The following is a 1,144,271-nucleotide window of genomic DNA, read 5'->3' as shown; positions in this document are numbered from 1 at the left end:
TACAGTTTTTGTCAGAGAAAATGTGCTAACATACAGAAGCATATTGCATTCACCTGACAAAAAAAAAAAAAAATCTGCTTTATTGAGTAATTTTTTCTGTTTTTCGCTGTAATTTTGTTTCTGTTTTTCATGGTATTTTTTTTTTGTTTGTTTTTCGGGGTAATTTTATCTGTTTTCCTGAGTTAAGAGAGCAACAGAACAACAGACGCTTTCATTCCTTTCTTGAGAGCTCGATATAATGGAAGCAAACATGACCCGCTTGTTTAGTTTAATCCAGTTTTACTTTGTTTTGGGTTTGAGACACTGGCAGATACTCTTGTCTTTAAGTCGTATAGATGGTGTTATCATTAGTTTGTCGACTTTACGCAGGCACCGGTCACTTGCAGGTGCCAGGTGGGAGCTTCTCGCGAGATTTTGAAGTATCTCATCTCCTCGTTCAGGAAAAAAAAAATTACCACGAAAAACAGAAAAAAATTACCACCAAAAAAAAAACCCAGAAAAAAAATACCCTGAAAAACAGAAAAAATTACTCGGAAAAACAGTGCTTTTTTTTATTTGTCAAGTGAATGCAATACACTTCTGTACTAACAGGCTAAATGTATCTCAAATAAATATTTTGTATCACAGATATGCAAGAAATAAAGCATAAAACAAAAAAAGTTACTTAATAAGATATCATCACTGTAAACGATGTGTAGAGTAATGCACATTTGTATTTCTGTTTTTTGTTAATTTTATTACTTTATATTTACATACCTCTATTTCATACTCTTTTTCTTACTTCTTATAATTCTGGAGTGACTGCAAGGAATCACAGTTTCCCCTTAGGGACCAATAAGGTATTTCTGATTCTAATTTTGATTCTGTATTTGTCTTATTTGGCTTAAATAACTTAATAAAATAATCTAATATAATAATAATCTTTCCCTATAAATCACATTTTCAAAAGCAGTGTTCCAAAGTGCTTCACAAGGCAGCAAAATAAAACATAAAAGTCCTAAAATCAACAGGTTTAAAAGAAAACAAACAAACAAAAAACAGGAGGAAACAAGGAAATAAAATACAGTTGAAAGGACATGAGAGTTCAAGTAAAATCAGGAAGGCTCTCCAAAAATAAAGTATGTTTTAAGGAGGGGCTTGAAGCGATCACTGACTTGGTGGACCTGAATCATTTGGGGCAAACTGTTTCAGAGCCTTGGGGCCCTGACTGCAAACGCTCTGTCCCTTTAAGTTACAGCCAGACTTCTGGAACAGACTAAGAACCTAGCACCGTGTACAATACTAAGAAAAAGAGATATATAGCTGGGAGAGAAACAAGAGCCTTAAAAGTGATCAGTAAAATCTTAAAGTCTATTCCTAGTCAAACTAACACAATAAATCGATTTTCTTTCATGTCATGTTAATGTACTTAGTGAGACAAGACCTGGATGCTTAACTGTATATTTGTAAATCTCTGTATATCTTGCATCACTTCTGCAGTTTACAGTTTACATAAAACTCTTGCTTTACGAGCTAGCATAGTAATCTCATTCAGGAAGTTCCTAAATTCAAAACAGATCATAAAACAAAGAGTAAAAAGCCTTTAAACATGAAATAACTCATTTTTTAGTCACTTGAGGGCAAATCAAACAAGCTGCAAAGACAACACTGACATATGACCATCATGTAAATGGATATATGGTGAATATGATACTGTAAATAGTTGGCAGAACGATGCCTTTTTACACTTTTACCATTTTCCCTATGTTATGTCCCACTCCAACTGACTACACCTGTAGTCATATATACATTAAGAAGGAATGAGCTCCTGCTCTGACTTTACAGTAGGTAAAAGTCACGACTAATTAGCTTTAATTAGCTTGTTAGGTAAAAGTCTGGACACTCTTTCATCAAGACAAACAAAATCAGGAGGAGGGTTGTGGAGGCACTGGTGGCAGATGGATAGATATCGGCGTCCCGCAGGTCCCGCCCGCTTGCAGCAGGGTTAAAGCCCGTCAGCAGTATTAACACCAGCACTAATCTGTAGACCAGCTGCTTCTACACTCTGCTGTATAAAACACCGAGCAGAGACCAAACAAGAGGAGTCACAGAACCTGCACTGTAACAAGAGTGACGTCCTGCGTGTGTCCCACAGAGGCTGCAGTGTTCATCACAGACAATCTGAACGTGCTGGACAACAACAACATCCTGCTGATTTATCTTTTCTAGAGCCTTTCATGCAGTGAAGATGAGAATGTAGAGACTGTCTTGGGTGTGGCATTAAGGGAAAGGTTAAGGGGTCATTAAAATTCAAAGGGTTTATCGTTTGGAGAGCAGGACTGGAATCAGGACATGTCATGAGAATCTGATCAGTAGGTGCTGAGTTATCTTTAGCCATTAGCTGCATCTGTCTGTCTGTCCGTCTGTCTGTCCCTCACTTTGGTCCAGAATGAAATATCTCAAGAACATTAAAAGGTTGTCATGTCTGTTGAAACCAACATTGATTCCTCCCTTTACTTTCCTTCAGTCTAACTCATCTTCATCATCTTCATCAGCTTCATCAGCTTCAGCTGGCTGATTTCAGCATTTTCCAGAACTCTTTTCAACACCTCCAAAACAAAGTCTCAGAGAAGGATTACATTATTACAAGCAGAGGTGTGGACTTTAGACTTGACAAAATCAAAGACTTGCAATTTGAACTTTACTGAGCTCCAGTTAGAAAAAGTGATGCCAAAGATTATTTTGTTTGCATAAAACATAGCAGCAGCAGTCAGCAAAAAACTAATTGCAGTATGTGAATGTGTCAGTAAAAACAATACAGACGGAGACACAACAACTTCCAACAAACTTGTTTTAGGAATTAAATACATTTAAAAAACACATTAATGATTTTTGTACATTTAAAATAATATGACTCTGTTGTTAAAATGGCATTATATTTGATGAAGAGCTCATAAGGACTTGTTTAGAACTCAAAAAACAAAGTTTAGCACTTGAGACTTGCAAAACAACGACTTGGTCCCACATCTGATAAAAAGAGAGTCGCTTGTTTCGCAAAGCCTAAACCTTTTGTGGCTGCATTTTAATTCTGGTCTATTTTCTGCTTCTGTGGGTGCAGACAAGATCATGAACAATACGGAAAAGAAATCTAAGAATTTATTTGTCAGTTGTTGCATTTTTAAAGAAAACAAAACCTCAGTTATTTCGACTGAAAGGGCGTTAAGCTGATTGCAAAGTTGGTAAAGACGTGTGACTGGAGCAATTTGGGGTGCAGCGTCTGTGTATCTTAATGTAGTTCAGTGATGGCACCACCAGGTGGAGTCAGACACTTGACTGTCCAACCTCACAGCTCTGATTTTAAACAAACTGTACATGGATCAGGACGATGACTGAATCCCACTGATACAGGAAGGACATGGTTTGTGCACAGTCTGCATGTTTATTTGTCCATATTTTAAGATTCAGTATTTCCCCTTCCAATATGTTCATGTTTTTCCCATATTAATATTTTTTACTTGATACTTGTTCCTATTATGTTATCTATACTATGGTTTATTACGGCTATTTGGTCTTTGTCTTGTGATTCCCTGCTTCCCATTTGGAGCTGTGTATGCCGGGGCGACCCTGGACAGGTCACCAGACTATCACAGGGCTGACACATAGAGACAGACAACCATTCACACCTACGGACAATTTAGAGTCACCAATTAACCTGCATGTCTTTGGACTGTGGGAGGAAGCTGGAGCACCTGGAGGAAACCCACGCTGACACAGGGAGAACATGCAAACTCCACACAGAAGGGCTCCAAAAGGGAGAGTCCTTTACTGAGGATACTAATTGAAACTGATCTACACAGTATCATCTCATTAAAAACTGATTGTTGACATGTTAGACGTGTTTTTGGATAGACTGTTTTTAAATGACATTATTCACCAAAATCATTAGAAACAGAAATAAAGAAATTAGAAGACGAATACTACCAGTCGGGTTCTCAAGATGCCCATCAAAGATTACTTCTGTTAAGAACACAGTATAATGAAATATCTACAACAAGAGCTTTATCAAGCTTATTACGACTTAAACAGACATTCTACGATCAAGGAGAAAAGCCTGGCAGAGTGCTGGCATGGCGTATCAAACAACTTCAGAATGAAAGACTTATAACCTCATTACAAAACGACGATAATGAAAATATAGTCGACCCACTTGAAATAAATGAAAACTTCAAAAAATTTTACGAAAAACTTTATAGCTCAGAAATAGATCCAAATATATCTGACATGAGTCATTTTCTGGACAACATCAACATTCCCAAGATATCAGAAGTAATTAAGGGAGAACTAGAGAAAGATATAAATTTAGTGGAACTATCTGTAGCCATTGACAGTATCAAAGGAGGGAAAACCCCTGGGCCAGACGGGATACCCATTGAAGTTTACAAAATGTTCAAGCATAGACTGATGCCACCATTATTAGAAATGTTTAAGGAATCTTTTCACAATGGAATCCTTCCAACATCTTTAAGGGGAGCACTAATTACTTTGCTGCCAAAACCGGGCAAACCGAATAACAAATGTGAAAACTTTAGGCCAATTAGTCTTTTAAATGTGGATTTAAAAATCTTGAGTAAAATAATAGCCAGGAGACTTGAGAAAATAATTCCAAATATTATTGACAAAGATCAAAATGGCTTTGTACAAGGTAGGCAAGGCTTCCATAATGTTAGGAGAATTCCTAATATTTTATTTGAGGAAAAAGGAGCAGCAGATACAGCATTACTGTCATTAGATGCTGAAAAAGCTTTTGACAGAGTGGAATGGCTCTATTTATTTGAAATCCTCACACGTTTTGGCTTTGGAGAAAACTTTAATAAATGGATAAAACTACTTTATACAGAACCATATGCTGAAATCATGACTAATCGTAATATATCCAAAACCATTAAGATACAAAGAGGATGTAGACATGGAGATCCCTATCCCCTCTGCTGTTCATTATGGCTATAGAACCACTGGCAATAGCGGTAAGAACGCACCAAAACATAACAGGCATATCAATTGGACAGCAGGAACACCGTCTGGCTCTATTTGCGGATGACATAATAATATTTCTTAAAAAGATGGAAAAATCCATTCCTGAATTATTAGAACTCATTAATGCATTTGGAAAAATTTCAGGATATAAATTAAACAAATCAAAATCATCAATAATGTTCTTAAATCAATTAGAAAGTAAAAGTCCTCCTAAAATAGCCACTCAGTTTAAAATTGTGGATTGCTTTACATACCTAGGCATTCAAATTGTCCCACAACTTAAATATACTGTAGCCAGTAATTATGAACCATTACTGCAAGAAATCTCAATGTTACTGGACAGGTGGACACCCATACCAATGTCACTAATAGGAAAAATAAACGTCCTTAAAATGAATATACTGCCCAAACTATTGTATTTGTTTCAAAATCTTCCACTCCCTCCTCCAAGTAATCTGTTCACTCAACTTAAAAGATTGTTTGTTAGATTTTTGTGGAATAACAGACGTCCCCGGATACGACTGTCACTATTGTACTTACCTTATGACAGAGGAGGACTTAAATGTCCCAGTCCACTCTGGTACTATTGGTCAGCACAATTAAGAACACTGTTGTTTTACTTCACAGAAAGAGATGCTCCTCTCTGGAAAGAAATGGAGGAGCTCCAGCTAAGTCTGCCCCTCCCAATATACCTGTACTCAGCAAGCACTAAAATCCTTAAAAAGAGTACAAAAAATCCTATTGTGAAAAATATGATTGTAGTGTGGCATCAAGTTAAAAAATATCTGAGAGAAATGCCCTCTCTCTCTGTCTTCAGCCCAATATGGGAAATGACTCCTTCCCTCCAGGCAAAACAGACGGGGGATTTAAATCTTGGGCTACTAAGGGGCTAGGAAAAATAGGAGATCTTTATAACTCACAAAAGGTGCTGATGACATTTGGAGAAATAGTTGATAAATTTAACATACCTTGTAATCATTTGTTATAATACCTACAGTTGAGAAATTTCATTAGAATACACCAAAATCAAACATTATGCATCCCGAAATGTCTACTATAGAAAAATTAATGAACATGAATTGTTTAGGAGGGTTTAATTTCCAAAATTTATAAATGCCTGGTAGATGGAAGTACAGAAACATCTGCAGGACAGCTGGGGCATGGAGGGAAGATCTACAGGAGGACATCCCAATAGAAAAGTGGGAGGAGGCATGCTCTAAAGCACAATCGAGAACTACTAACACCCGCCTGAAATTACTACAATACAACTGGTTGATGCGAACGTATATCACTCCAGAAAAACTTAACAGATATAATAGCGCTATACCTGATACTTGTAATAAATGTGATAAGGAAAAAGGTACATTTTTCCATTGCGTTTGGCAATGTACGGAAATACAAAAATTCTGGCAAGAAATAAAACAATGTATTCAAAATATTTTACAGATTCAAATACCCTTAGTCCCACAGTTGTTTATATTAGGTTTATATCCAGATAATTTGAAGATTAAAAAATATCAACGAATATTTATAGACTTAAGTGTGTTAATGGCAAAGAGAGTAATAGCCCTCTCATGGAAAAACACCAGAAGTCCAAGTGTAAGCAGGTGGCTGTCTGAGCTATCTACAACTCTTCCCTTAGAGAAAATTACATATACAATAAAACATCAACAACATAATTTTCACCAGATCTGGGACCCCTTCATTTGCTATGTATTGAGAACAGATTTGTCACATGTGATGGAAGAGCCTGGGGACATGTAAACAGTGGCACTTTGCAGTACCTAATATTGCAGAAGTATGTATGTATGTATATATATATATATATGTATGTGTATGTGTATATATATATGTATGTTTTTTGTTCCTATACAATGGACTAACTCACTAACCTGATCCCCAACCAAGAATTGGAATAATTTGAGAGGGCGGGGGGTGGGGGGGTTGACACGTTTGTTCAAGACATGTAATTGTATTTCTTTGTTTTTCGTTGTTATGTTGTGATAACAATAAAAAGAATGTTGGTAAAAAAAAATGACATTATTCACTGTTAGACACTGACGTAGCTGTTGCTCATAGTATCCATCTTCAATGGGAGGTGTCTTCTAATAGACTAAACACAAAGAGACTGTTGGACTGATTGCAGTGACAGCTCTTTGTCTCTGGTCGGCCTCACCTGAGACGCTGCTCTGTATGCGTTTTGGAATATTTTTTATTCCTTCACTTTACACGATGAAGGTCTAAAGACTGAAATATTGTATATTGAAATAAAATTGTTTTGCAAATAATAGGACAATGTGTGGGGATTCTTTCCTCTCACCTGTTGGACAGTTTCCTGCTCCACACCTGTCTACAGGTTACCGAGGGTGTAAATAAGCCTGCACATTCTGATCTCTATCATCAGGTGAACCTAAAATACTCTGCTCCCTTATCGGCCACTGTTTATGTGCTGTGGAGCAGAGCACCTGTGCGTCATTACAGCTTTAAAGGACCTGAAGCAAATGAGGAGTCATGATATTTGTAGGGACTTTGTCATCCTGTTTCCGCTTTTGATAAATGACCATCAGCAGGGTTACATGATGCATCTGACCGCTCAGATCGGCTGCACGTCACATAAATAACCCACACTGCACACACACATGAATACAGTTTTTGAAAATATATTAGGACTTAAAGAAAAGATTGTGAAGATAATAATAATGCTGTTTTACTTCACATCTTGTTGACAGGTTTAGTTCAATGAATGATGTGTTGACATCTATTACATCACCAAAAAGGACTAAATTTATTCACCAGTTAAACAAAAAGCTTCAGACAAATGTGAGGAGCATCTGTAATGATGTTCTCTTCCCAGAATTCTCGTCTGTGGCCCAGACGTAACCTGGCCTCTTCGCTCTCAGTCTGCCAGCATAATCTAATCAAAACTGCTGCAGAGCGGCATGATGGGAGTCATCACGTCTGTCTGTCTGTGTTGTTTCCTGTCCACAAGTTCAATCACAGACCAGACAATCTGACAATCAGGGCCACTTTACAGAGTGATTGGTCAGACGTGTGGAGGTGAGGAAGTAAGCAGCTGTTGAACTCAAGACTTAGTTTTCATTCTGAGCACAACCTGATGTCACTTTCAGGGACTACAAATCAGTGCAACACTGACAGTGTCTGAACATATGCTCCATAATCACCATATTCAAACAATATTTTGTCTCCCTCCTCCCTGACAGCTGGCTTCAAACCTTCGAGTGTTCGAGCTCGTTTAGAATAATTAAGCACATCTGACTCCCAGCGTGGTCGAGTGACAGATTGTATGAACTAGACATAACTGAACCATAAAAGTCGACAGACATTCATCCATCAGAGAGTGTGAACGACATAAACTCAGCTGTTGAGATATTTCAGTCAAAGTGGCTGGCTCCCAGTTAGTGGTGATTGTTGGGTAACATGTATGTTGATGTTGTTCAATATCAAATCTCTGTTTAATCATGTAACGAGAAGGCACAATTCACAGCAGCTAGTTCAGGTGCAAAATCTCTCAAGACTAACAAGCTCGGCACATCTGCAAGCTGATATCCATCTGATTCCTGAGGGCGCTACCGAAGGAATGATAATGGGTGCGACTTCTGGACAGAGAGAAGAAGTGGCAGCAAACTGTTTAATCACATTGACTGTTTCACTTCACCTTTAACACAGCAAACATTGCTTTGTTTGAACAGATCTTTAATAACATTAAATTAGCATTTTCTAAAATGTCCCTGTGGAGCTCTGGTACCTGTTGCGCTGTCCACGTATGGAACATTACTACCAACCAGATGAAGCTAAATATTTGGCCTCAACAACAACGTGAGTGTTGAACATGCACCCAAAAACACAGTGATTGTTACTGGCTAGATTACCACCCATTCTGTATAACCTTAATACCAGATCGTTCAGCTTTAAAAAATAAAACGCCCTTTCCCTCACTGAATCAATACGGGATGTGGTTATTAAATCAGAATTTGTGGAGGAGACTGATACCTGGAATGACAGGTCTGTCCGTCAACGTCATCACGTGATCTCCCTGTATTTCTCTGTCTGACGTCATTCTCGCTCGTTATAAAACAAACTCTTGAATCTTGAATTGTGTTTAACATTGATCATCTGGGTGCAGAACGTGTTACTGATTTGCAACACTTACATACTTTCATATCTACAGAAGTGAATTGCATTCACTTGACAAATAAAAAAAGCCCTGTTTTTCTGAGAATGTTTTTCTGTTTTTCGAAGTAATTTATTTATTTGTCTGTTTTTTGGTGTATTTTTTTTTCTGTTTTTCTGAGTAATTTTTTCTGTTTTTCGAGAGACGAGATACTTCAAAATCTCACGAGAAGCTCCCACCTGGCGCCTGCAAGTGACCCCTGCATCCATGGTGACTCCTGCTCATAGATGTATTTTGTAAGGTGCCTGCGTTAAGTCGACAAACTAATGATAACACCATCTATATGACTTAAAGACAAGAGTATCTGCCAGTGTCTCAAACCCAAAACAAAGTAAAACTGGATTAAACGAAACAAGCGGGTCATGTTTGCTTCCATCATATCAAGCTCTCAAGAAAGGAATGAAAGCGTCTGTTGTTCTGTTGCTCTCTTAACTCAGAAAAAAATACTCAGGAAAACAGAAAAATCACCCCAAAAAATAAACAAACAAAAAAAATACCATGAAAAACAGAAACAAAATTACTCAATAAAACAGATTTTTTTAATTTGTCAAGTGAATGCAATATGCTCCCATACATATCATATAAATGAATGTCTAAAGTTATTCATTTAACTTCTTTCTATCACTGATATTAATGAAGTCTGCGGCTGAATTCAGCGTCACGTTTCACTCAGTAGAACTGATTTGTTGCATCAGCAAGTGCGCTGTTAACGCAGATGAGTGGAGCATTAGCTGGGAAACATCATGTTGATTCACTTTACATTGAGCTAAAATCAATACAGTATTTTATTAAATGTTCACTGAACGAGTTAGTGTCTGTTTACGAGTCATAAGAAATCAAACAAGATCTTTTAGAAGGAGTAGATGTTTACCGTGAAATAGTTCAAACTCAAATTTAACAACACGTTAACATAGCACGGCAAGCTGATCATTTCAAGGCAGACGACCGCATACCGTTAGGGTGCTGTTACCACTGGAAAACGCCAGTTCCGGTTCAGTCACACCCATGACTCATGCAAGGCATCATGGGGACTAGGAATAAGGTGGATAACATAAAAGTGGCAGTAAGACACACTGTTGGTAGAATAAATATACGTCCAAAATGCTGTGGTTGTGTGTGTGCTTAGGGCCCGTCATAATAGCGTGCACAGGCGCCCATTGTGACTGTCTTACGCCACTTGTTGGCGAAGATTCTCAGTCCAGGTCCAGGTCATAGTTCTTCAGAACTGAAGAAGCCTCTTGGATGAGAGGTGAAACGTCTTCACGAAACGCAAACAAGTCCAGTTGCCTACGGTTTAGCATTCAAGATGATCTTACATCACTGTTGTGAGCCAACACCATATAGATAGATCGAACAGAGCTAAAGATCATCTGAACTTTTATGTGTCTAAGTGCTGCTCGCCTCGGACGCACCACCTTAACGCAGGTGTCAGGGAGGTCGGAGAGCTTGCATGTTAGCTCGTTTAATGTAAATACTTTGGACTGATGACAAAGCTTTATGGAAACCAACCTTCCCCTTGCTCCTGCAGCTTTGTGTGTCCAGTACTAACATCCACCCGCTCTGCTCAGCATTTCCAATATTTCTGCAGCTGACAGGAGTTCCTTCACCTACACAGCTCGGCATGAAAACCAGCTCCTGCTGCAGTTTGTCTGTGTGTGGTAGAGCCGTCGCTCAGGAGTCCTTGTCTAATCTGTGAATACATAAAGACGGGTCAGTTGCTTTGGCTTAGAAGGTAAAAACAAGTCAGAAACCAGACAGATAAACAGTCTGAAGTTCAGCTGGAGTCCCCTCAGCAATGGATTCTAACCTGTCAGTCACAAATCAATACCAGACCTCAAGAAATTTCATTAACGAAAACTATGATTCAGTTTGTCTGTCAAAGACCTTTTTTTCCACGACTAAGACGAGACAATGACGGGAAGGCACTGACATCAGTAAACACTAACTATTACTACAGTATAGACTTTGGCGTCTTTTGGTTGCTAGGATACGACATCATCCCACTTAGACTTTCGGTCCAGCCCCTCCTGCATGTAAACAGCATGTCATTCATTCCTCCTAAACTGAAATACACACTGTGGAAACAACAAATTAGTTTAAGGATGTTGCAGCTCAATGGTAGATTGTTCCCTTCGACAAGGTACAAACTTAATGTCAGAAATAAAAGTCTATCACTTCCCTGAAGAAACAAACAGCTGCCAAGCGTGGACTGCAGCGGTCAAACAAAAGAACTGGACACTGTTGGGGAACTCCAGGGTCTGTAGCGCTCATTTCATTACAAGTAAGTTTCACGGTGTTCTGGAGAATGAAAATGACAAGACCGACACACAGCACACACAAATACACCTCTTTGCCTCTGTAGAGTGTTGGCTAGCGATCGTTAGCTCTAACGAACGTACTGGAATTGAGATGAGCGCGACAGACCCTGGAGTTTGCAGATAATGTCCAGTAGTTTCATTTGACTGCTGCAATCCACACTTTGCGCTGATTTGTTTCTTGAGGGAAGCAGTAGATTTTCATTTCTGACATCAACTTTGTACCTTGTCAAAGAACCAACCTACCACTGAGCGGTAAGCTCCTGAAAGCGATTTCCCACAGTGTGTATTTCCGATCAGGAGGACTAAAGCTCAGCGTTTCATGTGCTGTTTACGTGCAGTGGTGGACCGGAAGTCAAATGGAACACCGATGTCATTTACTAGCAACCGAAAGACGCTGTCTATTTAGGTACGCAATATTATATGTATGTATATATATATATATATATGAATATAAAACGAAAAAGACTAAACTGTAGATTAAAAAATAAAAACTTGACTAAAATCTTTATTTTTGTTGACATAAAAGAAGCGACAAATAGACAAATATAGACAGTTTTATTTTTCAATGCAGCAGTTTTGTTTCTACGTGCACCATATCAGGGGCACATTCAATCTGAAGACGGTGTGTAGTGTTTTACTACGGTTTCCAGATTTATCGACATGTTTCCTTAACACGTTGTGTAACGATGCGCAACAGGCTTTGTGGTACATTTCCTCTCGTTTTGTGGATGTGTCAGAGGTGTTAGCCAATCAGCAGCGATGTGTATATGACCCAAATTCTACTCGATTTTTACTTACTATACAGTTTTTGTTTTTATTTCATACTTGCTTTTGCAATGAATGAATAAATGAATGAATGAATGAATGAATGGACTTTATTTATATAGCACCTTTCATGCACAGAACGCAGCACCAAGTGCTATACATTTACATACAAACACAGCAAAGAGATAAAACCATTCAAATATACATCACTTGTTCAAGGAGAAATTAAAACAAATGAATAAATTAAAAAAGAAAAAAATCCTAAAATATTAAAACAGATAACTGCTAGTTATAGGCTACATTAAATTAAAAAGACATGTTCTGAGTGGTCGTTTAAAACTGTCCACTGAGCCAGCAAGTCTAATATTTAAAGGCAGGCTGTTCAATATTTTTGGGGCGTAGCAGCTTAATATAATCACACATCTCCCATGCCAACAAAGCTTGCTTGGACTGAACTGAACTGAATTAAATCACCTGATTCGAATTGAATTGAATTGAACTGAACTCAGTGAAACCTTGCAGTATTCAAAGGCTGTGCACCTGAGTAACACAACAGGATGTTCAACACACCGCCAGTTCTGTTTGAATAAACATTTAACAATGTTTTGTCGGGCTGAACGCAGCCCAGGACCATACCAGCAGCACACAAGTCATCTGCAAATCAGGACAGGTTCCATGTCTGGATATATTCCATTAATTGATACTGTAAGACAGTTTCCGCAGAGCTGCAATCTTAATCATTCAACCTGTGTTTTTCCATCAGATTGTGAAAAGTTAAAGGAAATGCCCAGTGTAGTTTTTTAATCCACAAAACTCGTTCAGGGTATCGGAGGATAACAGCTAGCTGGAATAACAGCTACACTTGAAGTGCATGGAACCCACATTTTGAAAATGTAATAAAACTCCCCTAATGCATTTCAGAAACGTCAGAATGGCTCGTCTGTCGTAATCCAAGTGCCCTGAAGCCGCAGCATGTAATATTGACTTGAAAAGACGTAATTTACTCCACTTTCATAGCATCATTTCTCACCGTGGTCAATTCAGCTGCAACAGACTCGAGAACTAGCACCACTAGCCATCAGCTAGACTTCTTCTTGTCGGCATGAGGGTCAGTAAGTACTGTCTGTATTTTCATTCGAAAGTGGTCATTTCCTTTAAAGGCCTGTGTGAAATAAGTTTGACTACAATTACAAAATTAATAGTTTTGGCTCGACTGGACTGACGGAAACGTACTAAAAAAAAATTCATATATTAGAAATATACCAAAATAGTTGTGGTTTACTTTGATTAAGATATGACTAAAACGCCCAAACTGTAAGTCAACTTAACTTGAAAAAGCAAACAAACAAACAAACAAAAAACAAAATGAGGCTGACTAAATATGATAAACACTAAAGGCACATTTGCCACAGGACTAATACTGAGACTAAATTAAAAAATGTCTGACAAACGGACCCCAAAGAAACAAAATGTCTCAACACAAATCTAACTTTACAGATTATCTGTGTGGTAACTACTTTGGAGTGAGCAGTTTGTCTGTGTTGTGTCTTTCTTCATCACTCCTCGTCACACCCACAACAGGATACTGAGTTTGAACTAAAGCAGCTCATCACTCCCTCATCACCCACTTGGGGCATAACAATATGTCTCATGCTGGAACAACTTGTACGTACAGATTCATTCTCAAATACGAGTCATTTAAGAGAACTTGTGGTAAACACCAATTTTCTTGCATTTATCATTTTCTCTCAGGCAAGTTGAAATGAGCAATTTACAGTAAATGGTTGCACTTAAAAGGGCCTGGAGTCTCACTCGTGTGAACAAATAATATCCAAACATTTGACCCTCTCAGAGCTTTTGTATTGTACCATCAAAATTTACCATCAACTCTCTGTTCAAAAGGAGTTCACTCCTCTGAGGTCAAAAAACAGGTGTAAAAGTTTTTCATCGTCTGCAGTTCCTGCTCCGCTGTTTCCTTTGAGTTGAAGGAATGTACTTTGATTGTATCTGCAGTTTGTGTAAGCTACTCCCCTCTTAGGTTCAGGTGATATTGCGTGACAGCTGTTAGGAAGTGTGATATAAAGTCAACTGTGGTGTGGAGTCCGTCTGTTTGTGCAGCTGTAAACTGATGATTCTGGACATTTCTGCGGTGCTGATGCAGAGCTCGGGCTGCACTGACAGTCTGTATAATATTCATGTTTTCTCAGCTGGAAGGAGACGGACGGGTGAGAAGAACTTGACTTGAGTACAGCACCTTTCTCACAGTCACAACGGTACTGGGAAGCCTCTGTCCTTTGCAGTATGTTCCTGAGAGAAAATATTTTTTCCTGGCCATGTGCTGAAGGCTTGAAATGGCATTTTGATCCTCATATTTAGAAATAAAATGTACACACAATATACTTGAGCGATTAATCGATGTTTAAATGTGAAACATCCCAACATTTAAACATTTTGAGGGACTACTTTTCATCATGGATGGATTAGACCCTGATCACACAGAAAGTGTTTTGCAGGTTGCAAAACGTGAGGCGCACCACACTGCCTTTTTTTCCAATTGAATGCCACCAGTAAAAAAAAAAGCTTGCTTGGTTTTTAAAATACCTGCAAAAAAAAATGACATTCCCAAGCAGCAAATGCTAGAATACTAACAAGCTAAACTAAGATTATAGAGATTATATCTGCTAAACATCGCCATGCTAGCATTGTCATTGTAAACACATTGACATGCTAGCATTAGCTCTTAAATTAAAGCACTACCGTGCCTAAAAACAGCTTCATGGGCTGCTGGCATGACTGTAGACTCGACATGGTTACACATGCTGCAAAAAAAGCAGTGTAGTGGAGGGTCTACGCAGGTATGCGGGGTACAGCCAAAAAGCAGTGGGAATATGGGAGAGTTTACCCACTTCCTCCTCAGTAACCTGCCCATCTACCTGGTGGCACACCTGCCTTGTCAGATACCACTGCACCACTGCATGTCTGTCTCCTGACTGACTGCCAGCCAGGCAGCATCTCTCATGTGGGGCAGTTTGTATTCTTCATGGTCAGTATCATATAATATCAGCTGCTTATTCACGGCAACAGTCGGTGTCTCCTCCTCACATGCTCCTTTGCTACTGGTTGAGTCTGAGCTCACTGGTCAAAGTTCACCAAAGTTGAACTTCACACGATGCAAAGATGTGAATTTATTTTGCACCCAGAAGCAAATGTTTTTTTGCTCCTTTGTTCGTATTGAATGAAAGCGAACAGGAGGCAAATACTTGCAAGTGTTGACTTTGCTCATGTGTGACTGCACCCTCAGTCTTGTTTGTTTGTCCACAGCACACAGGCGGGACTATGGTGTGGTGCACATTGCTGTTGCTGCGAAGGCCCACCAGAGATAGTGTGTGGATTTAGAACAATTTATTTGAGGCTGCATTTTTAGTTTTAGAGGAATTTGAGTTTTTTGTAAACTTGTTCCTCCATTAAATGTGTTTCTAAATTACATCCAGTCCACAGGTAACTGTGGTCCCCAGCAGGTCTTTATACTGTGCTCCAGTCTGTTTACCGTCCAGGCCTTCATCTGCTGTTTGGTCCAGTAAACCAGAGTCCTGTTGGGCGCAGATGAGGAGGGGCCAGACCAACAATAGAGAGGCATCTCTGCCCCCGAGAGCAGCCAGGGACCTGAGAGAGAGAAGGGACAGAGACACAGAGACAATTCAACAGCTCATCAGATGGACAACTTCTGAATCTGAAAACACAAGAAACGAGGAAATCATCCAACAGGAAGCCTCGATCCACAGCACAGTCAGCAGGGACGGGCAGGTACGTTATCTTTATCATAAAACTGTTGTTATTTCTACTGATGTAAAGGTTTTCTTCTCATCAAGTCACAGGTGGCAGATTTAATCCCAGTTACTGTCACAGAGTCTCTACAGTGAGCTAATACTAACAGTAAAACTGCTTTCAGCTGTGTTTTTCATGTTTGCAGCTGAGCTGAATATGAGCGCTCAATAGCCTACATGATGTAATGCTTAAAGGCAAAGGCTTTTACACCAGGCCAAAAGTCTGCATCCTCACCAGTTAATGATATTTTGGGAGGAAATGGAAAAACAGGAGCAGCATTGTTCATGTTATCTTGCATATCATAGTAAAATGTTATGGATAAAATGTAACTTAAAGAGTTGATGTTAGTCCAAACTCTGCTACACTGGCACCTTGGTTCTCACAGGGTGGATGCTCGTGTCTTTAGCCAGGCAGGCTCACATTTGCAGCCAACATCAGAGCAGACGAACACGCAGTTTAACCAGTTTTTACACGTATCTTTCTTATTAGAGCCCAGTGAGCACTGTTTCTGCGTGCAGAGAAATCCCAAACTTGGCAGACTTGCTGTGCTCAGTCACAGTTGCAGAGCTATTTGGACAGTTGCTGTCTGACGGAGGAGTTAGGCGAATGGTTAGTGCATCAATTTCTAAAATGAACACCACAAAGGTTAAATTAACTGCTGAGAACCAAACAGCGATTCGAAAATCTGCACTCAAACGCACACGAGAACAGGTGAAATGATCTACTTTTACTTAATATCTTGTGTGAAAACTTTTTAGACGTGATGAGTCAGTACAGTTTGGTGTTTTCTCATTTACTTAAATACAGTTCTTGTTAAATAACTGAGCACTAACCTTAAAGATACTGCTTGATCCACAGGGACAAAAAAACAGACAGATGGGTGGACAGACGGGAAAGTAAAATGTAAAACGCAGCTTGTCGTTATTGCAGCAGCTAAGTGTCTCAGCGCTGGTGTTAATAAAACCATAAACTCACATCTGGAAAGTGCAGCAGAGAGACCGCAGTCTGAAAACCACACGTGAACATAATCAAGACTCCACAGAAACCTGGAAATGAACCAGATATAATCAGTGTATGTGAGAGAGAGAGTGATGGAGGATGACGGCCTCAGCAGGCTTCAAATGAACTAGTTTGTTTGACGTGTCGACGATCCAACAACAAGCACTTCGTTTGGAGCAGACTGAGGCCTGAAGATGAGCTTCAACTATCTGTGGTTGTGTTTAGGTGTGACAGACTTTTATACTTTGTATTAAATTATAGCTGTAAAATGAAAGTGTTGAGAAGAACAAACATCCTGATGATTAAGCTCCAGTGATGGAGGTAAACATTTAAAGTTTGTCTTAGAACTGTGTTCACACTACGAGCGACACAGCAACAGGCTACATGTCATTTTCGATAGAAGCTGGTGACATGAAGCTACAAACTGACGGCCCACACTTGTCGCTGTGGATGAGCATAACTCACAACAGACTAAAGTTAAGCTGGCCTCAACATTTCTAAGTCCTCCGATGATGCAGTAAAGCACCAATCAATCATATGTTTTTGTTTCTATCCGTGGTACTGTGTTATTTAGCTTCGTTAGCTGATACTATGCTAGCTTTCTGTGCATTGTGGTGCCAATGGGGCAGTGTTACAGTTGGGCTCAGACATTGATCAAAAGCACAGATATATTTTTGACCGAATACAAACTTCAGATGACATTTAGTTAAGGTGCATATTTGCATGTGGCAGACACACACAAGCCTGTGACGGGAACTGCCCATTGGTCCGACCATATTAAACCCATTGTTCCGAAGTCTGTTCCGAAATCATCATGATGCCCTGTGGTTAAGGTCTGGTTAGGTTTAGGCACAAAAACCACTTGGTTAGGGTCAGGAAAAGATCATGGTGTGGGTTAAAATGAAAAAGAAAGTGACAAACACATAAGCCGTGAGCCTGCTCCGCCTCAAGCCGGTCGTGGTGCACCATATGCCCGCCACGAGCCGTTCAGCACCGCGGACAGTCGGACTAATGGGCTGTCGAACCAATGACATGGACCCGCCTGTGATGATGTTACTGCAATAATGAGCATGCAACTTTGTGATAATGCGAGCCCGGTCTCATTCCGAAGTCGTCAAAATCCAGCGCTTAGGCAGTGACTGGTGGCATCAGAAACCAACGAAAAAGGCTTCCTGTAACGTTGGCATGATATGCGGTTGGTTGCCGTTATAACTCAAGGCCTCATTTACACCTCAAGCGATGCATTCGCGAAGCGGCACACGTGTATTCACACCAAAACCGAACGACGACGCGTCGTGCAGCAGCTGCTGCTGTCCCGTCAAAATACAAACCAAACCTGAATAGTTGGTGGCGGTAGTGCACCATGTTTGCAAATCTCCAATAAACCCCAAAGAAGAAGTGCCAGTTATTATTCCAACGCTTGGAGAATTAATATTTAACAATACAAATGGGTAAGTAGTCTTTGTCTGCTTTGTGTGTTGTGACCTCTCTCAGCCACCGTAGATATCGATCTTTTGTTAAATACAGCGACCATTCGCTCGCGGCGTCTCTTCTATTTTCGAGCTTGCTCACAAAAGCAGTGCGATTCCAGCAGCGTGTAGAACAGCTGCGGTGTAAATGCTCTAACCTGTTAACATGCTCACCAAAATGAAAATGCGAGTAAACAGCGACCGTTCGTGAGTGCTACATGAAGGCATTGCTTGTGGTGTAAATGAGGCCTAACGGCGCCCGGCAGCATCGGAAGAGAAAGGTGGTGGGCAACGAATAAAGTTAAGGCAGTGAAAGTCCGTAAACTGTTCATTTCCTGTGAAAACAGAAGTGTATTTTGAAAACAGACAATGCATGTAACAGGCTGAAGTTGACACGGCGTCCCAGAACGTCAACAACCAACACACCCAGGGTACCTTGGACGTCATATGTGGACGTGGAAAGTCCATGACCAAACGTGGACATGTGACGAGGTCACAGTGAGGATGTGTTGATAATGCAGCTAGTCACGCTGTTACGTTGTCGCTCATGGTGTGAACACAATAGTTTAGCACTAGCAGAAAGGTCATGGAGTCATTAAACCCAAACAAAGTTTCCTAGATATCTGACCTATAGATGTATCAGCCAAGTCACTAGAAGAAAATGTTGGCGTTGTACATTTCTGCAAACCAGATATTACAACTGTACAGTATATACCTATCATATCAACTCTTCTAACGTGAAGTAATATGTGAGCTGCCTTTGTCATTGGGGGGTGGAGGGGATGGTGGATGACATGACATTTGGGCGAGACGCCTGCCAAGCTGCAGACCACTGTTCCAGACCAACAAACAACAGAACCAGTTGTTTTCAGTGAACCGGGGTCTTTTTTCAGTGGCTTTTCAGCCCACAATCCTGAGTGCTTTTAACATTTTCTTACTGTGTTTTCAGCAGCGTTTTAGCCCCCAAATGTGGTTGTGTTTTTGCGACTTGTCACTGTCTTTCACTGGGGACAGTGCCGCAAAGACTGGTTGTTTTTTACTGAGGCATTAACTGCTTCTCTTGCTGTAATTGTGCCACCAAAAGCAGGTTCTTCAAACCCAAACACGATCACAGAAACGTACAATGCCAACATTTTTTTCTTTTTATTTTGTTTTGCTGAGTTTCCACTCTAGGCACGAGGTAGGTTGCTTTGAACATATACGTATATATATTTTGAATGTTTTGCATGTACATATGTTAGATTTTGTCATTTATATCTTGGGCACACAAAAATCAGTTTTTTTTATTTTTTTTGTGTGCTTGCCATCTTCCCCATGAGTGCACAATGATAACCTCATTTAAGACAACCTGTGACGGTCACTTGGGAGGTGGGAAGAACTAATAGTATGGTACAAGATGTCCCATCGCACACTCATTAATAACTCAAGACCCAGGCGATCCTCGAGTTCTCAGCTAGTGTTTATATTTGAAACTATGAAGTGCAGAAAAAAAGACGTATTTCTGCCGTTTTCCACCACAGCTGCTCATTAATTGGTGACTCATCGTGCCAGTGTTGCTGTTCTCTGTGTTTGGGTCGGTTCAGCTCCACTGCAGTTTGGATCAGGTCTGATTATCTGTTAAGGGACCGTTATGGATCGGGTCAATGAAGACTGGTAGTCTGGAGAATAATATGTGAAATCTGGCCTTGTCTTGTAGACACATTTGTAACTCCCACACTCATAATCTACTGTATGTACATGTTGGGAGTCGAATCAGCAGTCTGACTCAGACTTTCTGTGGTTTTTTTAAAGCCCCCCAACACACACACACACACACCCTGATGTGTGGTGTTGCTGACAGTCACTCTGTCTCTGGTTGTTAGACATTAACGCCGGATCATTAAATGCTAATTCAAGGCTGGTTTCATTTTTTCCAGATTACACTAAGCTAAAATGAAAAACAGGAAGAGCAACATGCCGAGGCAGAGTAAAGTTGCCTGGAGACAAATCTGCAAGCTCATGGTTTATTTGCTCTGGCAGATGCGTTTGGTCGTCCTCTGCTCTTTGGACAGACTTGCAGCAGCCTGAGACATGATGGGGCCAATCACAACCTTTTATCCAATATGGGGCGTGTTTGAGACGAAGACCTAAGGAGGAGCGCGATTGAGGCAAAACAAACAAGATGGCTGCAGCTAATGTGGAACTTTCGGTTGAAGCCAATAGAGCGTCAGCATTAAATTAACGGGAAGGTTTATTTTCTCTAGAAGAAAAAGAATCAGTTGCACTTTTCTTGAGGAGATGTGTTTGCCATGCTTCTGACAGGATTTAACAAATTAAATGTTCCAGCTCATCTCTGCACGCTGAGGCCTGTTTACATTTTTCTGTCACTCAGGCGCTATTTTTTCCAAGTCCTGCCCCTATGTGCTGCTATTGGCGGTCTTCACCAGGCGGACCTGGTTACTGGTTGCTCAGTGCTACATAGTTTTGAAGTGGTAGTTGATGCGGTGATTGTACTACTAGGGAGATGAGTGGATTACTGAGGATACTCTCCTGTATTTTCCAATGGCTTTTTGACTGATAGGTGGGTCAACAGCGTTGATTCACATGTCAAAGTCCACCAAGGTTAAACTTGATGTGGACAGATTTACTTTGCCCTTACGACTGAATCATGGACTGTACAAAGTAATGGATGTAGCTACCATGACATCAACCACTGGACTCCCGTTTGAAGCCAAGAGTACAGCACTTCGGCCATTTTTGGACCCAGAAGTGAACACATCTGGGGCGGAGGCTGGCGCTGTGGAGGAGCGATGGGTGGTTCTGAGTCATAGACTGTAGCAACGCCTTGCAGACAGCCTGTCACTTCAGGGGCCACGCCCCTGAACAAGTTTCACTTTCAACTTTAATAAAATGTAACTGGGTGATTTATATAAGATTACATCCCCCGTATAGTTGTCATGAATGTTGAAATTAATTATAGAGGCCAGAACTGTTTTTGTACCAGGCTGTAAACATGTTTATTTCTGCTGTAAAGTTAAGCATTTTAAAATGGAGGTCTGTGGGGACTGACTGTCATCACCTTTGAATTATAAGGTTCTATCCAGTATTAATTTTGTTAATGAAAACATGACAAAAATCTTTCAAACAACGATCTTTTCTCCATGATGAAAATGAAATGATGATGAGCTAAACAAGATCTTGATAGAGATCGACTCAGACCGGCTGATGATGTCACCTGACACTCAGCTGGTCAAATGGCCGGCCGTCACCTGTTTCGACAGCCAATCAGCTTGTAGTGAAGTCAAGTTAAAATGACCACAGAGAGTGTGTTGGCTTGCTGCAGCAGGTGCTCCGTCCCCACAGAGCCCTCTGTTTCCGTCCTCATGGTGGGTCGCTGCTGCTGCTGGCTATATGTGCTTATGCCCTGCCCACACACACACACACACATTCTCACTGATTGATTAATTGGTGCTACTTATTTATGTTATTGTGGCGTATTGATTATGAATACAGTCCATCTGATGCTGGTTTTGTTTCATCACTGTAGCCAGTATCTCACTATCACTATCCTCATTCAGATTTTAAGAAGCTACAAATTATATTCAGCCACAAAATAAGTCTGAAAAGCTGCAAATCAGAACAAAGCACAGAGAGTTGTTGACTAGAGATGATACGCCGTCTCATGGTGGTCACTTCCTGTCAGCGTTACAGATCAGAAGCACAGAGAGTCGTTGACTAGAGATGATACGCCGTCTCATGGTGGTCACTTCCTGTCGACGTTACAGATCAGAAGCACAGAGAGTCGTTGACTAGAGATGATGTTGTCAACTAGAGATGACTAGACGTCGCCTCATGGTGGTCATCGTGACGTTGGAGAACCAGTTGTTGACTAGAGATGATCGCCGTCTCATGGTTGTCTCGCAGATACGCAGATCAGAAGCTTTTGTCGAGACTGAGCACGCCCGATCCTGTCAGCATTACATATCAGAAGCACAGAGTTTTGACCTGATCCCTCATCAATCCCATTGACAAACTTGACTGGATTTTGATATTATACATTTCGCATAACTCTTAATGTATGAAAGAGACTTGTTTCACGTGTCATTTTTGCTGTTTGGAATGCAAAAACATTGCAATTCAATACCTAAAACCTTTCAGAATGCAGGTATTTGTCATAAACCAAAGTAAACTTAAGTGAATTGAATGAAGATTTTTACCAGATGATGGTGCTGGATCGAAAAGTTAAGTGATCGCCAAAGTGATTACAATTAATCCTCTAAAGACCTTGACTGTCTGAGCTAAATCTCATGGCAATCAATCCATCCAGTAGTTATAGTTTCAGTCTGGACCAAAGTGGTGGACCGACCGACTGATACTGCCATCTCCAGAGCCATACCAGCGTGGTTAAAAATCACGAGGGTTGGCTCTCACTGACAGTTTACCCCCATTCTCATCTGGCTCCAATTAGTTGAGTTCAGCTGCTGTTTTGTCGTGTCTGTCTGAGACAAAACATCAAACTGAGTCTCCTGTGTCAGTTTGGATTCAGACTCTGTGTTTGGGGGGTCTTCTTTTGTGGTCTGGAGTTGCCGTGTTTCCAGGCCTTTTGGTGGTTTGGAGGACAGCCTGAGTGGCTTCACCGCACTCTGTTTGTCTTGGATCACAATCACCAGAATAACCATCCAGCTGGGAGGAATATGAAACTGGTGCAAGCCTGAAGAAATGCTTTTGCAAGCTGAGCCGGACATGAGGAAACTTTCTGATAAATTACAGCCTTCTTAAAATGTTTTGAAGGAAACATTTTGACAATTTGTGACCATAACGCTCCTTCTTCCATCGTCTTATCCTCCAGCTCTCCACCCACTGATCCATATCCAAGATTACTGCCATCATAAAGTTCTCGTGCCATTAAATTCAGCAGAGAACATCAGCTCCGGCCCAGCGCCTCCTCACATGAATGAGAAGTTGAAATGATTGGAGAAGCCTCAGCCCACCCGCGGTTTCCCTCTACGCTGCTCTGGTTACAGTCCCCCAAAGAGAATGATGGGAGATTTTCCATGGCGTCCTTGGAGGCAACCTCAGTGGCCATGTTTCCCAAGAGAGGGGTCACAATGTCTTTCCCCTGACTCTGGAAAAACTGAAATATGAATTACTTGCATACGAGGGGGCGCCAAGAGCAATTAGATGGAGCTCTTACATAAAGAGCTGGAGGGAACAGTTTCAGAGGAATGACAGAGTGGGAAATAAAAGGCAGAGCCACAAAGACATTAACCATGTATCTGAGTATGTACTGAATATGTAACTGAGTATAAAATGGGCTTTTAAGCTTTGTACTTGTGGTTCTTAAATTAAAATACAATTAACTGAGAAATAGCTGCTTAATTCGTAAACTATTCAAAGATCCTGTTACCAGATGTTACTCTTTCAGTGAAGAACATAGATGTATACATTCCCACAAACCTTATCTTGACATTTTAACTTTATCGGCCCCAAGAACAGCAGTTCATTCTTCACAAAGAACTGCTGACACCCAACAGTCAGACAGACTTTGGGGTAATTGCTGCCTGATTACAGTCGTTACGAGCAGTTGATAATTGTAATTATTGGTCTGAGAAATGTGTAGAGTTTACTTTGCAGAGCTTTTTCAGTGAATTCACTTGCAAAAACCTGTGCAGCAGCAACAGATTGCAGAAGTAATAGACGTAGCTACCTTGATGTCATCAATTGGTCCGTGGACTCCTGTTTTGAGGCCTCGAGTTTGGCATTTTGGACCATTGCCATCTTGGATTTTTGGAGCCAGAAATGACCATATTTGGACAAGAGGGTGTAGATAACCCTAATGTTAGTGGCTAACTTGGTTAGGACAGATCATGTACAACTATGGTTAACTGTAATAATGCAAAGGCTAGTTTTTGTTAGCAAAAAAAAGAAGAATAGGAATTTCCCAGTTTGGGATCAATAAAGTACTATCGTATCTTATGTTAACTTATCTTATCTTAAAACAAAGCTGATGATTGGCTGTCAGTCAGCATTGAGCCCTTAGTGAGCATCTGTCACCCTAGTCGTTGCAGTGTGTCTTGAACTGTTGCCCCTCGTGGGCCCCGTCTGCTTTTTTATGGCCGATTCAGCATGTTGAATCGGCATCAGCGGTGGCGAAGCCCACTAAATGAAATCACTCCAATTGGTTCAGCTCAGTGCATGAGAAGAGAAACGGAAGTGAGGAAAGTAAACAAGCAAACAGCTAAAGTCAAGGGGGAGCGAGACTAAAACAAACTTGTAACGAATGTAAGATTATTTTTCTTTATGCATTGAGCTCTTTAGCAGACATTTTTCTGATGGTTTGTGTTATTGTTCACTGGCACACTGTAAATATAATCTGTTCTTTCATCGTTGGATTGTGTTGTTAATGTGCTAACTGGCTAACTAGCGTTGGGATGGTTTTCAGGTTTCTCTTTTTGAATGATGAACACAGACTACCGCTGTCTGCTGGTAGAGTTATTTCCTTTCACGCAGGCGCAGAACGTACATGCTGGTTGGCTGTTGGCTTTAGTCATTGCAGTGTGTTTATATGCAACTTTCTAGTCCAGGTTGGGCGATGTGAGGCAACACAGCAGGGGCTTTTGTTGGCGCTAGTTCTCTGAAGTTGGTTTAGTGTGTCTGGGTCTTTAGGGTCATACAACCAAACACTGTACAAGAATTTCTTTAGGTGACCAAAGTGTTACAATTAACTTTTATTAACTGAAAACACACTCAAATGGCGACAGCCAAGGCTATGGCTACACTCTTACAACCTGGATTTATGCCATCGTTCCATTATCTTTGTTGTCACATTTATTGTAGTCAACAAATGGCACCAACCTGTCACTCAAAGCAGCCACAACCTTTATTGAGTGCCCCAGGAATGAGTCCTAAAACCTGGAAATGAGTTGGCATTTTTGCAGTAATGCTTCTCTTGTCTTGAAGTCAGTTGGTTTTTGGTTAGACGAAATAAGATCTATGATTAATACAAGCTTTAGGGGCATCGGTGGCTTAGTGGTAGAGCAGGCACCCCGTGTACAAGGCTGTCGCCGCAGCAGCCCGGGTTCGACTCCAGCCTGTGGCCCTTTGCAGCATGTCACCCCCCCCCCCCCCCCCCGCCGCTTACCTGGTCTATCAAATAAAGGCTAAAAATGCCCAAAAAATATCTTTAAAAAAAAAAAAACAAGCTTTAGAGACTTTCACATTTTGTTCTATGACATAAAATACAGCTGTAAAAAGCCAACTTGTAAATTCTGAAGACTTTTTTGATCTTTAAAGACAGTTGCTAACAACTGGGAATTTCTTCCCTGCCACCAGAGATGCTGAGAAGTGCACATTTCTCCCATAAAACCTTAATACCTCCAATAGAGGAGTTATCCAACAATCCAGCATGTTATCTCTTTTATTTCTAAATTAATTATATCAGTAAGAATCTATGAACTCAGTCCTGCAGTAGAGCTCACAGTAGGACCATCTGACTAAGGAAAAAGCATCTCTGAGTTGGCGGTTGGAATTAAAATGGGGGAGAGGGGAGAAATGATCGTAATTGCTCTCCCTGTTCACTCCGTCTCTGCTGCTTTGGGATTTGAACCTGCATCCTCCTCTTCACAGTCCTCCTCCCTGTGAGAACAGTGGAGCATTGTGTTTTGTTGTGTTGTGGAATTTGGAGCATTCACTTCAGTGATCATCACTCATGTGTCCTCTCACAGGCCTCGCTGATTATCTCTGCTCACTGAAGCTCATAATGTGTTTATTTTCTCTCCAAACATGTCGATTCTCTCCTCTGCCTGTGTAGGACCACTAATTGCTCCATGAGGAATCGGGGGCCATGGTGCTGATGGGGCTCCGTCTCCTGGTACTGGCCCTGTGGGTTGGTGTTGGAGTAAAGCTCCAAGTTAAGGGCGACCAGTTGAAGCCGGCCCGGGCACCTCTGATCCCTCATCGGCCTTTTGTTGTCGTGTGGAACGCTCCTACTGAGTCCTGCCGCCTTCGATTCAAGGTAGACCTGGACCTTAGCGTTTTTGACATCGTGGCAAACCTCAATGAAACTCTAAGCGGACCAAACGTCACCATATTCTACCACAGCCACTTGGGATACTACCCATACTACTCCAACTCTGGGGTCCCTATCAACGGTGGACTGCCACAGAACCAGAGCCTCTCCAAACACCTGAGCAAGGCCAGAGCAGATATTGACAAGCTAATCCCCCACAAGGATTTCCGAGGCCTGGGTGTCATAGACTGGGAGAACTGGAGGCCTCAGTGGGTCAGAAACTGGGGCACCAAGGACATCTACCGCAACAAGTCCAAGGAGCAGATCCGGAAACTTCACCCGAACTGGCCGGAGAGCAAAGTGGAGAAAGAAGCAAAGGAAGGTTTCGAGAGGGCTGGGCAGGCCTTCATGAACCTGACCTTGGCCCTGGCTGAAGGTCGCAGGCCGGATGGGCTGTGGGGGTTTTACTTGTTCCCAGACTGCTACAACTATGGGTATAAGCAGCACCCTCAACGGTACACCGGCGAATGCCCCAACGTTGAGCACGTACGCAATGACCATCTGATGTGGCTTTGGAAGGAGAGCACGGCCCTCTACCCGTCCATCTACCTGGATTACGAGCTCAAGTCCTCCTCCAACACTGTCAAGTTTGTCCACTATCGAGTCAAGGAAGCCATGAGAATCGCGTCCATCGCCCGTACAGATTTCACATTGCCTGTGTTTGTCTACTCCAGACCTTTCTACGCCTACACCTTTGTCGTTCTTTCAGAGGTAAGTTCCCAGCTTCTGATGGATCAATTTGCTGAGTCAACGAAAACAAAATGCTCACAAACCTTTATGATCCACCAGCTTTTGGTCAAGATGGTTGCTTAGTTGGCCCTGGTGCCTGTGTAAATATTGTAATCAAACATTTTTGAGCATTTCTCTTTGTACATACAGATGCTTTCCCAGACACTTCTCAGTATGTTTGTAGCCACAGACATATGTAGATGCCGACTGTGTCAATCCATTGCAGCGAGACGTCAGTGTTGCCGCCATATTGGAGAAGGCAAGACTTGCCTGTAAACAAATGAAAGTAACAGGAGAGCTAGACTAAACTTGCATTTGTTTACAGGCAGGTCTTTCCCTCTCCAAAGTGAAGCATTTGGACTGCTGCATGTGTCATAAATGGCACTAAAATCTACAGTTATAGTTGAATTCAGGTGCTGATGAGGCAAAAAATGCTCCTGTCATTCTGTTTCAGAGCGATCTGGTTCACACTATTGGGGAGAGCGCTGCCTTGGGAGCTTCAGGCGTTGTTCTCTGGGGATCATCAGAGTACGCTCGATCACAGGTAATGATAAAAAGTACACCCAAAACGTATTGTGTGAACTGGTGAGTTGGATCTGATTCATGTGCTGCAAACTTGGGGATTTTTTGCCAACAAAATAAGTTGTTTCATTAAATTCAGTACCAAAGGCTTTAAATTATCTTAAAACCAGATCAAAGGCTTAAACTGAATGCATTTTATGTTACAGTATTACCCATACATACATTAAACAAGCCACAAAGCATTTGGAAAGAATAAACGTCAATGATATAAATTGCATGCAGTCACTGTGCATAAAACCAGGCCTCATGATTTCTAACTGTGAAAAATTTGAACAGACGTCTTTATTGTCTGCTCCAGAACCAAATTTTTCCAAAAATAGGGATTTCATTTTCTGACCAAACTCTGACAGCCAAAAACCAGGAGACAAAGCATCTGATTTGTGTGTGAAAGTGGTCTCTGTGGATTGTTTTACATCCTGTTTACAACAGGATCATATAATCATAACTGAGGAGAAAATTTTAAACAGACTGAAAAGGTGATAATTATGATGTTCTCACTCGAGTATAACATTTCCACGGTCAATCATCAGACAGTAAAAGCCTTTTACTTATCCTGGAAAGGGTCAGAAATCTGAACCTTCTCCTTTATTTGAAGAGAATTAGTTTCTCCTGTTTCTGAACTTTTTCATTTCATAGACTTTTGTGTCCGTCTCCACCAGAGGAACTGCCTGACAGTGAAGAAGTACATCGACGGTCCGCTTGGACATTACGTCATCAACGTCACCTCCGCTGCCAAGCTGTGCAGCAAAGCGCTTTGCAAGAAGAACGGCAGGTGCGTCCGCAAGAGCCTGGACTCGGGCGCCTACCTGCACCTGAACCCACGCTTCTTCCACATCCACCGCAACCCGGCGCCCAGGGGCCCCCGCTTCCACGTCAGCGGCCACCTCAACAACCACGACATCCTGGACATGAAGCACAAGTTCACCTGCCAGTGCTACCAAGGCTGGACAGGTGTTTACTGCGAGATGCCCCAGGCTCCACCCCCTCCTCCTCCCCCACCTCAGCCCGCTGTCCCTCTGCCTCACCCCAGAGAGAACAGCCTGCTGGGAGATATCCTGCTCCTCCTGTCCCTCCATTTCTCCTGTCTGTGTGTCATCATGTTCCTGGGACTCTGTCTGATTATCAAGTGTCTTATACTGTAGACGCTGTTAGCCAGATCTGCAGCGTGACCAGCTGCATTTCCTCTAAGTTCAACAAGAAAAATGTATTGAATAAATGGAAAACCAACTTCTCTCGAAAAACCTCAGCAGATACAGTCAGTTCTCAGTTGCTGGATTTTTGTTTTCTAAAGGCCCAGACACACCAAACTGACATCAGGGAACTAGTGGCGATGAAATCCCCTCTCTTGTGTCACCTGATGTTGCCCTGTCTCGCCCAAAAAGTTGCACATGAACACACAGCCTTTCTATACATACGTTCTGCGCCAGCATGAGAGGAAATAACTCTACCCATACTAATAACAATAACAACAGCATGTGACAGGTTACAAACTGTAAAACTATACCATTTATTTTGTTGCAATTCTGTGTTCTTAATAGGACAGTGACAACATAGGTAACGTAACTATGGGGTAAATCCAGATTCAGAGAGTGTAGGTCCAGAAACACTAAACCGACTTCAGAGATCTAGCGGCAACAAAAGCCCCCAGCTGTGTTGCCTCACATCGCCTGACCTCAGCCAAAAAGTTGCACGTAAACACAGTGCTAAGACTAAAGCTGACCACCAATCAGCATGTACGTTCTACACCGGCGTGAGAGGAAATAACTTGTATAACTAAGCAGACGGCTGTAGTCTGTAATCATCATTCAAAATGTTAAACTGGAAGACCATCTTGAAGCTAGTTAGCCAGTTAGCACATTAACAGCACAATCTAATGTTGAGAGAACAGAGCATATTTACCATGTGCCAGTGAACAATAACATAAACCTTTAGGTGACTTTTCTGCTAAATCTCTCAATGGCTAAAGAGAGATAACCTTACTTTATGTACCAAGTTTGTTGTAGTCTCACTTACTCTTGACTTTAGCTCTTTGTTTACTTTCCTCACTTCTGTTTCTCTTCTCATGTGCTGAGCTGAACTGTCAATCAGAGTGATTTTGTTCACTGATGGACTCTGCTATCGGTGACGCCAATTCAACATGCCAAATTAGTGGTTAAAAAGCCAACGGGCATCAACGAGGGGCAATTGTGGGACACGCCACAGCAACTAGGGCGACAGATGCTCACTGATGGCCACCACTGACCAACGGCCAATCAACATCAAAGCACGAGTCTCAACAAAAGTCAACTGTTGTTTCACCTCCCGTCACCTTTGTCTTGGCCAAAGAGTTGCACATGAACACACCACAAAGACTACAGGGGAAGGGCAACCAGCACATTTGCACCAGTGTGACAGACAATAACTCTTCACATCAGCAGACGGCGGCTGTCTGTAATCATCATTCACAAGGGAAACCAGAAACTGACGGGACAGATTCAAGATGCTAGTTAGTCAGTTAGCATATTACACAACCAGATGTTGAAAGAACAGATAATATTTACTGTGTGCCAGTGAGCAATAACACAAACAATAACAAACTGTTTCTGTTAAAGAGCTCAGTGGCTAAAAAATGATTATATGAAACAAGTTTGTTTCGATGTCGTGCCCTCTTAATTTTGTATTTTGTTTACTTTCCTCACTTCTGTTTCTCTTCTTCTTCACTGAGCTGAAGTGCCAATCAGAAATATTTCTCCCATAAAAAGCTCCACTGCTGATTGAACATACCGAATCGACCGAAAATCTGCCAACAAGGACCGACTAGTGCAAACAATGTGAGACACACCACAATGAAGCAGTCTGCAGGTCTGTTGTCCAGAATCGACTGTTAAATTTTTATTTATGATTTTTAGAAACTTCCTCATGCTCTGTAAAGTAACATGTAAAGGCTACAAAGATTCTGGCAGCAAGCAAATTGTGATTGAGCCTGTTGCAGACAGACCTAATCACTTACTTTTTTGGTTGATTTCTGATCATTTTTTGTAAGTTGGCTCGTTAGCTGAAATCCTTTAGAGGAAAACATTTTCCTAGAGAGACAGAGAAAGTCAGCTGGATTTCATTTTCTTCACCAAAATGACAAATTAAACATCTCTCTTCCACAAAAACCTCAGACAACAATCAATAAATCAACAAAGTCCTCCAGAAGACAATCCAGTCAGTTTACAGTCACAGCCATTTGTTTAATTTGGGTAATGACTGTAATGAGGCTGCTGAGTGAGTCTGTAGTTGGGTGGCGATGGAGCAGTCAGTCAAATGAGTCACAGCGAGCTGCGGCGGGACGGGTCACATGACCAAACAGTTTAACAATAGTCTGTCCCACGGGAAAGGGAGGGACGACTGAGTGTCAAACAACTGTTTTGGGTGATGAGAGAGAGGAGGAGAAGCTTCTGTTGCAACTTGATGATTCCCGACAAGCTGTCACAACAGAGTAAACTGAGGATTACACAAAGTGTTGAAGTCAGCTGATTGGAAATGAAGGTCTTCAGAGTTTCATCGCTAGTCTGCTGCCGCAAGAGGATCACAGAGCTGCATGCTATTAATGTTTATATGTTTGTGTATATGTTCATCTGTAGTTATAAATGAGCACAGTGGGTGTTGGGTGGAAGATTTTCTATTTTTTAATCCCTGACATCAATTTACAAGATGGATTCCTGCAATTTAACAGCTTTAAAGGAACAGTTCAACACTCTTTCTGTCCCCTTGCTGACAGTGGGAGTTAAAGGGATAGTTCAGATTTTTTGAAGTGGGACTGTATGAGATACTTAAACATATACAGTATATTACATACAGTAGATGTGAGTCAGCACTGCCCCAGTTTGCAGAGGCAGGCTGGAGTCTGACATTAAAGCTAGGCAATGTACTGCTGTTGAGGGGTCAGCAATGAAACATGACTTAGCTGCCTAAAACAACCAATATCAGTGAACACTACATTTAGAATATTTTCACTGCTTTACATTGCTGTCAGATAACGATTTCCAACGGGAAAATAAAGCCATTATCTCACTCTCTTCAAAGCCAGACTCCATTGAGAAAAACAGTGACTTAAAGCAATAGTGCACTCAAAAATGAAAATTCAGCCATTATCTACTCACCCATATGCCGATGGAGGCCCTGGTGAAGTTTTAGAGTCCTCACATCCCTTGCAGAGATCGGAGGAGGGAGTGGCTAGCACACCTAATGGCAGACGGCGCCCCAGACTAACGTCCAAGAACACAAAATTGAATCCACAAAATATCTCCAACATGCTCATCCGTAGTGATCCAAGTGTGCTGCAGCCCCGACATAAAAAGTTGTTTGGAAAACGTCATATGAACTCTGTTTTTAGCCTCACTGTAGCCTGTAGCTCTGACTGCCTCTCTGTGCTCCGCGCTCCCGTGTGCGCACTCAGGGTGATCAGTGATCTCTGAAGAGCAGCTGGCTCGTTAGTACTGATGTCCAGATTCTCAAGTGCAGGCATCGACAATTCCCAGTCTGAGTAGCAAAGACTTTCCTCATCCGTTGGCATTGCTTTGCATTTGAAACAACTACACCACCAGGTTTCCAGTGTTCGACTCCGGTATTCTGCAGCTGGCTGAGGGTTAGGCTCATGAGCTGCGGCGGCTGCTTCGTCCAGTAGCCTGAGTTCCGTGCGTATACTCAACAAAGAAATGCTGTTCCTCCTCAATTTCAAAGTCTTCAGACATGTTGGGCTGTCCTTTGCTAAAAGACCGTAGTGCAAATTATCTTTTAGCTCTGTGGTTACTGTTGTCTCCCCCTGCAGTGCACGTGTCACGTGATGTAAACACGGGTAAGCAAAGCTCATGCTTTCGCTGGTCTTGCGCAAGCACACACGTGAGCGCGGAGCACAGAGAAGCAGTCAGAGCTACAGGCCACAGTGAGGCTAAAAACAGAGTTCATATGACGTTTTTCCAAACAACTTTTTATGTCGGGGCTGCAGCACACTTGGATCACTATGGATGAGCATGTTGGAGATATTTTGTGGTTTCAATTTTACGTTCTTGGACGTTAGTCTGGGACGCTGTCTGCCATTAGGTGTGCTAGCCGCTCCCCCCGCTGATCTCCGCAAGTGATGTGAGGACTCTAAAACTTCACCTGAGCCTCCCTCGGCATATGGGTGAGTAGATAATGGCTGAATTTTCATTTTTGGGTGCACTATCCCTTTAACATTGCTGGACACAGGAGCTGCTGGTCTACCACTGTCTTGAACCATTATTTTGTTTGTCAGCCCTATGCAGAGCCTGCACTGTAGCCTACGCACCATTGGGAGCATTTATACTGTGCGGTGGTGTGTCTGTGTCACTCTGCAGTCACACCTCCAAAACACTAGACAGCGGTGGGGTTTCTGTGAAGTGCTGTAAAGTTTAGTTGATTGAAAACATACAGTAAACACACATTAAACACACATTTAACATGGCTTAATGGCGACAATTTCAAACACAAGTACACAAATCAGCTTCACTATGAAGTGCAGCATTCAGACAAACTCTTGTCTTTATCACATTTTCAATTCAATTCAATTTTATTTATAAGCCCAATATCACAAATAACAATTTGCCTCAGAGGGCTTTGCTGCATACGACGTCCCTCTGTCCTGCGGGCCAGCAGATAAGGAAAAACTCCCCAAAAAAAAACATTTTAACGGAGAGAAAAACTGTCTGTGCACATCTGTCCTAGTGTCTAGCAGAGATTTCCTCTGCTCATATAAAACCAGGGACAACAGCAACATTTAACAAAGGTAACAGTATAAAATTCGGCTCCATTACAACTCACAAGGTTCACAGACAAGAACTGTTGTGTACTAAACACATTTTCCAAACAAATACAACATGCTAACGTTATTAGCAGAAGTCTGTGGAATTTTTTACTTTGTATAAAGTGGCCTAGGGATCAGCGGGACAAGCGTATGAAGCCAGGATAAATCACACACAAGACTTAAAATGCTATTTTTGTGGAGGCTTTATTGTCTTCACAATTTATTGTTTCTTATCTGTGAAATTAAAGTAAATAAAAGTTTTGTTTCCACTGAGGGAAATGGTTTCAGCTTACAGAGACAGACAGGAGGTCTGCGTCGCTGTGACGTGAAGTTACATCTCTGGGGAGGTGCACGTCAGGCTTCAAAGGTATATAGGCAGTGGTAGACCAGCAGCTCCTGTGTTCAGCAAGCTAAAATTACTGGCTTTGTAAATGGAGTCTGGTGGATTTGACAAGACAACTGATGTCTGATGGAAGGGTAAGATAGTGAAAATACTCTAAATATAACACACACTTAAAGTGATATTGACTTTTTCAGGTGGCTAAAATACGGTTTGCTGCTGCCCCCATCCACAGCAGTACATTGCTGAGCCTCTGTATCAGACTCCTGTCTGCTTCTCCAAACTGGGGGCGTGCTGACTGACACCTACTGTATGTTATACACTGACCATGGATAAGTACCTCATACAACCCCATTTTTAACATTAACAATCAGGAATGTATTATTCCATGTACACCTTGCCAGAGAAAAAACATCATTGTACTTGTCTCTTTAAATTCTATTTTTTCCACTATGGAATAAATGTTACTTCTCTGTCCTGACTTTGCTGTTCTGTAAATCACCTTCTAATGAACCTTTGCCGGGCACATAAAACACAGTGACTCAGAATATTTTATAATGGATTAAAAAATGTGGAAAGTTTGTCCAGCAAAAACACAATTAAACAACTTTTAGTGGTTTTCAGCTCCTCAGAGGACGGACGCTCTGACCAGACTGACGAACCACCAAACACTCCACCCAGACTGGAAACTGTCAGGTCGGCTCAGGAGGAACATTCATTCACTCCTGGCTGTGTTGTTTTTGAAGTAATGACAGATAATCAGGCCTCACTCCTCCCTCTCAAACATCTTTACCCTTCAGTTTTTAGATTTCTTTCCTTCCAGGCTGTCACTGGTCTCAGCTCATTTCTGTGAAAATCAGCAGATGCAGAAAATTAAGAAGCACATTTGACACGTTGTTTTTTTAAGGTTACTTTACTGGCGTGTGGTTTAACAATTGGAAAATCCATCTGCAGTGTCTGACAAGTTAAGACACTCAGGGTCATTTTGAAGCCTGGAGCTGGCCACCATCTTTGTCTGGAGCACAAACATTTGCAAAAGAAGTGGAGCTGAAATTGAATGAGTGGGCACCAAAAACAACCACAGCTGAGTAAATGAAACAATAATTTACATAAGTAAAATTATCTTTTGAGACCTGGACTTGTGCAAAAGCAGTCTCAGTTCTGTATCTATAGAGAGTGGTTGGGTTTTTCTCATTCACTTTAATAGTCAGAGTTTTATTTCAAGATGAATAACTTCTATTGAATTGAACTGAACTGAGCTTAAAGCACTCAGTTGTTTCTGCTCCATTAGAAGCGTTTTCTTTTTTTGTTGTAAACATTAAAATCCATTGATATGAAATTGTGTGCATTTTGTAGCTGGTGGACAAAAAACCCCAAGATGAGATATTTTTTATTTTTATTTAATCTTTATTTATCCAGGTTTGCCTCACTGAGATTAAGAATCTCTTTTTCAAGAGGGACCTGACCAAGAAGGCAGCAAAAGTTACAGACACACATTAAATCATTACAGATGCACACAGTTACAACATCTTACAGGCAAGTGTACTGTATAAAATATATAAACTATATAAATAAACAATAACAAATGATTTGTGCTAGGCTATGAGGAGAAGCAGTTGCATATTCAGCACCTGCTCTACTTTTAACTGTTGTTTTAAAAGCACTTAAAGAGATGAGCTCCTGTAAATTCAAGTCCTTCTGGAGCTCATTCCACGCCATAGGGGCTGCGAACTGAAACACCTTTTTACCAAACTCAGTCTTTTTTACATTCAGTAAAAACAACTTGTGAGCGTAGACAGTAACTTGTGTTTGTCTGCTGGACAATGTATGTACATAAATAGCTTGGAAGCTGTTTCAATATAGCCTTACAAATAAAAACAAACCAGTGACTCAGCCTGCGTAAAGTAAGGGATGGCCATCCCACTTTCTGATAAAGAATACAGTGCTGAGTTAGTGATTTGCAGTTTGTCACAAACCTCAGGGCACCATAACCAGATATGAGATTAAGACTGGGTGATGTGGGCGATATTTTTAGGCCATATCGTGAAACACAATGTCTATTTTGATATTTTCAAATCCTCTCTATACTACTGCAGACTCCTAAAATTTATAACGACTAAATAAACTACAGTTATAATAATTCTAAATAAAGTACAGCTATAATAAAGTCAAGTAAAGTATTGTTACAATGAAATCAAAGTGGAACCACTGCGTTTATTCTGAAACACCCTGCTCATCATGAGGTGGAGGTGTTGATGTTTTATATATATATATATATATATATATATATATATGTATATATACTACCATACCCATTATGTACAGCATACCATACCATGACTTAGTCATACCAAACATTAGAAAACAACACCAACATTGGTCCACAGGGGGAGCCACAGCCATCGGTCGTATTTTAGCCATTTTGAAGCATTTTTCTGTTGTTATAGCGCCACCCAGTTGCCAATTAGAGTTAAATTTCTCCAGTCACCTTGAGGCGTCCTGTTCTACATATCTACCAAGTTTAGTAAAAATCCATATGGCAGTTAGGCCTAGATAAGAAATGAGCTCTCTAGCGCCCCCATTTTGTTTGATGGGCTCAATAATGGAGGGGTCCCCTCAGATTATGTGTGGTCATATGCCTACAAAGTTGCGTGGTGATGGGTGAAACCCTTGAGATGTTCTACACCTTTATGTGATGAGCCACGCCCTCCGCAATATTCATTGCCTTATAGAAGCTCAGTTTTAGGAAGTTTTCCAACTTTTGCCAAGAGGGAACTTTAGATATTGGTCCCTAGATTATGTTCACCCAGTTTCATGCAGATCGCTCAAACTTCCTAGGAAGAGATCCATTTGAAGTGTTTTTCAAAAAATTCAAAATGGCGGAAAATCTATATAAGCGGAAGTTATGGGTTCTTGAGGCAAATGTGTTCCTCATGAGGAGAGGCATCTCTGTGCAAAGTTTCATGTCTCTACCACATACGGGGCATGAGATATGCCCATTCAAAGTTTGACATTTCAATGGGTTGCTATAGCGCCCCCCTTTGGCCAATTGATGTAATATTGCTTCATTGGCATCCTCCCATGACCCTCTACCACTGTGCCAAATTTCACATGGATTGACCAAGTCAGTGAGGAGAAAAACATGGAACACACAGACAGAGTTTTCGTCATTACACAGTAAGATATATACGTTTATTGCTTCTTTAGAACATAGAAAAAACAAGTCCGGTCTCACTCCGAAGTCACTGAAATCTGGCGCTTGGGCAGTGACTTACAGCGTCAGAGACTAACGAAAAAGGCACTCTTTAATGTCGCCATTATGCGTGGCCAGGAGCTGTTATTAAACTATAATGGCGCCCGGTGGTGTCAAAGGGAAACATGGTGGGACAAGGATGAAAGTTAAGGCAGCAAATGTCCAAGTGGGGCAGGAGGGAGGGGTGGTGAATGGGTCCAACAAATACCGACTTTCATCCGAGAGAGTCATTAGTTAGACGACAGCAGAAAGTTAAACGTGGGCATTGATTTTCTGTGAGCTTGAAACACTAACAGCTCTCCAGTTCATATATTAATAATATTTGCTAGTTGCGCTGGTGCTCCATGGTTGCAAAATGCGACTTAATAGACTTGGTCTGGAGCCCTGCAGATACAAAAACAATCACCTCACCTGCTCACACTATTGCTCAGGAGAGAGCAGTCTGCATGTGTGTGTGAGGCATCGTGTTTGTGAGTATCTTACCTTCTCTATGTGTCAGTGAGAGCAAGAAAACTGAAATGCCGAAGTGAGTCTCATGCCAGTAGCTCAAAACATAATGTGACAATTCATACTTGATGTTGGTGAGACAGGCAGGTTCCCAACTTTTATCTGCAATGTTTTAAAATATTTTTGTATTGTCATGAACAGATTTTTAGTCTTGTTTCCTGTTAAAGGTTATTTTTGGGGAGTGAAAGGACAGAGTGTAGTACAGACTGTGAAGCCCTTTGAAGCCAAAGTATAACTATATAAGTATAACTGACTTGACCTAAAATGCATCCTGTGTTGAAATATTTAAACAGCTCATATTTGGACCTTTTGGTGGTGCTGAAGATGAAACGTCAGAGGATCATCAGAGTCATTAAGATTCATCCTCTGTGGACAATGAACGTTTGATCCAGATTTCACGGCTCTCAAACCTCCTCAAGATTAAATGTGACTTTGGCCGAGCTGAAGCTGACTCAGCTGAGTAACTCTGACAGCGTGACTCTGTTGGTGTTATTACTGTATTATGATGACCGACAGCCGAGGAAGTGAGCGGCCTCAGCATCTGCACATTCACAGTCCTCTCAGTTTCCTGTCAGCGTCTGTTTCTCCTCCGTTTTCTAAACACAAACCTGAGAGTGTGAGAACAGAGAAAATTATGTTGTCACTGAAAGTGAAATCAGAAAACAGTATGACTCTCCAAAGACACAGTTTGTTTCCTTCAACTGTTTTTACACAACCACATTTAAAGAGCTCACCGTCTCAAACACTGTATTCTATATCCACTTTAAAAAATAAACTCATCATTCATTCATCATTCAATATGTCTTAAACATACAGAAACCTAACACCTGTAATTTCACAGCCCACAGACATCAGTGAGCTCCTGTACTTTAGCTAATAACCATAATCAGCTTTAGTTCAGTGTCAGCAGTCACTCAGGATGTTCAGCTCTTCTGCTCCAAAGCTGGAAAAGACTCAACACCAGTTTCATGTTTTTCTCTCAAACTGACGAGTCTGTCGGAGAACATTTTCACTTTCTTAGAAATCAAAGCAGTGATCTGCAAGTTACAAGACAAAGAGTTCAAATTATGTCTTTGCGTATTGTAGCCCATCAAAGGACGAGTGTGGCTTTGTTGTAGAATCTTCTTTTTGTCATCAAATGTTGACAGAAATCCTCATATCTGTTGGTCTCAGCTTCAAGTCCATTTGTTCGTAATAAAGATGCAAATCCATAGATATTTACAGTGCATTCCAATACCCATAATACCATATTAGTTAGTTTGCCAGAAATTTTTTTAGTCGTGATTTAGTCCCAATACATAGTTTTTTAAATGCAGTATAGGAAGTCTGTCTCCATGCAGTCCAAGTGGTAACCTCCGAGGCTGAAAAATGAAGCCAGGGCAGAAGTGCCACAAACTGCAGTTCATCAAATGTCCACTTGAGGCTCCAAAACAGAATAAATCCCCGTAGACCCCAGTGTTTAAATGACCAGCTTTACAGCAGAAATAAACAAGCTAGCTAATTTTAACATTCATGTCAGCTGCATAGAGGATTAATTGTGTATATAACTCACCCCTTCACATTTAATTAATGCTTAAAGTAATGCATATTTAAGGGCGGGGCCTTTTGAGTGACAGGCTGTTAAGGCTTCTCTACAGTCTACGATTTAGATCCACCCCTCACTCCTCCACAGGTCCAACCTATGGTCGCTTTTGAAGCTTCAAAACGAGAGTCCACAAACCAGCAGGTGACTTCACATTAATTACCTCCATTATCTATACAGTCTACAACTGTTAGTTTGCAGTGTGCAGGCCAGCATGCTTGCAGGCTGTTCTGACCCACAATCCTCTGCACAGTGGAAGATAAGTCACATCGACTGGAAGGACAGCTTACTGACGGCAAACAGAAGCCACAGTGACTATAATCAATCAATCAATCAATCAATCAATCAATCAATCAATCAATCTACAATATACAGATATAACTTAAAAGTAAAAGCAGAGATTTGTGGGCTGACTCTGTCTCTGGTGAGCTCAGTGAATGGTGTTTTTTTGTGTCTTTAAGTTAAGATTAAGAGATAACATCAAGATCTGGTGCCTTCCAAATCGCACATTTGTTTTTTGTACTTCAAACTGCACGCCACAGAAAGTCCTTTGTTCCAACTGTATACATACCCCATGCAACAATATGTGCTTTGTAAGGGCAGCTGCAGTGCATACTGAAAGTATGTGATTCAGAACGCAGGCATAGTGTCTTTCTTCTTTTTGTTTTTATGTCTCAGTAATTTCCTGAAACAGCCAGGCACTGTAGCTTTTAACGAATGCTACCCAAACATGAGGAAACAATGCATTTGTTGGGGACTATATGCAGCGGCGGATTAATCTACATTTGGTGCTCTACAGTGTTTTGTAACAAAATCTGCCTCTATACTGAATTTAACCAAGTTAAATAAAGGGACCAATTATGTTTATCTTTGTTTCTGTCATATATCTATGAAAGGTTACACTGTCTGATGTTCATATAAAATGTGGCTTGATTTTCAATTCACGGGGTAAACGTATGGAAAAATAACCATGTGAGCAAAAACCTCAGACGTCACTGTTCTGAACATTCTGTTTCTAAAGTCTTTTCTACTTCTGAGACAAAATGAAACAGATTTTTTCATGTGGTCATTTGCTCCAGGCGCGCTACCTGCTCTACGCTCTGAGTGTTTACATTTCATACACTGCTACATGTAGCTACATGCTAACGTCAGGGAAACATGTTATCTTGGTTGCCAATGTTAATTTTCTCCTCGGTTTCGGAGCATATTCCTGCTGGAACATGTCCAGTTCTGTTTATAAACTTTTATTGGTGATTTTTAACAGAACAAAGTGGCTCTATTCTCTGTTCCAGTCCTTCACCGGCTGCAATAATGATGCAAAGATGCAGAGGTACTGAAGACCGCTTAAAGGGAAATTTTGGTTTATTTCAACCTGTCTCCTATCGTCCTAAATTTGTTTCAAGTGACTAGTGACATAAAAATAATAGTTAGCATGTTAGCCGTTAGCCTAGATACAGCCGGGGCGCATAGTAGCGTCAGACCTGTTAAAACGCGCTTCCAAAGAACAAGCAGCAACAGCTGGAAGGCAGAACCGGACAGTCGCCTGAAAAGTTCATTCATTTATTTTATGAAAGATTTATAGAATAATGGCTGACTTTTTGCCAGACTTTGTGGAGGAGGAATTTGATTTTGCAGAGTTTGATGGCCGCCCTTATTTATTTGAGCCAGAATACACTGACGAAGAGCTTCGTGAAATTGAAGAACGGCGCAACAGGTAGAGGACGAGAGAGGAGGAATGGCTGCTGCAAGGCTGCGTAGCTCTGGAGATTGGTGGTGTACCTGTGAATGCTGTGCCCCAGTGCCCACAGAAGAGGAATGCCTCTGTTGCAAGGAATGGGACCGGTTGCAGCCTTATTTTCAAGGTCTGGATGTGACCGAGGACGAGACACCTCCACCTGGAGTAGTATCCAGCTGGGCTTTATCTAGAGCTACAGAGATATAGCAGAGCAGAGCTAAATGGTAAACAAACATGGCAGCACACCGGTAAGGTAAGACAACATGTTTACATATCGTTTTCTATATGTTCTCTGACATTTATCCTAACGATATGAGGCGGTCTTTGTGGAAAAAAAGCTTGTTTAGTGGACTAACTTTGCACTTGAAGGTTGCCCGTTCACTTACGTTTTAACAGGTCTGACGCTACTATGCGCCCCGGCTGTATCTAGGCTAACAGCTAACATGCTAACTATTATTTCTATGTCACTAGTCACGTGAAACAAATTTAGGACGATAGGAGAAATAAATAAACCGAAATTTCCCTTTAAAGAGAAAGGGTCAGAGGGTGGATCCAGGTGCTCCAGCACAGACAGTATGAGGAGAGTAAAGTCTCTGATGGACTTCAAAGCATGTAAACATGTTTTAGTAGAAACCTTAAATACAAGTATGAACCTGAAAATGAGCAGAGAGGGTCCTCTTTAAAACTCAGACTGTTGAATGACTGAACAGTAGTTCAGACTGACCTGTGGTTAGCTTCAGACTGCCGCTCTGATTGGCTGTTTATCAGCTCTTCATCACCTCTCTGCTGCCTCTCCATCAGCTTCATCTGCTGCTGCTGATTACAGGCCGGGAGGGGACGCAGATAAACATTTACCACCTCTGTACACAAACAATTAACGAGGTCTAAACACCGACGATTGATGATCTGGATGGATAGCGTGTCTCACCTCTAAAACCAGCTCAGATGGAAAAATAAAAACATTCAAATGAGCTCCACTTCCTGGTCTCTGTAAGCAGAGACTGATGACGCTGGAAAACACATAATTTCCTCCTGGATTTTAAAATTAAAGTACAGATGAGTCAATCTGAGGAGAAAGAAAGGATCCATCAAGCTTTACAGTCACATGTGAGCTCATATGGTTTCAGGTTATGGAGATAAACATTTTAATTTGGGTCAGTGGCTACTGCTCAAATGCAACTGAAACCACATTCTCCCTCAGCAGATGGAGTTTTGCCTAATTGCCTTTACTTAATCTTTAAATGACTTTGTTTTTAGTCTTTTTTAAACCACTCATCAGTCCCCCAAGCTTTATGGAAGTGACATTAAATCACACTCATGCCCTTTTAGACAGCGGTGGAAGAGACAGACGATTATGAGCCTTCAAATAATAAAGGAAACCACAGGAGACTGTACAGGAAGTCATCTGGAGCTGCTATTTATCCTGTCTGGAGTCCAACAATCAAATATTTGTTAAAAACAGGGACAAGTTCTCAGAAGCACGAACATGCTCTCAGTAAAAAGCATAAAAATCAGCTCGTGCAATTCTGATATTTCTTGCTTACGTGAAATGAAAATTTGGGTGTGAGAGAGACTAGTCAGTATCAGTACGGTCTGTTGGTCACAGGTTTTCTGTTGCGTCTTGTATCCTTTGGATGTAAAAACAATTGATACAAGTTGAATTAAAAAAACAAATATTCTGGATGAAAATGTGATTTTGAAAGAAGCATTCCCAGGATCAGCTGCAGTGTGTTTGCAGGAGTTTGTAGTTGTTTACCAAATTCACAGGTTTCTGTAGCTCACTGCAAGAAAACTGTGGTAAAAGTTAAAGAGAAATTGCACTAAAACACGAATATTGACCTCATGGTGGCGCTACAGGAGAGGTCAGATAATCACCAAAGTTGGCAGGATTAATCATCTGGGACCTTTTGTGTTCAGAATTTCATGGCTATCCATGTCTTAGTTGTTGAGATATTTCTGGACCAAAGCGGTGGACCAACAGACCGTTTCAAGACCTCTGGCTTGGCTTGACTGTCTGACCCAAACCCGTCAGCCCAGCACAGCTGATGACACACTTGTGAACCAGCAGAACATTTCTCTGTCCGTCTTGCTGGTGCTACTGTGGTTAACAACTTAATTTTACTGTTGCCTGAGGGTTTTTTTTTTTAAATTTCTCTTGTCACTGTACAAACACACTCCAGATGCTCATCTCCTCCGGCGTGCTTGCGACATCTCAGAGGACCTTCCTGTTTCTGGTTACACCAGCCAAGTCATCCAGCACGGGCTTGTGTTTTATCTTCAGACCAAGCGCTTTTCGTTCTCTTATCTCACTGCTTTTTTGAGATACAGGTCAGACTGATGCAGGATCTGATGTGTCTGTCAGTAGAAGTGGAGTCCATTTAAACCTGTTGCTGAGTCATTTTTAAATGTTGATGCTGAATAAAGATGATGAAGCCCGTCTGCAACTCTCTCGGTGGAGCTTGACTCCGTAGATGGTACATCTCGGGTGCGACGCGGCACAACTTGGCACATTAGCGGGTTTTCACATTTGGGACACGAGCCTGGATCCAAGTCCACTAGACCCCAAGTCCAGTTTGATTATTGTGAACACGGTGTACCTTACCTGTGCACAATATGCTGATCCATGCCTAGGTCTTGAAAAGGTGGTGTCAAGGATGATTGGTGTGTACTCCAGTATAAGGTATGGGTATAGTAGGCCCCCAGGAGCGCAGCTCAGCATTACGGCCCAAAAACCATTTTCCCCACAAACCACGATTATGAAGGGCACATCTGTGGATCTGTTGACAGGACACATTGAAATGCAAACTAGGTAAAGCCCAACTCTTTCTATCAGGTTTTACATTTGTAAAACTTTACTGTAGCCCAGAAAAATGATTTTAAAATCTATAACATCATCACAATGTAAAGTCTATGAGCCGAGCAGGAACTCACGGGCAAGGGCAGCAGGGATACACCACTGCACATATTCAGTGGGCCACACACCATGGAAATGAACCCAGAAGCTAGAAAACATTTTTTTTTTTTAGGCGCCACCATGGTGTCTAGTATCTAGTTATTATCATACATCTATGGGGTGTATTAGGTGTGGACAAAAACTGTACCAAAACATGCAAGTGAGCTGCTGTTTAACACGACTACAGGGAAATTGACTTTATTTTTCCTTCAACAACTTACAAACACCGCTCTCTCGGCAGAAAGTCAGTAGCTATGTTTCCATCCAAAAGTGATTTGAATCATTGGGAAATGTGCATTAAAAGAAATACGAATTCTGTGTGTTTCCATTAAATGTACGGACTTTGGTGAAAACTATGAACTCGCTTTTCCGCAGAACCGGAAACAAAACAAGTCTTGCGTGCTTCTTCTTCTACGTTTTCTGGCGGTTGGCAACCAGCTTGTAAATGCATTACCGCCTTCCCGACCCAGAGTGTGGATATCACCATGGAGAGAGGTTTCTGTTTCCATCCCCCGTTTTGCGAATCAACATTTTTTCGAATCAACCAAAACCCGGTTAAAGCGAGCGTATTTTAGTTTGTGCAAATCAGGGGATTTTAATTTGAATTTTGGCGTTTCCATCATAATTTTCTGATGCGATACTTCTAGATGTGCATCTAAACAGGCTGATGGAAATATGGCTAGTGTTTATTGGACCCATCCACCACCACTCCTGCCCACCTGATTCGGACTTTGACTGCCTTAACTTTCGTCCTTGTCCCACAGCGTTTCCTTTCGTCGTTGGTTTCTGACGCCACAAGTCACTGCCCAAGCGCTGGATTTCAACAACTTCGGAGTGAGACCAGGCCCCTTTATCAGACACAGTTAAGCCTGCCACGGGCAACCCCAGATCTGACTTCGCAGCCACCTTCAACCTGCAGTCAGAGCTCCAGCGTGAAGCAGATAGCTCCACGTCTGACAGCAGTTGCTCCTCTTCTGGCCTGGAGATGGGCTTTGCCTTGTTGATGTAAGTGTACTCGGGTGTGGAACAACTTTACCAATGTGAAAGCTGAGCAGTGGGGGAGTAGAGAGGGCGGACAATCATATTCAGGCACAATACAAATCAATCATACCTCATATGACGATGCCCTTACACTGGCAATGGAAACGCAAATCAAGTTGGCATTGTTCGACTCTGTGCAGCTCAAAGTGCCATTGGAAAAGCCCTAAAACCGACTGACATCTATAGAGCCAGCATGGCTAAAGATCCTATTATTTTCAGTGAAACTCTGTAAAATAGGAAAAAAAGAGGAGAAATGATGAAGTGAGAAAAATGATGCTGGTCTGAGGAAACTGGCCTGCTGGTGATGTGAAGAGAAAAAATCAAGGGGTCAGTCAAGATATCATTAAGCTCAAAATGTGGGATAAAAAGTCAAAATTATCTGAGTTTTACACTGGCTTATAAAACTTATTTGACTCTCAACAAAAGACTAAATCACTCTGAGACATTTATACATGCTGTAGGAAGAGAATCACTTCAGATTGAGTAGGAGTCCTCCTCCAATAAAAACACCAACATGGCTGCTGTCCAAGCAGTCCGGCGTCAGGCTGTTGATTTTGAATCCAGCCGACCCCTCAGATCTTGATCCTACATCAACACAACAACTCTGTGAAGCTCTTCGAAGACCATAAAATGCAGAGTAAGGTCGGTGGGCGAAGATGGCATCAGAAACAATAATATGGCTGCAGGGGAAAACTGGCAACACTGCAATAAAACACAGCCTGAGAAATTCACTGACATGTTTGAAGGAAACCACAAGACTGTACGAGAAGTCCCTCCGGCAGATCATTGTTTAACATAACTGCAGACAGCAGGCTGAGCTTCAGTTCTTGAAGGTCAAAGGTCAGAGACAGAAATTATGTCCACTTCCGTCTGCGCAATGGTCCGATAAAAAGATCAGAGGGATATGATGATGTTGTTTTAAACAGGAAATGATGACGCTGCTTCATGATAAACATCGGTACATATTTTCCCAGATGAGATATGACTTCTTTAAGTGGAGGAAGAAAACTGATCTACTGTGACTGAACAACATGACAGGAAAAACATCAAGGTCTTAACTGTCCACAAGCAACTGATCAGCTGTGCACATGCTTGAATATCAACAGCAAAATGCCTCTCACTACCAAAAACCTGTCAGTATCATCAAGATGTGTAAGACTGCCCTCCAGAACAACAAATTAGTGTTTTCTGATGTGACAGAATCGATGGATTGAAATCATTATTTTCGCTGCTTCCCAAACCTGCTACAAAGATAAAACCTTTTTTGATCGGTCACAGAACTCACAGAAGCCCATCCTGCATGTTTCTCTTTGCATTTCATCAGGGTGTAACGCTCCATCGATCTGGACTGATATGTCGATTCAATGATCAATGCAAAGTGAAAACATTTATCCGTATCGTCATCTTTAGGCTTTTATGTTGAAAGTCTGCGTCACTGTCAAACAGCCACAGGCAGAGAGAAAGACCGTGATGATAAGGTTATTTACTCTGTAATAAATCACCAGTTTGGAAATATTTTTGATTTCGGAGAAGATACATGTCAACAGACGAAGAACACATGTCGTATGTAAACGATGCCGGTTTGAGATAAACACAACGTAACGTTACCTGCCTGGACGGCCATCTCACTCTGCTCTCTTCGCACAACAGCAACATTAGCTGCTCTGTTTTAACAACGTTGGGCTGAAAAAAAGTGTTGAAGGCTAAACGTGCTGTTCTGTCGGGAGATGCAGCGACTTAAACCAGCGGTGAGTAAGAAGTTATGAATGGTAAGTCCGCTAGCCACGAGGCTAATTTATGCAATGTGAACATGCTCAAGCTAACAGTGGTGACTAGCAACAAACAACCTTCATGTCTCTGAACTTTAATAGTTACCACTGAGCTGAACTTCATACTGTTGTTAAATGATCTTGTTGTTTTATGGCTGCTTGAAGAAGTCTGCCTTCAGGGTAGTTTAATGTAAGGATCATTTAACCTTCAGAAAGCCCTGGAGGTCAACTCATCCCATGTGCTATTTTGTGTGTGTTAGTGGAGTTCATTTAAAGTAAACTTTTCTGCGCTTGAGCAGTTACAGATATTTACATTATTTATGTGTTATTTTTTGTCTTTTATGGCCAATAGCAAAAAAGAAAGGGGAGGCATCTTCTCCTGTGACTGACTGTGTTAAAGGAGCAGATAATATCGTCTCGTATGGATGGCAAGCCCCTGAATTGCATCATATGAAAATCAAATCATGGCAGACTTTGTGATATTGGTAAATATCGTATTTTTGTCCAAAGAATTGACACATCATCGTATCGTGATGTAACTTGTGATTATTTACACCTCTAATTTCACCTCCATCTGGGGACTAAAGACTGAGTAAACTGGACAAATGGATGATTTAAAAGCAATGATTTAGACCCCAGTGACACTCAGTGAGGTTGGGAACCGAAATCTATGTGTAAGGGTACCAACTGAATTACACCGGCACCACAGAATACCAGAGTTGTAGCGGTAGTTGAGGAGGTGAGTGTACGATCAAGTAAATGAGCAGGTTACAAAGGAGGAAGTGGATATTCTCTTCTGTATATTTAAAGGAGCAATAAGCGAAATTCATCATTTCTAGATTGAAGGAATTAAAAAAACGCTATGTGAAGAACTAGAGGTGTAATTTCATCTGGAGTATAGCATGACCTCACACACCCTCTCTGTGTGTTGATCTCCAGCCCATTGTTTACAAGCCGGACCGGCTGTGCGTTCATGTATGTTCATGTGAACCCTCCCCCCCCTCGGAGCCCTTGGCCCTCCCTCCCTATAAAAGGCTACAGCCAGTGAGCAATGGCAGCACGTATTTTCGAAGTGAAATAGCGGAGTCAAATGTCTGTTTTAATTAGTGTTACAGAAACGTTAGGTACATGTCGCTATGTCGATTCAATTAAATTTAATGTTACAATCGTAGCATGGGTTAATGTCCAGAGCTTGAGTTATTAGCGGCTCGGTCCAAGCAATGGGTCAAGCGTTATGGTTGTGTTAGGTGTGTAGCTCGGCAGCCCAGCTAACATTTGCAATTAGCATTGTAAAATGTAGCCTGGCGGCTGTGTTTAGCTATTTCCCTGCCTACTTCAATGATGATGGTACCTGTAATAAATGCAGTATATTTGCTGAGATGGAGGCGAGGCTCAGTGACTAGAAGAGTTGGTAGAAGCTCCATAGCTGCAAGCTACTCCAGTAGCCATAGAAGCTCTAGTGCTAACTCCAGAAGCTAACGCTAATGTCCCTACTCTTCTCCGTGAGCCGGAGCTGAGAAGAGTAGGGACGTTAGCGTGGCAGCCGACTAGTGCTAACGCAAACAGGAAAGCAGGGAAATAGCTAAACACAGCAGAGACTGAGAGTGAGTGAAAGACATCACTAACTGCTAAGTTAAGTTTATTTCCTTTATTAATCCCCTGAGGAGAAATTCAATGTTTTCACTCTTGCTTGTCAATTACACACATGTCCACACAAACAGGACCTATACATGCACAAAGTGGAGAGATGTCAGAGTGAGGGGGCTGCCCTTGGTCAGGTGCCCCAAGCAGTTGGGGGGTTCGGTGCCTTGCTCAAGGGCACCTCGGCAGTGCCCAGGAGGTGAACTGGCACCTCTCCAGCCACAGTCCACGCTCCATATTTTGGTCCGGACGGGGACTCGAACAGGCGACCCTCCGGTTCCCAACCCAAGTCCCTATGGACTGAGCTACTGCCAAACTAAGTTGGCTGTTGAGGTTTTATTTCCTCTCCCTGTGGCGAGTGAATCTGCCTGTAGTGAAACCGGGGCTGACCGGTGCTTCCTCCTCAGGCTCCACTTCACTCAGCTGCCAGCACAGCCAGGAGAGCAGAGGTAGAGGGAGGAGTGACTCATGACACACTTTGTTTTGGTCTACAGGCAGTGCACAACAGCAAACCTAGCGGTGAAATGATTTTGCTTTTTGCACCTTTAAATGGATTTTTGGCTCGTAGGTGGGTATACTGTAAACGGCCAGAGAAAGAGGAGGATATATCCTGGATACCTGCACATACCCTCCACTACACCACTGCCAAGTACCGATTTACGTTCAATCCATTGCTGCCAAATTTCGGTACCTGGGAGCACATCTGGGTGAGAACGCCAGGTTTAGATAAGAGGTCTTACTGCAAAGCCTGGACGCCAGCCATGGAGCTCCCAGAGCCACTGGGTTATACTTCAGACAGGAGGCGCAAGTTCCCTGAAAGCGGGAGGCCGGCAGCAGAGCTCCGTGGCTGCTCCGTCAGCTTCCCAGCAAGCTAGAACTACCGCTGCAGCACTGCTATTTTCTTTCCTACATTATTTAAGTAATAGCCCAGTATCATACACGGGCACACACACTTAAAGTCCCAAAAAAAGGTACCGTTGGGTACAGGTACCAATTACAGATGGCAGTACTGGTATTGGTTTAAATGTGAACAGCACTCAACCCTGACAGTGCATTACCACCTCCCTCTGGACTGCAGTAGTCGACCCAGCTTTGCATGTAGCACCAAAAAAAGACTTCTGTAAAAATTACTAAGGTGAACCACAAAGGAAAAAACACTTGACTGTGATGGATTATTTATCTGCAGAAAATGTTTGGTCTCTGCAAGAAGATTTTCCTAGAAATGAAGAGAAACTTAAGAAAGAACTCTAAATACTTAAGGAATGATTTCAGAAAGGATCGTGGACGAGTTCACAAATGCAAAACTACATACAGTATATGGACCTATGAAACCAGAGGAGATGAAGGTAAAAGGGACCCAACAGTTGAAACAGTCAGTATGATGATGGGATGATGACCTCCATCTGAAACAACCACAGAAACCAGTTTTCAGTTTCCATCCTTTTAGGAATAAATTGAATTTCTGTCGACCGCCATCCTGCAGGAGCCGGCGCCGCGCACGTTTCACAGATGAAAATCTGCTCATTTTCTCCTGAAATCCTCCACATTATACAGCCTGTATCGAACATACACCGACCCTGAACCATCACTTCCTCCGTGGGCAACTCGATGCCTCATTACAGCCGAGGCCATTAAAGCGAGCGGGAGGATCCGCGCAGTCTGAGCCCAGACATTTTCATAACACAGACCATATGTTGGTGAGGAGGCGCTGGTGGGGACCTGAGGTTTCCGTGCAGGGGTGAGTGGGTGAGTGAGTGAGTGAGTGAGTGGGGGGAGTGAAGGGGTGAGGGGGGGCCTTTCATCCATGGAGGTGGTGGAAACGAATCTGCAGTCAGGATCACAACGCCAGGCCAGAGGAATCCAAATACACCTCCCCACCACCACCCACTGTGGGAATGTGGTTTCCTATACACACATACACACACACACACACACACACACACACACACACACACACACACACACACACGAGCAGAGGTATTATGAAATCAGTCTGTAGGTGTGTTTTCCTGTGAGTCTGCATTTATTTGAACATGTATGAGGACAAACTGTGTGTAAAGTACAGTGTGTACAATAATGTGTACGTGTATTTTGTTAATATGAGTTGTCATTATTAAAAATGAGGCCACCCTGTTGGAGGTTATTTTGGGGTGTTTTTCCTAATAGAGGCTTTATGGATAGACAATAGAAACTAGACATTTTATATACTAAAGCCTGCAACGTCGAGTCACATAAACAAACAAAAAAAGACAGCAGTTCCAAATCCTGCTTAAAAGTTAATGTGCGTCAAGGCATGGGATTAAACACATAAAGAAATAGATGTGGGTGTTTTAAGCACATAGAAACATTGCTGCCTCATCAGCCGCTGGATCGTACGACATCATGCTGCCATATTCGACAGACCTGCTTGTAAACAAATGCAAGTAAACAAGGGAGTTGGTTTTTTCCTGGATAAAAAGCTCTCGAACATTGACTGCAATGAGTTGTTTTCGTAGACCCTCTTACTGTTAGTAGACTGTATGATGTTTTTTGGTGGGCGGGGCTTAGCTGGAGGCAAAATAATTCTCCACAGACATTAGCTAGCAAGTTCTGTTGGCTTGTTTTAGACAATGGAGGAAGATGATGCGAGTGGCGCGACGTAAGTTCGGAGTGCTGTCTGAATGTACTGTTATCCAGAGCACCGCACTGTTGAAGCAGCAGAGCGCCGAGCGGAGTGAATGTGTGATTAACTTAACCGTTGGTTCATTCATGTAGAAATATAACGCTGCGTTTCTTCCACCAACAGGGCTCTCATTTTAGTGTAGAGCGTCAGACTGAATTTACCAACGCACCATGTCAGGTCACTCACTCTCCGGGACATTTTCTCGTAGCTTAAGGTGCTTGCACATGATTGCCGATTTGCAGACGCTGCAGTGCTCGCCGTCAGCTTGACCCAACGCTGATCTCTCCTCCATCTTGCAGTCGGATCTTTAAATTTTTCCGCGCGCCATCTCTGCCCCTGCCCCCTGCCTGCGTTCTACTGTAATATCATTGGCTCTAAACAGAAAGGTCAGCGTCAAACGGGTCGAAGTTCAACAAAATTGAACTTTCGACGCGGAAGTCGAAAAGTACCTCAATGTCAGCGTTAACGCCAGCTTCTATAGAAAAACAATGGCACAGTGGGCACCAAGAGATTTTTAATGCTGGTACATTTCTCTGTGGATAGTTTCAATGCAGTGAAACATTTTGATGTAGTGTAACAGTACATTGCTAGTCCAACACTGTTTGAGAATTTAAGTGTTTAAGCGTTTGTTCAATTGCTATCACTGCCACTGATCTGTTATCTGAGTGATAAAGTCTTTCACCTCTACCAGTACTGGATTGAAAGGTGCAGTAATCACAGACCATGACATTCAGCAGCTCAGACTCCATGTGTGCTGCGTTGCTGTTGTTGTCTCGTTGCGTGACAGTCCTAACTTTTTATTTTCTTCCTCATCATTAGTCTCATTAAACGGCTGAGGGACGTTTATAGTTCCTGAACTCTTTTGGCTCTTTTGATGGAAAACAGCCTTCAGTTATTCCGAATTAAAAACCCTGTGGATTTTTCCAAACTAAACACGCAGCTCTGTTTGAAGTGACACACTTACTGAGGAGTGTATTTGAACTGTTGCTGCTGAGCATCACAACCAAACACAGATGACTTCATCAAACAATGTTCCTCAGATTTCTCGGCACCCTCAACAAACTGCTCCCTCTCATGTCCCTCCTACGCTGCAGAGCATGTAATTACCACCCACAGTCCGTCAAACTGATGGAGCGTCCCATTGGCTGCAGATTCAGCCTTCGCCGGGACTGAGAGTGAAACAAACACTCTGTGTGTGTGTGTGTGTGTGTGTGTGTGTGTATTACTCATATTTGGTGGGACATAAAACTATTTACACACTTAACACAGCTGACATTGTGGGGACTCACCTTCCTTTTGTGGACAAAATATGACTCAGGTAAGGTCAGGTTCAGGTTCAGGTTCAGGTTCAGGTTCAGGTTCAGGTAAGGGTGAGGGTAAGTCTCCAGGAAATGGAAGTAAGTCAAAGTAATGTCCTCTGACGTGACAGAAACACAACTCTGTGTGTGTGTGTGTGTGTGTGTGTGTGTGTGTGTGTGTGTGTGTGTGTGTGTGTGCCTACTTTTGTTTTAAACAGAATAAAATTGGAAGGTGAGCTCAGAGAGCAAATTAGAGAAAATTGCAGCTGATGAGTTCAGAGAGAAGATCTGAGGGAGACACTGATCACTGATTATCCAGGAGAGAGAGGAAAACATCTGAGGCAGGCTCACAGTAGCTGGTGATTTATAGGAAACACACACACACACACACACACACACACACACACACACACACACACTAGAACTGCTCTCATATCTTACGTCACGTCTCCAGAGCCACATGTGAAGATGGACACCAGTTTCGTCCCTGTGTGTCCACCATTCATGACACAAAACTTTAAAGTCGACACGGATGCTCCAGATTGTCAAAGTGACACAAAAACATGATGTTTACTTGACATTAAAACTCATCCCGTGTGAGCTCGACGTTATTGCTTACGTTAAATCAACTATTTTTGAGTTAATTTGACGAAACTCTGTAAAGCCGGTTTTGCCTAATTAGTCCAAGGCCAATAAACAACTTCGCCTCACACGCCAAAAGAATCAAAAATGTTTTTCATAAATATGACTCCAAGTTATGAATATTGTTTTAACAGGATAAAGTGGTGTTGCGTTGGTACGCTGGGTGCTGTAATCCTTGAGTGCTGTGAAACAAGTGTCATAACACATAATTAATATATTATCTGAAGCCTAATTGTTTAACAGGTAGTATTCATACTGGTTGAAATAAACGATCTGATTATATTTCCTGATCTTTGGGAGCAACAGTTCTGTGTGGAAGGAATTAAAGGCTTGTCCCAAATACAGGCCTGTTGACTTAAATAATGATTTAAATAATAGCCCAGGCTACTGACTGAAGTTTCACTGTATGCCACATAATGATAATAACACTTTTACTTTGGACACTTATGTTCTGCTGACAGAGTTGATTTCTTATCAAATAAGTATCATTGTGTATTTGTCACCATAAAATCAGGTGTTTATATCTACAAAGGGAGCAGGTCCGCGTCTGCAGAGACCGCCATGTTGCACCGTCATGTTTCTACAGTAGCCCAAAATGGACAAAACAAACACTGACTCTAGATACGGACATTCATGTTTTCACATCGCCCCTCCCCGAGGATAGCATTGGAAAAAACACTGATTTTTTTATGTTAAACTGCTTTATTCTGTGTTTTCACTGGTTTAAATCACCTGCGGTCACATTTATAAAACAATGCGAGGGATCCACTCTGAAAATGTTCATACGGACAAAAGGCTGGCGAAGATTCTCAGTCATCCAGGTCATGGTAATCTTAAGTGCTGTATCGTAGGCAACTGGTTTCTCGAAAATGTTTCACCTCTCATCCAAGAAGCTTCTTCAGTTCTAACAGACTGGTGCGGAGCCACAGGCTTTAAACCCTGTGTGGGTGTGAATCCTTACAGAGAATCATTGAGGTCACATGTGTGGCGTTAGCGTTAGATGGGTCCAAGTGTGCATGGGCGTTAGGCCGTCTGGGGAGGGATGGACAAAAGCCAAAAAATGACATGTACCAAATAACTGGGGCGGCAGAAGCTCAGTCCATAGGGACTTGGGTTGGGAACCGGAGGGTCGCCAGTTCAAGTTCCCATCCCAAAAAATGAATTTCCCCTCGGGGGGATTAATACAGTAAATAAATTAAAATTAATATTCGACAATTTCGGGCGGCACGGTGGTGTGGTGGTTAGCACTCTCGCCTCACAGCAAGAGGGTTGCCGGTTCGATCCCAGGCGTGGGAGCCCTTCTGTGCGGAGTTTGCATGTTCTCCCCGTGTCAGCGTGGGTTCTCTCCGGGCACTCCAGCTTCCTCCCACAGTCCAAAGACATGCAGATTGGGGACTAGGTTAATAGATAACTCTAAATTGTCCGTAGGTGTGAATGTGAGCGTGAATGGTTGTTTGTCTCTATGTGTCAGCCCTGCGATAGTCTGGCGACCTGTCCAGGGTGAACCCTGCCTCTCGCCCGATGTAGCTGGGATAGGCTCCAGCCCCCCCGCGACCCTCAAGAGGATGAAGCGGTTAGAAGATGAATGAATGAATGAATTCGACAATTTCTGCAATCAGTCTTCCACCTCACCATCTGTGCCAATTTACAGTCTCCAAAATGTTCATAATCATGGGTCAAAGTTTGTCCCATTGAGTCTGCTTTTATGCATCACAACATTTGTGCTGGAAGTGGCGTACGCCTCTTTCAGGTCTCAATTTGTGCGCACACAATGTTTAGAAATGATTCTTTCAGAGAGAAAAACATCTCTGCAGATAATTTGGCTCCCTGTAAAAACCTCCTGAATGACTGGATCTTAAGTTAAAGAAAAACACTGATTTGTAATGTGACACTGCTTTATTCACTGTTTGTACTGATTTAAATTAACTGGTCAGTTTGTTTTGGAGAGGACGAGACCTCTGTGGATAATTCGGCTCTTGGTAAAAGCTTTCAGCTGGTTGCAATCTGCAATTCTAAACCCTTGGTGCCACTAAATCTCCCTAAATCTTACAGACTGTCCCTTTAGGTAAAGAGTTCTTCCATTAGCTAAAATGTCCTTACAAATATAAGTTAGTTTTATTGTGTTTTTCTATTGTAACTACAGCTACATGTGCAGTCCTTTATCTTATGATAATAAAGCTGAGCCTTGGGGAAAAAAAATGCTGAGCATAACGGCCTCAGAAGAGCATCCGTCCATGTAACGTCACCTCGCACAGCGCTGTCTCATCGTATCTGACGGCCGGTTTTTGACCAGTTCCAAACATTTAACAGCCTCATTAGACGACCTGATGAGTGCAGTCTCATCCTGTTAGTCACTCTGGGCTTTAACAGAAATGAGACTAAAAGAAAACAGAAAGATGAGAGTTTGTAAAAGTCATTACACGAGAGAAAACCAACAGCTCCTAGTCACCACTCAAAGCTTCTTAGCGTGGAAACACTCTCTGATGTTCAAAGCTCGTAATAAATAAACACAGATGATCTAAGATGTTAATATTTTCACTACGAGTAACGGACAGAGTTTCAAGATCACATACAATTAACAAAATACAAACTATGTAGTATTTCTCCCTGCAGATGGAAATCACTGTGAAAGCTGTTTAGTTGGATGACATATTTACTCAGTATGAAAACACACAGTTAAAACGGGAAAATCCATGTGTATATTTAACAGAGGGACTCGCAGGAATCGAGTTTGCTGCGACTTTTGTCTTCTGGTTGTAAATATGTGCGGTTAACCACTGGAATCTGAGCTCGGGCTGGGTTAAAGTGCCGGGTCCACATGTAATGTCATTTAATCAGCACAGTGACACTCCGCTGTGCCGAGGAGAGCAAACACAAATTAAGAAATACATGGAGATAAATATACTCGTTAAAACTTCTGCAGACTTATTTTGGCAGAAAAATGAATAGATGTCTGTTGTCACATGACAGTTTGAGACCCTGATGGTTTCATGTCCTCTCGGCTTTCTCAGGGCTCTTTGAGTTTATGTGGTTTCACTTATTAAACTGGTTTTGAAAGCAGCAGACTGGCGTGTCTGTATGACATTTCCCATTCTCAAATGCTCAGCAAAATTAGAGAGAAAGCATCAGTGCAGAAGTGCACTTAGTGGTGCAAACTGCTCAAGAAATGCAGCACTGAATGTACATTTAGGGAAGACTCACTGATCGCAGGCCCTCACTGCCTCTTCAGACCTCTCAGTTTCTTAAAGTACATTCAAACCCAAAAGTGACCTTCTGAACTCAGGAAATGTAACTTTTAATGTTTCCTACAGAAAGCCATTGACCATAAATGCTATAAAGTTAAATCATGCACATCAACATCAGTCACCCTTCATACTTCAAACACATAGGACCAGTGTTCATGGTCAAAAATGTTTTAGAGCTGTTAAAGGTGCCCTGTGCAGAGAACAAACAGAAGTTAAATTGATATTCAGTGTTTCTCACCAAATGCATTCTTGAGGTAGTCCGACATTGCAGGACCAAATTGTAATTTTCAAGTTAGTCCAAACACTCTCAGTAAGGCTGTTACCAACGGTCGTGGATCAGATGCAGTTGGCCAGACCTTCAACCCATCAGAGCAACCAAACGTGACGTAGCGCTGAGCGACGGAAAAATAGAAACAGACTAGAGCGTTCAGAGATGAGCTGCGATGGTGTAGCATCAATACATGAACGAGAGTTGACATTTTTTACCATCAGAATTGAAAATAGTACGTCATCAGAAAGCTCCTCTTTACTAAACTTGGGTTATGCCAGGGGTGTCCAAACTTTTTTAAATGGGGGGTTTAGTGCTCTGTTAACTTGAATGGTCAGTGACTTCCTGCTTCAGACACTGATAAAAAAAGCCGTCCTCTCATGTCAGCATGATACACAGCTGGTTCCTGTAATTGTTCACTGGTGCCTGGCGGCGTCAGGGGGAAACACAGTGGGACAACAACGTAAGTTAAGGTGACGCAAGTTCGAGTAGGGTGGGTCCAACAACTACTTTTTTTGTTAAAGTGACATTGAGCCACTTGAGAAGGGCTAAAGAATCGCAGGTTGCCTACCCTCATCATAAGCCCTTTTTAGATAGGAGTTGTGCAAATTTGCAGGAAAGCCCAATCAGTGTTTTTTCAGCATTGACAGTGTAAAAACAAAATCGGGGAGTGCAGCAAAATGCCGCCTACCTACTTTTGTTTATACAGAATGTGCCTTTTTCGGGGCAATGGGGGGCGTGAGCAAGTAACAAAACGTGTAGCTCAGCGTGTGACGTAAACAGTGACGTGGGAGTGAAGCCGCGGCTGGTCAGTCCTTCGGCGATTCTCTCGTAAGTCGACCCGTCCTTCACCGTCCCTGTCATCTGACGGTTAATGGCCTCTTCGTTTGCGAGGACAAGGAGGGCGCGCAATTCCTTGTCTCCCCAGTTGCTCATCTTTACAGTGTCTGTCAGGTTTGTGTTTCCCTCTTGCTACTAGCTGCTCGCTAATTCCTGCTATCAGCTGTTTCCTGTTTATCCACTGCTAGTGGGTCGCACGTGCGGCGTCATCAACAGCTCCTCCTTCAAGTCATCAACAGCTCCTCCCACAAGTCATCAACAGCCCCTCCTGTTGCGGAAGGCCACCTCGGTCTGTTTAAACTAAAAGGGTTCCTCCAATATGTTTACCCTACAAGGCGGAAAATTGGGCACCTTGGATCAACTCACCAATCCGGCTCTGTGTGTCTAAACGCTTGCAGCTTGCCGGCAAAACGGTCCAACATTCGCCGAAAATCTGGCAGTGTAAAAGGGGCTATAGACTGACAACAACTAGCACAGAAATGTCAACAGTCTTGGTCACTGCATTAGTTTCACACACTCAGACGCAGCTAATCTTCAGACTGATGAGCTCAATTCACCACTCAATCTTCTCCCACTTTCCAAACATTTAAATTTTAAAGTTTTCTTATTAAGTTTGTTTATGAAATCACTGGGAAACATTTTCTTGCACGAGGTCAAATCACAGTTTTTGAAAAACAATTCAGCTCAGTCTCACACTGAAGTCGTTGGGCGCTTGGGCAGTGACTTGAAAAAGACACTGACAGAAAAAGCTGTCCTTAAACGTCAGCACATTATGTGACCGGTTGCTGTTATAGTTTAACGGAGCTTGGCGGCATCAGGAGGAAACGTGGCAGGACAAGAACGAAAGTTAAGGCGACGTAAGTCTGAGTACAGGTGGGTGGGAAGGGTGGTGGATGTGTCCAACAAACACCGACTTTCACGCAAGAGAGCGGTGTTTGCATCCTGTAAGATTATAAAGCCAAACCCTGTTCTTTTTTCCTAAACCAAACCATGTGCTCAGGTCAGTTTGTATTGTTGTACTGTCATAGTGCTTTTATTTTGAAAGAGACTGTATGCAAACTGTACATTTCCTGTGAAAACAGAAGTGTATTTTGAAAACAGACAATGCATGTAACAGGCTGAAGTTGACACGGCGTCCCACAACCAACAACCAACACACCCAGGGTACCTTGGATGTTGTAGCTGGACGTGGAAAGTACACGACCAAACGTCAGTGTGTGACGAGGTCACAGTGAGGATGTCCGAGTGAAGTTTCCCTACAAATAGATTAATTCAAAAACACATATTTGGCTTGACGATTCCTTCTCTGTTTTCATAAACAGAAAACTCTCCACTTATGGTGCACGTCTGGGGCTTTTGAACATGTCACAAGTTTAAACTTTAATAATCAGCAGCTTCAGCACTTCAAACATTTGACTTGATACATGGACGACAAGTTTGCCTGCACACAACACAAATTAAATGTAGTGTCTGAATTCCCTTCTGTCTGCTCCATCCACACTGAAACCAAGACAAATTGGAGTTTATGTATGTAAATGTAGACGTGCATGATCACAAACACACACACACGGGGACACACACTTGTGCATGTACAATTGTTGTTGACAGCTGTGTGTTTATGTCTGTCTTCCTGTCTGATGCTGATTGAAGTGGATGAGTTGAGACTTTTCTTGCAGAGAGGATCAGACCTCAGAGGAGCTCAGCAAACTCACAGGGATTTTAAATCTCTCGCTCTGTCTTTACAGTGTGTCTCTACGTCTCTCAGCCCCCCCTTCCCCCCTCCCTCTCTGCTCTCTAATCGCTGTGTTGTGGTTGTGACGCTTTCTCCTCCCTCTCCTCTGCTCCCCTCTCCCGGCTGTATATAAGTGTGGATGGCTGGCTTGTGTTTCAGACTCACAGAGGGAATGAACATGAGCCTGTCGGACGTACGGCGCAGAGGGCCACTATGACCCCTGCAGTGACCCCGAAGAAGAGACCTCCGCCTCCCCCTGGACTGCTAATGATTGGTCATGTGCAGCATCTACAGGTGAGCTCTTAAACTCAGGTACCAAGTTTTCCCCAGCTCTCTAACTCTTAGTTTTATCAGGCTGATTTAAAATCCAGATTGCAGGTCTTGTTTTGCTGCAGGAGGAGGACAATAAAGTGTATTTTTAAACCCTGAGGGAGGCGGGAACCTTGGGTGTTACAGCATGGCTTGAGCGTCTGTTTTGGGTGATGCAGGAAGGGGAAGGAGGAGGAGGAGGAGGTGGGGGGGCGCCCTGCCATGCCAGGAATGTTGGCTCACCCTTAACAATACCCTCGCAGCAGAGAAAGTTTCTCTCATGTTGAAATCAGACGCACAGAAGCACATTTTCAAGTCTCTACTCAGAAGCTGCACATCAGTTGTAACAGAGACATTAAAGGTCCCAGTTAGGTGGAGTTTGAGTCATTACGCAGACGCGCTGACTCATAAAGACTTCCAGTAAACAGTCAGAAGAGCCGACAACACAGGAGGTCACAGTTCTCGGGGAATGTCAGAGAGAGCAGCTGGATTTAAGTTCATCACAGGCGGATATAAATAGTGTTTGTTCTGTTTATGGGAGCCTGTTGTTTTTCAGTCTGCCCTCCACACAGACACAGAGGGTTAATGTGTCTGGGGTTAAAGATCAAAAGCAGACGCAGGGTGCTTTGATTCAGGGTCGTGTGTTGAACTCTGCACTGAACAGATGATTAATGTGAAGGATGCTCTGCCTTCAGGTGTTTCACTGAGTAGAACTTCCTCCAATAATAAGATGCTGCTATAATGAGAGTATGTTGCTGAGGGACAGAAAGCCAGGGGCCAATGCTTTTAATGCTTTTAATTTGTACTCTGTCGCCTTAAGTACACTAAAGAAAAAAAAAAAAATATATATGTTTCTATTGTGGATTAGAAACTGTTTTGGCGGCCACCAGGCACCCCAGGGGCCATAAGCTGAGTGTCACTGGTATATTGACATCTTATGGAGAGAATCACTTGTTGACTTTTGTTGTTGATCATCACATTGTCTGATAAGGACATGTTTCACCTCTGTCTGCAGGAGACCAGAGAGAAAGGTGTTTTTAAAAGTCTCTGTGTGTTCAGCTCTCAGTACGTCTGTAGCTTCTAACTGAATCTCTGTGGTTTGGAGTTTAGTTTCTCTCCTGCGTCCTGTTTGTACTTCACGTCTCTGCTTTATTTTACTGTTTCATGTTCGCTATCAGCCGCATTGGAAGCTGTGTGAAGTTTCTGCATGAAAACTCAACATTTCCTTATTTTGCTGCTTCACAATAAAAGTTTATACGTAACAAAATAACGAGACTTCTATTGTGAAGGATCTGTAGGAAATGAAATGTGTTACTACTGAATTAGCAGAACTTTGTTAGTGGCTTTTTTTCAATAAAGGCAAGTCTTATAATACAGCAGGGTAGAAGAGTAAAAGCCTCAGTGAGATGATGATGAAGAGCTGCAGACAAACAGGTGCTTCTTCTACCCGCCCTGCTGTGGAAACACGTAGCAAACATAACAGGGGACTAAAGCTGTGGATCAGCGTGCTGCTTTTAAATATCATCACTCAAAACAAGCCATAATTAGTTAAAGACACACCTTCAAGCAGGTAGCCCTGTTGTAATGCTGCAGTGCTGGGCTAACGGCCCAAACCAAACCAACCCATGACTGTCGAAAAGGTATATAAGTCGTAATCAAGCGGCAACCTTCGTGGCTGAAAAATGAAGTCAACACAGAAGTGCCAAAAACAACAAATAACAGCAGTTGAGGCTCCAGAAGCAAGTCCCTCTCCATAGAGCCCAATGTTAAAATTCCTGACTTTAAATATAACTCACCTGTTTACATTTTATTAAGGTTTAATGTTACACATATTTCGCCTATGGGCAGGCAGCTCTTAGTGACAGGCTGTCTACAGATAGTGTCCTCATCTACTCAGTCAGATCCACCCCTCGCTCCTCCACAGCTCCAACCTCTCGCCCAAATATGGTCACTTCTGGCACCAAAAAACCAAGAAACTCAAATTGTCAAATATAAATCAAGATTCTGTCAGCACACTGTCTGTTTCTCACCTGAAATGTTTTCAGAAACAGAAATATTTTAGTGACTGTTTAGCTGTAACATGAGAAACTTTGTGACCCAGCTGCCATGTTGGAAACAGCTGAACTGAAACAAAACAGCGCCCCTCAGCTGAGCTAACACTTTCTCAGCTTTTTACAGCTACACAGTCATTAAAATATGTTTCTGAAAACATTTCAGGTGAGACAGGGGCAATGCAGTAACAGAATCTTGATTCATGTTTGATCAGCGCTGCCTGGTTCAACAGTTTGACTGCAGTTTACTGAGCGACTGACATGACTGACAGCTGCGTTAGAGACCCCTTGGCTTCAACACATTCGCACTCCGACCTTGTCACATATTGACGTCTGGATGGGTCCAACAAACACTGACTTTCACCTAAGAGAGCTGTGTTCACGTCCTGCAAGATTGTAAAGCCAAACCCTGTTTTTTTTTCCCCTAAACAACGTAACCACACGTTTTTGTTGTTGAAGGAAAAAAAAGTCACATCGTGGTGTTGTACCAACGTAGTGCTTTTATTCTGAAAGAGACTGCATGCAAACTGTACATTTCCTATGAAAACAGAAGTGTATTTTGAAAACAGACAATGCATGTAACAGGCTGAAGTTGACACGGCGTCCCAGAACGTCAACAACCAACACACCCAGGGTACCTTGGACGTCATATGTGGACGTGGAAACCAAACGTCAGTATGTGACGAAGTCGCAGTGAGAATGTGTTGTTTTGTTGTTTGTAATTGCTCTTGTGTAGTTCATATTAATACTTTTATTCTTTCCTAGATGTACGTAGCTCTTACTATTTTTTTTACTTCCGTTTATCTGAATTTATTTCTGTCGTCTTATCGTCTTATTGTTCTTCATTTTCACAACATCAAATGTGCGATATCTTTCATCAAAACATCTTCCTCCACCTTCCTCTGTTGATGGATGGTTCGCTTTGACGTCACTGTGACACATGAGTCTTCCATCCTCAACAGTGAATCAACAGGAAGTTTCTATGAATGGGAGGATTTTGAAAAGAGTAATGACCATCAGAATAAACAGGCAGTCAGGAGGCTGATCACGAGGTTCCCTTTGAAAAATATCTGGTGATTATTTTTTCAATATTTTCCATCTTCATTACATTTGTCTTCCCTCTTCCTCTGAGATCATCCATCTGTTTTCTCCATCTGACAAATCCTCCCCTAACCCCAAACTCACCAATCCCCTTCGCCCTGGCAGAGCGGTTTTCTGGAGCCTCGGCGCTCACCAGGCGCTGTGATTAACTTTGGCTCTGCCGAGTGGAAACAATTCAGCCTTGGTGGTTCCTGTTCTCCGGCTTTTGTTTTTCAGGCTCTCTCGTGAGGAACATGAATCACGACCACATTGGGTCACCAGGAATATTTGTTGAAATGCTTCTCTTTGCTCTGGTTAACATGGTTCAACCAGCTTTGTGTGTGATTCACGGAAAGTCTTGATGCAGAATCGAGTTACTGAGCATTTGAAGAAGTGATGGAGGAGACGAGCTGCAGTCCGGTGTGGAGGATTTTCACAGTTTGTTTTCAGCTGAAGCATCACAGGGGCTCATTTGTGTGACGAGGCTGATCTCAGTTGGATCAAGTAATGCATGGTCATCAGGCTGAGGACATGACTCCTCCTGGGCAGTTACACAGTGCTCAGAGACACTGTTTTCACTGTCTGAAGATGTACGCTGCAGGACAGCACCACAACTGACAGCACTTATCCGACTCAGCATTTTAGTCAGGCTACGGTCACATTAGAAAATCACATTTCTGTAAACACTAGCAGGAGTCTCTGATGAGAACAGTGTCAGACAGTTGGCTCATCCAACACTTTTCAGCCCCGGGCACTTTGGTGTGAGTATTCATGGTACTCAGAGGATGGACCCTAATATTTATGTCATTTATCTACTGCGTCAGGTAGGGCCACATTGCAAAACTTGATGCCCACATCGCACATAGAAGTAGCCATGTTACGAAGGCAATGATGCGCCGATCCAGATGAAGGCCCCGATGAAACAGAGCGCTTTTAAGCAGCCTTTGGCAGCGTTTTGTAATTATTTTGAATTAAAGTGAAGCTTTTTGCTCGCTGCTTTAGCACTGCTGAGCGCCTTCGTGTTTTACCACTCTATGTGCCTCGTGTTTTTGTAGGAGCGCCCTGAACGTCTGGGTTGAAAAAACTTCAAGTCAAAATGAAAAAAGCACCCAATGCCATTTGTCCTTCTTCACAATGTCCAATCTGACAAATTAAGAAGGGAGGCTGTCAGTGATGGTGACGGATCTTTCTCTGTGTCCAAACTTGGGAACAGCCTCCAACTGTTAATCAGAGCCAAAGCAAGTGCCCTCTGCCTGCCTATTTTCACACACATTTCATCACTAGGTAAGATAACTAGCTGCCAACTAGCTATTTATCGAACTAACTAAAAAGTTAAATGAAGCTTATTACAATCAGGCTAAGGACATTTGATTCAGCAAGTTTTGTCGTAATCAGCATATGAATTCTTGAGCTATGGACAATATTTTGTAAGGTCACAGTGACCTTGACCTCTGACCACAAAATTCTAATCTTTTTTTTCAGTCCAAGTGGACGTTTGTGTCAGATTTAAAGAATTTCCAGTAAGGCATTCTTTAGATATCACATTCACAAGAATGAGACAGTCAAGGTCACAGTGACCTTTGACAACCTAATCTAATCAGTTCATTGTTGAGTCCAAGTGGACGTTTGTGCCAAATCTAAAGAAGTTCCTTTCAGGCATTCTTGAGACATTGCGTTCATAAGCAATTAGGTTTTTTTTCTGCTTTCCTGTCCTGTTAATCATCATGTGACACCTCAGAGTTATCATGCGACACCTTGTGGGGGTCCCAACCCACATGTTGGATCAACTGCTAGTTTAAAGTGTTTTTATCTGCTGTGCCCGGACAAAGTTGTGATTCTATATGGTGCGTATGATGTATGCTCGGGGCATTGATTTATATGAGTTTAATTTTTGACATATGTGGTCTGCCCACTGGCAGGCTTTTCTGTTGGTTTATTGAGACAACAACTTTCTTCATTCATTCATTCATATTCTTTAACCACTTACCCGGGGGTCGTGAGGGGGGGGGGGGGGGGGGGGGGCAATCCCACCTGACACTGGGTGAGAGGCAGGGTTTCCCCTGGACAGGTCACCAGACTATCACAGGGCTGACACATGGAGACAGACTGGACTGTGGGAGGAAGCTGGAGCACCTGGAGGAAACCCACGCTGACACAGGGAGAACATGCAGACTCCAGCCATCCTGGGTTTGAAACAGGAACCCTCTTGCTGTGAGGCGACAATTTCTTACTGTTAAATGTCTTTTGAAACTGTTGGTCAAACCAAACAAGACATTCTAATACCTCACCTCTTACTCAATTGCATAAAGAACACATTTCTATATAATTACTCGCAGCCATAGATCCTATATCTGTCATGTGTATTAAACTAAACAATGCAAAAGCACTCAAGGACACCTTACAAGACAAAGCATCCATAATCTGAGTTACTAAACCAGTAGTTTACAATAATACATTTCTAAAATAAAACTAGGTATAAAATCATCATCAGTGCAAACTTTGATGTGTTTATCACCATTATCAATCAATCAATTCAATCAATTTTATTTATAAAGCCCAATATCACAAATCACAATTTGCCTCACAGGGCTTTACAGCATACGACATCCCTCTGTCCTTATGACCCTCACAGCTGATCAGGAAAAACTCCCCCAAAAAAACCCTTTAACGGGGAAAAAAACGGTAGAAACCTCAGGAAGAGCAACTGAGGAGGGATCCCTCTTCCAGGACGGACAGACGTGCAATAGATGTCGTACAGAACAGATCAACATGATAAATTAACAGTAATCCACATGACACAATGAGACAGAGAGAGAGAGAGAGAGAGAGAGAGAGAGAGAGATGCAGGTAATGACAGTAGCTTACAACAACATTATTGAAAGTAATAATATTATAGTTATAGTTCTGGCTACTGTGGTACAATATGTTGAAAGTATGTATTAATATCTGGCAGTATACATGTGTGACAATAGTCATGTGTGTATAATAACAGTAGAAGTATGACTAATGACTAATGATGGCAGCAGCAGCAGGAGGCATCTGGCGGGACCACGGCAGCAGCACAACCACACACGTCACGCTGTCCAGGCACCGCTGTGATATGAGTTAATCTGAGAGACAGTGGAGCACAAAGGCTCCGGAGAGCTGCATATCAGAGCGCATATGCCAGCTTGAAAAGGTGTGTTTTCAGACAGGATTTGAAGGTGGAAAGGGAGTAAATATTGAGAATGCCTTGTGGGAGTGTTTCAAAGGCAAAGGGCAGAACAGCTGAAGGCTCTAGAACCTTTAGTCATCCAGCGGGCAGACGGTGATGTGAGCTGGATGTGAGAGTATCAGAGGGTGTGTAGACATGAAGGAGTTCAGAAAGATACAAAGGGGCTGGGTTATGAAGGGCCTTAAAGGTGAGAGGCAGAATCCTATAATGTATGCAGTATTTATCAGGAAGCCAGTGAAGCTGCTGAAGAGCCGGAGTGATATGATCGATGGAGGAAGTTCTAGTAATGATACGGGCGGCTGAATCCTGGACCAACTGCAGTTAACGTGTCCTCCATGCAGCTTGTGTAGCATGCATGTGTAGGTTAAAGTGGAAAAGATTGGATTTTTATGCAGTAATGTGCAGCACAGTGTTGGAACACAGAGCACTGCTGTTCTTTTATGGATTCTTTATGTGTTTCATTAACGCCATTTCATTGGAAGATAGCCGAGTTACTGAGGCTAAAACACTGCAACTACTCCAAAGGTTTTTAGGAATACAGCAAGGAATTATAAAGTATAACAAGTTTCAATGCTGCTGAGCATTTTCCAAATCAGTTTTCAGGTTGAAATCCTTCCAGTTCATTCTTGCAGAGACTTGAAAAACATGCAGGTATCTCTTTGTGATTTACAGGTTCATGTGGACAGATGTTTGATTACCGGACAGCAGCATGAAATGTCCAAATCTTTCACGGTGTTTAATGCGTTCATGCAGCCAGAATCAGACTGAGTGAGTAGTACTGTGCCTCGGTGACGTCCGGTCAGTGTTGGAACATATTTACGTGCACAGATGGTGTATGTGAGGGAATCTGTTATTTTGGCTCCCACCCCTCGGCCTTCCATCAGGGGTTCGGCTCGATTCCCAAACATCAAACTGAGGACACGCTTCTCCCTCTCCTGGCATCTCTGAATGTGCTTGTGTTTCCATCCTCTTAGAAATGCCTCCATCAAACTGTCAGCTTCATTCTACTCTTCAGTTCAAGATGCTTTCTTTGGGTGTGAAATCCACGCGTGTTCCAGGAGTAACTGGTGTGAAATGAGCTCCTTCGAGGTCGTACAGCAGAGCACTGCGATAAAAACTGGCTTCAGTCCTCACATGAACACACTGATAAGAGACTGTAAGCTGGTCTGTTATCAGCTGTGCAGTTACAGAGATCTGCAAGGTGCCTGTATTATATCTTCCTCTTGACCTTCGACCGGCATCATCAGCTGGGTCACGGACGCTGCAGAGAGGCCGAGGAACCGTCTACACTTCAGACGCTGCCAACTGTGGCTCAAATTCACCCCAATTTTCCAACAGAGACACTGAAAATTAGACGGTTTCGCTCATTCTTGTTTTTGTTGAATGAATGCAGCTACTCCACAAGAACCACAGACATCAACAAACTCTTATCTTAATCGATGCCAGACCGGCCCGCGGTTCAAAGCTCCTCTGGATAAATAATTCACTTTGACACAAAGCCAGATTTTTAACATGAACTCCGATGCATTTAATGTGAGGTTACTCCCCCGTCCTTTATCATGATAAGAACCACCGACTGGAGCACACGAACGCTCGGTCCAGATCAGCCTCCTGTATGGACCCAGGCTGTGGTCCCATGGTTGTTTTGATCAGACTATCTACAGTTTGAGGCTCGTTTCAAATCTCCACCAAAAAACTGTCCTCAGCTGAAACACAATGGTATTTGTTGTTTGTTCAAGCACTTTGGCAATCTGAGGTTTTCCTGACAATCAACCCTCTCATGGTTCGAGTTAAACAATTTGTTGATTTGACAGAAAATGAATCTGCAGCTATTTTTGTTGATGGATTCATTGTTTCAGTCCTCCTGTGGGTTAGACTGTACGCTATATTGAGCATATTTTCACCACTTTACCTTGCTGTCATACAGCTTTTTCTGACGGGGGAACTAAAGCCGTCATATCAAAGCCACCAGACTCCATCAACAAAACAGTAATTTAGCACAACACTGAGCTGCTGGTCAATCGCTGCGATAGTGTGTAACTTAAGATAAAGCGGAGCAAATACTGAAACATGATAAGAACTACCTTAAATGACAGAAACCATCTTCGAGAAAAATTTATTTGATGTGTAGGCCTACTGTACTTTGAGTTTTTAGTTTGGTCCATGTCTCATCCACTAACATGGAGAGGGCGGTCTTTATGACCTGTACTCCAGCCAGCCACCCGGAGGCGATTGAGATGTTTCAGCTTTGTGTTTAGGGAGTTGTCATGTTGTCCATCTTAATATATAGTCTATTGTTTATCAAATATAATTGCAAAGCAAAAAAGCACATAAAATCAGCACAGCAGAAAAGTCAGATAAGTTGGCCCACAGTGTTTAACGATAAATCTTTTAACGTTACAGAAAATGAAAACAGAAATCAACGAGTTTCTCAACTTTACATGTCTGAGTGATTTTTGTTGTTAACGCGACATCACGGTGATTTGGTCATTAGCTAGGATGTGCTGATTCCAGGAGCAAATGTGATTTCATTTTGTGGGGAGACCAAACACTGGCAATAGATAGGGCCATTTGCGTTTTTGTGTCGGCCATTGTAGTTCTCCTACACACTTGGTAAGTTACAGTTGGATGAAGTGTTGCAACCCTCCTGCTAAATGCCACTAAATCCTACACACTAGACCTTTAACGCATGTGCAATAAAGAATGGGACCAGCAGTCACTGTTGGTTTTTGTGTTAATCATGTCGACAAGCTTCGCCTCACCATAACCAAGCAGTTTTAGTTGCCTGTACTGTAGCTGTAGAGATGACAGGAATTCTGCTTCTGTAAAAACACTGAGGAGCAAACTCACAATAAAGGCAGATGACATCAAAGCACATATGGTTCAATGTTATCAGAGTCCTGAAATCTTGCCCATTGTGAAAACTGACATAAGTTGGAGGCATCGCCTGCAGAAAAATGCAGTCACTCTTTTCAAGACTTACAGATTGCCTCTTCAGGTAATTTCATACTTGACTAGACCAAGAATTTAAAGATGAAATCTCTACAGAGGTGCATAACTCATGTGTACGAGCCAGTGTTACATATCGAGAGGTAGCCTAGTTATCTGTGAAGTGATCTATGATGGTATTTACAGAGCCAGCATACCAGGGACAGAGATCTGTCACACCTTGAAGTGGCCAGACCAGCTGTGAGTAGAGCTCAGAGATTTAAAGCTTGAGCAGAAAACCTACAAAGAGAATAATCAGAAACATTCCTATCCTGAAATCAAGCCTGCTCAGGAAGTGGTTTCAGTCTGAACTGAACTGTGCTGATACATTCACTGTAACCCTGAAGTACAATCCGCTTTGAAAAATGATCTGCTTTCACTGAGTGCTGCAAGTCAAATTATTCCCAAACCTTCAGGGAAGAACTGGCAGCAGCACAAAGGAAAGAAAACACTTTGACTCCAAACCGACATAACTCAGAAAGGAACAAAACAAGTCCTATAAACTTTATAGTACTTCTGAAGAATACTAATGAACCTCAAACAATGCCTTTTTGAAAAATAGATGTTGGATTTAATGTGCTGTCATGCCCAAGTACAGATCACACACTGTAAAACACAATATTGTTCAAACAGTTTCAGTTCTGAGGACACTGCTACTAGGTGACCGAGAAAACCCCAACCTGGTTATTGTTCAAAAATGGTTAAAGTGCTCAGCAGTCTAAAGTCTCTCAGGAACAATGATGGTAATTTATATTAGCCTAACATTTTAAAAGACATCGGCGTATGGCGCAAAAGGCCAACATGAATTCCTAAACAGGTGTTTGTTGACACACAACTCTTGAGGCTGATCAGGTAAATAACAGTAGACATCTTGTGATCCGGCTGTTTATCGTACACTTTGTTAAATGACAGTATTCTCTATGCTAACATGTTAGCTTATGGGTTGTAAAGTGAGATATGAAGTGAAACACTTAATAATGCACGTTGACTAATGTATGCCTCATGCTAATGCTTTAGCACACACAATATCAAAGAGAGTAGGCTCTAATGTTATAGACGAATTCGGCGAGCGATTTGTGTATGCCGCTGGATACACAGCTGGATTGATGATGTTAGACAGTGGCCTCCGGTAACTGATAAAGGTATCTTAAACGAGTACTGATATTAATATAGAAATTAATCATTTGTTTGAGCGATAAGCAGGAAAGATTAGAGTAATAGAGAGATAATAGACTGTATCATTAAACACTGTGTAATATAATGTTAGCATATGTTACGTGTACTGACGTTAGCAAGCTAGCAGCGTGACATTTAATCATTATGGACAGGCTACGTGACTAAAAACAACAACAACACGTGTTTGTGTTTTGTTTTAGGTATTCAAGAATATTTTATTGATCGCCTGGCCTCTGATTGAGAGTCAAAATTACCTGAGCTCCGGATGGGTCGGGCAAATTTTACACTGCCTTTTAGACGACCATCGCGTCATATTGAAGGCGATCAATATTGATCACCTTCAATATGACATGATGGTCACATAGCCTGTCCATAATGATTAAATGTCACGCTGCTAGCTTGCTAACGTCAGCACACGTAACGTATGCTAATGCAATCTGGAAATCCATCGGTAAAAAAAAAATTATTTTTTTTTTTCTTCCTTTACCTCCGGAGGCACAGCCCGGAATTTTTTGACTAACCAGAAGTGAAGGGGCCTCACACCCTTCGCTTCCGGCGGTGCCCCCAGGGAATCGCCGTGTTGTTTACAAATACTTTGGGTAGAAAACCAGCAGACTTTAGCTATATATCACATTTTTCATGTCACTATATCACCGTGTAGACGAATCTGATGTTTGTTAAGTCTATAAACACAATGACTGAACAAACGTTACTATTTCTGTGTGCACATAATTAATATGGTTATCGTAGATTAGCTGGGCTAACCGTTAGCTGTTAACGTTAGCTGTTAGCGTTGTCTATAACCATAGACTGTATAAAAAAAAGGTAATAACTCAATAAACGGTCCGTGAATAAAATATCTTTTCCAGCAGATATCTTAGTTACAACATGATTGAGCTAGCAAAGCAGTTTTGTGTTGCTATGTGTGGTATTTATTCAGTTATGGGAAATCACGATGTCTAGAAAGCATCAGTGGCTGCAGCTGACAGGGACAGTTAGCAAAGCCAACATCAGGACGTCATCTGTTAAAAGCCTCCCGTTGCCGGATACGACATGAAACTACTCCAGTTAGCTCAATCATGTTGTAACTCAGACATCCACTGGATGTCTCGGCCGCACCCCCTACATTGTGATTGGCTAAAGCGCAGCATCGTTCAGACTCAAAGCCCTCCCCCCCCAGTCATCTTTCACACAGGGCTGCCGACAGATTCTACAATGTAGATTGCAGAATCTGTCTTGAGAGATGAATGCTAACGTAATATTACACAGTGTTTAATGATACAGTCTATTATCTCCCTATTACTCTAATCTTTCCTGCTTATTGCTCAAACAAATGATTAATTTCTATATTAATATCGGTGCTCATTTAAGATACCTTCATCAGTTACCGGAGGCCACTGTCTAACATCATCAATCCAGCTATACATAATGCTGTCACTATAGAGAGTCAGTTCACAATGACAGCATCATGAATTGATGACTGACACATGTCACCGCAGCAATGGTGCCGATGCAAGATTGCGGCATACACAAATCGCTCGCCGAATTCGTCTATAGCATACATTTTGTGTAAGACAGTTGTTTGCTAACGCTTTAGCACATGGACCAAATCACAATGTTTGCTTAAGAGAACTTCTGGGTGGAGAACCCGTGCATCATGCACAAACCGTGCTGAGCAAACTCTGCCTTAATGGGTTACTTTTTAGCAACCTACAAAAAAGTCTTTTCAGTTTAAGTGTATGCTTTTTTAAGAATATTTTCACCATTTCACCTTGCCGTCAGACAGTCTTTCCCGACGGGGAATCAAAGCAATTGTATCAAATCCACCCGACTCCACTGACTTTGAATTTTACTTTGCAGAACACTGGAGTTGTTGGTATACCACAATCTCAATTGGTCAGTGTGTAAGGTAAAGTGAAGCAGATATACAAATAAAGCCTACACTGAATTAGATTTTATTCGGTGGCTCAAATAGGTTTTGCTGCACCCCCATCCACAGCAGTGCATCGCTTGGTTTCCATGACGGTAGATTTGGGTTGTCAAAGACACTTGTTAAGCAACACAGTACATTAAATAAGCACAGCAGAGATGTCAGATAGGGCCAACCACCATGTTTAACCACTTTAAATGTTACAGTTACGGCTGATAATTACAAGTTGGCAGATTTTTCATATCTCCAAAATTCAAATCTATTGCCAGTTATCTACGTGGAGGTGATTGTTGTTGTTGTTAGCATGATGTCACAGTGATTCGGTCTATACATTTTTAGATGATAGAACACTCTACCATGCTAATAATTGGGCATACGAAATTATCTAGAAAGAAATTATGTAGAATTTCTGCAGATTAATCGATAAAGAAAATCAAGTTCCTTCTCCCAAAGTACAGTAGGTGTCATCCTAATGTGTTAGCACAATGTCAAAAAAACATTCGGCTTCATGCTAACGACCCCTTCAAGTACAACACGACAATGGCACCATTGCATTCTCAATGGCTTGTGCCTGCCACGACTGCATTTCCTTGTGTGCTGCTGCTGCACTGAACATAGCAGCAAGCAAGCTGTGTCTAAAAAGGCCTTAATACTTTATCATAGGCTATATTAAGTTTTAGGATCCCGTGTTTGTTTCAAATAGTGTAAAATATATACATAAAATGAAGTTTTAATGATGCAGTTAGGTGACAGACGTGTGGACAAATTCATTACTTGTAATAAAAAGAAAGCATTTAATATACAAAGTACAATAAACTTTTACAAAAGTTAAGAGTTAGGAAACCTTAACAAAGTATTGAAGTCCAAATAATGTCTTAAGAGTAAATGAGATGGTCCCCACTGCTCTGCCGTTAGTATGTTAATGAAAAGTCAACCGATGAGGTTAAAACATGACACAGAAAGAATCTAGAACATAACTCAGACGTCTGATTGGACTCCCTGATTGGATGTTTGGTTCAACCAGCTGTATATGGGACACAGAGACACAGCAAACGCTGAGCCTCACTGAGACATTTGGCAGGGAAGCCTGTCATTATGGCCTGAGGCTTCAGCTCTGGTCAGAGGAGGACTAGATGTGGAAAGGAAAGCAGCGGTCTGTTCAGCTCAAGTCTTCGTTCCAATCCCTGGGTGTCAACTGACTTCCTCTCTGTGACCTCTGACCCCTGACTGACATGGAAATGAGCCAATAACTATTCATGTCTTCAAGGACGGTGATGGACAGGATGTGAAATTGAGACATTTAAATGAAATAGTTGCTGCAAAATATGAATTTGAATTTCAAGAAAGCCATTAGTGGTTAAGTAAATGCACTGGGCAGAAATGTATCAAGGAAAAATCTGATTTGGGGTCCAGGAATAGCCCATCTACAGCGGAGTTATTGGAAATCCAGCCTGTACTTTTCAGGATACCTCCAGTGGTGCCCCCAGAAATCTTTCATAAGGGTGGCCAGATGGGGCCCCTGAAAATCTTGGGGTGGTCCACCAAACCAAAAGCCATAACTGAATATCAGGAATTCTATTATGCTGTTGAAGTATCTATTAAACTATGTCAATACTGGTACAGTCAACATTTTGAGCTTCACAGCAACACTGTTTTAATGTGCTATGTTTCTCTAGATGTGTTACGTGATTTATTGTTCTTCAATTGGGCTGGTTATCCAGCACATTGATTATAAGGAACAAAACATTAACTGGGAACAAAGTTTAGGGGAAACTTGTGGGCACCCACACAACCCATTTTCAATCAGATATCTTGAGGAGAGAGTTCAGCGGACCCCTGTGAAAATGGCCATGGCAGTCGTTCCCTTGAAAAAATGTAGCCTAACTTTGGAGTGTTATTTAGCCGCTTTCCTGACAACCCATATTGACATGGTTTATACCAATGGATGCCTTAGGTTGTCTTCTTTCATAAGATACCACTTATGCTACTTGGCACTAGCTCAAAAAGCATGCCACAGCCTTTTAAGGCCAAGACACACCAAACCAACTTCAAAGAATTAGCGGTAACAAAAACCAACTGATGCATCTCCTTACATCACCTGTGTCTCGGCCAAAAAGTTGCACATGTGCACACTGCAAAGACTACTGCTGATGGCCAACCAGCACGTATGTTCTGTGCCTGCGTAAGAGGAAATAACTCACCACATTAGCAGGCGGCAGTAGTCTGTATTTGTCATTCAAAAAGGAAAATCATAAGACTGTCTTGATGCTAGTTATTCAGTTAGCACAATAACAACATAATCCAATGTTGAAAGAACAGAGCATATGTACTAGTGAACAAAAACACAAACCATCAGAAAACATTTCTGCAAAAGAGCTCAATGGATAAAGTAAAATAATATTCCTTTATGTAACATGTTTGTTTTGGTCACACTCCCTCTTGACTTAAACAGTTTGTTTACTTTCCTCACTTCTGTTTGTCTTCTTGTGCACTGAGCTAAACTGCCAATCAGAATGATTTCATTCACTGATGGGCTTCGCCGTTGCCAACACCGATTCAACATGCTGAATCTACCAAAAAAAAAAAAAAAGCTGATGCGGCCCAAGCCAACCAATGGCCCAACTTTGTCTGACGGCCGACTGTTGTCTTAGTGTGGGGCAGCAGCAGTAATTTTTTTCAGGAGGCCCTGACCCTCTCTTGGAGGCGCCACTGGATACCTCACCAATTTCAGGCAACAAAAAACAAAAGCAAACTGTATAAATAATGAGGTTAATTCCTGTAAGACTCTGCAGGATACTGACGTACAGATATAGAAATGTAGAGATATAGATATATGATCAAGATGGTGTAAACTGAAGGCAACATGCTACGAGCCACTCTCTCCCTTTTCAAAAGGCACAACAAAGACTTTACTTTCTGAGGTGTCTGAGGAAACACGGCATGTCCACACAAACCCTCATCAACTTCTACCGGTCCAGAAAAGAAAGCATCTTGACTGGATGCATACTGATATGGTTTGGCAAAATCACAGCACAGGATCATAAATATCTGATCAGGATACTGACAACAGTGTCAAAAATCCCAGGAGCACCATTACCTCAGATACAGGACATGTACACTACACTACCCAGTATCTTCTTCTTTCTTCCCAGTATCTTTATTATCTTCCTTCAGGGAGGCGTCTGTATCAGAGCTCGGACCTCCCGCCTCAGAGATGGTTTTTACAGCAGCACTTAAAGACTGTGGATGCTGTGGAATATTTATGCCTATTATATGCTGCTATTATCTTAATTATATGTTGCTATTGTTTAATTTTCAGGGTATGTATGTATATGTGTGTGTATGTATATATATATACATACACACATACATACATATATATACATATATATTTATATATATATATTTAAGGGCTGAAAGTCTTTCAGTACAATGAATGTACACTGTACTTTTTTTAATGTATATGACAAACTTGAAGGTACCAAACTATCAAACACATCCATAGCTCCAGAACCTTGATTTTCCTTTCAATTTTTAAAGTGACTTGAAGTTTCATTTATGTTTAGTCATTGATTCTATACAAATTTGAACACTGAGGAAAATATTCAGATTCAGTTAGTTAAAATATTCCAGTGGCTTTTGCATAAATGTACCCAAACCTCAGCCTGACAGTCTGTCTGTCTATTGTATGTCTATATTCTTTGAAAACTTCTGGGATCTTCCAGGAATTTTAAATAAAATGTCAACAGCTGGAAAATAAATGAGATTTAGGTCCTGTCGAATGTCAGCGTACCTCCCAGATGTTTTCACAGACTTAAACATGGAAAAACTATGGGCTCATAAAGTCACAAGTAAAAGCAAATGCTGAATCTTTCGTGATCTGCTATTGTGCTTTAACACTCACAGTAAAACAGACATTTATTTATAAGGCAGAAGCTGTGGATGTAAAATCAGAGCAACTGCTGAGCTCATCCAGCTTTGACTTCCACAAACTCATCAAACAATAAAAAAACAGTCAGAGGGTCAAATGAAGTTGAAGAGACTTCTGCAGATGGGCTGAAACACTGTCATTAAAAGCTTTGGGTTTAGTGCCTCTGCCGCTTATTCTGTCGGCATTGTGAGAAGCTGCAGGACACATGACGCCAGAGTGTTTTAACCTCAGGGTCACGCCACTTCATATACGACCAACATTCCTGGAGATTCCCAATATAAACATGTATACTGAAGAGATCTATAGCAGTTAAAGTGTATGCTATACTGAGAATCTTTTCACTGCTTTACCTTTCTGTCTGACAGGGGAGTCAGACAGAAAGGTCTCAGTTCTCCATGTATGCTCTCGTCAAAGCCAGACTCCGTTGAGAAAAGCAGTGATTTAACATCGCTGAACACAGAAGCTGCTGGTCTACTGCTGCCTCATTCATTGAGTTATTCTGTCTTAATAATCCAAACTAACACTTTTAAACCCCAAAGACACACAATAAGTAAAACTAACTAACAGATCGAAGGCAGCGTCAGACCAGCAGCTCCTGCGTTCAGCAGTGTTAAATCACTGCTTTTCTCAATGGAGTCTGGCTTTGACGAGACACATTGGCTTTATTTCCCCGTTGGAAATCACTGTCTGACGGCAGTGTAGAGCAGGGAAAATTTTCTAAATACAGCCTACTCTTAAATTGATATTGATTTTCTTTGTTGGCTAGAATTTGTTTTGCTGCTGCCCCCGTCCACAGCAGTACAGTGCTTAACTTCTATGGCAGTACTCCTGCCTGTTTCCCAAAACTGGGAGCATGCTGACTGCCATCGACTGTATGTAATACACTGACAAAGGATAAGCATCTCATACAGCTCCACTTCAAAAGACCTGAAGTGTCCCTTTAAGTCCTACTATTGCACCTTGCGCTGCTTATGCACTTTTTATTTATCGCACAACAATATAGGAAAAGACTTAGGCAAAAAAATCCAGTACTCCAGACGTCCCTCTGCCCAGCAACGCTTTCCAGCTCCTCCTGGGGAATCTCGAGGTTTTCCCAGACCAGATGAGATATGTAATCTCTCCAGTGGTTATAAGGTCTGCCCCGGCGCCTCCTGCCAGCTGGACATTCCCATGGAAACCTCTAAAGGGAGGCACCCAGGAAGTATCCTGACCAGATGCACAAACAACCTCAACATCATTTTATTTAATATATTTCATTCCAATCTTGGTCCTTGGTTTTTCGTTTTACTGTCCTGCCATTCCGAGGGTGTTTTCTGTCATCTGCCTGATTCCATGTGAACGCAGCATTAATTATACACACTAGACCTTTCATGGAAACATGTACCAATTTACCTTTTGTGTCTTTGGCTTTCTTTTGGCTGACATTTCAGAAATTTCCTTAAAACGTGTGCAACACATTATGGAAATACTGTCAGTTGTTTCTGCACCAGATGGGCAAATTTTTAGATCTTCTCAAAATGTATGAAATATCTGGAATATGTGACTCATTGTATATATCATCGCTCAACTCTACTACTAATCCTATTCTTTTATGCAAGATTGTGGAATAAATGTTGAGTTTAATACGTTACATACCCGGAGAGAGAAGTGATAAAATAAGGACAATAAATTAAAATAAACACCTGTGTTCATGAGAATCTCAGGAGCTAAAATTGGCCATGCTTCAAAAAGTCTGAAAAATATTTATTATGTCTCTTCTCCTTCCTTCAGGATGATTGACAGCTGCTCCTCCTGAACCCCAGGATGCCTGTGGTGCCAGTGGGCGGGACATCCTCCTCCCACCACGTCGTACCTGTCGCTCTCACCTGCTCCTGGCTGCTCCTGCTCTTCCACGCCGCCTTTGGACAGAAACCTGCCAAGCTGCCTCTGATTGGCCGGAAGCCTTTCATCGCTGCCTGGAATGCCCCGTTGGACATGTGCACCATCAAATACAATGTCACCACCAACGCTGACCGCCTCTTCCACATCCACGGGAGCCCACGTGCTGATTGGACGGGGCAGAATGTTACGATTTTCTACGCCAACCGGCTGGGCTACTATCCCCACTACACGCCGCAGGGCACCGCTGTGCATGGCGGCCTGCCGCAGAACTGCAGCCTGGACCAGCACCTGTTCAAGGCCTACCAGGACATCAACCACTTCATCCCCTCAGAGGACTTCCGTGGCCTGGCCGTCATTGACTGGGAGTTCTGGCGGCCTCAGTGGAGCCGAAACTGGCACAAGAAGGACATCTACCGACGCAAGTCGAGGGAGCTGACCGCCAAAGCGTATGTCAACGTGACAGCAGCACAGGTGGAGGAGCTGGCACGGCGGCGGTTTGAAAAGAGCGCCAAGGCGTTCATGCAGAGGACTATCCAGCTGGGGACACGCCTTCGCCCCAACGGCCTCTGGGGTTTCTACCTCTACCCCGACTGCCACAACTACAACCTGCACGAGCAGAACTACACGGGCTTGTGCCCTCTGCTGGAGAGGCTGAGGAACAACGAGCTGCAGTGGCTGTGGAACAGCAGCACGGCGCTCTTCCCCTCCGTTGCGATCAGGAAAACTCACACCAACAGCATCAGCAACCTGCACTTCTCCCAGCACAGGATCCGAGAGTCGCTCCGCATTGCCTCACTGACCTCCAAGGAGTACGACCTCCCCACTTATGTGTACCTGCGGCTGGGCTACCGAGACGAGGCCCTGGCCTTCCTCACCATGGTAACAACAACGTACTTTACCTTTAGTTCAGTATTAAGAATAAGAAGGCAAATTCTATTATTCTCTTGTGGCGAAATATTTCTTTCATTTTGTTAATATTTACACCAAAACACACACACACACACACACACACACACACACACACGCACAAACAGGACTTAAACATATTCATTATCATATGGAGACATCTCAGACTGAGAGGCCTGCTTTAAAGAATGGTGACCTGAAGCAGCTGTGCCTTGCTCAAGTTTAACTAAGTAATGCACAGGAGGTGAACTTGCTTGCTGGTCCACACTCCGTACTTCGTCTAAGCTGGACTTAAACCCACAACCCTCTGGTTCCCAAGCCAAGTCTTTTATGAGCCACTGCTGCCCCCAGTACATTATTAACAAAGTCTGAGTCAGGCTGTTCCCGTGCAATGTTTGTACGTTTACCTATAATGTAAAGTAAAGCACCAAAGATTGTACGTATCCCACATAATGATGAGCCAGTAATTCGTGCGCAGCCCATGAATTTTGAAAAGCTGCGATGTTGTGACGGCAGTAAAGAAGGAAGCAGTCCCAAGTGGTCCATTTAGGAGGCAGGTTGGGGTGTCGGACGGGTCACAAAACACAGGACTTTCCCCCGAAGACTAGTGTTAGGAACTTTGAATCATTTAAAGGTACATCATCACCATGATTTCTCACCCTAACCTTCTTCCTAAACGTAACTCTACATTAAGGACGTAATGTGTTAAGTGTTACCTCTCAGTGACAAATTACCAGCTCCAAACTGCAGTTGGGAACATGCTGGCTTATTAGCAGTGATTTAGCTTCGCTCGTTATTAGCTGGTAACTAGTTTTTAGCGGTCTGGACCACTCTGCTGAAGGAAGGATAGCGAGGCATTTCAGTGCTGTTCACCATCAATGGCTTTATTGCAGTCTTCACCAAAGAATAATAACATGGCCTTCCCATGAGGATACACAGCAGCCCTGAGCTTATTGAGACACTTAATTCTACTGGCTATCATCACGTGTGGTCGTCACCATGACACACCTGACCTCGATTCTGACTCAAAGAAATCATGGTTCTCACTTTAACAAGAGTTAATTTAGTACTCACGAGTCTGTGGGACGTCACCAGCAGCGTAAGCATCAGAGAGCTGAAGGTCTGGTGAAGACTGGTGGGAAAAGACTGTAAGTTGATGTCCTGCAGATGGCTGCAGCCGTCTAATGTGGCGCTCTGTTGGGCGGAAAGAATTCAGGGCAGAAAACACGGACTCCTCACAGGGTCCATCAAGAGCCTCCCGGTCCTGTCACTGTCATGAGTACAAAATATTTAGTTTGTCATTTAAATCTGCAGAAATGTCTTAATGTGATCAATATTATTCATTGCAAATTTTCAGACAAGGCAAGGAATGACACAGGCATATATCTGCAGCCTAACAATCCTGAGATACAAAACAGGGAAGCAAAATAGTGATGACAAGGCACAGTCAAATAATCAAAAAACATAAAAGCGAGCATTTAAAACTTTTTCATTTTTCATTTATTTATCCTAACAGATGTATTTATTTATTTATGACTACACAATGCTAGACTGAGCTGCAGTATACATTCTTTAGTTTACATTAATTTTATTTTGTCATATCGCACATTAGCTCTTCTTCCAGTATTCAGTAGTGAAGGGGGTACTCAGATATTTTAATAAAGTTAAAGCACCACAGTGTAGAAACGCTCTGTTGCAAATTAAATCTCTGCATTCAAAACTTTAAGTAAAAGTAGTAAAAGTCTCTGCATCAAAATATTCTTGAAGTACCAGAGTAAAAGTACTCATAATGCAGAATGGTCCATTTCAGAATAATATTCATCATCAGCCACAGTAAAACTATAATGCAACTCATAAAAGGTGTAGAGACACTGCAAATGATTCAAATCTCTGACATACACACTGACTTTTCTTCACAACACTGGCTGTTTGCTGTTTGCACCATAGACTTGATGGTTTGCACTGACTGAAGGTCTGTTTGCTTTCTCACTGCTGCCATCTAGTGGAGCTCCACTGAAAAGCAGTTCAGGTACAAACCTAGAATGCTGCAGTTTCCTAGTTCTCCCCAAACTGCACCACTACAACCAGAGGGAGGCTTTGTGTTTCAGCCGACTGCTCTGCTGATTCTTAAGAAATAACCTTTAGAATATCTGTGTCATGCAGAAATAAGGTATATGATTATTCAAAAATAAGTTCTAGATATAAAGTGGATTTTGTTTTTTTAATTATGACTTATTTGAGCCAGGTCTTCTTCACTTGATGTTGAACAGAATCAGAAGCGCCATCTTGTGGCACTTTGCTCCACATTATTTTTCTTTGGTCACATTTATTTTATTTTTTTTTACATGTGTATGATATGTCACGAAAGAACTAACTCATTATTACGTTTCTTGTGCTTCCACTTGTCACTTGTAAAAACCCTAAAAATGACTTATCCCTTCCCTTGTTCTTTGAGTTAAAGGAACAGTTCACCCCAGAATCAAAAATACACATCTTTCCTCTTACCTGCTATGTTTGAATCTAGACTGTTTTGGTGTGAGTTGCCGAGTGTTGGAGATATCAGCCATAGAGATGTCTGCCTTCTCTCCAATATAATGGAACTAGATGGCACTCGGCTTGTGGTGCTCAAAGTGCCGAAAAATACATTTGAACAACTCCACAACAAAAGCTCCTTTGACACTGCCTGTTCAAAGCAAGAGTATTGTGCCGTTTTGCAGCTTCACTGTGCTGTATTTAAGGTACGATCATGGAATGAGGGGACAGGGTGGCCTCACCTTTAAGCCACCATGAGAGGCAGTAACAGCGCCAAAATGGTGTCCATATGAACAAGACAGCTGGCAGAAAAGGATCATGGGTGGCACATGTGACATTTTGACATGTTACGTGTGTGATCCATTGTGGGAGATTTAGAAAGTAGCTGCTAGCAGTTAGCGGCTAACTCAAAGAAGAAGAACAGCAAGCAGGAAGAACCAGATATGTCTGCAAATTAGGAAAACAATGAGATTCAGGAGCTCCTTACCCTCTGAGCAGAGGACGAGATCAGCCGCCATATAACAGGGATGGTAAATGATTGTTACTGCCATGTCTCGCCGTTGTTATTGAGCCTCTCGTCCATGTGTGGATGCATACTTCCTTCTGGCAGGGATGCGCTTGTAGTTCCATAGACAGAAAATAGTTCCTACATGAAACTGCCCATAACAAGGTCTGTGGATTATCTTGAGTAACCCAGTCATGATTTCTGTAAAGAGACATTGTTGTTGAGTTCTTCAAATGTATTATTTTGGCACTTTGAGCACCACAAGCCGAGTGTCATCTACTTCCATTATACTGGACAGAAGGCAGACATCTCTATGGCTGATATCTCCAACACTCAGCAACTCACATCAAAACTATCTAAACTGATAACTAGCTCTGCAGGTAAGAGGAAAATATGTGTTACGATTTTGGGGTGAACTGTCCCTGCAATGTATTTTGGATGATTTCATATGTGTTATTGACGGAGACAGAATTGTGATGTGATGTCTGTTTCTGTGTGTTTCCTGCAGAAAGACTTGATCCACACCGTCGGGGAGAGCGCTGCTCTGGGAGCTGCAGGATTCGTCATCTGGGGGGACCTGAACCTGACCTCATCCAGGGTATGTGTCCTTTGCCTGAAAGCCCCCTGAAATCTTTACCCTCTCTTATTCTCTGTGAACAGTCTCACAGAGGGGAAAGACTCGCTCTGTCAGCTCATGATTCATTGATTTAGATGAATATTTATATAGAGGTCATACACTGTGGGAGTCAAACTTTCTCTTGTATAATTTGTGCTGTGGAGACAGAAGAAATTTGACTGTGTACTTTCATGTGAAAAACATTCCTTCCTCAGGCCTCTTGATTTGTGTCGGACTCCAAACAAACCACAGCAGTAAATATAGTCAGACAATAGAAAGTTGACATCATGTGGTCGCAGCGCATTGTGAAAGCACTCTTTCAACCACATTTTGAAAACTGCCCAAAAATGCCCATGTTTTTACAGCCTGCAGTGATCCTGTCTGCATGGAGAAGAGTTAATCAAAACAGCATCTGACTGTCTCAGGATCTCAGGGAGTGTTCCTGAGTAAATCTGCAGCTGCTCTTCAAAAATTTGAAATTCAGTTTGTAATTTGCACATCTGATATCCTGCAACGTCGCCCACCTCAACTCTTAAAACCTGCTCTATCAGCTTGATTTGGACAATCTGTAGTTAGCTGCCAGACCTGATGTCAGCCATCATTTTCTTGGTACTTAAACACCATATGACCACAGGGATGACACATAAAGACAGACAACCATTCACATTCACACCTACGGACAATTTAGCGTCACCAATTAACCTGCATGTCTTTGGACTGTGGGAGGAAGCTGGAGCACCTGGAGGAAACCCACGCTGACACGGGGAGAACATGTAAACTCCGCACAGAAGGGCTCCTCCACTCAGGGTTCAAACTCCACCACCTTGGATTCAAACCGTGAAATTTAAACAAATGCCTTAAACCTGCATTCTTCCTAATGGCCAGCAGGGGGCGACTGCACCGGTTGCAAAAAGAAGTTTTGCATTGAGGTCTGTTAAACAATAAGCCCACTTCTCACTTGATTTGACTTCTGTAAACATTAGCTCTGGGGGCAAAACCTCGTTTTTTTGTCAAAACGGAAGTTTATATTGAAAGACTCTGGAGGAGGTTTTGACACAGAAACTGACATTTCCAGAACTTATACTAGAGGGCTACCTAGAGCACCCCCTGATGGCTGGCTGTGGTATAGGCCATAAACCCCACCCATCAGTGGATGGGACATGGGACAGACTAAAAACTTAAAGTACATGTCCAATAGATTTTTACCAAAGATGGTTTCTTTGGGTCTGCAATTACCTCAGGATCAATGGCGCTGCTTGTGATTGGTTGGAAGGTGTGTGGGTAGGAACTCAACACCGCAGAGATTGCTACTGCACAGACTCTGGCTCCAAATGACATCATCAGCATAAAATGACAGTGGCTGTATCCGGGATATATCTGCTTTTATTTTTCAATGACAGGAAGTGGAGATGTATAGTCTGTCTATATATACAGTCAGTGTTTGGGAGTGAGAACATGTTGCACGTGACCCAAAGTGCATCACATGATGACTGCTCTGTGTTTTGTTCCAACAGCATAACTGCACCAAGGTGAAAACCTTCCTGAGCCACCGCCTCGGCCTGTACATCACCAACGTGACACGTGCCGCTGAGGTCTGTAGTGACTTCCTGTGTCAGGGGAACGGCCGCTGCATCCGTCGGGACCCCCTCGCCCATCATTACCTCCACCTGAGTGCCTCCAGCTATCACATCCGGCCCACTGACAACGGGGACTTTACTGTCACTGGGTGGCACTCGCAGCACGAACTGGAGCTGCTGACGGAGAGGTTTCGCTGCCACTGCTACGAAGGCCACGAGGGCGAGCGCTGCGACAGCATCAACAAAGTGAAGGAGGATGACGGGCCATGGAGGGAGGAGGAGGAGGATGAGCAGGAGAGGCGGAGGACAGAGTGGGAGGATGAGCAGGGTGAAGGGTGGGAGGGAGGGGAGAGTGAGGCGCCGCTGATCGGCTGCAGCCTTCACCTGATGGTGCTGATGCTCCTGTTGAACTTATGGTTAGTAAAGACGGTCGTATGATGCACTCTGACTAAAGGAGGAGTCACAGATGTTACTTTTCAACACACAGACAGACAGACAGGTCGTTGGTTGGATGTGAACTGAGAACGTAACCGTTTCACCCGATGCACCAGCAGCAGCAGCTGCTTTCAAAGATTTACCAAATGTATCCATGAATCTAGTGAAAGTTTTTTACTAAACAATTATCATTTTTGCCGCTTCCGTTTTTGCCCAATAACACAAACTAACTGATGGAGGCAGCAGGAGACCAGCAGCTCCTGTGTTCAGCAATGTTAAATTACTGTTTTTCAATGGAGTCTGGCTTTGAAGAGAGCGATATAACGGCTTCATTTTCCTGTTGGAAATCGCTTTCTTAAATTAAGTTAAAGCAATGAAAGAATTCTAAACATAGCGTACACTTTAACTGATAACGATTTCTTTAGGTGCCTGAAATACGTTTTGTTGCTGACCCCTCCACAGCAGCACATTGCTTGGCTTCTGTGTCAGTACTTTGGCCTGCTTCTCCAAACTGGGGCATGCCGACTATCATCTACTGTAAGTACCTCATACAGTCCCACAAAAAAAGATCTGAACTATCTCTTTAACATTCAGCTGCTGAGTGAGAGAGAAACTATTAAAGTGAACGGTGTTCAATGTGAACTCAAAACAGCTGCTGCGTTGAAAAGTAACACGTGTAAAAAAAAGGAGTGTGATGGCACTTTACATGACAGGACATGAGGTTTGGCATGTTGACAGATGAAGGTTTGGTTGACTGTAATTCAGTACAATCAGGTGAACTGTAATTAACCTCTGCAACAATCGGCACTGCCTCATTCGCCAACAACTGCACCCGTTCTTCCGAGAATCTTAATTAGTAATTGTTGAACTGTGGACTGAGTCACCTCCTGCAAAGACTCGATCATCCAGCGTCACCGCAGAGCCGATGGTCTGATCAGAGGGATCGTGTTTTAACTGCTCGCTGCAGGATGACTCTCTAATTTGTTTTGTGGAGACACAACAGCCAAATCATTCAATAGAAACCAAAGAGTGCTACTACCACTCAGTCATATGTAGGAAAATAATCACTAACATTTGGGGGGTTGGTTTGTGGTGGTTTTGATTTCAGATGGCACAAAACTTGTTTTCCTCCTCAACAATAAGCTCTTATTTTACTTGACATTATACATGAAGTGTGTATTTTTTATTTTATTTTTTTGTACTGTTGCTTACATCATACTCTCGAAATACAGCATGTCAGGAAACGCCACATATTTGAGCCTGTTGGGACGCGGCGTGCACATGTTGTAGGTGCTAATGATTTCAGAATATTATGTATCTGTGTCCTCTCTATATCGATATAAGTAAAGAGGATCAGGTTTGTTTTTCAGCGATTACATAGAGATTGATTTCACTATATCTCAGTTCGGACGATTCAGATCACGCAGACTGTGTTGTCAGTTTTTGATGATGTTTCATCTTGTTGTGACTGAGCGGACCAAAGTGTCTCTGAAGCCGATGTACAGTACTGTAGGTATGACGAAACACTGAACAGGATGTAAACGACGGCACATACTGTATCTGAATACATGACTCAGCAGCTCTCTGTGGTTCTGCAATTCTTTAACACCTACTTGTTACCAAAGAGGAATCATCTCCTGCAAAAATATGACGAAGTAGAAGACTGCCATTAGACTGAAGCAGGTTAGAGGGTCTGACACTTTGTACCAAACAGAGTCCACAGAAACTGTTCTCACTGTACTGTTAATGCCTCCAGTTGGTTTGATGTTCTGTCTCTTTCTCTGTCTTGATTATTTTTTACATGGACCAATCCAAGTTTAATCCAAGAGCAGCTAACTTCAGAAGGATGCAGGGTTGTTACAGTTAAAGCCCCAGTGTGTAGGATTCAGGGGGATGTATGGGAAGAAATGGAAAATAATCTGATAAGTCTGTTTCCTTTAGTGTAGAATCACCTGAAAATAAGAATCATTGTGTTTTTGTTACCTTAGAATGACACGTCTGTATCTACACAGGGAGCAGCTCCTTGTCTGCAGAGATCACCATGTTGCACTGTCACGTTTCTACAGAAGCCCAGAACAGACAAACCAAACACTAGCTCCACACAGGGTCATTGGCATTTTCTGCATCAGCCACCATAGTTCACAGCCCCTCCACAACAAGAGCATTGGAAAAACACAGATTTTTTTTAATGTGAAACTGCTTTATTCAGTGTTTTTACTGGTTTAAATCATCAGGGGTATCATTTATAAAACAATGCGTGGGATCTACATTGAAAACCTGCGGACAAAAGCCTAAAATGATGTGCGCCAAAAAATATTTGACCTTTCACCTCACCATCTGTGTCTCCAATTTCCTGTCTCCAAAATGTTCGTAAGCACTGGTCAAACTTTCTTCCATGAAGTCTGTTTTTATTGATCACAGCTTCTGCGTGGGAAGTGCTGACGCCTCGTTCAGGCCTCGTTTTGTGCATATGCAGTATTTAAAAATGAGACCCATGTTCCGTTTGTTTTGAGAGGAAGAGACCTCTGAGGACAATTCAGCTGAATACTAACCGAATCCAAATCAGGAGTAGTTTCAGTCCTCACTGCTAGACACCACTAAATCTCCCTAACTTCTACACTTAACTAAAGCCTCAAACTTGATATGAAAAAAATTACTTAACTAAAATAAAAACAAACTACACTTAAAGAAAAGAAAAATACTGAAACGTTGCTGTGCGCTAACAGAACGAACTATATGAAATTAAAAATATACAGGAAACGTCTTTAGTTTTAGTCTTTGTCATCTTGGTCAAATGTGTCAACACGACAAACATGACAAGGCACTGGCACATGTGGTTACTGAGACTGAGGCGTCTACATGACTGAGTCAACTTCCACAAAGCGTTGTGTTTGTATCGTCTTGTACAGTACCTCGCCCCTGACAAATAAGCCCCACATTACAGTATACAAAAATAGAAAAATGGAAACTGAAACTAATAAAACTAAACTTTTTTTAAGAATAAAAAATAAACTAAAACAAGCAAAGCCACCCTGGAAACTGACTGAAAATAAACTGCACTAGGACCAAAAATGAAAAACAAATGAAAAATGCAAAGCTTGAATAACTCTGGTCGGAAGTGACAAAACGATCTCCACTTGATATTTGTTTCCTCACTCTGACGCTTTCAACCTTCATCAGCACATGAAGTTTTCTTAGTTATCATAAAACTGTAAATGTTTAAACTTTAACTTTCATAAATGAACATTAATTTTCTAGCCTGGTACCCATGTCCTAGTTTACTGTCAGGCTTTTGATTTATTACTTGACTTTTGCAAAGATTGGAAACTCTACTTTTCCATCACGTTTGTCCTCTAAAATATGACTGGTGCCATCATAACTTCCTCCTCCTGTCAAAGGAAGAATCCCACTGGACGCATGTTGTGAAAGGCTGAGTATTCAAGGCCAAAATTTAATTTACATTGCTGGTGTAAGGTCAGGTCGGATGATTGACACAAATCATGTGACTCTTATTTTAACCACGATTGCAGTCCTTCTTTAACCTTAACAAAAGTCATTTTAGTAATGTAAACTTAGCCAAAACTTGACTATAAAAGCGGCAGCGCAGAAAACAGTCACATGGACCATGTCATGTATGTGACTAGGTTTAAGCGTTTGTCTGCTCACTTGGGTTACAGAAAACTACTGGTCTGATTTAATAAAACTTGGTGAAATGGTGAAGCATGGGCGCAGGAAGGACCCATTCAGTTTTGGAGCAGATCAGAATCACAGGACAGATGCAGGAATTATTTTTCACTTCGCATTAAACAACATTCATTCACAGCTTCCACATCTGGACGACGTTATCAGCTGCGCTATCAGTACAAACAACTATAACCGTGCTGACAGAGCTAACAGTGATCGATCATACCACACTGCTGTATGAGCACCGCTCTCCCTCACACAGTGCAGAGTGGCAGCAGTTAGCCTGCCAGTGAGGACGTTAAGTTTGCTGCTAAATTGATGTTCTTAATGCCGTACATTGCACCTTCAACATTACAAGATGAGGCTTTGGTGCTCTCTGAGTGTTCTTCTAGATTGTAATCATTTTGGAAAACAGCAGAAACGATTTTGCCCTTCAATTAAGAGCATCAGATCAGAACAAGTTGGTCTGGAGGGCAAAGACATATGATAGTTTTGAGGCTTGTTGAGGTCAGGAGAAGTGCTTTCTCACTCAAGTTAAAAAAAAATGTAAACTAGCACAACTAGCGATGTGTCCTCAGATCAGTTTGTGCCACCTCAACTCGGTCTCCCTCTGAAATCAATGACTGGCTAGAGACGCTGACGAAAAAGCCATCCTTTCACGTTGGCATGATACACCGCCGGTCGCTGTTATTGTTTAATGGTGCCTGGCAGTGTTAGGGGAAACAACAATGGGACAACAATGAAAGTTAAGATGGCGGGTGTCCGAGGAGGGCGGGCAGGACGGGTGATGGATGGGTCCAACAATCCGACTTTCACCCAGGAGGCTGGTGTTCGCTTCCTGTATGATTGTCAAGCCAAACCCTGTTAATTCTTTCTAAACCCAACCATGTGTGTTTGTTGTTGGAGGACAAAAACGTCAAGTTGCAGTGTTGTACTGACATAGTGCTTTTATTTTGAAAACAGCCAATACATGTAACAAGCTGAAGTTGTCACGGCGTCCCAGAACGTCATCAACCAACGCAACCAGGGTCCTTACACGTCATATCTTGATGTGGAAAGTCCGTGACCAAACATCGACATGTGACGAGGTCGGAGTGAGAATGAGTTGGCCAACTAGAGCAAGTCCATTTCCACTTTGTTTACAATCACACCACTCTTAAATTTCTCTTGGCGCTCAGTCTGAACCCACTTTTATGTTTAAACTACAACATTTCTTTTACAGCATCTGCACACAAAGAGCTCAGTCATTGTCAACTGGAATTTGAAAACTGTTCTGAGTTCCAAACCAAATTTACCACAGACCAGAGACCTGGAGCATTTACAGTCAAACCAGATCCACGACAGAGGTGGACCTGAGACCCGGTTCAGTGTCATGTCATCCCAAATATGTATAATAAAAGCTGAATTTCGGGTCTTTAACGTCAAACATGTAGCATCTGTGACGTGTCATTGTCACACCGACCCTGGTTTAAAGTGAATTAGTACTTTGATCTCACACCAGCCTTCAGGTGAAGTTCAGGTCTGAAGGGTTTCACTTCTCTCATCATGCTGCAGTAACTCTTTCCTGCACTTCTTGTATTTTTTTTTCTCTGAAGATTGTAAACCAAATATGCAACAAGGACTATGCAACACATGTAATGTTACCTGAATGTAAATGCACTGCAAATAAAGACTTTTCTTCACTACACCTGTGTGTCTATATTATTTCTGCACATATAAAGAGGACTTCAGAGGAGTTGTTTGTGCAACATGTATGACGAACGTTAGAGCCTCTAAAGTATTCCAGCCTGCAGACTTCAGTCTTCTTGGTGAAACATACCCTGAGCGAGAAACTGAAGAACAATAAAAGCATTTTCAAATAAACCTTCGTTTCACTCTTTTCTTTTCACATACAAAGCAGCAAACCCAAAAACCTGAATCATCAAACCAGCTGCCTTCAGTCCAAAAACTGAGGGCTGAAAAGAGGAAGAGGCACGGACGGAGAGGTTACACTCTCTGAATTTCTCACAGATGATGACACATGAAAAATACCACACATTGAAAAACCTGTGAGTGTTACATCTGAAACATCCGTCTCTCATCCTTTCATTTACTCTCAAACTGTTTCAATATGGGGCAGAAATCTCAGGAGCTGAACGAACAAAAAATGATGTTGATCTTTTGATGTGTGATGTGGGGAAAGTAAGTCCTCAATTGTTTATTTGTTGGACACATAAAAAAATGCTAAAGATTTTTCCTTCAAAACATTTTCTAAGGTCAGTTATTAACCTTTAGAGGCCTCAGAACAAAAAATGAATACAAAGGCAATGGTTGAGTCATTGATGAATCACTGGTGTGGATCAACAGCACCGTTGACAACCTTTTGCAGCGAGGCAACACTGGCAGAACGTTATGGCCAAGGCTGGACCCTTAAAGTCCAAAATAAATTAACTCCATGGACACTTTGTGAACTACTTAACCACATAGCATCAATCACGGAAATGCAACCATCTCCTCAGTATGGCTTTACTGTACTTTAAGCTGAGGTGGGCAGAAATCTGTATAGCACAAAAAAATGAAGAGTGGCAGAATTTCAAAATACCACCCTCCTCCTGCAGCTCTCGCCTGTCTTAAGCCCCTCCCACCAGACAATCACTTCATACAGTAACCCAGTGTTTGCAATACATTCATTTATTTCATCTTATTTCATATTAGAGATCCCTCTCTGTTCATCAGACCACAAACGAGATAAGAATCAGCTAGCTAGCCGGCCAATGGTCCCTCCACTACACTCCACTGATGGGAGGAAAGCACGTCGTAGCTTGGGAGATTTTATTCAGTGTAGATTTGCAGTAATGATTGGTAATATGTATGTTGATGCTGTCCAGCGTCAAGTCTGTATTTGAACATGTGACGATACTAGAAAATATATGGTAACTCTTTCAACGCAAAATCTGTACTACTGTACACCACTGATGACAGCAGCAACAGAAAGTTGAAGCTGATCTGGTGGGACGTCCAAGTTTGCATCGGCTGGATCCAGGTTGCTGCACCCGCTGACTGGAGGTCCAGAGCTGCTGCTCACTCTCCTCCCAGCAAGGTGGTCTGTAGAGGGCTGTTTGAAGACACTCTGGGGCCCCAGGCAAGAGGCACCTTGGAGAACCCCCCCCCCCTTTTGAGGGACAACGTGGGACATCCACCCCCAGTGCAAAGTTTTAGTTTTTCATCAGAGACTTGTCACAGCACCAAAATTGGGACTCACTGTACGATACCAGTGAAAGTATCACGGTTCTGAGTAGTATCATGATACCACCGCAAAAATGAGGCAGATGTGCCTTTTGTCATTTATAAAAAGATAAATCACTTTTCTATAATACATCACTGATATTTCAATGGAATAAATTACTTATTGACTTATTCATACTTCAAAAACAGCATCAATCAGTGATTAACATAGGGGGGATCAAAATAAAATAAATTAATAAAATAAAAATCAACCAGCCACCCTCCTCCTCTGATAAGTAAAGAACAGTCCCTTCAGTGCGGTGAGGTTTGTGGACCGTTACCTGCCACAAAGAGAGAAATGTGAACGGCTTGTTTCTCCTCTGACACGTCACATATCTGTGTGACGCCACAGCTCAGCTGTTCAGGTACTACTGGGCAGTCATGACATCAACAAAGAGGAAATTATTGGACCTGGAGCCGGGCTTCTCCATCACCGGTAAGCCGTTATCTTGCACCGTATTTGACAGGAATACGGCGTCTGTGACCCCCGTTCAACCCACAACCGGCAGGATTCGCCTTTCGTTTCTGCTGCTGGTTGAAATCTGTACTCGCACAGCGTGCTCCTGAATGATTTGTTTTGCTTGTGCAAAACTATTTTGCTCGCACCGTAGAGCTCTGTGGAAAACACATCACTGTAGCATATATAAACAAATCTAACCTACAAGTAAAAATAAATAAATAAATAGTAACTTTCACTGCTTAAAGATACTCAGTAGCTCAGCTAATACCCAACACGTCACTGGATACAAACCACTGCAGCAGCATATTGAGTGCCAAGTGGCCAGCGCGCGCCGTTATTGGACGGTGCATGGACACTCACCCTCTTGTAATTGGACTTTGAACTTATCCCACAGTAGTGGTACTGTGAGGTACCGTAGTACTACAGTACTCCAACAATGCTAGCGCGGGTGGCAACCAATCATGCGGGACATGGTCTCAATTTGCGTGACGCGTGAAACGAGACAGAAATGCTGTGCAGTCCTGCACAATGCGGGACATCTGGTCACCCTACTTCCACTGCCACTCACAAGCAGCAGCTAGTAGGGGGCCCCATTAGGGGGGATTCCAACATGTTGTCGTTGATGCAGTGTCTGTAGGGGTTCCATCATATTGTCATTGATATGGACCAATGTCAGCCGTCTCTGGGGGCCCCCTTCCAGCTCGGGGCGACCCTGGGTCTGTAGAGGCGGGGAGTGAGGTGGAGGACACACTGTGATTCAAGGCTCTCGCTAACAGTGGCTCCATAAATTTGAACTTGAAGCTGCAGCCATGAGCCCTTGGCCCCAGTTAGCAGAAGGCTAAACGCATCATGAGTTAGATTTTCTAAAGACTGAAAACAGAGCGGAGGTGCAGAAGTCCAGTTTTCTCTCTGAACACTTGAGTGATTTTTGCTCATTATACAAAAATAAAACTGCATACCCCAGCTTTAATCAGAAAAGAGGACAAAGCTTACAGAGAGATGACTGACAATTAATGAAAGAGACTATAATCACTACAGTGAGTGCAACAGGCTTAAAACATAAATAAAATACTGTCGGCTAACACACTTCTTGTACAGTTAGCAGCAGAATAAAATATGACTGAGCCCAGAGGAGGAGGCACCATCAGGTCTTGTTACAGGCCAAATCAAACAACTACAGTACCTTTCATCTAAAGAATACACTGAACAAATAATAATCTATCAGCCACAGAATAAGAAGGTTTCCACTGACAGAGGCAAGGCCTAGAGAAGTCAGAAACAAGTGTCATTCACTGCCATTAAAATATCAGATGTTTTAAATACAAAAAACAAAATAACTTCAAACCAGACAAAAATAATTTACAACATCAAAATGAGGATCAAATCAACAGGCTTATTAACACAGCTGGGCCTGTAAACTGATCCTCAAACCTGAGGCCTGCTACTCACTCCACACTTTAACACTACTAACACTGCAGTATAGAAACAGAGAAGTGAAGCAAAAGACTTTAAGCGACACGTCGGCCCCAACAGAGCTGCAGCAATGAGGGAAGTCTAATGTCACACCAGGCAAAATTCAGAAAGAAGTGTTTTTATGACTGTAGGCAGAGATGTGCAAGAAAACATCCAAATGCATCTTGTTAACTGCTGACTTAAAAGATAATGGACGTCACCCGTTGGTTTGTGGACTGCCATTTTGAAGCCTTGAGTTCAGCATTTCGGGGATTCAGGGGTGCATCTGACAGAAGACAGCCGACAGCAGACAGCCTGTCACTGATAACAGCCTGCCCTTAAATAGGTGAAACTTTAAGCCTTGATAAAATAAAAAATTGGTTCATATTAAAAAGAGTCACCCCTGTACAGTTGTCATGAAGGAGGAAATTAGCTCTAGAGACCAAATTCTTTTTTTTTTTGTACCAGGCTGTAAACATGTTTATTTCTGCTGTAAAGTTGGGCATTTTAACATGGAGGTCTGTGGGGATTGACTCGCTTCTGGAGCCAGCCTCTAGTGGTCATGAGAGGAACTGCAGTTTTGGCACTTTGATGTTGGCTTCATTTTTCGGCCCTGGAGGTTTCCACTTGTTGTAAACCAAAAATAAAAAGCAATGTGTTACAAAATACTGCTTTTAGGTACTGTGCACTTAAATAAAATCTGTCATGCCATGTATTTATCCATTAACTACCTTATTTATCATCTCCCAAATGTCTTTGGCTCATCATCTATACCTCCACTGACTTCGTTAACGAGGCCCCCCAAAATAAAAAAAAGTCCTCCCATCTGTTGGTTTTTTGAATTATTTTATTTTACTACTCTATTTATGCACCTATCTCTGTATCTCTCTTTCAGTCCAATAACCTTTATTGGCATGACGTTTCTTTTGTGTTGCCAAAGCACAGTTACAATTTAAGACAGTGAAAATTAAAAAAAAATTAACAACAATGTATTGTTACAAAATCGTAGTCAAACACTTTAAAGGGGAAAAAACAAATTAAGTGAAGGAGTAAATAAAGAGGCAGAGTGTGATTTGCGATGAGATGAACTGTATGTTTTTATAAATTGTGTTGGAAGTCGATGAGATAACGATCTATCAGAGTGAAGAAACAGTTTCCTCTCACACATGAAGCAGCGAAAAAACAGAGACGTGGCGAAGTTTAGAAACAGTGAACAGTCCGTCAGAGGAGAGCAGCAGGTAGGAACTGATGACATGCTGTCAAAATATGGAAATATGGTTTTTAAATATGTATTTCACTGACTGTATCTGATGCGACAAAGGGGTTTATTAGATATATATAATGTGGAATTATTTACTCAGAGAAAAAACTGTAAATAAGTCAGTTAGCCTTAAAAGCTCTTTCTTATCTGTTGTCAGGTGTAAGACACACTTAAAATAGAACAAGTAAAAGACTTGTGTCTAATTTTTGATGTTGTATAATTACAAATATGGTCAAAATGAGAAAAATCAACAAATGAGAATCAAAACATTTTAATCCAGGATTTATAATATTTCATTGCGGATCCACGACACTTTTGACCTCAGTAATCTAAATTATTTCAGACACCTGGCTTGTTCACTGTTCATTTAGCTTCCCAAATATAATGTACTGTTAAACTGTAAATGTATAACAGATATAACACATGACATCGAGCTATAACGACCAAAAACATCTGGTGAAATCACAAGCATCGTCTCTAGTGGCCGCAATGAGCTTCTGTCGGCCGCATTGCAGCAGGACCACAGTGCAGCGGCGCCCGGTGGTATCCAGGGGCAGTGTTGGGGAATCGTGAATAACATATCTATGCTAGTGGTTTTACTACATTTTTAGCTTGCTGGTCGTCATCTACATCTACATCATCTACATTTGTGGAGTGATTCAAATGGTTAAATAGAGGTTTTTTTAATTTAATTTTTCATTATTTAGTTGTTAACTAATGAATCTACAAACAATTTTAGTTCATATAGGTAAAAGAGAGATTTGTTTATTTTTATTTTACTGTTGCTTCTCTACCACAATTGAACTCCTTTAAAGTCTGGTGTGTACAGGCTGTTTTACAGAGGCTGACTATTATCTTGTATGTACGAGTTATTATCTTGCATGCACAACATAATAACTTAGAAGATGAATAAGTTGTTTCCAAAAGATATTTGACTTCTTCACACGAAATATTTTTTTGTGCACACAAGATAATTCATTTGTTCCGACATTAACACGTGCACAAGATTAAAAAATGTACCCTTTGGGCCTTTCGGGGCTCCTCAGGATGCAGAGTGGGAAAGAGCCAGGGTGTCATTGATTCAGTCTGGACTGAACCTTATTTACTGTCTTTCCTTCATTTGTCCAGAGCCATCACGATGACCTCAACCTTCCGGTCCTGCGTTGTCCTCGGTCTCATCGGATCTATCACCACCATCCTCGCACTGCCACCTACTGAGCCGCCACTGATCCATGACCACCCCTTTGTAGCCATATGGAACGCCCCCACCGAGCAGTGTCGACGACTCCAAATCCCACTGGACACTGGCGCCTTCCAGGCAGTGACCACACCCGCCCCAGTGCCCAGTCAGTTCCTCACCATCTTCTACGAGGACCGCCTCGGTCTGTACCCTAAAGTTGATGTCGACAAACGCAAGCAGTACAGAGGTGGAGTCCCCCAGAACGGCAACCTGACGGAGCACCTGGCCAAGGCCCGGATTCAAATTGATCACTTCATCTCCCAGGATTCCTCCCCTGGGCTGGCTGTCATCGACTGGGAGTCCTGGCGCCCCCTGTGGGACCAGAACTGGGGATCAAAGCGTATCTATAAGAAGCTGTCCATCTCTCACGCCCTGCAGATGGCCCCATTTTTATCATCAAGTAAAATTTCCAAACTGGCAAAAATGCAGTTCCAGAGCGCTGGGCGGCGCTTCATGGAGAAAACCATCAGCCTTGGCATTGGCGAGCGTCCAAGCCGCCGCTGGGGCTTCTACCTGTTCCCTGACTGCCACAACTATGCCTGGAGTAAGCCCGGCTACACAGGGAAGTGCTCTGCGAAGATCCAGAAGCAGAATGACCAGATGCTGTGGCTGTGGGAGCGCAGCACCGCCCTCTTCCCCTCCATCTATCTTCACCAGAACCTGAGGAACTCCCCCAAGGCCATGCTCTATGTCCGCAACCGTGTCCAGGAGGCGCTGAGGGTGGCCATGCTGCCGAAACGTCCTTACACCATGCCAATCTACGTCTACTCCAGGCCACTGTACCGGGACCAGACGCAAAAGTTCCAGAGCCAGGTGATTACTTGAAAACAGGAAAGAGTTCTGAAATACTGTATACAAGTAATGTAGGCTCTAAAGAAATTGCATTAAATATCAATGTACACACAAGTGTAAACATCCAATAACACAAAACAGCAATATAGTCCACGATGAGCAGCGCTAAAATCAACCTGCGTAGTTGTCCCTCCATTGTGACATTAGAAAGTGTCACATTTATCTTGCAAGTGTACTCTTCTTCAACGTTTGCTTTACTTCCTGGATTTTTCCCACATGGAAATTCTGACCAATCAAGAGCAGCTTTCTCACACAAGGCATTTGATCTGGTCCTCTTGTAAATGCTGCCGTGAGAACACAAACCGACTCTAGGCAATTAGTGAAAACAGAAGTCACCACTGGAGGATCCATTGTGAGCATTTTTGCATGTTGGCCCAACCCAGAATGCTCCTGGCTGATACCTTATTGTAAGTGTGTTTGATTTGGGTCATTCAGCATGCTTGCCGGGTGGAGCATTCAATGAGTAATTAATTAAGGTAGATGCAACCTTTTTTATCATTGCCGAGGAACGATGAACCATAACCCATAAAGACTAATCGGCCCAGGTGTGACCATCATTCCACTCCCCTCCAATCCCCTGAGCCCCGGCCGATGAACGTAAACATTTACAACATATGTCTCTTCCAGGCTGTCAGCTGAGCGCTGAGTCACCTCTCAGGAGCTCTGCCCTCCTGCAGCCACAGACACACCTGCAGCTTCTTCTCTGCAGCAGCTGCTGATTTATCTCTTTTCTTCAGGACTGATTCGCAGGACTTGTTTTTACTCAGTAACAACTTGAAACGTAGTGTAGTACAACACTTTGATAAAAAAGTACTCAAGTAAAAGTAAATCACTGTTTCTAAAAATACTCAAAAGTACAAGAACCCACACAAAAAAAACATACTGAGAGTAACATAATGAGAGTACATGTAACTCCCCCCCCGCTGAACACTTATTAAATTACTCATACACTAAGCTTAGGTTCGTATCGCAGTCAGGCACTGTTTGATGATTTGTCCATGCAGATCCTTTGCAGATTCTCTCTCTGCATTCATGAGCTCCACTGTCTGAAAAATCAAACCTGGAAAATAAACAATAAACAAATATAGTTGCTATTAACCAACAGCTGGGGCTGACATATCTGTGCTGACAGCATTAGTTTCATTCTGTGGTAGTGGTGGCAAGGAGCAGTTAACTCTTTGTTGTGTTGATTAAAAAAATATCTAACTTTAAGCATTGTTATTTCTGCAAGCTGATTTAAAACAAACCTGAACAGCTGCAAACATGTCATCCACACTTATTTTTAACATAACAGATATAAATAGGTAGCTACAGGCCCCTAGTCTTAATTCTGCTATGACCATCTGATTGGCTTGGCTGCTTTTTAATCAAGTTAATGGCCACTGATAAGTGAAACACCAGCCCCATTTGAATTGCTGTTAAAGGATTATCTATCAGCAGCAGTCTCTGTTACGGCTGCGACTGTATGAGATTTGCGATAATCGTCTCAGAAAATATTGCTGTTTAACGGTATCACAGAATTATTATCAGCCACAATGAGTTTTTAATGGAAGTATGTGTAAAAACCTTCCCTTTTGAAAATAACCAAAATAAAGTTGAGCTTTTCTGTCCATTTTTTTTCTTCAATATTGTAGATAAGCAAATATACAAGATCAATTATAGCAGTCAATTTTAATATCATGGTACTGTATACTTTACAACAGGTTGCAACCCTAGTCTCTATACACTGACTTTCACAGAAATTCTGTTGTTGACGAGAGAAAAATTAAAGCAATTTAAAAAGTGAAAAGGTCTCATTCACAAACAGTGAATCAAATCTGTTCATAAACCATGCGTACACGGTGTGCTGCACCTGTGTGTGTACTTGCTGCAGCACAGACGTTCGTCGACGCACTGGTGGTCTCCGCAAGGGGCAGGGTCGCAAAAAGCGAAGAAGGCGGTGACAGTGTATTTACGGATGGACGCAAACATGGACACTCTCGAAGAGGAGATCATAATTTTATTGCTGTTAAGATCTTGGCAGAGGAAAAGGCGTCGTCTCCGTCGCCATCAGAGATGGTATGTGCAGCCCCTTAACCAATCACGTGGGGAGTTTGTTTCCCTTGTTTTACCCATGCGAGCAATCGATGAGGAAAAGCATAGGGAATTCTTCTTCTTTGGAGTTTTCTACGGAGGTTGGCATCCGTTACGTTGCATTACTGCCATCTTCTGGGTCTACCTTGCTCCTACATCTTTCATTCCATTATATCCTTTTCACCAGTCCACCTCCGACCTCACATTCACAGTCTCTAGGTATACTTCGCACGAGCGCCTCTAGTGTTCATGTCAATATTGCATCTCGCGTACGCGTCACGCTACTTAGCAGCAAAGTGTGCAGTCTATGTGCCAAACGACCGCAAAATACACGTGGCAGCCAAACGTGCACGAAAACTGCACGCGTTTCGTGCAGCAAGTATACTTTAGCCTTTCGAGGGATTCTGATTCACTGACATACGCACGATGCCAAGAACAAAATCAGAAATTAGCCGGTGTGCACGTCATAATCCGATGGTTATTTTGAAGGGCACACTTAATGAATGCGCACATAATAGTAAACGAGGCCCATCATCAGGGGTGTAAGTGTTCATCAGATCTCCTGTGTGTCTCGTCCTCTTTCAGACGGACCTGGTGAGCACTGTGGGAGAGTCTGCAGCTCTGGGAGCTTCAGGGGTCGTAATGTGGGGAGGAAGCAAAGACTACAACAACAAGGTAAACACACTGGTTGAACTGGTCTGCTCCCAGTCAAATATGCATGTTTAAAAGGTGGCTGTAGTCTTTTCTCTTTTTCATACATCATACACAGCTGCACTGAGAGAGCTACAGGACAGTGTCTCCTCTGTTTTTACATTATGTGTTGCCTTGCTGAGCTGCAGTGGAGGTATTAAAGCTCCATATTATTCTCCCTTTACGCACACAAATAAATACGTCCATTTCAAATGTTGTGAATGTCACTGCCCCCATACTTCCAAGTGTCCTTCATGATGGCATAGATACACCCAATAGGTGGCACTACAGGGTGGAGTCAGAAGTTTCACACAACAACAAACGAGGTAACAGTGAAGGAGGTTGTAATTTGGTACCTTTAGACAAAGACATCTGTATAGACAGCAGCAAATTTTTAATATCTTCATCGTCTCCTACAGTCCTATCTCGCTTGAACATTGCTACTGTCTCCTCAATCCCTGGTGGTACTGCCCTGTTTCATCATGGACGAAATGAGCGCAGAGCAGGGACATCTGGGACAGCTCCGCCCATCTCTGTATGTAACACAAATTTTGTGTGTGAACCACTGAGATGAGGCTGCTGGTAATAACCACGATGTTGAAGCGCTGTAGACGTGCTGTGTCATACTGTAGCACTGTTTGCAGGTTTGAAAAGGGGAAACACAAACGACCAGGCTTTAATCAACCAATAATGAAGCTGCCTTTGTTTCCTGTTTTAGGAGGAAGTGGCAGCCATGATGCTGCAGTGTTGTTATCTCAACTGACAGATGTGAAAGATCTTTTCTGCTTCTGTGTTTGTGTTCTCTTAATTTACTGTTATTTGATGTTAGCCGTCTCCTGATTTTGTTTGTATCACAATGTCATTTTATTTATGGTATGTATGTGGTACAGTGTGCGATTAGGGCCATTAAAATATAAATGTACTTTGTTACTTTGCACCACTCATCCTAACATACCAGTCTCACCTATAAACCCCGCCCCCTTTCCTTAGGCTGCCTGCCAGTCTCTGTCCGAGTACCTGACATCCACCTTCAACCCGTACATCGCCAACGTGACCGCGGCCGCCATGCTCTGCAGCGAGGTCTTGTGCCAGGCGAAGGGCCGTTGCATCAGGAAGAACTACGACTCCAGCCACTACCTGCACCTGAACCCCGCCTACTTCAGCATCCTGCGGGCTAACAGGAAGTACGTGGCGATTGGTCTTCCCTCTGCTGCTGACCTGAAGGCCTGGGCTGACAACTTCACGTGTCAGTGCTACGCAGGGTGGCGCTGTTCACCCCAACTGTCCCTGCCGACTAAAATCAAACTCATCTGGGTTTAATCTATTATCTGAATAGATTGCATTGCTGAAGCATTATGTAGTCGGTAAAACTACTGTCTTTAATTTGCTGAAAATGTAATTTGTTTATTTAAAAAACAGAAAAATCTGATTCTACAAAAATTCTGTTCTACATTTTGAAAGTTTCTTTCACACATCACAAACAATACTGATTAATTTGAAATGACAACCAAAAGTTACCTTAATAAACGCTTTTAGAAAACAATATCACTTTTTTGTTTGTTTGTTTGTTTGTTTTAATGGCAAACTGATGCAAAAGTCAAGATAAGATTCAATCCAGGGGCATAAATATGCAGGCAGTGCGATTGCACTGGGGCCACTGGGGTGGAGGGGCCCATAGAGAGAGCGGGCCCTTACAAGTGATTCAGATTGCCACCTTGGAAATAAACCGGTGTTCAAAGTTAAATGATAAAAAAAAAAATGTTATTAATTTAAAATTGGTGCCATTTGCTATATGTCTTCAAAACAGCCAACCCATCTGCATCGTGGTTTTCTTTTCCTTTTTATTTTCTTAATAATCAGTAGCTATCTAAAACAAAATTGTATGCATTTCTATATCCTCCTGAAACCTCGGCACTTGTTTATTTGTTTTTAATTTTTCTGAGCTATTTGGGACCAGTTGGACCTGATGAGTATAAAATTTAAGTGTTGTCCTCTAATAGGAAGTAGTGTTCGAAAAAAATAACATGTCCTCATATAATATTCACAAGTGTGCCAGAAAGTGTAAAAATATTTATTTTATTAGACAATGAGTCCCAACGCCCTCAAACAAGATGATGTCAAATTCATTGCCATATCAAACAAACATTATCAGTCATTAATTAAAAAGTTTGAACCATAAAATGTGATCAGGTTTTGGACCTTGTCCACTTTTGTCTCAGGATCTTCTGCAGACTGACTTGGCAGAGATGGCTGCCATCTTCTTTTTACGTGGATTAGTGTAGTGTTGTCTTACTACCACTAGATGACAAAAAGTGTCCAAAATCGAGGACAACAGGTCTGAGTTAAACATAATGAAGTTTAAGATGCAGCAAAAACAAAATGTGATGTCCTCATATGAGGACGCAGGGTGTCAGGAGGATATAAGTTATAAAATCTATAAATAGACTATAAAAACTATTCAGTTAAATAAGTAATTTCTTACTTTCTTTGATACTTTTGTCAGATATGCAGTGATGATTGCTGGATAATATGTATGGTGATGTTGTCCTGCGTCAAGTCTCTGTTTCTGTCAAGACAATACGTGCTCTGTGGCGTGCACTGGGGCCCGTCATAACTTCCTAACGCCACTGCTTCAATCTCTCAGTAGAGTTCTTTGGGTTTAGACAATTTTGAAACGTGTCTTTTTGATGCTGAGAAATCTTTAAAAGTTGTATCAGAAAGGAAATATTACTGCACAGTTTTAAAAGTTATAAAAATGATAAAAGTCTGAAATCATTCTATGGTTAAAACAGCATGAACTACATATTTAAAGTAAGGACTTTGTTACATGTAAACACCTACGAGTTAGATACACTGGCAAGACCGAGTCAGAACACCCACAAGTTCAAGACCAACCTAAACTGAAACTTCCACTGAACTTAGACCAGTGATGTGGTGGAGGGTATACGCAGGTATACGGGGTATACCCAGTTCTTTTTCTTTACAGTGTTTGAGGGCGAGCCTCGATAAAAGGATTGCTGGTTGAGGCAGCAGATTATGGACTATGATTCCGGTTAGAGAATCAAGGCACTTGGAGAGAGAGATCTGATTTATCTTCTTTTAATGAGGTTGCTGGACTTTAACATTGGTGTACAACGTATGTGTGTGTGTGTGTGGTCTGAAAATAAAGAAAGGCAATAAACTGTATTACAACAAATACTCTGCATATTACTCAGCAGCTAAATCAAATAAACATTTCTAAATAAGCTGCTATATGAGCATAAGATTTTAAGGTTCACCAGTAATATCCCTAACTTATATGCAAACCGCTTCTTGAGCATAATACAGCAGCAGAGATGCAATATTTGTGGTGGAATAAGCAGTACAATGTCCAACATAATGGCAAAGCAAGCTAAACAGAATGGGAGCCTTTCACATTGAATCCACAGTAAATAATTCGACCTTTAAACTTCTATTAACAATAAGCATGGTCACAATCACACAAATAAACTGAGTTGCAATATTGGCATTACAAACGAAATATACATCATTAAATCCTCACAAGCATCCAAATGTAACTGCAGTGCTAGCAAGAGGCAGCTAGCTGCTACTGAGACACAGCAGTCCAAATCACAACGCCAACACAACCGAGTCTAATCTGAGTAAAAACACACAATACACAATACAAAATTTTAGACTCGTAGTTGTCCTGGTCTTGTTAAGTAGATGGAACAGTAGTTCCATCTACTTAACAAGATGGTGGAGACGCGACTGCTGGAAAGATCACCTACAGTCAGGAGTTACTACTGGCTCTTGTTGGGAATAGAATGATTTTATGTGTTTTACTATCAGTTGTGTTTCACTATATAAGTTTTAGATATGTGAACAATGAGAATACTGAGATGATTTCAGCTGATCTGAATGTGTTTGCTTTGCAGAAGTGGAGAAGTACAGGAGAGGAAGAGACATGAAGTCTGAGGAGCACATATCGCAATGCTTAGATAATTAGTTTCATATATGGTAAAAAGAATAGAAAGTGATGTACAGATAGTAAGGTACAGCACGTGTAGGGAGTTGTGTTGTTCTCTTGTCTTTCAAAACAGGAACCACGCCCCCACCGCCAGCGGGAAGGAGTCAGATTAACACGAGGCAGGGGCGTGGTGTGGTGAAGGAGGAAGTGGAACTGCCAATGAGAAGAGGACAACGCCTTGCGTGCACAATGACACTCTGTTACGCTCAAATATACTGGGTCAGGGAAAGGACAGGAGGTCAGACTTCGTGAACTGACACACCTTTGTTGTTCGTCAGGGACGTGAAGTTGAGACCCAGAGCTCTGTAATTTTATTCCTTTACTGCTTAATAAACTACATTAACTGAGACCGAATATCTTCTCCTATTGCTTCATTAAAGAACACGCAGGACTGAGCTCACACATAGCACATTGGAGAGTAGGATGAGCCCCAAGTCCATCACTCTCCGTCCACCAGCAACAGGAGCTGACTTCTCACATACTCCCTGTTCACCACGGAGGACTTTTGACACCACAGTAAGTGGATCACTTTCGAGATGACGCCGGAGGAAAAGAGGAAGGAGGGGCGGCGTTCAGTGCAGACTGAGAAGATCCGGGCTATGTGACAGATGCCGGCTTCCACCTCTCCCAACAGTCCTTCTCTCTAATGTTCAGTCCATTCGCAATAAAATGGACGAGTTTGAGATCTACGCCAGGTGGAAACGTGAGTTCAGAGAAACGTGTCTCCTCGCTTTCACCGAGACGTGATTGGGAGAACGAGACAGGAACGAGGATCTACACATAACCGGCTTTGGTCACCCTATCCAGCTGGACCGCTCTCCTCTCATAACAAACAAATCCAAGGGAGGTGGAGTATGCTTCTATATAAATGCGAGATACTGTAATACTGTTGTGGTGCGGGAGAGAATATGTACCTCTGACATTGAACTTTTGTGTATTTCGCTTCGCCCCTTCTACTTGCCAAGGGAGTTCCCTCAGCTGTTCTTTTCTCTTGTGTACATTCATCCAAGAGCTGACGTCACGGCAGCCTGTCAGCTGATTGAAGACGTGAGCAACAAGCTGAACGCGCAAAACACTGAGAACATATGAACAGTGTGTCACCTGTGTAACAACTATGAGGAACTCCACTACTGACCTGTGCTATGGTTCAATAGCCAGTGCCTACAGGTCCATCCGCATGCCTTCCTTGGGAGCTTCCTATCATAGCAGTGTCCTACTTCTACCGACCCACAGGCCAGTCTGTAAACGACGAGAGCGGACTATAAAGACAGTGAAATGCTGGTCAGAGGATAGTACTGACAATTTGAAAGCCTGTTTTGAATGTACAGCTTGGGATGTTTTTTATGATTCATGCTCTGACCTGACTGAACTGACACAGACTGTCTCCTCCTACATATCCTTCTGTGTTGACATTAATATCCCCCAGAAGAACATCACTGTCTATCCCAACAACAAACCGTGGGTCACTAAAGACTTGAAAAATGTCATAAATAAGAAGAAAAAAATCTTTTATACAGGGAACAACCAGGAAAGGAAAGACATCAACAAAGAGGTTAAGAATGAAATTCGGAAAGCCAAAAGAGCTTATAAGGACAAGGTAGAACACAAGTATAGCAGTGGTGATCTGCGGGCGGCCTGGAGAGGCATTAAATCCATGTCCTCAGCCACTAACATCCAAGATGAAAACAACAGAACACTAATTAGAATAGAGGGAAGCAATGAAGATCTGCCAAACGCTTTTAACCTCTTTTACTCGCGGTTTGAAAACCATGACCTCTCAGACAATCTTTCCCTTCTTAAGCAGGGTATCTCCTCTGACACTGACTGCAATATGGTCATTAGTCAGGAGTGTGTAAATAACCCTCTGAAGAAGGTGAATGTAAGAAAAGCCTCTGGCCCAGATGGAACTTGTGGACGCACATGAAAGTATTGTGCTGACCAACTTAGCAGTGTCTTCCACCACATCTTTCAGATGTCACTCAACTGCGGTCAAGTCCCTGACTTATGGAAATCCTCCATCATAATCCCTGTTCCAAAAAACTCATCCCCCAAACAACTCAATGATTTTAGACCAGTAGCACTCACATCACTGTGTATGAAGGTCTTTGAGAAAATTATGAAGAACATAATTCTTTCACATATAGAGGGGAGAATCGACCCACTTCAGTTTGCCTACCAGGCAGGGAAAGGCGTGGAGGACGCCAAGCTTTTTATTCTTAACTGCCTCTATAGACACTTGGAAAAACCTCAAGCCCACGTCTGGCTCTTATTCGCTGACTTTTCCTCGGCTTTTAACTTGATGCAGCCGCATCTTTTAGTTAGGAGGCTGATGAATGATTTTAATCTGCCCCACCAGGTTGTCTTATGGTTGTCAGACTTTTTAACTGACAGAAAGCAGAGGGTCTCTGTAAATGGTTGTGTCTCAGACTCCTTAGCTCTGTCCACCGGTTCACCACAAGGGTGCGTCCTCTCCCCTTTACTCTTTATTTTATATAGGCTACAGATGAAAGCAGGAGTGCAAAGGAAGGCAGCTATCTAGTCAAATTCTCTGATGACACTGCGCTTCTGTCTCTTCTTTAAGGATCTGAATCAGGACATGGGGAGGCTCTTGTTGATCTTGTTTCATGGTGCGACAAAAACTACTTAGACTTGAATGTATCCAAAACTATAAGCTGATAATTGATTTTAGACGCAACAAAAACCCAGCTGCAGATAGCACCATCCATGGTAAAACTGTGGAAAGGGTACATTCATATAAATATTTAGGCACCTTTTTTGATGAGAAGCTGCAATTTGATGTGAACACTGCAGACATTGTGAAGCGAGGGCAACAGAGAATTCACCTTCTCCGCAAACTGAACTCTTTTTCTGTCAGTCCTGATATTCTTTGTCATTTTTATCAGTCTTTTATCGAGAGTCTCCTGTGTTTCTCTTTTATCTGCTGGTTCCCCAGCCTTACGCTGAGAGATAAAAACAGGTTGTACAGCATTATCAAAACATGTTCCAAGATCACAGAAGTGAAACTTAGGGACTTGTCCGGCTTCTGTGACCAACAAACTATGAGGATGGCAAACAGCATTTTGTCTTCTCCTGGTCATGTGCTTACAGGTGAATTTTCTAAGTTGCCCTCAAGTCGCCGCTATGTCTCACCTGTCTGTAAGACTAACCGTTTTTTGAAATCTTTTATTCCCTCTGCTATTCATCTCTTAAATTCTTTATAATGATCTTATTCCTTTTACGACATGTATTCCTCAGCATTCTATTTATTCATGTATCTTATCTACTGTATCCTATTGTGTGTACTGTGTCTGTATAATGTATGCAAGCTGTTCAAACCAATTGCCCCTGGTGGGATTAATAAAGTTGTCTGTATCTGTATCTGTAACAACTCTCTGTGCTTCTGATCTGTACCGTTGACAGGAAGTGACCACCACGAGACGGCGTATCGTCTCTAGTCAACGACTCTCTGTGCTTCTGATTTGTAACGTCGACAGGAAGTGACCGCCATGAGACGGCGTATCATCTCTAGTCAACGACTCTCTGTGCTTCTGATCTGTAACGTTGACAGGAAGTGACCACCATGAGACGGCGTATCATCTCTAGTCAACAACTCTCTGTGCTTCGTTCTGATTTGCAGCTTTTCAGACTTATTTTGTTGCTGAATATAATTTGTAGCTTCTTAAAATCTGAATGAGGATAGTGATAGTGAGATACTGGCTACAGTGATGAAACAAAACCAGCATCAGATGGACTGTATTCATAATCAATACGCCACAATAATATAAATAACCAGCGTCAGGTCATCAGTCAATGAGTGTGTGTGTGTGTGGGCGGGGCATAAGCACATACAGCCAGCAGCAGCAGCGACCTGCTGACACCGGCACACCGTGAGGACAGAAACAGAGGGCTCGGTGGGGACGGAGCACCTGCTGCAGCAAGCCAACACGCTGTCTGTGGTCATTTTAACTTGACTTCACTACAAGCTGATTGGCTGTTGAAACAGGTGATTTACGTTCTAAAACCAGGTGAGTGTCAGGTGACACCATCACAAGCTCAAACTGGCCGGTTAAATGGTAAATGGACTGCATTTGTAGGGCCCTTTTGTAGTCTTCTGACCACTCAAAGCGCTTTTACACAACATGTCACATTCACGCACACACACACACTGACACACACACTGGTGGCTGAGGCTACCATACATGGTGCCACCTGCTTCTCAGTAACCATTCACACGCACTCACACACGGATGGAACAGCCATCGGGAGCAAATTGGAGCTGAGTAACTTTTCCAAGGATGCTAGGGGATTGGAGCCAGGGATCGAACCGCTGATCTTTAGATTAGAAGACGACCCGTTCTACCCTCTAAAACAATTTTGTCTTGTCACAAATCACTGGTCTTCATGGGGCTTTCGACACAAACTATGGGCAAGTAACTCACAGAACCCCACTTCAAAAGATTCAAACTATCCCTTCAAAAGAAGTAAAAATCATACAGCAGCATTGCTTTCCTTGACCTGGGACGCGCCATGTTTGCGGAAACGACAGCCAGCCTCGCCCAACTAATTAGCCGACTGAGATTTGATCACAGTGAGAGCACAATCAAGATAACAAGAACACATTTAAACAAAGGGTTTAAATGCAAAGTGCCACCGTCTAGAAACAGACATGAAAGTTCCAGGTGTAAATCTGCTCTCAGGTCAGTGCAACGTGGGGTCAAAGTTCAACAGATTTGATCTTTCAGTGCACCTTTGCTCTATGAAGTGCACCACACATGTTCAAACCACCAGACACAACAATGGAGGGGATAATGTGACCGTGGCGTGAGAGGAGCCGCCAGCAACAAGCCAATAATGTCTGTTGTCTGTTTCCCTTCTAACTTGACACATTTGGACACGCAACACATGAACTACTTTAACTTTTGATTTTTTGTTTTTGCTACACATTCAAACTGTTAAAACAAAAGAATAAATCAACTTCCTAAAATAACTCCTAAAATAATAATCTGTTTTTTCTGTACGTCTCCCATTGACTCTGATTCATTCCTCTTGTTTGTCAGACCATTGTTGATGAAATCCAAATGATGTTCATTTTGAGTACAAACAGAAGTCGATGATGATCGATGGATGGAATCCACTGAATGTCGTCTTTATGTGACTCAACACTCTGATGACAAAACTGGGTAGATTTCCCTCGGCTCAGTACTTTTCCTACAGCTACAGCTGACCAAGTTAAAAACTCTCATTGCATTCTTTGCGTGTCCTGACAGAGGTCTGTTATGTGTGTCCACACATTGTCCTCATCCCAGAGCTTCCTCAGATATCTTCCTCTGTTGTGGCTAAAAAGGCCCAATTAAGGTCAGATTGGGAGAATATGTACTTAGATTAAACAATCTTCAACTGGGCAAGACACAGACACACACACACACACACACACACACACACACACACAGAAAGTTAGACAGGATATCCGTCTAAGGAGTATAAGAATGTTTCGTGAACTGTTCTGAGGTGCTGTCTTATTGTTTACAATAAACGACACGCTGACGGCTGTGAACTGACCTCTTGTCATCAAGTCGTTTCTTCAATACCTCCAGGCACTGACTGAAGGAGTGGAGCTCCTCCTCACCCTCGAACACATCAGGACGTCCTAATAAAAAACAGAGCACCTCGGGAGCCTGCAAATCATTCAGCGCCGACAAGTTTCCACAAGTGTTTCTGCCTGTAATTGAAGCTTCTGCAGCAGCTTATTTAAAGAGGAGCTATTTAGACTCCCAGAGGACAGTGAAGATGAGCGTTTATGAGTAACAGGTAATAATTTCACAACTCACAGAGTGTGCGGTTTGGACGGCAGGAAGTTGGACCCGCAGAACAGGTTGGTGCTTATAATTACGACTCATTTAATTGTCTCATTTGGGTTCAAAGGTTTATTGGCGTTTTCCAAACCCAGATATTACTGGGGTCGAGTTCACCCGTAACTGACATTGTTTCTATCTTTAATATATAAATCGACGGAGTGTGCTTTAATTTATTACGTTTTTACAGAAATCATAAACCTGTCAGGCTGCAACCTGCCTCAAGACAAAGATACTGTAGTTATGCGTCAGATCCTGCAACCTCGTAAAGATACAGAAGCATGTTAAACTATCAGTCAATGGTTTTAAGACCTGGCACTATTTTTTAAGTCCAACTCCATGTAGGAGAGCAGGGGAACAAAAAAAGTTACCAATCAATTTGTACAGACCGTTGAACGATTAGCCTCTGAAACACTCTGAAGTGCAGATGAGAGACAGAGATTTAAGACTACAGTAGCCTGTAGACAGCTGACTATATTTAGAAGTAAATGTATCTGTAGCGTCTGTAAGGTGTCTTGTTTCAGTTCAGGCTTTTTGTTTTTCACTGAACCTTCCTGACTGGTGATATTACCAGACAAATGCCAAAAACACAACGTAGATTAGTCAATATCAGAATAGATGTTGGCTGATAAGGACAATATCATAATTATTATGTCATAAATCTGATCTGCATAGTTTCCTCGAAGTATGATCACTCAGTCAAGGCAATGCACGCTGACCAATGTGCTTCTTTGTAGGCTGTACGAATATACATTTAAATAATAGAAAGGTACAGGGATTACTTTTTTATTTTATTTGGTAGGCTGACGCAGAAGTTAACATCACCCGGGTTTATTTTGGATTATTGCAGAAAATGCAGCAAACAAGTGTTAATGATACCTGTTAGGGTTAGGGTTAGGTTAGGGTTACCTGTTCAGGGAGATCATCCTCACAGTTTTTGATTTTTGAAGCCTAAATGTTACCGCCATAAGTAAAAAGCTGACATTAGGGTCTAAACAAACGACACCGCGGTCACATGACTCAGGCTAACATCCCTCCAACAACGCAGGCATAAAGCTGTGTTTGACGTGATGATGTTCTGTAGTCTCATTTAGCCACTTGTTAGCAACCCTCTTTTTTTTAAGACACGTAAAAGCTTCAAAATTCACAGTGGGGTGTTTACTGACTTATTTTATGTCGTAGAACAAAACATTTAAGTCTGTTAAGCTTTTCATGTTTGTCTACTAATGGTGGCGATGTCTGTGTCCTTCTCTGAAATCTGAGATTCAAGTGTGCAAGAAACGAATGATGTCATTCTTTTCTTGCAGCAAATTTCTCTGTTCTAAGTATGTAAAGGCCTTAGGGGGTGATCACACAGAAATGAGAGGGCGCGGACACTTCAAAGACGCTTGAAACGCTGGAACCGCTTATTCAATGCACGCTAGCTACTGGCGTCTGACGCTCAAAAAGTTGAAAATATTTTAACTTCGCGCATCTAAAAAGACGCTGTAATGCCGGTCAGACGCGCCGCATCATAGGAAAACAGTGGTTTTACTGGCGTCGTGTCTCTAGCGTTTCATCTCGGAGTGATCGCTCCCTTAAGCCTACAAGCTAACAAAGGACATAATAAAAGATGCTAACTACCCTTACTGTTCTGAAACATCTGTTAGTCGTCATTTTGGTGCACAACAGACTCCTCATCTGAGTCTGGGTCTGATTGAGGCTCAAATATATACAACATAATCTTTCAGATGTTTCTTGTAACGCTAACACTAGCCATTTTGCGCACAACTCTAATGCAAGCGGTGGTGGTTGCAGCCTCTTTTTTTTTTTTTTACTTTTTATGTGCGAAAACCATGTTAAACTAAATATTAATCATTACAGACAAGGCAGAGTATAAAACGTGTCTGGAAGGCAACAAAAACATTTGAAAACACCACTCTCATGTACAGTAAATATGGAGCTACAGCAGCAATTAGCTTAGCTTAGCATCATGACTGGAAACAGGGGTAACAGCTAGCCTCATTCAAACTGAAGGTAACAAAATCCACCTACGGTATCTGCAGCTCTCAAGCTCATTAATTGAGACAGTGTGTCGTGTTTGTTTAATCCTTTAAATAATAATAATAATAATAAAAATGATTTAATGAGTGGTATGCTGATGTATTTGCTGGCGAGGGCTAGAATTTTCTTGGAGTCTCCTTTGGTTGCCAGGCAACAAATTCTTCACTTTAGTTTTTATACAGATTTAAAAAAAAAAAAACAACGCATGTTGTGTTAATGAGTGGGGTTCAGCCATGCGTATAGACATTTTTTGATGCCTTGGTTTGGACAGAGCCAGGCTAGCTGTTTCCCCATCTCCAGCATTTGTACTAAGCTAAGTTAGCCGGCTGCTAGCAGTAGCGCTATAGAGTGTATAGACATGTTAACTATGTCAGTTTTCTCATCTAACTCTTGCCAAGAAAGTGAACAAGCACATTTTCCAAAATATTTGTCTACAGACCACACCACAGTGTTTATTTACAATAACTACGGTAAAAATCTCTTGTGTCACATGCATAGAAATCAATTAGCACTGCGCCACCTAACTGATTAATTACACTAATTGATTCGTTTTTTCTGCTGCCTAAAAAGGCCAACCACAAAACTGATATAAGTTTAAGTGTATGCTTAATTTAGAATATTTTCCTTGCCCTTTTTCTGTGTGGTACTTCTTACTTTTTATTTTATTTATTTAACCAGGAAGGGTCCCACTGAGTTACAGTAACTCTTCTTCCAGGGAGTCCTGGTCAAGACTGGCAGCAAAAGATACAAGTACACAAAAGACAAGACGATGGACACATAGAACACAAGTCTCACATACTAAACATACTAGAACACAAAGTCAATGAGAACACATTACACTTAGTAAGACGCATAACAAGGTAAAACAGACATACTATTGAAAGGCACCTCAACACTTCAGCAGCTTCACAGCAGGTTACACTTCCTCGTTATAGGTCACATGTGTCTTAATCAACCAGTGAGAGCAAATAATATTTGTGATCATAAATATGTGAATAGTTTACTGTACAAACACTGTCAATGTATTTGTAGTAAATTACTAAAACACATGAATGAACTTAACTTGTAATCCTTAAACTTGCTTAGCGTCTGTGCTTCATATAATGAGCACAGCAGAACAGTCAGACAGGTCGGACCACAGTGTTTAACTATATATCTTTAAATGTTACAGTCACAGCTGAAAATGAAACAGAAATAAAAAAGTTTGCTGATTTTACAGAGCTCTGCCACTGAAATCAGTTGCAAGTCGTCCACCTGGAAGTGACTGTCGTCGTCAAGGAGTGTCGGTCTATTCCTTTAAAAGGACTCAAAGGCAGTCGGGCCTTTAAGCCGCACTAATCAATATATTTGTGCCAGTCTCAGTCATTGAGGGAAAGTGTTGTTGACATTTCGACATTTTAACAACTTGAACTTCAACAGAGATCCAAACTGAAGCTGCTGAGCTTTCATACCTCAGCTGTTACTGAGTCAGCTCTTTGTCTACAGGATATTAAAAACGCATAAATCTTCTTGAAGTCAAGACATGTGGTGCCTATCACTGCTGTCACATGAGAAACTTTCCAGCTCACATTAACAGGAAGTGAAGTTCCCTCTGACCTGCTGGGCTGAGAAGAATAAAAATAAGAAGGGAAATATGCAGGTAACTAAGTGTTTTATGAGCCAAACAAGGCGACTGTGGTAAATTGGGCATAAATGGAGCACTGAAACTAAAAGGTAACCGACAATATATAACTGAGTATTTTTGTCATTAAAAAATAAATGTAAAGCTGCATCCTTTTCCTTTAACTTAACCTTTATTTAAAAAAATAATTGTTGTTTATTAATTTGATAAAACAAGGGCAAAAGTGGGATTTTATGCTGCTTTCACTTGCAATGGGAAAAAAAGCTGCTATTAAGATTGTACACAAAAAAACTGTTTGGTTTTCAGAGCCTTTTGTAGACGTTATCATTTATGACCACACTGTGTGACACAGTCGTCTTCACCTCTGTCAAAAACCCACAATGAGCAAATGTGTTTTATCACATGTTCTCCACTTCTGATGCAATGGCACACATTACTTTGTCTCTTTATTTGTGAAATAAGAAAGTGTTTAAGGTCTCTCTGTCATGAGTCAGTGGAGTCTTTCTCTGCACAGGATGAAACGTCTGTGATAATATTTTGATTAACTTGGTTCAGTTATTGTGAAAGTAGAGGCAGTGCAACAGTTTAGTGTGAAACTACAAACTTGCAACATCACACTTAGTGCTGACGTCATGCTCAAACTATCAAACCTCAGCTGCTGCAACAAGTTGTTGTTCTCTTGATGGAAACACTACAAGCTACAACTCCCTTCACAGTCCACAACAATAAATCGAACAGTTTACCTGTGCTGGATCATTTTGCTGAACTCAACATCTCTGCCGGTGTCTCTCCCAGGTGCTGCGCATCAGTGACTCATAACAAGTCACACACACCCTAATCTCTCAAGACAGATTCTGCAATCTACATTGTAGGAAGAATTATTTATTTATTTATTTATTTATTTTTTACCGATGGATTTCCAGATTGCACACACCCTGATCGAACAAAGTAAAAAACTTAGACACAAACACATGGACTTATACACCCTGAAAACCTTACTTAAAATAATAGACCTTTTTCCACAGCAGACATTCTGACATGTAAGGAAAAGCACTGGTGCATTTAATTACATTAATGATAGCTACATTCCACTCAGAGGAGCTGCTGGTAATGTGCATGCTGGCTCACTGCGACAGTTATTGGAACTGAACCATCCTCAGTGTTAGCATTTGCACCTGTGCTTTTACGGATATAACAAGTCAGAATGTCTGTAAGTACCAGTAACCAAGGACACATTGCTCCAGTCAGTATAAATGACTGAATACAGAAAGGAAACTGGCTGATATTTTCAATTACAATCAGCTGACAAGGAATGAGTCCTTAAACCCGGAAATGAGTTAGCCTTTTTGCACTCCCAGCTCTCAAAGTCAGTTGAGTCAGTTTTTTTTATGGATTGTTGGTGAGATGCCTGAAATAAGGTCTGTGGTTACACAAGCTTAGGAGACTTTAAATTTACCCCACTCGTGAACTTTGAAGCTTCTATGTGTCTTTAAAAAAGGCGGTTGCTAACAAGTGGCTAAATGAGACTGCAGAACATCATCACGAGGAGCCGTGCTGAACATGACTGTTACGTCATGTGACTGTAGTGTAGTTCGTTAACAACGTTAGCTTTTTACTATTGGCAATTGCATTTAGGCTTCAGTAATCATGACAATGGTGTTCATTTGTGAAGATTATCTCGCTGAACAAAACATGGAAGTATCACAGAGCTTATTTTTGACAGTAATCCAAAATCCAGTGGAAAAATCCCATAAGCCTTTTAAGGAGGGAATCAGTGGGATTCTAACTTGTGGGTTGGCCTACAGAAAAACATCATCCCTGGAGCAATAGACCATTTATTTATTTATTTTATTGCTAGGTAACAGTCTAACAGCTGGGTCCAACTTCCTGCAAGCTGCCAAAGAACCTTGACTGAAGTCTCTTATAGATTTCTTGTAAGTTGTTCAATTCTGCAGGTAAACTTATTATTAAAATTATTAATACTTTCAGTACACCTCATTCATATAGTAAAAAAACAAAGATACATGAAATTTAATTTAGGGTTTAATAAATGAGATAACTATTGACATTTGTAGGCCTTTTTCAATATCAGTCAGTTTTAAATTAAACCAAATGTAAATGTAGACAGCCATAACTTTTTTTTCTTAAGCAGGAGTGTCTTTATCCCCAGTGTCCCCAGGAGCCACCTAAGGGACACTATTTCTCATGTAGGGCCTCAGTCACACAGGAAGTGTTTTAGCAGCTGGAGGCAGCTTTTGTAATTGTTTTTAATGCAAATTAAACTCATTGCTTGCAGTTTTTGTGTTGTTACGCGCCTCGTGTTTCAGCGCTCAAGGCGCCCGCGTATTTGCCGGAGGGCTCTGAACTCTTCCAATTGAAAAAACTTAAACTCAAAGTGAATAAAGCGCCACACATCATCTCTGCTTTTTCCCAGTTGTCCAGTTGGATGATTTAGAGGTGGGCTTTCTGTGGTGGCCATGATAACAAGTTTACAGTTGGTAAAGGAGGAGAAACTGGTGGTACTCCCCATGATCCAGCCTCTTTTTTAGGGTCTCATGTACCCACACAGATCTCTGTTTATCTGCTGACAGCCTCTCACCCTCAACCAGAGCTACAGACAGTACCCTCTGCCTCAACATGTCAGGAACAACACGCTGATTATTGTGAAATACAAATAATAAATGGTTGCCCTGCAACAAAAAAAAGGCGCAGCAAGCGGTTTTGTTTTTATATACTAGTGGCATTCAATTAAAAAAAAAAAAAAAGGCTGTTCATGTTGTTGAACCAGGTAAACTGTAGACCAGGTGTGAGCTTACTGTCCTTTCTCCACTGTTAGCCTAAAAGCTAAATGCTACAATCCTGCAAATCTGAAAAGATATCTGCTTTTAAACCTTTACATTTTTCCCCCTAAAACTGAAAAAAGACTTTGAAGCAAATACCACAAAAAAGCAACTGTCACATCTCTACATCCACATTTTTACATCCTCCAGTATTCAGTATTAAAGAAACCAGATTCAACCAAAGCATCTCAGCTGCAAAACACAGCGCCTTTCAAACGCTCTCAAACGCCCCCAGCTGAGCATTTCCTGAGGAGCACCTAGGAAAAATTGCTTTGGTGGGCACGAGGTCTCAGTAGACCAGAGGAATAAAAACAGAGTGAGAGCTATGAGCGACTGAAATCAAGACAAGGTTTGCTAGATTTATCTGAGAGCTGCATGGTCTTAATCTGACCTTTTCTGACCTGTCTTCCTGTTTCTGTTTCCTCGCAGATCAGATTACTGCTTCAAAATGAACCAACTCAAACTGCTCAGTGACAGACAGCATTTCGTCTTCATCCTCATCACCATGTTGGCCCTTCTGTGCTCCGGCCAGATCTTACCGAGGACAGATCCTCCTATACGCCCCGGCCACCCCTTCCTGTTCATGTGGAACGCCCCGACCGAGCTGTGCGACATCCGCTTCGGCATGCCTCTCGACCTCTCCTACTTCCACTTTGTCAGCAGCACGCTGAGGACAGCAACCAACCAGAGCGTCTCCATATTCTACACCGACCGCTTCGGCATCTTCCCCTACTTGGATGAAGACACTGGTGAGATGTACGATGAGGGTCTGCCGCAGCTGGTAGACCTGGAGGAGCATCACGATGAAGCCGAGGATGACATCGAGTACTACATCCCTTCTGACATACCGGGCCTCGCTGTGCTTGACTTTGAGGAGTGGAGGCCGCAGTGGATCAGAAACTGGGGCGACAAAGACATCTATCGAGAGATGTCCATTGAAACGGTCAAGATGAAGAACCCGCTGCTTTCTGAGGACGAGGCGGAGGACAGGGCCAAGATTGTATTCGAACGTGCAGCCAAGAGGTACTTCCTTCGATCCATCCGCATTGGCAAGAGGATGAGACCCAAAAGACTCTGGGGTTACTACCTGTACCCCGACTGCTACAACTACGACTACAACCAGGACATGGTGGGCTTCACTGGAGAGTGTCCCGCCATTGAGAAGGAAAGGAACGATGATCTGATGTGGCTCTGGAAAGATTCCACAGCACTCTTTCCATCCATCTACCTGGAGCTGGTGCTCAGAGACTCCCAGCAGGCCCGGAAGTTTGTTCGCCATCGCATCCAGGAGGCCATGAGGGTGTCAACACTCCCCAACAGATCCTACTCCATCCCCGTCTACGCCTACATCCGCCCGGTGTACAAGGACAGCGTCGATGACTACATGTCAGAGGTCAGACACACCTTTGATCAAAAAGACACACCCTCTTATCACCTTTAGGTCTCTGGCGGCATCGGTAGCATAGTGGATAGTGCCGGCGCCCTGTGTATAGAGGCGATGCCTTGCTGCAGCGGTCGCAGGTTCGACTCTGGCTTGCAACCCCCACTCTCTCTCTCTCTTGCCCCATTTCACTGTTCATTAAAGGCAAAAAGCCCAAAAACTAATCTTAAAAAAATACTGGTCTCTGGTTGGAAGGTCTCTCCTACTCTCCTAATTCACAGCGTGAGATATCTTTCAAATATAAATGCTGGCTAAAATGGTTCAACTGACTGACAGAGAGTTGTAAAACAGACAAACTTTGTTCCTTTGTTGAGTGTATTATCACTTCCTTTTACCATTTCACGGGAAAATACTAAATCTGACAACTCTTTCTCAGAGAAAATTATAGACTCAACAGAGGAAAAGTCACTCTTAAGATCAAATTACCAGGAAAAGAGGACATTAACGTACAAACTAAAAGAGATGGTATTTCACAGGGTAAATAAAATGAAGAGCTGTCTCAAAAGTTTACAGTTTGTATATGTTGGACTGTATGGAAGGCCATTTCGTGCTCTTGTCTGATACCCCTTTCCACCAACTTGAAACAGGTTCCATTCAGGTTCCTGCACCTAATTTTGAATCATTCGGAGCATTTTGACCAAAAATAAATTGGTTCTGAAATGTTGATTCTCAGCTGGAACCAATAAAAAATGTCAAGTTTTCCTTCAGCCCAGTTCAGACCAATGATTCGCAATGACTAGAAACTGTTTTAGAACGTGCCAGAGAGAAGTTGCAGTGGTGTGAATCATCATTCAATCATTTAATCAGACACAAACAGAGTCAGGTATATCCTGAGGACTCCTGTCTCACGTCCTGGTTTCCAAAAAGACTGGAATGCTGCTCAAGTTCTGGTCAGCTTTTTTGCAAAATTAATTTAATGATATTGCTATCAGGTGTGTCTCAGCAATAACATGTGGACTCTGTAGCCCTACTAAATCCAAACTAAGTATAGTTTATTAGCATTAAGAGAACTCCTCACTACAACTGCTGTGAAATTAATAAATATATACCTTATTGTCAACTCTGTAAGATGTCGACTCTGGCAGATCTTACCTCTGATGTTCATCATGTATGCTGCATAAGAAAAATTAAATCACTGGGATGTTGGTTTGTTATAAGGTTTAATAGTCTTAGTCTTTAATAGACGTTCAACTTTTAAAACAGTGGTTCCCAACTGGTGGGTCACGGTCCAAAAGTGGATTGTGGGTCGATTCTGAATGGACCGCAAGTGACTTCCAAACATGTCAGCTTTGTAAAAAACACACTTTATTTTGAAGTACAGTGAATTTCAGGCACTGAGCTTTTATTTTGAAGTGTTGTTTCCTGTTGTAGAGTGACTGACCAATGGACAGCTACTTAACAGACACAGGAAACTGTGACGTTAACTGTATCAGTGTGGACCTTGAACTAATGACTAAGCCAGTTGGGAACCAGTGTTTTAAAATATATTTTAAAACACCCCCCAAAAAAACAAAGTTTTGTCACAATTCTCAAGAATGAATGATATCTGTAATAATGCAACAAAAGTTTGCAGGTAATCAATACGATTCGCCACCTTCCACTGTGCAACGTCCCCTGTTGACATTCTGGTGGAAACGGGCTGGTTCACTAAACAGCACCAAGAGTCCTGAACAGAACAGGTTCAAGAACCAGAGCTAACTTGGTTGAACGCAGTATGATTGGCTGTTACTTGTCTTGCAGTTTGATCTGGTGAACACCATCGGAGAAGCTGCTGCTCTCGGCGCCGCTGGCGTTGTTTCCTGGGGAGACATGAACGTCACCGACACAGAGGTAAAATGTGACATCACTCCGGAGTTTCTTTTTATTCCTCTGTTTGTCTAACAACCACTACTGACTAAATATCCCACAATCCTGTAGGACTCCTGCTTTGACGCTCGGCGCCACCTGGAGCGAGTCATGAACCCGTACATCGTGAACGTCTCCACAGCAACGCAACTCTGCAGCCAGGCGCTCTGCCAGGGCCATGGTCGCTGTGTGAGGAAGCAGTGGGACGATGACGTCTTCCTCCACCTTGACCCGTGGCGTTACAGCATTGAGCAGCAACGCCGCGGCGGCCCTCTGACTGTGAGTGGCGGCCTGTCACAGGATGACGTCAACTGGTTTGACCAAAACTTCGACTGCATGTGCTATAGCGAGAAGCCGTGTCGATCGGTCCTGACGTTCAACGTCATTAACGAGGCCTTCCTCACCACGAGGAGTCAAAGTACTGAGAAGCCCCGCCCCCTGCTGCTGGTGATGATACTGCTCTGTCTGAAGTATACAGTGATGCAGATGTAGATTATTAACACAAATGTGACACCTGTGATACAGGACATGTGGTTACAGGCAGGTAAAGGACAATTCCACTGTTATTTTGTTTATCATCATATATATTATATTCTGACTGTTTGTACTTGTGTTTCCATTAAAGGTGTTTTTCCTTCAGTTTAACCAAATCTCTCATTCACACAATACGCTCCTTCAATAACACTCTTCAAAAATCACTAAAATTGCAGGAACTTATCACCATTAATGATTTTAAAACTCGGCTTACAGGCTTTATAATGGCAAACTGTGGAGTGTGTAAATGTTTTACTGCATAGTATTTTATCATCCTCACGTAAGTGTTCTTCTAGTGTGTATAGTGGTGCACTGTTTTTGTTTAACATGAACTTTTCCTCCTCAGGATTCCCTGTCACCACCTTCTCTGCCCCCATCCAGCCCTCTCCTCTCTCTTCTTTATGTGTGTCTTATGTTTTGTGCTTTAATGCCGCCATTTTGGCCAGGCCTTGCTCGTAAAAGAGATCATTTGATCTCAAGCAAATCTGCCTGGTAAAATAAAGGTTAAATAAAAATAGATAACAATACTACAACACTATTATATTAATTATTATAATTATTAAGGTCTTAACACAAGGTTTAGACATGCCTTCAACATTAGAACAAACACATTTGCACATTTTTATTAAGCACATTTGCAATTTATTAAAGTACATGCAGCTTTTTTGACAAAATGATCTCAACTCAAGGACCTCTTACTAGCTTCTTACTGAGCTTTCAACACTTCAGTCCAGACATTCATCATCTGCAGAGGATGAATCTGCATGACTCCGCTGCTCTGACTCTTCATCTAGCACTTACTAATAACATTCTCATCAACCTGCACCTTGAGTTTAGTGTTGATTAGCAAATGTTAGCATGCTAACATGCTATGCTAAAGGCCTTTTTACACAGAGATTGCGCTAAAGTCCCTTCTTTATGCCACCTTTGCATTTTTACACAGATTTTTTTACACATTCCGAGATGGTACCTTATTTACAGCATGGTGAGGCGGTATAACGGTGTGATATTCCCGTCTTGAACAGGCAGTGTAAAAGGGGCTTGAGATGGTGAACATGGTAAACATCATACCTGCTAAACATTAGCATGTTAGCATTCTTACTGTGAGCTTGTTCAAATCAGAGTCATGTGAAGGAGTGACACACACACACACACACACACACACACACACACACACACACACACACACACACACATCCTCAGGTCAGAAATCATGCTCAGACATAATCATCCTCTTCAGCCAGTCCCTGACCGCCTTCAGCTCGGGGGTCCAGTTCCTTGGAGACGGCTGGTTTGTTTCCTGTGGGCAGAGTTGAGAAGCATGGGTGGAGTTAGGGATTTAATGGTTATTTGGTTTGGTTTAAATTGTGACAGGAAACCTTCTGCTTTTCTCTGATTCTTATCTTGAAGGGAGGAAATGATTCTCGCTATATTAAATACAGTGTGCACTGAGGAAAATAATAAAAAGCCTGACTTTGTGGGGAAAAACAAAAACTACCCACAAACTTGAAAAGCTCAAATATTAATTTGCATTGTACAGCAGAATTATTCCAGTGATGCCAACTCTTCTTTTATTGGCTATGAGGGTTGTTGGATTTTATTTTCAGCTGATCTCTTGTTAATTAGTGGAGGACCAGAGGGATTAAATTCCTCTACACCAGATATTTGGTAAGGAGGAGGCACGCTGAGCGAAGACAGTGTGTTAATGTTTAACTGAATGCACCCTTTCTGTGTGTGTGTGTGTGTGTGTGTGTGTGTGTGTGTGTGTGTGTGTGTGTGTGTGTGTGTGTGTGTGTGTGTTTACCTGTCCTCTTGCCACAGCAGACAGACACCATTAGAACAGTGGAAATGCAGTACGGAAAGGCGACCACTAGATGGCAGAGCAGCCTGATCACAGACAGAGAAGGAGGAGGAGGAGGAGGAGAAGGAGGAGGAGGAGGAGAAGGAGGAGGAGAATCTGGAGAGGAAAGGAGCAGCTTTTACTGGAATCCAGTGTTTTGTTTTGTTTTTCAAACACAAAGAGGGAGCTTGGCATTAAACAGACTGTGACTTTAGAAGATATCTGTTGGGTTTGGCTCAACTCATCGTGCTGAAGCTTCGTCAGCCACACTTCTGAATACATTTTTGCACAAAACACCGACTGTGAATTTTGTCTCTCATCTCTCACATTGCAAGCTCATTAGGATCCAGTAATGCAGTGGCTCCAGACTGCTCCTTAGTCATTAGTTTGAGGTCCACACAGTTAAATACATTCCACGTCATACATTACTTGTGTTTGGCCGTGTCTTCGAGCATGTCACTCACACTACAGCAGGAAATGGCACTCCAAAATAAAAGCTCTGTGCTGGAATTTACTGTACTTAAAAATAAAGTGTGTTTGGTTTTTTTGGAGGGTTTTTTTCCCACAAGTTTAACATGTTTGTGAGTCATTTGCGTCCACTGAGAATGGGCCAGCAACCCACCTTTGGACCACGACCCACCAGTTGGGAACCACTGCAGTAATGCGTAATTTGCACAGGAGGAATGATCACAGGAATAAAATCTGTTTCAGCGTCTACACGGGCACCTGATTACTGAATTCACAGTTTAGTTGTTTGGTAGTTCATTAATTAGATAGTACTTTATTAATCCCTTGGGAGAGAATAAACAGCTCGGTGCTGTGGAGCAACTGGAGAGGCTGCCGTCTGCTACAGCGCCATCTTGGATCTTAAATTAAACCAAGTGAGCATCTGTTACCACATCTTAATAACATGCAAACATGCATGTAAGTTTGTACAAGAAAAATGTTGGCAAAACAACTTTAGACACTTAAACTACGATGCCTTCTAATCCAGTAAGTTAGTTCACATCTTCAAGCACAACTGTTACATGTGTGAGTGTTCTGACCTGTGACACTCAGCCATCTCCTCGCTGACCATGAGAACAGACCAGTGGAACACCGGTAGAAGCCTTCATCAGACTGCTGCACATCACTGATGGTAAACTCTCCTGCATCTCCGTATCCAATGTAGCTGTCATTCTTGTGGAAATATGCTGTTTGTGTGGAACCATCTCTGGTTCTACAGCGCAGAGTGACATCACTTCCCATAAACACAGGAAGTTTGGGCAACTCCAGCATCACAGAATAATCTGGAAGAGAAAAGAGACCAGAAATGTATCTGAGATATAAGGCAGGCAAACACAGGATTTAAACATTCAGCTGTCACCAAGTCCCACAGTGAAACTCTGAACACACACCAACCCGATCCTCAAACACCAAAGACGTTAATATTAAATGCATAGCCACAAACAAACAATAACAGTGTGAGCTGTTTGACTTTAAAACTGCCATCTTCCTGCAGTTTCAGTGGAAAACCTTCGACCATCCATTGTAATAATTCTGCAGCCTGAGCTGAAGATTTTTCACCTGTTACTTTTATGATTTCTGCAGTTTGAGGCACAAAAACAACTCCTGAAATTAATCGTAACCTCTCGGGTTGTTCTATCCCTCACAAACATCTCACTGAGCACGTTAGTCAGAAGCCCATTTAGACACAGTCAGTCCATTATACCTTAGTTCATTCTCAAGAAGTCATTAGAAGATCGTCAAGCAGACCCGAAAGAGTAAGTTCAGCTCCACTCAGAGAGAGTCCATCAGAACAACACAAACACTGGACAGACACCAGGCAGGACGGAGCAGCTTAGTTTCTCACCAGTTACACTGATGTTGACCTGGACGCTCCTCTGTCCAGCTCTGGATTCACACCAGTAAACTCCACTGTCTGGTAAGGAGAGTTGTGGAACAATGCAGGAGGAACCAACGATACTCCCAAAGTCTTCTTGACCTCCACCACATGTCTGTGTCCGTCCTCCCGCTGTCCTCTTCACCGTCCATCCGTCAAGTGTCTGTCCATCTTCAACACAACTCAGAGAGACAGACTCTCGTGTAAAGTACAGCTGACGGTTGGGACGGGCATCCAGAGAGGCTGCAGGACAAAACAACAGACAGAGATAGTTTTTGAGGTCTTTTTTTTTTAGATGTGTGTGACCTAGGGCCGCTTCATAAGCAGCAAGTATATTACAGCCCTAATAGCCACAGATGTGCGTAATGACAGCTGTTCTGTGTAATGACAGATGTCCAGCTCCACAATGAGAAGGCTATGTAAAACAGGATCAGACGCACGTGAGGATTAATAAATCCATAAACTATGTAGTGTAACACCTGGGCGTAACGGGACCCTCGCATAACTTTATCAAGCAGCAGTCAGCAGGGGTTCAGAGAGTGCGCTAAGGGCCGTAATATACTTGCTGCTTGATCGAATGTATGCGTACACAACGTGCAGCACTATGCAGCTAAAATGCACAATACTAAATAATAAAATAAAATAAATCGTGAAGAATCTCATGAGAAGAAGAAGAAGGGTCTGGTATGATCATCCAGTCGGGTCCCTGTGTGCATTCGCACCAGCGCCTCTAGCAGTTATACAAATACTGCATCTCGAGCACGTGTTGCGGTACCTCGCATTGAGATGTGCGTTTGACGCGTCAAACGAACGCAGATCACGCTTGGCAGCCATGATGCGGTCGCGTTTGCGTTGTTTGCAGCAAGTATCTTACGGCGCATAGTCGACGCACGCAACGCAAGCAAGCAACACGAGCAACGCACTTCCTTTCATTGTCAACACATTGAATGCAACACTTGAAATGTAATACATCGCTCACGCAAAAGGGGGTAGCAGAGTCACCGGTACATTCCAGCTAGCTTTTACTGCTGGAGCTAGCTTGTACTGCTATTTTATTAGAGTGCAGGGCACTAGAACTGTCATATAAATGGGGGTGTGCCTGTATGAGTTTGCAAATTTTTCCTCCTCGCCCGCCATATTTAAAAAGTGCTTCTTCTGTGAATAACAAAAAGTGGTTAATTTCAAGTACGTCGCTTGCATTATCACCCCCGCTGGCAACGCATGGTATTACATGCATTGCTGCTTTGTGTATCAAAAAAATGGACAACACATTTTGAGAGGCAAGCACGCATCATGGCGGCCAAGGCGTCTCGATGCGTCCCAATGTGTTTGCGTCTACGTGCCTTTGCGTCCCTTAATGTCCTCCATCTTGTGTCAGTGTCAAATATAAATTCAGACAGAGACACAGTTGAAAGTAGAACATGAGATCAGACAGACAGAGGAGCCTCATCAGCTCACCTGCAGAAACAGTCGGTCCAAACAGCAGCACAGCCAGGCCTGCAACAGGGAGACAGGGTTAATAAAGGTCAGCAGGGTCGCAGCAAGTCTTCATTCATCTTCATCCTCTTGAGGGTCGCGGGGGGGCTGGAGCCTATCCCAGCTGACATCGGGCGAGAGGCAGAGTACACCCTGGACAGGTCACCAGACTATCACAGGGCTGACACATAGAGACAAACAACCATTCACACTCACATTCACACCTACGGACAATTTAGAGTTATCAATTAACCTGCATGTCTTTGGACTGTGGGAGGAAGCTGGAGCACCTGGAGGAAACCCACGCTGACACAGGGAGAACATGCAAACTCCACACAGAAGGGCTCCCACGCCCGGGATCGAACCGGCAACCCTCTTGCTGTGAGGCGAGAGAGTGCTAACCACCACACCACTGTGCCGCCCGGGTTGCAGCAAGTCAAAAGTCGTCAAATGTCGGGGGCGCCCACCAGCTGATCTGGTAGAGCAGGCACTCCATGTACAAAGGTGCAGCAGCTGCGGGTTCAATTTCAGCCCACAGCCCTTTGATGATAATAATAAGCCCCAAAAATGTTCTTTTAAAAAAGTCAGTGTCAGAAATTTAACTGAGAAAAGGAAACATGATGAAACCACTTGGAAAAAAAGGAGAAATACAAAAATAGTGTGGACTTCCTGTTGCCTTCACAGACACGCAGGAGAAAACACATTAAAGTGATTCTGTTATTTCTTCTGACAACCTACGCTGAGAATAAATAAACAACAAGATGCTCCAGATTAAATGTTCAGATGTTTGAAAATCACTCTGCTGTTAGACTGAGAACAACACATCAGATCTGGTTTCATGACACTCTGTAATCAAAAGTTCTGCCTAGTTACTTTTTCTTTATTAATTCAGACTGTTGGTTGCAACGTGGTAATCAGTGACACTGAATAGTTGCTGTTCACTCTCATTAGTTAATCACAGAAACTGATGTATGACTCACCGAGGATCAGAGAGACGGACGAAGCCTTCATGTTGTCTTAAGGTTGAGTCTGTCTTTGTGCCTCTGAACATTTCTATCTCACTCAATGACAGCATCACTGCCTCAAACCACAACTTCTGCTTTCTTGAACTGAATACATAAAAAAAATCGAGACCACGACACATTTTTACCACAATGTTGCTAAAAATGTGAAGCAGGCCTTTTCTATTGGTTGCCCGCGAGCCACATCCGACCCAGAAGCAACCTCAGAGTGGCTGAGCTGGGGATGGATACATAAGACCCAGAATTAATCAATAATTAATTAATAATCTCTGATGTTATCGGCTCTGTTAGCCTTACCTTTGAAAGTACAGATTTCATTTATTATCATGCTGCAGACTCTCCTGTCAAATTGTTAAACACAAACTAAAACAAAACGTGTTTGTATGTAGTTTAACTGTTAAGTTTAGTTTGCCACACGTCTTCAAATTTACCAGTGGTACCTGCAGACAGTGAACCACATCAGCAGACGAGGAGGGACAGAGGACAGAGGACAGAGGACAGGACTGACACTAACTGATGTCTGTGTCCTTCACTCTTTAATAACGTCACTCAGTATTGTGACATCAGAAATAATATTTATTTCATTGACATGTTAGGTTTGTTTCCACTGAGATATTATTGAGTTCATATGGTGACCTTGCTGCTGTAAATATGACTGTTGCTGCCACAGACTGTATGAATATACGTCCTGTGTATGTCCTCAAACATCAGGTGAGGTGTGTGTGAGACAGAGAGAGGGAGTGAGATACAGCTACAGGAAGACAGAGTGTGTTCTGAGTTACTGTTAATACCACTTGTTGTGCTTCTGTGCATTGACGGCTCTTTTTTATTCTGCTTCTGCATTTTGTGATGAGCCTGGGTCAGACACATGACTAAAATATGATTCTATATTTCAAATGTGAAACAATAAACACTGCTATTTTTTATTACATTAATTTGCATTTGTTTAAAATGTGCCATTACTAAACCTAAAATAAAAGTTTTCAATATGTTGCCCGTAGCTGAAAGCGTCTGGCCCATCGACATTTCCTGGTTTTGAAATCCAGTCTTATTGAATTTATAATCGAACAGCCCTGGCATAATTTAAGCATTATTTTTTTTATTAAAAGTTTTCTCACACCCCTTAAAATCTAGAGGGATCCTGGGCTCTAATCAGTGGTCCCCAGCTGGTCCAGCCACGGGCTGCAGATTGCTCCTGAGTCATTAGTTCAAGGTCCACACAGTTTAATACGACACTTTCTCACACACAAAAAAGCTCGTGCAGGAAATTCACTATACTTCAAAAATAAAGTGTTTTTTACAAACTTGACACGTCATGAGTCACTTGTGGTCCATTCATTGGTTGGGAACCTGTGCTCTACATGATAACGTGAAAATGTAACATACCTGCAGAACAGAAACAATGCCAACATTCACTCTGGTGACTGGGTGACCTGGCTGCTGAAGCTGCAGCAGTGATGGTGTTTTCTGCAGGTCTGATGATTCTGAGTGAAACTCCTGCAACTCATTCCTCTGTCACACTCATCCTACTACAGAAAACATTTTATAACAGAAATAATTGAGACTTTTGTAAAGCAAATTTAAGAATTCTAAATACCTCTGAATCCTTTTTTTCTTCCCAGAGGATTCATTTCCTTTAAGACTTCTGAAGAGCTGCAGAAACTTTGGGAAAAGAGTTAAAATCAGTTCTGCAGCAGCAGAAAGAGTCTGAGCTGCACTGCAGGTTATTGTCCTGCAGGGGGAGGCAGAGCCCCGCTAGTCCCTCCACCCTACAGTGTCACTGGTTTCATGAAGATGTGTTCACTGAACTGAACTGCAGATACCAAACACACAGAAGACAGAAAGAACCAAAAACGCAACATCCTGAAATACTTAAATACAGACTGCTCCTCCGTCTTGAGACTGGCCGAGACCAAACCCGCTCAGCTGACTCATTAAAATAATGAGAAGTGAACTGGATGCTTCCTGTTTTATATTGTGTGTGTCTTTTTTTTTTAACTTGAAGAAAAAGTCAAACAGCAGATTTGGGGGCTGCTTCCTCTCTGTTTTTAAATTCAGGTCATTTGTGATTAAAAAACAACTGATGCAACATTGAAGAGGCTCTGTGTGACAGCATGAGCTTAAATACCAAAAAATGTAAATATAATACGGTGCTGTGTTCATGTGAGCTGCTGCTGTGCAACTGTGTGTGTCACTGATGACCGTACCGACTGTGTGTGTGTGTGTGTGTGTGTGTGTGTGTGTGTGTGTGTGTGTGTGTGTGTGTGTGTGTGTGTGTCCTCCAGGCTGCAGGATTCTCTTCTGTTTTCAGTTCTGCTGTCAGAAACATTTTCCTCCTCTGGCGGCTGGCTGTGATCGTCGAGCCTCTGCTGCTGCTTCTGATTTCACAAACAATAAAGATCTGAGAGACACACACAACTCCTGCACACTGAGCTGTGCACCCACACTGTGGATACGATTATTCTAATTTCTTCACAGCTCAGTTTCTCAAAGAACTGCCAAATGTGTCGTCGCCCTGAAACAGGGACTGATGTGGTAAACATATCTGGAGATGCTGCTTACTCACTAGGACCAGTGTTGGGCTTGTTACTCTAAAAGTGTAATATATTACTCATTACTCTTCCAACCTCCCTCTGTCCCCATTTCACACTGTACCATTCCCATCAAATAAAGGCAAAAGGCCCAAAAAAAATATCTTTTAAAAAAGTGATAATATTACTTATTACTCCCTGCCGACAGTGATTCATTACACTACATGTTATGTTACTTTACAGTTTCAGTTACACCTCCAAAGCTCTGCCTGAAAGACAGCGGGTCGCTCATGGAGCAACATTTCCTCCACCACATATCCAGCAACAAGCTTATCACTTCATTGCAGCTGCAGCTGTTGACAAGTAAAATACACTTTTGTTGTTTCACCAGCAGCTCCATAGCCGACCTCTGCAGCTGAGAAGACCTCACCTTTGGTGGGGTGTATTTCCTGGAACTTCACATTATTGTGCTGTTGGTTGTAGAAAGTGTTTCAGACCGGAGGTTTGAGGTGTTTTAGTCTGACTACCTGCAGCAACAGTTTTCTTCTCATCTTTCCACCCGACAGAATCAAAGTAATTTGAATATTTCCGGCCTCTACGGTAAACGTTTCCTTCTTCAGAATTAGCTTGTTGCTGTGCGACGTGCCTGCGCAGTGCGACAATTAGGAAAATGAATCCACTGATGTATTTCAAGTCAGTAGTGATGTGATAACAAAAGTAACGTAAAGAGTTGTTTGGTTTTGGGGAAACTGTGATATTATTACTGAAATTCTGTGAGCAGTTAGTTACACTGCTCGTTACTGGTGTCGCCGGGTGCCGTTAAACAATAACGGCAATCGGCCACGTATCGTGCCGACATGAAATGCCGGCTTTTTTCATTGGTGACTGAAGCTGGAAGTCACTGACCAAGAGCTGGTTCTTGACATCATCTGAGTGAAACCGTGTTTCTGTCCTGAGTCCTGACAGCTGTGTTACTGTAATGTATACAGTTTGCTGTTTGCAGCTAGCGTGGTTGATTAACACGCATCTTTAGCATCCGATGCATCTTTTTGTGTTATTTTATATCCACTTGTGACACTACTGATAACAACCATTTAATGGGATGATAACATTCAAAATGGATGACTGAACGATGTCATTGTGCACTACATTACAGAGAAAAAAAGAACTTTAAAGGCGATTTGAGTTTAGTCAGTTTCTGTCAAAGACCTGCCAAACTCTTAAAGGAATACTTTTGAAAATATTGTTATTTGCTTTCTTGCAGAGCGATGAGAGGACTGATATCGCTCTCGTCTGTACGGTAAATATACAGTCAACACCTGGTTAGCTTAGCTTAGCATAAAGACTGGAGGCACAGGGAAACAGCTAACCTGGATCTGTCACGAGGTTAAAAACAAATGTGCAGTAAATACAGTGTGCACTGTGACATAAAACACATTCTGTAGTGTGTGTGGAATGTGCAGAGCTCAATTCTGAAACACACTCATTGTTCGGTTGTATGAATGACTGGATTCCAGAGCACAGTGAGATTTTATGTCACAACACATGTTTGCCTTCATTTCCCCTCCTCTCATCCATATTCAGGACCCGTCAGCATCAGCTGGTCTTTCAGAAGAATCCAGTATGGGAGTGACGGAGCGGCTCTGGTGAACAGCTGGCCTGTTGTCTGCTGTATGAATATTTCATGTCAGGGATCTCTTCCTGGTTTCTGCTGTGATCTGCGGGTTTTGACAGAACGTCCAGTCGGTGTGGTGCAGCCAGCTGAGCTCGTTTTGACCGCCCCCAAAGTCTGTGAGTTTGCACCTGCATCTTGCACAGAACTTCAAGTCTTTGACGGTCAGAGAGGGGCATGAACCTTATGGCTGAGGTCAGTAACCACTGGAGCTCTGGTGGCAGACGACCCCACACTGTTTTATGCAGTTTGCACTGTGAAGGCCAGAAATGAGATGAAAATCAAACTTGACTATCTCGAGGAAATAAGTTGGAACTGGGTTTCTGTGGGTGAACCTGCAGAAGGATCATTGCAGCTGAGATATATGCCTATTGTATGTATTTTTCAAGGTTTTCTCACACCCCTTAAAATTAAGAAGGCCTCACAACCCCCTGAAGCTTTGGCAACCCCTAGTGGAGGTCGAGACTCCCAGGTTGGGAACCAGTGCTCTTAAGGATAAGAGATTACAGATACTGGATGGATGGAGCGACTCTATTCAGGAGAGGAGGAACTTAATTGTGTGTAAAGCGGCATTAGAGTGAAGGTCAGAGACCAAAAACACTAGATATCCATCCATCAGCTGTCCAGATACTCTGCTCAGCCAAAGTGTTGCTCACAGGCTGATGGTGGGAAACAGGAGAGGTCAGGGGGGTCACATCACAGAGGGACCGGGCAGCATCACCATCCTGATTCCAAACACAGAACAGCTGATTGCTCACTGAACCACAGCCTCTTCCTGGTGGAGCCGTCGCCCTCCGTGCTGTGGCAGCCTGGTCCGGCCCGGCCCAGCTTGGCTCGGCTCGGTCGTCCCCCTGCCTGTATAATCTGCTCTGTCAGATGGAAGCCGTTGTCCGGGGAGGGGGGGAATAAGAGCTTTATTGTCCCGATTCTTCTCCTTTGTTGGGGATTGCAGCAACATTTCTAGGTCACCGGCTGTGACTGAACGCCCCGCTGCCCAAACTGATGCTTCACTGAGGGAATTCACCCCCTCCCTGCCTGTACCCATATTTCACCCAGCGCTGTCAGGGGAAACACAATTAGAAATATGCTCCCAGCAACAACAGCCGGGCTGCGATCTGCCAAACGATCTCAGCTTCTGTTCCCTGTCAGAGCAGATACATTATGGACGCTGACTCAAACAGTTTGATATAAAGGCTCTTTCATGGCGATAATTGGGTGGACGGGCTCTCACATCTTTTCTCCATTCACATCTATCCTCATAATTATCTTTAACCTTTCACCCTGATCTCTCTCTGAGGGGTTAAGCACACATTAATGTTCTCGCCGTGGTTAATCTCTGATGATGGGGTTTGTTTCAGGAAAAGATTTACATTAGAGTCTGTGTACATGTTTCTGCAATATGTATATTAATATTTATAATTCAGTGTTTTTCGTAAAGCTGAAGTTTACCTACCAGCAACACAGGCCACATCTTGTTTCTTTTATTTGTACAAAAACTTGTGTAGAAATTAAAATGTTCTGTTTATCTATGAGTTATGTTTTGCTCAGAGTAATTTTTCTTTTTTGCAGTGATAAGTTGCCAGGCAACTAGCGGTGACTCAATAGTGCAGCACGTAACCCTCCATAAAACGGCAAATTAACACTTTTATATGTTGTCTTTTTGCATAGATCAGTGTTAATTTCATTGGAGAAAACAATGACAAATTTTTTTTTGTCAACGACTTTTTTCCATGATGAAAACGAGACAATGACGAACTAAGAATATATTTTGACAATAAACACTAAGACGAAATTTCTGTTTCATTTACGTTGACGGGACGAGATGTAATGAAACCAGCAGAAACACACGGATCAGCATCAGCTGTTGGTGCGAGTTGTGGGCTGTACTTCAGCAGTAGACAATCAGCTGTGTGTCTGACTGTGGCTGCTGGAGCTGTTTGTGGAGTTTGTCAGTTGCAGTGGTGGCTGTTAGCAGTTAGCTCCGCGTGTTAGTCGCTGAACGGTAGCAGAGCAAGCAGCCACCTGCTGCCAGCCCTCACAGCTGTCAGTCCCCACAGGACTGCACCCTGATCTGGACTCGACAAGCTTTATAACTCACCCGTTTTATGGAGAGTTGGTCGAAGTGTTGTGTGACCGTTTGTTGTTTTGATCTATGTAAGGAGATGGGGCAGTAACAAAATCTGAAAACAAGTGGTCAGCGGGAGAGGCATGATACACACAGGTGTGAACGGCATTGTGTCTTGGCTGTCTGCTTGTGATCAAACGGATATTAACAGCAGGTCTAAACAGGGCCTGTTATAAATATAGAGGAGCAGTTTAGTGCAGGGCTACTCACAGCTTTACATCTGTCCCATGGACAAAATTTTAGGCCTCCGACAGACTGTGAGGTTTCAGCTGTCTTATAAGTTTAGTGCAGCTACACTTTGCAGATCTAATAAACTTGGGTAAGACATCAGGTTTGATGTCTGCAGACTGTACGATGACAGCACCTACTGAATCACAGGCTACGACGTATGATGCTATATCTTCCCATACTGAGTGCACAAGGATGCTGCAGGGTTATAACTTCTCCAACTGTGAAGCTCAACATAGAGACTCACATTATTAAATAACCTAAAGTTCTGTGGGCACTACATACTGCAGTGTGTGTGTGTTTGCTAGCTGCTAGGTTGCTAACCGCGTTTTCCAGGCAATATTAAGATGTGCTACGTGTTTCGGCCTTTAATGAAGCTCAGTTCAATCAGGAAGATTTTCTTATTGACATATCCTTTTACAGTTCTCTCTCTGTCCCAGCACTTCCACCACCCAGCTGACTATAGGCGTTCCCTCTTGTAGATAGCCACTCAAACTTTGCCACAATCTCCTTCAGCCACTCATGTCACTGCTGCCAAACTTTAAATCTGTTCTCCTCTCTGATCCCGTCAGCTGTCATTTGAGGTAGAATCGCTGCACGCCCTCCTCCACCTCGTTCACCTCCAGTCACCTTATCCAGAGCCCAGGACGAGCTCATCGAAAGCCCACTCCTCTTCACATCCAGATCTTCAGCTTCTTCTTCATCTCATCTCATCACCATCATCAGCGTCTAGACTCCACACAGGGTTCCCTAATCTTCTACGTCTTTACCGCCGTCCTGGAATATATGACATCACGATATATGACATCACATTTCTCATACTTCTGAGCACATGTAAATAAATATTCTGTCTCTCAGAACGAGTCTGTCCTGATTGAAGTCTTGTTACTTTCATATCTCCTGCAACTGTAACCCAGGTCCTGAAATGACATTCTCTTTTGTTTTGTTAAAATTCTCCCGTAACGTAATTCATTTTAATTATGGGATGGACAATTCATTAAGCAGTTACTAAGAATCTGTAAAATAATTCATTTTATTTTGAAATACATAGATAATTCATGGAAGTTTATTTATATGCATAAAAACTGTTAAAAGTGTCTTAGAAGTGTTAAAATGGAGAAAAGAAGAAAAAAATGTTTTGTACATGACCAAATGCAGTCTAGCATGGGGTTTCCCCACCTAGCCAATCAGCGAGCTGTGTGAGCCCCAGGTGATCAGCTCGGTAGTCTGACATCCTGTCGTGATGTCCTGCTTCAGAGCATGTTCATGCTGCGGCCTCGTGCGAGCTCAGAGAAGGAAAACTATTGAAATGAGTGGTGATTTACGGGGTAAGATGCTAGAAAAATATCTTAAATGAAGCTGTGTTAACTTCGGATAATGTATGACGGCTGTAAATGCTCACGTTTCACTTTGTAGAGCAGCGCGAGAGTCAAAGTGGTTGTGCCGACCTGGTGGGGTGAAACTTTGTAAAGCCCGTGCACATAGTGATCCAGCGGTCAGGTTTTTTGTTGGATGACGTCGTTAGAAGAGGTTGCATCCACATTCCACCATCCATTGCAACGCTTCCTGTTGGATTCGTGGGAGGCTTCCAGGGATTTGTTCCAGATCCCAAGATTTCAGGATTCCCAGTGTGAGCTGGGTGGCGAGCCGCATCGAACTACTGGTATCGAATTGGAGAATCGTGACGGACTCCTGATCTTCCTGTCGCACGGACGGTGTGGTAGGACAAACACTTATACGGATACATTGACACTGAGTGAAGAAGGAAAAAAATAGAAGAAAGCAACAAGGGCCCCAACACTGACTCTGGGAAAAAGGGTTTTATTTTTGCCGGCTTTATTATTTTGGTTTGTTATTTTTTCAGTTACTGTTTACAATAAATTGTTGTGTTTTCATTGTGTTATTATTATATAATAACAACTTACATACAAAACCTCAAACCATTGTTGTTTGCGTCTTCTGAATTCAATACCAAGGGCTCTTACAAATCTAAATTCTTCTGTTACTGGTCCATTCCTCATTACAGTTTATTAATTACCTGTGCTTTGTTATCATATTGTAACAAGGGTTACACAACCACTTTCTGTTTTCAGTCACTGAGCGCGTTTACATGCACACTAATAAACCGATCATTATCTGATTTCTGGAGTTACCTGATTATTCAAGTGGTCATGTAAACAGCATAATCCGATAGGCTTTATCAGATAAAAGCCATTATCTGATTACGAGAAATCAGATAAACACATCTAGCTTTTTTCCCCAATAGTCAGATTATTCGGTGCATGTATACCCTTTAATCTGGTTTCTTTCGGGTTTTGCTGTTTTATACTCCCACTCCACTACAGTTTAGAGGGAAATATTGTACTTTCTACTCCACTACGTTAATCTGACAGCTTTTGTTTCCTTTCAGATAAAGATTTTACATAAAATAATATATTTTTATATTCTCAGTGTTTAAATTGTCACTTTTATTTTATCTTACTTATATGTTATGCACTTTGTGTGACTTTTGTGTGAGTTTATGTACAATACACTTGTATATTGCACTTTGCAGTACTTTTACTAGCCAAAGTATGTAAAATTGGCTCCACATTGATAAACTACACATTAGAATGCTCTCACATGTATTTGTTAATGATAAAAACAAACAGTACTGTAAGAATCTAAGCTGTCAGCATGATGAGTGCTTTATTCTGCAAATATATGACTTGCGTACTTTTCAAGCAAGGATATGAGTACCTACTGTAACAGGAAGTTTGAGTTTTATATCATGTACTTGAGGAGAAATCCAACTGAAGGACTGAATCATGTAAACCAGGTTTTTCTGATTATCAGATTATTGAAGTGCACGTAAACGCGTCAAATCGGATTATTACCATTACCTGATTATTCCCAGTTATCTGATTATTGTGTGCATGTAAACGTGCTCACTGTTGATGATTTTCAGTTCATATCACATCAAATTTAAAGTCAATAAATAATAAGAACTCTGCAGCATGAATGCAAACCATGCAACAATGTGTCACATTCGGTTTAATGCCACTTAGCAGTAGGCTATGAATTCAACCATCTCTTCAGTGGTTTGCTTCTTGTTTGTGATTCACATTCACTTGCAATGATTTTCCAAACTGTTTCTGCTGACAAGTCAAAATATTTCTGCCGCTTTGTAACCAGTGAACACACTGGAGTAAACAGTCTCATCTCAGTTTGAACAGAAGTCCTGAAACAACACGCCTCCTGTTGTGTCGCGACTTTCAGAAACACCCCGAAGCTTCACTTCTTTGTCTGTTTGGGATGTGAGACTCAGCGGCAGACTGTGTGAGGAGGCGACACTTCAGTCTGCAGAGTTTCACTTTGTGATGTGAAGAAACAGACTGGATGTGAGGAGTTTGTTGGAGGGAGCTGCAGCAGATGTCTGGAGGGAATCTTTAGAGTGAATCAGATCACTGCAGCTCTCTGACAGTCGGCCGCAGTCGGCCTCTATTAAGACCCTTCACCCTGAGGGTAGGAACGGCTGCTGCAGAGTCAGAGCCAGTTAGCAGCTGAAACACTGTCACACTGCAGAGTGGAGAGAAGAAACAAAAAGTGGGTCTGCACTCAAGAGATTTCTTCTGTAGTCCAAAAGCTGGAGAGAGGGATGGTGGTGGTGGTGTATAACACTTGGATCTACAGGAAGCTCTCTTCACAACTGCTCATCAGACTCTCATAAAATGTGCTGAAGATGATTCCTTAAAATGCTTTAAGGAGTCTTGATGTGTTACAAACAGCCAATGAACTGACTGAACAGACTTTCAGATCCTCCACTGTGATGACTGGACTCCTGATCAGGCACTGTATCGAGCTTTCAGGGGGAATTTTGACCCCTTTGACACAAAAGGCCAGTGAACGTTAGTGAATCCTGTCCATGGCTCAGTTGAGGCATCAAAAAGACTTTGGCTAAGATTAGCTGAACATCTTGTTTTCATACAAAGGTTGAAAGTCAGACTTTGTGTTAAACCAAGACGATGATCTTTGATAGAACTGCGGTCACTATGAGCGAACGTGGTTTTGCAAGATTGGATATTTTGGTGGAAACAAATGAAATATGTTGTCAATGAACATTTTAGAGTATCAATGTTTCTGCTGCAAACTAGAAATGTTAATTAACAACTTTAATCCTCATTTTGTTAACAGGAACCGTCGCCACCAAAGGAGATTGGATTTCCTTCGAAATTTTGTATATTAACATTTTTTGGATATTGGGTTGCTTGCTATCAGTAAAGGTGCTGAGTGTGTTCTTTTTTTAAGTTATTTTAGCCAAATGATGTAGCCTGGAAACCAAACAAATCTGCGAGCTCATGTGTTGTTTGCTCTGGTGGAAGGTCCCCCTCTTATTCAGACAGATTTACAGCTGACCAGGCTCTGTAAGTCCTGTTATGTGTTTGACACATGGATGTATAAAGAGAACTGGATACAGCGCTGGTGACAGAACTCCATTCATTTCTATGAAAGTTGCTTCGTGGTGCATGAAGCCAAAAAAAGCTCATCTTCAGGTATGAAATTACCTGTATGTTCCACATTGTTGGGCCCACAGAACAAGTGCACTAGACTTCTGCCGGCTGAGCAGCTAACTTCTGGTGTACCACTAATTTAAATTTAAATGATGATAAGAATAATTTAATCATGCAGTTCTAGACTTGCCAGATGTTATCGGACCAAATGGATTGAACCCTGATAGTGAGATAGGTCATTTTGTGGGGGTTGTGATGTTCAAAAAATTGTGTCTACTGATTTATAGACGTCCCTTTCCCAATGGGAAAAGTCTTTTTGGACCCCATTTCATCACAGACCTGGTTCCATGTGTGGCTACTAAGAAAATTGGCTTCGAAGACCGGTGCTGTTCATGGAGGGGGTATGAGGGGTGCCAGTGTCCCCATGCAGGGGAGGTACTCAGTGTCTGAATTTGCCGAGTCATCAAAGTCTGCTCTAAGTCTGGCCCCTCCCCCGGGATCCTTGGGAGACCATACCAGGGGCTATTAGCCCCGGACAACACAGCTCCCAGGATCTCTGGGACACGCAAACCCCTCCACCACATTAAGGTGGCGATTCTTGGAGGAGGGACTTTATTGTCTCCACAATTCATTGTTTCTTATCTGTGAAATAAAAGAGACTAAAAGCTTTGTTTTAGCTGAGCAGCGACCTGTGGGCCCCAAAAAACGAAGCCAACACAAAGTGCCACTAATGTCCACACGAGGCTGGCTCCAAGAGCGTGCCAATCGCCACAGACCCCCGTGTTAAAGCGCCCAACTTTACAGCAGAAATAAACATGTTTAAAGCCTGGTACAAAAAACAGTTTTGGTCTCTATAGCTAATTTAAACATTCATGACAACTAAACGGGCGGAAAAGTTTTATATAACTCACCTGTATAAATGTTATTTAGGCTTAAAGTCACGCATAGTTAAGGGCGGGACGCTTTGACTGACAGGCTGTCTGCAGACAGTGTCCTCGGGGTCTTAGTCAGATCCACCCCTCACTCGTCTACTGTGCACCCTCTCTGTGCACTTCTGGCTCCAGAACACCAAGATGGTAACGGCCGTAATGGTGAACTCAAAACGGAGGTCCACAAATGAATGGGTGACATCATGGTAGCTACATCCATTATTTTTACAGTCTATGGTTTCCACTGAGGGAAATGGTTCTTATTTCACAAACATAAACAGGAGGTGTGTGTTGCTGCAACATGTAGTTACATTTAGGTACGATGTCTCTTCAGTAGAGAAGTATAAACCCTAATTTGGCAGCTGAGTGTATATAATCCGGAAAGGGCCTCTCTGAGAGTGAACACTTCTTTTACAGGAATGTCCTAGTAGGTTTAAAGCACTGTGGTCCAATCACCTGGTATGTTGTCCAAAATTCGTCTCTTAATGTGAGCAATAACAGAAACTCACACAAACACAGACACGTCTACTTGGCAGCAAGTTTGTTGTTGTAATGATGCTCGTAACTTTTTATTTCATGACTGGTTTTATGAATCTTTTATGGCTGTTTTGATGTTTCGACATCCCAGAAAAAAAAAAAAAGTCATCTAAATCCTCACCATCCAGGACGAGTGCTTCGGTTGCCGTGGAAGCCTGGCTCCTGTCCACCAATCAGGGGGCAGGGATCCCAGCCCGCCCAGGACGTCCGTCTCATCCCAGAAAACAGTCCTGGGAGCAGTTGGGAGAAGGTCAGTGAGCAGCCTGTTCAGCAGCGGAGCCTCAGTGTACCCGTCGCCCCATTGTTTCTGAATGAATGGGGCTGTCTAATTACTGGAGCAGCGACTGGGGCCGCCAGCCTCGTTCACAAAAGACTTGAACACGCAAGTTTGGTGCCAGAGAGGAAAATCAAAGCCAAGCGGGTGATTAGAGAAGAATGTGGTTTACATACAAAGAGTCCCCTCTGGATAATTCTGTGATGAATACAATTAGACAAGAATGTTATGTCATTATCAACGGCTATAAATACAAATTAAACTTTATATGATTTTATCTAAAAGGAAGGGGGAGTAGGAGGAAATGAGTCCAAACTCTTGGCTCTGAATAGTGAAACTCAAAGTCCATCAGGAATCTTCTTTTTCTGACGCATCAGATTAAAGTGAGATATTGAAGTTCACGTGTATCTACACAGATCATGAGGCGTTCAGATGTTTCGTTATAATTTATAATGAGTGAGGCTGGCTGAGAGAAAGAACACAGGAGACACAAAGGGGAAAAGAAAGGGCAAGACTAGGCATGCAAGCACACTGGAAGGCTGGAAGAGGTGACAGGAGGAGAGAGATGATGTCAGTCAAAGAGACACGTTCCTACACAGCCATAAACATAATCACCTGAAAGCAAAGTCTGATGAAAAGCAATTACGCTATAACATAAAGTGGGAGGAGAAACAGCCTTCTTTCATAAGATCCCACCTGCTGTGTCAGGTGTTTTTGAGGAATAATTTCAAACCACAGTTGCACTTCAGGGCACCTAAGAGTCTTTAAGCTTGCTGAGAATTTTCTCTCATTTGCACAAAGGCAACAGAAAAGTATGTGCCGGCAAGGTTTGTGTTGATTGCAAAGCCCCAGTGTCCAGCCAAGATATTAAAATTAATCTGGCACTGACGAACATGACACTGCGTGGTAACTGGACAGAACAAAATGAAGATGCCAGCTTTCCTCATGTGAAGGGGTGGATTGGGACAAAAAGTTGGCCCTGGCATTTTGGACCAAACCAGCCCACCACAAGAGATCACACAAATATAATTCACATATATTACATTATACAAAGGTGAAGGTTTCGTTCCTTAATTCTTGGTGTCAAAGATTCAACAAGGTGCTGGAAACATTCCTCAGAGACTTTGGTCCATATTGACATGATGACATCACACAGTTGCTGCACATCCATGATGAGAATCTCCCGTTCCAGCACATCCCAAAGGTGCTCTGTTGGACTGAGATCTGGTGACTGTGGAGGCCATTGGAGTACAGTGAAGTCATTGTCATGTTTGAGATGATGTGAGCTTTGTGACATGGTGCGTTATCCTGCTGGAAGTAGCCATCAGAAGATGGGTACACTGTGGTCATAAAGGGATGGACACGCTCAGCAACAATACTCAGGTAGGCTGTGGTGTTTAAACCATGCTCAGTTGGTACTAAGAAAATCTCCCCCACACCATTACACCACCAGCAGCAGCAGCAGCAGCCTGAAGCGTTGATACAAGGCAGGATGGATCCATGCTTCCATCTGAATGTGGTTTTTCCAATCTTCTATTGTCCAGTTTTGGTGAGAAAACCCGTGTGAATTGTAGCCTCAGTTTCCTGTTGTTAGCTGACAGGAGTGGCACCTGGTGTGGTCTTCTGCTGCTGTAGCCCATCTGCTTCAAGGTTGGACAAGGTGTTGTTGCTTCAGAGATGCTCTTCTGCACACCTTGGTTGGAACCAGTGCTTATTTGACTTCCTGTTGCCTTTCTATCATCTTGAACCAGTCTGGCCATTCTCCTCTGACCTCTGGCATCAACAAGGCATTTTGGCTCACTGGATATTTTCTCTTTTTGGGACCATCCTCTGTAAACCCTAGAGATGGTTGTGCTGAAAATCCCAGTGGATCAGCAGTTTCTGGCACCAACAACCATGCACATTTAAAGTCACTTAAATCACCTTTCTTCATTATTCTGATGCTGGAGGACGAAGCATCATGGAAGGACAAGTGCCGGCATGGCATGTTCCACCAACAGATTTAAGAAGTGGCCGAAATCAAGAAGTCCTACCAGTGGCCGGAAAAGGCTGGACTGTAAGACAGCACAGAGGCACTACTCATGGCAGCACAGGAACAGGCACTTAGTACGAAATCAACAGAAGCAGGGGTCTACCACAGTAGACAGGACCCCAGGTGCAGGCTGTGCAAAGATGCTCCTGAGACAGTTCAGCACATAATCACAGGGTGTAAGGTGCAGGCAGGAAGAGCATACATGGAACACCATAACCAAGTGACATAAGATCTGCACTGAGTATGGGCTGGAAGCCCCAAGGTCAGAATGGAAGACACGTCCTAAGGTGGTTGAGGATGACCGAGCTAAGATCCAGACTGACAAACTGGTGATGACCAGCCAGACATCGTGTTGATAGACAAACAGAAGAAGGCAGTGGGGATAGATGTGGTAATCCTGAGCGACAGCAACATCAGAAAGAAGGAACACAAGTACAGATAAATTAGAAAATAGGTAACTGAATCGTCTTCAGGTGATAGTCAGTGGGTTGCGGGATTACATTTTGGCCACTCAAACATGATTGGTACTCGGACTACAGATGAAAACCAGGGGGCAATATCTTGTACCGTTGCCTACAGATACATCTGCAGATATTGGTTTATACAGAGTACTGCTCAACAGACCATTTATGCTGCTGCCCACTGGCATGAATTTAAAGATACTGTTATCCAGTGTTTTTGCCCCAAATATTATAAAATGTATGTGAGAGGCCAGACTGCACTGGTTCAGACCAGAAACCATCAGACACAACTTCTTTCACAATAAATGAGCCTCAATGTGTTGCATGTGGTACTGTAGCACTGTTCACTGTGGTGGCCAGCTGAGAGGCAGACTCCCTCTGTCGTCATGACTACGGGAGGCGAGGACAATGGCGCGCTGTGTCCTCCCCGGCTGGGCGTCGTCGATGATGACGAAACGATGGTGAGAGAAAAAGCAGCTGAGGTTTGTGCTGAGCGTGACGCAGCAAATAAACTGAAACTGCAGTTTTAGTTTTTGTTGCTTTTGCAAAACTGGCTTTAAAATGATTTCCATAATTCATGATGTTCTTGCAGTGAGTCGTCTCTGCTTTCTGTTCACGCCGGAGGAGCGTTCAGCTGTTTGTCAGACTGACTGTAACTCTGAGTGGATGAGGACACATGTTGTGTTCAGTCTGAACTGTACAAACAATGGCTGCTGTGTCCTCTGGATGGACGGCCATCAAGAGTCTCACTCTGCTTTTCATTTTGGATTAATATCTTTCCTTCTGCGCATGTATTTCCCTACACTTAATCATTTTTCATCGGTGAGCAAATCCAAACTTCGCAAGATTCCACTGTAAGCAGCTAATTTTGCTCTGACACTTTGTGTTTGTCCAGTTTGGGACGGTCACTTTTTCTTTATATTTGAAATTTGAACTTCTTCCTACCTGCTCTGTGACAACAAACTGAGCTGCCATCAACCTGTTTGAAGATGCACCGCACAAATAAATCAGCTGTCTCAATGTACGCCAGGGTTAAAAAGTCTATTTTAAAATATTTTTAATTAAAGTGACACTTCTCTTGTGGCTAAAAAAAACAGTAACTCAGAGTGCATCATCAGCAAACACAACACAGCATCAACAGCCATTTTCAATATATTACTGTACGTCCCACTGACTCACTCACAGAAAGAAAGCAACATCCAAAAGAACAAAAGAACAGGAGCTGAAAGCAGCCGTGGTTCATGGTAACGATTTATGCTTATTTACCCAAAACAATAATTTAAAAGGATAGTTTGGACTTTTAGGTGGGGTTGTATGAGAATCTCATGCACAGTCAGTGTAATATATATACAGTAGATGTCAGTTGGCACACCCCTCAGTTTGGAGAAGCAGGCTGGAGTCAACATGAAAGATAAGGAATGTACTGCTGTGGATGAGAGGCAGCTGCAAAATGTATTTTAGCCACCTAAAAAAATCAATATTAGTTTAAGTGCACGCTATATATTTTCACTGCTTTACATTGCCACAAACAGCGACGCCAAGAATCAAGAAACTGAGGCTGTTAAATCGGCTGTTGAGAAAAATGGTGATTTAAAATCACTGAACAGAACACCTCTAACAGGAGGCGCCCAGGAGGATCCTGATCAGATGCCCAAACCACCTCAACTGACCCCTTTCAACGTGAAGGAGCAGCGGCTCTACTCCGAGCTCCCTCCGGATGTCTGATTCCTCCCCCTATCTCTAAGGCTGAGCCCAGACACCCTACAGAGGAAACTCATTTCAGCCGCTTGTATCTGTGATCTCATTCTTTCAGTCACTACCCAGAGCTCATGACCATAGGTGACGGTTGGGACGTAGAGAACACAGAACACACTGGGGGGATTATATATCTTGTCTGGCCTGGGAACACCTTGGAGTCCCCCAGGAGGAGCTGGAAAGCAACACTGGAGAGAGGGACGTCTGGGGTGCTTTGCTTGACCTGCTGCCCCCGTGACCTGGACGCGGATAAGTGGATGAAGATGGATGGATGAACACAGGAGCTGCTGGTCTACAGCCGCCTTGATCAGTTGGTTAGTTTGTGTTATTGTGTGGCTTTGATGTTTAAAACAGTTCGTTTAGTGTAAGTAACACAATAACACAAACTAACTGACTGAGGCAGGGGTAGACCAGCAAGCTAAAATTTCTGCTTTCCTCAAGGGAGTCTGGTGGCTTCATCTTGCTATATAATGACGAAAACTCTGTCTGTGTGTGTCTGTTCCAGGTTTTTCTCCTCACTGACTTGGTCAATCCATGTGAAATTTGGCACAGTGGTAGAGGGTCATGGGAGGATGCCAATGAAGCAATATTACATCAATTGGCCAAAGGGGGGCGCTATAGCAACCGATTGAAATGTCAAACTTTGAATGGGCATATCTCATGCCCCATATGTGGTAGAGACATGAAACTTTGCACAGAGATGCCTCTCCTCATGAGGAACACATTTGCCTCAAGAACCCATAACTTCCGCTTATATAGATTTTCCACCATTTTGAATTTTTTGAAAAACACTTCAAATGGATCTCTTCCTAGGAAGTTTGAGCGATCTGCATGAAACTGGGTGAACATAATCTAGGGAGCAATATCTAAAGTTCCCTCTTGGCAAAAGTTGGAAAACTTCCTAAAACTGAGCTTCTATAAGGCAATGAATATTGCGGAGGCCGTGGCTCATCACATAAAGGTGTATAACATCTCAAGGGTTTCACCCATCACCACGCAACTTTGTAGGCATATGACCACACATAATCTGAGGGGACCCCTCCATTATTGAGCCCATCAAACAAAATGGGGGCGCTAGAGAGCTCATTTCTTATCTAGGCCTAACCGCCATATGGATTTTTACTAAACTTGGTAGATATGTAGAACAGGACGCCTCAAGGTGACTGGAGAAATTTAACTCTAATTGGCAACTGGGTGGCGCTATAACAACAGAAAAATGCTTCAAAATGGCTAAAATGCGACCGATCGCTGTGGCTCCCCCTGTGGACCAATGTTGGTGTTGTTTCTAATGTTTGGTATGACTAAGTCATGGTATGGTATGCTGTACATAATCACGGAAACTGTCAGTGTGTCATTCTGTCAGTCAGTCATTCTGTCTGTCCCACGTTTTTCTACTCACTGACGTGGTCAATCTATGTGAAACTGCACATAGGCATTGAGGACTGGCATAGGTAGAAGGTGACAAAGCTACCAATGGGTATGGACTAGTTAAAGCAAAGATGAGAAACTGTTAATAGCTTCCCCGTAGGAATGGACTGACTGCGGCAAGGCAAAGCAGTGAAATACTCTCAGTACAGCATACACTTAAACTGATACTGATTTTTTTTTTAGGTGGCTAAAATACATCTTGCTGCTGCCCCCGTCCGCAGCAGTACATTGCTTAACATCCGTGGTGGTAATCTTGTCTGCTTCCCCAAACTGTGGGCTTGCCGACTGATATCTACTGTATGTAATACACTGACTGTGGAGAAGTTCCTCATCCAACCTCACTTCAAAAATACTATCCAAACAATCCCTTTAATGTAACACTTTAATTTAGGGGTCCACAATTTCCTTGAAAAGAACTGTGGCACTAATTAATTGCCCAATTAATTGATGAATTCCAAGTAACTGCTAGCGTAGCACAGGAAGTCTTTTAGTGAGTTCGCAACATTTCAGCTGAACATACAAAATGTGTACAGGAAAACATACAGTTCAACATGCAGTATATGGAGGGTTAAAGTTTCTGATGAAGAATAATAATAGTTTGGCTTTAAATCAGGCGGTTCTTTACAGGAAAGCTAACAATTGCTTATAAATTCAACACAACTAACTAAAACAAACTAATCTGTTTTTTTCCAAGGAAATTGAATTGAAACAATAGACACGTAAAATAAAGCGTTACCAACTATCACATACGTCAAGATTGGAAACCACATGTTTCAGGCTCAGGACATTGAGCCTGTTTAGACCTGGTATCAACATGTGGTTTGGGTGATCTGATCACAAGTGTAGAGCTCTAAACACAAGTGTGAACAACCACCAAGATGCATTGTGATCCGATCACTCAAACCACTTGACGAGGTGGTTTTAGATGCATTTGTCTATGGATCTTTTGCAGTGTAAACACTTATGTGTCCCGATGCTTCACTGACGAGGACTACGTCATCACTGCAGGGTGTGATGGTTGTTTTGGTGACAGTGTGCCAGCACAAGACGACGAAGAGCAACTCTAGCAGGCTGCTGCCTGAGACAGCGCCGGAAACGTAGATGTGATGAACTGATGATATGATGAATTTGTTGAGGTTCTGCCCTATGGAGGGAGAAACCGACACAACTGCTAACGTGACTAGCTAGCATGCTAGCAAGTAGCTAGCCAGAGAATGGACATAATAATAACTGTGTGCGATGCCCTTTGACCTTCTACAGTAAGTGATGCAATGAAATCTGAACACAAGTGGTCAACTGGAGACACATCATAGACACAGGTGTGGACGGCGATGTGTCTCAGCTGTTCACTTGTGTTCAGATCACAGAAACACGTTAATACCAGGTGTGAACGGGCTCATAGTCTACGCTGTGCTGAGGATCCACGTCTGCTCTCAGCTTCTGTACAACACAGTGAAAATGAACAAAAAGTCAGGCCGAGTGCAGATTCAGCAAAAATACTGGTGAGTTAATTAAAAAGAACTAAACACATAAATGCTATTAACTAACACAGACTGTGTTCTTTCATATATAAACTCTGTAAACAGTGAATTGACAGACAGTGACGTCTTCAGTCCGTCCGTCAGTAAACACAAACGTGTTCAACAGTTTTAAAAAAAAAAAAACTCAGGAATTGACAGCCTGATATGTCGACGCGTCCACCGACCAAACTTCCGATGACATCAGAGGAACGACCCAGAGGAAGATCCACCTGACACTGGTGATCTCTGTCCTCAGCAGTGTGTCCCCACAGCGCTGTAGGAGGTGGACGCCTCTCTGCGGATGGTGCTGAATGGCGACAGTTCCAACTCAGTGGTGGTGCATTCGTTGTCGACGTCGCTGGTGGCAGCGATGGAAGAGCGGGGCGGGCCACACTCGTCGCAGCAGCAGCAGCAACAGTCCAGGAAGGCTCTGGTGAACGGCTGGCACAGGCTGAACAGCAGTATCGGCGTCACAGCGGACTTACAGAAGAGCAGCATCTGGCTGACCAGCTGCAGGATGTCCAGGGTTCTCCTGGGAACGCCGGCCGCCATGTACACGGTGATGATGTTACAGATGTTCTCTGGAATGATGCAGAAGCCGTAGAGGATCGCCAACGCCACCACGGCGCAGTTCATCTGACTCTCCAGCTGGATCTGCTTCTTGGTGCCACGGACGCAGGCCCGCTCCGCGTGGCGGATCTTGCGGGCAGTAAACAGCGAGCTACAAATGGTGAACAGCGTCGGCAGGCAGAAGTAGCAGCCGAAGTACCACCAGAGGCGAGCACCATCGTAGGTGAGTCCCAGGACGTACAGCGTGTCCGGGAGGTCAGTGGAGATCCGGATCACACAGCGCTCGCATGGCGTCACGTCGGGCGGGTCGCTGTCCTCTGTGACCAGCTGTCGGATCAGCAGCTCAGGCAGCGCCAGCAGCAGAGCGCCCACCCAGATGACGGCAAGCTTGGCCGTGGTGGACGCCCAGTTCTCAATCATCTCGTAGTACATCTGCACGTTGGTGGCAGCACGAAAACGGTCGATGCACAGAGCGCAAAGTGTGAAGGTCGTGACCCCGAGAGAAGCCACCTGTGAAAAGGAGAAGAGTGTCAGGTTACACGTCTCACAGGAAACAGTTCTCTGCATGTTTCTGAAATAAGAGTGGAAAAATTTTCTGTGTTGGCAGAAACAAATAAATGGAGTGTCTATTTGCACCCAGATGAGAACGGTCAATATTCAGCTATTCAGCTATTTGCACCTATCGCTACAAAGTGTTATTATGGAACCCAACACATGCTGTGATTAGCTAGTCCTCGTTTTGTTGACTTCCGTATAAGAGGTGAGATCATGTAATGGGGGGACAGAGTTGTTTCGCCACTAAGCCAGGAAAGGGAGGCAGTAACAGCACTGAAATGACCTCTGTATGAACAGGACGGGATTATGGGCGGCACCGAGGCAACGTTTTGGCAACATGTTATGGAACCACTGTAGAACATTTAAAAAGTAGCTGTAAGCAGTTAGCAGCTAACTCAAAGGGGAAGAACAGCAGCAAAATTCAAACATTGAAAAAACAACAAGGTCCAGGAACTCCTTACCCATGCTGACGTTGTTGTGTTACCTGTCACGTCATGCCTCTTTTGATTGGCCAATTCTGGTATTCTATGTTTCTCTAAACCATGCATATGGTGCACTGGCACATTTAAACATTTCTTAAGTGTTGTAGTTTGAAACAAATATATATTAGCTGGGTGTCTCATCAGGAGGTGGAGGGGATGGTGGAGACTCAGGTCAGATGGCAGCTAGTCTCGCTCACCAGACCTTTCTCAAGAAAAGAAAGGTCTGGCTGGGCCGACTCTCACTTTAAGATTGGAGAAAAAAAACGCCCTGGCTTTTTTTATTCTTTCAACCAATCACAATCGTTCTGGGCGGTGCCACAGCAATGGTGCGCTTGCAATATTGCCGGGGGGAAACAGGTTTTGGTGTAACACGCGAACCATGGCAGAAAAATGGCTACATCCCCGCAAGATCAAACACCGCAAAAGTTAGTAAAGGATGTGTTGAAAACTGCTACACAATCGGAGGTGGTAGGGCGGGACTTCAGCGGTGGCTTGTTCCGCCCAATGAGAGGCTGATCTATGCAGCGAACTTCCGCCCACTCAGACTAGTCGGCAGCAGACCACTGTTCCAACAAAGTGACATTTCCAGCCGAGTTTGTTGCGACCAAACTGCGTATTTTGAGCTAAAACACGATCCTTTCTTCACCACAACCAAGCGGTTTTTGTGCCAAAACATAACCACACGTTATCCTCAGTGTTCAAGGTTTAAGTAGAAAATTGGAACATACGTTTCCAAAATATCAGCTTCAAACAAAACACACAGCTCTGTCATATGAAACAAACAGATTTAGTTTATCCGTGTTTTGCAGAAACATAAAATAATAATTGTAATATCTTCTATAACCTGAACTCTGTCTTTAGAAATGAGAGTGGGGAATTTGTTGACTCAATATTTCCAATTTAAATCATCTTTTTTTTTTAACTTTGGGGAAAAAACAAAGTGGATATAATGTCTGTATTGGATTAATATCTCACTGCTGCAGCTTTAAGTCTCTGCAGAGTTTAACTTTAGCTGAAACCACCGCCTTTAAATCTCACACTGATGAAACACGTAAAGAAGATATGATGTAACTGAACTATGACTGAACTCCAGAGACATCATTTCCCTAACTTAACCGAAATCCCGACCCCCAAGTGAACTGTGTGAAGATGTGACAAACAACCACATAACTTGAAGTGTGTTCTTACATCAGTGGATGAGCAGGAACACACAGTTCAAACACACACACACACACACACTGTTCTCCCTCCTGCTCTGCGTCACACACATCTGCTGTGTCTCAGCTGCTGTAAACACTTCACACTGTATGAGCAACAACAGACAAGCAGACCAGTTGTTTGTGTGTGTGTGGTGGGTGGACACAGTGTTACGCTGTTGTAAAGGCCATCGTCATAAATAACATGATGTCACTTCCTGTCTAGTTGCTGTTCCATTAGCTTCTGTTACTCAAAACAATATTTCTCAGGCAACTCCTGACGTTACTTTATATATTCTACGACAAATTAGATCAGTTAACCTTTTAGATTTTAAAGGAGCAGCATGTACGATTTTGTGGAATCCAGCAGTGAGGATCGCAGATTGGAATCAGCTGAAACTCTTCCCGCTTCAAATTCCGTCAGTGTTCATTGTTCAGGAGGTTTTTACCAGGAGCCAAATTATCTGCAGAGGTCTCTTCCTCTGATTCAAACCTGCAAAAACACTGAATAAATATGGTTCACATTACAAATCAGAGTTTCTCCAATGCTGTTTGGCATGTTGGAAATGAGTTCTTGCTGTGTCAGCCGAAAGAGATGAATATTTTTAAATGCACAGGAGGAAACACAGAATGTCCATTGTTTGGTCTGTGACGTAATAGGTCAACAGGAAAAAGGTCCAATGCTAACAAGCTGAAAGGGGGCATATCTCCACCTATCGTAGAGGAGTCATACTTCAGTCAATAAATCAATTCCCCTCCTGTGCTTGTGCACTGGGACAAGGACAGTAGTCCAGTTAGATGGTCCAGTTGAGCTGTAACTGTAGCTCCACTGTGCAGGTAAATGGACTGAGTGTTTCTCCGATGCTGTTCTGCTCATCAGAGACAGGCCACCAGCCCAGCACCTGCTAAAGTACGCTCAGCCTTTTCTCTCTGATAAATTCAGATCCAGATGTTCAGGAGGTTTTTAACAGGAACCAAATTATCCACAGAGGACTCTTCCTCTCCAAAACAAACTGACCAGGTGATTTAAATCAGTAAAAACACTGAATAGAGCAGCTTTTAAGTGTAAATATGATAAAATGTTTGTGGCAACAAGTTCAAATTTAAGACTATTTAATGACTTTTCAGGCCTTATGTTTCTGAAATTGAATTGAAGACATCTAAAACTTTTTAAGGACCTGCATACACCCTGGTGTGTGTGTGTGTGCGCATGTGTGTGTGTGTGTGTGGGGTCGGACCACCACAGCAGTTCTCGTATTTAATCCTCCTGCTATTTTGTGTGATTTCGCTCCATTAAACAATCAGAGGAGACGACAGGACTGATCTCAGATCTGCAGCTCAGTCTCAACTCTGTACTGTACATGTTACTTTATCAACCAGGAAGTAAAACACTGACAGATCTAATATCAGATTTAAAGTTCAGACTGGTTTTGAGTGAAAATATATCATATTTCTTTTTAAATCAAAATTAAAGGATGGACCACCCTTGAATAAAAATCATACGAATAAAAGAATGAAATACAGAATACAAACAGGGAAGAGGACAGCTGGTGACATCAGTAAAGTATAACTGATGTCATGTAGGTCATCATCTCAGACAAAGAGCTGCTGCTGTTAAGAGGATTAAACTCAAAAAACGTGACCTTTTGTTTCCAGACCTCACGTATTTAAAAAATCCCATAATAAATATGTTAATAACTGCGAACGTCTCAGGCGCTCAGCTGATTCAAAACATCAGCACCACCAACACTCAGATTACAGGGTGTGGACACACATGGCCAACAGTATGTGGGCATCTGATCCCAACAGTACGGACACTGATGTGCTGCAGTAACAGCTTTACATCAGATGTTCAAACATGGCTGCAGGGATTTGCTCCCATTCAGACACCAGAGCGTCAGTGAGCTGCAACACTGATGTTGACATCAGGTCTGGCTCCAGCTCATCCTAAAGGTGTTGGGAGGGTTTGAGGTCTGTGCAGACCAGTTACGGTCTCTCACACCAAACTGGGAAAACCATTATTTTATGGAGCTGCCGTTGAGCACAGAGGTGCCAAACACAAACTGCTGCCTCAAAGATGGAAGCACGCTATAGTTAAAATATGTAGCTTTAAGAATTCCAGGGCTCACACACATTTTTATGGACGAATTTTCCAAACTTTTCCATGTCCTTCAAGGACCCATAATAAAGTTTTTTTTCTTGCTCCATTTGCTGAGTGTTTTGAAACATAATCGGATTCAAACTCTGTTCAAACATAATTCAGCTAGCTGCCCACAAACCCAGGGAGAGAACCACTAAATACATGAGATGGCAACTGAAACGCTGTCACACATCGATGCACATTAAAGCTCCGTCACACTGACAGCTACAGAAAATGAATTTGCCTTTACATTACATGGATGGTTATCCACAGACGAACACTGTAACAATGTCATTATACATAATGAAATTCAATGACTTTTCCAAAACTGTTATGGCTCTGGTGAATTGTTGAAGTGTTGCAGTCGTTCACATGTTTGAGTGTGAGAGTGAGTGCTCTGTTTGTGTGAGGGTCTTTGTCTCTTAACTACAGGGGTGGTGTGCTGAGTGGCTGGAGGTGTGGGTTTGGCCTCCGAGTGCTGACCGCTGATTGGCTCCCCAACTACCGTGTGCTATTTAAAACCCTCTGCTTCCCAACAGGCTGGTTGACAGTGGACTGATAGCAGCAGTGTTTCTGTCCTCGGCTCCATAACCTCCCGTACTGTGTTTGTGTCAAACCTGAAGATTTGGTTTCTCGGTAGTGACGTCAGTTTACCTTTGTTATTTTGAACTTAACTCTGAGGCTGTAGAGTCGGCTGCCATTTTATTTTGTACATTTCCCTCATGTTTCTGATGCGTCCCAGGGAGCCAGATTTAGTGAATGTTTTGTTTTTCTCACAAAGGTGTAGTTAGTATTTTCAGGGTTTAGATGGCTGTTTTGGCCTTGCTTCACCCTGAGTTACTTTTGCTTCACCTTACTGTTAATAAATAGCTTTACTTTGAACCGACATTCCTGCTGTGAGCCGTCTGGTTTGGGGACCGGGGAGGGAACAGCCTTACACACATTTATGTGGCACTCCTACTCCCCCACACGGGACACAACAGATTTTGACGAATACTATGACTTTTCAAGACCTGGGAAAAGTGATTGTGAAATTCCATTAGTTTTCAAGGTTTTCCATGACTGTGGGAACCCTGGAATTCTGTTCAGTGGAGCTAAAGCGCCAAAACCAGGCGGGTAAAGAGAGGAGAAGATACAGCGTCCAATCGCGTCAACACAGTGAAATCTGGTCTGCACTTGCCAAAAGGCTCAATGACTCGTCCATGATCATAAGAACATGGGGATGATTGCTAAATTTCACTGAGGCGTCAGCAGCGGGCCTTCAGTCAGAATATATTTCATATGAAAAGTATAGATATGAGAAACACGGACGGTGTCACTGATTTAATCTGCAGCTCAGGAGCAGACTGACTTGGTGTGAGAGAGGAGACTTGGGGACTTGTTGTTCATAAACTCGCTGAAACTGAATGTTATTTTGCAAAACACTCACACACAGTCGCTGCTTCTAGGTCTGTAAATCTGTATTAGCCTAAAGGAAGAGAAATCTGTCGGATCAGATTATATATATATTAACTGCTGCTGTTTTGCAGCATCAGCTGTTTTTGTGCGCTGCAGGACGCAGCCACAGTGAGCGCTCACCATCTCTTTAATTCTGGCTTAACGTCCAACATCACAGCTCCAGTTACACCCTGCACGTCACACCCCATAGTTCACAGAGTCACAGATTCGTGTTCCAGCCTTCATTTAACAACCTCGGCCCAAAGCAGAAGAAACAGACCCAGAACATACAATAATAATATCAGACTTCCTGTTTCCTTCATTTACTGGGGGGTGGTGATGATTGTTGCCTAATCCCAGTCTCAGAGACTCCTCATTAATCCTGATCTTCACTCTGATTGGACGGCATGATGTCACATGTTTAGCAGGTGTCGTCTTGTTGACACTGATCAGATTAAAGACCCTTCACATTAGATGACATTAAACCTGATTTAAACCCTGACTGCAGCCTGGAGCCGCTCTCCACCTGATTCTGCTCTGACACCCGCTCACATCAACATGAAACTAAACCAGTAAATAATATTTTATTAACTGTAAACTATTATCTGTTATGAACATCTCACTTTAATTTGATCAGTTTCTAAATTTAATCTAGTTCTGACATTTAGTTCTTTGAATTTAAAAATATCAAATGAAGTGGTGTAAAAACATTTTTATCTTGTTAGCAGACTTCACAACATGCATTTAATTTGTGTTCAAATCTTCCTGAAGGCCTCTGTCTGTTTATAAACTCAGTGCAGGTCGTTCTGTGACGACATAAAAATTAAATCCATTCTTTAAACACTCTATGATAGGAAAGAGTTTCTGAATTTTTAATATGTTGCTGGTTTGATCATTTTTAACTTCACTACTTTATCCCCCCGGTGTTTTATGACCCCTGTGCTGTTTTTATTTGTTGTGATTTTCCCTGTGAAGCACTTTGCAACCTCTATAAATGCTATGCTATATAAATACAGTTTATTATTGTTATTATACAGTGTGGTTGAGGTTAGTTACAGATCCTGATTTAAAGGCAAAGGTCACATTTTTTCTGAGTCTATAAATGTATACATATAATATGTATATACTACATTTGTTTGGTGGCTGTGATTGTTCCTCCTGTTCATTCTCGCTGGAAGGAAATCCCTTCATACAGTGAATCTAATGACTGATGGGTGACAAATCCTGAAATAATGCATGCTGAAATTCAGCTGAAGATAATATGGAGTCTTTTTGGTGCCAAGTCTCGTTGCTGAGCTGTGGTGCAGGATGAAAAGGAGAGAATTTGGCCATAAAACTTAAGAAATATGTATTTTTTTCCACACAGAGCAAAGACAAAAGTAGATGTTGTCCACCTTCACTCACATCAGGAGCAGATCTCTTCAGGGCCGATACAACCAGGAGGAACATAAACTATAACTGATGATTCATTCAACATACATATGGGCATGTGAGGGTTGTTTTAAAACTCCAGTGTGCAGGATTTAGAGGGAAATCGTGCCAGATATGAAATATAATAAGTATGTTTATTTACATAGTTCCAGTCATCACAGTACAACATGTGAACAATCTTTCCTCCTCATTAATGTGTCTGAGACCAGTGAGATGTTTACTGACTTTCAGAGGAGGCCCTGCCTTCCTGCTCCTTGTGTGATGGAGGGGGAGCCGGTGGCAGCAGTGGAAGTATTGGACCACTGTCGTAGATGACAAGTTGAACTTTGATGTGAACACTGACGGCATCTGTAAGAAGGGAAACCAACGCCTGCTCTTCTTAAGGAAGCTGAGGAGTTTTTATGTAGACAGGACAATCATGAAAATGTTCTATTCTGCTTTTATCAAGTGTGTTTTATTCTTTTAACACTGTCTGTTGGTTTGGTGATCTGAGCCTGAAAACAAGGACAAGTTGGAAGCAGTGCTGAAGTTGTGCTGTAAGATCACTGGTGTTACTTTTAACAACCTGCAGGATGTGTTTGAGGAGAGGCTCAGTTCTAAAGCTCGGTCGATTGTCTCAGACTCTCAACATCCCCTCCAACTTTCAGATGCTTCCAGGGCGGAAGTTTTGCCTCCGTAATTGCAACACTAAGTGTAACAGATGTGTCTTTTGTCCCGTCTGCTATCACCTACCCTAACCAGCAGTGACCGTTAATGTCCATGATTCTGGATACTGTGTGTTTTGTTGTACTCGTGACTACTGTCTGTATCTCAGACTGCCCTCAGAGAGATTAAAGTTCACCTTACAAATGTTTCATCTTTGTGTTACTTTCCTTCCATCACAGCTCACCAAGGAGACTCCAGGAGAAAAACTAACTTTGAAAGACGCACTTTTGATCTGATTAACTCAGACTGGTGAGTGCTTTTGCACAGAACTAGGACTGTGGAGTTTGCCCCATATCACTGGTCAGGGATCTTTGAATGGTCAGGATGAACAGGTGGAATATTACGCACCTTTTAATCTGCATTTCACATATGAGTTCTGAAGCTGTGCAATGTTTGACTTACTTGTATTGTTAATGTATGGTTCAAATACAGTGTACACTGTTGTTTAAGGTGTTTGAAACCGTGTGTTCTCATCAGCATCCATCAACAGCTGTCAGACCTGCTCCCACCTGACATGTAAGTCATGCACACTGAGCAGCACCAACCCCTCCCCCCTCCCCTCTCACCTCCAGGTAGGGGATGATCCTGCACGAGAACTCCCCCAGCAGCCAGTCCTTGGTGAGCTCGTGGAACACCACGAGCGGCAGGCAGAAGAAGATGATGACGAAATCCCAGAGCGCGAGGTTGGCCAGCAGCGAGTTGGAGATGCTCCTCATGTAGTAGTTGTGACACACGATGCACATGAGCGACACGTTCCCGATGATGCCCACGCTGAAGATGACGGCGGCGGTGAGCATGATCGCGTACGCACCGTACGACTCTGCGGTGAGCGGGTAGAACGGGTTCTTCACCTGCTTCCGTCTGGTCCGCGGGTCCACCGGCACGAGCGGCGTGGAGTCGGGGAAGTCCGGCAGAGAGTACTCCTCCTCGTAGTCGCTGGTGTTGAATCCGAAGGGGGGTCCGGGCTCTTGTTCCTGCGCCATGGCGGCTCCGTCCTGCAGCGGCTCGCTCCGCTTCCTCCGGCCGGGTTTTGCGCTGCGTCTCCGCCGCCGGGTGTGCCCGGTTCTCCCGAGGCTACACGTGCGTCCATGCGGGGTTTGTTTAAGCACCTCTCCCGGGCTGCATCCACCACTACGCGTCTCACCGGCCTCATTTACATTCGTGCGTAAAGCTCCATCTGGGGGTACCCGTCGGTCGCGCCGCGCTCCATTTTGCGCGTCGCCTTTACGCACAGCGCGCCGGGGTATCTGTGTCCCCAGCAGGTCAGGGGAAGACGCGTTTACAGTATCCAGCCTCGAGGCCTGCGCAATGGCCCCGCGCGTCCCCCCATTGTCCTCCCCGATGACTGTGCGCCATCTCCGGCTCTGCGCATTCCGATCAGCGGCGGTGGATTCATAATGAGGGCTGAAAGTCGTCTTTGTTTTCTGCCTGTTGAGCTGACTCGAGACGACCTCGCTGCACAGCCACAAACACAGTAACCTCGAGAATGGAAGCAGCATCGTGTGGCTCTGTCTAACCCGTGACATCAAACTGCTGCGTTTTCCAAAATGATCGATCCATCTCTGGTTTCTGATAATTAGTCAAAAAAAAATACAAACTGCAAACTGCCACAAAAAGATTCAGTTTTCCTTCATCTCTGCGCGCAGCCAGCTTTCACATAGTCTTTGGTCCTGTTTAACAGGTGCACCTGTCGGGTTTGGGTGCGTCCCGGAGCGGCTCCAGTCTGGAGGCATCACCAAACACACCAGAGCGGAAAAATGCTCCCAAACTAGGCTGAAATAATTACTGACCGTTCAGCTCCTCCGCAGCCGAGAGTGGAGGAGGGAGGAGAGGGTTAAATCCCAGCCGGGGAAGGTCCACCTTCGTCCCATCAAGTGTCGGCGCAGACAGCCGCCCCGGAGCGCTCAGAGGTCGGGGTACAGCACGGTGAAATGAGGCTGGTGGACACGCCGAGCTCCGTCTGAGAGACAGAGGAGGACCCAAGAGGAGGAGGAGGAGGAGGAGGAGGAGGAGGAGGAGGAAGGCGGGTGGGAGGGAGGAAGAAGAGGAGGAGGAGGAGGAGGGAGTCATCTGTCAAACCTGCTCTGATCCGATAATAATCTGTAAAAACTGTAATCTGTGGGATTATCATGAATTATACTAAAATCATTATTTCTATATATGACAAACTTTTCTTCATTAAAGAGTCAAGAAGTTTTGGACATACTGATGCAGTGACACTGGTAATAAGTGCCCCTCAGTTATTTCAACACATTTATTACATTTTAAAATAAAGAATTTTCCATGGAAAATAATACAGCCCTTTCTTTCTCTGCTGGAAAAGAAACTTCACTCATTTAAAAATGAAGATTAAAAAAGAAAACTTTTTTTTTTTTTTTTTGGAACCAGAAAGCACAGAATCTTCAATTAGTCAGCCATTTCCTAAGATTGAATTTAAAATTTCTCTCATTTGAGATTAATTTGAGAGAAACGGGAAGAAGAGACGAGTGAGTGCGGGGATGCAGCTTCAAAACAACTCTAATTAACTTGTTTTGAGCAGTCGGCAGTTTGCTTTTAAGAGACTGTCCAGTGCCACTATACCAGAAGGTGGCAGCATAGTCAAAATGGCATAGTACTAATGCTCCAGCCGAGGTTTTTAAAGTTGCTGAATCCAGTATATTTGCATTTCTTGCCAGAAATTTTGTTCTGTTGGTAATCTTATTGTGTGCTTTCATGGCCATATCCTCTCCTGACAAAATATTATCTATAACACATCCAAGGTAGTAAACTTTTGTTTTTGCTGTAATTACTGACTGCCCAAATTTTACCTCAAAATTGGGTGAAATTCTCAATTTGGGTCTAGTTCTGAAGAGAATGAACTCAGTCTTTCCCAGGTGAAGGGAAAGCCTATTATCGGAGAGCCATCCCGCTACTTTTTGAATCTCTGCGCTTAGTGTATCTTCTACAGTTGCTTTATTCTTATGAGATACCAGCAATGCCACATCGTCCGCATATAAAAATAAATCACATGCACATGCCGAGTTCAGATCATTAATGTATGCTAAAAACAACAATGGACCCAAAACACTCCCTTGTGGGACACCACATGTCATAGCCTTTGGGATGGATAACATTCCATTTATGTCTACCCTCTGGTGTCTGTCAGTAAGGTAGGAATCTACCCACTTCAAAGCACTGTCACTGAAACCAAGAGCTCTTAATTTGTAATTTAAAATGCCATGATTGACCGTGTCAAACTCCTTCTGCAGGTCGAGCATAACCATTCCACAAAGTTTTCCTTGATCAATTTCTTTTCTAATTTTATCAGTCAAAAACAACAGGCAGGACTCAGTTGAGTGTAATGTTCTAAAGCCTGACTGGAACTGATAAAATATCTTATTTTTATGTAGGTACTCTTCAATCTGTTCATGTATGATTTTTTTTCCATAATTTTGGACACTACACATAGCATAGATACAGGTCTATAATTACCCTCACCAAGCTTGCTGGCCTTCTTGTAAAGGGGTAAAACTCTGGCCGTCTTAAAATCAGATGGAACAGTAATAGTTTTGTGTCTCTTTGAGGTGATTTGGGGTCTTTGTGGTATGTTTTGCCCCTTCTTGTAATCAATATGAGTGACATCATGCAGGTGAGGGCCAGGGCTCCCCCCCTTACACGTCGGGTCCCTGGGCCTGTGCCCTGTAGGCCTGTTCAGTAATCCTTTCACGCTGCCAATAATACATTCATAAATTACACAACTACCTGTATTACACATGTAGGAGACACATAATAGGATATTTAAGGAAACTGAGTGAGGAAGAGTTGAATACTGCTTTCTGTTGTTTGATATGACCAAACTTAATATAGTTGTAGGAACACTTGGTATTACAGAAAAAGCATAAATACAAACACACAGGCTAAATGATCCTGCAGGAATTCATTTCACAGTTGTGGTATTTATAAAATATCCCTCCAAAGTTTATTATTTGATTGCTAAACCTTTGAATCAAACAGCCAAACTTTACCAGTGTGCCTCAGCAGTTTGGGGAGAAATGAAGTTCAAGCAAAGACATGTTGTATTTAAAGGGAAGTTCACTGAATTCAATAACAGGGCAAAAACTTACAGGTCTTGTGCACCATCTAGCTCTGAGTCTGTGTATTACAGCAGCTCTGCTGCAGCAGTCTGATCTGCAACATTTAAACTAAGAGAGAATATTAAAGGGTTTGTTTCTGACTGATGGGTTTCACACTTTGATCTACTGAAAGCAGAGCTGGTTTCAGACACAGTGTTTGAGTCTCTCATCATGGCTGCTGGCCTTCAGTGCCTGGTCACACAGAGGTGGGGTTGAACAGCAACAACATTTCCTTAAGTACAAATTTAAGGTACTTGTTTCCACTTTCTGCAGCTTCATACTTCTCCTCCACTACATCTCAGAGCTCAATATTGTACTTTTTACTGCACTCCATTAGTCTGACAGCTTTAGCTCCTTCCTGTCCAGTGAAAAGCATGTATCTCCAGATGTGTTGATGCTGAATGTTTGTGATAAACTGAAGGATGAAGTGTTCCTTTATGAGCTGAGAAAATTCTCCTCCTTCTGAAGCTAAATAAACTCTTAAAAAACCCTCTTGGATCAGCTGAAAAGTCGTCGTCACAAAGCTGAAAACAGGCTGTTTTATGCCTCTTTAGAGATACGTGGTTCTCACAGGACAGCCACGCTACAGACATATGATGATCTTCTAGACCATGATGCATTGCTGTAGATTAAACTCCCCAACAGGATATAAAGGAGTTCAAATGAGCTCAACCTGAAACATGTACAGCAGTAAAATGACACATACACATTAATGCAGCAGGAATATTAATCCAAAAACATCAGATAGAATAAAACACTGACAGCAGGGAACACTTTACTGCACTATCAGTCATTTTACACATACTTCTAATAAATGTTCCTGATCAAACTTTTACTGAGGGAAGGATTTGAAGAGAGGATTTTACCTGTAGTGGAGTATTGTCACAGTGTGGTATTAGTACTTTGACTTCAGTAAAGGATCTGAATACTTCCTCCACCTCCCTCTTGGTGACGGCCCACTGAGAGGTGGAGCAACAGTGAAAGAGGAGAGCTTGACAGTCACATGACCTGAAGTGAAAGTGAAAGTGTGTGTGAGTGACAGCAGAGCTGCAGTGGAGACGAGTCTCTCTGTTTCTCTCTAAAGAAACATTCAACTGAATCCAGCAGGTTTTTCTCAGCAACAAACACTGGTGAGTTCACTGTCCTACAGAGGTTTCAAAGGTTCATATGAAAAATGTTTGGCCTGCTTTCAAATATTTCCACTCTAATAACAATATAAGCAGCAGTGTAGCAGTATTGTTCTATTATTTGATGTTTGATGTGACAGTAATGGAGAGTTAGTTTAACATAGTTTGATTATTCTTGAAACTTTTATTTGAATAACTAAAGTTTTCAGGTCGACTTTAACAGTGAACTCTGTTTTTATCTGTGAAACAACACGAGCTAACACTCCCCACTGCAGACCAGTCACACTGGTTTCCCCACATGTTTTCATACGCTGGCACATTTAATTGGTTGCTTGTTACCTTGACAACCAACTAATGCCAGCCCAAATAAGCCCTGAGGAAACACTGGTGAGTTCACTGTCCTACAGACACAAAATACACTAAATATTTGCTCAAAGTTTAGTTCAAACCACAATCTGACTGTTTTACATCTGTTTTACCTTATAAAGAATATTATACCATAGAAATGTGTCAGTTTAGATAAAAACAACATGTGAATTTAGCCAGAAATACAAAACAGAGGTAAAAACCAAAGCACAGTGACTGAACTACAGTCACAGCTAGCGTTAGCTTCAAGCTCATTTACAGGCCTGTTTACTGTCTGAACTCTGAGCTCCACTCAGAGCCAGTCGGCCTGCCTCATGCACCTCCCTCATTACATGATGGAGGTGGCCTGGCCGACCACCCCAAACCCAGGCACGCGGGAGAAGGGGTCCCGGGAACTGCCGGCCCTCCCTCTCCCCTGTAATGTTTATACATACTATGTAACGTTTTAGACACAATAATAGATTGATTAGCAACTGTTTTACTTCTGACGATAAATACGATAAAATAGTTTACATCCTAGAGTTATATGGCTTTTTAAATTCTAAAATTATAACACATCCCATTTCCTGTTACAACAAGCCCCAGGCCCAGGCTGACAATATAAACTGTCTGCAACATTTCTCCTGCATTGTTCAAAAGCCTACTCAATTACGAGTGCTGCTAAAAGCTAATGATTAAGCTCAGAGTTTAGTGATAGAGAGGACAGGAGAGAAAGAAGAGGGAGAAGACAGGACAAGAGCAGTCAGTGGCGGAGCAATGGGTACATGTCTGTGGGCTCTCCACCTGTCAGTGAGACAAACATGAAAGACATGCAGTCTATCCGACGAGGAGCGGTTATTACGCATGGTTGTGATGGAGCGTAGCTAATGGGTACCTGTCTGTAGGCTCTCCACCTGTCAGTGAGACAAACATGAAAGACGTGCAGTTTAACGGACGAGGAGCGGTCATTACGCGTGACTATTACGCACGATTGTGAGGTGTGCAGCGGCAGATCTCACAGCACACTGTTTATAAACCACTTTACCAGTTTAATTGCAGGAAATGTTTAGTTGTTAAACCATTTGTCATAAGTATAGATATTCACTCTGCCTGTTGGAGAGATAGAGTGAAGATTAAAGCATCAAACTGCGGTAAAAGATGCTGTATAAAAGACAGGCTACAACTTTTTTTCCTTGTCCCCCCCTGGAATTATTCTCTAAAATTTTACTGTTTATTGTCCCCCCCAACTATGAAATGGGATTTTCGCCCCTGAGACCATGTGTAAACATAGTGCAGGATGGATTTACAGGAGACACATGCAACGTTGTGGTGGGAGCAATAAACATGAATTAAATAAAGGCTGATATATAAGTGAAACATTATTACTATGAAGAAGAATGGAGCAATTAGGCTGTTATTAATGAAGACAATATCTGATGACTGAAACACAAACAAACAGTGGATGAAGAGTTTTGGTTTGTGTTCATGAAACTTGAACGTGACCATGGATTAAAATCACTTCAGGCTGCAACAAGGTTTAAGTGTGAGTTTACATCAATATGAACCAGCGGTGGAAGAAGTACTCACATCTGTTACTGAAGTAAAAGTAGTAATACCACAGTGTAGAAATACTTTGTTACAGTAAAAGTCCTGCAGTCACTATTTGATTTGCAATAAAAATACACAAGTATTAGCATCAAACTAAAAGTACCAAAAGTAAAATGACTCATTACCCAGAACGTCCAGTTTCAGAGAAATATACTATATTACAGGATTATAATTATTGATGCACTAATGTGTTCATCACTTTAATGATGAAGCTGTTAACAGTGGAGCTAATAAGCAAAACAAAATTCATATAATATATCAAGAGAATTCAGGATGACTCTCCTTATATTCCACTAAGCATAGTTTGGTTTTATTCAACAAATGATCAAAAGCTATGTAATCACAGTTTGGATGTTTCTCACTTTGTGTCCTCAGAGTGTCGATATGTCTGCTGCCAGCTGTCTGCTGACTGAAGATCAGTTTCTGTGCTCCATCTGTCTGGATGTGTTCACTGATCCAGTCACCACACCATGTGGACACAACTTCTGTAAAATCTGCATCACTGAACACTGGAGTACTAATGTCCCCTATCAGTGTCCAAACTGTAAAGAGGTTTTCCAACAAAGACCTGAGATGCGGGTCAACACTTTCATCTCTGAGATGGCTGCTCAGTTCAGACAGTCAGCTCAACAGAAAGCCAGCAGCAGCAGCTCAGAGCAACAAGTTTCCAAACCAGGAGAAGTTCCCTGTGACGTCTGCACTGGAACCAAACTGAAGGCCCTGAAGTCCTGCCTGGTGTGTCTGGAATCCTACTGTGAGACTCACCTGGAGCCTCATCTGACAAGATCAGGCCTGAAAAGACATCAGCTGATCGACCCTGTGGAGAACCTGGAAGGCAGGATGTGTCTGAAGCACGATAAACTGCTGGAGCTGTTCTGTAAGACCGACCAGATGTGTGTCTGCATGCTCTGCACTGTTTTAGACCACAAGACACATGATGTTGTTCCTCTGAGAGAAGAATATGAAGGAAAGAAGACCGAGCTGGGGAAGACAGAGGCTGAAATTCAGCAGATGATACAGAAGAGACGACTGAAGATTGAAGAGATCAAACACTCAGTGGAGCTCTGTGAGGAAGATGCAGACAGAGAGATAGCAGATGGTGTTCAGGTCTTCACCGCTCTGAAGGAGTCTGTTGAGAGAAGCCAGGCCGAGCTCATGGACACGATCAAAGAGGAGCAGAGAAAGACAGAGAAACAGGCTGAAGGCTTCATCAAAGAGCTGGAACAGGAAATCTCTGAGCTGAAGAAGAGGAGCACTGAGGTGGAGCAGCTCTCACGCTCTGAAGACCACCTCCACCTCCTCCAAAGCTTCACATCCCTGAACACTGCTCCACCCACCAAGGACTGGACAGAGGTCAGCGTCCGTCCACCTTCATATGAGGGGACTGTGAGGAGAGCTGTGAGTCAGCTGGAGGAGACGCTCAATAAACAGATGAAGAAGCTTCTCACTGAGGCCGAGCTGAAGAGGGTCCAGCAGTCTGCAGTGGATGTGACACTCGATCCTGATACAGCACAGCCCTATCTCATCCTGTCTGATGATGGAAAACAAGTTAAACATGGTGCTGTAGAGAAGAATCTTCCAAACAATCCAGAGAGATTTGATTGTTGTGCCTGTGTCTTAGCAAAGCAGAGTTTCTCTTCAGGAAGATTTTATTATGAGGTTCAGGTTAAAGAGAAGACTGAGTGGGATTTAGGAGTGGCCAGAGAGTCGATCAACAGGAAGGGAAAGATCGCAGTAGCTCCTCAGGATGGTTACTGGACGATATGGTTGAGGAATGAAAATGAGTACAAAGCTCTTGCTGACCCTTCAGTCAGTCTCTCTCTGAAGTCTCGGCCTGAGAAGGTGGGGGTGTTTGTGGATTATGAGGAGGGTCTGGTCTCCTTTTATGATGTTGATACTGCAGCTCTTATCTACTCCTTTACTGGCTGCTCCTTCACTGAGAAACTCTACCCACTCTTCAGTCCCTGTCTTAATGATAGTGGTAAAAACTCTGCCCCTCTGATCATCTCTCCTGTCAATCAAACACATGAGTAATTTACCAAGGTATATTCCATTTTAACTAAAACTAATAGCGTCAGTCACACAAAGTAGAACAACCATCTGATTTCCTACAGAAAGATTCACTCTCATTTAATGTAATAAATGTATATTATTGGTGATGTACTGTGAATACATTGTTGAGTTTTTAGATTCTGATCAATGTGGTTTTTCCTCTTTTTCTGTAAATGGTTCCTTTGATGTGTCACGTTGCTACTTACTACTACAACACAAAGATTTAATCCCACTGCTGATATTATGTAATGTAATTTTGTTTATTCCAGTGACTGCATTAACTGCCTTAAAGACCTTTGAATCATCAAAAACAAATGTACTCAATCTATATAGTGATAATGTGAAAAATGATGGAAAGTGTACAGGACTGCTTCTAAAACATTCAAAGGTCTAATGAAATAATTAGGCATGTACCCGATTATGTCAGTTGGATCAGATCCAGCCGTTTAATACGAATATTCAACCATTCTTTTTGTGTTTGTTTTCATATACAGCTCTAACGTTTGAACAGGGCTCAGCAGGACGTTCAGTGTGACAGTGGAAATCATGCAATATAGTTAACAAGCTAACGACAGATCAGAAATGTGCAACAGTTTCTTCAGACACCACATATCAAAACAAAAGCCAGAGACTGTGTCGTATTAAGTATCTGTGAGCTGTAAATTCACCACTTCCAAGCAGAGGATGGAAGATTATTTCAAAGCCTTAAGGTGGAAAATTTCTCCTCCTCTGTGCCACTGCATCTCCACAGCTGTTTGTACCAAAGAGTCGCGTGACAGTCAGACAGTTTTTTACATATTAAACTGCTACAAGTATATAAGTAGTTAAAATTAGCTGAATAAAATTAGCAACAAAAACATCAAGATACCATTTACATATTAATACATCAATAATACAACAGTATAACACTGACAGTATTCACTCTGCATTATGTGTACTTTTACTTTTCATACTTTAGGTACATTTTGTTGCTGATACTTGTGGACTTAACTGAAATTTGAAATGCAGGACTGTTGCTTGTAACTGAATATGTTTTCAGTGGTGGATTGTAGCTCAGTATTTTAACTCAAGTACTTTACTCAGGTACACATTAAAGGTACTCAGAGGTCAATATTGTACTTTTTACTGCACTCCATTAGTCTGACAGCGTTAGCTCCTTCCTGTCCAGTGAAAAGCATGTATCTGTAAGTTATGTACCGTAAGTTAAAACAAATATCGCGAAAATTTGAAAGGAATTGGCGATTAACCAAACTGGAAGAATCTCGTTTAATCTGGACAGACAGTCTCAAAACTTATAAGAGGGGCCTCCGCAATGCCAGAGCAAACTATTACTCAGCTCTAATAGAAGACAATAAGAACAACCCCAGGTTTCTTTTCAGCACTGTAGCCAGGCTGACTGAGAGTCAGAGCTCTATTGAGCCTTGTATTCCTTTAGCCCTTAGCAGTAATGATTTTATGAGCTTTTTTAATGACAAAATTCTAACTATTAGAGGCAAAATTCATGACCTCCTGTCCTCAGATAGTACCTATCTAACCTCAAACACAGCTGTAAAATCTAATATATATTTAGATTGCTTCTCCCCAATTTCTCTTCAAGAATTGACTGCAGTGATTTCTTCATCCAAATCATCAACGTGTCTCTTAGACCCCATCCCAACTAGGCTACTTAAGGAGGTCTTACCTACAGTTAACACTCATATATTAGATATGATCAATATATCCTTATTAACAGGCTATGTACCACAGTCTTTTAAGGTAGCTGTAATTAAACCTCTACTAAAAAAGCCCACCCTGGATCCAGAGGTGTTAGCCAACTATAGACCAATATCTAATCTTCCCTTTATGTCAAAGATCCTTGAGAAAGTAGTCGCAGACCAGCTGTGTGATTTTCTCCATGATAATAATTTATTTGAGGAATTTCAGTCAGGATTTAGAGTGCATCATAGCACTGAGACAGCTCTAGTTAAAATTACAAATGACCTTCTGATTGCTTCAGACAAATGACTCGTCTCTGTACTTGTTTTATTAGATCTTAGTGCGGCGTTTGACACAATTGACCATCAAATTCTGCTGCAGAGACTGGATCACTTAATTGGCTTAAAAGGTTCAGCACTAAGCTGGTTTAAATCTTATTTATCTGATCGTTTTCAATTTGTTGGACGTTCGCAATGAACCATCCTTACGACTAAAGTTTGTTTTGGAGTTCCATGAGTTCTGTGCTCGGACCAATCCTGTTTACTCTATATATGCTTCCGTTAGGTAACATCATTAGAAATCACTCTATAAATTTCCATTGTTATGCGGATGATACTCAGTTGTATTTATCAATGAAGCCAGAAGAAAGCAATCAATTAACTAAACTCCATAATTGCCTTAAAGACATAAAAACTTGGATGAGCACCAATTTCCTGATGTTAAATTCAGACAAAACTGAAGTTATTGTTCTTGGCCCCAAACAACTCAGAGACTCTTTATCTGATGACATAGTTTCTCTAGATGGCATTGCTCTGGCCTCTAGCACTACCGTAAGAAACCTCGGAGTAACATTTGATCAAGATTTGTCTTTTAATTCTCATTTAAAGCAAACCTCACGGACTGCATTTTTTCATCTGCGTAATATTGCGAAAATTAGGCCTATCCTGACCCGCAAAGATGCAGAAAAATTGGTCCACGCTTTTGTTACCTCTAGGCTGGATTACTGTAACTCTCTATTATCAGGTAGCTCTAGTAAGTCCTTAAAAACTCTCCAGCTAATTCAGAATGCAGCAGCACGTGTACTAACAGGAACTAAGAAACGCGATCATATCTCTCCTGTTTTAGCTTCTCTGCACTGGCTCCCTGTAAAATCCAGAATTGAATTTAAAATCCTACTGTTAACTTATAAAGCTCTAAATGGTCAAGCTCCATCATATCTTAGAGAGCTCATAGTGCCATATTATCCCACCAGAACACTGCGCTCTGAGAACGCAGGGTTACTCGTGGTCCCTAAAGTCTCCAAAAGTAGATCAGGAGCCAGAGCCTTCAGCTATCAGGCTCCTCTCCTGTGGAATCATCTTCCTGTTACGGTCCGGGAGGCAGACACCGTCTCCACATTTAAGACTAGACTTAAGACTTTCCTCTTTGATAAAGCTTATAGTTAGGGCTGGCTCAGGCTTGCCCTGTACCAGCCCCTAGTTAGGCTGACTTAGGCCTAGTCTGCCGGAGGACCCCCTATAATACACCGGGCCCCTTCTCTCCTTCTCTCTCTCTCTCTCTCTCTCGTATCCTATTACTGCATCTAGCTAACCCGGCCATTCTGGATGTCACTAACTCGGCTTCTTCTCCGGAGCCTTTGTGCTCCACTGTCTCTCAGATTAACTCATATCACAGCGGTGCCTGGACAGCGTGACGTGTGTGGTTGTGCTGCTGCCGTGGTCCCGCCAGATGCCTCCTGCTGCTGCTGCCATCATTAGTCATTAGTCATACTTCTTCTGTTATTATACACATATGATTATTGTCACACATGTATACTGCCAGATATTAATACATACTTTCAACATATTGTACCGCAGTAACCAGAACTATAACTATAATATTATTACTTCCATTAATGTTGTTGTAAGATACTGTCATTACCTGCATATCTCTCGCTCTCTCTCTCTCTCTCTCTCTCTCTCTCTCTCTCTCTCTCTCTCTCCCTGTGTCATATGGATTGCTGTTAATTTATCATGTTGATCTGTTCTGTACGACATCTATTGCACGTCTGTCCGTCCTGGAAGAGGGATCCCTCCTCAGTTGCTCTTCCTGAGGTTTCTACCGTTTTTTTTTCCCCCGTTAAAGGGTTTTTTTTGGGGAGTTTTTCCTTATCCGCTGTGAGGGTCTTAAGGACAGAGGGATGTCGTATGCTGTAAAGCCCTGTGAGGCAAATTGTGATTTGTGATATTGGGCTTTATAAATAAAATTGAATTGAATTGAATTGAATCTCCAGATGTGTTGATGCTGACCTGACTTGAGTAAAGGATCTGAATACTTCCCACTGTGCACTCATGATTTGATCTTTACTGACCACCTCGCTCTGGTTTGGGAACGCAGATGTTGTTCTTCTCCAGGGAGGACTGTGTTCAACATGTGTCTTCTGGAAAACAGAAGAAACACAAGTGAAGGTAAAAACAGACAGAAAACTGAAACACACACACACACACACAAAATGTCCTACAGGTTTCCAACATCACCTTCATCCTCGCTCTGGTCAACAACCAGGGCAGGCAGCTTCCTGCTTTAAAGGATAAAGAAAGATTCAAATAAGTATATGAAAAATAGGCGTTCAAAGACCAGAGTCCTTTGCTGTATCTGTATATTATTGGATGAAAAACAGGTCTTTTATAAAGTGCATCATGTCAGCTGACCAGCAGATGGCGCAGTAACACCACAGATCAGACCTCAACAGTCCCTGACTGAAAGCTTTATAGTAACAAGTCAACACTTTATTGATTCACTCACATCAGTCAGCAGTTTTATACATTTTTCACCTTTTTATGTACATTCATTTTGTTTTACACAATAAATACAAATAAAAACCAGAAAAAATGTTAAATACAAAATGACTAAAAGAGAAACAGGTAGAAACAGTTTGTCTTTGTGCAGGACTCTGGTTGACCTTTGACCCACAGGCGGTTCAGGCTGGGTCGGGGTCGGACCGTGCAGAGCGTGGTTTGGTGATGGTGCTGTGGCAGATCTGATAACAGGTTTGGCTCTCTCCCTTGTCGTCCTCTGCTCGGTACTCTGTCAGACACAAATCCATCCACGGACGCTCACCTGACGTGAACACGAGATCGACATCACACACCTGAACTCACTTTCAGCACTTTGACAGAGAAATGCTGAATGACTCATGATGATGAATGTGGTTAACCTGTGTTGGACTCTTTTTGAAGCAAAGAAAAGTGGGCATTGTACATTTCTACCAACCACAGATACATACCATGGATGTATATTTCATACGTATCATATCCATGTTTCTAAAGTGACCTATTATACGAGCTGACTTGAGAACTTGGTGAGACGCCTGCCAAGCTGCAGACCACTGCTCGAGACCAACACACAAATAAACCAACTGTTTTTTTAGCAAGTCTTTGCTGTTTCTGGCGGCTTTTTAGCCATCAAACATGGTTGCTTTTCATTGACCCGTCACTCTTTTCATGGATAGTGCCACAAAAAGCTATTGTGAGTTAGCAAGTCATTGCTGTGTTTCCAGCGGCCCCAATCTGTGGGGTTTTCTAGCGACCCGTCACCGTGTTTTCAGCGGGAATAGTGCCACAAAATGCGGTTGTTTTTTACCAAGAATTTGCTGCATTCCCTGTCAGTACAGTGCCACGAAAAACAGGTATTTTAAGCCAAAACATGATCTTTTCTGAACCATACCTATGTGGTTCTGTGCCTCAACACAGCCACATGTTACCCACAGAGTTGTTGAAAAGTAAAACAAACTTTCTGCAGCACCAGTCGAACACATCTATAGTTTGCAGAAATGTACAACGCCAACATTTATTCTGCCGACTGTGTTTCTCTTCCTATGTCTTTAAAAGGTGAAGGACACTGAAGGTCGTGAATGTGTTGCTCAATACGCATTAATCATGTATGTTTTATCTCTTAGAAATGTCTGTTAATTGATTCTGTTGTTTCTTTACCTAAATGTTGTTGTCTTTATTTCCTGGTTCAGATGCTGGTTTTAAGCCTGATTGTCTCTGTTTTTATTCACAGACAAAAAGCAGGTCCAAACTGGGACACTGCTCCGCCTGCTTCTTCTTTCATGTGTGATTGACAGTCATTAGTCTAATTGGTGCTGATAGGAGGTGTTGGACAGTGCAGGAGTATTTACAGGGGAAATGTGCTTTTGGAGTTTTTTCCACCAGAAAACTTTCACAGAGTTTGTTCCAACTGATACAGAAAACAACAGATTTGTTTGCAGCACAAATTTCAACAGGAACTGGATGTAAAACAAACTGAGCTGTAAAATATTTAGTTTCAATTCTAAATTTAATCTAGTTCTGACACTTAGTTCTTTGAATTTAAAAATATCAAATGAAGTGGTGTAAAAACATTTTTATCTTGTTAGCAGACTTCATAACAATGAATTCTTGTCACATGTGCATGGAAACTACAGTTAAATCCATTCTTTAAACACTCTATGATAGGAAAGAGTTTCTGAATTTTTAATATGTGGCTGGTTTGATCATTTTTAACTTCACTACTTTATCCCCCCGGTGTTTTATGACCCCTGTGCTGTTTTTATTTCTTCTGATTTTCCCTGTGAAGCACTTTGCAACCTCTATAAATGCTATGCTATATAAATACAGTTTATTATTGTTATTATACAGTGTGGTTGAGGTTAGTTAAAGATCCTGATTTAAAGGCAAAGGTCACATTTTTTCTGAGTCTATAAATGTATACATATAATATGTATATACTACATTTGTTTGGTGGCTGTGATTGTTCCTCCTGTTCATTCTCGCTGGAAGGAAATCCCTTCATACAGTGAATCTAATGACTGATGGGTGACAAATCCTGAAATAATGCGTGCTGAAGTTCAGCTGAAGATAATATGGAGTCTTTTTGGTGCCAAGTCTCGTTGCTGAGCTGTGGTGCAGGATGAAAAGGAGAGAATTTGGCCATAAAACTTAAGAAATATGTATTTTTTTCCACACAGAGCAAAGACAAAAGTAGATGTTGTCCACCTTCACTCACATCAGGAGCAGATCTCTTCAGGGCCGATACAACCAGGAGGAACATAAACTATAACTGATGATTCATTCAACATACATATGGGCATGTGAGGGTTGTTTTAAAACTCCAGTGTGCAGGATTTAGAGGGAAATTGTGCCAGATATGAAATATAATAAGTATGTTTATTTACATAGTTCCAGTCATCACAGTACAACATGTGAACAATCTTTCCTCCTCATTAATGTGTCTGAGACCAGTGAGATGTTTACTGACTTTCAGAGGAGGCCCTGCCTTCCTGCTCCTTGTGTGATGGAGGGGGAGCCGGTGGCAGCAGTGGAAGTATTGGACCACTGTCGTAGATGACAAGTTGAACTTTGATGTGAACACTGACGGCATCTGTAAGAAGGGAAACCAACAGCTGTTCTTCTTAAGGAAGCTGAGGAGTTTTTATGTAGACAGGACAATCATGAAAATGTTCTATTCTGCTTTTATCAAGTGTGTTTTATTCTTTTAACACTGTCTGTTGGTTTGGTGATCTGAGCCTGAAAAACAAGGACAAGTTGGAAGCAGTGCTGAAGTTGTGCTGTAAGATCACTGGTGTTACTTTTAACAACCTGCAGGATGTGTTTGAGGAGAGGCTCAGTTCTAAAGCTTGGTCGATTGTCTCAGACTCTCAACATCCCCTCCAACTTTCAGATGCTTCCAGGGCGGAAGTTTTGCCTCCGTAATTGCAACACTAAGTGTAACAGATGTGTCTTTTGTCCCGTCTGCTATCACCTACCCTAACCAGCAGTGACCGTTAATGTCCATGATTCTGGATACTGTGTGTTTTGTTGTACTCGTGACTACTGTCTGTATCTCAGACTGCCCCTCAGAGAGATTAAAGTTCACCTTACAAATGTTTCATCTTTGTGTTACTTTCCTTCCATCACAGCTCACCAAGGAGACTCCAGGAGAAAAACTAACTTTGAAAGACGCACTTTTGATCTGATTAACTCAGACTGGTGAGTGCTTTTGCACAGAACTAGGACTGTGGAGTTTGCCCCATATCACTGGTCAGGATCTTTGAATGGTCAGGATGAACAGGTGGAATATTACGCACCTTTTAATCTGCATTTCACATATGAGTTCTGAAGCTGTGCAATGTTTGACTTACTTGTATTGTTAATGTATGGTTCAAATACAGTGTACACTGTTGTTTAAGGTGTTTGAAACCGTGTGTTCTCATCAGCATCCATCAACAGCTGTCAGACCTGCTCCCACCTGACATGTAAGTCATGCACACTGAGCAGCACCAACCCCTCCCCCCTCCCCTCTCACCTCCAGGTAGGGGATGATCCTGCACGAGAACTCCCCCAGCAGCCAGTCCTTGGTGAGCTCGTGGAACACCACGAGCGGCAGGCAGAAGAAGATGATGACGAAATCCCAGAGCGCGAGGTTGGCCAGCAGCGAGTTGGAGATGCTCCTCATGTAGTAGTTGTGACACACGATGCACATGAGCGACACGTTCCCGATGATGCCCACGCTGAAGATGACGGCGGCGGTGAGCATGATCGCGTACGCACCGTACGACTCTGCGGTGAGCGGGTAGAACGGGTTCTTCACCTGCTTCCGTCTGGTCCGCGGGTCCACCGGCACGAGCGGCGTGGAGTCGGGGAAGTCCGGCAGAGAGTACTCCTCCTCGTAGTCGCTGGTGTTGAATCCGAAGGGGGGTCCGGGCTCTTGTTCCTGCGCCATGGCGGCTCCGTCCTGCAGCGGCTCGCTCCGCTTCCTCCGGCTGGGTTTTGCGCTGCGTCTCCGCCGCCGGGTGTGCCCGGTTCTCCCGAGGCTACACGTGCGTCCATGCGGGGTTTGTTTAAGCACCTCTCCCGGGCTGCATCCACCACTACGCGTCTCACCGGCCTCATTTACATTCGTGCGTAAAGCTCCATCTGGGGGTACCCGTCGGTCGCGCCGCGCTCCATTTTGCGCGTCGCCTTTACGCACAGCGCGCCGGGGTATCTGTGTCCCCAGCAGGTCAGGGGAAGACGCGTTTACAGTATCCAGCCTCGAGGCCTGCGCAATGGCCCCGCGCGTCCCCCCATTGTCCTCCCCGATGACTGTGCGCCATCTCCGGCTCTGCGCATTCCGATCAGCGGCGGTGGATTCATAATGAGGGCTGAAAGTCGTCTTTGTTTTCTGCCTGTTGAGCTGACTCGAGACGACCTCGCTGTACAGCCACAAACACAGTAACCTCGAGAATGGAAGCAGCATCGTGTGGCTCTGTCTAACCCGTGACATCAAACTGCTGCGTTTTCCAAAATGATCGATCCATCTCTGGTTTCTGATAATTAGTCAAAAAAAAAATACAAACTCCAAACTGCCACAAAAAGATTCAGTTTTCCTTCATCTCTGCGCGCAGCCAGCTTTCACATAGTCTTTGGTCCTGTTTAACAGGTGCACCTGTCGGGTTTGGGTGCGTCCCGGAGCGGCTCCAGTCTGGAGGCATCACCAAACACACCAGAGTGGAAAAATGCTCCCAAACTAGGCTGAAAAAAATACTGACCGTTCAGCTCCTCCGCAGCCGAGAGTGGAGGAGGGAGGAGAGGGTTAAATCCCAGCCGGGGAAGGTCCACCTTCGTCCCATCAAGTGTCGGCGCAGACAGCCGCCCCGGAGCGCTCAGAGGTCGGGGTACAGCACGGTGAAATGAGGCTGGTGGACACGCCGAGCTCCGTCTGAGAGACAGAGGAGGACCCAAGAGGAGGAGGAGGAGGAGGAGGAGGAGGAGGAAGGCGGGTGGGAGGGAGGAAGAAGAAGAGGAGGAGGAGGAGGGAGTGATCTGTCAAACCTGCTCTGATCCGATAATAATCTGTAAAAACATTGATCTGTAATCTGTGGGATTATCATGAATTATACTAAAATCATTATTTCTATATATGACAAACTTTTCTTCATTAAAGAGTCAAGAAGTTTTGGACATACTGATGCAGTGACACTGGTAATAAGTGCCCCTCAGTTATTTCAACACATTTATTACATTTTAAAATAAAGAATTTTCCATGGAAAATAATACAGCCCTTTCTTTCTCTGCTGCAAAAGAAACTTCACTCATTTAAAAATGAAGATTAAAAAAGAAAACTTTTTTTTTTTTTTTTTTTGGAACCAGAAAGCACAAAATCTTCAATTAGTCAGCCATTTCCTAAGATTGAATTTAAAATTTCTCTCATTTGAGATTAATTTGAGAGAAACGGGAAGATCACACCACAGCTAAGCTGCAGTGTATGAAAAGGTATTTTTAGGTAGGGAGGTGTATTTTTAAAAGCTATTTTGTGGGCAATGCTCATTTTAATCTGCACCACCCTTTTTTCCACATTTAATAAATTAATCACTTTGAAATGGACTGAATCCAAATGAGTGCGGGGATGCAGCTTCAAAACAACTCTAATTAACTTGTTTTGAGCAGTCGGCAGTTTGCTTTTAAGAGACTGTCCAGTGCCACTATACCAGAAGGTGGCAGCATAGTCAAAATGGCATCGTACTAATGCTCCAGCCGAGGTTTTTAAAGTTGCTGAATCCAGTATATTTGCATTTCTTGCCAGAAATTTTGTTCTGTTGGTAATCTTATTGTGTGCTTTCATGGCCATATCATCTCCTGACAAAATATTATCTATAACACATCCAAGGCAGTAAACTTTTGTTTTTGGCGTAATTACTGACTGCCCAAATTTTACCTCAAAATTGGGTGAAATTCTCAATTTGGGTCTAGTTCTGAAGAGAATGAACTCAGTCTTTCCAAGGTGAAGGGAAAGCCTATTATCGGAGAGCCATCCCGCTACTTTTTGAATCTCCGCGCTTAGTGTATCTTCTACAGTTGCTTTATTCTTATGAGATACCAGCAATGCCGCATCGTCCGCATATAAAAATAAATCACATGCACATGCCAAGTTCAGATCATTAATGTATGCTAAAAACAACAATGGACCCAAAACACTCCCTTGTGGGACACCACATGTCATAGCCTTTGGGATGGATAACATTCCATTTATGTCTACCCTCTGGTGTCTGTCAGTAAGGTAGGAATCTACCCACTTCAAAGCACTGTCACTAAAACCAAGAGCTCTTAATTTGTAATTTAAAATGCCATGATTGACCGTGTCAAACTCCTTCTGCAGGTCGAGCATAACCATTCCACAAAGTTTTCCTTGATCAATTTCTTTTCTAATTTTATCAGTCAAAAACAACAGGCAGGACTCAGTTGAGTGTAATGTTCTAAAGCCTGACTGGAACTGATAAAATATCTTATTTTTATGTAGGTACTCTTCAATCTGTTCATGTATGATTTTTTTTCCATAATTTTGGACACTACACATAGCATAGATACAGGTCTATAATTACCCTCACCAAGCTTGCTGGCCTTCTTGTAAAGGGGTAAAACTCTGGCCGTCTTAAAATCAGATGGAACAGTAATAGTTTTGTGTCTCTTTGAGGTGATTTGGGGTCTTTGTGGTATGTTTTGCCCCTTCCTGTATATTGTGTCTCTGTCATTATGTTGTGTCTCTGTAAGATAATTCATTGTCTTTTTTGGGAGGTTGTTTTGCCCCTGATGTAGTTACTTTGTGACTCTCTGCAGTTCCTTCACATCCCTTTGTGGTCATTTTGAATCTTTTGCAGATCAGTACATGTCAATATGAGTGACATCATGCAGGTGAGGGCCAGGGCTCCCCCCTTACACGTCGGGTCCCTGGGCCTGTGCCCTGTAGGCCTGTTCAGTAATCCTTTCACGCTGCCAATAATACATTCATAAATTACACAACTACCTGTATTACACATGTAGGAAACACATAATAGAATATTTAAGGAAACTGAGTGAGGAAGAGTTGAATACTGCTTTCTATTGTTTGATATGACCAAACTTAATATAGTTGTAGGAACACTTGGTATTACAGAAAAAGCATAAATACAAACACACAGGCTAAATGATCCTGCAGGAATTCATTTCACAGTTGTGGTATTTATAAAATATCCCTCCAAAGTTTATTATTTGATTGCTCAATCTTTGAATCAAACAGCCAAACTTTACCAGTGTGCCTCAGCAGTTTGGGGAGAAATGAAGTTCAAGCAAAGACATGTTGTATTTAAAGGGAAGTTCAATGAATTCAATAACAGGGCAAAAACTTACAGGTCTTGTGCACCATCTAGCTCTGAGTCTGTGTATTACAGCAGCTCTGCTGCAGCAGTCTGATCTGCAACATTTAAACTAAGAGAGAATATTAAAGGGTTTGTTTCTGACTGATGGGTTTCACACTTTGATCTACTGAAAGCAGAGCTGGTTTCAGACACAGTGTTTGAGTCTCTCATCATGGCTGCTGGCCTTCAGTGCCTGGTCACACAGAGGTGGGGTTGAACAGCAACAACATTTCCTTAAGTACAAATTTAAGGTACTTGTTTCCACTTTCTGCAGCTTCATACTTCTCCTCCACTACATCTCAGAGGTCAATATTGTACTTTTTACTGCACTCCATTAGTCTGACAGCTTTAGCTCCTTCCTGTCCAGTGAAAAGCATGTATCTCCAGATGTGTTGATGCTGAATGTTTGTGATAAACTGAAGGATGAAGTGTTCCTTTATGAGCTGAGAAAATTCTCCTCCTTCTGAAGCTAAATAAACTCTTTAAAAACCCTCTTGGATCAGCTGAAAAGTCGTCGTCACAAAGCTGAAAACAGGCTGTTTTTATGCCTCTTTAGAGATACGTGGTTCTCACAGGACAGCCACGCTACAGACATATGATGATCTTCTAGACCATGATGCATTGCTGTAGATTAAACTCCCCAACAGGATATAAAGGAGTTCAAATGAGCTCAACCTGAAACATGTACAGCAGTAAAATGACACATACACATTAATGCAGCAGGAATATTAATCCAATAACATCAGATAGAATAAAACACTGACAGCAGGGAACACTTTACTGCACTATCAGTCATTTTACACATACTTCTAATAAATGTTCCTGATCAAACTTTTACTGAGGGAAGGATTTGAAGAGAGGATTTTTACCTGTAGTGGAGTATTGTCACAGTGTGGTATTAGTACTTTGACTTCAGTAAAGGATCTGAATACTTCCTCCACCTCTCCCTCTTGGTGACGGCCCACTGAGAGGTGGAGCAACAGTGAAAGAGGAGAGCTTGACAGTCACATGACCTGAAGTGAAAGTGAAAGTGTGTGTGAGTGACAGCAGAGCTGCAGTGGAGACGAGTCTCTCTGTTTCTCTGGAAAGAAACATTCAACTGAATCCAGCAGGTTTTTCTCAACAACAAACACTGGTGAGTTCACTGTCCTACAGAGACAAAATACACTAAATATTTGCTCAAAGTTTAGTTCAAACCACAATCTGACTGTTTTACATCTGTTTTACCTTATAAAGAATATTATACCATAGAAATGTGTCAGTTTAGATAAAAACATCATGTGAATTTAGCCAGAAATACAAAACAGAGGTAAAAACCAAAGCACAGTGACTGAACTACAGTCACAGCTAGCGTTAGCTTCAAGCTCATTTACAGGCCTGTTTACTGTCTGAACTCTGAGCTCCACTCAGACAGGAAGTTACAGTCATGGCAAATGAAAAATGTTTGGCCTGCTTTCAAATATTTCCACTCTAATAACAATATAAGCAGCAGTGTAGCAGTATTGTTCTATTATTTGATGTTTGATGTGACAGTAATGGAGAGTTAGTTTAACATAGTTTGATTATTTTTGAAACTTTTATTTGAATAACTAAAGTTTTCAGGTCGACTTTAACAGTGAACTCTGTTTTTATCTGTGAAACAACACGAGCTAACTCTCCCCACTGCAGACCAGTCACACTGGTTTCCACATGTTTACATATGCTGGCACATTTAATTGGTTGCTTGTTACCGTGGCGACCAATTAATGCCAGCCCAAATAAGCCCTGAGGAAATGCAGTTATCCTTCATATTCATATACTATGCAGACCTGCACAAACAGCATATTTATCAGATTTCAGATGAATGTCTGATGTTACTCATATTGATGTGATCTCTTCCAACCTTCCTGTGTCACTGACAGCATCCCAGGCAGGTGTGCAGACCAGGTGTAAACATAGTGCAGATGGGATTTACGGGAGACACATGCAACGTTGTGGTCGGAGCAATAAAGATGAATTAAATAAAGGCCGATATATAAGTGAAACATTATTACTATGAAGAAGAATGGAGCAATTAGGCTGTTATTAATGAAGACAATATCTGATGACTGAAACACAAACAAACAGTGGATGAAGAGTTTTGGTTTGTGTTCATGAAACTTGAACGTGACCATGGATTAAAATCACTTCAGGCTGCAACAAGGTTTAAGTGTGAGTTTACATCAATATGAACCAGCGGTGGAAGAAGTACTCACATCTGTTACTGAAGTAAAAGTAGTAATACCACAGTGTAGAAATACTTTGTTACAGTAAAAGTCCTGCAGTCACTATTTGATTTGCAATAAAAATACACAAGTATTAGCATCAAACTAAAAGTACCAAAAGTAAAATGACTCATTACCCAGAACGTCCTGTTTCAGAAAAATATACTATATTACAGGATTATAATTATTGATGCATTAATGTGTTCATCACTTTAATGATGAAGCTGTTAACAGTGGAGCTAATAAACAAAACAAAATTCATATAATATATCAAGAGAATTCAGGATGACTCTCCTTATATTCCACTAAGCATAGTTTTGTTTTATTCAACAAATAATCAAAAGGTATGTAATCACAATTTGGATGTTTCTCACTTTGTGTCCTCAGAGTGTCGATATGGCTGCTGCCAGTTGTCTGCTGACTGAAGATCAGTTTCTGTGCTCCATCTGTCTGGATGTGTTCACTGATCCAGTCACCACACCATGTGGACACAACTTCTGTAAAATCTGCATCACTGAACACTGGAATATTAACGTCCCCTATCAGTGTCCAAACTGTAAAGAGGTTTTCCACCAAAGACCTGAGATACGGGTCAACACTTTCATCTCTGAGATGGCTGCTCAGTTCAGACAGTCAGCTCAACATAAAGCCAGCAGCAGCAGCTCAGAGCAACAAGTTTCCAAACCAGGAGAAGTTCCCTGTGACGTCTGCACTGGAACCAAACTGAAGGCCCTGAAGTCCTGCCTGGTGTGTCTGGAATCCTACTGTGAGACTCACCTGGAGCCTCATCTGACAAGATCAGGCCTGAAAAGACATCAGCTGATCGACCCTGTGGAGAACCTGGAAGGCAGGATGTGTCTGAAGCACGATAAACTGCTGGAGCTGTTCTGTAAGACCGACCAGATGTGTGTCTGCATGCTCTGCACTGTTTCAGACCACAAGACACATGATGTTGTTCCTCTAAGAGAAGAATATGAAGGAAAGAAGGCCGAGCTGGGGAAGACAGAGGCTGAAATTCAGCAGATGATCCAGAAGAGACGACTGAAGATTGAGGAGATCAAACACTCAGTGGAGCTCAGTGAGGAAGATGCAGACAGAGAGATAGCAGATGGTGTTCAGGTCTTCACCGCTCTGAAGGAGTCTGTTGAGAGAAGCCAGGCCGAGCTCATGGACACGATCAAAGAGAAGCAGAGAAAGACGGAGAAACAGGCTGAAGGCTTCATCAAAGAGCTGGAACAAGAAATCTCTGAGCTGAAGAAGAGAAGCACTGAGGTGGAGCAGCTCTCACGCTCTGAAGACCACCTCCACCTCCTCCAAAGCTTCATGTCCCTGAACACTGCTCCACCCACCAAGGACTGGACAGAGGTCAGCGTCCACCTTCATATGAGGGGACTGTGAGGAGAGCTGTGAGTCAGCTGGAGGAGACACTCAGTAAACAGATGAAGAAGCTGTTTGAGGTCGAGCTGAAGAGGGTCCAGCAGTCTGCAGTGGATGTGACACTCGATCCTGATACAGCACAGCCCAAACTCATCCTGTCTGATGATGGAAAACAAGTTAAACATGGTGATGTATGGAAGAATCTCCCAAACAATCCAGAGAGATTTGATTATTGTCCTAATGTCTTAGCAAAGCAGAGTTTCTCTTCAGGAAGATTTTATTATGAGGTTCAGGTTAAAGGGAAGACTAAGTGGGATTTAGGAGTGGTCAGAGAGTCGACCAACAGGAAGGGACCAATCACACCGACTCCTCAGAATGGTTACTGGACGATATGGTTGAGGAATGAAAATGAGTACGAAGCTCTTGCTGGCCCTTCAGTCAGTCTCTCTCTGAAGTCTCGTCCTGAGAAGGTGGGGGTGTTTGTGGATTATGAGGAGGGTCTGGTCTCCTTTTATGATGTTGATGCTGCAGCTCTTATCTACTCCTTTACTGGCTGCTCCTTCACTGAGAAACTCTACCCATACTTCTGTCCCTGTCTTAATGATGGTGGTGAAAACTCTGCCCCTCTGATCATCTCTCCTGTCAATCAAGCACGTAGGAGAAGTTTAATCAGAGAAATTGTATTTTAACTCAAACTAATAGCGTCAGTCACACAAAGTAGAACAACCATCTGATTTTCTACAGAAAGATTCACTCTCATTTAATGTAATAAATGTATATTATTGGTGATGTACTGTGAATACATTGTTGATTTTTTAGATTCTGATCAATGTGGTTTTTCCTCTTTTTCTGTAAATGGGATGTGTCACGTTGCTACTTACTACTACAACACAAAGATTTAATTCCACTGCTGATATTATGTAATGTAATCTTGTTTATTCCAATGACTGCATTAACTGCCTTAAAGACCTTTGAATCATCAAAAACAAATGTACTCAATCTATATACTGATAATGTTAAAAATGATGCAAAGTGTACAGGACTGCTTCTAAAACATTCAAAGGTCTAATGAAATAATTAGGCATGTACCCGATTATGTCAGTTGGATCAGATCCAGCCGTTTAATATGAATATTCAACCATTCTTTTTGTGTTTGTTTTCATATACAGCTCTAACGTTTGAACAGGGCTCAGCAGGACGTTCAGTGTGACAGTGGAAATCATGCAATATAGTTAACAAGCTAACGACAGATCAGAAATGTGCAACATTTTCTTCAGACACCACATATCAAAACAAAAGCCAGAGACTGTGTCGTATTAAGTATCTGTGAGCTGTAAATTCACCACTTCCAAGCAGAGGATGGAAGATTATTTCAAAGCCTTCATGTGGAAAGTTTCTCCTCCTCTGTGCCACTGCATCACGTCCACAGCTGTTTGTACCAAAGAGTCGCGTGACAGTCAGACAGTTTTTTACATATTAAACTGCTACAAGTATATAAGTAGTTAAAATTAGCTGAATAAAATTAGCAACAAAAACATCAAGATAGCATTTACATATTAATACATGAATAATACAACAGTATAACACTGACAGTATTCACTCTGCATTATGTGTACTTTTACTTTTCATACTTTAGGTACATTTTGTTGCTGATACTTGTGGACTTAACTGAAATTTGAAATGCAGGACTGTTGCTTGTAACTGAATATGTTTTCAGTGGTGGATTGTAGCTCAGTATTTTAACTCAAGTACTTTACTCAGGTACACATTAAAGGTACTCAGAGGTCAATATTGTACTTTTTACTGCACTCCATTAGTCTGACAGCTTTAGCTCCTTCCTGTCCAGTGAAAACTATGTATCTCCAGATGTGTTGATGCTGAATGTTTGTGATAACCTGAAGGATGAAGTGTTCCTTTATGAGCTGAGAAAATTCTCCTCCTTCTGAAGCTAAATAAACTCTTTAAAAACCCTCTTGGATCAGCTGAAAAGTCGTCGTCACAAAGCTGAAAACAGGCTGTTTTTATGCCTCTTTAGAGATATGTGGTTCTCACAGGACAGCCACGCTACAGACATATGATGATCTTCTAGACCATGATGCATTGCTGTAGATTAAACTCCCCAACAGGATATAAAGGAGTTCAAATGAGCTCAACCTGAAACATGTACAGCAGTAAAATGACACATACACATTAATGCAGCAGGAATATTAATCCAAAAACATCAGATAGAATAAAACACTGACAGCAGGGAACACTTTACTGCACTATCAGTCATTTTACACATACTTCTAATAAATGTTCCTGATCAAACTTTTACTGAGGGAAGGATTTGAAGAGAGGATTTTTACCTGTAGTGGAGTATTGTCACAGTGTGGTATTAGTACTTTGACTTCAGTAAAGGATCTGAATACTTCCTCCACCTCTCCCTCTTGGTGACGGCCCACTGAGAGGTGGAGCAACAGTGAAAGAGGAGAGCTTTAAAGTCACATGACCTGAAGTAAAAGTGAAAGTGTGTGTGAGTGACAGCAGAGCTGCAGTGGAGACGAGTCTCTGTGTTTCTCTGGAAAGAAACATTCAACTGAATCCAGCAGGTTTTTCTCAGCAACAAACACTGGTGAGTTCACTGTCCTACAGAGACAAAATACACTAAATATTTGCACAAAGTTTAGTTCAAACCACAGTCTGACTGTTTTACATCTGTTTTACCTTTCAATAATATTCTACCATAGAAATGTGTCAGTTTAAATAAAAACATCATGTGAATTTAGCCAGAAATACAAAACAGAGGTAAAAACCAAAGCACAGTGACTGAACTACAGTCACAGCTAGCGTTAGCTTCAAGCTAATTTGCAGGCCTGTTTACTGTCTGAACTCTGAGCTCCACTCAGAGCCAGTCGGCCTGCCTCATGCACCTCCCTCGCTACGTGATGGAGGTGGCCTGGCCGACTGCCCCAAACCCAGGCCCGCGGGAGAAGGGGTCCCGAGAACCGCCGGCCCTCCCTCTCCCCTGTAATGTTTTTACATACTATATAACGTTTTAGACACAATAATAGATTGATTAGCAACTGTTTTACTTCTGACGATAAATACGATAAAATAGTTTACATCCTAGAGTTATATGGCTTTTTAAATTCTAAATTATAACACATCCCATTTCCTGTTACAACAAGCCCCAGGCCCAGGCTGATAATATAAACTGTCTGCAACATTTCTCCTGCATTGTTCAAAAGCCTACTCAATTACGAGTGCTGCTAAGCTAAAAGCTAATGATTAAGCTCAGAGTTTAGTGATAGAGAGGACAGGAGAGAAAGAAGAGGGAGAAGACAGGACAAGAGCAGTTAGTGGCGGAGCAATGGGTACATGTCTGTGGGCTCTCCACCTGTCAGTGAGACAAACATGAAAGACATGCAGTCTATCCGACGAGGAGCGGTCATTACGCGCGACTATTACGCACGGTTGTGATGGAGCGTAGCTAATGGGTACCTGTCTGTAGGCTCTCCACCTGTCACTGAGACAAACATGAAAGACGTGCAGTTTAACGGACGAGGAGCAGTCATTACGCGTGACTATTACGCACGGTTGTGAGGTGTGCAGCGGCAGATCTCACAGCACACTGTTTATAAACCACTTTACCAGTTTAATTGCAGGAAATGTTTAGTTGTTAAACCATTTGTCATAAGTATAGATATTCACTCTGCCTGTTGGAGAGATAGAGGAAGATTAAAGAGTAAAACTGCAGTAAAAGATGCTGTATAAAAGACAGGCTACAACTTTTTTTCCTTGTCCCCCCCTGGAATTATTCTCTAAAATTTTACTGTTTATTGTCCCCCCCAACTATGAAATGGGATTTTCGCCCCTGAGACCATGTGTAAACATAGTGCAGATGGGATTTACAGGAGACACATGCAACGTTGTGGTGGGAGCAATAAACATGAATTAAATAAAGGCTGATATATAAGTGAAACATTATTACTATGAAGAAGAATGGAGCAATTAGGCTGTTATTAATGAAGACAATATCTGATGACTGAAACACAAACAAACAGTGGATGAAGAGTTTTGGTTTGTGTTCATGAAACTTGAACGTGACCATGGATTAAAATCACTTCAGGCAGCAACAAGGTTTAAGTGTGAGTTTACATCAATATGAACCAGCGGTGGAAGAAGTACTCACATCTGTTACTGAAGTAAAAGTAGTAATACCACAGTGTAGAAATACTTTGTTACAGTAAAAGTCCTGCAGTCACTATTTGATTTGCAATAAAAATACACAAGTATTAGCATCAAACTAAAAGTACCAAAAGTAAAATGACTCATTACCCAGAAGGTCCAGTTTCAGAGAAATATACTATATTACAGGATTATAATTATTGATGCATTAATGTGTTCATCACTTTAATGATGAAGCTGTTAACAGTGGAGCTAATAAACAAAACAAAATTCATATATCAAGAGAATTCAGGATGACTCTCCTTATATTCCACTAAGCATAGTTTTATTCAACAAATAATCAAAAGGTATGTAATCACAGTTTGGATGTTTCTCACTTTGTGTCCTCAGAGTGTCGATATGTCTGCTGCCAGCTGTCTGCTGACTGAAGATCAGTTTCTGTGCTCCATCTGTCTGGATGTGTTCACTGATCCAGTCAGCACACCATGTGGACACAACTTCTGTAAAACCTGCATCACTGAACACTGGAATATTAACGTCCCCTATCAGTGTCCAAACTGTAAGAAGGTTTTCAACCAAAGACCTGAGATGCGGGTCAACACTTTCATCTCTGAGATGGCTGCTCAGTTCAGACAGTCAGCTCAACAGAAAGTCAGCAGCAGCAGCAGCTCAGAGCAACAAGTTCCCAAACCAGGAGAAGTTCCCTGTGATGTCTGCCCTGGAACCAAACTGAAGGCGCTGAAGTCCTGCCTGGTGTGTCTGGTCTCCTACTGTGAGATTCACCTGGAGCCTCATCTGACAAGATCAGGCCTGAAAAGACATCAGCTGATCGACCCTGTGGAGAACCTGGAAGGCAGGATGTGTCTGAAGCACGATAAACTGCTGGAGCTGTTCTGTAAGACCGACCAGATGTGTGTCTGCGTGCTCTGCACTGTTTTAGACCACAAGACACATGATGTTGTTCCTCTGAGAGAAGAATATGAAGGGAAGAAGGCCGAGCTGGGGAAGACAGAGGCTGAAATTCAGCAGATGATCCAGAAGAGACAACTGAAGATTGAGGAGATCAAACACTCAGTGGAGCTCAGTGAGGAAGATGCAGACAGAGAGATAGCAGATGGTGTTCAGGTCTTCACCGCTCTGAAGGAGTCTGTTGAGAGAAGCCAGGCCGAGCTCATGGACACGATCAAAGAGAAGCAGAGAAAGACGGAGAAACAGGCTGAAGGCTTCATCAAAGAGCTGGAACAGGAAATCTCTGAGCTGAAGAAGAGGAGTACTGAGGTGGAGCAGCTCTCACGCTCTGAAGACCACCTCCACCTCCTCCAAAGCTTCATGTCCCTGGACACTGCTCCACCCACCAAGGACTGGACAGAGGTCAGCGTCCGTCCACCTTCATATGAGGGGACTGTGAGGAGAGCTGTGAGTCAGCTGGAGGAGACGCTCAGTAAACAGATGAAGAAGCTTCTCACTGAGGTCGAGCTGAAGAGGGTCCAGCAGTCTGCAGTGGATGTGACACTTGATCCCGATACAGCACATCCCAAACTCATCCTGTCTGATGATGGAAAACAAGTTGAGACTGGTGATGTAAAGAAGAATCTCCCAAACAATCCAGAGAGGTTTGATACTTGTGTTAGTGTCGTAGCAAAGCAGAGTTTCTCTTCAGGAAGATTTTATTATGAGGTTCAGGTTAAAGGGAAGACTAAGTGGGATTTAGGAGTGGCCAGAGAGTCGATCAACAGGAAGGGAAAGATCACACTGAGTCCTCAGAATGGTTACTGGACGATATGGTTGAGGAATGAAAATGAGTACAAAGCTCTTGCTGGCCCTGATATTAGTCTCTCTCTGAAGTCTCGGCCTGAGAAGGTGGGGGTGTTTGTGGATTATGAGGAGGGTCTGGTCTCCTTTTATGATGTTGATGCTGCAGCTCTTATCTACTCCTTTACTGGCTGCTCCTTCACTGAGAAACTCTACCCACTCTTCAGTCCTTGTAATAATGATGGTGGTAAAAACTCTGCCCCTCTGATCATCTCTCCTGTCAATCAAGCACGTAGGAGCAGTTTGATCAGAGGAATTGTATTTTAACTCAAACTAATAGCGTCAGTCAGACAAAGTAGAACAACCATCTGATTTTCTACAGAAAGATTCACTCTCATTTAATGTAATAAATGTATATTATTGGTGATGTACTGTGAATACATTGTTGATTTTTTAGATTCTGATCAATGTGGTTTTTCCTCTTTTTCTGTAAATGGTTCCTTTGATGTGTCACGTTGCTACTTACTACTACAACACAAAGATTTAATCCCACTGCTGATATTATGTAATGTAATCTTGTTTATTCCAATGACTGCATTAACTGCCTTAAAGACCTTTGAATCATCAAAAACAAATGTACTCAATCTATATAGTGATAATGTGAAAAATGATGGAAAGTGTACAGGACTGCTTCTAAAACATTCAAAGGTCTAATGAAATAATTAGGCATGTACCCGATTATGTCAGTTGGATCAGATCCAGCCGTTTAATACGAATATTCAACCGTTCTTTTTGTGTTTGTTTTCATATACAGCTCTAATGTTTGAACAGGGCTCAGCAGGACGTTCAGTGTGACAGTGGAAATCATGCAATATAGTTAACAAGCTAACGACAGATCAGAAATGTGCAACATTTTCTGCAGACACCACATATCAAAACAAAAGCCAGAGACTGTGTCGTAAGTATCTGTGAGCTGTAAATTCACCACTTCCAAGCAGAGGATGGAAGATTATTTCAAAGCCTTCATGTGGAAAGTTTCTCCTCCTCTGTGCCACTGCATCACGTCCACAGCTGTTTGTACCAAAGAGTAGCGTGACAGTCAGACAGTTTTTTACATGTTAAACTGCTACAAGTATATAAGTAGTTAAAATTAGCTGAATAAAATTAGCAACAAAAACATCAAGATAGCATTTACATATTAATACATGAATAATACAACAGTATAACACTGACAGTATTCACTCTGCATTATGTGTACTTTTACTTTTCATACTTTAGGTACATTTTGTTGCTGATACTTGTGGACTTAACTGAAATTTGAAATGCAGGACTGTTGCTTGTAACTGAATATGTTTTCAGTGGTGGATTGTAGCTCAGTGTTTTAACTCAAGTACTTTACTCAGGTACACATTAAAGGTACTCAGAGGTCAATATTGTACTTTTTACTGCACTCCATTAGTCTGACAGCTTTAGCTCCTTCCTGTCCAGTGAAAACTATGTATCTCCAGACGTGTTGATGCTGAATGTTTGTGATAAACTGAAGGATGAAATGTTCCTTTATGAGCTGAGAAAATTCTCCTCCTTCTGAAGCTAAATAAACTCTTTAAAAACCCTCTTGGATCAGCTGAAAAGTCGTCGTCACAAAGCTGAAAACAGGCTGTTTTTATGACTCTTTAGAGATACGTGGTTCTCACAGGACAGCCACGCTACAGACATATGATGATCTTCTAGACCATGATGCATTGCTGTAGATTAAACTCCCCAACAGGATATAAAGGAGTTCAAATGAGCTCAACCTGAAACATGTACAGCAGTAAAATGACACATACACATTAATGCAGCAGGAATATTAATCCAAAAACATCAGATAGAATAAAACACTGACAGCAGGTAACACTTTACTGCACTATCAGTCATTTTACACATACTTCTAATAAATGTTCCTGATCAAACTTTTACTGAGGGAAGGATTTGAAGAGAGGATTTTTACCTGTAGTGGAGTATTGTCACAGTGTGGTATTAGTACTTTGACTTCAGTAAAGGATCTGAATACTTCCTCCACCTCTCCCTCTTGGTGACGGCCCACTGAGAGGTGGAGCAACAGTGAAAGAGGAGAGCTTGACAGTCACATGACCTGAAGTGAAAGTGAAAGTGTGTGTGAGTGACAGCAGAGCTGCAGTGGAGACGAGTCTCTGTGTTTCTCTGGAAAGAAACATTCAACTGAATCCAGCAGGTTTTTCTCAGCAACAAACACTGGTGAGTTCACTGTCCTACAGAGACAAAATACACTAAATATTTGCTCAAAGTTTAGTTCAAACCACAATCTGACTGTTTTACATCTGTTTTACCTTATAAAGAATATTATACCATAGAAATGTGTCAGTTTAGATAAAAACAACATGTGAATTTAGCCAGAAATACAAAACAGAGGTAAAAACCAAAGCACAGTGACTGAACTACAGTCACAGCTAGCGTTAGCTTCAAGCTCATTTACAGGCCTGTTTCCTGTCTGAACTCTGAGCTCCACTCAGACAGGAAGTTACAGTCATGGCAAATGAAAAATGTTTGGCCTGCTTTCAAATATTTCCACTCTAATAACAATATAAGCAGCAGTGTAGCAGTATTGTTCTATTATTTGATGTTTGATGTGACAGTAATGGAGAGTTAGTTTAACATAGTTTGATTATTTTTGAAACTTTTATTTGAATAACTAAAGTTTTCAGGTCGACTTTAACAGTGAACTCTGTTTTTATCTGTGAAACAACACGAGCTCACACTCCCCACTGCAGACCAGTCAGATTGTAGTGTTGTCACCAAAATTGGGACGCACTGTTCGATACCAGTGAAACTATCACGGTTCTGAGTAGTATCACGATACCACAGCAAAAATGAGGCAGATGTGCTTTTGTCATTTATAAAAGATAAATCACTTTTCTATAATACATCACTGATATTTCAATGGAATAAATTACTTAATGACTTATTCATACTTCAAAACAGCATCAATGAGTGATTAACATAGGGGGGATCAAAATAAAATAAATAAATAAAATAAAAATCAACCAGCCACCCTCCTCCCCTGACAAGTAAAGAACAGTCCCTTCAGTGCGGTGAGGTTTGTGGACCGTTACCTGCCACAAAGAGAGAAATGTGAACGGCTTGTTTCTCCTCTGACACATCACACACCTGTGTGCCGCCACAGCTCGGCTGTCCAGGTACTACTGGGCAGTCATGACACCAACAAAGAGGAAATTATTGGACCTGGAGCTGGGCTTCTCGGTCACTGGTAAGCCCTTATCTTGCGGTGGCCATAGTGCTCCGCCGTTTTTCTGTCTGTGACCCCCGTTCAACCCACAACCGGCAGGATTCGCCTTTCGTTTCTGCTGCTGGTTGAAATCTGTACTCGCACAGCGTGCTCCTGAATGATTTCTTTTGCTCACACAAAACTATTTTTAGTCACAAATGCCAGTAAAATGCTCACACCGTAGAGCTCTGTGGAAAACACATCACTGTAGCATATATAAACAAATCTAACCTACAAGTAAAAATAAATAAATAAATAATAACTTTCACTGCTTAAAGATACTCAATAGCTCAGCTAATACCTGAAATGTCACTGGATACAAACCACTGCAGCAGCATATTGAGTGCCAGGTGGCCAGCGCACGCCGTTATTGGACGGCGCATGGACACTCACCCTCTTGCGATTGGACTTTGAACTTATCCCACAGTAGTGGTAGTGTGAAGTACTCCAGCATTATGGTATAATATGTACCGTGGTGTTTAAGTACCGCAGTCTACCATTGGTACCAGTATACCATGCAACACTATCAGACTGGTTTCCCCACATGTTTTCATCTGCTGGTACTAGGGTTGTATCCAAATATTCAGATATTCGAATATTTGTTTCTATGGGTAGGTATTTGATATTCCTTTTTTTATTTACTTTTTTTCCTTACATATTTTTTTGGTGCTAAATGTAGTCTTTTTGTTGTTGGTAAATGTAGGTTATCAATAAAAATCAAAACTTTTAAATTGCATGGTTAAAAATGTGAAAATATAGTATAGCCTACCAACTGAGCTTGTGTGCACGGCACGCTTGAGCGCATCCGTCTGAGGCTGTGGATCAATGCCAAGTTTTACCACTTTATCACTATTCTACGGAGTCCCTAAAGTCCCCCAAAAAAGAAAAAAAAAATATCTCGTGCGCACGAGATAAGCTAAATCATGTGCACGAGATAGTAAATCGAGCGCACGAGATAAGCTAAATCGAGATAATGAATTAATAATTCGTTATCTCGAATACTACATTATACAACGTTAATAATACGTTATCTCGATTTACTATCTCGTACGCACGAAATAGCTTTTTTTTTTCCTTTTTTTTTTCTAATTCCTTTTTGGGGACTTTATGGGCTCCGTACTATTCCCTCTAACTTGTAGCTGTTTTTTTTGTTATCTTTTGAATTTAATATGAATTATGGAATCGTTTTTGTCAACGTTTGTTTCCCCCGTTTTGTACAATAAATTATTGTTTAAAGTTTCAACAAGTTTCTTCTGGAGTGCGTGACACAAGTGTGTTTTGAAAACGGCCGCGGACTGTCACCTTCTCAACGCATCAGTACCTTCGGATGCCATGACAGTAATAGATTATAGATTAATAGATTATAATAATAATGTCAAAATATCATTTACAGACCGATTTAACAGAAGATCGCTGCTGCCCGACCTGCAGGTCCATTTGCGGATCCCGCGGGTTACGGGTCGACCCGCGCATCACTACTCAGCTCAGTCTATAAGGCTGTACGCAACAGTAAGGCTATAGACATTATATTCTATTCAGTCCGGCAGAACCAGCAGCACATCGGCTCTACAGTGCACGGCACTGCTGATTAACCATTTTATTGCAGCACAGAGTGTCTGCCAGCAACCAATTACTTGCAGAGGCTTCCTACAACTTGTTTCAACGGTTCCAATTTAATCAGAAGACAAATTAAATAATAATAATAATAATAATACATTTTATTTAAAAAGCACTTTTCAAAGTTCTCCAAGTCACTTTACAGAGACAGTTCAAACACATCAAATAAAAACAACAATTTTCAGCAAAGACATCGAAGACAAAGAGGAATAGTAATGGGAGTGAAAAAACAAGTAAATAAGTAAATGAATAAAAGTAGATTAAACATTAAAAGCAGAACGGAACAGGTGAGTTTTGAGTAGTGATTTGAACGATGGGAGGTCAGTGCAGTCACGGATGAGTTTTGGGAGGGGATTCCAGAGGGTGGGGGCAGCGACAGAGAAGGCTCTGTCCCCCCAGGTTCTGTGCTTGGTCTTAGGGACGGTGAGAAGGTTGGCATTGGAAGAGCGGAGGCTGCAGGAAGGGGTATAAGGGTGGAGCAGGTCTGTGAGGTAAGAGGGGGCCTGGTTGTGGAGGGCTTTATGGGTGAGTAGGAGAAGTTTGAAGTGGATGCGTTGTGGAACAGGGAGCCAGTGGAGGTTCTGAAGGACAGGAGTGATGTGGTCACGGGAGCGGGTGTGAGTGAGGAGGCGGGCGGCAGAGTTTTGGATATACTGGAATTTGAGGAGTTTGGAGGTCGTGCCATAAAGGATGCTATTGCAATAGTCAAGGCGGGATGTCATGAAGGCGTGGATCAGGGCTTCGGCAGCATTGCGAGAGAGTGAGAGGCGGAGGCGAGAAATGTTTTTAAGGTGAAAGAAGGCTGTTTTAGTGACTTGCTTGATGTGTTGGTGGAAGGAGAGGTTGCTGTCGAAGATGATACCAAGGTAGCGGCAGTGAGGGGAGGGGGACAGGGCGGAGTTGTCAGTGGTGAGGTGGAAGTCTTTGGCTGTTTGGGTGAGGGAATTTGGACCAATTAGGATCATGTCTGATTTGTCACAGCTGAGTTTAAGAAAGTTTGCTTGCATCCAGGATTTAATTTCGGAGAGACAGTTTCACAGGGTGGAGTGGGTTAAATGGGTGATGGATTTAGTGGAGATGTGTAGCTGGATATCGTCGGCATAGCAGTGAAAACAGACCATGACGACGGATGATTTGACCAAGGGGGAGGAGGTAGAGGATGAAGAGGAGAGGACCAAGCACCGAACCCTGGCGGACGCCTTGGGACAGGGGGGCAGTTGAGGAGGAGCAGTTGTTGATGAAGATGAATTGTTTTCTGTCAGTGAGATAGGAATGTAGCCAGGTGAGGACATTGTCAGTGATGTTGAGGAGGGTTTGCAGACGAGAGAGTAGGATGGAGTGGTTGATGGTGTCAAAGGTGGCGGTGAGATCAAGGAGGATGAGGATGGAGAGTAGGCCGGAGTCTGAGGAGAGGAGGAGGTCGTTTGTGAATTTAAGGAGGGCAGTTTCGGTGCTGTGTTGTGTGCGGAATCCAGATTGAAATTGTTCAAAGAGGTCATTATTGTTGAGGTGGGATTTGATTTGTGAGGCGACGACACGTTCAAGGATTTTTGAGAGGAATGGGAGGTTGGAAATGGGCCGGAAATTGCTCATGATGTCAGGGTTAAGTCCAGGTTTTTTAATGATGGGGTTGACTGCAGCCAGTTTGAGAGAAGGAGGGGCAGAGGCAGAGCTGAGGGAGGAGTTGACAATTTTGGAGACAAGCGGGGAGATGGTGGGGAAGCAGTGCTTAACAGTGGCGGATGGGATGGTATCTAGCATGCAGGTGGAAGTTTTCATGGTTGAAATGATTTTAGACAGCTCAGCTGGCGAGACAGGTGCGAATTTGGAGAGGGGCAGGGTGATAAGATGGGTGGAGGGGGGTGGGGGGTGGTTAGAGAACTGTAGATGGTGTCAATTTTGGTTTGGAAAAATGAGAGGAAGGAATTGCATTTTTCAACGGTGAATGAGTTTGAAATATTGTCACTGGGATTAAGGAGTATGTTTACGGTGGAAAAAAGAGCCTTTTGGTTATTGGAGCCGGTGTGAATGAGGTTGGAGTAGTAGGTAGAGTGGGCAGTATTGAGGGTGGCTTTGTACTGTCGGAGGTGGTCTGTGTAGGCTTGGCGATGAACTGTTAAACCGGTGTTTTTATGCAGTCTCTCGAGCTGACGCTAGTGGGATTTCATTTGGCGGAGTTCGGGGGTGTATCAGGGGGCTGAGTGTGTGAATGACACAGATTTGGTTTTGATGGGGGCCAGTTGATCAAGACAGGAGGAGAGAGTGTTTTTGTAGTAGTTGACAAGCTCAGTGGGGTCATCAGACAGCGGGGGAGGGAAGGTAGACAGAGTGTTGGAAAGAGAAGCTGAGAAATCTTGAGGGGAGATGGATTTGAGGTTTCTGAATGATATTATGCGTTTTTCCTTGGGGAGGGGGGTGGGGAGATGAATGTCCATGATGTTAGCCAAGTGGTCGGAGATGTGGAGATTGATGCTGGAGTTGTTGGATGGTGAGACCGGTGGAGCAGACTAAGTCCAAAGTGTGGCCATGATTGTGAGTGGGGAAGTTGACATGTTGAGTGAGATTGAGGCAGTCCAGTAGATCAAGAAATTCAGAGGCATGTTTGCAGTTAATGTTGTCAATGTGGTAGTTGAAGTTGCAGAGGAGAAGAACAGAAGGTGAGATGGCTGAGAGCTGTGTGACAAAATCACACAGGATGACTAGCCAATGTGAAAATCAAAAGAAAGCATAGAATAATGTACTGAAGGAGACTGTTGTGCCATCACATTTTTTTGTGGTTTGAGAGCAAAGATCCAGCTGCCGCTGTGCAAAACTCCGCAAGACAATTAGTTCGGAAAAACCCCGGAGTCTGCTGTTACAGTAAAAGTCCTGCAGTCACTATTTGATTTGCAATAAAAATACACAAGTATTAGCATCAAACTAAAAGTACCAAAAGTAAAATGACTCATTTCCCAGAACGTCCAGTTTCATAAAAATATACTATATTACAGGATTATAATTATTGATGCATTAATGTGTTCATCACTTTAATGATGAAGCTGTTAACAGTGGAGCTAATAAACAAAACAAAATTCATATAATATATCAAGAGAATTCAGGATGACTCTCCTTATATTCCACTAAGCATAGTTTGGTTTTATTCAACAAATAATCAAAAGGTATGTAATCACAGTTTGGATGTTTCTCACTTTGTGTCCTCAGAGTGTCGATATGTCTGCTGCCAGCTGTCTGCTGACTGAAGATCAGTTTCTGTGCTCCATCTGTCTGGATGTGTTCACTGATCCAGTCAGCACACCATGTGGACACAACTTCTGTAAAACCTGCATCACTGAACAATGGAATATTAACGTCCCCTATCAGTGTCCAAACTGTAAGAAGGTTTTCAACACCAGACCTGAGCTGCAGGTCAACACCTTCATCTCTGAGATGGCTGCTCAGTTCAGACAGTCAGCTCAACAGAAAGCCAGCAGCAGCAGCAGCTCAGAGCAACAAGTTTCCAAACCAGGAGAAGTTCCCTGTGACGTCTGCACTGGAACCAAACTGAAGGCCCTGAAGTCCTGCCTGGTGTGTCTGGAATCCTACTGTGAGATTCACCTGAAGCCTCATCTGACAAGTTCAGGCCTGAAAAGACATCAGCTGATCGACCCTGTGGAGAACCTGGAAGGCAGGATGTGTCTGAAGCACGATAAACTGCTGGAGCTGTTCTGTAAGACCGACCAGATGTGTGTCTGCATGCTCTGCACTGTTTTAGACCACAAGACACATGATGTTGTTCCTCTGACAGAAGAATATGAAGGAAAGAAGGCCGAGCTGGGGAAGACAGAGGCTGAAATTCAGCAGATGATCCAGAAGAGACAACTGAAGATTGAGGAGATCAAACACTCAGTGGAGCTCAGTGAGGAAGATGCAGACAAAGAGATAGCAGATGGTGTTCGGGTCTTCACCGCTCTGAAGGAGTCTGTTGAGAGAAGCCAGGCCGAGCTTATCGACACGATCAAAGAGAAGCAGAGAAAGACAGAGAAACAGGCTGAAGGCTTCATCAAAGAGCTGGAACAGGAAATCTCTGAGCTGAAGAAGAGGAGCACTGAGGTGGAGCAGCTCTCATGCTCTGAAGACCACCTCCACCTCCTCCAAAGCTTCATGTCCCTGAACACTGCTCCGCCCGCCAAGGACTGGACAGAGGTCAGCGTCCGTCCACCTTCATATGAGGGGACTGTGAGGAGAGCTGTGAGTCAGCTGGAGGAGACACTCAGTAAACAGATGAAGAAGCTGTTTGAGGTCGAGCTGAAGAGGGTCCAGCAGTCTGCAGTGGATGTGACACTCGATCCTGATACAGCACATCCCAAACTCATCCTGTCTGATGATGGAAAACAAGTTAAAGATGGTGATGTTAAGAAGAATCTCCCAAACAATCCAGAGAGATTTGATACTTGTCCCTGTGTCTTAGCAAAGCAGAGTTTCTCTTCAGGAAGATTTTATTATGAGGTTCAGGTTAAAGGGAAGACTAAGTGGGATTTAGGAGTGGTCAGAGAGTCGATCAACAGGAAGGGAAAGATCACACTGAGTCCTCAGAATGGTTACTGGACGATATGGTTGAGGAATGAAAATGAGTACAAAGCTCTTGCTGGCCCTGATATTAGTCTCTCTCTGAAGTCTCGGCCTGAGAAGGTGGGGGTGTTTGTGGATTATGAGGAGGGTCTGGTCTCCTTTTATGATGTTGATGCTGCAGCTCTTATCTACTCCTTTACTGGCTGCTCCTTCACTGAGAAACTCTACCCACTCTTCAGTCCTTGTAATAATGACGGTGGTAAAAACTCTGCCCCTCTGATCATCTTTCCTGTCAATCAAGCAAGTAGGAGAAGTTTGATCAGAGGAATTGTATTTTAACTCAAACTAATAGCGTCAGTCAGACAAAGTAGAACGTCCATCTGATTTTCTACAGAAAGATTCACTCTCATTTAATGTAATAAATGTATATTATTGGTGATGTACTGTGAATACATTGTTGATTTTTTAGATTCTGATCAATGTGGTTTTTCCTCTTTTTCTGTAAATGGTTTCTTTGATGTGTCACGTTGCTACTTACTACTACAACACAAAGATTTAATCCCACTGCTGATATTATGTAATGTAATCTTGTTTATTCCAATGACTGCATTAACTGCCTTAAAGACCTTTGAATCATCAAAAACAAATGTACTCAATCTATATAGTGATAATGTGAAAAATGATGGAAAGTGTACAGGACTGCTTCTAAAACATTCAAAGGTCTAATGAAATAATTAGGCATGTACCCGATTATGTCAGTTGGATCAGATCCAGCCGTTTAATGTGAATATTCAACCATTCCTTTTGTGTTTGTTTTCATATACAGCTCTAATGTTTGAACAGGGCTCAGCAGGACATTCAGTGTGACAGTGGAAATCATGCAATATAGTTAACAAGCTAACGACAGATCAGAAATGTGCAACATTTTCTGCAGACACCACATATCAAAACAAAAGCCAGAGACTGTGTCGTATTAAGTATCTGTGAGCTGTAAATTCACCACTTCCAAGCAGAGGATGGAAGATTATTTCAAAGCCTTAAGGTGGAAAGTTTCTCCTCCTCTGTGCCACTGCATCACGTCCACAGCTGTTTGTACCAAAGAGTAGCGTGACAGTCAGACAGTTTTTTACATATTAAACTGCTACAAGTATATAAGTAGTTAAAATTAGCTCAATAAAATTAGCAACAAAAACATCAAGATAGCATTTACATATTAATACATCAATAATACAACAGTATAACACTGACAGTATTCGCTCTGCATTATGTGTACTTTTACTTTTCATACTTTAGGTACATTTTGTTGCTGATACTTGTGGACTTAACTGAAATTTGAAATGCAGGACTGTTGCTTGTAATTGAATATGTTTTCAGTGGTGGATTGTAGCTCAGTATTTTAACTCAAGTACTTTACTCAGGTACACATTAAAGGTACTCAGAGGTCAATATTGTACTTTTTACTGCACTCCATTAGTCTGACAGCTTTAGCTCCTTCCTGTCCAGTGAAAACTATGTATCTCCAGACGTGTTGATGCTGAATGTTTGTGATAAACTGAAGGATGAAGTGTTCCTTTATGAGTTGAGAAAATTCTCCTCCTTCTGAAGCTAAATAAACTCTTTAAAAACCCTCTTGGATCAGCTGAAAAGTCGTCGTCACAAAGCTGAAAACAGGCTGTTTTTATGACTCTTTAGAGATACGTGGTTCTCACAGGACAGCCACGCTACAGACATATGATGATCTTCTAGACCATGATGCATTGCTGTAGATTAAACTCCCCAACAGGATATAAAGGAGTTCAAATGAGCTCAACCTGAAACATGTACAGCAGTAAAATGACACATACACATTAATGCAGCAGGAATATTAATCCAAAAACATCAGATAGAATAAAACACTGACAGCAGGGAACACTTTACTGCACTATCAGTCATTTTACACATACTTCTAATAAATGTTCCTGATCAAACTTTTACTGAGGGAAGGATTTGAAGAGAGGATTTTTACCTGTAGTGGAGTATTGTCACAGTGTGGTATTAGTACTTTGACTTCAGTAAAGGATCTGAATACTTCCTCCACCTCTCCCTCTTGGTGACGGCCCACTGAGAGGTGGAGCAACAGTGAAAGAGGAGAGCTTGACAGTCACATGACCTGAAGTAAAAGTGAAAGTGTGTGTGAGTGACAGCAGAGCTGCAGTGGAGACGAGTCTCTCTGTTTCTCTCTAAAGAAACATTCAACTGAATCCAGCAGGTTTTTCTCAACAACAAACACTGGTGAGTTCACTGTCCTACAGAGACAAAATACACTAAATATTTGCTCAAAGTTTAGTTCAAACCACAGTCTGACTGTTTTACATCTGTTTTACCTTTCAAGAATATTATACCATAGAAATGTGTCAGTTTAGATAAAAACAACATGTGAATTTAGCCAGAAATACAAAACAGAGGTAAAAACCAAAGCACAGTGACTGAACTACAGTCACAGCTAGCGTTAGCTTCAAGCTAATTTGCAGGCCTGTTTACTGTCTGAATTCTGAGCTCCACTCAGAGCCAGTCGGCCTGCCTCATGCACCTCCCTCGCTACGTGATGGAGGTGGCCTGGCCAACTGCCCCAAACCCAGGCCCGCGGGAGAAGGGGTCCCGAGAACCGCCGGCCCTCCCTCTCCCCTGTAATGTTTATACATACTATATAACGTTTTAGACACAATAATAGATTGATTAGCAACTGTTTTACTTCTGACGATAAATACGATAAAATAGTTTACATCCTAGAGTTATATGGCTTTTTAAATTCTAAAATTATAACACATCCCATTTCCTGTTACAACAAGCCCCAGGCACAGGCTGATAATATAAACTGTCTGCAACATTTCTCCTGCATTGTTCAAAAGCCTACTCAATTACCAGTGCTGCTAAGCTAAAAGCTAATGATTAAGCTCAGAGTTTAGTGATAGAGAGGACAGGAGAGAAAGAAGAGGGAGAAGACAGGACAAGAGCAGTTAGTGGCGGAGCAATGGGTACATGTCTGTGGGCTCTCCACCTGTCAGTGAGACAAACATGAAAGACATGCAGTCTATCCGACGAGGAGCGGTCATTACGCGCGACTATTATGCACGGTTGTGATGGAGCGTAGCTAATGGGTACCTGTCTGTAGGCTCTCCACCTGTCAGTGAGACAAACATGAAAGACGTGCAGTTTAACGGACGAGGAGCAGTCATTACGCGTGACTATTACGCACGGTTGTGAGGTGTGCAGCGGCAGATCTCACAGCACACTGTTTATAAACCACTTTACCAGTTTAATTGCAGGAAATGTTTAGTTGTTAAACCATTTGTCATAAGTATAGATATTCACTCTGCCTGTTGGAGAGATAGAGGGAAGATTAAAGCGTCAAACTGCAGTAAAAGATGCTGTATAAAAGACAGGCTACAACTTTTTTTCCTTGTCCCCCCCTGGAATTATTCTCTAAAATTTTACTGTTTATTGTCCCCCCCAACTATGAAATGGGATTTTCGCCCCTGAGACCATGTGTAAACATAGTGCAGGATGGATTTACAGGAGACACATGCAACGTTGTGGTGGGAGCAATAAACATGAATTAAATAAAGGCAGATATATAAGTGAAACATTATTACTATGAAGAAGAATGGAGCAATTAGGCTGTTATTAATGAAGACAATATCTGATGACTGAAACACAAACAAACAGTGGATGAAGAGTTTTGGTTTGTGTTCATGAAACTTGAACGTGACCATGGATTAAAATCACTTCAGGCTGCAACAAGGTTTAAGTGTGAGTTTACATCAATATGAACCAGCGGTGGAAGAAGTACTCACATCTGTTACTGAAGTAAAAGTAGTAATACCACAGTGTAGAAATACTTTGTTACAGTAAAAGTCCTGCAATCACTATTTGATTTGCAATAAAAATACACAAGTATTAGCATCAAACTAAAAGTACCAAAAGTAAAATGACTCATTACCCAGAACGTCCAGTTTCAGAGAAATATACTATATTACAGGATTATAATTACTGATGCATTAATGTGTTCATCACTTTAATGATGAAGCTGTTAACAGTGGAGCTAATAAACAAAACAAAATTCATATATCAAGAGAATTCAGGATGACTCTCCTTATATTCCACTAAGCATAGTTTGGTTTTATTCAACAAATAATCAAAAGGTATGTAATCACAGTTTGGATGTTTCTCACTTTGTGTCTTCAGAGTGTCGATATGTCTGCTGCCAGCTGTCTGCTGACTGAAGATCAGTTTCTGTGCTCCATCTGTCTGGATGTGTTCACTGATCCAGTCAGCACACCATGTGGACACAACTTCTGTAAAACCTGCATCACTGAACACTGGAATATTAATGTCCCCTATCAGTGTCCAAACTGTAAAGAGGTTTTCCACCAAAGACCTGAGATGCGGGTCAACACTTTCATCTCTGAGATGGCTGCTCAGTTCAGACAGTCAACTCAACAGAAAGTCAGCAGCAGCAGCAGCTCAGAGCAACAAGTTTCCAAACCAGGAGAAGTTCCCTGTGACGTCTGCACTGGAACCAAACTGAAGGCGCTGAAGTCCTGCCTGGTGTGTCTGGTCTCCTACTGTGAGACTCACCTGGAGCCTCATCTGACAAGATCAGGCCTGAAAAGACATCAGCTGATCGACCCTGTGGAGAACCTGGAAGGCAGGATGTGTCTGAAGCACGATAAACTGCTGGAGCTGTTCTGTAAGACCGACCAGATGTGTGTCTGCGTGCTCTGCACTGTTTTAGACCACAAGACACATGATGTTGTTCCTCTGAGAGAAGAATATGAAGGAAAGAAGGCTGAGCTGGGGAAGACAGAGGCTGAAATTCAGCAGATGATCCAGAAGAGACGACTGAAGATTGAGGAGATCAAACACTTAGTGGAGCTCAGTGAGGAAGATGCAGACAGAGAGATAGCAGATGGTGTTCAGGTCTTCACCGCTCTGAAGGAGTCTGTTGAGAGAAGCCAGGCCGAGCTCATGGACACCATCAAAGAGAAGCAGAGAAAGACAGAGAAACAGGCTGAAGGCTTCATCAAAGAGCTGGAACAGGAAATCTCTGAGCTGAAGAAGAGGAGCACTGAGGTGGAGCAGCTCTCACGCTCTGAAGACCACCTCCACCTCCTCCAAAGCTTCATGTCCTTGAACATTGCTCCACCCACCAAGGACTGGACAGAGGTCAGCGTCCGTCCACCTTCATATGAGGGGACTGTGACGAGAGCTGTGAGTCAGCTAGAGGAGACGCTCAGTAAACAGATGAAGAAGCTTCTCACTGAGGTCGAGCTGAAGAGGGTCCAGCAGTCTGCAGTGGATGTGACACTCGATCCTGATACAGCACATCCCAAACTCATCCTGTCTGATGATGGAAAACAAGTTGAGACTGGTGATGTAAAGAAGAATCTCCCAAACAATCCAGAGAGATTTGATACTTGTGTTAGTGTCGTAGCAAAGCAGAGTTTCTCTTCAGGAAGATTTTATTACGAGGTTCAGGTTAAAGGGAAGACTAAGTGGGATTTAGGAGTGGCCAGAGAGTCGATCAACAGGAAGGGAAAGATGACACTGAGTCCTCAGAATGGTTACTGGACGATATGGTTGAGGAATGAAAATGAGTACAAAGCTCTTGCTGGCCCTGATATTAGTCTCTCTCTGAAGTCTCGGCCTGAGAAGGTGGGGGTGTTTGTGGATTATGAGGAGGGTCTGGTCTCCTTTTATGATGTTGATGCTGCAGCTCTTATCTACTCCTTTACTGGCTGCTCCTTCACTGAGAAACTCTACCCACTCTTCAGTCCTTGTAATAATGATGGTGGTAAAAACTCTGCCCCTCTGATCATCTCTCCTGTCAATCAAGCACGTAGGAGAAGTTTGATCAGAGGAATTGTATTTTAAAACTAATAGCGTCAGTCACACAAAGTAGAACAACCATCTGATTTCCTACAGAAAGATTCACTCTCATTTAATGTAATAAATGTATATTATTGGTGATGTACTGTGAAATCATTGTTGATTTTTTAGATTCTGATCAATGTGGTTTTTCCTCTTTTTCTGTAAATGGTTTCTTTGATGTGTCACGTTGCTACTTACTACTACAACACAAAGATTTAATCCCACTGCTGATATTATGTAATGTAATCTTGTTTATTCCAATGACTGCATTAACTGCCTTAAAGACCTTTGAATCATCAAAAACAAATGTACTCAATCTATATACTGATAATGTTAAAAATGATGCAAAGTGTACAGGACTGCTTCTAAAACATTCAAAGGTCTAATGAAATAATTAGGCATGTACCCGATTATGTCAGTTGGATCAGATCCAGCCGTTTAATACAAATATTCAACCATTCTTTTTGTGTTTGTTTTCATATACAGCTCTAATGTTTGAACAGGGCTCAGCAGGACGTTCAGTGTGACAGTGGAAATCATGCAATATAGTTAACAAGCTAACGACAGATCAGAAATGTGCAACATTTTCTGCAGACACCACATATCAAAACAAAAGCCAGAGACTGTGTCGATTAAGTATCTGTGAGCTGTAAATTCACCACTTCCAAGCAGAGGATGGAAGATTATTTCAAAGCCTTCATGTGGAAAGTTTCTCCTCCTCTGTGCCACTGCATCTCCACAGCTGTTTGTACCAAAGAGTAGCGTGACAGTCAGACAGTTTTTTACATGTTAAACTGCTACAAGTATATAAGTAGTTAAAATTAGCTGAATAAAATTAGCAACAAAAACATCAAGATAGCATTTACATATTAATACATGAATAATACAACAGTATAACACTGACAGTATTCACTCTGCATTATGTGTACTTTTACTTTTCATACTTTAGGTACATTTTGTTGCTGATACTTGTGGACTTAACTGAAATTTGAAATGCAGGACTGTTGCTTGTAACTGAATATGTTTTCAGTGGTGGATTGAAGCTCAGTATTTTAACTCAAGTACTTTACTCAGGTACACATTAAAGGTACTCAGAGGTCAATATTGTACTTTTTACTGCACTCCATTAGTCTGACAGCTTTAGCTCCTTCCTGTCCAGTGAAAACTATGTATCTCCAGACGTGTTGATGCTGAATGTTTGTGATAAACTGAAGGATGAAGTGTTCCTTTATGAGCTGAGAAAATTCTCCTCCTTCTGAAGCTAAATAAACTCTTTAAAAACCCTCTTGGATCAGCTGAAAAGTCGTCACAAAGCTGAAAACAGGCTGTTTTTATGACTCTTTAGAGATACGTGGTTCTCACAGGACAGCCACGCTACAGACATATGATGATCTTCTAGACCATGATGCATTGCTGTAGATTAAACTCCCCAACAGGATATAAAGGAGTTCAAATGAGCTCAACCTGAAACATGTACAGCAGTAAAATGACACATACACATTAATGCAGCAGGAATATTAATCCAAAAACATCAGATAGAATAAAACACTGACAGCAGGGAACACTTTACTGCACTATCAGTCATTTTACACATACTTCTAATAAATGTTCCTGATCAAACTTTTACTGAGGGAAGGATTTGAAGAGAGGATTTTTACCTGTAGTGGAGTATTGTCACAGTGTGGTATTAGTACTTTGACTTCAGTAAAGGATCTGAATACTTCCTCCACCTCTCCCTCTTGGTGACGGCCCACTGAGAGGTGGAGCAACAGTGAAAGAGGAGAGCTTGACAGTCACATGACCTGAAGTGAAAGTGAAAGTGTGTGAGTGACAGCAGAGCTGCAGTGGAGACGAGTCTCTGTTTCTCTGGAAAGAAACATTCAACTGAATCCAGCAGGTTTTCTCAGCAACAAACACTGGTGAGTTCACTGTCCTACAGAGACAAAATACACTAAATATTTGCTCAAAGTTTAGTTCAAACCACAATCTGACTGTTTTACATCTGTTTTACCTTATAAAGAATATTATACCATAGAAATGTGTCAGTTTAGATAAAAACAAAATGTGAATTTAGCCAGAAATACAAAACAGAGGTAAAAACCAAAGCACAGTGACTGAACTACAGTCACAGCTAGCGTTAGCTTCAAGCTCATTTACAGGCCTGTTTCCTGTCTGAACTCTGAGCTCCACTCAGACAGGAAGTTACAGTCATGGCAAATGAAAAATGTTGTGCCTGCTTTCAAATATTTCCACTCTAATAACAATATAAGCAGCAGTGTAGCAGTATTGTTCTATTATTTGATGTTTGATGTGACAGTAATGGAGAGTTAGTTTAACATAGTTTGATTATTTTTGAAACTTTTATTTGAATAACTAAAGTTTTCAGGTCGACTTTAACAGTGAACTCTGTTTTTATCTGTGAAACAACACGAGCTCACACTCCCCACTGCAGACCAGTCAGATTGTAGTGTTGTCACGGTACCAAAATTGGGACCCACTGTACGATACCAGTGAAACTATCACGGTTCTGAGTAGTATCACGATACCACAGCAAAAATGAGGCAGATGTGCTTTTTGTCATTTATAAAAAGATAAATCACTTTTCTATAATACATCACTGATATTTCAATGGAATAAATTACTTACTGACTTATTCATACTTCAAAAACAGCATCAATGAGTGATTAACATAGGGGGGATCAAAATAAAATAAATAAATAAAATAAAAATCAACCAGCCACCCTCCTCCCCTGACAAGTAAAGAACAGTCCCTTCAGTGCGGTGAGGTTTGTGGACCGTTACCTGCCACAAAGAGAGAAATGTGAACGGCTTGTTTCTCCTCTGACACATCACACACCTGTGTGCCGCCACAGCTCGGCTGTCCAGATACTACTGGGCAGTCATGACACCAACAAAGAGGAAATTATTGGACCTGGAGCCGGGCTTCTCGGTCACTGGTAAGCCCTTATCTTGCGGTGGCCATAGTGCTCCGCCGTTTTTCTGTCTGTGACCCCCGTTCAACCCACAACCGGCAGGATTCGCCTTTCGTTTCTGCTGCTGGTTGAAATCTGTATTCGCACAGCGTGCTCCTGAATGATTTCTTTTGCTCACACAAAACTATTTTTAGTCACAAATGCCAGTAAAATGCTCGCACCGTAGAGCTCTGTGGAAAACACATCACTGTAGCATATATAAACAAATCTAACCTACAAGTAAAAATAAATAAATAAATAATAACTTTAAAGCTTAAAGATAGCTCAGCTAATACCTGAAATGTCACTGGATACAAACCACTGCAGCAGCATATTGAGTGCCAGGTGGCCAGCACGCCGTTATTGGACGGCGGACACTCACCTCTGCGATTGGACTTTGAACTTATCCCACAGTAGTGGTAGTGTGAAGTACTCCAGCATTATGGTATAATATGTACCGTGGTGTTTAAGTACCGCAGCCTACCATTGGTACCAGTATACCATGCAACACTATCAGACTGGTTTCCCCACATGTTTTCATCTGCTGGTACTAGGGTTGTATCCAAATATTCAGATATTCGAATATTTGTTTCTATGGGTAGGTATTTGATATTCCTTTTTTTATTTACTTTTTTTCCTTACATATTTTTTTGGTGCTAAATGTAGTCTTTTTGTTGTTGGTAAATGTAGGTTATCAATAAAAATCAAAACTTTTAAATTGCATGGTTAAAAATGTGAAAATATAATATAGCCTACCAACTGAGCTTGTGTGCACGGCACGCTTGAGCGCATCCGTCTGAGGCTGTGGATCAATGCCAAGTTTTACCACTTTATCACTATTCTACGGAGTCCCTAAAGTCCCCCAAAAAAGAAAAAAAAAATATCTCGTATGCGAGATAAGCTAAATCATGTGCACGAGATAGTAAATCGAGCGCACGAGATAAGCTAAATCGAGATAATGAATTAATAATTCGTTATCTCGAATACTACATTATACAACGTTAATAATACGTTATCTCGATTTACTATCTCGTACGCACGAGATAGCTTTTTTTTTCCTTTTTTTTTTTCTAATTCTTTTTTGGGGACTTTATGGGCTCCGTACTATTCCCTCTAACTTGTAGCTGTTTTTTTTGTTATCTTTTGAATTTAATATGAATTATGGAATCGTTTTTGTCAACGTTTGTTTCCCCCGTTTTGTACAATAAATTATTGTTTAAAGTTTCAACAAGTTTCTTTTGGAGTGCGTGACACAAGTGTGTTTTGAAAACGACCGCGGACTGTCACCTTCTCAACGCATCAGTACCTTCGGATGCCATGACAGTAATAGATTATAGATTAATAGATTATAATAATAATGTCAAAATATCATTTACAGACCGATTTAACAGAAGATCGCTGCTGCCCGACCTGCAGGTCCATTTGCGGATCCCGCGGGTTACGGGTCGACCCGCGCATCACTACTCAGCTCAGTCTATAAGGCTGTACGCAACAGTAAGGCTATAGACATTATATTCTATTCAGTCCGGCAGAACCAGCAGCACATCGGCTCTACAGTGCACGGCACTGCTGATTAACCATTTTATTGCAGCACAGAGTGTCTGCCAGCAACCAATTACTTGCAGAGGCTTCCTACAACTTTTTGGTTCCAATTTAATCAGAAGACAAATAATAATAATAATAATAATACATTTTATTTAAAAAGCACTTTTCAAAGTTCTCCAAGTCACTTTACAGAGACAGTTCAAACACATCAAATAAAAACAACAATTTTCAGCAAAGACATCGAAGACAAAGAGGAATAGTAATGGGAGTGAAAAAACAAGTAAATAAGTAAATGAATAAAAGTAGATTAAACATTAAAAGCAGAACAGAACAGGTGAGTTTTGAGTAGTGATTTGAACGATGGGAGGTCAGTGCAGTCACGGATGAGTTTTGGGAGGGGATTCCAGAGGGTGGGGGCAGCGACAGAGAAGGCTCTGTCCCCCCAGGTTCTGTGCTTGGTCTTAGGGACGGTGAGAAGGTTGGCATTGGAAGAGCGGAGGCTGCAGGAAGGGGTATAAGGGTGGAGCAGGTCTGTGAGGTAAGAGGGGCCCTGGTTGTGGAGGGCTTTATGGGTGAGTAGGAGAAGTTTGAAGTGGATGCGTTGTGGAACAGGGAGCCAGTGGAGGTTCTGAAGGACAGGGGTGATGTGGTCGCGGGAGTGGGTGTGAGTGAGGAGGCGGGCGGCAGAGTTTTGGATATATTGGAGTTTGAGGAGTTTGGAGGTTGTGACATAAAGGATGCTATTGCAATAGTCAAGGCGGGATGTCATGAAGGCGTGGATCAGGGCTTCGGCAGCATTGCGAGAGAGTGAGGGGCGGAGGCAAGAAATGTTTTTAAGGTGAAAGAAGGCTGTTTTAGTGATTTGTTTGATGTGTTGGTCGAAGGAGAGGTTGCTGTCGAAGATGATACCATGGTTGCGGCAGTGAGGGGAGGGGGACAGGGCGGAGTTGTCAATGGTGAGGTGGAAGTCTTTGGCTGTTTGGGTGAGGGAATTTGGACCAATTAGGATCATGTCTGATTTGTCACAGCTGAGTTTAAGAAAGTTTGCTTGCATCCAGGATTTAATTTCGGAGAGACAGTTTCACAGGGTGGAGTGGGTTAAATGGGTGATGGATTTAGTGGAGATGTGTAGCTGGATATCGTCGGCATAGCAGTGAAAACAGACCATGACGACGGATGATTTGACCAAGGGGGAGGAGGTAGAGGATGAAGAGGAGAGGACCAAGCACCGAACCCTGGTGGACGCCTTGGGACAGGGGGGCAGTTGAGGAGGAGCAGTTGTTGATGAAGATGAATTGTTTTCTGTCAGTGAGATAGGAATGTAGCCAAGTGAGAACATTGTCAGTGATGTTGAGGAGGGTTTGCAGACGAGAGAGCAGGATGGAGTGGTTGATGGTGTCAAAGGTGGCGGTGAGATCAAGGAGGATGAGGATGGAGAGTAGGCCGGAGTCTGAGGAGAGGAGGAGGTCGTTTGTGACTTTAAGGAGGGCAGTTTCGGTGCTGTGTTGTGTGCAGAATCCAGATTGAAATTGTTCAAAGAGGTCATTATTGTTGAGGTGGGATTTGATTTGTGAGGCGACGACACGTTCAAGGATTTTTGAGAGGAATGGGAGGTTGGAAATGGGCCGGAAATTGCTCATGATGTCAGGGTTAAGTCCAGGTTTTTTAATGATGGGGGTGACTGCAGCCAGTTTGAGAGAAGGAGGGGCAGAGGCAGAGCTGAGGGAGGAGTTGACAATTTTGGAGACAAGCGGGGAGATGGTGGGGAAGCAGTGCTTAACAATGGCGGATGGGATGGTATCTAGCATGCAGGTGGAAGTTTTCATGGTTGAAATGATTTTAGACAGCTCAGCTGGCGAGACAGGTGCGAATTTGGAGAGGGGCAGGGTGATAAGATGGGTGGAGGGGGGTGGGGGGTGGTTAGAGAACTGTAGATGGTGTCAATTTTGGTTTGGAAAAATGAGAGGAAGGAATTGCATTTTTCAACGGTGAATGAGTTTGAAATATTGTCACTGGGATTAAGGAGTATGTTTACGGTGGAAAAAAGAGCCCTTTGGTTATTGGAGCCGGTGTGAATGAGGTTGGAGTAGTAGGTAGAGTGGGCAGTATTGAGGGTGGCTTGAGGGTGGCTGTACTGTTGGAGGTGGTCTGTGTAGGCTTGGCGATGAACTGTTAAACCGGTGTTTTTATGCAGTCTCTCGAGCTGACGCTAGTGGGATTTCATTTGGCGGAGTTCGGGGGTGTATCAGGGGGCTGAGTGTGTGAATGACACAGATTTGGTTTTGATGGGGGCCAGTTGATCAAGACAGGAGGAGAGAGTGTTTTTGTAGTAGTTGACAAGCTCAGTGGGGTCATCAGACAGCGGGGGAGGGAAGGTAGACAGAGTGTTGGAAAGAGAAGCTGAGAAATCTTGAGGGGAGATGGATTTGAGGTTTCTGAATGATATTATGCGTTTTTCCTTGGGGAGGGGGGCGGGGAGATGAATGTCCATGATGTTAGCCAAGTGGTCGGAGATGTGGAGATTGATGCAAGATCCAGCTGCCGCTGTGCAAAACTTAGCATCAAACTAAAAGTACCAAAAGTAAAATGACTCATTTCCCAGAACGTCCAGTTTCAGAGAAATATACTATATTACAGGATTATAATTATTGATGCATTAATGTGTTCATCACTTTAATGATGAAGCTGTTAACAGTGGAGCTAATAAACAAAACAAAATTCATATATCAAGAGAACTCAGGATAACTCTCCTTATATTCCACTAAGCATAGTTTGGTTTTATTCAACAAATGATCAAAAGCTATGTAATCACAGTTTGGATGTTTCTCACTTTGTGTCCTCAGAGTGTCGATATGTCTGCTGCCAGCTGTCTGCTGAGTGAAGATCAGTTTCTGTGCTCCATCTGTCTGGATGTGTTCACTGATCCAGTCAGCACACCATGTGGACACAACTTCTGTAAAACCTGCATCACTGAACACTGGAATATTAATGTCCCCTATCAGTGTCCAAACTGTAAAGAGGTTTTCCACCAAAGACCTGAGATACGGGTCAACACTTTCATCTCTGAGATGGCTGCTCAGTTCAGACAGTCAGCTCAACAGAAAGCCAGCAGCAGCAGCTCAGAGCAACAAGTTTCCAAACCAGGAGAAGTTCCCTGTGACGTCTGCACTGGAACCAAACTGAAGGCCCTGAAGTCCTGCCTGGTGTGTCTGGAATCCTACTGTGAGATTCACCTGGAGCCTCATCTGACAAGTTCAGGCCTGAAAAGACATCAGCTGATCGACCCTGTGGAGAACCTGGAAGGCAGGATGTGTCTGAAGCACGATAAACTGCTGGAGCTGTTCTGTAAGACCGACCAGATGTATGTCTGCATGCTCTGCACTGTTTTAGACCACAAGACACATGATGTTGTTCCTCTGAGAGAAGAATATGAAGGGAAGAAGGCCGAGCTGGGGAAGACAGAGGCTGAAATTCAGCAGATGATCCAGAAGAGGCAACTGAAGATTGAGGAGATCAAACACTCAGTGGAGCTCAGTGAGGAAGATGCAGACAGAGAGATAGCAGATGGTGTTCAGGTCTTCACCGCTCTGAAGGAGTCTGTTGAGAGAAGCCAGGCCGAGTTCATCGACACGATCAAAGAGAAGCAGAGAAAGACAGAGAAACAGGCTGAAGGCTTCATCAAAGAGCTGGAACAGGAAATCTCTGAGCTGAAGAAGAGGAGCACTGAGGTGGAGCAGCTCTCACGCTCTGAAGACCACCTCCACCTCCTCCAAAGCTTCATGTTCCTGAACACTGCTCCACCCACCAAGGACTGGACAGAGGTCAGCGTTCGTCCACCTTCATATGAGGGGACTGTGAGGAGAGCTGTGAGTCAGCTGGAGGAGACACTCAGTAAACAGATGAAGAAGCTGTTTGAGGTCGAGCTGAAGAGGGTCCAGCAGTCTGCAGTGGATGTGACACTCGATCCTGATACAGCACAAACTCATCCTGTCTGATGATGGAAAACAAGTTAAAGATGGTGATGTTAAGAAGAATCTCCCAAACAATCCAGAGAGATTTGATACTTGTCCCTGTGTCTTAGCAAAGCAGAGTTTCTCTTCAGGAAGATTTTATTATGAGGTTCAGGTTAAAGGGAAGACTAAGTGGGATTTAGGAGTGGCCAGAGAGTCGATCAACAGGAAGGGACCAATCACAGCAGCTCCTCAGAATGGTTACTGGACGATATGGTTGAGGAATGAAAATGAGTACAAAGCTCTTGCTGGCCCTTCAGTCAGTCTCTCTCTGAAGTCTCGGCCTGAGAAGGTGGGGGTGTTTGTGGATTATGAGGAGGGTCTGGTCTCCTTTTATGATGTTGATGCTGCAGCTCTTATCTACTCCTTTACTGGCTGCTCCTTCACTGAGAAACTCTACCCATACTTCAGTCCCTGTGTTAATGATGGTGGTAAAAACTCTGCCCCTCTGATCATCTCTCCTGTCAATCAAGCACGTAGGAGAAGTTTGATCAGAGGAATTGTATTTTAACTAAAACTAATAGCATCAGTCACACAAGTAGAACAACCATCTGATTTTCTACAGACAGATTCACTCTCATTTAATGTAATAAATGTATATTATTGGTGATGTACTGTGAATACATTGTTGATTTTTTAGATTCTGATCAATGTGGTTTTTCCTCTTTTTCTGTAAATGGTTTCTTTGATGTGTCACGTTGCTACTTACTACTACAACACAAAGATTTAATCCCACTGCTGATATTATGTAATGTAATCTTGTTTATTCCAATGACTGCATTAACTGCCTTAAAGCAGCTGTGCGGAACTTTTCGTTTTCGTTGATTATAGCACCCCTTTGGTCGAAGCGGTATGACACCCACAGCCTGGTGTCGTAAAATTCCGATTGCAGCCAGAAATTACTGCATGCATTTGTTTTGGAGAGGGAGAGGATTAACTAATGTCAGGTCAGTTCAAGTAATTAGTGAAAACAGCAAAATTACTCAGTAAATTCTCCTGTCGTGTTTCTGTTCTGATCTAATCTAATCTGTTGTGTATTTTGTGCTACTAAGGCTACCGTAGTAGTGTGAGCCTCAATTATTCTGTGTAATGTAGGAGCCGTTGTTGTGCTACTGGAAACAATGAGAAGCAGCCGTGTACGTTCTGTGTAAGGAGGAATAAACAGTTAACAAGTCATCTGCTGAGTCCGCATTATTATGTGAAAAGAATACTCCGACAATTTGGGAGTTGTGCCCTTTCTCTATCATTTTCATATTGAGACAACATGATCGATATCTTTTTTGTGTCTGTACGTCCAGTGGCTTTGTCTCAGCAATTCGCATGGCGCTTATAGGGGGTCAGTACATCTTGCGCGGAGGGATACACCGGTGAGCAACAGCTGCAGCTTGCTCTGGGACAGGTATGCTAGGTCACTCGGTAAAAGCAAACAAAGAGACGACACGGACGATATTACTCACCCGACTGAAAGCTGTCCATCAGCTCCTGCAGGCCTGGGCGTTTTTTCCAGTTCATCTTAGGAACATGAAAAAAAGTTTCAATCACGCCAGGATTAGTGATTGCTGCAAAGTTTTCACTCCTTGTGATGCACTCTCTGCGGCGGTTGTCCTCCTGATGATATATCTCCCCAACGATGGTAGCACCGAGTCCCATTCTGTGCAGCAAAATGGGAGCGGAGGATTCAGCCTCTCTTCTCGCCTGCTCAGCATCCAACACGTGGAGTTCCTCATCTGTGTACTCCAGCTCAAACAGGTATGGCTCTGGATCTGTGTCTGCTACAAGAAACTCTTCAAAATCGCGTTCAAAGTCGGCCAACGCAGCTACTATAATCCAAAGATATCGCTAGGCTAAATAAACAACTGAGTTTTGTTTACAGGCTACGTCTGTGCCTGCTCACCAGTGTATCCCTCCGTGGATCACAGCGCAGGACGTACTGACCCCCTATAAGCGCAATGCTAACCGCTGAGACCCAGCCACTGGACGTACAGACACAAAAAAGATATCGATCATGTTGTCTCAATATGAAAATGATGGAGAAAGGGCATAACTCCTAAATGGTCGGAGTATTCTTTTATGTGAAGATACACAGTGAAGACATAACATAATCCTAACACAGCAAAGCTGTTACCTACAGCCTTCGCTTGCAGGTAACACTACGAACGTTAGGTCAGTCCAAGTAATTAGTGGAAACATGCTAACATGCTAACGTTACACACAAATTAGTAGTAAAGTAAGACCTGTTCATAAATGTTCTGGTGTAGCTCTGAATTACTTATAAACTGAGGACAACTGCCTGCTGTATATTTGTGTTCATGGTCACAGTCACAGATAATTTTAGATGATGCTCCTTCGTTATCCGCCATGACATCAAAAGTACAACCAAGTCCTCATAGATACATCTCTGGTAAAACTGTTAGGTGTTATGTGTTCAGCAATGCTCGTTGCGTACTGCTTACTCGAAGAACACTGTAAACACGGCTCCTTCTTCTGTGGTTTAATCGCTGCGGGCCACTGCAGGCGCGCAGACTTACTTCCGCCTCAGGTGCCGTATTCTGGTTTGCTGACTACCGCTGTGTGTCCAACCCAAGCGAGGCTACGCTAAATAGCCATATAGAGAAAGGCTTTTTTGACGCTGCTGGGTTCAAATAAATATGCAGATCTTCAAGGGGGGGTGATACGAACTAGGGACAGTTTTATTAATGGTAAAAAGTTCCGCACAGCTGCCTTAAAGACCTTTGAATCATCAAAAACAAATGTACTCAATCTATATACTGATAATGTTAAAAATGATGCAAAGTGTACAGGACTGCTTCTAAAACATTCAAAGGTCTAATGAAATAATTAGGCATGTACCCGATTATGTCAGTTGGATCAGATCCAGCCGTTTAATACGAATATTCAACCGTTCTTTTTGTGTTTGTTTTCATATACAGCTCTAACGTTTGAACAGGGCTCAGCAGGACGTTCAGTGTGACAGTGGAAATCATGCAATATAGTTAACAAGCTAACGACAGATCAGAAATGTGCAACATTTTCTGCAGACACCACATATCAAAACAAAAGCCAGAGACTGTGTCGTATTAAATATCTGTGAGCTGTAAATTCACCACTTCCAAGCAGAGGATGGAAGATTATTTCAAAGCCTTAAGGTGGAAAGTCTCTCCTCCTCTGTGCCACTGCATCACGTCCACAGCTGTTTGTACCAAAGAGTAGCGTGACAGTCAGACAGTTTTTTACATATTAAACTGCTACAAGTATATAAGTAGTTAAAATTAGCTGAATAAAATTAGCAACAAAAACATCAAGATAGCATTTACATATTAATACATGAATAATACAACAGTATAACACTGACAGTATTCACTCTGCATTATGTGTACTTTTACTTTTCATACTTTAGGTACATTTTGTTGCTGATACTTGTGGACTTAACTGAAATTTGAAATGCAGGACTGTTGCTTGTAACTGAATATGTTTTCAGTGGTGGATTGTAGCTCAGTGTTTTAACTCAAGTACTTTACTCAGGTACACATTAAAGGTACTCAGAGGTCAATATTGTACTTTTTACTGCACTCCATTAGTCTGACAGCTTTAGCTCCTTCCTGTCCAGTGAAAACTATGTATCTCCAGACGTGTTGATGCTGAATGTTTGTGATAAACTGAAGGATGAAGTGTTCCTTTACGAGCTGAGAAAATTCTCCTCCTTCTGAAGCTAAATAAACTCTTTAAAAACCCTCTTGGATCAGCTGAAAAGTCGTCGTCACAAAGCTGAAAACAGGCTGTTTTTATGACTCTTTAGAGATACGTGGTTCTCACAGGACAGCCACGCTACAGACATATGATGATCTTCTAGACCATGATGCATTGCTGTAGATTAAACTCCCCAACAGGATATAAAGGAGTTCAAATGAACTCAACCTGAAACATGTACAGCAGTAAAATGACACATACACATTAATGCAGCAGGAATATTAATCCAAAAACATCAGATAGAATAAAACACTGACAGCAGGGAACACTTTACTGCACTATCAGTCATTTTACACATACTTCTAATAAATGTTCCTGATCAAACTTTTACTGAGGGAAGGATTTGAAGAGAGGATTTTTACCTGTAGTGGAGTATTGTCACAGTGTGGTATTAGTACTTTGACTTCAGTAAAGGATCTGAATACTTCCTCCACCTCTCCCTCTTGGTGACGGCCCACTGAGAGGTGGAGCAACAGTGAAAGAGGAGAGCTTGACAGTCACATGACCTGAAGTGAAAGTGAAAGTGTGCGTGAGTGACAGCAGAGCTGCAGTGGAGACGAGTCTCTCTGTTTCTCTCTAAAGAAACATTCAACTGAATCCAGCAGGTTTTTCTCAACAACAAACACTGGTGAGTTCACTGTCCTACAGAGACAAAATACACTAAATATTTGCTCAAAGTTTAGTTCAAACCACAATCTGACTGTTTTACATCTGTTTTACCTTATAAAGAATATTATACCATAGAAATGTGTCAGTTTAGATAAAAACAACATGTGAATTTAGCCAGAAATACAAAACAGAGGTAAAAACCAAAGCACAGTGACTGAACTACAGTCACAGCTAGCGTTAGCTTCAAGCTAATTTGCAGGCCTGTTTCCTGTCTGAACTCTGAGCTCCACTCAGACAGGAAGTTACAGTCATGGCAAATGAAAAATGTTTGGCCTGCTTTCAAATATTTCCACTCTAATAACAATATAAGCAGCAGTGTAGCAGTATTGTTCTATTATTTGATGTTTGATGTGACAGTAATGGAGAGTTAGTTTAACATAGTTTGATTATTTTTGAAACTTTTATTTGAATAACTAAAGTTTTCAGGTGGACTTTAACAGTGAACTCTGTTTTTATCTGTGAAACAACACGAGCTAACACTCCCCACTGCAGACCAGTCACACTGGTTTCCACGTTTACATATGCAGGCACATTTAATTGGTTGCTTGTTACCATGGCGACCAATTAATGCCAGCCCAAATAAGCCCTGAGGAAATGCAGTTATCCTTCATATTCATATACTATGCAGACCTGCACAAACAGCATATTTATCAGATTTCAGATGAATGTCTGATGTTACTCATATTGATGTGATCTCTTCCAACCTTCCTGTGTCACTGACAGCATCCCAGGCAGGTGTGCAGACCAGGTGTAAACATAGTGCAGATGGGATTTACAGGAGACACATGCAACGTTGTGGTGGGAGCAATAAAGATGAATTAAATAAAGGCTGATATATAAGTGAAACATTATTACTATGAAGAAGAATGGAGCAATTAGGCTGTTATTAATGAAGACAATATCTGATGACTGAAACACAAACAACCAGTGGATGAAGAGTTTTGGTTTGTGTTCATGAAACTTGAACGTGACCATGGATTAAAATCACTTCAGGCTGCAACAAGGTTTAAGCGTGAGTTTACATCAATATGAACCAGCGGTGGAAGAAGTACTCACATCTGTTACTGAAGTAAAAGTAGTAATACCACAGTGTAGAAATACTTTGTTACAGTAAAAGTCCTGCAGTCACTATTTGATTTGCAATAAAAATACACAAGTATTAGCATCAAACTAAAAGTACCAAAAGTAAAATGACTCATTACCCAGAAGGTCCAGTTTCATAAAAATATACTATATTACAGGATTATAATTGTTGATGCATTAATGTGTTCATCACTTTAATGATGAAGCTGTTAACAGTGGAGCTAATAAACAAAACTAAATTCATATATCAAGAGAACTCAGGATGACTCTCCTTATATTCCACTAAGCATAGTTTGGTTTTATTCAACAAATAATCAAAAGGTATGTAATCACAGTTTGGATGTTTCTCACTTTGTGTCCTCAGAGTGTCGATATGTCTGCTGCCAGCTGTCTGCTGAGTGAAGATCAGTTTCTGTGCTCCATCTGTCTGGATGTGTTCACTGATCCAGTCAGCACACCATGTGGACACAACTTCTGTAAAACCTGCATCACTGAACAATGGAATATTAATGTCCCCTATCAGTGTCCAAACTGTAAGAAGGTTTTCAACACCAGACCTGAGCTGCAGGTCAACACCTTCATCTCTGAGATGGCTGCTCAGTTCAGACAGTCAGCTCAACAGAAAGCCAGCAGCAGCAGCTCAGAGCAACAAGTTTCCAAACCAGGAGAAGTTCCCTGTGACGTCTGCACTGGAACCAAACTGAAGGCCCTGAAGTCCTGCCTGGTGTGTCTGGAATCCTACTGTGAGACTCACCTGGAGCCTCATCTGACAAGATCAGGCCTGAAAAGACATCAGCTGATCGACCCTGTGGAGAACCTGGAAGGCAGGATGTGTCTGAAGCACGATAAACTGCTGGAGCTGTTCTGTAAGACCGACCAGATGTGTGTCTGCGTGCTCTGCACTGTTTTAGACCACAAGACACATGATGTTGTTCCTCTGAGAGAAGAATATGAAGGGAAGAAGGCCGAGCTGGGGAAGACAGAGGCTGAAATTCAGCAGATGATCCAGAAGAGACGACTGAAGATTGAGGAGATCAAACACTCAGTGGAGCTCAGTGAGGAAGATGCAGACAGAGAGATAGCAGATGGTGTTCAGGTCTTCACCGCTCTGAAGGAGTCTGTTAAGAGAAGGCAGGCCGAGCTCATGGACACGATCAAAGAGAAGCAGAGAAAGACAGAGAAACAGGCTGAAGGCTTCATCAAAGAGCTGGAACAGGAAATCTCTGAGCTGAAGAAGAGGAGCACTGAGGTGGAGCAGCTCTCACGCTCTGAAGACCACCTCCACCTCCTCCAAAGCTTCATGTCCCTGAACACTGCTCCGCCCACCAAGGACTGGACAGAGGTCAGCGTCCGTCCACCTTCATATGAGGGGACTGTGAGGAGAGCTGTGAGTCAGCTGGAGGAGACGCTCAGTAAACAGATGAAGAAGCTGTTTGAGGTCGAGCTGAAGAGGGTCCAGCAGTCTGCAGTGGATGTGACACTCGATCCTGATACAGCACATCCTGAACTCATCCTGTCTGATGATGGAAAACAAGTTGAAACTGGTGATGTAAAGAAGAATCTCCCAAACAATCCAGAGAGATTTGATTATTTTGTTGATGTCTTAGCAAAGCAGAGTTTCTCTTCAGGAAGATTTTATTATGAGGTTCAGGTTAAAGGGAAGACTGGGTGGAATTTAGGAGTGGCCAGAGAGTCAATCAACAGGAAGGGACAGATCACAGCGAGTCCTCAGAATGGTTACTGGATGATATCTTTGAGGAATGACAACAAGTACTATGCTCGTTCAGACCCTGATATCCTTCTCTCTCTGAAGTCTCGGCCTGAGAAGGTGGGGGTGTTTGTGGATTATGAGGAGGGTCTGGTCTCCTTTTATGATGTTGATGCTGCAGCTCTTATCTACTCCTTTACTGGCTGCTCCTTCACTGAGAAACTCTACCCATACTTCAGTCCCTGTCCTAACTATGGTGGTAAAAACTCTGCCCCTCTGATCATCTCACCTGTCAATCAAGCACGTAGGAGAAGTTTGATCAGAGGAATTGTATTTTAACTCAAACTAATAGCGTCAGTCACACAAAGTAGAACAACCATCTGATTTTCTACAGAAAGATTCACTCTCATTTAATGTAATAAATGTATATTATTGGTGATGTACTGTGAATACATTGTTGATTTTTTAGATTCTGATCAATGTGGTTTTTCCTCTTTCTGTAAATGGTTTCTTTGATGTGTCACGTTGCTACTTACTACTACAGCACAAAGATTTAATCCCACTGCTGATATTACGTAATGTAATCTTGTTTATTCCAATGACTGCATTAACTGCCTTAAAGACCTTTGAATCATCAAAAACAAATGTACTCAATCTATATACTGATTGTAGCACCTTTAGTCTTGACTTTTAGGTTTAATGGATACTCACATCGCTCTAGGTCCAGTAGGAGTTGCACCAGGAAGTGACTCACAAAAGGGAGCGGGTGTTGGCATTTGAACAGGTGATATTTTAATATCAATGCAAAACAAATGATAAACATCAACAGCTTGGCTGTGCATTTATTTACCAAAATAAGGCGCCGTAAAATAAAAGAAAACAAAAAGAAGAGTCCATAGAACTCGAGCTCTCCTGCTCGAGGGTTCTGGTAAGGTCAGTTCAAGGAAAAGGATCCAATGTGTGCGTGTGTGTTCTGTGTATCAATGTCCATTCAGTTTCTTTTGTCCTCAATTTCTATAACTACTACCCGGGTAGGTGAGGAGTGTGTGCGTCTTATCCGTTCTCAGAGTGTGAGATTCAGATGATCTGGAGTCGTCAAGGTAGGTTCTGCAGCTGGCCACACTGCATCTCCAACTCTCTCTCTCTCAGAATCGCTGGGCTGGGCTCGCCATCTTAATCGTCTCTCTCTATTTCTCAGACAGTGGTTCTGACTAGCAAAAAAAGCAACCTACACAGAAAAATGCATAGTTGTAAGGAACTTCATCTGATTCTGTCTCAGTTTCTTATCAGTTTCTTATGAGATCTCATCATTTTCTCAGTTCAAAAACATGAAATATATTACCAAAAATCAAGGGAATACATAAACACACAATAAATGAATTATTATGAATTAGAACTATTAGTTTTAACCATAAATGTAATCAATTATTAATGAATTATCACAACAAAAATACTATTTTTAACAGACACATAATTTATGCATCCTTTTTAACCTCTATTTATCTTATATCATCAGTTCTCAACTATTTTAATTCACCTTTTTAATATTTAACTCTTTAACATCAAATTAATTACAGTTTTTATACACAAAAGTGCAATTTCTTAATCAAAAATGAAATATACCACACCTTAAATGGTACTATTACCCATTGCAGTGGCTAATAACACAAAATGAGCAGTTCAAATGACATAAAAAAAAAAATACATAACTGCATCCTCTCATTGCAAACTGTGTAAATTTAGCTTTAACTAAGCGATTAGCATAAGCTAAGCATAAACAATAGAGAAATTAGCATTTCGGCTAGCGATTAGTTCATAGCGGGCGCTATTAGCATTAACTAGCGATCTTTTTTCAAACAATAAGCTGTGGTATAAAGTGCACAAACGTAACAGAAAGACATTGGAAAACATCATATGGCATATTTTAAGCAATATAGACCACCTTAAACCAAGTTAACAGCACAATAAATGCATCTTTTCTGCCTGAGCAGCTATCGAACTGCAGGCTAACTGTGTGCTCACTCACCGGAGTCTCAAGCATTTACTCTCACAAAGGGGGTTTTTATCCTCGGCTCACTGCTTATCGGGATGAAACCTGGATTCGCCTGTGACTACCGGGTCTGCCTGCGGACTCCTCTGCCTTTATCTGTGGCTGTCTGCTACTCTTTGCTTCGTGTTTTCTTTGTTTTTTCTGCAACCGACTCTCTCGATATAGTCTGCTCTGCTGCCGTCTGTCTTGAGTCTGAGAGAAAATGGCGTCTGCGCACGGGTGCAGACTTCACGCGATACCTGACCTAGGTTCACGGGGAATACAGACACTAACGGGGAACACTGCCCCCTACTGGAGGTTTACTGGAACTGTCTAAATGACAAATATAGGGTTAGTAACCTGTTTTGTCATGCTGGTTACACTGACAATGTGAAAAATGATGCAAAGTGTACAGGACTGCTTCTAAAACATTCAAAGGTCTAATGAAATAATTAGGCATGTACCCGATGATGTCAGTTGGATCAGATCCAGCCGTTTAATACGAATATTCAACCATTCTTTTTGTGTTTGTTTTCATATACAGCTCTAATGTTTGAACAGGGCTCAGCAGGACGTTCAGTGTGACAGTGGAAATCATGCAATATAGTTAACAAGCTAACGACAGATCAGAAATGTGCAACATTTTCTGCAGACACCACATATCAAAACAAAAGCCAGAGACTGTGTCGTATTAAATATCTGTGAGCTGTAAATTCACCACTTCCAAGCAGAGGATGGAAGATTATTTCAAAGCCTTAAGGTGGAAAATTTCTCCTCCTCTGTGCCACTGCATCACGTCCACAGCTGTTTGTACCAAAGAGTCGCGTGACAGTCAGACAGTTTTTTACATGTTAAACTGCTACAAGTATATAAGTAGTTAAAATTAGCTGAATAAAATTAGCAACAAAAACATCAAGATAGCATTTACATATTAATACATGAATAATACAACAGTATAACACTGACAGTATTCACTCTGCATTATGTGTACTTTTACTTTTCATACTTTAGGTACATTTTGTTGCTGATACTTGTGGACTTAACTGAAATTTGAAATGCAGGACTGTTGCTTGTAACTGAATATGTTTTCAGTGGTGGATTGTAGCTCAGTATTTTAACTCAAGTACTTTACTCAGGTACACATTAAAGGTACTCAGAGATCAATATTGTACTTTTTACTGCACTCCATTAGTCTGACAGCTTTAGCTCCTTCCTGTCCAGTGAAAACCATGTATCTCCAGATGTGTTGATGTTGACCTGACTTGAGTAAAGGATCTGAATACTTCCTCCACCACTGTGCACTTATGATTTGATCTTTACTGACCACCTCGCTCTGGTTTGGGAACGCAGATGTTGTTCTTCTCCAGGGAGGACTGTGTTCAACATGTGTCTTCTGGAAAACAGAAGAAACACAAGTGAAGGTAAAAACAGACAGAAAACTGAACTATTGCTGCTGCAGGTGAGATGGATGAAGACCACACACACACACACACACACACACACACACACACACACACACACACACACACACACACACACAAAATATCCCACAAGTTTCCAACATCACCTTCATCCTCGCTCTGGTCAACAACCAGGGCAGGCAGCTTCCTGCTTTAAAGGATAAAGAAAGATTCAAATAAGTACATGAAAAACAGGCGAATACAGACACTGTCTTTATTTGTACTCACCATGTGTGTTTGTCCTTTGCTGTATCTGTATATTATTGGATGAAAAACAGGTCTTTTATAAAGTGCATCATGTCAGCTGACCAGCAGATGGCGCAGTAACACCACAGATCAGACCTCAACAGTCCCTGACTGAAAGCTTTGTAGTAACAAGTCAACACTTTATTGATTCACTCACATCAGTCAGCAGTTTTATGCATTTTTCACCTTTTTATGTACATTCATTTTGTTTTACACAATAAATACAAATAAAAACCAGAAAAAATGTTAAATACAAAATGACTAAAAGAGAAACAGGTAGAAACAGTTTGTCTTTGTGCAGGACTCTGGTTGACCTTTGACCCACAGGTGGTTCAGGCTGGGTCGGGGTCGGACCGTGCAGAGCGTGGTTTGGTGATGGTGCTGTGGCAGATCTGATAACAGGTTTGGCTCTCTCCTTGTCGTCCTCTGCTCGGTACTCTGTCAGACACAAATCCATCCACGGACGCTCACCTGACGTGAACACGAGATCGACATCACACACCTGAACTCACTTTCAGCACTTTGACAGAGAAATGCTGAATGACTCATGATGATGAATGTGGTTAACCTGTGTTGGACTCTTTTGAAGCAAAGAAAAGTGGGCATTGTAAATTTATACCAAACACAGATACATACCATGGATGTATATTTCATACGTATCATATCCATGTTTCTAAAGTGACCTATTATACGAGCTGACTTGAGAACTTGGTGAGACGCCTGCCAAGCTGCAGACCACTGCTCGAGACCAACACACAAAAAACCAACTGTTTTTTAGCGAGTCTTTGCTGTTTCTGGCGCTTTTTAGCCATCAAACATGGTTGCTTTTCATTGACCCGTCACTCTTTTCATGGATAGTGCCACAAAAAGCTATTGTGAGTTAGCAAGTCATTGCTGTGTTTCCAGCGGCCCCAATCTGTGGGGTTTTCTAGCGACCCGTCACCGTGTTTTCAGCGGGAATAGTGCCACAAAATGCAGTTGTTTTTTACCAAGAATTTGCTGCATTCCCTGTCAGTACAGTGCCACGAAAAACGGGTATTTTAAGCCAAAACATGATCTTTTCTGAACCATACCTATGTGGTTTCTGTGCCTCAACACAGCCACACGTTACCCACAGAGTTGTTGAAAAGTAAAACAAACTTTCTGCAGCACCAGTCGAACACATCTGTAGTTTGCAGAAATGTACAACGCCAACATTTATTCTGCCGACTGTGTTTCTCTTTTTACGTCTTTAAAAGGTGAAGGACACTTAATCATGTATGTTTTATCTCTTAGAAATGTCTGTTAATTGATTCTGTTGTTTCTTTACCTAAATGTTGTTGTCTTTATTTCCTGGTTCAGACGCTGGTTTTAAGCCTGATTGTCTCTGTTTTTATTCACAGACAAAAAGCAGGTCCAAACTGGGACACTGCTCCGCCTGCTTCTTCTTTCATGTGTGATTGACAGTCATTAGTCTAATTGGTGCTGATAGGAGGTGTTGGACAGTGCAGGAGTATTTACAGGGGAAATGTGCTGGATGTAAAACAAACTGAGCTGTAAAATGTTTAGTTTTTATCACCGCTGTTTATTGATTTCATTGATTTTTAACATTTTATTGTTGCAATTTTTATATTACTAAAATACTATTTACTGTTTTAATTAATCTATGTATGTTCTATCTGAGTTGTTTAAATTTTTGCCACATGAAACAGCTGATTTTTTTCACTCTCCATTCAGCTGGATAACAACAACAACAACACAAAAATGAGCGTCACCATGTGGTAGGAGGTGTAGTTCTGCAGACAGAGCAGCAGCCTGCAGCGTCTTACATTCCAGGGACTTTATTTATAAAAGAGTGCTTAGAATTCATACTAAAAGTTGACGTGCGCCCAAAAGCTGAAAATGGCATGCGCCAAAAAATAAATAATAATAATAAATGGTCATGCAAATCACCTCATGAATGCGATTTGCATATAAATAAGCCGGCATGGGAGTGTTCTCTCGTTGTGAGTCACGGCGACAGGTGTGAGAAACAAACCAAAAAAAACAGAATTTCTCCGAGACTGAGCTAGAGACCCTTTAACGGGAGGTGGAGGACTGAAGAAAGATTTTATTTGGTGGCCACAGCAGCGGGATCACTAATAAAAGAAAGCAAAAAAAGTGGTCTGATCTAAAGGTAGACCAAATATTTCTACTCCTTTACCAACATGTAGTTCATGTGTTGCTTTTAAATTTGAGGATGTTTGACAATGATGTGCGACATAAAGAATCACATTTATTAAAGGTGGAGGCAAAAAGGAGGATGTGCCAGTGCCATCTTGCGCAATTACACACGAGGGTCACCGCAGTATTTATATGTTTATGGCAATTAGTCTGATCAGACACCCGGTCTGAATTACAGCATGAACCAGTGGTATCCCTGTCCCAAAATACAACGTGTAATTTGAAATACAATTCAAAGATGAAGTGTAATAGGCGAACACATTTCTTCATGCTGATTTTGTCATGAACAGCACATGTCTAAGTAGGGCTGATGAAATGAGTGTAATGGTTGTGCTTAATGGCTGTATTTCGAGACATGATAAATGCACTGGAAATATTTAGCTAAATAAATAAATATATTCCATGCAGTCACGCTGTCCTCTCCCCCTCCTGCGCTCACAGAACGCTCACAGACGTTAGAGGCAGTGCAGATTAAATACGTATTTAGAAAGAATTTCAATTCAGGATTTGAGTTGGATTTTACAATGTTTTTATGAAACAATTATCACTCACTCCAAGCGCAAAATAAGGCTGCTGGATTTAATTTCCATGATAACATGGATCTAAGGTGGATATAGCGTGACATTAAATTTGTGTGAGACATCAATAAAAATCTGACTCCACTTCTCCACTTCCCAGTGTCTCCAAAATGTGCGCACACATGACTCAGAGTTTGCTTTGAGGTACGCACATTCTAATAAAACATTCTATAAATGAGGCCCCTGGTCATTAAAACTAACAGTAATCCTTAAACTCTCCAGCAAGTCACCGTGTTGTAGACTGTTGAAGAAACCGATTCATTTAATTATCGTTTCATCAGAGAACAAAACCTTCTGCTGTTTTTATGGTTCAGGTTCATCTTATTTCTGTGTGTGATGTCGTTCACAGAATGGTTTGTCTTTATTAATTCACAGAAAAGATGACCAGTGTACTTATTTGTACCAAGTAATCAGATTTTGAAGCCAATTATTCTGTTAAAATGTCACTGAAGCTGCTGCCACACTCAGCTTCACACTCGAAACTCGTCGTTTCAGCCTCTGAGTCTGACAGACGTACCAGTGCTGCCCCCTGGAGGACAGAGGGAGTCCATCATTTGACAGATGCTGTTCTGAGCCTCCTGACTGGATGCCACGTCCTCTGCCGACACGCTGAAGAACCTCTCCTGATGAAAGACACAAACCATCATCATCATCACTCATTAGAGTAAAAATCACTCTCCACAAACAGTTTCAGGAGGTTTCATCAGGTCATGTTCTTTTACTTTATGATGTTTATTTGATGTCAGTTCTCTCAACACGATCGAATCCTCTCTGCAGGAAAGTTGTGATGGACTTTATTTTTCAAACTGCATCAAAACTTCACACTGATCTCATCACAGATTCGCAGGATGATCGAAGCTGTTTGCAAACTTCTTATTCTTTGTTTTTTACATTAATTGTGTCTGATAACCAAAACATGAAAAGGTTAACTAGTAAAAGTGATACACTGGTGTCTGTAGATCTGGCCATACTTGGTTGTGTGTTTTTTTTTTTTAAACGCAGCGCATGTGTTAACACGTTGGTGAAGATGTTTTCTTCATTTGCTTGTGTTTTGTCTGCGTGCAGTGTGAGCTTTCAGAGCCACCGTAAGGATTGTGTCTTTTTGAAACACCAACAGAGTGTCGGTGTTACAGGCCACAACAGGGCTTCAAATACTGATCGATTTAATTTTCTATCTATCTGCTAATGTACAGAGCTGCAGGAATGAGTCCTAAAACATGCAAATGAGTTAGCATTTTAGCACTCCTGGTTCCTTCGTCTTGAAGTCAATGGGTTTTTGGTTAGCTGCCTGAAATAAGGTCTGTGGTTAACACAAGCTGAAGAGAGTTTGTTCTACGGCATAAAATATGTCAGTAAATATCCCACTGTGAATTTTGAAGCCTTTATGTGTCTTCAAACAGTGGTTGCTAACAAGTAGCTGAATGGGGCGCTGAACATGGCTTTACAGCGTCATTGAGGTGGTGACATTAAGTCATGTGACCGTAGTGTATTTCCTTTGAAGCCTAATGTTTTTATCTCTGGGGATTGCATTCATGCTTCAAAAGAAAAGTGCTGTTCATTTATGAAGATTATGTTGCTGAATGGAAAAATCTCACAGGCTTTTTGACGAGGTAACCAGGGTGATGCTAACGTCTGTGTTGCCTCACAAGTAAAGATCATCCCTGCACCACTCTGCTGTTTTCTCAGTTAATCTCTGTGGTCTATTTAATGCCAGGAAAAAAAGAAAACTGTTATTACAATTTCCCAAAGCCCAAAAAGCTTGTTTTGTTCGACAAACAAACCCCAAATTATTGATTTACTATTAGACAGGACAAGAGCTGCAAAGGCTGCTAAATGTATGATAAATGTCAAAAGTTTAGCTCAAGAATTATTACAATTTTAATATAGTTATTGTAGTTCTTAATAGTGAATTTATTTTGGGGAAAAACATATACAATCTGACATGGAGGAAGACCATTGAGAGGATACGGAGGTTTTCTATTTTGGTGAGAGGGTTCATGGGGAATATTTTTAATTTAAGCTCGACTCAACCAAACAGATTTTTTCACTTCTGTTAAAAGGGTTTAATTATGTCTGCATGAATGGTGCAGCTTGGACACGCCATCAGGGATGAACCCAGGGTGTTTCGGGTCTTAGATCATCAGGCACCCTCACTTGGGCGACCCAGCTGGGGCGGATCAGTCCCTGTACACTACACCATGGATCTGCCCTCTTGATCCACAGCCAGCTTGAGGCTTTTTCTGCAGCCTCATTGATGTTTCTGGTGACTTTCCTCTCCTGCAACTCTTTGATGCCAAGGAGCCTGAGTGCCCAGTGGACAGATTGCCCTCTGCAGCCTACCTCAATTGGCTCCCAGCTTTACCATGGTTAACTTTTTTTCTATCTGCATATGATATGGTGAACACAGCTTAAGCAAATAACACCTATGTTTCCATTTTATTCCTCTTATTTTCTGTTAACTACCATAAACTCCTGTAAATTTCCATAGAAAGTTACCATCTTAAATACTCCCAGAATTTTACAACCCTACACAGAATGAAGAATAACCATAAATTGTCAGAACTGAGGAGATCAAACTGAGGACTATTTGGTATTTTTGCTCTAGAAATTACTTTAACGATGAACCTATTACGACCTCATAGTTGAACATAAATTTTCGGATCATCAATAATTCGATAAATCGATCTTCTCGGCTCCAAACCACAATTTAAGTTATTAAGTCCAGCAAAAACTTGTTTTTTTTACCACGACTGCAAAAAGTTTCACACTCACCTGGTGTCATTTGAACCTTTCTTTAAAATAAGATACGTTTATTAATCCCCAGAGAGGAAACTGGTTTAGTCGCCCCCACACAGTGACAAATATACAAACAGGTCACAGCAGACAACATACACACAGTATAAAAACACACTGCCACCACAACAGTAACACAAACTTCAGAATGCTTCATATCATTCTGGTAAAAGATGAGAAAGATGGTGATAAACTGAGATTTTCTACTTGTGATCTGATCTAAACTGATCCACAGTCAGCAGTATTTTTTACATGTGATCAGAAACTCACGGCGTCTCTCCACAGGAAGGCGTGCAGCGTGTCGGTGGCGTCCTGCAGCTCGAGCTTCATCAGCAGGACGAACTGCAGCAGCTGAACGCCGAGAGCTGCAGACGAGAAGAGACCAGAGACGTGTGTGTGTGATTGTGTGATTTATTTCGGAGAAAAAAAAATCCTGCGGCTAGAACAGATTTGAGATCAGCCAGGAGTCATTCATGAGCTTTTACAAACCTGCTGAATCAGGAAGAAGGAAAACAAGCTCCACTTAAAACTCTGTGTGAAGAGCGAGTGAGTGGTTTTAAACTGAAGACAACACGCCGAAGCGTCAAAGAACAAGCAGCAAACAGCACAACAAAACCCAAAGATATTCAGTTGATGCTGATATAAAACAGAGAGAAGCAAAAAATCCTCCTGCTGGATAATCTCCAACTGATCAGGTTGTGAAAACGTTCACATGAAGTCGATGCTTCTTCCATCAAAGCTACATTCATTCATGTTTTGGCCACTTAGCACTGACATTTAAATTAGAGTGTGAGCCGTTTCCTGCTGCCACAGTTTCACTCCGACAGTCCAGAGATTCAAACCAAACTCTCCTCTCACCTTCTGCAATGATTTTCTCATTGATCAGCTCGACTCCTTCAGCACATGAAGGTTCCCTCACTGCAGTGTCTGAGCACCTCTTACACCTGAAACAAAGAAGAGGATACATTATCAGCTGTCGGCTACAGGCCTCCTTTACTGTGAATAAAACAGTTAGTTAATGTACAGTAAATATGCACAGACTCAAATGTTCCCAGTGACACGTTCCTTCCACAGTTCGAGACAAAATGGCTGAATGTCTGTGGTTATCCTCTTTAACTGGCTCAGTCACACTTGTTCCTAACAGCTGCACAGGTTTACACACACACACAGCCACTGACCATCCTTTGACAGCATTCATAAACGTCTCCTGCTTCGACTGCTGAGGATGGATCAGGGTGGTGAAAGCCAGGAGAACTTTACCTCCCTGAGTTTAATGGAGAAGAAATAAAATAACAGTGTGGGTCTGTTCTCCTGGTTTGGTCTCGGCCCCTTTAGTTTCTGTGAATGCTACAGCATACGATGATATTTTTAACAACTTTGTATGAACGGTTTGTGTTTGTTTCCTGTTTCAACAGGACAATGCTGTTTTGCACAAATCCAGCTCCATACAGAAATTACGGTCCCAGTTTGATGTGGAAGAACTTGACTGGTCTGCAGAGTCCTGAACTCAACACCTCTGAGATGAACTGGAGCAGAAGTGGCAGAGTGGCAGATTCCTGCTCAAGGTTTACAGTAGTTCCAATAGTAAACACAAAACTTTTAGCATTTAACAACCTACAACAGCAGATTCATTGATCATTCTGTATAAACTGTCACAGAGTTTCATCAGGACTGAGCTACTGAGCCGTCCACAGCCCTGAACTGTGATACTGAAGAGAATACAAGAAAAAAGCTGTTTGTCTGCTACAAGATGGAGCAACTAACTGATGTTGATAAAGCTCTGACTGTATTCTAGGACTCATCAGTGTGTGTGGGGCTCATCTCTGACCCGTAGTATCTCTTCCTGCCTCTGAACAGGAAAGGTGCAGACAGGTCGAGCAGAGCCAGCTGACCTCCTGATGACCTCACAGGAATGATGTTCTGGTAGCCAGCTGCGAGTCGACACGTTTCCTCCAGAGTCGAACCTGTAACACACCAAAACCTCCGTCACCGGTGTCTGATTCTAGGATGAAGACTTCCTGTTTTTGAAAGCAGCAGTAAAAGTAAAACTTGTAACCCTTTCAGTGTGATTCAATTTCAAACTTTACATCCGCCAATAAGAAGAGCTGAGGAGTCTAAAGTGTTGCTTAAGACTGTTACCCATGAGGTAAATAAGGTCCTTAGTTTTGTCCTCAGAAATGAGCTGGGTGGACAGGTGAACACTCAGTGCTCGTTTCGGGGATCCTGGGAAATCTCCGGCGACAGTGACCTGTCCAGAGAGCGCCCACGGTGGAGGACTGCAGGGTCCAGAGTCCCTGGACGCTTCAGAGAAGAGACCCGCCACCAGTTCATCATCTGGGACGTCCTGCCTGAGATCAGAGGGAAATCAGAGCTCTAATTTCATCGCACTTTACAAATCAAACAGTGCACGCCAGTGATTCATTTGTCTCCTGTTACAGTTCAATCTGTTTTTTACTCTGACATTTGGCATTTTATATGTTCCATACAGTTTGTATTTGCAACAAATTAATTCTTAGACACTTTGTATTTGCTCTCTTTACTTTCAAAACATTAAAACTTCTGAGTTAAATCGTATTTAAGCTCACAAATTCTACTTTACCAACTTTAAATACTTGTAACTAATCACTGACTGCTACAAATGCCAAACTGGAAATTATTTTTTAAGAACAAAAGTAAACTAGAAAAATCAGCACATTCCTCATTGAACACTTCCTGTGACTGAGCAGGGCTGCAGCAGTGCGTCAGTAAAGCCAATTATAATGTCTGCATGTGCACGTGACAGCAATGAAACCAGAAATGTCAAAGATGATATTGGGTCACAATTAACAGCAAACACTGGGCCTCATTCACTAATGTACGTAATAATGTTCTTACTCTGCGCATATATAGAAACATCAGCAAAATCACAGTCGGATTTATGACATGTGTGCACCAGCTGATTTTGTTCTTACCACCGTGCACATGTTTATGAATCACAATCACTCTAAATTGACAGGGGCTACCTGCTATCTGCAATCAGCATCCTGCCACTGCCACTAATTTTTAATTTTATTCCTTCATATCCTCCATTATGAAGAAAGAACATTGTTTGCTAGCTTGATGCTAATGCAGTACTCAGCGGGTTGATAAAGTGCCTCTGCTGTTTCATATCATCATTTTTCCTTTTTCACTCTGCGTGGTAACGTCCCTACAGGAAATACCAAAAACGCTGGGGTGTTGTTGGCGTACAGGTGTCTCGCTCTGTGTTCCTATTGGTCAAAGTGACGACTGTGACGGGAACGATCGTGAATGACAAAAAGAAAATCAAGCATGCTAGACTTTTTGTTGGAACGTCGTGAGGCGTCCCAGACGTGGTGTTGTTGTCGTCTACTATGGCACACTACACGAGATGAAGCAATGGATTATCGTGTATGACACTCATTGTCGTTCGCGATCCGCACCAACACAGTACGATGCTGCGTCGAGCTGTAATCCGGCTGATATCGTGTAGTGTGAACGTGGCATTAGAGGTGTGTCAGAATCTCTTCTATACCCTGCAGGCTACCAATTAACTAGTCGGCTACAAATGAAAGTATGTGCAATTTTTATAAAATAAAAACTGGGACACTCTGTTTTCATAGTTGAATTTTTTAATTTATAATTGATGGGGATGAAAAGGTGTCATGTTTTTTAATACATTTGATCAGTGCATTAGTGAATTAATGGTTTAAAATGTTGTCTATTAAACCCTTTTTCAATAATTATGGTTTTAATATGTTGTGATGAAGTCAAAAGGTGTGTGTTTACATTTTCTGACACAGCCAGGCCTTCATCATTTGTGCGTACGTATGTTCTGAGACAGTTCTACATTTGTTTGCAGAGTACAAACCAATTCAGGTAAGAAAATATCGATGAATCCCAGATTCTACTAAAACTTTGTACGCACGGTTTAAAGTACAGATTTGTCTGTACGTACTGTTTGTGAATGAGACCTAATGAGAGCTCTATGAGTCCTGACTGGACTGTGTGTGTGTGTGTGTGTGTGTGCCTACATTGATGTACACTTGCTGCAGTACAGTTTCAGAGCCTGATGGAGTCTGCGGGGCTCGTAGGATCTCAGCTGGACTCTGACATGATGAACTCGACCCGGATCAGACCGCTTCAGCTCAGACAGCGTCACCGGCTGTGTGTCGTGACCGCAGCTTCTCTCTGACGCACGCACACACGCACGCACCCACACACACACCCACACACACACACAAGATGAACACAGTCATAGATCACAGTCACAAGCAGAGTGACTTTCATCAACTTTGAAAGACTTTAATGCCACGCAGGAGGGAATGATAAAATATTTTCCTTTAAAAAACTGGAAAACGGAAAGTGACACACAGCCTGCAGTCACAGCACTTTTTAGACTTCTAAAAAGTTTAAGACGTGACACATTTGATCTGACTACTCTGGAACATTTAAGGCCTTGAATGATATTTTAAAAAATGCAGAAATTTGTGGAAAACATTCTGGACACCCTGCAAACAGAATTCCTGATGTGTCTCTGAAGTCAAATATCTTTTTTTTAAATCACATCTTAAACATCTCAGAGGCTGTTCGATGACAAATGACACATTAGCTGCTTCTCAAAGTCAATGATGCTTCCTTGGTCGAGGGAAATTCACCGTACTTCAAATTAAAATGTGTTTTTTATAAACTTGCAATCTATTCAGAATGAACCAGCGAGTGCACAGGGGCTAGCATGTTTTACTACTTGAGAACTGTTATGAGAATTGATGGTCAAAAATCCCTCCAAAATACCACATTAAGACACCAAGACCTTGAAGAGCACCACAGAAAAATCCAAGCTGTGATTTGTAATCAAAAACTATTTGGTGATTTCTGTAAGAAATGCAGCTTTTCAGCAATTGGATGGTGAGCACTTCTGTTCTAGAAACTGCAGAAAAACTCCCTTACTGTAAGTGTACGTATGAAAGCCAAACATCCTCTGAATGCCTGAAGTCTGTAGTTTGTGGCTGTAAAGTTTCACGAGGCTGTGATTATCCCAGAGGTCACTACAGGTCATTTTATACAGTGATGTCCATTTAAAAACATAGTCTCATTATAATGAAATGGCTACTATGGGTGCTAACATCATCACACATTAATCAGATTGGGCTCACTGAATCCACAAGAATGTCAGATTTTCAGTCAGACCCAAGTAATCAATCCCAACACGGTTTCGGGAGCACAGTGTGCAGAAATATTCAAATACAATAGCTGAAAATAACACATTTATACTGCATGCAAAATAAAGCATAACGTGGGCATGTCAGTAAAGGGGAGAGTCATGGGTACCCACAGAACCCATTTTCATTCAGATGTCTTGAGGCGAGAGTTCGAGGGACCTTTGTGAAAATGGCCATGCTGTTTTTTTAGCTAAAATTTTAGCTTAACTTTGTAGCATTATTTAGCCCTCTTCCTGTGAAGCTAACGTAACGTGGCTGGTATCCCCGGATTCTTTTTGTCTTCTAGTTTTATATGATACCAGTTTATCATCACTCTAATGTTATGTGTGGCCATATTGTTGTGTTCTATTATTTATCTATTTTTTTCTTCCTGCTCTCTCTCTCTCTCCTCTTCTTTCCTCTCTTCCATTCCTCCCTACCTGTCTTTCTACAGGAGTGAAACACCTGAAAGTAACCAGGGAGCTGAGGGGAGGAGTGGATGGACACACAGACTGCGGCACACCTACACAGGCACAGTCACCAGCACCTAGCAGCACCTGCCTGCAGCAGCAGCAGCAGCACTGGACTCATGGGCAAACGGGTTTCTTCTTTTGTTCCCAGCCTGGAATAGTTGGTTGGGCTTCGTAATTTTAGTTTGTTATTTCAGTTTGGGTTGGAGGTTACCGACAGTTCAGTTTTCTGGTTTTGTTCAGTTTAGTTTCAGTTTCGTTATTAAGGGGAACGAGCTGGGTCCGACGGCCCACTGTGTGGTTGGCCCAGCGACTCCCCATCTTTTGTTTTTTTTCGGCCGGGATCTCCAACCCTCTTTGAGTTGTAAGGATGGTTCGTCTTATTGTTAATAATAAAACTTTGGTTGTTTTCCCCTGTCCATTGAGCTTGTCTGTTTGGTGAGGCCCTAACATCTAGCTTTAAAACGTAGCCATCTATAGCCTCTGAAAGACAGGAATGTCGGATCGCTTGAAGCCCGGTGGGTCTCAGAGAGTTAACAGCGCTGATGATACACACAGGCATCCTTGAGATTTCCCTAAACGAAGGCTGTGTAGAAAGGATCCTTACTTGACTTGAAGAATCACCTTGTATCTTGTAAGTTAACTTTCAGACTTTTAAAGTCTATCTGAATACCTTTTTCACTCTCACACCAGAGAAAGTATGATGGAAAAGCAGAAGGAACAATATAGCCTAGAATAAGTTCCTGTTACATCATGGTTTTTCTTTTTTTTTGCACTTGGACTTAGAAAGCTGTATTTGTTTCATTTCACACTGTTTAACTTCACACCAGACCTGTTGAGTTGCTGCAGCTGTGTTTCATACCTGTGCTGCACTCCACTGTTCCACCAACACCTAAAAACAGAAACGGAGACCATCAGGGACTGAAACAGATACAGGAACACAAATCAATAAGAGATAAGTAGCACAGGACTTTAAACAGACTGTACTGTATGACTGTACTCTGCCGAGCTGTGGGGGGAAACATCGCCTGATCTGAAAAGCATTTTATTTGAGAGCTTATATCTCACAACAACTTCCTGGTACTGAGCAGCAAAGAACCCTCTGGATATTACAAGCTGATAAAAATTGCATGTTGAGGCAGTAACATTCACAGCAAATAAAAGCAGAAAATATACAAGCTTATGCAAACAGAACATTCAGAGAAGGAGACGAAATAAGCACATCAAACTATAACAGCCTGAATTAAAGGCCTCGATTGGCTTGTTTGAAATGTACTTTATAACCTGTATGATTTGAATGCTGTGTTTCATTTATGTCGTGAATTCACCTTAAAAGACCTTCTTAACTCTGCACAAAGCCAAATAGTTGGCGCAGGTTTATAAAGAAGTTAGATTTCAAAGAGCGTTCGTGCTCGTCCTGTAAACAAACTGCGTCCCAAATATTTTGTCCACTCAGAGTTACATAACAGACATCAGCCTGCAGGTCTGAACGCAGACAAACAGCCGCAGCTTTAAAAGAAATCCTCCGCATGTCTGTCTGTGTGGAAACTTTCAGGTCACAGGCAGTTTGGACTTTTTATTTTATCCCCAGTGAAGCGTGGGCTTTTAGACGGCCCTGCTAATGGAAGCAGCTCCCCGCAGCTTCACTCCATCCATCCGTCCTTTTCCTCAGTGAAGAAATCGGCCTGTCTGAGCAGTCAGGATGGTCATATTTCTGCTGCTGGCAAACACGTTTTTCATTTAATCAAAGACCGGCAGGCGGCCGCCACTCACATACTCCCTCTCCTTTGTATTTTAGTCACGCATATGAAAATATTTTGATTTTCCTTCTCAGTCATTTGCAGATGAGGAAAACGGTGTGTGGTTTTTTTTTAGTTGTCCGTCTCACACACGTCTGACTGAACAGATACTCCCGCCTGATATCAGACAGAATTGTAAACCCACAACGCTCCTTCTCCGTCTTTGGTCCAACATTACCTCCACTGTAACTGATTTCTGTGGGGGAGGGGTTATCAATTTTCCCTAACCAATCACAAGAGACCAACGTATCCAGCTGTAAATTCAGCACTGATGCATCACCATACAAATGTAACCCGTGTGTTAATTTAACCAAATATTTCACCAAAAATGCCATGTCATGTCATGGATGCACAATAATATCGGTACATCATTGGTATTGGTTGATATTGGCCTACGTGCTTTTTCTTATTTTGCAAAATGAATGAATATTACATAGATTAAAAAGTATTGTATTTCATGTCTCCATCACAATAGGAGTATGCATGTATGATATGATGTTAATTCCACTACAGAAGAGACCTGATGATCACTAAAATAAGGTGGGTATATCGATATTGGATATCAGTTAAATGAGTGGTTATGTATCAGCAAAAAATCCAATAGTGTGCATCCCTAGTTTTTGTTCATATTTTGTTGCATTTCCTTTGTATATAGTTGTTAATGTGTACATTTTTTGGGGAGCTTTTACTTTGTCTAATGTATGTCGACACTGTGATCACTTCTTGTAGAGTTGCACTTCCCCCCACAGTCTGCTACAGGCTACGCTGGGGAGAGGTGTGTAAGTTGTTGTACTCCTCATATTGTGTGTTTTACAAAGACTAAATTCCCCTCAAGTTGGCAATAAGCCGGTGTCCGACTCATTCTCCCACACGACACACGAGGCAGAATGTTTAGCAAGATGGCGGGTCAGTTTAAGCCGGCTACACCAGCACACTGCTTTTCTCAGGGTTTAAGAGTGGAGCGGAGCAAAGTGAAAATAAACTACACTGTCGGGCGATAATGAGGAGACGTCAATTTAGAACAGCCTCGACAGCAGCATCCATCTTGTCTACGGCTGGGCTCCACCGGCTGCAAACGTAAGCGTCACATCAGTGTAGCATGGTGGCGTATTCATTTAGGCTCCACTGACTGCGTACGGAAGCGACATGTAGAGAAGCCAGCGGGGTTGTTTACCGCTTGCTGAGCCGAGAGGCTGCATGAAATGTTAAAGCATTTTCCACCCAAGTTATTACATATATTTGAGTTATGTACAAGTTTACTGTACTGTTTGTCATCTACTCGCTTTCAAATGTCCGCCAAGGACATTTACACAATGTCACGGATAAACATGGGTAAATGCATGAAAAAAACCCCATCACGTATCACCTCTGATAATGGTTTATTCATTTAAAACCACACTGTGCTCGTTTAGCACACTATTTACTGTTTGGACACTATTTGTAGTTTTTATCGCGCCGCTCCCGTTGCCGCTGGAGCTGCTGTAATTGATTAACAGGGGGGCGAGCTGCTACGGGACTCACGCTGCAGACGTGTCACACCGCTGACGTGCCCGGTGGAGCCTGGCTGTTAGTCCTCATTGTTTCTGGTGCACCACCTGACAATGGTGTTAGCTCCGCCCCGTGGTGCTGACTGGCTAATTGTTAGCTCACTGAACTGATGTTCAACCGAGAAACTGCTGTATCCTGTCATGATTCCAGAGAACTGAATCAGCTCAGTAGAAAAACTGACAGAATTTGAGACCCATCAAACATCAAGTCATACCAGGAGACTCTGGTGGAGTGCTCCAGACCTCCAACAGCTCTGAGTCATTCAGCTCAACAAAGTCGTCCCTATCGTCCTCTGGAAAGGCCTCCATGACTCTACAGATACAATAAGAAAATGACTTCTGGTTATGAGACTTATGATCATAAACATTCACATATACAGAAATAGGGTGAAAACCTTGTATTAAAACAGGTCTTTTTGTGGTCCAGAGCTCAGTCTGCAACATGACGCAGATTTTCTACAATCATTTTATTTTTAGCCTCAGTTCTCTCAGGTATATTTGTCCCCCGTCTCCTGCTGTACCTCTTAAGCTCCTGCACGACTGGGCTATTTTCTGGGAGAACCCTGATCCCCCTGCCGTATGCCGTCCCTCCGTGAAGGTGAAAAGCGAGGTGATCCACCTCCTCTGACTGGCTGCTAGTGAGGCCCGGCACCTTACTGGATCCTGGGATCGCTCGCAGGTTGTAGATCCTCAGGAAGTCCCCGGGCTGATGAAAAGACACATGAGACAATTAACACACAAAAAAAGCATTCAAAGATAAAAACAGATTATTATTTAAATATAAGAAACACTTTATTAGTCAACAGAAGAGCTGCAAGAGAGAGGAAGATCTTGGAGTACAAGTCATGGTTTCTTTCAAATGCAGTGTTACCAAGTGGCTGGAAAATGAAGCCAACATGGAAATGCCAAAAAATGCAAATGCCCTGTACATTTTCATTTCAAAAACAGCGTTTGAAAATGAAAAGGATCTACCTAAACACAAGTGTTTGAGCACATTTATCTGTCCAAACCAAGCAGCAACCTCTTAGGTGGAAAAGTGACACCAATGCAGAAGTGGCAAAAACTGCAGCTCCTCAAATGGCCACTAGAGGCTGGCTCCAGAAGCAAGTCAATTCCGATAGACCTCCAGGTTAAAATGGCCAACTTTTTGTAGAAATAAACACGATAACAGCCTGATCCAAAAAACGATTTTGGTCTCTATAGCTAAGAACTTTCATATAACTGACCCGTTCACATTATATTAAGGCTTAAAATTACGCATATCTGATTTGAGTGACAGATGGATGCTGTCTGTTGACAAGTCACTATCACTGCGACAACATTGGTTCAGTATAGTAACCACGACGTGACCCCAGAGTCACAGAGATGTAGCTGTTGCTGTTGCTATATAGTGTGTGTTCAGTTCAGGACATTATAACATTTTTGTCGCCTAAAAAAAAGTCTTGTTCAGCCTTTGGTTGTACTTAAAGACCCCCAAGGAATCCACTGTTCAATTTTTCTGGTAACTGCTTTTTGCTTTAATGGTTTTAAACCTGTTTTTACTGGCAAAAATTAGCATTAGCAATATCACAGTGAACCAAAGCTGTAAATCTACCATGCTAACGGGGCTAGCAGCTAGTGTTAGCTCCACCCACTCATCCAAATATGGTCACTTTTGACTCCGAAGATGACAATGGCCAAGTACACAAACCATTGGCTGACATCATCCATTGCTGCGTCCATCATTTTAAACAATGTCTTTCAAATAACTTTCAAGAAACACACACCAAAAAAACCCCCAAAAAACTAGAATGGACTGCAGCATTTTAACCTTAGTAGGACAAAGCTTTCTATAATTTACAAGCACAGAGTGTCTTGCACAGAGACACCAATGTCAACATTAATCGCAGGTTGAACCTCCAACTCTGCGATCAATGAAGGACCTGCTCTCCCTCCTGAGCCACAGCCCCCCTTCCCCTCTCCAAGTGAGACACAACAGGTGATTTTAGTGTCTGGCCTTCGATGTTTTCACATCTCTTTGGCATCATCAGGGCTATTTTCTCCTCAAGACACACAGAAAACATTTTACCACCGCTTTTATGGGCTGAATAATAACCATGACCATAAACTGATGTGGATGTGTAAAATCGTTCAAGATCCCTTTTTAGACAGAAAAATAAAATGTAGGTGGTGGGTGATGCTTTTTGAGCAAAACCTTTTGCCAGTTTATACATAAACAAATCATTTTTTCAATCGTGTTTGTGACCACTTGATGATGGCAAGTCTAACATTCACTCTTCTTTTAGCTCTGTTTTTGGTCTCCACCAACTCCTGAGGTAAATATCTGTCTCTTTAGCTGCTAAATGGTCCAACATGTTCACCAGCTAGTCTCTATAGCCCCGCTCCCACCAAACACTTTCAGTACAGTACCTTTGGAACCAACAGTAACCCTTCAGACATGGTACCTAGTGGCTTAGTGGTAGAGCAGGTGCCCCATGTACAAGGCTGTTGCCGCAGCGGCCTGGGTTCGACTCCAGCCTGTGGCACTTTGCTGCATGTCACTCCCTCTCTCTCTTTCAGTCTTTAAAACACATTGTGTGTTCTAAGATCAAACAAACAATGTTAGAAGCCGTTTACACATACACAGTGATTTTGATAAACGGAGACATCTTCCTTCGTTTGTGCCCATGAGTGCGACCTATGTTGCTATGGTGACAATGGATACATGGAAGGCTTGAGCTTCTCGTTACACTGCCACTTACAGGTGTGGCATGCTCTTGTGTATATATACACGGGTAAGTGTAAATGAAGAATTTTTTGAAAACGGAGACGGTGAAATGTCCGTTCATGAAAATAGCCGTAAACGTGTAAACGGCCTCTTAATTCTCTCTCTTTCCCCACAAAACTTTTACAAAGACATTCTTCAAATAATTTGAAACATGTTTTATTAACATCTACAGCAGTCTTGTTCTCCACTGTCGATTGGCAGTGCATTGCTATGTTTCTCTGTCTGCCACTACGGCCCGTTTCCACCGAACACTTTCAGTACAGTACCTTTGGAACCAACAGTAACCCTTCAGACATGGTATCTAGACCCTAACGTTTCCACCACAAACAGTACTCTCTCGCTGTATTTCCTCATCAGCGGTGACACAGATGGAAGTCTGCACCTGGTTTATCGTCCACAGAACGAGGCTGCATGCCCACATTTTCACAACAAAATAGAACAGGCTGCAGTGAGAGTCTCTCTCCATGGGATATTTAAAAATAGCAGCTTTGTGCATTTAGTCCTTCTCAGGCAAGCTCAGGGGTTTAGTGTTGCTGTAGCCCACAGGAAGTGAGGATTAGAATATATGACCTTCACATAATCCGCTCCAAATGAATCTATATTTTTAAAGTCATTACTAAAAGTGTGTGTCATATAAAAACTAAAGTGATGGTCAAAGTTGTCACAGTGAAATTTAAGGTGTGCTGATGGATTCATGTCATCAACTCATGCATTGAGTAACATTACAAGTTAACGTTCCACCTTAAAAGTTGCCGGCAGTCGGCCCAGTGAATGAAGTGATTTTTTTCTCTTTCATTTTATAGTTACAGTTTACTAATAAAACTGTCCACAGTATGAACAGTGGTTACATGAGCCTCAAAACCAGACACAACTCAGCCCTGAGCAGAGTGAGTGTCCTCTACTGACCAATCAGACTGCAGTGTTCACAGCTCCACCTTTTAGTACCAGATCTGTGTGCTAGGTACCCCAACAGAGGGGGACCAAACATGGGGACGGTGAGGAACGCTTCTGTTGGTACCATCCACAACTTTTACTGTGGAAACGGAGAAAAAGGGAACCGAACTGAACTGAACCGTACTACTCAGTGGAAACTGGGTCCGTCTGATGTTCGCTGCTGAACAGGTGTTGCACAGTGGATTTATCAGAGCTTGTTTGTTGGAAACACTGAGCCTGAATCAGACAGAAAATGTGCTGTAAAGCCAGAACTAGGAGCTAAAAGAGGCTGAAAGCTCTGTACAGCTGCAGAGTTGGTGAAAATTCTCTGTGGATTCACAAGTGACAACTTCTACATTGCACAAAGAAACTTATAGTATTTAGTTTTTAAATGTATGTAGATGGTCATACAGTTAAAAACTGAGCTTATCCAAACACCTCCTGAACCATCTCCTCTCTGTGACAATGAGCGGCCGTGCTTCAGAAGGATTTATCCAAACGCTCCATCCCACCTTTCACAGTCTGATGGTGTCATTGTAGACTTCATCAGGTTTTACCCAACAGCAGATGGCGCTGTTGCACCAAACTTACAGTCAGTGTGATGACAGTGATTCAGAGGCTGCTCAAACGACTTGGTTTGGGAGGTTTGTCATTTCTGTTTTTTTCTTTCCCTTCAGCTCTCCGTCACGACAAGCCTGCAGTCGACACAAATCTTTCCTCACTCTCATCATCAACAAACGCTTCACTGATCAAGTGTTCACTCTGTTCAGAAATTACACTGGCAGCCTGTACATTGTTTTTACATGGCAGGGTTCAGTCAATATAAAACCCAGATGCACACATACAGTATATATGATATTTAATTGCATTATAGCTGGAGAGCAGAGGAATGACTCAGAAAGTGGATCCTCTATAAGCTTCCTTTAAATCCAATTTCTCCGTACAGTGAGTGAAGTTTAAGTCAGGGTGGATTAACAGCTGGCCTCCTGAGGCCTCGCCTCTTCTGATGATCCACACGAGGAGCTGAGAGATGAACTGGGAGGACTGGAGAGCTGCCCTCACTCACATGGAAGCATTTTATTATTCTGAATTATCCTCTTATCTAGATTTATGTCCACAAACCGGGTGTTACTTTGAGGAGAAGCTCTGCCGTTTAAGTGAGTTTAAAGAAACCCCAAAAGAAATTAAATTGGTTCTACTTCCTATTTAATCCCATCAAAAGACCACATGATTCTGTCACATAAGATTCAAAATATACTGACCCTTCCAGGGGCCATCTGAAAAGTAACCTCTATTATTATATTAAAGGAGCAGCGTGTAAGATTTATTAGTGATTTAGTGGAGTCTAGCGGTGAAGACTGTAACCAGCTGCAACCAGCTGAAACTTCTCCCAATTAGAATTCCTTCAGTGTTGATTGTTCAGGAGGTTTTTTTACTGGGAGCAAATTACCCAAACAAGTCTGCACCTCTCCAAAACAAAAAGACTAGCTGATTAAAACTGGTAGAAACATGTCACAAGTCAGTGTTTCTTCCATGCTGTGTCACAGCCGGCTCGCTCGTCAAGCGCCTGCTATGTGTGCTCACCTTATGATCCAAACATTAAGGAGGTTTCTGCCGTGAGCCGATTAATCCGCAGGGGTCTCTCCCTCTCTACAACAAACGGATCCGGTGATATAACACTGAATAAAACAGTTCCATATTGAAAATTTCTCCAATGCTGTTTGGCATGCCAGGCCTTTAGCCTAACTCCTGCCAGTGTGTGTTCACTATTTTTCTCTGATTAACTTAAGATCCAGACGTTCAGGAGGTTTTTACCAAGAGCCAAAATACCCGCAGAGGTCTCTTCCTCTCAAAAACAAAAATACCAAGTGATTAAAACTGGTAAAAACACTGAATAAAGCAGTTTCATATTAGATCAAATCAGTGTTTGTGTGATGCTGCTCATTGTGGAGGGGCTTCCAACTACAGTGTCCGAAGCGAAAACATGAAAAACTGTGAATGGCCCTATCTAAAGCCAGCGTTGGGTTTGTCTCTTCTAGGTAGGGCTGGGAAATTAATCAAAAATTAATTGAAACCAACAATCAGAACTTCTTACATGTGTGTGTTCATGTACTGTCCCCATAAAAATGTACTAGTGCATGTTTAGACATGTGACTCCGCCCCGTCCAGTCTACGACCTGGAAGCAACATGGAGGAGAACTCAAACACTGTGCCAACTGAGCAACTGTCCATCGTTTGGACACATTTTGGGTTTCGTGACGACGACACTGAACAGAAGGAAAATCAAATGTAAACGCTGCGGGAAAACGGTTTCAGCGACCAAAGGTAATACCACCAATCTGTCTCAGCACTTAGAGCATAATCACGTTACCGAAAACAAAACATTTCTTATTTTCAGTATATTTTATTATATACTAAAGAAAACAATATATTACATATTTATTTCTGACAATATATGCCAATAAATCCCACAGACTGGACCTCTAATTGAAATAAAAATTGGTTTCCACAAAGTTAAATTTAATGCTGCGAGGCCATACGTATCACTCACCTCCTTATTCCTTCAGTAACACTTTTTAAGCAAGTACAAAAACATGCTGTTTGAGTGTGAATCATTATTAAGAACACATAAATCCCACTGTGGCAGGAGGCAAACAATGAGACCAAACAGACAGTATTTTTGTTTGCAGAATCCCAGAGTCTGCGCGGGGTTTTATTCCGTCTCTGGAGACCTGCATGTTTAGCAGAATGAGACAAAAGAAAACAACGATAAGTACTCGTGAGTCTGGCTGTGTTTTCTCAGAGCTACACGAGAGTTTAGCAGAATTTACCACAGTTTGAGTTTAGAAACAGGTGTAGAGAGAACTGCCAGAGTGACTAATGCTGCGAAAAAACACCAGAGGACAGACGGCAGGGCGAATAAAGGCGGTGCCATGTGGCGTTGGCTCTGATCTCGCCCGTTCGAGCTTCCTGTCTGTATCCACATATTAAATCCTCTGCAGCGGTCCTGAGAGGCCAGGTGTGATTATAACGAGCAGACATTCAGCTGAGGGAAGCAGCACTAAGTTTAGACCAGAACATGACTCATCTGATCTGAGGACCAAGGTCACAGTGTGTCCAAAAGTACAGTCACTTACTGAGATGCTTTTGTTGATGAAAGTTGGCCCTGCAGTTCTGACGGTGACAAAACCTGTACTTCATTTGTCTTTTTTTGTTTTTTGTATCCTGATTCATGTCGGCACAGCTTGGAGGAGGATTTAAACCCTTAGCGGACATGAGACTGAATGGACTCCCAGACGTCCCGAAAGAGACAACAGCAGATTTCTCTGTGTCCGTGTACAGAAGATAACAGACTCTCAGATTTCCACATAGTGACAAAAACAGGCTGCCAGGTGTCTTTGTAATGTCCCCGTGCACAAAGATAGGTCCATGAGGGGATTCCCAGATTGCTGTACACTCTTAGAAATAAGGGTTTAGCAGAAGGGATCTTCCTGAAGATCCAAAACCATATGCTTTGGAAGAACCCTTTTTTGAGGATAAGGTCCTTCAAGTCTTTGCTGTAAGACGAAGGGTTCCATTGAGAACCCTTTTCATCCAAAGAACCATTTCTGGAAGAAGGGATTGTTGAAAGCATGGGTGTCAAAAGATTCTATATTCAAATATTTACTCATGTTTCAAACGGTAATTTTAAATCCAGATGTATCAGGAATCCCCTTAACTAGTTCATTTTACTGGTGTTCTGCAACTGATATCTTTAACATCATTTTATGCCACACAACACCACATGGTCTGCATTGTTTTTTCCACAGGTACCTGGTACTTGGCATTTTGTTTTCAGTTTGAATTTTTTTTTAAAAAATTCAGTGCTTCAGGTTCACATCAGCTCCAGACCTTCGGGATCCACATGAAGCCAAAGGCTGCTAGACGTGGATCCCTTGACCCTGGGTTAACCTGTTAAACTAAAGCTATGATCAGCAGGAGAGAGATCTATGGGTAATGTAGTCAGTTACTATTTTAACAGAACACCTGGGTGGGTTCTAGATGAGACACCTGGAATATAAAAGGGTTCTCGGTAGAAGCCCCTGGGTAGGCTATTTTTAGCACCTTCAGAAGGTTAAAGGTTCTAGAAAGTGCCCTCAGATACGCCTTTTCCACCAAACTAGCTCTGGCTAGTTCCGTTCAGGATTGTTGGAACCTCGGTGCTATCGAGAGCACCAGCCTGCATTTCCACCAGTCTTGATTATTACCATTGTGATCAAGGGTGCGTCACCAACGGAGGGCGTTACACAAAGCACAACAAAAGTAAACAGTAGTAGCAAGATGGCAGAAAACATTGAAGACCTGCAAATGTTTGTTCTGTTATTACAGATATTTGTGTTTTATCTAAAGACAAGTATGGAACAACTATCAATGAGACCACTGCACTAACGGTTTTAATAATCTCTCACTTAACATCTCTGCTGCTGCCTTCTCCATCTTCTCTTTCCAACCTGTAGAATGTGACACGCCCGCTGACATCATCATAGTTCACACTATAGTTTAAGGGTAATCTGAACCAACTTTTCAGGTTATGAACTGATTTATTTTTGGTCGAAATACTCTGAAAAGTTCAAAATTAGGTGCGGGAACCAGAACAAAACAGTTCCATGTTGGTGGGTAAGAGAGGTTCTGGGTGGAACCATTACACCACAGAAATGTTTTCTGTAGGAACTCCCACAGGGAGTTATGGGTGAATATTGATATTACCCTTTATGTTGGGTTCTATGTAAAACCCTCTAAAAGGGTTCCAGGTGGTACATTCAAAAAAGGTTCTGACAGAAACCAAAAAGGGTTCATCTATGGAAACAATAAGACCTGGTTCTAGTTAGGAACTTAATTTTTTTCCCCAGACCTCGACCTTATCCAACACATTTGGGATGAACTGAAGCACTACCTGTCAGACAGACCTGATCACCATTAACATCAGTGTTGAACCTCACTGATGCTCTGTGGCTGAATGGGAGCAAATTCCTAAAACTGAGCTTCTATAAGGCAATGAATATTGCGGAGGGCGTGGCTCATCACATAAAGGTGTAGAACATCTCAAGGGTTTCACCCATCACCACGCAACTTTGTAGGCATATGACCACACATAATCTGAGGGGACCCCTCCATTATTGAGCCCATCAAACAAAATGGGGGCGCTAGAGAGCTCATTTCTTATCTAGGCCTAACCGCCATATGGATTTTTACTAAACTTGGTAGATATGTAGAACAGGACGCCTCAAGGTGACTGGAGAAATTTAACTCTAATTGGCAACTGGGTGGCGCTATAACAACAGAAAAATGCTTCCAAATGGCTAAAATGCGACCGATCGCTGTGGCTCCCCCTGTGGACCAATGTTGGTGTTGTTTCTAATGTTTGGTATGACTAAGTCATGGTATGGTATGCTGTACATAATCACGGAAACTGTCAGTGTGTCATTCTGTCAGTCAGTCATTCTGTCTGTCCCACGTTTTTCTACTCACTGACGTGGTCAATCTATGTGAAACTGCACATAGGCATTGAGGACTGGCATAGGTAGAATGTGACAAAGCTACCAATGGGTATGGACTAGTTAAAAGTATTGATCTGATATGAGTGCAACTGAACAAGTGCAGTTGAAATCTGTTTAAAACTAAAGGACCATACCACTGTTTTTTGTTTCATATTTTAGCTCCCTGACTACAGGTTATGTACACTTTTCATGTCTACTGACAATTTTTCTATAGCTCATTCTTTAAATCTTCTATATCAGGGTGTCCTTGAATGCATCATCAGGCTGCTAGTATTTTTATTTTTAATATACCTGAAAGTAGGGTTGGCACAGGGTGTTTATTTGGTATCAGTAGCCAACCTCAGTTATCATCATTGTGCTTGTTTGTAATTTGTGACTGCAGATGATTGGACCCAGAGGGCTGGTAGCTTTAAATATCAAACATAAATCTACAGATGTAGTTCATCTAAACTTTTATGGTGTTTGTGTAATCAAGAGACACTTCCTCTGCTTTCTGTGTGAGGTTAAGATAATTTAAAGTCTTCATAACAACAAGATTACCTGAGAATGTTTAATCTTTTATAGGAAATAAAAGCGAAGGACAAAAGAGAAAATCACCTCATAGCTCGATCATTACAACAGTTGGCATAGCAACCAAGAGAAGGAGGATCAGAGGTATCATTAGAGCTTTGTGACCGTCTTCTCAGGCTGTTTGACCTATCAGCTCCTTCAGCTGAGACCACATTTAGCATAATGGGCACATTATCACCATCAGCGTGTGCACGGGCGGGGCGTTCAGGGACTGTAGGACACATGGGTCCACAGCTCTGAGAACGATCGTCCTGTCTGACAGAAAATGGCTCCCCGCAGCTTCCCCTGCAAACAAACCATCTTCTTCTTAAAGAAGCTGAGGGAACAGAGTGGAGCAGCCTGTGGCGGCTTCTGTAAGTACTTGATCTGTATAAAAAACTAAACACTCCACTGTCCGCCCACCGCCCGACAGCCAAGACGCCGCTGCCGCTGTCTCATGGTATTAGTGCTGCTCTGCTGCTCAGTAAAAAGGGATTCCTTAAAATTCAAAAGATTGCTTTGGGCTTCCACGGCTTCTCGTCAAGCTGAGGCTCAATAAAGCAGCCAAAAAACTTGTGCCCTCGCTGAGAAGAAGAAACTGTTCATTTCACACTGGCTTCTTTATGGAGCAGCAGGAAATGGGCTTTAAAAGCCAGACGGATACAGCCTAACTCGACAGCAGGGCTCTTTGTGCTGGAAAATCAACTCGATGGGGAACAGGGGACGTGACCGACTGAAGTACACCTCATTTCAGATTAAATACCTCCACTGCACTCTGAGCCTTAAATGAAACAATCAAGGACAGAATTTACAGACTCGCTGTATAATCTGTTTAAATTCATTCATCACTACTGGAGCTCAAATATATATATACATATAGCTAAAAGCTCTGCTGGTTTTCTACCCGGAAGTATTTGTAAACAACAAGGCGATTCCCTCTATAGTCCGGCCGGACGGATGAGTCATGGCCTTGTAAAAGATTATGTTTGTTTCTTTTAGTTGGCGAGAATGTGTCGCCGCAAACGCGACAAACATCCACTAACTCTGACGGTGTTTTCTGCGAGCGCAGCTGAGTCATTTTGTACCGCTACACGTGTTTCTAGTGGGACTATGTTTACAAGCACAAGAGTTCAGAGAGCCACCGAAGGACCACCCTGCAGATTTACTATTGGTTCTGCAACGTAGGGAGTTTTTTTTAAACTCTGAAATTGTATCTGCCCATCTAAACACAAAATCAGGGAGAAAGTCATCAGTCTTTAGTTAAGCAAAGCGTCTAAAGACTGACTTGTGAGTCTACATCTCTCCTTGCTAAAACTCTCCGCTTCACTCACTCACTAGTTCTCCATCAACACTCAGAGAGACACAGAGCTGCTCCTCTGTTTAATCTGTCTGTTCATTACTCTACAGTGTGACATTGAACTATATAGCATCTCTGCTAAATCAGTCTGTAAAATGACATGTGACAATGTGAAAATGACAATGACATGAACGCAGCACATGTGCTATCCAGTGCTGCACTAATCACAGCGCGTCACCATTCTTCTTGGTAGTTGAAGTCTATTTTTTGACACTGAGACAGCACCTGGATGCAGGCAGCAGATGTGTTAAAAAAATGCAGCGACAACAGACATTTAATTTACAAGACGTATATAACGAGGACAAAGTGTCTCTGTCTCCGTCCCTCCCTCGGCCTCTCTGTTGATGCTCTGTGCAGAAATAAGATTAATAGCCTAAATAAATAAAAAGATTATAATCATTTTAAAGGCAGACAGATGGAAAATGACTTTTTAACTCCGCCCACAAAGATTTAAACTGTTTCAAACCGAGATATGACACGCATTTTCAATCAGCCCAGTTTCAAGGTGGACACTCAAGATTAGTGTCACCAAGTCAGTATGTGACCAAATGTCTCCTCTTTTGAGTAATGACATTGAAAAATGGCCAAGAGTGTTTGCAGAACATTATGAGTGTGACCTTTGACCTTTTGGATATAAAATCATCACTTCTCCTGGTTAGCATTCCTTCAGTGTTCATTGGTCTGTAGGTTGGTCCAAAACAAACGCATGTGGGGTCTCCTTAATAATCGCTGCGTACGCACAAAACGAGTCCTGAAAGAGGCTACGCCCTTCCCATGCAAAGGTTGTGATCTATAAAAACAAACTTGGCCTGTAGGTAAAATCTGACACACGCGCACAAACATTTTGGAGACCGGGGAAATTAGTGACACAGATGGTGAGGTGGTGAACTGAAGCCAGATTGTATAAAATTAAATGTGAGAGGAATCGTTATACGTATAATAACGTCTCTTACACATTTGATTTCGCCTCATTTCACGTTATTTAAAGATCCAATTCATCATAAACATCCAAGCCAGCTGTCTGATTTGTGTTTGTGCTAATGAGCCATAACTTTTCCATAAGCACCTTTCAGACCGTACGCTGCTGACACTCAGCTGTGGTCAGCTGTGGAGCGCACCCCAGCTGTTGAAATGCACACATCAAACAGCATTAAATAATTGCAAAACAGAGTGTAAACAGTGTTCAATGAAAGCTATATATAATCAAGGATCATGTAGCGTGAGTGTGTAAAATCACTGCACTGAACACGACTGTGTGCGCACAGAGCACATTGGAGACATCACAGCGGCGTCCCCTTCTCCAGTCGCCTTGCATACATCTTCACCAGCTGCACATTCAGATTGTGTTAATTAGTAAAGTCTGGAAATAAAGCCAGTGACAGCTCCCGCACAATCATTAAAACCTATATCCTCATTTTGAGTCTTAATCATAACACAGACCAAGATCACCAAAACAAACCTAAATAAATAAATAAATAAATTGTGTTCACCTGTCAAACTTCTATCTTCAAATGATAACCCAGGCTCAGGGTCACACTGATTGTCATGATCATTTCATTGAGGTGTGAAGCATCAGTCTGATGCTGTTAATGTATAAACACTGTGGTGACACTCGGCTGTTGCCATGATTCATAAAGAACCATTGATCAGCAGGCTCGTGTCTTTGCACCAACATTCATGAGGTGCTTTACATTGATCATTTATGCAGATCCATGTGCAGACAATTCCATTGATTTGGGATTCATTAAAAAAAAAAATAAAAAAAAATTGCACACTGGGTCAGGCGTCATTTGATCAAGATGGCGGCACGCAATTGTGCAGCGGCTCTTGGCTCTACTCTAATGTTTACGACTGCCATCCACTTAGCACTTTCCTGCACTTTAAATACCTTTATTGCATTTTCATCACTCTCTGAATGTCCTGTGTCTTGTGTTTTTATACTCTTTATTGGAGTTAGTTCTAGTTCTAGTTCTAGTATGAACGGTTTTATAATCCAGGATATTTCTGGGCACAAGCCATTTTAGGCTTTTGTCCGCTCGTATGCTTTAAGTTGGAAACCTATGTGCCGTTTTATAAATGAGACCCCTCGTAATTTAAACCTGTAAAAACACTACATAAAGCAGTTTCAGGTTAAAAAAAAAAAAATCTGTATTTTAACCTCCAAAGGGTGACTGGGCTCAGCCTTAGAGCTCTGAGTAGAGCTGCTGCTCCTTCGCATCCAAAGGGGTCAGTTGAGGTTTTCCGGACATCTGATCAGGATCCTCCTGGGCGCCTCCCCTTAGAAGTGGTCTGGGCACATCCTTCTGGTAGGAGGCACCGAGGCAGACCCAGAACACACTGGAGGGATTACATATCTCATCTGGCCTGGGAACACCTTGGGGTCCTCCAGGGGGAGCTGGAAAACATTGCTGGGGAGAGGGACGTCTGGTGAGCTGATGAAAATGGATGGATGGAATAACGCTCTCGTTACAGAGGGGCTGCTAACTACAGTGGCCAACGCGAAAGGCCCTATCTAGAGCCAGTGTTTGTTTTGTTCATTCTAGGCTACTGTAGAAACATGACCATGCAAGACAGTGGACTTTGCACACGAGGACATGCTTCCTATGGAGATATAAACCGCTCATTCTAAGGTAATGAAAACACACAACCATTCATATTTTCGGGTGATTCTACACTACAGAAAAAATACTTAATATATTATATTCCATTTCTGCCAACATATCCCCGTAAATCCTGCACACTGTACCTTTAAATAAGAAAGAAATCGATTTGACTCTGACATCTGTTTGTTCATCAATACTCAACATGACTAAACCACTGACCAAACCACTGGTTTATTTACTGTTATCTCTGGAAGAGTAATCAGAGAGGATCTTCTCTGGTTCCTTATCTCTCTTCATGAATAATAAAAGCCGGATGTTCTCGAGGGCACCCGGGAAGTCCTGTCACTCACAATGTTGGAAAAACCTTCAGCAGCATGATATAAGACTCAAACTGGGGGGCAGAGTTGGCCCGTTTCCTCAACACGAACACAGCATTCGTTTTTCTGACCAAAAGGCTGATAAAGAGCCAAAAGCACAGATTCTAAGTCAATCTGACAAGAGGAAAATGCTGGAAAATAAAAGCTTTTTTTTAACTCTGCTCCTCAGATTACACCCCCTCACACTCACACGGATAAATCTGTCCAAAGCTGTAATATCTAAATAAATGATCTGTACACAAGATGAAGCTCCACACAGACGAGAGCTGTGTAATGAAGCGTCAGTGTGAACGCGGATCTGAACGCTCGGTTGTTTGAGTGATGCTCTGCTGCCTTCTCAAGCGCCAGCAGAAGAAGTTGCATTTCTGTTGCGGTCGGTGGCTGTTGGAGGAGATTTGAGCCCGCCGGCCGACACAGAGCCTCATTTTCCTCTGAGCTGTGTTCACTAAACAGGAAACAGTGTGGGAGTGAAGAGCGTGCCGCATTAGCTCACGACCCCCCAAAAAACATTCAATGACATGGAAATGTGCACTCAGTCGACCGTGAGTGCTAAAACTGAGATAATGAGCGGAAGCTGTCGGAGCTGAACACAGACTGAGAGTGAACACAGCAATCAATGGCTCAAACTTTCTCCACAATATTTCAGGACGTGGCCATTAGAGAAAACCACAGAAGAAGTTATGAAATACAACTGAATCCAAACGTTGGTCACTCTGGACTAAACCCCCACAAACCCCTGAGTACTGTCATTAGTAATTTATACATACTTTATATTGTATTAACCCTCCGACAGACTGTGAGACTTCATCAGTCTTATAAGTTTAGTGCAGCTACACTGTGTGACATGGATCTAATAAACTTGGGTACGACACCAAGTGTGATGTATGCAGACTGTACGATGACAGCGCCCACTGAATCACAGGCCACGACGTACATCCATCGATATGTCCATCATGTCAACATGCAAGAACAAAACGTCATCAGCGTGTGTCATCCATGTTCGCCACTTAGTGGTAAGAGAAAAATGAAACAGGAGGAGGAGGAGAATGTGGATGCAGTCTTGGCCGGGGAAAGAGGCAAATGTGGCATGCCAATTTTGTAACAAGAGCTCAAAGTGTATTTATTAGCATCAACTGGCATTTAGCATTGTCGTGCTGATCAGTGCGTCATTTCATGCTGCATTTCTATTGGTTGGTTAGTAGACGTAGGTGGTCATCCCAAATTTGTCACTGTCAGAATTTTATCCCAGGCTGTCTTTGATCGCAAGAACGTGTCAATGGCCATCCTTAAACCTCTCTCACCGTGCGACGTAGGACCACCATTTAGATATCGCCACGTTTCTTTCATGTTGGTAATCTTTCATCTGGGGCAGCCCAAAATCACAGTGTATACTGAGCTTTACAGAGTAAAAAGAGAATGGCTGATATCCACGGTACAGCTTTACTTCTGTCTGAGCATGAACACTTCTAATATACTCAAACCCTTGGCTGAGGATTCAATGGGGCTGAAAGATTACGGCCAAAATAATAATCACAATAATTTTGATCTATACTGAAATAATGATTATTAATTGATTTTAGGAACAACATATATTTTACTGCACGTTCACATTTAAAAGGAGCAGAGCATTGCTTTCACTTTCATGCTGTGGCTCTTTCCTAGGAATCCACAAATCTTTGCATCAGAGCTGGGATGGTTTTCGGTTTTTCCTGTTTGGTCTGGTCTCCAGGCGTAGCGGCCGTACACATGCTGCGTTTTTTGCACCCTCAAATTCGTTGTTTTCAATGTAAACACACGGCAGGAGCGCTCAAACACAAGAGCGACACCGTTGCGGGGAGCACGTGTTCTCGAGCACCTCTTTTAGGGTGCAACAGCTGCGCCCTGAGATAAATGGAGTTCAACTTTTGGAACGCAGCGGCACACACTGCATAACATGTAACGAAGAACATCCAAACACAGCTGGCGGACATCGTTCACTTCTTCTGTAAATATAAGTCTGTCAATCATTTTAGAGCATGGCTGCCAGAGCTTTACGTCTGTCCCACAGGCAATATCTTTGGCTTGATACACACTTACAAAACACCTGGACGAAGATCAGCTCAACACTCAGGATTTCTGGTAAGGATGCTTTGACGCAGTGCTGGTTATGGTCGCTTAGCAACGTCAGACACAACCTGCCTCTGTGCCCTTGAAAACTGGCACAGAGTAGGCACAAGAGTAGCACCCAGCACCTGAGCTTGTGTTTCCCAGGTGGTCAAAGACGCAGCATGTGTATGGTCCCCTAGACTGGTTTGATTTTATGCAAACTGGCTGAACTGGAATTTGTCATTATGACACATTCAGACAAATTAAAAAGTAGGCGTCATGGCGCTACACACAACTTGTATTGCACTGGTATTAAGCAATATGATAACGTGATAGTATGTTTGTTTGTCAACAGACTAACGGAGCCATTTTCTGCTGAGCTGAGCATGGCAACATGACACAGATATACAAATTACAAATTTCAGTATAGACGGGAGGGGGCAGAGCGCCACACATTGGATTTGTTTACTAGAAAGTTCTTTTGTTTTTTGGGGTGATGAGGAGACGTGGCACAGTTAGTCTCAAGAAAACTGCGTCAGTATGGCAACATTTTGGACCTGAAGCCAACATAAGAAGTGCCTCGAATAACTGCGAGCGTCACAGTGCGGTTGTTTGGAGCAGAACTTTAGTTAGATGCCCTGTTTCTATTTTTCCTTGTCACTTGCCTTGAAAGAGCTGCAATGGACAAAGAGCGTTTGATTAATATTCTAAGCTGCTATGAGGATTTATCGATATGAACCCCTTTGGCCTATTTCACTACAAAAAGCAAAATAAATCACCAAAGTAAAGAAGATAACAAGTAGGCTACTCATTCATCTTTTAAGTGGTTATGTCTCCAGTATGATCTCTTCATGGTTTGTTTACATGAGGTAACAGAAGTGCATATTCATTGGATTCAGTGTGGAAAGAAAGATCATATTTCTTCCAAAGTCTTTTCCTGTCAAACTCCAAAATACTGAACTATAAATTAATTTTTACTGAAGCCTAAAGTACAACCTGTAAAGGTCACAGTGTGAAGCAGACTTCACTCCCACATTAACTCTCCCACTGCAGTTGGAAATCTGTTCAGCAGACACGACAGTTATTTGCTTCTTGAAATTTCTCAGCAAGCTGGAGGGCCGAGGACTCAGACTGAGGACAGGTGCAGGTTCAGCAGGAAGAGAAAATGAGGCTTGAGTCGAGGTAACCGGGTAAACATCTGTGCAGGAGATTCTGCTGAGGCGGAGAGAGACGGACCGCAGGGGAGAGAAAGGAGAAGATAAATGGACAAATGGAGAATGGTAGAGTCAGGAGAAACTGAAACTACGAGATGGAGGGAAGAGACGGGAGGAGTTAGAGAGAAAGTCTGTGTGAATAATGTTGAGTGACTCTGAGGCTGGAAACAAGACGCACAAAGACTGAGTTCATCAGAGTTTAGTTTAAGATCCAGTTGTTGCTAAATTCAGGGTTCGGCTCATTTACCATTTCTGAATTCACCCCTGAGGAAAAGTCTAGTTTTAATCTAAAAATCCCTCGAAATGAAGCTCCTATTACATCAAAAGCTCAATTAGATGAGATTTTCTGTATTAAGAGTGAAATGACTCACTGTATTGTGAAGGATAACTTACAGTGCTGAACTCAGAGACAAATCAGCACATTCAGACACTATGACATCCAGCCTTGAACTGCAGTGTCTTTTTGAAGACTTTGTATGATAAATCCACATCAATAAATCAGACACTTAATGTCTTCTGTGATTATACATTCAATGTTTCTGTTCGCAAACAGTTATTATTGTTGTTTGCCATCCAGGATGCCTCGGGCTTGAGTCTGTGTTTCTGACTATGTGGTTGATATTGGGCATTCAGGCATAAAATATCTTCTGTTTAAGTTCCATTGCTTTTCCAGATGTTTTAGACTCAGTATAGAGATATTTAGGCAGGTATCATATCAAATTCTTAATTTTAGTATTGTGACAACATTAGCGGGGAGCACAGCCGATGCACTTCTTACACATGACGCGTCTTTAACTGCCTGGAAAACATGAGGTCGTGCACTGGGTGCTACTCTTGTGCCTTTTCTGTGCCAGCTTTCAAGAGGACGGTGGCAGGTTGCGTCTGAGGTTGTGGCAGAACCTTGACAAGCTCTGTATCATAGCCCCGGGGCAGACCCAGAACACGCTGGAGGGATTATATATCTCATCTGGGGTTCTCCAGGAGGAGCTGGAAAGTGTTGCTGGGGAGAAGGACGTCTGGGGTGCTTTGCTTGGCCTGCTGCTGCCGTGACCCAGCCCCTGATATACAAGTGAAAATGGATGGAAATGGATGGGAAGGATATCTGTCTGCTGTGACTGGTTGTTCCTTGTCACATGACGTGCGATGCTTGCTGCTGTACTCCAAAAGTTGAACTCTGTTTATCTTAGGGCGCAACTGTTGCGTCCTGAAGCAACAGGATCAAAAAGACTTTGGAAGAAGAAAGGAAGGCAAGCAACGGCGCCACAAGGGCGTCGCTCTGGCATTCCAGTGCGCCTACCACAGGTCTATATTATAAGCAATGAATTTGAGGGCGCAAAAGATGCAGCATGTGTACAGCCGCTTATGGGTGTGACAGCAGGTGAACCATGTATAGTCTGCACAGTCATTTCATCTACACTTTCATCTACAGGCTCTTCCTCTCCTCGTGCATACATATTCATGAGTGTTTCTGCTGATGAAGGTGGCGTTCAGAGTGACAGACTGACAGTTAAGTGTGACATTTTGCTGCTTTGATTAACTCTGCAGAAGGTTTTTTTCCTTTCTTAAAACTAGTACCATTCAAATAAATGTTTTATCATCCGTGAGTGTTTCTGAGAGAATCAGAGATCGAGGAGGCAACGCCACAGCAACTGCAGCACTCCTCCTACTCCTCCTCGCTCTCTTGTTCTCAGCTTCTCTTTTCATCATAATGGGCTCCTTTCTCTCCTAATGGCCTTCTTCTCACAGAAACGCCTCAGTCAATTTTACACAATACCTCCGATGATTCACCAGAGGAGCCTGGTAATTGGGGGAAATATTCCTGTTCAAACACTTCTTTAGTAGAGGGGCTCTCAGTGTGTGTCGCGCTGTGAGAGTGTGAGGTGAATTGATTGACGGGTGTTAAGAGTCACCTGTCCAAAAAAAATTCAATCAAAGGGACGCGATGCCCATGATACATCGCTCCGAGCCTCACTCACTATGTGTTTTTAATGGATTCCTCTTCACCGTTTAGAGTTCAGAGTTTGTGTGACCGTGTGGATCCTTCTGTGATCACCGACATTACCGTTAAATTGATGGAAGATGATGTTATTCAGAGTCCTGACACATTTTTACAGATGAATTTTCAAAACTTTTCCATATTATATTTCACCCAATTACCATGACTTTATTTAAACAGTGGGTAGGCCATTTTAAACTATTTAAATAGGGCAGGTCGGCAACACAAGTTACCATTGTCGCCTCACAGCAAGAGGGTTCCTGGTTCGAACCCAGGTTGGGGGAGCCCTTCTGTGCTGAGTCAGCATGTTCTCCTCGTGTCAGTGTGGGTTTCCTCCAGGTGCTCCAGGAGGGGGGGCTCTGGGGGGTTTTTCAGACCTAATTGTATTGCGGAGTTTTGCACAGCAGCGACCGGATCTTTGCTCTCAAACCACAAAAACATGTGATGGCACAACAGTCTCCTTCAGTACATTATTCTATGCTTTCTTTGGATTTTCACATTGGCTAGTCATCCTATTTAATTTGTCTTCTGATTAAATTGGAACCGTTGAAACAAGTTGTAGGAAGCCTCTGCAAGTAACTGGTTGCTGGCAGACACTCTGTGCTGCAATAAAATGGTTAATCAGCAGTGCCGTGCACTGTAGAGCCGATGTGCTGCTGGTTCTGCCGGCCTGAATACAATATAATGTCTATAGCCTTACTGTTGTGTACAGCCTTTATAGACTGAGCTGAGTAGTGATGCACGGGTCAACCCGTAACCCACGGGACCCACAAATGGACCTGCAGGTCGGGCAGCAGCGATCGCCTGTTAAATGATATTTTGACATTATTGGCTATTACTGTCATGACATCCGAAGGTACTGATGCGTTGAGCAGGTGACAGTCTGCGGTCGTTTTCAAAACACACTTGTGTCACACACTCCAAAAGAAACTTGTTGAAACTTTAAACAATAATTTACTGTACAAAACGGGGGAAACAAACGTTGACAAAAACGGTTCCATAATTCATATTAAATTCAAAAGATAACGAAGAAACAGCTACAAGTTAGAGGGAATAGTGATAAAGTGGTAAAACTTGGCATTGATCCACAGCCTCAGACGGATGCGCTCAAGCGTGCCGTGCACACAAGCTCAGTTGGTTGCCGATACTATATTTTCACATTTTTGACAATGCAATTTAAAAGTTTTGATTTTTATTGATAACCTACATTTACCAACAACAAAAAGAATGCATTTAGCACCAAAAAAATATGTAAGAGAAGAAAAAAAAGTAAAAAAAAAAACAAAAAAAAAACAACCAAATATCGAATACCATACTTCTCCCAAAAGGGGGTGCAGCCATGACAATGACACAATGCCGGTTCTGGTCTATGCATGTCATGTGATGGTAAATGGTAAATGGACTGCACTTGTATAGCACTTTTTTTTTTTAGTCTTACAACCACTCTAAACACTATTACACTACATGTCACATTCACCCATTCACACACATTCAATTTCTGGTTTCAAACTAATGAGACAAATCACGCCAGCCTACACAACATGAGCAAGCACTCCCTGACAACATTTGTGACACTTCTGAGGAGCAACAGCAGAATCTAAAATTAACCTGATCTTTCTTTAATTTTTACACCTCAGCTGAGAGTTTTCACACACCTGACACTCATCTTCTCATACAGAAAAAAAAGCAAACTCTCACTTGTGTCACATGCTACATGTGTTTCCCTTTTTAAAGGTTTCATCTCTCTGCGGCTGTCTCTGTATGAGTTCCCACCCCGCTGATCAAGTAAACAGGTGTAAATACTCCTGTGTAAATTAGACACAACACATCTGCAGGTTCATTAACACAACTGCTGTGTTAAACAAGACCAGATTCTAAAGTCTGAAATCTGAGAGAGCAGCCCCCCGCTGTGACTCTACAGACTGTTGGTGCCAAGTCAAGTCATTCCTGAACTTCAAAATGACAGGTTTGTTACAAAACATTGAATGTCTGATGGGTCAAACTCTCCGAAACATTATTTAAAACAAGAAATACCATATGGCCAAAGTTTGTCCATACCCACATCCACACACCAAAATCTACAAACCTAGTGCATACCACAATACTCCTGATCCCATCCAAAACCCAATCCTGTCCTGGATACTCCAAAAACTCAATCATATCCTAGATACCCCAAAAAACAGATCCTCAGCAGGATGCTCCAAAAAACAGATTTTAAAAAGGATACTCCAAAAAGAGTTCCTACACAGGATACTCCAAAAACCTGTTACTATTCCTGATATTTCAAAAACCTGTTCCTATACTGGATTTCCAAAAACACACGATCCCATCCTGAATACTTAAAAAATGAAATAAAATAAAATAAAATAAAAAAGATCCTATCCTGGGTACCTCAAACCCCTGTTCCTGATCCTTTCCAGTATACTCCAAAAACCTGATCCTATCCTGGATACTCCAATAAACCAGATCGTAAAGAGGATACTCCAAAAAAACAGATTTTAAAAAGGATACTCCAAAAGCCAGATCATACCCTGGATACTCCATAAACCAGATCCTAAATATGATACTCCAAAAGCGCGATCCTATCCAAGATACTCGATAACACACGATCCCATCCTAGATACTCCCAAAAACCTGATTCTAAACAGGATACTCCAAAAACGAGATCCTAAATAATGTACTCTGAAAACCAGATTCTAAAAAGGATACTCTAAAAACTCAATGCTATCCTGGATACTCCCAAAAACCCGATCCTAAACAGGACACTCCATAAACCTATTACTATTCTGGATATCCCAAAACACAAGATCCCACCCTGGATACTTAAAAAAAAAAAAAAACCTTCCTACCTCGGATATTCCAAAACCCTGTTCCTATCCCGGATACTCTGAAAACCCGATCCTATCCTGAACATTCCAAAAGTCAGATCCTGAGTGGGATATTCCAAAAAATCAGTACTTACCACAACACTCCAAAAACCTGATCCTATCCTGGATACTCCAAATACCTGATCCTAACCAGGATACTTGTGTGTATTACTCAGTTACTTTTATAACATTATTGATATATTCTGCTGATACTGACATATGTCACCAGCTGTTATACATTACATAAAACCACATTATTCCACTGAGAGCTGATGATCAATACAAATTACTGTCTGGTCTTAATTAACACCAGTGAATCTATGGAACAAAAAAAACCTGCTGCACGTGCCACAACTATTTATCAACCTTATTTTTTAAATCCCAGATAAAACAGTACAAATTCCTAGTGTCATATATATATTGTTTTCCTCAAGTGCTCAGAAGTGGAGTCTGGTTTTGGGTTCAGCCCATTTTGATGATGAGAGGATGGTGAGTTTGAGCGACTGGCAGAGTGTTTGTGTTTGGATCATCATTTGTCTATTTGTTTTCAGGGACACTACATCCGTCCTGCTCCTGTCATTCACCTTTCTGATTGCTTTGTTGTCCGTGACGTCAGCCTCTGCTGACTCAGATCGCTCACTAAATAACATGTGGACGAGGTAGGAGGAGAAACAATGACAAACTCTGCTGCTGCCTCGCTATCAGTTTCTTTGTCCTTTCTTCTACGTCATTCAACAGACGCAGATTTCATCAAAGAGCTGCGACACTGAGTGTGTCTTAAATGTATTATACCATATACTTCTATTCAGTAAATCAGTACGATACAGAAAACTCTCCGTCAGCTCTCATCAGGCCTGAGGTTGAGTTGTATTTAAACCAGTGACCTCTCCACGATCTCATTCTTAACTTCAAACTCATTTACTCGACTGTTGTTCTAAGTTAAACAACGTGTTGATGAAGTGTATTTGCAGCATGTGGTGAAAGATATTCAGTGTAATGAACCGGCTTCGTGTGATTGTGAAGAGCTCTTTAACACCCCAGGGTCGAGTGCGAATGTGCGTCACGAGGACACGAGTGCTGAGCTGAAAAAAATAAACCCTGCTCAGCCTCACAGTCTCAACATTTACCCGACTCCATAACAACAGCTGACAAATGAGCACTTCATACGGTAATAATTAAGAAAATGAATGAGGAGAAATTAACTTCACTTAGGGCAAACGATTGGTAAATCAAGCAAATATTAAAGAGTAACACCAGATTAATTGAGTCATTTTCTACCACCAATGAAAGTGTAAACTCACTGATGAATTCTCCACAGGAGGAAACGAAGCTCCCACTGTCTTCTCTACAGCTTTAAAACACTGAGCTGAGAAACTAAGTATAAAAGAGGAAAATCATCACAACCCTTTTCTTTCTGGTTTTGTTGATTTAAGAGATGGGCTGCAAACAGGGACACACAGACAAGACTGAATTAGGGCTGGACAATATGGACAGCTTCAGTCAACATAGGGTAAGCTGGCATGTGCCAAGATGTACCCTTGATTTCATTGAATATACCTTCCCAGAAAATATCAATCACTATATTGGATTCTAAGCTCAATGTTCAACACAAGTCTGGTTAATTAGTTAGAAAATTACATTTTACAAACTTTGAGGTTGAAAAAAATGCAGTGGAAACCGCACAGAATGGTTTCAGCATATTATCCATTTTTTATATATCTGAATTAAGGGTGTCACGAAACCAGTACTTGCCAAAACACTGAAAGTGTGATGACACTCTTGTTGGGCAAGAGTCTTAGTCATCGAGGTCATGGTAATTCTAAGTGCTATAACATAAGCAACTAGACTTGCTTGAGTGTCTTGAAGATGTTTAACCACTCATCCAAGAGGCTTCTTCAGTTATAACTGATTGGTGGGGAGACGCAAGCCGCTGCGAGGGTTCAAAGGCTGCGACTCTCCACCAGTCACTTAGAACCGAAGAGGCCTCTTTGATGAGTGGTTAAACGTCTTCAGTGCACTCTAGCAGGTCCAGTTGCTTATGATATAGCACTCAGAAGTGCTGGTACTCATTGTCTCCAGTACCACAGGTAACCAGGATGCCATTCTTGCAGACTAAATGCTTACAAGTGTTCTAGTCTGCCGTTACATAGCAAAGAAAATAGAAGAACGCCAACCAGCACAGAAGAACAACACATGGAAGTTGGCGAAAAGTGCTGCTGCAGTGACAGCTTCGCCTCAGCTTGTTAAAAAAGAAAAGAGTATTTTCCTGAGGCCAGCATTCTCTTTTCTAAGTCTTTGCGATGCTACAAACACCAGCAGCGTGACAAGGTGCTGAGCATCTATTCTGGGCTAAAGCTGCACATCTGCTGTTTCTTCTGAAAAGTGTTAAACTTGGGATATAACACTGTGCTCATCACTGTCACTTTTTACCCAACTGTCCAATCACAGTGGAGGAGGGGCGGGACAAATGGCAGACCACGAAGACCAACTGTTGCATCGTACATGGACAAGAGCTGAATAACAATGATGAAAACTGTATATATTCACGTTTGCTGGCTCACAAAACATCATGAACCTACACAGCCTAGTACTTTGTGTTTGAGATGGATCATCAGGGATTAAAGAAGTATTTCACCAATATAAAGAGGGTCGTCACATAAAATCGGGCTGTCTATGCAGTAAACAGATACAAACACTTGGTGCTAAATGACCAGAGAAAACAGAGAAAAGAACTGTGGCATTTGCTTTTGCTCAAGAGGCAGAAAACCTGCAACTAACAGAATGCACTTTGCCAAACCGGACCAATAAATGCTCCTGCTGCTGGGTGAGGAACTTGTCCATTTGACACAATGGTGACCATGTATTACAGTTAAACAGTGAGCTAAAACATGTTTCTGAAAATATTTGAGGTGAGAAAGAGGCAACGCAGTAACATAATCTTGGTTTTTATTTTATCAGCACTGCATAGCTTTACTGTTGATCTAAATTCTTTCATCTTCTGTTTTCACTTCCTGCTTACAAACTCTCGCTATTTCAGCTAAAAAGGTCACTAAAATACGTGTCTAAAAACATTTTAGGTGAGACACAGGCAGTGCAGTAATCTTGATATATATTCCATCAGAACTGCCTAGTTTTAACATCTGATTTGATTGTGATCTGAGTTTGAGAGAGAGGGTTGGGTCTGCCTCTTCACCTGCTTCTATAGTCTCTGTGTATCTTTCTGGTATTGTGACATGCCTGGTCTGAATGATTTTATGGCAGCACCTTCACAGAGATGACCTGAGGATACTGATGCTGCAGGTGACAGGAAAGTAAAATCCATTGCTACCGTTTCAATCAGTTAATTCTGTGATTTAGAAAAGTAAAAGGTTCATTGTTCTTTCACATTAAGTTGTAATGTTACGACACTCCAGCTGTTTACTGCTTTTAAAACTCTTTGTTCACTTGCACTCAAAGCCGTGTTGTAGCACAACCGATTTGTGAGCTGTGTCACTTAATCTGAACAGACAGCGGGAGCTGCTTCTTCCTGTGAAGAATTCATCAGTGAGTTTACACTCTCATGCCATTTAAGCATAAATAGTAAAGCTATATCTACAAAGGTTGTTTGGACGTGTTAATGAGGTTTCTAGATGGAAAACATTAACACAAACTAGCATACACGCACACCTGGCTCCTGCAGGTGTTATCCTGGGAGATGGAACCAGGTTTTCTAACTTGCAGGAAAACACAGCTTTCTAAATCCCTGGTGTTCAACCTTTACAAAGACACCACTGATACATGTCATCTGTGTTTGTTGCCCTAAAGCACATGTATCCTGCTCTACTTTATTGGACGGTAAAAACACAAAAACATAAATGTTCCGGTCAGGGGGCAGTGTTTGATTTGTCCATTCTGGGCTACCGTAGAAACGATCTCTGTGGAAGACTCCCTTCAGATTAGGTTTCTTAAAAACGTGAATGAGTTATTTAAATTGACTGAATACAAAATTGAAAGACGCTGTTCTCTGAATAAATAAAACAAAACATTGCTCTCCTCCTCTGCCCTCTTTACGCTCCGCAGCCCCAAACTGCACATCATTTTTGTTTAATTTAATTATCAGAGACGCGCCAGGGAGATGTAAGAATTATTTCATATTAAGTTTTGGTTAAAATAGACTGGTGGACGTGGGAAAACAATTCAGTGTCTGTCTCCACTCACACCAGGCAGCTGGTGAACCTGAATCTGGCAGAGTTGGAGGGAGACGGATGGTCCTTATGTAGATATAAACGTCTAATTCTGAGGTAACGAAAATCCAACAATTCTTATTTTCAGGTGATTATACACTTAAGAAAAAAAACTTAATACAATACATTCAATTTCTGCCAATATATCCCCCTAAATCCTTCACACTGGACGTTTAACACATTAAAAATCCACAGATTAATAGAAACTAAAAATAATCTTTAGTTGCAGCCTTAAAATGTATGTACTGTTTCTATCGCCCTGCCCTTGAATGCACCTATCACACACTGCGGTCGTGTCGCTGAGAGCATCTAAACAAGATGTTTTAACAAACAGAAACATCTGAAAACATCAACGTAGAGCCTCTGCTGAGGGCTGAGAGCTGAAGCCAGAAACACCAAACCTCCAGCACCCAATCATCTAAGACCTCGAGGCTTTAGAGATCTGAGGCTGTTTTATACTTTCAGTGACGCTAAAGTCAAGGTTACAACAAAGGAGAAGTTCCTAAGCAAGCAAACACAGAGGAGAAATCTCTAAATAAAAGTCTGACAGTAGTGTTGTGGCCCTCTGGATGACTCTAGTACAAAAGATGTATCAGAGCAAGCAAAGAAACAACAGAAAGGCACTCAAAGTACCCAGAGGTCAATGCAAACTCAGTCATCCTTAAATATATTCAGAGTCCTGTGCGTGAAGTCAAACACTGGCACTGACTGTGTGGGATTAGCTCTGCAGCAGGAGGTCACGGAGTGTGGTTTCCACAGCTATAATTCAGTAATTTCTCTGTTAGAGCAGAGTTATTTGTTATTATTACAGGGTGGACGTCCTTGTAAGGGAAACAGTGAAGAGGACAAATGAGCTGCCAGTTTCCTGCCACCTCTCCCCTGTCGCTTCCGCCATCGTACAGCTCCAAGGGCCACTCAATACTGATTACCAATGTATAAAATACAAAAAGGACAAAGACCTCAGGGTGCTGAAACACCAAGAATAACATTAAAAAAGCAAAGAAAGGGCACTTACAGCTGACATTGCAAGAACTACTAGATGTAATATTCTGTCATTTGAGGAGAGAGTTTTTACACTGGAGGGGAACTACATAAAGACAGTTATTTGATGAATGGCATACATCAGAGTTGTTCTAACGATCCGTTAACTTTATCAGACTTCGTCAATGATAATAAGTTCACTTTGAAGAGCAGTTTCAAAACTTTAAAATCTTTTTTTTTAAAAAGAAAGCAGAAAAACACATTCACTATTGAGATCGACAGTAACAGTGGGTTTACGTGTAATCAGGTGAAATTAACACCCGCCAAGTGCCAAATGTGGGTAGATTTTCTATACGGTGAGTAAATTTCAGAGAGCTATCTGCCACACTGGTAGGTAAATGTTTTACAACAACGATCACATATTGGGAAAATCAATGTCGAGAGTGTTGTCTGGAATTTGTGTCATTTACTGTCACACTGCTTCTGTCCTCTGTGCCAGTGATGAATTTAACAGTCACACAGCTCCTTCGACATGCAGCCTGGAGGCTGCATGTCGAAGTATCCTTGAGCAAGATACTGAACCCCAAATTGCTCCTGATGGCTGTTCCATTGGTGTGTGAGTGTGTTAAAACTGTAGCAGGCGGCACCTTGTATGGTAGCCTCTGCCACCAGTGTATGAATGCCACCAGTGTATGAATGTGTGTGTGAATGGGTGAATGTGACTCGTGGTGTAAAAAGCGCTTTGAGTGGTCACTAGATGACTAGATATACAAATGCAGGTCCATTTACCATTACCATTTACTCGTGGTCCCTAAAGTCTCCAAAAGTAGATCAGGAGCCAGAGCCTTCAGCTATCAGGCTCCTCTTCTGTGGAATCATCTTCCTGTTTCAGTCCGGGAAGCAGACACCGTCTCCACATTTAAGAAGACTTTCCTTTTAGATAAAGCTCATAGTTAGGGCTGACTCTTATAGTCAGGGCTGGCTCTTGTAGTCAGGGCTGGCTCTTGTAGTCAGGGCTAGCTTTTAAGGTTAGGATTGGCGCTTAAGGTTAGGGTTGGCTCTTATAGTAAGGGCTGGTTCTTATAGCCAGGGCTGGCTCTTAGTCAGGTTTAGCTCTTATAGTCAGGGCTGGCTCAGGCTTGCCTTGGACCAGCCCTACCAGACCTCACATCCTATTACTGCATGTCGCTAACTTGGCTTCTTCTCCGGAGCCTTTGTGCTCCACTGTCTCGCAGATTAACGCGTATCGCAGCTACACCTGGATGGTGTGTCGTAGTTACGCTGCTGCCGTGGTCCCTCCAAACATGCCACGCAGAACAAAGAGAGGACTGATGTGAGTGGAATATGGACTTTACACCTTTATGATGTTTTATTTTGTTAATCTTGTATATATTATTTATAGTTAACAGATTGTTTTGTGTTTATTGTTCTAAGATTCCTGAGTTTAAACTGTTGAGAAGAAAGAAGAGTAACAACATAGTGGATGCACTGATGATGTAAGATAAATGATACCCTAATTTACTAATATTATTTTTATTATTATTAGTGCTTATCATGAAACAGAGTCATAACATTTTCTTTTAATATTCCGTCTTAAAGAAAAATCATTTGACAACCATAGAACAGTTCAACCACCACGTCTGCCATAAAATGTTGAAACGGCTTCCTGGATCCTGTGTTTGAATGTGAACCCCAGCGTCAGATGTTCATGTTGTTGTTGATGTTCAACATCAGCATAACCACACAGTTTTTTCATCCAACATTTCTAAATAGGGAGATTTTAAAATTCTGTCATATCAAGTTGCAAACCCCGTGATATTCTTGTTCAACAGACCTTTGGTACCTGTGATCATTTTGAAGTTGTTCGGCTTCAGGATTTTCAAATAATGAAATACTACAGTCATACACATGTGCACACAATTTGGCCAGTAAAAGTAACAGACTGTTACTTTGGCTGATAGAAAATGTGCCTGGTGGGTGGATTTTTTCATCTACCAGTCCCCTTGGCCAGTGAGTCAATAAGTTAATTTTGGACACTGGGGGGGGGGGGCTGATGCTGCAAGTGTTGGTCTGGTCAGAGTTGTTACCTGATGGTTATAAAAGTCACCTGTTGATAAAGTCAACTTCTGGATTTGCCTTTCCCACATCGTGCACAGCGTGCAGAGCAATCACTAAGACTCCTGTAAATGCCATCTCAAGTAAATGAGGCTTGGCGGCACGACTGTCAAGGCGAGCACTTTGTGCTGCTTGAAGAGCGGCATACTGTGAGTCTGCAGAGCTGCCTGCATTGATTGCACATGCTCCTGCTGTATTGCCGGTAGAAGTGGAGTTGTTTCTAAGTTTCCAGGAGGTATTTCAGTTTTTGCTACTGGAATATGATCCATCAATTATCTGGTACATGCACATTATGATTATGTACATAGAGACCATGATTTCTTTTCTTTTTTTTTTTAAAAACACACCACAAGCCGAGTGCCAACTAGTCCCATTTTACTGGAGAGACGACAGATAAGTCACACCATAACAATCCAGACTGACAGACAGTACAACAAGAGGAAAAATATGTATTTTTGATTTGGGGTGAACTGTCTCTTTATTGGCCTGAAATATGTGTGGTTCACTTGTATGGCAGATGAACGTGTGTGGTTTATTTAACGCTTAAGCAGGTGATGAAAGAAAACAAGTTTTAATTAAAAACCAAAACCAGAGAGGTCAGCTGGAGTCTGTGTGGACTGTGTGGTCGGAGTCAATTTATCCTAAACCAAGGCACTCAGGGTCCGATGTGTTCAACAGAGCTTTGAAATGAAACCTGTCTGAGACAAACAGGACCGACAGCGAAAAATCTGCAACTACACAACACTGTGTGTGTGTGTGTGTGTGCGTGTGTGTGTGTGCAGTCTGTGTTGTAATTCAATGTGACTTTGCGTCTGACGCAAGGTAATTTATGTCTCAGAGACCTGAATGAAGATGGATGTGTTTAACCACTAGTCACTCACTCACACACACACACACACACACACACACACACACACACACACACAGAAACAAATCATCATTGGGTGAATTTGTCCATTGTTACGTTCAGTCTAAAAAGCTGAATGAATCTGAATCACAGGGGATGCAGTAATTCCTCGACCCAACACAGACACACACACAGACACACACACACACGTATGTACATTAGAGTTGTTGTCCTTGTTACTAGCCGTATGTCTTTTTCTAACATTTTGAAGTATGGCTTCATTTCACAAAGAAAGATGACAACAGTGCTGTGTCAGGGCTGCACAGTGTAACATATATATTGCATGTTCCATGTGCTACACATTTTCCAGTTGCAAACGCGACCGTTGCCGGCCTTCAGATGTTGCAGGGCGCACGGAGACCTCGGGGGAGTGGTAAGAATGAAGAAGGGGGGGTTGCAGTGCACTGTTGCCACATAAATTAGTACGTATTTACAGATTTTGTTAGTGTCCTACCTCACTTACACATGAAGGTCAATAGTCCCCATCTGGGAAACATCAAGACACATTTAGACGAAAAAAAAAAAAAAGACGAGGTCAAATGTGTCCTGGACCACCTCAGCAAGTGGTTTGGGTGATCGGATCACAGTATGTCTTTGTGGTATACATTTGTATTTAGTGCCGTCCACTTGTGATCCAATCACCTCAGAAGCATGTTAATACCGGGTGTAAACAGGGCCTAAGACGGACATTTTAGGTCTGCTTACTTTCAGTTTGACCTCCAAATAAAGCAGTTCAGATCATTTAAAAACACTTGATTTGTTTCCAACCTGTCTGATAGAGAGAGAGACACTGCACTAAACCCCAGCAGGTGCTAAATGACAACACTATCAAATATAACTGTAAAGTAAAACTCTGTCATGTGTCATCTCATGAAGTAAAGAAAAGGTCTACAGTGAGTGTCAGAGCTTGTATGTATGTTAATGAGTGGCTGTCTGCAGCGCTGATAAGAGCAGCTGAGAAGCAGAGAGGATCAAAGCTGCATTTTTACATTTGTTTTTTGCAGTATCTCTTCTACAAAGAGGGAGGGCGAGATGGAAATGAGCGAACTGAGATCTTGGATTGCATCCTTTTTAAATATTCACAGTGATTATTGTGTGGAGTTTGATCTGAGGTGAGCCCGAGGCGCTCTGAGCGGCAGAGAACAAACTGGTTTGTTTTGCAGAACAGAGAGTGAAATAAATGTTAAGCAGGGTGATGGTTCAATACTGTACTCTACGGGAAGGCGTGACGAGGTCAAGAGAAACCAGATACAGTCAAAGATTTCTCACACACAGCACAGGATTCTCCACACACATGCTGAAGCTTGATTTAAGGATTTACAGATCTAAATGAAGTACTTGTTTTCTAGTTTATCACATGCAATCTGAAGGTGGAAGTTTTTGATGCTAGTGCTGAAACAATAGCTGAATTTTAGTACTGATACACATTTAAGATATTATTTGATGTCTTTTGTTGCTGTACAAGAACTTTGCAATAATAAAATATAGGGATGCACCGAATATATTATATTCGGCCGAATATTGCAAAAAAAACCACACATTCGGTGTTTGGTGGAATAAGTGAAAAGCAAGGCCGAATAATAGCGGCGTGTTTTGATAACGCAATCAAACAGCATGTGCTCGCACTCGCATTTGCGACTAAAAATAGTTTGTGCGGGCAAAATAAATCATTCAGCACGCTGTGCGAGTACAGATCAACCAGCACCAGAAACAAAACGGCGAATCCCACCGGTTGTGGGTTGAACGGGGGTCACAGACACAGACAGGAATACATGTTCCTGTCAAATACAGCAGCGCATGATAACGGCTTACCGGCGACGGAGAAGTCCGGCTCCAGGCGAATAACTTGTTGTCATGACTGCCCAGTAGTACCTGAACAGCCGAGCACAGGTGTGTGGCGTGTCAGAGGAGAAACGAGCCGTTCACATTTCTCTCTGTGGCAGGTAACGGTCCACAAACCTCACCACACTGAAGGGACTGTTCTTTACTTGTGAAGGGACTGTTCTTTACTTATGAAGGGACTGTTCTTTACTTGTCAGGGGAGGAGGGTGGCTGGTTGATTTTTATTTCATTCATTTATTTTATTTTGATCCCCCCTATGTTAATCACTCATTGATGCTGTTTTTGAAGTATGAATAAGTCAGTAAGTAATTTATTCCATTGAAATATCATTGATGTATTATAGAAAAGTGATTTATCTTTTTATAAATGACAAAAGGCACATCTGCCTCATTTCTGCTGTGGTATCCTGATACTACTCAGAACCGTGATACTTTCACTGGTATCGTACAGTGGGTCCCAGTTTTGGTACCGTGACAACACTAATCTGGAGGGGGTTCATCTGCAAAAACGAATGAAAAACTAAACAACAGCATTCGGTATTCGGCCAAGCGTTTAATATTATTCGGCTTCGGCCACAAATTTTCATTTCGGTGCATCCCTAATAAAATACAGTGTAAATCTTCAACTAGAATGATCCAGTCAAGTTTCTTACAGTCTCCATCCATGTCAGTGAAAACATGGATGCTTCACACACAGAAGATCTATACAATCAGCACAGTCTCAAGATTAAAATCACCAATTCAGTATCTGACCAAATGTCTCTCCTTCTGTGGCAGCTGTGGCTCAGGAGGTAAAGTGGGTCATCCACTAATCTGAAAGTCGGCAATTCGATCCCAAGCTCCTCCAGTCTGTATGTCAAAGTATCCTTGGGCAAGATACTAAACCTTAATTGCTCCTGATGGCTGCTCCATCAGTGCGTGAGTGTGTATAAAGGGTTACTGAGTAGCAAGTGGTACCATGTATGGTAGCCTCAGCCACCAGTGTGTGAATGGTTGAATGTAAGTCACTGTATTAAGCCCAGTTCAGACCAGCGATTTGTGTCGAGATGAATCTGTTTTAGAACACTGCAGCAATATGAACTGGCCGGTCTGAGCTTGACTCAAGCCGGCTGATGGTGTCACCTGCAACTCAGCTGGTCAAATTGCAGGAGGCTGGTTTAAAAGTACGAAAACTGTCTCATCAGCCAATAAGATTTTTAGCAAAGACAAGGTCTCAGTGAACTTGACCTTTGACCTATGACAGCTAAAACCTAGTTCACTAATCAGTTCATCCTTGAGTCGGAGGGACAACCCGAAAACATAATGCCTCTAGCCACTGCTGGTGCGGAGGGATAAAAATGTAGATTTAAATCAGGAACCACCTGATCAAAGATTATAAATCTGACCAGATATTTAATGTCAGTTCTCCGTTCTCAATTGTTTTTTATACTGCAGACCAATGTTCGATACCCTGGCTCTTATTTTTGAGCAAATGACTCCAGTTTTTGATGCAGTAATCATGCAGCACCACTGAACACAGTTAAACAGTAGACACATCATTGTCCACACTGACTCTATCCAAACACACACTCATGTTAAACCCAGCACAGACACAAACCTCTGAACATGAGAGCCAGCATCCATCAATCCTGTTGGTTCCAAACAAACATCCAACAGAAAAACTAACACCGTTGTGTTCCTGCCTGATTCCTATTATATCTGATAAACCTGTGTGCAGTCAGCAGGTTACATCAGGAACAATCCTCCGTCTTACTCTGTAATCTGAGAACGCTCAGCAGACACACGACCTGGTCTGATCCTTTATTTACCACAAATGTTGACTGAGGCTGTGAGCTTTCTTTCTCCAGCACTTTCTGACTTTCATTTCATCTATTTGTTTATACAAACTTTATTTACAGGCTTATGGCACGTCTATAAAAGTATTTCCACACATTTCTGAATTTATTTGCAGAACGCTCACACCAAACCAAGCGGGTAGTTAAAGTCAACTCCAGCTTGTGTTACAGGCTGTTTTTCGGTAAACGTTCTTTCTCAAACAGAGAACGGGCGTGTGCTTAATAGTCAGTCATAATCCATTCACATGGCAACCAGGTTGCCGTTCTAGAATATAGCACATATCAAAGCGATGGTACGGATATCAGCATGGATGGTAATAGTTGGTACTCTAACGTAAGATATGAGATGGAGGAATATACTCGACCACCTTCACCTGAAGGAAATATCAATCTACGATTCATGTTTTGCTGCCTCTCACAGCAGCTGGAGTCTGAGAAAAAATAACTTCATTCACTGGGCCGACTGCCGGCAACTTTTAAGGTGGAACATTAACTTGTAATGTTACTCAATGCATGAGTTGATGATGTGAATCCATCAGCACACCTTAAATTTCACTGTGACAACTTTGACCATCACTTTAGTTTTTATATGACACACACTTTTAGTACTGACTTTAAAAATATAGATTCATTTGGAGCGGATTATGTGAAGGGCATATATTCTAATCCTCACTTCCTGTGGGCTACAGCAACACTAAACCCCTGAGCTTGCCTGAGAAGGACTAAATGCACAAAGCTGCTGTTTTTAAATATCCCATGGAGAGAGACTCTCACTGCAGCCTGTTCTATTTTGTTGTGAAAATGTGGGCGTGCAGCCTCGTTCTGTGGACGATAAACCAGGTGCAGACTTCCATCTGTGTCACCGCTGATGAGGAAATACAGCGAGTGCTGGACGGAGCAGTGAGTGACAACAACCCCGCCCACATTTAAGAGGACTGTCTGAACACACCGAGGGTCTAGGTACCATGTCTGAAGGCTTACTGCTGGTTCCGAAGGTGCTGGACTGAAAGAGTTTGGTGGAAGCGGGGCTTTACACAACCCTCTGCTGTATATGCAAAATCTGTTAGGTCTTCAATGTAGCCAAAATGCAAGATAAGTGGACTAGCTAGCTCATAAATAAGGGACAATGTACAGTGAGTGAGTCATTATTGCAAAATTAACCCGCCAGTGTGATGGAGGACTCCATCGCAAAGCTTTACAACCAGCTACTATTTGCAAAAAAACCCATAAACATAAAACATCAAAACCTGATGTTACAAGAGTTTGTATTTTTGATTTCTAAACAGAGGTTTTGATTATCTGGCCCACTGTGTGCAACTGTATGTTGTATGTTTTGCTGCTTCCAGAAGTATGTGTGAGACATCTTTGGGTTCAGATTTGAAAAAAGGGGGGAGAAGGAAAAAGATAAGACCGGGGAGAGGAAGGAGGGGCAAAAAATAGAGAGAAAAACTGAAAAATGAGAGAAAAGCTAAGACGTATCGATGAGGATGAAAAGAGGAAAAGATGAAAGGAAAACAAAAGAGGGAAAACGGAGACAGAGGGATGAAGAGGATTACAGCAAATCAGAAGAATAAAGCTCAGAGAAGATAAGGAGGGGTATAAAGGCTGTGATGTGGACGACGGAAAGATGGAACATGAGAGCTACACAAAAGATGAAGCAAAGACACAGGAGGAGGAGGAGGACATGGCTCTCAGTATCAGGGGTGACATTTCTGATGCAAAATGTGCCAATACAGCGCTCACTCGGGTAATCACAATCTCAGTGTTTAACACAATACCTCTAATCTTAACCGTCAGCTACAGTGCACTATTTGCTCTGACCTTCAGCTGCCTGGCTGACTCCACGTGGTTGTCGTAGATGAGGACGTTGGCGATGAGGCTCTCTCTGTCTTTGGAGAAGGAGGACGGACCCTCTGTGACGTTCTGCTCAACTATCACCTTCAGCAGAGTGTGAGGACACCTGGTCCCGTCCCACACCTGGAAAATATCACAAGAACATGACACAGATGATGAGACTCAGAATCTGCAGCAAGTGCTGAGTTTGACATGACTGTTGTTGCGCTGTGGAAATATGCATTATATTGGATTTAACATGGGAGGCATCACAGCGCAGGTAATTCCACCACCACTCAAAGTTTTTTTTGTTTGTTTTGTTTTTACCTATCTACTTTAAATTATTGAGCATTTATAAAGACGTTAGCCAACACAAAACATTCCAACAGTTCAAAGACACTCAGTTTTCAGAGATATAAAAGAGAGAACAGCATAAAATTCCTGACATACTGACGGAGAAGCTGAAACCAGAGAAATGTTGTTGTTTTTGATTGGAAAAAAAAAAAAAGTGATCTTGTCGTTGCTTTCTGTGGTAGAAAAATTATGACATGAAAGAATGTATGATTTGTGCATTGTCCATGGTCATGGTGTGGTCTTCTACAAGGTCCCAGAGTCCTTCACTGTTGTGAGGAGGCTCTGGCTCTCTCTAAAATAAGCTGGCTGATGTTCTGACTACCATGGTGAAGAGTCTCCAACACCAGTAGCCCTTTGTCCCACCTTCCCACCACCTTTGCATTTTCACACCGAACCAAACAACGACGGCATCATGCTGCTCCACTGTGTGATTTTATATAGCATGCAAGCATTGTGAAATACATTTACAAGCACACTATGTTGCTACTGAAATAACTATTGACTTTTGGTTTCACATGGGAAACCAACAGCGGACTGGAGTTTGTTTGACCCGTCCACTTCGTGCCTACGTGTGTCGGCATCTAACACTGAGTTGGGAGAGAGACCTGGTTGTCATTGTTAGCAGCCACCACAAGAAAATGCTGACATTGCACATTTCTGCAAGCCACAACTACGTTACATTTGCACATTTCATACACATCAGAGCAACGTTTCGTGACAAAGTATACGAGCTGACATTTTTTCATCGAGAGGTGGAGGGGATGGTGGGTGGCGTGTCACCTTGGCAAGACGCCTGCTGACTTCAGACCACAGTCTGAGACCAACAAACAACAACAGCGGTTGTTCTGTTGAGTCATCGCCATGTTTGCTGGAGATTTTTAGCCCCGAATGTGGGTGTTTTTTTTAGCGACACCTCACTGTTTTTCTTGCCAGGATAGTGCAGGGTAGCGAGAAATTGCTGTGTTTCCAGTGGGGATCGTGCTCCCACAGCCGGGTATTTTATGCCAAAAAAGATCTTCTCTGGTCACGTTTGTGTTGTAATAAACTTTTATATTCAAGTAAGAACAACTGAAGCTCACTGAGTTCATTCTATTATTCATCAAAGAGAAGACTGAAATAAAGTTTTCCACATCACTATGAAAACAGTGATGTTGAATCCGTGATGTGAACAGGCTGTAATATTTAATCCAGAGCATCTGAAGCATCTTCACTGTTTGATTTAATTATGTCAAAGCTGGCTGTTGTACAATAACGCAGCTGAGAGCGAAGAATGCTTCACAGACTCTAAGTTGATGATGAGGACAGGTGTTTGAGGAAAGGTATACAAATCTATTTGTCATCTAATAAACTGTTACGATTTGGAGAACATCCTCTCCTGGTTGACTGTGTTGTTGCGTAACAGCAGGCTGCAGCACCCTCAGAGAAGCTTTGGAAATCAGCGAGAGCAGACTGGCAGCACACCAGCAGACGCTGCCAAATCCTGTTCAAATTTATCTCCTCTATCAGCCTCACTGGCAGGAAACCAGCCATCACTTACAGGCTCATTTCTGTTCTGAAAACTGGAGATGGCTGGTGAAACAGCTCAGGACACAAGATAAAATACACGAGACCGCCTCCCACTGAGGCCACCTGACTGTGAAGACAGTTTACTATCAGACAGATGAAGACTGACGGCAAACAGCTTCATTATTCCAGAGGGACAGATAAATATCAACTACTTCAACTTCTAAATCAAAGCAGGTTCAAGTTTTAAGAGAGACAAGGCGGTGACGCAGCTTCATAGCAACACAACAATTCACATTAACATCAACAACAAGAAGAAGAGCAGGTGACTGAGGGTAATAAAAACAAGCCTGTAAGAACAAATGGAGACAAGCTGACAGTAAACAGCCTGCAGGGAAGCTTCGTGGTGACGGCGATGCTGCACTGTGAACACACGGGAACTTTGTGTTGTTTATTAGCAGGAAGCTTCACACACTGGAGGTAAACTTCAGCCTCAGATTTACTTCTGAAACCAAACCCCCACAGGGACGCCTGAGGGGATTTCTTGTTACATTTTTATATCCATTTATCTCTACTGTTCTCAACTTATAAAAACTGTTTGCTTTTGATTAATTATCGATGCATCCGTCGCGCAGACAGTCTTTTTACCAGTGTAGTTACGAGGTGATTGTTCAAACTGTTGCCCTGCTCATTAAATTTGGGGCCTTTGCTGTGTGATGTTCAGTAAACTGCTGATTTTTCTGTAACAATTAATCAGAATTAGATTTAATGGCGAAGTATGTGTGCACATAAAAAATAGATATATATAAAGCACTAATGACCACGAACAAAAATAAAATTAAAATGTCTATATACAACCCAAATACCCAAAAAGTTGAGATGCCGTCTAAAAGATAAATAAAAACAGAATGCAATGATTTGTAAATCCTTTTTGACTTTTATCCAATTAAGTACAGTCCCAAGAAAATATATATATTTGATGTTCAAACTCATAAACTTAATATTTTTTTCACAAGTATACCCTCATTCTGAATTTGACGCCTGATGATGTTGAAGTTTTCGAAGTGAAACTCTTCCCCACTCTTGATTTATATATGACTTCAGCTGCTAAACAATTTGGGGCCGTTGTAACTGGACTGCAGGCGGGTCAGTCTAGTACCCGCTCTCTTTCACTATGAAGCCACACTGTTGAAACACAATGTGTCTAGTTGTCTCGCTGGAATAAGCAGGGACGTCCCTGAAAAAGACGTTGTCTGGATGGCGGCATATGTTGCTCCAAAACCTGTATGTACCTTTCAGCATTAACGAACACCTTACAGATGTCAAGTTACCCATGATGCCATGGGCACTAACACACCTACATACCATCACTGATGCTGGCTTTGAACTTTGAGCTGGTAACAATCTGGATGGTCCTTTTCCTCTTCAGCCCGGAGGACACAACGTCCATGATGGACTCGTCAGACCACAGCACACTTTTCCACTCTCACTGTCAGTCCGTCTCAAGTGAGCTCGGGCTCAGAGAAGTCAGCAGTGTTTCTGGATGTTGATGATATCTGGCTTTCACGTTGCATCATCTATTAGGACGGTGTGTGTGTGCTGTGCTACTGGCTAAGCTGCTAACAAGAGTCTGTCACAGCACAGCTGCTCTTGTTCCCTGGCTCAAGGTGTGTGTGTGTGTGCAACCATGGATTGTGTGGACTACTGGCTAAGCTGCTAACAAGAGTGTGACACTGCGCTGCGGCTTGTGCTTAGGCTCAGGGGTCGTGTATGTTACTGTGCTACTGGGTTAGAAACAACAGAGTGTCTGAAGCTGTACAGTGGCGACTTCCTTGGCTCAGTGTGCTTTTATTCACCACTCTCTCTCGCCATAGCCCTCATAACTCACAGCGAAACCAATGTGGCTTCCAACACCAGAAAAAAATCCAATATCATGCTTCCCTATTTTGTAATGTATATTGAAACCAAAAGCCTCGTACCAAACCGTTCTCTACAAATCTGTGTTTTGTTACAAACCTATTTATGATGTTTCAACAGTCCCACAGTGCAGCACTAGATTTTAAATTAGTAATACAACAAACGCATTTCACAAAATGTTTGACGCATTTTAGGATTTTTATGTATAAATTGTCAACAACAGCCAAAACTCTGTGAATTCAAAACAGTCTCATAATTCCAAACCATCTTTAGATCTGGATTTTTTTTTTATTTATTTTTTTTTTTCATAATTTTTCCAGGAATTTCATAACCATAGGAACCCTGACTTTACTCATGTAATCACGGTTCAAACTTCAAGTCACTTATCCACAAAACATATAAACAGAATATGTTAAGTGCAGTGTTTTACGAGTGGAGCCAGAAAGGTGTGCAAACACAGGTGACCTACACAGCAGAACTGTGCCTGAACACATCTTGTGTAGACAGAAACAAGGGGCTGAAGCTGCTGCTGCTTTCACGACACAGGCTGTGCACACATCCTTTAAAACCCAATGAAATAAACTGTATTTCAACAAGAAAGGGAAATTAGGGATCACATCTCCTGCCAATGAAAACATTCTCTACCACACTGAAATCAAGCTGCAGAGGTGACCCGGATGTTATACCTGCTTCAGCTTCATCAATCATTTGAAGGAACTTTTTAATCTGAAAAGGTTTAGTGTTGCTGTCGTGTCATTCTTTCAGTGCTGAACACAACCTGTAGGAATGCACCTCACGTCATTAGTTATTGGTAGTTTCTGCTGAAGGTTTATCTGTGGTTCAACATGTCTGTAGCTTTCTTACCCTCAGCAGGGTGCAGGTGGTGTCGATGGGAGCTTTGGCCAGCAGCTGGCAGGTCAGGTCGAAGTAGGCTTTGGGCTGAACGGCAGACAGAGGGACTGAGGGGACTGTCGGGAGGAAAGCCTGGCTGACGGCCCAGGATCGCAGCTCCTCCACAGTCCGACGGACATCCTGGTCCAAGTGGAAGGAGCGGCTGGAGGTCCGAGGCTCTATGGGTGCACCCTCCGCCCCATCAAACGCCACCACAGAGAAACCAAAGGTGTTGACCAGCTGGATGGAGTCGTTGAAGAACTGAGTCTGTGAAGGGAACGAGGAACCATGTATCACAGATCTTTTTAATGTCCATCAATTTATCAATAGATGACATAATCTCAACAAAGCCATACTGGTGGTTTGAGATGTTTGAGTTCCTGCTTTCAAAACTACAGAATCACATGTAGTATTTTATTCTGGCAACAAAAGCTATGGTTATTAATAGAACCAGTCTGTAATCTGGACCTTGACTCTGTGCATGCGCACGATGTCTCCGATTTGAAAGATTCTGGGGTGGTCCTCCAGCTTCTCACAGAAGATGGTGCAGCTGATCTTCTCATTGGACTGATCTGTGATCTTCAGGCTGGAGCAGAAGTCTGTGGAGAGAAAACTCCCTGTGGTCAGAACTCTGAGAGACAAATGTCAGAAGCAAAGCACTGAAGACAGTTTAGCTGAAAAACATAACTTTGGCAATATAACGAAGAACAGCTCTGCGTTAATCATTTAGTTCTGCATAATCATTACATTACATATTCACACTTTAAAGTTCATCTGACTTGGTGAAATAACCCAGTGTGGTTGATTTTAAAATTAATGTCAAGTCATGTCACATTATTTATTCAGCATTCTTAAAGCTGAGGTCAGAATCAGAAACGACACCAAGATGTTCATAGAAGATTTAATATACTCCCAACCTGTCAGGGTTTTTAGATAAAGCTCTGGTTCAGACTCAGGAGCTACAAATAACAATATCAGACTTGACTTACCAGCCACCAAATTTCAGATTTTGTTAAATGAAAATTACAGTTTATTTTAACCTGGTTTATTTCCCATATATGTGGCGGTTTGTCATACTGGCTGATTCATGGAGCTACTGTCTGTATCTGAGAAGAAAAAAAAACTGGTCACTCTCTTGATCTGCATCAACACTCCTTTTTTTTTTTAATAACAGTATTTTTAATAGGATTTCAATAAAGACATACAGAAAACTAATAAACAAACACATAACCAATAAGGGCGAAAAAACACAACCCCACCCACCCATCAGTACTAGAACAATCAAAGAAAGCCAGATAAGTCAAAGGGAATCCAACAGAGAAGGACAAGAAAAAACATTAAAAATGATGACAAATTATTTTCCTCGTGTTACATAAGTAGGAGAGTATAGCGAGTTTCATTAAGGTTTTTCAGCTTCCATATATGCCATGAAAGTTAAACATGGTTGCCAGGTGGCAAAAAAGCGCGCAGTTGATCCTTTGATAAAACAAGAGATTTTCTCCAGTTTGTAAAGAATATATAACATCCTTAATCCAGTGTCCACATGTTGGAGGTGAAGAGTGCTTCCATTTACACAGGATGAGCCCTCTGGCAGACAGAAATACTGTCCTCTTGAGAGCTACTTGCTCTGTACTCTTTGCAGGCTTATCCTGTCAGGGTCGCGGGGGGGCTGGAGCCTATCCCAGCTGACACTGGGTGAGAGGCAGGGTTCACCCTGGACAGTCACCAGACTATCACAGGGCTGACACATAGAGACAAACAACCATTCACACTCACATTCACACCTATGGACAATTTAGAGTCACCAATTAACCTGCATGTCTTTGGACTGTGGGAGGAAGCTGGAGCACCTGGAGGAAACCCACGCTGACACAGGGAGAACATGCAAACTCTGCACAGAAGGGCTCCCTTTAATACTGTATATATACAGACGTGTGTGCTTGAATCTGTGTGGATATGACTGTATATCTTAGTGTGTGTGTGTGTGTGTGTGTGTGTTTCTAAAGGGCCTGATCAGATTGATTTTTCTAATATCTCTGTTTACTTTAAGAGACGCCTGAAGGATCCGCAGATATGATGACAGAGTCGGACAGTTTCCAGCCTGAACGCTGCTTTTTCTTTATCATCCCCTCCAAAACAAAACACAATAAAAACAGACCCAGATAGACACACACACACACACACACACACACACACACTCCATCACCCTGTGCCGCATGGCTGCAGGTCGACTCGGACTGAACGGTCTCATATTTATCATCTTATCACCATTTCTATCGCTCGTCTCTCATACTTCTGACACTCTGTCATCTGAGTGTTAACCTCCGCCTGCTCCTCAGGATCAACTGCTCTTCCTGCACTTTATGATCGTATCGTCCGCAGTGTGTTTACAGGGTAACAAAGTCAGTGACTAAACATTATTCCAGAGGTTCAGTGGATTAGATTAGTGCAGCTTCCTGCGTGATGTTGACGAGTGCTGAAGCCTCTAAAGCCCGAGCAGTCTGTTCAAAGCCACACTTCCATTATTGGACCATCAACACATAAACTGAAAATATATTTTGCCATCCCACTCCTCTCCACACCTTTCTGAGTGTGTTATAGTAATAATCTGAGACGTTTCCATCTAAATAAAACTGTGTGTCTGCTCTCACTCAGGGCTGATCCAGCTTATATCGCTTCATGAAAGATCCTCTTTTCTTTTCCTGTCTGTCAGCTCATTTCTGTCTCATGAGGTGATGTGGTTTATGTGTTTGGGTCCCTTTTACCAATAACTATCAATCTTTCTTACATTTTTAAACACGACTCCAAAGAAATCTCAAACACGGCTGCTGAGCAGCTTAATGTCTCCGTCTGTGGTGCTGAAAAGGTTCAAACTTTTTTTACTGTTTCACTGTCTGGTTTTAAAACAGGAACTGCTCCAAAGCTCCACAGGACAAAGATGTTGTTGCACTTGAACAGAAAAACAAACTTCAGGTTGAAATCATGAAACTGAGAAAAAACTCTCCTGTAAATAGGATATTTTTTCCAGCACACATACACCCAACAGTTATCCATTTCTTTGTTCATCACTGACCTGTACCACGGCTCTTGAACGGCTGTTTGAAGAAGACCACCACTCCGTACACGTTGACTACAGATCCAGCTTTCAGGTCGCACAGTCGGACATACGTGTATTTTGGAGCCTTGGTCGTCCTGGAAACCTGAGGAGAAACAAGTTGAGTTACAGTGAGGCACCAGCAGCCCAGATTATCACGCTATGCTGCAAACTGGTGTGAACACACTGATGTTATCATGTTATCATGTTATCATGCATGCAAAAATATCTAAAATAAAACTTAAGTGTTGCTGGCGGTTCATGATGTGAAGCCTTCTGCCACATCCATCATCACAGTGAGCAGACAGCTGCCAAACACACATGCTAACATGCTCACAGTGTGTGAACTGTGAGGCAACTGAGGAACCTCAGGATCTCATCATCACCTCTCTGTAGCATCGCTGCAGACTGTGGTGAAGACAAACTGAGGACACAACTGATGTTTCAAACACTGGCTAACTAATAATCATGTTTCCTCAGATTGACAGATTGTGTTATCTTGGCATTTAACTAAACAAATGTCATCTCTGATAAATGTTAAAAGCTTAGAAACAACTGATCAGAGCAACTGATAGTTTCTAACTTCCTCCATCTCTTTAATGATTCCTCAGTCAGATGTGATATTCGGAGGGGAATAATGAAGATCTGAAAAATGAGCATACGCTCATAAAAAAAGAAAAACAGAGAGAGTCTGTCCAAAGATGTATTTTTACCAGCATTTGTTCAGATCAAACTTAAAGAGTCAGAACCAGCTTCTCAGACGGGAGTTTAAACTTTGATGAGAAGCTTCTGAAAATATTGAATCTTTTATTTTTTCTTATTCTGTAAGTGTTATTCTGACTGTTAATTTATTCTGGTCTAAAAATGTTTATCACAGCTCCGCGTCACTGTTCTATGTTTTATTGATCAAGCATTAGCTTAATATTTTATTTCCTGTGGTTGTAAAGCAGTTAGTATCTATGTTTTGTTATGTTATTTTATCTTTAACGGTAATGGCAGATAATCTCTGTAGTGTCTTTACCCAGAATTCATGTGTCTCTGCAGGCTGACAGTCAGACGAGCTTTAATCATTAAAGTCCAACGTTAGTTTTGCAATTTAGCTTAAAATTCACTGAGCAACCGAAGTGTTTCATTTCATCCCTTAAATTATAAAATCTGTCTGTAAAGGACTGTAAGGAAGTTTAAAACATGTACATGTAATCTGATCTGATCACAACATGAACGTTTTGTTCTTTGAGCCTTTTTCTAACAATAATACGGCTTTACTCAGGCCTCTCATTCACTGCTCATACAAACCGAAAGTACTGCGTTATGATTTGCATATTACCCACATAATCGTGAGGCAGGAGGCTGTGATTATGTGATCTATGTCCTGCAGACTGTCCTCTGTCGTATAACGGGAACAAAGGAGGAAGTCAGGCAACATAGTGTAAAAAGCAACAAAGTCCATGTTGAGAGGTGGTCGGGATAGATGGAAGGGTCAAATAAACACAGGACTTAGACCCTGGGGTCCGTTTCACAAAGCAGGTTTAGTGAAAACTCAGAGTCTGTTAACCCTGAAATGAGGGAAACTCTGAGTTTTCCGTTTCAAAAAGGGAGGTAACTCAAACCAGAGAAAGACGGGTAACTCTAGCCTGTTTCAGAGAGATAGGTAACTTAAGCTCTCGGTCAGTTACTGTAGTAACAGACTCTGTGAACCTAACCTGGTCGGGACCAGGTTTTTCTCAATGAACCTCGAGTTTCTCTCTGTCTCCGCCCTCTTTCAGAGCCACACACTCCATTTGATTTCCTCATTCATTCAGTCAGCAGGCGAGTTTTGGCGTAGCCTACTTCTGCCGTCTGTCATTTTAAAAAATCATTAAAAAAAAAAATCAGAGTCAGTATATTAGAAGTCCATCAGGCACAGTAGGTGGCGACTTTTTTCATTAACATGGCATGTCCTTTTGATAACAATCCCGTGAATGAAGGTGCAGCATTATTGCGCAGAGAATTAAATATTCATCGGGAGATGGTTATCAGACCGCGCATACATGTTCTAGCATTTCCACACAACTATCTTTTTGAGCTGTAGCCTACTGTTTCACGTCACAGTCCATCATCTACATACACAACCTAATCTGTCCTTACATTTGCAACATTACCAGTCATAGTCATGCTCTCATATCCCAGCAGATATTGTGTGTTGCGCTGCGTTTCTTTGCAAATGGAAGTTTTTTGTACAATGTCGGAGATGCTGAGCACTTGAGTAAGGCAACTGTGTGCAGGGCGGTCAGAAAAGTGTGTTCGTTTTATGGGCATCTGCCTTCTTTCTGTTGGCTGAGTAGAAGTCTGTGTTAGTTTAAATAGAACATGATATAGATGAGAAGACATTTATGTGTGTGAAAACAGCATTATGTTGGGGATAAAACCACTGCACAGTCAAACACCCACTTAATATTTACTTTACATTGTAAAACATGATCAAAATGAGGTAACCCCATGAGATTATGCCGAGGTCTTACCTGTTTGAATAATGTTTTTATATTTCATCCTAAACTGCTGCCAAGTGCGCTTCTCCTCTGCGGGATTGCACCTAAATGAAATAAATTAATAGGCTACCATTCAAGCAGTTTTCCCCTGTAATATTATTGTGATTGCAAAGGACTACATTTAAACTCATGCATTCTCCCACGCCGTCTCCTTCTCTTTTGCAGCTGCAGCGGTGTTGCACTTCTTTTTGAAAACGTGTTCAAACTCGCAGTATGAGCGCATTAAGATTTCTAATTCTACTGGGGTGAAAAATGCAGCCCTTCCCATCCCCGTTGCCATGGTGACTCGTCGAATTGGGGCTCCATTGATGCTGGCTTGAAACATCAGTTGGATATTGTTGGGACGTCTGGTGTTGGAGATAATGTGACATTATAATCTGTGTTATCTTGTTTATAGTTGTGGTGCACGCGCTTAACTCCAGGTGAAACTACTCCGAGTTGATTAAACTGATTCAAATCAGCTGTTCTGGAACCGGAAACTCAGAGTTTCCTATCTCAGAGTAGATCAACTCAGAGTTCAGGATTAGACTCAGAGTTTGTTCAACCTGCTTTGTGAAACAGACCCCAGGAGGCCGGGCTTCATGACACGTGAAGACAACACTGATTTATTTTAAGTTACCTACATACATAATGTCATATTGTCATGATACATTAAAGGGTAATTTGAGGATTTCCAACCTGGATCCTGTTTTAAATTCCCTGAGGGCAACTGAGCAATGTCAGAGTACGACCACTAAAAGTGTTTGTTTTTGCCACTGACAGGCTCAGATTGTTCTTTCAAGTGTCGGGCAACAATATGGAAACGATGGTTACAGAGATGGACCTTTTATTATAGAGTAAGATCCTATTTGTTTAACCAGTAACATCCCGGAAATCACCATCACCAGACCAACCAGGCTCTATTTTAATAAACAATAATTTTAGCATTATAAAACACACTTCATTCGAAGTCAACAGAAACAAAATAAGACTCACAAAAACCATCTTGGTTCGTCTTCCCACTGTTTAGCAATCATCAACTCTGGTTTGATTGATATAAACCCATAATTCACCCAGTTAGATGTGAAAGTATTCTGGTTCCACACACGCTAGTCTATTTACACCTTTTCTGGTTAAACAAAAAGGATCGTAATCTTTTAAAAAAGGTCTATCTCTGTACGGATCCTTTCCATAATGTTGTCAGACAGTGAATAATAATCTGAGCCTGTCAGTGGCAAAAACATGTGGACATAAATTGATGATGTTGCCACTGCAGCAGTCACACTTAATACGAGACCAGGGGTTGGCAACCTTCACTATAAAGAGTCATTATTGGCCAAAAAAGATAAACATATTTGAATAAAGGTAACAGCCTATTAAGTCAAAATTAGCCCATCAACATTACGATAGCTCTAAATGAGCATTCATTAATATGATTTACTACAAGATGGCTGCTCTGCAGTGGGCTATTAATTATTTAGTACTTAAACTCTGCAGCGTTGGTTGTGAAAGCAAATGACCACATATTATCAAATCCTCTGTTTTCCTCCAAGACTTTTCCTTTTTTGGATTTTGAATCCACAGCTAGCCTTCCTAGAGAGACTCCAGCCTCGACACCGCTGCTGATGTTGAGCAAAATTTAGAGGAAAAGGCGCCAGGTCATTGACGTATGACGCACATTTTAGTCGATGAAACGTTAAAACATTTCTTAATTCAATGTATAGACTACACGCTTTTCCAATAGTAGACAGCACTGTAGGCCTACAACAATGACAAATGAAAATCTGAATGTTAAAAAAATATCATTATTCATTTCCATATAATTTATGTTAAAGCCACAGGGAGCCACTGGAGAGGGTTTAAAGAGCTGCATGCGGCTCCAGCACCGCAGGTTGCCCCTGCACTAGACCATTGTTAGAAACAGTTTCTCCGATGAGTCTTGTACACAAAAACATGGAAAACATGGTCCAGTTACCTTTTAACGTAATGTGACGACCTGAGGTTACGTGAGACTGACTTCACATTACCCACGAACCCTGGACTCCTGCGGTCTCGCTCAATACTGGACCAGTTTCAAAAAACTGTTGTCTCCATAAGTCACTTAAACACAAAAACATGAAAAAACAAGGTCCAGGTTGACCAAAACTAAAGTTATCCTTTAAGTACGTAACATAACAACGCCCAAGCATGATTCTTTGCCTAATCCTAAACAGAAGGGGCACTAATTCTTAAGGTATCATAGGAACCATTGTAGGAGAATAAATTGCTTTTTTGACTTTTTTCTTGACTTTACCCGTTTAATGTCAGATTTTCCTCCAATGGACCTACTGTGATAAAAGAGTTCGTCAGATTCTACTTGCTCTGTGCTGAATGTTTGAAGCGACAGGTCGCTCAAAGCACTTATTGAAGTTTAAGGTTTAAAGACACTTGTATCAAAAAGTGACAATCCTCCTCTTCAACATTATCACCACTACAGAGACACGGAGGTCTGATCCAGCCGAGGTGGCTCTGGGACAGCCCGCAGCTGACATGAAGCGTCCTGACAGATACAAGACCTCCACGACAACACACACTTCAGCAGCCTCCTCAGCTAACCGGGCCTCTGACTCTGACCTCTGCGGAGAGTGCTGAGCTCCTCTTGACGGCCAGCGGGGATCTGGGATCAGGAGAAGGCGGCAGGCGGGACACCTGAAGGACGAAGACAGAGAGGAGACGTTACAGTGATGTGTTTTCGGAGACATCATAGGAGACAAACTGCTGCTGGAGGAAAGAAACAAAATGACAGGATGAGAATGGAAAAATATCTGTGAACTATCAACTGTCTCATAAAAGTAACTTGAAGAACTCTGGACTGGACAAGAAAAAAATCTGAATTTGTGAACCCGAAACAAATATATTTACTAAAAACTAGAATTGCTGCCTTATGATTGTGCACCTCCACACATCAGTCAAGTTACAGTGACATCCATGCCTGTGAAAACATGGATGCTTCACACACAGAAGATCAATACAATCAGCTCAGTTTCAAGATTAATCACCATTTAAGTATCTGACCAAGTGTCTCTCCTTCTGTTCCTGAGATATGGCTCGAAAAGTTGTCATGCAGAAGATTATGATGTCACAGTAAGGTTGACCTTTGAACTTTGGGATATAAAATGTCATCACTTCTTCGTTTCATCCAATAGGACATTTGTGTGAAATTTAATAAGTATGTATGAATTATTGAGTTTTGGCTAAAACATGTTCTGTAAGGTCACAGTGACCTTGACCTTTGACCACCAAATTCTAATCAGTTCGTCCTCAGTTTGTCCAATTGGTCGTAATGCCAAATTCAAGGAAATTCCCTCAAGGTGTTCTTGAGATATCGCGTTTATGACAATGAGACAGAGGAGGTCACAGTGATCTTGACCTTTAACCTTCAGCTACCAAATTCTCATAAGTTCATTTGTTGCGTCCAAGTGGACGATTATGCCAAATTTGAGGAAATTCCCTCAGAACATTCTTGAAATATTATGTTTACCAGAATGAAACAGATGAGGTAACAGTAACCTTGACCTTTGGCAAGCAAATTTCAATCAATTCATTACTGAGTCCAAGCGGATGTTTGTGGCAAATTTGAGGAAATTCCCTCAAGGCATACTTGGGATATCACATTCGTGAGAATAAGACAGATGAGGTCACAGTGATCTTGACTTTTGACCTTGGACCATCATATTCTAATAAGTTCACTGTTGAGCGCAAGTGGACATTTATGCCAAATTTGAGGAAATTCCCTCGAGACATTCTTGAGATATCGTGCTCATGAGAATTAGATGGATGAGGTCAGAGTGATCTTGGCCTTTGACCTTCAACCACCATATTCCAATAACCTCATTGTTGAGTCCAAGTGGATGTTTGTGCCAAATTCCCTCAAGGTGTTCTTGAGATATCACGCTCATGAGAATGAGACAGATGAGGTCACACTGACCTTGACCTTTGATCTTCGACCACCAAATTCTTATCAGTTCAAGAATGGGATGAACTGACGGACAGCCCTGAAAACATAATGCCCCTGTCTGTGGCTCCTGCTGGCTTGGAGGGATAAAAAAGTTTGAGACTGCACATGTGACCTGTGTGAACCGGTGAGTTAGTGTCAGCTGTTTGTTGATGCAGTGACGGCTGAGCCTGAAGGTAAAACATGAGGAGGATGTGAGAGTCACCAGCAGGTAAATAGAGACTCGTCTCCAGGTGGAGCTGCTCTTGTTGTGTCTGTCTGACGCTGACATAGAGTGAGACACACTAGAAGATGAGTCATGTTCAATTTACAGCTCACACACACGATCTCATGCTCCAACAGATTGTTACAGCCCGCAGACTGGATTCACACACACAGCTTTGTCTTCCTACACTTGTAAGGACTCTAAATGATAGAACACATTCCCAAGCTCCGAACCATAACATCACAGTTTACCCCACCCGTACCTCAATCTAGACCTAAATCTAACCTGAACCTGAACACAAAGTCTTAACCTTCACATTGTGCTTTAGAAGACATGGGGACTGACTCAAATGGGATCTCTCCCTCTCCCTGGGATCCTCACAATGCAGGAAGGTCCTCACTGCGGAGGTTTAAACAGAAAGACACACACAGATATGGCTAACGAAGCTGTGATGCATTAGTTCAGACAGAGAGGAAGAGCAGTAAACGCATGCCTGAGGTCACCACCTCACTGAGTCACCTGATCATGATTCTGGGTGTCAGGGTTCAGGCATCAAATGGCTTTTATATTTAGGACTGGACGGACTACAACACGCAAAACATCTGGGACCTTTGTTTGGCTTTTATGCATGTGCATGTGTGTGTGTATATTTACATGTGGAGTCTGATGCCTGATGTCATGTTTTGTAACTTGTAAAGTGTATAGAGGCTCTCTGGGTGGTGTGTACCTAAAATAAATTGAACTTAAGGTGAAGTTAGTGTAAATAGGTTCATTTTGTCTACTCAAATTAGATTCAGTGTAGAAAGTTTCTTTTTTTTCAGACAATGAGTTTTTAAGGAGATGTAGTTTACCTTGACATGTTCCGACTGTCACTGCAGTCTTCTTCAGAAGCATCATCTGACGTGCATCATGACGTGTCTTTATCAGCTTGTAGTATCCCAGTATCCTTTTCGCATTCTTTTTTAATATAATATAATATAATATAATATATACGAAATAATATACGAAATCCCATGTAAAATATGTGAAAAAAACATACATAGGAGAAACAGGAAGAAGCTTTAATACAAGAAAAACAGAACATAAAAAAGAATGCGAAAAGGAAACGACAGGACGTCTCACAAGATCACAAAAAGAAAAAGCTAAACCTAAACCTAAAATCAGCCATATCGGTTCACTGCAAAAGAAATAATCACATCATGGACTGGGACAACGCAAAAATCATCGGATCGGAAAGCAACAAGTTCAAACGTTGGATCAAGGAGGCGGGCCAGGAACACCATCAACCGGGATGAGGGGACTTTCATGCTGTCACACACCTGGGACTCTCTCCTCCAAAGAACACTGAGCGGCAGGGGGCGTGACCAGCCTGGCAATCTGATTTGCCAGGCTGGTCACGCCTCTGAGATACTACAAGCTGATAAAGACACGTCATGACGCACGTCAGATGACGCTTCTGAAGAAGACTGCAGTGACAGTCGAAACATGTCAAGGTAAACTACATCTCCTTAAAAACTCATTGTCTGAAAAAAAGAAACTTTCTACACTTAAGTTGAAGTTAGTTTTTGTATTCCTGCTTAAATAAAATACTGTGGTTGGTCTGTTTGTTTTTCTGACCACAAACGAGCTGCATCAGATTCCAAGTGGAAGCAAACCAAGACCCTCTTTCCAGGCGGTCTGGGTCCGGTTGTCTGGCCCACACCAGGGGCCGGATGCACAAAAGATGTCTATGCCAAAAAAATCATGCTTACACCGATGTGCCACAGTCTGTGAAACTGCACTCTTTGCCGTATGTCTCACTAACACGTCTCACAGCCCTCATTTATCAATCTACCATACAAACCAGTGCAGATCAGAAACATTTCAGATTCATGACAAGTTCTTATCTTGCAGTGTAGAATGATCAGGTGTCGATAAATGTGGCAGCTGAAAAAAATCATAATTCAAATATCCCATCCTAGTGTATTCTAAGTTTAGAGGGCTCATCCGGAGAGTTTACGACATGGAGAGGCGTAGCACGGCCACGAAGAGACACTACTCTAGAAATGAAACCGCTAACGTTGCAGGTCAATTTGGCAGCCTGAAAAGTGGAATCATTGGAATATTTTATTTATACATTCATGATGTGTTCCAACCTATACCCTACATTTATCAACAATAATAATCATCATAAATATATATTATATAATAATAATATTGTTATCACTTTTAATAAAACCTTCAAACTGACCCAAACCGAGGAGCGTGTGGCTGCACATATTGGGTCTGCTTCCATTTTGGGCAAAAAAGGTGGCGGAGGAGACACAGAGGCACCGACAAAATTTAATCACCTTGGCTACCACTACTTAAATAATTACACCATCATGGGGTTTATTTATTTCTTTTAAATGACGTTTCAATGACTGATGAACTAAACATGCTTTGGCTTGTCACTTTCAAAGAAAAAAGGTTTCAGGTATACTACAAAGATAGTTAGAAGCTAAAGCCGAACTATAGGCTACAGGTCACAGTGTAAAAGTGAACCACCACATTGCTGCTGATCGACACAGAAGACAATGAATATAAAGGGAAACTTTGCAGATATTGAACCAGCTGTGTGACATCGCAGTATCGCTGTCAGCACCTGGTCCTCCACTGCCAGATGGGCAGGGATCTCCGGGGGAAGTCAAACGACATTCATCTGCACACCCTGTGATGACACACAGCTGGTTGAATCTGAGCAAAGTTTCCCTGCTTCCCTTCACTGGTTCCTGTACAGCAGGGTCGGTCTTTGTTTAACTGTTATAATCATTACAAAGCAAAAGCAGCATGTGTATACATTCAGTAGGCTATATCTTCAGTAGCTAGCTAGCTAACCCTACACTTTTCAGGGTCTGATTTTGGTTTTGCAACAGGGAAGAAACGTATATCTTTTTCCAACCTCTCCAGGTAACGAGCATCATGAATGCATGAGTGCCCCAGGCACAACATTTAGCTCCACATCCACAAAACCACCCTGAAAATGAAGGAAATCTGAAATGACTGCATTAGAGTCAATGGAGCACAGCTGTGTTGTTGTCAGACCCTGGCCTGAACTGCCCTAATGCTACATTATCATTGGCCAGTCTGCATCTGGGGTGGGACTTAGCAACAGGTCAATTACCATACATTTGCACTGTAAGCACTAGCATGTCCGTTATAATGATAGCCATCTGTAATAATCCCTGTGTGTATCAGTGTTTTGGATGTGTCGTATAAGCTCCTAAAATGCCTGCATTTCCCTGGGATAATAAAGTATCTAATCTACCTGTCCATCGTTCTGTAAAAAAGATGCTGAAGGGTGTTTCTAGAACCATTTCTGGCTCACTGGGAGTGGAAATACAGCTTGTGCATGTGCGCATGCACCTGGTTCCACAGTGATTGAGATTTATTAAAACAGAACCAGGTGTGCACACAGCTTTATAAATCTGACGAGCTTTGTGCATCTGGCCCCAGAGGTTGATCCACAGTGTTCACACCAGCTCAAACGCACCAGTTTTTTTTAAGCAAACCAAAGGGTGAGGTGTGAGATTACCCATAGTGCAACAGAACTTGTTATAAATGCATACATTCATAAGAATCATATCACTTAGATTTTAAAAAAGGGCTTACATAGATGTAGGCGTCGTCTCCTGACAGCAGCAGGTTACAGGGGTGCAGCTTGTCACTACTAACTGTGGGAGATTTGCCCACAGTGAAGCCGGAGGCCACGACCACATCCTGCAGGAAAACACAAGATGAACAACAAGCAGGGATTAAAAACTGAGAGCAAAGACATAAATATACATCCCTCTTCCCAGAGGGAGGACAGATTGAAGCGGCAGATGTTGCATCCTTGGAGACGTTAAGTAAGACGTCACAACAAGCTGCCGATGATAAGCTGGTGTGAAAAGTGGAGATTGTCTTTTGTTAGGCGTGTCAGCTGCCCCTGAGACAGCTTCCAAGCCTGCGCTCAGGGCTGACAAAGGGACGGCAGATAGTCTGAATAATCATGTTACGGAGACACACAGCCTGACAAGACCTCTGTGATCTGCAGCCGAGCACAGCGGCTCCGGCTCTGATGACTTCCTGCCTTCAACGAGCTTTGCGGCGCTTTGAGTTCCATCAAGATGCCGCTGAAGGGAAACTGAAAACACAGCGAGACGCTGCTGACGGGAGGATTATCCCTGATGTGTTCACCGTCCCCGTCCGGGTCAAAAACAGACCGACTGCTCTGTAAACAGCAGTGACAGTATCAGAGTGGACTGAAAGTAAACGATGATTCAGAGTCACTTTGTTTGTGAAGTTCCAAGGAGCTGCGGGACGTGAGCTGTCACAACAGAGCTCTGATACATGAAGGACGCATTGATCATCTATTGTTTGAAGGAAAACATTAAAAGCTGTAATCCTCAAGGTTTCAGTCCTGGTTTATTTGGTGACACCTTCAGTTACTGTGGTAACAGCAAGTGAAGGCAGCAATCACCTCTGGAGCAGCTACTCTGTCAAAAAAAAAAAAAAAAAAAGGACCTACAGGTGACAAAAATTCTTTGTGTATTTTGAGGCTGCTGCAAAATAAAAGCCAGCTGAAAGCTTTTAATATGAAGCAGTAGGAAGTGTCTGGTTTGGATCAGCAGTAACTCATGCCTTTGTGACCACTCGGCTAGATTACTGCAATGCACTTTATATGGGGGTCAGTGGGTCCTCCGTCGCACGTCTTCAACTGGTACAGAACGCAGCTGCAAGTCTTTTACTGGCACCAGAAAGTTTGAGCATATTTCACCGATTTTAGCTTCACTCCACTGGCTACCCGTCCATTTTAGAATTTATTTTAAAATTCTTTTATTTGCTTTTAAATCTCTAAATGGTCTTGCCCCAGCGTACCTCTCTGAGCTTCTGCACCCCTACACACCCAGCCGATCTCTCAGGTCAGCTGACCAGCTGCTCCTGAGGGTTCCCAAAACTAGGCTGAAGCTCAGAGGGGACCGAGCGTTCTCGGTTGCAGCTCCAAAATTGTGGAATGAACTGCCGCTGCACATTAGACAGGCCTCCTCACTGTCTAATTTTAAAACTCTTCTTAAAACGCACCTCTTTTCTTTGGCTTTTAACACCACGTAGGTTGTTGATTTTATGTAGTATTTTGTCTTTTTATTATGTTTTATTGTGTTTATTTTACTGTACAGCACTTTGGAAACCTTTGTGTTTATTTAAATTGTGCTCTATCAATAAAATGGATTGGATTGGATAATATAGTAGCAGTGATATGACTGCAGAGAACTGTAAACAGTGAGGTCGAAAACAAGATCACAGACAAACTGGATTATGTGCATGCACTGTTTCCTGAAAAGCCTTTACGTTTAAATGCAATATGAATTTAGCACAGAAGTGGCGGACCCCACCACTCACACAAAAAAAAAACCAAGATATAATTACTGGATTAAATCATTAAAAGGCCACTGCAGAAACAATACCGACCATAAATTTAATTAAAAATAAGATCTGATTTCATGAAAATTTGAATTTAAAGGATAATCTTGGTTTATTACAACTTGGAATTTACTGTTGTAGTTCTGTCCATCATAAAATGGTTTAAAACGGGCATAAAAGAAGTACTCAAATCTTGCACCTAAGTAAAAGTAGAAACACTGCAGTGTAGGAGACGTACAAGTCAAAATCCTACGTTCAAACTTTTATTGAAGTAAAAGTACAAAAGTATTGACATTGAAATATACTTAAGCAGCTGGGCTGTGACTGACTCAGAATTATATCAGTTGAATCACACTTGGCTGTTGATACAAATATTTGAGTGTTTGTTCCTGGTGACAGTAAATAAGCCAAGGTAGTGCTCCAAGCTAATGCGTGCTAACTACGCTAACAACAGATCGGAAATGTGCAAGAACATTTTTTGGAGACACTAGATATCATATAAACCTGTCAGCCAAAACATCCTTCTGAAACTGGATATGGAAAAAGAGCGAACAGTCAAATTTTCAGATTGTTAACAGCCAAATCTGATTCAGCTGAGTCAGGCACAGCCCTGGAGAAGACAGGATTAGCATTAGTCCCACCTGCGATGCTGATTGAGTCTCGGCATGGTGCTCAATGGTTGTCTTTTATTTTAACCAATAAAGTAAAGCCCGACTGATACCAACACTATGGGTATATATGGGTGGATCAGTCGGTCGGTACTTGTGACAAAGATATGTCATACAGATATGTAACAGTTTAAGATTCTATAATTTTCAGTATGGGTGTAGTGTGAACTCAAATATTTCAGTTATTGCCAGGAATTACGGAGCAATGTTTTATTTTTCTATTGAATGTATTATTGATTTTTGTGTCTAGTCAGGGATGTCCTCGACTGAAATTCATCAGTTAATGTCAGGCACCATCTATTTCATTTTGTTTTCCAGGCAACCCAAAAATCAAAGAATATTTCCCCTTACAGTTTAGTGGTATTTACTTTATAATTTATAACGGACACCAGTTATATTAGAGTGTTAATGAAAAGTGAAAAGAAGGGGTCATTGTTTATTAACTTTCCAGCAATAAATGACAGCCATCTGGACCCAGGCATAAAGTTTTATCCCAATGTGCAATACATCATTATGTATATGTTATTATAATTTGTAATAATAATGAAGTACAAGTTTAAAGTAGGAGAAAAGTAAATACTTTCACTATGCTTCCTCGATGCAAAGTTGTCTGCCATTAGATATGATCCCCCGCAGATATGAAGGCTCAATGTACGGCACAAATAAGGTGCGTCAACCATTGTATACCCAAAACAGGAAGAGGAGAGTCCTTTTCTTTTCCCTAGTAGCTATCAGTGGCTATCCCCAGTTAGCAAACAGTATCAATGTAAGTTCTTTGAAGCTACCTGTAACAGAGAAAATGGTGGACAGTGGAAGAGCCCATGTCACTGTGGAAACTGTGGTAGTTGCTCTGCTTGGAGGAAAACAGAATGCAAGCCAGTATAGACTCTTCCCCTTTATATTCTCAGAGCACAACATATTAAGTTACTGTATACCATCAGAGGTTTGATACAGCTCAGTGCACATTTTCTTCAAATACAACATATGTAAATTAATTCATCTCATCCTACAGAGTAATGTCATACTCACACATAAATCACATGAATCACTCAGCTCATTAACTCATTCAAATCACAGGCTTTATGATACAGAAAAATACAATTTCCACAGACACGCCTTCGTAACAGCTAGACCTCCTTTTTTAATGAAAATAACATAATCCAATCTCATTAGCATCACATGAATATTTATATTATTTATGAAAAAAAAAAAAAAAAAACAACAGTTCATCATCATTCAACCCTCGCAGGCTTAAAGGGCCCGGCTTCAAGGGAGTAACGTCTCACAACACCTCTCTGTGTGACAAGGACATCGTCAACTAACATACATCTGTTAAATATAATAAATGTAGTAAATCACCATGTTATTCTGAGCAGTGACTGGTTTGGAGAAAAAAGCAGAGCCAGTAAACTGTCTGTGCCAAATGTGTTAGTTCCTCAACAAGCTGATTAGCAAGAATGAACAGACAGTTTATTAAACCAAAGACAGCCAAGAAAAAAAGTACACATAAAAGTCTTCATTCACACACAGCTTTTCAATTACACTATGAAATTAAGTCAATTTAGATGAAACTAAACACAAAGTCATGTTTGTTTTTGTCTCAGTTCATTCTACAGTTGGACAGATAAAGAAAATTGTCACAATCATCTTTATTCACTGACCAGCAGAAAAATGCACCAGGTCACTCCACAAAAATTGTTCAGGAATGGCCCCAGGAGCGTGACAAAGAGCTTTGAATGTCGACCTGGCCTTCAAATTTCCCAGATCCTAATCTGATCAAGTATCTGCTCGATGTGCCGGTACTCCAGACATACCTCAGATCCACGGTGGGGCCACTTGAGATCGAAATTGGTCCTGATCTGTCGAGGCACGGACACAGGAACTCTGAGGGGGACCTATGGTGTCAGGCACCAGGGCCTTTGCAGTAGATCCTTTGAGTCCTGTTGGTTGTGCGGTGGGGTACCAGCACATCCCACAAATGCTCAATTAAATTAGGATGTGGGGGATCTGCAGGCCAGGTTGACGGCTTGCATGGTGCAATGTCCTGCTTGGGGGCCACTGCCATCAGGCAGTGCCACCTGCAACTTTGCAAGTCCTAGAATAGTGAGGGAGAGGCCCGTCTTAGGCCCCAATCACACAGTAAGTGTTTTGCAGGTTGCAAAATGCGACAACCTGCATAAGCAACAACCCTATCACCTCCTTACACTAACCTTCCCGTGTTATCAATCAACCTTTTATGATTTTTATGTCACAGTCATCAGTGTGTAGCTGCTGCCATGTTGAGGCAGAGGGTGCTGTCTGTAGCTCTGGTTGAGGGTGAGAGGCTGTCAGCAGATAAACAGAGATCTGTGTGGGTACATGAGACCCTAAAAAAGAGGCTGGATCATGGGGAGTACCACCAGTTGGTCCAGGAGCTTCTCCTCCATCATGGACGTTTATAGTACTGCACTTATCTGCTTCCACGCCTGCTGGTATACTGAGTTGGTGCTAACTGTGGTTTGTAAAGTCGTATAGCTCTGGGTATCCAGCAACCACTACCACCAGTTTCTCCTCCATTGTTTACCAACTGTAAACTTGTTGTATTTGACCACCACAGAAGGCCCGCCTCTCAAATCATCTGATTGCAAAAATGCCAGGCACCTAGAGCTCAGAAGTGTGAGGTGCGTAACAACGCAAAGACAGCAAGAAAAAAAAGGTTCATTCTCATTATAAACAATCTGAAGAAGCTGCCTCCAGCTGCTAAAATGCTTTCTGTGTGATTGAGGCCTTACTCTGCCTCTGCCCTAATCCTAACCAATCACCCTCCTCTTGCCTAAACCTAACCAATCCAACCAATGAAGGCAAAAAGTGCTAGCCAATCATAGGGGGAGTGCAACAGCTCATTCCTTCACGATCCTAGGAATCACAAATTTGTGTGCTGTTGCCATGACAAGGGGCACCTGGTCTGCAAATGTGTTTGGGTGGGTGGAGCCTGTCAGGTGGTGTCCACATGAGCAACAGGACCAAAAGTTTACCAGCAGAACATTTCAGTGTAATGAGACAATTAATATAATTCACCTCACCACACTGATGTACATCATCATCATCATCATCAGTTTTCTTATTTCTTCTTTGGTTAAACTGAACTGTATTTCTCATACTGAGATTACATTTTATCAATGTGTTTCAAATGAACATAAAACACTCTTGAGAGTGAAACCTCATATATTCATAATTATGTTCATTTCTATATCACTAATTCCATTAGCTCAATATCAGAGTCATGTCATACTCACCACTCTCCTCAATTACCACATAACTGCTCATTTGTCAGGAGCTATATATTTATTTATGTATTATTTATCACTGCAGCAAAGACAGTTTTTGCCATATCCATCTATCTCTCTCTCTATCTTGTTTTCATTTACTAATTATCTTCAGTCACATTTACTTTACAAATAAATTTAAAAAAAAAAACTTTAAGCAAACAAATTGGTGCTTATTTTGGCACATCTGCAAAGCATTATGGGACATCCAAGTAAAGTTGGAGTTGTCTGAGGAGGTGAAGAAGAGCAAGCACACCAGCTGGATTCGTTAACACTCAGGTGACACAGAGGAGAGAAAAGGAAATGAAAAATACCTTAAACTGTAAATTAGATTTAGCAGCAGCCATCATCATCATCATCCACACTTCATCACAACGACATGTCTTCACACACTAAATAAAGACTCATATGATACATGATTCATATTTCAGGGTATAGAAGAAACCTGAGGAGTGACCTGCAGTGCTTATGTGGGGATTATTTATATTGCGGTTATTTTTATATCCCTTTCATCTGATGTAAATAACACCTGCTTCAAGAAAAAATAATAACTGCTGTTCCTTCACATATATTTCTGTCTAACAGTCTAAACATCATGTCTTTGATGATGGAGTGAACCTACCCCTTGACTGACGGCTTGATTGAAGTCCTTGGCCAGCGCTCCGAACAGAACGACGTTAATGGATGGGTTCTGAGACGAGGAATCTGGCGGTGAATCTTCTTCTGCAAAACAGCCATAGAACATGCTTTTAAACTCGAACAAAACAGGGATGGAGGTTCAACAGTCAAATCAGGAAGATGAGGCGTTCAGAGGATGATCTACGTCTTGTAGGAGAGAAACGTATTTGTAATCATGCATTTGTAAATATGAAGTCTTTGGACTGCTTCAGCTCACAAAGAAAGTCCTGTTATTGTAAAACTCAAATCCATAGAAAATTCATTAGCTACACTTTTGATAATCAATTACCTGTTTAAGTTCTTTTTCAAGCAAAATTGCATTCTGGTTTCCCAGTTGTGAGAATTTAAGAATTTTCTGTGTCTTATGTGATAACAAACTTATTATCCTTGGGTTCTAGAATGATTTTCCATCAAAACAAAATTGAAAGACATCACTGTGAGATATAGGAAACTGTGATGGGTATTATTTAACTATTTTCTGACATTTTATAGACCAGTTCCTGGTTTGAATTGGGGCATTTCTGTGTGGAGTTTGCATGTTCTCCCTGTGTCAGCGTGGGTTTTCTCCGGCTTCCTCCCACAGTCCAAAGACATGCAGGTGAATTTGGGGTGCCAGTTGGTCAGTCCATAGAGACTTGAACCAGTGCATACAACTGGATAAATGAGACTTTGATTCTGGATGTTTTTATTCAGCCTTCCCCTTTGAAAGTGAGGGATTTGAATCATTAGTGGGGTTTTTTGCTAGTCAGTGTGCAGTGCAGTGTTCTTCTGGGGACGTACTTGTCCCAAAATTTTGCTGTGGAGGAAGCGCTCTTGACTTTCACGCTACTCTTTGGTATAGACAGCTGCGGACATGATGCAGTGGCACAGAGGAGGAGAAACTTCCTACTGCGAAGCTCCAAGAAAACATTATCTTTTCTCTTCTGCTTAGAAATGGTGAATTTACAGCGCACGTCAACTTAATACGACACAGTCTCTGGCTTTTGTTTGATATCAAGTATCGGAGAAAAATATCGTTGCACATTTCTGATCCGTTGTTGGCATTCTTGGCTTGTTTACCACATAACATGAATGCTGCTGTCACACTGAAAGTTTCGCTGAGTCTCATTCAAACTTTATATGGAAAAAAAAATGTTGAATATTCGTTGTTGCCACTCTCTTAATCGCACACATGAATTACAGTAATATCTTTGAACCATATCAATCAGGAATCCGTATTCAGCACAGCACAGAAACAGCTTTTACCAAGGTTACTAATGATTTACTGATTGATTACTGATTGCTGACACCAAAGCTCAATGCTCAATTTTAATTCTGCTTGATCTAGGTTCAGAGAGTATCCTTACAAACCACCTCGAAAACTATGCTGAAATTAAGGACAGCGCTCTTGCCTGGTTTTGCTCCCATCTTTTTATGAGAGGTCTTTCTCTGTTGTAATGGAAGAATATTCCTCAGCCCCAGCCCCCCTTTCTTGTGGTGTTCCCCAGGGATCAATTATGGGACCTCTTCTGTTTTTCATTTATATGCCTCTTCTGGTTCAGATATTCTGTAGGTATAATATTAATTTCCACAGTTATGTATATGATACGCAACTATATGTTCCACTGACAGACAGTGACCCTGACAGTCTCTCTGTTGTTATGGCTCGTCTTTTAGATATGAAGTGCTGGATGTCACAAAACTTTATTATTATCATTATAAATGACTGAATCTGACTTGAGTGACAGGTATAGCCCTGGTTTTTATATAATTCTACTGTTGTTAAATGTGGTCCCCAAATACTCAATAAAATTAATGTTTTTCACATTTTCTGTAGAGGCATGCGAGAAAACAAAGTTTCCTACAGGAATTTAGGCTAACACGTCATGACTAATTGATATACAACTGGATGTTTTGTGGGTAAAGTATTCCTTTAAGGTCCTATAGATTACTTTGATGAGTGTACTGAAAGGAGGAAACTGTCACAACCGTGTTTTGTTGCAAAAGAAAAAACAATAATTAACATTCCTTCTGAGTATAAAAGCTTAAAGATGAATCTCTGACTATTCACACTGAGTTTTCCTTATTCTGTGCACTTTCTGGGATGTTATGGAAATTACCCTCATCCTGCACCAGGGCTGTCACTTTCAATAAACGTGCAGTAACATGTTGAGTATCTGTTCAGAACAGCTCTCTAGTTTTCTCAATCTTGCGGTAACAGAAAACAACAAATGTCTCATTTTCTGATGGGAAAACAACAGATCAGAATGACAGTAGTTTTAATGAATGCCTCTAAAAAAGTACAACAAAAGAAACAGTAATGGGAGAAACATTATTGAGACTGTCTCAAATCAAACACTGAATCCTCACAATGCACCAGCAGGTCAAACAGTGTACCAAAACTGACAGACTGTCTGTAAACCAACAATACAGGAGAGGTGGACCTGCTCATCCTGCAGCTGGAGACACAGGCGGGGTGTCAGAGAGTTTAAACGAATAAGAGGAAGGATGTCCCCCGCCACAATAAGAGCCACTGCTCTCTGTGGCTCTTTAATCAGGCTGCTCAGAGATAAGAAGGCCACAGACAAGACAACAATGAGACACACTGGCCTCCGTATGCTTCTACAATCCAGACCGGCTAAACAGCTTAACACACACGTACAGTCCTGGCAGGCCCACACACTCGCACAGTGAAACACTCCACAGCATCAAACTCTGCAGTGCTACAGTACACAGCTTTAGGCTCAGAGTTTTTGGTTTTACAGCACATCTACTGTCTGGTTCAGTGCCATTTTTCCAGCATTACAAACACTGATACGCCCACAGAACACAATCAAACCTCTGTGAACTTTTCTGTATGAATTCGCATCGCTGACCAACAGAACACATTCACAGTGCTGACCCCTGCATGAACAGAGGGCCAGAGTCAAAAACAGTAGAAGCTATATTATATATCTCACCCTCCAGTTTTTATATAACCCTGCTCTGCTGAAGTAAAACTGCTTCACAAAAGAATAAACTGTTAATAAACTTATTGTCTTATTAGCAACTAAAGCGCTATTCACACAGGATTATTACCTGTGTACCTCATGTGATTTAAAATAGGCTCCCCCCCACAACTGTGTTTCATGCGCCGGATGCGCACGGGATAAGCAAAATCTGTATCTTACTGTAATTTACTGACATTATCCCCCAGATATGATACACACAGTCATTAGTAACTTCACTCTGCACAACTCAGAAACCCTAGATAGCATGACTAACGTTGATGGACAGTGTTAGGACCCGATCACACAGAAAGCAACCACTCCATCACCTCCTGACCCTAACCTTCCGATGAAAACAATTCATTTTATTTATTTCACAGTAATCAGTGTGTAGTTGCTGCCATGTTGAGGCAGAGGGTGCTGTCTGTAGCTCTGGTTGAGGGTGAGAGGCTGTCAGCAGATAAACAGAGATCTGTGTGGGTACATGAGACCCTAAAAAAGAGGCTGGATCATGGGGAGTACCACCAGTTGGTCCAGGAGCTTCTCCTCCATCATGGACGTTTACAGTACTGCACTTATCTGCTTCCACGCCTCCTGTTTTCTATTGAGATTGTGGTAACTGCAGTTTGTAGCGTCGTATGGCTCTGGGTATCCAGCAAACGCTACCATCAGTTTCTCCTTCGTTGTTTACCAACCGTAAACTTGTTGTCATGACCATCACAGAAGGCCCGCCTCTCAAATCATCTGATTCGATAACGGGAAAAAAAGCAGAGATGACATGGGGCGCTTCTCCACTCTGAGTTAAGGTTTTTTCGAGGCGTTCAGAGCGCTCCAGCAGAAACGAGAGGCGCGTAACAATGCAAAAACAGCGAGCAAAAAGCTACATTCACATTAACAACAATTACAAAAAGCCACCTCCAGCTGCTAAAACACTTTCTGTGATATCGGGAACTTAAGCTGGTTGTCTTTATAATGTGGGAAACATTGTCACATTAACCCATCTCATTATCTTTCGAGATTTTACCCGATTAATTTGAACTTGCTTCTTCTGGCGCAGCGAGATGAGCCTTCTGCACTTAAAATCCTGTGAAAACTTCCATTACTGCAAATGCAGCCTCCGTAATCCTTGAGCAGGAAAAAGGCAGAAAAGAGGCGCAGAGAAAACCAAGAACCTAAACATGACCCTAAATCACCGAGATGCTGAAACGCATAGGACTTATATGATCATACTACCTCCATGTTTGACGATACATGGTAAGTAATTTGGGAGGATGAAATTATTAATCATGCGGCTCCTCTAGACTTTCCAAATGTTATCACACCAAATGGAATAAATCCTGATAGTGATATGAGTCATTTTGTGAAGGGTTGTGATGCTCAAAAAGTTTTGCTTGCAAGGCATGGTGACAAAAAAACAACAATACAGTAATATTTTGCATGCTCACATAAAAAAGATCGTTTCAGCCTGAAGCTCATCTGCAGTCCCAGATGAGCAAATTATGTTGATTCAATTTTAAATACATTATGTGAATTATGGCCAAATTTTAGTGATTCATTTTCATGACAAAAATCACTGAAGTAAAAAGCCACAGTGTTCATAAACTATGTGCAGTGACTGCCAGATACTCAATCTGCATTTCACAGACCACCAACAACTCCAGTAAATATAATTAATCATAAAAATGAATTAAGCTAACGCTATCTATCAAAACTTCAACCAAAGAACACAAATAAATGATTTCAAGGTGTGACTGACAGGTTGTTGGTTTGATTCCTTGTAGCAGCAGCCCTTTAAAGTACAACAGAACTAAACCCACTGTCACACCTGTACCAACCTGCTCTGAAAACTAATCCATAACACACAGACCCCAGCAGGTAGCTGCTCGGTACAAACGGACAGCTGATACACACAGAGACAAACACACGAGTGTTACCTTGGATGACAGTCTTCAGAATGGCATTGTCAGATGCTAACCACACCAGCGGGCCTTTACGAACCACTTTCCCCTGGAGAAATAAAAGAAAACACTGAAGTTAGAGACAGCATGAAAAGCATTTAGGTCTCAGTGAAGCTCTGCAGAAATCTCACTGAGGGCCTGTCAGCTGATCAAAGCCACGTCAGGAAAGTGAGCAGCGCTGATGAGCGCCTCTGGGAAATGAGCTGTGAGACAGAAGGTGGATTATTCTGCCACTTTGGTTTTCATAAATATATTCCAGCAGCGTACTAATCAAGTACAAGAAAATAGCCTCGCGTAAAGAAAAAAATAGAAACTAGTGAACAGGTGGTGGCAGGTGACAGATAAATGAAAAAGGAATAAAAGGGAAAATGACATGAATATCAGTGCTGCAAAATACACGAAATTCCTGAACTCTACAGAAAAGATGTGCACAAACATCTTATAGCTCATTTATTCCTTAAAGTGTTGACAAATTAAAACTGCTGTAAGGAAATTTAAATTCTGAATGTTTTTACGTGTTTATTGACTCTGCACAAACCAGAGCATTTACAGGTATCAGACACTTTAGTTTAAGACTTTCTAAAAGAGCAGTGTGTAGGATTTAGTGGCATCTAGCAGGGTAGACTGCAAACAGCAGAAACGTCTCCCATGAGAGAAGCGTGAACTCCTGGTGAAATTCCTAGTGTTCATTGTTCCTGAGGTTTTCACTGTAAGCCAAATTCCCTGCAGAGGTCTGTTACTCTCAAAAACAAACAGACACGTTGAATAAAACCAGTAGAAATACTTAATAAAGCAATTTCACGTAAACAGTCAGTACGTTCACATGACATTAGAGAAAATCGATTAACTGTGTCAGTCAGACTAAAACCGGACTTTTAAAATACATGTAAACATGTTCGTGTGAGTGAAATCGTACTAAATTGAATTTCTCACAGTGGGACTAACACACCCAGATCATGTGACTCCTGCATGTATACAGTCAATCAGACCAAACTGGCCAAGGCTGCAAAGTAACTCAAGTCATCAAATGAATATAGTGGAATAAAAATATATGGCTTTTAACTGAAGCGGAGGAGAAGCATGACGTAGAGTACAAGTAAAGTAAAGTACAAGCCTGTCAAAACTGTACTTAAGTGCAGCACTTGTGTAAATGTACTTGGTAACTTGCCACCATTCTGATCCTTGTGTAAAAAAGAAAATCCTCTCTGCTGTAAACAAACCCTGACTGTTTTGTTGGAGCAGTCGGTGCTGGTGGTGATGACCGAGATGGGAATCCTCGTCAGGTGTTTTGGTACCTGGGCACCTGGCCCCGCCCCCTCCGACAGCACACGGACAGGCATGACGCCACCTGAGGGACATGAATCAAAAATTAGTTTCTGCCTCGACAAACCAGGTGAGTTTGGGTCAGAGTTCAGTCTCTGCTTTAATTCTAGGTTTGTGAATAATGACGTCACTAAAGAATCATCTGGAAATATCCAGTTCATGTTTATCTGGTTTGGACAGAAGTAAACGTCAGTGTTTTCAGGCTTGAATCCTTCATCAGGACACACAGCTGCTGACAGACACGGATCCAACCTGTGGTTTCTGTTTAAAGGTCTTTGGTTTCCAGTCTGACTGTCCTCCACCACAGACGACTCATTACTAGGATAAACCCTCTGACAGGAAACACCAGATCCATGTCGACAGCACGGCAGGAGGGTTAAAGTCTGTGAGGCGTTTCAGAGAGGAACCCAGAAAAGTGTTGGCTGTGTTCCCAGCAGGTAGCACGTTGCTTCCTGTCAGAGCTCGTTAGTTTGATTTCCGGCAGAATTGAGCGGCGAGTCCCTTGGTGGTACCTCGTCGACCGAGAACGGCAGAGCGGGAACAGCCTGCGAGGTATGAGAGCTGTTCACTCGGCCGGACAGTCTGCTGCTCATTCAGGCAGAAAACCCAGCCAGGAAAAAAAATAAAATCAAATAAACCACTCTGATTTAGACCGGAGGGGAGGAGCCAGAGGCCTGAATTAGAGCACGATGAGTGATTCATTCATGAGTTTGGAGCTGCTCTGTGTGAAGGTACCACAGACAATTTTGGATCTGACCTACAGCTGCTACAAGTCCCTCTGTCTCTCTGTCTGCCCCCAAAACATCACAAACTTCAGGTTCACAGACTCTCCTGCACCTGCAGCTCACCTGGCAGCTCAGGAAGATTTAAACAGCTTATACACCAAAACATGCCCCTGCCTTTCTGCCTCTTTTCATGTGTGTCAGTGACACTGTGATATTGTTTTAAGTGAGTGCACTCAGGAGATATACAAAAACTGTTGTACCCAAAGCTGACATCAAATGTTTCATCACATTCATTGTTCAGTCAAAGTCTTAACATTTTAGACTGTATTTTACAATGACTTTTCAAGAACTTTCCAGGCCCAATGCCTTCACATTCAAGGACTCAATGCAGCATAGTCTAAGTTAGGAATCAAGGATAATTACTGTTCCAACACCAGGAATATTTTTTAATGAGAACTAGCCGGCTGTACAGAAGCTCACAGACAGAAATTAACAAGTGCAAATTTGCAATAGCTGCAACCAGGCACACACATGCATCCACAACACTTGTCACTAGTCCAATGACGCCTCCTACAATAGCCTGTTTATAAGTTATAAGAGGGTATGTGGCAAAATTGTGTACATGTGTGTCTTTCTACGAAGTTTGATTAAGTTATGTGAATCTGTTTAGAGAGTATGCACTAAGCCACTCCCCCTGTGCCGCCCCTCCACTCCCTTTAAGCCGATTGGCATCAACACAAACACACACTTTAAAGACACACACTTGACCTCCATGCCAAATTTCACCCTCCTATCGCAAAAACCGAGGCCAACAAGGAACTATTGCAACTGCACAATTTAAACTGCAGGCTGGCAGCTTGAATTTACATGAGCCAGGGTATATGCAGGAATCCTGAGGTTAATTTCAACCTTTAAGACTTTTTTAAGACCTTCCAAAAAACCTTAAGACCTCATCGCCACTTCAAGCTGTCGTTAGCAGCAACGCATCTTTAACTTACTAAACAGTAGGAAGTGAGAAGGAATAAAGCTTGAAAGAATAAATTAAACCAAAGGCAGGTTTATTAAAATACACCTTAGGTCATAACAAGTAACACAGCTCTACAGCTCAACATCAACTATTCAAGGCCAACTTGCTGAAAACAACAACCTTATGGCTAGCCCCCTGCATGTGGGATTTAAGGCTGACCCAAAAAATTCAAAGCTTTAAAGCTTCATTTGATGGCACGGGATTCGATTGTGAAAAAAAAAAAAAATAATCGAATATTCGGCCTTTTATTTCTCCTGTTTTTTTGGGGGACCTTGAACGCAACACTAATCATGCCATCTGTTTGCGGTTGTTTTTTTCCCCCTTTAGCCATATGTAAACTCAAAGAACGAGAAGCAATGTCTGTTAGGCATATAAGATTTCATGTTCCAGTTCCAGTTTGTGTTTTTAATTGACTGATTGTTTTTGGTTGGTTATTCAAAAAGAAAACATCTCCGACAAGGAAACAGAAAGCCCGACGTGCAATGAATGGAGACCTATAATCCTGCTTGAACACAGACGACTAAATTCTTTCAACAATGTGACTCAAAATAATGATAAAATAGATTTTATTGATGTAAAATAATATGCTGATGGTGGCATTTTCCACTGGTCCGCTGCGCTCTGAATCTGGTGTCAGTGACACATGCTGCTCTGAGTCACGCATCTGTCTGCTTGCGCTGCAGTGCGTGCCAAGGGTTTTAATTTTTAGTGTTAAATCAAAAGTTAAACACTACTTATCAGCAACCAGAAGTGCTTTGTCGTTTGTGAATATTTTTATCTTAATTCTAGGGTTGCAAGAAACTACTACCTACACATTGTTGTTTGTAATAGTCGCGAGGGGGAAAATAAATTATACATTCATGGATACTTTTTGTCAAAGCTTGAATGCCAAGAAAATTTAATACTTCATAAAATCATGATTAAGACTTCTTAATACTTTTTAAGGGCCTTAATTTTCCAACATTTGATTAATCAACTTTTAATACTTTAAGACCCTGCACACACCCTGTGAGCATAATTACAACTAGTTTCTACATGAACAGAATCAGATAAAATAAAGCAGCTGCTTGTTGTTGGGGCCCTCCAGGGTTCAAACCAGTCGTCTGAGAAAAGTCAACTTCTGTAGAAACACTGATACATTAATTGGAAAAGCCTAAATAACATTCTAATATAATCATGACATTTAAAGGTGGTTTATATTTATTGTTACGGTGTTAATGACAAACTGTTGGTTTGGGACATGTATGTTACATGTATGTTACTCTATGGTAGAATAATGATGTTTGATATCTGACCGATCTCATGAACCTAATGCACTTAAGCTGACGTTAATTTCTTACAATGACAGGCACATCCTCTATCAATTAATAAGATCAACAGGATGATATGATGTGTTTTAAAGTTTACATTTTGCCTTTCCTCAGTGTGTTGCATCTGATATAAAGTGCTGCCGGTGAAGTTTTCTCATAAAAAAGACAAATTACCGATTCAGCAAGAGATTCAATAACCTCCGAGCTCAGGGAATCCAGGTATTTTGCCAAAGGGGAACCAGCTATCAGAACACAACCCTAATTAGATGCCAAGTTAGCACAGTGTAACATACAGCTGTAGTATCATAAAATCCTCCAGGAGACTCCTGTGTTTCTGTTGTTATTCAAAGAAATGTTTCAACTGTTGATTTACAGTGATAAAAGAAAAAACACTTGTGGAGCCAGTATCTCCTCCGACACAACAACCTGCTGACGACGCGACAAAAACCCACCTGTGTGATAAAGCCCTGACACCTGGCTCTGCAGGACCTCACCTACACATGCGGCGAGCTGACCTGCAGCCTCCTGCAGCTTGTTTTGTTAGTCAGCTTCAGTATATGGACGGCACAGACTGAGCCATCCCTCCCACACAGCAGCAACATATCAGAGACCACCAGTCGGCTGTAAACAGTGGGCCGAACCCCGCGGTGGGAGAGCAGCTGATCCCTGCCAAATGTCAGCCGGGCCACCCCGAGCAGACGGCAGCCTTCCTGCTCCTCCAAGCGCCACTGAAACCCGCCGCTCAGCTGCTGCGGGACACTCATTAACTCAGAGGGTAACTCAAGTTCAACCCAACGACATCGTTCATGAGGAAGCTGAGAGGGACAGAGGACAGATCTCCGAACATGAGCTCAGTGCAGCAGACATGACTGCTGGGTTGGGAGGACACTCGATGGTCGCACACACACTGAAATATCAAAGATCTGTTCCTCCAAGAAGACAGTGTGCCCTGCTGAAGTGCCACTGAGCAAGACAGAGTCCCTTCCAGCTCCATTAGTGTGAGTCGCATCTATTGATGGCTAAAAATGTCATTTATTCATACATCAATTTTACTTTAAAGAAAATACTGCACTATACAGCTGAAAATATGACCCACATAAATGACAACTGTGGTCATTATCCTCTCTTCATATTAAGAGCATAAATCCAAATCATTCTCTTGTTGCAGCTGCTCCAGTGTGACCATTTGCTGCTTTTCTCTGTACATCACTGTACACTGAATATCACTAGGTTTTGGACCGACTGCAAAATACATTAAACTTAGTGAGAGACTTAAAATCATAAACCAAGAAGAGAAGTGATGAAATGTGAGGTGGTGTATAAAGCAATTTGGACTTGACAACAGATGAGAAAATCGTGATGACGCTGAGGCTGTGTGCTGTCTTTGCAAAATGTAAATGCCATAAAGTTAAGTTACCACGGTAACAGAAAACTGCAGGCATCAAACAAAATGGAAAGAGACAGCTGGGCTAAAGGTGACTGTGACAAGTGCAGCGTTTAAGATTTTTCAACTCTTGGCAACCAAAAAAAATAATCAAAGGCGCAGAGCTCAGAACAGAAGAGAGGCTCAGGGCCTCACACACAACTGGCATTAATAGCATAGTGTAAATACATGATGCTCCACTTCAGATCAGCTGCTGAGTCAAAACCTAGTGGTTAAATTCAGAATACAAGTCTGGACCAGTGTTTGGCTTCATATCAAACTGGTTTGAAAGACTGTACACTGGCTCAACACGACCTGAATTCATGAATACCCATTGTTGCTTTGTGTGATAAACATGCACCTGAAGCAACAACAACAATGGCGAATTACTGGCAATGTAAAGCAGCAACTCAACCTCATCATTCATCCACACATGTGAATCACATTTAGTTTTTGGTTTTGCCATCACACCTTTGGGAAAGGTGTTAAATAAATAAAAGGTGAAGGTGTTACTACAGCCGAAGGAAGATAAGACCACTGCACATGCCCAGAATCCTCTTCTCTGATATTTGACATAACATTGACGTAGCCATCTACTGGCCCAGCCAGGGCTGAAAATTAACACTCGCCAAGCGGCAAATGCGGGTAGATTTTCCATTTGGTGACTAAATCTCAGAAGGCTATCTGCCACAATGGCAGGTAAATGTTTGTACCAAAATAGTCATGTAATAAATCATATATATAATAGCTATTTGACTATGTGGCTAAAGCAGACCGGCGCTCTGCTTGTTGTGTGTCGCATTTAAATTGCTCCCCTGCATCAAGGAACCTGTAGGCCTACTCAGCACAGTACTCAGGATGCGTGCACATGTAGGCATATTGCGTGCCTAGATCCATGATCTGCTGTTAGTAGCAAGTAAGCTATCTCCACAGGCATCATGTGGCGACATTTACCAGGTGTAAGTAAACCAGCGACAAAATGAAAAAACACCAACGAGGATGAAGCTGAAGCTGTAAAAGAAAAGTTTTGTGAGACATGGAGGTTCGGTGATAACGGTGTTTCAAGAGGCTGGCTACACTACGATGCTGAGGGTGCAGTAATGAGCTGTAATGTATGTCGGCAGTATGCTCAAGAAAAAAAACGTAACAACTCGTTTGTCATCGGTACCAAAACGATGAAGCTGGAGGACATCCGTGACCATGAACGCAGCAGGTGTCACATAGCCTGCTATAACTGTAAATTACTGTTATGTTTGAAGTACAATTATTTGAAGCACAAAGTGCAAATGGAATTTTGAGCTAAAAACTTGATAATATTTAATTAATTTTGCTTCAAATTTTATTCTGGCCTCTCCTTTAAGCTTGTATTTAGTCTCTATAAACAGACTCTACATTCAGTGAATGTAGAGTCTGTAAGCAAACCCCGGAGATCTTGCCTCCGGAAGAAGAGCAGAAGAGCCCTGGTTTCTGGTTGTAGGGTGTTTGTAGTCCGCGTGATATTGACCAATCACGTTTGAGCCGGCTGCAGTTGTTGCCAGGTTACACGGTTCGTGCGGTGAACTAACGAGGCGGAACATAATTGGCGTCACTGCAAACTCTGAATCGATCGCAATGGTTCAGCATAATTACTTATATATAAACGAAGTTGGAAACGTAAATTCGCCTCCTCCGCCCAAATCAAACCGGAATGCCAAAAAAACGCCGAATACAGCAGATGGGTTCTGAGAATGGCATGTATTCAACATAATACTGTATTATCTCAATGAAAAGTACTGAAACAAATGTATACGTGACAGAAAAAGGCAACTCGTTACTGTGGCTGGTGAAAAATATGCTTGGCCAGTGGATTTTTTCTTCTACCAGTCCCCTTGGCCGGTGAGCCAAAAAGTTAATTTTCAGCCCTGGGCCCAGCATGCTTGTTTGAACAACTGGAATCACTACGTTGTAATGTGGGCAGAGATATTTTGTAAATCAAATATCATGTGGACAGAATTTATTTATTTTTTTGTTTGTTTGTTTTTTTTAACGGATGAGAAAAATATTTTCAAAACTATCTGCATACTTGCAGACGAGACCTGAGAGTTAAAGTGGCTATAACTGATATCTTTATAATAACAGTGTATTAATGACAACGTGACAATGACTGGGGTCGTTGGTAGTAATGAACCTACAGAGAATCATCACCTGAATCCGCAGCTCCCTGTCATCAACCCAAACAGCACACTGTACACGACTCTCTCCCACCATCCACTGAAACTAAACTCTAAACTCACATATTTAATTGCTTTTTTACAATCTCCAATTTTCCGAAGCACTCTCATTAATTATAGACAGAGGTGAACTCTAACACGCGCACCTCAGTGTTGGCTGCAACCTGAAGGTTCATTTTCTACAACATAAAACCTCCAGCTGCCACAGGCGTATACGCTTCAGCAGTTTCACCAATTGTATAAATAAAAAATAAAACTCACACGGCTCAGCAGGTGATTTCAGGGGGTTTTATCAGGTCAGGAGCAGCTTGCGAGTGCAGAGCGGAGGGAGTGTGTCGAGGGAGAGCAGCTCTGCGGCACTCAAAGAACCCCATTTATTAAAACCCATTTAAAACCACACTTCAGCACTGAGTCACAGGCTCTCTGTGGACGAGAGCAGAAAACAGACAGGCAGGCAGACCCTGGACACAGACACTCCTGTTTAAATTGTCTCACATCTCACATCCGCATTACACTTCCCACGGGAGAAAAAAAGTAAAAGGTTAATTTTTTTTAAAAGCCTCTTGTTTGCTGCTTCAGCCTGCAGCTCCACACACGACCCAAAGCACCGAGTACAAACATGTAACCTCACAGAATCACAGAATACAGTTCTCTCATCAATGCTTTTACATCAACAATGCATGACATGGCTACATATTAGGGGTGTAACGATCCATCGCTCTGCATCTATACATCGATTCAATGATCAACGATCCACTAACATTGATGCAGAGTAAAATCTTCTATCCATTTCATCATCTTTAGGTTACACCTTTCTTTTGAAATTCTGTGTCAATGTCAAACGAGAGTATTCGAGTATTCGATTTGGACATCAGAGTAGTGTGACTCACTGGATATAGACTGTGACTGTAAACCTGCCATTGGCTGGCAGATTCATGCCGGCATCTCCCCCTCTTCCCAATCTGCGTGTTACTGTTTTCAAATCCCCTTTGTGACAGGACACAACAACCTACTTGCTGAAAATGAAAAGTTTTGACGAAGCTTTGGATCATGCAGTCAGGCCTGCTTGGGTCTTACGGTGAATTGTAATAAAGATCTGCAACGGATAAAACAACTTGTGAACGCACCTCAGAAAAGCCCAGACTCCGTCAAGCCTGATGTTGATCTGTTTTTTGACAAGGCCAGTCGGAGTTGATCTGCCACATCTTTTTACCCTGGCAGCAGCAAGCACCAGTGTGACCAATATACCGATCTATTCTACTTCCAACAAGCTTCTGTGATATCGTCGTGATAACGTTTTGCAGGAGCCACAACAGTCAGCAAATCATCTGCGGTTTTAACGGGTCCACTGAGCTCCTCCAGAAGTATAGTCAAGCTCTACTGCAACAATTATCAAATTGTCTTTTTTATGACTAAAAGTTGAATCATACAGTGACATACGTCTGTTAGGCCTACTACTTTGTGGCGTTTTCTTTTGCAGGTAACATTATTTTGCAAGGGCACCATTGCTGCATCCTGGGCCTCGTGCAGCCCAAGACGACTGTGATTGGTTCAAAGAAATACAAACAAGCCAGAACATTCTTTATGATATTGTGCGCTATTAAACCGTTCTCTAATGCTGACACAGTGCTGTGGTGACAAGTCTGGCAACATGAGACCATGTACAAGATAATCTTGGGAATAAACTTTTGGACTCACTGGTGAAGAAAGTGGGGAATTTAGCAGCTAAAGAGGCCGATGCTTTTCTCAGGAGATGATTGAGACCAAATCAGAGCTAAAAGGAGAGTGAGTACTGGGTCTGTATTCGTAGACGCAAAACAACTCCAATGTTCTGCTCTGTGTCTGCTGGATGTAAACGGAGGCAGCTGGTTGCTAACATGTTGTTTTTAAAGGTGATAACATGTCTATGATGTCTTCACAGTTTGTTGTGGCCAATAATAGAAAATCATTATCATTAATGCAGGTTTGCATTATGTTTTCCATGTTGGTGTGGTGTTCATTTCAATTATCTTTCAGATTTCTTTGCAGACGAGCACATTACAGTTAGACTAGTATATCTGCTGCTTGATGCTAATGGAATATATTTATTCAAACAGCACATACAGTGCCCTCCAAAAAGTATTGGAACAGTGAGGCCTATTCCTTTATTTTTGTTGTAGACTGAAAATATTTGGATTTGACATCAAAAGATGAATATGGGACAAGAGATCAACATTTCAGCTTTTATTTCCAGGTATTTACATCTGGATCTGATACACAACTTAGAAGATAGCACCTTTTGTTTGAACCCACCCATTTTTCATGAGAGCAAAAGTATTGGAACCATTGATCTGCTCATGATCCCAAACATACAAGCTCATCTGTGAAACACGGTGGAGGTAATGTCATGGCTTGGGCTTGCATGGCTTCTTCTGGGACGGGCTCTTTCATCTTCATTGATGATGTAACACATGATGGCAGCAGCGAAATGAACTCAGAAGTCTACAGAAACATTTTGTCTGCTAATTTAAAGAAAGATGCAACCAAACTTATTTGTGAGATCCTTCATCATGCAGCAAGATAACAACCCAAAACACACTGCCAAAACAACAAAGGAGTTCATCAGGGGCATGAAGTGGAAGGTTTTAGACTGGCCAAGTCAGTCTCCAGACTTAAACCCAATAGAGCATGCATTTTACCTGCTGAAGAGGAGACTGAAGGGAGTAACCCCCAAAACAAACAACAACTGAAAGAGGCTGCAAAAGCCTGGAAGAGCATCACAAAAGAAGAATGCAAAAGTTTGGTGATGTCAGTGGGTCACAGGCTTGATGCAGTTATTGAAAGCAAAGGATTTGCAACTAAATATTAAGTCTCATTCACTTTAATCTATTTTAAGTTTATATGTTCCAATACTTTTGCTCACCTAAAAATTTTGTGTTCCATTACAAATAATGCTATCTTCTAAGTTGTGTATCAGATCCAGATGTAAATACCTGGAAATAAAAGCTGAAATGTTGATCTCTTGTCTCATATTCATCTTTTGATGTCAAACCCAAATGTTTTCAGTCTACAACAAAAGTAAACGAATTGGCCTCACTGTTCCAATACTTTTGGAGGGCACTGTATGTAACAGGGAACTGAACCTATTGAACCTGACAGTGTTAGAGCCTCATTGAAGTGAATGTAGGTCAGAATGAACTGTTAAACTGAAGAATATTTTTTTCTTTTCATGTCGTTTCATCCATTTCATCATCATCATCATCATCATCATCATCATCATCATCATCATCATCGGATTTATATATTCAGTATTTCAGAAAACCGGAGGAGGTACAATGATGCACACTGTCTGTGCAGTGGAGATATGTTTTTATCCATGCATCGCCACAAATCATCTGTCTTATCTCCTCACCCTTGGGTTGAAAACACAGATCTAAAAAGGATATTTCCATGCAGGCTAGAGGAGTTCCTCTGCAGTAAGAATCACAGTAATCCTCCCAGAGGGCAGCGAGAGATGAAAACAGAGCGAGAGTCAGCTGTTCATCACAGCCGCAGTATGAACAACGACATCATGATGAGGGAAGCAATTAGGGCTGCAACGGTTTGTGTATTGGTACAGAATAGTCACAGACCTGTGTACACAGCCGCATGCAGAACACAGGGTATACAGACGGATGCATGCAATGAGAAACCAAAGTTTATACACATGACCTCTGCCCAGAAACTTTTAGTTGTATGCAGTTAGCTACATGTGCTGAAGTTAGCACAACAAGCTGATTGGCGTACGAGCACAAATGAAACAGCAGGGTTAAAAGACCTGCCTGCAGGTTCCCGATCCGCTCCAACAGCAATGGAGGGAGAGTTGTGTGAAAGGCAAGTACTATGTGTCAGTGCTGCTCCACAGTTGTAGGATGTGTGAATGGAAACAAGTCCAACACGTACATGCTAATGCACATTTGATGACATCACCCAGATGTGCCCATCACCAGGACAAGGAAAAAGCAAACCAGAGTTTCCCCCACACATTCAGTTAGTTGTGGCAGCCCGCCACGAAGAAAACATCTGCCACCACATTTGAATTTTCTATTTTTGGAGCTGGACCACTCATTAGCTGCGCTGTTGGAATACTGTTTGGTTATTAATTGTTCCACACTCTTGGAGCGAAGAGCCCAGAGCGTAGTCTGAGCACAGATGGAGCAGCAGAGCACCAGACGCAGTGAAAGTGAAACTTATCAGTTCATTGCGCCGGGTCTAAAAGTTTGCTTTCACTCAAACAGCTGCTCCTCTCATCCACGAATCTGATCAGCTCTGATCATACTGACTGATCAATATCTTCCCTGCGCCTTAAACCTCCACAAACTGCTGCTGATGAAAACAAAGAAGAATTCCACCTATGCTGCATTCACGGTAGGGCCGTCAAAATTGCTCAAAAATGGCATTCGAATATTCCTTCTCAAAATAACTCATCGGTTCGAACCATTCGAGGTTTTTTTTTTCGCATTATATCCACAAGAGGGCAAACTAATACAAGGAAACATACTTGTATATGTATTAATACAAGGGAACATAACTACTTGTAGGTATTTTTATTTCAACATAAACGTCTTTGAAAACATTTACATACCTACACATTAAAACACATAAAACAATTATCCATAACATTACGTTAGAGATGACTGCGGACCTCTCGCTTGCCCCCCCCCCCCTCTCTGACCCGTCAGGCCACACCGCTTGCGGAAGCGCTGCGATTAGCCTCGAAGCGCCTCGAAGCGAAGCCCGTTTCCTTTCGGCGCCCATGTTAACCGATTGCTGTGCAAGCCGCAAGCGAATGTGTCAAGCTGGGTGACGGAGACAACAGCTGGGAGCAGAACCGCTTGTCAACCAGCGTAGAGAAATGCTCCGTCTCGCACGAGAATTTTGGTGCGCTGCGATTCGCAGCACTTCCGCGGGTGGTGTGGCCTATGCAGTGCGTTCAGTGTAGCAGCCCAGGCCAACACCCACTCGCAAAGAGGACAGCTGCAGTGGTGTTTTGTTTTGTTTTTTTTCTCCATAATTGAATATCAACTTTCAAATTCGAATTTAAATTCGAATTTAGAATATTCGTTGACAGCCCTAGTTCACGGACACACAAAAACCTCTGAATTAGGGACACACCCCCAATTTCATATATAATAGGAGATGGTTTTCAGTTTTTTGCCAGTTGTGACATGTCGCCTTGTGAGAAAGTGTTTTCAGTGTGTACGAACAGTATTTGTACATAATGTTTTTACCAAAGTTTTTTGCCAGTTGCAAAATGCTACTTCAGCAAAGGCTTCTGTCTCTCTGACACCTGTCTGTCCAAAACAGGATTGAAACGGTATGAGATTTTCATGTTACAATAATTGCCTCAGAAAATGTCGTGGTTTCACAGTATCCCAGTATGAAAGAATTTATCTTATTATTAATCAGAATGAACCATAAAGGAATAAAAACTATTATAATAACTATGTTATTGTTGGTTGAACAAACATTTCACGGCTCACGACATTTCACTGAAACTTGAACCACTTTGTTGGAAGTTTGTATAAAACAGGGGAGATTCAACGTCCAGTTGCATTTTTGTTTTTAATATTGTAGATAAGCAAATGTGCACTGTCTGATAACTGTCAACTTATATATCATGGCATACCGTGAAACAGGTCTACTGCTGCAACCCTTTTCTTTTTTCCCCTGTATCCAACTCTCACCAAACCACGACTCTGAAACCAGAGTATGAACTGAACTGTGCCTTCTGTGTAGTTTTGCATCTCTAGCTGCAACTACATTTCTGATTAATTCACTGATTAATCAATCAATCGTTTCATCTATGAAACTACGCCAATATGTTGCCAGTTTTTAGAGGATGGCATGAGCCCATTAGGTCACAATACAAGCCCCCCTGCCACAATGGCAGTTGGCCTACTGATTTTAAAATAAGTCTGGCTGGTAAATATTTAACTCTGAAGTTTGTTTAATATTCACCAATTAGTTTAGTCTGGTTTTTGAAGAGCTCTGAAGTATTTGTGTGCTTCCTGACTTTGTGACATGCTGCATAACACATCTCACCCGCTGATCCATTTTCTTACAGTGTCCAGACAATAACACCCTCCTTAAATACGTGGCCTTTACTGTGTGATGTCACACCTCTGCTCCTTTTCCCTGAAGGTTAATGTCATATCTCATATGTCATTAATTTTTGCACTTTCTAAAAAGGTGTTTTATTCACCAAATTAGATCAATTTTTGTGGACCTGTGATGCTTGCTCATACACAATGGCTGAGTATCCTTCCATCCTTCTTTGTTCTGTAAGGAGCCTATCCCAGCTGACACTGGATGAGAGGCGGGTTACAACCTGGACAGGTAACCAGACCATAACAAGGCTGACACATCATTCATGCTTACATTCACTTCTACAGGCATTTTTTTTAAAGTTACCATTATCATTCACCTGGAGAAAACTCACGCTAACACAGGGATAACATGCAAACCTTACACAGGACACTTTAACTGGAAAGGAGCACTGCAGCTGTGTGTGTGTGTGTGTGTGTGTGTGTGTGTGTGTGTGTGTGCTGTTGCTGACTTTTCAAAACTTTTCAGGACACAGTTTAAAAACCTTAATGATGTACATTTCTGTGCTTGTCGAAGCAGATTTTTTCTTTTTGATAAGCTTCTCGAAAAAATTGCGACACAGCAGAGTTGCTGACTGCAGGCCCCACAGTGACCGGTTTTAATGGATTAATGGAGATGGTTAGAGGTTTTAATGAGCTCCTACGGAGGTATCACCTCACTGGAAACAAATGATTCCTACTAAAATGAAATTTCACTTTTTGGCTGAGAACCACTCAGAGGGCCGGAGCTGTCAGATACAAGACGACAGACTTAGCAGGTCTGTAATTACTGTATTAGAGAAGATGACAACTTAATAATATCATTTCAACGCACAAAGGTATTTTGTAGAAAAACATACCTTTCAGCAATTTAAGATATGAGGAAAGTGCTGCAGTGGTATTAGAGATATTAAAATGACACATCATAATTAATTGTCAAACTTCCCCTGAATACAATCCCTTAATTCTTAAATAAAAGAGTGTATTTAAAAAACAAGAGGCACAGACAGGTTGGGTAAAAATCATGAAGGAGGAGGAGGTGGAGTTACCTGCACCATCATGTCTCACTGGATAAATTCAAAATAATGAACATTTCCACTGCACTAATTCCATCAACAGAGTCGTGTCATATTATTCTCCACTTTGCTGAAAATGATTTCTCTGTGTAACACTAACGACACTCATTTGCCTCTTAATCTCAACTGCTTCTTCTTTACTGTATCTGAACAGAGTTACATCACTGTCAACGAAACTAAACACTTTCCTGCAGATTCAGGCAGATTTGTCTCTAGAGATGCACGATAAATATTGGGCCGATGAATTATCAGTTGATAATGGGACATTTTCATAATTATGCATTATTCTGGTAATCACAATTATAGCCGATAAATAGTGCCGATAAAACAAAGCCAGACTGCTTTCATTGACTTAACAAAGGCAGTGTCTACACACCTGACACAGTGGGTGGCGGTACATGTACCTTTAAACTTAGTTTGCATGCCGCCAATAAACAGAGAAGAAGAACAACAGCTGCAGCACGCCGTCAGGAGGGCAACACATGTCGCGGTGTGGACGTCTTTCACAGTTCCAGAGGAAGACAACAGGATTGCCCCCAGGGTCTGATCTCCAACGACCAACAGGTTAGACACAATGCTGGTGTTAGCATGAGCTAATTAGCAGCAGTGGCTAACATCGGATGGCTCAATTCTGTTGTTAAACGTATTAATAACCACTAGCCATGAGATGTTACAGTTAGCGATTATTTGTATTGTTAACTGGCAACCCAGCGTGGAGCACGTTTATCTCTCTGGCCGTGTGCATTGAGGGTAGATCATTTGACAATACCCCAGAAAATCTCCCTGTTTTTCACATCCTAATGTTGGCAGGTATGAAGAGTCAGAACTGTGTTTGTTTCTGTTGTGTTAGCAATAGTGATGTTGGTTTGATTTGGTTCGGTCAAAACTGTGGAATATCAAGTCTCCATATATCCTCACTACATGTTGGCCTTTCCTACTCTCGGTATACATAAACTACAGGTACTAAACACTTTTTATTAAGGACGAAAATGTGAAATTACCAGTTATTGGTATCAGTTGAAAAAATCCCTGTCATTGCATCCCTATTTGTTTCACATTAAAAGCCTCCCAGAAGGAGGACAGAGTGTCCTTTGAGGTGCTGGCAGGCTTTTATTGTGAAATCTACAGAAAATGTGATAAAGTATTGCGCAATTTCATCCATATCTACATGAGAAATACATGTGCAAATAATGTTTTATGGTTATCAAATGACGGCGAACATTGTCTACTCTGCAGATACCAGGACAATTAGATGCAACTGAGATAGAGGTGCAGAAACAAGAAAGCCATGCGGCATGTGTTGCTCTGACGGTTCACAGACACACACACAGAAATCTCACAGCCATAATCTGTATGTCTGAGCCAGATCCGAACTGAAAACACTACAGAGCAGATTTACAGGCCAGAAGAAGAAACAAAAAGTTTGCTTGTGCTGAACGTTTAGCAACAAGGACACAAGGTGAGGTGAGGAGTGTGATTCAACAACCCAAAGAAAAAAACAAGCTCTTTATTTCATTGATTTGTACTTTATTCTGCTCGAAGTCATGCTGCACACAAATATGTTTTTATCCTTTTTCTTCTTGGAATAAAACTTTAACTGTCAAAAATCAACCACATGTACCTGCCTCACCTGTGATCACCTCTCAGTTATTCAACACCTCATGCCAACATGTCAGCACTGTAATTAAATTTGACTTCTGCACACATTTAACAGCAGGACAGCATCAACTGCAAATTAAGACTGGAGCAGACAGGACAAAATATTCAAGTAGTCAGTAGACGTTTTCACTCGCCAGCCAAAAACCAAATGGTCATCTACTGAGTGGCTGCACCTTGAGCAATAACTCGCCATTTGGTCAGGGGAAAAAAATAAGTAAAATTTGCACCCAAAACAGGGAGTTAGAAATATATAAGGATATACATATATACATAAGGATGCTCGAATTTATCGGCTCAACATCAGTACTGGCTGATATTCGACTGGTTGACTGCCATCAGCCTATCTGCAATTAACATGACATTCACTGATGGATGGATGGCAGATGTTTTTCTGTTGTGCAACATCAATTTTGCTCAGACTAAAAGCAGGGCTTGAGATAAACTGTGTGCCGTCATCCCCAGAACAACAATAAATGTGTCTGGGATGAGCAGAGATCTTCACCTGCATGCCATCGGGATGAAAGAACGCAGTAAATTCACTATCGATGCGCTGGTATGCACCCTGTTGTTTCTTCTCATGATGCTACATTGTAAACAGCTTATCGATGTTATAATCCGCAGGAGGAGAGCTAGCTACCGTTAGCTGTTAGCCAGTGGCCAGAACTAACTGCTGACAGAGGTTGCATTGAGCAATATTATGATGTATTGGCTCAGAATTTCCCAATCAGTACATCGTTAATATTATAATAAATGCCATATATCTTACATAATTTAATTCAAATAAAAGGTCTGTTTCTTGCAGTTGGGGTAGATAAAGCCACCCTGAGAATTTAAGGTAAATGTTTGTTTTTATGGAGCAGTGTGTAAGATTTAGGGGGATTTAGTGGCATCTAGCAGTGAGGATTGCAGACTGCAACCAACTGAAACTTCTCCTGGTTAGAATTCCTTCAGTGTTCCTTGTTCAGGAGGTTTTTACCAGGAGCCAAATTATCTGCAGAGGTCTCTTCCTGTCCAAAACAAACAGACCAGGTTTTTGAAGCCAGGTAAAAAAAAAAAATCTGTCTTTCCTCTCATTGTGGAGCGGTTGTGAATTACGGTGGCTGACACAAAAATGTGAATGTCCCTATTTAGAGCCAGTGTTTGGTTTGTCTATTCTAGGCTAGTGCAGAAACATAGCAGTGCAACATGGCAGTCTCCATAATTGCTGCCCCGCTCCCTATGTAGATGTAAATGTCTCATTCTAAGGTAACAAAAACACAATGATTCTTATTTTCAGGTGATTATACACTAAAGAAAACATACTTATTATATTTAATCTCTGCCAATGTATCTCCCTAAATCCTACACACTGGACCTTTAATGTGGGACGGTGTCCTACAGGAACATTTTGATGTTACAGCCAAATCTTGTTGCTGTATTGTTACAAATTGTTTGTTTAGCAGCTGGTGGCCAACAGTGAGTGAAAACTGATCTCCAGTGTAAGCTGCCATGTTTTGTTCTGCAAATGCCTCTGTGTCAGAAATCAAGTGAGACAGCAGAAGAAGATGTGAATTAATCCATCCAAAATGTCAGCCAATCAGAATGGAGGGAGGCGGAGGGGGAAGACAAACATGTCAGACAAGAGAGTGACGGCCGTGATGAGACGCTGCCTCTCTCACTAACAGCCACTGTGTGTCAGGATCACAAACTGTACTCTCTGTTTGTTCAGGCGACGCCGCAGCGCTTGCCAAACCTTATTTCCTCCCCATTTGCATAATCTTTGTCTTTCCCTGTTTTTGTGGGGATGAGAGCGTGAGAGGCTCAACAGAAGCAGAAAGAAAACCAACTCCAAGAATAGATCTGGAGAGAGGATTGTCCCAGTGTCAGTATCCACACTGGAGTGTACTGTGTTTCCGACATGCTGCTGCTCTGCTGCTCTCCATCGAACCTCACAGGACCAACACTACAACACCTACTCCACAGCCATTTACTGCTCTGTTCACCTGTCCTGTTGCATCCACATTTTGGATATTACTATAGTTCTTTGAAGGATGGACGGTTTTAGAAAAACAACACATGATCAAAGGCCCCAAAAGTCAAACTATGACGTTCTGGGTACTCCTCCTGCATGTCAATTTATGCTTGTCACATGCATTGTGTCTTTTCAAAATAAACTGCCATATTCACAGGAAATGCAGTTTTTGCTCATTAAATGCATACAGTCTCCTTTCAAAATAAACTTGTGTAAATGTAGGTAAAAAAACCCAAATTTTTAGGTTTACTTCCTCAGGTTAAGGCAACAAAAGCACAGGGTTAGAAAAAAAAGGTCTGGCTTGAAATAAGTATGTTTGTTACTACTGTAATGTAAAGCTGCGTGACATGAAATATGCCATAACTGTGACAGGCTATGCAGGGCTGCACAAATAATCAAATCTTAATCATGATTACGATTTTGGCTTCTTGCCATTAAATGAACATGATCAGCTGCGATACTGATGTTTAAATGCAAGCCTCGCTCATAGAAAAATCTGCTTCACATCAAATCAAGCGCTCCCTAAAAGCAGCCTCCACTTTGGGGGAGCTGTTCGCAACTCATGCAGCAGCCTGTGAAAAACTTTGCTGAAAGTTGCAATTGCAGACGGGCAAAACAAAAATTATCCGTTCATTATCCAGTGTTTGGAAGAATTTGGATTTAAGAGAGATCAAATCACATGTAAAGAGTGCATGGCATTTGTTTCCGTGACACAGCAACAAAAATAACTTATTAAACCATCTAACGCTGCAAGCTGTAGTAAGATGAACAAACGAAGAGAAGAATAACCTCACTAACGTTGCCTCACTGAATCATCGTCCTTGTCCAGCATCAACTTAGACATCCACGACAGCAATGCTGCATCACAGGAGATGCACTGAATTAAGGTGAAGAACAACCTTTTTTTATTTTCAGTCTTATTTTGATTTTTTTAATTAGCAGGAATGTGGCACAATGTGAAAGTAAAAGCAGTGCTTTGCTGATTTAATTTTGGCAGAGACGTTTTAGCATGATTTAATTTATATTTTGCTTCTACAAGATGTGCTGTAATCAGGTGAAGAAGAGTCTTGTTTAAGATCTGTACATGAGCAGAGCTGTAGCACAACATGTAAGTGAAAGCAGGGCCCTGTTTATCTGAGTGTGAAAGTGCAATAAAAAGATGATAGATAATCATGATCTCAGTATCTATTAAAATAAACTTGATTACCCTTTTGGCCATGATCATGCAGCTCTAATGCATACTAGCACACTAGGTTGTTAGTAGAGTAACTTCATAAATTTTTGGTTTCAAAAGGGAAACAAACAGCTGTTCCCAGGTGAAAGTCCAGAGTTTAACTGACCCATCCGTTTCCCCTCCTACCCACCCTATGTGGTCAAAAAATGCCGCCACCGTATGTGTCTTATACTGCTGCTACAGGATGCCTCTGTGCGTCCATATCTGATGACGAGGGCCACTGACCAAGCCTCAGTATTTGTCGAATAGGTCATGAGACTGGACTGGGAAAATATGTCATTTCAGTTTTTCCTGCCTAGTAACTGCCACCATGATTCTGTGATTACTTTCTATCAATTCAACTCCAGGCACATATTGTAGTCTGTTGTATTAAACTAGATGCGTCTGTACCAAGCATAATTAACTGATCCTATTTCTACATGATAATAATTATAATCTGATAAAATGATGGTGGTTTCCTTCCAGGGTTCTTTTCTTCCTATCAAGTCAGCCAGACAAGTTTTCATTACTGAAAAAAAATTTCAGCTTGATTGTATCTAGATAAAAACTCAAACTTCTTTTATTCTTTTCCGAGGAGCGCACAGTGTATTCTGAATCTTTTCAAGCATCAAATTGATACAGAGTTGTAAGTCTTACTTGAAGAAACCGCCGTGAGCCCTTTGTCACGTACCTCGGGTCATTCCTGAGCAGTTTATGTGGCATGGTGCACTGTCCTGCTTGGGGGGCCACTACCATCAGGGAGTGCCATTGCTATGAGTGGGTGTACTTGGTCTGCAACAGTGCTTGGGTGGGTGGAGCGTGTCAAGTGGCATCCACGTAAATGCCAGGACCAAAGGTTTCCCAGCAGAACTTTGCATTGTAAGAGGACAATCACTGTTATTCACTTCACCTGCCAGGGGTTTTAATGTTTTGGCCTATTGGTGTATTTCATACAGTTTGTCGGACTGAGTTTTGGGCAGAACTGACACAGAACAGGCATCGCAGCCTCCTGCCAGAGGAATTCAGCCTCCTCTTTCAGCCTCTTCAACAGAAAACTTTTCATGTGAAAAGGGGTGAAAAAAGTGGCAGGTGGTCTCTGTAATGCAGCAGTCAGCGAGGCAAAGAGGAGAAATAACCGGGATGCCACGGCCAGATGAAAGTCCAATGTCCTCACTCTCTCATAGAGCTGTCCAGCAGGAGGTCGCTGGGGTCGAGCATTGAGTGATCTATCCCACAGCGAGCGGCCGCTGATTTAAAAGCAGGAGGGAGTGCTCGACTTTTAACTCTCAGGGGCGGGTGGAGACAGGATGAGTAAGCTCCTCAGAGCTCATAAATATTCGTCTGCAGCTCCACACAGGAGAATAAGCGGGGAGGAAAATCCAGGACCTGAATGATCAGCGTCCAGAATGAATGGCATATTTCTCTCCCAAAAATTAAGTGTGGCATAAAAGTGAGGAACACAGCCTTTGGTTGCCTCTAACGTTCTCTGTGATCACTCATTTTAACTGCAATTACATTAAGACATACTTTATGAATGCCGTGGGGGGAAATTTAATTTCTTTACTCACACAGACAGACCCGTAATACACACATGCACAAACCATACTGTCTGGAGAGATGTCAGAGGGAGAGAGCTGCCTCATATATGGTGATGCCTCAAGCAGCCGGGGGTTTGGGGCCAGCAGTGGTCAGGATGCAAACTGGCACCTCTCCAGCCACCAATCCTCACTCTGTACGTGGTCCTGAATTCGGCTGTGTCAGAATTAAGTTTAGGTGACTACAGAGAGCTGGAGGTGACTGAACTGAGGTGTAATGGGCTGTCACTGGTGGCAGTCAAGTACAGTTAGGACAACTTAATGTCTTTCTTTTTACGTGTCACGCATTTGAAATGTCGATATAGCCGAGCATACAACACAGCTGCTGTCATAAACCTGTATTTATGCAGATTTAGACAGGCGACGTCACAATATAAAACAATGATATACTATATGAAATATGAAAACTTCAGCCAATCTGTTTTCAAGATTCACTTAACAGGAAATGTACAGTTTACATACATCTCTTACCAAATAAATGCACTACGCCGGTACAACACTGAATTGACTTTTGTTTTCTTCAACAACACACGCACAAGGTTATGGTTAGCAAACATATGACTGTGGTTGGGTTTAGGAAAAAATAACACTTTGGCTTTACATTTATACGCGAAGCAAACACCAGCCTACAGGGTGAAAGTCAGTGATTGTTGGACACATCCACCACCACTCGTACTTTTTGCCTCCTTTTTCACCTAATTTTTTCGGGCTATTTTTGCCTTTATTGTACAGAACAGAGTGAAATGGGGCGAGAGAGAGAGAGAGAGCAGGGGGGTGATATGCAGAAATGGTCGCAAGCCGGAGTCGAACCTGTGACCACTGCATCGAGGCATCGCCTCTGTACATGGGGCGCCCTATCCACTACGCTACCGACGCCCCCTTTTCACCTCCTTAACTTACATTGTTGTCCCGCAGCGCCTTCCCTTGATGCCGTCAGGCGCAGAAACACACAACGGCATCAGGCCGGTATTCGACAACTTCAGAATAAGTCCGGGTTATAAAACCTAACACCCATTAACTGGTAACTAACCCATTAATTTTCTAGGAAAAAAAAAAAGCAAAATGACGTGAAATACAAGTGGCACTTTCCTTTTAGTCCAGCGCAGCACTGACTCAGTGCACTGCATTGCACACCACCCAGGTCAGGTAGGAGCTTGCTAGCTTACTACCTGCATGAGCAGCGTGTGATGCGGAACATCTTATATTTTTTCAGCAGTCTTGTTAACAGGTTAGAGCCATAGGCGGCCTTACCTATGTTTCAACTGTTTCAGTTGAAACGGGCCCCGGCCACCAGGTGGCCCCCAACTGACTGACAAAAAAATAAATGCCGCAAGGAAGACACAAAAATAAATCACTGCCAGCCATCACCTAACTAGCTAGCTAACATCCCTAACGTTACAAAATGAAACGCACATACCAGAGTGGTGCTGAAAAGCGAAACCTAGCAGACAACAAAAGGAAAGCTGTGAGTAGTCTTCCAGAAGTGACCTCTTTCTTTGGTCCTGCATCTATAACAGCTGCACCGACTAAAGCAGTGGCTGCCGCCCACTCACATAACGCCAGCCAAACAACAAATACGGGAGAAGGTGAAAATAAAGACCTTTCTACTGAAACAGCTGGTGATAATGATGACCAAACATTATCGTTTGAAGCACCACATGATGATAGTCCCACAACTGAGACAGGTGAGGGAGATGGTGGGAGTGCCACCAGCACTGCAGCCAGGGAGAAAGTCCCACTGCCATTAACAGAGACAGACCCGGCATGTTGGCCAGAGCGTATTACCAGTGACCAACGGATCAATATTTTTCGGAGAGGTCCCGTTCAGATAGAGGACTTTAACTTCCACAGAGCCAAACATGTTGCCGTTTTACTAATGACAGATATTTCATAAGGATGAAAAATGGAGAAAAAATACGCAGGTCATGGTTAGTGTATTCAAAATCATCAGATTCAGTTTTCTGTTTCTGCTGTACCCTATTTGGCAAGCGAAAAGAAGAAGAACGCACAGTGCCATTGGCAAAACATACCAAGAAATACAAATGCTGGAGAAAAAACACTGGAACGACGTCATGAAAAGGATAATTGCAATAGTCTGTCACCTTGCAGAACGAAACCTTGCTTTTTTTCCTTTGTCTGTCTCTGTCTTTTCATGCATGAGCTGTCCATGGTGCTGAAATGATGCGGAGCACTCTTTATTTTTGTTGTTAATTTAAGTTGAGAATTTTGAATTTTTGATTTTTTGGCTGAATTTTGAAAACAAATCTGTAGAAAGCTGGTTCTCTTTTATTTCCGTTTCTCTGACTGAGAGAGTGCTCTGACCACAACTGGACAAAAATAACGCGGAGCACTCATTATTTTTGTTGTTAATTTAATTTGTGGGGATTGTAAGGGACAATAAAGTATCCATATCCTTATTTGTTGCAAACCAACCTGAGTCCTCGCCTTTTCTGCTGAGTCCCGGTTTCTTGCCCTGGTTATGATTTTAACACTTGGTCACAATGTATCGTTTTACATGGGAAAATATGTGCATCCTTGGGACGCATGGCTGACTTTACGGCGTTCTTTCAGCTTATAATGCATCACGGACGCAGGACGCGTAGCTGGCAAACATAATTATGTTTGTTTTACGAGGTAGGGCCCCATATTAAGTACTGAAACGGGCCCCCTGATGCCAAAGGCTGCCTCTGGTTAGAGCAGTCACATTGCCCATGTGAGCAGCGCTGCTAAGGCAGGGCGTGGCTGCTGCTCAGCTGTGGAACATCTAGAGAATAGGGGGCGAACCTATTTTATTCATGACGTGCCGTTTTTAGTGAGAATAGACAGTAAATATGGTCTTTTGATGATCATATTGGTGTTAAACCACCTTTCACTACAGCTTTAATGTCTATATCGGTCTCTGTCTATGAAGTAATATAAATATTTCTTTTTAACTCAACACTTCCTGTCTCCATTTCAAAATAAACACCGACAGCCTTTCTGTGGACAGAATTCCTTCATTTGTGAACAAAAGGCTTTTTAATGTGAAATATTTTCAGGACAGTGTTGCTGACAACGTTGTGGCTTGCACAGCTCCATAACTGAGTGGAGGACTGGCTTTTAATTTTGGAAATATAGTAGTTACAGCAACATGCAGCTCTGCAGCAGCGCCGCAACAACACCACTGTCAGAGCTACTGTAGCAGTTCAGCAAGGTTGCCATCATGCTCCGCACATGCAGGCAGTGTGTTCTGTTCCAACCCACGGTGGCAAGACCACATTGCTGCGGAAACATGGTGGCCACCATGTTTCCGCACCAATGTGGAAACATGGTGGCCACCCTCCGATCTCCCCCCCAGGTCACCCCTGTAAGAAAGCAGCTTCATTTTGAGGAGTTACACCCCTTAAGCATTATTAAATAACATAAGTTAGCGCTGCTAGCTATGCTGACAGGGTGCTAACAGAGCTAACAGTGATAAACTGAAAAGTAGCACATTTGACCCACAGACTGACATGTGTAATGATTCAAAAATATCATCAGCAATTAACAGATTGGGGTCTGCCCATTGGTCCGACAATCCATTGGTCCGACAATCCATTGGTCCGACATCCCATTGTTCTGACATCCCATTATTCCGACATCCCATTATTCTGACCATATTAAACCCATTGTTCCGAAGTCCGTTCCGAAATCATCATGATGCCCTGTGGTTAAGGTCTGGTTAGGTTTAGGCACAAAAACCACTTGGTTAGGGTTAGGGTTAGGACAAGATCATGGTGTGGGTTAAAATGAAAAAGAACGTGGCAAACACATAAGCTGTGAGCCTGCTTCGCCTCAAGCCTTTCCCAGCTGACCCAGAGCCGGTCGCGGCGCACCATCAAGGCAGAAATATGCCTGCCGGAAGTCGTTCAGCACCACGGAGAGCTCCCCACACAACCCGAACACCAGAGTTAATAACAGGAGGTTATGGTGTTTCACTCTCTCCTCTCTAGGACACTCTAGTGTTTGCTGATCCTCTATGGTACACAAATACAGTATAGCCTAGTATAATCACATATCGGAACAACGGGACGTCGGACTAATGGGCTGTCAGACCAATGACGTGGCGCCAACAGATTAACAGTCCTGATGTGGATCTGAGACAGCAGGAAGTGAGCACACACAGCCTAGGGATCAGATTAATAACGTAACTCTACACACAGTGATTCATTTTATTGACCTTCAGTACAGAGTTTCGCTCCAGAAACAGGTTAATGAAGGTAGTAAGCCCCGTCTCTACCTGTCACAACTTGTGACTCACAACATCGTGACCTGCTGCTCTGAATAATTACTGCAAAGCGAACATGTAACTGATCAATCACCTGCTGAGCTGAATCATATCCTGCCACATACAAAGTTATCCATGTAGTTTCTGGATGAAGGCTTAATGAGTCATCTCACTCTTTAAATACATGCCCTTTACTGTGTGATGTAGCACCACTGCTCATTTTCCCTGAGGCTTAATAAACCCAATATTAGATTTCATAAAAATATAATCATTTGCTCTAATTCTTCCTTCTGGAGGCGCTCCTGTCATAAAGCAAGAGGCAGGAGATTGTGTAAGGAACATTAAGCAGATGTTAACACACAGACGGAGCTCATTTGAGTTAAGTACAGTATATAAATGACTTGCAGTTTAGTACAGGTCAGCACTGACCGGCTTGCTGCACACTGTGTCAGCTGTTAGTCTGTGGTTCCTCTAAAAGATCCACTTGGAAAAAACTGCATTTGTTCAAGGAAGCCAAGTCTCATTTTCATCTTTTTGGCTTTCATGTATCAGTGATGATTAGTGTCTGCCTGAAACATCAGCCAGGGCAGTATGATGTCATGATTTTAAAGAAATCAATTTATAGGAAGAATTGAGGTTCTTTACTTTTCCCACACTGTTGTGAGCAATGCAGGTTTAAAAGTGTGTTTTTACTAAATTTTGCAATTCTGAGAAAGAAAATACCTTCAACAAGTTTGATGGATGTTACACAGAGTGTGTGTCCATAACGAACGCTGACTGAAAACAGAACTGAGTGTCGTAACTCACTCTCTGTCTCTGAGCTTGATCAAATGTCCAAAAAAAAAAAAAAAAAAAAAAAAAAAAAAAAAAAAAAATTTATAATGTCATCTGAAGCCTAATCTTTATACAAGTAATATTCATATTGGCTTAAATAAACAATTTGATCGTATTTCTTCATGTTTACTGAAACAGTTTTGTGTGAAAGGAATTAAAGGACTGTTCCAAATATAGACCCATTCAGTGATTTAAGCAAATAATAGCCCAGGTTACTAACTGAAGTTTTACAGTATTTTTCCTCTTCCCTGTGGTGTTATTTATCAGTTTAGGTTGTTATGGTGTGAGTTGCCGAGTGTTGGAGATAGTGGCCATAGAGATGTCTGCCTATTCTCCAATGTAATGGAACTAGATGGCACTCAGCTTGCAGTGCTCAAAGCGCCAAAAAAACGAATTTGAAAAACTCGACGGCAATGTTGGACTGCGCTCAGCAACTGCATTACCATGCAGAAGGGTGCATGCATGCATCTACTGCTAGCTCACCTAGCACCAGCGAGCGGTGCAGAACGTCATTAACGTTTACATCTCCCTCTGTCGTGAGCACGAGCCTCTCGACAATGAGTAGATGCACACTCCCTTCTGTGCAGTGAAACGGTTGTTGGGTGTAGTTGAGAAAAAAGAAAATAGTTCCTACATGAAACTGCTCACAACAAGCTCTGTGGCTTATCTTGAGGAAATGGGTCATTTTTGGTTTTTTGTTGGTGCTTGGAGCACCACAAACTGAATGCCATCTAGTTCCATTACAGTGGAGAGAAGGCAGACGTCTCTACCTCTACAGCACAACAAAGCAGAAAATAACAACAATAAACACATTTAAAACAGACAAAAAAGGAAACCACTTAACTTCACAGCCTACTTACTTACATATGGTAGAAGCACAAATAAAGGAAAAATTACCAAATTAGGGACGCACGATATTGGATCAACCAAAGAAAATCTTGGTCGACTAAAGTCGCACATAATCTTCAACTAATCGATTAGTCGTGGGGAAAAAAAATCTGCATGTTATTTTTACTTCTGCGGTGGTGTGTGTGAGTGTGTCACTCTGCAGTTACACCTCCAAAACACTAGTCGGCAGTGGAGGACTGTGTTAAGTGCTGTAAAGTTTAGTTCAAATCAAACTTTATTTATATAGCTGATTCTAAACACACATTAAACACACGCTAAACACATATTAAACATGGCTTAATAGAGACAATTTCAAACACAAGTACGCAAACTGGCTTCACTATAAATCGCAGAACTGACAGACAAACACTTGTCTTTATCTGGACACCTTTTCCTGACCAAAACAACATGCTAACGTTATTAGCACAAGCCTATGGCATTTTACATTGTATAAATTAGCCTAGCCTCTACCGATCTTTTCCTCTTCTCATATAAAACCAGGGACAACAGCAACATGTAACAAAGGTAACGGCACATAATTTGGCTCCGTTACAACTCACAACATTCATCGACAAAACAACTGTCTGATACTAAACATGTTTTCCAATCAAATACAACATGCTAACGTTATTAGCACCAGCCTGTGGCATTCTACATGGTATACATTAGCCTAGCGACAAGCAGAGATTTCCTCTGCTCATATGAAGCCAGGATAAATCCCGAAATATAAATCCCTGAAGGATAAATCACACACACGACTTAAAATGCTATTTTAGTGGAGGCTTTGCTGTCTTCACAATTTATTGTTTCTTATCTGTGAAATACAAGCTACGTTTCCACTGAGGGAAATGGTTTCAGCTTACAGAAACAGACAGGAAGTCTGCGTCACTGCGACGCTGAGCGTGAGGGTGGGCGAGTTCAACTTAGCCTAATTATTTTTAATCTGTATTTTCATTCATGTACATTCATTAATGTAATACCCTGGTTTAAGCCCATGTAGCCTATCTGTCTTTGCATTGTGTGGTTATGTTTTATTAATTTCATTGTCTGATTTATATGCATTAACAAAAACACTTTCCTTTAAAATCTGAAAAGCCCCAAGGAAAATAATAATTCACAGCCTTTTATTTTCCAAGGGTGATTTACTTTTTGGTGGTTTAAGAAATTTGTAAAACAGATGTAAAAGCTCGTTTTAAAAGCCCTGATGAAGACTTGCAGGGGTTGAAACATGTTGGCTCTTTTAATGATTAAACCACAACAATAAAAGCTTTTTGATACTTCCTTCCTTGCTTTCTATATTTTTAAAGTCCCTGGATCGCATTCCTGTGTATCCTGTTGTTTTCCGTTCTCCACAAGCACCCGACACGAATGCTGTGTCTCAAATCGTGCACTTCTGTAATTACACTTAATATTTTGAGTGCATAAGCGAGTTCACACTGAGCAGAATGGAAAAATGCAGTGCACTACGAATACCCGGATGGTGCATTCAAAACGGTCAAGAAGTTGAGTGTGGAACTATGGACACTTCTCGCCCTCAATGGTCGCCATCTTGGCTACGTAGCAGAAGGGGAGGGACCACTTTTCAAACTGGAAATGGTGGCCAAGAACTGTGTGACTGTGAACGTCGCTGCATTGTACAAATGTAAGTTATACATGTGTTTTTTGCATTAAGCACCACTATACTGTTGTCAGATATAAGCCAGCAGTATGTTTATTGGGTTAATTTAGAGTTCTGTAATGATTTTTACCGCTAACGATAATGCGAATGCTAATGCTAGTTTGCTAACTAGCTAACAGTTGCACATTAGGCATTAAAAGAAGAAGAAAAGGTCAAAATTTGCAGTCCTCATTTCTGGTAAGTGCACAACGGCCGTGTTTGGTTTGAGACAACACTACCGCGCTATACCAATAAGTACATAGTGCACACAGTATAGCCTACTACATGGAAGTGTACTAACTGAAGTATGTGATTTGAGACAGTGAAGGTTTTGATTTACATTTGATTAGAGCAACGAATTGTCTTTCTCCGTTTCTAAAAAATATATATCGGTTGGTCATATCAGCAGAAATTGCCATGTTGGCCAATTTTGATAGTTCATTTTAAAGCCAATATCAGCTGATACAGACGATGTACCCATCTTACTGTGCATCCATAAACCAAAGCAACAAAATCTGCAAGTCCATAAACCTCCAAAAGCCCTGTGTGGTGAGACATCTTGCAGAGGACAGAACAAAACTGGGCTGCAGCAGGACTGCGAAGAGCTGAAGCCAGCGGAATTGTCCCTCCCAGCTGCAGTCAAGATGGCGTACAGTGGTTCCCAACTGGTGGGTCACGGACCAATAGTATTACACTGAATGTATTTAACTGTGTGAACCTTTAAGTAATGACGAAAGAGAAATCTGGACTCTGTGGCTGGACCAGTTGGGAACCACTGGCATAGAAGATAACAAATATTGGGGATTTATTCATCTTGTATCATAACTAACATTAGAGGATCATAATACATCAGGTATGGCATTAATCTACAGATGCCACAGTTCAAAATGAGACCAACATTGTCTGTGGATGTTGGTTTTTGAGTCACGACGACACCAAAATGCGGCTTGCAAAAGACTAGGTAAAGCTTGCCATTTTTAGTCAAGCTTATTTCAGGGGATACTTGTGGCCCCTGCCGGCTGGTTAAGAGGAGTGAGGAGTCAGCAGTCAATAAAACAGGTTTTTCAACAACTGTGCATTTACGCAACTATGAGAGGTCTTTGAGCACACGTTCTGTCATAAATGCACACACAAAATATGAGGCTGATTGGTCAAATAGTTGGCATGCATGGAGGCATTAACAGCCACATATAAACTCCATATACAGCATAAAACAGCTGAACAGGAAATCATCTGAATGCCTTTTTGTGCAGCTGTCACTTCTATTAAATACCTGCAGCCTCTTTCCTCTTAGAAACTAAAGTAGCTTGTGATGCAATTTTCAATCATTTGCTCCAGAATAAACATTGTAAAACAGCAAAATCCATTTTCTGACTCGTTAGGCCGCACACAGTCATCCCCTTCATCTGATTAACCAAGCAGCACCTCAATAAAATGTCAGCAGTAAAGAGGCAGAGCGGTTTCTTAACACAATCACAACCTATTTGAACAGAGGGTGTGAAATAAATAAGAGGAAATTAAGCTTCAAAGGGGCCTATTATGGTGATGTCTTCTTCTACTCCTGCTGCTCAAATACTGTTTCAATTTATATTTAAGAATTCAGATAAAAACTGTCAACACAACTTCAATAAGCACCAAATACTACTTAACAAGCAACTAACAGTAGACAGGTTAAAGGTTAGAGGTCACAGACACATCATATTACTGCGTACACTGCATGAGAACAAAGGTCAACTACAGTTAGCTTTCAATAAAACCTGACATGAACCCCAAAAATGTAAAATAACATCAGCAATGCACAGCTAAATGTATTTTTACTACTGGTTACCTTTGTGATCTGAATGTACACTCACAGGCCACTTTATTAGGTACACCTTGCTAGTACTGGGTTGGACCCATTTTGCCCTCAGACCTGCCTTAATTCTTGGTGTCACAGATTCAACAAGGTGCTGGAAACATTCCTCAGAGACTTTGGTCCATATTGACATGATGACATCACACAGTTGCTGCACATCCATGATGAGAATCTCCCGTTCCAGCACATCCCAAAGGTGCTCTGTTGGACTGAGATCTGGTGACTGTGGAGGCCATTGGAGTACAGTGAAGTCATTGTCATGTTTGAGATGATGTGAGCTTTGTGACATGGTGCGTTATCCTGCTGGAAGTAGCCATCAGAAGATGGGTACACTGTGGTCATAAAGGGATGGACACGCTCAGCAACAATACTCAGGTAGGCTGTGGTGTTTAAACCATGCTCAGTTGGTACTAAGAAAATCTCCCCCACACCATTACACCACCAGCAGCAGCAGCAGCAGCCTGAAGCGTTGATACAAGGCAGGATGGATCCATGCTTCCATCTGAATGTGGTTTTTCCAATCTTCTATTGTCCAGTTTTGGTGAGAAAACCCGTGTGAATTGTAGCCTCAGTTTCCTGTTGTTAGCTGACAGGAGTGGCACCTGGTGTGGTCTTCTGCTGCTGTAGCCCATCTGCTTCAAGGTTGGACAAGGTGTTGTTGCTTCAGAGATGCTCTTCTGCACACCTTGGTTGGAACCAGTGCTTATTTGACTTCCTGTTGCCTTTCTATCATCTTGAACCAGTCTGGCCATTCTCCTCTGACCTCTGGCATCAACAAGGCATTTTGACTCACTGGATATTTTCTCTTTTTGGGACCATCCTCTGTAAACCCTAGAGATGGTTGTGTGTGAAAATCCCAGTAGATCAGCACTTTCTGGCACCAACAACCATGCCACATTTAAAGTCACTTAAATCACCTTTCTTCATCATTCTGATGCTCTGTTTGAACTTCAGCAGCTCGTCTTCACCATGTCTACATGACTAAATGCATTGAGTTGCTGTCACATGATTGGCCGATTAGCTATTCGAGTAAATGAGCAGTTAAACAGGTGTACCTAATAAAGTGGCCGTTGAGTGCATGGAAACACAGACTGGGGTTAAACCACTACATAAGCTACTGTACACCATGTAAACAGTATCAGCTCTGCTGGTCCTCCTGTCAGCGTTCATGCTGTGTCACTCTTAAGGTGGAGTTATAAACAACTAGCTCTAAGCTAATGCTAACATGAAGAGTCACCACAACCAATAAGCAAACTGTTTTCAACCGTTAATGTTACTTCAACTGTCGAAGTTCGGCTACAGCTAGTTAACCGTTAGCTAGTTAGCCTGCTAGCCAACTTTAGCAAACATTAGCACAGACGGCAGCTTAACCTCTTGTTTAGCACGAACATGACCGTCTCAAAGTAGCACTCATGACAAGTAGACATTTCACACTCACTTTACAGCGTTCAAGTAAGCTAGTGAAAAGAAAAGAAAACCGTAACGCGACCGAGGTAACGTTATATCCTGTTGTCATTTAACCGAACGTCAAAGGAACTCCATTCCAAAGCCATTTAGTTTAAAGGTGAATTGATTCTCTGCAAACATACACACAGAATAGAAGATAATTCACAGGTTTCTATAAATAAACAGACTCTATTAGTAAATTCGGCTAACATACAACACACGGTGCAGCACGTTATTTAATAATATTTCAACTTTCCCTCGGACCTTAAGCGGTGGAAAGCAGCGCTACATTAGGGGGCATGGAAGACTGAGAGAAGCCGCAAAACCAAACAAAAAACCAACCAACAATATTTAATCCAGTGAGGAATGCGTATAGAATGTAAGCCGAATTATTAAGGGAAATGTACAGATTTGTAAAATGTATAACTCCATACTCTGCGTGGTGTATGCTTGTACTTATCGTAACGCAAGCAAAATGGTATTGGTTTTCAGATTGGGTCTGGCCCCACATTGTCTTCCTAATGACAACAGAGGTTTGACTGGCGTCAAACTGTCACTAAACAAGTTTCGACAAACTATTGAGCGACAGTACGGAAATGCAGTTGATGAGAGGACCATCGTGGTAAAATGCCCAACTTAAGCAGCCATTGTGTGGACTGACACATGAGATTACATGCTGGAAATAAAAGAGGAAAACTTACAGTTGCAGGAGTTCAGTTTCCCTCGCTTGGTTTCGAATTGACAAGCTGCTCCTGCAACGCGCATGCGTGTAGGGAACCCCAGATCGCACCATTATTTATACCAAGAAAACCTGACTGTATTAAATTAAATTAAATAACAACAACAACAACAACAACAACAACAATAATAATAATAATAATAATAATTTAGTTTTAGGAAATATGAGAAAAATAATTTTATTTTTTTAATTTCATAAATAAAAATATAATAAATCCTCAAGATATTAATACAAAAAATGTTTTATTACCTTATATTGTGTTTAATTATAAAACTGATGCTGGTAAGCTTGGGCATTGTTCTTTTTTCCCTACATGTTAGCTGACAGGTTCTCCCCATTCATCTCTCAATCTTTAACTGGGAGCTCATTTGCTTTCAGCGGTCAACTGAAACACACTTCAACTGACACATCCTACTATTTTTGTTCTCACGTTTTCACACATGAACAAAATTTTAAAAAGGATACATTTCAAGTTTTTCTCACTCAATAAAATTCCACTGTTCATACACAATTAATTCCAACTTCTGTATCTCATACATGCTCATACTTAAAACATCTACCTTAAAAAAATAATATACTTTATCTGGAACTTGAACTGACAGTCGCTGCTATCAGGAATTTAACCCTGACGTACCCTTCCAATTTAACTGTCACTTTTACCTCAACTAACATTTAACTCTTGGCACTTTGAACTGAATAGATAGCTCCTCTTCATTCAGTGCTTACCCTTAAACTGACATTTAACTGCTTAAATCAATTCTGTTTTAACTGCCACTTCTTTTTTTTTCCAGTGCTTCAACTTCGTACAGCCATACAAAGACATTAAAACAGCTACGAGGACTCAAACATGTTCAGACACTGAAGCTATTTGTTTCAACTGCAAAATACACACAGTTTCTTCAGGAATTACCCAGGCTCCACCCCCTATTCCCAAATTAGGACTTCCTGGCTCCAGTACTTCACACAGGTGATAACAACAGTAAACCAAATTTCAGGCTTAAGTGGGATTCATACTTGTGCATCAGATCTATGCAAAGCCTCCACACATGGCCTACGCTGCTGGGAGCATTTATACTTGTTAGGTGGTGTGTCTGTGTCACGCTGCAGTTACACCTCCAAAACACTAGTTGGCGGTACGGTTTCTGTGAAGTGCTGTAAACTTTAATTGATTCAAGACACACATTAAACACACATTCTACAATATTAATAGGAATGATTTCAAACACAAGTGTACAAATCAGCTTCACAGAGAAAGCACTTGTCCTTTGCTGGACACATTTTCTCCACTAATACAACATGCTAATGCTTTAAGCACAATCCTATGGCATTTTACATTGTATAGGCTAAATTAGCTTAGCTGCTAGCAGATTTTTCCTTTACTCATATGAAGCCAACAAAATCCAGCTCCATTACAACTTATATGGTTCACCGACAAAACAACTGTCTTATACTACTTAAATAACATGCTAATGTTGTTAGCACAAGCCTATGGCATTTTATATTGTATGAATTAGCTTAGCTACAAGTGGAGATTTCCTCTACTCATATTTCAGCCAGGATAAATCACACACAAGGAGGCTTTATTGTCTTCACAATTTATTGTTTCTGATTTATGAAATAAAAGTAAATAAAAGCTTTGTTTCCACTGAGGGAAATGGTTTCAGCTTACAGAGACAGACAGGAGGTCTGCTTCACCACGATGTCAAGTTACATTTCAGGGGAGGTGCACGAGAGGCTACAGCGCAGGGTACGGTGTAGGCTCTACAACAATGCAGAACCTACGCTGTAGGTACGGCATCAATTTGACACAGAGGCATAAATCCTGCATTAGTTACTTTGCCTCAGTAAGCTACATTATGACTTAGATATTTAATTGTAATTAGTGTATGTTTCCCCATCATTCAGTGACAGCAGCCTCTCCACACGTCCACTCTGCACTGTGTGACAGCAGCGCTCAGTTTTGGCCATCTGACAGGAGCTGGAGTCTGCCAAGGTGATGAGGTGTGATACTGACATCAGGCAGGTCGACCTGCCAGCCTCCAGGCTGACTGCAGCCACTGGAAGTGACAGGATACGACTCTGTGACTCCGCCCACCTATGCTTGGTGTGTTTGGGAAGCATTTCTGCAACACGCCGTCCTGTCAGGAGTCAAAATAATGTGAGCTGCTGAAGTGCAGAGACCGCTGGCATCTGAAACCCACCCACAAGTCTATGTCCTTTTCAACACCTCTGAGATGACATGCACATCTTAGTCTTACTCACTTCATGTGTTAGTGATCCATCCTGACCTGTTCAACAGATCGTCTCATGGAGATTGAGTAAACATACACAGTGTGTAGTATCTTCCTGCCACCAAGCACACATTGGTGATAGGCCTGTAAACCTACTCTAAATATTAGGGCCTTTCTCAGTCTGTATTGTTATCTCTTCTTATGTCATCATTCACAGCCAAAGTACTACTGTCCCACATGGCTGACAGATCGAGCCAAAGACGGCAGTTGGCTAGTTTTTGGAAGTGCACAGCAGAGCCATCCTTGCAAAGTTATTAAAACTCTAAAAGCAAAGAGAGCTAGAATTACTGCTTCAGCAGCACAGAGGACCAAAACAATCAGCACAGTTTCAAGGTGGAGACCCAAAATGAGCGTCACCAATTCAGTATCTGACCAAATGTCTCCCCTTCTGTTCCTGAGATATGATGTTGAGTAATGGTCAGAGAAGTGTTTTTGTAGAACATGATGATGTCACGGAGAAGTCGACCTTTAACCTTTGGATACAAAATATCATCACTTCATCATTTTATCCTGTTAGACATATGTGTGAAGTTTTGTCATAATTAGCGTATGGATTATTGAGTTATGGCCAAGAAATATGTTTTGGGAGGTCACAGAGGCCTTGATGTTTGAGCTTTCAGCGGTGAGTCCAACTGGACGTTTGTGCCAAATTTGAAAAAAATCCCTCAAGGTGTTCTAGAGATATTGCGTTCACAATAATGGGACAGATGGAAGGACAGACAACCTGAAAGCATAATACCTCTCGCTGGTATGGAGGCATAAAAACTGTTGTTGATCAACGTGCCGCATTTCTTTTTTCTTACCTCTATTCATTTTTCACAAATTGTAATTTGTATGTTAACATTTTAAAATACAAAAACTGATCACGAGAGCAAGCGAACCTCCCTCCAAAATATTATACTAATTATGAAGAATCCACTGGACTATAACCTCTAGTTAATCCAAATTTTAAAACCTCATTAAAGTAGGGCCAGCTCTAAAATTTTGGGGACCCTAAGCAGGGTTTGGTTTGGGCCTTGGTTGTGACTTGCAGGGTGGATAACGGATCTGTGGATACGTTCACAGGTGTTCAGATCAGATTGATGGATGGATGAGAGGAGCAGCTGCTGCGAGTGAATGCAAACTTTTGGACCCAGCAGAATGAACGGTTTGGTTTCACTTGGGTGCACTGCTCCGTCTCTGCCCTCTGACAGTGTAGTGCTAGAAATAACCAACAGTTTATATATATACAGTATATTCCAAGAGCCTCTTATTGAACGGTTCCAACTGTGGTGGGCTGCCACAAATGAATGTGTGGGAAACCCTGGTCCAGTTCCCCTGCTTCTGAGCTTTATGTTTTGTTACTATTTTTATTTTTTTTTTGCAAAAATGGCACAAAATGTTGTCACTTTTTGTTGAGAAAATTACATTTTAGACAATATTATTGTCTCTTGTTCAAAAAATCTTGTCATGGGGGCCACCAGAGATCACAGGTTATAAAGCAACTCCTTAAAACAGGTAAGGCTGGCTCTGCATTGAAGGACTCCGTTAAAAAATCTTGTTGTCATCCAGCCAAACACTTACAACATCTCTGTTTAGAATATCGAGACGAATGACAGATAAGGGCCCAGCTTAATGGCACTAATTATGAAAGTTACTCCAATGCAGATAGTCAAGGCAAACAGGAAGAGAGGGATGTGAGAGCCAGGTGACTGGTGGACAGGTGGTAAAGTCTGAGGGCATCTGGTTGGACAGGTGGCGAATGACAATAAGAGGCCTGAGGAAATGGAAATGTGGCCGTAGGGAGGGACACATAGGCAGAATGTGACAGGACTGCTATTGAGAAAGGCCTTTTGTTCATGCACAGTTTTTTTGCATATAGCTTGTACGTCAGTCACATGAAGAATGCCTTAAAGCTTTACCAGGAGTAGGGGTCAGAAAAAAAATCTGTTTGTCTCAAGTAGCACAAGAGGAGAAATCAGAGGGTCACCAAAATCATTGGAATCATCCTCTGGTGAGCATGATTATCTATCAGTCCGCTAACTAATTACAGAGGTATCGCTTTGTGGATACATCGAGATCAATTAGCATCATTATCCACCGGGCAGAAACAACAACTTTCCTCTCATCAAACAGCAGCTCTGCTCTGAGCTATCACCGGTGTCATATCCGTGTTACATTATAGATGGAAACCTCAGAAGCTTTTTACAACCAGATTACTGACTGTTTAATTAAATTGAAAAATGCCAAACACTCACGGAGCCTGTGATAGAGAGCATAATTCTGCCGCTGTATTAGCAGGAGGCTCATTACTCAGCACTAATGAGTTTCTCCTGCAGAGACACATCACAGGAGCAGGCCCGAGGTTCTGTTCCTGCTTTATGTTTCTAATCAACCGTCCTGCGCCGAAGAATATCACCAATAAACTACACACGTGAAGCTGTCTTCCAGATGGATAACAACAACTTCCATATTGTTTTTATTTGGTCCTGTTGCTGCCTCGAGAAGAAGAAGAGGGGTCATTAGGTGGTCCTTATAGACACTGTTTGCTCTGGTCTCTGGATCATATAGCTGCTGCTGCTGTTGCTGCTGCTGCATGTGAATCTGACCCCAGATGTCCATTTGAAGAGGATGTGTTGCATCTCTACCACAGTTTCAAGATCCACTGGAAGGGTTTTGTGCTGTTGTTGTTTTTTCCCTCATTTTCAGGTTTTTGCAACTTTCTGAATTGTGCATGTGTCTCCCACATCACCTGTCATCAGAGATAGTTTATCACTGGTTGGTCATTAAAAGAATAGTTCACCCAAAATCAGCATCAGCGCCAACAGACTTCGACAAAGGCCAAACCAAAGACAGGGAAAAAAGTCATAAAACTTTCAATAAGGCATGCATGCACAAAAAAACCTTCACTGGAAATAATTTGTTTGTCAATAGTTTAGAGAAAACAGGAACTTTGATAAAGTTGGGTATATGATCTATGTGTAATAGAAAAAAAAGTTTTGTCCTTAGTTAAGTATAATCTCAATATTTAGGCTATAATCACTGCTAGACTCTAAGTAGAGGAATGTGTGTTAGGCTTATATGAATTGAATCAAAGAGCATCCATCATTACAAACTGTGCCAATGGTACAAAATGGTGCCCACTCCCAGTCTCCCAAGTGGGCATGGTGTCTCTCCCCCTGCATCCCCCCACCTCGTTAGGAAGTGTAGTAACCTTGTGTGGATGGATAACATCAAGTTCAAAACGATACACTATATTCAGTACTAACTGAATGTTTGTTCCTTATTTCACCGCTTGTTTTTACATTCTACCTTCATGTCTGTTCTGTAAGACCAAATCAGCTGTTGCCAGACCTCATGAGAGTATGTTGCTAAAACAGATACGTCTTATACAAAGTCAATTTACTCCTGATTGTGTGTCTGAAAAAAGACATTACCATGTCAGAATATCTACAAGGGTTGGGGCTTGTGAAAAATGGGTCCAACATTTACTTCATACATTTACATGGACAGTTTAATTCCACTTTCCTTTCGGAATGAAAGGCCATTCCGATTGAAAATTAAATCCGATTAAAGGGGGTGGTTTATTCCGTTTGTTATTCCGAATGAAAGAATTTTGTGTGCATGTAAATGCTCATTCCTCTTTAAGTTCATTCCGGTCTTTCTGCGCATGCTCGTTTCCTTGGCCTTCTGGCGCCATGACGTATATAGCACGCATAGCAACAGGCTGAGATAGAGCAGTCGGACTCGTTGCACTCACTGTTTTCCATTCTCCACAGCACAGTCTTCTACCTCCCTTCTTCGACCTTCTGCCTCCCTTCTCCTCTGCAACAGATGAAGCATTAGCAGAACAAGGTTGTTGTCGTACTGCTGCTTCAAGAATATAAGCAAAACAAGCCCGAAAAAGGCACTAAGAACGGCGTCGTCAAGCATCTTGTTATCCAGAGCGAGGACTACAGTGTTTTCTTCTGGTAAACGTAAACACATAACATCCGCCCCGCCCCCTATCCAATCAGAAACCTTCCCTGCCCCAAACCTTGCTCAGACCTGAATAAAGACAATTAAACTGATCTCTGTGTAAACCCTCATTCAGAATGAATATTTCCCATGTAAACTACCTGGAAAGACTTTAATTCCGAATGATTTCATTCACATTTATTTCATTCTGAATGTGAAGCCATCATGTAACCGCACCCAGTGACTATGGGGCAAAGGGAATGGTCACAATCTGTACTCACGTTCACTTTTCCCATTGGAATGAATGGAGTCAGAACTGCTGCTAGTAGAGGCGGGGCAGTGGCGAAACCCAGATCTTTCACCACTGCTCATTTTAGAAACACCACCGCAAGAAGACCTGTTCTTTGCTCAGATTATCAAACGACCAGTGGATCATAGATGTTTGTTTCTAGCTGTCTGCAATCAGCCATAGCTAACGCAGCTAGTGCACTAATGTAAGCGAGCTTTTCATTTTTCTGTGCTTGGATGGAGACAGGAACCAATCTAAACACACATTATATCACATAAACAAAGAACATGTCTTCTTGTGGTGGCCTTTCTAAAATGACAAGTGGTGAAAGTTACGGTACTCTGTTATGATCATGGAGTTAATAAGCAGACAGCATAAGCTAGCTAGCGCAAATTATTTTTATAGAGACGTCTCCGCATGTATTTAACCATGGAAAATAAGTCAAATCCATGCTTGACAGGCATGACATTTTGCAATTTTCAGCCTTCATTCTTCATTCAAAGTAAATGATAAAGAAATTACCTTGAGGTGTTCTAGAGATATTGCGTTCATGAGAATGAGACGGATTCAAGGTCACAGTAACGTTGACCTTTGACCACCAACATCTAATCAATTCATTGCTGAGTCCAAGTGAATGTTTCTGCCAAATATTCTCTCAGGTCGTTCGTGAGATATCATGTTCATAAGACTGAGACAGACAAGGTCACGGTAACGTTGCCCTTGGAGCTACGACTACCAAAATGTGATGAGTTCATTGGCAAGTCTAAGTGGATTTCTTGCCAAATTTGAAGAAATCCCCTCATGGCATTTGTGAGATATCACAATCATGAGAATGGGATGGACGGACAGACGGACAACACGAAAACATAATGCCTCGGGCTAGAGCGCGGAGGCATAGCTATTAACTGGACCATTTGTACTTAAATACCTCCCAACACTGGTCTCAGGAAACTAAATACAGCAGACAGAGGCTCTTTTGCCAACTCTCATAAATAATCTCATAAAAATAACCAGCAGGTTGGATGTGTCGTGTCACCCAGCAGTAACACAGACAACACAAAAATATGTCCATAAATCCTGACGCCAACCTCCCAGCAGCCTCGGAGGCCAGCAGGAGGAGGAGGTGGAGGTGATTTACTCTTCCTGTCCACCCCACAGATGAGCTCCATCATCCCTGTGAGTTTGAGGCCAGGCCCTGAGGTGTGGTGGTGTTATATGGCGTTGTTGCAGTCAGAGAGCTGAGGGTGTGTCGACCTGTGATCCAGACAGCCTGAGCCCTCTGTGCCCACAGCTGTTCATTAAACTGACAGCAGTCTGCTCCAGGTTCCTGTCAACACGCTTCTGCCCAGATACTGGATTTATCCTGCATGGAAAAGAAAAAAGAATCTTTGTTATGTATTTGTAGGATACAAACAGAGTCCTTGATGATGCTGTTATATATTAGTGTGATATGATCTGCATCATTTATGTGATCCTGATGATCCAGATGCTGTGTGTGATTTACAGAGTCAACAGCAATGCCTGCAGCTCTGTTCAGCTGTACTTTAACACAACACTAGCAAGGCAAGGAAGCTTTATTTATTCATTTAAAGCACAGAGGCAGTCCAAAGGGCTTTACATTTACAATTAAAGCAATAAAAACTGAAAGAAATCAGTTAGAGATAGAACAAAATGGGATTTAGAAAATTACATAAAATGAAATCAAATGGAATTGACTAGAAATACAGTTTCACTCACAGCAGTGATGAGTTGGAAAGAAAATAAATGTGCAGTAAGGAATTAAATCAGTCAGTGGCACAGGAGAACAACAGAGTTCTTCATTAAGATATGAAAGTGACTAAAGCTGAGGCACATTGAGATCATCAGGACGTTGGTTCCATCTGTGTGAAGCACATTAGATAAAAGACCCTTCAGACAGTTTACCTCTAAGGCCCCGTTTAGACGACAACGATTTCAACTGAAAACGGTAAACTTTAGTTGCGTTTTGGCCGATTGTTTACACGACAGCAGCGTTTTGGGTGCCTGAAAACGCAACGATATGAAAACGGGTTCCAGAGTGCAACGTTTTGGAAACGGCAGCGTCTCCGTTGTCATGTAAACTTGCAATATGCAGTTCCTCTGAAAACGGAGACTTTTCGCACATGCGCATCACAGTTCCAGTCACTAGGCATGCCGACCGTCACAACAACAATGCCGAGCTGTGTTTGTGCTGCTCACCCTGTTGATTTGAAGTGAAGTGTAGATCTGTTACTGTAGCAGCTCCACCTCGTCATCCATCCAGACAAAGTTATCTGTGCCTGCTTTCGCCATTGTGTCTTCTTTGTTTTGGTTTGTAATCACTGCGTTGGAGAGGAAGGCGCATCAGCGCAGGCGCATGGCGTCATGCTGTGGTGTTGCTTTGCAAATTTACACTGCCACCCATTGACCTGGCGTGCATACTACAGCGTTTCCAGTAGATTTTGCGGCTCCGTGTGAACGGGGATCGTTTCAATAACGTCATCATATAAACACAGAGGTTTTTTAAAATGCAAAGGACAGACTTTTCCGTTTTTACTGAAATCGTTGTCGTGTAAACAGCCCCTAAAGCTCAGTACACACTGTGTGATTTTGGGCTGTCCCAGACATAAGATGAACTTTGCAAAAGAAATGTGGCGATATCTTTGGTCGTGGCTCTAAGATGGTGATCCTATGTCGCACAGTGAGAGAGATAAAATTCTGACAGTGTCAGGAATTTGGGATGACCACCACCTCACTGTGTGACTGCTGTTACCACCTACGTCTACTTAGCAACCAATAGAAATGCAGCATGAAATGACGCACTGATCAGCGCTAAACCCAAACAAATAGACAGCAGCTCGCCATTGAGGCAAAACATGCTAAAAGAAATGTGTGTGAATCCAGCAAAGAGGAAAACCTTGTGAAGCCTTGCCTGTATGACGAGTCCTCCAGCTCTGACCATGATCGTGTAAATGGGGCGAAGCATGGAAGGAAATAGAGGCGGAGTTACAGCTGCCAGGTGAGACACTGAGCAGCTCTGATTAGAAACCAAATTATTGGACAAATTAAAAATTTGACGTCATGATAGTGCTGGATGAAAAACTGGGGGAACTCAACCATCATATTGTTATCCCAACTTGCCAAATACCGCTGCTTTGTTAGCAGGCGTACGTCAAAATATGACATACTAGATACCCTCTTGTGTCTGTTTTGGATGGCGTATCAAGTTACGCTTTTCAGATGCACTTCGAGTTTCTGCCCATTACATGCTTAAAGTTTTTTTTGTTTTCAATAAACTTATGATGCAGGTGAAACACTTAATGTTTTTGGGTGATTTCCTGAAGCCCATTTCAGACCAAAGATTTGCAACGAGACAAAACTGGTTTACAAAGTTGCAGTGAAAAGTGTCAGCGGTGTGACCTGGCTGGTCTGAAGTCAAAATGACCCCAGACGGCGTGTTCGCTTGCTGCAGCAGGTGACCACTGAGCCCTCTGGTTAGGTTCAGAAAAAACATGGTTTGGTTAGAAATTCACATGGGAACCAAAGAGCAGGCTCCAAGGTGAGTTCTTTGACCCATCCACCTGTCCTCCTGCCCTATACAAACGCTCTCACTCTTTATACCACGGTAGTTGCTGGCATCTTCTTACTAAGCAGCAGTATTTGACAAGTTCAGAGTAAGAATGGACAGAGGAAACACACTGGATGATGTTTGTACCAAATTTAATGAGGATCCCTCCATTGTTCCAAACAGCAATATGTTTCATTATGAGACTCTGAATTATTTAGTTTTTACCATCAGAGCTGATTTCTTTATCATGTTTGATCACTTTCTGTCTATCAGATAGTAAACAGCTGATACTGTGTATTAAAGGCTGACATGTATTTGTCAGAGCAGGAAAGTGTAAATATTTAAAATAAATGTGTTCATTTTCTGCACATCACATCAATTATTTGTTGAAATCTTTGTGCAGCTCGTTGACAACTGTGGTTTCAACGCTGCAGACATGAAACTTTTCAGGATGAATATTCCTGTGTTGGTGTTTCCGTCTGTCTGATGAGATTTCAGATCTTCTCTGACGCTCTGTGTCTGTTATGATTCAGACCTTCACTCCTCATTGTTGTGCTGTTATCAGGCTCATTCACATTATCATTGATCATGGAAATGATCCAGCGCCGAAGTCTCTCTCTCAGCCCGCGGCAATTAACTCCACGAAAATGTTATTTGCAGTTTTACTGTTAACTCATGTATTAATTCTGCGATCAATTACCTCCACTTCAGCTTTTCCAGACTCATTTCACTGATGGATGTCGTGACGAAGAACTTTTAAGAAGAAAGACAAAGGAAACTTTTTGACTGGAGTTTCTTAAAAAAGTTGTGCGTTAAAGGAATACTCAGACGATTTGGGAGTTATGCCCTTTCTCTATCATTTTCATATTGAGACAACATGATCGATATCTTTTTTGTGTCTGTACGTCCAGTGGCTGGGTCTCAGCGGTTAGCATGGCGCTTATAGGGGGTCAGTAACATATGGTAAAAGTGAACAAATAAATGTTACAGAAACCCTGAAGCTGGTATTTCTGCACGTGCATTTAAAACAAGCATGTTTAAGCATTAATTCAAAAAACAAGAGTCCTTTTTAGTCGTTTTAGAAGAAGTTTGATACACGGAACTATAGTGTGTTTACGTCCTGCACGGAGGGATACACCGGTGAGCAACAGCTGCAGCTGGCTCTGGGACAGGTACGCTAGGTCACTCGGTACAAGCTTATTTTACTCACTCGACTGAAAGCTGTCCATCAGCTCCTGCAGGCCTGGGGCGTTTTTTCCGGTTTATCTTAGGAACGTGAAAAAAAGTTTCAATCACGCCAGGATTAGTGATTGCTGCAAAGTTTTCACTCCTTGAGATGCACTCTCTGCGGCGGTTTTCCTCCTGATGATGATGATGATGATATATCTCTAGCCTCCCAACAATGGCAGCACTGAATCCCATTCTGTGCAGCAAAATAATTCCACCTCCATAGGCATAGGTTGGCAAGCCCCGCAGCTACACCACCAGTCCTCCCCTGACCTCCGTCTCCCCTCGGCCCCTTGCTGTTCTGCTGCCTCGGAGGATTCAGCCTCTCTTCTCGCCCGCTCAGCATCCAACACATGGAGTTCCTCATCTGTGTACTCCGGCTCAGGTATGGATCTGGATCTGTGTCCGCTACAAGAAACTCTTCAAAATCACATTCAAAGTCGTCCATTGCAGCTACTATAGTCCGGAGATATTGTTAGGCTAAAAAAACAACTGAGTTTTGTTTACAAGCTACGTCTGTGCCTGTGCCTGCTCACCGGTGTATCCCTCCGTGGATCACAGCGCAGGACGTACTGACCCCCTATAAGCGCCATGCTAACCGCTGAGACCCAGCCACTGGATGTACAGACACAAAAAAGATATCGATCATGTTGTCTCAATATGAAAATGACAGAGAAAGGGCATAACTCCCAAATCGTCTGAGTATTCTTTGAACTGTCACTGAAGCCATTTTTAGGCAAAAATGCACTGGCGATGGTACAATGTAACTAAGTACATTTAGTCAAGAACTGTACAATTTTGAGATACTTATATTTTCCTAGTATTTTTTACTTGGACTCCTCTACATCCTTGAGGCAAATATTGGACTTTTTACTGCACTACATTTAATTGACAGCTTTAATTACTTTGCAGATCTGGATTACTAAACATGATCAGCCAATAAATGATGATGTATTATAATTATTATGAGGGCTGTCAAAATAACGTATTAAATCTGATGAATTGATCACAGAAAAATGTGTTAAAAATGTAACACTGATCAATCACATTCTGTGGTGCCCTTTGACCCGGTGCGTCATGATGGCCACAGTGGCTTCATCACATGATGGAGGGAGACGAGATGACGCTGCTCGGCCCCATGAATGGAACATTTACATTTACAAAACGCCCAGATGGAACTGTTGATAGGAGCACTGTTCTCTGCTGTTTCTGCAGGAAGGAACTTTTGTACCATGGGAGAACTTAAAGCCTGAAATATCACCTCAACACAAAGACTTCAGCAGCAAACCCTGAGGACACAGCCTCTGATGCTAGCGCTAGCAGTTAGCCTTGTCAAGCCACACTCGACCAGGCGTTCAGATGTTAACTGAGTAAAGCCTAGTTCACATTACACGATTTCCACCCTGATTTTGCGTCGCGGAGACTATCGTAATCTTTTGAGTGTTCACACCTGGTGATGTGTGTTTCTGTCAGTGGGAGTCTCGCCAACTGCGTTACGACCTGTGTGTGCACACTACAATATTTCTCTACCGAGCCCTCACCGACAGAGCCCCAGATAACACAGTGACATCACCAAACTTGGAGACGACACATGGTAAAGGCATGGATATTCTTCCCAGTGTTGAATCAGATCTGCCTCCAGGGCCTGGGTCCAAACACAACGCGCTCCTCGTGATCCTGTGGACGCTGCCATTGTTGTTGTTGCTTGCTGGCTTGTCAGTGTTGGGAGAGAAACAAGCAACCAGGGCTATGGAGACAAGCCCAAAAGAGGCGACTATCACGTGTTTAAACAACTTATTAGATGGACATATATAGAGGAAGGTGACGTTTAGAGAGCAAACCCAAATAAGCAACTCCACTTTAGAAACAAGCCCAAAGTCGTGGCTAATAAGCAGACCTGGCAACCCTGCGGCTTGTCCTCCTCATATTTCTTCCGTCGTCCTGCGTGCTGACGTGGGACATATCCCGCCTCTCATTGGCTGATGCTCTTTGTCAGTCGTGTCAGCCTTCTCCAGTTTTCTAGCATGCCAGATATCCAGTCCCAGCCACAGACGAGGGGGCGACTTGCTTGTAGGCTTGTTCACACATGAGGACTCATCGTGGCAGACTATCTGCTGACTCACCTCCGACCCAAGGTGGCTCTCAAGATCCTCTGCGACGTCAAAATCACGGTGAAAATCATATAATGTGAACTGGGCTTCAGTCTACCTGTGACTGACTAACTAAATCTCTTAGAGAATGGACTGCAGACCAGTTTCAGAGGACGGGGAGGACAGTTGTGTCCAAATCCAGCAGCTTCACCATGACACATCTGCCAAAATTCATTTGAATTGAAATTTTTAAAAATACTTTCACAGCAAAACCTGATGCATGCGATCACTTTAGATTAATGAATCACAGACTATGTAATTAATTTGATATTTTTTGATGGCTTGACAGCCCTGATTATTATAGAGTAAACCAGAGGTATTAACCTTATTGTGCCCAAGACACACCAAAGGGTGAGCCAAAATCTTAAGGCACACTTGTACATATATATATCTGTGCACAATAGCTTCTACAACGTGTGTTTTCACTCCTATCACGACATAAAAATAAGAAAAAATAAGACAGGTAGTTTTCATAATACATTTTTTTTCTCTGTTCTTTGGGTGGTAAGTCGTCTTCGCTCGTGCTTTGTTGTAATTTGCTCTGTACAATGAAGCGATCCATCGTCACAGCTTTCACCTTTTAAAAGTTACCATCCCTAACACTGGCTGCCAAACAGAGCTTTTGATGAGTCACACACTAATAACTGACAGCAACAAATAGGTTCCCTGTGAAGGTTTTTAAATGGACTTAAATTAAAAAAAAAAGGTTTTGCCTCTTTATTGGGAAATGGGTGCGCACGACATACTGATACAGTCAGTTAAAAATTCACTCATTACTTTTTGTATCGGCCCAGTTGAATGTTGCCATAACAATGTGTGGTTATCACAAAATCCCAGGAATTTCATCCCAGGCTGTGTTTGATCGCAAGACCGCGACCGAGATAACTTAGATTAGGACAGGAAGCTGGTCCTTGGATTTGTTTTTGTTTTTTTATGTTTTAGTATTTTTTCTGGAGACCTCAGGGGAGAGCTGCAAATCAAGAATCAAGCTTGTGGAGTTCATTGAGAAGAGAAGGAAGAAATCTGTTCGAGGTAGAGACAGGGAAGATTTCTGTACTGCAGCTTATATCTGGTTCAGGTGGGGGAGGGTGGCAAAGATTCCTGAATCTACCTTAAAAAGTCTTTGACGCTGACATCTAATGCCAGTGTTTGATTTATAAATAAACCTCCTGGTCTCACTGCACTAAACACCTTTTTCAGCGAGCACATGTAGTGTACTATTCTTTGATGATATCAGACTCTGAGCTCAGCAGACCTTCCAGAGGTAATAAAGCTTTACAGCAGAGCAGTGACCGTTAGCGCTCTCAGCTGGTCTCCTGTGGCTTCCTGTGGTGTCGACACCTCGTCTTCAGAGAGTCATTATTCTGAGCTGTGGCCGGCAGAAGGCCTCAGGATGAAACAGGCGCTGGCCTTTATGAGCTGCCGCCGGACCAGAGGTGCAGATATAACGAGGCCGAAGAGACGGATCATTACGGAGCTGGTTCAGGAGTGTGTGGAGTGTGAGTGGGTGTGTGACGGCTTGTTTGACAGCACTGGAGTGTCGTGTCGAGGCCTCCGGACAGACAGAGAATGTTAGTTAAATGTCTCTAAGTCTCCAGGGTGTCAGCCAATCAGACGCTGCAGAGCTTAAGAGTTTGGCTGAAGTGAGTCTCCAGTTGCAACATGAGGTCAGTCTGCTGATCCTCTACAGCTCAGTTACTCTTCCACTCAGTCATTTAACCTGATTACAAACATTAGGCAGCACACTTTGTAATGTTTAGTTTAGTTAAAATATTTGTGCTCATGTGGTCGCTGTAGTTCTTGTGGCCAGTTTTGGGCTTGTTACTCATTACTCGTTACTCTTTTCAAAAGTAAAAATATTACTTTACCTATCACTCCCTGCCAACAGTAATTCATCACACTACTCATTATATTACTCTTCAGATACACCGCATAAAACTGGTAGTTGCATATCTCCCCACGATTCAGATGTGTGCCTCTGTGTGAATGTCAGGTAGTCATTGGTATGTGTAGCTAACACTCGATAAAATGCAAATGATTTTTTTTTTGCCTTTTTGTATTACCCGGGGGTCTCCAGTTGCCTGTGACCGGTATCTTCCCAAGGCACTGCCTGAAAGATAGAGAGTCACTCATGGCGCAACATTTCATCCACAAGCTTCATTACTTCTTTGTAGCTGCAGCTGTCCAGTTAAATCCAGTTTTAGTTCTTTCACCAGTGCAGAGCTACGATGTCCACAGCCAATTAATTTATGTTTTTGAGAATTTATTCACTGCGTTTCTTCTTTAGGTTTATTGCTTATCTTGTTTTTTTTTTTGTTTTTTTATTTATCCTTTTTCAGTTTTACATGTTCAAAATAAAATATATCAATTAATCAAAGAGCAGCAGTTTCATCATACAAACTTCCTTATGAACACATCCACAGTAATTATTCCATCTGTCTGGTGCATCTGCTGTGTGTCAATGCTTTAAAGTGACGCAATGCAGTGTGACAAAGACGAGATGAACAAAGCTGAAAATCTACATAAAGTATGTCATAATAGGCCCCTTTAGAGCCGACATCACAATGACATCATGTTATCAGCTGGAGGTGCAGCTGCCTCTCCCCCACAGGGCTGTAGGCTCCATAGGAGTGTTAAAATGTGTTTGTCTTGTTGTGTTATTGGGAGCCAGAATAGAAGGAGTCATGGCTCAAAACCAGCCGCCACTGCCCGTCAACAAAAACAAAGACAACTATGGTTAAATGTGATAAGACCAAAGGACTGGACGGAGGCCATCATCAAAAATGCTCACATGTGCAGCGCACACTTCATATCAGGTTAGGGAAAAAGTATTTCCTGTTGTAGGGATGAATAAGGTTATGTGTATTAAGGGTTATCATGTCCACCTCATCAGAAACTGGGGAGGGATTAAGAGGAAGATTGGATTTCTCTGCAACGCTAACTTTTTAGCACATTAGCTAACGTTAGCTTCCATAGCAAAACAAACAAGTGTGCTCCTCCTTTGTAAGATTGGCTTCCTGTGACATCATCCATCCACTGAGTGAGAGCATACGGGTCGGCCAGTCTGGTCCCGTTGGTCAGTGTTTACTTATTCAAGTAACACTGGCGGTCCCGGAGAGTGAGTGACCTGACATGGTGCGTTGGTAAATTCAGTCTGACGCTCTGCACTAAAATGAGAGCCCTGTTGGTGGAAGAAACGCAGCGTTATATTTCTACATGAATGAACCAACGGTTAAGTTAATCACACATTCACTCCGCTCGGCGCTCTGCTGCTCCGTCTCCACAGACAGAGTGTCCAGAGTGCGCTCTGCCACTCTGAGAGTGCGCTGCTCTGGATAACCCAACGCTACATTCAGACAGCGCTCCCAATTTATCAACGCTCCAGTTTGTGTCAGAGTGCGCTCCCACACTCACAATGAGTGTTTCTGAACGCACCACTCACATCATCTTCCTCCATTGTTTAAAACAAGTCATGGGAACATGCTAGCTAATGTCTGTGGAGAATTGTTTTGCCTCCAGCTAAGCCCTGCCCACCAAAAAACCTCATACTCTTTACTAACAGTAAAAGGGTCTCTATTTTCCATCTCCAGATATATTTTCTGTGTGAAGAGATGAACATGTTAACTGACAGTCTGACTTTAACGTGAGCTCCACAGGTTGCAAAGTGTGTAAACATCTCTCTAACAGGAGGAGCAGAGCACGTCTCCCTCTGGAATCAGCTCATTTTTAGTCGTTACGCAAAACGGCAAACACAATAGATTCATGTGACGCAGCACTACTGTAATTGCAAAAATGTTTCATGACGAAGAATTGCTGAATGCTCGAGACTTCTCCGTGAGTTAATCAAAGCTGTGATTGACAAACAAGCTTCTGAGATTATTTAAATCTAACTGGTGTGGAGCTGTCCTCCAGGATTCATTAAATTCAACCACTTTATAAACGTAAGTTAGTGGGCAGCAGAGCAGAATGCTGAGTGTCTTTAATCAAATGTTTACACCCGAACAATTCCAATAATGAGCCATTTTTCTCTCTTAGCACAGCTCCACTGTTGAAGTATGATAATTGAGATCCTATACGAGGTGAACAGCTTTCATCTTTCACATGAAACCCAATAAGAGAGTTGGAACAAACAATGCATCTCATCAGAATGGTATCACACTGAGAGGAGCCTCCCCGTCACACGCACAACTTTAATTAAAGAACTAAACCAATATTGCGGCTTCTGTAATGGTGCTGATGATGGAGCCGCCCAAACAAGCCCCCGTCTGTTTCCACACATGATGAGAAACAGAGCAGCTCAACACTAAACTCAGCTGCTGCAGCTCCAGAATGTTTTACATTTTACATTCAAACAACACCCAGTGAACAGGAGGAAGTGTCCTGACTTAATCTAGGAATTTTGAATCATGACTTTAGTATCTCTGCTGCTGACTCGGGTCTGAAAGGCACCAAGTGTCATCACCTTAGTCAAATAAAACAACAGGCAAGGAGGCAGTAGGTGTTTTTGGATTTTGACCCACATTAGGGACCAAAAGTCAGGAAATACACAGTCTGATACGCCCTGCGTAGAAGCTTTATTGAGGACAGTGAAGGCTACATAAACAAATAATCACCTGCTGAGCTGTTAAAGGGGAATCCCACAATTTTATACTTAAAATCTGTTCACAGACGCTGCATCTGTGGAAAAAAGTTGTATAAAGCCTTTTGAGGCTGCATGAATTCTGATAAAGTTACTCAAGCGATGTTACATAAGTCAGTGTCAGTTGGAATTGAAGTTAATTGCCCCTTTTACACTGCCTCTTCAAGTGGGAATTTCACCGCATTATTCCACCTCATCATTCGGTTTAACAGGTACGATTGTGGAATAGGAGGGAAGACAGTTTGTCCACCTTCGAGGCAGAACCAGAGGTACTAACAGAGCCAAAATAACATTGGTAGAAATGGGACAGGCTGAGGGATGAAATGATTGGCGGCATGTGTCAAACATTTTGACGACATGTTATGTGTGTGACCCACCTCAGGAGATTTTAAAAGTAGCTGATAGCAGTTAGCAGCTAACTCAAAGAAGGAGAACAGCAGCTGGAAACGTCAGTAAATTTGGAAAATAATGAGGTCCTGGAGCTTCTTACCCTCTGAGCAGAGAACAAGATCAGCCGCCATATAACAGGGACGGTATATGATTGTTATTCACGTTATGCTGATGTTATTGTTTATAACAGCTGCTAACATGTTCTTTACATGTCACATTAGATATCGATGCCATTGTGTGACATATTACAATTGTCGTGCCTTTTGGTTTGTTTGGTTTTATGTAAAAATGCAAATGCGATGTAAAGAATGGACTCTATAGCAGCGCTGTAGCTCAGTCTCTGTGTAAACATAGCATATGATGTCATCCTGCTGATTGGGAATGATATTTCATTGTGATATTTCATATTTCTCGTGCTCTGCATGTGCAGACATTATTATTATTATTGTGCATGGACATGATCAAGTTAACATTATCCCCGCATTGTTTCAGAAGCCATTCATAATTCAGACAGGTCAAAAGAAATCACTGCAGCGACTTGTAATGTTACATTTATTGCTGTGGACATGTGACTCGACTAGTAACCGACTAGTATTTCTGATGCCGACTAGCAAGGGTAGAAATGAGTATTCGTGCACATCTAATTTAGGGTGACCATATTTTGATTTCCAAAAAAGAGGACACTCGGCCCGGCCACGACATAGCCTACTTAAATGATACTCGCAGTTTACTCAAAGATGCCTTATAATTTTAATATATTTAAAGTTTATATGTATGGATAGAAAATTCAGTTATATTACAAAATAATATCTCTCAAAGACAGAAATTCAGATAGGCCCCTATAGATAGGGGACACATACACACACACACACACACACTGTGGCTACCCAATCTGAGCCCGACGAGTCGGACTGGTTCGGTCAAAAATGTAGCTATAAATTGTATTCGGGCTCGGGTCGGATTCGGTCAGCTTTCAGTGAAAATCTAGTGTAAAAATAAATAAATCCTACTGTCTGTCCTGTTTATTGCTTGGGCACTGTTATTTACGTGACAACACCTGAACATAACACACAGACACACATTGGCTGTTTGTTTCTGCCTCTCTCCTCGCTGGAAGTCTCGGACCTCCAGCCGCCCGCCTCCGCCTTGATTAAACGCTGAAAATAAAATAAAAGAGGGAGACAAGTTTTTCCTATTTTATCTTATTTTGTTGTATTTCTCCCTCTCCTTTCGCTGGAAGCCTTTGACCTCCCGCCTCCTGCTCCCGTCTCAAACAATCCCGTCTCCCTCTCCACAGAGCACCCACGGTGCACGCCCGGCCTGTTAAATAGCCTGTAACCACTGTGTGACACAAACTCAGTGCTTTGGTCATTAAATAATGTCGGGCTCAGTTCGGGTTCAGACAGAAATGTGTGGCCCGTGCCACACTCTAACAAACACACACACACACAAAAGGAAAATGTACATTATCATCAATTTATAAACACCCCCCGGACGCCCCGGACAGGACGTGAAAAGTGGACATGTCCGGGCAAAAGAGGACGTTTGGTCAGCCTAGCCTAATTTCCGTCACTGCCGATCCGAGCTGATATGAGCTTATCCAAGCAAGAGCCAATTAATATCTGAGTCAACTTTAAAGTTATTTGTCTCAGGAGTGAGTGCAGATTGCAATTTTTCCTATCAGATACAAAAGCCAGATATTAGTGGTTGTTTTTTGTCTAGGGTCTAAAGAGAGAATAAATAGTAAATAGATTAGGCCCTCAGTGTTTACACTGAACACACAGTAAGCTTCTTTAAGTTTCAGGGACATTCACTGTCATGCTTAACACAAGCGGTGTTGTCTGTCAGTAGGAAACAAAATGAATCTGAGTCTTCAGTGTTAAGGCTCATTTATACTCCCTTTATTTACGAAAATAGATGCGGCCGTTTCAAACGTTGCTGCCCTCATACTTCAATGCATCCTTTATGATGGCATAGATACAGCCAATAGATGGCACCAGAGGGCGGAGTCAAAAGTTTCACACAGCAACAAACGAGACAACAGTGGAGGAGGACGTAATTTAAATGGAGGCAGCGGCAGACGGTGGTAGTTTGTGCAGCTGTTATATACGTCCTGACATGTGAACGGAGAATTATTTTCACTATTTGTTTTGTTTTGGCATTATTTAAATTTCTTCGTCGTCTCCTATAATCGTATATCGCTTGAACCACCCTACACCACCTCTGTGATCTCTGGTGGCACTGCTGTGTTTCATTCATATCTGTAAGCTTTAAGACAACGTGTACAAATACAGACAAAATGAACAAAGTGCACCTACAGAAGGCTCTGTTTGTGTCCATATCTAACATAAATGAGCCCTTAAAGTCTGATGTTTCGTTGATCCACCCTGTCGATCTATAATAACGCCAACTGCCGTCCTCCTTTGCTCCCGTCATAATTCCTGCTGCCTCTGTCCTGAACGTAAACATGTTTTTGTTTGTGTCCTGAAAAGACTGATGCTGCTGAAAAGCTCTGTGTCAGTGTGGAGCAACAAACAAAATGTTGCCTCAGTGAGAGACAGAAAAAGCTCTGGTCTAGTTTGTAAAACAACATTGTTCCGCAGCTTTAAACCCTGAATGTCCCCAAACCTCAGATTGTTATTCACAAACACAGGTAGAACCGACCGTGTGTTAGGCCAACTCTCGCCACGTCCAGAATTTCATGTCTCCAAATGATTCAGCTTCCAGAAACCTTGAGGCTTCAACCTCAATTGATTTCTCTTGTTTTCACCTCAGCTGAAGGTTCCCGGGCTCCTGTGTGGGTTCAGAAAACTCTGACAAGCTCCTGTTGGCTCTTTTACTTCCTTGCAGCATGAAACCACACTCCAGCTAAATATTAGTTTGTTGTTAAAAAAAAAAATAGGAAGGAGATTTCCCTGAGCCTGGGGAGAGTTATGAGAGTCTGAACTCAGCAGTGCTGCAGAGAGAACCTCCTCTAAACCCTGCAGGTAATCTTCAGCAGGCATTTTATCAGCACCATGCAGATGTTCATGTTTGATTTGATGCCTTTTTACATGCTTGATTACCTTTTTACTCTCCGCTTTTCAGCCAACAGTAAACTCATATTCTTTGCCTCTGCAGTGACCCTGCTCTCGTCTGCATTAATATTTCACATCGCCTAAAAACTTTAAATGGGAGCGAGGCGTGCCAGTCTTTAATTCCAAGTTAAATAATTAATGCTGTTGGAATCTGATGCACCGCAGAGCTTCAGTAACTTCTCCACTGGAGGAAATTTACATCCGCTTACCCACTGATCTACATTTCCCATCAGGACCGAGGGAGCGCCTGCTGAAGTCCTCACTAAACAGAGAGATGTGAACGGTATGGAGTCAGTTCATTGTTCAAGTGCTGCACTTCACTGTTGTTAATCGTTTTCTTTTCTCAGCAGTGAATGTTCTCACGTCGATAACACAGATAGATTTCAGTTATCTGCTGATGGACAGAGCCAGGCGAGCTGTTTCCCTCTGCTTTCAGACTACACCCACACTAATATGCTTTCATTTTAAAACAGCATTTTAAAATGAAAAAGATCGACCTACACACAAGTGTTTTAGCAGCATTTCTCTGTCCATACCAAGCGACAACCCCTGAGGCTGACAGTGACGAGTTTAAGTGGCAAAAACTGCAGTTCCTGTAATGGCCAAAACAGAGTCAGTCCCCACAGACCCCCATGTTAAAATGCCCAACTTTACAACAGAAATAAACATGTTTACAGCCTGGTACAAACATTATTTTGGTCTCTATAGCTAATTTCGACATTCATGACAATTATACAGGAAGTGGACTTTTATATAACTCATCTGGCACAGCTGTTTAGTGACAGGCTGTTGCAACAGTCTATGAGTCAGATCCACCCCACACCCCTCCACAGCTCCACCCTCTTGTCCAAATGTGGCCACTTCTGGCTCCAAATAACCAAGATGGCAGCAACCGAAATGTTTAACGTGAGGCGTCAAAATAAGAGCCCACAAAGCAATGGGTGACGTCACAGTGGGCAAAACAGAACAGGTTGGAAGACTACAAGTTTGAAAATGAAAGAAGTCTGGAGGTGTGGAGTGAGAAAGAAGTGAGCTTACCAGACTTCTGTGGCCCGCTGCTCTCCTCTGCTGCAGGCCTGAGGCTCCAGGATACACCAGCTGTCTCAGTCCGAGCCTGATGGGTCTCAGAAAGCCTGATGGGTCGGACTGGCTTCAGGACGAAAATGTGCGCTGCGTGGCCAGGTCGGGTAGGGCTCAGGCTGTGGGGGGGAAAAATTTGAATAAATAAAATTTGACTTTGTTCTTCATATTGACTCTGGTTTGAAGATTGGAATCAATGCTGTTTTATGTCTTTTTAAAGATTTGGGCAATTGCAGAGTTTTTCTGTCTTTGAGGCTCCTGATCAGCATCTCAAGAAGTCTCATTTGGTCTCATCGGGCCTTTCCTACACAACACTAGAGAAACTACTCGATCTAAAACCTCTTTAAGTCAACTCTTCTCTCTCCTAACACGTCTGCTTCCGTCATAGGTTTTGTTCTTGGAGAATAAAAGTGCTTCAGGTTTCTGCACTCTCATGTTTTCTCTCTGTAAAATCAGCGGTGAAGCTCTGGAGGTGTTTTAACGTATTGGTGGGAAGTTGCTGTTTTTTCCTCCAGCGGGGCAGAAAATGTGAAACGCTTCAGGGAGTTTCAATAGGCTCTGAACCGAGACACAAACTCCTAAAGTGCTTTCATCACTCCGGGGACAAACAGGATTTCACAGCTTTCTGCAGCGCATCCTGTCGCCTGGGACTGAAAATGGCTTTCTGCTGCGAAATACCTGTAAGAGCAGCAATAAAAGGAGCAATGATGGTGCACCTGCTTTAATACTAATGACAGCCCTGATTTAAAACCGCAGGCTGAAAAAGAGGCTTTGTATGAAGTGATCGATTGCTGGATTTTAAATGCATTCCACAATCATGTCGATCCTCCTGAGCTGCAGCCAGTTGACTCAACAGCAAACATCAAACATCCAAACTGCTTTTCTGGACATTTAGGTCACATGTGGCCACTTAAAGAGCATTTACATCACTTCATTAAAGGGTGAAGCACATCCTAAATACCTGTGATGGAATGTAACAAACAACAGGGGGACAGAAATCTGGAAAAGGCAGAAAAAAACCCTGCAGAATTTGAAAATACACCCTCCACCTGCACCTCCCCTGTCTATGCAATATGCACGCATTTCATACAGTAACCCATTGTTACCCATACATTGATTTATTTCATCTTATTTCATTGTACAGCTGCATACAGCTCATTCCCTCAGCCCCTCATGTTTATCAGACCACAAATGAACCATTAATTAGCTGGCTAACGTTAGCCACCCCACGGTGCCTCTCCCTTGCTCCCTGCTGCTGTGGACTGCTTTGCCGAGAGGAGAGCGGGTTGTAGCTTCGGAGCCCTGGTGGCTATAGTGGCTCAAATTAGCCCAGCACGAACCCCTCAACACCGGCACAGTGGGCTGGAGGCCTGCAGCAGTGCGGGGTCTCACCTGTGTAACGACAACAACAGAAAGTTTGCTGATCCGGCGGGGAGGTGGGGCAGTTCTGTCCCCTGGAGCTGGAGTGAGAGAGACGAAGCACAAAACACATGCTGATTGGAGATTGGTCTGCAGAGCTGCCGCCCGCTCTCCTTCATGTGGGGTGGTCTGTAGCGGCGGGGAGTGAGGCAGAGAGACACTGTGATTCGAGCCTCTAGCTAACATTAGCTACAATAACTTGAGCGCAGCTGTGAGCCTTTTTTGACTGTTAACATGATTTATTTTGCTCGTTATCACTGTCTTTGAAATTCCTTTTATTGGGTTGCTCTGCAGTGTAGGCAGTTGTTGCCAGTGCTGGAATAACAATTTTCTCTGCAGGATTCTCCGCCATTGAATCAGACTTTCATCGAAGGGAAGTGCATTTGTAGGACAGCCAATAGGAATGCGTTGTCTTTGAAATGAGCTCTGATTGGCAAAAGTCTCCTGTCACAGGGTAGATTTTGTAAAATCTAAAAACAGAGCCAAAAGAAGTTCAAGTTAAATAAAAATATGCTCATGGATTATAGTAGGATTTTTGCCCAGTTATGCCAAAGTTAAACCGCCTACCCTCAGCTTTAAGTACAATTTTGAGGCACTTGTAGCCTCTTTTACTTGAGAATTTCTATTTTAATTTCCATTTGGATTTCTAGCATCAACCTGGGATTTCTGGCAGAATCAGACTGAGTTGCTACTTTGGTTTGCAGGAATTTGACTGACTGGTTCTCTGTATTTTACTGAAGTATTATTATACAGAAAGCTCCAGTTGTTGGTGATTGTTCCAGCCGAGCCTCACTTAATCTCAGAGACACCATAACAGCTCCCGAAGCCAGAACAACATCATCGCCATGAGTTTGAATCGGGCTCATCTCTTCAGCCTGTCAGTCCTTTTTTCTGTCACCAGTCTGACAAGAAGCAAACAACAACAACAAGCAACTGAGACGCTGGTGGAAGAAGTGCTGAAGACTGAAAGACTTGACCTAAAGCAAAACTCGCTCAGTAAAATCCTCTTGTTCTCTGTCTCACAGTTGACTGGAACAGTCTGCGCCTCGAGTATCAAAACAGAGTAAAGCAGCTTTCTTTATGATGCTGCACACATATAAAATCTTCTACTTAAATATGACCTATTTTTATCCACTTTCAAATCAGAAATACAAACTCTGCTGTACATTCTTTTTCCTAATTGAATTTAAGGCATCATGCAACTTATTGTAGCTGCATCATAACTGTATTTCTGTTCTAATTATTGTTTTGTATTTTATTTCACTCAGTCAAATTGATTCAATCTTTTATTTCTGCTGTCGTTGTGATGCTCTGTGTTTGAAAGCTGCTGTACAAATAAAGCTGTCTTGTCTCCTAGTACAGTTGCACCACTGATCTCATTATATCTGCAGATACACTGTGTATTTACTCAGCTACACAGAATAAACATGAACATGTGCACTCATGTATATGGATGGGTGTTATGGGTATTCTAATGTAAAATGTGTACAGACTTTGAATGGACACAACCAGAGGCGATGGACTCCGTTTCCACCTCTAAACAGAAACATGAACAGAAACGCACACTTTCACACTTGTGCACTGCATAAATAAACACACACACACTCTGAGCCACCCACAGACAATTACAGTATAATTACAGAGCCCATTATTTGTCTCTGCAGGAGGTTCAGATGGTTTCTCTGTTAAAGGAACATTTTTAAATCAGCAGCTGGAACAGAAGAAAGAAGACAAACCTGCAGACTGTTTACCAATGCTCAGAGTCAGCTGCAAATAACACCTGAAGCAAGTGCGATCCACAAGGTGGAAGGTCAAAGTTATAAGTTTGATTTCATGTATTTATCAGTTTTAAGTCAATCATGAAGATACCGTGTGGAATTTGTGACCAGTAGTGGTGCAAAGCATTCGATTTCCTGGTCCATCTACGTCCCAACCCTCACCTATGGTCATGAGCTCTGGGTAGTGACTGAAAGAATGAGATTGCTGATACAAGCAGCTGAATTTAGTGTCCTCAGGAGGGTGTCTGGGCTCAGCCTTACAGATAGGGGGAGGAGCTCAGACATGTGGAGGGAGCTCGGAGTAGAGCCACTGCTCCTTCATGTTGAAAGGGGTCAGTTGAGGTGGTTCAACATCTGATCAGGATCCTCCTGGGCGCCTCCTGTTAGAGGTGTTTGGGTACGTCCCACTGGTAGGAGGCCCCGGGGCAGACCCAGAACACACTGGAGGGATTATATATGGATCACTACGGACGAGCAGTATGGAGATATTTTGTGGTTTCAATGATGTGTTTTTGGACATTTGAATCTGGGGCGCCGTCAGCCTCCATTAGGTGGAGTTGTGTTGCTACCTCCTCTCCCCTTGGATCTCTGCAAGTGATGTGAGGACTCTAAAACTTCACCTGAGCCTCCCTCGGCATATGGGTGAGTAGATAATGGCTGAATTTTCAGTTTTGGGTGCACTATCCCTTTAAGTGACATCACTTAGGTCAATTAATCTTCACGCAGCCACAAATAGCTGGCGACATTTTTTAACAGACTTTTATTTGTCAAATTTTGGGATTGTTCGTTAATAGCTTCAGCAGGATTGTTGATACAGCCTTCAGTGTCTTTAAATGAGCTTTCACGCAGGAAGTGACAGAGTGTACATTTCCTGACTTTTTGACTGAGGTGACGCCTCACAGACAGCCCGTCAGTCAAAGCGTCTCGCCCTTAATAATGTGTAACTTTAAGCCTTAATAAAATGTAAATGGCTCAGTGTTCATGAATGTTAAAATTAGCTTCAGACACCAAAACATAGGGGTCTATGGAGACTGACTCACTCTTGGGGCCAGCCTCAAGTGGTCCTTGGAGGAAATGCAGAGTTTGGTATTTCTGATTTGGCTTCATTTTTCAGCCCTGGAGGTTGCCGCTTAATGTAAACTTGAAGTTAAACTACTCGGAGCACTTTAAAGAGCTTCTATCCATGAGATATTTGGAGTACTTTGTACTACAGGTTAGTAATTTGTATCCTTAAATTAAAAATCAGTGTCTGCATTTGCGTTTAAATTCCTGTCACTTTTATTCTAGTTCAAACTCTGATCTGCACCTGCAATGTACTGTCATTCAGCTCAAACAAGACAACAGAAAAAGTGGAATATAAAGACAGTCCTGGTGGTACCATTGGTTATATTTTCAGCCGGAATTTAAAATAAACCAGCTTTTAAAACGATTCCCCTAAAATAGTGATTATGCTGAGAACCAATTTCCCCACGGAGACAAATAAAAGCATCTATCTATGACGGGTATTGTTTGTCTTCTGGATGCTATAAACTTGTTTGCATTATGTCTCTGTGGCTCTTCAGGAGAAATGAACTGAAAATCCATCCTAATGGATTCATCATGTGTTTGTCTGATCACAGTTTCAGCGTCCTTGAGGAGCTGCAGGACTTTGACTGTCCTCTCACTTCTCTTTGAAATACAACAATTTCCTCCGTGTCAGTTGCGGGCGGCATGACTATTTTGACACTCCAAATTGAATTTCCAGCTTTTGTCTGGCTCCTGGGTTTTTTTTTCTCCAACAGAAGACTTATTGAAGTGTCACTCTGAGTGCCGACACTGCCCATTTATTTTTCCATTATTCCTGCTGATAAATATTTTGATGTCTCTGTTTTGTTGCCGCAGCGTTAAAGTGTCACTTGAAAGTCACAAAAAGAGAAGCGAGTGCTCCTCCGACTACTTTACATTTCGTTTCAGCAACTGTAATTCAAGTCTGATTAAAATGAGACTAATTTCAGCGCAGATGATGCACACAGTTAACAGTGTTTGACATCAGGCTTCTTCACAAACAGCTCACGGTCACCTCTAGTTCATTTGTGAAAATCAGGATGGTATTGTTTGTTTTCTCAAGACTCAAATTAGATGCATCAGTTCTTAATTTCTTGTCACAACCAGCAGCTGCTATCAAGCTTCAGTTCCTCTTTTCTCCACGAGTTCTGTTTGCAGTAGATAAACTCATTTCTTTTCATGTGAGTCTGAGCGGTGCATTATGTTTCAGGAAGCTAAAAAGACACGTTATTAACTGTCTCCCATCAGAGGCTCAGTTGGCTGGTTCCCTATCTTATTTGTAAGTTTGTTGGTCCCTTGTATTGCAGAGCCGGGTATCGGTACTCAGTACTAGGCTTGGGCAGTATCAGGGTATTTAGAAAACAGCATGATAATAATAATAATAACGATACTAACTTTATTTATATAGCACCTTTAAAAACAAAAGTTTACAAAGTGCTTTGACAAACAAAGCAAGCGCAGGATATCTATAGCAACAGAGAGTCAAAACAGTGAGGGCAAACAAAAGCAGGACAAAATTAAGCTAAAACTGAGGTGAAGTTGAGCAAAACACAGACAGAATGATAAGACAGAATGATAAAAGAGATAAGAACAATAAAGGCAATAAAACTGTTATTTCTAAATACTAGAAACAAACGAATAGAAGGATAAAAAGACAACATTGCATAATGACAATAGAATAACAAAGAATAAACAATTAAAAGGAATAGAATAAAATAAATAAAAAGAATAAATAAAAAGACGACATCACATAAAGGCAAGTCTATAAAAATGGGTTTTAAGAAGAGATTTGAAAGATGTTACTGATTCTGCAAGCCTTATCTCCTCAGGCAGGTCGTTCCAAAGTCGAGGGGCCCTGATGGAAAAGACGCGGCCGCCTTTAGATTTAAGTCTCGACTTTGGAACGGCCAGGAGGGCCCTGCCCGAGGATCTAAGGCTGCGTACTGGCTCATATGGGGTCAACATTTCTGCTATGTAACTTGGGGCCAGACCCAGACGGGCTTTAAAAGTGATCAGTAAAATCTTAAAATCAGTTCTAAAATGCACAGGGAGCCAATGGAGGGAAGCCAGGATTGGGGTGATGTGATGCCGTCTGTTAAAACCAGTAAGAAGCCTGAGTGATTTATGGTTCATGCCAGAGAGGAGTGAGTTACAGTGATCGAGTCTGGAGAAGATGAATGCGTGGATTATTTTTTCTAAGTCAGAATGTGGGAGCATGAGTTTGATCTTGGAGATAGTTCTTAACTGATGGAAGCAGGCCTGGACAACTTTACTGATATGAGGTTGGAAGTTGAGGTCTGGATTGAATATTACTCCTAAGATTCTGGCTGCGGATTTGACATTAATGGACAGGGGACCAAGGCTATTTTCAATGGGACTGGTGGAGTCTGGGGGAGTGAACAGTATGATTTCAGATTTGGAGTTATTGAGTTGAAGAAAGTTTTGGGCCATCCAACAGTTGAGACAATCTAACACAGCAGCTAGGCTTCTTGGGTCATCTGGTCTCAGCGGGAGGTATATCTGTGTGTCGTCCGCATAGCAATGGAAAGACACGTTGTGGCGGCGGATGATTGTCAATACCCTCAAAAATACAAACCATTATCTTTTATTAACCTCATATGAAGAGAATGTAATAAGGATGTCTGGTATGTAGTGCACATCATGCGCCACCAGAGGTCAGTCTCTAGTAGTGCAGGCAGCTGAGCTCACAAGCATGGCAACAGCACGTGGTGGGGATAACGTTACAGGACTGTAAACAACCACCCACGATAAATAAACAGCATATTCTCAGACCTAACTCAGTGAGGGTTTAAATTGACAAAACCAGAGTTAGTGATTGTTGGAGCAGCGGACTAAATCACTTGATGACTAATGAGACTAACCACGACAGTTTTGGTAGGTTTGATTTTGTCTCTGTGGAGTTTGAATTAAGTAGGCTACGTATTACGATGAGTTGACATGGCAACTAAGCTAACATTAGTTTTACTTTGGTAAAAGAGATAAAGGTGTTCAGTAGTATTTCTGTGTTTAATAAGGAACATGGGTGTACGAATATTACCTTTCCTGACATCTTTTGAGTTTATTGTTTATTTATTAGACCGAAAAAGCTACTAGAGCTTGTGGAATGTATGGAATGTGCTGATCAGTAGCGCTGCACACTAATGCCGTCATAAACTGTATACCCAGCTGCCCAGCTGAATTTTGAGGAGGGTATAAAGGTATTAAAAAGTAGATACCATCCAAGCCAACCTAATACTTTAAAGCTATTGACCGAAATAACCCTGCAACAACTAGTATCCAAATTTCTCTCTTCAAACGATACCTGCATTCAATCCGTTTTTTTTTTTTTTTTTTTTTTACCAGATCCAGATAAAACACAAGGCTATTTGTACAGTAGCATTGCAACGGTATGAGATGTTCACAGGTATGATAACCGTCTCAGAAAATATTGCAGTTTCACGGTAAATGACCTTTAAAGGAATGAAAACGAAAAGGGTTATTATTGGTTAAACAAATCTTCTGTTACTATAATTGAAACCTGAAACCATTTGACTAATGGACATATGTGTAAAAAATCTCCCCTTAGAAAATAAGCGGGGAGTCCCTCAATCCCACCAACACGTATTCCAGTGAGGAAACAGAGACGGTGGTCTCGGGGGCGAGTCGTCCAATTTCTGGGGCAGAAGTTGCCGAGGTAGTGAAACAACTCCGAGGCGGCGGAGCCCCGAGGGTGGATGAAATTCGTCCTGGATATCTCAAGGCTCTGGATGTTGTAGGGCTGTCCTGCCTGACACGCCTCTGCAACATTGCGTGGACATCAGGGGCAGTGCCTCTGGAGTGGTAGACCGGGGTGGTGGTCCCCATCTTCAAGAAAGGGGACCAGAGGGTGTGTTCCAACTACAGGGGGATCACACTCCTCAGCCTGCCCGGTAAGGTCTACTCCAGGGTGCTGGAGAAGAGGGTCCGGTCGATAGTTGAACCTCGGATTGAGGAGGAGCAATGTGGTTTTCGTCCCGGACGCGGAACCATGGACCAGCTCTTTACCCTCGCCAGGGTGCTGGAGGGGGCATGGGAGTTTGCCCAACCAGTCCACATGTGTTTTGTGGATTTGGATAAGGCTTACGACCGTGTCCCCAGGGGCATCCTGTGGGGGGTGCTCCGGGGGTATGGGATTGCTGGCCCCTTGCTAGGGGCCATCCAGTCCCTGTCCAAAGGAGCATGAGTTTGGTTTGCGTGGCTGGCAGTATGTCGGACCTGTTCCCGGTGAGGGTTGGACTCCGCCAGGGCTGCCCTTTGTCACTGGTTCTGTTCATAACTTTTATGGACAGAATTTCTAGGTGCAGCCGAGTGGTGGAGGGTGTCAGGTTCAGTGATGGGAGGATCTCATCTCTGCTTTTTGCAGATGACGTGGTCCTCCTAGCTCCATCGAACAGTGACCTCCAGCTCTCGCTGGGACGGTTCGCAGCCAAGTGTGAAGCGGCTGGAATGAGAATCAGCACCTCCAAGTCTGAGGCCATGGTCCTCAGCCGGAAAAGGGTGGATTGCCCTCTCCAGGTCAGGGGGGAGGTCCTTCCTCAGGTGGAGGAGTTTAAGTATCTCGGGATCTTGTTCACGAGTGAGGGTAGGATGGAGCGGGAGATTGACAGGCGGATTGGAGCGGCTTCAGCAGTGATGCAGGCGCTTAACCGGTCCGTTGTGGTGAAGAGGGAGCTTAGCCAGAAAGCGAAGCTCTTGATTTACCGGTCAATCTACGTTCCAACCCTCACCTATGGTCACGAGCTCTGGGTAGTGACGGAAAGAAGGAGATCGCGAGTACAAGCGGCCGAAATGAGTTTCCTCCGCAGGGTGGCTGGGCTCAGCCTTAGAGATAGGGTGAGGAGCTCAGACATCCGGGAGGGACTCGGAGTAGAGCCGCTGCTCCTCCACATCGAGAGGAGCCAGTTGAGGTGGTTCGGGCATCTGGTAAGGATGCCTTCCGGACGCCTCCCTTGGGAGGTGTTTCAGGCGTGTCCAACCGGGAGGAGACCTCGGGGCCGCCCCAGGACACGCTGGAGGGACTACATCACCTGGCTGGCCTGGGAACGCCTCGGGTTCCCGCGGAAGAGCTGACGGAAGTGGCTGGGGAGAGGACTGTCTGGGCTTCTTTGCTGAGACTGCTGCCCCTGCGACCCGGACCCGGATAAGCAGAGGACGACAAATACGAGTACGAGTACGAGTACGAGTACCAGAAAATAACTAAAATAAATTGGAGATTTAACGTCCAGTTGCTTTTTTCTTTTCAAATATCGTAGATAAACAAATTTACACAGGTGTGATAATCATGAACTTTTTTATCACTGGTATATCGCTGCAACCCTACTCTATAGTTTAGCTCACAGCCAATCACTACAGGTGGTCTTTGATTTAATGTGACATCTGATTGTTCTACTATCGCAAGACCTACACCCTATAAGGTCTGGGCTGTGATAAAATCAAGCACAGTGTATTTGATGGAGCTGGCAGTTCAGCATGCCGAGATGCCACTGAAATGTTTCAAAGCACGGCTAAACTACACGCCACTCTGTTAACATGATTGGTACTGAATAAAGTATTCTATTGATGTCCTTATAACTTTAAAGGGTACTGGTATTGGAACTGGTATCTCAATTATTTTTAATGATAGCCCAGCCCTACTGGGTTGTTTGTTGGTTGATTTGCTGGCAAGTTGGTTGTTTGCATGTTGGTTGACTGGTTGGTGCATTAGCCAGTTGGTTAGTTGGTTGGTGGACTGGTTTGTTACTTAGTTGGTTAGCTAGTTGGTTGGTTGATTAGTTGGCTCGCTGGCTACTTGGTTGAATTGTTAGTTGGTTGTTTGGATGTTGGTTTATTGGTTGTGTGATGGGTTGAATGGTTGGATGGTTGACTGGTTTGTTAGTTAGCCAGTTGGTTGGTTGATTAGTTGGTTGATTGGATGTTGATTTATTGGTTATATGGTGGATGGACTGGTTGATAGATTAGCTGGTTGGCTGCTTGGTTGATTTGTTAGTTGGTTGTTTGACTGTTGGTTGACTGGTTTTGTGGTGGGTTGACTGACTGATTAATTAGCTGGATGGTTGGTTGATAAGTTGGTTTGCTGGTGGCTTAGTTGATGTTTTTAGTTGAATGTTGGTAGACAGGAGGTTGTTTTGTCCCAAAGATCACGTTTGCATCGTGTTTCTGGCCTCGTGTTGGTGCATGCCTCTCTGGACGGTGTGGCAGTTATATCAGCATGTAGGAACAGTTTGCTCTCTGACTGAGTAATGAACAGCCCAACTGGACCGGAGCTGTAATTTAGGTGAGTCAGAGTGTCTGATCTCATGATCACATCTATGAGTTGCGTAGCCTTTTGTGTAATCAAAATTATAGCCTCAAAAGGCCGCTAGTTCTGCATTTGGTCTTTTTTTCATTACTAAATCTAATAAATCCACTGAAGTCACAAGTTTACTGAACCACCTGCACTAAATCTGTTTCATTCACTGCTCTTCATTATGGAGCCATCACTGGATGCAAACATGTCTGAATGTGCAGCTGGATAATCTTTACGCCTGAAGGCAGTGGGAGCATTAAACTTCCAAACTCTGAACTCTGAAAGCGTAAACCATCAACAGTTTGGTGTGTAATTCCCTCCGGTGAGGGTTCAGTGTTGTGATATGTGGTTCTGTTACAGTCGGTGATGGTTGTCAGGAGTAACAAAGCAGATTAGATGAAGGGTTCAAGAGGAGGATTTCTTCTGACTTACTGCTGCATGTGACACAACTGAATTTACACAGAGGTGCGTTTGATTTTTATGTACACAGACAAGACGGTGGGGTTCAGCCTCTCCGTCTCAGCGTGAAGCGACGTCTGAAGACAACATGTCGGATGACAGCAGGAGACGACTGATGAGTAACAGCTGAGCTAAAGGCTCCCGTGCAGCTCCGCGTCTCATCTGCAATGACAGATTCAGGACGGAGACATCGCAGCGCATCTCAATCTGCAATCTGCAAGACAAAACAACAATAACTGCACATGTTGTCACGGGAGAGAGGAGTTCAGGTGGTGAATAAGTATGTTGCATCGCCTGAATTTGCCAGGTATAATGAAAGTACAGGAACTCATGACACTGGGTAAAGACACCAATAACTCTGAAGTGATTGTGTTCATTAACACAGCAACAAAAAAGAGAGACTTTACACAACCATGTCTTTACTCGAGGATTGATTATAAAGTATAATCTGAACCGATTATGGAAACATCTCTTGAGTTTGCTGCTTTTCTTTGTCTTCTTGGTAGTGAACTGAGAGTCTTTGGGTTCTGGATTGTAAGTCGTAGGGGTTTGCCACATCATCTCGTTCACAATTCCAGTATAATATTTATTATGAAATGAAAAAATTCTGATCATGAAACTTGATATATTTCAACTTGTTGACATATTGACATCATACTGTTACCCACAGCAACAACAAGCATGGCTGAAAGCAAAATTATTACTAATGCTGCGGTGGTTGCAAAAAGAGAGGCAGCTTCAGTGGTTTGGAATAAACTGGCGTCCTCCTTAGGGGTCAAGTCTAACCTGTGCAACAGCAGCAACAGAAAGTTTGCCGATCTGGCGGGGAGACACGGTTGTCCAGTCCCCCCCCCGTGCTGGAGTTTGCGCTGGTTGGATTTGCAACACATTCTCACTCCGACCTCATCACATATCGACTTTTGGTCATAGCCTTTCCATGTCCAGATCTGGGACAATGTGTCAAGTTATGCCAGTCACATGCATTGTCTTCTTTCAAAATACACTTCCACTTTCACAGGAAATGTTCCATTTATACACAGTCTCTTTCAAAATAAACAACAGTACAACATAAAATTGACTTTTTCATTTTTATTTTTTTTACTTCCAACAACAAACGCACGCGGTTGGGTTTAGAAAAAAAGAACAGGGTTTGGCTTTAGAATCTTATGGGATGTGAACACCGCTCTCGTGGGTGAAAGGTTGTGTTTGTTTGACCCATCCACCACCTCTCCCGCCTGCTCTTCTCAGACTTTCAGCACCATAACTTTCATTCTTGTCCCGCTGCGTTTCCCCCTGACGCTGCCAAGGGCTGTTATACTATAACAGTGACCAGCCACGCAGCACACCACGCAGCTGCTGACTGGGGGTCAGTCTCCGGAGCTGCTGCCCGTTCTCCTCCCAGTGTGGTGGTCTGTAGCGGCGGCGAGTGAGGCTGAGGACACACTGTGATTCGATGCTGACGTTAGCTATATAAATGTGAACTTGACGGTGCAGCTGCGACCTCTATGTATTTTTATCATCCATGTGCCGGTATTAATTATTTTTAATGAACATATTTATTAGTGTTTTTCTACTAACTAACAGAATTTGCACACAGCTGTCAATTTTCTTTCTATGTTATGTGTTGTGTGTGTGTGTGTGTTGTTGTGCGAGCTGTCAAATGAAATTGCCCTTAAGGGGATTAATAAAGTTGTCTTGAATCTTAAATCTTGAATCAGCTAGCAGAAGGCTTAACTATAAGCAACATTTTCTCTCCATCTCTGAGACACTTCACCGATACTGACACAGTGTTTGCTTCGTTTATTTTCAGACTCTTTTTTTAAACTTTTTGTTTTTGTAGAACAGCCAACTGGAACGCCCTCGCCTGAAAATAGAGCCATGAGGAGGAGCAGAAGTTTGGTTTTCACTTAATCTCCTTGAATTATAATATGCTCAAAAGTCATTACAGAATTTTTGTCCAATAACACCAAACTTAAACTGCCTACCTGAGCTTTAAACTGACAGATTTTGGGTGCTTCACAGTCTGGATTTGAATGTATAATAGTTTTCCCAGAAGTATGATGATTCTGCCGTCTTCAACTGATATGCTTCCTCCACGCACGGCTGATGTAGACACGCTGTGAGGCATGTAAAAAATGAGACAACATCTTAACACTCATTTGCAATTCCTTAAAATAAAGATTGTAAAACTTTGTGGCTTTTGTCTTTTTGTTTCTGTTCTGGAGCCCTTTGTAACAGTTTTTTCTTGTTTCTGGTTATTGTTTGTCACCTCCTGCTTTTAGCTCTATCTTTGCATTTCAAGACAATGTTCTCCACTGACTTTTCAGGGAAATAAAAGGCTTGAGATTGAGTATATTTAGCAGCTCAAATCCTGATACAGGCCCGCGCACAGAACGTTCCATTGAAACACCAGCGAGTCAGTGTCGTCTCACCGGTACTCCCATGATCCTCTGCTGTATTTCTGCACAATCACGAAACTGTTTCTTTGTTGAATCTGTTTAGGTGTTACTCATCACACTTATCTGTCCGCAGCATGTGTTCTTCCTGGGCTCCTGCCTCATTCTGAATGCATTACACCAAAAACATTCATCCCCTGTCAAACAGTACACCTGTAGGCCCTGATACACTTCACTGATTCTCCTCTATCCCCGCTGTCCTATTTACATTCTCTCCACTGCTCGGCTGCTGAGGAGGGAAAACAAGCTGCTGGAAGGCCCGCAGCCCAGAATTACTCAAGTGTTTCTTTTGGCAAAAATCGACATACACACACACACACACACACACACACACACACACACACACACACACACACACACACAATTGCTGCTGAGGAATGCTGAGCAGTTAAACAAGTGGCACATATCAACGCCCTACTTGTGATTGTCTGGTAGTCGGTTTGATCCATCACTGAGCTTGAGGAGTGTTGGGAAAGTTTCCTGTGAACTGTGTTTCCATCTCTGATATCAGCGGGACTTTTCATTTTATCACATTTTACAGATACTAAAGTGTATATTAGAGAAAAACCTAACACCTCATTTTAGCTTGAACATCAGCCAGGTTTCAGGAGATTTAGATCTGCCAAAAAAAATAAAAAAGCAAATAAATGGGCATGTCTGCGACTGTTATGTGCAACGACTCAGGGAAGGTCTGGGCCAAAAGCACGACACAAAGACTGAGCAGATAAAGTTCATCATTACTCATAGAGTCATAAACAGGCAGAGGTCAGGAGACCAGGCAGGTCAGACAGTGAACGGGAGGAAACTGGCTGGTATTTATATGACAGGTCTGATGAGGGAAGTGGGAACAGGTGAGCAGGTGGGTGGAGCAGTCAGGTGATGGAGAACAGTGGGAACAGGGGTTAATGACTGCCGGTGAGGAGGCGGCAGGGTCTGAAATGACAGGAGAGTTAGTACTGCAGGGATATAAGCAGGCTACATCTCTGTTTCTGATGAGATGAGAGGGGACGAATGTGTGTGTCGTTGACTATTGTACATTCAAAATGAGAACAGAATGATAAATTATTTGATCAAACGTATTAGAAAAATGTTTTAAACTATAAAACTGAGAATATTCCAATGACGTACAAGCAGTTTGAGATCAGAGCGCTGACAGGCAGGCTCCAGTAAATAGTCAGCCCCAGGATGATTGGACTTATAGCAAATTACGAAACTCAGGCAGAGAGAGAGATTTTAGAGTTTTTTAAATGATGATCAGTCGGTAAGTAACTTCAGTAAGTTCAGTAACTGCACGGTTGCGATGCTGTCGTGATGATAAAATCTTGCCACAGACAAAAAGACATATGAACATGTGGCAGAATAGCCAAAATGGCTTCTGCGGTAGTTGGTGCAGCAGTTAATCCTACCACGAATGCCATCGTATTATGTATGGCCAGTGAAATTCCAGGACGGTGTGACAAAAATGAATACTGCCTAAGCGTAAACAAAATCAATCAAATCTGATGTTTTAAGCCTTTTCTGAGTTTCCACTCTGCTTTTAATAAAATAATTAATAAAAGCGTGGATGTAAAACACTTCTGCAGCCGTTCCAGTGGCTTTCTGGGGCTATTAAATGCTAGCATTAGGATGCATGTCAGAAACAGATGTCTCAATACCACATGCAAAATATTTTCATGTCACCACAATTAACTAAGAAAATGCAGTTTTAAATCTAAATTGGTTAAACTGACCCTTAAAATGCCCTGGGAGAGGAGAGGCTGTGCTTCATCTGTCCTCTGCTCTCTGACTGTTTTTTAACGTTTCAGGAAAAGTTTGACCTCAGAGGAACAAATTACCTTCATTTTTATCAGCGGGATCTCAGGAAGACTCGGAGGAAGCCTCGGCTCAACTCCCTCAGAGTCTAAATCAATAACAGCAATGATGTGGAAAGGAAATGAAAGTGAGTGTCCTTGTTATGTTATGAGGAAGGTTATCTTAATCAGAGACTGGCCTGATGGCGGCTGTGCAGAGGCTGAGTGTGTCGGCAGGTTCAGGTGAACGTGTCGTGTGATCTCTGTCACGTTCATCATCCTCTTCACCTTCATCCTCTCCTGTCATTACCTGTGAACAAAAATCTGAATGTGTTAAAATAATATAAGAGAGAGGGATATCCTTTGATACAAAAACAGGACTGCAACTTTTCAAATTTAATTTGGAGTGAAATCATAGAATTACTTCAGATTTTACAGGGTCATAGTCCGGGTCATCCTGAACAGGACTACATTGAAAATCTCAGCCTGACGTATGAGGAAACCGTCACTGAGTTTTAATATAAATTGAACTGACTTTCCTTTTAATATTCTCCAGAACTGTACGAGTAGAAAAGCATCAGATTTGATCTCAGCTGAGAAATACAGACCCTAAACTGTTACACGCTTGTGCTGCCCTGTCTTGTCTCTGTGAGCTGTGAAGGGCTCGACCTTTAACACAACAGTGTTGGCCTCTTGTGACATATAACGTGTCCGCAGCGCTTTCTGAACAATAACAACAGCATTAACAATCATATACCGTCCCTGTTATATGGCGGCTGATCTCGTCCTCTGCTCAGAGGGTAAGGAGCTCCTGAATCTCATTGTTTCCCGATTTGTGGACATTCTCGGCTGCTGTTCTTCTTTGAGTTAGCTGCTAACTGCGACCTGACGCGTTCATTTTGATTAATTAATCACAGAAAAAAAACCCTTTAAAAACATTACACTGATTAATTGCGTTGCATGGTGCCCTTAGACGCGGTGCATCACTGACGGCCACAGTGGCTTCATCACATGATGGACGCAGACTTCTAGATTCTAGGTTCTGGGTTCTAGATTGCAACCAACTGAAACTTCTCCGTGTGTGCAGAAGAGCTATGGTGGTCAATGCAAAAATGTAGATGGCCCTACCTTGAGCCAGTGTTTGGTTTGTTTGTTCTAGGCTTACGTAGAAACATAGTGGTGCAACATGGCAGACTCCACAGACGAGGACCTGCTCCCTATGTAGATGTAAACGGCTCATTCCAAGGTAACGAAAACATGATTCTTATTTTCAGGTGATTATACAATAAAGAAAACATACTTATTATATTATATTGAATTTCTGCCAATATGTCCTCCTAAATCCTGCACACTGGAGCTTTAACAGTGAAAGAATTTAAGAAACCTCAGGAAGAGCAACTGAGGAGGGATCCCCTCTGTCAGACAGACATTGCTATAGATGTTGTGTGTACAGAATAACCAGCATAGTAAAGTCACGGTATCAACAATCAGGATGACAAAACTGTAGATAGATTGTAAATATATATGACGAATGGACGCAGTGAGTGTGTTAACTTGATTATTGCAAGCTTATGTTGAAACATTAAGTCAAGGTGATGCGTCTCCATGTTAAATGACTTTCACTCAGCCCTGTTTGTTACTGGTTTCTCACCAGTTTCTGCTGAGATCCGCTTCACACCACCTCGTCCTCTCAGCTCACACTCTGCAGCGTGTGCAGCAGCGAGCTCCTGATAATCACATCTGCAGACAGATGGCACGGTGGCAAGAAAAAATAAAAAACCTAAAACCCACAGCTATTAGCGCTGACGTCGCCCTTGGTTCCAGAGCCGGTTTCTGTCTCCCACAATCCTCGGGGTGTCTTTGTGAATAAACACGACGCTGCCTCGCAGCGACGCCTTAATGAAGAAAAATGCAGCGCTTCCTTTCGCTGCCAAAGTTAAGAGTAAATAATGCACCGTGTGCGTGACAGGACAGCATGTGGATCATTAATTTCAGAGGGTCCAGGATGGGTCATCTGCGCCTGCAGGGGCCCCGGGGGGCCAGCGCTAATTATAGCCTCCACCCAGGAGGGAGATGATGAAGAGGAGGCTGCTGGAGAGAGAAATAGAGAGTGTGTGTGTGTGTGTTTCTAAAGTATGTCTCTATGTGCAGGTGTGTGTTCAGCACCTGTGTTTATTTTAGTTCAACTTAAAGTGTGAAGCAAGTACGAATTAAAGTCCCAGCTTAACGTCTCTGCACTGTCAGACTTCATAAGAATTCTCTGACTGATAAAAGATGATATGCTTTGTTATGAGATTAACAATAAAGAAACAGAGGTCACCAGTTAATTATCTTTATGGATGTAAAATCTGTTTGATGCAGCCTGTCACGAAACAGAAAATACTCCTCTTTCAACACTTAAATTTATGACTGTTTTCCAGCACTGATACTTCTTCTTGTTTGTGAATGAAGTGAAGTGTTGAGCAACTAAAGAGACAAATATTTTCCTCAGGAGTTGGACACAGAGCTAAAAGAGAGAGAATATTGGACTTACATTCATCACGTGGACACAAACACGACTCCAAATCAATGCTAATGTTGCTCTGTGTCTCCTGGATGTAGAAAAGCAGCTGTTTGCTCACATGTTAGCCACTGCTGCTTTATAAGCTGGAAATAGTGTTTGAATTACACTGCAGGTTTTTAGGGTGGGAGGGTACTGCACACATGCACACATCTGCCTACGTGCAAAAATATTCTATCACTACACTTTAATTCATACAGAGAATATTAAGTCTGGGACAACGAAGAGGAGACAGAATAATTATTCACTGTTGAAATGTTTTTCTAAAACGCCCCCCAGCGAGAAACGAGAGTGTAAAGGTAACGGTTTGTGTTACTGACTTAAACAGACCAGACAGAGGCTGTGTCCATGACAGTAGGCTCTGTGTACAAGTACAGTGACTCCTATCCAGTTTCACCAGGGATTGGCTTACTGGTTTCTGCTTTCCTTCCCATCTCAGTCAGAGCCGCTCTCACAAACGTTTTACTTTTTTGGTTTACACGCAGCACGTATTGCTGTTTGTGTTGAGTGTCTCCGACTGAGACAGGAAGGAAAATGGAAACTAGTGTGCCAACCCTTGGCGAAACTGGATGTCGTCGCTGTACTTGCCTATTATGAACCACAGCTCCCAATATTGGTCTCACCAGTGTGTGAACCACACCGTGACACTGTTTTTTTTTTTTTCATTCTACGAAAATGAGTGGAAATTGTTGTGTTCCAAAACACATGCACGTTGACGAGAGCTCTGCCGTTAGCTTATCATTTATTTAAGGAACCTTAAGAATCACAGCTGTACAGTTTATGATTCTTTCTGCAAGAAAAACAAAGGTTTCTTTACAAATTCAGTGTCCCGGTGAATGTAATTCACATACAACTGATCATTTTCCCTCCCTGTCTACGGTCTGCTTCACACTGGTGTGGCAGCTCCTATTGTTTTGGGTACCCTGCACCTCTGACATCGTCTTTTGCCTCCTCCCTCACAGTACCATTGCACACACTGGAACTGTTTGCTGTTTGTGTGCATCCAGCGGACGCCACTGATTCACCTGCTCTCTACTTCAGTGTGCCACACAAAGTGCTTTGGACTGAACCTGTGTTTTGGAAGATTTCAAACCAGCAAACAGACTGTCACTGTTTTTTGCTCACTCTGTGTTTGAGAAGTTCTTTCATTTAAGGCTACTATAAACTTTCCATCTGTCTCTGGTGCTGCTATTGGGTGCAGACCAAACCTGTCACAGTAGGATATAATACGAACCGTTGTATGACACAAACAGTAGTGTCCTGGGTAAAGGTCCAGTTTTGTTTGACACAAATATTTCCCCTCCTCCCACACTATGTGGACTTTCCTTTTCTTTATACCACATCAATTGCTTTCAGTGTCAAGTACTGCAGTGGACGGGTTTACATCAGAGTTAACTGAAAGCCTGTTGCGTCTCATAAAGACATTAACGGTGCTGACAAAGTGTCAGGATTTGAGAACCTGAGAATTAGAGTGGGCTGAGTCATTGATATAAAAATGGACATTTTGTGGGTGAAGTTTTCCTTTAACTGACGGCTGTAATTCAGCACTCATGCTCTGGAAGTATTACCTGCCTTTCAGTTTAATAACTGCTGTACTGTCCTTGCACTTGACTTAAAGCCGGTGCATTAATCCAGCAGACGCTTCAGGGAGCAGCCCGACGTGTTTCTGCTGTCGAACAGTAAAGACCTGTCTGCGGAAACAAGCTGCTGCACCTCCGCAGGCTGATGTATATGCATGAGTTTGCATTTCAGGAAAGTCCATTTGTTAAAAGCATCTTTGATGGCGCGGTTTATAAATAGTCAACAGAGACGATATGCAAACAGCAGATTTCACATGCTAATCATCCGACTGATTTACATGTTAATATCACACAAGAATCACAGAGAATGATCTGTGACCAGCCTTATCTCAATATGAATGCGTTCAATCTGCAAAAAATAAAATGCCGTGAGCGAGTGAACGCCTCCTCCAATGTGTGCGGAGGAATTATGCTCACAAAATGTCAGGCATAATGTGTTTCCAACAAAAAAAAAAGAAAGAAAGAAAAAGGAACTAAATGTGCAGTGTGGCAGCAGTTTAGTTCAGAGAGACATAAACAGACAAGCTGTCATTTCAGTCAGGAGTGTAGTTTTTTTTACAACCTGCTGAGGATTTGTGGTTTCTGGACAGTTTTAAGAGTCACTCTGCTTCACATGCTCCTGCAGTTTCATCACAGATGGCATTTTGAGTTCAGGTAAAAAAAAAATAATAAAAAAAAATTGTATTTCGGTCCACAGTCGGCTCAGGTCATAAATCAAGAGTAAGAAATGCAAACTCAGCTCTTTGGGTTTCACTTTTCCAGCTCTATATCTCTAAACTGTGAAAAACAAAACCTGGAAGATTTAAAATGATCATTTGAATTGTTTTTTTGCTTAAAACATTGTTTCAGACTGTCTTAAATCAATCATTAACTGGTGTGTATTTCTTTTACTTGTGCCTTGTTGGATAATTTATCATGTAAATTTACATTACATGTGTGTCAGCAGTGAAATGAAGCTTCTTTTTTTCCATCAGTCTGAAAGAACCAGAGAAGACTCCATTTTACTCTCAGCCCATCAGAGCTATTGGAGGCTTCGTTCAGACGGTGATGGCTGAAAATTGGAACAATTGGTGGGCTCGATTTTAAAGATGACGGATTCATGCTACTAAGGAAAAAAAAAATTTCTTGTGTGTGTGTGTGTGTGTGTGTTTGTGTCTTTAAAGCGGCTCTGAGAGGTTCTTTCTCTCTTGTAAAACAGCCTCTTTGATTTTGTGTTCTCGCTCATCAGTGTGACGATCAATGAAACGATCGATTCGCTCAACTAAATATGGGGAATTTGATTACTCAGTCCAGCAGGAAAACCTGGAGCTTCACTCCCTCGTCCACATTCAGAACTTTCCTCATCAGTGTTCACCCTCTCAGTGCTCCCCTTGTTTAATCTTTTATAGACAGTTAGACTCTCCAGTTGTGTTTAATCAGCCTGTTCTCGTTCTCAGAGCGTCACAAGGCACCTTTTAGCATCTGTACAGTTTGTACCTGGCTTTCAGCTAACTCCAGTGTAAACCTATCTGTGGCAATGATGTGGTATTAAGTCCAGTTTAAACCAAAGATTTGCGACGAGACAAGTTGAAACAGGCAACTGCCTGCATTGCATCGTTCTGCAACGTTCTAAAAACCTATACACTACGTAGGTTGATGCAGTTTGTGCTTCTATCTATGATGGATAACCAAACATCTGTACGTCCCTCATATCACCACCAATGCTCCGTGAATGGAAAGATCAACACATAGATGGATACATAGTGTCTGTGGATATTAAATACTTTTCTCTTTTCATCTGTGATAGATTGATGCACAGATGTATGTAGATAAACTATCTCTCCATCTGCATCAGGGGAAGGTTAGGTATCCATATATCTGCTAGTCTATCATCCATATTCAGTGGTTGGACCAATAGATTGGGTGACTTAGATCCATATGTCAAAATATGAGTACTGGATGTATGAACACTGACAAGACTGTGAAACTGTGTCAATAAGATACCTGACAAATACAAAGTGTATCTCATTTAATTGAGGACATTTGTTCAAACTGAAGATAAGTTCGAAGCACTGAAATAGAGGAAATGCATCAGGTGACGACTATCCCCACTGTGTGGAAATATCATCAAGCCGAGCCAACATTTGTTGGGAGTTGGTTACATAGTTCAGAACTTTGCTATGTTTTATGGCTGGTATACACTGCGATTTTGGGCTGTCCAAGACTAAAGATGGCCATCGTGGGAGAAACGTGGCGATATCTGTGGTCGTGGCTCTAAAACGGTGGTCTTACATCGCACTGTGAGACAGGGTCAAGGACGGTCAGTGTCAATGTCAACAAAGCGACCAAAGATAACCTGAGGTTATAACCATATTGACGTACGTCGTAACCTGCGATTCAGTAGTAAACGGCCATTGTACAATCTGCACACATCAAACTTGACGTCGTACCAAAGTTTATTAGATCCACGTCTCACAGTGTGTCATGCAATGTCTTATAAGTTTGCTAAAGTCGCACAGTGTATAGAGGGCATTAGGCAACAAGTCAGTTGATGATGTACGGCTGGATTCAGTGACTTACAGAGACCGCTCAGAAATCGAAAAACAAGCATGACAAAGACATTTATTTACACCGGCCGAAAACACTGTTACTGAACTTTGCTGAAACACGTCCAATCTTCTTGGAATTTCGCAGGTCATTGTTTGGTGGTATTGTGGTCAACTGGCCAGAAGCATGAAAAGATCGACCATTTGAAACCACTTAGAAGTTTGTGTTACAACAATTTACCCCACATTAGGTTTCCTGTGCTCCCCTAGGCAGAAAATAGTGGCTAAAGTTAGCCAGCGTTAGCTACTAATGTTATCCTGACAGCAGTGCATCCATGTCCAGAGCTGAAATATAAAAAGCAGGTACACTTAGGTATATTTACTCACCCAGCAAAAAACAAGACTGCAGTCATTTCAGTTGTGGACCCAACTGCACACAAAATAGTTACAGTCCACTAGACTGGCTTTAATCAGCTCGTCGTGTAACCTTGGTAACATTAGTAAATCAATAAAGTTGTAGAATCACTTTTCTAAGGTTTGTATAGATCACATCCGACATGAGTTTCAGTTTTCTGACGATACCTGCTCCCTGCAGGTTCATCTAACGCTCTTAATGTTGTCAGTTCCCTCTGTATTCATTTCATACAGCATATGGATTTATGACTTCCTGCCCTCCATCTGAAGTCTGCATGTCATGATAGTCACGTGGATTGCAAACACGCTACTGTCTCCATGTTTGGATTCTTCATTCACTGTGGAGGCATGTGAGAAAAACAAAGCTCTCTTCTGAATCGCACTTTAACATTAACCTGTTTGCATTTCTGCCATTGTATTGATGATCATTATGATTTATGTTTTATTTGCACTCTTCACATATAAACGTGTCTCTCACACTTGCATGTGAAAAATACTGTATATGAATTAATGATTTATGTGCTGTACCTCAGCTGACGCACGCAGTGTCAGAGCGGGTCGTTCAGGGTGAGCAGTGACCTGTGAGCTGACCGACCACTGAATGTGTCGCTGCAGCGCAGAGACCACCTGGGACTGAACCCACCTGCAGCCAATTAAAATGTCCGAGAGTCAGAGAGAAGCTGTGACCCCCCTCCAACACACACACACACACACACACACACACACACACCTGTGAATCGATGCCAGAGAGGTTAAAAATAAAGTTTCTGTTGGTGTGTCAGAGCCCATCAGAGCAGGCTGGCTGTGAATCAGCTGACGACGTGACGTGAAGTTTCCTGTGAAGGAAAAACAGAATCAATATTTATATTCTTTTTTTTTTAAAGATATATTTTTGTGCATTTTTTGCCTTTAATGGACAGGACAGTTGGGTGTGAGGGATGGAGAGAGAGGGGGAGTGACATGCAGCAAAGGGCCACAGGCTGGACTCGAACCCGAGCCACTGTGGCAACAGCCTTGTACATGGGGCGCCTGCACTAAGCCACCGACGCCCCCAGTATTTATATTCTTAATATGAAGCAGCTGAATGTGTTACAACAGATATTGATTACTGAAGACAACCTGCTCTCATCAGTAGTCTGACGGTGTTGATGTAAGATTTCTCTCCTCAGCTGCTGCTTCGCTCATTTAAAGGATAAATCCACTGTTTCTGGAAACCAATGTTTCCATGTTTCTCATCTGGTTTTCTCACAGTAGAGAATTTACAGCAGAGGAGTGGTGGAATATAACCACATACATCCACTCAAGCACTGGACTTAAAGCTGAGGTTGGAACATTTAATTGCATACTGTAATTCAAGTGTCTGAGGGAACAGTAGATTTCTGCACCTCCTCTTGGCTCTGTTTTCAGGCTTTAAAATCTAGCCAGTGATTAGAAACTTTGTTCAATCACAGATCATTTCAGAGAGGAGGTGTTCCTATTGGCCGGTCTACAAATGCAGATGCATGTCCCTTCGGTGAAAGCCTGATTCAGTGGCGGAGAATCCTGCAGAGAAAGTTGCCATTTGAGCAACAATTGGCTACACTGCAAAGCAACCCAATAAAGGAAGGTGGACTAAACAAGAGTCTGACAATACATGACATAAAACACGTGTCAGTATCGGCGCTAATAGTTTAGCCTTCTGCTAAAGGCTCACAGCTGTGGCTTCATGCTTATGTATATGTAGCTAACGTTAGCTAGAGCCTCAAACCACAGTGTGTCCTCCGCCTCAGTCCCCGCCACTACAGACCACTTCACTGGGAGAAGAGTGAGCAGCAGCTCCAGAAACTGACCCCCAGTCAGCGGCCACAACAATTAAGACCGAACTGCTGCGACTCCCCACCAGATTAGCAAACTTTCTGTTGCTGCTGTTACACAGGTTAGACCCGGCGCTCCCACTGGCCACCAGCCTGCGCTGACACCATGCACTGGAGGGTTTGTATCGGATGAATTTAAGCCACTACTGCTGCTGGTTTAAGTCCCTGTACAGACCAAATATGGAGTGTGGACTGGGAGCAGGAGAGGAGCCAGTTCGCCTCCTGGGCACTTTTGAGGTGCCTTTGAGCAAGTCACCGAAGCCCCAGCTGCTCAGGGCACCTGCCCATGAGCAGCCCCCTCGCTCTATCATCTCTCCATTTAACACAGGGCAGGGAGTGAGGCAGAAGGACCGTAGGATCGTGAGCAGCTAATTTTTGTCTAATTTGTGATCTGATAAACAGAGACAGAGAGTGGGGTGAGGAAGGGCTGAATGAATCAGTTGCGGACAACTCTTCAATGAAATAAGATCTGATAAATCAAAATCTCAGAAACACTGGGTCACTGAGTGAGGGGCGTGAACATGTCTGTGGTCATCTGGTGGGCGGGGCTTAGGACAGAGAGGAGCTGCAGGAGGAGGTTGTATTTTCAAAGTCTTTCCTTTCCCAGAATCCTGCCTGTCCCAGCTTTACGTACAAATCTGAGGTGCTTGTGCTTTGCTTGAGTCTTTTCTTTTTATGCCACTTTATACTTCACCACATTTCAGAGGGAAATAATGTAATTTTAACCCAATTATACTTATCTGACAGCTTCAGTTTCTAGTTACATTACAAATTAAGATTTTTACAAAGAAAACATACAAAGAGCTCATAAAGTATTTCAGTGAAAATGCCAAACCATGATTGATGTAACGCTGAAATAAAAGCCTTTGTTGGCTTTATTTCTTTTAACACTGAATCAGCAAAGTCAAGACGGAACAAATCAAATGAACCAAAATAAGAGCACGGACTCTGACAACAGTTTCACTGACTGACGCTGGTCACAGACTCTGAGTTTGCAGCTGCTCATAGACGTCATGTAATATTGATGTTAATTAGACTGAAGGGCAGAGTCATGTGGAGCAGCTCTGAACTCTGTGAGCCAAACTCTAACTGATGCCAGCTGATTTTAATCACATAACATGGGATTCACTTCAACATTTAAGTATTGAACTACTACTAGAGAGGCTCCATTAAAGAAAAACAGTAAATAATACATATGAAAGGACACGTAAAACACAATTAAATCAAATATAATAACACAGGAAAGCATGTATTATACTTATATTTAAATATATTCATTCAAGGCCGTGAATATTGTACAGAGGTTGGATTCCTAATAAACTTATCTTCAGTGTTTCATAACGACTGAGGGCGGTTTGAATTGATCCGCAGCTCCTCACATCATCCTCCTCGTCTCTGCAAATGTAGATTCATTAAAACAATGTAAACTCTCAGGGAGTAATTGGCCCCGGGGCCACCTACAGCGGCTCGATGAAAGTGCTTAGTAATGAGAAAAACCTACAGTGTGTCTGTCAAAGAGCCAATTAAGCTGATGCTGCAGGATTTCCCGCCGGTGTCAGACTGGTTTGATAAGATGCAGAGAGGAAGAAGCTGAACCAGCTGCAGTCGCTGTTATCAGTCAGAGAGGAGATACAGTACGGACTGCACCGCAGACTGGGTTTATCCCGTCATACTCTCCTGCTGAGTGTCTGTTATTGTCTTATTATGTTATAGACAGGTTTACAGGAAGTACTCAGATTCTTTACTCGAGTGAAAATGCTCTCAAGTATTAAAAGTAAAAGTACTCAATGCAGAAGCCTCAAAGTTATTTAAAGCAGATTGATATAGGTAGAAGAAAAGGCAGCACATCCTCACATAAGTTTTGTCATTTTCTTCAAGAAAAATTAATTAAACAATAATCAGAGTTGTAATTAATTAATCATTTGCTTATTATTTTCTTTCAATTGACTATTTTTTTAGTTGCTCTTGTACAAAGTTATGGGAAATTTAATCTTTAACAAGAAATCTATTTCTAAGCTAGTGACATTACTATTAACATTTACATCACTAAAGCTGACAGACAGATGTAGTGAAGCAGTGGCGGCTATAGCACATTTGGTGCCCTAGGCAGGCCTCTCCCCAGCGCCCTGCACAACTAATCACATAAATCAATAATCAATTAAAAAAATTAGAAATGAACTTGCGTGGAGAAATTAACAATAAAACAACACGATTGTAAAGTAATAATAAAATGTACAAATTAACTTTCTAATTGAGCTAGGGATGCATCCATTTCTAAATTCTGGGCCGATACTGATACCAATGTTTAAAATACCGATGTTTTTATATTGGTGTTTCTTTTTTGTTGTTATTTATTCTTCCTTTGTTTCAGGGAAACACAGAAATCTATGCTATAAAATAAATGAACAGTTTTAAAGTCCTTCAGTCCTTCATTACACTTCACACCTTTAAATGAGCACAAATTCAGTAACACACACTTATGAAACAACCTTTAACATAACCTTCTTTCACATGAAAAATGTCTTCTCAAAAAATCAGCTGAAAGTCTTTTTACTCTATATGATACATCTTAATTCTCTCTAATTTCTGTTTTATCGTGCTGTGAAAACATCAACACATTTCTCCTTCAAACAGCTGATTTATTCAAGTTTCTCACCAAAAACTACATTTTACAAGATTACATTGAACACATCATGAGGACGTTTTCCCCAGTACTCATTTTTACTGAACAGAGCATGAACACTTCACGATGTAAATCAATGCAACTTCTGTGAGCTGTTCGTTGCGGCCACCGGCTGCGGAGAGGAAATGATAACTAGCTGCTAACTGCTAACAGCTAACCTTTATGTTCTTTCACACACACACTCCTCTCAGTAGTGTTGTGGTAGCTGAGTGGGCACCAGGGTTTAGCGTGAACTATTCCTTTAAACCTCCCAAACTCCCAGAGTCAATACAGAGGACGTGAACTCAGTGTATTGTGTTAAAAACACAACACAGCATTTAAAGGTGAAGGTGAACTTGACATAAACTGGCAGTGATAAACTACAGCACTTATTACGTATGTATAGAGCTGCAGTCTCACCTTGTTTTCTCCTCCTCAGATCAGTAATGTAATGTAGCAGCGTGTCTTTTTATTCAAATTCTTATTTTTGGACACCTCAGTGGGCTGAATTTAATTTTCCTTTTGTTGATTATTTTGGCAGTGTCCACCGTGGAGCTGATTACTTCCTGGCAGTCACTTCGTAAATACAACCAGTGTCTTCTGCCAACCTGCTCGGCTGATTTCGTCCTCTGTGGGAACAGATTCAGAGCCGTCTGTCACATTTCTGTTTCACATGGTTCTCCTCTCAGCGCTGAGCCCATTACTACAGACAGAAGGGCTGATGATTATTATTGATTATTGCCACGGGGTGGATTTAAGGCTTTCTGACACACTGGCTGTACATTCTTGACACAGACAGCTGCTAAAGAAGGAAGTATAAAAACAGATCAGGTCATACATTTTGCGTATGATTTGGTTTTTATTTGCCTCCTGAAGAAGAAAACAGATCATGTGCAGAAAGCTAGTAGACACCTTTAACCATTAACTGGTTAAACTGCAGAGAATATTCGAACAGAATAATCGGTCACGCATGTCGGCCTTTAGGTTCATTCTGCTACTTTATGGTTCACTGCATGGAGCATTACTTGGATCTCGGCGGACTAGCTGTGTTAACATGTGGAAACACAGTGGCCACGCCTCCGGTCTCCACTGGTCAGCCAGCCTTGGCTGCTCTGCACTCCGCACCAGCTGGGTTTGTTGGGAGCTAGTTAGTGGCGCTGCTCATTTGGAGAACAATGCTGGTAACACTGTCTCAACCCAACAGGCTTTCTGTGGAAACATGCCGGCCCTTAACATCACAGTTAGCTCTGTCAGCACCGTTAGCACTGTCCGTATAAAGACAGAGCGCAACGCCTCATAATCTGAAAGCCACGCCCCCAAAGGGGAAATAAGGCCCGCTTTCCCCCTCACACTTTCCCCCTCTGTTTCCAGCTTGTTGAGTTTTATCTAAGTCCAAATGCCGAAAAGTTGCTGTGTAGTGGGCTGCATGGCCAATAAAAACCCAGAGCTTAGCTTTTATCAGCTGCTGAGCAGAAAAACGGAACCTTGTAGAAGACAAAAGTGGATAGAGGCAATAAAACTTGAGGCTTCAACAGGGAAGAAACTGTGGGATCCTGACACTCGGTATGCCTGTGTGTGCAGCTAACACTTTGTCAAACCCTCCAAATGTTAACTGTATTTATGTATGTTAAGCTAAAGCATTGACAGTTTAATGCAACTTCTGTTATAACTGCGCCCAGTGCTCCGCGATTCAAGCAGTCCATTCCAGCAGTCCGCTCTAGCACTTCTATCAATCTACCAGCATGTAGAGGCATGTCTTAAAACATGTGACGGTAGTAGGAGCAGGCTGACGGCTGAGCATGCCCAAATGTTCATCTTCTTAAAAAAGAATCTCCACATCATGTTTTTTCCAAGACGAGCAAGGTAAGGAGAAGGGACACTGAGGTGGACTGGCAATATTAAGCTCATCAATATACCGTTGCCTCTCTGGTAGGCATAGCATGCTAAAATAATCCTTTGCCATCTTATTATTAGCTAATTATTAGCTAGCTATAGCTAATAATTTCAGCTAGCTAGCAATTCAGTCGTGGAGACTTGAAGGCGCGGCTGCGGAGACAGAATGACAGCGAACGAGGGAAGAACCAAAGGGGAAAGCGGGCCTCGTTTCCCCTTTGAGGGCGTGGCTTTCAGATTATGACGCATTGCGCTCTGTCTCTATGGCTAGTGGTGCTAACATAGTTAACAATGCTGAAGGGATTTTGCAGCTCAAAACGAGGCTGCTTACTTACCGTATTTCTGCAGCAACGTCGTTCCGCCTCTGTGACGGTATAACCAGCGCTAATCATGAATGAGCAGACCTTCTAGCTAATTTAGCTGGTTGTGTACTGTGAGCAGCCAAGGTTAATGTTAGCTAACCAGCAGGGAGGGGTGGGCGATGTGTTTTTTATAACACTGCTAGCTGTCTGTCAGCAAAGCCAACATAAAATAAAATAAAGGCAGAACGTTTACATTAAAAAATATTGAAATGTCACCACCTCTAAATGGATAACCCTTCAAAAAACTGAAGCTCACTGAATCAATGAAGGGCAAGACTTTAAGGAAAGGCCTCTTGAATTCTTGTATTTCACATCATTTTGCTTTTTTCCATAAACATTAAGTGGTTTGTTACCGGTTAATGGTTGCTGGGCTATTGCTGGCAAAATTAACCACAAGTGACATCAATAGAGGTCTTTTTTGTTTGTTTGTTTTTGGTCAACAATATATTAATTTCCTTATTTAATAATCATTTGTTTCTCATGGTCGGTAACTTTTGTTGTAATGATAAGGCAATAAACCATTCGGTATATGTAATCTAAACAAAAAAAAAAAAGGTACTTCACCTTTCATCTTCAAGGCAAGTGCTAACATCAACATGCTAACATGCTCACAATGATGATGCTAACATACGGACTGTTTACCTGCAGGCAACCAAAGCCTGCTCAAAGTGATTGGTCAATACTACACGGAGACCAGAATGTTTCCAGTGCCAAAATCTTGTGCAATTGCTGTTCATAGACATTGAGCACGTATAATGTGTGCTGCTAAATTTAGTTAGTTAGCACTCTAATGTTTGCCAGTGAAGACTGAAGTACGGCTGAGGCTGATGGGAATGTGATCAGTTTTTCAAGTATTTAGTCATCAACAACAAATCAAAATGTCGATCTGATAATGTAAGTGTCATATGAAAGGGTAAGGGATCACTGAAGTTTGACACCAAATTTTTTTCCGGTGGCCAAACAGTGGTACTGCAATTTCCAGGGTCCGTCACATGATGCCAAAGGGACGTTTGTAACTCAATGGATACATTTCTTTGAGCGTCACAACTCCTGCAAAATGACTCATTTCACTATCAGGATTTGATTCCGATAATATTTGGCAAATCTAGAATAGCCACAAGATGAAATCAAGTCTGTTGCTCTGTCAGCAGCAGTCAGCTGAGTGCTCAGCGGCTGTAAGCCTGCACTATGGGCCCAATGATGCAGAGGCAGCACCGATCATCTGCGTAATTTCATAATATGGACAAAGCAGTTTTCAGCAACTTTTGAGTAACTTTCATATGAATGAACAGGATCCTGCTGCTAATGCTGTATCCAGGTCTCTTAATACATCCATGCTGGGAATGCGTCAGGATCCCCCAGGAGGAGCTGGAAAGCGTGGAATATCTGGAATACCTTGCTGAGCCTGCTGCCCTTGTGATCCGACCCGGTTAAGTTGATGAAAATAGATGGATAAGAATATGAATGTCTGAACCAATTTCATCTCAGTCCATCCAACAGTTTTGAGATATTTCACTTTGGACCAAAGATAAAACCATAACTAACTCACTCACAGAGAAAATCAAGTCATGCTGTTGCTAATGAGCTAGCATGTTTGATGACCAGTAATGCTGTAGAGAAAATGATGCAGAGGCTCCGCCAGCTTCTCCTTTGTGTCCGTCACACTGATGATGCAGCTACAAACTGTCTGACATGAGACGTTGAATACTTATACTTTGTGTTAAAGTTGTTTAAGTCAGCAAGTTAGGAGCAATTCCTTCTTCAAAAATTGGGACGGATTGTATTTTCAACATTTTCTTGGCATGCTAGGAGCAACAGCAGTGTAGATAAGGGCGGAGAGTGATTGGCAAAGATGGTATTTTAAATTAAGTAACTTAACTTTTAGAAACTTTCCGCCTCAGAGGGTTGTTTGAGTGGAGTCTTGTGAACACAGCAAATCTGAAACCACTTCAGGCACCACAAGTCACCACTGCTGAATTTATATTCAACCATATGAAGACAAAGACTGTTCTTAGATTCCAGTCAACTAATCAGACTCAAGTTATTTGATTATTTGCTGAAACAACTGAACCATGCAGGAAAAACAAATGTTCTTTCACACAGCTTGTCGTCTGCAGCAAACCCCAAGCTGACAGTTATTATTAAATAAAAACCACTAACTGTACTATTAATAACTTTCTGTTATTAATGTGGCCTTTTCATTCCCTCTCTCAGATGTCCATCTACAGCATAATTTCCATGTTGAGACATAATTGCCCCCTTGTGTTTCAGAGCGGTTGAGGTCACCACCACATTAGTTCCATTTCACTGAACAAACCAATCATGTCGCATAAACAACCTCTGGACTTTTTTAAAGGACATATTCATCTGGTTTGTGCTCCTCATCTTTTGTTTCAATAAATGTGAAAATACAGAGTGAATATTTTGACTCACCACGACATATAAGACCAGTAAAAGATGAACACTGGTACTTCTGCAACTCTCAGGAGAATTCGTCAACTGATAGTCACAAATAAATAAAATGTAAAATCAGAAAGATGTATTCATGAGTCTGAGTGCTGGAGAACAGCAGCGGCAGCAGAGAGACAGAAGTAGGACAGACGTCATGCTGCAGTTAATGGGTCACTTTGGGACGGCAGTGTCACTAATTATCAGCTGCTTCTTCATCTGAAATGTGAAACAATCAACTCATTAATCCGTCTGTCTCAGACATGGATTCTTCTCAGGCTGTCCTTGCTATCGGAGGTCAGTTTGGGAAGTTAAAAGGAGTTCAGCATTTTTGGAAGAGTTAGATGAGAAGATCAATACCACTCTCACATCTGTCAAACATAAAAGCTGGAGCCAGCAGGTGGTTAGCTTAGCATAAAGAGGCCAAAGCTAGCTGGGCTCTGTTAGAAGCTTCCAGCACCTCTAAAGTTCACCAATTAACACGTTAAATCTTTCTTTGGTTTGCACAGAAAGTGTAAAAATGACAGTTTGCATGGGCCGGACTATTTCTTGGCTGGGATCAGCGACTTCCCGGACTCTCAGCTGGTTGCCTGGCAACTGCTCAGAGCCAAGAGACAGCAGAATAGACACCAAACTCGAAGAAAGTCTCAGTGCCAGCATTAATCAAGACGCTGCTGCTGTGTGGTGCCCACAGAACTCTCTCCTATCTGGTTATTTACAGATATATGACTTGACATTGGAGCAAAACAACTCAAACTAAACTTTAAATTGTGTAGCAGTTGGCCCAGAACATGCTCAGTACCACCGATATCTGAGAGGCCTAATTTAATCTCAAAGTGATATGTTTCACTGAGACACATAAAGACTCACTCTCCTGTAAATAAAACAAGTGAAAACTTATAACGAAGATGTTATATAGTAATAAATGTATTAATACCACAGTGTAGAAATATTTTGTTAAAGTCTTGTGCTGTGTCTCAAATCAGATACTCTCTATTTTGAGTATGTGAATGTGTTAACACTAAAGGTGTGTTCATAAATCCAATCTGATGCTCTACACTAAAATGAGAGCCCTGCTGTTTGAAGAAACTGAGTTTTATTTCTTCAGCAATTAGCAAACTCGGCACACTGCTGCTCTGACAGTGTGATGTTGTCAATAACAGTACATTTCAGCAGCACTCCGAATTTACGAATGATCCAGTTCGTGTCAGAGTGAGCTCCAGCACTCAGAGTGAGTATTTCTGAACGCACCCTGAGAAGCCTGGAAAAATGCAGTGCACCATTAGTACCCAGAAGGTTCATTCAAATAGTTGAGTGTGTGAAGTTTGTCACGTCTCAACCTGAATGGTCACCATGTTGTCTTCGTAGCTAACGGGGCAGGACCACCAAAACATTTAAAACCTGTGAAATATCAGCTGCAGTTGGGGGGAGGCAGGGGTCCAGTTTGGGGACCTCAGACTTTTGTCTCTGTCCTGTTGGCTTCATCACATCGTGACCTCCAGCATGCACTGGGTCAGTTTGCAGTTAAATTGCGCTGTTTTAAGAAACTGTACACAAGTACACTTTCAACGACTGTGATTTCTTACAATATATTCACTAATGCATCCAATCAGAGGACACACTATGTGCACAATATTACAGAAGCTACCCAGGAACAATATAAAACAGCTTTAAGAATTGCAGATAAACCGAGAAGTATAAATGCAAACTCTTACCTGAAGGCTGTTCAAGTCTTAAACAGCTGAGGCCTGAAGACAGCACCTGATCAAATAGAGAAGGAAAAAAAAAGTAAACACCAGTGGAGAAATTCAGATGAAGCAGTTTCATCTTCAGTATTTATTTCAGAGAGAAGCTTCTTTTCTTTCAGTTGGCTGCGAGTGCGAGAAATGAGCACGGCGTCGGGGGAAATAAAAGCAGGATGCCCGCAAGGCTTCAGCACTCAGGCTCTACCTGTCCTCTTCCTTTTCGTCTCCTCTGCCAGGAGATGCAGAAATATTCATTACATGCATGGGGAGTTGTCTCTGGCACCTCATATTGATCCGGCCTCTCCTGTTCCACAGCACGTATCGATCACATCAACTGTCTTTTTGTTTTTTGTTTTTTGTATCTGTAATGAGGCGCACGCTGTGAGCTTCCTGCAGAGTCGGGTTTGTATGATGTTAAAGGTCAAATGCAGTGTGGATGGAGTTTCTGTTCATTTCCTGCTCTGCTGCTTCATCGTGCTGGGATGTGTTGTATTTGCTATAGTTCAGGGGTGGAAGACGCACTCAGGTCTTTTACTGCAGTGAAAATAGCAGCACTACAGTATAGAAATACTCTGTCACAAGTAAAAGTCCTGCATTCAAACCCTTAAGTAAAATTAAAAAGTATAAGCATCATTAATACTTAAAGTACAAAGGTAAAAGTACTCATTGTGCACAAAGGCCGATTTCAGGATCATATTGACACACATTGTTTGTTTACATTAACTTATGGGTACCTCCTTTTGGGCACTGAGCTTATCTTACCTCAACTGGTTAGGTTTTAGACATCTAAAAAAAGACTCACCTAAAAATATTTAAGTGTACACTATATTTAGAATATTTTCATTGCTGTACATTGCTGTCAGACAGCCCTCTCTGACAGGGAACTGAGACCATTATTTTTAAGCCACTAAACTCCACTGACAGAATCGGTAATTTTACTTAACAGAATAAAGGAGTTGGTGGTCTACTGCTGCTTTGATTGGAAGGAAATGTGGAGAAAATACTCTTAATATAGCATACACTTAAACTGATAATGGCCCATGTATGGGCCGGCCAAACTGCCTTTACGAGGCAGACAGACAGCAGACGTTAACTGAACAAAAACATTTCATGTCAGCACCGGGGGGAGAACCTCCAATTTGGGGTCCTCAGGATTGCACTTCTGCTCTTTGCAGATGATGTGGTTCTGTTGGCTTCATCACACCGTGACCTCCCGCATGTGGTCAGGATGAGAGCCAGCACCTCCAAGTCTGAGGTTCTCTGCAGGAAACTGATGGATTGCCCCCTCTGGGTTGGAAGTAAGTTACAGCCTCAAGCAAAGGAGTTCCAGTATGTCGGGGTCTTATTCACAAGTGAGGGTATAATGGAGCTGACCCGGTGACCCAGCTTTGGATAAGCGGATAAAAATAGATGGATGGATGGACCAGGGGAAGAAATCAACATAGTTTATATTTATTGATTTGTTGACATTATCTCCACGCCCACTGCAGCAAGTATGTCAAGAGACAAACACAGATATATAGCGTGGGGTCTCTGGTCTCATGGAGACAAGTGAAACCTTTCGCCAAAGCATAAACTGAAAACGTCTCGCAACTGTTTCCTTTGTGTTGGGTGACTATCTTTGAAAATGTCACATGCCCAAACGTAACTCAGCCTGAAGTCTCTTCTGTGTCATTGTCTTACAAAGACAATGACACAGAAGAATCCAGTAAATGAACATTTTCATTTCATAAAACAACTCTGTGATTTTTTTTACAGAAAATCTTAAAGTAACTAGGACTTTATGGATATCAAAAGCCACGTACCTGGTGTCAAGAAGAGTCTCATACTGACGAATCAACAGCACAAACATTTTCTGTTTCCACCAAGAGGATCTGACTGAAAAATCAAGACACCAAACCCCAACAACCACAACAGAGCAACAATAACAATGTGAATTGTCCCTGTGCTCTCATGCAATCTGCTCCCCTCAAACAGACCCAAACGTGGCACCAACTTGTGAAACATTCCTTTATTATAAATAGATCATTTGTATAAAAAACGGGCATGCTTCAATTCAACCATGGCATTTAGACATTTCACAACCAAAAGCTACCGTTCAGTTAGCCGAAAACAGCGACGGACTCGTCTCATAATGCAGGTCGACGGACGGACGACATGAGACAAGAACCAGAAATTTTCACAACCACAAGTTTTTTTTGTTTGTTTTTTTTTCAACGCACAATTAGAATAACAACAAATATGGTTGGTCCCAACAATTTCTTTTTTGTATTTCATTTAGAAGACTTGTTTAATTTTTTTTAGAATTTTTTTTTTTTTTTTTTTTTTGTCTTTAGGGTTACCATCCTCCTCCTGCTTCCTCACGGTCTCTCGGATGGTTTTCAGTTGTGATCTTGTCAGGTTTTGGGCGCTGTTCAGGCCCGCTCCCTGCTGTCTGTAAACATAAAAAACACCACAGATGTTGTTGGTTCAGTTTGTCAGTCATTCGGATCCTTCAGATTGTTCAGAGCACCTCGTGGTGACATCTGACAGAAATCTGCTTCTTTAAATGTCCGGGACGTCCTTGTGTCGAAGGCGTGGTTTCTTCACATGGCGTGGTTGGTGTAGCTGACGTAGGTGGTTTTTGTTGGCGGCACTAAGGAGAGAAGAGCAAACAGCAGATTGGTATCATTACACTCTCACTAAGCTTCAGTTTGGTGAAAGGTTCCCGATGAAGGTCTGCGAACTGTAAGAAAAAAATACACCTCCCAGATAGCACACATACATCTGGCCGACGTCGGCCTGAGGACGACACATTGGCCCTGAACTGAAAGAATGTCTGCCCACATACATCTGCGGTCTTTGTTTGGAACTGAGCTTGCGGGACACAGCATCTCATCCCAGTTGGTTTCAGGTAAGCTAACTGGAATAAACTGGCAGAAAATAGCTTTGTTGTTTATTCTGTGACCGTTAAAAGAGGTTCCTGGTGAGTGGTGAGGCACGACTGGGTGTATATAGCACATGTCCCCACCAGCTAACGTTATCTTTTGTTAGCTCGTTTAGCGGTTTAGCTCATGTTAGCTAACAGGCTACAACTGTGGTGTTTTCAATTTATTTTCCCTAGTTGACGTTATCTGCTCATCTGGTTATCGTGAGCACTCGTTTTGGGTTAAAGTGGAAGTGCCCGGAGCTGCCACCCGTGGTCGCTGGCCCCCCGGCCTGACCTCCGGGGCCCTGGACGGGTGGTCAAGTGTGGGTGAGAGGAGCGGAGAGGAGCGCGGAGGTCAAATAGTGAAGTTTAAGGATGTCTTTGGTATGTTGGTAATGTGATTTTATGGGCAATTTATCAGTCGAGGTCTCCTCCTCTGCAAAGCAAACTGACCCGATGGCTACAGGTAATAGCGCAGTTTTGAAACCACTGTTTTACCGAGATGAAGGACTGATTGTTGAGCTGCTGTTAACAGTTAACGCCGTTAACGCCGGATCCCGTTATTTAACAGTTTCAACACTAAATGAAGCAGAGTGACGGACCCAAAACCTTCAATCTGGCTAAAAGACAGCTGAAATGCTAAAAAAATACAGTTGTGAAGTTGGGATTTGTTTTTTGAAGTCATGTGCTCATCGTCTTTTCTGTCTCTTGCAGGCTGCCAGGAGAAGCGGACTGGCCGTCAGATATTGTTTGTGGAAATCTGAAAACAAAGTTTGTCAAACTGACTTTTGTCTCTTCATTGTGCACACTTACACATGAAATAGGGTAACAGTCAAGCTAGTTTTGAACGTTAGCATTCATTTCTCACATTGAATGGTGAAATATTTGTAGTTTGAAAGGTCCGACCTAAATGAATAAAGGTCGTAGTTAATGAAGCATATGAATATTAATGAAGGAGCGCCCACTGAGCGCAGCTTCTTTTATTGATCGTTTGAACGTGGCGTGGTGGCCATTTTCGATTATAGGCCGACGTCTCAGCAGCGTCTTGGCAATGAGCAAACGCTCTCCCTGCTCCTGCTACGTCTTAACGAGCTAAACATGATACATCGGGCCGACACTGGCCAGATGTATGTGTGCTATCTGGGCTATTACTGGTCCTTGAAAACTCATGGAAAAGTTTTGAAGTCTTGTCCCTAAAGATGTGTGAGAACCCTGAACTTACTTCATCTAGCATCTCCTTGAGGCTGTACTGTTCATTGCAGCTACACTATGAACGTACATTATCTTGAACGTTTAGCTACTATTAGAGCCTACAACTGTAAAGTTTTGTCTCAAGAGTGGCACTACAGGAAAGGTCAGTGGGTCACCAAATGTAGGATTCATCATCTGAGGATCATGATTCACGACAAAGAAAGGTAATAATTTACCAAACGAGCCCCACGAGAGTTTTCATTTGAAGTAGTTTGAATCGTTGTGACATTTTCTCCCCTCCCACTGAACTCTGTGCAGGATAAAAGAGGTTCGTCTCTTCTGTGAGGCTGAGAAAGTAAAGCCTGACGTGAGAGCTGCTGCTTGTTAGATTTAAGCAGATCAGTTCAGTCAGCACATCTCTGATGAGTAAACAATCCGACATCTCGCACTTTTTTTTCTGCTGATGGACCGAGAAGCAGCTTTGAAGTGTAACTCTGAGCTGTAAACAGTTTCATCAGATCTGGTCTCAGGTGACGTCTAAACAAACTCAAGTCAACTTCCTGTTAAATCCTCATTAGAGAGGCTGCACTCCGACTTCACCTCCACATAGTCGACTCTATAGAGACGCTGACACCCTTCTTCTTACAGCACCTCTGTTCAGACAATAACAGTATTCACTCTTTTTCCTGTTCATTAGTTCTCGCAGCCTGTCTGTAAATGCTTGGTATTCTAAAGGAGCAGCCTCACATATCGGTAAATCCTATTGTTCTCAGTGCATCCAATGCAGAAATACACTGGATGCACTGAGGTACACAATCATTCAAAAGTTTGCAAACTTCTGCCCAAAGTTTGATTGGATCCAGTCAGATGGCTTGGGAGGACTTGAATGCTCTTTGATGCTTTTGGGTCGCAGAAATCCTCTTTACCAAAACATGTTACTTTGTCTTAAAGGTGCATAAAAATGGCTGTCACAAGCTGTACTGCCTTTGTTTTTAAAACTGAACGCCACCAGTGAAAGAAAAGGCTTGCTGTGCTTTTTTATTGCTGCCAGGCAACCACAAACTCACCTCCTTATTCTAACCTTCCTGTGTAATCAGTCTACTGTTTATTTAAACATTTTATTTTTCTGACTGTAATCAGTGTGTAGCTGCTGCCATGTTGAGGCAGAGGGTGCTGTCTGTAGCTGTGGTTGAGGGTGAGAGGCTGTCAGCAGATAAACAGAGATCTGTGTGGGTACATGAGACCCTAAAAAAGAGGCTGGATCATGGGGAGTACCACCAGTTGGTCCAGGAGCTTCTCCTCCATCATGGACGTTTACAGGCAGATTGTAGGATGACTCAGGGGCAGTTTGACAACCTGCTGTCTATCATCAGGTCGTATAGCTCTGGGTATCCAGCAACCACTACCACCAGTTTCTCCTCCATTGTTTACCAACTGTAAACTTGTTGTTGTGACCACCACAGAAGGCCCGCCTCTCAAATCCCCTGATTAGACAATGGGAAAAAAGATGACGAAATGGAGGAGCCTAGAACATAGAAACGCAGCGACGCAAAACCTTTACTCTCATTAAAAACAATTAAAAAAAGGGGCCTCCAGCTGCTTCGCCTTAGTTTCTCTTCAAACTTTACAATAGAAATATGCCCGGGCCACACTGCCTGCCTGAGCAGCATGTGACAGCTACCTTGCTAAACTGCTGTGGCTTGCATGTATAAGGCGTTATCACAGACAGTGTTGCTGCTGCGGTGCTGCTGTAGAGATGCCTGCTGCTATGCCTATTTACATTTCCAAAATGTCAAGATTACAGTATTAAAAAATACTATCCTGCAAATATTTCACATTAAAAAGTCTTGGGTTAACAAATTATTTGATTCTGTCATTCAAATGTTGCCAGAGGGCTTTTAGTTTGACACATAAACGAAGCTGTTGAGTTAAAAATAAATATATACAATTTGTTCATGTCCGTGACAGGTATAGACATTGGAACTGTAATAAAAGGCGGTTTGATGTCAAAATATTAGCAAAATATAATTTTCATGGTGTATTTCTGCTGCAAACTGTGTGCGTCACATGGTAAAAATGGGCAAGACTCCGAACTTTAGGTGTAACACAGCTAAGCAGTTGCTGAGCAGCACTGCTCACATAAGCAGTGAGGCTGCTCTAACCTGTTAACATGGGTGCTGAAAAAAAATAAAAAATACAAAAGGTTCTGCATCACACACGCTGCTTACATGGGCACTGTGGCCCGGGCTTTAGTCTAGGGTTGGCACTATTGAAGTGTCAGTTGAATATGCTATAGACTGACACATCACAGTTTAAACCTCTTTGATGTAACAACTGAGTGCTGCTGAGGGCCCAAAGAATAATGCACGCCCACAGGAAGGCAAGTCAGGTGCTCCAAAAATACAGAAATTGAGGATCGTTTTTAAAGCCCTGCTGAAGGCCTGCAGTGGTCGGAACATGTTGGCACTGTTAATGATTTAGCCACTACAATAAACGCTTTTTAATACTTACATCCTCATTTCTATATTTTCAAGTGCCTGGATTGGCTTCCTGTGTATCCTGTTGCTTCCCGTTCTCCACGAGCACCTAACACAAGATTTTATGTTTGATTATTCAGAGGAACTCGTCATTTTTCTATTTCTCCAAGGATTGAGAGTCACTGATGCTTTTCTGGACTGGAAAACAAATTCAAAGTTCACACAGTATTCTCCTCTGTCGGGCAGCACTGTGGGGACACTGACCAAATGGGAGTTTGAACCATTTAGAGGGATATTTTGCCTATTTTCAACCAGCTCCGTGTCACTGCAGTATGGGCAGGGTGTGCAGATGGGAAACAGTTTTGACTGGCGGACACACAGGGAGCTCCAGAAGCTGGTAGTACGAGGGGCACCTTAAGACTGTTCATCTGCACACTCTGCCCACACTCGGTGACACAGAGCTGGTTGAAAATGAGCAAAGTATCGCTTTAATTTTTCTTTTTGAGCAAGAACTATTTCAGATGTAAATATAATACATTTAGTGCCTGAATTGTGCCGTTTTTATCTCTGTTAAAAAAATACTATTGAAGGAAAGAAGAAAAATGTCAACATAAGAGCTGATTTGAAACTTTTGAATGGTGGCTTATGTCGAGAAAACTTGTATACTAATAAAGATTCATTATAATAACATTGTTATGTTTAATCCTATATTGATCAGTTTATTGTTCAAATCGGCACCACTGCAAAAGCATTAAACCATCATGCCAGGTTTCAGTGCAAAAAGAGTTGGACCATATAAACAAGCCTCTGTGCCCACTCACCACTGGCCTCCACGCCCTCGCATAGCTCCGTCTTCACCTCGCCGTTGGGCCGCTCGGCCGCCAGCTGGGACAGCTTGCTGGTCATTGTGGCAGCGGTGACGATGGCCTTGAAGCTGCGCTTGCGTTTGGGGACATTCTGCTCGGGGTGGAAGATGATGATGTAGACCTTTGGCATGTAGAGCATGCCCAGAGAAACAGAGGCGCTGAGGCTGAGGGAAACGGTCAGCGTGGCCGTCTGGATGTACATCTGAGGAGGAAACAGAGCGGGCAACGTTACTGACAGGGAGGTGTGATTCAGAAAGACAGCAGTTTGACAGTCATGACCATAAACCTGAGAAACTAACTGTTTACTTCCTGTTTACTGTGATGTGAAAAAAAGGATTTCAGCTGACAGTGTTGATCAACTTTTCACTTCACCACATGCAGATAAACCCGATGATCTGAACATAATATTGTCTAAATGATGGTCTGAACTCAGCAGGAATTATTCCATAAGTTTTCATTAAACCAACAGATGGTCGACTCTGTTCGGTTCATTTACTGGAATCAATCTAGTGACTCGTGTTTGCGGCTGATAATTTCATCTCCTCGGGCAGAAAGTTTGGCACAAAACCAGCCATCACTTAGAGCTTTGTCTCTCCAGATGACTGGTGGGAAAGTCAAAGTGGTGGATGCTGAGCTGCAGTTGTCATTTTGCTGTTTTTCTAGATCTGCTGCAAACAAAACTTAACATTTCCTGCAGATTTTATACACACAAAAAAAACCACAATCAGAAAGGGGGAAGATTATGTCTTTTGAGCCACTCCGAGACGTTAACAGTGAAAAATCTGCAGGAAGTTCTTAGTTTATTTGAAAGTAGCTGAACATTGATCACAAAAATAACAAAGTAGAAGTCAGTAGAAATAATGACTGATTATAAACTGCTCTAGTGACAGAAGGAGTGGTGAATATGACATGACTGTAGAAAAATGAAATTACATTGTACAAAATGTATCTGGTAATTATAAGAGGTAAACATGAAGGAAGTGCAGACTCCTCACAGTGAACATTAGAAATAAAAAGCCAGTCTCCCATAAATAAGCATCTATTCAAATAAAGGTCTGTATGGAAGCCCATTTCTGCCAGTGTAAAAAAAATCCCTGTAAATCATAATGATGAAAAACTAATTCAAATAATGAAACTTTATTTAAGAAATCGCTTAATATCTCAAAATAATACAAATTATTACTACGTTATGAAGTCATTATTTTGAGAAAGCTTCATTATTTTGAAATACTTAGTCAAAATTTTGAGACATTAACTCATTATTTTTAGATACGCACTCATTATTTTGAAACACTAGGTCAATTTTTAGAAATATGACCTCATTATTTTGTGATACCAAGTCACAATTTTGAGAAAACTTTTCATTATTTTGATAAAGACTCTCGTTAGACTTGCACCAATTACAATTTTTTGGGCCGATACCGATTTCCGATTCGCACTGTTTCGACGACCGATTCCGATTTCATTTTTTTTAAACTACTTTACAGCACGCAAGATTTTGCAATATTTTCTTTCTTTCCTTTATTAGAACAAGACACAACCAGCTTTTCAATAATCATCTCAAATAAGTAAAAAAAGCATACATAAATAAAAACATAGATAAATAAAATAATAATTCTTGGTGTATAGCATTTGTGGGTAATTTCTTGAATAGACAAAAATTCCATATGGCCGACATGGTGTCGGTCGCCTGTACGAAAGCCCTTAGCGCTGAGGACGAGCCCACCAGTAAGCACGCAGACACACGAATCTTCAGCACACGGACACACGCCGCAGCAGTGAGAGCTCCGCAGTTCAGTTTAATACGGACAGTTCACAACTTTCTCCTTCTTTTGTTTGATGTGTGCGTGAATGATTAAGGTGAGAAGCCATATTTGTAAGAATTGAGTGTAAAGCTATTTTTCCTTTTGTTTATTTCAGAAACACACACACACACACACACACACACACACACACACACACACACACACACACTTGTTGTGAACCTCCTGCATTGAAAATGAAAGTATCCTCTCGAACCTGTTTCTCTGGCCGGAATCATTTACTCCATGGTTGTCCTACTCAAACCAGTGAGGTCTCCTTCCTCACATCGCCCACACTGTGAGTTGCACATGTGCATGTGTGTGCACTGCTGGTGTTACAAGATGTCAATCATGCAGCATGGCGGGAATTTCACCGGCGTTTTAAATCGGCATATTTTAGACTGACCAGCCGGTCGCAGGTCACAGCCGATCACATGAAAACCTGCCCGATTCTGAGCACTGACGATTTATCGGTGCAAGTCTAATTATAAAGACTTACAGAATCTTTTCTCAGCACACTGGCACTAATCGGCCTCCATAGCTTCACAGATCTGCAGCTGAGATGAATAAAACAATCCACACAAAGCAGAATCCAAAACACTGGAAAATAAATTCTCCTGCATTATAAGCTTTTAAACCATTCCAACAGTGACACTGAACAAAGAGGGCTCACGCCGTCCGGCTCCTCTCGCCCTGTTAACTGTGAGCTGTGGTGGACTGTTTAACTGTTGGAGCTCCATCATGTGAGCAGCTGGACCATCATTAACTCCTCAGAATCTCTGTCTTTTAAATGGGGATCAACAACAGAGCAGAGAAACACCAGAACTCTCTCTCCTCATCTCACTGTGACAGATGACCCTGAACGCATCGTTAGGCTCCGTGCTGCGTTTATGAGCCAGTGCGAGACTATTGATTCTTTGTGTTGTTGTCTGCAGTGTGCTGTGAAGGGCTCTCAGTGTAACGATGGGTCGTTACAGGCAGAAAGAGGCAGTTAGAGACAGACAGATACACAGTCGTACTCTGAACCTGAACCGCTATGAACTCACAGAACACACCATCACAACATCTGAGCTTTTTAAAACGGTTAAAAAATTATATTCAGTTCAATTTTGAGGTACTTGTCCTTGTTTATCTTCATTTTCTACTACGTCATACTTCTTCTCCACATCTTGGAAGTAAATATTGTAATTTTTACTTCTTCAAACCACTGATCTTTCGATTGGTGGATGACCCTCTCTACCTCTGAGCCACAGCCAAAGCTCAGAGTATTTCTACATTGTGGTATTACTACTTTTACTTAAGTAAAGGTCTGGATACATCCACCGTGAGCCCGGTCTCACTCTGAAGTCACCAAAATCCAGCGCTTGAGCAGTGACTTGCTGCGTCAGAAACCAATGAAAAAAGACATCCTTTAATGTCGGCATGATATGCGGCCAGTTGCCATTATGGTGTAGCGGCGCTGGACGGTGTCAGGAGGACACGCGGCGGGACAAGAACGAAAGTTAAGGTGGGGAAAGTCCAACTGAGGAGGTGAGAGTGGGGGTGGATGGGCCCAACAAACACCGACTTTCACTCGAGAGAGCGGTGTTTGTGTCCCACAAGATTTTAAAGCCAAACCCTGTTCGTTTTTCCTAAACCCCACCACGTGTGTTTGTTGGAAAAAAAAAAGTTGATTCGTGGTGTACCAACAATCTAGGTTGATAAACAGCACTACAGGTAAGAGGAAGAATATGTATTTTTTATTTAGGGTGAACTCTCCCTTTAAGGAATATAATATAATATTTATAAACAGTGTGTGTATTTATCAATAATTGAATAGTGTAATTCTCTCAATAAACCTAAGAAGGTAATCTGCAAAAAAGTTTTCACAAAAACACATCTCCTCTTATGTTAGCTATGTACGAAGTAAATAACTAATAAAATGCAGTAGTCGATATTAATTTCATATCAATAATCAATAAAAACATCCAAATGAGACGCAGCTGCATCCATGTAGACATTGCTGGTAACGGGTGGAGTTACGCAGAGAGCATCTGTGTTCTCTCAGCTGTGAAACATTTAAGTGTTTGTATTCTCGCTCATCACCACTGTTGATGCTGATGAAGCTCGTTTTGGGGTAAAAAAACCAAATGTCTGGCTGCGGTGGGAGGGATCATCGACTCACTTACACACACACACACACACACACACACACACATATCCATGCGGAGAGCTCAACCAGGCAGCACAAACCTCTGTTTCCTCTCCCCGCCCTCTCCACCATCTGTTACAACACACCTGTGCACATGCTCCCGACACACAACACCGCCGCCACCACTGCTCAGAGACCACCCGAGTCGCCATGGCAACCGGCTCACGTAAAGTCGAGGCCCGGGTTAATGGCCCCTGTGACTGAGTTTCAGACTGACAGCGGGGGAATCCTCAGTGGGGCTCCGCTCAGCCACCAGGAAGGAGAGGCAGGAAGAGGAAGGAAGAGGAAAACACGGCGACAGATGGCGAGTTTCCCCCCTCCCCAAGGGCCCGAAACTGCGGTGGTGATTCCAGCGATGCGTCGAGGAATCATTATGAAAATGTATGACAGACAGCGAAGCATAAACTCATTTGTGGGCCTGAGAGAAAAAACATGCTCCAAAGTGATTTATGTGGCTTCTCCAACACAAGCTGTTACCACCAAACCAAACGGTGCGATCGGCGTGAAGGTCAGAGGACGCTGATGAAGAGCCGGGGAGAGAGGTGAGAAAGTGCAAGACAGCCACTCGGCCTCAGAGTCACACTTAGGCCTTGTTCAGACTGCCAGACCAAATCCTTTTTTTGGCATAAACACATTGATCTTACAAAGTCTGGACAGCAAAAGCAAAACTAGCTACCACCTGCAGCTGTACGCCTCTACGAGTCAAGTTCCTCTCCATCCATGTCAGTGAAAACATGGATGCTTCACACACAGAAGATCTATACAATCAGCACAGTGTCAAGATTAGAGTCACCAATTCAGTATCTGACTGTTGAGCTATCCCAGGGTTTACTGCCCAATGCCTACCGAAGCTCAATACAGCATAGAAGGACACAGAGGACGCGGTTCAACTCCACTCATTTGTCTTTTATTTACTCAAGTAAATGATGGGTAGGTGATGGGTAGGTGATGGGTAGGTGATGGGTAGGTTGATAACCTGTAGGATGAAATAGACCATCACATTAGACATCAAATAAAATATCAATATGGTAACTAAAATCCCACTAAAGTGTGTTTTAATTCGTCTTAAATCAAATTATCTAACTCACAAATCAATTGATAGAGGGGAAAACTACATACCACCAATCAATCAACACATCAAATTAGGTTTAATCTGGTCCTTTAATTTGCACCCTCCAAAGATTGAAATTGCTATTAAACCTGAACTTAAGCGCAAATGTGAATAAACAATGTTTTAATATCAAAGGAATTAACCAAGGAATTAATCATTACTATTTTCATCTTATTTGTTTGTTCTATTTATTAATCCATTAATTAATTAATTAATTAATTCATTCATTCATTCATTCATTCATTCATTCATTCATATATTTATCAACACTAATGATTTTAAATTAGAACATGTCGCAACAAACTATATTTGTAAACATCTTTAAGACGCTAAGCTATTAACAAACAGAAACGCAACTAAACGTGAATGAACAAACATTTAAAGCGCAGTCACACACACACACACCGTAATGAATGAATTACGTCTTACGGGGCGGGGCAGACCTGAATGGGCTCCTTCTACACAAACCACTCTAGCGCATCGTATACATTCAACAAATAATAATGACTGTCAACATACCGATAGCGTGTCTGTGCTCATCTGAACATTGTTGCACCCAAACTTTCCTCGGCTCGTTCCTCACTGTGGCAGCACGCCAAACTGACCATGGACAAAAGGATGCACACCTGACTGCTCGCACCTAATCAGGACGGCCGCACTCTCTCTCTCTCGCCCACCTGCACACACCCGCTGTCACCTCTGCTTCACTGTATCATTATTACTTCTACAGGATTATCTTATTCTTTAACTACATTGACCAGGAGAAAGGGAAAAATAAATGAATAAATAATAATGTCTCAGATTTTTTCCTCTTTTTACAACTTACCACTGACCAAATGTCTCCCCTTCTGTTCCTGAGATATGATTTTTGATAATGGCCGGAGAGGTGTTTTTGTAGAACATTATAACGTCACAGTGAAGTTGACCTTTGACCTTCTGAATACAAAATGTCACCACTTCATTATTTCATCCTGTCAGACATTTGTGGAAAATGTTGTCGTAGTTCATGTAGGAATTCTTGAGTTATAGCCAAAAACCATCCTTCCCGCCTTCCCCAAGCATAAGAACTGTTATACTGCGATATTTCAGGATTTTCTTTCCCCCCAAAATTTTAATGTTTCCACATATGCGCATTAAACCAGGTGAATGTTAACGCACCTAAAGCTGCCTGGGAACCAGACAAATCTTTGAGCTTACGTTCGGTTTGCTCTGAGAGATGTGAAAGGATCCCCGTCACTTTGGACAGCAACTTGAGATCTGACGGGCCAATTACCATTACCAATTAAAAACCATTTATCTAGTATGGGGTGTGTACTTTGTGCTTATGTTGCTAAACATGTTTGTTTAGCAGCTGTAATATTTCCTAGGTGGAAGCTTGTTGATCACTAAGTCTTTTCTCTGGTGTCACCAGCAGTTTCCAGTGTGTGAGACACATTTTTGGGCACAAACTGCACAGAGAATATTACAGTAAGTATGCAGTATGTGTAGTTCAGTAAAGACTGCATATATAACTTCCTGCAGTTTTCCAAACTGTCACAAGTTTCTTTAAAGTTCTTCAATTTGGACCCGCCCTTGGTTTTAAACATACAGAGCTAACATTGAAAGCAAAGAGGTGGATCATTATTATTTTTATTTTGGGGGAACATGTGTCTGACATGATGCACACAACATCTAAAAACTTTTCCCTCTGATGAAAATGGTGCAGAGGTTAAAAAAGTCTTGGAATCATCAAACTTTAAATCTCTTTAAAGAGGAAGTTTATGAAGGTTTCGAGAGGTTAATGGAGGCTGAATCCTGTGACTGTACGGCTCTCTGTCTCAGTGACCTGGACGCCACCTTCCTCTCCGATCAAAGCAGAACTGGTTTAAAGCTCGGGGCTGCGAGAGTCTGATCTGAGGGCAGCTGAGGCCTGAGAGAAACTGGAGCAGCAGATCTTTAAAGTGAATGTCAGCGCTGTGCAGGATTGAAGAGACCTTGGGGCATCGGCAGCGTAGTGGATAGTGCCGGTGCCCCACGTACAGAGGCATTGCCTCGCCTCACTGCAGCGGCTGCAGGTTCGAATCTGGCTTGCAGCCCCTTGCTGCATGTCCGTCCCCACTCTCTCTCTCTCTCTCTCTCTGTCTCCCCATTTCACCTTCTGTCCTGTCAATAAAGGCAAAAGAAAGCCAATAAAAATAATCTTAAAAAAAGGATTGAAGAGACCAGGTGGACGGACCAGACAGGATCATACAACACAGGAATATTTGGTATAATTAATTCATTTTCTGTCAGTTTGGAAGATAGAAATCAACTGATAACCCAACAAAGACTGGCAGCAGCTCAGGATCTGTGGGATTATGGATGAGCACTGACTGTCTGCTTTGTCCCCGTAGTGTATTCGTGGTCTTACATTTGTCTTTCTCTAAAACAAAAGTATATACTGTCCTTTGAGCAGGAATAACTTTGGAGATGATTTCCACAGTCTGTGTTGGCATCTATGAAATCCAACTCCAGAACATGCCGTACTTCAGTAAGTCTCCAGTACAGGCTGATCCAATTACATAACGGCAAAGAATCTGGATGTTCCTGCAGTTTTAATGTCACTCGTCTGTTAATTGTTGGACTGAAACTAAAGTGTCTTAAATTGCAGAAATTAGTGTCATCGAGTTCTTTAGAAAAAGAGAAATGACATTTGTAGGAGAACAAAGCACTGTATTAGTCGGACATTTCTCTATTCAACTGTGTCTCCGTAACATTAACGGAAATCTCTCAGTGCAGTTTGATTTTTTGTTTGTTTTTTGTCTCTCAATAATTACGTGATCCCTCACCGGCTTCCCCCTCACAGACATTTCCAGTTGTGTTAATTGTATAGCATGACCAAGCTGGAAGTGCTGCTACTAGATAGTACTGTGTACTGTTTGTAGAGAGATAAACACTCTGGGAAAAACATTCTGCAATTAGAATTTCATCCTGCCACAGCTCCCCAAAATCCTTAATGTCCTCCCAGCTCTCACTAATGATCATTTCAGACTCAACTGTGGTCCGGGTTGAATTTCAGAGCGGGGACATTGTAGGCTTTCGGGGGCTCCTTTGAACAATACATCAAAGACTCTGAGTGTATCTGTCAGGTTAGAGTTATTTTGGTTACAGTCAGGTGAAAGGGACCTATTATCCTCTTTTTCAGGCTCTGTTTTGTATCTTCACTTTCTACTTGAACATGTTTACATAGTTTGATGGTTCTATTTTCCTCATACTGTCTGTGCTGGAGCACCTGTATTCACCCTCTGTCTGAGATTCTCTGTTTTAGTGGCTGTCTCTTTCAAGCCCTTCCGCTCAAAAAGCCCAGTCTGCTCTGATTGGTCAGTGTTTTCAGGTCCTCTGCGTCCCAGCCTCTCGGCATGGTCATTTCAGCCCAGGAATGAGTGTAAAGGAGAGCAGTTGTACTTTCTACTGCGTAAAAACTAGAATTACCACTCCGTGGTTGTACACCTCCGTGCACCAGTCAAGTTTCTCTTATAGTTTACATCCATGTCAGTGAAAACATGGATGCTTCGCACACAGAAGATCTATACAATCAGCACCCAAGATTAAAGTCACCAGTTCAGTATCTCTCACCTTCTGTTCCTGAGATATGACGGTAAATAACGGCCAGAAAAGTGTTTTATGCAGAACATTATGATGTCACAGTGAAGGTGACCTTTGACCTTCTGGATATTAAAGGGATAGTGCACCCAAAAATGAAAATTCAGCCATTATCTACTCACCCATATGCCGATGGAGGCCCTGGTGAAGTTTTATTTATTTATTTTTTTTAAGATTTTTTTTGGGCTTTTTGCCTTTAATATACAGGACAGTATGAAATGGGGAGACAGAGAGAGTGGGGGGACGACATGCAGCAAAGGGTTGCAAGCTGACGACCGCTGTGGCGAGGCATCACCTCTATACATGGGGCGCCGGCACTATCCACTAAGCTACTGACGCCCCAGGCCCTGGTGAAGTTTTAGAGTCCTCACATCCCTTGCGGAGATCAGCGGGGGGAGCAGCTAGCACACCTAATGGCAGACGGCGCCCCAGACTAACGTCCAAGAACACAAAATTGAATCCACAAAATATCTCCAACATGCTCATCCGTAGTGATCCAAGTGTGCTGCAGCCCCGACATAAAAAGTTGTTTGGAAAAACGTCATTTGAACTCTGATTTTAGCCTCACTGTAGCCTGTAGCTCTGACTGCTTCTCTGTGCTCCGTGCTCACGTGTGCGCTTGTGCGAGACCAGAGAAAGCATGAGCTTTGCTTACCCGTGTTTACATCACGTGACACGTGCACTGCAGGGGGAGACAACAGTAACCACAGAGCTAAAAGATCATTTGCACTACGGTCTTTTAGCAAAGGACAGCCCAACATGTCTGAAGACTTTGAAATTGAGGAGGAACAGCATTTCTTTGTTGAGTATACGCACGGAACTCAGGCTACTGGACGAAGCAGCCGCCGCAGCTCATGAGCCTAACCCTCAGCCAGCTGCAGAATACTGGAGTCGAGCACTGGAAACCTGGTGGTGTAGTTGTTTCAAATGCAAAGCAATGCCAACGGATGAGGAAAGTCTTTGCTACTCGGACTGGGAATTGGCGATGCCTGCACTTGAGAATCTGGACATCAGTACTAACGAGCCAGCTGCTCTTCAGAGATCACCGATCACCCTGAGTGCGCACACGTGAGCGCGGAGCACAGAGAGGCAGTCAGAGCTACAGGCTACAGTGAGGCTAAAAACAGAGTTCATATGACGTTTTTCCAAACAACTTTTTATGTCGGGGCTGCAGCACACTTGGATCACTACGGATGAGCATGTTGGAGATACTTTGTGGATTCAATTTTGTGTTCTTGGACGTTAGTCTGAGGCGCCGTCTGCCATTAGGTGTGCTAGCCGCTCCCTCCTCCGATCTCTGCAAGGGATGTGAGGACTCTAAAACTTCACCAGGTCCTTCATCGGCATATGGGTGAGTAGATAATGGCTGAATTTTCATTTTTGGGTGCACTATCCTTTTAATGTCATCACTTCATTATTTCAACCTGTTAGACATTAGTGTGAAATGTTGTCATGATTAGTCTAGGAATCCTTGAGCTATGACCAAAAATGTATATTTGTGAGGTCACACTGACTTTGACCTTTGACTTTGGACCACAAAATTCTAATCAGCTAATTCTTCAGTCCAAGTGAACGTTTGTGCCAAATTTGAATAACTTCCCTCAAGGCATTATGAGATATTGCCTCCACAAGAATGAGGCAGATGCAAGATAACAGTGACTTTGACCTTTGACCCTTAATAAGCAAAATCTAATCAATTCTTCAGTCCAAGTGGACATTTGTGCCGACTTTGGAGTTATTCCCCTGAGGTGTTCTTGAGCTATCGTGTTCATAAGGATGAGATGTACGTATAGACAGACAACCCGAAAACAGTAATGCCTCCAGCTGTGGAGGAATAATGAAAGCTTCAGTGGTGGGTAAAGTACTGAAATTCATACTCAGATAAAAGTACAATTAATCTAATAAAAATGATTCAAGTAAAAGTAACAAAGTACCTGGTTGATAAAGGCTAGGGTGTGGCCAACACAAAAAATGAAATGTGATCACTTACACATTCTTTTAGGTTTTTGGATTCTTCATTCGCTGGAGGCACGCAAGAAAAAGTTTTCTTGATCTCAACATAACCTGGGGTGAGTAACTGATATACATGAGGTCATCTGGGGGCTGTAGTACTGCTTTAATCCAAAGTGCCCCGCCATGTAGACACCCTCCTTAATGCAAACTACAAACTGAACCAGTCGAACCACAGTCAGTACAACCCTGACTGAGCCCAAGGCCTACTGAGGAAGACAGGTTTAAATACAGTCCAATAACACAAATCACAAATTTGTGTCAAGGGGTTTTACAACCTGTTCAGCATTTGACAACCTCCGTCCTTGGATCAAGCTCTTGACTTTTTACTCGGGTTATAAAAAGACTGAATATTCTGAAGTAACGACCTGAAGTATTCCTGGAAGAGGCTGGTCAGGATTACTAATGTGCCGTTTGGCACATTAGTAATCCTGTTGTTATTGTTATTGTCAGATTTACTTTTGACAGCAGTAACCGCTCTCTTCTCTGATATCTCCCAACATCTCTGAGTTACACATGAATCTAAGTCAGAGCTGATATATTTCTTCCTTTCTCTTTATTCTGAAATTTATTTTTAGATCTTGTAGTCGGTTTTCATTTTGATTCATTCTACCTTTTAATTTCAATCTGCTCTTGCACTACTAACGCTAGATTTTTTTGTCATTTTTGTCTCTGCATTCTTGTTGTGTCATGTCTTATTTGTGTTGTACAGTGGGGTGGGGTGATCGATTTTATTTCCATATTGTCCAGTCGTGATTACTCGAGATCGCCGATTGGAGATTCGATCACCGGGAGGCTGTGGTTAGTTATGTCACAGCACGCCAGTAAAATGCCAGCATGGATGACTGAAGCCCTGTTCACACTGGACTGGTATTACCTGGTAAATTATAATAACTGCAGAGATTGTCTGTGACCTTAATTAGGGTCCGGGCAGCTAAGCTGCCAGGACACTATTGTAATCCTAGGTATTCTTCTTCTTTCTTCTTCCTCTTCCGAGGAAATCATACTTCCCATGGGTGAGAACTCACCAAACTTTGCACAAAGGTCCAGTCTCATGCCAGATATCCTCAGCTGTAAACTCAAGCCAATAGTCCTGATGGTGGCGCTACAGCAAGCGTCTAAAGTTCAAAACTTTGAAAATTCATAACAAATCAACCATACGTGCTACAACTTCACAACTTTCATCAAACTGTAGCCCCAATACTGAAGAAACTTTTGTACATTTAAACCTATTAAAAATTATGAAGTTCATCACTCTGTTTTTTTTTCAAAAACTGTAAAACTTCTTAAACCTATCTCCTCCCACAATTTTTGCTCAGTTGACACCAAACTTGCTACAGAGCATCTTCAGACTGTCCTACAAAAACTACGTTTCTCAGATTTTTGATTTATCAAAAATTGAGCCTACAGTGCATCAAAATGTTTGACTGTAAACGGTACTGTAAACATATACATGCAAATTCTTGCTAAATAAATCTTCAATGTTCATGAAAAAAAAGACAAAATTCTAGAGTCATGGTAGATGATGTGTGGCAAATTTCAGAATTTTATCTCAAAAACTGAATTTTTGACAGCATTTTGAATTTTGCTCTAATGTGAACAATTGGAGTCAATGTAAAAATGGCAATTTTAAACATCAGTTTTTCACTTATGGAGCAAATCAATCATTGTTACAAACAAATTACCAACATCTCCATGCTGTCTAGATGCAATATGGGTATTTTCAGATTTTTGTTTCGATAACTGAATTTTTTACAGTGGTTTGAAATCTGATTTTCCATGCATGGACGGCTGCTAAACCTGCACGTCTGGCTTAGTCAGTTTGTGAAGCTACACATGAATTGTCACTGACTAATTAGCTCACTGAGATAGAAATTGATTCTTAGTCTCAGAGGTTGTGAGTTCAAGCCTCAGCTGATGCAAAAGGCAGATTGTGCTGCTACATTCCTAAATGTCTTACAATTCTTCTGCTTGAGGGTTCATTAAGGGTATAAAATTCACTCGTGCTGACGGGGATCACCAGGTATGCATGCTGCTCCACAAGGAACTTCTCTACACATTAGGGCGCACCTTCTAAAGATTATTTTAATAACATTAAAAGAAAAGTGTGTGTGAGATTTAGGGGGATTTGGTGGCATCTAGGATTATACAGTCGGTTGCAAACAAAACCAACCCAAAATTCTCCTGGTTAGAATTCCCTCAGTGGGCGTCGTTCTGGAGGATTTTACTGGAGGCCAAATTATCCACAGACATCTTTTCCTCTCCAAAACACACAAACCTGGTGATCCAAGCCAGTAAAAACACTGAAAAAAGCAGTTTCATGGTACAAATCAGTGTCTCCCCAACACTGTTTGGCATGTTGGGGATGGCACTTGCTAATGTGTGCAAATGTCCCTATCTAGAGCAAGTATCTGGTTTGTCTGTTCTGGGCTTCTGTAGAAACATGGTGGTGCAACATGGGGATCTCTGTGAAAGAGGTACTGCTCCCTTTGTAGATATAAACGGCTCATTCTAAGAAAACGAAAACACAACAATTTGTATTTTAAGGTGATTTTACACGAAAGAAAACACACTTCATATATTATATGTAATTTCTGCCAATTTATCCCCCTAAATCCTCCACACTGGACCTTTAACACCTGATAGTACATTCGTTAAAATCATCTAAATATCAGCTTAGAAAAAACAACTGTCCATTATCCCTTCCATGGTCGATATATGATCTGATCGCCAGCTGGCACAAGCCTATTATACAGTATGTATTTGCATTAAAAAAAAAAAAAAAAATAAAGAAAAGCGCTTACTTTTATGTAAAAAAAAAAAGGAGCTCTAATTATTCCAAATGATGCACAATTTCTTATTTACAGTTATGATGATGAGTAAATTTTTAAATACAGTAACCATCTCAACCCCCAACCCTGGCAGAGCTTACCCCAGAGAGCTACATAAAGAATAAGACATGTATTCACTGTGTGAGGATGTCTGGTGTTTATTTCCTGTTAAATACTGGACTGCAGATGTTTTTGTCAGTTTTTGGAGACATTAGGATTCAGGCCTTCTCTTTCTCTCTCTGCTGTAAACTGGTGATATGTTCTCTTCATTTGGCCCGGAGCGACCTTTCCCCCTCACACAAAATAAAAAACACCAGTTAAACGACAGCTATGGATGGCAGGCAATAACACTGTGGTCGGTATTGACTTGCTCGCCACAAGTCTGAGGAGTCATGAGAAAGATAAGCAGCAGAGTGAAGCTAATCACTGCTCACACACCGCTTCTTTTTTTTTAAGGAGGAGCAGAATAGATTTGTGAAGCATCAACAACAAGTTTTATACTGTTCACCCCCCCACCCCCATGTAAAGATGGACGACACATCTCCACTTCCTCCCACTATACAAAAATGAAGCCAAAAGATACGGCCGCTGCCACATTGTGCTGGTGACATCATTTGGAGCCAGTGTCTGTGCAGTAGCAATTTCCGCTGTGTAGAGTTTACACTCATCCACCCGCCAATCGTGGGCAACACTGCTGACGGCAAGCACACCCATTGGCACACATAGCTGTCAATCATGGCGTCACACCTCCTTCTTTATAGCATCAAATTACTAATTAAAACCAAACTTATCTAAAAAAAATTAACACTCGAAAGTTGTAGTTACACTGTTTGGCCACTGTGTAAAATTGGCTTCACAGTCCGGGGCGCTTCTTGGGGGCCTGGCTGTCCTGCCGTCTGTCTTTTTGTACAGTCGTTGGTTGAGACCTGTGGAGTCACTGAGGTCTCACAGCAGCTTGTGCATTTGAGACACATCAGGAAGCTCATTTCTTTTCAACAGATAAAAACTTATGATGTGTCAGTTAGAGGGCTAAGGACTAAGTGTCAGGGGAAAGGGTTGGGACTGGGCCTTATAGCATTGGGTATTTATGTCTAAAATTCTCATTCTAGCTCCTGTACAGAGGGACACACGTCACATCTGACACTCTGAACAATGAAGAGAGACGTGGAGAGGAATCCAGGGGGGTCCTGAACATGTCTGGCTGAAGGATCAGACAAATCAGCACTGCAGGATGAGTAATGACTATCTGTGCAGACCTTAATCCACTCAAGTGTGCAGGGCGTCCCGTCTTTCGACATTTATGTAAAAGGAGATGAATGCTACATGAATATTAACATGTATTTTATGCACTGATGGAGTTTAATTATCTCTTTTGTCACTGTGATCATTTTAAAGAAGAACGTCTTGTCGTAATAGTGACACAGGTACAGTCCACAGCAGAGTATAATACTGTAACCTTAAAAATCAAGTGTCTCTTTATTTCAAAACCACCTGACAATCCAGAAATATCATAACTCCTTGAAAACGTATTTCTGGAGATATAACCCGACACATATCAGAGTGAAGAGTGAAGCGCATTTTCGTGCAATTTTTGTTCTCCCAGATAAATCCTGGCAGTGTGAAGTGGTTGTAGACGCTGATAATAACACTAATAATAGCACCGTTAGCATATTAATATGATAAAGTAGCTCATCAGTTGAGGTCAGGGGAGCTGGATTCCCGGGAGGAGCTGATGTGGGTGGAAGCTGCATGTTAATCGTCTCTGGGATCCTCCGGCTGAATATCAAAGCCTGGTTCATTATGTATGGAGGCAGCGTGACTCTCTCCCGGCGGCCCTGACTTCTCTCCGTCTACCTGTGAATGTGCATGTGAACGCCCCCCCCCCCCCCCCCTCAGGCAGCTGGTGCTGCGTTCAGGGAACCCGGCCCCTCTGATGTGCTTATTAGTGATTTTGTGGCTTCTCTATCAGTTGGCCTCAGTTGTGGCCGGCGCACAGCTGGCACTCAGCCAGCACACAGACGACTGCTGCTGCTGTTACTGTAAATGTCAGCGAGTGAGCGTCCTGCTCCAGATTCTGCTGATCAATTCAGGTCCGCCATAGTTTGGTTGAAGTCTGAATAAACCAGTGGAACTCAAGTACCTTACTTTAGTACAACTTCGAGGCATTTGTAATTTAGTATTTACATTTTTTGCTACTTTATACTTCTTCTGCACGTGTCTGAAGGAAATATTTGTATTTGAAATCTTTTGTTACTTTACAGCTTTGCATTATTGTATAAACTAATTAATATGAGCTCCACTTTTACCAGCTGCATCATTAAAGTGATAAACACATGAATGCACTGATAATTACGACCTAGTTTATACTATAGTTTTCGGAAACAGGCAATTCCGTATCATAAGTACTTTTACCTTTGGTACTTTAAGTTTACTTTTATACCTATACTCTTGTATTTTTACTCAGGTAAGATTTTAAATACAGGACTTCTACTTATCACACAGCATTTTGTTTAGAGTGGTATTTACAACCCAGTTGCAAGAATAAATGTTTGCATTGTATGTTTCTGCAAACTACAGATTGCATTTTTACATTTCAGATTCAGCAAATAAGTTCACACTTTACTTTATGTTTCAATTTTCAATTATGTGTCATGTTTTATGTTGTTGTGGTTGTGTTGTTAATGTGTGGTTAGATTGAAGCACAAAAACACTTGGTTATCTAAAAAAACAATCACGTTATGATCATGTTTGGAAGAGACATTGCCTCAATAAATATTCGAATGTTGTTGCCACAGCCACCGCTGATTATGTGCTGACTTCACCTTAAAAAATCCCTGATTGTTGCTGCCACAAATTGCACTGGAAATGTGCTGATATTGCATTAAAAATCCCCGCTGTTGTCACCATAAACACCGCTGAAAACTCGCCAACATCGCTTTAAAAATACCTTGTTGCTGTTGCCACAAGCATTGCTAGAAATGTGCCAACGTTACCTCATAAAGTGCACTTGAAATGTACTGATGTCGCAGAAAATATACCAGCTTGTTGTTCCAACAAACAGAGCTGGAAATGTGCTGAGGTTGTGTTAAAAAAAAATCACCTGTTGGAGCCACAAACACTGCTGGAAATGTGTCAATATTGCCTTAAAATATCCCTGGTTGTTGTCGCCACAAACATCGCTGGAAATGTGCTGCTGTCGCCGTTATGGTGCTGGAAATACGGCAGCATTGCGTAAAAAAACCCAGCCAAAATTGCACAAAAAAATTTGCTGATGCCTTAAAAAAAAAGCGCTGTTGTTGTCACCACAGTCACTGCTGGAAATGTGCCAGTATTGCCTAAAAAAAACAAAAAAAAAAACAGGTGTTGTCGCTACAAACACAGCAGAACTGTATCGACGTTGCCTCAAAATATCCCCGGTACCTCTGGAAATGTGCCGATATGTCATTAAAAAATAGAGGCCAGAATGTAAAGACCTTTTTTTTCTTATAGTGAGAACAAAGACGAAGTAAATTTGAGATGGAGCACACAGAGTGAAGACTGTACTGTATGTAACTGTGACAAATAAAAACCCAAAGCATTCAGCGTGTTAATGATGTTTGTTGATCTAAATCCATCACAGATTAATTCCACTGTGAGCTCTGATAATTTTAGCCCAGACAGTGAATATTTAACAGAGCGGTGCAAACACTGAATTTCTCACTCCACAAATAGACATTCAACTTGATAAACTATGTGGTGAGAGTCTGACAAATCAGCAGATGAGTACATGATGAGTTAATTATAGCGCACAGAGAGACAGAAACCCTCTGCCGTCATCTTCATCAACAGGAGGCTCCCATGGTTACCGCCAGCACAGCCTCCTGAAAACTTCAAGTACAAATGAAGATCTGCAGTGGGGATCAGTAAATGCTCTGTTACAGAGCAGTGTTTTAATAAGACATTTTAATGGAGGCCTTAATTAAGTCACTCCCACGACGTGACAGAGAGGAGGAGAGGAGGTTTACATCAGTAATGGGGACATTTACATATCACCAGCCTCCTCGTCGACGCCCCCACAACCAAAACCAACATCATGATGGCAGCAAATGCAACACTTTAACATCAGGTAGCTAACTGTCTGCAGCGCCCGTCTGAGAGGTCGACTAACAGCTATACTATACACAGTGATGTTTAAACACTGGACAGAAAATCATGTTCATATTCTGACATGTACTCCAGTGGTGGAAGAAGCACTCAGATGTTTTACTTTAGGGAATACTTAACGCACAAAAGGACCATTTGTACATCAAATTCTCAATGCGTGTTACGTGGACTTGGTTTTTCTTGAACGCCTCAAAGTCGAACAAAGAACCCAAAACCATGAAAATTCATGATGAAATGAAGTCACAGGGGACCTTGTTTTAAATCAGCAAAACTATTTCAAAACATTAATTTATAACCTTTCACAAGACTCCTTTAGTCGTATGCTCAGCGCTTCACAAACACATTCACTTTCACTGAAACCTTACTGTTTAAAACACCTCCTCATAAACAGTCCTAAGCATGGACGAACAGCGTGCCAGCAGTGTTTATAGGGCCGTGGTCTGAGGTTCATTGTGTTACTAGCAAATTGCTTGTACAGTATTGTCTTACTATAGAATGACAAAAACTGTGTGTGTGTGTGTGTGTGTGTGTGTGTGTGTGTTCCATGTTTTTCTCCTCACTGACTTGGTCCATCCATGTGAAATTTGGCACAGTGGTAGAGGGTCATGGGAGGATGCCAATGAAGCAATATTACATCAATTGGCCAAAGGGGGGCGCTATAGCAACCCATTGAAATGTCAAACTTTGAATGGGCATATCTCATGCCCCGTATGTGGTAGAGACATGAAACTTTGCACAGAGATGCCTCTCCTCATGAGGAACACATTTGCCTCAAGAACCCATAACTTCCGCTTATATAGATTTTCCGCCATTTTGAATTTTTTGAAAAACACTTCAAATGGATCTCTTCCTAGGAAGTTTGAGCGATCTGCATGAAACTGGGTGAACATAATCTAGGGACCAATATCTAAAGTTCCCTCTTGGCAAAAGTTGGAAAACTTCCTAAAACTGAGCTTCTATAAGGCAATGAATATTGCGGAGGGCGTGGCTCATCACATAAAGGTGTAGAACATCTCAAGGGTTTCACCCATCACCACGCAACTTTGTAGGCATATGAGCACACATAATCTGAGGGGACCCCTCCATTATTGACCCCATCAAACAAAATGGGGGCGCTAGAGAGCTCATTTCTTATCTAGGCCTAACCGCCATATGGATTTTTACTAAACTTGGTAGATATGTAGAACAGGACGCCTCAAGGTGACTGGAGAAATTTAACTCTAACTGGCAACTGGGTGGCGCTATAACAACAGAAAAATGCTTCAAAATGGCTAAAATGCGACCGATCGCTGTGGCTCCCCCTGTGGACCAATGTTGGTGTTGTTTTCTAATGTTTGGTATGACTAAGTCATGGTATGGTATGCTGTACATAATCACGGAAACTGTCAGTGTGTCATTCTGTCAGTCAGTCATTCTGTCTGTCCCACGTTTTTCTACTCACTGACGTGGTCAATCTATGTGAAACTGCACATAGGCATTGAGGACTGGCATAGGTAGAAGGTGACAGAGCTACCAATGGGTATGGACTAGTCTTTTAATATTTTCCTGCCGAGGGACTGCAGATGCAATTTAGCTATATAGCTCAACTCCAGCTCAACTGTGCGTGGCACCTGTTACATAAACTACTAAACTAAACTAATTTGGCTCTGGTGCTCTTATTAAAACTAGAATTACTGCCCAGCTGCTGTTTGCTTCTGTGCACCAATCCAGTTTCTCTGACAGTCTCCATCCATGTCAGTGAAAACATGGATGCTTCACACACAGAAGATCTATACAATCAGCACAGTTTGAAGGTGGACACCAAATATTAGTGTCACTAGTGTCATTAGTGAAACGTCTTCTTTTCCTGAGATATGACGTTGAGTAATGGACAAAAAAGTGTTTTGAGTAGAACAATATGATGTCACAGTTGTTCTTTGACCACCAAAATGTAATCAGTTCATCACTGAGTTGAAGTGAATGTTTGCATCAAATCTGAAGAAATTTCCTCAAGGCGTTCTTGAGATATTGCATTCACGAGAGTGGGAATACATACAGACAACCCTAAAAACATAACACAGCTATCGCTGGCGTTGAGGCATAAAAACCAGGAGGTTGTTGATGTCGTACATGACATCCAAGTTACTGAGCACAGTGTAAGATCAGGCAGGACACTATGTCAAGCTCAGCTCACATCCCAGCTACATCAGCTGATCTCAAACAGCCCAATCAACTGAAGGATCAGCTGCCCGACATGCTGCTGCAACTACACACCTGAACGCACTTGTTGCTCAAGATGCTGATTTTCTGCTGTTTGAGATTCTGCATTTTTTCTACACAACATGAAACAATCAATGAGAGTGATCTCAGTGAGCTCTCCCAAAGGAAAAAAGGGGCAGAAAAGCATTCGTTACAAAACTCATGAAGGTGACTTTTTTTCGTTGTTGTTGCCCAACACCTTGGTGGAAACAGGAGTGTCTGTGTCCGACTGTAGGCTGTGTTTGGACAGGTGTACGGAAGTGTGAAGGGAGGACGAGGTTTGAACATCTCAGTCTTGACACAATTACTTTTCATGTGAACAGCTGAGTGCAACAACATGAGATGTGTTCAAGGAGAGACTGTCTGAAAGTGTGAGCTGTGACGTCAAGTGAAACACAAAGGAGAGTTTTTGAAGTGGAATCAGTGGGAAGCAGCCACGGAGAAGCTGCAGCAGCAGGTTGCAGTGCGGACATCCAGAGCAGGTAGAAACACGCTGGATGGATTTGTTTGTTTGAAGCAGACTGAATCATTAACATGTCCTGTTGCATCGGCTCATCGGTTCAATGATCGAACTTTTCTCCTGGACCTCATGAGAACAGTGAAAAATATTAACAATAAACTAAAAGAGAGGAAGAGGTGACTAATGCAAAAAAACAAAACTTCTCTCAGGAGAGAGAAGGTGCAGCCACGTGCCCGCCCCAGTGGTGAAGGACCAATGCAGAGCTTTTATGTAGAAGAAACAAAGTGACAAACGCAGGCTCCTACGGGTAAAAGTAAAACAAGTAAATGACTGGGACCTCCCACTTTTTAAAGAAGCATTTTTCATTAGCAGATATACTGCAAACTGTATTGAAACAGAACTGAAATATCAGCTTGATTATTGCAACTGAGCGATCAGCAGAAATATGTGGTCATATTTACACCACCCTGCCTCTGATGTTGTTTTTAAAGGAAACTGAAAGCTTTAACATAAAGCTTCTGTATTTTTACTCAGGCAAAAAAATTGACAAATATCATCAGCAAAACGGATGTCCAATTTCACAAGTCATTACCAGTGTCGGGCAGTAACGTGTTACAGCAATAATATTACTTTTTCCAGTAAGGAGTAATGTAATATTACAGTTACCACAAAACTGAACAACTCATCACAACGTTACTTTTGTTATCACATCACTACTGACTTGAAATAAAGCATCACATCTGCAGACTTATTTTAGTAATTGTCGCACTGCCCAGGAACGTCACAAAGCAACAAGCTAATTTTCAAGATAGAAACGTTTACCTTAGCAGCTGGAAATATTCCCATTACTTTGATTTTGTCGGGAGGAAAGACGACAAGCTGCAGGTACATAGATGGTAAATGGACCTCCATTTGTATAGCAACTAGTCATCCAACCACTCAAAGTGCTTTTTACACCATGAGTCACATTCACCCATTCACACACACGTCCATACACTGGTGGCCGAGGCTACCATACAAGGTGCCCTTTTTTCAGTTTTTAACATACACACACCTGTGGAAGCATCATCAGGAGCAATTTGGGGTTCAGTATCTTGCTCAAGGATGCTTCGACATGCAGACTGGAGGAGCCGGGGATCAAACTGCTGATATTCCGCCTGGTGGACAACCTGCTCCACCTCTGAGCCACAGCCGACCCGGTAGTCAGACTAAAACTGTTTCCACTGCGAAAAACACATCCTCAAACCTCCGGTCTGAAACACCTATTATAACAAACAGCACAACAGCGTGAAGCACCAAGAAGTACACCGCACCAAAGGTGAGCCCTCCTCGGCCGCAGAGGTCAGCTGTAGCTCTACACTGGCTGGACAACCCAAACTGGATGTTAATCATGGACAGCTGCAGCTACACAGAAGTGATGAAGCTTGTGGTTGGATACGTGGTGGATGAAATGTTGCTCCATGAGTGACTCTCTGTCTTTCAGGCAGAGCGTTTGGAAAATACCGCTCACAGGTGACAGAAAACCTCCAGGTAAAATAAAGCTATCTAGCCTTAGCTACACATATGTGCGATTCCCCTGACATTCACACAGAGGCACACATCTGGATTTTGGGGAGATACACAATGACCAATTTTATGGGGTGTAATAACAAGTAGTGTAACAAATACTGCTGACAGGGAGTAATAAGTAACATAATTTTATTACTTTTGAAAAGAGTGACAACTAATGAGTAATTTATTACATTTTCAGAGTAGCGTGCCCAGCACTGCTTGGAGTCCCCTCCATGCTATCTGTCAACCTGGTTTGCAGTTTGGTGCTTGAGCCAAAACTAAAAACCTACGATAATAATACGATAATTAAACGTGTGATTTTCTCGAAATGTCAAGACAAAAAAAAAAAAAAAAAAGACTGACCTCAGACAGCTCGGACAGAGTTTTATGACCACCTTACACCAAATGATCGGGGTCATGGGAGCATCCACCAATTGCAGTAAAACTGTAATGATTTTATTCCAACATTGGAAATTTGTCTGCAACAGTGAAATCACCCGAAAAGTCATTTGGGGTATTAGTTACTGTCCATCACTGGCTGGTCCATTAAGCAGTTCATATGTTGTGGAGAGGGGACAAACCAAGAGAAATGATCGTATCCATGGTGATCACAAAATGCTTTTATAATAATAAAGGTCTCAATCAGTGAAGGGGTATGAATATGGAATGAGGGAGACCCCGTGCCTGAGAGCGCTCCGGGCCTGGTATCACTAAATCTCAGTTTTTTCGTGCCTGATATGATCCAAGAGAGGAAGTGCTCGACTCAACATCAATCTTCAGTTCCCCTCAGAAACTGTGATTACTTTTTTTAATAGTTTGGTCTGTAGCTTGACATCCGTCTGTAAACTTTCCTCTTCTCTTTAGAGCGATGCAGAAAATCAGAACAGATGAGCAGAGAGAGCAGTAACCTGAGACCATGTTGACAAAATGATCCCATTTTTTTAACCTCCACCTTCACCTTAACAGGCACAATATGTCAGAGAAATGATGATGAAACTCCCGGAAATTATATTTCTTCCAAAGTGAATATACAGCATGATGGAGTTCAACTTTTCTGTTGATGGATGAAAAAAAGAAACAGTGAAATAAATCTGGAGCCTGGCAGAGAGACGGAGAGTCCTGGATGCTGAGAGGAAAGCAAAAACGTTTCTGAATAAATCAACAGAGTCGAAAAACTTTGGAAAACTACCAGGAAAGTTTGTACAAGTTTTTCTCCAAGACATGTTACAGTCGGCAGGCTGTCAGTGCGAGACGATGGACATAAAAAGGCCTCATGGAGAGGCAGCGGAGGAATGTAACTAAGTACATTTACTCAAGTACAAATTTAACCTACTTTTACTTCAGCATTTTCTTTTAATGCCACTTTCTAGAAGAAGAAGAAGTAGAAGATATACTTTATTAATCCCTGAGGGGAAATTCGATTTTTTCACTCTGTTGTCACACACACACACAGGTCTGAAATACACACACATGCACAAACAGGACCTATACATGTATTAAATGGAGAGATGTCAGAGTGAGGGGGCCGCCCATGGATGAGTGCCCTGAGCAGTTTGGGGTTCAGTGCCTTGCTCAAGAGCACCTCAGCAGTGCCCGGGAGGTGAACTGGCACCTCTCCAGCTACCAGTCCACGCTCCATATTTGATCTGAAGTCCCAGTGACTGAGCTACTGCCGCCCCATCTTCTGCTTCCACTCCACCACATCTGAGAGGGAAATGTTCTACTTTTTAAGGCTCAGACGCACTTCCTGCATTCAGCGTTCACAGACAGCTGCAGTCACGCAGACACACGTGTGATTCTATTCGTAATACAGCTGAGGGTCTGCGACAGCCCCCAAAAGGGCGAGGGAGGGAAATTACCGTTCTACTACTGCCGACATTGGGACTGGAGTTTGGAAACAGAGATCAAAGCATGTGCAGTCGGCGTGATTGCAGACAGTCTGCAAAGTCAGAAAAATGGGCTGCACATAGATGTCTGCATACAGGTCTGTGCAGACCTTCTGGGACACGGATGGATGAAGACATTTATATCTCATGGACCAAAGTGGACCCTTGTAGACACATGGATATGGAAACTGTAAATTGGCCGTAACCTCGCTGCAATATTTGACAGCTTTTTGTAACTTTACAAATCAAGATTTTTACACACAGTAGGATTTTTTGTTCTAAATTAAACTTCCTGACAGAAGAGCTGAAATGATTAATTATTAGTTAATAAGTCAACAGAAGGTTATTAAGCATTATTACTGGGTGAAAGTCAGAAGTCACTGACCAAGGGTTATAGGGTAATCAAGGACTTCGGAGTGAGACTGGGTTGACCTTTGGCATACTGCACCTGAAATGCTTTTAGGTCTGAAGTTAAAAATTTCAAGAGGAAAATTCCGACATCTGTCTTTGACTGAAATGCATCACTCGACTTTTTTCCGACCTGGTTTTTAACACGTAATCTTTATCTGAATATTTCATCTAAATTTACAAAAAACAATCTGCCAGCGTTGTTTTGTGTTTGAATCTTTTTGTCTTCAATCTCTTGTCTGGTTTCAGCAGCTTCAGGTTTTCTTTTAAAGGAGAATAAACTGAACATTCAGAGTTACAGTGGCTGTAAAAGGCCAAATTCACAGTCGATCAAAAGCTCTGAGCCTTCACTAAATGAACAGGCTGACCTCTGACCTCTGGTGTATTTACAGCCATGAATGCAGCCCACTTCCTGTTGACATTTAACTTTGAGAACAACTCCAACATGACTTCAAGTCTTTTCTTACCTTTGATTTCTGCTGGTAAACAAACTGAGCTAGAGTCCCCGCTCTACCTGGAAGTAAAGATTTCAGGACCTAAACTTTGTTGTTTGGGTTAAAAAATGGGGCCTTTGTCTCAGTGGGCTGAGAAGCCCTGAGAAAGGGGAGTAAGTCAAACACCCTGGGCCGTATTCACAAAGCTTCCTAGTGCTAAGAGTTGCTCCTAGTGACGAAATTCTAAGAAAATTCTTAGAACTGTGACATTTTCTTAGAATTTCCCCTTAAAGTTAAGACTAGGTCCTTAAGATAAAAGTTATTCACAAAGCATCTTAGATCTTAAAAGAGCTCCTAAGGTGAAAAACTAAGGGTTAAGAGTAACTGACCCATCTACTTTTTTCGCACACCCACCTCATCAATTATCACTACACCACTGGTTGTACCTTCATCTTCAGCTATCACTGCCGTACAAAGATATTTAAGTTTGGAACACTTTAGTCAAAGAAAACTTAATTTTCATTTGCAGTACTATACTTGGTGGTATGGCTCTGTTCTGGGGCTTCTGCCTTTCCTCAAGGCTAAGCAGAAAGCCTACGGCAGAGAGAGCAAACCTCCCTGCCCTTCCACGTGCATACAAGGAAAGCCTTAAAGCACAGAGAACACATCCCTCCGTCTTTCCACTCGCATGCGAGGAAAGCCTGAGGCAGGGAGAGCAGCAGCAATCAGAAATGACATTGATAAGTCAGACACAGCATGAAAAGGAGGAGCTGGGGTGGAGGCAGGTTGCAAAGCAGCTTGAAGAGGAAGCAGCAACAGTAGGCTGGCCAGAGCAGTTTAAATAGGGCGCCCTGAATGAGATCTGCCGATTGGTTGCATAGAAAGGAATCATGTGATCTATCAGCTGACTCCCTTCCATCAATCAGCTGATCCATCAGTTGATTGGACTGTTTGAGATCAGCTGATGTAGCTGGGATGTGAGCTGAGCTTGACATTGTGTCCTGCCTGAACTAACGCTATGCTCAGTTTTAAAATTGTCCTTTATCAAAGCAAAATAATTGTTTCTGGTTAGAGGATTTCCCTTGGATTTGAATTTTAACTATCTGCTTCTCGGACAGGTGCTAATTGATTTACCTGGTCTGATTATATATGGGGCTCTAGTAGGCCCCCGCCTAGCTCCAGGCGAGGTGGGGGCGCTTCACCAACTGGGTGTGGCCAGGTGGATATTGCAAATTTGGCACACCGTGCACGCTGGCGCAGCTACTCCTCTTTCCCACCTCCGTTCCTCCTACCTGCGCAAGTCGGAAAGAGGGAGGAGAGAAGGCGTGGAGTGGGTTTTACACACATCACACTAATCAAATGAGCCCCTCTCCTCGCCCTTAAATGCGCCGCTCGAAGGTGTAATGAGAGTTTACTCAATTCGCCATGGCAGAAGAGAGCAGCAGAGTCAGACGGCCAAACTTCTCCCAGGAGGAAACTGATGTTTTGGTCCGGGAGGTCCAAGCTCGCAGTGTCCGAATATACGGAACTGGGAGCAGACCTCCACGGGCTGATGATGCAAAGGTAGCCTGGGAGGAGGTCACCACAATCATAAATCAATGTTACGTTTCTCTCGCGCGTGTGCGCGCTCTCTCTTTCTCTCTCGCAGTCTCACTCTGTTTCTTTTCTTTTGGCTTTTCTAAGATGACAGATGCTGAATATATACTCCCTATCTGATGCTGTGGCTGTTTGTGGTTGGCTGAGAGGGATGTGAACTCATTAGTTTGCAGCTGTGTGTTGGGTTTCCATTACGCGTGCCAAATGTGCCAAACAGTGCCAATCCCCTTTGATCTGACATCAGATGTGACGGGACAGTCGATATAGAGATACATTTATGTGCTGATTGCAGATAGTTGCATTGAATAGTGTTTTTTGGGTATTTATTGCATCGTTAATGTGCCTGACATTCTGGAAACCTGCCTGTGAGGTTTTGGTGACGTGTGCGCACTGTCCGCCGGTCAGCCAAACTTCGGCTTACACCGGCTGCGCTCCGCCTGCGCTGACAGTAGACCTGGTTTCAGATGGCGAGCTTTTAGCGCACCTTCGGCAAAGCCTTTTGGCACGAAACCGTCCCTGCACCAAGCTGGATCTGTCGACACCTCCCCCTGCTGCGCCACCACACCCATCTCAGCGCACCTCGGTCTGCCAAACTACCAAACTGAGCACGCCTCGGGTTGCGCTGCTCGAAACTAGCTCTGCGCAGGGTTGGCCACCCTGTGTTGCGCCGGGAAACTGGAGCCCAAAGTCACATTATTGGCATGTTTACAGCAGGCGGGACAGGAAAGTTTTAGCAGCAGGTGTTCAACGGACACAAACAATGAATAAGAAGGCCTGAGGTGTTGTGTTTCTCCTCACAATTAACAGTGTGGACGCTCCGAGCCCTTTGAACAAAAACTGTCTGCTGTGTGATTATAGAAAAATACATTTTACTCTCTGTATGTTGAAATGTTCTCAGTAAACTGTGTTCTGTTTCTTCTGGCTGCAGATTTTAAGTAAAAACCTGAGATCTGATGTAGGAGAGGTGTCTTCTGCCTGCAGACTTCAGTACTGTGAAGCCTCAGGCGGAAAGCCGTCAGCTGTTTGATGTGACACCTCAGTCTGCTCTGGGACGGTGATGTAATCTTCATCTGAGCATGTCGTTGAGCCTGAATCTGCTGCATCAATAACTCCAGCTAAAAACTGAAACTCCTGTTGTCCATTTCTTTCCTTCCTCAGATCAGAAGAAACCCAGACACTCAGCTGCTCTTAAGACTTAGGTCCACTTACTAAAATTTTGGGCTCTCAAGCACCTTCTTCCTCTCCCCAGTCTTTATCATCAGAAGTCCCTGGGTCATGTGTGTCATCATGGAGACCAGTAACCAGAGGAAAATGTTGGCATTGCATGTTTCTGCAAACCACAAATATGTTACACTTGTATGTTTCATACAAATCATATCAACATCTTAAAAGTGACGTAGTTCAGATGACATAAGCTGAGTTTCTCATCAGAGGGAGGAAATTGTGGATGATGTGACACCGAGGCAAGACACCAGCAGTAGTCCAGCTCCTCCAGGATGGCACATCCATACATGTGATCACAAGAAGGTTTGCTGTGTCTCCCAGGCCGTAGAAGGGCATCAACCCAGCAGCAGGACCGGTATCTGCTCCTTTGTGTGAGGAGGAACAGGAGGAGCACTGCCAGAGCCCTACAACATGACCTCCAGCAGGCTACTGGTGTGCATGTTTCTGACCACACTGTCAGAAACAGACTCCATGAGGGTGGCATGAGGGCCCCACGTCCTCTAGTGGGACCTGTGCTCACAGCCCAGCACCGTGCAGCTCCATCATTCACCAGAGAACACCAGAACTGGCAGGTCCACCACTGGCGCCCCGTTCTCTTCACAGATGAGAGCAGGTTCACACTGAGCACATGTGACAGGCGTGAAGGAGTCTGGAGACGCTGTGGTGAACGTTCTGCTGCCTGTGACATCATCCAGCATGACGGGTTTGGTGGTGGGTCAGTGATGGTCTGGGGAGGCAGATCCTTGGAGAGTTGCACAGACCTCCATGTCAGAGCCAACAGTACCCTGACTGCTGTTAGGTACCAGGATGAAATCCTCAGAGTGACAGTCAGACCCAAAGCTGGTGCAGTGGGCCCTGGGCTCCTCCTGGTGCAGAGGGCCCTGGGTTCCTCCTGGTGCAGAGGGCCCTGGGTTCCTCCTGGTGCAGTGGGCCCTGGGTTCCTCCTGGTGCAGTGGGCCCTGGGTTCCTCCTGGTGCAGAGGGCCCTGGGCTCCTCCTGGTGCAGAGGGCCCTGGGTTCCTCCTGGTGCAGAGGGCCCTGGGTTCCTCCTGGTGCAGAGGGCCCTGGGCTCCTCCTGGTGCAGAGGGCCCTGGGTTCCTCCTGGTGCAGGACCCGGCTTGTGTCCAGACCCAAATCCACCTGGGCACCTACAGTATGGGACGTTATGTATCGGTGCATCAGACTGTCCAGGAGCTCACTGCTGCCCTCATCCAGATCTGGGGGAAAATGCCCCAGGACACCATCTGCCGACTCATCAGGAGCCCAGATGTTGTCAGGAGGTCATACAGGCAGGAGGGGGCCGTACACACTACTGAGTCACATGTTGATTTGATGTGATAAAATTCACACAAGTTGGATCAGCCTGTGATTTCAATGTTTTACTTTGATTTTCGGTGTGATTTTGAACCCAGCCCTCAGCGGGTTGATGACTTGATTTAAAAACAACAACTAAAAACTAAAAATTCAACCTCATGGTGGCACAATATGAAAATTCAAGGGATCACCAAAGTTAGTAGACTTCGTCCTTTGGGATCTGTGAATGCCTGCATAAATTTTCATGGTAATCCATTTGATAGTTGTTAAGGTATTTTAGTGGACTGCTCGGTTTCCTTTACTGACTCATGTCTGAAACATCCTGCTTTGTTATGTCGAAACACGATAAGGAATCTCGACTCACCAGATTCCGAAAAGTTCATATCACAGGAGGTTGGCTGCAGTAGAAAAAGTGCCAGTTGTCTTGCGGTGGTGCTGCTGGCTCAGCTGTCAATCAAACTTGCACACCGAGCCGCCCACTCTGAAGCTTCAGGGCTAAATAAACATTTTTATGTCTTTACTAGAGATTTTGGCAGCACAGGGACAGAATACATGAGGAAAGAGACAAGAAACAACACGCAACAAAGATTCCCAGGCGGACTCAAACAGGAGACGCTGCAGTTCATAGCGGGTGCCTTCATCCCTCGGCTACAGGGGCCTTTTGCTTTCATATAATAAATATTAACAGTAAGTTGTTGAATTGAAAATCACTTTGACATGATGTAATCTGAGCAGATTCTGAAGCCTGATCTGTCCAGATCTCTTCAGCTCCCGTCAGAGATTCAAAGCACCTCGTTGCTTCTACTGCTTTTCCTCACACAATCTTGAAAATCAGATGTCTTGTCCAAATTCTGGTCATTATCAGTGGTGCAGAGCGTTCCTGGTTAAAACCTGAAACAGCACATCCTCAGTCGCTGAACAGTAGCATCAGAAAAAAGACTGATAAACTATGTTTAGAGGGAATGACAGTGAATCACTCCACCTGTCCTCCAGATCTCCCCACAGACACGATAATGAGCAAAATCCTCCATCTGGCAGCTCGCTTACAGGAAACTCAACCCAAAAAACTGTTGTCTGAATGTGCTAAATTTAATTCTGCTCTAATTAGTTTTGTGTCGAGAGGCTGCGGAGCAGGCAGGGCTGTGCCTGTGGTGATCAGAAACTAATAAATCATCAATCAGTCAGATGAGAGGCTTTGAGACAGCCCCCTCTCCTAAAAACCTCTGTATCTCTCGTGTAGAGACATGTGACATAGCAAGTAGCTGTCAAGTTCAACATTTAGATGCTTTTAAAGGGTTCTAGCTTTAAAACCAGTCAGCCAAAATTTTGGACCAAACTTATGTTAACGATGTAGCCAAATGTGAGTTCGTTTTCGATTTCCAAGGAGCATTATCAATGGCAGTGGACCAAAATGCCTCAGGACTGGGACTGGACTGGACCGTCTCAGAATTAATCACCGTTTCAGGGCATACAGTATTACACATTTTTAAGCCAACGGCATGAGACACACACACACACACACACACACACACACACAGAAAGACTCACAAACAGGACACACTGCACACACGCCTCCATCCATCCAAATCAATTTCTCCTGAGTGATACCGAGGAGATGTGTTTCTCATGACCATGGAGCACCACTGCAACTTGCAAATATATATATATATGTATATATATATGACCTTACCAGCTTACAGTGAAAAAAATCATCACATTTAACAACGCGAATTAACTTAAACTTAAAGATTAAAGATAGCGTGAGAGGGCAAGTTGCATTTCTCATCTGCAGGGCTCCAGGCTGCGACTGCACCAGTGTGACTTGCAAATCCTTTAAATATATAATTTGGAGAGCTGTTGGTGAGATTTCAGCTGACAGTGAGTGAATAAATCCTCACGTTTAAAGACGCAGCGGCACCAGTTTAACTTTCTGCTAACTGTTAATAACAACTGTTGACCGGAAGCTTCAAGTTCACAGCAAAAACATCAACATGTCCAGTGCGAGTCGAGCCGGGTGCTTCAAAATAAAAGCACCAGTGGTTCTGCTTTGATTTATTTAACTATAACAAGACATTATCCAACTTCATCCTAACAGAAGTTAATTTAGCTTTATTACATCAGAAGCTACCTTATTTGCTTTATTGTGATTGTAGTTAATTTAATAATTTTGTATTTTCATGGTCAACAGTACTTTGGAGGTGATTTCAAAATGTATATCATGTATCACGATATAGCCTTAAAATATTGAGATACTGTTAGATATTTTTTTTAACCATATTACTCAGCCCTATGTGTGACTGTATCTAAAATCATGAGCTTGCAGATTTGTCTGGTTCCCAGGCTACTAGCTAGCTACAACTGATCAAATCTACACTTCAAAATCAATTGTTCACAGATAAATGAGAAGCTGACAAAAGCTTACAAAATCTAAGCATAATGGAGCCTTAGCAACGGTACTGCCTCAGCTTTATTTGTTATTTCTGCATGTCAGGATACCTCCTCCTGTATTATTTCCAAAACACAAATGAAAAATTCAATAAAAGTCACAATTTGATGCAAAGTTTTCACAACTACATCCCCCAGAAAGAAAAGGTAGAAAAAGACTGTGCAGCACTGTGAGCATCACAATCTGCAGGATTTCAATATGCTGTCATCAGTGTCACACAAAAACATACTGTAAATGTGTGTGTGTGTGTGTGTGTGTGTGTGTGTGTGTGTGTGTGTGTGTGCATGTGTGCTGCTGACAGTGTGTGCTTCCATTTATAAACTCTGCTGGAGGCCTGAACATTACATAAAACATGACAGTACATTATTTATCAGAGATGCACAGACTCACCCGCTCCGCTGACTGTGCCGTGCCAAAGAAGATGGGGATGAAGGCGAGCCAGATGATGCAGGTCGTGTACATAGTAAATCCAATGGGTTTGGCCTCATTGAAGGTCTCTGGCACGCCACGCGTCTTGATGGCGTAAACAGTGCATGTGACCATCAAGAGGATGCTGTATCCCAGAGAGCAGATGAGCGACAGGTCGGAGATGTCACACTTGAGGACGCCGCGAGCGTTCCAGGGATCCTGCGTGCGCTGCTCACCGTAGTCCACAAAGGTGTGCGGTGGGTCGGCGGCGAACCAGATAAGGACACCGAGCAGCTGGACTGAGATCAGAGAGAAGGTGATGACCAGCTGGGAGGCTGGTGAGATGAAGCGTGGCGCCGTCACTGCCTTCTTGCCCTGCTCGAAGATGCGGTGGATGCGGTTGGTCTTGGTAAGCAGTGCGGCGTAGCTGAAGCACATGCCGAGGCCCAGGAAGATACGGCGGAAGGAGCAGACGACCACATCCGGTGCAGCGATCATGGGGAAAGTGATGATGTAACACAGGAAGATGCCCGTCAGCAGCACATAGCTCATCTCCCGTCCTGATGCGCGAACAATGGGCGTGTCATTGTAGCGGACGAAGGTGACGATGACAAAGGTAGTGGCGATGATGCCCAGGACGGAGATGAAGACGGGTATCAGTGCCCAGGGCGAGTGCCACTCCAGCTTGATGATGGGGATGGGCTGGCAGCTCGTGCGGTTCTGGTCGGGTCTCTTCTCGTAGGGGCAGAGCTCGCAGGTGAACTCACTGGCTTGGAAGTGGTATCCCTCGCAGCGCTCACAGTGCCAGCAACACGGGACGCCCTTCACCACCTTCTTCCTCTCGCCGGTCCGGCACGGCAGGCTGCACACTGAGGCCGGCAGGGAGGAGTCGCCGGTGGTCCACTGCAGGGCCTCCATCTGAGGGGAGGGAGGAGGAACCAGGCTGGTCAACTTTTAGCTGAACAAACAACTCAGCAGCATCAGAGTGATCATATCATCACTTTGTGGTTTAAAGGGAAATTTCGGTTTATTTCAACCCGTCTCCTATCGTCCTAAATTTGTTTCAAGTGACTAGTGACATAAAAATAATAGTTAGCATGTTAGCCGTTAGCCTAGATACAGCCGGGGCGCATAGTAGCGTCAGACCTGTTAAAACGTAAGTGAACGGGCAACCTTCAAGTGCAAAGTTAGTCCACTAAACAAGCTTTTTTTCCACAAAGACCGCCTCATATCGTTAGGATAAATGTCAGAGAACATATAGAAAACCACATGTAAACGTGTTGTCTTACCTTACCGGTGTGCTGCCATGTTTGTTTACCATCTAGCTCTGCTTTCCAAAGCGCGGCCGAAATATCACAAGAACAAGCAGCGATCTCATACCGTGCCCGAAATCTCGCGAGAACAAGCAGCAACAGCTGGAAGGCAGAACCGGCCCTGGGCCAGTCGTTGACTGTGGAATGATTTTAAGCAGCCCTCAGCTTGTTTCTCAAAATATACTATAGCCCCGTATCCACCAAACACTTTCAGTATGGTACCGCTGGAACCAACAGTAACCCTTCATCAGCGGTGACACAGATGGAAGTCTGCACCTGGTTTATCGTCCACAGAACGAGGCTGCACGCCCACATTTTCACAACAAAATAGAACAGGCTGCAGTGAGAGTCTCTCTCTCATAAAAATAGCAGCTTTGTGCATTTAGTCCTTCTCAGGCAAGCTCAGGGGTTTAGTGTTGCTGTAGCCCACAGGAACGACGCTCTGTGATGCTTTTTTTTTCTCTCTGGTGAGGATTAGAATATATGCTGCTCACATAATCCTGTCGAAATTAATATATATAAACGCTCGCAGATCCACTCTTAACTAAAAGTGTATGAAAAAAAAACTAAAGTGATGGTCAAAGTTGTCACAGTGACATATAAGGTGTGCTGATGGATTCTCGTCGTCAGCTCATGCATTGAGTAACAGCTCAATAGGAGTATTGTCTTTTTTGAAATAAGGACAAAAACCTGAACATTTTGTGCCTGTAAACATAATCATTATATTTTTCCTCATTCTTGATAAAAGCAACAGTGGGACCACAGAGTTGTCCCCCCCGCTGGTCAAGAGTCAAGTTGTAAATCCTTACGTTTAGATGCAGTTGATTGGTCCAGTGTCCGATGACCTTGTACTCTGCCATTGACCTGTTGTTGATCTGATATTGGAAGATGTCGTAGCGTCCAGGAGCATCGCCATTCTCGTTGAAAATGACTGGAGTTCCGGCACTTCCTGTAGAAACACAAAGAAAAAAGGTCAGATGATGGTGGCAAATCTCTCCCTCTGTTCGTCGGGACACTTTAAATCACCAGACCTGCACCCACCCTGGCTGAGCAGTAATACTCTAAACAAGTTTTATATCACCCACACTCACTGTACTGCTGGACCATTTATCTGAATCAGAGCTTACTGATTGGCTCCTGGTCATGTCACTCTACGTGCTCCTTCCGCTACAGTTTCAAGACTAGAGTTACCACCTCATGGCTGTTGGCCCAGTCAAGTCACTGTTTATATCCATGTCTGTCCAAACTCATATGACAGCAGGCAATGCTTCAGATCTGGATGTTGCTGCCAAGAAGCAACAAATTCTAAAACATGAATCTTCACACAAATCTGCAACCCGACAGCACAGAGGATCTATACAATCAGCTCAGCGCCAAGGTCGACACCAAAAATTAGAGTCACCAATTCAGTCTCTCACCAAATGTCTCCCCTTCTGTTCCTGAGTTACTGGCTGCAACCAAAATTCCAAACTAACATGCTGTGTAGGCTGAAGCAGTGTGTGAGGTGTTGTCTGAAACCAGCAGTATTTTAAGTGCTTACTGTTTCTGGTGAAATATAACAGTATGCAAACACTGGACACTACGCTGGCATAAATATCCCACAACCACAGAGGCAGCTCTGTAACGTCAGTAAGTGATAAATGCCTCTGGAGGTAAATAATTTTTGTCATGAGTCTGCTGCCTGATGTGCAATTTGGGAAACTCTACATGAAGTATTGTGATGGGGTTACCTTTAAGAATGTATGATAGTACATTATTATTGAGCTTTGCTATGGGTACAAAATGGTTTGGACTTCTGTTGGCCATGCTAGTGGCGTGGCTCCAGTCGGTCACTCCACCACTTTGATCCAAAATGAAACATCTCAAGAACTATTGGGATGCTGAGCCACAAAATCTGGTGCACACATAAAGTGTCATCTATGCCTACGACGCCAGTTATCACCCACCTACAATTCAGCCTTGAGATCCTCCCCAGACAGCTTAACATGCATTCACACCTGGACCCATCTAACCATAACGACCTGCATGATGGCTGGGTGGGTCAACAACTCACATGTGACCCTGAAGACTCTGAAACTCAGAGCTAACACGTGAAGTGAACGACTCTGTGAAGGTTCGCACCAGAGACACGTGCTGGGCTTTGAAGCCAATTTTTGTAGTGGCCAAACAGTTGTACTGCAATTTCTGGGGTCTGCCAGTTGATGCCATTGGGACCAAAAATGCTTTCCCCATTGTCTTACATTTAGAGAAGTCTTTAAATCAGTGGTTACATTTTTTTGAATGTCACAACCCCGCGAAATGACTTTATACCACGATTTAATCGATTAGGTCCAATAACATTTGGAGGGTCTAAAAGAGCTTCAAGATTATTTCTTTCCCCCCATTTCAGTTAGCGTAGTGCTAAACAGGAAGTCAGCCACTCTGGCGTGCTCGGCAGCCATAAATATGTAGTGCGCCTGCTCTATGGGCCCAGTGATGCAGAAGCAGTGCCGATCATCTGGGTAATTTCATACCGTGGAAGTAGAGCTTTTTTCATGCCGAGTGCCACTGTACAACTTTCCTAAGAATGAACAGGGGGGCTGCCACTAATGCTGTATCCAGGCCTCTTAATCAACAATGATTTGCATCCACAGAGGGTTTAAAGCCTGCAACTCCCCATCAGTCAGGTAGAACTGAAGACGCCTCTTCGACAAGAGGTGAAACATGTTCTAGAAACTCCAGCTAGTCCAGTTACCTTCGATATAGCCCTGAGAAGCATTATCAGGTGACATAGATGCCTTGGATATAACGTCACACAACGAGTTCACCTGTGGAGTAAGGTTAATCCTACTGAACAAAAGCAAACAAAAAAACCTGTCATCATCTTGCAGAGACCAGTAGGACTGAGGCTGGCATGCGTTACTCATCGTCTCTAGCATCATTCCTCTCTACTTGGCAAGAAGGCTCTCAGGAAGTGGCGTGGTTATTACAGCTTATTGTGTTCGAGAGGATACCTATGACTTTATTTACACAAAAGCATGTTGACGACAGTGCACATATTTTGTATGAAGTGCAGAGAATGAGATTTCGGACGCAGCAATGGCGCAGTAGATTATGATGTCCCAGGGAAGTTGACCTTTTGAATGTAAAATATCATCACTTTATCATTTTATGTGAAATGTTATCATGATTAGCATATCTTTTTTAACAATGCTTTTATTGGGGTTTTCAATCATAAAAGATATCACATATAAATAAAGTCAGTCTTGGCAGCAAATATGGCAAACCATCAAATGAAAAGGCAGACAAGGAAAAGAAAAAACAAAGAAAAACAGCGATGAGTAAACAAATGTTACGGTGGTGAACAGTAATCATGTATTACATGCTACACTCTATAATCCTTATTCAGTTGCCCTGCCCCACTCCAGTCTTTGGTTTTATTAAACACTATCAACACTTTCAAAAAGTCCATGAGGCTCCCACAGATATTTTCAAACACTGCCAGCTTTCCTTTAATAATATATGTCAGTTTTTCTGCAGCAACACATATTCATAAATCCTTAATCTATTGATTCATACTTGGTGTGTTCACATCTTTCATCTTTGCTCTTTTAGCATATAAGAGACACGAGTCTTTTAGTGCACGGTCACTACTCTTAGTAATAAAATCCTTTGGATAAATACCTAAGATGCAGAGTTTTGGCCAAAAAGGGATTTTGTTATTTGTTTAACCATGTCAGGAACCGCCTTCCAAAAACTGCATTCCCACAAGCAGTGAAGCAGTGTTCCTTGAGCATTGTTGAGTTAATGTTTTGTGACATCACAGTAATTTTGACCTTTGACTACCAAATTTTGATCACTTCAGTTTTTTAGTCCAATTGACCGTTTGTGCCAAATTTGAAGATATTCCCTAAAGGCCTTCTTGAGATATCACATACATATGGACAGACAACCCAAAGAGCATTATGATGTTACTGGCGTGGAGGCATAAAAACGTGAGATGCGAGACAAACAGTTACCCCAACCAATGGAGGTGAGAGATGATAAGTGCAAGAACCAACATGTGTTTTTTAGAGAATCAATGGGTGTCAGAACAAACTGAAATAAATCATACAGTGGGAGGTGTTTAAGAACTTCCTACTTAACACTCATTAGGTGACTTCTACCACAAGGTCACCTCTGGAGCAACCACAGCCACCCTTGTGTGATTTTTCTTCATTTAGTGAAAACTCATGATGATTGATGTCGTTCTAACACGACTCTGAACTGACCACAGCCACTGTTCTCTGTTACGGCTCTACTTGATGCCGCCAGCGTGGGTTTGAACAAAGTATTGTTTTTGTATCCATCTGTGTTGTCTTTTAAAGCAGTAAGCTGTTATTTTCTCTCATCTTTTCCTGGCGCGGCAGGTTTGAGTCATCTTATCACACTTTGCTCGCCAGCGCATCACCAAAACAACCACACTAACATCTTGTTGCCTTATTGACTCAATCCCTGCCAAGATAAATCCCATGCTGGTCGACACGGTTCACACTTTAGCCTCCAGTTTAATAATAATAATAATAATTAAAAACAAACTCCCGAAAGGCAAAAACATTTTCATCTCAACCTGTGACTTCAGTCAGACTCTAATGTTCTAGTTTCCATCGTAATTTTTCATGAGCACTGATGTTAAAACTGCCGCACACTTTGGAAACATGTATAATAATAATAATAATACTCTGAGGTTTGACACCTACATATTATCATATCATAAAGAGGCTTCTCTTCACAGGATAAGATCCTTTATCCCCCATGGTGATTAACAATACCTCATGTAGTTTATTCATGAATCTCCATGTGATAATAACCCCCTTTCATTTTCAGTCTTTGCAGATTTTGACAGCCTGGTCTCACTAAAAAAACACCACGAGTCGACTGTGCAAGCAGCTTATTACAACCCATTCTACCTTTGCAGTAGGGAGGTGCCCTCTAGTGGCTGTAGTAATTATTACAGCAGCAGAGTAGGAAGTGTCATGACGTAACATAAAAAGCTACAAAGTCCATGTAATGTAAAAATATCTAAAAGCCCCTATAGGCTGGGCGGTCACATAGGCGGATGGGTCAAACAAGCACAGGACTTTCACCCAGGAGACTGGTGTTAATGTCCCAAAGTCAGTATTGACTTGTTTGATACATCATAGACTGGCATGCCAGGGAAATGTAACATGCTATGCTAATGATGTATTTGACTTATGTCACGTGACACATGTTTTTTTTTTCTAAACCTAAACATGTCGTTTGGTTGCCTTCACCAAGCCAAGTAGTTCTGAAGTGGAACTGCAATAATTTCATTATGTTTAGGACACATTCAAAACTGCGACCACAAGAACTGTAATATGTGATGTTTTGGGACTGACCGTTAGAACGGTGATGTATGTAATTTTGGGGCCGACCATAAGAATGGCATTTATGTCCGTTTGGTGTGGGCCATTAGAACGGCGATGTCAGGGTGTAAAATTAACACCCGCCAAGCGCCAATGGCGGGTAAAAAATGAGTTTGGCGTGTAAAACAAAAACATACACCCGCCAGTGGCCGATGGAAAATTTTGAATTGCATGTGGGTTTTTATGTGCTTCGACCATTTCTGCCAGCTGTGTCCAGGGACGGTTTTTGCTATGGGCAATGTGGGCGACCGCCCAGGGCGTAATCTATGTGAGGGTGCACGAGCGCCCTCCAAAAAAAACCAAAAAACCCCCCCAAAACTCGCCAGTATTCTAGACTACCGCTCATTTCCAAGTCAAGTTAGTGGAGTGGGCACTGGGGCGCCCTTAATATCACGTTTCAACCAGCAGCAGAAAGGAAAGGCGAATCCTGGCGGTTGTGCGTTGAACGGGGGTCACAGACAGGAATACGGTGGAGGGTCATAGTGCTCTGCGGCGCAAGATAACGGCTTACCGGTGACAGAGAAGTCCGACTCCAGGTCCAGTAATTTCCTCTTTTGTTGGTGTCATGACTGCCCAGTAGTACCTGGACAACCGAGCCGTGGCGGCACACAGGTATGTGGCGTGTCAGAGGAGAAACGAACCGTTCGCATTTCTCTCTTTGTGGCAGGTAACGGCCCACGGTCGGGGGGTGCCGAGGGATGGTTCGCCCAGGGCGTAAAACTAGCCAGGACTGCCTCTGGCTGTGTCAGACTATTTTGACCCTCATGGCTTATTGTACATGTGCCACGAGCGCATGACGTCAGCTACCAGAACTTGTTTCCCGGGCATTCTATGGTAACTTCTGAGCAAGATGTGGTGACACATTTCTGCCGTGAAGCCAGTGCCAGAAAAGAGGAACAACGAAGATGAACATGTTGGACTTGGACAAGAAGAACAGACAGTTAAACAGAGTACAAATGTCGCATGGCATTTTATTGAAAAACAGAAACTAGACGAGGCTGGCCAGCCGCGGTCACGGCTGACCTACAACCCCTACACCAACATGATGAGCTGCAGCCTTTGCCGCAAGCACGCCAAAGAAACACAGAGGACAGGGTTGGATTTTCCTAAAGTTGGATTTTCATACTAAAAACATAAGGTAATTATTTTTCGTCAAATAAGGCACAGATTTTTTATTTGGCTGGTGAAAAATATGTTTGGCCAGTAAATTTTTGGAGGTCATTAGCCAATGGCAGATGAGGTAAAATGTTAATTTTACGCCCTGGGTGATGTATGTAATTTTGGGGCTGACCATTCCAATGTCTCTCTTGGGGCTGACTGTTAGAACGGTAATGACGTCATTTTGGGGCCGACCATTACAACGGTAATACATGTTTTGGGGCCAAACGTTGGTAATATATTTAATTTTGGGGCCGAAGGTTAGAAATGTTGTATTGGGGATGGTCATACAATACCCTTTTTCCATTACCACTTCTGGCTGGGCCGAGTCAAACCATGCCATGCCGATTTGTCTTTCCATCACCAGTTAAGACATGCTGAGCCACGTCGAGCTGTGCCAGAGATGTACACCTCTGGCTTCTCTGGAGCAGGACCAAAAGCAACAAGCCTGTGTGCTGCGAGACTCTCCTCCCCTCTGTCTGCAGGAGACCAGAGAGAAAGGTGTTCTTAAAAGTCTGTGTGTTCAGTTTTCTGTAGCTTCTAACTGAATCTCTGTGGTCTGGAGTTTAGTTTCTCTCCTTCGTCCTGTTTTTACTTTAATATCTGCTTTATTTTACTGTTTCATGTTCGCCACCAGCCGCAAGAGTCTCGTTAAGTTTCTGCTGATGAAAACTCAACATTTTGCTGCTTTACAAAGCTTTTACATAAAATACGGTGGACTTTTATTGTGAAGAATCTATGGGAAATGACTAATGTTTGTCAGCACGTTAACAGAACTTTGTTAGTGGCTCAATAAAAAGTTGTCTACTGATACTGCAGGGACGAGGAGTAAAAGCAGAACCAGCCACAGTGAGATGTTGATGAAGAGCTGCAGACAAACAGCTCACCTCCAACAGGTAAACTTCTTTTACCTGCCCTGCTGTGGATAAACACATGCAACAAAAATAACGGGGACTTAAGCCGTGAATGAACCTTTTGCTTTGAAATATCATCACTCAAGACCAGCCGTCATGAAGCATTCCTTCAAGCAGGTAGCCCTGTTTTAATGGCAACGCAAATCCCTGCCATACTGGGCCAAACCAAACCAAACCAAACCAAACCAAACCAAGCCTAGCCAAGCCAAGCCAAGCCAAGCCAAGCCAAGCCTAGCCAAGCCAAGCCAAGCCAAGCCAAGCCAACATAAGTGTGTCAGTTTGGTCAGTGTCAGTGCAACTCAACCTATTTTGCCACTAAGGTATGGGAGACGATTGCTGATGATTGCTGACATGATTTCACATGAATTTCAGCATGACATTAACAAACTTGCCTGAACCTTAATCAAAGACACCTTTCACACCATTTCTATCAAAGCTCAAATAATCAAAGTGTAAATACATCCAAGCATTCAAGACAGACTGAAACCTGATTGTTCAAACTGCGTCAGGAGGTTGTTTATGATGATATAATTTGTTTCTCCATTCTTCCCAATGACAAAATTAAGGCCTCGAATTTCAAACACTCAGATGTTCAGTTAATCCTCCTAAACTCTGTGTTTTGTTTTCAGACTCAGTCTCTTTCTCTTCCAGCTGCTGTATTCACTGTATTGTGTTGTTATCTTACAGTAGTGCTGTACTCGTCGCCGAGGGGCAAATTTAACACAGAGGACAGCAGAGTCTTGAACTGGAAGCAGATTAGTTTGGAGCCGCTGAAGCCGAAAGGAAGAGAAGCAGATTGAAGCTAAAGAGCAAAACAACAACAAGAAAAAAAAAGAAAGAGATTTATAATGAAGTGAGTGGGCGCCGGTTTGATTCTGTCCTGCCCCGATTTCCTTCTTCAACATGAATAAAAGCATCACAAATCACATCAGCGTGGCGATGAATCACCAAAACTCGCCTCAGGATGTAGAGCCCCCTTCCCCCAGCCATCACCACCACCTCGTCCTCTCCACCCCCCACATCACATCACTTCACTTCACTTCAATTCACTCCAGAGAATCCGTGTTGATACAGAATTAACATCTTTGCTCCACATTATTTCCAAACAACTTAATCGTGATGACTGTCATGACACATGCTGCAGCTTTTGTCGTTAAACACAATAATACCAACCACCAACAGTCGATCTGCTCCGTGGAACCAAAAACAGGTCCAGAATCAAGAGATCTTTACGTGTCTTAAAGAACCGAACAGTTTGATTCGTGTTTAAGCTCACTTGTGACCTGCTCGATCATTTTCACTCACATTGACCCTGAAATTCATTTTGAATTTTACACACTGATGGGAAGGGGAGATTCTTTGCTCTCTAATGATTTCAGTATTGTTTCTGTACTCAAATATTACACATTGACTGTCACAGAGCCAAAAAGGCTGTTTAAGTTTGTCATATGGCCACCTGCTGTCCTGGGGTGAAATATACACAAGAATACGACGTGCAAGGTACCCTGGGTGTGTTGGTTGTTGGCGTTCTGGACACTGTGTCAAGTTCTCTTCTTTTGAGATGCACTTCTGTGTTCACAGGAAATTTTACGTTTACATACAGTCTCTTTCAAAACGATCCCATACACCACCCCTCCCGATCTACTCGGTAGTGATGGGAAGTCCGGCTCTTTTCAAAGACTCGGCTCTTTTGGCTTGGCTTCCTTAAGGTCCTGACACACCAAGCTGGCAGTCGGCCGTCGACCAAAGTCGGGCCGTCAGCGAGCGTCTGTCGGCCTAGTTTTTGCAGTGTGTCCCGCACCGTCGGCACTTTGGCGTCGGCGGCTTTTCGGCTGATTGAGCATGTTGAATCGGCGGCGGAGCTCGTCGGTGAGAGAGATCACTCTGATTGGCTGTTCAGGTTTTATTTCCTCGCCCCTGTAGCGAGTGAATCTGCCTGTAGTGAAACCGGGGCTAACCGGTGCTTCCTCCTCAGGCTCCACTTCACTCAGCTGCCCCACAGACCCACTGCTTCTCTGTTTGGATCCAACCGGAGCACCGAGCCCTGGTTTGTTATTCAGGTTAAAGTGGGAAGAAGCAGCGGGTTTATCGGGCAGCTGAGTGAAGTGGAGCCTGAGGAGGAAACACCGGGACCGTCTGGATGTGATAGTCTGTGGAGGTGCTGCGGTGCTCGGCTGCACAGATAGGAAACCCCTCGGCTGACAGGATGTACCACTCTCTCACTCCGTTCTCTCTCACGCAAGCGCAGAACGTACGTGCTACTTGGCCGTCAGATGTAGTCCGTGTAGTGTGTTTAAATGCAACTGACACAGGGCGACGTGAGGCGACGTGAGGCGACGTAGACGACGCAATAGTTGGTTTACGTCACCGCTAGTTCTTTGATGTCGGTTTGGTGTGTCCGCACCTTTAGATGGGCCGGCTCTTACGGCTCCCAAATTGCTCTTCATTTAGTATCACTCGGAGCCTTCGATTTTAGCCTAATTTAGCAATTATGAAAGGTTTGTGTGTTGGTAAGCAATTTCTCATTCAGTGTTTTCATAAAAACCTCTTTATTATGCATTATTTTCATTACAAAAAAAAAAAAATAATTCCACAGTGCTCTCTCTCTCCTCCAGTGGCCAACCGGGTGGGCGGTTCTTAGATGTCTGTGCAGCTTTGTTGTTGACCCTGTTCTTTTCAGTCTCCAGTATCATTGACGCGCTTGCATTTCAATCCGGCTCCCCCATCTCTCTGTCACACTGTGTGTACCTGGCCTGCACCACTACACTCGCTGTCTTTGGAGCATCTGTCCCCTTCCTTCTTTCACATAATGGTATGATCCTAGAATGTCCTCGCATGTGATTGGCCGCATGGTGTACCCATCAAAATAAAGTCAACAGACAGAGCACATGGTGTATGCAAACAATGCTATCACAAGATAATACGTGACACATGTTACCTGCCTGGTCATCACCTCACTCCGCTAACTTCTCACTACAGTAACATTAACTACTCTGTTTCAACAATGTTCGGCTGAAAAAATGTGCACACAGGCTGAAATTCAACCGAGCTGTTCTGTCAGGTGTGCAGTGACTTTATCCAACGGTGAGTAAGAAAAATAATAATAATATTACATGTCATTTATTAAGATATGAGTACAGGAAAAACGTCCACTAGCCGCTAAGATAATTTATGCAATGTAAACATGCTTAAGCTAATAATGGGTGACTAACAAAAAACAATTGGCCCCTTAATTGCATCAAATCAAAATTGTATCATGGCAGACTTTGTAATATCGGTTAATATCATAAAGTTGTCCAGAGAATTGATATAATATCGTATCCTGATGAAACTGGTGATTTACACCCCGAGTAAATTTGAATACATTAAAGTTTCTTTCATGGTCATGGTCTCAGTAAAGTGAACTGAATGATAACATTTTGAAGAATCTAACCGAGCTAAATATATGAAGCATATTGATAAAAGTTTAAACATTTACATTTGTATGTGCGATGTAAGCAGCTAACTAACGTAAGCTGAAGCAGAGAGTCAACTCATTCGGCTGTAAGAGGTTTTATATCCAAAAAACTTGAAGAGAAAAAAATGAAGTGCTTCAGCAACCAGACCTTGCAACTAATTAAGAGCGACTTATTTGTCAAACTTTGTTGCCACACTCAGCTAGTATGAGGGACTCTGTGTTTAAATGGGATTTAGCTTTTAATTGAGGTTTTAAGGTAATTTATGCACCTTGAGTTTGGGTAGGTTTTCCATGGGTTTGGATCAAGGGATCGAGTCCTATCTATAGCTTGGGTCTCAGGTCAAGTCTTGATTAGTGGGTGCCAAGTGGACATGAAGACCTTTAGTCAGAAGGTCTTGAAAACTGGTTGGATTCGTCATCTGAGAGCAACAAATATCCATAATAGATTGCATGGGAATCAGTCCTGTAGTTGTCGAGATATCTTTCTCTGTAGCGTCAGTCTGATGGACGCACATCGACACTCTTAGAGACAGCTGATAGGTCTGTTAGAGGAACACCAAGAGTTACAGTTTATGACTTCCTCTCTTACTGACACATCTCTGTTTCCACTGAAACTCTCCCCTGAGATTTTAACCATAAATACTCATTCAAGGAGTTGATTGAAGTTCTGACTGGCTGTGAACTTTATTTCCAGACTGTCGATATTTTGCTGCCGCCGGTGATGTCACAGCTGCAGTTTGTCATCAAATCAGAGCAGAAAGAGACCCGATGCTCCATTAATCCACCTGTTTGACCTGAATGGATCCGACAGCAGCAGCAGCTCTTCTTCACCACGCTGACAGGAAGTGTGTGTCGCTGCGAAACACAGCGGAGTGAGCCCTCAGAGTTTTATTGAACCAGGCCTCTTGTATCGATTGTTTCCTGGAGACCTTGGCGGTTGGCGTGGGCGGTCAGAGCTGCAGCCTGGCAGCTCGTCCATTCATCTGTGTGATAATACCTCCACGTACACTCTCTGCTCTTACCTCTGCATGCTCGCTCTCGCTGCAGCTTATTCAGGTTCCTTCAATCCTCATTTGGCTGTTTAGTTGTTCTGTTGATTTCAATCACAGAGTTTTGATCACTCTTGATTTTACACCTGATTACCGCAACGTTATCACCCATCGTGCCTTTGAAATGTGATCACACATGAATTTTTTTTTTCACTCAATCTCGACTAAGCTGAAGAAACACTGACATCTGCTCTTGAGATTGTTGCCATGTCAGAATTTTAGTAATGTTCGATCACTGAAGGAGGCTGCTGATGGTGATTTTGTGTCAGTTAAAGACTGATGGATGAAACTCTTCACAACAGCACGAAGAACTGAAAGCTGTACACACTGAAGGTAACCTGGAGGACGCTTGTGGTTTTAAAACAAACTCACAAAGATGCTCGAAGAAACTACATGGTATTGTGCGCTAAAATGAATATGACAGCCCAGTCTCACTCCAAAGTCGTCAAAATCCTGCGCTTGGGCTGTGACTTGCGGCATCAGACACTAACGAAAAAGGCGTCCTTTTACGTCACCATGACACACGACCGGTTGGGGTTATAGTTTAACGCGCCCAGCGGTGTCGGGGGAAACACGGCGGGTCAAGGACAAAAGTTAAAGTGGCAAAAGTCCAACTGGGGCGGGCAGAGGGGAAGGTGTATGGGTCCAACAAACACTGACTTTCACCTGAAAGAGCAGTGTTCGCATCCCGTAAGGTTCTAAAGCCGAACCCTGTTCTTTCTCCTAAACCTAACCATGTTGTTTGTTGTGTGTATTTTAAAAACAAACAATGCATGTAACAGGCTGAAGTTGACATGGTGTCCCAGAACATCAACAACCAACACACCCAGGGTACCTCGGACGTCGTATGTGGACGTGGAAAGTCCATGACCAAACATCTATATGTGACGAGGTCACAGTGAGGATGTGGTGAACACGCACAACTTCATGTTATGATTTGCATTTATGTATATTAAAAAGTTGTTGAGAGAACATTCATATTAAGCTGGTTCAATTAAAGAAAATCTGTTCTGCCTTCCATCCAAGTCTAGGCTGGCATATTCCTCACCCAAAAACTGAGCTACTTTAAACTGTCTTAGAGTTTTTGTATGCAACATTCAGAGCATGAATATGGCAGCAAACAACTCTTTGCTATGGAAAGATATATTGGAGTAATGGCGTCCTGTGCAGAGACTGAAGTCACGCTCTCTCTGTCTGTGTGTAATCTAGCCTGAGCTTCTCTGTGGTTTGTTGTAGAAAGCCAGTCAGGTGCATGCATATGAGTGCATGTGTTTATCCCACTGGCTCATTGCCATGGCTTTGCACTCATACAGTGGTTACTGCTGATATTGGGACGGCAGCATCATGGAAGTGTAGCATCCACCCTCAGATTATTACCCTGGAAATCCAGAGTTCTCGCGAGAGCACAATTTGAATTTGCTCAGCGAGTCACTCTGGCAATCAGTAATGATGATCATTACCCATGCCCTTGAAGCCGAGCTGCACCAATCACATCGGTGTATCTGATGTAGGCGGGCCAGAGGCGAGCTAAACAGATGACGACAGTGCTGTGATGACGAAGTCCGGAATCAGTCAGTAAACATTGCAAGATGGCTACAGATGAACACCAGTTGTTTGAAACGGCTTTGACCGCTATAATGAACGAGTCAGACTTGGCTTTTTCTCTAAAAGAGGAACAGAAGACGGCGCTCGAGTCTTTCCTTTGCAAGAAGGACGTTTTTGCTGTTTTGCCGACCGGATACGGCAAGAGTCTAATCTACCAGTTAGCTCCGCTGGTAGCTAAGCTCTGGATACGTCACCCCGTGTATTGGTCTGATTGGTCGTAGTGTTATCAATTGCGTGCAGTGATATTTACAAATGCATGCTTGGTGCCGCCCTTCGAGTTGGGCCATTTTCATTACTCATGGCCAGACCCTAAATCTCTCTAGATTTGGGTCTGGATTTCCAGTCTATCAGATAATACCGCCATAATATTAAATGTCATATGAAAAATTCAGATTGTAACATTGGCAGTATTTCTACTTGTTGACATGTTGATGTTATGCTGTTATGGACAGCAACAACAAGCATGGCTGAAAGCCAAATTATTACCGGCTCACGGCGGAAGAGTTAAGTTCCAAAAAGGGACCCAACTTCAGTGGTGTGGAATCAGTGGCACTGTTAGGCCTGGGCGTCCTGAATGTTCTTTGAACAGTCCCAAACTTCTCAGACTCTTTTAGAGCTTTACGGCTCAGAGGGAACTCATTCAGTGACAGCAGTGGAACGCTGTAGACGCATGTCGATTTCACACTGAAAACTGTCCTTTAAATTGACACGGCTGTTTGAGGACATAATCCATCTCTGCAGCTACCTTTTTCATTTAAGCTGCTTTCAACTTAGCCATATGCACCCACCAACATCTACCTCACAACCTTTATATTTAGGCTGCTGTGCAGACAGAAACAAGTATACTGAACAGAGGGGATCCAGACACCAGGATAAATCTGTTATCACTATGTGATCACGTAACCCCCCCCCCCCAGAAAAACATTTAGAACAAAAGCAAAGGAGAAGAGCTCCAATTTTCCAAAAATGTTGAACTGCTCCTTTAATCCTGAGGCACATACAGTGCAGGAACAAACAGCTGAACTCTCTCTGGTTGTTTCCTCTTCCTGCTTTGTTCAGCAGTTTATAAAAAGCTGCATATTTGAAGTGAAGTCACAGCGGGAGATGAGCTCCTCACATATTCATCACTTCACTCACCTACAGTATCTCCTCCCCCTCCTCCCCCCTCTGATCTCACTGTAAAGGGTCTCTGCTCTCTGCTGCAGCTCCACAGGGTCAGTCACGCTGCATCCCTTTTAAAAGCGGCAACAACAAGCTTTTATCGCCTCTTAGTTAGCATCCGCTGTCCAAATGAATCATGGGGGAGTCTCCCTGATGTCCACCCCCCCCTCCCTCCCTCCCCGCTCTGCTGATCGTGTTCAAACAGGACATTACAATAGGACGGCTTTAGCACAGTGAGCACTAACATTAGCACAAGCGTCTCGATTAGCCTCTCGATGCTCCTCTAAAAATAAGCACACGGGCGAAGAGAACACGGGTGAGTTAGCGATTAGCCCCCCGGCCGCCGTCGCCACAGAGCCCTCGCTTCGTCCTGGATTTGCTGCATTTCATACATGGAATTATGGGTAACCCCCGCTGCCCCGTGTTCAGAGAAGTGAAGCATAAAAAAAAACAGAGGAGCAGCTCGAGTTTGATTTATTTCAACGTTTGATGTATGTAAAGGTTCAGCCGAGCATGCTGTTCACAGATTCATGCAGGAAAGCCCCAAAAGCAGCGTAGCATGAGCATGTGTGTGCGTGTGTGTGTGTGTGCGTGTGTGTGTGTGTGTGTGTGGAGGCCTTAATGAGCTCAATCAGGTACAAACCACATATGAGCCACATGCTGCTGAGCCAGGACTCGGTCATGATGCACGTGTGCTGCTGCAAAAGCTGCAACCTGGAGCTCCTCTGAGGAGACGTTCTCTGAGGCTGCAGATTAATTAATCATCATCCTCAGCTCAGCACTGAGTCCGTAAAATGAAAAATTGAAGCTGATCTTTGGTGCCCAGAGTCCAGTTGAGTTCTCTTTAGGTACTGAGGAGTAGTACTCCCTCAGAGAAACTGATAGTATCACGAATGTTTATAGCAGAAATGATGAATGATGACGTGATGTTTCAGCACAAATGTGGAATTTTTACAGATGACAAACAACTCTGTTTTAAATTACAGATGATCCAACATGTGAAACCTTCATCGGTACACAAGAAAGGAAAAATGCAGGTTTTTGTGTTCGTTTTTAAAATTCTCTTTTGTTTGTTAGTATTTTGTTTTTCTGTTTTGAGGTGACAGTGGTAGTTTTCTGAAATCCGATGACCATAACAAGGACAGAAGCAGGTTTATAAGACAGGAACCTCAAATTACCGCCCCCGCCCTTGTACACCTCCACACACCAGTCAAGTTTCTCTGACAGTTTCCATCCATGTCAGTGAAAACATGGATGCTTCACACATTGATGATCTATACAATCAGCACAGTTTCAAGATTAGAGTCACAAATATGGCCAGAAAAGTGTTTTATACAGAACATTATGATGTATGATGGAAAGTGTTCGATTTCCTGGTCCATCTACGTCCCAACCCTCACCTATGGTCATGCACTCTGGGTGACAGAATGAGGTCACAGATACAAGCAGCTGAAAAGAGTTTCCTTTGAAGGGTGTCTGGGCTCAGCCTTAGAGATAGGGGGAGGAGCTCAGACATCCAGAGGGAGCTCGGAGTAGAGCCGCTGCTCCTTCGCATCAAAAGGGGTCAGTTGAGGTGGTTCAGGCATCTGATCAGGATCCTCCTGGGCGCCTCCTGGTAGAGGTGCTCTGGGCACGTCCAACTGGAGGCCCTGAGGCAGAGTCAGAACATGCTTGACCTGGCTTCGGACAAGCGGTTGAAAACTGATGGATGGATGGATTATGATGTCACATATGAACTTATCAGTTCATTGCTGAGTCCAAGTAAACGTTTGTGTCAAATTTGAAGACAGTCCCTCAGGACGTTCTTGAGATATCACACTCACAGGAATGAGACATCCTGAAAACATAACAAGAGTTGTTCTGTGCGCCCCGTTCCTCTGTCTTGTTGCCGCCGTGTCCCGCTGCCACATTTTCTTCGGATGTGAAAAATGCAGAAAATCAAACCTGTTCAGAATTTTTTTATGACGGACAGAAGTTTCGGACTCAGTGAGCAAACATGATTGACCCATGATTGAAAAGTGACTCAGTGTGTGAAGGCTTTTCTTTCTGTTGAGACGTTATGAGGCATCCCAGACACTGCGTCGGTGACACAATGACACTCACGATCCGTGTCGACATGGTAGGTCGGCCACATCGGACTATAATCAGGCTGATATTGTGTTTGTTACTGTATTTGTAATATACACTACAAGTTATGTACTTATTTACAGTTTTGCCGCCCATTTTTCATGCTGTGAAGTTTTACATTTTTGATGCATTTCTTCGACAGTTCCAAGAAACCACTGACTTCCATTCATTTCTGTGAGCGTTTCCAAGCAACAGTGATGCAATTTTGAACAAAGAATCTGCATTAGTTCTGTCAAAGTGATGGATTACAGAAGCCAGGAAAGTTTTGTGTCTGAAACTGGTGTGATTTTGTGAAGTTCAGACTTGTCCTCAAATCAGAAAATCAGACTGGTCCTCACAAAGATATAAGAACAAACACATAATATCCTAAAACTCCTTTATTGTCCTGAATTCCTCTTTAATAAGATCCCCCCCCGTGGGCTTTAATCTGAAAGATGACTGACTAATCTTCCTGTCTGTGACACGTTTCCCGTTCCTGCGCCTCTGTTCGCTTTAATTCGCTGAACGGACTAACTGTTAAATGTTTAAAAACCAGGACATGCAGCCCCTCAAACCCGACTTTAACTGTGCACAGATTTACTGTTTCAGCCCTGCGGGCGAAACTCACCGCTGATTCAATGTTTAATGTCTCTCCTCCTCCTGCAGAAATAACATCCAGCAGCTCCTCACATCCATCAGGCCCGGCACAGAGAGATGAATCCCTGAGAGCTCAACACATCAGCCCCAGAATCTGCTCAATCTCCTCCTCCCTCTGTTTTATTTGTGTCCTGTTTCTCTCTGTGCTGAGCAGGTAGATAGAAAAATTATTCAAATTGAATCCTCCGGCCGCAGGTAGGAGGCTGGGAGGGAGGGAGGGAGGGAGGAGGAAGATGGGAGGAGGAGGAGACGTATGGGGATATAAGGGAAGATCTCCTGTCTGAAGTATTGTAATTTACAGGAGGATCGCAGTGGACTGAAGCAACTGGAGAGGATTCTATCTGACATCAGAAGTATCACCAAAGCTGACAGTGTGGAGACGTGTTCAGACACAGGGACAATCTGCAAATGTATTGATTTGTCCAGCCAACAGTCAGAAACCCCCAAAATTTCAATTTACAATTATATAAAACGGGAATTATCGCCTTGCGGTTGTATGACTCCGCAAACCAGTCAAGTTGCAGTTAAAATTCCCATCCATGTCTGTCTAGACTCACATGTAGCCATGACAGTTAACAATGCTTCAAATATGGATGTTGCTGCAAAGAAGCTACCAATTCTTAAACATGGGTGTTTCATTTCCATTTTCATCGATCGCTACGAGGCGAAAAATTGGGCACCTCAGATCAACTCACCAATCTGGCTCTGTGTGTCTAAACACTCGCAGCTTGCCGGCAAAACTTCAGTTCCTGGTAAAACCTCCTGATTGTCTGGATCTTAAGTTTTCACAGAAAAAAGGTGAGCACACATTAGCAGGTGCTCGTTAAACGGGCTGTCTGCGATGTGCCAAACAGTGTTGGAGAAACACTGATTTGTAATGTGAAACTGTTTTATTTAGTGTTTTCACATATTTAAATCATCCGGTCCATTTATTTTGGAGAAAATGAGACAAAATACAGATCACCTAATAAATTAAAGCTCAATCCCAATACACCCCGTACTCCTTCATTTCATCTAGTATCTTGTCAGATCGAGGGCCTGGGTGAAGTGTTTGAGCTACATGGCCCTCCAAACAGATGTTTTTCAGAGGCACACTTCAAACCATGTGTTATAAGAAATCATTAGCAAGATGGCTGCACAAGTGGCTAAAGAAAACCAAATGTATTTTCTTTATTAATAATGATTTGAAATTACAGTAACCATCACATTATATTAGTTAAATGTCACTTCAATGTATTGAGTGCTTTTCTTTGTCACAAACATAACAAAAGAAGTTGCCGATGGTGTGATGATGTCTCAGTAGCTAATTAGCTAGCTAGCTAACGTTACATTGTTACTGCTGATACATATTCATATGTTGCATTTTCCCAGTTGGATGGCACATGGTGCTTGAAATTTAATGTAAGTCCAGCAGTGAAGTTTCTGCACTTGTACAACCCGGTCTCACTCAAAGTTGTTGACAACCATCAATTGAGCAGTGACTTCTGGCATCAGACACCAACGAAAAAAGCCATTCTTTCACATCCGCATGATAAACGGTTGGTCATTGTTATTGTACTGGTGCCCAGCGGCATCAGGGGGAAACATAGCGGAACAGCAATGAAAATTAAGTGAACGGAAGAGTTTATTTTGAAAGAGACTGTATCAAACTGTACATTTCCTGTGAAAACAGTAGTGTATTTTGAAAACAGACAATGCATGTAACAGGCTGAAGTTGACACAGTGTCCCAGAACGTCAACAACCAACACACCCAGGGTACCTTGGACGTCAAATGTGGACGTGGAAAGTCCATGACCAGATGTGGACATGTGACGAGGTTGGTGTGGGAACTTATTGTCTAGTATCACTGCACACTGGCAGGGTAGCAGCACAGGTTGCTAATGATAGCCTACAGAGCACTGCTTGTGACCTGGTAATAAAGTGGTGTTCTTTTTTATTTGATGACTCGTCTGAGCTGACTGAAAGCATGAATTTTAAGTTGTGAATGACTCATAAGCGTAAAAGACTGCCTGTAGCCCACACAAAAGAAATCACCACTGCAAAAGACAGCATTTTGGTAATATCCAGAAACACTTGTCATGTCTGTTTACATAAACACTGGCATACTGATGACGCATTTCAGAGGGATGTCCCATTTCATAGGGGAAGATTTCTACCACTGCCCTTTGTAACTCTGTTTGGAGGGGCAAAGAGGCCCTCGGAGATGAGGGGTAGGAGGAGAAATAAGAAATGTGATCGGGCCTCTCTGTTCTGCTTTGAAAATGTATATCATACTAAATTTAAAAGGCAAGAGAAATATCAACAATAATTATCAGTCTTTTTCTGAAATTAAACAAAATGAGTTTAATATTTCGTGAACTCCTCTTAACCCTGTTTTCCTATCTGAACTCACACAGCTGGAATCATCGTCACAGGAAAACAGTTTTCCAAAAAAACCAAAACAAATTAAAAGAAAGTGGAGAACAATTTAAAATGATTGTTCTGGTTAAAATCCCAGCAGACTGTTAAATGAGACTTCATCATGCTCCCTTTGACTGGGGATTATTTCCCTTTATTTAAAAAAATGTATATTTCTCTTCGTGTCTCTTGTCGTCATTGGTTATGAATTATTCACTGACTTTATTTTCACTGGGAGATTTGTCAGGGTGTTGTAGGTTATATGATGTGATTGTGTTGTGTAATTAAATGGTCCCTGGGTGCATGAAAGAACACGCTCACCTTGAGAAAGAAAAGAAAAAGTCACATTCAGCTTCGGCCTTCAGCAGGAGTGAAGAAACTGTAGACCTGTCTGGAACGTGTGTGTTTAAATAAGTGAAATTCTCCTCAACGAGTCGTGAAAAGAAATGACAGCCTTGGTGATAAATACCATCGTTCGGGAGCCAGAGAAGGAGAATGAGCTTTATCAAAGGTTTTGTGAAACCTACCAACGACCTTGAATCCACCAGAGAAAGAAGGTTCAGCTCACATGTTTGAACAGAGACACGACACACGCAGCAGATGAAGAGAAAATTCAGAAATTATGCTTTTTATGTAAGCTCGTAAGAAATCGGACACACGAGGGTGTAACACTGGGGACACGAGGGTACAACTAAACACTGTTAATGGACCTATGTGTTTGAGCAACAACATAAAGGTCTCTATCCATGCTGTTTGGTCTTCTAACTTCCTGTCAACACCACGAGTGGCATCATGTCTCACTGAGCTGGTTCACATCCACGGCTCGCTAAACCCTAATCACCAGAAGAAAATGATGGTACTGTATGTTTTTGCAAACCACAGATTTTCCACATTTGTACATTTCATAAGCATCATAGATGCCTGCCAAGCTGCAGACCAACAAGCAGCACCGGTTGCTTGCTGGTCTCAAACAGAGACTTTGGAAAAACATCCAGCTATAACGATGCCTGAAACCAACGTCAAAGCGCACACGAAGGGCTCAAAGAAAGAGGTCTCTAAGAGTGTCAGTGAGACCAGCAAGAAAAAGAGGAGGACCAAGAAGAAGAGCTACGCCATCTACATCTACAAGGTGCTGAAGCAGCTCCACCCTGACGCCAGCATCTCTGCCAAGGCCATGGGCATCATGAACTCCACCATCACTTCCAGGAAAATCCAGACCGCTGACGCCGACACAGTGTCTGGGAAATGCAGATCGGCCGACAATAAGTACACCAGCTGGGGTCTGTCCATTGGTCTGACAGCCCATTGTTCCGACCATATTAAACTCATTGTTCCGAAGTCCCGTTGTTCCGAAATCATCATGATGCCCTGTGGTTAGGGTCTGGTTAGGTTTAGGCACAAAAACCACTTGGTTAGGGTCAGGAAAAGATCATGGTGTGGGTTAAAATGAAAAAGAAAGTGACAAACACATAAGCCGTGAGCCTGCTTCGCCTCAAGCCTTTCCCAGCTGACCCAGAGCCGGTCGCGGCGCACCATCAAGGTAGAAATACGCCTGCCGGGAGCCATTCAGCACCACAGAGAGCTCCCCACTCAACCCCGACCCCAGAGTTAATAACAGGAGGTTATGGTGTTTCACTCTCTCCTCTCTATGACACTTGTATCTCGACCAGTAGCCTACTTTTGTTGTGTTTGCTGATCCTCTATGGTACACAAATACAGTATAACCTAGTATAATCACATATCAGAACAATAGGTCATCGGACTAATGGGATGTTGGAACAAACAGTACTGCTGTCTTTTATACTGGTTGTTTTTACCTGTTGTTTTTATAGCGACTCACTTCTGTGTTTCCAGCAGCTTTTCAGCCAACAAACACGGGGTTTTTTTTAGTGATTTCTGGCTGAAATAGTGCCATGAAAAGAGGCTATTTCTTACTGCATCACTGCTGTGTTTCCTGTCGAGATAGTGCCATAAAAAGTTGCTGTTTTTAACCAAGGCATCTCTGTGTTTCCAGATGGGACTGGCCACCAAAAGCAGGTAATTTAAGCCAAAAAAAGATCGTCTCCTAACCATTACCAAGCAATTTTTGTGCCTAAACAACGTTTACTACACTTCCAAAGGAGGTGGGGGGAAGTGGCAGAGAGACATCCACACCCACTTAGGAAAGAAAGTGTATACCATTTTGTTCCATTGGCACAGCTTATAGTTGAGTATCTTCTGTTAGTATCTTTGTCTTTCCACATTACTCATATTACTTTGATAGAAAAGCTGGCATCGCTGGGGAGAGGGACGTCTGGGGTGCTCAGCAAAGTAAGTACAAGTACTTTTTCTGTGACTGTGAGATAGTTATGTGCAGTGTTGTGCACATTCACACTTGACAAGCGCCAGCTCAAAATCACTCCACACAGAATAAAATGAAGTAGTTCACGTTTATTTCTTCCTTTTTTTAAAAAAATAAAACAAAAATCTTGCGATCATTAATTTGCAGATTACTCAGAGTGGTCGGGCGCCTCAACTCAATTTGTCATTTCAAATCGGTTGCTGATGTGGCTGATGTTCAAACTTGTTTTCTCACTGGGCACAATTTGCATTTAAATGTGAGATTTTTTTCTGTTGCAATCTGTTTTGGTCTATTCAGAAACTTCCTTCAAGTAGTCAACTCAACAGTACAGTAGCTGCATCAGTCTGAAGTGCTGTAATAGCATTAGCCAACAGGAGGAAAACACACATACAACACTGTTGTTGGGTTGCGTCGGCATGCCAGGTGCCATAAATCCTTGGGTTCTGTTAAACGAGCACCATTAATTGTCGTGAAAGTAGCGTCACTCATGTTCAAGTTGCAGCGTGATGCGTTCAGTTTCACTGTTCACCAAAAATATGAGCATGTACAATGAATTTGCTCTTTTTGTGTGCTCATGGTGACTGATCAGAATGTGCCAGCTGTTAATTTGGTGAACACAGTGTTATTATAACTGACAGGAGTAACAGACAAAACCACCCAAACAAGACATCATAATAAATTAAAAATCACCAGCAGCCCGTCCACAGTTCCTCCCTCACACAAACAGAAACCTCCACAGAAAGACATGTACTTCTTTCGCTCTCTGTGACATGTGACAGTGGATCTGTGAAATTAACGTCTCAGCACATACGAGGAGGAGTGTGAGGTTTAATAGTCAGCGTGATGTTTTGTGATTATTAAAGTTATGTGAAAGCAGACGGATCATCAGACTGCAGCAGCTCCCACTGAGCTCCGAATAATGAATCTGGGGGAAAGAAAACAGAAGGAAATAAAAACCCTGCGACCATATTTGGTGTTTAATAACGAGCAAGAGGATTCCCTGATGACGGAGTCAGCACTCACACTTCCTGCTGACAAAGGCCTTCGCCCGCCGGGAGGTCGACGGAACCTGGACTGCCGTAGGAGAGGATGATGAGGAGGAAGATGGAATGAAGAGAAGAAATAAACGAAGGGTTAATGAGGGAGCGATGATGAGATGGAGGGAAAGCAACAGCTGGAGAACAAAAACAAAGACGCTGAAGAGTTTCGGGAGGCCTAATCACGTTTTGTATCATCTTCTTTTTCTTTTTGAATCATCCTTCATGTCTTCTCTCACATCTTCCTCTGACATGCTTGACTTTTTCCTGCATTTTCCGCCTTGTGCTTCACCGTCACTGTTCATATCGCACCTCAGAAACTTCATGACTCCAGTCAGTCGCCTCCTCAATTAAAATGTCAGTGATGTTGGAATTTGTATTCAGCTCACATGACCAGATGTGCATAAAGATGTGGAGAAAATCAAGCACAAATATCTATCAGAAAAGCATCCGGTTAATCAAGTACTGGACCGCTATCTGCTCCTTTGTGTGAGGAGGAACAGGAGGAGCACTGCCAGAGCCCTACAACATGACCTCCAGCAGGCTACTGGTGTGCATGTTTCTGACCACACTGTCAGAAACAGACTCCATGAGGGTGGCATGAGGGCCCCACGTCCTCTAGTGGGACCTGTGCTCACAGCCCAGCACCGTGCAGCTCCATCATTCACCAGAGAACACCAGAACTGGCAGGTCCACCACTGGCGCCCCGTTCTCTTCACAGATGAGAGCAGGTTCACACTGAGGAGCACATGTGACAGGTGTGAAAGAGTCTGGAGACGCCGTGGTGAACGTTCTGCTGCCTGTGACATCATCCAGCATGACCGGTTTGGTGGTGGGTCAGTGATGGTCTGGGGAGGCAGATCCTTGGAGGGTCACACAGGGCCCTGGGTTCCTCCTGGTGCAGAGGGCCCTGGGTTCCTCCTGGTGCAGAGGGCCCTGGGTTCTTCCTGGTGCAGAGGGCCCTGGGTTCCTCCTGGTGCAGGACCCGGCCTCATGTTTCCGGAGTGTGTAGGCAGTTCCTGGATGATGAAGGCATTGATGCAATTGACTGGCCCTCTTGTTCCTCTGACCTAAATCCAATTGAGCACCTATGGGACGTTATGTATCGGTGCATTCGATGCCGCCAGGTACCACCACAGACTGACCAGGAGCTCACTGATGCCCTGATCTAGGTCTGGGAGGAGATCCCCCAGGACACCATCCACCGACTCGTCAGGAGGTCATACAGGCAGGAGGGGGCCGTACACACTCACACGCCCTCAGTGGGTTGATGATTTTGGTTTCCACTGACCGCTGTTAACGTCATTTTGTTCTCAGCAAATTATACAATGCACATCAGTAAAGATTTTTCGATTTCATTCATCTATCAAGATCTGATGTGTGATTTAAGCATTCCCTTTTTTTTGAGCAGTGTATAACGGTTGAACAGTCACAGGGGACAGTGTTCTACTTGTAATACTAAGTACATTTTCTTTCTAATACTTTCTACTTTTACTTAAGTAACATTTTTCAACACAGGACTTTTACTTGTAACAGAGTGTGTGAAGTAAAGGATCTGAATACTTCCTGCACCAATACAGAAGAGTGTGGAGACACTTTTCTTTCAGAGAACTTGTTTGTACTTTAACAGAAAACGACACAGAGGTGTTGACTGTGGAGGCGGTGATTAATCAAACTCACAGCCAACCAACTGGTTTCATCACAAGTCATACAGATTTGCTATTAGAGCTGTATCGACATGTAAATGTTTTACTTGGACCCTGATTCTGATTAGTTTAGGTGACCCATCAGATGTTTATGTGGTGGGGGCTTTAAACAGCTTCTTTATGTTTTTTAACCTTTATCTTTTCAGGGGAGACTTTCCTGACAGCAGAGTTTTGTTTTTCAGAAGGTGTTGATCACACTTGAAACTGTCCGGTACAAACGCAGTCTGATCTGTTGGCCGCTGAGCAGATCTACATGCAGTTCAGTGGTTCTTTTTTTTTTTCATCTCTGTAGAGGCTTTATACTGGCCTGACTGGATGATTTCTGGGGTTTAAAACGCAGATAATGACATAAACAGGAACCGTTTCTTTCCTGTAACACTCTAAAGCAGCACCTTTGGTATTAAAGTTTTATCCCAAACATGAAATTTTGGGGATAAGCAGTCCATCACGTTCATTTTTAACTCTTTAACTACGAGCTCTGGTCAAACAGTTGCACTAAAATGAATGTTAATGAGTTGGAAAACACTTCACATGTGAGGGTGGATGATGTTGCTGAAGCAGCTCTTACCGTTGAAGCTAACAGCACGGATGTGGGCCAGCAGCTCCTTGCCGTCGATGTTGGCCATGCGCGGGCAGAGGCCGGTGTATCCGGCGCAGAGCTCGCGGTGCATGTGGTGCAGAGCGTGGGCCATGGCGTACACGGCGTCCATCACAAACTGAACCTTCCCCTCCTGCTCGTAGGTGGAGTCACGGCCAACTTTCTCCAATCCTGTAACAGAGACAGAGAGGCGATTGATCGGTGAGAGTCGAGAATGAAATTTTAAAGTCACCTTTAAAGCCTGAACATGAATAAGAAGCTCTTAAAGGGATCCAGATGGTTTTGGTGTGAGTTGCAGAGTGTTTGAGGTATCAGGCGCTCTCCACTATAATGGAACTGGATTGCACTCTGCTTGTGGTGCTCAAAGCGCCAAAAAAATACCCACCAACTGTATCATCGCACAGAAGGAAGCGTGCATCTACTCATGGACAAGAGGCTCATGCTCATGACAGCACCAGATGTTCACAACATGATGCTGATGATGCTCACAACAAGGTCTGTGATTATCATGAGTAACTGGGTCATGATTTCTGGAAAGAGACATCACTGTTGAGTTTTTCAAATGTTTTATTTTGGCGGTTTGAGCACCACAAGCTGAGTGCCATCTAGTTTCATTATACTGGAGAGGAGGCAGACATCTCTACGGCTGATGTCTTCAAGATTTGACACCTCACACCAAAACAATCCAGACTGATAAGTAGCTCTACAGGTAAGAGGAAAATGATGTCTCTTTAAAGTTCTCAGAATAAAAAATAAATTTGAATATCTAAGTCAATGTTTACTGGGCACCTCCACTTGCTGATGAAGATCTTCAGGGGAGACAAACTTTCCATTATTTTTTTCCTTTGTGTGTGTGTCCTCTCTAAATTCAGTTTGTGTGTGAACGCAACACGAAACTCATACGTTCTTTTTTCCTCAGCAGCAGTTTGTGGAGTTTTGAGTCGTGGGCTGTATAATTGACCAGTCGCTGTGATCAGAGCTGATCATATCAATCTGACAATCTGAACAGTACTTGTTGAGATTAAAGTGATCGACAGACTGATTAATCATCATCTCTGGGCTCGTCCTCAAATACGACAGAAAACATCAGACACTGAGATTGTAAAGCAGAAAGAACAACGAGGCCTGTCAACAAACTTTACCAATTTCTGTCTGAGATCTTTCCGCCTCTTTGTGTTTCCTTTTCTTTTTAAAACCAAAGGTTTCAGAGTTTGTCCTTGCCGCCGGGCAGAGAGCAACTCACAAAGGATTATGGGAATGTGAAATGAGACACGTTTCCTATAAACTGTTAACATAAAAAAAATACATTTGGCTCCATCTCATTAGCCGTGATTAAATAACAGAGTGGAGAAGACAACGTCATCTTTTATTTGAAAATTCTGTAAAGTCCTTCTAAAAATTTTCTCTGAGTAATTAGCGTTATTAGGGCCGCGGCGCTCTGCGATCATGCCGCCGGCTGGAGAGCACTGAGGGAAGCGAAGGAGAGGAGAAGGAAACTAACTGCTGGACTGGACCCTCCATCAACAGACAAGACTTCTCTGAATTAATAGGAGCTTAGAAATGAAATCCAATTTAATTTTAATAGCAGGCGGGCGGCGGGGGATCTGTCCGAGGGGAGACATTTGCTCCGGCAGTAAAGACTGATTACACGTCTGTACAGTAGTAATAAATGAGCCTCAAACGGCGAGGATGTCAAACAGCCGAGGCAGAGAGGAGATGTACGGCCGGGCTGCAGATGATCGCTGCTCCCTGCAGATGATGAGGCTCCTCAATATTTAAAGAATACACATGTTTGATCCTGGAAATTCAAACGGTGCCTGAATGCAGCATTTTGAACATACAAGAAGTTCAGTGTCTCACAGTTGGACTCAGAGAAGTTTCTCTGTGGAAGAAGCTTCCTTGTGCTGGGGAACAGAGATGTTCACTAACTAGCAGGTGTTCAGGGCAGCTTAATTAATTAGATTTAGGGACGTCACCATACCAGAAACTTAACTTCCAGTACCAGTGAAATTCCTCGATTCCTGATCCCCACTTCAATACCAGGGTAAGAAACAAAAACAAAACAATAAATCTCACATACTAAAATCTAAATTAAATGTATTGTGCTGGCATGTATGGACGGCTTTTTCCGTCAGTGTCTGACACCAGAAGTCACTGACCAAGTGCCAGATTTCAACTTTGGAGTGAGACTGGGCTGAAACCTTCGTAGCTGTATGACTCCGCCTGCTCAGTAAAGTAGCACCTACAGTTTACATCCATGTCTTTGAAAACATGGATGTTTCACCCACATATCAATTCAGTATCTGTCCAAATGTCCTCCCTCCTGTTACTGAGATATGAAGTTCAACAATGACCAGAAACTGTTTTTGCGGAAAATTATGATGTCACAGTGAAGTTGACCTTTGACCTTTTGGATATAAAATGTCATCATTTTATCCTGTTAAACATTTGTGTGAAATTTTGTCATAATTGCCGTGTTGATTCTTGCGTAATGGCCAAAAACATGTTTTGTGAAGTCACAGTGACCTTTGACCTTCAACCACCAAATTCTAATCAGCTCATTCTTGATTCCAAGTGGACGTTTGTCCTAAATTTGTGGAAAAACCCTCAAGGTGTTGTTGATATACCATGTTCACAAGAATGAGACAGATACAAGGTCACACCGACCTTGACCTTTGGCAACCAAAATCAAAACTGTTCATTGTTGAGTCCAAGTGAATGTTTGTGCCAAATTTGAAAAATATCCCTCGAGGTGCTCTTGAGAACAGGACGGACATATGGACAACCTGGAAACATAATGTCTCTGGCCGTGGCTATTACGAGCGTGGAGTCTGGTGGTTGTGGTGATGGTCATTTTAGGGCTGGTAAAAGAAAAAAGGTGCCTACTCTTTAAAAAGGCCTGTCTAACTTCGAGGAAAGTCTCTTGAGATATAATGTGAATGAGAATGAGACAGATGAGGTCACAGTGACCTTGACCTTTGCCCATCAAAATCTAATCAGTTCATCTTGAGTCCAAGTGGACATTTGTGCCAAATTTACAGAAATTCACTGGAGGGAGTCTTGAGATATTGTGGCCCACAAGAACAGGACAGATGGATGGGTAACCTCAATACATGAAAGTCATGAGTGGGGGAAACGTGTCAGTGTCAGCGTGAGGGTACAAGAGAAACTGAGGCTCATCCTCAGAGTATTTCCTGCACAGTTCATGGAACTGGGGCCTGTATTCTGGGGATTCTGTTTCCTCTGAAACAGTCTGTTGTGATGACAACATTTTCTTTTCAGAAATTCTCACACAGCTGCTTCATTTGCACAAAACACAAGTTATTTAACAGCTTCTCACAAAAACAAAACCCTCATGAGTCTCTCCGTCAGACGCTTCATGAATGAACATCACTTCTGAGAGTGAGTGGAAAGTGAGCAGCGTGTTCGGCCATGTGGCGACCTGAATGCTGCTGCTGCTGCTGCTGATGATGACGATGATGAAGAAACTGACTGAGGTGAGGAGGCTCGACAGACAGCTTCATCATGGCTGCTGGCATTTCAATTACACATCACTTACAGGGTAAATGTAATTCCTTCTCGACATGTTTCTGTTTTCACGTCTCTCTCTCGCTCTCCCTCTCTCTATCTCTCTCTCGCAGGCATCCGTCTGTTTCAATTAGATTTGTAAATTAGATAAACGGCAAACTAATTACAGAGGTTAGTAGTGATGGGATGATTCAGGGGAAACCAGCCTGGCTGTGGCGTCTCACACGGCTGAATATATTTACATTAATATAGTTTTTTTCATTAGTTCTGTTGTTTATCAGTAACGTCAGTCTGTCAGATTAATAATGATGTTTCCTCACAACACAGATTCTGACTGAGTCGTAAAAACATGACAGAGAGCTGCTCAAACATTCATTAATTCATCCCGCGTCCATCCATTCTTTACTTTATATTGAAATCTTTTGTTTATCATCATGTTTAGGGAAGTGATTTCCATACAAGAGAACCAACAGCACGTCACAAGGAAAAAATGAAACTACAGCACAATCAGGAGGAAAGTGACATAAATCATCCAAACAGCCAATCAAATGTCCACCAGCACATCATTTATCTTGTCCGACATTTTAGATTTATTATTCAGACTGAAACACTGACAACGAGTACAGTGTAACACCGACTCTCCACCCCGGTGTTTTATTATTACAGAACAACAACTTTGAGTCGCACATGTGTTAGTGATCTGCATGTCAACAGTGAGTCTTACGGCTCAGCTGTGAACTGCCGATTAAAGTCAAAAACCTAAGCATACCACTACATACAGACAATTTGAGCCAGTTTAAGAAATGTTATTAAATTCCAACTCCCGTTCAGGTAAACCGTCTGTGATCAAAGCCAAAGCTCATGTGCTCACACTATACAGTCAGACTGTCAAGCCACAACCTGAGCGCTCTGTAAGTGTAGATAAAACGGCCCCGTGGCCCCGGTGGACCGTTCTGGCTATTGGCAATTGTTAAAAAGATTTCCGAGGCAGGTTGAAGCTTGTTTGCTGGCAGCGGTCTGTAACATTACACCAGAATGGTTCACAATAAAGCATCATCGCCAACATTTCTCTCGTTCATATCCGTCTTGATGGGAGGGCAAGTATTTCAAAGGATATCAATATCAACGAGGCACATATGTTGTAGCCACAGCTCCACCAGCCTGGCCTCCATATTTACCCTTCACATGTTCTATTGTGTCGTCATGGCACTCTGTTTGCCACTTTGTGCAGGCGCAGTGGAAAAACTAGAAATACCACTTTGTGGTTGTATGACTCCGCCCACCAGTCCAGTGTCTCTGACAGTCTCCATCCATGTCAGTGAAAACATGGACGCTCACACACAGAAGATCTATACAATCAGCACAGTGTCAAGATTAGAGCCACCAATTCAGTATCTGACCAAATGTCTCCCCTTCTGTTCCTGAGATATGACGCTGAACAGTGGCCAAAAAAGTGTTTCTGCAGAACATTATGATGTCACAGTGAAGTTGACCTTTGACCTTTTGGATATGAAATGTCATCACATTCTATTATTTTATTCTATTGGACATTTGTGTGAGATTTTGTCAGTTAGTGTATGAATTCTTAAGTTATGACCAAAAACATGAGGTCACAGTGACCTTTGACCCACCAAATTCTATTCAGTTCATTCTAGGGTCCAAATGGACGTTTGCGCCAAATTTGAGGCCAAATTTGAGTGCTAAATGGTTAAAGACAACCTACTATTATTTAAAATAAAATGATTCAAAACAAACTTCTCAGAAAAGTCTTTGGCAATAAAATGTTAAAACATTTAAAATATTATCTTTCCCAATGTGCAAATGGGCCCTTTTTACATTTTTTGAACCTCTGACACAAACGTACATGTCTTTATAAAACATGTCCATCAGAATTTTCTCTTTATCTGATTTTTTTTCATGTTCAGCTAATCTGAACACAACAGCTGGTTTCCAGTGATAAGATAACACGATAGTGATCCTCACATGTTATTATTTTATCCTATTAGACAGTTGTGTGAAATTTTGTCAGTAAGTTTATGAGTGAGGTGAGGTCACAGCGACCTTTGAGGTCAAAAATTCTAATCAGTCCATTCTTGAGTCAAAGTGTTCATTTGTGCCAAATTTGAGAAAACTTCCCCAACGCCTTATTTTGCACGAGAACGAGACAGATGCAAGGTCATAGTGACCTTAACCTTTGACCACTGAATTCTTCACAAGAATTGGACGAATGGATGGACAGACGGACAACCTGAAAACATAATACCTCCGGCCACCATCACCAGCACGGAGGCATAAAAAAAGGACTTATTTTCGGGAATCGACTCGTGGCTTCACTAGAACTGTGGAAGAGCCTGATGACAGCTCCGTCCGTAAACTGCACTGCAAACAGTGCCCTGGCGAAGCTGAAATATGTGCAGACTCTTAAATGAGTTAATCAGGTCAGAATGGGGACCAAATCGTACAGTGCATGTCCAGCTTTAGTCATGAGTCAAGTCCAAAGTCAAGGCAGAGGGTCCTTTAAGTGTTTAATTTTATGAAACAGCCAAAAGACAGCTGGATGGTCCTTTGAGGTGTTTCAGCTGACTGTGACTGAAACACTTGATGCTTCACATAACATAGTTTTCAGGGGTTAAAGGTCAGATCAAATCATCTTGTTTGAAAACCAGCAGCTCTTTGCTCTGCTGTTCCACATCTGAGCCTTTCATAGTAAAGGCATCACTGAGAGGCAAAAACAGCTGCGTACAGTCTCTTCTCCTCTTAAAAGTGTTGACATGAAAACACACACTTTGCAAAATGCTCCTGAGTGCTGCAGAACACTCAACAGCTGCTTGAGCGTTTCTCCTGCAGAGATCATTGCTGCTTTTCACAGAAGAAAGACAGACAGACAGACAGCCGTCCTCAGTCTATAACACTTCTTCACCTGCTGACTTTTCCATCCAAACAAACTGCAGCACAGATAAAGATAAAAACACAAAGAGTCGTTCAAATGCAAATCTGGCTTTCATACCTACTCAGTTTATTTCGAGGGAATTTGCAACGCAGACGAATACAAAGGGAAAGACACAGTGTGATAAAAAGGTGAGAAAACAATGAGACTCTTAACTCAGCAAATACACCGTTCAACAGAACAGAATCAAATATTCATGTTCTCTGCTGAAACGGTGTTTGTGGAGTCTCCAGGTGAAAGAACTGATCCGCGAGGTGGAAAACAAGGTTCCCCTGAAGAAAGAAACTTTATATCCCCCACAACTCCGTCCCTGCTGCTGAGGGAACCGTTACACTGCAAATAAATCTCCATCTTTTCTTAAAGGCAGTGAATGAACTGAGATGCTAATTACAACTCCACAAACAAACAACATCCCGATGATTTAGCTATTCTTGGAGCCTCAGTGGAGCTAAGTATGTAAAGTCTGTCCTGAGGGCAGCGCCACAGGAAGTCATATCTGATCTTTAAATATACAAAAATGTTTTTCTGGAGTGAAACCAAGAAACAACAAATGTCTTCCCACAATACCTGGAACAACAAACACCCTGGAGCTTTTCCTTTTGAAATGCAGTTTTCGCTCTGAATGCAGAGCACTAACTTTTACCCGTACTGGGTATTATTACTGCAGTGTTTTACGCAGGTTAAAGATCTGTGTACTTCAACTGCTGCTTGGAGCCAGAAACACCACAAACAGGAATCTGAACACACAGACAAGATAAGCGTGTATACTGACTCACTGTGACTGTACTTTCTACAGATAATCATTACGTCTGGGAGCAAATAAATGTCCATAAACCACCTTAGAAATCATATAACAAAAATCGCCCTTTAAGTGAGATTTATACTTCTGTGTCGAATCAGCGCCGTAGCCTGACGTGCACCTCCCCAGAAATGTAACTCTTCACGGCAATGCAGACCTCCTGTCTGTCTCTGTAAGCTGAAACCATTTCCCTCAGTGGAAACGTAGCTTTGATTTACTTTAATTTCACAGATAAGAAACAATAAATTGTGAAGACAGTAAAGCCTCCACAAAACTAATATTTCCTGGCTTCTACTTCATTTTGCTTAATTTGGGCCCATTGTCCTCATTCGTGGACACTTTTTTGTGCCATCTAGTGGTAGTAAGAGCACAATACACTAATCCATGTAAAAACAAGATGGCAGCCACCTCTGCCAAGTCAGTCTGCAGCTGATCCAGACACAAAAGTGGACAAGCTCCAAATCCTGATCACATTTAATAGTTAATTTGGTTATTTATAATTCATAACATTTGTAGTTTGTCATGTCAACAAATTTGACCTATTTTAGAAACAATAACAAGTAAAAACGCTGTTAATTAGAAATCGGGAATTTATCATCAGCTTGCAATGGGACTTTATTATAGTCTTGTTTGAGGACATTGTGACTTCATTTGTCATCACGTTTGAAGATATCCAGACTTAATTACCATTGACAATGTTTAGTTTTTTTTACATACTAGTCCATACCCATTGGTAGCTGTGTCACCTTCTACCTATGCCAGTCCTCAATGCCTATGTGCAGTTTCACATAGATTGACCACGTCAGTGAGTAGAAAAATGCAACCCAGTTGCCAATTAGAGTTAAATTTCTCCAGTCACCTTGAGGCATCCTGTTCTACATATCTACCAAGTTTAGTAAAAATCCATATGGCGGTTAGGCCTAGATAAGAAATGAGCTCTCTAGCGCCCCCATTTTGTTTGATGGGGTCAATAATGGAGGGGTCCCCTCAGATTATGTGTGGTCATATGCCTACAAAGTTGCGTGGTGATGGGTGAAACCCTTGAGATGTTCTACACCTTTATGTGATGAGCCACGCCCTCCACAATATTCATTGCCTTATAGAAGCTCAGTTTTAGGAAGTTTTCCAACTTTTGCCAAGAGGGAACTTTAGATATTGCTCCCTAGATTATGTTCACCCAGTTTCATGCAGATCGCTCAAACTTCCTAGGAAGAGATCCATTTGAAGTGTTTTTCAAAAAATTCAAAATGGCGGAAAATCTATATAAGCGGAAGTTATGGGTTCTTGAGGCAAATGTGTTCCTCATGAGGAGAGGCATCTCTGTGCAAAGTTTCATGTCTCTACCACATACGGGGCATGAGATATGCCCATTCAAAGTTTGACATTTCAGTCGGTTGCTATAGCGCCCCCCTTTGGCCAATTGATGTAATATTGCTTCATTGGCATCCTCCCATGACCCTCTACCACTGTGCCAAATTTCACATGGATTGACCAAGTCAGTGAGGAGAGAAACGTGGAACACACACACACACACACACACACACACACACACACACACACAGAGTTTTTGTCATTATATAGTAAGATCAGGTCCTGCTAATCCCAAATAGCCAGGAGAAATGAAAAATGCATACGTAACAAAAGTTTGGGTCTCAGGAGGTTAAAGATAATTCACTCTTAAAGGGTTAAAGTGTTGAACATAGACATCTCCATCCTCAGACTTGAAACAATTCTCCACAAAGATGGGATGTGTAACATAAGAACGAACAAACTTGTCAGGATTTTGTTTATGCTTCACCACAACACACTGTCATTAGGATCTCAACACCTGAATCAGGTGTTCAAATGACAAACGTGTCTGCGTTATTCAAACGAGCCGCTCCGTCACTGGCTGCTGCTGCTCACATAGAAATAAACACAATACTAATTATACATCACAGTCAGTGAAAGTCTGACAGACGGATGGAGGCTGTAGAGATCAGGGACGACTCAGAGCCACAAAGGTTCTCGACCTTCCGACAGGAAGAGCAGCTCGACTCTGAAAAGGTTTTCAGACTGACGCAGATTCATCTGGACAGAATATCATTATTTTTGAGCTGTAAATATTTCAGCAGCTTCAACATTAACCAAAACCACAACCTTAAACTAATCATTAATATTCAGTGTGTACCTTCAGTCATGGACCCCTTCAAATCTACCTCACTTGTTAATTAAGGTGCCTTTAAGAGCGCTGGTTTTTCAAATTAAGAGATCTGCGGCTACTGAACATCTTAATTTAAGGGATAAATTAAGGGTTAACTGGGTATTTTAAGGGATTGTTGTTCAATAGTGAACGTCTCAACTGTGATGAGGAGATTATGACATTAATATGTGAAAAACAGAAGAGAAGAAGGAAGAAAAAAAAAATTGATTTTCTAATGGTGAGCGGTGTAATTACAGTATTGGATTGCGTTTTAAAAGCAATACACTCTATCTGGCAGGAAATGAGGTGCTCAGAGGTGGCGGCGGCGGCAGCTGTGAACATGGTGGAGTGTCGACATTATCCCCGAGCTGAGGGGTGATGGAACGTCGCCCTCAGACCTCAGGCCACCATGTCTCATGGATATTTAATTATCCTAATTAATTACAATTAATGAGCGGGCCTTCCCCAGAGCCGTCTGGAGGGATCTCACTGAGCGCGCTCTAATCTCTTGTCAGCCGGCGAGATGCTCCTGAGGCCGCTTCGTCTTCTCTACTGGAGGGTTTGAAGCTGCAGACTTACAGGAGTGCTATAAAAAGTGCCAACAGATGTTTAAAACACACACACACACACACACACACACACACACACACACACCAGGAGAGGAGGAGACTTCAGAGAATCAATCCAAAGTACACTGGAGCACAGACGGAGGAAAAAAACTCTAGGCTATTACACAGACTAACGCCTGGGCCACAGCGCCTGCGTGAGCAGCGGTGCTCAGGCGTGGCTGCTGCAAAATATCAAAACAACTTTTTTTTTTTTTTTTTGCATGATGTGTGACAGTGAAAATTATCTTTTGATAATCATACTGACATTGCACCACCTTTCAATACAGTTGCATTGTCTTTGTCCTTTCCTGTTTCCGTTTGAAAATAAAAGACTGCTGGATTGGATCCCTTCGTTTGTTAACACAAAGCTTTTCATTGTGAAATGTTGTCATGGCCACATAGTTCACAATGTTGTGACTTGCATGGCTCCATAAATTTGTGGAGTGCCACCTTTTAATTGTGGAAATACAGTAGTTACAGCAGCAGCAGAGCTGTCTGTGTGAACACTGCATGCATGTGAGACGCAGCGAGTTCAGAGAGTTTGATGAGTGCAAAGATTAGAGGAAAGTGAAAGAAATGAAAACAAAGTTGAAAAACAATTTAAATCCTGTTGATCTCACAATAAAGTGTTTGTTTGATCTGAAGTTTTTTTCTCCTTCAAAGTTAAATTCTGACTTGGTGATGGTGCTCCATGAGAAGTTACCAAAGTTATTCAGGGGACGGGGATTTACGCACCAAACTTCATGGCAATCTATCCAGTAGCTGTTGTGACGTTTCACTCGAAACCACAGATGTGAACTGAAAAAATAAGACACTCACAGATGTGCATGGATCCTGAAACAACACCAGTGTGCAGTAAACTCCAGCTGTGAGACAGAAATCAACCTGAGCAGCTGTTAACGGTTTAAAATGTTTGATTGCTTTGATTAAGGGAAGTTGAGTGAATCAGAAGGACCACAGAGGTCCCAGAGCTCCTGAGGATTGTGCAGCTGCTGCGGGTCACACACGCTGCAGGACTTTACGGCTCTGAGGTCAGCTGATGTAAATGTACCGTGATTACCACCAAACCACTGCCACTGTGAATGAACAGTGTGATAATCAATTCTGAATCATAAAGTTAGAGTCCATATGTGGAGGTGACATGTAACGTTTCCTGATGTAACAGGATATCGATCACTGTAGCTCCAGAAAACAAATTACATGTTACCACTGGGTAGAAAAAGGATGCTATCCTCAGACAACAGAATATTTAATTTAGATCTCTTAATGAAAGCATTCAGTCAGGACGTCACCTCAAGGTTTTGACCATCACAGCCTGTCCCTCAGCCTCCAGCCCAGGCGCCAGAAAAAAATACTGGCATTGTATGTTACATTTGCATGTTTCATACGTGTCATATCATTGTTTCCATAGTGATGTAGTATATGAACTGACTTTGTTATCGGGAGGTGGAGGGGATGGTGGAAGGTGTGTTACCTGGGCGAGACGCCTGCAAAGCTGCAGACCACTGTTTGAGACCAACAAACAACAAAACCTGCTGTTATTCAGTGAGTCGTCACTTTGTTTCCAGCAGCTTTTTAGGCACAAATGTGGTTGTTTTGTTGTGATCTGTCGCTGTTCATCCAGCAGGGATAGAGGCATGATAAGTGGTTGTTTTTTCAAAGAGACGTCGCTGCTTTTCCTGCCAGGATTGTGTCACCAAAGTCTGGTATGTTTAGCCAGAACATGATCTTTGCCTAACCATGACTAAGTGGTTTTTGTGCCTAAATCTAACTGCATGTTCACCACAATGTTAGTAAAACGTAAAGCTTCAGTGTATATCTGCTACATAATAATGTCAGAATGTTGCAGCCTGAGATAACATAAAAAAATAAATAAAAATCAACGCATCAAATTGAGTATTTCTATGATGAGATTTAAACTGCACAAAAATGGAGCAACAAGGACTTCAGTGTGACTCTATTCCGTCCAGAAGCTTTATAATGCTGTCTAATTAGTTACATGGGTGAAAGAGAGCAGTATGTAGGAATGAATGGTTGTGCATCTACCACTGTTAATATAACATGTGGATTACCACAAGGATCTGTATTAGGACCTTTATGATTCCTTATTTACATCAATGACTTCTCATCAGCTTGTAAAGCTTCACTACCTACTTTGTTTGCTGATGATACGAACATCACACAGTGACCTACACACCCTAATAAACAACACAAATGAAGAATTGGCGAGAGTTGCAAGATGGTTTAAAATTAATAAGCCCTCATTAAATGTCAAAAAGTCCAATTTTATAATCTTTGTAGGTAGAGGTAAGAAACATCAGAGGGATCATGCTGGAGGTTCAATAGAGGGAAATAAAATTTCTCAAGTCTCTTACATTCAGTTCTTGGGGATCCAAGTGGATGAGAGTTTGAATTGGAAAAAACATTTATTTCATTCATACAAAAATTGTGAAGTCACTTGGGATCATCAGCAAACTTTGAAGGTTTATAAATGTATCTTGTTTACTGACCTTATATTACTACGACGGCCACATTGAAGAAAAAGAAATTAGGAGATTTCGAGAACAAAGTCGAAATATTACGAGAAAAAACTCGTAATATTTCGAGAATAAAGTCATAACTGAGAAAAAGTCGTAATATTACGAGAGTAAAGAAAAGACTTAAAGTGTCCAGATAAAGATTCTTGATCAAATACAATTTGGTCCAAAAAATCTGCCCGTTCTAGTAAATTCTCAAGTACCTTAGTGACAGATATATAAACAAAAGCATTTTTATGGGCTGTGTTATAAAGATATTCTGTGGGTTCGATAACAGAAAAGTGTTCCTTGAAATATAAGTGTCTTCGGTGATCTGTAGATAGGGAACCTTTCTCTTCATTCATCTTCTAACCGCTTCATCCTCTTGAGGGTCGCGGGGGGGGGCTGGAGCCTATCCCAGCTGACACTGGGTGAGAGGCAGGGTTCACCCTGGACAGGTCACCAGACTATCACAGGGCTGACACATAGAGACAGACAACCATTCACACTCACATTCACACCTACGGACAATTTAGAGTCACCAATTAACCAGTCAGTTTTCCCTCAGATATCATGATGTGCAAATATGGAATGATAAAAGACATATTGTTATGAGCTCATCATCTTTAAACATTTTTAAAAGGAAATTGTAATTTCACCTAATTCATGAAGTTTAATTGTGTATGCCTAACTACATTGCATTTATGTATGTTTTATATGCCCTTTTTTTGTCACTTCTGTTGGGTTTTTGTGATCTCACATAGTTTTTCAATTAGATATTTGTGTAGATTTTTGCTTTTGATGTTTTAATTGATATTTTTGTTGTTTTTTTGTGTAGTCTGTTCTCTTTTCTTCTGTTTTTCCTCTCTTTTCTTTTTCTTTTCTTTTTAGTATTGTAAATTGTTGGTTTCTTTTGACTTCTGAGAAAGGTGAGGTCCCTCCTATAGGCCTGTTGGCTTCTTGACCTCTCCTGACACATTTATTTTGATCCTTTAATTTGGTTTTCTTTTAAATCTCTTCTGTGTGCAAAAAAAAAAAAAAAAAAAAAAAAAATCAGCCTTGAGCTGTGGAGTCTTTTTGCAGACTTTGTAAAATAAATCAGTGGTGATAAATCCAACACTGAATGTCTTGTGTGATTATTTATCTTGTTTTCAATTAAAAATTAAAGTTGAAAAATGCTGAACTTTGGGTCACTGTCACCAGCCGTCCAATCACAGTGAAGAAGGGGCGGGACAAACAGTAAAGACCAACCATCACAGAGGACAAATCCAAGCGCTGATCAACAACAGCTGACATTCTTCAGCTGGGAAAAGAAACGCTTTAGACACATGAATGACCTCCTTAAAGTAACACCAGCGATGTCCGACCAATGACAAACTGGTCAGACGAAAGCATAACGACCAAACAATCAACCAATCAAACTTGACAGCCCTAGTCTTTTCACTGCCGGGATCCAATAAGATTTCAACACTTGTAGTAATGTCCGTGTTTTAGTGCTGTCACATGGTCATAACTGACGGAGGATTTTGCTTTTACCTCTTGCTGTCAGAGTTGTCCACCGGTTAAGTACGTTTTGTTGATAATACTTACATACTTCTACTTGAGTAACATTTTGAATTCAGACCTTTCCGTGTAGTGGAGTATTTCAGACTGTGGTTTTTCTATTTTTACTTTAAGTGCAGGCTCCGAGCACTTCTTCTTCCACCACTGCTGAGCTCACACCACCCTACAGCTCTGAACAAAAAGCTGCAACGACAGAAACATCTGTGTCTGCATGCACACCAACACACACACACACACACACACACACACATAGGTGGACGCTGACCTGCCGACTCAGCAGTTTGTCTGTTTGTGTGATGACTCTGCTGCAGATCCGGAGCCTCCAACACAGTCAGTGCAGAGCTACATCCTGACAGCAGCGGGCCAGATCAAAGCCATCCACTGAGCTCAGGTAAAGACTCAGCAGCTCGGACGGAGCAGCGTATTCTCGCTGACGCCGTTGTTCTGCTGTTTCGCTTCTATCCGCACGCCTGTATTTACCCAAACACCTACCCCAAATCCCGTCTGGTGTGTCGGACATGTTTGTAAAGGATTTGGCCCACAGTGGCCTCCTGTTCTACAAAGAAAGTCCTCCTGAATCAGAGAGGATTACATCCTGCTGCAGGGTCTCTGCAGTCAGCACTGAGAGACTCAGCAGGCGAGAGCTGGACGTGATCAGAGAGGAGAAGAATTCACACTCAACAGCTTCTAATTTACATCTGCTTTCATTTAAATCCACGATGACTTTAAACAAGGTTGGAAGAGGAGGAAGACACTTTTTGTTCAAATGTAGGAAACACAAGAATCAGAGCAGCTGATCATTTTCTCCTGAACCCCAATTTATACACTTCAGTTATTCTCATTACGTGCGAATCACAGAGTTAAACATCAGTTCTTCTGAATTATAAATCCCTGATGTTCTTTAAAGAAACAGAGGTTCAGTGAACATACTTAAATAATTCTCAAGGACTCATCCGCCCATCTGGATTAATAATATTCAGTCCTCTGCAGGATAGAAATGGTTTTCTTTACCTGCCTGCATGAATCCAACAATTCGGATGCATGTAATCCTCTGCATCTCTCCAACCCTGGCTTTCCACTTTCTGTTTCTGATGTGTAATGTTTTAATTGGCAATTTAAACTCCTGTATAAACATGGGAATATTCACATCTGTATCAGTGTATAAGTAAAACAGACTGCTGTTTTATTTGCTGATGGAAAATGGAGGAAACTAGGAAGACGGATAATCGTAACATCAAACCATTTTAAAGGTTATCTAAGGAAACATTCTGGATTCAAAGACGCTTCAATTAAAGGAATAGGTACACCTGTACAACTGCTTGTTAACACAAAGAGCTGATCAGCCAATCACGTGACAGCAACTCAGTGCATTCAGGCATGTAGACATGGTGAAGACGAGCTGCTGAAGTTCAAACGGAGCATGAGAATGATGAAGAAAGGTGATTGAAGTGACTTGAACGTGGCATGGTTGTTGGTGCCAGACGGGCTGGTCTGAGTATTTACTGGGATTTTCAGCACAACCATCTCTAGGGTTTACAGAGGATGGTCCCAAAAAGAGAAAATATCCAGTGAGCCAAAATGCCTTGTTGATGCCAGAGGTCAGAGGAGAATGGCCAGACTGGTTCAAGATGATAGAAAGGCAACAGGAAGTCAAATAAGCACTGGTTCCAACCAAGGTGTGCAGAAGAGCATCTCTGAAGCAACAACACCTTGTCCAACCTTGAAGCAGATGGGCTACAGCAGCAGAAGACCACACCAGGTGCCACTCCTGTCAGCTAACAACAGGAAACTGAGGCTACAATTCACACGGGTTTTCTCACCAAAACTGGACAATAGAAGATTGGAAAATGTTGCCTGGTCTGATGAGTCTTGATTTCTGCTGCCACATTCAGATGCTAGGGTCAGAGTTTGGTGTACACAACATGAAAGCATGGATCCATCCTGCCTTGTATCAACGCTTCAGGCTGGTGGTCTCTCTGTTAATCATGACACTACTGCTGCAGCGGTGTGACCTCCACACTGGGGAACAGTTGGTGAGAGTGCGCCTGCACACACATCCACAGTGACAGGGTTCGCTGTCAGAATCCCTGCTAACATTACCGAATGGTTATGAAGGGGTTCAACAACACAGTTGAGCTGTTTCAGTGGCGTGTAAGTTTGTTGGGACCGTTAACCTATGCCTTAACAGCAGCAACAGATGTGGGTGATTTTTCTCATGTTACAGTTTTTCTCAATTGTTTACACACAAATGCTGGTACTTGAGACACAATGACCACAACATGTAACTCATGCACCAACCCCCTGAACCAATTCTGCTAAACTACAAGCACAATTCCTGCTTTACACTCAAATTGCAGTTATAAAACACAGTTTTTTTTCAAAACACTACACACTCTCTGGATTTGGCACAATTGAAGAAAATCTCTTGTTTTCACAAGGAACACACTGTCATTCAAAATTCTAAAGTTAATTGCCCTACTATGCACACTGACTCATCACATGGGCAAACACCTGTCACACAGTTTTACAATTAGCAATCAGAGCTTTAGCATAAAAGGGCAACAGGTGAGCTTTTCTGTTTTGGAGCAATGGATGCCAACGTTGGAAACAGAGCCAGAGCCAGAGGAGTGAGAGTAAGAGGAGGAGGACGGGGAGGACGAGGAAGGCCAAGGACTGTAATCTCTGATGAGATCTGAGCCACTTTGGTTGACCATGTGGCAGCATACTTTTGTTTTTTTTTTTACTGTAACTGCATACAGTAAATTCTTCTGTTGTTTTGTATGTAGACCACTGTATGTGCAACTTTGTGTTGGTTAGGATGTGCACTGTGTACATTGTTTTTGTGGGAAAAATAAAATATATTTGTTACCGTGTATTTGTGTGTTCTGAGTATAAAAACAATATTCTAAAATATTTTACAACACACTTATGTATGTACTGTCTGTAGTAAGTGTAACACTGAACAAAAAAAGGCCTAAGTCATTATGATGAATGGAGAAGAAGTGTTTTCCATTCATCATAGTGTTTTACATTGAGCACATCAGTGTTAAACTGGTTCTTATAAATGTCTATTCATATGATGGTTTGTGTGTGTCATTTGAAAACAAAATACCATTTTGAGAAGAAATAACATTGTTTTGAATGTAAAGTTTCATTTTGCAGGAGAATTGAGGGGTTTTGCCCATTGTGTGTGTGTTTTTGATTTGTGTGTAGAGTTCTGAGAGTATGAGGCATGCTTTCAGAAAATGTGCGTAAACAATCGAGAAAAACTGTAACTTTCAATTGGTTTAATAGAGAAATTGAAACCTGGTTGTTCAATAAAGGAATTTCAAACTGAACTTGTTTTCTGCTGCTGGACAATTAACATTCTTATTCTTACATTAGATTTTGTTTTTGCAAATACTCAAGCACTCTATAATAATTCAATGCCACTACTTGAATATGGAAGTTGCTCAAAATGCCCGTCCCTAGTTCCTGTGTTTTAAGATTGATTTTCTTTGCAATGAAATTGTGGGCGCAAGAGAAAATTTGTAGTGCTGCATTGTTCACAAGAGTTGGTAATTTACACCACAGTTAACGCCCCACCCAACATGTGTATGCAGGGCCCATGTGGGTAATAAATGAGCTGGAAAATGGGCCATATATGTGATTGTCCATAGTTCCGTAATGGCCCCATGCTAGATGACCACATGGGTGGTTTTACTCCAATGGGCCCAACATAAGATGCCCATTTTGTGGCCCATACTAGAAGCAAGGAAGTAAGCTTACTGACATTACGCAGGGGACTGTATGACTGGGGAAACTAATGGGAAACTATGACAATGGTCAAATTTGACGAAAAGTTGTGGTGATAGGACAACACCACACAGAATCCACAGGGATCGTTGCAATCCTGACGTCACAACATCCTGGAGGGGCTGTCTAAAATCTGCAGCTCTCTGGCTTAAGGTTCAAGGTAACAGATCACTACCTTCTTCTCGTCCACCTGACTGTAAACTCACAGCTCTCCCCTGACACTCATAATCTCCTGCATCGTATGGTGAGTACAAACACTTCTTTATATTCATCGTTACACTCAGCGTGATTGAGTGAATTCTGGATTAATTACCGACTTGAGGATATGTGTCACAGGGTCGAGAGCTCGGGCCCCAAAATGATTATCCAGCCTGTTAATTGGCAGTCAGCACTGGTCAGAAAATCCAGCTCATGAATATAAATGAAGGAGAGGTCGAGTGTTGGAGCGGCTTGGAGAGACAACAGACCCTCTTAACCCTGGATAACACACCGACAGTCTCTTGGGTTCTGTGGATTTTCACAGGAGGTGAGTGAACACATGGAGCGGCTACAGGAAATTACAACCCCTCTGATTACTTTTGGTTGTCAGTAAATGTAGGTGATCCAGGAATCAAGATGATGCCATATTTAAATCTCGTTCTTTTTCTCGCCACAGTGCCACCTGGTTGTTGTCCCGGTCAAATCACAATCTCTGAATACAACTGCAAACATCTTTCCAAACCCACCAGCTTCAGTCTGCTGCTGTAGCGGCCTCAGCTCGTCTCCCTTCAGACTCTCCACCACATGAAACGTGTCGCTAAATCTCCACATGATAGGTCTGAACAAATGGAGGTTTGAGGGCTGAATATTTAACCAGAGGAGGTTTTTGCTGCTGTGTAACAGAACTAGTTTCCTCTCTGGGATGATGAAGTCCATGTTGACCTTTGACCTCAACTGCGGCTCCTACCTGTACATTTCTTGGGGCTGCCTGGCCTCTTGCCGTGCATCCCCAGCTTGCAGACAAAGTTCTCCTCCCAGAACTCGGCGAACCAGACGTTCCTGCGGTTGTTGGACAGCGAGCGGCTCTTGAAGTAACGGTCGAACGCTGCGGAAAGAAGACAAGAAGTGTTGGTGTTACAATACAGTGATGGTCTTTGTTACACATTGTGCGGCTCTGTGCTCTGTTTCCTGACTCACCGTCCACAGACGCCCTCTTGGGGAGGATGGTGATGGCGCCCTCGGCCACCCGCTCCTGCTGGACCACCGGAGAGATCTTGGAGCCCCAGCTGTCAGAGCCCACCCACAGGAAGTGACCCGTCAGGTTGTTGCGTTTTGCTGCATCGAGAATTCGCCTGTCGGAGGGTCACAGGAGAGACGGTTGAGTCACCTCACCCTGAACATAAACTTCAAGCAGGTATAGAAGGAGGTAGAGGAGGGACAGAGGACGTTGAGGAGGAGAGGAGGAAATAAATTAAATAAGGAAAGAGGACATAGAGAAAGGAGGAGGAAGGCAGAGAAGGAAATGAGGAGACAGCAGATATCTGTTTAGGAGATATACTGTAAAAGGAGTAAGAGAAGGGAGAGAGGAGGTGGAGAAGGAAGGAGTAAACAGACAGGCAAAGAAGGAGGTAGAGAAGGAAAGAAGGAAACAGAGGAAGGGAGAGAAGGGAGAAAGGAGGCAGATAAGGAAATAGTGGATAGAGGAAGGATTGGAGAAGAAGGAGGGAGTAGCGAAGAAAAGAAGAAGATAGAACGTCGATGTTTAGCAGGTACAGAAAGAGAAGGAGGGAGAGAGGAGGAGGAGAAGGTAAAGAGGAGATAGAGGAAAGAATGAGGAGGAGATAAAGAGGAGATACAGAAAGTAAGGAGGAGGTAGAGGAGGGGACAGAGAAGGAAAGAAGGAAACAGAGAAAGGAAGATGAAGGAAAGAGGAGGTGAAGCTGGAAAGGAATAGAAATAGAAATAGGGAGATAGAGAGAGGAGAAAGAAGGTCAAGAAAAACAGATGAAGGAAGATAAGGTAGAGAAGGACAGAAGGAAACAGAGGCGGGAAGAGGAAAGGAAAGGCGATGACAGAGAAGGGAGAAAGGAGGTGGAGAAGGGAACAAGGAGATAGAAGATGAGGTAGAGAAGTGAGAGAGGAGGTGGAGGAGGAAAGAAGAAGATGAATGAAGGAAGAAGGAGATAGAGAAGGGAAAAGGAGGCAGAGAATAAAAGAAGGAGACAGAAGGCAATTAGGAGGTAGAGGAAGGAAAGAGGAGACAGAGAAGAGAGAAGGGGTGTAGAGAAGGAAGTGAGGAGATAAAAGATAACTGTTTAGCAAGTACAGAAGGAGAAGGAGGGAGAGAGGAGGTGGAGAAGGAAAGGATGAGATGGAGGCAGGAAGGAGGAGACAGACAAGGGAGGAAGGAGGCAGAGAAGGAAACAAGATAGAAGATAAATGTTTAGCAGGTGAGGATGAGGAAGGGGGAGAGGAGAATGAGAAGGAAAGGAGAAGACAGAGGAAGAGGTGCAGAGGGAACAGAATGGTTAGAGGAAGGAAGAAGGTGCTAGAGAAGGAAAGAAAAAAACAGAGGAAGGAGGGAAGGACGGGAAGGAGAGGGAATGGGGAGAAGGAAAGGAGGAGATGGAGGAGGGAAGGAGAGGTAGAGAAGGAAAGAAAGACAGCTGAGGGAAGAGGAAGGAGAAGGGAGGTGGAGAAGGAGGGAAGGAGGAGACAGAGGAGGGAAGGAGGATGAAGAAGGAGACAGAAAGGAAGGACAGAGAAGGTAGAGACGAGAGAAAGAAACAGAAGAGGGGTGGAGGATGTATTCAAGAGAAGGATAAGTAGTGAAGGTAAGAAGGAGGCAAAGAAAGCAAAGGAGAAAGGGAGAAGAGGAGGAGAGGGACAGATAGAAACAGAGGGAGGACAGAGGAGGTTGAAAAGTGAAGGACCAGTTAGTGAAGGAAAATAGGGACAGGTGGAGAAAAAAGGAGGTGGGAAAGAGAAGGAAATGAGGAGGTGAAGAACTTTATCATATCCACCATTTTGGTTTAGTGCTAGCATGCTAACATTAGCTCTGAGCACAAAGTACAGCTGAGGCTGGATGATGTTTCTCTCTGCAGGTACTGGTTGTTGACCTGATGATGTCGTGAGTCATGTTAGTTTTCATTAAATCATTAAATTAACTTAAAGATCAAACATGAGAAGATTCTTCACATCTTCATCCATCTCCTCCTCCTCCTCCTCCTCCTCTTCTTCTCTGTGAGGTCTCAAGATGAGTGAATACACTCTGTGTGATTCAGAGCTGCAGATTAACATCAGCTGTTACACTGATATTGTGTGTGTGTGTGTGTGTGTGTGTGTGTGTGAGAGAGAGAGAGAGGCTCTCAGCTCACTCAGATAATTGGAAGCTTGTTATCTTAATCTGCACTCAACAGATGGAGGATGAACTGATTAAATACATTGAGAACATACAGATACAGAACGTATGTGTGTTTCTACTGAAGTCACACAGTAAATGAGTGTGTGTGTGTGTGTGTGTGTGTGTGTGTGTGTGTGTCTAATTGGAGAGTAATTTCAGATGGACTCAGGGGACGTGGGCGTTAGTAGTTTGTATTCACTGCAGACAGAAACCTTTAGAAGATTATTTACAGATTATTTTCAGTTTATATATATATATATATACATATATATATATATATATATATATATATATATATATATATATATATATATATATATGTACATATATATATAAATATAATGCCAACAGATGAAATTAATAACCTTGATCATGTTACAGTGCACTGTTCTGCTGTGAAAGCTTTGGTCCTGGCATTCCCAAACACCATGTGGACCAGGTACCTCCCCTCATGTCAACCGCACTCCCCAGTGGCATTGCCAAAGGGGCTCAGGAATGGCCTGAGGAATGGGACAAAGAGTTCAAGGCGTCAACATGGCCTCAAAATTCCCCAGATCCCAATCTGATCGAGTGTCCTCAGATCCAAGTCTGATCCAAGGAGGCCTCACCGTGGATCGAGGGTACCTCTGAGGTATCGGCATGTCCTACAGATGCTTGATTAGATTTGGATCTATTGAATTTGGAGGCCAGGCGGGGCCTTGAGCTCTTTGTCACGTTCCTCGGGCCATTCCTGAACAACTGTCGCAGTGTGACATGGTGCAGTATCCTGGCATTTATGAACACCAGAACCAAAGGTTTACCAGCAGAGCATTGCATTGTAACAAGATGATCAATGTTATTCACTTCACCTGTCAGTGGTTTTAATGGTTTGGCTGATTGGCGACAGTGGTCCGCAACATCATGGACCATACGTGTCGAGATATGACGTCCAAGGTACCCTGGGTGTGTTGCTTGTTGACGTTCTGGGACGCCGTGTCAGCTTCAGCCTGTTACATGTTTTGTCTGTTTTCAAAATACACTTCTGTTTTCACAGGAAATGTACAGTTTGAAAACAGTCTCTTTCAAAATAAAAGCACTACGTCGGTACAACACTGCAAATTTACTTTTTTTTCCCTTTAACAACAAATGCATGTTGATGGGTTTAGAAAAAATGAACAGGGTTTGGCTTTACAAATTTACAGGAAGTGATGGTTGTTGCCCACCATCGACCAGCGACCTACTTGAACTTCCACCACCTGAACTTTGGTTGTTGTCCCGCTGCATTCCTCCTGACGCCTTTAAATAACAACAGTGAGTGGCCACATATCATGCCGACGTGAAAGGACGTCTTTGTTCGTTGGTGTCTGACACCGGAAGTCACTGCCCAAGTCCCAGATTTCGACGACTTCAGAGTGAGACTGGGTTGGCCAGAGGTGTGACGTGAAGGGGGCCCCTTTTCTACCTCCTGCCCCCTTACTTCTGGCTCCCTTGCTCAGACAACACCTATTGCAAACTCAGCTTTCATTTTGATCTCAACTATACATCTGTAAAGTTTCGTGACTGCATCTTGCACAGTTGTGACACTATCCCAAAATCTGTCCACAGACATACAGACACATAAGCAAAACTTAAAACAGCTTCTGTGGTTGTTTCTGTTACAATTAGTGTCACAGGGGCACAGTGCACCATGATGAAGCTCAAAGTGAAATCAATACCAGTTGTTGCAAAGTTATAGCGGCTGCTAACTAAGATTTTGAGCTGATGATGGTGCAACATGAAAACTTAAGGTACCACCAAAGACATTAATATTCATTCAAACCAGAAATATCAACCTCATGGTGGCGCCAGAGGAAATGTCAAGAGATCACCAAAGTCAGTAGGATTCAACCTCTGAGGATCATGAATGTCTGAAGAAAACGTCATGGCATCCATGTGACAGTTGTTAAGTGATGAAAGTGAAAATATTGCCATCCCATCGCTAAAAATAAAGTTAAATCTCAGACGAGCCTCAAACACTTCTTACAGGGACTTTAGTTTATACTGTCACCATAATAGCAGCTCATGTATGATTTCACCCTGCTTTCACCTGCTGGTGCACTAATCAGTTTGTTCTTGAAACAATTTTAGGTGTGTAGAGACTTAAAATTCCTTTAAAAAGATCTGATTGGTTAAAACCACCAGTGGACACCACCTAAAGCAACCCCAACGTTACTGTAGTTACTGAACTAATCCTGTCCTTGATTTACAGAATTAACCTCGTGTCTTGGTCTGCATGTTTTTACCTGATGTCGTCCTCGTTTGCGAACATGATGACAGCGCGGGCATTGGGCGTCTCCAGCAGACGCAAGACGATCTTGTCAAACTCTAAGGGTCTCGGCTCCCGAGGAATCTTCAGAGACTGAGCGATGCAAACCCCACCTGAGAGAAAAAGAAAGAGTGAATATTTAAAAGCAGGATTAAAGGATCAGTTTTTACTTCGAGGTGGTCATTGTGTCAGATTAGTCGATCAAAGAGACATAAATTCATGTTGGACTGCAACCAACCTGACCTGTGTGACATGCGACAGTGATCAGTGAGGCGTCAGCAGTGATGCAAGACATATTCAGATCCTTCACTTAGGTAAACATATCAATGAAACAATGTGAAAGCACTTTATTACAGGGAAAAGTTCTGCATTTAAAATCCTATTTAAGTATAAATACCAAGTATCATCACCCAAATCCCTGTCCGTCTGGTGGCAGAGGTCCAGGTGCTGGCAGCAGCACGAGGGTGAAGCCAAACCCCGCTCATCTGCACACACTGTGATGCCACACAGCTGGTTCAATATCAGCAAAGTTTCCCTTTATATTCTTTGTCTTGTGTGGCGATCAGCAGTGATGTGGTGGTTCACTTTTACACTGTGATCTGTAGCCTATAGTTCGGCTTTAGCTTCTAACTATCTTTGTCTTTTTAACCTGTTGTTGCTGCTGAGTCAGTTTGACATCCTGGATATATCCTTCAAACACAGACTGTAGACCCCTCTGTCTGCTGCTCTCTGGGATCACTGTTTCGTTTTCCCAAATATATGATCATAATATTTCTTCAGGGAGTGCAGTTAGTCACAGTGTGGGCTCCACGCTTACTCTGACAGCTTGTTGGACCATCACAAAGGGGTGGAGCTTAACGAAAGGTCAATTTCAGAGCTGTTTCTGGTAAAACAAAAAGGTTTATCTCTGTAGGGATCCTTTCTGTAATGTTGTCAGACACTTCAAATAGTAATCTGAGCCACTTTAATAAACGTAAACTGACTGTGAGAACATGCCTCAAGTTGAGCTGCTGCCATCTTCAGGTGTTGCTCAATACTGGACCAGTTTCTAAAATTGTCGATGCCATTGATCACTTTGGCACAAAAACATGGGAAAACAGGGTCCAGGATCTCATCAGACAGGAAGCTTCATTTTTTTTAGCTGATATTTTTAGCATCGTCTGCCGTTTTTTTCAGTGAACTTTCCCTCAGATTTCTGCTGACATTCATCCTCAGTGTGACGCTCTGCTGGTTTGTTCAGCAGCCTGAACATCTGGCAGTGAACGTGTTAACACATCTGCTTCTATCTGCAAATCTGTTAATGAGCTGGCTTCATCTACACTCCTGTTTATCTGTTGACTGTGCCATTATTCTTCCCATTATGTCTCTGCTGTAATGTTTTAATTATCTTCACTGTTTGTCTTGATCTTATCTTCCCACCGCTGCTGTGATGTGTCACCACAGAGATTATTAAACCTTCCTCTGCAGTCGCTAAAACAAAGGTCAGTGGGTTTATTAATGCTGCCAGATACTAAATACTGTCAAATTATCTCAAACATCTCACTAATGATTCCTTCATGCAGCATCAACTGCAAAAAAATATTCACTGGAGGGAACTATTTAATCACACACTGAGTCTGAAATGTTTCTAAAAAAAAAACCCAAAAAGCGAATGAAAAATAAATGGACCCTGGGCTGAGTTGACTTAATCTCTTTCCAGAGACAAGCATTTCTGATCTGCTTTATTTTGTCTTGTCAGCCAGCAGATGAAGCAGATGAGGAGAAGCAGCAAGAGGATGATGAGAAAGACTTGAAGAAAGAAGAAAAGGGGCCATTATGGGAGACTGTGGAAGAACAAACAAGAAGAGTTGGAGCTACAACATGAAAGAAGACCCTAGTTTTAGTCCCCGGTGTGGGTCAAACTTCAGAAATGCTGGATCCTACATTTCCCATAATGCAACTAGATGGGAGACACCTTCAATTTTGACCAGTAAACCTGTCAGATCTTTGGAGTGCCACTTTGATTTTTGTTGTTGGTGCACGACTTTTTACTACAGACTGTGTAAAAATAAAGGACACAGCCATCGTGATGTCACCCATCGATTTGTGGATTTGAGCATCACCATCTTGGATTTTTGCAGCCAAACGTAACCACATTTGGATGAGGGGGTGGAACTAACCTGAACTCTTGCTGCTAACTTGGAGAGCACTGTGCATTTACAGTCTGTTGTTAACTGTGATAGCAATGCTAATGCTAATTTTCGCGAGCAAATAAAGGGCTTAAAACCATTAAAACAAAATGTTCTCATCAGAAGAACTGAAAATCTGACTCCTTAAAGGGTCTTTTATTACAACCAGATGCTGAACAAGACTTTTTACAGTGACCAAATTGTTACAATTAACATTTATGAACTAAAAACACACTAAAATAGACCAAATTAGTGTGACATCACACAGACAAACAACAATTACTTCTAGGTAGTCAACTGGCAATTGCTATCAGTTGTGGAGATATGTAAAAGCCATAACTTTAACATTTAAGATAAATAATTAAACATGGTGGTGTGGCTGTGCTCAGTTCATAGGATGTGTTGCTTTGCTAGCATCTTTGATAAATTAATCTACCAGCATGGAAGCTAAATAATGTACTGCTGTAAAGTCAATATGTGTACGCAGGATTCATTTTTTTTTTTTTTTTTAGCTTGGCGCCACCTAGCGTCAGTGGTGTTGCATCGCACTGTCGCAACGACCAAATTGAGCGTGGGGATCAGATATAATCAATAATATGACTCTATTAAACTGTCTAAATTAAATCAAATGTGGGCTGTAAAGCCACCAGTATACCTCTATGTATATGTAGAATGAGAAGGTGTGTGGACACTCTACTAAATAAATGAGTAAAGAGACCGAGCAACAATTATCAGATTTATCTGAAGAGAAAACAAATAGTAATGCAAATAATTATAGCAGAATGTACAGTACCAGTACAAACAGCTCACAGTAAATGACACCAATATGTACAGTACCAGTACAAACAGCTCACAGTGAATGATACCAATATGTACAGTACCAGTACAAACAGCTCACAGTAAATGATACCAATATGTACAGTACCAGTACAAACAGCTCACAGTAAATGATACCAATATGTACAGTACCAGTACAAACAGCTCACAGTAAACGATACCAATATGTACAGTACCAGTACAAACAGCTCACAGTAAATGACACCAATATGTACAGTACCAGTACAAACAGCTCACAGTAAATGATACCAATATGTACAGTACCAGTACAAACAGCTCACAGTAAACGATACCAATATGTACAGTACCAGTACAAACAGCTCACAGTGAATGACACCAATATGTACAGTACCAGTACAAACAGCTCACAGTAAACGATACCAATATGTACAGTACCAGTACAAACAGCTCACAGTAAATGATACCAATATGTACAGTACCAGTACAAACAGCTCACAGTAAACGATACCAATATGTACAGTACCAGTACAAACAGCTCACAGTAAACGATACCAATATGTACAGTACCAGTACAAACAGCTCACAGTAAACGATACCAATATGTACAGTACCAGTACAAACAGCTCACAGTGAATGACACCAATATGTACAGTACCAGTACAAACAGCTCACAGTAAATGACACCAATATGTACAGTACCAGTACAAACAGCTCACAGTAAATGATACCAATATGTACAGTACCAGTACAAACAGCTCACAGTAAATGATACCAATATGTACAGTACCAGTACAAACAGCTCACAGTAAATGACACCAATATGTACAGTATCAGTACAAACAGCTCACAGTAAATGATACCAATATGTACAGTACCAGTACAAACAGCTCACAGTAAATGATACCAATATGTACAGTACCAGTACAAACAGCTCACAGTAAATGATACCAATATGTACAGTACCAGTACAAACAGCTCACAGTAAATGACAATATGTACAGTACCAGTACAAACAGCTCACAGTGAATGACACCAATATGTACAGTACCAGTACAAACAGCTCACAGTAAATGACACTACCAATATGTACAGTACCAGTACAAACAGCTCACAGTAAATGACACCAATATGTACAGTATCAGTACAAACAGCTCACAGTAAATGATACCAATATGTACAGTACCAGTACAAACAGCTCACAGTGAATGATCCCAATATGTACAGTACCAGTACAAACAGCTCAGTAAATGTACCCAATATGTACAGTACCAGTACAAACAGCTCACTGTAAATGACACCAATATGTACAGTATCAGTACAAACAGCTCACAGTAAATGATACCAGCAGAATGTACAGTACCAGTACAAACAGCTCACAGTGAATGACACCAATATGTACAGTACCAGTACAAACAGCTCACAGTGAATGATACACCAATATGTACAGTACCAGTACAAACAGCTCACAGTAAATGATACCAATATGTACAGTACCAGTACAAACAGCTCACAGTAAATGATACCAATATGTACAGTACCAGTACAAACAGCTCACAGTAAATGATACCAATATGTACAGTACCAGTACAAACAGCTCACAGTGAATGATACCAATATGTACAGTACCAGTACAAACAGCTCACAGTAAATGATACCAATATGTACAGTACCAGTACAAACAGCTCACAGTGAATGACACCAATATGTACAGTACCAGTACAAACAGCTCACAGTGAATGATACCAATATGTACAGTACCAGTACAAACAGCTCACAGTAAATGATACCAATATGTACAGTACCAGTACAAACAGCTCACAGTAAATGATACCAATATGTACAGTACCAGTACAAACAGCTCACAGTAATGATACCAATATGTACAGTACCAGTACAAACAGCTCACAGTAAATGACACCAATATGTACAGTACCAGTACAAACAGCTCACAGTGAATGATACCAATATGTACAGTACCAGTACAAACAGCTCACAGTAAATGATACCAATATGTACAGTACCAGTACAAACAGCTCACAGTAAATGATACCAATATGTACAGTACCAGTACAAACAGCTCACAGTAAATGATACCAATATGTACAGTACCAGTACAAACAGCTCACAGTAAATGATACCAATATGTACAGTACCAGTACAAACAGCTCACAGTAAATGATACCAATATGTACAGTACCAGTACAAACAGCTCACAGTAAATGACACCAATATGTACAGTACCAGTACAAACAGCTCACAGTAAATGATACCAATATGTACAGTACCAGTACAAACAGCTCACAGTAAATGACACCAATATGTACAGTACCAGTACAAACAGCTCACAGTAAATGATACCAATATGTACAGTACCAGTACAAACAGCTCACAGTGAATGATACCAATATGTACAGTACCAGTACAAACAGCTCACAGTAAATGATACCAATATGTACAGTACCAGTACAAACAGCTCACAGTAAATGATACCAATATGTACAGTACCAGTACAAACAGCTCACAGTAAATGACACCAATATGTACAGTACCAGTACAAACAGCTCACAGTAAATGACACCAATATGTACAGTATCAGTACAAACAACAGTAGACACAGTGGAATTATACCAATATGCACATGTAAACAGTCCCCATTCTAGAATAAACGCTACCGTATGGAAACCATGCGGCCGGTTGGAGCTCAAATTGAATGGGAAACAAAGTTCAGTGTTCACTTAGCTGGGCGTAACTTAGCTGGGCGATGTGCGTGGATAGCTGCCTCCGTGAGAAGAGAACAGAAGGAAGGGAGGGGGGTATCACTGTCCGAGGGCTGCCGTAGAATGGCAACCAGGACGTCAGCCGACCAACACTCGCTACCCGCTCCCTGGTTGCGGCGATTTGCGATGCTGGCCAGCTAGGAATGAACTAGCAGCCAGTACAGTCCAGTCCTCTCTGGTCTAGCTAACATTTAGCCGTGTTACTTACTGATCCATTAGAAAGAAAGCTAGCTGGACATGGGTTTTGAAGCCTCTTTGGTCACGGAGCTCCCTCCATCTCTTGAACGCCTGACTGAGGTTTACTCTTGTTTTTCCTCTTCTTTTATCACTCTCCTTTTTGCTCTTCTTTGCCTCCTCACACAGAGGAGCTCCTTTTCTTTTGCTAGGCTGTTTTTCACTTGTCTCCAAACTTTGTCCATCTGCCATTGTGCTCGAATCAAAAACCAGTCAACTGAGGCAGTGTTTGCTCAGCAGTTTCACTTCATGTACGTAACGTAGTCTCCTCCCTGGAAGTTATTGTAAATGTGATTCTGTCCATAGAGACAACTACAGCTACACCTATACTCCGTGAATCTAGGGGTTTATGCAACAGTTAAGTAAACAACATTGCTGCCATGGTAGCGGCTTCTCAACAGAAAGTCCCCACCTGTCACTCAAAGCAGCTATGCCTTTAATTATACCTAACTTTAAACCTTCAGATCATTTAAATGAGTGAGTTCTACAAAAATTCTCCCCCACAGTTGTAACGAAGGATCAAATTAGCTCCAGAGACCAAAACTGTTTTTTCGTCCCAGGCTGCAAACATGTCTCCGGGGACTGACTCACTTCTGGAGCCAGCCTCAAGTGGACATTAGAGGAACTGCAGCTTTTGGCTTCATTTTTTAGCCACAGAGGTTGCTGCTTGGTTTTTACACTAATTTCTATCAGAGAATCTGCGTTACAAAGTGGAGGTGCAGATGTTTGAAAGACCAGGGAGGAAAGGTCTACTGAAAGATACTTCCCAGTTGCATTATGGGTAATGTAGTATGCAGTATTCTTGGAATTTGATCCACAGTAGGGACTAAAAGTCAGGGTGAGGCAGGTCTGTGTGATTAATGTGCCATTTATCTTCCTCTTCATCCTCATGCTCTGTTGTAACCCCAACTCTTCTTCCTCATTTTTCACTCTCTCACCTCTTTTTCATTTGTCCAAAAGTCACATTGATGATCACTCAGTACATCAGCTGTTTTGAGTCACGACAATCTCGTAAGCCGACACTACATGTGCATCTCTTGCAGTTTACACGACTGCTGTGACATCAGTTTTCTAACTGTAGTTTTCTCCGACACTCACATCTTCAGAAAAAGACGCAAAAAAGAAAAGGAGAACAGGGGTTGTGCTTGTTGAGATATTATCTGCCAAGGTAAAGCTGTAAGATAATATAAGATAAAGTCAGGTAAGATGAGATAGTGCTGTGTTTATCCTGGGGAAAATGCTGTGCAGAAGTTACAATACAAAGTATGAACAGTGCAAATAAAACATACTAAAATAAAGCATCCCCTCAACAAAAACAGGATATTTCAGCTCCTGAGTTTTTCATACGATGATATAATATACTTGGATCTCACTTCTTCTTTATTACAGTTTTATTCACGTCCTCTAACCTTCTGCCTTGTTTTGCAGCTTCCTGTCCGGATGCAATCAGCTGGTTTCGCTTTAAGGTTCAGTAACAAAAGCTGATGTTTTTCTTCGTCACATCATTAAACTCTCCGCTTCGTCCTCACCGAAGTCTCCACCACTATAAACCAATTTAAAGTTTGTGACATTGTTCCTGCAGTCAGTGCTGCCACCCCGGGGACAGATAAACGAGAGCAGTGGTGGAGTTTTGACGATGAACTTTGTGCCTTTGTCATGAAGTAAAGTAAAGTACAGTAGAGGCAGAACAGACAAACCTCACTCTGTAAAGCAGTTCCAACTTAATTGGCTCTGGAGTGGAGTTTTTCCACCGGCCGATTGTCGCAGGAAATCTCCAGGGGAAAAGAAACAAGCTGAAAATAATCCCGTCTGTTTGGTCTGACCTCGATTGTTTAAACAGGAGAGACGTCTGAGAGGTTTTTAAGGAGGTAGAACTGGAGCTCCAGAGTTCAAAGATTACTGCAGTAAAGAGATAGAAAAGGTATCTCTAAGCAAGACTGAAGGTTTCTGAACATAAAGTCTGACTGTATGTGTGAGATATTTACTCTGAGCAGGTAGTTAAATCCTGCGTTTGTGTTGCGTCTTGAAAACCAAAGATTAACTTTATGTGAACAAAAACTAAAAATGAATGTTTAGTTTTTAAGCTTTATAAAGACTCTGACCCCTGAAACCTTGTCCCAACAATCAGCAGCCATGGGCTCCTCTAAACAGCTGCCTAGCACTCTGAAAACTAAAATAACTGATGAAGACTATAAAATAGCAAAGTGTTTTCAGGTCACTGTTTCCTCAGGTCATGACGTCATTAAGAAATGGCAGTTAACTGGAACTGTGGAGGTCAAGATGAGGTCTGGGAGACCAAGAAAACTTTCGGAGAGAGCTGTTCGTAGGATTGTTAGAAGGGCAAATCAAAACCCCCGTTTGACTGCAAAAGACCCACAGGACGATATATCAGACTCTGGAGTGGTGGTGCACTGTTCTGCTGTGCAGACACACCTGGACAAATATGACCTTCACGGAAGAGTCATCAGAAGAAAACCTTTCCTGTGTCCTCACCACAAAATTCAGCGTCAGAAGTTTGCAAAGGAACATCGAAACAAGCTTGATGCTTTTCGGAAACAAGTACTGTGGACTCATAAAGGTAAAACAGAACTTTTTGGGCACAATGAGCAAAGGTATGTTTGGAGAGGAAGGGACACCTGTCTGTTAAACATGGGGGTGGATGGATGATGCTTTGGGCTTGTGTTGCAGCTAGGGGTGTAACGGTACGTGTATTTGTGTCGATCCGTTCGGTACATGACTTTCGGTTCGGCAAGATGCTGTACTGAATTACTGGGTGCAGGACATTATTTTATTTCATTTTGTTTTATTTTAATTCCGTTTTTGCGAGCCGAACCATTTAAAATATCTAGTTCCCCGACAGACATAATTGAGTGACGGACCGAGTCCAACTGTAAATCTCCGCTTTCACTTTGTGCAGCGCATTCTCGCATTTTGACAACATGGCAAGTGAGCCTGACGAACCTGAAGACCCACCCGCAAACCTTAAGTCCTCCGTTTGGGAACACTTTGGTTTCAGGGTAAAATACGAAGATGGAAATAAACAAGTGGACAAGACAAAAGCAGTGTGCCGACACTGCAGAACAGCGGTCGGGTATGTACTTGGAAACACGTCTAACATGCTAACGCATCTAAAGCCACACCACCCGAGTTTGAACGTTAACCGGCACGACTAGAAAAAGCAATCTGGTGCAAACTACGATATCGTCATCGTTTAAAAAGAAAGAGTGTTTCCCTGACCATCGCGCTAAAGAAATAATCAGCGCCTTTGGAGTTGAGTAAAATTGTTTAAGCTGCACTTTAGATATAAGCATGTTTTGTTTACTGCACTTTAACAAAGTGGGAAAGCTAAGTAAGTTCCTAGTAAAACTGAATCTGAGCAGGCTTTAAAGCTGACCAGCTGCACTATACTTTTTATTTTAATTGAGTAAAACTGTTAAAGCAGAAATGTATATTTATATTTTTCATTCAAAAAATGTGTTAAAAAAACAGCAGGATTTTATTTTTCACTTTTATATTTCTATTTTCATTCAAACAATGTGAAAAAGCAGGATTTTATATATATTTGTTTCATTCAAAAATTGTGTAAAAAGAGTTAACTGCTGTGGTGGTATGTTTTAATAAGGTTACCAATAAGTAAAAGATATTTAATAGTTGTCTATTTTTTTCATTACTGTACCGAAAAGACCGAACCGTGACTTGTGTACCGAGGTACGTACCGAACCGTGATTTCTGTGTACCGTTACACCCCTAGTTGCAGCCAGTGGCACAGGGAACATTTCACAGGTAGAGGGAAGAATGGATTCAGTTAAATTCAAGAAAATTCTGGAAGCAAACATCACAGCATCTGTAAAAAAGCTGAAGCTGAAGAGAGGATGGCTTCTACAACAGGACAATGTTCTTAAACACACCTCCAAATCCAAGAGGAGCATGCTGAAGGTTTTGCCGTGGCCCTCACAGTCCCCCGAATTAAACATCATTAAACATCTGTGGATAGAGCTCAGAGAGCAGTGCATGAAGACGGCCCAAGAATCTCACAGAGCTAGAAGCCTTTTGCAGGAAGAATGGGTAAAAATCCCCCAAAGTGAAGGAGCAGCGGCTTTATTCAGAGTTCCCTCTGAATATCTGAGCTCCTCACCCTATCTCTAAGGCTGCAGACTGACAGTCAACAAGTCATTTAGTCAAATCATTTCAGCTTTCCTTGAATACATAGTTAGTTACAAAGTTTAATTTAAATCAAATCTGATTTTTCATTCATTGTTCATATAGTTTGTAGGTATAAATCCTAATTTGCAAAGTAAAGCTGGCAAATAAGTGTACCCATCACTAAAAGAACGTATTCATGTACAAGTACCTCCAAGTTAAAGTTGTATCTCTGTGTAAGACAGGGGAGCTGTGTGAGTTCAGATCTGTTCAGGCTGATCTCGGAGGCTCTAGGGAAAAAGCTGAAGATAAAAACATTTAAGACCCTACTGCCATTATCATCATCATCAGCGGAGGCCGCCTGCAGTCTCTCTCCCACAGCACACGGCTTCATTCACATGCTTTCAGAGTAAAATTGATTCCATTCTGAACTCATTGCTACGTTACACAGGTCCATCAGGCCATCTGATTGGAGCTGCAGCATCTCTCCCGTACAGGCTCCCTGTCTTTTCAACAAGGCTTTAGGATTATATATTTGAAGGTTTGAAGGTCATGCTGCTGAGAGCGTGAAGGCAGCACCATCATCTCACATCTTAGTGAGAGGATTTTTTTTTCTTGCTCTTCATTCAAAGTAAGCCCAGTTTTCTTGACACCTGAAGGTCGTTAGTTTTAAAAACACCGTCTGATGTAAGAGCACAGTCAGAGGTGAACGGGAAAAGACGTAAATGCGACGTGATTACAGTGAAGTGATCATTTAAAAAGATTGAAAGCACCTGACTAGAGTGCCAGCTCATCACCAACAGGTCAAAATCATGACAGAACAGAACAGAACAAGATTGATGCCAAAAATTACATTAAAAAGCAGTGTGTCAGATTTAGGGAGATTTAGAAACATCTAGCAGTGAGGCCTGCAGATTGCAACCAGCTGAAACCTCTCCGATTACAATTTCTTCAGTGTTCATCAATTAGGAAGTTTTAACCTGAAGCCGAATTATCCACGGAGGTCTCTTTATTTCCAAAACAAACAGACCAGGGGTCTCATTTATGAAACAATGTGTGGGATCCATACTCAAAATGTGTGTCTGGACACAAGCCAAAAATGGCATGCACCAAAAATTCAGTCTTCCGCCCCCATTATCTGTGTCGCCAACTACCAGTCTCCAATATGTTCTTAGGCATGGGTCAAAGTTTCTCCTATCAAGTCTGTTTTTACACATCACAACTTTTGCATGGGAAGTGTTATACGCCTCTTCCAGGCCTCGTTTTGTGCATACGCAATGTTGAGAAATGAGACTACAGGTGATTTTAACCAGTAAAGACAGTTTCAAGTTACAAATCAGTCCATCGCTGGCATGTCGGAGCTATGCCATTAGCCTAGCACCTGCTAATGCGTGTTCACCATTTTTATCTCACAACTTAAGATCTAGATAATCAGGATGTTTTGATCAAGAGCTGAATTGTCAGCAGAGGTCTCTTCCTCTGAAACAAACAGACACCAGGCTTTTCCAAAGTCCGGCACAAATCCCTATCCCAGCTGACACTGTGAGAGGCAGGGTTCACCCTGGACAGGTCACCAGACTATCACAGGGCTGACACATAGAGACAGACAACCATTCACACTCACATTCACACCTACGGACAATTTAGAGTCACCAGTTAACCTGCATGTCTTTGGACTGTGGGAGGGAGCTGGAGCACCTGGAGGAAACCCACGCTGACACAGGGAGAACATGTCGGAGCACCTGGAGGAAACCCACGCTGACATGGGGAGAACATGTCGGAGCACCTGGAGGAAACCCACGCTGACACGGGGAGAACATGTTGGAGCACCTGGAGGAAACCCACGCTGACACGGGGAGAACATGTCAGAGCACCTGGAGGAAACCCACGCTGACACAGGGAGAACATGTCAGAGCACCTGGAGGAAACCCACGCTGACACAGGGAGAACATGTCGGAGCACCTGGAGGAAACCCACGCTGACATGGGGAGAACATGTCAGAGCACCTGGAGGAAACCCACGCTGACACAGGGAGAACATGTGGGAGCACCTGGAGGAAACCCACGCTGACACAGGGAGAACATGTCATAACACCTGGAGGAAACCCGTGCTGACACAGGGAGAACATGTCGGAGCACCTGGAGGAAACCCACGCTGACACAGGGAGAACATGTGGGAGCACCTGGAGGAAACCCACGCTGACACAGGGAGAACATGTCAGAGCACCTGGAGGAAACCCACGCTGACACAGGGAGAACATGTCGGAGCACCTGGAGGAAACCCACACTAACACGGGGAGAACATGTCGGAGCACCTGGAGGAAACCCACGCTGACACAGGGAGAACATGTCAGAGCACCTGGAAGAAACCCACGCTGACATGGGAAGAACATGTCGGAGCACCTGGAGGAAACCCACGCTGACACAGGGAGAACATGTCGGAGCACCTGGAGGAAACCCACGCTGACACAGGGAGAACATGTCGGAGCACCTGGAGGAAACCCACGCTGACATGGAAAGAACATGTCAGAGCACCTGGGGGAAACCCACGCTGACACAGGGAGAACATGTCAGAGCATCTGGAGGAAACCCACGCTGACACAGGGAGAACATGTCAGAGCATCTGGAGGAAACCCACGCTGACACAGGGAGAACATGTCAGAGCATCTGGAGGAAACCCACGCTGACATGGGAAGAACATGTCGGAGCACCTGGAGGAAACCCACACTGACACGGGGAGAACATGCAGACTCTGCACAGAAGGGCTCCCCCACCCTGGGGTTCGAACCAGGAACCCTCTTGCCGTTTTCTATCACTAAGGAGAGCGGAATGCCCAAAAAATGAAAGCATATCGGTGCAAACAGACTTCCGAACAAAAACCAAAGCCCACAAAATACCACAGTCCTTCAAAATAAAAGGCCTCTGAGTCCCTCCTCCTCCACTGCCACTGACATCTTTTACATTTTCTTGTGTTGTTTTGTCTCGTGTTCATAAAATATGAATCCCTGAAAACACATAACAGGGAACATCGGCACTTAACCATCAGTAGTTGCCGTGGTAACATGGCAACTCCCCCCCCTTACATTCCAGCTACTGTGTGTTATCTAATAACATGCTGGAAACCCTTTATCAATAATGGATTTATGAGAACGTGGAGACATTTCACATTAGCTTTATCCTCAGAGATCTTACTGGTGATGTTGAAGCTCTGCTGACCTTCACTCTGCTGAGATCAATGAAGCTCTGAGCAGATTTTATCTCCCAACACTACACAGCAAACTAAACTCTTCTCACACTCCAACAGCAACAGAGCGATTTTGGTTATTAGAAAGCACAGCCAGCACGGTAAGATGTTTATCTCTCTCTCGTTCTTTTGTGTTTTACTTTTTCTTTTTTCACCTTTTACCTCCAAAACTCCAGCTCCTTTAATGTCATTTTTCATGTTGTGTGAAATATGATGCAATTATCACCCCAATAGTTCCAGTCCTTGATTATAACTGGCTGAGCCATACTCAAAGCCGATATAAAATTCTCTATAAACACACAGCTGTCACCGCATTACAGTTTTAATATGACTGGGCCAATTAGTCACCCATTGTCATATGGTACGCAGAGCTGAAGAGCAACTGGAGCCTGAAACATTCATCATCCACCAGGACGAGATCAGTCAAAGAGAGGTTGGAGAAATGAAGCTCTAGAGAAAGTTTGTCATGAAAACTTTACTTTTACGTGGCTAGATCTTTAAAATATTTCTCATAACTGCCAATCGCTCCCTGTAGCCTATCATCTTACTGCTTCCTCTTTTAAATATGGATCTCTTTCTGCTCGTAGTTCCTTCATGCTGCGATTGTGCGCACCCGCCACCTCCCCATCACAGATGAGTCATCGCAGATTCATCAGCCTCATCAGCCTTCAATCTGAGAGTCATCAGAAACCACGACTACCAGCATCTGGACTCCATGGGGGATTGATCTTGCTGCTGCTCATATGCTGCTTGATTGCAAATCTCCCATGGGAGTCCAAGCGCCAAAGACATTCTGCCAATTCATATTCATCGCATCATCTCTACACCTTCAATCCGTATTAAACAATCATCTTTGTGTCATTCACCTGGCCTCTCCTGGTTGAAATGCCTGTAGTTGCTGCTGTCCAATCTACCAGCATTTTATCTCCATCTCAAACAGACAAACTGCACCAACCATCTACGGCAGCTGCTACATAATGTCACCAAACTCATTTCCTTGTTCCTGGTTGTGAAGACGCAGACATGTGTGACACAAACATCTCACATTTATCAAGAAGAATTACTACTAGAGACTGGGCAATGTCACATGTCCACGTTTGGTCATGGACCTTCCACGTCCACATATGGCGTCCAAGGTACCCTGGGTGTGTTGCTTGTTGATGTTCTGAGATGCCGTGTCAACTTCAGCCTGTTACATGCATTGTCTGTTTTCAAAATACACTTCTGTTTTCACAGGAAGTGTACAATTTGCATGCAGTCGCTTTCAAAATAAAAGCACTATGTCAGTATAACATCTTGAAATGCTGTTGTTTTCTTTCAACAGCAAACACACACGTGGTTAAATATTGCCAACACACGCAGGTGGTTGGGTTTAGGAAAAAATAACACGCTTTGGTTTCATAATCTTACAGGAAGCAGGTGAAAGTCAGTGGTAGTTGATCCCATTCACCAGCTCTCCTGCCCGCCCCACTTGGACTTCTGCTGCCTTAACCTTTGTTGTTGTCCTGACACGTTTCCCCCTGACGCCGCTGGCATCTTTACACAAAAATGGTGACTGGCCATGCAGACATGAAAGGACAACTTCCGATGACCTCCCCTCCGTGAGCTGTTTGTTGCGGCCACTGGTTGCTTAGAGGTAACGATAACAAGCTCTTCTCCTGCTGATTTCATGTTCTATCTCTCCACGTCCACCCAGAAAAATGGCCTCAGTGTTATTTAGTAGGTTTTGCTGTGTAGTTATGTTGTCGTGGCCTTATGTCATATTTCAAAATAAAAGTAGTAAGAGTTTGATTTTTTTTTTTTTTGTTCCTTCTCCATTTGTGGCGCCCCTTACGGATGACAGTGCCCTGAGCATCCACGTACACTGCCTATGCCACAGGCCACCACTGCCCGACATCCATTGCAGAAACATGGTACCCAGTGTCAACCCTCTGGTCTCCACTGGTTAACGAGCCTCGGTTGGCCTGTGCTGTGCACCAGCCTGGTCGGGTGTGAGCTAGCAGAGGTGGTGCTGCTCATTCGGGACAAGGTTGCTGTGGAAACACTGTGCCCACCCTAAAGGCCCTGACACACTAAGCCAATGGTTGGCCGTCGACCAAAGTCGGGCCGTCAGTGAGCGACAGTCGGCCTACTTTTTGCAGTGTGTCCTGCACGGTCGGCACTTCGGCGTCGGTGGCTTTTCGGCTGATTGAGCATGCTGAATTGGCGGCGGAGCTTGTCGGTGAGAGAGATCACTCTGATTGGCTGTTCAGGTTTTATTTCCTCGCCCCTGTAGCGAGTGAATCTGCCTGTAGTGAAACCGGGGCTAACCGGTGCTTCCTCCTCAGGCTCCACTTCACTCAGCTGCCCCACAGACCCGCTGCTTCTTCCCACTTTAGCCTGAATAACAAACCGGGGCTAGCTGGGAGCGGCTAGCGGAGCGTTAGCCGCAGCATGACCGGAGGGAAGCACAGCCAGTTAGCCTCCGCTAGTCTCTGAGCTAGCCCCGGCTCTCCGTTTGGATCCAACCGGAGCACCGAGCCCTGGTTTGTTATTCAGGTTAAAGTGGGAAGAAGCAGCGGGTTTATCGGGCAGCTGAGTGAAGTGGAGCCTGCGGAGGAAACACCGGGACCGTCTGGATGTAATAGTCCGTGGAGGTGCTGCGGTGCTCGGCTGCACAGATAGGAAACACCTCGGCTAACAGGATGTACCACTCTCTCACTCCGCTCTCTCTCACGCAGGCGCAGAACGTACGTGCTACTTGGCTGTCGGATGTAGTCCGTGTAGTGTTTTCCAATGCAACTGACACAGGGCGACGTGAGGCGACGTAGACGACACAACAGTTGGCTTTCGTCGCCGCTAGTTCTTTGATGTCCGTTTGGTGTGTCCGCACCTTAACCAATTAACAGTTAACCACTGACATCCATAATAACCAGCAATGAAGCCACTTTAAGACCATCAGGACAGGATTCATGTGACAGCCACATGTTAACCACCTTCATTCTTCTTAACGGTTTGCCTTAATTAGGTCACTGGATCAGTTTTAAAAGGCCGGCTGACCCTGCAGCCTGGATACAAATCTGACCTTTAGCTCCCATTACCACAGCCCAGTCCAGCTGAATCTCCTAAAGCTTATAGCCAACAAATGGGCCTCCAGTCAGGACTGTGTCTCAGTGTAAACAGCTTCATAATTATCAGGTTAGGCAGAATTCCAACCCAGTCAGCAGACGGAACTGATAAAGATTTTGCAAATTATATACAACAGTATATTTTATAACCACAAAGTGTCTGACAATAAACTCATTTATCTGTATGAAGGAACTGTGTGAAAACCCCGGGAGGCTCTCCTCTATGTTGCCTCCTGAGGAAACCTCTGCTGATAAATGTGGAAATAATAAAGATGGACACACACAACATGATTTTAATGAGGTTTAGCTTCAGCCGAGACTTTTCCAATATTGGAAAACCACTGTGGAAAATCAGCCACTGAGGCTTCTCCTGCTGCGCTTAAATCCATTAAATTAACTTTGGGCGCCAAAGTGGGAAATAATCAGTTAACAGAACTTGTATGAAATAATTTGTACACTTTACACTCTGATGTGCAGCGTGGTCACACACACACACACACACACACACACACGCACACACACACAGATGTGATAATGTGGGAATGTGCTCCCATTCCCTGGGAAACAGATAAGGAAATCCCTGCAGCTTCTACCAGGCTGAGGATTTACTTTAAGCTCCTCAGGGAACATCTCTGCTGGAAGCTGCTGTGCTGAAGTGAAATAGTTAATTCCTACAGATACAACGAAATTCATTACCTGGAGCTCATTTAGCATTTCTTTAAAAAAAAACAAAAAACAAAAAAAAAGGATAAAGACCCTTTAAATTAAATTGTTTCCATTTGGACTGAAGTTACCTGCACTCTGCTGAAAACGTTATTGAATTTTTTATTGAACCTGGTGTCACCTTTTCTTTTGGTAGCTTTTATTTTCTTTATTTTGGGACCTTCTGCTTTCTGCCACAGTGATAAATCTACTCCGAGCAGCTCGTGGTTCACCTCAATTTCAGCTCCTTTAATACACACTGGGCTGCACATTTTGGACCTTTTAAAATGGTTTCATGCAGGCAGTGCTGTGGACAGACGTTTTGTGGGGCGGGTGCTCAAGTGGAAAAGAGGGCACCCCTTACACAAATATTTCTGTGGGGTCACAAAGTGCACCCTACCTGGAGGTTTCTATGCGTCTGCCGGCTCCAGAAGGGCTCTTGTATGCGTAACAAAGGTGTAACAAGCAGGGAAAATGTCTGTTTAGCGTACATATGAAGTGTCTGAAGATCTATACTTTATGCATCTAGCAGCTACACATGAACATTTATCTTCTACATTTATCCTTTATTCATACGAGGCAACAACAGAGAGAAAAACGCCACATTGTGCATGTTTTAGTGGTCTAGAAAAATAAATAACTAGGGGTGGTAAAAATCGATTCAGCATATTATTGCGATATTTTGTGTAGTGATACTGTATCGTTCTACGGACACCAAGTATCGGTCTTTTATTATATACATTATTCATTTAGCAAATACACATTTTAATACAACTTTTTTTTTTTACAAGAATAATAAAATCAATTGCTGTTTTGGTCCACTAGATGGTGCTGATGTTTTTTTTTTCTGATGAGGTCAGCGGAGGGCTCAGTCAGCAGCATTTGGCAGGAAGTTTAAAACAAAGATGGAGGTTCCGGAGAAAGAAATTAGAAATGTGCCATCTGTGTTTAAATCAAACGTCCAGACTTATTTTAGATTTCTCACACAGAAGGAAAGGAGGACTTGAATATGACACGTCTATCTCACAGCGGGCAGTTGGTGAACCCGAATCAGCCAGCAAATTGGAGGGTATGGTGTGATTTTACACCAGACTAGCTTTTTTTGTGCTAAGATTTATGGTGGGTTATTGTCTAAGTTTGCTGGCTGTATAGATGTTTTAATAATGTTTTATTTCACAACGGTGACAAACACTGAAGACGCTTAAGACCCTGACACATCAAGGTGACGGTCAGCCTTCAGTTAGTGTTGGGCCGTTGATGAGCCTCTGTTGCACTAGCCTGTGCAATGTGTCCCACACTGTTGCCCCTTGTCAGCCCCCGTCGGCTTTTTTTCAACCAATTGAACATGTTGAGTCAGCGTCAGCAACAGCGGAGCCCATCAGTGAATGAAATCACTCTGAATGGCAGCCCAGCTCAGCACAGGAGAAGATAAACGAAAGTAAGGAAAGTAAACAAAGAGCTAATGTCAAGAGGGAGTGAGACCAAAACAAACTTGTTACTTAAAGTAAGATTATTTTTCTTTATCCATTGAGCTCTTTAGCAGAAACATTTTCTGATGGTTTGAGTTATTTTTCACTGGTGCACAGCAAATATGTTCTGTTTCAACAGTGGATTGTGTTGCTAATGTGCTAACTAAGTAGCGTCAAGTCGGTCTTCTGGTTTCCCTCTTTGAATGACAAACACAGCTGACTGCTGTCTGCTGGTGTCAAAATTTATTTCCTCTTATGCAGGCAAAGAAGGTAAGTTCTGGTTGGCTGTTAGCTATTCTTTGTGATGTGTCCATGTACAATTTTTTGGCCAAGACACGGCGAAGTCAGGCGACGCAGCAGGGGACCTTCATCGCCATCAGTTCTTTGAAGTCAGTCAGGGCCTTAAGGGCAAACACGATCATTACCTGGCTGTCCATAACGGCAGGTCAGGGAGACCTGGATACTGCTCCGCAGGGTGCTCAATTAGCATGCATTAACTGTGGTGGCTGTGACAACGGAGGTTGAGAGAGAGGGGCGGGGGGCTCGACTCAAATGCAGTTGTCAGACATTCAACACCCTTTGAGAAGTGCTGCCATGGGCCAAATTTAAAAACTAAAAGATAAAATCATTCAAAGAGATGCAAAAAATGTGTTGCAAAAGGGGCACTTATCTAGACAGAGGCCAAAAGGGCAGATGCTTCAGCACCATCTGGGGTCTATCTGTGCACGTGCCTGTACGCAAGCGGATTTCATCAAGGCAAAATGCACATGGTGATAATCAGTTATAGAGGTGGTAAAAAATAGTGACACTTCTGTCCAATCAACAGTCCAAACCTCAAATTTATAAAACATTTATAAATAATTATGGAAGAATTAGTGATATTTAGAATATAAGTGCCTTTCATTTAACGCCAATCAACTAATCAATCACAGGGGAGACGCCTTCCACTCCTCCTGTGAGCGCCAACTGTGGACCAACACTCAGGATGGGATGCAGTGGTATTTTTTGGGGCTCTGAGCTTCACCCTGAGGTGGATCCATGGATCAGCAGCAGATGGAGGAGAAGACAGGGCAGCAGCATCATTAGTGGAGTAGGAACGGTGGAGTCCATCTCTCCAGTAGCGGTGGCGTTGTCTTGTGCGGGGCCAAAGGCGATGATGATGTCTGTGATAATTTCTGCCTCTTGAATCTGATGAAGTTTGGAAATTCTTTGCTCCAGTTCCTTGAATCTCTGGACAAGGAGTGGAGTTGTACAGTCGTCCAGTTATTCACTGTTCTTTACAGCTAGAATCCAGCATGCAGCAGCTCCTTGGTTCTGTGATGGGTTAACTTATGACTGAAAGCAGAGCACCAAAGAAAACTTTGGCAACAGTGCTAAATTGTGTGAAATGGCTCCGTTGTTTACTTTGTAGTAGCCGCAGCAGAGAGGCAACAACCATCCTGAAATAAAATAAGACGCTGTGGTCCACATTCAAAGACTGGAAACCAGAGAGTGTTTTCAGAGACAACATCTACCGGCAGAAGGCGCAGATGGGACGGCTGTGATGATCCAGCTCTTGAAAAGCCTTGTTTCAACAAAGCAGTCTGGTTCAGTTCAGCTTGTTACTGATTTCAACAGTTATTTTCTGCATTTCCATCGTGAAAAGTTTTGGATTGTACCAACAGATCCTTTTGTTTAGGTACCTGGCACACTGACCCAATACTAAAAGGAGGGGCTAGAGACACTGCGGTCTGTTGATTGGTCAACAGAGAATCATCTCGCTTGCAGGATTCTCTCTTGACCAATCAACTTTTACAAGTAGGGGTCGGCGATGTGGCCCTAAAATAATATAACGATATTTTAGGGTGTTTTTGCGATAATGATATTCTTGACGATATGGCAAATTAGCAAAAAAAATGTTTTGTTTTTATTTATTTTATTTAGGAGGTTATTTTATTTATTTCTCCTCTAATCATCAGGCTGTAACCTGTGACAGGCTGTTATGATACCACAACTATCACACATTCACATTTATGGAGTTTATTCACGTAGGTTTACATCACCAAAGGTTTGTGACAGAATCAGAGAGGAGAGGGAGAGACGCTGTGCTGCTGCCAGAGGAGCCGCTGAATGAGTTCCCTCTGAGCGCTAAGAGAAGGAAAACATTCAGGACGCCACAGTTTATTCCACACTGCTGAAGCTGCTCCTCTTTTTGGAGCCATCGCAGAGTCTGGAATAATTTCACTTTCAGCCATGCTTGCTGTTGCCGTGGGTAACAGTGTCAGTATATAATACCACCAGTATCACAATTGATATTTTCATATCACATTATTTACAAATTATACAGGTATTATCATGAACGATATGATATGGCACACCCCTATTTACAATTTCCATCAATCAGATGAGCACTGTGTCGGTGAAATGAATGTATTTGCCAACGAGGAAGGAAACGAATGTCACTGCTGCTAAGATTTAACAATATCATTATGTAGTATAGATTATCTGATCACATACTTTGTATGAAGTCAATTTAGAAACAGTTGCTGGACTGAAATATAATTGCTTAGTCATGAAAACTTGAGGCCGTTTTTTTTAGCCGTGTTACAAACCAAACTCACACTGTTACCATTAAGACTCACGAGGGCTTCATGTGTCACATCAGACATCATCCACTTTCAATCTGATTCCTCACAATCTGTTTTCTCTATTGAAAAACTTTTTAATAGCAGACACATGTAAGTCGAAATATTACACATGTAGGTAAAACAATCTCTGAGTAAAAGAGTGGAAAGTGAAAACTGTCACAGCTGTGGAGACTCTCCCCATCTTACATTCCCCCACTGGAAATGTGTGAACCTCAAATTTTTCTCTTATAAGATCTATATTAGCAACACATCCAAGGTGTAAATATGAGCTAAGAGACTGTTTTTTCAAGTGGACGCCTTTGTCTTTCAACACAGATTTTATGATGTGGGATCAAATGAAGCGTATCAGAGGGACACGGGACCAAAGAGAGGGAATAATGCAATTTCACTTTGCCTTTCAACTCAGCCGAGGAAAGTCTCTGAACTCAGAGGCGGACCAAATAAGCACGGCCGGAACATTCAAAGGCTCGCCGTCTAATGGAATTATGGGTAATAACAGATATCATTAAAGCTAGCCTCTGGCAAAGCCTTTACGCTGACCTTTCAATTAACAGTTCACCATGGCAGCGAGTGTTTATCAGTGTGTACCCCACCCCTTCCCCTCCTCCGAATACTGAGCTGGAGTGACAGATAGAAACAGGACGTATGTGCCCACTCGCCTCTTTCATTCCTCGCCTTTGAGACGCTGAACACCAGGCCATGAAAGGTTTCCTGGGCAACACATGCACAGCCTTGACTTGAAAGCCAGATGAAACAAGCGAAGCAGTGTGTCAACAAAGCTCTCAGTCCACCTTAAAAGCTGAAAAAAATCTCCCTTAAGCTTCAAAGTGACTGACTTCTTTGAGACTCTTCACAAGTCGTCTCTCAGGAGACCGAATCTCCTCGTTTAACTTTCATTCACATAAAATCAACATTGATTGAAGCAGATCAGTCAGGACGGCCAGTATTTGGTCACCAACTGTTTCTGCTTTTCTTTTCTCAGACAGCAAAAGGTGATGACGGATCTTAACAGGAAGCTTTTGGTAACTTTATTTGCAAATGTTAAAAGCTAAATGTAGTTACATTTGATGAGTCATTCAAAATAATCAATAAGGAGATTAGATACTGGATTTGGATTAAGATAAAATAAGAAAAGATAAGCCTCTACTGATCCCCATGAGAAATGTAAGTGTTGCAGCAGCACAAACACAGAAATGACTACGGATAAAAAGGGAAGTTAAAAATAATAATTAGGGATGTACTGATTTTAAAGGCGCTGTATGTAAGAATGTGGCCAAAACGGTTACTGCACTCAAATTCAAAATACTGCCGCGAGTCGTGTCCGCCCCCCCTCCCCTACAGATTCGAGGTTGCTGGACAGCGGCACGCTGGAGACTGATTTGTTTGCCCACGGGCGGCTGCCATGGCAGGGCCGCGTCGCCGCGTCCTTGATCTTCAGTTTTCCAGCGGACCGTTCGAGCAAGTCCGGCTTCTCTGCTGCTAACGCTGCTGCCGGGATACAGCTGAGGAGGAGCCGGCTGCTAATGCTATGTACTGGGACACTGCTAATGCTGCTTGCTGTGCTGCTGTAGCTCAGTCGTAACTGTACCTGATGCTGAGACTCTACTGACTGTGTGACTGGTAGACGGCGGTGGGTGGCGCAACAGGCCAAAACACAAATTCAAAACATAAACATGATTTGCAGACTGCAAAAAAATATTTTAAATGCGAATATTCTGGCTGTACTATTGTTGTCGGTGAGATCAGTATGTTATATGAAAATTATTCCTTAGTCTCTGTGACATATTAGGAGGATTTTACAACTATTTGCTTTAGATTTCTTACATATAGCTCCTTTAAATTATTGGGCCGATACCAATACAGATGTTTTATATTATTATTTATTTATTTATTTGTTACTTATTCCTTCTTTTGAAAGACAGAAATCTACCCTGTCATTCCAACTTCAATCATACAAATTTATTAAACAACTTCAAATATAACCTTTCACACGCAAAACACCTTTTTAAAACGAAAAAGAAAGTATCCTCTCTAATACCTGTTTTATACCGCCATTAAAACATCAACAAATTTCTCCTTTAAACAGTTTTTTTTTTTGCCAAAATTACATATTTCAGATAAAGATTACATATTTAAGCTGCCACAGGAAGTAGTCAACAGCGCCAAAACAGTGCCTGTTTGTATGAACAGCACAGTCAGTCGGACGGGACCACCAGCAGGACAGCTGTGACGTTTTGACGAGGTGTTTATCAAACCCGCCACAGGAGATTTAAAAAGTAGCTGTTAGCAGCTAACTCACAGAAGCAGAAAAACGGCCAAAATTGCAAAGGATGAGGTCAGCTGCCATATAACAGAGACTGTAAATGAATGTTACTGACATGTTTTGCCAGTTATTCTTTATAAAGCGCTCTACTCCACCCTGCTTTACCGTCTCATGTGCTGTGCAGAGTCGTGTAGCAATAGGACCGCCCTTGTTTCCCATCTTGCCTGTCTCATGCTGGGTTAATGTCAAGTGAGTAGTTAGATGAATTTTCTGTTATATGCTCCAGAATGCAAATTGGCCTGTTCAGAACATGGAGGCTCATGATGGTAATTGTCCTTTTTGTGCTGGTTTATGTTTTCAAGTCTCTGGTAAACATTTTCCCTATAAAATGATGTGGTTAAATGCACTTTATAGTTTATTTATACAAAGTCTAGCCACATGGTAATGACCTGCTGTCAAAGCCCCCTGCTGGACCAATTGAAAAACGACAGTTCTTTAATTTTAAAATGCATTTCATATGGTTGACAATGAATATACTGTTCTAGTCAGTCAAAAATATTCTGATATTTCCGGCTGCTCTGTGGCAGAAAATGTTTCAGTGGTTTGACACATCAACAGTTTACATCAGTCTTTGGTACCAGTCCCTCTGAACTGGGTGATTCTTTAGAAGTCCTATAGAAGAGGAGAATTTACTGAAACACTGGCTCTGCCCACTTCACTCCTATAGATTAGATATTATCAGACCCAGGAGGTTGGGACTAGAACTTCACATGACTCTAAAAATATCCACACAACAGGGAATAAAAGTCAGAATTGGGACATCTTCAGCTGCAGTATTAAAGGTCTTCTTTTAGCCAGACTCTGGGCTCGTTGTTTGAAAGGAACAGAAATTTTGGCTCAAGATTTGGCTGGTACCCAGTGACCCACATACAAAACTTACAGTGTTATAAGTTCTCTGAATAGCGGCAGAGGTAGGCATGCTCTGCCAAAATTTCACAAAATGAGGAGGAGAGATGTGTAGTTCACCTGCAGCATATATTCTAGTGGTAATAGCTCATTTAAAGTGAGGATGTAACCGAGGACCTTGTGTTTAAGTCAAGAAACCAATCATCTCAACAGTGAGGTATTTCTTTCCAAAAGTCTAAAATAACAAAGGGTTTCTAATGAATGGCCTGAAAATTAACCACAGCTTATACAAAAGTCGCTAATATCAGCTTATCAACACAGAAGAGAAGGTGAAACTGATGAAATCCACTTTTTGCACTGCTGCAGAGAAAACCTGAGTTTCCGGATAAGAAAACATCAAATCCACATTTTCAAACCAAACTGAAGACATGAGAGAGTGACTGAAGTTCCACCGTCCACAAACGACTTTCCAACATTCAACCAAAGACACACAAAAGTATCTCAAGATCTTGCAAACTTCTGCATCTGTTTGAAATATTAATCAGAGAAAGTACAGCGGCAAAGTTTCCTTTCCCCATTAAAATTCACTTTTCTTCAGGTTTTCACCCTAAAAACTCTAATGAGCTCATTTAGAGCATCATTTCATGAGTAGTGAAGCAAATGAGGAGGCGAGGAGGATGGTGATGGGCCATATTTCTGCCGGCTCTGTCTGACAGCCTGCCTCAACATCTGTCTAACCCGCTGACAAACAGGAGGAAATGGGACGAAGAAATCCATCAGACCCAGACCCTGTTGCTGGCGTAAGACGTGTATGTGGCCAGGGTTGTCGGGTGTACAACATTCAAGGGAAACAAACAAACACACAAAAATGGAATAATGCAGTTTGCAGAAGGAGAAGCATGTTTACAATGGATTATGTTCACTTTAGGTTTATGTCTGCTCAAACCAGTTCTGTCCACAAGCACAAACAGCAGTCAAGAAATGACTTCATTTTTGCTTTCAGACATTTTCTCCTGGACTCGGGCTCTTAGAACTGTCTGACGCTTGTAAAGGTAATAAGACGAGCATCTTGTCTTTCTCAGATCATCAACCATGCGAATAAAATAACAGGCGCCAAACAGCTCTCATTTCAGATCTCTACAACCAGGCAGTTAGACGTACCCCAACCCCTCCATAAAATTCATGTCATTAACATGATAAACAAGCTATGAAGGAATGAGCGCTCTAACATTTGAACATACTTCATAGCCAAGCTGCTGTTTACTCCACATATAAACCATGGATGTAGAAAGAGAATACAGCATTTGAGGCAAGGTCCAAGTAATTCCTGTGAAAGTTGCTCAGTGGTGCATGAAGCAAAAAAGTTCGACTTTCATGTGTAAAATCACCCACATTGTCCATAGCTTTGGGCCCATGGAGCAGATGCATTAGAGGCTTTTTCCAAAAGGAGGTGTTTGTCATTTTGGGTAGTTCTTATCAAACCCTGAAGTGTTCATTTTTCTGATAAGTTTGGTTTTAATAAGTTATTTGAAGCTATAAAACAGGTAAGTGACGTCAAGATTGACAGTTGTGCTCAAGAACAATGGTGCTGCTCATGATTGGGTTTGACGCATATATGGGCTGCATTCCAATTTTAATTTTGTGTCACCAAGCCCACAGGCATAACTACGTAACGCCCTGGACACACCAGACGCGTTAGTGACACGTTAGTGCCGTCCGGTGTGTCCAGGCCGAAGCCTAATGGCACGGGTGTGTGGATGTCTGTTCATCTTTTCGTTCATGTCCTTATTAATGCACACTTTATAACTTGCTTGTTGGATTTATTAAAAACGAATGAATGAAAACTAAATGTCTTTATTATCATTTAAAAATGAAAATTAAAATGACCGGTAAAAATAGATTATGACCAGATTTTTATGACCCTGTCGGTCAAAATGACCGGCGACGAAAAAATCTAGCACAACGTCCGACTGAGACATATGCAAGTACCTTAACGTTTGACCGCCAAAATCTAATCAGTTCATCGTTTGGTCCAAGTGAATGTTTGTGGAAAGCGTTCTTGAGATATTGCGTTCATCAGAATGAGATAGACGCGGTCACATTGGCATTGACCTTGAACATATGACCACCAAAATTAAGAGTTCATCTGTGAGTCCAAGTAGACATTTGTGCCAGATGTGAAGAAATTCCCTCAAGGCGGTCTTGAGAGATCATGTTCACAAGAATGGGATGGACGGGCAGATGAACCATAGTGAGTGATTGTGCCTGTTAAATACTATTATCTTTGACACCCTTCAAACATACCGTATGTTAAAATACCAAGAACATTCTGGAGTGCTATGTTCCAATTCGTGCATGGTATGATCCTTTCATCATAGGGTTCAGGTCATGTTACGGTTAATCTCCTTCATGTGAGATGAAAATAAAACAAGCTCTGATTTCTGTTTCTGTCTTTCATCGTTTCTGGAGGCCTTTCCCTTTTGTTTGAAGCCTGCAAGCGTTCCGCAGCACCGCATCCATTACACTCGCTACCCTCCGCCTACACTTCAAATACCGCTACTGCTGCTGCTGCTGGGTGAAGCGCAAAGCTGGCATGGGGCGGGTCTGTCCTCTTACAGTGGGGAGTGGGTGATGAAATCCATCGCAACGGCTCATCACTGTGACTCAGTCAGGACCTGTGTGATACTGCTCAAGGTTGTTGTGTGTGTCCATCACAGGGACAAAAATAATCATTAATCCCTGTTCTGTTGAAACACAAGAGAAGCTGTCTGCTGATGGCGTGAAATCCGGATGTTTTTGATACGAGACGTGCTGAAACAAAGACCCATTTCATCATATTTCCTAACACTGTCACAACTTTCTTAAAAGAGTTGATGTGCACAGATGCCAGGAAAAAGGTCAGTGGCATCAACCCCTGACAGTGTGGTGATAGTTAGAGCTCACATACAGTAGGTTTAATGCACCTCATACACCGCCTATGGGTATTGTCCATAACAGTGTTTCATAATTTATGACATTAACCTGTATTTTGAATACAGAATAATATTCTAGTGAAGTCAAACTCTAACAAAATCAAGATTTGAAAGCACAGTTGGCTACTTGACTAAACAGGTTAGGGCTGACATGCTCAACTAGGAGTATTTTCTGTAGTAAACGTCAGCTGATAGGCGAAGTACATTACTGCTGTAAAGACTGAAAATGAAGTCAACTTCATCAAAACAAAAGTTTCATAAAGCCCTAAATCACAAATTTGTCTTAGAAGGCTTTAGGTTATCAAAAAATGTCTAAAAGAGGTTAATATACTGCGACTGGGCATTAGTAGAAATCACAATATCTATTTTGATAATTATGCAGACGATACCCAACTATATATCTATATAAATTCAAATGACTATAGTTCCATCAATAACCTGACAACATGTATATCTGAGATAAGTTTATTGATGGATCTGAACTTCTTGCAGTTAAAACAAGGAAAAACTGAGATTCTTGTTATTAGAGCAAAAGCAGAGAGAGAAAAACCATCTAACCACCTGAAATTATTTGCACTGAACACCATGGAACATGTAAAATACCTGGGTGTTATCATTAATCCTGACCTCAACTTTGAACAGCACATTAGAAACATGACTAGAGCCCTGCTTCTACCAAACACGGTCAGTATGGTACCTTTGGAACCAAGAGTAACCCTTCAGACATGGTACCTAGACCCTAGCATTTCCACCACAGACAGAGGGCGGGGTTGTTGTCACTCACTGCTCCGTACTACAGTACACTTACTGTATTTCCTCCTTTATCAGTCTGCACCTGGTTTATCGTCCACAGAACGAGGCTGCACGCCCACATTTTCAGAACAAAATAGAACAGGCTGCAGTGAGAGTCCCCTGGAGCCCACAGGAAGTGAGGATTAGAATATATGAAGTGTGTGTCATATAAAAACTAAAGTGATGGTCAAAGTTGTCACAGTGAAATTTAAGGTGTGCTGATGGATTCACGTCATCAACTCATGCATTGAGTAACATTACAAGTTAACGTTCCACCTTAAAAATTGCCGGCAGTCGGCCCAGTGAATGAAGTGATTTTTTCTCAGACTCCAGCTGCTGTGAGAGGCAGCAAAACATCCTTTCATTTTATAGTCACAGTTTACTAATAAAACTCTCCACAGTATGAACAGTGGTTACATGAGCCTCAAAACCAGACACAACTCAGCCCTGAGCAGAGTGAGCGTCCTCTACTGACCAATCAGACTGCAGTGTTCACAGCTCCACCTTTTAGCACCAGATCTGTGTGCTAGGTACCCCAACAGAGGGGGACCAAACATGGGGACGCTAAGGAACGCTTCTGTTGGTACCATCCACAACTTTTCACTGTGGGAACAGAAAAATAGTGTACCAAACTGAACTGAACCGTACTGGACTGCTCGCTGGAAACATGGCTTAAAGTGTCCATTTATCAGACTGCTCTCAATGAGCTAACATTTGTTAGCTAGAAAGCTAATGTTATCTAGCTGCTCTCTTAGCTTGCTAGCTAACAACCACTTTTAGCCTAGCTTAGCACAAAGACTGGAAGCAGAGGGAAACTGCTAACCTAGCTCCATCAAAATAGAAAATAGAAATCCAATTTCCCAGAACTCCAATTTATATACTCCATCCTCAGTAATGCCTATTATAAAACATATTTTTTATGAAGTTGATTAGTGTTGTGGCTACCGGTTATTATTATTATTTCAAAGGAACTAAAAGATGAAACAGAAACACCAGACAGTTATAAAGCACATTTTCTTTATCTCTGAACAAAATTGTTGACAGAGGTGGAGAAAAGAAACCTTTGTTCCACTTTGTCTTTCAGTGCGCCCTCATCATTGTTAACGAGCTCAGGATAATTGGAGCGCTCTGGCTCTCCTGCAGCTGATGATGTATTCAGTGAAAGCACCTCGTTCTGAGCCTCCTCCCTCGCTCGGAGGACTCAAATACAGAAGGGAAGAAAAGGCTCCACAATGGGATCCTTGTTTCACGTTTGTCTCTTTAACCGCACATGACAAGAAAGGCTGCAGATTATTCCAAATTATAATTTACTCTATTGAAACACCACAAAGGTGGAGGAGGCGGAGGAGCAGCTGTGGAGGTTTGAGTTTCCCTGTAAAAACCTGCAACAGGGAACCATTTCTGATACTTTGGCGCTCTTTAGACATCTGACAGCTTTTTAAAATAAAGCCTCTTGTTGAGTCACTTTAAGGTACGTCCTCACAATGTTTCTTTTTCTAAGCCTAACCATGGTAACTTTACTTGATTAAACCCATAACTTAACAGTAATTACATAAGTGTCTGTTAAGGACTTCATCTGTGGGGCGCTAATTTTTAGGATATCATACAAACCGTTGTGTGAGAATTTTCATGGGATATCTAACCCCGTCTCACCCTGAAGTCGTCGATAACTGGTGCTTAGTCAGTGACTTTCAGCATGACACATCAACAAAAAAGCCATCCTTTCACGTTGGCATGATACGCAGCTGGTTGCTGTTATTGTTTTACGGCACCTGGCAGCATCAGACAAATTCACAGTGGGACAATGACGAAAGATAAGGCTAAAGAAGTCCGAGTAGGGCGGGAAAGAGGGCTTGTGAATGAGTATAACAACCACTGACTTTCACCCAGGAGGCCGGTGTTCACTTCCCATTAGGTTGTAAATCCAAACCCTATTAAAATCCAACTAAGTGTTTTGGTTGGCTAAACGTAAGGAAAAAAAAATGTCAATTTGCGATGTTATACCGATGAAGTGGTTTTTTTTTTTTGGTTGTTTTTGTTTTTGTTGTTTTTTTGGTGAGACTGCATGCAAACATTTCCTGTGAAAACAGAAGTGTAAGGTTTCATGGGTTAGATTTAAAAAAGATAAGTTGCGTAGCTTAGGTTCATAAAAAGAATCACCGTTGGGCGTCATCACATTTCGTGCTTGAGGTTAAGTTATGTGCTTAACGTAACATTACCTAGGTTAGGTTTAGGAAATCAAAGTTATGTCCGCATTACGTACTTAATGTAAAGTTACATACTGACTGTGATGTTATGTAGTTTAGGTTTAGGAGAGTAAAGTTATGTAGGTTAAGTTCAGAAAAATAATCATGGTCGAGCATCGTCACATTACTTGCTTGATGTACAGTTATGTACTCAGCGTAACCTGACAATGTCCCTCAAAATAACTCAAAGTTCACTTTAGTCTCTTTAACAGCAAGCATTTCAGTTCAGTTCAGTTTGGTGTACATTAGAACCGTTATTTTTGGATTTCCATTGTGAAAAATTGTCGGTGGTGAAGAGGAAATGTAGCGAAAGCTGGACAGAGTGGTAACAACACCTGCCCATATTTAAGATTAATGTCAGTGGTGAAAATGCTGAACAGATCTAAGGTCTGGATATGTGTCCATACGAGTTACGTATGGTTCTAAAGGTCCTGTACCTCAAGTTTCTGGTGGAAACGTGGCTTTGTCTTCACAGAGGACACAAACCCCAGTCTACTGGGGGAAAATCCTGTGTTTGTTTGATGTCCACCACCCTAACCTACCTCCTTACTTGGACTTCAGTTCTTTATACTACTTCCTTCTTTACTTCCGTCAGAGCATAGGTCACGTGATCGCAGCCGTCACGATGACGTAGGTTATATACAATCTGTGGTGCATTACTTTTCACAGGTAAATGTATAAACAGTGCATCACATCAGCCTGCATGGTGACGTCAGCCCCTGCAGTTGGCTTAAATCATTCACTTAAGAAGATGTGGATGACATAGATGGAGAAACAATGGCAAACTCATGCTAGCTTCTGCCCTCAGTCTCCTTACGTCATCAAACAGAAACTGAAACTACAGAACAATTAGACTTTTTTTCCCCTGTTGCATGAAATTGCATGTTTGGTTTGCAAGAAGCAACAGACACACGAGGATTTAACTTCCTGCTCGGCTTTGTACGCATATCTCTTCCCTAAATGTGGTGTGGAAATACCTTTACTTGACTTTGTACTTTGTTTCCGGTTCACTTCAGTGAATTCAGACTGTTCTTGTTTTTCTGTGCATGCTTTTTAACTTTCTTCACCTTTTCTTTTATTTGCATTTGTGAAAATAAGGTCAATCTTGTTTTTTGAGCAGTTTGTTTTTGAACTCCTGAGGAAAAATCTCCCAAATGACTGGATTTTTTCATCCGAGCGCAGCCGTCTCTCACCTCACCGATGTTTGACCGGCTGCTGCTAATGGACAGCGGGTGTTTTATTTGTCTGAGTAAAGGGTGGGCTGCAGACTACGGATGATTCATTTTGCTCTGGTAACGTTTTCTCAAGGGAGGAAAAGGTGAAGGGATCTCTTGCCATGAAATATTCATCCACTCCTTAGACTGCATGCAGAGCAGGTGGATGGAAAATGGGTAAAAAATGCTGCTCTCCAGGAAAAATGAAAGAAAAAAAACAGATGACAAGAAAATTTGGAGAGAGGTGGATTAATGGACGACCACGACAAGGAGAAAAATCATGTTCCTCCTTGAACGGACAAAAGTAAATGAAAACCACTAACTGAACAGATAGGTGAGGCGAGACAGTGTATTTATGTCTTATATGACAGGGAGGAAGAAAAGAAATAGTTTAAGGGATAAAGAAGTACAGAGGGAACGAAGGAAGGGGATGAAGAGCTGCGAGAAAGAAGAGAAAGAGAAGCAGATTATCTCCTGCAGGCTTTCACACTTCTGAGGGAGAAAAGAAAGACGAGAGAGTTTCTCCACCACAGCGACTGATCCGACAGACCGTCAGCGAAAATACAACACCATCACACCCTCCATTTAATCTGCTGCACACATGGGACCACACAGAGCACTGTTTGACTGCGAACTGTTTGAATGAGAGGAATATCTGCTGCCGAGCTCAGAAGAAGAAAAGAACTGTTTCCTGTGACACTTTGTCTTCATTAGAACATCAAAGTGTGAGTTGCAGAGAAAGCAGATAAGTGACGGTGAAAAAAGGCTTGGCATCGTTTCTGTTTACTGACAGATGACTGACGCTGTCAGACTCATAAGTTATTACATCTAAATTTTGGCATTAATTTATTAAAACTAATGGAGGAACCATAGTGGTGAAGATTAGTCCAGAAGAGAACAACTCTGGAAACTCAAACTTTTGGGTTTTTGCTTTTTGTATGTCACCATCAGGTTGTCTTACAGTATGGCTGGAAGGAGCTCAGAGTAGAGCTGCTGCTCCTTCATGTCGAAAGTCGTCAGTTGAGGTGGTTTGGGCATCTGATCAGGATCCTCCTGGGCGCCTCCTGTTAGAGGTGTTTCAGGCATGGTAGGAGGCCCCGGGGCAGACCCATAACACACTGGAGTGATTATACATCTCATCTGGCCTGGGAACGTCTCAGGGTCCTCCAGGAGGAGCTGGAAAGCGTTGCTGGGGAGAGGGATGTCTGGAGAACTTAACTCCCCCTGATACCGCCCAGCACCGTTAAACAATAACAGCAGCTGGCCTTGTATTATGCCAACATGAAAGGACAGCTTTTATCGTCGGTGTCTGACACTGAAAGTCACTGACCAAGCATTGGGTTTCCATGAGCTTGGACTGAGACCAGGTTGCAAGTAATTGTTGCCTTCGTTGGTTGAATTGGTTCGGTTAAGGCAAGAGGAGTGGGACTGGTTAGGGTAAGAATGTCAGGGTAAGCCAATCAGAGGCACAGCAAGGCAGGCCAGTCCATCGCTATTCTAGGATTTGCAAATTTGCATACAGTAACGATATGGTACCCCACGTCCTGTTCACAAACCACTGGATTACAACACACTAAATTACGTTTCTGAAAACATTTTAAACGAGAAATGGGCAAAACAGTGACAAAATCTTGGTTTATATTTGATCAGCACTGCCTAGTTTTACTGTCTTAATTTGTTTTTATGTTAATGGGACTACGGATGGAAATTAGCGTCAAGCTACAATCCGGCATCTTTACATGTTTTAACATGTTCATCAATGTGCACTGTCCCATTCAAATAAACAAATAAACATAAACATAAACATACTGTCCACATTGTTAGGACACAAAGCTGGTTGAAAATCAGTAAAGTGTCCCTTTAATGATGATGACTCAAAATATGATGACAGAATAGTTCTGGATGTAGATAATATACTGTAGCTTCACTGTTCATAGACACAGATAGAGCAGAAAAATAAAAGAAAGAAAACTATTATAAAGTCTATTTACATGTCAAGGGATTTTTTTCCAACTCAGTTGTGTGCCTTTTCAATTTAAAGTCTAAGTAGGCCTGTAAATCACTGAAAATCGTATTAACTCACAAACCCATTTTTCATGATCTACAGACATAAATGAGATGCTGTGTGAGAGCCCCACATCAGCAATACTTTACAAAGTTATTTAACTCTTAATAAAACATGTTCAGTGTGTTCACAGATGAATAGACGGACTCCAGAGGGTAAAAATTGAATATTAATAAAAACTGCTGCTGCAGTGTAAAAATTCAAAATTCTTTTCCTTGAATACACTTTGAAAAGTCTCTTCTGAGAGCTTCTAAGATTGCAAATCCTGAAATCTGCTCTCTAAGAAAGTTGATAGTTTACTAGTCGTGAGAACAAAAGCTGTTTCAGGTATTGTGGCTCTGACAGTAATGAATTTTCCTCTTTGACAATGCCTGTGGATATTCTCATTTATCCAGGTCATAGTTATCTCAAGGCAACTGAATCGAACGCAACTGGACTAAGTTTTGTCAGAGTAGTTCCAGTCTAGTCAGACAAGCATGAACTGATGAAGCCTCTTGGATAAGAGGTGAAACGTCTTCCAAGACAAAACTAAGTCCAGTTGTGTTCGCTGCAATTGCCTTGAGATAGGGACTCATTGACAATGTCACGTGACACAGCTCCTCTACGGCTCTGATGGACATCAAACATGGTGTTGTTAAGCAAGTTCCATTACAGTATTTCTACTGTGACATTGTCCTCGTAAAATCTTCTTTTTGTCCCTTAGACTTCCCGTAAAGAGTCTTAATGAAGGTTGTGTAACTGGTGACGTGCTCGGTGTAACTCCTTCATTGTTCAAAGGCTTTTCTGTCTCCAGGTCTTAAACTTTTGAACTCGTCACAGAGCTCCTCCTGTCACAAAGCAGCTGCGATTATCATGAACTGTTCAGCCTCAAGACGACAACAAATGACACTCGAGAGACAAACAAACAAAAGAGCTGCTCTCCGACAACACACAGTATCAGCCGACAGACGCCGCCACAGCTTTTCAAACCAACATCTGCTCGCAACGAATAATCAACAGCTGTGGAGCTGAATGTAGCTTTCCAGGGCGGCGGGCACCGCCTCAGTCAGATAGGAGTTCAAACAGGAGTCAGCCTACTGTTGGCCCAGAGCTCCCCGCTGAGAGAGTAGGAAGATCCTGGTTCTCCAGGCGGGGAAGCTCCTGGTTCGACTGAGCGGCAGCAACAATGTACAGAATTTCTTTATCATACTCTCAGAAATCACACGGTTATTCCTGCTGTTCTCCTCTCTTCCCCTTCACTGAGCAGTCTGGTGGCATCTTCGGCAAAACTCAGGACATTCTCAGTCATCCAGGTCATGGTAACCATAAGTGCTTTATCGTAGGCAACTGGACTTGCTTGCATTTCTTGAAGACATGGGTGACCCCTACGACTCTGCAAGGGTTCACACCCACACAGGGTTTAAAGCCTGCAACTCCGTACCAGTCATTAAGAACTAAAGAAGCGAAATGTCTTCAAGAAACGCAAGCAAGTCCAGTTGCCTACGATATAGCACTTATGATCAGGACAAACTCGTCCACTTTGAATTTCATCTATTCTTATTCTGCATCACTACTCGTATTGGCAGCACCACCGTAGATTAGCGTCATTCGTGACTGGATTTTCACTGAAAACTTCTCAAAAATGGCCAAAGAATTAAAAACACCATTTCAGCAAATACGCCCAGCCAACGTCATTTTGACATAGAATACTGACATTTATGGTGGCCAAAACCCAACGTCAAATCGGTAATTAAAATATAATTTTGGCATTTCTAAATTACATACCAAAATTAATATTTTAATTACTATCAATAAATCTCACACAAAATAACCAAAGCCAACAACATGTTAGTCTGTCTCGCGATACTTTCTGACTTCCTGAGGGGATGGTGGATGACATGTCACCTAAGCGAGTTGCCCGCCAAGCTGTAGACCACTGTAGAGACTGTGAAGACCCCTCCGCTCCACTGGGTGTGCCTGTTTTCCTGGCTGTTCTTTCTGTTTCAGGATGCGGATCAAGGCATCAAGGCGCCACACCTGGCCCGGCGTGTTTCATGATATAAAGCCCACCACCTTCCAGCAGACTTCCCTCATGGCGCAGCTGCTGTTATTTTGTTTTGTCTACAGACATTTCCACACACCCGTACACACAGACATGACTGATTACTGACTTTGACGTTTATTTGGTTATTTATCATTATTTTTTTAAGTAAAAAATTTTGTCTCGTCTCCATCCTTGTTGCAGCCTCAGAGCCGGGTCGTAACAGAGACCAACAAACAACAAAACCAGCTGGAACATATATAAGAAGTCCTTTATTCCCTTTGCTGTACAGGCATTGAACACATAATGACTGCATCAGGGAGTGCTATTATTTTACACAATGTGCTCTCTTTTATTATTTATATCAGTTATTGTTCCTACCTGCTTATTTGCACTATTGTATCTTCTATATACGTTTTTATTGGTGTATTGTGTTTTGTGTTTCCACTGAGCTGGACAATAAAGTTTATCCATCTATCTATCATACAAAAAAATGTTCTTAGTCCAGGTGACTGATCTTCACTCTGTAGAGACACAGAGTTCACCTCCCTCATGTTTCCATCACGCCAGCTGCTTGCTCCAGCACAAACCTCATGCCAACAAACACACCTTTGCAGACCTGCACACACACATCCAACTAAAGGTGATGGGGTTTTATTTCTTATCACTTCCATGCAGGTCAAGGGACAGTTTGGATCTTTTGACATGTTGTATGAGGTTCTTATCCACAGTCAGAGTATTACGTACAGTAGATGGCGGTCTGCACGCCCCCAGTTTGGAGAAGCAGGCAGGAGTGATATGGCATTTACTTAAACTGAGACTGATTTTTTAGGTGGCTAAAATACTTTTCCCTGATGCCCCCATCCACAGCAGAAAAGCCTGTTTCTCCAAACTTGGGGCGTGTTGGCTGACATCTTCTGAAGGTAATACACTGACTATGGATCTATCTATCTATGTTGGATATTTTTTAGCAAGTCATTGCTGTTTTCCCAGCAGCTTCACGACAATGCCAGTGTTGGTGATCATTAAGCAGTGCTCTGAAATCACTTTGGTAAATCGGCCCCTCAGCACTGAGTAAGACAGTGCGTTAATCCAACTTCCTGTCCCGAGGTCAGTTAAACACGGACAAGAAAAAATACGCACGTTATCCTGACATATAAAATCAACAGCAATACGAAATTCTCCAAACAAGACGTTTGTATAAGTATGCTCCAATCTTAAGATGGAGGTGAGGAAACGTGACCTCTTGAATAATCTCATGATTACTGAAATGCTCTTTCTAGACTCTGTAGACGTCAGCTTCTGTAACTCAGTTCATAATTTCAAGCTCAAAATACTCAGAGCGTCAGAGTTTGGATTCAAGAAGTTAATTCTCTTGCTCCGTCTCAGGAAATTTTAGTTTTCACCTTTTCCACTTTGTAAAGTCAGGGAGAATTATGAAAAGAACAGCAGGGGCCACAGCAGAGGGAAAGTGGCTTCAGGACACATTCAGGGACCTGCTGTCAGCTTGGAAAACCGCTTTCACTGATGTCTTTCTCTACCTGCGACTGGATCACGCTGTGCAGACTCCGCTCACAGGATTCTGTTCCGACTCAGGGGGAAGAGGAAGATGGGAAAGTGAACAAGTTGTTGGAATGAATCAAAGGTTAAGATAGAGGGAGTGCAGAATGGATCTGATTAATATTCACTGTTATTATTATTAATGATCATCATCATTACTGGGGTTATTATTCCCACAAGGCTGACAGCTGCCCAGTAGCTCTACTGCACCACAGTTCATTTGGAGGCTTTCGAGGTCTCAGGGTCATGATAGCCTCGCGTCACCAGGCTCTTCACGTACGGGGAACGGGGAAGAGCCTGGTTTCCATTCACTCTGAATTTTGTCTGGATTCTGGTTCCGGTCTAGAGAGCTGATCCTGAATTCACCAAATTCACCAAAGTAAGAGTGTTCACCAAAGTAAAACTTGAAATTCTGGTGCACCAGAGATTTACAATAGAATAAAAATGGCTTGGGGCTTTTCTTGTAAATTATATTCCTTAAATTAAAAATTTTCACCGCATTTTTATTAGCTTGGTGCTTTTATTTTGACGGAAAGGCGCATCCATCAAATTCCGGATCCTGTCTCTCTCGCCGTAGTTCTGGCTCGTTACCAAAACGGCCACTAAACAGCCCCAGACTAGGGTCATGGCTTTGCAGATGTCCACATTTAATGTCCTCAAACCTGCTGCAAAATGGTGCTAACATACCTCATACATAAATCAGATTTTTAGTTATTTTAATTCAGTGTTCAAGAATAAGGCAAGGACAGATGTCTTGGACAAGAAATTTACAATTTGTACGACTTTCTTTGACCAAAAAGTCAACAGTTGATCTTAACTTGACGTCTATGTATTTGCTTTTTCTTTCAGCTGTGAGATGCAGTTAAAAGCTCTAAAGCTCTAAATTTATTTGACAGCTGCTGTTTTTACATTTAAAAAACCCCATAAGTTTATCATCATTTAACACTGAAACAATAAAGTTCCAACCTTTTTGTCTTAGCCTGGGCTCCTTGACACACTGAGTTGTTTTACAACTGTTCAAGACCCAAAGAGATCAAATGATCCAATATCTAACAACAAAAACAAAAATTAAAGGTAAGTCCAAAACATGGACGCAACTTTGTGTATCAGAATTTTGTTCGTCCTCTTTCCTCTCAAAGTTACCATCTCACAACCCCTCAGATTTATAAGGTTGCAAAAAAACAAACAAAACAGTCAGATTCCTTGTATGTGTACACTGTACTTGTTCACAACCCACTCTCCAGAATAAATGTTGGCATTGTACGTTTCTGCAAACGATATGTTACATTTGTTCATTACTATGTGGCAGACTTGTGGAGCAGAGTGAAAAGTGGCAGGCCTTAGTAGGGGCTACTTAGCAATTGTTAGCATGCTAACACGCTAAACTACGATGGTAAACATGATACCTCCTGAACATTAGCATGCTACAATTGTCGTTGTGAGCACGCTGAAATTAGCATATAGCTACCACATCCCACCACAGCCCTGGCCTTCATCTGCAAAATGTCACTCAAGTGTACAGGCACTTCCCAGGAGGAGACTCAACATGACCACAAAGAGATGCAAAGAAACTACAGGGGGCCACAAAAAGCCCCACTGCCACCGCAAACCCTTTCAGTGGGCAGGAGCCCTCGCCTTGAGAGACAAACTTCCTCAGCCAATCAGTGTAATAAAACACCAGGGAACATCTTCTTCATCACAAACAGAGCCAGGTGGTAAATCAAGCTTTTGCCAAATCCAGTGAGGAACAGCAAAACGCCTTTTCCTCTGAAAAACGCTGCAAGTGCATCTTCTTGTTCTTGTTTAATTGTTATTGACTCTCTCTGCAATAACTTCACATATTGCTGTGTTTACTCTACTGATGTTACAGTTAGCGCTTGTTGCTTCTGGAGCTGCTATTACAGCTCTGCAAGCTGCATTTTACATCATCAACAACAACGCAGTCCCTAATTGGCTGCTTACATTGTCAACTACAGTGTAGATCCCTGATTGGACCCCACTGGAATTTAAAGTCAGGAAAGTGTTTGGGGCGGCAGCGAGTCCAGGCCGAGAGGGTGCAACAGAATTCTGTCATCTGATTCAGCATCTTGCATCAGCAAAGGTAGAGACTGTCGTTGAATGAAATCACTGTGATTGGCAGTTAAGCTCAGCGCACAAGAAGACAAACAGAAGTGAGGAAAGTAAACAAAGAGCTTAAGTCAAGAGGGAGTGAGACCAGAACAAACTTGCTTCATAAGGTCAGATTATTTTCCTTTAGCCAATGAGCCCTTCAGCAGAAACATTTCCTGATGGTTTGTGTTATTGCTCACTGATACACTGTAAGTATGCTCTGTTCTTCCAGCACTGGGTTGTGATGTAAATGTGCTAACAAGCTAACTAGCATCATGACGATCCTCTGGTGTCCCTTTTTGAATGACAAATAAAGACTACTGTCGCCTGCTGGTGTGGAGAGTTACTTCTTCTCACGCAAGTGCCGAGCATACGTGCTGGTTGGCTGTCAGCTGTGGTCTTTGTGGTGTGTTCATCTGCAACTTTTTGGCCTATCCACAGGTGAAGTGACACGACAGTCGGCTTTCATTGCTGCTAGTTCTTTTATGTCTGTTTGGTGTTTCTGGGACTTTAAAGAGACAAAAAAGGACTACAAAGAGGCACAAACCACAAAAAAGAGGCTAAACGGCTATAGACTATGTGTGTCCTGCTCCTGTGTCGGAGAGGTGGGGGGCCTTTTACATATCTGTGCCCAGGGGCCCACTCTCTGATAATCTGCCCTGTCAGAGAAATAGTTCCACCAGTTTTACTCACGAGTGTCACACCTGTGGCCCCACATGGCACCATGTACTGTAAACAGACACAGAAAGGGGCCCCTCATATGGGGCCTGAGGACGAGCGCTCACACAGACTGGAAAATGTTTCCAGCTATGGAGCTGTGTAATGTCATCTTTCTCCATTCCCTGTCCGTGTTCACTGTAATAAGACCCAAAATAAACTTTTAAAGCCAGGTGGACGTATTGGTATCAGCAGGCGAGGCAGTGACGGTGACTCAGCTAAGCATGCAGGAGGTCGAGGCTTCCTGGAGTTCAGGCTTTAGAGGAAAAACCCTGCAGCAGCTGATGGCAGAGAGAGCTCGCAGACTTCAAAGGCAAACGGACAGAGAAGATATTTAATCTATGGTTAATAGGATTACCAAGCCGAGGAAATAATTATTTAAAGGCATTCTGATATTTCCCACATTATGTTGGCGAAGTGTGAGCGGGAGGGAGAGCTCAGACGAGGAAGTTCCAGGAAGAGAAAAAAAAAAGACTCTTTGCGGTGATATTATGTAAATGCTCCTTTAATCTGTGACAGCCTCTGCCTGCCAATGAGGTCAGTGACTCTGCTGCCTGGGAAACTCTGCCGTCATGTGCCAGCTGGCCCCGCGCAGAACAGCTCGGCCCGGCCTGGTGGAGACAGACACCTACAAGTCAACCCACCTGGGCTCATTACAGAACAATCCACGAGGAAAAACCAAGCTGGAGCTCCGAGACTTTTTACCACAGGTTTGGTCCAGGTGTCGCTAACTGATTATAAACTGGGCGGAGCAGCGATGCTCCGAGCAACTGATCTTCATCTGGAGGATGAAAAGAGGTGAGCGGGAATTAAACTGTGCTCTGCTGCTGGAGAGTGCTCTCACATCTGAGAGTCGAGCACACTTTCTACACCCTGACCAGTTAACTGGGGTCTTTCAGGGCTCTGTGGGGCATCAGCCAGGTTTTATTATCACTGAGGGAAGATGGTTCACTGGACCTTAATTATTAAGTTAATATGGCGTGTGTGTGTCGGTGCAGGTGGGTGTGTGAGACAGGGTGTGTGATAGGGAGGGTTTTATGTAAATGATTTGATGGAGCTGCATTAATGATGCGAGTTTTTATTGTTTTTCAGATTACCAGTTTGTCCTGAAATCTAGGGCGCCGGAGCGAAGGGGTTGAATATGCTCGTCTAGCTGGCCTGATCATAATCCTTTATCTGACTGAGTTAGAATCTGTGGTCCCGGTCGTGGCTCTGAAATATCAGCAGCCGAACTGTGCTGTGTGATAAATCCACGGCGCTGTCCGTGGTGCTGAAGCAGCAGACGGAGTAACAGTCATTCATGATGTACTTTAGCTGCTGGTGAACAAAACCAAACAGATCCATCTGATCTTAAAGTCAGTGGACTGGCCCTTTAAAGTCAACACTCAGACACACACACACTCAGATCCTGTTTGGTCAGGTGTAAAATCATTACGTGGAGGTGGAACAACTTCCCGGCCGCCCAGATGATCAGCTGCTGACATCACAGACGGTCAGGAGGCTGGCTCCACCGGTCAGCTGTCTCGTGGCTCCGCCCCCTGCAGGTTTACACACCTTAACCTGGCGACCTGCCGAGATTTCATCCATCCGTCCTCAAAGTGTCTCCGACACGCTGAGGGGAGATCTGCAGCTGTTGTCGTGGAGACGGGTTTTGCAGGGCAGCAGCAGTGATGTTGTGTTGCGGTCGTTGGCGCAGGTGACATCATCAGTATCTGTCAACGTCTCAGCAGCTGGATGACATCATCAGAGGGTGCAGGAAGTTACCTCACAGATGTGCCTCCACCTTCCACTCAATATCTTCTTTTCTTCACATTTTTTTACTACCTCCCCTTTTCCTCTCTCCTTCTTTTTATCATCTGTGTCCTTTCTTCCTTTCCCCTCTACCCCCTCCTTTCCTTCTTTATCTCCTAATTTCCCCATATGCCACCTTTCCTTTTCAGTCTCTTACTTTCCTCCTACATTCATCCGCCCTCGCTTTTCCATAGCTCCCATTTTCATTTCTTCATCTCCTCCTTTCCTTTTCTACCAGCTTCTTGCCTTCTCTTTACATTCTACTTTCTTTCTCTGCCACTTCTATACCTCCTTTGCTTTCCCATCTTCACTTTTCCGCCTCTATACACCCTGCTCCTCTTTTTTTTCCTGGTTATCTTTTACTTCATCCTTCTTTCCTCCTCTGTCTCGTTTCCTAACTCCTTCTTTCCACTTTTAAATTTGTTTTTTGCTCCAAATCGTTTCCTCCTCCTTGTTCCTTCTGTCAACCCTTCCTTCCTTTCATCACTATACTAACTTTGTTCACCAACTCTTTTACCAAAAGTCTTTGTTAGATGTTTGTAAGTTGAAAAGAGAAGACAACTGAGCCCCTCATCAGCTTGCTTCATGTTTCTTTAAACTGTAAATCTGCACCAGTATCAGCAACCTGGAGAGGAAAACATGAGCAGCCCAAGACGACCAATCACCCCACCCCTCATCCAGGCGCCCTCTGTAGGTACAGCACCTCCCTGTAACGGCTTAATCCACCCTACAAATCCAACTTTATGTCCACAAAATCTCGAGACCCCCTTCTCACTGGAGCTATACACAACTTAAGAGCGCTCCACTCACTTCTGAAACACTTCAGACACTTGATGGACAATTAAATAATAAAAAAAGATCAAAAAGATTTTTATTTAGCTTCTATTCTTATTTTAGTATTATACATTTTATTATTTATTTCTTCTACTTAATCTTTTTATTTATTTATTTGTGTCTTTGTGCTGCTACAAAAACTGAATGTCCCCTCTAAGAAAATAAAGCAGCCTTTAAACAGTTAATCAGTCGTTATAAGAAACAGTTCTGAGGCTATTTATTATCACTGTGACACAACGAGGCTTTTCACACCAGCAGCTTAAATACATATTGTTTTTTTTCTTAAACTCGGCCGAATGAGTCATCATCTGTTGGGTTAGAAGATAATTAAGAAAAGGCAACTATATTTAAGGAAGACGTGCTTTCTTTCACACGGTCCCCTCATTAGAAGCTAATCAATATCAGCTCTAATCAATACATCCTCTGATCACAGTTTCCTCCATGAACTGTACAGCCCGCAGCAGCTCAGAAGCTTCGTACCATCAGACCTCATTCCTGTTGATATAAATACATACTTGGGGCTGCTAATGAAGCCATGTGCAGCAGTGTGTGTATATGTGCGTGTGTGTGCAGAGACAACAGCAGCAGCGGCAGAGATGAAAGCTCATTGATCCCTCAAAGGAGCCACAGCTGCTCTCTGCACAGCATCTCGTTATTAGTCTAAAGCTTTTAAACGCCTCGATCGGCAGCCATTCTTCATGATTACTGCTGCTGCTGCCATTTACACACAGATTACAGCACTGTCGCAGGCTGCAGGTGAATATGTAGGATGTTACAGCAGCCAGGTTATTAACCCGGTTACAGTGACCGAGAGAAGCAGAAGAGGAAGCTGGCAGGAAAATTCTCATTTTATTATTCACTATATTTCTGTTCTTTTTAGTGCCATAAAAAGTAAGTGTGGAGAAACTGGTGTTTTCTGTCATAATAAACTAAACCAGCAGAGTTTTGAAGAGGAAACATGAGCAGCAACATGATGCTCATTAGAGTTCACACACATCCTGTGAAACACAGCTCCACATATACGCTGCTCTGCTCCCTGGATGTACATTTCATCATCTATCAAACACATGTCACATGTTTATAACATGTTGGTGTGCTGAATTCCTTTCCTGTGAAGTGCCAAAAAAGTCACAGTAAAGTTTTTTATACCTGGACCTTAATTTTCAAAAGAAGCTCAAGCTCTGACAGTAACACCCAAGTGATGAGGCGTACCTCTGGTATACCATGTAGCAGAGGCTAGTCAGTTTTGTAGCTATAGCCCCTTTTACACTGCCTGTTCAAGGCGGGACTATAACACTGTTACGCCACCTCACCGTTCTGTATATAAGGTACAATTGCAGAAAGGCGGGGGCTGGGAACGGAGGTAGTAACAGTGCTGCAACAATGTCTGTATAAACAGGACAGCTGGCAGGATGGGATCATGGGAGGCACAGGTGTGACGCTTTAACGACATGTTATGGGTGCGACCCACTGCCAGAGATTCAAAAAGTAGCTGTTAGCAGTTAGCAGGTAACTCAAGGAAGAAGAGCAGTGGCAAAAAATGTCTGCAAATTGGGAAAACAGTGAGGTCCAGGACCTCCTTACCCTCCGAGAAGAGGACGAGATCAGCCGCCATATAACAGGGACGGTAAGTGATTGTCATGTTAATGTTTTGTTATATGCTAGGTGCTGTACCGTAGGCTCAACTGGACTTGTCTGAGTTTCTTGAAGACGTTTTGCCTCTCATACAAGAGGCATAATTAAGGGCGTGGCTGCTGAGAGTGACAGGCTGTCTGCGTGGCATCACCACAATCTTTGAGTCACATCCACCCCTCGCTTCCCCACAGCTCCACCTTCTTATCCAAATATGGTCACTTCTGGCTCCTAATATCCAAGATGGTGACGGCCAAGATGCCAAACTCAAAGCAAACATTTATTTTTCATTTGCCTGGTCAAAAAGCTGCATGAGGCACTGCACTTGTCTGAAAACAGAGTTTACTTGCCCCCGTCAGATGTCAGATGTCGAGCGCAGAGCTGCCTGTTTGGAGTCAGTTTGTAAAGTTCATTCAGTGTTGGCTTTCTGTGTGACGTTGCCTTGCTCACTCAGTGAGCCTCATATTCAAACCTGCATTCAGCTGCGCTGTGTGATTACCTTCAGATGGCATTAAGCCTATTCTGAGTCAGTCACATTATAATGTATCAGTAATAACTGGTGTTCTGTCTGCCTGGGTGGTTCACAGTCAGCACAAACACTGCCACAGTCCATTGTTTCCTGGTGTTGTGATGTGATTATGAAATGGTAATGAAATTTGGTCTTTTATCCCAGGCTGTCTTTGATCGCAAGACTGTGACAATGGTCATCCTTGAACGTCTCTCACTGTGCAATGTAGGACCACTGTGTCAGAGCCACGACCAAAGACATCACCACGTTTCTGTCACACTGGTCATCTCCTGTCTGGGACAGCCAAGAATCGCATGTGTATACCAGGCTTTACAGCTAAAAGTGTAATCCTCTCAACAAAAAAAACAACAGCACTGTATCAAATATTAAATATTAAATATTAAATAAATCTTCAACTCAAGACCATAAAATAAATATCTTTACATTCATTGATTCCCAATCAAAGCAATCTTTTAAGAATTGCTTGACCTAGTTAATATGAATTTCAAAACTGTTTTGAAATGCAAAATAAAGGAATTCTAAACATGTAACAAAAAAAAGCTTTTAATCTTGATTAACTGTAAGAGCCACTGAAGCATGTATTTATATTTAGTAAAAATGTCTGCATTGATATGACATTTAATAAAGGTTCGGCGATTATTTCGGTTTGCACAACAGTGTCTTTATATTTTGAATAGCATATGGTAGTGGACGATACTAACGTCATTTTATATTTACTTTATTTATGTGACAGATCACGGGCACAAGTTATCTACGCTAGGTATAGTGCTGGAAGGCGGTTTAGTGTGCATGACTCAAAGATATTGTGAATAACGTCTTGCGTAACAACACATTCTCACTCTGACCTCGTCACATATTGACATTTTGGTCATGGACTTTCCACGTCCACATACGACGTGCAAGGTACCCTGGGTCGTCTACGTCGCCTCACGTCACCCTGTGTCAGTTGCATTTGAACACACTACACGGACCACATCTGACGGCCAAGTGGCACGTACGTTCTGCACCTGCGTGAGAGAGAGCGGAGTGAGAGAGTGGTACATTCTGTCAGCCGAGGGGTTTCCTATCTGTGCAGCCGAGCACCGCAGCATCTCCACGGACTATCACATCCAGACGGTCCCGGTGTTTCCTCCGCAGGCTCCACTTCACTCAGCTGCCCGATAAACCCGCTGCTTCTTCCCACTTTAACCTGAATAACAAACCAGGGCTCGGTGCTCCGGTTGGATCCAAACGGAGAGCCGGGGCTAGCTCAGAGACTAGCGGAGGCTAACTGGCTGTGCTTCCCTCCGGTCATGCTGCGGCTAACGCTCCGCTAGCCGCTCCCAGCTAGCTCCGGTTTGTTATTCAGGTTAAAGTGTGAAGAAGCAGCGGGTCTGTGGGGCAGCTGAGTGAAGTGGAGCCTGAGGAGGAAGCACCGGTTAGCCCCGGTTTCACTACAGGCAGATTCACTCGCTACAGGGGCGAGGAAATAAAACCTGAACAGCCAATTAGAGTGATCTCTCTCACCGACAAGCTTCACCGCAGATTCAACATGCTCAATTGGTTGAAAAGCCGCCGACGCCAAAGTGCAGACGGTGCAGGACACACCACAAAAAGTAGGGCGACAGACGCTCACCGACGGCCCGACTTTGGTCGACGGCCGACCGTCAGCTTGGTGTGTCAGGACCTTTACAGAACGCAAACATCGCTCTCTCGGGTGAAAGCTGGTGTTTGTTGGACCCATCCTCCACCACTCCTGCCTGCTCCACTTGGACTTTCACTGCCTCAGTTTTCGTTCTTGTCCTGCCGCATTTACCCCTGACGCCGCCAGACGCTGTTAAATTATAATGGCAACCGGACATGTCAACGTTACAGGACGCCTTTTTTCATTGGTTTCTGACGCCACAAGTCACTGCCCAAATGCCGGATTTTGACGACTTCAGAGTGGCACCGGGCTCTGTGTAAAGAAGGACAGGAAGTTTGTGTTGGTTTGGATCGTGAAAAGCGTGTTCTGCAGTGTTGAAGTACAATGATAACATACAGACACAGGACATCAAGTCAGTGGTGGACTTGGTGACATGTGATTTTGGAAGGACTTGGCCTGCCCTGCCTCATGTGAGCTCTGTGAAACATATTTCTTCACAGTATATAAAAATAAAATAGCGTGGCTGCCATGTACATTGCTAGGGATAGTTTCGAAACCTCAAAATGAAAGACAATTACTTCTTGGCTGATTAAATTAAATAAATACAAAAGTGGTTGCACAATTTTGGGTGTACCACAAAAGCACTCACTTTGTGTGTGTGTGTGTGTGTGTGTTTGTGTGTGTGTGTGTGTGTGTGTGCGCGTACTACAGTAATGATGACCAAAGGGGATTCTACAGATTTTTTAAGCCCACATAAACAAACTTACAGAAGACAAATCCTCAGTCACTGAAATGAGGAGACTGGCTTCCTGCAGTCGGCCTCCACCCTCCACTTCCCCACAAATGGGCCATTTAAGTGACACTCCCACGCCACCGCACAACCTCGCTGTGAATGCAGCCCTAAAACACACACATCGCTGATCCCCAACATACATGTTACTGCTGATGTATTTTAACACACCCTTTACAATCTAATTAATGTCAGAGCTCGTCGTGGTACGATAACATTTTAATCAGCGAGAGCAGAGAGCCTGATTACCTCACGGTGACCAGCCGGGGAGAAAACAGCGTCGACTTCTGCTGTAATTACTTCAAGAGTCAATTACATGACCTCTCCTCCTGTTCGCTCATCAACACACAGCGAGTCAGGAGCACAGCGAGTTTAAAAACCAGCAGCTCAAAAACCACAGCGTCTGCCGTGACTCTTCGTCCAACCTGTCCTCCATCACTCAGGGGACATCTAATTCGTCTCAGCTGGTTTTCAAAGTAAAGCAAAACTCTCAGATCTCACCTCAGCTTACAGATTGTTTTCCTACCTGAATCTCTGGAGATCTGGACGAAGGCCTCCACGCCACTCTCGCCGTAGTTTCCCTCAGAGGCGAGCGTGGACACGTAGTTCCAGCCCATCGCCGTGACGATGTCCAGCATGGCCTGAGCCTGGTAGGAGTCTGGAGGAACCACGCGGGAGAAGAAGTCATAGCGAGTGTTGTCGCTGAGCTCTGGAGCCGTCGAGGCGTAGCTGATCTGAGGGATCTGTGGAGACACAGCGAGAGATAACCGTTAGCTTCAACTCACTGAAACAGCAGCCGTACTCTTAAACGCCAACCATACACTAAAGACTCTGAAACGACTAAAGTCTGACCCCCTGTCATGTCTAAAGACAATGTGAGTTTTAGTCACACATTATAAGATTTTACAAAGACTGGAGATCCTGCAGGGTCACTATTTCCCATCCTGCTCCTGGTGGAAAACATTACACCAAACTCCCTTTAGGAAATATGACATATTAACAATTCCTTATAGGTCTGAAAAACACACAACTCTACAAACACAAGATAAAAGGTGTAATTTGTCGACAGTATCCTTGTTAATTCAGCATCATTATAATCCATAAAGATAAAATGTATGTGTATACAAAGTTTACATTTTACATTTTTATCGCCTCACTTGCTACCAGCCCTCAATTGTTAGTTGTGTTCTAAGAGTGGGAGGAGACAGTGGGAATCAGAGGAGAACGATGTCAAAAATGAAGACTTGGTAAAATAAGTGCTGGTTGGTGGATCAGATACAACCAAATTAAACACAGACTCTTGTTCACTCCACAGCTCCACCAGTTTCTCCTGCTTTGTCCACGAGACTTGTTCAGGTTTTTGTGCCTCCCCAAAGTTCGGTTTGGTGCTAAAAGAGACCTTACAAACTTACGATACGATACGATACGATATGATACGATACGGTACGATACATCACAGCCAGGAGTAGAGATTTCCAGACACCTACTACACATCCTTTACAATAACACCAACAAGCGTAGACCAGTTTGGAGAAAGGCTAGTAGAGCCAGTTAGAGGATATTGTCACTACTAAAGAATACAAAACTAGAATTATCACCCCCCATTTGCCTTAAGGTGTTCTTCAGACATCACATTCACAAAAATGAGACAGACAAGGTCACAGTAACCTGGACTTTAGACCACCAAAATCAAATCAGTTCATCATTGCGTCCAAGTGAACATTTGTGCCAAATTTGAAGAAATTCCCTTAAAGCATTCTTGAGATATTGTGGGACGGATGTACGGACGGACAGACAAGCTGATAACATTTTGCCACTGGCCAAGATATCACTGGCACGGAGGCATAAAAATAAATGTAAGTTCTTAGAAGGAGTCTGCCATGGAGACATGCGAGAAAAACAAAGCTTCCTTTAATAATTCAGTGTAACACACAGCGAGTAACTGATTTACAAACAGTCTTCACGGGTGGAGTATCCTTTTGATACAATGATGTCCTTGATTCTTCCTTTTGTTGGCTTCTCTTCTTCCTTTCATCAAGCACAGAGAAACTGAGGGCAATCATGTAGCTGCAATATGAAGCATGTCTTAAGTATGCATGTGTGAAATTACATGCTTCACACTTGCATACATATGACATGCTACACACAAGCCGCTGCAGTGCCTGTGGCGTGTGAGATGTTCCCTACACTGAGCACACAGCTGCAGAAACATAAATCAACAGTGCACGGACAGACAAGACTGTAGCACCGCGTAAAACACAGCGTCAAGCCAGATGCTGCTCGGACTTTGATGAGCTCCGATTCATGCTGTTATGGTGCTGGTACTTGGAGCAGCCAAAAAGGAAGACAGAGGTAGAAGAAGAAGAAGCAATACAGCAATAATTTATTGCATTTTATAAAACAAAATAGTTTGCAAATAAGTGCTAATATGATAAAAAAAAGTTTCCATTTGGCACAGTTTCAAGATTAATTCAGTATCTGACCGAATGTCTCCCTCTGTTCCTGACTTATGGCCAGTGAAGAGTTTTTGCAGAACAATCTAATCTTGCAGTGATGCTGACCTTTGACCTTTTGGAAATAAAATGCAGCTCATCATTTTGTTGTTCTTTGACTTATTTTACTTTATGATCAAAAACAGGTTTTGTGAGGTCACACTGACCTTTGACCACCAAAATCAAATCAGTTCATTGTTGAGTCCAAGTGGACGTTTGTGCCAAATTTTAAGAGTCCCCTCAAGGCGTTCATGAGAATGACATGGATGGAAAACCTGAAAACATAATGCCGTAGCTGTCACCAACACAGAGGCATAATAAATGTCTTATTTCAGAGGTTTCAGTGTAATCCTGATCAGGATGACCCCGAGTATAAGCATATAAAGGGTGGCATCCCTGATATGTTTCATAAAAACATTTCCTCATTAAAAGGAAAATAAAATGCAGTCGACATGAGAGTTTCTTTCACAACATATTTGCTGACTCAAACCTGCAGCATGTGAAGTAATTTCTACAAGACAGAAATGAAGGGAGGAAGAAATCTGAGCTGTTGATATGCATGTTTATATTCTGCGCTTGTACTTGTATGATTGTATTGTTACTTTATGTGAAGCCCACTGTGCTGCCTCATGTACGATGTGCTAAACAAATAAAGTTTGACTTGACTTTCAACACAGAGGCGGAAAGAAACCACTGTTTTCAATTTTTTGAGGGATGGTACTTTTTTTCCAGTTTTTATGCCTCCACGGTGACAGCCATGGTTGGATGCATTATGATTTCAGGCTGACTGTCCCCCCTGGCCATCTGATTCTCGTGAACGTGAAATCCCAAGGACACCTTGAGGGAATTTCCTCTAATTTGGCACAAACGTCCACTTGAACTCAACAATAAACTGATTTGTTTTTGGTGGTCAAAGGTCACTGTGATCTCACAAAACATCTTTCTGGCACCTTGAGGGAATTTCCTCAAATTTGGCACAAACATTCACTTGGACTCAGTAATACATTGATTTGTTTTGGTGGTCATAGGTTAAAAGGTCAAGGTCACTGTGACCTTGTCTGTCTCATTCTCATGATATCTCAAGAACGCCTTAAGGGAATTTCTTCAAATTTAGCAAAAATAATGACTTGGACTCGAGGATGGTATGACTTGATTTTGGTGGTCAAGGGTCAAAGGTTAAGGCTGCTTTGACCTTGCATCCATGTCATTCCTGTTGACACAATATCTCAATAATGCCTTGAGGGTCTTTTCTCAAATTTGGCACAAACATCCACTTGGACTGAAGAATAAACTGATTAGAATTTGGTGGTCAAAGGTCACTGTGACCTTACAAAACATGTTTTTGGCCAGAACTCAAAATTCTTAGACTCATTAAGACAAAACTTCACACAAATGTCAAACAGGATAAAATAATGAAGTGGTGACATTTTATATCGAAAAGGTCAAAGGTCATCTGCAATGTGACATCATACTGTTCTACATAAAACGATTTTCTGGCTATTATTCAGCGTCATATCTCAGGAACAGAAGGGGAGACATTTGGTCAGATACTGAATTGATGACTCTAATCTTGAAACTGTGCTGATTGTATAGATCTTCTGTGTGTGAAGCATCCATGTTTTCACTGACATGGATGGAGACTGTCAGAGACACTGGACTGGTGGACGTTTTTTTCCTTCTTTTTCACATTACTAAAAAAAAATCTGTTTGTGTTTCTTTTCTCTGAGTCTTGTTGAAATGTTTGAGAAACAAATCAAACTACAGACTGGAGACAGGAAGGTAGAAAACATCAGCAGCAGAGTTTTCAGTCAGATTTCTAAATGTTGTTTGGTGTCGCTCTCAAACATCCTGCAGTATATTTGTTGAGATTTAAACAGATCAAGTTTGAACCTAAATCCTGAACTTCCTCAGCTTCCTGTTGTTGGGGTTTCTTGTCAGAGTGGAGTTAGCGAGCTCTGCTGTGTGAATTAGGGAGGCGGATCAGGTCATAGATCCTGCAGCAGACAGGCCCGACAGGCCCGGCGGGGCTGGATAATGGTCCTTTAGAGAAAGATTGAAGGGCTGATTGATTTCACTTCAGCAAGAGGCCGGCGTGTTGGGCAGAGCGCCGCCGGACGCCTCATCAGGATTCACAGAGGAGGAGGGAGGGGGAGGAAGACGGACGGCTGAGGGCCTGACAGCAATACAAATGTCACTCTGCTCGACTCGCTCAGCGACAGGCAGCAAATTAAAGACCTGTACTGTAAATACAAACCTGTCCGAGAGCTGACGCTATCACAGCGCCACAGCTTTAACCATCAGAGAGGAAGTTTATTTCTAACACAAAGAACACGTCTGAGCTTCTGAAGCTTTTTTATTTTAGAGACTTTACACATCCTCTGTTTGTCTGATGTTTACTTGGGAGTACTTTGGAGATTCATATTTTCTGTTTGATGTAAGATAAGTTCAAAATGTAAAAATTCAATGAGGAATGAAGCATCTTCATCAACAGTACAACATCACCTTCTGATTTTACTCCACTGTGGATTATGTTCAGGCACAAAACAATACTGTTTCAATAACAACCACTTTAAGGTTAGACAATGACCGTGGAAAGAAAAACTCTCATTGCGGTCACGGGTAAGAGAAACCAGCGCTGACAGTCGGGAGGTGATGAAAAAAAAAAAACAGAAGAGTCACACATTTTGTTGACACATCCACCCATGGCAAACTCATCGCTCTGCAGGATGTGGATGCTTTGTCATTTGAACTGTATAAAAGAAGTGGACGTGACGATAACAAGCTAGAAATAGATTTTGATAATAAAAACTATGACAAAATGTATGTTTCATTTTCGCTGACAAGACGTGAGGAGACGAAAATGTTAGTGGTGAAATATCAGACATTCAAAACGTGAGGAGTAGAGAACAGAGTGATAAAATATTTCATGAACTAAAAAGCAACAACAGTCGTGCTTGCAATTATTTTTTAATGCCATACGAGCAGTGTGAGATCCGGGCATCTACAGGTCGGCAAACTCCAGTAAATAGTCTGCACCAGAATGTTTTGCTAGCCAGCACACACACTAACACTAGAGCAGCATCAGCCGCTGGTGCGAGTTGTTAATTCAGCAGTAAATAATCAGCTGTGTGTGTCTGACTGTGGATGGTGGAGCTGCTGAATGGATTTGTGGAGTTTGTTAGTTGCAGCGGTGGCTGTTAGCAGCTAGCTCCGCTCACAGCCTTCACAGCTTCACCCCGCAGGACTCCACTCAGTCCGGACTGGAGAAGGTTTGTGGGTTGATGGTGTTTGACAGGCAGGTAGGAGGCTCAGTTATCTGTGAGTGTAGCTGTGCTGTAAGTAAACAGTCTGAACTCAGATCAGTTTTCTCTGACAGAGATGAAAGTTTAGTTTGAATCAGCAACTCTGTGAGAGGACACCAGTTTAAACCTCCAGACTAACATGTTGCACATGAAGAAACAAGTTATGTTTCTGCTTCTTAACAGTCACATGGATAAGTCAGAGTTTACAATGAACCTGGGGACAAATCCTAGTTGGCTCACATTAGTTATTTGTTGAGAGCAGAAATAGAGAGATGTTGAGCTTTTCAGATGATGATCAGTAAGTGTGTGCTCGTAAATCAGCCCTTAAATCTGTCACACACTGCTGGAGACATGACACACACATTGTTTTATATAACCTGTCACCTTGAGTCTGATTACTGAGACATGAATTCGCCTCAGTGTCTCTGACAGTCTCCATCCATGTCAGTGAAAACATGGATGCTTCACACACAGAAGATCTATACAATCAGCACAGTTTCAAGATTAGAGTCACCAATTCAGTATCTGACCAAATGTCTCCCCTTCTGTTCCTGAGATATGACGCTGAATTATGGCCAGAAAATCATTTTAAGTAGAACATTATGATGTCACATTGAAGGTGACCCTTTGACCTTTTGGATATTAAATGTCACAACTTCATTATTTTATCCTGTGAGACATCTCTGTGAAGTTTTGTTATAATTCTTGAGTTACACGTTTTGTGTGGTCACAGTGACCTTGACTTTTGATCGCAAAAACATCAGTTTGTTCTTCAGTCCAAATGGACGTTTGTGTCAAATTTAAAGAAATTCTCACAGTGTTCTTAAAATATCGCATTCACAAGAATGAGCCAGATTCAGGGTCACACTGTCTTTAACCTTTGACCCCCAAAATCCAATCAGGTTATCATTGAGTCCAAGTGAACATTTGTGCCAAATTTGAAGAAATGCCCTCAAGGCTATTTGAGATATGGCGTACACAAGGGCAGGACGTACGTACGTATGGACAGACAACTCGAAAACATCATGCCTCTGGCCACGACTGTCGCCATCTATGGCATAAAAAAACATTTTGACTGAAAGATTAAAATGTCATGACCTTTCTTCGACTAAAACTATGAAGAATATAAATGATTAAACTAATAATCATTTTGTCTGAAGGCTAAAACTAAATCTAAACTGGCTGCTGAAGTTAGCACTGTTTTAATTTGGGCTTTTCAAATTTTCCGAACCAAAGTCTCTTCAGAAAATCTGAGAGACAAACAGTTTCCTCATGAGGAGACAGACTGTGTGACAGCAGCGACAGATTAGATCTGAAATCAGGGAGATTCATGGAAGTGAAGCTGCGATGAACTCTGATATCACACACACACACACACACACACACACACACACACACAGAAAACATACAGTAATGGCTAAAATAACTGCAGCTGCATGAGAATATAATGGGGACCTCCATTAGCATTAATGATGCATTGTGGACTGAATAAACAGCAGCATCAGTTATTGATGCTCAGTCAGCCGCTGCCCCATTAAAACACATCAGCTCCTCTTATACGTATACATAATAATATGTAACCATCCTGTGATTCGAGCATGTGGGAAAAACAACATTACGACTCTTTGTGGATAAGAAAGCTGTCGTCATCTAATTATCGCAGTAATCATAATAATAATAATAATAATAACTGTAAAAGCTTTAGTCACACAGAGTTCCACATTGTGTTATTAAATAAATTGCAGAGAGACTCTCAGGGAGAAATTACACTCTTGCCCTGCTGGTGGCTTCTGAAGGACTTCCTGCTACGACTGGAGGACTGCAATTTTAATTAGCAGCCTAATTGGACACCCTGCCGATCAGCTCGACGCACACTCTCATCTCCATCCTCACAACAGAGCAATCACGGCGGGGTGTTACCTTCACGGCCGCTGCTCCACACAGAGCTTTTATTTTGAATAAAAAAGGAGAGACGCTCAAAACATCTGATCAGATCTGAAGCTCTTATCTGAAGGTCTGAAGAAATTCTGTTCATCACACTGTGAATTTTAGGATTTTTAAAAAGGTTGAAAATCAAAGCTCACAGAACTTTATTCAAAATTAATTTTTAAAAGTTCTTAAAGGTTACTAATTTGTCAGGGTAAAATATTATAGATGCTGACATGCAGAAAACACAAATTAATTAAACAATTTTGTAAAAAGTAACAAGGTGACTTCAGGTTTTACTTGACTTGAGCTAAGTTTGAATCATAAGATATATATGATATACTTCATTTATCCCTGAAGGGAAATTCAATTTTTTTTTTCACTCGGCCTGAAACACACATGCACATGTAGAGAGATGTCAGAGGGAGGGAGCTGCCCATTGACAGGTGCCCTGAGCAGTTGGGGGTTTGGTGCCTTGCTCAGGGGAATCTCCTGGTGTCCAGGAGGCAAACTGCCACCTCTCCAGCTACCAGTCCACGCTCAATGCTTGCTCCGCACAGGGACTTCAACTGGCGACCCTCAGATCCCAAAGCCAAGTCCCTATGGACTGAGCTACTGCCGTCGCCACTACACGACATTCAAACTTGTCAGATCTTTGTATCGTTCACATCGTGCTGTTTTATAATCAGGAGGTTATCATGGTTTTACCCTTTTGGGGGTTACACACTACAGAATACTTTATCAAGAGCATATCATGACGCACAGTTGGACCGACAACCTGGGGTCACTGCCGACAGCTCATGACCAAAGGTGAGGGTTGGGACGTAGCTGGAGCAGCAAATCAAAAGCTTGTTCTTTTTTTAATGGTTATTCTTCATTTTTGCATAAATAAATAAATGAATAAAATCTGAGTGAAAACAAGGGGTGGGAATCAGCAGAGGATCCACCATACGATTTTATCACAATACTTCAGTCACAATATAATATGATTATGATGCTAAATATGTTGCGATATGCTGAGTATTGCAATAAAATATATTTTAACTGTAAAACTGTGTCAACATCTGGTTCATCTAATAAGATAAAATTTTCACTCAGTTTATCTCACTTCAGCCATTTTTGCAGCAAAATGTATGTAGTTTACTGACAAAACAATCGATTACATACTTAAGGCTAACTGAAGTTTAATTTGAATTTGTAATATTAATAATTTATATAATAAAAAAATGAAAAAAATAACGTCATACTATGCTGTAACTTGTGATTTTTCACCCACCCCGGGTGGAAACGCCAATAATTTGAATAAAAAAAGAAACTAACTATCAGAGAAAAGTAGACTTAATGCTTGGCTCAGGTCGAAGAGCTGACGCATCAAGAAAAGCAAAATGTGACAAAGTGCACTGGAAACAGATTTGACTCTGCGGCTTGACATGTTAAACTGGAGATTTGACTGACTGAAGATTAAAAGCTCCCCAGAATCAGAGGAGGACTCAGTGGGAGGAACAGCTGAAGTGATCCCAGCAGATCAACCAGCGCGCTGATGGATGGCGTCCTGACAGCACTCATTACCCTCAACAGACCTTTACTTCAGCTCGCCGAGACCTGACGAGCTGAATCAGACCCGGGTCTCACACTGAGGACAGATCTCTGTGTGTGTGGACATGTTTACACGTCTTCACATCAGAGGACATGCTCGTCGTTTCCTGCCGTCTCAGGGTGTTTCCTGCGACAGTGATTGATGCTCGTCATTCCTGCGACAGCCTCGAGCTTTCTGCTCGACTGAACGATGAGAGGAGAAATCCATCTGAGGTGACAGCACACGTCCATCATCGTTCACTCCTCGCTCTGATTGTCTTGTTTAACGTAAAGCTCTATTTACTGTCATCTGTCTCTTTCCCGGACAATAAACAGCTTCGCCCTCCAGGTGAGATCCGACATGACTCCTGCCGCCGCCGCTCTGTTTCTCTTAATGTCTCGCAATTGAATTCAGGATGAAGTCAGAATGACTCGCTGTCACGCTGAGCAGAAAAACTCAACAACCAGACAGGAACTCTGTTTTTAATGACATGTTTCAATGCCTCAGGTTAAAGAAGACATGACGTTTATGCTTTCTGAGTCATTTAATCTCCACATATTTTTTAATTCTGTATTCTCTCATCTCTAAGTAAAATTATTTCATAAACTGCATCATGCAAAACTCCATTATTGATGTGAGATCCATCGAGACATCGCTTGTATTTATTAAAGTAACATTACTGCAGAGTAGAAATACTCAGTTAAAAGATACGATACTCATTCAAGATAATACCAGTACAATTTTTAATATAATATGAAAAATTTATATCATGATACTCGCACTATTTTGAGTTGTTGACATATTGACGTCATACTGTTACCCATGACAACAACAAACATGGCTGAAAGCGAAATTATTACTGACTCTGTGGTGGTTCCAAAAAGAGGAGCAGCGTCAGTAGTGTGGAATAAACTGTGGCGTCCTGAATGTTTTACTTCTCAGACTCTTTTAGTGACTTAGAGGGAACTCATTCAGCGGCTCCTCTGGCAGCAGCACAGCGGGCCTTTGACAACAAAATTCTAACCAGTTTGTTCTTCAGTGTACATTCGTGCCAAATTTGAAAAAAATCCCTCAAGCTGTTCTTGTGAAATCACGTTCACAAGAATGAGATGGATGACAGGTCACAGCAACTTTGACCTTTGATCTTTGACCACCAGAATCTAATCAGTTCATCCTCAAGTCCAAGTGAATGTTTGTGCCAAATTTAAAGAAATTCCCTCAAGATATTGTTGAGATATTATGTGAACGAAAATGTGGCAGACAAGGTCACAGTGACCTTGAACTTTGACATTAGACCACCAGAAACTAATCAGTTCAGTTACATTTGACTTTGTTACACATGTTACTGCTGCTGACTTTGGATAAGTTACTAATACAACCCTACTTTAAAAGATCCAAACTAACCCCTAATTGGAAATCTAAATGATCACTCAACAAGACGTGGCTTGTATTTATCAAGCATCTCGAGGTAGGATGTCACACCTAACTGCACCAAAAACTGTGACTGACACATATTTATTGCTGGGATTAGTAGTGAAGCCACTTTAACAACATTATTAATATTCACATTTGGGAGAACGTTTTTAATGTGTTAATTGTCACCAGGAGATGGACACAGGCTATCAATGTCTTTGAGAAGAAATGATGTCATCTAAAGGCACCTAAAGAATATAAAACTGCACCATTTATGACAAACAATGACATGAAGGACGTGAGACAGCCATTAAAATGTTATGTGATGAATGAGGAACTGGGGCCCATTAATCATTGATGTAATGGTACAGTACAGCCACATACAAGTCCGCTTCTCCAACCTCAATTAACATCAAGGAGGCTTCCCACATCTAACACTGCAAACTGACACAACCTTCACTCAGCAGCTCAGACAGAATCTAAATTGGACGAGAGGAAAGTCTGGAGCTCAGGAAATCAGATCCTCGGAGGCGTCTGATAGAAGACCCAACAGGAAGTAAGAACACTTTCCTGACATCCACCTGGGTCACATGTCTGTGATGGCGCTCAGTCTTTTGAAGCTCTGCGGAGGAAACAGGGTGAACTGAAGTTCAGCGTGTGATTAGAAAAAAGCTGAAATAAAAACCGATCCTCTGTCAGCATCAGAAGAAGAAAATAAACTTGTTTGATTTTTTTGTTTTTTCTCTGAAGTGACTCAAAGTGAGGAGAGACTTCAGACGACACAGACACTAACAGACTGTAGAGATACTGGAGAGAAAACTACGCTCTGTTCAAGTATCAGCAGCAACAACAACTCTGTAAAGAACATCCCTGAGATCAAAATAATGGAAACAACCTCTCACAACCTTTAACAGTTTGTGCATATTCATAGCCATGATCTTCATAAAGATGTGAAGACACCAAGGATCCTCTCAGCCCTAGAGTGGTCTCCTCTGGTCTGAATCAGGGACTCATGTTGCTCCAAAGTTGTATAATTGCCTAGAGTTGGTTGGTGTTCTCACGGCAGCATTTACAAGAGGACCAGATCAAATGCCTTGTGTGAGAAAGCTGCTCTTGATTGGTCAGAATTTCCATGTGGGAAAAATCCAGGAAGTAAAGCAAACGTTGAAGAAGAGTACACTTGCAAGATAAATGTGACACTTTCTAATGTCACAATGGAGGGACAACTACGCAGGTTGATTTTAGCGCTGCTCATCGTGGACTATATTGCTGTCATTGTTCATTTTAGTCAAAGCATACAGTTTGAAAACGAGGCAAACGCGGCTCCAACTAGAAAACAATGTTTTGATGCATTGGATGTGCTGAATGTGCATATTAAGGCAGTACAGGAGGAGGTGCACATTAATAATCCTCCAGGACTGTAACATGCTCATGTTTAACCCAAACAATGTGTCATGTGACTGCAGTTGCTTCACATCCAGGTCGGAACGCCTTCTCACCACAAACAAACCGCACCAGAGTTCCTTTGGAACCAGACTGAGACCACCTCTTCAAGAAGGTCTCGGTCCGGTTGTTTTGCTGTGTTCACACCTGAGTGTGATTGCTGTGTTCACACCTGCCCAAACGAACCGCACTGAGGGGGCAAACAAACTTGAGTTTGATTGAACTGAACCAAACAGAGCAGGTGTGAAAGCACTCTAAGTGACACCAAATTTTAGGTGAAGTTCATTTTTTGGGAATAACACTTGGTATAAAAATGACTTTAAGGTCCAGTTTGTTGGATTTAGGGAGATATATTGGCAGAAATTGAATAAAACACAATAAGTATGTTTTCTTTGGTGTAGAATCACCCAGAAATAAGAAATACTGTGTTTCCATTACATTAGAATGAGCCAAGAATGGGACTGATGGATGGATGGATGGACTGACGACCTGAAAATGTAAAGCCTCCGGGTACGGCTATTGCTGGCGTACAGGGATAAAAACCTGAGCACACATTTTCAGCCCGGGAGGCAAAACAAATTCTCAGCTGAAGGTGAAGCAGGTTGGTTAACAGTCAGGACCAGGAAAGGCAAAAACAGCAACAAAATGAGCCGTGATAGCAGATACTTTATAAAGTTGGAAAAAACTATTTTCCAGGAGTACGAGACAGAAAATAATAGAGGATGAAAGAGCCTGTCTACAAACCAATCAATGTTGTGTCATGAGACGCAGCTCACATAGGTGATGACGGCAGGATGTAGGGATATCATTTACAGTTCTTTGATGCTCTCACATCATTGCAATGTGAAAATAAAACAACAATGTACACTACAGGTGTTCTGATACCGTTTACATAGCTATAAGTAGCACTAAGAACTGTGTCCACACAGCAAGAACTGGGAATGATCCCATTAGAACACCATTTGAGGGACATTATCAGCTTCTATTTCAGATCAGGTACTTTCCCAAGGCAAACAGACAAAGCAAAGTAGAATGGATTGCAGCAACAAACAACTTACATCATTTCAGCATTTATATTAGAGGTGCGAATGCAAACAGACATTAGAATTATCAACCCACAGTTGTATGCCTTTGCGCACCAGTCAAGTGTCTCTGACAGTTTCCATCCATGTCTGAAAAAACATGTATGCTTCACACACAGAGGATCTATACAAGACGTGTGTGAAGTTTTGTCATAATTTTGAGTTCTGGCCAAAAACATATTTTGTAAGGTCACAGTGACCTTTGACCACAAAATTCTAATCAGTTTATTCTTCAGTCCAAGTGGACGTTTGTGCCAACTTTAAAGAAATTCCCTCATGGTGTTCTTGACATACAGTATTCATGGGAATGAGATGGATGCAAGGTCACAGCAACCTTTGACCACCAAAATCTAATCACTTCATCCTCGAGTCAAAGTGAATGTTTGTGCAAACATTTCAAGGCTGAGACAGACAAGATCACAGTGACCTTGACCATTGACCAACTAAAACTAATCAGTTCATTGTTGAGTCCAAGTGGATGTTTGTGCCAAATTTGAAGAAATTCCCTTGGGGTGTTGTTGAGATATCGTGTTTAGAAGGATGGGACAGACGAACATAAGTACAGTACCTAAGTACATATGTACCTACCTACCTTCACAGGGAGTCCCCAGAACTGTTTGGTCTGAAAACGCCTGCTGTGACAAACGTGAACGTTGGTTCATTAAATCTGCAGGACTCTGCAGGCTGTAAACTCTGGTCTCTGTTATTTAAGTCCTAAACATCTGTATGTTGTACCATCCATCCTGACCCCTGCCCTCTGACCCCTATATGGTGCATAAATGTAGGACATATACTCCAGACAGTTATTAAGTTTCTCTAAAATGTATTTGGCAAAACAAATTAGTAGTGCACACACATCAGTCTCCAGGAGAGCAGCTTGGATCATCAGAATGTTAATCACAACAAATAAATCACGTTTCCACCGACTGAAATATCTGGAGATGATCGACATGTCAGCTGCATCATTTTAGACTCATTTACCCAAAACTCAGCCTGACAGATTTTTGGATCTTTGCCTGAATTTAAATTAACGTTGACCAAAGTTTGAACAAACACTGAGTTTGTAAAGATGTTGAACTGCATCATCAGGATTCACAGTTTCATGTTTGCCTCCACTGCTGCTGCTCTCCGCCTGATTAAAATGCTGTTTTCATCTCCTTCCTTCATTCTCAAAGTCTGAAATAAATATCAGAACAAATGCTCCGGTATTGTTTTCTCCTAAAAATAGCTCAGACTGCTCACTGCCACATTGTTCATCTGAGGGACAAACCAGCAGTCAGCCAGAAATCGATGGACTGAACTTGTCCTCCTGCTGACTCTCTGAGCTCCGTCCAGTCAGACCTGTCCGAGCTCGAGGACACCGTGTGATGTGTCCGTCCTGCTGCTGGCTCTGCGTCACAGCCCAGCTGGTCTTGACGCGGCCGGCTGGCTTTTTGGCCTCCGAAAAGAAAAAAAAAAAAAAACAGCAGATGCCAGAACCTTACCTGGTGTCAGCAGCGAGGAGCTGGAGACACCACAAACAAACACACGATGCCTCGTCTCAGCTGGCCAGTCAGCGTCCTGGCTGCCCGCTGAGTCAGCAAACAAACACGCTGGACATCAAAGTGTCCTCAACTTTAAAGGAATAGTTCACCCAAAAACAGTATGATTGTATATATACTCAACTCTCGCGGCTCTCTGGAGTCCCAGAAAAAGGTTTATATAGCGTGTCATTAAAGGGGACCTATTATGATTTAGTGTTAGTGTTTAATGTTAAAATGAAAACATGTTCTTATTAAATGTGGGTAAGATTCAAATAATGAGACAAACATATGTAAAGTCATCTCTGTGAGCAATCTCAAGTTTTTCTACCATTTTTAATGCTCCGTTTCCAACTGCTTTTTTTTTTTACTTTAACTACAGTATGACATCATAGTGTGTGATGTCATAGCGAGCTGGATTTCTTGATATGGTCATCAGCTCCAGCATGTTACTGCAGGTGTTTACATTACAAAGCCTACGCTAGAGGTGTACCATTTCATCTTGTTCACGATAATACTGGTACATTTTTTAATAGCATATGAAAAATTCACATCGTGATACTCGTGATATTTCGACTTGTTGACATATTGACGTCACACTGTTACCCATGGCAACAGCAAGCATGGCTGAAAGCGAAATTATTACTGACTCCGCGGTGGATCCAAAAAGAGGAGCAGCTTCAGTAGTGTGGAATAAACTGTGGCGTCCTGAATGTTTTCCTTCTCTTAGCACTCAGAGGGAACTCATTCAGCGGCTCCTCTGGCAGCAGCACAGCGTCTCTCCCTCTCCTCTCTGATTCTGTCACAAACCTTTGCTGATGTAAACCTACGTGAATAAACTCCATATATGTGAGTGTGTGATAGTTGTGGTATCATAACAGCCTGTCACAGGTTACAGCTGATGATTAGAGGAGAAATGGCAGAGCATAAAGGTCCAGGTGGAAAAAAACAACTCAGTCATTTAGGATTTTACTAAAAGAAGGAAATCAGCTGTTGATTTATATATATAGATCCCAGGGGACATTTTTTGTATCTGGGAGCTCTTTAAATGTGTAATTAGTGGCAGATTTTATTTAGTTTAACTATTAATATTGTAACAGAATCTGAATCTCACTCTGAGTTACTAAAGAAATGAGAGATCATTTTAGTTTTTACTGAATATTTGAAGCAAACTGTAAAACTACACTTATTTTGGTGCAGTTCTATGTTCTTAAATCAATAATACATTTCTTAAATCAATTTTTAATATCATCAAGAATATCATTATTGCAAAAATACCCTGATATATTGTGATATTATTTTAGGGCCATATTGCCCACCCCAGCTTACATGTAGCTACATGCTAACATCAGGGAAACATGTAATCTTGGTTGCTGATATTGTTAATTTCTCCCAGATGCTGGAACATGTTCAGTTGAATCTTTTACTGATGATTTTTTAAAGGTAGAAAGTGACGCTATTCTCTGTTAGTCATTCCCCTGGCTGCAATGAAGGCGCAGAGATATGGAACACCCAGTAACGCTGACCAGTCACAACAGACTGGGCTTTTCTGACTTTGCCGTTTCTCAACCTTTTCTTCACCTATCTGAACTTGAGGCATAGTGTGACCACAACCAAAAGCTTTTTTTGGTTTGCCCTCTGTGTCTGTGGATGGTGCTTCAAAATCCATTTTTGCTTACGCGAACCAATGATGTCATCGGAGCATCAAATCCTCCTTCTTGTCTCGCATTGCAAACTAGCTGCGTTTCCACAAAATGGCATCATTAATTTTGAGTGCAGAGGATTATGGAGGAAGATATTTTTTACAATGTATTCGTCAACTCAGATTTTCAGGGTATTTATTTGACCCACTTGAAGGAATACCACAGTCACCTGAGAGACAGAGGGGAAATGCAGCGTGTACAATATTTCAGTCAGTGTAAATTAAGGGATTTATTTCAACCCTACCAGAGTTGGTGATTGTTGGAATAGTAGACTAACAGACTTGCTAACCATGACAGTTTTAGTGATTTTATTTTGTTTGTGTGGAGTTTGAATAAAGTGCCTGAATATACCTGCAGTCACTGGTTGTTGAGCTAACTGTGGCAGCTTGGGAAAATCACTGAAGACCCTCTTTAGGATCATGAAGACAAACTGAAAAAACAAACAACCAAAGCCAGCAGCCCGAGCGAGCAGATGACCACTGCTTGAGTATTTTTGTCACCTAACGCTGTGTTTTGGCCAACAAAGTGCTTTTGGCTGTGGTGGTGATTCATAGCTTCCAGGCACTCTTCACTAACTGCAGTGTTTGTCCTTGAGAACACGACGATAGTGTTTTTAAATGTATCTTGTTTTTTCCGGTGTTCAAGTCAAACAGTGAAGTCAGTCATTTCAGACAATTTTACTTTTTCCACGTGCCGGGCAGGTTTGGAGGGTATTGGGAGGGAAGCGTCAGGAGCTCGGGCACGATGCATCTATGTACATGTAGGCACTGCACAAACAGCTGTGCAGGAAGGAAAACATTGAAAAACTCTGCCTCTCTGTCAATACAACATGCACTGAGGATGTTATTGCTTCAGGTGACTGCATGTACCATCAACACTGAGTGGATATTCACTTGGATATTCTCTAAAGAGACTGGCACTAAAATGGCGTGTCTCAAACAGAAGGTGAATACAGGTGTTCCACTGACCCACTGACCCGTGTTGGCAGAGGACGACGATACTGACAGAAAAAGAATTTAGTTTACGAAGAAGGTGAATTCACTGATGTCCTCACTTCATAATTCCTGTAGTGTTTCCATCAAATTTAAGATGTTCATCACAAAAGGTACCTAAATACCCAAGTGCCCCACAGGGGACAAATAAAAGGACTGAGTGATAATTCATTTTCCACAACCACTTATCCTCTTGAGGGTCACAGGGGGGCTGGAGCCTAGAGGCAGGGTACACCCTGGACAGGTCACCAGACTATCACAGGGCTGACACATAGAGACAAACAACCATTCACACTCACATTCACACCTACGGACAATTTAGAGTCACCAATTAACCTGCATGTCTTTGGACTGTGGGAGGAAGCTGGAGCACCTGGAGGAGACCCACGCTGACACAGGGAGAACAAGCAAAAGGGCTCCCCCACCCTAGGATTCGAACCCCCCACCCTGAGTTCACACCAGGAACCCTCATTCTGCTAACCGCTGCATCACCGTGCCGACCGTCTGTGTTCCAGCACAGACAGAATAAAGACAATAAAGAGTAATAGTTGTCAGTTCTCAGTGCGAACAGACTTCGACGGAGGTTGAACACACGCCAAACAAACTCCTTCACAACAGGATAATCCAGAAGTATTTTGTTTAGCCATAGCTTTGCTAAAATAATTGTGTTTGGATTTGCGTCAGCCCACAAATGGATACGAGACACTTGGATTATGCTGCACAGGAATTTTCATAGTTCTTGGGCATTGAATGACCTATTTCCTGTCCTTTGTTCAGCCGATGTTGGAGTCATACAGCACTGATATGCTTTCGTTTTTTGGTGCCTTCCGTTCTCCTCACAGAAACCTTATTCCAGGACCATACAGAGCATTGGGAGGTGAGTAATTCATACAATTTACATTATTTTTGGGTGAAATATTTCAGTTAAGATTCTACCTTCAGAAGACGCCCAGCGTTTGTCTCATCTCCGCCCTGAGGGGATTACGTAAAGTGCTCAGCTTTGAGGATGGTCCTTCAGTTCAGAAACATTTTCTCCACTCGTGTTCATCAGCTCAGTGGAGTGTGGAGAGGAGCTGCTGCATTATGGATACACACTCAGATACGGAGGTACGTATGTGGGTGTGGAGTGATGTGTAAGGAGGATGTGAACTGTTTGTATTTCATGTGTGAGCGCTTGTTTTACAGGTTGTCGTCACTGCCTTCACACATTCACTCTGTTTGCACACAGTATCAAAATAATAGTCTTTATTTGTTGAATAAAGTCTTTAAAAGTCTTTATGTGGTGAGAGCCTGCAGGAAACACTTCAGTCATTTCATCCACTGGCAGATCATCTGATTTAAGGGATTAAACAGTACATTAAATCACTGTTTAAACTGGAGACTGTTTTTTTTCTTGAAGTCAGTTTTTCTCACAGCGGCTTGAGTCAACAGGGAATAACCAACACAGACCATCTCTCTCTGTCAGCAGCTGACAGCAGAGAGAAGCTCCAGTTGCCTTTTCTGCATTGCAAGTATTTTTTTGTTTTTTTTTTACATATTATTTATATGGGCTGTCCCACTTTAACACATCCAGGCCTCAAACACTGACTGACCCACTTGCTGCTGCGAAGCCTGAAACACTTTCCGGCCTAAACGCAGGTTCAGAGACAGACAGAAGGGCTGCTGCGCGCTCACAGTCCTGTCATGATACAAAAATATTGGTTTCTACACCAACATACTCTGGACTAACGTTTGATCATTTTTCAACCTTTCACGTATTGATGTATCTTCCTGGTTTGGTCACAGATGTGTTGTGAGGGGGAGCAGATAAAATATGAGTCCTGCAGAGAGGAAGGATTACAGTCTAGCTGAGTCAGCATGGAGGAACAAACAGGATCCAAAGTCATGAAACAAACAGTGAAGTTCTGCAGAGAACAATCAGCATCAGTCTCTGTGTGTGAGGACGAGCGGCTGCACAGCTGTAACTTAGTGCAGTTACTCATGTACTCTACTCAAGTGTAAATTTGAGGTATTTGTACTTGAGGGTTTTGTTTTCATGTCACTTTATACTTCTACCCATAGACTGTGTAAAAGATGGGCGTAGCCACTGTGATGTCACCCACTGGTTTGTGGACTCCCGTTTTGAAGCCTCAATTTCAGCATTTTGGATGTCGCCATTTTGGATAATTGGAGCCACAAGCGACCATATTTGGATGAGAGGCTGGAGCCGTGGAGGAGCGAGGACCAGATCTGACTCGGAGTGAAGAAACCTGTCACTAAAAGCTGCCACACCCTTGACTAGGCGTAACCTTAGGCTTTAATAAATATAAACAGGTGAGTTATCTAAAAATTCAGCCCCCGACAGTTGTCATAAATGCTGAGATTATCTATAGGAACCAAAAATGTACCAGGCTTTACACACGTTTATTTCTGCTGTAAAGTTGGGCCTTTTAAAGGGAAATTTCGGTTTATTTCAACCTGTCTCCTATCGTCCTAAATTTGTTTCAAGTGACTAGTGACATAAAAATAATAGTTAGCATGTTAGCCGTTAGCCTAGATACAGCCGGGGCGCATAGTAGCGTCAGACCTGTTAAAACGTAAGTGAGCGGGCAACCTTCAAGTGCAAAGTTAGTCCACTAAACAAGCTTTTTTTCCACAAAGACCGCCTCATATTGTTAGGATAAATGTCAGAGAACATATAGAAAACGATATGTAAACGTGTTGTCTTACCTTACCGGTGTGCTGCCATGTTTGTTTACCATCTAGCTCTGCTTTCCAAAGCGTGGAAGCGTTTTATGTCACTAGGCACTTGAAACAAATTTAGGATGATAGGAGACAGGTTGAAATAAACCGAAATTTCCCTTTAACATGGGGGTCTATGGGGACTGACCGCTGGAGTCAGCCTCAAGTGTATTTGAGAGGAAGTGCAGTTTTTGGCACTTGTGCTTTGGTTTCATTTTCCAGGGTGCCGCTTGTTTCTACTCGACGACATCTCACAGGGAAATATTGTACTTTTTACTCCACTAAAATTATCTGATAGTTACTTTGCAAGTAAATTGACTTTTGAATGCAAACTATACAAAACACCACAGCAGAGTAGACACAAGTGCAGCTAAATTGATTAGTCATTTGATAAAACATTTATAAGCAACTAATAATTGTAATGTGTTAGTGATAATGTGGAGGTTTGGACTGTTGTTTTGACAAAGTAAACATTGTGAAGGTGTCATTTTGGGCTCTGGGTCATTGTGACGGCATTTCCCACTATTTTACAGTACTTTTACAAACCAGAATCGATTACTGGAGAAAATAGTCATTTGTTATTTCAACATAAAGACAACTGTAGGGGGGGTTAAGTTAAGGGCAGGCTTCTTTGAGTGACAGCAAGATCCAGTGCTTGCTCCTCCACAGCTCCAGCTTCGTGCTCCAATGTGGTCACTTCTGGCTCCAGAAAAACAAAATGGCAACGCACGTAATGCTGAACTTAAGGCTTCAAAACAGGAGTCCAAAAACCGATTGGCGACATCACAGTAGCTACGTCCAATATTTATACAGTCTACAGTGTTTACGAGTCAGCCATCGTAATTAGCAGTCCCTTGGTGATGCGCAGCGTCAGAGAAAAAATGATTTATAACTAGAAACTACGTCATTCAGTGTTTCTACCGGTTTAAATCACCTGGTCCGTTTGTTTGGGGGATCGGGAGACCTCTGCAGCTCCCGGTAAAAACATCCTGAACGTCTGGATCAGAAAAAAGGTGAGCAGACATTAGCAGGTGCTGACTGAGTGGCTTGTCTGTGGTGCGCAGAGCAGCTTAGGAGAAAAACTGATTTTAACACGAAACTGCTTTATTCAATGTTTTTGCTGATTTTAATCAGCTATGAACACTGAAGGAATTCTAACCAGGAGAAGTTTCCGCTCCGACACACTGCTCCTTTAAGTAATATTTCAATGCAGGACTTTGACTTGCAACAGAGCATTTGTACAGTGTGTTATTAGGACTTTGACTTGAGGATCTGAACACCCCCTCCACCTCTGGCTGTCTCACTTCATGAGAGAGTGAGACGGTTTATCAGACAGACAGGTATGAAGTCACAGATTTATGATTTCATTGTTCTTTTGTCAAACGAACCTTCAGCAGGTTTAATTGAAAATGTGCTGAAGCTTAAACACATTAGCATATGAAAGGCTGAGCTCTCGGCAGTGAGGTGAAAACACTGTGAAAACACAGTTTCATCACACGGGTCCCTTTCTGATCCTAAATGAGATGTTGTTGGTTTTCCTATCAGTTCACCTCGACTCGAGCCGGGAATGTTTACAACATTTATCTTCATGGCTGCCGCTCATTAGCTCCGACGTTAGCTTCACCCCGACAGTTTTAATTTATGACCGTGTGAAGCAGCTGCCTGCTCATTCTCTCTTCTTCCTCCTCCTCCTGAAATCTCTCCATCCTGCTGATGGAAACCTCACCCTGTCAGGTTGGATCATTTCTCTGCTGTAATGATTATCTGGAGCTGCTGGACGTCATTTAACAAAGTCTGGACTTTCCGTCCTTTAGGGGAATGTGAGCACTTTATCCTCCCTGATGCCATTTAAAGGAGCATTACAGCAGTTTTGCATGTTTAACCTCTGTTTAAAGTTTTAATATAGATGCCACGGTGTAGAAGTATGACGGAGCATGAAATGGAAATACTCAAGTATAGTAAAAGTATCTGACAATTATAATTAAGTACAGTACTGAGTAAATATACACTGCTCAAAAAATGAAGGCAACACTTAATAATCACAGTCTAACAGGAAGTCAGTTAAACTTCAGGGATATCAATGTGTCCATGTAGGAAGCACAAGTGATTGTGAATCAGTTTCAGCTGCTTTGGTGCAAATCAAAGTGACAGCAGGTGCAATGGAGAGGCAAAAGCAAGACAAGCCCCAAAAAGGGAATGGTTTCACCTGTGGTGTCCACAGACAGTTGCTCTGTCCTTATCCTTCCTGACTGATTCTTCTCTAGTTTGGTCTTCTGCTGACCACACTGTCAGAAACAGACTCCATGAGGGTGGCATGAGGGCCCCACGTCCTCTAGTGGGACCTGTGCTCACAGCCCAGCACCGTGCAGCTCCATCATTCACCAGAGAACACCAGAACTGGCAGGTCCACCACTGGTGCCCCGTTCTCTTCACAGATGAGAGCAGGTTCACACTGAGCACATGTGACAGGTGTGAAAGAGTCTGGAGACGCCGTGGTGAACGTTCTGCTGCCTGTGACATCATCCAGCAAGACCGGTTTGGTGGTGGGTCAGTGATGGTCCGGGGAGGCAGATCCTTGAAGGGTCACACAGACCTCCATGTCAGAGCCAACAGTACCCTGACTGCTGTTAGGTACCAGCATGAAATCCTCAGAGCGATTGTCAGACCCAAAGCTGGTGCAGAGAGCCCTGGGTTCCTCCTGGTGCAGAGGGCCCTGGGTTCCTCCTGGTGCAGAGGGCCCTGGGTTCCTCCTGGTGCAGAGAGCCCTGGGTTCCTTCTGGTGCAGAGAGCCCTGGGTTCCTCCTGCTGCAGTGGGCCCTGGGTTCCTCCTGGTGCAGAGGGCCCTGGGTTCCTCCTGGTACAGAGGGCCCTGGGTTCCTCCTGGTGCAGAGGGCCCTGGGTTCCTCCTGGTGCAGAGGCCCTGGGTTCCTCCTGGTGCAGTGGGCCCTGGGTTCCTCCTGCTGCAGTGGGCCCCGGGTTCCTCCTGGTGCAGAGGGCCCTGGGTTCCTCCTGGTGCAGAGGGCCCTGGGTTCCTCCTGGTGCAGAGGACCTTGGGTTCCTCCTGGTGCAGAGGGCCCTGGGTTCCTCCTGGTGCAGAGGACCTTGCTTGGGTTCCTCCTGGTGCAGAGGGCCCTGGGTTCCTCCTGGTACAGAGGGCCCTGGGTTCCTCCTGGTGCAGAGGGCCCTGGGTTCCTCCTGGTGCAGAGGGCCCTGGGTTCCTCCTGGTACAGAGGGCCCTGGGTTCCTCCTGGTGCAGAGGGCCCTGGGTTCCTCCTGGTGCAGAGGGCCCTGGGTTCCTCCTGGTGCAGTGGGCCCTGGGTTCCTCCTGGTGCAGAGGGCCCTGGGTTCCTCCTGGTGCAGGACAATGCCCGGCCTCATGTGTCCAGAGTGTGTAGGCAGTTCCTGGATGATGAAGGCATCAGTGCCATTGACTGGCCCTCTCGTTCCAACCGAGCACCTATGGGACGTTATGTATCGGTGCATCAGACGCCACCAAGTACCACGAGTGATGTTGAATCCAGCCCTCAGTGGGTTGATGATTTTGGTTCCCACTGACCATTGTTACTTCATTTTGTTCTCAACAAAATACAATGTACATCAGTGAAGATTTTACACTTGAATAATTCATTCATCAAGATCTGATGTGGGATTCAAGTGTTGCCTTAATTTTTTTCAGCAGTGTCCTTAGTTACATTCCACCACTGGTCCTGGTCACAATAATTAAAAAACCAAAAACACTTCACAATAAATCTTCAGGATCTGTATTAAGTTTGTTTGTGTTAAAAAAAAAATTACACTCCCAAATTTTGATATCAGTATCAACCTTAAATAAAATCAGTATGGTCAGACTGTAATTTGGACACAAGCAATTTTAATAATCAACTTGAGCTGTGAAAAAAAATACAGTGAGCTCTTTTTAAAACCTATTTTCTTCCACTTTACAGGCTGAAGATAAATCATTTATTAAAGAAATGAATACTACTATTATACTGCTGTTGTACTGTTATTAAAATATAATATAAAATATAAATAAAATTAAGTTAAAATTGTTAATTATTACTTGCAGCCCTAAAACTGTCACTACCACCACCACCACCACCATCATCATCACCATCATCATCATCATCATCATCACCATCCTGCCCATCAGACCTTCCTCCTCACTCACTGCTGGTTAGTGTGTTAGTTTATTTTCAGCAGTGAGGTGCGACTCCATCTACAGAACAAACACACGGTTCCTCTGAGCGCTCGGCTCAATGCAGCTAATTACTGACCGTTCTTTAAACAACAAAAGGCTCCTACAGCAGGCAGATTTAATTGTTGGGTTTTTGGGGGCGACTGTGAGGCGAGAGCAGATAGTTCTCATTATGTGAGTGGGTGAGCGCTGGATTTGGGCAGGTTTTACAGGCTTTAGAGTCGGGGGAAGAAGAGGAAGAAAATTAGCACTTTTTAGAGAGAAACAAGGAAATGTTAAAGGGAGCTGTCAGGTGTTTCACATTTTAAAGGAGAGAGGAGGTAAACTTCCCCTGAAACACTCGGGCCTCGTTTCAGTCTGTGTTCAGGATTTGTTGTACATTTCTTCTTGGATAAAGACACTGTGGTATCATGATCGGGTTGGCCATTTGTTTCCACATCTCCAAAATATTCAAGAAAATATCAAGAAAATATCAGAAATTGTTTGAGGTATTAGACATGAAACCAAACAAGGTTCTGGTCCCTCCTTACAATATACTGAGGCCTGTTTAAACAGGTCTCAACCCAAAGACCCATAAATAAATTCATGATGTGTTTGTTCATTTCTCTCTTGCCTACATCATACTGGCACCCTGCTATATCACCCCTCAGTCCAAAAATCAAATGTTCAGTCGTACGGAGTCAGGAATGGTGGAAAGCTTAGTCACTGGATGTAACTCCAGTTCTATGTCTACAAGCCATCTGTGTGCAGAGCACAGACTGTGATCCTTTCCCAAACCACCCCCTACACACTTTCACTCCATTTATGTGTTCATGCGGAGGGTCGGCCACATTGAGTGACGTCCCAAACCAACTAGTGAGAGGTGGAGGTGAGTTGAAAAACCCTCCAACAGTGAGCCTACATGGATGTTAACTTAGTAACCATATGCAACATCGTATTGTGTTCGTCATGGAAGGACAAAGAGCGTCAACTGCTCAAACTAAGATACACATTTATAGGCCTGCTGTCATACAGAGGTTAACACCTTAAGGGTTACACTGTATAAAGTATAAAATATATTCTTCTCTAGTCTCCAGAAAATGGCTGCATTCATTTGATTTCAGTGCTGAATATTTACAACTGTTACAAAAAAACAACTTGTAAACATCAGAGTGAAAAGCCAAAAGATGTTTACATAAAAAGGAAAAGAAAAGTTTCTTATCTGTGAAATAAAAGTAAATCAAAGCTTTGTTTCCACTGAGGGAAATGGTTTCAGGTTGTCAGACAGACAGGAGGTCTGCGTTCCTGCAACATGTAGTTACGTTTCTGGGGAGATGTACTTCAGGCTACAGCGCCATAGGTATGGCATCAGTTTGGCGCAGAAGTATAATCCTGCTTTATGCTCAAATATAGCACTCTAGCACGTCTACCATGGCATCTCTGCGTCCATTATAATCAACTGCAGGTGCAACACTGACCACAGAAGTCGTGTTTGCCTGAGCAGGCATCATGCAGCTCTTCTCTACTTTTATGTAGCTCGCCTGTTTTTTCTTCTCTGTGTGCTGCTCTACAGAACTGTGTAAAAAACAAACACAATCTGTTTTAAATTATAATTAAGCAATATCACACCAGAGGGAGTGATGCTGTACTGTATATTGTCACGGGTGCACTTGTCTTCAGCTATGACCGATTCACAGCCGTGACGATATGCAGTCCAACGTCACAACCTCGAGTGTGATACTGCTTTTATACAACAGTTCAACAACAGCCTAAACAGCAATGCTGAGTAGGGAAATGTTAACAAAAGGTGATGAAATAAATTATCTAAGTATGTTATGTAGCTCCACAAAATAAACAGTTCCCCCAGTCTGTTGCCAGGCAACGCAGCACACACGCCAGGAACTCACAAGCTACTTTGTATTTACATTGATCTGCAGCTGTGTAACTTCGTCCAGTTCGGCTGATGAAACGTTGGCAAACCTGGATGTTGGCACGGCCGGATTCAGCTTCCACTCTCCCTCATCCTCATCAGTACCTCATCAGATGATCAGTGATAATTCCTGACCGTGTTCGCTTAATGTTTGCTCCTCTCCAGTTTGTCGAGGTCAGCTGATGTTACTCAAACACACCTGGAGGTCTGCACAGAAGAGTCCTGGCTTTCCTTTTCCTCGTCCTCTCCTGACGACCACTCAGAATTTGATTCAAATGTCATTTTGGGGAAAATATCCATCTTCTTGGTGTAACGCTATAGTGTCCCTTTGCGTCAATGTAGCGAGTGTGACAGCTTGTTAATTAACGGCTGTATTTATATTTATTACACCTGTGAGCAGAGTGATTTTACTGTTACAAGTCCCAGTGATGTTATACTCTATATCAGCACTCATGGAATGCCTCTCGTCCAATCAAATTACTCGGTTGAAACTAACTGTTGTATAAAAATGAATATCTCATTGAACCAGAGGCAACGTGAAGCAGCAGAGCAACCTTTGATGCGTTTTTACATTTCACATTAAAATACATCAATTAAATTGAAGCATCCTGTGTTTAAAAGAATTCAGTTAATTAATTTAACACCAGTTTCCTTCCAAACCCTCCATAACCAACTGATTTATCACTCAGCAAAACTAAATATACACACAGAGCAGCTGGCAGCAACAACCTGCTGCAGAGACGGAGTCGGGTTAAAAAAAAAACTACTCCGGTTCACCTACATGAAAATTACACATGGAGTCACACACTACAAAGACAGATGTAGCAGGTAGATGCCGCTCTGTCGCGCCTATGTGACACATCGTTTCCATGCCCCGTGTATTTCAGCTGTTAGTTCTGCCAGCACTGTTACTGTTGTTTAGCACTGTTTATGGAGTTAGCACCATTAGCAACATGCCGCCAGCTCAGCCACACTGATGTTCAAAAAACATGTCCAGACAACTCACACTCTGGATTTCACAGAGAGCCCTTGAAAGGTATAATATGCAGGAACTGTCAGCTTGTGTTTGTCAACAGTATCGCCTCTGAAAGTCAAAGCCAACCTAAGATTTGCTGTGTGTGGTTTCAGCGCCGTATCCGCAGTTTCTGTGGCTTCCTCCTGGATGCATGCTGCTGGTGGTCTGGCACCTGGTCGCTACCTTTCTGTTAAGTCCTGCCCTCACCTGCGCGTTGTACTCAGGAACGTCCCAAACACAGGAAGAGAAGAAGAGAATCCAGGCAGAGGGCGGAGTCTCTGCAGATAAACACCAGCCACAGACTTTGGTCATAAATATTAATAAAGAGGAATTACTCTTTATGAGTCTGTATGTTGTTTTTCGGAAAATCCTTCAGAGTACATCTTTAATATTTGGGGTCGTGAGATGGATTTTGCACATGTGGTTTGTTACAGCGGTGTAGCCCACACTGATGTCCCCGGCTCACCCTTTTCCCCTTTTAGGGCGGTGGCCTTGTGGGAACCTGTGGGTGTGTGACGTGTGCTGCGTTGTACGTGGTGTGGGGAAGCAGCTCTCTCTGTTGGGTGTGTCATGTTGGAGACCACATGCAGCAACGTGATGATAGTCAGCAGGAAACAGTAACTCGATAAGCTCAGGGCTTCTGCTTGACCTCATGAGGAGGCCATGTTGATTGTTTTGTGGTGAAAACTACAGTGAGGCCAATGTGAGCGAGCACCTCGCTATCGTTCCCTCAGCACAGTGGTCCGTACGGTTACCGGCTCGTAACGAGCCAGGCTAAATAAATGCTAACAAGCCAGCGTGGTGCTAACTACTCGGAGGTGGCGTGCTGTCACGCAGAAGTAACACTGATGATCTTCAGGTGCTCAGTATCAATAAAATCTCTGGCGACTCCCACACTCACACCATCTGATCTAACATCCCACCGCCTCCTGGAAAGCACTTTAACAGGATTTATGGGATACATTCTGTTCTGATGATATTTTTTGGCCAGCTCTACGGTTGTTCTAAAAGCTGGGCTTTGTCTCCATGGGGCCTCTTTGAAGTGGGCTCTCCATCCTCCATCATTTTGTAGTTACCAGGGAGGGGTGTGATGGCCAAAAAAAGCAAGTGGTGCAGCCCTGCAGTAAATCCTGCTGCATGGAGGCAGACAGGAGAGAGGAAACAAGTCGATGCTCTTTATCGTACGGTGGGATCGCTGACATACAAGACAAGTGTCAGTCTGGCCTTTGGAGTCATTATGAGGTTCATCATGAGGAGTCAGACGCTCAGTGATTGGCTGTCAGCTGAAGAACTAATTCTGATCAGAGTTCAGGATGTCAAACTCATTTCTTTGAAAATGGTATTTAAATACCAGCGTACATCTACTTGACATATGTGTCGTCAGCATTGGAACATTTTACTGCTCATAGAAGGACTGTGATTAGTAATAATGATTTTACAGAGTTGGAAGAAGTATTCAGATCCTTTACGTCAATAAAAGTACAAACACCACAGTGTGACAATACTCAGCTACAAGTCAAGTGTTCCCTGCTGTCAGTGTTTTATTCTATCTGATGTTTTTGGATTAATATTCCTGCTGCATTAATGTGTATGTGTCATTTTACTGCTGTCCATGTTTCAGGTTGAGCTCATTTGAACCACGTATCTCTAAAGAGTCATAAAAACAGCCTGTTTTCAGCTTTGTGACGACGACTTTTCAGCTGATCCAAGAGGGGTTTTAAAGAGTTTATTTAGCTTAAAGGTCCAGTGTGAAGGGTTAGGAAGATATTGGCAGAACTGGAATATTGGTATGTTTTATTTATCGTATAATCACCTGAAATTAAGAATCGCTGTGTTTTCGTTACCTTAGAATGAGCCATTTATATCTACATAGGGAGCAGATCTTCATTTAGAAAGATTGCCATGTTTCTACAGCAGCCCAGAACGGCCAAACTAAACACCGGATCTAGATAGGGCCTCACGCATTTTCACGTTTTTGCATCAGCCACTGTAGCTAGAAGCTCCTCTGTGACAAACAACCATCGGAGAAATCCTGATTTGTAGCGTGAAACTGCTTTGAGTGTTTTTATTGGTTTAACTCACCTGGTCTGTTTGTTTTGGAGAGGAAGAGTCCTCTGCAGATAATTCAGCTCCAAGTAAAACCTCCTGAGCATCTGGATGTTAAGTTATCAGAGCAAAAAGGTGAGCACACATTAGCAGGAAACAGAGCACCTGCCGCAGCAAGCCAACACGCCATCTGCGATCATATTGACTTGACCAGCGGACTTCAGCAGATCGCTGGCTGGTTCTAAACCACGTCATCTGTTTCAACCACCAATTTGAGTTGCAGGTGACATCATCAGCCGGCTCGAGTCGAGCTCAGACCGGCCACTTCACACTGCTGCAACTTTTCTCTGCAAGTTTGTTTCATCTCGTCTTGAATCTTTGGTCTGAACTGGGCTGTAGCATGTAACGTAAAGTATTCTAAATATATCGCACACATACACCGATACAGATATTTTTAGGTGGCTAAAAAACGTTTTGCTGTGTCCCCGCCCACAGCGGTACATTGTTAAGCTTCTGTGCTGGAAAATTTAGTTGATAGCAAAGCAACAAAGTACATAAAACAAACACAGCAGAAATGTCAGATTGGTCGGACCACCACCTTTAACTATATATCTTTAAATGTTACAGTTACTGCTAAACATTACACAAATTAATCAGTTTGCAGATTTCACATGTCTCTGCAACTCAAATCAGTTGCCTTGTCTACATAGAAGTGATTATTGTTGTGATTCTTTCAGTGATTCTGTCCAATAATAAATGTAATTTCTAGGAGACAGGGTCAGCTGGTGTTTTATCTCTTTATCAGTTGTTGTTTTTTTGTGCAACTCTTTGTTTCTACAGAGATGCTAAAAGCCTCGAATGTGGAAATGCCAAATAAAATAAAATAAATAAACTTTACTAAAAACCTTTTTTGTGGCTTTCCACAATTAAATGGCCTCAACAAGCAGTTCAAACAGAAATAAATTACTCGTGTGTCTTGTCTGTTCCTTCCTGTTCCACGAGCGGACTGTTCTTGCAGCGTCTGCCTACAGCTCATATGTCACAGGAATGAAGACGTTAATGTCTCTGATGAATAAACCTGATCTGAGTCAGTCTGCAGGATTTGCTGAAGGTATAAAAGTGTTTTTATCCCGGAGAACAAACTGAAATGCCATTGAAATGCCACCGTTCAGCTCGCTCTATATTTGGCTCTTAATTTAGCACGTTGCAGGAAAACGGCGGCGGCTTGCCCTCGTGCTGGCTTCCTCCTTAATGATGTGTTTTAAATGAGCGGCGGCGGAGCGCAGGTCAGAGGTCAGTTTTAAGGAAAAGGCCATGAAATGCTGCTTGATCTCCGCAGAGTGTTAGTCTGACTCACATGTTGGGAGGCAGGAGCTGATGCAGGAAGTGACATCATGTAGCCTTCAGGTAAAGTGCCCTTTAGAAACGTACGGATGTGACTGATCAGAGCTTCAGGTAGACGGAGAAACAGGTCCTGAGAGAAACATGTTTTAAAACTCTGCCATAATCATCATACAGAAGATGAGAGCATTACAAATATTCTTCCACGTTCAGATAACAAATTACATTTTTGTGATGCTCATATTAATTTCTTAAAAAGTCTTAATACCAAAGTAACGATTTAAATCATCTTATCCTGCTCTCTGACCGGCAGATAAAATCATGTGTTCACATCAGCAGGTTAGCCACTGCTCTACTGAACAGCTGGTAACCATAGCAACAGTCCCAGGTTCAATGCTGTGGGCGGTGGTTAATGTTACAACCCCATAGGTAGTACAAAGGGCCTGTCCCATTTCTACCCCTTAAATCTTCCACTTGGTATTGAGTGCCCTCGTTTGTGAGATAACCCTTGGTGAGGGAAGTGAGAAATATTAGGGTAGAGATCTTTCCCTAAGAAATGGAACACCACTTCATGCAAATCAGCGTGGCTGACTTGCAGGCATACGTCACGTGTAGTAGCGACGCAAGATACCGGTAATCATTGAGTTTTGAAATTGCCGGCTCCAGTGCTTGTGTTGTGGCGTGTGCTATGTTTATTCTTTTCCGTCGTGCCTACGACGTCTTCTAGTTCTGATCAATTTTGTTCGGATAAGTCGATTTGTTAAATATTTTGACGCTGTGTTCGACCCAGTTCCTGATGAGTTTACGCTAGTCCAACCATCTGTTGTTTGCATAGCCTACATTCTGATCGTACCGTAACAAATTGTTTTCCAAAACTTGCCGAAGTTGCTGACTTTGCAAGGTGTTCTGGGAAATTTCATCTTCCACTTCGTTGAAAGTGTGGGTCGGGGCTCCCTTGGAATCTCACAGTATATTAGCTCAGTGACATGGCCAAATGCAAGTGTGACGCTGAATGTATTAAACTGTGTGGACCTCGAATTAATGACTAAAGAGAAATCTGGACGAGTTGGAAATCACCGCTTGAACTGATTATTGAAGCCGTAGGTCTAAAGCTAATGATTATTCTCCAAATAGAAGACAAAGCATAAATTATCGGTGCATAATGTTAATTATTGAGCTTTAGAGGCACTTTGGACGGACACACAGATCCACCTGAACATCTCACTCTCAGAAATACATACAATAAGATTATTTCCCAAATAATAAATGAAACACCGGTTCTGAAAATAGCGAGGACTGAATGTGAACTGCTGGTGAGTTCAGTGTCTCTCTCTGTGTGACAGTGACAGTGTGATGACAGGCAGCAGGTTTTCAGCTGATCTGCAGTCAGGCGGGAGGATCGCCCTGAGGACGGTGGTGGGGGGAGGGGGGTTAGTAGACCAATCAGCAGCAGGGAGCTGTCAGAACCAATGAGCATCAGCGCTGAGGGAGCGCTGCAGAGGATGATGGGACAGAGAGCAGATCTGACCTGGGATCAGCAGTGAATCCTCATCACCGAGACGTGATGTGCCTAAAATCTAAATCTTAACGTCCAATTCGGAGTCAAGTCGCCGTAAAATGTCAAATCAAAGACACGTTCCTGAGCTGAAATTAGAAAAGTAAAGAGTGATCATTTTAATATCAGACACTCTGAAGGTTACAGACAAACTTTCATAATTCACTCTTTATATTCTGAAATTTAGGGACGTCTTTAAAAAGTGAGGACATTTCTGGACTCCTCTCAACCAGCAGAAGAACATCTCATTAATCTTTTTTATTTGTAACATAATAAAAAACTAAGTTTCAGTAAGTTCTGAATAAAAGGTGAAAGGTTTTGAAGGTTAAGTTTAACATTTTGTTTGCTGTGATCAGTGACCTGTGCAGTTTATGTGAAGACAGAAAACTGTGACGTCATCTCGCTAAAAACAGGTTTTATAATCATCATCATCAGCTCATTATTTTTATGATTAACCAATTACGGGCTTGGTCGGTAAAAAGTCAGAAAATACTGAAACACGACTTCAGATTATCGTCTTTAAATTGTTTGTTTTTTGGACATTTTTTGTAAAAGATGACAAAGATATTTAGTTTCCTCTCATCAGACACCCGATCTTAACAACTAAGAGTTTTTGCCATTTTTACTTCAATAAGTGACTTCAAGGAGTAATCAGTTACTGCAGATCAATTTTATTGTTGATCATCTGATAGAACAACAAAATGTTGGCGTGTTGAGATAAAAGGTTTTCACTTGACAAAAGCCACACGTTGCAGTTTGGTGAAGATAATATTTCATAATATTATTTATTATATTAGTTGGATATTAATTGCTGGTGTTAACGTGTAAAATTGCTCTACAACCCTGAAAAGCTCTGAATGAACCGGGGATGCACAGTGATATCGGCACGTCAACAGTATCAGCCGATTTTGGCTTTAAAATTAAATATCGGAATCTGCCAACAACGACTGGTTGCTCTGTATAATCGTAAATCAAAACCTTGTGTCGGGTGCTCATGGAGAACGGGAAACGACGGGATACATAGGCAATCCAGGCACTCCAACAATATAGAAAACAAGGAGGGAACTATCAAACAGCCTTTCTTCACTGCAGGTCTTCATCAGGGCTTTAAAAACGAGTTTTTACATCTGTTTTACAAATGTCTTAAACCACCACAAAGTAAATCACCCTTGGAAAAAAAGGCTGTGAATTATTATTTTCCTTTCAAATGTTAAAAAAAAAGTTCTTTTTAAATGCAAATAAATCAGACAATGAAATAATACTGCTACACAATGCAAACAAAAAATAGGTTGCATGGTTTTAAATCAGGGTATTACATACGTAAGCCTACTACATAAATTAAAATACATTTAAAACCTAAGATGACCCAGGGTACAAGCATACAGATAAAAAGATATATTCAGTCAGAGGATTCAGGAGAATAAAGTTGCATAATTGTTCATAATATATGGATATATTAATATTGGTTATCAGCCAGATGAGTTGTTATATGTCAGCATATTGTGCATCCTTAGAATAAACCTAAAAAAATTGGCTCTGAAGTTATCGAAAAATTCTGGAATAATATTATCAAATTAATATAAGCTCTGAATTTCCAGGACTTTTTCAGGAATTTCCCCGAATTAACCCTGAAAAGTTCAAACTTGAGGATTTTTATTTGGAAATAACCCTGAACATTTGGGAAAACCAGAAAAGTTTCAGCATGAATCTGAGTCTGAAACAATCCCGACAAAGTGACTAAATACTCCAGACGTCTTCAGATGTGAGAGGGGGTCAGACTCCAGTCTTCTAAAAGTATGTTCAAAGTCCTGTAGTGTAAGGTGGGCATGAGTTGAAACTGTAAACGTGGGAGTCAGGTATATAAAAAGTCAGAGGATCAGAACATCAGTGGAAAATGTGGAACAAACCTAAAATCAATCTGTAAAGTCAGAAAGAGTCCCAAGAATAAATTAATAGGTAATAAAAATGAACGATAATCTTGAAACATCCTGAATCAAATATTTAATATCTTGGATGAAAATTAAAAGTTGAGAATAAGTTTTAACAAAATGTGCAATCACCCTGATTTTTTTTTTACATAACCCTAAAAAGTCTTAGAAAGCTCTAACAGGTCCACCATTTTGTGATTATGACTCGATTAAAAAGCTGAATAAAATATTCAGACTCAGTAAAACATCTAAAACCTTTAAACTCCAACTCAGATTTTCAGCTGCTGAAGACTCGAGCAGCGGTTGGGTCTCCGTCCACGAGCTGGAATCAACATGATGCCTGAACGATGGCACACTGTTGGCGGACGCCTGTCAGCCAGCATCACGTCCCGCGGCAAAGCGGGGAGTGCCGCCCTCCCACAGCTTAACCCCAAAATGTCACAGCAACGCTCGGCTGCAGCAGAGAGACGTGAAGAGACGATCTGAGGAGCTGGTTGACGATGATCTGGAAGAACAACGTTAGCGACGACATGCTGTGTCATCATCGACTCAAGGCTCAGAGAGAAACGACGCAACACGTTTTCATTCTGACCCGGCGTCCTGCGACCATCTGCAGCCCGCAGCGAGAAACATCAGGATTCAGACACGTGTCACTGGTGCAAGACCAAATAAATTCAGACCACATTTAAAGTCAGCAAAACTAAAACTGGACATGGCGTCTGTGACGACAGGACAAGCAGAAAAATAAAAATCTGCTTGTTACAGCTGTAGGTGAGACGCAAAGTGCAGACACGAGACTGGACTACGAGTCAAATCATGTCAAATGTCAAATCAAAACTCGTCTATAATCCACACTCTGTCAGAATAACTGCTCTGTTGTGGACCGAGTCGTTGCAGGTGAGTGAACACGTCCGCATGGGTAAACGTGTGTTTGTGTGTTCAGATCATTCAACAGAAAACAGTTGATGTTTGTGTTGTCAGAGTTTTGTGTCACAACGTCTTTATTAAAGTCACAGATAATCACAGTGTCTTTGTGTGTGGAGTTCGTCTTCCTCTGGAGCCTCTGAAGTGAAGGAAGCTGCCAGGTAACCGATTTTATTCCTTCATGCTCAAAGATTTATACTTGATCTCATCAGAGTCTCACAGGATTCACCCAGTGATTCTGGTGAAACAGAAACACTGCAGAAATCACAAACAAAAATCATGGATCAAACGCCCTGTCTCCTCTGTACTGAGCCCTAACACGTCACAGGAACACGTCTAAAATGAAAAACATAACCCTGAAAAGTCTCAAGAAGCTCCGAAAAGTCTGAAATAAACCTAAAAATCCAGACATTACTGTGAAAATTCGAGAATTAACTAGTTAAACTGGCCATCAGTCTCCAGGATAAACTTGACAGTTCTGGGTTAACCCTGGAAAGTCCACACTAAACCTGAGAGATCGGACACAGCTCTGAAATTTTGGGGAAAACACTGAAAAGGTCTGAAATAATACCAACAAATGGAAAATAAATCTGACAAAACTCTGGGTCCTGTGGTTGCGCACCTCCACGCACCAGTCAAGTTTCACAGTTTGAAGGTGGACAACCCGAGATTAGTGTCACCAATTCAGTGTCTGACCAAATGTCTCTCCTTCTGTTCCTGAGTTGACATCGAATAATGTCCAGTAGTGTTTTATGCAGAACATTATGATGTCACAGTGAAGCTGACCTTTGACCAGCGTAATCTAATCAGTTCATTGTTGAGTCAAAGTGGACATTTGTGCCAAATTTGAAGAAATTGCCTTGAAACAGTCTTGAGATTCCGTGTTCACAAGGATGGGACGGATAAATGTCCGTACATCTGCACTGATTTACAGTCGTACCTTTCATACACATGTATGGACAAACGCCAGACGGACAGACAACCATAAAAACAACCCATTTTTTTATATGCCTCCAACCAGGGCTATCCCTGACGCAGAGGAATAGAAAGAAAATCCAGGCAGAGTCTCTGCAGATAAATGCACAGATTGAGAGGGATTACTTTTGTTTGCAAAGTATATCTAAGGTATGTTACGTACAGGATGTAACTTACATACATTAGTCAACTAACATAGTGAGTTAAAACAAGTCATTGTTGACCTTGGTCAAAGTCCTGTGTTTGTTTGACCCGTTCTGCCCCGGGGCCCCTACCAGTGGGGTGTGCCTGAGCATCTCTAACAGGAGGCGCCCAGGAGGATCCTGATCAGGATCCACCTCTACTGACCCACCTCTGAGGCTGAGCCCAGGCACCCTACAGAGGAAACTCATCGGCTGCTTATATCCGCGACCTCATTCTTTCGGTCACTACCCAAAGTTCATGACCGTGACCAATGTACAAAAAAAAGAAAACTCTAGGATAAAACTGTGAAGTCCAAAATATACAGTATATATAGATTTTTTTTAAATTAAAAAATGGTCACTTAAATAAATCATGAAATAAATCATGCTAAAATATGAATCCAAGTGTTGGGAGTAAACTTGAAAAGTCCAGAATAATCTGAAAAATCTAGGAATAGGTCTGATAGCTAATACCTGAAAGGTCACAAATAACCCTGGTGCAGTTTTTAAACAATTTCTAAAAAGTCTAGAACAATCTGGAGTGTGGAACAAACACATGAACACCAATCTAGGCTAATCTTATAAAAATAATAATAATAAAAATTGGAAAAAATTAAATACCATATTTTTTCCAAATACTAGCCCAGGCATTTATTTCACAAAATCGATTCTGACCCCAGGCGTTTAAAAGAACCAGGGGCTATTTGCTCAAGGCTTTTATTTTTTTCCACCAACCTGCACCAGGCCGTTATTTGGTTACAGTTCCTGTCCAGTATGTTTTTTAGTGATAAAAAATACTGTATAATGTAGAGGTGAGTTCATGTACAAAAATCTCTAAACGTTTAGAGTGGGTCATTTTTTTGTATACGTGTGTACACACGTTTCACCACTGGGTGGTGCTAGTGCATTATACCAGTAAACCCCAGTTATCTGAATACCAACCGAACTGGCCATTTAACCAATTACAGTTACAGGCCGCCACACCGAAATATCGCCATTCCGACGGTCCGACATCCCGAATCCTGGTCCCTGAGTCCTGACAGTGAGCTGTGGCGAGCCTGTAGAAGCTGTATTTCCCATGCATGTCAGCGATTTTCACCGGGACGCACATGAGTTCAGGCTGACATGACCTGTTTTTCAGCAAACTCTTCTGGTAATTTTATTAAAAGGCATGGCATATAGGTCCACAGTAACTTATTATTATTATTAAATTATTATTATTATTATTATTATTATTATTATTAGTATTATTAGTATTGGTTCTTATAAGAGTGGGCTACAATGAGTACCGGGCCATCAAATCACAGCATCTGCGGTGAGAGGACACGGAGTTGTGTGCGCTTTTATGCACGAGGGTGAAGGCAATCACGGATATTTGATGTGGGAAAGATGTAGCCAGATGTATTACCTGTTTTAGATACGTGGCTGTCTGTCCGTCCGTCTGTCTGTAACACGAGTCGTGCACCACTTCACCACCGACCCGTGCGTAAAAGCGCAAACAGTCCCTGAAGGAGAGACAGCCATGAGGCAACGAATGAGGAAATAATCGCTCAGGCGTTTAATCGGACCGGCGTTTAATACGCAAAATGGGGTCAAACCCCCGGCGGCTATTTGTCACCGGGCGACTATTTGGAAATATACGGTAGTTCAGAGCATGCACAGGTAATCCTGAAACATCTTCAGTTCAACTGAAAAAAAAAAAAAAAGTATGTTACAAATGAGAAATCCAAGATAAGCCTTAAAAATCTGGAATAACCTTGAAAAGTCAAGTACAGCCACAGGGTCACAGGGGCAGCAGGCCAAACAAAGCACCCCAGACGTTCCTCTGCCCAGCGACACTTCCCAGCTCCTCCTGGAGGACCCTGAGGCGTTTCCAGGCCAGCTGAGATATGTAATCCCTCAAGTGTGTTCTGGGTCTGCCCCGGGGCCTCCTACCAGTGGGACGTGCCCAGAACACCTTTAACTAGCTTCTGACAGCATGTGAAGTCCAGGATAAACACAATAAAGCTGAAAAATCTGGAACATCTCTTTAAATCTCTCGATGAATATTGAAAGTTTCCTGACTGTAACCTGCAGGCCACATTCTGCTGTGCTGACTGAACTTAAGACACTTTTAAAGGAAACAAAGAGAAAAGAACAAACAGGAAAATAACAGAATAACTAGCAGGAGTTCGATGTGTGAGAAACAGTCGGGGGGGGGCACAGTGATTAAAGCGTCAACGAAGGACTTGTCCAGGTAATAGCCTCTTCCACACAGGAAGAAAACCATTTAGCTGAAAGCCAGAGGCGCTGCAGGGCGAGCACAGATTTGTTTGGCTGCTCAGGAAAAATGCTGTTAAAGGCTTTGTCTGTGTTGTTGAATTACTTTGTCTTTTCTTTCCCCCTGAAGCGTTTTTAATAAAAAAAGAAAGAGTCAGGCACAGGAAGGTGTGGTTAACAAACAACAAGAGCTCAAACCTGCAGCTTTAAGGTGGTGACCTGCTGCTAGCACACAGTTATTTCTCTGTTTCCTGTAAACACAAACAACAACAGGAAGCAGTCTGAGCAGTCTGAGCCTCAAACCAGCCGACATCAAAGAGTCAACATGTCAACAGAACAGGCGGATTGATTGTACATCACTCCGCCACCAGGGGGCGCCCAAACAAGTACACTGACAATGAAAGTTTTTGAGGCTTTGCTTCGAGCTAAATGCTAATAGCACTCACATGCTAACGATGCTAACATGATGATGCTAAGCAGATGTGTTTATATCTTCATCATCTTAGTTTTAGCATGTTAGCATGCTAACATTTGCTCATTAGTACGAGCCCCAAAGTATAACTGAGGCTGATGGGATTCATTTTGTACACTGCTTTCTTTCCTCTCTCCTATCCTTGTTTCCTTCCTCTTCTAGTTTCCTTTATTCCCCCCTTTCCTTGTTTCGTTCCTCTCGTTTTTTAATTTCCTCTCTCTTCTCCTTGTTTCCCCGACATTTCTCCTTTCCTCTTTATCCTTTGTTTTTTCCTCTCCTCTCTCATCACCTTGTTTCCTCTCCCCGTCTAGTTTCCTTTATCCTCCCACCTTGTTTCTTTACTTCTTACAGTTCTCCCCTTTCTTTGTGTCTTGCTTCTCCCTTCCCTCTTGTTTCCTTTCCTCTCTCCTCTTCTTGTTTCCTAGGTGTTTCTTCTTTTCCTCTCTATCCTATTTCTTCTTTCCTTTTTTCCTTTCCTCTCTCTTCTTTCTATTTCCTTGTTTTTCCTTTCCTCGTATTTCTTTCCTCTACACTCTCCTCATTTCCTTTCCTCTTTCTACTTCTTTTAAATGTCTTTTTTTCCCTTTCATCTCTTTCCTCTATCTCCTCTCCTCATTTCCTCTCCTTTCTCCTCTTTTGCATCCCTTGTTTTTTCCTCCTCCTCTTTTTTCCTTTCCTCTCTTTCTCCTTGTTTCCTTCCCTCCCTCGTCTCCTTGTCTGATTTCCTCTCTTCTCTTCTTGTCTTCTTACCTCTCAGCTCCTAGTGTTTCCTTCCTCTCTTTACCCCTTGTTTTCTTTTCTCACTTCTCTCCCTTTGTTTCCTTTCCTCTTCTATCTCCTTATTTTTTCCCTTCCTCTCCTCCTCACATTTCCTTTCCTCTCTCCTCATGTTTCCTTTCCTCTCTCTGTTTCCTTTCCTCCTTTCTTTCCTTGTTATTTCCTCTCTCCTCCTTAAATTTCCTTTCCTCTTTCCTCTCCTTGTTTTCTCTCATCTCTCCTTGATTGATTTCCCCTCCTCTCCCCTTGTTTCCTCTCCTCTCTTGTCTCCTTGCTGTCTGTCCTCTCCCAGCAGATGGACAGATAATACAAATGGCAGCAGTGCATGCAGAACAAGAAGCTGCTGACACACTGAGAGACGTGACGGCCGAGCAGCAGAGAGGAAGAGACGAGTGTGGGAGTGTGGAGGAAACACAAATGAAGCACGAAGTGTGTGCAGAGACACAAGAAGAAGATGGCTCCTCCACTTATGAGCGAGCCTCTCGAGACGACAGCTCCTCCTCCGACCGACTCACTCAGGCAAAAAACGATTTCCATCTGCAGCCCAATAAATGTCAGGTTACCGTCTGCGCTCGTCAGCGTCGCTTCACGCTGTGACTCAACACGCCGCACATCACCGACGCATTTCACAACATGTCAGAGAGGACGAGAGCTGGGCCTCGGGCTGACCTGGAAAAAACAGGGAGCCACCACCACCACATAAAACAGCTGCCTGGGAGCCTCTGAGCAAGGCGGCCCACCTCCGACTGCTGCAGGACAAATACTCACACCACTGTTGGAGGTGACCACAATGAGTTCTACACTTGAGGGTGTTTTCAGAAACATCTCCAAACAGACTCTTTGGGTCGCACACTGAGTCATATTCAAATATTCAGTCTGATTCAAAGCGTCCTGTTGTTGTTGTGTTAGAAGTACAAATCTGAATATTTCACTGTGAACCAAAGCGGTGGGCCGACCAACAGACATCAACATCCCCCGAGCCAGGCTGCTAGTGGGGCTAAAAATAAAACCAACAAACAATCTGTGCTTTCAACAGTTGGTGGGCAGAAAGTAAAGAGTTCAATTCAGTTTCCTGTGTTTATGAAGTACATATTTATCAGCTGAATACACATTATGATGATCAAGCTTACTGTAATTATAGTCGGTTAAAAAAGAGAATCCATAAATTGATTAATATGCATGAGCTCTTCTGATAGACACCTGATAATTAAGTATATCACAGTGCTGTTGTTCGGTATATCAGCACGCTGTGATTCTGTCGGCCGAGTGCTGAAGACAATCACAGCGTGCTGATATTCAGTAAAGTATTAATCAACAGTAAAAGGTGGCGACAGGTTATGATTTGCTTGTTGACCGTAAAACTTCAATTAGTAGGGCTGCCCCCCCTCATAGTTAACCAACCCTTAATCGACCAGAAAGGTCATTAGTGGGCAAGATTTCACTGGTCGCTTCAATGCAGAGAGATACAAAACTAAAAAAAGAAAAAGAAAAAAAAAACGTGAAACTCTATCAGGAGCTGCACCTTGTCAAAATAAATCCAAACCTATATGACTGGAGCATGTGTGACTTTACTTTGAAAGGACAGACACAGGAAGTGTCCACGCTCAGCAGTCAGACAGGAGTCAGGTTAATCTCCAGGGCTGGTACCTGCGGTTATTCCACAGGCTAGTTAATAACATGTCGGGCAGGAAATCCAAAGTGTGGGATCATTTTGAGAAGGTGAAGGACGAACCCAAGGTGATATGTAAACTCATCTTCATTGGTCGACTACAAACATGACGTATCATCTGAAACATGGAAGTAGCTACATGCCCATTAGCCCACAGCGTCATTAACAGGCGGCTCGCTCAGTGTGTGACGTGCACTTGGAGATAAAATATAGGCCTATATTAATGAAGGTTCATTAGTACGGTTTGTATTTCTCTGTAATGTAGCACAGTGTTAACAGGAACTGCCCACTGGTCCGACCATATTAAACCCATTGTTCCGAAGTATATTGGGGACAGGCCTTTAATTACTTTCACACAAAACTGTTACTCAGCAAAAACTGAGAAATACAATAACATTGTTTATTTGAAATAATGAGGCTTCAGATAATATATCACTAATAAATAATTAATTTGATCTAGCGCCGACAGACAGTGCATCAGACAGAAGGAGAGTTACGGCACCCAGCATACCGACACAACACCACTTTCTCCTGTTAAAACAATCCTCACAAGTTGGATTAATTTTGATGAAAAACCCTTTGATTCTTTTGATCTGAGGACCCTTATGGACTGAAGGAACATGAATAACTTACAGGGTCACATAAGTTGAGGTAGCCACCAACCCGATTTTATACATCCAGAGAACTTCTATTAAAAACAAAATTAACCAACCAGACCAATCAATCAATCAATCAATCAATCAATCAATCAATCAATCAATTTTATTTATAAAGCCCAATATCACAAATCACAATTTGCCTCACAGGGCTTTACAGCATACGACATCCCTCTGTCCTTAAGACCCTCACAGCGGATAAGGAAAAACTCCCCAAAAAAAACCCAGGCCTCTAATTGAGACACCAAATGTGTGGCCACACCGGGCTAGTAAAAGGGACTGGGCATATGATTGGGACTATTAAACAGTATTTAATTATTTATTTGGCTCCGCCTTTAAGTATTTTCCCCAAAAACATGCAAAGCAAAAATCATCTCTCCTCTATTGGTTCTGTGTGTTTCTACCTGCAAAGAGTACAGTTACACACAATATAAAATTAGTTCATCCAAACATCTTTAGTTGATTCAGACAAGTCGACTCTAAACATTGGAGAAAACAACCGAGGCTTCATATGCAGTCAGTGAAGCAGGTTCACACTTGGAGAGAAAAGTATACAGGTCAGAAGAGAGACTTCCTCTCTTTACTGAAACCAAAGTCGACCAAGACAAAATTTAAACTGCTGCTCACGTCTTCAGTGTTTGTTAGCAAATATCTGATTCACATACTGAGCCGCTCTGTGACGCTGTCGTTAGATTCAGCCGTGCTTTGAGCTGAGAGTGGACATTAGCATGCTGACATGCTCACAGTGAAAATGCTACAATGCTGATGCTAAGGTACAGTGTTTACTGTGTTCATCATCCTGTTTGTCACGTTAGCAGGCTGAGGTTAAAACTTTTCTCGTTAATTCACTCACTTGGTCTTTGGTCACAACCCAACATGCAGGGAAAAAATGATGGCTCCAGATGTTCAGATGAGGAATCAACAAAGTGATTATAAGTCATCCTGAGGGGGGCGTAAATGTCTGAACCACATTTTAAAGCAGCTGATTAAATAGTAAAATCACATCAACTTAGTGGCACTCGAGGAAGAGTCTGAGAATCACCAAAATCATTAGGGTTCATCCTCTGGGGGACATGAATGTCTGCGGAACATCTCACTAAAATCTGTTTGAAGTACTGGTGGGATATCTCAGTCTGGAACCAGAGTGGTGGAGCGACCGTCAGACTGTCAGACAGCCTCCTCCATCGATTAGCCATAATGCTAACATGGCTAAAACACTCGTGCAGCTCTGCAGGGAGACGGCGGTGATGAATGAGCTGCAGTGGCTTTGACATTCACAAGGACACTAAACAAAGCATGTTCAAGTCCCACAGGAGGAGGAGTTCATTCAAATTCTCCTCTGAAATTAACGAGAAGACGCGGAAGAGGAGGAGAGACGAAGAGAGGTGGAGAGAGAGGAAGAGGTCAGGTCAGAAGATGTCGACATGTGCTGATTAAAACTGGGTTAAGATTTTTTTTGTCGACGTCTGTTGACAGTTGTGTCAGTGAAGCTTTAATATCCACTTAGAGTTCTTGTTTCTGATTGGTAGGTCGGTGTTAATTATTCTCACGTCACCTGTTTGTTTGCTGTTGGAATTAAAGCTCAAGCTGAGAGGTGATGCACATGTCCTCTGCAAAGATAATTAATAATTGATGATGTCACGCAGTGCAGGATGAAGAGCTGTTCTCTTTATCAACCGTGCATTGGAAGAGACTGAATCTGAGGAGTTGAGACTTTGCTGGGCGTCTTTGAGGAAAAGTTTTACTTTGACAAATGGGAGGAGCCAAAGTCAGACATTTTAGACACATGTTGGGTCTTATTCAGTCTTATTCAGAATGAATTTGTGTGTAAAGGAAATAAACGTGTATTTTGGAATTCATCAATCTGTTAGTAGCTGTTGAACATGACAAGAGATCAGAAACACATTTAGTTAAATTAGTTGGCATTTAGCAGATTTAAACTTCAGATTAGATTAGATTAGATAGAACTTTATTAATCCCTTGGGAAGACTCCCTTCAGATTAGGTTTCTTAAAAACGTGAATGAGTTATTTAAATTGATTGAATACAAAATTGAAAAACGCTGTTCTCTGAATAAATAAAACAAAACATTGCTCTCCTCCTCTGCCCTCTTTACGCTCCGCAGCCCCAAACTGCACATCATTTTTGTTTAATTTAATTATCAGAGACGCGCCAGGGAGATGTAAGAATTATTTCATATTAAGTTTTGGTTAAAAAAGACTGGTGGACGTGGAAAAACAATTCAGTGTCTGTCTCCACTCACACCAGGCAGCTGGTGAACCTGAATCTGGCAGAGTTGGAGGGAGACCGTCGGTGTGACTTTACGCCAGACTATCTTACTTGTTGTTAAACTCAACGGCGAGATATTGCCTACATGAGACTGCTTGTGTTAGCATGTTTTAATCGTGGCTTAATTTCACAACAGAGACAAAGAATGTCAAGGCTCAGGGCAAACACTGTCGCTACCTGGCTGTAGGTGACGGCAGATGAGAGAGACGTGACGCTGCTCTGCAGGGCGCTCGAGTTGCGTGCAGCTGCCACAAGGGAAGCTGAAGAGAGAGGAGCAGGGCCGACTCAGATGCAGCTGTCGGGCAAACAGCACACTTAATTGGGAATTGATGCCACGGGCAAAGTTTAAAAACTAAAATTTAAAATGATTAAAATTAAATAGTCAAGCCACGACTAACAGAGGAAAATAAAATCTTCACCTAAAATAACTTCAGTCTCACCGTTGGAGAAGTTTTCTTTCTCTCTCTGTTTGTTTGCTCCATGTTGACAGATCGACAGGATGCACCTGTCCATAGTCATTATCACTTCCATATATGGTGGTCACTGGATATTCCCTGGATGTATGCTGATTGCTGACCAGCGGGAGCACGCTGCCAGTTTATGGTTGATTAGCAGTCAACACGCACACGTGCCTACGATCAAATCCAAGTTTCCTGCAGCGCTCATGAATCCACTGTAGTATTTTAGTACCAAGATTTTTTATGTGCAAATCTACTCAGATTTATTTATTAACGTTTCATGAATGAGACTCAGTGTCTTCCCAGACTGAGTGATGGTGTTGCTCTGTAACTGCTGGATGTGGAAATAAACTGTTTGTGTATCACTTTAAAAGGTGATGATACGTTAATGCTCACAAGCTGTTTCCCAAGTGGCCAAAAATATCAGTTACTGCAGGTTTACAAAATTTAAAGTTAGACAAAACGTATTTCAATCAACCAATGATCAAAGGGAACCAGTGGCACCCATTAAGACTCACAGAGGTCAAAGGTCACTCAGGGTTAAACTCACAGCGGAGGGTTTCTCCTCCTTGAGTGCGTCCTGAACCAAATCCACAATAACAGTGTGAGGACACCAGAGGAGGGGTCACAACTATTCTTGTTATGTTAGCAGGCGCCTGTAGGCCCCCCCGTCCACAATCCACCAATCAGAAGCTGAGAAGTCTGTGAAGTCAGTGACGCTTAGATCCACCGCAGCAGACCCGGGCAGCGAGACCTCCATCCGTGGGAAACAAGCTGCGACGGGTGCTGCTGTAGAGACGGGGCGATAAAATCATTGGAGACGTTTACAGTGGAGGAGAGAGCGGAGATGGGATCCCTCCTCGTCTACACTGAGACAGAGATGCAGGCTGAATCTCTACATCTGGAGCGACGGTGATAGTTCGGGCTTTTTAATAAAAATATATTTATTACTGGAAGAACAGAAGGGACGTGAGGGAGCAGTAAAAACAAGATCTCTCGCCTAATTAGTCTGTTAAAGACCGCAGGTAGAGTAAATCTGGTGTCCTTTTAAGATGAGATAAAACTTTATGTATCCTGTGGGACATCGCTGTGCAGCAGAGGGAAGAGTGTAAACACACACAGAGTGTAAATATAAAAAATTAAAGATATCAATAAGAGGAAAATCTCAAATATAAACAATATATAGTGTATTTCATGAATAGTTTCATGCTCAGGCTGATATTATAGAGTTCATAAGGTATCTGTGACTGCACAGCGGTTTGTGTGTCCTGAAATGAGCCAGGATGGACTTAACTCGTGTAGAAATAGTAAACAAACAATATCGATTCACTCATGATACAGATATAACAAGTGATATAGCTTATTTTACGAAGAAACATGAATCACTGTAGACTGCTGACATGACAATCATTTACAGTCTTAGCAGCTAATTGATATCAGCTACTTTTTAAATCTCCCGTAATGGGTTGCACGCACGCCATCAAGACGTCACACCCGTGCTGCCCATGATCCTGCAAACTGTCCCGTTTATACAGACACTGTTTCAGCGCCATTACTACCTACGTTCACGGCTCAGAAGCTAGACAACTGTGTGCCCCCATTCTGCGATCGTACCTTATATACCAAATGATGAGGCGGCATAACGGCGCGACATCCCTGCCTTGAACAGGCAGTGTAAAAGGGGCTATAGCTACAAAATTAACTAGCCTCTGCTAGTTATCTGAACAGCTGCCATGGCACAGACTTGACCACAATATACCAGCAAATAACTAGCATCAGTTAGAGATATGTCTAATTACTCAGGTGTTACCGTCAAAGTTTTTCTAGAAAACATGGAACACCAATTATAGTGCAGATAAAAAAAATCCCTCTGTGATTTTTGGGCACTTGATAGGAAAGGAATTCAACACACCAACATGTTATAAACATGTCACGTGTCTGACAAATGTTGAAATGTACATCCAGGGAGCAGAGCAGCGTATATGTGGAGCTGTGTTTCATAGGATGTGTGTGAACTCTAATGAGCATCATGTTGCTGCTCATGTTTCCTCTTCAAAACTCTGCTGGTTTAGTTTATTATGACAGAAACACCAGTTTCTCCACACTTACTTTTTATGGCACTAAAGAAAAAAAAAAAAAAAAACAGAAACATAATATATGATAAAATTAGATTTTTTTCCTGCCAGCTTCACCCTCTGTTTCTTTCCATCACTGTAACTGGGTAATTGTTATGATCTTGCAATCAAAGACAGCCTGAGATAAAATTCTGACAGTGTCAGGAATTTGGGATAACCACCACCTCACTGTGTGACTGCTGCTACCACCTACGTCTACTAACCAACCAATAGAAATGCAGCATGAAATGACGCACTGATCAGCGCTAAACCCAAACAGATAGATAGAAGCTCGCCATGGAGGCAAAGCATGCTAAAAGAAATGTGTGTGATTCCAGCAAAGAGGAAAACCTTGTGAAGCCTTGTCTGTATGACGTGTCCTCCAGCTCTGACCATGATCGCGTAAAGAAGGACGAAGCATGGAAGGAAATAGAGGCGGAGCTACAGCTGCCAGGTGAGACACTGAGCAGCTAGCAAACACACACACACACACACACACACACTGCAGTATATAGTGCCCACAAAACTTTAGGTTATTTAATAATGTGAGTCTCTATGTTGTGCTTCACAGTTCAAGTAATAACCCTGCAGCATCCTTGTGCACTCAGTATGGGAAGATTTAGCATCGTATGTCGTAGCCTGTGATTCAGTAGGTGCTGTCATCGTACAGTCTGCAGACATCAAACTTGATGTCGTACCCAAGTTTATTAGATCTGCAAAGTGTAGCTGCACTAAATTTTCTAGATTACTGAAATTTCAAAGTCTGTAGGAGGCTTCAGACCTCTGAGGAGCAGCTGTCGGCAGCCCTCTGAGCTGCAAGGGTGCCGTAGCATTGTTCCGACCTCTCATTAGTCCGACGTCCCGTTGTTCCGATATGTGATTATACTAGGCTATACTGTATTTGTGTACCATAGAGGATCAGCAAACACAACAAAAGTAGGCTACTGGTCGAGATACAAGTGTCACAGAGAGGAGAGAATGAAACACCGCGGTGCTGAACGGCTCCCGGTGGGCGTATTTCTGCCTTGATGGTGCACCGCGACCGGCTCTGGGTCAGCTGGGAAAGGCTTGACGTGGAGCAGGCTCACAGCTTATGTGTTTGCCACTTTCTTTTTCATTTTAACCCACACCATGATCTTGTCCTAACCCTAACCCTAACCAAGTGGTTTTTGTGCCTAAACCTAACCAGACCTTAACCACAGGGCATCATGATGATTTCGGAACAACGGGACTTCGGAACAATGGATTTAATATGGTCGGAACAATGGGCTGTCGGACCAATGTGCAGTTCCCGCTGCAAGCGAGTTGCTGTCAGCTCTTGTTAAGGCACTCCAGCTTAACATGCTTTTGAAAAACGACCCCATTTGTTCTCAAACATGTGACAAACTGCGTAATACATAGTTGGAGTTTCACCCGTATCCATTAATGCTGCCTGCTTCCAGAATAACTGAAGAACTCTCCTGCGCTTCGGCTCATAAACTTTGTCTTTACTGTCTGCCGTTTTCTCGCAAGCGTCCGATCTGTACTGTCCATGTGCAGCCATCACCAGAGATGATGACAAAAAACAAAGTATTCAAGTCTTTTCCACCACCTGTCACGGGGTGGGGGTGCCAAGAACTAATTAAACCTTAGTCATCATAAAAAAAGTCATCTGAATAATTTTAGGAAGACAGTGACGTTTTAGGTACGAGGAACTGAACAGACCTCAGATATGAAACACCTGCTAGCCAATCTGACATTAATATTTTCCATTAATAAAATCCTGCTGTCCTATGATCTAACTTCTGCTCCGTCAGTGGTTTTGGACACACCAGACTCTACATGTTCAGAGACACCACACCTGATAACAGGTGAAAAAAACCCTGTCATAAGTGGTTTCTTTCTTTCTGTCTGCTCCACACAGATACGAGGGAGGAATATCTTTTTAAAGAGACAGAAATCATTTCATGCCTGAATAAAAAATGTAGTAACTTCTTCTGTGTGTAATAAAATTATTTAAATCCCTCTTTCCCTCTGTGATGACTGAAGTCTGGTGATGAAACCAGCTGACCTCTGACCTTTACCACCGCTCAGCTGATGATGAAGATGATGATGTGCGGAGGTCACGCCGACTCCACAGCAGTCTGAAATTTTAGATTATTACCTCAGCTCCGCTCTGAGTGTTTTTATTCCCATATGGATCCGATTTCTTCATCCGGCTGCAGAACAATACAGGAATAAACCCAACGGACCACATGGACAGAGAGGTGAATATTTTCACTGTGAGACTGTGAAGTTCTGAAGAGTCAGTCTAACAACAGTTAAAAACTCCAAGAGGTTTCTTATGAATCAGTGACTTTTACCAAAGTTGTGGATCAATTTCATGTTGGTAAACTGATCAATTAGCAAACAGATCTGCTACAATATAAGTCTGCCACGCTGCGTTCTCATGAATCAGGCAGACATTAAACAGCAAACCGGATATCAGTTTAATGGACGAGAGCAGGACAGTGACATTAGGTGATCCCGGCAAAAAACAATGTTAATGGTAGTTGGTGTTGCTCCACCGCTGTGATCACCAGTTGTTTTCGTGGCATTTTATTTCATTGTTTTCCATTCCATTTCCATCCGCTTATCCGGCTCGCGGGGGCAGCAGGATGAGCAAAGTACTCCAGACATCCCTCGCCCCAGCTCCTCCTGGGGACCCCAAGGCCAGATGAGATACGTATGTAATCCCGCCAGCGTGTTCTGGGTCTGCCCCGGGGCCTCCGACCAGTGGGATGTGCCCAAAACACCTCAACTGACCCCTTTCAACGTGAAGGAGCAGCGGCTCTACTCCAAGCTCCCTCCAGATGTCTGAGTGCCGCACCCTATCTCTAAGGCTGAGCCCAGACACCCTACAGAGGAAACTCATTTCGACTGCTTGTATCCGCAAACTCATTCTTTCAGTCACTACCCAGAGCTCATGACCACAGGTGAGGGTTGGGACGGAGATGGATCAGTGAATCGAAAGCATCACCTTCCGGCTCAGCTCCCTCTTCACCACGACAGTCCGGCGCAGCGCCTGCATCACTGCAGAAGCCACATTAAAACGCTGATCCATCTCACGCTCCATTCTACCCTCACTCGTGAACAAGACCCCGAGATATTTGAACTCCCTCGCTAGAGGCAGTACCTCTCCCCCAACCCAGACGGGGCAACCCACCGTTTTCCAGCAGAGGACCACGGCCTCAGATTTGGAGGTGCTGACTCTCATCCCGACTGCTTCACATTTGGCTTCATCGAATTCATTGTGTTATATTTTATTTTATTTTATGTATTGTGGCATTTTATTTGATGTTCTTCGACTCGCTGCTCTCATCATGTTCTCACAGCCTTGTTAAATCTTTTCTGAGATATTCAAGTGTGTGTACAACACAATAAAATGCAGTACTACTCTGATGAGTCAGTTTGTCACACACACACACACACACACATTATCCACCCTCTCCTCCGTCTCTGCTTCCTCTCAGAGAGAAATTACATTTGTTAACCAACAACAGAGCGATCAGGTAATCGAGACAGATCAGCCGGCCGACGCCTCCAGCTTACATTCAGAACATCAAGGTGGAGCCATTTCAGCCTCACGTTCATTTAGGATGTTAATGTGATGTGAGGCTGCTGATTGGACATGATGCTGCTGCTCAGACATCCAGGTCACACTGTCAGGTGACTCCTGCAGACTCATTTATCTGATTGTATTCTCTGTACTTCCCAAACACAGGCACCTTTTTGCTAAAACAGATACCCATACTACCATATACACTGTAGTACATCAGAAAAAGATTTAGGGCTCATTTATGCTCCCTTTACGTACAAAAATATATACGTCCGTTTCAAACGATGTTACCGTTACTGCCCACATACTTCCATGCGCCCTTTACGTTGGCATGGATGTTAACCTATATATCCACCAGGGGGCAGCCCAGAGTCAAAAGTTTATGACAACAACAAACTCAAAAACAAACATGGCGACTGTGGAGGAGATATTGATAATGTACCTCTTGCATAAAAGACAAAAACAGAGGCAGTGCTGTAGGAGGCGGTGGTCGGTGAGGCCGTTAAATACATCGCGACTGGGGGACGGAGAATTCTTTTCTCTAGTACTGTCGATGAGAGAAATTCAATTGTTATTTCTTCTTCGTGTCTCACTAGAGCTACGTATCGGGTAGTGACAGCAACACTGCCCCCACGGTTCCCAGTGGTACTGCTCCATTTGGCCCGTATCCGTAAGCTTTATGGAAATGTGCGGAAATACGGACGAAATGAACGCGGAGCACGGACAGAAGGCTCCGTCCATATCCAGATCCATATTTAACGTTGAGCATAAATGAGCCCTTAGTCTGTCCCAATTCATAGTGTGCCAGATGCAGGATGCAAACCAGCATGCGTTAGTGGCTATTCTGACCATCAATCCTCTGCACGGTGGACGATACGCCACATCCCTGAGCTGCAAACAGATGAGAGCTGTCACTGACAAAAGCATGTGGCTAGGTTTAGGCAACATGCACACCTGGTTAGCTTTAGGCAACATGCACACCTGGTTAGCTTTAGGCAACATGCACACCTGGTTAGCTTTAGGCAACATGCACACCTGGTTAGCTTTAGGCAACATGCACACCTGGTTAGCTTTAGGCAACATGCACACCTGGTTAGGTTTAGGCAACATGCACACCTGGTTAGCTTTAGGCAACAAAAGCACCTGGTTAGGTTTAGGCAACATGCACACCTGGTTAGCTTTAGGCAACATGCACACCTGGTTAGCTTTAGGCAACATGCACACCTGGTTAGGTTTAGGCAACAAAAGCACCTGGTTAGGTTTAGGCAACAAAAGCACCTGGTTAGCTTTAGGCAACATGCACACCTGGTTAGGTTTAGGCAATAAAAGCACTTCATTGGGTTTAGGCAACAAAAGCATCCGGTTAGCTTTAGGCAACATGCACACCTGATTAGGTTGAGGCAACAAAAGCACCTTGTTAGGTTTAGGCAACATGCACACCTGGTTAGGTTTAGGGAACAAAAGCACTTCGTTAGGTTGAGGCAACAAAAGCACTTTGTTAGGTTTAGGCAACAAAAGCACTTCATTAGGTTTAGGCAACAAAAGCACTTCGTTAGGTTGAGGCAACAAAAACACTTTGTTAGGTTTAGGCAACAAGAGCACCTGGTTAGCTTTAGGCAACAAAAGCACTTTGTTAGGTTTAGGCAACAAGAGCACCTGGTTAGCTTTAGGCAACATGCACACCTTGTTAGGTTTAGGAAACAAAAGCACCTCGTTAGGTTTAGGCAACAAAAGCACTTCGTTAGGTTGAGGCAACAAAAGCACTTTGTTAGGTTTAGGCAACAAGAGCACCTGGTTAGCTTTAGGCAACAAAAGCACCTTGTTAGTTTTAGGCAACAAAAGCACTTTGTTAGTTTTAGGCAACAAAAGCACCTGGTTAGCTTTAGGCAGCAAAAGCACCTGGTTAGCTTTAGGCAGCAAAAGCACCTTGTTAGTTTTAGGCAACAAAAGCACCTGGTTAGCTTTAGGCAACATGCACACCTGGTTAGCTTTAGGCAACAAAAGCACCTTGTTAGTTTTAGGCAACAAAAGCACTTTGTTAGTTTTAGGCAGCAAAAGCACCTCATTAGGTTTAGGCAACAAAAGCACCTTGTTAGGTTTAGGAAACAAAAGCACCTCATTAGGTTTAGGCAACAAAAGCACTTTGTTAGGTTTAGGCAACAAGAGCACCTGGTTAGCTTTAGGCAACATGCACACCTGGTTAGCTTTAGGCAACAAAAGCACCTTGTTAGTTTTAGGCAACAAAAGCACTTTGTTAGTTTTAGGCAGCAAAAGCACCTGGTTAGCTTTAGGCAGCAAAAGCACCTGGTTAGTTTTAGGCAGCAAAAGCACCTGGTTAGCTTTAGGCAGCAAAAGCACCTTGTTAGGTTGGGTCCATGTCATTGGTCTGACATCCCGTTGTTCCAATATGTGATTATACTAGGCTATACTGTATTTGTGTACCATAGAGGATCAGCAAACACAACAAAAGTAGGCTACTGGTCGAGATGCAAGTGTCATAGAGAGGAGAGAGGGAAACACCATAACCTCCTGTTATTAACTCTGGTGTTCGGGTTGAGTGGGGAGCTCTCCGCGGTGCTGAACGGCTCCCGGGCAGGCGTATTTCTGCCTTGATGGTGCGCCGCAAGGCAACAAAAGCACCTGGTTAGCTTTAGTCAACATGCACACCTTGTTAGGTTTAGGCAACATGCACACCTGGTTAGCTTTAGGCGACATGCACACTTGGTTAGCTTTAGGTGAAATGCACACTTGGTTAGCTTTAGGCAAAAAAGCACACTTTGGTTAGCTTTTAGGCAACTTGGTTAGGTTTAGGCAACATGCACACCTGGTTAGCTTTAGGCGACATGCACACTTGGTTAGCTTTAGGTGAAATGCACACTTGGTTAGCTTTAGGCGAAATGCACACTTGGTTAGCTTTAGGTGAAATGCACACTTGGTTAGCTTTAGGCGACAAAAGCACCTGGTTAGCTTTAGGTGAAATGCACACTTGGTTAGCTTTAGGCGACATGCACACTTGGTTAGCTTTAGGTGAAATGCACACTTGGTTAGCTTTAGGCGACAAAAGCACCTGGTTAGCTTTAGGTGAAATGCACACTTGGTTAGCTTTAGGCGACAAAAGCACCTGGTTAGCTTTAGGTGAAATGCACACTTGGTTAGCTTTAGGCGACAAAAGCACCTGGTTAGCTTTAGGTGAAATGCACACTTGGTTAGCTTTAGGTGAAATGCACACTTGGTTAGCTTTAGGCGACAAAAGCACCTGGTTAGCTTTAGGTGAAATGCACACTTGGTTAGCTTTAGGCGACAAAAGCACCTGGTTAGCTTTAGGTGAAATGCACACTTGGTTAGCTTTAGGCGACATGCACACTTGGTTAGCTTTAGGTGAAATGCACACTTGGTTAGCTTTAGGCGAAATGCACACTTGGTTAGCTTTAGGCGACAAAAGCACCTGGTTAGCTTTAGGCGACATGCACACTTGGTTAGCTTTAGGCGACATGCACACCTGGTTAGCTTTAGGCGACATGCACACTTGGTTAGCTTTAGGCGAAATGCACACTTGGTTAGCTTTAGGCGACATGCACACTTGGTTAGCTTTAGGCGAAATGCACACTTGGTTAGCTTTAGGCGACAAAAGCACCTGGTTAGCGTTAGGTAACAAGAGGACCTGGTTAGTTTTAGGCAAAAAAAACACCTGGTTGGTTTTAGGCATGGCCTTGGTCTCTGATGGCGAGGGCCACTGACCAAGTCTCAGTATGTGATGATTTGGGAGTGAGACCAGGTTTCAATGGTGAAAACCGGCTTTTAAGAGCAACACAACTGGTTCTGTTTCCTCAGCACTGATGTGCTTCAGTACTTTTGAAAAGCTGCATCGACTCCCCAGTTCACTCAGCTACTGAACCTCAACTTCTTCTGTCTGTACAACAGAACTTTACGAGGCATGTGATGCACTTTAAACTTACAAGGGCTCATAAAAATCCATCATAGCAAACTGCACGGTTCCCCTCACAGTTTCATGTCCTCTGTTTTTCTTTTGTCACACAGATGATGTGTTTGTTCCCTCGTATGAACCATCTGCTGCCTGTGTTTGCACAGGGTGGTGTGATTTTAGGAGGCAACACTTTGGAGAGAGAAAACTAGCCTCAACATTCACACGTCTCCAGAATGTGCAAAGATCAGCTCTCTGGAAACTCAGAGAAACATTTCTGGAGAGTGCTTTCTCTCAGACTCTACACCGCAGCACTCAGAGAGAAGAATTCCTCCGTCTCAACCTGGAGACGTTTTGTATCATCAAGCACAGTAATAACATCTGTTTGGTGTCTGCTGATCTTCATCACCTCATTCTGTCACAAACACAAAGGCGGAAATCAGAGAGAGAAAACAGGGAAACAAAAGAATCAGTGACTGGGATGATACGGAGCCGCAGGAGGTAACAAATGCTTCACTCCAGGTTTTTATCTTTACAAGTGGTTCTCTTACTGGGAAGTCTTTCAAGCTCACAGGATCTACTGGGAACGCTCCATAGCTGAGCTGTCAACGATATCTGACACCATCCTACTCACACAGCTACGAGTTACTATAAATCTGCACTAAGGTGCCAGTTTATTAGGTACGTTGTTAGTAATGTGGCTTTTTAAACAATTGTGGAACGTCACCAAGTACGTTAACTCTGAAGTGCAGGTTTGATGAACTCGTACTTTACTGGAAGCTTTCCTTTATATGCTACCTCATACTTCTCCTCCACTACATCACAGAGGGAAATATTGTACTTTTTACTGCACTACATTTGTCTGACAGCTTTAGTTATTTTTCCGATAACTGTTTTTCATCCCCTTCCTGTCCAGTGACAACCCAGTATCTCCAGTAGGGCAAGAATCGCTCGAACATCGTCCCAAATTAGAAAGAGAGACTGAATAAGCAAGATAAAAGAATACTCGTGACTCATCTGCTGCAGAGCCGTGTACCATGCTCTGGTCCACTGGCTATGGCAGTCTATCACCTATTTTAGCGGGTTTACCTGTGTTAAAAAAAACTCGTATACACGTGCTAACTTTGACAAACACAACCGTAAGCTGCTCCTGGGTCTCACAGTTGGCGTGAGCGTCCTGTCTATGCTGAATGTTTGTGATAAACTGAAGGATGAAGTGTTCCTTTATGAGCTGAGAAAATTCTCCTCCTTCTGAAGCTAAATGAACTCTTTAAAAACCCTCGTGGATCAGCTGAAAAGTCGTCGTCACAAAGCTGAAAACAGGCTGTTTTTATGACTCTTTAGAGATATGTGGTTCTCACAGGACAGCCACGCTACAGACATATGATGATCTTCTAGACCATGATGCATTGCTGTAGATTAAACTCCCCAACAGGATATAAAGGAGTTAAAAATGACACATACACATTAATGCAGCAGGAATATTAATCCAAAAACGTCAGATAAAACTTTTCCTTCCGTAAGAATGCAGGACTTTTACTCGTAGTGGATTTTCTCAGTGTGGTATTGGTACTTTTACTGGAGTAAAGGATCGGAATACTTCCTCCTGCACTGGAACACCTCCCAGTATAACACAGATGATGCTGACTGACAGTAATGCTTTTCTTCTTCTATGGTAAAAGCCAGTCGTTTTGCTGGAGGCTCAGCTCTCGTCCTCCCTCTCACAGTTTACGCCCGGCGATGTAGGAGGAAGGTTCCCTCTGTTTTCATTCCTCCCTCTGTTATTTTCTCACCTCTTTCATTTTTATTTCGTGTTTTTGGGCCGAGCCTGCAGCGAGCTCATAAACAGAGACGCTGTGTTTTCTGCCTCTCCCACGCAGAGATGGAAATATAACGCAGCAGCATGAGCGACTGTCGCAGCAGAGCGTCCTCCTGGAGACCGAGGCCAGGCTCACAATGTGTGATGCTGTGCGAAATGGATGTGCAAATATTATGCAAATGCAGCGGGAGCATATCACAGTTTCAGATGGAGGATCTCACCTCTGACACCTTCACAGGAGCTTTTATTAACAGCAATACTCCTCCAAATCCAGACACGACGGATACTGATGATTTATCTATTCTTAGAGCCGGGACATCTCAGGGATACTGAGATACTTATGAATACATGTAAAGCTGGGAGTCTGAGTGTCATTATTATTTTTGTCAGTGATTATTGAGTGAAGTAATGTAAGTAAGGGGGCAAAATTACTGTACATTCCCTCCAATGAACAGGAAGAGAAAAGTAAAATCAGAACTTAGTTCATAGGACGCAGTCGTGATAGGGCGGAGGGTAACTTGACTTGTGTATATTTTGATGTAATTTTCACCCTGTGACGTTTTGCGACAGGCTTTGTTGTATTTAATATCAAGTGTCCTATTTGTGTATTGATGCTCACTCTCTCTCTAAACATGCCCCTACAGGTTCATTTTCTACCTGCAAGATTTGGAAATGTATATATATTTTTAGAGAATGCAATTTAACAAAAAGGACTTAAGCATTTATTCTTAACAACGTACTTATCCAATGTAAACTTTTTGGGGTATGTTAGTGATAGTCAGCAGGCAGTTTTTAATCTTTACTTCTTTATTCCTTTATCTCTCTGAATAATACTGTTGATTGTTACACAGATTGATGTTTGGTATTTATGCACGTGGGTAATGGGACTAATGTGACTGCAAACTCACACTCCTGCTTAAGACGGCTTCTCTTTGTAACAAAACTGTCTGCCTGATGAAGGTTGAGTGACCGACATCGAGTTCAAGACACCAAAGGAGGATCTGGCCTCCGTCCAGTCCTTTGGTCTTATCACATTTAACCATAGTTGTCTTTGTTTTTGTTGACGGGCAGTGGCGGCTGGTTTTGAGCCATGACTCCTTCTATTCTGGCTCCCAATAACACAACAAGACAAACACATTTTAACACTCCTATGGAGCCTACAGCCCTGTGGGGGAGAGGCAGCTGCACCTCCAGCTGATAACATGGCCCTAAAAGGGTCGATTACCTTTTCAGTGCAGGGCTCTTACCTAGAGTGTTAATGTTGCTAGAAAGTATAATTTTAAAACCCCGACACTCTTGTTGTTGCTGACCTCTCGTGGTTTAACTTCTCACCTCGCTGCAGTGATGCACAGTTGTGCTCCAGGAACCCATGACATCACTGCTGGGTGTGGTTACAGGTGCAACGAAGCCCACCTCTGACCATGCACACATTGATGGTACTTTGAGGTAATACCAAGATAAAACTTTCAACCAGAGAGGCAAACGATAGGCTGCTTTTCAGCTGAGTGTCTTTATGTTCAGGATCTGGGGTCTCACATATAAACATTGTGTATGCATAAAACGAGGCCTGAAGGAGGCGTACGCCACTTCCCACACAAAAGTTGTGATCTATAAAAACACACTTTTTGAGAGAAACTTTGACCCGTGCTTATGAACATTTTGGAGACAGGAAATTGGATCCTATGTGTTGCTTTATAAATGAGACTGATGGACATCTTTCATCCCACTGGAGTTCACTGCTGATTTACTTTACGTTACATTAACTGAGAACATTTTATTGACTTTAATTTAACTCCTGCAGTCAGTCTCTGTTATCTGTCAGAGTCTTGGCCGCAGCTGAGGGTTGTGACAGTGCTGGTGAGCGGCAGCAGGGTGAGGAAACCTCTGCATCAGCAAAATCTGCCCTCCCCCCTCCGCCTCCCCCCACCCAGAGGCATCTCCAGCTAATTTTAGATAAGCGATGTTGTTGGGCCTTTTCTGTCCTCATTAAGCTGGCCGGGCTCTAACACACACACACACACACACACACACACACACACACACGCACGAATCATACAGCTCATCACTAATTTAAGGCGGTGGAATTTGTTTGCTGCCATGCACAGCAACACGCCGCCTCCAGACACGTTTTGTCTGCAGCACGCACCGAAAGACGACGAGGCAACAGCTGGGATCAGCTTCTTTATGTCAACGGGAAAACATCTGTCTGAAAGTGTTATCTGTGCTGCATCCAGCTCAGAGGGAGGATGAAGCTGAGGAAGAGCTGGAGACTGAACATGTTTCCTTCACAGCTCTGTGACAGCTTTGAAAGTTTTAGGTCTGACTCATGTCAAACATACAAAAGACCCATGACTGAAACTATAAAGAGGAAATAGTCAGTGACCCCAAAACTCACAGAGCAAACAACATGTCTGCCAACAGAGACTCCACCTCGGGCTGTAGACAGGCCAGGTCCAAATTATATTCAGTCTCAATGCGTTATGCTTTTTCAGATTGATGCACGTCAGGTTCGGGTCTGTGGTGGAAACCAGCAATTCATGTTTTTTTAATTAAAATAATTTCGTTCAGTTCAAAGATGCGTCAACTGTGTGCTGACAAACATCTTTTACAAGTTCACGGAAACAATGATCCGAAACGTGGAACTTGTGAGGTCAGTTCAGATAAATAGAAAGTTTTTTTCTCATCATACAACAGTTTATATTTTTCCTCACAGCTGCAGAATGTGAGTGATGAGCTGTGAGCTCTGCTGGTTCACAGGGAACACAGAAGAGAGGAGGAATAAAAGGGAGAAAACCAGATCTATCAGAGTTACCCAGACTGCACCGAGCTCTGCCTTCAGCATGCTGGGAGGTTTTTCATCTAACATGACAAAATGAGTGAGAGGTATAATCTCATGTTGCAAGTCGCAGCTTGCATGTTGCCAGCTTGGTGGAATGGGCAGTGCAGCGGTTATGGGCACGTGCAGTGTGTCGGGCACCAAAACAGCCCAATATGATCAACATCAATCACAATCATTGGATTAACTCAGTCAGATAAGGCCCTCTCAACGCGGTTTGAGCTGCACTGCTCAAATATAGGTTATTATTACAGGTATTAATACGGTCAGCTGCTTCAGCTGAGCAAAGATTTTTGAAACTTAGGCTGCTGTCAGCCCTAGAGTGGTCTCCTCTGGTCTGAATCAGGGACTCATGTTGTTCCAAAGTTGTATAATTGCCTAGAGTTGGTTGGTGTTCTCACATTTACAAGAGGACCAGATCAAATGCCTTGTGTGAGAAAGCTGCTCTTGATTGGTCAGAATTTCCATGTGGGAAAAATCCAGGAAGTAAAGCAAACGTTGAAGAAGAGTACACTTGCAAGATAAATGTGACACTTTCTAATGTCACAATGGAGGGACAACTACGCAGGTTGATTTTAGCGCTGCTCATCGTGGACTATATTGCTGTCATTGTTCATTTTAGTCAAAGCATACAGTTTGAAAACGAGGCAAACGCGGCTCCAACTAGAAAACAATGTTTTGATGCATTGGATGTGCTGAATGTGCATATTAAGGCAGTACAGGAGGAGGTGCACATTAATAATCCTCCAGGACTGTAACATGCTCATGTTTAACCCAAACAATGTGTCATGTGACTGCAGTTGCTTCACATCCAGGTCGCAACACCTTCTCACCACAAACCAACCGCACCAGAGTTCCTTTGGAACCGGACTGAGACCACCTCTTCAAGAAGGTCTCTTGAGTTAGATTGAACCAAACCAAACAGGCAGGTGTGAAAGCAGCCTTAAGCTCATTAAAACAAACCTGCCTTTAACAATGAGACAGGAGCATCCAAATCAGGGGGAGGCAACCTGAGGCTCTTTAACCCCTCTCCAGTGGCTCCCTGTGGCTTTAACCAAATATGATATGAAAATGAATAACAGTTTTTTTTTTAACATTTCAGTCATTGACCATTGTTGTAAGTCTAGAGAGATTCTTACATTCTTCAACTGTAAAAATGTGTAGCCTTTAAAACCGAATTTCAAAAAATGTTTTAACATTTAATCGACTAAAATGTGCGTCATGCATCGACAGCCTGGTGCCTCTTCCTCTAAATTTTGTCAAACCTCAATAGCAGGGGCGAGTTATGGATTCCAAAAAAAGGAAAAGTCTCAGAGGAAAATACAAACTGTAACAGTTCATGCACATATTCATTCACTTCACCACTAACGCTGCAAAGTTAAAGTACCAAATAATCTGCAGAGCAGCCACCTTGTGGTAAAACATAATGAAGGCTCATTAAGACATGTTAGTAATGTTGATGAGATCATTTAGACTTCAGAGAGTATGTCACTTTAATTACAAGGCTCAAACATGTTTTGCGGCTCCAGGCAGATTTTTCTCTTTTTTTGGGGGTCAAAAATGACCAGACTTAGTTTATTCTTAAAATTAAATCTGTTCATTTTCCATCAGTGAAAATCCTGAACCTATAAATAAAGTTTAATTGCTGGACCCACGATGTCTCCTACATCACTGAAAAATCCATTCTCAGTGCACTGGAACCACATCAAACTTGTTTAAGTTGAATATTGGACTCTGATTGGCTCCCAAACATAAAATCCTGCAGGTACACTCAGCTGTTAAACAACACTAAGGTGAGAACAGAGAAACTTTCCCTCTTCAGCAGAAGAATTTGAAAACAAACTTTGCACAGCGCAGCTCAAACATTAAAGTGAAGTCACAATAAGAAAAATACATTTCTGGGCAAAGAGAGTCGTAACACTCAACATTTCATTTTAAGTCCTGAGGTGCTGAGAACTCTAACAAAAGTTTAACTTTGATTTTTTTTAAATAAAGTCTTTGTGACTCAAACACAACATTTTCTGAGTTACAAGGTAAAAGACAAAAGGTCACAGACGATTAACATCCACTCATGTTGTCAGAGCATCGCCTCAAAAGAAAACCTCTTCACCTCTTTTCTGTTTAACTCGAGAAGCTTCAGGATATTTTACAATGATTGTTATCTGAAGTTCTCTCTGACCTTAAACTTTAAAAAACAAACTTCTTGTGGTAAATTTTGCAGAAGGTTTGTCTCATTTGTCTTCAGACTGGCTCGACTGTTCTGATCAACTCTCAGGTGCAACTTATTCGGTTTTGTTTGAACATTTTACAGCTGCTAAGAGATGTGAAACCCTTGGAGTCAACTGGTGCAACAAAAGTAGAAAAGTCAGAGACACAAAGTGTTTTTACAGGTCAGTCAGCTGAAACAGCTGATCGTCGTGTTGACCAAAGTTAAGTCACAACAGGTCACAGTACGGCAGCAACCACACCGATTCAAACTTCCCCTGACAGCGTTCTCTTACCTTGAAAAGTCGCAGGATGTTGGCCACCATGATCGACACCGAGCTGGCCGACGCCCCGATGACGCCCACCACTTTATCCGGCTTGGCAAAGATGGGCGGATCTCCGTTAGCACAGCGGACGTCTGAGCCGTCCCTCTCGATGAGTGCCTGGACGAATGTGAGCGACTGCTCCAGGGCGTAGGTGTCACGTGAGCACGTGTCCAAGATGCGCGCCCCAAGCGTCACGTTAGGCAGCAGCTCCGGGTCCTTGTTGATGAGGTCGATGGCGAACAACATGGCCTCCAGCCGGTGAATGCCCTTCTCCTTCTTCAGTTCACCACAGGGGACACCCCTCTCACCACGAGAGTGCACTGGGAACAAGCCGCCCAGGATGATGTCACCATCCAGCCGGATGGAGTGGGCATACTCCTGCTGGGGCTGCTGGGAGTCCGACAGCATGGCGGGCTTTTGGGCAGCGGAGCCAAGCAGCCAGCAGCTCTCAAGCATCAGCAGAGAGAGGACGCAGTGGCCGGTGACGCCCGGGGGCTTCTGACCCCTCGCCATGTTGAGGTGAGTGGAGCTGCAGGGGAAGTGAGAGGTGATACGGTCGCACAATCAACAGGCAGGTGGCTGCGGTGGCGGTGCAGGCGGGTGTGGCGAGGACGGGTTGAGCCAGACCATGGAGTCCCCCGTCACCCAGGGCAGGGCCAACCACGGCGGGCAGTCCCACCTACGAACGCTGACCCCAAGGTGTTCCTGCAGTACTGCTTCCTGTGTCGGACATCGCTGTCTGCAGAGGAGGACACGGAGCTTCAGGGTCTCAGCAGCTCCAGTTTCACATTCTTCCTGAAACCTGTTAAAGATTCAGACAGAGGAGGAAACGATCAATACACGATCAATAAACCAGAGATTCTGAGCACAGGTGCACTGCAGGGTGCTGGCTCAGTCCTCTGCTCTACATGCCAACATCCAACTGTAATACCAGAACAACCTCTTTATACACTGCATCATCTGTTGACTTGATTCTCTCTGACAAACTTTAAAGGTCCAGTGTGAAGGATTTAGGGGGACACATTGGCAGAAATGGAATATCATATCATCAGTATGTTTTCTTCAGTGTAGAATCACCTGAAAATAAGAATCGCTGTGTATTTGTCAACTTAGAATGAGCTGTATATATCTGCAAAGGGAGTTGGTCCTCATCTACGGAGATCGCCATGTTGCAGGAAGAGGAAGAGACCTCTGAGGAAAGTTCATCTCCCAGTAAAAACCTGAGCGTCTGGATCCTCAGTAATCAGAGAAACTAGAATAACCGCCTTGTGGTTGTATGACTCCGCCCACCAGTCCAGTGTCTCTGACAGTCTCCATCCATGTCAGTGAAAACATGGATGCTTCACACACAGAAGATCTATACAATCAGTTTCAAGATTAGAGTCACCAATTCAGTATCTGACCAAATGTTTCCCCTTCTGTTCCTGAGATATGACGTTAAGACATGATGATGTCACAGTCAAGCTGACCTTTGACCTTTTGGATATAAAATGTCATCACTTCATGATTTTATCCTGTTAGACATTTGTGTGACATTTTGTCATAATTAGCATAACGATTCTTGAGGCCAAAAGCATATTTTGTGAGGTCACAGTCCACCTGGAGGATTGTGTCAGATTTGAAGATATTCCCTCAAAGTGTTCTTGAGATATCGTGTTTACGAGATTGGGACGGACAACCTGAAAATATAATGAAACACTCATTTTTTAAGTGCACCATCATCTACCATCTTTACTGAAAGTTTTCTCACTCAGTCACATGTTTTTTCTCGTTTGTTAAATCTGACACAAACAAATGTTAAATCAAAGTTTGTGGTGAAACTTTTCAGTTTTCTTTTACCTGTGTGTGTTTCTTGGCTCCATGTTTGAGTCTTCCACTAACACACAATCTGTTAAAATGGCTTCCTAAACTCTACAAGCAGGAAGTGGAACAAACCAACTGTCTATGATCAGGAGGGGGAGTCCACCACCTGGAGACGTCCTGAAATGTATTTGTTCTAGACTCTGAATGTTGATCATAGTGAGGAGATGGGTTTAAATACTTTGTGTTTTAGTTTTTATTTGTTTTAGGTTGATACATTTGCAACAAAGTCCAGAAAATAAATGTCTTAAAATATTACTTTTATTACCTTACTAGATGGTGTAAGGTGGAGATTGTTCCCACATTTATGATACAGTTTGTATTAAGTGCACATCTCCATGTTTTTAGCCAAGATAGCTAGCTCGCTCCACCACTTTGGTCCAGACGACAACATCTCAACTATTCAATACATTGCTATGATATTTTGTGCAGACGTCCATGTTCCCCAGAGGATGAATTCTTGTGACTTCAGTGATTTCCTGACCTCTCCTCACCAGCAGGTCAGAGTTCTCCCTTTTTATAGGAAATATCTCAACATCAACTTCATGGATTGGCAGTGACTTATGTGCAAACGTTCCTGTTCCCCTGAGGATGAATCCTACTGACTTTGGTGACTTTCTGACATAAAGCGGTTTCATGTGGTTTTCCAACTGATGCAAAACTGACATTCCCATCAGCCTCAGCTGTAGGCTACTTTGTGTTCATTGCTAATTACTGTACGTTAGAATCCTTACATGCTAAACCAAGATGGTGGTGAACATGGTAAACACAACACCTGCTAAATATCAGCGTTGTCATCGTGAGCATGTTAGCATGCTGATATCAGCCTTTAGCTCAGAGCATCACTGTAGCTAAGTACGGTTTCATAGAGCTGTGAGCATCGCTGCAGTCTTTAAGGCTGCTTTCACAGCTGCTCTCTTTGGTTCAGTTCACTCTAACTTAAGTTCATTTGCCCCCTCAGTGCGGTTCGTTTGTGCAGGTGTGAACACAGCAATCACACTCAGGTGTGAACACAGCAAAACAACCGGACTGAGACCTTCTTGAAGAGGTGGTCTCAGTCCGGTTCCAAAGGAACTCTGGTGCGGTTTGTTTGTGGTGAGAAGGTGTTGCGACCTGGATGTGAAGCAATTGCAGTCACATGACACATTGTTTGGGTTAAACATGAGCATGTTACAGTCCTGGAGGATTATTAATGTGCACCTCCTCCTGTACTGCCTTAATATGCACATTCAGCACATCCAATGCATCAAAACATTGTTTTCTAGTTGGAGCTGCGTTTGCCTCGTTTTCAAACTGTATGCTTTGACTAAAATGAACAATGACAGCAATATAGTCCACGATGAGCAGCGCTAAAATCAACCTGCGTAGTTGTCCCTCCATTGTGACATTAGAAAGTGTCACATTTATCTTGCAAGTGTACTCTTCTTCAACGTTTGCTTTACTTCCTGGATTTTTCCCACATGGAAATTCTGACCAATCAAGAGCAGCTTTCTCACACAAGGCATTTGATCTGGTCCTCTTGTAAATGCTGCCGTGAGAACACCAACCAACTCTAGGCAATTATACAACTTTGGAACAACATGAGTCCCTGATTCAGACCAGAGGAGACCACTCTAGGGCTGACAGCACCATCTTGTTAACCCACCAACGTGCATATCCCTTACGAAAATTATTTAAGCTGAGAAACACCAGACAAGTTTGAACATCAGACGTCCACCATCATGTGGGATTCTTAATTAGATGCAAGGTTCGATTCAGTATATTGAAACTGTGCTTTACAGGAATTAAACAAGCTAAAGAGCTAAGGTCCACCCATTACTAGTTTAGATGATGTGACAAGTACAGGGCATCAGATCACCATGTGCAGTGACAATTGCCTCCAAATTAAACAACAAAATATGTATTTGTCCATGCCATCTAGAACGACACATAGAGGCATTTTCTGATCTGATGTCCCGACCATTTGTCAGCATGTGTGAAAAAAGGAGTTGAAAAAAGCCTGTTTATCACAACTGTCATGCATGCAGGAGCACAGAATGGGATGCTTCCTACAGGATTAGGTTTGCAAACAGTTTATTTCTGGTGAAATTTCAAATGACACACATAAATAAAGTGGTGAGATGGAAGCCTTTGTTGCCAATGAAGCGTTCGGACCGTGGATAATTTGAAAATCTGACAAACATTTCTGTTTTGTTTTGTGTTTTCCACTTTCTGGCTGTGATAAATGATGTAGTTTTAGCAATTTTTAAAGAAATCACTCGTGTCAATCCTGCCTGTGGGATCTGGGGTTCAGAGGGTGTTTAAAATAAATACTAAATCCAACCATTTAAAGTTGTATGTCCCTCACCTTAGCCAAAATAAAAACACAAGTCCCTCCCCAGTGATTACATTCATATTGTGCAATATTTCAACTTGTTGACATATTGACGTCATACTGTTACCCACGGCAACAACAAGTATCGACTCCTTGGTGGTTCCAAAAAGAGGAGCAGCTTCAGTAGTGTGGAATAAACTGTGGCGTCCTGAATGTTTTCCTTCTCTTAGCGCTCAGAGGGAACTCATTCAGCGGCTCCTCTGGCAGCAGCACAACGTCTCTCCCTCTCCTCTCTGATTCTGTCACAAACCTTTGCTGATGTAAACCTACGTGAATAAACTCCATATATGTGAGTGTGTGATAGTTGTGGTATCATAACAGCCTGTCACAGGTTACAGCTGATGATCAGAGGAGAAATGGCAGAGCATAAAGGTCCAGGTGGGAAAAAAACAACTCAGTCATTTAGGATTTTACTAAAAGAAGGAAATCAGCTGTTGATTTATATATATAGATCCCAGGGGACATTTTTTGTATCTGGGAGCTGTTTAAATGTGTAATTAGTGGCAGATTTTATTTAGTTGAACTATTAATATTGTAACAGAATCTGAATCTCACTCTGAGTTACTAAAGAAATGAGAGATCATTTTAGTTTTTACTGAATATTTGAAGCAAACTGTAAAACACTGATTTTGTTGCAATTCTGTGTTCTTAAATCAATAATACCGTTCTTAAATTAATTTTTAATATCAACAACAAACTGGAGCTGAAGAAAACATCAACAAATCTGTGTTTGGAGGGCAACACCATCAACTCTTACATATGGCTGCTGTCCACATACTTATGGCCAAGTTTAAACAGATGGTGAGTTTCTTTCTGTTTGATCCTCATGTTAGACTCTCTCCACATCTCTCCCTCTTAAATATGTATTTAAAACACACACACATACACACACACAAATCCTCGGGCACACACAGCTGTAATCTATGCCTCGCGCGCGCACACCACAGTCACACAAGCGCACCCGAAACCGTAGAGGCATCACCAAAACCCGCGCGCAGAAAACACGTCGGCGACGCTTCCATCTCGAACACATTAACCGTCATAAGTGCGCACGCAGACACACACACACACACACACACACACACACACACACACACACACGCGTTAGTTAAGTTTAACACACGCGCACGCGCGCACGAGCGCATCAGCACGAGCTCAAGTTGCATTCCAGCAGAATCAGCTGATATCAGAGAATCCTGATTCTGATCTGAAACCAGTCTGAGATCCATCCAGCGGTCCCGGTGCCTCATTATTGACCACTGATCGATTAACTAATTGATTGATTGATTGATTTTACTGGTGGATTTACCAGACAATAATCTGTGGGATGTCACAGAGAGAGCTCGTATCTCCAACATGATGATAATAATAATAACAGTAATAATATTAAGATGAATTCATCTTTAATTGAACACTGATTGATTCTGTTGTGATGCGTTCAGGTACCTTTCCTCTCCGCAGCAGGAGCAGGTGTTTCCTCTTGTGTCACAGGTCAGACAGATGTTTTCTGTCTCCAGCTGTTTGTCACATCACACAAACATTTTGCTCTAAATTCCTCCGCGGGGACTCGATCCGGCTCCTCATCAGCATCCACCAACCAGCAGGAGGAAAATTCAATTAAATCCACTTTTATCTGTTCCCGCAGTTCCGGAGCAGATCTGTTCCCGATCTGTTCCTGATCCTGGATGAGAAGCGGTAAATTCCTCCAAACAGCAGCTTTGTGCCGCTCCGGATCACCTGCAGGTGTCGGTTCGACTCCCTCTCGCCGCTCAGCCTGAGGATGACGCTCCGGAGCCCGGGTTCCTCTCCTCCCACACACAGCTCTCAGATCAGTGTGTCGAGGTGTTCACCACAGTAAAATACATCTTCACGTCAGGGTCGAGTGGTCACAGAAGACCGAAGTGACGGACGCGCTTTTTTTCTCTCCTCCGCTTCTCGGAGCTCTCCGAAGTGCGCGGTGCGGTGCGGCGCGGCGCGGCTGTCCTGCGTCACAGGAAACACGGGAGGCTCTCAGGCTCATCACACCAGCAGAGTCCAGGCTGATGGGAGTCTGAGGGTCTCATCAAGTTCCCCGGTGGGCATGGAGCGGGTCTCAGGTCTAAGCAGCATGACCCCGGTCCTGGTCTGGTGGAGAGGAAGGTGCGAACAAAACAGGAGAGGAAGGAGCAGTGTGTGTGTGTGTGTGTGTGTGTGTGTGTGTGTGTGTGTGTGTGTGTGTGTGTGTGTGTGTGTGTGTATGGCTCGTGCAGTAAACAGATGAAGTTAATGAGCTTCATCACTAGGCTGTCAGAGAGAGGAGCTGCTGAGGGGGAGCAGCAGAGATGGAGACAGGACGCCCCCCAGCGGACAAACAGCGGAGCTACACCCAAACTCCGTCAAAGTGCTCAGATAACATGATCTGGCTTTGAGGACAGGTAGATCCACCTGTCCTTACTTTGACGGAGAGCTTCACTGCTGTGAAGCAATGGATGACTTGTGATTCTCTGCAGCCAAACTCAAAGACAGAAGTAACAATCCTTCGCCCATGATATATATCATGTGAAACTATAAATATATATCTTTGAAACTAGTGCGTTCACGATTTTAACACATTCAGTACTGTTCACTCAAGTCGTGTTTACCTGAAAGAGCTCCACTTCAGTCAGATGATCTGACAGAGACAGGAACAGTCAGTGCAGGAAAATCTGTCAAAGAAATCAGGTGCTGCTGATTATTTGATTATTCCATCTTTAAAGTCTGAATGTTCTTACTCTGGGCTGTTCTGAATTTTTGGGAACCTTCAGGCTGAGACTCCTCAGATGTGCAGAGGCAGTGAGTTTATCTAAAGTGTGGAGGAGATGTTAGATATACAGGATGTTTTCCTTGAATGATAAAGAGCACAGGTATCTTCTGACTGACAGAGGGCCAACCTACGCTTAGCGACAGTGATCTCCTGATATGAATCTCAGAGCGCTGATAAAATAAAACTAGAATTACCACCTCACGGTTATATGCCTCCGTCAACCAGCCCAGTGTCTCTGACAGTCTCCATCCATGTCAGTGAAAACATGGAGGCTTCACACACAGAAGATCTATACAATCAGCACAGTTTCAAGATTAGAGTCACCAATTCAGTATCTGACCAAATGTCTGACAAAATTCTGTTCCTGAGATATGACGTTGAGTATTGGACAGAAAGGTGTTTTTAGAAACATTATGAGGTCACACTGAAGTTGACCTTTGACCTTTTGGATATAAATGTGATCACTTTAGTGGATGTTTGTGTCAAATTTGAAGAAATTCCCTCAAGGCGCTTGAAATCATGTGAGACGGACAGATGGACAGACGAACAGACATAAGAACAGATGGACAGCCTGAAAACACATTCATGAAACGTGAGCAGAAGGAATTTGTGTGTAAACTGTTCGCAGATGGAAATTTACGTGCATGTCCGCATTCATCAATATTTTAGTAGCTCCGATCTTTTCGTAGCTACTAACAAAATCTGCTCCTGCTCCTGACCACTCGTAGTGCTTGTGTACATTTAGTAAAGCACATAAATATTGCTTGTCACTTTTGGAAATTACAATTTTAACTCGTATTGCGCTCTGTTATGTACACAATACACAGATGCCTTTGAAACACGTAATCTAAACATGACAAAATATTAAAAATATAACACATTTAGTTACATTAGTTGGCAGTTAGCAGGTTTAAGATCCAGATTAGGTTCATGACTGTGAATTATCTATGTAAATCGACTCAATAGATTACACGTTCTTTCTACATGTTGAATGATGATAATAAAAATATCCGTAAGGACAGCCGGATCACAGCCTCTTCGGCCTCGGTGCCTGGGTTCAGCAGGAGCAGCAGGTGGTGAAGCCACGAAGGAGCACGCGCCAGCTGAAAGAATTATTTGAGACAACACGGGTTTTTTTGTTTTTTTGTGGCTTTTTGATCATTTGAATGAATAAATCTGATTTGAAAACTGTTCAATCTACGTTGTATAAAACAGAGCTTTAGGCTATTAAGATTCAAATAATTTGAAGACGATGCATACAAACTGCTGTAGGATATATGCTATCTGTAGGCCTATCATTTGTTAAAATAAATGTTAAATAGCTCTACATTCCGACAGCCATCACTGATTTAGAGTTTATCCATTACGCACAAAACATCTCTGGTTTCCCGTTCCCACTTCATTCAAAACCCCACAAATGAATCTTCTGTTTGTTTGGTGACCGCTGTATTTTGTGTGTGTGCTTATGCGTTTCTTTGCCTCCAGTTTCATATCAAACCATTTACGCTTCACCTCTGACATGGTTCTTTGTACCACGGAGACAACATTAACAGCATCTGTTACCTCCCTCCAGGCCTTCGCTTTGCCTGTCCCTGTCACACCACTACTAACTGAAGAAAATAAAATGTTTTTTCTTAAGTCCACTTCACCCAAAATCATTTCGATCTCCACTTCGGAAAAATTCTTTTTTCTTTCTCTCTCTTTCTTTCTTCGCGCCATGACTGACAGGTCAACAGGATGCACCTACACCTCCTTATATGGTGGTCATTGGATATTCATGGGCGGGGATTTATGCTAATTGCTGATTACCGGGAGCGCGCTGTCACTTTACGATGGATTGGCATTCATGATCATACACACGTGTTTACGGTCAAATCTGAGTTTCCCGCGGCGTTCCTGAATCCAGAGTAGGTTTTTAGTAGAGCAGGCTTTTGTGTGCAAATCTACACACAGATTTACTCACTTTTCTTGAATGAGACTCAGTGCCTTCAGCCACAGCTAACGCTGGCTCGGAGGCATTAAAACTCCTTTATACCGTATGAAAAACACGTCCTCATGAATAGAAGCAGCTGCTGAAACATAGGAATTCTTCATTACTGTGAAGATGGACGTTAAGGAATGAAATGAAAGACAATGGCTGAATCAATGGCGTCAATGTCCCTACACTCACTTTTAATGGCCGTACCTCTGACCACCAAATTCTGATCAGTTCATTCTTGAGTCCAAGTTATGGTGGCCAAGAGAGGTCACAACACCCTCAAATCCACACAACACACGTACATTAAGAAAACACCCCCAAATTCAGAAAACACATTCGATTTCGCAACACATGTGCTGCAAATGCTCATAACACAAGCAAGAAGCTGCACGCTCGGCAAAAACGAAAACACACGCCAAATTAAAGACGACAACGAAAATGTTTCCAGGGGGACTGTAATCACTCACAGACCTGCTTTTGACCACCAAAAACAATTTAGATGCTCGGACAAGAATCGACGACACATTGATACGCCCCAACAGGTAAGTTATAGAAGATCAAGTTATTTGCACTTACTTGTCTACCACCTAATACACATGTTAAACTTCTGATCAGCGTCTTGAGGGAAGTCTGGGAATGTCAACAACCAGTAAGTTTGTCACTGATTATGGTCGGTATGAATTCTGGGGGTATTTTCTTAATGTGCATGTGTTGTGTGGATTTGCAGGTGTTGTGGAGTTTGCATGTGCTTTGACCCCTCTCGGCCACCATACCAAGCGGACGTTTGTGTGAAACTTGAGAAAACTTCCTCAAGATGTTCTTTAGATATCACACTGATGAGAATGAGACAGATGCAAGGTTACAGTAACTTTGACTTTTGCCCATCAAAATAGAATCAGATCCTTCTTCCGTCCTGGAAGAGGGATCCCTCCTCAGTTGTTCTTCCTGAGGTTTCTACCGTTTTTTCCCCGTTAAAGGACAGAGGGATGTTGTATGCTGTAAAGCCCTGTGAGGCAAATTGTGATTTGTGATATTGGGCTTTATAAATAAAATTGATTGATTGAATTGACTGATTGATAGTGACACATCTCCAACACTCCAAACAGCATCGGAGAAACAGATTTTTATAGTGAAACTGTTGTATTCAGTGTTTTTACAGATTTATATCAGCTGGTCTGTTTGTTTTGGAGAAGAAAAGACCTCTGTGGATAATTTGGGGCCAGTAAAAACCTCCTGACTAATGAACACTGAAGGAATGTCTGCTGTCCTCACTGCTAGATGCTACTAAACCCCCCTTAAATCTTACACACTGGACCTTTAACATGTTTGGTATTTTCACCATTTCTGTTTAAAGTGTTATTATGAATTAACATGTTGCGTCTCTTCTGTTTAATGTGACACAAACAAATGTTAAATCAAAAATTTGTGGCGAAATGTTTCAGTTTTCTTTTACCTGTTTGTGTTTCTTGGCTCCGTGTTTGAGTCCTCCACTAACACACATGATCTGACGAGATCGCATTCACGACAATCAGAGGGATGCAAGGCCACAGTGACCTTGACCTTCAACCTTTAAAATCTCATCAGTCCATTGTTAAGTCCAAGTGGACAATTATGTCAAATCTGAAGAAATTCCCTCAAGGTGTTCTTAAGATATCACGTTCACAAGAATGAAACAGGCAGCGTCACAGTGACCTTGACATTTGACCACCAAAATCAAATCAGTTCATTGTTAAGTCCAAGTGGAGGTTTGTGTCAAATTGGAAGAAACTCTCTTGAGGTGTTCTTGAGATATCGCCGTCACAATAAAAGGACAGACAGACAACCTGAGAATGCTGATGTAGATGTAAGATGTAATCATTTTGTGAGTGTACTGTTTATTTGTGAAAAGGTACCTAACCTCAGCTATAAACACTCCATGCTTCACCTAAAACCTAGACGTAGCCCTTTTACTGGTTTACATTGTGGAGACAAATTTCTGGGAGGGTCCTCACTATCAGCTCCACGTGTATTCCATAGCAAATGTTTGAAACTTTGAAAATGTTTGGGAAACTAGAGCCCTCAGTGTCTCCTCCTTCTCCTGAAGGGATGAATGTGATGTCTCCACAATCCAATCGTCAGAATAAATGTTGGCATTGTACGTTTATGCAAACCACCAATATGTTTGAACATTATTATTTAGTGGGTATGTTGAAACTTAATGTCTTGTGGATAGTGTATGATTACGTTTAGGCATAAAAACCACTTGGTTCTGGTTTGATGAAGACGATTGGACTAATCAAATTCATGACTCGGGAAACCAATTACTAATTTGTCAGTACACTTATCAGTAATGAATCAATCTCAATATCTGGGTTATGAATTCTCTATACAGTCATCTTAGTTCCTGCTCAAAAGAGATAAACACAGACGACAACTTGGCGATAAATGAAGATTTATATAGGTTAACTATTTAACAACTGAGTCAATGAATAGTAAATGAGGATGATATGAAATAACACAAAATCAACAGTATGTATAAATGCATTAAGACAAGAGGTAACACTTTTGTCAGTTATTCAGTTTGGCAATAGTGAGAGAGTATGTGACTATGCGCAAAACCATTTACCTAACGAAACCTAAATTAAGATCAGAATAACTAAGTCTACTATTCAACATCAACTCTTATCACAACACAGCGGCTGCATCAAGTGAGGGAAATTCTTTGCCTACTTTCTTAGCAGCGTTGAATCAGGCAGACGTTTCTCCGAGGACCCCGGACTGTCACTGTGCGGCTCCCGGACTTCCCAGCAGAATGAAATCGGCTGGAACACAGTGGTGGAGGAGCGGTTGAGCCTGACTGTGATGTCCTTCAGGTGGCCCTCAAACGTCGCTTCTTTTAGGCTGCAGAAAGTCTCTTGGTTTGGCACAACAACCACTGCGGCAAGTGTCTGGCAGCGCTGGATCCAATGAATCTTTGAGGGAGTTGCAGGTCGAACAGTAGCTTATCTATTTGGCTGTGGCTACTCGCTTAGAATAAGGATGAAAACGCTGGCCGTTTGATATTATTATCACAGTTATCATTAACACGTCTAAAAAAATGTTGCAATCGGCTGGCTTTGTCGCTTCAGGGAGGCTGTAATGTTACTGAAGGCACAGACAAAAAGAAAGAAAGAAGAGTAAAAGTAGGCTAAGTAAAAGTGAAAGAAAAGGCTGAGATGTGCAGAGCTCAAGAGTTTTATCAAACCAGCTTGAGGTGTCGTGTTCGAGGCAAGGCGGGTCTCATAGTTTAGACATTACTTTATTTCGGAGGAAACTTAATGAGCTTTAATGAAACTTTATTTTGTGAGATTAAATACTTTAACATGTTGCACGCGACTGACACATACTCTTCCCATTATGGTCAAAATCGGCTCTCAACATCAAATTAAATTTAATATGATTATTATAATGCATATATCAGCGGAACACAAGTATAAATGTTTCGTGCACAAACACTACAAACTAGTCTGCAATTGCATCAACATACTAAATGAGAAAGCACATATTAATTACGGGAACCCTTCTTAACTATCGTCACAAGATGGCAGTATGACTCCATGTTGAATGAGGGATTAAACACATGAGATTGAGAAAAAAAATCATTCAACTAACAAACGAGGATTATGCACAGTTACAATGTCAGAAGATGGATAAAATGTATAGTTTTACTTTTAAGAGACATTTCAAGTTGGTTCCAAGAGAAATTAGTCTCTGCTCAGGAATGCATACTGAATTCATGACCCCCACATCTGGTTTTCTTATCTTCACCCGTGTGGGATCCGGGGTATAGCTGGGCCGTTCCCATGGATGTGACAAAAAGGGGAGAGGATGTGGTGAACTTAAACGCATAGTTAATGACCCTGGGTCTGGCAGTGTTGTCAACAACCCTGGATTTTTCCAGGATGTTAATCAAAACTTAAATCTGGAGTATTTCCAATTGATACCTTTACCACCCTTGACACCAGGATGATGGTGAAAGAGTTCCTTAGGAATGAGGTGAAACGACCAAAGCAATAAACATTTGACCTCAGAGTGACCCACCTCACCCCTGTTCCTTTACTTTAGGTTTTGGTAGAGTTCAGAAGGGGTGTCCCTCCTACATTTATGACATTAAAACAATCAGAACCATCATAAGAAAACAAACTGCTTCACTTTGTGTCCACCAGCTTAAAAATTGATAAATTTCTCTCATGTCTTTTGTGTATTTAAAGCATTCTTTATATATTTGTAGTATTTTTGTTGGTGTATTCTAAAGGATCTATTGTTTATTAATGAAATACATGGAAGAGCTTCATTCTCAACAGGCTGTATTATTTGATCCGCAGTGACCACGCTGACTCACTGCTAGGGTTGGGTATCGTTTGTGTTCGATAACATAGTTTAACGTAAACAGAAGTGACGCCCAACGGTGCTTCGCGTGCCTTTCAATAATAATATACACTCAACAAATGAACGAATGAATGAATGAATGAATGAATGAATGATTCTGTTACATGTAACGTCCAATAGAGGGAGACATAGCATTAAAGAAAAAAGCACCGAGAGGAGGCACCGTAATGTGCGTTTTCTTTCGGTCCGGTAGGTATTGGTTGGATAGGTACCGGTTCCATATAGGCACCGACTTTCGGTACCCAACCCTACTCACTGCTGCATCCTTTCAGCGAGTGGAGGAGGAGCCTAAAGGTCAGTTTGAGAGTTTTTGTTTTGGACACACCAACATCGTGTTTGATCCACTGCTACATTAAAGTTAATGTGAGAAGTTATTTTAAAGAACAGGGCCTCTCAGGTCTGACAGCTGGCTGCAGAGTTCAATCAGAATCTTTGTTGTTCGTGGTTGAAACTGATCTTAAAACTTTCTCTGCTCTCGGCAGGACATTACAAGATCACAACTTTGATGTTGACAAATGAAACCAAAGTCTGCTCGAAGGAGGGAAATCACAAACTGAAGAGCAGGGATACAAATGACTGTATATGTGATTATGATGGATTAAAACCTTCTGAAGGTCAGAATCTGTAACTCATTAATGTTAAACCATCAGCATGACTTTAATTAAACTGACTGACCCAGCTTACATCATTCCATCACTGTATATTTCATAAATGTTCTGGTAGTGATGGTTCAGTGTGACTTGGTGTTACAGGTGTGATAATGAGGTCACAGCAGGTTTTATGCCCCCGAGCAGATTCTCCCTCAGGAAGGCCAGCATCTTCCTCCAGGCGTCTTCCTGAGCACGAGAGTGCGCCACCATCTCTCCACCCCACAGAATTATTACTGCAATCACAACAAGAGACAGACACAGTCAGTTAATGTTCAGTGGACAGCAGTGTTGGTCAGTAATGCGTTACAGTAATAATATTTTTCCAGTAACGAATAGTGTAACTAACTACTGATAAAATTTCAACAATAATATTACAGTTACTCCAAAACCAAACAACTTGTTACAATGCTATCACATCACTACTTACCTGAAATACAACAATCACATCAGCGGACTCATTTTTGTAATCGTCGCTCTGCGCACGCACGTCACAAAGCAAAGTTTGGAAGATGGAAATGCTTACCTTAGTGGCTGGAAATAATCCTATGACTGTGATTCTGTCAGGTGGAAAGATGATAACATTGTTGCTGCAGGTAGTCGTACAAAAACTCTTTCCACTGCAAAAAACATGTTCTCAAACCTTCAGTCTGAAACACCTCGGCCTCTACGACTGACAGCACAACAACGTGAAGCTCCAGGAAAGTGGAAGTGGAGGAGAGGAGAAAACTACTGAGTGAGCTGAGAAGATGGCATATGTGACAGGTAAGAAGTGCCTACTGTGACGGGGACAGTCCCAGATACTTTCCACTGCAGCCCAGTCGCCAGAAGAAAATGTTGTTTCTGCAAATTACGGATACGTTACATTAGCACGTCTCATACTTATCGTATAAACGTTTTTAAGTATATGAGCTGACTTTCATCCGGAGGTGGACACCGGCCAAGTTGCAGACCACTGTTTAAGACCAACAAACAACAAAACATCGCGAGTCATTTTTGTTTTTCTAGTTGCTTTAAAGCCAGTCCGCAACTCCAGGGATCAGCACGCGAGGGGCCCTGCCTGGCGCCCGGCACCCAATGCACTTTCTATCCCTGCTGGTGGTGGGCCCACAGGGCAACGGCTCCATGTAGTCTCTTATCAGGAGGAAGGGGTCCAGTGTGGGGACCTCAGAATTTTCGCAGATGATGTGGTTCTGTTGGCTTCATCACAGTGTGACCTCCAGCATGCACTGGGGTGTTTTGCAGCCGAGTGTGAAGCAGCTGGGATTAGAGTCAGCACCTCCAAGTCTGAGGCCATGGTTCTCTGCCGGGAAACGGTGGATTGCTCTCTCTGGGTTGGAAGAGAGTTATTGCCTCAAGTGAGGGAGTTCAAATATCTCGAGGTCTTGTTCACAAGGGAGGGTAGAATGAAGCGTGAGATGGATCAGCGGGTCGGTGTGGCTTCTGCAGTGATGTGGGCGCTGCACCGGTCCGCTGTGGTGAAGAGGGAGCTGAGCCAGAAGGCGAAGCTTTCGATTTACTGGTCCATCTACGTCCCAACCCTCACCTGTGGTCATGAGCTCTGGGTAGTGACTGAAAGAATGAGATCACGGATACAAGCGGTGGAAATGAGTTTCCTCTGTGGGGTGGCTGGACTCAGCCTTAGAGATAGGGTGAGGAGCTGCTGCTCCTTCGTGTCGAAAGGGGTCAGTTGAGGTGGTTCGGGAATCTGACTAGGATGCCTCCTGGGCGCCTCCCATTTGAGGTGTTTCGGACACGTCCAACCGGAAGGAGGCCCTGGGGCAGACCCAGAACATAGTGGGGGGATAACATATCTTGTCTGGCCTGGGAATGCCTTGGGGTCCCCCAGGAGGAGCTGGAAAGCGTTGCCGGGGAGAGGGATGTCTGGGGTGCTTTGCTCGGCCTGCTGCCCCCGCGACCCGGCCCCGGATAAGCAGATGAAAATGGATGGATGGATGGATGGATGGATGGATAGTTGCTTTAAAGGCACCATACATGGGTGTTTTTTAGAGACATGTCACTGTTTGTCCGGCAGGAAAAGCAGTAGTTTTTACCAAGACATCGCTGCATTTTAAGTTACACCTCAGCTGTGGAAGCCAGTCATGCTTACATCTCACACTGTCACGAGCATGAGCTTCTCGTACATGTGTAGATGCACACTTACATCTGCTCGGTGATACAGTTGGCAGGTGTGGTGTTATAGCCCCAGGGCCTCTGCCAGGGCTGGTGTCCGTTGTCTTATTGCTGTGTTGTGTTTTGTGCTTGCAGCGTCCTGGTTCCTGGCTGGAGGCTAATCAAGGAACATGGAGGCGGCTAGTCACTGCCTCCATGTTCCTTTAAAGCCCAGTATACACTGTGCGATTTGGTCCCAAGATGACCACTGTGAAAGAAACGTGGCGATATCTTTGGTAGTGGCTCTAAAACGGTGGTCCTATGTCGCCCAGTGAGAGAGGCTGAAGGATGGCCTTTGTCACGGTGTTGCAATCCACAGTCTGGGATAAAATTCTGACAGTGTCAGAAATTTGGGATGACCATCTCACTGTGTGACTGCTTTAAAACTCTTATTTTGGTTTACCCCACGCATGCTTCCTTTCCTTGTTCTGGTCTCAGAGCAAGGCCATCACAGGAATTCGATAGAAAGAAAACAAGTCCAACATGAAACATGAAACATTTCTGGAAAGAGACATTGCTGTTGAGTTGTGTTGGGATTCACAGGACCACAGATGATTTTTCATTTGGTAAAATCATAACTGGAGATTTAAAAGCTTTTTCCCTCTGCATGCTCTTTGTCTTCAAACAAAGAGAGCTAGGTGGCACCCATCTCCACAGGAGGTCTCACCTCACACCTCAGTGAGACTCAAGTGTCACAACTTGATTGGACAGAACTTTTTCAGTGACATGTGACTCTGTGATGTCACAGGCTTTTTGTACAAGATCTGCTCCCTTCCACAGAACTTCCTCTTCTTGTTCCAGCTGTTGAACAGCTAACACCTCTCTCTCCGGTTGGGCCTGGAACAGTCCAGAGGCCTAGACCCTGGCTCCATAGCCCAAACCACTAAAGGGAGGGCAATTCATCACAGACTCTCCTGCAAACACAAGTTTTGCAACCAGCTTTCCAGCAACAAGGAACTAAGTGAGTTAGCACCCAGCGTCTAACTGTGCAAGGACCCTGAGCGACCAGCTTCCTTGGATCAGAACCTTTGGAACAAAGGACCCAACAAAGACTGCAGCAGGAACCATCTTCCCAGCCTTCTTCTGCCGGCTAACAGCAGCACCACCAAGTGACTCTTTCTTCCATCCACTCAAGGATTGGTAACGTAACAACTGGGCACAACTGTATGTGATTTGATGCTGTTTATTAGTTATTGCTGTGATAGATTGCAGTTAGGTCATTGATTAGTTGGCTTCGCCACAGCTAAATGTTTAGTTTGCTAATACTGTTCACAAACAGATTCTTGCATGCAACTAAACGATCTCTGCACTAATTCAGACCGTTTGCAACACACGCCACACTGACATAGACTCATTAACAAATAAGCTTTCAACAGAGCTACACCCAAACAGGCATTTCAAGGTTCCCGCTTCTTTTCCTTTGTCTTTGTCCTGACCACACGGTCAGACAAACACCTCGCCCGACCGGAAGTCAGCCTTGATTCGGCCATTTTGGTAGTTCTCTGTTGTCAGCCATTTTGATTTGAAGGCCAAACGGCTCCTTGATCACCACACCCGCCTTTGTCTTTCTCTTCTCTCTCTCTTACACACACACACACACACACACACACACACACACACACACACACACACACACACATATACACACCAAGCTTGTATATAGTTAGTTAGAATTTGTGTGTTTTGGTTTGCTTTGCTAATTTGTGAATAAATATAATTCTTTGGTATCATGCCTGCTGTCTGTTTAATGCTGCACAAGGGTGAATGAATAGTCAACCTCTGCTGCGTCAAGAACTCCGAAATCCTTCAGGCATTACCGTTAATTTTGGTTGTTGTCATTAATTTAATTATTAATCAAACTCCAAATTAATAGTTTAGCCTATTTTATGAGACTGATATCTTTAACTGGCTATCATTTTTCCCTTTACGGGAATGGTGCCCCACGAGGTGATTTAATGTTAATTAAGTCACATTATTTAACATAATTATTAATTATTAACAATAATTATTAAATATTTCCGATAGCCAATTTAACCCCAACACATTTGGTACCTCCGTGTGAAGCCTAATATGTTGACCCCAACATATTTGGTGCCATCGTGTGAGGTAAATATATGTTGATTCCCAACAGTTGTATTTTTTTTTCTTTAAGCACCACAAGCCGAGTGCTGTCAAGTTCCATTGTATCTACGGCTGATATCTGCAACATTCGGCAGCTCACACTAAAACAATCTGTTGACTGATAAAAAACACTAGAGGTAAGAGGAAAGATATGTATGCATGTTTGATGTTGGGAGTGAACTGTCCCTTTAATGCTCTATGGCTTGCCGTCTGCAAATATCAGGCTGATGTCTTCCCATTTTAAATGTGAACTTACTCTTCTTCCCTGTGGTAGCCGCTCTGTAGAGGCTGGTTCTGGAGTGCGGCGTGAACGGTGGCTCGATCAGGTGACCAGCGTTCGGGTACGACAGGATGGTCAGCAGGTGGCTGTTCCCAGCCCGCTCCATCATCTCCTTCATCTGGGAAAAAAGTTCAAAATAAAACACATACTCATTAATATTGTTGGATTTTCTTTTCGTACTCATTTGCATCCAAGATCAGCAAAACAGCAAAGCACTTTGTGGTGAAACTGTTTTATCAACTACATGCTGTGGTTGGCGAAACATAGAAAACACCACCAAACAACCTACTTTGTTCTATTCCTTCTTAAAGAGACAGTTCAGATCTTTTGAAGTGGGGTTGTCTGGGGTACTTATCCATTGTTACTATATTAAATAAAGTAGATGTCGGTCTCCTCCAGTTTGGAGAAGCGGCAGCAATGTACTCCTGTGGAGGGCAGCAGCAAATCGCACCTAAAAATATCAATATCAGTTTAATCACCACTTTATCTTGCCATCACACCATGGGCGGATAATAAGTGTCCAAAGTGTGGGATCATTTTGAGAAGGTGAAGGACGAACCCAAGGTGATATGTAAACTCATGTTCATTGGTCGACTACAAACATGACATATCATGTGAAACATGGAAGTAGCTACATGCCCATTAGCCCACAGCGTCATTAACAGGCGGCTCGCTCAGTGTGTGACGTGCACTTGGAGATAAAATATAGGCCTATATTAATGAAGGTTCATTAGTACGGTTTGTATTTCTCTGTAACGTAGCACAGTGTTAACAATGTTACTGATACTATTCTTTCTCACACCTTCAACTCAAACTATTGTGTTGCCCCGTCCAAAATACATCATTAAATTAATATCGTAAACATGCAGGTGACCAGTCAACTAATAGTCCTAAATGACAACTGTTGGTCAACTAGGAAAATTCTTAGTCGGGGGCAGCCCTATCAAGTTTCATCTAAACTTCTCTCATCCCACTTTCTACCATGACTTCAAACTTCTGGACTATGGTGGTTTATTAATACAGGATGTCGTCATGTCAGGAAACTCACGTCCATTGCAGCCTCGTAGGCCGGCCAGTTCTGATCACCCTCACCTACAACCAGCAACAGAGGACACTGGAGTCGTCCCACCTGCTCAGAGACAAAGGACAACTGGTGACAACTGGTGAACCCCAATGTCCCTTTCTTGGAGAAAGATGTGTACATTGGTGCTCCAGCAGTCACTCACTTGGCTCGGGCTGCATTTAGTGCGGGAGGGGACTAAACCATTTTGCAGATTTACAGGATGAGACCAGCCTCGAGGGCTTCCACAATTTTTAATTCAAAGTTCAGTCTTTCAACTAATTTAGTCAGTCAGTTTTAATGTGGTTATGGCACTAGTTACTTAGAAATAAAGAAAAACTGCAAACAAAACCAGATTTTTAATTCCACGCCCCCCTCTTATTGGGGCCTGGGTAATCAGTCCCACTGACTACCTGGACAGGTTATCAAAGGAAAAGGAAACGGAGCAGAGATTACTGGGGATCTTCATGAACAAACAACAGATTTTCAGATTTCTTCACATGCTGCAGCTTCATAGCTAGAGAGGTGATTTGATCCACATATACTTCATGGACAAAATCTACAATACATGTGGCTCCACAGGTGATAATGTATTGCAAATCACTCGTTAACTGTTCTGTTGTCAGACAATACAAAACCAAGCATAAAGAAAACACAAAATTTATTTTACTAATGCAATATTGATGTTATTTTGAGAGGTGTTCCGAAAACATGTATCACTTACATCCACCTTGAATGCAGGGTCTGTGGTGATGGGCAGCATCAGATCACGGGAGATCACCTCATTCGCCTCGTTGTAGCGAGTTTTTGCAGCGTTTCTAAATCGACAGACACTAAAGTCAACGCTTGATCCAGGAATGTCTCAGAGAGGAGCTGTTACTACCTCCGATGGCCGGCTTAAAGGCAAAACAACTCAGTCCCCCCATTCTGTGGTCGTACCTTTTATACAGAACGTGAGGCAGAATAATGGCATAAAATTCCAGCTTTGGGGGCGTCGGTAGCTTAGTGGATAGTGCCGGCGCCCATATATAGAGGTGATGCCTCGCTGCAGTGGTTGCGAGTTTGACTCCGGCTTGCATCCCTTTGCTGCATGTCGTCCCCCCACTCTCTGTCTCCCCATTTCACACAGTTTTAGTCGTAAATCTACACACAGTTCAATGCATTTAGCTCCAGATCTGAACCATTAAATTCTGAATAAAAAAAACAATTTGTTAGTTGAGTCTATGTGTGTAACATAATGGACAAAGTAAGTGACAACAGAACAACTTACTTGTGATAGTGAGCTAAGATGTCCGCTATCGTCCCGTCCAACGGCTGCTCATGAATTCCACTAATAGCTACCACACACCTGACCTGAAATACCACACACACACTTTCAAGATACAGAAATGACTGCTGCAAATCATCATAAAAAGACGCACAAAAAAAAAAAACAGTCTCTAAAGCTCAAAAGCTTGAAAACAATTTAGCAGCAAAAGAACTAAGCTGAAATACTGCTGAAAAAAGGAACTACCAGTTACACCAGTAACAGCCCACTGAAGTGGAAAAGTGGAAGAATCTCTACAGAGACAAAGGCAATGAAAATCAATGTACTGGAGGAGATATTCACCACTCACCAAGCTTAGAAAATATGGTTAGCTAACAAGGGTCAGTGTTTGACTCAGTGTAGATTTAGTCTGAGTTCTAATCTCCTTCAAAACCACACTTACTTTAATTACAGCCACATTGAGCTTCTTTAAGCTTTGATTTAGTCACATATTCCTTACCTTCATAACTTGGGAGTAAACAGCAAATTTGAAGACGACACAGGCGCCGAAGGAAATACCCAAAATGGCGATTCTATCACTGAGGACTTGAGGATGCTGCTCCAGAACTCTGTACGCCCTCTGCAGCAGGGAAACATGTCAGAAACATACTTTACTGTGGTGTGGTGGCCTAAAACTGTGAATGACATTTCCTCTAGTTTTTGGACACACCTCCTCGAAACAAGTTTTTTATGGGTTTACTGATTTTGGGTGTATTTACTCATCAAAATACCCTGCTGTCGAACTGGTTACAGTACCTCAATTTATTAGTACCAGTACTTTAACAATGGCATTGTTTTACTAAGGCTGCTTTCACACTTGCCCTGTCCGTCAGTTCAATCAAGTTGGTTTGCCCCCTCAGTGTAGTGTGTTTGGGCAGGTGTGAATACAGTAATCACACTCAGGTGTGCACCAAAACAACTGGACCGAGACCTTCTTGAAGAGGTGGTCTCAGTCCGGTTCCAAAGGAACTCTGGTGCGGTTGGTTTGTGGTGAGAAGGTGTTGCGACCTGGATGTGAAGCAACTGCAGTCACATGACACATTGTTTGGGTTAAACATGAGCATGTTACAGTCCTGGAGGATTATTAATGTGCACCTCCTCCTGTACTGCCTTAATATGCACATTCAGCACATCCAATGCATCAAAACATTGTTTTCTAGTTGGAGCCGCGTTTGCCTCGTTTTCAAACTGTATGCTTTGACTGAAATGAACAATGACAGCAATATAGTCCACGATGAGCAGCGCTAAAATCAACCTGCGTAGTTGTCCCTCCATTGTGACATTAGAAAGTGTCACATTTATCTTGCAAGTGTACTCTTCTTCAACGTTTGCTTTACTTCCTGGATTTTTCCCACATGGAAATTCTGACCAATCAAGAGCAGCTTTCTCACACAAGGCATTTGATCTGGTCCTCTTGTAAATGCTGCCGTGAGAACACCAACCAACTCTAGGCAATTATACAACTTTGGAACAACATGAGTCCCTGATTCAGACCAGAGGAGACCACTCTAGGACTGAGAGTTTGCCTCTCTGCAACAGCAGGGCAGTGTGTGTGAGCAGTGCTTGTTGACCTGGAGCAAGTAAACTAGTGTACGGGAAAGTGTAATGCTCCATGCAGTCCAATCGTGCAAATGAAAAATAATCTGAAAATAAACTGCATACTGTATCACTGAAGCAGAGCTTTTCCACATGAGCTGAGTGGATCTGTCACACTGATGAAAAAGAATCTGACATACTGGACACTACAGAAGTTAACTCTGGGGTCAGTGATGTCATACATGACATAACACTACTAACATTCAATGCCTCAATGCTGCATGAGAGAGACTTACTTTTATTTGACCAGACGCTAACTGTTGTGCTGCTCCGGTGGAATCATGTCCCTTTCAGAAGCTTTGTAATCTAGCCTTAAATGGCGGCATCTTTTTAAAATAAATCTATAATGATAAATCCAAACCTGAATGTCTTCTGTGATTATTTATCCATGTTCCATGTTGAAAACTGTCATTGTTGTTATTAGCTATCCGGTCCATGATTTCTTGGGGTTGAGTCTGTTGACCAATCAGAGGCTATGTTCCTGGCTTTGTGGGTGAAACATTTTCTTTTCGTTTTTCAACTAAATTAATAACAAGAACAAGGACCTTGAAATTCTGTGTTCTGTCATCTATTCGTCCATTGCTGACATTTTAGGTCTTTGCAGTGGTATCTTTTCAATATTGAGATTGAAATATTTTGGCAGGTATCATGTCGAAGTCATAATTTTGGAATCGTGACAACAATCTCACATAGCTCCGAGGACAGGGGCCGGTCTTGACAACATTTTATTAAATCAAATCAACGTCAAGGATTTTAAGATGTTCTTTTGTTCTCTATCCTAATGGGAAAGTGTTGCAATGTGCTACAGTTGACAACAGCTACTTAGCCATTATTATTTTCTTAAAGAAGCTGTCAATACACTCGTTAATACACACCAAAATATTTTAATAGGAGTCAACTTTAATTTGTTTTCACTTTATGACATTCCAGAGTGAAAACAAAACTTGTATCTCTCAGTTTTGAGGTTAGCAACAAGCTGGGAAAGAAAGTGAAATATTTAGCAGCTAAAATCTAAGATGAGTGAACTGGACTTGGGTTTACCTCAAAGTACTCATTGTCCACCATCTTCCCTGTTTCCATGGTGATTTTAGGTGTCAGGTAGTCGAGGGCCAGGGATGCAAAGCCGTGGGAGGCCAGCAGCGCTGCACGGTACTCCACCAACTTCCCTCCACCCCCCCACAGCTCCAGGACGCCGGGGAAAGGTCCTGGTCCTTCAGAGTAATTGAAATACCAAAAAGATTCAGTTGACATTCTGATTGGTGCGTGCTCTGCTCTCTAACCTTCAGGGTGTAAGGAGCTTTTTGGCACACGTTTGCAGATTGATGAGAGACAGAGTCATTAATCCCAGGACCCGCTCACTGCAGGACATGCTCTTTAAGATCATTACAGTGCTTTGACACATTGTGGGTTGGAGGCAGTACCTCCTCAAGGCGGGAATGCCACACCGTTACCCCGCCTCGCCATTCTGTATTAACCCTTTGGGCCCTCGGCGTTTTTGGGGTATTTTTACTGCCTTTACTTTTAAGCTCATATCACAGTCATTATAAAGGCTACATACACATGCTATATCTTGTTTTTTTCAGGACAATCTGGGCTAACCAGATTTGCCATCATTCCATGTTCTTCTATGTGCCTGTATTTTATATTGATTTTTATATCAATGAAAAAAACAAATCCGTGTGACTAAATTCTTACATTTTTACATGTATCTCACCATAGCAAGTTGGAAGAAGACATATTCTGTCATATATGAAGAGGGGAGACTCTCTGGAATCTGGCAATATAAGAACCATGATGCTGGGACATTCTGTCACTTCACAGCTGTCCAAAACATGTGGTTTGTGCCAGGCGGACATGATTGCCAGTATTTTTTCATTCTTGCAAGAAATTCCATTGACTCATTCACAAGTCAAAAATGTGATTTATCTGAAAGAAACATGCAATATTTACATCTAAGATCATAGAAATGCAATGCAAATGCAATGATGTCCTCCAAGATAATATTTGCCACTTTGTTTGCAGTAAACAAAGTTTGTTGTTGTTTATCAGTTTCAGTTATATACTGGGGGGGAATTTTGGGCATTGGTGGGGGGGCACGTGTCCCCCTCAATGTATATGGTGACTACGGCCCTGTCAGCATGCATAATTAGGCTGCAGTTGTCTGGGTGCGCAAAGGTAAAGTGGCTGGTCTTGTCATACAAAGTTTGATGGAGTGTCAACTGCACAATATGGAGATATTTGCATCTTGAAAGCCGGACTACAAATGTGGATAGACAGGGAGAAACACACGCAAGCCTAAGACGTGGTAAGATACGATATTCCTCACTATATGAAGTGACTGATAACAAGATCTGTATAATGGGTTGTAAAGAAATTCATCAGGTTTTTATTTTGTAGACAATTAATCTGTATTTATAGCGTGATGGGATGACAGCACAATGATGTGTGTGGTATCCCTGGAAAGCTCTGCTCCTGCGCTTTCATGTGATATGCGTGGCATTTCTGTGTGAGCCTGCGTTTGCGAGTAATCCATCCAAGAGTAATGTGTGTGCAGAGCTGTATGAAAGCTCTGTTATACATCATTTTAGCATAAATTTATCATTTTTTTTCGCTGTGAAAATATTGGACTACCGACAAGTGCTTGGCCTTCTCGGAAAGCTACAGTTCCGTGGTCGCGGAGAAAATCCACAGAGAAGAACAGGTATGAATTTGGACGCACTACGTGTCGTTCGGGCCCATAGGGCTAAAGGTACGATTACAAAATGGCGGGACTAAGTTGTTTTGTATTTAATTCGGCATCGGAGGTAGTAACGGCACAGAAACAATGTCTGTAGAGACATGACAACTGGCTGGACGGGATCATGAGCAGCACGGGTGTGACGTTTTGACGACATGTGTGCAACCCACCGCTGGAGATTTAAAAAGTAGCTGATATCAGTTAGCAGCTAACTCAAAGAAGAAGAACGGTGGCAGAAAACGTCCACAAAAACAAAGCAATGAGGTCCAGGAGCTCCTTCAACTCCGAGCAGAGGACGAGATCGGCCGCCTTATAACAGTGATGGTAAATGACTGTTAATATCATGTTATACCAATGTTATAGTTTAGAAAGCGCTGCTGATGCATATGTTATGCGTCACACTTAGAGGCAGATGCTGTTGTGTTACATGTCACGCCCATCATGCCTCTTTTGATTCTGTGATGTCAGCATGCTGTCTAAAATCACACACTTGGTTCTGTGTAAAAATGCAGAGGCTGCGTAAGGAAGGGACTTCATAGTTTCTCTATCACGTGATCTCTGAATAAAAAGGGCTATAGCAGTTTAGACTCACCTACTGGGTTAGCAGTTTTGATTTGGAGGTTCAGGGATTTAAGTAGAGGTAGGTAGGTAGAGGCTTAGATACAAAAACATAGATGGCTCATTGGCTGCTTGATCGTACGTCAATGTCGCCACCATGTTAGAGAGCTGCTTTTATTCTGGATAAAAAGCAAATTAACATTTATATTCCTCAACCAATTTCAGTGGGCCGTTTTTATATTTGAAGGTTTACGATCTGCATGTAGTAGAAAAAAACGTTTTAACTTAGTAAACTAGAATCTCGCTAGTTTGGATCGAATCACTCCTGGACACTAGAGGAGTGAGTTATGCCGGGTTCAGACTACACAACATTTTTGTCTGTTCAAACAGTCACTATGTCAAATTAGGCGATTGTGGAGTCATAAAATCTTACTGTGACTGGGCCAACAGACATGACAGACTACACGATGGTCCACACCAATCATCCCTGATCGTCTTTCTGATATGCATGATGTCGCTGCATCATTCTTGTCCTGTTTTTATTATTATTACTATCATTTCAGTCACTATAGCTGTTGATGTCCCAGCTGAAATGTTGCTGCAGTAACGTAAAAAGCGCCACCAGATGGTAGTAGCGTGCAAACTATGCAAGTCACTGTATTCACATCACAACACATCACCGACATTCACAAAAGGTCCCAGCAGAGACTCCATGTCATCCGCAAGCTCCGTGCCCTCTCTGTTGCCCCCCACCTTCTGTCACTACTGTACACCAGTATCATTCAACCCATCCTTCTGTACTGTTCCCCCTGTTTCTACAACATGCTGTCCACCCCTAACAGGAACAAACTAACAAAAATAACGCACACCGCATCCAAAATCATCAACCATCCCATACCCAACCTCACAGAGCTCAACCACCGATCTGTCACACGTCTCGCGCGAACAATAACCAATGACTCGGATCACCCTCTCAACCCACACTTCACACTGTTGCCGTCTGGGCGCAGATACAGGACCCTGAGGTGGAGACGAGCACGCTTCAACAAGAGCTTTGTCCCGTCTGCCATCTCTGCACTCAATAACCTCCCCCAAGTTTCTGCAAATGTTTCACAGTAAAAGCCTTCCAGTCCAAGTGAACATTTGTGTCAAATTTGAAGAAATTCCCTCAAGGTGTTCTTCAGATAACGCGTTCACAAGAATGGGACGTACAGAAGTTTGGACAGACAACTTGAAAACATATAGCCTCAGGCCACGGCTATGCTGGTGCAAAGGCAAAAAACTATTTATGGGCAAGTCTTGCCCTCTCCAATATGGTGGGTAACCTTGACGTATCGCTGAAACCTTCTGACACAGCCAATGTGGCTTCTACGGTAATATGTCAATGGGCGGAGGGACCAAGGGTAAACTTACCCAACCCAACATGGATACAATTATTTTTATTAGCCATGCTAACAGCATTGCTCAATGGATGATGCTGATCTGTGGGTATTTGGTTCAGCCTAAAATATCTCACAACTATCAGATGGATGCCGTGACATTTGGTACAAATATTCATGGTTCTCAGAGGATGAATCCTAATGACTTTGGTGATCCTCTGGTCTTTCCTCTTGCAGCACCAGCATGCTGACATTTTTGGTTTTTGGTAAAATTATTGGATGGATTGCCATGAAATTTAGTACCTGATTCATGTTCTCCTCAGGGTGAGTTGTGTTCACTTTGGGAATCACCATCTGTGCTGGTTTAATTAAGGTGAACTGTACTTACACTGATAGTGTATGTTAGTAGAACTCCTGGAGTAAATTCAACTAGAAATATTTTGAATATTTCTATTTCAACATTTTTTCATTCAGTTATTCCTACAGTACCAGTCTGTCCAGTTTTGATGTACCTTTGGTCACCAATGTTTTTAGGACTTAAGGAGGTCAAGGTCAAGGCCAAGGAGGATGTAGTCATGGCTAAATATAAAGATGTAAATGCTGACAACTTTTAATGAGATGATATGTGAACCTGCATCTTACGTGGTGACGTGGGACGTTTAAACACCCTTTAACCACCTCGACCTCAATGCACCAACTCCACACTGACCCCACGCAACAGGACAAATTATGAATTGAATTTGTAGGAGCCTTAAAAGAAAGTCTGTAGACCTGGGCTTTACCCACAGGACACCTCCCTCCAGACTCTCCTCTGGTCCTACCTGGGGGCAGGTGGAGGACAGCACTGAGTCCGTAATCTGTGATCGGGATCCGCTGGACACCAGGCGCCATGTACCAACGCTCCACCACGACACTGGCAAGAGGCACCTGGTCCAGGAAGCCTTCAGTCTGGTGACCCTGGTACAAAGAGATTGTGACCTCCATGGGAGTCTGGACGTTCATCTTCCTCAGCCTAAGGTATGATAGGAAAAAGTTTTTGATACTGATATTTGTGTCGATATTGATTGGTATCATCTGAACAGCTCTACCCTTGTTGGCCTACCTGAGCCCAGGTTTGTTGCCTGGAACTGGTCTGAGGCTCCACAGTAGACCCATCGGTTCAACCCCCAAATATGTCCCGCCCAGACTGGGATCCTCTGATACTGTAAAATAAAAGAATAGCTATAAACAACTATTTGATTTCTTTAAACTCAAATGACCAATTTGAATCAATAGCCCCTTTTCCACCAACATTTCCAGGAACTTTTATTACCAGGAATTTATTTACCTGGGTAAAAGAATTCCTGGTAATCTGCGTGGTTTCCACCGTACCTCAAAGTTCCGGTAAATGTATTCAAATTAGCGTGATGATGGAAATGATTCGGCATGTGCCCTGTATTTGGCTCCCCCAGCTTAGCTGCTTACATGTTGGTGTAGAGAGTTGGGGCTGTTCGTCTCAGCCAGCAGCTAAGTTTAAAAGTATTTTAAGATAAGTGTCAAACTAAGTTAGTCTACGTACAGACAGCTGTCATTTGAGCTTATTAGGAACAATTCACTATCAGCTGAACTAGCGTGCTGTCCTTGTGTAAGACATCACATTAGTAACGGTGGATGAGAGACTGTGGACCGAGCATATTGAATATCGCTGTCTGTGTGTTTAAATGTTCATGCTACTGAACACATGTATTGATAAAGTATTGGCTTCTTACTCATTAAGGTTTTATGTCACTTACAGTAATGAGTGTAGCTGCCGTCAACTCGAGTCATTTTTGAGTTATCTTCACTTCATTTCCACCGGGGCCACTCGGCTGTTCCCCAGTTACCGTGTCGCGTCTGTGTATCTGTGTATGTGTGTGGATGTGTGCGCAACACAGAGCGCAGAGGAGAACCAATACCGTTGGTGCTAATCAATACTACAGTCTTTGACAATTTAGCCCCGGGGCTAATTCAGTACTGGGTTTCGGTACTGTTGGGAATAGAATGATTTTATGTGTTTTACTATCAGTTGTGTTTCACTATATAAGTTTTAGATATGTGAACAATGAGAATACTGAGATGATTTCAGCTGATCTGAATGTGTTTGCTTTGCAGAAGTGGAGAAGTACAGGAGAGGAAGAGACATGAAGTCTGAGGAGCACATATCGCAATGCTTAGATAATTAGTTTCATATATGGTAAAAAGAATAGAAAGTGATGTACAGATAGTAAGGTACAGCACGTGTAGGGAGTTGTGTTGTTCTCTTGTCTTTCAAAACAGGAACCACGCCCCCACCGCCAGCGGGAAGGAGTCAGATTAACACGAGGCAGGGGCGTGGTGTGGTGAAGGAGGAAGTGGAACTGCCAATGAGAAGAGGACAACGCCTTGCGTGCACAATGACACTCTGTTACGCTCAAATATACTGGGTCAGGGAAAGGACAGGAGGTCAGACTTCGTGAACTGACACACCTTTGTTGTTCGTCAGGGACGTGAAGTTGAGACCCAGAGCTCTGTAATTTTATTCCTTTACTGCTTAATAAACTACATTAACTGAGACCGAATATCTTCTCCTATTGCTTCATTAAAGAACACGCAGGACTGAGCTCACACATAGCACATTGGAGAGTAGGATGAGACTCTTAGTCCAACAGTACCCATCCTTAATCAAAACACACACGAAGTGAAGCATGTAGAAATGAAATTAAGTTTGCAGCGGCTGCCTGTGCCAGGAAGTGTGGAGCGCTGCAAGTGTGTGTTCCACCAATCAGTGTTCTTCGGCACACAGCCCCGCCCCTCAAGAATTCCAGGTAATCTGAAAGTCCTGCCCCCCTACTAGGTACTTTTTGAGTTTGGGGTTGAGGGAAAGTTTTTTACCCAGGTAATTTCAGTGGAGTTTCTCAAAATCCTGGGTAATTGATAAAAGTTCCTGTGGCGTAAAAGGGGCTTATTTTGCTTTTCTCGACATGTTAAATTACAAAATTGATCATCTTCCTCCAAACTTTTTGTAGTTAATGGATTTGGTGATTCAGGTTCAGGTTCACCATTCAGATCGACATTTTATGCTACATAATTTATTATTTTTAAATTTCAAACAAAGAAGCCTGTAAAATACTCAAATAAATTTACCATTCTTTTAACACATTTACCTAATTTACCAAAACCAGGGACATTTATAAATTGCTTTTTTGAATGCCTACAAACCTACCCCACAAACTTTTCAAAAGTTTTTTCATCAACTCTCAATCAATTAATTCAATAATCTGTTTTTTTTCCAAGACTAGATATTGAACTATATACCGTTCACAGTCCCAGTGGCGTTAGCGGTGTAGTGAGCGAACGCCTCCCAGCTGTGTCCTTCCTCACTCTGGTGGAGGGCGTGGATGGTAAGGTAGGAACCAGGAAAGACATTCTGGACCAAGATGGTGAACTTTTCATCCACGAGTCCTCTGGATGGATTTACTGACAGCCTCACACAACGCTGTTTCCTGTCCATCATGAACTGAGCACAAACATAAATCGAGAGTCACTTGCTGCAGTGAAAGAGTTAGGAGTGAGGGTAAAATGTTTGTTTGGACGGATGTATGAACTGACCAGAATCTATGAACAGTTCCTAAAGACATTTTGAGTTTGTCAAGTTTGCACTCAATCATTGTTCTCTCTTGCTCATTCAAACACAGCTCTTCAACTGAATTCAGTCAAACAGATGATACTCATGGGGCAATAGATCACATAATGAATCTCCATTACACCTCACTGCGGGTATTGTCTGTGCCGGGTACGGCCCACAGCTGCCCCAGAATCTGCCACCCACCAATCAAAGCAAAACCATAAACCTTAAAATCATAAAAGTAATAAAAAAAATGACATCATGAAACCATGGAATTGTAAAACTATACATCTTTAAACCAAGTGAGATTTTAAAAGTGTTGCAGCAGCGTGGGGTGTAAAAAGAGTTTCAGACCTGTATCAGGAAGTCAGAGCAAGTTAAAGGCTAAAGTTACCAGATCCGTTTTTAGCTTTCTTTTTAAAATTTTTGGGAACTGGCTTCCCTGATATCTACAGTATAGGCTGTGTGTTCAATAGATTTGGGATGTCATTGACAAAAGCTGTGTCATGGCCTCTTTGTATATATTACAGTGAACTGTGATCTTAGTTTTCCTCCATTTTCCTTCAGCTGCTTGACAGATTCTCATTAACACTGTTATTGTTTAACCATGGGGAGCTTTTGTTAGTCACCCTCTTTTTAACCTTGAGTGGAGCAACAGTATCTAAAGCAGATGACGGGGTATTGCTGACATTTTTAACCCTGTCATCTACAGAGGAGCCACAGCTGTATGGGTCAAATGATCCCGTTATATTAGAGAACTCTGATTCAGCCTTGGCGTCTAGTTTAGTTTGGCATCAGTGATGGTCAAATATAGGTATCAGATACTGAAACACTGTCAATGTTTACCCCTGTTGTTTTTCAGGCAGGCTGTCTGTATCTGTGTGCCTTGTCTGTGCATGACTGAGGCTGGCACCCAGCAATCTGCATCAAGGTATATAATAATAATAACCAACAAGAACCTTTATCCCATGGGTGTGGCACGCCGATGCCAACCATGTATTCAAGCTAAGGAGTCTGCTAAAGCATTCCATTCCTCTACCTAGAGTTGGAATGGGACCTGAAATGAATACATGTTGTGACTGACAGTTACTCGGTTTCTCCAGCAGCAGGCCAAAGTCTCTCTTCAGAATTTCAGAGCCAGTTATCTTTCGCATAAGGACAACTGGCTCTAAATTCTGATGAAAATAAGGTCTTGATTATTGTCCTTTTAGACCTAAGCACAGAATTTGATGATTGACTGAATTCTTTACCATTTGTCTTGTAAAGTTGCTCAGTCTTTCTGACTGTGTGTTAAACTGGTTTAGACATTTTACAGCAGTCTCTGAGATCATGTGTCTGAGACTTGATTGAGAATTGATTTTAAGCTCCTCCTCCTTGAATACAAAGCCCTAAATGGGTTGGGACCGAGCTACATTGCCAATTCTCCTGTTAATCATTTGCCTCCAAGAACACCGCGTTCTTCTGTCCCTGGTTTATTTGAGATTCCCATGAACATACTTGTCAGAAGACCCAGCACACATGATAATCCCCATATCACTTGGATGTGTGGAGAGGATGCCTGGCAACAGCTCTGTCAGCTCCCTGACAGATGTGTCAATCAGGTGTGGGGTTGGCGGTGTTTCTCTTGACCTAGAAGTGGTTTTGAGGCTATTCCTTTGGTCTTGGTTAGGCTTGGTGCTAGTGGTGTGAAGAGGTTCCCTGGGTTCAACGTTTGTTAGTATTATCACACATTTCGTTGAAAGCCAATGGGTCATACGTGTTTTGCAGTGAGAGCTCAGGTGGTTGTGTGGGTGTCAGGACTCTCTCATATGACTTCTTGCTGGGTTTGCCTCTGTGGTGCACAACGTCAAACCTAGTCCTCGCTAAAGTTGATGCTTTCGGTGTGGCACCATTTCTGTACCAGTACGCTGCATCACTGGGGAAGGCTGGTTTGTTACGCTAGGGCCACACCGCCCGCGGAAGCGCCGCGAATAGCCTCGAAGCGCCGAGAAGAGAAGGCAGTTTCCTTTCGGCGCCCATGTTAACCGACTGTGTCGCCCACACTGGCTGCGCCGCGCCGGGCAGCTCCGCGGCAGGCTCACGATTTGCAGCGATCAGTTCGGCGTCTGGTCTATTTTCTGCGCGAGCCGCGAGCGAATCTGACAAGCCAGGCAGTGAAAAACAAGAGCTGGAAGCAGAATCGCTTGTCAACGGCGTGGAGAAATGCGCGTCTGATGTGAACGGAGGTGCTCCGGCGCGCGCGAGAATTTGCGCTTCCGCGGGCAGTGTGGCCCTGGCGTTAGCCTCTACAGTGAATCCAGTGGCGTCAGGACACCAGAGAGGCGTGTCAGCCAAAGCCAAGACTGGATGCCCGAAATTTGATGTCTGTTGGAAGTTGGTGGCTCAAGTCTTTCTACAGGAGCGGCTACAGAGTCAATGACTTGTTCACTCTTATGCATTTGTTATAGTGTTAGCTCCCTGTTTTTGCTGGTGGGTTGTTCCTCTCATGTGCAGAAGGGTCGTCCGACTTGCCGATTACACTTGTTGTCATCTCTAGTCTGGTTTCACTCGGATACAAGTGCAGTTGTCAAAAAAAATGAATTAAAACTTCCCAGTGGTGGAGAGTCTGTGCGCCTCCCCCAACAAAGGAAAAAGAAACAAAAAGTCAAGACTGCTGGCTGCCTCTGTGAGACAACATTAAATAAGATTAAAAACTTAAAAACTAGGCATGCAGAAAAGTACAAAAATACAAGAAACGGCAATTAACAATAATAATAAAAATAATAAAAATGAGCAGTGGATAATAATGAGAAGTGGATAAAAATAAAAGTAAAAAGATGCTTAAAATAATAAAATAAAAAGACACAATTTACAGGAGAATAAATATTTGAAAGCACAGCAGTACAGAATGCCCAAGAGTGTTACTGCATTATATTCTACCTCTATTTGGATTTGTCATCTAAATTTTGTTTTTCTTGACATAAATAAATACATTTCTACCATAAATTGATACAAACATTTTTACCAAAATGCAGAAAATGAAGGCTCAGACCCGCCTACTTGATGTTTCCCTCGCAATGTTTAAACAAAATGATAAACACACACCAATTCTTTGCTCTAGTTTGTTCACTCATTCCCTTCCTCTGCTGTGTCCTTACATGAACTTCAGTAATACTGAATTAGTTTTCATCATTTGTTAACTCTGCACATTCTCAATATCTGAACAGAGCAGGTTTTATTCAGTTGGAGTTAGGATAGACAATGTTGTATGCGCTACAGATTGTGAAGTCCTCTCAGGCAAATCTGTTATTTGTGATATTGGACTACATTAACAAAAACTGAGTTGAACTCCTTTACAGTGTCAGAGTAGACATGTATATGTGTCTCTGCACAAAGGCCTAAATATTAACTCAAAGTCCCTTAAAATTCTTAATTTCATCCCCCAGCTTCCCGTAAATGACTCATTTACTCCTTAAATTGCTTCATTTCAAACACTCACTGTGCAAGCAGATTGCTGGCCGACGCAGATCTCACAGCTTCCTTCTTCAGGTAGTAAAGTAGAGTGAAGACTGAATGACAGCTGGTATTTATTTAATCATCACAAGTTAAGCCGCCCAGTCTGGAGCACAGCACATCACACAAGATGGCACCGTCAAGTCGCCACAACACCAGGTTCAGTCAAAACCACACTTGGATCTCGTACTGAGGAAAAGTATACTGAAAGGCATAATCATCTGTAACTTCTGGCCACACCTGATATCACAGCTGGATAATTATTAATAAAGTAATTCTTCTAGTTGTTCTTCCTCTAGACTGGGTGAGGTTACAACTCAAAAGCTCTATTCAGGCAAACATTTACTCAAGTATTGTCCTTAAGTACAATTTAAGTAATTTCCATCTTTTGCTACTTAAAATTTGACTTCACAAAATGTCAGAGAGAAACATTAAACTTTTTACTCCACTACATTTATCTGACAGGTATAGCTGCCGGTTACTTTTCTGTTTCTCACAAACACTCCTGAGGTTGTTCTTCAAATCTTTAATGTGTCCAATGTCATGAGCAAAAAGGATGTTTTATTTTGTTATCTCGAGATAACAAGGTAAGTACATAAAGGTTGTTTCCTTTTATTAGACTTATAATGTTTATTAGAGATCAAGTGTGGCTGCTGTTGTGCGTACGGTGGCTCTGTGCCCACAAAAGGACACCACGTTATGACTTTATTACCATCTGATTTGATCAGTAATATCAGCAATCACTCTCTACAGGATTTTCACAGCTGTTTTTAGGATTGTTGTGGCTTGAAGTGTCTGTTTAACAGCAGCAAATGCAATGCATGTTGTAATATTTGTAGGCATTTTTTTGTTGTTTTTTTTTCATTTTGCTACTGCCATCTTGTGGTGCTTATTATATTAGTACAAAAACAGTTTGGCTGGGGCATTCAGGCCCAATCCCAATACACCCCTCACCCCTACCACTTCGTCCTCACCCCTCTGTCTTGCATGTTTACGCATAGGGGTCCTGATTCTTTTTTGGGAAAGAGGGGTTGGGTGAAGCGTTTGGGCTACATGGTCGTACAAACGGAGGAGTTTTTGAAGGCACATTTCAAACCAAGTGAGATTATCATGTAGATGACCTGACGTGACTAAACCCAGATGAACTGACGTGACTCTGATCAAATTTGGGTTGGTGAGGAGAGGTGATTGCTCCCAGAGCTGGTTATTGGAACAACAGGAAACAGCAGCTTAAGTGACAGGAAACACCTTTTAATGTGTGTATTGGAAAGCTTGTAGGCCTCAAATAATACTGGTTGTTTGTCAGACAATATAAATTGTCATGATGTACCAATTCTGTGGGTAACTTGCGAGTAAACCCTAAAATGTCCAATCTTATGTGTTTAGAGTCTCTTTATTCCACAAGATCATCAGCAAGATGGCTGTACAAGCAACAAGTCCACAGCCCTATGGACCCTTTATAAACACCACTAAAGCATTGCTGTCCCCCTTGTTGGTTATTTGCACATACAATATTCACTTTGCACTAAATATGCTCACTTTAATCCATTGCTCATTATTATTATTATTATTATGTATTGCTGTTTCTTGTATTTTTTTATACTTTTTTTGCATGCCTAGTTTTTTAAGTTTTTAAATATTGAAATCTTTAATCTTTCTCTTTCCCCTTGACTGCTGTAACACTGGAATGTCTCAACTGTGGGATCAGTAAAGGTGTATCTTATCTTATCTTCACTTATCTCGTCAACTTACTTGTCAAAGTAACTCAAATTTTGTCCTAGAGATCCATCAACCCGTTGCACATGACTGATACACACTGCACACCTGAGCTGAGAAACCACACACACACGCACTGCTCTGTAAACAGACATATATGACTTACACATGATCAGCTGAGAACGGAATCAGAATTCATTTTATTGGACCAAAAAGATCCAATGATACCAAAAGTAAAATAACTTTCAGCTACAGCTGTCTTACCTCTAGATGGCTCAAAATGGCTGTTTACTTTGGAGTAAACAGCCATTTTGAGGGTGATACTGGTGCCGAGGGAAAGGCCCAACATGGCGATCCTGCTGCCGAGGATCTGAGGATGCTGCTCCAGTAATCTGTAGACCTTCTGCAGTCGTCAGCATTGTTGAGAGAATTGTTATTGTAGTTGGATTTTCATGCTCTACATAAACATGCATATTGTCAAGATTGCCCTTACTATTGATCTGATATTCAGTGTTAGAAATCACTTCTGATCAGCTTTAGTAACTCAAACCTGATTTTTTAAAATTGCCAACACATTTGATCGTTGACTCTCAGCTTTCCTCTCAGTGTCAGGCGACGAGAGTTATGACATATCAGTCAGGTTATCTTTGTCTTGTCTTGTCCTGGAAGAGAAATCCCTCCTGTGTCGTTTGTCTTTCAGGTTGTCTACTTTATTTTTTCCCAAAAAAGGGTTTGTGGAGTGTTTTCTCATCCTAATCGAGGGTCTAAGGATAAAGGGTGTTGTATGTTGCACAGATTATAAAGCCCTCTGAGGCAAATGTGTAATTGTGCAGAATAGTGACTAAAATGAACTTTACTTGACACAGCTGGACAGCAGTGGCTCTCAGTGTTTAGAGATGAAGTCAAAAACCTCTCCTGCCTGTAGCCAATCAAACCTGCTATAATAATAACCAACAAGAACCTTTATCCCATGGGTGTGGCACGCCGATGCCAACCATGTATTCAAGCTAAGGAGTCTGCTAAAGCATTCCATTCCTCTACCTAGAGTTGGAATGGGACCTGAAATGAATACATGTTGTGACTGACAGTTACTCGGTTTCTCCAGCAGCAGGCCAAAGTCTCTCTTCAGAATTTCAGAGCCAGTTATCTTTCGCATAAGGACAACTGGCTCTAAATTCTGATGAAAATAAGGTCTTGATTATTGTCCTTTTAGACCTAAGCACAGAATTTGATGATTGACTGAATTCTTTACCATTTGTCTTGTAAAGTTGCTCAGTCTTTCTGACTGTGTGTTAAACTGGTTTAGACATTTTACAGCAGTCTCTGAGATCATGTGTCTGAGACTTGATTGAGTATTGATTTTAAGCTCCTCCTCCTTGAATACAGAGCCCTAAATGGGTTGGGACCGAGCTACATTGCCAATTCTCCTGTTAATCATTTGCCTCCAAGAACACCGCGTTCTTCTGTCCCTGGTTTATTTGAGATTCCCATGAACATACTTGTCAGAAGACCCAGCACGCGTGATGATCCCCATGTCAGCTCCCTGACAGATGTGTTAGCTGTCAATAGATTTTCAGTCAATCAGGTGTGGGGTTGGCGGTGTTTCTCCTGACCTAGCAGTGGTTTTGAGGCTATTCTCATCTCAGTGTTTAGAGATGAAGTCAAAAACCTCTCCTGCCTGCAGCCAATCAAACCTGCTGCTGCTGCCAAACCTAGTTAACTGTTAGGACTAAATTACACCATCGAGGTTAATGACTGATTTGAAGATTTTATGGATTAAAATCAAAGCCCTATCGGTTCAGGCCCTGAGCTACATTTTAACAGTAATCTGACACTAGTAAAGTAGAACTGTTGTAATATGTGTTATGAAAAAATATTTTACATCAAGATACATCAACAAAAACTGTGAATGAGTTATAATAGTTATAATAATAACGAAAAATGATTTTACATCACATTATATCATCATCATTATTTCTAAGTTATTATATTATTTTAATGTATTATTATTATTTGAATTATTTATAATCATTTTATAATTGATCAATATGTTTATATTATGTTCAGCTGTATGTTAAAAGAGAGAAGATTGATCAGTGTGTAAAGTATTTCTCCGATGTCATAATGCACTGGTGGGTGAAATGTAGTTAACATGAAGATGTAATTTAAATATATTTAATGTTTCATATAACGTCATCAATATGTTACTATATAGTCTGTGTGCTGCCAACAAGAAGCTTTCAGGACATTTTTATTGTCAGATCTGTACATTCTACATCATTCATGTGAAATAACTGAACTTAACGTTGGTTGTTAGAATATGCTGAAGATTACTCTTCATCAATCAATTTACATAGCACTTTTCATACAAACAGAATGCAACACAAAGGGCTTCACACAGTAAAAACAACCCCCCTCCCTACAGGGTTTCTGACTGCTGGGGAAAAACCGTAGAGTGATACGAGAAGAACCTGTATGTGCGTTTACTCCAAGTGGTTCAAGAGCAGCTTTCAATTTTAAGTATGCCTTCGATGGGTGCTTCAGGGGAATTTTAGAAGAATGGTAAAAAGTTTTACTCATATTACTACAAAGCAAACATTGAGCCAGGTATATGTTCCAACAGATGAATAATGTTCATAGTGAACACACAGATAGAGGAGTTGTAGGAATAATTACTGCGGGCCCTCAGTACAGATATTGTAAGCAGTCAATTTCTGATTTATGGAGGAGCAACATCTTTAGAAAATGTTTGCACTCGGAACAAATTTGGGGCACCACCCTCCTATGGAGGGAAGCGACTAATCAAATTCATGACTCGGGAAACCAATTATTAATTTGTCAGTACACTTATCAGTAATGAATCAATCTCAATATCTGGGTTATGAATTCTCTATACAGTCATCTTAGTTCCTGCTCAAAAGAGATAAACACAGACGACAACTTGGCGATAAATGAGGATTTATATAGGTTAACTATTTAACAACTGAGTGAATGAATAGTAAATGAGGATGATATGAAATAACACAAAATCAACAGTATGTATAAATGCATTAAGACAAGAGGTAACACTTTTGTCAGTTATTCAGTTTGGCAATAGTGAGAGAGTATGTGACTATGTGCAAAACCATTTACCTAACAAAACCTAAATTAAGATCAGAATAACTAAGTCTACTATTCAACATCAACTCTTATCACAACACAGCGGCTGCATCAAGTGAGGGAAATTCTTTGCCTACTTTCTTAGCAGCGTTGAATCAGGCAGACGTTTCTCCGAGGACCCCGGACTGTCACTTTGCGGCTCCCGGACTTCCCAGCAGAATGAAATCGGCTGGAACACAGTGGTGGAGGAGCGGTTGAGCCTGACTGTGATGTCCTTCAGGTGGCCCTCAAACGTCGCTTCTTTTAGGCTGCAGAAAGTGTCTTGGTTTGGCACAAGAACCACTGCGGCAAGTGTCTGGCAGCGCTGGATCCAATGAATCTTTGAGGGAGTTGCAGGTCGAACAGTAGCTTATCTATTTGGCTGTGGCTACTCGCTTAGAATAAGGATGAAAACGCTGGCCGTTTGATATTATTATCACAGTTATCATTAACACGTCTAAAAAAATGTTGCAATCGGCTGGCTTTGTCGCTTCAGGGAGGCTGTAATGTTACTGAAGGCACAGACAAAAAGAAAGAAAGAAAAGTAAAAGTAGGCTAAGTAAAAGTGAAAGAAAAGGTTGAGATGTGCAGAGCTCAAGAGTTTTATCAAACCAGCATGAGGTGTCGTGTTCGAGGCAAGGCGGGTCTCATAGTTTAGACATTACTTTATTTCGGAGGAAACTTAATGAGCTTTAATGAAACTTAATTTTGTGAGATTAAATACTTTAACATGTTGCACGCGATTGACACATACTCTTCCCATTATGGTCAAAATCGGCTCTCAACATCAAATTAAATTTAATATGATTATTATAATGCATATATCAGCGGAACACAAGTATAAATGTTTCGTGCACAAACACTACAAACTAGTCTGCAATTGCATCAACATACTAAATGAGAAAGCACATATTAATTACGGGAACCCTTCTTAACTATCGTCACAAGATGGCAGTATGACTCCATGTTGAATGAGGGATTAAACACATGAGAAAAAAAATCATTCAACTAACAAACAAGGATTATGCACAGTTACAATGTCAGAAGATGGATAAAATGTATAGTTTTACTTTTAAGAGACATTTCAAGTTGGTTCCAAGAGAAATTAGTCTCTGCTCAGGAATGCATACTGAATTCATGACCCCCACATCTGGTTTTCTTATCTTCACCCGTGTGGGATCCGGGGTATAGCTGGGCCGTTCCCATGGATGTGACAAAAGGGGAGGATGTGGTGAACTTAAACGCATAGTTAATGACCCTGGGTCTGGCAGTGTTGTCAACAACCCTGGATTTTTCCAGGATGTTAATCAAAACTTAAATCTGGAGTATTTCCAATTGATACCTTTACCACCCTTGACACCAGGATGACGGTGAAAGAGTTCCTTAGGAATGAGGTGAAACGACCAAAGCAATAAACATTTGACCTCAGAGTGACCCACCTCACCCCTGTTCCTTTACTTTAGGTTTTGGTAGAGTTCAGAAGGGGTGTCCCTCCTACATTTATGACATTAAAACAATCAGAACCATCATAAGAAAACAAACTGCTTCACTTTGTGTCCACCAGCTTAAAAATTGATAAATTTCTCTCATGTCTTTTGTGTATTTAAGGCATTCTTTATATATTTGTAGTATTTTTGTTGGTGTATTCTAAAGGATCTATTGTTTATTAATGAAATACATGGAAGAGCTTCATTCTCAACAGGCTGTATTATTTGATCCGCAGTGACCACACTGACTCACTGCTAGGGTTGGGTATCGTTTGTGTTCGATAACATAGTTTAACGTAAACAGAAGTGACGCCCAACGGTGCTTCGCATGCCTTTCAATAATAATATACACTCAACAAATGAACGAATGAATGATTCTGTTACATGTAACGTCCAATAGAGGGAGACATAGCATTAAAAAAAAAGCACCGAGAGGAGGCACCGTAATGTGCGTTTTCTTTCGGTCCGGTAGGTATTGGTTGGATAGGTACCGGTTCCATATAGGCACCGACTTTCGGTACCCAACCCTACTCACTGCTGCATCCTTTCAGCGAGTGGAGGAGGAGCCTAAAGGTCAGTTTGAGAGTTTTTGTTTTGGACACACCAACATCGTGTTTGATCCACTGCTACATTAAAGTTAATGTGAGAAGTTATTTTAAAGAACAGGGCCTCTCAGGTCTGACAGCTGGCTGCAGAGTTCAATCAGAATCTTTGTTGTTCGTGGTTGAAACTGATCTTAAAACTTTCTCTGCTCTCGGCAGGACATTACAAGATCACAACTTTGATGTTGACAAATGAAACCAAAGTCTGCTCGAAGGAGGGAAATCACAAACTGAAGAGCAGGGATACAAATGACTGTATATGTGATTATGATGGATTAAAACCTTCTGAAGGTCAGAATCTGTAACTCATTAATGTTAAACCATCAGCATGACTTTAATTAAACTGACTGACCCAGCTTACATCATTCCATCACTGTATATTTCATAAATGTTCTGGTAGTGATGGTTCAGTGTGACTTGGTGTTACAGGTGTGATAATGAGGTCACAGCAGGTTTTATGCCCCCGAGCAGATTCTCCCTCAGGAAGGCCAGCATCTTCCTCCAGGCGTCTTCCTGAGCACGAGAGTGCGCCACCATCTCTCCACCCCACAGAATTATTACTGCAATCACAACAAGAGACAGACAGAGTCAGTTAATGCTCAGTGGACAGCAGTGTTGGTCAGTAATGCGTTACAGTAATAATATTTTTCCAGTAACGAATAGTGTAACTAACTACTGATAAAATTTCAACAATAATATTACAGTTACTCCAAAACCAAACAACTTGTTACAATGCTATCACATCACTACTTACCTGAAATACAACAATCACATCAGCGGACTCATTTTTGTAATCGTCGCTCTGCGCACGCACGTCACAAAGCAAAGTTTGGAAGATGGAAATGCTTACCTTAGTGGCTGGAAATAATCCTATGACTGTGATTCTGTCAGGTGGAAAGATGATAACATTGTTGCTGCAGGTAGTCGTACAAAAACTCTTTCCACTGCAAAAAACATGTTCTCAAACCTTCAGTCTGAAACACCTCGGCCTCTACGACTGACAGCACAACAACGTGAAGTTCCAGGAAAGTGGAAGTGGAGGAGAGGGGAAAACTACTGAGTGAGCTGAGAAGATGGCATATGTGACAGGTAAGAAGTGCCTACTGTGACGGGGACAGTCCCAGATACTTTCCACTGCAGCCCAGTCGCCAGAAGAAAATGTTGTTTCTGCAAATTACGGATACGTTACATTAGCACGTATCATACTTATCGAATCAACGTTTTTAAGTATATGAGCTGACTTTCATCCGGAGGTGGACACCGGCCAAGTTGCAGACCACTGTTTAAGACCAACAAACAACAAAACATCGCGAGTCATTTTTGTTTTTCTAGTTGCTTTAAAGCCAGTCCGCAACTCCAGGGATCAGCACGCGAGGGGCCCTGCCTGGCGCCCGGCACACAATGCACTTTCTATCCCTGCTGGTGGTGGGCCCACAGGGCAACGGCTCCATGTAGTCTCTTATCAGGAGGAAGGGGTCCAGTGTGGGGACCTCAGAATTTTCGCAGATGATGTGGTTCTGTTGGCTTCATCACAGTGTGACCTCCAGCATGCACTGGGGTGTTTTGCAGCCGAGTGTGAAGCTGCTGGGATTAGAGTCAGCACCTCCAAGTCTGAGGCCATGGTTCTCTGCCGGGAAACAGTGGATTGCTCTCTCTGGGTTGGAAGAGAGTTATTGCCTCAAGTGAGGGGGTTCAAATATCTCGAGGTCTTGTTCACGAGGGAGGGTAGAATAAAGCGTGAGATGGATCAGTGGGTCGGTGTGGCTTCTGCAGTGATGTGGGCGCTGCACCGGTCCGCTGTGGTGAAGAGGGAGCTGAGCCAGAAGGCGAAGCTTTCGATTTACTGGTCCATCTACGTCCCAACCCTCACCTATGGTCATGAGCTCTGGGTAGTGACTGAAAGAATGAGATCACGGATACAAGCGGTGGAAATGAGTTTCCTCTGTGGGGTGGCTGGACTCAGCCTTAGAGATAGGGTGAGGAGCTGCTGCTCCTTCGTGTCGAAAGGGGTCAGTTGAGGTGGTTCAGGAATCTGACTAGGATGCCTCCTGGGCGCCTCCCACTGGAGGCGTCCCGGACACGTCCCGCTTGTAGGAGGCCCCGGGGTAGACCCAGAACACAGTGGAGGGATTACATATCTCGTCTGGCCTGGGAATGCCTTGGGGTCCCCCAGGAGGAGCTGGAAAGCGTTGCCGGGGAGAGGGATGTCTGGGGTGCTTTGCTCGGCCTGCTGCCCCCGCGACCCGGCCCTGGATAAGCAGATGAAAATGGATGGATGGATGGATGGATGGATAGTTGCTTTAAAGGCACCATACATGGGTGTTTTTTAGAGACATGTCACTGTTTGTCCGGCAGGAAAAGCAGTAGTTTTTACCAAGACATCGTTGCATTTTAAGTTACACCTCAGCTGTGGAAGCTAGTCATGCTTACATCTCACACTGTCACGAGCATGAGCTTCTCGTACATGTGTAGATGCACACTTACATCTGCTCGGTGATACAGTTGGCAGGTGTGGTGTTATAGCCCCAGGGCCTCTGCCAGGGCTGGTGTCCGTTGTCTTATTGCTGTGTTGTGTTTTGTGCTTGCAGCGTCCTGGTTCCTGGCTGGAGGCTAATCAAGGAACATGGAGGCGGCTAGTCACTGCCTCCATGTTCCTTTAAAGCCCAGTATACACTGTGCGATTTGGTCCCAAGATGACCACTGTGAAAGAAACGTGGCGATATCTTTGGTAGTGGCTCTAAAACGGTGGTAACCCTAACCCTAACCCTAACACTAACCCCCAACATATTTGGTACCTCCGTGTGAAGCCTAATATGTTGACCCCAACATATTTGGTGCCATCGTGTGAGGTAAATATATGTTGATTCCCAACAGTTGTATTTTTTTTTCTTTAAGCACCACAAGCCGAGTGCTGTCAAGTTCCATTGTATCTACGGCTGATATCTGCAACATTCGGCAGCTCACACTAAAACAATCTGTTGACTGATAAAAAACACTAGAGGTAAGAGGAAAGATATGTATGCATGTTTGATGTTGGGAGTGAACTGTCCCTTTAATGCTCTATGGCTTGCCGTCTGCAAATATCAGGCTGATGTCTTCCCATTTTAAATGTGAACTTACTCTTCTTCCCTGTGATAGTCGTTCTGTAGAGGCTGGATCTGGAGTGCGGCGTGAACGGTGGCTCGATCAGGTGACCAGCGTTCGGGTACGACAGGATGGTCAGCAGGTGGCTGTTCCCAGCCCGCTCCATCATCTCCTTCATCTGGGAAAAAAGTTCAAAATAAAACACATACTCATTAATATTGTTGGATTTTCTTTTCATACTCATTTGCATCCAAGATCAGCAAAACAGCAAAGCACTTTGTGGTGAAACTGTTTTATCAACTACATGCTGTGGTTGGCGAAACATAGAAAACACCACCAAACAACCTACTTTGTTCTATTCCTTCTTAAAGAGACAGTTCAGATCTTTTGAAGTGGGGTTGTCTGGGGTACTTATCCATTGTTACTATATTAAATAAAGTAGATGTCGGTCTCCTCCAGTTTGGAGAAGCGGCAGCAATGTACTCCTGTGGAGGGGCAGCAGCAAATCGCACCTAAAAATATCAATATCAGTTTAATCACCACTTTATCTTGCCATCACACCATGGGCGGATAATAAGTGTCCAAAGTGTGGGATCATTTTGAGAAGGTGAAGGACGAACCCAAGGTGATATGTAAACTCATGTTCATTGGTCGACTTCAAGCATGACATATCATGTGAAACATGGAAGTAGCTACATGCCCATTAGCCCACAGCGTCATTAACAGGCGGCTCGCTCAGTGTGTGACGTGCACTTGGAGATAAAATATAGGCCTATATTAATGAAGGTTCATTAGTACGGTTTTGTATTTCTCTGTAATGTAGCACAGTGTTAACAATGTTACTGATACTATTCTTTCTCACACCTTCAACTCAAACTATTGTGTTGCCCCGTCCAAAATACATCATTAAACTAATATCGTAAACATGCAGGTGACCAGTCAACTAATAGTCCTAAATGACAACTGTTGGTCAACTAGGAAAATTCTTAGTTGGGGGCAGCCCTATTAAGTTTCATCTAAACTTCTCTCATCCCACTTTCTACCATGACTTCAAACTTCTGGACTATGGTGGTTTATTAATACAGGATGTCGTCATGTCAGGAAACTCACGTCCATTGCAGCCTCGTAGGCCGGCCAGTTCTGATCGTCCTCACCTACAACCAGCAACAGAGGACACTGGAGTCGTCCCACCTGCTCAGAGACAAAGGACAACTGGTGACAACTGGTGAACCCCAATGTCCCTTTCTTGGAGAAATGTGTACATTGGTGCTCCAGCAGTCACTCACTTGGCTCGGGCTGCATTTAGTGCGGGAGGGGACTAAACCATTTTGCAGATTTACAGGATGAGACCAGCCTCGAGGGCTTCCACAATTTTTAATTCAAAGTTCAGTCTTTCAACTAATTTAGTCAGTCAGTTTTAATGTGGTTATGGCACTAGTTACTTCGACTGGGGATGTGTGTGACCTTTGTACTACAAGGTTAGCTGGTAACACGAGTCTGTCACTTTGCAGCGGCTCAATCTCTGTTTCAGCTCCTTTAGCTGACACGCCCCTGGTGTCTCAGAGCTGAGTGTCCTGCTTTTTTTTTGTGATTCTGAAGCCAAGTTTTATACACTTGGAATTATTTTAGTCATTTAAATTTAGCTGGGTGTTTAACAACACAGTTTTCTGTGGTGGGACAAACTCATTACACATATTCATTTTTTCTTTACCCAAACTCATTAACGGTAAAGAGAATAGTGTCCCACACAGAAGCTGCTTAGAGCCACTGCTTTCCTCTACTGGGGATCACAGTTACTGGGGATCTTCATAAACAAACAACAGATTTTCAGATTTCTTCACATGCTGCAGCTTCATAGCTAGAGAGGTGATTTGATCCACATATACTTCATGGACAAAATCTACAATACATGTGACTCCACAGGTGATAATGTATTGCAAATCACTCGTTAACTGTTCTGTTGTCAGACAATACAAAACCAAGCATAAAGAAAACACAAAATTTATTTTACTAATGCAATATTGATGTTATTTTGAGAGGTGTTCCGAAAACATGTATCACTTACATCCACCTTGAATGCAGGGTCTGTGGTGATGGGCAGCATCAGATCACGGGAGATCACCTCATTCGCCTCGTTGTAGCGAGTTTTTGCAGCGTTTCTAAATCGACAGACACTAAAGTCAACGCTTGATCCAGGAATGTCTCAGAGAGGAGCTGTTACTACCTCCGATGGCCGGCTTAAAGGCAAAACAACTCAGTCCCCCCATTCTGTGGTCGTACCTTTTATACAGAACGTGAGGCAGAATAATGGCATAAAATTCCAGCTTTGGGGGCATCGGTAGCTTAGTGGATAGTGCCGGCGCCCATATATAGAGGTGATGCCTCGCTGCAGTGGTTGCGAGTTTGACTCCGGCTTGCATCCCTTTGCTGCATGTCGTCCCCCCACTCTCTCTGTCTCCCCATTTCACACAGTTTTAGCCGTAAATCTACACACAGTTCAATGCATTTAGCTCCAGATCTGAACCATTAAATTCTGAATAAAAAAAAAACCAATTTGTTAGTTGAGTCTATGTGTGTAACATAATGGACAAAGTAAGTGACAACAGAACAACTTACTTGTAATAGTGAGCTAAGATGTCCGCTATCGTCCCGTCCAACGGCTGCTCATGAATTCCACTAATAGCTACCACACACCTGACCTGAAATACCACACACACACTTTCAAGATACAGAAATGACTGCTGCAAATCATCATAAAAAGACGCACAAAAAAAAAAAACAGTCTCTAAAGCTCAAAAGCTTGAAAACAATTTAGCAGCAAAAGAACTAAGCTGAAATACTGCTGAAAAAAGGAACTACCAGTTACACCAGTAACAGCCCACTGAAGTGGAAAAGTGGAAGAATCTCTACAGAGACAAAGGCAATGAAAATCAATGTACTGGAGGAGATATTCACCACTCACCAAGCTTAGAAAATATGGTTAGCTAACAAGGGTCAGTGTTTGACTCAGTGTAGATTTAGTCTGAGTTCTAATCTCCTTCAAAACCACACTTACTTTAATTACAGCCACATTGAGCTTCTTTAAGCTTTGATTTAGTCACATATTCCTTACCTTCATAACTTGGGAGTAAACAGCAAATTTGAAGACGACACAGGCGCCGAAGGAAATACCCAAAATGGCGATTCTATCACTGAGGACTTGAGGATGCTGCTCCAGAACTCTGTACGCCCTCTGCAGCAGGGAAACATGTCAGAAACATACTTTACTGTGGTGTGGTGGCCTAAAACTGTGAATGACATTTCCTCTAGTTTTTGGACACACCTCCTCGAAACAAGTTTTTTATGGGTTTACTGATTTTGGGTGTATTTACTCATCAAAATACCCTGCTGTTGAACTGGTTACAGTACCTCAATTTATTAGTACCAGTACTTTAACAATGGCATTGTTTTACTAAGGCTGCTTTCACACTTGCCCTGTCCGTCAGTTCAATCGAACTCAAGTTGGTTTGCCCCCTCAGTGCAGTGTGTTTGGGCAGGTGTGAACACAGCAATCACACTCAGGTGTGCACCAAAACAACTGGACCGAGACCTTCTTGAAGAGGTGGTCTCAGTCCGGTTCCAAAGGAACTCTGGTGCGGTTGGTTTGTGGTGAGAAGGTGTTGCGACCTGGATGTGAAGCAACTGCAGTCACATGACACATTGTTTGGGTTAAACATGAGCATGTTACAGTCCTGGAGGATTATTAATGTGCACCTCCTCCTGTACTGCCTTAATATGCACATTCAGCACATCCAATGCATCAAAACATTGTTTTCTAGTTGGAGCCGCGTTTGCCTCGTTTTCAAACTGTATGCTTTGACTAAAATGAACAATGACAGCAATATAGTCCACGATGAGCAGCGCTAAAATCAACCTGCGTAGTTGTCCCTCCATTGTGACATTAGAAAGTGTCACATTTATCTTGCAAGTGTACTCTTCTTCAACGTTTGCTTTACTTCCTGGATTTTTCCCACATGGAAATTCTGACCAATCAAGAGCAGCTTTCTCACACAAGGCATTTGATCTGGTCCGCTTGTAAATGCTGCCGTGAGAACACCAACCAACTCTAGGCAATTATACAACTTTGGAACAACATGAGTCCCTGATTCAGACCAGAGGAGACCACTCTAGGGCTGAGAGCAGCCTGAGTGCCGTATTTCTCAGAGTTTGCCTCTCTGCAACAGCAGGGCAGTGTGTGTGAGCAGTGCTTGTTGACCTGGATCAAGTAAACTAGTGTACGGGAAAGTGTAATGCTCCATGCAGTCCAATCGTGCAAATGAAAAATAATCTGAAAATAAACTGCATACTGTATCACTGAAGCAGAGCTTTTCCACATGAGCTGAGTGGATCTGTCACACTGATGAAAAAGAATCTGACATACTGGACACTACAGAAGTTAACTCTGGGGTCAGTGATGTCATACATGACATAACACTACTAACATTCAATGCCTCAATGCTGCATGAGAGAGACTTACTTTTATTTGACCAGACGCTAACTGTTGTGCTGCTCCGGTGGAATCATGTCCCTTTCAGAAGCTTTGTAATCTAGCCTTAAACGGCAGCATCTTTTTAAAATAAATCTATAATGATAAATCCAAACCTGAATGTCTTCTGTGATTATTTATCCATGTTCCATGTTGAAAACTGTCATTGTTGTTATTAGCTATCCGGTCCATGATTTCTTGGGGTTGAGTCTGTTGACCAATCAGAGGCTATGTTCCTGGCTTTGTGGGTGAAACATTTTCTTTTCGTTTTTCAACTAAATAACAAGAACAAGGACCTTGAAATTCTGTGTTCTGTCATCTATTCGTCCATTGCTGACATTTTAGGTCTTTGCAGTGGTATCTTTTCAATATTGAGATTGAAATATTTCGGCAGGTATCATGTCAAAGTCATAATTTTGGAATCGTGACAACAATCTCACATAGCTCCGAGGACAGGGGCCGGTCTTGACAACATTTTATTAAACCAAATCAACGTCAAGGATTTTAAGATGTTCTTTTGTTCTCTATCCTAATGGGAAAGTGTTGCAATGTGCTACAGTTGACAACAGCTACTTAGCCATTATTATTTTCTTAAAGAAGCTGTCAATACACTCGTTAATACACACCAAAATATTTTAATAGGAGTCAACTTTAATTTGTTTTCACTTTATGACATTCCAGAGTGAAAACAAAACTTATATCTCTCAGTTTTGAGGTTAGCAACAAGCTGGGAAAGAAAGTGGAACATTTAGCAGCTAAAATCTAAGACGAGTGAACTGGACTTGGGTTTACCTCAAAGTACTCATTGTCCACCATCTTCCCTGTTTCCATGGTGATTTTAGGTGTCAGGTAGTCGAGGGCCAGGGATGCAAAGCCGTGGGAGGCCAGCAGCGCTGCACGGTACTCCACCAACTTCCCTCCACCCCCCCACAGCTCCAGGACGCCGGGGAAAGGTCCTGGTCCTTCAGAGTAATTGAAATACCAAAAAGATTCAGTTGACATTCTGATTTGTGCGTGCTCTGCTCTCTAACCTTCAGGGTGTAAGGAGCTTTTTGGAACATGTTTGCAGATTGATGACAGACAGAGTCATTAATCCCAGGACCCGCTCACTGCAGGACATGCTCTTTAAGATCATTACAGTGCTTTGACACATTGTGGGTTGGAGGCAGTACCTCCTCAAGGCGGGAATGCCACACCGTTACCCCGCCTCGCCATTCTGTAATATAGGTACGATTAAGAAATGGCGGGACTGAGTTGTTTTCTATTTAATCCAGCATTGGAGGTAGTAACGGCACAGCCAGCAGGATGGGATTACGGGGGGCATGGGTGTGATGTTTTGACCACATGTTATAAGTGCGACCCACCGACCACCAGGAGATTTAAAAAGTAGCTGATAGCAGTTAGCAGCTAACTCAAAAAAGAAGGACAGCAGCCAGAAATGTCAGCAAACTGGCGAGACAATGAGGTCTTGGAGCTCCTCACCCTCCCAGCAAAGGACGAGATCAGCTGTCATATAACAGGGACAGTCAGTTGCGTTACAAGTCACGCCCATCACGCCTTTTTTTAATTGCGTGATGTCAGCATGCTGTCTAAAATCACACACTGGAGCAGCATGATGTAGCAGTTACTTGTGTCAAGTAGAGGTCGGTACATACAGGCTTAGATACAGAAACATAGATGCCTCATTGGCTGCTTGATCGTACATCAATTTCTCCACCATATTAGAGAGGTCAAAACTTGCCTGTGAACAAGTGCAATTAAACAGGGATGGATTAAAAAGCAAATTAACATTTATATACCTCAACCAATTTCAGTGAGTCGTTTTTATATTCAAAGTTCTTGATCTGCATGTAGCAGAAAAAGTTTTGTCTTAATTACAATCTTAGGTTAGGCTATAACCGCTGCAGACGCTCAGCAGAGGAGTGTGTGTTCAGTTTACATGAACTAATTTAAGTGGTGTAAAATAATTAATTGTCATAAGAAACTGTAATAACTCATTAGATGCATACATTTGCCTCATTTTCCATAGTTAAAACCCATGAAGACATGGCTGTATAGACTCTTTAAGAGCCGATGTCACCCACAGGACACCTCCCTCCAGGCTCTCCTCTGGTCCTACCTGGGGGCAAGAAGAGGGTCGCAGTGAGTCCATCCTCTGTAACGGGGATCCTGCGGACGCCGGGCACCATGTACCAACGCTCCACCACCACACCGGCCAGCGGCACCTGGTCTGTGAAGCCTTCAGTCTGGTGACCTTCGTACACCAAGATTGTGACCTCCATGGGAGTCTGGACGTTCATCTTCCTCAGCCTGAGGGATGATGGGAGAGAGTTGATTCTGATACTGATGACTGGTATCATCTGAACAGCTCTACCCTTGTTGGCCTACCTGAGCCCAGGATTGTTGCCTGGAACTGGTCTGAGGCTCCACAGTAGACCCATGGGTTCAACCCCAGAATATGTCCCGCCCAGGCTGGGATCCTCTGATACTGTAAAGTAAACAAATAGCTATAAACAACTATTTGATTTCTTTAAACTCAAATGACCAGTTTGAATCTATTTTACTTTTCTCGACATGTTAAATTACAAAATTGATCATCTTCCTCCAAACTTTTTGTAGTTAATGGATTTGGTGATTCAGGTTCAGGTTCACAATTCAGATCGACATTTTATGCTACATAATTTTAATTTTTTAATTTTTAAATTTCAAACAAAGAAGTCTGTAAATAACCATTCTTGGAACACTTATAAATTGCTTTTTTTTAATGCCGACAAAGCTACTGCACAAACATTTCAAAAAGTTTTTTCATCAACTCTCAATCAATTAATTCAATAATCTGTTTTTTTTCCAAGACTAGATATTGAACTATATACCGTTCACAGTCCCAGTGGCGTTAGCGGTGTAGTGAGCGAACGCCTCCCAGCTGTGTCCTTCCTCACTCTGGTGGAGGGCGTGGATGGTAAGGTAGGAACCAGGAAAGACATTCTGGACCAAGATGGTGAACTTCTCATCCACGAGTCCTCTGGATGGCTTTACTGACAGTCTCACACAATGCTGTTTCACGTCCATCTTGAACTGAGCACAAACATAAATCGAGAGTCACCTGCTGCCCCAAGTGAAGGAGTTAGGAGTGAGGGTAAAATGTTTTTTTGGACAGATGTATGAACTGACCAGACTATATGAATGGTTCCCAAAGGCCAGCACGTGCACAGATAGACCCCAGGTGGTGATCAAGCACCTGCCCTTTAGCCCTCTGTCTGGATAAGTGCCCCTTTTTTGCAAGACATGTCTTTCCTAATGTTTTTAAATTTGGCTCATAGCATCAATTCTCCATTAAAAGTGTGTTGTAATGCCTGACAAACACATTTGAGTTTTAATTCAGCCAGACCGCAAGAGCCCCTGCTCCTCCCTCATCAACGTCCCTGATCAGTCACCACAGTTAACGCACTTAAATAGAGCACCCTGCAGAGCAGCATCCTTGTCCCCCCATGACCTGTCTTCATGGACAGCCAGGTAACAATAGTGTTTGCCTTAAGCCTTGGTATTGTTTGTAACTGTTATGAGATTTAACTATTAAAACATCTCATACAGCCAGTCTAATTTAGGCAATGACCCACCATTAAGCTTAACACCAAGTAAACTGGTCTGGTGTAAAATCACACCATGTCTGTCAAACTCTCTTAGTCCGGTTCACCAACTGCCCGGTGTGAGCAGAAACAGACACAGAATCGACAGGGCATACGGCAGTTGGGCAATAGCTTCAAGATTTAATGAATAAACAACGAAAGACATTGTTCACTCAGGATTTGATCCTACGATCCTATGATCTTATGATTTAATACCTTGCAGTAATTTGGTTTAACCCCACCCCCAAGCAAAATGGGTTACTGTATGTAACTTTTTTTGATTAATAATTATGAGAGAATAATTATGCCCCTTTGTTTCTGCTTGAGCACCTGCCCCAAAAATGTCTGTACACAGCACTGGTATGCATTAACCACATCTGCTAATGTATAACTGTATCACCTTGCTTATTAAATAATAACCACACAGTATGGTTGATCACTCATTAACTTCCTCCACTGTGTCCTTATGTTAACTCTCCACTTTTAAGTTGGAGTTAGGATAAGATGCCGTACACTCTACAGATTGTAAAGTTCTCTCAGGCAAGTCTGTTATTTGTGATCCTGTACTTTTTTAAGAAAAACTGAGTTGAGTTGAACTCCTTTACAGTATCAGAGTAAACATTTATATGTAAAGACAAACATTAAAAAACAGCTTCAAACATTCAGGAATCTCTGCACAAAGGCCTAAATATTAATTCAAAGTCCATTGAAATTCTTAATTTCATCCCCCAGCTTTAATTTCAAACACTCACTGTACAAGAAGATTGATGGCCGATGCAGATCTCACAGCTTCCTTCTTCAGGTTTGGAGTAAACACAGAATAACAGCTGGGATTTATTTAACCATCACAAGTTAAGCCTCCCAATCTGGAGCTTCAGTCTCCTCCCACGGCACAACATATCTCTGTGTGGACAGAGTGTGTGTGATGGTGCCATCAAGTCACCACAAGATTTAAAACCAAAACCACAGGAGGACCTTGTGCAGAGGAAAAGAACTGGTGCACTTACCTCTTTAGATCGAAAGGTAGAAGTATTTCAAACTGACCACACTTGACATCACAGCTGGACGTGGTCAGATGTAAAGTGTAAATGGGATTATTAATTATCAATAAAGTAATTCTTCTGGTTCTTCTTCTAGACTGGGTGAGGTTACGACTCAAAAGGTATAAAAATATATTTAGTTACACATTTACTCAAGTTCTGTACTTAAAGCAAATGGCCACTTTAGAATGAAAACACAGACAATACTTATTGACCCTCATGCCGACAAGAAGTCCAGTGTAGTTTCTTAATCCACAAAATTCGATCGGGGTATCAGAGGATAACAGCTAGCTGGAGTAACAGCTACACTTGAAGTGCATGGAACCCACATTTTGAAAATGTGATAAAACTCTGCTAATAAATTTCAAAAACGTCAGAACGGCTCGTCCGTCATAATCGAAGTGCCCTGAAGCCGCGGCATGCAAAATTGACTTGAAAAGACGTCATTTACTCCACTTTTATAGCATCATTTCTCACCATGGTCAGGAGTGCTGTGTTTACATGGCAACTCGCGTCAGCTGTTATTCCGGCTAGCTGTTATCCTCCGATACCCCGGACAAGTTTTGTGGATTAAAAAACTACACTGGACTTCTTGTCGGCATGAAGGTCAGTAAGTACTGTCTGTATTTTCATTCTAGTGGCCATTTCCTTTAAGTACAATTCTGAGGTAATCTACTTAAGAATTTCTATTTTTCGCTACTTAAAAATTCGACACATATTAGAGGGAAATAATGTACTTTTTTAAATCATTTTTTTATTTGACAGGACAGATTAAGTGTTAAAGTCGGAGAGTGATTTCATCTTTTACTCTGATGATTCAATCAGGAAAATGTCTGTAGTCAACTGTGAGTCATGTAACATTATCTATGAGGTAAAAACAATGGGACTGTTAATTCCTGAACCAGGGGGCCACAAAGTAGCTTAGCAACTCTATAACCATCAGTTGTTGCTGTGGTTACAGCCGCGATAGCATAGCTGCACCAGGGTTTGTGCAGCCGAACAGATTCTTCCTCAGAAAGACCAGCGTCTTCCTCCAGGCGTCTTCCTGAGCACGAGAATGTGCCACCGTCTCTCCGCCCCACAGAACCAACACTGCGAAGACAACAGGAAACAGACACTGACGTCAAAACTCTACGATCCGTTGTGTTGGATGATTCAGAGATAGAGCTTCCCAGTCTGAAGGTGAACCTACACTTCTGACCAGTGCTGAATGATCGGATGGGGCTGGCTCGGATGAACGGCGTGAACGGAGGTTCGATTAGGTGACCGGCTTTTGGGTAGGACAGGACAGTCAGCAGGTGGCTATTCCCCGCCCGCTCCATCATCTCCCTCATCTAAAAAACACAAAATAAAACACCTCATCTTGTATTTCTCACATATTTGTATGTTTTTAATGCTGTATTGTGTTGTGTGTGTTGTATGTAGCTTTGCTGTACTTGAAAGAAGCCAAAAACAAATTTCCACTGAGGTGGACAATAAAGTCTGTCTGATCTCATCTATGATGACCTGACCCTGCTGGACAAGAACATGTGGTTCCTGTATGTTTGTTCTTCCAATGTGATATCAAGACGTGATGTGTCTGGGACCAGTGAGCTTTCCCTCTATTTTAATGTCGTCTTCTTTCACAATAATCCATCGACAAATTATATTGTGCTCTCAAATGCACACTGTCATCTTTTCTGTCTACCTGTAATATTTCAGAACTATTATTCCAGATGTTTGTTTTTATCTCCTTTAGAATATCTCTCAAGGATATCGCTGAGAACGTCACATTGACATGCCGGTGCAAACTTGACGACAGTAACCAAGGTGGGTGGGGCTTAATTGACCCTGAGTGAAGGATCAATATCTTGTTTGCAATCACATGACTATCATGATACAAAAAATCCAGATGGGGGGGCAGAAAGTCATAAATCTGTATACTGCATGAAATGAACAAAGAGGAAAGCTCAATTCAATTGACCTATGGCTAAGCCACGCCCCCCTCCACTCACTTGGACAAGATATCAACATTCAGTGAGCGGCGCTATGGCAGGTGTCACAGTACACGGCATTTCACAGGAAGCAACTGATGATTTTTGGAGACAGAACGATCAGATGTCATTGAGAAGTAATTTGCTGCAGTATTTACACTGAATCATTCAGCATAACGTTTGCCAACCTTTGTTATCTCTGCCATTACAGATAAGTTAATGAAGCTAAGCTCCAGAAGTTAACGTTAGCTTAACTAGAGCCCTTTGGACAACAGCTAACAATGATGTACGATCACCAAAGTACAAAACTAGAACAAAATAGGCTAATGAACTCCCAGCAAACAAGGTGACATGATGAACAACGCAGCTAGGAGCTAACGTTAGGCTAACTTTAGCTAACGTTAGCTAGAGATGTTGAAGATAACTTTATATTTCTTTCCAGCAAAGTGACAATATGTTGCCTCAAACACAATGTTGACTTACCTTAGAACAGATGTAGACATCATTGTTAATCTTATTCACGTTGAGTTGATGTTGTGGTCTAACGTTACCACACAACTTTATCCAAAGGAGACACTTTTCTCGCTTGAGATGTGGTTTAAAGTGTAAAAATACACCTGGTCGCCCAGCCTCTCAGGATACCTTGTGTCAGAGTTGCATGTACCCCATGTACACCGTTTGACCATTTTTAAACTTCAAATCTCAGAATGGCTGAGATTGGTGTTGGAATGGCTATACGCACTGTGATTGGCCCATTGCGTTTGAGGGCGGGGCTTAGCCATATGTCAATTCAATTAGATTTTATTTAAGTTAAAGCCACTACACAGAAGCTTTGGACGAACCTGCAGGCAGCAGGTATTGTCAGATATTTGAAACTCATGTTGGATGTGATCCATACAAACCGTATTTATTCATATGATTCATTTTTGTTAGTGTTTTATCTCTTTATTTGTATTTTGTAATTTTATATATTATATAATTATACCATTATGTACCATATACGCCATGTTTCCTCTCAGCGAACAGCAGAGTTTAATCCTGTGACTTTAAACATCAGAACTGAGCTTGTTATTCAGACAGGATATCGTCATGTCAATAAACTCACGTCCATTGCAGCTTCGTAGGCCGGTGTGTCCTGATCGTCCTCACCTACAACCAGCAGCAGAGGACACTGGAGTCGTCCCACCTGCTCAGAGACAACAGCAGCAGCATTTCAGCTTTTTTCAGTGGCTGCAGCTTTGAGTATTCATGCATCATCTAAATTCTGTGAAGAGGCTACAAGAAACCATAGTTCATCTGTTTTGCTGTGTACTGAAAATACTGCCTTACGTCATAGGCGTCCATGAACCGGTCAAGTTGCACTTACAGTTTATATCCATGTCTGTGAGAACATGGATGCTTCACACACATCAATTCAGGATCTGACCAAATGTCTCCCCTTCTGATCCTGAGTTATGACGCTGAATAACGGCCAGTGTTTTTGCAGAACATTATGATGTCACAGTAAAGATGACCTTTGACCTTTTGGATATAAAATTTCATCACTTCATCATTATATCATATTAGTGTGTGAAATTTTTGTCATAATTAGCATGGTTTTATGAGGTCACAGTGACCTTTGACCACCAAATTCTAATCACTTCATCGTTGAGTCCAAGTGGAGGTTTGTGCCAAATTTAGAAAACTCCCTCAAGGTGTTCTTGAGATATTGCATTCAGGAGAATGAGACAGATGCAAGGTCAAAGTGACCTTGACCTTTGACCACAACAATGTAATCAGTTCATTGAGTCCAAGTGGCCATTTGTGCCTAATTTGAGGAGGCTCACTCAAGACCTTTTTGAGATATTGGGTACACAAGAATGAGAGGGTGTAAGGTCACAATGACCGTGACCTTAAAAATTAAACCAGTTCATCATTAAGTCCAAGTGACCATTTGCGCCAAATTTGAAAAAATTACCCTAAGGTGTACTTGAGATATTTCATTTACAAGAATGAGACAGACATGAACACACTGACCTTTGACCATCAAAATCTCATCAGTTTATCACTGAGTCAAAGTAGATATTTGTGCCTAATTTGAAGAAATGAGTTCTTAAGATATCACATTCACAATCATGGAATAGACAGACAGACAGATGGACAACCCGAAAACATAAAAAGAAGGAAATTATGTGGTTCAGTGGTGGCTGCAGTGTTCGCGGTTTAGTTCTTGCTGGGAAATATTTTACTGTCACATCAAGGCAAAAATACCATTGTTATTGACAACAAGTGTCTGGTGATACTCACGTCCACTTTGAGTGAGGGGTTGGTGGTGATGGGCAGTGTCATATCCCGCAAGATCACGTTGTTATCTTTGTCAAAGCGAATCTTTGCAGAGTTTCTGATATGACAAAAAAAAAAGAATGAAAACGTCTTCATACAGTAGGAAGTTTAAAGTTTGTCCTGAGGGTGGTGTAAGAAGAGGACAGGTTAAGAAATCTGAAGGGTCAAAAATCAGAGGCTCATCCTGAGGAGTTGAACAAATATCTTAAACTGATGGCAGATCAACCTACTTGTCAAAGTAACTCAAATTTTGTCGTAGAGATCCATCAACCCGTTGCACATGACTCCCACTGATACATACTGCACACCTGAGCTGAGAGACCACAAACACATGCACTGCTCTGTAAATAGATATATGATTTACACATGATCAGCTGAGAACGAAATCAGAATTCATTTTATTGGACGAGAAAGATCCAATGATACCAAAAGTAATAATTTTCAGCTACAGCTGTCTTACCTTAATAACTTTGGAGTAAACAGCCATTTTGAGGGTGATACTGGTGCCAAGGGAAAGGCCCAACATGGCGATCCTGCTGCTGAGGATCTGAGGATGCTGCTCCAGGACTCTATAGGCCCTCTGCAGTCGTCGGCATTGTTCAAATCAAATCAACTTTATTTATATGGCACTTTTCATACAACAGTAACACAAAGTGCCTCACAGAGGTTAAAAACAACAAAGATCCAAACAGAAAACAAAAAGAAAAGAGAAAACCCAACCCTCCCACCCAACAAAAAGCTATTTAGCTCATAAAATTGAGTTAGTAGCTAGGTAGGAATGATCTAAAACAGAGACATACAATGCATCAAAACTAAAACCTATAGGCTACCTAAAATAACAAAAGATAAAGGTTAAATGAGATAAGAACGTAAAAAGAGGAAGGGTAAGAATATAAAAAATAAATAAAAAATAGATAATAGATGGATAAATCGGTTGTAAGAGAAATTTAAAATAGACAAATAAAGAGATCAGTTAAAAGCCTGATTAAAAAGATGAGTCTTGAGCCTCTTTTTAAAAACATGAACAGTCTCTGCAGCTCTGAGGTTCTCCGGCAGGCTGTTCCACAATCGGGGGCCATAATAATTAAACGCCGCCTCCCGTGTGTTTTAGTCCTAACTTGTGGTATGGTTAAAAGGCCGGTGCCGGAGGACCTCAGGTTCCGCGAGGGTTGATATGGTAAAACCAGGTCAGATAAATAAGAAGGCCCAAGACCGTTAAGACATTTACAAACTAATAAAAGAACCATAAAATCGATCCTGAAGCGCACGGGGAGCCAATGCAGCAATTTTTTGTTGAGAGAATTGTGATTGTAGTTGGATTTTTGGGGTATTTTCATACTTTACATTAACATACATGTCATCAGACCTGCCCTCACTATTGTCGAGAATAACGCTCTGTGTTTCTTTCTGCATTTCTTGCCGTCTACATCCCTCTATCTGATATTCAGTGTCACAAAGCTTCTGATCAGCTTTAGTAACTCAAACCTGAAATCTTTTTCACTTGGCTACACATTTGATCTTTGACTCTTAGCTTTCCTCTCAGTTTCAGGCGACTGATGTGAAATCATGTTTTAGGAAATTGTCAGTCAGGTTATCTTTGTCTTATTTAAATCTTCCTCTATGTTTTCCTGTTAAAGGCTTTTGTTTGTGGAGTTTTTCCTTATCTTAGTCGAGAGCCTAAGGAAGGGTTGGGTAGGTGTAACATTTTTCACAACGGACCAGTACACCAAATTTTACACACGTAACTCAGTAGATGCTCCCTAGTAGCACATAATGACACAGTGTCCCAACAACAAACAAGCTTCTGTACTATTATTACATTGCATCATATTACATCGGGGCTCTATATCCACACTGAAGGCATTAAATATGCATGTAAACAAATGTAAATGTAAACAAACCACGCTGGGCCGTCCTGTCAGCTGTGCTCCAGATCAGACTGGACATATAACCTCTTTACGGATGGGTAAGTAGCCTACCTGTTATCTTCTTATGTTTGCAAAGTTAGTTTTTAAACAGAAAACATGCTTTTTATATTGTGACATTTAGTGGAACTGACATACAGTACAGCCAACAGCAAGTAGCCTGGCTTGTTACTACCAATGGTCATTTACCAGGAACTTTCAGCTCCATGGCGAATTCCCTCAAGCCAGCTGCTACCTAGGTTTGTTTTAGTGAAATAAGGAGGTACCATGTAGATAATTCTTTATTTCATTTTAAGAATCAACAGGTAAATAAAAACACGCTGTCCGACAAACGTTCAGCTCTAAGCGGTGCACTGAGTCGCCTGCAGCCAATCAGGACGGCTCTTTTATCAGCTTCAAATCCAAAATGTTGCCATATTGGTGCAGTATTTGTTTTCTTGAGAGACTGACTCTGCCATGTCTCCTCTTATCACCCCAAAAATCACATGAATTGTTCTCGTAAACAATCACACAAAGTGCAGCTCTGCTCCTCCCATCTAAGCTGAAACATGATCTCCTTCATGGTGCTGTGCTCAACTCTCAGCCTGTCAGACACGGCTGACTCTGTTAGTGCGTTTATAAACAAGCATAATATTATGTTCATCACGTCGTCATATTGCTGGTTACTAATGCAATGTAATTTGGATTTAGCGCTGTGACACCGTCAGCACATGTTGCTGACGTAGACTACTTTTTAAATTATCAGAAAGTGTCGTAGTGACGAATGTTGGTTCAGCTACATCACACCGGTTTGAGCTCGTAGACTGAAACAGACCAGCAAAACCGGAAAGTAACTCAACTCTAAAGGATAAAAGATTGTCCAGATTATAAATCTCTCTGAGGCAAATTTACAGAACTGATTAATAGTGAATAAAATGAACTTTACTTGACACAGCTGGACAACAGTGGCTTTTTGTGTTTAGAGACAAAGTAAAAAACCTCTCCTGCCTGCAGCCAAGCAAACCTGCTGCTGCTGCTGCTGCCAAACCTAGTTAACAGTAATAAATAAAACACACTGCTGAGGTTAATGGTTGATTTAAAGATTCCATTGCTCAGTGCTTGATGGTCAGGTCCTGCCCTACATTATTACAGTAACCTGATATTAGTAAAGTAGAACAGTAATAATAAGAATAGTGTTAAGAAAAATGATTTTACATCAAGTTACATCAACAAAAAGTCTTTAAAAACTTGAATTAGTCTGTGGTTTGTTTAAGATGAATGAACTTCTGAGTAAGTTCTTTATGGTTTTACTGACAAACACACAGATTACAGACACACGTGCTGGTGACTGCAGGAGAGACCTTTAATCCACATAACTCAGCATAAACCTGACACAATGCAACTCTGTGTCACACCCAAAATAAATGATTACCAGGAAGCAGGTTGCACTTTGTGATCAGTGCATGTCCTCTGTATTGTTTTTTCAAAGAACTGTGGGACTGAAAGTTCAATTTATATTTAATTATTTAAGATTACACACAGTTGATTTTTTTAAAGGCAGATACTCTATTTTTTTTTAGTAAGACTTTATTTATGATTATATGGGACAAAAAACTATGTGCACAGCCCACTGTCATTCAATATCACAAAGTGAAGTGAAATAGTCATTGTGCGAAGTACAATTAAAGCACACAACAACAACATACCTGTACATCAACAGGTGAAATTTGATGTTGAACTGAAAGTATCAATACCCAGCCCTAATAAATATCCATATAAAACAGCAGAAAAGTGGCCACTAAAGAAGTCCTAATTCATTCATACATTCATCTTCTAACCGCTTCATCCTCTTGAGGGTCGCGGGGGGGCTGGAGCCTATCCCAGCTACATCGGGCAAAGAAGTCCTAATGTGTTAAAAAAAAAGACGTTTCCATATTGCCGAGAAGCTCCTCAAAATGTTCCTATGACCATATAAAATTTGCACTGTACATTATTGTTATTTTGGTTGGAGCCGACCGCAGCTGTGGCAGAACTGCAGATTAAGAAGGAAAAATACACCAAAAGGTGTAGTAAAAAAACAATTGGTGCATGTAATTTTAAAAGTTGCATGCACCAGCGCATGTAAACAGAAAAACGTTTTCAAGCCCCTTGAACTGAAATATCCACTCAGACAGTATTTTGCTTGCAATGATGTTCGCAAGCAAGCAAGCTAAGGTTACCAGCCACCTGTGCTAAGTTAGGTTGCCTGGATCTGGCATTGGTTGTTTTGAAACGTTAGCTGATAAAGTTATGTGCAAATAGCAAGCTAGCCAATTTACCAGCCAGATCAGCCCCTGGAGTCTGGATGGATCTGATGACGTTAATCACGACAGTATTTCGCCACATTAGCTGACTACTCATTATTCAGTATTAGCAGGCAATCTAATGTTAACTAACATTAGTCAGCTAAAACCACAAAATCACAATATTTCTAATATGCTGTGTTTTTTCCTTTGTCGTTTGGACTTTTTCAGCGTCGGGGAGCACTGGAATTATGGTATGGGGCAACGGACTGTTGCATTTACTGTTCATATTTTTGAATTAGTTGGCTAGTGCTAGTCTTTGAGGTCCTTGGATCAGAAGATATACATTATGGTTCAGAAACTGTTGTTGAAATTGTTGACAGACGAAAGACTGGACCTCGATGTTTGGGAAAGCTTGTAAAAACTTTAACTTTGCTTTGGCAGCTACAGCTTCTTCATAATGTGATAGTATAGTTTGGCCATAATATCAAGAGTTCTTACAAAATCCTTGACTCATTTTGTTCTGAATGAATGTTAATTAAATTTTTGTCATTTATATGACCATCCACTTTACCTCAAAGTACTCGTTGCCCACCATCTTCCCAGTTTCTATGGGGCTTTTAGGTGTCAGGTAGTCGAGGGCCAGGGAGGCGATGCCGTGGGAGGCCAGCAGCGCTGCTCGGTACTCCACCAATTTCCCTCCACCCCCCCAGAGGTCCAGGAGGCCGGGGAAAGGTCCCGGTCCTTCAGATGTGTCAAAACAACAAAAACAGTTTACAGTTTACACGACAATGATACTGTATATTTCTGATGTTCTCTGGGATCACATCTGACAGAAACATTTGAACTTGGTTAACTTTCATGGTTACTCGCCGTCCATGTCACATGAATGGCACACATGAGCTCCACCCACAGGACACCTCCCTCCAGACTCTCCTCTGGTCCTACCTGGGGGCAGGAAGAGGGTCGCAGTGAGTCCATCCTCTGTAACGGGGATCCTACGGACACCGGGCGCCATGTACCAACGCTCCACCACGACACTGGCCAGTGGCACCTGGTCTGTGAAGCCTTCAGTCAGATGACCCTGGTATACTGAGATTGTGAACTCCATGGGAGTCTGGACGTTCATCTTCCTCAGCCTGAGGGATGATGGGAGAGGGTTGAATCTGAAACTGATAATTGTTGATTGGAATCATCTGAACAGCTCTACCCTTGTTGGCCTACCTGAGCCCAGGTTTGCTGCCTGGAACTGGCCTGAGGCTCCACAGTAGACCCATGGGTTCAACCCCAGAATATGTCCCGCCCAGGCTGAGATCCTCTGAAACTGTAAAATAAAAAGCAGGAAAAAGTCCTTCTCGTTTCTCTCCAAACAATTCCAGTTTTATAACAAACTGTGTTTTCTTCAATTCTCAAACTTTATGATACCTGCAAACATTTCTAACATTATTTTTCTTATATTTTCTAAGTCTTACCGTTCACTTCCCCAGTGGCGTTGGCGATGTAGTGAGCGAATGCATCCCAGGTGTGTCCGTCTTCACACTGGTGTAGGGCACGGACTGTCAGCTGGAAACCAGGAAAGAGGTTCTGGACCAGGACGGTAAACTTTTCATCCACGAGCCCCCTGGATGGCTGGACCGAAAGCTTCACACAACACTGTTTTATGTCCATCCTTAACGGAGCAGGCAGATAAAATAACTAGAGTCAGATATGACATACAATGAAACCAAAACTGTCAGACAACTTTGCAATAGCAGAACAGATGGACTGGACTGTTCTCTCCAATTCTTCCACATTCCTCCCCCATTCATGGGCATCAAGGAGGTGAATCTGTCCTTCTGGGAAGAGATGGATTACCTTTTGGCAGAAAAACAGGCTGTGCCCGTCTTCCCCACTCATGACAGACAGGAGAGATTTACTCTGCAAACATCCTGGTTCCTAAGAAGATGGGAGAGTTCAGGCCCATTTTGGAGCCCTGCATCCTAAACACATGCATTGCCCTTAGAGCCCAGTTCAGACCAACGATTTGCGATGAGACAAAACCGTTTTAGAACGTTGCAGAGAAAAGTTGCAGCGGTGTGAACTGGTCGTCTTGACTAAAGAAGGCTCATGGTGTTGCCTGCAACTCAGCTGGTCAAACTGCTGGCAGCTGGTTTGAGAACGTAAGGCACGTCACCTGTGTCAAAGGCCAATCAGCTTGTAGTGAAGTCTGCTAGTCGAGTCAAAATGGCATTCCATCCTCGCCGAGCCCTCTGTTTCCGTCCTCACGGTGTGCCGGTGTCAGACGGTGGGTCGCTGCTGCTGCTGCTGGCTGTATGTGCTTATGCCCCGCCCACACACACATTCACATTGACTGATGAATTGGCGCTGGTTATTTATATTATTGTGGCGTATTGATTATGAATACAGTCCATCTGACGCTGGTTTTGTTTCATCACTGTAGCCAGTACCTCACTATCACTATCCTCATTCAGATTTTAAGAAGCTACAAATTATATTCAGCTTTCAGAACGGAAGTACAGAGAATTGTTGACTAGAGATGACACACCGTCTCATCGTGGTAATTTGGTGTGAACCAGCCAATTATTAGAACGTTGCAGCACATTGCAAGTAACTAGTTCAATTGCCTCATGAAGTCACGGTAAAACACACTTCATTCAAACCTGACAAAACCAAAATAAAAACGAACCAAACCCATCTTGGTTAGTCTTGTCAGTCGTTTTGTTAATAAGTCCATTGTTCCAACAATCACCAACCCTGACTTGGTAAAAAAATAAAATAAAAATTTTTTAAAAAAGTAATTCTCAGAGTTACATATTAAAATGTGCCGTTTTTGTCTGTGGTCTCTCTCTCTTTTGCTGCTGGATGGCTATTTACAGTCCTGTAAGGTTATCCACACCGCCATCATTTGTCTGTTCCATCAGTAGAGAGTGGAGACTGACCTCTGGTGGTGTGTGTTGTGCACTACATAACAATGAGTTTAACTGAAAGAGGAGTGCCCATACTTTTGATGATGTTGAAAATCATACCCTGATGCCGTAATACGGCAATACCGCCCAAGCCTGTTTCTCTCCTTTACCGAACTACGATTACCTTAATTGCCTTGTTTATTCATTGTATAACAACTTCATTCTTACTCAACAGAAACAAAATAAAGCTTTCCCAAACTGTCTTGTGAAACGTGAAAGTGCACTGGAACGGCAGTCAAACCCGTAACTTCCCACCCGTGAACTCATACCAGATCGATGTACTCCCAGTTACGCTTTCTAACGTCACACAGCCCTCTAAACCAATTACCTTACTCCTCTAAACAACAATGGCAGCCCTATGGATGCGGTGTTGATGCAGGTGATACATGGTGAGAAATAGACATAAAATAACCCTAATGTTAACGCATTATTGGCAGCCGCTCTAACAGCTGGTTTCCAGTGCAAGAATAATCAATACAAAATATGTTTCCAAACACACAGATAACGTAAAATAAAAAGTATAATAGCATCTGTGACTTTGTGCGCTGTTTTTCCTCCTCTGTTTCGCTCAAATGAGCAAGGAGCAGGCACCTTTGGCGATAGAAATATTGGGGAAGCACAAACATACGGTTCGCCATGTTCAACGTTAAATAGGAAGTAACTGGAAGTTTGCCATAACTTTCCTGGAACGCTACAAAGTCATAACTCGTGACTTGAAGTCGTGACTTACGAGTTCAAAAGCCTGCCTGGAACGCACCATAACTGCACTTCCGGCACACCCCAGTTGCTCGCTGCTTCCTGGTGATCACAGCGGGGCTACTGTCAGACCAAATCCCTCCTTTGTTCCCAAGAACTTATTGAGTTCTTTAAGCCAAGAGTTTTACAGTTAGCTTTGCCCAGTTTGTGCGTAGGCATGCTATGTTGAATGCACTGCCACCATCAGACACACTAAGCAGGCGTTCGTGTGCTTCAGGGATGGTGTGGCTGGTAAGGCCCAATCCAAGAAACACCTTACTGGATGGCTTTGTAAGGGCATCTCCCAAGCCTATGGGTAGCCAGGCAGGGCCCCTCCCACTGTGGTCCACACACTCTACATGCAGTGTGACAATGTCTATGGCCTTGTTCTGCAGGCCCGGGTTAGTATCAAGGACATATACGTCAGTGTTGTGATCTATGCCCTGTCTGTTTATTTGATTCGTTCTCTTGGACAAGTTGGGCCCCTTTTATAGGGTCTGTGCTTGCTGAGCACCGCAGGACTTGTAGAATGTGTTGGGTGTGTGTCAGTTGTGTTGCACCTGACTCCCCTCTGCGCATGATACACCTGCATGTTACCATGCTCCTTGATCACCCAGAGAATGTGGTACGCAGGGTACTGTCTTTCGCCCCCTGCAAGCTTAGGCCATAGCACCATCCGGCTCAGTTTCAGACTACCTGAGTTGGCTGGGCCCCTGACTTCTCTGCTGCAGTGGCCTAGATTACAAAGCAGTAGAAGGGCTGCGGCCACTAACCTTTATCCGCTCAGGATCAGTGTGGTTGGGTCACGTGTTTATGCCGTGACAGGGCGTTCCTTCATTGGGCTCCAACCATAGTACCCATAAAGTCCAGCAGGGGGCAGAGCCTGCTTGAAATACAGAAGGAAATTTAACCCTGGTTCTATCAGCACAGGCGGAGCACTCTACCTAGTGGTCCTGTCACTCCTATGTTGCTTGCTGAATTGGGTGTAGGATAGCAGACAGTGGCGTGTGCTGCATGATTATGAGGTCTGCACGTATTCAGGTAAGCAGATCCTGATAGGCTTGGTATGTTTAGGCACATTTCAGTGGCTGTATGTTTGCTCACTATTGGAGGACAGTGTTACCCAGAGAATCCAGGAGGGGGCTCCGCCTGTGCTGACAGAGCTACGTTACATTATGATATACCTCATTTTGGCACTTCATTAAATGTCCTAAAAAGTTTGGAAGTGATTCATCCACCCACTTTTTGTAACTTTATCTATATATCCTTTCAAGGAATCAGTTCCAATTCCCACTGGATCAATCCACCCATCCCCTATCGAGAGTAAAAATTCTATTTGGCAGAGTTGCCCTGTTTTATCATAGTTGTGTCACATAATTGAAATATTATTTCTGATGCCCTGACACATTATTACACAATATTTTAATATTACAGATGGTTAAGGTGGAGCAAATTATTACTAAATTATACGTTGTTCTGTAGTTTACTCTATGATAGGGCTGCATAACACTTATTTTCATTGTTGATTGATCCGTTGATTATTCTCGATTAACTGATGAGTTGTTCGGTCCATAGAGTACTTCAGAGATGACATTTTTCTGTAGGCCAACATGAAAATCAGCATCGCACTGGTTCCCTCGTCAAAAAGAACGTACTGATCGGTGAGATAATCTTCACAAACACAATTTTTAGGATTTTTGAAGCCTAAGTCAAATCAACAGAAGTAAAAGTTAACGATTTTCTGTCTTAGAACACAAGGTGAAAGTCATTTAAGCTTGTGTTAACCACAGACCTTATAGAGTCCACCAGGGATGACGTTTTTCTGTAGGCCAACATGGACCTTAGCTTTGCCCTGGTTCCCTTGTCAAAAAGCCGATGGTTTTTTGTCACTGGATTTAGAATTACTGAAGATTATAAGCTCTGTGGCAAACAATCATTTATGGTACTTACAGGTGTTGTTCAGCAAGATAATCTTTACAAATGAACACCATTCCCGTGATAACTGAAGTCTGGACGCAATCGCCAAAAGTAAAAAAATAACGCTAGGCTCTAAACAAACTACACTACAGTCACATGGCGTAACATCACCACCGTAACAAGACTTTCAATTCGTGTTCGGCGCTGCTTGGCGTGATGACATTCCATAGTCTCATTTAGTCACTTAGCAACCGCCTTTTTTAAGACTCATGGTTAAAACTCATTTCCCAGTTTTAGGATTCATTCCTGGTGGACTCTGGGGTCGTTCCGAATTGCATACTTTTTCTTTTTACCTTTGGTAAGTACTACAGCTGCCCTTGAAAAGTATTGTTTCATGCAGTACACAATCAGGAGGACATGCTAATGTCTTACATCATTATACCCTGAACTTTGACCCTCTTGCTTTTCTATCTGTTATCTTGGAGATAAAAAAACACCATTTACTGAGTTCACCAGGTACAGAGATTAACTCAAAGCTGTTGTTACTTTGCAATGTATGCAGTTTAACTTAAAAGTTATAACTGCACAGATTGTGGATTCTAACATATTATATTTGTGACAGTGAAATTACATCTGCAGTTCACTGTCACTGTTATTTCTATAGTTATGTCCTATTGTTTGTCATATTTATCTTTATTTTGTTCACTTAAACAATATTCCTATTATTATTATTCAATTGGTCATCAGTTACTTGAATGCACTGTCATCCATCACTGGGACTTCTGACAGCTGTCAATCAGCCGTCATCTGTGCGCAGCTCAGTCGATGTGACGTATCGTCTGCTGTGCAGAGGATTGTGGGTCAGAATAGCCAGAAAAGCATGCTGGCTTGCAGACTGCAAAATCAGACTGGATGTAGTAGAACATCCTGGTACTTTTGGCATACTGCATTTGACATACATTGTATTGGGACGTAACAAATCTTTTTCTGGCATACTATATAGTACGACAGTATGGGTGTTGGAATGCACAGTTTATTTCAGGCATCTAACTAAAAGCCCATTCAAAAAAAACACTGACTTTGAGTGGAGGGAACCAAGAGTGCAAAAATGCTAACTCATATCCAAGTTTTAGGACTAATTCCTGGGGCACTAAGAGCACCAGAAGAAGAGAAAGGTGAAGAAAGGAAGAAAGGTGATTTAAGTGACTTTGAACATGGCATGGTTGTTGGAGTGTTTACTGGGATTTTCAGCACAACCATCTCTAGGGTTTACAGAGGATGGTCCCAAAAAGAGCAAATATCCAGTGAGCCAAAATGCCTTGTTGATGCCAGAGGTCAGAGGAGAATGGCCAGACTGGTTCAAGATGATAGAAAGGCAACAGGAAGTCAAATAAGCACTGGTTCCAACCAAGGTGTGCAGAAGAGCATCTCTGAAGCAACAACACCTTGTCCAACCTTGAAGCAGATGGGCTACAGCAGCAGAAGACCACACCAGGTGCCACTCCTGTCAGCTAACAACAGGAAACTGAGGCTACAATTCACACGGGTTTTCTCACCAAAACTGGACAATAGAAGATTGGAAAAACCACATTCAGATGGAAGCATGGATCCATCCTGCCTTGTATCAACGCTTCAGGCTGCTGCTGCTGCTGGTGGTGTAATGGTGTGGGGGAGATTTTCTTAGTACCAACTGAGCATGGTTTAAACACCACAGCCTACCTGAGTATTGTTGCTGAGCGTGTCCATCCCTTTATGACCACAGTGTACCCATCTTCTGATGGCTACTTCCAGCAGGATAACGCACATGTTCAAAGTATTACTTATTACAGGAGTCTCGCAGTCAACGTGTGACAGCTGGCAGCCCTGCAGGTAACGGGGGGCAGGTCACCATAAAGGGGACTGTCCCCAAACGGGGGCGTCTGGCCACCCTAATACTCATAATTTACTTTTTTCCCCCCTTCTGGTATAATTATGGGTTAAATCTGGTGTTCACTGTCCTCTGAGCAGAGTGAACTGACCTCTGAGCAGTTGTCTTCAGGTTTGCCGTCTTGTCAGTTGCTTTATCTCCTGGTGTTAAACTGGCCTCAGGGTATGAAAACAGAACTGTGACTGATTCTGTGTAAGTCAAACTCTTCCGCAGCAGGGTGACCGACAAACTGAGATTCAATTCACCGTCTGAAGTTCAGTCTCTCCGTGACGAGCTCCGGTCTCCTCCCACTGTAACATCACTGTGTCCCGACACAAGATGGCGCCGTCGACTCACTGAGACTCCGTTCTGTTGTTTGTGTGTCCCGTATGTCCTGGTGCGGTTAGTTCCGTGATAAACGTTGAGGTTTCTTTAGCTGCGCGGGGAGGACTTCAGACTACGAGTTTAAAATAAAAAATAAATAAATGAGTTATCCAGGCCGCTGCAGCCGCTCCTCGTCTCTTTCCTTTGAGCTACACTGACACACCGGAACCTCTCAAACAAACTGTTGGCGGTCGAGCTGCATCATGGGTAGTGTAGGCGCCAGGTCCTGACACTTGGTATGAAATTAAAAATCTGCTATCTCTGGCTCTGCTGCACTGATCTGGATTTTTTTCTTTTTAGAATTTTGATGCATCTTTTTTTTAACAGTCCGTCGTGATACTTAATATATTGTAGAAGTGAAAATTGGTTTTCCTTATATAGATACTGATGAAATGACTTCATGTATGATCTAAAAAAAAAAAAGACAATGAACAAAACAAATAAGTTTAACTCTGTTGTGTGGATTTCTGTCCTTTTTGTTTGTTTGTTTTGACAAAGACTCTAAATCAAAACCTGAATCAGCTTTTTTTATTGTCAAAGTATGTGAGCACGTAAAGAATTTGATTCCAGTCTCAAAGCACATACACAGAGAGAGAGATCCTGCTAAAAGCAAGGATGAGGTAAAAAACATTTGACTACTATGTGCAGATAGAGATGTGTATAAAAAGTACAAATATAAAACATAATGGAATTGGTAAAACTGTGACAACAGTGCAGTGGTGCACACTGTAAAGGGTGTTTTCTAATGACAATGATTGTGTATGGCAGAGATCAACCTTTAATATCAAGCTCACTGGTGTTGTAAGACCAGTCTGCAGGCTAATATTCATATTATAGCTGTTACAATTAAAGGAAATCAACATCAGAAATAACCTTTGGACGTTATCAGCTTCACTGTGTATTTGACCCAACTGAGCGCACTGTAACATATAACAGGGTTCATCTGGTTACATTCAATTTTGTTAATAAAGCCCAATATCTCATATCACAGTTTGCCTCAGAGGGCTTTAAGGCACACGACATCCCTCAGTCCTTCGACCCTCACAGTGGCTGAAGAACTATGCCGTCAGGTGAGGCTGGAGTTTGGTTGTTCATGAGGGATGACCTTGCAGCCATCTTGTTGAGATATGTAAACTATCGAAAACGCCGCCCCCCACTGACGTGAGAGATGAAGCCCATCACAGTCTGGAGCATGTTCCAGGGCACCACCATCAACACCACCGATGACATCACTGAACTCAGTGAGTCTGTGGTGGATTTAATTTGTGCAACAACAGAAGCAACTGGGCCCAAAACTACAGTTAAATCATTTCAGAAACCACTGGTTACCAGAACCTCTCGGAAATACGGACATTGATAAAGCAGCAGCCAGCGATGTAAGAGGACGCAAAAAGGATTAAATTACAGAGCACAAGTTGAAGGAGCTGACAGGATCACATCACTGGAGTCGTACCTCGTATTATTCCATGTGACAAAGGATTGATTGATGAACAAATTAATGATACTTTTACTTCCTGAACATGGGCAAGGAAGCTATAAGAGTGGGAAAGGTCATGAGGTCAGCGACAGAGTTCAAATTTTTGCATTGGTGCCACCTCTACTGAAGTCAAAAGGCAGGTATGACAAGTCCAACTGTAACCCATCATTTGTTTGTTGTCTCACCTTGGATTGAAAAATGCTTTTACAAAATTATTAATTTTTACGATTATTATGATCTCATTGGTATCAAGTTCCCTCGCGTACACCTGTCCGACCAGTCCCAAGCAGCTGTCAGTTATTTAATTTAATTTTATATACTTTATTAATCCCCGAGGGGAAATTCAATTTTTCACTCTGTTGTCAATTACACACAGGTCCAAACACACACATGCACAAACTGGACCTATACATGCACTAAGTGGAGAGATGTCAGAGTGGACTGCCCATGACAGGCGCTCCGAGCGGTTGGGGGGTTTGGTGCCTTGCTCAGGGGCACCTCGGCAGTGCCCAGGAGATGAACTGGCACCTCTCCAGCTACCAGTCCACGCTCCATATTTTGGTCCGGACGGGGACTTGAACAGGCGACCCTCTGGTTCCCAACCCAAGTCCCTACGGACTACTGCCGCCCCATTATGACCTCAGTCCCCGTTGTTTAAACATCAAGTTGCTAGTTATAACAAAATTTATCAGCAGAACGAACATTTGAACATCAGTGTGACAAGAACTACCTGTTTTGGCTTCACTTGTGGGGAGCTGCCATGTCATACAGTCTATGATCATGATACATGAGGTCCGACCTATTTTCACTGACTATACTTCAATTACAGGGTCACAGATTCTCACTGTGTAGTGCGTACACACAGCAGGTATGTAGCTGATTATCAATAATAGCCAACCTTCAAACTGTTAATGATATTAAGTAATATTTGGGAGAGCTAACATTAGCCAGCTCTCTCAATAATGTTTGCTATTGGTGACACCAAATCATTATAAATCTGGTCCTTTGTAATTTACCGATACTAGTTACTTTGTTTGTCAGTGAACTAAGTTTATATTTGTACTTTGTTCAGCAAACACCCTACTTTAATTTGGAAATAAAACCATTAATGTCAGTAAGAAATAATCCTCATGACGGTGTAAAATAAACAGACAGGAAGCTGTGGTGTTGGTGAGTGATAGCAAATGTCAAGTGAGTGTTAGCTAATATAGGCTAGATAACTAGTATGACTGTAAATCACTGAGGTTAACTGTATGGTCAGTGATAACAGGTCTGATCTGCCCGTTTGGTCATGCATCAAAATAATGGACGTAGCTACTATGACATCACCTATTGGTTTGTTGATTGCCATTTTGAAGCCTAGAGTTCAGCATTTCAGCCGTTGCTATCTTGGTGTTTTGGAGCCAGAAGTGGACATATTTGGATGAGAGGATGGAGCTGTGGAGGAGTGAGGGGTGGACCTGATGCCATGGTAACGCCTTGCAGACAGCCTGTCACTCAAGCAGCTCCGCTCTTAAAATGCATAGCTTGATGAAATTTAACAGGGGAGTTACAAAAAAAAAAATCCACCTCCTGTACAGGTGTCATGAATGTTGACATTAGCTATAGAGACCAAAACTGTTTGTTGCACCAGGCTGTAAACATGTTTATTTCTGCTGTAAAGTTGTGCATTTTAACATGGGGGTCTACAGGGACGCACTCTGTTTTGGAGCCAGCCTCAAGTGGACTTTACTGCAGTTTTTGGCTTCATTTCTCGGACTCTGTCACCGCTTGGACAAAACAGGCTTGAGTTGCGTTATGTGGAGCTGCTCGACAGAGCCACCATCTGTTTGATGACCAAACAAACGAACACATTTAGACATAAAACGTCAGTCAACATCACATAATGTGTGTAATTTAATTTTGTGGAAGCATTTTTCAGTCCAAGGTGAAACAGCAAAGACTTGATGCGTAATAGTTGCACTTGTCATGCCCACCCCATTAACTAGCGGCCCCCAAATCCGACTCCACTGCAAAACTCCGATGCCATCACTGACATCATGACCCCTCCTTCTGTTATAGTGTCCTTAAACCAGGGGTGCCTGAAGTAGCTCTTCCCACTTAGCGATTCTATGATCATCAGTTGTTGCCATGGTTACAGGTGAGAAAATTAAGCTGCACTGGAGTTTTTGCTGCTGTACAGATTCTCCCTCAGAAAGACGAGCATCTTCCTCCAGGAGTCTTCCTGAGCGCGAGAATGTGCCGCCGTCTCTCCGCCCCACAGAGTTAAAACTGCAAAGACAACAGGAAACAGACACTGACGTCAAAACTGAAGTCCTGATTTCGGCACCTGAACTTCGAATGATTCAGAGATAAAGCTTCCCGGTCTGAAAGTGACCATACTCCTCTGACTTGAGCCGGCTGATCTGAAGGCGCTTATTCGGGTAAATGGTGTGAATGGAGGTTCAATGAGATGACCAGTGTTCGGGTACGACAGGATAGTCAGCAGGTGGCTGTTCCCCGCCCGCTCCATCATCTCCTTCATCTAAAAAACACGGAGTAAAACACAGAATCTTTTATTTTCAGACAGTTTTTGCTGCTCCTTGGATATGATTTGTAAATTTGTACATCACTGTTCAAAAGTTTGTTACCTGCCATAAAAGCTTGACTGGGTCCAGTAAGGTGTCTGAGAGGACGACTTATCAGTTTGAATGGTCTCTGACACTTCAGGTTGTACAAAGTCCTCTTCACAAATGTGTTATTTTGTATGAAGGGTTTGTTTTGTACATGGAGAGATCACCAATACACAGTGATATAACAAACTTTTGATCAGGAGTGGTTTTCTAAGACTGTTTTGCTTGTCTGAACTGTGAGGAATCTTTGCAGAGCAGACACTACATTTCATGTCCTGAGAGCTAAGTTAGTGTGACATTTTAAAAGACATCTTTTGAATCACAGAAATAAATTCTCACCTTTAATCTGTAAACTGGAAATCATCTTCTGAGGATTGTTCAAGTTTAACCAGAAGCCAGAAAACTCAGAGAACTATTGGAAACGATGACGCAACTGTGACACCGGATGATGACGGTTGATTTTTGTTTTGCCCGTCTGCAGTCGCAACATTAAGGAAAGTTTTTCACATGCTGCTGCTGCAGGGTCCATGTGTAGCAGCATGACAGAAAAGTGGGGAGTGATTCTAAGGAAGCTTGATTTTAATACGCATAGGAGTTTTCTATGAGCGGAGCACACTTTTTTAACATCAATATCACAGTCGATCATGTTCATGTAATTGTGGGAGGCCAAATTCATGATCGTTATTAATATTCAATTGATTGTGGAGCCCCGATAATGTCTGTATCAATTACATCCCCCATGTGTTGACAGAGGTCATACATTATGCCCTCCATTGTTTTCTGTTGTATTCTATAACATATGTTGTTTGTCTCATTTTGTGGATTTTTTTTAATCAAATATTGATGATGCAGTTGTCTCTGGTGTTCACTGGACTTTAAACATCGGGACTGAGCTTGTTATTCACACAGGATGTTGTCATGTCAGTAAACTCACGTCCATTGCAGACTCACAGGCAGGCCAGTTCTGATCGTCCTCACCTACAACCAGCAGCAGAGGACACTGGAGTCGTCCCACCTGCTCAGAGACACACAGTAGCAGTGTTTCAGCTTTTATCACCTGCTGCAGGTTTGAGTAATTATGCATCACCTAAATTCTGCAGAGAGGCTACACGTTATATTTGTTCACCTGATTTGTTTTAAGAAACCACAAAAACAATTATAGGGCACCCTGACAGCTGAGTGGCTAAGAGGGAGCTTCAACGTTCACACTTTAGATCTTGCTTGGAAATACTGTACTCTCAACTGAAGGCAAAAAATACCATAAAGAAACAAAAGACACTTGCTCTTGAGACCAAATACTTGGATACAAAACAGAAAAATGAACTGTATGAAGAGAGATTCTGTCCGGTGGTACTCACGTCCACTTTGAATGAGGTGTCGGTAGGGATGGGCAGCAGCAGCTCTCGACAGATCATGTTGTTCTCCTTGTCAAAGCGAGTCTTCCCAGAGTTTCTGATTGGACAAAACAAAGAAGACTGAGGGCAGCACTGACGGACAAATTATAGGGTCATTCAAATCTAAAGGCTCAAAATCAAAGGTTCTTTCTGATCAGCAGTAGTTGAGTTCGTGAACAAATATCTTAACTGACGGTGCTTCAACTTACTCATTAAGGAAAGCCATCATTTCTTTCACAGATCCTTCGAGCGGCTGCACATGACTCCCACCAATGCACACCACACACCTGAGCTGAGAGAGACACCCCCCCCCCCCACACACACACACACACACACACGCACAGCTGGGTATCTTTTAAAAAAATAGAATACAAGTGCCCCTAAAGGGATAGTTCAGATTTTTTGTATGGGGCTATCTGAGGTTCTTCCATAGTCAGTTTATTCCAAACACAGTCTGTGGTGTTGTGAAGTGGAGCAGAGTCAGCAGTTCAGCGTGCCGTGATGCCACCAAAACATTAAAAAACATGGCTGTAGTACACACCACTCCATTTACATTTTGGATATCAAACGAAGTATAATGTATGAAGCCCAACTGTAGTGTGAACTGTTACACCGCAGGTTTAACAACAGAGTCAAGCCGTTTCTGTGTTGGTGTGAGTTTGTTGGGACTGTTTAACAGCTGAGTGTTGGATGTTAGCTGTTGATACTACTTGACACAGGGTTATTTTGGTACCTTAAGAGGTATCGAGTACCAATACCCAGCCCGAAACATGATCAGCTGAGACAGACAACAAAGTCCCAATAGTACCAAAAGTGTGATAACTTTCAGTTATAGCTGTCTTACCTTCATAACTTTGGAGTAAACAGCCATTTTGAAGGTGATACTGGTGCTGAGGGAAAGGCCCAACATGGCGATCCTGCTGCCGAGGATCTGAGGATGCTGCTCCAGTAATCTATAGGCCTTCTGCAGTCGTCAGCATTGTTGAGAGAATTGTTACTGTAGTTGGATTTTCATGCTCTTCATTAACATACACACGTCAGGCCTGCCCTCACTATTGTCGAGGATAACGCTCTGTATTCTTTCTGCATTTCTTGCCATCTACATCCCTCTGTCTGATATTCAGTGTCACAAAGCTTCCCATCAGCTTCAGTAACTCAAACCTGATTTTCTTAAATTGCCAACACATTTGATCTTTGACTCTCAGCTTTCCTTCCAGTGTCAGGAGACTGGAGTTATGACATCACGTTTTAAGAAACTGTCAGTCAGTTATCTTTGTCTTATTTAAATCTTCCAAAAAAAAAATCTGTCCTGTTGCACAGATTATAAATCCCTCTGAGGCAAATGTGTAATAGTGCAGAATAGTGACTAAAATGAACTTTACTTGACACGGCTGGACAGCAGTGGCTCTCAGTGTTTAGAGATGAAGTCAAAAACCTCTCCTGCCTGCAGCCAATCAAACCTGCTGCTGCTGCCATACCTTCAACAGTTAGGACTAAATTACACCATCGAGGTTAATGACTGATTTGAAGATTTCAAAAGAGGGTCAGGCCCTAATCTACATTTTAACAGTAAACTGACACTAGTAAAGTAGAACTGTAGTCATAATGATAGTGTTAGCTCACCTCTGGAGCAGGCTCTGGTTTGTAAAGGTCAACGAACTCTCGAACAAGTTCTTTGTGGTTTTATTGACAAACACACAGATAACAGACACATGTACTGGTGCAAGGCTAAAGAGACTTTTAACCTGGCACAATGACAATGATTATTATCAGGAAGCAGACTGCACTTCATGATCGCCCCATATTATCTGTATTCTTTTTTTAAGTGCTGTGGGACCTGAAATGCAACTTATAATTTTAATATATAGTTACACATAGTTGATTTTTGTTTTTTACATTCTGTATATTTTTTTCTTTGAAATCTTTGGATCTAAATGTTCATGCTGAACAAAAGATAAAGATCTCGGACTTTTCATGCACTCAATAGGTATATGTCTCTCAAATTTTGGTCACATATTTGTTAAAATCCGTGTTAGTGAGCACTTCTCCTTTCCCAAAATGATCTATTCACCTGACAGGTGTGGCATATCAAGATGCTGATTAAACAGAATGATCCTTACACAGGTGTGTCTGGGATGGTCACAATAAAAGCACTCTTTATAATGTGCAGTAATTTGAGGAGTTTTTCCTTATCCACCGTGAGGGTCCAAGGACAGAGTGATATTGCATGCTGTAAAGCCTCTGAGACAAATTGTGACATGTGATATTGGGCTCTATAAATACAACTGAATTGATCACACAACACAATGCCACAGATGTCACAAGTTTTAAGGGGGTGTGCCACGGACAGGCTGACAGCAGGAATGTCCACCAGAGCTGTTGCCAATGAACTTAATGTTCATTTTACTACCATGAGGTGTCTCCGATGTCAATCCTGTATATTTGGCAGTTCATCCAACCAGCCTCACAGCCGCACAAGTCAGTTACAACTACCAACTGCTGTCAGGTCAAAACCCAGGTGTGAAGGGTCAAGCATGCAGATGAGCTCCCCTGTGATGGCTTGTGTGGAAATTCTGCGGTTGTGCACACGAACTGTTGCATTAGCTGTTGGGGTCGCTGCTCTGGTAAAGATGCTGGATGTGGAGGTTCTGAGCTGGTGTGGTTACACATGTTCTGTGAGGCCTGTTGGATGTACTGCATGGCACCCTCTTTCAAAACTTGTGACATCAGTGTCATTGTGTTTTATGCTGTTTAATCAGCATCTGTCATGCTACACCTGCCAGATGGATGGATTATCTTGGTAAAGGAGGAGTGAGTACCACAGATTTTAACATATGTGCACAAACATTGACAGGAATATATCTAATGATTGCATGAAAAAAGTCTTCAATTTAAACCTGTGAAAAATGGGATCAAACAGAAGTGTTGCGTTTACACTTTTGTTGTGTTGGACCTTGTGTTTTGGCGTCACACCTGTTCCAAAAAACGCAGACTGTCAGGATCGGAAATGGTCGTAAAAACCATAAGAGTGAATATTCCATTCATCAGGAGGACAACAACACATCTGCTATGGGATGATCATGTTGCTCTGTGTCTACTGTGTGGAAGTCAGCAGCTGTTTGCTCAAGTGACAGCAACAACTTCCTAGTAATATTATTTGGCCATAACACTGAGGGTTCTTACAAAATCCTCAACTTGTTTTGTTTGTGGATGTTGATTAGATTTTTTTATTTGGATGATCATCCACTTTACCTCAAAGTACTCGTTGCCCACCATCTTCCCAGTTTCTATGGTGACTTTAGGTGTCAGGTAGTCGAGGGCCAGGGAGGCGATGCCGTGGGAGGCCAGCAGCGCTGCCCGGTACTCCACCAATTTCCCTCCACCCCCCCAGAGGTCCAGGAGGCCGGGGAAAGGTCCCGGTCCTTCAGATGTGTCAAAACAATAAAAACAGTTTACAGTTTACACGACAATGATACTGTATATTTCTGATGTTCTCTGGGATCACATCTGACAGAAACATTTGTGTTTACTGCCATATTTAACTTGTTTATTCCAACAGAATCGACAAACTTGTGCTGAACTTGGTTAACTTTTATGGTTCCATGTCACGCAAGCTCCACCCACAGGACACCTCCCTCCAGACTCTCCTCTGGTCCTACCTGGGGGCAGGAAGAGGGTCGCAGTGAGTCCATCCTCTGTAACGGGGATCCTACGGACGCCGGGTGCCATGTACCAACGCTCCACCAATACACTGGCCAGCGGCACCTGGTCTGCAAAGCCTTCAGTCTGGTGACCTTCGTACACTGAGATTGTGACCTCCATGGGAGTCTGGACGTTCATCTTCCTCAGCCTGAGGGATGATGGGACAGAGTTGAATCTGGTACTGATCATTGTTGATTGGAATCATCTGAACAGCTCTACCCTTGTTGGCCTACCTGAGCCCAGGTTTGCTGCCTGGAACTGGCCTGAGGCTCCACAGTAGACCCATGGGTTCAACCCCAGAATATGTCCCGCCCAGGCTGAGATCCTCTGAAACTGTACAATAACAGCCAGGCTGTCATTTCATATCAAAATGTGTTTTCTTCCATTCTCAAACTTTATGATACCTGATGCAGTTTCTTAATTATTTATTCTATATTTTCTAGGTCTTACCATTCACGGTCCCAATGGCGTTGGCTGTGTAGTGACCGAACGCCTCCCAGCTGTGTCCGCCTTCACACTGGTGGAGGGCGTGGATAGTCAGCTGGAAACCAGGAAAGACGTTCTGGACCAGGACGATAAAAACCTCATCCATGAGCCCTCTGGATGGCTGGACCGACAGCTTCACACAATACTGTTTTATGTCCATCCTGAACTGAGCAGACAGTTAAAATAATTAGAGCCACATACGACATACAATGAAACCAAAATAGTTGGACTGGACAGATACCTTTGTAATGGAAAATGAATTCTCTTATTTTCTCTAAATGTATCACTTGAAGAGGTTCAGCATATTCCTGCAGTTTTTAGGTTGTATTCACACGGCTGAATGCACTTTGTAAATTGCCTTGGTTTAGCTGAAGCCATCACACAGCAGCAGGGTCAATTATGTGGAAAAAAGAGCTTAAAAGTTAAACCTCTTCTACTCCACATACCTGACTGATCACCGAGTAAAGTGAGCACTATTGCTGCACTGTCAGAAAGGAGGTTTTAGATGCTGTGAGACGATCTGACATGTACTTTATTTGAAACAAACTGCGGCCTTGAAGCCTGACCTGACCTTAAAGGACAAGCTTTCATTCTTTCAAGTCTTTTCTCGAACATCTTGTATGTGCACTGGAAGAGTTACTGGGTGCTATCATTATTCCTGCTGTCCACACAAAGAGATCCCTTTCTAAAGCACTTTCAAGGTGCCAACAGAACATTACAATGTCACAGTTTGTTTCAGTGGAACATTCTGTTGCTGTATTTTTTATCATCTCCCTCCCAGTGTGGTAATCTGACTACATTTACTCAAACAGGTACAGCATTTTAGTAGCCTACACATGATTACTTTTCTGACAAATCTTTTAAACTCAGGGTTCCTACGCATTTGGAATTACAAAATTCCATACTTTTCCACACCCTAATTTCCAGATTTCTCGGCATTTTTTTTTTCTTCCAGAGAATATGCGACATCTGAGTAAATATATCAGTGTATCATATTTCACATCATATTTAATTGTTCTTAATAGGCGTTTGTAGCCAAGTACCATAATGGCATGCAAATAAAAACGTTAAGTTCAATGTCTGGGCTGTGGCAAAAAGGTTGGGACTCTGGGTGCAAGCGATGCAGTAACGAGACGTCAGTGTTTTTTCCTTTCATGTGGCTCAGAATCTTCTTCTCCCCCATGTTGGCGATGTCAAACGATTTCACACAAAGCTTGCATCTAGCTCTGTGTGTGAATTGGGAATCCTTGGCCAACCAGTATTTATATACGGTATTGTCAGGCCATCCATCCAAAAACTTGCATCTACCCATTGTGAACCACGTGCAACTCGTCTTCTTGTCGAAGGTGCGGTGTTGGAGTGAAACTTGATACCTGGGGGGCTGGAGGAGGGTCATGGGGCAGCGGACTGGACAGACCACTTGTCAATCAGGTAAAAGGGGCGGTATGTTTTCTGAGACGTTTGCTCTCACAAAAACTGTTCTTGGCCCGGCATGAAACAAGATCCGGATTGATTACATTATTTTTGGAAATACCTAATTTTCTATTTTAGAAAACAGTATTTTAGAACAGTGGTAATAGTCTGGAAAAATAAATATTTTTCCATACTTTATTTTTCATTTTCCATACTTTTTAATACCTGGAAATTGATCAAATTTATTTCCATACTTTTTCATACTTTCCATACTTGTGTAGGAACCCTGTAAACTGGGGGCGGAAGCTGAAAAATGTCCAGAAATAGGCAAAAAGAAGGCATCCCTGCGTGGTGAAAAGATGCATGGGAACAGAATTAATGTAATATCCTACAAATGAGCTCTTCTCAGTAAATGTAACTGATTACACTTTCATTTATTTTGTAATTTAATTACATGTACCTAGTCCCTCCCCATTCCCCAATACTGGAGCTAATATTATATTCTTACTGCACTAGCCTACATTTAGACCTATCAAACAGCTTTGGTTACGTTGATCCACATTAATGATCCAAGATACAGTGCCCTCCAAAAGTATTGGAACAGTGAGGCCAATTCGTTTACTTTTGTTGTAGACTGAAAACATTTGGGTTTGACATCAAAAGATGAATATGAGACAAGAGATCAACATTTCAGCTTTTATTTCCAGGTATTTACATCTGGATCTGATACACAACTTAGAAGATAGCATTATTTGTAATGGAACACAAAATTTTTAGGTGAGCAAAAGTATTGGAACATATAAACTTAAAATAGATTAAAGTGAATGAGACTTAATATTTAGTTGCAAATCCTTTGCTTTCAATAACTGCATCAAGCCTGTGACCCACTGACATCACCAAACTTTTGCATTCTTCTTTTGTGATGCTCTTCCAGGCTTTCACCGCAGCCTCTTTCAGTTGTTGTTTGTTTTGGGGGGTTACTCCCTTCAGTCTCCTCTTCAGCAGGTAAATGCATGCTCTATTGGGTTTAAGTCTGGAGACTGACTTGGCCAGTCTAAAACCTTCCACTTCTTACCCTGATGAACTCCTTTGTTGTTTTGGCAGTGTGTTTTGGGTCGTTATCTTGCTGCATGATGAAGGATCTCCCAATCAGTTTGGTTGCATCTTTCTTTAAATTAGCAGACAAAATGTTTCTGTAGACTTCTGAGTTCATTTTGCTGCTGCCATCATGTGTTACATCATCAATGAAGATGAAAGAGCCCGTCGCAGAAGAAGCCATGCAAGCCCAAGCCATGACATTACCTCCACCGTGTTTCACAGATGAGCTTGTATGTTTGGGATCATGAGCAGATCCTTTCTTTCTCCAAACTTTCGCCTTTCCGTCACTTTGGAAAAAGTTCATCTTTGTCCATCAGTCCATAAAACTTTTTCCCAGAATTTTTGAGGCTCATCTCTGTACCTTCTGGCAAATTCCAGCCTGGCCTTCCTATTCTTCTTGCTAATGAGTGGTTTGCATCTTCTGGTGTAGCCTCTGTACTTTTGTTCATGAAGTCTTCTGCGAACAGTAGATTGTGATACCTTCACTCCTGCCCTCTGGAGGTTGTTGCTGATGTCACTAACAGTTGTTTTAGGGTCTTTTTTTTACAGCTCTCACAATGTTTCTGTCATCAACTGCTGATGTTTTCCTTGGTCTACCTGTTCGACGTCTGTTGCTTAGTACACCAGTGGTTTCTTTCTTCTTCAGGACATTCCAAATGGTTGTACTGGCTATGGCCAATGTTTGTGCAATGGCTCTGATTGATTGTCCATCTTCTCTCAGATTCACAATTGCTTCTTTTTCACCCATAGACAGCTCTCTGGTTTTCATGTTGGTTCCACCTCTAAATGCAGTCTGCACAGGTAAAATCTATCGTACCCAATCTGAAACTGAGCTCAGACATTCAGTGCTATTTATTGTTTGAATAATCAATGTAATTGGGAGACACCTGGGCAACAAAACACACCTGTCAGTGACATGTTCCAATACTTTTGCTCTCATGAAAAATGGGTGGGTTCAAACAAAAGGTGCTATCTTCTAAGTTGTGTATCAGATCCAGATGTAAATACCTGGAAATAAAAGCTGAAATGTTGATCTCTTGTCTCATATTCATCTTTTGATGTCAAATTCAAATATTTTCAGTCTACAACAAAAATAAAGGAATTGGCCTCACTGATCCAATACTTTTGGAGGGCACTGTATGAATCAACTAATAAATTCTGATATGCCAACCTTCACCAGCTGCAACATTACCGCAATGAAAGTCGAGTAAATTTGTCTCTACAGCGCAGCATTATGTGCACATTCATGCATCAATAACTATAATCCAGTGATATAAGAATTAAATGGAATACTTTAGCTCATCTCTGCCAGTACATCTGTCCAATGCAAAACAACAACAAAAACTGTTGCTATGGCAACACCCACCAGCTCAGTTTCACAGCAGTTTAACATATTCTTAACTTATTCTTATTTCCACAAATATATCAGATGTGTAAAGTTAAAAAACACCCTGACGCTGCAGTGGGTCATGTGACAAACGTGAAGTTCCTCTCTAGCACCAACAGGAAGCATCGATTCGCGCTGCAGTACATCAACATACATTATTACTACTTTTACAAGAGTAAAAGATCAGAGCACTTGTTCCACCTCTGCAGTAGCTTTGCCATTGTCTTTATAATGACGGGACTGTGGGTCATACAGCTCAGGATACTCCTCAACCTCAACAACTAGTCTCTCCTCATACATTCGTCAACACACACAACAGAGACGGCAACAGCGACAGGTGAGGAGAGAAGAAGAGCTGCTGCAGCAGCCTGGATGTGCAAGTGGGATAAAAAAAATATGATAAGGTAAAAAATGTATTCAGGGGCAGCGAGGATGGAAATAGGAGAGTGGGGATTCTTAAGACATTCTGTCTTTGTTGTGATAGTTTCTGTCTGACAACTCATAAAGCTCAAGATAGACAGACGTGGCACGGGGCATTCAGTCCGAATCCAATGATTGGTCGGAGTTTTCTTAGAATCTTATGAGAATAGTATAATTATGAGTTTTTATCTCTGGTGGAATTCACTTACATTTTAGTGCCATCAGCTTATTAATAGCATTTTAACCTAAACAAAGAAAAGTGTAAAATTTCCAGAAAGGCAAGTGTTGTTTTAAGTAACATTTGCAATGCAGCACTTTTACTTGTAACAGAGTATTTCTACAGTGTGGTAGGAGTACTTTCACTTAGGTAAAGGATCTGAATACCTCCTCCACAACTGAAAATGTGCCAAGTATCTAGTACTATAGCTGTCAGACAAATGTAGTGGAAAGAACAATATTTCAATATTTAAAGTTGCATAAAAAGGAAATAGTCATCTAAAGTACAAGTACCACGCTTTGTAACTTAATACTCTGTTGTGAAATGTATCTATATCCACTTGAGTACTGTACTTAAGTACAAATTTGAGGTATTCATGCAGCTTCTACTTCACCACATCTCAGAGGGACATTTTGTACTTTTTACTCCACCTAAATTATTAAACAGCTTTTGTTTCTAGTTAATTTACAAGTTAAGATTTGTAAAACAAACTATTTTATTTTCACTATTTCAGGAAGTTTTGTAAACTAAACAATCAATGGAGGAGAAAATAATCTGCAAATTATTCCTTAATAAAACTAATCATGAGTTAGTGGTATAAATTAGCTCCACCTCAACCAGCTACAATAGTAAAATGTTATTAAATTAAAGCTTTCACATTTATGCATGAGTAATACTGTAATAATCTAATAATTAGCATGAGATCACTGTCGCTATTTTGCATATTTTTACAACCTGTACCTCACTTCTAACTGTGTTGTGTATATAGTTTGATCTTTTTACTCCTGCAATTTGATGTTCTTTATCTTATTGCTGTATATTTCTTATATATTTTAAATTTTAGTACTACTCATGTTGTGCAGGCTATATGTTATATTTCTATGTTCTAATGTCCACATACTGTTTGATTGCTTCCTGCTGTTTGGGATCAATAAAGTACTATCTTATCTGATCAGATCTGATTGGGAACATCTCCAATGAGTACCTGAAGTAAACTTTCATGAAATATTTGCAATGCAGCACTTCTACTTCCAACACAGTGTTTCTATAGTAGTATTAGTACCTTTACTTGAGTAAATGATCTGAATACTTCCTCCACTACCAACAGTACTTGAGTAAATGTACTTAGTTACACCACTGGCATTAACGTTTGCACCTTCAACACGACCATGGCAGAAACGGTCACTAACAGAGTCACAGAAGTTTCTAATCCTGGAGAGCAAACGACTAAAATACTTTAATTACCTGGGTCTATTTACTTACCTGTGAATATGAGCTGAACGTTCACAATAACGTGTAACTTCACACCTTACAATGTATAATTATGGGTTCAATCTGGTGTTCACTGTCCTCTGAGCAGAGTGAACTGACCTCTGAGCAGTTGTCTTCAGGTTTGCCGTCTTGTCAGTTGCTTTATCTCCTGGTGTTAAACTGGCCTCAGGGTATGAAAACAGAACTGTGACTGGTTCTGTGTGAGTCAAACTCTTCCACAGCAGGGTGACCGACAAACTGAGATTCAATTCACCGTCTGAAGTTCAGTCTCTCCGTGACGAGCTCCGGTCTCCTCCCACTGTAACATCACTGTGTCCCGACACAAGATGGCGCCGTCGGCTCACTGAGACTCCGTTCTGTTGTTTGTGTGTCCCGTATGTCCTGGTGCGGTTAGTTCCGTGATAAACGTTGAGGCTTCTAGCGGCGCCGTTGTGACTTAAGACCACACATTTGAAAATAAAACAGTAAGAAAGAAATTAACGTAGCTCACCATGCTTTCGTAGCCTGCTCCTCGTCTCTCTCCTGGCATCAAAACACACCGGAACTTCCCGCTAAACATTCGGCAGTCGAGTTGCATCATGGGTAATGTAGGCGACAAGTTTTCACACACAGGAAGAAGGCATGAAACTAAAAGCATAAATATTTAGCTAAAATACCAAAAGTAAAAGTACTGTTTTTGCATGTTTTCCCATTTCTGAATCATATCAATACCGATTGATCATTAAGAATAAATATATTATACTATTGGATTATCAGTGATGCATTAATATGTAGTACATTACTATAAAGGGGAACACCACCTGAATCAAGAATTCCAATATGTTATTTTTATGACCAGGGAAAGTTCAGTCAGTATCTGTGAACATGAGCTTCTCTCTCAACACCAGAAGCAGGGAAGGAAGTCTCAAACTTGTGATATAAAGTCTGGAGCTGCTCCATACACAATGTGTGGGTTTGTTTTCTCCTTTATATCTGAATGAGCTTTTTTCTATTGTAGTGTTCTCAGTTGTGAAACAGAAAATGCAGAACATTCCCCGGGCTGCTCTCAGTGTCACCTACAACAACACTGTCTATGGAGCAGCTCCTGACTTTATAAGCAGGTCTCAAAGATAAAAGAAAGCTGGTCGTGGAACAGATACGTAGACAGGAGGAGATATTTAGGGGTGCAAAGGTAGTGGCCCAGGCTAAGCAGGGACAGTGGGTGAATTGGGAAAGTGTGGAGAAGAGGAAGCTTAGTTGGACGGACCTGTGGAGTATGGAGGAGAATCGTATTAGATTCCTGGTAGGGGCTACATACGATGTGTTACCAACCCCCCAGAACCTAAAACTGTGGGTAAATGAGGACCCATCATGCCCATTGTGTTCACGTACCGCAACCTTAAAGCATATTTTGCCAGGCTGTAAAGTTAGCTTGTCACAAGGCCGATATACTGTACATGGCGACATAACCAGGTGTTGAAATGTTTAGCTGCAGGCCTCGAAGGGAAATGAAGACAGGTGAATTCAGAAGGTGTTAAGGATAGGAGTTTAGCAATTCAGTTTGTCCGTGAGGGGGAGAAATACAGAAGGGATAAGTTAGTGAGGAGGCAAGGGTGTGGCCGCTTAGAAGGTGCTTGTGATTGGGAAATGCAAGTAGATTTAGGGGGAAAGCTTGTTGTTCCCCAGGAAATAGTTTGTACCAGGCAGAGGCCTGACTTAGTGTTGTGGTCAGTGAGTCAACGGATAGGTTATTCCACTGAGCTGACAGTTCCTTGGGAAGACTCAGTGGAAGAAGCCTATGAAAGAAAAAAGCTTAGATATGCAGACTTAGGAGCAGAAGCTGAGCAGCGAGGATGGAAGACTAGGATTTGTCCAGTGGAAGTGGGGTGTAGGGGATTCATAGGAAGATCAGCTGTCTCGCTCCTGGGGGAACTCGGAGTGTGGGGATAGAGTTTGAGGAAGACAGTGAGGGAAATGTCAGATGAAGCAGTTAATGTAGCCAATGGATCTGGAAGCGAAGAAATAATGTCAGTTGGGGGCCAGCAGGGGGAACTGCTAATCAGGGTACATAACTCTTTGAGATTAGGTGGAGAGATCCACTTCCTCTCAGGAGGAAATTGCTATGTAGCGTGTGAAATAGAGTATGGTGAATGTGCTAGGAAAGGTAGTAACAGCACTGCTTCTACCTGGAGCTCGCATGTACAGAGCCTGGGTTTGTTGAAGGTGGCAGTGCTGTTTGGGCTGAGAAAGCCATGTGTAAGTAAGGTAAAGGAGGTTATTGGGTTGGTGCGGGGAGCAGTGAGACCTGGCATTAGGGGAGTGTCTCTGGGACGCCAGAGATCACTGTCTAGCCTCCTGGAGGTGTCGTGGGACCAACTAGATGAAACACTGGTGAAAGGAGGTTCCCACCTGATGACCCCAAAGACATGTTAGTTATCACTGCTCACTGGTCTGTATAGTTAAGCCTTGCCATAATAGCTTATCATAGGGCTTAGGAGGTTATTCACTGAGTGCTGATCCTTTCTCTAGAGCACAAACTTCTTGTGGTTAATTTGAATCACATCACAAATTTGAGTTTTAGCTCTCTAGTTTTTAGGAGAGATTTGTTCATGTTTCCTAATCTGTCTCAGACCATAAAAATAACATGAAGACAATGGGAGTAGTTCAGCTTTAAAGTAACAAAAGTAAAATGGATCATATCAAATTCTAATTTAATTAAGAATCAATACATTATATTATTGGATCATAATTAGCGATGCATTTAAGTGTTTATCGTTGTAAAGTTGCAGCTGGTAAATGTGCACTGCTTTGTAGCTTGTGAATTTTCCCCTGGGTTAAAAAGTTTAGCTTATTGTAAAATAATGCTTCATCATTTCAATGCTCAATGTTTAACTCCATAAATATCAGAAAACAAATGAATAAAATAATAGATCCAAACAGATGATATATGTAGGAATACATGAATAAATGACAAGACGACTGCTGCAGACGAACCCACATGCCCCCTGACCTTTGACCTCTGAGGGGAACGGAGATGTGGGGGAAGGGTTGCTGTTACCCAACTGAGTGCACAACAACAAAGCGTCATTGGCTGGTTGTCATCCATCTGTCCCTTAGGGGCCCCTCTGACTTTATCAGGGGCCAAAACATGCAACATGGACAATGAACAAGGTTCCTCTGGTTCATCTGGCTCCTGTCAGGTGGTACCTTTGCTTTTTCAGTTTCAAAAAAGGAACACTCAGACATTTTAGGAAATTCAATCTGCCATTTATAGGTCTTTAGAAGCACCATAACTCCAAAATACACATTACTGAGGTTTAGGATTCAGAGTGAACTCAGACAGCAGCACATCAACATCCACATTCACCTGTGCAACGTTCATTTGCTGCCATACCTTTTTTATTGGTCAATAAATAAGCTTGGTTGTGTGAGGATATTTATTAAGCCGACTGCAAGTTCTTGTCAAAAGCACAAAATTACGTATCACGACTATTTACTAAAACTAAAGATGTAAATGAGCCATGCTGCAGATAATCTATTTTTCATGAAGCTCTGCTAAATAAAATTTGATGCCGGGCTACCAAAGACATGAGAGAAAAACTGCTGAACTTGAAATATTGGATAAAGTGGAACAGCAGTACAATCATCTGATAGAAGGAAGTTATTTGTATAAATATTATATAGCTGAGCGTTCTTGAACTACAAAGGTGTGGTGGAGTTAGGAGAAATCAGCATGAGAGATTTTGGGTAAACTTTTAAACTCCTGTGACTGGATGACTGCTGGAAACTGAAAAATAAACAGCAGAATTTTCTCCTTCTTGTCTCAAATATTAAATATTACATAGTTTCCTCTGATGCAGCGGCCCGTCAGCAGTGATGCATCAGGCACAGGAGTTATCTGCATAAACTTCCATTCCCTCCTTCCATGTTTTGTGCTGCTTGTCTTCCATTTTACCTGTGCAAAACATGCTGTGGTTTTGAAGTAAGGACAATGTTTAAAACAGGACAAAGACTGTTAACTAGGGCAGTCGTTTTTCTTAATTTTCAAATTTCCATTTTAGCCCTTTGCTAACTTGAATGGGAATAAAATGATTTTTTTTTGTGGGGCTCTCAAGAACACTTAAGAAATGTTATCGGACTGAATGGACCAAATCCTGGTGGTGAAACGAGTCATTTTGCGGGGGCTGGTGACAGTCATAAAAATGTATCCACTGATTCACAAATGTCTCTTTCACAATGTAAGTCAGTGGGAAAAAGTCTTTGTGAACCCCATGGTATCACGTAACAGATCGAAAGTTGGCTTCAAAGCTCCATCCAAAGGAAAACGCACACCCTCCAACCACTGCGTCAAAATAAGTTCTGCAACATTTCCTCAGATAATTAACAGCAATGGGAGGATTTCCTGTTCACTAGTTAGCTGCTTGCTAACATACATGTTCACCAGCCTTCTGACCAGGCGCTCCATGATAGCAGAGATATGTGTCTGCAGAGCCTCCTGATTTATTTCTGCAGTTTGTCTTTAAACACAACTTGCTCCGATGATGAACGACCCTCAGCTCCCAACAGCCGCCCACATGCTACGACGCTAATCACACTAATAACAATTCAATGTGAAAAAAACATATTGAGGCGAGTTAAGAGGTCAAAGGTCGGCTGTCTCTGGGCATGGTGAGAAATGTGTTGAGTCACGCCTCCCCGGCTGTCCACACACACACACACACACACACACACACACACACACACACACATTAAATCACTGGGACTGGTTAAGGAAAGCAGACAGAAACGCTCAACTAAATGTGCTTAATATTCATGGGAGTCACACATCATTGTCTGCTTATTGACAACAAAGAGACACCTGTTTCCATCAGGACTGAGGTCGTCTCTGTGTTTTGACTGAAATTTGAGTAATCTGAAGAACATTGAAATAAAATGTTAAATGGTAACACTAAACATTAACAGACCACATTAAACAAATGTATTTGTCGGGCTGCCCCTTTAAAGTCGGAGATTTGACTGAGATTGCTTCAAGTCGAGCTGTCCGTTTTGTTTTTTTTTTTTCTGCTTGGAAGTGGTGAATTTACAGGTCACAGATACTTAATACGACACAGTCTCTGGCTTTTGTTTTGATATGTGGTGTCTGCAGAAACTGTTGCACATTTCTGATCTGTCGTTAGCTTGTTAACTATATTGCATGATTTCCACTGTCACACTGAACGTCCTGCTGAGCCCTGTTCAAACGTTAGAGCTGTATATGAAAACAAACACAAAAAGAATGGTTGAATATTCGTATTAAACGGCTGGATCTGATCCAACTGACATAATCGGGTACATGCCTAATTATTTCATTAGACCTTTGAATGTTTTAGAAGCAGTCCTGTACACTTACCATCATTTTTCACATTATCAGTATATAGATTGAGTACATTTGTTTTTGATGATTCAAAGGTCTTTAAGGCAGTTAATGCAGTCATTGGAATAAACAAGATTAATCAATCAATCAACATTTATTTCTATAGCCCTTTACAAAACCCAAAGGTACCCAAAGTGTTTAACAACAGTGTCCAATAACAATGAAAGTACATGAAGTACAAAAAAAAAAAACAAAAAAAAAACACATTACATAACATCAAGTGGTGTCAAAAAATTTGTGTGTTGTAGTAGTAAGTAGCAACGTGACACATCAAATAAAAACATTTACAGAAAAAAAGAGGAAAAACCACATTGATCAGAATCTAAAGAATCAACAATGTATTCACAGTACATCACCAATAATATACATTTATTACATTAAATGAGAGTGAATCTTTCTGTAGAAAATCAGATGGTTGTTCTACTTTGTGTGACTGACGCTATTAGTTTGAGTTAAAATACAATTCCTCTGATCAAACTGCTCCTACGTGCTTGATTGACAGGAGAGATGATCAGAGGGGCAGAGTTTTTACCACCATCATTAACACAGGGACTGAAGTATGGGTAGAGTTTCTCAGTGAAGGAGCAGCCAGTAAAGGAGTAGATAAGAGCTGCAGCATCAACATCATAAAAGGAGACCAGACCCTCCTCATAATCCACAAACACCCCCACCTTCTCAGGCCGAGACTTCAGAGAGAGACTGACTGAAGGGCCAGCAAGAGCTTTGTACTCATTTTCATTCCTCAACCATATCGTCCAGTAACCATCCTGAGGGCTCAGTGTGATCTGTCCCTTCCTGTTGATCGACTCTCTGGCCACTCCTAAATCCCACTTAGTCTTCCCTTTAACCTGAACCTCATAATAAAATCTTCCTGAAGAGAAACTCTGCTTTGCTAAGACATAAACACAAGTATCAAATCTCTCTGGATTGTTTGGGAGGTTCTTCTCTACATCACCAGTTTGAACTTGTTTTCCATCATCAGACAGGATGAGCCAGGGATTTGCTGTATCAGGATCGAGTGTCACATCCACTGCAGACTGCTGGACCCTCTTCAGCTCGACCTCAAACAGCTTCTTCATCTGTTTACTGAGCGTCTCCTCCAGCTGACTCACAGCTCTCCTCACAGTCCCCTCATATGAAGGTGGACGGACGCTGACCTCTGTCCAGTCCTTGGTGGGTGGAGCAGTGTTCAGGGACATGAAGCTTTGGAGGAGGTGGAGGTGGTCTTCAGAGCGTGAGAGCTGCTCCACCTCAGTGCTCCTCTTCTTCAGCTCAGAGATTTCCTGTTCCAGCTCTTTGATGAAGCCTTCAGCCTGTTTCTCTGTCTTTCTCTGCTTCTCTTTGATCGTGTCGATGAGCTCAGCCTGGCTTCTCTCAACAGACTCCTTCAGAGCGGTGAAGACCTGAACACCATCTGCTATCTCTCTGTCTGCATCTTCCTTACTGAGCTGCACTGAGTGTTTGATCTCCTCAATCTTCAGTTGCCTCTTCTGGATCATCTGCTGAATTTCAGCCTCTGTCTTCCCCAGCTCGGCCTTCTTCCCTTCATATTCTTCTCTCAGAGGAACAACATCATGTGTCTTGTGGTCTAAAACAGTGCAGAGCATGCAGACACACATCTGGTCGGTCTTACAGAACAGCTCCAACAGTTTATCGTGCTGCAGACACATCCTGCCTTCCAGGTTCTCCACAGGGTCGATCAGCTGATGTCTTTTCAGGCCTGATCTTGTCAGATGAGGCTCCAGGTGAGTCTCACAGTAGGATTCCAGACACACCAGGCAGGACTTCAGGGCCTTCAGTTTGGTTCCAGTGCAGACGTCACAGGGAACTTCTCCTGGTTTGGAAACTTGTTGCTCTGAGCTGCTGCTGCTGCTGCTGGCTTTCTGTTGAGCTGACTGTCTGAACTGAGCAGCCATCTCAGAGATGAAAGTGTTGACCTGCAGCTCAGGTCTGGTGTTGAAAACCTTCTTACAGTTTGGACACTGATAGGGGACATTAGTATTCCAGTGTTCAGTGATGCAGGTTTTACAGAAGTTGTGTCCACATGGTGTGGTGACTGGATCAGTGAACACATCCAGACAGATGGAGCACAGAAACTGATCTTCAGTCAGCAGACAGCTGGCAGCAGCCATATCGACACTCTGAGGATACAAAGTGAGAAACATCAAAACTGTGATTACATAGCTTTTGATTATTTGTTGAATAAAACCAAACTATGCTTAGTGGAATATAAGGAGAGTCATCCTGAATTCTGTTGTAGAGCCTTTTAGAGCCGACATCACAATGACATCATTTTATCAGCTGGAGGTGCAGCTGCCTCTCTCCCACAGGGCTGTAGGCTCCATAGGAATGTTAAAATGTGTTTGTCTTGTTGTGTTATTGGGAGCCAGAATAGAAGGAGTCATGGCTCAAAACCAGCCGCCACTGCCCGTCAACAAAAACAAAGACAACTATGGTTAAATGTGATAAGACCAAAGGACTGGACGGAGGCCATCATCAAAAATGCTCACATGTGCAGCGCACACTTCATATCAGGTTAGGGAAAAAGTATTTCCTGTTGTAGGGATGAATAAGGTTATGTGTATTAAGGGTTATCATGTCCACCTCATCAGAAACTGGGGAGGGATTAAGAGGAAGATTGGATTTCTCTGCAACGCTAACTTTTTAGCACATTAGCTAACGTTAGCTTCCATAGCAAAACAAACAAGTGTGGTCCTCCTTTGTAAGATTGGCTTCCTGTGACATCATCCATCCACTGAGTGAGAGCATACGGGTCGGCCAGTCTGGTCCCGTTGGTCAGTGTTTACTTATTCAAGTAACACTGGCGGTCCCGGAGAGTGAGTGACCTGACATGGTGCGTTGGTAAATTCAGTCTGACGCTCTACACTAAAATGAGAGCCCTGTTGGTGGAAGAAACGCAGCGTTATATTTCTACATGAATGAACCAACGGTTAAGTTAATCACACATTCACTCCGCTCGGCGCTCTGCTGCTCCGTCTCCACAGACAGAGTGTCCAGAGTGCGCTCTGCCACTCTGAGAGTGCGCTGCTCTGGATAACCCAACGCTACATTCAGACAGCGCTCCCAATTTATCAACGCTCCAGTTTGTGTCAGAGTGCACTCCCACACTCCATTGCCTGAAACAAACCAACAGAACTTGTGAACTAATGTCTGTGGAGAATTGTTTTGCCTCCAGCTAAGCCCCACCCACCAAAAAACTACTGTTTACTAACAGTAAAGGGTCTTTATGAATTTGCTGTGAGTGAAGGAGAGCTCAGATGTGCACATCAGCGGTGGGATTTCTATGAGATCAAGCTCAGAAAATAAATGATAACGTGGAGATCTTAATTCTAAAACATTTACTCTGACTGCCTGCAGAAAAAATACTATTCCTCAAAATACTACTTACAAAATATAATATGACCTTGAACCTGAATCTAATTATGAAGAAATTAGCAAACATTAACCTGCACACATTCATCAGAAACACAGAGGAGATATAATAAGACACAAAAACATGAGAGAGAGATGGAAAGTAACTAAGTACATTTATTACAGTACTGTACTAAGGTACTATTTTGAGGTACTTTAGTTGAGTATTTCCATTTTCTGCTACTTTATACTTCTACTTTGGTAAAACCATCTCAGAGAGACACATTCTACTTATTCCTCCACTACATTAATTTAATATTGGTAAATTGGTAAATTGTTTATTTATGGGATAGCCCCTTGAGATGAATCATCTCGTTTTCGAGGGGGTCCCAAACAAAGAGACAAACCAGACAGTAACATGGCAAGACAATCTGTACAGTACTGACGATACAAAAAGAAATACAGTACAGACATTAAGAAAAAAAGACAAATTGACACAGACAAAACCCAGACATTACAAAAAGCTCAGTAATGACTTTATTCAGATTCAGAATAAAAATTATAATCAACAAATAAATCCAGATGTATTATCAGTTAAGATGTTATTGACCCCGGGGGGAATTTACAAACCAGTGTATAAAGTCATTAAAATTAGCTCCACTGTTAACAGCTTCATCATTAAAGTGATGAACACATTAATGCATCAACAATTATAATCCTGTAATATAGTATATTTCTCTGAAACTGGACGTTCTGGGTAATGAGTCATTTTACTTTTGGTACTTTTAGTTTGATGCTAATACTTGTGTATTTTTATTGCAAATCAAATAGTGACTGCAGGACTTTTACTGTAACAAAGTATTTCTACACTGTGGTATTACTACTTTTACTTCAGTAACAGATGTGAGTACTTCTTCCACCGCTGGTTCATATTGATGTAAACTCACGCTTAAACCTTGTTGCAGCCTGAAGTGATTTTAATCCATGGTCACGTTCAAGTTTCATGAACACAAACCAAAACTCTTCATCCACTGTTTGTTTGTGTTTCAGTCATCAGATATTGTCTTCATTAATAACAGCCTAATTGCTCCATTCTTCTTCATAGTAATAATGTTTCACTTATATATCGGCCTTTACTTAATTCATGTTTATTGCTCCGACCACAACGTTGCATGTGTCTCCTGTAAATCCATCCTGCGCTATGTTTACACCTGGTCTGCACACCTGCCTGGGATGCTGTCAGTGACACAGGAAGGTTGGAAGAGATCACATCAATATGAGTAACATCAGACATTCATCTGAAATCTGATAAATATGCTGTTTGTGCAGGTCTGCATAGTATATGAATATGAAGGATAACTGCATTTCCTCAGGGCTTATTTGGGCTGCCATTAATTGGTCGCCATGGTAACAAGCAACCAATTAAATGTGCCAGCATATGAAAACATGTGGAAACCAGTGTGACTGGTCTGCAGTGGGGAGTGAGTGTTAGCTCGTGTTGTTTCACAGATAAAAACAGAGTTCACTGTTAAAGTCAACCTGAAAACTTTAGTTATTCAAATAAAAGTTTCAAAAATAATCAAACTATGTTAAACTAACTCTCCATTACTGTCACATCAAACATCAAATAATAGAACAATACTGCTACACTGCTGCTTATATTGTTATTAGAGTGGAAATATTTGAAAGCAGGCCAAACAATTTTCATTTGCCATGACTGTAACTTCCTGTCTGAGTGGAGCTCAGAGTTCAGACAGTAAACAGGCCTGTAAATGAGCTTGAAGCTAACGCTAGCTGTGACTGTAGTTCAGTCACTGTGCTTTGGTTTTTACCTCTGTTTTGTATTTCTGGCTAAATTCACATGTTGTTTTTATCTAAACTGACACATTTCTATGGTATAATATTCTTTATAAGGTAAAACAGATGTAAAACAGTCAGACTGTGGTTTGAACTAAACTTTGACCAAATATTTAGTGTATTTTGTCTCTGTAGGACAGTGAACTCACCAGTGTTTGTTGTTGAGAAAAACCTGCTGGATTCAGTTGAATGTTTCTTTAGAGAGAAACAGAGAGACTCGTCTCCACTGCAGCTCTGCTGTCACTCACACACACTTTCACTTTCACTTCAGGTCATGTGACTGTCAAGCTCTCCTCTTTCACTGTTGCTCCACCTCTCAGTGGGCCGTCACCAAGAGGGAGGTGGAGGAAGTATTCAGATCCTTTACTGAAGTCAAAGTACTAATACCACACTGTGACAATACTCCACTACAGGTAAAAATCCTCTCTTCAAATCCTTCCCTCAGTAAAAGTTTGATCAGGAACATTTATTAGAAGTATGTGTAAAATGACTGATAGTGCAGTAAAGTGTTCCCTGCTGTCAGTGTTTTATTCTATCTGATGTTTTGGATTAATATTCCTGCTGCATTAATGTGTATGTGTCATTTTACTGCTGTACATGTTTCAGGTTGAGCTCATTTGAACTCCTTTATATCCTGTTGGGGAGTTTAATCTACAGCAATGCATCATGGTCTAGAAGATCATCATATGTCTGTAGCGTGGCTGTCCTGTGAGAACCACGATTCTAAAGAGTCATAAAACAGCCTGTTTTCAGCTTTGTGTGACGACTTTTCAGCTGATCCAAGAGGGTTTTTAAAGAGTTTATTTAGCTTCAGAAGGAGGAGAATTTTCTCAGCTCATAAAGGAACACTTCATCCTTCAGGTTATCACAAACATTCAGCATCAACACATCTGGAGATACATGCTTTTCACTGGACAGGAAGGAGCTAAAGCTGTCAGACTAATGGAGTGCAGTAAAAAGTACAATATTGACCTCTGAGTACCTTTAATGTGTACCTGAGTAAAGTACTAAAATACTGAGCTACAATCCACCACTGAAAACATATTCAGTTACAAGCAACAGTCCTGCATTTCAAATTTCAGTTAAGTCCACAAGTATCAGCAACAAAATGTACCTAAAGTATGAAAAGTAAAAGTACACATAATGCAGAGTGAATACTGTCAGTGTTATACTGTTGTATTATTCATGTATTAATATGTAAATGCTATCTTGATGTTTTTGTTGCTAATTTTATTGAGCTAATTTTAACTACTTATATACTTGTAGCAGTTTAATATGTAAAAAAAAACTGATCAGGTTTTGTTGCTTCAAGTCGAGCAGCCAGTCATCAGCTGTGCAGTGTACTTCTGGGGACGTTTTGGTCCTCAGATTTTGCTGCAGAGTGAGCGCTCTTGACGCTACTCTTTGGTACAAACAGCTGTGGACGTGATGCAGTGGCACAGAGGAGGAGAAACTTTCCACCTTAAGGCTTCGAAATAATCTTCCATCCTCTGCTTGGAAGTGGTGAATTTACAGCTCACAGATACTTTTGTGGGAAATCTTACACATTTCCGATCTGTCGTCAGCACCGTTGGCTTGTTTACTATATTGCATGATTTCCATGTCACGCTGAACATCTTGCTGAGCCCTGGGGGGTATTCCATATTCCAGAAAGCGGGTTTAGTGAAAACTCTGAGTGTGTTAACCCTGAAATGAGGGAAACTCTGGGTGTTCAGTTCCAGACAGAAAGGTAAGTCAAACTCTGAGTCAATCACCATGGCAACTGACTCTGTGAACCAAACCTGCTCGCTGGCAGGTTTTCTTTAAGAAACCCTGAGTTCACCCTGTCTCCTCCCTACTGCCGAGCCTGAAGCAAGCTGGCAGACACACATGGGTTGTCCGTATGTAGGAAATCTGATCGATATCAAGGCAGAATTAATTCGCAGTACCTTAATGCCGTTAGGTGTGCTGTCATTCCCCAGTGAATATCTGTTTGAACGGTACCATTTTTCATTAGGCTCAATCATTTACCGGCCACACATATCAAATCTGACACACCGCAGACGTGTGCTCTCATCAGAGCAAATGTTGTGCATCGCGTTACGTTTCTTTGTGAACAGTAGCTTTTTATATGATATTGGTGATGTTTTGCAGCCTCTGCCTTCTTTCTATTGGCTGAGTAGAACTCAAATGTTACGAAGCAGGATATTAGGGAAGAGGACATAAAAGCTGAAACAGTATTTTTTGAGGGGTTTAAATTACTAGTGGCCTACAGTACATAATGACATAGCCACTGAATGACGGGTTATTTAAGCTACTTTGTTTAATAAATCAAATATGAATGAAACTAAAGAGAGGCACAGTCATGGCCAAGTCAAATATGCCTTACCTGTTTGAATGATGTTTTTATATTTCATTTTAAGCTGCTTTCAAGTGTTTTTCACTTTTTCACCTGTAAGCTACGATTTTAATTAAGTGTGGCTAAATGTGAATTAATGGACTAGTGCATTCAAACTTAGGCGTTGACTTGGGCAGCAGTTTTCTCCCATGCTGCCTCTCTCTCCTTGGCAGCTTTAGCAGTGTTACTGTTTTTTACGAAATATGTGCTCATATTCGCTGTAGGCATTCATGAGCACCTCCAAGTCCACAGGTGTAAAATAAGTTGATCGCTTTTTCTCTCCGGTTGCCATGGTGACTCGAGGTATCGGGGCTCCACTGATGATGGCTTTTTATTGTGGTTGTGCACACGCTTAACTCAAGGTGTACCTACTCAGAGTTGATTGAACTAATTCAAATCAGATGTTCTGGAACCGGATACTCAGAGTTTCCCAGCTCAGGGTAAGTCAACTCAGAGTTCAGGATTAGACTCAGAGTTTGTTGAACTTCCTACCTGGAATACCCCACTGTTCAAAGGTTAAAGCTGTGTATGAAAACAAAAACAAAGTCGAATCTGATTCGACTGACATAATTGGGTACATTCCTTCTTATTTCAATAGACCTTGCATATTGTTGTCGAAGCAGTCCAATTTACTTTGCACAATTTTCTAAATTATCAGTTTATAGATAGATCTTCTGAGCAGCGATGTCATATCTTTTCTATTAAAATCTACAGACAACAAAAATTTAAAGGCAACACTTTTGTTTTTGCTCTCATTTTTCACACCTTTCACTTAAAGATCTTAGATTTATTTTTGCACGTTAATGGTTTGTCTCAAATTTTGGTCGCAAATTTGTTAAAATGTGTAGTGGGTGTGTTTCTTACCCAGATGCAGCACCACTGACAAAAAGGACAGTTCATAATAGTTTTTAATACACCTGTAAGCAGAACACAGGATGAGCAGGTAAGTGAAACAACAGGAAAGTCCAATTTCCCAGCTTGGGGTCTTGGGGATGGAATCAGCTAGTGAGGTGGGCGTGGTGGACAGACAGGACCGGAAAATGTGTCAACCAATGACAGGTTGGCAGATAGGAGTGGCAAGAGGCGGGATGAATGGAAATTTTCTTGGTGCTTTTCAAAGTCAAGGAATGATCCTTAAATGGCTGAATATCAAGGAGGCTACGTCATCAAATCCCGCGGAAGGACTGTTCCAGTGTCAAGGATACTTGAATGCTATTGAGCACCGAATCCCTCCTTCAGATAATTTTCAAGGACGTGTGTATCCTCAGTGGGCATGAAATACCTACTATGTGTTGAGCATGATTTGCCGAAATTGAAAGTGGGGTTTCTTAAGCAAGACACACCCGGGTACTCCCTAGTCTGTTCCAATGTTTGCTCACCAAATGCTAGGAAGGAGTCTTGCCTAGCCTCTGTAGGGTCTGACTTGGAAGGACCTGTCCTACCAAAAAAGCATCCTTGACTTTGAGAAGCACCAAAAATGTTTGTGAGCACTCCTCCTTTTCCAAGATGATTCATGCACCTGACAGGTGAGGCATATCCAGATTCTGGTGTGCTGTGACACCATTTGCCAGACGCAGTGTGACACATCTCCTTCACATAGAGCTGATCTGGTCGTTGATTGTTGGCTCACTCCTCTTCAATGGCTGTGTGAAGTTGCTGAATATTGGCAGGATCTGGAACATGCTGTCGTACATGCAGATCCAGAGCATCCCAAACTTGCTCAATGGATGACATGACTGATGATGTGGCCGTGCAAGAACTGGGATGTTTTCAGGTACCATTTACTGTGTACAGATCCTTGCAACATGGTGCATTGCATTATCATGCTGCAACATGAAGTCATGGCAGTAGATGATTGACATAACAAAGTATCTGAAGATCTCATCATGGTATCTCTGTGCATTCAATCTTTCATCAATAAAGTGCACCTGTGTTTGTTGTCCATAGCTTACACACCTTGTGCCATCTACCCGGTAGAGTATAAACCAGGATTAATCTGTGCAGAGAACTCCTCTCCAGAGAGCCAGATTCCATCGATGGTGAGCAGCTGCCCACTCAAGTTGGTTAGGACAATGAATTGTTGTCAGGTCAAGACCCTGTTGAGGACAACGAGCATGCAGATGAGCTTCCCTGTGACGGTTTCTGACGTTTTTTCAGTGAAATTCTTTGGTTATGCAACTCAATTATTGCATCAGCTGTCCAGGTGGCTGCTCTCAGACGATCTTGCAGGTGAAGACGCTGGATGTGGAGGTCCTGGGCTGGTGTGGTTACGTTTGGTCTGCAGTCGTGTGGCTGGTTGGGTGAACTGCCAAATTTAATGACATTGGAGACGTCTTATGGTAGTAAAATGAACATCCATGTAACACTGAGTGTTAATTATAGATTTAGTCTTAGTCTTAAAATGAAACTGTTTATTAGTTTTATTCACATTTTAGTTATTCTTATCCTTCATAGTTTTACTCAATGAAAATTCATTACATTTTTGTCAACTGTTAGTCAATATGTTTTCTATGTTTTTATCTTCAAACTAATCCAGTGAGGCTAATTCATGTGTCATAAATTACAATCAAGGTGACAGGTTGTATAAAACAATGTGTGTGTCATGTCTCCAGCAGTGTGTGACAGGTTTGAGGGCTGATTTACGAGCACACACTTACTGATCATCATCTGAAAAGCTCAACATCTCTCTATTTCTGCTCTCAACAAATAACTAATGTGAGCCAACTAGGATTTGTCCCCAGGTTCATTGTAAACTCTGACTTATCCATGTGCAACATGTTAGTCTGGAGGTTTAAACTGGTGTCCTCTCACAGAGTTGGTGATTCAAACTAAACTTTCATCTCTGTCAGAGAAAACTGATCTGAGTTCAGACTGTTTACTTACAGCACAGCTACACTCAGATAACTGAGCCTCCTACCTGCCTGTCAAACACCATCAACCCACAAACCTCCAGTCCGGACTGAGTGGAGTCCTGCCGGGTGAAGCTGTCTAGTCCAGCGGCTGCTGGCTGTGAGCGGAGCTAGCTGCTAACAGCCACCGCTGCAACTAACAAACTCCACAAATCCATTCAGCAGCTCCACCATCCACAGTCAGACACACACAGCTGATTATTTACTGCTGAATTACAGCTCACAACTCGCACCGACTGGTGCATTTACTGATGCAGCATTAACAAAATTACCAGCACAGCCTCCAATGTCTGATAGTTTACCGCTAACATTTTTGTCATGTCTCATCTCATCAACAAAAATGAAACATAGATTTGTCTTTGTTTTAATTATCACAATCTATTTTTAACTCGTCATCATCTTGTTTTCACCATAGAAAGAAGAACGTTGACAATTTTTTTTGTCTTAGTTCTCGTCAACAAAATTAACAGTGTTAACACCCATCTTAACTTTCATATAACTACAGGTGAACTTCAATAACAGAGCCAACAGTCAGTGTGGGTCCAAATGCCATAAGAGGCTTTTATTAATTTAGGGTCCAATACAGCAATCTTATTAAAGCAATTAAAAGTTAAAGCATCTTGTTGCAGGGTGTGGCACACCAATCTATGGAAGTATACTATACGTGGATAACCAAAAGTACACACACACACAATAAACACCTTTTTCAACAGAAAAACACCCAAACTACTAACAGTGACACACCAAACCTTAAACTATATCACCCACACACGGGCCCGCACGTTTGTACCTATAATCCTCTTGTACACACTACACAAACATGGTCCTCAGAATCAACTGCATAAGAAAATCAGCAGTTATTGTTTAATTCCAGACTATAAAATAAATGCAATAATGATTTGGCCACAAATGGCTATGTGCTTATTATTTAACTTAGTTAGTTAGTTAGTTAGTTTATTTATTTCAGTCATCACACACACGTAGTACAGTAATTATAAACAATGAAACATACACATTCTATTATACAATAAATTCAAAACAATCTGGACTCTTAATGAATAAAATTTAAATCTTCATCAGTCATTTAATGAAAGGGGGGAAAATGATTTTAGAAAACAAACAAACAAACAAAAAAACCCAGAAATAACTTCTGCAGCTACATTCTGTTTCTAGGGGTATGATTATGTAGAATCTTCTTTTGTTGGATGACATAATCTGACGTGAGCTTTTCTTCGATCCATGCCAAGGCACAATCCCAACATGTCATGTGCCAATACCTTCTATAGCCACTGTCAATTATATTGGTCCAGATCTCTTAGATTTCGCATCACAACCACCTTTGCTTCCTCTGGTGGTCCATTTAACTTTATGAACACTTTTCCATTCCTTGTCCATGTTGCTTGAATTTTGGTTTGCTTTCCGAGGGTGCGGGCCTTTGAGGCTATTTCATCATTTTTCTTTGTCCAGTGCTTCTTCAACACTTCAACCTTGTGCTTTCTATTCACAAATTTGACTACAATCGCAGGCTTGGCTTTTTTTTTTATCTTTGTGTGGTAGAGTATGACAAGCTGAAATTTGCTGTATGTCAAGGTGAATGTTCTTACTGCTCAGGAACTGGACCACTTGTTGCTCCAGAGTGTGTAGCTCCTCAGCTGGTGCATCTTCATCTTGATGTTCACTGGCTGTAGCCCTCGCATAGCTGTGATGTTTGGTTTCCAGTCCAGTGATGATAAGGTCATCAGGCCAGGAGTACTGCTCCAAGTTGTCAGTCCTTTGTTCCAGCAGTTCAATCTTCTGGTCCCTTTGTTTGATTGTGGCTTTCAGCTCACGGACCTCCTCCATTAGGCCCATGAGATTAACTTGCTGTTTCACCACTTTGCTGATCTCGTCAGACATGAATCTAAGAGATTTTCTTATCTCTTCAAGTTCCTCTGCCAGCTTTTTAGTTGCCATTTTCTTTCAAGCAGATTTTAGGTAGACTTAATGAAGCACTGCTTAGTTGCCAATCACCATGTGCTCTCAAGTCCTCACCAGTGTTCTTGATCAAAGAAATCACCAATTTGTCAATATTTCCAAAAAGATGGAAATAAACCATATCTCTGCCATCAGCAATGATTTAATTTTGCATGGATGGCACTTTATTTTGGTGATTCTTGGTGGATTGTAAGAAGACTCTGAGCCAGGGAAGGGCAGTGGCAGCCATCTTGAGGGCCATCAACTCAAAATAAGAGCATATGACTCCATCCTAATGCATCTAATTTTATGCACAATATAATTGTCTGCCCTGCCCAGCCCACTCCAATCTGTATCTCCATGGCTCACAAATTGGGCAATAGGCTCTATAGTCAACTTTAAGTCAACTTATTACTACAACAAAAAATCCCACTTAGTACTACTAAAAAGGTTTCCCTCTGGCTAAAATGTAATGCATAGTAGGCTCATGGACGTCAGAACTATTTTCTGTTATTATTACTATTTTGGGAGGGGCGGGGGAAGCACGCACACTTATCAGTGATTAAGGATTTGATTTGAAGTTATTTTATAATAACATGCAGTTATAAGAGAACTAGAATGGATGAACATGACATCTTTACGGTTAAGAAAATGAAACGTTGATAACTACATCAAATCATTTAAGGAACATAACATTATTTGTAACCTTGAATGCAAAAAAGAAAACTCTGCGCTCCTGACTCAGAGCTTTCATGCATTTCCAAAAGTGGACCTTCTCTCAGTTGACCTACTGATGAAGATTTTAAGCAAAGTTGAGACATCGCTTTCATCCATAAGGTCACTGTGAGCGTTCATAATGGCCAAATGTGTTAGTCTCTCCTGCGTCATGGTGTTGCGCAGCCAGGTTTTTAGCCTGTGTAAGGCTGAGAAAGAGCGCTCGGATGCAGGGCAGGGCCAGACAGAGCTTAATGAGCTTCTCCACCTGTAAGGTTTGCAGGATGGACACAACATCCTGGATGCCAAGGCTACTGTATGTAGTCAGGCAGGCTGCATATCAAAAGCATAGATCTATGCATTAATAATATGAAAGAGATAAATGTAAGTCAGACAAATTGAGTTTAAATTCAGATTCTTTATTTTTTTAAAGCGTAATGCAGTGGGTAGGGAGGCTGGGGTGCGGATGGGAGGGGCGGCCGCACCCCCCGCACCTCTAGTTCTGACGTCTATGAGTAGGCTATGCCTTCACATTGCACCTGTCATATTTCTGGTCTCATCCTCCTCCTCATCACGACTGGGGTTAGTCTGTCCCTCAGCTTCATTGTCCTTGGGACTGGGAGCACCACCTAACATTAATTGCGTGCATCCACAGGAAAAAAGCAAGCACATATTTTCTTTTAGTACAGGTTTAAATTATAATGACCTTATGCAATACCTAGTAGGCTAGTTGTCCTCTTGAAACAGACACCTAGAAGAAGTACGCAATTTGCCAAAGCCAGCCTTGCACATCACACACTCACGAACGTTAGCTAACGTTAATGCACCTGCTATGGCACTGTTGCCTCCAGCTCCATCTCCGTCGTTAGCAACACCAGCAGCCTCAGCCCGTCATCCAACGCCGCAGCCAAACAGGTCAGTTATTTTGGAGCACTTTGCTGCCTCTTCTTGTAAAGATTTAAGTTTTTTTACTCAAGTTTTTTCCGCGCCACCCTTTCTTGTTTTACCGGTTTTAACCATGTTTTCTGAACGGTCAAACCAGCCAGAGGCCTGTACTACAAAGCAGGATTTGGAGTTAGCGAGGTAACTTCAGGGTTAACTCTGGGTTTTCAGTACTAAGAAGCTGGTTCTCTTTTTACTGGGATAAATCACTGTGGCAACCTACGCTGAACAGCTAACCTGCTCCGGAGCAGGTTAACTTCAGGGTATCGGATCACAGCCTGTCAACACCCCGAACTCTGACCAATCAGATCACTGAGGAAAAAGTATCCATGAAGGAAAGTCCGAAATGACAGGTATAAAAGAGGAGCCAATATGCTGTTATAGGTCAGTAGTATCATTTAATTATTGTAGGGCTCTGTTTCCACTGGTTTTAAAACAGAGTTTCAAACAAAGACAGAGATCGTTTACACGCTAAACACATGATTTTAGCAGAATTTGAAATTATGCAAAGTTTATTTTAGCATGCAGTGACAGTGCTGCTTCTTTTACACTTCTTCCATCACTGCAGCTCAACATAACATGAGACACCTGTGTGATGAGAACTAGGATAAAACAGATAATACTTTATTAGTAAAATAATCCACGCACTATTAATTGGTTCCCGTTATTATAGATGCACCATTTCGGTCAGATAGACCTCATCAGTCATGAACTACTTTTCCACCCTTTTATTCAGAGTAGTATTATCATAATCCAACGAAACAGCAAAATATATCTATATTAACGTCACATACGCCCATAGCTCCTTGATACATGCACGGAAATTAAGTCTCAAATGAGGGTGAAATTTTGAATAGTGTTTTCAATGTTACTAGATCTTCCGTTTTAAGATTGTCGATTGTTGTTTACATCAAATGCCGCTGACATGTTACCGTCTCATCAATAACCATTTCATCTCATATTATATCAATTCAATTCATTCATTCATTCATTCATCTTCTAACCGCTTCATCCTCTTGAGGGTCGCGGGGGGCTGGAGCCTATCCCAGCTGACACTGGGCGAGAGGCAGGGTTCACCCTGGACAGGTCACCAGACTATCACAGGGCTGACACATAGAGACAGACAACCATTCACACTCACATTCACACCTACGGACAATTTAGAGTCACCAATTAACCTGCATGTCTTTGGACTGTGGGAGGAAGCTGGAGCACCTGGAGGAAACCCACGCTGACACAGGGAGAACATGCAAACTCCACACAGAAGGGCTCCCACGCCCTGGATCGAACCGGCAACCCTCTTGCTGTGAAGCGACAGTGCTAACCACCACATCACCGTGCCGCCCATCAATTCAATTCAATCAATTTTATTTATAAAGCCCAATATCACAAATCACAATTTGCCTCACAGGGCTTTACAGCATACAACATCCCTCTGTCCTTTGGACCCTCACAGCTGATCAGGAAAAACTCCCCAAAAAAACCCTTTAACGGGGCAATAAAATGGTAGAAACCTCAGGAAGAGCAACTGAGGAGGGATCCCTCTTCCAGGACGGACAGACGTGCAATAGATGTCGTACAGAACAGATCAACATAATAAATTAACAGTAATCCACATGACACAATGAGACAGAGAGAGAGAGAGAGAGAGAGAGAGACAAAGACAGAGAGAGAGATGCAGCACAGATGATAATGACAGTAGCTTACAACAACATTAATGAAAGTAATAATATTATAATTATAGTTCTGGATACTGTGGTACAATATGTTGAAAGTATATATTAATATCTGATAGTATACATGTGTGACAATAATCAATAATCAGTAATCGGACCGCAACAGGAAGATGATTCCACAGGAGAGGAGCCTGATAGCTGAAGGCTCTGGCTCCTGATCTACTTTTGGAGACTTTAGGGACCACGAGTAACCCTGCGTTCTCAGAGCGCAGTGTTCTGGTGGGATAATATGGCACTATGAGCTCTCTAAGATATGACGGAGCCTGACCATTTAGAGCTTTATAAGTTAACAGTAGGATTTTAAATTCAATTCTGGATTTTACAGGGAGCCAGTGCAGAGAAGCTAAAACAGGAGAAATATGATCTTGTTTCTTAGTTCCTGTTAGTATACTTGCTGCTGCACTCTGCATTAGCTGGAGAGTTTTTAAGGACTTACTAGAGCTACCTGATAATAGAGAGTTACAGTAATCCAGCCTTGAGGTAACAAAAGCGTGGACCAATTTTTCTGCATCTTTTCAGGTCAGGATAGGCCTAATTTTCACAATATTACGCAGACGAAAAAATGCAGTCCGTGAGGTTTGTTTTAAATGAGAATTAAAAGACAAATCTTGATCAAATATCACTCCGAGGTCTCTTACGGTAGTGCTAGAGGCCAGAACAATGCCATCTAGAGAAACTATGTCATCAGATAAAGAGTCTCTGAGTTGTTTGGGGCCAAGAACAATAACTTCAGTTTTGTCTGAATTTAACATCAGGAAATTGGTGCTCATCCAGGTTTTTATGTCTTTAAGGCAGTTATGGAGTTTAGTTAATTGATTGCTTTCTTCTGGCTTCATTGATAAATACAACTGAGTATCATCCGCATAACAATGGAAATTTATAGAGTGATTTCTAATGATGTTACCTAAAGGAAGCATATATAGAGTAAATAGGATTGGTCCGAGCACAGAACCTTGCGGAACTCCAAAACAAACTTTGGTACGTAAGGACGATTCATTATGAACGTGAACAAACTGAAAATGATCAGATAAATAAGATTTAAACCAGCTCAGTACAGAACCTTTTAGGCCAATTAAGTGATCCAGTCTCTGCAGTAGAATTTGATGGTCAATTGTGTCAAACGCTGCACTAAGATCTAATAAAACAAGTACAGAGACGAGTCCTTTGTCTGAAGCAATCAGAAGGTCATTTGTAATTTTAACTAGTGCTGTCTCAGTGCTATGATGCACTCTAAATCCTGACTGAAATTCCTCAAATAAATTATTATCGTGGAGAAAATCACACAGCTGGTCTGCGACTACTTTCTCAAGGATCTTTGACATAAAGGGAAGATTAGATATTGGTCTATAGTTGGCTAACACCTCTGGATCCAGGGTGTGCTTTTTTTAGGAGAGGTTTAATTACAGCTACCTTAAAAGACTGTGGTACATAGCCTGTTAATAAGGATATATTGATCATATCTAATATGTGAGTGTTAACTAAAGGTAAGACCTCCTTAAGTAGCCCACTTGAAGCAGCCTACTTCATTCATGGTTCTGATGATGACGCTCGCAATTAACAACCCCGCCTCTTTCACATGAACGTGCTCGTGGCTGGATAGGAAAACCCAGAGTTGACTGAAGTAGTTGATAAACAGCTTCGTAGTACCGGTTATCCAGACAGCCAATGTTAGTCAAACCGGACAGTGAGAAGATATCCTGGGTAAGTTGAACTGGCTGCGTACAGTACAGGCCTCTGGTCTGCCATGAGTAATGACTGATGACTGCGGCTGAGCCAATCAGATTTCAAGAAAAACGAGAGCCTCTTTGGTATTGGAAGAGGCCGCTCTTATCTCCTCCTTCAAGCATCAAAACATAAGATTGACACCTACGTTTCCCTCTGAACATCTCACAGCAAACAAACAACATGGGAGGGATGCGCATTGTAGCACTGACAGCTAGCAACTAGCTTGACATTCACTAGTCTTTTTTTCTTTTTTCTTTTCTTTGACCACCGGGCCGGCCCACACCAGCCCACACTGGCCCACTTGGTGACTGGCCCATCGGGACTCGTCCCGAACGTCCTGATGGCCAATCCACCATTGACAGAGGGGCAGAGTTTTTACCACCATCGTTATTACATGGATTCAAGAGTGGGTAGAGTTTCTCAGTGAAGGAGCAGCCAGTAAAGGAGTAGATAAGAGCTGCAGCATCAACATCATAAAAGGAGACCAGACCCTCCTCATAATCCACAAACACCCCCACCTTCTCAGGCCGAGACTCCAGAGAGAGACAGACTGGAGGGTCAGCAAGAGCTTTGTACTCATTTTCATTCCTCAAACATATCATCCAGAAACCATTCTGAGGAGCTGCTGTGATCTGTCCCTTCCTGTTGATCGACTCTCTGGCCACTCCTAAATCCCACCCAGTCTTCCCTTTAACCTGAACCTCATAATAAAATCTTCTTGAAGAGAAACTCTGCTTTGCTAAGACACCAACACAAGTATCAAATCTCTCTGGATTGTTTGGGAGATTCTTCTTTTCATCACCATGTTTAACTTGTTTTCCATCAGCAGACAGGATGAGTTCAGGATGTGCTGTATCAGGATCAAGTGTCACATTCACTGCAAACTGCTGGACCCTCTTCAGCTCAACCTCAGTGAGAAGCTTCTTCATCTGTTTACTGAGCATCTCCTCCAGCTGATTCACAGCTCTCCTCACAGTCCCCTCATATGAAGGTGGACGGACGCTGACCTCTGTCCAGTCCTTGGTGGGTGGAGCAGTGTTCAGGGACCTGAAGCTTTGGAGGAGGTGGAGGTGGTCTTCAGAGCGTGAGAGCTGCTCCACCTCAGTGCTCCTCTTCTTCAGCTCAGAGATTTCCTGTTCCAGCTCTTTGATGAAGCCTTCAGCCTGTTTCTCTGTCTTTCTCTGCTCCCATTTGATCGTGTCGATGAGCTCGGCCTGGCTTCTCTTAACAGACTCCTTCAGAGCGGTGAAGACCTGAACACCATCTGCTATCTCTCTGTATGCATCTTTCTTACTGAACGCCACTGAGTGTTTGATCTCCTCAATCTTCAGTCGTCTCTTCTGGATCATCTGCTGAATTTCAGCCTCTGTCTTCCCCAGCTCGGCCTTCTTTCCTTCATATTCTTCTCTCAGAGGAACAACATCATGTGTCTTGTGGTCTAAATAGGGGCAGACCACGCAGACACACATCTGGTCAGTCTTACAGAACAGCTCCAGCAGTTTATTGTGCTTCAGACACATCCTGCCTTCCAGGTTCTCCACAGGGTCGATCAGCTGATGTCTTTTCAGTCCTGAACTTGTCAGATGACGCTCCAGGTGAGTCTCACAGTAGGAGACCAGACACACCAGGCAGGACTTCAGGGCCTTCAGTTTGGTTCCAGTGCAGACGTCACAGGGAACTTCTCCTGGTTTGGCAACTTGTTGCTCAGAGCTGCTGCTGCTGGCTTTCTGTTGAGCTGACTGTCTGAACTGAGCAGCCATCTCAGAGATGAAAGTGTTGACCTGCAGCTCAGGTCTGGTGTAGAAAACCTTCTTACAGTTTGGACACTGATAGGGGACATTAATATTCCAGTGTGTCGTGATGCAGGTTTTACAGAAGTTGTGTCCACATGGTGTGCTGACTGGATCAGTGAACACATCCAGACAGATGGAGCACAGAAACTGATGTTCAGTCAGCAGACAGCTGGCAGCAGACATATCGACACTCTGAGGACACAAAGTGGGAAAACAACAAAAATGTAATTACAAATCTTTTGATTATTTGTTCAATAAAATCAAACTATGATCAATGTAATATAAGGATCCTGAATTCTGTTGTTACATGAATTTACTGTGAGTGAAGGAGAGCTCAGATGTGCAGTTCAGCGGTGGTATTTCTATGAGATCAAGGTCAGAAAACAAATGATAGCGTGGAGATCTTCATTCTAAAACATTTACTCTGACTGCCTGCAGAAAAAATACTATTCCTCAAAATACTACTCAAACTAAAGTTGCCTCGTGGTTGTCTGCCTCAGCGCAGCAGTCAAGTTTCTCGTACAGTTTACATCCACGTCTGTAACACATAGATGCTTCACACATCTTCCCTCCGGCAGCACAGGAGATCTATACAATCAGCACAGTTTCAAGATTAGAGTCACCAATTCAGTATCTGACCAAATGTCTCTCCTCCTGTTCCTGAGATATGACGTTGAATAATGTCCAGAAAACTGCAGAACATTATGATGTCACAGTGAAGTTGACCTTTGACCTTTAAGATATAAAACATCATTTTATCCTTTTAGACATTTGTGTGAAATTCTGTCATAATTTGCATATGAATTCTTGGGTTATGGCAAAAACACATTTTGTGAGGTCACAGTGACCTTTGACCACCAAATTCATTCAGTTCATTGTTGACTCCAACTGGACGTTTGTGCCAAATTTGAAGAACTTCCCTCAAGGCGTTTTTGAGATGTTGCGTTCACCAGAATGGGTGGGACAGACGACTTACAGATGACACAGAACATAATGCCTCCGTCCACGGCTGTCACCAGCACAGAGGCATCAAAATGACATTATAATCTTGAACCTAAATCTAATTATTAAAACATCAGCAAATGTTAACCTGCATACATTCATCAGAAACACAGAGGAGATATAATAAGACACAAAAACATGAGAGAGAGGTGGAAAGTAACTAAGTACATTTATTACAGTACTGTACTAAGGTACTATTTTGAGGTACTTTAGTTGAGTATTTCCATTTTCTGCTACTTTATACTTCTGCTTTGGTAAACATCTTACATACAAACTATAGGCTACAGATCACAGTGTAAAAGTGAACCACCACATCACTGCTGATCGCCACAGAAGACAATGAATATAAAAGGAAACTTCCCCCATATTGAACCAGCTGTGTGGCATCACAGTGTGAACAGATGAACAGTGTTTGGCTGTCTAAGCTAGCTAGCTAACCCTACACTTTCCAGGGTTTGATTTTGGTTTTGGAACAGGGAAGAAATGTCTATCTTTTTCCAACCTCTCCAGATTCATCTGAAATCTGATAGATATGCTGTTTGTGCAGGTCTGCATAGCATATGAATATGAAGGATAACTGCATTTCCTCAGGGCTTATTTGGGCTGACGTTAGTTGGTCGCCATGGTAAGAAGCAACCAATTAAATGTGCCAGCATATGAAAACATGTGGGGAAACCAGTGTGACTGGTCTGCAGTGGGGAGTGTTAGCTCGTGTTGTTTCACAGATAAAAACAGAGTTCACTGTTAAAGTCGACCTGAAAACTTTAGTTATTCAAATAAAAGTTTCAGAAATAATCAAACTATGTTAAACTAACTCTCCATTACTGTCACATCAAACATCAAATAATAGAACAATACTGCTACACTGCTGCTTATATTGTTATTAGAGTGGAAATATTTGAAAGCAGGCCAAACATTTTTCATATGAACCTTTGAAACCTCTGTAGGACAGTGAACTCACCAGTGTTTGTTGTTGAGAAAAACCTGCTGGATTCAGTTGAATGTTTCTTTCCAGAGAAACACAGAGACTCGTCTCCACTGCAGCTCTGCTGTCACTCACACACACTTTCACTTTGATTTCAGGACTTTAAAGCTCTCCTCTTTCACTGTTGCTCCACCTCTCAGTGGGCCGTCACCAAGAGGGAGAGGTGGAGGAAGTATTCAGATCCTTTACTGAAGTCAAAGTACTAATACCACACTGTGACAATACTCCACTACAGGTAAAAATCCTCTCTTCAAATCCTTCCCTCAGTAAAAGTTTGATCAGGAACATTTATTAGAAGTATGTGTAAAATGACTGATAGTGCAGTAAAGTGTTCCCTGCTGTCAGTGTTTTATTCTATCTGATGTTTTTGGATTAATATTCCTGCTGCATTAATGTGTATGTGTCATTTTACTGCTGTACATGTTTCAGGTTGAGCTCATTTGAACTCCTTTATATCCTGTTGGGGAGTTTAATCTACAGCAATGCATCATGGTCTAGAAGATCATCATATGTCTGTAGCGTGGCTGTCCTGTGCAGTGGCGTCACATTAGGAGAAAAAGTGAGACTGATCGCTAAAGGCTCCAGTGGGTTGGGGGTCCTCAAAAATCTAAAAAATCTAAAATTTTGTTTTGTTCACAATTTTCTAAGTAATCAGTGCCATATTTGCCTTGGCTGAATAAATCAGTTAAAAAACTTAATTATGTATAAAAAATAGCGGAGGCTCTCTGAGACCCCTCTCACCACTTCAAGGTGCAAAGTTTTTTATGTCGCCCCTGCAATAGGATTGTTTTCTAATCACAGCTACCGCTGAGTGAGTGACTGCTTATGATGCTGCTATTTCACTGTAATGCACAGAAGAACAAAACTACAACAAAAGCCAAAATCTCTGCACATTTGGAACTTTGAGTTTGAAAAGGTACTATAATAAACTAAAAAAGACAAATGGCACCTTCAGGGTGAAGCAACGTGGGGCGTTCTCTTTTCACTGCTCTAAGTGAAGGTCAGTCCCAACGTATCACAAACACCATTAACGCCACATTTGTTTAAAGACGACCAACTTCATGTTGTTGAACTCTGCAGCTGATAAATAGGCTCTTTTTTCCCCTCTGAGAGACACGACCATTTAAAGTCTGCACGCTGGTGATGAGGAAACAACACTCGCCTTTGTGATGGAGGCTGTGAGGAGGAGGAGGAGGGCTTTATCTCCTGATGGATGAACACTGAGAAAATTACTGCTAATTATAAAACACTTATATAACCTTTAGTTATATATAAAATCAACTGGATATTTGGCAGTAATAATGGGTCTCACACACACACACACACACACACACACACACACACACACACACACACACACACACAGCACAGCACACTTCCTTTCCTTCAGTAAGAGTTACTAAATACATTAAAGGGACATTTCACTGCATTTCTTTGCCATAAAAAGAACACTAAGAAATTGAACCCTTAATTTTCTATTCTAAAATTCTAAATAATAGAATTATTAAATGTAATTAATGAGATCTTAGGGGGTAATAAATGAATACATTAATGTGAAATAAGACATTGTAGTGTTTTAATAGATCATCTGAACATTTTTAAGGGTTTTAAGTGATAAAAAAAAACTTAGAATGGGTGTTATTTTATAAACTCAGGGATGGCTTTAATGGTTTTTGGTCTATTTTAAGGTTATTTTAACCCCTTAAATCCCTCAAATAATCTGCAAGTTTATATGTCAGTTAATTAATGGGTTGAGCTGGTGTTGCGGCAGATTTTTAGCCTGGAAATTGTGCTCTCGTGAGAACTCTAGATTTCCAGGGTAGCAGATTTTAGGACACAGAGACGAAACAGAGAAGAAATATTAAAATGTTATCAAGGTTTTTAAAGGTTTTGAAAATCCTCTGTGGGTCTATAGCATCTAAAACACCTTATATAGTTGATAATTAAATGTGTAAATTAAGGGGAAAGTCATTTTATTTGCTATTTTATTTATTTGGTAAATAAGGGACTTTTTAAATTCAGATGTTTTTAAGGGATTTATTTATTTTTTCACATTGCTAGACAAATTAAATGAAAAGATTAAAAATCAAAGGGATATTTGGTATTTCCAGAGGTAAATGAAGGAACAGTTAATGTTATTTTAATGGATTACTGTTTCACAGTGATGGCAGCTCAGTGAGAGGGCGAGCTCGACTGATGCCTGACATGTCAGGGTGAGGATGAGCGGCTGCCCCGGGGTCAAAGACACCACGGCAACAATGACATCACCACTTCAGCCCACCAGTGTGTGTGTTTGCATGTGTGTGTGAAGGCTATATTTAGACTGACCTAGTTCCTGCTCGCTGGATACAGACACTCGTGCGTGTGTAGTAAACACAGAGATCACAAAGCACACGTCACCTCGCTGACCTACCCTCCACTGTTGTCATGCCAGCTGAATGTTTTTACAAGCAGTTATCTGCTGGCCTGGCACTACACAGACAGCTAGCATAGCGTCAGCCATTAGAAGCTAAATAACACACAACAGCAGCTAAAAACAAACCATATGATTGGTTGACGCTTCACTGCGTCACTGGAGCTCTCAGAAAAAGGTTGATGCCAGCTCAACTTGAATAAAGAAGGTTCACGTTACAAATCAGTGTTTGTTCTACGCTCTGTGGCGTGTTGAAGTCGGGCCGCTCGTCCAGCACCTGCTAATGTGTGCTCACTGTTTGTTGTCTGATAACCAGGCCCAAAGGGAATCTGTGGATTTTGGAATTGTTTTCAGCAGTGATACAAAATGAAAATCTGCAGAATTCTACGAATTAAAAAAAAATTGCTGGTTATGTGATAGACAATATTCATTTATGATAACAATCGTTTTTTTGAACACAGGTGTGCCCCAAGGTATGGTTGCTAGGCCTGAAATCTGACAATAATGTTGGAATCACTGTCGAGTGCCCATGGACACTGGGTTGCTTCTCCACTAAGAGACTAAAGCCCTTTTTAAACAGGAACTGTGCAAATTTGCAGGAAAGCCCAATCAGTCTTTTTTCAGCATTGGCAGTATAAAAACAAAATCGGGGAGTGCAGCAAAATGCCGCCTACCTACTTTTGTTTATACAGAATGTGCCTTTTTCGGGGCAATGGGGGGCGTGAGCAAGTAACAAAACGTGTAGCTCAGCGTGTGACGTAAACAGTGACGTGGGAGGGAAGCCGCGGCTGGTCAGTCCTTCGGTGATTCTCTCGTAAGTCGGCCCATCCTTCACCGTCCCCGTCATCTGACGGTTAATGGCCTCTTTGTTTGCGAGGACAAGGAGGGCGCGCAATTCCTTGTCTCCCCAGTTGCTCATCTTTACAGTGTCTGTCAGGTTAGTGTTTCCCTCTTGCTACTAGCTGCTTGTTAATTCCTGCTATCAGCTGTTTCCTGTTTACCCACCGCCAGTGGCTCGCACGTGCAGCGTCATCAACAGCTCCTCCCACAAGTCATCAACAGCCCCTCCCACAAGTCATCAACAGCTCCTCCCCTGGCGGAAGGTCGCCTCGGTCTGTTTAAACTAAAAGGGTTCCACCAATATGTCTACCCTATGAGGCGGAAAATTGGACACCTTGGATCAACTCGCCAATCCAGCTCTGTGTGTCTAAGCACTTGCAGCTTGCCGGCAAAATGGCCCAACATTCACTGAAAATCTGGCAGTGTAAAAGGGGCTAAAGTCTTCCAAACTGGAAGGAGCGTAAAGCAGCCTGCTTCACAGGGGACTCTTGGCTGAAGGAGTACCTGGAATTACTAAAGATGGACTGGATGACCTGCCTGTTAAAAGACTTTGATAAGGCGCTGGAAGACCACTGGGATACTGTCTGTCCACTTTTGAAACAGTGGCTTCCAATATAAAGACTTGTACACAATGAATGTATGAGATCTGATGTACGTTACATATGCTACATTAACCATTTCATGTATTGTGGTCACTGCAATGGACCGCTATTTAAAAGACATTTTCTTGTATATGCATGGGTTTTGATGCTATAGTTGCATTTAATTCACTAGAGTGGACTCTAGCGCATCATACCATACACTGTCACCAGGTGTTGTCCATGCAACACAAAGCTCTAAAACCAAGATGGCCGATGGAAAGCAAAAAAATGTTGTGCAGCTCAAGAATATCTCACCAGTCCTTCTGTAATAGGGAGCACAGTCTCACTCCGAACTTGTCAAAATCCAGTGCTTGGACAGTGACTTGCGGTGTCAGAAACCAATGAAAAAAGGTGTCCGATACGCGGCCAGTTTCTGTTATAGTTTAATGAGATCGGGCTCCTTAAACACATACCTGTATGCATCATACCTAAACACATGGCTGCAAATACATACACTCCCAAACACACAATTAGTCTGTCAACTGTCAGGAAAGGCCAATCTGTAAAAGTACGTTTTCAGACGAGATTTAAAGATGTGAACAGAGTCAGCTGATCTGATGCTCAGTGGGAGGCTGTTCCAGAGCCGAGGAGCCAGAACTGAAAAGGTTTGATCACCCTTTGTCTTTAACCTGGACTCTGGAACAGTTAGAGGACCCAGACCTGCAGACCTGAGGGGCCTGTTTGGATGAGAAGCTCAGTTATGTACTCCGGTGTCAGATCATTGAGAGCTTTGTATGTGATTAAAAGAAGCCAGTGCAGGGGGGCTAAAATAGGTGTGATGTGTAAGGATTGTTGTGTTTTGGTCAAAACTCTAGCTGCTGAATTTTAAACGATATGGAGCTGATGTATGGCTCAACTGTTTAGGCAGGTGAACAGGGCGTTTAAAAATAATCAAGGCGGGAGGATGTAAGAGCATGAATGGTTTTCTCTGTTATTGAAGGACAGAAGTGACCTACATTTGGAAATGTTCCTCAGCTGGTAAAAACTAGACTTGACTACACTCTTAACATGTTGCTCCAGAATAACACCAGGTTTTTTTTTTACACCTGACGAGTGGCTGAATTTGTTTTGAGATATGTTCAAGGCCAGTGATGAGAACTTCTGTCTTTTCAGAGTTAAATTTTAAGAAGTTTTGGGACATCCAGCTTTTTATGTCACACTATGAAGAGAAGCTAATGTAATGGTGTCAGTGGGTTTAAAAGACAGGTAGAGCTGTGTGTCATCTGCGTAGCTTTGGAAAGAGGTGCTGTGATGATGTGTTATCTGTCCCAGGGGCAGCATATATACATGGTGATGCAACATGGTGGTCTCTGTATAGGACTTGCTCCCTATGTAGATATAAACAGCTCGTTCTAAGATAACAAAAACAGAACACTTGTTATTGTCAGGTGATTTTACACTATAGAAAACATTATAAAATATTTTACATTTCTGCCAATATGCCCCCCTAAATCCTGCACACTGGACCATTAAGGGATTATTTATGCCCTCCATCATCGTCAGGATCTGTGTTATAATGTGAATCTGATTCACCTCATACAGTCCGTGTGTCTCTCAGTGCGGCTGGCCCCGTGTGAACTGCAGTGTTTTGTCCTCACACAGAGCTTCTGTTTCCTGCAGCAGCCTCTGTTTCCTGTTGGCACCGAGCACCGATGATGATGATGATGATGGAGGTTAACGGCAGGCAGAGCCAGGCACCACGGGCAGCGGCCGGGCTGGACGCCAGCAGCAGGCAGCGGCGATGCTGAATCTGACCCAGAATAAAGAGAGAGGCCGGGGTCAGGCCGGGACACGGTGCTCGGGCCGATGCCCTCCACAACCTCCGAGCTTGAGTCCGCCTGGGAACGAAGCCAGGAAGCAGAGCTCTGAATCAGAGATGGATGAGCTTCTATCTGTGGACATTAATCAGGTTATCAGAGTCTGACCACATGATGTGAGGGGCTGCTGTCTGCTTCACCGCCTGCACAGCCAGTGGTGGAATCTAACCAAGTGCATTTACTCATGTCCTGTAAAATTTAAAGTACTTGTACTTTACATGGGGGCTTTCTTCTTCTCAGGCCACTTTATACTTCTGCTCCACTACATCTTAGAGGGAAAAATCAGACAGCTTCAGTCACTTTATAAATTAAGATTTTTGCAATAAATACATGAAAATGTGCAGCTGAAACAATTAGTTGATTGACAGAAAATTAACTGGCAATTATTTGATGGTTGAAGTCATTTTTCATGTGAAAACATTTTATGGTTCCAGCTTTTCAAATGTAAAGATTTACTGCTTTCCTTTTAATGTTTATAACTGCAATGCTGTAGTAATAATGTTGTTAAAGCTGGAGTAGGAAGTTTAATTGTGGCATCAAAATATTTTAGTTAAAATGGACTGAGAGACGTCTGCACCTCCTCTTGGCTTTGTTTTCAAGCTTTAGAAAATCTAACCTGTGACAGGAGACTCTGCCCAATCACAGGTCATTTCAGAGAGGGGCGTTCCTACTGGCTGTTCTTTAAATGCAGACGCGTGTGCTCATCTCCTCAGAAGGTGAAAGAGTGAGTCAATGGCAGAGAATCCTGCATTGCAACAGCTAGCCACAGCTGCCTACACTGCAAAGCAACCCAAGTCTGACAATAAATAAAATTAGTCAGTATCAGCAAAATGTGCAGAGACAGAGAGAAGATGTTGCTAATAGTTTAGCCTTATGCTAACTGGAGACAAAGGCTCACGGCTGCTGCTTTAAGTTCACATTTATGTGGCTCATGTTAGCCAGAGCCTCGAATCACAGTGTGTCCTGCGAAAAAATTAAAAAAGGCATCCTTTAACGTCAGCAAGAGACGCAGCCAGTTGCCGTTATAGTTTATGGGCGCCCAGCAGTGTCAGGGGGAAACCCGACGGGACAGGCATTAAAGTTAAGGCAGCAAAAGTCCAAGTGGGGTGGGCAGGAGTGGTGGTGGATGGATCCAGCAAACACCGACTTTTACCCGAGAGAGTGAAAGGCAGCTGGAATTCAGGCTGCCTATTCTCCTCCGGGTAGCGAGGCGGAGGGAGCGTGGGATGGCCAGCTTGCTCACTTTTGTCTCATTCATAGTGTGATAAACAGAGCAGGGCAAGGATGGGCTGATCGAATGAGCTGTGTGCGACTCTATAATGAAATAAGATTTTCGAAAGCAATGTATGGGAAACACTGGGTCACTGTATGAAGCACATGCATATGCCCATGGTCGTTTTGGGAGAGGGGCTTAGGAGAGAGAGGGGAGAGCTGTAGGAGGAGGCTGTTTTTTCAAATTCTGCCTTTTTAAAAAAAAAAAATCAGTCTTTTCCAGATTTTCCCTAAATAATCAGGAGTTAATAGTTCAAACTGAGCTCCATCTAAACCAATCACCACTGTAAAATCCTGCTGTCACATCAATGCATGAGTACATAACTTTATTGTCCACCTCAGTGGATTCAGGTACAAACAGACACATAACACAATACACCATTAAAAACGTACAATTTTATAATATATGTTACAACAGTTCAAATTGGCAGGTAGGACCAATAAGTTATATAAAACGTAAAAGACAGCACATCTTCGTGTTCCTTGATACGGTCATTCTGTGTTCATTGCCTGTATGACATAGGGAATAAAGGACTTCTTATATATGCTCTGACTGGTTCTTGGGACCGTAAATCAATGCCCAGATGGGAGCAGCCATTCTGTATATAAGGTACAATTGTAGAGCAGGGGGACAGACTGGTCTCGCCTTTAAGCCACCATGGGAGGTAGTAACAACTCCTGAACAATGTGTGTATAAACAGGACAGCCAGCAGGATGAGAGTGACATTTTCACGACATGTTATGTGTGCAACCCATCGCAGGAGATTTAAAAAGTAGCTGTTAGCAGTTAGCGGCTGTTTCAAAGAAGAACAGCAGCCGAAAGTGAGGAAAATGTCTGGAAAATGATGAGATTCGGGAGCTCCTTACCCTCCGAGCAGAGGACAAGATCAGCGCACACGTAACCGAGATGGTAAATGATTGTTATTCCCATGTTATGCCATTGTTATTGTTTATAAAGTTCTGCTGATGCATATGTTGTATGTCACACTAGAGGCCGATGCTGTTGTGTTAAACGCCAGGCCTCATTTGATTGCACGATGCCGACATGCTGTCTGAAATCACACACTGGAGCAGCATGATGCTGCCATTATTTGGTTCTGTGTAAAAATGCAAAGGAGGCATAAAGAGGGGACTTAGTAGCGGCTCTACAGCGCCATAAAAATCTGATGATATCATATACTATAATAACAGTCACAGGGGACGTCTTTTATACTTTAAGTACATTTTCCTGATTATACTTACATACTTTAACCTCAGTAACATTTTCAGAGCAGGACTTTTACTTGTAACAGAGTATTTTTACAGTGCGGTTTAAGTACTTTTACTAATGGATCTTAAAAACTTCCTCCACCACTGCCTGTGATAATTGCAGCTGAGGATACACTGAAGTTAGCCGTGTCAGATCAGACAGTGATGGTAAGGTGCTGACCATGATTTACATGTAGCCCTGGAACCAACACATATTGCAAATAGATATGCAGACTGGCCAAAGGAGATGCATATACTTTATGTGGCTGAGTGCCCAAGTCTGTTTCCCCAGTGATTTGTGTTTCCCTTTACCCTAACCGAAACCCAATCTTACCTTAACCCAAACCCAGAAAGGCAGCACTGCAGGAAACAGCATTTGTAGGGGAAACAGGCTTTGATACAAAACCTTTTTGACTTATTTTTGCCACCGTGGTCCCAGAGCTCAGCAAATAGTTTTGTGGGTACAATGTTATAACCACTGAGAGAAATGATGGACAAAACTACGAAGACCCAAATAAGTAATAAATGGGAAATGTTATTACATTTATTGAAGCACAGGTAGGAAATACATGTCTGAGTGTAAAAAAGAGTTGACAGTCCAGTAAATCCCAGAACAAATGAAGCTGTTACTGTAGCATGAGAGTGTCTGGCAGCCGGAGTAGAAACGTCCACACAGATCCACTTCTAGGGAATCCCTTCATCTGCCGCCGCGGCTTCCAGGTTTTCCCGTCGACGGCGAACTCCAGAGTCATGCTCCTGTTGAGCGTGAGCACGGAGTCGCCTCTCACTACTGCCGTGAACAGTGAACCTTTGCTGTTGGCAAAGTGCCCAGGCAGAGACGACCACTGGCCTGAGCTCAGACTATAACAGTCCATCAGGCATCGCAGGAAGTCATCCGACGGTCCGTTTCTCATGACGTACAGGTTGTCCCTGTGGCCGACCATGCAGTGGCCATAGCTCTGCTTCCTGATCAGCGTGGTAACCAGCTGCCACTCATCTTTCCCTGAGAGGTACTCGTAGATCTCTGTGGTCTCCATCGGCTTCCATAAACACACAAATATCCTGCCCATGGCTTTGGTGCATGCTGCTCCCGCCGCCGGTCGAGGTAAATGAGCAGCAAACTCCCACCTTCCGGTCTTTACATCATATATCTCCACAGATGACATCACCCTTCGCTCATACTCTCCTCCGATAGCGTAAAGACAACTGTCTATGCCCACGAGGCTGAGATTGTATCGCAGCTGCGCTGGACTGGAGATCCGGCCCCAGCTGTTGTTTTCAACGCTGTAGCAGAAACAAGAATCGACGACTTGTTTGTGAAGTCCGTGAACTCCTCCGATGATGTAAAGCTTGTTGTCTAAAACAGTCACTCCAGCCATGGAGGTGCTGGCCTCCAATGGAAGATCTGTCAACACTTTCCAATTGTTGCTACTTTCATCCAGGTAGCACACCGTCCTGGAGGCGGCGTGCACGGTTTCATCCATGCCGCAGGTCACGTGAGCCCCGACGGCCACGAAAACACTCGGGCTCAAAGACTCCACGTAGGAGATCAGCTCTGATGGTAAAGATTTCTTCACCTCCGCCTCCAGGTCGGCGTACATGTTTCGGATGAACAGCGCAGCAGCGTGGTAAAGGTCCACGAGGCCGAAGGTTGCAGCCGTGTGATACATCAGCAAACAGTTGTCAGAATCAATGCGGTTGATGAGATGCTTAGTGAGCGGCGCCACCTGCAAGAAAGCAGCGCATTCGATGGCTTCAACAATGTCGTCGCCATCCAGGTCAGGCATCTCACCTCGTAAGACCGCCAAGGCGATGAGGAAGCCTCGAGCGCGCAGAGACTTGAGGTGGATCTCTTCCTGCCGACACTCCTTCATCCCAGAGCGATACAGAGCTTGGAAATAGTCACAACTCTGAACCAGAAACATTTTCTCCTCAGAGAAATGAGTGTCTCCGACCACGATGGTTAATTTAGCTGAAGCACGGTCTGACAGATATCTTTCATCTGCGCCGTCACAGCTGCTGCGTGCACTGACATTACAACTTTCTGACAGGAAAATATCCTCCATGAAAATGAAACCAGAAGCTGAAGCGTTTCCAAAAGTGCTGAGGACGAGCCGGAGAGAGGCAGCTCAGTACGAAGCAGCTCCACTCTCACTTCTTTCACAGCTTTCAAAATAGACGCAGATAAAAATAGAAGAGAACAAATGACCCGAGTCACATTCATGTTGCGGGCAACATGTGAACACAGGGTCTGTTATACCTGCTGCTGCAGACTTAAAGGATCCAACCAACCAAAACACAACAACACATTCTCTCACTATCCTACAGTGGCACCTGTTTGTAATTGTAGTTTCTGTTTGCAGAGAGTTTTGAAAAGTTTGCTTTTACTGAAATACGATGAAGGTGGCAGGAACTTTGGAATTTTAAGCACCAAAACCTCAAAAAATCTCTTTTGAGAAACAATATCCACGACTTTACGACAGTGTGTATATTTCTTAAATTACTCTGTGATGACGTTCACATGACAAACTAGACTTTTTGGACCATGTGGCTGAGGAGCCAGAGAGTGAACAGTGATGTGATTACAGGGGTGATTAACCTCTGTGAGATCAGATCAGTTTAAAGAACAGCTGCAGCTCTTCACATCTGTTTCCTGTCCATCGTCTCTTTACATTCACTGACAGAGAAGAGGAGGAGGAGCTGACCTACAGTCAGACTCTGTGGGGCAGTAATACAGAAGGTCATGTGACCTGGCCGCTGCCTCAGTCAAAACAATCTCACTGGCTCCAGCAGTTTGTGAACAGACAGATTGGATTATGGGAAATGTTGTGCTGTTGCTTTGAGCTGTCCGGTGAGCTGCAGGTGCTCCACATGGTTACAGCAAAACACTGGAAGAAAACAAAACAATGTCAGGGGATGAAATTATAAGATTACACACACAAATGTTGCAGCGTGTTGTTTTCACCATGTAGAAGTTTTGTTCCTTTTACTGCACATTTAATGTGTTCACTACCTGCTCAGCAGCAAACAGCAGACAGACACCGTTGGAGACTAGCTGGTGAACTTGAGCCGCGTTTTCACCAAACAGTTCAGTTCAGTTCATTTTTTTCTGTTCCCACAGTGAAAGTTGTGGATGGTACCAACAGAAGCGTTCCTCAGCGTCCCCATGTTTGGTCCCCCTCTGTTGGGGTACCTAGCACACAGATCTGGTACTAAAAGGTGGAGCTGTGAACACTGCAGTCTGATTGGTCAGTAGAGGACGCTCACTCTGCTCAGGGCTGAGTTGTGTCTGGTTTTGAGGCTCATGTAACCACTGTTCATACTGTGGAGAGTTTTATTAGTAAAGTGTAACTATAAAATGAAAGGATGTTTTGCTGCCTCTCACAGCAGCTGGAGTCTGAGAAAAAATAACTTCATTCACTGGGCCGACTGCCGGCAACTTTTAAGGTGGAACGTTAACTTGTAATGTTACTCAATGCATGAGTTGATGACGTGAATCCATCAGCACACCTTAAATTTCACTGTGACAACTTTGACCATCACTTTAGTTTTTATGTGACACACACTTTTAGTAATGAGTGGATCTTCAAACGTTAAAAAATATATACTAATTTCGACTGGATTATGTGAACTGCATATATTCTAATCCTCACTTGGAGGAAAAAAAACTGCGAAGCGTTGTTCCTGTGGGCTACAGCAACACTAAACCCCTGAGCTTGCCTGAGAAGGACTGAAAGCACAAATCCGTTATTTTTAAATATCCCATTATGTAAATGAAAAAAAGGACATTTTGCAATAATGAACCTGAAACACTGATACATTTGTTTTTTAGTTAGTATAGTCACATTCTGCTCAATTTTGGACAGATTCACAGATAATACATAATATTGTCCTCAAACAAGACAACAGTAAAGTCCCAATGTCTTCAAGCAAGTACTTTCTAAATAACAGTGTCTTATTTTGTTACTGTTGCTAAAATTGGGAGAATTTTTTTTTTGCCGTGTGAAACTACAAACATTATTAATCAGAAATAAACAAGTTTCAACCATAAACTGTGATCAGGTTTTGGACCGTGTCCAATTCTGTATCGGGATCGGCTGCAGACTGACTTGGCAGAGATGGCTGCCATCTTGTTTTTACTTGGATTAGTGTATTATGCTCTTACTACTACAAGATGGCACAAAGACAGTCCATTAACGAGGACAACGGCCTTAAGTTCAGTAGAATGAAGTGTACAGTCCAGTGAACCCTAATATGATGTCCTCACATAAGGTCGCAGGGTCTCAGGAGGATTATTTTAAGGAATAACAGTCACTTTGTGAAAGTCAGTCAAAGAGATGGTTTATTTTGAAAGTGATGTTAATTCATTGAATTTTATGATAAATCTCATGATGATACTGCTTGGTGAATTTCATGCACACAATTCTACATTTGCCACATCATCCCCCCGTTTAAAACTTTAAAAAAAAAAAGTTTTTCTTGATAGTTTTTTTAATCTAATGCAGTCTGGATTTTTTTTTTCTGTTGAATTATTTCAAAAAACTGTCTCTGTCTTTTTCCTTTTTTGTCTTTTTGTCCTTACTATTTAATCTCAGTCCGTCTTTTGTCTTTTTAACAGTATGCAGTTTCGATGATATCTGACTGTAACATTTACCTTTGTTAAATAAAGTTTAATATAAAAAAAACGTATGTTACATGTGCTCTGGATCTATAAAGAAATAAACCATTTCCACCGACCATTAATCTTTTTTATTTATTTATTTTTTCCTCCCCATTAGTCATTACTATTATAATTGTACTGTGTCTTTACTGTCTGTGCACTTGTTCAGGGGGGTTGTAAAATATTAAACACAAAATAATAAATAATTGGAAAAAAATGTGCAGTTTGCAATAATGAACCTGAAACATTAAAACATGTTATTTAGTTGTTCACATTCTGATTCGGAAATATGTATTTTAAGGAATAATGGTCACTCTGTCAAAGTCATTCTAAGAGATGGTTTATTTTGAAAGCGATGTTAATTCATTGAATTTTATGATAAACCTCATGATGATCCTGCTTGGTGAATTTCATGCACACAATTCTACATTTGCCACATCATCCCCCCGTTTAAAAGTTTTTTTTTTTTTAATTATTTAGTTGTTCGACAGCTTTTTTTTTTTAATCTAATGCAGTCTGTGGATTTTTTTTCTGCTGAATTATTTTAAAATGCTGTTTTGCTTTCTCTCTCTTTGTGTCCTTGTTCTTTAATCTCAGTCTGTCTTTTGTCTTTTTGACAAGATGCAGTTCCGATGATATCTGACTCTGTGACATTAACCTTTGTTCAATAAAGTTAAATAAAACAATTTTGATATTGTCAGAGTTAATTTTATTTTAAAACAATCGTGTTTAATTGTTTAATCATTAGAGAAGATGTGTGTGAAGTCATTACAGCATTTTGTAACCTCTCCTCTCTGATGAGCCGCAGCACGGCACTGTCGGAGTGACCCTCTCTGGATCCTTGCGCCTGTCCTACTACGTAAAACTAGTCCTTTTTTCGTATTGGTTTCGAGCTTCCTTTTTAACGGCACCGACTTATTCTACACAGTGAACCGATTCTAGCCGTTACACCGCCGTTTATCCGGAAGTTAGTTTGTGTATGAAGTGACTTGTTCTGTGGTGTTCGTTACGGTTCAGCTCGGGGCACGCGGAAGGATCTGTGTGATGTTTGTAAATATTGGCAGCGGCGGAGCGCGCGAGACACACCGGCTCACTCCTCTGGATGCTGTTACCGTAACTGACCGCTCGTAACGGGACTACCGATGGATTTTTACCGGGTTACGGTCTCATTTCGCCCGTGACCAGAACCGAGGACACCGCTGTTTTCTGGGATTCATTACGTGAATATCTTCCGGGTGTATTTTCATTGTTTTGGGGGAGACGTCACGCGCAGCATGCTGCTCTCTAAACTGGGCTCTCACATCTCCTCCAGCATGGACCTGCCGGCGAAGCTCCATCAAGGTAACTTAACGGTCATAAAGTGCCGGTGTTTTACCGTGTTCCGTGACCCGGTAGATTCTGTGACCTCATTCTCCTTGCCTGACCCCAACCGGTCATCTCCGGGACGTCAAACCGAAACACTGACCTCATGTGATCCACCGTTACCGGAACAGAGCCAGGTCTAATCAGGTCACGGAATGACGGGTCACATAATGCGGCCTGAGTTAACCGCTGAAAATAACAGCAAGTAACGGCCGTTTTATACAAGTTATTATTCAATTAACACCTATATTTGCTTCTTCATTTGAAAACATAATCTAAAAATTTGAAATATATTGAAATTATTATTATTAAAGCCTTTATTTAAACCGCGAAGACCACTGAGAGCAATCTCTGCAATACAGGGACCCTTATTACAGCAGAAAACAACACAAGCACACAAAAGTTAAAGTCTGCACCAAAACTCATAAAACAAAATAATCCACGTTATAATATGTAAAGACAAAGACATCAGTATAGGGAAAAACATCACTAAAACATGCACTCGCTGCTCTTAACGAAAGGGATTTGAGTTGATTAAATGGGATTAGTTAATGTAATTTTACAATCTTATGCAGATTATTCCACTTGTGTGGTGCATGGTGTTTATCAGAGACAGCCGATGGCTTCAACGCGTCATATATTAACATATGAGAGGTTATGAGCAGCCGAAGTTCGGTACTTTTTATCGAATAAATGAAAATATATTTTAAATTCGTTCATTTTCACTGCAGTATTCGGCTGGTGGTTGTGTGCCACTGTGTGACCTTTAGATCCAGCAGTCAGGGGCCATTTTAAGAGACAGGTCTCGTGCCAAGATGTGTAGTTATGTCGTCATAAAAAGTATTTTCTCCTTGTTTCTTTTCACTTGAGTCACGTAGCTGAGGTCGTTTAAATATTGATGATGATGATGATGAAGGTGGTGTAGACAGTCCACCATCTTTAAACGTCTGTCAGGGTCATCTGAGGACGTTTGCTGATGTGCTCGTGCAGTGATTTCTGTGTAATATCTCAGTGAGGTCATTATAGAGAGCCAACACTGTAAGAACAGCATGCCGGAGGGGTGACACGAGGACACACCGGCACAGAGACGATTTTTTGGGAGGTGGTGTTGGGGGTGGGGGGGTTACAGATTCTGGCGCAACGCCAGAGGCTCCTAACCGTCCAGAGACAGGAAGAAGTCCTGATTTAAATGTTCTTTGTTTTTCAGCCAAAGCGGAGAAGCAGCCGTTTGAGAAGCTGTACCGGCTCGGATCGGTGCTCGGCAGCGGAGGATTCGGCACGGTGTACTCGGCTGTCCGCCTCGCAGACGGGCTGCCGGTAAGAGCGGGGAGCTGCTTTGTTTTGGTCCCGGCACATGGCCGCGGCTCGCAGCGTCAAGCTACATGCTGCGAGCAGCCGCGTTTCCGGTCTGTGGCTTCAAAATAAAAGCTGCACGAAAAGTCTGCAAAATATTAAAATGTGAAAGTTCATCCTTTACATTTATAAGATATGATAATACTTTACTTATCCCGGAGGAAATTACTGTGCAGCTGTTGCAACAGAAAATAGAGTGCAGATACAAAGTATACAAAATACAAGGACTAAAATAAAATAGATGAAGCAATGTGAAGCAGATATTAGTGGCGATTGATTTTTGGCATTTACCAGTGTTTACTTGTTTTGTTTTTCTCTTAAATAAGAGATAAAAATTTGATTGTATATTTTTATTAAAAAAAAGTAAAACATAAGAACTGGCCAACTGTAAGGTATAAAATGTAAAAGCAGCTAACAGATAGAAAGTGTGCAAGTTAGCTAAACGTGGATAAAAATATGAAAAATGGTTAACAGTAACGTAAAAATTATTTTAAAAAACAGCTGATAGTAAAGTAGAAAATATAAAAACTAGCTAACAATAAGGTAGAAAATATAAGAACTAGAAAAAGTAACTTACAATCTAACCACATTATTATTATCAGTAATATTCATATTAATGCTGTTTTCTTTACTGATAAAAGCAGCACACTCGATATTCGAGAGCTGCACCTAACACTTCAAGTATTTTCCCCAAAATACATGTAGGGAAATCAGTTTATGCATTTAAGCATAAAGCATAGAGCGTGATTGGTCGAATTCACTGGGAGCTTCTCTCTCAGCTTATAGTTTTGTTCTATCTGTGGTGAGTAAATTCACCTCAGCTGTGACATAACATGCAGTCATCATCATCATCAGCACTGACAGAGTAGATTTAACCTGTACTTTGAAGTACTTCACATATAACGTGCCATCAGTACAGTTGTCACTGATAGATTTGATTTAAATATCTTTAAGTTTGTGTCTGTAAAGTAACAGCTTCTTTTTCTTTCTTTAACTTCTGTTTTAATATTTAAAGCATTTCCAAATTATTACAGGTGTTGAATGCACGAATATCTCAACATCAAGTTTTGACTCTGTGCTTTTATTTGTAAGGCCATATACTTCCTGTTTCACTCATCAGCTGCTGAGCTTGACACAATGCAGTCCTGCCTGGCATGTGCTCTTTGTTTTCACAAAGGAATGGGGCCTTTGAAGCGTTACCCCCTCTTTATATTGGAGAAATAATCATGCTGTTTTGCTTTATACGCTTTGGTGGCAGGAAATGCTTTAATATTTTCATTTTAAAACCCAAAACAGGAATCAAAATCTGGTAATTCATTATCAAAGAAAAACAAAAAGCTTCATGTTACTGTTAACAGTCAGATTTTAATTGTGGCTGCTGTTTATTATGTGGTTTTATATAGACACATACATTATTCTACCATGTATGTTGTGAGTTATATAACTGTATGGAGGCTGTGTGTTGATGGTGTTGTTTTGTTTACATGCAGGTGGCGGTGAAGCACGTGTGCAGAGACAGAGTGACTGAGTGGGGCTCTCTGGTGAGACCATACCTGCTGATTAACTGCTTTATAACTTCCTGTCAGATTAATTACCACTTCAGCTGCTATATTAGATACTTAATCCTTTTTATGAAAAGGCCACTGTCATCCAGATTTTAACTTCAATGTTTTTGGGGCTCTTTCAGGAATATTTAAGACACAGTTTGATTTCCGAGCTCAGTTTTAACATGTTACAGCCACAGTAAACTGAAAATGTACCTGACATGACTTGTATTTGGATATAATCAGAGAGAGGTAGCATTTGTGTTTCTCAGTTGGGTTTTAAAAGTGTTTTTAAATTTGCATTTTCAATTTACACCTGAAAACATTAGTGGAAACAGTGTCAGTAAAAAAATATGTTGCAAATAAGTTTTCATGTACCAAGAGAAACAGCGACACATGCTGGATTACACGTGTGCTGTGGTAACTTCATTCATCTCACAGACTGATGTAGCGTAGCACGTGCAACATACAGACCGATGTCACGCTGTAGACTAATGAACAGACAGATTAAACAGAGGAGCAGCTCTGTGTCTCTCTGAGTGTTGATGGAGAAACTGTGAGTGAGTGAATGAGTGAGTGGGCAGAGCTGTGAGAGAGAGTGTGAGAGTAGAGATGAACACTGTGTTATGTAACACAACATGACCCTATATCAATATAAACAGTGTTGTCTAAATCTATATCTTGCTTGAAAATATATTGATATATCGTACATAGTCGTTATATCGCCCAGCCCTAACGATACCACAAAATTTGGTTTGGATTCAATGCCAAGTATCACAGGGCCAGGATTGCCAATATTTACATAGATATGGATACGATAATGTTTATTATTAAAAGCGGCAATTTTTTCTTGTAGGTGAAAGCAGTGTGTCATGATTTATGAGGTGAATAATCAATCACTAACAGCTAATGATGATCAATTACAGTAATTGAAATGTAACATTAACAGCATGATCGATCTTTGAAATGAAAACGTAATGTAGAGAGTATCGATATTTTCGGATCGATCCTCCTGTCCCTGCTGTTTATGAAAAGCTGAAACATAAAAAGTAGATTTGACTCTACAGAGTGTGGAGGCAGAAAGGGTATTACCTATTGTGAATAAAAGAGGAACCAGTATAGACCCTTGTGGGACACCATACTAAATTTAAGAGCACTTGATTTAACCATTTTCATCTTTTCTCTTGGTATATTTTTATCTGTCATTTTTATAGTATTAAATTTGTTCTAATTTAATGGTCAGTAAGTTTATGATTTGTTTCCTTCTCAGTGCGGCGCAGTGGTCCCTCTGGAGATTGTGCTGTTGAAGAAGGTGGGAGGGGCGTTCGGCGGCGTGGTGCGGCTCCTGGACTGGTGGGAGCGGGCGGACGGCTGGCTGATGGTGATGGAGTGCCCTGAGCCAGGGCAGGACCTGTTTGATTACATCACAGAGCGTGGCGCGCTGGACGAGGAGGCAGCACGCGGCTTCTTCCTGCAGGTGCTGGAGGCGGTGCGTCACTGCTACACCTGCGGCGTTGTCCACCGAGACATCAAGGACGAGAACCTGTTGGTGGACTTGAGGACTGGACAGATCAAACTCATTGACTTTGGCTCGGGGGCCCTCCTCAAAGACACCGCCTACACAGAGTTCGATGGTGAGTCTCATTGACAGTTATTGTTTTAACTGGGGCAGTCGTCACGACAACAGCAAACTGACAGAGCAAGAAAGACGATTTCTTCTTTGTTGTTTTTTTTTTTTTTTTATAGAAAACAAACTTTTAGAAACCGTGTGACACGTGAATCATAAATGTCAGTTTCAGGTTTATCAACATTTTTGTGGATGTGGCCGAACACTTGAGAGAGTTTGTGAATAAGACGGTCAACTAAACAGTTTCAACATTCTTCCCAGTCCTTGTCCTTCATCCTCGTGAGGGCCCCAAGCCAAAATAAAAAACATTCCCTCCCCAGTGCTCAAAAATGTAATTGACCTGCCTTTCCCTTTTTGCACCACCCCTCCCCCCTCATATATAACGAACAGTTCCTAAGTAGGTATAATTTTTTTTACAGTCTTTACTTCCTTCTAAAGGGCTTTGTGAGGGTTTGGAGTCTCAGGGTTAAGGTTATAATAAGGTGAGGGGTTGGGGATTATGTCAACGACAGTCACAGCTTGTGTGTTTACTGTGAAACCTCAGTGTATGACAGACACCTTCCCATCATGCACCACTTGTGTAATGTTGAGTAAAGACAGATGATGGCGGCCTCTTTGTTCTGCTCAGGAAGTATTTTACAGAAACACCAGCTGCCCTCAGTAATGAGCATGATGATGATGATGATGATGATGATGATGATCTGTCACTTTCTGCCACACTCGCTCTGACAAACTGAACCTTTGTGATGCTGTCGTCATGACAATTGCAGCAGCATGAATGAGCTCCAGTCACATCACTGTCTTACCTTGCGCCTCCTCCCTCCAGGTACACGTGTGTACAGTCCTCCAGAGTGGATCCGGTTCCGCCGGTACCACGGCCGCTCGGCCACTGTCTGGTCTCTCGGCGTGCTGCTGTACGACATGGTGTGCGGAGACATCCCCTTCGAACAGGACGAGGAAATCCTGAGAGGACGGGTCTACTTCAGACGCCAACTCTCCTCAGGTCAGTCTGAGCGTGACGAGTCCGTTCTGCTTGGATCACAGGATCAGGTTCAGACGTTTTAACGGTCTTTATCTCTTTGTGTGTCTGTCGCAGAGTGCCAGCAGCTGATTGGCTGGTGTCTGAGCCTGCAGCCGTCTGACCGGCCGACTCTGGAGCAGATCCTCCTCCACCCCTGGGTGACGGTCAGCAACGGACAGCAGACAGACAACAAAGGCATCACGCTTCACGCCATCACAGCGGACTCTTCCTCCTCGTCTTCCTCCTCCAGCCAGCAGAGCCTCTGATTGGTTCATGAGAGGCTGCCAGGGGGTGTGGCATGGACTTGACTGATGGCAGCCTCCTGGTGGTGGTTGAATTCTCTCGTGCTTGCGCGTTTGTCGCCGTAAGGAAATGTTTCCAGCTGACAGGAGCGAGTGGCGGTCACAGGTCAGGATGACGTTGACTCTGTGCTGCTCCACAGCGCCCCCTCCTGGTCACAGACTGTGATGCAGCTCTAATGGAGCCTCAACACCTGTCTGGTGATCCTGTTTCAGAGTGCCTTGAATTTGACAGCTGCTGTGACTGGAGCGTTGCCACGGTAACCAGCTGCAGCCCAGGAGACAGTGTGGAGGTGTGGAGGGTTCGTCAGCGACTCCTTTAGTTAACATGACAAACTGACCCAAAATAAATGTGGTGAAGTCACAGAAAAACCCAGACTGGTTGTCCTCCAATGCAAAGAACAGGCAGACGGCAAAGACAAGAAGTAGCTCCTCCTGGAGGACCTTGAAACGTTCCCAGGCCAGATGAGATATGTAATCCCTCCAATGTGTTCTGGGTCTGCCCCGGGGCCTCCTACCAGAGGGACATGCCCAGAACACATCTACCAGGAGGCGCCCAGGAGGATCCTGATCAGATGCCTGAACCACCTCAACTGACCCCTTTCGACATGAAGGAGCAGTGGCTCTACTCCGAGCTCCCTCCTGATGTCCGAGAGCTCCTCACCCTATCTGTAAGGCTGAGGCCAGATACCCTACAGAGGAAACTCATTTCAGCCGCTTGTATCTGTGACCTCATTCTCTCCATCACTACCCAGAGCTCATGACCTCAGGTGAGGGTTGGGACGTAGATGGACCAGGAAATCGAAAGCTTTGCCTTCTGGCTCAGCTCCCTCTTCACCATGACGGTCCGTCCCAGCGCCCTCATCTTTGCAGACGCCGCTCCCAGCCGCCTGTCACTCCATTTCTTTTGAAAAGATAAGTTGAATATTAAAGATGTGTTCTCATATGCAGTATAGATAAGTTTTTTGACAGAAGACATTTAAACACAATGTTGGTGTTTTTCCTCATTTTTCAAAAGTCCTGCACAGGAGTGATTTTTCAAGTGATGTAAAAAATTCAGAGTCGTACTGTTGCTGTTACTTTCCCCTCATCATTCAAAGTCTGATCTTCAGTCTTTGGGCACAAGAACGTTTTCCTGTCCTCCGCCCCCAAACAAACCCCGCCCACCCTGTGATGTCATCATCAAGACGGACAAAGACCCTCACCTACTGATGTGGTGGGATACTTGAAACACACATTCAACAACACACACACACACACACACACACACACACACTTCAGTATAAATGTTTATAACACACATAATGTCTGATCACACACACAGGTGAGGACTGTTCCTGATGAAAATAAAAGTCAGAACGAGTAAAGTTAAGATTTTAAATCAGGAAATATCTGATCACTGGTGCTACTGACGTCCTGAAAAAAAATCTGTCCTGGTTTTATTGTCGTCTTTGTCGGAGCAGGGCTGGTTATTGTTTGAATTGTTTGGATGTTTGTGTTTCACTTTTTACACCAACAATATCTCATGACTTTGTTTGAAAACATGACGTCCTCTGTCCTCTGTCTCCCTCAGTCTCTGTGTAGAAGATGCACCGTCAATGCAAATATTCACTTGTGTATTTTAAATATAGTGTAGTTATGTTTTTAAATGTGTAAAAATATTTTGTACATTCTGTGTTTTATTTATTTAGTAAAGAGACATTCCTCATCCTGTGGTTATTTATTTAAGTTCTAACATGTTTTTCTGTTTTTTATTTCTTAAAAATCAAATCAGGTTCAGATTTGAGTTTTCTCTCAGTTTAAACAAAATTTGCAGATTCTCATTTGTTAGTATTTTGAAATATACAGTTCTGACAGGAATATACATAAATGTATTTTTTCAAGGGAAATTTTCAAAATAAACATGTTTGTATATAAACTGATTCTCTGTGTGACGTGTTTAATCCTTCAGGACTCTTAACATTTCTCTGCACAAACCACATCACCTAAAAACTAACCTCACGTAATACAATAATTTTATATAACTTTTAAAACCACCTGAAACAATTGCTTAATTTTGTGACATTTACCAAATATTATTAATGAAATGAAACATCTAGGAAGACAAAAGTGACATTAAATTTATTTGTCAAAACTCTTCGTGGGTTTATTAGTTGTCCTCCATTAAGGAAACAAATGTAATGTCCAAGTAAATTTAGTGTAAGTTGGAAAAATAATTAAGTTCTTTTAATTGATGAATAGATGGTAATTAGTCCATGTTCATGTAACAGACTTTGGCTGAATATGTAGGGTCATTTGACATTTATAGTCACTTATTTATCCTGTAAACTGCACAAAATCGTCAAGTAAATCACTTAAAGAGAACTAAACTTCGCTTAAAAGCAAAAACTTGAGTTTTATTTTGGCAAAGGCGACGGGCATACAAATATAAATGGTTGTATTTTAATATTTATGTTATTATTGATTATTCCATTATTTATTTTTCTCTAAATATTGCCAAAATTACACCATTCACAATCACTTTAGTCAGGAGAAAAAAAACAAAACATTGAGCTTAAAATTTAAAAGTTGTCTTCTTTGGCTGTTTCTTAAAGTCTAACAACTAATTTATAGTGGAGGCAGAGGGTCAGAAAATGAAACAAAACAAACAAACAAAAAAGTCACACCCCAGCCACCTCCTCTCTCTGATCAGTAAAGAACAGTCCCTAATGCAAAAAACTGACACTGAGAAAATTAATTGACTCCTGGTTCACAGGGTGTAAACAGCAATAAATACATAAATAATTAGCAGTATTTTGGTTTATATATATATTTTTTGTTGCTTAATTGTTTCTTCTTTCATACAGAAAAATAAAAATATAATTTTATTTTAATTTATCAATGATATTTTCTGTGATATTCTTCAAGGGGTTTACATGTTGTTTCTATAGAAACCAGTTTCGTGTGTCTGCAGCGACCCCGCGTGGCCGCTACTGAGAAGACAGAAACCTGGAAACACTGGAAACCACAAGGAAAAAAAACATTCATACAGCTCGTCATCATTAAGATTATAGTAGAAGTATGATCCAAAAATATACAGATAAAAATACCGGTATTTGTCATTTAGCAGAGGTGGCGGGTCATCACGCCATTTTGAACAGGCGCTGCGGGGACAGCTGTCGGCAGGGGTCCTTCCATCGTCAACACCGGAACTACACGTGAACAGAAGGTGAAACCGCAAGATAATGTTTAATACAGTGTTTTAAATTCGATATCGTGTTATTGTTTTACGTGTGTTATTTAGTATTAATGTGTATGTCTTTAACCCAGAGGCAAACCCCGACCTAACGTTAGACATTAAGCTCAGACAGTCATGAAATACGCCGTTTCTCACGCACCCCACGCCAAACCCCGTTTAAAAAGAGACTAAGTCTAGGTTTGCCGGTCTGCAGCACCATAACAGTGTTAATTAAATTAAGATCAAAACATTTTTATATTCATTAAAAGGCGCTGTTCAGTTCGGCTAACATAGAATACATCATACACCACTCATATTTGTGAAACCTTGATTTTAGTTGGTACACAGTCGTTTATAACAGTGCAATTTGGTTGTAACAGGCGAACTGGTAGTGATAGCGGACCCTGGTGATGCTTTAAAATATTTGGTAAGGTTAAACTGCTATTTGCATTAACCAATAAACTATCAATATAATAATAATAATTCACATTAATAGAATTAAAATAATGGTAATTGTATATAAAAGTAAGTGATCCAGCAGAGTAACCACAGCATGATTCCACTGAAAGAAACCAGTGCAAATGTGGCTGGTGGTGTGTTACTGGATCCGTGTGTGTGTTTTCCATCAGAGGGGTCAGAGGTCAGGATGGGTCGCTCCTCAAAAGACAAGAGGGACATTTACTACCGTCTGGCCAAAGAGGAGGGCTGGAGAGCGAGGAGCGCCTTCAAGCTGCTGCAGCTCGATCAGGAGTTCAACCTGTTCTCAGGTGAGACACACACACAGGACACCTGAGACGATGGGCTCCAGACCAAGAGGTTACACTTACATCAGAGCCCCAGAGGAGGGTACACCTGAGTCTGGTTCTGTCTTTACTCTTCTTCATTAAATGTCTGATTCGTCAAATATTAATTAATTAAGGTTTTTTTCTCCCTGTCAGGTGTGAACAGAGCAGTTGATCTGTGTGCAGCTCCTGGCAGCTGGAGTCAGGTCCTCAGTCGGAAACTCAGGTCTTGTTTTGTTTTGTTGCTTTTTGACAAACACTCACCTGGCCAGAAATGAAATGGATTTTAATAACTATTTCATTGTTATGTTTTTCCACTCAGAGGGCAGGAGGAGAAGGCTGAGGGGGGTGAGGAGGTGAAGATCGTGGCGGTGGACCTGCAGGCCATGGCTCCTCTGCCGGGAGTCACTCAGATCCAGGGAGACATCACCAAGGTGAGGACACGACAAATAAACATGTAAACACGTTCTTTTATTCCACGCTTGAGTTTCACGACCCTGGAACTATATCGGGCACTGCTTAGGAGCCGATACTGAATCCAAGTTCTAGTTATCCTTGAAAATGTATTATTTATTTATCCACTGAAAATTTCAGTCGTCCTTGAGGAGGTTCTGTGGGTTACTGAGGAGTATTTATCCTTTCTATGTTCTAGAAGAAAAAATGTTCTAGTCCTATGGGTATTTGATGAGGTTCTAGTTATCCTTGTAAAGGTTCCTGTGGTCCACAAGGAGCTTCTGTTGGTTTTTAGATCCTTGAGAAGGTTCTGGTTATCTCTGAAAAGGCCTTTGAGGAGGTTCTATTTGTTTTTAGGAGGTTCTGTGGGTCCTTGATGAGGTTTCAATGGTCCTTGAGGAGGTTCTGTGAGGCCTTGAGCAGTTTCTGTGAGTCTGGACAAGGGGCTAGTTATCCTTGTAAAGATCCCACTGGTCCTTGAGGAGGTTCTGTTGTTCTTTAGATCATTGAGGAGTTTCTGGTTATCACTGAAAAAGGTTCTAGTGGTTCCTCAAAGTTTCAGCGATCTTAGAAGAGGTTCCCTTGGTTTTTAGAGGTTCCGTGAGGCTTTGAGGAGTTTCTATGAGTCCTTAAAGAAGCTCTATGTGTTTTGACAAGGTTCTAGTTATCATTGTAAAGGTGCCCGTGGTCTTGCAAAGGTTCCAGTGGTCCTTAATGGGGTTCTGTTGGTTTTTTCCATCCTTGCGGAGGTTCTAATTAGGATTGAAGAGGTTCTAGTGGTACTAACAACAGCGGTCTTTTAAGAGTTTCCCTTGGCTTCTGGGAGGTTTCAGTGGTCCTTGAGTATGTTCTGTGGGGGCCTGAGGAGTTTCTATGTGTCCTTGAAGAAGTTCAATGAGTCTTAACAAGGTTCAAGTATCCTTGTAAAGGTGGCTCTGGTCCTTGTAAATGTTCAGGTGGTCCTTAAGGAGGTTCTACTGGTTTTCAGATCTTTATGGAGTTTCTGGTCATTATTGAAAAGGTTCTAGTGGTTCCTGTTACAGTTTTCATGGTCTTTGAGGAGAATCTATTGGTTTTAAGAGGATCTGTGGGTCCTTGATGAGATCCCAGTGGTCCTTGAGGAGTTTCTATGAGTCCTTGACAAGGTTCTAGTTATCCTAGCAAAGGTTCCTGTGGTCCTTGATGAGGCTCTGTTGGTTTTAAGATCCTTGAGGAGTTTCAAGTTAGCCTTAAAAAGGTTCTAGTGGTCCTCAAGGAGGTTCAAGGACCCATTGAACCCAGAGAACAAATACAACAACAATAACAATAACCACCACCATGTCACGCGTGTCTTCTTCTTCTTCTTCTTCTTCTTCTTCTTCTTCTTCTTCTTCCTGTCAGGTGTCGACAGCTCAGGAAATCATCCGTCACTTTGAGGGTCAGCCGGCCGACCTGGTGGTGTGTGACGGAGCTCCAGACGGTGAGACGCTCACTTCCTGTCCATCCTCACCTGTTCTTAAAGGTTTGTATTATTCAGCTCTCTGGAGTGATTTCTGTCTGTTTCCATAGTAACCGGGCTCCATGACGTGGACGAGTACATCCAGGCTCAGCTTCTATTGGCCGTGAGTACAGAGGTGTGTTTGTGTTCACCTGTCGGTCTGTGAGGTCATTCTGACACCTGTTTGTCTCTCAGGCTCTGAACATCACGACTCACGTCCTCAAACCTGGCGGGACGTTCGTGGCCAAGGTGAGTCCAGCTGTTGTCCACATGATTTATTAATAACTCCCCTCTGATGCAGAGATAAACGTGAAGCTGCAGCCTGTTAGCGTAGCTTAGCACAAAGAGTGGAAACAAAGGGAAACAGCTAGCCTGTTTGACACAAAAAAAAGTCCACCTACCAACTACATGCTGTGGTGCATTGTGGGTCGTGGACACTGTTTGGGACTGTATGAACCCCTCATTGTCCTGTGTGTCTCAGATCTTCAGAGGTAAAGACGTGACCCTGCTGTACTCTCAGCTGAAGATCTTCTTCAGTGGTGTGACCTGCGCCAAGCCTCGCAGCAGCAGGAACTCCAGCATCGGTGAGCCCCCTCACTGACCAATCACACGGCTCAAACGGGAGACAAACCCCGCCCCTAGCTGCTGTAGTGATTGTTTATACACCTGAGAATGTTATGCACAGAATGTTTGACAAAATAATCCTATAAACTGATTTAATCGTGTTGAATTTGTGGTGTTTGCATGAACTCTGCTGACAAACTGTACTTACTGTATCTGTGTGTGTGTCTGTGTGCAGAGGCCTTCGTGGTGTGTCAGAATTACTCTCCTCCTGAAGGTTACGTCCCCAACATGTCCAACCCTCTGCTGGATCATTCCTACGGTAACTCGGAGCTCTTTTCCATATGTGATCTGCATCAGGAAAAACACAACAGAGTAAAATCACAAGGGAACATAGAAGCAGTATCAAGTCCGTTCACCTGAGATGTGGCAACTGACACGGTTCTGCTTAACTAATATTTATGTTTCAAAACTCCCGTTGTATTCATGCAAACAAGTGTGTCATATTTTAGAAAAAGAGTAAGCGAAGCATAAACTAAAATTACTGCCTCACGACTGTACGCCTCTGCAAACCAGTCACGTTACAGGTTACATCCATGTATGTCCAGACTCATGTAGACGTGACAGCTGCGATGCCTCAAATATGCTGCTGCAAAGAAGCTACAAATTCTAAAACGTGAATGCTTCACACACATCTTCAACTGGACAGCAGAGAAGATCTGTGCAATCAGCACAGTTTCAAGGTGGACACCCAAGAGGAGTGTCACCAATTCAGTATCTGACCAGATGTCTCCCCTTCTGTTCCAGTGACAGTGAAGTTGACCTTTGACCTTTTGGATATAAAATGTCATCGATTCATCATTTTATCCTGTGAGACACTTGTGTGATATTTCGCTATAATAATTTAGCTTTTGACCACTAAAATCGAATCAGTTCATTGCTGAGTCAAAGTGGACGTTTGTGCCAAATTTGAGAACATTCCCTTAAGGCCTTATTGAGTTATTGTGTTCATGAGAATGAAATGGATGCAAGGTCACATATGACTTTTACCTTTGATCACCAAAACCTTATTACTTCATCGTTGAGTCAAAGTGGACGTTTGTGCCAAATTTGAAGAAATATCCTAAAGGCGTTCTTGAAATATCGCATTTACTGTACAAGAATGCGACAGATGGGGTCACAGTGACCTTGACCTTTGACCACCAAACTCTGGTCAGAGCATCGTTGAGTCAAAGTGGATGTTTGTGCCAAATTTGAAGAAATTCTCTTAAGCTGTTCTTGAGATATCATGTTCACGAGAATGAGACGAACCGAAAACATAATGCCTCTGGTCATGGCTGTCGCTGGCACGGAGGCATAAAAATATATAAACTCTTTGATTTGTAATCCTTATTATTATTTTCCTATTCTGTCTTAAAAGTGGACGTCTAAGGGAGAGGTTAAGACATAATATCAGCGTGTATATTGCTTTGGCTAAAGTAACCTTGCTGATCAGGGACGCCTGTGGCCACATGTGGTAATTATTGTTTAATGATGAATGCTAAAACAAAATGAAGAATCATGAAGTCATTGATGTCAGAGACACAACACTACCTGCATTATATACAGCATTAACACTGTGTTTTATATCTTCTGAATCTCATCTGTAAAAGGAAGAATGTGTCATATCTTATTTCAGAGGTTACATACCGTTAGTCTCTGTTGGATCCGTCTTTAGTGTCCCTGCATGTCCTGGTCCTGGTCTCAGTCTGTTCTGGTCTTTGTCCTGCAGATGTGGACTTTAACCAGTTAGAGGGTCCGAACCGCGTCATCGTCCCCTTCTTGGCGTGTGGTGATCTCAGCGCCTTCGACTCGGACAGGACCTACCCTCTGCAGGTGAGGAGACACAGGTTTATCTTTACTGAGTAAATCCAACCAACAGAATTTTTTTTTTTCTTCAGTAAAACAAGTCCGCTTCAGTATTTATTAAAATAATTTTACCAGTTATTCCATTTTCAGTTTGATTGTTCCTGCTGTGGTTATTGTGCTTTATTTATTTTCACTATGAAACTGAATCCAGTTCTTTTTGTAATTTAAAAATTGACAGATTCTCTAAATTTAGCGAATGATATAATTAAGGCATTTAATTGGGTTTTAATGGGATAATTAATTAATAAAAAAAATGATTGTAATATATTAAGGTATTTTTGATGGATTATCTGTACACTTTACAGTTTTTAAGGGGGAAAAACCCCTCATAATGTAACAAGTAACACAACTACCACTGTTAAGTAGTACTTTACACCTTAATTTTTCAGTTAAGGTGAAAATACAGAAATGGTTTTCATGTGATTTAATAATTTTGAATGAAAAAAAAAACCTTAAAATTGTGCAGATAGCCTATTAAAAAAATCTTTTTTATCTATAATTTAAACAATTATAATAATTTATCTGTTATAATAATTAATATTAATGTATAATGATTTAATAATGTATCTGTTAATTAACACCAAATGCTGCAGCCATGTCTGAAATGGACTTAAGAATCCCTTAAAACAATATTTGTCAAATACTTCTAATTAATGTATGAATTAAGGGAAAGTTAAAATCTACTTTTTTTAAATTAAGGTGTTTTTTAGGGGTTTTGTCCTTCAAATTAATGGACAAAATAAAGGATTTCTGACTTCCAAACCCCTTGGCGTAGATTAAGGTGTTTGGTGTGTTTTTAGGGGTAAATTATGGATTAATTAAGGTATTTTAAAGGATCTCACACCTGTCGATGGTTTTCTTTCTTCAGCTGGACGCTGGTAAACAGTACCAGTACACGCCCCCCACGCAGCCGCCCATACGCCCCCCCTACCAGCAGGCCTGCCACCTCCGCAAAAACAACCTGCTGTCCAGAGAGGACGCTCTGTCCAACCGTCCCAACCAGAGTCAAGATGAGACGGATCCACCGGCCGAGTCCACCTGATCTGTCTGACTGCTGCTGATTGGTGGAAAAGGAAAAGAGTTATCATGAAAGGAACAGAGCAGCAGTTTTCTTTTCTGTCGATAAGAAGATGGAAATAAGTTTAGTTTCTGTGTGTACAGAGCAGAGGTAAGACTTGTCTCTGGTCTCGGTGCTAAACTAGACTGAACATGTTCTGGACGGCTGCTGCAATGGATGTTTTCCAATAAGAGGAGTGTGTTTTCAGTTTTTCCTAGTTTTAAGGGGAATATTTTGTGTCAGATCCTTCATCCATCAGGCTGAGGAACTGCAAACATTTTTATATTTTAAAAATAAAAGTCATTTCTTGGAGGCAAACGAACATCGTGGTTGACAGGAATTGTTTTATAAAAGTGATTGAACTCTCAATTTTGTCTTTTTCTGTAAACAGTGTCAAGTTTTATTTAAATAATAAAAAACAAATGAAACCACACATTGTGCCGCCCTCTGGTGTTTAAAGGAACAGTGTATCAGATTTATGGAGATTTTGTGGCATCGAGCAGTGAGATTACAACCAGCTGAAACTTCTCCTGGTTAGAATTTCTTAAGTGTTCATTATTCAGGAGGTTTTTATCAGGAGCTGAATTATCCGCAGAGGTCTCTTTCTCTCTGAAACAAACAGACCAGCTGATTTAAACAGCTAAAAACACTGAATACAGCAGTTTCACATGAAAACAATCAGTGTTTTTCCAACGAGCTTGTTGTGGAGGGGCCAGTGAGCTACTGATCATGTGTACATTTGCTTTCTTACTAAAATGTAACTGCCTGGATTAAACAAAATAAAACAGGTTTTAAGAGGTCATTGATCCATCAAAGCTCTCGTGTGTGCTTCCTTATTTTCTAAACGTCGTATGAACAGCTATTCAACTTCTTTAAAGAACATCTCTCAGCTCAGGTTTCATGAAGACTGTCAAGCATGTAGCAGCACGTACCAGACTGGAAAGGCCCTCAGCTTTACTAATAGTAGGACTTGTACTCAGGGGTGGAATGGAACAAAGTACATTGACTCAAATGTATACAGTATATAAAGGAGTTGTGACTCACTAGTGTGTACGGCCCCTGTGTGTGGGGGGACGAGAGGGCCAGTCAGTGGCATCAATGCCTTCATCATCCAGGAATTGCCTACACACTCTGGACACATGAGGTCGGGCACTGTCCTGCACCAGGAGGAACCCAGGGGCCTCTGCACCAGGAGGAACCCAGGGGCCTCTGCATCAGGAGGAACCCAGCGCCCTCTGCATCAGGAGGAACCCAGCGCCCTCTGCACCAGGAGGAACCCAGCGCCCTCTGCATCAGGAGGAACCCAGCGCCCTCTGCACCAGGAGGAACCCAGCGCCCTCTGCACCAGGAGGAACCCAGCGCCCTCTGCACCAGGAGGAACCCAGCGCCCTCTGCACCAGGAGGAACCCAGCGCCCTCTGCATCAGGAGGAACCCAGGGCCCTCTGACAGTGTGGTCACAGTGCCCTCTGGGGGCTCTGCTCCATGCTCTTGAGACTGTGCTGGGAGACACAGCAAACCTTCTTGTGCCATCCTGGAGCAGATGGACTACCTGTGCCACCTGATTGGGCTGCAGGTACGGCCTCATGCTACCAGTAGTGACAAGGACACTAGCAGAAGACCAAACTAGAGAAGAATCAGTCAGGAAGGATAAGGACAGAGCAACTGTCTGTGGACACCACATGTAAAACCATTCCCTTTTTGGGGCTTGTCTTGCTTTTGCCTCTCCATTGCACCTGTTGTCACTTTGATTTGCACCAAAGCAGCTGAAACTGATTCACAATCACTTGTGCTTCCTACATGGACACATTGATATCCCTGAAGTTTAACTGACTTCCTGTTAGACTGTGATTATTAAGCGTCCCCGTCATGTTTTGGGCAGTGTGCTTCAGGCTCTGAGCACTTCCTCCTCCGCTGCTTGTACTGTCGATGCACCCCCCACCCGTTTGTACGCGGTGACGTCATGACGCAAGGACTCACACAACCGCATTGTTGTTGGGGAAGAGAAGCTCGGGCAGCCGCTGAGCTCTGCCGCTTCTAACTGCTAATAAACAGTCCTTATTGATCAGTAATTACCCTGATCAACGTAATAACACTCAGAAACCGGCTCCGTCGCCCTGGATACCTGTCGGTCACTACCAGGTTTGACTCGGTTCAGCGCGAGCCGCGGCCGCCGTTGGATGAGCGGACTGAATGTGGATTTAACTACCGCTTCGCTCCGCAGGCCGCGCCGCCATTGCTGCCGTTTTTACAAGCTGAATTCGTGAAAATACCGAGGTAAGTTCAACCCCACTCTGTCCTCGCCTATTTAATATCAGCTCCCTTCAGTTTGGACCGGTTGAAAGCCAAAACCAGGCGACGCTGCCCTGAGGAAAAGTCACCTTTTCCAATCGAGGCAGTTTCTTGTTGTGTTGGTCGCCATATTTCCTCCCCCCGTCAGTTAGGTGTAATGCTAGCAAGCTAACGTTAGCCCGGTTTGTGGACGGAGTGTCCTAATGTGTTTAACCGGCCACCGGAGAGTCCGCCGTGTGATGGGAACACACCGCCGGGTCGTCTTTTGTTGTATCAGACCCGTGTTTGGTAAATCACGTCAAAGCTGGGTCGATTAATAACACAAACCGACGTTGTGGTTCGGTTAAGTGAAGCTAACGGTAGTTGGTGGCTAACGTTAGCAGACACCGTTCAACAGAGAGAACCCGACCGAGCTGCAGCTGCTGTCGGCCAGCGATACCCAACAACAAGCAGCTCTCAGCGGCTTCAGCCAGGCCAGCTGAGCCCACCGTAGGCTGGCTGTGGTCGGTGTGGAGGTGTGCTGCTCACCGTACATTGTTTCATTCATCCAGTGAACGTTTTCTCAGTCGGTCTGTTTCCGCCCCCTTTACTGGAACTCCATTCAGCAGCCAACTGAAAACAGGATCTCATGAATGAAAGCTGCACAAACAGACACCGGAGCTTCACTTAAAGCTGCGAGCTGAACTGCAGGTTACAGCTGGAGTCGCATTTTGTTGTCGTGTTGGTGGCGCAACAAAGCAGGGTTTGAAACAGCTAAGGAATACGAACACTTGATTGTTGACGATGTGAAACATTTCCTTTGTTTTCACCATAACACACATAAAGACACATAAAACTGTGCATTCACCACATCCCATAAGAAAACACACACACAAGACAACATAAAGCCATAAAAGTGGAATTACAAAACCTTATAGTTTTGGCAGTACACATTAATGAAAAATAAAACTCACAACATACAAGTCAGTACACACAATATGTAAGTGTCCATGAAATGAAATGGACCTACTGTGCAAAGAGCTGCAGCAAAGTATCAGGAGCATCACCCTGTGTCATTGTCCTATGTGTGGATCCTAGCTTTATATATTACCTTAACATCACTATTAAGCAGGATTTATACTTGTGCAGCAGACCCTACGCCCTAGCCCGTGTCATTCTGCAGTCACACCTCCAAAACACTAGTCATCAGCAGGGTTTCTGTGAAGTGCTGTAAGGTATGGTGACTCAAAACACACATTAAACACACATTAAACATGGCTTAATAGAGACAATTTCAAACACAAGTACACAGGTCAGCTTCACTATAACTCACATCATTCACAGACAAACACTTGTCTTTATCTGGACACATTTTCCCCACAAATACAACATGCTAATGTTATTAGCACAAGTCTATGGCATTTTACATTGTATAAATTAGCTTAGTGGTTAGCAAACGTTTCCTCTCCTCACATGAAGCCAGGGACAACAGCAACATTTAACAAAGGTTATGTTACAAAATTCGGCTCCATTACAACTCACAAGGTTCACTGACTTCACAACTGTCTTATACTAAACACGTTTTCCAAACAAATACAACATGCTAACGGTATTAGCACAAGCCTGTGGCGTTTTACATTGTATATATTAGCCTAGCAACAAGCAGAGATTTCCTCTGCTCATATGAAGCCAGGATAAATCACACAAGACTTAAAATTTTGTGGAGGCTTTATTATCTACACAGTTAATTGTTTCTTATCTGTGAAATTAAAGTAAATAAACGTTTTGTTTCCACTGAGGGAAATAGTTTCATTTACAAAAATAGACAGGAAGTCTGCGTCGCCACGAAATGTAGTAGTTACATTTCCGGGGAGGTGCACGTCAGGCTACAGCGTGAGTTATGGAGAAGGCTCTACATTGACGCAGAGCTTACGCTATACCAATGGCGTAGATTCAACACAGAAGTATAAATTCTGCTTTAGGGATGCAGGATAATATTGGCATGTCATTGGTATTGCCCGATATTGGCTTTAAAATGAACTATCAGAATTGAGCAACATGCTTTTTCTTAATTAGCTTCCTTATGATTTTGGAGGCCTTGTTCACAATTCTCTGCAGCTTGTTTCTCCTCTCGACGTGCACACATCTTGTTTACAGTTGCTCTCAACTAGAGCTGCAACAATCAGTCAATGAGCTAACTGATTATTCGTTCTATAGAAAATTAATTGGCAGCTATTTTGATAATCAAATAATCATGTAAGTTGTTTTCAGGCAAAACTGCCAAAATGTGACACTAACAGGTTCTTAAATTTCAGGATTTGCTACTTTCCTTGGTCTTATATTACAGTAAATTTAATATTTTGGGGTCTAAAATGTTGGTTAGACAAGTCAAAACATTTAAAGTAATGTCAGGTACCAGGTCTGTTTAACAGGCCTTTGAAAAAGCTGCTTTCTAAGTTTTCATTGACCAGTCAATTGAGAAAATAATCAGATTAATTGGTAATAAACATAAATGTTAGATTCACTCTACTCTCAATATTGTTGTACACAGTTCAGAGAAAATACTGTAACATTACAGGAGGATACAGTCAGTGCTTTGAGATATACTCAGATCTTTAACTTAAAGGCAGAACACCAGCTAATTTAAGAATTCCAACAATTTCTTTTCATTGTCTTGTAAAGATCCCTGAATATTTGTGAACATGATCTGTCCTCTCTCAAAACCAGAAACCAGAGAAGAAAGTCTCAAACTTGTGATATCACAGGGTTTAAAGTCGGGAGCTGCCCCATAGACAATAAATGGGCGACTGATTTGGTGGACCCACAGTATATGTGTTTTCTTTTTAACACCCAAATGGATTTGAGGGAGAGTTAATCATGTTTCCTCATATTTTTGGTGTGTCTTTGACCACAGTAATAATGTATACATTTTGAAAATGGGCGTAGTTCCCCTACAATTAAAAGTAGCATTACCACCGTGCTAAACAGTCATTCAAGTAATAGTCCTGCAAAAGCACGTAAACATCAGCTTCAAAATATACCCTAAATACCAAACGTTACAGTTCCCATTATGCAGAATGCCCTATGGTTTTCATTAGCTGTCAGTGTACTCAAACACAGTACAGATAACACATGTACAAGAGGATACAGATACAGAAATACAGCTAACCAAAGATGAGCAAGACATAAACGAGAGCAGGCAAGAGCCGGAAAACAAACACAGTAGTTAAGACTAATGATTTTGGCATGAAAGATCAGGGTTTGAGTCCCAGTCAGGATGGGGCAACACATATCCAGTGTGGACCCTTAGGCAAGTTCTTAACACTGCCATCCTACCTCAGGGTAAGTGAAACCTTAAATGCAAGAGTCATTCCAGCTCAGACGTCGTCACAATTAATCTGCTTATTGTTTTTGCTCTACATAAAGCCACTTCTGTTTGTAGAGCTGAAACAATCAACAGATTCATTAAAAAGTCTGTTGACAAAAAAATAATTGGCAGCTATAATGATAATTGAAGCAAGTCAAATTTTAAGCAAAAAAAGCCAAACATTGGATATTTCAAGCTTCTGAAATTTGAAGATTTTGATTTTAATGAGGCAACACTGAAACGTTATTGATGTTTAATACCATGACTGACCATGACCTACATGGTCAGGTATGGAATGACCTATATAGAGGTGCTGTTGGCGAACTGGCTTAACTTGCATTATAGTGGAATATATTGATTATATATTTTTAATGGTTTTGTTTGTTGTTTAACGGTGGGTATGGAACCTCAAAACCTTTTTGAATACTGACTGAAATTTGTCTTTAGCGTTTAGTTTTGAAAAATATCAAGTATCGAGAGCTTGGTCCCACCTTGAGTCTTAAAACCAGGAGTTTGTGATTTAAATAAGGAAACTCTTAACTTCACACCATATGATATTTAGCCAAGCTTAACAATAAACATGTTTACAACCCACAAACGAAAGTATTGAAAATAGTTTCAGTATCAGTTCTGAAAATCTGGTATCACAGTGGCACAAATATCAAACATTTTCAAACACTACCCAGCCTCAGTGCAGTCAGGTTATTTCTATAATCAGAGTCAGGTATGAGACTTAGTTGTACCATGTGAGACGATATTATAGCATTAAAAATAAAGGTATAGTTGGATAGACCTGCAGAACATATTAAACACTGGAACTAAAATGTTTCACGCACAGATAGAAAGTTGGGTATTTTCATGTTTCTGGTGGTCTGTGATTGAACCCTGGAGGAGGTGATGACGTACTTGTGTAAACACATTAACTGCCCATCATTGTTCCTGCGGTGCCTCATTGAGGGTTAAGGCTGTTAATCATTACTGCACACACTGCTCTGTGTGCTGGCTGTTGATTCACAGAGTTAATGACATGAAAAATTGTATTTGTTGCTGCTTCAGTGTCACACAAATGAGTCATTAACAACGTTGTTTGATTTGTCTGGTTTTCAGGGTCTGTACAGCTTCAAGATGAAGAAGAAAAGTCGACATCACCGACCTGCGGCGCTGAAGAGGGATTCGTCTCCCATCAAGCCTTCGCCCAACCGGGAGACGCTGACGTATGCACAGGCTCAGCGGATAGTGGAGCTGGAGGTGGACGGCCGCGTGCACCGGCTCAGCATCTACGACAAGCTGGATGTTATCACTGATGACGACCCCACGGCGCAGGAGATTATGGAGTGCAACAGCAACAAGGAGAACAATGAGAAGCCCCAGCAGGTCCTGGTGCGTTCTGTGCGCCTCAAAAACAACCAGCAGAAGAAGAATGCGGCGCTCATGGCCTCACATGGCAGCAGCGGCACACACGGCAGTACCGGCGGCCTGTTGGAGCCAAAGGTTAGAACGGTTGAATACAACTTGCCGGTGGTGCCGAAGAGGCCGGTGGCGTATTACAAATACACAGAGAGGACGGCAGAGGAGCTGGACGAGGAGGTGGAGTACGACATGGATGAGGAGGACTACGCCTGGCTGGAGCTCATCAATGAGAAGAGGAAGAGCGAGGGCGTCAGCCAGGTGTCGCACAACCTGTTTGAGTTCCTCATGGACCGCTTTGAGAAGGAGTCGTACTCAGCCACGCAGGGTCAGAGCGACCTGCAGTCATTGGTGGATGAGGACGCCGTCTGTTGCATCTGCATGGATGGAGACGGAGCCGACAGTAATGTCATCCTCTTCTGCGACTCTTGCAACATCGCTGTGCATCAGGAGTGCTACGGCGTGCCGTACATCCCGGAGGGCCAATGGCTATGCCGCCACTGCCTGCAGTGTCCGTCGCGTCCCGCTCAGTGTGTCTTCTGCCCCAACAGAGGCGGAGCCCTGAAGAAGACTGACGATGACCGCTGGGGGCATGTAGCATGTGCTCTGTGGGTGCCTGAGGTCGGCTTTTCTGACACGGTTTTCATTGAGCCCATTGACGGCGTCCGCAATATCCCACCTGCCCGCTGGAAGCTCACCTGCTATCTGTGTAAAGAGAAGGGCGCAGGAGCGTGCATCCAGTGTGACAAGATCAACTGTTACACCGCCTTCCACGTCAGCTGCGCCCAGAAGGCCGGCCTCTACATGAAGATGGAGCCCGTCAAAGAGGTGACGGCGTCCGGCGCCACCACCTTCTCTGTGAAAAAGACCGCCTTCTGCTGCAGCCACACGCCTGAAGGCTGTGACCGCCGGCCGCTCAACATCTACGAGGAGCCGCATCCGAAAAACGGAGCCTGCCACAAGAGGGCCGAAAAGAGGGGGAAGTCCAGGGCCAAGGGCTGGCACAAGAAGAAGAGTAAGAGAGGCGAGCCCGAACCACAGCCAGAGCCTGAGACCCCCACCAACTCTGGACCCAGTATCACCGCTTCAAGGTAGGCAGGCAAACAGGACTCCCAGAATGCATCACTCACATTAATTATTAGCCGATACTCAGTTGACTCAAGTCTGTTTTCTCTCTCAGTTTAACTTCAGCTGAATAAACTTTCTGACTGGTCTTCACAGGTCCCCTCCGTAATCATTTAGACCCAACTCCAGATCCACATTTTTTAAATTATTTTTTTTAAATGAATTTATGTATGGTATGTTCATTAAGTAGAGTCTAGGTAAGAGAACCTTGACAGTTGAATAACTTTACATTAATAAGTTGCAGTTAAGGTTAATTCTGGTTTATTAGAGCTTGGGTCTCATTTGTGTTCCATCAGTCGTAATGACATCATACTCACCAAGTTAACGTCTGTAACACGGTCTGATGGATCAGGAAACACAAGCAGTCAGATGATCAGAGATTTAACTGATTACTACCTGTTACAGACACAAAGACACAGAAAAAAACCACAAAGCTTGTTAGATAGAAGGTTGTGTTTCTGCTCAGGTTTGAAAGAAATGATGATTATTTTTTGATTAATACCTCCTTTGGTTTCTCTGTGCATCAGCTTTGACACCATCCTGAACCAGGTGGCAGTTCAGAGGAAGCGTGCGTTCGTTGAGCGGGTGCTGAGCTACTGGGTGCAGAAGAGGCAGTCGAGGAATAACGTGCCGCTGATCCGCCGGCTGCAGGCCAACCCTCAGCCGCCCAAAGTCAAGCAAAAGGTCAGAGCTGCTGACGCTCAGAGCAGAGAGTTATCTTTTAATTTCATTCTTGGCGCTGAATTGAAATTTGTGATTTTTGCAGGACCGCATGGAGACGAACCAGGCGCTGAAGGAGCAGCTGAAGGAGTGGCACCGCCTCCGCCATGACCTGGAGCGAGCTCGCCTGCTCCTGGAGCTCATCAGGAAGAGGGAGAAGCTGAAGAGAGAGGAGGTAGGAGAGTCACACCATAAACACTTACTGCAAAACAGCACACACCAACCTGTCTGTTATATCTGATGCTGTTTACATGTATTGAAACTTTGGGTTAGTGTCAGCACAGAGTTGTCTGACTGTGTGTTCTCTCATCAGATGAAGCTGCAGCAGTCGGTGCTGGAGGTCCAGCTGACCCCCTTCAACATCCTGCTGAGAGCCGTGCTCAGTCAGCTGCAGGAGAAGGACCAGTACAGTATCTTCGCTCAGCCCGTCTGTGTCAAAGAGGTCAGCAACCATATTTCACTCTGTTGAACAATCTGCTTCCCTGTCCATCAATAACTCAGTGAAGCTGCTGTGGTCCCGTAACGGTCGGCTTGTTCCAGTACTAACTACTAACTAAATCTAGGTTTGAATACCAGAAAATTACTTAATCGACCAAAATGTTTAGGAAACGTTTTAAATATGGAACAAATGTTAACATTTAATTTGACTGTCAGAACTGTTGCCTGGACACATCACTTCCTGCATGTGTTTTAATGTGAAGGCAGGGGTAGACCTTTATTTTGAAACAGCCAAATAAAGTGCTGACAGTGCTAGCTGTAATGAAAGTAGAGTAGAACAGTTAATTAGTTGTCAACTACGAAATTAATTGACAGTTTGATTATTGGTTAAAAAATAATCCGATTTCCAAGACACAACATTTGAAGACGTCATCTAGGGCTCCGGGAAACATTGATCGACACTTTTCACCATTTTCTGGCATTTTCTCAACTAAACAACTAATTTATTAATCGACAGCGTAAATAATCGTTAGTTGCAGCCCTAAATAAAAGTGAATCAGAAAACCTGAGGCCTCAAACGTGTTCTCTCTGTCTCCTGCAGGTTCCAGACTACCTGGACCACATCAAGAACCCCATGGACTTCTCCACCATGAGGAAACGCATCGACGCTCATGACTACAGGAGCCTGGAGGAGTTCGAGGCAGACTTCAACCTCATCATCTTCAACTGCATGAAGTACAACGCCAAGGACACGTTTTTCTACAGGGCAGGTCAGCGGATGCAGGACCACGGAGGAGCCATCCTCCGCAGGGCCCGAAGGGAGGCTGAGAGAATTGGCTTTGACTTCCCCGGTGGGATTCATCTGCCCGAAGCCCCGAAACTGGAGCCGCCGCCGCCCTTCACCTGGGAGGAAGGTAAGTCGACAGAAAGTCTATCAGTGTTTGTGTCACACATTGTCAACTGAATCTCTGTGTTTGGATATTTGGATGGTCGAGTTATTTTACGCCCCCACCCTGAGGCTTGTTGTCGTCCCTCCACCATATTTGTAGTCCTCTTTTTAACCTAACTAGATCATCTGCAGAAGTGCTAGAGTGATGTTATGGAGATAATACTGATGATGTCATGTGATCATCTGTCTCTCAGTGGACCGGCTGCTGACCCCCACCTATCGCCGGCTGACCCCACCGGAGGATCAGCTGAAGGAGCTGCTGGAGAAGCTGGACCTGAGCACGGCCATGAAGCACAGCCCGTCCCGCAGCAAGAGGCTCAAACTGCTCAAGAAGACCATCATGGAGGTTCGGAGCGAGATTAGCCTGAAGAAGTCCCTCCAAACGCAGCCGCCTGTGGCGACTGAGCCCAGCCCGACCCCTGCAGAGTCAGAGGAGATAGCACTACCTGAACCCCCAGCAGAGCCCTGCACACCACAGGAGGAGAAGCCTTTACCCCCACCAACGTTAGAGTTGTTAACCTCACTGACGCAGCTCGAAACCTCGCACGGCGACTCAGAGCCGCCCCCTCTGAAAGCCGTCAAATCCAGCACGGACCATACTCCCATGGAGCTCGATGGCGACACTGACACATCTACCTCAGCGCCCACAGACGCACCCAACGGGCACCTCCCAGACCCCCTGCTCCCCAACGGCGACCTCCACACAGAAGCCTCTGGCACCTGCAACCGACGAAATAGCGTCCTCTTCCGCAAGTCCAAGAGCACCAGCCCCCAGAAACCACTCAAGACCAAGACCCAAGAGGCACCGGCTGTGACGCTGCCACCCCTTGGCACCAAAACCTTCCTGTCAGTGGTGATTCCTCGACTGGAGACACTGCTCCTGCCGAAGAAGAGAAGACGCAGCAGCAGCGCTGACGGTGAGGATGATGATGAGGAGTCGCCGATAAAACGCCTCGGTACAGGTACTGTCTGTCATGTTTCAAAATCACAGCAGAAAAAACCCCATAAACTTTGATGTTTAAGTACTTTATGGTGGTTAAGGTTAAGTACTATAACCCTACACTACGCTGTGACATGTTTCCTGTGGCGTTCTTCAGGAATAGCGAACGGTTTTGTGGTGGAGGAGGAAGAAATCTCACCTTCTCCCCGCCTGCTGGAGCCTCGCCGCCGCTGTGCCTCTGAGTCGAGCATCTCCTCCAGTGGAAGCGTCCTCTGCAGCACGAGGTGAGTTCAGGAGGAAACACCCAGAGTCATGCTGTCGACTGATAATACAAAGTTCAGTTCATTCCAGACTTTGAATTTATTTGAATAGTTTTTAGTTTATCATATCTGTCAACAGTGGTTACGTACCACTGACCCAGTTAATAGCTGAGGTCTGATCTGGGTTCACAGTGACATGATGGAGAAAACTGTGTAAAGAAGTTGGAGGAAAAAATAATTCCTCATGAATATGTTGCTCTAGACTGGAAGGTCTTTACCTGTGATTTGGACCCTGATTTTTTTATTTGATTGATTTGTTTGTAACGATGGCAGCAACACAACGCAGAGCCTTCCATTTTGATTTTGAAATTCCTCTGCAGCCAGTGTGGTTAAAGACGCCCCGCCTTTCCTCTTGTCTCTTTCAGCACCGTCATTGTGTCGAAAAGCGGTAAAGGACGGCTGCCGGCGGCTCGACGGAGCACCGTGGACGACAAAAGCACTCTGATGACCTGCATCGAGAACGGAGAGTTCACCAAAGCTGCCAAGATCTCTTCAGGTGAGCAAAGCGACGTCCGTGTGCTCAGATCTGATGAATGTGCATGAAACGGCATGGCACGCTTTGATTGGTCAGCTCTTCTCTCTGTCTACTGATTTACTAAACTTAATAAAAACTATGTTATTATACTAATACTGTTTATGAGCAAGCATACATTGTTTTATTTATTCCTTCCTTCCCATACTGCTGTTCCACCCGTGTCACCCAAAGAGCAGTGAAGTAAAAAATAAAATCTTAAATCAGCAGCTCCTCCCACCTCACTGCTTCTCAATCTGAGGTCCAGGGGCCTCCGAGCTCCTCGATGAAGTCAGCAGAGACTCAAAGCTGCAGGTGTCAGCCGTGAAGGAAGTGATAAATGAACAAAGAGTCCAGAAACAGGAAACCTGTGATGGACAAGGTGGAAGTGAAGTCCGTTATTTTCTGTGCGTGTGTGTGTGTTCAGTGAATTATAGACTCATGTCACGGCCTCTCAACAAACAGTATCCAGACCATTTGTCTTTCAGATGAAGTGGCAGTTTAAGTTAAAACCATATTCATACTAAAATCTGACTGGTGCACAGCTGGTCTCTTTAAACAGCCTCATCTGCTGGAACCTTAAAATACAAAATACATGGCATCAGAACTCATGACGATTGAAATAACCTGCTGAATCTGACACGCTTTAGTCCTCAGGAGCTCCTGAAACCAAACACTGAAGATACACTGTTACATTTAGAAGCTTAAATTATTGATACATGAATGAAAGTTTAACAAATCCTGACATTTATTTATTTATTTATTTATTTATTTAGAGAACAGTGCACATTAATGAACATTGCTATAAATGTGCTGGTGTTAGCCAAAGGCTAATTTTCAACTGTAGTCCTCCGGCATGATGTTAAAAAGACCTCAGGCCATTAAAAAACACAAAAACAGGGACACATAAGTCATAATATGTAAAACAAATAACAAACAGATAGATAATAACAAACAGACAACATGAATGTGATGTGATCCACAAGAGAGACGACGTCTCACTCTGTTGGATTTATTGCAACTACATAAACACTCGGTTCAGTTTGGTTACTTACTGAATTAACTAATTAGCGACAGCTGACGATCTGCTGTCGCCGATCATTTTAAACAAGTGAAAGCGACAAATGAGAAGCTGCTAGTTGAACGTTTTGGACACTGATCTATACTGAGATATATTAAGAAGAGAGGGAGTTTTACTGAATCTCTCTCTGTCTAATCTTTTCACACACTCTAATTTTCCCATAAGCACTGAAAGATTCGCACTGTCATTAAAGAGTAACGAAACCCAAATCTAAACTTTTAAATTATTTAATCATGCGGCTCTTCATGGAATGAATTGTTTTGTGTGGGTTTTGAGATTTAAAAAAAAATTATCCACCGATTCACAGATGTTCTGTCCCGATGTAAGTGAATGGATAAAAGTATTTTTGGGCTGCAGCACATCACAAGACGTACTCAGGAGTTGTTATTTCACTGTTTCACTAGGAAAACTGGCTTCAAGGCCTGCTGCACTTTCTGGGGGCCTGGGACAGGGCTGGGAGGGGGTATGAAATGCCTGGCCACTCCTCAGTGGCTGAAAAATAAGATTGCAGTAGCCAGGTTTCAACCAGTAGAAAGCAGTTGCATATTTATAATGCAGTATGTAGAATTCAAATATTTTGCGCTCTAATGTCAAGAAGTAAATCAGGGATCCATGATAACATCAGCACGTCATCCTTATCGGCCGATAAGGCCATTTAAAATGAACTGAATCGGCCAACACGCTTTTTCTTACTTCACACAATGACGGAATATTACAGACATGAAAAGTTGTATTTCATGTCTCCATCTGCTGGCGGGCCATCATGATAAGAGTATGCATGAATAATATGATGTTAATTTCACCTTAGAAGAGACTTGATGATATCGGTATCAGGTATCAGCCAAATGAGTTGTTCTATATCGGCATACCTGACATCAGCATAAAGCCCAGTATCATGCATCCCCATACTGAATATCCAAAACTGAAACTGAAGAAAGTGGTTTGGGGTTTAGTTACTCTTTAAGTGGAGCCGCTCTGCAACACCAGCAGAGTGATGTTAACCAGCCAGCTTTACGTTAAGAAATACAGTCCATTACATTACGCTCTTAGTACTCTGCCAGTAGCCGAGTGGTTACAGCACATGCAACGTAACCGTGATGTTGAGGGTTCAGTTCCAGCCTGAGGAGCGTTGGTGCATGTCATACCTCTCTGTCTGCTGAGTCTGCCTCTCCTCTGTCATCTCTCAAATAACAACCAAAAATGCAAAAAAAAATAATCTGCAAGAATCTGGAAGAAAAATCAATAAAAATATTCTCTGAGGATCAGTCAGGACATTTTCACTTTTACATTTTGTTCTCAGCATAAACAACTCTGTAAACCCTGCATCAGTCTGAATAGCCTTAAATCTATTTATGACTCATCAGGAATCTCTTCAAGTGTTTTTTTAAAGGTGATCTTTAAAAAACGTGTGTGAGTGTTTGAGAGTGCGTGTGTGTGTGTGTGTGTGTGTGTCCTTGGTTGTGTGTTCAGACTGCTTGTGCTCTGTGTCTGTTGCATTGAATACTTCATAACTTGCTTATCGTTGTTCCTGTAGAGGTGTGGAAGCCCTCCGCCGCTTCTCCATTTGTTCTGGAGCCTCTTAAACTAGTTTGGGCTAAATGTAGTGGATATCCCTCCTACCCCGCCCTGGTGAGTGCGTGTTGGTCCCCTCTGTGTCTCATTACCCATCTGCCCCTCTGCCATCGTGCGTGCTGTAGCTCGTGATTTGTGCTCACGGCCATGCGGGAGCTTCCGGCTGGCCGATCATGGACTGCTTGGTGTGTGTGGAGTCGGCCGCTTCGCTCAGAGCGTTTCCGGCTCGACTCAGCCTTGCATGCTTGTGTCTCTGACTGCGGGCTTCTTCTGTGCGGCTGCCAGGAATTACTCCACACTGTTACTGTGAGGAGGCAGCTTCACTCAGTCTCCATCTCGCTCTGTTTTTTTTTTTTTCTTCTTCTTTTCCCCGGCCATCACAGATCATGGACCCCAAAGCGCGGAAGACGGGGTGTCAGCACAACGGGGTGGAGCTTCCCCAGCCGCCGCCGGACGTTCTCAGAGCCGGAGAGCGGATGCAGTTCAGGTCCGCAGAGAAACTCTTCCTCGTCCACTTCTTCGACAGCAAGCGCAGCTGGTGAGCAACTCACCGACTGTTAACTGTTTATCGGTTAATCTTCAAGAATATTTTTGCCCAGTAAGGCATGTTTGTCAATAGATTAATATTGCAACTACTCAGTTTTCTGCACTGCGCACCACCTGGGTCTGATGGGAGCTAGCTAGCGGCGCCATTCATTCGGCAGGTACTGCTAGTAATGCCGTCCTAACCCAACGGTGTTGCTTTGGAAACACTGTGCCCATCCCCTTGTCTCTTCCCAGGTCGCCCCAATGATTACATGGCTTCATTCTGAGCTGCAAACCCCTTTAGCATTGTTAACTCTGTTAGCACTGTTAGCTGTGTCAGCTAGGCTAGTGGTGAAATTGTAGTTAACAATGCTAAAGGGGGTTTTGTGGCTCAAAATAAAGCCATGTACTTAGTGGGGCGATCTGGAGGGAGACCAGAGGGTGGCCACTGTGATTCCGCAGCAAGGCATTACCAGCTGTAATTGTGAACAAGCAGCCGAGGTAGTGTGTCAGCAAAGCCAACAGAAAATAAAATAAAAGACAAAACATTTATATCACAAAACATTAAAATCACCACCTCTAAATGGACAGTGCTTTGAAATGCAGCACAAAAGCTCAGAGTCAGTCGAGCACCGGACTAAAAGGAAAGACCTCTTGAATTTTGTGTCATCTGTTGTTGTTTTTTGTTTGATTTTTTTTTTTTTTTTTTTTTTTTTTTTAATAAAAATGAAGTGGTTAGTAAGTGGTTAATGGGCGTCAGGCTATTTAGACCAAAATTACCGAAACTGACGTCGTTAAAAGCCTGGCAGCTGCATTTTGGAGACATTTTATTTAACAAAGACAACAGCTGGGGATGAATGGATGAATCCTGCTTTTACATCTCTGACTTTAACTTTGTTTTATGGTGCTCTCAGCCCTAGAGTGGTCTCCTCTGGTCTGAATCAGGGACTCATGTTGTTCCAAAGTTGTATAATTGCCTAGAGTTGGTTGGTGTTCTCACGGCAGCATTTACAAGAGGACCAGATCAAATGCCTTGTGTGAGAAAGCTGCTCTTGATTGGTCAGAATTTCCATGTGGGAAAAATCCAGGAAGTAAAGCAAACGTTGAAGAAGAGTACACTTGCAAGATAAATGTGACACTTTCTAATGTCACAATGGAGGGACAACTACGCAGGTTGATTTTAGCGCTGCTCATCGTGGACTATATTGCTGTCATTGTTCATTTTAGTCAAAGCATACAGTTTGAAAACGAGGCAAACGCGGCTCCAACTAGAAAACAATGTTTTGATGCATTGGATGTGCTGAATGTGCATATTAAGGCAGTACAGGAGGAGGTGCACATTAATAATCCTCCAGGACTGTAACATGCTCATGTTTAACCCAAACAATGTGTCATGTGACTGCAGTTGCTTCACATCCAGGTCGCAACACCTTCTCACCACAAACCAACCGCACCAGAGACCAAAAACGTTGTAGTAAAAGATGCTAATCTGTACTGTGGGTCAGTTAAAAATGTAGCAAACTGAGGACCAGGTAACATCAACGTCATATTCGTCAGGAACGTAAACTGTGAGGTCATTGATGTCATCAAGAAGCAGCTTTCTCTCCATCTGGTTCCACCCTGACCTCTCGTCTCCTCTCTCCTCAGGCAATGGCTTCCTAGATCCAAGATGGCTCCCTTCGGGGTCAACCAGACGCTCGACAAAATCAAGCTGACGGAGGCTCGCTCCTCCTGCATCCGAAAAGCTGTGCAGCTCGCCTTTGACCGAGCCATGAACCACCTGAACCGTGTGAGCGGCAAGCTGGAGCCGAGCGCCGGCCTCGCCGCCACGGACTGAACCTCCTCCTCCTTCTTCTCCTCTTCCTCCCACCACCTCTCCCATCGTCCATCTCTCCTCTTTCAGCTTTTTGTTTTGAACACCGTCATCACAGCAGAAATGCACAGTTTCTGCCTCATACGCACAACAACAAACACACACACTCATTGTCATGTTTACCAATTCCTGCAAACTGGAACCGAATCGTTTTCACGTCTCCCCGCACATCTGCCCCCGCCCCCACCCCGTCCGAATACTGTAGCTTGTGACGGCCATCTAGTTTTGTCAAAGAGCTATGCAACGAAGACGACTCGGTTAGCGGGTGCAAAAAGTTGAACGAGAAAAAAAAACAAGTCAAACCTGGGCTGTGAGGACTGAAAAATCACGGGTCTAAACCTGTTGAATGTGTCAGATTTGACCTCTGACCTCCTTAAATGTGCTGCAAGACTGCTGCAACAATCTCACTGCCATGAAAATGTCCATCAGTGTGTGTGTGTGTGTGACTGCAGCAGCTCCTGTAAATATCCTGTACAAGGCCTGACACTAATTTATTCACTCCCTCAGTTTGTTTTGGTACATTTGGTGTTCAGATATTTATACAGTCGGAGGTGACGATCCACTGACGGTGTCGGTGTTTCTGCTGGTGCTATCTCTACATAGAGAAAAAAACAAACATGCATACTGTAATGAACATGATTTCAGCTCCTTTTTTTTTTACGGTTTTTGTAAGTTATTGAGTTCTCAAGCTTCAAGTTCTCTCGTCTTTGGCATTAACTTTTTGTGTGTGTTTGCATCTTTTTTTTTTTTTACCTGAATGTTTTTACTGGACTACTTTTTTTTTGTTTGTACATATTTATATAAAATCTATATAGATGCTCTCAAAGTTTAAAATGCCTGAAGTGCATCATTCACACCGAAACCAAAAAAATCTGCTGCCCACACGTTTCCCACTAATGTGTTTGGTTTTTTTAACAGTTTGTTTTTCAGGTTTTCAGCCTTTTTGTTTGTGTGCTGTGATGAGTTCAAAGTCTTCTGTCAAACGTCACAAAATCATCTTTTCCACCTGAACTGAACTACAGTCGGCTGTAGGAGAGAAGAGAATGTGCCTGTACTAATTTATTGTAAAGCAGAAAATGTATATGCATTACTTTATAGAGAGAGTATTGTAAGAAAAATACTACGGGCACACGAGGAGCCAGATGTAGAGGCCCCTCCTCTTCTTTTGTTGTTACGTGAGGTTTTTTTTACTTTTTGGATTGATAGCATTAAATCTGAGAGGTGAGGTGATAGTGTTTGATGTTTTATTTTGGCAGGGTAGCAATGGGTAGACTTCCTGTTTTGTTTGGCCCTTGGATGTGGATGTTGTGTGTAAATAGATTTGGTACTTTAGCTGATTCTCTGGGAAAAACCACAGTTATAGCCAACGGGAGTGGAAACCAGCCGTCAGCAGGCCGGTGGGATTTTTATACTAAAACACTGAAAAATTAAAATATGTTATTGAATCACTGATTTAACGTCTCCTGGTTTTTATTATTGTTTTAATAATAATAATAATAATATTACATTTTATTTATGAAGCGTTCTCAAAGTTGCTTTACAGAAACGGTTAAAACACATCAAAAAACAATTATCAGCAAAAAAACATCGAAGACAAGCAGGAAATAGCAGTGGGAGTGAAAAACAAAGAAAGAAAGAAATGAATAAAAAGTAGCTAAACATTAAAAGCAGAACGGAACAGGTGAGTTTTTAGTAGTGATTTGAATGATGGGAGGTCAGTGCAGTCACAGATGTGTTTTGGGAGGGAGTTCCAGAGGGTGGGTGCAGCGACGGAGAAGGCTCTGTCCCCCCAGGTTTTAATACATTTTATATCTAGATTTGATCTTTTATTTTGTATTAATATTTCATTTTTATTGCCTTTTTGTCCAGTTTCCATTGTATTTAAATATGTATTTATTAATTACTATACTTACTATAGTTACCTTATTCTGTTTTTCAGTGTTAATTATCCTGATTTAATTTCTAAATTCCTAAATTTCATTTCAGGTTTTTGGTCAATTTTCTTTACCTTTATTTTTATCATTCCGGTTAAATTTGAATCCATCTGGTTTCACTTTATTTATTTTTTTATTATTGAAACCTATTTTGGTAATTTTAATAAAACTTTTAAGTTTAGTCAGAATTTAAAGAAACCCTTGTTGAATATAACTATTTTATTTACTTATTTTTTTATCATTATTCCAGTTAATTTTATTCTGCGTTGGTTTAATTTATTTTTATTACATTTATTATTAAAATTCTTTAAAGAAACTATTGTTTAATATAATTATTTTATTTTTCTTTTATTCTTTTTTTTTTATATTATTCTTTCCGTTATCACAGTTAGATTTTATTCCATCTTGGTTTTACTTAATTTTTTAAAAATTTATTTTTTGGTAAATTCAAATTAATTTGACACTTTTATTATAATTATGAAACATTACATGCACAAGCATAATTATGACATACTTCAAAACACATTATGCACTAATAAACTGTACAGAAAGAAGCAAAAGTAAGACTACAATTACAAAAATTCAAACGTAAAGAAACTGCCATTCAGCCACAATGAGATGAACCCACTAAACACTTTTCCATGGAAAAATAAATCTATTAAAATAATATTAATAATAAAATTAAACAGTTCACCCAATTTAAAAAGGTCTTGGTTTCACATGAGGATAATAATAGATAAATGAAAAACTAAACACTAACTGCATCTCAACAGAAGGGCCTCAACAACAGTAAACTGATGACCAACTTACCCTCATATCTAGCTGACCACAGGGTGGCGCTGTTGTTCTGTCTGTGAAACAGCTGACGCTGCAGAAAAGGAGAGCAAACACTGCAGTGTCAGGAGGACAGAACAAATTTCTACTAGATTATGTAAATCAGGTGTTTTCAAAGTCCAACACTGATCCCCCCCCCCCCCCAACAACCAGACACACCTCAGACAATTAGCACCCCAGCTGGTGTGTAAACAGGAAGTATAATGGAGTCATGGAGTCACAACTGCTTTAACCTGTAGTTCTTTACATTTTGGTAAACTGGAACATTAAAGGTTTGCAGAATTAGCAGGTCCTGTTTGCTGTCATGTTTCCTCCCATTCTTCCTGTGTGAAACTGCTCAAGCTGTCAGCTTGTGAGCAGCATATTCCTCAAGTCCAGCCACAAATCCTTGATTGGATTCAGATCTGGACTCCAACTGGGCCGCTGCACCACATCGTAATCATTGTTTAGAAACCAATCCCGTAAGTTTGGCTTTCACGGTGCAGGTTTCTCACAGACTGCTTCAGGTTTTCTTCCAGGATCTTCAATCTTTTGGTGGCATTCATTTTACCCTCACAAGCCTTCAGTGTCTGCTGAGGAGAAGAATCCTTACAGCCTGGTGCTGCCGCCACCACGCTCCATGGGCACTGTGTGTTTATGATGATGATTATGATGATGTTTCCTTTAACGGTGGCTTTCGTCTTTGCTGCTCTGGAATAAGCTGCGACTGTATAGGAGGAGGAGCTCAGATATCCAGGAGGAGAACTACGGCTTCTTCGTGCTTGAATTGAGGCGGTTTAGCAGCCGGTGAGATCTCCTCCTGGACGTCTCCCTTTAGAGATAAATCAACAGCTGTCGTCCGGCACTTGTGTTCTTTTCTTTGTCATGCTTTCTTGTTCTTGTTGTTCACAAAAGAGTCATGACAGGCTTGACATTTAACACAGCAGTGTCGGCCTTTAATGTGACATAAAACATACACGTCAGCAGCATTTCATATACATTAATAAAGGCATTAACACAGCAATAACTGTCACTTACTTTCACGCCGTGTCCTAACTGGATGGGACACCAGCAAACGTCAGTGACAAAATCAGTTTGACTGCATTGTTTTCTACTGGACTGTCCTAACTGTCTGTGAGCAGCACGATGCAGCACGCCGCTTTGAGCTGAACTTTCGTTGAACGCCACATTTCTGTTTTTATTCTGTTGCTCAAGTTGGAAGAGCTGCAATGGACGAAGACCGGCCGATTCACAAGGTTTTATCTACATGAAACCTTTTTTCACTACAAAAACCTAAATAAGTTGGTATCTGTCAGGAAGGAGATTGCCAAGAAGATGATGTGTTTAGTTTTGTGTAGTTTTTCTTTTCCTCCTGGTGCAGAGGACCCTGGGTTCCTCCTGGTGCAGAGGGCCCTGGGTTCCTCCTGGTGCAGAGAGCCCTGTGTTCCTCCTGGTGCAGAGGGCCCTGTGTTCCTGCTGGTGCAGTGGGCCCTGGGTTCCTCCTGGTGCAGAGGACCCTGGGTTCCTGCTGGTGCAGAGGGCCCTGGGTTCCTCCTGGTGCAGAGGGCCCTGTGTTCCTCCTGGTGCAGAGGGCCCTGGGTTCCTCCTGGTGCAGAGGGCCCTGGGTTCCTCCTGGTGCAGAGGGCCCTGGGTTCCTCCTGGTGCAGAGGACCCTGGGTTCCTGCTGGTGCAGAGGGCCCTGGGTTCCTCCTGGTGCAGAGGGCCCTGTGTTCCTCCTGGTGCAGAGGGCCCTGGGTTCCTCCTGGTGCAGTGGGCCCTGGGTTCCTCCTGGTGCAGGACCCGGCCTCGTGTGTCCAGAGTGTGTAGGCAGTTCCTGGATGATGAAAGCATTGATGCCATTGACTGAACCTCTCGTCGCCCTGACCTAAATCCAACTGAGCACCTATGGGACGTTATGTATCAGTGTGTCCACCACAGACTGTCCAGGAGCTCACTTCTTCCCTGATCCAGGTCTGGGAGGAGATCCCCCAGGACACCATCCGCCGACTCATCAGGAGCCCAGACGTTGTCAGGAGTGCGTACAGGCAGGCGGGGGCCGTACACACGACTGAGTCACATTATGAGTTGATGAATTTGGTTTCCAGTGACCGTTGTTACGTCATTTTCTTCTCAAGAAAGTATACAATTTACATCAGTAAAATATGATGTGTGATTTAAGTGATCATCGTGCAGCGAGGCGACATGATGATGCAATATTCCCAACTTAAACAGGCATTGTAAAAGAAGCTATTAACATGGATTCAGCTGCAAACCAGACTGAGAGTGGTTCGACTGAGTGATGAGGAGACGGTAACCTTCCTCACATATCATGTTTTTCTTTGTGCTTTGACAGAAGCTCATTTAATTACATCATCTTGGTGCGTCCTTTTCTCCTGCTGTGGTTTAATGACACCAGACTGGAGATTTACTGCCTACTTATCTCAATGAACCAATTCTTAATACTCACATAACAGGACTGGATAGAAGTGTATAATAATCTGTATTTGAGAAGGTGATTATTGGCTGTGGCGTGTTACCAGTCTCATCAAAAGAGCGTTTGTACAACTTTCATTCATTTAAAATCTGTAGCTGATGTTGGTTCCAGTCGTCTCTGTCTTGTTTCTTGCGAATATCTCTGAATATTTTGCTGATGACTCAACATTTTCTTCTAATTAGCAGGCGATATTTTGGGTGTTGTGAGCTCGCCGTCCAGCTCAGTCACACGCACGCACCCGCACACACGAGCACTGGAGTGCGCGCAGACTCTCTGGGTCTCTGGGGGTTAAAATGTCTTTGAAGTCGGGAGATAATTATCCAAGCATGCAGGGGTAATTAACAGTGTCCAGCTCATAAATAAACACATTTCCTCTGCACACACACCATTAATGAAGCAGACGCCGCTGGAACAGAGTCTGTCTTCTGCAAAAGGAAAAAAAGAAAGGCCAACAAACCCTCCAGAGAAGTCAAGAAGTCGGTTTGGTTAAAAAATAAACTGAAAATATTTAGTACTCAGGTTCAAAACAAGTCAAATTCTGATTATGAAATTTAAGTCAATCTATGAAGCTGCCCAAATCTGAAATCCAGGCACTAAAACTCAAACTTGAACCTTCACCCTGACTGAAATCCAATCAGGCTACGCTCTGTCAGTCACATGATCCAAGAAGAAGTTCAGATGAGTGACTGCAAATTAATTAATCAATAATTAATATCTGTCTCACAGCGGAGTGAATCATCTCTGGGAAAACATGCAGCAGCAGTCCTGAAGAGAATCATGTTTGTACCTCTACATTGTGGGGACACAATGGTCTAAACCTGTTCACACACTCACATTACGGGGACGTCCCTGCAGTGTGGGGACGTACGGCAGGTCCCCACAAGGCAAACTGATAAATTTTAGAATAAGACTCAGTTTTGTGACAGAAACAATCTAATAAATCTGTGCACACCTGCAGCCAGACAGAGAAACAAAACGTCCTCTGGCTGAAAACAAAACATGTGGTCGCTGTTCGTGTGAATGCCTCAGCTCACTGCCATCTGCGTCCTCGTGAATATTAATGCACGATGGCAGCGGCCTCACACCTTTGAAGTTCTGATGCCATTAGCAGCAGAGCTCTCAGTGCTGAAAACATGACAATGGAGGAGTAATTACACAGCAATTATGGCTTTGTAATAAAAAGAACACGGGTGTTTTCGGGCCTTGTTCAGCTGCTGTTAAGCATTTCATCACAATTATTAACATACACATCCTGTAAGATTAACCTAAATTCACCTTAAACACCTATCCAAGATATACCCAAAGTAAACTGAAAGTTGTTCTTGTTCCATTTTTACTACATGTACATGCATGGTCTCATTTGAACGGTAACAAGTGTTTTCCCCAGCAGTCAGAATCATCGTAAGAGCTTCTGTCATTGAGTTATATAAGTTTAAACACACTGAAAAGTTTTTTGTTGTTTGTTTGTTTTTATCTTTGCCTGAATATTTTCTTTAAAAAAAGATGCTGCAGATGCTGCTGGAACTGGGAGGTGTTAGCTGTATAACACATTGGGGCCATATCATGAAGCCTCACATAGTCCAAATTCAAAGTAGATTACAATCCATCATTTTCATCCACTTCTCCGAAGCAAAGTCGCGGGTGCAGCAGGCTGAGCAAAGCACCCCAGACATCCCTCTCCCCAGCAACGCTTTCCAGCTCCTCCTGGAGGACCCTGAGGTGTTCCCAGGCCAGACGAGATCTATAATCCCTCCAGTGTGTTCTGGGTCTGCCCCGGGGCCTCCTACCAGTGGGACGTTACCCGAATACTGCTAACGGGAGGCGCCCAGGAGGATCCTGATCAGATGTTGAACCACCTCAACTGACCCCTTTGGATGCGAAGGAGCAGCAGCTCTCCTCCGAGCTCCTCACCCTATCTCTAAGGCTTGCACAACCGTATACGCTTCCGTCAGCAGCAGCATTTTACCGGCAGTTTACAAGCTGCAACATCTTTCTCCGGTTTCCAGCAGATCTTCTTTGTTTGTTTTTGGACATGGCAGTGCTGTTCTATTCCACAAGATGTGTAACAGCGCCCCCTGTCTCGTAACAGTGAAAACAGGGATTGATGGAATATCTCTTCAATGGCGGGGAAAGAGTTAAGATGATAAGCAGCAAATCTTCACATTTGAGACGCTGGAATGACCTCAACCATCAAAAAGTTGGCAATTAATTTTCTGTCAATCGGCTGATTGTTTCAGCTGTATTTGTGTAAACTGCCGGATTGTTAAATTAAAACAAGACATTTTATATTATAAGCCGTTATTAGTTCGTCTAGTGTGCAAAAATTTGAATCTGTAGAGTGGAGTATAAAGCACAATACTTCCCTCTGAGATGTTGCAGAGTACAAGTATGAAGTGTCATGAGAAGAAAATACTAATTTGTTCTTTAAGTACAGTACTTGAGTAAATGCACTTATTACATGCTCATTATTTATATTTATTATACTTGTTTATTATCATTACTTACATTTATGAGACTTATTAAATGCACTTAGTTACGTTTCACCGCTGACATCCTGTAACTTGAGCACAGTTAATGCTGAAGCATGTTTGTGTGTTGCTCCTGCATTCAGGCATTATTTTAATTGCAGCCATAACGAGCTGGAAGAGAAGAAGTTTCAGGCTTCATTAGAAACACTCTCACCTTTTAACTGCCGTGAGAGCGAGCTGCTGGAGGGGGCTGATTGACAACACGCTAATTAACCAATCAAGGAGCGCGTGGCGAGCAGTCACCTGTGTGGTCACTCCGAGTGCAATTACCTTCTGCCTGCTCCCCTGCTTCCTGTTCAGCCAATCTGTCGGCCTCCGAGAGCCTAATGACCCACTAATAAGACAAGCGCTCTGGAGTCCATCTTAATGAAAATCAGCCGACCCCCCTCCCTCCTCGATCTCCTCTCGACGCCGCCGTGGATCATTGAAGCCGGTCCTCGACCTTTTGTCACCTCAGCGAGCTGAGAAGCCACGCGGCGTTGGAGATTATTAAAGAGGAGAGATGATTTCCTGAAGAGGCCGCTGGACTTAATTCTCTCCTCTGAAAAGAGAAATGAGGTGGCGGAGGACGGTGGCCTCTCAGCACGAAATGAAAAACCTGCTCTTTGATTTTTCCCCCCTCTCATCTCTCGATCCCCAGGTCATTATTAGACGTGATTGGATGAAGCTGACGGGGCCGCCTGTCTGTCCTGCTGCCTGGAGACGCTTCACACCTGGGAAAACCCTGTCGCTCCAAAACTTCTAAATCTGGACTGTTCAGTTTGACATAAGAAAATAAGTGAGTGAATATCTGAACTGTTTCAGCTCTATTAAACAACTTCAGTGAATTCTACATGTGGTGTTGCTTTGCATGGAGGATATAAAAGCTCTCAGGCTGTAGCTAGTTGAGAAAGCTTCAGCAAACATGACAAAGTTATTTTTATAAAAGATGCCACCAACAGCTTTGAGCACAGTCTTTGGGTACTTGTACTTTACTTTCACATTTTATGCTTTCTTAGGCGCTGATCACACGGAGAGCATTTTAGAAGCTGGTGGCGGCTTTTTTAAATTGTTTTTAACCAGAATGAAGCTTTTTGAGCTGTTTCTGTGTTGTGACGCGCCGCTTGTTTCTGCGCTCTAGTCGCTTGGCATTTTTGACGGAGCGCTCTGAACTCAAGTTGGAAAAACTTCAACTCAGAGCGGAAAAGCACCCAGCGGCATCTCTTTTTTCGCCATCTTTTTCCTGTTGTCCAACCGGGAGGCGGGCCTTCTGTGGTGGTCATGACAACAAGTTTACAGTTGGTAAACAATGGAGGAGAAACTGGTGGTAGTGGTTGCTGGATACCCAGAGCTATACGGCCTGATGATAGACAGCAGGTTGTCAAACTGCCCCTGAGTCATCCTAAAATCTGCCTGTAAACGTCCATGATGGATCTTTTTTAGGGTCTCATGTACCCACACAGAACTGCAACATGGCAGCAGCTACACACTGATTACTGGGAAATAACGACCAAATTCAATTACCCCAATTATGAAGAAATTCCCTCAAAGCATTCTTGATACATCGTGTTCATAAGAATGGGACGTTCATCCATGTACAGACGGACAGACGGGTGGAAACCCAAAAACATAATGCCTCCAGTCTCGGCTGTCGCTGTCACAGAGTCGTTAAAATCTATGTACTTCATCCACCACTGTGTTAAAACCTTCAAACAGCTGAGTCCAGAGGAAAGACCTCAGAGACATTTCCACCTGAAACACAAGAAAATAAGCCTGATCGACACCTGGAGCATCATGGGTAACGAGTCGCCTTATTACAGCAAGTCACACAGTGAGAGAGGCTGCAGTGTTTTAGGGTGACAGTGATCAACGGGCGGTTACGGTCGCACAACCTGCTATTAAATCTAATGGGATTGTGTGTGTGTGTGTGTGTGTGTGTGTGTGTGTGTGGGTGTGTGGGTGTTGCGGGGAAAGTGACAGTATATTTTGCAGAGGTATGAATATTTTATGGAGTGAACTCATTAGACGCTCGGCCTCTCGGGAGCTCAGAGGAGTTTGTTTTGTTCCAGATTATTTGCGTGATGAATTATACATCTCTGGGATTCAACAATATGAAAACAACACGGCTACAATTAGATGGAGGGTGGAGGGCTATATTTACACTCCACACATCAAAAAGCCGCCTGGCCCACTTTACTGTCCACCAGCTCACTTCCTGTCTGTGAAGGACACTTTAAATCTGCTTTTAAATAATAATAATTATTAGTATAATAAATAATATCTGGAATGAAGCTCGTGTATTTCTACAAAGTGCTTCATATTTATTTAAACAAAGTGAATCTTTGTTCTATTTTTAGACAGTATTTGTTGTGTTCTCACAGCGGATCACATCAACCCACAGACTCTGACCTCTTTTAAAGGAATAGTTCAACACTTTGGGAATACTCTGAAACATCTCATGTCTGTGTGTTAAATTACAACTGAAATTAAACATGTGGTGCTTGCTGCTGCATTCCAAAAGTTGAACTCAGATTGTCCCAGGGCCAGTGTCGGGCAGTAATGCGTTATAGTAATAATATTACTTTTTCCAGTAATGAGCAGTGTAACTAAGTACTGATAAAATTTCAGTAATAATATTACAGTTACCCGAAAACTGAACAACTCATCACAATGTTACTTTTGTCATCACATCACTACTGACTTGAAATAAAGCATCACATCAGCAGACTCATTTTAGTAATCGTTGCACTGCCCAGGAACGTCACAAAGCAACAAGCTAATTAGGAAGGTGGAAACGTTTACCTTAGCGGCTGGAAATATTCCCATTACTTTGATTTTGTCGGGAGGAAAAATGACAAGCACACTGTTACTGCACGTATTCGTACTAAAACTTTCATCTGTAAAAACACATCCTCAAACCTCCGGTCTGAAACACCGACTACGACAAACAGCACAACAACGTGAAGCACCAAGAAATACACCGCACCAAAGGTGAGCCCTCCTCGGCCGCAGAGGTCAGCTGTAGCTCTACACTGGCTGGACAACCCAAACTGGATGTTAATCATGGACAGCTGCAGCTACACAGAAGTGATGAAGCTTGTGGTTGGATACGTGGTGGATGAAATGTTGCTGCATGAGTGACTCTCTGTCTTTGAGGCAGAGCGTTCGGAAAATACCACTCACAGGTGACAGAAAACCTCCAGGTAAAATAAAGCTATCTAGCCTTAGCTACACATATGTGCGATTCCCCTGACATCACACAGAGGCACACATCTGGATTTTGGGGAGACATGCAATCACCAGTTTTATGGGGTGTAATGGAAAAGTAATGTAACAAGTAGTGTAAGGAATTACTGCTGACAGGAAGTAATAAGTAAAGTAATATTATTAGTTCTTTAGAGTAATAAGTAATGAGTAATATATTACATTTTTAGAGTAACCAGCCCAACACTGCTCAGGGCACAGCTGTTGTACCCTGAAAAATATGCGCTCAAGAATGTGTGCACGTCACTCTGCCGTCGCTCTGGCGTTTGAGCACGCCTGCCGTGCGTCTACACTGAAACCAATTAATTTGAGGGAGCAAGAAAAGCGACATGTGTAGAGGCCCTACATTTATCCCGTTCATCTTGGTGTTGTGAAAGGAGCTTTAAAGTTGCAGCAGTTCACCCTCAGTGTTCTAATCTGTCGAAGTGCTGAAGTTGTTAAAAAAAATGAGTGAAGGAAAATATTCAGTTGACGTGACCTCTGGTGTCATGTTCACATTACTGCTGATGGGAGCCAATAAACACCTCTGAGAGGATTCCTGAATACCAATTTTATCTTTTCCCAGTAAAGACAAAAGCCAGATGTTCGTGGGTGTTGGTGGTTTTTTGTCCAGTGGTGAAGGGGCTAAAAAGTGATTTGGTTTCTGAAGAACACAAAAGAATCTACTGAGCAGATGTTTATGCTGCAGCAGAAAAAAAAAACAATTTCAGTTGGGCCTCATCAGATGAAGTAAAGCTCGACCACTGTCTACAACACACTGAAGAAACTCTGTTCACTTTTCACCAGCTTTCTGTCTTTATGCTTGACTGTACCTTTAACAGTGTGATGGGGGGGTTTGTCTCCAATCTCCGCCGGCTCCATTAGAGAGCTGACAGGGCTGTGAATGGGCTGGAGGCCTCGTGGCCTCGGAGCAATCACCACGGTCATTTCACACCCTGCTGATCCCCTCATCTGCTGCAGAGACGAGAGAGGGGCTCCGAGGGCCCCGGAGGCCCCTGATGAAGTCCTGACCTCGCTCTCCAGAGCCCACGGGATTAAAAAAATACTCCTTTTGCTCACAGTGAAGACGGCTGCTCAAGTTAGTCGACGGACAAATTGGAAAGTTTTATAGCAAGATGAGAAAAGTGACTGGAGTCAGTGGACTTCACAAAATGAGGAGAAACGTGGAATACATACATTTAAATACTACATGTTTTATGTCATAGAAAAACTCAATAAAAAGAAAATGAATTATTGATTTTCCCATCAAATTTCCTATTATGAAAACTTTTCTTTTTTTACATTTAAAGCGGACAAGTTCACAGATTAACTTCCTCGTTTAAAACAAACTTTTAACGATCAATGTTCACAGTCTGGTTTTAAATGTCCACTGGACACGTTAAAGAAGTGAGAAAGCCTCAGCAGCCTCATGTATAATACACACTACCACTTTATTAGGTACACTTATTCAACTGGACCTGTTAAAACCACAGATGATTAAGAAGCTTGCATGAAGTGGAACAGATCGGTACATTTAGTTGCTGGAGTTAAAAGATGTGGCAAATCAAATCAAACTGGCCGTGTCAGAAAACATATCAACCTCAAGAGTCCTGTAACACAGAGTCTGGGCTTTTTCGAGGTGCATTCACAAGTTGTTTTATTTGTCGTAAATCTTTACAACAATTCACCTAAAGAACCAAGCAGGCACGCCTTATTGCACGATCCTAATCTTTGTTAAAGCTTGTCATTTTCAGCGTGCAGGTTGTCAGGTCGGAGGTTGTTTCACAAAGTGAAGGGGATTTTTAGAACAGCAACATGAAGATTGGGGAAGGAAGAGAGAATGTCGGCCTAAATCAGCTGACCAGGTTTATAGCCACAGTCTACACCCAGTGAGTCAGACTAACTGATCGTCAGCACTGGTTACTTTTAACCATGACCACCATCTTTCCCTAACTGTAAACTTAAACTTTAACCATAAAGGTGAGTTCACATTATACCTTACAGCTTGTTGACAGTGAATTTCATCTCTGTGCCCTTGTGAAATATTTTGTTCTACAAGTTTATTTGCTTCCCTTTTCCCCCAAAGGTCGGTGATGTCAAGGAGACTTGCTGTATTTGATGTGTAAAAATTCACAAGCAGATTTCTGCAGAAAGTGGTAACCTCAGGGGCTGGAAAATGAAGCCAGCGTCGAGGTGCCAAGAACTGCAGTTCCTCTAATGTCCACTTGTGGCTGGCTCAAAGAGCGAGTCAGTCCCCACAGACCTGCACGTTAAAATGTCCAACATAAAGCAGGAATAAAAATGTTTACAGCATTATACAAAAAAATGGTTTTTGACTCTCTGAAGCTGATTTCAACTTTCGTGACAACTGTACAGGGGTACATTTTTATTCAACTCATCTGTTTACATTTTATTAAGAGTTCAAATTATGCATAAATAAAAGCGGGCTGATATAAGTTTTAGGCTGTGTCTGCAGATAGTGTCCCTGACTCCTCCGTCAGATCCGCCCTCTTGCCCATAAATGGTCACTTTGGTTCTAAAAACTGAACTACAGTCTTTAGCCCCTTTTACACCGCCTGTTCAGGGTGGAAATATTGCGTTGTTATGCCACCTTGCGATTCTGTATATAAAGTACGATCGACAGAGACAGAGTGGTCTCACCTTCAATTCACCACGAGCAGTAGTTAAAGCGCTGAAACGGTATCTGTATAAACAGGGCAGCCGGTAGGACGGGATCAGGGGTGGCACGGGGGTGACTTTTTGACAATGTGTTATAAGTGCGACCCACTGCGGGAGATTTTAAAAGTAGCTGTTGGCAGTTAGCGGCTAACTCAAAGAAGAACAGCAGCTAAATGTCTGCAAGTTAGGAAAACAGTGAGCTCCTGACCCTCTGAGCAGAGGACAAGATCAGCTGCCATATAACAGAGATGATAAATGACTGTTAACTTCATGTTATGCCACTCTATTGTTTATAGAGTTGCTGCCCATGAGTCTGTTACATGTCACACTAGAGGCCGACGCTGTTCAGTTACATGTGACACCCGTCATGCATCATTTGATTGCATGATGCCAGAATGCAGCCTGTAATCACACACTGGAGCCGCGTGATGCCGGCGTTGTTTGGTTTTGTGTAAAAATGCAAAGGAGGCATGTAGAGGGGACGTCGTAGCTCCTCTATAGCGCCATCTCTGTGTAAAAAGTGTATGTCTTCACCCCTGAAGGCTAATCCACTGATCAAAGTGATTCTGCTGACGTTTTCCCATTTTCAGTGTTGACCAGGCAGTTATGATGTTATCCTGTTTAATGTGTCTGTAAACTTTAGTTTTATCTTTCTGTTTCTTAAGTTGTTAGTTACAACTCTGTCTGGGTTCTTTGGATTTGTGCATATTATTATATGATGCTAATAGAATTAATTAAAAATGTTCAACCTCACAGATTTGGAAACTTTGTGAACTTCACTAGAATTTAAATTTCTGTGTGTTTTTCTTAAACACTGTTAAAGATGGATCCAGCAGAGCCGAGGTGTCTCCATGATCTGCAGGTTCAGCATGCTGGTTGATAAACAGCATTAACAGCAGCCTGCACATGTGGATGCAGACTTTAATGAAACTCTAGCAGGCCTCTTCGCTGTGAGCAGAAACAGGGAAACACACAATGAGAGCTGTAAATGACAATCTGCTGCCCGACAAAACCAGGAATGAGACGACAGGAGAAAAAAAAAGGAATGCCACGTTGAGGGGCTGACGCAGTCCTGCTCATGTAATGATCTCGAATCAGAGGCCACTAAAAGGACAATTTTCCTCCCCAGGCTTTAATGTGTGATACTCATCAGCCTCTCTGCCTCAAATAGAAACTGATGTGCCGGGTCTCTGCCTGTTTCTGGGGAAAGTGAGAATTTCAATTACCTCGCCTCAGCGGCGGCCAATCTTAATAACTTCTTTCTTAATTTGTGTTCACGTTGCCGTCGAGGCGTTGCATCCAGGCGTTTCCCCTCACAACGGGCTGCCGAATACGAGACTGGCACCACTTAGCTCCATCAGGACCCCCCTCCCTCCCCGCTAGCCGCCCAGCTCCTGTGGAATAAAGGTCAAGTAATCAGGCATCTAGAAGGACAGCTCATTTGTCATCCCTTGATAAATGCGTCAGCGGCTAATCTGCAGAGCAGGACCCTGCCGCGCCGCCCCGAACAGAAAGGTTAACCGATTCAAAACAGGAAGCGATGGAGGACGATGGTACGGAGAGCAGCAGCAGAAAAAAAAAGAATAAAACTCCATTTTGATTCAATTGTTTGGTGGCTATTTCTGGACCAGTGGATTGTGGGAAGGCTCCAACAATAACCTCCACCCGGGCGCTAAATGACAGCAGACTGCAGCGAACATTAACTGTGACAAGACAGTAGTATATAGGGACCAGCTTTGCGCGTGCATGTGAAATGCGCGTGCACGTGAGACGTGCGTGCGTGCGTGCACGTGAAACACCCCCCCCCCCCCCCCCCTTCCGGCCCCTCCCCCACTACGCTCCCCCCCCCCCCCGCCCCGCCCCACCCTCCGCCCCTTCCGGTTGGCCCCCCCCCCCCCCCCCCCACTCCGCCCCTTCCGGCCCCTCCCCCACTACGCCCCTCCCCACACTCCGCCCCTTCCGGGTCACACACACACACACACCGTCATATGAAATCCGTCTCTCATTGGTTAAACATAGCGCCTCCTATTGGCTAATCAAAAGCCCCTCCTTGCGGACGGATGTGTGTGGTGTATATATACAAGGGATTTTCTTAACAGGACATCCTCAACTTCTCGGACTGCGAAGCTACGGCGGGACGAGCTCTGATTTTTCTTCAACGATCGCCTGTATTCTGCAAGGCGTTTCTGCAACCATGTCTTCCTGCACCAGCAACAGCGGCATCGGGTCAAGCGAGCGCCCAGGTATGTCTGATGACCCGGCGACAGTTGTGGATGCTCGGGCCCCTTACAAGAAAAGGAGACGTGTAGGAAGTGGGCTCGTTACGTCGGAGAATCGTGAATTTGAGCTAGAGCTGGAGGGTGTTAATGGGTATGTTTACAATGTTAAATATCAGGACTCTGTTGTCACACTCAGTGCGGCCACCGGTCGCAGTGTGGTTCCAGGCGTTGAAACATGGTCGGTCAGTTTGATGCATAGCGATTGGAAATTGTTTTGGTCTGAGGTCTGTCCTGACCTAGACCAACCTGGTTTCCCAGAGAGTATTTATGTCTCGCAGTGGGTCAGCAAAACGGGCCCCGAGATGTACCGCATTGAGACGGATCGTTTTAACAAACGGCGGGAGGACTTTTTCTCAGTGTGTGCAAAGATCGAGAATCTGTGATCGCGAGCAGAGGCCGCGACGCGTGGGGACAACAACCCTACCCTCTTACGCTTCAAGAGCGTGAGTGGTTTAAAACTGTTTTCTTTATTCAGTGGTGTGACTGGAGATCTCTGCAGAAATTGTTTGTGAAGCTGACAAGGGCATCAGAAGAGACAGGATCCTCTCTTCTTACCAGAGTGTTAGAAAAGCGTCTTCTTTTCGATGATGCGCAGACTAATGCGCGGGTAGTCACCTTCCTTCCCTGTGCCGAAAATCATCAGACACATCGACTACTGATAAAGCCTAGGTTAGCATAACTTTTGTATTTTTGTCTTTTTTAAATTATGATAAACGCTGTATATGATTTTAATGTTGTTTTTCTGTTGTTTTTACAGGCAGTGTCTTGATCAGCACCCATGGCAGCGATGATACTAGAGGGTGTTTGTAAACGATTGCGGTGGTGTGGAACCCTGGACACCTCATATGAAGCCGCTTGAGGCGCTGCATGTGAAGAAGAAGAAGGAGACGAAGGAGGAGGAGGAGAAGGGACATGTCTCGACACGGTCCCTGACAAAAGGACGTGGACACGATCAAAGACTTTCTATCACGCTGCCAGTATCACGCAGGGCTGGAAAAAACAAGAGCTCTCTGCAACGGGTGTAAAATCAACCACCCGAGTCAGCGTCGACACTCTTGCTTGTATGATTTTGATCAGATCAGATGTATGTATTTTGACCAGATCCTGGACTCTGTATTCAACCCGTCTCTAGGAAAAGCTCTGCATTACCTGTTTGCGCAGATATCACCGGGGGCTTTCTCACAAGACAGGCTTTTAGGAGCGGCCGAGACTCTGAGACACTATCTCAGACCCGGATGTGACGGACCATCTGCCAAAGAGGAAATGGAGACGGAGGAGGACCACAAGCACGAGACCGCTTTACGCAACGCCTTCACCGTGTGGACCAAGTGCTGCTGCTGCTGCATGTCGACAGATTTGTAATATTTACCGCAGAAAAAATGATGTTGTTCTTTGGGATCACATTAGCCACATATCTTTTCACGTGGAAAAGACGCCATGCCATGAACAGACTGACATCACTTCTGCACGGGGTAATTACCGGTGACGGTGTCCCTCGCGAATGTGTTACATTCAACAACCATTTAAACGTTATAAGGACAAGTGTTAAAAATTGGAATGATACAGTGTGTGCGGCAGCACACAGTTCATCAGCGGTTAAAGATGTGGTAACGGCATATTTCACAAACTGTAATGAGTCTGAGGCGTTTGCAACACGCCATGTTATTTGTCTTTGTGCATTTCTTTGTGATGCGTGTGTTTTGATGATTAAAAATGGTGTACCATTAGATGTTTGTGATGCAGTTCAGCACCTAGTGCGACACATGATAGACAGAGATGTGATGGTGTGTGTAAAATACCTAAACATGTTGAAAAACCATAAATAAATAAAAGACGGTGTGTCGACCTCATCTTGGCCACTTGTGTTGTTGACTGAATATGGAGCGCTAGACAAGATTTACCACGACCCCGCACACCCAGGGGGTCTTGGAGGTGTACAAAAACTTTGCGATGCTGTTAGAAAATGCACTGGGGAGGCTCCGGGGATGCCTGAAGTAAAGCGTTACTTACAGGGGCAAGATGTGTATACCCTCCACGCTAAAGCAGCTGTACACTTCCCTAGAAATAGGGTGTTGGTTAGCGGTATTGACAAACAGTTCCAGGCCGATCTGGTGGACATGAGTGAATATTCAGCAGAAAATGACAGTGTGTGCTACCTGCTGACATGTATCGATGTATTTTCTAAATATGCATGGGTTAGGTGTCTAAAAAACAAGACCGGTGCATCTGTTGCAAAGGCGTTTGAAGACATTTTGAACGAAGGCCGCATACCTGTAAAACTCCAAACCGATCAGGGGACAGAGTTTTATAACAAACAGTTTCAACATCTAATGGAGGTGTATAAAATTAAACATTTCTCTACCTCAAACGAGACTAAGGCTAGCACGGTTGACCGTTTCAACAGAACATTTAAGACCGCATGTGGAGATATCTAACGTCTGTTAATTCGGCGTAGATATGTTGATGTCGTCCAGGACCTCGTCAACGCTTACAACAAGTCTCACCACAGATCGATAAAGATGGCCCCATCCGATGTAAACAAAGACAACGAGAAGCTCGTCTTTAACACGCTGTACAAGGAGAAGAAGAAGAAACCGCAGAGGATCGTATCGTTCAAATATAATGTAGGGGACACTGTGAGAATATCAAAACTCCGCGGGGTGTTTAGAAAAGGTTATGAACAAACATATACAGACGAGTTTTTACAATAACTAGGCGCATAGCCCGCGACCAGCCTGTGTATAGAATATCAGATTGCTCGGGTGAAGAGGTAAAAGGCACATTTACGAGCCTGAGCTACAGCCGGTAATCATTGACAAAAACAAGGTGTTTAAAATAGAGAAAGTAATATCCAGAAAAACTATAGGCCGGAAAAAGATGGCGCTTGTGAAATGGTTGGGGTGGCCTGAGAAATTTAACTCGTGGGTCTCTGAAAAGGACATCGTTGACGTGTGATATATATATATATCACGGGACGTTACCTGTTTACACAGCCACTTTGGAATTGTCGCACGTCCCAACAACATCAAGAAGATGGAGAACAAGAACGGATTTTATGTCACGTTACCGAGTAATGCATCGCTACACGTGTATCCTAATAACAAGATATGGCGCTACCGAACAAAATTAGCAAAACCGATCGTTCTGAGCGAACCGTACGAGGTGGGGGTTATTGAACTTCAGTACCCTAGGGTGTAGTCAAGCGTTCCCTGCTTCTGGCGCGGCGTGTTAATATACGATAGTAAAACCAACCAGACAGCCACTATAACACTGTTTGCCGGGTTTCGACTCCATTCCCAGAATACTAAAAGAATTCAATGCTAAATGCATCGGTAACCCGATAACATCGCGCTTAGGTCTTCAATATAACAACATTACAAATCACGTTCATTTTTCGGGAGGAGAAGGATATAAGGTGACGTTCCGCGGGAAACTGGCCGAAATATTGGGTTTTAAGCCCGGTGAGCCGTTTGAGATACCGGCGACCCTATTTTAAGAAAATCTACGCCTCTCCTCATCCCGCAGATATGTTTGGGGGAGTTTATAATATATACGTTTACAGCGATATTGTTGATTATCAGCTAGTGGGAGACAGCCACGCGCTCCTCCGATGTATAAATATAACGCCGGTAGGTCGTATGCCCACTCTGACATATGACAAGCCACTATACATCGCTCTCCAAATCTGTCATTGACGATATCGAGATATCGTTAAAAAACGATCAAAACCAGTATATACCATTCACGTACGGAAAAGTGATTGTTAAACTACACTTTAGACCTGTGAAGCAGTATTTCTAGACCTGAGAAAATGGCCTACACACCATATGTGCGTGACGATGCCCGATATATGACATATTACATGAACCAAGCGGGTGGCGAATTACCTGGATTTATAGGTTCAAGTACACAATACGGTAACGGTTTAGGCGGCATATTTGAGCTTGCTTAGAATGGCTGTACCGTTATTTAAAAAGGATTCAGCATCGCCAAGCCACATTTAAAAAACGCAGCTGTAAACATTGTAGGGGATATGGCGTCCAACATTGCCAGAAGCGCTGTATCGAGACGACAGGAAGGAAACGGGTTGATGGTGATCAGAAAAAGACCGTCCAAAAGACCCCCCTCATCGAGGGGTCGCAGCTCCGGCAGGTCCAAAAAGCGTAAAACGACGGTCAAAGTGACACGACGCATCAGAAAGAAGTCGGCCACCAAGAGAAGCACAACTTCCAAAAGACGCGCGGTGATTCTGCGTAAAGACATATTCTAGTCTGAGAAGAGACAACAACATCAACAGCCATGGCACTCATACACAACCAGTCGGAAGAATGTGTGAAGACGGAGCTGGATCTGTTCACAGTGCCGTACACACAGACATCCATTGAAAAATCTACATTTGTCGAAATACCCCCGGTTTCGGCATTACGGGATGCCGGGCCTCTGGAATTTTTGATATCAGCCTGCGGCGAGGATTACATTGATCTAAACGATACCTACCTGTACATGCGCGAGAATCTCAAACCTCGATGGGACCGATTTGGCCCAAGCCGGAGATGTGGGTTTTGTAAATTACCCCGGGGGTACGTTATTCTCGCAGGTGGATTTCATTTTAGGAGTCAGGCTTATAACCCAATCTTCCAACACATAACCGTGCGAGGATAATCGAGTGTTTAATCAACTACGGAAAGGACACCTTGGATACGCAGTTTAGCGGCCTGTTTTGTAAAGACACAGCAGACCACATGAATGCTGCCTCCATAACCGGAGATAACGAAGGCCTAGCCGAAAGAGGCGATACACCGTCAACAGTCGCACTGTGGAATTAATAGCACCGATACACTCCGATTTGTTTTTCAGGAAAAGTTATTGCTAAACGGTATAGACATTTCCCTAAAATTTATTCGATCAAAGGGCGAGTTTGCCTTAATGACTCGCAAAATAATCAATACGCCGTGAAGATCGTATCGGCTAGCTTATTTGTGAAAAAGGTGGCCGTGGCACCTGCCGTTAGATTGGCTCATAGCAGGGCACTGCAGCACACTAACGCTAAATACGCTATTGACAGAGTGGCTCTGAAAACATTTTCCATACCTGCAGGAACAAGAGTGTGCAACCAGGAAAATCTTTACATGGGACAAATCCCCAAATTCGTCATCATAGGCTTTGTTGACCATGAGGCATATTCGGGGAGCTATAACCGGAACCCCTTCTGTTTTCAGCATTACGATACAGAGTTTATTAGCTTGTACGCAGACGGGCAGTCTCACCCTGCAAAGCCCTTTCAGCCACTATTTCAGAGAGGTCAGTATGTGAGAGAGTATTTCCAGCTGGTACAAACTACAGGACGTCATTTAAAAGACAGGTCTCTGGCCATATCACGTAATGATTTCGGAATGGTTACACGTTATTTTGCTTCAATCTGGAACCTGACGACGGTCGTGCAGGAATGTATCACTGATTAAAAGTGGTAATGTGAGGTTGGAAGTCCTTTTCAGAGTACCTCTACAGCTCAGCGTTAAACTGTTTTGTTATGCTGTTTACGATTCTGTTATCGAAATATCAAACAAGAGACAAGTACTTTTGGATTATTACTAAAAAGAAGAAGCGGTATCAGCCATGAACACTATAGAGCTGACCGGCATCCTCAATAAAAGAATCATTAACGGGACAAATTTTTAGGAGTCCTGGCATGCGACCAACTGTCAAACCATAAAGGCACAGCGTTCCCATGCTGGTTGTGAATACACACCCTCAAACATGCCCGGTGAACACTGGCTCGCTATTTATATTACTGAAACAGAAGCATGGATATTTTTTTGATAGCTTTGGAAACCCTCCCGACAGCGACAAATTTCCATCGGAGATATACAGATACCTCGTTGAAAACTGTGCAGACGTGTATTATTCCCAGAGGCAGGTTCAGAACAACTACTCTACAGCCTGTGGACAGCATTGTGTCTTTTTTCTGTGTCATATACAAAGAGGAATTCCTTTTACAAGAATGTTAAACATGTATAGTGCTAATCTGGCACGCAATGATGCTATGGTGTGCAAGTTTGTAAACAAAATACAGCCCTCTGTATGCCGTGGATATAATTTCACATGTGTACAGTGCAGCAACATGCTGTGTGACTGTGAATAATTCTAATAAATAAAGAGAGAGAGAAAGCATGATCTGCAGTTAGACATTCCATTTATTTAACACATTTGTAGAATACATTCATTTGGTCAAGAATTTAATAATAGTAATAATGAAAAATAAAAAATACATTCAATTGATCAAGAGTTATAAACAAAAATACATTCAATAGGTCAAGAATTTAATAATAGTAATGATGAAAAACGATGGTGCATTCAATAGGTCAAGGGTTAAAACAAAAATACATTCATATGGTCAAGAGATAAAACAAAAATACATTAAATTGGTCAAAAGTTAAAAAAACCCAAATACATTCAAACGACATTCAATAGTAAATATTAAAAATATAAAGAAATCAGAACAAATGTAACAAAATTACACACACACACACTTTTATTATTATTAAAAATCCTCCCACTGTGAAGTGTTTAGTCTGTGAGGTGGTGAGCGTGTTGAAGCAGGTGTCCTTAGTGGGCGCTAAAGCACCCGGTGAGCCTATTACCGACCGTTTTCCCTTGCTTTTATGGGATGAAAAACTAGGGCGTCTCCGATTCTTTTATACTCCGCTATATCCCCACGCACCTGTTTGTTAGGGATGGCCATTAAAGGTATGTTTAAATGGGCTAGGGTTTTTAGGAACACGTCCACCCCAGTGGTCTAGAAATGTCTGAAATATTGTGTGATGCAGTGACACTTTTCACCAGGTCATACAAATGAGTACCGTGGAGGGACGGCCGTTAACAACAATTTCAGCGTTGTCTGTCCAGGATAAAACATGCTTTGAGCGGGTAATTGCATCTAGAATGTATTCAGCATTTCTCTGACTTCTTTTAGGAATGTGTTTTAACACACCCTCTAAAACCGTGTCCTTTTTATGCCCATCATCATCATCATCATCATCAGGTCTGCGGTCCTCTGGTCTAATTTCGTTATCAGGCATTGCCAGGGTCAGTACAGTTTTTCACGCTCACCCTGTCTCACCAATGCCAAATAACGCTGCAGTACTTGAGAGTATTTTTTGGCTTTTTCATATACGTCTGTGTCCGGTAGTTTCAATATGTCAGACATGGCTCGGTCAAGGTCGTTTTGTACTACCTGTCTTATGCTTGCAGTGTTTTGGTCCTGATGCTGCTGCTGCTGCTGCTGCTGCTGCTGCTGTTTTAACATGTCAAGCTGATGCTGAGGAACCAAAAACATCTTCTGTGCATGCTCCATATTCTTCTTTCTTAACCCCTGCTTATCAGGCTTGTGATAAATGGTATAGCCGCTCCAAGTAGTGGTAGTAAAAACCCGCCGCTCTGGTTAATCCTCTTTTTCTTATTTAAATGTTTAACATTTTTGTCCTCAACCAGTCTGATGATGCCTCACTTCTTTTTTAACTGAGAGTAATGTTTTTCTGTCAAAGGGATGTTACCTCTCAACACATTTAAAGCTATTTCACAGAGTGCATCGATAAAGTCTGCGCTAGCACCACACACAATGACCCTTCTCATACCCGGCGTTGCTTTATATAACAACTCCAACATGGCTAGATTCCTCTGCACGCGTGACGACATTATTTAGCCCTTTGTTTGTTTGTTTTTAGTCATATAAACAACCTGCTGATTTGACAACAAAGCGGTTCTGAGCCTCAAGTGGTCTGGAGTGACAGCTTTATAATCTATGAGGAGATACCCGTATGCGGAACTAGTGGCGTCAGTAAACGCCTCTAAAAAATATGGAGTGTTTCCGGGAAACATCTGTTTGCCCAGGAGTGTAACCTGATATTTATCCTAGGGTTTTGAACAAGACAAGGTAGTTTGTGTTTAAACTAATGGTTCTGCTAGCCTTGCCTTGTATAAACAAATTTTGAACCAGATATATACAGCTGAGATTTCTATGGTGGACATATTTGGTGAATACATTCTGAACTTCTATATTGTCACTTGCGTCATTCATTAAATCGTCTATGACGCAGTAGATTAGTCTTGTCCGGGGTAATAGCTCGTCGTCACACAGGGAATCGGGTAACCCTTTAACAAAGTTGATGTCTCTTAATTTAAGGAGTTGGTCATATAAAGGTTGCCAGCATGAGTATCGTAGACCAAATTATCAATGTTATGTGAAATAACTGTAGATGCATTTTCAATAAGACCCTTGACAAAATATGTCTTCCCACAATTTGAGGACCACTCACCACCAAACTAAACGGATGCTGCAGTCTTGAGTCAAAAGAGATGTTAGTAGCCATAAGGTAGGGTGCTGTAGTCTGACAGGACTCTGCGCTTGTTATACACAACCTTGACTTTTTTGTGTACTACGTCATTTTTAAGATGAAACTTCTTTTTATCACGTCTGATGGTTTCCGCCTCTGTGATCACATGCATCTGAGTGTTCTGATTGGTCACAAAGGACTGGACCAACCCCTTAAGCGACTCGTGGGTGAGCACTGCTGCATTTTTGGCGTTAAGTGTGACACCCTTGCACTTGACCTGCGTTTTACCAAGTTTTGTGCAGTAGGCGTAACACTTTGGACCCCAGACACAAACTCTGTGATATAATCTTCCTCTGGGAGCCCGCACACATCACCGTCATTGATCTCGTCGGTTAAGTCACCCAAGTATGAGCCTAGAGGGAACCCAATCACCTGGGCGGACGTGAAAATGACGCTGTCCGTGTCACAGTACAGCACACGCTCCTGCAGCCTGTCCAACAAGTCATACAGCATCAGCCTAGCATAGGCGGTGGTCATAGCCCCTATGAACACATTCACATCATTCACTCTGGGCCTTACCATCTGCGTGACACCACTGGACAATGGCCACGTCGCCGGATATAAACCCAAAAACTGGCGCTGCGTCATAATGGTCGCTGAACATGAGCTGCGTGAATCTCTCCGGTTCTGTAATTAACTCGCAGGAGGGCATGTTACTCCGCATGCTGAATCTGCCCCACAATGAGTTCAGGAGAAGCTTGTTACAATTCCTGACCGCCTTGTTGACACAGATTTTGTCAGCATCGAGTAAAATCCCCTCCTTTTCATGGTAGTCACGTATGTACTGGGCTTTCTCTGCAGGAGTAATGACATGCCCGGGGTAGCCTGACGCCTCCTGCTTACACTTCAAAAACGTCTTGACATATTCCTTGAACAAGGTGTCTGTCTTGTTTGGGAAATGCCACACTTCATCAATGCAGACAATCAGGTACCCTTCTCGACAGCTTTCTGAAGTTCAAACGAGACCCACACACCTGACAGCTGTCGCCAAGCGTCAGTATGCGCAGACACTGGTCTGGTTTAACTCCAGCACACCTGCCACACGGAAACATGAGCCTTTTGTGACACCTGTAGGGCAGTACGGTGGTACAGACCTCTGGGAGGAAGCGGTACACTTTACAAACCCGAAATAGTTTTCTACCGGACCAAAATCTCGGTGGATAATTTGAGGGTGTCCAACCGGGTATTGTTTTTTTTGACTGTACAGTAGGATACAGGCTTGTGAAATCGTAGTATCTGATTTTCTCATCTGCGTTATCAGCCTTGTGGTACATCTTGATGGCGTTTGTACGCCCTCCAAAAAGGGCTTGTCGTGGGTCGAGGCGTTCTTTGAGCCTGTAAGTGTTGAGGTGCGCCTGAACAGATGGGTCTGAACGTTTTAGCGCCTCCCACTCACATTCCCACATCACCACCACACGCAGACCATGCACACTTTTCAACGCTGATATTTTTCACAGAATGAGTGGTACAGACTGCCATAGGGTTTTTGGTGACAGGATTCACTTGGTCTGGGCGCAACACTTGACACATCCGTGAAAAAGCATCCCGCAAACTCGTAGCATGTGTTTGTGGCCCTGTTATACCCATCCACAAAAACTGCCCAAATTGTTGCTCACCGTGGTTCAAAGCGTGTCTAATCTCGGAGCCTTCTACCTGGCCACGTATTCCAGCCATTGCATAGACACCTCAGAATAGGTTTTATTCTGCCGTGTGTATGCGCCTTCATACGTGAGGGCAAGGGTGTCTTTGGGTAAGCGCGTTTTGAAAACGCCCATGCAACTCGGCGCCAGTGTCGTGAACGCGAACGGGTCGAGGTCTGTGCACCTGATAAATGTCTCACGATAAATTAGACAGGCCTTGCGAAGCACTTACATCATTAACACAGTAGTGGCGAAGTTCTGTCTGGAAATCAAAGGTTTTCTCACGGACGGTGTCATACCAGATCATGAACCTATGCTTGTCACTGTCAGACATGGTGTTGTACCCGTAATAAGAGGGGTCGGGGTATTTCCCCACATAGTACTCGTTCGCCCTGGTGTTGAACTTGTGCGGAAAATACCCCTTCTCCATGTCCTCAAAACCCATGGCAGCGGTGTCCTGGATAAACGCATGGGTAGAAAGCTGAAAGAATCGATCCAGCGTTGCTGGAACGCCTTGTCATACATCAGGATGACCCTACTGCCACGCATGGTTACTGTGGGAGGGATCCTGTTGCACAAAATATTCCAGCAGTATGTAATTATCAAACCCAGAGGCGTTGTGTGCAATAAATGTGTACCCTTATATTTTGGCTGCCGGTACCGTTTAACAACGTGTCAACGCATTTCAGGGTGTTGAAACAAAATTTGTTTCCTCTGTGTCCATAGCACACACAAAGTTTGCTTCTTGCCCTCGTGATAACGTGTCTCAAAATCAAAAATATGTATTTTGTGTGTGGGTTTTGTTTTTCAGCGGCTGGATAAAACATTGGTGTACAGCATCGCTCTCATTTAGGGCCTCGCCGCAGTGTGTACACTTTGGTGGCTTGCATTTATGCTGCGTTCTTGCCGCATTGTAGGTTTTACCACACTCTTCACAATATTTCACTTTGTCACACGGCGCTGCGTCGTGTTTAGAGTGAGGGTGTTTATGCTGATTATAGCAGTGTCTGGACTTGCAGATTCGTTTACACCCTGTACATTTTATAGTGGCCCCTGTGTGCATGTGACACTGTGTATAACAAACATTGCAGAGGTATTTACAAACGTGCTTAAACGGTTCTGTGTATGAACCGTAACAGTAGTCACACACATAGGTCCCGCCAAAGAAACCGGTTTTATTTACAATCAGGTAATAATGGTCATTGTGCAGGTACATCCACACAGTGCTGGCGTGTACAGCGTCATGGGTTTTGTAACACTGCAGGTGTTTACGCCTGAACCATGGTGGAATACTACGATTTTTATGTTTAAGTGATGTTCAAATTTTGTGATATCAGAGAGCGACACCTTGTGGGTTTCATCAAATCCTACAGCGCTATGCAGTTGTTTAGCATACTGCATTTTATCAGTGGCAGACAAGCTTTCATTAACAAAATGGGCGAGACAAAGAGAGAAACAAAGACTGTTCTGAGACACGTCGTTTTCACGGTTATACAGGTGCCTTCCTTCTTAGATAAAATTTCATCATAAGGGACGCTTCCTAGCCTCAGTCTAGAACCACCACCACTACTACCCGTGCCACGGTCACAACAAACTCCAGATCATCATCTGTCAGCGACGTGTCATTACTCTGCACAACTTGAGAGACCACCTCCAAAAACTCGTCAGCGTTATATGCGTTGTCAGAGCTTAAAACAGCCTGCACATCGCTGGCTAGAGATGGTCCTCTCAAAACCACATTTAATACACTACCTGCAGGAGAGTCCTCTAAGGCTGCACCAATCACGCATGACAACCACTATAAAACACCGTCAATTGCCTGGGTGATGTTATCAAGACTAACGTCTCTGAAATCGACCCTCTGGCGAAATTCGGCAGCGTTGAATCTAGGTATGTCACGGACACGCAACTGTGCACCGCCTGTACTGGTAGATGGAACAGCAGGTGTTCCTTCTACCGGATTTCCTGCGCCGTGTTGACAGACCATAGAGTTACTCACAGAACCGACAGCAGCATGTTCAGCACAGACCCGTCGATCACTCACATTCACACCAGAGACACTCACGGCCCCAGAACTGATAGCAGCATGCTCAGCAGAGACCCCGCGATCACACACATTCACACCAGAGACACTCACGGTCCCAGAACTGATAGCAGCATGCTCAGCAGAGACCCCGCGATCACACACATTCACACCAGAGACACTCACGGCCCCAGAACTGACAGCAGCAGCATGCTCAGCAGAGGCTCCATTATCACGCACACATTCACACGAGAGACACTCACAGTCCCAGAACTGACAGCAGCGGCATGGTGATGCTATATTATCGTTGTCACTGTTGTTATTATTAACACCGATTTCTACAATAACATCAGCATTAGATGTAGCGGGAGTAGCAGCAACACCAGAACCTGAACCGCAAGAGAGTGATGGTGATGACGCTGATGATGATGGGCATAAAATTCTGTCTCTTAAAAACAGTGCTGTTCTCTTCTCTATCCCCCGCATTCTTTTTATAATGTATCTGGACCAGCGCATAACACTGCTGTGGCTAGCCAGTACATCTGGTCCAGAGGGTGTGTTAAAACGTTCCCTAACTGTACCTGTCAAAGCACGCCGCCCCTCTGTAGTGCACTGGGACGAATCGACATTATCAGTAAAATGTGTGCTTTCGTCATCTGTGTCATAACGACCATCCCGACCTGGGTGCTCATTCGTTTTTAACATTTTCCTCGGTGGTGCCATTATCTACGTTTACTTAACAATGTGCTCCTTTTTCATACAGCGCGCCTACTAAGTTATTTATTGATGTTGTGATTGTGTGCTGTAATTCAATTAAGGTGCCGACACCTGTGTATTAAGGGCTCTGTAGCGTCGCTCGTTAGTTTTAGTGCTCCTAATCAGGTTTCGCCGCTCGCTTGCCAGGAGGAGGTATCGCGTCTCGGCAAATCTTTTCTGACGCTGTTCGCGCCTGATTAGCCTAGCCTGATGCCTGCACCTGGTTTTGAGCAATGCGTTCTCTCTTGCTAGAACAGCCACTGGGGTGGGAGAATCAGAGGGTGAGACAGGGTCGGTAATAGGCTGAGGAGGGGTAGGCGGCTGCTGGGTGGAGGGCGGGGACGTATGGCTCAATACACTCTCAACATCAGCATCAACACCTACACCTACACCTACTGGATGAGACAGGGGGTGAGGGATAGGCCGGGGAGGGCTGGAGGGATGGCTTGGATACGCATCAACAAACACTACACTCTCATCAACATCAACAACAACACCTACTGGAGGAGGCAGGGGAAAAGGGATAGGCTGAGGCGGGCTGGAGGCCTGGCCTGGATGTGCATCAATAAATGCTATGCTCTCCTCCTCACCGTTTTCAACAACAACGTCAGCAAAAACACTGGGAGGAGGATATGAAGCGGGTACAGGTGATAATGTCAGTAAGTCGGGTAAGTTACTGTGTCTGTAATCACCAGTACTGTCTAACAGATCATCAAAATCTGGAATATAGTCAGCACCTCTTAATAATGTGGGGATTGTGGGAGATTCCCACACACACCTCTCTCCCCGCGGAGCAGAAGCAGCACCAGTATCAGCAACGCCAGCCTTCACAGGTGTACTCGTAGAAAATAGATCTTTGCTTACTTCGTGCTGATGCTGTAGGCTGGTGTTCTGTGGTGGGGAGAGCGACTCCTGCTGACTCCACAAAGCCTCTGTAGATATTCCCACGTTAAATAGCCGCCGGTGCGGAGGAGGAGGAGGAGGAGGAGATGGCCCGTGTTCCTCACTGATCGATGCCCTCTCACGCTGCTGGGCGTCCGCTGTTCCGCCGACTTCCTCTCGACCGTTAGGAAACGAGTTCACAGACTCCCCGACCTCCTCGAATGTGCCGTTGAAGCACTCCTCAACAGCCGTTGGAGCCGATTCTACACCGCCCGATCCTAGTGCGCTCCCCGCTTCACCCGCAGATAATCCCTGGACAACCAGTAACGCAGCTACCGCGGCGCTTGTTTCTTGCGTGGCCGTCAGCTCAGGCGGTTGAGCACTGTTTATTAAAAAAAATACAACATTAACGTTATCATTATTATTAATATTATTATCATTATTAGGCTGCTATTATTATTATTATTAGTATTATTATTATTATTAAATAACGACGTGTCTTACGTGAGAAATCCTTGTCCTGACGGTGTAACCCTCTGGAAATTTTCAGCCGGGTAGTCCTGGTGAATCGCCCAGGCACTGTTATGGAAAAAAAACAAAAAACAAACAAAACGATATGTTAGCAGTATTCTGTATCCGACACATATTAACATAATATTCATATAAAGTAGCGTTAAAACATTGTGTCTTACGTGTTAAACCCGCTAGAAAACTGATTGAGGGGTCTCAGTGGCCTGCGCTGTGCACTGTGGAGAAAGAGGAGGTAAAACAGATGTTTGCAATGATGCATAAGCATTCCCCCATTAATGATAAATAAAATATAAAAATAAAACAGTCTTACGGTATAAAATCTCTAGCAGCAGCAGAGGCTGGAGGGTCTGTTCTGCGCCTTTTCAACGAAAGTGAGCGTCTTTGTGCTGCAGCTGGAAAGTAATACCATTTATTTAGCTTAGTAACACACTCTTTAAAATAATAATAATAAAATACATTCATTAGATCAAGATTTAAAACGAAAATACATTCGTTAGATTTAGAATTTAATAACAGTAATAATGAAAATAAGTAATCACACACAAGCACGCACACTACGAAATGATATGTTAACTTACGGCTGCTGCAGCGGGGTGCAGAGCACGGTTTTCAACTCCGGAATCGATCAGCAGCTGTACCTAATGAAATACTTTTTTTTTTTTTTTGTAGTTGTTGTTTTAGAATGTTTTATCTGAGAAAAATTAAGTATCTAGAGAGCAATGTTATCCAATATAGTTTAGGCACGCTTACCGTTAATTGAGGCCATTGTCCGCAGTAAAAGCTGTAGAAAAGGGTCCGCTGTGTTTCACGCAACCTAGACTTTTTTTTTAAAAAAAGATCCTCTGCTTGTTTCACTGGGATTTTTATACATTTGGGTAAAACAATAAAACAAACACGACACACATCATGAAACCCTGATTGGTTGTTGGTCTAGCCTTGCTGTATGATTGGCTACTGTACTTTCTTCTCGTGTTTTGCCCGGACATGTCTGAACATTTATTACACCGAACAGATGCTGCACAGCAGGGGGGTCGTTGTAAAAACATCCGTGCATTCTTAATTCCTCTGATCTCGGACATCCCGGCGCCATGCGCAGTGGTCTGGGCTAGGTGAAGTGTTGAATCAACACTTGTCGCTACTTTCCGGCGAGGTGACGAATCAACACCTGTCGACATTTTTTCCGGTGCAGGGGCGCAAGGAGGGGCTTTTGATTAGCCAATAGTTAGGGTTTCATTGGAAACCAGCCCCCCCAGAAGGAGGCGCTATGTTTAACCAATGAGAGCAGGATTTCGTATGACGGGAGGGGCTTTTGATTAGCCAATAGTTAGGGTTTCATTGGAAACCAGCCCCCCAGAAGGAGGCGCTATGTTTAACCAATGAGAGCTGGATTTCATATGACGGTGTGTGTGTGTGTGGGGGGGGGGGGGGACCGGAAGGGGGGTGGGGGGTGGGGTGGGGGAGGGGCGGGTGTAAGGGGGGGGGTTCACGTGCACGCACGCACGCACGTCTCACGTGCACGCGCATTTCACATGCACGCGCAAAGCTGGTCCCCTTATACTACTCAAGACATTACCAGCGATGAGGTGATAGGTTTCACTGCAGGAAAGAAAAGTTGCTGCCTCCATCTCCCCTCTCACATTCACTTCTTCTCCTGCCTCCCAACAGATTTCCTCCCATCTGCTGAAAGTCGACTTGACAACACTGGGAAAAAAAAAGTGGTTTCACTGTTTCTGCTGACAAGGAAGCCAGCAGAAATTTGATTAGAAAAAACTGATACACATACAGATAGAGGGGAAATGCATAAAGACTGACAAGGTTCTTAAAAGTTCAGGTTAAAGCTGTGCACTCGAAAACGGCTGATAGTGAAAACAAAGGCCTTTACACACCGAGGGTGTGACAAAAATGACACAAAAATGGTCATTACTTGGATGCAAATATTTCCCATCAAAACTATTACTCCTAAGTCTGGCTCTATTTTTGCAAGAAAAACAAACAAACAGTCCAACAAATGGCAGCACAGCAAATCACCGCCTTCTCATCTCAACTCATCAAATATCGCTGCTTTGTCTGTCGTCACAGTGGGCACTTTTTATCCTCCATATGTACCATCTCCTCAGTCCATCCAGGAATTTTGCATTCACCCCGCCTCGTCACCACACCTACCTGCCAGCCTTTCACCTGCCCACACATTTCTTACTCCTGCCGGTCTTCCACGCCCGCCTCATCAGGCTGTGGATCAATATCCCCTTCCCCATAAAGACGCCCGCTTCACAGACACTCCTTGCCAGATTGTTCTTTGTCATTAATGCAAGACTTTCCACTGTTTGTTTCCAGATTGCTTCCTTGGAATCGACCCTGCCCGTCCCCAACCCTCCTGTTTTGTCTGCTCCCCGGTGAACCACTCTGCCTTCTGTTTTCGACCACAAGCTCTGCCTCTGCCCTCCTGGTTCTTGTTCGCCTGTTTCCTGCAGCTGTCTGGAAAGAACATCACCCAGCTTTCCAAAGTCTTTTCAAATTACACTACAGTTTTCACAGGAAATGTGCAGTTTCTGCTCCTTAAATGCAAACACTCTTTTTCAAAATAAACTTGCAACACTGGTAAAAGACCTTGTATTTACGTTTATTTCCTTGCACTAGTCTGGTAAGACTGTCCTGATGATGGAAGCTCAACATTCTGTTCTGCTCTCTGTATCAGTCTGGATTCTGTGCCGCATCAGGTGAGAGGCACCAGGACAGGTCACCAGACTATCACAGGGCTGACACATAGAGACAGACAACCATTCACACTCACATTCACACCTACGGACAATTTAGAGTCACCAATTAACCTGCATGTCTTTGGACTGTGGGAGGAAGCTGGAGCACCTGGAGGAAACCCACGCTGACACAGGGAGAACATGCAAATGCCACACAGAGGGGCTCCCCCACCCCTGGGTTCAAACCAGGAACCCTCTTGCTGGAAGGCGACAGTGCTAACCACTGCACCATCACGCCGCCCCAAACACAATGCTGACGATTTTTCACAACCCTGTCTAAATATGGTTCCACACAGAAGACAAAACTTAAAGGGCCAGTGTGTAATATTTGGCATGGTTTATTGTCAAATCTGAATCTGAATCTGAATATTCTACCCATTAATATGTTTATACAAGTGTATAATCGCTATAAAAATCGCTATAAAATAAATTCGTTTGGTTTTCGTAGCCTTATAATTATACTTTTATATATATATATATATATATAAATATACATATATATATATATATATATATATATATATATATATATATATATATATATATATATATATATATATATAGCAAGGGCCTTGCTTTAGAGAGGTCGCCATCTTGCGCCGCCATGTATGTATGGCAGCCCGAGCGGACAATCCAGCCAGCCAGAGAACACGTTTTGCGTGTGTAAATGAACCAACGAAGACAGTGGAAGGAAGGAAGAAGGAGGAGGAAACAGCAGAGTGTTAGTAGTTCGTCGATAGAGAGTAGTGAAAAGTTTTTTTAGTTATAAAGTTTGCGAATGGACCACACTTACCACGCAACAGGAGAGAATGAACCCGAACCGTCATCTGCGAGGAAAAGAAGACGCAACTTCACTCCTTGTGATGCACTCTTTTCCTCCTGATGATATATCTCCCCAACGATGGCAGCAGTAGCACCGAATCCCATTCTGTGCATTCAGCCTCTCTTCTCGCCCGCTCAGCATCAAACACATGGAGTTCCTCATCTGTGTGCTCCGGCTCAAACAGGTATGGCTCTGGGTCTGTGTCCGCTACAAGAAACTCTTCAAACCCGCGTTCAAAGTCGTCCATTGCAGCTACTATAGTCCGGAGATATTGTTAGGCTAAATAAACAGCTGAGCTCTGTTTACAGGCTACGCTGTCAGTCAGTGTGCGGGCTGGAGATTGGCGGAGCAGAGAGGGGAGGGGGTACCCACTCGGTATGGTAAACGAGTATGTGTGTAAAGTTATGAAGTGTGTGTGTTACGCTAGAAGAGTCAGAGTTTGGGACGGAGTCTTTTACCCCCTGGAGTGTTACCAGAGTTTTTGGAGTGCTCAAATAAACGGGCCTTTTTCCCAAACGCTACTCTGGTCTCCTGCTCGTGAGGGATTCATTGCAATATCGTAACATGGTTTAGATTTCTAAATAAACATTCACCTCGTCGCTAGATAGACCTACTCCTGAAAATCTCTTGTCTGCGCAAGGCTTTTTGTTCCTACGAGGCCACCATCATTTACTCGATGGGAGGGGTGAGTGAGTGAGCCCTGCAATCTAGAATTTGACCACTGATGTCACTGTTTTCAAACCATTTTACACACTGGCCCTTTAAAGTAAAACAGGAGGCTGTCGGGATAAAAACACAATCTTTTCCTTCTTTTGCAGACAGTGCTGTCACATCCATCTCACACCTCACACTGAGAACTATATCTTTTAATAGGAACAAAAGATGAACTTCAGGCGCTCATGCGTGGAGCAGGAACAGATGCGTTTGAATTCAATTAAAAAACCTTTATTTCAAATACATGGCTGCTTACTTTAAAAACACAGACCAGTTTCGACTCTCTGGTCAGTGCACCCTGACGCATCAGTTCCTGCTCCATGCATGAGTGCCTTAAGTTCATCTTTTGTTCCTATGTATCGACCCTTTTTCTTCAAGAACACCTGCATTTTCTCGAGTATCACATGATTAAGATGGTCCTCGAGCACACTACTATCTTGTTCGTCAAAGTATATCTTTAAATAGTTAAGCTCCTATTGCTGGACAGGTAACATGAACGATGATGTCTGACTTTTATCACAAGGAAACAATTGCTTAGCTTGTTTTTGTGTTTTGTCTCAATGAGACCTTTCTGGCTGAATAAAGATTGAATAAAAAACAAACATATTAACATCACTGCTGCCTCATAATGAGCTTTCTGATATCACTCAGAATTTTCCCCCTCACCTGTAGAGGTGTTCAGGAAACGTGCAAACGAATCGTTAAATCAATAAAACTGACCTGAATCATTGACCAACTCAGTGACGTAGAGTTCAGCATGAGCGGTGATGCGTTTACTTACCGATGTCTAGACTGAAGTTCATTTGACCAGTGATAACGCTGTTTATCTCACAAAAAACAGTCAGTGACATCTTTGAGCCAAACAAAACTATTTGAATGAGTAATTTGTAAATTTTATCTCTACTCACCTGCAGTTATGAGAGAAACATCGTGAACAGAGCGCGCTCAGAATCTCGCGCCGTGGGCTGTTTGGCTTCCAAACTTTCTCATGTGTTTCCAGACGAGCTGAGAGTCTGCGGAGGTATTTTTTCTCTGCAAACCAAATCACCTCGAAGCCCCTCACACCGATGATTTATGAGACATGATTTGCATCATCAGTGAGCACGCAGGACCTAATTCCAGCTGTATTATTTTCCCCATAACAATCATCTCTTGGCTCATTTATGATGAAAAAAACCCACAGCAGCATAATTAAATTTGTCCTTATTGAAATGTGATTGGATGGAATTATTCTCTCCTGTCTTTGAAGCTCTGAAACACCTGGAATGTTTTTCTCTCAGTGATTCAGTTTCACAAATACACTCACCTCAAAGGTCCACTCAATAATTTTTTTAAGCTTTAATGTCCAAAAAGGAAACCAGAAAAAAGAAGCCCCAAAGCTTTACGTTTGTAAGTGGACCTTGTTTTTTTGTTTTGTTGTGTTTTTTGCAACACATGCTGATCCAAAGGCCACGAATCTGCTTCCAAACGCAAGAATAAAACGAAAACTGAAAATGAACTGAAGCCAAACAGAAAACGACGGAACCATCAGTGGTGGGGGAATGAAACGAAATACATTTACTCAAGCACAAGTTTGAGGTACTTGTACTTTGAGAATTTTCATTTTATGCAATTATATGCTACTTCTATTGATGGATTATTGAATGGGCCTCCTGGGCGCAGGCTCAGGGGCCCAAAGTGTCAGATCTTCAATTGCAAAGTGCCAGAATAACACGTAGCGACCAGGAAAATGACCACAAAGAGACACAAAACGACTACAAAGAGATGCAAAGGAACCACAGAGACAAAAATCAACTATAAAACACATACAAAGAGACACAAAACAACTAGGCCAATAAATGTTCCTGATCAAACTTTTACTGAGGGAAGGATTTGAAGAGAGGATTTTTACCTGTAGTGGAGTATTGTCACAGTGTGGTATTAGTACTTTGACTTCAGTAAAGGATCTGAATACTTCCTCCACCTCTCCCTCTTGGTGACGGCCCACTGAGAGGTGGAGCAACAGTGAAAGAGGAGAGCTTTAAAGTCCTGAAATCAAAGCGAAAGTATGTGTGAGTGACAGCAGAGCTGCAGTGGAGACGAGTCTCTCTGTTTCTCTCTAAAGAAACATTCAACTGAATCCAGCAGGTTTTTCTCAACAACAAACACTGGTGAGTTCACTGTCCTACAGAGGTTTCAAAGGTTCATATGAAAAATGTTTGGCCTGCTTTCAAATATTTCCACTCTAATAACAATATAAGCAGCAGTGTAGCAGTATTGTTCTATTATTTGATGTTTGATGTGACAGTAATGGAGAGTTAGTTTAACATAGTTTGATTATTTTTGAAACTTTTATTTGAATAACTAAAGTTTTCAGGTGGACTTTAACAGTGAACTCTGTTTTTATCTGTGAAACAACACGAGCTAACACTCCCCACTGCAGACCAGTCAGACTGGTTTCCCCACATGTTTTCATATGCTGGCACATTTAATTGGTTGCTTGTTACCATGGCGACCAATTAATGCCAGCCCAAATCAGATATACACTGCTGGGTGGTTTGTAAATTCCCCCCGGGGTCAATAATATCTTAACTGATAATAATACATCAGGATTTATTTGTTGATTATAATTTTTATTCTGAATCTGTAAAGTCATTAATGATATTAAATTAATGTAGTGGAGGAATAAGTAGAATGTGTCTCTCTGAGATGGTTTTACCAAAGTAGAAGTATAAAGTAGCAGAAAATGGAAATACTCAACTAAAGTACCTCAAAATAGTACCTTAGTACAGTACTGTAATAAATGTACTTAGTTACTTTCCACCTCTCTCTCTCATGTTTTTTGTGTCTTATTATATCTCCTCTGTGTTTCTGATGAATGTGTGCAGGTTAATGTTTCCTAATGTCTTAATAATTAGATTCAGGTTGAAGATTATAATGTCATTTTGATGCCTCTGTGCTGGTGACAGCCGTGGACGGAGGCATTATGTTCTGTGCCGTCTGTAAGTCGTCTGTCCCACCCTTTCTGGTCAACGTGACATCTCAAGACCTTGAGGGAAGTTCATCAAATTTGGCACAAACGTCCATTTGGAGTCAACAATGAACTGAATGAATTTGGTGGTCAAAGGTCACTGTGACCTCACAAAATGTGTTTTTGGCCATAACCCAAGAATTCATATGCAAATTATGACAGAATTTCACACAAATGTCTAAAAGGATAAAATGATGTTTTATATCTTAAAGGTCAACTTCACTGTGACATCATAATGTTCTGCAGTTTTCTGGACATTATTCAACATCATATCTCAGGAACAGGAGGAGAGACATTTGGTCAGATACTGAATTGGTGACTCTAATCTTGAAACTGTGCTGATTGTATAGATCTTTTGTGCTGCCGGAGGGAAGATGTGTGAAGCATCTATGTTTTACAGACGTGGATGTAAACTGTACGAGAAACTTGACTGCTGCGCTGAGGCAGACAACCACGAGGCGACTTTAGTTTGAGTAGTATTTTGAGGAATAGTATTTTTTCTGCAGGCAGTCAGAGTAAATGTTTTAGAATGAAGATCTCCACGTTATCATTTATTTTCTGAGCTTGATGATCTCATAGAAATACCACCGCTGAACTGCACATCTGAGCTCTCCTTCACTCACAGCAAATTCATGTAACAACAGAATTCAGGATCCTTATATTACATTGATCATAGTTTGATCATGTTAAACAAATAAAAAACAATATGTAATCACAGTTTTGATGTTTCTCACTTTGTGTCCTCAGAGTGTCGATATGTCTGCTGCCAGCTGTCTGCTGACTGAAGATCAGCTTCTGTGCTCCATCTGTCTGGATGTGTTCACTGATCCAGTCACCACACCATGTGGACACAACTTCTGTAAAACCTGCATCACTAAACACTGGAGTACTAATGGCCCCTGTCAGTGTCCAAACTGTAAGAAGGATTTCTACCCCAGACCTGAGCTGCAGGTCAACACTTTCATCTCTGAGATGGCTGCTCAGTTCAGACAGTCAGCTCAACAGAAAGCCAGCAGCAGCAGCTCAGAGCAACAAGTTTCCAAACCAGGAGAAGTTCCCTGTGACGTCTGCACTGGAACCAAACTGAAGGCCCTGAAGTCCTGCCTGGTGTGTCTGGAATCCTACTGTGAGACTCACCTGGAGCCTCATCTGACAAGATCAGGCCTGAAAAGACATCAGCTGATCGACCCTGTGGAGAACCTGGAAGGCAGGATGTGTCTGCAGCACGATAAACTGCTGGAGCTGTTCTGTAAGACCGACCAGATGTGTGTCTGCATGCTCTGCACTGTTTCAGACCACAAGACACATGATGTTGTTCCTCTGAGAGAAGAATATGAAGGAAAGAAGGCCGAGCTGGGGAAGACAGAGGCTGAAATTCAGCAGATGATCCAGAAGAGACGACTGAAGATTGAGGAGATCAAACACTCAGTGCAGCTCAGTGAAGAAGATGCAGACAGAGAGATAGCAGATGGTGTTCAGGTCTTCACCGCTCTGAAGGAGTCTGTTGAGAGAAGCCAGGCCGAGCTCATGGACACGATCAAAGAGAAGCAGAGAAAGACAGAGAAACAGGCTGAAGACTTCATCAAAGAGCTAGAACAGGAAATCTCTGAGCTGAAGAAGAGGAGCACTGAGGTGGAGCAGCTCTCACGCTCTGAAGACCACCTCCACCTCCTCCAAAGCTTCATGTCCCTGAACACTGCTCCGCCCACCAAGGACTGGACAGAGGTCAGCGTCCGTCCACCTTCATATGAGGGGACTGTGGTGAGAGCTGTGAGTCAGCTGGAGGAGACGCTCAGTAAACAGATGAAGAAGCTTCTCACTGAGATCGAGCTGAAGAGGGTCCAGCAGTCTGCAGTGGATGTGACTCTCGATCCTGATACAGCAAATCCCTGGGTCATCCTGTCTGATGATGGAAAACAAGTTCAAACTGGTGATGTAAAGAAGAATCTCCCAAACAGTCCAAAGAGATTTGATGCTTGTGTTGGTGTCTTAGCAAAGCAGAGTTTCTCTTCAGGAAGATTTTATTATGAGGTTCAGGTTAAAGGGAAGACTGACTGGGATTTAGGAGTGGCCAGAGAGTCGATCAACAGGAAGGGAAAGATCACACTGAGACCTCAGGATGGTTACTGGACGATATGGTTGAGGAATGAAAATGAGTACAAAGCTCTTGCTGACACTCCAGTCAGTCTCTCTCTGAAGTCTCGTCCTGAGAAGGTGGGGGTGTTTGTGGATTATGAGGAGGGTCTGATCTCCTTTTATGATGTTGATGCTGCAGCTCTTATCTACTCCTTTATTGGCTGCTCCTTCACTGAGAAACTCTACCCATACTTCAGTCCCAGTCTTAATTACAGTGGTAAAAACTCTGCCCCTCTGATCATCTCTCCTGTCAATAAAGCACGTAGGAGCAGTTTGATCAGAGGAATTGTATTTTAACTAAAACTAATAGCATCAGCCACACAAAGTAGAACAACCATCTGATTTTCTACAGAAAGATTCACTCTCATTTAATGTAATAAATGTATATTATTGGTGATGTACTGTGAATACATTGTTGATTTTTTTAGATTCTGATCAATGTGGTTTTCCTCTTTTGTTTCTGTAAATGTTTTTATTTGATGTGTCACGTTGCTACTTACTACTACAACACAAAGATTTAATCACACTGCTGATATTATCTCATGGATAGTCGTTGTTTAATACACTCTTTATTTGTCAAAGTTATAGTCCCTTACAGGAGTTGGGCTACTTTTCATGGAAACAAAAGAAGACAGGAAGTGTCATCTTTACAGCAGCTACTGTTCGTCCCTCCCACTCCATCTCATGTATAGTCTGATTTATTCTAATGACTTCATTACCTGCCTTCAAGACTGTTGAATCACCAACAACAAATGTGCTCAGAAATAAGAAGCATTTGTACATTTCTTAAATGTCTCTGTGCCAAATTCAGAACTTTATATTGTCTGATAATTGTATATAGATAAGAAGTGTTGTCATGCACACTCTATTTGTTAAGAGCTTTTCAAAATAAGATGTTTTAAGGATTTTAGGTTGTAAGATTTCAAATTAAGGGACAAATTAAGGGATCTCTGTGTGGTGTGTTTTCAGGGGTAAATTAAGGATTAGCTCTTGATTCATTTTGGTACAAAAATAATTGACATGAACTTTAAACATCAACAGAATCTGATGCTAAAACATTGAGCTGCAGTGGTTTTACACACCAGAGAAGAAGAAACAGTTTAGTCTCAACAGTCTGTTGTGTTATCTTCATTTTATTTTGTCCACCTCTCTGCAGACTGTTTGTACAGCTTCAACAAAGTCAACAAAAACTCAACAAATGAAAACAAACAAAGTTTCCACTGGATGCATTTTTTTCTTTACATTAACTCAAGTACTGTACTTATGTAAAATACAAGTGTGTGAAAACTGCCTGTGAATATTTCAGTGCTGTGCTACTTTATACTTCTACTTCACCACATTTAACACAAAAGTATTGGATTGTATTTTTTTCCTAATAAACATTTTACAAATAAAACATGATCAGTTTATAAAATATGATCCATCGTTGTCAGTTCATTGTATATAGATAACAGTGTGGTCATGCACACTTTATTTGTTAAGAGCTTTTCAAAATAAGATGTTTTCAGCATTTCAGTTTTTACCTTTGCAAAGTGTGATCAGTTTATAAGATATGATCCACTGCCACAGATTAAACTACTAAAAGTATATGAAGTAGTTAAAATTAGCTCCACCATGACCAACAGCAACATTAAAGTACTGCTTACAAATAAATTCATTAAAATGACGCAGTAATACAATAACACTGACAGTATTCACTCTGCATTATGTGTACTTTTACTGTTCATACTCTAAGTACATTTTGTTGCTGATACTTGTGTACTTTTACTACAGTGACATTTTAAATGCAGGAATGTTGCATGTTATTAAGTATTTTTCAGTGGTGGAATCAAACTAAGTACATTTACTCGAGTACTGTCATTAGGTACACATTCATTTCATTCCATTTATACCACATGGTATGGAGTACAAACATTACGTACAACAACAAAACTCCGGCACACACCATGGCTAAAGTACAATCAATGTTACTTAAACAGAGGAAGGGCATTCTTACAAAAAAAAAAAACACAGAGTTGACAAATTTGTTTCATTTGGACATTCCAACAAAATATAATACTCATCTCCCACACGATTATCATCACAGATCCTCTGGTTTCTATCCAGCCCTTTATATCTTCCACTGAATTTCGGAATTCTGGTGTTCTTTCCCCTAAAATTACAAATCGCCTGTCTGTACTTTTGGTTTTCATGCTACATACTTCTCCTTACTTAAAATACTTCTAATAAATGTTCCTGATCAAACTTTTACTGAGGGAAGGATTTGAAGAGAGGATTTTTACCTGTAGTGGAGTATTGTCACAGTGTGGTATTAGTACTTTGACTTCAGTAAAGGATCTGAATACTTCCTCCACCTCTCCCTCTTGGTGACGGCCCACTGAGAGGTGGAGCAACAGTGAAAGAGGAGAGCTTGACAGTCACATGACCTGAAGTGAAAGTGAAAGTGTGCGTGAGTGACAGCAGAGCTGCAGTGGAGACGAGTCTCTGTGTTTCTCTGGAAAGAAACATTCAACTGAATCCAGCAGGTTTTTCTCAACAACAAACACTGGTGAGTTCACTGTCCTACAGAGGTTTTAAAGTTCATATGAAAAATATTTGGCCTGCTTTCAAATATTTCCACTCTAATAACAATATAAGCAGCAGTGTAGCAGTATTGTTCTATTATTTGATGTTTGATGTGACAGTAATGGAGAGTTAGTTTAACATAGTTTGATTATTTTTGCAACTTTTATTTGAATAACTAAAGTTTTCAGGTCGACTTTAACAGTGAACTCTGTTTTTATCTGTGAAACAACACGAGCTAACACTCCCCACTGCAGACCAGTCACACTGGTTTCCCCATGTTTTCATATGCTGGCACATTTAATTGGTTGCTTGTCACTGTGGCAACCAATTAATGCCAGCCCAAATAAGACCTGAGGAAATGCAGTTATCCTTCATATTCATATACTATGCAGACCTGCACAAACAGCATATTTATCAGATTTCAGATGAATGTCTGATGTTACTCATATTGATGTGATCTCTTCCAACCTTCCTGTGTCACTGACAGCATCCCAGGCAGGTGTGCAGACCAGGTGTAAACATAGTGCAGATGGGATTTACAGGAGACACATGCAATGTTGTGGTGGGAGCAATAAACATGAATTAAATAAAGGCCGATATATAAGTGAAACATTGGGCCTCATTTACGAACAGTGCGTACGCGCGAATTTGTGCTTGAACTGTGCATATGCACATTTGACGCACAAATCTGGGATTCATCAGTTTGTTCTTACCTAAATTTCTTCGTACTTTGCGAACAAATTTAGAAGTCCCTCAGACCATGCGTACGCACAAATGATGAAAGAAATGTCCTAGGAAATGTTAACACACACCCTTTTAACTAAATGCATACAATATTAAAACTTCATTTATTGAAAAAAAGGCTTTAATAGACAACAATAATTGAATTTACTAGTTTATGGGCCAAACGTAAATGCCGTGTCACCCTCATAATTTATTGTCATATAATTAAATTCTTCAATAATAGCAGTTGAGTTAGTTTATCAAGTTTACAATAGAGTAGACCATATGAAAATGTTCATATTGAAATGTAACACTTTTGGCCTTTATTAAATTGTTTATTGGCCTATAATTGATAGGTGATACCCAAAAATTTGTAGTGCCATGACTGTGCGCATCTGTAGTTGATTTCATTGATTAATTGGTATGGAAGATATATAAAGCAGTCCAATTTACCTCCAACCGAGTGGAGAGATGGCACATCTTGCCTTGCTGGAAGATATTGCTGCCCGTGCATTCAGGAGAGAGCGCATCTTCAGTTTGTTTGATGAAAGTGAAGAATGGCTTATGAGCTGTTTCCGACTGCCAAGGCATGTTTTGCTGGAGCTGTGCAATTCCCTGGAGCCGCATCTTCAGCACCCGACACGCCGCTCTCAACCTGTACCTCCTCAGGTTCAAGTCCTGTCCACCCTCGGTTTCCTGGCTACAGGTACATTCCAGAGGGAAATAGCAGATCGGGCTGGGATTTCACAACCCACTCTGAGACGTGTCATCCTGAAGGTGTTGAATGGCATCATCAGACAAATGCCAATCGTCCTAAAATTTCCCTATGACGAACGACTCCAGAGTGAAGTGAAGAGGGGGTTCCACGGCATTGCTGGAATGCCAAATACTGTTAGAGATAGACTGCACCCACGTGCGCATTAAAGCTCCATCAACAAACTCCATGCAGTTTATGAATAGAAAGAACTACCACTCAATCAACGTGCAGGTAATCTGTGATGCTGACTGCCGCATCCTCAACGTTGTGGCCCGCTGGCCTGAAGGAACCCACGACTGCTTTATTTTATGCAATAGCACAGTGGGAATGCGTTTGGAGGCAGGGGCTGTAAGGGACGGGTGGCTTGCTGGTGAGTAGCTCTTTAAAATATTATATCTTAAGTGTAAACTTTTTATTCTGTTTATGCTACAATGTGTTCTACTATTTAGGTGACTGGGGATATGGTCTGAAAACCTGGCTGATGACTCCCTTTGCCAACCCTCAGACAACTCAAGAGGTGTGCTACAACATGCCCATGCCCATACACGTGCTGTAATAGAGCGCACATTTGGACAGCTCAAGGGTTGCTGGATGTGCTTGGACACAGCTGGCGGTAAGTTACTTTATGCACCCCAGAAGGTGTGCAAAATTGTTATGGCATGCTGTGTCCTGCACAACGTAGCCATAGCACATGGCATCCCCATACCAGCTGTAGCAGAACCTCAACCAGAGGAAGACGCACAGCCAAATGTGGGGCCTCCTGGCAGAGCTGCAGTGCTGGCTTGACACACCTTAATGCATCATCTTTGATGGTAAGTTAAATTTCTCGTTTCAAGTTGTATACCAAATACATTTCATTCAAGGGTTTCTTAATTTTGAAGCAAGTGACACACATTCAATCATGTACGTATTTATTTGTAAAGACATCAAGCAACCGTTTTCGCGTTTCGTTATTATCGATATTTGCGATTCCTGTTGTAATTTCCCTCACTGCATTCAGGAGAGCCAGCTGATTGCGAACAACGTCATCCGTAAGGACGTGGGCAGGTAGACGACATTCCGGGAAAGACTGGGAAACAGATGAAGAAGCTGTTTGAGGTCGAGCTAAAGAGGGTCCAGCAGTCTGCAGTGGAAGTGACACTCGATCCTGATACAGCACAGCCCTATCTCATCCTGTCTGATGATGGAAAACAAGTCAAAGATGGTGATGTGAGGATTAATTTTCTAGACAATCCAGAGAGATTTTATCCTTGTCCCTGTGTTCTGGCAAAGCAGAGTTTCTCTTCAGGAAGATTTTATTATGAGGTTCAGGTTAAAGGGAAGACTAAGTGGGATTTAGGAGTGGCCAGAGAGTCGATCAACAGGAAGGGACCAATCACACTGAGCCCTCAGAATGGTTACTGGACGATATCTCTGAGGAATGAAAATGAGTACAAAGCATTTGCTGACCATGACATCCGTCTCTCTCTGAAGTCTCGGCCTGAGAAGGTGGGGGTGTTTGTGGATTATGAGGAGGGTCTGGTCTCCTTTTATGATGTTGATGCTGCAGCTCTTATCTACTCCTTTACTGGCTGCTCCTTCACTGAGAAACTCTACCCATACTTCAGTCCCTGTCTTAATGGTGGTGATAAAAACTCTGCCCCTCTGATCATCTCTCCTGTCAATCAAGCACGTAGGAGTATTTTACCTAGAAATATTTCATTTTAACTAAAACTAATAGCATCAGTCACACAAAGTAGAACAACCATCTGATTTTCTACAGAAAGACTCACTCTCATTTAATGTAATAAATGTATATTATTGGTGATGTACTGTGAATACATTGTTGATTTTTTTGGGCTACTTCTCATGGAAACAAAAGAAGACAGGAAGTGTCATCTTTCCAATAGCTACTGTTCGTCCCTCCCACTCCATCTCATGTATAGTCTGATTTATTCTAATGGCTTCATTACCTGCCTTCAAGACTGTTGAATCATCAAAAACAAATGTGCTCAGAAATAAGAAGCATTTCTACGTTTCTTAAAGGTCTCTGTGCCAAATTCAGAACTTTATATTGTCTGTTCATTGTATATAGATAACAGTGTGGTCATGCACACTTTATTTGTTAAGAGCTTTTCAAAATAAGATGCTTTCAGCATTTCAGTTTTTACCTTTGCAAAGTGCAATCAATTCATAAAATATGATCCATTGTTACAGATTAAACTACTAAAAGTATATGAAGTAGTTAAAATTAGCTCCACCATGACCAACAACAACATTAAAGTACTGCTTACAAATGAATTCATTGAAATGGTGCAGTAATACAAGAACACTGCAGTATTCACTCTGCATTATGTGTACTTTAAAGCAGCTGTGCGGAACTTTTTAACATTAATAAAACTGTCCCTAGTTCGTATCACCCCCCCTTGAAGATCCGCATATTTATTTGAACCCAACAGCGTTAAAAAAGCCTTTCTCTATATGGCTATTTAGCGTAGCCTCGCTTGGGTCGGACACACAGCAGAAGTCAGCAAACTAGAATACGGCACCCGAGGCGGAAGTGATTCTGCTCGCCCGCAGTGGCCCGCAGCGATTAAACCACAGAAGAAGAAGGAGCCATGTTTACAGTGTTCTTCGAGTCGCAGTACGCAACGAGCATTGCTGAACACATAACACCTAACAGTTTTACCAGAGATGTATCTATGAGGACTTGGTTGTACTTTTGATGTCATGGCGGATAACGAAGGAGCATCATCTAAAATTATCTGTGACTGTGACCATGAACACAAATATACAGCAGGCAGTTGTCCTCAGTTTATAAGAAATTCAGAGCTACACCAGAACATTTATGAACAGGTCTTACTTTACTACTAATTTGTGTGTAACGTTAGCATGTTAGCATGTTTCCACTAATTACTTGGTCTGACCTAACGTTAGTAGTGTTAGCTGCAAGCGAAGGCTGCAGGTAACAGCTTTGCTGAGTTAGGATTATGTTATGTCTTCACTGTGTATCTATCTAAAAGAATACTCCGACGATTTAGGAGTTATGCCCTTTCTCTATCATTTTCATATTGAGACAACATGATCGATATCTTCTTTGTGTCTGTACATCCAGTGGCTGGGTCTCAGCGGTTAGCATGGCGCTTACAGGGGGTCAGTACGTCCTGCGCTGTGATCCACGGAGGGATACACCAGTGAGCAGGCACAGGCACAGACGTAGCCTGTAAACAAAACTCAGCTGTTTATTTAGCCTAGCGATATCTCCGGATTTTAGTAGCTGCGTTGGCCGACTTTGAACGCGATTTTGAAGAGTTTCTTGTAGCGGACACAGATCCAGAGCCATACCTGTTTGAGCCGGAGTACACAGATGAGGAACTCCCATGTGTTGGATGCTGAGCGGGCGAGAAGAGAGGCTGAATCCTCCGCTCCCATTTTGCTGCACAGAATGGGACTCGGTGCTGCCATCGTTGGGGAGATATATCATCAGGAGGACAACCGCCGCAGAGAGTGCATCACAAGGAGTGAAAACTTTGCAGCAATCACTAATCCTGGCGTGATTGAAACTTTTTTTCATGTTTCTAAGATGAACTGGAAAAAACGCCCAGGCCTGCAGGAGCTGATGGACAGCTTTCAGTCGGGTGAGTAATATCGTCCGTGTCGTCTCTTTGTTTGCTTTTACCGAGTGACTTAGCGTACCTGTCCCAGAGCCAGCTGCAGCTGTTGCTCCCCGGTGTATCCCTCCGCGCAAGATGTACTGAGCCCCTACAAGTGCCATGCTAACTGCTGTCTCAATATGAAAATGATAGAGAAAGGGCATAACTCCCAAATCGTCGGAGTATTCTTTTCACATTATACTGCGGACTCAGCAGATAACTTGTTAACTGTTTATTCCTCCTTACACCGAACGTACACGGCTGCTTCTCATTGTTTCCAGTAGGACAACAACGGCTCCTACATTACCCAGAATAACTTGAGGCTCACACTACTACGGTAGCCTTAGTAGCTCAAAACACACAACAGATTAGATTAGATCAGAACAGAAACACGACAGGAGAATTTACTGAGTAATTTTGCTGTTTCCACTAATTACTTGGACTGACCTGACGTTAGTTAATCCTCTCCCTCTCCAAAACAAATGCATGCAGTAATTTCTGGCTGCAGTCGGAATTTTACGACACCAGGCTGTGGGTGTCATACTGCTTCGACCAAAGGGGCGCTATAATCAACGAAAACGAAAAGTTCCGCACAGCTGCTTTAAGGGTCGTTTCATTGTCGACGCACGCACCATAGTCAACACATTGAATGCAAGCGATGTGGGCGACACTTGAAATGCAACACATCGTTTGCGCAATAGAGGGTGGCAGAGTCACTGGTACATTCCGGCTCGGTTAGGTTAGGTTGGGTTCTTTAATGTCCCTATGGGGATAATTGTTTTCACACATTATCAGTCAGGTTGGTTTCAGGGCAGCATACACAACATACAGTATAACAGATAACAGACCCTCTTCCCACATATTCTCCAGATAACAAATAACCCTCTCCCACACATAACACAGAAAACCATATAAACATAAACATGACAGACAATGTACAGGGGTGAAATATTAAATCTACATGTTTTGTTCTAGTACTGCTATTTCATTAGAGTGCAGGGCACTAGAACAGTCATATAAATGGGGGTGCAATCTGTACAGTAATCAACAATCTGCCATCTGCAATCCTCATTGCTTGACGTCAGTAAATCTCCCTAAATCTTGGACTTTTTTAAGAAGACAATCAGCGGTTAAAACATGAAAACAGATATAATCACATTACTTTAAAGACGACAAGAACATCAAGACAGAAATATGTAAAGGACATGAGGCACAATAAGCAAAGATTCTATAAATAAAATTAAAGTCTTGTCCTGTTTGAGCTCTGAACCAGAAAACCAAAACTGTGTTCTGGTCTGTCAAACTTGTGAGTGACTCGTGAACTTTCTTCAGGGACAAAACCAGTTGGGTTTCCATCACTTCAGACGCTCTGAAGGCTCTAAAGTACACATGAATCACTCATCCAAACTTTTGATGCCCCATCCATCTTCCCCTGGCCAGTGGACACTGGGGTCGATCAGTGCTGATATGGCTGTGTCACAGAGCCACTCACAAGGTCTTAATAAGCACAGGAAGCATCAATAGATGGATAGGACCGAGAGCTGGACACAGTTACAGACTCTGTCGCAGCGGTGGAATGTGAACAGGTACTTACAAATTAAGGTTTATACTTGTACTTCTATTCACCTCAAAGACAAATATTGTACCTTCGACTTCACTACATTTGTTTGACAGCTTTAGTTACTTTTCAGATTCAGATTATTGCTAAAAGATATAATGAATAAGTAAATTATAATGTATTATTATGGATAGATGATTGCTACATGGCAGTACAATAAGAACCTTAGCCCCACATTTACCAGCTTCAAAAGTAAAGAACGAACACATTAATGCATCAGTGATTAAGTTCCATATTATGTGTCATTCTAAAAAGTGCCATTCTGCATACGGTACTTTTACTTTTGGTACTTTAGGTACATTTTGATACTGGTACTTTTGTACTTTTACATGTGTCAGATTTTGAATGCAGGTATTTAAACAGTGTGAAATTACTACTTTTACCTACGTAAAAGATTTGAGTACTTCTTCAGCCACTGATCTGTCTTAGGGTTCATCGCAATATCTCTCCTCAACTCCTCTATCGTCTGTCCTCGATCACTTGACCCAGACATCCTGTCCGATATGATGCTGATTTATTAAAATATTATCAGACCCACTTATCAGTTTGTTTTCAATCTCCAGTTGTTTTAATTATGAAAGCTTGAGTTATTAAAATGCTTTACAGGTGACCTGTAATTTATGTTCATGGTTCAACCTCCATTTGACATGAACTCTCATGTAAATCAGCATCACATCAGTTTGACCTGTCCCCTCAACTACACAGGCTAAATACATTTTGTCTGACTGTAAGGTTCATACTTTCAGAGGAAAAAATAAACACAGTCAGGGCTTCACATCTGTACATCAGTCACACAGCATGTTTTCTGTTAAGAGAATAAACCTTCAAATCAGACAAATAGAATTTAAATCTAGTATAGTATAGTTGTTTTATCTAAAACGTCATCTTGTTGAGTCAACATCTGAACTAATCAGCTGTTAGATCAGGTGAGACCCAGGCGTTTCCCATCATGCCGTGGTTCTTGCAGTTGGTGGAGAGCAACTGCAGCGCCTGGCTCTAAAGTCTGCGACCACCTTGATCTTATTATGCGGCAATCGCCGGTGATCGAATCTGTGCGCAGGCCTGGCTCATCTCGAATGAGCCTATTGATTGGACAGCTCAGCGCTGCAGCTGACTGAATGATCTGATACATCACAACACTGGAGTTTTGCACCAGAGGGAAGACAGATAACAGATGAAACCCAAGTTTTATGTTTTATTTGCTTTCTGATTCACCATGGAGTTAAAATCTGGACAAGAAAAGGAAACAAACGTTCTTCATTTATTAAAAAAGATATTTTCCTTCACGATCTGTTATGTCCCTCATCAATTTTTATTATTGATACAACCACAGTTAGAGTCTGTCTGTCAGCAGGAAACAATTAGAGTTAAATTTCTCCAGTCACCTTGAGGCGTCCTGTTCCATATATCTAACAAGTTTAGTAAAAATCCATATGGCAGTTAGGTCTAGATAAGAAATGAGCTCTCTAGCGCCCCCATTTTGTTTGATGGGGTCAATAATGGAGGGGTCCCCTCAGATTATGTGTGGTCATATGCCTACAAAGTTGCGTGGTGATGGGTGAAACCCTTGAGATGTTATACACCTTTATGTGATGAGCCACGCCCTCCGCAATATTCATTGCCTTATAGAAGCTCAGTTTTAGGAAGTTTTCCAACTTTTGCCAAGAGGGAACTTTAGATATTGCTCCCTAGATTATGTTCACCCAGTTTCATGCAGATCGCTCAAACTTCCTAGGAAGAGATCCATTTGAAGTATTTTCAAAAAATTCAAAATGGTGGAAAATCTATATAAGCGGAAGTTATGGGTTCTTGAGGCAAATGTGTTCCTCATGAGGAGAGGCATCTCTGTGCAAAGTTTCATGTCTCTACCACATACGGGGCATGAGATATGCCCATTCAAAGTTTGCCATTTCAATGGGTTGCTATAGCATCTATAATGATAACTAGAAACCAGGTTCCAAGATGGCGCCTCGAGTTGCTCTGCCTGGCGCATACACTCAAAAAGTTTGCAGCTTCCAGGCTTAGTTTCATGGTATGAAACTGAATATGTGCAGTTGTGTTTCTCCTGCTGGCCCCGCCCGTGAGATCCCACTTAGCTTATAGATGTTACACTGTGATGACGTCACAGATTTTTAAATTGTTTTCCTTGGCTTGAGGAAAGTTTAACAAATATAAAACCATCATGGATCAAAACTTCAGAAGAGAAAGAGTCATGACTGACCTTGTTTGCAGTTTGAGGTGTCAACAGTTTAACAGACGTCTCTTTTAAAATGGTGGTCTGTGGGGAAAATCTCTTTTTTGGCTGCAAGGGTTTTTTGTTTTTCAGTGCAATACTGTGAGTGGCCACTGGGAAAAACTGGAAGGAAGGCTGAGCTGCATTCCTCGGGGCCTGGAATGTCGGTGTGAAATTCCTGCAGTGAACAGGTAGTGTGAAAGGGGCTTTGGTGTTTTCCTTATTGTTTTCTTGTTCGACATGTGAACTGTGTTTCTAAACTTTATGATAAAATAACCTTTAAACAGGTGGTGCTTTTCAGTCACCGATTACTTGAGTCTTTTCTCTTCAAACCTCCTTCAGACTGCAGTTCATCAGATCCACGCTACCAGCTCTCTGTTTTCACTCCTGTATTCACAGAGGCTTGTACAGAGGCCAGAGCTTGAGTCACAGCTGAAGTTAAACAGTGATTTAACCATCTGTCAAACCAAACTACGCGGTGCGTCCGTCATTACTGATGCATGTTTTTTACCTCAGTGATGTTCAAACCACAAAATCTGGGTATTTTTGGCAACCTGTAGATTGTGCCTTTGTTTGTATACTGCACACTACATGCTACACTTCAGGCAAATCAGTAACATACTGCTAGTAGGCATTATTAGATCCAGCCTCAGTGTACAGGTGGGAGGCGGACGTGTCAATCACTACGTCAAAACAATGGGATCCAGTCCGTCTTTGTCTGCGCTGCAGGTAGGTCAGTTTGTGTTAAAGCCAGGGTCAATGCCTGAAGTTTCATCGTCTGTGTTCTTGCCTGACACTTTCCCATCTGTCCTCCTGCAGCACCGGACCACAACAGCAATATTGACAATTTTACATATGTTGAAAGGCGTCCGTCATCAGTCTGTCATGTATGTTTTAAAATCTTGTCAAATAAATCTGACTGTTAGCACAGCTGTCAATCACACACCAACACACACACGCAGCACGGAGTCCAATAACTTATCGATCAGCTGATTCATAAACACAGCAGGAAAATATTCAGCTGCTCCACATTTGCATGACGGAATGAACATTGAATATCTGTCAGCCTCCACGCACACTCATTAGCATATTTCACGCCTTCAATTAGCTCTGACACAATTGGCTACTGAGCTTGCAAAAAATAAATCTTTGTACAAGGTTACTGGCTGCAAGTGTGTGTGTGTGTTTACAAACTGCAGTCTAAGCAGGTAACGTGCAAAACAGCTGATTCAATGAGAAAATGACAAACAGCGAGTCAAACTGAACAGTGAAGGTGTTTTTTTTTTACATCATTTTAAACTTTTTTAATTAGATTAACTTTTAAGAGATGATGTTAGAACGAGAGGAGAGAGAAAGAGATGACATGCAGCAAACTTCTTGAAACATTGTCTCTCTAACTGAAACAGTTTGCAGCGGCGTCAGACTGTGATGATGTTTTTAAAGGCCCGGCTAACTTCAAGATGCAAGCGCAGGTCAGGCTTCACGACATAATCTGGCATGTTCAAGGATATGAACTCATATAAACTGCTGTAACTCTGTTAATAAGACAGTGTGAAGCTGTAAGACACAAGCTGTTTTTCTTTGTTTGAAGAAAACACTGTCTGAGGCTACAGGCCTGTAGGACTCTAAGGGATCAAGGTTTAAACCAGACTACTTAATGTAGTAAATGAACCAGGCCTGCCACCTCCTGCAGGTCTGGGGAGGCGTAAAGCAGGAGAAAGCAAAGCGAGCGAGGACAAAGGAGGAAGAAGAAAAAACAACAACAAATACCTGCTTAAAAAAACAAAACAAAATTAAACCACAAGCCGCTCTAGACAGTTCTCATAATCCCAGCAGACGTTAATTAAAAAGAATACATGCTTCGTCTATTTTTGACGGAGGCAACGCCTGATCTCACATCCATGTTTCCCTCACTTGCGTCTCTTTCTTGTGTCTTCGCCCCGCCCTCATAAGACACAGGAGAGAGATGCGAGGAGAGAAGGAACAAGGAAATATGTCTTTAGAGAAATGAGACATCTTTTCCACTAAAGCATCACGTGAAGCAACGCCCATTTGTGATGACGGCAGCAGCTGGTCACAGCTGGATCAGCTGTCAGGAGGCTTTGTTACCAGCTACAGAAACTTTAAATGGAGTTTGTGTCTGCCCACAGAGCATGTTATATATACATATTTAATGATACAGATACAGAGCCCGTTCTCAGTAACAGAGCAGCAGTGTTTTTTCCTCTGTCTAACAATCACCTGCACATGAACAACAACCTGTAACAAATGGGTCCTGCTCAGAGGGACAGCATGTCAGTTTATGCTCATTACATGGATTTCCTCTTTTCAAAATAAACTTCTGTTTTCACGGGAAATGTACAGTTTCTGCTCATTTAATGCATTATGTCTCTTTTTAAAATAAATGCAACAAAAGTACGTGTTTAGTAGTGTTAGCCATTTTAGCTCTAGTCTCAGTCTTAAGATGAAAATGTTTATTAGTTTTGGTCACATTTTAGTCATTTTTATCCATCATACTTTATTTGACATAACGTTTCAGTCCTGATGTTTTCTATTTGTTTTTTAATCTCTAATCCAGTGAGGCTAATTCATGTCTCATAGATTAGAATCAAGGTGACAGGTTGTATAAAACAATGTGTGTGTCATGTCTCCAGCAGTGTGTGACAGGTTTAAGGGCTGATTTACGAGCACACACTTACTGATCATCATTTGAAAAGCTCAGCATCTCTCTATTTATGCTCTCAACAAATAACTAATATGAGCCAACTAGGATTTGTCCCCAGGTTCATTGTAAACTCTGACTTATCCATGTGACTGTTAAGAAGCAGAAACACAACTTGTTTCTTCATGTGCAACATGTTAGTCTGGAGGTTTAAACTGGTGTCCTCTCACAGAGTTGCTGATTCAAACTAAACTTTCATCTCTGTCAGAGAAAACTGATCTGAGTTCAGACTGTTTACTTACAGCACAGCTACACTCACAGATAACTGAGCCTCCTACCTGCCTGTCAAACACCATCAACCCACAAACCTTCTCCAGTCCGGACTGAGTGGAGTCCTGCGGGGTGAAGCTGTGAAGTCCAGCAGCTGCTGGCCGCTTGCTCCGCTGCCGTTCAGCAGCTAGTGACATCCTGGTGCAGGCTATTTACTGGAGTTTACCAGCTTGTCACTCATGCAGCATTTGAAGTTAATTACAAACACGACCTTTTCAAAGTCGAAAAGTCCACTACTGACATTTTTGTCATGTCTCATCAACAAAAATGAAAGGTCAAGGTCTGTTTGCAGCTCGGCATGTTCTCGTCATCATGGAAAAAAGTTCATTGACAAAAAAAAATTTGTCAGCAAAATTAGCCTTGGAGGTTAGATAAAAAAAAAATAAAAACATGGTCTAAAATAAGTATGCTTGTTACTAATGTAATACAATGTCATGTGACATAGGTGACGTGACGTACATCACTAGCATTGTACGCTAAACATACGAACACACTCATCACACATGTTGTTAAAACAACTCGCCTAACTTTTGGTTTCAATCTGGACACAAACTGGGCTCCTGGGTGAAACCTCCCCTCCTGCCAGCCCACTGTGGGACTTCTCGCTCTTTTTACTAGTTGCTCAGAGCATCAACAAATGTTGCTGCCCATGTTGCAGCTAAAGGGCGCCCCTGTGCATCAGTGTCTGACACCACTGGCTAAGTGTCATTTTTTGACAACTTGGGAACACAATTAAAACAGACAAAAAAAACAAAAGACACCATTTGACTACACAGCCTCGAATTACTTCTGCTAGAAGACGACCAATGAATCAAAATCTGCAGGTCCATAAAATCATGCAGGCAAAGTGCTCTGTCTGAAACACTCCTGGTGCGATATGACGCCATGTGGAGGATGAAACAAAAGCGGGTACAGAGGTACCTCATGTTAATTATACAGTTACTTATCTTGTCTGTGTTTTTATTTCTGTATTTCTTTTTGGCCGTTTGTTGTTCGCTCTGTCTCTTGCCTGTTCATACATCATATGTATCTTCCTCTTAATCACCTTTCTTTAGCTTTAACAGCTTATTGGTTGCTAAAGATTGTTCATTAAACCTTCACATCCGTTTCTCCTCTTAATAATTTGCAGTCATAAAATTAACTTTGTTATCTTAAAAATATTGTTTCTTTCTCTGACAGGATTATGTCCAAAACTAACCAAAAAATCTAGATCTCCCATCCAAGTGTTTACAACGTTCACAGCAACACCACCAGCAACGGCTGCATCTGCTTCCTGACGGACAGCTGTGTTGTGATTTAAGAGCCGGAGCAGAGAAACTCATCTCAGCAGCCACAAATGGAGCTGTCAACAGCCCGATAACACCACCGCCCCGCATCTACCCCCCCCCCCACCCCAGGTCCGATAATATGACTCGACACCTATGGGTGACATATGACTGCGAGGCTATAAGCCTGATAGCATCTCCATCTCGCTGACTGAGCTCTGAGGTGAGGGAGGAAGACGTTATGCTGTGGAGGCGTTATTGTTTGACAGATGACATAATCAGGGTGAGGAGGAGGTGACGGACGGTATGGCAGGTAGGTAGAGTTGTGTCAATAAAAACACCAGCGGGAAGCATTCAGATTTAAACTTTACACAACAGAACTGAGGTAGGTAACGTGTACTGGCAGCAGCATCAGGTCAAATAACAACTCCAACTGTCTCCGGAGCCGGAGATTGATGCAGTCTTAACAAGGTGCAGGCTTAAAACACAATTGAGAGAAATGTCCATTCTGCTGTCGCCTCAAGCAACAAGGTCACTCACTGGCTTTGACTTCTTAACACAGACAGATTCTAACACAGACTTGTGAGGACGCTTAGTGATAAATTACAGCCCCTCAAACAGCCCTTTGAAGAAGTAAGTAAAATGTCCTCAGGTATTCTCATCAGCAAAACCAATCTTTCTTCCAAAAAAAAAAAAAAAGATTTAAAGGCGCTGTATGTAAGAATGTGGCCAAAACGGTTACTGCACTCAAATTCAAAATACTGCCGCGAGTCGTGTCCGCCCCCCCTCCCCTACAGATTCGAGGTTGCTGGACAGCGGCACGCTGGAGACTGATTTGTTTGCCCATGGGCGGCTGCCGTGGCAGGGCCGCTTCGCTGCGTCCTTGATCTTCCGTTTTCCAGCGGACTGTTCGAGCAAGTCCGGCTTCTCTGCTGCTAACGCTGCTGCCGGGATACAGCGGAGGAGGAGCCAGCTGCTAATGCTGCTTGCCGTGCTGCTGTAGCTCAGTCGTAACTGTAACTGATGCTGAGACTCTACTGACTGTGTGACTGGTAGACGGCGGTGGGTGGCGCAACAGGCCAAAACACAAATTCAAAACATAAACATGATTTGCGGACCGTAAATTTTTTTTTAAATGCGAATATTCTGGCTGTACTATTGTTGTCGGTGAGATCAGTATGTTATATGAACATTATTCCTTAGTCTCTGTGACATATTAGGAGGATTTTACGACTATTTGCTTTAGATTTCTTACATATAGCTCCTTTAACCTTTTGGGGATAAGTCTGGAAAAACAAAATCTAATTTGAAACTTTCCAAAACCATTTTCATCTTGTCAAAAATATCTAAAAAATAATAAAAAAAGAATTTAAAAAATATTGAAACTTTTCCAAAATGTCCTCACTTTGCAAAAATATCTTTATTTTGGTAAAAAAAAAAATGTTTACTTTCTGAAAAATGCCTGATCTTAAAAAAAAAAAAAAAATTAAAGTGCCTTTATTTCAAAAAATGTTTTTTTCAAAAATGTTTTAATTTTCCCCCCAAAATTTAAAGTTTACAAAAACTTGTTCAGTTCCCAAAGATCTCCAGAAATATCTGATCTTTAAAAAAAATAACATTTTTTATTTTTATTTTTAGAAATTAATTAATTAATTAATTAATTAATTAAACACCAACTTTCCAAAAATGTCAAATCTTTGCTAAACTTAAAAAAAAAAAAATTACAAATGTATTAGAACTTTTTAGAACTTTTTAAACGCTACTTTGGAAAAATGTTTTCTCAGTCAAAAAGTTAAACACTACACCACATTTTCCTTCAAAAGATTCCAGGCTTTACAAACACATATTAAGTGCATGAATGAACTTACCTGCTGCGATGCTGCTGCTCTGATCAGAATTATTACATCAAATCAATTCAGTGTTGTCACAAAGACAAAACCACCTTCTTTCCTGTCAGTAATCAACCTGCTGATGTCGTGGTGACAAACTAATGATGCGGTAATGATGGAAAATTGAGAAGAGAAACATCAGGACGATCTCACACAGCTGCTGGACTCTCTGCTGACGACAGGTGAAAATATTCGACACACTAAAGGAGAGGACTCACACTGTGGGTACTGATATCATCACACGTTTGGCAGCTACAACACAACTCCTAGGTTTTTACTTTTTTTTGTGGAGTAAACAAAATGTTATATATTCTGGACCACCAGATGTTAAATCTAAAATCGTATTGGCAAAGACTTCTGTTTGTTCCTGACTGTCAAAATGTCCCACTTTACTTTACTTTCCATCTCTCCGATGAGAAAAATACAGCTTCCTCCTGACCTCCAGGTCAGACCACAATCTTCCACTGAGGACGTCGCCTGTCACTGAATGGAGCGGCGGGCGCTGTCATCTTTTCGATATTCAATCGCTGACCTGCTCACTTTATCTGCTTTCATTTTTTTCCCCCTCTGTAATGAAATGAAGAGCAAACAGCCCGCCTGTCCTCCGTGCATCAATGAGGTCGCTGACGAGAGGGTAATCAAATTGTTCATTTTCAATTTTTCATTTCTTTCATTATTTAAAAAGGTGCTGTCAACTGCTCGGCCTCAGACTGACCTTCACTGATTATTATTTGTGCAATACTTTCACTGTCAATTCGCCACCTCTCACCTCCTCCTCCTCCACCCTTCATCATCTCCTTCCAGCCGCCTGTCAAACTTTCATCTGGCCTCCTTAAACTGAGGAGTAAATAACCACCACCCCATAAATCTGTTAATCACTTTACACATCATATTGTAATATAAGTTGGCATCTCAGGTCTCCGTTTAATTCACACTGTGCCATTGTTGGGTTTTTTTCTTCAGTCATTGTGGCTACACTGGCTGAAATCAATGACTCATAAACTTTAATTAAAAGTTGTTAAGTGACTAAAAGTTTGATGACAATGAAAAGGCAAGACAGTTTATTTAGAGCCGAGTCCTGCGCTGCGTTGGGTATTCGATGGGTAACCCACAAAAAGCTGTGTCACGGGTAAAATTATGTATATGTGTGAATTCACAGGTACGGGTAAAAATGAACTCCAGGTGGGTGGGCTGGGGGCTGCAGTTCCTTTTATTTTGAAAGTCAGTGACACAAGTGTAACCTTTGACCCCGTGGTCTCATTGGTCACTGACGTGGAGGACTCCAGCCATGAAACTTTGCAGCCCGAGGATGAGGTGGCAGCCTACATGGAGTTCAAGACACCCAAGGAGGATCCTTTGGAGGTTTGATGGTGGTGGAAGGAGCATGCTAACATGTTTCCTAACCTGGCAGTGTTTGAATGTTTTCACCATCCAGTCAAAGAGACGTCCAATTCAAGAACGGAGAACAAGCTTCATGTGAGGGACTGGAGCCTGGGGGCTTTGATCACGGGTGTGGGTCCGGTTGTGGAGCTTTTATCAAAGGGTGTGACTTTGACTTAGACATAATGGGTAGTGGGTCAGTTCTGGTACTGAGCTCTACGGGTATGGGCAGGTGCAGGTTTTCAAAACTGGACCAGTGCAGGACTCTGACTTAGAAGGTGTATTTAAAGGTCCAGTTTGTAAGATTAAAGGGGGTTTAGTGGCATCTATTGATGAGGACTGCAGACTGCAACCAGCTGAAACTTCTCCTGGTTAGAATTCTGTCAGTGCTCATTGATGAGGAGGTTTTTACCAGGAGCTGGATTATTCCACAGAGGTCTCTACCTCTTCAAAACATACTGACAAAGTAATTTAAACCAGTAAAAACACTGAATTAAGCAGTTTTCTGTTACAAATAAGTATTTCTCCAACGTTGTTTGGCGTGTGGCCGTGGGCTGCTAGCTGCTAGGTTTTTACTGGGAGCTGAATTATCCACAGAGGTCTCTTTGTCTCAAACAAACAGACCAGCTGATTTAAACCATTAAAAACATTAAATAAAGCAGTTGCACATGAGTATATTTGTATATCGTGTGTGAGAGGAAATAATTCTCAAAAGGGAAACCTGAAGACCGACAGGATGGATTCAAGATTCTAGTTAGCCAGTTAGCATATCAACAACACAACCTGATGCTGAAAGAACAAATAATATTTTGTGCCCTGGTGAACAATAACACAAACAGTTACGAACCGTTTCTGCTAAAGAGCTCAGCAGTTGCCTAATATCACAAGTTTTCATCTTGACTTAAAGGGCCAGTGTGTAAAATGGGTTGAAAACAGTGACATCAGTGGTCAAATTCTAGATTGCAGGGCTCACTCGCTCACCCCTCGGTCGGGTAAATGACGGTGGCCTCGTAGGGACAAAAAGCCTTGTGCAGACACAAGTTTTTCAGGAGTAGGTCTATCTAGTGATGAGGTGAATATTTATTTAGAGATCTAAACCATGTTACGATATTGCAATGAATCCCTCACAAGCAGGAGACCAGAGTAGCGTTCGGGAAAAAGGCCCGTTTATTTGAGCACTCCAGAAACTCCGGTAACACTCCAGGGGGTAAAAGACTCCGTCCCAAACTCTGACTCTTCTAGCGTAACACACACAGTTCATACACACATACTCGTTTACCATACCGAGTGGGTACCCCCTCCCCTCTCTGCTCCACCAATCTCCAGCCCGCACACTGACTGACAGCGTAGCCTGTAAACAGAGCTCAGCTGTTTATTTAGCCTAGCAATATCTCCGGACTATAGTAGCTGCAATGGACGACTTTGAACGCGATTTTGAAGAGTTTCTTGTAGCGGACACAGACCCAGAGCCATACCTGTTTGAGCCGGAGCACACAGATGAGGAACTCCATGTGTTGGATGCTGAGCGGGCGAGAAGAGAGGCTGAATGCACAGAATGGGATTCGGTGCTACTGCTACCATCGTTGGGGAGATATATCACCAGGAGGAAAAGCGCCGCAGAGAGTGCATCACAAGGAGTGAAGTTGTGTCTTCTTTTCCTCGCAGATGACGGTTCGGGTTCATTCTCTCCTGTTGCGTGGTAAGTGTGGTCCATTCGCAAACTTTATAACTAAAAAAACTTTTCACTACTCTCTATCGACGAACTACTATCGACGAACTACTAACACTCTCTGCTGTTTCCTCCTCCTTCTTCCTTCCTTCCGCTGTCTTCGTTGGTTTATTTATACACGCGAAAGGCGTTCTCTGGCTGGCTGGATTGTCCGCTCGGGCTGCCGTACATACATGGCAGCGCAAGATGGCGACCTCTCTAAAGCAAGGCCCTTCATCTTCTAACCGCTTCATCCTCTTGAGGGTCGCGGGGGGCTGGAGCCTATGCCAGCTGACATCGGGCGAGAGGCAGGGTTCACCCTGGACAGGTCGCCAGACTATCACAGGGCTGACACATAGAGACAAACAACCATTCACACTCACATTCACACCTACGGTCAATTTAGAGTTATCAATTAACCTAGTCCCCAGTCTGCATGTCTTTGGACTGTGGGAGGAAGCTTTAGTGCCCGGAGAGAACCCACGCTGACACAGGGAGAACATGCAAAGTCCGCACAGATATATATATATATATATATATATAAATTAAAAAGCATAATTATAAGGCGACGAAAACCAAACGAATTTTATTTTATAGCGATTATACACTTATATAAACATATTCATGGGTAGAATATTCAGATTCAGATTTGACAGTAAACCATGCCAAATATTACACACTGGCCCTTTAAGCTGTTTGTTTACTTTCCTCACTTCTGCTTGTCTTCTGATCTAAACTTCAAACCTGAGTGATTTCATTCCCTGACAGGCTTTGCCATCTCCGATGCTAATTCACCATTCGCTGAATTGGCCAAAGAATAAAGCTGACAAGGGCCCACAAGGGTGACAGACGCTCACCAGTGGCCTGATGCTGACCAAGAGCCAACTGTTGGCTTGGTGTTTCAGGGCCCTAATAGGTTATTTGCAAGCTTAAAGCACTGGTTTGTATTAGTGATCTGTTCCAGAGACGAAGTGGATTTGATGTGTTCTCATCCTGCCTGACATCTGACGTCCTGTCAGTCTGCTGTCAGCGATGTTTCAGGAGGAATCATCCACATCTTATTTCAGATGTTAAAGCAGCAGGACACTGAATGTCTACAGCTCCAAACACTGACAGATAAATGCTTTTATAACCTCCACCCCCTCCACACCTCCACCTCTCCACCCCTCCGTCCAGGGCTGGTGGGGATTGAGTGGGGTGGCTGCAGAGGTCAGAGGTCAGGTGATGGAAGGATACAGTCCATCAGCTCCGACAGTCTGAGCAGAGAGGATAAAACCAGACATCAGAGTCAAACTCCCAATGGAGACAAATCTATTAGAGGGAGAGAGATGGAGGAGGAGGAGGAGGAGGAGGCGATACTTCGACTCTCCATCACTGTGGAAACAAAGAAAAGCCAAACAATTTGAAACTAAATACCTGTAGTTGTAGAATTTAGCTACGACTGAATACATTTATGTGACTAGAATATTTTTTGCAAATTTCCAGTCGTGGAATAAAACATAACAAACTGATTTTAAGTATAAAATAAGATAAAATTTAAATGTCTAATATTAAAGTAAATCCAGGTTCATGCTTCAGTCATTTTGGGAGTCAAACAGAAAATAGAAAATGAAATATAAATACAAATAAATAAATATTAGTGGAAATAAATATCTGTCTGACACCCAACATTCAAAAACGCACCAAACGACCAAATGCTACCGAATAATCTAACGCCCCCAAACAACCCAGACATCCAAACAAACCAAATAACCAAACGCACCCAAACAACTAAACACATCTAAACAACCATACACACTCCACCAGCCAAGACCCTTGTTGTTCAGAACTCCCTCTGTTTCACCTGAACACACCTGACTTAACTGAGCCACATCACCACCTGCTGCTTGACACCAGTTATCAGGATCAGTGAAGCCAGACGAGCCAAAGAGAGACTGACTCAGCTGAACTCGCCGGTCCCTGCATGTCCTCCTCCCTCCACTTGTAAATTCTCCTCCATGTTTCCTCCTCTGCTGCCTAATAACTCAGCGCAGTTATAAATGTATGAATCAAAAGCTTATAAATTAATATCCAGCAGGCTTGTCTGAAACAGTTTGTGGCGTAATTCATCTTCTGAGCTCATGATCGGGTTATGTAAGTAAATATGGGAGCAATCCATAACCGGCGACCTTGCTAGTCGCCCCTCGGAGGTCACCGCTAATTGGTGGTGGGAACGAGCGAATAAGCAAGAGGCGTCCGACTGCAGGCGTCAATAAAACGATTTCCTGCTCCCATGCAGTGCAGCGACTCAACACAAAGGAGACAAATCCTGAGTTCAGAGGTCAAAGGTTAAGAAAAGACAAATTAATCAAACACTAACAATATTTTCTTCTGTCTTGTTCTTCAGCTAATTTACTTCAGACGGCGTTTGTGTTTTAATTGTAGAGTTGTGTAAACTTTATTCAAGGGTCATACCCAGAGGAGTGGATCAAATACAGGACTCCATAGCTGAGAGGCCCCTCAGAAAGCCTTGGATTAAAAGTTTAGGTTTGACGCCACTGTGGGCTGAATTAATAGTTTAACTTGTGTTTTGGGTTCCTGGCAGCTTCATACTTGTAACTGAGTTTGTGCATAAAATAACAACACCATGCATGTGGGGTAAGGACCGTTTAGAAGACAAAAATGAACTGAAATTAACCTGAACTCCTGAGGATGAAATATTTTTTCGATCTTCATCTCTTCAATCAAATAACTAGAAGTGCAGGCAATTTAATGCAATAAGACTGGTGACAGTTTATTTTCCTGCAGATGTGACACACTGCTGTTATATTTAAAGTCACACTTAGCATTCATGAGTTCTCACACACACACACACACACACACACACACACCACTGCAGGAGGGGCGGTAATGGTTTATTCAATCACTCTCACAGACTGTCTGCCATGTTATGACAACCTATTAAACACTAAATTAAATGCGTTGTTTGCGCCCCCGGAGGACGGCAGACGTTTTTAGCCAAATGTTCGTCGTTTCCATTCTGAGAAGCCATTTGTTCACCTTTTCTTCCTGCCGTCAGAGCGCCGAAGGGCCTCGACGCTGACGTTTCAAAACAGAGATAAATGACCCGTCAGCATGGATGTACACAGTGTGACCGGACAACCCAGAATGCAGCGGTGTCGGCATATGAAGGGGCCGGCTGATTGGCTGTGAGAAATGAAATGTCACTTGACTGTAACCAAGTGTTTGCTGGTGATGGTATCACGCGCCAGCTGTCAGCGCCAGTCGCTTTCATGCAGCTACATGACAGACAGTGAGAGTTGCTGCTCTGAATATCAACATATGAAGATTGTATCAAAGCAACGGCCAGCCCGTGTGATGTAAATCACACAGACGCTTTAAAATAACTCCCTGATATCAGACATTGGTGCAAACAGACCTGCCAGACCTGTCTTAACTTTACATGTCCAACTGGTCATAACTTTGTTTGTCAGTCACTTTATGCACACATTACAGTATACAGGTATTATTTCTTATTTTACTACTTGTTTACAAACCGTTTACTTATAAGTGCATATCTGTCTTCAGTCATTATTTATATACTTTCATTACATGACTGTAAAACCTGTTAATGTACACTTATCTTTTTGGAGCTAGAAATGACAGTATTTGGACAAGAAGATGGAGCTGTGGAAGAGCGAGGCGAGGACCTGACTGTGAAACTGAGGACACTATCGACAGACAACCTGTCACTCAAAGTGGGCCGCCACATAATTATGCGTAACTAAGGTAAATTATGCGAAAACAGATGAGTTATATAAAAATTCAACTTCGTTTACGGGGGTCTATAGGAATTGACTTATTCTTTGAGTCAGCCCCAAGTGGTCATAAGAGGAACTGTAATTTTTTGGCACTTTTGCGTTGGCTTCATTTTTCAGCCTCAGACGTTGCCGTTTGTCTTTTGTCTTAGATCCTAGTCTGATTTTACTGATGCAAGTTTCTGTTTTTTTTTTTTTTTGTTTGTTTTTTTAGACATATTCGTATGAAAATTGTCAGAGGCTGAGAACTAATAATTTAATGGCCAATGACGTCTTCTCTGTAACTGCTGTGCACATGACAAGAAGGAACTTGTTTGTGTATTTGTGCATCCCCTCCTCAAGGACATGGTCAATTGGTCACGGACAGTTTTAGAAAATTAGGACATTTTTGTTAGTTGGGGACATTTGTAGAAAGTGGGGATGTTTTTGAATGCTGGGGACAGTTTTAGAGAATTAGGACATTTTGAGAGTGAGACATTTTTGTTAATTGGGGACATTTGTGGAATGTGGTGACATTTTGGAACATTATGACATTAATTGTTAAGTATGAACATTTTTATTAGTTGGGGACATTTGTGGAAAGTGGGGGCGTTTTAGAATACGGGACAGTTTTAGAAAAATTTGGCATTTTTTGAGCGGGACATTTTTGTTAGTTGGGGACATTTGCATAAAGTGGCAGCGTTTTTGAATGTTGGGGACAGTTTTAGGAAATTAGGACATTTTTGGAGATTAGGAAATTTTTGTTAGTTGGGGACATTTGTGGAAAGTAGGGACATTTTAGAACACTGGGGACAGTTTTAGAAAAGTTTGACACTTTTTGAAGGTTAGGACATTTTTGTCAGTTGGGACATTTGTAGGAAGTGGCAGCGTTTTTTTAATGTTGGAGACAGTTTTAGAAAATTAGGACATTTGTGTAAAGTGGGAACATTTTAGAACACTGGGAACAGTTTTAGAAAATCATGATGATTTTGGAAACGGGACATTTTCCAAAATTGAAGAGCTTTTGGAAAAAGTTTGAAAGCTTGAGTACTTTTTTCTTTTGCAAACTCAAACATTATAAAGTTGGAACATTTTGATTGGTGAGGACATTTTGGCAAAGTGAAGGTCAGAGGCTGGGGAATGTGTGATGTGAAGGAGTGTCCTCACAAGTAGAGTGTACAGTTGTGTGTGTTTGTCAGTTTAGTGTCTGTCCTCAGCAGGCATCCCTTCGCTCTTCCTTATTAATCACAGATTACTGACCTTTCACTCTGGTCAGGGACATTGTCTCTGGACTGTCCCAGGTGGAGGGGGAGGGGGGGGGGACATCTTGTCAGAATACCTGGACAGAGTACCAACCAATGTCCACCATGACCCCGTCCCCCTCTCCACCCCTGGTCTGCTGCGCACTGTAACACCAACATCCATCATCTCTGGATGCAGGTCGACATCCATCAGCAGCGGAGCTTCGGCGCCACGATGACAGGCCGGCTCCGCCCCCCTGGGTGTTAAGAGGGTGTGTGTGTGTGTATGTGCATGTGCATGTGTGACATATTGACCTATCAACTGAATGTCTAATGAGGACCCTGAGAGTGTGTTTCCATTACAGATTCTGTTACACGTTGACATTTAAACTGGAAGGAAAACGTGACAGAAATTTAAGAAAGAATGAAACAGTAAGGGAGCTTTGGAAGATCAGAATGCTTTATAGGATATTTTTTTGAAAGGGAGGACATTTTAAGTAGACGGACATTTTGTTCAAATTGAGGACATTTTTGTGAGGTTAGGACATTTTTAAAAAGTTAGAACACTACTGGGAAGAAATGAAATTTTTGAGTGTAAGGACACTTTGTTAGTGAGGACCTTTTGGAAGGTGAAGACGTTTTTAAAAAGTGAGGACATTTTTTATAGTTACAGTTTAGTTTTGCAAAGAGATTACATTTTTGACTGTATAGACATTTTGTTAAATTGAGGAATAGCAGCAATGTCTTGGTAAAAGAGGCCACTTTGAGTGATACTATCTCACCAGGAACCGCAGCGTACCTTGGCAGGTGCCTCACCTAGAGGTCAAACCTTCATCAACCCCTCCACATCCAGATAACAACATATTTGCAGTTTGCAGAAATATACGATGCAATACAAACATTTCCTTCTGTCAACTGGCCAGTGTATGTAAAAATCTAAAAGACAGGCACGTTTATTTGGTAGATTCATTTTCATTCATTTTCCATAACCACTTATCCTGTTGGGGGCCACATGGGGGCTGGAGCCTATCCCAGCTGACACTGGGTGAGAGGTCACCAGACTATCACAGGGCTGACACATAGAGACAGACAACCATTCACACTCACATTCACACCTATGGACAATTTAGAGTCACCAATTAACCTGCATGTGTTTGGACTGTGGGAGGAAGCTGGAGCACCTGGAGGAAACCCACGCTGACACAGGGAGAACATGTCAGAGCACCTGGAGGAAACCTACGCTGACACGGGGAGAACATGTCGGAGCACCTGGAGGAAACCCACGCTGACACAGGAAGAACATGTCAGAGCACGTAGAGGAAACCCACGCTGACACAGGGAGAACATGTCGGAGCACCTGGAGGAAACCCACGCTGACACAGGAAGAACATGTCAGAGCACGTAGAGGAAACCCACGCTGACACAGGGAGAACATGTCGGAGCACCTGGAGGAAACCCACGCTGACACAGGGAGAACATGTCAGAGCACGTAGAGGAAACCCACGCTGACACAGGGAGAACATGTCGGAGCACCTGGAGGAAACCCACGCTGACACAGGGAGAACATGTCGGAGCACCTGGAGGAAACCCACGCTGACACAGGGAGAACATGTCAGAGCACGTGGAGGAAACCCACACTGACACAGGGAGAACATGTGGGAGCACCTGGAGGAAACCCACGCTGACACGGGGAGAACATGTCAGAGCACGTGGAGGAAACCCACACTGACACAGGGAGAACATGTCAGAGCACCTGGAGGAAACCCACGCTGACACGGGGAGAACATGTCGGAGCACCTGGAGGAAACCCACACTGACAGAGGGGCTCTCCAACTTTGGGGTTTGAACCAGGAACCCTCTTGCTGTGAGGGGACAAGGCTAAAAAAAATATCCTAATTTCTATCCATCCATGTCTCTCTATATATCTTTATACACAAAATTCCCCACAAGATAAGTGTTTCCCCTGATTACTTCATTCTCTAAACTGACACCCTCTCATGACCGTAATCTAAATGAAACCTGCTTCAGTAAAGGGCTGAACGTGTGAAGGACGAGTCTGATCATTAAATCAAAGCTCTGTTTTTAAACAGAAAGTGATTTCTCATCATAATTCATAACTTTAAAATGAAAGTGCCACGATTTGTTTAAATCTTAAAGGTTCTAACAGGAGTCCTTGGCTGACATTGTCACACTGGACCTCCATATTTTAGAGAGCTCAGACAGCCTCCCTCCCTCTGCTCCAGAGCAAGTTTCCAGTGTTAAATCAAAGTGGAAAATTAATGACAGCGAACAAGCGTACCTGAGCTCCCCGTCCGCTACCTGCTGGATGTTAAAAAAAAAAAAAAAAAAAAGGGAAAAAACTTTATTTAGGTCAGAGCGTCCCCTCTGGTAACAGAGGATCTTCTGGCTGCTGTTTCTGTAACAGATTGTGTGGGGATTTCAACGGGATGCCTCCATGGCAATAGAGATTAGGCAATTAACCTCGATGTCACTGTAATTATTAAGACACTTTAGCAAAAAATGAATTAATTTCCCAAAAGGTGCCAGAAGAAAAGGATGCACTGCTGCTCGGCCACAGAGAAACACAGAGCGATACTGTGCCGACGGGTAATTAGAGGAAATAAAGAGTGAAAGATAAAAGAGAGGATTCATCTTTTCAATGTGGAGAGCTGCGAGAAGTCACATGAAGCTGTGGTGGTTTCCCTCTGAGGCCGAATGGAGCCGCGCTGCATTTACAGTCTGTCAAAATACCACTTTCATGTTGGCAAAGGTTGACGTGGAGATGATCTAAAAGGTGAGACGATACTGTACAGACTGTAAACTGAACTCTCCTCAGTGTTCAGTGTTTTTAAAACACATAAATCCTCTTTATCTGCTTCACATTCCTGTTGATTAAATTAAAGTCTGACACAGTTTAAGTGTAAATCACACACACTGTGTTCATCTTTAGAAAAAAAATCTGAAACCAGCAGGGAGAAATTTATCTTTGATTTTTTGGTTTTGTGTTGGTTCATAACGTCTTCATCTTAGATCCATCTACAGTTGATATGGCCCTGAAATAATATCAGTATATTTCAGGGTATTTCTGTGATAATGATATTCTTGATGATATGACAAATTAGTAAAAAAAAAAAAAAATCTATTATTAATTTCAGAACACAGATTTGGAACAAAATAAGTGATCTAATTTTACAGTTTGCTTCAAATATTCAGTAAAAACTAAAATGATCTCTCATTTCTTTAGTTTGTGAACAACAGCAGTAACTCAGAGTGAGATTCAGATTCTGTTACAATATTAATAGTTCAACTAAATAAAATCTGCCACTAATTACACATTTAAACAGCTCCCAAATACAAAAAATGTCCCCTGGGATCTATATATATAAATCAACAGCTGATTTCCTTCTTTTAGTAAAATCCTAAATGATTGAGTTGTTTTTTGCCACCTGGACCTTTATGCTCTGCCATTTCTCCTCTGATCATCAGGCTGTAACCTGTGACAGGCTGTTACCCAGCAATTGAAGTTACGTGTCCCTCAACTGCTGATTTGGAGGCTTATGTCACCACTGTAAAAAGCACAAGCTTTGTAGTGTTCCTTAGCGTCCCCATGTTTGGTCCCCCCTCTGTTGGGGTACCTAGCACACAGATCTGGTACTAAAAGGTGGAGCTGTGAACACTGCAGTCTGATTGGTCAGTAGAGGACGGTCACTCTGCTCAGGGCTGAGTTGTGTCTGGATTTGAGGCTCATGTAACCACTGTTCATACTGTGGAGAGTTTTATTAGTAAACTGTAACTATAAAATGAAAGGATGTTTTGCTGCCTCTCACAGCAGCTTGAGTCTGAGAAAAAATAACTTCATTCACTGGGCCGACTGCCGGCAACTTTTAAGGTGGAACGTTAACTTGTAATGTTACTCAATGCATGAGTTGATGACGTGAATCCATCAGCACACCTTAAATTTCACTGTGACAACTTTGACCATCACTTTAGTTTTTATATGACACACACTTTTAGTAATGACTTTAAAAATATAGATTCATTTGGAGCGGATTATGTGAAGGTCATATATTCTAATCCTCACTTCCTGTGGGCTACAGCAACACTAAACCCCTGAGCTTGCCTGAGAAGGACTAAATGCACAAAGCTGCTATTTTGAAATATCCCATGGAGAGAGACTCTCACTGCAGCCTGTTCTATTTTGTTGTGAAAATGTGGGCGTGCAGCCTCGTTCTGTGGACGATAAACCAGGTGCAGACTTCCATCTGTGTCACCGCTGATGAGGAAATACAGCGAGTGCTGGACGGAGCAGTGAGTGACAACAACCCCGCCCACATTTAAGAGGACTGTCTGAACACACCGAGGGTCTAGGTACCATGTCTGAACGGTTACTGCTGGTTCCAAAGGTGCTGGACTGAAAGTGTTTGGTGGAAACGGGGCTTTTGTGTCCGTGATGACAGACATGTGCATACGACATTGTGGAAGTACAATCTGTAGTTTGAGCCACAGCCCAAGAGTCAGCTGAGAGATGAGCAGGGAGCGCTTGGTGCTGGTTAGATGGAGGGAAGTTTACCACAGTTCATTTACACATACTGCCCACCTTATTATGATACAGAACTGGTTGAAAATTGGCTAAGTCTTCCTTTACAGCAGATGAAAACACAGGGTTAACAATTACCTTAACTTCTGAGTTTGTGTTTTCAGTTCTGGAAAAACTAATAAAGAGAAGACACCTCCCTCCAAACTCTCACAGAGTATCTCTCTTACTATGCTCCTTGCACATTGTTGATAGAGGTTCAGCCAACGGTCAGTCAAACTTCAGGGACATTGATTAAACTCCAAATCATCCAGGATGCTCCTTTATTTTTCCACAAAAGTCCCCCCACAAACCTGTCAGGCTCTCCTCCACATTCTACCTTCTCTCTGCATGTTTTAATGTCAAATATACTCACAGATGTCAGTCTGGTTTTTCCCCGCTCTTACACATTCCTCATTTTTTCATCTCTCAATATTCACATTTTTACACATCACTGCTCCGTCAGGAAAGTGTGAGTTTCTTTTAAAAAAAACACTAAATATTAAATCAACTTACCTAAATCACTTTCACCTCTTCTGTCATCATAAATGAAGCAGTGACTCACGAATAATTGAAGTTCACGTCATAAAATAAACTCAGATTCGGTCGACAGCGGTTTTAATATTAACATCCTGCACTGCCGCTCTCTGTTTGATGGGCAGGCCTGAATGTGTGGGAGAACGGAGGAGCTGCCGCCAACGTCGTCACCACTCCAGCGATTGATATTCACCTCCTGCCACTCCGCTGGCTCGTTAATTACATCTGAGTGCACCGAGGATTAATGAAATCAGTGTCATCACTGCAGCGCGGAGGGGTCAGAGGTCAAAGAAAGACCAGAGGGAGCTGTGTTAGTGAGTGGGAGGAGTGTGAGGATCTGCATGATGTGGGATATGATGATATTTTAATTAGTATGCTAATGTGTTACAGTGTGAATGCTTCAGCTCACACTGTTTCTATTAATGCTGATCAGTTATTTATGACGATAACGTGCGAGATGACAAAGTGCAAAGTTGACATGACGGTTTTAAAGATTTTAATCTTGTACAGGAATGTGATTTCTCAGATTTGACAAATTAAAACATCGCGAAATCAAAAAAGAAAAAAATTGTGTTTTAAGCTCAAACTACAACAGAGGGACGTTCAGTTACAGTTCAGTTATTTTATTTGTTTGTTTTTCAATTAAAATGTTGCAGCCTTTTTTTAAAAACCAGGAAAAACAAGTGGATCTGCAGGAGAAGAAAAATGGGGCCAATAAAAAGTCTCCCTGATACAAAAAATATAATAAGGTAAGATTAAATAAACAGAATAACAATCTGTAAGAAAATGCAATAAAGGCGACAGAAAACCCCTTAAATAAAGGGAAGAATAAAGACACTGTGAGGCAGGAAAAGGGGAGCAATAAGGAAACAGAGTGAGTCAGTGTTTGGGTTTTTCCCTCTTGTGTGTCTGTCAGGCTGTAAACCTTCACAGTCAGCACAGATGAGACAGTTTTTATTCAGCAGGTACAGATTTTTCCTGCTCTGCTGTTTTTATATTCCGGTGATTAAAGCTGTGTGATGCTGCTGCTCATTAAAATGCTGCTATGCTAATAAGGACGCGACTGCATTCGTCTTAACAAACACTAATTACGGCGACTCGTTAAGCTCTCGGTGACATTAAAATTCACAAAGACCTTTTGAAGCTCAGACCCTGGAACAGAGGAGGAGCCCAACGCTGTCGTTCTCACTCAGAGGCGGTCGGAGGGGGTCGGACATCTTTACAAAACAAGTTTGTGGGATGAGCAGGATCTTTTTTTAAATTTTAGCTGTTTTATTTCTGGATTTTTGTCCTCAGTATGAATTCTAAAACCGATCTTTTCTGAAGAGCTTCACATCAACAAGGTGACATTATGTTCATACTGGAACATGTGTGGCTTTGTTCGGTCTTTAAAACAGCTTTTAATTCAGCTTGTACTTTAGACCAACACGTAGTCACAACTAAAATGTCCTCACAAAGAAAAAGTTCTCACAGTCAAAATGTCTTCACAAACATGTTCTCCCATGTGACATGTCCACATATCAACATTTCCTCACAACCAAAATGTGCTTGCAAACAACAAGTCCTTGCATGGACCATGTCCCCACAACCAACATGTCCCCACAACCAACATGTCCCCACAACCAAACTGTCCTATTAAAAAAAAAAAAAACTCTCACAACCTGTATGATCGTACAAGCAGCATGTCCTTGCAAGCAGTTTGTCCCAACAACCAAAGGTTTGATCTACAAACCAAAATGTCCTCATAAACAACATGTCCTCACAAAGACCCAGTCTGCAGGGACAGCAACTTCTTGCAGCAGACATATCACAAGCAATGCTTCCTCACAATCAAAATGTCCTCACAACCACCATGTCTGCAGAAGCATCATCTTCATGCAACGTACTATCACAACCAACTTGTCTTCCTCACTAAAATGTCCTCACAAGTAACATGTCCTCAACAGCATCAGTTTCTCATAATCAACATGTCCTCGCAATAACAACAGGTTCTTGAAATTATCATATGATCACAATCAAAATATCCACTCAACCAAATTGTCCTTGCAACAACATATCACAAGCAAACGTGTCCTCACAAATTTCATTTTGTTCATGTCCTCACAATCACTGTGTCTGTAGAAAAAGCAACTTCTTGCAACTAACATAACGAGCAATGTGTCCGCAAAACCAAAATGTCCAACATGTCTTTACATCAACATTTCCTCACATCCACAAAGTCCGCAAAAAACAACACGCTCTTGCAACATATCACCACAGCCAACATGTCCTCACCACTAAAATGTCCTCACAAGCAACATGTCCACAGTAACGGCAGGTTCTTGTAACTAACATTGTCCACTCAACCAACATGTCCTCACAAACATCATGTCCTCATAATCAACATGCTACAACCAGCATGTTCTCACAAACAATGTCCTAACAACTAACATATCTTTCCAACCAACATGCCCTCACAACCACCAAGTTGACAAGAAACAGCAGGTTCTTGCAACTAATATATTGTCACAAGTGCCACGTCCACTCAACTACACTGTCCTTGCAATCAATACAAGCAACATGTCTGCAGAAGCCTCAACTTCTTGCAGCTAGCATATTATACCCAGCAGTGTGTCCTATCAGCAAAAATGTTCTTGCAAGCAACATGTGTTCACAACCAACCTGTCACAATCACAAAGTCTGCAGAAACATCATGCTCTTGCAACATATTATCACAACGGACATGTCCTCACCACTAAAATGTCCTCACAAGCAACATGTTGACAGGAAGCAGCAGGTTCTTGTGACTGACATATTTTCACAAGCGACATGTCCACTTAACTACATTGTCCTTGCAACCAACACGTCCTCACAATGATCAAGTCCTCATAAACATATTACAACCCACACATCCTCACAAACAAAGTCCTGGCAACTAACGTCTTTACAACCAAAATGTCCTCGCAAACAAAATATCTTAACAACCAAAACCTCTTCACAAACATTCTTTCAAGGAACATAAACATCATTAAAATCATTCCCTCAAAAACAAAATGTCCTCACAAAGAGCAAGTCCTTACACCGCAAACACCCTCACAATTAAAATTTACTCAAATGTCCTCACAAGGATCATGTCTTTGTAATCAAAGTGTCCTTGCAAACAAGTATAGATGAGCATGTGCTTGTGTTCTCCAAGTGCTGAAATGCATTTGACCCGCTGAGACTTGAGGTTTGTTTTCCTGTGAAATGATTTTCACACATCATTTCACAGCTTCTGGTTGGCATTTAGTCAGTCTTTGAAAAAAAAAACAAAACCCCACAACAGCATGTATATGAGAGTGTGTGAAAGTGGAGAAAATACTTTCTGTTGTAAAAATCTGTTGGTCCTCACACGTATAGATAAATGCACCTGCTGATGTTCTCCAGCAGTGAAATATTCTCTTTGGCTTTAGTCTCCATCTGGATAAAAAGCGCCTCAGTTGCACTTTCTCCCCCCTCTCTCTCTCTCTCTCTCTCTCTCTCTCTCTCTCACAATCGCACACAAAAGACATTTTTCACAGAATATACGAGAGACACCCTGTGAGCCTGATTGTGGTCTTAGATTCTGGCAGTGGTCTGGATTCTGGCAGCTGTGAGGAGAAAAACCCCTGACAGAGTGAAAACAGCCTCCATTAGTCTCATCATTACCTTTTAAGTAACACTGAAAATCCATTTAATCTGCCTGATAACTGACGGAGCAGCGCAGCGGGGAGTGAGTGAGTGAGTGAGTGCTGGAAGAAGTACTCAGAACTTTTACTTTATAGAAATACAGCAAAAAATATTCTCATTACAAGTTTAAGTTCTTTCTCCTACTTAAGGTCTTTCAGTAGGAGATGTTGCAACGCCACACAAGTAAACATCTGCTGCAGACTGACGTGCCTCAGTAGAATATAACTTAAAGAGAGTCTTTAACGGTCTTGCTGATAACATCATCTACGTGTCATCGAGCATGACCAAAATTACGAAAATATTAATCGTCTTCACGCGTCACTTACACCTCACAGCGCTGCTATCCTCGTCCACTCTTTGGTTACACATTGTATTGATAATTGCAACCCTGTCCTCTTTGGTTTCCCTCTCAAGTGTCTTCACAAACTCCAGCTGGTCCAGAATTCAGTCACCCGTATCATCACCAGAACCCCCTCCATAGATCGTATCACTTCCTCCAGCAGCTTCACTGGCTTCCTGTTAAACATCACATCGACTTCAAGATTCTGCGTCTCACATTTGAGGCCCTTCATAACCACGTCCCTTCCTGCCTGTCTGAACCCCTTCATATCTACACACCCTCCTGTGCTCTGAGATCGTCTTCCCGCCATCCAGCTCACATCGCCATCTGCCCACTGGACGACCATGGGCTCTACAGCCTTCAGCCATTCTGCCTCCCACCTCTGGAACTCTCTCCCCCACGACATTCGCAATATTGACTCCGTTTATACTTTCAAATCCCCTCTGAAACACACCTTTTCAAGCTGGCTGATTTAAAGGTGACACTCATATTGAGTCTTGCACTGATGATGGTTTTATACCTAATATGTAGAATTATTCCTCAGAATAGCCTAAGTCCCTAAAGGCTAGTTCATAGTTTGGAGTCTGCGTGTCCTCGCTTTGGCCCGTGTGACGTAAACATTGTTATCCCTCCTGCAGCAAGTCCACACGGACCCCTGTGCTGACATCCATTTTTTTCTGACCACGCATGTCAACTGTGCATGTTTAACTCTCTTGTTCCACACTTCAGCCAAGACCAGAACACTGCTGTCAAAACCAGCCGCTCTGCCTCACCACGGTCAAGTTAGTTTTAAGTTGGATTCAACAGACATTCACTCCACATGCAGCCGCATCTTCTTAGTTTCACTTTCACCCGATGTCGGCAGTCGGAGGATGGTAAGCTCACTTTCCATCCAACCGTTTATTGCCAGAGGGTGAAACAGACCATCAGCTGTATTATGAATAGACTCCGCAGCTCCCAGTGGACACTCAGAGGACACTCAGAGGACACTCAGGTATGTTGGAGCCTTAAAGTTGTAAATATTTGTAGTCCAGTTTTAAGGCAATAGTGCCGTTCAAGTCTTATGTGTTTCAAAATGTTCCAGTGGACTTCATGTCTGTGGCCACGCCCCAAAATGGCTGCCAGCAAGCTTCCTGCAAAAACACTTGACCTTGTTCTTATTTATAAAGTTATTTTATTTTGTCTTGTTATTCCACGCTGTCTGGCTGTGAAGAGATTAATATTTCCCCGTCAGGACAAATCTTTACTTCATCATTTGTTCCTGTTAGCAGACTCACAGCTCTGCTTCCAGCCACTCATTTACACTCTCATTTGTCTTTTTTTCCTGTGAATTATTATCAGAGATGGCTACATTTATTATCACGGGGAGTTACGTTTCCTGGAAGCCATTTCTACGGGAGTGGTAAGTTCCTGTTGATGAATGTTGGCTAATCGCAGGTGTCAGACGCACTGTTCTCTATCATTTATCACATCTTTAAAGGACGTCCCTCTGGGAATATTAACCAGCCCGCTGCCACCGCTCCACTCTTTAAGAAAGTCTTTAGTAATATTACAGCAGCTCTGCGCTGACATCATATCAGGTGATGGAGGGAGAGGGCTCGGGGTTAGAGGACGAAGCAAAGTTCTCCAAATTATTTGGTCCAACAAACTGAAGACGTGGTTTAGATCAACTAACTTATGAGACGCATATATTTGTATTGCGAGTCAAAATATTAGATGCCTCTGTTGATGCTTATCTATTGAGACTAAAGGTTTAAATTTAAGTTCATTTGCACATTTCCATGTAAAAGAACAGTGACAAAGTAAATAAAAACAGTTCACATGTGCAGGTGAGGTAGAAACCCAGAGAGGGCTTTTTTTGATACCTCACAAAGAATAAAGTACACATAGATTTAAAAATGATGGAAAAATAAACAGAACAACAAATAAATGATTTATACATCATCAAATCTTTGTCATTAAACCACCTTTAAGTTTCTCTTTGGGACACAGGCAGAAGTATCTTTTTAAACTTTAAGAGTACCCGAACTAAAACAGAGAACATGCAGATGTGCTCAGGTTGGCTGGCTGTCTTTAAAATGTTGACTTTTTTTAATCGGCATTCTCTTGTTTACGAAGTTATTCTTGGCCTACTTCCTGCTTATTTATGTGTGTACATTGAGCAAGAAATTGAAAATGGCCTCACTGTTCATTCACAGAACATGTTTTTATTGTCTGTACCGACGGTGGGTACAGAGTTTGGCAAGTGGGCATTTATGTATGCAGTTCCTAATAATAATAACTTTATTTGTATAGCACGGTTCATACAATAGGTGCAACTCAAAGTACACACACATGGTTTCAAGATTTTGTTTGAAGCTGTCTACTGACCGTGCCTTTTAGTTCTACTCCGGGGGACGTTTAGTAGACAGATAAACAGTCAGGAGCCAGTCCATGAAGAGATCTAAAAACTAAAGGCAAAATTTTAAAATGAATTCTAAAATGAATGGGAAGCCAATGAAGAGCCTTTAAAACTGGAGTAATGTGCTCTCGGCATTTCGTCTAAGTGAGTGGACGTGCTGCTGCATTTTGGATCATCTGCAGTTTGTTTAAAGATTTCTCCGAGAGGCCTGAAACAAGGCATTCTCTGGTGTCTTCTTTAGATAAAAGAGGTCGCACACAGGCAGTGTTTCTAAGATGAAAAAATGCATTTTTGGTGATGTTTGACACTTGGGGTTTAAAACACAGGTCACAGTCAAAGATAACACCAAGGTTCTTTATTATACTGACCAATCAGACTGCAGGGTTCACAGCTCCACCTTTTAGTACCAGATCTGTGTGCTAGGTACCCCAACAGAGGGGGACCAAACATGGGGACGCTAAGGAACGCTTCTGTTGGTACCATCCACAACAGTGTTGGGATGTTATCTAAAGTAACACACTGGACTGGCACGATGCCGCCCTCATTTGCTTCTATGTAAAAATGCAGAGGCGGTGTAGAGAACAGATTTTGTAGCGGCTCTGTCGCACAATCTCTGTGCAAAAAAAAGCTACTGTGAACAGATGAGAGACGTCTGTTGGATTACCTGAAGTCAGCATGCAATATTAGTGGTTTTAGAATATTAGACTATAGACCAGTCACATTATGTTTTAATCCAATTTGACATGGTTATAATATCACTCTAACTTTTCTCTATATTATGAGAACGCTGGCCCGAATACTCTGTCACAAGAAAGGAAACAATAATTGGGAGGGAAGTCACTGAGTGGACAAAACTGAAACAGAGATCGATCTGTTCTGGAATAATTCAGACGTACTGAACTCTGCAGCAGCTTCATCATCAATCTCTGATCTCTGAGGAGAAACCTCTCACTTTGTTGGATCCCCTTGTTCTCCACCTGTCCTGAAGACTCTCCAACTGCCTGGAAATTTCCAAGCTGGTTACATCATCACTGCTGCTCCTCCAACATCTGCACATCCAACTCACGCTGATTTTAAAGCTTTGTCTTTGTGAAGTTTTTATTGTCCTTTTATTTCCTGATGCAGTCGAAAACTTTTAGCAACACAGAATTTTCCAGTTTACTTGTCAGGAAGTGACTTTTTTCCTGTTAACTACCAGACAACCTGAAATAAAAAGATTTGGGTAATTAAGTGAAGCTTTCTTAATTAAACAAACTGCTATTAGCAAGCTGCTGAGGTAATTCTGAACTTTTACAAGCACGGCTCAGACAGAACAGAAGATTCTCTCCTCCTCTTTAAAACCTGCGAGCTCCCTGTCCTGTCCCGGCTCGGCTCGGCCTGGCTCTCCTTGTCAGCTCATGATTTGTGGGTCTCACAGGAGAGGAACAGGAGGAACTCCTCTAGGTTAAAATCTGCAAACAATGAGTCTTCTGTGGGTGTGATGGATGGTGCACATCCCAAGCCATTTGTCTGTGCTTTGCGCTCGCTGGTATCAATTGTTAAAGAAACTTTGCTTAACATGCAGTCCTGAATGTTGGCCGGTCACAGCAGAGCGGAGAGGAAGAAGAAGAAGAGGGAGACAAAGGAAGAAAGGAGATAAGATGGATGTTTGCTCGGGGAGATATTAAGAAGGCTGGTTTTCAGTATTTTTAATTCAAAGTCTCCTCAGAAAATAGTGCTCCGATGCTGCTGATCACACAGTCACAGAAGCAAAAGAGTTTCACAGTGTATGATAACACTGATACGACGACACATCAGAGCTGGAATTTGTCCCAATTAACAGATAGAGAAAGAAATCTGTCCAGTCAAACACATTTTGTTTTGTTCATTTATCAAATCATCTGATGACATGCAATAGTTATTATTATTTAAAGCACCTGCAATTAAAGTTTTAATAATAACATCTGAAATGACAATGTGAAAGGTTTTGCTCATAGTTATGAACCTACAGAGAATTATCAGTTGAATCTAAAGCTCCCCTCGACTCAGAGCTTTACAGTGATGCACAGCTCATTGTTTAGCTGTCTTAACGCTCATCTATACTCTGTCCTCACACTTCCATGCGTCCTCTACCATGGCATAGATACAGCCAATAGATGGCAAAGGTTTCGGTGTCGATGGAGGAAGTGGTTATAATGTACATTTAAACGGAGGCAGTGCTGTAAATGGCAGTGGTCGGTGCCGCCATTAAAGACATCCCAACATGTGGACAAAGAATTCTATTCACTATATTACCAATTTGCGCCGTTCTGCCATTATTTAATTTTTGTTGTTGTTGTGTCTTCCACTCATATCTCATGCGAACTAGACTGCACTGCCTTCATTATCTCCAGTGGTACTGCTCCGTTTTGTCTGTATCCATAAAGGGCTCATTTATGCTCAACGTTAGATGCGGAGATGGACGGAGCCTTCTGTCTGTAGTCTGAGTTCATTTAATCTGTATTTGTGCATGTCTTCTGAGAGCTTACAGATACAGACGAAACAGAGCCATACCACCAGAGATTATGGGGGCAGTGTAGTGTAATTCAAGCGAGACACAACCGTAGGAGACGACAATAAAATTTAAATGATGGCAGAATGGAACAAATCGCAAATATAGAGAAAAGAATCCTGCGTCCACATGTTGGGATGTATATAATGGCTGCACAGACCACCGCCGTCCACAACAATGCCTCAGTTTAAAAAAGGTACAAAATCACGACCTCCTCCACCATCGCCTTGTTTGTTGTCATGAGAAACTTTTGACTCCGCCCTCTGGTGTCATCTGTTGGCTGTATCTATGCCAACATAAAGGACGCATGGAAGAGTGAGGGCAGTGACGTTTACAATGTTTGAAATGGACGTATCCATTTTCGTACGTAAAGGGAGGGTAAATGATTCTTCAACTTTCAGAAAACCATTCAACGGAGATGGAGTCAGTGGAGCCTATTGTGGAACATAAATGAGCCCTTACACACAACTTTACTAGACTCACAAGTCAGTCTTTAGACGCTTTGCTTAACTAAAGACTGATGTCTTTCTCCCTGATTTTGTGTTTAGATGGGCGGATACAATTTCAGAGTTTAAAAAAACTTCCTACGTTGCAGAACCAATAGTAAATCTGCAGGGCGGTCCTTCGGTGACTCGCTGAACTCTTGTGCTCATAAACATAGTCCGACTGCGATAAAAATTTTAAACAAAGTCCTTCATTTCCACAATCTTGTGGACTGAGCACACGTTTGATAAAACGGAGTTAAATCTCTCGGCATCCATTTTCAAGCTCTCTGCGTGTTTGTTTCCTTGCGGACGAGAAAAGGGGGAGCGCACATTTCCGGGAGGGCGTGTCATTTTAAAAAATGCAAGAGGTGTTGCTTTGTTGCCGGCCGTTTTCTCCAGTGTGTTAAACACACTTTAGAAGAAGAAGAAGCCGGAGATCTCTGATTGTCTGGTGGCGAGACTACAACTTCACTGATCTGGTTCATAGTCACTGCTCTCATACCATCATTTCTAGAGAAAACACCATAAAAAGCCACTGTAGCAGACAGAGACAGTTAGAGACTAGCTGGTGAACATAGTGGAGCATCTAGAAGCTAATGAGCTGCTAAAATATCAGAATATCATAAACTATATTGCAAATATATTTCCTTTATGAGTTGGTGGAGACCAAAAACAGAGATAAAAGACAGTAAGTATTGGAGTTACATTCATCAACCGGACACAAACATGACTTTAAATTAATGATCACAACCTGCCTGAGGAACTAAGGCTGTTTGAGTCATTGTCTCCTTTCAAGTCTCATTCAAGCATATCCTGATTTAATCTGAACTGCTCCTTTATTTTATCGATATCTTAGTGATTTTAACTTATTCTTTTGCCCTTCTTGTATTTTACAAGCAGCAACCTCCGCGGCTGGAACACAAAGCCAACATGGAAGCGCCAAAAGCTGCAATTAGAGCTGAATTAAAAGAAAAAATGATGGCACTGTACGTTTCTGCAAACCATGGATACATTACATTAGTACATTATCATGTAGCAAATATTTTGAACTATTACGTTTCAAGAACACTGATATTAACTTGTGGTTAGGTTTTGGCACAAAAACCACTTGGTTACAGTTCGGAAAAGGTCGTGGTTTGGCTTAAATTACCTGGTTTGGGGATAAAACCAGAAAAACAAAACAGCGATGTAATGGTAAAACAGTAACCACTTTCTGTTGCACGATCTCAGCAGGAAAAGCAGCAATGTCTTGGTAACAACAACCATTTTAAATGGCACTATCCCAGATGGGGAAACAGCAGTGGGTTGTTTATAAACACCCACCTTTGTTGGCTAAAACGCTGCTGGCAATGTCTCGCTAAGTCACAACCGTTTTTGTTGTTGGTCTCAAAGATTGATCTGCAGCTTGGCACTCACCATCCCCTCCACCTCCCACTGACAAAGGCAGCTCATATACTTCGTCACTTCAGTAATGTTGATATGAAACATTCAAATTAAATGTTTCCTTGGTTCGCAGACACGTACAACGCCAACATTTTCTTCTGGCGACTGGGCTGCTAACTGTCATTTGAACTTTGCATAAAAACCACTAAATGTGTGCTTTAGTGTACAGTGTATGCTGCGGGTGCTTGTTGCCCTCCATTCAAAATGTTTCACTGCTACTTGTTGTTTCTCTTTACTCCATTTTATGAAAGTCATTTAGATATTTTCATTTTTGTCTTTGCTTCATTTGTTTTTTTTTGTCTCTTAGTTTGAAACTTTCCGCTCCACACACAATATGAGGTTTGACCCTTGTATTACATAACCATATCAATCTGTAGTAGGAATGATCTGGCATATGTTTGTTGTTGGTCCTCCTGTGTGAAATGACAGAACTGCACTCAGTCGTTTGCTAAAACAACAGACGCTGTGTTGATTTTTAGCATGTTGTTCCAGTTTTTTATCCCTTGAAAGAATCGTCACATCCGTTTGCCACCGTCATAACAATTAAAAGTTTCCTGAGAGAAAATTAAAAACTTTTACTCTTGATTTAAACATACAATTGGCTCTGAATTTGCATGAGAAATATAAAGCAGTGAGATTTTTTTTTTTAGCATCTTTTGTACCCAGAACAGACAGACAATCCATCGGCTCCTTGCTGGACCAGCGATTTGCTTCATGTCCAGCCACCATCGGGCTAATTGGACCTCCAGAGGAATAATTAGGTGACTCGATGAAAGCGACGGGGCTTTTTGGCTTCATCAACAAACGTCACTTTATTCCCTTTTGTACTACAGATCATGGCGCTTTGCTGTCGCCGCAGGAGAACCCGCCTGCATAGAGAGCGGCTGACGAAACTCCACTCTGGTGACACCAAAATGCTCAAATCTCTTTCTGTCAAACTTTTTTTTCCATGCAAAGTTAAAGATGATCATACTGTTGTGCTGTTGCATTCACCACAAAAGTGAATGGAGGCCTCAACAGTTTGAGGAGAACGTTTCTCATTAAACCTGACAACACAAAACTTCTCTAAACTCTGTATTATTAAACAACATCGAGTGAATTATCATTCTTACGAGAAGTTACTCTCGTAGTTCTGACAACATATACTTCATATCCCATTCACTGAACTACTGCTACACCTCGCCAAGAGGAATATTGGAAAGAAATAATAAATAATATTTTTTAATAATAAAAAATATGGAAATCAGTTGAGTCTCTATGCAGCAGGTCCAGAGGTCCAAGCTTAGCACAAACACCAAAAGTAGTCCAACAGAAAAAAAATAGCAAAAACACTTCCTACTTACGATCTCAAAACTAAAGATTTTGTTTAGCAGCTAAAAAAACAGTTTGACAGTCATTTCAGGTTGGTTTAATGTGTAACATGTTAGCAGCATTTCAGATTAGCAGAGGAAGCAGTTAGCTAACCTGAAACTAGCATTTCTCCAGAAGGCATTCAGAGAACGTCAGAGGGCGCTGGAAACAGTATATTTGAAAGGGGTGCGTTGGGGTGTTCTTGGTGGATGTTTCTGTGTGACTGCAGTTTAATGCCAGTTTAGTCCTAAATGCACATTTTCACAATTTTATCATTAGACTTGCTTTTAACATCGTTATCTAAATTGGTTTTTGACAAGGCTTTTTTTCCCCTCAAATCGCTCCCATGCAGTTTTCTTTGTTTATAGGAAACTGTACGCTCCAGTGCTTCAGGTATGCTCCACCGTCCATTTTCTGCATGTCTATCAATGTGGGGAGCTATCCTAGCGAGCGAGGCGCGTTGGAAAACGTGAGCAACAGTGCTTTAGCCCAGTGGTTCCCAACTGGTCCAGTCACGAGGTCCAGATTTCTCCCTACTCATCAGTTCAAGGTCCACACACGTTAATACATTCATACATACTTGTGTTTGGCCATGTCGTTGACTTGAGTTGAGGTTGTGGTTTCTGTCAACTAGCTGTCTCTTAATCAGTCTCTCTACAGCAGGAAATGGCACTTCAAACAAAAAAGATAAAAAATAAAAACTGTGCTTGAAATTCCCTGGACTTCAAAATGAAGTGTGTTTTTAACAAACTTGACACATTTGTCACTTACAGTCCTTTCAGAATGGACCCATTTTTGGACCACAACCCACCAGTTGGGAACCAGTGCTTTCGCCTATAGACAAAGAGAAAGAGGGAGGGAGATGGCGGTTGCGTCTGCCTCACTTTGTTTTGCACAGCAAGAGGCCTCGTCCATCGGTCTGTGGTCTGAACAGTTGGCTCTCCTTTCTCTTTGTTAGATCTAGTTTTGGTTTTTCACCTCCAATGAAGAGCAGTGCTTTCCTTCACTACGGGAAACAATAACAACAACCTCCACACTGAAAGTGGATAATGAGCAATAAGTCCTGCCTGCTTTGTTCTCTCAGATAATCGTTGTAAAGATCTACAACGACCAAAACAGCTCAGAAAAGCCCAGACTTCATCACAGGAGTCTCATGCCCGATGCCGCTTCACATTCTGACACAGTCAGTCACATCTTCCAAAATGTCTCCAGTCAATGATACTTGAAATTGAATCTGTGTTTGCCCCGGGGGTCTGATCTCGGACTGCCCGTCTCACAGCCAGACCGGCAAACTTTCTGTGTCACTGTTAACGTAGCTTTCCTCGGAGCTCGGATAGCACGAGCTAACACAACAGCAGCGCTAACGCCCAACACTGAGCCGCTAAACAATCCCAACATGCTCACATTAAAATAAAAAACCTGAACTCTGTCGTTAAACCCCTCAATAACCATTTGGTAATGTTAGCCGTGTGATGCTAACAGTTAGCCCTATCACTGTGTGTTCCCCCTGACAGTATTTTGCAAGGGCACCATAGAAACCTGGGCTAAGCTCCACCCAGACTGATTGTGATTGGTTCAGAGAAACACAAACAACCCGGAGCATTTTCCCCCAATACAACGCTGTTGAGATAGTCTGGCTATGGGAGACTAATGTTAGAGTTACATGGAAGAGCCACCACAGAAAAGAGTCATCAGTCCGACAGCCAGTCTGTGCACAAATCCATAGTGAACCAAAAGCTCTAAAGAACAAGAATGGATCATATTTCTTCCCTTCAAAGTGCAAAACATATCTCAGGAGGTGCAATGCAATGTAACCCCCCCCCCCGATCAAATAAACTCACCAGACGTAGAGCTGGGAACAGGCAGTCTGGCCTACACTTGATCTCCACTCCTCTGCTCGGTTGTCATGGTCCTCAAATCTCCCAGAATTCTTTTTTTCTTCACATGATGAGGCGCCACAGTAAAAAGCAGCTGAATGCCTTTTTCCACTCCACTGTCGGCAGCCAGGATCCTTCACAACTCCTCTGTCCACCTCCAAAAGCATGTGTCCTTCTCTCCACACCAAACAGTTCCTCTTCCCTTTGTTCTCCAGGCCACGCCCCCTCACACCTGTGATCCTGGAGTAACAGGTGACAGGAATTGATCTGGCACACAAGTGAAAGAATGAGTGACAGGCAGTGGTGGAAGTATATTTACTCAAGTACTGTGCTTATGTGCAAATTAAAGGCACTTTCACTTTACTTAAGTATTTACTTTTCATGCCTCCTTTCTACTTACTACATTACATTCAGAGGGGAATATTTTTTATTTCACTACATTTATCTGTTAGTTTTTGTTGCTTTACAAAAAGGAAAATAGGAAATTTGCACAAAACATGAAAATGCTGAAGCAGCTGAAACAAGTGTTAATATGGTCATGAAACACCTGAAAAAGTCATGGAATTTGAAAATAGCAATTTCCAGGCCTGGAAAAGATTTGGAAAAATAAATAAATTGTTTCACAATCACCTTTATAACTGAGTATATACTCACAGTGTTAATGTTTGGGCAGATCTGTGACGTCACCTGACATTTTGTTGTGCACACGTAATATCAGACTCTGACATGAGTTGCAGTTTCTACTCAGTCCAGATGTGAATTCACATAATGTTGGAAAAATGCCAATGCATTAATATCTGGCTTTACTTGGACAAGTTTAAAGGGATAGTGCACCCGAAAATGAAAATTCAGCCATTATCTACTCACCCATATGCCGAGGGAGGCTCAGGTGAAGTTTTAGAGTCCTCACATCACTTGCAGAGATCCAAGGAGAGAGGAGGTAGCAACACAACTCCACCTAATGGAGGCTGACGGTGAGTAGATAATGGCTGAATTTTCATTTTTGGGTGCACTATCCCTTTAAGGCACAGCATGAAGAAACACCAGGAGCCAAGACGCTGCTAAATGTGGACTGTGTCCTTAAACTTTCAACAGTGTGAACAAGGGAGAGGCAGCGCTACCTAGCCATGCTAAAGGAGCTAACCAGGTCTCGCTCACTAGTCGTCAAATACCAGCACTTAGTCAGCGAGCATCAGATACCAATGAAAAAGCCGTCCTTTCACATCGGCGTGATACGCAGCAAGATGCTGTTGTTGTTTAATGGCCCCTGGTGGCGTCAGGGGGAAACACGGCCAGACAGCAACAAAAGTTAAGGGGGTGGAAGTCTGAGTTGGGCAGGTATGAAGGGTGGTGGATGGGTCCAACAATCAACCAACAACCAACCTTCACCCAGGAGGCCGGTGCTTGCCTCCCATAACACTGTAAAGCCAAACCCTGTTTTTTTTTTCTTCTAAACCCAACCCCGTCTGTGTGTTGTTGAAGGAAAAAACATTAATTTGTGGTGTTGTACTGATGTAGAGCTTTTATTTTGAAAGAGACTGTATGCAAACTGTACATTTCCTGTGAAAACAGAAGTGTATTTTGAAAACAGACAATGCATGTAACAGGCTGAAGTTGACACGGCGTCCCAGAACGTCAACAACCAACACACCCAGGGTACCTTGCACACTATATATCAAAGTGGAAAGTCCACGACCAAACGTCAGTATGTGATGAGGTTGGAGTGAAATGTGTTGCGTTAAGCATGAGGCTGCCGGAAACGCAGAGTTGATTAGGGGAGACGGTTGTAACAAGTTTTGGTTTTGATGTTTTGATGATCTGAATACAGTTTTAATAAAGCCAACCTGTATCTGTGTTCTACTTGTGAACAGTTAATCAGTTTAAAGTCACAATATTGACTGAAACTACATGTCAAATGTTCCGTCTGTCCCCAGCGTGCAGGAGCGATTATAACAGCATATGGGGTATCAGAAGCACTTTATTAAACATAGTTCGACATCCACAACTGTGTACAAATGTGTGGCTAAAGCCCCTCTAGTTACAGCGGACGTGCTAAATATCCTCTGGTGGCGCAAAATAAAACTGACGCTGTAGCAGCATGAGAATTTGCCTTAAAGTAATTAAAAAGTATTGTAAATTAATTGGTAAAGACGTACAGGAACCCTGTGAAACAATTAATTCATTAATATAAAACAAGTATTCTGATCATTAGAGTCTTTTTTCCAGTAAAACATTTCATGGTTCCACCTTCACAAATGTAAAGACGTGATGCTTTTACCTTGTAGTAATGTTAAAACAAAAAACTGTGAAGATGTCTGAAAACTGAAACAGAATTTTTCACCAATCAATCTGTCAATTAATGGAGAAAATAATCAGCAGATAATCCATGATAAAAATAATCATTAGTTAATGGTTAAAACGGGCTCTGCCCTTTGAGAGGAGGTATTTAAATCCAGTCTCCCTCTTAGATTGATGTTTCATATTTATGTGATATTCCACAAGAGATAAACTCCAAAGATAGAACCCTGATGACAGCTCCGCTGGCTGCACGTTAAAAAAGCCATAACTCATGGGCGGCTGAATCCCCCGGCTCCTTCGACTGAGGACTGGATAGACACAGCTCATTAAATATATATAATGGAGAAATTAACATATTCTCTCAGATTACACAAAGATAAATTCACTAATTATGGTCAAGGTGGACTGACTTTATGAAACCCCAGAGACCAGACTTTATGTGAGACATGTGCATGATGTGAATACCACCATCCCTCCCACTTGTTCTTTTCTTAAATACGGCATCAATACAACACGTAATACACAGACGTGACCAGCTCTGACAAAGCAGCGATATCTGACGATTGGAGGTGAGAAAGTGTTGGGTATCTTGGTGTATCAGAATCTAACACAGACGAAGCGGCGGTCCTCGATGAGTGTGGTTGTGGCCAACAGTGTCAAAAATAGGCCAGTGGGGAAGAAACATGGTAAATTTTCATTTGGACATATTTTATCGGGTTACGTATATTTGTAAACAACATAACAAGTTACAAGTGCAGTTTTTCATATTTCCACTGTTATTTCGTTTTGTTAATTGATTAAATTATTTCCTTTTTATTTGGGATTTAATTGATCAAAGTGTGACTTTGAGAGAGTGAAAGAAAATACTTTCTCCAATAATGGAAATTAAATGAAACTTTAATATTTTCCCTTTATTAAATTTAATTATTTCTGCGTGGGTTTCTTTCTTTTTTATTTTCTTGTCCACCATCAAACTCCAGGACTTGAGCTGTTTTGTCTCTGGGACTGGAAACGCAGGGCTGAGTGGGGGAGACCAGGGACAGTTGTAACAAGTTTTGGTTTTGATGTCACCAGCATTTTGTTTGGTATCACCAAATAATGTCTAATTATTACGGCCACTGGGGAAGAAACTTGCTAAATTTTGATTTGGAAATTTTACTATGTTTTCTTATGTTTTTTTTTCTTTGTTTTTTTTTTCGACAATATAACAAGTTACTAGTAAAAATGAAAATCTTCCTATTTCCACTGTTATTTCACTTAGTTAATGAATTAAATTATTTCCTTTTTTATTTGGGATTTAATTTATCAAAGTGTGACTTTTAAAGAGTAAAAGAAAAGCTGCGTAAAGCTGCGTTTTTGTGTGGGTTTCTTTCCTTATATATATTGTTTTTTCGTTTGTTACTGGCTTGTTTATTTCTTTTTTTCCTTAAAGAACTTGATTTTGTTGTGATATATAACTGCCAAAGCAAAGAAAAGCATTTGTAATTATTATCTGTAAATCCTCTGGCTGCAAATAAAAACAAACAAACAAGCAACAAAAAGAAGAGCTCCACCTTAACAACAGTAAAATCTTGCTCTTACAATAATGCATGAGTCAGAATAATCTAATGAGATTATAAACAATAGTATAGCAGTCACAGAAGATATTTTTTATCCCTTTAATACTTAAACTACGTCTAGAATAGAAAACAGATCTTTATCGTCCACCAGGGTGGACATTTGTCTTCCTGATACATGCTTTTACTTAAATATCATTTTCAGGGACTTTCTACTAGTAACAGTATTTCCACAGAGTGATATTAATACTTTTACTGATGTAAATGACGCGAGTACTAAGCTCTCAGTTTACTGTGTCAGACACCAGGACAGTTTGAATTTGTCCCTGCAGTTAGAACTTGTGTGTCCATGGAAGCAGGTTAATATTGTGCTGAAGAGACGACTGCCTGTGGTGTTAAAACAGTATATGTGTTTGTGTGTGTGTGTGTGTGTGTGTGTGTGTGTGTGCATGTGTGTGTGTGTGTGTGTGTGTCGGCCCCCGCTGATGATCTACTAATGACAAATGGATGGAACGAGCCGGAGGAGCCCTCGATGGGGAGCCAGCCGTGTGAAGTCAAGTGCAAAATTGATATTTGAGGACAGCTGATGCATTGCGGGAGCCAGGTCTGCTCGGTGTCATTGGCTCAGTGTCACCGCGATGCTACACTGACTCTGTTTCTTTCACGGCTTCATCCAAAGAGGTTCCTCTAACCCCCTCCTCCTCCTCCTCCTCCTCCTCTTCACCGTGAGAGGAAGGTGTCTTTAGAAAACACTCCCACAGCCGCAGGGAGGATGTTCACAGCATGGTGGAGAGAGTTCACACTTGTATAAAATTACTCGGAATTACTGAAGCGATTCAAATTAATGTTAGCATATAGATGACCTGGAAAACACCGCAGACGCTCTTCACCCAGAGGACTGGGTTTGACGGGAGGCAACATGAGAAGAAGGTAAAACTGTAACACTCACACAACATTCTAGTTGAAAATAAGTTTTCTGCTCTGCATGACGGAGAAGACACAGATTTATACTTTGTTTTTATCATCATATTTTTCCAGTTATATTGACTGTGTGTGTGTGTGTGTGTGTGTGTGTGCGTGTGTGTGTGTGTGTGTGTGTGTGTGTGTGTTTGTTTCGTCAGATTACTGCATCATTTTACACACATTCCCCCCAAAATTCAGTCTGACATATTTTGGGTGTTTGGAAACTTGAGGCTCTCTGCTCTGTTCTCAAATTAAAAAATGAAGCTCAGTGTAAGTTCAGTCAGGACGACTTCCTTTATGCTATATTCATTCTCAGTTCTCTTTCAGTCACACTCCCACCACTTCCTCCAATCAGCTGACTGTGGGTGTTCCCTCTCCTGGTTAGCCAATCAAACTTGTCACTGCTGCCAAACTTTAAATCTGTTCTCCTCTCTGCTCCTGTCAGCTGTCATTTGAGGCAGAATCGTCACGCTCTCCTCCACCCCGTTCACCTCCAGTCACCTTATCCAGAGCCCAGGACGACCTCATCGAAAGCCCACTCCTCTTCACATCCAGATCCTCAGCTACCTCTTCATCTCATCATCACCAGCATCTAGACTCCATAGAGGGGGCGGGGCTCCCTGATCTACTACGTCTTTACCACCCTCCTGGAGTATGTGACATCACACTGGGGTCTAATCGCCAAGAACTTTTCACATTTCTCATACTGTGCACATGTAAATGAATATTCTTCTCTCTCAGAAGTCTGTCCTGATTGAAATAAAGTTAGGTAGGTTCAACACGCTCTCATCCCTACTGGAAAAATACCTCCACTTTGTCAGTGGACCCTAAACGTCAAAATATGATCGTAAGTGCTATATCGTAGGCAACCGGACTTGCTTGCGTTTCTTGAAGACGTTTCACCTCTCATCCAAGAAGCTTCTTCAGTTCTAAAAGAGTGGTACTGACTGAAACACAAGCAAGTCCAGTTGCCTACGATACAGCACTTACGATTACCATGACCTGGATGACTGAGAATCTTCACCGACAAGTCAAAATATGATGTGTTAACTACCCTCCTGCGTCAGTTTCAGATGTTCACAGACAGTGTCTCATTCGACGCTTGTGTCTACATTGTGTCTTTTCAAAATAATTTTCCATTTTCACAGAAAAAGTTCAGTTTCTACTCGTTAGATGCATACAGTTCAAATTAACGTACAGTGTAGAAAGACAATTTATTTTTATTAAGTGTAGACGACAAAGCACTCGGTTAGATTTAGAAAAAATATAATGGTCAGGTTTAGAATAAGCACAGTTTTTACTGACGTAATGTCACAGTACATATTTTACTACTGTAGCATGCTACACACTCTAACACACTGTGTTATTAAAATAACTCCATTAACTTTTGGTTCCACGTCGGAAACAGATCCGCCTCATGTCCCACCCGCTCTATACGCACTTTCCAGCATGTCCGTCGCTTGATCAGCGATTTCAGCATCAGACACCATCACCAGATGCCACCTTTTGCAGTGTTTTGATATGCCGCCAGTGGGCTGGACATCGCCTGTCACGGCAGTATGATACGCGGGAGGTTGGTGTCAGTTAATAACACAGCCAGACGGCACCTGTGGCAGTGGTGTGATACGCTGCTGGACAACGTCAGTTTGAAACGCTGCCAGTAAGAATGTAATATGAGGAGGTGGAAAGAATCTATAGGGTGGATGGAAGGGGCGGTGGATGGGTCCAACAAACCTCAGGCTCTCACCCTGTAGTCTGCTGTTCGATTCCTGTACGAAAGTAGAGCCAAACCATGATGTTTTTTTCTAACCCTAACCACATGCTTGTGATGCACAAGGAAATAAATAGAAATACGAGGTGTTTTACCGACATAGTACATTTGTTTTAAAAAGACTCAGACATATCTAACAAGCAGACACTGCACATGTGAAAACAGAAGTGTATTTATAAAAGACACAGTGCATGTAACTGGTGTAAACTGACATGCTGTCCTGAAACATCAACAACAAACGCAGGAGGATACCAGCGCGTCATATGTGGATGTGAACTGCACTGACAAAGCAGCGATAATCTGATGAGTTGGGATGAGAAGGCGTTGGACTTTCTTGCTCTTTATACTGGTTGTTGCCAGTGGTGTCACAGATAGCTGCTGCTCTGTGCGTATCACGCTGCTGTGAAGAGCATCTTGGTGTCTCTGTGTCTAACGCTGACATCCGCTGACAAAGGGTTGGTGCTTGATGAGCTGGGTTGTGGCTGCCTGGTGTGTATAAAAGGCTCTGCACGTCAGTATGTGACACTGAAATCACTGACAGAACGGCGGTATTTGACGGGTTGGGAGTAAGAACAGGCTGGTAGGTTAATAATAATTGTGATTGTTTTTACCAACATGCAGCAACTTTATGTGACAAATTTAGGTCCCCAGATTCTTCAGCCGTTACAATCAGGTCATATTTAATATCATTGCCATCTTCAGTGAATTAAACTGACTTCCTCTGTCACAATGTTGACTTCAGTTACATTGAAACTACACCTAACTGTCATTACACTTGTGCACAGCAAATTATAGTCTTGTTATGCAAAAATGTAAGCTGCTAAAAATAATCAAAAAGTGTCAGGGCACTCAGTGGCTAGAGCTGCTGCCCCATGTACAGAGGCGATGTCTTTGCTGCAGCGGCTGCGGGTTTGATTCCAGCCCATGGCCCATTGCTGCATGTCGTCCCCCCTGTCTCATGCTTCTGACTGTCCTGTCATTAAAGGCCTTGATATAACACTTATGATGTAATATGAATTTTCACATGACACCATGAAATATAGGCTAAATACAGGTCTGAGAATTTTATGATCTAACAAAAAGACCAATAACACAAAACACCGGCATGATCCATAATTAGTACACTTACTAATAATTGAGATAATAAGACACGTGTTTAACTTATAGAAATTAATATATGTATCTTTTGTAAATGTTTAATCCGTGTTTTTACATCCATAGTAGGGATATGGTTTTGAATGTGAACACATTGTTGCATGCATAAAATAAATAAATAAATAAAAGTCAAAGTGAACCGTTTCTCCTCTGAAGTGATTGATGGCACAAAATTAAACCTGGTTTTCCAGCTGATAGAATAAGAACGTGTTCACCGTGTGGATCCGTGGTCGTTCCTGCGACACTGAACGATGAAACAAAACGTTTTATTTATCGCGTCCTTCTGCTCTGTGTGGATTTAAAACAGAAACCTGCAGCGCCCGAAGCTTTCCTCTAGGGACCAAACAGCAACCTGCTACCTCCCTCGGGCGGCCATGATGGATGGTGTAGGAGAGGAACGGGACACGTTTCCCAGGAGGCCGAGCATCTCACTGCAGGTTAAACAGTGCTCAATACAGTACGGCTTCACAGACGTCATTTCTGACAATTCAATGCACAAAATGGCTGAAAAACAATGACGATGACTGAAGGACAGAAAATATGAGAAATATAAAAACAGTTAATGACAGTAAAGATGGAAATTAATATCATTACTTATCTGGATATGTAAAGTTCACAACCAGATGTAAAAGCTGCTTAAGTTTGATTGTTTTTCGGTGTTTAACCACAACACATTTAACCAAATAATAGGCATAAATAAATAAACAAACAAACAAATTTGGTGCCATCACAATAACTTTGCTGTAATTACAGAAAAACTTCAGTGTCCACGGAGTTTGGCTTCATAAATACTTTCTGTGTCAATGTGACGCTAAATGCAAACTTCTCTTCTAGTAAACAGACTTAAACATGAAAATATATTCACACTTATTTTAAGTAGGTTAATGTTACAAAACAAAATTTTTAAGCAGTGTTAATTTTATTGACCAAAACCATGATGAAAATTTCTCGTCAATGACCTTTTTTGACGAGCTAAAATTAGATCTTGATAATAAAAACTAAGACACAGGTAGGTAGGAGCCAAAATGCAGGACAGCAGGTTGGTGGATTCAAAAAGATACTTAAATAGGTGAAACAAAGACTTACAGGCAGCTGAGGTGCGTCCTGCACATGCAGGAACATCAGCAGGACAAAAAAAAGACACAAGCAGGTGAGTGGACTGCAGGACAGGTGAGAGACAGGTGAAACTAATCAGGGCAGGGCTGACAATCAGAGAGGTGAAGAAAAGGAAGTAAAACCAGTCACGACACAAGACGAGTGAAAACAGCAACTTGGTAACAAGTTCAATATAAAAACTTAAAATGTGATGTTCCCATCTTGTTTACGCTGCCTCCAAGTGGCCAAAAAGTTACACGTTCCTGCAGGTTTAAAATCCTCAGGTCAAAATATCAGTTTGTCGTAGATTTCGGTGGGCGTGCAAAGGACAAGTAACCCGGGTGTGTTGGTTGTCGACGTTCTGGGATGCCGTGTCATCTTCAGCCCGTTACATGCATTGTCTTCTTTCAAAATACACTTCTGTTTTCACAGGAAATTTACTGTTTACATACAGTCTCTTTCAAAATAAAGGCACTACATCTGTACAACATCGGAATTAATGTTTGTTTTTTTTCCTCCAACAGCTAACGCACATGGTTAGGTTTAGGAAAAAAGAACAGGGTTTGGCCATTTAGTCTTACAGGATGTGAACACCGCTCTCCCAGGTGAAAGCCGGTGTTTGTTGAACCGATCCACCACTCCTGCCTGTCCGACTCAGACTTTCATCGCCTTAACGTTCGTCAGTGTTTGACGCCGCAGGTCGCTGCCCAGGCACTGGATTACAGCGACTTCGGAGAGAGACCAGGCTGCAACTTGCAGTGAGTTAATAGTGTTAATTTTAGTTGATTTAAATGGAGGGAAATTAATTGATTTGTGGCTCACTGTTTTAATTAAATACTTTTTTTATCTTTGGACTTGGGGGAAGGTATCGAGTCAAGTCAAAAGGATCAAGTTCAAGTGAAGTCATGAGTCACTGGCGTTAAAGTCCATGTTGATTTGTTGAGTCTGAAGTCTTCAAATGTGGGACTCCAGTCTGACTCAAGTCCAAGTCATGTGACTTGAGTCCACACCTCTGCGTTAGATTCTTATCTATTTTTATTTATCCATTTTCGTCTCTCGTTTTGTTTCATCGGTGGAACAACATTTGTTTTATACATTTAAAAAGAGCACAAATTAATGCAGAACCAAGAGAAGTGAACGAGCTGAGCTTTGTTGATCCCAGAGCGGTTAAATAAAAATAAAAAATAAACCCACTTCGCATCAGTTCACTTTGACTTCATCACTCCTTGATTGTGATTGGACGACCAGCAGCTCACCCACACTTTATTTATTGATGTGGATTATTTCCATACGTGATGTGACATCAGTTCACATTAACATACGCTCCGATGAAAGAAACATATTTTCCCTTTTAAAGCCGACCGCTCGCCACTCGTGGACGGACGCCACTGAGCTTGTTCCTCGGCTGACCTCCTGTGAAGACGATGAGGAGTGAATCATTCATGTTTATTTCAGATCCTTGTGCACATTTTCACCACGATGAAGGAGACGCATCAACATGAAGAGAGGAGGAGAGAGGAGGAGAGAGAGGAGGAGAACAACTGTTAGAGGACGGAAACATGACAGATCTAAATGTTCTGCTTCTAATTTTTTACAAGATCTGCTCATGTTTCATTTCTTCCAATCCGTCCTTCCTTCCTTCCTTCTCTTCCATTCCTTCCTTTATTTGTTTCCTTGTCCATTCTGTGCATACTTTTCTTCCTGCCGTCTTTCCTTCCTCTCCATCCTCTCTTCCCTCCTTCCTTTCTTTATGAGCTACTTTATTTAATTTCTTCCTTCTTTTAATTTCTTCCGCTCTTGTCCGTTCATTGCATTCCTTCTTTCCTCTTTTCATTCGTCTTCCTTTCTTCCATTATCAGTTTCATTTCTTTCCTCCTTTTTAACTTCCTCTCTTTAATTTCGTCCTTCCTTCCTTCCTTCCTTCCTTCCTTCCTTCCTTCCTTCCTTTTATTGCAGTCCTTTCTTTCTCTTCCTTTCTTCCATTTATTGGTTTAATTTCTTTTCTCCTTTTTCCATCCTTCCTTTGATTTGTTCCTCTTTTCTATCCTTCCATTCATTTCTTTCCTCTCTTTTCCTTCATTTCTCTTTCCCTTCCTTCCATTTGTTTTTTCTATATCTCCTCCTCTCCCTTTCTTTCATTTCTTGCTCTCCTTTCTTCCATTTTTACTTCATTTCATCTCATCCTTCCTGTAATTTCTTCCCTTCTTTCTATTCTTTGTGGTCCCTCCCTCCATTCTTTCTTTCCTTCCTTCATTTTTTGGCACTCCTTCCTTCCTCTTCTTTCCACCATTATTGCTTTAATTCATTTTCTCCTTTTTCTTTCCTTCTTTTAAGTTATTCCTTTCTCCTTACGCCGCTTCCTTCCTCCTCCTCCTTTGTCACTCTTTTCCTTCCTTCCTTCCTTTCTTTTCCTGCTCTAAGCATTCCTTTCTTCCATCTCTGCCCTCCTTCACAAAATTTACAATAATCTCTTTCTTCCATTTCTCATATTCATCCTTTCCTCATCACTTCCTTTAATTTCTTCCCTTCTTCCTTTTATAAGCAACATTTTCTTCCTGACTTCCCTCCAACATTCTCTGCATCCCTCCTTTTCTCGCAGCCCTTTCTCTTCATTTCTCCCATCATTGCTTTCATTTGTTTGCTTCTTTTATTCTTCCTCTCACACTTCCTTTCCTCGCTACTTTATTTTTTCTCTGTCTCATGTCTGTCCTTCCTCTTTTAAATTAGCTTGTTTTCCTTCCTTGAATTAATTCCTCTCCTCTTCCTGTCTAGTATGTCTAATATTTTCTCTCCTCTCTTCCTCCTTTCTTTCTTCAATTATTGCTTTCATTTCTTTTTTGCTTCCTTTTATTCTCCCTCTTTTTCCTTCCTTTTTTCCTCTCTTCTATTCCTTTCCTTCCTTTCTGTCTTCCATTTTTACTATATTTCATTTCTTCCTGCCTCCTGACACTCCCATCTTTACTTTCTTCCATACACAGATTTATTCATTGACCCCTTTCCTTGAATTTTCTTTCCTTGTTTCTTCTCTTCCTTCCCTTGCCCTCCTTCATGTTTCATTTTATTGCATTTCTTCTTTCCTTTCATTTTTCCCACTTTTTCAATTCTTTGCATTAATGTTTCTAATGTCTTTGCTTCCTTTAATGTTTCTAATGTCTTTGCTTCCTTTAATGTATCCCTCCTTCCCTCCCTCTCTTCAATGTCTTACATTGACTTGTCTTTTCCTCTTCTTTTTCTACCCAGAAATAAAAACGGGTTACGTTTTTTGTTTCCAGTGATTTCTGTCGTCGTAAAGTTGCTTGTTTGTTTCTGCCTCACATCTGAGTCAAAGATATTTAAAAGAAAAAAGAAAGAAGACAAAAAAGGAAAAAGGATAATCTGTTCTCCGTCCACCTCAGACTCTCGCTGTGTTGTTTCACCAACGAGTCGTCGTCTGACATGAAAATAAAAGATGCACTCATTCATCATATATTTATAGCAGTTATAGAGAATATATGTTTCGTGGAAACAGAGAAAATCCAGTTACAACAATCTGAAATATAGTTTTTTCCATTCCATTGATATTTATTAAATATTTATTCAGACTGTTGGGATCTGAGGCAGCCTGCTGAAAGGGTTAAAGGCATTTTAGTGGAAGAGACCAAACAGCTGCACAACCAGAACTTTTATTTTAAGTATCAGTGTTTCAGCTTATCTTTTGATTTTTTAAGATAAGCTTTTAATAAATGAATATTAAATGAATAAATGAATATTTACATATTTTACTCTTCAGTATTTTTATGGATTAAACAAACCAGAAAAAAATGTTAATAAAAATAAAAATTGGTTGCCTTCACACAGAGTAATGCCTCGATGATACAGAAAGTGTTTTAACAGCTGGAAGCAGCTTTTCTAATTGTTTTTAATGAGAATGAAGCTTTTTGCGTCACAACGCGCCTCATGTTTCTGCGCTGTAGGCACCTGGTGTTTCTGCTGGAACGCTCTGAACTCCTCAAGCTGAACAAACTTCAACTCAGAGCAGAAATGTGCCCCGCATCATCTCTGCTTTTTTCTTATTGTCCAGCCAGATGATTTGAGAGGTGGGCCTTCTGTGGTGGCCACGACAAGTTTACAGCTGGTAAACAATGGAGGAGAAACTGGTGGTAGTGGTTGCTGGAGCTATACGGCCTGATGATAGACAGCAGGTTGTCAAACTGCCCCTGAGTCATCCTAAAATCTGCCTGTAAACGTCCATGATGGAGGAGAAGCTCCTGGACCAACTGGTGGTACTCCCCATGATCCAGCCTCTTTTTTAGGGTCTCATGTACCCACACAGATCTCTGTTTATCTGCTGACAGCCTCTCACCCTCAACCAGAGCTACAGACAGCACCCTCTGCCTCAACATGGCAGCAGCTACACACTGATTACTGTGAGAAAAAAAATGGTAGATTGATCCCAGGGGAAGGTTAGGCATTCAGTTCATTTAAAAATAGGCAGTGCGGTGCACCTCATGTTTTGCAGCCTGCAAAACACCTTCTGTGTGATCGAGGCCTGAAGCTTTCTGTTTGAACCCGTCTCCAGTCTTTATGCTAAGTTAAGCTAACCGGCTGCTGGCTGTAGCTTTATTGTTTACCTTACAGATATGAAAGTTGGACTAATTTTCTCATTTAACTCGAAACCAGAAAGCAAATTAAAGTTCTTCCCAAAATGTCAGGTAAACAAAGAATAATATTTTCTTATAAAAATCTTTAAAATGAATTCCTATGGATTACAAAAATAGAGATTTGCAGTAATATGCATTTCTACACATTATAAAAAATGAGAAGACATTTGAAATTTGTATTTTATGACTGTGATATTCCTTCAGAAGTTTACGGCACCAGACAGATTTGGTACATTTGGAAACTTTGAAGTCTTCTCTAGAATTTAAAATAAAGTTCTGAGAGTTTGAATGAAGTTTGGACAAACGACATGAGTTTGTATCGGAGGTTCAAGACCAAAGTTGAAGAAGTACGTTGCTTCTTTGTCTGGTTTGATTTTGTCAGTCAGCTCGAGTTCTCTCGCTGTGACTCCATGAGAGGAGAAAAGACTTTCACTGCAGCCGCTCGGCATCAGTCTCATTTTCCTCACTTGTAATGTTTCTGAGCTTCAGGCTGTCGGAGTCCTTCAGGGGGAAAGAGTCTGAATGAAACCTGAGGCGATAACTGGAGCTCATCCAGCAGCAGTTTCACACAGTCTCATCACAGAGGAGGGAAACTGTGTGGTTTTAAAACCCAGTGACGGTAAAGTAAAGACGGTTTAATTAAGAAAATGAGACATTTTTATATTTCAGATGATAAATGTCTGCGGGATGTAATTTAGCATGCGGAGGAAACACTGAGGAGGGAGAAGCTCAGGGGAGACGAGCGAAGCTTCATCTGCGGCCTGCTGGGATTCCTTTGAGTGAATCGCCACTGCGTACCTGTCCGCAGGTGTCATGGCAGCGAGCTGGGACCGCCGCCTCAGTCCTCACCTGCCTCCTCTAACCTTCAACAAACTGCTCTGACCCCGACATTAATCATCTGCAGGCAGCATCGTCTCAGAGGGACCGACATGTCGTACCCGTCTTACCTCTCGTACCTGTCGTACCTCCCCTCCGCCTCCCGGGAGCTCGCCTCATTTGCCCGTTAACATCGACCCTCCTCGTCCTTCAGGACTCCTTGATGTCTCCCCTGGCCGCGTGACCTCCCCTGTCCTGTCTCTTTAAGGTTGTCACGTGACCAGTTTGCATCGACCTCACGCATATTTCCTTTAAACAGACCTGATGATGGTGCAGAGGTGTTTCTGTTGTTTTTATTGATTAATGAACTTAAAGTTTGAGTTTTCTTTGTCATGAGAGATCAGCAGCTGTGACTCGTTAAAAACTGAACTCCTGCAGCTTTAGTTATATTTCAGATGACAGTTTTATTGAGTGAAAACCATGTATCTCCAGATGTGTTGATGCTGAATGTTTGTGATAATCTGACGGATGAAGTGTTCCTTTATGAGCTGAGAAAACTCTTCTCCTTCTGAAGCTGAACTCACCCCACACCATAAACACCATCTCATCTCGTCATCTCTTTTTTTCCTAAAGTTTTTTTTCCAGTTTTCTCTGCACTCTCCACTCCAGCTTCTACTCTCTCAGCTGACCATCAAACACGATCTCTCTAAGCTAATCATGTCATTGCATTCAAGGTTTTTTAAAAACGGTTTCCTCTCTGCTGCTGTCGGTTGTCCATGTGGGTCACACAGATGCGACCCTCCTTCGTCCCGTCCACCTCCAGTCTTCAGCTCATCTGCATCCTTCAGCCATCCCTCTCTTCAGCCTCACCACCAGGCTCTCGACTCCATCGGGGGAACATTCCTAAATTAACCACAGCTTCTGTTCCCCCGAAATATTCATGTCATGATGGAGTCTAATTGTGGAAAAACTCTTCAAATTCGTCATATTGTGCATTTTGTAATAAATCAGTGTTAATGCTAAAATGAGTCTCTCCTGATTGAACTGACTGTTGGGAAAAAAATCTTTCAGATGAGACCGTGCATTTGCATGTACTAAAACTGGAACAAGAACAGCTTTCGATTTACTTTTTACTTAAAGGATCTGAATTCTTCTTCCACCATTGAAGTGTGAGTGTGTTTCCACACATCCTGATGCTCAGTGAGATGCAGAATCTTGAGCAGAGCACGCAGCAGATAGTTCATCATGTCGTTAATGTGAGATAAAGCTGCTGTCAGAGCCTCCTGGACAGCAGCAACACACCGACGCCTCACTTCCTGTCGGATAATACCGGCGAAGAATTTTCTCTGAAAGTGTCCGTGACTTTCCGTTCTGTTTGTCGGATAGTAAACTCTCCTCCCCTCTCCCCCTGCGGCTGATGGAGGGATGTGTGCAGTGGAGGTGTAGTAACAGGATTACAGGAAGTGGAGGTCTTTTGTGGTGAAGCGGCTGGTTGTTCCAGATTGCCAGAGACCAAAACTGATTGATTCACAACCCAAGTGGAGACTCCTGAATGTCATCACAGAGAGTGAAGAATCCACTGAAAGAAAAGGGTCCGCCTTTAACAACAGCAAAACCAAACTCAGACACAGCTCATGTGCTGTAAGCCAAGGGTCATTTATCCAGTTGTACACTCAGTTCCTCACAAGCACATGCCTTTTTGCTGAAACCTAACTATTTAAAACACTAAGGCATATGAGAAGTGCGCCTAGGTGAGTACATGCATTCACTGAGCAGAGTTTGCATGCTTATGCATGTTTTGAGAATGAGTGTTTTAAATAGTTAGGTTTTAGCAAAAATGCATGTGTTTGGGAATACTGAGGATGCGACTGGATAGATGAGACTCAGAATATACTGCAGGGGCTGTGTGAGAGACACCAGGAGACCAGCTGTTACACCAGGAGAGCTGGACAGGGCCGTAGAAGGGCATCAACCCAGCAGCAGGACCGCTATCTGCTCCTTTGTGTGAGGAGGAACAGGAGGAGCACTGCCAGAGCCCTACAACATGACCTCCAGCAGGCTACTGGTGTGCATGTTTCTGACCACACTGTCAGAAACAGACTCCATGAGGGTGGCATGAGGGCCCCACATCCTCTAGTGGGACCTGTGCTCACAGCCCAGCACCGTGCAGCTCCATCATTCACCAGAGAACACCAGGACTGGCAGGTCCATCACTGGCGCCCCGTTCTCTTCACAGATGAGAGCAGGTTCACACTGAGGAGCACATGTGACAGGTGTGAAAGAGTCTGGAGACGCCATGGTGAACGTTCTGCTGCCTGTGACATCATCCAGCAAGACCGGTTTGGTGGTGGGTCAGTGATGGTCTGGGGAGGCAGATCCTTGAAGGGTCACACAGACCTCCATGTCAGAGCCAACAGTACCCTGACTGCTGTTAGGTACCAGGATGAAATCCTCAGAGCGACTGTCAGACCCAAAGCTGGTGCAGAGGGCCCTGGGCTCCTCCTGGTGCAGAGGGCCCTGGGTTCCTCCTGGTGCAGAGGGCCCTGGGTTCCTCCTGGTGCAGAGGGCCCTGGGTTCCTCCTGGTGCAGTGGGCCCTGGGAGCCCCTCCAGAGTGTGTAGGCAGTTCCTGGATGATGAAGGCATTGATGCCGCCAGGTACCACCACAGACTGTCCAGGAGCTCACTGCTGCCCTGATCCAGTTCTGGGAGGAGATCCCCCAGGACACCATCTGCCGACTCATCAGGAGCCCAGACGTTGTCAGGAGGTCATACAGGCAGGAGGGGGCCGTACACACAACTGAGTCACATGATGAGTTGGATCAGTCGTGATTTTAATGTTTTACTTTGATTTTCGGTGTGATTTTGAATCCAGCCCTCAGCAGGTTGATGATTTTGATTTCAATTGACGGTTGGTACATCATTTTGTTCTCAACTAATTTCAAAACATACATCAGTAAAGATTTTAAACTTGAATAACCGTTCATCAAGATCTGGGTGATTTAAGTGTTCCCTCAGATACTTTTGAACAGTGTTGTTTTGCTGTTGATGAAGTCTCTTTACTTTAATTCATCAAGAATTTTCTCATTTTTTAATTCATTAATCACCGCGGAGGCATGTGGGAAAAACAGAGAGATTTCTTTCACAAAATCCAACGAGTAATTGATATACAAATGATCAATATGTGGATCAAGTATTCCTGTAAGTACGCACAGACGTTGTGGGAAAAAATAATTATGTTGGCTACTGCAGCACTGCACTTTCCCTTTTGGGATTAATGAAGTTCTTTAATCTAGATATAAATAAAAATATAACCATCAATAATGGAACATAAATACGTGTCCATTAAATTACTTCAGTTCAGGGTTGAGAATCAAAACTACGGTCAGGAATGATTTTTAAGTAGGTTTTAACAAGAACATTTACCTCCAGAGAGTCTGATATGCATACTGCACATAAACATATCATCTCCAGTCTGTAGCTATATTGAGCTCTGTTTGTATATAGTATCAAATATGAAAATGTATGTGCATCACATCCTGCAAACATAAAGCTCCTGAGCTTCAATTATTCAAACTAAAAACCCTCTGACACACACACACACACACACACACACACACACACACACACACACACACACACACGGTATATATGTACTGTATGTCATATCTAACATAATTCAAGTTAATGGAAAATGGCATCACTCTGCTGTGAGAAGCCTGCATGTGCTTGATAAAATGTGTGTGTGTGTATCCCATCATGCTAATGTCACATGTAGGATGAGCGTTTTAGAGGCAAACGTCTGCATTTTTCATGTCTCCTGCATCCATTACAGCCCTCCGCTCTGATGGCCGTTCACTATCAGCTGCAGACTCGTCCTGTGATGAGAACAAGAGTTTATCTGCTGCATCATCAGCTGTTTTTTTTTATCAGCCTGTTAAAGTCACTGAAACACTGATGGGAGAGGATTTTACTTCTCCCAGTGTTTCAGCTGTTTTACACAACAATCTCACAGAGTGACTGTGGGCGTATATGAGCACTGAACAAGTCAGTGATTGGATGTTTCAATATTTTGTTCAGTCAAACAAAGATAAAACAGGGATATTTGTTTTTGGAGCCACAGAGGAAAAGTCAGAGCTCAGTCTCAAATGTTATAAACCTCAAACAAGGCAAGACTCTAAACTTTAATCGTCCACATCCTGCATTCAAAGTTTAGAAATATTATCAGCAAAATGTCCTTAAAGTGATAGCTTGGATTTTTCAAGTGAGGTTGTATGAGGGACTTATGTGCAGTCAGTGTATGACATGCATTAGTTTTCAGTCCCCCAGTTAGGAGAAGCTGCAGGAGTCTGACAGGGAAGCTAAGCAATCTACTGCTGTGCACAGGGGGCAGTGGGATAAGGAGCCGTACACATGCTGTGTCTCAAAACGCCTGGAAAACATGAGGTCAGGCACGGCAACTCTTGTTCCTTTTTTGAGCCAGCTTTCAAGAGCACAGCAGCAAATACATCTGAGGTTGCTAAGCAACCTGAACAAGCATGGTATAGCCAATTTACCTGAAATCCTGAGAGCAGAGCTGATCTGCTTCCAGGAGCTGTTTATGAGTGTGAAGGCCTATCGGCCGGGGGACAGATGTAAAGCTCTGGGTAGCCCTGCACTAACATGATCAACGTCTCCGTGTTTATCAGACTGAATATTTACAGAAGAAGGGAAAGATATCTGTCGGCTGTGATTGGTTGGTCCTCGCTGCATGACATGCGGTGCGCCCTGCTGCGTTCTAAAAGTTGTGCACGGTTTATCAACCGTGCCCTGAAAAAAACGGTGCTCAGGAACAAGTGTGTGCTGTAACGGTGTTGCTCTGGTGTTTGAGCGCGCCTGCTGCGTGTTCACATTGAAAACAATTAATTTGAGGGTACAAAAAACACAGCATGTGTACGTTCCCTAAGGCAGTTATGAAGGGCCCCAGTGCATGCTATCATGCACATATCGTCTCGTCACATGATCAGAGACTTGCCACTGGATATCATCAACATTCACATTACCCAGGAATCATCACTGCATATCTGTATATAACAAAAAATACCAAAGAAAAATACTAAAAAATTATAAATTTAATTCAACAATTTTTACAGTTGATTTATAGTTACAGCATATTTGAATAATAGAATAGTTTATTTATGTTTATAGAATTAGCATATAAGTCGTAATAGACGCTGTTGACTATTTGACTCTCTGTTGACTCTCTCTATGGGCCCCCCACCTGATGGGGGTTCAACCATACGGCCTGCGTTGTCTGTATTTACACCCCTAGCTGAGGCCACAGCAGAGCGTATTTTAGCCACCTAAAATTGAGTTTAAATGTAAACGATATTCAGAGTATCGTCACCACTTTGCCTTTCTGCCAGAAAGCCCAGGCTTCAGTTCCCCAGCTATGCTCTCATAAATACTGTGATACCAACTCCATTGAGAAAAACAGTAATTTTAGCTTGCTGAACACAGGAGCTGCTGGTCTACTGCTGTCTCAATCAGTTGGTTTGTTCGTGTTACTGTGTGATTTGTTGAATCCAAACTAATCCTTTAAAACACCAAAGTCACACAACAACACAAACAAAATAACTCACCCAGGCAGCAGTACACCAGCAGCTCCTGTGTTCAGTGATTTTAAATCACTGTTTTTCTCAATAGGATCTGGCTTTAAAGAGAGCAATGTAATGGCTTTATTTTCTCGTATGTCTGACATTGAAGTGAAGCAGTAAAAACATTCTGAATACAGCACATACTAAAACTTTTGTAAATCTTTTTACGTGGCTAAAATACATTTTGTTGCTGACCCCTCCACAGCAGCACATTCTCCAAACTCCACGGCCAAAATGTCGAAGTTGAGATTTCAAAACAGGAGTCGACAAACCAAAGAATGGTAAATGTAGTGAAGTAAAAAGAACAATATTTCCCTCTGACATATAATGAAGTGTAAAGAAGCATAACATGGAAATACTGAAGTAAAGTACCTTAAAAGAGAGTCAGTGGAAGGAGACAACTGCTACTAAAGCTCTGCAACAGGACTTTACCTCCAATTTTATGTAGTTTTTTTCCCACCACTATTGTGTTTACAGAGTTAAAGCCACAGATTTATTTTCATACTTTTTGTGCCTTGTTGAGTGAATAATTGAATAGATAAAGACATCTGAGGGGAATCACTGCACAGTTTCCTTTTCTTTTGTTGTTCTTCTTATACCAGGATCAGTCTCCAGGATAATTTAATCCTTAGAGATGATCACTGTGTCGGATTAGTCGATCACAGATTCATAATTTCTTGCTGTGACTTGGCTGAGAGACATGAAAGACTGAGGTTGAACTGACAAATCAGCTGGAACACAATGTGAGATAAAAACCAAAAACCAGACTCCGTATAATGTTTGACTGTTTCACAACCTCAGTTTCAGTGTCAGTCCTCAAACTTTGTCTTCAGCGCTCCAGGATTCCTGTGTGGTGTTTTCAAGGTTTTCAAGGACACAAATTTACTGTTAACTCCATGTTTGTTTGTCTTTATGCAGATGATACGTGCATGTATATGAATATGTATATGACATTTACATTTGAAATGATGTTTGTTTGCTGAACTTTTCAAGGTAAAATTCATCAGGACAGAATTCATCAGCTGCTGATCCAAAAACAAAACAAGTCATTCCTGAACAAACAACAACATAAACATTTTGCTTTCTTCTTCACACTGATGACGAATATGAAAGTCGCGCTGACCTTCAGGATTTTCAGATTCCTTATCTGGTTTGTCACATTTCTCTCTGAGCTCTGTCACTTTGTCTCCTCGTGTTTTTATATAAACTTGCCGTGAGCCACAATAACACACACTTCACAGTGACATACTTGGTAAATGTGGAAATGCGAGGACAATGTGTAACGTGCAAGTACAAATACAGTAAGTCAGACCAGTAGTTTGTAATTTGTAGGTCTTCAGATACAATGCATTAATGCGCTAACACAGCATGCTCATGTTTTGGTGAACAGTGAACTGAATACATCCAGAATGTTCTCACAGAGGTGCCACCAGGGATTTTGGGCCCTATGAAAACATATCACATTGGGCCCCACCACCAGAGGAAATGCAAATCCTGCGCAAGTACTGCAACCTCACCTCCAGAACCTGATTGACCCATTCAAAGCTTCAAATAACACTGCCTTTGCAATATTGTACTGTTTACTCCACTACATTTATTGGACACTTATAACTGTGAGTTATACTTTTACTTGTGTATTATACCACTTATCTAACCAGTAGTATACAAACTATGTAAAAGACCAGTTGCAGTTGTTTGGAAATTACATTAATGTGAGAAATAAACTTCATGACAGTCCATCTGACAGCTGCAGAAATATTTTGCTTAAACGCTTAAATATGAACCTGCTGGTGGTGCAAGAGGAAGAGTCAGAGGGATCAACAGAATTATTAGGATTCATCCCTTCGAGAACATGAATGTCTGTACAAAATTTCATGGCAATCCATCCACAAGTTGTTGAGAAATTTAAGCTTGGACCAAAGAGGTGGAGCAGCTCTCGATCACATTAGATTTTCAGAATAAGAGTCTTCACTTTGTTTTTCTCTGACTGAGCTGAGCGGCTCTGAGATTCTCTGAACAACACTGCTCCTGATTCTCACACTGAGACACTGCTGGAATATCAAATGCAAGGAGACACACACACACACACACACACACACACACACAACACGGGTCACATTTTAATGGCGTCATGTCAGTGAAGTTGGCAGAGTTTAATAGAGCTCTGCTGAGCTTTGCCAGGTCTGGTTTAACATTCACAGAGTTTGCATCAGGACTGAAAACAACTCCAACGTGTCTATTAAATCTTGTTCTATAAAATCAAAGTATAAATCTACAGCACAGAACCGTCTTTATTCATTACAGCAAACACTCAAAGGAAAGGATGATTCTGATTTATTACAACTTGTTTTCTTAAACGCTCCACAATTTCTTTCTATAATAATTACAACACCAATTGTTTTTCCAGCGCACTCGTTGTGCAGCGGCTTCTAACTATGATGGCGGTGCAACATGGCAATCTTCGTAGACAAGGACCTGCTCTCTGTGTAGATGTAAACATCTCATTTTAAGGGAATGAAAATGTTAAGGTGATTACACACTAAGAAAATATACCTTTTAATATTGTACTCCATTTCTGCCTAAAGTCTGCACACGGGACCTTCATTCACAAAGGCAACACAACCTTTGCAGTTATGTTGTGTTCACACCAAATGTGAGCTGGTATATGAGTCTCACTCCAAATTCATCAACATTCGAGACTTGGGCAGTGACTTTGCGACGTCATAAACCAAGGAAAAATGGTGTCTTTTAACGTCAGCATGATACGCAGCCAGTTGCTGTTATAGTTTAACGGTGCACAGCGGCTTCAGGGGGAAACACAACACGACAAGGACAAAAGTTAAGGGGGTGAAAGTCCGACAGGGGCAGGTAGGAGGTGTGGTGGAAGAGTCCAACAAACACCAACTTTCACCCAAGAGAGCGGTGTTCACATCCTGTAAGATTCTAAAGTCAAACCCTGTTCTTTTTTTCTTTATCCTAACCATGTGTGTTTGTTTCTACCTGAAATTGCAGAATCTCAATGATGATTGGGTATCGCAGTGTGAACTGGTCGCTGGAGTTCGTTTTTTCACCTCTTGTGAATAAGCGTATGACGAGAAATCCTGCTACTCGCTTCACTGCTGCTGCTTAATTACACTGACTTTACATGTAATTCACAAAATGGTCACAATGTTGTTAACTACTGCACAAATGTTGCCAACCCACAAGTGACCCAACAAATGTGGAGTGCAGTGACAACAACCCTAAAGGTCACAAACCACAAGTTACTGCACACAGTATTTATCACAGCAGCACAAAACCGTGAACAAACAAAAACAAATCACAACCAAGCTGCCGTGCAAAGTGCAAAAACTAGGAGCAACCCTGACCTGCCTATCAAGACAGCTCACTAATCTGGCTGGTCTTCAGTGGCCTGCCGAGCTCGAGGCAGCTTAAAATGCTGAACTCCATCACAGCATCTCAGGAGACCAAAGACAAAGCTACTGTAATAGACGGAAGCAATCCCACTCAGGATTACCACCAAAAATTAAAAAGGCAAACTAACAAAGTGGCAAGATCTTACCTGCCCGGTGACTACCTCAGACGAGCCCCCATTTGAACAAAACTCCATCACTGACCCAAAATAACCTCATAAGACATCTTTAAAAATCCGACACTAAGAGGCAGCAGCACCAGCAGTCCCCACACCACACACCTCCCTCCTCTGCTGCTGGCACAGGAGCTCTTAAGTACCTCCTCCATGCCAGGTGCAATGCACCTCATTAAGTAACGCAGCACACCTGGGCTGATCTGCAGTGGAGGAAACGGGACAGCAGCACAGAACATAAACACACAAGTTGTTTTATTCACACCTGGTATGAACACAACATGAGAGCTGCACCTTGCGCTGCAAACTCAGTCTCATCTTTTAATTCACATCACAAAACCTACTTGTTTCAAACTGCCTTTCAAAGATTTTAACTGCTGTGTGTGTTCAGTCTTTATTGTTTCTATCTTGTTTTATTTGCTTTGTCTTTTATTGTTGAAAGCTTTGTAACTGTTTTGAAAGGTGCTGTATAAATAAAGTTTCTTCTTCTTCTTCCTATGATTATTATAATTATTATTACTATTATTATTCAAAAGGGTAAAATCTTTGTGAGGTAAAATACATTCATTGAAATCTTGGAATCATTTTGGTGTTGATTTAAATTCCTTCTGACAGATAATTTAAATAAACCCGTCTGCTCCAGCTCCTACACACGTTTAATAAATACTAATAATAAGCTAATAGAAGATGTTTACTGTGACTCTGAGTGGGCAGTCGTCTGAATTATGACAATAAAAGAACAAAAAATGAACCTCACTTCTTTATTTTTATTCTATTCTCATCTACATTTATTAAAACGATGCACAGACAGTATATTTAGGAGGTGTGCAGAAGAAGAGTGATGGTGATGAGGATGGGTTGGTTTGTTTATTCATCTGGACTTGGTTGAGAGGGGTTTTATATTTAATATCTGAGACTGTTGTTTATTTATCTTTATTAATGGTTGTAAATAAGTTTGGAATATTTGTTGACAATTTCTTTTTCAAATGAGACATGACAACTGATTAAATAAGTACACACTTCTTCCTGCTCCCTTTTGAGCATGTCTGTTTTGCTTCTTTTGTTTATACTTATTTATTTTGCTCAAAATAAAGTCATTCATTCATTCATTCCCCTCACCATTTCTGTATTTCCCCTCTGACGATCAATAAAGGTTCATCTTATCTTATCTGATTATTTCACCGTTCAGATGCACATAGAGGCCAACTCATTTTCAAGCATGCAGGGCACTTTATCATGTTTTATCTACCGTGGGGAGGCGTCCAAGACAGCACTTTATTTTTGTCCAAACACAGGGGCGAACATGAGTCCACCAGCGCGGTTTGCAAATGAGAGCGACTGTAATTGAGCAATCATGTTTCCCCAGCTGGCTCGTTTGGCCGTGATTGTTTTGCCTGCTAAATTAATTCATCAGTTTCTAGAATCACATATCAGTGGTGGAGCACTGAGGACACATCTCTTTTTGAAGGTTACGTTCTTGATCACATTTTTCCTTGGTTTCACACAGGATTTTATTTCAAGTCTGGTCAAGGCGACGACTGCTGGGACATCACTGAACTGCCAGTGCAAAACAAGAGTGTGGAATAAAGGTGGTGAACATGATCTCAGTTCTGTAGTGTTTGTATTGCTGGCTAAAAGAAAACAAAGGAAAATTCCCACAAATTTAATTCACCTTATTTTTCATGGTACACTGATACATGCAAACAACCAAGTGCTTTGTCAGTGAACCTACACGTCTCTATATGACGCACTCCTGTGTCAGTCTTGTCCATAGGCAGTAGCCTACAGGTGAATGCTAAAGGCGCCATCATCCACAGGGGGCGCCACTGATGGGGAAAAAAACCCATCAAAATGTTTATCTTTTGCTATTTTATTACTGAAACTATTACTACTATTATTTTGAAATATGACATCAGGCCACAACAACATAACTACACAGCAAAGCCTAGAGGCCTTTTTAGTGACACGCTGTGATGTTATCATGTCAAAACGACTCAACTACCACGACACTACTGAGAGGAGTGGATGTGGAGAGAAAGAACATGAAATCAGCAGGAACAGAGCTTGTTAAGTTAGCTGTTAGCTGTTAGCTGTTAGCAGTTAGCTGTTAGCTGTTAATAGCAAGTTATCGTTTCCTCTAAGCAGGGTGGTGGCTGCCTCCAACATCTCACAGAGTTTGCACTCATTTACATTGTGAAGCATTCAAGCTCTATTCAGTGAAAATGAGCACTGGGCAAAGGTAGATTATAAGGTTCTCATGATGTGTTCAATGTAATCTTGTAAAATGTAGCTTTTGGTGAGAAACATGACTGAATCAGGTGTTTGAAGGAGAAATGTGTTGATGTTTTCACAGCACTATAAAACATATATTAGGGAGGGAATTAATATGTGTCATATAGCCTAGTAAAAAGACTTTTTGCTGATTTTTTTTAAAATATGTTTTTCATGTGAAAGAAGGTTATGTTAAAGATGCAACAGGTAGCATATTTTCCTAAATATATCATGATGAAAATAATGTGGGTTGCACAGGGTGGTGGCCACAGTAAAATCAGACTGTCAGCGTTTACATAGGTTACTTAGTGGCTCTGTAATAAGCTTCTGACACCGGTGCCGAAGTTTCGCGGAAAAAATCTGCTTTACAGCAGGAAACGGGTCATGTATTGCGAAATTGGTCGGTCAGCCAATCAGGGACTGGAGCTGGTCCTTATGAGGAGTTGGGCATGAGATAGTTGAGTCACACACACACACACACACACACACACACACAGTCCCAGCAGAAGAGGTGTAATAGAAGGTGTTAATGTATTCAAGCTGTTAGTGATGTTAAATGGAGCATGATGACTGGCTGACATCAGCTCAACTCCCTGCAGCCATGACGACAGAGGGAGGAGGAGGAGGAAGAGGAGGAGGAATCATCACTAAGTGTTACTGCTACATCTCAGCGTGACATTAATCACGTTTTTGTGATTATAGTGACACTAAATGATGGACTAAAATGTCTCATTTTGGAGGACATTTTTTTCACATCACTTCCTTTTAGCGTGACAGCAGACACTTATCTCCATTATTAATCTAAGTTATAATATGCAGGAATTTCCTGAAAGACACTCAGTACATTTACACGCACAGTTAAATGGAGCTACGGTTACAGCTGGACGAGGACATCTAACTGGACTACTGTCCTTGTCACAGTATACAAGCACGGGAGGGGAATCCATTTATTTTTGTTTTTAAAGATATTTTTTAGGGCATTTTGCCTTTATTGGACAGGACAGGTAAGCATGAAAGGGGGAGAGAGAGGGGGAGGATGACATGCAGCAAAGGGCCACAGGCTGGATTTGAACCCGGGCTGCTGTGGTGACAGCCTTGTACATGGGGCGCCTGCTCTACCCACCAAGCCACCGACGGCCCAGGGAATCCATTTATTGAGCCAAGTATGTGCGACTCCTCTACGATAGGTGGAGATATGCCCCCTTTCAGCTTGTTAGTATTGGACCTTTTTCCTGTTGACCTATTATGTCACAGACCAAACAATGGACAAACAAGTTAGCTACGGTTAGCTAGCAGCTAACTGCTACCATGGTGGACAACTTTACAGCTCTGTACATTTGGTCCGTCCAAAAAGTCACGGCTCTGGATGTAGATTTCTCCATGTTGTTACCGGCTTCTTCTTCTCTTACACATTTAATGCTATTGGACTTCTGGTAAAATTAAATCATGACACAGATGGGTTTGCCTGTCTGACATATAAAGCAAATGGTGCCTCTTCTTAAATGAATAATCTTTGACCACAGGTTTATTTCCAAGGTGGCAATCTGAATCACTTACAAGGGCCTGCTCTCACGGGCCCCATCCTCTGGGGCCCCAGTGCAATCACACTGCCTGCACTGTCTATATTTACGCCCTGGCTACAAACTGATTGTTGTGATAATGATCTTGATTCTTGTTCCTGTCGTTCATAGTGTCACATCCATATTGCTGTAAAGCCTCCTACAGACTGAGATTTTATCAGTCTTATAAATTTAGTGCAGCTACACTGTGCGACATGGATCTAATAAACTTGGGTACGACATCAAGTTTGATGTCTGCAGACTGTACGATGACAGCACTTACTAAATCACAGGCTACACTGACGATGTGATATCTTCCCATACTGAGTGCACAAGGATGCTGCAGGGTTATTACTCCTCCACCTGTGAAGCTCAACATAGAGACTCACATTATTAAATAACCTAAAGTTTTGTGGGCACTATATACAGCAGTGTGTGTATGTGTGTGTGTGTGTGTGTGTGTGTGTGTGTGTGTTTGCTAGCTGCTCGGTGTCTCACCTGGCAGCTGTAGCTCCGCCTCTATTTCCTTCCATGCTTCATCCTTCTTTACGCGATCATGGTCAGAGCTGGAGGACACGTCATACAGACAAGGCTTCACAAGGTTTTCCTCTTTGCTGGAATCACACACATTTATTCTATCTGTCTGTCTGTTTGGGTTTAGCGCTGATCAGTGCGTCATTTCATGCTGCATTTCTATTGGTTGGTTAGTAGACGTAGGTGGTAGCAGCAGTCACACAGTGAGGTGGTCATCCCAAATTCCTGACACTGTCAGAATTTTATCCCAGACTGTCTTTGATCTCAAGAACGTGACAGTGGCTATACTTGAACCTCTCTCACTGTGCGACGTAGGACCACTGTTTCAGAGCCACGACTGAAGATATCGCCACGTTTCTTTCACAGTGGTCGTCTTTCATGTGGGACAGCCCAAAATCTCACAGTGAATACTGGACTTAAATTAGATAAAAGTCTAAAGCTGAGCGGCCTCTCTGGAAGTCTGCAGAAAGTGGTTTTGAGGTTCATTTTGGAGTCTGCAGGTGCAGGTAAGTTCAAACATTTGGATTTATATGATTCAAATAAAAGACATGATTGATGACGTCTAATTCAGCTGCTGCTGTAAATGAACTTTAAAGCCGCTGTGATGACTTCCTGTCAGCTCTCAGTGATCCAGAGGAGCAGGTTTCTGGCGATTTCCTGTTCTGTGTGTGAAAGTGGGCTAATAGTGCTGAGGAGGGGGGAGAAGTAGGCCAGGATATAAAGTTAATAAATAAAAAAGGATAATGTAAGAGCAGAGAAGCCTCAGAGAGCTCAGCCTACATTCTGCTCTGTATTTTTAGTTCATCTGAAGCCTGAAAACTGACACATTCAGTCGCTGAAATCAGCAGGAAAACTTCTGGAAACGTCTGAAGGCTTCTGTTTGACAGGGAGACGAGTGAGTCTGTAACAGCCGTCAGTCTGAGGAACCAGCTGTGGATACAAATCACCTGTTTACAACAAGGGCGAAATCTTTAGGGAGACATCGGAGGGGAACGACCCAACCTGGCTGGAACAATTTATACATATATATATATATGTTAAAGTAATAAACCACATTAAAATAAAGCACCAATGATCTGGGAGATGAGGCTGTATCTGTTCTCACCCCTGTCTGTATCTGGATGCGCACATCTGGCACACAGTCTGTGTACAAGCAGGTTTGTAACAGCCTGGTCTCGCTCCCAGGGTGGCAAAATACGACGCTGCAAAATATGCCAGGGGCACACCTTAGTGTCTGTATGAGACGCACCTGTACGTTTTGTCCCCTGTTAAAGGTTTTTTTGGGGGGGGAGTTTTCCTTATCCGTCAGTCAATACTGTTGACTGACGGATTTCAGTATTTCAGTAAACTTCACTCATTTGCACAAAGGTCTGGCACATATTTTGACACGTAGGTCAACTGACAAAATGGCAGTATTTGACGAGTTAGGATCAGAATGTGTTGATTAAAAAGCCGTCCACTTCCTGGTTTGGTGCAGCTGGTCTTCACACTTGATGCAAACAGGACGCGAGTACACATGAATTGTACTCAATACCAACTTTTCAAGCAGATCCAGGCACAGGTTGGCTTCCCACGCCAGGGTGATCCATAGGGCTGCCTCCTAATACTCTACCAAACGTTAGTCGACCAGAAAGGTCATTAGTTGGCAAGATTTCATTGGTCGCTTAGTTGCAGGAAAAACAAAAACAAATGTTAAACTCTATCAGGAGCTGCGCTTTGTCACAATAACCTATATGACTGGACCATGTGGGAGTTTAATTTGAAAGGACAGACACAGGAAGTGTCCACGCTCAGCAGTCAGACAGGAGTCGGGTTACAAACCAATCACAGCCGACAGATATCTTTCTCTTCTTCTGTAAATATTCAGTCCGATAAATACGGAAAAGTTGATCATGTTAGTGCAGGGCTACCCAGAGCTTTACATCTGTCCCTCGGACGACAGGCCTTCACACTTATAAACAGCTCCTGGAAGAAGATCAGCTCTGCTAGTGCTTAGATTTGATCCGTCCGAGCACTGACAGGTATAACGTCACCTGGGTTTTAGACCTGAATCGACACCTCGTGTTCACTCAGCAGTTACACGTAAACTGACTCCTCAGCTGCTTTGATCACCTCTTCTTCACCTGACACTTCAGCTCTTTTCAGCACTTTCACATGAACTGATTTTTCAGAGCCTCACATTTCACACCTTTTATAACTTCAGTGGGGAGCACCTGCACTTAATCAGCTACATTCAACCTGACACTTCCTGCTCCTTGTATCACTCAAACTTCAACTGACATTTCAACTCTTTTCAGCACTTTGCTGCCATTTACATTTTGACATCTCTAATTCACACAGCACTCATATTTAAAGGGACACTTCCCTGTTCCTTTCACTGCCACACTTTAACTGACATTTCAACTTCTTTAAAGACGCAATCCTTCAGGTGTCAGACGTGGATGATTGGGTTGTGACACCTGTGGTTACCGTGGTAAAAGAGAGTCAGGTTTACACCAAGCGCTCCTCGAGCAGCTGCTCTGACAGAAGAACAGCTGGTGTATCTTAAGTGAAGAACACACTGTGTTTTCTGTTGCTCCTTCACAATAAAAGCCAGCTGAATGCTTTTAATATGAAGCAGCAGCAGCAGGAGGAGGAAGTTCAGTTAGCATTAGCAGTAACTCAAAAAAACTCGGACATGACTGCAGGAGACTGAACAGTCAACAGTGAAGACGATATTGAGATAACATTGTTCTCAACTGCATACATACATAAGTTTTTGTGAATCAGTTGTTTATGGGGACAGTGTAGGTATGGCGGACCCGCCACAAACAATAAAACTACTATATAGAGAGGTAATTACAAAAAGCTGTATAGCTGTGCTGTAAAGTGATTGTATTTTATAAGTTATGTGATCTTAGTAACAAACGTACTTATTTTAAGCCAAACTATCATGTTGTTTCTCAACCTAACCACACAGTTTTGGTGCAACTGCGACCCCCATGTTTAAACCTGTGATCACCAACAGTCATCCAAGCTATTCTGTGGTCCAGCTGTAGGTGTGCTAGTTTAGGAAATGCTCTGGGAGTTGTATTCAGAGGTCTGAACATACGACTTACGTAGTCTTGTGGGTCAGAGGACTTGAATGAGGTTGATTTAATCTTTACAGCTCAAATTTCCACTGACCTTTAACTCGTTTAAGAAGTTAGTTGCTTAGTAGTTAGTCAGTTAGTTGTCAAATAATATAAAACTCGTCCATACCCATTGAGTGCACAGTTGCCCACGTACAGTTTTACATGGTGTGTGTTTGGGATACAGGTCATAGGATATTACAGATTAAATAGTCAACTGAACCCATTAAGGATAGCAATGTATTCAGACAGAGTTTTTATTGAAAGTACAGTAGTACCATTGCCAATAGTGGGATAGTTAGTGGGCTAAAACTGCACATTAGTAGTTGAGGTAGCACGTTGAAAGGCAGATAGTTAAATTGTTTATGTTGTATTGACTTAAAAGTGGGGCGCACTGGTAGTTCACATGGGAAAGGTGCAGCTAGCCCTCGTTGCAGCAGCATACCATACCATGACTTAGTCATACCAAACATTAGAAACAACACCAACATTGGTCCACAGGGGGAGCCACAGCGATCGGTCCCATTTTAGCCATTTTGAAGCATTTTTCTGTTGTTATAGCGCCACCCAGTTGCCAATTAGAGTTAAATTTCTCCAGTCACCTTGAGGCGTCCTGTTTTACATATCTACCAAGTTTAGTAAAAATCCATATGGCGGTTAGGCCTAGATAAGAAATGAGCTCTCTAGCGCCCCCATTTTGTTTGATGGGGTCAATAATGGAGGGGTCCCCTCAGATTATGTGTGGTCATATGCCTACAAAGTTGCGTGGTGATGGATGAAACCCTTGAGATGTTATACACCTTTATGTGATGAGCCACGCCCTCCGCAATATTCATTGCCTTATAGAAGCTCAGTTTTAGGAAGTTTTCCAACTTTTGCCAAGAGGGAACTTTAGATATTGCTCCCTAGATTATGTTCACCCAGTTTCATGCAGATCGCTCAAACTTCCTAGGAAGAGATGTAGTCGAAGTCGAACTCTGAAGTCATCGAAATCCTGAGCTTGGGCAGTGACTTGCGGTGTCAGACACAGACTATAAAAGCTGTCCTTTACCATGGGCATGATGCGTGGCTGGGTTGATGGTGTCAGGGGGAAACACGGCAGGACAACAACAAAAGTTAAAGCGGCGAAAGTCAAAATTGAGCAGATTGGAGCTGTGGCATTAGGTTCAACAAACACCGACTTTCACCTGAGAGAGCAGTGTTCGTGTCCCGTAAGATTCTAAAGCCAAAATCTGTTCTTTTTTCCTAAACGGGAAATGGGGTGTTATGCTGACTAAGTGCATTTATTTTGAAAGAGACTGTATGTAAACGTTGAATATCCTATGAAAACGGAAGTGTATTTTGAAAGAAGACAATGCATGTAAGAGGCAGAACTTGACACGGTGTCCCAGAACGTCAACAACCAACACACCCAGGGTACCTTCCATGTCGTATGTGGACATGGAAAGTCCATGACCAAACTTTGATATTTGACGAGGTCAGCGTCACAGTAATCCCAAGTAGACTTTCGTGCTCACTATACTACTTCTATTGCTCTGAAAGTTTAATCACAGTGTGGACGGCTGATATTGGAGTTGGCTGAAAACCTTTGGCCTCTCATACAGACATTCAAAGGTGCCCTCGGCATCATTATTGACTCGCAGCAGTTTATCTCTCCAAAAACCATGAAATACCCTGGTGAAAGTGTGAACTCACACCAGTCAAACCTTTTAATTAAAGACGTCTTGATTACCACATTCATGTGTTGATCTCATGAACAGGGTAAAACACAATTGCCCCTGAAGGCACCTTACATCATAGACCAGAGCAGCACATACGGTTATGTTGCACAGCGCCCCCTCTGGGGATAGAAAACCAAAGATCCTGTAGATGCCAATGCAGTTTGCTGTGTGTTTGAATTACAATATTTACAAGTCTGTAGACATTTATTTCTTGTCAAATAAATGTTTGTTTTAGAGACATGTCTAATAATTGTTTGCAAGTCTGAACCTGAGCATTTGCTTTACACCTTTACATATTTGACTCACCAGGCATCATAGGCTGTGTCTTCTGTAAATAACCATCCTGTTAACAGCACACAGTTTGGTCTATTTGTTTTACAATCTGCTACTCAACAGATTTTTGGCATTTTCTTGTGTCTCTAATGTTACAGCGTGATGCTTAACCCCAAGAAGACAGCACCGTAGTGATGCGCAGATTGCAGTTAGAGCTGCTTTCTGCTGATTATCTTTGTTGATTATTTTAGAAGCTGAAAGTCTGGTTCTGTTTCATCTGTCAAGTTTATAACTACAGTTTTTAGTGTACTGCTGAAATGCCCCAAAATATTTGCTGCAGTGACATTACTGAATTTGAGGGCACAAAAAACGCGGCACATGTACGGCCCCTTACAGAATAAAATTCCCTCCCTGCAGAGGCAGTGGGGCAACAGAAAGTAATTCACTCAGGTGGGCGGCGGGTGGATGATCTATACATACATATTGATTCAAACAACGTCAGAGCCAATCTGCGCGTCACTAAGACGTGGCCTATGGTATTTGGAAAACAGTTTCTTACCTTGTTCTTTTGTCTTCCACACAAAACTCTGTAATCTGTCATGAGAAGAAAACCTTTGAGATGAAACACAGAAGAACTCGTGTTTTCTGTTTAATGAAAAATATGGTTCATACTGGCAGAGAAAACACAGACGGTGAGTTCACCTCCTCCAGCTGATGGAGACTGACATGAGTAAATAACGCAATGACCTACAGACACATTGCATTCTGGGATTTGGTGTACATAACCTACAATAACTGAAGAAAACTCAACACCACTTTCTCATTAAAAAAGATTTTGAAGTTGTAACTGATGACTTTATTGCTAACTAATTACTTATTAATGCTAATCCCTCCACCATCAGGACACTTCATTTGTCTTATTAGCTCTTTAATTCAGCTCTCTGACATTCTCTTTATATACAGTGAATAACTTCATCACATTTTCAGCTGCAGGCTTGATGGATTATTATAAGAAGAAAAACTGCAGACATAAACACCCAAAGCAATTTTTCACTAACTAGGGAACCATAAGTTTAGATATTAATACTTCATTAATGATTAACAAGTAATAAAACCATTGGTTACAACTTATAAATGCTTCATAAAGGTTGACTGATGAGAAAGTGGTATGAAAAGTCTTCCTCCCTCCTGCTGAGAAACAGTTTGACCGTCAGAAACCGAGAGCGAGCTTTAAACAGCAGCGATGTGTTAAATAAAGTTCTCTACAAAGATACAACATATAAAACTGTTAAATATAGAACTTTAGGCTTTTGAAAATACATTTAATGCTTCTCTCCCCCAAACAGACATAATTCTAGTGTGAAATGGTTTGCCTCTTGTTTGATTAAAACCTACCATGCTGACTGCACGTGGCACTGGAGAATGTGAAATCTGACTGAATGCATAATGTAGTGTGGAGGAGACGAGACGGAAGTCATTCAGAATTCTGCAGTTTTCATGATGAAAGGTGGAAACTTTGCACACTGATACCAAACGTCTCCAAGAATATAATATAGTTGGACGTCGATGTGTAATATGTCCACCAGGAGTACATTAAATGTGTATATAAAGGGAAACTTTGGTGTTTTTCAACCTGGACCCTATTTTCACATTGTTGCGAACATGCTAATTCTTGCCTGTCTTCAAGCACAATGCGATGATGCCCCGACACAAAATACTATCCGTCTCGGTTCGGGAACTGATCCAGAGCTGGTTGAGGCGCACCATCAAGGTAGAAATACGCCCGCCGGGAGCCGTTCAGCACCGTGGACCGTCGGACTAATGGGACGTCGGACCAATGACATGGACCCCTCGGTTCAAACAACCTGATCAACTGCGTTTGAAAAAAACAAAACTGAATGAGTAACCAGATAAAAAAAAGAAATCACCATCTCATTTTCACTGGACTCCATGCCAGTGTTGCCAACTTGGCGACTATCTCGCTGGAGAAATGTTAGTGGCAAAGACAAACACTTCTAATATGCGTACATTGACTTTGACAAACGCCCGAGCTATTTCACAGATAATTGTCTCCATGGAGGCCCTGACACACCAAGCTGACGGTCAGTGTTGGGCCTTCGGTGAGCTTTTGTCTCCCTAGTTGGTGTAGTGTGACTGTTGCCCTTGTCAACCCCCGTTGGTTTTTCATTCATTCATTCATCTTCTAACCGCTTCATCCTCTTGAGGGTCGCGGGGGAGGGCAGGGTACACCCTGGAAAGGTCGCCAGACTATCGCAGGGCTGACACATAGAGACAAACAACCATTCACACTCACATTCACACCTACGGACAATTTAGAGTCACCAATTAACCTGCATGTCTTTGGACTGTGGGAGGAAGCCGGAGTGCCCGGAGAGAACCCACGCTGACACAGGGAGAACATGCAAACTCCACACAGACGCCCGGGATCGAACTGGCAACCCTCTTACGCTTATGCTAACCACCATACCACCGTGCCGTCCCCCGTTGGTTTTTTCTTTTGCAAATTTAACTTGTTAAATTGGCTTCAGCGACAGTGGAGCCCATCGGTGAATGAATCACTCTGACTGGCAGTCAGCTCAGTTTACTGGAACAGAAACGGAAGTGAGGAAAGTAAACAAAGAGCTAAAGTCAAGAGCGAGTGAGACCAAAACAAACTTGCTTTATTTTTCTTTATCCATTGAGCTCTTCAGCAGAAACGTTTCCTGATGGTTTGTGTTATCGCTCACTGGCGCACAGTAAATATGCTCTGTTCTGTCAGCACTGGATTGTGTTGTTAATGTGCTAACTGGCTAACTAGCCTCACGACAGTCTTCCTGTTTCCCCTTTTTGAATGATGAACACAGGCTATTGCCGTCTGCTAGTGTGGAGAGTTATTTCCTCTCACGCAGACGCAGAACGTACGTGCTGGTTGGCTGTCAGCTGTAGTCTTTGCGGTGTGTTCATGTGCAACTTGTTGGCCGAGACACGGGTGACGTGAAGCTACTCAACAGCCAACTTTTTTTACCACTAGTTGTTGAAGTTGGTTTGGTGTATCTGGGCCTTAAGTCAAATATGGGAAAATTAGGACCAGGTTGAAAAATACCACAGTTTCTCTAAGAGTAAATGTACTGAGTTACATTCCATCACCCTGCTTTTCTAAGACCGCCTCTAATCTCTAAGTTGTGTCTTTAGGTTTCTGCTAAAAGTGCACAAAGTTTAATGTTCTCATCATAAAAACGTCTGAAGTGACTTTCCACCTTCTCCACCTGAATGATGTTCAGCACATGAACGTCTGAACTGTCCCGACAGAAACATGAACAGCTCTCCTCATACAGATACATGTTTTTATCATGAACTCATATACAATTTTTACTTTGCTCAGTTAAGTCACTTACTGTATAATATCACAATGTGTTTGTTTCTTTACATAGCTATGGTTCGTGTGTCTAAAAACGTCTCATCGTCGTCTCTGTTCATCTTTGGTCTGTAAAAACGAAACAGAGTTTTTGTGCCAAACAAAAGGAAATCCATCCAGCAGCTCGTCCGCTGTTTTCAGATCTCTTGGTAAATAAAGACTTTATTCCCAGAAAGAAAGAAGAACTTCAGGCTGCAGTTTCCACAGGTCGCTCAAGCATGACGCAGGAAGTGACAATACCCCCGCCCGCCCTTCAGCTCTGATAGTGGCTGATGACTGGTTCATCAGCAGCATTGGCAGCAGTGGATGCTCCGCTTGGCGATGATGGGCGATGGACGATGGGAACCAGTCTCTCTCTGGGGAGCGTTTGTCCTCGCCGCCGCTGTCAGGAGACCTGGAAAACAGAAATGAGAATCTGTCACAGCCAATCACAGCATCTGCTGGTCATTCAGCTATATGAGTCTGATGAGGTCACATTATGGTACAAAAAATGTTTAAAAAAATAAATATTTTAAAAAAATTAATATGATAAAAATCTGTCTTTTGTTCCATATAGTACATTGAATATCTGGCACAAAGCTTTTATTTTGAAGTGCTGTTTCTCGCTGCAGAGTGACTGACTAGCTGACAGCTACTTGACAGAGACAGTAAACCAGCTCGACCACGTGGACAAACACAAGTATGATGCTGAATATATCAAACTGTGTGGACCATGAACTAATGACTGAGGAAATTTCAGGATCCCGTGGCTGGACCAGTTGGGAACCACTTTCCAGGTGCTTCTGTCAAACTGAGACACCTTTATTGGCCAACACCTAAAAAACGTTCTACTGTTGTTTGAGTGTTGGCGAATGAATTCAATACACAATAATAATGTAGACAAGAACAATAAAGAACACTTATTTTAATGGAGGGGTGTATGTACTGCAGATTCTAGCAACTAGCTTGCTAAATTTATGAGAGACATAAAAACACAGTCACCCTATTAGAACGACTCGAATGGCTGTCCCAGTTTACCAGTAGCACTCTGTTCCACTTTAACAATTTGCAATGGGCAAACTGGGACAGTGTGAAAATCACATAAAAAAAAAGATTAATATGAGTATGATTTTTAAAAATTCAGATTCACTGTTACATCCCATAACAGAATATATGAAAATCCCAAACTATTCATCTTACTATATAATGACAAAAACTCTGTGTGTGTGTGTTCCACGTTTTTCTCCTCACTGACTTGGTCAATCCATGTGAAATTTGGCACAGTGGTAGAGGGTCATGGGAGGATGCCAATGAAGCAATATTACATCAATTGGCCAAAGGGGGGCGCTATAGCAACCGATTGAAATGTCAAACTTTGAATGGGCACCTCTCCTCATGAGGAACACATTTGCCTCAAGAACCCATAACTTCCGCTTATATAGATTTTCCACCATTTTGAATTTTTTGAAAAACACTTCAAATGGATCTCTTCCTAGGAAGTTTGAGCGATCTGCATGAAAGTGGGTGAACATAATCTAGGGAGCAATATCTAAAGTTCCCTCTTGGCAAAAGTTGGAAAACTTACTCAAACTGAGCTTCTATAAGGCAATGAATATTGCGGAGGGCGTGGCTCATCACATAAAGGTGTAGAACATCTCAAGGGTTTCACCCATCACCACGCAACTTTGTAGGCATATGACTACACATAATCTGAGAGACCCTCCATTATTGAGCCCATCAAACAAAATGGGGGCGCTAGAGAGCTCATTTCTTATCTAGGCCTAACCGCCATATGGATTTTTACTAAACTTGGTAGATATGTAGAACAGGACGCCTCAAGGTGACTGGAGAAATTTAACTCTAATTGGCAACTGGGTGGCGCTATAACAACAGAAAAATGCTTCAAAATGGCTAAAATGCGACCGATCGCTGTGGCTCCCCCTGTGGACCAATGTTGGTGTTGTTTCTAATGTTTGGTATGACTAAGTCATGGTATGGTATGCTGCTACAACAAGGGCTAGCCGCATCTTTCTCATGTGAACTACCAGTGCGCCCCACTTTTAAGTCAATACAACATATAAACACTTTAACTATCTGCCTTTCAACGTGCTACCTCAACTACTAATGTACAGTTTTAGCCCACTGACTATCCCACCATTGGCAATGGTACTACTGTACTGTCAATAAAACAATCGTACTATCAAATTCACAAACACTCTATCTGAATACATTGCTCTGGTTTCAGTTGACTATTTAATCTGCAATTTCCTAATATGTTTTACTCAAGAAGGCTGTCATTTTACTCTTTACTGCAGTTCACTGCAAGGTTGCTGAATGTGGTGGACCACACCCCTGGAAGTGATGTCATAGCCACAAAACACACACACACATATATATATATATATATATATGTATGTATATATATATATGTATATATTTTAATCAAATACTAGCTTATGATAAGCTCAGTGTTGAGCTCTAGCAACAGAAATATGAACATGTAAAGACAACAATGATGAAGCTTAACTGTCCCACTTTACCAGTATTCACCTCAAATAAAGAGCATTTCAATGTTGTAGTTCGTCACTGTGAAGACAATTTAATATACGTTGTGTACAAGTGGGTAAATTAGTCCTACAGTACTGCATCATATCACATAAACATATTATGTTTTTAAATGTAAAAAATTATGAACGTGCCAGTAAATGAAGTAAAAAGTAAAATGTATCCCTCTGAGATGTAGTGGAAGAATGAATGGAAGTACAAGTATGTCAGATACTTGGTAAATGTACTTAGTCACATCCCACCACTGTCAGACAAACAGCAGGACGATCAGATACTGTAGAAATAAAATAAAATACTGACAGAATAACTGTAGCTGTGCTCATTAGATGAAGTGTAATGAATGAGGTTTAAATGTAACAATATGCATCGGTTCCTTATGTAACTCCAAAGTGGCTACTGTGAATTAAAAATACAAATCTGTATAAAAATCATAAAAATAAAGTTATTGATTAGGTTCAGCCGGGTTGATTAAAAACAACAGCAGCTCAGTTTGAGTCCTCATCTTCATGTTTATATTCCAGCTGGTGTCGACGAGCGTCTCGACTCCGCTGGGTTTCATTAGAGGAAACGAGCCTCACACAGACCGCAGAATTAAAAACCACACAGTCCTTCATCCAATTAAAAAGCAGCTGAGCTGGAACTCAAACTGAATGCCGTCGATTTCAGCCACAGCAGGCAGCTGTTTTCAGAGAAAGAGCTCCAAAACCCCTGAGGAATACTGTATAAGATAATAAGGTACTTTTGTTTCAGTAGTCACTTGTTCGTAGACTTGTTTTTTATGTTCTGTAGTTGTTGAAGCTAATTAAGAAAAGAACATCTTCTTTTATTTAACATTTTCTTCAGTCAGCGAAAGTCTAAAAATGCATATCACTTAAAAAAAAATACAGTTTTTATAGTATAAAAATATATGAATAATAAATTTTGACAATAATGTCAGAGAGAACGTTATAATTCTAAGGTGACAACTGGCTTCTTTTTTCAGCACCTGAGGTTACCACTTGCTGGTAAATGCAGCGAAGTCTCTCTTTTCATGGCCTTATCCTGGCAGGTAAAAGAGGGATGTCTAACACAGCAACGAACAGTGAAGCGGAGCTACAGTCACAGCTCGACGAGGTCATTTTATTAGACTCCTGTCCTTGTCCTGGTATACAAGCACAGGAGGGGAATCTATTTACTGACTGAAGTACTGTATGTCCAACTTTGTTATGATAGGTGGAGATATGCCCCCATATGTGGGGGCGGAATGGCCGAGAAATACTTCACCCTTAAGGTCAAGTTAGAAGCAAAACATGTTTACTAAAATTGAGCAGCCCTAAATGGTCTCACTCTGGGGAGTGACCTTGCAAACACTGTAATGGGGAAACATTGTGGTGGGGAACACACGGAAAGTTAGGTTTGATGTTTATCTGAGGAGGAATATAAGAATGTTTGATGAACTGCTCTACAGGGCTTCCTCATTGTTGCAGTATGTGAAGTTTGTATTTGTGTCTCCAGTATAATCCCGTAAAGGCTGCAAGATTGATCCTTTGTCATGAGACTCGTTCTTCAACACAGACTGGAACCATGGTGGACAACTTTACAGCTCTGTACATTTGGTCCGTCCAAAAATCCAAAGCTCTGGATGTAGATTTCTCCATGTTGTTACCGGCGTCTTCTTCTCTTACACATTTAATGCTGTTGGACTTCCAGGTCAAAGCCTGGGGCAGAAACTGTGGAGCATGCTCAGAGCGCCTCGGCCAGTTTGGGTCTGATTGACTGTATACATGCAGGAGGAATTCAACTCCCAGTCTCCATGTTAGTCCGACTTTGAGAAATCCAATTTAGTACAATTTCATTCAGACAATCATGTGAACGTACTGATTGATGTCTCGCTTCATTTTTTGATTGTCTTGGACAGTGGTTTGCAGCTTGGCAGGCATCTTGCCTACGTGTCATACCCTCCATCTGCCCTCCACCTCCTGATGACACAGTCGAATCTAGTCACTTCAGAAACACTGATATGATACATATGAAAGGTACAAATACAACGCATCTGTGGTTTGCAGAAACGTACAAAGCCAACATCTTCTTCTGGCGGCTGCGCTGTGTGGATGTGTCCTCCTGAAGGCTCTCAGACTATGATTAAAAAACATGAAGCTCTGGAGAAGAGCTGAGACAATTCATTTCCGTCCCCTCCACTGAAAACTAGCTGTAATTGCATCCAGTTGAAGCCTCACAAGAAGAAGAAGTAGAAGTAGGAGAAGAAGAAGAAGAACCTCTGAGCTGTTCAGCCCCTGAATTATTCATGTCCATCCTGTCTGACTGCAGCTGGAATCCTAAAAAGAGTCTGCGGAGTCAGACAAGGACGAGCTGGATTACACTGAGAACCATACATCACTCTGAAAACAGCATCGACATTCAGGCTGGCCCTAAACGCTCCGCTCACAGCTGATTAAACATGGAGGTGAAAGTGTGTTTGCTGCAGTCAGAGCACACGTGAAATGTCTTTGTAGAAACAGTAGGTGCTGCTGTGATACACTGAGCTGAGGTCATCCTGAGGCCAAAGTGAACACTGAAAACAACATAAAAACTGTGACCTGCTTTCAGTTTTCAGTCTTGTTCTGGAGGACGTAACAGGAAGGAAGACCTTTGGCCCTCAGTATCCAACAAACCATCACATGGTGGTCACTTTTCCCCCGATGCTTTCAGGTGACACAGCGCGATGGAAAAATCACACCTAATCAGCAACAGCTTCATCTTTCATGTCCAGGCAGTCTGTCTTGACTTGAAATGTTGCCTTGTTATCATCATGTCTCAGTGTCAGAGGTGATCCAGTGATTGTTTCCACGGTTACGGAGCAGACACAGACTACGAGCAGGTAATACAGTACGACTTATCATGGTGCAGATTCAACAAAAACTAGAATTTACGGCCTCCCAGTTGTATGCAGCCCAGTGTCTCTGACAGTCTCCATCCATGTCAGTGAAAACATGGATGCTTCACACACAGAAGATCTATACAATCAGTTTCAAGATTAGAGTCACCAATTCAGTATCTGACCAAATGTCTCCCCTTCTGTTCCTGAGATATGATGCTGAATAATGGTCAGAAAAGTGTTTTATTCAGAACATTGTGATGTCATAGCGGAGCTGAAACTTTAACCATTTGTATATAAAATGTAATCGCTTCAATTTTTTTTATCTTGTTGAACATTTGTGTGATTGTTTTCTTAATTAGCGCATGAATTCTTGAGTTATGGCCAAAAACATGTTTTGTGATATCACACTGATCTTTGACGTTCGACTACCAAAATCTAATCAGTTCCTCGTTGAGTTCAAGTGAAGGTTTGTGGCAAATTCAAAGAAATTCCCTCAAGGCATTCTTAAGATATGGTGTTCATGAGAATGGGAAGTATGTACGGAGACAGACAACCCAATACTATAATACCTCAGGCCACTGCTATTGCCAGCACAGGGGCCTAAACAGGAAGACGGACTTATCAAACAGAGAGTCTAAATGACAGTCTGACACTTATCAATATCAGCAAAGTGTTTCAGAGATGGAGAGAAAATGATGCTCACAGTTTAACCTGCTAACCAACGCCGAAGGAAAGCTTAACGTTCATGCTAATGGAGCTAAATGTTAGCTGCAGCCTCAAATCACAGTGTGTCTGCAGAGTCCAAAAAATACATATAAAATCACATGGCAGCATCATACTTCTTGTTACATCAGCAAAATTGTGATGACTTCATGTTTCACTCCTGTTGCTCTCATAGCATCATTTTCAGCCGCAGCTGTTTTCAGAGAAAAAACACTAACAACGGTTGTGAGGTAATTTCTTTTAAGCAGTCTAACAGTTGCTTGTAGCTTTTTGTAGGTCCTGGGGATCTCGTGTGACTAAGAAATGACCCTGCTGTCAAATCTTTCATTTAAAATAACCAACACAGCCTTTGTAGTTCTCGACAGGGAAAGAGACAGAAATACAGTGCAGAGGAAACAGGAGAGATGCCTAACAGCACAAGACTGATGTTATCACATGACCTCTGTGTTTGGCCAAATATTGGAGGGAATTTGCTGTTAAAGTTTTACATGACAAATTATGGACATGGCAGATTTGCATGGGATTAAGATTACAGACGGCCTCTGCAATTATTCCAATTTACCAGACATTCCCAGGAAAAACTAGTCCTTTGCAAACTGTAGTTGGTAGTTTTTTTGTGTGTTTTTGCCTTTATTGAACAACAAATGTATTTTCTTTGTCAACAAAGACTTTAGAATTACCATAGCCTATCTTAGTTTAATGTTTCAGTGTCTTAAGGTGTTTTTTAAATTACAAGCATTACAAAAAATTGCTCGTGTCCCAATGTCTTGGAAGCTGACTAGCTAGCTAGCTAACGTTACATTGTTATGTTGTGTTCACACTAAATGTGATGCAAATCTTTACGTTGCCTTACTCATGCAAGTTTGAACGCTAAAATATTCTGTGTCGATGCTTCATACGCACGAATTGCTGAATCAATGAATGAACTTATACCAGTACGGTCTCTGCATCATACATCTCTGAAGAATCTCAATGCTGATTGGCTATTGCAACATGAATCAGTTGCTGAACTTCAGAGTTTGCAACTGACGCAAAAAAGAGTATGATGCAAAATTGCGCTACTCACTAAATTTGCGTATTTCGAGTCACTCGCATTATATCCATCGTGCTGCCCAGCAGGAATTTGCGTCTAACTGCATCTTACATTGACTTTAAATGTAATTCACTTTAGCAAACTGTTTTATTCCCGCCCGGTGTGAACACAACATTATTGCTGATTTGTGCATGACAGGCCCACATCTGACATATTCCCATGTCGCACTCCCCCTTCTAATATCAGTGTAGACTGGCAGGGTAGGAGCATGGGTTGCTAACGTTAGCCTACAGAGCACCGCTAGTGGTCTGGTACTGAAGCAGTGTCCTTTTTTATTTGATGACTTGTTTGATCGAGTGAAGTTTGAGTTGTGAACAAATCATAAGCCACCCAACAACTGTGAAAGGCTGCCTGCAGCCCACGCAAGAGAAATCACCACTGCAAGCATATTCGCAATGTCCATCAACACTTGTTGCACTTGTTTACAAAGTCCAGCATCGACAGCTACCGAGGACGTGTCTCGAAAGGTCGTCCCATTTCACAGGAAACCACTACCCTTTGTGACTCTGTTTTGAGGGGCAAGGCGGCACACGAAAATGAGGCGTAGGGGTAAAAGGGAGAGATAGTATTGAGCCAGAGTTTAAAAAAAAGCCCCAGGTTCAAGGCATTAAGAAGTATAAAAGTAAAAGTTTTCATTGTGTGGTAAAATATTGACCTAATAATAGGTCATAAACATAATATTGCATTATGTTGCATTTTGCTGCTGTAGATGTTTCAGGTTGTGCTCGTTTCACCTCTTTATATGAGAGAAAGAATTTAACAATACAGTATTTTCTTCAGAGATGAAGTGAAGTGAAAGTATAAAGTTGCATAAATTGAAAATAATCAAAGGACATTTACCTCAAATTTGTACTTAAGTAGAGCACTTGAGAAAATGTGCTGACATTCTTGAGTGAAGTAAAGTGAGAAGAAAGCAGAAAATGTAACCTTTGACTGTTCACAGGAAGGTTAGAGTCAAACTGAGAGTTTCTGTCTGAGCAGAAAACAAGCAGCTGAAATCTTTCTTGCTCTAAAAAAACATTTACAGGATATTCACTCTCTGAATTTGCATCACGCCGTGTTCACATTCAAAGTAAATAGTTGTCCTTCTCTCCAAGGAGAATTGGATTTCTGTCTGATTGAGCAGACTGTGATTTGTTCCTCTGTCTTTTTCTCTCCCGGTGTGATGGAAAATAAATTCAAAGTACCTCTGCAGGTTTCCGCCAGACAGGAGGCTTCAGCGCACAAACACACTCCAACATACAGAAACATGCAGACAGGTAAAGTCACACACTTTTTTCAAGGACGGTTATGCCGTTGGAAAAAAAATTCCAGGCGAGCTGATGCAGCGAGACACAAATGAGTTCTGCTTTCTGCTGCGACGACGCCTGATTACACCTTTGCAACAGCAAATTACACCCTCGCTCCGCGGGCTGTAATGATCATGTACGAATGTTGGAAATGAAATGTTCAGTGCTTTCAGATGAAAAGCTGAAAGAGATGAAGAGCAGTGTGCAGGTTTAACCTCTTCAACTCCCACCTGAAAGCACCAGCAGATCCATCGTCATCGACTTACATAGTTCAAACTGTTCTAGTAAAGAAGGTATCCAAAGATACCAATGTCAGAAAGAGTGGAAATCATGTTTTTATTAACTTTAAGGAACTTAAACCTGCAATAAATGATTTTTTTTTTTTTTTTTTTTTTTTGCAGAACTGAGCACCACATGGAGACATCACCTTCTTTCCCCACGCAGCAGTTACAGAGCAACATCATTCACCTTGAGTCTTGGCATTTTGGCCGTCACCATCTTGTTTTTTTGAAGCCAGAAGCGACTATATTTGAATGAGTGGTGGAGCTGTGAAGGAGCGAGGGGTGGATCTGACTGAGAACCCAAGGTCATCGACGTGGTAGAGACCTGTCCATCACAAGGTAGCAATGCCTTGAAGCGCACCCTTCTTTACCATGTATTTTAGTTTTAATAGGACCTTAATTTACAAATTGAAATCAGCACATTGACAAATATTTGAAAGTAGTGATTGAGACCATTAACTCATCAGGAAAATGTTTACTGAGGTAATAAATCAAGTGAGAAGTAGGTTCAGTTTCTCATTGCAACTTGTGGAGTCGCCCCCTGCTGGCCATTAGGAAGAATGCAGGTTTAAGGCACTTCCACATTATCTTTGTTTTTCAGACTCAGCGATATCCCCTCTGTTCATTGGCTAGTCTCAAACTGGTGCACAATTAGAGTACAGTGGCTTTTTACAGCTTCCTCCCTGACGACGACGGTCTGAGAGTCAACCAGAACAGTTAAGATGTGGGCCGCATAGATAACCAATGAGCTGAAACTCACTGTAAAGCTCTGTAGCATTGATACACATTTCTCCTTTAAACAGCTGATTTATTCAAGTTTCTTACCAAAAACTACATTTTACAGGATTACAGTGAACACATCATGAGAACATTATAATTAAACTTTGCCCAATACTAATTTTTATTGAACAGAGCTTGAATGCTGTTTGTTGTGGCCACCGACTGCTTAGAGGAGACGATAACTAGCTGCTAACAGCTAACAGCTAACATCTACCTTAACGAGCTCTCCTGCTGATTTCAGGTTCTTTCTCTCCACATCCACTCCTCTCAGTAGTGTAGTGGTAGCTGAGTCGTTTTGACATGATAACAATACAGCGTGTTTCGGGTTCACATGATGTCAGATAACTTGGTCCATCTCACCCACAGAGCAGGTAAAGTGTAACGAGTTGGGGAGGGTGGCAGCAGGAACCCAGACAAAATGGCCTCTCTATTAATTGTAGTCTTTGCTGTGTAGTTATGTTGTTGTGGCCCTGTGTCACATTTCAAAATAATAGCAGTAATAGTTTTAGTAAAAAATAGTAAAAGATAGACATTTAGATTTTTTTTTTTTTTTGGTGCCTTTAGCATTTGCTGATGCCACAGGCCGACACTGCCTGCAGGGCTCCAACTGTCTGACGTCAGGGGTCTTCAACAACTTGAACCTGATCAAACCTGCAAACTTCAAATACATAATAGTCTTTACTGTCAGGACTGAGGACAGAGACAGACTGAGTGCAGTAGTGTGCATTTGTATGTGTGTGTGTTTGAAAGAGGGACAGAGAGAGGAGAAGAGATGGTGGAAGGTGAACTACTGCACACAATGTTTCCGTGAGTTATTCATTTCTTACTCAGGACGCTGCTTTGTCACTTACTGACATTTGATATTTTGATATTTTCCTGGTAAGCTCACCCAAACCTGCCTCATCACCACCGCAATACTGAGCTGACAGATGGATTTATAATGTCTTTAGTACCTGCGGGTCAAACACACGTCCCTAATAACATTATTTCCATCTCAGTTCTTCTGGGGGTTGCTTCAATATGGGATATAACAAATACTAAATATCCTAAATAGCGTAAAGCATTTATTTCCTCCTTGTATTATCTGAATTCATTAATATTCTGCAGGCTGGATGGAAAGCTTTGGCGGGCCAGATGTGGCCCACCAGCTGACGATCCCTGCTCTATGTCTTCCTCCATTATAGACTCTTTAGATCTCTTTCTATAAACTCATGTGTGTTTACACAGTTCATCAACGCACATCTTTGTGTTTACCAAAGTTGCAGAAGCTCAAAAACTCAATTCGACAATTCTATTGAAATGAACTGATTTCAGGCCAAAGTTTAGTTCCACGTGCTGGAGGTGCTGCAGCAGCTCTTTGGAGCGTCAGTCTGACTCAGAGGGACAAAGTGATGTCTTCTCAGCTTGAATCATCGGCTCCAGATGAACAAACACAACATAAACTGCTCACAGATCAGACATTAAAAACAACTGGATGCCATCAGGTGATCTCAGACAATCAAACACTTCCTGTCTCCAGCTGTCCGCCGCACAGAAGCTGCTGCAGTTTAAAACCCTGTGCTCTGATTGGCTCCCGCTAAAGCCCTGGTGGCCCACTGGGATCAATTACAGGAAGAGGATCAGACAGCAGCACCTGTCACGCATCGCTTTCTTGTTTTGCCCCCAATGGGAGAGACTTTTTAATTCACAGCCAGGTGTTGAGACAAACAGGAAGTCACTGAAAACACAGCCGAGCAGTTTACTGAAATTCTCCAGGAAAGAACAAGTACCTCGAACTTTTTACTTCACCGCAGTGCTTAAATAAATGTGGTTACATTCCAGAAGAAGACAGTGTGTCAGACCGAATAACACACTGTTGGATAAAGATAATGATTTTGATGAAGATGTAAACACGAGCTGCGATAATAATAATTTAGTTTTTTAATCAAAGACACAAAGTGCAGTAAAATAAAAGCATGAAAACCAACCAATCAGTAGATGGCGTTAATATGAGAACATTAGTGTCTGCAGCTCGTTAAAAGGAGAAAAATTATGACAAAGAAATGAAATTAGACAACAGAAATGAGCCTCATGTTGTTGTTAGTTACACATCAGATTAAATCACATCACTGCTGCACAACTGCCTTCAGTTACCAGAGGTGTGTGTGTGTGTGTGTGTGTGTGTGTGTTATCTGCTGTTTCCATGATAAACACTGCAGCTGGGAGTAAACTGGAAAGCAGGCAGCCTTGTTTCCAACATAATTGCTTTATGATGAATTGCGGCTGGTGATGAGAAACAATGAGCTCCGTTACTATTTATTTCACTCCCAAAGCAAAAACAAGCCAGAAATCGTCTCATTAATATTCCAAAGCTGCAGCTTCTTAAAATATTAAATCGAGCTATAAAACTCATTTTTAATATTCTCGGAGATGTTTGAAAATCCTCCTGAGAAATTACCGTCCAGCCTGTGAAACACACAGGTGAATATTTGGGTGAAGAGACATCAGCCCCTCTCAGGTAACGCTAACAAAACTGTTTTATTTGTATCTGTCTCTGCTGTGAGAGCTGCTCCACCAGAGCCCTGTTCTTTATACGATAGTTATCCAGATTTGACATGAGTCTGGATTTTTTGGTCTTTTGAAGCTGCTTAAAATTAATCTGGAACTCCTTAAGCCCTTAAGACCAAACCTGCAAAGATGCAGCTTCTTGGCAGTTAGCTGGATCATGACCCAGACGTCCTCCTGTGAACCCCAAACATGACGTAACTTGCAAATACAAATGGCTCCCGTTCTTAGAATTATAATGTGAGAATGTAGATCAGGGTTGCAGCAATATACCGGTTTCAATTTATACCATGATATAAAAGTTGACGGTTGCTTTTCTAGGTGGGTAATACATGGTTTCGTAGGCCACCTCATCCGTTACACCATGGTCCTTCTAGTATGACGTTTGACTTCCTGGTTCTAAGTAAAACTACGTCTATGGGAGGTGCATGATTAAATTTTCATAACAAGGACTTACTTATCTAGATGGTAAAATATACAATAAAAGGAAGGTTTGTACACTGTTGAAATACTCAATGTAGGGGACAGCCCCCATGAGAAATTTGTGTCATAATTAGTGAAGTTAGTGTTTTGTGAGGTCACAGTGACCTTTGACCACCAAATTCAATATTTTTGCGACTTGCCAGATACACGTATACAGTTTCAAATTAGTTGCATGTAAACATGATTTCTGGGAGATGAGGTTTCCTTAAACATGGTAAATATTGTGGGATTTCGGTCCACATTTTAAATGCAATAATTTGGATGCAGACAGTGAGCTTTGGTGTGGGACAGACCAGTACCACTGTGTAAGGAGGTTTGGGATAAGAAAATGTTCTTACATGAGGCCTGATGGTAAGAAGTGTTGTGTCTGCCCATTGGTCCGACAGCCCATTGGTCCGACCATATTAAACCCATTGTTCTGAAGTCCTGTTGTTCCAAAATCATCATGATGCCCTGTGGTTAAGGTCTGGTTAGGTTTAGGCACAAAAACCACTTGGTTAGGGTTAGGGTTAGGACAAGATCATGGTGTGGGTTAAAATGAAAAAGAAAGTGACAAACACATAAGCTGTGAGCCTGCTCCGCCTCAAGCCTTTCCCAGCTGACCCAGAGCCGGTCGCGGTGCACCATCAAGGTAGAAATACGCCCGCCGGAAGTTGTTCAGCACCGCGGAGAGCTCCCCACACAACCCGAACCCCAGAGTGAATAACAGGAGGTTATGGTGTTTCACTTTCTCCTCTCTATGACACTTGCATCTCGACCAGTAGCCTACTTTTGTTGCGTTGCTGATCCTCTATGGTACACAAATACAGTATAGTCTAGTATAATCACATTATCGGAACAACGGGACGTCGGACTAATGAGAGGTCGGAACAATGCTATGGCACCGTGTCCTTAAGGAGGAAGGTGGGAGTCTTTCATCACACCATAAAGGATCCATACATAACAAAAAGCCTCTCCAGCAGGCTGTAGAAACATCAGACTGTGTGAAGGAGCACAATACAGGCTCATTATATATCACTAATTAAATCCTCTACACTTTCTGTACGTCCCTGTAAGCCTGTAAAACCTCCTCGGGGCTAATTGAACGTCATTTGTTCCTCTGATCCTGCTTTCTGAGCTTTAATGAATGCTCGCTCCTCTCCTCGTGTAAACACAGCAGAGTTTCGCGTCGGTCCGCCCACTCAGCGCTGCGTTTCTGTAATTTAATTTGCCTCACAGCGAGGCAATCAGATCCACTGTCCTTCATTAGCGAGAGGAGCTTGTTTGTGTGAAGCTCCCTTTTTAAAAAAGAAGAATTTCTCGAGCTGGAGGCGGCAGACGCAACAACGCGCCGCCATCTTTCAGCCGAATGAAGAGGAGAGATGAGAGAGTTGTTGTTGCATGTCAGAGACATTCATCAGCTGGAGCTCAGAGGATCAAACATCTTCTCCCAGCATCCTCAGCTTCGAGTTAGAGCGGAGATCTCGGGCCAGGGTGTCGAGAATATCACCATCATCATGCTGTTGTTTAGTTGATAAATTAGATTTAAAATGTTCTTCATACTGACAGTAAAATAAAGAATAATGATTTCATGATCATGATTTATTTACAATGATCTGATTCATACACATCTCTGATCCTCACTGTTAACCTGTGTAAATATTTGCCATTCTTTTAATTTTGGATTTAGTGACATCTTATATTTTATATTTGCACTCTTTCCTACTTTGTTCTCCGACTGCTGCACATCAGTTTCCCTTAGGATAAATAAAGTTCTCTCTTATCTTAAAACAGGGTTAAATGGAAGGGATTTATTCATGGCTGCATGCATGAACGCTCTGTGGATTAAGACATTTTTCCAAATACCTTTTGTGTCTGGTTTACAGAAGTATCAAAATGCACATTAAATTTACCCAAAGACAACCTGTACTCACTCCACAGTTTCAAGATTAGAGTCACCAATTCAGTATCTGACCAAATGTCTCTCCTTCTGTTCGGCCAGAAACGTGTTTTTGCAAGTTGATCTTTGACTTTGTAGCTATAAAAATGCAATCGCCAAAAAATTCCCCATAGGTGTGTTCACAAGAATGAGATAGATGCAGAATCACAGTGACCTTGCCTTTAACCACCAAAAACTAATCAGTTCATCGTTGAGTCCACGTGAGCGTTTGTGCCAAACTGAAAAAATGCCCTCAAAGTATTCTTGAGATATCACGTTCACAAGAATGAGACAGATGGGTTGACATAGACTTGACCTTTGATAGATGACCACATAAATCTAATCGTTTCATCCCTGAGTTCAAGTAAATGTTTGTGCCAAATTTAAAGAAATTCCTTTAACCTGTTCTTGAGATATTGCATTGACATGGATACAAGGTCACAGCGACCCTAACCACCAAAATCTAATCAGTTTATCCACAAGTCCAGGTGGACATTTATGCCAAAGTTAAGGAAATTTTCTTGAGGCATTCTTGAGATATCGTGCTCACAAGGATGGGACGTACGTATGTACGGACAACCCGAAATCCCACTGCCTCTGGTCATGACTATTGGTGGTGCGGAGGCATAAAAAGAGCAAAATTATGTCAGCTTCCACATTTTGATCATGTGAGATTAATATACGTAATAAAATTTTTTCAGCATTTGACCAACAAAATCTAAAGAGTTCATCACTGTGTCCAAGGGAATGTTTGTGCCATATTTGAAGAAATTCCCTAAAGAGGTTCCTGAGACATAGCATTCATGAGAATGGTCTTGATGGACTAAATCATAATGCCTCCAGCTACAGCTATCATTGCCACAGAGGCATAAGACCACCATTAAAAACAAAAAGATTAAAAATTGAAAATCAAATAATTACATTTTGCAGTCTGGGGCCCAAAAACAGACAAAATCCCTCAACATGTGTCTGACTTCAGATGTCCTGACGTGCTCCAGCAGTGTCTCAGTCCCCAGGAGGCTGAGAGGCGACGCTCCAACGATCCGACTCTGAATTTCATGACGGCGAGCGGCTCCTCGCTCTGCTGTCCATCTTTAAAACAACAAGTATCCACTGGAGGAGAAGCTCTTCAGACGGGGCAGAGAAAGGAGGGAGGATTGTGAAAGTCAGTAGCGGTTTGACAGAGTTCATTATTCAGAGAGCGTACAGACTCGACTCAAACTGACCAACCAGAACGCAGGAAAAGAAAGTGTGAGTGGCAGGGCTTGGTGTGTTGATGCAGGACGTCAGCTTTCAGAGAAAACCCTCAGCTCTGACATGCAGACGGCAGAAGCCTAATTTCTTAAACATCATGTGAACTGAGACCTGGTTTCTGTAATCTGAGTCGAGGAATGAAACTTCATTTCTCCAGGAGACAGCTGATGTCTCGGCCATGAATAACTTACAATACTGGGGTTGCAATAAGCTTTTTAAATATGAGCATGTGCAGGACACAAACTGCAGACAGGAAACGTGCCGCCGCTGCTACTACACCTTTGAATCTTTGGCTGAACCTAGTTGGGCCTGACCCAAAAACATACAAACCATATACTGTGTGTAATGTCATGCATAATGTTTGGTCTGCGTTGCCACCACCCAGTCTGACTCCTGCCTCTTATTAAGGATGAGAAATGTTATACAATCTCTATTTAATATATTTTGGGCTGTGCTGAACATTTGGTAGGAGAAGGCGCATGTCAGAGATCGTGTCACATATTTCTGTCATCGCACTGAGAAGACTTCAGTTGACCTTAGCTTGTAAGAAATGTTTTAAAGGTATACTTACCTGCAAAATGGCCATTTCTATATTAATTACTCACCATGTTACCTTGAATACATGCATGCCTCCACTGTGAACCAAAAATTAAAAAACACCATGAATTAAAATAACTGGGGTCCACATATAACAACAGCAAACCTACACCGATCAGCCAAGACAACCCGATCTCACTCTGAAGTCGTCAAAATCAGGGGCTTGGTGACTTCCTGCGTCAGACACGGACGAAATAAGTAAGTGGTAAATGGACTGCACTTTTCTTGTGTTCCAAACACTCAAAGCACTTTTACACTACATGTCACATTCCCATTCACACACACAGTCTAACACTGGTGGCCAAAGCTACTATACAAGGTACCATACAAGCAATTTGGGGTTCAGTATCTAGCCCAAGGATTTTTTGACATGCGGACTGGAGGAGCCAGGGATCGAATCCCTGATCTTCTGATCTGAGCCACAACCATCCTTCCATGTTGGCATGATACATGCCTGATGCCCATTATTGTTTAAGGGTGCGCGACATAGCACGGATGCCGCAGGACAACAACGACAGTTAAGGTGGAAGTCCAAGTAGGATGGGTGGGTCTGATAACCACCGACTTTGACCCGGGAGGCTGGTGTTCACTTTGTGTAAGATTGTAAAGCCAAACCCTGTTCTTTTTTCCTGAATCCAACCACTTGTGTGTGTTGGCTAAAAGTAACCTCGTGTGTTTGATGTTGAAGGACAAAAACCATCAATTTGCAGTGTTGTGCGTTTACTTTGTAAGAGACTGTATGCAAACATTTCCTGTGAAAACAGAAGTGTATTTTGAAAACTGACAATGCATGTAACAGGCTGAAATTGACATGGTGTCCCAGAACGTCAACGACCAACGCACTTAGGGTACCTTGCACTTTGTATCTCAACATGAAAAGTCCACGACCAAACGTCTGAATGTGATGGCCAAAACCATATACTGCATAAATAATGCATGGAGCTACCCTGAAGTCCCCCATCAGTTTGTGTACTGTCGTTCCAAAGCCTCAAATTCTGAATTTTGGCTGTCGCCATCCTGTTTTTTTCAGAGCCAGAAGTGTTTGGACGAGAGGGTGGAACTACGGAGGAGCGAGGGGCAGATCTGACTCGCAGATTGTGGTGACATCTCGCAGACAGTCCCATAAATATGTTTAACTTTGGACCTTAATAAAATGTAAATGGATGAGTTGTTCCAGGTTGTGAGTAAAAAAAAGCAATAAGAAAAGCTGAGGGAAAGAACTGATGTGTTTGACTGACTCTACGTTGACTGCAGTTATTATATCTGATTGATGTTACTGTTTTATTGCTGTAAGCAGGGTTCAAACTATGTGGGAGCCAGTGGGAGCTGAGCCCCCATAAAGAGGGCATTAGCTCCCATGAAAGCTGTAAAACCATACATCTGTGGGGGTCTCTAACAAAACATTAACAACCACTATTTTATCACAAATTATTCATTTTTCAGTGTAATGAGTATTATTTATGTTAGTGAGACAAAATGAATGACAGGCCTTTGGCTGCAATTACGGCGCCAAGACACCATGGGGCGCTGTAGGCCTATATTGTTTTATGTGCTGTAGATGTGGTGAAATAGAACTCGGGTAGCTGACATCATGCAATCCCAGCATGCAACAGTCAAAAATCAAAACACAGCCATATTGGCAGGAAAGCGCGCTGTTCAACTGACTGTTTAACTGACAGCTAACTCGTCTCTTCTTCGGGCTGTATTCATATAAAAGTGAACATGGTGGGCAGCTGTTGTGCCCTTGGGTGTCAGAACAGTCGATACGTGAAGGGGAGGGTGTTTTATTGAATCCCAAAACAACCCGAAAGACGGCGGAGGTGGATTACTGCCATAAAACGTGCACGAAGCGAGCAGAAGAAAACGGAGCCCACAGGCAACGGATTCCACTTGTGTAGTGATCACTTCATATCAGGTACAGAATCCGACGCTCACTAACTTTAATGTTTATTTTACATGCTTTTATTGCGATTTCTAACCGTTTCATTTTTATAAAAGGCAAGTTTGACCTTTTGAGCTAGTAAAAGGATGTTGCTCACTCAATGAGCAACGCAAAACAAACGTAGGATAAGAAAATTACTTGCATTATTGTATTACCGGTATATGTTGAGATTGTGTCCATTGTATTGGATTGTATCCATTTGTACCCCTCCAGGCTCTTATTGGCTTTCAGGGAATCTGCGGATTAGGACGAGGGAGAGTTGATCAAGTAGTTGTAGATGCCTGGATACTACAATATTGGAAAACTGTCCGCTCTGGCTGTGTCAGTACTACTGAAAAGCACCCCAGGGGCATTGTAAAGGTCAGCTATGATTAATCGGTCAAGTTTGCGATATATCACACCATTTCCGGGGCTTTAATGTGCGAAGTGAACTCTGACGAGCTGAAATCAGCACTGGCGCCATTCATTTTCACTCAAGGACTGCCAACATGGTGGTGTAAACAAACTGAGTCACGTGACGCCTGGAGCTCTATACGGCTGGGCTGAGTCCCATTGCTGTGTGGGCATGAATTAAGTTATTTTGCACTGTTATTTTGGAGACCCCCACGAAGCTCAGATTATTGTTCGAACCCTGGCTCTAAGATTCTGCATAATTGAAAGAAACTCATCTGTAGTTAAAGTTTCCTGTGCTCATTAGAATTGACTGAAGGGTTTCTTAAATAATCACGTAGCCTCTCCTCAGTGATGTAAAGTTACAGATTGTGTACAGCTACATCAGGTCTATAGACGAAGATATACTTGCAGCTTAAATAATTTCAGCAACTACAACAACTGTTACTTTTAAAAGTTAACTAAAGTGTTCTCATCCAGTATTTTTAGTGAGAAGGCAGTGGGGGGACTTTAGGAAGAAGACAGTTCATAGCTGGATCAATCACCTTTGCAGCAGTCTGTATTGATCAGAAACTTGCACTGTCAGAGAAGAGGCAGGCCAATCTTGTCCACTTTAAAGTGAAGGCTGGTCTGGACTCTTGTAAACTTTGCCCCCTTTGGAACTGTTGTGGGCACTTTGACATTGGCTTCATTTTTCACCCTCAGAGAATGCCGCCTGGCCAAAACCACTGACGGGTGAAGTGAATAACACTGATCATCTGTTACAGTGCAATGTTCTGCTGGGAAACCTTCAAAACCTTGACTCGCTCCACCCACCCAAAACGCCACTACAGACAAGTGCACCATGCCATGACAAATGCTCAGGATTTTGACAGAGAAGAAGGCGTCGACCGGGCCTCCAAATTCCCCAAGTCCCAACCTGATTGAGCACCTGTGGGATGTGCTGGTTCCCCACCTCTCAACCCACAGGACTCAAAGGATGCAACGCTGTGGTGTCAGACACCACAAGACAGCCCCAGAAGTCCTGTGTCCACGCCTTGACAGGTCAGAGATGACATCAGAGATGCGTTAGTGCCGCAGAAGTCCTGCGAGTATACTCACAGGCGCTTGACTGTCCACACAGGCAGCGCATTTCTCCTGCACTCTCCGCGCTGGTTAAACATCGACTCCACTTGTCTGTTCCCATCAGTACTCGTTTTTTCACATCAACAGGTCATTTTAAACATTGGTAAGTCCATATTTTAATCGTTTTTTATAACGTAATAAGTTAATGACAGTTTGTCATTGCATGTCCATGTATTGAGCATGTTGGATAAACACTGAATGAAGTCCTCCCACAGTCCAAAGACATGCAGGTTAATTGGTGACTCTAAATTGTCCGTAGGTGTGAATGTGAGTGTGAATGGTTGTCTGTCTCTATGTGTCAGCCCTGTGATAGTCTGGCGACCTGTCCAGGGTGAACCCTGCCTCTCGCCCGATGTCAGCTGGGATAGGCTCCAGCTCCCCCGCGACCCTCAAGAGGATGAAGCGGTTAGAAGATGAATGAATGAATGAATGATTAGGGTATTGAAAAATGTGTTCGGTCATGCACTGTTGTGTTATTTTAAATTATAAACACGGTATTTTCTCCTCACGTTCCTCAGTGCACGCTGTTGTTATTTTATTTTCAAAATTGGCCGGATTCTCTCGTCTTTTCTGTGTCCGACTTCCTGTTTGGTACGATCCGCTCGATCCAGCTTGACAGAAGCGCTCGCGGCTTGCGAAAAATAAACCAGACGCCGAACTGAAGCGCTGCGGTGTGTGGATATCTATTCATCTTTTCGTTCATGTCCTCATTAATGCACACTTTATAACTTGCTTGTTGGATTTATTAAACAAACGAATGAAAGCTAAATGTCTTTGAATATCTTTATTATCATTTAAAAAACGAAAATTAAAATGACCGGTAAAAATAGATTATGACCGGATTTTTATGACCCTGTCGGTCAAAATGACCGGCGACGAAAAAGTCTAGCGCAACGTCTGGAGTCAACCACACACACACCCCAGATAGAAAAGATTACACTCACCCACGGGAGTCCAGGTACATTTCTCACATCTAATGCAACACATAGGGACTAAGGCACTAAGTTATGGGATGCCTAGCCTTAGTTTCTGAGCTGTATGTTCTGGCTGATCGACTTATTTCAAAGCATCTGTTTTCAGCCTCTCACACAATTCGTGCAGTGCAACCCAAGTCTCATGATCAGTGTTTCCCAAACACATGCATTTTTGCTAAAACGTTACAACATAAAACACTTATGAGTAGTTCGCCCTGAGCACTTGTGTGCATGTGTTTGGGAAGTACTGAGCGTATGACTGCATAAATAAGACTTGGGTCAAACTGCACGAGTTGTGTCAGAATTTGTAGACAGATGATTTGGTATAGTTTTGCTGTTGTTAAACACCATCCCTGTTTATCTCAATTCATGAAGAATGTTGTCCTTTTTGGATCATTCGTTCACCGTGGAGGCATGCAGGAAAAAAACATTTTCTTTACGAATTCAAGGGAACTGATAGTTGATATAAAAATGGTTATTTTGAGAGACAAGTATTCCTTTAAGCCACCACAGCACAGTTTACAGGTGCTGATCAGAACGCAGGTGAACAGACGCTGCTGCAGAACCACAGTAAACTAGAAAGTCTCACAACTGAAGCCATCAGAGGGTTTTTCAATAGACAGTAATGAAACATAATCAGATAATCAGCCTCATCAAGATTACCAGCCTCCAACGGAGAATAACAGAGGACTGAAAGAAGATGAAGCGCCGTGTTTTAAAAATCACCAAGAGTTGAATGAGGTTTGGTTGGTGTGATGATGGTATCTGCTGCATGAGGAGGCTTTTGAAACTACTCCAGTTAATCAGCCGCTGTGAAGAGTGACAGACGGAGAGGAGAGTGCTCATGGGTAGCAATTATTCAATCAACACACACACACACACACACGCACCGGCTGTGATTTTAATAAGGGACAGCAGCGTCCTCGTTAGATGTTATTATGTTATTAGAAGCTGATGTTTAAAATTAGACCTTTGATTGAAATTAAACACACAGAGGCAGTGAAAGACTCTCACTCTAAAGAACATTTCCAGATTTATTCTACATTTATAACATTTTCCTTTAATAACATTTCTGACTGTGTGTGAACGACAGAAACAAAGCGTGTGTCCTTTACAGCCTCTGGTGTAACAAAGAGTCACAGTACAGAGGAAATGAATCTATGTGTGTCCGTGGCAGCGATGTGGACAGGTGGATGATAAAAATAAAATCCAACAGTGTGTATCTGCACACCTGCCGTCTTCACAATGATGCCGCACCAATTTTAATCTGCCTTAAAGTCTTTAATTCTGTCCAATATAACCAGTGTGTTTGTTTCTGAAATGCTAAGACTGTTTTTTTTTGTCCAGTTTCTCTGGTTTTCCTCTAAAAAGGTCTGTATGAAACAGTGGTGGAAGAAGTATTCACATACTGAAGTAAGAGTAGCTGATCCAGGAGAGAGATTATTTAGCTTCAGAAGGAAGAGCAGTATTTTCCAGAGCTCTAAAAGTCCTTTCTCACTGAGGGTGAATATCCGCGTGGATTATTCTCGCGAAAAAATATAAAAGCTGATTTCATGGGTTCTTATGGAAGTTTGCACACCGGTGCGGAACTTTCGTGCGGTGAAAAAGTTTCCGCCCAGACTTTGACCCCTGCGGAATTCGCCGGCGGAACTACACAGCTGGGCCAATGAAATTGTTTGTTTATAGTGACGTCGCGCAGACCCAGAAGAGTCCAAAATCCAGTCAGGCAGGACAGTATGAGAGAAAGGTTGATAAACCTCGTTTCACCCCGTCCTTTTTGATAAAAAACGGGATGATTTTATGAACAGTGAATTAAAGGACAACGTCTGGCAGTCCATTGTCCAGCTTGGTGGCTTCAGTGAGAGTGGTAAGTGCTAAAGAAAGTTGATGTTGACGCTTGTTAAATGTTAGCTTGCTAGCTCGCTGCTGCTGCTGCGACTCTCGTCCATGTTCACCCACACCCGTTCACACTGCGCTGACTTGGAACACAACAACAATGCGAAATTCCGCACCGTGCCCGTACCATGCCTGTGTGCGTGGAAAAGCGCTGCGCGAATATTCCGCAAATCCGTCCCGAATTTCCGCATCGCGGCAGTGAGAATGAACCTTAAGACAGTCAGATTTCAGACTTTATAAAGACTTCTTAACTTTAAGACCAATTTTACAACAACCAAAATAGAAGAAAAATAAATAAAATTTATAATTAGTTATTTATAAAATTCTGTCCAAACCAGTGTTAATTTCATTGGTGAAAACTATGACAAGTTAAAAAAACGTGGACTATCGGACATTGAAAGCTGAGAACGGCCGTGTTTTTATTGTGAGTGACAGGCTGGTAAACGCCAGCAAATACTCTGCACCAGGATGTTTCAGTAGCCAGCAAAAACACTCACACCAGAGCCGTTGGTGCGAGCTGTGAGCTGGATTCAACAGTAAATAATCAGCTATCAGTTATTGTGAAATTTTAAGTTAATTTTTTTTTAAGACTGATTTAAGACATTTTAATACTGATTAAGGCCTAATAATATCTTAGATTAAAGTGTGAATATTTATATTTAATATCAAGTTTATTAATAAAACTTAAAAGAGGTGGGACTTCACAAAAATTTACTTCCTTTTACTTTTTATATTTATATGTCTGCTGGATATTCTGATTTTTTTTACTTATACATTGAATTTTTCTTTATTTTGCATGTTTGGAATAAAATCTAAAACAAATCTAAATCAACACCTAGATTAGTGAATTCAGTGCCATCTTGTACTTTTTAAGAAACTGCAGGAATCCTGAGGAGAATTTTCTGAACTCATAAAGAAACACTTCATCCTTCAGTTTATCACAAACAAACAAACGGTCTGGTTCTCACCGTGGTGGTCTTGACTCGGCCTCCTGGTTGCGTGCAGGTCCAGCCCGACTGATTGACCAGGAGATCACATCCTTCATCGTCCAAACACGGAGACATCTCACACCACTGTCGAGCCCACACGATACGAACTGAGGAGGAGGAAGAGGAGAAACAGGTGAGTTTATTTCTTCTTCATTTTTACTTTGAGGTTTTATTAGTTTACATCGCTCACTACCCTGAAAGTAACTTCAACTGTTATCTAGATCATCATTTGCTGTTTTATTATTTCACAACTATGCAACACTTCTTCCCCTGCACTTCTGTTTTTATGAGTATTCTCAGTGCACTTTATTTCACTTTAATGTCCTGTCCACGCTGAATGTCTTGTTTGCTATATGTTCTTTACTGATTCATGAGTAACGACATTTCGTTCACTGGATGCTGCTGAATATAGAGAATAACAATAAATTGGAATGTAAAAAATGAACATCACGAATCAGAATATAAATCAGAAACTGTTTGTCTCCAAGACTTACAGCATATGTTAAATAATAATGTTGAATCATGTTTCTAAAACTTTTTTGAAACAGAGGACGTCACCAGTTCCAAACAACTGCATTCGCTCTTCGCAAAACTTGGGTCATAAATCAATGACCGTTTGTACAAACATCACCAAACTCAGTGGATATTTTCAACAAAGCCATTGAAGCGTCACCCCAAAAGCTTTCTGCCATTGACCAATAAAAAGCGACAGTGCTGCAAAGGAAAGGCTCAGCCAGCACAGACTGGATGTAAATGAATGTGCATCTGCCTGATCATCATAAAACCTGTTGGGTATTTTTAATGCCGGTGTCAGAAACTGTCGAAGGTCTTGATTCTACCCAGCTTTAAAGGTCCGTGCTGGATTGAACGCCGGAATTGCAACTTGCAGATATATTCATTTTGTTATCATAATATTTACTCGGGCTGCCCCAGCTAAGAATTCTCCTAGTCGACCAATAGTTCTCACAAACTCACAAATCAAAGAAGCAAACTGAACTCAGTCCAACATCAGAGGACTGGTTCTGTTTACTGTACACACCTCCTCTTCATCACACTCAGCTATTTATAAAGAAATAGGACATTCTCACAGCCACATTTGCATATTGTGGCTCCCTGATTGGCCCACAGAGAGAGGGGGGGATGAAGAGGATGAAGATGAGGAGGAGTGTGTTGAGGAGTTTAATTGAGGAGGAAACAGTGAACGAGAAATAAACAGAATCACAGGACGTTCAGTGGCGTCAAGCTCCAAAAACACATCCTACATGTCCCATAATGCAACTTGATATCTTCTCTTCATCAGACGATCATGAGTTTATCGTGCACGTCGTAACTCTACGACACAGAATAAAATAAAAAAAAGACGCTGTTAATTTATTCGTCAGGATATGGAACGGACATCTGTCAGCAATTAACAGTGTGTGCATCTCATTAAAGATGGCCGCTGGTCCCAGAGGGAGAAAAAAAACACACACGGGGGGAAGAGAAAGTGATGTTCCTCATTACGGAGAGGAAACACACGAGACGAGGAGGAAGCTTCAAACAACAGCATGAATCACAGAAGCATTACCTGTAACTAATGCATGTGATTAATGAAGGTATGAAGGTCAGTCTTCTCATGAGATTATCATGACTGACGTTATATATCAGACATATACGGCTCAGACTGAGGCTCAGTAACTCATAATAATGAGCTTGCTTTAGCCGGCCTGACACCAAACAAGTTTTCAAGCGGTTTTACAGGAGCAGACAAGTTTTATATGCCAGAATAAACTCATGAAGGTGTTGCTAACATTGTGGCGCGCTCTGTGATCTGGATGACTTGGTGTGAGGCGGTCAGAAACTCAGTCCAAACTGTCTTAAGTCAGCTTTTTCTCGTCTTGATGTTCTGATGAAATCAATCATGTTAATGTTCCCGAAACATTTTGGCTCATGCAAATACTGAAGTTTAATGTTATAAACACTGTCGACAGCCAACAGCTGCGCTCTGTCCAGCACCGAACAGGAAGCAGCAAACCGAGTGGACAGTAGACACGGAGGGGACTCCAGGGAGGAGCAAGAACATGAATGAGTCTTGCTTCTCTTGTTCTGTGGAAAATCAGGAGAACCTGATTTTCCACAGAACAAGAGACTCCACCACAGTTGTGGAGTGATTAACTTGGTGTGTATCTGATTCACCAACCAACACTTATCTTAGTGTGAAATCTTAGCTTTTGAAACACTTGGTCTCTCACTCCCACCTCCTCTGTCCACTAACACACCACAGCCTACCAGCAGACTTTGAGGTGACAAAATCCTAAATGTAAAGGTTGTGTGCAAATACAGTTTATTTTTACATACATGTATTACAGGCACACTATCAGTACATGCTAAACTGTGCAGCATCTTCACTGAAATCGTTCAATAATGTGAAATCAGCCATTCTGTTTAATTTTTTTGACAGCCGTGCCATCATGTTTTTGGGTTGTCTGTCCGTACATTTGTTTCTTGTGAACACGATATCTCAAAAAATCTGCACTAACCTTCACTGTGACTCAACGATGAACTGATTCCTGGTCATAGGTCAAAGGTCAAAGTTTATGTGAACTCATCTGTCTCATTTTTGTGAACGTGACATCTCAAGAACACCTTAAGGGAATTTTTCTTCACATTTGGTGGTCAAGGTCGCTGTGACCTTGCATCCATGTCATTCTCATGAATGCAATATCTCAAGAACAGGTTGAGGGAACTTGGCACAAACATTTACCTGAACTCAAAGATGAACTGATTAGATTTAGATGGTCATAAGTCAAAGGTCAAGTCTACGTCATCTCATCTGTCTCATTCTTGTGAATGTGATACATCAACAACACTTTGAGGGAATTTCTTCAAATTTGGCACAAACGTCCAATTGGACTGAAACATAAACTTATAAGGATTTTGTGGTCAAAGGTCAAAGATCTCTGTGGCCTCACAAAACATGTGTTTGGCTGTAACTCAAGAATTCGTCCACTAATTATAACGAAATTTGGGCTTGACCAGGGGACTTCACTTGAAGCTCACTGGCTGTTGAAACAGGTGACGTGCTTTAAAACCAGCCGCCGGCGATTTTCTCTGCAACGTTCTAAAATGGTTTCATCTTGTGGCCAATCTTTCGTCTGAACTGGGCTTAATGTTTGTGATTTTAGTGTGTGTATAAGGTCTGCTGTTATGTTTTATTGTTTGTTTCTTTTTAGGCTTTTTTATGGTCTTATACTTTACCTACTTACTTATGTAACATTTGTCTCCAACTACTAGCCTGGCTTACAATTTGAGTTGTTTTTCTGTTCCAACGTAGACAGAGATGTTTTCTAAAATGAAGGCTGTGTGGACAGATTTGTATTCAGACGAAGGGGGAAATATCTAATATCAAAATATCCTTATACAGTACGTGTAGACAGGGCCTTAAAAATGTTCATAACACTTCATAACACAGGATGACATGATTTAATATAACTTGAATAAAATAAATGTGTTTGCCCAAAGTACCCACAGCAGGCAACACACACACACACACACACACACACACACACACACACATACAGTGTAAAGTCAGTCAGTGTCTGTCAGCTCCAGCTGATCCTGTGTCTCGCCTCTCTCTTTCATTTGAAAATGAATTCTTCACTCGGAGGGATTTCCTGCTGTTTGGGCGACTCTTTACTGACCCAATCATTCGCTGCGTTTCAGCCGGCACTAAATTACACTCTGTGAGCCTGGGGAAAGATGAAGAAAATGAGAGTCTGTACAGGCCTGTAATACATAACCAGGTAATCAGTTCTCCCTTCGGAGCAGCAGAGCAGTGGTGTGATTGTGATAGCCTGTTAGCCCCCAATTATCAAACCAATTTCCTATTGAACAGCAGCGGCTCCTCTCAGCCATGATGCTTAATTAAATCCTCACATTGCTCACACCTCTATCATGACAGAGAGGGATCCTCCAGGGTGAGGAAACACTTCCACTCCTTTCATGAAAAGGTTATTTTTAGAAATTAGGTTGAGGATTTAAATGCACAAATACCACAAAGGTTGTGTTATATTACAACATCTGGGTAAATCTCCTTGTTCTGTCTTCTGATATGAGTCAGATAAGCAGTTGGGTATTAGTCATGTCTCTGTGCATTCAGTTCAGGTCACTAATCCACTAAGGGTGTGTAACTAACGGTTCATGTTTATGATATGGCAGAAAAGAAGAAATGCTGGAGAAATGTCCTTCATTTGTTTAATCTTTAAATGTATAAAAAATAAACTTTTTTTTCATCTGTATAAAGCAGGAATTACAGTCGGGCTGAAAATGGGCCTGTTGGTCTGGGTAAAGCAAAATTAGTGATTTCTCTCTCAGCACATTTTACATGTTATTAAATACCAGCACATTTTCACTGCGACCTCGTCACATGTCCACGTTTGGTCATGGACTTTCACGTCCACATATGACGTCCAAGGTACCCTGGGTGAGTTGGTTGTTGACGTTCTGGGACGCCGTGTCAACTTCAGCCTGTTACATGAATCATCTGTTTTCAAAATACACTTCTGTTTTCACAGGAAATGTACAGTTTGATACAGTCTCTTTCAAAATAAAAGCACTACATTAGTACAACACTGCAAATTGATGTTTTTTCCTTCAACAACAAACACACGTGGTTGGGTTTAGAAAAAAATATCACGGCTGTCTTAACAATCATACGGGAAGCGAACACCAGCCTCCCTGGTGAAGGTCGGAGGTTGTTGGACCCATCCACTACCACTCCTACCTATCCTCCTCGGACTTTCGCCCCCTTAACTCACGCTGTTGTCCTGCCATGTTTCCCCCTGACGCAGCCAGTCGCAGTTACACATTAATGTCGACTGGCCATTATCATGTATCATGCCGACATGAAAGGACGGCTTTGTCTTTGGCGTGTGACGGCAGAGGTCACCGCCCAGGAGCCCATATTTGACGCTGGAGTGAGACCGAGTTGAAAATAACATGTTGAAAACGTAAAAAGATTGTGAACTGCTGAGTTGGACCAATAAACTGTTTCACATCATTTCTGTGTCCAGGATTTTTCTGTTGGGCCATCCTTAAGGTAACCCCTCCCCTACTATATAAATACTATGTTTGTACTGACATCAGAGCGCTCAGTATCTGTGTCATTTCTTTCACCCACTGTGTGTAGGCGGTAAGTTCACTATGTCCTCCAAGCTCTGTGCCAATGTTAGCTGCTAAACGAGAGGTTGTAGCTGCACAGCGGTTCTTGCTCCCTGGTTCGGGGTGTGTGCTGCTGTGGATGTTACTGGTCTACTGGATTAGCTCCTGAGGAGAGTCTGTAGCGGTGTGGTGCCTTGTTCTTTGGCTCCGTATGTTTTTATCCACCACTCTCTCTCTGTCGCCATCACCCTCATTATTCACAGCGAAACCAAAGTGGCTCCAAACACCAGACATGAAGGTTATCAAATGATCTTCTGTTTCCTGTAATGGTGTTACTAACCATCTTGCAACTAGCTAGCTTAGCATAGCGTGTCTCCCACTGTGTCTCACTGGAGTAGAAAGTTCTGGTTTGGGGGTGGGAGGGGCAGACAACATGATGTTGGAACAGTTAACACAGGCTTTGTGTTTCCCCCCAGCATATTAACTTTTAAAAATAAAGTCAAGCTGCTTCCTACATTAATTAAACCACTGTTTCCTTTTGTTTGGTCAGCCTACAAAACAGTTTTATATCAAGCTATTTAAAATAAATCTTTGTGCAGTGAGCGAGAAGTGAAACATTGTCCCTGCAAACTATTTGAAGATTAACTGACGATCGCATCATTTCCATGATTAGCCAATTGAAATTAACAACATGGATTTAGTTGCAAAGCCAAACTCAGTATCCCTGCTGTGATGGCATGAAGAAAAATAAGTATATCACATCATTATATTTTGATGATTATGACTGCCCTATGTGTGAACAGAGAGACTGTGGCATGAAATGATGGAGCAGAGATACTGAATTCTGACTGGACATCTATTGGTTATATTATCTAGAGCGTATCTGAGTATCCTGCCCAGGTCTGACCTGTGTGGAAACATTTCACCAGATCCCTCCTTGTGGCTCAGCAGTGCAGCACTGAGCGTGCTCAGATTCCCCCCTGAGACACAATGAAAGGTGTCGGAGAGCAGAGCAGCAGGAAACAGCAGCGCCCAGTTTGTTTCTGAGAGGAACGACGTATAATCACAGCTCCTCTGACTTCCTGCTGAGGACGAGGATGGAGGCTGACAGCAGCCGCCACTGTTTGTTGATTCGCCTCTTTCCCCCCATCGTCCTAGGATGCCTCCGCTGAGTGAGCAGCATGCCACACGCCTCCCTCCATAACGCCTCCATTACCTCAGCGGCATTTTATCAGACGCCTCACAGTGAGGCTGTAAATGCTGCCGTTTCCTGAAATCAGCTGGAGCGATCACACTGAACCCATCAATTCAACCCATCATGTATGGAATATATTAAGTGAACCGATCAGCGCCATATCCAAGGTCACAGTCACAAAATCTGTGACCGTTTGGGTATAAATTCCAGCGACTCGCCTGCCACCAAAACTCACTTGGATTCAGTCAGATGTGTGAAAGGACTACTGTATATGTTTGCTGGTCTGTCATGTCTCTGGGTCATAGAGAGACCTCTCTACAAACAGATGTTATTTTGTATGAAGGATTTGTTTTGTACATGAAGAATAAAACACTGTATGGTTCAACCAGACAACTGAAAGAGACAAAGATCCCTCTGATGGTTGAATAAGAAGAGAATAAATCACCAGTCGTTTGTAGAAGCAACTGAAAGCTTAGCATCAAAATGTGTGCAGCTATAAAGAGGTAAGGTTTCCCATTTCAGTGTCAGGTGCGCAGTAACAGTGTTCATTTCCTTAATGAAAACTATGACAAAAATTTTATTCAGCAACCGTTTTTTCCATAACAAACACAAGACGATGACACGCTAAAAAAAGATCTTTAAGGGCCAACAACACAGTGACATTATGTTATCAGCTGGAGGTGCAGCTGCCTCTCCCCCACAGGGCTGTAGGCTCCATAGGAGTGTTAAAATGTGTTTGTCTTGTTGTGTTATTGGGAGCCAGAATAGAAGGAGTCATGGCTCAAAACCAGCCGCCACTGCCCGTCAACAAAAACAAAGACAACTATGGTTAAATGTGATAAGACCAAAGGACTGGACGGAGGCCATCATCAAAAATGCTCACATGTGCAGCGCACACTTCATATCAGGTTAGGGAAAAAGTATTTCCTGTTGTAGGGATGAATAAGGTTATGTGTATTAAGGGTTATCATGTCCACCTCATCAGAAACTGGGGAGGGATTAAGAGGAAGATTGGATTTCTCTGCAACGCTAACTTTTTAGCACATTAGCTAACGTTAGCTTCCATAGCAAAACAAACAAGTGTGATCCTCCTTTGTAAGATTGGCTTCCTGTGACATCATCCATCCACTGAGTGAGAGCATACGGGTCGGCCAGTCTGGTCCCGCTGGTCAGTGTTTACTTATTCAAGTAACACTGGCGGTCCCGGAGAGTGAGTGACCTGACATGGTGCGTTGGTAAATTCAGTCTGACGCTCTGCACTTACTAACAGTTAAAGGGTCTATAAAAACTACAATGAAATCTACAGTATGTTTCTGTGACGAGATGAGACAGGACAAATATGTTAACGGTGGACAATCGGATTTGAAAGCTGATCTTATGATTATCTTCAAATACAGCATGAGTGACGGGCTGGTAAACTCCAGTAAACTCCAGGATGTGTGCATGCTGCACTACAGTTTAGAAGGAGAGGTCAAAAGTGTCTTGTTATTTTAAAATAAAAATCAAAATGGTCTTTTTACTTATTTCAAAATCATTTTACATGTAGTTCAACTTATTTAACAAAGGGTAACATTAGGTTCAGTAATGATCGAGGGTCACTGATACTATTCTGGACTGGGTCAAATCAAAATCCAGGGTTGCACAGTATTTTCCCTTGTCAGGCAACACTGTGGGCAAAGTCTTTCAAATGCAAATGACACATTTGGTGTCTGAAATAAAATGTTTTTATATTTGTTAAAAAGACATTCTTGAAGAAAAGAAAAAAAACATCATTATAAAAGCTGATCCCAAACCCCTGAATTGTGGTGTATGAGATTATAAATATAATGAGATAAATTCACAGGTGCTTTATTTGTTTGTAAGGATCCATAAAAAAACAACAACAACTAAACAACCAGAAGTTAAATTTAGAAAACAGTCAGAAACTTTCACATTAACAAACTGTGTGTAACAGAGACGCAGTGGATTAATCTCAGGTATCAGTGAACACCTGAACACCTGCGGGCGCTGATTAATGAAGGGCCGCAGCGCAGATCCATCCGCCGCCGCCGCTCAGCGCAGTTCATTTATCCGAAAAGAGAGGCGGCCATTTTGTAATCGCTTCATTCATCAAAGACAGCGTCCAGAAGGAGGGACGCTGCTTCGTCCCCCGAGAGGAACGAAGGAAAAGGAAACGAGGCAAAGGACAAACAGATGGAAGAAAATAAAAAGTGTGCTACACTCTGAACAGGAAGTGGACACCATTATTCCTGTTTTAAAGAACAGACAGAAGAGAAAAATCACATTTGCTTACTCTACTTTTCTTTCTCCTCCACTTTGTAATCAGCTTTTATTTTGATATTTTTGTCCTTTACTTGTCCTTTTTTTCCTTCTTCAGATTCCTCTTCCCTGGAGCCTGATTTCTTTATTTTCTGCAGAATGCTCTTTATACAAAAAAAGAAAAAGAGGAGATGTTTTCTCTTAATTATGAGATACAGATTTTATGATAACCATATAGCTTTTATAGGGTCTAAATTTCAAGACAGGTTTTTTCTTAAAATCATGAGACAAAGATCCTGTTCGACATCCCACACTCACACAAGACAAAATAATCTTGTAATTATAAGACAAACACCTTCTGATTAAAACATGAGGACGTCATAAATATGAGCTCTTTGTGGGATCAGTTTCCTATGATTCCAAACAGTTTTCTCTGTAATTATGAGACACAAATTTCTCTATCGCAAAAATGCATTTATGTAATAATGTGACCCAGATGTCTTAATAGCAGCCCTATATTAGTTTCACACAGATGTCATCTATGGCAGTGGTTTTCAAACTTTTCTGCTTTTAAATGTTATCATCCCTCACACTGGCTGCCAATCAGGGCCTCTGATGAGTCACACACTGATAATTCCCACACGCAAACAGCAACAAATAGGTGAAGGTTTTTTAAACAAAATAATTTTGTACTCAGAGTTTGCCTCTTTATTAGAAAATGGGTGTACAAAACACACCGATAGAGTCAATTAAAAATTCATTCATAACTTTTTTTGCTCACCTGGATTGGCATCACGGCACACCATTTGGGAACCACTGATCTGCAGGATAAGTGATTCTTAAAGAAATGCTTCAGAATTTTTCAAGTGGGGTTGAATGGGGTACTTATCCATTAAGAGTGTATTACATACAGAAGGGGTCTGTGGGCATGCCCCTGTTTTGGTTAAGCAGCCTGGGGTTAGACATAGCAACTCATCAATCTACTGCTTTGGAGGGGTTAACAACGAGATGTATCGTCGACCCCTCAAAAATTCGATATGAGTTTAGGTATACACTATTCTTTAGAACATTTTCACTGCTTTATCTTAACGTCAGAGAGCGATTTCCACCAAGAAAATGAAGCCATTATATCGCTCTTTTCAAACCCAGACTCCGATGAGAACTAGAATTACCGCCCCGTGGTTGTGTGACTCCGCCCACCAGCCCAGTGTCTCTGACAGTCTCCATCCATGTCAGTGAAAACATGGATGCTTCACACACAGAAGATCTATACAATCAGCACAGTTTCAAGATTAGAGTCACCAATTCAGTATCTGACCAAATGTCTCCCCTTCTGTTCCTGAGATATGACGTTAAAACATGATGATGTCACAGTCAAGCTGACCTTTGACCTTTTGGTTATAAACGTTTTGTCACGATCAGCATATGAATTCTTGAGTTGTGGCCAGAAACATATTTTGTGAGGTCACACTGACCTTTGACCCTCTACTACAAAATTCTAATCAATTTTTTCTTCAGTCCAAGTCCTTTGACCTAGAACCACCAAAAACGAATCGGTTCATCGTTGAGTACAAGTGGACATTTGAGATATCGCTTTCACGAGAATGTGATGAATGCAAGGTCACAGCAACCTTGACCTTTGACACTTGACCACCAATATCTTATCAGTTCATCCATGAGTCCAAATCAACATTTGTGCCAAATTTGAAGAAATTCCTCCAAGGTGCTCTTGAGATATCGCGTTCAGTGAGACAGGCAAGGTCACAGTGACCTTGACCTGTGACCAAGGACTACCAAAACTAATGAGTTCATTGTTGTGTCCAAGTGGACATTTGTGCCAAATTTAAGAAAATTTCCTTGAGGCATTCTTGAGATATCGTGTTTACAAGGATGGGACGTTCGTACGTAACAATGGACGGAAGGACAACATGACACGGGCCAAGGTTATCATCGACACAGAGGCATAGAAACAGTGATTTAACATAGCTGAACACAGGAGCTGCTGGTCTACCACTGCCTTGAGTAGTTATACTGTTTATTTTTGTGTGTGACTTTGGCGTTTCAAAGGGTTAGTTCAGATACACCAAAGTCACACAATAACACAAACCAATCAACTGATGGAGGCAGCAGCAGACCAGCAGCTCCTGTAATCTGTGAACTAAAATGACAGTTTTTGTCAGTGGAGTCTGGTGGCTTTGACAAGAGCAAGGATGGGGAACTGAAGCCTTCACAATGGGCTGTCTGACAGAAAGGTAAAGCTGTGGAAATACTCTTAATATAGTCTACACTCAAACTGATACTGATTTTTTTTTTTTTTTTTTTTTTTGGTGGGACTTTTTCAGCCAGGTAAAATAGGTTTTGTTGCTGACCCCTGTCCACAGCAGCACACTGCTTAGCTTCCATATCAGACTCCTGCCTGCTTCTCCAAACTGGGGACGTGCCGACTCTCATCTACTGTCTATAATACACCGACTATGGATAATAACCCGATACAACCCCACTTCAAAAAAATCCAAACTATCCCTTAATTCTGAGATAAATATAATTATTAGATACAGAAGTCATAAATAAAATAAAATGTTTTGGTGAAAAATATTTGCTGCTGCTGTGATATTCCTTCACTTCTTCACATTTATTTATCACCTTCCCACCGTATTTTCTTTTTTGGTCTCAGATCAGAGGAATCACCCTGAACGCCTCAGAGCTCCCAAACACATCACCGCCTCTCTGCCCTTTTCACTTTTTCTCCACCTGATAAGAAACAAAAAGGTCTCCCGTCTCTTGTTTGTTTCTTTCTTTACACAGGCTCAGAGCCTCGTGGCCTTGTGATGCATGCTGGGATTATCCCTCCACACAGGAACCAGGACTCAGACTCACAGTTAAAGTTAGACGAGGTATTCAAGCCGGAGCTTTGAGATGTAAGAGGACGGACGAGAGATGACTACAGTCTGATCGGTTTGAGCTCTTTTTGGGGGATTTCAGCAGCAGAGCTACATGAAGCGAAGCGAGCGGCTGCCTCAAATACAAACTGACATAAATACCAACATCCAGCTTAAAGGTCACTGAGAACCAAACACAGCAGCTGCTGAGAGTTTTATTTAAGACTTTCTAAACTCACACGCTTTAAAAAAAAATCTGAAAAACAGGTTTGTGTGTCTTTAAAATTATATTTTTTTGAGGATGAGTTAAAGTAAAACAGAACTGTATAACCAAACCAAACCAAAGTATAACCAAAAAATATATAAGAACACAGAAATGGAAAAAATGATACAAAAGGGGTGCAAAGTACTGATGAAGGTGTGTTGTACTTCTTTCACTGTAACAAATGAGAAGCAGAAGTATCTGAGGTCAGTATCTTGTCCAAGGATACTTTGACATCCAGACAGGAGGATCCGGGGATTAACTTAATTAAAAAAACTATACTAAAAACAAAAGTGTAAAAAGATAAGGATTTCAGATGGAAATATTTAACTTTTATAAAGTTATATTACTGATGAACACTCATCCCTAAGACCTGTAACAAAACCTTCAACTAGGCTGGGAATATGTTTTTTTAACACTATATGAAAAATATTTTTCCTATGACTCTTAAACCTTGTAAAGGGCCAAACTTACAGGGATTTAATTTAATTTTCTTGAGTAGCATACATGATGGAAGTTACAGTATGTATTTATTCAGGCCCTTAATTGTGATGCATTTAAGGTGGGAAAATAACACACTGCTTTTTTCCTCGTCGCCTGTCTTTAAGAGGCTATCGATGGCTGAGTTTTAAAGCTAGAATGATGATACTGGGATCATCTGTGTGAAGGAGGATTGGGGCCAAGTTAAAGAAAAAAAAATCTTAGATCTTGAGAATAAAGTCTTAAATCAACAAGGAATAAAGTCATAATATTATGAGATTAAAGTTATAATTTTAGGACAAAGAAGTCACAGATTATGAAAGGAAAGTCAAGTAACGTGTTACATCCAACTTTCCGTTCTTAATATGTGACTTCTTCTTGGTAACTGTAGTTTATTGTGTGACAGCGCCTGGATGCAGGAGACAGATGGGGTTGACAAAAGCAGGGACAACTCAGACGTTTCATACACAAGACGTATATATGTGTATTTATATATGTATATTTGTATATATTTCAGATTGTCTACTTTACTATTTTATTATTTATTTCATTTTATCATCTACTTTAATATTTTATTTTATTTTATTTTAATGTCTACTTTAATATTTTATTTTATTTATTTCATTGTCTATTTTAGTATTTTATTTATATCTTCATCTTTATCTCTTGTTTCCATTCATGCTGTATTTCTACTTCTACTTTGCACGGAGCATTGGAACAAAAACAATTTCCCCCCGGAGATTAATAAAGTATTCTGAATCTGAATCTGAATATAACGAGGACAAAGTGTCTCTGCTGATGCTCTGAGCAGAAATAAGATCAATAGTAAGGATAGACCGATACATCGGCCGGCCAATATATCGGGCCGATATTTGAGTTTTTTACTTGTATTGGCATCGGCTGATATGCGCGTGGGTTCGCGGATTTATTTTTCCCTGGCACTTTTTTCACTTGAAAGTATGTGGTTAAGTTGAACAAAGCTGTTGAATCCTACTGTGTACAGTAGTTGTTGTTTTATTTATGCTTCATCTTAAATATTTGTTTATTTTATAAAGACATTACTGGAAGATTTAAGAGCACTGAACTCTTTTTTTTATTTGAATGTACAATAATAATAATAATAATAATATTCTACCTGTTCTACCTCAACTTTCCATCTTTTTTTAGTATTTTTTACTATTCAATAAATGTTTCTTATTTTAAACTTGAGACCTGTAATATTTGTTATCATTGTGTCATTTTTCTGATGTAAATTGAGGGAGCAAAAGAAGTATCGGCTCCAAATATCGGCTCAAGAAAATCGGCAGTCCATAATCGGTCATCGGCTAAGGGTGATGGAGAAAAATCGGTATCGGCATCGGCCCTAAAAAATCCATATCGGTCTATCCCTAATCAATAGCCTAAATTAATAAAAAGATTGAAATCATTTTCCAGCACTAGATTCATTTGAAAGGCCGACAGATAGAGAACAACTTTTTAAGTCCTCCCACAATGAATTTTTAATTGTGTCAAACTGACCTGATCCTTTTAAAGTCATGTTATAGTTCAGTGTCCTGTGCTGCAAACCTTTAAACCTCTGTAGCTCCAGTGCTGTGTGCACAAACATTAACATGCAGCCCTGCTGTTTATTTTATATCATTTTTCATTTACATGTTGTGCAGCTGTTTATTTTCAAACAGGGAAAAAAATCCTGTCTTTGCATTTTATTTTGATCATAGTCTGTTTTTATAAAAGTGTTTGTGACTTGCAGCTGAACATTTTACCAATTTTATCGAAAATACCGACATGAATTATTGTCCATATCGCCCAGCCCTAATGTACAGCTTACCTGACATGGGCTATTCTGCATAATTAAGCAATATCACACGAGAGGGAGTGATGTTGTACTGTGATATCGTCACGGCTGTGATTCAGTCATAGGCACGAGGCCACAGCCCGAGTGCTGAAGACAATCACAGCCGTGACGATATATAAGTATAACATCACGAGCTCGAGTGTGATATTGCTTTTATACAACAGTTCAACAGTTAAATAAGCAAGGCTGATTAAGAAATGTTGAAAAATGGGGACAAAATAGATAATTTAAGCATTTTATTTGTCTTCCACCAACAAAAATAGTTCCCTCAGGACTCCGCTGTCACCGTTGCTATGTAACGCAGACATGGTGCGCCAGGCACTTACTCTTATACACATTTATCTTCACATTTCCATTAATTGTGCAGCTGGTGAAATAAGTCTGTGGTGACTGCATGGTGGACTGTCGCTTCACAGGCACAGCCGACTCTGCCTTCTGATCTGACAGTATGTTGCTTTTCTCCAAGTCATTGAGCTCCGCTGATGAAACACTGACAAACCTGGATGTGTGCTCAGATGGATTCAGCTTCTCCTCTCCCTCATCTTCCTCTGATGACCATTCATAGTTCAGTTCAAAACTTATTTTAGGAAATAAATCCATATTTTTGGCTGTTTGACAGGGGATGAATTAATTAGCCTACAACGCAACTGCTGACCTAACTGACACTAACCGTCAGTTTTGATTTGATTGTTGATTGCAATCAGCTGTGAGGCGGAGTGATACATACACAGTGAACTAACCATGATGTTGTTCTCCAATATCATCACGGTTTTACTGTCTCTCGACCAATCAGATTGCAGGGCCGGAACTAACTGTTGTATAATGAGAACTTTTACTTTAATAAAAGTACATTTTCTGAGACTTCCTGTACTCTTACTTCAATGCAGGACTTTCAAAAGCACTTTGTCGTATCGCTACTTTTACTTCAGTAAATGCCTGATACCTCTCCCACCAATATGTACATGATACTTATCATCATTAACCTTGTGTATATTTTATATTTTGGCTTCTGTTTATTAATATTTGTCTACTTGCACCTTTACTGACATTTCATATTTGCACTTTTTCCTTCTTTGTACTGCAACTCCTGCAAAACAACTTCCCTCTGGGTAAAAAAGTTCCATCTCGTGTTACAGGTCCCACGATGTGAGTGGGGAAAGTTTTTTGTTTATATTTTTTATGAGACACTTTTGTTTTGTTTCTCTCATTTTTTTGGGTCTCTTGAGTTGAATAAAGTTTTCATTTTATCTGAGCTACACCAGTTTTTCTCCCTGAAACACTGAAGAGACTCCAGAGTTTGTTACCTGAGATTGCAACAGAAAACACAACCTGACATAAATACCAACATGAAGACGCAGCTCTGTAAAGGTCACAGAGAGACTCAGGAGGAGGCGAAAGTTTGCACTGTAATACTTTATGAGATATAACTCTTTCTGCTGGAAACTTACAAAGATTTCTCTTTCACATTGTTTGAGGCTGAAGGGCAGAGTGATCAATACATCAAATCAGTTTACCTTTTGCAGCAGTGACATTTGAGCCAGTGTCTCTGACGTACGTCACTCTCAGGGTCGTATTTAAACGATCTATACTGCACTGTATTTATAGGATTTAGGGCTTCTCCAACTCCACCTTTGCGACTTAAATGATGCATTATCTGGGTGCAAAGTAAGGCGCAAAGTGCAAAGTGTATTTAGTCCCTTAATTAAGTGTGTTCTGGGTGTTACATGAATTCAACCAATCAGAGTGTCATCTCCTATTCCCTTTAAAAGCCAGGAGTGCCTGCACCTGGCGCACTGCTAGTTACATGGTGGATTCAGCAAGAGCAGTGATGTCATTGCAGCAAGTATCATGAGACATTTAAGCCAGGGGTGTGCCATGTCACCTTGTTCACGATAATAACGGTATCTTTTTTAAAATGATATGAAAAATCTATATTGTGATGCTCGCAATATTTCAACTTCTTGACATACTGACGTCATACTGTTACCCACGGCAACAAGACGCATGGCTGAAAGCAAAATTATTACGACTCTGCGGTGGTTCCAAAAAGAGGAGCAGCTTCAGTAGTGTGGAATAAACTGTGGCGTCCTGAATGTTTCATGAACAGTTACCGCGAGTTACCCTCCCTGCAGAGGAACTCATTGAGCAGATCCACCGCAGCAGCACAGCTTCTCCCCCTCTCCTCTCTGCGCACAAGGGAGTCGGTGTCGTCAAGTGATTTTGTCATAAACCTTTGGTGATATAAACCGATGTGGAAAAACTCCATATATGTGAATGTGTGATAGTTGTGGTATCATAACAGCCTGTCACAGGTTACAGCCTGATGATTAGAGGAGAAATGGCAGAGCATAAAGGTCCAGGTGGGAAAAAAAGAGAAAGAAATCTGCACCCTTTAAATAGCAGGAAAATACTGCACCAGTCCGACCTAAGGTTAGGTTTTTTGTTGGTCAACGTTGAGGTCACTTTCTGTGCCTCAACTTAGCAACCTGCCAACAATGCCCCTGCCCACACCTTAATTTAAGGCCTAAATGCCGATGGGCGCAAAAATGCGGGCAAGTACATTTGCTACTTACACAACGAGGGCACTAAGTGTGAAAATGACAACTGTGTCAGTGTGAAACTAGCGATGACTGTTGCTCTGCGCTGCACACTGCGTTGGACCGGGTGTAAGATATGTCCAAAAGTAGGCTATGTGTCAACTATCATATATCGCCGAATGGTTCAGGTGTCCACATACGTTTGTCTGCATAGCGCCTCAGTGTTTAGCAGTTATGAGTTTTCTAAATAAATAAATGTTTAAAGGAAGCACTGAACGCAAAACATGTAATTTAAAAAGTTTTTTAACCCTTCTAAGTAGTTGCCAGATGAAGACATACATTTTAGTTTACGTCGGTCAACCAGTTTACCTGATGTCTCCTATCTGACAACCAGCAGCAGCTCCGGGTCATCCACTGCAATGACGAGGTCACTAAAAGTTTAAGCAGGTTTTGTTTTAGTTTTTCAGAGAAATTCAGTGAGGAAAAAACAGGAAGCTGCTGATGAGACTCTGAGCTCAGAAAACAGGTTGCAGCGATCAGCAGCATCGAGTCTGCTGCTGAAAATATCCTCCCAGAGCAGCAGAGCACGTTCAGACTCCTCTGATCACTGACAGCACAAACTTTAACCTGTTCAGCTCCGACAAAACCTTCAACAACACAAACTTTAACTGCAGTGAATAATATTAATATTTATGTGTTTATCTTCAAATATCTGAGGCATTTTAGGAAGTCATCTTGTTTAAATCAGATGAAGGCAAGACTAGCTCGTAACCTTGTATAAGGTTGGAGTGTGTATGGCATGCGATAGATTTGAAATGAGCTGTAGACACTGGGCCTCATTCAGTAACAGTGCATATGCAAAAATCTGTGCTTAAACTGTGTTTTAGTAGAAATCTGGGATTCACCACTGCACCAGGAGGAACCAAAGGCCCGCTGCACCGGCATAAGGTCTGACAGTGACTCTGAGGATGTCATACTGTTGGCTCTGGCATGGAGGTCTGTGTGACCCTCCAAGGATCTGCCTCCCCAGACCATCACTGACCCACCACCACGCCGGTCATGCTGGATGATGTCACAGGCAGCAGAACGTTCACCACGGCGTCTCCAGACTCTTTCACGCCTGTCACATGTGCTCAGTGTGAACCTGCTCTCATCTGTGAAGAGAACGGGGAGCCAGTGGTGAACCTGCCAGCTCTGGTGTTCTCTGGTGAATGATGGAGCTGCACGGTGCTGGGCTGTGAGCACAGGTCCCACTAGAGGACGTGGGGCCCTCATGCCTCCCTCATGGAGTCTGTTTCTGACAGTGTGGTCAGAAACATGCACACCAGTAGCCTGCTGGAGGTCATGTTGTAGGGCTCTGACAGTGCTCCTCCTGTTCCTCCTCACACAAAGGAGCAGATAGCGGTCCTGCTGCTGGGTTGATGCCCTTCTACGGCCCTGTCCAGCTCTCTTCATGTAATGGCAGGTCTCCTGTGCCATCCTGGAGGAGCTGGATCACCTGTGCAACCTGATTGGGCTGCAGGTACGGCCTCATGCTACCAGTAGTGCCAAGGACACTAGCAGAAGACCAAACTAGAGAAGAATCAGTCAGGAAGGATAAGGACAGAGCAACTGTCTGTGGACACCACATGTAAAACCATTCCCTTTTTGGGGCTTGTCTTGCTTTTGCCTCTCCATTGCACCTGTTGTCACTTTGATTTGCACCACAGCAGCTGGAACTGATTCACAATCACTTGTGCTTCCTACATGGACACATTGATATCCCTGAAGTTGACAGGGTATCTGCAGGTTTCAGTAAGTTAAATTTAAGACTTTTTAAGACCTTTTTAATGACACCTTGAATGGAATTTAAGACTGAAAAATCTATAAAAAATAAGCGATGGTTGGGGGATCCCGCTGTACTATAACCAGTGCTTAATTTGTAAAATTAGAAGTGGGGGAACACTTTTTTAAGCGGCACCAGAGCCGCTTCACTGCGCAACTCCGAATGGAATGGTCGTGACATCTAGTGTTGTCACGGTACCAAAATTGGGACCCACTGTACGATACCAGTGAAAGTATCATGGTTCGGAGTAGTATCACGATACCACAGCAAAAATGAGGCAGATGTGCCTTTTGTCATTTATAAAAAGATAAATCACTTTTCTATAATACATCAATGATATTTCAATGGAATAAATTACTTATTGACTTATTCATACTTCAAAAACAGCATCAATAAGTGATTAACATAGGGGGGATCAAAATAAAATAAATAAATAAAATAAAAATCAGCCAGCCACCCTCCTCCCCTGACAAGTAAAGAACAGTCCCTTCACAAGTAAAGAACAGTCCCTTCAGTGCGGTGAGGTTTGTGGACCGTTACCTGCCACAGAGAGAAATGTGAACGGCAGTCATAACGCCAACAAAAGAGGAAATTAGGCTACTGGACCTGGGGTCAGATTTCTCTGTCACTGCCGGTAAGCCGTTATTTTGCGCCGCAGAGCCGCCGTAGGCTATTTGACCACTGTATTCCTGTCTATGACCCCCGTTCAACCCACAACCTGCATGATTCGCCTTTCGTTTCTGCTGCTGGTTGAAATCTGGACTCGCACTGCGTGCTGAATGATTTATTTTGCTGGCACAAAACTATTTTTAGTCGCAAATGCAAGTAAAATGCTCTCATGTAGAGCTCTGTGGAAAACACATCACTGCTGTCAAGTAAAAAGTCATAAATAATAACTTTCACTGCTCAAAGATACTCACATGTCTGGAAAACAAACCACTACAGCAGCATATTGAGTGCCAGGTGGCCAGCGCGCGCCGTTAAGCCCTTTTCACACAGAGCGCGCAAAGCGCAGACCTCCGCCAATGAACCCATTCGTTGTGTATGTGCTACCGCCAGCGCGCGCCGTTGTTGGACGGCGCATGGACACTCACAGAAAAGTGCCGCGAGAATAAAAAAAAAGAAAAGAAAGAAAGTCAGATTAAATATTCTTTCCGCAACAATTTTAAGACCTTTGAGTAATGAATTTAAGACCAATTTAAGACATTTCTAATGAATTTAAGACATTTTCAGGCTTTACTTTTAGATACATGAATTTAAGAGTTTTTAAGACTTTTCAAGGATCCGCGGGTACCCTGGTTTAACTGACTTCCTGTTAGACTGTGATTATTGAGTGTTCCCTTCATATTTTTGGGAACACAAAAATGGTGTCGTTCCCTGCTCCATTTTCTGCCTGGTCTCTTGTGCTCCATTTTGTATTTCTTCCCTGAGTTCATCCCTGTGTTCACTGTGTTATCCCAGTTGGTTTTCAGTTTAGTTTTGGATCTCCTTTTTTTGGACTTTCAGTGACCCGTCTGGTTTGGATGTTTGTTTTTTTTGTTTTGTTTTTTATCAGCTTCATTAAAGCTCGTCTTTTGTTCCAAATCCACCTGCCCACTGCTCTGCATTTGGGTCCCTTTCTGAACTGACCAACGGTTACACTGTTATTCCGCCTCCCACTCTGTATAAAAGGTACGATCACGGATTGAGGGGATAGAGTTGTTCCACCTATAAGCTGGCATCAGAAGTATTAACAGCGCTGAATCGACATCAGTGTCACTCCAGAATGCAATGACATGTGAAATCCATCTTGTGAAGCTCAGTGTGTGTGATCACATACCTGTGTGGACCATGTTTCTGCCCATAAAGACTGTTTGTGTGTGGTCATGTTGAAAAAGTAATGGACCAATGGTTTAGCTTCATGACTCACTCATTCACTGACGACTGGCCCCACTTTGGTGCAGTCCAGCCAAAAACAATTAGCTCTACTGATTAGATGAAAACAACCTTTGCTGAATCTTGCTGAATATGATAATTTTGGATAGTTTGTCCTAATTGTATCAGTCCTGAAGGAAATCTGTGCTGATGTGAGTAAAAATCTGAGAACAAATCTGAAGGAGAAAATATCTGAAGTTCGATTCAACTCAAGCTTTACAGAGGAGAAAGCAGCGGGAGAGGCTGCAGAGGTTCTTTAACTCAGCTAAACAACTGTTCACAGTCTGTGAAAATCACCAGGAGAGCCTGTAAAATCCCTGCAGAGCAGAACGAGTCCCTCCAGCTGTTGTCGTCGTCTCCAGATGGCAGAAAGAGAGGGAGAAAGAGAAAGGAGGAGACAGCAGGTGATGAAATGCAATGCAACTCTGGGCTGTTCCCATCTGGGCTTTGACTTTCTGAACCTGGCGGTCCAGATGAAGAGATGTGGAGGATTTAGAGGGGAAGCTGCAGATATCTCTGTGTTTGTTTCCTTCATAAACTGCAAGTTTAGCCTCAAGCTGTGAGCTGACCTTCATCCTCGGAGAAGACTCTGAACACTGATGACATCTCAACACACTAAAATACCCCAAATTAATTCTTAATTTACCCCTAAAAGCGCACACAAATATCACCCAACTGGCCTTTATGAACATAAATAAGAATCAGAAGCTATACTTGTTAACTACAGTAAACATACAGCCAGAGAGGAGAGACAGTCATGGAAGGAAATGAAAGGAGGAGGTCGAAGTGGATGAACGACTCAACAAAACATGGACTGCAGTTTGTTTCCTGTTTCCAACCAACAGTCAATGTTGTTTCCTCACCATAACAATAGTCATTTGGAAATCTCTGCATCTTTCGCTAAATCAAACCAAGTTGTTTTGAGTCTAAACCGAACCTTAAATGGACTGCTGTCACCTCATGAAGCTGATTTATTTTTCAACAGTGATTTCAAAGGCGCAGACGAGGATGTCGTCCTGCTGATAAGGCCATGAAATCATAAAACACGTCTTTGTGTCCGTTTAGAGGACATGGCGACCTAATCACCAGGTACAATGTTGCCATCCATCACATTTGTATGTTATTATGTAGCAGATTTGTTTAAACTTGCGTTTCTTTACATTACAACAGTACTACAGTTAACTTGTGGTTAGGTTAAGGCACAAAATCTAGACTTGCTGTGATTACAATTTCTTGGGCCGATACCAATTTCCGATTTGCAGAGTGTTTGGACGGCCGATTCCGATTTCATTTTTTTCAAACTACTTTACAGCACACAAGATATTCCAATATTTTCTATCTTTGCTTTTATTAGAACATTTTAACCAAGACACAACCAGCTTTTCAATAATCATCTCAGACAAACAAACAAAAACAGTGACACAGGTTAAGAAACATTTTCGTTTTTGTTAATAAGTAAAAAAGGCATACATAAATAAAAACATAGATAAATAAAATGATAAGTCTTGGTGTATAGCATTTGTGGGTAATTTCTTAAATAGACAAAAATTCCATATGGTCGACATGGTGTTGGTCGCCTGTACGAAAGCCCTGAGCACTGAGGACGCGCCCACCAGTAAGCACCAGGGGTTAAAGCAAGAACAAATTTTGTGCCTGAAATGTGGAGCACGGAAGATTTGTGTGCCTGAAATCTGAAATCTTTTCTGGAGTGGGGGGCTTGGTGTTGTGGTCACAAAATGAAGAAATAGAAATGTATGTATTGCAAAGGAACGTGTTTATTATCAAAACGAACAAAAAGATTATAGCTTTAGTAGTTACTTTTCAGATTAAACCTTTATAGCTTAATGAGTTTATAAATAAAGATTAAACTTTCAGTGGTTACCAGACTTTTTGACTTACAGCTCCTACATCTCTTTTTTGCCTTGGTGCTATTTATTTTTAGAAGCTAAATCATTTAGGCTGTTGGCAAAATTGTATTGCGCTTAATGTGAATTAAACAGTTACGTCGAAATTTCACCTCTGGGCAAGCATGTCATCACTGAAATGGATCATATAATGTTGTGGTGGTGACTTTAAAACTTCAGCATAGAGGACTTTTATTGCAACTTTCATTTCTGTCTGGTTTCTGTTACCTTACCTTCAAAATTGCCGCTGGCTTACCGGAACCTCTCCCGCTCCGTCTGAGCTCTGACATGACAGACATGATGTGAACGCATGCACAGGCGTCAGTGAGGTTTTTTTTTGTTTGTTTTTTTAAGGTTATTTTTTTTGGGCCCTTTGCCTCCAATGGACAGGACAGACTGAAATGGGGTGAGAGAGAGAGAGCGGGGGCTGACATGCAGCAAAGGGCTGCAAGCCGGAGTTGAACCTGCGACCGGCACTATCCACTACGCTACCGACGCCCCACAGGCATCAGTGTTAATTGGCTATCACTTGTGCCGTGTAACCAATCAGAGGGGGCTGTAGGCGGGACATTGTTACAAAGCCCAGTGCAGTGGTGACTGCAGGCAGGGAGGGAGAGACTGTATCAGAGCCAAAGGAGCGAGTTTCAAAATACATTTATTTGATCGGTTATCGATGAAAAAACATCCATTGCTGATTATGGTAAACAGTAGGTTGTGTTTACTGGTACACTGTGCGCCTAAATCATTTTCCCGGTTCGCACATATATATATTTTTAGGGGCAAATGCGAGTGAAATGCTCGCACTGTAGAGCACTTCTGCCCGTGCCGGACAGAAACTTCGCCATGCCGGAAATCCAGCGCTGTGCCAGAGAACTTTAACCCCTGAAGCACACGGACACACGCCTCTTCAGTTTCAAGTGGCACAGTGCAGCAGTGAGAGCTCTGCAGTTCAGTTTAACACGGACAATTAACAACTGTGCGTGAATGATTAAGGTGAGAAGCCATATTTGTAAGAATTGAGTGTAAAGCTATTTTTCCTTTTGTTTATTTCAGAACCACACACACGCTACACTTGTTGTGAACCTCCTGCACTGAAAATGGAAGTATCCTCTCGAACCTGATTCTCTGGCTGGAATCATTTCCTCCATAGTTGTCCTACCCAAACCAGTGTGTCTCTGAGGTCCCCTTCCTCACTTCGCCCACGCCGTGAGTTGCACATGTGTGTGTGTGTGCGCTGCTGATGTTACACGATGTCAAACGTTGGTTGACCGGCCGGTCACAGGTCATGGCCGATCACGTGAAAACAGCCCGATTCTGAGCACTGCCGATTAATGGGTGCAAGTCTAACAGAATCCATATGGTAAGAGTTGGAAATGATCACGATTTGGCTTAAATTACTCACTTTTTGTGGCATCATCCCGGCAGGAAAGGGAACAATGTACTGGTATAAAGACAGCCGCTTTTTGTGGCACTGTTGTGTCGGGCTGTCATGTTCTGGTCAAATGGTCGACTGTTTGGTCATTAAGCTCTTGTCCAACCATTGGTCATTGGTCGGACGGTCACTGGTGCTACTTTAACAGGGCCCTGTGTCCATTACAGTGCTTTTCATGGCGCTGTTCCGGCAGGAAACACACCAACATCTCAGTAAAACAACAACCGATTTTTAGGGCACTATCCTGACAGTGAAGGAGTTCAAATATCTCAGGGTCTTGTTCATGAGTGAGGGTAGAATGGAGCGTGTGTTTCCATCTACGTCCCAACCCTCACCTATGGTCATGAGCTCTGGGTAGTGACCAAAAGAATGAGGTCGCGGATACAAGCAGCCGAAATGAGTTTCCTCCGTGAGGTGCCTGGGCTCAGCCCTCAGAGATAGGGGGAGGAGCTTTGACACTGAGAACGAGCTCAGAGTAGAGCCGCTGCTCCTTTGTGACAAAAGGGGTCAGTTGAAGTGGTTCAGGCATCTGATCGGGATCCTCCTGGGCGCCTCCTGTTAGAGGTGTTTCAGGCATGTCTAACTGGTAGGAGGCCCCAGGGCAGACCCAGAACGCAGCAACAGGTCACACCTAAATGACCACATTTGGTGGCTTTAAAGCTGCTGAAAAAACAGCAATGACTTGCTAAAACGCAACCAGTTTTGTTGTTAGTTGGTCTCAAACAGTGGTCTGCAGTGGTCACCCCCACCTCCCAATGACAAACGTCACCTTGTATACTATGTCACTTTATGTAAAATACCAACACGTTCTCCTGGTGACTGTGCTGGGCATGGACGAACAACATATTTTGTCACTGATGTAGAGGGCTTGTTGTTGTTTGCAGCAGCCGTCAGAGGACGGCGAGCGTCTTACCGTCAACGCACGCCGGTCTGGCTCGTGTCGTCCCGGCAATCTGTCCCTTCCTGCAGGCACAGCGGGCCGTCTGTCGGGCGATGGTCCTCCTCGGTTGGCTGCTGTCCCGGTCCAGAGTGACGATCTCACAGGTCCCTGCCGCCAGCTGACCTGAGGGATGAAGTAAAGCAGTGATGAGAAACATTTTATCTTCACTATAAAAAAGAATTTGCGATATTTTCTTTTATTTAATTTTTTATTGTGTTACTGTTGAACTCTGAGAGTTGACAAATAGTTACAGGTGGTGATTAATACAGACAAGATGAGGATCTCTGTGATTCTGTGACTTCATCCTCAGCTGAGTCACTGGCTCATGTCTCTGCTCACATGGGTTTATTTCCGACCTGTGAATGTCTTCCACAATAAAGGCCCAGCAGCAGGTGTGTGACAATATTGTTTTCATGCTGTTTTCTCCACGAGGCAAGTTTATTTTTTATTTCCCTCATTAGTGTCATGACTGACAAACTGCTGCTGTTTGAAACCAATTTACAGACACACTGGAAGTTAAAATCATATTTTTACTTCTCCTGAAAAGACAGAATTAGGTTCAGTTCTCAAAATGATTATTGATGAAACGTGGCTGAGTTTGGGTAAACTATTAAACATTTTTTTCAGTCTCAGCCTCCACCAGCTGTTACATGACCATTAAGTCTGCAACTCTCTCCTGAGGTTAAAGTTTTAAAGTGAAACAGAGAAAAGTTTTTCTCTTCACTTCACTGCGTTGCTGAACCAGCTTCAGAATAACACTTCAGTGTCTCGACTGACGGCTGCCGAGCGTCTGAACTGACTATTGTTTCCTGTCAGTCAGCTGACCCTGTCCTGGTGTCTGTCAAATGTTATGTGTTCACCTCAAATTTAGTTGTCTAAATCAGAGTTCAAGGTTTATTGAACCGCAAGTAACCATAGCAACAGTAGTGATCTCATTACACCCATCACACTATGAGTTCACTCCTCAATGACCTCTAAAACTTTTTCTAAGAACTATAAACCCTTCTTCAGGATGACTGTAAGCATCGCAAGGATCAGTGGAACATTTTCAAGACCTCTTAACCCTCCTGAGGGACTCGGATACCCTCTCTACAACATCCTCAAGACTTTCTAAAACCTTCTAAAAAACGCAAGGAACCTTTCCATGATCTCTTCAACCTCCATCAAGGACAGCTAAAACCTCCTCAGGAAACTGAAAATCTCCTCAACTCCTAAACAACTGCATCCTCAGTGACCTCTGGATCCTCTTCAGGGACATCTAAAACCTCCTAAAAGAACCTAACAAACCTCCTTTATGACCTTTGGAACCTTTTCAAGTACAACTAAAACCTCCTCAAGGTCCTTTCTTACTTCTTAAGCTCTGGAATCTCTTCAGAGACATGTAATCCTCTTAAAATTACCTCCCTAACCTCCAGCAGGATCTCTGGAACCTCCCGGAGGAAGCCTGAAACCTTTACATGACTTCTTAAAACTCCTCTAGGACAACTTTCACTTCCTCGGGGTAACCTAAAATTTCCACAAAAACAATTGCATCTTCAGTGACCTCTGGATCCTCTACAGTCTACAGGGACATCCAAAACCTCTAACAAGAACCTGACAAACCTCCAGCAGGACCTTTGGAAACTTCTGAAGGAATTTTCGCACCATTTCAAGACCTCAAGACCTTTTCAAGGAAACCTAAACCTCCTCAAGAAACTCTGAAACCTCCTCAAGGCTGTTGCAACCTCTTAAGGCACAGTTAAAAACATTGTCAACTTCTCAAGGTCATTTCTAACTTTCTTCAGGAATTCTGAACCTCTTCAGGGACATCTAAAAACCTCAAAAAACCTCCTTGGAGGAACTTTGGAACCTTTTCGAGACCTCTTAAACCTCTTCCAGGACAGCCTAAACATTTCTGATAAATGACAATACCTCCTCAAGGTCCTCTCTAACTTTCTTAAGGAATTCTGGTAACTTTACATGACCTCTTAAACCTCCTCAAAGGCAGCTGAAACCTTCTCAAGAACCTCTGAAACCTCTTCTACAACTGCTGGGAAAGGACAGCTAAAACCTTTTCAGTGAATGCTAATGCCTCCTCAAGGCCCTTTCTTACCTTCTTGACTTCTTAAGGCCATGTCGATATGTTTTCAGTTAATTCTGTAAACAGATATTTTCCTTTACGTTTTTATATTTTATTTTAGGTCACTAAAACTGAGAGCTTTAAAACCCAATTTTTTTTGCTCCACTTTAGAAACAACATTTTGGATCAAGCCCAGTTGAACCAGCAGATGGCGGGACAATTTCCAGAGAGGGACTGTTGTCGACGAGGAGTGGAAGAAAGAACTTCTGAAGATCCAGGGCATCACTCCTATATTTGAGTGAGCTCCTTCATCCTTAAATTGAAGGGGAATCAACAGTGATGAGATCTGCAGTCGGTGTTTTCAAAAAGGTCACGTTAACCTGCACACTTTATTACCTTAGTGCCAGGGGAGACGGCGGCTAACACTGGTGAGTGCTTGGGGTCATTTTTGCGTTCCAGTGTGGACGGAGATATTTTGTGAAATAACGGTGGTGTGGTCAGAGTTATTTGTTTAAACAGAAGGGGGAAATATAGAGCCCAAAAATTCCTCAAGAAAAAAGAAAACCTCCTCAGAGACCTCTACAAACTTCCCCAAGAACACCTGGAACATTTCACTCCAAACCCACAAATGTGAACCTCATAATGACAATGGAGGAAAAATCTTGGGCTAAAAATCACCCAAGTCAATTTTATCCTCTGGGGGCCACTGTGCATCATGAGATCAATCAATCCAATAGCTGCTGAGGTATTTAAATGTCGACCAGAGTGACACACAAACCAACACACAGTCATCACCAAACATAAACCATGCTGAACAGGTGGCTTCATAAACAGTCTAAAGACATACTTTGGTTTCTGGGAACTGAGGATAAAACTCTGGCTCAAATTCTGACATTTTAATTAACATTTAATAAATGAATGACATGACTGAAGTGTGGTGATATCTATAATATAAATATCCACTGAGCTCAGCTGAGGCAGAGGCAAAGTGATGGAGGGGTGAATGTTGGGTGAATCAGAGGAGACAGAAGCTGTATTTGGTCGCCATGGCGATGGCAGACGCCCCCACTGCATGCTGATGAACTGTCATCAATAGAGCCATGGAGCGTCCCCCTCTTCAGAAAGGACCAGGACCTCAGAGTCAGGAGAACAGAGAGAGCAGTTCTTCAGAAAGACGGAGGGCAGCGGGGTCAGAGCCCGATCAACGACAACAACAACAGCTCGTTTCGTTTTTCTGAGAAGCACAAATTACTACAGGGGTTAAAAAGCAGTGATGTTCACAGTGAGGGACCGCTACGACCTGCAGGTGAAGGTCATGTGATCCACAGAGGGAGCCAATTGTGTTGATTGGCTAATTTTACTTGATGTAAATGATGTAATTATTTGGGAAACAGACCAGAATCAAAACTCCTCAACTGTATGTTTTGATAAACAAACTGCCAACTGTCAGAAGTACTCAGATTTTATACTTAAATAAAATCAGTAATACTACAGTGTAAAAATACTAAGTAAAAGTCCTGCATTCAAATTTTTAAGTAATTGAGTAACAACACAAAAGTATTAGCATTAAAATACAGCCCTAGTACAAAAAGTAAAAGCACTTATTATGCAGAATCACCTTTATCAGAAACACAAATATTATATTACTGGATTACAATTTATGATGCATTATTATTGTGTTGTCCACATCAGTTTAATATTGCTGAGCTATTTTAATTACTTTATATACTGCTGGTAAACTGAACCTATGGAATTATATATCAACATGTATAATTTGATCTATATTTTGCATTAAAATATGAAATCTAACTCTGCAGAGTGACTACAGTTATACAATTAGTAGAGTATGAGTATGAAGTTATCATAAAATGCAAATACTCAAGTACAAACACCTCAAACTGTACTGTAGTACTTAAGTACAGTACTTGAATGTCAAGTTACTCTCATCACTGTTCAAATATCAGAGTATTTGACACTGTAAACACTGAACGCCCTGACAGCTTTGTCCGTTAACCCTCTGCGGTAACGTGTTGCCTTTAAGTAACATACTCATACAGTATTTGGCCCATTGAACGTAACATACATCCCCACTTATGTTGTAATACTTTTTAAAAACGAGCCGGGGCCCTATAAGGAGACCAGTAGTTTATATAGTAACGTGACATCCTGGAGGCCATATGAGTGTCTTTTTTACGGCCTTCCTCGCACGGTGCAGCTTCATCAACTCTCTCCATAAAAACGGTCTGAAAACAGCTTTTTTTTTGGTGATTTTACAATATAAATAAAGTTTATTTTTAATTGTTTAATGTAACAAGGGTAAAATTAGCAGTTTCAATTGATGTTCGTGAGGATGAATCAAAATATAGAGGTTTTAAAGACAAGAAGCTGCTAGCATATATCAGGAAGCACACACACACACACACACACACACACACAAGGACACTGAAAACGAGCATTTACATGTAAAAAAAAAAAAGAATCAAACACTAAAAATATAACTCACTATTTTGATTTTAAGAGGGTTATGATAGTTTAGTTTGATAAAATGTTTGTGTAAAGTTTGCTTACACTCTGTAACATATTCATTTCTATGAGCCAAATTTGTTTTTAATTTTAGTAAAATTTTAAATAATAACCCTCTTTTCTCATTTCTTACCATTATGGTATGGTGTTGCTGTAAGGTACCCAAATGTGTACGGCCCAAAATGTTTTATAAATATCAATTTTAATGTTTTTTAGTTGACTTAATTACTAAAAGCGTAACTTTTTTACCAACTGGCATCATAATGCAGACCACAGATTTATAAATTCCAAATAAAGCTTATGTGAATGAGATGTTAGCACAGTTTAGCTTAGCTTGAGCTTTCCACCATGCAGCGCCACCATCAGGACAAAATATTATTTGTGAGAGAACTTTTCCATCTCACACAGGTGTCACCTATCCTGTTACACCAAGTGGTCAAGGCAGACAACCAGCAGGGCCACCAGGGGCCACCAGGGGCCCCTAACAGCCTCCTGGTTTCAGGTTATTTCACTAACCTGCCGCCATCCATTGACACCGTTTCTGTCCAACAAAATCACACGTCTTCTTCACGGAGTCATAATAACTCGGTCAAATCTGAACACACAAATATAATACACATATTATTAGATTCAGTGTCACTTACACTTTCTGAAGATAACATTATATCCGCTTAAAGTCAGAGAAAAAAGACGCTCCTTCTAATCCAGAACTTGCCTGAGAATCTTGACGTTTTAAGGTTTTCTTCAGTATCAAAATAATTCAGTGATATTTGTCTGTATATTCATAAGTATACTGTAAACATGAACTGCTAAGAGATAATTCGGCATACATTTAATGGTGCCAATTTGCCAGTATGTGTAGAAAAGTACAGGGAAAGGAGCAGAGGAGGACATTGTGACCCAAAGCTAAAGAGTCCATGACCACGGCAAGTTACACTTCCTGTTTATCTCCCCATATATCATGGGAACTGTAGTTCCTGTAGTACAAGGAATAATAATCAGTGATGTCAAAATGTATTAATACAGGTTTGTGTTGCATTATCAATATGCCAATGTTTGATACAAAAAAATGTATATGTTTTATATAAATGTGCTTTTTTTTTAACATCATTGTAGATGCTTCATAAACAGAGCCTGGACATTGACACTGTCCTCTATAGAAACCCCCTTTTTAATGCTTGGTGTCACAGATTCAACAATATTGACATGATGACATCACACAGTTGCTGCAGATCCATGATGAGAATCTCCCGTTCCAGCACATCCCAAAGGTGCTCTGTTGGACTGAGATCTGGTGACTGTGGAGGCCATTGGAGTACAGTGAACTCATTGTCATGTTTGAGATGATGTGAGCTTTGTGACATGGTGCGTTATCCTGCTGGAAGTAGCCATCAGAAGATGGGTACACTGTGGTCATAAAGGGATGGACACGCTCAGCAACAATACTCAGGTAGGCTGTGGTGTTTAAACCATGCTCAGTTGGTACTAAGAAAATCTCCCCCACACCATTACACCACCAGCAGCAGCAGCAGCCTGAAGCGTTGATACAAGGCAGGATGGATCCATGCTTCCATCTGAATGTGGTTTTTCCAATCTTCTATTGTCCAGTTTTGGTGAGAAAACCCGTGTGAATTGTAGCCTCAGTTTCCTGTTGTTAGCTGACAGGAGTGGCACCTGGTGTGGTCTTCTGCTGCTGTAGCCCATCTGCTTCAAGGTTGGACAAGGTGTTGTTGCTTCAGAGATGCTCTTCTGCACACCTTGGTTGGAACCAGTGCTTATTTGACTTCCTGTTGCCTTTCTATCATCTTGAACCAGTCTGGCCATTCTCCTCTGACCTCTGGCATCAACAAGGCATTTTGGTTCACTGGATATTTTCTCTTTTTGGGACCATCCTCTGTAAACCCTAGAGATGGTTGTGCTGAAAATCCCAGTAAATACTCAGACCAGCCCGTCTGGCACCAACAACCATGCCACGTTCAAAGTCACTTCAATCACCTTTCTTCATCATTCTGATGCTCCGTTTGAACTTCAGCAGCTCGTCTTCATCATGTCTACATGACTGACTGTATTGAGCTGCTGCCACATGATTGAATGATTAACTATTTGCATTAAGGGCGGTTGAACAGGTGTACCTAATAAAGTGGTCGATGAGTGTATTGTGTGTTGAAAACTAAAAACTTGAACCTGGAACTGCTAAAACATACTATAGCTCTGGGAGCCCTGAACAGTTGAACGCTACACTGGCTCCAAAAGTCTTTTGTGTAATTTGAAGTTATTTAAAATCTTGCTGAAATAAGAGGTTTTTCGAGGCTTCCTTAATTTTAAGTTAAGAGAAAATGTAAAAAAAAAACAAAAAACAAAAAAAAGAAAGAATCTCTCTTATTGACAGCTCTGTAAGAAGACTACTGATTATAAACCTTTACAGTTTTAAAGGCTACTCTGTCCTTTATCTTTTCAATCTGCTCTGTCATTTCTGCAGCTGTCTGACGTCCCGAGTGTTGGGCTGAAAAGCTTCAGCTGTCAGACTGAAACATGACGCACTCTGGAGCTGAGAGGTTTTGATGTGGCGAGCAGTGTTTTGCTGTCAGTGGCGTCTCTGTGAAACATGTATGAAGACACAGTGTTGTTGTTTCTATCAGCTCAGAGTCATCGCTGCTGTCCGTCAGCTGAGTTATTGTTCAGGAGGATTAATGTCTGTGTGACGACGAGTACACACAAGCTCCTCCACCTTGACAGGAAAATGACTTCATCACAACAGTGCGAAAACGTCACACGTCCTTAAAACTAGTTGAAGTAATACCTCTGTATGACACCAGTGAGCTCCAGTTTGAAGGATTTAGATAATAGTTCTATTTCATAAAATTCAGATTTAACAGATTTACTCTTTTACAGTTGTGGAGTGTAACAAAGTACATTAACTCAAATACTGTACCTATGTTCAAATCTGACGTACTTGTACTTAATTTGAGTGTTTCCATTGATACTTCGACACCACTAAATCTCTGAAGTAAATATTGTACTTTCTGCTCCTCTACATTTGTCTGAAAGCTCCTACTTTTCAGATTACAGTTTTTTTTATCCCCTTTCATCCCAGCTTGTAGATTAAACTCCCCAACAGGATATAAAGGAGTTCAAATGAGCTCAACCTGAAACATGCACAACAGTAAAATGACACATACACATTAATGCAGCAGGAATGTTAATCCAAAAACATCAGATAGAAATAAAACACTGACAGCAGGGAACACTTTACTGCACTATCAGTGCCCTCTGATACTTTCACGGTTAAATACAGAACTTTTACTTGCAGTGGAGTATTATTTTCAGGATCTGACTTTGACTTCAGTAAAGGATCTGAATACTTCCTCCACCTCTCCCTCTTGGTGACGGCCCACTGAGAGGTGGAGCAACAGTGAAAGAGGAGAGCTTGACAGTCACATGACCTGAAGTGAAAGTGAAAGTGTGTGTGAGTGACAGCAGAGCTGCAGTGGAGACGAGTCTCTCTGTTTCTCTCTAAAGAAACATTCAACTGAATCCAGCAGGTTTTTCTCAACAACAAACACTGGTGAGTTCACTGTCCTACAGAGACAAAATACACTAAATATTTGCTCAAAGTTTAGTTCAAACCACAATCTGACTGTTTTACATCTTTTACCTTATAAAGAATATTATACCATAGAAATGTGTCAGTTTAGATAAAAACAACATGTGAATTTAGCCAGAAATACAAAACAGAGGTAAAAACCAAAGCACAGTGACTGAACTACAGTCACAGCTAGCGTTAGCTTCAAGCTCATTTACAGGCCTGTTTCCTGTCTGAACTCTGAGCTCCACTCAGACAGGAAGTTACAGTCATGGCAAATGAAAAATGTTTGGCCTGCTTTCAAATATTCCACTCTAATAACAATATAAGCAGCAGTGTAGCAGTATTGTTCTATTATTTGATGTTTGATGTGACAGTAATGGAGAGTTAGTTTAACATAGTTTGATTATTTTTGAAACTTTTATTTGAATAACTAAAGTTTTCAGGTCGACTTTAACAGTGAACTCTGTTTTTATCTGTGAAACAACACGAGCTAACACTCCCCACTGCAGACCAGTCACACTGGTTTCCCCACATGTTTTCATATGCTGGCACATTTAATTGGTTGCTTGTTACCATGGCGACCAATTAATGCCAGCCCAAATAAGCCCTGAGGAAATGCAGTTATCCTTCATATTCATATACTATGCAGACCTGCACAAACAGCATATTTATCAGATTTCAGATGAATGTCTGATGTTACTCATATTGATGTGATCTCTTCCAACCTTCCTGTGTCACTGACAGCATCCCAGGCAGGTGTGCAGACCAGGTGTAAACATAGTGCAGATGGGATTTACAGGAGACACATGCAACGTTGTGGTGGGAGCAATAAACATGAATTAAATAAAGGCTGATATATAAGTGAAACATTATTACTATGAAGAAGAATGGAGCAATTAGGCTGTTATTAATGAAGACAATATCTGATGACTGAAACACAAACAAACAGTGGATGAAGAGTTTTGGTTTGTGTTCATGAAACTTGAACGTGACCATGGATTAAAATCACTTCAGGCTGCAACAAGGTTTAAGTGTGAGTTTACATCAATCTCATTTCATACAAATACCATCACTGAACTGCACATCTGAGCTCTGCTTCACTCACAGCAAATTCATATAACAACAGCATTCAGGATCCTTATATTACATTGATCATAGTTTGATCATGTTAAACAAATAAAAAACAATATGTAATCACAGTTTTGTTGTTTCTCACTTTGTGTCCTCAGAGTGTCGATATGTCTGCTGCCAGCTGTCTGCTGACTGAAGATCAGTTTCTGTGCTCCATCTGTCTGGATGTGTTCACTGATCCAGTCAGCACACCATGTGGACACAACTTCTGTAAAACCTGCATCACTGAACACTGGAATACTAATGTCCCCTATCAGTGTCCAAACTGTAAGAAGGTTTTCAACACCAGACCTGAGCTGCAGGTCAACACTTTCATCTCTGAGATGGCTGCTCAGTTCAGACAGTCAGCTCAACAGAAAGCCAGCAGCAGCAGCTCAGAGCAACAAGTTCCCAAACCAGGAGAAGTTCCCTGTGACGTCTGCACTGGAACCAAACTGAAGGCCCTGAAGTCCTGCCTGGTGTGTCTGGAATCCTACTGTGAGACTCACCTGGAGCCTCATCTGACAAGATCAGGCCTGAAGAAACATCAGCTGATCGACCCTGTGGAGAACCTGGAAGGCAGGATGTGTCTGAAGCACGATAAACTGCTGGAGCTGTTCTGTAAGACCGACCAGATGTGTGTCTGCATGCTCTGCACTGTTTTAGACCACAAGACACATGATGTTGTTCCTCTGAGAGAAGAATATGAAGGAAAGAAGGCCGAGCTGGGGAAGACAGAGGCTGAAATTGAGCAGATGATTCAGAAGAGACGACTGAAGATTGAGGAGATCAAACACTCAGTGGAGCTCAATGAGGAAGATGCAGACAGAGAGATAGCAGATGGTGTTCAGGTCTTCACCGCTCTGAAGGAGTCTGTTGAGAGAAGCCAGGCCGAGCTCATGGACACGATCAAAGAGAAGCAGAGAAAGACAGAGAAACAGGCTGAAGGCTTCATCAAAGAGCTGGAACAGGAAATCTCTGAGCTGAAGAAGAGGAGCACTGAGGTGGAGCAGCTCTCACGCTCTGAAGACCACCTCCACCTCCTCCAAAGCTTCATGTCCTTGAACACTGCTCCACCCACCAAGGACTGGACAGAGGTCAGCGTCCGTCCACCTTCATATGACGGGACTGTGAGAAGAGCTGTGAGTCAGCTGGAGGAGACGCTCAGTAAACAGATGAAGAAGCTGTTTGAGGTCGAGCTGAAGAGGGTCCAGCAGTCTGCAGTGGATGTGACACTCGATCCTGATACAGCACATCCCTGGCTCATCCTGTCTGATGATGGAAAACAAGTTAAACATGGTGATGTAAAGAAGAATCTGCCAAACAATCCAGAGAGATTTGATTATTGTCCTAATGTCTTAGCAAAGCAGAGTTTCTCTTCAGGAAGATTTTATTATGAGGTTCAGGTTAAAGGGAAGACTGAGTGGGATTTAGGAGTGGCCAGAGAGTCGATCAACAGGAAGGGATCAAACACACTGAGCCCTCAGGATGGTCACTGGATGATATGGTTGAGGAATGAAAATGAGTACAAAGCTCTTGCTAGCCCTTCAGTCCATCTCTCTCTGAAGTCTCGGCCTGAGAAGGTGGGGGTGTTTGTGGATTATGAGGAGGGTCTGGTCTCCTTTTATGATGTTGATGCTGCAGCTCTTATCTACTCCTTTACTGGCTGCTCCTTCACTGAGAAACTCTACCCATACTTCAGTCCCTGTGTTAATGATGGTGGTAAAAACTCTGCCCCTCTGATCATCTCTCCTGTCAATCAAGCACGTAGGAGAAGTATACCTCGAGATATTTCATTTTAACTAAAACTAATAGGGTCAGTCACACAAAGTAGAACAACCATTTGATTTCCTACAGAAAGATTCACTCTCATTTAATGTAATAAATGTATATTATTGGTGATGTACTGTGAATACATTGTTGATTTTTTAGATTCTGATCAATGTGGTTTTTCCCCTTTTTTTCTGTAAATATTTTTCCTTGAAGTGGCACATTGCAGTTTACTACTTCAACACAGATATTTAACAACACTGGTGATATTAACTCATGTGTAATCTAATTTATTTTAACTACCAATTAAATGCCTGGGTGCCAAATTCAGAACTTTTATTGTCTGATAATTGTTTACTAGTCCATACCCATTGGTAGCTTTGTCACCTTCTACCTATGCCAGTCCTCAATGCCTATGTGCAGTTTCACATAGATTGACCACGTCAGTGAGTAGAAAAACGTGGGACAGACAGAATGACTGACTGACAGAATGACACACTGACAGTTTCCGTGATTATGTACAGCATACCATACCATGACTTAGTCATACCAAACATTAGAAACAACACCAACATTGGTCCACAGGGGGAGCCACAGCGATCGGTCGCATTTTAGCCATTTTGAAGCATTTTTCTGTTGTTATAGCGCCACCCAGTTGCCAATTAGAGTTAAATTTCTCCAGTCACCTTGAGGCGTCCTGTTCTACATATCTACCAAGTTTAGTAAAAATCCATATGGCGGTTAGGCCTAGATAAGAAATGAGCTCTCTAGCGCCCCCATTTTGTTTGATGGGGTCAATAATGGAGGGGTCCCCTCAGATTATGTGTGGTCATATGCCTACAAAGTTGCGTGGTGATGGGTGAAACCCTTGAGATGTTATACACCTTTATGTGATGAGCCACGCCCTCCACAATATTCATTGCCTTATAGAAGCTCAGTTTTAGGAAGTTTTCCAACTTTTGCCAAGAGGGAACTTTAGATATTGCTCCCTAGATTATGTTCACCCAGTTTCATGCAGATCGCTCAAACTTCCTAGGAAGAGATCCATTTGAAGTGTTTTTCAAAAAATTCAAAATGGTGGAAAATCTATATAAGCGGAAGTTATGGGTTCTTGAGGCAAATGTGTTCCTCATGAGGAGAGGCATCTCTGTGCAAAGTTTCATGTCTCTACCACATACGGGGCATGAGATATGCCCATTCAAAGTTTGACATTTCAATGGGTTGCTATAGCGCCCCCCTTTGGCCAATTGATGTAATATTGCTTCATTGGCATCCTCCCATGACCCTCTACCACTGTGCCAAATTTCACATGGATTGACCAAGTCAGTGAGGAGAAAAACGTGGAACAGACACACACAGAGTTTTCGTCATTATATAGTAAGATATACGAAGTGTTGCCAATCATCCTCTGTTTGAACAATGTTCAAACAATATGAACATTGTTTGTTCACATAAGGTTTTCAAAGTAAAGTATTTTAGGGATTTTAGGTTTACCGTTTCTAATCAAAGTTAAGGAATTTCTGCGTGGTGTGTTTTCAGGGGAAACTTTAAGATAAATTCTTGATTCACTTGACATTTAGTTTTAACATGAACAGAATCTGATCATAAAACATTCAGCTGCAGTGGTTTTACATATCGACTGTATAAATAAAGTCACAACGATTCACATTCTGGAACCTCAAGTGTGGCATTTCGGCTGCTGCCATCTTGGATTTTTGGAGCAAGAAGTGACCAAATTTGGACGAGAAGCTGAAGCTACTGAAGAGAGAGGAGTGGATCTGCTCACAGAGTACAGTATTACTTACTATAAAGTTGGACATTTTAACATGGTTAAGATGGTCTTGACTACAGCCCTGCCATAGACCTCCAAGTCCAAGTCAAGTCCAAGACCAGGTCCAGTCGAGTCCGAGTCAAGACCAAGTCCAAAGGCAGTCGAGACCAAGTCAAGACCGAGTCCTATTCAAGACCAAAATTGGCGATAGTGTCTTTCAATGCTAAAATTGTGATCTAATCACTGCATATAATTTAGGTTTGAGGTTCATTACAGGTTTCTACATTCAGGTGCACTCTGGAAATCAATCAATTGCTGTATTTGTCCCCAGTGGGGCAATTAGTTTCACAGCAAGTGGGAGCAACACAAAGTACAAAAATACAGAAATACACACAGCATAATAAACACATTGTGGACAAGCCTAATAAATACTCACTCATACTTAAGTTAAAAAGATTAAGATATTCCACACTATTGAATAAGCTATCTTTTCCTTCTGGCGTTTAGAAGAGCGATAGCGGAAGGAACAAAGGAGTGCTTGTATTGAGCACAGACTCAATAAAAGAACAATAAAACATAGTCATCAGGGTAGAATCAACCTGGAATTTAGCAAGTTTTCTAAGACAAAAAAGATGCTGCTGACTTTTCTTATAAATCGAGTCCTTATTTTTCTCGAATGTCAGCTTGTTGTCAAGAATAGTGCCTAGGACTCTACAATTTCAACTGCCTGACCATCAATCACTGTGAAGTCAGGAGATGAAGGCTGCACGCGTCTAAAATCAACACACATATCCTTTGTCTTCCAAACATTCAAAGATAAAAAAAAATTCCTGACACCTTTTTAAGAAATAATCAATTAATTCAGCAGGCTCACTATGACCGTGTCGTCCGCGAACTTCAATATATGGCGGTTTTCAAAGGTGCTACAACAGTCATTTGTGTACAGTATGTACAGCAGAGGAGAGAGGACGCATCCTTGAGGTGAGTCAGTAGATGATACAGATAGATCAGAGAGCTGACTATTAACTCTGACTCTTTGTGTTCTGCAAGTCAGGAAATCCAAAATCCAGCCAACAATACTGCCTTCCAGACCAAAGTTGTTCATCAGTCTCTGGATTAGTAGATGAGGCTGAATAGTATTGAAGGCAGATGAAAAGTCAACAAACATCAATCTAACATGATTGTTAGAGCTCTTAAGGTGCTTGTAGATGTGATTAACAAGACATCATTGGCTGTCTTTACAACTACATACAAAGAACAATACTTACTGAGTGACTGACCTCAATTTGTCAACTCTAGTGTAGAGTAGATCACGGCTAGCCGGCTGTGCCATGGCTGTGCCAGGGCTGCAGCACCCCCTAGTGGTGGCTTCAGCCACTGCATCTTTCACTCGGGAATAACTTTAAACTGAAAACATAAACATAAAAAATATTTAAAAACAAACTTTTGTGACGTTATGGGTAGAATATGTTAAAACAGAGGAAAATGGTTGCAAAAAAACTTTATTAGCCTATTTACTGAGGAAAGGATTTTGTGTGAAAATACCTGAAGGAAGCCACGGCACAGTCGCAGTTGGCAAGCAACACTGACGAGCAGCACAAGGCCACATTTGGTGCCCTGTAAATCCAGGTATGATGTGGCTTTATTAATAACACTGCCTAATAGCACTGCTGCTGGGCATTAAGTAAAGTGTTTATTTCGGTTGCTGTATTTTGTGTGTTTGTGTGGGTACGCTCACATTGAATAATGTGCCACATTATATTGCCTAAAAAAAAATCTCCGATTTTTTTCACAAAAAAATCCGATTCACGATTTAAATCGATTTTTTCCCTTCCTACTTACAAAAAAAGTATTTGCAGCCTGGTAGCACATACCTGGGGTCCAAAACTTTCAGCATGTGAATAAACTCTGGCTTTTCCATGGTAGCCTATATATGGGCACCACATCTCTTGCAATATACATGGCAACTGCATCTGTGATCGCTTTCCACCGGACCCCTTTCTTATCATACAGCAGAGTTTCCCCTACCATCATATTGGATCACAACAGAAGTCATTTAAGGTTACCTTTCCTATAGAACAGGTCTATACCTTGTCCTTTTATTAAACAAACTAAATAGCCTTATGTTACAGGCTGAGCCTGATGTGTGTGGCTTGTGTGTGTGTGTGTGTGTGGAGCTGTGTATGTGTGTAGTTGATGTAGGAGGTATGAGACATTAGTGCGCCAGATGTGGTGTGTGACGTCAGACGGATGCGCCCCAGGAAGAAAGTGAGGCATGTGTTATGTTGTTTACATCGAGCAGCCACAGTGAAGAAGCCTACACAGTTCTGCATATTGTTTTTGAGTTATTTCCCTCTATGTAAACATCAGACACTGATGAGAGAGGCTGTGCATCATCCCTGCAGTGCTGAAAATAAAGTCCCGTTGTTTATGTGTTGTTGCCACAACGAGCTAACACAAGCTAAAGGAGCTAATGGTCTTTGGAGGTCCCTTTACTACGGTTCGGGGGTCTGCCAGCTTGGCGTTGGGAACACTTATTCATCTTATTTACACAATGGCATGTAATTTCTGTCCCTACACGGTGCGCGTCTAAAATCCTCCTCTGCTCTCTGTGTCGCACACGCCGGAGTTTGGCCCTGATGCGTACACACACACACACACACACACACAAACACACACAGTTGAGCACAGACACAGACACAGGTGTGCACACAAAAGCGCTGAAGAACTCGTTCCCTTTCTTGAACGGGAGCCCAGCGTGGAGCGGCGGTGGTGGATTGTAAATAGAAACTCGATTTTCATTAAAACAAATCGGCCTAAACTACAAATTCGAATTAATCGATAAAATCGATTTATCACCCAGCCCTAACACACACACACATGAAGCGCAAGCTTCTCAGCCAGCGTTGCTGCATAGATGACGGGGGCGGAGGTGGTATTTTTTGTTAAGGGTTCTATTGGTAGAATTAAACAAAGTCTGCAGATCTGATACCGAATCAGATGCCAGGAACAACTTTAGCAGTTATACCTGGCCGAGACCATGGAGCTATTGGCCGAGACCGAGGCAATTCCGAGTCCAGTGAGGCACGAGAGCGAAAAAAGTGCAAGACTTCAAAAAAGTGGTTTTGAGACCGGACCAGAGACCGGGACCGGAGTACTACAGCCCTCGTCTATGGAGACTGACTCTGTTTTGGAGCCAGCCTCAAGTGGTCATTAGAGAAACTGCAGTTTTTGGCACTTCCACATTGGCTTCATTTCTCAGCCTCCGAGGTTGCAGCTTGGGTTTTACACACCAGAGAAGAAGAAAAGTTTTGTCTCAGCCGTCTGTTGTGTTATTTTCATTTCATGTTGTCCTCCTCTCTGCAGACTGTTTGTACAGCTCCAACAAAGTGAACAAAAACTCAACAAATAAAAAAGTCAAACTGGATTTGTTTTTTTGGTCACATTTACTCAAGTACTGTACTTAAGTATAAAGTACAAGTACCTCAAGTATTTCCATTTTATGCTACTTGATACTTTTGCTACATTTCAGAGAGAAATACTTTACGTTTCACTTCACTTGCTATATTGATGTAACAGCTTTACTACTTTTAAATTAAAGAATTAAACAGAACATGATCAGTATATAAAATATTGTTGCCCATTGTTCCAGATCAATCTACCTTTATTATATCTAATCTGTATGAAGTAGGTAACATTGAATGAAATGTCATCATTAAAAAAAAAAAATCCAGGTGCAGTAAAGAACATACAGCAAACAAGACATTCAACAATTACTCAAGTCTTGTACTTAGTTACAACTTTGAGGTACTTGTACTTCACTTGAGTATTTCCATTTGCTGCTATACTTTGACTCCACTCATTCTTGTTGGCAAATATTGTACTTGTACTCCACTACATTTATTTTAAAGCTTAGTTACTTTACAGATTCTGATTATTAATGACAAATATATTAAACTAATAAATGTAGGCTGCATTACTGTAGATCAAACTGCTCAGAAGTATATAAACTAATTGAAGTGAGCTCCATCTTTACCAGCTGTAGGTTTAAAGTGATGAACACATTAATGCATCAATAATTATAATCCAGTGATATAAAATATATTGTTTTGAAATGGGCCAAATTCTGCATAAAGAGTTCTCTTAGTTTCTCTACTTTAAATGTATTTTGATTCTAACACTTCTGTACTTTTACTTTAGATGCATTGCTGTAGATTAAACTCCCCAACAGGATATAAAGGAGTTCAAATGAGCTCAACCTGAAACATGTACAGCAGTAAAATGACACATACACATTAATGCAGCAGGAATATTAATCCAAAAACATCAGATAGAATAAAACACTGACAGCAGGGAACACTTTACTGCACTATCAGTCATTTTACACATACTTCTAATAAATGTTCCTGATCAAACTTTTACTGAGGGAAGGATTTGAAGAGAGGATTTTTACCTGTAGTGGAGTATTGTCACAGTGTGGTATTAGTACTTTGACTTCAGTAAAGGATCTGAATACTTCCTCCACCTCTCCCTCTTGGTGACGGCCCACTGAGAGGTGGAGCAACAGTGAAAGAGGAGAGCTTTAAAGTCCTGAAATCAAAGTGAAAGTGTGAGTGACAGTGACAGCAGAGCTGCAGTGGAGACGAGTCTCTCTGTTTCTCTCTAAAGAAACATTCGACTGAATCCAGCAGGTTTTTCTCAACAACAAACACTGGTGAGTTCACTGTCCTACAGAGACAAAATACACTAAATATTTGGTCAAAGTTTAGTTCAAACCACAATCTGACTGTTTTACATCTGTTTTACCTTATAAAGAATATCATACCATAGAAATGTGTCAGTTTAGATAAAAACAACATGTGAATTTAGCCAGAAATACAAAACAGAGGTAAAAACCAAAGCACAGTGACTGAACTACAGTCACAGCTAGCGTTAGCTTCAAGCTCATTTACAGGCCTGTTTCCTGTCTGAACTCTGAGCGCCACTCAGACAGGAAGTTACACTCAGAGCTGTAGACAGGGCAAATACTTCAGGTCAATTAGGGACTCAGGGGTTGTGAAGATAAACTGTATTATATTTAATTTCCTGCAGTTCCCCTGTGGATCAATAATATCTTAACTGATGATAATACATCATATTTTATGTGTTGATTATATAGACTCTGAATCTGCAAAGTAACTAATAACAAACAGTATTAAATTAATGCAGTGAGAGTAAGAAGTACAACATGTCCCTGCAATTTTTGGAAGCACTTCACATTACAGCTCCGTAATAACATGATGATAGTGAGGTAATAGTTTCATGATGAAGAGGGAATAATTAAGTAGTAACACGTAATTACCAAAGTAATAACCAGGTAAAGCTTGGTATTAACAGTGAGTATATCTGGGTAATATTAGACTGAAATGTATGTAACAGTGATAGAACTTGTCTCACTCCCAACTCAGCAAATACAGATGATTGGTCGGTGGCCCTCTGTGTCACATACAGACGCACAGAGGCATCCTTTAGTGGTGGCATGAGACACAACAGGCGGCGGCATTCTTTGAGGCTACAAGCAACTGCTGTTGTATAAAGAGCGTGAAAGTCTGCAGAGGGCGGGCGGGAGGTGAAGTGTTGGGGTAAAACAAACTTTGGTGTGTAATGTAACCTGGGAGTCCACTGTTCATGTCCTGTGTCCAACTAAAAGTCAGTGGTGTAATTTTTATGCCTCTGTGCCGGCGATAGCTGTGGCCGGAGGAGTTATGTTTCCAGGTTGTCCATTAGTTCATCTGTTATCTCAAGAACGCCTCAAGGGAATTTCCACAGATTTGGCACAAATGTCCACTTGGACACAATGATGATGAGCTGATTGTTTTTGGTGGTTACAGGTCAAAGGTCAAAGTCACTGTGACCTTGTTTGTGTCATTCTTGTGGCTGCAATGTTTCATGAACAGCTTGAGGGAATTCCTTCAAATTTGGCACAAACGTCCACTTAGACTCAACAATGAACTGATTAGATTTTGGTGGTCAAAGGTCAAGGTCAGTGTGATCTTGTCTGACTCATTTTTGTGAATGTGACATGTGAAGAACAGTTTAAGGGAATTTCTTTAAATTTGGCACAAACGTCAACGTGGACTGAAGAAAAAACTAATTAGAAATTTGTTGTCGAAGGTCAAAGGCGAAGGTCAGTGTGACCTCACAAAACATGTTTTTGGCCATAACTCAAGAATGTATGTGATAATTATGACAAAACTTCACGCAAATGTCTAATATAGTGAAATTATGAAGCGATGACAGAGAAAGTTGAGTGGTGTGCAGGGCAGTTATTCTAGTTTAATAATAACATAATGTGCTATTATGTGTAGCATACTACGCTAGCGATGTATGTCACGTACATGATGTGACCTTGCATCAGTAATGTAAACCTAACATACTTTTGACACCTAAACCTAAGGAGGTAAACAAAAAAAACAACAACTTTTAACCCATGTTCTACGTTTGTTTTGAAAACAGATTATTTACATCTTATGAGAAAATACATTTTTTTGAAAATTATTTCTTTTTTTAAAGACACATTATATGTGACAACCTTTAATGGACACACCATCCCTGAGCATCAAAAACTGATGCTGGGGGCTACTTGACCGTCACAGTCTGACATGTAGGACCACTGACCAGGTGGCACTATTGGACAAATTGGGAGTGAGAATTAGGGATAGACCGATATGGATTTTTTAGGGCCGATGCTGATACCGATATTTTTCCATCACCCTTAGCCGATGACCGATTATGGACTGCCGATTTTCTTGAGCCGATATTTGGGGCCGATACTGCTTTTGCTCCCTCAATTTACATAAAAAAAAAATGACACAATGATAACAAATATTACAGGTCTCAAGTTTAAAATAAGAAACATTTATTGAACAGTAAAATACTAAAACAAGATGGAAAGTTGAGGTAGAACAGGTATATTATTATTATTATTATTATTATTATTATTATTATTATTATACATTCAAATAAAAAAAAAGAGTTCAGTGCTCTTGAATCTTCCAGTAATGTCTTTATAAAATAAACAAATATTTAAGCTACTAAGCAACTACTGTACACAGTAGGATTCGCTGCATGTGCACTGCAGGGTCTTCCGGCAACACAGAGCTGCCCGTGGATGCCTGTCTGTAAATGATGCCAGGGAAAAATAAATCTGCGAACCCATGTGTGTATTGGCCAATGCTGATACAAGTAAAAAACTCAAATATCGGCCCAATATATCGTCCGGCCAATGTATCGGTCTATCCTTAGTGAGAATGCGCTTGGTTATAAGAGGCCAAAAACAAAGGGTAATAATCGGGAAACAAATTTAAAGATAGCAGCGAGGTTAAACTTCTTACTTAATAGTAATGCTTGAGTAACACTGTCGTAACCTGTTAACAACAACATTGTTGTATCAAAGCAATGTTTAGGTTTAAAAATGGTAATATGCTGACATTAATGGGGTAATTAAAGCCTGATGATAATGAGGTGACACAGGTTGATGTTTTTATAATATTATTGGACACTGACACAGAAATACTTTTAAAATCTCATGAAAATTCTTGGAAGTCAAAATTGATGACTACCACATTATAATGCTGAAAGTCATCCTCCATTTTTGTTCCAAACTGTTGTTTCAAGGCGAATTAATGCCGTGACTTGTTACCTGGAAAAACTTGTGTAACTTTCTGTGTAATAATGATGACTCAGGGCTGCAAAATGTAAATATTTCTATTTAATCGACACTACTTTCAAATAAACACATTGGATACTATTGATATGTTGAACATAATTAACCTTTCACACTTGAAAGGAATGCGTTTACATATATTATGTTAACATATATTTTTATTGGAATATTCACCTCACATGACATGAATGGTTGATTTGGATACAAACTGACACAAAAAATAGCTTTAACCTGAGCCACACCCAAAAATAACTGAATGAAAATATGTTTCTGACAAAACAGACATCTGAGTTTTGGTGCAGCATTTGAATTAAATTTTTTTCTAAAACAGTTAAAACAAAAGCATATCCCATCACCATCCAGTTACCTTTGACTTTGTCAGAGATGGGCAAGAACTCTTTCTCCACTTTCTGCCTTCATGCATTTTGCATATTTTAAGAGCGAGACACCTGCAAAGGGTGAAACCTTAGCTTTCCCCTTACTGTTACCTGTGGACCTCTGCAGTCACAGCAATATTAAGTTGTTTTTTTGTTTTTTTTTACTTTTTGTCCTCAGAGTGTCGATATGTCTGCTGCCAGCTGTCTGCTGACTGAAGATCAGTTTCTGTGCTCCATCTGTCTGGATGTGTTCACTGATCCAGTCAGCACACCATGTGGACACAACTTCTGTAAAACCTGCATCACTGAACAATGGAATACTAATGTCCCCTATCAGTGTCCAAACTGTAAGAAGCTTTTCTACACCAGACCTGAGCTGCAGGTCAACACTTTCATCTCTGAGATGGCTGCTCAGTTCAGACAGTCAGCTCAACAGAAAGCCAGCAGCAGCAGCTCAGAGCAACAAGTTTCCAAACCAGGAGAAGTTCCCTGTGACGTCTGCACTGGAACCAAACTGAAGGCCCTGAAGTCCTGTCTGGTGTGTCTGGAATCCTACTGTGAGACTCACCTGGAGCCTCATCTGACAAGATCAGGCCTGAAAAGACATCAGCTGATCGACCCTGTGGAGAACCTGGAAGGCAGGATGTGTCTGAAGCATGATAAACTGCTGGAGCTGTTCTGTAAGACCGACCAGATGTGTGTCTGCATGCTCTGCACTGTTTTAGACCACAAGACACATGATGTTGTTCCTCTGAGAGAAGAATATGAAGGAAAGAAGGCCGAGCTGGGGAAGACAGAGGCTGAAATTCAGCAGATGATCCAGAAGAGACGACTGAAGATTGAGGAGTTCAAACACTCAGTGGAGCTCAGTGAGGAAGATGCAGACAGAGAGATAGCAGATGGTGTTCAGGTCTTCACCGCTCTGAAGGAGTCTGTTGAGAGAAGCCAGGCCGAGCTCATCGACACGATCAAGGAGAAGCAGAGAAAGACAGAGAAACAGGCTGAAGGCTTCATCAAAGAGCTGGAACAGGAAATCTCTGAGCTGAAGAAGAGGAGCACTGAGGTGGAGCAGCTCTCACACTCTGAAGACCACCTCCGCCTCCTCCAAAGCTTCATGTCCCTGAACACTGCTCCATCCACCAAGGACTGGACAGAGGTCAGCGTCCGTCCACCTTCATATGAGGGGACTGTGAGGAGAGCTGTGAGTCAGCTGGAGGAGACGCTCAGTAAACAGATGAAGAAGCTGTTTGAGGTCGAGCTGAAGAGGGTCCAGCAGTCTGCAGTGGATGTGACACTCGATCCTGATACAGCAAATCCCTGGCTCATCCTGTCTGATGATGGAAAACAAGTTAAACATGGTGGTGTAAGGAAGAATCTGCCAAACAATCCAGAGAGATTTGATTATTGTCTTAATGTCTTAGCAAAGCAGAGTTTCATTTCAGGAAGATTTTATTATGAGGTTCAGGTTAAAGGGAAGACTGAGTGGGATTTAGGAGTGGCCAGAGAGTCGATCAACAGGAAAGGACAGATCACAGCAGCTTCTAAAAATGGTCAATGGACGATATGGTTGAGGAATGAAAATGAGTACAAAGCTCTTGCTAGCCCTTCAGTCAGTCTCTCTCTGAAGTCTCAGCCTGAGAAGGTGGGGGTGTTTGTGGATTATGAGGAGGGTCTGGTCTCCTTTTATGATGTTGATGCTGCAGCTCTTATCTACTCCTTTACTGGCTGCTCCTTCACTGAGAAACTCTACCCACTCTTCAGTCCCAGTCTTAACTATTGTGGTAAAAACTCTGCCCCTCTGATCATCTCTCCTGTCAGTCAAACACGTAGCAGCAGTTTGTATAGAGATATTTTGTTTTAACTGAAACTAAAAGCATCAGTCACACAAAGTAGAACAACCATCTGATTTTCGACAGAAAGATTCACTCTCATTTAATGTAATAAATGTATATTATTGGTGATGTACTGTGAATACATTGTTGATTTTTTAGATTCTGATCAATGTGGTTTTTCCCCTTTTTTTCTGTAAATGTTTTTCCTTGAAGTGCCACATTGCAGTTTACTTCAACACAGATATTTAACAACACTGGTGATATTATCTCATGTGTAATCTAATTTATTTTAAATACTGTATTACCTGTCTTTGAGACTGTTGAATTAAATGTCCTTAAATTCCTGGGTGCCAAATTCAGAACTTTTATTGTCTGATAACTGTTGACTGCACAATGAATCATTTTACTTTCAGTGCTTTAAGTATATTTTGTTGATAATACATACTTTGACTACAGTAAAGCCTAACTTTACCAAAGTGAAGTTCTGAATGCAGGACCTTTACTTGTAATGGAGTATTTTTACAGTGTGTTAATAAAGGATCTGGACACTTCTTCCAGCTCTGCTCTTAAAAACACTGTTGATATCTCTGTGTTGAGACTCGGTGCAGTTTTAATGAAGCTCATAATTACATCTGACAGCCTGCATTAACACAACTTCTGCTTTCTGTCTGATGTGTTCTACCCCTCCTCCTCGTAGCCTCGAGGCTACATGGAGGCTAATAAACTCTCTCATCTCTGTCTGAGGACTGCTGTGATGATAGTTATCACCTCCTCCTCTCTGTATGAATACAGTCAGAGCTCTGTGAGCTCAGCGCTTCACGTCCTCTCATCTTTACGAGGTCAAAGGTCACAGTGGAAAATCTTAGAGCTTCATATGTGATGGGCTGCCACACAACATACAGAGGAGAGGACACTTTAACCTTCTTTACTCTGAGCGTTACCATATCTGACACAAAGGTCAGAGGATGGACACTATCCACAGACTGTATAATAGTCAACGTAACCTCATACAACGGTTCGTATCATATCTTACAAAAATGCACATTAACAAACCCCATAAATGGTGTCTTCACATTACGTACCTGACATAAAGTTACAAACTTGACTTAAAGTTACAACGGTTAAGTTTAGGAAAAGAAACATGGCTGAAAGTCATCACGTTATATGTTCAACATTACGTACGTAACTTAAGTTACATAGGTTGGCTTTAGAAATGGAAAGTTAAGCAGGTTAGAGTTAGAAAATAAATATGGTTGGGTGACATCACATTATATGCTTAACTTAAAGTTACGTACTTAGCGTAAGGTTATACACTTAACATAATGTAATTAACGTTAAATTACATAGACTAGATTTAGGAAAAGAAACATGATTGGATATCATCACGTTATATACTTTACTTAAAGTTACGTACTTATGTAAGTTGTTAAGTTATGCAGGTTAGGGTTAAGAAAAGAAACGTGGTTGGATGTTGTCATGTTATATATCTAAGGTAAAGTTACATACTTAATGTAAAGTTACACAGGTTAGGGTTGGGGAAGTAAAGTTGCGTAGTTTAGGTTTAGGAACCGAAATATGGTTGGTCGTCATCACATTATATACTTAAGATAACGTTCTGAACGTTAAGTTACTTACTTAACATCAAGTTACACAGGTTAGGGTTAGGAAAGTTTTGTAGGTTAGATTTAGGAAAAGAAACATGGTTGGGCATTGACATGTTATATACTTTACGTGGAGTTACATTCTTAACATAGTGTTACGCAGGTTAGGGTTAGGAAAGTAGAGTTATGTAGGTTAGGGTTAGGGAAAGAAACATGGTTGGGCAGCGTCACATTATGTACTTAATGTAAACTTTCGTACTTAACGTGTAATTATGCAACATACTTAACATAAAGTTAAGTAGGCTGGGATTAGGAATGTAAAGATAGGTAAAAGAAACATGGTGACAACGTACCTTAAAATAAATCAGAGCTCACTCGGTTTAAATTTAAGACAAGAACACTGATCTCCGGGGGCAACACAAGTCCTGTGTTGTTTGACCAATTCACCACGCCAACCTGCATCCTGTCATCACATTGGTCATGCAATTGCAACCTTCCTGATTACGTGGGTTATATACAAAACGTGGTACATCACTTTCTATAGGTATACATACTAATGGTGCATGAGAACAGGCATTGAGATGTCACCCATTGGTTTGTGGACTTTTTTTTATTTCCTGTTAAAGAGAACTTTTTGGGGAGTTTTTCCCTTATGTGAGGGTCCAAGGGACAGAGGGATGTCGTATGCTGTAAAGCCCTGTGAGGCAAATTGTGATTTGTGATACTGGGCTCATAAATAAAATTGATTGATTGAATTGATTGATTGACTAGCATTTTGAGGCCTCCAGTTTAGCATTTTAGCCATTGCTACCTTGATTTGTTGGGTCCAGAAGTGACCGTATTTGAACAAGAGGATGGAGCTGTGGAGGAGGGAAGGTTGGATCTGACTGAGAGCCTGAGGACACTGTCATGGTAGCAACTTGTCAAGGTAGCTACGCCCAAAAGCAAGCCCTGCTTTATCGTGTATTTTACTCTAAATGGAAGCATAATTTACAAAATGAACATCATGTTTATGAAAGAGAACTTGATATGAGTGACTGAGACCATAAACTCATTAAAAGAATGTTAACTGAGGTAAAAACTCAAGGAAAAAGAATAACTCTTTTATGCAATCAAACTTCTTTCTGCAATCACTGGAGTCACCCCCTGCTGGCTGTTAGAAAGAATGCAGGTTTAAGGCACCACAGCATTCCCTTCACTTCTCACATTAAACCACAGATGAGTGAGAGACTGACCTCTACAGCGAGGGAAGGATTAGAGAATATGATGAGAAACTTAATTAGAATATTTATTATGTTAAATTAAATTAATTTTCTACAACAGCAAACACATTTAGTGAGAGAAAAACGCCCAGACGGTTTCCTTATCATCATGACAAAATATTTTTAACAAACTTATCAGCAATTTTTTTGTTATTTTTCCCACAAATCCTGGGAAATATCTGCTGAATACCTAAAGTGTGACTGAGACTGTTAGATGCAGGAAAGATGGTGGTTTTGGTTAAAAATCTGCAAAGCCCAGACGTCCTTACTGTGTTCAAGAGTAAAGAGCAATTCAACATTTTGGGAGACAACCTTTATCACTCTGTTGTGAAGAATTAGATGAGATGGACTCTCATATCAGTCATACATTAAATCACTGTCATTACGTCACCAGACATCTTGAACCAAATATTCAAGAGTGACGGGCCTTTAAACTGAGCTCAGAGCCATGATTGATGAGATAAAAGTTCAAATCAAAAGGATCAGTATCACAGGTCGCCTTTTCTCTTTCAAAGACCCTGAAGCCTCAGAGCCGCTGAGGGCCGAGACACCCCGGAGCCTTCTGCAGTAATTGGGATTCAGTCTGCATGTAGATGATGTAATATACGCTGCTCTGTAACAGGTATCCCATGGTAACCAGAGACAGCAGCGGAGACAGTGGCGGTGGCCTCTGTTTGCTCGTTAGCTGCAGCTCATCACCGGCCTTCTTTAATTCTCCACCTGCTCCAGCACACCAGGAGGAAAATGTTATTGTGTCTCGTCTCCATTGGTCTGAGCAGAGGACACTGGGAGAAGACGAGTGAACAGCGTGTTCACTGTAAACATGATTAAAGAGACGGCAGCATTTAATAAAATAATGATCAGAAAAGAAAAGAAGGTAAAACTGAAGGAAATCTGACGACTGAGGCTCAACGCTGCACATTACAACTTTTCACTGTTCCTCTCTGAGATGTAGTGAGTACAAGTATCAAGTAGCATAAAGTGGAAATACTTAGCTTGATAATTTATTAGTTGATAGCTGATAGTCATATTTTGTATTAATCTGAATCTGTAAAAAGTAATCAGCTGTCAAATAAATGAAGTAAAATGTGGTGATGCAGTGGTTAGCACTGTCACCTCTCAGCATGAGGGCTCCTGGTTTGAACCTGCTGGAGCTCCTCTGTGTGGAGTCTTGTGTAAGCGTGAGTTTTCTCCGGCTTCCTCCTAAAGACTAGAGACTTGCAAGTTCGGTTAACTGGTGACTCTAAATTACCCACAGGGGTGAATGTGAGCATTAATGCTGTCTGTCTCTCTAGCCCTTTTTACACAGAGATTGTGCCCTTCTTACCTACGTACCTACGGTGTAGCCTGACGTGCACCTCCCCAGAAATGTCCTTTTTTGTTTTTTAGCTGAAAGTTGAGTCCATGTGGATGTTTGTGCCAAATTTGAAGACATTCCCTCAAGGCCACGGCTGTCACTGGTGGAGGCATAAAACATCGCTTGCTCCTGATGACCTTGTGACTTTTTTCAATTGCATCAAACCAAAGTTAAAGTTTTTCAGTTGCAGAAATTCTGCAGCTGCTTCAGGTGTTCCTGCGCTCTGCTCACAGCTGCTGTAACACTCTCAGATGAAGATTTACTGTCCTGATTAAAAAAAGAAAAGAAAAGAAAAGCATGCCTCCTCTATAATGACAGGAGTGGATGTTGTGACCCTGTAACGTCCCAGGCGGAGCTGCTGTGACTGAAGCTGAGCACGTTGTCGTCTCAGGAAACGTAAAAACAAGATCACGTTCACAGGATCTCAGCCAACGTTCACGCTCTGCACTGGTTTCTGTCACATTTTCATTTTCTGCATGACAGAAATTTCAGTAGGTTAAAATAACCCTGATGCAGAAAAAACAACAACCCTGAGTTGTTTGTTTTGTACATTGTTAAGTATTTGTAGTGTTTTGGAGCTGCTGTAATGGTAAATGATTACGGACTCTGTTTACGTCTCCTATGTCACGTCTCTGGTAATTAAATTAAACAAAAATGACGTCCAGTTTGGGGCTGCGGTGCATAAAGAGGGCAGAGGAGGAGTGCTGACTTGGTCAATCCATGTGAAATTTGGCACAGTGGTAGAGGGTCATGGGAGGATGCCAATGAAGCAATATTACATCAATTGGCCAAAGGGGGGCGCTATAGCAACCGACTGAACCTGCAATCTTTGAATGGGCATATCTCATGCCCCGTATGTCGTAGAGACATGAAACTTTGCACAGAGATGCCTCTCCTCATGAGGAACACATTTGCCTCAAAAACCCATAACTTCCGCTTATATAGATTTTCCGCCATTTTGAATTTTTTGAAAAACACTTCAAATGGATCTCTTCCTAGGAAGTTTGAGCGATCTGCATGAAACTGGGTGAACATAATCTAGGGAGCAATATCTAAAGTTCCCTCTTGGCAAAAGTTGGAAAACTTCCTAAAACTGAGCTTCTATAAGGCAATGAATATTGTGGAGGGCGTGGCTCATCACATAAAGGTGTATAACATCTCAAGGGTTTCACCCATCACCACACAACTTTGTAGGCATATGACCACACATAATCTGAGGGGACCCCTCCATTATTGACCCCATCAAACAAAATGGGGGCGCTAGAGAGCTCATTTCTTATCTAGGCCTAACCGCCATATGGATTTTTACTAAACTTGGTAGATATGTAAAACAGGACGCCTCAAGGTGACTGGAGAAATTTAACTCTAATTGGCAACTGGGTGGCGCTATAACAACAGAAAAATGCTTCAAAATGGCTAAAATGGGACCGATCGCTGTGGCTCCCCCTGTGGACCAGTATTGGGTTTTTCTAATGTTTGGTATGACTAAGTCATGGTATGGTATGCTGCTACAACAAGGGCTAGCTGCACCTTTCCCATGTGAACTACCAGTGCGCCCCACTTTTAAGTCAATACAACATATAAACACTTTAACTATCTGCCTTTCAACATGCTACCTCAACTACTAATGTACAGTTTTAGCCCACTAACTATCCCACTATTGGCAATGGTACTACTGTACTTTCAATAAAACAATCGTACTATCAAATTCACAAACACTCTGTCTGAATACATTGCTCTTCTTAATGGGTTCAGTTGACTATTTAATCTGCAGTTTCCTATGACCTGTATCCCAAACACACACCATGTGAAACTGTACGTGGGCAACTGTGCACTCAATGGGTATGGACTAGTTATATTTATTCAGAGAAGGGTGTTTATCAATTTCGTATTAAATCAATTTAAATTACTCATTCAGGTTTTTATGGAACCTAATCTGAATCTTAAATCTGCTAAATGCCAACTAATTAAACTAAATGTGTTACAATTCTCATCTTCTGTCATGTTTAACGTTTCTGTTTTAAAAGCATCTGCGTGATGTGAACATAACAGAGCACAAAACAAATTAAAATTGTAATTTCTAATAATGATAAGCAACATTTATGTGCAGTATCTGATTTACACGAACACTACCAGCAGTCAGAAGCAGGTGTAGATTTTGTTAGTACCTATGTAAAGATTGGAGCTACTAACATATTGATGAATGCTGAAATACACGTACATTTCCCTCTGAACAGTTTGCACACAATCTATCTATCTATCTACCTATGGACGATTGTGAGTTATGTGTAAAGTCTACCTCACTGCACTCCTTGTACAGCTGAGTGTTTTATGTATTCATGTCCAGTTTCAAACCAGTGGCACCACTGTTAGCTTTGAGCTATTTTGCAGCCAAAGTCCCTGAACAGGATGTGCAGCACATTAAAAATAAAGTGCTGTAATAAAAAGTAATGTGATGTATTGAGTAGCAGTAAAATTTTAATGATAGTACTGAAGGTTGTGAGGACATCAATGTGTGTCATAAATTTCAAACTTTCCCTAAAAATAAATAACTTCTTCCAACTACTGAGGTGTAAAAAAAATCCTGTGGACAGAACAGACACTGGGAAACAATCATGTCCGTTCACATTAAAGCAAACGCACCTGCATGTCATCACTGAAGGTTTATTGTGCAGCCATTTATTACATTCATCTTTATTAATTCAACATTATCCACTGTGTGTTTCTACTGACAGCTGTTTGTCTATCAGCTCTGAGCAACTTGAGGTTTTTTTTTGACTGTGACAAGAGACGTTAACGAGGGAGGGGCAGAGGCTCTGGCGGTCTGGCAGAACTGAAACTCAAATGCAGTTGTCAGGTGTTACAACAAGATTTTAATGGAGAATTGATGCCATGGGCCACATTTAAAAACTAAACTATGAAATTGGAAAAGAAATAGGAATTAAATGTCTCTCAAAAAAGGGCACATATTTAGTCAGAGGGGGAAATGTCCTCATCAGCCATCAGTCTCAGAGTCATCAGCCACCACCAGTGTCTGGACTCCATGGGGGGATTTCAGGTTCAGGTTAGGTTCAGGTTTTGATACCCAAGGGTAAACTAGTTTCGCAGGCGAGAGTCAAAACATCCATCACAGTTTGAACAATCAAAACAAAACATAGAACACAGAATACAATAAAGACACTTATTAGAGATTTATCCTGCTGCCGCTCAGATGTCCCTCGATCACAAAAATATCTCTCCCTATCGTCCAAGCGCCAAAGACTTCTGTTAAATCTTAATCATCTGTTAATCTGCACACTCATAATTACATATTACCTTTACTTCATTCTCCTGTCTCTCCTTATGGAAATGTCATGTAACATCATGTGACATACATCACATGCATCATGTGACATACCACGCTAGTGTAGCATGTTAAACATACTAGCATACCATGTCCTTATTAGAACAACCAAACTGACTTTTGGTTTCACACGGGACACAAACAGCAGAGTCTTGGGTGAAAGTTTGTTTGACCCATCCACGTCCCGTCCCCACGACCTAATGCAGACTTTCTCGCTCTTTATACGACCGCAATTATTCGGAGCATCAAAAATGCTGCCACCCGTTGCATCTCATATCACAGCTAAAGGACTCCTCGGTGTGTCGACAACTGATGCTGAGGTCTAATGACCAAGTGTCAGTAAGGACTGCCACAGGAACATGTTGCCGTTATTCTCACTGCAAACTACGAATATGTTTCATACATGTTACAACATGTATCTAAACTGACGTCAAATATGAGCTGACTTTGACATCTGGATGTGGAGGGGGTGGTCGATGATGTGACACCGATACAAGACACCTGCCAAGCTGCAGGACACTGTTTAAGACCAACAAACAACCAAACTAGATGTGATTCAGCGAGTCGTCGCTGTGGCTCCAGCAGCTAAACTTAGGTGTTTTGTTGCCGTTTTTCCAGCGGGGGTAGTTTCGTTAGAAGTGGTTTATTTTAAAGAGACATTACTGCTTTTCTATCAGGAACTGTGCCCCCAAAACATGTTAAGACATGTTAAGCCAAAACCTGATATTTTCCTGAACATAACCGAGTGGTTTAAGTGTCTAAACCCAAACCGTGTTAACCGGAACATTGTTGAAACATAAAGTTTCAACATAGCTCTGCTAATAATGTGCAAATGAAACGTATCTGTGGTTTGCGGAAATGTACAATGCAAACATTTTTTGGGTGATTGTGTTGGTACCCAAGATTCCCAAGGACAAACGTTTAATGTCACCCTATGATGGAAAACAAAGAGTACATTTGCAAAAATGGATCATTTATTTCATTTATTCATTTTCTTTTGTAATTTTTTTTTGTGCAATCCAGGGAATATCAGTCAAACTGGTGCTGAATGTTTTTTTGAAAATTAACTTCAAATTAAGTTTTAATGAAAGTGAAACTGTTTCTATCAATCAGCTGAAAACACATTAAATCCTAAACATGTTTCATGTTCCTGCCGACAGTCACATTCAGTGTTCAAAGACAAAAACATTTCTTATTGTTCAGCTAAAACTCATTAGATCCAGATGCCGTTTTTTTTCCACCTACAGGAAAATATTTACTACCTTCATAAAGAAAACCGACCTCACAGATAACGTCTTATTCAATTCTTTATATCCAGTATAACTTTATTATTATTATTCCTTTTCTCTGCAGTAATCTCAGTGCGATGACTTCCTGCCTGCAGGGATTGATCTGTGCAGTAAAACTCTTGCACATTTATTCAACTGTGTGATTCGGCTGAATGAATCAACAGAAAGTCTCAACAGCTCGCTCACATTATAGCAGAATAATGAAATTACAGCGTGTTGTTTTCTCTGCTCGGACTGCTGTTCCTCAGTCACAGCTGACGTGTAATCTATCCCTGAACGAGAGGAAGCGAAGATAAACTGACATCCAGTTGATATGAGCTTTTATTATCCGTCATCTTTTTTTAAATCCCCTGCAAATTGAAAATAAGAACAACAATCACAGAGCAGGAAAACTGGAGTCACTGTGTTTGTCCTGAGAGTGAAGACAGAGGAATAATGATGAGGCTGAAATTGGTTTTGACGCGCGGCGGCGGCTGTTTGCTGATCCTCTGATGACGGTTAATGAGTCTCTGCAGCGCGACACAAATCCAACACAAAGTCTCTGAAGCTGTTTGGAAACAGAAACCGTCGCAGAGGACTTGAACACGAGTCAAGGTCGCTCCTGTTGGGTGTGTTTAACATGATGGCTGAGAGCAGCTTTCAGACAGGAAGTGACACTGACACAGAAAGGTCAAAGATCAGACTGCTGCTTTTCATTCAGATGATTCTGCCTCTCCTCCTCTGGCCCGTGACCCAGAAATCAGTCGAGGTCCGCCATCATTAAGGATGATCCTTAGAGGAGACGAGGAGTGACAAAGTTTAACAGGCTGGTAACATGGTGTTTATCAGAGATGTCGACTTGAGTCATGTGACTTGGACTTGAGTGAGACGGGAGTCACAGATTTGGACTTTAGACAAGCGCTGTACACGACTCAGGATTATATCAGTCAAATGTTTAATATGAATATTCAATTTTTTTTTTTATTTTAAACTTTTAAAGTTTGAACGGAGCTCAGCAGGACGTTCAGCGTGACAGCAACATTCAGGTAAAATAATAAACAAGCTAACGCCTCTTTTGCTGACACTAGATATCAAACCTAAGCCAGAGACTGTGTCGTATATCTGTGAGCTGTAAATTCACCACTTCAAGCAGAGACAGAAGATAATCTTATCTCGGAGCCTTTTTGTTTTGTTTTATTGTTGTCTGTAAAGCAGCGGCGTAAATATAGACAGTGCAGGCAATGCATTAAAATGTTCGGAACATTTTCTGCGTTTTTTTGCGTCCATCAGAGCAAGGGAGGGAGTGGTGACAGACAGATAGGTGACTCCAGTGGAGAGAGGCAAAGGAGGAAATGCGTCTTTTCATTTTGTCTCGTACGGCACATTTTCACAACCAATAGAACAATCAAACACATCAGAATCAGTGTGTAAGGTTTCTGTGAGTGACAACATTTTTTGGATGACGTATTAAAGAAACCCAACATCCAAAAAAAACGGCCTCAGTGTGCAGAGGCCTTTACTCAGTTTGAACGCCTGGTCGAGTGGCTTGACGAGTCTGACTGCGAGCGCTAGCATCAGAGGCAGTGCCAGCTCAGACCTCTAAATGCTAAATGCTTTGTGTTGAGGTGATATTTTACACTCGAAGTTCTCCAATGGTACGAAAGGTCCTTACTGCAGAACCTGCAGAGGACGGTGCTCCTATCAACTGTTCCATCTTTTTAAATGTACATGTTCCATTTCGGGGGCCTGGCAGCGTCGTCTCGTCTACCTCCATCATGTGACAAAGGCCTCAGTGACGCATCGGGTCAAAGGGCACCACAGAATGTGATTAATCAGGGTTGATTTTTTCAACACATTATTTTTTTATGTGATTAATTAATTGAAATTAACACGTGATTTTGACAGCCCTACTTTAAATGTCTAAATGTCTGCTGCATGACATCTCAGAGGGAAATATTGCACTACGTTTCTTTTGACAGAGAAACTTTATGCATAATATACTTATATTATTCAATACAGCACTATATTACCAATTAGTGCTATAACATTAGTGATAACAACAGGATATTCTATAATTGCATGAACATTTTGACAGGAGCAATGTTGCATAATAAGTACTTTTACTTATGTAGCATTTTGAATTAGTATTTTTCGACTAAAGTATTTCTACTTTTATTTAAAATAAAGGATCCGAGCACTTTATGTTTTATTCATAAAGTAAGAAAATATACATTTATTAGATTTGTGCAATCTAAGTCATAAAAAGACTAAACTGTATTTTTGATGTTGGTTAATTTGTGACATCTCTCCAAATATTTGTCCTCCGCATCAGCAGTTACATCTGAAAACCATCAGACTTATTACAGCCTTTAACAAACTCATTATAGGTTTTGTTTAAAGTATTTTTGCTCTTTAACATAATAAAATGATCAGTCACATCAAGTCACGCCAAAACATTTCTACAGTCAGGATAACTGGAGCAGCAGTCAGGCGTTTAAACAGCTGCCTGATTATTCCTGCACATTATGTGAGAGCTGAGAAGCTGAGCGTCATGAGTTACTGCCGTCCCCTCGACATGATGCTGTTAGTGAGCGAGGAAAACATTTCTCCATCGTCTCGTCTCTGTGTCACGTCTTTGTCGAGGAACAGATGTGAGTGAGGAGAGCAGGGAGCCACATTCAAACCCCTCTCTGTAAATCTAAACTGCACAGACAAGAGTTTAAGGCGAGGGACCCCGGGGTGAAAACACAGCTGGTCAATTTTGAGATTTTGGGCTAGTTTGCCTCTAAAACATGTTTTCTGTTAGACCAGCAGAAAACTTCCAAAATACACAATTGGTGTTTATTTGAATCCACCGCAACAGTCCAATTTTTTTAACGTACTTGAGGCAAAATCCGCGCTGAAACATTACAGAGGGGAGGAGTTTCATGGATATTTCCATTGGAATACATGGACTCCCAGCTGACTCGTCTCTGCACACGTACCTAAGTGGAAACGAGGTGTAAGGGCCCATTTATGTTCATCATTAGATACAGAGACGGATGAAGTCTTCTGTCCGAACTCTGCGTTCATTTTGTCCTATTTGTGCACGTTTTCTGAGAGCATGTTTCCAGCAGAGATCGTGGAGGCAGTGTAGTGTCGTTCAAGAAAAATACAACCGTAGGAGACGACAAAGAAGTGTAAATAATGGAGGAACATAATGAATCGGTGATAACGTGAAAAAAAATCTCCATCCACATGTCGAGATGTGTTTAATGGCCGCACCCATCACCAACCTCCTCCAACGTCGCCTTGTGTGCTGTTGCATGAAACTTTTGTCTCTGCCCTCTGGTGCCATCTACTGGCTGTATCTGTGATGTCATAAAGGGTGCATGGAAGTATGAGGGCGGTGATGTTTACAATGTTTTAAATGGACGTATCTATTTTTGCACGTAAAGGAAACATAAATGAGCCTTTAACAGGAGACATGGAGGGTGGAAAGGGTAGAATTTTTAACGAACAGATACCACCACAAAACTTCCCCAGTTGATGACTCACAGCAAGACAATTTATTTTGATATATTACAAGTTTTTTGAAATGTGATTTATAAAATGCAAATGAGGCATTATTTAATCTACTTTAATATGTAAAGGGAGAGTAAATGAGCTTTAAGCTTTCAGAAAATGTGCAAAAATACAGACAGAATGAACGTAGAGAACACAGAGAGGAACTTAAACGTCATGATAAAATTTCATCTGCAAGTCACAAGTTGTGGATGTCTCCTTTTAAAATTCATATCTCAAATAAAATAAGACAAATCCATGTAAAGTCTGCATAAAATTTACTCCTGTTAAAAAACAATATCAAGATTTGCTGACGTCGATAGCAAAAGGACATTTCACAATACAGAGCTGGAATCACATTAGATATACAGGAATTTATTTCTAAGCAAACTCAGAGGACGGGGCAAAAACTACATTTGAAAAACTGGCTTTTTTCCAGGATAAAGTTCGGCCGCAGAGTTTAGTGTTTGTCGCTGCAGAGACTCTTATTGTGAAGTCTCTCAGTGTCACGGCAGTTAATCATCTTGTCTTTGTGTGAGCGAGCCGAGGGGCTGAGGACAGTGTGATTTAAATTTTAAAAAGAGCTTCAGTTTCATGCTCGCTGTTGAATCACTCGCTGACGTTCCTCCTCCAGATGAATTTATTCAAATCCAATTACACCCTCTGCAGCTTTTTGCTCCGTTAATTTCTGTTTGTGTTTTGTTTTTTTTTTCTTCTCAGCTGCTGATTTTCTCTTTCATTCAGTGTGTTCATAATTCCCATGAATATGTGCTCGACTTAATGGAGCATTGAGAATTAATTTGGACTCTGAGGGCTCCTTAGGTAAGCTTTTCTACACCGCAGGCACAACAGTGTATCTGCTGCATAATAGGCTTGTTTCCAGGATCTAAATGAGCTTTATGAGCAGGCAGAGAAAAAGAAAAGGGAAAGTCAGTAAACAGAGAGCGTGGGGGAATTGAATCCAGTCGGCAGTTTGTGCTCATTAAAGTTTTTCACACTGAGATGATCAATGAAGAGGAGACGACAGCAGACGCCGCCTCCTGAAACCAGTTGGGACTTTAACTGTAAGTCCGAGTACAGATGTTAACGCTCCAGTGTGTGTGACATTAACAGAAACATGATGAAGCATTAACCTGGTTTAATAAAGAGAGAACAATCGAACAAACTGATCTGTTGTTTAACCTGACGAACCTCGAGTCTCGGCAGCATGACAGGAAACTGAACCTGCTCAATCTGTCTGAGACTTTTGAATTTTAAGAAGCAGCTGCTGCTTTTTGTGATTTTCTCCTTTCTGCAGCAGCACTGACGAAACATCTGCATACGAGGAGGAGAAGCAGGTGCTGAATAAACACTGCTGAGTTTCTGCTTCAGACTCTCAGAGGGCAAACACTGTCAAAAAATACATCTGTTTATGATGCGACACTATCGTGGTTTAGATTTGGTTTGATTTAGGCGCAGAAAACAAGGAAACTATAAAAGACGGAAAGGTCATCAGCACTGGAGGAGCCAGACTTTGGTGTCAGCTCTACTGGAGTCAGTGGGGCGAGCACAGCAAACTGTTACCCATCATGTCTTCGATGTCTCAATTTCAAATCCGTCCACCAGATTAAAAACACATAACGTGATGTTGACTAACGTATCTTACCTAAACCTGCACCTTTGTTTGTCTTGTTATTGATCTGCAACCAGATCATGGCGCTGACCGCTCTGACTAAAGCTGCATATAATGATATCATAATAATAATCTGTATTTATAAAGCACTTTACCAAACAGAGTTACAAAATGTTTTACATGTCAATAATTAAAAATTAAAATCAGGAAAAGCTCTCTAATAAAAGCCTTTTTTTAAGAAGGGACTCAAAAGAGATCACTGACTCGGCCGACCTGATTTCCTCGGGGGGCAGCTTGCTCCAGAGCCTCTGGGCACCGACAGCAAATGCAACAAAAGTGTCACATTTATCTTGCAAGTGTACTCTTCTTCAACGTTTGCTTTACTTCCTGGATTTTTCCCACATGGAAATTCTGACCAATCAAGAGCAGCTTTCTCACACAAGGCATTTGATCTGGTCCTCTTGTAAATGCTGCCGTGAGAACACCAACCAACTCTAGGCAATTATACAACTTTGGAGCAACATGAGTCCCTGATTCAGACCAGAGGAGACCACTCTAGGGCCTAAAACGACCAAGATGGCTGCAGCTGATGTGGGACTTTCTGCTGTCAGTGTTACACAAACTGGACGAATAATGACCGTGTGATGTGCTCTGTGCGACTCTTTGACTCAGCGTGTGTTTAATGCAGTGTTTGTACTCCATACTGTCCCCTCATTTTACATTTTAAAGTGTTAGAGCATTATTAACTCTGCTGCTCTCCTGCACACACTCTCACCAACGGATGTATTCAACATTACAGAGACCTCTGATAATGAGCTGCACAAACCAGCTCTAACTACCTAAAAACCATCACACAGGATCATTACCACCGCCGAGGAGGGAAGCTGAGGCTGTTTGGTTTGATTCTATTGAGCCTGGATCACCGAGCAGTTTTACATTGATTCTGTTAATGAGGCTCCGATACTTGACTGGACCAAAACAAAGCTTCATGTTGATCCGAGGCCTGTAGCCCGCAGCGGGATTTGGAGTTGGCGAGGGTTAACTCTGTTAGCTGAGTCTCTTTTTACTGGGATAAATCACCGTGGTAACTGATGCTGAACAGCTAACCGGCTCCGGAGCAGGTTATGTTAGAGTATCACATCACAGCCTGTCAACACCCCGACCTCTGACCAATGAGATCACTGAAGACAAAAGTATCTGTGAATGAAAGTCCGGAGTGACGTGTAAAAAAGAGGAGCCTGTGTGCTGTTACAGGTCAGCAGAGATCGTTCACACACTGAACACATGGTTTTAGCAGGATTTTAACTTGTGTAAAGTTTATTTAATCCACAGTGAGTGTTGATATTTTACACTCTGATTTCATCACCGCAGCTCAAAATAACATGAATGAGATGTGTGACTGTGTGATGAGAACTAGCATAAAATATGTTATTTTATTAGTAAAATAATCCACACACTGTTAATTGGCTCCAGTTATTATAAATGTCTCATCAGTCATTAACTACTTTTCCACTCTTTCCTTCAGCAGCACAAACAGTCTGGTGTTACTTTAAAGTGTTTATGTGACATATTCAGAGGAGTTTCATCATCATCCAACTAAACAGCAAAAAATACTCTCAGTGATACCTGCGCGTACCTTCACCACCACACCACCATGCCGCCCCAGACGGCCAATGTGACAATGGAAAACATATCCCTGGTAAGTTGAAGTGGCTTCGTAGTACAGACCTCTGGTGGACGTCTGCTGTAGATTATGAGTACTCTTCAGATTAGTATACTGTAAATCTTCAAGTAATATTATTTGCTTAAATCAGTGAAATCAACAGGCCTATATTTGGGACAGGCCTTTAATTCCTTTCACACAAAACTGTTGCTCAGCAAAGATCAGGAAATACAATCAAATTGTTTATTTTAACCAGTATGAATATTACTACAGCGCATCAGAGAGAGAGTTACAGCACCCAGCATACCAACACACCCCCACTTTATCTTGTTCAAACAATACTTACAACTTGGATTGATTTTTATTCATTCAGTCATTTTCTTGTGGGTCGTGGGGGGCTGGAGTCTATCCCAGCTGACACTGGGTGAGAGGCAGGGTTCACCCTGGACAGGTCACCAGACTATCACAGGGCTGACACATAGAGACAGACAACCATTCACACTCACATTCACACCTACGGACAATTTAGAGTCACCAATTAACCTGCATGTCTTTGGACTGTGGGAGGAAGCTGGAGCACCTGGAGGAAACCCACGCTGACACAGGGAGAACATGCAAACTCCACACAGAAGGGCTCCCACACCCTGGGGTTCAAACCACAAACCCTCTTGCTGTGAGGCGACAGTGTGGCCATGTGATTGGTCATATGCTCCAAAAAGGTGCACTTGAACACACCATAAAGACTACAGGCAACTGACAACCAGCACGTACGTTCAGGACATAACTCTCCATCGCAGCAGGCGACCCAGGACTGAATTTGCCATTCAAAAAGGTAAACTGAAGATTGTCAGGACGGATTCAGGACGCTAGTTAGCCAGTTAGCACATTAACAACACAACTCAATGCTGAAAAAACAAAGGGTATTTTCTGTGAACTAGCGAACTGTAACAACAAACAATTACAAGATAAAGAGCTCAGTGGATAGCAAAATAGTCTTACCTCATATAACAAGTTTCCTTCGATCCCACGCCCTCTGGACTTTAGTCGTTTGTTTACTTTCCTCACCTCCGTTTCTCTCCTCATGCGCTGAGCTGAACTGCCAGTCACAGTGATTTCACTCACAGACAGGCCCAGTCTCACTCCAAAGTTGTCGAAATCTGGCACTTGGGCAGTGACTTGCAGTATCAGAAACCAACGAAAAAAGGCGTCCTTTTACGAGCCGGTTGCTGTTATAGTTTAAGGGTGCCTTGCAAGATCGGGGGAAACGTGGCGGGTCACGGACGAAAGTTAAGCCAGCGAAAGTCTGAGTGGGGCAGGCGGGAGGAGTGGTGGATGGGTCCAAAAAACACAGACTTTCAACCGAGAAAGCAGTGTTTGTGTCCTGTAAGATTTTAAAGCCAAACTCTGTTCTTTTTTCCTAAACCTAACAGTGTGTGTGTTGAAGGAAAAAGAAAACGTCAATTTGTGGTGTTGTACCGATGCAGTGCTTTTATTTTGAAAGAGACTGCATGTAAACGTTAAATTTCCAAAAATTTAAATTAATTTAAATTTCCTGTGAAAACAGAAGTGTATTTTGGAAACAAACAATGCATGTAACAGGCTGAAGTTGACACAGCGTCCCAGAGCATCAACAACCAACACACCCAGGGTACCTTGGACGCCATATGTGGACGTGGAAAGTCCATGACCATCAATATGTGATGAGGTTGGAGTGAGAATGTGTTGCACTGACGGGCTCCACTGGCTCCAACAAATTCAACATGCTGACTCTGCCAACTTGTGCCAACAGTGCAGGACACACGGCCAAAACTCAGACTCTCACCAACACCTCGACACTGACCAACGGCCGACCATCAGCTTCTTGTGTCAGAGCCTTTAACGGAGGTGGATAATGAAAAGATAATCTGGGTATGTTGATCTTACTGTGAAGCACACAGCTTTTGCTCTGTAAACTGGAAAATAAGACGCTTGGACCGAGCCACACGACACTATTCCAGCCAATCAGCAACCAGGGGCATCCTTGCTTGTGCACGGGACAGGGGACGTGCACAGAGAAAGGCAGTGTAAGCGTGAGGGACGATGAATCTGCTGCAAGCTAACGGGTTAAACTCCACATTATCAACAATCTGTCTCCAGAATCACTGCCTCCATCTTTAAATAAAGGATCTGAAGACTTCCTCCACTACTGGCAAAAAATAAATAAATAAATATCCAGAAGGGTTCATGCTGCCGAGGGGCAAAGAGTCTGGTGGGTGAGCGGGCAAAGTCAGACGGGCAGAACAGATGGCAGGAAGGCGGAAGCACAATAGACAATCTGGCAAAGAGTGGGCCAGGACTGGGCTGGTGTGTTTATACTGCAGGGCTGATGGGGGAAGTGGGAACAGGTGTGCAGGTGGGCGGAGGATTATTCAGGTGATGGTGGGGGATGGAGAGAGGGAGGGAGGGAGGTGAAATGAGAGGGGGAGGTTAGTGTGTGGCAGGAAATCAAAGCAGGCTTCACTAATTATCAGCTCACTCATTCTGTGAGGTGTTGCAGAGACGGTTCGGCCTTTTAGAGCTGAAGCAATTAGTTACTGATTAATCAGCTGACAGAAAATGAATCAGCAACTATTTTGAAAATTGATTTATTGTTTTAAATTTTTATTCTCTCAAGTCTTGCTGATTTTATCTGTTTTATGTACTTATTTAAAAAAACAAGATGTTTGAGGACTTTGGGAAATTTTTCTCTACTGTCTGACATGAAAATATTGATTAAGTGAATTAATCAATCTAATCTAATAAAGATGATCATTTGTTGCAGCCCCACTTTAATTTTTAATTTATCTGTTTCATGCATCATGTGTCAAATTTCTCTCTGCAACACATTATACTTTGAGTATAATTGAGAATTTGAAATGTGTGTGTGTGTGTGTGTGTGTGTTCACTGCGTTTCCTCTCTCCATCATTTGTCTCTAATCTTTCTGGAATCTTCCAGTAAAAAACAGCGGACCTGTGCGGGAGCCCAGTCCGCCTCCTGAGCGCCACAGCCCGGCTACACAGCGCGGCCCTGCCCGGCCCCATCCAAACCCCGGTACTCGTGCTGCTGCTTTGCTGCTCCATCTCCCGCCTTTTACCAGCAAGTCACCCGCTGCTGCACACGCACACGGGATGACAGGTGCGAAAAACACGCACGAGTGCGCGCACACGTGTAGATTTTAACCCTGTCTGTCCTCAGAGCACCAAAATCATCTGTGACCTGTTGTAGCATTCTGGACACTCAGTTTGACCTCACACACACACACACACACACACACACACACACACACACACACGAAGTCTGTGACCGGACTACAGAGCCCTACCTTCTCTCAGGATCTGGTTGTGGAGGAGCAGGAGGAGCAGGAAGCAGACCGCAGCGGCAGTCAGAGCCCAGGCCAGCCGGAGGAGCTGCATGAGGGAGAGCCGCGAGCCGCACGGGAAGCCAGAAAGTCCAAACTGTGATTATCCGCAGGCTGGTGCCTCCTCACTGCGCCACATCCATCCCGGTCCGACCCAGAGCAGGACGGAGACCAGAGACAGGTGGCATCTCCGGGATATAAAACCACGCACGAGCCTGAAGTGACAAATCCACAGTGGAGGAGATCTGTTTAAGCAGCAGTGAGGTTTTTCTTTTCCCTCCCCGGACCCTCCGGGTGAAACTGCCGGGGTCCTCGCCGCGCTCCCCGGCGCGTCACGGTGCGCAGCGGCGGCCGGCGGCAGCAGCAGATGCCCGGGGGGATCCCCTCCACCACAGCATGTTCATCGAAACACAAAATCTGCTCCGGGTGGGAAGTTTTCCAGTTTTCCGCCTCCAACTTACAGCTCTCTGCGCCTCGCATCCACCGGGAGTCTCCGTCCGCTCGTCCGCGTAAATCCTCCCAGAAGTGGAAAAACCGACACCGGGCCCGGGTGGAGCTGCTCAGCGGGCATGTTGCACGTGTCCCCGCCGGGTATGTGGCCCCGCGGACCGGCTAGTCGATGTCTGGCTGTCCGGTGGAAGGAGAAAGAGGAGAAGGAGGAAGAGGAGATGCAGCTGCTGCCTCCGGGTCTGAAGATCCGCCGCGATCTGCAGCGTCCACACCGACTCTCTCTCCCTCTCTGTCTAATCACGGACTGACGTCACAGCGGTTACAATAACGCGTGTCAAATCCAGCCACCGGCTGAACACCGGGACCGATGCGGTGCAGCAGGGGCGGAAAACAAGAATCTGAGGGTCACTGGGAGGAACACCCCGGTGTGTGTGTGTGTGTGTGTGTGTGTGTGTGTGTGTGTGAGAGAGAGAGAGAGAGAGAGAGAGAGAGAGAGAGAGAGAGATCTTTCTATGTTGTGTTCTGAGTTTTAATTAATTAGTGCATCATTTTCTAAATAAGCACAAGTTTTGTGTTGCCAGGATGTGAATGTTTCCAGACGGATTGTTTTTTATTATTGACTTTTTAACATTTATAACTACAGACTTGATGCCTATTTGGGACCAGTGGGACCTGATAAGTATAAAAAACTAAACACTGTCATCAATAATAAAGTCCTGACCTCTTCAGATGAGACACTTTCTAATTAACAGTGTCTTATCTTGTTACTGTTGCAAAATTTGGTCAAATCTGTGTTGACATATCAAACTACAGACATTATTAATCATAAATAAACAAGTTTCAGCCATAAACTGTGATCAGGTTTTGGACCTTGTCCTCTTTTGTGTCGTGATCGGCTGCAGTCTGACTTGGCAGAGATGGCTGCCATCTTGTTCTTACGTAGATGAGTGTATTGTGGTCTTACTACCACTAGATGGCACAAAGAAGTGTCCACGAAAAAGGACAGCAGGTCTAACTTAAGTAGGATGAAGTATAAAGTAGGGCATTAACGACTTTGATTTTTTTCAGGTCGACTTAAATGTCAATAAAGTCTAAGTCGAGTCGACAAGTCATTTGATGACATCATCACATTCACATGGCGGAGGAAAGTGAAGTATCTCTACACATGTGACTGTCACTCTCAGGCCTGAACATACTCTGGCATACTATTAGCGGAGTGGACTCCGCGAGGAATTTCCGCAGTCATTCGGGCTTTCATAGTCGAGCGCACTTCCACGTTGTAGTTTCCTGTAAAAATGTCCGTGAAAAATCCCCACACAGGGCTTGCGGACGCTTTGAGTCCGCGGGCCCCCGCAGAGTCCGTTCCGCGTACGTTCCGCGTACGTTCCGCCCGAGTATGTTCGGGCCTTAAGCCAATCAGAGGCAGCAATTGCATTCCATACACAAGCACACAGAGAGAGAGAGAGAGAGAGAGGGGGAAAAAACACACAACTTGTCGACTCCTCCTGGGGGGTGTCGACTTGTGCCACTGACGTCGACACGTCGTCAAATCGACTTTTCTGTTAATGCCCTAGTATAAAGTCTAGTAAACCCAGATGTGATGTCCTTATACAAGTACACGGGGTCTCAGGAGGATAATCAAATAGACAGTTTAAAAATGAGCCAAAGAGATTTTCACAACCTGGCAACCCAAAAGAATATTCTCACTGGGGCTGCAACTAATAAGCACTTATCATTGTCCAATAATCTGATAATTATTTTCTTGAAAACATTAAAAAACTGAACATTTTTCTACTTAATCAGCCCCGACCAGAGTACAGTACTTTTCTTTCACTTTATTTTGGTGTGGTGATGTCAGGATGACGACACAGGAGTGGAAATGTACACACAAATGCTCATGTAACGACAGCGAGAAGTCGACTGACTGAATGTGGAACAACTGAGAAATATTGTTGAAATTGCATTTATTCTTCTTCAGACATCACAGGCTGTTTGTCACTTGGTTGTAAATGGATTAGCATTTTAAAAACGTCTTTAAACATAAAAAACAAAAAAAAAATTGGAGGTGTTTGTGATTTTTAGGATACTGTGCAGTGGTTTTACTGGTCTGACTCACCTGCGATCGTGTTTCACCCAGTTTCCACCGAGTAGTACGATTCACTTCAGTTCACTTCAGTTCTGTACACATTTTTTCTGTCTCCACAGTGAGAAGTTGTGGATGGTACCAACAGAAGCGTTCCTTAGCGTCCCCATGTTTGGTCCCCCCTCTGTTGGGGTACCTAGCACACAGATCTGGTACTAAAAGGTGGAGCTGTGAACACTGCAGTCTGATTGGTCAGTAGAGGACGGTCACTCTGGTTTTATGTAACCTCTGTTCATACATCAGTAAACTACAACTATAAAATGAAAGAGAAAAAAATAACTTCATTCACTGGGCCGACTGCCGGCAACTTTTAAGGTGGAACGTTAACTTGTAATGTTACTCAATGCATGAGTTGATGACGTGAATCCATCAGCACACCTTAAATTTCACTGTGACAACTTTGACCATCACTTTAGTTTTTATATGACACACACTTTTAGTAATGACTTTAAAAATATAGATTCATTTGGAGCGGATTATGTGAAGGTCATATATTCTAATCCTCACTTCCTGTGGGCTACAGCAACACTAAACCCCTGAGCTTGCCTGAGAAGGACTAAATGCACAAAGCTGCTATTTTTAAATATCCCATGGAGAGAGACTCTCACTGCAGCCTGTTCTATTTTGTTGTGAAAATGTGGGCGTGCAGCCTCGTTCTGTGGACGATAAACCAGGTGCAGACTTCCATCTGTGTCACCGCTGATGAGGAAATACAGCGAGTGCTGGACGGAGCAGTGAGTGACAACAACCCCGCCCACATTTAAGAGGACTGTCTGAACACACCGAGGGTCTAGGTACCATGTCTGAAGGCTTACTGCTGGTTCCAAAGGGACTGGACTGAAAAGGTTTGGTGGAAACGGGGCTTTTGTGGCCAGTGAACCAAAATGAGTTTGACACCTCTGCCATAAACCAATATTAGATTCAAGTGTTCATAATTCCAATACAATTGAGGAACTTTTATATTAACACATCAATACCCTAAAGGTGTAATAAAAACAGGACTGTTGCATCGATGATACAAATGCAAATATTTTTGTGGCTTCAACAAATACAGAAATGCAAATACTGGCCTCTGTGCACATCTCTGGTGCGTTTGTTCTTATCTAAAGGCACACGTTTAAAAAACATCCTCAGGAGCTCTGTGTAAATACACAAACCAGCTTTATGTCACTCTTATAAACTTGTACTAATCCAGCCTCCGTCGTCCTGCTGCTTCCATCATGAACCCAACACGTCTGGATTTAAAGCAGAAGTGTTTTGTCAGATTTAATCCTCGTTTATAAAAAAATTTATATATATTTGTGTAAACAGTCTGTTGTTGAAGGAAACTGTTGGTGAACAGCCGTGACAACATGAATTATTGCAGTAATACAACAGTCAACATCTATTTTTGTTTCTATTTCTGAACTGAAGACGTTACTGTGAAGCAGCACTGCAATCTGCTGCTCTTTACATCCTGCTCTCATTACTGTGTTTGTTTCTCCCATAAAGGAATAAATTATTCAGAGTTTCTACAGAAACTGAAGCTGCAGAGTCTGCAATGATACAGAAATGTACTTTTAATAACACTTATAATATATCATATGTCATATTATATATCTGCACTTTCAAAACATGTTCTCGTCCATTTCTAGAATGGTTTTTAAAAAATATATATTTCTGGTTATCAGAAAAATGAGTCAAATATATGCAGTCTGGACGGACTTTAACTGTGTTTATCATATTAATTACACACACAGTAAAATATATCTAAACAAAATTGGAAAACTGATCTATGCACTAATAATAATATATCAAATAATAAATGTAAACATAAAAATATGTTGAAATAATAATAGAGATCATTGAATTGGCCAGTTAATACATTAGTTCCTTATGCTGCCCTCTAATTCTGAATGATATATTTTACATATTTTAATTGTATTATGAAGTAAGTAGACTTAAAGTAATAATTAGATAAGGTAATGTACATTGTTTTTACTTGTAATCTATTTCTTTTACTTCATATTTAAGTCATCATTTTATTTTGTTAATCAGCTGCTTGTGTCCTGCTGAGCGATGAGGCGTTCAGGGTCAGACCTCTCTGTCTCCCTCTCCTCTCTCCATCATGGTGTGTTTACTTGCACTCTGACTTATTAATGCTCTGCTGTCTCTCACACAAACTAAGGTCACCTGGCCGCCCTATCACCTGTCAATCAACCTGCTGAGACGACACGTGTTGAAACTGGGAGCATATGGAGAGGATGATACTGCCTCTGTGTGTGTGTGTATGTGTGTGTGTGTACTCCTGTCCTTGTGTCCTTGTGAGGACCAAGTCATAGTCCCTAAAAGTGAGGACATTTTTGCTTAATTAGGACATTGCTAAAAAGTGGGGATATTTTGGTTGGAGTAAAATTCCACAAAGTTTTTTGCGCAGAAAACATACGAATTGTTAGGTGCGGCTGTGGCTCAAGAGGTACAGTAGGTCACCCACCATATGGGAGACTGACCCCCTCCTGCCTGCCCCATAGGGACTTTCAATGTCCTTACATTACGTTGTCACTGGCAGCATTTCAAACTGACACCATCCAGCTGCGGTATAAATCTACGCCACCTGACAGCGTATCGTGCCGCTGGTATCTGACGCTGAAATCACTCAGAAAACGGCGATATTTGACAACTTGGGAATGAGAACGGGCTGGCGATACACTGATGAAGTATGTACAGAAAATCAAAAGGTCAGAAAACACAGTGACTATTTCCGGGCTAATGTCTTGTACACACTAAAAGAGAAGTAAGCCATTTTTTAGGCCCAATTCCTCCATCCTGACTACACTCAGGAAAACCCAGATTTTTTGATCAGTCTTGCCAGATTTTCCTGAAGTGGGAGTTGTGTTTGGAGGTTTTGTTGTTGTTGTTTTTTTTAACATCCTCGTCGCGCTGATTTCAAATTGCAAATATTAAACATGTTCATTCTTAACAATCTGATATCCTGTTGTGAGGGGGGACACTGAGGGCAACCAAGGGAGGGACAGCAGTCCCTCAGATATATGTATAACTTTCAGGGTAATTGAAGAATGGACACATAATTTTTATACCTCCAAAGAAGCAGACCAGGCCTCTGATTGAGACAGGCATTTATTTGTCAAAATGTGTAGCCACACCGGGCTCGTAAAAGAGACCGGCTGTTTAATTGGGACGAGGATTTTAATTTAAGGTATACGATACTTTTACTTGTAACAAATTATTTTGACAGTGTGTTATTAGTACTTCTCATTTAACCTCTCTAACTCCGCTCGGATGTCCACGTCCATGCTCCCCCCCTCCTCTGTTAAATGGTATCTCCCAGGCGCACTACGTCATCAAACCATGTGATGTTTGGTATTGCCGGATTCAGGAAGCTCTCGACTTTTCAAAAATAACTTAGTTTTTCTTTTATCTCTAATGGATTTTGCACCAGAGCAGCCTAAACACACAAAGTCCAAAATCGCGATGAGTGGTGACAAGTCATGTCATGCCGTTTTTCAACGGGAAAAGTTAAAGGATTACTCGCGATCTTATGCGGACCAGCGACTGGGGACTTAGATCTTTTATAAACGGTAAGAGTCTCACTCCTACCACTATTTTTGGCTGAAATATACCATCTAGAAAGTGGGATCATAACTTTCATGTTTCATATGGCTTTATTTGTTGATATTTTATGGTGTTTCTGTGTCATAAACAACATCAGCTATCATAATCACACCTGATTTCAATAAGGTACAATGTTTGATGCTGGCTGAGTGTTGTTTGATCACTGACAGTACTGTTTTGAAGCCGAGTGACCGACTTGTCATTTGGAGCTCCGCCTGGATCTTTTAATGGAAAAAACACTGTAGAATGGTCATACTTTGAGCAGTCTTCTTCAAATTTGATACAACTGTTCATTGATAATGTGCCTACAGCCCCACAGTGTCATTTACCTGCTCAGATGAAGCCACAGACAGTTATTCATCCTGAAAATCATATTTTATTTTATTTTATTTTATTTTATTGTAGGCAAAATCTTAAACTTTTTACTGACTTCAGAGGCCCATTACTCTGTCTCTGTATCACCTAGAGTGTTTCTGACACTTTCACAAGAAACTTCAGAGAGTTTTCTTTCTGGCAAGACCTCATGCATGCATGTAGTCAGAGCGGTTCAGAAGCTACAGTCATTTTAATTTGGGTATGTCATTTTAGGCGTTTTTGCTCCAAAATGGGGGTGGAGATCTGAAACCTTCCTCCATCACTGGCGATATATAATATATTATATATTGTGTAATATATTGTAAACCTGTATCTGTATGAACATTAGAGCTTTCTGGAAACATTAATTTATCAAGTAATTTTTCATGTGTTGAGCACACAAACATTTTTCTCCTCCCCGTTCAGTGTTTGGAGATGAACGATGGGAGATGAAACAGTTGGCTGTTGGTTGGAGACGTTTGACAGCAGAAGCAACAGAGTGTCTCTCCTCTCTGAATGAATCCATCCAGCCGATTGATCGTTCAGGTTACATTGAGACTCTTATCAAAGCTCTCAGCAGCTGACGTCTGTCAGGTAGACTCCATCACCACTGCCCTCCTGCTCTGACGGGGATCTGTCTCCGTCAGGTCACACTCTCTGGGCCTCTGGCGGCGGTGATTATTACTGATGTTTTCCTGCCATCGATTAGCTTTCCGCGGAGCCGTCAGTCAGCGGTTGGAGGCGACGTATGAGACGAGTCTGTAGAGAGAGAGATCAACACAAACGCTGTCAGGACTCGTGTGGTGTCTGTAACAGGAAATGAAACCTGTCTGTTTGAGAGGGTCTGAAATGAACGCCTGACACATAACCGAGACCCAGTGGCGGAAAGCAAGTCCTGTGCTTGTGTACAGTTTTGAGGTACTTGTACTTTATATACGTATTTTCTTTTTCTGCTACTTTATACTTGTACTACATGTCAGAGGGAGATTTTATTTGTATGACAGATTTAGTTACTCCTATAGACCATGATGCATTGCTGTAGATTAAACTCCCCAACAGGATATAAAGGAGTTCAAATGAGCTCAACTTGAAACATGTACAGCAGTAAAATGACACATACACATTAATGCAGCAGGAATATTAATCCAAAAACATCAGACAGAATAAAACACTGACAGCAGGGAACACTTTACAATGTGAACTTCTATACTTACAGTGCATTTTGCTGCTAAAGCTTAGAGCACTGGTTCTCAAATGATTTGCCGTGATGCAAATCCAGGTGTGCTGTGGGATGTTGTGATAATCACACATTATTATTGCAGTATTCAGCTGGGTCTATACAAAAAGTTATGAATGAATTTTTAATCGACTGCATCAGAATGTTGTGCACACCCATTTCCCAATAAAGAGACAAAGTCTTGCTAAAATAATATAATTTAATTTGATTTAATAATAAAAAAAAAAACCTTCACAGGGAAGCTATTTGTCTCCATTTGCAAGTGGGAATTATCAGTTTGTGACACATCAAAAGCCCTGATTGGCAGCCAGTGTGACGGATGGTAACATTTAAAAGCAGTAAGCTGTGAGTGGGACGATGGATCACTTTATTGTACAGAGCAAATTACAACAAAGCACCAGTGAAGACGACCTACCGTCGAAAGCTACCAGTGTTATTATTTCTTATTTTTTTATTGTCTTATGTCATGATAAACGTCATAACACACATTACAGAAGCTGTTGTGCACAGATATAAATACAGATGTTCCTGTATTGAGATTCTGGCTTGCCCTTTGGTGTGTTTTGGGCACAAAATGTTTTTTTTTTTTGTGATCAAATTTTTATTTTATTTTATTTTAAAGAAAGATATAGATAGGTATATGGACGTTACAAAAATAGGGCATAAATATATATATTCACATACATACCTATACATATGCATATATACAGATACATATGAATAAACCACTAAAATAAAATAATAAAAAATAAAAATAAATAAGTTAAAAAATATATATATATATATATATATATATATGTATGAAATAAAATAAATGAAAAGTAAGTAATAATAATAACAAAATAATAATAATAATTATATATATATATATATATATATATATATATATAATAAAGTCATAGCAAAAGTCACAACCCCAAAGTCACAACATATTACACCTGAAACCCACGGAGGATAGTTAAAAGTGAATGCCAAGCCTCTATTGCTGACTCTTTTGCTCCGTGGGCTTGAGCTGTCAACAACTCCAAATAAACAATATCCAAATATGTTCAAACCCATGCTCGAAAAGAGAGTGTCTGTGGAGGTTTCCAACGTGTGGCAACTAATTTTTTTGCAGCCGTAAGTCCAGCCAACAATGCTCTTCCCTTGTCCAGTGTCAAACCCAGCCTTGAGAAATCATTCAAAACAAGTGTAGCAGGCGAACAGGGCAATCTGATCTTAAACAACTTAGAGAGATTAAAGGCAACCATCTTCCAAAATTCGGCCACTGGGGTACACTCCCAAAACATGTGTAAATAACTGCCAATCACTTTGGAAGAACGGCACAAAATGTTTGAAAACCACTGACTTATAGAAATACTTCACTCACAAAATGACAATTTGCATATCAGTTGCTCACCATGTGTTACCTTGAATTCATGAGGAAAACTTTGTTTTTCTCACGTGCCTCTATAGTGAACGGAGAATCCAAAAAGGTGAGCATTCTTGATGTGTTGCAGTAAAAGTGGACCAAGTGTTAGAACAGCAAAACTATGTACTATAGCTGTTGTCATTTATCCAGTCATTTGCTCAGTACTTCCCGAAATAGTTATGATATAAAACACCTTTTGTCTACGAGTAGTGCGCCCTGAGCATGCATGAGACTGTTTGTACTGACGTGTTTTAAATCATAAAGCAAAAATGCACATTTGAGAGTTACTGAGCAGCTGGACAGGGACGGCACTACACCGGGGCTAGGGGGTGCTATAGCCCTGTCAAAAATCTGTGTAGCCTCAGTTAAGCCCCTTAAGCATTTTATTTTATATTTTATAATATATATTTTTAAGTTAAAAAACATTAAGAAGTTCATAAGTAGCCATTCTGTTCCAATGCAATCCTCGCTTGCATGTTTGTGCTGCGCCTGTACCCCACTGATTGGTGTACCATAACCTGTGTGTGTGTGTGTGTGTGAGTGTATGTGTGTGTAAGAGGGGAGAGGAGGGGGGAGTCTTTTGTTTATACTCGCACGTTAGGCTAAGGCTAGCTAGCCTACAGTCTGTTGCAATGGATCGTTTTGTGATCAAGAAAAAAAGAGTGCAGGTAGAAAATGAAAACCAAGACCCAGTCTCAGTCTCCCAGTGAGACAAAGAAGAGGGAGTTTCGAAAAATGAATCTGAGAGAGGAACTCGTGAGCCAGGACCTGAAGGAGCTCCAGAGCAGTCCATCGCTGCTAGCTGCTCTACAGCCCCCGTTAGCTGCACTGCTGACACAGACACCGCTCCCTCTGATTTAAGCCAGTCGCCTGTTGATAAACCAAGTTGGCCTCTTCGTCGGCGTTATCCAGCCACGAAAGTTGGACAGCAGGATCGCTAGTTCAGTTGTAGATGGTATGAGGATTGCAAATGGCTGGAATATTCATATTAATAATGCATATGCAATAAATACACTTGCTGTCGCATTTTGGATGTATTGTCTGGTTATTAGCAGGCGCATGGGCACTGTCCGGTGCTGTCCGGTGCTGAATCTGTCACCTTTGCACGTGAAACATTTTTGCCATTGCCTTGTGGTCACTTGTATTAGGCTTAACTGCTTTGTTGGACATTCTTTGGCCAAATTCTGTTAAAACCACTTTTCTATCGAACATGCTTGTGCTGTGTATCATAGCTGCTTTTATTGAAAAAACAAGAACCTCCTTATAAAGTAACTGAAGTCATGAAAATCAATTATTTTCTTAGCACCCCCATGTATACTGTAGGTCAAGCTCCCCCTTAGCCCCAGGAGAGAAAAAATCCTGGCGCCGTGCCTGCAGCTGGATAAATACGACATGGATTATACTGCACGAGTTGTGTGAGATTTTATACATGGATGTTTTGGTAGAGTTTTGCTGTTGTTAAACCTGGTCCCCGTTTGCTAATTTATGAAGAATGTTCGCCTTTTTTTGGATTCTCCGTGCACTAAGGAGGCATAAGAAAGTTTTCTTCATGAACTGACCTTAACACGTAGTGAGGAACTGATATAAAAATGGTCATTTTGTGGGAACTAATTGGCTGCATGGAAACTCAATGGTTCTGAGCTCATAGAGGGGGTTGCCAGGTTTGCCACTTTCTTTCATTACAAATGAGCTGAACTGTGCTCACAAACTGCAAATATATATTTAGTTGTACTCATAAATTAAATGTTTTTGTCCCTGTTGTATGTAGAGAGCAACGATTTGGCCAAAACAGCACATCAAACAGATTCCATTCACAAACAACCAGAGTCCCGACTCTCAAAACCAGAAATCTCGCAAACCTCTCACAATTAAAACATGGCAGATGATCAGCGGGAAGAAGTAGCTGTCAGGTTTTGCACTACATTTTAAAGAATATTCAAGAAGAAAAAAAAAACAGAAATATGAATGAAGTCATTGAGACACTGTGAACATGAACTGTACATGTAAATTCTGTTGTGAATCCCATTACATATTGCATTAAAACCGTTAGAAATCCTTCCCATAAAAAGTGATATAAGGACATGGAAAGTCCCTGTAGGGCAAGAGGGGGAGGGGATGCATGGGTCCTACACACCCTGGACTGTAACCCAGGAGCCTGGTGTTTGCTGCCTGAGTCATTGTTGAGCCAAGCCATTATGGTTTTGTTCTCAACCTGACCACATGCTTTTGTTGCACAAGGAAATAAACATAAATGTAAGGTGTTTTACCGATGTTGCATGTTTATTTTGAAAAGACACAATCCATGTAGCAAGCGTAAATTGACTTCCCAGAATGTAAACAACAGATGCAGCAGGATACCTCACCCGTAATATGTAGATGTGAAAGTCCAATGACAAAACGTTGATATTTGTTGAGTTGAAATGAGAACATATCGCTACTCAGAAGCCAAGTTTCAGCGGTCAGATGTTGATGCATCCTTTAAAATTTTGAAGTCTTGATAAGATTAATGAAATCTGACAGCAAAGGCCTCCCTGCATTTCAATTTATTTTACTAAAACTGGTTAAATTTGCAACCCATAAAAAAGTTCACACCACTGAGCGCCTTATGGTCACTTTTCAGAGCAAACTCTGCTGTTTGCAGAACGAACACTGAAGTCGTTTTTACTTTGCACAAACGGAGAGAAGTGTGTCGTCATTCTTATGTGAAGAACAAAGTGTTAGCCCCATTAAAAAGCCTTTGGGGGGATGTTTGTGTTTATTTCATGGAAATCAGCTCCATGTGTGCTTCGCCTTCAAAACTCCTCCAGACTGTGTTATAGTGATTTTCAGCAGGCGTGAAGGAAGCAGAGGAAACACTCCAGTCAGCATGAAACAAATGCAAATTCATACTCACAAAAAAAAAACTGCACCCAATCAACGAGAGAGACACAGCTGGCTTTCAAATGAGGAGCGATTCTCCTGAGTCCTTTTAGATGGAGACTCTTCTTCTCTAATTCAAAGCTGAGGATCAATTTCTCTGTTTGTTTCTTTAGTGTTTGACTTTTATTTCGTTCCTCCAGCAGCCAAATTAACTCAGCGGCAGGAACACATTCACTGTTTATTTGGTGATGAGCAGAACGAGTGCGGAGAGATCATACTGCAACTAATGAGAGTTTTCAATTCTACAAAACACACAGACACATCTTTATTTCTATACTACTGAGACGCCTCATTCAAAACGCCCTCCAGGGTTTAAGGTGCTGATGTCTAACAACGACGCCAGTTTGAATCCGGCCGCAGGCTTCTGTTGCTGTTTCATGTTCATGTACAGTATTGGCTCGTTCTGATGTTCTCATGTCATTTTGTCACAGAAGGATAAAGTATGGATCATTAGCCCTGTATTACACTGTCCCTTCAAGGTGTATCCAGCCTCTCCGGTCTGTAAAAGAGGTACAATGCTAAATGGGTGGACAGAGTTGTCTTGTGCTTACGGTGTCAGTGGAGGTAGTAACAGCGCTGAAACAAGGTCTGTATGAAAGGGACAGCCGGCAGGATGAGATCATGGGCGGCACAGGTGTGACGTTTTGATGACATGTTATGTGTGCGACACACATCAGGAGATTTAAAAAGCAGCTGTTAGCAGTTAGCAGCTAACTCAAACAAGAAGAACACTGGACGAAAATGTCTGCCAGTCGGGGAAATAATGAGGTCCAGGAGCTTCTTACCCTCTGAACAGAGGACGAGATCAGCTGCCATGTAACAGGGACGGTAAGTGAGTGTTATCGCTATGTTATGCCATTGCTATTGTTTATAAAGCAGTGCCTGTTATGTGTCACACTGATGCTGTTGTGTTGCGTCACGGCCGTCAAGCCTCTCTTGGTTCTGCTGACATACTGTCTAAAATGACACACTGGAGCAGAATGATGCAGCAGGATACCTCACCCGTAATATGTAGATGTGAAAGTCCAATGACAAAACGTTGATATTTGTTGAGTTGAAATGAGAACATATCGCTACTCAGAAGCCAAGTTTCAGCAGTCAGATGTTGATGCATCCTTTAGAATTTTGAAGTCTTGATAAGATTAATGAAATCTGACAGCAAAGGCCTCCCTGCATTTCAATTTATTTTACTAAAACTGGTTAAATTTGCAACCCATAAAAAAGTTCACACCACTGAGCGCCTTATGGTCACTTTTCAGAGCAAACTCTGCTGTTTGCAGAACGAACACTGAAGTTGGCGTGGCAGGGCCGCATCGCAGTGTCCTTGATCTTCGGTTTTCCAGCAGACCGTTCGAGCAAGTCCGGGTTCTCTGCTGCTAACGCTGCTGCCGGGATACAGGGGAGGAGGAGCCGGCTGCTAATGCTATGTACTGGGACACAATGCTGCTTGCCGTGCTGCTAACGTTTGTTTCTAAAAAAAAATCAGTGGGGTCGATGGCCCACCTGCACATGGGCTACAACGTATGATCGAAAATGAGTAACAGTTGAAAGTATTCGAAATGTCCATCCCTGTCTAGCTATGATGCTAGTTAGCCAACTTTGGCTAGAGCTTACCTGTCAAGGAGAAGAGTAGCCACTTCGACATCTGATTTCAAATTCTTCTCCGTTTTCAACCGTCTCCACCGTTCAAAAGCATCTCATATATAGACCCTCGCTTTGCCTCGAGTTTTGTCTTGGCGTTTTTGGGAATCATAACGAGATCGTTTGGGTTTACTCACACCGTCAGCCATTGTAGCTCAGTCGTAACTGTAACTGATGCTGAGACTCTACTGACTGTGTGACTGGTAGACGGCAGTGGGTGGTGCAACAGGCCAAAACACAAATTCAAAACATAAACATGACTTGTGGACTGTAAAAAAATTCTTAAATGCGAATATTCTGGCTGTACTATTGTTGTCGGTGAGATCAGTATGTTATATGAACATTATTCCTTAGTCTCTGTGACATATTAGGAGGATTTTACGACTATTTGCTTTAGATTTCTTACATATAGCTCCTTTAATGGTGCAGTAGTGTAGGCTTAGCAATTGAAACTCGGTTCCAGATTAGAACTGAATACAAAACACAGAGTACCAGGTACCTGTAAAATATAAAATTAAATGAATTTTTTTTTTGATTAATTATATATATGAATTCACTTAAGATACATCTACATTTAAAATAACATTTGAAACATTTATTGAATGAAATATTTATTATTAATAATAATAACAAAAATGAAAATAATAAACTTTATTTATACAGCACCTTTATACAAGAAGTACAGCAGAAAGCACTTTACAATATGAGCAGTGTAAGCACTGAGTGCTTCACATGAAAATAAACAGAATGAACATCAGCAGGCATTTCAATATAAAAGGACATTTAAAACAGTTTAAAACAAAGGTTAACTGATTAATAAAAATCATAAAAATCAAGTAAGATTTTAAAAGAGTTGCAGCACTGTGAAGCGCAAAAACAAAAAGTTTCAGACCTGTATGAGGAAAGTCAGAGCGAGTTAAAGGTTAAAGTGAACAGATTTGTTTTTAGCTTTCTTCTAGAAATATTTATCAAGCAGCTTCTCTGATATCTCTAGGTTGTGTGTTCCATAGCTTTGGGGTGTCACTGATGACGGCTGCATCCCCGATCTTCTTCCAATAAACCAGCAGCAGATGATCACAGTGTTCTTAGAGGCAAATAGTCAACAAGGGAGTTAGTGATGTAGCTCGGTCCCAGCCCATGTAGGGCTTTGTATACAAGGAGGAGGAGCTTAAAATCAATTGTAAATGTAACAGGAAGTCAGTGCAGAGCGGCTCAGACTGGCCTGATGTGCTCACTCCTCTTGGATTAATATTTGCAAATCCTTGAACACCCATACTTTCAATAATCCTTGAAGAAACACAGATATTATAATATTATTATTGGTTAAGTCAGTTTAAGGACTGTTATATGTACCTGTGTGTGTGTGTGTGTGTGTGTGTGTGTGTGTGTGTAAAATATGACTCTCTGACAGCAGCAGCTTGATTACACAGCGGCAGTAAAAAAAAACCTAAGTATCAGTGCTTAAACACGACACATTTTATCGGCCTGTGGGTCAGTGAATCACGGCAGACTGAAACCTGCAGAACACTGAGAGGAAATATAATCTGCAGATCAAATATTTAATAAACTTCTGCAGAGGAGCAAGAAAATCATGTCTGCAAACTGCAGCTTGGCCACATGTAGAGACAGACTGCTCGTTGGTTTTCGTCTTTTTTTCTTTTACTGAGAGACAAATTATCCAACACATCCTCACTGTGACCTCGTCACATGTCCACGTTTGGTCATGGACTTTCCACGTCCACATATGACGTCCAAGGTACCCTGGGTGTGTTGGTTGTTGACGTTCTGGGACGCCGTGTCAACTTCACCCTGTTACATGCATTGTCTGTTTTCAAAATACACTTATGTTTTCACAGGAAATGTACAGTTTGCATACAGTCTCTTTCAAAATAAAAGCACTACGTCTTTACATCACTGTGATTTGACTTTGGTTTTTTTTCCCTTCAGGAACAAAAGCACATGGTTGGGTTTAGAAAAAAAGAACAAGGTTTGGCTTTATAATCTTTCACCACTCTCCCAGGTGAAAGTCGATGTTTGTTTGACCTCTCCACAACCCCTCCAGGCTCCAGCCCGCCCTGCTCGGGCTTTCGCTGCCTTAACTTTAGTTCTTGTCTCATGGCGTTCCCCCTGATGTCGCTGAACACTGTTAAACAAAAACGGTGATCACCCACGTATCATGCCGACATTAAAGGACGGCTTTTTCATCAGTGTCTGATGTCACAAGTCACTGCCCAAGCGTTGGCAGTATGGGTGAGCACAAGACAAATTCCCCACTCTGGGACAGTAAAATTAATCTTGATCTTGAACAATTGTGACTGTGAAAACAACTTTGTCTTATCTTGGTACAATAAGTGCTCTCCACCACTTGTACATTTTCTGAGAAAAGAGTAAAACAAGAAATCATTGGTGAATCTCAGAAATCAAGAAATATGGCGACTCTGATCAGGTACAGGTGTGTTGGTGATGTGTCATGTGTGTGATGGAGCAGAGCGGGAGAAGAACAAACATTAACGTCTCAGATCAGTCAAGATGTTCTTCTCTCTGAAGCTTCTGGTTCTGACATTGTGTTATTCTGTGTATGTATCGAAGATGTAAAAACCAACACAGTTAGAAACAGCTTTTAAATGAAACTTTTAATTCTCCTGACCTTTCTGATTCCAGAGAAACGTAACCATGCGTTAAACAGTTCATTTCCAGTTCTGCCTGCAGTAAAGATGAGCGATGGATTTTTTACCAAACTGTCTTAAAAACAAGCAGAGACAATTCAAAGAGCCATCTCTCCTGCAGATATTGCAGCTGTAAAACAACTTAAACATCTTCTGAGAGCGAAGACTCTGCTTCGTCTGCTGCTGGAGAGAGCGGGCTGAAATAAGTTTAATGTTCCCATAAAAAGAGGAGGAATGAAGTGAATGAAACTGGCCTCAGGTCAGCAGTGAGCACATTACATCCAAATTCAATCTGAAATTTACATTCTGCTCCCTGTCATTGCCATGCAGAGCACAGAGTTTCTCAAGGCGACGCATAAATAAGAGAATATCTAAGAGAACTGGAATAAAACTTCTTTCTCCATCTCTCACGCTGAGTTTCTCCCCATCAGTGCAGAAATTAGAAATGTAGTCTGTTTTGTTTTATTAATTTGTCATCCAAAGAAATTACAACATGGCACACTGAGTCACCTGCATTCATCTCTTTAATCATTCTCAGCAAACATTTACTCTGGAAAATAAAACACAGCATTGATGAAGGATTTCACAGTGGAGCTGCAGAGTGGATCATCTTCATGATATCAGGAGCCCATTTTGAAAAACAAAAATAAAACAGTTATCATCTATTCAACTGTGTATCATGCTGACATGAAAGGACCATAGGACCCCCAATACCATATTATCACCATACTCAGGTCACCAAACTATATTATTGTGATATTTCAATGTGCTGAGTATTGCCATAAAATACATTGCGGTTTATTAACTTTTTTCCAACTGCAAATTATTTCCCCAAAGGAAAACTTTGTCAACATCATTTTTACCTCCTAAGATAAAGTTTTCAGTCTGTTCATTTAATCATTTTTATTGCAGCAACGTGTGACACAGAGCAGACAGACTGACCAACACCATCATAACACCTGTCAGAAGTGTTGCATACACCTGACAGACTGAACTGTGGGCAGATTTAACCCCCTCTGAGAGGACAGATTAAGTGCGTGATTGAAACACTTCATATACAGGTATCCCTGTATATCATGTGAGCGGAGCTGAGCGGGGAGCAGGAGGATTTTGTGTTGAGCGAGAAGCGGCTATTTTTTTTAAAAGGTGGGGCGGAGCCTTATCTCTCGTTCCAATTTCGCTCCGGTCGCTCATGCCTCACCCAGAATGCATCTTTGCACCTGCGCACACCCACACTATTTTCTTTCAAAACTATGGAGTTTACTGTGTACTTCAGAAAAGAAACTGAGAGAGAAGCAGCGGTACCTTGGAGAACGGTCCCTAACTGTGGGGAGAGGCGAGACGGCTTCCCCGGAGGTCGGCCGCTTAACCCAGTTCGTCTCCTCCACACTTTGACTTATTTCCACCCTGCCTACAGCGGTACCATGGAGAACGGTCCCTAACTGCAGGGAGAGGGGAGAGGGCTTCCCCGGAGAATCTACCAAGCTCATGTTTTATTTGTGTATAGAAGATTACAGGTTAGGGTAGTACGACGCAGTTTTTTTGAGCGGAGTGGTGAGCGAGTGGAGCGGGATAAAATTTATGATGGAGTGGAACGGACTGGATCGAAGAATGCGCAGAACCAAGCGGAGCGGACGAGCAGCGCAAAGTGACAGGTCTGCAAGCGAGGAGTGGAAATTTTCACCCGGTCCACTCCGCTCACATGCTCTGGTCACAGGTTAACGCCACCCTTCCTGCTGCACTCAAAGATTCCTCCACTTTATGCTTCACTTCTCTGTAGAGCTTGGGTACGGCTGTGTTGGTGGAAAAATGTGGGGGCAGAGTCACATACCTGGGTTCACGTGTTTTGAACATGTAACAAAAGCCTTGGTTTTCAACAGTGCTGTATGGATGCAGATCTTTGCACAGGAAGTATGTGATGGACTGTGTTATTTTCTTCACTCTCTCACAGTTGGATGGTAGTTGTGTCGAGCTAAGTGTGTCAAGTGTTGGGTGATTTTTCTGCGGAGTGAGTTTAGCGTTAGCTTAGCTAACGCTATCTCTGTATGGTGGCGTGAGGTGAGCCCTCATGTTCATAGTATTCCAAGAGTATTTTATTCTCATATGACACTGCTGTAAATCACACATATCATATCACACATATCATATCCAAGTCCTCCTTTCCATCTGTTAAAAAAAATCCAGATGTTAAGAAAAAGTCCAGATGTTTGATTTTCTGATTTCTTTCTCCGGTGCCTCCATCTTTGTTTTGATGAACTTCCCGCCAAATGCCGCTGACTGAGACCTCACCAGGACAAAAGCATCAGCACCATCTAGTGGACAGAAAGACCAACTGAGTTTATTATTCTGGTTCCAAAAGTTGTATCAAAAATGTGTATTTGCAAAAATGAATAATGTATATAATAAAAGATCGATACTTGGTGTGTATCGATAAAATATCGCAACTACACTGAATCAATTTTTATCCCCCATCCCTAGTTTTCGACAACTTCAGAGTGAGACTGGGTTGATTTTGTTGGATGCATCCACCTTCACAGACAGTGTTTTACTTGAGGCCATTCAGCTGTGTATCATACTGCCATGACGGGTGTCGTCCAGCCGACTGGCGGCATAGCACAAAACCACGAATGGTTAAATTCAGCTGCGTTACAAACTGACGGAGCCCATTAGCGAAACTTGCTGCCGCAAAAGGTGGCTTTCAGCATCAGGTGCCTGATGCCGAAATCACTGACAAAGCGGCAGTATTTGATGACTTCAGAATTAGAACGGGCTGGTATATCAACTCTATGTGGCACCTACTGCTGACCTGCTATCTCCTCCTAAAGATCCCCTGTCCCCCCAGAAAAGCCAAAAATGCATCTATGGTGACTCTGTGCAGATGTTTCAAGTACATATGTTCCCTCAGAGGTTGACCTCAGAGCTGAGAGGAAGCCCCTCCCCCCTCTGCTTGACCCCGCCTCCTGCTGCGTCCCTCCTTATCATCTAATGGCCACATTATTCAGCCGGCGTCTCTAAAGGCTCGTCTGGATTTATGGTCCGGCTTTAAGTCAGAGGTAGAGCAGCACATTAGGCAGATCAGAGCGGCCTGTGTGGAATTATTACGTTCACTTTACTGCACAGGAGGAGGATTAATTAAAGGAAACACAGCGGCGATACATCACCAGGCCGTCACTTCATTTCCCAACGCAGACACACACACTGTGGTTAAAACACAGTGTGAAGCTGCTGCGCAGAGAGACTATCAGTAGTACATAAAGAACCACGAAGCGGCGTCTTCACTGCAGTACAACAAGCGTTCACACATCAGGCGTCATATTTCAGTGCAGCCCTGATGCCTTCGTGAAACATATTCGACATAATAAAAAGCAACTTTCATGTTAAAGTCTTATACTTTTATACTCACAGAGGTGAAAATGAGCTACTTAATAAAACAAGACACTGAGATTATTTTTTTATTGTTACATATAAATTTAGTTTATATCTACATAGGGAGCAGGTCCTCGTCCACGGAAGTCACCATATTGCACCGCCATGAAACAGTATAAACAGTAGTCCAAAACGGGCAAATCAAACACGAGCTCGAGACAGGGCCATTTACATGTTCGTGTTTTGCATACCATCATAAGGGGCCTGCTGCGATGAGCAGCTGGAGTTACACTGATTTGTGACGTGAAGCTGCTCGATTCAGCGTTCCTAGCGGTTTGATTTAAATGGTCCGACGACCGGTTTGTTTGGAGAGGAAGAGACGTTTGTAGATAATTTGGCTTCCCAATAAAAACTGCGTGAACGTCTGAATCATACGTTATCAGAGAGAAAAGGTGTGCACACATTAGCAGGTGCAGAGATAACAGCCTGTCTCCAATGTGTCAAAACACTGGTTGAACAGGTGAGTGTTGGAACAGGTTAAAATGAGCTCTAATGCACCTTGGTGATTAGTACAGACACAACACACTGGTGAATCTACTGGAAGAGTCAATGTCCAGGTTCAGAACTTTCTGAGAAGCAGGTTCAGTCCACAGCTCTCTGCACGGAACGCCGAAGCTGAAAGCATGTGAGTAGCCAGTGTCTGCTGAACGCACACACACAGCCAACAGTTTGAATGTGTGCAATAGTACCGCTTAAATTACAGGCATTTGTACAGTGTTAGTGCTACAGTAGACTCTGCCTCCAGTGTCCTGCCCTCCATCTGGACAGCACTCCGATGTGTGATGCCAAAGAAGCTATTAGTTCACCAGGTGGTTTAGCAACAATACCACAATAACAGAGACAAAAAGTGTTGTCATCAGAGAGCTCATGTAAAATTGGTTGCAACGTCACAACTACAGCTGCAACTAACAGCTCTTCTAATACGCGTGACAGCTCCGCTCCACTCGATGTGTCTGTTTCCTGCCTGCTCTTTGTCTCACAGCAGCGTTTCCCAAACCTCTCCTGGAGTCGCCCTCGTCCTGCATGTTTTAGATCCCTCCCTGCTCCAACACAGCTGATTTAAATGATCAGCTTGTTATCAAACAGCTTCAGGACTTCATAAGGAGCGGATCATTTTAATCAGTTGTGTTGGAGCAGGGAGGGATCTAAAGCTCTCAGGACCCCAGCGACTGGGAAACGCTGGCTGCGTCCGAAAGGCCAAGTAGTATGGATTGTAGTAGACCAAATTAGTATGTAGTATGTCCGAAACCGTAGTAGGGAGGAGCAGTATGCTACCACCCCTACTAAACACGCCTACATTGTAGTATGATGGCAGAGCATACTGCAGGGCTACTACTTACCCAAAATGCACCATGGGCTTCTCCTTCGTCTTCTACTTCATTGTAGACGTTGCACGCCATGTTACCGCCATCATCAGTCTCCTATTTAAATGCAACGTGTTCGCTGCCCGGCAAGATTCAAAACATCAAGTTGCACAAATATACAATTATCAACACACACAGTTTTCATTGGTCAAAAATGTATTTCTGCTAATATGATTATGAACAAAGCGGTCTGTTTTATACCGGTATTAAGTTAGTTTGATATTGGACATTCACATTCATTTGACATTCAAAAGACAACAACAACCAACAATAATAAAATAAGTAATGATAATAATAAATAGTAGTACTGTTAAAACAAATGATGATTAAGTTTGGCATAATGACAGTACATCATGGCAGAGCAGTTTTATTGGATGTCATTGTACTGTGTGAGGTGACAGGTGTTCAAAGTGACTCAGCCTACACACATGACACAATGTGCTGGTGGAAATGCTGTATCCAGATATTGACATTCAATGAACTAATCACTTGACTGACACATGATGTTAGTGTTGTGACACTTATGAGAAGTGATGATGGTTGTCATCACCATAACAGGTTGGATTATTTAAAAAACAATATAAAGGATCTTCAAAGTGCAAAGGTTAAGTTTTTGAGTGTGGCATGTCATGTCATTGCTTACTGTGGCAGTGAATTAATTATTATGTGCAAAAGGAGGCGTCTGCGAGCTCTGGCTCGCCTACACCTCGCATTTTGCATATTGAGAAGCATGAGAGAGCTTGTAGACATGTTGCTGGTGGGTAAAGAGTGGCCAGCTTCATTTTTGGGCAATTTCAATAGTCACAGGTGCGTTCAGATTTTGGTGCAGTACCTCAGCCATATGGGGTGCTTTCGTAGGCACTCCATCTGCTGGCAGAGCAGAGGTACTGCAATACCTCTGCTCTGCCAGCAGATGGAGTGTTTTCCCACCAATCTTTTAGTATGTCCAAATGGACCCAACTTGTTTAGTAGGTAGGAGTAGTATCTAGTGGTAGTACATAGTAGTAGTATGCAGTATGCCAGTGGGCCTTTCGGACGCAGCCGCTGTCTGACAGGATCTGGGTCAAGGCAGAGCGTCGTCGTGAACCTCATGAGCCACACCTGGGCCTGGTGTGGTTCAGGACATGAAGGCTCACCACCTTCAAACAGAATCTCTCTTCCATCCCTGACACAGCTGCTTCCTTCTGGTTAAGGCCTTTGTCCAATTGTTTTCGTCCATGAGTCAGTTAAACAATGTGGCGGTGGGACACAGCCACGACAAGAGGAAGAGGAATGAGGCGCACAGACTCATTTCATGACTCAGACAGCTCACACTAAACAGGACAGATAGTCATATTCAGGTGGATGATGATGAAGAGCAGGAGTCAGGAGTCAGAGTCAGTGTGTAAGGTTTGTGTGTGTGGTAATTTTCATTCAGATGAAGGATTAAAAAAACTCATCCAAAAAAAAAACAAAAACAGAATCAGTGTTAAAAGGCCTTTACTCCAGACATTTCCACACACAGATACATACACAACTGATTACTGACTTTACTGATTTTTATTCTGTGATGTTGTTATCTCTGTAAATAAATATGCCTTTAATGCCTTTATGCTTTTGTGCACTCTCTTGGCCTCCCATATTTGTTGCAGCCTTTGCACCGGGTCATAACATTAGCAATTATTTGTTATTTAAAAACAGACCATCATAACTTTCCAGAGCCACAGTTGGCGAATCTGAAGTTCGTATTTTATCAGATCGACAAAATATTCAGTTTACAATCACAGAAAATGACAAAATCTGTTAAATATTCTTATTTGAGAAGCTAAAAACAACAGTTTTCCTTAAAATGATTACCTGACTAAAATAATCACTGATGGTTTGAAATCGAGACATGATGGAAATTCAAGAGTTGAACGATGCAGACACAACAGAGTTTGGATTCACTCACACTCACATACACACACACACATACACACACACACACACACACATTAAATCACTGAGCCTCGTTAAGGGAAGCAGACAGAAACGCTCAACTGTTTTGACTGAAATTTGAGTAATCTGAGGAACATTTAAATAAAATGTTAAATGGTAACACTAAACATTAACAGACCACATTAGACAAATGTATTTGTCGGGCTGTTTGTTTTTTTTCTGCTTGGAAGTGGTGAATTTACAGGTCACAGATACTTAATACGACACAGTCTCTGGCTTTTGTTTTGATATGTGGTGTCTGCAGAAACTGTTGCACATTTCTGATCTGTTGTTAGCTTGTTAACTATATTGCATGATTTCCACTGTCACACTGAACGTCCTGCTGAGCCCTGTTCAAATGTTAGAGCTGTATATGAAAACAAACACAAAAAGAATGGTTGAATATTCGTATTAAACGGCTGGATCTGATCCAACTGACATAATCGGGTACATGCCTAATTATTTCATTAGACCTTTGAATGTTTTAGAAGCAGTCCTGTACACTTTCCATCATTTTTCACATTATCAGTATATAGATTGAGTACATTTGTTTTTGATGATTCAAAGGTCTTTAAGGCAGTTAATGCAGTCATTGGAATAAACAAGATTACATTACATAATATCAGCAGTGTGATTAAATCTTTGTGTTGTAGTAGTAAGTAGCAACGTGACACATCAAAGAAACCATTTACAGAAAAAGAGGAAAAACCACATTGATCAGAATCTAAAAAATCAACAATGTATTCACAGTACATCACCAATAATATACATTTATTACATTAAATGAGAGTGAATCTTTCTGTAGGAAATCAGATGGTTGTTCTACTTTCAATCAATCAATCAATCAATTTTATTTATAAAGCCCAATATCACAAATCACAATTTGCCTCACAGGGCTTTACAGCATACGACATCCCTCTGTCCTTATGACCCTCACAGCGGATAAGGAAAAACTCCCCAGAAAACCCCTTTAACGGGGAAAAAAACAGTAGAAACCTCAGGAAGAGCAACTGAGGAGGGATCCCTCTTCCAGGACGGACAGATGTGCAATAGATGTCGTACAGAACAGATCAGCATAACAAATTAACAGTAATCCACATGACACAATGAGACAGAGAGAGAGAGAGAGAGAGAGAGAGAGAGAGAGAGAGAGATGCAGGTAATGACAGTAGCTTACAACAACATTATTGAAAGTAATAATATTATAGTTATAGTTCTGGCTACTGCGGTACAATATGTTGAAAGTATGTATTAATACCTGGCAGTATACATGTGTGACAATAGTCATATGTGTATAATAACAGTAGAAGTATGACTAATGACTAATGATGGCAGCAGCAGCAGGAGGCATTTGGCAGGACCACAGCAGCAGCACAACCACACACGTCACGCTGTCCAGGCACCGCTGTGATATGAGTTAATCTGAGAGACAGTGGAGCACAAAGGCTCCGGAGAAGAAGCCGAGTTAGTGACATCCAGAATGGCCGAGTTAGCAAGATGCAGTAATAGGATACGAGAGAGAGAGAGAGAGAGAGAGAGAGAGAGAGAGAGAGAGAAGGAGAGAAGGAGAGAAGGTGCCCGGTGTATTATGGGGGGTCCTCCGGTAGACTAGGCCTAAGTCAGCCTAACTAGGGGCTGGTACAGGGCAAGCCTGAGCCAGCCCTAACTATAAGCTTTATCAAAGAGGAAAGTCTTAAGTCTAGTCTCAAATGTGAAGACGGTGTCTGCCTCCCGGACCGTAACAGGAAGATGATTCCACAGGAGAGGAGCCTGATAGCTAAAGGCTCTGGCTCCTGATCTACTTTTGGAGATTTTATGGACCACGAGTAACCCTGCGTTCTCAGAGCGCAGTGTTCTGGTGGGATAATATGACACTATGAGCTCTCTAAGATATGACGGAGCCTGACCATTTAGAGCTTTATAAGTTAACAGTAGGATTTTAAATTCAATTCTGGATTTTACAGGGATCCAGTGCAGAGAAGCTAAAACAGGAGAAATATGATCTTGTTTCCACCTACTTTGTGTGACTGACGCTATTAGTTTTAGTTAAAATGAAATTTCTCTGATCAAACTTGTCTTACGTGCTTGATTGACAGGAGAGATGATCAGAGGGGCAGAGTTTTTACCACCATAGTTAATACTGGGATTGAAGAATTGGTAGAGTTTCTCAGTGAAGGAGCAGCCAGTAAAGGAGTAGATAAGAGCTGCAGCATCAACATCATAAAAGGAGACCAGACCCTCCTCATAATCCACAAACACCCCCACCTTCTGAGGCCGAGACTCCAGAGAGAGACGGACTGGAGGGCCAGCAAGAGCTTTGTACTCATTTTCATTCCTCAACCATATCGTCCAGTAACCATTCTGAGGTCTCAGTGTGATCTGTCCCTTCCTGTTGATCGACTCTCTGGCCACTCCTAAATCCCAGTCAGTCTTCCCTTTAACCTGAACCTCATAATAAAATCTTCCTGAAGAGAAACTCTGCTTTGCTAAGACACAGGAACAAGTATCAAATCTCTCTGGATTGTTTGGGAGATTCTTCTTTACATCACCACATGTAACTTGTTTTCCATCATCAGACAGGATGAGAGCAGGATGAGCTGTGTCAGGATCGAGAGTCACATCCACTGCAGACTGCTGGACCCTCTTCAGCTTGACCTCAGCAAGAAACTTAATCTGTTTACTGAGCGTCTCCTCCAACTGACTCACAGCTCTCCTCACAGTCCCCTCATATGAAGGTGGACGGACGCTGACCTCTGTCCAGTCCTTAGTGGGTGGAGCAGTGTTCAGGGACATGAAGCTTTGGAGGAGGTGGAGGTGGTCTTCAGAGCGTGAGAGCTGCTCCACCTCAGTGCTCCTCTTCTTCAGCTCAGAGATTTCCTGTTCCAGCTCTTTGATGAAGCCTTCAGCCTGTTTCTCTGTCTTTCTCTGCTTCTCTTTGATCGAGTCGATGAGCTTGGCCTGGCTTCTCTCAAAAGACTCCTTTAGAGCGGTGAAGACCTGAACACCATCTGCTATCTCTCTGTCTGCATCTTCCTCACTGAGCTTCACTGAGTGTTTGATCTCCTCAATCTTCAGTCGTCTCTTCTGGATCATCTGCTGAATTTCAGCCTCTGTCTTCCCCAGCTCTGCCTTCTTTCCTTCATATTCTTCTCTCAGAGGAACAACATCATGTGTCTTGTGGTCTGAAACAGTGCAGAGCACGCAGACACACATCTGGTCGGTCTTACAGAACAGCTCCAGCAGTTTATCGTGCTTCAGACACATCCTGCCTTCCAGGTTCTCCACAGAGTCGATCAGCTGATGTCTTTTCAGGCCTGAACTTGTCAGATGAGGCTCCAGGTGAGTCTCACAGTAGGATTCCAGACACACCAGGCAGGACTTCAGGGCCTTCAGTTTGGTTCCAGTGCAGACATCACAGGGAACTTCTCCTGGTTTGGAAACTTGTTGCTCTGAGCTGCTGCTGCTGGCTTTCTGTTGAGCTGACTGTCTGAACTGAGCAGCCATCTCAGAGATGAAAGTGTTGACCCGCAGCTCAGGTCTGGTGTAGAAAACCTTCTTACAGTTTGGACACTGATAGGGGACATTAGTACTCCAGTGTTCAGTGATGCAGGTTTTACAGAAGTTGTGTCCACATGGTGTGCTGACTGGATCAGTGAACACATCCAGACAGATGGAGCACAGAAACTGATCTTCAGTCAGCAGACAGCTGGCAGCAGACATATCGACACTCTGAGGACACAAAGTGAGAAACATCCAAACTGTGTTTACATACCTTTTGATCATTTGTTGAATAAAACCAAACTATGCTTAGTGGAATATAAGGAGAGTCATCCTGAATTCTCTTGATATATTATATGAATTGTGTTTTGTTTATTAGCTCCACTTTTAACAGCTTCATCATTAAAGTGATGAACACATTAATGCATCAATAATTATAATCCTGTAATATAGTATATTTCTCTGAAACTGGACCTTCTGGGTAATGAGTCATTTTACTTTTGGTACTTTTAGTTTGATGCTAATACTTGTGTATTTTTATTGCAAATCAAATAGTGACTGCAGGACTTTTACTGTAACAAAGTATTTCTACACTGTGGTATTACTACTTTTTACTTCAGTAACAGATGTGAGTACTTCTTCCACCGCTGGTTCATATTGATGTAAACTCACACTTAAACCTTGTTGCAGCCTGAAGTGATTTTAATCCATGGTCACGTTCAAGTTTCATGAACACAAACCAAAACTCTTCATCCACTGTTTGTTTGTGTTTCAGTCATCAGATATTGCCTTCATTAATAACAGCCTAATTGCTCCATTCTTCTTCATAGTAATAATGTTTCACTTATATATCAGTTGCATGTGTCTCCTGTAAATCCCATCTGCACTATGTTTACACCTGGTCTGCACACCTGCCTGGGATGCTGTCAGTGACACAGGAAGGTTGGAAGAGATCACATCAACATGAGTAACATCAGACATTCATCTGAAATCTGATAAATATGCTGTTTGTGCAGGTCTGCATAGTATATGAATATGAAGGATAACTGCATTTCCTCAGGGCTTGTTTGGGCTGGCATTAATTGGTCGCCACAGTAACAAGCAACCAATTAAATGTGCCAGCATATGAAAACATGTGGGGAAACCAGTCTGACTGGTCTGCAGTGGGGAGTGTTAGCTCGTGTTGTTTCACAGATAAAAACAGAGTTCACTGTTAAAGTCGACCTGAAAACTTTGATTATTTTTGAAACTTTTATTTGAATAACTAAACTATGTTAAACTAACTCTCCATTACTGTCACATCAAACATCAAATAATAGAACAATACTGCTACACTGCTGCTTATATTGTTATTAGAGTGGAAATATTTGAAAGCAGGCCAAACATTTTTCATTTGCCATGACTGTAACTTCCTGTCTGAGTGGAGCTCAGAGTTCAGACAGTAAACAGGCCTGTAAATGAGCTTGAAGCTAACGCTAGCTGTGACTGTAGTTCAGTCACTGTGCTTTGGTTTTTACCTCTGTTTTGTATTTCTGGCTATTGTTGTTTTTATCTAAACTGACACATTTCTATGGTATAATATTCTTTATAAGGTAAAACAGATGTAAAACAGTCAGATTGTGGTTTGAACCAAACTTTGACCAAATATTTAGTGTATTTTGTCTCTGTAGGACAGTGAACTCACCAGTGTTTGTTGTTGAGAAAAACCTGCTGGATTCAGTTGAATGTTTCTTTAGAGAGAAACACAGAGACTCGTCTCCACTGCAGCTCTGCTGTCACTCACACACACTTTCACTTTGATTTCAGGACTTTAAAGCTCTCCTCTTTCACTGTTGCTCCACCTCTCAGTGGGCCGTCACCAAGAGGGAGAGGTGGAGGAAGTATTCAGATCCTTTACTGAAGTCAAAGTACTAATAGCACACTGTGACAATACTCCACTACAGGTAAAAATCCTCTCTTCAAATCCTTCCCTCAGTAAAAGTTTGATCAGGAACATTTATTAGAAGTATGTGTAAAATGACTGATAGTGCAGTAAAGTGTTCCCTGCTGTCAGTGTTTTATTCTATCTGATGTTTTTGGATTAATATTCCTGCTGCATTAATGTGTATGTGTCATTTTACTGCTGTACATGTTTCAGGTTGAGCTCATTTGAACTCCTTTATATCCTGTTGGGGAGTTTAATCTATAGCAATGCATCATGGTCTATAAGATCATCATATGTCTGTAGCGTGGCTGTCCTGTGCAGTGGCATCAGCTGGTCTTTGATTCCACGCCTCCTGATCCCCAGTCAGTGTCCTTCCCCTCTGGACCATCTTCAGCACTGATGAACACAAACAACCAGAGAGAGAAAGAAGACCAGACTGAAGGAGGAATCTGCAGAGAGAAACACCAAACAAACTTCAGACTGACATCATATTGGTGTCACGGATCTGGTAGCTCAGCTGGTTAATGAGCTGGTTTGTCACCCTGAGGTTGTTGGGTCAAACCTCTTTTGTCATTTTCATCAGAGTCCAACAGAGACACAGTATGATGATAGGATTTATAGGTTTTGAGGTCGGACCATCTGAGCACCATGAGACTCTCTGGCTCCATTATTATCAGATTTCTCCCTCCACAGAGGAAAATCTCACAACTTGTTGATTACTGTCATGACATCATCTTTCATGATGCTCTCAGCAGAACACCAGATGTACTTGTTCTGTTTGTGAAGAACTCATGGAGGACCTCAGATACAGGTAGCTCACCTTGACAAGAGATATGTCAATAGTGCAGAGGCTGTGGGGTTTTTTTTAAATGAAAAACTTAATTCATATAGCATCAAAAGAGCATTGCATGTAAAATACAATTGATGAAAATCATTAAAAAGTTACAGAGATTTTACTTTTTTAAAAAAGTTATTGCTCTATTTGCCCTTAACCTTTCACAGTGGGAGTTGACCAGTTGACCAGTTCAGCTCCACCTGCTGCTGGAGGCAGTTTAAGCTCTTGTCTTCACCTGCACACCTCTATGGATATTTTAAAACAGAAATTTTCCCCCTGCAGTCAATAGATACATAAATAAATAAACGAAAAATACAATACAACTCAGAGACTCTTTATCTGATGACATAGTTTCTCTAGATGGCATTGCTCTGGCCTCTAGCATTACCGTAAGAAACCTCGGAGTAATATTTGATCAAGATTTGTCTTTTAATTCTCATTTAAAACAAACCTCACGGACTGCATTTTTTCATCCGCGTAATATTGTGAAAATTAGGCCTATCCTGACCCAAAAAGATGCAGAAAAATTGGTCCACGCTTTTGTTACCTCTAGGCTGGATTACTGTAACTCTCTATTATCAGGTAGCTAGTAAGTCCTTAAAAACTCTCCAGCTAATTCAGAATGCAGCAGCACGTGTACTAACAGGAACTAAGAAACGAGATCATATTTCTCCTGTTTTAGCTTCTCTGCACTGGCTCCCTGTAAAATCCAGAATTGAATTTAAAATCCTACTGTTAACTTATAAAGCTCTAAATGGTCAAGCTCCGTCATATCTTAGAGAGCTCATAGTGCCATATTATCCCACCAGAACACTGCGCTCTGAGAACGCAGGGTTACTCGTGGTCCCTAAAGTCTCCAAAAGTAGATCAGGAGCCAGAGCCTTCAGCTATCAGGCTCCTCTCCTGTGGAATCATCTTCCTGTTACGGTCCGGGAGGCAGACACCGTCTCCACATTTAAGACTAGACTTAAGACTTTCCTCTTTGATAAAGCTTATAGTTAGGGCTGGCTCAGGCTTGCCCTGTACCAGCCCCTAGTTAGGCTGACTTAGGCCTAGTCTGCCGGAGGACCCCCCTATAATACACCGGGCCCCTTCTCTCCTTCTCTCTCTCTCTCTCTCTCTCTCTCTCTCTCTCTCTCTCTCTCTCGTATTCTATTACTGCATCTTGCTAACTCGGCCATTCTGCATGTCACTAACTCGGCTTCTTCTCCGGAGCCTTTGTGCTCCACTGTCTCTCAGATTAACTCATATCACAGCGGTGCCTGGACAGCGTGACGTGTGTGGTTGTGCTGCTGCTGTGGTCCTGCCAGATGCCTCCTGCTGCTGCTGCCGTCATTAGTCATACTTCTACTGTTATTATACACATATGATTATTGTCACACATGTATACTGCCAGATATGAATACATACTTTCAACATATTGTACCACAGTAGCCAGAACTATAACTATAATATTATTACTTTCAATAATGTTGTTGTAAGATACTGTCATTACCTGCATCTCTCTCTCTCTCTCTCTCTCTCTCTCTCTCTCTCTCTCTCTCATTGTGTCATGTGGATTACTGTTAATTTATCATGTTGATCTGTTCTGTACGACATCTATTGCACGTCTGTCCGTCCTGGAAGAGGGATCCCTCCTCATTTGCTCTTCCTGAGGTTTCTACTGTTTTTTTTGGGGAGTTTTTCCTGATCAGCTGTGAGGGTCATAAGGACAGAGGGATGTCGTATGCTGTAAAGCCCTGTGAGGCAAATTGTGATTTGTGATATTGGGCTTTATAAATAAAATTGATTGATCAATTGATTGAAAATATCTCAGTACACAGTAGAATATTAAACAACCCAGTTGCCAAAATAGTAAATAGTATAGCTAAATGGTAAACAAACATGGCAGCACACCGGTAAGGTAAGACAACACGTTTACATGTCGTTTTCTATATGTTCTCTGACATTTATCCTAACGATATGAGGCGGTCTTTGTGGAAAAAAAGCTTGTTTAGTGGACTAACTTTGCACTTGAAGGTTGCCCGTTCACTTACGTTTTAACAGGTCTGACGCTACTATGCGCCCCGGCTGTATCTAGGCTAACGGCTAACATGCTAACTATTATTTTTATGTCACTAGTCACTTGAAACAAATTTAGGATGATAGGAGACAGGTTGAAATAAACCGAAATTTCCCTTTAAACAGAGACAGCAAACTAGCTCGCCAAATGCAAGTGTGACGCTGAGTGTGTTAACCTGTGGGGACCTTGAGCTAATGACCTGGCTGGACTCGCTGAGAACCACTATGTTGAAACTTTCTTTACACTTCAACAACATGTGGTTGTGTTTAGGCACAAAAACCACTCTGTTACTGTGAGGAAAAGATCATGTATTGGCCTAAAATAACTTGTGTGTGTGTGTGTGTGTGTGTGAACAAGATGCCAAGACATAAAGGAAAATATCAGTATCCGTGTAGACAGGGCCTGAGGGTCAGAGCTGTGCTCAGAGGCAGACTGAAGATTAAACACCTCGACAGAGCAGAGAGCCAGGATAAACTTTAAACTTTGCCTTCTGTTTTGAACAGAGATGAGTTAATCCATGCTGACATTTATCCTGATATCTTATTACAGCAGAAAGTTCAGGGTGGAAGTTTGGGGGAAACTTTTTGTCTATTTAGTTAATCCACTTCCCTCCGAGCGGAGCACGTTTCAGCACACACAGCTCCCTGAATCAGATTCACACAGAGTCGACCCTGGGCGTTTACTGTCATGAAATGCTATTAAATAACACAGGCATTATTTGTATTAGCAGGCTGGACTCACAGAGAGACTTTGGTTTCTGTGCAGAGAGAGAATAAAACTTGTTTCACTCAGTACAAACAATGAGCGGAGAGCTTTCACTGTGCACATGAAGAAATATTAAGAAATCCTACAGCTATTACACAGCTGCTGAATGAAGACAGACACTGACTTTAACATGTGAAGGCCCTGACGAGCCAAGGCAATGATCGGCCGTCAATAAATGTTTGGCCATTGGTGAGTTGGCCCCTGTTGGCTCCTGTTGGCCCCCTGTTGGCTCCTGTTGGCTCCTGTTGGCCCCCTGTTGGCCCCTGTTGGCTCCTGTTGGCCCCCTGTTGGCCCCCTGTTGGCTCCTGTTGGCCCCTGTTGGCTCCTGTTGGGCTCCTGTTGGCTCCTGTTGGCCCCAGTTGGCTCCTGTTGGCCTCTGTTGGCTCCTGTTGGCCCCCTGTTGGCCCCCTGTTGGCTCCTGTTGGCTTCTGTTGGCCCCTGTTGGCTCCTGTTGGCCCCCTGTTGGCTCCTGTTGGCCCCAGTTGGCTCCTGTTGGCCTCTGTTGGCTCCTGTTGGCCCCCTGTTGGCCCCCTGTTGGCTCCTGTTGGCTTCTGTTGGCCCCTGTTGGCTCCTGTTGGCCCCTGTTGGCTCCTGTTGGGCTCCTGTTGGCTCCTGTTGGCCCCTGTTGGCCCCTGTTGGCTTCTGTTGGCCCCTGTTGGCCTCTGTTGGCTCCTGTTGGCTCCTGTTGGCCCCTGTTGGCTCCTGTTGGCCCCCTGTTGGCCCCCTGTTGGCTCCTGTTGGCCCCTGTTGGCTCCTGTTGGGCTCCTGTTGGCCCCCTGTTGGCTCCTGTTGGCCCCAGTTGGCCCCTGTTGGCTCCTGTTGGCTCCTGTTGGCCCCTGTTGGCTCCTGTTGGCCCCCTGTTGGCCCCTGTTGGCCCCTGTTGGCTCCTGTTGGCTCCTGTTGGCCCCTGTTGGCCCCTGTTGGCTTCTGTTGGCCCCTGTTGGCCTCTGTTGGCTCCTGTTGGCTCTTGTTGGCCCCTGTTGGCTCCTGTTGGCCCTTGCTGGCCCCTGTTGGCCCCTGTTGGCTCCTGTTGGGCCCCTGTTGGCTCCTGTTGGCCCCCTGTTGGCCCCTGTTGGCTCCTGTTGGCCCCCTGTTGGGCTCCTGTTGGCCCCTGTTGGCCTCTGTTGGCTCCTGTTGGGCTCCTGTTGGCCCCTGTTGGCCCCTGTTGGCCTCTGTTGGCTCCCGTTGGCCCCTTTTGGTTCCTGTTGGCCCCTGTTGGCTCCTGTTGGCCCCCTGATGGCTCCTGTTGGCCCCTGTTGGGCTCCTGTTGGCCCCTGTTGGCTCCTATTGGCCCCTATTGTATTGTGGCTGATTCAGCATGATGAATTGGTTGGTGATGGTGGAGCCTGCTGGTGAATGAAATGACTGTGGTTCAGCTCAGCACATGAGAAGAGAAACAGAAGTGATGCCAGTAAACAAAGAGCTAAAGTCAAGAGGAAGTGAAACCAAAACAAACTTGTTACATTTAATACTTTTAGCTGCTCTTTAGCTGAAATTGTTTGTAGAATTTGTTAATGTGCTAACTGGCTAATTAGCATCAAGACATTCTCCCGGTTTCCCTTTTTGAATGATGGCGGTAGGGGTGTGAAGTGGTTGCTGCCAACATGCATGTGCACAGATTTTGCTCTGCCGTGCTGAGTACGCTGTGATTAGCGTCTGGCATTTGCCGCCTGCCTGGTTGATCAAACAGCAGGCATCATGATAGCAGAAAGAGAATGGTTGCAGCAGCAGCAGTCACTTTAAAAACACTTTCCTTTTGGGGGAACGCTCCTGCAGGTGTTGAAGAATGACTCGTATGACTTGGGGTCGATTTGCAGCATTGTGGGATTTATTGAAGGCACAGCTTACAACTTCACACACACAATGAGACAGTACCATAGAGCAGCTCACCAAACATTCTTATCATACCTATCTTTCCGTGTGTGTGTGTGTGTGTGTGTGTGTGTTTTCCTGCTGTTTTCAGAACTTGCGTTATCTTCATCTTAATACTTGCCATTTAACCACACCTTTTTCCTGCCAACGACGTCTCTTTCCCATCAAAATGTTTCACCATCACGGTGTTTGCCAGGTCACTCTGCTCTTTGACTTCTCCCCAGAGTGAAACCATTCAGGGTTACTCAGTCTTAGTAAACATGTTTTGATTCTAACCTAAAGGGTCAAATATTTCGAGGCCATTTCGCCACCACACAGGTAAGGGATGTCAGGGTGGTTACTGTGCAAGACTGTCAGGGTAGGGGCAACCTGTAGCTCACCTGGTAGAGTGTGCACTCCATATAGGCAGGGGCCTTTGCTATTTGCTATGTATCCCCTTCTCCCTGTCCCACCTTTCTTGCCTATCTCAAGGTATACTATCAATAAAAAGGGAAAGTCCCCTCTAAAAAATCTGTTGAATAAATAAACACTGTCAGGGTAAGGTAATCAGAGGCAGAGTATGGCGGGTCCTTTGCTATCCTGGGAAACACAAATTCACTACTTCTTAAAGAGATGTGTCGTTGAACAAGAAATGTTTCTTGATAGAAGGAAAATATTTCAAACGTAAAAAATACATCGCAAATAAATATAAATGAATTGTTGTAACAAGAAATTGAATAGATGTCTTTAATGTCAGGATGGGAACACACTGCTGTAGCTTTAAATAGAATTTACCTTTAGCTCTGAAGTGACACTCAGAGAACTCTATCATACTGCGAATGAAAGTTAGAGTGGATGTTGGACAGTGTCGTGTCTGTAGAGAACTATATGTACATGATATAGTGAAGAGGCAGAGGTTCAGCTCTTCAAGTTGACTACTTGGTTCTGAAGTGATTATTATAATGAAGTAATTAGTCGACAACAACAGGTCAACAGGTTTGTTTTTCTCTGATGGAGGTTATAAAAAGTACATTCTGTGACAGTTCAGAGTAAAAAAATAATTGAATAAGAGCAGCTGAACATTGTGCTACAACTGTCACTCAGTGGAAGCTAGAAAAAGAAAATCATGCAAGTTAAATGAGAATCTAGACATAAAATAGAGCTGAAGTTAAAATATAGGGATAAAATATATATTTGTGGTAGACAGTAACAAGTTAAACATCAGCCTCGATGACGTCAGTTTGTTATCTGGAGGTGCAGCTGCCTCTCCCCCACAGGGCTGTAGGCTCCATAGGAGTGTTAAAATGTGTTTGTCTTGTTGTGTTATTGGGAGCCAGAATAGAAGGAGTCATGGCTCAAAACCAGCCGCCACTGCCCATCAACAAAAACAAAGACAACTATGGTTAAATGTGATAAGACCAAAGGACTGGACGGAGGCCATCATCAAAAATGCTCACATGTGCAGCGCACACTTCATATCAGGTTAGGGAAAAAGTATTTCCTGTTGTAGGGATGAATAAGGTTATGTGTATTAAGGGTTATCATGTCCACCTCATCAGAAACTGGGGAGGGATTAAGAGGAAGATTGGATTTCTCTGCAACGCTAACTTTTTAGCACATTACCTAACGTTAGCTTCAATAGCAAAACAAACAAGTGTGATCCTCCTTTGTAAGATTGGCTTCCTGTGACATCATCCATCCACTGAGTGAGAGCATACGGGTCGGCCAGTCTGGTCCCGTTGGTCAGTGTTTACTTATTCAAGTAACACTGGCGGTCCCAGAGAGTGAGTGACCTGACATGGTGCATTGGTAAATTCAGTCTGACGCTCTACACTAAAATGAGAGCCTTGTTGGTGGAAGAAATGCAGCGTTATATTTCTACATGAATGAACCAACGGTTAAGTTAATCACACATTCACTCTGCGCTCTGCTGCTCCGTCTCCACAGACAGAGTGTCCAGAGTGCGCTCTGCCACTCTGAGAGTGCGCTGCTCTGGATAACCCAACGCTACATTCAGACAGCGCTCTGAATTTACGAACGGTCCAGTTTGTGTCAGAGTGCGCTCCCACACTCCATTGTCTGAAACAAAACAACAGAACTAGCTAATGTGATGATAAGATAATATTAATAATTCACTTTATTCACACAGACGACAGAAAAGAATTTCAAATGAGCTCTGAAGGCAGAAAATATATAATAAATGAATAAACGAATGACTGAAGAATATATCAAGGTCACCGTGGTATTTAAATTACTTTACATTCAGCTGATTCATTCTGTAAAAATGCTTTGTCGTCTCCAAATATCCAAAATCCCCTTTAAAAGCAGAATTAGTTTTAATTCAGTGTCACCGTCAGGTTTTTAATTTCCAGGAGTACTGCTGGATCCAGTGGGTTTTTTAAGTGGGTGTCTCCATTTAGGAATAAGAAATAAAGCTCATTTGTAACCGTCCCATGAATTAATTTGTATAATGAGCTGCTGCTACAGTTTCTCTGCTGAAGAAATATGAAGCTGCAGCTGATTAAATTAATGTGATGAGTCACTGACCTGGGCTCTGAAGCACTGAGCAGGTCCGTGCTGAAAACAACTTAAACAATGAACTGGTAATGGCAAAATGTTTTTCAATAACTGTTGTAAACTGTTACCTTAAACACAATTTATTGATGACGTTTCAGTCCTCAGACTGTGATAGCAAATTATTTATTTTTATTTTTGCATTAAAACTGACAAAGACAAAGAATGCGGAGAAGCAGAAAAGAGTTAAGACGAAAAAGATCAGCAGCTTTTATAAATAATATTTTTGAAATGACTATGAAATGTTTTGCTTTTCTTCTTTTTGTCCTTCACTCTGACTGCTTCCAGTTTTAAAATGAGAGGACATCATTTCTTGGTTCATTCAGGCCTTGTGAGTGAAATGAAATTTATTCGGTGACTCTGCAACTTTAGATTTTTACATGTGAAGACAATTTTATGTTTTACGTACGAGTTATTTCCCCCTCTGCCTCCCAGCTGGGCAATAATGTTTAAATGCTCCATGCAGCAGGCGTGATGCTGTTTCACAGTGAATGTTGTCAGTGAAATTCCCCCAGACTTTGCCTGTGGCACGCAGGGCGCCGTCTCACTGTCTGTGCTGTATGTAAACTCGTCAGATGAATGAAGGGAAGGTTTAGTGTGTCGGTGGAAACCAGGCCAGCAGGTGACTCTGAGAAGCAGGCGATAAGAAAACAGGATGAATCAAAGTCTTATCAGAGAAAAGCTTTTATTGCTCTTTTGTTTACTGCTCATCCTCAGACGAACGAGCTGCCGGGGAGCGTCATCAAACATCCTGCAGAGGCTGAACCGCCACTACAGGAGGACATAAAGAGCCACAGAGTGAAGCTACCTGTGTGGTGAGAACATGTTAGTTTGGAGTCTTATTGTATGGCAGAGGTGAACAAAATGAAATGAAATCAAATAAAAGACTCTGATGCAGAAAATGTTTTAGTAAAAGAGACAATGACCAAAGAGATTTGAACCAACAACCTCAGGGTTGCAAACCAGCTGAGCTACCAGATCTCTGACACCAATAAGACATCAGATTAAATGTGACAGTTTGAAGTGGACTTCAGTTTGTCAGTGTGGACATGTTTCACTTTGAATCTCTGTTCAGTCTGAAGTTTGTTAGGTTGTTTTTCTCTGCAGATTCATGAAGGTGAATTTTCTGCAGATTCCTCCTTCAGTCTGATCTTCTTTCTCTCTCTGGTTGTTTGTGTTCATCAGTGCTGAAGATGGTCCAGAGGTGAAGGACACTGACTGTGGACCAGGAGGTGTGGGATCAAAGACCAGCTGGAACAAAAGTAGGAGACAAAGTGTGAATGTGATGAGTGAGTGTGTGCGAATAAATCTGAACTCGCTTGCGTTTGCGTCGTTCAACTCGTGAATTTCCACCATGGATCAATTTCAAACCATCAGAAGGACGCTGATCTTCAAGGGAACAAAGAGCTGAGTAAGTACAAAGCTAGCTAGCTTAGCAGGCTAGCTAGCTTTTGCTTAAATTGCCTTGGTTGGTGGTTTGAAATTGATCCACAATGGAAATTCACTATTTCTCTTTTTTACCTCCGCCAAGGAGGTTAAGTTTTCGCCGGCGTTGGTCTGTTTGTCTGCAAAATAACTCAAAAAATTCTGAATGGATTTTGATGAAATTTTCAGGAAAGGTTGATAATGGCACAAGGAACACATGGTCACATCCTATCCGCGTGACCCTGTGTGTGTCACAAGCAGAGTGTACGTGTGGTGAACCCACTTGTGTTGGTGCATCTTACTTTCTGAACAACTCAGTCTCACTCCAAAGTCATCGAATACCAACACCCTGTCAGTGACCAGCGTCAGACTCCTGCGAAAATAAAGCCATCCTTTCATGCTGGCATGATACAGGGGAAAACACAGCCAGACAACACCGTAAGGTAAGTGGGCAGAAGTCAGAGTAAGGCGAGTGGAAGGGGTGGTGGATGGGTTCAACAACCACCAGCTTTCACCTGGGAGGCCGATGTTTGCTTCCCGTTCATTTGTAAAGCCAAATCATGTTCTTTTGTTCTAAACCCAAACACATGCTTCAACTCTGGTGTTTTCAAATCAGGAAATGACTCTGTTTTTTTAAAAAAAAAAGACGTTGTCTTGTGCATAGAAGCACCAACAGAAAACACTTTGTGTCATTCTGGGAGGCAGTTACAGTGAATCTTGGGTTGCAATTTGGAGGAGAACTGTGACTCTGTGGCCATTAAAACTGTCAGTTTTCACAGTTTTCTGGAGCATCAGGGGAGACGTCATCCCACAGATTCACACGTCTTCACTGTAAAGTTCTCTGAAGCGTTCAAAGGTCAGAAACCTGCTGCCATCTGCGTCTTTGTGGGTTATCTTCACCTCCTGCGTCTCCTCCTCTCTGACATTTTTATAACCCTCTCTGGAGGGTTTGTCACCTCGGCTACACAGAGGCTCCAGTTTCCACCATTTATGAAGATGAACTGAACCTGTGGGACGACAAAACATTTCACACACCGACGATTCTTTCATCCAGTTTAATCCCGGCAAGAAAAAACAACCAGTGAAAAGTCTGAAATGATACAAATAAGAATTCATAAACATGCAGGTATAAAAAATGTTACTCAAAATGCAGTTTTATTAAATGTGAAGTGTTTTAAAATGACGAGGATGGATTGTGCAAATGCAGGACACATTTTTCTATCTTTTATTCTTACTTTAGTTTTCTACTTCTTATTGTTTATTCGTTTTATTTTCTCTGTTGATCTGTACTTCTGTCCTTGTGCTGCTGAAACAACCAAGCTTCCTAATTTAGGATCAATAAGGATTTATCTTATCTATTTTACAGCCATAATCATAAGTCACCATCTATTGCTGAATGAGTTTACACTGTGGTGATTGAGGGCCGTCTTTATACGATCTATAGCTCATGATCTAAAGTGTATTTAGGGCGTCTTCAACTAGCTGGTTAAACAGCGCATAATCTGTGTACAGAGTGAGAGGCACAGGGCAAATGGTGTTTTCTTTAGTCCCATAATTAATCATACGTGTGGTTTCAGCGTGACATGAATTCACAACACTCTCACTGCGACCTCGTCACATGTCCACCTTTGGTCATGGACTTTCCACGTCCACATATGACGTCCAAGGTACCCTGGATGTGTTGCTTGTTGACGTTCTGGGACGCAGTGTCAACTTCAGCCTGTTACATGCATTGTCTGTTTTCAAAATACACTTCTGTTTTCACAGGACATTTAACCTTTACATACAGTGTTTTTCAAAATAAAAGCACTACGTTGGTACAACACCCCAAATTGATGTTTTCAACAACAAACACACATGGTTGGGTTTAGGAAAAAAGAACAGGATTTGGCTTTAGAATCTTACGGGACACAAACACCGCTCTCCCAGGTCCAGCTGACTGTGGCTGTCCCCACAGTCAAACTTTCGCCGCCTCAACTTTTGTTCATGTCCCGTTTCCCTCTGACGCCGCCAGACACTAAACTATAACAGCAACCAGCTACATATCATGCCCATGTTAAAGGATGCCTTTTTCGTTGGTTTCAGTCACTGTAAGTCCCTGCCCAAGCACCAGCTTTTGGCAGCTTTGGTATGAGACTGTGCTCCTTAAACGATAGTCCTACGTCGCACAGTGAGAGAGTTTCGTTGTCACAGTCTTGCGATCAAAGACAGCCTGGGATAACAAAGGTGCTGTCATCGTGCAGTCTGCATATATCAAACTTGTCATACTCAACTTACGGGAAACAAACATTGGCCACCTGAAAGAAATTCCATCACCCCTCCTGCCCACCCTACACGGACTTTCGCCCGTGTTGGCCAAACATAACCACGTGTGTCTCTTCTACGCGCCCACAGGTGAAAGATGGGCACAAGTACATTTGCTAATTACACAGCATGGATGCCGGCTGTGAAGATGACAGCTGCATTGGTATAACCCTAGCAATGACAGTTGTGCTACTTTGCACATGGTGTAAGATAGTGCCCTGAGTTTATGACCCACTGATGAGAGCCACTACATTTGCAGTGTTATGAACTGGGTATCTGTGGTGACATTCCTTTGAAAACTAAGACACGACACGTTTGACTCACGATGAGACCTTGATGACCAGATGCTGAATTCTTGATGCATGTGAAGAATGTAACTTTTTGATATTGCCACACAGACGTTTCGGGCAAGACGATTCTGGCCACATCACAAACAATATACACAGGTGGGATTAATTATAGGTTAACCAGCAGCCATCAGAAAAATCACAAGCACTACACAGTTAGTGACGCATTCTCCATCACCTGCAGTGGTTGGTCTTCCAGAGAGAGCAGGCAGAGCTAAAGCTACAGCTTCACTCATCAACTCACGTGTGTGTGAAGCAGTGTAATGTTTTTCTCCAATCTCTGCTGGCGTTACGAGCAGACAGTTACCATGGCCAGGTGCCAACTGCTGATTGACTGATGCCACACAGGCAGCTCTGTTTGGTGTGTGTTCGTGTGTGTTCAACAGACCTGTGCATCATTTTTAGCTCCCTCACCTTCCTGAAACAGAGTTTGTCTCTCTCTTTAATTTAATTAAAAGTCAGACCGATTGTTTGTTTGTGGTCACAGAGCGCCACTCCTTCTGTCTCTCCTGCCAGCGTTTCATTTTTCACCAAACTGTTGGCCAGGAGGAGAAAGAGGGAGGAGGAGGAGGGAGGAGGAGAAGGAGGAGTAGAAATGTTTTGGCGGTGAGCATGAAGAATCCATTTTCCTCAGCCTGCTGCAGCGGCGGCGGTGGTGGCGAGCGACAGCAGCAGGGGGAGATTAGGAGCTGATATCCTGCCTCCTCATCCGTCGCCTGATAACACACAGCAGGATAATGGCTCTGCTATTTCTGCTGCTGCTGCTGCTGAGACGATGACGGTTGTTATCTGACTGCTGGAAGCTGCTGTTTAGAGCTCCAGGAGGCGACATGGCAGACCAATCAGTCAGTATCAGTGATGGATTTATGGAGCTCCTGCTGGTGAACATTAGTGTCGGTGCAGCTGCAGTCAGACACCAACATCTGTCAATTTCACATCAAATTTGTTCACGTGAACACAGACGAAATCTTACAGATACGTCATCTTTAACATGCTTTAACATCAGATCTTTTAATATTTATTCCTTTGCACTGTTTGTGTTTGTTTACAGTTTACAGAAACAAGGGGCGTAGTGTCTTTGTTCAGCTCTGTTGTCCTTGTTTTTACCCTATTTCTATCGTCCCGTAAATTGTTCTGTCTCTGTATGTGTGCACATACTTGGTCAATAAAGCTGATTCTGATTCCGACCACGTTTAACAGCAACAGGAACTATATCAAAACATCTGTTCACAGTCTCCAGTCATATGCTCAGTACTTCCCAAACACATGCATTTTCTCTAAAATGCAGAATATAAAACACTGACCTTAAAAACAGAAATATTTCACAAACAGTTATCTTTGTTCAAAAAAACTACAGTCCTTATCTGGACATATGAGGCGAACCACGCGACATACTATTAAGAAAAGCTGTATTTTTAGTTATTAGTGTCGTTAAACATGTCAGTGGAGTTTCTGTGTTTTCATCAAAGTGTACAAACACAGTCAAACAGTATGTTTGAGCACCAGCAGGTAGCACAGGTGGTTCCACATCTGAAAAACACCAACACACAGTCCACTCATCCCACAGTTGATGCACACCTGTAGTAACAAAGTTTATCCCACAATTCACCACGGTCTGCTGCTCCACATCGGTCCAGCTGTTGGTGGTAATGTGGCTTTAAACTGGTTTAGGACCAAGAGCGTGGATGGATTACTGAATGAGCCAACAGGGCACAGCACCAGGGGCCCAATGTGTCAGAGAGCAACCACCCCCCCACCCCCACACACACACACCTGCAAAATATCACTCTAATTAACACCAACCAGGAAGAGATTCAAAATGGCCACAAAGAGACACAAAATAAATAGAAAAATGCGCAAAACAAACACAAAGGCACACCAGATGACTATGTAGAGACACAAAACGCACAAAATTACCTCAATAAGTTGCTTAATTATCTCTGAGAGACCCAAACGACACAAACCAACAGCAAAGAGACTACAAATAGACAAAATAACTCCTCCCCCTGGGCACAATCCTCCGTCACCATGGGGTCCATTTTCACTGCTACGCTGACGACACACAGGTCTACATCTCCTCCAAACCTGCCACTGCCATCCCTCCCACCTCCCTTACCACCTGTCTTGAAGACATCCAGAGCTGGATGAACAGGAACTTCCTGAAGCTAAACGACAATAAAACCGAGGCCCTGCTCATCAGCTCCAAATCAACCCTTGCCAAGTCACAACAAACCCCAGCTCCACCGATCATCATCACCGGATTCCTTGTACCCTTCTCCTCCCAAGTCAAGAGCCTCAGCGTCATTCTGGACATCACCCTCTCATTTGCACCTCATATTCAAAACATCACTCGGACTGCATTCTTCCACCTCCGCAACATCTCCAGACTCCGCCCATCACTGTCCCAATCCAGCACTGAAATCCTGGTTCACTCATTTGTCACATCCCACATCGACTACTGCAATGCCCTCCTCACCGGCCTCCCCACCACACTCATCAACAGACTGCAAATCATTCAGAACTCGGCTGCCCAGATCACCACCTGCTCCAAATCATCTGACCACATCACCCCTGTTCTCATCCAGCTTCACTGGCTCCCTGTACAATACCGCATCCACTACAAAAACCTTCTCCTCACCTACAAAGCTCTCCACAATCTAGCCCCCACTTACCTCTGTGACCTCCTTCAGGACTACACACCCTCCCGCACTCTCGGCTCAACCTCTGCTGGACTCCTCACCATCCCCACCTCACGCCTCAGTACCATGGGTGCCCGAGTCTTCAGCTGCTCGGCACCCAGACTCTGGAACTCCCTCCTCCCACACATAAGACACTCAGACTCCATCACATCATTCGTGGGGCTGGCTCTTCCCACTGCTGCTGACGAGGCACACCTGTTTCCACTCAGCTCATCAACCTGCCTACATATACCTCATCTTCACTCCACCACTCTGCCAGGTAATTCCATCCGTGTTTGTCATGCCAGGTAAACGCTGTCCCAGTTTTTTGTGCCTCGTGTGTTTTTGTGCTCACTTGTATTTTTGCCCTGGTTTCCATGCGCTCAGCCCTCGAGGCATCTGCAGTGATCCGGCTCTCTACACTGGTGGTCAACCTCCTGGCCAGCACCCTGCCTCCACTGCCTGCATTTTTGTTTTTCCTTCGGCAATAAACTCTCTTGTTTTCATACTCCTGCATCTGTCTCTGCTTTGGGGTCCAGCCAGAAACCCAAACCTAACAACACAGAGACAAAACATACAAAAAAGAGACAAAGTGACACCAAATGACCACATAGAGACACAAAATGACCAAAAATGCACAAAATTTCCTTAGTGAGACGCAAAATTATCTCTGAGAGACCCAAACAACTGCAAATAGACACAAACCATTCACAGAGACACACAGAATGACCACAAATAGATGTAAAGAAACTTCAGAGACACAAAATAACTACAAAAATGGGCAAAATAACCACATAGAGACACAAAACGACCAAAAAAAGCACAAAATTACCTCAGTCAAACAGAATTACCTTCAAACAACTACAAAACGACATAAACCAATCACAAGGAGACGCAAAATGACATCAAAGAGACAAAACAAATTTAAAAAAGACACAAAATTACCTCTAATAGACACATAACAACTACAAAGAGACGCACAACCATCTGTGCATCTTGCTCCTGATTCGGAGAAGTTGTGGGGCCCTTTACATCTCTGTGCCCAGGGGCCAATTGTCTCATGATCAACAATAATACACAGACATGAAGTTGATCGATCTGACTCGTCATGTTCAACTTGATTATAATTTGTCACACTCAAACACTTTTAAACAATCTGTTATCTTAGTGAGACTTAACAACAAATCTGACATTGTCACTATTAAAAATTATAATCCATTTTCACACAGTTCTTCTTTAAAACTGTTGTTGTACAGAAACCATCAACATCATATCATGTCATGTCTCCGTTCATGTCGAGTGGACCGTCTGGATTCAGAGACTTGTTCATGTGCAGCAGCTTTATGTAACGGTGGTTGGTGGTGGTGGAGTTATTAAAGAGCGGAGCTATTTAAGTCTTGTGCAGCAGATGTGCGCAGATCCTAATATCTGCTCATTACAGTCACTTCGCTCTATTTCTGAAACAAAACATTTTTCACTCTTTTAATATTTCGTCTGTAATCTGAATCAGTCAGAAAATAATGGATGAAAAATTTGCCTGATCAAACACACATTTTCTTACTGATTCATCCTCTTTTCATCACTAATCCTCCTTCTCTTTATGTTTTCCTTCTGCCTTTTCTCCTTTGTCCTCCTCCTTTTATTAAAGGTGTGAAGAAGAAGAAGATATACTTCATGAATCCCTGAGGGGGACATTCCATTTTTTAAAGCACCCTACTGTAAATATACTCAGCTACACTCCAGCTCTGTCCTCCACTGACACACTCCTTCATGTCGGTCCTCTAACTTCACAGCGTGTTAATCGGCTGACTGACAGTCACACAGAGTCTTTTCTTCCTCCTGTTATGAATCATTTGTAACCCGTCTGTCAACAGCTGATGTACGAATAAAGATTTAATCACTGCAGTTGACACTTAAAGTGATGATTCGGATTCTGTTTACAAAATTAATGAGTGAGCTCTTTAACACAACGCAGCTCCGACACCAACAGTTTAATACACTGACTGTTTATTTATGAAGCTGGACTCAGATTGATTTATTCACGCCATTGTTTTGGATTTATTCTGAGTTAATAAACGCTAATCAATCACAGAGTCGACAGCTCAGATCAGGAGCTGCAGGTTACACAAACACTACATGCTTTATTACAGACAAGAAACACTTCAATGTATTCATTTTATCAGTGATTTAAGGTCTTGGGGATTGAATGTGGGGTGGTATTACAGTGACATGTTCTTGTCAAATCACAATATACACTAATTATACTCCATTGTACTCCAGTCTGTGATGAAGAGGATTTTTACTTTATGTGTCACACCATCAGCCTGATGCCTCCTAACTAAGAACAAAAAGTTTCCTTGTAGAATTAGAAAATAAAATAATATTTGATATTGGCTTCATCACACCATGACCTCCAGCATGACCTGGGACGGTTTGCAGCTGAGTGTGAAGCAGTCGGGATGAGAGTCAGCACCACCAAATCTGAGGCCATGGTTCTCTGCCCGAAACCAGTGGATTGTTCCCTCTGAGTTGGGAGAGAGTTACTGCCTCAAGCAAAGGAGTTCAAGTATCTCGAGGTCTTGTTCACGAGTGAGGGTAGAATGGAGCGTGAGATGGATCGACAGTTTGGTGCAGCGTCTGCAGTGATGTGGGCTCTGCGCTAGACTGTCGTGAAAAGGGAGCTGAGCCAAAAGACAAAGCTTTCAATTCACTGGTCCATCTACGTCCCAACCCTCACCTGTGGTCATGAGCTCTGGGTAGTGACTGAAAGAATGAGGTCGCAGATACAAGCAGCTGAAATTAGTTTCCTCTGTAGGGTGTCTGGGCTCATCCGTAGAGATAGGGGGAGGAGTCTGACATCTGGAGGGAGCTCGGAGTAGAGCCGCTAATATTTTCAACAAAACAATTAACAATCAATCTGAAAAGTTTAAAAAAGGTTTTTAAGGTTAAATAAGGTGTCAGAGTGCATAAAAAAGCAAGAGGGCTCCTGGTTTGAACCTGGGATGGGGGAGCCCTTCTGTGTGGAGTTTGCATGTTCTGTATACAACACTTTCAGACAGTGCTCATTTGAGTACATTTATTCAAGTACTGTACTGAAGCACAGTTGTGAAATACTTGTATCCCCCAGGACCCCTAACAGGATAAGCAGTCATGGAAAATGAATGAATGAACGGATCCCCGTGGACCCCCCTACAGAGGTCTGGGTAAGCCCCCAGTGTCCTCATTCCTAGAAATGCCCTTGGTATTGGATAATCTGGGAATGAGAGCAGGTTGTTTTCCTATAACGTCACCAGTGTGATGTCCAACACACACTGTGTGTGTGTGTACTTGTATGGCTTCTTCTGTAAGAAACAATTTGAGATTTAGACCTTGAGAGGGAGGACATTTTGGAAAGTGAGGACATTTTTGAAAGTGGGGACATTTTGGAAAGTGAGGACATTTTGGAAAGTGGGGACATTTGGAAAGGGAGGATATTTTGGAAAGTGAAGACATTTTGGAAAGTGGGGACATTTTGGAAAGTGAGGATATTTTGGAAACTGGGGACATTTTGGAAAGTGAGGACATTTTGGAAAGTGGGGACATTCTGGAAAGTGGGGACATTTTGGAAAGTGAGGATATTTTGGAAAGTGGGGATATTTTGGAAAGTGGGGACTTTTTGGAAAGTGAGGACATTCTGGAAAGTGGGGACATTTTGGAAAGTGGGGATATTTTGGAAAGTGAGGACATTTTGGAAAGTGGGGACATTTTGGAAAGTGGGGATATTTTGGAAAGTGAGGACATTTTGGAAAGTGGGGACATTTGGAAAGTGAGGATATTTTGGAAAGTGGGGACATTTTGGAAAGTGGGGACATTTTGGAAAGTGGGGATATTTTGGAAAGTGGGGACATTTGGAAAGTGGGGATATTTTGGAAAGTGAGGACATTTTGGAAAGTGGGGACATTTTGGAAAGTGGGGATATTTTGGAAAGTGGGGACATTTTGGAAAGTGGGGATATTTTGGAAAGTGAGGACATTTTGGAAAGTGGGGACATTTGGAAAGTGAGGATATTTTGGAAAGTGGGGACATTTTGGAAAGTGAGGATATTTTGGAAAGTGGGGACATTTTGGAAAGTGGGGATATTTTGGAAAGTGAGGACATTTTGGAAAGTGGGGACATTTGGAAAGTGAGGATATTTTGGAAAGTGGGGACATTTTGGAAAGTGGGGACATTTTGGAAAGTGAGGATATTTTGGAAAGTGGGGACATTCTGGCCAGTCCTCACCTTCAGACAGACCTTCAAAGTCCTGTTGGGGGATCATTCTGGGTGTTAATGGTCAGGATGCTGTTAGGACAGATTTGTCTAGAGTGCTTTCTGTCAGAACGCTATTTCTTAATTAAAGTGAAGAAAAAAATCTTTGTTTGGGTTAAATGAATATATAAGCAAACTCCTCCCATGTGTTAGAATTCAGTTTAGTTCAGGGTAAAGGGCCAGGAAATGCATTATGTCAATGAATGTCCTCACAAGTACAGAGGTACAGGGTTGTGTACCTCTAAAATATACTGAGTTACAACCCACCACTGTCAGTATCTGCTGACCCGAGTCTTTAAACTGCAGCTCCTAGTGCTCAGATACAACTTGTCCTGTAACCGAGGAGCCGAGTGAGAAGTCATTACTGTGAATAATGACTCGCTGAAGGCGCTGGTGGCCTCCGCCTTATTAGGGCGCTGATGATGACACCTCCAGCAGAGAGAACAGAGAGGCGCAACGGGGGGGCCCAAGCAAGACCAGGATCCAATTACCACCAGCGCTGAGAGCTCTCCGTGGGCGAGCGCCAGCCTTTTCTCCAGGCGGCAGCGGCGGCGGTCGTGGAAGGTTTCTGTCATCAAGGTCACACGGTGGTGTAGAGCTCTGAGACTGTGATTCAGGTCAGAGAATAAAAAAAGAAAGATGTGTATGTTTCGTCTCTGTTGGGGGTCAGAAGTGACATTCTGGTACTGGATACATACATGTAATCCTTTTCAAAGCACTCCAGCTGCTGTGACCTCTGACCTTGTCTCTCTGTGTGAGGCAGACAAGAAGAAGTAGAAGTAGAAGTAGAAGAAGAAGAAGAAGAAGAAGAAGAGACTACATGCAGAGGTTATCCTTGAATAAACGGACTTATAACACCGTCTTTGTTAAACTGCCACCAGGCTTCAGGTAAAGGCACCTTCATCGTTGAGTCTTTTTCAAGGTGCACTGATCAATGTTTTTGATACTTCCTGTATTCCTGTGTAACAAGTTCTGCAGCTGTGTGGGATGATTCATTTATTCTTTTATGCATTTCACATTATTATTATGAGAGACCAAAGTGTTGTGTGTTATGATTGGAATGGGTAGATGGGATCTGCATGCTTTAATATTTCCTGACAGCCAACTCTCTAAAGCCCAGTACGCACCGTGAGATTTTGTGCTGTCCCAGATAAAAGACGACCAGCGTGAAAGAAACGTGGTGATATCTTTCGTCGTGGCTCTAAAACCATCACATTCTCACATATCGACATTTGGTCATGGACTTTCCACGTGCACATATGACGTCCAAGGTACCTGGGTGTGTTGGTTGTTGACGTCCTGGGACGCCGTGTCAAGTTCAGCCTGTTACATGCATCGTCTTCTTTCAAAATACACTTCTGTTTTCACAGGAAATTTAACATCTTTTCAAAATAAAGCACTGCATCGGTAGAACAAAATTGACGTTTTTTCCTTCAACAACAAACACGTGGTTGGGTGTAGGACAAAAGAACGTTGGCTCTTGGATTTTATGTGACATGAACACAGCTCTCCCAGGTAAAAGTTGTGTTTGTTGAACCCCTCCTGCTCATCCTACTCGGACTCTCATCGCCTTAACTATTTGCCTTGTCCCACCACGTTTCCCCCTGATGCCGCCCTGTGCCGCAGCCAGCCAGCCATGTATCATGCTGATGTTAAAGGACACCTTTTTCCGTTGGGTGCCGACGCTGCACGTGACTGTCCAAGTGCTGGATTTCTGCAGCTTTGGAATGAGACCGGGCTCCTGAAACAGTGGCTCAGCGTTGCACAGTGAGAGAGGTTCAAAAATGGCTGTTGTCACGTTCTTGGGATCAAAGACAGCCTGGGATAAAATTCTGACAGTGTCAGGAATTTGGGATGACCACCTCACTGTGTGACTGCTGTTACCACCTACGTCTACTAACCAACCAATAGAAATGCAGCGTGAAATGACGCACTGATCAGCGCTAAACCCAAAGAAACAGAAAAATAGAATGAATGTGTGTGATTCCAGCAAAGAGGAAAACCTTGTGAAGCTTTGTCTGTATGACGTGTCGTCCAGCTCTGACCATGATCGCGTAAAGAAGGACGAAGCATGGAAGGAAATAGAGGCGGAGCTACAGCTGCCAGGTGAGACACCGAGCAGCTAGCAAACACACACACAAAACTTTAGGTTATTTAATAATGTGAGCCTCTATGTTGTGCTTCACAGTTGGAGAAGTAACCCTGAAATTCACACAAAGACCTTTTAAAATTTGTTTTCTCATGAATTAAATCACCCAGTTAGGGAAGTACAGACTTGACCGCACATCTGTATCAGCCGATATTCACCTTATTGACTGCCTTTGGCCTATTAGCAAATAAAATTGCATTCACCGATGGCAGGGGCCGATGTTTTTCTGCTGTGTCACATCAATTTTGCACAGGCTAAAAACCAGGGCTCCAGACTAATGGCGTCCTGTCATCCCGAGGACAGAGCGCTACATGAACGAGTCCTAAAAGGGTGTTAGCATTTTAGCGCTCTTAGCACTATCGGTTAGATGTCTGAAATAAGGTCTGTGGTTAACACAAGCTGAAGAGACTTTCATGTTTTGTTCTGACATAAAAATGCGTCAGTAAATACCCCACTGTGGATGTTGAGGCTTTATAGGTCTTAAAAAAGTCGGTTGCTAACAAGTGGCTGAATGAGACTACAGGCTGTTGCCCAGCAGTCACTTTAATGTATTGAAAGTAGAGAGGTGATTTAGGTTTATTCTTGTATTTCTATGAAGTGTGTTTATTTTGTGTCTCTTCAGCAGATCAGCTGAGCCTGATGTTGTGAACTAGTTTCTCCCTCATCAGCAGATTCAAACAGCTTCAGGCAGAGTGTCGGTGAATCGCTGCTGTTAGAAACAAACTGAAGTCTGCTGAGTGTTTCCTCCACGCTCAAACGCAGCTCAGCGTGAGTATGAAGTAGAGAAGAAGAGTCATTGATGTCTTAAAGAGCAGTTTTCTGTCAGGGAAGAAGAAGCAGCGTCGTCAGAGGAGGTGCTCAGCGGGAGGCCCGGGACTCTCCAGAGACTGAGAAATATCTTCAGAAACAAAAACTCAGCATGTTAAACTCTGGTGTTTAACTCTGACACGTCTGATGTGGAGTAGTCAGAAAATGCTTCAGTGGATGTTTTAGTTACAGGCTTCACGAAGGTCATGATTTATTCAGTGTTTTTGGCCTGGTTTTGTCCAATATTCTTCTGTATTAGCCGTAGATTTGTTCTATACTGGCTGATGTTTTTTTGGCCCTAATTTTGTCCTGTATTCTCTGTTTTTATGCCTCCGCACCAGCTACAACAGCGGCTGAAGGAAGTCCAGTCAGGAAGACTATACTTTTGCATGCTTAGGTCTTTAACACTTTCCCTGCCAGAGTATTATTTTTACGTTTCCAGCCACCACCAGCATTTCTGATCATATTCACTAACCTTTCAAGACCCACAGAATAATTTGTTCTATGAATATGCAACTAAAGAAGAGACCTTCTCTTTTTAACCACACAAAAAAATCCATTTTGTTCTGTTTCATTTCATTTCTTTTTTATTAACATTTGAATTTGTGCATTTTCATTAAAAAAAACAACATTTTGGACAAAGAATGTCCTTTTCAAGTAAAAAATCAATTTCACATTTACATTTTTTGTTGTTTCTCATTTCCTTTTGTCAATTTGAATTGTATAAATGAAAAAAACAAACAAATAATAATAGTAATAATAATAATAATTATGAAAATAATATTCTCTCCTGATCGTGTTTCGTTTGCTTCTTCTTCCAAATCAGATTCAGAATATTGATCAAAACAGGAAGTGTCAGAGTCTGAGACCATCAACATCTCCACGCCTAAAAAAGATGTTGGGTAAAATGGGTAAAAGATGTTTTTGGCCAAAACTCAAGAGTTCTCATGGTAGTTTTGACAAAATTTCACACTAATGTTTAACAGGATAAAAATGATGAAGTGTTGACATTTTATATCCAGAAGGTTGAAAGTGGAGGCTCGTACATGCCTTCAAAAACTTGTAGACAGATGCATTAGAGGAAACTGTGAAGACTAGAGAATTCCTGCACACTGGCCTAAAACTTGCAATAAACTTTATGAAGCAAACGTTTCAAACCTCGAACCTTCATCTGGTTATATGATGAAATTAAACCTGATGAAGGTCTGAAAGTTGAAATGTTTGCTTAATAAAGTCTATTGCAAGTATTAGGATAGTCTGCGGGAATTCGTAGTGCAGATGACCAAACTCTGACCAAATCTACAGACGTGCTAACAGAGAACTGGTTATCTGAATGACAGGAAGCAGCAGTTTAAGTGACGGGAAGTCCCTCTTAATGTGTGTGTATGTGACACATATTTGTGAGCTGATACTTGTTGTTTGTCAGACTCTATAAATTGTCATTCTGAATCAATTCTTTGGCTTTCTCGCAAATAAACCCTCAAATGTCTGATCTGATGAATGTCTGAATGTCTTTTCAGTCTCTTTATTACACTGTTCTTCACCGATATCCAAAAATCAAAGGTCGACTTCACTGTGACATCATAATTGTCGTGACCTGTCAAGCTACCTGAACTCATCTTTATTTGTCATCCCTGTGTCTCTTCTCGTTTCAGATCTCACGTCCTGTCAAGTTTCCCTCCCTTGTGATTACTTGCCCCGCCCTTATGTGTCTCACCTGTGTCTTGTTGTCTCCCTCGTTTTAGTTTATTTGAGTCCATGTCTTCCCCTCCCTTTGTCACCAGATCGTCTTTACCGTTGAGTGAGAGTTCCAGTGTTTCCCTGGTGCTCCCAGTGAGTGTGTTTTTGACCATTTTTGCCTTGACTGCCCATTTTGTCTGTCAAACTGGATACATTTACATTTCAGATTGTAAAGCCAAACCCTGTTCTTTTCTCCTAAAACCCAACCACGTGTGTTTGTTGTTGAAGGAAAACAAATTCAATTTGCGGTGATGTACTGATGTAGTGCTTTTATTTTGAAACTGTATGCAAACTGTACATTTCCTCCTTAAAAGAAGACAATGCATGTAACAGGCTGAAGTTGATACGGCATCCCAGAATGTCAGCAACCAACACACCCAGGGTACCTTGCGTGTCATATGTGGACGTGGGAAGAGGTCGGAGTGAGAATGTGTTGCCTGCATGAACATTTTTCTCGCCATTATTCCACGTCATATCTCAGGAACAGAAGGGGAGACATTTGGTCAGATACTGAGTTGGTGACACTAATCATGAAACTGTATTGTATAGATCTTCTGTGCTGTCGGGGGGAAGATGCGTGTGAAGCGTTCACGTGTTAGAATTTGTAACTTCTGTGCAGCAGCATCCATATTTTATACGTTCATGAGTCTGGTTTGGGGAGGCAAACAACCGCAAGGTGGTGATTCTGGTTTTCCAATATTTTCCTTGTTTTTAAACTTTGTTTTGTTTTATAAATGTTGCTGGTTAAATCCTAGTTTTTTCCAATACTCTCTGTTTTTTTAGCCATTGATATTTACCATAATTCTGGTTTTGTTCTCTGTTTCTCCAGCCCTGGATCTGTCCAGTATTCTTTTATGCTCTTTCCCCAACCCACACAAAAACAGTTGAACACTCCTCATGTGCAGCGATTGATCAATATCTTTCACCCCCCTCATCCTCCTCTCTCTATCCCCTCTTCATTTGCAGCACTTGACCTCTGACCTCTGTATGGATCCAGACCTCTTCACTTCATTTTGTCCTCACTGAGAGTCTGTGTTATTCTCTGACTCCAGCAAACATCCACAGATCCTACTCAGACACTCAGAGGTCAGAGGTTAATGGGATCAGGAGCTGATCAGTAGAACCAGTTTGTCAGATTAACTGTGGGGATATTGATCACTGCAGATGTGATTGGCTGTAAAAACACTGATGGAGAAAACACAGAAACACAGCTGACTGTTTGTCTCTGGAGACAAATTAACCCCAGAATGTCAATAACTGCTCAGTTTGTCCTGGATTACATCTCCGAGTCTCTTTGATCAATATCTGAGGATGGTAAGTAATGTCAGGCTGAGCTAAGCCGTATTTTAAAACCATGGATTTCTTGTTTTTCTATTTTTATTTTCCCTCTGTGACCCGGCTGCTAAGGCTGCAGTTAAGGTTCTTACCGCACACACTGTAAACGCTCAGTCAGTTCAGTGGTTATAAACTGTATCAGTGATGTTGTTCAGTGTTTCAGTGAATCTAATCTGTCACTGTGTCTACATTTTTTATCTCCTGATGCAGCTTTTTCTTGGTCTCCCAAACTCTCTCCTCATTAGTGCTTCATACAGGAGTCCTGTTGGCAAGGTCACCGTTGCCCCAGCGACACTTTGCAGGCAGGATGATGCTGAGAATAATGACGAGGCCTATCAGAGCGCCATCAGCTGCATCAGGAGATAAAACACATCCACTGAGAGAAATAAAACAACTTTATCAAGAAGATTACAGCCTGAAGGAGAGAGGAGGAGGGACAGTAGAGGAGGAGGAGGGTCAGCGTGTTCAGGTCCAGGTCCCGTTCTGTCAGCATCAGCAGTTTGAGTCTGACCTCATGGAGACGATCAGGCTCAGAGACAGACGCATGATCACAACATCGGTTTCTTTTAACATGAATCACATGGTTAAAAGAAAGAAAGGCCCTGACACACCAAGCCGACGGTCGCCCGTCAACCAAAGTTGGGCTGTCTGCATTTTTGCGGTGTGTCCCACACTGTCTGCACTTTGGCGGCGGCGGCTTTTCGGCCGATTGAGCATGTTAATTCGCCGGCGGAGCTAGTTGGTGAGAGAGATCACTCTGATTGGCTGTTCAGGTTTTATTTTCTTGCCCCTGCAGCAAGTGAATCTGCCTGTAGTGAAACCGGGGCTAACCGGTGTTTCCTCCTCAGGCTCCACTTCACTCAGCTGCCCACAGACCCGCTGCTTCTTCCCACTTTAACCTGAATAACAAACCGGAGCCAGTTAGCCTCCGCTAGCTTCCCAGCTAGCCCCAGCTCTCCGTTAGAATCCAAATGGAGAGCCGGGGCTAGCTGGGAGCGGCTAGCAGAGCGTTAGCCACAGCATGACCGGATGGAAGCACAGCCAGTTAGTCTCCGCTAGTCTCTGAGCTAGCCCCGGCTGTCCGTTTGGATCCAACCGGAGCACCGAGCCCTGGTTTGTTATTCAGGTTAAAGTGGGAAGAAGCAGCGGGTTTATCGGGCAGCTGAGTGAAGTGGAGCCTGCGGAGGAAACACCGGGACCGTCTGGATGTGATAGTCCGTGGAGGTGCTGCGGTGCTCGGCTGCACAGATAGGAAACCCCTCGGCTGACAGGATGTACCACTCTCTCACTCCGCTCTCTCTCACGCAGGTGCAGAACGTACGTGCTACTTGGCCGTCGGATGTAGTCCGTGTAGTGTGTTCAAATGCAACTGACACAGGGCGACGTGAGGCGACGCAACAGTTGACTTTCGTTGCCGCTAGTTCTTTGATGTCGGTTTGGTGTGTCCGCACGTTAAATGCGACATCTCAAGAACGCCTTAAGGGAATTTCCTTAATTTTGGCACAAATGTCCACTTGGATACAACAATGACCTTGTTGGATTACATGTCACCTTGCTTGTGCGAGTGTGAACGCTAGAATATGTTGTGTTGACTGGCTTCATACGCACATGAATTCCTGAATGAACTTCTCGTCCTCTGCATCATACAAAAGTGCTCGGTTGGGTTTAGTGAAAAGATCATATTTTTGGTTCAAATAAGTATGTTTGTGCCCTGCCTTAGTCTGGCGACCTGTCCAGGGTGAACCCCGCCTCTCACCCATTGTCAGCTGGGATACCAGCCCCCACGCGACCCCCAACAAGCGGTTACGGAAAATGAGCTAATTACGGAATGAGGTATGTTTGTTGCTTAATGCAATGTGATGTAAATATGTCATGTTAGTGACATCAGCGTGTCTAGATTATACATAAATTATGTAACGTTAGCTTACTTTAAAGCAATGTTGACTTTTGCTTTCACGCAGGACAGGAACTGCGGTCTCCTGGGTAAAAGTCTTGTTGTGTTTGACCAATGCATCTCCTGTCACTCCCACTCTACACAGACTTTCTCACTTTTAACTACATGTGTCTTTCACAGTATCAAGTAATGCAGTGGATGGATTTACATTATGGTGAGTTGAAAACCTGGTGCGTCACATAAAGATGCTAACGGGTGCCTTCAGTGTTGATGTCACGCTGACAGGCATAACAAAGTGTCAGTAAATGATGACCTAAGAATGAAAACGGGCTGTCGTTTTGTGTCTCCTTGTAGTCGTTTTGTTTCTGCAGGTGAAGCCCTTCAGTCATGGAACATGTCTGCACATGTTTAAAAGTCTCAGTGATCACTTTAAACCTGCAGAATGTACATTAACATTATTTAATACAGTAAATATTCTCCTCGCTCTGACTCACAGGTTCATCTCTTCACTCTGTCATTCATCATTTATCACACACTCTGTAATCTGTCGATCTGCCTGAGTCAACTCTGCTAACAGCCTGCACAAACTCCAACAAACTCCTCTGAATTATTGATCAGGGCCCAGTGTTTCCTCTCATCAGCTGTGGTTTCCTCTGATATCAGATCAATATGTTTCAGACCACACAACTGCTCGGCAGAGTGTCTTTTATCACAGGGTTTCACCTTTGAAGGTTATTTTCAGATTTCAGTGAGTGTAGCTGCAGCACAACAGCCCTCTTCTTCTACAGCTCTAATGTTCGACCAAGAAGATTTGGTACCTGCTCCCTTTAAAAGATCACTTAACGCAATATTTCAATAAAGGCATTTTCATGCACTGTAGGCACATGTTCAGTTTGTGCATTAAAAAATAGAAATGTCGCAAATTTGATAGAAAAGTTTAAACATTACAGAATTTACAGCCAAATCTACCATGATACAAACATTTCATTTTTTCGCATATAATTCGATATTCCATGAGTCTTTAATCTGAGGTCGTACTGTCAGTATGTAGCATATGCAGGTAGTGCTTCTCTTTTTAAACACACAGGGTGCGTTCTCAATCTTTTCACTTTCAGTATGTGCTTCAGCTGCCCTTAAAGGATAATTTCGGTATTTTTCAACCTGGGCCCTATTTCCCCATGTGCATGTGTGCGTATGATTCATAGGTACAACTCGTTCTAAAATTGGTTCAGTATTGAGGGAGGCGGATGCAGCTGGCAGCCGTGAAACGAGCTAAAACAGGAACGGGGCAAATGCGTCCCGTATAAGTTTGCACATTAAAAGTGCTTTTTTTCGCCACTGACCGGTGCAGTATGCACAGAATCGGGACGTACCACTGTCTCATGTCTCTTGCGCATACATTCATTACCTTGGAGATTAAAAAAACGCCCTTCACAGAGCTCGCCAGAGACAGAGGTCGACCCCGAGAGATCTACTGATGTTGTTACTCTGCAGTGTAGTTTTAAATTTTGAAGTTATAAATGCATACAAGGTAGATTCTAACATATTATATTCACCACAGTGAAATTACATCTGCAAGTCTCTGTCATTGTCATATTCATAGTTATACCCTGTTGTTGTTTGTAATCTTTATGGTTTTTTTGTTCATTTAAACAATTAATATTCCTATCATTACTGTGTGACCGGTCATCACTGACTTGAGTTTGCTGTCAGCCTTCATTGCAGCTTCTGAGAGCTGTCAGTCAGCTGTCATCTGTTTGCATCTCAGCTGATGTAAAGAATCTTGCACTGCATGCTGCCTCTCGAACTGCAAAATACAACGGGATGGCATACTGCATTTCATGTACTATGTTCTGGGACATACTAAATCTTTTTCTGGCGTACTATGTAGTATGGTCACATGGGTACTGGAACACAGAAAGATTCAGAGGGAGGGGCAGGGGCTCGAGTCAGATGCAGTTATTGAATGCACAACATGCTTTTTATTGAGAACTGATGCCATGAGCCAAATCTAAAAACTGAAGAAAAAAAAAATAGCAAAAAAATGTCTTTCAAAAAGGCACTTATCTAGTCAAAGAACTAAAGGGCAGGTGCTTGAGCATCACCTGGGGTCCGTCTGTGCCCTTGTCCATGAATTGATATGTGGGTACGTGGGTACGTGGGTTGGTAGGTTATTTCTTTGCACTTTAGCACCTCAAGCCAATGTCTTCTAGTTCCATTTTATTTGAGAGAAGACAGACATCTCAGCGACTGATATCTCCAACACTCTGCTCCTCGCACCAAAACAATCTTGAGTAAAAAGTGGCACTCCAGGTAGGAGGACAAAAAAAATGATCTGGGGTGAACTGTCCCTTTAATAAGAGTGTCAGATGAAAGAGAAGATGTTCCCCTCAGCAGATTACAGAAAACTCACTTCAAAGTTTCTCCTAAATGATGCACTTGATCAAAAACACCATTTTATTAATTTTCCTCAGATGAATATTCGATAAACAGCCAATGGCTTCATGCAGAGTTTGTGAAACAGGACACGACACAAAGTGAAAGAACAGCTGGTTTTAAGATTCACATATTAAAATGTTGGAAGTGAACACATACATTAACCTCTCTCCATACGGCTCTTCACTCAGTCAATATTTCATCATGCGCTGTTTGATTCATGCTCTGCAGACAGACAGGAAGTGAAGTCTGCGGTGGGGGCGGAGGCTCACGTTAGTTAGCTCACTTGGGAAACAGTGCCCTTGGGGTTGGGGGTTGTCAGAGAGACGATGTGTTTGATGTGCGAGGCTGGTTTGTGATGTGTCGGCATCTGTGTTTACGCCTGTTAATGTCACATCAAACATTTATGAGACACAAAGGATGAAGGGAGGAGGAAACGGAGCGTTCAATGGCGGCAGGATCAGCTGGATGTGACGGCATGTTGCCACGCTGACGGTCTCTTCACCTGTCACCACTCAGTCAGGTGATATTTGATTGACAGGTGGTGTCTCAAAACATCTGTGTCCGTCACTCCTCGTGAACTCTTCATTGAGCGTCTCCCGCTGAAACATTAACGCCTGCAGGAGCTGCTCGCCTCGCGTCACTCAGCCAATCACAGACGTCCTGCTGACAGGTCGTCAGCCGTCGTCATGGCGTCAGACAGCAGGAAGTGCCACCTGCCACCGCCACAGTGTGAGACATCAGCATGGACAGACAGACTGACAGACGTGGAGTCGCCTCAGGCAAAGTCACGACCAGAGGACGACGACACTGCGGCGAGGAGGACGTGACGATGATGAGACAGCTGCAGGGAGCTGGAACAAGAGCTGCTGAGAGAGAGACACTGATCATTATTATTTATTAACGAATGATCTGTTAATAACAGAACTAAAAATTAATTATTTTATCAGAGCTAGACTGGAGCCAGCTTTCAGAATCCAGATAAAGCTCCTTTTTGATTTTACATTCACAGTCTGGGACAGTTTCAACTTCCATCATTCTTTACAGTAAGGTTACACCCTTTACACCCCAAGTATTTGACAAGTTGGGATGCGAGCGTGTCACGATCCACCTTTGGGCAGCCCTACAGGGCAAACAACACTGACCCAAATCAACCACAGAAGAGACCTTTGAAATCACTGGGATGTGCTGCTGCCACAGGAGCTCCTCAGCACCTCCTTCCCAGGCCAGGTGCACCTCACTGATCAATGCACCTCATTAGGCAATGCAGCAAACCAAAGGAAACAGGAAAATGGCACAGGAACATCAGAACAACAGTGAGCGACTACGAATCTTTGAACTGATCAAAGGTTTGCAGTTCTACTCAGGACTATAAAGCTGTGATCAAGGCCCGAACCAGACTATCACAGGGTTAATTTAATTCCAAACTGCTGCAGAAAGATATCAGGCTGTGTGACAGGAAACAACATTAAAGGAATATTGTGAGCCACATGTCTGGAGGACCAAATAGATTGAGGACAAATCTGCACCATGAAAACACTATAATATTATTTCTCCTCACCTTAAATGCAAGCACCACATTACTCAACAAAGACATCATAAAATGTTGGCACAGTGTTGAATCTGATATCCAGGCTGGACTTTATTTTGTGTGCTGCCATTTTCCTTTTCCTGTTGGATAAAGCGATCAGCCTTGAACAGCAGCTGCTCATATTTACGACCCTCGTCATCCAGTCAGCAGCAGGGAACACATCACTTTTATGAAGGGGGGCATTAATACGACTGTTATTCAGGGATTTATGAATCCATCCTGCAGCGGCCGTTTGTCCCGGCAGGCACTAAAACGCACCACAGTGTAATAACCAGCATAAGATGTTTAAGAGCTGATTGTAAAACTTCGAAGTGAGTGTGTCTTGAAACATGTTGCTTTGCTTTACAGGTAGTGATCGTACTGTAGCAACACTGCAAGTTAAGAACAAGTACATCGTCAGAGATTGAAGGTCTGTCCAGGAGGTGTGATGAAAGATCTGCTCATCAGTTCATCAGGAAGATGACAAGCAACAATTCACCACTTGAGTATGCTTATTGGCCTTTTGGCTCAGAGGTAGATGAGAAGTTTGACACCACTCTCATATTTATATATTAAATTTGAAAGGAAAGCTTCTTAGCTGGTTAGCGTAGCTTAGCATAAAGACTGGAGGCAGAGGGAAACAGCTAGCCTGGCTCCATCCAAATACTAAAAACAAAAAGGAATCAGCTCTGAAGCTCATTTAATATGCACTTATATCTAGAAATTGTGTAAAAACCACAGTGGGTTATGTTCCACACTGTTTCTTGGCTCTGAGCCATGAAGCAACCACCAGAGATTTCAGGAAGTGGTGGAAATAATCACATTAACTCAAGTACAGTACAGTTTAGAGATGCAAAAACTAGCATCACTGTTCCTGCCTTGTTAAAAAGCTGATGGGATTATTCCACTGTATTTTGGATTAGTGCAAAAAAAAAAAAATCTCTCTGGCAAACACATGTTTATGATACTTACATGTTAATCTTCACAGATGAAAACCACTTTTATAATTTTTGAGGCCTACATGCAATCGCCAGAAGTAAAAAGCTAACGTTTGGCTGTAAGTGAACTACACTGTGGTCGCATGACGTAACACCGTCCCCACAGTACGTCTGTAATGCTGGGTTTGAGTGATGACGTTTTAGCCACCGCCTTTTTTAAGACATAAAATATCCAGACTAAATGAATGGGTATTTACTGACGTATTTTATGATGTAGAACAAAATGTGAACATCTCTTAAGCTTGTGTTAACCACAAACATTATTTCAGGCATCTTGCAAAAATGCCGTTGATTCAAGACGAGGGAACTAGGAGTGCAAAAAATGCTAACTCATGTCCTGGTTTTAGGACTCGTCCCTGGGCCATTCTGTACCCCGACTGTATGACATCTAAGAGGCAAATATTGTACTTTTCAGTTCACTACAACTATTTGATAGCTTTGGTTTGCAGGTTCAGATTAATAATATAACAATGATACTAACGTTACAGCTCAGCCGAGGAGGACTCCATTAATGTTTGCATCTTGCACTTTCGCGAGCACGATCCTCTCGTCCCTGAGTAGATGCATACCTCTGTCTGTGCAGTGATACAGTTGGCAGGTGTAGTTCCTACATAAAACTGCTCACAACAAGGTCTGCAGATTATCTTGAGTAACCAGGTCATGATTTCTGGAGTGGGACACTGATGTTGAGTTTTGGCTCTTTGAGCACAACAGGCCAAATGTCAGAGAGAGAGGAAAAAAGAGAAGACAGACATCTCAGTGGACATTGTCTCCAACACTTGGCAACTCACACCAAAACAATCTAGATCAATAAATAGTAAACAGGAAACAGGTAAGAGGAATATATATATATTTTTAATCTGGTTTAAATGCAGGACTATTACTTGTAAGAGACTATTTCTACATTTTGGTGTTCCTATTTTATTAAACATCTCAGTTCTTCTTCCACTGCTCCTGTCAACCCAACCACCAGAATAAATGTCATGGATATATTACATTTCTTTGTATCATATATAGTAGATACGTTAAAACTTGACATTTCTTTTCTGTTGTGACGACACTTTGGTAAGGTTTAGGCCCCAAAGCACTTGGCTAGGGTTAAAACTTAAGGATTTGGTTTGAAAATACCTGGTCTGGTCACTAAAACATGGCTGGACACGTCCCAAACTCTTCTTAAAAAACATCCACTTTTATTGGACACAAGATAACATGTTAATCAGTGAGCTTTAGTGATGCTGCTGAGCTGATTTTTTCATGTTTGTGTGACACTTTGTGCACTGAGACAGCAGAGGAGGTGATACGTGGTTGAGGAAACTTCTTAACTTTGGGTGATGGATTCAAACCAACAAATAATTCAGTATCATGTGATTCTTGTAACAAAACAGAGTGAGTCACTGATCGAACTCTTTTCACAAAAAGGTCTTTGTGCTGGTGAAGATCAGCTGCTGTAGACCTTTTCCCAGGCTCGCTGTTTTGTGTTCAGCTGATGAGTTTTCCCTCTAAAAAAAGACCTCTGGCAGTATTTGTGAGTCAGCCTGCAGCACTGTGTGTTTACCGTGACTCAGTTAAATATGTGTGTGTTATCTAGTGACTGAGAGAGGTGACCTGGATCTGATTGGTGGAGGTCCTCTGAGGATACGATGCAGAGACTCTCCCTCAAGCTCATTTATCGCCGCAGATGTCTGCGGAGTCCGACTGATCAATAAGTCACTGTGAGATTGAAGAAGCTCGCCGACCTGAGTATTGATTCACAGGAGACGCTCTTCTCATCATCTTCATCTGTTTTCATGACTTCTCCTGATACATCTGAATAAAAACCTGTGAGAGTGGCTGACACTAGATCTGGGAGAATCGCTGCAGGAGCTGATTCAAGACTGAGAGTCCACAGCCACGCTAACTGCTCTGTGGGCAACGTCAGTATAAACCAATTTATAGCAAGTCGCAAACTCTCTGAGGTGAGGGGTTGCAGTAAGGACCAAACGAACAGCGGAGTAGTACTAAACATGGAGAAGCATCTTCTGTGCATCTCTGTTGCTTTGCTGCCAGAGAGGAATTGAAGAGCGCTGGATTTAATCCCTTCATATTTCCAATACCAATACACCCACCAGCACAACAAGACCTTTTGTCCCTCCACTTTCTGTGCACACAAGAAAACACCTCATGCTCTATTATTGTGAACCGTCGTGGTCAGATCACAGTCAGGTGTGCCCTGCCAAGAGGAAACTTATTGTTGTAGGACTTTGGACAGATATTACTTTTAAACCTTCACTTGGCAAGTCATGTTGTAACGGGTGTGGTTAGAACCCAGAAGCATACCAGTGACAGCAGAGCCAGATGGTAAACAAACATGGCAGCACACCGGTAAGGTAAGACAACACGTTTACATGTCGTTTTCTATATGTTCTCTGACATTTATCCTAACGATATGAGGCGGTCTTTGTGGAAAAAAAGTTTGTTTAGTGGACTAACTTTGCACTTGAAGGTTGCCCGTTCACTTACGTTTTAACAGGTCTGACGCTACTATGCGCCCCGGCTGTATCTAGGCTAACGGCTAACATGCTAACTATTATTTTAATGTCACTAGTCACTTGAAACAAATTTAGGATGATAGGAGACGGGTTGAAATAAACCGGTGAAAGTCCGACTGGGGCAGGCAGGCGGGAGGGATGGTGGATGGGTCCAACAAACGGAATTTGTTTGTGTCCTGTAAGATTCTAACGTTAAACCCTGTTCTTTTTTCCTAAACCCAACCATGTGTGTTTAAGTTTGAAGGAAAATAAACATTAATTTGCAGTGTTGTACAGATTTAGTGCATTTTTTTTAAAGAGACTGTATACAAACTGTACATTTCCTGTGAAAAGAGAAGTGCATCTTGAAGGAAAACAATGCCTATAACAGGCTAAACTTGACGCGGTGTCCCAGAACGTCAACGACCAACACACCCAGGGCACCTTGCACGTCGTATGTGGACGTGGAACGTTCATGACCAAAATATCAACTTGTGACAAGGTCAGAGTGAGAATGTGTTGTCTTCCCAGAAAGCTGCAGGAAACGGGCGAACAGGAACCAGGAGGGCAGAAGCAGAGCTCATGGTCGAAAACAGAAGGCAAGTGGTTTACCAGGGAGCAGATGAAGCAGGAGAGTCAGGATGGGCACGTCGATACCAAGGACTGCACAACAAAATATGAGTGTTCAGGGAATAACAAAATTCTCCGGGTGTGCAACATGAAAGAAAAGTGACGTACAACACTTTTCTTTCATGTCGCATACTCATCAGGAGCGCCCTACCATACATCAGGCTTTAGTGTGGACTGTAGCCCAAAATAATGCTTTCAAACTGGTGAGTGTGATGCACCTTATTGCCACTGATGTGTGCCGTCACCATAACAACCAACAACAATCGCCATTTTCTTGTGAGCCAGTCAAATGACCTCAGCAAACAGTTTAACATTCACTCTACTCTCATCTGTTTCTATGGCTAAAACTGTGTTTAAACCAGATCAAACTGTGATCAGACCAGTTTAGACTGGGTTTAAAACAGCTTTGCTAGAATCCCTGCCTGCCTGCTGTGGATAGTTTGTTTGTGGAAAACAGAATTTAGAACCGTGAGTTAAAGGTCTCCACATGTACTGATCAGTTTAATCTCAGGAGAAGTCCTAAAACCTGCAGTTCGTCTCTTTGTAATCGAGCGTCTCGTGTTTCTGAAAAGTTCAGGTGAAGTCGGAGCCGACGTCGGAGTCTTCTCAGTGTGTGGGTCGATATCTTTTATAAAATGAAATTCTGCTCAAAGTAGTCTGCAGGTGAGTGACTCTCCGTGAGTCTGTCAACTGGAATGAGCTCATTACTTCAGCAGAGGTGAGACGTCCAATCACTGTCTGTCTGTCTGTCTGTCTGTCTGACTTCTGACTTTGAGAACACACACACACTCAGCAGGGTGAAGATCAGTGTGATCTTCAATACAAGCCCATCAAAATGAAAACACTCACAGCTCGTCTCCACCACACCTTGCGTACACAATGTTTTCGGCTGCCTGTCCTTCATCAGCGTGGTCACTCTAATGAAGGACAGGCAGCTGATCTGAATATTAATCACCTCAGTAATGACTCATAATATTCAGTGAGTTCACACGCTGATAAAATGTTCCTGATTCAGAGACTTTTCTTCACCTTGTCACCGTCAGACTCTAACAATGCAGCCGTCAGTTCTGATCTGCACAAACTGATAAAAGACTTTCTTAGTGTGAATAAAACAACACTGTTTTGACTGATATCACCTGGAGAGCACACGGAAAATAAAAAATCTGTTTTTGCAAATGAACTCCTCTTTCTATTCTGTCCACAGTGATCTGTTCACTCTTCCCTGCTATTTTCTTATTAAATCTATTTTATTCATTAAAGACAGGAAAAACCTCAAAGTTCATTAGCTTGATAGATAACAAGACAATAAGTTCAAAGTTTACTCAAAAGGCATATTTGTCGTGTTGACTGTCTCTGTCTCAGAGGTTAAACTGGAGCTAATTGTTTTAAAGGAACAGTTTGTGAGATTTAGGGGGGTTTAGTGGCGTCCAGCAGTGAGGATTGCGGGTCGTAACCAGATGAAACTTCTCCTGGTTAGAATTCCTTCAGTGCTTCAGGAGACTTTTATCAAGGGCTGAATTATCCACAGAGGTCTCTTCCTCTCCAAAACTGTATTTCTTCTAAAACATGTACACCACCTTAAAAGTGGAGCATATGTTCAGAAGGTCAATCTGTCTTTAGCTGTTCACACCGAGGCCAATCACAAGTCTCCTACATCAATCTGTAAAAGTCAGCGGCATCAAAGGACATCTGGCTTGAACTGAAGTGGACTTTATCACTCCTGCATTTTCCTGGACTCTATTTTACTTTGTTATTCACCTGCTTTATTATCAGCGTGTTCATGAGAATGTGAGTATTAGTTCAATGGTAAATGGACCAACACCTTTCTAGTCTTCTGACCACTCAAAGCGCTTTTACACCACTTCTTTAGTCTGACTGACTGAGTTTATTCCTTGTTGACAGTGTTCTCCTCATCTATTCATCTTTGTAATGATTAGTCTTAATTCACCTTATTGTGTATTTCATGCCGTACTGTTTGTTTCTTTATGGTTGCATATGTTCTCTTTTTATTCCCTTCACCACATCACATAGGAATATCAGCATGTCAGTGAGAGTGTGAACTGGATTTATTACCTATGATCATCTTTCCTGTTCTTACGGCACAACCTGTGGAGACTGTACGTCCATAAAGCCAACACTTCATTCATTCATCATTTCATTCTGCAAACCAACACCTCACAACTTAAAGGCACGCTAAGCACCGTTGGGTGACCTCACTTCTGTTTACGTTCCCCCCGTTGGTGTACTCAGTCTGTGTGTGTCCATGACAACCAGTCTCTTTAACCCATTAAAGACTGAATGGAGATTATGTGCTCCTGTTTTTGTCATGGACGTGGTATAAACCCAATCAAGTTTTCTTATTACTTTGGTAAATGGACAGGTGTCATTAGTGAAGCTTTTATCCATAAATGTTTAAGAGGAGCAGCTGTATCTGACTGAGTGTTATCAGCTTCACATCATTGCTTTTTTCACAAATCAACTGTGGCGATCCTACTTTAGCAACGTTAATATGATTCACATAAAACATACAAATATAACGTATTCGGGGTGTGCAGAAACGTACAGTGGCAACATTTTCCTCTATCCAGACTTCATAAGTTCTCGAGGAGTTCAGGAAGCAGAAAACATGTTTCTGAGTTTGCTCCCCTCAGCTGTCACTCTCTGAGCCAGAGACAATACATTTTAAAGTGGAAAAGAAACTCTTTGATCCAATAAATCTCAGTGTGGACAAAGCTGAAGTGTTTCTTGTAAGTTTTCAACGAGCGACGCCGCGCTGCAATCACGGCCGAGGCCTTGAAGAACCGCTCGGAGGGCGGAGGTGTTTTATTGAGGACACGGTGTCTCCAGGCATCGTGAACAGACTTCTGATGGAAATGTCAACATTCGTCTCCGTTGCTCCACCTTCAATCTGTGTCCGGACACCACGCCGCTGTCACCGCCTCGCCTCAGCTGTCCATCACACCTGGCAGGGATATTATTGTTCTGACGCGGGTGTGAGCCGGTGACAGATGAGGCATCCTGCTCAGAGGACCAGAGGGACAAAAAAATCGAGCTCTGGAGAAATGAGAAACCAGAGTGTGGATGACAGAGATGAACAGCTGTCTGCTGTCAGACAACATGAAACATCATCATCATCAACAACTACGGAAACTGTCTGACATTAAATCTGCAGAGAGTCTATGTGTGTGTTACCTGCTTCTCAGAATGTTCTTACTCACCTGAGATTCAGACTTAATCACAACTACATCTACATTCACACTGATGACTTTGTCCCTGTGTCCACCACAGCGTCAATTTCCCACCTGAAAATGCTCCGTAGGAAATGCCAACGTCACCCATTGATTTGTGGACTTTGATTTTGAAGTCTTGACTTCAGCATTTCGGACATTGCTGTCTTGGAGGTGACCATATTTGGACAAGAGGGTGGAGCCAGCCTGTTCTCATCCCAAGTCATCACATATCAATGCTCCGTCAGTGGACTTTCACGTCTACATATTACGCACTAGGTTTCCTCCTGTGTCTGACAGTGATGGCTGGGATGTTGCCACCAACACCTGTAAATTTCAGACAATTTTGCTGAAAACAACAATTTGCTTCATCAGTCATTATAATCATTGCAGGCTAATTTTCTGTCAGTCAGCTTGTTGATTAATCGCCTGATTGTCTCAGCCCTAAAATAAAGTGCAGTTTCACCTGTTTCAGAACAGTTCAGGGGTGTTGATGGCTCCTAAGAAATCTATTGGTCACCGTGGTGATGAAGAATCTTGACTCCTCGCGTTGCTGTGTTTCAGTAAACTGATCCGAGTGAGAAACTTTAATTTCTTCAGGCGATTCTTTAAACTTGAAACATTTGTCATCCTGCAGGCTGAGCTCTCCTCGCTCTCTGAATGAAATGAAACGAGGATGAACATTAATTATATAATGAAACACGCTGTAATTGAGGGCGTAGCTCATTATGCCACATTAGTCTGATATAAATAGTGAGCTATTAGCACTAATTTATTAGAAATCTGCCTCTTATTAAAGAGCTTGAACCCTCATTATCTGCTGTGGCTCCTCGAGGCCCCAAACTGCTGGGAAACAATCTGAAATTCATACTGAGACACAACCAAGACTCTCAGTCATCCAGGTCATGGTGATCATAAGTGCTATATCGTAGCTAACTGGACTTGCTTGAGTTTTCTGAGACGCTTCACCTCCTATAAGAGGCCTCTTCAATTCTAACTAACCATCGGGCTGAGAACGTGCCCACGAGGACAGAGGGGAAGGTGAAGGAACAGAAACACATCAGGGAAGCACTTCAAACCTGTGGCGACCCCAACAATGAGACATGAAACCAAAACTTTAAAAAGTAACGTTGAAAGAGACGATAATGGCGGAGCTTATTAATACTACGGTCTTGTTTAATTTAGCCCCAGGCTGCTTAATACCAGGTCACGGTACCATTCCCTAGCCGGGCCACTCAGAGGTTGCCTGTGGGTCGATGTGGCCAACTGAATAGGCCTGCTGTAAGAGTTCACAACCACACAGGGTTTAAAGCCTGCGACTCCGCACCAGTCCTTTAGAACTGAAGAAGCCTCTTGGATGAGAGCAGAACAACAACCAGTGACTCCTCCTCCTCCTCCTCCTCCTCCTCTGAACGTCTCTTTTTCAGTTAAATCAGCAGTTTCCTCACTGAACAGCCCATAAAAATCATACCCACACACCCTTTCACACAGACTGACATCACCATCAGATCGTCTTCCAGCTGGCGGCGAAGACGTCAAAGAGATCAGATGGACAGAGACGCTGGTCTGAGTCCAGGTCCCGTCTAAACCTCCAAATCTGGATTGAAACAGTCTAAAGGTTCAGACACAAAAATCAACACAACACAGACCAGAATCCTGAGCTCCAACAAGAATCTTGAACTGCCTCAGCAGACGAAGGTCAGAGGTCAACCAGACAGCAGGTCAGAATTTAAAACACATCATAGAAAAGGTTCCTGTATGTTCATATGTAAAAGACCATTGTTTTAAAAATGACTCACTGACTCAGTTTGGTCTGAAGACAACAAGGTGCGGAGTCAGACAGAAGTGAGCTACCAGAACTCTGCAGCCTGCTGCTCATCTCTGCTGCAGGCTACTGGCTCTGTTATCCGCTATTAGCATAACACACCCAAATGTCCCACTGAACCGTCAGCGGTCCAGTTGCATTGTGGGTAGTGCAGGTACCAAATTTTGACAAGAAAGAAGAACACATAATATAAGAAAATCTAAAATGATATACGCTGTAAACATCTATTTGCTCACTCAACTTAATAGTTTTTGGAAACAGCTCGCACTCAAAACTTTGAGTTTAGCAGGTTACCAGGTGGCGTCAGTTTGTAACACGGCCAGTCAGCACCTGTCACAGCAGATTGATACACGGACTGGGGCGTCAGTTCATAACGCGGCCAGTCGCGGCAGTATGATACGCCACCGGAGCAATTTGAAGTGCTGCTTGAAACAATGTAATATAAGCAGCATGAAAGTCCCCACAGGGCAGGCAGGAGGGTCCAACAAACCCTGGACTTTCATCTGAGAGCCTGGTGTTTGCTTCCCATCTGAATGTGGAGCCAAACCATGATGTTTTTATTCTTAACCTAACCATGCATTTGTTGACATCTTGGCATCGGCTGCAGTATCCCAGAAAATCAACAGCAAACACAGGAGGATACCTAGTGTGTAATATCAAGACGTGAAAGGTGACTGACAAAGCTGCGACATGTGATGACTAGGAATGAGAACGTGTTGCCTTTTCCTGACCACAACCAAATGTTTTTTGTGCCTAAATCTAACCACACGTTAACCACAGTGTTGTTTAAAGTTTCAGTGTATCTGCTACATAACGTCGCTGTCGGGCGCAAACCTCCTATGTCCAAAACTGTTACTTTTCAGGAAATGAAAAAAAAAACGTGTGGTTTTGTAACAACTGGACATAACATTCAAGGGCTCTGGAGGTTTAGTCACAGGCGGTTTCAAATACTTTTCATTGGTTAAATATTTGTAAAACCACAGTCAGACATACAGAGTGACCAATAGTACTGATTAATGGAAAAAAATAAAAATCGTGATTTTTGGACAGGAGGTGTGCGCCCGACAGCGACGATAATAAGGTACCAATGTAATCTATCTGTGATTTGCAGAAACACATAATGCCACCATCTTTCTGGTGATTGGATTGTGATTTCGATCGTCTCACAATGTTCTAAAAGTGCTAAATTACTATAGCTCTCTTTAACTCAACCCTTCAGCCATTAGAGCTTTAATTACTTCATTATGAATCATTCCCTGTCGTCTGAACGCTGTGTTGGCTCACCTCCTGTGTTTATAAGGTCTTTAGTATCCCGGTTTTGATTGGGTTTTTTAAGTATCCTGTTTTTGTGTTTGTGCATGTAAACACCATATCCTGAATTCAGAAACCGGGTTATGCCCTTTTCCCAGTTTCAAGAAACCCGGTTTTGCCACCTGGAGTACTCCGATAGAAGCCGGGATACTGGAGCATGTATACGCCTTATCCCGGTTTCATGAATGGTTCAACTACGTCACACAGCCGGCTGAAGGATGCCCTGCTCATTCTGAAGTTTTCTCTCCACTCTGAATCTGTAAACTCCATGAGAACGATCCTATCCCACCAGTCACAGCTACGTATTTTCATCCACTGTTGCCTTGTACTGCGTGGTGGCAGTGACAGCCGAATACCTATCAAAGTTGGTAATCAAAGTGTCAAATATTTGTTGTCACTCTCTCCTCCCATTGCTGAAGATGAAGTGGATGAGCCATAGCTGTAATGCAACGTGAGAATTTACTAACGCTAAGCCCGCCAGAAGCCACAGAGGTCTCATTTTTGTCTTACTTCTGAATATAATAAATATATCACATTTCCTGCTCAATCTGTTGCAAACAAAAGACATAAAAGGCGTAACACATACCTGCGCAGATAGGATGCAGTGATCAGAAAACGGGTTACTGGTATTTGTCATGTATACAGGGATGTGAATAACCGGGTTTCTCTGTGTTCCATGTAAACATCATATCCCGGATATGCTCAAAGCCTCAAAACCGGGATACTAAAGACCTTGTAAACACAGTCAATATCTGTGTGTTCCAGACATGAATAATAAAGATACGTTGAAATGTGTTTTCACTCCTCAGACGTCCTGAAGGAGCTTCCAGCTCCTTCAGTCGGTGTTGGATAGGCGAAACATCCTGCTCTTCTTCTTCTGCTGCTCCTCCAGGACTCCCCGTCTCCTTCCATCTGCTCGTCCTGAGTTTATCTCAGACACGTCAGACGTGTCTGTGTTCTGCTCCACCCTCTGCACCCTCTGCAGCACTGAGGACCTAATGTTAGAGAGCTCTCAGACACAGAAACATCTGTCTGGCAAAGCAGCTCATGGGATTTCTGGTTTAATGAGACACCAACATGATGATGATGATGATGATGATGATGAGGGGAGTTGGTCCAGATGTTCAGGAAGTGGTTCACCAGATGAGAAATTAGCTGTTAAGACTTTGAATATTTGGTCATGTATCTAATATTTGGTGTGAGACGTCTGGTCTGCAGCTCACTCGTGTGTTAACATTAAAGAAACAAGCTCGTAGGTACACCCTCAGTTTAAAGAATTTTATCACAGAGGTGTGTTTCTATAGGTCCATTTCTAAATAGGAAAATTATACAATTATGGACAGGAGAGGAAGGTCTCTGTCTCTGTTTATCAGATCACAAATACGACATGAATTAGCGGCTAGCCACCTCAAGGTCCCTTGGCCTCGCTCCCTGGTGCTGTGGACTGCTTCACCTGGAGGAGAGCTGGCAGCAGCTCCTGAGACTGACCTTTGTTCGGCAGATTTAGCAAATCAAATTTGGCCAGTACAAACCCCCCCTAGCGCCGGGTGTCACAGCGGGCTGGTGGCCAGCAGCAGTGCTGGGTCTAATTTGTGTAACAGCAGCAACAGAAAGTTTGCTAATCTGGTAAGGAGTCTGGGCTGTTTAGTCCCCCAAAGTTGGGGTTTGTGCTGGCTGGATTCGAGTTAATGTAGCCACTTCCTGGAGGTCCATCTCTGTCTCTGGAGCTGCTGCCCACTCTCCTCCTGGTGAGGTGGTCTGTAGAGGCGGGGAGAGAGGCAGAGGACACGCTGTGATTGGAGGCTCTAGTTGACATTAGCTACATGAATGTGAACATGAAGCTGCAGCCTTGAGCCTTTAGCTTCTGTTAACAGAAGGCTAACCAGAGTCCTGCACGGGTCCATTTTTGAAAAACTGTACTCACCCATACCCGTAAAGCTCAGTACCAGAACTGTCCTTATACCCGTCATTATGTCTAAGTCAAAGCCACGACCCACCCCCATGATCGAACCCCCCCCCCCAGGCTCCAGTCCCTCACATTAAAGGGAAATTTCGGTTTATTTCAACCTGTCTCCTATCGTCCTAAATTTGTTTCAAGTGACTAGTGACATAAAAATAATAGTTACAGGGCCGCCCCTCCCTAAACGCAGAACACGCGCTGTGCACAGGGTCTCATCTTCCATGGGGGGCCACATTTTGCGCGAGGGGACGCATCGGTATGCGGTATCGGTATCGGAATGGATGCGCACATGCGCTACCGTGAGGCGCGTGTAGAATCAGCTCGAGGAAGGAGAGAAGAGACCTGACCGCCCATGCGTCGCTGCAATGATTGACAGCACTCGACATCTGAACAATAAGAGGGGTGCGCTGGCAGGGACTTGCAGAGCGGTAGCAGGTGAAGAGTTGTCGACATGTCGTCCAAAAGAGCCTCAGGAGTATGTGCGGGCCGGGAGGTCGGATGCTCCCAGAGAGGGTAGAGGGAGAAATATAGCTAAATAAGATGAAAACAGAAAAGAATGTCTCTGTATTTTATTTCTGTTTTCAGTGTTTAATTAAGGTGGGAGAGGTGGAGGGCTGAGGGAGATCGGACGCCTCCAGAGAGGGGAGAGGGAGAAATATAATAAAATAAGATTAAATAGGAAAAACCTGTCTCCCTCTCTTATTTTATTTTCAGTGTTTAATCAAGGGTGGGGGATTGAGGTGGTGGAAGTTACTTTCTTTTGATGATTAATTGATGGCTATTTGTGACTCAGATTTGTTTATTTAGTTATTTCAGTTTGAAGTTATTTTTATTTAATATTTATTTATATATTATTTATTTTATTTGACTCATACAGCCAAACTACTGTATCTACAGTACATTTGTTATTGCCAGTAAAGGTTGTCAAGTTAAATGGCAAGTTGTTGTACGGTCATTTTGTACCTATGATACATTTGGGATGGGGCCTCCAAATAAAATTTCACTTGGGGCCCCAGTTTGGTCAGGGGCAGCCCTGAATAGTTAGCATGTTAGCCGTTAGCCTAGATACAGGGCATACTTCAAGTGCAAAGTTAGTCCACTAAACAAGCTTTTTTTCCACAAAGACCGCCTCATATCGTTAGGATAAATGTCAGAGAACATATAGAAAACGACATGTAAACGTGTTGTCTTACCTTACCGGTGTGCTGCCATGTTTGTTTACCATCTAGCTCTGCTTTCCAAAGCGTGGCCGAAATATCGCGAGAACAAGCAGCGATCTCATAGCGTGCCTGAAATCTCGCGAGAACAAGCAGCAACAGCTGGAAGGCAGAACCGGACAGTAGCCTGAAAAGTTCATTCATTTATTTTATGAAAGATTTATAGAATAATGGCTGACTTTTTGCCAGACTTCGACTTTGACAGATATATTTCGGTCGTGCTTTGGAAAGCAGAGCTAGATGGTAAACAAACATGGCAGCACACCGGTAAGGTAAGACAACACGTTTACATGTCGTTTTCTATATGTTCTCTGACATTTATCCTAACGATATGAGGCGGTCTTTGTGGAAAAAAAGCTTGTTTAGTGGACTAACTTTGCACTTGAAGGTTGCCCGTTCACTTACGTTTTAACAGGTCTGACGCTACTATGCGCCCCGGCTGTATCTAGGCTAACGGCTAATATGCCAACTATTATTTTTATGTCACTAGTCACTTGAAACAAATTTAGGACGATAGGAGACAGGTTGAAATAAACCATAATGTCCCTTTAAGCGGGTTCTCCGTTCTTGAATTGGACGTCTCTTTGACTGGATGGTGAAAACATTCAATCACTGCCAGGTTAGGAAACATGTTAGCATGCTCCTTACACCACCATCAAACCTCCAAAGGATCCTCCTTGGGTGTTTGAACTCCACGTAGGCTGCCACCTCATCCTCGGGCTGCAAAGTTTCATGGCTGGAGTCCTCCACGTCAGTGACCAATGAGACCACGGGGTCAAAGGTTACACTTGTGTCACTGACTTTCAAAATAAAAGGAACTGCAGCTTGATAATAGAGATTTAGATGTCAGAATATCACACATATACTGCACAGCTTTTTTTATTTGTTTTATTCTGAAAAATAAAAAATATATTTTTATTCTCTCATGCCCTTACCCATGAATTTATATAAATACATATTTTTACCCATTACACAGCTATTAACTACATTTGCCCTTTATCTCTAAGCGCTTCATCGATACTGACACGTTTTATTTAGTTTATTTTCAGTCTCTTTTTGATGGGTCCGTCTTTCCCTTTGGGTTCCTTTGTGACGTAGGCAGTGGTTGCCAATGCTGGAATAGTAACTTTCACTGCAGGATTCTCCACTACTGACTCAGGCTGTCACCACCTGAAGGGACGCACATCTGTATATAGAAAAGCCAATAGGAACGTCCTCTCTCTGAAATGACCTGTGATTGGGCTAAAGTTTCCTACAGCTTTAAAACAGAGTCAAGAGGAGGTGCAGAGGTCTAGTTCTCTCAGACCACTTGAATTACAACATGCTTAAAGTTCATTGTGGGATTTCTACCCAATGACACCGAAACAAAACTGCCTGCCCTCAGCTTTTCTTTGTCTTATGTGATGTTAAACTGAATTTTGGATTGTTGGTCAAAACAAGCGATCAGTTCATCAATTATTCGAGAAAGTAATCTGCAGATGAATCAATAATGAAAATAATCCCTAGCTGCAGCCCTATTTTGGGTTAGATGAGTGAACATTCAATAGATACAAAAAAGTGCTGGTCATGACCTCAGCCTTTATTTCAAAATAAGAGCTCACTCTTATTCAGAATAATCTAAAATAAGAAATCAATATTTACTTCAGTGTTTGATGGTGAATGTTGTTTCTGTTTAAAATGCTTCTTTACTCATAAAAGCAGACGCACAGTCCCAGTTGGTGTATTTCAGATTCAGTGTTAGGAGTCAGACAGCAGAGGGGGATGGAGCAGGATAGTTATTATGGGATGGATGGTGTAGGTCAGAGGTCAAACAGGAAGTGCGGCGCTCAGCAGATTCCACAACAGCACTCGCTTGTCTTCTGACGACCTCTGACCTCACCTGTCTGAGCAGCTACCTCCGCCGTGTCCCCGAAATGTCTCCCATCACACACACACACTGTACACACACAAACACACACACACACACACACACACACACACACACACACACACAGTACAACATACAAAAATAAAAGTATTATATTTATACTGTATATTTCCTGAGGGTTTACGGGAAACAGAAAACCTCAAACTCATATGTTTCCTGTGACCAGTCCGATCACAGCAGCGTTCTGTCATTTAAAAACTCTCCACACCTTCATCAAGGTCTTCCCAAAAACTTGCTGCCGTCATCATCATTAACAAACTGCTTCGTTTTCCAGAAACAAAAAGAAACAAACAACAACAGAAAAAAAACCAGCCACGTCTGCGTAAAAATAACACGACATTAAACTTAAACGACTGAGCCCTTTACACACGCACACACACACGCACACACACACACACACACACCCTTCCTGTGGCTGTTAGCGGTTAATAAATAAAGGAAATGAGTGGAGAGAGAGCTCATTAATATCAGTGAAGGTGAGCAGCTAACAGCCCCAGGAGGCTGCTGCTGTTAATACAGGAAATGAATGGAGAGAGACGGCCAGCGCTAACGCTAATGCTAACACACACACACACACACACACACATACACACAGGTTTCCTCTCTTGTATCTTAAAAGAATACAACCTAAAGTAAAAAAAAAAGAAAAAAAAGAAAAAGAAAACCAGATTTTTAAACCACTGACAAAAACATGTTCCACATAAACCAAAGAGATCAGAATAATATTTAATTATTAAATATTCCATCTCGCCTTATTTTACAGGGTTAAAGACAAAGTTATCAAACTTGTTTATTGTACACAGGAATATTTCAGGGTTCGGTTCAGCTGTTTTACGATTGTTTTTACATATTTTTACTTTGCGTATAATTTCCAGATATTTCAGTGTTGTTTTGGTTTATATTTTACTAATATTTTTTTTGGTATTTTACTAATAGTATTCAGATATCTACATGATTTCTTTAAAGATTTTAGTAATAATTATCAGATATTTAGCTGATTTTTTTTTAACAGATTTTCTTAAAAAAAATTTACAAACATATTTTAGATATTTTACAATTTTTTTCAGATGTCTTTTTTGTTTTCAAATATTGAAACTTGTTAATCACTGTGGTGCAGTTAAAGCAAACGTGGCCTTTCATTTATTTTTACATTTTTGAACGTATACAGTCAGTATTATTGTATTTTTACTGTATAATTTTTTTAAGTTATTACTTTGATTCTTTTACATTTGAAAGACAAATATTGTACTTTAACTTAAGTAGTAATTTGACTCAGCAACTTTCACCTGTATTGGAGCAATAAATATATATATATACCTTATACATGGGTGGCACGGTGGTGTGGTGGTTAGCACTCTCGCCTCACAGCAAGAGGGTTGCCGGTTCGATCCCGGGCGTGGGAGCCCCTCTGTGCGGAGTTTGCATGTTCTCCCCGTGTCAGCGTGGGTTTCCTCCAGGTGCTCCGACATGTTCTCCCCGTGTCAGCGTGGGTTTCCTCCAGGTGCTCCAGCTTCCTCCCACAGTCCAAAGACATGCAGGTTAACTGGTGACTCTAAATTGTCCGTAGGTGTGAATGTGAGTGTGAATGGTTGTCTGTCTCTATGTGTCAGCCCTGTGATAGTCTGGTGACCTGTCCAGGGTGAACCCTGCCTCTCACCCAGTGTCAGCTGGGATAGGCTCCAGCCCCCCGCGACCCTCAAGAGGATGAAGCGGTTAGAAGATGAATGAATGAATACCTTATACATTTTAATATACATGTTTATATAAAATGCCTGCACATGTATGAACAATATGAATAACAACCCAACTGTTATATGCAATTATTAGTTTTAAAAATACTAAGAGATTTTTTCTATTTCACAGAGGCAAAGAAAATAATATCTACTAAAAGTCCAGCATATTTTAATACATCAATAATCACATTTGTAATATTTGTCTATTGTCTCATCAGATGGTCTCGGATGTTGAATGAATATAAGGAGCAATACAGTGACAAATCCAAACCTCATATATTAGAATTTATGTGACAAATATATAAATTTATATTTGTGGACAAACATTTTTTGTTTTAGATTTCTACGGAAGGAGGGTCATCACAATTGAAAAAAATATTATGTGGTAAACTTACACACTGTGTAATGTGTGTCATTTGGACTGTGTGTTTTGGCATATTTATATAAATAAATAAATATATTACGAGTTACATGTCAGATGTGTGAACAAACTCACTCACTTAACTTTCTTCCTCCTCCACCTTCCTGTTTTCTTCCTCACTGTTCTCTCTTCTTCTCTTCTCTCTCAGGACCTCCATCACCAGGAAACCAGTGTGCGTGTGTGTGCGTGTGTGTGGGTGGGTGTGGGTGGGTGTTTGTGTGTTTGTTAGCATTAGTGTTAGTGTGACCTTGTCTGGACTAATTATTTCTATGGAGGACACAGGAGGGAGAGCACGTTTTTTTCCACCTCTAATGATTCATAAACAGTTTTCACAGGATGAACTCCACCAGGACCTTAATTAGTCTGCGACACACACACACACACACACACACACACACACACACTCTCACACACACACAAACAACATGTTATATGGCCATGTGTAAATTATGTTTTGTGGAGGAACAGCGAAACATCAAGGAGGACATTCACATCCGACACCAGACAATCCCTGAGACAGTGACTGTGAGATGTGGTAGAAAGCTCCAGAAAAAGCTAGAAAGTGTACCCTTAATTAGGATTATTTTTGACATATTTAAAACCCAAAGCCAAATCTGGCCCCCAACAGGGAGCCATTCTCCTCCTTCTGAAGCTAAATAAACTCTTTAAAAACCCTCTTGGATCAGCTGAAAAGTCGTCGTCACAAAGCTGAAAACAGGCTGTTTTTATTCCTCTTTAGAGATACGTGGTTCTCACAGGACAGCCACGCTACAGACACATGATGATCTTATAGACCATGATGCATTGCTGTAGATTAAACTCCCCAACAGGATATAAAGGAGTTCAAATGAGCTCAACCTGAAACATGTACAGCAGTAAAATGACACATACACATTAATGCAGCAGGAATATTAATCCAAAAACATCAGATAGAATAAAACACTGACAGCAGGGAACACTTTACTGCACTAACGTTTACTTTCATAAAGCTTTAAATGCAGGACTTTCACTTGTAAGGAAGTCCCCTCTCAGTGTGGTATTAGTACTTTTACTTCAGTGAAGGATCTGGATACTTCCTCCTCCTCTGTTCCTGTTTCTGCTGATCTGCACTGAGCTGAGCTGATCCAGGATAAGACCGGATGGAGCGTTGGTGCCACAGCTTTGATCTGCTTCCCCACAGTCTGGGAGGGTTTCATGATGGTTGTGAGCAGCGCTGACAAGGAAGCCGATGTGTTTCAGATCCTGTGAAATGACTGGAAATCTGTAACCAACTGGAAACCAGTGCATCTTCGGTGGTGGACTTATGTTTCACCGCAGGCTGCAACTAAAATGTCCAAACAATAACTTTAGCAGGGTTACAGCGTTAATTACAAAATGTACTGTTATATTTTATCCAACCATTTTATGTGACTCTATGTGCTTTTATGTAAATTGTATTTGTTGTTGTGTTACTGCTAAAAAACATAAATAAAATATTTCTGCCCTTTATTCTGATGTAGGTCGACCTCCATCTCACTATGATTTACTTTTTGCTTTAAAAATCCAGTTTTGCAAAAATTGTTCAGTTAAACGTTGAACGTGTAATCATGATATTTCCTTTGTGCTTGGCTCACCTGAAACCACCTGAGTGATGTCATGGGAAGACTTTAGAATATCTTATCACAGATATGTGAAGAAGGAGCCTCCATGATCAGCTGCATTTACAGATCAAAGTGTGGCTCCGCGCCAACAAACACAAATATCCAACATGTCTGCTGCATCTTTTTTTTACTCATTTTACCAAAGTTTAGCCCGACAGATTGAACCTCTCTGAAAACGTAATGAAAACGTATCCTTGGGATATAGAATGAAGCTCTGTGTGCTTTGAATGTAGCTCAGGTGAGTCTCAGCAGGCTGGTGCAGGTGAACGAGGCACAGCTGGAGAAACATCAGGTCAATCAGGCTGTGGGCGGAGCCAAACTTCAGCTCTATAAATCAACCTGCTGCCCAGGTGAGTCTGTTTCAAACAGAGGAAAAACAGAATAAACTCTTGAGCATGAAACCATCCGTCAGAATCTTTTTCTGTCTGTTCTGTGGAGCTCTATCAGCTGCTCAGGACTTCATCCAGCCTGCAGCCGGCAGGTTTGGACACCAGATACCAGATCGGCCTGAAGTCCAGGAACCAGCAGGTAGACCTGATCCACACCACAGGAATCACTGCAACACTGAGCACTTTGATACCTGATGGAAAGTGTTTTATTAATGTGGTCAATTTAGCACTTAAATGTTTTAAACATCAACACAAAAACCGACACTGAAACTGACACTTTTTATTTTTATGATCCTGGTCCAGTGATAAATGATCAGATTACTGTGAGTGAAGTTTTTGATATTTCAGCTGAAAACACTCTGCATGTTCATCAATAACCTGGACAGGTGTTATTTCCAGTTTCACCATTAGATGGAGTAATTGTTTGATTTTGACATGTGCAGAGAGGGGAGCGTATTTTATTCTGTAGATGATGATCAGAGAGGACAGAAAGCAAAGACTGTCATCGTACTGACACTTGTTCACTGCACATTACACACATGTTTCATGCTCAAATGTTGCTGATGATGATGCAAGTGTTCAAGTGTCAGGCTCAAACAAATCCCCATGGTGCAGAAGTTGAAATACAGCTACATCTGGTTTAAACAGCCATTTTGAATTTTAAAAAATGTCAGAAATGGATTCAGCATCCTCAGTCACCCCAAAACCACTCCATTACTGTCCAAATCAGCCAAGCAGTTGCTGAAATATATGATGATAAAGATATCCACAGACAGGGTCACGACGTGCATGCCCAAGCTAATATGCAGTTAATGTGAAGACAGCTCTTTTAAAGGCATTTTGCACTCCGTTGTATAAACTGCCCACCTGCGGCGCTCCTATAGGAAGAGCAATATGCAAAGATGACTTCCACGATGGTGCAGTGCCAGCCAAATGTTAGTAAATGTTACCCTACCTGCTACGTTATCTTATGTGTCATATCTTATATGGATATATGTGCAGGCTCTCTGTCTCAGAAGCTAATAACTTTGGGGAACTCAACACCTCCGGGTTCATGTTGCTGGCAAGTAGATTCTCTGGAAGACTAGTGACTAAAAATTCAGTTTTCTCTAATGTGAGTTATGGTGACAAATTTAGGTGTCACTATTGTGTGTGTGATATTTTGAAATAGAGTGGCAGCAAGTCCCAGAATCTTATTCTGCAACTTTCCCCTTGTGTCAGGACAACTTTCAAACTGTGACTCTTTAAGCCGTCGCAGTGCCCTAATTTTTGCATTTATTTTGCCAGGAACATGTCCCAAAAGGGTTTTGGGGCCCCTGAGACCAAACAGCCTCAGGGTGGGGGTTGCTCATTATGATGGCCTGAAGCATATTCTTGCTAACAGGAAATGATAATGGAAAAAAAGGTTGCAGAAAACATCATGAGGACTGGACCTGGCTCCCAGCCAGCATACTTGTGAAATGGTGTTTCTGACACACTCGTTGGTGGTGGAGTTTCTACATCACTGTGCTGAGTGTTGTAAAGTTTGATTGCTTCAGCTAACACACTTCCCAGCTGGCACATGACTGAGTGTCAGTGCTGAAATATGCTTGAAATTTTGTCAGTTGTTATTTCAACATTAAAACAACATTAAAACATTGAAATAACGTTGAATTCTGAGGGTTGTGAAAAGGTTAACAAAGTTCTTTTAAATCAACATTGAAATTTCAGAGATCTGTTGAAACTATTCTGAAACAATGTTTAAAGTTTATGAAACAACACTGAAATCAGTGCTGACTGTTTTGTCTAAATCAAAACATAGCTAATTTAACAGCTGATTGAACTGTGGTGTGTGACGTTGATTCAACAGTGATCAAACATCAGACTGCCAGCTGGGTTAAAACACACAAAACATTGCTTAATAACCACAAGTAGAAAATTCTGCTCCCTTATATCTCACAAGGTCCAACGGTCCATTTCTAGACACTGTATTATAAAAGTCTCATACCATTGCAACCCTCCTGATGGATATCATCAACCCTTCTGTCCCAGCTGTCCTCCAGGAGAAGCAGTCTTTCCGTGAACCGTTGTCATGGAGGTTTCCGGACCCTCCGGCTGAGGAGGAGCCTCGGTTCCCTCCAGACTTTGAGCTGAAGGCTCCGGAGGCGGCCAACAGTGTCAGCGCCATCTGTGGGGAGAACTCTATCCGGGTGGAGGCCAAGAAGGACCTGCTGGGGATTGGTAAACCTGTCCTGGCTGCAGACGTCACGCTGGGAGGATGTCCTGCCACGGGCGAAGATCCTGAAGCTCAGGTCCTGGTCTTTGAGTCGGAGCTGCACGGCTGTGGCAGCCAGCTGCTGGTGAGGGCTTAATGTGAAATAACACCTTGGTGCAGCAGGTAAATGTTGGAGAGCTGTTTGTGTCCACCTGATAGGGCCAATATTCACTCTGTTTTAGCGCTGTTTGGTCTCCGCCAGCTCCTGAGGGAAATATCTCTCAAGCGTTCCTTTAAGTCTCTCAAGAAGAAATCCAGTTTTTTTCAGTTATTTGACACATTACACACACACACACGCCCGAAATACAGACACATGCACAAGCAGAGAGATGTCAGAGCGAGGGGGGCTGCCCATCAACAGACAGCCCGAACAGTTAGGGCTTGGTGCCTTTCTCGAGCACCTCAGCAGTGCCTGTGAGCAGTTGTAGCAGTATCAAAACAATGTCTGTACAAACAGGACTGAACAGGATCATGGGCAGCATGAGTGACGTTTTGATGACATGTCATGTGTGCAACCCACTGCAGGATATTTAAAAGAAGCTGTTAGCAGTTAGCAGCTAACTCAAAGAGACAAGCAGCTGTAAATGTCCGCAGATTGGGAAAACAATGACATCAGGGGGCTCCCTACCCCCTGAACAGAGGATGAGATCAGCCGCCATGCAACAGGGATGGTAAATTGATTTTTCTCGTCATGTTATGCCAATGTTGCTGTGGACACGCATGTCATGTCACACTAGTCCGACGTGGTTGTGTTACGTCACACCTGTCAAGTCTCTTTTGCCTCCACACTGCCGGCATACTATCTATAACCCCACACTGGAGCAACATGTTGTCACCATTGTTGGTTCTGTGTAAAAATGCAGAGGCAGCATAAAGAAGGGACTCTGTAGCTGGTGTATAGCGCCATCTCTGTGTAAAAAGGGCTACTGAAACTGAACCAGGAAGGAAATGTGCTATTAAAAACAAAACTGAGCTAAAAGAGGCTAAAAAGCTCCACAGCTGCAAAGTTGGCGACAAATATGTTGGTTCACATCTCCCAAAGACACTTTACCATCAGTCACTTGATAGGTGTTATTGTCTAAATACAGATTAATAGCATCTATTTTCAGGCTTGACACTCCAGTTAATTGTGTTTCAGATGTCTGAGGACTCGTTCATCTACGACTTCACGCTGATCTACACTCCCAGTCCTCTGGGCAACAGTCAAATCATCCGAACCAGAGGCGTCACAGTCAGCATCCAGTGTCACTACCAGAGGTCAGAATTCAAACAGCTGAACCAGGAAAACTTGTGTCATGAGTTTCTGTCATTTGAACAGCTGTGGTGGATATCTGACTTAAAAAAAAAAGTAGCAACACCGCAGCGTAACAATACGAGAACAATTCTGCATTCAAAATCTTACTTTAGGATTAATGATGACATTGAAATTTGTACCAGAAGTAAAAGTACTCCTCATGCAGAAGGACCCGTTTCAGAATAACGTGTGACTGGATTATAATTATTCATGATAAATAAATGTTAATGAAATCGATGTTTCTTGAAAGGTGACTTTTTTTGATTTTTGAAAACATTGTGTTTTTAGGTTTCTGATGTCTTTTTGTTTTCAGGAAGCATGATGTGAGCAGCGGCCTGCTGAAGCCGACCTGGAGTCCGTTCAGTCTCACCAAAGCTTCAGAGGAGAGTCTCTACTTCTCCGTCAAACTCATGACCGGTGAGTGTTTGTCCAGATTCATTTTTTCATGGTGCTTCCTGGTGGTACAAATACACATCGCAGTTTTTTTAAACTATCAAACTTTTGTGATCCTCAAATTTTGATGTCTTTCTGAATTTAGTTTCAAAATCAGCAGCGATGAAGTCAAGTCAGATTTATTCAAAGAGCACATTTAAACAAGAGATTTTTTTTTACTTTTTGTCAAAATGATGTTCCCATACAGCAGCTGGGCTGCCTCTCATTGAAACAACAATCAAAAAAAATAATAGATAATATATTGATGTATAAATGTGTGTGGTGCTTTAACGTTGTCTTTGGTCATGGTGGAGCTCATTTTCAACTACATGTACTTTTGGCTGTTAAATCTGTAACACTGGATCATATTTTATAAATGAATTGCATTTTTATTAAGTGTTTCAAAAAGTAAGGGACTGTTCATTACTTATGAGAGGGTGGTGCAAAAAGGGGAAGGCATGTCAAATAATTTGGGGTGGGGGCTTGCGGTTTTTTATCTTGGCGTAGGGAGGGGAATACAAATTTAAATGGTCATGTTTAATTTTTATTTTACTGCATTTTTTATAAACATGCCTTAAAACCTGTTTTGTTTTTTTTTGTTTTTGTTTTTAAATCATCAATATTACACCATTTATCACAGCCGGAAACTGTAAAAACAGAAATTATTGTTGGGTTTAAAATTTCCGATGGTCCTGGAAGACATTATGTGTGAAACATTTCCATCAGAACTTTCAAACATCAAAAAATAATTAAAAATCTAATAACTAATTTATGGCGGAGGGAGGGGGAAGCATTTTCCATCAAACACTGAGGGAGGCTCAAGCAAAACATTTGTAACTACAGGGAGGTTTAAATAAAAATAAATAAATAAATAAATAAATAAATAAATAAATAAATAAAAAAAGTCATACCCCAGCCACTACCCTCTTGATGAATACAGAACGGTCCCTAACTAACAGGCTGCAGTTGTTGAGTAAATGTGACAGTCTGCACCTGAAATTCCATCAGTTGGTCTGTGATTTTTAAAAAAAAAAAAAAAAAAAAAAAAAAAAACACAGGAGTTTCTTAGATAACTTGTCCAGTTAAAATAAAGGTGAACATCTCCTCCGTCCTGAACACAACTGTCCTTATCTTTCTGTCTCTCAGATGACTGGCAGTCTCCTCGTCCGTCCGCTCAGTACCTGCTGGGAGACATGATGAAGTTTGAGGTTTCAGTCAAACAGTTTCATCACATCCCTCTTAGAGTGACGGTGGACAGCTGTGTAGCCACTGTGGTCCCAAACGTCGACACCGTCCCTCGATACGCCTTCCTGGGAAACAACGGGTCAGTTTACTGTACTGGTGGTTTTTAAAGTCCACGTCCACTCAGAACGGCTCACCTGAAATCTCAGTTCATCATGTTTCTGCATGGTTAACATACCAAAGCTTCTCCACCACCACACTGTAACCTTTCCTCATAGCTTCATGGGGGTCTGTTGTCTGTCTGATGGTCCTCTGTGTTGCATTCAGGTGCCTTGTCTGTTCCCTCCGTGTTGCATTCAGGTGCCTTGTCTGTTCCCTCCGTGTTGCATTCAGGTGTCTTGTCTGTCCTCCTCTGTGTTGCATTCAGGTGTCTTGTCTGTTCTCCTCCGTGTTGCATTCAGGTGTCTTGTCTGTCCTCCTCCACGTTGCATTCAGGTGTCTTGTCTGTCCTCCTCCACGTTGCATTCAGGTGTCTTGTCTGTTCTCCTCTGTGTTGCATTCAGGTGTCTTGTCTGTTCTCCTCCGTGTTGCATTCAGGTGCCTGTTTGACAGCCAGCTGACAGGCTCCAGCTCTCAGTTCCTGCCTCGGTCTCAGGACGACAGACTGCAGTTTGAGGTGGAGGCGTTCAGGTTCCAGCAGGACGACAGCGGCATGGTGACTCAAACACATCGCACACTTCCTGCTTATCTCCAAGGCGGTTAAAAAGAAAAGTCATAATGTCATATCATTGGGGTACAAGACATGCCCAGTGAAATCTGGTCTGTACCTACAGAAGGTCTTAGCTGGCTCACTATCGGAGAACATGGCAGATGATTGATTTAAGCCGTCCAGTCGGCTTTGAGACCAGTGTTGATTTTGACAGCTATTTTAGATTTAGTCTTAATCTTGAGATGAAAATGTTTTTAGTCATTTTTATCTTTCATGGTTTTAGTCAACGAAAATTCAAAACACTTTAGTCATTTTCTGTGTTTTTTATCTTTAAACTAACTCGGTGAATTAGAATCAAGGTGACAGGTTGTATAAAAGTTTCATTTAGACAAATAAATCTGCACACTTCCAAACTGTCATGTCTCCAGCAGTGTGTGACAGGTTTGAGGGCTGATTTACGAGCACACACTTACTGATGATCATTTTAAAAGCTTATGCTCAACAAATAACTAATGTGAGCCAACTAGGTTCATTGTAAACTTATCCATGTGACTGTTAAGAAGCAGAAACATAACTTGTTTCTTCATGTGCAACATGTTAGTCTGGAGGTTTAAACTGGTGTCCTCTCACAGAGTTGGTGATTCAAACTAAACTTTCATCTCTGTCAGAGAAAACTGATCTGAGTTCAGCCTGTTGACTTATAATTTTAGATTAGATTACTTTATCAAATACCCGCAGGTAGATTTGTTTTGCAGTTTTGCAGAGCAGGGATCCAATTTAACTAATTAAATACCGATACTCAGAACAGACAGACAGCACTGACAGTATTTACATACACAATAAAGTGCTTCAGGCTACACACAACCACTGGAACCCTGAAAACCCATAAAAAGAGAGAACCTTAAAAAAGCCAAACAGTACAATCATAAACAGTAGGTGAAAGTTATAGAAAGTTGTTCAAAGAAGGAGTTTAAAAAAGAAAAAAAAAAGCAATTGCAATTATTAGAAAAAGTCCACGATAAAGAACACATACTTTCTATATGCAGACGTTCTTTTGTTTATCGGCTGCCATCCATTTGAGCGTACCCAAAAAGTTCTGTCAGGCCGAGGGCACTCAAATGGCACCTGAGCCAACACATTACCTTTCTTTCTAGTGCCATCTGCTACAACCCTCCAACACTGCAGCTCCAGCCACACTGCACGTGTGTCAAACCTCAGAGCTCCCATGGGGTCGAAGAGCTGTCCCAACCTTTATTGAAAACCCTTGTCTCCTGCTTGATTGACAACTGAACTGGAATTTTGTAACTGGTTTCCTTTCTTGCAGATAGTTGTTGGTGTCTATGTTGACAAACCTGAATGAGCATCTTCTCACTCAGTACATTTACACACACAGTGAAGTGGAGCTACAGTTACAGCACGACTGGGCCATCTAACTGGCCTACTGTCCTTGTCCCAGTATACAAGCACGGGAGGGGAATCCATTTATTGAGCCAAGTATGTGTGACTCCTCTACGATAGGTGGAGATATGCCCCCTTTCAGCTTGTTAGTATTGGACCTTTTTCCTGTTGACCTATTACGTCACAGACCAAACAATGGACAAACAAGTTAGCTACGGTTAGCTAGCTGCTAACTGGTACCATGGTGGACAACTTTACAGCTCTGTACATTTGGTCTGTCCAAAAAGTCACGGCTCTGGATGTAGATTTCTCCATGTTGTTACCGGCTTCTTCTTCTCTTACACATTTAATGCTATTGGACTTCCGGTTCAAAGCCCGGGGCAGAAACCGGCCAGTATTCTATCTGAGTGTATGCTTGCAGGAGTCACATGATCTGGGTGTGTTAGTCCGACTTTGAGAAATTCGATTTAGTACGATTTCAGTTGGGCTAACTTGTTTACTTGAATTTGAAAAGTCCGGTTTTAGTCGGACTGACAGAAGAAATCGATTTTCTGTCATGTAAACGTACTGAGTGTCTCTTTAGATCTACATCACCTGCAGTGTGAGAGCCACAGCAGCTGCTGCAGCTGTTGACGCCACCAACAAGGCCTGTTCATTCTCCAACGGGTGAGACCAACACTACAACTCCCATCATCCTTTCTGCTGCAAACACTACAAATACTTATCAGTCTCAGTGGGTTTAAATTACTCAGTTGCGACGATGAGTAATCAAGACAAAGTACACATTCGTTAAAGTTAAATTCTTTCTAAATTTAGTGTGTTTGGTGAAAGCAAACGTTATTACTTGCATTTAGATTTTTCTTAAAGAGAACAACTATTTCATATTCTACTCAGTTCATTTTACTTAATACATGGTGGATGAATCAAAGTGCACTACATGGAACATGAAACTGTAACACTGACACGTGATGGATAAAAATCTTGTGACGTGAAGAGATGAAAGTTCTCAAACTTTTAAATGCACTATAAGATGCAGAGATTTTGATTGACAGGTGGAGGGAGGCCAGTGGCAGCCATCAGGTGTGTGCCTGCTGTGACACAGACTGTGGGACAGGAAGCCAGAGTCACCTGACGGGAACAGGTGAGTTAAGCCTTGTTCAGACTGCAGCCCATATCCAAGTTGGTTTTTTTTTTTTTGTTTTGTTTTGTTTTTTTCAAATCTTACTGACTGACCGTTGGCATTACATATTGCAAGTGATGAGATCCGATCTGCCTGTGTCCATACTGACATAGTCTTATCCACATAGATTTCCATGGTAACAGGCTATGCCCAGGAAAAACAATGACAACAGCAAACTGTGCGTGTTTCTGTCCCAAATGGTGATGTGGATCCGCGGCGCGACCTTTTGTCCTAAATGCAAGGAAGAGACAGAAACGGAGGAGACTGCTAAGTTGTGCCGCCTCGGAATAGTAGTGGAGCGATTTAGTGGAGTCATCAATGAGTGAAATCAAAACTCCAGTCCAGCTCGCTTTTCCCATCATGGTTTTATAGGCCTACATCATGACAGAAATTCTGTTGGGTTTTTAATTTTACTACTCAACATTGTGTTTGTTTTTGTTTGTTTGTTTAAAATATGTTAAATCTTCCTCACCGTTGCTGTCTTGTATGTTGCAGTCTTCCTCTGCTGCGCTGTCCAAAACAAATTTAGGATCCACACTGGGCTTGTCATGAAGATACTTGTGTCCTGATATATGGCTTTATTTCTTTATGTACCTTCTAATTTTTTCTGAACTGACAAATCCCCCCAGATAGCTATCAGGCACTTTATCTCCTCGTCCGTCCACGGTTTGTTGTTTTCCTCCATGCTGTAAAACCTGTGGGTTGACTATTTCTTCCACTTGTAACTCCACAGGCGTTCCTAGGCAACGAGCGTCTCCCCAGCTCTACGTTGTTGGTGGTGTTGTTGGTGTTGGTGTTGGTGGTGGTGGTGGTGGTGACGCGGAAGACACTTGGAAATCCTATTTGAGCCACTGAGACGTTTAGAATGAAACGGATCTGTAAAGATCAGATCAGAATAGCACTGGAAACCACCTCTGTGTGTGGTTTGAATCAGACTTGGATAAATCGTGTTTTTCGCTGTCCAGACTGTCAGAAAATGAAGCTAGATACAATCTGGATATGCTAAAAATCTGATTTGGAGTGGTAATCTGAACAAGGCCTTAGTGGACTCCAAAAACCACTTTGATGAGTTTTCTAGTTCTGTTTGAAGTTCTTTAATTCCATTTATTCTTAATGTAATCAAAGTACTGTCATAATGGGATTTTGAGTGGATACTGTTCACTAATTGATCTGTTTAAATGTTCCTGATGGAATCTCTTAAGTTTAAGGGTATTTTCAGAAGGTAGAACTTCCCTTAAACTTGACCAAACTGAATTATGATGCAGTCTGGCACATGCTACTCTGTGCTCAGGCTTTTACCCTGATAACAAATGATCCAGATGCTCAGGAGGTTTTACTGAAAGTTGAATTATCCACAGAGGTCTCTTCCTCTCCAAATAAAACAGACCAGGTGATTCAAACTTCAAGAAAATAAATAAATAAATAAAAGGGAAAAAGAGAACACTGAATCAAGCAGTGTCACGTTACAAATCAGTGTAACTCCAGCACTGCTCATTGCAGTGGGGCACCTTACAACAATGGCCGACGTAAAAATACTAATGTCCCTGTCTAGAGCCAGTGTTTGGTTTGTCCATTCTGGGCTACTGTAGAAACATGGCGGAGCACCATGGCAATCTCCATAAACAGACCCCAGCTCCCCATGTGCAAATTTGCAAATCCTAGGATGGTGAAGGAATGACCGGCCTTACTCTGCCTCAGATTGGTTTACCCTGACATTCTTACCCTAAAGCCCAGTTCAGACCACAGACTCATGACGAGATGACTTGAAACAGGCAGCTACTGTTATCACGCCGTTCTGTAACATTCTAAAACGGTTTCATCTCGTTGCAAGTTTTTGGTCCGAACTACCAATCCCACTCATCTTGCCTAAACCGATCCAATCCAACCAACAAAGGCAATAAGTAGCAGTCAATCATGAGGAGAGTAGGGCGGGTCATTCCCTCGCAAACTTGCTCCCTATGTAGTTATAAATGGTTCATTCTGAGGTAACGAAACACACCAATTCTTACTTTCAGGTGATTTTCCACTAAAGAATACATACTTATACTATTCCATTTCTGTTTGTTTATTTATATAGGGATATAGATATAGACATAGATATAGAGATGTGTAGAGATATAGAGATGTGTAGAGATATAGAGATGTCTGTATCTCTTACATATGTGCTATTTTTAAATATGCAAATGCATCATCAGAATCCCTTAAGTGCTATAATCCATCAGTTTTTAAACTGACCTTTTTAAACAGACACAAATCCAGCTGTACCTGTCATGGTGTCTTATAAACCTTAGTTTGGTTGTGTGTTGCAGGTGCTCAGTGGGAACAGGAAACAGCTGTTGGACCAATCACAGTGAAGGAGAGACCCCTATAGTGAAAAAACAAAACCAAAAGAACTTTAATATGAATGGAATAAGATTAAAGCTCTTAATACTCGAATGACTGTGTGGTTTGTTATCGTGGTAAAATAGGATCCCACAAGGCAACTGGACTTGAGTTTCTTGAAGATGTTTCCCTTCTCGTTCAAGAGACTTCTGCAGTTCTGAATGACTACAAGAAGCTCTAAAAACAAGTTGATTGAAGGTACAACAGTTTCCAAATTGCTAATGATGGGTTTTAGGGATTTTTCTGGAAGCTCTGATGCATCTGGTTTTGACAAATTCCCTAAAACTCAAACGCGGACACCTCACACCAGCCAAAGTGTGGTTTTGTTGACACACACCCAACTGTGCCGTCATGCAACTGTCTTATGGCCTGAATGTGATATTAGCATAGACTGTAAATGTAATGGATGTAGCTACCCTGACATCACCCACTGGTGTGTGGACTCCAGTTTTAAAGCCAGTAGAGTTTGCCTTTTCAGCTTTTTTTAAATATATAAAGTCAGAAGTGACCATATTCGGGCGAGAGGGTGGATCTGACTGAGAAGCAGAGGACACTATCAGCAGACAGCCTGCAGTCAAAGCGGCTCACCCTGAATTATGTGGAACTTTAGGCCTTAGTAAAATGTTAACAGTTGAGTGAGTGTATTTTGAAAAGACACAATACAACAATGCGTACCAATGTTCAGTGGTGTGCACAAGGGGGAGGAGCGGGGGCGCCCCCCCTCATGGCCCAGTTGTTGAAAAACGTAGGCTAAAGTGCCCTCTTGGCAGCCAAAATGTCCTCCTGGGAGCCAAAACTCGTGCTAAAGTGCCCGTGCCCGTGCTAATGACTTTTATGTTGGGCCCTTTTTTGATCTATATTGAGCCAGAACTATATCTCACAGAACCAGTTTGGATTATCAGGTGCTAATATGGTGTTAAAATACACTAGAATACAGGAAATGGCATCTACTTAATTGAAAATTTTCTGGGGGAAGACCACCAGACCCCCCCCAGGGATTTATTTATTTCATACATCCATGTCTCTGTGTTCTTCACAGTCCAGCGTTGAATCTACACAGTTCTCGTGGATGCTGATCCTAACTACAAACTAACTTGAGTAGTCTGTCTAGCTAGACTGTTTGAAGGCTGTATAATGTGCCATTTGTATAACATATAAACATGTCTAAAGTGCCCTCGAAAACACGTGGAACTTAGTGCCCTCTTCAGTGGCGAGAACGCGCTGTATGTGCCCTTTTTATTTTCCCCCCTGCCCTTCAAAAAGTCTGTGCACGCCACTGCCAATGCTAATAGGGATTAACTGGCACGCACCTTCAACTTACGAGGACATTAGGATTCATCACTCAGTACATCAACATAACATTAGAAAAAATCCATATATTGTGTCAGTCCGACGAAACCTGAACTGTTAAAATCCATGATAACATGTTATTAGATGTAGTTAATTTGAAATCTTACAACCTAAAGTCCTTAAAAACATCTTATTTTGAAAAGCTCTTAACAAATAAAGTGTGCATGACAACACTTATCTATATACAATTAGACAATATAAAGTTCTGAATTTGGCACAGAGACATTTAAGATATGTACAAATGCTTCTTATTTCTGAGCACATTTGTTTTTGATGATTCAACAGTCTTGAAGGCAGGTAATGAAGTCATTAGAATAAATCAGACTATACATGAGATGGAGTGGGAGGGACGAACAGTAGCTATTGGAAAGATGACACTTCCTGTCTTTTGTTTCAATGGCAAGTAGCCCAACTCCTGTAAGGGACTATAACTTTGACAAAAAAAAGAGTGTATTAAACAAAGACTATCCATGAGATAATATCAGCAGTGTGATTAAATCTTTGTGTTGTAGTAGTAAGTAGCAACGTGACACATCAAATAAAAACATTTACAGAAAAAAGAGAAAAACCACATTGATCAGAATCAAAAAAATCAACAATGTATTCAGTACATCAATAATATACATTTATTACATTAAATGAGAGTGAATTTTTCTGTAGAAAATCAGATGGTTGTTCTACTTTGTGTGACTGACACTATTAGTTTTAGTTAAAATGAAATATGCCTTGGTAAATTACTCTTATGTGCTTGATTGACAGGAGAGATGATCAGAGGGGCAGAGTTTTTAACATCAATATTAAGAAATGGACTGAAGAATGGGTAGAGTTTCTCAGTGAAGGAGCAGCCAGTAAAGGAGTAGATAAGAGCTGCAGCATCAACATCATAAAAGGAGACCAGACCCTCCTCATAATCCACAAACACCCCCACCTTCTCAGGCCGAGACTTCAGAGAGAGACGGACTGAAGGGCCAGCAAGAGCTTTGTACTCATTTTCATTCCTCAAACATATCGTCCAGTAACCATTCTGAGGGCCAAGTGTGATCTGTCCCTTCCTGTTGATCGACTCTCTGGCCACTCCTAAATCCCACCCAGTCTTCCCTTTAACCTGAACCTCATAATAAAATCTTCCTGAAGAGATACTCTGCTTTGCTAAGACATTAGGACAATAATCAAATCTCTCTGGATTGTTTGGGAGATTCTTCTCTACATCACCATCTTTAACTTGTTTTCCATCAGCAGACAGGATGAGGTTGGGATGTGCTGTATCAGGATCGAGAGTCACATCCACTACAGACTGCTGGACCCTCTTCAGCTCGACCTCAGTGAGAAGCTTCTTCATCTGTTTACTGAGCGTCTCCTCCAGCTGACTCACAGCTCTCCTCACAGTCCCCTCATATGAAGGTGGATGGACGCTGACCTCTGTCCAGTCCTTGGTGGGTGGAGCAGTGTTCAGGGACATGAAGCTTTGGAGGAGGTGGAGGTGGTCTTCAGAGCGTGAGAGCTGCTCCACCTCAGTGCTCCTCTTCTTCAGCTCAGAGATTTCCTGTTCCAGCTCTTTGATGAAGCCTTCAGCCTGTTTCTCTGTCTTTCTCTGCTCCCATTTGATCGTGTCGATGAGCTCGGCCTGGCTTCTCTCAACAGACTCCTTCAGAGCAGTGAAGACCTGAACACCATCTGCTATCTCTCTGTCTGCATCTTCCTCACTGAGCTCCACTGAGTGTTTGATCTCCTCAATCTTCAGTCGTCTCTTCTGGATCATCTGCTGAATTTCAGCCTCTGTCTTCCCCAGCTCGGCCTTCTTTCCTTCATATTCTTCTCTCAGAGGAACAACATCATGTGTCTTGTGGTCTAAAACAGTGCAGAGCATGCAGACACACATCTGGTCGGTCTTACAGAACAGCTCCAGCAGTTTATCGTGCTTCAGACACATCCTGCCTTCCAGGTTCTCCACAGGGTCGATCAGCTGATGTCTTTTCAGGCGTGAACTTGTCAGATGAGGCTCCAGGTGAGTCTCACAGTAGGAGGCTAGACACACCAGGCAGGACTTCAGGGCCTTCAGTTTGGTTCCAGTGCAGACGTCACAGGGAACTTCTCCTGGTTTGGAAACTTGTTGCTCTGAGCTGCTGCTGCTGGCTTTCTGTTGAGCTGACTGTCTGAACTGAGCAGCCATCTCAGAGATGAAAGTGTTGACCCGCATCTCAGGTCTTTGGTGGAAAACCTCTTTACAGTTTGGACACTGATAGGGGACATTAGTACTCTATTGTTCAGTGATGCAGGTTTTACAGAAGTTGTGTCCACATGGTGTGGTGACTGGATCAGTGAACACATCCAGACAGATGGAGCACAGAAACTGATCTTCAGTCAGCAGACAGCTGGCAGCAGACATATCGACACTCTGAGGACACAAAGTGAGAAACATCAAAACTGTGATTACATGTTGTTTTTTATTTGTTTGACATAATCAAACTATGATCAATGTAATATAAGGATCCTGAATTCTGTTGTTATCCAGAATTCTGATATCCAGAGGTAACAAATTCCACAGCTTAGGGGTGTGAAAACAGAAAGCGCTCTCACCAGTACTTTTATGGGACACATGAGGAACATTTAAAAGTAAAGCAGTGGAGGACCTCAGTGATCTGGCTGGAACATGAAATGATAGAAAATCTCTGACAAATGGAGGGACGAGGTCATTTAAAGCTTTATGAACAAGTAAATCAACTTTAAAATCAATTCTAAAAGATACAGGAAGCCAGTGAAGTGACTTTGAGTCATGTGATCTATTTATCTTGTTTTAGTCAACACTCTGGCTGCAGCGTTCTGGACCAACCTAAGTTTTCTTATTGACTTTTTGGGAAATGCGCTGAAAAGGGAGTTGCAGTAGTTTAAACGGCTGGTAATAAAAGCGTGAATGAGTGTTTTGCGATTTTTCTGGGTTAAAAAAGGTCTGACCTTAGCAATGTCGGAAGATGATAAAAGGTTGTTTTGATGACCCTGTTAAAATGAGAATTAAAATTAAAATCAGAGCCTAAAACTACTCCCAGGTTAGTGATATAAGTTTTGATACACATGCCAAGTCCACCAAACATTAAGTGCAGTTTATCTCTCGCTGCTTTTGGTCCAATTAAAAGAATAACTTTTTTCTTTCTTAAGCTTCAAGAAGTTTTTACCCATTAATGTCAGTGAGACAGGCCATGAGAGCATCAAGTGCATTAGGGGCATTTGGTGTGACAGAGATGTATAATCGTGTATCATCAGCATAAATTGTAATTAATGTGGTGATGGCTAATAATGGTTCCAAGTGAAGCATGAGTCTGTGATACATGAGCACCCAGGCTGACAAAAAACTCTGTCAGTTAAACACAACCTAAACCAAGCTAAAACACTGTCAGAGTGACCAACCCATTTTTTAAGTAGTCTATTAAAATACTTTGGTTGACTCTATCAAATGCTGCACTTAAGTCTAACAGGAGAACAACATTGATATTGTTTTCATCCACAATAATTCAGAGATCGTGTACAACCTTGAGTAGGGCCGTCTCTGTGCTGTGGTTTATGCGCTAACCAGTCTGAACCCTTTCTAAAACACCACTGTTGGTAAGATGAACTAGAAGTGGTTTTAAAACAATTCTGTCTCAAACATTTGCTAAGAAAAGGTAGATTTGAAATCAGTCTGTAAGTCTTTCAGTCTGAGTTATCCAGATTGGACATTTTGAGAAGAGTGGAAACTGGAAAATATGCCTGAATTAAGTGAAAAGTTTATTATATGTGCGTTTGTTGGATTAAGCTTTGTAAACAGGATTTAAACAGCAGATCACATCAACATGAGTAACATCAGACATTCATCTGAAATCTGATAAATATGCTGTTTGTGCAGGTCTGCATAGTATATGAATATGAAGGATAACTGCATTTCCTCAGGGCTTATTTGGGCTGGCATTAATTGGTCGCCATGGTAACAAGAAACCATTTATTTGTATCAGCACATGAAAACATGTGGGGAAACCAGTGTGACTGGTCTGCAGTTGGGAGTGTTAGCTCGTGTTATTTCACAGATGAAAACAGAGTTCACTGTTAAAGTCGACCTGAAAACTTTAGTTATTCAAATAAAAGTTGCAAAAATAATCAAACTATGTTAAACTAACTCTCCATTACTGTCACATCAAACATCAAATAATAGAACAATCCTGCTACACTGCTGCTTATATTGTTATTAGAGTGGAAATATTTGAAAGCAGGCCAAACATTTTTCATATGAACCTTTGAAACCTCTGTAGGACAGTGAACTCACCAGTGTTTGTTGCTGAGAAAAACCTGCTGGATTCAGTTGAATGTTTCTTTGGAGAGAAACAGAGAGACTCATCTCCACTGCAGCTCTGCTGTCACTCACACACACTTTCACTTTGATTTCAGGACTTTAAAGCTCTCCTCTTTCACTGTTGCTCCACCTCTCAGTGGGCCGTCACCAAGAGGGAGAGGTGGAGGAAGTATTCAGATCCTTTACTGAAGTCAAAGTACTAATACCACACTGTGACAATACTCCACTACAGGTAAAAATCCTCTCTTCAAATCCTTCCCTCAGTAAAAGTTTGATCAGGAACATTTATTATAAGTATTTTAAGTAAGGAGAAGTATGTAACATGAAAACCAAAAGTACAGACAGGCGATTTGTAATTTTAGGGGAAAAAACACCAGAATTCCGAAATTCAGTGGAAGATATAAAGGGCTGGATAGAAACCAGAGGATCTGTGATGATAATCGTGTGGGAGATGAGTATTATATTTTGTTTGAATGTCTGAATGAAACAAATTTGTCAGCTCCGTGTTTTTTTTGTAAGAATGTCCTTCCTCTGTTTAAGTAACATTGGTCGTACTTTAGCCATGGTGTGTGCCGGAGTTTTGTTATTGTACGTAATGTTTGTACTCCATACCATGTGGTATAAATGGAATGAAATGAATGTGTACCTAATGACAGTACTCGAGTAAATGTACTTAGTTTGATTCCACCACTGAAAAATACTTAATTACAAACAACATTCCTGCATTTAAAATGTCACTGCAGTAAAAGTACACAAGTATCAGCAACAAAATGTACTTAGAGTATGAACAGTAAAAGTACACACAATGCAGAGTGAATACTGTCAGTGTTATTGTATTACTGCATCATTTTAATGAATTCATTTGTAAGCAGTACTTTAATGTTGCTGTTGGTCATGGTGGAGCTAATTTTAACTACTTCATATACTTTTAGTAGTTTAATCTGTGACAATGGATCATATTTTATAAACTGATTGCACTTTACAAAGGTAAAAACTGAAATGCTGAAAACATCTTATTTTGAAAAGCTCTTATTGACAAATAAAGTGTGCATGACCACACTGTTATCTATATACAATGAACAGACAACGATGGATCATATTTTATAAACTGATCATGTTTTATTTGTAAAATGTTTATCAGGAAAAAACAGCAACATAATACTTGAGTTTTAAATGTGGTGAAGTAGAAGTATGAAGTAGCACAGCACTGAAATATTCACAGGCAGTTTTCACACACTTGTATTTTACATAAGTACAGTACTTGAGTTAATGTAAAGAAAAAAATGCATCCAGTGGAAACTTTGTTTGTTTTCATTTGTTGAGTTTTTGTTGACTTTGTTGAAGCTGTACAAACAGTCTGCAGAGAGGTGGACAAAATAAAATGAAAATAACACAACAGACTGTTGCGACAAAACTTTTCTTCTTCTCTGGTGTGTAAAACCACTGCAGCTCAATGTTTTAGCATCAGATTCTGTTGATGTTTAAAGTTCATGTCAATTATTTTTGTACCAAAATGAATCAAGAACTAATCCTTAATTTACCCCTGAAAACACACCAAACAGAGATCTCTTAATTTGTTCCTTAATTTGAAATCTTACAACCTAAAATCCTTAAAAACATCTTATTTTGAAAAGCTCTTAACAAATAAAGTGTGCATGACAACACTTCTTATCTATATACAATTATCAGACAATATAAAGTTCTGAATTTGGCACAGAGACATTTAAGAAATGTACAAATGCTTCTTATTTCTGAGCACATTTGTTTTCGATGATTCAACAGTCTTGAAGGCACGTAATGAAGCCATTAGAATAAATTAGACTATACATGAGATGGAGTGGGAGGGACGAACAGTAGCTGCTGTAAAGATGACACTTCCTGTCTTCTTTTGTTTCCATGAGAAGTAGCCCAACTCCTGTAAGGGACTATAACTTTGACAAATAAAGAAACATTTACAGAAAAAAGGAGGAAAAACACATTGAGCAGAATCTAAAAAATAAACAATGTATTCACCGTACTTCACCAGTAATATACATTTATTACATTAAATGAGAGTGAATCTTTCTGTAGAAAATCAAATGGTTGTTCTACGCTGTGTGACTGAGGCTCTTAGTTTTAGTTGAAATAAAATATCTCTATACAAACTTCTCCTACGTGCTTGATTGACAGGAGAGATGATCAGAGGGGCAGAGTTTTTACCACCATAGTTAGGACAAGGACTGAAGTATGGGTAGAGTTTCTCAGTGAAGGAGCAGCCAGTAAAGGAGTAGATAAGAGCTGCAGCATCAACATCATAAAAGGAGACCAGACCCTCCTCATAATCCACAAACACCCCCACCTTCTCAGGCCGAGACTTCAGAAAGAGACTGACTGAAGTGTCAGCAGCAGCTTTGTACTCATTTTCATTCCTCAACCATATCGTCCAGTAACCATTCTGAGGGCCCAGTGTGAGTCGTCCCTTCCTGTTGATCGACTCTCTGGACACTCCTAAATCCCATTCAGGCTTCCCTTTAACCTGAACCTCATAATAAAATCTTCCTGAAGAGATACTCTGCTTTGCTAAGACATTAACACAAGTATCAAATCTCTCTGGATTGTTTGGGAGATTCTTCTTTACATCACCATGTTTAACTTGTTTTCCATCAGCAGACAGGATGAGATAGGGCTGTGCTGTATCAGGATCGAGAGTCACATCCACTGCAGACTGCTGGACCCTCTTCAGCTCGACCTCAGCTAGAAGTTTCTTCATCTGTTTACTGAGCGTCTCCTCCAGCTGACTCACAGCTCTCCTCACAGTCCCCTCATATGAACGTGGACAAACGCTGACCTCTGTCCAGTCCTTGGTGGGTGGAGCAGTGTTCAGGGATGTGAAGCTTTGGAGGAGGTGGAGGTGGTCTTCAGAGCGTGAGAGCTGCTCCACCTCAGTGCTCCTCTTCTTCAGCTCAGAGATTTCCTGTTCCAGCTCTTTGATGAAGCCTTCAGCCTGTTTCTCTGTCTTTCTCTGCTTCTCTTTGATCGTGTCGATGAACTCGGCCTGGCTTCTCTTAACAGACTCCTTCAGAGCGGTGAAGACCTGAACACCACCTGCTATCTCTCTGTCTGCATCTTCCTCACTGAGCTCCACTGAGTGTTTGATCTCCTCAATCTTCAGTCGTCTCTTCTGGATCATCTGCTGAATTTCAGCCTCTGTCTTCCCCAGCTTAGCCTTCTTTCCTCCATATTCTTCTCTCAGAGGAACAACATCATGTGTCTTGTGGTCTGAAACAGTGCAGAGCATGCAGACACACATCTGGTCGGTCTTACAGAACAGCTCCAGCAGTTTATCGTGCTTCAGACACATCCTGCCTTCCAGGTTCTCCACAGGGTCGATCAGCTGATGTCTTTTCAGGCCTGATCTTGTCAGATGAGGCTCCAGGTGAGTCTCACAGTAGGATTCCAGACACACCAGGCAGGACTTCAGGGCCTTCAGTTTGGTTCCAGTGCAGACGTCACAGGGAACTTCTCCTGGTTTGGAAACTTGTTGCTCTGAGCTGCTGCTGCTGGATTTCTGTTGAGCTGACTGTCTGAACTGAGCAGCCATCTCAGAGATGAAAGTGTTGACCTGCAGCTCAGGTCTGGTGTAGAAAAGCTTCTTACAGTTTGGACACTGATAGGGGACATTAGTACTCTATTGTTCAGTGATGCAGGTTTTACAGAAGTTGTGTCCACATGGTGTGGTGACTGGATCAGTGAACACATCCAGACAGATGGAGCACAGAAACTGATCTTCAGTCAGCAGACAGCTGGCAGCAGACATATCGACACTCTGAGGACACAAAGTGAGAAAACATCAAAACTGTGATTATATGTTGGTTTTTTTTGTTTAACATGATCAAACTATGATCAATGTAATATAAGGATCCTGAATTCTGTTGTTTTATGAATTTGCTGTGAGTGAAGGAGAGCTCAGATGTGCAGTTCAGCGGTGGTATTTCTATGAGATCATCAAGCTCAGAAAATAAATGATAACTTGGAGATCTTTATTCTAAAACATTTAATCTGACTGCCTGCAGAAAAAATACTATTCCTCAAAATACTACTCAAACTAAAGTTGCCTCGTGGTTGTCTGCCTCAGCGCAGCAGTCAAGTTTCTTGTACAGTTTACATCCACGTCTGTAACCCATAGATGCTTCACACATCTTCCCCCCGGCAGCACAGAAGATCTATACAATCAGCACAGTTTCAAGATTAGAGTCACCAATTCAGTATCTCACCAAATGTCTCTCTTTCTGTTCCTGAGATATGAAGTTGAATAATGTCCAGAAAACTGCAGAACGTTATGATGTCACAGTGAAGTTGACCTTTGACCTTTAAGATATAAAACATTATTTTATCCTTTCAGACATTTGTGTGAAATTTTGTCATAATTTGCATGTGAATGAATATGTCACGTTCACCAGAATGGGCGGGACGGACAACTTACAGACAGCACAGAACATAATGCCTCCGTCCACGGCTGTCACCAGCACAGAGGCATCAAAATGACATTAATCGTCAACCTGAATCTAATTATTAAGACATTAGCAAACGTTAACCTGCACACATTCATCAGAAACACAGAGGAGATATAATAAGACACAAAAACATGAGAGAGAGAGATGGAAAGTAACTAAGTACATTTATTACAGTACTGTACTAAGGTACTATTTTGAGGTACTTTAGTTGAGTATTTCCATTTTCTGCTACTTTATACTTCTGCTTTGGTAAAAACATCTCAGAGAGACACATTCTACTTATTCCTCCACTACATTAATTTAATATCATTAATGACTTATTTGATTACTTTTGATTTCTTTTTACTCGATTACATGCCACTCAGCAACAGTTACTGTACTAGATGTTTATCAGATAGTGCTGTCGCAAAATTTAAGGAAATGATTACTCCGTCGTTAAATTCAATACCAAGTCCTTCAGTAACAGAGGTTTCCCGTACCGACTTTAACCTCTCCTAAATTGATCATCTTGTCGATAGCGCCGTAGGCTCGCTGCAAACAACACTCGACTCTGTAGCTCCTCTTAAAAAGAAGTTAACGAAGCAAAGAAAGTTCGCTCCTTGGTATAACTCTCAAACCCGTAAGTTAAAACAAATATCGCAAAAATTTGAAAGGAATTGGTGATTAACCAAACTGGAAGAATCTCGTTTAATCTGGACAGACAGTCTCAAAACGTATAAGAGGGGCCTCCGCAATGCCAGAGCAAACTATTACTCAGCATTAATAGAAGAAAACAAAAATAACCCCAGGTTTCTGTTCAGCACTGTAGCCAGGCTGACTGAGAGTCAAAGCTCTATTGAGCCTTGTATTCCCTTAGCCCTTAGCAGTAATGATTTTATGAGCTTTTTTAATGACAAAATTCTAACTATTAGAGGCAAAATTCATGACCTCCTGTCCTCAGATAGTACCTATCTAACCTCAAACACAGCTGTAAAATCTAATATATATTTAGATTGCTTCTCCCCAATTTCTCTTCAAGAATTGACCTCAGTGATTTCTTCATCTAAATCATCAACGTGTCTCTTAGACCCCATCCCAACTAGGCTACTTAAGGAGGTCTTTCCTTTAGTTAACACTCATATATTAGATATGATCAATATATCCTTATTAACAGGCTATGTACCACAGTCTTTTAAGGTAGCTGTAATTAAACCTCTACTAAAAAAGCCCACCCTGGATCCAGAGGTGTTAGCCAACTATAGACCAATATCTAATCTTCCCTTTATGTCAAAGATCCTTGAGAAAGTAGTTGCAGACCAGCTGTGTGATTTTCTCCATGATAATAATTTATTTGAGGAATTTCAGTCAGGATTTAGAGTGCATCATAGCACTGAGACAGCACTAGTTAAAATTACAAATGACCTTCTGATTGCTTCAGACAAAGGACTCGTCTCTGTACTTGTTTTATTAGATCTTAGTGTGGCGTTTGACACAATTGACCATCAAATTCTGCTACAGAGACTGGAACACTTAATTGGCCTAAAAGGTTCTGCACTGAGCTGGTTTAAATCTTATTTATCTGATCGTTTTCAGTTTGTTCACGTTAATAATGAATCATCCCTACGTACTAAAGTTTGTTTTGGAGTTCCGCAAGGTTCTGTGCTCGGACCAATCCTGTTTACTCTATATATGCTTCCTTTAGGTAACATCATCAGAAATCACTCCATAAATTTCCATTGTTATGCGGATGATACTCAGTTGTATTTATCGATGAAGCCAGAAGAAAGTAATCAATTAACTAAACTCCATAACTGCCTTAAAGACATAAAAACCTGGATGAGCACCAATTTCCTGATGTTAAATTCAGACAAAACTGAAGTTATTGTTCTTGGCCCCAAACAACTCAGAGACTCTTTATCTGATGACATAGTTTCTCTAGATGTCTGATCTCTCTCTCTCTCTCTCTCTCTCTCTCTCTCTCTCTCTCTCTCTCTGTCTCATTGTGTCATGCGGATTACTGTTAATTTATTATGCTGATCTGTTCTGTACGACATCTATTGCACGTCTGTCCTGGACGGAGGGAATCCTGGAAGAGGGATCCCTCCTCAGTTGCTCTTCCTGAGGTTTCTACCGTTTTTTTCCCCGTTGAAGGGTTTTTTGGGGAGTTTTTCCTGATCAGCTGTGAGGGTCTTAAGGACAGAGGAATGTCGTATGCTGTAAAGCCCTGTGAGGCAAACTGTGATTTGTGATATTGGGCTTCATAAATAAAATTGAATTGAAAAATTGAATTGAATTGATTTTACAGATTCAGATTAAGAATAAAAATTATAATCAACAAATAAATCCTGATGTATTATTATCAGTTAAGATATTATTGACCCCGGGGGGGGGGATTTACAAACCAGTGTGTAAAGTCATTAAAATTAGCTCCACTGTTAACAGCTTCATCATTAAAGTGATGAACACATTAATGCATCAGTAATTATAATCCTGTAATATAGTATATTTTTCTGAAACTGGACGTTCTGGGTAATGAGTCATTTTACTTTTGGTACTTTTAGTTTGATGCTCATACTTTTATTATTAATATTTTTATTGCAAATCAAATAGTGACTGCAGGACTTTTACTGTAACAAAGTATTTCTACACTGTGGTATTACTACTTTTACTTCAGTAACAGATGTGAGTACTTCTTCCACCGCTGGTTCATATTGATGTAAACTCACGCTTAAACCTTGTTGCAGCCTGAAGTGATTTTAATCCATGGTCACGTTCAAGTTTCATGAACACAAACCAAAACTCTTCATCCACTGTTTATTTGTGTTTCAGTCATCAGATATTGTCTTCATTAATAACAGCCTAATTGCTCCATTCTTCTTCATAGTAATAATGTTTCACTTATATATCGGCCTTTATTTAATTCATGTTTATTGCTCCCACCACAACGTTGCATGTGTCTCCTGTAAATCCCATCTGCACTATGTTTACACCTGGTCTGCACACCTGCCTGGGATGCTGTCAGTGACACAGGAAGGTTGGAAGAGATAACTCAACTCAACTTTATTTAGACAGGACCTTTCACACAAACATGCAGCCAAAAATGCTTCACATGGAAAACTGGAAGGACACAGACACAAGACAAAAAAATACGAAAAAAGCAAACGAACCAAAACACAACAAACTAACAAAAAAGAGAATTAAAACTCCATAGAATAAAAAGAGAGTGAATAGATAAATAAAATAGAATAAAAATGAACAGGAGGGGGGCGGCACAGTGGTGTGGTGGTTCGCCTCGCCTCACAGCAAGAGGGTTGCTGGTTCGATCCCGGGTGTGGGAGCCCCTCCGTGTGGAGCTTGCATGTTCTCCCCGTGTCAGCGTGGGTCCTCTCCGGGCACCCCGGCTTCCTCCCACAGTCCAGAGACATGCAGATTGGGGACTAGGTTAATTGATAACTCTAAATTGTCCGTAGGTGTGAATGTGAGCGTGAATGGTTGTTTGTCTCTGTGTGTCAGCCCTGCGATAGTCTGGTGACCTGTCCAGGGTGTACCAGGGATGTCCAGGGATAGGCTCCAGCCCCCCCGCGACCCCCAAGAGGATGAAGCAGTTAGAAGATGAATGAATGAATGAATGAATGAACAGGAGGGATATGTGAAGGTAAAAACCAATGGTTAAAAAAAAAATCTAAAATTTAGACTGTAATGTTACTTCACATTAAAAGCCAGAATAAAAAGATAATTCTTCAATTTACATTTAAAAATACCAAGAGAGCTTGACATTCTGATATCCAGAGGTAACGAATTCCAGAGTTTAGGGGCGCAAAAACAGAAAGTGCTCTCACCAGTACTTTTATGGGACACACGAGGAACATTTAAAAGTAAAGCAGTGGAGGACCTCAGTGATGTGGCTGGAACATAAAATGATAGAAAAGCTCTGACATATGGAGGGACGAGGTCATTTAAAGCTTTATAAACAAGTAAAACAACTTCAAAATCAATTTGAAAAGATACAGGAAGCCAGTGTAGTGACTTCAGCAGCGGGGTCATGTGATCCGTTTTCCTTGTTTTGGTCAACACTCCGGCTGCAGTGTTCTGGACTAGCTATAGTTTTTTAATTGACTTTTTGGGTAGTGAGGTGAAAAGGAAGTTGCAGTAGTTTAAACAACTGGTAATAAAAGTGTGAATGAGTGTTTTGGGATCTTTCTGGGTTCAAAAAGGTCTGACCTTAGCAATATTTGAAATAAAAGGGTGTTTTGATGACCCTGTTAAAATGATAATTAGAATTTAAATCAGAGTCTAAAACCACTCCCAGGTCAGTTTTATTGTGCTTGCTAAGGTCATCAAACATTGAGTGCAGTTTTTTTTTTTTATCTTGCTGCTTTTGGTACAGTGAAATGAATCTCAGGTTTTTCTTCATTCAGCTTTAAAATGTATTTTACCATCCATTCATTAATATCAGTGAGACAGGCCATGAGAGCATCAAGTGCATTACGGGCATTTGGTGTGACAGAGATGTATAATTGTGTATCATCAGCATAAAAATTGTAATTAATGTGGATTGGCTAATAATCTTTCCAAGTGGAAGCATATATAATGAAAACAAAATGGGTTCAAAAATGCCTCCTTGAAGAAGACCACATGTTATGAGTCTGTGATACATGAGCACCCAGGGTGACCAAAAACTGAAACCCTTTTTAAGTCGTCTATTGATATACTGTGGTCAACTGCATCAAATGCTGCACTTAAGACAAACAGGAGAACAACATCCATATTGTTTTCATCCACAAAAATTCAGAGATAATGTGCAACCTTGAGTAGGGCTGTCTCTGTGCTGTGGTTTATGAGACAACCAGTCTGAACCCTTTCGAAAACTCCACTTTTGGTAAGATGAACTAGTCGCTGATTAAAAATAATTCTGTCTAAAAATTTTGCTAAGAAAAGGTAGATTTGAAATCAGCCTGTAATTCTTTAAATCTGAGTAATCTAGATTGGATTTTTTGAGAAGTGGTTTTACCACTGGGAACTGCCCATTGGTTTGACATCCCATTGTTCTGACCATATTAAACTCATTGTTCCAAAGTCTGTTCTGAAATCATCATGATGCCCTGTGGTTAAGGTCTGGTTAGGTTTAGGCACAAAAACCACTTGGTTAGGGTCAGGAAAAGATCATGGTGTGGGTTAAAATGAAAAAGAAAGTCACACATAAGCCTGTGAGCCTGTTCAAGCAAGCCGAGCTGTATATACAAACACGTGAGCCGTTCAGCACCGCGGACAGTCGGATTAATGGGATGTCGAACCAATGGGCTGTCGAACCAATGACATGGACCCTTACCACTGAGGTCTTGAACACTGTGGAAAATATGCCTGAATTAAATACGGAGTTTATTATATGTGTGTTTGTTGGGGTAGGCTTTGTAAACAGGATTTACACAGCAGATAACATCAATATGAGTAACACCACATTCATCTGAAATCTGATAAATATGCTGTTTGTGCAGGTCTGCATAGTATATGAATATGAAGGATAACTGCATTTCCTCAGGGCTTATTTGGGCTGACATTAATTGGTCGCCATGGTAACAAGAAACCATTTATTTGTACCAGCATATGAAAACATGGGGAAACCAGTGTGACTGGTCTGCAGTGGGGAGTGTTAGCTCGTGTTGTTTCACAGATAAAAACAGAGTTCACTGTTAAAGTCCACCTGAAAACTTTAGTTATTCAAGTAAAAGTTTCAAAAATAATCAAACTATGTTAAACTAACTCTCCATTACTGTCACATCAAACATCAAATAATAGAACAATACTGCTACACTGCTGCTTATATTGTTATTAGAGTGGAAATATTTGAAAGCAGGCCAAACATTTTTCATATGAACCTTTGAAACCTCTGTAGGACAGTGAACTCACCAGTGTTTGTTGCTGAGAAAAACCTGCTGGATTCAGTTGAATGTTTCTTTAGAGAGAAACAGAGAGACTCGTCTCCACTGCAGCTCTGCTGTCACTCACACACACTTTCACTTTGATTTCAGGACTTTAAAGCTCTCCTCTTTCACTGTTGCTCCACCTCTCAGTGGGCCGTCACCAAGAGGGAGAGGTGGAGGAAGTATTCAGATCCTTTACTGAAGTCAAAGTACTAATACCACACTGTGACAATACTCCAGTACAGGTAAAAATCCTCTCTTCAAATCCTTCCCTCAGTAAAAGTTTGATCAGGAACATTTATTATAAGTATTTTAAGTAAGGAGAAGTATGTAGCATGAAAACAAAAAGTACAGACAGGCGATTTGTAATTTTAGGGGAAAGAACACCAGAATTCCGAAATTCAGTGGAAGATATAAAGGGCTAGATAGAAACCAGAGGATCTGTGATGATAATCGTGTGGGAGATGAGTATTATATTTTGTTGGAATGTCTGAATGAAACAAATTTGTCAACTCTGTGTTTTGTTTTGAAGAATGTCCTTCCTCTGTTTAAGTAACATTGATTGTACTTTAGCCATGGTGTGTGCCGGAGTTTTGTTATTGTACGTAATGTTTGTACTCCATACCATGTGATATAAATGGAATGAAATGAATGTGTACCTAATGACAGTACTCGAGTAAATGTACTTAGTTTGATTCCACCACTGAAAAATACTTAATTACAAACAACATTCCTGCATTTAAAATGTCACTGCAGTAAAAGTACACAAGTATCAGAAACAAAATGTACTTAGAGTATGAACAGTAAAAGTACACACAATGCAGAGTGAATACTGTCAGTGTTATTGTATTACTGCATCATTTTAATGAATTCATTTGTAAGCAGTACTTTAATGTTGCTGTTGGTCATGGTGGAGCTAATTTTAACTACTTCATATACTTTTAGTAGTTTAATCTGTGACAATGGATCATATTTTATAAACTGATTGCACTTTGCAAAGGTAAAAACTGAAATGCTGAAAACATCTTATTTTGAAAAGCTCTTATTGACAAATAAAGTGTGCATGACCACACCGTTATCTATATACAATGAACAGACAACGATGGATCATATTTTATAAACGGATCATGTTTTATTTGTAAAATGTTTATTAGGAAAAAAATACAATCCAATACTTTAGTTTTAAATGTGGTGAAGTAGAAGTATAAAGTAGCACAGCACTGAAATATTCACAGGCAGTTTTTTCACACACTTGTATTTTACATAAGTACAGTACTTGAGTTAATGTAAAGAAAAAAATGCATCCAGTGGAAACTTTGTTTGTTTCCATTTGTTGAGTTTTTGTTGACTTTGTTGAAGCTGTACAAACAGTCTGCAGAGAGGTGGACAAAATAAAATGAAAATAACACAACAGACTGTTGAGACTAAACTGTTTCTTCTTCTCTGGTGTGTAAAACCACTGCAGCTCAATGTTTTAGCATCAGATTCTGTTGATGTTTAAAGTTCATGTCAATTATTTTTGTACCAAAATGAATCAAGAGCTAATCCTTAATTTACCCCTGAAAACACACCACACAGAGATCTCTTAATTTCTTCCTTAATTTGAAATCTTACAACCTAAAATCATTAAAACATCTTATTTTGAAAAGCTCTTAACAAATAAAGTGTGCATGACAACACTTCTTATCTATATACAATTATCAGACAATATAAAGTTCTGAATTTGGCACAGAGACATTTAAGAAATGTACAAATGCTTCTTATTTCTGAGCACATTTGTTTTTGATGATTCAACAGTCTTGAAGGCAGGTAATGAAGCCATTAGAATAAATCAGACTATACATGAGATGGAGTGGGAGGGACGAACAGTAGCTGCTGTAAAGATGACACTTCCTGTCTTCTTTTGTTTCAATGAGAAGTAGCCCAACTCCTGTAAGGGACTATAACTTTGACAAATAAAGAGAATATTAAATAAAGACTACACATGAGATAATATCAGCAGTGTGATTAAATCTTTGTGTTGTAGTAGTAAGTAGCAACGTGACACATCAAATAAAAACATTTACAGAAACAAAAGAGAAAAACCACATTAATCAGAATCTAAAAAATCAACAATGTATTCACAGTACATCACCAATAATATCCATTTATTACATTAAATGAGAGTGAATCTTTCTGTAGAAAATCAGATGCTTGTTCTACTTTGTGTGGCTGATGCTATTAGTTTTAGTTAAAATGGAGTATCTCTATACAAACTGCTCCTACGTGCTTGATTGACAGGAGAGATGATCAGAGGGGCAGAGTTTTTACCACCATATTTAGGACAGGGACTGAAGAATGGGTAGAGTTTCTCAGTGAAGGAGCAGCCAGTAAAGGAGTAGATAAGAGCTGCAGCATCAACATCATAAAAGGAGACCAGACCCTCCTCATAATCCACAAACACCCCCACCTTCTCAGGCCGAGACTTCAGAGAGAGACTGACTGAAGGGCCAGCAAATGCTTTGTACTTATTTTCATTCCTCAAACATATCGTCCAGTAACCATTCTGAGGTCTCAGTGTGATCTGTCCCTTCCTGTTGATCGACTCTCTGGCCACTCCTAAATCCCACCCAGTCTTCCCTTTAACCTGAACCTCATAATAAAATCTTCCTGAAGAGAAACTCTGCTTTGCTAAGACATCAACACAAGTATCAAATCTCTCTGGATTGTTTGGGAGATTCTTCTTTACATCACCATGTTTAACTTGTTTTCCGTCATCAGACAGGATGAGATAGGGCTGTGCTGTATCAGGATCGAGTGTCACATCCACTGCAGACTGCTGGACCCTCTTCAGCTCGACCTCAAACAGCTTCTTCATCTGTTTACTGAGCGTCTCCTCCAGCTGACTCACAGCTCTCCTCACAGTCCCCTCATATGAAGGTGGACGGACGCTGACCTCTGTCCAGTCCTTGGTGGGTGGAGCAGTGTTCAGGGACATGAAGCTTTGGAGGAGGTGGAGGTGGTCTTCAGAGCGTGAGAGCTGCTCCACCTCAGTGCTCCTCTTCTTCAGCTCAGAGATTTCCTGTTCCAGCTCTTTGATGAAGCCTTCAGCCTGTTTCTCTGTCTTTCTGCTTCTCTTTGATGGTGTCCATGAGCTCGGCCTGGCTTCTCTCAACAGACTCCTTCAGAGCGGTGAAGACCTGAACACCATCTGCTATCTCTCTGTCTGCATCTTCCTCACTGAGCTCCACTGAGTGTTTGATCTCCTCAATCTTCAGTCGTCTCTTCTGGATCATCTGCTGAATTTCAGCCTCTGTCTTCCCCAGCTCGGCCTTCTTTCCTTCATATCCTTCTTTCAGAGGAACAACATCATGTGTCTTGTGGTCTAAAACAGTGCAGAGCATGCAGACACACATCTGGTCGGTCTTACAGAACAGCTCCAGCAGTTTATCGTGCTTCGTACACATCCTGCCTTCCAGGTTCTCCACAGGGTCGATCAGCTGATGTCTTTTCAGGCGTGAACTTGTCAGATGAGGCTCCAGGTGAGTCTCACAGTAGGAGGCTAGACACACCAGGCAGGACTTCAGGGCCTTCATTTTGGTTCCAGTGCAGACGTCACAGGGAACTTCTCCTGGTTTGGAAACTTGTTGCTCTGAGCTGCTGCTGCTGCTGGCTTTCTGTCGAGCTGACTGTCTGAACTGAGCAGCCATCTCAGAGATGAAAGTGTTGACCTGCAGCTCAGGTCTGGTGCTGAAAACCTCTTTACAGTTTGGACACTGATAGGGGACGTTAATATTCCAGTGTTCAGTGATGCAGGTTTTACAGAAGTTGTGTCCACATGGTGTGGTGACTGGATCAGTGAACACATCCAGACAGATGGAGCACAGAAAGTGATCTTCAGACAGCCGACAGCTGGCAGCAGACATATCGACACTCTGAGGACACAAAGTGAGAAACATCCAAACTGTGATTACATATTGTTTTTTATTTGTTTGACATAATCAAACTATGATCAATGTAATATAAGGATCCTGAATTCTGTTGTTATCCAGAACTCTGATATCCAGAGGTAACAAATTCCACAGCTTAGGGGCGTGAAAACAGAAAGCGCTCTCACCAGTACTTTTATGGGACACATGAGGAACATTTAAAAGTAAAGCAGTGGAGGACCTCATTGATCTGGCTGGAACATAAAATGATAGAAAATCTCTGACAAATGGAGGGACAAGGTCATTTAAAGCTTTATGAACAAGTATATCAACTTTAAAGTCAATTCTAAAAGACACAGGAAGCCAGTGTGGTGACTGCGAGTCATGTGATCCATTTATCTTGTTTTATTCAACACTCTGGCTGCAGCGTTCTGGACCAACCGAGGTTTTCTTATTGACTTTTTGGGAAGTGCCGTGAAAAGGGAGTTGCAGTAGTTTAAACGGCTGGTAATAGAAGTGTGAATGAGGTTTCGGGATCTTTCTGGGTTAAAAAAGGTCTGACCTTGGCAATATTGCAAAGATGAAAAAAGGGTGTTTTGATGACCCTGTTAAAATGAGAATCAAAATTAAAACCAGAGCCTAAAACTACTCCCAGTTTAGTGATACAAGTTTTGATACACATGCAAGTTCCACCAAACATTAAGTGCAGTTTATCTCTCGCTGCTTTTGGTCCAATTAAAAGAATCACTTTTTCTTTATTCAGCTTCAAAAAGTTTTTACCCATTGATGTCAGTGAGACAGGCCATGAGAGCATCAAGTGCATTAGGGGCATTTGGTGTGACAGAGATGTATAATTGTGTATCATCAGCATAAATTGTAATTAATGTGGTGATGGCTCATAATGGTTCCAAGTGAACCATGAGTCTGTGATACATGAGCACCCAGGCTGACAAAAAAATCTCTGTGCTGTGGTTTATGCGCTAACCAGTCTGAACCCTCTCTGAAACACCACTGTTGGTAAGATGAACTAGAAGTGGCTTTAAAACAATTTTCACTAGCAAGGACCACACCACAACAAAATGCAGTTTCAAAGATTTAATGAAAATATGATTGTCAGAGAAATGTTTATGAATGGGGGAGTGCAGATTTGCAGATGAGTGAACGGGATGGAGATGACGTCATCAGAGGGTCGGACTGGGTGAGGTGTAGATGTGGGCGGAGAGACTCAGTGTGGGGGTTCCATCTCGTGTCCTGGTGCGCCCGTGCTGTTTAGGAAGCCCCCAAAAGAGTCTGGTTAAGTGAGACTTAGTCTGTTGTGTGCTAGACAGAGATCATTGAGGTTATTGTGGATGTAGGTTTGATGTGCTTGTGAAGACCGGCAGCCGAGGACCTGGATGACTTGGTCTGAAATTCCTGATCTGGCAGCTGAGGAGGGAGCGCCGATACGGAGCGAATGGCAAGAGTAATGATCTGATGAAATTTCCGAGAGCCGAAGGATATTATGGAAGTGTTTCTGGAACCAGAAACGGGTGGCCATCCTCCCTGTTTCGGTGGGGAAGAGGGGATCTTGTGGTGAGACGCGGGCGGAATACCAGGTGTGGATGTATCTGGTCAGTGGCTCATGTGAGCCGAGAAAGGAGTTGAGGCAAAAGATGTACAGTGGTGGAAAAAAGTTTTCGGACACCCCATGCATTTGTGAAATACTGCATTAAGAATCACTCTTAGGTCTTCAAGTGCAATTTCTTTTAGTACAGTCACAGCCAAAATACTAAATAAATCCTAAAAAAAGCCATTAAAAACTTAAAATTGATTGGTTCCATAAAAATACATAAGAAATTTTGAGTATTGGGTCATTTTGGTACCAGTGATGAAGGTCATTCTTTTTATTAAAAGACACAATTTTTGTTGCCAAGCTTCATGTCTATATAAAGCCAGCACATTTGAAAGTTCTTCAGACACAAAAATGGCTAAAACAAGGAACCTAACGCAGGAAACACGCCTGAAGATAAAGATTCTCAGCCAGGAAGGCTACAGCTGCTGCCAGATAGCCAGGAAGTGCAGATGCAGTCCTTCAGCAGTTGGCAGTTGGATACATCTCCACTGCAGAAATGCAGAACCAACAGCTTGGAAGACAAACCAAGATCTGGGCAAGGGTTTCTTCAGCAAGAAATGACCGCATCCTGATCCGCATGTGCAGGCAAACCGCCGAATGACATTACAGGAGCTTCAGCAGCAGTGGTCAAACCAAACTGGTGTCCAGTGTTCCACCCACACTGTGACGTGGCCGACTTTTAGATCATGGCTTAAGGTCCCTACAAGGCTATCAAAAGCCCTGATCAATGAGAGACAGAGGTTATAAGCGCCGTTGGGCCCAGGCACACAAGAACTGGACAGCCAGGAACTGGAAGATTTGTGGTCAGATGAGTCCAGTTTCCAGCTTTATCTTCCTCCTACTAATGTGAGTGGAAGAGAAGGCCAGGCGAAGCATTATCTCCAGCATGTACAGTACCTACTGTCAAGCATGGTGGACGCAGTATCATGGTTTGGGGATGCATGAGTGCTGCTGGTGTTGGTCATCTCACTGTCTGTGATGGCACATTGAACCCAACCCACATGCTCCCTTCTGCGCGTGCACTGTTCCGTCGAGGTAAAAACTGGATGTTTCAACAAGATAATGCCCCTTGCCACACATCCAAGGCCAGTAGAACTTGGCTGCAGGAGCACAGTATCCAGGTCTTAGAGTGGCCAGCTCAATCCCTGGATATGAACCCCATTGAAAATCTGTGGTGGATTATCAAAAGGTCTGTTTCAAAGCATAAACCAAAGAATTTAGAAGAATTAAAAGCAGTAATTCAAGAAGAATGGGACAAGATTACCCCTCAACAGTGTGAAAGGCTCGTGGGGAACATGCCAGCCAGGATTAGAGCTCTACTACTGTTATTTGTTGACTTTGATAGAACTGACATATTGAAACTGTCAAGAATTTAGTTTTGTTAGTTTTTCTTGTAAACAATAAACAAAAAAATATAATTTATATTTGTTTGTATCTGTCTAATGCAGCCACACCTTTTGAAACACAAAAAAGATTTTTCCACAAATATTTCATGGTAATATTTGAGATTGTGTAAAATTTTAAGGGTGTCTGAAAACTTTTTTCCACCACTGTAGATGGGAAAGGATGCTCCTAACTGATCAGTTTTACTCCTGCGGAGTGTGAATATGAGCGAGTCAGAAGTGTGAGTGGTGATGTTGGATAGACTGGGATGACGGGAAGGATCATAGACAGATGAGGTTGGAGTGAATTCAGAGCACCTCCGAAATCCGAAGAAAGCGAGTAGAAACATTGATTCCAGTGTTAAGTCGACTGTGGGAGAAATGTAACCAGAGCGCAGAGTGCATATGCCGTGGCGGAGCAGATTGGAGGTGAGAGGAAGGCGTCTGGCTGTTGGCGCCGGTTCGTGCTTTCGTAAGCCTTTGATTAACATGGTGACGTGAGAGTACGAGATTGACTGACAAGGGAGGCCGGAGGATAATTTATGGAATAAATTGATACCAGCCAGATATGTTTGAATGCTGGAGGCCCGGATCTTTGTTACAGTATGACAGTGTGTGATGAAGTTGCACGTGGACATGGCGTCCAGAGAGGGAAATGGTAGATGATAAGTGGTGTGGTAATTCTTGAAAGAATTCCCGCCGGTGAGGTAATTGGATAGCGTGCTTGATGCTAAACTGTTTAGGATGGCTTCTTGGGAGGTGCGAGTGAGATTTGCCAGATGAAGATTTAATTGAATATGGTCGCTGAAAACTGTGGGATTGGTGTGGGATGGACATCCGAGTCTGGAGCCAAGCACCTGAATTTCTGGAAAATGAAGTGGGAAGGTGAGTCAGCGATGGCGTTGTGGTGACCGGGAATGTGAGACGCACGGAGGATGAATTGATGCTGAGCGGAGATGAGAGTGAGTCTGCGGGTGAATGGCATGATGGCTGGTGAACGGGACCGGCCTTTATTGATGATATCTACTACTGCTGTGTTGTCAGAGTGAATAGTGATGCATTTTTATTTATTTATTTTTTTTTGATCATTCGTGCCCCCAAATTAGAGTGGCGATGATCACAGGATACAGCTCGCACGAGAGGAGCTTTGTCAAATGGTTGTTCTACGCTGTGTGACTCGAACTCGGAAGCCAAGCAGCGGCAAACCACCTCCCCCCGTAATACCCGCCGAAACCTACAGAGGTGGAGGAGCCATGATAGTGCATGCAGAGGCTGGGTGAGAAGGGGTGCCACATAAGTCGCAGGAGAGGGAGGGGGTATGGAAGGGGTAAGGAGAGACACGTCAGAAAGAGAGTGGAAGGCGGTGAAACACCCGCCGGAGGAGCCCCTTGTGCTGCAGGACGGGGCTCCTGGGCTGTGATGCCAGCCGGAACAGGATAGTTGGAGGGAAGGGTAAAGGAAAGGGATGTGGGGATGGAGGATGTGTGTGCACGGGGTGAGAGTGGAGGCCTGCGAGACAGGCAGGAGAAGAGGGCAGATATTGCGTGTGACATATCTGCATCAGAGGGAGCAGGCACAGGGGGTGATACGACCTGACCCCCGGCTGGGGGAATGAATGAGAGAGGCTGCTCCAGCTGGAGTGGTGGAGGCGCCGTGACGTCACAGACGGTGGCGCTGGCGGGAGAAGGCCCCGGAAGGGAACCCGGAAGGGAACCCGGAAGTGCGGCCGGCTTGGGAGAAGGAGCTGAGGTCTCGGGGGCCCGGACAGCGGCTGAATAGAGCTGGAACAGCCTGGACTTAGTGTCGCTGCAGTGGAAGGAGATGTTTTTGCCCTCAGGAACGGCTGGAGCCGGGCGATGGTCCGATCCCTGATGTCGGGCTCTTGTTATGGATGTGGAGATGGTGGAGATGGCAGAGTGGAGCGCGACAGAGCGCCGCGGGAGCAGCGAGGTATATTAGTCGCTGCACTGCTGCTGGAAGGAGGAGGAGAAGACTGCCACTGGCTCCCACGGTTGTGGACGCGGCATCGATTTCCCACCCACAAGGACGAAAGAGAGGAGGCCTGGGACACGCTAGGAGTCGGGACAATCTCGTTGATGGAGCCCAACAGAGAACCACGGCGAGACTGAGGGATGTGGACCACGGAGCGTGGCCGGCTCCCCTGGGAGTGTCGGCTACCGGCAGACTGCTGAGATGGAGTCAGAGGATCACCTGGCTCAAACAGGGAGTCGTACAAGTTGTCGGAGTCGGACCCGGACGGGTTGACTTGCAGCGCATAATCCATCTTGGTGAGTACACGAAAAACACACTTGCTGAGAAACGTAGGGTCGCCAATGTTCGAGAGATCTGACAGGCCTGTGGTAGCGCTGTGCTGGTATATATACGTAAGTCAGGTGATTAGAGGAGTGGTTGAGCCGTGGTCCTGCTCCTGAACCTAAGTTAAACGATTAACTCCATCTGTCTCAAACATTTGCTTAGAAAAGGTAGATTTGAAATCAGTCTGTAAGTCTTTCAGTCTGAGTTATCCAGATTGGACATTTTGAGAAGAGTGGAAACTGGAAAATATGTTTGTGCAGGTCTGCATAGCATATGAATATGAAGGATAACTGCATTTCCTCAGGGCTTATTTGGGCTGGCATTAATTGGTCGCCAAGGCAACAAGCAACCAATTAAATGTGCCAGCATATGAAAACATGTGGGGAAACCAGTCTGACTGGTCTGCAGTGGGGAGTGTTAGCTCGTGTTATTTCACAGATAAAAACAGAGTTCACTGTTAAAGTCGACCTGAAAACTTTAGTTATTCAAATAAAAGTTGCAAAAATAATCAAACTATGTTAAACTAACTCTCCATTACTGTCACATCAAACATCAAATAATATAACAATACTGCTACACTGCTGCTTAGGGGAAAAAACACCAGAATTCCAAAATTCAGTGGAAGATATAATGGGCTGGATAGAAACCAGAGGATCTGTGATGATAATCGTGTGGGAGATGAGTATTATATTTTGTTTGAATGTTCAAATGAAACAAATTTGTCAACTCTGTGGGTTTTTTTTTTTTTTTTTGAAGAATGCCCTTCCTCGTTTTCAGGTAACATTGATTGCACCTTAGCCATGGTGTGTGCCGGAGTTTTGTTGTTGTACGTAATGTTTGTACTCCATACCATGTGATATAAATGGAATGAAATGAATGTGTACCTAATGACAGTACTCGAGTAAATGTACTTAGTTTGATTCCACCACTGAGAAATACTTAATAACATGCAACAGTCCTGCATTTAAAATGTCACTGTAGTAAAAGTACACAAGTATCAGCAACAAAATGTACTTAGAGTATGAACAGTAAAAGTACACATAATGTAGAGTGAATACTGTCAGTGTTATTGTATTACTGCATCATTTTAATGAATTCATTTGTAAGCAGTACTTTAATGTTGCTGTTGGTCATGGTGGAGCTAATTTTAACTACTTCATATACTTTTAGTAGTTTAATCTGTGACAATGGATCATATCTTATAAACTGATCGCACTTTGCAAAGGTAAAAACTGAAATGCTGAAAACATCTTATTTTGAAAAGCTCTTATTGACAAATAAAGTGTGCATGACCACACTGTTATCTATATACAATTATCAGACAATATAAAGTTCTGAATTTGGCACAGAGACATTTAAGAAATGTACAAATGCTTCTTATTTCTGAGCACATTTGTTTTCGATGATTCAACAGTCTTGAAGGCAGGTAATGAAGTCATTGGAATAAATCAGACTATACATGAGATGGAGTGGGAGGGACGAACAGTAGCTGCTGTAAAGATGACACTTCCTGTCTTCTTTTGTTTCAATGAGAAGTAGCCCAACTCCTGCAAGGGACTATAACTTTGACAAATAAAGAGTGTATTAAACAACGACTATCCATGAGATAATATCAGCAGTGTGATTAAATTTTTGTGTTGTCGTAGTAAGTAGCAACTTGACACATCAAATAACATTTACAGAAACAAAAAAGAAAAACCACATTGATCAGAATCTAAAAAATCAACAATGTATTCACAGTACATCACCAATAATATACATTTATTACATTAATGAGAGTGAATCTTTCTGTAGGAAATCAAATGGTTGTTCTACTTTGTGTGACTAAACTTCTCCTACATGCTCGATTGACAGGAGAGATGATCAGAGGGGCAGAGTTTTTACCACCATAGTTAAGACAAGGACTGAAGAATGGGGAAAGTTTCTCAGTGAAGGAGCAGCCAGTGAAGGAGTAGATAAGAGCTGCAGCATCAACATCATAAAAGGAGACCAGACCCTCCTCATAATCCACAAACACCCCCACCTTCTCAGGCTGAGACTTCAGAGAGAGACGGACTGGAGGGCCAGCAAGAGCTTTGTACTCATTTTCATTCCTCAACCATATCATCCAGTAACCATTCTGAGGGCTCAGTGTGAATGGTCCCTTCCTGTTGATCGACTCTCTGGCCACTCCTAAATCCCAATCGGTCTTCCCTTTAACCTGAACCTCATAATAAAATCTTCCTGAAGAGATACTCTGCTTTGCTAAGACATCAACACAAGTATCAAATCTCTCTGGATTGTTTGGGAGGTTCTTCTTTACATCACCATGTTTAACTTGTCTTCCATCGGCAGACAGGATGAGTTCAGGATGTGCTGTATCTGGATCAAGTGTCACATCCACTGCAGACTGCTGGACCCTCTTCAGCTCGACCTCAAACAGCTTCTTCATCTGTTTACTGAGCGTCTCCTCCAGCTGACTCACAGCTCTCCTCACAGTCCCCTCATATGAACGTGGACGGACACTGACCTCTGTCCAGTCCTTGGTGGGTGGAGCAGTGTTCAGGGACATGAAGCTTTGGAGGAGGTGGAGGTGGTCTTCAGAGCGTGAGAGCTGCTCCACCTCAGTACTCCTCTTCTTCAGCTCAGAGATTTCCTGTTCCAGCTCTTTGATGAAGCCTTCAGCCTGTTTCTCTGTCTTTCTCTGCTTCTCTTTGATCGTGTCCATGAGTTCAGCCTGGCTTCTCTCAACAGACTCCTTCAGAGCGGTGAAGACCTGAACACCATGTGATATCTCTCTGTCTGCATCTTCCTTACTGAGCTCAACTGAGTGTTTGATCTCCTCAATCTTCAGTCGTCTCCTCTGGATCATCTGCTGAATTTCAGCCTCTGTCTTCCCCAGCTCGGCCTTCTTTCCTTCATATCCTTCTTTCAGAGGAACAACATCATGTGTCTTGTGGTCTAAAACAGTGCAGAGCATGCAGACACACATCTGGTCGGTCTTACAGAACAGCTCCAGCAGTTTATCGTGCTTCAGACACATCCTGCCTTCCAGGTTCTCCACAGGGTCGATCAGCTGATGTTTCTTCAGTCCTGATCTTGTCAGATGAGGCTCCAGGTGAGTCTCACAGTAGGATTCCAGACACACCAGGCAGGACTTCAGGGCCTTCAGTTTGGTTCCAGTGCAGACGTCACAGGGAACTTCTCCTGGTTTGGAAACTTGTTGCTCTGAGCTGCTGCTGCTGTTGGCTTTCTGTTGAGCTGACTGTCTGAACTGAGCAGCCATCTCAGAAAGTGTTGACCTGCAGCTCAGGTCTGGTGTTGAAAACCTTCTTACAGTTTGGACACTGATAGGGGACATTAGTACTCCAGTGTTCAGTGATGCAGGTTTTACAGAAGTTGTGTCCACATGGTGTGGTGACTGGATCAGTGAACACATCCAGACAGATGGAGCACAGAAACTGATGTTCAGTCATCAGACAGCTGGCAGCAGACATATCGACACTCTGAAGACACAAAGTGAGAAACATCAAAACAGTGACTACATATTGTTTTTTATTTGTTTGACATAATCAAACTATGATCAATGAAATATAAGGATCCTGAATTCTGTTTTTATCCAGAATTCTGATATCCAGAAGTAAAGAATTCCACAGTTTAGGGGCGTGAAAACAGAAAGCGCTCTCACCAGTACTTTTATGGGACACATGAGGAACATTTAAAAGTAAAGCAGTGGAGGACCTCAGTGATGTGGCTGGAACATAAAATGAAAGAAAAGCTCTGACATATGGAGGGACAAGGTCATTTAAAAGTTTAGTACAGCTTTTTAAAACCATTTTAAAATCAATTTGAAAAGATACAGGGAGACAGTGTAGTGACTTCAGCAGCAAGGTCATGTGATCCGTTTTCCTTGTTTTGGTCAACACTGCTGCACCAGCTGCAGTTTTCTGGACTAGCTGTAGTTTTTTAATTGACTTTTTGGGTAGTGCAGTGAAAAGAAAGTTGCAGTAGTTTAAACAGCCGGTAATAAAAGCGTGAGTGAGGTTTTTTTTGGGATCTTTCTGGGTTAAAAAAGGTCTGACCTTAGCAATATTTCAAATAAAAGGTTTTTTGTGATGACCTTATTAAAATGGGAGTTAAAATTAAAATCAGAGCCTAAAACCACTCCCAGGTTAGTGATACAAGTTTTAATGTGCTTGCTAAGGCCACCAAACATTGAGTGCAGTTTTCTTTTTCTGCTTTTAGTCCAGTTAAAAGAATCTAAAGTTTTTCTTCATTCAGCTTTAAAAAGTTTTTACCCATCCATTCATTAATGTCAGTGAGAGCATCCAGTGCATTAGGGGCATTTGGTGTGACAGAGATGTATAATTGCGTGTCATCAGCATAAAAATTGTAATTAATGTGGTGATGGCTAATAATGTTTCCAAGTAGAAGCATATATAATGAAAACAAAATGGGTCCAAAAATGCCTCCTTGAGGAATACCACATGTAATGATATGAGTCTGTGATACATGAGCACCAAGGCTGACAACAAAAACTGTCTGTCAGTTAAACACAACCTAAACCAAGCTACAACACTGTCAGAGTGACCAACCCATTTTTTAAGTAGTCTATTAAAACACTGTGGTCGACTGCATCAAATGCTGCACTTAAGTCTAACAGGAGAACAACATTGATATTGTTTTCATCCACAATAATTCAGAAATCATGTGCAACCATGAGTAGGGCCGTCTCTGTGCTGTGGTTTATGAGATAACCAGTCTGAACCCTTTCTAAAACGCCACTTTTGGTAAGATGAACTAGTCCCTGATTAAAAATAATTCTGTCGAAACATTTTGCTAAGAAAAGGTAGATTTGAAATCAGGCTGTAAGTCTTATATCTTGGGAAGAGGTTTTACCACTGAGGTCTTGAATCCTGTGGAAAATATGCCTGAAATAAGTGAAAAGTTTATTATACGTGTTGTTTGTTGGATTAAGCTTTGTAAACAGGAATTAAACAGCAGATCACATCAACATGAGTAACATCAGACATTCATCTGAAATCTGATAAATATGCTGTTTGTGCAGGTCTGCATAGTATATGAATATGAAGGATAACTGCATTTCCTCAGGGCTTATTTGGGCAGGCATTAATTGGTCGCCAGGGTAACAAGAAACCATTTATTTTTATCAGCACATGAAAACATGTGGGAAAACCAGTCTGACTAGTCTGCAGTGGGGAGTGTTCGCTCGTGTTATTTCACAGATAAAAACAGAGTTCACTGTTAAAGTCCACCTGAAAACTTTAGTTATTCAAATAAAAGTTTCAAAAATAATCAAACTATGTTAAACTAACTCTCCATTACTGTCACATCAAACATCAAATAATAGAACAATACTGCTACACTGCTGCTTATATTGTTATTAGAGTGGAAATATTTGAAAGCAGGCCAAACATTTTTCATATGAACCTTTGAAACCTCTGTAGGACAGTGAACTCACCAGTGTTTGTTGCTGAGAAAAACCTGCTGGATTCAGTTGAACGTTTCTTTCCAGAGAAACAGAGAGACTCGTCTCCACTGCAGCTCTGCTGTCACTCACACACACTTTCACTTTCACTTCAGGTCATGTGACTGTCAAGCTCTCCTCTTTCACTGTTGCTCCACCTCTCAGTGGGCCGTCACCAAGAGGGAGAGGTGGAGGAAGTATTCAGATCCTTTACTGAAGTCAAAGTACTAATACCACACTGTGACAATACTCCACTACAGGTAAAAATCCTCTCTTCAAATCCTTCCCTCAGTAAAAGTTTGATCAGGAACATTTATTAGAAGTATGTGTAAAATGACTGATAGTGCAGTAAAGTGTTCCCTGCTGTCAGTGTTTTATTCTATCTGATGTTTTTGGATTAATATTCCTGCTGCATTAATGTGTATGTGTCATTTTACTGCTGTACATGTTTCAGGTTGAGCTCATTTGAACTCCTTTATATCCTGTTGGGGAGTTTAATCTACAGCAATGCATCATGGTCTAGAAGATCATCATATGTCTGTAGCGTGAAGTTAATGTCTTCACAGAAAAACTTTTAGAAAGCTGTTCATCCTAAAACAGTTGTCCCTGTCTGTGCCTGGTACCAGACCAAAGTACAGATGCAGCTTCATCCTCAGCAGCCTTGTGTCCCCATATACCTCCCACCATCAACGATCCAGCCCTGCTCCAACTGAGGAAAGAGGTGAGCAGCATCCTGTCAACCTTTGGTTATGATGTCATTACCAGCGGTGGAAGAACTACTCCGATTTTTACTGAAGTAAAAATAGAAATACCACAGTCTAAAATACTCGGTGCAAGAAAAGTCCTGGATTCAAAATGTTACTTCAGTAAACGTTGAGAAGTTTTATCAGCAAAATGTACTGAAAAGTGAGAAGTACTCATTATACAGAATGGTATCAGAGTATCATAACCACAGAAATATTATTTCTATCATCATAACATGAGCTCCTCAGGTTATGATAGAATATTATATGATTCATTTCACATGTAAGAGCATTTTAATGTTGTAATTTGTCAATGTGGAGCTAACTTCAGATGCTTTGTATCAGTGGTGGTTCCAGCACATTTGGTGCCCTGTAGGCGAGTCACCCCAAATAAAAGCAGCTGCAGTCAACAGTCAAAGTGCTGTATGGTCACTACTAAAATGCAAATAAAAACCAAGCTGACAATAAAAAAAAAACGATATAAATTTGTGCTGATTTGCTTTAACTGACATGTTGAACACGTGTTATAATAATCATATAAATCAATAATCAATAAAAAGAATCACAAATTAACTGGTTCAGAAGAATAAGCAATAAAATAATACATGACATTGTAAAATAATATGTTTAAAATAACAATTTCACCAACAGCCAATACCGATGTTTTTATATTGGTGTTTCTTTTTTCTTGTATTTTGAGGTCATTCAGTCCTTCGTTACACTTCACACCTTCAAATGAGCACAAATTCAATAAAACACATTCATGAAACAACCTTTAACGAAACCTTCTTCCACATGAAAAACATCTTTAAAAAACAAAAGTATCAAGTCTTTTTACTATATATGATACGTCCTAATTCTCTCTCTGATATCTATTTTATATTGCTGTGAAAACATCAACACATTTCTCTTTCAAACAGCTGATTTATTCAAGTTTCTCACCAAAAGATTCATTTTATAAAATTACATTGAACACATCATGGGAACGTTATCATTTACTGTTGCCCAGTATTCATTTTACAAAATACAGCTTGAACGCTTCACAATGTAAATCACTTCCAGCTCTGTGAGCTGCTGGTTGTGTCCACTGCCTGCTGAGAAGAAACAACAACTAGCTGCTAACAGCTAACAGCTAACTTAACAAGCTCTCCTCCTGCTGATTTCATGTTCTTTCTCTCCACATCCACTCCTCTCAGTAGTGTCGTGGTAGTTGAGTCGTTTTGACATGATAACAGAGTAGTGGTCCAGAGTTCAGGTGATGTCAGATAACTCCGCCCATCTCCCCCGGAGAGCAGGTAAAGTGTAACGAGCTGGGTAGGGGGGCCGGGGACCGACAGGAACCCACAAATAAAGGCCTCTCTGTTATTTAGTAGGCTTTGCTGTGTAGTTATGTTGTTGTTGCATTATGTCATATTTCAAAATAATAGTAGTAGGCCTGATAGTTTTAGTAAAAAATAGCAAAAGATAAACAATAAGATTTTTTTCTTCCCCATCTGTGGCGCCCCCTGTGGATGATGGCGCCCTCAGTGTTCACCTGTACTGCTTATGCCACAGCAGCACTGTAAACTTTGTACACTACTGGGTAAATTAGTACTTCATCCTATCATATTGCCACATCTTATTTTGAAAAGCTCTTAGCAAATAAAGTGTGCATGACAACATTTCTTATCTATATACAATTATCAGACAATATATATTCTTATTTCTGAGCACATTTGTTTTTGATGATTCAACAGTCTTGAAGGCAGGTAATGAAGTCATTAGAATAAATCAGACTATACATGAGATGGAGTGGGAGGGACGAACAGTAGCTGCTGTAAAGATGACACTTCCTGTCTTCTTTTGTTTCAATGAGAAGTAGCCCAACTCCTGTAAGGGACTATAACTTTGACAAATAAAGAGTGTATTAAACAAAGACTATACATGACTATACATTAAATCTTTGTGTTGTAGTAGTAAGTAGCAACGTGACACATCAAATAAAAACATTTACAGAAACAAAAGAGAAAAATCACATTGATCAGAATCTAAAAAATAAACAATGTATTCACAGTACATCACCAATAATATACATTTATTACATTAAATGAGAGTGAATCTTTCTGTAGGAAATCAAATGGTTGTTCTACTTTGTGTGACTGACGCTATTAGTTTTAGTTAAAATGAAATTCCTCTGATCAAACTGCTCCTACATGCTTGATTGACAGGAGAGATGATCAGAGGGACAGAGTTTTTACCACCATCATTATTACAAGGACCAAAGTATGGGTAGAGCTTCTCAGTGAAGGAGCAGCCAGTAAAGGAGTAGATAAGAGCTGCCGCATCAACATCATAAAAGGAGACCAGACCCTCCTCATAATCCACAAACACCCCCACCTTCTCAGGTCGAGACTTCAGAGAGAGACAGAATGGAAGGTCAGGAAGAGCATAGTACTCATTGTCAATCCTCAAACATATCGTCCAGTAACCATTCTGAGGGCTCCGTTTCATCTGTCCCTTCCTGTTGATCGACTCTCTGGCCACTCCTAAATCCCACTTAGTCTTCCCTTTAACCTGAACCTCATAATAAAATCTTCCTGAAGAGAAACTCTGCTTTGCTAAGACACAAAAACAAGTATCAAATCTCTCTGGATTGTTTGGGAGGTTCTTCTTTACATCACCATGTTTAACTTGTTTTCCATCATCAGACAGGATGAGTTCAGGATGTGCTGTATCTGGATCAAGTGTCACATCCACTGCAGACTGCTGGACCCTCTTCAGCTCGACCTCAAACAGCTTCTTCATCTGTTTACTGAGCGTCTCCTCCAGCTGATTCACAGCTCTCCTCACATTCCCTTCATATGAAGGTGGACGGACGCTGACCTCTGTCCAGTCCTTGGTGGGTGGAGCAGTGTTCAGGGACATGAAGCTTTGGAGGAGGTGGAGGTGGTCTTCAGAGCGTGAGAGCTGCTCCACCTCAGTGCTCCTCTTCTTCAGCTCAGAGATTTCCTGTTCCAGCTCTTTGATGAAGCCTTCAGCCTGTTTCTCTGTCTTTCTCTGCTTCTCTTTGATCGTGCCGATGAGCTCAGCCTGGCTTCTCTTAACAGACTCCTTCAGAGCGGTGAAGACCTGAACACCATCTGATATCTCTCTGTCTGCATCTTCCTTACTGAGCTCCACTGAGTGTTTGATCTCTTCAATCTTCAGTTGTCTCTTCTGGATCATCTGCTGAATTTCAGCCTCTGTCTTCCCCAGCTCGGCCTTCTTTCCTTCACATTCTTCTCTCAGAGGAACAACATCATGTGTCTTGTGGTCTAAAACAGTGCAGAGCACGCAGACACACATCTGGTCGGTCTTACAGAACAGCTCCAGCAGTTTATCGTGCTTCAGACACATCCTGCCATCCAGGTTCTCTACAGGGTTGATCAGCTGATGTCTTTTCAGGCCTGATCTTGTCAGATGAGGCTCCAGGTGAGTCTCACAGTAGGATTCCAGACACACCAGGCAGGACTTCAGGGCCTTCAGTTTGGTTCCAGTGCAGACGTCACAGGGAACTTCTCCTGGTTTGGAAACTTGTTGCTCTGAGCTGCTGCTGCTGGCTTTCTGTTGAGCTGACTGTCTGAACTGAGCAGCCATCTCAGAGATGAAAGTGTTGACCTGCAGCTCAGGTCTGGTGTAGAAAAGCTTCTTACAGTTTGGACACTGATAGGGGACATTAGTATTCCAGTGTTCAGTGATGCAGGTTTTACAGAAGTTGTGTCCACATGGTGTGGTGACTGGATCAGTGAACACATCCAGACAGATGGAGCACAGAAACTGATCTTCAGTCAGCAGACAGCTGGCAGCAGCCATATCGACACTCTGAGGACACAAAGTGAGAAACATCAAAACTGTGATTACATATTGTTTTTTATTTGTTTAACATAATCAAACTATGATCAATGTAATATAAGGATCCTGAATTCTGTTGTTATATGAATGTGCTGTGAGTGAAGGAGAGCTCAGATGTGCAGTTCAGCGGTGGTATCTTCATTCTAAAACATTTACTCTGACAGCCTGCAGAAAAAATACTATTCCTCAAAATACTACTCAAACTAAAGTCGCCTCATGGTTGTCTGCCTCAGCGCAGCAGTCAAGTTTCTCGTACAGTTTACATCCACGTCTGTAAAACATAGATGCTTCACACATCTTCCCCCCGGCAGCACAGAAGATCTATACAATCAGCACAGTTTCAAGATTAGAGTCACCAATTCAGTATCTGACCAAATGTCTCTCCTTCTGTTCCTGAGATATGACGTTGAATAATGTCCAGAAAACTGCAGAACATTATGATGTCACAGTGAAGTTGACCTTTGACCTTTTAGATATAAAACATCATTTTATCCTTTTAGACATTTGTGTGAAATTCTGTCATAATTTGCAAATGAATTTTGGGTTATGGCCAAAACACGTTTTGTGAGGTCACAGTGACCTTTGACCACCAAATTCATTCAGTTCATTGTTGACTCCAAATGGACGTTTGTGCCAAATTTGATGAACTTCCCTCAAGGTCTTGAGATGTCACGTTCACCAGAATGGGTGGGACGGATGACTTACAGACAACACAGAACATAATGCCTCCGTCCACGGCTGTCACCAGCACAGAGGCATCAAAATGACATAATCTTGAACCTGAATCTAATTATTAAGACATTAGCAAACATTAACCTGCACACATTCATCAGAAACACAGAGGAGATATAATAAGACACAAAAAACATGAGAGAAAGATGGAAAGTAACTAAGTACATTTATTACAATACTGTACTAAGGTACTATTTTGAGATACTTTAGTTGAGTATTTCTATTTTCTGCTACTTTATTCTTCTACTTTGGAAGGTTCAGGTAAAGTGTTTACTAACGAGGAGATGGCCAGGGTGGACTATGAAAAGATGTAAGGTTATTGTCACTGACTACTTCAGGTGTTAAGGTAACTAATCCACACCAGTTTAGTTTTCTGTTTGTGTTTCTAATTGCTTGTTCACCAGCATAAGAGACATGTTAAGTACACCCAGATTATACAAAATAGTCATTTTTTGTAATTTTAGTTATGAGTAATATGAGAGGACAGCTGGGTAAAAGATGGTACTATTCAAAAATATAAACTGATTATTTAAGAGTTCTCCTATTTTGTAATAATTGGGTGTTGACAAACTATACTGTCTATTTAATGTTCAAAGAAATTCTCCACATACTAAAGGGCCATTAAACAATTGAGACTGATGGTCAGGGATAAATGGTAGCAGAGGTAAGCTAATACCACATTTTGTAGAGAGCCAAGGAAGTTGGTATATTAATCTGGTTTTGACTGTAGAATAGAAAGGCAGTCAGTAGTTGTTAGTATAAAGTTTTGTTGTTTTTGCAGGTTCTTGCAAAATGTTCAGTGTCTTTTCATTGTTTTTTTTTTAAATTATTATTAGGGGCCGGGCAGCCTAAGCTGCTAGGACCCTATTGTTATCCTGCATGTTCTTCTTCTTTCTTCTTCTTCCGAGGAAACCCTACTTCCCCTGCGTGAAAAATCACCAAACTTACACTTGCACAAAGGTCCAGTCCCATGCCATATTGCCTCAGCTGCAAAAACAGGCCAATAGTCCTGATGGTGGCACTACAGCAAGCCTCTATAGTTCAAAATTTTGAGAATTCACAACAAATCAACCATATGTGCTACAGATAGGGATGTCCTGGCCGCCGATATTAGCAAAAAACGTGCATCAGCATCGGATCAGACTGCATGGAAAAATGTCTGATCCCAGAACTCCGTGCCAGGTTTTCTGGCCAGCCCAGCTCTCTGCAATTCAAGCAGTCCATTCCAGTGATCCGCTCCAGCACTTACTATCAATCCACCAGGCCAGCATGCAGATGGCAGACACACAGGAAGGGTAGGAAGAGTAGCGGTCAATTTAGTTAACTGACTATTTGTTTTCTGCTCTGGTTTTTTGAGAGTGATATTTTTATTTGGTTTACACTCTTACTGTTTAAGTAAAGAGCACTGATGGCATTGTTTTGGGCACAATTAGTGAAACTGGAGCCATGGATGGACTATTGCTTGTTTAAACAGTTGTACAATATTGTGTGTGTTTTTTTTGTCCCCTCTGTTGGTCCCAGGAAACAGCAGCACCAGGCTGGCACTGACACTACTAAAATAACTGAAAAGGAAAGGCTGCATTGTTTGTTAAATGACAACAATGTCTTGTGGTGTTAATCTATTTTTTATTTATTAGGGGGCCAAAGCACAAGTGTGTGGAGTCTTGCTGCTGCTTTAATTTCAATATTAGACATTTTAAAGATTTCTTGTGTTGATTTATTTTCTATTTATTAAGGGGCCAAAGCAGCCAAAGCAAACCAGCTATATTTTTTATTTAATGTTAATGTTCAAGTTTAAAGTTTGTTTATTTAAAGCAGCTGTGCGGAACTTTTCGTTTTCGTTGATTATAGCGCCCCTTTGGTCGAAGCAGTATGACACCCACAGCCTGGTGTCGTAAAATCTTGACTGCAACCGGCAATTACCGCATGCATTTGTTTTGGAGAGGGAGAGGATTAACTAACGTCAGGTCAGTCCAAGTAATTAGTGAAAACAGCAAAATTACTCAGTAAATTCTCCTGTCGTGTTTCTGTTCTGATCTAATCTGTTGTGTGTTTTGAGCTACTAAGGCTACCGTAGTAGTGTGAGCCTCAAGTTATTCTGGGTAATGTAGGAGCCGTTGTTGTGCTACTGGAAACAATGAGAAGCAGCCGTGTACGTTCAGTGTAAGGAGGAATAAACAGTTAACAAGTCATCTGCTGAGTCCGCATTATTATGTGAAAAGAATACTCCGACGATTTGGGAGTTATGCCCTTTCTCTATCATTTTCATATTGAGACAGAGGTTAGCATGGCACTTGTAGGGGCTCAGTACATCTTGCGCGGAGGGATACACCAGCGAGCAACAGCTGCAGCTGGCTCTGGGACAGGTACGCTAAGTCACTCGGTAAAAGCAAACAAAGAGACGACACGGACGATATTACTCACCCGACTGAAAGCTGTCCATCAGCTCCTGCAGGCCTGGGCGTTTTTTCCAGTTCATCTTAGGAACATGAAAAAAAGTTTCAATCACGCCAGGATTAGTGATTGCTGCAAAGTTTTCACTCCTTGTGATGCACTCTCTGCGGCGGTTGTCCTCCTGATGATATATCTCCCCAACGATGGCAGCACCGAGTCCCATTCTGTGCAGCAAAATGGGAGCGGAGGATTCAGCCTCTCTTCTCGCCCGCTCAGCATCCAACACATGGGAGTTCCTCATCTGCGTACTCCAGCTCAAACAGGTATGGCTCTGGATCTGTGTCCGCTACAAGAAACTCTTCAAAATCGCATTCAAAGTCGGCCAATGCAGCTACGAAAATCTGGAGATATCACTAGGCTAAATAAACAGCTGAGTTTTGTTTACAGGCTACGTCTGTGCCTGCTCACCAGTGTATCCCTCCGTGGATCACAGCGCAGGACGTACTGACCCCCCATAAGCGCCATGCTAACCGCTGAGACCCAGCCACTGGATGTACAGACACAAAGAAGATATCGATCATGTTGTCTCAATATGAAAATGATAGAGAAAGGGCATAACTCCTAAATCGTCGGAGTATTCTTTTAGATAGATACACAGTGAAGACATAACATAATCCTAACTCAGCAAAGCTGTTACCTGCAGCCTTCGCTTGCAGCTAACACTACTAACGTTAGGTCAGTCCAAGTAATTAGTGGAAACATGCTAACATGCTAACGTTACACACAAATTAGTAGTAAAGTAAGACCTGTTCATAAATGTTCTGGTGTAGCTCTGAATTTCTTATAAACTGAGGACAACTGCCTGCTGTATATTTGTGTTCATGGTCACAGTCACAGATAATTTTAGATGATGCTCCTTCGTTATCTGCCATGACATCAAAAGTACAACCAAGTCCTCATAGATACATCTCTGGTAAAACTGTTAGGTGTTATGTGTTCAGCAATGCTTGTTGCATACTGCTTACTCGAAGAACACTGTAAACATGGCTCCTTCTTCTTCTGTGGTTTAATCGCTGCGGGCCACTGCAGGCGCGCAGACTTACTTCCGCCTCAGGTGCCGTATTCTGGTTTGCTGACTACCGCTGTGTGTCCGACCCAAGCGAGGCTACGCTAAATAGCCATATAGAGAAAGGCTTTTTTGACGCTGCTGGGTTCAAATAAATATGCAGATCTTCAAGGGGGGGTGATACGAACTAGGGACAGTTTTATTAATGGTAAAAAGTTCCACACAGCTGCTTTAACCCTGTTAACAGTAAACAGGTCAGTTTCTCATACCAATTGTTGTGGATCATTCTAACTAACCTGATTAAGTAGTTGTTCTTGTTAGAGTAATATCGCTTGATCAAACCATTTCTAACATGACTGACAACAAAATAAATGAATATGTATAATACGCGCTTGGATCGGATTGGTATTGGCCAAAACTCAAGGCTGTAATATCAGTATCGGATCGGAAGTGAAAAAGCTAGATCTTCAGACTGTCCTACAAAAACTATGTTTCCCAGATTTTTGATTTATCAAAAATTGAGCCTACAGTGCATCAAAATGTTTGACTGTAAACGATACTGTAAAAATATACATGCAGATTCTTGCTAAATAAATCTTCAATGTTCATTAAAAAAATGACAAAATTCTAGAGTCATGGTAGATGATGTGTGGCAAATTTCAGAATTTTATCTCAAAAACTGAATTTTTTTTTACAGCATTTTGAATTTTGCTCTAATGTGAACAATTGGAGTCAATGTAAAAATGGCATTTTTAAACATCAGTTTTTCACTTATGGAGCCAATAAATCATTGTTATAAACAAATTACCAACATCTCCATGCTGTCTAGATGCAATATGGGTATTTTCAGATTTTTGTCTTAATAACTGAATTTTTGACAGCCTTTGAAATCTGCCTTTACGCACTAACAGCTGCTGTCTTGCACACAGGTGACTGGCTTAGTCAATTTGTGAAGCTATATGTGACATTTCTGTTTGCCAGTTAGCTCAGTGAGATAGAGGATGGTTCTTGGTGTTGAAGATTGTGAGTTCAAGCCTCAGCTCGTGCAACATTTCCATATGAGAAATCTACCCAAACTTTTCATAAAGGTCCAGTCCCATGCCAGATGTCCTCAACTGGAAACTCAAGCCAATAGTCCTGATGGTGGCGCTACAGCAAGCCTCTAGATTTCAAAACTTTGAAAATTCATAACAAATCAACCATATGTGCTACAGCTTTGGAACTTTCACTTTGACTGGCATGGTCACTTTCCATAGCATGGATGGCTACTGTCTGGCACCCTGATGCTTGGCTTAGTCAATTTATGAAGCCACACATGAACTGTTACTTGCCAATTAGCTCAGTGAGATAGAAGACCGACCTCAGTCTCAGAAGTTGTGAGTTCAACTCTCAGCTAAGGCAGAACGGACATTCTAATGTGAAAGTCTTATGTTCAGGCATCATGCTATGTTATATTAGAGACTACTAAGGTTAAAATAATTATGATCCAGGCAGTTCTGCAGAGAGACAAATACTCTTTATCAACACTTTTCCCTGTTATCCCTTGTCTCTTTTCCCTGTTTATTTGGCTTAGCTATCAGTCAATATGCAGAATCTATCCAATAGCTACTTTAATATTTTAAAAAATGTTTTCATCTTTGTCACCATGGATAATGTTTAGCTTTAAGCTAGATCAGGCCAGTTTGTTCATAATTGCTAGCAGTTAATGTTATTCTTACTTTCTTGTTCTTGAGTTTTTTCTTTCCTTTGTATATTATGAGTCTGATCACTTCAGCCACTCATCCACAATTGAAGGGCATGCCATAATTGTATGATGTAACTTCTATGTTGTGATATGCTTTGTTTTAGTGTGTGTGTTGCTCAGAATTGTCTAATTTTGCCTAAAATTGCCCGGCCCTGACCAGTGCTGCGCAGCAGCTATAATTCTACCCTGTTTCCTTGCTTTTCCTGTGACATTGCTATTACAAGCAGTGATACAGAAACACAAATTCAGGATTTTCCCCACTAACAGAACACCCTCCATGGCTAGTCACCAGTTATGTAAAATGTCATCATGGAATGTCCGAGGCCTGGGTGGACTGGCGAAATTAAAACAAGCTATGACTAGGCTTAAACACCTGGGCCCGTTTTCACAAAGAATCCTAAGACTAAGCTCTTAGTGACGCCATTCTAAGAAAAAAATTAGATTTTATTGTTTGTTTGTTTATTGTTTGCACTTATAAAAAAAAAAAGGAACATTACACAGAAAAAAAAAAGACAAAATGTGCAGGAGAGGTCATACAAACCCGAGTGGGCTTACAAGCGCCCACCCTACTAAAAAAAAAAAAAAAACAACAATTACAAAACTATATAAGCTTCGTGAGGATTTTTCTTTGAATTTTCCCTTGGTAAGACAAAAGTTATTCACAAAGCATCTTAGGTCTTAAGAGAGCTCCTAAGGTGAAAAACTGTTAAGATGAGGGTGGAGGACTTTTAAGAAGCCTAAAGCACTATTCGGACGGGATTAGTTTTACATGGGCACATGGGGGTAATGTCACTTTACCACGGGACGTCAGTAATATTAATGGCCAATTCGCACGGGATAAGAAATATCAGTAAAACTAGGCTACCACAAGTGGGAGGGGTAAATCCATTCATGCACTGCCGTCATGTGCGTATGATAGGACTGTCAAAAGCACCATGACAGTGAGTTCGAATATTTTCGAATTCATTTAGTAGAGTTCGAATAATATTAGAATTTATTATCATTATTATTATTATTATTATTTTATTTATTTTTTTTTTTTTTTTAGCCTACAAAAAAAAAAAAAATTTGGATACTTCAGTGCGTAGTTTTCCACCACCAGAGTGGATCCTGGTCGGCTCGTAGTGGTGTCTCATTCTGGTAATGTTTCATCTCTTCTTCAAGAGGGGTAGGCAGGGAGGCAGCAGGTGCAACACTCTCCCTGTATGTCTCCCCGAACAGGTCACACATCGCGGACAGCGCAGTGGGTGGTGTTGGCGCAGTGGACTCCTCCGTCGGCGCCTCTCCCTCCGTCGCTGCGTCCCTCTCTGGCCCGGCTTGTACATTATTACATTATTAATAGTATTGATTAATTATTAATGATATTCGAATTATCAAATTTAGGTTCGAACTTATAAAAAAATATATATATATTCGAATATATGTCTAAATTCGATTTTTTTTCTTTTTTTTTTGACAGCCCTAACACACATATTTACTGCTGGTCTATTCGCACAGGATTAGTATTACCTGAGGTAATTGTCCTGGACCCTTTTACAGAAGGTAAAAGTCGCGGTAATCTTTACTGACATCGTCCGGTAATGATTACTGACATGGCACATTCGGACGGGACTAAAATCTCTGGTAATTATTAGGCTACTTTAACCCACATACCTATGTAAAACTAATCCCGTCCGAATAGGGCTAATGAGTGTCTTAAACAGAGAAGATGGCGGAAAGACAGAGAGGAAGGAGAGATATTCTCCGTATATTGAACGACAGTGATTTAATAAGACGCTACCGGCTTGATCGTGCAGGGATGTTTGTGGTTAACCTCATCAGGGATGAGCTTACTTTTCCCACCCAGTGTAGTAACGCAATAGCGCCCGCTTTGGATTGCAGCACGTACCAGCGCTTCTCACACTCATCGCTTGTGCGTAAAAGGAGAGGGAACGACGCATTGATTTGTCGGGCAATGCGCTCCCAAGTCTGCCTCTTCCCTTGTGCCGTGATCCCGGGACCGAATTTCCCTCTTAAAACTCATTTGTTCTCCTCCATGAGCTGCGCCAACAGCAGGCACTGCTCTTCTGTCCAGTTCGGCTTTCTCGTTCTTTTTTTCTCCATTTCATTCGTTGTTTTGGTCATTCTGCCAAATCCAACCGCTTTTTACAAGGAGGCCAGCAATCACAGTAACTGCTGACAGCTGAGTCTGCGTCCACCATTAATATCAAATAGATTAAGTAGTAAAATTACCAGCATGGCGAGTAAACATAACAATAAGCAAATCAATAGGCTATAAAAATCAGAGCCTACGTTCAAACATTTTGAAGCTGTGTAACAATTAATTTAATTTTGCTGAGTTTCATCATTTTGACATAAAATTATTTTCACGATTACACATTTCTAAATACAGTCTAAGTTCTATGATCGGTTCATTTCACTGTCCATTCATTACTAGGAGCGCATTTGTTTTTTCTTTTTGTAACAACCAATCACAGCTTTTAGAAGACTGCGTCACACCTAGCAACGGGGTCAACCACACCTCCTCACTAAGATTAAAGTTTCTGTCTCCTCCTTGCTCAGAGTTGCTCTCAGAAACTTCCTGAATCACTCTTAAGCTAAGATTCCTTGCTAGGAATTTTTAGGCTAAGTTAGGAGCTCTCTGAGAGGACTCTGAGAATCTTTGTGAATATGGGCCCTGGGATCTAAAATTGTGTTTCTCCAGGAGACCCATTTGATTTCAGGTGAGGTTATCAGATTAAGAAGAAGATGGCAGGGACAGGTATTTGCTGCTAATTACTCATCACATGCTAGGGGTGTGGTCATATTAATTCACAAGTCCATCCCCTTTCAAATAAATACCACCACTCTGGACCCTGGAGGAAGATTTATCATTCTACAAGGTACCTTATTTGGCCAACATCTTAATTTAGTTAATGTCTACAGTAGGGCTGACCCAAAAAATCTGAAGCTTCGAAGCTTCGTTCGATGGCACGGGATTCGATTGTGAAAAAAAAAAATCCAAAGCTTCAGCGCTTTTTTGGGGGAGGCCTTAAACGCAACACTAACACCCACCAGTCCGATGGTCCGTCCCAAGTCTCTTAAATTACTGCTAGTTCTCTTACCTAGCTGACTTTGCTAGCTGTTTAGCCCCTCCCACCTAGGAAAAAATGTGAGGAGCTAGCGCTAGGAGCGATGAGCGAGCATTGTCGGTTTAAGAGACATGAGACGGCCTTTCCACTGAACCGTCACGTGAAGCGACGTCCATTCCTGATGACAGCGGCTTCGTCTGCTGAATGAATAAGACATATCAGACCTGTCAGTCTGCCTCAATCAATCAATTTTATTTATAAAGCCCAATATCACAAATCACAATTTGCCTCACAGGGCTTTACAGCATACGACATCCCTCTGTCCTTATGACCCTCACAGCTGATCAGGAAAAACTCCCCAAAAAACCCTTTAACGGGGAAAAAAACCAGTAGAAACCTCAGGAAGAGCAACTGAGGAGGGATCCCTCTTCCAGGACGGACAGACGTGCAATAGATGTCGTACAGAACAGATCAGCATAATAAATTAACAGTAATCCACATGACACAATGAGACAGAGAGAGAGAGAGAGAGAGAGAGAGAGAGAGAGAGAGAGAGAAACAGAGAGAGGGGGAGGGAGACCGACAGAGAGAGAGACAGAGAGAGAGACAGTGACAGAGAGAGAGACAGAGAGGAAGAGAGAGACGGAGGGAGAGAGAGAGAGAGACAGAGGGAGGGAGACAGACAGAGAGAGACACAGAGAGAGAGACAGAGAGGGAGACAGTGACAGAGAGAGAGACAGAGAGGAAGAGAGAGACGGAGGGAGAGAGAGAGAGAGACAGAGGGAGGGAGACAGACAGAGAGAGACACAGAGAGAGAGACAGAGAGGGAGACAGTGACAGAGAGAGATGCAGGACAGACGGTAGTGACAGTAGCCTACCTTGCTTACAACAACATTGAAAGTAATAATATTAATTAATATTAATATTAATAGGCTAATTAATATTACCTACAGGCTACTCCACTCACATGACATGCAGGGCAATTAATGATGGGCAAATGTGTGTTTGTGTGTGTGTGCGTGGTGTTATATCTAGGGCTGGGCGGTATACCAGTTTGTTTTCGTTATGATATGAATTTTTCATATACCGCAATACCGGTGAATAGCCCAAACAACGTCCGGAACGTGCACGGCGGGAAAGTGTTTCAGCGGGGACCCATTTCACCGCTGCACACCACAGGCACGCTTGAGCAGGTGAGAGCATAGAAAAGTTTAGAGGCGAGAATGGCTGCCAGAGAGAGTCCTGAAAGCAAAGCAACTGTACACGATGACCCAGAACTCATACCAAAAAGAGCAGTGTTTCTCCCTATACGCAACTAGCAGCGGCGCACCGCCGTTTACAATTCTCCTCTGCCCTGTATCGCACATGGCAGAGTTTCGCCCCGATGCGCACACACACACACACACACACACACACAAAGCGCACATACACACAGACAAAGCACATACACACAGGTGAGCACCTGCATTTTCCTGACCGAAGACGACCCGTCCCGAGTCCGAGACAGTTAGTTCTATTTTTGTCGCGCTATGCTCCCCTACGCGACCCTCCAGCAGATAAAAACTACATGAAATACTGTGCTAAACGAGCACAATGTGTTTTTAAATGAATAAACCATTATCAGAGGTGATACGTGATGATTTTTTTCCATGCATTTGCCCATGTTTATCCGTGACATTGTGCAAATGTCTGTGGCGGACATTTGAAAGCGAGTAGATGACAAACAGTACAGTAAACTTGTAGATAACTCAAATATATGTAATAACTTGGGTGGAAAATGTTTTAACATTTCATGCAGCCTACATGCAGCCTCTCGGCGCAGCAAAGGTTAAACAACCCCGCTGGCGTCTCTACGTGTCGCTTCCGTACGCAGTCAGTGGAGCCCACATGAATAGAGCGGAGCGTGTGTTGTGTTCAGGCGTTGTCAGGTAAATAACAAATTCCGGCACTTGAATAGGCCACAGCACAACACAGCAGCACGTCAAGTTGGCCGAACCTGAGCAAAATACCGTGAAATACCGTGAAACCGATATGATTTTTTCTGAAAACCGTGATATGAAAATTTTGTCATACCGCCCAGCCCTAATCAACACGTGTGGTTCTGGACATGAGCAGCTGCACATTTAACAGCCGCACATTTAACAGCCACACATCACCGACAGTCCGCCTGTAAATTAGCTTGAAGCTAACTGTCACAACGGGTTGTGAATGAAATAAACTTAATTACAACATGACAGTCTTGCAGGAAATATCATCAACGTTACTCTTTGTAGTCACGTAGGCATGTGAATGACAGCGTTTCATTGCAAAGAATGCATGTAACGGGTACACTTGCTCTGTTTCTCCGCCAACTCGTTCAAATGAGACAGATGTAGGGGGCGGGTATTTATACGTCATGGCCTCAAGCTGAAAAAGACTTCCTGTTAGGAAGCTCTCGACCATCCTAGCTCGTAGCTGCTTAAAGCTTGCTGCTAGCTCCTAGCGCTAGCTCCTCGCTGCACAAATAAGAGACTTGGGACGGCCTAGAAGATGGCGGACTTCGAACGACTTCCGGTTCAAGCGAGGAGCTAGCAGTAGCACTATAAAAATAAGAGACTTGGGATGCAGCCCGATACTGACAACGAGCGCACTCAGAGCTGGCAGACATGTCCAAGAGGTCATCAGATGTGTGTATATTATTGCCACTGGTTATCTGAAATGGATAAAGGTATTTTTTAATAGTGTGTTAAGGGAGAATAGCCTATATATCATGTAATTAAAAAAGAAAAAATCTCTGACAAGGAAATAGAAAGCCCGATGCACAATGGAGACCTGCTATTATCCTGCTTGAACACAAACGACTAAATTCTTTCAACAATGTGATTCAAAATAATGATAAAATAGATTTTATTGATGTAAAATATGCATTTTCCAGTTCCACCGGTCCGCTCTGAGTCTGGTGTCAGAGACACTTCTGATGCTCTGAGTTGCGCATCTGTTTGATTGCAGTGAAATTCACTGCTGCTCTCTTCTGCCATGGCGAATTGACTAAACTCTCATTACGCCTTCACGCGGCGCATTTAAGGGCGAGGAGAGGGGCTCATTTGATTGGTGTGATGTGAATCAGCTGTGTAAAACCCACTCCACGCCTTCTCTCCTCCCTCTTTCCGACTTGCGCAGGTAGGAGGGATGGAGGTGGGAAAGAGGAGTAACTGCGCCAGGGGGACGGTGTGCCAAACTTGCAAAATCCGCCTGGCCACACCCAGTTGGCGAAGCACAGGTGCGCTGCGCCTCCGCCTCGCCCGGTCTGCGAAACTGGAGGCCCCTATGTTAGTTTATGGTAGATGTGTATGCCCAGGTACTTATACGATTCACCCTGGGCTATGTTTTGGTCGTGGATAAACACTGGTGAATGGTCTCCGATAGATTTGGGGTCGATTATCATCTCCTCTGTTTTATTCATGTTGATGATGATTTATAGAAAAATTACCTGAAATAAAACCATTTCCGAACTTGAGCTTAACCACTGCATTTGCAGATATTCTCCAACATACTGAGGCTGAGTGTTTCATCGGATTAAATGAGTTGGTCTTATTTTTCAGACAGTCGGAGTGTGACTGCAGTAAAAAGCAGTTTCTGAAAGGCTGAATCCATCAGATATGGACTGAAGCAGAACATTTCATGAGATAAAAACATGTTGTGGATTTTAGAAATTATTACATTGTTTTTTGTTTTGTTTTGTTTTTTCAATTAATTTTGACTTTTGGACTTCACAATGCTCTTGAGTGACTGGAAATGTTTGGAATCCTCTGGCTTCCTCCGTTAGCTGTGCTGGTGACACGGCGCTACCATCTTAAAAATACATATGAAGTTTGAGGATGTGGGAGCTAAATTTGTTTGTGGAAAAAATATTTTTATCTTAGTCGTAACAAGACTGAGCTAGCTGAGCAGTTTGGTGTTTATATGTGAGGTATTATTTAGTTTTAGAAACCTGACCATCTCTAGAAGCTCTTGTTGGCAGCCTGGCAGGGGACTAGAAAACAAGTCTGTAGGTCGTTACTAAGGTTCCACCTACTTGCTGGAGTAGTAAACTGAGTTTCATTACATACAGCAGTCTACTGACGTGACTGATTCTTTCCCAGTTATTAGTCAGACCCAGTGTATTTCCATGAAAACGGACACAACTGTGGCAAACAGTTTTTCATTTTGAGAGCTAACTGCCCCTCAACATGAAAACATTTTGATTATATATTTTATTTTGTTGGTAATAGTTGTACAATCACAATATGACTCTCAAGGCTGGGCTTTAACATCTCAAATAACGTTAAAGCCCAGCCTCTGGTGTAATATTGCGTATAAGACACAGTTTCAGTTTTGTGAAACTTTAATTATTTTTTGTAAAAATGCATAAAAGTTCATTTTGCATCTTCACAAATAAAGTGAAGGGTTCACAAATCTGAAACTGTGTTTTACAGCTTCTCTGGGAAAATCTACTCCAGATTTGACCTGTCTAAGTGGGTTTTGATCTGGTCCTGGTTTCATGTGGTCTCGAGGTGAAAAACAAAGTGAAATCTCTTTTTTGTATTTTTACAAACAGAAAAAAAAATCACAAATTTGAACGTGGGTTTCAGACAATATAAAGGCTTTACCTAAAATGTCTAACATGCATTCACAACAGTAGGAGCCGCAAGAAGCCGAGGATCAGTCGTTCAGCAATGTATTTTACATTTCCCTTAACTTTCCCCTTAACTGCTGAATCAGAATTTAACTTCTGTTACTGTCACATCACACATGAAATAACATACTGATACTGATACACGGCTGCTTATATTGTTATTGGAGTGAATTTATTGTTGAAGTAGACGAATCATTTTAATATCAACTGAACACATGTATTACAATTTACTGCGATATAGTTAGCCAGTGTTTGTCTTTATTATTTGTTTTATCGAAGCGTCTGACGAAGTATAGTGAAATAAAATCTCCTTCTCCATTTGCCCTGGCTACAGCTCTGACTCTAACTTCCTGTCTGAGTGGAGCTCAGAGTTTAGACAGTAAACAGGCCTGTAAATGAGCTTGAAGCTAACGCTAGCTGTGACTGTAGTTCAGTCACTGTGCTTTGGTTTTTACCTCTGTTTTGTATTTCTGGCTAAATTCACATGTTGTTTTTATCTAAACTGACACATTTCTATGGTAGAATATTCTTTATAAGGTAAAACAGATGTAAAACAGTCAGATTGTGGTTTGAACTAAACTTTGAGCAAATATTTAGTGTATTTTGTCTCTGTAGGACAGTGAACTCACCAGTGTTTGTTGTTGAGAAAAACCTGCTGGATTCAGTTGAATGTTTCTTTAGAGAGAAACACAGAGACTCGTCTCCACTGCAGCTCTGCTGTCACTCACACACACTTTCACTTTCACTTCAGGTCATGTGACTGTCAAGCTCTCCTCTTTCACTGTTGCTCCACCTCTCAGTGGGCCGTCACCAAGAGGGAGAGGTGGAGGAAGTATTCAGATCCTTTACTGAAGTCAAAGTACTAATAGCACACTGTGACAATACTCCACTACAGGTAAAATCCTCTCTTCAAATCCTTCCCTCAGTAAAAGTTTGATCAGGAACATTTATTAGAAGTATGTGTAAAATGACTGATAGTGCAGTAAAGTGTTCCCTGCTGTCAGTGTTTTATTCTATCTGATGTTTTTGGATTAATATTCCTGCTGCATTAATGTGTATGTGTCATTTTACTGCTGTACATGTTTCAGGTTGAGCTCATTTGAACTCCTTTATATCCTGTTGGGGAGTTTAATCTACAGCAATGCATCATGGTCTATAAGATCATCATATGTCTGTAGCGTGGCTGTCCTGTGAGAACCACGTATCTCTAAAGAGTTTTCTGAGGTGATTTATTAAGTTTAAAGAATAAATTAGTAAAGACAGAGGAAAAGTTCATCACAGAGTTTTTATGTGTTAAAGACTTGATTTTAAAGTTTGACCCTGTGGCCTCTCAGTTTTAGGTCACACAGCCCGCAGGTTGTCCTCTCTTCCCCCGAGAGGTGGAGAGCAGAGATGGATGAGTCCGACAGGAAGCTCCTCTCCAGCCCGTGATGGATGCTGCTGCCTCCGACGCTCAGGCCGCGGTGAGGGAACACGGCGGCTCCATGATGAGGAGGAGGAGGGTGTAGGTCAGGGTTATATATAGAAAACAGATGATGAGGTCTTTGCTCCGCCCTCTCCGTGATGCATGATGACAGCCTCTCCAGCTGTGTCCACTCAGGTGATGTCATCTAAAATGGACGATGGGCGAAGCGGCAGAGCAGCTGTCCCAGCACAGCACCGCACGCACCAGTAAACTCACCACAGCTGGAAGACGAGACCAGACAGGTCAGACTGAAGGTCAAAGGTCAGAATACATTAATGGAGAGCAGGGGATGTGTTCACGGAACATTTCAAAGCTAAAATAAAAGCTCTTAAGAGTTATTCACAAAACATTTTAGTGCTTAAAGAAACTCTAAAGTCCAGAGAACGAAAAACAGACTATTCAGCTTCAGCATCCATCAGAGATTCAACAAAAATGCAGAGACACAGAGAGTCTCCTTAGAGTCAGGAGCCGGTTTTCTCATGTATGTATGACACTTAAGGCTTAATTTCTCCTTAGCTGAGGTCCTTACTTAAGAGCATTGTGCAGAGTCCCATAGACAGTTCCCTTAGTTTAGGTAAAAAATCATTAAGACGTTTACTGCATTGAGAGATTTTACAGCCAGCAGATTCCACAGTTTCCGTGGTAACTGTTTGTTTGTTTGCACTCACACTTTTGATACCTTAGTCTTTTGTGCAATGGTTTCACTAATTTTAAGGGATTCCTTAAGTATGAGATCAAGAAAGGAGAAAATCTTACCCTAAAGACTTGAAGATCATCCGGAGGAGAAGATGTGTTTTGTGCGGCTGGGACCGGTTGTACAAAACACCTTAGGTTTTCGCCCACTTAAGGCTTAATTTCTCCTCAGCTGAGGGACTCACACAGTCGCACAGAATCCCTTCAAAGTTTTCCTTAGTTATGGAAAACCGTTAGCTCATTTACTGCATTGAAAGAGATGGCCGATAGTTAGAGAGTGAAAAAATGGCAGAAGAAAAGAAGACAAGAAAACCAAACTGGTCAGAGGAGGAAATGATTCAACACAAACAAACTACAAACTACAAAGTAATTTTGATCCCCAAACACCAGAAAACAAAAAACAATTACAGGAAGAAACTGATCCTTTGCTAAGTCCCACCCCCGGATGCAGACTGGCCAATCATAACATAGCATCAGGGTGGCTTGAACGTTTTTTGACTTCCCCCTGAGATCCCTGTCCGTCCAGCGACAGAGGTGCTGGCAGCAGCACGGGGGTGAAGCCAAACCCCGCTCATCTGCACACACTGTGATGCCACACAGCTGGTTCAATATCAGCACAGTTTCCCTTTATATTCATTGTCTTGTGTGGCGATCAGCAGTGATGTGGTGGTTCACTTTTACACTGTGATCTGTAGCCTATAGTTCGGCTTTAGCTTCTAACTATCTTTGTCTTTTTAACCTGTTGTTGCTGCTGAGTCAGTTTGACATCCTGGATATATCCTTCAAACACAGACTGTAGACCCCTCTGTCTGCTTCTCTCTGGGGTCACTGTTTCGTTTTCCCAAATATATGATCATAATATTTCTTCAGGGAGTGCAGTTAGTCACAGTGTGGGCTCCACGCTTACTCTGACAGCTTGTTGGACCATCACAAAGGGGCGGGGCTTAGTGAACATTAATTCAGTCAAATCTTAAATCTAAAATAAATCCATTGGACTCACCTGGTCGCAGAGCACTCCTCTGCAGGTGTTTTTTGTTGTTGTTGTTTTGTTTTGTTTTCATTTACCACCATAAAATTGGTCATGTTGCAGTTAAGATAGACTCAGAGGGACCTTAAGGTTTTTTTGTTGTTGTTTGTTTTTTACCTGGTTGTGGTTGCTAAGGTCTTTTGTGCAGCGGTCAAGGGATTCCTTAAGTATAAGACCAAGACAAGGAGAAAATCATAAACACTTCAAATCTTAACTTAAGGTGTTTTGTGGGCCTCAGATTTTATTTAAGAAAACCTTAACTAGGACCTTAAGGAAAATCTTGCAACCTACCCCAGAGGTTTAATCTCTTTCAGACCGTTTCAATAATCTGTTGCAGACGCCAAAAAAACCCATCAATAAATAATCAGCAATAAGTTTAAAATAAAAAATGATCCCGCTGTCTTTGTGCTGCGTTCAATGTTTCCCCACCCACGGGAGTTGTGAGTACTCTGCTTTGAAACACACAAACATTAATTAAATGTAGCACGAGTGAAAACTAAGATGAACCCAGCAGACTGAGTTTGTAACGTCACTGCAACAAGTAGTTCAACTGTTGTGCAGGTAAAGTCAGGAATTTAAAATCAGTCTGATTTTACTGAGCAGCTGAAGGTTTGAGTTGAGATTTTATCAGCTCAAATTAATCTCCTATCAAAGAAAAATGACTGAACCTGAAACACAATAAGCCTCTCATAGACACCTGACTCCACTCACACTGAGGGAAAGAGCAGTGAGTGCAGCAGCAGCGCCCCCTGCTGACTCTGAATGAAGCAGCACAGCCTGGAACAAGACATCTTCTCTATCAGGGAGACGCTCTGGAAAATGTCTAAATAATATTCAGATGTCTTTGAAAACGTGGAGTTTGTCTTGTGTGATCTCTGCATCTGAGAAGTTCCCACTGATTACCCACAAAAAGTTACATAAATGTTTTGTTTCTATCAAATAAAAACAAATAAATGAAAATCTATAAAATTTGTTTTTCAAGAAATTAAGTTAAATGAAGTATATTTATTTGTTGAGCACCATCACAGTCCTGGTTGCCAAACTGACTCTGACCCCCTGTGTGTTGTTTTTTTATGTGTGTGGTTTTATTTTGCAGGTATCAGTTTTCTGCGTTTTGGTTGTCAGTAATAAGTGATGAGCCTGTTTTAATGGATGATTAAAATGAACCTTGTGCTTTACAAAGACAGGTTAAATACAATTTAACCAAATAATCAAATAAAAGCAGATTTTATATTCACATAATTAATCATCACTTTAACTCAGCTGTGAAGCCTCTTATAAGCTTCACCTTAACTTCACACTATTTGTATTTAAACAGTGACATCCATGTAAATATGTTTAAAATACACTTTACAGAAATGTGACTATATCCTTGAAATGTGATCATCAGTTCTGTTATTAAGAATAAGTTTGAGGTACTTGCACTTTACTTTAGTATTTCCATTTATGCTACTTGATACGTCTACTTCACGACATCTCAGAGTGAAATTAAATAATAATACCTGACATGATGTAGGACAGAACCTAGTGTTAAAGATTAAACCTATTTGTCTTGTGACCGCTCATCCTCTGACTCCTTGTTGTATTTCAGATGTCTGTTAGCTGTTAGCAGCTCCACCAAAGACACATTCCTCCTCCAAACTTCTCAGATGGTTTTAAAGGTCTAGCGTGAAAGATTTTGGAGGATATATTGGCAGAAAGATAATGAGTCAGTTTTCTTTAGTGTATAATCACCTGAAAATAAAAATCGTTGTGTTTTCATTGCCTTACAATGAGATATTTATACCTACATAGGAGGCAGGTCTTTGTCTGCAGAGATCACCATGTTGCACCGCCATGTTTCTACAGTAGCCCTGAGGAGACAAACCAAACACTGGCTCTAGATGGGATATTTGTGTTCTTGCATCAGCCACCATAGTCGGCAGCCCCTCTGCAATGAGCAGCATCACAAAAACACTGATTTTTAACTTGAAATTAATTTATTCAGTGTTTTCACTGGTTTAAATCACCTGGAGTCTCATTTGTAAACATTGTGTATGCACAAAACGTGGCCTGGATGAGCCACTTCCCGTTGGAGACTGGAAAATAGCGACACAGATGGTGAGGTGGAAGACTGATTGTAGAAACTGTCAAGTATTTTTGGCTTTTGTCCGTACGTACATTTTTAGTGTGGATCTGACGCATTGTTTTATATATATTTATAGACCCCAGGTGTTTTTGTTTTGGAGAGGGAGATACCTCTGCCGATAATTCAGCTTCTGGTAAAAACCACGTCAAGATCTTCAGGGGATAGTTATGATTTTTTGAAGTGGGGTTGTATGAGGTATCAGTATAACATACAGTAAATGTCAGTCGGTACGGCCCCAGGTTGGAGAAGCAGGCTGGAGTCTGAGCCAGACATTAAGCAATGTACTGCTGTGGATGGGTCAGCAATAAAACTAATTTTAAACACCTAGAAAAAGTCCCACTGACAACAATCACCGTCAGTTTAAGTGTACACTATATTGAGGGTATTGTTACCACCGTATCCATTCTGTCAGACAGCAATTACCAACTGAAAACTGAAGCCATTATACTGCTTTCATCAAAGCCAGACTCCATTGAGAAGAACGGTGATTTAACATTGCTGAACACAGGAGCTGCTGGTCTACTGCTGCCTCGCTCAGTTGTTTATTTTATTATGTGACTTTGGCGTTTAAAAGACTTGATTCAGATTTACCAAAGTCACAAAACAACATAATTGATGGAAGCAGCAGTAGACCAGCAGCTCCTGTGTTCAGTGAGCAAAAATTACTGTTTTTCTCAGTCTGGTGGTTTTGATTGAGCATAGATGTGAAACTGTAGCTGCTAACGGCTTTCCTGTCTGAATGGCCTGTCCACTGTAGGTAAGACACTGACTATGGATGAGTACCTCATACAGCATGCTGAAGGAATTCGAACTAGGAGTTTCATCTGGTTGCAGTCTGCAGTCCTCACCACTAGATGCCACTATATCTACACAGTGTTTCCTTAAAATAAAACCTTGAGGCCTAAAACAGAAAAAAGATCCATTTTTTCCCAAAAAGGAAAATGATATAGCAAGTATATATCAGTAACTATTACTCTACACAGAGAGTAATACTTTAAGTAACAAACTACTCTCAAATGAAGGTAACTAGTAACACGTAATATGTGATATTTTGAGAGTAACTTGCTCAACACCGCTGATGTAGTTAGGCCGTCCCACTCAAGGCCCACTTACTCTGTCTCTCTGGAGCTTTTAGCTGTATATGAGTTTGTTCAGTTGTTGTCAGAGGCGTTAATACAGACAGTGCAGGCTGTGTGTTTGCCCTGGGGCCCATGATGTGGGGGGGCCATAGAGAGAGTGGGCCCTCCAACAGTAGCCCTTTTTAGACAGGAATTGTGCGAATTTGCAGGAAAGCCCAATCAGTCTTTTTTTCAGTATTGGCAGTATAAAAACAAAATCGGGGAGTGCAGCAAAATGCCGCCTACCTACTTTTGTTTATACAGAATGCGCCTTTTTCGGGGCAATGGGGGGCGTGAGCAAGTAACAAAACGTGTAGCTCAGCGTGTGATGTAAACACGTCCCCGTCATCTGACGGTTAATGGCCTCTTCGTTTGTGAGGACAAGGAGGGCGCACAATTCCTTGTCTCCCCAGTTGCTCATCTTTACAGTGTCTGTCAGGTTTGTGTTTCTCTCTTGCTACTAGCTGCTCGCTAATTCCTGCTTTCAGCTGTTTCCTGTTTATCCACCGCCAATGGGTCGCACGTGTGGCGTCATAAACAGCTCCTCCCACAAGTCTTCAACAGCCCCTCCCACAAGTCTTCAACAGCCCCTCCCACAAGTCTTCAACAGCCCCTCCCATGGCAGAAGGTCGCCTCAATCTGTTTAAACTAAAAAGGTTCCACCAATATGACTACCCTACGAAGTGTAACACTGGGCGCCTCGGATCAACTCGCCAATCCGGCTCTGTGTGTCTAAACGCGGCTCATAACTTGCCGGCAAAACGGCTCAACATTGGCGGAAAATCTGGCAGTGTAAAGGGGCTAATGTGTTGGCCGCAGATTGGGCCCTGATGAGTGACTGCCACCTTGAAAATGTGTCTGTGTTCAAAGAAGAGCTCTCATTAAATTAAAAACATTAGCTATATATGCCCTTGAAAAAGGAAAACCCATCTCCATCATGTTTATTTTTACTTTTTTTGTACACCAGTCAACAGCTTCTATAACAAAATGATATGCTTATTCTGTAACTGTCAAAATAAATAAATAAAAAATAAATCAACTGTGACTAGCGTGCACTAGGGCTCATCGTACCTCCCTAACCTGGTTGTCGGAAGATGTTTAAACTTTCCGTTATTATCAGTGATGCAGGAAGAATTCAGATCCTTAAAGTAAAAGTACTAAGACCATGATGTAATATACTCAGTTACAAGTAAAAGTCCTGCGTTGAAAAAAATGTTACTGAAGTTAAAGTCAGTAGCCTATAATCGGGAAAATGTACTAAAAATAGAAAATGTCTCCCGTGACTGTTTTACTAAAATATTATGTAGATTCTTGTTATTCCTTCATTAAAAGCATTATTTAACTGTTGTTGGTTAAAGTGGAGCTGATGTTGAGCTTTGCTGAAAATGGCTTTTAAAAACATGTTTTTGGGGACGTGATGACGTAATGACGTGACTGACGACAGACGCATCAGATTTTTGATGCTTTCATGTGCTGTGTGAAATGTTGGAATTATGAGACTTTTAACAGCAACACAAACAACCAGTCAGTGAGAACTGGAATAAATCAGATCATTTTAAAAGATTATACATCAGTTTGATTAATTGATATTTAAGTATTGTGAGCTCCTCCTTCATTTTTGGTTATTTTGCCTTTCACTTGATGTGCAACTTGATCTTGTACTTTGTTTTATACTTTTGGACATATTTGTCTTTATAGAAGTTTAGAAGTTTTGACACCCAAAAATATTGATTTTAAACAAGTAATTCAATCTCAGCTTCATCTGTAGATGTGACTGTGATCATCCTTTTCATGATGTCCATTTGAGTTATGCATTCATTGTAAATATTTTGGCACTTTCATCCCAACGTTTGCCCCATTTAATATTTATTTATTGGTTTATCTAGTGTATTCTTACTTTTTATTCTTTAAGAATATGTATGTCTGTGAAAGCTGTCTATTTTGTTCTACCTTTATTTTCAGTTCCCCAAAATCTTAAACTTGGTTTTACACATATTTAATGTTAATTTATTCTGACAAACCTCGTATTTTATTTTCAATATTTTCAGTGAATTCGTTCTGAGAAGTTTTTGTATATTTGGTTTATTTATGTGCACAAAAAGGGCAGTAAGAGCTAATAAAGGGCTTAAACATTGTGCAGGAAAGGTTAGGAGCCAAAAACAGCTCATGAAGATACCTCTTAAATTTAAAAGCAATAATATTACTAAAAAATAAAAAGACAAAAACAGATTGCAGAACTGATCATAATTGTTTTATGTAATTTAACAAAATAGAGCTGACAGCAGGTTTTACAGGTTTGTGCACTTGAGCAGTTAATAATGTTAAAAATGTAGTCAAAATAAATTAAATATATTTCACGCAGAATTTTAATGTGTTGAGGTCAGACTTTATTTAATTTTTTTATGTGAGTGTCTAATTTTATCTTAATACAGTTATTAATGTCACACAAACAGGCTTGAATAACAAATTTATGGACAAGATGTCTGTTCTATTATTTTTTTTTCATTTCCCCAAAATTAAATTCAATTCAATTTTATTTATAAAGCCCAATATCACATATCACATTTTGAGAGGGCTTTACAGCATACGACATCCCTCTGTCCTTTGGACCCTCACAGCAGATAATGAAAAACTCCCCAAAAAAGTGGTTAATACTGTCGCCTCACAGCAAGAGGGTTACTGATTTGAACCCTGGAGTGGGGGAGCCTGTCTGTGTGGAGTTTGCATGTTCTCCCTGTGTCAGCGTGGGTTTCCTCCAGGTGCTCCGGCTTCCTCCCACAGTCCAAAGACATGCAGGTTAATTGATAACTCTAAATTGTCCGTAGGTGTGAATGTGAGCGTGAATGGTTGTCTGTCTCTATGTGTCAGCCCTGTGATAGTCTGGTGACCCCTGTGACCCCCAACAGGATAAGTGGTTAGCCTACTGAAAATGAACATGTAAGGTATATCTTCTTCTGTTTAAATCTGTATACAATTCCCTTAAACCTAAATAATCTCCTTCCAGTGCTTGAGAAATGATTTGAAATGCCTCTTCCCCCTCATAAATAACTAACAGTCCTGAATACTGAAAAGCTTCCTAGCAAAAAAATAAAATAGATAAATAAATAAACAACTTTTTAGATATGGATTCAATTTATATTTTAATCTGAGCGTGTATTTTTCTGTTAATAAAGTCCATGATGTCACAAACAGATAACGAAAACTTTAGGATGGTCAGAGTTTTCTGGCAGCACCTGAACGCACCACTAGACTCCTCCTACTTCCGGTAAGAAACCGCTATCTGTCAGAAAAAACATCCCGAGCTGAAATCCGCTACACGGACACACTTCTCCCGACACCACCGCGGTCTGGTTGTTATTTTACGGGGTTTGTAGCCTCTCCGGACACACAGAGAGAACATGCCCGCACTGAGGTAACCGTCCCCGGGCTGCTGCTGCCTCCTCAGCCGGCTGAAGGACAGGAGCAGGACGGACAGACCCAGATGGAGAGGCCGGGCAGGCTGCTGCTGCTGTCCGAGCTCCGCGTCAGAAACGCGGCGTACGACGTGAGCCTGAGCCGGTCCCTGCTCACCTGGAAGAGACGGATCTCCAGCCCGGTGTACCACCCGTTCAGACCCAGTAAGACCCGGATAGATAATAAGTCTGTTTATGTCCATGTGTCTCTGAGTTACCTCTCTGTCTGTCGGCCCTAAACACACCGCGACATCCTGTGTGATAAACAAAGGACAGACAGAGGACATGTTGGACACAGTGTCCGGACATGCACACAACACACTCGTTAATGGACTTAAGAGACATGAAGCAGTCCGGGCTGTAACAATGAGTGAGACATGATATATCCGGTTACACAACACACATCATCGAGTCTGACACACGATACATGGAGGTCACAGGAAGGCTGCAGGCAGGGGGGGGGGGAACAGCACGAACCAAACCTCATGCATTTTTTACAGGATTTTAAAGTCAGGCTCGTGGAGAAACAGAGGAGCCTAAATATGTTCGAGGCACTAAACCATGTTATTTCACAGTTCTCAGGGCAGATGTGGAAGCAGAACTGTAGCTCAGTAGTTGAGGTACTTGTACTTCACTTGAGTTCTATGTTACTTTACACTTCTAGGTTACTACAGGTCAGAGGCAAGTAATGTACTTACTACTGCAGAACATCTGTCTGACAGCTGGAGCTCACTTTGCAGATTCAGACTGTTAAAGCTCCAGTTTGTAGGGTTTAGGGTGACATACTGGCAGCAATGGAATATAATATTATAAGTATGGTTTCTTGAGTCGCTGTGTTCTCGTTACCTTAGATTGAGCAGTTTATATCTACATAGGAAGCGAGTCCTCATCTACGGACTCTGCCATGTTTCTACAGTAGCCCAGAATGGACAAACCAAACTTTGGTTTTTGTGTCAGCCTTTCAAGCTAATTTTCATAGTGGCCAAACGGTTAAACAACTCCTGAGTCCATCACATGATGCCTTGGGGCTAGGGGAGGGTGATATGGTCCTTACATAATTACACTATATTTCAGGGTATTTTTGGAATAAAAATATTCGTGACGATATGACAAATTAGTAAAACTAAAAATCAGTGATCTAGTTTTACAGTTTGCTTCAAATATTCAGTAAAACTAAATAAAAATAATCTCTCATTTCTTTAGTTTGTGAACAACAACAGTAACTCAGAGTGAGATTCAGATTCTGTTACAATATTAATAGTTAAACTAAATAAATTCTGCCACTAATTACACATTTAAAGAGCTCCCAGATACAAAAAATGTCCCCTGGGATCTCTATATATAAATCAACAGCTGATTTCCTTCTTTTAGTAAAATCCTAAATGACTGAGTTGTTTTTTTCCCACCTGGACCTTTATGCTCTGCCATTTCTCCTCTAATCATCAGCTGTAACCTGTGACAGGCTGATATGATACCACAACTATCACACACTCACATATATGGAGTTTATTCACGTAGGTTTACATCACCAGAGGTTTATGACAGAATCAGAGAGGAGAGGGAGAGACGCTGTGCTGCTGCCAGAGGAGCCGCTGAATGAGTTCCCTCTGAGCGCTAAGAGAAGGAAAACATTCAGGACGCCACGGTTTATTCCACACTACTGAAGCTGCTCCTCTTTTTGGATCCACCGCACAGCCGGTAATAGTTTCGCTTTTAGTCATTCTTGTTGTAGCCGTGGGTAACAGTATGACGTCAATATGTGAACAAGTATCACAATATGAATCATACTGGTATTAAAGTGAACAAGATAAGATGGCACACCCCCACCTGGGGCTCAAGAAGACTATTTTCTGTTGACTAACATTGCGAAAGAGACGCCTGTAGATCAGTGGATGATTTTTTGAGTTTCACAGTTCGTGATGACTCGTTTCACCAGCAGGTTTAAATCCATTCTGTCTGAAAACATCTGGAAAGTCTAGAAGAGCCGCAAGATTCAGTTATTTTATTTCCATTCACGTTAGCAGAGAGCTCAACTGGAAATGGCTGGCTGCACTGGCGGCAGTCTCATAGTGTACTGCTCCTTTTACTTAAAGGCTGTGACTGCTCTGTTTGCTTTCTCCATCATAATAATCTCTGCAGTGAGTCGATGAGTGAAATATCAGTGGGTTTGGTTTCAGGACGTGAGGAGTTTATCTTCAGGAGCTCTGCAGTGAACGCTGAATGTTCCCTCCTGTTTGTTCTTTAAGGACGCTCACTGTGATAACTGTCACCGAACTCTGTGTTTCCTCGAAGATTCAGCTTCCTGAGAGTGTTTAGGTTCACAGTGGGTTTTCAAGGTGCAGATAAAGGTCCATTAATCTGTGGAGCTTGTGATGAAAGAAGTGCTTTGAGGGTATTTGGTAAAATATTGATTAGATCTAACTTTATCGTCATTGCACAAAGTTCAGGTCAGAGACAACAAATGCAGTTCAGCATCTAACCAGAGGTGCAAAAAGCAGTGAAGTGCAGAGTAATAAACAGAATAAACATGTGTAGAACTAGAAAGGAGAGCGCAGACCAGTCTTCGATGACATGCAGATCTGCACAACTACTGCATGACTGGATATGTAACGAGTGCTCACGCTTTTTGTAAGAAGTTTAAGCAGCTACACGTGAAGGCCACCCCAGAGGATAACTGATAGCCCTGAATGTGGACTGTGATGTGGAGTAATCGTATTTCTATGATCAGCTGCTGAACTTTGCCGCCGTCATCTGGGCCCAGTTGTTAAAAAAGAAATTAAATCTGGATTAGAATGATCCAGATTTGTAAATCCCACGTTTTGCTGTCCAGGATCAGATAATTCATTTCACCTTTCTGCCGGTTTTTCAAAGCAACTCTGGACTGAATCATTCTGATCCAGATCATGTAGTTACTCCACAGGCTAGTTAATAACATGTCGGGCAGGAAATCCAAAGTGTGGGATCATTTTGAGAAGGTGAAGGACGAACCCAAGGTGATATGTAAACTCATCTTCATTGGTCGACTACAAACATGACGTATCATGTGAAACATGGAAGTAGCTACATGCCCATTAGCCCACAGCGTCATTAACAGGCGGCTCGCTCAGTGTGTGACGTGCACTTGGAGATAAAATATAGGCCTATATTAATGAAGGTTCATTAGTACGGTTTGTATTTCTCTGTAATGTAGCACAGTGTTAACAATGTTACTGATACTATTCTTTCTCACACCTTCAACTCAAACCACCAAAATATATGATTTATTCATATCAGAAACATGCAGGAGACTAGTCCACTGATGTATCAGTACATGACAGTGGAATTAATATAAGGACAAAGTGTATGAAGATTAAAAAATGGATAAATAAAAATGAAAAGAATACTATTAGTAATAATAATAATAGTAATAATAACAATATTCTTTATCAATAGTGCACTTTTAAAAACCTCCAAGTGTAAATGTCTCATCTTTAGACTCTGTGTTCGTCCAGGTGTGTCCTTAGAGTCAGACAGGTGAGCTGCGTTCATGAACCTGACAGTTTGAATATTCAAAGCAGCAGATCAGAGGCTGTCTCAACATGCACTGTGACTGCAGCTGAGGCAGCCTGCAGTCAGATTTATTTACACTGCTGGAGGTTTCTGAAGGTAAAGATTAGCCTGACCTTTGAAGAAACAACAGCATTTCAAGCTCTGTGACTTTCTTTTAACTGAGAAGCATTCTGGGAGTTGTAGTTGACTTCTCATCCTCAGTATTTATGTCCACAGGCGTGTAGCTTTTAATTTAATTTCTTTTCTTTCTTGAGAAATCAGTTGTTTTTCTGACACAGCTGTTCATCTTTAGTGAACCGGCAGCGTTTCCTGTCTGTTAAAAAGTGTCAGCGCCCTCACATTATCTCTGTCACGGGTTTCTCTCGGGTGATCACAGTCCAGCTGTTTGTGTTGTCATGGTATCGACAAACAGCCGCTGAGAAAGGAAGCAGTGTGTTTGTGTCGTGATTGTGTTTCAGGTGTCAGTCTTTAATGTCTGACCTGCTTCCTGTCTGCTGCTGCTGCTGATAATAAAATGTTAGTTTAAGAGCACATATGAAGAAGACAAACAGTATAACATTAATTACATAGTGTCTGTATGTTAGTAAACCAGTGTGGCAGTATTATATTGACATTTACTTCCTGTTTGCTGCTCACACACATGAAATGGGGTATAATGAGTATATCAAACAGCTGTTTTAAACTGTTCAAATGTCATCACATCGAATAAGATCAAGAAAAAAGACACCAATAAAACAAAGAATGATAATTATATTTTAAAGTGCAACTTTCAGATACTCTGTTTCAACTAATTGAAATATACTTAAGTGCAGTATTGCAGTCTTTTGCTATGTGTTTATTGCTTAAAGGTTAAGTGCGTAAGATTTAGGGGGATTTAGTGGCACCTAGTGGTGAGGATTGCAGATTGCAACCAACTGAATCTTCTCGTAGTTAGAATTCCTTTGGTGTTCATTGATCAGGAGGTTTTAATTGGCAGCCATCAGTGTTTTTCTGATGCTGGTTGGCACGTCAGAGACGGGTTGCTAGCTTAGCACCTGCTGTGTGCTCACTTATTTTCTGATCCAGACACTGAGAAGGTTTTCAGCCGGAGCCAAATTATCTGCAGAGGTCTCTTCTGCCAAAACAAACCAGGTGATTTTAAACCGGTAAAAACACTGAATGAAGTAGTTTTATGTTATAAATCGGCGTTATGTTGGAGACACACAAGATAGGCACGACCTTTTTAAACCGTGCCACTGCCCTCGTGCTAACATCCTGTATGTTGGCATAGATACAGCCAATAGACGGCGCTAGAGGGTGGAGTCAAAAGTTTCAGACAACAACAAACGAGGCAACGATGGAGGAGGTTGTGATATTGTATCTTTAAAAGGAGGCAGCGTTATAGATGGCGGTTGTCTGTGAGGCCATTAAACACATCCCCAATATGTGGATGGAGAATTCTTTTCACTGTATTTCTAATTTGTTGTGTTACGCCATTATTTAAATTCTTTAAAATTCTCCCATGGTCATATCTCGCTTAAATGGTGCCACACTGACTATTTACATTGTAGATTCTCACTGAAGGCATCAAAACTATGAATGAACACATGTGGAGTTATCTACTTAACAAAAAAAGGTGAAATAACTGAAAACATGTTTTATATTCTAGTTTCTTCAAAATAGCCACCCTTTGCTCTGATTACTGCTTTGCACACTCTTGGCATTCTCTCCATGAGCTTCAAGAGGTAGTCACCTGAAATGGTTTCCACTTCACAGGTGTGCCTTATCAGGGTTAATTAGTGGAATTTCTTGCTTTATCAATGGGGTTGGGACCATTAGCTCCTGCAGATGCTGTTAATATCACTGTGTGAGAGCCCTATTGGACAAATTAGTAGGTGGATTATTATCACAGAGGGGCCGCAATCAGCTAACTGAAAAACTCCAATGTGGCTATCATTACTTTAAGAAATGAAGGTCAGTCAGTAGGTATATACAGCTCAAAACTTCTAAATGTGTAACAATAACACATCAAGCGCATTTTGTGCACACATGAGGACCGACCCAGGAAAGGAAGACAAAGAGTCACCTCTGCTTCTGATGATAAGTTCATCCGAGTCACCAGCCTCAGAAATCGCAAGTTAACAGCAGCTCAGATCAGAGACCAGATGAATGCCACACAAACCTGTTTTTACACTCTATTTTAGTTATTAAACTAAGAACATTTTAATGCCTTCTGTTAGTGTCGGGGCTCCACGCGGTGGAGGACCACCACTGTTCGCTCTCTACACTAAAACACTGAGGTGGAGGGAATGGACATTAGACCTCTGATCTGTGGAGTGTTTGGTCTGTGAGTCCAAATTTGAGATCTTTGGTTCCAACTACGTGTCTTTGTGAGGAGATTTAGGTGAACGATGCAGTGGGCCACCTCCACCTGCCCGGGTACAGGTTTAGTTATTGTGGTGCTGCTGTTTAAAAACATGTTTCTGTGTTTGATGGCTGAACTATGACTCAACCTGCAGTTATGTTCCAAAATGCTGAAAGTAAATCAGGCATCTTTAATATTTATCATCTTGCAGCGAAACTGGCTGCATTCCCATCTGAATTGTTAGTTGTTAGATCATTTATTTTTCAACAGGACAATGACCCCAAACACATTTTGGCTGTGTAACTATTTGACCAAGAGGAGAGTGATGGTCAGCTTTGTTGCTGTTTTCCATCAACATCCAGCAGAAACATGCTTCTTCCCAATGGAGATGGTTAGTGGGGTGAGCTGGCTGAGTAGTTTGAAGGCAAAGGGCCAACAACTGCTAAACACCTCTGGGAACTCCTTCAAGACTGTTGGAAAACCATTTCAGGTGACTATCAAATGTTCTTTGAAGAATAGGGGTTTTTTTTGTAAGAGTGAGATGTTCAGACGGATGTTGAACTCATGTTTGCGTGGTAAACCTGCAGCTGGAGTCAAGACGTTGTTAGCCTAGCTTAGTTATTTCACCTGTTTTTTGTTAAGTACATAACTCCACATGTCTGCCATTCATAGATGGTTTTAATCTGTCATAAAACAAACTACACAATAACACAGCTACATATTAACCAATAAAACACACAACACAGGTTCAATTGAGAAGGTGTGTCCAAACTTTTGGTCTGTACTGTACTCACAGGATTAAATCATTTAAATTCTTTAAATTCTCCATGTCATATCTCTTTAAATGGTGCCACACTGGTTTCCCCTGACAGTCTGTGTTTGAATGTTCTTACATATTTTATTATCAAATCTATTAATGATGATAGCAGTCTGAATAGAGAAATAAACTAGGGATGCAGGATAATATTGGTACGTCATCAGTATTGACCAATAATGAAATATTAGAATCAGCCAACATGCTTTTTAGGCGTGTCCTCAGAGGTAGAGCACTCGAGACCACTCTGAAGATCGGTGGTTATTAAAGCAGTCTGCAGCTGTAATATTTAGGCTGATGTTTATGAGAATTAAAAGCCTGTAAAAGTAATAATGTCGATCTTCCTTTAAGTAACCTGGTGAATACATTTTTAAAACCATGATACCTTTTTCTTGCTCACAAAGTGTATTTATTAAAGACATAAATCAAAGAAAGATCAGTGTGACTATCTAGACCTGCCCCCTGTGTAGGTATATACAGCTCATTCTAAGGTAACAATAACACATCAAGACATTTTGTGCAGCTGTGTTGTGTATGAAGAAAAAGGCTTCATGTGATGATGTGATATCCACTGCGCTAACATTTATTAAACTAAGGTAAATTTAAAAAGTACTAAAATTTACTTTACAAACCTGTTTTTACACTCTATTTTAGTTATTAAACTCAAGGAACATGTGATCTTGCATCAGTTTCATCTCGTGAATGTAACATCTCAAGAACACCTTGAGGTTTTACCTTCAAATTTGGCACAAACGTTCACTTAGATTCAAGAATAACTTGATTAGAATTTAATGGTCAAAGGTCAGTGTGACCTCACAAAACATGTTTTTGGCCATAACTCAAGAATTCATACACTGATTATGACAAAACTTCAGACAAATGTCAAACAGGATAAAATAATGAAGTCGTGACATTTTATATCCAAAAGGTCAAAGATCAACTTTACTGTGACATCATCATGTTTTAACGTCATATCTCAGTGGTGCTGCTGTTTAAAAACATGTTTCTGTGTTTGATGGCTGAACTATGACTCAACCTGATCTTGAAAATGCTGATTGTATAGATCTTCAGGCATGAAGCATCCATGTTTTCTTAAAATCTGACATGGATGGAAACTGGCTGCATTCAGTCTGAATTCTGTTAATGTTAGCTTTAATTTCATGATTTCAAACTGACATTTTGGAATTTAAAACTCTGGTTTAGACCCTGAAATGGTTCTGCTTTCACTTGGGCTCATCCACGATTACAGTTCAGACACATTCCAGCAGAAACAACTCTTGCACAATCGCTGCTCCTGGTTAGTGTTTCTTCTTGTAGTTTCAGTTCTGCTGTAGTTTGTTCAGTTTCAGGTTTCAGTTCATTTCTTAAAATATCACATGAAACTTGAAACTTGTGATCATTCATGTTCTTTAGAAGAATAGGCTCTGTAAATATCTGAGATGTTCAAAACAACTAACAAACTGTGGGTGTATGTGTGTGTGCAGCTGGTGTCAAGACGTTGTTAGCCTGTTTGCAGGTGTGTGTGTTTTACAGTGTTGTTCTCATGTCTGTCAGAGATGGTTTTAATCTGTCATAAAACAAACTACACAATAACACAGCTACATATTAACCAATAAAACACACAACACAGGTTCAATTCAACGTAAAGCATAGACACACAAACTGTAAACTGACTCACAGGATTAAAACACTAAGAGTTAAATCAGCTCCTGTCAGTCCTCTTTATATCATCTGGTTTCCCCTGACAGTCTGTGTTTGAATGTTCTTACATATTTTATTATCAAATCTATTAATGATGATAGCAGTCTGAATAGAGAAACAAGCATTACACAAAGTGGTGATGTAATCGCAGGGTAAGTGGTTCGATCCATGGCTCCTCTGGTTCACATGTCAAGTCAGAGTGTCCTTGAGGGACACACTGAGACCAAATTACACATTGTAAAAGGCTTTTTATTAAAGCAGTCTGCAGCTGTAATATTTAGGCTGATGTTTATGAGAATTAAAAGCCTGTAAAAGTAACCTGGTGAATACATTTTTAAAACCATGATACCTTTTTCTTGCTCACAAAGTGTATTTATTAAAGACATAAATCAAAGAAAGATCAGTGTGACATGTAATATGACCTAATAAGAATAAAGACCATAAAATCTAGGACATGAAAATTAAATAAGATTGCAATAAAAACACTACGAGACATAATAGATAGTTTGTATTAAAATATAATTTGCACGCCATTTAAGGTGCTTTTAGTCTCGACCTGGGAATTTCAAATAACCACCAGCGCCTTCATATTCTCAAGAATACCATGAGGGAACTTCTTCAAATTTGGCACAAACATCCACTTGGACTTCACAATGATTTTGGTCGTGATTGGTCAAAGGTCAAGGCCACTGTGATCTTGCATCAGTTTCATCTCATGAATGTAACATCTCAAGATTAACAACACACCTTGATTACTTACTTTGGTAGAAGCATAAATATCAAGAATAATGATTAGAATTTAACAAAATCAGTGTAATCACAAAACATGTTTTTGGGCAGGTTAAACACTCCGATTATGACAAAATGCTCAGGATAAAATAATGAAGTCGTGACATTTTATATCCAAAAGGTCAAAGATCAACTTTACTGTGACATCATCATGTTTTAACGTCATATCTCAGGAACAGAAGGGGAGACATTTGGTCAGATACTGAATTGGTGACTCTGATCTTGAAACTGTGCTGATTGTATAGATCTTCTGTGTGTGAAGCATCCATGTTTTCACTGACATGGATGGAAAATGTGAGTGCAACATGACTGGTGTGTGAAGGGAAAATGTCAGCCTGATTTCAAATGACATTTCATTTCTTCTGGTTTAGACCCTGAAAGTTCTGCTTTCACTTGGGCTCATCCACGATTACAGTTCAGACATTCAAAACCAAAAACAACTCTTGCACAATCCCCACTGAACCGTTTCTTCTTGTGTTGTTCTCGTTTGGTTCAAGTTCAGGTTTCAGTTCATTTCTTAAAATATCACATGAAACTTGAAACTTGTGATGCATTCATGTGCTGTAGAGAGGCTCTGAAAAATCTGGCGTTCAAACAACTAACAAACTGTGGGTGTATGTGTGTGTGTGTGTGTGTGTGTGTTTGCAGGTGTGTGTCACAGTGTGTCAGTGTCAGAGATCATCTCTGTCAGAGAGGAAGAGGAGGAAAACAGCAGCAGAGGAAGAGACGATGGCAGCTGGAAAAAGATCAAGGAGAGAGAAGGAAAGGACTGCAGGCAGGCCTTCACAGGTAAACACATCTGGAAACACAGTAACATAACATCTGGAAACATGCCCGTACACGCACCTGGAAATATACATGAAAGCACACCTGGAGGCACAGGAGAAAAACATCTGGAAATACACCTGGAAAAATAGTAAGCACACCTGGAGAAACAGTAACAAAACATCTGGAGACATGCCTGTACATGCACCTGGAAACATACATGAAAACACACCTGGCAACAGATTACAACACATCTAGAATCATACCTGGAAAGATCATAACCACACCTGCAAACAGTACAATAACATCTGGAAACACATCTGTATGCTTACCTGGAAACATACATGAAAACACACCTGGAAACACAGTAACAAATCCCCTGTAAATAAACATGAAAGCACGCCTGGAGGCACAGTAAAATAACATCTGGAAGTACTGTAAAAAAAAAAAACAAAACAAACAAACAAAAACATTTGGAAACACATCTGTACACGCAGCTGGAAATATACATGAAAACACACCTGGAAACAGATTGAAACACATCTGGAATCACACAGTAAAATATATCTGGAAACACAGCTGAAAACAGAAAATACAGGAACACACACCTGGAAATACAGTTAAAAAACTTCTGGAAATATCTGTACACACACCTGGAAATACATTTGAAAACACAACTGGAAATGCTCCTGGAAGCACAATACACAGATGCTGAAATTGGGTATAACACCAGGAAACATACCTCGAAACTCATTAAAACATACCAAGTGCGACAAATAAAAATGGAAACACAGTTAAAAAAAAAAAAAAGAACCCTTCTGGAAACATATTTGTCCATGCATGAGGAAACATAACATGGTATCACACCCAGGAACAGATTAACAACACAGCCTGATTACTTACTTTGGTAGAAGCATAAATATCAAGGAAAAATGACCAAATCAACAAAATCTGTAAGTCGACAAATTTGGGCAGGTTAAACACTCCGCTTCTGAAATGCTCCTGGTGTTTTTTACCATCAAGATGGCGTTGAAGACAACAAAAACAGGGACTAAAAGTTGTTGTTTTGAGCCAAGACAATTTCCGGAAAATTTGCGACCCCTACCTGCTGGTGAAGATAAGTGAGGAGCCAGCATCATGTGACGATATAAAACAGCCTGTAAAACAAATAATTCAACAATTATAATCACTGAATCCACGAGAGGTCCTTGAGCCTACAGTCATAAATGTGCACACAAAATATTAGGCTGATAGGTCCAGTAGTTTAGCTGCGGACAGAGAGATACACATACTCACCCATGCACACACATGAAGAAACACATGATCCCCACATGGCGGACATAAGAAACTTGAAGCACACTAAACACACTCGTTAAGACACCTGTACATACAGTAAACCGATCTGTAAACACAAACATGTGACCACACGTGTGTTAACTGTGGATCACTACCTGAATGAAGCAACATGTGAATAACTCCTGGATATTCTGGAAATATTCTGATAACCTGGGTGACTTTTTCTATAGTCCCTTCACAATAAAAGCATTTTATTGGCTCAGAGGCTGAATGTTTTCAATGTGAAGCAGCCAATCAGAACAGTTCATGATCTGAATTTAGCCCCGAGTGAATCATTAAGTGGTTATAAAATAAAAATGTAGCTTGTGTCTGTGTGTGTCTGTTGTCTTTCAGTGTTGTATGTGGAGAGGTGTCAGCAACACCGCTGGCGGTGTGCTGAGGTCACCTTCACGTGTCCAGAGGGGGCGCTGTGTCAATGCTGGGTCAACAGCATCAGAGAGCAGCTCGCAGCTATCAGTACGACTTCATGCAAACATGCACTCACTAACACACACTTACTAACGTGATTGTTGCCAGAGACTGTTGGTATCATCATCGTTGTTATTTTTTTGTTGTTATTTACAGCCAGCAGACCAAAACACCTGCTGGTCTACATCAACCCATTTGGCGGGAAGAAACAGGGAAAACGCATCTACGAGCAGAAGGTCGCCCCGCTGTTCGCCCAGGCAGGCATCTCCACGCACGTCATCGGTACGTCCCGTATCACTCACTTTTTGTTCTCGGGCTTCCTGTATCAGGGATTTTACATCTAATGTTTCTGTTTGTTTGTTGTCATAGTGACGGAGTACGCCAATTATGCAAGGGATCACCTCAGGACGGAGGCGGAGCTGAAGAAGTTTGACGGGTGAGAGTTTGGTTCCTTCACTGACAGAGTTCAAATGAATTATTACATCACACAGAGCAAATATCTGCAGGATGGCTAAAACAGATGAACCGCCAAAATAAAAGCACAACAGAGAACACATCTGTCAGGAATTTTTTTTTTTTTTTTTTTATTGTAAGTGAACAAAAAGCTGTCGCACCCTGTAATGGAACTACAGTTTAAACAGACGCTCAGTTTTGTTTCACTTTTTAAGCTCCTGCTGTTTCACATGTCACAGGGTGGTGTGTGTCGGAGGGGACGGCATGTTCAGTGAGATCATTCATGGGCTGATCTGGAGGACGCAGATCGACGGTGGCGTAGATCCAAACTGTCCGGAGGAAACGCTGTTTCCCTGCTCGCTTCGTATTGGAATCATTCCTGCAGGTCAGAAACACTGACGTGACAATCTGACATACTGCTCTTTTTTATTTTATTTTATTTCTACAGTCTATCTGATGCTGGTTTTGTTTGATCATTGTAGCCAGTATCTCACTATCACTATCCTCATTCAGATTTTAAGAAGTTACAAATTATATTCAACCACAAAGTAAGTCTGAAATGCTGCAAATCTGAACGGAAGTACAGAGAGTTGTTGACTAGAGATGATACGCCGTCTCATGGTGGTCACTTCCTGTCAACGTTACAGATCAGAAGCACAGAGAGTTGTTGACTAGAGACGATACGCCGTCTCATGGTGGTCACTTCCTGTCAACGTTACAGATTAGAAGCACAGAGAGTTGTTGACTAGAGATGATACACCGTCTCATGGTGGTCACTTCCTGTCAACCAGCAGGTTATTAGAACATTTTAAATTGCAAGTAGCTGCCTGTTTCAACTCTGCTTGTTGCGAATGTTTGGTCTGAACTGGGCTTTAGAGTTCCCCGCCCAGATGAGTTCTAGAGGAAATATCCCTGTATGGGTTCTTGATAGCACCCTTAGAAAGTGGAAAGGTCCTGGAGAGTACCCTCAGAGCAGTTGTGGGTGGAAGCTTTACACAATAGAATGGTTCTCTGTAGAACCTCCCTCAATCCCTTTCCACCAGATTAGCTCTGGTTCTTGAACTGGTTCTGTTCAGGGCTTTTGGTGCTATGTAGTGAACCAGCCCACGTGTCCCAGCAGTTTCGATCACAACCATTGTAATCAAGCATGCATCATCAACCGAAACAATTTGTTTTGGTCGAAATGCTCTGAATGGTTCAAACTTAGGCGCGCGCTGGGTAGAACCTTTCCCATACATTTTTAGGTATAACCTTTTACGTTAGGTTCAAGGTTGAGCCCTCTGACAGACACCTGTAAATGTACAAATCTATAATAATAATCAATCAAATATTGTTTTGTAAGAGTTCAAGGTTGTAAATAATCTATTTTTACTATTGATACACAAATACAGCAGAAAAAATGTGAGAAATAAAACCATAACACATGTAAAGAGATTTTATTCCAACTCGTTTTTGTGCCTTTTTTATTCAAAGTCTGTTTGTTTGTAAATCACTGAAACAAATCAGTGAAAATGTTATTTCATGGTCTACAGACAGGAAGTAACAAGATACTGCGTGAAAGCTCATCATCAGAACTATGAACTGGTTTCTCAGCTTGTCACCACATGATGTATAAATAAAGTTATGTTACTATTAATAAAACATTCAGACAAACAGAGGGTTAAAAATAGCTTGAGCTCTGATTTAGAGCGAAGGTTGTACAATGTTGACACGAGTGATGTTTGAGGTGAACGATGAGGACCAATCAGAGAGCAGGATTCTCTGTTACCGGGGTATAAATGCAGGTACTGACTGTGGCCTCGTTTCTCAGCTGCTTGTTCTTTTTGTTTGTGTCCTTTTGTGTTTTCTGTTGTTCTGCTTAAGTGCTCTATAAATACACACACACACACACACACACACACACACAGAGTCATCAGGGAGACATTAATTCTCTCTGCAGCAGTAAAGACGCAGCAGCTCACCTGGTTAATTAATGGCTGCTGATGTTCCGTGCAGCAGTGTCGTTGTTGTTGTTGTTGTTGTTGTTGTTGTTGTAAAATGTGCAGTTTTATCATTTTCGTATGTAAACAGGCAACATTTATAAAAATTAATCACAACATCTGATGCTGTCAGAACCTTCAGTCCTGCTCTTCACCTCACCAGAACATTAATCATGCAACCTGTTTGTGTGTTTCAGGCTCAACAGACTGTATCTGCTTCGCCACTGTGGGCACCAACGACCCCGTGACCTCTGCACTGCACATCATAGTGGGTGAGTCACATGGTCTCACTACATATTTAAAGGGCGGGTCCATTATTTCAATCAAGGAGACTCGTTTTTATTATAAATAGAATATTTGTTAATGAAGAATGTGAAAAGTCTTTGGTTATTTGACCCCACAGAAATGGTTTGATATAAGGAGGGTGATGAATCCATAGTCAAATAGGATTTTATGAATTTGAATATTCAGCGTCATTTTTGCTATTTTGGAAAAAAGATCTCATTCTCTCACCAGTACATTCTCTAAATTTGGTACACCAATCTCAGATGTGATCTCCAGTGCCAACATTAGGTACTAATGTAACAATAGGAGGCGCTGTAACTCATCATTCTCATAATTATATTCCACATTATACAGAAGTTTATTCATATCCAGTTCTAACATAGTCTCATCAGATGTAATGAAAATGCCTTGATGCATATCACTTGGCTTTCCACAGTCTCATGCTGCCATCTAGTGTTCGTTCAGAAAAATAGGCTCTGAGCCTGCACCTGTTGGAGGACAAAATATACAAATAAAAGTAGAAATAATAACAACAACAATAATTATTATAGACTTTATTTTTTATAGAATATTTCCAAACAAATTAACGAAGTGCTTTACGTGGCAGAACCAGGATGAAAACGTGTCAGGATCGTAATGAGGCAAATAAAATCAGACAGTTAGAATAATACAAAAATACAATAGGCCAACTCCAACACACACACTTGATTTTCTGGGTGCAGGTCTATTTCTTAATTGTGTTTTAAAACCTCTGCTTTGAGTCTAAGGTAAAATGATTCCAGGTCAGTATGTTGACTGTGCATGCGTGTGTTTATCTATGTGTCTGTGTGTGTTCAGGAGACTCTCAGCCGATGGACGTGTGCTCAGTTCACCACAACAACACCTTCCTGCGATACTCCGTCTCCCTGCTGGGATACGGTTTCTACGGCGACGTGCTAACTGACAGCGAGAGGAAGAGATGGATGGGACCAGCCAGATACGACCTCTCAGGTGTGAAAACAACATCTGTTCAGATGTTTGACTTTTATGGAGTATTTCCATTTTATGCTACTTCATACTAGCCTGACATCATCAGACCAAATCGTGAACACGAGTTTGTCTGGAACCTTTCAGTTCATTTTCGATTTCCAAGGGGTGTGATCATCTGCTCTAGACCGGAATGCCTCAGGACGCAGTTGGATAGACCTATGGCCAATCAGAGCAATGAAACGTGTCCTTGCACTTAGAGATGGACAAATGTAAATGTAATGCGTCGCATCAATATGTCCGAGTCTTGACATCTTTGCCAACACAGTTTGAAAATAGTACTTCAAAAGAAGGTTCCAAATCAGCTGCAGCCGCTTTCAAAAACGCCAAAAATTACATCATCACATGTCTTGCATAAAACGCAAAGGCTCTGCAAATTGTTGGCCCTATTCCAATCTCTGCCTTAAAGCCTGAGCCTTGAACCCTCACAGACTTAACTGATGTCACCTCGTAATTGCTTGAGTGCGAGAGGCTGCAAGGACTCGAAGTGACATAAATACATAGGGGCCGAGAAGTAGTTGCGATACTCGTACTGCATGAAAAATGGACGACCAGAGTAACCCTTGGTTGTCCCATGTATTTACCTTGATGACGCTCTGTCTCCTCCAGGTGTGAAGATGTTTCTGACTCATCATTACTATGAAGGAACAGTGTCCTACCTCCCAGCCAGAGGCATCATGGGAACTCCGCGGGACACCGCCAGGTGTCGATCTGGGTAAGAGAGATGCTGTATTGATGTGAAAGATGCAAAATTGTGTTTAATTTGTTTTTTCAGTTCTAAAGACTAAAATACTCTGGTTCCAGTCAGCCAGTGGTTCAGTTTATCAGTTTAAACTGTTTGAATGGAGTGAAGGTGAGTTAATGGTTTGGTTCAGGTGATTTTACCAATGAGTTTAGGTGTAATTGTTGGTTGAGCTGTGATCTGGTGATCTGTTACATTTAAAATGATATTGGTGTGTCTGTTAATTTCCAGCTGTGTGGTTTGTCAGCACAACGGGCAGCTACTTTCAGAGAAGGCTGAGAAGTATGAGATGGATGAAGCATCAGACAGCGGTGAGTCCAACAAAATCGTCTTCTTAGGAAACTTAGTGGCCTCGGTGTTAGTCAGCAGATTTTTGAACTAGGGTGCAAAACTGTACTTAAAGTGTTTTAACTTTTCACCTTCCTGTCTGGTTCAGTCACCAACTCTCTACAGAGAGGACGAGGAAGTAAGCAGAGAGTATGTTGGTAGATAGTTCCCATCTTTTCTTCAGCCTCCTTTTATCCCAAATGCCATCAATATTCTTATCTTGACAAAGTGACAGATTAAACCACAGACAGACACTGACGTGAACTGATTTAATCTGTAAAACGATCAATATCAATATACGATCAATATATCAATATGTTTCTTTATACTAACTGCTCGTCTGCTTTGTTTCATGTTCGTCTCCTGTGTTTTATGAGCTGAAGATGAATTTCCACCCTGCTGGACAATATACAGCTAATAAGAAGAGTACTGAACTGTCTTGTATTTGAAATATCCTGTCAAACCAGTTTAATTTTTTTACACAAAAAGTCATCAGTCACAAAGAGTGGAAGCAGATGGAAACTGCAAGTCTGGCTTCATCAGACGTGATAAAAAAAGTACTCCTTCAAACACAAAGAAAGACAAAGCTGTTGGATTAACTTGTTGTACCCTTTACACTGTATTTGGAAACAAAAGTGATCCATGAATGGAGCCCTGGGGGACACCTCAGGATAGTCCTGTTCACATGAAACTAAAATAATGGCATTAACATGAAAAGATCTGTATAGTACCATCTGAACGTTGACAAAACAATCTTCCCTCAACGTATATCCATTTCATAGCTGCTCTGGAGCTGTCAATCATATCCCATGATCTTTATCAGCAGACAGAGTTTGACCAGTTGTCATGTTGACTTAAAAATTAAGAATTTAAGTTCATTGCTGACCTTCAAACCTGCAATTGAAAGAACAGTAGCTATTCTGGAGCTGTCAATCACATTTCTTAGAATACATTTTGAGCCTCAACTCTTAAAAGCTTTTCAGTATGTTGTATGATATTAAGATGGATTTCTCCTCTCGTTTTTCCTCTTCATTCTAGTATCTGGTTGGTATTAAATGCTACCCAGTGAATTCATGATTACCTGTGGTTAATTTCCTAAAACTCTGCAGTCACTGATGTATATGTATCAGTGAATTCCTCTAAAGCCGAGCTATTTAAAACGTGCGCACTTGAGTGATGGAGGTTTGGCAACAGCATGAAAGTTGAAATCTGTCTTTTGGGATGGGATTTGTTTTAGAAAACGACAGCGAGTGGAGGACAATCCGAGGGAAGTTCCTGGCTATAAACGCTGCCAGTATGAGCTGTGCTTGTCCTCGCAGCCCCAAAGGCCTCTCACCTGCAGCTCACCTGGCTGATGGCACCACTGACCTCATCCTTGTCCGAAAATGTTCCCGCTTCAACTTCCTCAGACACCTCCTACGTCACACCAGCAAAGACGACCAGGTAATAAATCAGTACTCTGGTTTATGGTCTCTACAAATAATGATGATAAAAAAGACTGCATCCAAAGATCCAAAACACCTGGTACAGTTTCACCTGCTTTCCTCCAAACCTCCCTTACTGTATCCTTCTTTTCTTGATCTGTCTTGTACAGTTTGACCTGACCTTTGTTGAGGTCCACCGGGTTCGGCGTTTCCGCTTCACACCGCGTCACTGCCAGAGCGACTCAGACCTGGACCTGCGGGAGAACGGCAAACACCAGCTCTTCAGCCAGATCTGCCGAGACCACCCGGCTTGCGGCTGCGCCCCCGCCTACAGCAGCTGGAACTGCGACGGCGAGATTCTGACCCACACGGCCATCGACGTCAGGTAACACGACCCTTTGGGAGTCTCATACTTTGCCATTGTCATCCATAGTGACCATTTGTATATTAGTTACTTTAAATACATGAAGAAAACTTTGTTTTTCTTGAGGCCTCCACAGTGAACAAAGAATCCAAGCAAGGGGAACATTCTTAATGAACTGAAGTAAAAACGTAGACCCCGTTTAACAACAGTAAAACTATATCAAGGCATTCATTTACTAACTCTTAGATAACTGGTGCAGTATAATCCGAGTCTTATTTGTCTAGTTGTACGCTCAGTACTTCCCAAACTAGTGTATTTTCACTAAAACTTTACTACTTAAGTTACATCAGTACAGACAGTCTCATTCTCGGTTGAGTAGCGTACCAGGACAGGCGTTTGCATTTAAATTCTGATCAAGTGAAAGTGTTTTAAATGGTAATGTTTTATTGTGAACGCATGTGTTTGAGTAGCACCGAGTGTACGACTGGATAATTAAGACTTGGATCATACTGCAGGAGCTGTGTGACAGTTTTTACTTTATCAGATTACTTTGATATATAACCCCAGTTCCAAAAAAGTTGGGACACTGTGTAAAACTTCAATGAAAACAGAACACAATGATTTGCAATTCCTTTAAACACATGTTCAGTTGAAAACAGTACAGAGACAAGATATTTACTGGTCAAACTGATTCACTTTATTGTTTTAGTAAAACATACATTTGTATTGAATTTGATGCCTGTGACACGTTTGGAAAGGGGCAACAAAAGACAGGAAAAGTTGTTGAATGTCCCCCATCATTATTAAGAATGAAAGGGGCATCCTCCAAAAGGCTCAGTTGTTCACAAGCAAGGACGGTCACTTTGTGAAAAACTGCGTAGTCAAACAGTCCAACAGCTTAAGAACAACGGGTCTCAACACACATATGCACGGAATTCAGGGATTTCATCCTCTACAATCCATATCATCAAAAGATCCAGACTATCCAGAGAAATCTCTGCACCTAAGGCGCAAGGCTGAAAACCAATATTGAATGCACGTGACCTTCGATCCCTGTGCTTGGGAACACTTTGGAAAAACCATTATCAGGGCCTGAAAACGCCTTGGGGTCCCCCAGGAGGAGCTGGAAAGCGTTTTTGAGGAGAGGGACGTCTGGGATGTTTTGCTTTGCCTGCTGCCCCTGTGACCTGGCCCCGGATAAACAGATGAAGATGGATGGATGGATGGACCATCTACAAACCCAAAATATCATCAAAAGTTTCAGAGAATCTGGTGAAAGCTCTGCACACTAGCAGCGAGGCGGAAAACCAGCACTGAATGCTCGTGAGCTCTGATCCCTCAGCACTGGAAAACCATTATCAGGAAACACAGTTCATCGCTGCATCTACAAATGACAGTTCAGACTCTACCATTCAAAGTGAAAACTCGATGTCAACAACATCCAGAAACACTTCTCTGCACCTCAGCTCATCTGAGATTGACTGACACAAAGTGGTCTGACCAGTCCATCGTGGACATCCTGTCCTCCGGGACCATCCAGATTGTTACCAGCTCAAAGTTCAAAGCCAGCATCTGTGATGGGATGGAGAGGTGCATCATGGGTAACTTCACATCTGTGAAGGCTCCATGAATGCTGAAAAGTACACACAGGTTTTGGAGCAACATATGCTGCCATCCGGACAACATCTTTTTCAGGAATGTCGCGTCTTATTCCAGCGAGACAATGAGACACATTGTGACGTGTTCCAACAGCGTGGCTTCGTAGTGACAGAGTGCAGGTACCAGACTGACCCGCCTGCAGTCCACACCTGTCTCCCACCGAACATGTGTGGAACATTATGAAGCGTCGACCCCGGACTGTTGAGACACTGAAGTCGGATATCAGACAAGAAAAACTTCTGCAGTGTCCTCAGTTCCCAAACACTGACTGAGAGTTGGTAAAGGAAAAGGTGATGTCCATTTTTATTATTACGTGTTGCGGCATCAAATTCAGAATGAGTGTAGATTTACAAAAAAAAATACCTTTTTCAGCTTGAACATTATATATCTTGTCTTTGTACTGTATTCAGTTGAATATAGATATCATTGCATTCAGTTTTTTTTGGAATTGCACCTGTAGGTTTGCTGTTGTTAAATGCAGTCCATATTAACTTTAGTTATTGAAGAATGTCGCCTTTTTGGATTCTCTGTCCACCGTGGATGCATTCAAGAAAATAAAGTTTTCTCCATGAGTTAAAGGTAACATGGTGAGTAACTGATATACAAATACATTATTGAAGTATTATTTCAGCCTTGACTTCATTTCTCTTACAACAAACGCCTTTTGTTTTTCCTCAGAGCGCACTGCCAGTTGATCAAGCTGTTTGCACGAGGCATCGAAGAACCCACGGTGTTTGAGGAGCTCAACAACCCCTGTGCAATATAGGTCCACACCCCCATTATTCCCCGTCAGACACTGGAGTCATCTTTCTGTTTCCAGCCATGGCCTACATCACTGTTGTAGTCATGTGACACTCAGCACATCCTTCACCAGGAGACTTGACAGATATACAGAGTTGTGCTGTTACTGTTACAAAGATAAGTAGTAGGGAAGGAGACAAAGCTTTACTTTCTTGGTCTGACAGTCCGAAATGATTTCCTCACAGACAGGACGTGAGGTGTAGTCTCCTTAAAATGTCCTGAACAGCTTAAAATATATTCCTTGGAAACTAGCACCGGTTTTAAAGAAATAATCAGGAAATGATGGATCTGGAGAGTAAAGCTTCACCCTCACATTTTGTTCTGGGTGACACTGTTGGTGTTGAATGATTGATGGGTGTCTGGCACCTGGTTTGTTTTTAATATTGAACTCCAGTCCTGCCCTCTTTGATAATATTTTTTTTACCAACAATCCTCAGATCGTGACTGGATGATCTTGTTACCGTTGAGGTTACAAATGCTGCCTGTAACAGTTACATAACATGTAAACAAACAACACAGACTTGTTTCTGTGTTGCCCAAAGTGTCGCCCTGCGTGTCACTGCCTGTAGAGTCAGCTGAAGTCTTTTTCTGTTATCTCAGACTTGTTTTGGGCCACAGATGTTTTGACTTGGACTCATCTCTCTCTCGTTTTGACTCGAGCTTGTTATAGGTGTTTTGACTTGGTGTTGCCGTCATGTCAGCCACCTTACGTGTTACAGACTTTTGTCTTGACCAAGTCCAGGGGTCTCATTTATAACCGTTGCGAACATGCAAAACGTGGCCTGAAGAGGCTGCACCACTTTGAAAAGTTGTGATTAAACTCGATAGGAAAGTGATCCATAACTTTTCCATAAGCACGTTTTAGTTGTAAGAAAATAGCCGAACCAAATCTCAAATAAAATTTCACTCAATATCTTGTCAATATCAATATCTGTCTCACCATCTCATTTGCCCAGAGTGCAGAGGAGAGGGCCGACTGTATGACGCCGACACTCCAGGCACTTCGTGTACATATTTACCACCTGAACATATGGATTGTGTAAATTAGCAAAGTCTGGAAATAATGACGGAGACAACTCTCGCACAATCATTACACTCCATATTCTTATTTTAGGTCCTAAGGCAAAGTTTACCATGACAGGTCAGAGGTCCAAAACATCAGTCGGAAACCCCTTAGTCGGCTGAGATTCTTTCATATTGAGCAGTTGTTGTTTTTTTTTTTTTGTCTTCAGGAAGTTTTGATCCCCAGAATCAGCTGCAGAGTGAGTGCTCCCCGTTTTCACACCGCTTTTTAGTACGGGCAGCTGCAGACACAGAGGCAGCTGCCTGGAGGAAGAGAGGCTTTGCCCGCTCAGGCTCCAAGGTAACGTTATCTTCAGCCTTCTGCTACAAATGGTGAATTTACAGCTCACAGCAGTGTAACATGATGTAGTCTCTAGTATTCTTTGATATCAAGTGCCAGCAAAAACTGTTGTTGCACGTTAGCACAGCTCTCACCTTGAACGTTCTGCTGAACCCCATTCAAACTGTCAAACTCTATTTGGAAAAAAAGAAACAAATAGTCAAATATTTGTATTGAACAGCCAGATCCAGTTCGACTGACATAATCCTGAGTCCTGTACAACCCTAGTAAGCTTCCATCTTTAAATGATATCCCAGGGTGAGGGACACCACTGACTGTCGCGATCATTTTGGCAAGGTTTGAAACAATCAGTCTGATTGCTGTAATTGCATAAATACTGCCATAACACCGTTTTAGCTGTGACTCACCACAGGTAACTTCTGATTGGCACACTTATTTCTATGCAACAGCATTCATGAGGTGCTTTGCATTGATCACGTGCGGACGATTCCACGGTGATTTGGGATTTACATTGCACACTGTCGGACTCACCCACGCACTTGAACAATTTCACTCTGAATTCTATGTACTGTTTTATAAATGAGACCCCAGATGTTTTCTCAGTGTAGGCGACGCTGCCGTCAGTCAGCTGTCGGGGGTTTTGACACGGACTCGACCCCGTTTGGACTCGGCTTTGACTTGTTCACAAAACCACTCTAGATTAGATTTAAATGTCTATATTTCCTTCTGTGTTTGTGATTTTATTTTCAAACATCTCATCTCAGTCGAGATGAGTTTTTCCTTTATCTCGGACTCGTCATGGTCTTGGTGATTGTTTCATTTCGCTGTTTTCTCCGTAGTCTGTGTTTTGACTCTGACTTGTCTACATTCTGGCCACCAGTTATTCTCATCTGTTATTGCGATCTTGACGTGAGCCCGACCCCTGTTTGGACTTGACTGACTGGATTGATTTTTATTTGTTATGTTTGTTGTATTTCTCCATATTATTTGGTAGTGTTGTAGTACTCAAGTCTGGTCTTGAGTCCGAACTCGAGACTTTGTTACTATTATCTCAGACTTGTCTGTCTTGTGAATGTTTTGACTCAGTGCTGCCCTACAGGCTGAGTCATCTTTATTTATTTAGCATGTAAGTAGATGTTGTTACAGAAATGTTAGCTTCTTTGCACTTTTTGAATAGTTTTGATTATTTTAAAAACTTATTTGGAATTTGGAATTATCTGTTGCATGTTTTAAAGATGCCAGACACCTGCCAGTCATTCCAAGGGTCATTGTGTTCATTAGGGGTCAGAGGTTGATTCTCATTCATGAAAAGTAGAAAGTAAATCCCCTTCACATGGTCAGTACTTGTGAGGAAAAATAAGGCTGACTGGAGATTTAGTTTCCATGGTTGAACTTTCCTCTCAGTCATCATTTGTCAAGAGTTCATTTACTTTCTGCTTCTCAAACAGCTCCATTAGATTTGTCTCTGAATCTTCATGTTTCCATCGTTTCTCAGGAAGACCTGAGCTCGATCGTAACTGAAACTATATTTTTACACGTTTTAATTCCCAGCAATCTAGAAAGAAATAAACTATGAAAAATCTCAAATTTTAGTTTTAGTTGAGACGATTTTGTGTCAGTCAAGCTGGTCGTGCTGAAGAGCACACGCGTGAATGTTTTTAATCTTCCATTTCTGCTCGATATGCAAATGAACTGAGCAAACAGAACTCAAAGTAAATCATCTGAAAAAGTACAGCTTTAACACCAACGTTTCACTGAAACTGTGCAGATGTTCTCACTTCAGAATGAGCTAAAGTCGTAGCTGTAACTTGAGTTTACTCACAGTGTGACGTGGTGTTCTGAAATTGTCTGTCAGGTTTATTGTGTTTTGTAAAACTTCAAGTTAATCATCTGAACCTTCCACAAATCAAACAAGATTCACACACAGCAAAATATCAAAATAACATGGAGCATACTGTATCTTGAAGCTAAACATTTGTGTGTTGGCATTGTCATTGTTGGCACTAAGCTCAGAGCTCCACTGTTGTCCCTTTTCCACCAAATCAGCTCTGGTTGTTGAACCTGTTCTGTTAAATATTCTTGGAACCTTGGTGCTATCTAGCAAAACAATCCACTTTTCACAGGGTTTGAGTGTAACTATTGAAATTAAGGATGGGTTATCACTGAAGGGCATTGCACATTGGAGGTAAACTGCAGTGGTGTACCAGAGGTACTTAAGGTTGCGCCTATAGTAAAGCTGAAAACACACTTGATGCGTGTCATGTGACGCACAAACTGGACACATTGCTCCGCAGCTCATCAATAGATGACCATGAAAACTTATTACTACGTTTACTGAAAGATCTGTACTTCCTTCACCTATGCACTGGCTTAAAATCATGTTTGGACAGAACCTAATTAAACTTCATTTCTCACCTGAAGACACAATCTTCAGAGCTATGACTCGCCAGTATCTTTTTGCCCATTGTCATTATAATCACGGGATTGTGGGTCGTTCAACTCGAGATATTTCTCGTTTTTTACGAGTCTCGAAAAAGAGCTGCTACAGGACTATGTACAAGCAGAGAGTGAGTGGGAGAAAAGGCATCTAATTCGGGGAGGCAAGGCTGGAAATAAGACAGTGGCGTGAAGAGCCGTGGGGTGGTGTATTTAGGAGCACCGACACGTGTCCAGGTCGAACGTTGAAAATAAATGGGGCGTATTTTTTGGCACCGTTTTTTCTGAACCGCTGACCCCAAACCCCAATGCAAAAATTTCTCAGAGCACCTCGCTAAAGTGCATTCAGCAAAATAACTTACAGTAGCAAGATGGCATTGATTACCTGCGAGCTTCCACAGAAGTACTCACGGCTTGCTCTTCAGGTCAAGGAAAACCTGCTTTTTCTTTCTTTTTATTTATTTTTTTTTTGATCCAGCTTGGAAACAGCTTTTCAGGTTCCACACCAAATTATTTTTGGTCAAAATGGTCCAAATGGTTCAAAATTAGGTGCAACTGTCGCAACGGAACCTGTTTGATGTTGGTGGAAAAGGGTTACATTTATAAGTACGGGCTCACAGACTGTACATTGTTGGATATGTCTGAGAAATTATAGTAAAATCTAAATCTGATCTTAACATTTCACAACCAATTGACATATGCAACCTGTGACAAGAGGTTGTAAAAAGACATAGCCTTGTTTTAGGGAGTCTGAAGCCAAAAATGTTGGATTCGCTGCAACAAAAGGTTTGGACTTATGGCCACATAGTTTTTAAATTTTACCCACAAAACTACAAATATTGTCTTTTGAATCCAAAAAGCTAAACTGATTGTGTATAAATGAATCAACCTCACATTTCACACAAAATCCAGTTAGGAATTTATATTGTGTTAGTGGAAGGTTGATATTATTGATTTGAAGTTTTGTCGATTGTTGTTTTGTTGAAGGAAGCTGCACTGTAAAGTCCAGTGTTGATATTCAACCATTTCTGGATCTTTGTAGGTTTTGAATTTTAAGCATTCACAGCTCTAAGCATGTCGTAGCCTCTGATGTTAGCCATACCTGTAGCCGCTGCTCACTGTGTCCACAGGATCAGTTTTTACAATCCACATGTAGCAACATCATCTGTAATTTCATTTTTCTATATTCTTCCCTTCTGTTACTTACAGTAAATAGCAATGCACGATTAATATTGATACGTAATCAGTGTGGGCTTTAAAATGAGAATTGGCCAACGTACTTTTTTTGTTTTGCGCAACGAATGGATATTACATACTTTGAAAAGTATTGTATTTCATGTCTCCATCTGCTGGTGGGCTGTCATGATAGAAGAAAATTAGTTGGGGGGGAGAAATGGATCAGTTATCAGCCAAATAAGTTGTTATGTATCACCGTAACGGATATCGGCAAAAAAACAATATCGTGCATCCCTAATAAGTAGCATGTTCTCCATTTAGCCTCAGAATGGTGATGTCAGTTTGGTCCACAGATACTTTCAGATCATAAAATGTCCTGATCTCATTCCTTCTTTCAAGAGGATGAAGCCTTTTCAAACCCGTTTATCTAGTTCCAACGTCAGGACAAATTAGACGTTTTTAGTTCCACTAGAAGCTCTAAATCATCAGCATGTTATTTGCTTTTAGGAAACACAAATTTAATAGATTTGAAATAATGTGATTATTTTCCAAAACAGCGACAGAGCTCCATATAAGTAGAAATCATTTTAACTTTGACCCAGAGATGAACCGGACAGGAAGTTGAGTATTAACACTGGACTGTCAGACTGTAAATGTTTGTTTGTTTGTTTGCGTATTGTTTGTTGACAAACAATTCTGTTTCCCTTCTGCTGACGTCGAGCTGGACTCAAACTGATGGAGGAGGGAACCAGTAGCAGCTCACGGTGCTCCAAGACGCCAACCAGTCAGCTTTCTTTTGATTCTAATCTGACCAAATACCAGCTGGGGTTTGATGATGTAGCTGTCTGTCTGTCTCCGACAGTTGTAACTTAACTCAGAGGTCTTCGCCGGTCCAAAGTCTTGGATCCAATCAGAAGTACCAGAACACAGACTGGATCCAAAAGGGACAGTCAGAACTGGTCTTATGTGAATTGGAGTTGGAGGATAGTTAGACCTGAATGTGGTGGACCCGACCTGACCTGAGAGAGAACACCAACACTAGCTGCTTCATGCATCACTAATATACACTATAACAACACTACAACACCTTTAGAGACCTGGTTAGACCGACTGTAGGCGTTTTTGGACCAAACAGCTCTGAGGACTCCCTGAGAAGACCTGCCTTCTGGGGAGCTTCCGTGAGAACTACATTCCTTGGAGGGCTTTTTTAGGTTTGCATTCACACCGCCAAAAGGAACTCCTAAGTTATGTATACAGGCCGGCGGTTGATATAGCAACTTACACTTTGATGATAAAGTCTCATCGTATGTCACCCGTCGCATCTGTGCTCAGTAAAGCCTGGACTTCACCATCGGCCCTTTTGTCCTCATTTTATTCCACGACAGCCGGAGGCATTAAGATTTCAGGTTGTTCATCCGTCCCATTCCCGTGAGTCACGAGGATGCCTTGTGGGAATTTCTTCAAATTTGGCAGAAACATCCACTTGGACTTAAGATTGAACTGACTAGATTTTGGTTCTCATAGGTCACTGTGACCTTGTATCCGTCTAATTCTCGTGAACACAAGCGATAACTAATGACCATCTTGAGAGAACTGGCACAAACGTCCACTTGGACTCAACGATGAACTGATTAGAATTTGATGGCTGAAGGTCAAAGGTCATGGTCACTGTGACCTTGCATCCATCTTATTCCTTTGATTGCACTATTTCAATTAGGCCTTGAGGGAATTTCCTCAAATTTGGCACAATGTCCACTTGGACTCAAGAACTGTCTGATTTGAATTCGGTGGTCGAAGGTCACTGTGACCTTAAAAAATTTCACACACGTCTAACATGATAAAATGACAAGGCGATATCAACTTCACAGATGTAAATTGTAAGTGCAACTTGTCTGTTTCGCTGAGGCATTCAATCGTGAGGCAGTAATTCAAGTTTTTGTTGCAAGCTTTTGTTTTGTGAAGTTTGTATGACAAACCGGTCTTTAAAAAATGGCGGACGGAATGCTGCATTGGCTCATGTTCAGCGAATCAGTGTAAACCTCTGGATCAATCACCTTTTAACTTTCGTGGCTCAAGGTTCCTCTTGTGTCTGGAGGAAATAAGTCCCTCAAAACAGCGTTCTAAGAACCACAGTTGCTCTTAGTTCTTGCAGTGCAGACACAATAAAAAGCAGCATTCTTAAAACTATGACAATGTTCCTTTGGTCCAAAAACTCCTTATGTTTGTAGGAACCAAGCGGGCCTGTGAAGACCTTTTAGCTCAGTCGTCTGTCTCATGTTGATTTGTCTCAAATGTTGTGTTGATGAACAATCAGAGTCTGAATATTTGCTGTAAAACCTCGTAACAACAACAAACCAAATGTGTAAATCATATGCACTCAGAGGTCGACTGATGACTGAAGTGGACTTTTAATCAGGAGAGGATGGAAATATTTATTTACATTAAGCCAGCTGTAATTGTGAATTAAATGTGTTTGTGCTTTAGTTCTGTAGATTTAGTGCCCATCAAACCAGAAACTGACCAATTCATTTGCATGTTTTTAAAATAGTCCGTGCGAGGTTTGATGGTAAATACACCACAAGTGACTGTAGCTAACCGCTAACATGCTGTTTAGCATGGCTTGCTACAAGCTAATGATGCGCTCCCAACTGAAAAGGCCCGGTCACACCAGGAAGTGGCAAAGCGTAATTACGAAAAAGGTTCCACTGGAATTAACTGATTTCAATGAATTTAAATGTTGTGACCTTTAGTTACAAGCCGCTAACTGAAAAATAACATTCATGTCAGCCAAGTTTAGTTATTTCTGAGTCAGAGATTTCAGGATTTCTGTTTAGATCTCCCGCTCAGTGAAAAGAACTTAACACATAACAACTGATGGTCAAAACAGGAGGTTGTCTTGTTCATGTTCTGCCAACACGCTTTCTACCAGTTAGCAGCTAGCAACCTCAGCAAGTTCTCCAACGCCAACGACCACATAAGTTGTCTGTTGTCTGCGGTCGTATTTTGGAGGAAGGTTTTGTAAGCTAGCTATGCTAACGGCACAATACGCACAGTCTAGTGAAGGGAACAGAAGACAAAGCTGATCTCTTTGTGAGATGCAGGCTAATATAACACAGAGTGCTGACACAGAAACAACCCCAATTTTCCAGCTTTCTATTCCCTAGAGTTCGACACTGTTGAGACGGTTTGAATGTGTGATGCAAGTTTGCATTTTAAAGTTTAGCGAATCCACTGATAGTGGCAAAAACATTGAAATTTGTCATTACATTTTTGCTGATATGCGAAAGCAGCGCCAAGTAAAATAATAAATCCTAGATTTTAACTGAACATGTAGAATTAAATCATGAGAACATCTCTAGTGTTGTGTCCAGTATTTTGCAAACAGCACATAGAGCAGGTAGAACGCAGCATTAGTCTATTTAGTGTCGATTAATATTACCTGTCTAGTTGTCTCTAACATGTCAAACTTAAATGTCCACCTTTAGTTTTCAGAGTCCAAACTGATTCTTCAGACTCTTTCACCCTCTCCCACTAACAGGGAATATTTTTATTTTCAACACTGTAGTTAAATCTGAAGCTGAACACTAGACGATGTAGTGAATCAGTCGACCTCTTGCTGTAATCTGAGCTGTAACTGATCTTTACCTTCTGCTGTAGCTGTTTCACTATCAGGAAATAAAAACATATTCAACTCTTCATGTTCACGGTTTATGGTTTTATTATTCAAAGTATTTCCTCACCCACTAAATGACCCTTTGTACATCAGTTAATCATGACGTGTTACGTTGAAGAAAATGCACCGAACTGATTTATTGATTGAGGTCCACATTTAAAAACGGCAAAAGTGTATCAAAACATCTGTTTAGAAACTCTCACACATCTCGAGTGGTTTAATCCAAGTCTCCTGTATCCAGTCATATGATCATTACCTCACAAACAAATGCATCACTAAAAAACCTCAGAAGTGGAGTCTGGCTTTAAAGAGTAAAGGTAGTTTCACTTTTAGTTCAGTTTTATATTTTAACCCTTTATGCTATATAATATCAATCAATCAATCAATCAATTTTATTTATAAAGCCCAATATCACAAATCACAATTTGCCTCACAGGGCTTTACAGCATACGACATCCCTCTGTCCTTTGGACCCTCACAGCTGATCAGGAAAAACTCCCCAAAAAACCCCTTTAACGGGGAAAAAAAACGGTAGAAACCTCAGGAAGAGCAACTGAGGAGGGATCCCTCTTCCAGGACGGACAGACGAGCAATAGATGTCGTACAGAACAGATCAGCATAATAAATTAACAGTAATCCATATGACACAGAGAGACAGAGAGAGAGACGCAGGACAGAAGGTAATGACAATATGTAATAATGATAATATGTAATTGTTATGGTACAAGTTTTTTTTCTTAATTGTTTTATTCCTCTTTAGACATGACAAAAATTAAAGTTCATTTTTTAAACATGCATTTCTCAAGGAGTTTTTCACATGTCCACTCTGTTGGACAGCCTTTAAGTTTCCAGTTCATAAAATATAAACCAAGGTTGATGTAGATCATGTGAAACTATAAAAATATATTTTTAATGCTGTTAAACTAGCGTGTTCACATATTTTAACATGTTCTAATACTGTTCAGTGCCTGTGTAAAAGCGTTGAACTTTGCTCCTGACTCCTCAGCTTCTCCCCTCTCTTTCTGCTCCTCCCTCCTGTACCTGCGCCCACCTCCTTCTATGGCAAGCCGTTTTAACATTTAATCTCCAAGTTTGACTATCCGGAATTACCATTATAGATATCAACAATGTCATTTTGACTAGTAGTAATGTCACTGTGACTAGTATGAATTTTAATTGAAGATATCTATAACGTCATTCTGACCAGTCAAAACTACAGTTACAGATATCTGTAATTCAGTTTTGACTAATAAGATTTAAACTATTTTTGCCATTCATGTGTATATGGCAAGCCATTTTAACATTTAATAGCTAGACTGGATATTCATTACTGATATCTGCAACATAATTTTGCCTAGTCAAAACTCTTATTCAAGATATCTGTAATCAGATTTTGACTAGTCCAAACTCTATTACATGAATGATATCTGAATTACAGATATCTGTAATTCAGTTTTGACTAGTAGGATTCAAACTATTTTTGCCATTCATGTGAATGGAGTTTGTCATTATAGATATCTCCAATGTAGTTGCGGATATCAGCAATTGTTATTGTGGATATCTGCAACTGAATTGTGGATATCTGTAATTCCAGTTTGAGATATCTACAATTTAATTTTGACTAGTCATAATTCAAGTTCAAGATATCTTTAATTATCATCAATTGAAGATATCTACATGGTCCTTTCTAGATATCTTGAACTGAGTTTCAGATCGTCAAAATGACATTGTAGATATCTTGAATTCAAATTATGACTAGTCAAAATGACGTAGATATCTGTAACTGAATTATGACTAGTCAAAATGACGTTGTAGATATCTTGAATTCGAATTATGACTAGTCAAAATGACGTTGTAGATATCTTGAATTCGAATTATGACTAGTCAAAATGATGTTGTAGATATCCGCAACTGAATTATGACTAGTCAAAATGACGTTGTAGATATCCGCAACTGAATTATGACTAGTCAAAATGACGCTGTAGATATCTGTAACTGAATTATGACTAGTCAAAATGACGTTGTAGATATCTTGAATTCGAATTATGACTAGTCAAAATGACGTTGTAGATATCTTGAATTCGAATTATGACTAGTCAAAATGACGTTGTAGATATCCGCAACTGAATTATGACTAGTCAAAATGACGCTGTAGATATGTGTAACTGAATTATGACTAGTCAAAATGTCGTTGTAGATATCCGCAACTGAATTATGACTAGTCAAAATGTCGTTGTAGATATCTGTAACTGAATTATGACTAGTCAAAATGTCGTTGTAGATATCCGCAACTGAATTATGACTAGTCAAAATGACGTTATAGATATCTGTAACTGAATTATGACTAGTCAAAATGACGTTGTAGATATCTTGAATTCGAATTATGACTAGTCAAAATGACGTTATAGATATCTGTAACTGAATTATGACTAGTCAAAATGACGTTATAGATATCTGTAACTGAATTATGACTAGTCAAAATGACGTTGTAGATATCTTGAATTCGAATTATGACTAGTCAAAATGACGTTATAGATATCTGTAACTGAATTATGACTAGTCAAAATGACGTTATAGATATCTGTAACTGAATTATGACTAGTCAAAATGTCATTGTAGATATCCGCAACTGAATTATGACTAGTCAAAATGACGTTATAGATATCTGTAACTGAATTATGACTAGTCAAAATGACGTTGTAGATATCTTGAATTCGAATTATGACTAGTCAAAATGACGTTATAGATATCTGTAACTGAATTATGACTAGTCAAAATGTCATTGTAGATATCCGCAACTGAATTATGACTAGTCAAAATGACGTTATAGATATCTGTAACTGAATTATGACTAGTCAAAATGTCATTGTAGATATCCGCAACTGAATTATGACTAGCCAAAATGACGTTATAGATATATGCAAATGAATTATGACTAGTCAAAATGACGTTGTAGATATCTCAAACTGGAATTATAGATAGTCATAATGTAATTGTTGATATCTATAATGACAAACCCCATACACATGAATGGCAAAAATAGTTTGAATCTTATTAGTCAAAACTGAATTACAGATATCTGTAACTGTAGTTTTGACTGGTCAGAATAACGTTACAGATATCTTAAATTAAAATTCATACTAGTCACAATGACATTACTACTAGTCAAAATGACGTTATAGATATCTATAATCGTAATTCCGGATAGTCAAACTTAGTGATTAAATGTTAAAATGGCTTGCCATACTCCTTCCTCTTCACTCCACTTGATGTTACCAGATGTTATTTACCTGCCAGGGTCTCTTATTACAGAAGGATTGGCAAGATATTCTTGAGCTGCACAACATCTCTTGCTTTCTGTCGGCCATCTTGGTCTTGAGAGATTTGTGTTGCACTGAAAACACCTGGCCAGTGGGTGGCATGATGCACACGGGTCATGTGACTTAAAGGGATAATGCACCCAAAAATGAAAATTCAGCCATTATCTACTCACCCATATGCCGAGGGAGGCTCAGGTGAAGTTTTAGAGTCCTCACATCACTTGCGGAGATCCAAGGGGAGAGGAGGTAGCAACACAACTCCACCTAATGGAGGCTGACGGCGCCCCAGATTCAAACGTCCAAAAACACATAATTGAAACCACAAAATATCTCCATACTGCTCGTCCGTAGTGATCCAAGTGTCCTGAAGCCCTGACATAAAAAGTTGTTTGGAAAAACGTCATTTGAACTCTGTTTTTAGCCTCATTGTAGCCTGTAGCTCTGACTGCCTCTCTGTGCACCGCGCTCACGTGTGTGCACTTGCACAAGACCGTGAGACGTGGGCACCGTCTTCATGTGTGTTCACGTGCTTTCGCTGGTCTTGAACCCCAACGATACCCAGGTTATCAGAAGTACAGGTGAGTATTTGTATTTTCGGGCTGGAGTCAGAGAGCATTTGATCTTATTGTTTTTACGGATGATCTTAACCGTAGTGAAAGAAGTACTCAGATCCTTTAGGTAAGTAAAAGTACCAACACAACACTGTAAAAATACTCCACTAAGATTAAAAGTCCTGCACTTAAAATCCTACTTAACTACAGGCACAACACTATTTTCAGTAAAATATACTTTAAGTATCAAAAGTAAAACTACAGGTTATGTGGCTCCTGTGACTCATGTTTGACGTGATTGAATTATGTCAGGGATTATTTTCTCGTGAGCAGAGTAAACAGAAGATTGCAGCAATAAAGAGATGGAGACGTGTGCGTGGATCGATACCCTGCATCGATGTGAGGATGATTTGATGTGAACAAACAGCAGGCAGCACTCACAGGTGATTAGAGCTCATTAAGGAAGTCACATCCAATAATTTCATTAAGATTTCAGGAAGCAAACAAACTGGAAAATCTGGTTCCTAACTCGCCATGTTGACTCGATAAATAACCAGAGCAATAAAATCAGAGGGAATCTGTTGGAGGGTCGATAGCAGAGGGGGAACAAAAGGAGGCAGCTCGGACCCAGACGCTCAGTCCGCAGGTCTGATCCGGTCTGATCTGGTCTCTGAGCAGCAGCAGTCCAGGTGAGTCTCCTCGTTCATCCACCACAGATGCAGTTTGGTCATTTTAATGCCGTTTCACCACCTTTTGTTAGTTACAGCCGTCACCTCTTCTCAGAAACAAACCTTTAGACGTGTTTGAAACTGGACCAACACGAAGGTTTCATTTCAGTCTTCTAGTTTTTTAATTCATTCACCTGTGATGCAGTTTGTCTGTCGGTGTGTTTATGCATTTTATTTTTTATAAACTTTCAGATTGACTTTGAAACTATGATTATTAATGCTAGAAATGTTCTGATTGTGTTGGTGAGGTTTGGAAATAGAAGTGAGGATTTGTTTTTTAAATTCAGATTCCTAGAATAGCAAAGACATGACCTGCCGCTCAGCCTCAGATTGACTCACCCTGACATCCTGTTGCTAACCAGTCTCACTAATCTTGCCTAAATCTAACCAACCCAAGGAACGAAGGCAACAAGTACTAGCCAATCAGAGGGAGCAGGATGAGTCACGCCTCAGGAGACATAAATTTGCTTCAAATATACAAAAATGCAAAAGTACATATGAGCTTTGAAATTCAGGTTTAATTACATACAAACTAATTACGTTTTGACAGCTATTTTAGATTTAGTCTTAGTTGAGATGAAAATGTTTATTAGTTTGTCACATTTTAGTCTTTTTTTCCTTCATAGTTTTAGTCGACGAAAAGTCATGACATTTTAGTCAGTATTTTTCTTTCTTTTTTTTGTAAATCTTATTCATGTCTCAGTAATCAGACTCAAGGTGACAGGTTATATAAAACAATGTGTGTGTCATGTCTCCAGCAGTGTGTGACAGGTTTGAGGGCTGATTTACGAGCACACACTTACTGATCATCATTTGAAAAGCTCAACATCTCTCTATTTCTGCTCTCAACAAATAACTAATGTGAGCCAACTAGGATTTGTCCCCAGGTTCATTGTAAACTCTGACTTATCCATGTGACTGTTAAGAAGCAGAAACATAACTTGTTTCTTCATGTGCAACATGTTAGTCTGGAGGTTTAAACTGGTGTCCTCTCACAGAGTTGGTGATTCAAACTAAACTTTCATCTCTGTCAGAGAAAACTGATCTGAGTTCAGACTGTTTACTTACAGCACAGCTACACTCACAGATAACTGAGCCTCCTACCTGCCTGTCAAACACCATCAACCCACAAACCTTCCTGAGGGAGTCCTGCAGGGATCAGGTGTGAAGTCTGGTGGCTGGTTGCTCTGCTGCCATCCAGCAGCTAACAAGTGGAGCTAGCTGCTAACAGCCAGCGCTGCAACTAGCAAACTCCACAAATCCATTCAGCAGCTCCACCATCCACAGTCAGACACACACGGCTCATTATTTACTGCTGAGTTACAGCTCACAACTCGCACCAACGACTGACGCTGCTCCGCTCTGACTGTGTCTGCTGGCTACTGAAACTTTTGGTGCAGACTATTTACTGGAGTTTAACAAGCTGTCGCTCATGCAGCATTTGAAGATAATCACAAGCACGGCTGCTCTTAGTTTTTAATGTCTGATAGTCCATCTCGAACATTTTTGTCTCGTCGCATCAACGAAAATGAAGCACAGATTTTGTCTAAGTCGTTAATATCAGGATCTATTTTTGGCTCATTGTCATCTTGTTTCCGTGGAAATAATTTAACCATGAATGTTTGTTGGCTGATGTGAAGCATCTATAATTGTTGACTTTGAATGCCAAGTCTAATATATCAGAATTCTGTGATTGTAATTATGACTTGCATGTTGCAGTGATCAGTCAGAAACTTGGATATGACATAAATGTGGCAGAGGTGCATTGAGTGTAGCTGCTTCACCCACACTCAATAGTCAGAACTTGTCAACCCCAGGAGGAGTAGCTAATGCTTCTGCATTAGAAAATAGGCTGCATAAAAATGACAGGTGTAGCCACCATAGCGTCACCCATTGGTTTGTCGACTCCTGTCTTAGACTCACAGACTGTGGTGACACCCTGCAGACAGTCCGTCACTCAAAGCCTCCATCCCCTTTATTATTTGTAACTTTAAGCCTCTGTTGCAAACTGTCATCTAAAGAATCTGATTTTAAGCTGCAGCATTAATATTAAACAGACCCAGAACAATCGGACATTAAAGGACATATTTGTCTCCTCAGGAAATCATCATCCTCATCTTCATCATCCTCATGATGCCATCCATCAGTGTGACTCAAGTGTTTCTGCTGCTGGCCCTCCTCCACCTCGCCACATCACTTCCTGTCAGGTACAAACAGTTCTCACAGACGCTGCTGGAAAACTACAAACCAGTCAAACATCCCTACCTGACTCTTCTAAACACGACAACACATGATCATGACAACACATGACCATAACAACAGAGTGATCTGAGTTTAAACACCAACAGCTGGATTGAAAACATGAGGAAAGATGTTTTCCTCTGTGTGTTCTCAATTACAAAGAAATCCTTCTTATTCTCTTTTGGAGAAAGCAGAGTCTGTTCGTGTTCTGATGTTGTTCCTTGTGTTTGTTTTGATTCTTGCGTCTTCCTGTCATGTGACCTCAGGGATGAAGATGAGGTGGAGAGTTTCCTGCCTCAGATCAGGCACCTGAACGCACCGTGGTCTCTGTCAGGGCTGAGCTCTGCAGACGCTCTGCTCGAGGCCAGACTCGGGTGAGATTACCAACAAAACATTAAAACCTTTTAGTGGATAAAATGAATCTGTATTTCCCTGTGAAGTCTGTAGCTCTGACGGCAGCACATGCTGCACACTCAAGCTTTAAATTGTCGCTTAAAGCAGCTAGAACTGATATTTTTAATTGATAACAATGTCTGAAATGAAAGGACGTGGGTTCCATTTCAACACATATTAATTAAGTGGAGGACTGGGGGTCCCCAAACACTTCATTTCCTGCACTCTGGTGACTTTATGCACCAATATATGGCAGAAATATCTTTTTTATGTAAAGGAAACCATAAATTCAGGCAGCAGGTGATGATTAAAAAATAAATTATAAAATGGAAGTGAAGAAAATCCCTGTACGTGTGGACTAGGCCTTACAAAGAACAAATGTATATCTACTCCATCTTTCAGTGTTACATACAGAATATTCTGATCATATTGTTGCAGCTCTTTATTTCATGTAAAAAAAACGAACATAAACACGTTAAGTCAAAACCACAAAACCATCCAAAGTGTGAAAGTGCATCATTTGGTTTTTGATGTGTTTCAGGCAGCTGCTGTCTGCAGGACTGGACCGCAGGAGGCAGCTGGGAGACATCGAGTTCTCCAACAGATACGCAGAGTTCCTGAGATCTAAAGCCAAACACAGCTCCATCTGCGCCTTCCTGCACCGCATGCAGGGCGTCAGGAAGAGGTGTGACACCTCAGACACATCAGACACATTAAAACAACACTAAAACCTTAGAACAACAATCTGCCCTCGAGCTGCTCTGCTGAAGTTAGACGACTGAAAAAACTGCCAAGTAGAGTTGATTT

The 1,144,271-nt window shown here is 42.2% G+C and overlaps 28 protein-coding genes, 2 long non-coding RNA genes and 4 pseudogenes across 68 annotated transcripts; 17 read left to right on the top strand and 17 right to left on the bottom strand.

Moving 5' to 3' along the window:
* The first annotated feature begins 26,403 nt into the window (after positions 1–26,403).
* On the top strand, positions 26,404–29,081 carry hyal6 (hyaluronoglucosaminidase 6). The gene is made up of 3 exons (XM_049574943.1): positions 26,404–27,339; positions 27,812–27,901; positions 28,599–29,081. The coding sequence occupies exons 1-3, from the start codon at positions 26,404–26,406 to the stop codon at positions 29,079–29,081; spliced, it is 1,509 nt and encodes a 502-aa protein (XP_049430900.1).
* A 9,326-nt stretch (positions 29,082–38,407) lies between these two features.
* LOC125887431 (uncharacterized) lies at positions 38,408–109,039 on the bottom strand. Its single transcript, XR_007449170.1, has 3 exons — positions 108,911–109,039; positions 79,776–79,971; positions 38,408–38,435 (listed from the first exon to the last, which is right to left on the bottom strand). It is a non-coding gene; the product is annotated as an uncharacterized LOC125887431 (long non-coding RNA).
* LOC125887424 (hyaluronidase-4) lies at positions 59,402–89,732 on the top strand. The gene is made up of 4 exons (XM_049574218.1): positions 59,402–59,529; positions 77,685–78,674; positions 82,247–82,336; positions 83,869–89,732. Exons 2-4 carry the CDS (start codon positions 77,718–77,720, stop codon positions 84,367–84,369), a joined length of 1,548 nt encoding a protein of 515 aa, XP_049430175.1. The 5' UTR covers positions 59,402–59,529; positions 77,685–77,717; the 3' UTR covers positions 84,370–89,732.
* On the top strand, positions 94,340–100,885 carry LOC125887427 (hyaluronidase PH-20-like). Its single transcript, XM_049574222.1, has 4 exons — positions 94,340–94,464; positions 95,616–96,540; positions 99,238–99,327; positions 100,333–100,885. Exons 2-4 carry the CDS (start codon positions 95,626–95,628, stop codon positions 100,660–100,662), a joined length of 1,335 nt encoding a protein of 444 aa, XP_049430179.1. The 5' UTR covers positions 94,340–94,464; positions 95,616–95,625; the 3' UTR covers positions 100,663–100,885.
* Positions 109,040–109,082: 43 nt separating the features above from the next.
* On the top strand, positions 109,083–121,458 carry LOC125887426 (hyaluronidase PH-20-like). 3 transcript variants are annotated; one of them, XR_007449168.1, is made up of 5 exons: positions 109,083–109,223; positions 116,137–117,100; positions 118,889–118,978; positions 119,066–119,537; positions 121,352–121,458. XR_007449168.1 is itself a non-coding variant. In XM_049574221.1 (4 exons), exons 2-4 carry the CDS (start codon positions 116,156–116,158, stop codon positions 119,483–119,485), a joined length of 1,455 nt encoding a protein of 484 aa, XP_049430178.1. In that variant the 5' UTR covers positions 109,083–109,223; positions 116,137–116,155; the 3' UTR covers positions 119,486–119,643. The 3 variants fall into 3 exon arrangements, 1 of the variants encoding a protein (XP_049430178.1); XR_007449167.1 differs by having other exon boundaries at positions 121,349–121,442; XM_049574221.1 differs by lacking the exon at positions 121,352–121,458 and having other exon boundaries at positions 119,066–119,643.
* On the bottom strand, positions 120,169–125,797 carry LOC125887429 (uncharacterized). The gene is made up of 6 exons (XM_049574224.1): positions 125,706–125,797; positions 124,708–124,746; positions 123,220–123,492; positions 122,414–122,656; positions 121,332–121,484; positions 120,169–120,827 (listed from the first exon to the last, which is right to left on the bottom strand). The coding sequence occupies exons 1-6, from the start codon at positions 125,734–125,736 to the stop codon at positions 120,745–120,747; spliced, it is 822 nt and encodes a 273-aa protein (XP_049430181.1). The 5' UTR covers positions 125,737–125,797; the 3' UTR covers positions 120,169–120,744.
* A 16,314-nt stretch (positions 125,798–142,111) lies between these two features.
* gpr37a (G protein-coupled receptor 37a) lies at positions 142,112–172,892 on the bottom strand. 2 transcript variants are annotated; one of them, XM_049573460.1, is made up of 2 exons: positions 171,512–172,892; positions 142,112–146,809 (listed from the first exon to the last, which is right to left on the bottom strand). In XM_049573460.1, exons 1-2 carry the CDS (start codon positions 172,469–172,471, stop codon positions 145,982–145,984), a joined length of 1,788 nt encoding a protein of 595 aa, XP_049429417.1. In that variant the 5' UTR covers positions 172,472–172,892; the 3' UTR covers positions 142,112–145,981. The 2 variants fall into 2 exon arrangements, with proteins under 2 accessions (XP_049429417.1, XP_049429416.1); XM_049573459.1 differs by lacking the exon at positions 171,512–172,892 and adding an exon at positions 154,812–156,204.
* LOC125887014 (E3 ubiquitin-protein ligase TRIM21-like) lies at positions 159,375–185,845 on the top strand. The gene is made up of 3 exons (XM_049573478.1): positions 159,375–159,487; positions 161,813–163,102; positions 184,832–185,845. Exons 2-3 carry the CDS (start codon positions 161,822–161,824, stop codon positions 185,225–185,227), a joined length of 1,677 nt encoding a protein of 558 aa, XP_049429435.1. The 5' UTR covers positions 159,375–159,487; positions 161,813–161,821; the 3' UTR covers positions 185,228–185,845.
* Positions 159,389–194,808, top strand: LOC125887013 (E3 ubiquitin-protein ligase TRIM21-like). 5 transcript variants are annotated; one of them, XM_049573473.1, is made up of 3 exons: positions 159,394–159,464; positions 176,471–176,493; positions 193,023–194,808. In XM_049573473.1, exon 3 carries the CDS (start codon positions 193,032–193,034, stop codon positions 194,706–194,708), a length of 1,677 nt encoding a protein of 558 aa, XP_049429430.1. In that variant the 5' UTR covers positions 159,394–159,464; positions 176,471–176,493; positions 193,023–193,031; the 3' UTR covers positions 194,709–194,808. The 5 variants fall into 5 exon arrangements, with proteins under 5 accessions (XP_049429431.1, XP_049429430.1, XP_049429434.1 ...); XM_049573477.1 differs by lacking the exon at positions 159,394–159,464 and adding an exon at positions 177,989–178,966 and having other exon boundaries at positions 176,389–176,493; positions 194,004–194,808; XM_049573476.1 differs by lacking the exons at positions 159,394–159,464; positions 176,471–176,493 and adding exons at positions 176,405–176,470; positions 187,134–187,156.
* On the top strand, positions 159,389–219,934 carry LOC125887019 (E3 ubiquitin-protein ligase TRIM21-like). Of its 12 annotated transcripts, none has more exons than XM_049573488.1 (4): positions 159,394–159,464; positions 176,471–176,493; positions 198,594–198,797; positions 214,874–216,624. In XM_049573488.1, exons 3-4 carry the CDS (start codon positions 198,603–198,605, stop codon positions 216,350–216,352), a joined length of 1,674 nt encoding a protein of 557 aa, XP_049429445.1. In that variant the 5' UTR covers positions 159,394–159,464; positions 176,471–176,493; positions 198,594–198,602; the 3' UTR covers positions 216,353–216,624. The 12 variants fall into 12 exon arrangements, with proteins under 12 accessions (XP_049429443.1, XP_049429439.1, XP_049429445.1 ...); XM_049573491.1 differs by lacking the exons at positions 159,394–159,464; positions 176,471–176,493 and adding exons at positions 176,405–176,470; positions 187,134–187,156 and having other exon boundaries at positions 214,874–219,934; XM_049573489.1 differs by lacking the exons at positions 159,394–159,464; positions 176,471–176,493 and adding exons at positions 176,405–176,470; positions 181,570–181,592 and having other exon boundaries at positions 214,874–219,934.
* On the top strand, positions 207,640–210,042 carry LOC125887029 (E3 ubiquitin-protein ligase TRIM21-like; annotated as a pseudogene).
* Positions 219,918–333,172, bottom strand: pot1 (protection of telomeres 1 homolog). Its single transcript, XM_049573453.1, is given in 21 exon segments — positions 219,918–220,164; positions 220,167–220,219; positions 223,046–223,151; positions 225,592–225,686; positions 226,180–226,265; positions 227,150–227,285; positions 227,461–227,669; positions 229,353–229,509; positions 231,852–231,881; positions 234,551–234,648; positions 234,857–235,041; positions 270,344–270,499; positions 274,994–275,287; positions 275,489–275,619; positions 278,094–278,220; positions 283,235–283,309; positions 288,451–288,558; positions 294,837–294,937; positions 299,793–299,865; positions 301,037–301,164; positions 333,120–333,172. Coding segments are annotated over 20 exon segments (2,424 nt in total). The 5' UTR covers positions 301,157–301,164; positions 333,120–333,172; the 3' UTR covers positions 219,918–220,080.
* A 57,989-nt stretch (positions 333,173–391,161) lies between these two features.
* On the bottom strand, positions 391,162–594,081 carry LOC125887005 (metabotropic glutamate receptor 8-like). The gene is made up of 11 exons (XM_049573452.1): positions 593,366–594,081; positions 587,656–588,487; positions 526,594–526,810; positions 478,716–478,851; positions 474,249–474,403; positions 474,019–474,156; positions 455,105–455,305; positions 430,352–430,491; positions 428,212–429,147; positions 396,512–396,758; positions 391,162–391,749 (listed from the first exon to the last, which is right to left on the bottom strand). Exons 2-11 carry the CDS (start codon positions 588,196–588,198, stop codon positions 391,700–391,702), a joined length of 2,763 nt encoding a protein of 920 aa, XP_049429409.1. The 5' UTR covers positions 588,199–588,487; positions 593,366–594,081; the 3' UTR covers positions 391,162–391,699.
* A 5,829-nt stretch (positions 594,082–599,910) lies between these two features.
* LOC125887024 (peroxisomal succinyl-coenzyme A thioesterase-like) lies at positions 599,911–627,454 on the bottom strand. 2 transcript variants are annotated; one of them, XM_049573502.1, is made up of 11 exons: positions 627,009–627,454; positions 618,255–618,456; positions 616,045–616,144; positions 615,764–615,954; positions 611,310–611,479; positions 609,133–609,252; positions 608,637–608,719; positions 608,091–608,184; positions 607,355–607,435; positions 606,283–606,424; positions 599,911–601,969 (listed from the first exon to the last, which is right to left on the bottom strand). In XM_049573502.1, the coding sequence occupies exons 2-11, from the start codon at positions 618,451–618,453 to the stop codon at positions 601,833–601,835; spliced, it is 1,317 nt and encodes a 438-aa protein (XP_049429459.1). In that variant the 5' UTR covers positions 618,454–618,456; positions 627,009–627,454; the 3' UTR covers positions 599,911–601,832. The 2 variants fall into 2 exon arrangements, with proteins under 2 accessions (XP_049429459.1, XP_049429460.1); XM_049573503.1 differs by lacking the exon at positions 627,009–627,454 and adding an exon at positions 622,043–622,178.
* A 142-nt stretch (positions 627,455–627,596) lies between these two features.
* On the bottom strand, positions 627,597–641,479 carry LOC125887025 (peroxisomal succinyl-coenzyme A thioesterase-like). Its single transcript, XM_049573504.1, has 11 exons — positions 640,987–641,479; positions 639,482–639,683; positions 638,997–639,096; positions 638,728–638,918; positions 637,401–637,570; positions 635,196–635,315; positions 634,700–634,782; positions 634,149–634,242; positions 633,194–633,274; positions 632,120–632,261; positions 627,597–629,559 (listed from the first exon to the last, which is right to left on the bottom strand). The coding sequence occupies exons 2-11, from the start codon at positions 639,675–639,677 to the stop codon at positions 629,423–629,425; spliced, it is 1,314 nt and encodes a 437-aa protein (XP_049429461.1). The 5' UTR covers positions 639,678–639,683; positions 640,987–641,479; the 3' UTR covers positions 627,597–629,422.
* A 409-nt stretch (positions 641,480–641,888) lies between these two features.
* On the bottom strand, positions 641,889–657,942 carry LOC125887026 (peroxisomal succinyl-coenzyme A thioesterase-like). The gene is made up of 11 exons (XM_049573505.1): positions 657,392–657,942; positions 651,228–651,424; positions 650,980–651,079; positions 650,704–650,894; positions 650,330–650,499; positions 646,030–646,149; positions 645,800–645,882; positions 645,534–645,627; positions 644,353–644,433; positions 642,467–642,608; positions 641,889–642,366 (listed from the first exon to the last, which is right to left on the bottom strand). Exons 2-11 carry the CDS (start codon positions 651,421–651,423, stop codon positions 642,230–642,232), a joined length of 1,314 nt encoding a protein of 437 aa, XP_049429462.1. The 5' UTR covers position 651,424; positions 657,392–657,942; the 3' UTR covers positions 641,889–642,229.
* Positions 657,943–658,175: 233 nt separating this feature from the next.
* LOC125887023 (peroxisomal succinyl-coenzyme A thioesterase-like) lies at positions 658,176–673,686 on the bottom strand. The gene is made up of 11 exons (XM_049573501.1): positions 673,632–673,686; positions 667,299–667,500; positions 667,082–667,181; positions 666,806–666,996; positions 666,399–666,568; positions 663,991–664,110; positions 663,356–663,438; positions 663,111–663,204; positions 662,687–662,767; positions 661,523–661,664; positions 658,176–661,411 (listed from the first exon to the last, which is right to left on the bottom strand). Exons 1-11 carry the CDS (start codon positions 673,668–673,670, stop codon positions 661,290–661,292), a joined length of 1,344 nt encoding a protein of 447 aa, XP_049429458.1. The 5' UTR covers positions 673,671–673,686; the 3' UTR covers positions 658,176–661,289.
* Positions 673,687–678,173: 4,487 nt separating this feature from the next.
* LOC125887010 (E3 ubiquitin-protein ligase TRIM21-like) lies at positions 678,174–1,078,732 on the bottom strand. 6 transcript variants are annotated; one of them, XM_049573468.1, is made up of 3 exons: positions 1,078,658–1,078,732; positions 985,980–986,002; positions 678,174–681,433 (listed from the first exon to the last, which is right to left on the bottom strand). In XM_049573468.1, exon 3 carries the CDS (start codon positions 680,696–680,698, stop codon positions 678,986–678,988), a length of 1,713 nt encoding a protein of 570 aa, XP_049429425.1. In that variant the 5' UTR covers positions 680,699–681,433; positions 985,980–986,002; positions 1,078,658–1,078,732; the 3' UTR covers positions 678,174–678,985. The 6 variants fall into 6 exon arrangements, with proteins under 6 accessions (XP_049429425.1, XP_049429428.1, XP_049429429.1 ...); XM_049573471.1 differs by lacking the exon at positions 1,078,658–1,078,732 and adding an exon at positions 1,063,965–1,064,036 and having other exon boundaries at positions 678,174–680,674; XM_049573472.1 differs by lacking the exon at positions 1,078,658–1,078,732 and having other exon boundaries at positions 678,174–680,674; positions 985,980–986,005.
* LOC125887009 (E3 ubiquitin-protein ligase TRIM21-like) lies at positions 694,009–1,097,621 on the bottom strand. Of its 6 annotated transcripts, XM_049573461.1 has the most exons (4): positions 1,063,965–1,064,040; positions 985,980–986,002; positions 983,589–984,526; positions 694,009–697,165 (listed from the first exon to the last, which is right to left on the bottom strand). In XM_049573461.1, the coding sequence occupies exons 3-4, from the start codon at positions 984,515–984,517 to the stop codon at positions 696,352–696,354; spliced, it is 1,743 nt and encodes a 580-aa protein (XP_049429418.1). In that variant the 5' UTR covers positions 984,518–984,526; positions 985,980–986,002; positions 1,063,965–1,064,040; the 3' UTR covers positions 694,009–696,351. The 6 variants fall into 6 exon arrangements, with proteins under 6 accessions (XP_049429418.1, XP_049429420.1, XP_049429423.1 ...); XM_049573463.1 differs by lacking the exons at positions 985,980–986,002; positions 1,063,965–1,064,040 and adding an exon at positions 1,097,544–1,097,621; XM_049573466.1 differs by lacking the exons at positions 983,589–984,526; positions 985,980–986,002 and adding an exon at positions 699,875–699,897 and having other exon boundaries at positions 694,009–698,103.
* On the bottom strand, positions 708,672–710,376 carry kbtbd13b (kelch repeat and BTB domain containing 13b). The gene has a single exon (XM_049573500.1). It carries the CDS (start codon positions 710,193–710,195, stop codon positions 708,756–708,758), a length of 1,440 nt encoding a protein of 479 aa, XP_049429457.1. The 5' UTR covers positions 710,196–710,376; the 3' UTR covers positions 708,672–708,755.
* LOC125887030 (serine/threonine-protein kinase pim-3-like) lies at positions 713,887–721,915 on the top strand. Its single transcript, XM_049573507.1, has 6 exons — positions 713,887–714,130; positions 715,359–715,468; positions 716,995–717,045; positions 718,319–718,682; positions 719,502–719,678; positions 719,772–721,915. The coding sequence occupies exons 1-6, from the start codon at positions 714,064–714,066 to the stop codon at positions 719,960–719,962; spliced, it is 960 nt and encodes a 319-aa protein (XP_049429464.1). The 5' UTR covers positions 713,887–714,063; the 3' UTR covers positions 719,963–721,915.
* ftsj1 (FtsJ RNA 2'-O-methyltransferase 1) lies at positions 723,146–729,883 on the top strand. Of its 2 annotated transcripts, none has more exons than XM_049573509.1 (11): positions 723,146–723,203; positions 723,844–723,979; positions 724,151–724,220; positions 724,317–724,428; positions 725,828–725,906; positions 725,996–726,048; positions 726,120–726,173; positions 726,406–726,508; positions 726,724–726,807; positions 728,257–728,360; positions 729,262–729,883. In XM_049573509.1, exons 2-11 carry the CDS (start codon positions 723,859–723,861, stop codon positions 729,433–729,435), a joined length of 954 nt encoding a protein of 317 aa, XP_049429466.1. In that variant the 5' UTR covers positions 723,146–723,203; positions 723,844–723,858; the 3' UTR covers positions 729,436–729,883. The 2 variants fall into 2 exon arrangements, with proteins under 2 accessions (XP_049429466.1, XP_049429467.1); XM_049573510.1 differs by lacking the exon at positions 723,146–723,203 and adding an exon at positions 723,236–723,639 and having other exon boundaries at positions 723,842–723,979.
* On the top strand, positions 731,417–747,999 carry LOC125887004 (bromodomain-containing protein 1-like). 2 transcript variants are annotated; one of them, XM_049573450.1, is made up of 12 exons: positions 731,417–731,725; positions 736,194–737,584; positions 738,146–738,302; positions 738,385–738,513; positions 738,652–738,780; positions 739,378–739,690; positions 739,920–740,687; positions 740,823–740,949; positions 741,351–741,481; positions 744,112–744,206; positions 744,533–744,687; positions 746,322–747,999. In XM_049573450.1, the coding sequence occupies exons 2-12, from the start codon at positions 736,212–736,214 to the stop codon at positions 746,509–746,511; spliced, it is 3,567 nt and encodes a 1,188-aa protein (XP_049429407.1). In that variant the 5' UTR covers positions 731,417–731,725; positions 736,194–736,211; the 3' UTR covers positions 746,512–747,999. The 2 variants fall into 2 exon arrangements, with proteins under 2 accessions (XP_049429407.1, XP_049429408.1); XM_049573451.1 differs by lacking the exon at positions 744,112–744,206 and having other exon boundaries at positions 746,322–746,487.
* On the top strand, positions 783,066–787,492 carry LOC125887017 (E3 ubiquitin-protein ligase TRIM21-like). The gene is made up of 2 exons (XM_049573479.1): positions 783,066–783,164; positions 784,772–787,492. The coding sequence occupies exon 2, from the start codon at positions 784,781–784,783 to the stop codon at positions 786,455–786,457; it is 1,677 nt and encodes a 558-aa protein (XP_049429436.1). The 5' UTR covers positions 783,066–783,164; positions 784,772–784,780; the 3' UTR covers positions 786,458–787,492.
* LOC125887007 (E3 ubiquitin-protein ligase TRIM21-like) lies at positions 783,068–927,251 on the top strand. 4 transcript variants are annotated; one of them, XM_049573455.1, is made up of 2 exons: positions 783,068–783,164; positions 925,257–927,228. In XM_049573455.1, the coding sequence occupies exon 2, from the start codon at positions 925,266–925,268 to the stop codon at positions 926,937–926,939; it is 1,674 nt and encodes a 557-aa protein (XP_049429412.1). In that variant the 5' UTR covers positions 783,068–783,164; positions 925,257–925,265; the 3' UTR covers positions 926,940–927,228. The 4 variants fall into 4 exon arrangements, with proteins under 4 accessions (XP_049429412.1, XP_049429414.1, XP_049429411.1 ...); XM_049573457.1 differs by lacking the exon at positions 783,068–783,164 and adding an exon at positions 788,616–788,708 and having other exon boundaries at positions 925,257–927,251; XM_049573454.1 differs by lacking the exon at positions 783,068–783,164 and adding an exon at positions 790,810–791,017 and having other exon boundaries at positions 925,257–927,230.
* Positions 783,071–939,111, top strand: LOC125887021 (E3 ubiquitin-protein ligase TRIM21-like). 4 transcript variants are annotated; one of them, XM_049573496.1, is made up of 2 exons: positions 783,071–783,164; positions 936,939–939,057. In XM_049573496.1, the coding sequence occupies exon 2, from the start codon at positions 936,948–936,950 to the stop codon at positions 938,619–938,621; it is 1,674 nt and encodes a 557-aa protein (XP_049429453.1). In that variant the 5' UTR covers positions 783,071–783,164; positions 936,939–936,947; the 3' UTR covers positions 938,622–939,057. The 4 variants fall into 4 exon arrangements, with proteins under 4 accessions (XP_049429453.1, XP_049429454.1, XP_049429452.1 ...); XM_049573497.1 differs by lacking the exon at positions 783,071–783,164 and adding an exon at positions 788,620–788,708 and having other exon boundaries at positions 936,939–939,111; XM_049573495.1 differs by lacking the exon at positions 783,071–783,164 and adding an exon at positions 923,913–924,006 and having other exon boundaries at positions 936,939–939,056.
* LOC125887032 (chemokine-like protein TAFA-5) lies at positions 864,788–958,343 on the bottom strand. Of its 2 annotated transcripts, XM_049573512.1 has the most exons (5): positions 921,157–921,355; positions 920,958–921,036; positions 915,833–915,982; positions 891,218–891,345; positions 864,788–867,953 (listed from the first exon to the last, which is right to left on the bottom strand). In XM_049573512.1, exons 2-5 carry the CDS (start codon positions 920,965–920,967, stop codon positions 867,945–867,947), a joined length of 297 nt encoding a protein of 98 aa, XP_049429469.1. In that variant the 5' UTR covers positions 920,968–921,036; positions 921,157–921,355; the 3' UTR covers positions 864,788–867,944. The 2 variants fall into 2 exon arrangements, with proteins under 2 accessions (XP_049429469.1, XP_049429468.1); XM_049573511.1 differs by lacking the exons at positions 920,958–921,036; positions 921,157–921,355 and adding an exon at positions 957,583–958,343.
* LOC125887028 (zona pellucida sperm-binding protein 3-like) lies at positions 1,037,051–1,047,933 on the top strand. Its single transcript, XM_049573506.1, has 9 exons — positions 1,037,051–1,037,202; positions 1,039,095–1,039,402; positions 1,040,456–1,040,574; positions 1,040,925–1,041,028; positions 1,042,190–1,042,367; positions 1,042,823–1,042,940; positions 1,044,916–1,044,998; positions 1,045,385–1,045,473; positions 1,047,822–1,047,933. Exons 1-9 carry the CDS (start codon positions 1,037,070–1,037,072, stop codon positions 1,047,881–1,047,883), a joined length of 1,194 nt encoding a protein of 397 aa, XP_049429463.1. The 5' UTR covers positions 1,037,051–1,037,069; the 3' UTR covers positions 1,047,884–1,047,933.
* On the bottom strand, positions 1,049,926–1,051,639 carry LOC125887016 (E3 ubiquitin-protein ligase TRIM21-like; annotated as a pseudogene).
* LOC125887011 (E3 ubiquitin-protein ligase TRIM21-like) lies at positions 1,065,757–1,067,908 on the bottom strand (annotated as a pseudogene).
* LOC125887012 (E3 ubiquitin-protein ligase TRIM21-like) lies at positions 1,073,800–1,078,729 on the bottom strand (annotated as a pseudogene).
* On the bottom strand, positions 1,079,941–1,097,638 carry LOC125887018 (E3 ubiquitin-protein ligase TRIM39-like). Its single transcript, XM_049573480.1, has 2 exons — positions 1,097,544–1,097,638; positions 1,079,941–1,083,223 (listed from the first exon to the last, which is right to left on the bottom strand). The coding sequence occupies exon 2, from the start codon at positions 1,083,212–1,083,214 to the stop codon at positions 1,081,541–1,081,543; it is 1,674 nt and encodes a 557-aa protein (XP_049429437.1). The 5' UTR covers positions 1,083,215–1,083,223; positions 1,097,544–1,097,638; the 3' UTR covers positions 1,079,941–1,081,540.
* Positions 1,097,639–1,097,663: 25 nt separating this feature from the next.
* LOC125887033 (uncharacterized) lies at positions 1,097,664–1,101,483 on the top strand. Its single transcript, XR_007449117.1, has 3 exons — positions 1,097,664–1,097,809; positions 1,098,003–1,098,138; positions 1,098,249–1,101,483. It is a non-coding gene; the product is annotated as an uncharacterized LOC125887033 (long non-coding RNA).
* A 5,134-nt stretch (positions 1,101,484–1,106,617) lies between these two features.
* LOC125887266 (ceramide kinase-like) lies at positions 1,106,618–1,136,254 on the top strand. Its single transcript, XM_049573959.1, has 13 exons — positions 1,106,618–1,106,962; positions 1,116,643–1,116,783; positions 1,118,449–1,118,571; positions 1,118,680–1,118,805; positions 1,118,893–1,118,959; positions 1,119,216–1,119,361; positions 1,121,153–1,121,227; positions 1,122,078–1,122,230; positions 1,122,876–1,122,981; positions 1,123,240–1,123,319; positions 1,124,573–1,124,778; positions 1,124,930–1,125,144; positions 1,127,461–1,136,254. The coding sequence occupies exons 1-13, from the start codon at positions 1,106,827–1,106,829 to the stop codon at positions 1,127,546–1,127,548; spliced, it is 1,662 nt and encodes a 553-aa protein (XP_049429916.1). The 5' UTR covers positions 1,106,618–1,106,826; the 3' UTR covers positions 1,127,549–1,136,254.
* Positions 1,136,255–1,144,271: the final 8,017 nt, after the last annotated feature.

Source organism: Epinephelus fuscoguttatus, linkage group LG4 (genome assembly GCF_011397635.1).
Source record: "Epinephelus fuscoguttatus linkage group LG4, E.fuscoguttatus.final_Chr_v1".
Lineage (NCBI taxonomy): Eukaryota > Metazoa > Chordata > Actinopteri > Perciformes > Serranidae > Epinephelus > Epinephelus fuscoguttatus.
The sequence above is the reverse complement of the archived record's forward strand: the minus strand, read 5'-3'. Positions and strand labels throughout refer to the sequence as shown.

Excerpts from the sequence above, each read along its gene's own strand:
- hyal6 (XM_049574943.1), top strand. The coding sequence starts at position 26,404 with ATGGTGCTGATGGGGCTCCGTCTCCTGGTACTGGCCCTGTGGGTTGGT. Across the intron at positions 27,340-27,811 it reads CCTTTGTCGTTCTTTCAGAG|AGCGATCTGGTTCACACTAT; the intron begins GTAAGTTCCCAG and ends ATTCTGTTTCAG. Across the intron at positions 27,902-28,598 it reads CAGAGTACGCTCGATCACAG|AGGAACTGCCTGACAGTGAA; the intron begins GTAATGATAAAA and ends CGTCTCCACCAG.
- LOC125887424 (XM_049574218.1), top strand. The coding sequence starts at position 77,718 with ATGCCTGTGGTGCCAGTGGGCGGGACATCCTCCTCCCACCACGTCGTA. Across the intron at positions 78,675-82,246 it reads CCCTGGCCTTCCTCACCATG|AAAGACTTGATCCACACCGT; the intron begins GTAACAACAACG and ends TGTTTCCTGCAG. Across the intron at positions 82,337-83,868 it reads TGAACCTGACCTCATCCAGG|CATAACTGCACCAAGGTGAA; the intron begins GTATGTGTCCTT and ends TTGTTCCAACAG.
- LOC125887427 (XM_049574222.1), top strand. The coding sequence starts at position 95,626 with ATGACCTCAACCTTCCGGTCCTGCGTTGTCCTCGGTCTCATCGGATCT. Across the intron at positions 96,541-99,237 it reads CGCAAAAGTTCCAGAGCCAG|ACGGACCTGGTGAGCACTGT; the intron begins GTGATTACTTGA and ends GTCCTCTTTCAG. Across the intron at positions 99,328-100,332 it reads GCAAAGACTACAACAACAAG|GCTGCCTGCCAGTCTCTGTC; the intron begins GTAAACACACTG and ends CCCTTTCCTTAG.
- LOC125887426 (XM_049574221.1), top strand. The coding sequence starts at position 116,156 with ATGAACCAACTCAAACTGCTCAGTGACAGACAGCATTTCGTCTTCATC. Across the intron at positions 117,101-118,888 it reads TCGATGACTACATGTCAGAG|TTTGATCTGGTGAACACCAT; the intron begins GTCAGACACACC and ends CTTGTCTTGCAG. Across the intron at positions 118,979-119,065 it reads TGAACGTCACCGACACAGAG|GACTCCTGCTTTGACGCTCG; the intron begins GTAAAATGTGAC and ends ACAATCCTGTAG.
- LOC125887429 (XM_049574224.1), bottom strand. The coding sequence starts at position 125,736 with ATGAAGGCTTCGTCCGTCTCTCTGATCCTCG. Across the intron at positions 122,657-123,219 it reads GGTCAACATCAGTGTAACTG|ATTATTCTGTGATGCTGGAG; the intron begins GTGAGAAACTAA and ends TTTCTCTTCCAG. Across the intron at positions 120,828-121,331 it reads CTGCTGTGGCAAGAGGACAG|GAAACAAACCAGCCGTCTCC; the intron begins GTAAACACACAC and ends CTCTGCCCACAG.
- LOC125887014 (XM_049573478.1), top strand. The coding sequence starts at position 161,822 with ATGTCTGCTGCCAGCTGTCTGCTGACTGAAGATCAGTTTCTGTGCTCC. Across the intron at positions 163,103-184,831 it reads GATTTTATTATGAGGTTCAG|GTTAAAGGGAAGACTAAGTG; the intron begins GTTAAAGAGAAG and ends TATGAGGTTCAG.
- gpr37a (XM_049573460.1), bottom strand. The coding sequence starts at position 172,471 with ATGTCACGGGTTAGACAGAGCCACACGATGCTGCTTCCATTCTCGAGG. Across the intron at positions 146,810-171,511 it reads GGATCATCCCCTACCTGGAG|GTGGCTTCTCTCGGGGTCAC; the intron begins GTGAGAGGGGAG and ends TCCTTTTCACAG.
- LOC125887013 (XM_049573474.1), top strand. The coding sequence starts at position 193,032 with ATGTCTGCTGCCAGCTGTCTGCTGACTGAAGATCAGTTTCTGTGCTCC.
- LOC125887019 (XM_049573491.1), top strand. The coding sequence starts at position 198,603 with ATGTCTGCTGCCAGCTGTCTGCTGACTGAAGATCAGTTTCTGTGCTCC. Across the intron at positions 198,798-214,873 it reads ACCAAAGACCTGAGATGCGG|GTCAACACCTTCATCTCTGA; the intron begins GTCAACACTTTC and ends CCTGAGCTGCAG.
- LOC125887005 (XM_049573452.1), bottom strand. The coding sequence starts at position 588,198 with ATGGCGAGGGGTCAGAAGCCCCCGGGCGTCACCGGCCACTGCGTCCTC. Across the intron at positions 455,306-474,018 it reads CAGCCCCAAGAAATGTACAG|GATTGGAGAAAGTTGGCCGT; the intron begins GTAGGAGCCGCA and ends TCTCTGTTACAG. Across the intron at positions 429,148-430,351 it reads CCAATCAACTGCATCTAAAC|ATGGAGGCCCTGCAGTGGAC; the intron begins GTAAGGATTTAC and ends CCCTCCCCTCAG.
- LOC125887024 (XM_049573502.1), bottom strand. The coding sequence starts at position 618,453 with ATGATGGACAGGAAACAGCGTTGTGTGAGGCTGTCAGTAAATCCATCC. Across the intron at positions 609,253-611,309 it reads TGGACAATGAGTACTTTGAG|AGGGCGTACAGAGTTCTGGA; the intron begins GTAAACCCAAGT and ends TCCCTGCTGCAG. Across the intron at positions 607,436-608,090 it reads ACCCTGCATTCAAGGTGGAT|GTGGGACGACTCCAGTGTCC; the intron begins GTAAGTGATACA and ends GTCTCTGAGCAG.
- LOC125887025 (XM_049573504.1), bottom strand. The coding sequence starts at position 639,677 with ATGGACGTGAAACAGCATTGTGTGAGACTGTCAGTAAAGCCATCCAGA. Across the intron at positions 638,919-638,996 it reads GGCAACAATCCTGGGCTCAG|GCTGAGGAAGATGAACGTCC; the intron begins GTAGGCCAACAA and ends ATCATCCCTCAG. Across the intron at positions 637,571-638,727 it reads GACCCTCTTCTTGCCCCCAG|GACCAGGACCTTTCCCCGGC; the intron begins GTAGGACCAGAG and ends ATTACTCTGAAG.
- LOC125887026 (XM_049573505.1), bottom strand. The coding sequence starts at position 651,423 with ATGGACATAAAACAGTGTTGTGTGAAGCTTTCGGTCCAGCCATCCAGG. Across the intron at positions 644,434-645,533 it reads ACCCCTCACTCAAAGTGGAC|GTGGGACGACTCCAGTGTCC; the intron begins GTGAGTATCACC and ends GTCTCTGAGCAG. Across the intron at positions 642,367-642,466 it reads ATTCAGCACTGGTCAGAAGT|TGTTGGTTCTGTGGGGCGGA; the intron begins GTAGGTTCACCT and ends TTGTCTTCGCAG.
- LOC125887023 (XM_049573501.1), bottom strand. The coding sequence starts at position 673,670 with ATGCCAGGAGAGAGACGAGGAGCAGGCTACGAAAGCATG. Across the intron at positions 666,569-666,805 it reads GACCCTCTTCCTGCCCCCAG|GACCGGGACCTTTCCCCGGC; the intron begins GTAGGACCAGAG and ends ACACATCTGAAG. Across the intron at positions 661,665-662,686 it reads CCTGTGAGTCTGCAATGGAC|ATGAAGGAGATGATGGAGCG; the intron begins GTGAGTTTACTG and ends CGTGTTTTTTAG.
- LOC125887010 (XM_049573468.1), bottom strand. The coding sequence starts at position 680,698 with ATGTTTCTCACTTTGTATCCTCAGAGTGTCGATATGGCTGCTGCCAGC.
- kbtbd13b (XM_049573500.1), bottom strand. The coding sequence starts at position 710,195 with ATGGAGGATATTTTCCTGTCAGAAAGTTGTAATGTCAGTGCACGCAGC.
- LOC125887030 (XM_049573507.1), top strand. The coding sequence starts at position 714,064 with ATGCTGCTCTCTAAACTGGGCTCTCACATCTCCTCCAGCATGGACCTG. Across the intron at positions 717,046-718,318 it reads TGACTGAGTGGGGCTCTCTG|TGCGGCGCAGTGGTCCCTCT; the intron begins GTGAGACCATAC and ends TTTCCTTCTCAG. Across the intron at positions 719,679-719,771 it reads CAGACGCCAACTCTCCTCAG|AGTGCCAGCAGCTGATTGGC; the intron begins GTCAGTCTGAGC and ends TGTCTGTCGCAG.
- ftsj1 (XM_049573509.1), top strand. The coding sequence starts at position 723,859 with ATGGGTCGCTCCTCAAAAGACAAGAGGGACATTTACTACCGTCTGGCC. Across the intron at positions 726,174-726,405 it reads GCGGGACGTTCGTGGCCAAG|ATCTTCAGAGGTAAAGACGT; the intron begins GTGAGTCCAGCT and ends TGTGTGTCTCAG. Across the intron at positions 728,361-729,261 it reads ACAGGACCTACCCTCTGCAG|CTGGACGCTGGTAAACAGTA; the intron begins GTGAGGAGACAC and ends TTCTTTCTTCAG.
- LOC125887004 (XM_049573450.1), top strand. The coding sequence starts at position 736,212 with ATGAAGAAGAAAAGTCGACATCACCGACCTGCGGCGCTGAAGAGGGAT. Across the intron at positions 738,781-739,377 it reads AGCCCGTCTGTGTCAAAGAG|GTTCCAGACTACCTGGACCA; the intron begins GTCAGCAACCAT and ends TGTCTCCTGCAG. Across the intron at positions 739,691-739,919 it reads GCCCTTCACCTGGGAGGAAG|TGGACCGGCTGCTGACCCCC; the intron begins GTAAGTCGACAG and ends TCTGTCTCTCAG.
- LOC125887017 (XM_049573479.1), top strand. The coding sequence starts at position 784,781 with ATGTCTGCTGCCAGCTGTCTGCTGACTGAAGATCAGCTTCTGTGCTCC.
- LOC125887007 (XM_049573454.1), top strand. The coding sequence starts at position 790,865 with ATGCTGTGTCCTGCACAACGTAGCCATAGCACATGGCATCCCCATACC. Across the intron at positions 791,018-925,256 it reads TTAATGCATCATCTTTGATG|AGTGTCGATATGTCTGCTGC; the intron begins GTAAGTTAAATT and ends TTGTGTCCTCAG.
- LOC125887021 (XM_049573497.1), top strand. The coding sequence starts at position 936,948 with ATGTCTGCTGCCAGCTGTCTGCTGACTGAAGATCAGTTTCTGTGCTCC.
- LOC125887032 (XM_049573511.1), bottom strand. The coding sequence starts at position 957,673 with ATGCAGCTCCTCCGGCTGGCCTGGGCTCTGACTGCCGCTGCGGTCTGC. Across the intron at positions 915,983-957,582 it reads CAACCAGATCCTGAGAGAAG|GTCAGCTGGCGGCAGGGACC; the intron begins GTAGGGCTCTGT and ends TTCATCCCTCAG. Across the intron at positions 891,346-915,832 it reads CAGACCGGCGTGCGTTGACG|TTCGTATCGTGTGGGCTCGA; the intron begins GTAAGACGCTCG and ends CCTCCTCCTCAG.
- LOC125887009 (XM_049573463.1), bottom strand. The coding sequence starts at position 984,517 with ATGTCTGCTGCCAGCTGTCTGCTGACTGAAGATCAGTTTCTGTGCTCC. Across the intron at positions 697,166-983,588 it reads CACCTCCTCCAAAGCTTCAT|GTCCCTGAACACTGCTCCAC; the intron begins GTCCCTGAACAC and ends CCAAAGCTTCAG.
- LOC125887028 (XM_049573506.1), top strand. The coding sequence starts at position 1,037,070 with ATGAAACCATCCGTCAGAATCTTTTTCTGTCTGTTCTGTGGAGCTCTA. Across the intron at positions 1,037,203-1,039,094 it reads TGAAGTCCAGGAACCAGCAG|CTGTCCTCCAGGAGAAGCAG; the intron begins GTAGACCTGATC and ends CTTCTGTCCCAG. Across the intron at positions 1,042,941-1,044,915 it reads AGCAGGACGACAGCGGCATG|ATCTACATCACCTGCAGTGT; the intron begins GTGACTCAAACA and ends GTGTCTCTTTAG.
- LOC125887018 (XM_049573480.1), bottom strand. The coding sequence starts at position 1,083,214 with ATGGCTGCTGCCAGCTGTCTGCTGACTGAAGATCAGTTTCTGTGCTCC.
- LOC125887266 (XM_049573959.1), top strand. The coding sequence starts at position 1,106,827 with ATGGAGAGGCCGGGCAGGCTGCTGCTGCTGTCCGAGCTCCGCGTCAGA. Across the intron at positions 1,118,572-1,118,679 it reads AGAGCAGCTCGCAGCTATCA|CCAGCAGACCAAAACACCTG; the intron begins GTACGACTTCAT and ends TGTTATTTACAG. Across the intron at positions 1,119,362-1,121,152 it reads TATTGGAATCATTCCTGCAG|GCTCAACAGACTGTATCTGC; the intron begins GTCAGAAACACT and ends TGTGTGTTTCAG.